Source organism: Lissotriton vulgaris, chromosome 5 (genome assembly GCF_964263255.1).
Source record: "Lissotriton vulgaris chromosome 5, aLisVul1.2, whole genome shotgun sequence".
In the NCBI taxonomy this organism is placed as follows: Eukaryota; Metazoa; Chordata; class Amphibia; order Caudata; family Salamandridae; genus Lissotriton; species Lissotriton vulgaris.
Genome location: NC_141693.1, coordinates 31,670,951 through 32,824,383, shown reverse-complemented (window position 1 = coordinate 32,824,383; position 1,153,433 = coordinate 31,670,951). Strand labels below are relative to the sequence as shown.

Genomic DNA, 1,153,433 nt, shown 5'->3' with positions numbered 1-1,153,433 from the left:
AGTAGCCCAGATACCACCCAACAGTGCTTATTGGAATCAAGGGGAAGATTCTTCCCACGAGGCTATAATCGAGCTGTTTTAGATCGGGCCTTAACCAAGGCACTAGCCCGTCCACGTGAGGCACTTTTGTCCCCTAAAATCAAAATGATTTCTGATCCAGCTACGTCGGTGACCGCTCGCTTTATCACCACTTACTGTTCCCAGACCTCCAAGCTCAGTAAGATCATCAAATCTGAGTGGCCTATAGTGTTAACGGATGTGATTCTTGGTCCATTCTTGCCTAAATCACCAGCCATTACTTTCAGGAGGGCTCCTTCTATGAAAGACTCCTTAGATAGAACCCAACCTGAGCTTCCACCCAAAACCATTTGGCTTAATAAACCTGGTTTTTACAGATGTACTTCGTGCCGTGCCTGCACTTTTGCGGTTAACGGCACACACATAGATCTGCCTTTGATGAGAGAGCTATTCCAATAAAAGAACATCTGACATGTCACAGTGATTATGTAGTCTATCAACTCACCTGCACATGTTCACTCTCTTATATTGGAAGCACTAAGTTGCAAGCTAACCAACGAATATTGCAACACATCCGGGCCATAGTCAATTCGGATATGAACTATCCGGTGGCTCGCCACTTCAAATCAGTTCACGACAAAAAACTGAAAGATTTGAAATATACTTTGTTGTGTTCTATAGCTTACTCTGGTAGGGGTGGTGACCGTGAGAGACTTTTGCGCCAAAAAGAAGCATTCTTTATTCTATTGCTCGATACCAGATCCCCTAACGGGTTAAATGCTTTTGATGAATTACATCATTTTCTGTAACAGATGTTTCTTGTCTTAACCATGAATAGTGAGTTTTGTTCCCTTTTGTTATGATATATGTATAGATTTATACTTTTTGTCCATGTCATAACATTTTCTGGATGATTATTTACTGTTATTTGGTGGTACACATATATATATATATAATTCTTTTGCAGGTTTCTACACGAGTTTCCTATCGCCTAATGATATTGTATGTACCTAACATCTGAACATATGGTCTTTTCAAGCATTTGCACTTTAGCTTTCAAGCACTTTTGAGACAGTGGCTTTTTTATAAATTTGATTAGGCCCATTGATTTGAATTTTTGTAGAAACCACATTTGCACTAGCAATAGACATCCATTCTTCCATGGCATTTTCTCTATTGAAACTATGGGAGATGATATAGGATCAATATTTATGCTGTGGTTTGTCTATCGTGATTGATGAAGTGGTTATGGCAAACTGTCTTTTATAATTGATTCGATTTATATTTGATTGTTTGCACTTCTGAACATCTGGCCTTTTCTATGACATTCGAGCACTATGTTCTGATTTTTGTCTCTGTGTTTATTTACCTCATGCATTTGAGCATTTATGGTTGCTATGTTGTTCAGTTAATGCTTGTCTGCTTCATTGTAAACCCTTGTGTCCTGTTTCTTTAGGCGCTTGGGCTTTTAACTACTATTTATTTCACCGCCTACTCCTGACGGGTCATGTGACCAAGCTCCGTCCGCGGAGCGAAACGCGTCAGGGAGGGCACTGGCTCTTTCACTTTTTGCTGATTAAATTTGCACTGCTGGCACCTTACTTGGCGTGATGGCTTGGTGATTTAACATCATATATCCAGCTTGTGGAGTGGAGGTCTGCGCCCATTTGAACTGCTACCAGAAGCGGTTGGGATCTTTCTTTCTCATATATATATATCTATCTATATAAATATATGCATATATATAGATATGCATACATTTATAGATAAGAATAACAAAATCTGAAATAAATAAAAAATGTATCATACAGAAAAAACTTTAAACAGATCTAAAATCAATATAGTACAATATAGTACTGCAGTTAGTGGAAGAGTAGTGAAAATGTGGAAAAGAATAGTAATTTAAATTACTATTGTCAATTGAGTGAGTGTACCAATAGTGAAATTGTTGTATAGCCAAGGAGTATAAATCCATGTTCATAATAAAATAAGTGTAACAATAGTTAAGTTGTAGGATAGCGTATGGGTAATGTAAAAGGTATTCACAAAACAAAGAGTTAAAACATTTTTTTAAATGGAAGGATATTGGATAACAAAAAGTTTGTATTCACACTGAAGTTAGTGCAATAGTGGTGGAAGTGTTGGATAGTGTTGGGGTAAAATGTAGAATTGAACACTACAATTAGTGCAACACTAGTGTAAATGTTGCCTGCCTCTGGGTAACATAGACTATGCAAACTCAAATATTTGTAGCAGTATTGAAAATGTTGTCTAACGGAGGTGTGAAAATGAATCTTAACACTGCAATGAGTGTAACAGTAAAGAAAGTGTTGTGTAGCCGAGGTCTAGACATTTATTTAACAAATCCAATGAGGGAAACAGATGGGAAAGTTTTGCATAGTGTACAGGTAAAAAAGAGAATAAAATTGGAAAAATGTTGGTTAGCTGTGGAGGAAAAAATAGTATTCCGAATACAGTGAGTGCAACAGTGGAGAAAAAGTGTTTGAAAGTAGCGTGGTGAAATGTACTATTCCAAAAAATAAATAACTATAATTAATATTGAGACTCCTTTGAGTACCAAAAAGAAAAACAATTAAAAATATAAAGAACATGAAAGTGAATTAAAAATGAATGTATAAATATAAAAAATTTGATCCAAATTCCATTGAAAGTATATGTAGCAGAACATATGGAACAAAAAATCTCCTTACGATAAATGCGTATAACCCATACATAGAAACAAAAATATGATATTATGTTTTGGTGATTATTACTTATAGTTTTCTTCAAAAAAAGAAATACATTAATTATGAAGTATTTTTACTTATTCATATTCCCTACCCTATAACAATATGGAATTGAAACCCTACATGTAAATTAAAGAAAAGATGTTAATAACTAATGCCATACCAAATTTACAATGAAAGAGAAAATAAAAATTCACAACATAATATAACTTGGAAAAAATACCACACTATACTACAACACTTATTAACATGAAACAATGTAAGCAAATTTTGAAAAGTTAGAAAGAAAAATTGACAATTTAAAACTATTGAGATTAATGAAGCAAATAGAATGCAAATAGTGATTGTAAAATTAACATAATTGTAAAAAGTAACATATATAAAAATAATATTAAAAGTACAAAATTAAACACAGTGAAACTAAATAAATATAATGTATTAATTAATAATAATAATAAAAAGATCAATATTAATTCACTACACTTAAATTACTTAATACACTTTAACCAATAGTACCCCCACAGTCGACGCCTAAAAAAAAAGGAAACAATTTACAAGTTTAGTGGTCGATTCTGATTCGGGAAAACAATCTGTAAGACGTTCTGTATTCATAGCCGTTACGATACAAATGGTACAAAAATGTACGAATCGCATTGTACAATCCAGAGGAAAAGAATACGTATGAATGTCTGCGAACCATACGACAAACGAGGTTAAATCCATACGACATAGAGCCACACAGTGAACCGTTCCATTGGTAAATATGCCGCACGACCCACCAACTACGATCCGGACCGGGGATCGTGAATGCGATTCATGCAAAAAGCGGCAAATGAGCAATTCGTACAGAGAACCACACATAAACATACGCACCGTAACCCTGCGATCATGGGGGTACCCAGCGTACCCCTATGATCTGCACCCTTAGGCAACATACACATAAACACCATACAACTAAGCTACGTACACCCATGCACATTACAACCAAAAAATGTACACCAAGGCTACGTACACACATGCACCGTACCCTGATGACCCATAACACAATGCACCATACCCCTACGCTCCGTACCCCGACGCACCGTACCAGTTTGCACTGTACCCCTGAGATCATGGGGTGCACTTGCGTACCCAGGGTGAGTCCGTTTCACACGCGTTTAGAGTTGAACAGTGCTTTTACGGATGTTTTAAAGTACCGTAGACAAAAGAGTGTTACGGAGTGTCGTACTGACGAATCGTACTTGCTGGTTCGTAAAAAGGTGCCTGGATGCGTACGAACATCGTGTACTGCGTGTTCGGAGTGCGATCCGTATGGTTTTTTGAATCGTACGGTCTTTTGTACAATTCGTACGGAGAACTGCATTGAGTACACATCGTACTACATCGTACGTATGGGTATGGTACTGCGTACGAATCGTACAGGAAAAACGCTCCGTACGGCGATTCGGACTGGATGTTACCGAATCAGAATCAGACCCTTCCTTAATTATTTAATATTAATTAAGAACAACTTAATTTTGAATGTAAAAATAATTGCTTCACTAAATTGACCACTATAAAGAAATGAATCATACATCCCAAAAATGTAAACAGTTTTAAAAAAAATTCATAATAGTAGTTTTAGTAACTGTGTAAATATCAACAATCATTCGGAGTATCTTCTTTTCAAAAATGTTTTAATATAAGATTACATAGACAACAAAAAGGGTTATGGCTGTAGTGCTATCACAATAGTCTGGGATTGTCTGAAAGGATGCATTAAAGGCTCCACGCTACAATGTGTTATTGGTTAAAATCGACAGGACTCTTCAAACTTGGAGCAAAATTTAAGAGGTCAATAGATCGTGACTGTTTACATGTGACAGCCATAACCTCTAAAAAACACGAAGAATAAGTGATGTGGCAGCAGGTTACATAGGCGAAAAAAAATATTTTGAGAAGACTACAGGACAAAGCAGCACAAATGTATCGCAAATTGCAAACAAATCAGTCCAAATATGGTGAGAAAGTGGGTAGAGTACTGGATAATCAAAAAACGGATCTAAGGGCTACATCATTTGCCCAAAAAAAGAAAGGGGTAGATGATCTGACTTAAAAAAGATGCACAGTTATTATAAAACAATGTAGGTTAATTAAGGCTAACGTCAAAGGTGATTGTGGTCACTTCAATACCCAAGCCGCTTCAACCTATAATCAGTAGTGTGCTATGCCGGTTCGGGACCCTCTTTATCTAGGGCTTCTCCAAAACTACATTCGGGTTTGGGAAGTCGAGGATGCAATCGCAGCTCTGCCTGCTGGCAAGGCAGTATTTGAGGATAAGATCGTACACGAATACTACAAAAAATGTTTAAAGTACATTAGCCCCCTTATACATAGAGCTCTAAAAAGATTATGGAAGGTGGCGAAATGGCCCGCCTCTTGAAATGGTAGTAGTATTGTGATGTTTCCGAAAAAGGGGAAGCCTATTGATGAAATGTGTTATTATCAGCAAATATCATTGATAAATGCAGATGAAAAACTTTATTGCAAAATTCTTGAAACACACAACTGGCTCACATTATCCATAAATTGAATTCTGACCAACAAAATTGTTTCATCCCCGAAAAACATACAGCGTAACATATTAATACTGCAATTAGGGAATTAGACATCTCGGGGAAGTTAAGTCAGAAGCTGGGGATACTGATGTTAGATGCCGAGAAGGTCTTTGACGAAGTTAGCTGGGGAGCTTTGAGTACAAAAATTACTTTCATGGTAAAAGATAAATGATTTTTCTCGGATATACAAAAAGTTTACATTAGCCAAAAATACTGGAATCAAACTTAACGGCAATTCAAAAGCATGGTTTGCAATACACCAGTACAAGCGGCAGGGCTGTCGGCTGTCCAAACTGCTGTTTGTAATTTTCATTGAGCCATTCAATACACATCAACTATACAGTGCGGGTATTAAATCAGTTACTTTAAACGGGAAAGATCTCATAGTAACAAGATAAGCAGATGACATTGCGGTCTTCTCAAGTCAGCGGATACCTGCTGTGGCTGCCATATTCAAGGAGGCACAGCCATTAGGCTCCTTCTCTGGGTATAAGCTTAATGTGAATAAAACACAGACATTACTCAATTCTGAACACAATACTCTACAAACAGCTTTAGGTATGAAAAACAAGTACTGTATACTTAAGAGTTACTTTAAGTAGTGAAGTTATGACCATCATATCTTTTAAGTATGAACATATTTTTACAAAAGTAGGGGCATATTACCAAGCAATAGCGATAATTATCGCTATTGCTTGGTTAGAGACAAAAAATTACAGCTGAGCTGCGGTGATTTTTTACCGCAAATAAACCTTGGTATTACCAAGGTTTATCGCAAATGCGATAAAAAACCGCCGCAATGCATGAATATCGCTGAAAAGTCAGTGATATTCATGCATTACCGAGCTAATGCTCTTAGCCATGTTATCCACCTCCCATTGGATAACATGGCTAAGAACTGCTCAGGGTAGGTGTTAGCTTTTGGAGATATTCGCGCTTAGCCCGAATATCTCCAAAAGTTGGTAGTAGGAGAGAGCGATGTTAGCGACTGTTTCCAGTCGCTAACATCTTGGTACGCCCACTTTGCATGTCATTAGTGATAAATATCACTGACATGCAAAGCGGGGCCCAAGATGGTCGCTATCTCCTACTAGCTGTCGCTAACTGGTGTTAGCGACAGCTAGGTAATAGGGAGATAATTTTATCTCCGCTTTCTTGGCTTTTAAAGCCAAAAAAGTGGAGATAAACCCCCTTGATAATATGCCCTGTAGTCCTTAACCTAGGCTATTGGCAGCAGCTCAAATGAGTATACATAGTAGATGTAATATTGTCAAAATGAATATTCTTAAAAGAATGTTAGTATTTTTTGCGTTCTGTTCCACTGAAGCTTCCTCAAACATTTTTTAAACGCCTGGATGGTGCTGTAGGCAGTTTTATTTGGGATTATCTGCATTTCAGGAGAGCTTTACGATATATAAAAATACAATTTAAGCAGGCGTATTTAAAAAAACAACATTTTAATTTATAAATTGTGGCCGCGTTTACTAGACGAATACAGAGATTAGTGAAAGGACTTTAAATCACTCCAACTTGGCTTTCATACCAGGTAGACTCTGCATTTTCTTCAGGGTATTTACTGTATAAGTAAAGGACTAGAAAGGTCCCATGGAACACAAATGTTTAAAAACCTTATAGTGTATATTCCCCTATAACTCAAAAAACCAACTGAATCCAAAGATGTACAGTATTAAGCAATGCAAAGCTATAATAAACAAATCAGGAATCCTGCACAATGTGTTTGTTGTATTTAAAAAAGGTACAATTTATTACAAATCAATAAAAACAATGTATAATAACATAATTATAGTGCCACATTTCAAGTACAATTTTAGTAAAAAATATCATCAATAAAAAGTCACCAATTTTAAAAAAAATATACAACAAAATCACAGTTGTTGAAGTTGTAGACGCAGCGTTTCGGTGAGTAGCGATACCACCTTCATCAGGACAAACAATTCTATACAAAAAACATTACAATTAGATACATACAATGGTTCATCAAAGTTGAGCATTTATTTCTTAAAAAACATCTGGGTCTGTCAGGGCACATGTATATACCATCTATCGCATTGTTTATAAGTATCAATCGAAAGGGGACATTCTAGTTGGTACATCATCCTAGCATATAAGTTATAGTGGGCTATACACATGGTTCTTAACTGTGGTGAATGAACGTCACCATTTAAGGTAGCTTCTAAAAGACAATCAAGACGCATACCTGTGGGTTAATTTTTACTATCCCTCCCGTGATCAATTTGGAGGAAGTGTCGGATCGGTATCAATCAATTGGTAGGAGATCTGGTTCCTTTCTTTCCAGAATGTTGTTCCTTTATAAAAAGAATATATGACCACTTAGCTATAAATTCTAAGCTTGGAATTCAATTTTGTCAGAGAAGGCCCCTAGTTTGTAGTTGGCCTTTGTTCATTACCTTTATAAATCAGGAACTCAATGGTGGAGAGAATATGGCTGGAGGGGGGCCACCGTATTATTGCACAAAATCGCTGAAAAAATGAAAATATCATTTTTAGGTATCACAAGGTTTTATTACCAAAGGTCTCGCAAACTAGTGGTTATGTATCAAAACCAAAGGTAATCGTGCGCAGAGTAAAATTTCTTGATAAAGGCAGCAGTTTAAAAATGCAGATATGTTTTTATGTGCAATAAGGAGTTTATACATATTAGCGATGTTTATTTATAGTTAACCTGCAGATTTTGGTCAATGGGCCAAAATGTAGTCCTGATGGTAAGGCTATTCCCAAAGGTCCATTTCCCCTAGGGTCTGCTGGAGTCTCTTGACTAAAAGAAATATATACTCACCCACAAGTCGGGGTTATATGGCCCTCAATGCAGCGTCACTGGATTCCTTTAACTCTGTTATCAGCGTTGGTATTTCTTTTACACAGTGTCTTTTATCAATTTGACCTGTAAGGGATGATATTACAAGCATTGTTTTGTTTGTATGCAGAGCCTGCATTTCTATATTTCTGGAGTCTCAATCGGAAATATACTATGTAAGCCTATTTATTATATGGCCCAGTTGGGGTATTATTGTATTTTTATAACCCTCTCAATGATGGACTCTCTTGCACTTCCATCTGGCGGTAGTCAGTCTTATTAAATCGGTCCGACTCCTAACTAGTAGAGTTATTGTCGTATTTCTATAACCCTCTAAATGATGGTCTAGGTAGCACATTGGTGTAGCAGCAATCATTATACTAAATTGGTCTGACTAGTAAATGTTAAAGTTTCCGCCAATAATGGCGATGTTAATTCAAGTTAGATAGTTGCGTTTATTTGGCAGCGGGATTCTTATCTTTATTTACCCATATGTTATACCAAAAACGCCAGTTGTCTTTATTTTTTGCGCAAATGAGCGTTTATTAAGCGGCAACCAGCGGGATTATTATCTTTATTTACCTATATGGTATACCAAAGCACCAGTCTGTCTTTATTTTTTGCGCAAATAAGCGTTTATTGAGCGGCAGGGTTCTTGTTTTTATTTACCCATAAGCTATGTCAACGGACCAGTTTGTCTGTGCTTTTTACGATAAACGACAAAACCCTCATTTACTGTGCTGGTGTAGCTGGCGTTATCTCCATTGTTAAAACACAACTACAAGTTTAAGCGGGAGTAGTGTAGCGTCTATACCGGCCTGGTTCTTACCTTTTGGGAAGTAATTGGCCTCCCTGCTCCCCTCACAGCTTCTCTCCTGGCTTCACTCGTCTATGATCCATCAGTGTTGTAGGATTAGCGTCTGGCTGGTTTGTTATTTAAGCCAAATATCGCGGGAAGATTATCAATTAAGCTGGCGCGGGAAGTTGACGAATCTCACACGTTAATTACATGCGCCGCTCGTGCTTATGAACTACAATTGTAGTTCTAGACTAATTTTGTTTACGATTTTTCGAGAGATGTCGGTGGGGAATTGGGACGTTTCATTGATAAACTTCTAGAGTGGTTTTATTATAAGCTGATTCCCAATATATATACCCTGTGTTTACACGTTATTTTTAGACTCAAGTTTATGGCATCTGCATATTTATTTCTGTTATTCCAGAGTCTATAAAATTATCATCATGATTGGTCGTTTGAGCGTTAGGATTGATTCTAGTGCCCCCGACAGTTGCACATGTATTCGGAGCTATACATATATTTCCTGTCATTATTCACTACTTACTTAGTTATTCTTTCTAGAGTCTCATAATGTTACTAATTATATGCCTCCTCTCGTCGGAATGAAAGTCCTGGGTTGTATACACTTAAGTTTTTTTATTAAGAAATAATGATGGCATAGAACTAATGTACATGTTTGATTAATATTCATCTAAGGCTACAGGGTATCTCTATACTTATACAGGTGATCGTACTACCATATATATTCAGAAATAGGTACTATTTGATATTTCACCTTATCTTACTCTGATTAAAGGTGCTATTTAATTTATGTCTATTTCAGTAACTGACTCTTTGATGACCAATGCTTTCATGTTAACCTGGTTAAAGAATTCTTTCCCAGTCCTCTCTTGAGTTGAGTCCATCTTTTACAGAGTTAAATCTGGACATAAAAAATTGTTCTCGTTTTTTACGTTTGGTATTGATATCGCCGCCTCTCGTGTTTTGAGTTATTATTTCTAAACCACACCATCTTATGTCTTCTATCGTGTGGCCGGCTGTTTTCCAGTGGTCTACTAGAGGGGCACCTATCTTGTTACAGCGGATTGCAGATTTATGCTCGTTTAGTCTTAGCCTGATTTCTCCGGATGTTTCACCAATGTATATGAAATCACATGGACATTTGATTAAATATACCATGTTTTTGGATCTGCAGTTTATAAACGATTTGATATTATGTTGTGTTTTTTTATGTTCAATGGATTGGCCCTTAATTATCTTGTAGCAATTTGAACAGTTGCTGCATGGGAAGGTACCGAAAGGGAGTGGATTATTGTCAATGGTACTTTGGGTTTGGTTGACTTCTCTGTAGGTGTGGACTAAGCTATTTCTGATCGTCCTATTTCTTCTAAAGGAGAACATTGGTTTAGGAAATAGTTTTTTGTTCTTTTTGGTTACAAGGTTCCAATTCCGATTGATCATGTTTTTAATCTTGTTGCTGATCCCACTATAGTTTGTCACAAAAACTAGTCTTTTTTCTGTTTGTGTATCCTTGGTTTTAGCTTGGAAGAGGTTCTCTCTATTGAAATATCTAGCCCTTTTGAAGGCTAGTTTAACCATCCTTTTTGGATATCCTCTGTCAGTTAGTTTTTTAGATAGTATATCTGCATGGTATAGAAAATCTTTGTTTTGGGAACAGTTACGTTTCAATATTAGAAATTGTCCGAATGGTATATTGTTTTTCTGACAGGGAGGGTGGTTACTTTGATAGTGCAACAAGGTGTTTCTATCTGTTTTCTTAGTAAATAATTCAACTTGTAGAGTACCTGAGGTGTGTTTTATTATTATATTTAAAAATTCACATTTTTGTTGGTCATAATGGCTAGTGAATCTGAGGTTTTTGTCTCCTAGGTTTAACCAGGAGATGAAGTCTTCTAGAGTTTCTTCTGAGCCTGTCCAAATAAAAAAAATGTCATCTATATATCTTGACCATATTGTGATATTTTCAAAGAAAGGGGCAATTGAATTAAAAATGTGTTTTTCTTCAAACTGAGCCACGTACAGGCATGCCAGACTGGGAGCACAGGTGGCTCCCATGCTGGTGCCCTTGGTTTGTTTGTACAATTCTTTTCCAAATAAAAAGATGTTGTTTTTCAGAACCGTGGTCACACAATCAATGAGAAAAGATTTGTGGGATGTAAGATCACGGTCTCCCTGACATAGAAGGTTATTTATCATCTCTATAGTACTGTCTTGAGGTATATTAGTGTATAATGCTTCTATGTCTAATGTAACTAAATATTGTGTATTGGGGTGAAGAGGTAGGTTCTCTACTTTTTGAATGATCGCCGCGGTATCTTTAATATATGCTTTCTGTTTAGTTACATATGGTTGGAGAAAGATATCGGCGTATTTACTCAGTGGTTCTGTGAGGGAGCCTATGCTAGACACTATGGGTCTCATGGGGGGATCAATTGGGTTTTTATGGACTTTTGGGAGTCCGTATAATGCAGGTATTGTGGGATTAGTGTTGACTAAAAATCTGTACTCCTCCTCACAAATGATATTGTCCTCTTTGGCAAAATCTAACAATCTTTTCACTCTTGTTTCAAGTTCAGACCATTCTTTTCTGTTTGACTTCTGATAGTGGTCTCTATTGTTAAGGAGTAGTGTCATTTTATTGTTATACTGTGGGGTAGACATTACCACAATACTACCGCCTTTGTCAGCCGGTTTGATTGTAAGCATGTGGTTTCCTTCTAGTTTTCTCAGTGCTTCCTTTTCTGATTTACTAAGATTGAATTCAATCCAGTTTTTTTATCTAAGACATCTGAAACACTTTTAGTGACTGCTATTTCAAAGGCTTCAATTTGCTTATCCACCTGACCTAATTGGGGGGTCCAAGTGGATTTGGGTTTAAGACCTGATTTGTTAGGACGGACAGATCTTTCTTTGTCATCGAAGAATGTCGTGAGTCTTACTTTTCTAAAGAGATTAGTGAAAGGACTTTAAATCACTCCAACTTGGCTTTCATACCAGGTAGACTCTGCATTTTCTTCAGGGTATTTACTGTATAAAACATCCAATCCGAATTATTTCAAGAGAGTGCGATTCAAGACAGTTAGGGACATAGGTAATATATTGCGGAAAATCTCAAAGGCAAACTAATTACATAAGATGCATTGTTAGACTGTATTATGGGTGAATGCTCTACTGCTGAGTATTTTTCATTAATGTTTTATTGAAGGATGGGAATGTAAGGGTGTTAACCAGTTGGCTCATCTATGCAATGTGCATGGTTTTCGATCCTTTCAGAATCATAGAGAGTAATTCACCGTACCCTACAGATTTATTTTTAAAGTAGCTGCAAATGAGGACTAGCCATGTCAGACATAGAGTAAAAGGTATATCTGCTTTCTTTGTGGCAGACAGACAAGGGCCCATTGGCTAAAGGTATCACAAAGTAATCAGGCAGGTAGCGATAATGGCATACAATTGACGGACAAGTTCACTTGGATAATTAAGTGTAATAGTACTAAGGAGAAGATTAACGAATCTCTGGAAAAAAATAGATGCGGGAGTAACCTCAGGTAATCTGCAACACAATAAAACAAGATTAGTTTTGTTGCTGAATTATACAGAGGAGCGATTATCTATATAGGAAAGCAACTCAAACAACCGGAAATCAAATTGACAGAAATGCTGTGAATTTGCTGCTAATTTAGGTGATATAATTATTTCTTGTACTCATTAAAAGGAATTCTGTGCTAGTATCCGTATCGCACTTGGAGTCTGGACTTGTTACAAGAAAATAATCAATGTGAAAGCACTTCCTCTAGAATGTTATCAAATTTAGGTTGTCTTAGTAAACCCTTTGTCTCTATTGGGTCTCCTTGTACTCGCCTATGTGTTGGACGTTCTTGGATTCAGGGCAAAGGCCAAAGTGTCAACGAATTTTGGGGTTTGTTAAGAGACAACAACGAAATGAAGATGGCAGTAGCTAAAGCTAGAGGTCCTCGGACTTGGCACAAATTTGAAAGGATATGGCCTTCCATTCTATGGGATTGAGAGCATACTTTATAAATTATTTTACATTAGAATGTGGCCATGCCCTTGTTCTCTAAAGTTTTTTAGCGTTGTTATCTTTTATTTCTTTACAGTTTTTCTTTCTCTCTTTTTTTTGTGCTAATTTTTCCTGCCTTTGCTTTGTATAACTTAACTGTTCATGATTGCTATTGTTAAGCTGGTATATTCTGTACAAAATGTTTCTGTATAAGTTACATGTTGATTTTTTTTAACTGTGAGTTTAAAAAAAAAAAAAAAAATATTTCATAAAAAAAAACATTCAATATATTTTTTTCTAATACTACACACAATTAACAATGGAAAATGAATATTAAAAAAATCTTTAAAAATTAAAAATACATACATTTATTAAAAGAGTTAAATGATTCCAAAAGAAACCATAAAAAATACACAATACACGCTATGGATATATAAAATGCAAAATTAAAAAAAAAAATTGATAACTCAGAAAACAATCACACACAAATGTTGGAAAACGTGAACAATTTATTATCTAAATCTCAAAAATCACATACATTATAAATATATAGTCAAAAACATAACAAAATATTTAAAAATAATGTAGTACAGAAGTACAATTTAGAATTTTTTAAAAAAAATAAAAAAAATATTTAAAATGATATTTCAGGTTTTAAAACAGGTAATCGTAAACAAAATATTAAAAGCATCTTATTCTGACTCACAATATTTAGAAATCAATATTTCGGCAGGGCAAAATTGAAAAAAAAACAACTGACTAAAATTCACTTAATTTAACAAACGTAGTTGCGACACGCTTCAATTTGCAAAGAACAAACCAATATCAAACTAAAATGCAAATATAAAGATCAGGGTGGAGGGTTTGCACAATAAACTGAAGGTCTACAATACATAATTATTACACATGAACAAAAAAAATGCGAATCATGATAGGACAAACTACCATCCACAGTTGGAGATGCAGAAGGATGAGGATGAGAAGGTGGTTGTCTCTCTTGCAAGAAAGAAGGGCTACAAACATATGAAGAGGACATAGATTTATGGATGTCAGGGGTCATGGAGGTAAGGAACGCTTGGTTTGCTAACAGTATACTGATTATAACATGCTACTATGGCATGAGTGACCTGTGGGCATTTTTTGCTGTCCTTTTGGAGCCCAATGCAGGGGCACCAATATTTACCCTGTGATTTTATTTTGTAATGTGCCCAAAAAAATGGTAAATACAACTGAGAAAAAATGAAAGCGAAATATCTATTCATCCATAGCATATAAAGATTAAAAAAGAAATAGAAATGTTTTCTAAAAAAAAAAACTTCATGAAAACAGAACATTTAAATATTATAATAATTTATAAAAAATAAAAAAATATATAAAAAAATTGAAACAACATCGACCATGGAAGTGAAGATGTGGAAAAAGTTATTAAACAGTTAAATATGAAAAACTGCCTCCAAATAAATATTGTAATAACATTACAAGACTTATAATGGTGTACAGCACCATAGCGGAAACATGTTCGAGCACCCTCCAAACAGCGGTCCGGACAAACTGATTACAAAAAGACCAAATATGGTGTGCTGCAGTCGCATTCTCAAATTCCACGATAGGAATATGTGCTAAAGAAGTAAACTGGCCGAAGATCAAGCAGACACAGGGAAAAAGGAGGTGGAGTTCATCCTTGCACCGTGTAACAGGGAATGCTAGGTGCTTGCCACATGGTTCAGGGATCAAAAAGGGGGCATCGTAGATATCAAAATAAACACAAACCGTAGGCTGAAGGGTGAAGTATGTTTTAAAAATGATTTCAGTGTGTGAAAGCAGGATATTAAAAAACTGTAATGGAAAAAATGAATCATAATCCAGACTGTTTAAATCGCACTACATATCAATTAGATACCAGTAGATATGAATCAACAAGTTCAGTAAGCACGTCGGAATCTAGAGTGACTAACCAGGAGGTTTAACTTCAGACAGGCAGTATTATAATCAGCCTGTCATAAGGGAAACAGACAGTTAAGTCAGAAAGCCTCCAAAATAAAGTGATAGACTTTCAAAATAAGATCATAATGAAGGCCGATATTTTACACATAAAACAAAATAAAAAAATCTACACATACTTATTAAGGGGCAGATTATGAGGAAAGGAGGCTTTTGACCACCAGCCACGATGTCCGGTTGGTGGCCCGTTGGCTAGTAGCCTCTGTGATGACAATCCTTTTGAACCACATCACTGGTCTGGTTGCTCCAGACTGGCCCTTGCTTCCCTGCAAAGGTGAGGCACCCCAGACCTTGCTGGTCTGCACCAGAAGCCTTTTTGTGTGTCCTGCGTGGGTTGCCTTTGCCAAGGCTTGTCGACTCCAATCCAGAAGTCGACCCCTCCATCTGCGAGATCCTTCGTGGGACAGCCCGTCTCCAGCACCTGGTGGTCGGCGACGCCTCCTGGTCCACGTGGATGCCAAGTCAAGCCTTAAGACAGCACCTGATTGCTCCTCAACATCATCTGGTTCCTTCCTGGTTCCACCCGGTCACTGGCTAGTGACCCAGACTCTGTCCCCTCTGCTTTCAGCTCCTTTTCATCCTCGATCCACCCTTGGATCCACCCGGACATCTTCCTCTTGGTCGCCTGCAGCATCTTTCTTCAGGTCTCCATAGGCTTCAACGACGAAACCTGACACATCTTCACACCTATGCACCCGCCGTCTGTGGGTGAGGTAAAGCGAGTACTTCGGTGCTCCCAAGAGTATTGACTATCCAAGTGCGTAAGTCTCTAGTTGTTTCCTCCTAGCCAAACCGGAAGTGTCCTAAGTCCTTCTAAATCTCACTTCTAAGTTCCCATTGACTTTGCATTGAATCCCGCGTGTGTGTAAAGACACTGCACACGCCGCCTGTGGGCCTCCTACTTCTAAACTAGTGTTAAGACAGTGTAGCCCCAGCGATTCCCTAGCCCCTAGGCCTTTCCTTTTCTCGTGACGTGGTACTTATACCACTTTCTTAGTTTATGGTTTGCTTCGCCCCGAGGGCCTAACCATAAATTGTGCAACTTAACGTATAATAACTGAGTGTCTTCATATGTGCTTTGGCCTCTGACCACATAAAGAGTTCAAAGGAGTGTGTTAGAAATAAATACATATATATTTTATATATATCCTGTGTGGTGTCCTTTCATTTGATATTCAAGGGGTTACATATGGTAAAACAGCTGGCTTTACACGCCCTCTAGAGTCTTTTAGCCTAAGACTGTTCTGTCCACGCTACCACTAGGATAGCTGGTCTATAAGGTTGACTTACAACCATCACCCTAAGGGTTGTTTGGACTGGTGCAAGGTGATCACTAGAATAGTGAACACCATATACCAGGCCAACTTCTCACATGGGGTAACAAATTATGGGGCATATTATCAAGGCAGGCGATATGAAATTATCGCCACTTTTGCGGACGTTTTTGGCCGCAAAGCGGCGATAATTTAATCGCCCTATTAGCAAGCTGTCGCTAACATCAATTAGCGACAGCTTTTAGGTGATAGCGAGCGGTTTGGGGCCCGCTTTGCATGTCAGCTATATTCATCGCTAATGACATGCAAAGTGGGTGTACCCAACTAGTTAGCGACTGAAAGCAGTCGCTAACGTCGCGATCGTCTATTAGCAAGGCAGGAGTAGCGATAAAAAAATAATTTGCGCTAAGCGCGAATATCGCTGAAAACTAACACCTGCTCAGGCCAGTTCTTAACCTGTATATCCAATGGGAGTTGGATATTCAGGTTAAGACGCTATTGGTGTTAATACCTGAATATCGCTGGTTTTCCTATTCTCGCATTTCGGCGCTATCGCCTGATATTTTATCGCATTGAGATAAACGTTGCTAATAGCACGTTATCTCCACGATAAAATCCGGCCATGCTTGGCGATAAAAAAAATTTCGCTAAGCTTCTTTAGCGATAAATATCGCTAGTTGTTGATAATATGCCCCTCTATGTCATTAAGTATCGGCTTTCCAGTACAACTATCAGTTAAAGAGAAAATGATGGGTGTTAAAAATGAATTGGAAGGGGGTTCACAGAAATTAGCTACAATCATGTTGGTAACTGTCCAACTTTGTATAGCTCGAGCATGGGTCTCAGAGGTCGCTCCTAAAGATACAGAACGGTGCTCCCTTCTCTATCTAATATGTGAATTGGAGATCACCTTGGCTAAAGCAAGAGGTTTTTTCTCGCTGCTTAAGTTTGATAGGTTCTGAAAGAATTTTAGATGGGATTTTATCAATGTTGTTCATGAATAATTGGATAATTAGATCGTTTTACCAACTATGAAAGCAAGCTCCTGAAATATATTACCTCAACCAGGTTATTAATAAATTTAATTGCCAAGAATGAATTAATGATGGAAATTAATTGATTTTACTGTTCCTACTTGGTTACCTCTCCATGATATTTTATCCTGTGTGAATTGCATTCATATATCAGTTTTGTACTATGACCTGATAAATTTAATTAAAAGAATAAAAAAAAGACCCTGTGTTTATTTAAGAATTAACTCAAGACTAAGAGCTACTCTTAAGGTGTCTGGGGGCCACTGGTAGCTCAAGATCGACTGGTTGGAGACACACGCGCTAGACTCTTCCCAGGGCTTACATTACTTTAGTACCTCTGAATGGACTCTGTTTGAACCCTTTTACGACATCATCTACCACCTCCAAGATAAAAACCAGGATCTAACATCTGACTTTTCTGGACAGAGGGCATTTGAGGCCCTAGTGTATTTTTTATAGGTGCTAGGAAATGCAATGTTTGTAGTCTGATTTATGCACCTTGATTTATGCTTATAGATGTGCTTTTATGCTTACTAGGTTTTACCTACTGTCTTATGTTTTCTACTGTGGTTTAGGTTTGATTTATTCCCTACTGCAGGTTATGTTACTAAGTTTATTTCCTAATGCAAGTAATGTTTAGAAGTTTTGGTCTACTAGATTTAGGCTTATGAGGTTGGCGCAGGATAGAGTTCTCACCTTATGGGCTACTGTGCCTGTTCTTTGATGTAATTATGTATGCGAGGAGCTGGTATGCTCGATGGGGCTGCTGAACGGGAGGGCTCCCTGATTATTGCAGAATGACTCTGGAGACGCCACGCCAGACCTGCCACTCACCCCCTCTGAAGACATGCGGACACTGGCCCTGTCCTCCTGCCGCTTCACAGCATAGATTACACCCCCTATACTTTGTGAATTTTGGGGACCGACTGAACTTAACACCAAGGTCTCAACCCCCCTGCCTGGCCTCAAGTTGGCAGCCTCAGTTGGTCTCTTCATGATGCTCCAATGCTCCCGGACAATAGAACTGGTCAGCGTCCTAACCACATCCCTCACCTGTCCTTGATCCTGCTCTCCCTCCTGGACATGTACTCTGAACCTTCTCTCGATCATAGAGACCCTGCTATTTGTCTGATGTCCGGTGGAGCTACCTGTTAGCTGAAGAGGAGATGGGTTGTGGATTCCCCCTCGGCCGTCACCTACCCAGCTTGATTTTGGACAGACTTTCCTTCGTCTCTCTGTCGTTTCCCCCTCCTACCCTTTCGCCCCACCCCCTTCCCCCTCTACGCTCCCTTCTTCTCGCCCTCTTCCCCGTTAACGTTTTTCTGTTGAGACCTAGCCATTTGACCGATTCCTGGTGCAGCTACTTGATAGCTGAAGAGGAGATGGGCCGAGGATTCCCCCTCGGCCATCACCTACCCAGCCGGACCATGGACAAACTTTCCCTTCGTCTCTCCGCTGTATCTATACACTACCCCTTTTGCCCTCATCCCATTTCCATTCCTCACTCCATTTTCCTTTTCTTCTATGCTCCTAAAAAGTTTTTTTCTGGTATGTTTTGTCATTATTTTGCCCTCGTCTCTACGTCCTGTGTTCCTCCTACCCCTTTATCCTATCCCCTTACCCTTCCTGCTCTATTCACCTTGTCCCCTATGTTCTTTAAATGCTTTTCTTGATTCTTATGTAACTTTTAACTGATGTAATTTGCAACATTATTGTCCCTCATGTAAAGCACTCTGATTCCAACGGGTCTAGCCAGCGCCATATAATAACTTATTAATGAAATGTGTTCCCATTTAGTACTCTTTCTCCCTTTGTCTACCTCCCTAGCTCCTAGCCCCTATCCACTCTCCCCTGAATCTCTCCCCTTGCCTGCTAGTCTGCCTAGCCCCCTGTCCTTTGTGCCCTTTGACTAAGCACTCCTTCTCCCCTTGTTGGGGAAAGATCCAATATTTATACTCTGGAGTCTCAGCGTACCCGCTGAGAGAGTCCACTGCGCCAAGGGAGCCACTCACAGCTGAGGTATGGTATGGCACCCCTTGCCAAAGCACTCCCTCTCCCCTTTTTGGGGAAGGATCCAGTGTGTTGGCCTTGGAGTCTCTGAGACCCCTCTGAGAGAGCCCACTGCATAAAGGGAGCCTGCAGCAACAGAGATGGCTTGCTGACCGTGCTAGTGACACTTGGTGGAGATCGTGACTGAGGCCCCCAGAGTCTGTAATATCTTCTGCAAAGTACCATACATAATTCCTGTGATAGGTGTGCAGGTGTTCATGTAACCTACTTGTGCACATTCAGTAATTACAGGATATGCACAAGATTTATGATCCATGCCATTTTATTCTATGTTTATGTACAATATACTATAAATCTATTTTCATACCATCCTGTGTGGAGTCTCTTTTGTGGTGTATTTCTTGTGTTGCTGGAGTGAGCGTGTTGCGTAAAAAATGCTTTACACATTGTATCTGATGATAAGCCTGCCTTCTCTGCGGACAGGGTATCTCTGGTGTGTAACTTACTTGCCCTGACTAGAGTGATGGGTTCAGTTCATACCCTAGCCAACCAGAAACCCCATTTATAAGCATTTTCTATGCGATATCCTTGAGATTGAGCCAAACCTCCAGAGGTATTATCATTTTAATTCTCAGGAACAGTAACTATTTTCACTTTGTTCTGACCATTTTGCAACTTTTCATCGTTGATCCCAGGGGTGCAGAGCTCCTGGGCTTCTGGTGAAGACACGTAACTTCCTTGCGGTAGGTTTTGGTTATGAGACTGGGGGTGTATTTCTGCATGTGCTATAAGATCATGTTTTTTCCCTGAACAAGGAACTGAGCCCCCTTTCCTCAAAGTACAATCAGGATCTCTACTATTGATCTCTAGGCCGCAGGTTTGTTTTATTAGTTTCAGTTTCTCTCAATCCACGTCCGCTGTGATTCTGTGACAGGGTTTTCTTATGAAACAGCTTTCATCCAAAATTGAAGTTGATTTCTTATTTATCTCTGGGCTTAAATCTTTTCTTATTTTTGTTATACTTTTTTTATAGGCTCATCAATCAATTTAATTAATGGATTTATATAACCTGTTATCAAGCATTTCCTCTTGGCTCTCTTGGTTTCTATTCCTATTGGGTGCCTTTAATGATGTTATCTTCGCAGCTGTCTCAATTTCTGCCAAGCTGCGGTGTTAAGAATGAAGTCCAGTGACAGCCTCTTTACGTCCACCTTCCTCACGTGTATGTTCTATTGGGCCTTCTTGGTGCTAAACGGGACTCAGTGTAATAGTTCGATTGAACCCCGCTCAATCATATTACATTGTTCTTCAAGTGTTTGTTTTTAAACAATATTTATTGTGTCAATTGTCAAATCCAATGCAGAGCTCTGTGACCCAGAGGCTGACGGCTACATGCACAATACAAAGATTGCATTGACATTTATTATATGCATTAAACATAATCAAATAATAATATTGTAAACAAAACTCCCCACCCAATGCACTGTCTTTGCGCCACACAATAAACAGCAAGTACTTACCCACCACATAGATAATAAATCCAGCTGGACCTTTAGATCCCCCCACCACTAATCAGCCCAATAAACCCAGGAGAGCAACATCTCCCGCAGAGCAGGGCTCCAAGTGGAGGCCTCTATAGTCCGCCCACCTCTTCCAGATCTTAAAATGCTTTTGTGAACACCCTCGAGCTTTAAAAACAGGAGCCTCCAGACCCATCTTAAAATCAAGGCCGTTTTTCCATGCGGACAACAAAGGCGGAGCCTCTGCCTTCCACTTATGTGCAATGTCTCGTTTGAACCCCAATAGCATCAGGTGGCGCTTATGAATGTTTCCCCCTACTCCCTCCATTATATGCAGCAGAACCAATTTAGGTGAAGAGGGGAGCTCCCACCCCAAAACTTCAGCAAGGCAGGCCAGTACTCCCCGCCAGAATCTCACCAGCCCCGTACACTGGCAGATCATGTGAAACAGGGTGCAATCCTCCGGACCACATCGCAAAGAGAGCAGGGACTCCACCATACCTGCCCTCCACAGCCTAACGCGAGTTTAGTAAATCCATTGTAGATAATTGAATTGGATCAGCCGGAGGCGCATTGCTATTGCAGCCCCTCGAGGGGAGGCCAGTGCCTCCTTCCAGTCATCTCCGTCCAGATGACCAAGGCCTTCCTCCATGTTTCCCTGAGTTTATCTAGTGCAGTGGGGCAGTTCGTCACCAGGGACTGGTAAATCTTGGAAATGTAGGTCACCCATAAACAGCTTTACCTCAATGGGACGCTGGGAAGGATAGCACGCCTACACTGCAGGTATTTGTAAAATTGTGTTTTTGGCATCTGAAATCAGTGCTGGAGGTCCTGGAAAGACTTTAGAACCGTGTCTCGTATTACTTCACCCAGAGTAGAGATCCCAATACTGTGCCAGCCTCTGAAACCCGCCAAGATGCACAGTTGCGGCAACTTACCATTGGACCAAGGAGTCTCCTTTATCAGCTTGCCCCACCACCCCATTCTTTGCAGAGCCTGCCGCCACACTTGAAACACCACCCTTGTAGCCGATGGTAGGGTCCTACTTCTGGGGACCGAATATAAAATAGTGTGTGGAGTATTGAACCCCATGTGTCTCCGCTCTACCGCATATGTGGGGACAGATCTATCTCCGTACCACCAGTCATTCAATATCAATAATTGCGATGCCATATAGTAGGAGTGGACATCCGAGGTGGCAGCCCACCACAATAGGCGGACTGAAAACATGTCTGTAGCGCCACTCTGGGTGCCTTCCCTGCCCGCAGAAACTGGCCTAGTACCGAGTTAACCTGGTAAAACCACGAAGAGGGGAAGGGGAAGGGATAATTCTGTAATTGGTAGAGCAGTCGCGGCAGCAAAACCATCTTGAAGATGCCAGATCAACCCGGGAGAGAAAGGGGCATATGGGACCAAGACCTCAACTCCTTGAGCACACGCGCCCAAACCGGTACGATATTGCGCTTCCAGGTCACCCCCGACGAGTCAGAAAAGAAAACCCTTAAATACTGTACGCAATACTTTAGTGACCTGTACCACAGAGGCCCAAGCCCCCAGCTCCACCTCTCTTCCCAGTGTCCACAGAACAGATTTACTCGGTTCATGAACAAACCAGACGTCTCCCCAAAGATTTCCATGATGCGCAACAACCTTGGTCCCGTTCTATTGATGTCTGTCAGGAAAAACATGACGTCATCCGCGTATAACGCAATGCGGTCCGATAGGCCCTAGGCCCACTCAAAGCCAGTTACCTGTTTATCCATTCACACCCAGACTGCCAAAGGCTCCATCGCTAAGGCGAAAAAAAAATGGTGACAGCGGGCACCCCTGCCGGGTACCCCGTCCAACAGGGAAAGTGGAGGAGCCAGACCTCACAGCGCGGACCGACGCTGTATTGTGCAAATATAATCATTTTGGATAGGACAAGAAGCACGGACCCATATTCAAGTGATCCAAAAGAGCAAATAAATACGTCCAACTGAGGGAATCAAACGCTCTGTCCATGTCCGCTAACATAAGTACCACTGGCACCTCCAGCCCCCGAATAGTATCCATAGCAATGTATGCCCGTCGGATGTCATGTTGCATCGACCTCTAGCTCTCCACACCACTGGAGTCAAGCTATCCAGGCTGATGAAGGCTGATAGCCAGAAACCGGTCCTTGGATGCTTGATTCTGGTCTTTGAAAGACATGGCTTGGTAGTTCGGACTGGACTGTTCCCATGAGGCACAGGGTCAGAGCTGATTTGCATATAGCCAGTGTCTAACCCAGGGTGGCGTGGAGTGCAAAAAAACGATGGATTTAGGCCCATATCCTTGTACTGGGGTGAATGTATGACATTGTTCTACATTCTGTCCATCAACTGTGTTTTTTACAGTTTTCTGCATCGCCCTCTGAGGCACAAAACCGGCCTGGTCCGAATGAGGCAATATGGGAATGGACACGGTTGGCCAAGGCCTTTGCCAAGATCTTAGCCTCAAAGTTCATTAACGAAATGGGGCGATATGATGCATGCTGATCTGGGGGTCGTCCCGGCATATGAAACACAACCACTTTGGCATGTCTCCAATCGTGTGGGAGGCATCCGTGTTCCCACGCCTTCTCCACCACCCGAAGGAGATGAGGTCACAATTTCGGAGAGTATCTCTTAAAGAACTCACATGGGTACGCATTAGGACCTGGGGCCTTACCAGAATTAAGATCATCTAGAGCTGAGCCCAGCTCCTCCACCTTGAGTAGTAGAACCAGCTCCGCCCGAGCCTCTTCAGAAAGCGTCCGGGGTGGGAGGACCCCTATAAAACGGTGGATCATATCCTCTGGTATTGATCCCGCTATGGCCGAAGGATCCCCCACCATCCGGCTGCAGAAGCCCAGGAAGAACCAGGGGGCGCATAGCTCCCTGACACAAATGATGAAGAAGTTTACTAGATTTATCTCCCCACTGGTAGATCCTGCTACGAGACATTAACCATGCTAGACGAGCCTCGTCCATCAACAAACCGGCATGTGTTTGTCTTGCTACCATCAACTGGTGACGTGCCAGGGCACCCCCCTACTCTCTGCCCGTACATTCCAGCGCCATTATATGTGCCTCTGATCGCAGCAACGACTCCCTCTTGTCCGGGTGTGCCAGCGGAGCAATAGGAGATATCCACACCTCGTATGATCGACTTCATGGCCTACCATAGGGGTTCAGCTGCTGCCACTGAACCGACGTTAAGTTCCAAATACTGATCAATGGCCTGACCTATATGGTCTCTATTCTGTTCATCCTGTAGATGCCAGGGGGAGAGACACCAATAGAAAGGTGGCCTCGCAGGACCAAACTCAGAAAGACCGCTCGGGAGAATTTCTGCATCTCTCACTCTGCCAGCGAGCGCAGACAAAACAAATATATAGTCCAACCTTGAAAACTATTCATGTACGGCTGAAAAATATGTATAACCCTGCTCACCACCATGCAGCCGATGCCAGGAGTCCACCCAGCCCAGTCCCGACACCAGGGAAGATAATTTGGTGATTACACTTTGAGAACAGCACCTATAGCCAAGTTAGGACCGCTTTAGCGTTTGTCTATGGTTTTCTAGGTTTAACCATTCAGTCCCTTATTTATGAAGGGCTTGCGCCACTGTAGCGTGACTTTTTTGTGATGCTGCTGCGGCGTAAACAATGCCCCAAACTGTCCCTTATTTACAAAGTCCTTTATTTACTAAGTGACGCATCTAGGCAGATGTGTCACTTTGTAAAGGCCTGCGCTACATTATACCTGTGTCAGGTATAATGTATGCAGGGGGGGCGTTCCCCTGTTAAAAGCCTTGTAGAAGTGGCCCAGTGAAATCTAAAAGATTTCACTGCGCCACTTCTACGACTTCACTGCGGCCCAATCCTTATGCCTGCTTCAAGCGGGCGTAAGGAGTGACACATTGCTTTTCACATGGGACTCGTCCATGTGCAATGACACATTGCTGGAATCGCATGAGTTATCCGACACACTCCAGCAATGCGTTATTGTTATAACCTGTTACATTTTGCTTCCCAGATACACATATGTATTCTCTGTTACTCGTATATATGTATTTATTTTATGCTCAAGGTACCATCAATTAATGTCAGTCACTGTCATGGGTTGTTATCTTGGTACATTCCACTCCCCTGCCCTGCCCTTCTAGTTGGCACCTCCCAGTTCTGAGGAGGTTGCTTTAGAATATTGTGATCTGGTGCTTCACTGGTGGAGAGAGGAGCAGTATGGAATAAAGGCTTATCAACTATCCTCCTGCCTGCAGTCTTTTTATCAGTGGTGACGATCTGTGTAAGGGGACAGATGGTTCCTGCTCCTCCCCTTCTGATTGAACTCCACCACCAACTCTACTTCTTCATGCCGCTTAGCCAAATTGTGGAATAATTTCCTTCCACATCTTCAAGCAATCCTGCAATGGACACCTGATTCCTGTCACCTTCTTCTTCAAACCAGCTGGTGAGGCCTTGTTTAAGTACATTTCTGGGAATTTCCTGGTGAACTTTGTCACGCCTCTCTTCTTCATCGTGGAAATTTTCCTGTACCATCCTGGGCGTATTCAGACATTATTTATACCGTCATCCTCTTAAAGAACACCCCTTTGATTTTCCTCAGGGAGCTCGGCCTCTTGACTTATTACCCACCCTTCTTCGCACTTGGGTAGGAACATTTATACAGTGTTTCGCAAGCATTAGCATAAGGGCTAAGACCTTACCCAGTTCCAATACAAGTAATACACCTCAAACCTTGCCACCTCCGCCCCTTCCCAGCCGCGTTCAATCAATCAATCAATCAATCAATCATTTGTATAGCACGCTACTCACCCGTTAGGCTCTCAAGGCGCTGAGGGGGGGTCGCTACTGCTCAAACAGCCAGGTCTTGAGTTGTTTCCTGAAGGAGAGATGGGCCAGGGTCAGCCGTAGGTGGGTGGGGAGGGAGTTCCATGTCTTGGCTGCCAGGTAGGAGAAGGATCTTCCTCCGACGGTGGATTTGCGGATTCGTGGGACGGAGGCGAGGGCGAGGCTGGCAGAACGGAGCTGGCGGGTGGGTGTGTAGAATGTGAGTCGGCTGTTGAGGTACTTCGGGCCCGTGTCGTGGAGAGCCTTGTGTGCGTGGGGGAGGAGTCTGAACGTGATCCTCTTGTTGACGGGGAGCCACTGCAGGTCCTTCAGGTGTGCAGAGATGTGGCTGTGGCGAGGGATGTCCATGATGAGTCGTGCTGAGGCATTATGGATGCGCTGGAGTCTTTTCTGGAGTTTGGCTGTGGTTCCGGCATAGAGGGTGTTCCCGTAGTCCAGACGGCTAGTGACAAGGGCTTGGGTGACCGTCTTTCTGGTCTCGGTGGGGATCCATCAGAATATCTTTAGGAGCATGCGCAGGGTGTTGAAGCAGGATGACGAGACAGCGTTGACTTGCTTGGTCATCGTGAGGGAGGAGTCCAGGATGAAGCCCAGGTTGCGTGCGTGGTTAGTTGGCTTGGGTGCGGTGCCCCGGGCAGGGGGCCACCAGAAGTCATCCCAGGTGGAGGGAGACGGTCCGAGGATGAGGACTTCCGTCTTGTCTGAGTTCAGTTTCAGACGGCTGACCTTCATCCATTCCGCGACGTCTTTCATTCCTTCCTGGAGGTTGGCTTTGGCGGAGGCGGGGTCGTTGGTGAGGGAGAGGATCAGCTGGGTGTCGTCGGCGTAGGAGATGATGTTGAGGTTGTTTTGGCATGCGATGGCTGCGAGAGGGCTCATGTAGACGATGAAGAGGGTGAGGCTGAGTGAGGATCCTTGCGGAACGCCGCAGATGACTTCGATGGCTGAGGAGCGGAACGGGGGAGGCGGACTCTCTGGGTTCTTCCGTCGAGGAACGAGATGATCCACTCCAGGGCCGCTCCTTGGATTCCGGTGTTGCTGAGGCGCTGTATCAGGGTGCGGTGGCATACAGTGTCGAAGGCTGCTGAGAGGTCCAGGAGGATGAGGGCAGCAGTTTCTCCGTTGTCGAGCAGGGACCTGATGTCGTCGGTAGCTGCGATGAGGGCGGTCTCGTTGCTGTGGTTTGCTCGGAACCCGGACTGTGAGGGGTCGAGGGATCCGTTGGTCTCGAGGAAGGCAGAGAGTTGTCTGTTGACGGTCTTCTCGATGACTTTGACTGGAAAGGGGAGGAGCGAGATGGGGCGGAAGTTCTTGAGGTCCGTGGGGTCCGCGGTGGGTTTCTTCAGGAGGGCGCTCAGGTCGGCATGTTTCCAACTCTCCGGGAAGGTGGCGGATGCGAAATAGCTGTTGATGATGTTCCGGAGTTGGGGAGCGATGATATAGTCGGCTTTGTTAAAGATGTGGTGTGGGCAAGGGTCGGTAGGGGAGTCGGAGTGGATGGTGTTCATCAGGCGGGTGGTGTCTTCAGTGCTGACCGGGGTCCAGGTGCAGAGGGTGGTGGTGGGGGGGGGCGTTGGTTCGGTCCGTGGTCTGTGCGCAGAAGCTGTTGTGTATGTCGGCGATCTTGCGGTGGAGGAACGAGGCGAGTGAGTCGCAGAGGTCTTGCGAGGGTGTGATGTCGTTGTTGCAGGCGCTGGAGAGCTCTTTAACGATGCTGAAGAGTTCCTTGCTGTTGTGGGTGTTGTTGTCCAGTCGTTCTTTGAAAGTTGTCTTCTTGGTGGTGCGGATAAGCTGGTGGTGTTTGCGGGTGGCGTTCTTGAGAGTGGTCATGCGTTCATCTGTCTGGTCGAGGCGCCAGGCTTTCTCGAGGGGGCGGCATGTTTTCTTCGAGTTTTTAAGTTCGCTGGTAAACCACAAGGCTTTCCTGCTGCCGGATCTGCTGGGAGTATTCTTCAGTGGTGCGAGTTCGTCGGCGCAGTTGATGAGCCACTGTGTGAGGCTGCGGGCTGCTTCGTTGGGGTCCATCGTGTTGATGGGCGGGTTTTGGCTGAGGGTGGTGGTGAGCTGGTCGGCGGTGATCTTGCTCCAGCTTCTGCGGGGAACCTGTTGCGGGTGGTGGTGGGTTGTGGTTCTCCTGAAGCTGAAGTGGACGCAGCTGTGGTCTGTCCAGTGTAGTCCGGTTGAGTGGCTGAAGGAGATGTGCTTGCTGGAGGAGAAGATGGGGTCGAGCGTATGGCCAGCATAGTGGGTGGGGTGTTCACCAGTTGCTTGAGTCCGAGGTTGGCGAGGTTGTTCAGCAGGGCAGTGGTGTTGCAGTCCTTGTTGTTCTCCAGGTGGAAGTTGAGGTCCCCTAGAAGGATGTAGTCTGTGGATGTGAGGGCGTGCGGACTGACGAAGTCAGCGATGGCCTCGCTGAATTGTGTGCGTGGTCCCGGGGGTCTGTAGATGAGGGTGCCTCTGAGGGTGGTCTTGGGGTCGGTGTGTATCTGGAAGTGAAGGTGCTCGGCGGTGGTGAGGGTGTCGTCGGAGTTGGTCGTGATGCGGATGGTGTTTCTGTGGACGATGGCGATGCGTCCTCCGGTTTGGTTGAAGCGGTCCCTCCGGGTGATCTTGTAGCCCTCCGGGATGGCTATTGCGATGTCGGGGGCTGAGGAGGCGTTCATCCATGTTTCTGTGAGGAAGGTGACGCCTGGTGATGTTGTGTCGAGGAGGTTCCAGAGTTCGACGGCGTGCTTGTGGACGGAGCGGGTGTTGAGCAGGATGCACTTGAGGTGGTTGTTGCTGGGGCTCGGCTTGGAGGGTGCGGTGCAGGTTCGGAGGCAGGTGAATTTGCAGGCTTGGCAGGTGAAGGGTCCGTGGGTGCGTTTCGTGGTGGCTCGGTAGCAGGCGGGGTTCCGGCCGGCATTGAGTGCGCGGAGGGTTGCGGCGTCGTATGTTCGTCGGGTGCGTTGGCATCGTCGAGATCCAGCGTTGCCTTCTCAGCGGCTTTCCCAATTCAGCCCTTACCTCAACAACCTTCAGCGGAGCTTCACCACGGGCTTGCCATACAGCTCACCTACACGTTTCCCCTGCTCCGGCTCCTAAGGTCAGCACGCGGTGTTCTCCTCAGTGGCAGGGCACATCACCAACACCTCAGCGCAGCCTCACTCCTTCACGGCAGCTCAAGGCGAGACACATCAGACTCCTCAGCAACTCCTCAGCGGCAGTGATTCCAAAAGAGGGACCAGTTCATTTTCAAGCTTGTGTTCCCAGTTGTGCAGTGCGGTCTCTTCCTCAACCGCCGCGTCTGACGCGATCTCTTCAGGGAACACCTCCGGTGCCCCAGCTCCCTTAGAACCGCTGCCTATATTCCATTTTTGTAGTGTTTCTCGGAGATACGCTCTCCATATGCGTGTCAATAACTGGGAGCTTGTATATCCCTTTCAGTGACACGCACACCTGTATTTTAAGTATTTTCGCATAAGTATTTTCACAGAGACACGCACTCCTCTCTAGGTATTTTGGCTGGCGATCTTCTCGGTGGCACACTCACCTTATTTCCTCAGCGTGTCTATGCCAGATGATTCATTGATGTGCACACCTGTTGGCGTCTACGTTATAATTACTGAAGCTTTACTACACAGTGTCACTGAGTGTATGCAATGCACTGGTATTTACAAGTCTTAACAGTCATTGAAAAGCACTAATAATTATTGTCAAGTCGTAATACTATTCAATTTGTGGGTCATTCTAGCTCTTTGTTGAATCTTTGGTTATACATATTCCTTGGTAGGAAATTTACATTGTTGTGTCCCCTAACATGCTCCTGCTTTAAGGTACAGGTGGGTCCCTCCTCCCCTTGTTTTCATACCCTCCCTGGCTTACCTTTACTCCTACTAGCCACTTACTGGCTATCCACCATGGCAGCTGCAAGCATGTCACAACCAGCGCCTTTTCTAAATGAATTTGGGGAACCCAGTGTCCCGTGGGAAGATTGGGAGAAAGTTTTTGAATCCTACCTGGTGGCCATTGGAGGGTAGAAATTCAGTGCGTTCAGGAAGCAACATATTTTATTGCACAACTTAGGCCCCACTGGTAGAAAAGTGTTTGAGTCACTTCCAGAACCAGTAATAGAGGATCAAGATGACGATGCATATAACATCTCCCTAATTAAGTTACACATTCATTTTGGAGACAAGGCGAATGTGGTTCTAGAAAGACATAAATTCTTCAGTCGCATTCAGGGAAAGCAGGAAAGCATTTCCACTTACGTTGCAATCCTCAGGGGTCTCAGTAAGCTGTGTGAATTCCAGGACAATTCTTTAATTAGAGACCAATTAGTATGTTGCACAAACAACAAAGAAATTCAAAAGAAGTTTTAACAAAAACAACCAGATCTCCAGGAAGCTAAATCCATTGAACACACAAACATTTGTATTAAAGAAATAAACACTGACCCTAGTGATAAAGTGGCAGAAGTAGTCAACATAGAAGAGAAATCTGAAATCTGCAAAATAAGAAATGATCACTACAAATCCAAGAAAGACCACAGGCAAAACCCTGATGGGGACCAGGAGATAAAACAATTAAAATGTTATCATTGTGGGAGCAACAACCACTTAGCTAATGATCCCAATTGTCAAGCGATATCTGCTTGGTGCAGGAAATGCAACAAGAGAGGTCACTTGTCCAGGGTGTGTGGATGCTTCCCAAGCAAAACCTGGAGCAACAAACCCAGTAATGATAGAACTCAAGTGAAGAAAATAAGTCTGCAAGTCAACGGAGTAGGGGCAGATGAAAAGAAATATCCTGAATGCGAAGTAAACATTGAAGGAAAAAACTTCAAAATGTTTGCAGATTCGTGTTCCCCTTTCACCCTGGTGAGTTACTCGGACTTTAAATCTTTAACAGGTCATGATCAAATTAAACTCTCCAAAGCTGACATAGCCCTTCAGTGGTTATAACAGGTACCCCATTCCCATGAAGGGAATGTTCAAGTCAATCATTTCTTTCAAGAAGCGTTGACAAAGTCTATGTGGTGGAAAATGGTTCTAACCTGTTGGGGTGGCAACACCAAAAAGAATTAGGAATCAAGCTCGACCCCAACGATTCGGAGCAAGTGTTATTCACCAACCCTGCAAATAATAGTGAACACATTATCAAAGAATTCCCTGAAGTTTTCTCGGAAAAGTTAGGGCTACTTAAAAACTTCCAACATAAAATTCAATTGAAGTACAACGCTTGTCCTGTGGTTCACAAAACAAGACTGGTTCCTCATCTGATGTGGGAACCATTAAGGAAAGAAATAACCAGACTGAAGGAGTTGAACATCATTCAACCAGTGGATTGCTCAGAATGGGTGGCCCCCATTGTGATCGCGAAGAAGAACCAAAGTCAAGACATCAGGATGTGCATTGACCTACGAGATTTAAACAACAGCATTTTAGTGGAAAGACATCCATTACCCTGCATCCACGAGATGTTGAGCACTATGGGGAAGGCTACGCATTTCAGCGTTCTGGATCTCTCCATGACCTATCATCAGGTGGAGTTACACCCTGATTCAAGGAAAATCAAGGCGTTTACCACCCCTTTAGGAACCTTCATGTTCTGTCGCATGCCGTTTGGGCTAGCCTCGGCGGCAGCCATCTTTCAGAAAATCATGCAGCACATTCTGGGGGGAATACAAAACTCGCTATGTTTTCAGGATGACGTTTTAATATATGGTGCCAGTGTTGAAGAACACGACAATATCTTGAGACAAGCACTGCAAATTTTCAAGGAGGCCGGTCTCACACTAAAAAAAGAGAAATGTCAACTAGGAGTGGAGTCAGTGGAATACCTGGGCCACTGCATTTCCAGAGATGGGTTCAAACCGAAGCTCTGTCTAGTTGAGGCGGTCAAAGAAGCTCCAGCACCCACCAATAAAGAAAACCTTAAATCCTTCCTGGGGTTGGCTGAATACATGGCGAAGTATGTCAGTCACTTTGCTGAACTCACTGCCAATCTAAGAGATCTCACAAATAAAAATGTTCAATTCAAATGGTTGCAGGAACACCAAACATCCTTTTCCAGAGTAAAAGAAAGCATACTAGCGGCAAAAAATATCTTTGTCATTTTGAACACAACCGCAAAACTATTCTCACCAGACATGCAAGCGGGAAAGGCTTGGGAGCTACCCTATCACAAAAGATTGATGAAAAATAAAGAATTGTAGCATTCGCCTCACGGTCTTTGACCAAAGCTGAGAGGAACTATTCAGTAGTGGAAAGGGAAGCATTAGCTTGTTTTTCGGGGGGTGAAACCCTTCAAGTTTTTTCTGTGGGGATTACAATTCTGTATACGCACCGATCACAAACCATTAGTTTTTATGTTCAATCTGAAAAACAATATGTGCCCGGAATACGAAATTCAGCAGCTGATTTCCTATCTTGAAGTCCACTACAGAAAGAAGAACATTTTGAAGTAAGTGAATGTCCCATCTTTCAAGCTAACCTTTCTACCATCTCTTCCAAAGAATGGACAAATTGCATGGACTCTGACAATACCATGACACAACTCTTATCTTACACTTTACATGGGTGGCCTGATTCAAAAGACCTAGTAAGCACTGACATAATGAAATTCTGGGAGGTGTGCCATGAACTTAACATAGACCAAGGTATGTTATTCAGGAAGGACAAGATCATTCCCCCTGAAGCCATCAAAGATAAAATAATTGATTTGGTTCACGAAGGCCACTTGGGTAGAAGCCTAAACAAAGCTAGATTACGTGAGCGATACTGGTTCCCCAACATGGACTCACTAGTTGAAGACAAAGTCAAACATTGCCATGCTTGCGCCAACAGTGATAAGTCAAAGATACCTAGGAAGGCTCCCATCTTTCCCATTCCAGTACCAAACAAACCTTGGGAGAAAATCGGGCTAGACATAATAGGTCCTCTGAATCTTCCTAGGACAACTAAGCAATTTGCATTGGTCCTAGTAGATTATCATTCTCACTGGACTGTGGTCAAGATGATCACTCAAGTAACTACTGCTACTGTCATTCAATGTCTCAGAGAGACCTTTGCTACGGAGGGCATTCCAGCCTCCATTGTGACGGACAACGGGGTACAGTTTGTATCTCATGCCATGACAGAATTCCTGAACTTGCTAAACATAACACATATAAGGTCACCACTATATTGCCCCAGGGCAAATGGACTAGTGGAAAGAATGAACCGTATGGTCAAAGGATGCATCCTATTAGCAGGTAGCAACAATATTCACACTTACCTGGCACTACAAGATATGCTGTGGGACTATCATACCACCCCAATCAAGTCACAAGAATTTCCCCATTTTCTGCTCTAAGTAGAAGGAAACCTTGCACTAAGTTCTTCCCCAACTGGCTAGGAGGGGGAACCCACGTCACAAAGGACATGCAAGGATTCAAGGACAAAATCCAAATTTACCAGAGCAAATACAAAGACGACTATGGCTCCAAACATGGTACCAAAATGCAGGAATGGAAAATAGGAGACTGGCTTTGCATCAAAAATCCCAGGAGAAGTGATCCTGAGAGTAAATTCTCAACACCCATGTGCATAACAGAAGTGAGAGGCAACACTGTCATTTTAGACAATGACCAAATGTGGAGTATGGACAGGTTGGTTAAGTCACAACAAGAACAAAACACTACTCAACAGGATTCCCCAGTAACATCTCAGCCAACCACCCCTACCCACACCCAAAGAACACGCAAAACACCAGAATGGCACAAATACTTTATTATGTACAAATAACCTCATTCCTGTTCTTTGAACATCTTGCTGTTATATTCTTAGAGATTGCATATTCCTTTTCCCTGTTTATATTAAGGGGGGAAGATGTGTTATAACCTGTTACATTTTGTTTCCCAGGTACACATATGTATTCTCTGTTACTCGTATATATGTATTTAATTTATGCTCAAGGTACCATCAATTAATGTCACTGTCATGGGTTGTTATATTGGTACATTCCACTTCCCTGCGCTTCTAGTTGGCACCTCCCAGTTCTGAGGAGGTTGCTTTAGAATGTTGTAATGTGGTGCTTCACTGGTGGAGAGATGAGCAGTATGGAATAAAGGCTTATCAACTATCCTCCTGCCTGCAGTCTTTTTATCAGTTATGTTTGTGCCTCCTGGTACGTCAGGATTCCTGACGTATCTGTAAATCATTGCGCCATGGAGCACCGTATTGTAAATATGGCACATCCATGATGTTGGAAGGATGGGGCTGTGAAATGTGACGCATCACTGTTTTTTCCCAGTGATGCGCTACATTTCATAAATGAGCCCCTCAATTTTAAACTGGGATTCAGCCACCTGTCTTTGATATTGTTGTTTTGGCCTGTGTTTACTGGCTTATTTTAGCTTAAGTTGACCAAAGTGTTGCAGTACTGTAATTAGTTCTGTCACGGGCACCTTGTTGGTGTATTCATGAAGCCCTCACCCACCAACCTAGTTGGTGGCATGCTTCATCATCGGGCCCACCCAGTGACACCTAGTATGTCCCGGGTGTGCTACGACGCCTGATTACAGCGGAACTGGTATATTGCTGAGAGTGCAGTGAGTGAGGTTGAATGAGTTGTGATTTAAAACGGCTTGGTGGTGGTCCCAGTACCCGAGGGTAAATTAAATTTTAATAACTGGGCCGTCACCAGCGGTTAAAAGTAAGGCTACAGGACGCGTGAGGGTGGCGACTTACTGCCCCCTGCGTCCTTCAGATGGTCGACATGTTTCAGCCAGTGCCTTAGAGTATTCTGGCTTTCCTCAGGACCGTTTTTTAAAAAGGTGTGGTGAAATAAAACAGACTTAGTGTTGTGGTACAGACTATGTGATACACTCACTAAGGCGTTTATCTATATGTGAGAGGGGGATTCCCTTCTCATGCATACCTGTACAAACAAACATTAAGGACAAGGACAAAACATTTACAGAGAGAGTCAGTAGACAATTTAGACATATGGTCAACAATGCTTTGGTGGCCGGATCTATAGTGCAAGGTGAGGGGACTATAGTCGGCTAGGTATGATGGTACTGGTGGTGCCATCAGAGTGAAAATACGCGACTAATTAGGAGCGTGGTGTGGCTAAAACACGAAAATCACACTGTAAGGAGTTGACTTAGTGTGGCAGGATGCAAGAAAATTGTTCTTACGCTTTGGGTTATTAGCCAAGGCTTCCTGGAGGGAAGCGGTAAGGGGATGACCCTATGGGAGAAAAAGAGATAGGCTGTAGGGGTTAGGGACCTGTGAGGAAAGAAGCGCTTACCCAGTTTGTTGTTTGGCGGCTTGTCAGGTTTGTCATACTCACAGTCTTTCTGGTCAGTGCCTGCCTTGTACCTGTTGTCCCGCCGTCGTCCTCCGGTAGAATGAGCCTGTCGACGTGTGGGCTTTTTATACTATGGTTAACAAGGTAATGATGAGCACCTGGGGGAATAGTCAGGGTGGAAAGACTACCCCTTTGTGTTGTTGCTGCTCATGCTCGTGGTTTGCACACTAGTCTCTCGTGCATGCTCAGTATGACAGCCATTCAGTAGCTATACATAACTGAGCTATAATCATAGCTACAAACCAAATGAAGTCCCAGATCCTGGGGTTGTCGGGCATCTGCTTCGGCTTCCTTAGGATGCTGCGGAGGTTTCTTCCCCTTTTGTCGGAGGAGCACAGGAAGCTGACTGTGCAGGCCCTGGTAGGCTCTAGGTTAGATTATTCAAACGTTCTGTACCTGGGCCTGCCAGAGTACCTGCTACAGCGGCTCCAAGTTGTGCAGAACGCGGCGGCGGGAGCGATCTTTGGCCTGAACAGACGTGCCAGTGCTGCGGGCTTATTGCAGACCCTGCATTGGCTTCCAATCCGTAAACGGATTGCCTTCAAGGCTTTGACCTTGACATACAAGGCCCTCCATGCGACGGGAGCGAAGTACCTCCAAAAGAGACTTGCCTTCTATCGGCCGGCTCGTTCTCTGAGGTCAGAATCCCTGTTTTTAGCGACTGTCCCACGAGTGAAGAGAGCGCGCCTGGGAGGTCGCTCCTTTGGACTACTGGCGCCACAGTTGTGGAACTCTTTGCCTCTTACTCTCCGGGGAGCTTCCAGCTTATTAGCTTTTAGAAAGGGCCTCAAAACCTGGTTGTTCACACAGTAGGCTTTTTTCTTGCTCTGTTTTACTCTGTGATTCTTTCTTTTTTAATGTGTTATGTTAGCAGTTTGCAGCCTTTCTTCTTAAAGCGCCGGGACACTCTTTTTGAGTAGCCGTGCGCTCTACAAAAGCCATTATAACATAACATAACATAACAAACAAAAAATACTTAAATTTACACAAGTCCATATTTTCATTATTCGAGTGAGTCCACCCCATTAACATAAGTGCAGGGGATATTTTTATAGGAAAGTGGATAACTTCGGAGATAAATCTTTCTATACTTGAAATAAAAGGAATCAATTTAGAACAATTATAAAAAATATGAAGTAGATCTGCCTCCTCCCCTCCACATCTAAAGCATTTTCCATCATATTGTGAGCCCCATGTAGACATTCGTTTGGGTGTATAATATAATCTAAATAGAGTTTTATATACTTGCACTTTCATGTTAGCTGACATACATATTTCTTTAGCCACCAGAATAGTGTCTACAATATTCAGATCATTTTCTTCCAACTGATTCTGCCAATACATGTTGTATTTGTTTAAATCATCCGGTTTATACTCCAGCAGTAGTCGATATATCAGGCCAATCTTTTTCTTTGTTTGTATTGCATCTATTAGTTTGTTGGGTGTAGAGTTACTTACTTTCTTTAAACAAAAATACCTAAGTTGTAGATACTTAAAAAAGTTGTACTGTGGTATATGATATGTACTAGTCATTTCTGAAAAACTCTAAAAGTTCCATCTGGCTGGTATAAATCTCCAATTTTTACCACCCCTTTTTTGCTCCATTCCTTAACAACATAATCCCAAAATATTGGAGGGAGAATCTTCTCTGCTGAAAAGGGAGTATGAAATATAATTTTCTCTAGTTTCATTATATTTTTAACTTTCCTCCACACTTTATATGCTGAATCAATCACATTAAATCGTGTATGTTTATAGTAGTTCCCTTCCAGCTCTTTCAATAAGCACCCCGTTGAATATTCTCCCAATAGTAGATAGAATATTGAGGGAGCCTCTGCCGGATCCTCTATTTGTTCACCAGTCAAGAGAATACGCATTCTCTGTAAAAAAACATACATAGTAATAAAACAAAAAATCTGGGATCCCCCGCCCTCCTCTCTCTTCCGGGCGTGTTAACCATTTCATAGCTCGCCTAATTTTCCCGGGTGCCCATAGAAATTTAGTACACTCTGATTGCAGTTTATGTATATAATTTTGAGGTATTTCTAGGGGGATGCTGCGAAATATATATAGTATTTTGGCTAAAACATTCATCTTGATGATATTGCCTCTCCCAATCAAAGAAAGTTGAAGTCTCCCCCACCTATCAAGAGATTGTTGAATTTGTTGCATTACCTTACTCCAGTTAGCTTCCACTATCTCTTGTGTATGAGATTTTATAATTATTCCTAAATATGTCACTTCTGAGATTACTCTATTGTCATTAAATTGAAGACTATCAGTACATAATACCTGTGTTTTCGAAGCATTAAGTTTGAAGCCGGAACTGTATCCAAATTCAATGGCTAGGTGCTCAATCTCTATAATTGCTTGCCTGGGATTTGTAGTAATAATAGCTATATCGTCCGCGTATGCGAATAGTGAAAAAGGTATATTGGATACAATAAATGGTTTGATGTGTAATGATTCTTGTAGTTTAATTAAAAAAGGATTAATAAATAACGCAAAAAGGAGTGGAGAGCAGGGGCATCCTTGGCGAGTACCTCTTGTGATAATTATCCTATCAGATTTTTGCCCAATAGCTACAACTCGCGCATTAGGCGATCGATAAAGCACCTTAATAGCTGTTAAGAATTTTTTACCAAATCCTGTCCTATCCATAACTTCCCATAAATAAGCCCATTCGACACGATCAAGCGCTTTCTCAGCGTCAAGTAATATCAGCGCAAGATCTCTTTTTTGAATTTCTGCCATATCGATTAAAGTGATCACCTTGTTAATATGAGATAATTTTCCTCTTTTTGGGATAAAGCCATGTTGGTTTAATGATACTAAAGGTGTTATTATTATCTTAGAGATGCGGTTGGCTAACATCTTTGAGTAAATTTTACTATCGCAATTTAGTAAGGATATAGGCCTATAATAAGCAGGCTGTTCTGGGGGTTTCCCTTTTTTGGGAAAGACAACTATTGAGACATCATCCCAAGATTGTGGGGCTTTCCCTGTTTGTGCCCTTCTAAAAGTTTCCAGCATGAGGTTCTTTAGAGGATCAAAAATGCATTTATACACCTCCCCTGGGATAAGATCAGGGCCAGCTGCTTTCCCATTGGACATATTTTTTACTGCGCTCTCTAATTCTACCATTGAGAAGGGTTGATCTAACACTTCTTTCCTAATTCTGTTAGTTTGTTAAATGTAGCTTCCTGCAGAAAAATATCGGGATTTATGTTAGCTTGTTTAGTGTATAATTCTGTGTAGAATTGATAAAGTATTTCCAAGATTTTTTGTGGATCTTCAGATATCACTCCATTTTTATCTTGTAATCTAGTAATTTGGCGAGTTGATTCTTTCATTTTCAAATTTAAGGCCAAAGCCCTACCTATAGCTTTCCCCATATTCATGCATATACCTCCTGTATATTAGATATTTCCGTGCTATCTCCTCGGACCATATTCCTGTGATGTTTGCACGACGTTTAGCAATTAAGCTCTCAAACTCTTGGATTTTGGATATATTGGATATATTGTCAACTCCCTTCTTAATTTCTATAATTAGTCATTCTTCCACTTTAGCCAACTGATCATATAGATCTCGCATTTTTTCACGTTGTACATTTTGGTGTTGAAAACCATAACTCGTTGTTTCCCCTCTAAAGCATGCTTTCCATGTGTCCCATATTATTTCAATATTGGCTGAGCCCATGTTGTTCTGTATAAAGTCTATAATCCATTTAACCATAGTTTATCTATATTGTGAGTCCAAGCATAATTTCCTGTCAAACGTGAAATTCCTAATCTGTTTCATTTCTCCTATATGAGCAAACTAAATGATCATTGGAGAATGATCTGATGTTACTCTCGGAAATATCTGGATTCTTGTGTTAGATTGTATGCTAGTTGATGTGAAAAAAAAATCTAAGCGGACAAATTTCTTATGCGGAGAGGAATAATATGTGTATCCTGGGGAAGTAGGATGATTCTTACACCAAATATCGACCAATGCATGGTCTTTCACTAGATTATATAATGCTTTAAAGACTCGAGGCTTTCTCCCCTTGTAATTTTCTATACCAGCGTCTAGCTCACCTACCTTCAAGTTAATATTAAAATCTCCACATAAGACTAGGGGGCTTCTCCAATTAGCCAATTCAAGATTTAAGTATTCAAATATTTCCCCCTCATCCAAGTTGGATCCATAGATTGAGCATATTGTTAAATACATACCTCCTATACTTAATGTTACTATCACCCACCTGTCCCATTTATCAGTTAAGCTATTTACTAATATGCCTAGCAGTGGTTTAGTCAGGATCATTACCCCTCTAATCGTACTTGTTTGTTGAGATGTTGCAACTGCAAGTATTTTATATTCTAAATCTGATGCTAGACCTCTTTTCTCCCAGGGTAAATGTGTTTCTTGTAAACATAATATGTCCGGTTTCAAGAATCGAACGTCTGATGCGATCCTCTTCCTTTTATGTATGTTATTAAGGCCAGAAACGTTGAAAGAGCATATCCCGATCGTACCTCTATTTACATAGTTAACGTTAAGGTATCCCATTTTACTCTTTATGACTCGATTAATACTGAACCTATTCTTTTTTATTAATTTTATACAGTCATTTGACCTCCACGTGGCATTTTCTTCCTTTACCCCCCTTTCCCCCCTCCACCAACAACCCTGTTGCCTTGTAACCCCCCCCTCCCCCCCCCCTCCATTACCGAGGCTTTCGGACTCCTGGTCCTGGTGATGGTGCTGAGCTCCACATCTCCACTGACTTGCCCCACAAGTTAATATTTCATTCATCATTATATGAATACTATATCCAACCTTATATATTTCCAAAACATATGCCAGTGGATACCACAAAACTATATTCCTATCTGGTATTTTTCATAAGTAGTTTTAAATCATATAGAAACAACAATTTAGGAGTCTTTTAAATCATGCAAGTATCCTTTTGCTGCTGCCACATTGGTGAAAAATCAAGTGTTCTCTTTGTAGATGACTTTTAACTTAGCAGGCTTCATAATATATGCTTGTGCGCCTTTTTTTTGGAATAGGTTCACCAATTGTCTTAACTGCCATTGAATGTCCATCGTGTATTTACTGTAGTCCGGTGTTGCAAAGAAGGTAAACCCTTCCCCCCTGGTTTTACTGTTTGGTCTGGTATTCATATAAACATCTTCTCTAGCCCGGAAACTGTTAAAGGCCACCAAAATCGGTCTAGGTTTGCTGACGTTTTCCCCAGGCCTAAGTTGAATATTAAATGGGTTTCTATGGGCCCGTTCAACCTCTCGATCCCAGTCCCATCTCTTCAAATCAGGGAATACCCTTTGAAATAGTTCAACAATAAATTTGCATGGGTCTTGTCCTTCTTTGTCCTCCGGAATTTGCATTATCCTTAGATTATTGCGTCGAGAGCGATTTTCTAAATCGGCCATTTTCCAAAGTAAATCCTCCTTATTAGCATTTAAGTTTTCAGTAACTGTTTTTTGTTTTACTAGTTCATCTTCAATATTAGACACTCTGGTCTCAACCTCAGTGAATCTTTCCCCAAAGTCCGAATGTGACTTCGCCAGCCTGCGTATAGAACTTTGTAGCTTCCGACCAGAGTTTTGAATTTTTTGACTGTCTCGCTCTGTTAAGTCCATATGACTTAAGATAGTCTGGTATATCGTTGCTAGTGTGATATTGTCAGTCAAATCCTCTTGGTGACCTCCTGTAGCTCCCTCTGTTAAGGAGGCATCTCCCTCACCTCTCACTGTGTTGGGGCTGTCTTCAACATAATCCTCTGCTTCTTCTTCATCGTCAATTTCGCTCTCACCTTCCTCCAAACGCATTTGTTTTGAGTACTGAGCGGCTAGATCTTCACATAAAGAAGCAGAGTTCTAGGAAACTGAGTAAAAATCCAATGACTCTGTCTCATTAATTAATTTTGTTCCTGATTTTCATTGTCTCAGATTCCAATGCACTTATTTGTGCACTAGATTGTAAAATACGAATAAACTGCTCTATATACAAAGCGAACAGCAGTGGAGAAAGAGGGCAGCCCTGCATGGTCCCACATAAACATTGGAATGGTGATGAATGTCCCCCTAAGTAGGATATTTTTGCTTGAGGTTTATAATATAAAAATTGGACCCAGTGCCTGAATTGCCCTCTTAGACCAAAAGTTGTCAGTGTGGCCCGTAAAAAGTCCCACCCCACTCTGTTGAAAGCTTTCACAGTGTCTAAAAGTATCATGCTGAGATCTACTGACATCTTCTCAGCCAGATCGAAAGCCCCCACTGCCGTGTTAACATGGGCAGTGGTATCTCAACCAGAAATAAAGTCATTTTAAGTGCTAGACACTAACCCAGGCATTATTGGAGCCAGACGGTTTGCCAAAATCTTTGCAAAGATCTTGGCATCCCCATTTATGAGTGTAATCGGTCGGTATGAGCCACACTCAGCCGGTGGTTTACCCTTTTTAAAAAAAAAACAATCGGTGTCATATTCCATGACTCTGATATCCTCCCACTAGCCCCTATGTGATGTATAACCATATTGAATGGTATAAGCAGGACCCTTTTTAAAGCTTTATAAAATTGTATAGGTATCGAGTCATTCCCCGCAGCTTTCCCAGAGGACACTGCAGATATTGCAAAATCGATTTCCTTGGTCAAGACATTGCTATCTAGTAAAGTCGCGTCTACTTCGTTCAGGACTGGAAGCTAACTATCTTTCAGATACTGTAACATATCTCCCTTATCCGGTACAAAAGTATGGGAGTATAATTTCTGATAATATAATTAAAATTGATCTAGTATAGCTGTAGAGTGAGTATACAAAGTTCCACTTGTTCCTTTTATGGCACTTACCTTAGTTTTGGCCTTGTCTTCTGCCACCTAAAAGGCCAGGATCTTACTAATTTGCTCACCATATTCATATTGCGTTGTGCGATATTTATTATAGCTAGCCACAATTTGTTCTCTGAAAATGTTCTTCACCGCTATTCTTGCATATATCAAAGAAAGAAGCAACTGGTCCTGAGCCCCCCGATCTCGGACAGCCTCAACATGTTGATTCATACCCGTACCTGAAGTTCCCTTTCCATTTTTTGTTCTGCTGCCATATATATTGTTGGGTAACACCCCTAACAAAGTCTTTCATTGTATCCCAGACAATAGATGGGGATGCCGACCCAATATTCTCCTGGAAGAATATCTCAAACTGTTGAGCAATATGAGATACTATCCGTAAACAAGTATCTAGGAAAAGAAAATGATCTAGCTACTTTACCCCAAGCTATAATCTGAGAAGATAATATAATAGGGTTATGATCTGAGGTAAGCTGAGGACATATTTCCATATCTGAAGTCAACAAAGCACTATCAGAAAGCCAAGCCATATCGATTCTTGAATACAATTTATGAGTAGCTGAATAATACTTATAGCTCGGACTTTCTAGATAGAGTTGCCTCCATAGGTCTCTTAAAGATTGGAGCCATGCCATTTCTAATATTGCTGCACGTGTCCCTCACATTCAAAGAGTAGCCCCCTGTCTTGTTGAATAAATATTATAGTCCATAACGCAATTAAAATCCCCCATGATCAACCGCTCCCCCTCCCAATTTAACATTTCCATATTAAGTACATAAAAAACAGTGGGATCATCTATATTAGATCCATATACTGAGCAGAACACATATGTCTTGCCTCTAATTTCGATCTGAGCAAGTGCCCTTCGCCCCCTCTGATCTGCCAGTGTCTTACTTATTTTGCATACAAACTTCTTATCTTTTAATATAGCATCCTCCCTTATAGAGATAGTTTGTGTTGTACACACTATTATTTCATAGCCTAAATGTTTAAGGACATTTTGATTCTTGTAGGCGAGATGTGTCACTGTTAATAAGACTTTCTGAGGATGGTACATTTTCAATTCCTCAGGCACTAGTTGCCGCTTATTCTCACTATTTAACCCAGCCACGTTCCATGCCAATACATTTAACCTGCTCCATAACAAAATGTACTCCCATCAGCCAAATTGCTTTTACTTTTATTCCAAATCCCCTCTTCGATTCTAACATAGCTGTCCAATATCCGCTGTCTAATAAGCATCCTCTTGCCCAGAACCTGAAGTGTCCAGATGATGAAATTTTCCTGCCCCCTTACTCTCCCCCACACCACCCTCTACCCCTAAAGCCTCTCTGATCCCCACCCCTCACCCAGTCCCATGAAAGATGAATCCTCCCCCTTGACCTGCTGCCATTGGATGGGCTGCCCCTCAAAGACAAAGCCACTACGGTGGCCCCCTTCACCGCTATCCTATACTGCAGAGAAATCAGAAAAGACGTGAAGAAAGAAGACAACCTAAAGATTTTGAGGCAACGAGAAAGGAAAAAAGTTAAGAGGTATATAAATAGAGAAGACCAAATTTAATTCCCCATTCCCTTTCAGATTTGAACTATCAAGACTATGTATAAACCCTTGTCTTTACAGTTTTTTGCTGCCTGTGCTTGCCACTGGCAAATAGCTTGCTTAGTCTCTTCTTCATCAGAGAAAAAATATGTATGTCTTCCTTTCAGATCTTTTAACTGTGCCGGTTCCTGCAAGAAGATGTGTGCACAAAGAGCCTTCAATGGATCTATTGACTGGCGCAGTTTCCAACGTCTGTCCATTGTTATTTTGCAGAGATCTGATCAGACAAATAAAGTAATAGGTTTGGTTACAACAGGGGAGCTAGGTCGAGCTTTCAGAGATACGGCTTGCCTCGGCAAAAGGTTTCCAAAGAAATTCAGTAATGGACGGGGGTATTGAGCTCCTTGACTACGCTGGATCAATGGAAGTCTATGTACTCTGTGCAGCTTGGAGTCCCAATCCCAATCTGACAAATTGGGAAAGCTTTTTGAAACAACTGGACCACGTATGCCCTTGGGCCTGAGCTTTCCTTCCCTTCCAGGACCCCAAATAGCCTTAGATTGTGTTGTTGTTGATGATGTACCAAATATTCTAACTTGGTTTGCTTTCGTGATATCTGAGTATCATGCTTCTGAACCAAATTATCTGTTAGAGTAGCCGATTGCTCAGTATCCGTGACTCTCTGCTGCAGCATCAGGATATCTCTTGTAAGTGACCCCATTTTCACTGTCATCTCCTGTAATGCCGTTTGCATATTCTGGTTATCTGCTCTAGCCTGTATATAGTACTCTTGAGCTTCGAGTCTTTGATCTTTGAAAGTCTGGAGAATCAGAGAAAGAGACGGCTCAGCACTTTCTTGAGACTTCGCTGCTAGTTTCTTTATTATTTTTACATCCCCACTAGATGGGTTCAATGTTGATATCAAACGTTGACCTTGAGTTAAGACAGGCCCCAACCCAAGGCTACCTCCGCACTCTATTCTCTTCTCTCTGGGGCTTTTATTCATTGAACCGCTCTCTATGGGGCTAGTGCCTGTTAGTCGTGTTATCAGGATCTTAAACCCCCCCTTCACCTGCACCCATTTACGAAGAGGGCTATTGTCTGAAGGAACTTTCCTACATGTAGATACCATACTTTGCCGTAGGTTATCACTCCCATTGGTTGCTTTCTTTATTTTAGTTTTTGCTTTCGATTTTTTTCCAGATGGTTCTTTTGACGATTTAGCTACAGAATCTTCTTTTTCTTCAGAGTCTATATGGAATACTGGTGCTTCTCCTTCTTTTTCACCCTCCACTCCCTCTGTGTTTATCAAACTGTCCTATCTCTGATCCACATTCTGTATAACTGATGCGTCCCTTCTATCCTTATTGTGGATCGATACTGGTGCATTTAGCTGTGCATTTCCCTCCTCTACTGCGCCATGTGAGTCTCTGCTAAACGAAATGTCAGCAGCCTCTTCCCTGTCATTACATTTATCAGCTTTTGACAACCGATACGTAGAATCTAGAGATGTCAAAATGTCTTGTTCCTCAGTTGTAGAGACCTCAATTTGTCCTCAGTTCCCACCGCTGCCCTCAGTGCTATTAACTATCCCTGACACGACAGTTTCCTTTTCAACATTGTAGCGCGTTGGGATAGCCTCTAACAGCACTTCAGACATTTTGTTGCCAGGCATTTGCTCGTTAATCCCGCTGGAAGAGAAGAGTTCTGGTGCCTTTCCAGATTGCAACAATCGCAGTAGCGGCTTACCAACTGTAGAGGAGTTCTTGGACTTGTTCGTCTTCTGCACCGTGGGGCTTTCCTCTTGTATATCTGTTTCGCCCAGGGCCCCCGCTGCAAGTGTCCACCCTGCCTGTGTGCTCTTTGGGGCCGTTTTCGGCGGCGCCATCAGGGCCGGCTCTAGGCTCATGGTGGCCCTGTGCAGGGAGCGTAGGTGGGGGCCCCAGAAGAGGGGGTCCGGACCCTCATGGACATCGATTCGCCAAAATGTTATGGGTGACAAAAGCGACATGTCACTCCCTTTCACACCCAGTGACATCACAGGCGTGTCTAACCTTGGACTTTCGACGGCCTCCTTTTTACTGCTTGAGGTGTTATGGAAAGAGCAAGAAATGGAGACAACAGAAAAGTAAACAAAGCTCCATGGGCCCTCTTTAGTTTCTGTTCTTATCTCTCTCTCTTCATAAGCTGAATGTGTGTGGTGTGTTTGTGTGTGTGTGTGTGGTTGGGGGAGGGGTATGGGGGAAGGGGATGGGCGAAGGACTTTGCTAAGGAGACCGGTCACCAAAGGGCAAGGTGGAGGTCAAAATGCAACACACTGTAGCAGGTGCTTCCTCTGGGCACCCCCAAAATGTCATCCATGTCTATCTCTCGCTTCCACTCTCTCCCAATCTCTTTGTCAGGAAACCGACACTGCTCTCGAGAGTAAAGCCTCTTTTCAGACTCGTTAATCATAAATTGCCCTGACGTATACAAGTGTACAGCCGACGCATGCGCAAGAGCGCGAAGGGCATGCGGTGCAACAGAACAGGTGTTCTAATGCAATTTAGTGGTCCCCCGATATCCTCACCTTTTACCCCCGCCCCTGCGCTCATGCTTACTGCTCTGCACTTCGACCTGTAGAGTTGTAAATGCAGCGCGTATTCAGTGCAGTCTGGATCAGGTAATGGCAGCGACGCTCCGGGCTCCTGCTATGTCTGGCTCGGGAGAAGCCTCAGACCAAGGTGTGCACTATGTGATTAGACGTTTACAGCACAACTGAAGCCGTGCGTGTGTTGCTCGGGGTGATGACATTCACTTACAGACAAACAATGAGACAAATGGCAGAGAAAACAAGAAGAGGTAGTAGTGAGCATACCACAGGCCCACTCTGTTAAACAACTTTAGTGGGGCATTAAAACATTAAAACATGAAAATGGCAACATACGAACAATAACATACAACACGTTCTGCAAGAAAAAGTTACAATGGGATATGCATCGATTTTGACATTCGAAATGCGCCAACAGCGTAGGTTGCGTTGTTGAACCTTGAAAGCATCTTATTATCTGTGTACAAACGGGATTCTGTATACAATGAAAAGAATGGGTTGGTGCTTATGGAGAAAAAATAAATCTGGCATTTCACATAAAACTGCGAAGTTCTGTAGGCAAGATAAAGCGTAACTTCTGACGAAAATACCTTGCTGCGTTTAGGCAGCCTCTGACAGAGCACCAGGCTGAAACATCTGCAAATAGCACAGAAAACCCCTGGCACTGAAAAACCATCTCTGGCTGCTCTAACGTTCTGTGGGACAGGCACCCCAACGACACCGAACAATCTCCTTCTGGCCGTGTAAGTCAATATTCTGTATTATGTCAACAATTTAGGACAATGCATACGGTAACTCTGGAACTACACCCTGCATAAATTCACACTGCCCCTCGTAGTAAACGGACACTGCTCCCTGTTGTGAAGGAACACTGAGCCCTGCACTGCTATGGCCAGTATTTCCTTAAGTGAAATAAAGCCGTCCCAGCAGTAAATCGACACAAGATCACGAGGTGCATTTGAGCTCACATCATCAGTGCACGTGCACTGCCACCAGTAGTGATTTGGCGTGGCTTCCTAAAGAGAGTAGACACCCGACTACGCAGTTAAGGGGCAGTGTTCTTGTAGTGACCGTTGCCTACCGTGCATGAGCACTGCTCCTTGCACTGCATTGGTGACAACGCTCCCTGAAATGAGTGGGCACTGCTCGCTGCAATAAACGGTTCTGCATAAGCACTTCACAGCTAGTAGTGTTCTCCTGCTGCACAATCCCATTGTGTATTAAAACTTATAAGAGGCCACAGAAGGCATGCACACAATAGAGGCAATTGGTAACAAGCATTTGCAATTCAATAGGTTTCGCATTAATAAAGTTTTAGCTATTGGCATTGCTAAAGAATGCAACACCAATAGCTCAAACTTTAATAATGCGATACCTGTTGGATTGCAAATGCTTGTTTTTTTATAGCGCGCAGTTTCCCATTGATATTGCATCACAGAGCTTTTCTGTACATGATTTGAAACATGTAATGCAAAAGAGAAAAAATCTAGGGCCATTAGCTCAGATTTCTATAGAAGTTTTAAAGGAGGTCTATCTTTGAATACGTTATCCAAGCCCTAAATGTTGCTTTTTATTATTATTTTGTTTTCTATTATTCAATTTAGAGTTTCTTGGCAAAATGTGTAACACTAAGAGTTTGGTGGCGTTGAGATATCAAACTGTGGATTTACCTACGCTGACAAATGAAGGAAAATGTTTTCATTTTTTTACTGAAAGAGAGGTTAAAAGGGTCGTGGGGTGGGTGGGGGAGCCGAGTATTTCATGCAGAAGGAGCGATAAGGGTCTTCCACCAGGTCCTGTACATGAACACATAGTAGTTGCGAGTTTCCAGAAATGCAGAAAATGGGTTGGAAAATAGCCAAAGCTTCTTTTGGGGAAAATTAGGGCGCAATGCCACACACTGCACGGCGAACTTAACTATAATGCGGCAGTGAATTGGAAAACAATATGAAAAATATTGAGAACATGAGTCAAATATCCAGAGATTTAGAATATTCCTTGCCGTAGCATTCTGGCTATTCCATCTTTGGTGGAAAGATTTTCAGAGCCACAGATAAAATTAAATTTTGCCAATTTGTCTCTCCCCTCTCGCCTAGCAGCGCCCCAATTTTGGAGTACTCTGGGTGCAACCTGGTGCCCTTTTATGGTGGAATCCTGTGAACTAAGATACCTGAACAGTCAATAAATAGTAAAAGGAAATGATTCATCCTCTATTTCAAATATTTGATTTTTTTGTAGGTTCCCTCGACTTAATGACAAACACTCCTTTACGTGCCATGACTTGATACTATGCCAGAGTGTGGAAAGGCTAGAGTTTTGTCCAAGTGTGTGCCAGCGTTATGCAAAGAAAGGGGTTTGTGTGTGTGTGGGTGGGGGGGGGGGGGGGGTGGGGGAGCTACGTATCCCTTGGCTAAACATTAAAAAAAGGAGCCACATCAGTGGAGAGCAGTGTTTCTTGTATGACGGGCAGTGCAAACTTAGCCAGGCCTCTCAGCTTTCACAGTATTTACCAGACTTTGAAATATTGCCCACGATCACACAATTCATTCAAGCAGCCGGTGCTCTGGCATTTAGCAGATTCTGGACACTAAAGCAGGATGCATTACCCGGATCACAGAATATCCCCTTGTAATAAGAGTGGTCATACCTGGTTTGGAGTATCCCCTTGTAATAAGAGTGGTCATACCTGGTTTGGAGTATCCCCTGTAATAAGAGTGGTCATACCTTGACTGGAGTATCCCCTTGTAATAATAGTGGTTGTACCTTGCTTGGAGTATCCCCTCATAATAAGAGTGGTTGAACCTTGCTTGGAGTATCCCTATGTAATAAGAGTGGTCTGACCGTGCTTGGAGCACCCTTCTCCCCTCTGCCGTGCACCCTTCTCCTCTCTGCCGTGCACCCTTCTCCTCTCTGCCTTGCACCCTTCTCCTCTTGCACCCTTCTCCTCTCTGCCTTGCAACCTTCTACCCTCTGCCTTGCAACCTTCTCCCTCTCTGCCTTGCAGCCTTCTCTACCATGCACCCTTCTCCTCTCTGCCTTGCACCCTTCTCCTCTCTGCCTTGCACCCTTCTCCCCTCCCCGTGGCACCCTTCTCCTCTCCACCTTGCACCCTTCTCCTCTCCACCTTGCACCCTTCTCCCCTCCCCCTTGCACCCTTCTCCCCCTCCCCGTTGCACCATTCTCCCCTCTTCCTTGCACCCTTCTCCTCTCCACCTTGCACCCTTCTCCTCTCTGCCTTGCATCCTACTCCCCTCTGCCTTGCACCCTTCTCCTCTCTGCCTTGCACCCTTCTCCTCTCTGCCTTGCACCCTTCTCCCCTCTGCCTTGCACCATTCTCCTCTCTGCCTTGCAACCTTCTACCCTCTGCCTTGCAACCTTCTCCCTCTCTGCCTTGCAGCCTTCTCTACCGTGCACCCTTCTCCTCTCTGCCTTGCACCCTTCTCCCCTCTGCCTTTCACCCTTCTCCCCTCTGCCTTTCACCCTTCTCCTCTCTGCCTTGCACCCTTCTCCTCTCTGCCTTGCACCCTTCTCCCCTCCCCGTGGCACCCTTCTCCTCTCTGCCTTGCACCCTTCTCCCCTCCGCCTTGCACCCTTCTCCCCCTCCCCGTTGCACCATTCTCCCCTCTTCCTTGCACCCTTCTCCTCTCCACCTTGCACCCTTCTCCTCTCTGCCTTGCACCCTTCCCCCCTTTGCCTTGCACTCTTCTCCTCTCTGCCTTGCACCCTTCTCCCCTCTGCCTTGCACCCTTCTCCCCTCCGCCTTGCACCCTTCTCCTCTCTGCCTTGCATCCTGCTCCCCTCTGCCTTGCACCCTTCTCCTCTCTGCCTTGCACCCTTCTCCTCTCTGCCTTGCAACCTTCTCCCTCTCTGCTTTGCACCCTTCTCTACCGTGCACCCTTCTCCCCTCTGCCTTGCACCCTTCTCTACCGTGCACCCTTCTCCTCTCTGCCTTGCACCCTTCTCCTCTCCGCCTTGCACCCTTCTCTACCTTGCACCTTTCTCCTCTCTGCCTTGCGCCCTTCTCCTCTCTGCCTTGCGCCCTTCTCCTCTCTGCCTTCCACCTTTCTCCCCTCTGCCTTGCACCCTTCTCCTCTCTGCCGTGCACCCTTCTCCTCTCTGCCTTGCGCCCTTCTCCTCTCTGCCTTCCACTCTTCTCCCCTCTGCCTTGCACCCTTCTCCCCTCTGCCTTGCACCCTTCTCCCCTCTGCCTGGCACCCTTCTCCCCCTCCGCCTGGCACCCTTCTCCCCCTCCGCCTGGACTCCAAAACGTAAGCTGATCACTTTCTTCAAACAAAATAATTTTGACCTAATAGACAAGCTTTTTATTTTTAGTAAATGCATGGCAGGTGCTCTACTATCAGTTTGCAGTTTCCATCCAGTATCCATATGTAATCTGGCCATACAAGGAAAGTGCCACCATCCCAAGCCAAGGATACACACTAAATACTAAGAACTACCAACAATATATCGGCCAAACAAGGGTGGGCAGAGAGCACATCACCCTTACATGCGTTCATGTTTTAATGAGGATGCTTTTCTCTCACAATAAAATTAATGTTTGTACAAATGCCATTTTGACACCTCTATGTGCTGTACATAAGGATTGTCACTGTAACTCAGCTTACCGAACTCAGAGGGAAGGTTGACTTGGTACACCGAGAGAATAACAAATGACTCGGAGGACTTAAACAGATGTCAGGGTGAGCGTGAAACGGACTACGATAAAGCAAGCAATTAAAATTGTATTTTGTTTAAAAGAACCATGACTTGTCGGAAAACACAATTTCTATTATGTATAAAAGTTCCTAAAAATGTCACAGTGATTACAAACTATATTACACAGGCACGTATGTTGGAGAAAGGACCTACAGGCTGTCTGAAAAGAGATAATCTTCCCTTACTTGCAGGCCCGTTATCCCATTCCACCGAGACCTCTGTTTCACCTTTCAACAATAAAAATACACTTACTTACTGTCTCGTTCCTTGTCCCAAACTTGGTAGCTGAGGAAGCACTTCTGCATCTGTAGCGTTCTTTCTTATAATTATAATTCACCATGGGCCAACCTGTTCACAATCACATATCAGAACACTGCGTCTTCGCCACATGCCAGCATGCCAGCTCTCCTCATGAGGCCCACTCAAGAGGGGTGAGCAAATCGCTTTCACTTTCGCAAGTTAGACATGCGTAGTAGTCGAGCCGGCTGAAATCATCCAGAAAAGGTGAGCATGCTTTTAAAATGCTGATGTGGAAACACAGAGCCAGCTTCAGCATTGTAATTGTGTCTTTAGATAACTTGTAGGGGGGAAGCAGTTTTTTTAAGGGTGCCACAATCACATTAAGAGGTCCCCAGCCCATGTAGGCCCCCAAACCCTGACAACCCCCCTCCCCCACCCCTCACAGCCCTGGCCTCCTCCCTTCTCAAAGGAATAGAGCCCTGAGGAGAATGCACCATCCTAGGGCCCCCACCCCCTCCTCTTTCCGGGCCTGGCTCGTGGCTTTGACTGAAGAGAAACAATGGAAGTTGATACTTTGTTTCTCTTCAGTCAAAGGTCAGCAGCGCGAGGAGCGAGGAGCTCCTAGGAGCAGGCTGCAGACAGCAGCAGCTGCTTTAGAGAGAGAGAGAGAGACAGCTCTCTACCGGAGGGCTCAGCTGAGGGCCCCCTTCATTGACTGTGGACGTGACGGCCCCTGGGGTTTGGCGGCCCTGTGCAGGTGCACAGTTTGCACATGCCTAGGGCCGGCCCTGGCGCCATGTCTCTCTTCCCTGCTAGCATTGGAGCCACGGCTGAAAGCAGTCTCGACCAACAGACTTCCAAGCCCAGTCCGTATTTCGCACACACAAGCTGTAACCTAAACTGCAAACGTCCGGCTTCGGCTACACATGTCGCCCACATTCGCTGTTTTGAGCTTTTTTCCTGCGAGTATCAGCCATCAAGTGTCAGGTTTCAGAGTGGCTTTAAACTTTAGGTTTAGGTAATATGCGGTAATATGCAGTCTTTCTCATTTTCTCCACATTCTCGCAAAGTCAAGTTCATCGGATAATCGGATGAAGGGGATCCTTCCCGTATGGCTATGCTCCGCTGTGGCGTCAGTCCGCCATCTTGCTCCTCCATGATAACATATTATTTATCATGCATTAGGTTGATAGAACTCATTGAAGCACTTCTTGAAGTCTCCCTGAAGTTGTGATTCTTCACATTACGTGAGTGTATCTCTTCTGGTCTCGCTCACTCCTCACATTATTGTGGCTGATATGGAAAAATGTGCCGGAGTTGCCTTGGGTCTCACCCTGATCCCATCACCAAGTGCAGTTCAGGATTGGTCGCAAAGTGTGCACACACCTAGTTACTTTCCCTGTATGTGCTTTGTATCACAGGTGTGCCCCAGGATGGGACAGACAGGCCCCTTCACATCATAGCAGTGCGGGTGATGTGCTGTCTGGGACGGTCCGGTGTGCCCCAGGATGGGACAGACAGGCCCCTTCACATCATACCAGTGCGGGTGATGTGCTGTCTGGGACGGTCCGGTGTGCCCTAGGATGGGACAGACAGGCCCCTTCACATCATAGCAGTGCGGGTGATGTGCTGTCTGGGACGGTCTGGTGTGCCCCAGGATGGGACAGACAGGCCCCTTCACATCATAGCAGTGTGGGTGATGTGCTGTCTAGGACGGTCTGGTGTGCCCCAGGATGGGACAGACAGGCCCCTTCACATCATAGCAGTGCGGGTGATGTGCTGTCTGGGACGGTCCGGTGTGCCCCAGGATGGGACAGACAGGCCACTTCACATCATAGCAGTGCGGGTTATGTGCTGTCTGGGACGGTCCGGTGTGCCCTAGGATGGGACAGACAGGCCCCTTCACATCATAGCAGTGCGGGTGATGTGCGGTCTGGGACGGTCTGGTGTGCCCCAGGATGGGACAGACAGGCCCCTTCACCTCATAGCAGTGCGGGTGATGTGCTGTCTAGGACGGTCTGGTGTGCGCTAGGATGGGACAGACAGGCCCCTTCACATCATAGCAGTGCGGGTGATGTGCTGTCTAGGACGGTCTGGTGTGCCCCAGGATGGGACAGACAGGCCCCTTCACATCATAGCAGTGCGGGTGATGTGCTGTCTGGGACGGTCCGGTGTGCCCTAGGATGGGCCAGACAGGCCCCTTCACATCATACCAGTGCGGGTGATGTGCTGTCTGGGACGGTCTAGTGTGCCCCAGGATGGGACAGACAGGCCCCTTCACATCATAGCAGTGCGGGTGATGTGCTGTCTAGGACGGTCTGGTGTGCCCCAGGATGGGACAGACAGGCCCCTTCACATCATAGCAGTGCGGGTGATGTGCTGTCTAGGACGGTCTGGTGTGCCCCAGGATGGGACAGACAGGCCCCTTCACATCATAGCAGTGCGGGTTATGTGCTGTCTGGGACGGTCCGGTGTGCCCTAGGATGGGACAGACAGGCCCCTTCACATCATAGCAGTGCGGGTGATGTGCTGTCTAGGACGGTCTGGTGTGCCCCAGGATGGGACAGACAGGCCCCTTCACATCATAGCAGTGCGGGTGATGTGCTGTCTGGGACGGTCTGGTGTGCCCCAGGATGGGACAAACAGGCCCCTTCACATCATAGCAGTGCGGGTGATGTGCGGTCTGGGACGGTCTGGTGTGCCCCAGGATGGGACAGACAGGCCACTTCACATCATAGCAGTGCGGGTTATGTGCTGTCTGGGACGGTCCGGTGTGCCCTAGGATGGGCCAGACAGGCCCCTTCACATCATACCAGTGCGGGTGATGTGCTGTCTGGGACGGTCTGGTGTGCCCCAGGATGGGACAGACAGGCCCCTTTCCATCATAGCAGTGCGGGTGATGTGCTGTCTGGGACGGTCTGGTGTGCCCCAGGATGGGACAGACAGGCCCCTTCACATCATAGCAGTGCGGGTGATGTGCTGTCTAGGACGGTCTGGTGTGCCCCAGGATGGGACAGACAGGCCCCTTCACATCATAGCAGTGCGGGTGATGTGCTGTCTGGGACGGTCTGGTGTACTGCAGGATTGGACAGACAGGCCCCTTCACATCATAGCAGTGCGGGTGATGCGCTGTCCGGGACGGTCTGGTGTGCCCCAGGATGGGACAGACAGGCCCCTTCACATCATAGCAGTGCGGGTGATGTGCTGTCTGGGACGGTCTGGTGTGCCCCAGGATGGGACAGACAGGCCCCTTCACATCATACCAGTGCGGGTGATGTGCTGTCTGGGACGGTCTGGTGTGCCCTAGGATGGGACAGACAGGCCCCTTCACATCATAGCAGTGCGGGTGATGTGCTGTCTAGGACGGTCTGGTGTGCGCTAGGATGGGACAGACAGGCCCCTTCACATCATACCAGTGCGGGTGATGTGCTGTCTGGGACGGTCCGGTGTGCCCTAGGATGGGACAGACAGGCCCCTTCACATCATAGCAGTGCGGGTGATGTGCTGTCTGGGACGGTCTGGTGTGCCCCAGGATGGGACAGACAGGCCCCTTCACATCATAGCAGTGTGGGTGATGTGCTGTCTAGGACGGTCTGGTGTGCCCCAGGATGGGACAGACAGGCCCCTTCACATCATAGCAGTGCGGGTGATGTGCTGTCTGGGACGGTCCGGTGTGCCCCAGGATGGGACAGACAGGCCACTTCACATCATAGCAGTGCGGGTTATGTGCTGTCTGGGACGGTCCGGTGTGCCCTAGGATGGGACAGACAGGCCCCTTCACATCATAGCAGTGCGGGTGATGTGCGGTCTGGGACGGTCTGGTGTGCCCCAGGATGGGACAGACAGGCCCCTTCACATCATAGCAGTGCGGGTGATGTGCTGTCTAGGACGGTCTGGTGTGCGCTAGGATGGGACAGACAGGCCCCTTCACATCATAGCAGTGCGGGTGATGTGCTGTCTAGGACGGTCTGGTGTGCCCCAGGATGGGACAGACAGGCCCCTTCACATCATAGCAGTGCGGGTGATGTGCTGTCTGGGACGGTCCGGTGTGCCCTAGGATGGGCCAGACAGGCCCCTTCACATCATACCAGTGCGGGTGATGTGCTGTCTGGGACGGTCTAGTGTGCCCCAGGATGGGACAGACAGGCCCCTTCACATCATAGCAGTGCGGGTGATGTGCTGTCTAGGACGGTCTGGTGTGCCCCAGGATGGGACAGACAGGCCCCTTCACATCATAGCAGTGCGGGTGATGTGCTGTCTAGGACGGTCTGGTGTGCCCCAGGATGGGACAGACAGGCCCCTTCACATCATAGCAGTGCGGGTTATGTGCTGTCTGGGACGGTCCGGTGTGCCCTAGGATGGGACAGACAGGCCCCTTCACATCATAGCAGTGCGGGTGATGTGCTGTCTAGGACGGTCTGGTGTGCCCCAAGATGGGACAGACAGGCCCCTTCACATCATAGCAGTGCGGGTGATGTGCTGTCTGGGACGGTCTGGTGTGCCCCAGGGTGGGACAGACAGGCCCCTTCACATCATAGCAGTGCGGGTGATGTGCGGTCTGGGACGGTCTGGTGTGCCCCAGGATGGGACAGACAGGCCACTTCACATCATAGCAGTGCGGGTTATGTGCTGTCTGGGACGGTCCGGTGTGCCCTAGGATGGGCCAGACAGGCCCCTTCACATCATACCAGTGCGGGTGATGTGCTGTCTGGGACGGTCTGGTGTGCCCCAGGATGGGACAGACAGGCCCCTTTCCATCATAGCAGTGCGGGTGATGTGCTGTCTGGGACGGTCTGGTGTGCCCCAGGATGGGACAGACAGGCCCCTTCACATCATAGCAGTGCGGGTGATGTGCTGTCTAGGACGGTCTGGTGTGCCCCAGGATGGGACAGACAGGCCCCTTCACATCATAGCAGTGCGGGTGATGTGCTGTCTGGGACGGTCTGGTGTACTGCAGGATTGGACAGACAGGCCCCTTCTCATCATAGCAGTGCGGGTGATGCGCTGTCCGGGACGGTCTGGTGTGCCCCAGGATGGGACAGACAGGCCCCTTCACATCATAGCAGTGCGGGTGATGTGCTGTCTGGGACGGTCTGGTGTGCCCCAGGATGGGACAGACAGGCCCCTTCACATCATACCAGTGCGGGTGATGTGCTGTCTGGGACGGTCTGGTGTGCCCTAGGATGGGACAGACAGGCCCCTTCACATCATAGCAGTGCGGGTGATGTGCTGTCTAGGACGGTCTGGTGTGCGCTAGGATGGGACAGACAGGCCCCTTCACATCATACCAGTGCGGGTGATGTGCTGTCTAGGACGGTCTGGTGTGCGCTAGGATGGGACAGACAGGCCCCTTCACATCATAGCAGTGCGGGTGATGTGCTGTCTGGGACGGTCCGGTGTGCCCCAGGATGGGACAGACAGGCCCCTTCACATCATAGTAGTGCGGGTGATGTGCTGTCTAGGACGGTCTGGTGTGCCCCAGGATGGGACAGACAGGCCCCTTCACATCATAGCAGTGCGGGTGATGTGCTGTCTGGGACGGTCTGGTGTGCCCCAGGATGGGACAGACAGGCCCCTTCACATCATAGCAGTGCGGGTGATGTGCTGTCTAGGACGGTCTGGTGTGCCCCAGGATGGGACAGACAGGCCCCTTTGTAGGAGAGTAGGGTCTGCAATCCTATGATCACCCAGATTTTTTGCTTTTGTTTCACTGGTTTACGACTTTCTCTGGCTGTGGGCCTACTAATCAGACCCACAGCCTGGCTGTTCTCTTTCTAAATTACGAGATGTACCCTAGGTGCATTTACCATTTGGTACTGGGCCACCTTATCAGACCCTGTAACTCAGGGCATAGGTGTACCCAGGGCCGCCAGGGGCTGCAGCATGTATTATGCCACCCCTGGCTGGCCTCCTAAATTTGACACAACTGGCTGCATGACAGCTGGGGCGAAGTCGTGTAATCACCCTTTGCTTTAGATATAGTAGCCCTATATCTAACCACACAATGGACACCCGAGTTCCTATCAGTCACTCCTATGGCAGGCCTTGACAATCCTGAAGGCAGAGTGCGTGGGCTCGTGTGAACTGTGCTCTGGCCCGAGCCGAGCCTGGTTGCAGCTTGCGGATAAAGGACCCAATGGCTGTTCCATGATAACGCGTACCACATCGGTAACTTCGGTGTCGCGTTATCAAGACATGTCGAGTAAGGTGTCATACGAATCGGGATGCTACCCTCTCACCAACCCTGGCGACGAGGTTAGCATTCCGCCCTTCTAGAGGGACACGACATGTACGTAACTGTGAACCCCGGTTAAAGTTAACGAAAGCCTCAGCTCCACAAAATGGATGCTGCCACCACAGACACGAGTCTGACCTCCTGCTGCTGGGAGTCCTTCCAGCGAGGAGCGCTTGGACAAAGGGTTTCCTGTCGAGGGCGGTGTTCGCACCGTCCCAGACAGGGTTTGTGTATTCTGGGTAGGTAGGGCTTTTGCGAGAAGGTGACTGCGGAGTGGCACCCCGGTGCTCACTACGCATCTGCCGGTCAGAACCAGTTCCAGGGGCGCCAGCCCTGGCCTGGGGAAAGTCCGGCAGGGGAGATGGGTGTAACTACCCCCCTTCCTGGTCCCACCCTTAGGGCAGGACCTAGTCATGTACCCACCCCTTCCTTTAGGATAAAGGCCGGAGCGGGGACCCTTCCAAATTAGATCATCTTTGAATCAAGAACTACTTTCTACGAAAGGACACTCAAGACTCTTCTCAAGATTTCTCCCTTGTGACTAAGGAGTAGTCACCCTGCACCAGCGGGCACCATCTAAGAACTCTGCGGTTTGCTGCAAGTCCTTCCTCAAGGATCCGACGGCCCAGCTCGACGAGAACCGGCTTCCCTGGCACCTCTGACCTCTACCCACGTCATCAGCTCAGCTGTGATCGGTGGGTGCGACGAGACCTCGAGGGACCGGCCATCATCAGAACCTGCACGCTCTTAAACCAGCACGACCACCGAAGCAATTCTCTGGTGAGTGCTCTGGGGTCCGAGAAGCCCCGACCCTGAGCCGCTCCAGCACCGAAGTGCAGTCTCCCAGCATCTCCACGATCTGCGTGGGGCCCTTCTGCTCGCTGCTCAGCACGTTGTCTGGTCACTAGCCGCTGGCTTGTGCCCTTCTGTGACGACATCCGACAATCATCACTGCTGGTCTGGTTGCTCCAGACTGGCCCTTGCTTCCATCTTTGCGAGAAGCACCCCGGACCCTCCTGGTCCACTCAAGACGCCATCTTAGGCCCACCACGTGGCCCTGAGATTTGCCAAGGCTTGTTGCCCCATCCTGGGCCCAGCGACGCCGACAGCACCATCCTTCGTGGGACAGCTCGCACCTCCACCGTGGTCGCCGACAACGCCTCCTGGTCCGTGAGACTGCAGAGCCTAGCGTCGCCCACTCACCTAGTCGAGGTGACGGCCAACCGGTGCCTTCCTGGTACCCTCTGACTACTGGCTAGTAGTACGAACTTGGTCCCCTCTGCTTTCAGGTATCATCAATCTCTGATCCAGGCTTGGATCTCTACGAACTATTCATCACTGGTCGCCGGCCAGCAACTCATTTTCTTCCGGCTCCTGGCTCGTCAGCGAAGACCCCGACGCCTGTAAGACTTGTGCAGCCGCAGCCCTCGTGGCTAGGTAACTCGGCATTTCGGTGCCTGCATAGCCTCTTTACTCTAGGGTCCCGAGTCCCTCGCTTCCGACTTGCCTATCGGGTCCGCCCGAGACCTTAAACTTTCCGTGTCCTCGGACACTTGTTTTAATTGTGCACTTGAAGTATTTTCCTAAGAGATTTGGGGCCAGATGTAGGTAAATTTTATTTTCCGACCTCTTAAATACCGAGTCATACCGACTCGGTATTTCAGAGGTCGGAAAATAAAAGTACCGAGATGTAGGTAAATGCAGATGTGCAATTACCGAATCGGAAACAGTCGGTATTTACCGATGCGGTAAATACCGACCAGTTAATGCCCATGCATTCCTATGGGCTTTGAAGCCCATAGGAATGAACGGGCATTTACCGGTCGGTATTTACCACATCGGTAAATACCGATAGCCACAAGGGTGCAGGGGGTGTCACTTTGACACCCTCTGGCACCCCCAAAAGAGGCTCGGGTGCCATGTGGCAGGCATACCTGCCCTAAGGGCAGGTCTGCCTGTCATATGGCATAGGTGTGCATGCACACATGTGCATGCACACCTGAAACGGTATTTTACCATCAAGTAGTATTTGATGGTAAAATACCGATTTTTTAATGCTTGTTGGACTCAGAAGAGTCCCACCTACATGTCAATATTCCCTATTCCGTTAAAATACCGACTCGGTATTTTACAGACTCGGTAAATATACCTATCGGTAAATTTACCGAGTCTGTAAAATACAGGGACCCACATGTCAAATTGCTTTTACCGGTCGGTAACGGCCGAATTCGGCCGTTACCACCCGGTAAACGCCTACCTACATCTGGCCCTTGGTTTGTGCTTAGTACCCTGTCCTCATAAAGAGTACAGGGCTGTTGTGATTCTTAATAAATATATTGTTTATTTTCATAACACTTGTGTGGTGTCCTTTCACTGGGTGTTCAAGGGGTACATGTGTGGTAAACAGCTGGCTTAACGCGCCCTCTCGAGTCTTTAGCCTTAGACTGCTCGTATCCACGCTACTAGGATAGCTGGTCTATAGGTTGACTTACAACCAAACACCATAAGGGTCGTTGGAACGATACATAGCGGTCGCTAGAATAGCGAACGTTGCATATCGGGCCAACTTCTCACATTGGTGAGCAGCGGTTGGGATTTGAGCTTGCTGTTGTTTTACCACATGTATCCTAAGAATATCTTGTTGAAAGATCGCATAAGTACTGCTAGTACATATAACTAAAGCTTAGAATACTCTGAGTTCTACTGAACCAGCTGTTGTAGCTCCTCAAGGCTTAGCACACCTTGGCTGCAACTCTTAGCAAGGGAAAAGTAGGTAAACACATAGTGTAGGTAGGTGCATCACTTACACCACACTAGAAACAGTATGTCGGACAAAGGAGGAAACTCTGAGTCTCCCCTTGTGTCAGTTGACCCTCCACAGGTCATCCCTTCGAGATATACTGTGCTGAGCTTCAAGGAGTTAAGACAAGTGTGTCACTCCAGGAAGATCAAGCAGGGGTCTAACCCCACAACGTCCTTTCTGATTGGTCTCTTGGAGACTTATGATGCCAGAAAAGCTGAGACCCGTCCCAGCTCTTCTAATCCAGAAGGAGACATGCCTCCCCTCGAGGGAACCAGAGACGATCCTGACCTCATCCACCTCGCAACTGAGAACGAAGATGCAGAGGATGATGAGGATGAGGATCCCTCTGGGGATGAGGCAGATAAGGGACAGGTAGAAGTCGTCAGACTAACACGGTCCAACTTAAGCAAACATGATAGTGGTACTGGGGGACCCCCGGCGCTACTGTCAGGTCCGCTTAACATTGGGAATGGACGAGCCAGATCCTTGTCAAGAGGCTCTGGCAGATCCCTTCAAACCAATGGCTCTCACAACTCTTCTCAAAGAGGGATGACGTCCCCTCAGAGGAGAGTGTACGAAGCTAAGGAAAGGGCAGCTAATCTGAGGATCGAAAGGGAAGAACTTGCCCTGGCCAAAGAAAGGCTCGTCTTTGCTAGAGAGCAACAGTTAAGTGGGGTAGTCCCCACTGGTGGCAGCAATGTACCTAGTAATAGGGAAAAGAGTTTCGATACGAAACACCTTGGGAAGATAGTGCCCCCCTTTAAACAAGGGGACGACATCCACAAATGGATTACTGCTTTGGAGAGGGCCTGCACTGTGCAGGGTGTTCCCCAGAGCCAGTGGGCAGCTATCTTGTGGCTCTCCTTTGAAGGAAAAGGAAGAGACAAGCTCCTCACCACAAGGGTGGAGGATGCTAACGATTACCAAGTCTTGAAAAATACACTCGTTGAAGGGTTCGGCCTAACCACTGAGCAGTACAGGGTGCTGTTCAGGGATACCCAGAAAACGCAGTCTCAAGATTGGTCTGATTTTGTCGATTGTGCCACTAAGGCTTTTGAGGGCTGGTTGCTGGGCAGTAAGGTTACTGATTACAAAGGATTGTATAATTTGATGATGAGAGAACAAATTTTAAACAATTGTCAGAACCAGTTGTTGCATCAGCATCTTGTCGACTCGGATCTGACCTCTCCCCAAGAATTGGGAAAGAAGGCAGAGAGATGGGTTCGTACGAGAGTTAAACAGAACCAGGGCCAGAATCAAGGTGGTCAGAAGAAAGCAGACCAGAAGGGTAAAGATTCTAAGGGGGAACAAAATGACCAGAAGTCTTCGACAGGTCCCCAACAACCCAAAGAGGGTGGGGGTCAGGCTCCCCAAAAGAAGAAAGAAGGCCAATCCAAAAGATGGTGCCAGTACTGCAAAAGTAAATCTCACTGGTTTAGTGAGTGCACCAAGAAAGGAGGAGGGCAGACTCCTGCCACTGCAGCCCCTAAGGCACCTGTGCCCCCTAGTACAGTCAGCAGTGGTAGTGCGCCTCCCAAGGGTTTAGTAGGGTTAACCCTGGGTTCTGAGGGGCGTGACAACTTAGTTGGCACACTCACTCAGGCTGTCCTTGTCAGTACAGGGGACGTGGACGTGTCCCCTGACGTAAGCCCCAATACTTTGGGCAAATACCGACAGACGCCTTTTATAAATGGAAAGATGGCTCAGGCCTATAGGGACACTTGTGCCAGCGTCACCATGGTGACGCCTAACTTCGTGGACCCTGGACAGATCATGCCAGGTACAGAATTCCTGGTGACCAATGCAAGCAATGTCACTACCAATCACAGTATGGCAATTGTAGCTTTCTCCTGGGGAGGGGTAACTGGCCAAAAGAAGGTTGTAGTTAGTCCAGACCTCCCAGTGGATTGTTTGTTGGGCAATGATTTGGAGTCATCACAATGGTCGGAAGTGGAGCACCGGACTCACATGGAAATGTTAGGTTTGCCAGCACATGTGTTCGCTGTGACCAGGTCACAGGTCAGGAAATGCCCCACTGAACAGGTGCTGGATCCTGGAACAACGGACCAGACACCTCCCAAGAAAAAGAGCAGTAGGGTTAAGGCTGCGCCTTCCCCCTTGCCCCAGGTCGAGGATCAAGTCTCAGAGGAGGCTGACCTACAGGAATTGAGGGAAACTGAGCCTAGAGAGTTCGAACTTGATCAAGTTGAATTCTTGGGTTCAGGGGGACCCTCAAGGGAAGACCTGGGGAAGGACCAGTTAGACTGCCCTTCTCTTGAACCCCTCAGACAGCAGGCTGCTGCTGAGGCTGCTGGGAACGCCACAGGTACCCACAAGGTATACTGGGAAGATGGACTCCTGTACACTGAGTCAAGAGACCCCAAGCCTGGCATGACCAGGAGGCTGGTTGTACCCTTGTCTCAGCGTGGTTTCCTACTTACCTTGGCCCATGAGATTCCCTTAGCAGGACACTTAGGCCAGACGAAGACGTGGGACAGGCTTGTCTCGCACTTTCACTGGCCTCACATGAACGAAGATACCAAGGAGTTTTGCCGCTCCTGTGTCACTTGCCAAGCCAGTGGTAAGTCAGGTGGCACGACAAAGGCCCCCCTTATACCAATGCCTGTGGTGGGGGTGCCCTTTGAACGGGTGGGGATCGACATCGTCGGTCCCATGGAACCACCAACAGCATCAGGGCACAAGTTTATACTGGTGGTAGTGGATCATGCCACCAGGTATCCTGAAGCTATTCCCCTTAGGACCACTACAGCACCTGTTGTGGCAAGAGCCCTAGTTGGAGTATTCTCCAGAGTGGGTTTCCCTAAGGAGGTCGTCTCCGACAGAGGTGCAAACTTTATGTCGAGCTACTTAACTGCTATGTGGAAGGAATGTGGTGTCAACTACAAGTTCACTACACCCTATCATCCACAATGCAATGGGCTTGTTGAGAGATTCAACAGGACCCTAAAAGGGATGATTCATGGACTACCGGAAAAGCTTCGGCGTAGATGGGACGTCCTGATCCCCTGCCTCTTGTTCGCCTACAGAGAAGTCCCACAGAAGGGGGTTGGCTACAGCCCTTTTGAACTTTTGTACGGACATCCTGTAAGGGGACCCCTGTGTTTGGTGAAGGAAGGATGGGAGAGACCTCTCAAAAAGCCTGCAGCCAATATAGTGGACTATGTGCTTGGCCTCCGCTCGCGGATGGCTGAATACATGGAGAAGGCATCCGAAAACCTTAAGGCCAGCCAATAACTCCAAAAAGCTTGGCATGACCAAAAGGCTGTCTTGACTGTTTACCAGCCCGGACAGAAGGTGTGGGTGTTGGAGCCAGTGGCCCCAGCAGCACTCAAGGACAAATGGTCCGGGCCCTACACCATCCTGGAGAAAAAGGGAGAGGTCACCTACCTGGTCGACCTGGGAACTCCCCGGAGCCCCCACAGGGTGCTTCATGTCAACAGGCTCAAAGCATATGTCGACAGGAAGGACATGAGTTTGCTCATGGCCCTAGATGAGGGACAGGAGGAGGAGAGTGACCCTCTCCCCGACCTGCTCACTCAGAATCCTGACGATGGATCGGTAGATGGTGTTGTCTTTTGTGGCAGCCTCTCCGAACATCAACAGAACGACTGTAAACAGGTTCTTCAGTCGTTCAGACATATGTTTTCCCTAACACCCAGTCAGACCGATTGGTGCACCCATGAGGTTGACACTGGTGACAGCTTGCCCGTAAAGAGTAAAATCTACCGGCAGCCTGATCACGTTAGAGACTGCATCAAGAGTGAAGTGCAGAAAATGTTGGAGTTGGGAGTCATTGAACCCTCGGATAGCCCTTGGGCTAGTCCCGTAGTTCTAGTGCCGAAGCCTCACACCCAGGGTGGTAAGAGAGAGATGAGGTTTTGCGTAGACTACAGGGGTCTCAATGCAGTCACTAAGACTGACGCCCACCCAATACCAAGGGCAGACGAGCTTATCGATAGATTGGCTTCGGCCAACTACTTAAGTACGTTTGACCTGACAGCTGGGTAATGGCAAATCAGGTTAGCTGAGGACGCCAAGCCTAAAACCGCATTTTCAACCCCTGGTGGGCATTATCAGTTCGTGGTGATGCCCTTTGGTCTGAAAAATGCACCTGCCACCTTCCAAAGGTTGGTGAATCAAGTCCTTACTGGGCTGGATGACTTCTGTGCGGCGTATCTGGACGATATTGCTGTCTTTAGCTCCACCTGGGAGGATCACCTGGTCCACCTGCGGAAAGCGTTGGAGGCTCTGCAAGCAGCAGGCCTCACTATCAAGGCCACCAAGTGCCAGATAGGGCAGACACAGGTTGTATACCTGGGCCACCTTGTAGGTGGAGGCCAGGTTCAGCCACTGGAGAGCAAAATACAGTCAATCAGGGACTGGGCTCCTCCAACCACCCAGACTCAGGTTCGAGCTTTCTTGGGCCTGACTGGATACTACCGAAAGTTTGTCAGGAACTATGGTTCCATCGTGACACCATTAAATGAACTGACAAGTAAGAAAATGCCAAAAAAGGTTCAGTGGACAGCGAGCTGTCAAAAAGCATTCGATGACCTAAAGCAGGCCATGTGCACGGCGCCTATCCTTAAGAGTCCAGACTACTCCAAACCATTCATTGTCCAAACAGATGCTTCTGAGTTGGGTGTGGGAGCTGTTCTATCTCAACTGAATTTTGATGGTCAAGACCAGCCCATTGCTTTTATAAGCAGAAGGCTGACCCCTAGAGAGAAGAATTGGTCAGCTATTGAGAGGGAGGCCTTTGCTGTGGTTTGGGCCCTGAAGAAGCTGAGGCCATACTTGTTTGGCACTCACTTCAGGATTCAGACCAACCATAAGCCCCTCTTGTGGCTAAATCAGATGAAGGGTGAAAACCCCAAACTGCTTAGGTGGTCCATTTCCTTACAGGGGATGGACTTTACAGTGGAACATAGACCTGGTACTGATCATGGCAATGCCGATGGGCTCTCCAGATATTTCCACTTAGAACAAGAAGACTCACCTGGTCAAGGTTAGCTTATTGTTCCGACGTTTGGGGGGGGGTCATGTAGGAGAGTAGGGTCTGCAATCCTATGATCACCCAGATTTTTTGCTTTTGTTTCACTGGTTTACGGCTTTCTCTGGCTGTGGGCCTGCTAATCAGACCCACAGCCTGGCTGTTCTCTTTCTAAATTACGAGATGTACCCTAGGTGCATTTACCATTTGGTACTGGGCCACCTTATCAGACCCTGTAACTCAGGGCATAGGTGTACCCAGGGCCGCCAGGGGCTGCAGCATGTATTATGCCACCCCTGGCTGGCCTCCTAAATTTGACACAACTGGCTGCATGACAGCTGGGGCGAAGTCGTGTAATCACCCTTTGCTTTAGATATAGTAGCCCTATATCTAACCACACAATGGACACCCGAGTTCCTATCAGTCACTCCTATGGCAGGCCTTGACAATCCTGAAGGCAGAGTGCGTGGGCTCGTGTGAACTGTGCTCTGGCCCGAGCCGAGCCCGGTTGCAGCTTGCGGATAAAGGACCCAATGGCTGTTCCATGATAACGCGTACCACATCGGTAACTTCGGTGTCGCGTTATCAAGACATGTCGAGTAAGGTGTCATACGAATCGGGATGCTACCCTCTCACCAACCCTGGCGACGAGGTTAGCATTCCGCCCTTCTAGAGGGACACGACATGTACGTAACTGTGAACCCCGGTTAAAGTTAACGAAAGCCTCAGCTCCACAAAATGGATGCTGCCACCACAGACACGAGTCTGACCTCCTGCTGCTGGGAGTCCTTCCAGCGAGGAGCGCTTGGACAAAGGGTTTCCTGTCGAGGGCGGTGTTCGCACCGTCCCAGACAGGGTTTGTGTATTCTGGGTAGGTAGGGCTTTTGCGAGAAGGTGACTGCGGAGTGGCACCCCGGTGCTCACTACGCATCTGCCGGTCAGAACCAGTTCCAGGGGCACCAGCCCTGGCCTGGGGAAAGTCCGGCAGGGGAGAGGGGTGTAACTACCCCCCTTCCTGGTCCCACCCTTAGGGCAGGACCTAGTCATGTACCCACCCCTTCCTTTAGGATAAAGGCCGGAGCGGGGACCCTTCCAAATTAGATCATCTTTGAATCAAGAACTACTTTCTACGAAAGGACACTCAAGACTCTTCTCAAGATTTCTCCCTTGTGACTAAGGAGTAGTCACCCTGCACCAGCGGGCACCATCTAAGAACTCTGCGGTTTGCTGCAAGTCCTTCCTCAAGGATCCGACGGCCCAGCTCGACGAGAACCGGCTTCCCTGGCACCTCTGACCTCTACCCACGTCATCAGCTCAGCTGTGATCGGTGGGTGCGACGAGACCTCGAGGGACCGGCCATCATCAGAACCTGCACGCTCTTAAACCAGCACGACCACCGAAGCAATTCTCTGGTGAGTGCTCTGGGGTCCGAGAAGCCCCGACCCTGAGCCGCTCCAGCACCGAAGTGCAGTCTCCCAGCATCTCCACGATCTGCGTGGGGCCCTTCTGCTCGCTGCTCAGCACGTTGTCTGGTCACTAGCCGCTGGCTTGTGCCCTTCTGTGACGACATCCGACAATCATCACTGCTGGTCTGGTTGCTCCAGACTGGTCCTTGCTTCCATCTTTACGAGAAGCACCCCGGACCCTCCTGGTCCACTCAAGATGCCATCTTAGGCCCACCACGTGGCCCTGAGATTTGCCAAGGCTTGTTGCCCCATCCTGGGCCCAGCGACGCCGACAGCACCATCCTTGGTGGGACAGCTCGCACCTCCACCGTGGTCGCCGACAACGCCTCCTGGTCCGTGAGACTGCAGAGCCTAGCGTCGCCCACTCACCTAGTCGAGGTGACGGCCAACCGGTGCCTTCCTGGTACCCTCTGACTACTGGCTAGTAGTACGAACTTGGTCCCCTCTGCTTTCAGGTATCATCAATCTCTGATCCAGGCTTGGATCTCTACGAACTATTCATCACTGGTCGCCGGCCAGCAACTCCTTTTCTTCCGGCTCCTGGCTCGTCAGCGAAGACCCCGACGCCTGTAAGACTTGTGCAGCCGCAGCCCTCGTGGCTAGGTAACTCGGCATTTCGGTGCCTGCATAGCCTCTTTACTCTAGGGTCCCGAGTCCCTCGCTTCCGACTTGCCTATCGGGTCCGCCCGAGACCTTAAACTTTCTGTGTCCTCGGACACTTGTTTTAATTGTGCACTTGAAGTATTTTCCTAAGAGATTTGGTTTGTGCTTAGTACCCTGTCCTCATAAAGAGTACAGGGCTGTTGTGATTCTTAATAAATATATTGTTTATTTTCATAACACTTGTGTGGTGTCCTTTCACTGGGTGTTCAAGGGGTACATGTGTGGTAAACAGCTGGCTTAACGCGCCCTCTCGAGTCTTTAGCCTTAGACTGCTCGTATCCACGCTACTAGGATAGCTGGTCTATAGGTTGACTTACAACCAAACACCATAAGGGTCGTTGGAACGATACATAGCGGTCGCTAGAATAGCGAACGTTGCATATCGGGCCAACTTCTCACACCCTTCACATCATAGCAGTGCGGGTGATGTGCTGTCTGGGACGGTCTGGTGTGCCCCAGGATGGGACAGACAGGCCCCTTCACATCATAGCAGTGCGGGTGATGTGCTGTCTAGGACGGTCTGGTGTGCCCCAGGATGGGACAGACAGGCCCCTTCACATCATAGCAGTGCGGGTGATGTGCTGTCTAGGACGGTCTGGTGTGCCCCAGGATGGGACAGACAGGCCCCTTCACATCATAGCAGTGCGGGTGATGTGCTGTCTGGGACGGTCTGGTGTGCGCTAGGATGGGACAGACAGGCCCCTTCACATCATAGCAGTGCGGGTGATGTGCTGTCTGGGACGGTCTGGTGTGCCCCAGGATGGGACAGACAGGCCCCTTCACATCATAGCAGTGTGGTTGATGTGCTGTCTGGGACGGTCTGGTGTGCCCCAGGATGGGACAGACAGGCCCCTTCCCATCATAGCAGTGCGGGTGATGTGCTGTCTAGGACGGTCTGGTGTGCCCCAGGATGGAACAGACAGGCCCCTTCACATCATAGCAGTGCGGGTGATGTGCTGTCTGGGACGGTCTGGTGTGCCCTAGGATGGGACAGACAGGCCCCTTCACATCATAGCAGTGCGGGTGATGTGCGGTCTGGGACGGTCTGGTGTGCCCCAGGATGGGACAGACAGGCCCCTTCACATCATAGCAGTTATGTTATGTTATGTTATATATTTCTTGTAGCGCGCACTGCTAGTCAAGACTGTCCTGGCGCGAAAAGGGATTCAGTGTCAGAAAGTAACAAAGGGATAACATAACAGGAGAGAAGATGTGCATTTACATAAATTGCTTGAATAAGTGAGTCTTAAGGTGTTTTTTAAAATAAGTGAGGTTAGTCGTGTGTCTCAAATGGTCAGGGAGGCTATTCCATAGCTGTGCGGCTATGACCGTCATGGATTTTCCTCCCAGACGAGCTCTCTTAAATCTCGGAGTGACCAAATGTCTGAGAGAGGCCGATCTCAATTATCGCGGGGGATGATAGAAGGCAAACCTGGCACTGAGGTATGGTGGGCAAGGACCATGTAAGGCCTTAAAGGCCAGTGTTAGGACCTTGAAGCGCACTCTGAGAGCAACTGGAAGCCAATGAAGATCCGCCAGTTGTCTTCGTACACTATGGCATTTGGGGATGTTGAATAGGAGCCTCACTGTCGCGTTCTGGACTACCTGCAATCTGCGGAGCAGGAAATCAGGAGCGCCCACGTAAAGTGCATTAGCGTAATCCAGGCGCGACAGGATGAGTGCTCTAGCCACTGTTTCCTTCGCTTCCTGGGGGAGAAGAGGAAAGAACTTCCGGAGGGTGATCAGGGTCCCATAACAGGTTCCCGCCAATCTCGAGATCTGGTCTCGGAAGCACAGGTCAGCACCAAACCAAATCCCAAGGTTCTTAGCAACTCCACAGTTTCCAGGTGGGCAGGGCAGTCCAATGGGCCAGATGGAATCCCTGAATCCCACCGGGAATTGGCCATACAGGAGGATCTCCGACTTGTCCTCGTTACACTTGAGCTCCGCCTTGGCTAGCCAAGCAAATACTGAGGACAAGCAGGATTGGACTCTCAACGTGTCAAGGTTGTTCTTGTCCCAAGTGAAGAGAAGCTGGGTGTCATCGGCATAGGCCATTATTTTGGCACCCAGACTCTCTGCAAGATATACCAGGGGGGTCAGATATACATTGAAGAGCAGGGGGCTTAGAGTCGACCCTTGGGGGACCCCAGTGTCCACCCCGCTAATCGATGACTGGTAGGGAGGGAGCCAGATTTGTTGAGAGCGGTCCGTGAGGAAGGATTTAACCCACGTGAGAGCGGCACCAGTAATGCCAATATCCTCTAGTCTAGAGATTAGCTGGGCATGTGGGACCGTGTCGAACGCGGCAGAGAGGTCCAATAAAATTAGGGCCGCTCTGCCGCCTCCGTCCAAACAATCCCTAATGGCCTCGGTGACCTCCACCAGCGCGGTCTCAGTGCTGAAGGTGGAGCGAAAACCTGACTGGGCTGAGTGTAATGCCCCCGTAGACTCCACAAACCTCTCGAGCTGACGGAATGCCACTTTCTCACATACTTTGGCTATTGCTGGAAGCAGGGAGATGGGTCTGTAGTTAGATGCATCCAGGGGGTCTGCGGAGGGTTTTTTTAAAAGTAGAAGAAGTTTGGCTTGCTTCCACTGAGATGGTACGTTACTTGTAGTAAGGGATTTGTTAACCAGATCAGTAACAATCGGTGCAATGACTTCCGCCACTCCGCTCAACACTCTGGCCGGACAGGGGTCCGCCGGAGAGCCTGATTTAAGCGCCTTTAGAATGGCCAGTACATCCTTCACCTCAACCTCTGCGAAAGCGCACATTACTTCTTTCGTTTTTGTGATGATGGTATGAGTGGGGGGGAGGTGGGAGGTAATCTGTTCATAAGTAGCTTGGGCAGGTGGGAGTTGGGCGGGGCTACTAGTCTTAAGGCTGGCCTGAATTTTCTTTATTTTGTCAGAAAAATGAGTGGACAATTTTTCACACCATTCCACCGAAGGGGGGGCTACTTGGATTTCTGCCACCGGTGAAGTGAAGCTCTTGACAATGGCAAATATTTCTTTGCTATTATTTTTCGCCTTAAGGATCTTATCTGCATAGTAGTTTCCCTTGGCTATTTTAATAGCAGCGTGATAGTCTTTTTGCCCAGCTCGTAGTTTTGATTTAGCCAAGGGGCAGTACTCCCTTCTCCACAATCTTTCCAACATTTTACAGTGTATTTTTTGATTTTTAAGCTGTTCAGTATACCATGGGGATGCCGGAATGGCTCGTGGGCGGATCTTTGCTTTGGTATGCGATATCTGACTTGCGGAGGAACGGATCCATGCCGATAAATTCTCGACCGCTTCTTCGAGGTTTCCCGAATTCTCTGGCAGACTATGGGATAGAACGGTTGCCAGGGCAGGAATACTGATCCTAGGGGGAAGGGGGTCTGTTGTTTATCTGCTGTGGCATGGGTCCTATCCATAGTCCAGGAAAAGTTTACCATGAAATGGTCCGACCATGTAACTGGGAGGGGAGTTTTGAAGATGACATCAAAATTGGAATATACCAAGTCGAGGCAGTGGCCTCCGCTGTGAGTGATATTCGGCTCTTGCATTTTTAACTGTGCTAAAGCACCTAGTTCCACAAGGTCACTGACCCCAGGGGCTGTGGGGACATCCATATGTATGTTCAGGTCCCCCAGGAGCAAGAACCTAGGGAATCTCAGTGCTCTCTGGACCACTAATTCCTCCAATGTTGGAATAAAGGAGCAGTGCGGGTGATGTGCTGTCTAGGACGGTCTGGTGTGCCCCAGGATGGGACAGACAGGCCCCTTCACATCATAGCAGTGCGGGTGATGTGCTGTCTAGGACGGTCCGGTGTGCCCTAGGATGGGACAGACAGGCCTCTTCACATCATAGCAGTGCGGGTGATGTGCTGTCTGGGACGGTCTGGTGTGCCCCAGGATGGGACAGACAGGCCTCTTCACATCATAGCAGTGCGGGTGATGTGCTTTCTGGGACGGTCTGGTGTGTGCTAGGATGGGACAGACAGGCCCCTTCACATCATAGCAGTGCGGGTGATGTGCTTTCTGGGACGGTCTGGTGTGCCCCAGGATGGGACAGACAGGCCCCTTCACATCATAGCAGTGCGGTTGATGTGCTGTCTGGGACGGTCCGGTGTGCCCTAGGATGGGACAGACAGGCCTCTTCACATCATAGCAGTGTGGGTGATGTGCTGTCTGGGACGGTCCGGTGTGCCCTAGGATGGGACAGACAGGCCCCTTCACATCATAGCAGTGCGGGTGATGTGCTGTCTGGGTCGGTCTGGGGTGCAGGTATTGCTGTTCCTAAGAATGCTGGCCTGCAGAGGCAGTGAATGTCTCTGACGTTTAAAGACTGAGGCTGTTCTTCTAAATTAACTACATTTGGGTGCTTGGAGAGCTCTGTCTTTTGATTGCTGTAATCCAAACCTGCTCTGTACATCTGTAAAACACTGGTACCGTTGACTTATCTGTGCAGGTATCCAGATGTAAGTGCAGGATGTTTCATTATATGTCTGCCTTTCCTGCACGTAGCCCCATTTTATTGATCCCCTAGTGAGTTTTACAAATGCTGTGCTGTTAAGATCTCTGAGTGAGGACAGCTGGTGACGTAAGTAGGCTGGGCCAGAGTGTGTCAATATACGTCACTATCATGCAGGTTTTGAGTTTTTCTATTATTTTGACCTTTTATGAGGGATTTCTACCCAGTTTAACGATTTAAGATGCATTGGTGGCGTCAATTGTCCCGGACCCCGGTGCTATTCCAGTGCAGTGTGTTCCCTTAAGACAATAGGGGAGCACCCCATGCGCTGGCGTATGGAGCCCATACTATTGATGTATAAGCCCTATTGCTTTGCCATAAAAATTCTTTACCAGCATTAGCTCTAAAATCAATTATATGCCTCCCTTTTTTCCTAAATGTTTTCTGGGAGAGATCCCCTACCCCTTCCTTTTACATCAGTTTGATGTAAAGTCAAGCCTGAAGGCTAATGATGATAAGCTAGACATCCTCACCAGCCGCCTAGATCATGTCAAACAATGTGAGGACAAGCTTGAAGCTAGGCTGGATCATCTGGAAAATCACGTCTCAGACGTTGACGATGCACAAGCAGATTTCAAGGAGCAACAATTAATCAAGGATGGACAGGGCTCTCAAACTGATAATGGCCAAAAGCGAAGACTATGAAGCATGCTCCCGGTGCAACAACCTGCAGATCACGAGTATCCCAGAGCCCACTGCAATCAACAAAATGGAGGACTTTGATTTGACTATGCAGAGTGAACCATTTGGGGAAAGCCTGTCCATGGTCTTCATTGTCGAGCATGCGCACCTCTCGGTGGGTCTGCATCCCCTGGGCGCATCGGCTAAACCCATAGTTGCGCGTCTACGGATTCCCAGAAGTGGTCTTGCGGCTCGCACTTGAGCATGGTTCCCTCCAGTATCAATAAAATAGCCTTTCCTTATACCCCATCCCAGGCACTATGTGACTCTCTTAACTCTTTTTTCATTGAAAAAGTTATAAAAATTAAAACAGTATCTCTTGCCTGGCTCCCCCTGACTTATCCACTCTTGTCTCCACTCCTGTTGCTCACAATGTGCATCAACTTACACTGATCCCCACCATTTCAGAGGACGAGGTTCTGACTCTATTAACTAAAGTGAGCTCTGGCTCCCCTATCGACTGCTGCCCCCCCATGTCCTGCATGAGGCCTTTTCTGCATGCCCCATTCATCCGCTGACTCTTCTTAACAACTCACTTAAAATAGTTTCAGTCCCTAGTTCCTTCAAAACCGCGGTTGTGGTGCCTATCCTTAAGAAACCCAACGTGGACCCTTCCCTTATGAATAACTTTCGCCCTATCTCCCTACTCCCTTACCTCAGCAAAGTCCTTGAGGCTCATGTCACTCACTGCCTGAGCTCATTTATTGAGCACCTGCAATTTCTTGACTCCCAACAGGCCGGGTTTCGGCCTGCCCACTCAACTGAGTTGGTCATTCTCTCAGTGATGGAAGAGTTGCGGAGGGGGGCGGATTGTAACATCAGCCAGGCCTTGGTGCTCCTTGATTTGTCGGCTGCCTTTGACACGGTCGACCATGACATTTTGGTCGGCCGTGTCGAGGAGGCCGGCATTCGGGGATCTGCCCTTGACTGGGTTCTCTCGTTTGTGAGTGACCGTTATCAGGCTGTTCGCCTTTCTCAGTTCTCTGCCGACAAGGTTGGGCTAACATGTGGTGTCCCGCAGGGCTCTTTTCTCTCTCCCCTCTTCTTTTTAATTTGTACATTGCTCCCCTTATTCGTTCCCTACGAGGCAGTAATGTCACAGCATTTAATTATGCAGACGACATTCAACTAATCCTCGACATTGACTCCTCGGACCAATCTATTTCCAACTTCCAGTCTACTCTATGCCACATGAGTGATTGGATGGGGGCAAACTATTTGAAACTTAACCTCGATAAGACCGAACTGGTTCTTATCGGGGGTACCTCTAATCCGTGGAGTTCTACTTTCTGACCTACTCGTTTAGGTCCCCTGCCTTGCCCCGCTGACTCTGCCAAAAGCCTCAGGGTGGTCATCTGTAAAGATTTGTCGATGAAACCCCAATTTAACGCGGTGGTTTCATCCAGTTTCTTTCACTTACGTAAAATCCGTAAGATAGCCCGATTTCTCACTACAGAGGCCCTCACCTTGGCTTTACTGGCCCTGGTCATTTCCAGGTTAGATTACGCCAACTCCCTTTATGTCGGCATTCCCGCCTACCAGCTGAATCGATTACAGCTGGTTCAGAACCAGGAGGCTCGACTGATTTTTAAACAGCCCAGACACCAACATGTCCGTCCGTTGTTAAAGGTCCTTCACTGGCTTCCCGTGACTGAACGGTGCAACCTCAAGCTGGGCTGCACCATCTTTATTGCGCTAGCCTGCCTTGGTCCAGTCTTCATTTCCTCCCTCCTTCATCCCTATGCCATCACCCCCTCCTCCCATCTTGCTCTACTCATAACTCTCACGTTCAAACGCAAGAAACACAGAGGGCTTACATTTTCGTTCTTTGCCCCCTCCTTTTGGAATGCACTTCCTCTTGAGGTGAGGCTTACCACTTCCTATCCCCATTTCAGGTCTCTTCTGAAAACACATTTGTTCTGCAAGGCACACAACTAGTTTCCTCTTCCTTCGCCCCGGCCTGGTCTCTCCGGTCTCCCTTCTGCTAATAGCGCCATGAAACCGTTGGGTGTAAGTGCGCTTTATAAGAATTTTTTTTACATTACCCTGATTTCACAGTGTCAGTGCAAGCTGCCCACCGTGAGTTCATGCCCGCCAAACAGATTCTCCAGAAATCGGCGATCTCCTATGCATTAATGTATCTGGCCAAATTGAATATCACTTTGGATGGCAAACCGCTTTTTTCACAGATGCAAAATCTGTCAAGTAGATTTGCTAAGCACACCACCAAGGGACTCGCCTCAGGACTCACCACGAGCGGCTTACACGAACCCACTGAGTGACAATGACCGATAACAAGATCATTAAAAATAAATAAATAAATAACACGCCACTTTCTGCCCTGTTTAATCCGAGCATCCATACTTTCTGCCTCTCCTTAACTACTGTTCCTGTTTCATGTGTGCTTATTACCTTATTATTATGAGTGCACACGGCAGGCAAGGGTTTTATTCAAAGGAACTTGAGGCAGTGACATAAGTTAGAGAGGTTGAGTCAAAGTCACACCCAGGCTGGGGAGTCAGACAGAGACAGGGAGGAAGGAGGGAGGGAGTACAGGAACGAAAGGCCCGTCCTTCGAAGTGGATGGGTAGCTGTAAGAGTTTACTCAGCGTGCTGCTCTTGGCTGACAAAGGGTGTGTGGCTACAAAGGCACAAACTTTTACCATCCTAATGGCGCGTGTCGCCACAACGAAATATAGCTCCCTGCGAATTGTACCCACTCAATCACCTCTGCGCACTCGCAGTTTTAGGAATAGAAGGGAATAGAGCGCTCGGGGATAAAGTTACATGTCCACGGTCACACCAGCTGGCCAAGTAGCCAAACAGGAATTGGAATCCCAGTCTCCTGGAGCAGGGCCGGCTCTAGGCTCATGGTGGCCCTGTGCAGGGAGCGTAGGTGGGGGCCCCGGAAGAGGGGGTCTGGACGGGGCGGAGCCAAGTCTAAATATGGTTATGATTTCTATGCCTATATACAGTGGCGTCACTAGGGTTGGTGTCACCCGGTGCGGATAACTCATGGTGTCACCCCCTCACGACTTACCGCATGGACCAAGGATACCAGTAAAAACCCTGGGGCTTATTTTATTTACAAGCCCCTTGTGCCGCCGGTACGCCACTTTTTCCCATGTTAAAAGTGACGCACTGGTCGCGCAGGGGGCTTGTAAATACAAAATGACAAGAACCTTAAAGAAAACCAAGACAACATCCGAATAAAAGGCATTGAAAAGACTAGGAGCGCCAAGCTTTCCACATGCATGTATCTATGTGTGTACTATAGATCATATACAATACAATCAGACATGATTACTGTTGTTTCGTTGTCATTTAACCCATGGCATGACCACTGTCCACCTACCATGGGTGCAATGCCTAGCTTACTGTCCTGTAATGCCGTTTACTTCTCTGTAATGACGAACATTGGTAACAGGGGAATTATCACTACATCCTACACATTTGGTATTAGTGAGAGTAATCATTACTCCCATAAAACCTCTCTGAACGTGGCTATGGAAATAAAAAGCAGAGCCTGAATCCATCACCATCTTTCATGTCACTACGTGAGCCTGTCAAAGAGAGATGCACGTGCAACCTGTAAATCATATTTTACTAAAATAGGTCAACGGGTAAACATGGATGGTTCAGAGACACCAGGCCAACCTGAAAGCTCATTGTCCTAGGCCTTTTTCTTAAAAAAATAATAAGAAGGAATTTATATCATTTTTCCTATCGATTATTTCAACTCTGTTCAGGAGAGATGATGTGGCGTAACAACCAGAGCTGCCGACTTTGGAACAGGCTTTAATTATTTTTGGAGTGCTCTACTGCCAAATTTATTTACTTCAGCAACTCATCACCAGTGCTGCATCACTCAGCACCGGCTCAGCACCAGAGCAGCCCCACCACTTCAAAATGACTCAGTAACACTCAAAATGTTGCATAAGACAAAGGGGACTACAATGTGTGGGGAACACGTCATCCACACTGTCAGGCATTTTTTAAGAGTGCTTGGTATGGGAAAGCACAATTTCAGGATAAAGAACGTTACCCAGTGGTTAGGGTTGACTTTGCTTACAAGAATGTATTTCTCCCCAAACAAACCATTTTTAGCTAAATCAGGATATGAAAGACTTGGAAAAATATGCCTTTTGTAACCTAGATTATGATTGTAATTTCTAAACTGCACAGTAACAAAAGTATCTCAGTGACAAAAGCAGTAACCCACTGTGCAATGCACATAAAATACTGTTCTGTGATCTACATAGTACGCACTCTTTGCATCAGGCATATTAACCCTCTGTGCTACCTTAGATGAGCCAAAACTGCCACTAGACAAAACTTCCATTAGCCTGTACATTAATCACTCGAGTTATCTTGGCACTTTAATTGTTGTCTGAAAAAGGTTGGCTATGCAAGGAATTCTACAGTGCTTTTAAACTGCTGCACAGCTACAAACCACCCCTTAGTAGCAAAAGCGCCCCCACTCCCACCTTTCCAGCTTCCCGGCGAAACCCCTGGGGCCTGGTACGGCTTGTCCAACCTTGAGGACCCTGGACAGGGGTGTCTCTTTTGTACTTTTCGTATGATGTTTCTCCGTGCACTCAATTGTTCATTTTTCTATGTATCTTCAAGCTTAACGTTGTGTTACTACATCCGATGCACTGTGTCTGGCAGTGCCTCTCATTAATACGAATAAACCAGGTCAGGCGTACCAGTCCCGGAGGATGTGCGCACTTTTTCTATGAAACCGGAGGTTTATTCTCCAAATTCAAAACAAGTTTATATTCAATTAACAAAGCTTTTTCCACTCTTATTCTTGATTAAATTATTGTTTTATTTAAGGAACTACTTTCTTCTTTTCTTCAAACAGCGAAAAACCATATATAATTCTCTGGAGTCTAAAAATACAATAAAACAAAACAAGAGCCATAGGCGCCAAATCCTGCCAGGGGGCCGCCAGTGCCACGAACGGATCCTCGTCCTGGCGGCCCCTGGGGTTTGGCGGCCCTGTGCAGGTGCACACTTTGCACATGCCTAGGGCCGGCCTTGCCTGGAGCCACAGTCCAGTATCTCGGTCCCTGAACTGCTCCTCTTTCTCACAACCAAAGTGGACTGAAAGTACGGTGGGCCCAACCGTTGGTCTAGGGAGCTCGGCACACAGAGGAGGGGGTGCGCCCGGTGCAGCTTTCCCTTACACGATAACTTGTTGTATTGTATAGCGGTTCATACCAAATGCCTGTCGTTTCTAAGCACTGACACTGACCATAATACATACTACTATTAGAAACTGCAGCCCGTGTCTCTATCGAACACAGAAGAAATTGGGGGCTGTTCCGACTGCCAGGAATTCAAACTCGCGATGTTCAGACCACCGCTGATGTCAGCAGTGAGCGTTCACTCACACACGAGATTGTATTTTGTAGTAGTTTTTTTCATTTATGGTGGCGGGAGACTAACTATGGTGTGTAAGCTCGCCTTGGCAGTTGCTCAGGCATCTATCTTGCCAGTCAGTACACGCACTCTTTCGAGTTACCCCTCAAAATGAGAAGTGCAGGTACTTGGAGCTCACCAGTGCCTGCCCCTCCAGTGTGTGTGTGGGGAGCGGGTGGGAGGAGTGGGCTGGGGGAAGCATGTGTTTTATATTACAATCGCAGGCAGACCCGGGACTCCTGGCTGCAGCTGAAGTATTTTAGCGTGCCTCCTTTACAATTCCTCCATTATAATCCAAGCCCCGGCCCCCAATGCAAGCTGCTGCTTAACGGAAGAGTCGGCCAGAGTGTACTCACTAACTCCGCACTGGTGCTGGGGTGACCAACCGCCCGTAAATTTCACGGACCGTCCGTACTTTCATTGCCATGTCCAATGTCCGTCATAATTCTTTCCACGGACTCCTTTTGTCCGTAATTCTGGCGTTTCCAGAAATCTGGGATGACCCCTGTGCGAAGCTTCAAGCGTTTTAGAGCACTCACAGCTGGGGCCACCTCGCATCTGTAGGAGGTGATGAAGAGGCTTCAACTGCCCCTCACGTCTGCCCCATGTCATTCTGTCTCTGGCGATTCTCGCATACAACGTTTATTAGAAGAGTTCTTGCTGACATACTTGACAGTAAAATTCTGTCCGGTGCTCAGAGGGATGAATAAATAACAAACTAGGTTCATCTTAAGTGCAGCTGATCACGAGCCTGCTTTGGGGTTCCCGGTGCGCTGCATTTTGAAATAGACGGCAGAGCAAATGGCAAACCCTTCTGTGTTCTTTGCCAGTCTGCAATTATTTTGCCACCATACAAAAAATGTCAGTTTAACTCTGGTGATTAATGTATCTCCTTGAGAGATATCTGAGCTTTGACTGGTCCCAGTATTAAAGCAGAGCAGAGGGATAATGTGCCTCTTGAAAGCACAAAGTGTAACATGCAGTTCAACATTTTTTTATGTAGATAGTTCAGTGGGTTCATTTGGATAATAATAAATATGTATCAGTAAGAACAACCCCAACCACTACGTTATGTTTTAAACCCTGACTTTGTATGTCTCCAGACCAAATATTCTTAACATGTCATCGGGGCAACTGGAATTATGCACTTCTGCAGCCGCTGTTCTTTTTCTTATAATTATCGATTTGCCGTATTTAACATATAGCCCATTATCTGTTGCATAATTTGCAAATTTTAACAAAAAATTGTTTCTAGCTCAAATGGATCAAAAGTTACTAAAAGAGTTGAAAATTGTATTCACGCGTAGTGGTAGGCCCTTCAATGGTCATCTTTCCGTTGCTTATTGCAGAGGCCGCCGCACCCGCCCGCAGGGTGGGGGAGGCTCGAGGGCCGGCGCCATAACCCACGCGGTGCCAACAGGGGGATGGGAACTGGTTCTGGGCGCCCCGAAGCGGCCAGAACCAGCGGAAACGGGGTGCACATCAGCCACCCCGACAGGAAGTGACCTCGTGACCTGGCCGCCCACGGGGGGCGACCAATGGTCAACCTTGCTACCTTTGAACCCCCCAATCAAAGGGGGTTCACCTGAGACCCTTAGGGGGCTCAAGAGGATTTAAGCACCGCCGCTCCCCAGCAGAAGCACAACGTCTTCGAAGGAGCTGGGGGAGCGGCGCGACAACGACATCGTTTGAAGAGAACCGACTGCGGCAGGGGACGGCGAAGGACGGCCAAGGCAGAAGGACGACTCAGCAGAACAGCGCGCCTTACAGGTTTCCCGCCCAGCTCCCCGAGAACCCGACGCCGGTGATTCGAAGCAACGGAGAAGGACGACTAGCTCGGCGGCCTAGCCAAGCTCCAGCGTGGTAAACGACTGTCCCGTTCGGAGCGCGCATTGGGCCGCTCTATCACACGAACGACATCCACGTGCAAGGAAGTTCGAAGGCGGGACCGGAATTCCTCCCAGCGGCGCAGATCAGCCCGCAGAAACCAGGCCTAGGGCCTAGTGACACGACCGAGCGGCGCAGAAGCTCACGCATCAGGCGGAGCGGACCTGGAAAAGGGCACAGCGTGCTCAGAGCCCGCCGACGGCACACGCATCACGCGGTGCCCGCATATACGTCCTGACGCAGAAGCAGGGGGTGGAGGACAACATGACTGAAGATCAGCCGGAAGAAATGGCGGAAGTGCTGAAGAGAATCCGCGAGATATCGGCAGTACACGGCGACGACTGGCTCCAACCCCACTTGGCCAAAGGGAAGGAGAATAGGCCGGACGGCCAGGCGGAGGAGGAAGCGGGCCCGTCAGCACCCAAGAAACCCAGGACCACGCCAAGAAGGAAAACTTCCAAGAGGAACCCCCCGAAAAAGGTGCGCCAGAAGCTCCCGCCGCCGAGGTTAGACGACAGCAAGCAGGGCGAGACGACCGGCAGAGCAGTTAATGGTGAGCATATTAGTACCATTGTGAAAGAATGCTTGAAATCGCTGGCGCCGGCATTGCTGAACGGCTCGGGGCAGGGGGCTGCGGGGCCTAGGGAACAACGCACGGAAGAGACAGGGAGTTTAACGTGGCATATGATTGATCCGGGGTGGGCCCGACAGACAAGGGTGCAGGAGCAGGTGGGCCTGTCCGCACAAGGTGATCAGGTTTCCCCGCTACCCGGGTGGGGGTACAATTCCGGGTCCGGGAGCCCAGGGTCGGGGGGCTAGCCACTGACCTGTACGCCAGACCATCCCCCGGGCCTGCCTCCTTGACGACGAAGGCCACGGGGCTTGCGTGCCTTATTCCTCTCGCAGTAAAAGAGAGGATATGGCGCAAGGAGTTCATAGATATATTCTCGCTCCTGGAAATACAACTGGAGGGCCTCGACCTGACCACATGCGACAGGAAAGAGGATGACAAAAGGGAAAGGCGCGGGGCTAGAAAGGAGCGGAACTTCGAGAATTGGCTAGACGCTTTCAGAATCATGGCGTGTATTATAGTGGAGAGGTTCCCCCATTGCGCAGCAGACCTATGGTTATACGAGGCTAACATACACTCAGCGCAGAGGCAATTCCCTGGGGATGCCTGGTTGGAATATGATAAAGGGTTCAGATTAAAGATGCAGAGGCACCCAGAGATGGAGTGGAATGAGGAAGACGTTTCAGGTTTTATCCATAAGATGCTCGCGGCCAAAGAAGTGAGAGCCTGGACGAGCAAATACGATCAGTCCTTTCGGAGTTCGTCCCATAAGGGGAAGAACAAAAATTACCAAAAGCATTCCTCGGGGAGATCCAACTCCCCCCCCCCGCGACCAAGGCAATATGCTGGAGATACGATGCGGGGGACTGTGCATGGGGCTCCTCGTGCAAATTCCAACACGCATGCCCAAGCTGCGGGGGGAGGCACGCCGCAGTGGCGTGCAAAGGCTCCAAGCGCGAATCGAAAAGTGAAAAGAAAGAGAAACACAAGAAGCACTAGCCCAAAGGCTAGTGGGGGCGGTGCACTAGTGGACATTCAACATTGCCAGCTGGCTAGGTCCCCCATTATTACGCAACAGCTGCGCAGATTAGCGAACAGGTACCCAAACAAAGCGGACGCCAGGACACTGGTGGAGGGTTTTGAGGAAGGTTTCACGATCCCGTTTCAAGGCCCGCTGCCATTGGTGGGAGCAAATAACTTGCAGTCAGCGATGCAACATCCCCGGGTGGTGAGCGCGAAGATAGAAAAGGAGAAGAGCTTGGGTAGAATCGAGGGCCCCCTTCCTAAGGAACTGCACGAGGGAATAGTCATCTCCCCACTGGGAGTGGTTCCCAAGAAGGAGAAGGGTCAATTTAAGCTAATACACCACTTGTCATACCCCGAAGGGGGATCCGTAAACGATGGCATTGACCCGGAAGCATGCTCGGTGGGTTACGCGTCAGTAGATGACGCGATCGCACTAGTCAAAGCGTCAGGAAAGGGAGCCCTCATGGCCAAGGCGGACATCGAATCTGCCTTTCGCTTATTGCCGGTTCATCCGACCAGCTTCCAACTGCTGGGTTTCCAATGGGAAGGGGACATGTACGTCGACAAGGCCATGCCCATGGGCTGTGCCATATCTTGCGCCTATTTTGAGCAATTCGATACCTTTCTAGAATGGGCCCCCCACGACATGCACCAAGGGGGCGGGAAGCTGCACTACCTGGATGATTTCCTGTTCACAGGACCGGCGGGATCCACGACGTGTGCCAGTACGCTGGCAGCGTTCGAGGCCCTAACCGAAACACTCGGGGTCCCCCTAGCGAAAGAGAAGACGACAGGCCCGACGACAAGGCTAACGTTCTTGGGCATTGAACTGGACTCCACGGCGGGGACCGCCAGGCTCCCCCCAGATAAAGTGCAGGAATTCAGGGAAGAAATTGCCAAACTACGGGGCCGGCGCAAGGCCACCCTCAGGGATATCCAAGGGGTGATAGGCAGACTGAACTTTGCGGCTAGGGCCATCCCGCCCGCGAGGGTCTTTTCCAGGCGCCTGACCGCGCTAACAGCTGGCGTTACCCACAAACACCACCACATCCGGCTGAGCACGGGTGTGAGGCAGGATCTACAGGTATGGGACGACTTCCTGCGGGATTTCAATGGTGTTCTGATCTGGAAAAGGGGTTGGGTGACAGCTGAGCGGCTATCCCTCTACACGGACGCAGCTGGGAGCCTGGGCTTTGGGGCGGTCCTGGGGAACAGATGGTGTGCCAGCCAGTGGCCAGACAAGTGGCATGCGCAAGGGCTCACAAAAAACATCACTTTCCTCGAACTGTTCTCAATCATAGGGGCTCTGACCGTTTGGAAAGAGGAGATAAGGAACCTGAAACTCACCTTATGGTCGGATAACAAGGGGGTAGTGCAGGCCATTAACAGAGGCGCAGCAAGATGCCCGGACATGTTGAGGCTAATGCGAGAGTTGGTTAAATTGCAGCTCGAGGGGAACCTGGAGCTGAAGGCCCGACACGTGCCAGGGACAGAGAACACGGTCGCAGACGCGCTATCCCGGTCCCAGATGAAGCGGTTCAAACAACTTCTACCCGGGGCGGACAAGGAGATGACCCCCTTTCCACCATACCTGTGGGACCTGGGGGGGTTGACCTGTCCAGATTAATAGGACACTCGCTCACCTCTGAGGCACACAGGAGATACAAGAAGTACGCGGCCACAGTAATGAGAATTGGGGGCATAGAGTCGCTGGAGGACAAAGCAAAGGCGCGCACAGCGGTGGAGAAATTCGTGCAATGGGCATTCGACGCCAAGAAAACAAGGTCTTGGGCCCAGGCGCACCTGGCTGCCATTGCTTACTTTGCCAGGCTCTACACAGGCGAGGACCCCACGGCATCTGTCTACCTAAAAGCAGCCTTGAAAGGCTGGCGAAGAGTTGAAGGGACCAAGAAGGACGGCAGGCGCCCCATTGACTTCGACAAGCTGGGACAGCTACTGAGCGCCCTAACCAGCATCATTGCAGACAAATACGAGCGGTTACTCTTCGGGTCCGCGTTCACCACGGCTTTCTTTGGGGCATTTCGGGTAAGTGAGATAGTGGCTCCCAACAAATCAGGCCCGGCTCAGCGTTGCTTGCAAGCGAGGGACATCAAGCCGATGGTAAGAGCTGTGGAGCTCACGCTTAGGCAATCCAAAACGGATAGGGCGCGAAAGGGTACGACGATACGCCTACATTGTATTCCAGAGGCGGGGCTCTGCGCAGTGTGCTGGCTGTTTGAATACATGGCGGCCCGCCCGGCGGGCGAGGGTCCCCTCTTCGTACATCAGGATGGAAGGAACTTGAGCAGGTTCCAATTCACAGCTGTAATGCGCCAGGGCCTCAGTAAGGCTAGGTTTCAGGCAACATCATTTGCCCCGTACTCCTTCAGGATCGGGGCGGCGACCTCGGCATCGCAGCATGGCATGCCAAAGGACAGGATCCAGGCCGTGGGCAGATGGCGTTCCAGGGCCTACAAGTCATACATATGCCCACATCTCATATAAAAAAAAAAAAAAAAGGGAGGGGTAGTGGGGGGGGGGGGGAGCAGCCGCCTTGGGATGCCGCATGGCAGGGTTCTTGCCCTCCCTCGTCCACACCCGGTGCGCAGAAAGCCACCTTAATAGAGCATTTTCTCTCGACAGGGGGACGCCCGCAGCTTTTCTGGGTGGTGGGACATTCATTCATATCCAGAATGGAGTCCTGGTGGCGGCGAGTGGGGCACAAAGAATGCAGACCCAAGGCGACATACATCCGCTGGATCGGACGGCCCGGCATGAGATGGGAGCAGTTACTACCGACCCTGGACGGCCTTATGGCAGAATCAGCGTGGCTGCCAGATGTGCTGATCATACATCTCGGGGGGAACGACCTAACACGGTTAAGCCGCAAGGCGGTGGGCCATGCCATCCAGAAGGACCTCACCAAAGCGGCGGCATGGCTGGGGACCACGACCGTGGTCTGGTCAGAGATGATCAGCAGGAGGCACTGGAGGGGTGCCGACTCCAACAAAGCGGTGGATAACGCAAGGCGCAAGTTAAACATCGCCATGCACAAGTTTTGCTCGACCAATGGCCTGGAATCGATCCGGCACGGCCTCATCCACCCAGGCCGCCCAGAGCTCTACGGACAAGATGGGGTGCATCTGTCCGACAAAGGAATGGAGGTGTTCTGGAGCAACTTGTGGGGCGCAATGACGCTCGCCGGTTGCCTTTAAAAAAAAAAAAAAAAAAGAGGGGATGTAGGTAGCCACGAACCAAGGGGCAAGGGGGGGAGCCGCAGAAAGACGTGAGCCTCCCTGCGGCGTGGCGGAAATCCTACAATCGTTGGCTAACCAAACACACCGGTGGGCGGTGTGTAGGAGGAGGGCCACTCACTTTTCAATGCCGCACGGCAGGGTGACGTGGCCGCACAAAGGAGGGGAGGAACAGATGGAGATGGCACTCGCGGCCCAGACCCGGCCGGACGGCAGGGCGCAAATGGTAGCGAGCTAGGGACCTAACTCCAGCCAGAGAAGCTCCCCTCCATGACACCCAAAAGGGGGTGTGGCCAACCAACTACCGGAACACCAATAAACTGATTAAGAACTGGTTGTACACAAGTGCCATTTACGAACTGATGGGTGCACTAGAGACAAACACCTGTACCAGAGGAAGGTGTCATAATCTGTAATGTGATGTGCATGATTGATGGCTAGAGTTCGCAAATGAAGATTGTACAACCAGTATGTTATTAATATTGTTATTAATAATCATTATTGATATTAATAAATCTGCGGCCAACAATGACCACCACTAAGAACTGCGATTGTTGGCTGACATTATTTCCTAGTAGTGACGGAGAATGTATGCAGAATGCAGACCGGCAAGTAAGTATGTATTGGTGACCCACTGAATAGGCACATGCGAGGGTTATTGCAGAGGCCGCCGCACCCTCCCGTAGGGGGGGGAGACTCGAGGGCCGGCGCCATAACCCACGCGGTGCCAACAGGGGGATGGGAACTGGTTCTGGGCGCCCCGAAGCGGCCAGAACCAGCGGAAACGGGGTGCGCATCAGCCACCCCGACAGGAAGTGACCTCGTGACCTGGGCGCCCACGGGGGGCGACCAATGGTCAACCTTGCTACCTTTGAACCCCCCAATCAAAGGGGGTTCACCTGACGCCCGTAGGGGGCTCAAGGGGATTTAAACACCGCCGCTCCCCAACCTGAAGCACAACGTCTTCGAAGGAGCTGGGAGAGCGGCGCGACAACGACATCGTTTGAAGCCCACCCACCCACACCTGAGGAACAGCAGAGTCGCAGTGCTGGACAGTGGGGAAGGCGTTTGGTGGAAATCCTACAATCGTTGGCTAACCAAACACACCGGTGGGCGGTGTGTAGGAGGAGGGCCACTCACTTTTCAATGCCGCACGGCAGGGTGACGTGGCCGCACAAAGGAGGGGAGGAAAAGACGGAGACGGCACTCGCGGCCCAGACCCGGCCGGACGGCAGGGCGCAAATGGTAGCGAGCTGGGGACCTAACTCCAGGCAGAGAAGCTCCCCTCCATGACACCCAAAAGGGGTGTGGCCAACCAACTACTGGAACACCAATAAACTGATTAAGAACTGGTTGTACATAAGTGCCATTTACGAACTGAGGGGTGCACGAGAGACAGACACCGGTACCAGGGGAAGGTGTCATAATCTGTAATGTGATGTGCATGATTGATGGCTAGAGTTCGCAAATGAAGATTGTACAACCAGTATGTTATTAATATTGTTATTAATAATCATTATTAATATTAATAAATCTGCGGCCAACAATGACCACCACTAAGAACTGCGATTGTTGGCTGACATTATTTCCTAGTAGTGACGGAGAATGTATGCAGAATGCCGACCGGTAAGTAAGTATGTATTGGTGACCCACTGAGTAGGCACATGCGAGGTTTATTTATTTATTAAGTTGTTAAGCTGGTACTGGTGGTGAGGGGAAATCTTTGCTCAGACAGTATTACCAATTTTCCATGTTTCAAAATTAAAAAATAATAAAGTAATACTACAAAATATGTGCCGTATTATGCTGCATAATTTGCCTTTACTTGCTGTATAATTTAGTCAACCCTGCTGCATAATTCTAGTGGCCCTGCGTATAATGCTACCAGTATGAATGACATGTAACTCCTACGTCTTGCAGCCCTCATTGTCTTAAGTAACATTTCCTCTACATTGACTTGCACACTTATGAGCCATTGTCTCTGAATAAAGTGTGTGAAGTGAAGCGCTCTTGACACTACATTGGGATGAGTACCACTATAAAAGAAATGATTAAATACACATGGGAGAGAGTACATGAAGGAAAGAGGGACACTGTTGAATAGTGGTACCAAGAGAATCCTTGAAGAATGAGGACTTTGGGGGGGGGGCGGGACCAACGAAGATTGTCACACTAGGTGGAGCCAGAAGTAAAGCCGGCGCTGCCAGGGGCTTAGTTATCATTCCTGTAGCCTAAGCAGTGCTCCAAGCCCTAAAACAAAAGCACTTCAGAAGCTGATTGTGGGATGGACTGGTAGTAAGGCATAGACTATAAACAATGAGATTTCATTTTATTTCAATATTTCTAGTTAATGGAGAACAAAGAGCGCAATTAGAAATGTCTAACATAACATGACTGGTGTGCACTAATCCCAAAATCTTCTAGTGCCAAACTAACCTGCCAGGCAAGTGCCTCGTGCTGCAGCCTTGGATGGATTTCTCCCTCATTACCTGCGGCGGCCACACCAGTGGTCCTGCCGCCCTATTTTGAGTTACGTGGTCGGACTGCCGCAGGCCCTCTGCAACCGCCTGGGAACCCCCGGTACCAAGTGGTGTTGCAGCGGTGTGAGGCAGTAATATGCTGGTGGTGCAGCATTGACTGAGCGCGTTGATGGCTGTCGGGAATTGGACCACAGTTAACTTCAAGAAACTATACGGGTTGGCTGACCCTCCTCTGTGGCTTTCCTTTGCGAAGTAATCTACCATATATTGGAGACTTGATCTCTACTATCCTCAATACAATTCCGGGTTGGCTGACCAAACACGGCGGGTTTTGTCGTGAAGTATTTTACCACGCACTGGAGATTTGATTTCTTCTATCCCCAGTAATCCTTTGCCGCCTCCGTTCCCTTTCTAAACTGCTGAGCCCACTGTGACCGCAGTTCCATGTAATTTACACTGTGGTAATCTACATCGCAGCCTTTGCCTCCTCACCCCACCCGCTTCCCCCCCGTCCTTAGGAAGACCCCCTGTAAGGCCTCCATTGATCCTTCTCCACATTGGAGGCGAAACGTCGACAACTATAATTCCGCCAGCACATGCCTCAGTTATAATGCGCTCACGAGGGCAGCCTGAAACATGACAATATGAATATTGTTTAACATTGATGTGTTTGTCTTCTGGCTCCACATGGAAGCAATTTATCTGTATTTGTATTCGGATCAATAATTGATTGACCATTGCTTTTGATCTTGCAAAAATCCTCCATCCTTGCATGCCATCCCACCAACTCGCACTCCCTACCTCTCCCTCACCCCTTGGGGCACGAACTTGTGTACCTTTAAATAAGCAGTATATTGTTCATGCCAGGTCCATTGTGATTAAATAACAGTGTACCTGGCTTACGTTTATGTTTTTTCAATCTTTACTTTATCTTTCTCTTATAAGTAAAAGTGTACTGGGACCCCTTCTCAATGTACCTTGGTGGTGCAGCTGCGGCGTCACCAAGCATATTACGAGTGTCTTCACTGCCAGCCTTTTCATGGCGGTAAGCTGGCCATCAATAGGCTGGCGATGAGGGAACTAAGGGGGCTAAGACCTGCAGAGTTGCGCATACCAAAAAAACCCAAGAAGTGCACGATTGCCTCAACCTAATATAAGACTTGTACTTATTTTGGTTGTCTAATTACTTACTTATATACTATTGCGCAACCTCCTCTGATGTTTCTGTAAAACGTAACTTTTGTCCTGAACTTTGACCATTTGTCCTGAATTTTTACACTCACCATCCTGAATTTGCACCCATGCCAGTTGGTCGCCCTAACTGGTGCACTCGTGCGTAGACGGCTCGTTACACCCGATTTGCAGTAGGAAGTGAATACAATAGGTGTGAGTGAGCTATGCTGCTCACGGCCCGCGGCCAATCTTTAATATAAAAGTGCATTTGGCTGCCATGCCTGTTTTTTTCCCCTCCTCAGTTGTGCCTAACTGCAGCCGAAGAGCACTGAGTGCCTCCTCGGTTGACCTGCCTCACTCACCGCTCCAGTCCGACCTGAGAACTGCAGAGCACTTCTACAGAGTGAACATGCCCACAGCTATGCCCTGCCTCCAAACGGCCCGCCCACCTCAGATTAAACAGACCGATGGCATGGCTTTAAAGTTCGTAGGCGGGTCAGTGCCCGGATGGAACAGCCTGACCTCTCCCTTCAGCGACAAATGTGCACCCTTTACTCACGTCCTTCTTTGGTATCTGACTTCCAGACCAGCCCCCTCTTACAGGCGCAAGAGCAGTGGCAGCAGGCGGTTATATTAGGAGGGGCGCATGAGCATGGAACATCTCAGCAGAGGTGTCTAAAATGTCACTATTAACTGGCATCAGTTGTCTGTAAAGCACGCAGTGTTCTCTCATTGTGATCTCTACTTATACCAAGTTAGTGCTCCTGTCTACTGGTATGTAGAAGTCGATTTTTATTTCATTTATTTAAAATAAACTAAAACTGCGTGAGTACAGCGAAGTTACCATATAATGTCACGGTACACAGACAAAATATCGAGATTTAAATTTCGAAATACAATTATATCGAAGTTTAAATATCGATGGGACATAATATAGAAGGTAAGTAATATCGACAGTCTTAATATCGATATTAGTATGATATCAGTAATTTCGAAGTTTGAAATATCGATGTCAATAATATCGAAATCAATAATTTCGATGTTACTAATATCGATTTTTAAATACATTTTGTGTATATTATAATGTATTTATTATGTTTTATTATGTAATTTTTAATGTAATTTAATTAAATATTGTCTTTTAGTACTGTAGCGGGTTGTGGGTTTATAGAGGAATAGGGTGGGAAGTAATTTAATAATAATCAATTAATTAATATATGTTTGTAAATATTTTTAATTAATAATTAATTGGTAATTAATTAATATTAATTAGTTAATTCATTAATATAATTGTGTACATATTTTTAATTAATAATTAATTGGTAATTAATTAATGTTAATTAGTTAATTACATTATTTAAAGTAATTTTTTATATATATAATTTTTTGTTATTGTTAATTAATTAATTGGGAAAAAATAATATTAATTAATAAATTTAATTAATTACCGCTAATGTGCTAATATATTTACTTTATTGTTATTGTTAATTAATAATTAATTGGTAATTAAATAATATTAATTAATTTTGGGTAAAGGAGTATTTTTAGGGTTCAGGGTCAGTTTTGGGTTTTTGGGTAAAGGGGTATTTTTAGGTTTCAGGGTCAGTTTTGGGTTTTTGGGTAAAGGGGTATTTTTAGGGTTCAGGGTCAGTTTTGGGTTTTTGGGTAAAGGGGTATTTTTAGGGTTCAGGGCCAGTTTTCAGTTCTTGGGTAAAGGGGTATTTTTAGGGTTCAGGGTCAGTTTTCAGTTTTTGGGTAAAGGGGTATTTTTAGGGTTCAGGGTCAGTTTTCAGTTTTTGGGTAAAGGGGTATTTTTAGGGTTCAGGGTCAGTTTTCAGTTTTTGGGTAAAGGGGTATTTTTTGGGTTCAGGGTCAGTTTTCAGTTTTTGGGTAAAGGGGTATTTTTAGGGTTCAGGGTCAGTTTTCAGTTTTTGGGTAAAGGGGTATTTTTAGGGTTCAGGGTCAGTTTTCAGTTTTTGGGTAAAGGGGTATTTTTAGGGTTCAGGGTCAGTTTTGGGTTTTTGGGTAAAGGGGTATTTTTAGGGTTCAGGGTCAGTTTTGGGTTTTTGGGGTACAGTCGTACAGGGTAAAAATAAAATAAATTTAAATTAAATCAATTAAATGAAATTAAAAAATATAAAATTACATAAAATTATTAAGTTTTTAATTTATTTTAAATGTATATGTATTAGTTTTAATTTTTTAATTATGTTTTAATATTTTTATTTAATATTTGTAACATATGTATTTTATAATTATTTTTACATTATTATTAATACATTTAAAAAAACGATATTTTTAATTTCGATATTTTTGTACTACGATATTAATTTTTCGATATTTTTGTACTTACCTTGTTAGGGATAGGATTCCTATATTTTTGACTTCGATATTTTTGTTCCGATATTTTTGTATTTCGATATTTTTGATTTCGATATTTTGTCAGACATTCAATGTCACAGGTCGTTATAAAAAGTAAATGGGATTCTAATTAGCACAGGCAACAATCAATGACATAATCTGTACTAGCGTAACTTCACAACAGTAGGGGGTGTTACATGAAAAAAACGTACCCGCAATATTTAGCAGCAGACATGAGAGACAGCAAAAACAAGTAAAACAAGCACGATTCCGCAAAAGCAGCCGCATGTTTATTTTCACAAAAAGCGAAATGTGAAAATAAGCACGCGGCTGACTTTGCCAAAGCCGAACGAGAAGAAAAAAGTACGTACCGAATAATGAAGGAGAGAGTGTCACGCCGCCAGTAAATGATCCAATCCCGGTGGGTGGGGCCAAAAGTGGACAGGGTGGTAACTAAGAGGGACTAAGAAGCCTCCTTACAATAGAATGCCAGCATTTAGCCTAAGCTATGACAAGAGCCAATAGGAAGAGGGGGTGGGTCTTCAAGCCTCCTTCCTCAACCGTATTGATTTCAAGAAGCTCTTGAATGCCGAGTGCAGCACATGCGCGCTGCTATCGCCAGCTGATACCTAAAAAAGACTAGATGGAAGGCAAAATGTTCAGGAATTTCCAACACTAAGGGAGACATCCCAATCTCAAGGGAATGAATCTTGCAATTTGGCTCCTGAAATCTTCTTTGGAAACTTAAATTTACCTCACGAACGTAGGGACAATCTTAAAGAGGCCCACAAACCTACCTCAAAACAATGTTATGCGGGTACATGTCAAAGATTTGTTATGTTATGTCAGAAACAAAATATCAACCCTCTTCCTGCAATAGTACAAATAATAATTACTTAATTATTACCTTTACAGACCACAGGGTTGGCATACGCTTCTGTACAACTGCACCTTCTGGATATTGCAGCCTATTTGCAAAATAGACAGCATTTATCATTAGGGGTATTAATTAACACAGGAAACGATGGCGCTCGCCAGGTACCGGTATGTAAAGTAAAACAAATATAGTTATCGAGGTGCTACAGGTGAGGGAAAACCCCCAAAACCCTCAAAGTTGGGATCCAAAGATCCGTACAGAACAATGTCAGGTCCCATACACACAAATACAAGTAATGTGAACAATCAAATGATTGTAGGTGAAAAGACGGAGGCAAAGGATGTATCTTGAAGCATTCTCTTTGTCTTTATTCAAATAACAACACAAGGTTCAGCCAACACGTGTTTCGTCGTTCGAGTAATAACTCTTGACTTCTCCAGGGCTGTAACGTAATGTATAATGTATCTCAGACCTAAACACCGGCTATAATTACGACCCGGCTGGTTATAAGTAATCCAATGTATCTCATCCAAATGATAACGTGCTATGATTCTTTAAGTCAAAGCAAAATAATGCCGTAGTAAGAAGAAAGACATTTACACTGAGGCCGAAGTGCGCCGTAAATTGATCTTCGATTCAGAAAAGGGGGTGGTGATGAACAGAGTGTCTGAATTAAGCAGACCACTCTTACCCAGTCCAAAGATCAGGGCTTAATCCATCACCGTTATTTATCTCACTGCACCATCCCAGCTCAGAACCTGGCTATATGCAAATCAGTCTGTCCCTGGCCCAGTGCATCATGGGAACAGGGCAGACTAAACTACCAAGCCAATTCTTCACCAGAAAGGAGACAAGCTACCGGGGACCGGTTTCTGGCATTTCAGCCTTCTTCGGCCCGGTTTGCTTGAATCCTGATGGTGCAGTGAGAAAGGGACTCATGTCTGAGTATACCCTGCCACACCTATAGTGGCCAAAAACGATTCAGAAAAGGGGGTGGTGATGAACAGAGTGTCTGAATTAAGCAGACCACTCTTACCCAGTCCAAAGATCAGGGCTTGATCCATCACCGTTATTTATCTCACTGCACCATCCCAGCTCAGAACCTGGCTATATGCAAATCAGTCTGTCCCTGGCCCAGTGCATCATGGGAACAGGGCAGACTAAACTACCAAGCCAATTCTTCACCAGAAAGGAGACAAGCTACCGGGGACCGGTTTCTGGCATTTCAGCCTTCTTCGGCCCGGTTTGCTTGAATCCTGATGGTGCAGTGAGAAAGGGACTCATGTCTGAGTATACCCTGCCACACCTATAGTGGCCAAAAACGATTCAGAAAAGGGGGTGGTGATGAACAGAGTGTCTGAATTAAGCAGACCACTCTTACCCAGTCCAAAGATCAGGGCTTGATCCATCACCGTTATTTATCTCACTGCACCATCCCAGCTCAGAACCTGGCTATATGCAAATCAGTCTGTCCCTGGCCCAGTGCATCATGGGAACAGGGCAGACTAAACTACCAAGCCAATTCTTCACCAGAAAGGAGACAAGCTACCGGGGACCGGTTTCTGGCATTTCAAGCGTGGAAGGGTATTCTCAGATGTGAGACCCTTGCTCATTGCTCCATCAGGATTCAAGCAAACCGGGCCGAAGACGGCTGTAATGCCAGAAACCGGTCCCCGGGAGCTTGTTTCCTTCCCAGTGTAAGAATTGGCTTTTGTAGTTTGGTTTGCACTGTTCCCATCATGCACTGGGACAGGAACAGACTAATTTGCATACAGCCAGGTTCTGAAACTGGGATGGTGCAGTGAGCTAAAAAACGGTGTTGGATCTAGCCCTGATCTCTTGACTGGGTGAGAGCTTTCTGCTTAATTCAGAGACTCTGTCCCTCACCACCCCTTGTTGTAAATTGATCTTCAGCGAGCACGCTGTAAAGTACACACACTCCCGGGAATGCGTTCTTTTAAAAATAAAAATAAATGGAAGTTATTTTTATTAACATAAGTTCATTTATCATTAACAAAAGACAAAAAATTAAGTAATAAACAGTGGTGATACAGGTTCTTCGAAACCAACATCAGTGGGTAAAATGCAACCATAGAATAATAATACATGATACAACATAACATGGGATACCAAACAGAAAAAAATAAAGCCAAGCTTTACATAAAAGTTCCCCAGATTTTTTTCATTTTACAGAGTGATTGAATCCCCCTAGCTTTAGCAAGTAAAAGCTCCATATTATTTATATCTTTAACCATACCCCCCCATTCCATCACAGCTGGTGGTGATTTTGAAATCCAAGCCCGGGCTATGGTTAATCTAGCGCAGGCCAGTAATATAGTTATTAAGTCCTTCTGTTTAGAGTCCCAGTTGTTTCCCCCGATTAAAACATCCGATACTGTGAACAAAATATGTCTATCTAATTTTAGTGATACGATTTTAGCCACCCCTTGCCAGAATTCTCCCAGCATAAAGCAAAAAAAACCATGTGTCGAAGATCAGCTGCCACCAGATCACATTTCGGGCACTTGGTCCGATCACTAGAAATCGAATTTGATGCCCACTTGGATATTCGCTCTGGAGTATAATATAGAAAACAAATAGTTCTATATAGCTGTAATCTTAAATTATATGAATGTACCACTTTACATATACCGCTAAGTGCAGATGAAATCGTATTGGCAGATATATTATCCCCCATTTTCTGGCTCCACCGTACAGCTATTCTTCCACAATCACTTTCTTTATGAGAGTTAAAGCTTTTATAGCCAATGCTAACCATCGATTTATTCTCCCTTTGATATATGCATTCCCATGGATTAGAATCCAGTATTACCATAAGCTTCAATTTTCGTACAAGATAATCACGTATCTGGTAATACTTCCATCGCATACTCTCTATTAAGTCATATATAAGCTTCAGTCTCTCAAATGTTAAGAATCCATTGGAGTAGTATAAATCTCCTAAATTTACAATACCCAGGTTAGCCCATTGTTTCCATCCCGCCTCATGAAATATTCCCGGGAGTGCTGGGTTATCCCATAAAGGGAATTTAGGATGGTAGATTGATATTTTGTATTTATTTAGGATAGCCAAATAAATATAGTATCACGTACAGTCTTGAATTTAACCAGTTTGTAATAGTTGGGGTCATTGACTCTGTTTAGAAACATCTTGGTTTCTTCTCCTGGCATAAATACATAATAAAAAAGATTATTACCTGGGTTTATTAGGCTACGTATCCGACCCAAAAATGTTGACCAGAAGTAAAGTTTAAAATCAGGGAAGTCAAGACCTCCTTGACTGAATGGAAGTGTTAATAAATCAATTCCACGCCGTTCTTTTTAGTACCCCCAAATAAAACTACTCAGTATGCCATCTAAACGTTTAAAAAATGAGTTGTTCATACGTAAAGGAATGGCCCGAAAAAGATACAGAAATTTAGGAAAAGTTTTCATTTTGACTAAGTTTATACGCCCACTTATACTGAGAGGGACCTTATGCCATTTTTTCAGTAAGATGACTGCCTCTTTTAGTAAAGTTTCATAATTTAATGTGACCACTTCTTCATAGTTGGAAGAGATTTTTAGCCCCAGATAAATCACCATTTCACAAACTCCTTGTATCCTCATTGATGGTTTATAATTCACTACTACCTGGGTTTTATTCGTGTTTAATCTATATCCCGAGACTGCCCCGTATCTTCTTGCTTCTAATATAATCCCTTTCATAGCTTCTTCTGTTTCTATTGAATAGACAGCGATGTCATCTCCATATACTGTTATTTTCAGTAAATTCAGACTTGAAGAAAAGGGGATTATGCATGATTGATTCTGCAAAGATACTAAGAACGGTTCCATAGATAGAGCGAATAATAATGGGGACAAAGGACATCCTTGACGAGTGCCCCGTAGTATAGGAAACATTGTAGATTGTAACCCTGCATAACTGATCTTTGCCTTAGGATGATCATAGATACCTTTGACCCACTGTAGAAATTGTCCTTTTATCCCAAATATTTCTAGTGTAGTCCAGAGATAGTCCCACCCCACTCGGTCAAATGCTTTTTCAGCATCTAGTAATATCATACGAAGTGGGGTTGAGCTAGCTCTGGCCACATCAAATGCAGCCACAGCAGTATTTATATGGGTCGTAGTGTCCCTCCCTAGAAAAAACCCAAGCTGTTGGGTAGACACCAAATCAGACATTATCGGTGCCAGACGATTTGCCAGGATTTTAGCAAAAATGTTTGCATCGATATTAATGAGCTATATGGGTCTGTACGACCCACAATCATCAGCTGGTTTATTCTTTTTTAAGAAAAATGCAATTTCTATGATGTTTCTCGAGCTAGGAACTTTTCCCTCAGTTCCAATATGTGATATTACCTTACTGAATAGAGGACCTAGCTCTTCAATACATTTTCTATACAGCTCTAAAGGGATTAAATCCTCTTCAGCCACCTTCCCGGCTGCTAGCGACAGCACAGCTGTTGTAATTTCTACCATTGAGATATCACTGGTTAATTCATCTAACTGTCCATTCTCCAACTGATTCAAAGGGGTAGTCTGCAGATACGCATGAATATCATTAAATAATGTCCGACTCTCTGGAGTATACAGATCCCTATCATATTTAGAAAATTGCTCTAGTATCTGCCCAGCGTTTTTTATAAATCACATTATCTGGTCCTTTAATAGCCTTATTTAAAGTTTTAGCCTTTTCGTCTGCTACTTTGTAAGCTAGTATTTTCCCTATTTTCGCACCTCCCTTATATTGAGTTAAATGATATTTATTCAATTTAGTAATGCTTTTCTCCCTCAGTATACTTTTTGGAGTAGATTTCAGATCAACAAGAATACACCCCAGAGTTTCTACCTCTGATGAGTGCTGTAACAATGTATCCGCTAATTGCTTTTCTGCTTGAAGTATATTGGCAATGGTATCATCTTTTTCTTTTTTCCTTTCCCGATTCTGTCTGAATATAAATTGTTGTGTAAACCCCCTGATGCTTGCTTTGCATGCGTCCCAAACCACAATATGTGAGGCTGATCCTATATTAATTTTCAAGAATTCCTTCAAATGTATCTTGAGTTTGGCCATAAAATTCAAATCTAAGATTAAGCTTCTAGGAAATGAGAAAAGTCGAGGTCTTTGCTTATCAATCTTAATTTTGAATGTTAAAAGGATTGGGTTGTGATCTGATGTAATCCTTGGGCAGATTTCCATACAACTTGACTCCAATATTCTGTCCGATACCCAGGCCATGTCTATCCCGAGCAAAGTTTATGTGCAGCTGAGTAAAATGTATATCCAGCAATATCTGGTGGTAGCACCCACCGAGAGTCTTTTATACCATGTATTCTCCCAAGCTCTCTAATCGCAGCTCGCATTTTGCGCATCCTCTGCAATGCGCCTCTTCTAGTGGTGTCAATGTCATAGCTCATTATACAGTTAAAGTCGCCCATTATTACCCGTTCTCCCTCCCAGTCAACCAGCTTTATATTAACCTTGCCGATCATCCCTATTGGACTCATACAAGACAAAAAATATGTATTTAGTACCTTCCACCTTTATCTGTGCTATAGCCCACCTGCCATTTTTATCTGAGGATGTCTTAATAACTGCCCTTTAAATTGCTTATGTTTCAAAATGACAACCCCTCGAATCAAAGTATTTAACTCTGAACTGACCACTACATCATACACTAGTTGACCAAGTAAATTCTTGTCTTGATACGAGATATGGGTTTCTGAAAGTAGGGCAAGATGCGGGTTATTTCCTAAAAAACTAACCTTCATTTATTTCTACTGTTCAGTCCCGCAACATTCATCTCAATCTATCCATACCAGTATTCTCATTCCCTTTTTCATCTTACCCATTGCAAACAAAAAAGTATTTTCCCCTTACTCTTCTCAAAGTGTAATTTCCTCATGTTATTTTTCACCCCTTTGTCCCCCCACCCAAACTCTCCCCTATAAATGCCCATCTCCCACCCCAACCCACCCTCCTTGTCCATAGAGGAGGCTTCCTCTGCCTTCCCAGCCTCCGTTAGTCTGGGCAGCCATAAAGAGCTGCAGCGATAGTGATCCCCCCCGTGTGTACTAACAGGACCCATACATTTGATTGTGTACTTTATTTATTTTAAGACCCCCATTAAAGCAGAGAATAACTTTCAGCTGAAGAAAAAATGAGAGAAGGAAGAGAGAAGAGAAGAGAAGAGAGGACACCTATCTGACCCTTTCACTACCCTCTCTCAATCAGTTATAGACCTTCGGGTATTTTGTACTACAGTAAACTTTTTCCATTAATATAGACCCATATTCCGTTGTTCCGCCAGTGCTTTCCCCTTGCCACTTAATCAACATCTTCTCAGCTTTCATCTCATCCGTAAAGAAGTGTGACCCTTCTTGAAAACTTTGAGCCTAGCTGGGTCCTCCAAGAACACCTGCCCTCCGAGAGCTTTAATCGGATCTATACATTGCCTCAATTTCCATCGCCTGTCCATGGTAGCCTTACTTAAATCCGACCTAACAAAGAAGGTTATAGATTCCATTGTGACTGGGGTATTAGGGCGAGCCTTAAGTGAAACCACTTGCCTCAATAAGAAGTTACCCAGATAGATCAAAAAAGGCAGCGGGTACTGACTTCCCTTGTTTCTCTGTGCCAAAGGTAGTCTATGTGCTCTTTGGTCCTTCGAGTCCCAGTCCCAGTCCCATAGATCCGGAAATGCTTTTTGCAATAACTGGACGATATAAGCTCTTGGGTCCCCGCCCTCTACCCCCTCTGGAATGCCAAACAATCTAAGATTTTTCCGCCGCTGTCTGTTTTCCATTTCCTCTAGCTTTATTTGCAAAGCTGTGATCTGGTTCTCATGTCTTTTCACAGACTCCTCCGTGCCAGCAAATGATTCCTCGACACCAACTACTCTTTGTTCCAATTCTGGCATCTCAAGCGTCAACCCTCCCAGTTTGCTTGCCATTTCAGAAAGTGAGTGTTGTACTCTCCCATTATCCTCTAGCATCTGGATGTAGTGTTGCTGCGCCTCCTGCCTTTGTTCACTAAGCATCTGCCAGATTAAACCAAGCGAGACATCTTCCTTGGTCGAGCCGGTCTCCTGCAATGTCTGAGTGATCAAGCCTGTCTGATCCGAACTATCTAATGTATTGGCAGAGTGGAGAACCGGGGAGGCAGCTAATAATACCAACTGTCCCGTCATACCCAGCTTGCCCTTATCTGTTTCTAATATACCCGATGATACATCTTTTACAATATCCCCTTCTGTAGGGCTAGCACCTGAGAGCCGCAGTGCCATCGATTTGACACCTCCTTTTGACTGAATCCATCTCCGTAGAGGACTGTCATCAATCATCGATTTTCCTTTAGTAGTTAGATTAGTAGTTAGATTATTTTATCCCCCGAGCGCCTTCTCTACTTTATTCTTAGCTTTTGTTCTCCCTTTATTGCGCCCGGGCCTTTATCAGTACTTTTGTTCGACTCTCTGAGGTGCTCATCTACTGTCTCCTCCAAATCCTCTAACCCATCATTGGAAACCGAGTCTTCTCCCAAAGCAGTATCTGTGTCTACATTCGCAGCCTGATTAATCATAACAGAACCTGCTTTTACACCTATTTCTGCAGCGTTGATTGGGTTAAGGTGCCCCTCCAGGCCAGAGGCTTCCAGAGTTTCTAAGGGGGTTGCACTGGAGTTCTGGACTTTTTGGTTCCGTCCAGAGGTGTCAGGGATAACACCCGAAGACCCCGGAGTTCTACCTGTCTCGGTGCACAAATAAACAGAAACACAGGCTTCTCGATGGTGGCGTCAAAGACCAAAGGTTTATTACTGCAGGGACACAGAAGTCACAGAAACTACACACGGGCAGTATCTAGGAGCCTGTTCCATTTGTACAAGAAGGGTTGCTCCTTATATACTAAATATTAGCCTTCAGGCAAATTCTTCACAATGTTAGTACATTCCCAAACCTTTGTGTCCTAAACAATAAATATTTGGCGTTGCACAGGAATCGTCGATAATATCTGATGTCAAACATTACGAAGAGGGGTTCCCACTATTCCATCACAATCCCATGTCAACATTTCATTCAAGAGCCGGACCGCCTCATCGTAAATTTCGTTACCTCCCCCTAATAAAGGCCCAGAAGGAAAGGAGCAGAGCCAGGTGCAGAAGATAGAAAAGCAGGATAAGAGATGTTTGTGGGTCGTAAATGGGCAAGGCTACCAGCTTCGGCCGCCTAATCATGATCAGGCCAACGAACACGAGAACCAGTATAGCAGGACTGGCCTCAGGCAGAGGAGGCAGCCTTTGTCGAGTCATGCAGCCACAGCGTGTCCTGTTCTAAGGTGCACGTGTCACTAGAGAGGTGAATCGCCGGCTAAGCCTACGTGTCCTTAATCGAAATGAAGTAATCAGAGGTCATTGCGTGTCCATTGTTTATGTGAGGGCAAGAAACACAAAATGGCTGCCATGATCTAAGATGGATGCCATGGGTAGATCAGAAATGTGTTTGTAACAGGAGTACTCTTGCTCGTAGCATAGCGAAAACACCAGGATATGCTAAATGGATCATTTGCGGTTCGCTGATACCAAAATTATGTATTTACGACAATGTTGAAAACACGGGTTCAAATCGTCACGGAACCTCAGACCCTCCTTTTGCCCTTACATAGGCAATTACTCAGTCTATGTCAGAGTCTAGTTCTATGCTCATCAGGTCAGTGACATGCTGTTGTATCATCATCCTCTCTCGCGCCTTTTCTCCAAACGCAGGTGGTTTTCTGAAACAGGTTGCAGCACAGAGACTACACAGAGCTGGACCACACTGGATAATCAGGCAGCATGAGAATAAGAATACTAAGATGACACCAATGACCATCAGAACCTTCCATCCCCACGCTGATATCAGAGTCCAAAACCACTCCATGAAGGACCAGTTTCCCTTGTCTACGTGTATAGAGTCGGAAATCTTGTGTAGCTTAGAGATCGCCTCATAGACTGTTGGAGCGTTATTGGGAATAAAAACACAGCAGCTCGATTGGATCATTCTGCATACCCCACCTCGATCTGCAAGTATCACGTCTAGAACCATACGGTTCTGCAACGTCATGAGTCGATCCGCCTGAAGCTCAGCTGTCAAGTTGCTAAGGGCACCAGCAGTTTCGGTAATAGTAAATTCAACTACCCGTGTTAGCTGACGTATGTTTCTACTACTGGCCATAGGCCCCCAGAACGGAAGGAAACCTTTGAAGAAGTCTCCAGCTTCCTGACCAGCGGTATCTTCCTTGCTGAAGACACCTCTTGCTACTCTGGTCTTGTGGTAGTCTGAAGAAGCAGTGTATGTTGGAGGCAACAGTCGAGCAATATAACATGAACATGAACCTGAAAAGTCAGCAGGCAACCATGTATACGCTCTGTCTTGACAAATGAAGTAGGTACCCCTAGCAGTAAGGAAGGCAGGGGAGGAGTTAGACGGAAACACGTAAGTCTCAACGCACTCACTCCTCCCTAGCTGAGCTCTCGGATTTCTCCCATTTCCTTGCAAACAGACCTGACCTCGGTGAGGCATGACCCAGATTGGAGTTGAGCTTTTACGCTTGCTTTCTCCCAAACTAAGGCGATACTCTGTAGCGTTCCAACTCAAATATACTCGTAATTCATCTCTAGGGTAAGATGGAGTATTATTGACGTCCTTGATCATGTCAATAATTCCCTGGACTAAAGCTTTGTTGGCAGAGTTATATTTAGTGGAACGTGGTGGACGCGGAGGATAGGTTTCAAGGGGATAGGCAAAAATGGTCTGAAAGGCCTGAAATGATCCATTATAGCTAAAAGGCAAAACCAGGTAGGGAATGCCTTTATCCATAGTGTGGGGTATCAAGCCACACACCCAGCAGTCTGTAGTGTTAACTACCAGTTGGTGTTGGTGCAAGAGCTGTACAAATGTGTTATTGATAAATTCTGAGCGTCGAGCTTGCTCATGTTCAGGAAACGAGTGAAAAGAGTGCATAGAAGAAACAGTAGAAGCAGTAGGATCAAGGGGAGGTACTGTAGTTACTGGCATAAAAATCAAATTCACACCAAAGACGATTCCACCCACCAACGTTATCAAAACAATTAAAAACGTAATGGCACATTGCATCAGAAAACATTTGCTATGAAGAATTCTGTAAAGTCTGTTTCTGCGAACATAAATTACATTTTCTCGTTGCAGCTCAGGAAGCTCCATCTTCTACAATCCGCTTGCGACCACTGATGATGTGTACGTAGATGAAAATGCCTCTATCAGCCCTGGGAGTTCCCAGAACTAACAGAAAGATCGACCTTGTGTCTGACCCCCGCAGATTCAACTAGGCACACAGCCACGACCCTACGGCTACCCAGACGGCAAGGCAATTTTTTAAAACAATAAAACAATAGCAAACTTCCTGGCTGGAGGCAAAGTGTCAAAATTTCAAATGTGTAAAAATAGGCAGTTTCCTGCTTTATTTGTCCATATTGCGAGATCGTAAATTGTATCTCAGTTTTGCAGGAGCTGTTTGATCTGGAAACAGTGTATTATCAGCAGAGGTTGTAATATTCAAGTTCGCAGATGGCATAGTTTCTTCTGATGCAGAGGGCAAGTGTTCAGGAGTCAAAGAAGTAGTTTCAGGAGGAGAGCCAGAGTTCGATGTGTCAGTTATCAGTTCGGCATCGCTGAAAGGGATAAACCTGGGTGTTCGTTCAAACTCAGAGGCACCAATTCCCTTTTTTACCCAGTTATCATAAGGAAGCGGCAGGGGCACACGTTTGACGTGCGTCGTGTGTATCCAGTTCTTGCGGCCGGCCACACGAATAGCAGTTCTCGTCGCCAGCAGCACTTGGTAGGGGCCAACAAATCTGGGCTGAAGATTCTTCGTCCTTGCAAAGTTGCGCACAACAACGTGGTCCCCAGGTTTCAGCTGATGACCTGGACTCTCCGGTGGCTTTGGCAATGCATCGAAAACCTGTTGGTGAATAAGACTCAATTTAGCAGTCAAGCCGTAAAGGTAATCAATCAACATTGGATATTCCAGAGAACAGAATTCTTTTGGTCTTGGCACTCCCCAAACGTTAGCGGGACGACCAAAAACTATCTCATAAGGACTAAGCCCTACTCTAGAATGTACAGTCGCTCTCGTGGATAACAAAGCCAAGGGTAGTGCATCTGGCCAGGACAAACCCGTGGATGCCTGTATTTTAGCAAGTTTTAGCTTGAGGGTGCCATTGTAACCCTCAACTAAACCAGCAGACTGGGGATGGTTTGCACTGTGAAATTTCTGCTTGATCCCTAAACCAGCACACACACTCTGCATAACTTTCCCTACAAGCTCACTTCCGTTATCTGACCATACAATCCGTGGCATTCCATACCTAGGGAAGTATTCCTTGAGAAGGATTTTGGCAGTTGATAGGGCAGTGTTGTCCTTCAGTGGATATGCTTCGATCCACCTGGAGAAAGCACAAACTACCACCAGGACGTATTTTAGGTTGTTGCAACGATCCATGTGAATAAAGTCTAACTGAATCACTTCAAAGGGCAGGAGGGAGGAGCGAAGTGACCAGCAGGCGTGGGGACTCCCTTGCCAGGATTATGCATCAGGCATACCATACAATTTTTCACCACTCTCTCTGCACATTTACTAATCCCATCATTCTTCTAGACTGGAGCCAACATCTTACAGATTCCTTTAGAACTAATATGCGCTGCTCCATGTGCCATTGTCACTACTGCAAGCACATACACATCAGGCAACATCCAACGCTGTTGTTCCGACAAATCAATCCAACATCCACTTGAGTCCAATTTACCCGTACTCTCTTTCCATGCAAGCTTTTCCTCCTCAGTCGCCTCCTTCTGAATTTCTTTCACACTTTCCACTGTGTCCTCACACATTCCAGACTCGGAAATCCATCTTGCAGACGTTGCAACATACATTCTACTCATCATATTTCTAGCTGTCTGTTTAGCGGTCTCATCAGCAAAAGCATTCCCAAGACCAACATCATCCGTGATTGCTTTATGAGCACTGCATTTCACAATCGCAACTTCAGTCGGCAAGGTTAGAGATTCCAACAAGTCGTTAACTAGCTGACCATGTTGAATCTTAGTCCCATGGGACGTAATGAAACCTCTTTCTTTCCACAAACGGCCAAAACTATGGGCCACGCCGAACGAGTACTGACTATCTGTGAACACATTCACTCTCTTTCCCTTTGCTAAAACACACGCTCTCGTTAGAGCGATTAATTCTGCAGCTTGGGCAGAATTCTGACTCACTCTTGCAGTCTCCACAATCGTACTTAAAGTCGTTACTGCATATGCAGCAGTCACATCACCATTCTCCAATTTAAAGCATGACCCATCTACATACAACGTGCCATCTGGATCTGACAACGGAGTGTCTTTTAAATCAATTCGTCCTTTTGTCTCCTCCTCGGTTCTGAAACAGCAATCATGGGGTTCAGAATCACTCGACTCTTGATTAGTCGGCAACAATGTTGCTGGATTCAATACATTGCATCTTTTGATCTGTATATGTAGAGGCTCTTATATAGCGCACGACTACCCGTAGGTATTCCCCTGTGAGATAACCCCAACAGGGCATCCGCAAGGTGAAAGCCAGGCATCCCGCCGCGAGGGGCCGTAATGGAGATTAAGCAAGCTATTGCCCAGAGCTGCAGAGTGTGAACCCGTGAGTCGAGTAGGCACCGGAGCGAGAATTATCGAGTCCATGGAATTTTTTTTGAGCTCAAGACCCACCGAGGCGGGGAATTGAACCCTGGTCCAGGACCGATCTCAGCTTCAGGTCTGCCTCCTCTAACCCCTGAGCCACACTTCTCCAATCACACTTCTCTATATGACTTGCTAGCAGTGTCAGCTCGTAGCCAGATAATCTAGCACTGGTAAGATGTTGCGTCTTGGTTCGGTTCATGAGTGTATCCACAGCATGAGGAACCATGACCACTAGCATGTTGTTCATCACCAAACCAGCAGATTGTCGAATGGAAGCCGCAGCTGCCGCTGTAGCTCTCAAACAACTAGGCAACGCTCTAGCTACCGGATCTAATGTTGATGAAAAATACGCACAAGGGCGTTGTTTATCACCAAATCTCTGTGTCAGAACACTCAACGCGCAACCTTCTCTCTCATGAACATAGAGCGTAAATGGCTTACTGTAATCGGGTGTACCCAATACAGGAGCTGAACATAGTGCATTTCGTAGCTCAGAAAAACTCTCCTGACATTCAGCAGACCATGGCACCGGACTCGGAACATTTTTCCCAGTCAAAGCTACCAATGGTTTTGCCAAAAGAGAAAAATTTGGGATCCACTGCCTACAGTACGAGGTAATACCTAAAAAGGCACGTACTTCTCTCTGTGTGCGGGGAACACTCATCTGCGTAATTGCTTTTATTCTCTCTGGGGTCAACTTCCTTCCCTCCTTTGACAAGAGATGACCTAGGTAGGTCACTTCTTGGCAGCAGTATTGCATTTTTGAAGGTGACACCTTGTGATTCAAATTAGACAAATGATGCAATAACGAAATTGTAGCTGCTTTGCAAGTTTCCTTGTCATCGGCAGCCACTAGAAGGTCGTCTACATACTGCACTAGAGCAGAACCTGGAGGAAGTACAAAGGAATCTAAATGACTTTTTAATGCCTGACTGTAAATGGATGGACTTTCACAATAGCCTTGTGGAGCACGTTTAAACCTGAAGCTTCGACCTCCTAGAGAGAAGCCGAAAATATCTCTGCTTTCCTCGGCTATCGGAATGCTGAAAAAGGCATTCTTCAAGTCGATAACTGAAAACCATGTGGCTGTTGCAGGAATCAACGTTAACAATGCAGTAATGTCTGGAACCACAGGAAACTGCGGAACCACAATTTTATTAACCTCTCTGAGATCGATAACAAACCTATATACTGGAGGTTTTGAAGGATCAGTACGTTTCAAAATTGGTAATACAGGACTGTTACAGACATTTCCTCTAGTTTCCTCAACCACATCTTTCTTAATCAAATCTTGCACAATCAATAAAAGTGCACGTTCACCTTCACTAGAGATTTTGTATTGGGGAATTCGTGGAAATTTGACATTTGCTTTCAAAGTGACTACATATGGTGGTATTTCCAAAAGGCCTACATCGTTAGGACCAGTCGCCCAAAGAGTATCAGGGAGTGAACGCAGCTCTGGCGGGAGTGCATCCATTGACAAGTACATCGGAGAGGTGATTCTTTTACCCAACATAAGCTGTACTCCTTCCGGAGAACAGTACAATGTCGCATATAGGCGTTTTAACAAGTCTAAACCAAGCAGATTTCCATTACAACCTGTCGTTAAAATCAGGGGTGCTTTCAATTGACATGGTCCAACAGAAATAGACAAAGGACGAGATACGGGGTTGTAAACAGGGGCGCCTGAAAAACCTACAGAAACATTTGTTAAGCCGGACAAAGGTGCGCCAGGGAGTTTCGCATGAATGATAGAACTTTTTGCGGCACCAGTATCCAACAGAAACGGTTCGACTACACCTGATGTTGCTACTGCGACATAAGGCCCACTCTGATCCACTGGAACTGATACTACTCCCTCTCTCTGTCCATGGCTGTCCTAGTATTCAGTTTGCTGAAATCCCTCATCATTTTCACAATAGTCTTCAACATGATACTGTTGCGACCTATTCTGTTGAGCAGACTGTCCATTTCGCTGATCAAAGTGATTGGAAGGGCGATCGTTCGTTTGCGGAGGCATAGCACCTCGTCCTCGACCTCTAGAATTTTGCACAAAACCACCACGACCTCTCTGAGCTGCTGCAGCGTTATTCTGTGCTAAGACTGGACACTCATTCTTATAATGACCTTCTTTCTTACAGTAGGCACACTGGTTCCACTGATATTGCGGTCTCTGAGAACCATAATCTGTCCTTTGATATGACCCTTGCTGTGTATTAGTCTGATTCATGCGAGGCGGATATGCTTGCTGCAAAAGAACTTTAGTTTTTAAATCTTTCGTCTTCTTATCTGATTTCTCTTTCTCCTCTTTATCCCTATTTTCATAATACTGTGCAGTTGCAAGTATTTGCGCAGTTGTAGAGACAGCCCACGCACTCTCGGAATCTTTCAATTTATTGCAGAGCTCTGGTAGCAGATTGTGTACAAATTTATCGACAAACAATCTCTGTCCTCCTTCTGTGCTCATATCCTGACCACTGTGATCTACAAAAGTCTCTTCGAACCTCGTGAAAAAGTCGGAGACACTTTCGTCTTTCTTCTGCCTGCATGCGGACAACTTGTCCCAATTAACTCGCAATGCTGGCATCAGAGTCTTCATTAATTCAATTATTCTACCTGGAAGGTTAGCAATTAGAGGTTCGGGTTTGGAACCACCTATTTGCTGACCATCTGCTGCAATGATAGCTGCCCAATCACCACCTAGGGCAACAGGATGATTCTCTTTACGAATTTTAGCCCAAATTGGTTGCGGAACTACATTCCCAAATAACATGTCAATGTCCGCTAGATTCATTACACAAGCCTCAACTGTCTGCGCTAATTCCTTATAGTATCCGGCAGGATTTTTACGCGGATCTGGCAAGGCCTGTTTCACTGCTAACACTTCGGCTCGCTTCCACGGAATGTGTATCCACACTCTCTGGAATTGCGCCGGAGCGGCTGCAATACCAAGGTTTGCATTAGCTTGCACAGCTTCACGCCAAATTGGAGGAACCTCCCTCATTGGATATTGGCGATTCTGCTTAGTACTACTCTTCTCTAACTCCCTAGGTGAACGGAGTGATGGATCATTCCTATAACTTAAAATTAGCTCCATCGCTTCTTTTATATTTTGACCTACTATCATACCAGCAGCAAATTCTTTCTGAACATTAATCAATTCTTCTAAATTTGAGTCAGAGTCATCTTCTTCTAATTCTTCACGTAAAAGGGAGCACATCTCGTCGAACACATATCGTTGTGTTGGTTCATTCCACTGCATAAATGTATCTAATACATCTCTAGTACTATATCTTCTACTCTTCGAAATCCATCTGAGAGCCGTGGAATCTAAGATTCCCCGTTCCTCAGTACTTGGGAGCTGACTACGTCTCTGTACAGAGTCAGAAGTAGGAGTCTTTATTAAAGTTTTATAGAAGGGAGACAGAATGTTAGAGACAGAATCAGTGATTCTTCGACGAACAGAAAGCGGAGTCATAATACTAGCAGATGTAGAAAACACAGTAGCAGTTGGAACAGATAGAATAGGAACAGTGGGAGTATCAGGTAAGGTAGCTTGTGAAACAGTAGGTGTAAGCGATACAGGTATAGGCAAAGAAGCCGGCAACCCAGGAAGAGGGGGTGCCCAAGGAACATTCACATTGACCACAGGAGGTACAGGAACTTGATTCTGAGGGGCAGGAGCAGGAATACCAGGTTGACCAGCAACCGGCAATTGAACATTCGGTACAGGCGGAGCCGTAGCACCCTGTGCATACGGTGGGGGTGATCGTAACAAGTAAGACAGCAGAGGATCATTTTCAGGGTCCTCTACTATCCTAGTTGTACTCGATGGCAAGGCAGGGTAGCATTTGTCTATCGCTAAATTACGCTCTCTAGTAGCTACCTCTATTGCCTTCTCAGACTCGTTGACTTGCAGCTGCTTAGCAGCCTGTTCTAAAGTCAACTCTTGCTCTTTCTGTTCTTTCTTCAACCTTTTAATTTCTCTCTGTTTAGATTCTTTTCGCCAGTAACGGAAAGAATCAAACATTGCCGGCCGGGCTTTCTTCTTAAACAATTTCACTTCTAAATTGTCAAGGACTTCAGGTTCAAAACTACCATGCAGTGGCCAACTAAGAACACCGTCTTTTTCCGTATATCGGACCCACACCTCATTATAAGATATAGGACCCACACCGTGTTTACAATAAAGATCATATAGAGGAGTTCCAATCGGAGGAACCAGACATGAGTCCTCCAACCGGGAATCACTGTTGCAACCAAAACACGACAACATACAATTTTTCCGACTTACCATTTTGTAATCCGGAACACAGAACGAACAAACACAAACAAAAATGTGCACTCGAACCAAGAACTTAGGCCTACCAAAAGCGAACAAATGTATCGATACCCAAACTAAACCAATAGATTATCGTAACCAGAACAACCAGTGATAATCTTACGAAACCAAACCAAACCAAGAACTAAAAGGATTTTAACAACCCTCACGAAGCAACCAACTAGCAACCACAAAATACTTAACTGAGGCACTGAAGACGTCACCAAGGAGAAACCCGTCACGTCTCGCCGTACTAAGGACTGCACCTCGGGTCCAAGACAGGGCGACGGTCAAGGCAACGGACCACTGCAGCCGTCCTGAACGGGAACCCTCGTGGAAGAGAACGTCAGGCCACTTTTGCGATATGCCGGGATCGATGAAGTGGCGCACCTCCCTCAGGAATCTTCACACGAAGCTTCTCGAACTCTTCAGGCTTTTGGACCGGTACCGAATGACGTCGCCCCACAATGGGCGCCAATTGGAGTTCTGGACTTTTTGGTTCCGTCCAGAGGTGTCAGGGATAACACCCGAAGACCCCGGAGTTCTACCTGTCTCGGTGCACAAATAAACAGAAACACGGGCTTCTCGATGGTGGCGTCAAAGACCAAAGGTTTATTACTGCAGGGACACAGAAGTCACAGAAACTACACACGGGCAGTATCTAGGAGCCTGTTCCATTTGTACAAGAAGGGTTGCTCCTTATATACTAAATATTAGCCTTCAGGCAAATTCTTCACAATGTTAGTACATTCCCAAACCTTTGTGTCCTAAACAATAAATATTTGGCGTTGCACAGGAATCGTCGATAATATCTGATGTCAAACATTACGAAGAGGGGTTCCCACTATTCCATCACAATCCCATGTCAACATTTCATTCAAGAGCCGGACCGCCTCATCGTAAATTTCGTTACCTCCCCCTAATAAAGGCCCAGAAGGAAAGGAGCAGAGCCAGGTGCAGAAGATAGAAAAGCAGGATAAGAGATGTTTGTGGGTCGTAAATGGGCAAGGCTACCAGCTTCGGCCGCCTAATCATGATCAGGCCAACGAACACGAGAACCAGTATAGCAGGACTGGCCTCAGGCAGAGGAGGCAGCCTTTGTCGAGTCATGCAGCCACAGCGTGTCCTGTTCTAAGGTGCACGTGTCACTAGAGAGGTGAATCGCCGGCTAAGCCTACGTGTCCTTAATCGAAATGAAGTAATCAGAGGTCATTGCGTGTCCATTGTCTATGTGAGGGCAAGAAACACAAAATGGCTGCCATGATCTAAGATGGATGCCATGGGTAGATCAGAAATGTGTTTGTAACAGGAGTACTCTTGCTCGTAGCATAGCGAAAACACCAGGATATGCTAAATGGATCATTTGCGGTTCGCTGATACCAAAATTATGTATTTACGACAATGTTGAAAACACGGGTTCAAATCGTCACGGAACCTCAGCACAGAGCGAAAAGTTACTCAGGTCATTCCTAGAAGTTATCTCTTTTCCTTGTGCGGTGTTTAAAGGTGATACCCCTTTCTCGTTTTCCCCCACTAGGGACTCCTCCATTGATCCTGGAGCCATTCTTATGCCTATGTTTGTCCCTGATTGCACCATATTGCTAGTTGCACCAGGGATCTCTGTGATAACATTGTTGCAGCACAAAGGTTCTTTAACAGTTATTGGTAGTCCCATTGTTATTTTGTTACATTCGTTTCCTCGTTGTTTTTTATCTTTCCCTCCCCCATCCTCAGTCTCAGTCTCAGTCTCAGGTGCTTCCACTGATTGCACTTGTAGTATGGGTGCTCGAATTATTGACTTACCAACATTCTGAGAGATTCTCTCTATTGTTGTATCGCTCCCCTGGCCAGAGCTGGTAGCCTCCCCACTGACCAGATTCTTGCGGTTAGACATTGAGGGATTTTTTGGGGCCATCTCTTGAGACGCAGATAGACTCCCTGCACAAAATTCCAGCATGTATCTTTCAATTTGTACCTGCGTTGGTAGTTGGGCCGCAGTAGACACTGTCTTTTGCCGACCGAAGCAATCGGCCCCTGGCCCCCCTTCGAGTTTGTACTATGCGTATATTTTGTTCTTGAGAGCCGCCAAATCCGCCAAATCCGCAACCCACGAGAGCGCCACATCCATTTCCAAGCTTACCTCCACAGCTCCTCTGCGGCCTCTGATCGTCTCTATGCGGCTTCTTCCGTGAGCTCAAAAGTCCACAATTCCCGTTTCCAGATTTATCCAGTCTTTCCCAGCTTTCTCACAGCGTTACTTTCCAGTACTGTCACTGTGGCTGCTATGTTTGAATGCCGCCGTGGCTCCTGCGGCTTACAGCGCCATTTTCAAGGCGAGCCGGGAACGCGTTCTGAACCGTTCCTGGAGTGTGTGAACTTTACAGCGTCCTCGCTGGATGAGATAAGTTGGATTACTTATAGTTATAATCAATAAAGCAGGTGAAAAAAATACCTTGTTGTTCTTGTTAGCTTTATTAGCCAGTAGAGCTATGTTATATTCTCCTGTTGAGCAGCCTCACAAACTCCTGTTTGGTTCCCATGCAGCAGCTTGGAGTCACTGGCCAATTCAGTTAGTTTACTCAGGAGAAGATTGCCCAAAAGCTCACCTTCCATGTTGATCAAAGCAATTGGTCAGTAGTGTTTGGGATTGCTTGTTAGACCCTTTCTATGAATCAGATCTTGCAATAAGTATTTAATCACAGGAAAGAGTACCAAAATGGAGATACCGCACTGCAGTTTCCGCAGCGCCGGGACGCCCCTTCGCTGGGGCAGCCGCGCGCTATACAAATCACCATAGCATAGCATAGCAGTAGAAGAGGAGGGGGGTGTGCCCTGTCGAATTATTACAATTCCATCAAGAATGGTTATCCCTGAGGGAGAGCTTGTGGAGATGTGCCGGAGTCCAGAAGGTTCTGTGGAGTAGCCAGAATTTCATCTGGGAGAGGGAGGGAGAGATTTTGTGATAGACAACTGACATCCATATTAGGTGCCAGGTCTCTGTAGTGACAGTCTCGGTGGGGTCCCATTTTGTATGAGGGCTTAAGGACAAGTTACTAGATTTCGGTTTTAAGAGGTTGTAAAACTTGGAGGCTTGGAGACCAAACTTATTAAGGTCAGAATGAATTTGGGAAGAGAGGGCTCACTGGGTGGGAGATTAAGGGGCTCATTAGGATGGCGGACGGAAGTGCCTCCGCAGCCCCGGAGCATGCGGAACATGCCTATTCTCCGTCCGCCCGTCGCGGACACTCCGTCCGCCAAATCAGGATAAGAAATATGGGCCAAAATCCGTCCGCGGCGGTAGATCACGGTCCGCCGCGGTAGATCACGGTCCGCCGCACTACCACACCCAACCACGCGGCGGACGTAACCTATCCAGAGACTCCGCCGTACGGACTGACGTCTAGGACCGTCCTCCAAATCAAAATGGCGGAAAATACACATAAAAGCGCTGCGGAAAAACAACCTGCCTGAACACTGCGGATGCCCCACAGCGACCATACCCACCACGAGCCGCTCGCCGACATGGACCCTGCACTACACGCTTACCCGATACTCTTCGCGATCCACCACGTCCTAGTCTTGGCCCACCATCGAGGACGACCCAGGTAGGCTACAAACCATTCGCTGTCTGGAGAGGAGTACCTGCAAGGGCCGTGACGTAGGGAGGGGGGAGTGACATGTACCGGAAACCACAGATTCGTGTGGAGGGCAGCGCCTTCAAGGGTCGTGACCCAGGTAGGGGGGAGTGACATGTATCTGAACCCACTGCCTTGAAGTAAATACAAATACACACCACCATCACACACGCAAGAATGACTCCGACAACCCACGACACATGATTGTCAATTTTATTTTCACATAATCGGTGTAACATCACAGTCTAGGCTCGAGCATGGGCAGTGTGGACACCAGAGCAGGTACATCAGAGGGCATACTTCAGTATGAGAACAGCAACAGGGCAGTGTGGACACCAGAGCAGGTACATCAGAGGGCACACATCAGAATGAGAACAGCAACAGGGCAGTGTGGACACCAGAGCAGGTACATCAGAGGGCACACATCAGAATGAGAACAGCAACAGGGCAGTGTGGACACCAGAGCAGGTACATCAGAGGCAGTACATCAGAGGGCATATATCAGTATGAGAACAGCAACAGGGCAGTGTGGACACCAGAGCAGGTACATCAGAGGGCACACATCAGTATGAGAACAGCAACAGGGCAGTGTGGACACCAGAGCAGGTACATCAGAGGCAGTATATCAGAGGGCATACATCAGTATCGGAACAGCAACAGGGCAGTGTGGACACCAGAGCAGGTACATCAGAGGCAGTACATCAGAGGGCACCCATCAGTATGAGAACAGCAACAGGGCAGTGTGGACACCAGAGCAGGTACAACAGAGGCAGTACATCAGAGGGCATATATCAGTATGAGAACAGCAACAGGGTAGTGTGGACACCAGAGCAGGTACATCAGAGGCAGTACATCAGAGGGCATACATCAGTATCTGAACAGCAACAGGGCAGTGTGGACACCAGAGCAGGTACATCAGAGGCAGTACACCAGAGGGCATACATCAGTATCTGAACAGCAACAGGGCAGTGTGGACACCAGAGCAGGTACATCAGAGGGCACACATCAGTATGAGAACAGCAACAGGGCAGTGTGGACACCAGAGCAGGTACATCAGAGGCAGTATATCAGAGGGCATATATCAGTAAAAGAACAGTAACAGGGCAGTGTGGACACCAGAGCAGGTACATCAGAGGCAGCACATCAGAGGGGGCAAGGTGCATCAACAGTCCATGGCATCGAACAGCTACATCAGAGGCAGCATATGAGAGGGCCTAGGTGCACAAACAGTGCATGGCAAGGCATAGGTCCATCAGAGGCAGCACATGAGAGGGGCTAGGTGCATCAACAGTCCATGGCATCGAACAGCTACATCAGAGGCAGCACATGAGAGGGGCCAGGTGCATCAACAGTCCATGGCATAGAACAGCTACATCAGAGGCAGCACATGAGAGGGCCTTGGTGCACAAACGGTGCATGGCAAGGCATAGGTCCATCAGAGGCAGCACATGAGAGGGGCTAGGTGCATCAACAGTCCATGGCATCGAACAGCTACATCAGAGGCAGCACATGAGAGGGGCCAGGTGCATCAACAGTCCATGGCATTGAACAGCTACATCAGAGGCAGCACATGAGAGGGGCAAGGTGCCTCAAAAGTCCATGGCATCGAACAGCTACAACAGAGGCAGCACATGAGAGGGGCAAGGTGCCTCAACAGTCTATGGCATCGAACAGCTACATCAGAGGCAGCACATGAGAGGGGCAAGGTGCATCAACAGTCCATGGCATCGAACAGCTACATGAGAGGCAGCACATGAGAGGGCCTAGGTGCACAAACAGTGCATGGCAACGCACAGGTCCAGCAGAGGCAGTACATCAGAGGGGCTAGGTGCACGAACAGTGCATGGCAAGGCACAGGCACATCAGAGGCAGTACATCAGAGGGCATATATCAGTATGAGAGCAGCAACAGGGCAGTGTGGAAACCCGAGCAGGTACATCAGAGGGCATACATTAGTATGAGAACAGCAACAGGCCAGTGTGGACACCAGAGCAGGTACATCAGAGGGCATACAACAGCAACTTACATGGCACTATCAGGTGGATTGCGTGAAGTACCCGCATCGGACAGACTGGCAGCACCAGAAACCGGAGTGTGACACACAGCCACAGATGTAGTGACTGACACGTGAGCCACAGACCCAGATTCACTGCCAGCACCTGATACATGAGTGTGAGACACAGCCACAGCCCGAGTGACTGACACATGGCCCATAGACCCAGATACACTGCCAGCACCTGCTACAGGAGTGTGAGACACAGCCACAGCCTGAGTGAATGACACATGGCCCATAGACCCAGATACACTGCCAGCACCTGATACAGGAGTGTGAGACACAGCCACAGCCCGAGTGACTGACACATGGCCCATAGACACAGATACACTGCCAGCACCTGATACAGGATAGGGCTCAGCTGATACAGTGCCACTACATGATGCATGACAGCAAACAACAGACACAGTGCCACTACCTGACACATGCGAGTCAACTGCAGCGGCGCCACTGGGACCACTGAAATGATGAGCCACAGGGCTGTATGGTCCAGGAGGCAGGGTGGCTCTGGGAGCGGGGGATAGTTGCAATTGGCCGACAACGGGTTGGGCATGTGTCAATGCTGTGTGTCTACGTTTCTTGGGGACATGTGACTGCACCCTGGACAGGACAGGACTGCCAAGTGGGCCGGACTGAGGAGAAATATCACCCACCATGGGAGGTGCATCTGCTGGCGGGGGAATGCTCTCTGGGGACGTGCTGGAGCCTGCTTGTCGTTTGCTGTGTGGCTGCCTTGTGGCCTCTGCAACATGTGTCATGGGGAATGCTACTACAGGGTCCACCTGCATCCGTTCCTGACGGGCCCTGATGGGAGTGGAGGTAAGGGGTGACTCCACTGCGGAGACATCTGTATTCCGTTTCCCAGAAAACAGCAGCCTCAGTGCATCAATGGGTGATGTATGCCTGTCCTTGACAGCGCCACTGTTCATGGGAGAGTCCTTGGGCCTTGGATGTTCCATTTCCGTAGGAGGAATGTTGTCTGTGGACTTTCCCTGTTCCCTGGATGGTGCCCTGTTCCAGGCAGCAGACTTGTCGTCTGTGGTGTACCTATCCCCAGGACACAGCTTCTCCCTGTGTGTGTCCCTGCCCCTGGGAGTGTCCGTGCTCTTCTTAGGTGCGTTTGTCTTGTGACTGTCCTTGTCCCTGCCCTTGGTAGAAGCTCCTTCCTTCCTAGTCTCCCTGCCCTTGGGAGTGGCTCCTTCCTTCCTAGTCTCCCTGCCCTTGGCAGTTTCTCCTTCCTTCCTAGTCTCCCTGCCCTTGGGAGTGGCTCCTTCCTTCCTAGCCTCCCTGCCCTTGGGAGTGGGTCCTTCCTTCCTAGTCTCCCTGCCCTTGGGAGTGGCTCCTTCCTTCCTAGTCTCCCTGCCCTTGGCAGTGTCTCCTTCCTTCCTAGTCTCCCTGCCCTTGGCAGTGTCTCCTTCCTTCCTAGTCTCCCTGCCCTTGGGAGTGGCTCCTTCCTTCCTAGTCTCCCTGCCCTTGGCAGTGTCTCCTTCCTTCCTAGTCTCCCTGCCCTTGGGAGTGGCTCCTTCCTTCCTAGTCTCCCTGCCCTTGGCAGTGTCTCCTTCCTTCCTAGTCTCCCTGCCCTTGGCAGTGTCTCCTTCCTTCCTAGTCTCCCTGCCCTTGGCAGTGTCTCCTTCCTTCCTAGTCTCCCTGCCCTTGGCAGTGTCTCCTTCCTTCCTAGTCTCCCTGCCCTTGGGAGTGGCTCCTTCCTTCCTAGTCTCCCTGCCCTTGGCAGTGTCTCCTTCCTTCCTAGTCTCCCTGCCCTTGGCAGTGTCTCCTTCCTTCCTAGTCTCCCTGCCCTTGGGAGTGGCTCCTTCCTTCCTAGTCTCCCTGCCCTTGGCAGTGTCTCCTTCCTTTCTAGTCTCCCTGCCCTTGGGAGTGGCTCCTTCCTTCCTAGCCTCCCTGCCCTTGGGAGTGGGTCCTTCCTTTCTAGTCTCCCTGCCCTTGGGAGTGGGTCCTTCCTTTCTAGTCTCCCTGCCCTTGGGAGTGGGTCCTTCCTTTCTAGTCTCCCTGCCCTTGGGAGTGGGTCCTTCCTTCCTAGTCTCCCTGGCCCTGGGAGTGTCCGAGCTCTCAAGAGATGCCTTCGTCTTCTGAATGTCCTTGTCCAAGGTAGTGTCAATGGAACTGGGAGTAAGGCTTGCCTTGGGAGTACCTTGTGTGTGGGATGCCTGTGCAGCATGTGTAGCCATTACACCCAACCCCTCTTTTGCTTCACGTGTGTGTACTCCACTGTATCTGACGTTGTCTTTGTGAACAGATTTAGCTGACCTAGGGGATGGGGTCTGAGGCCTCCGTGCCTTGACCTGCTGGCTGACGCTGCTTCTAGTGCAATAACCTGTATTCGAGTCCTGGTCAGAATATTCACTCCCCCCTGAGACATCCAGTGTTGTAGATGGTGGAACTGAAGTAGCACCCAGTCCATGCGACTGTACAATGGCAGACGACACACTGTTAGCCAATGACTGCACTGTCCTGTGTACACCAGCCAGATCGCCATGCATACCTTCCATGAAAGCCACCACCTGCCCCAACTTCCTATCGTGGTCTTGGAAAGCATTTATCATATTGGTCTGCCCCACACACAGCTGTCACAGCAGATCAACAGCCTCTGCACAAAGAGCATTTTGGCTCACCGTGGCTGGGGCAGCGGTGCCGACACCGAACGCCACTCTGCTCCCCCTACTCCTGCGTGCACGAACAGTACATGGTGCAGTTGGCAGCAGGGTGGGCCCTGTGTGCTGTGTTCCGACCGAAGGTGTTGATTGCCCACTCCCAGTCTGTGACAACAGTGCTGACTCACCAACACTGTCGGAAGATGATGACGATGTTGTCTCCACATGCGAGTCCTCCGGGACGGTCCTGTCCCCCTCTCCGGGGCTGGCCCCTTCTGTGTCAGTCTGCGTGTGTGCGACGTCTGATCCGGATGCATTGCCTCCTATCATCTCCTCCGTCTGTGGCTGAGTGCCCTCTGCCAAAGCTGAAATGCACAGGAAATGGGTGTAAGTCATGGGCACACTCACGTACAGTACTGCAACGGAATCCCTAAAGCCACTGATGACAATGTACATTGATCCCCCAACCTGCACACGGGCCACCCCAAAGTCATCCTCACAGTAATTAAGTGGCGTTGGCCGTACTACATGTACAGCATGCAGACAGGGCATGAGCAACTACATCTGCACACCAGTCTTGCCAAGGGGTGACGGAGCACTACAGCATGTGCATGAACAGTCAACTGCTTAGCTAGTGGCGTCTCAACATGCCACACCGGGAAGTGACATTTAACTGCGCCAATGTCACCAACATGCCATTGGAACGAGCCACACTATACACGGAGGTCAATAATGTGTCTGGGCAACAATACATGCATTGCACTCACAAGCAACATACACTGACAGTATGCTTACCGCCACGTTGGTGTTCATCCACACGCAACCGCTCGGACAGGTCAGGATGCGTCACAGCTATGATACGGTGCATGAGAGGGGTCATTGAGCGTCGGGCCAGACGTGCCGTTCTTGGAATCATCCCTAGTGTCACTTCCGCTACATTCTTGCTCAGCCTGGAAATGTCGTCCCAGCGTTTGTGGCAGTGTGTATGTCATCTATTGGACACCCCTACTGCTCGTACATCACGTGCAATGCTCCTCCACACGTCCTTGCGAAGGTGCAGCTTGACCTACCATGATGGGAGACAAAAGGGTGCAAGTCAGTGGACAGTTGGCCAGTCACACAGATAGGGGCAACACATTTATCTCTGCAGCCATGCACATTTCGACTCATTTGTTGGTCCCACATCACACCCCCAAGATTCCACAGCCCAGGTGTCATGGAACACCTCATGCACAACAACTTATCCCCCACTGCACTTACCACCTGTCCGGGTGCGCCGTACAGGCGTCCGTAGTTGCGGAGCACACGGTCCACGAGGACATCCAGCTCCGCGGCGATGAAGGGACGAGACCGGATCTCTTTGACTCTCGACATGCCTAGGTCACGGAGTATGGCACTAGAGCGGCAGTCGGTGGTCAGCAGGTGGAGGTGATGGTCACAGGCAGCAGTCGGTGGTCAGCTCCACAGCAGCAGGTGGAGGTGATGGTCACAGGCAGCAGTCGGTGGTCAGCTCCGCAGCAGCAGGTGGAGGTGATGGTCACAGGCAGCAGTCGGTGGTCAGCTCCGCAGCAGCAGGTAGAGGTGATGGTCACAGGCAGCAGTCGGTGGTCAGCTCCGCAGCAGCAGGTGGAGGTGATGGTCACAGGCAGCAGTCGGTGGTCATCGTAGAATGTGTGCTTTAGCACATTACACATATATTGGGCCCTGTGGCCATGTCAGTGGCATACGGCGCCAGCCATTGGTCAGCCCTGGAAGCGTTTTTGGAAAAGGGCCAATGATTGGCCCTGGTGTTGCGGTGCACAGCATACGGTACATTCTATTGGGCACACGTGGCCCTTGTTCACACCTCCCATTGGCTGCACGTGCACAGACCGTCACGCTCACACACCGGCAAGTGCATGTGCTAGACTCCGGGACGGATGCTTCACTTGCAACAATGTTCAATCACTGGCGCCACCATGGCGGGGCACGTATTCGCCGGGGGAGGTGCAGGCCAACACATCCATAAGCTGATGTCAATGCACATGGCAGGTCATGACCCCCTTTACAGTGACATTGCATCATCCAGCCTACACCGGCCGGCCCAGCCCTGCCCTGGACCGCCGTGCCGGCCATGTCAACTACCGCCGTTTCAGGCCCCGTCCACTACCACCGTGCCAGGCCCTGCCCTGGACCGCCATGCCGGCCATGTCAACTACCGCTGTTTCAGGCCCCGTCCACTACCGCCGTGCCAGGCCCTACCCTGGACCGCCGTGCCGGCCATGTCAACTACCGCCGTTTCAGGCCCGTCCACTACCGCCGTGCCCTGGCGGGGCCTGAAACGGCGGTAGTTGACATGGTCTGCACAGCGGTCCTGGGCAGGGCCTTGCACGGCGGTAGTGGACGGGGCCTGAAACGGCGGTAGTTGACATGGTCTGCACGGCGGTCCTGGGCAGGGCCTGGCACGGCGATAGTGGACGGGGCCTGAAACGGCGGTAGTTGACATGGCAGGCACGGCGGTCCTGGGCAGGGCCTGGCACGGCGGTAGTGGACGGGGCCTGAAACGGCGGTAGTTGACATGGCCGGCACGGCGGTCCAGGGCAGGGCCTGGCACGGCGGTAGTGGACGGGGCCTGAAACGGCGGTAGTTGACATGGCCGGCACGGCGGTCCAGGGCAGGGCCTGGCACGGCGGTAGTGGACGGGGCCTGAAACGGCGGTAGTTGACATGGCCGGCACGACGGTCCAGGGCAGGGCTGGGCTGGCTGGTGTAGGCTGGATGATGCAATGTCACTGTAAGGGGGGTCATGACCTGCCATGTGCATTGACATCAGCTTATGGATGTGTTGGCCTGCACCTCCCCCGGCGAATACGTGCCCCGCCATGGTGGCGTCTCCGATCGAACATTGTTGCAAGTGAAGCATCCGTCCCGGAGTCTAGCACATGCACTTGCCGGTGTGTGAGCGTGACGGACTGTGCACATGCAGACAATGGGAATGTTGAACGCGGGCCGCGTATGCCCAGACGTAAACAGCGGAAGCAGTGCACCGCCATGGCGGGGTCAATGATTGCATCTCAGCTGACGATGCACCTTGTTCCATTGTCTGCAGCTGCATGATGACGGTTGTGTGCGTGATTGTGTGACTCCACATGTCATGCTCTATCCCATGTGTGTCCATACCATGGCCATCGGTGTGCCACAAATGTCCATCACATGTGCATGTCGACATCGGTTATTTCCCTACACAAGTTTATCCTACCTCACATCTACACAGTAGATCCCGGATGTATTGGCACATTGTGATTCAGTTGTCAGTGAGTGGTATATGTGAGATATTGACTATGGTGGGTGTTCACTTGTGTTCAGTGCATGCGTGTTGCCTAGTGTGTCACCATGCATGTGATGTCCGTTTGGCCACCATTATTGGTGTTGCCATTGGTGCATCAATAAATGGTGTGTGTGTATATTTTCGTTTGTGTGCATGCACTTGCATGTGTGTATGTGATGTTGCGCATACACATGTGGGTCATGTCACATGTCTTGTTGGCAGTCATGTTGAGGTGAGACAAAGTGCATTGCACATGTTGCAACACATCATGTAGCTAGTGTATGCACATTGTTGCAACGTCAATCCATGTTGTAGTGACAATCAGAGATGTCACACATATGACAATTAACCACTGCCTATTACATGTTGTATAGAGTGTGATGAAATGTGATGGAGTTGCACAGACATGCGTTGTATGTGAATTGACTTCCATTCCATCTACTCCCACACAGGAAGGCTCAAAATGTCCATCGCCCATACACTGTGCTGGAGGATATGGTGGACGAGGAGGTGATCAGGAAATTCAGGCTGGATCGACGTTGATTGCTGGAGCTTTTGAACAAATTGTCTCCTCACCTGCAGCCGCAAAGAACCTATCCAGGTTCCATTTCACCCACGCAAAAGGTGATGGCGGCACTCCATTTTTTTGCAACAGGAACATTTCAGTACACAGTTGGACATGCCGGGGGAATGCCACAGGCCATGTTCAGCATGGTACTTCGGGATATACTGAGAGCCATGATGCTGTACAAGCATGACTACATTCATTTCCCACAGGCGGCAGAGTTGGCAGCGGTCAAAGCAGACTTCTATGCACTGGGTCGCATACCACACGTTGTGGGTTCCATTGATGGCACGCATATTGCGATCATTCCACCACGGGCACGTGAGCAGGTGTTTAGGAATCGGAAGCACTTCCATTCCCTCAACCTGCAGGTGGTGTGCCAGGCCGACAACATAATCTCACATGTGTGTGCAAGATTTCCTGGCTCTGCATATAACGCCCACATCATGCGCAGCAGCATTGTCCCCCAACTGATGGCAAATCTGCATCCGGCACAAGCGTGGCTTGTTGGTGAGTATGCTGTGGTGACAGGAGTGATATCTGTGTGGCATGGTGTGCCCACCTATTCAGGTTGTGATGTTTCTCTCTCTCTCTCTCTCTTATTTCCACCAACATAGGCGACTCTGCTTACCCAAACAGGCCTTGGCTGCTGAGTCCCATACGCAATCCAACTACAGCGGGAGATATGCGATACAATGAAGCCCATGGAAGGACACGTCGAGTGGTAGAAAGAACATTTGGCCTGCTTAAGTCTAGGTTTAGGTGCCTGGATAAGACTGGAGGGGCCCTGCCTTACTCACCAGGCAAAGTATGCAAGATCGTGATTGCCTGCTGCATGCTCCACCACCTGACTGTGCGCAATAACATTGAACTGCTCTTGGACCCAGATGAACAGCAAGTCCCTCGCCCTCCCGACCCACACATGTCGACTGATGAGGATAGTGGTGAGGAGGAAGGTGTGGACCAGAGGCGCCAGCTCATTGAACGCTACTTCCCTTGATTGTGAGTGTGCCCCTCTTGTGCTGCTTGTGTATGCCCTGTGTAGGTAACGTCTGTTTCTGATGCAATCATGTGAATAAACATGGAGGCAACACATCATTGAGTGAGTAAGTGGTGTTTATTTACAGATTGTGCATAGGTGTAGGTGCATATTTACAAATGAGTGAAGGGGTGGGGGAGTGAGAGTTAAAGGTTATGGCAGATGAAATGTCCGTGCGGACACCACATAGGGTGGTGTCTGCCTAGTGCAGCAGGCCTGTGCCAGGTGGGACCGGATAGTTGGCAGGCTGAATGGCAGGCTCAGGTACTGTAAAAGTCATTGTCGGCTCCTCTTGGAGCGTGTGGAAGGTGCTTCAACACTGCTCTCGCCCACTTCCAGCCTCGGACGGCCCCTCCGTCTTTGTGTCGGGACGGAGTCAGCTGGGGGCGCAGGCTGATCAGGTACCACATCCGCCGCCAGTGGCGCAGGTGGCGGTGGCGGTGGCGGTGGTGGTGGTGGTGGCGGTGGCGGTGGTGGTGGAGGCGGTGGTGGCGTTGTTTGAAGGGGTGTGGGGAGGGTGGTGTTGGCGGATATCCATGGCATCCACATGGTATTAGTCATGGTAAATATGTCCACTAGTTGGCCAAGCCGCCTCTCAATGGCCCCCAACATTGCAGTGTTCTCTACAAAGTCCTGGTGGGCCCGGTCTGCCTGTGCCTGGCCACATAGATAGTTTTCCTCCACCCTGGCTAGTGCTTCTAGAGACTGTTGCACGGCATTGGGTGTAGTTGTTTCATCATGCCGTCTTTGTGCAGTGCACCTGCCTGTCGGATCTGGCCTTGCATCTCTGGTTTGCCTCACACTCTCCCTGCGTGGCTGGGATGGCGCTGGCCCAGCGTTGGGCGGTGGGTTGGGCAGGGTGGCAGGGGCAGAAGTGGTGGTAGTAGTGGTGGTGGAGGGGGTGCTGGTGGTGGCTGTGCAGGTCACAGTGGCCGGTGTTGTGGAAATGGCAGAGGCCGTAGGAGTTGGTACAGGTGTGACCTGGGAGCCAGATGTCCCTGGCTGCCTGCTTGAGCCGGCACCATCCTCAGCCCCGGAGGTGGATGGCCAATCGTCCCCTGAGACTTCAGAATGTGGCGAGTCTGGAGGCCGGGTGTTTATTCCAGCTGTCAGATTAGGATCACCTGCAAAACAAAAATGTGAGGATGAGCCATGTTGCCATTACGTGTAATTTTCTTTTTGTTGGCAATTCAGTCGGCACTGGCACTCACCCCACCCACCACCAGCGCCATTCCGATGCACATGGGGGCCTGTTGGGAGTTGTAGTGCCGTCCCCTCACACACCCCACCCACCACCACCACCCTCCCTATGGACATGTGGGCCTGTTGGGAGTTGTAGTGCCGTCCCCTCACACACCCCACCCACCCCCACCACCCTCCCTAAGGACATGGGGGCCTGTTGGCAGTTGTAGTGCCGACCTCTCACACACCCCACCCACAACCACCACCCTCCCTAAGGACATGGGGGCCTGTTGGGAGTTGTAGTGCCGACCTCTCACACACCCCACCCACCACCACCACCCTCCCTATGGACATGGGGGCCTGTTGGGAGTTGTAGTGCTGACCTCTCGCACACCCCACCCACAACCACCACCCAACCTAAGGACATGGGGGCTTGTTGGGAGTTGTAGTGCCGACCTCTCACACACCCCACCCACCACCACCACCCTCCCTATGGACATGGGGGCCTGTTGGGAGTTGGTCTAGTGACCTCTCACACACCCCACCCACCACCACCATCCTCCCTATGGACATGTGGGCCTGTTGGGAGTAGTAGTGCTGTCCCCTCACACACCCCACCCACCACCACCACCCTCCCTATGGACATGGGGGCCTGTTGGGAGTTGGTCTAGTGACCTCTCACACACCCCACCCACCACCACCACCCTCCCTATGGACTTGGGGGCCTGTTGGGAGTTGGCCTAGTGACCTCTCACACACCCCACCCACAACCACCACCCTCCCTATGGACATGTGGGCCTGTTGGGAGTTGTAGTGCCGACCTCTCACACACCCCACCCACCACCACCACCCTCCCCATGGACATGGGGGCCTGTTGGGAGTTGGTCTAGTGACCTCTCACACACCCCACCCACCACCACCACCCTCCCTATGGACATGTGGGCCTGTTGGGAGTTGTAGTGCCGTCCCCTCACACACCCCACCCACCACCACCACCCTCCCTATGGACATGGGGGCCTGTTGGGAGTTGTAGTGCCGACCTCTCACACACCCCACCCACAACCACCACCCTCCCTAAGGACATGGGGGCCTGTTGGGAGTTGTAGTGCCGACCTCTCACACACACCACCCACCACCACCACCCTCCCTATGGACATGGGGGCCTGTTGGGAGTTGTAGTGCCGACCTCTCACACACCCCACCCACAACCACCACCCTCCGTAAGGACATGGGGGCCTGTTGGGAGTTGTAGTGCCGACCTCTCACACACCCCACCCACCACCACCACCCTCCCTATGGACATGGGGGCCTGTTGGGAGTTGGTCTAGTGACCTCTCACACACCCCACCCACCACCACCACCCTCCCTATGGACATGTGGGCCTGTTGGGAGTTGTAGTGCCGTCCCCTCACACAGCCCACCCACCACCACCACCCTCCCTATGGACATGGGGGCCTGTTGGGAGTTGTAGTGCCGACCTCTCACACACCCCACCCACAACCACCACCCTCCCTATGGACATGGGGGCCTGTTGGGAGTTGTAGTGCCGACCTCTCACACACCCCACCCACCACCACCACCCTCCCTATGGACATGGGGGCCTGTTGGGAGTTGGTCTAGTGACCTCTCACACACCCACCCACCACCACCACCCTCCCTATGGACATGTGGGCCTATTGGGAGTTGTAGTGCCGACCCCTCACACACCCCACCCACCACCACCACCCTCCCTATGGACATGGGGGCCTGTTGGAGTGGTTTAGACGGTGGTGAGTATGTTGACTGCATGCATGGGTTGGGGTCTGGGAGATGTGTCTTCAGAGTTGTGTGAGGCACACTGTGTTGTTGTGCTTGTGGTGCTTGGTTGGTACTTACCAGCCTCTTCTCCCTCCTCAAGTCCATCAAGGCTCTCAGGGTGCAGGATGGTCAGCACCTTGTCCTCCCACTCGGTGTACGGTAAGGGCTCCGGGGGGGTTCCACCGCCTGTGTGGTTAGCCCGGAGATAGTTCTTGGCTCTGATGGATTTCACTCGGGTCTTGAGGTCATGCCACCGCCTCTGAATTTCATGCTTCGTCCTCGGGACGGTCCCGGAGGCATTGACCCTGGTGACAATCCGGTCCCACATGCTGTTTTTCCTGGCTATGGTGGTCTGCTGCACTAGGGCCCCAAATAAGTGGGGTTCGACACGTATTATCTCATCTACCATGACCTTTAACTCGGTGTCAGTGAATTTAGGTTTTTTTTTGGGTGCCATGGTGCTCGGGGTGTGGGTTTGTGTGAATGGGGAGGTGCTGGTGTGTGGTGTTTAGGGATGGTGTGGTGGGTCTTTGTGTAGTGGGTGTGTCTGGGTGTGGGTTATGTGTATGATATCTGTGATTGCTGTTGGTTAAGTGGTGTCTCCTGCTAGCAGCTATGCTGTGATGCAGAGGATTTCTGGAGTGGGTGGGAATTAATTTATAGTCTGTGTCTTGGCCCTGTGTGAAAGGTTATTGGCAGTCAGGTGATCGGTGGGTGTGTTACCAGGTGTGCATTATGCGGATCTTGGGGGTGGGTCATTGTGTCTTGTGATAGGTTTAGATGTGTCAAGTGGGTGGTCGTTCTTTTTCCTGTGTTTGGTGATAAATCCCGTCGCAATGTATGGCATTGGTTTGACTGTAGGGATGTTGTTCGTGTAGGACTTCCGCTGTGGAGCACGGTTTCTCGTAGCATTGGTACCGCCGCGGACGTGGATCGCGGAGGCAACCAGGGTACTTGCGGAGTTATCCTAATTGCGGACACGGACACTGCGCAGGTATCGCGGGGGAAGTGGTTGTTTTCATGGTCATGTGCGTACGCGGCGGTCGGTGTTCTTTCGGTTCCGTCCGCCTGCCGCGGCCTCAGGTGTACTTCGACCGCCGCGGACGGAGATTGGTGTGCTCCGTCCGCCGCGATCGGCGTTTATATCATATTTTATCCTAATCGCTATTGCGGTTTTTCCGCGGACAGGTCCGGAGTATCTTGCCACCTTCCTCGGCGGACGGAACACGTTTCCGTCCGCGATCCTAATCGACCCCTAAGTTTGGACAGACCGACTTTAAGTTGGAGGAAGTCACATAGGTCCGTAGGCTGAAGTTAGTTTGTAGTTCTCTTAAAGATAGTGGGGACTATGTAGGTCCAAGATCCTTCAAGTAACTAAGGCCCTCAGAGGCCCAGTGTGGCCAAAAGACTGGTACACCCTGGATTCTAATTTTAGGGTTATTCCATAGGGAGATCATTTTAGATTTGGAGATTAGTGCCTCAAGGAGCTTGTCAATTTCCAGAAGGGCTCTTTCAGTGGTGTTTGAAATTTCTTTTACAGAGGCAGGGGGCTTTGGGGCACTGGTTAGGAGGGAAAAGGGTGGAGCTCACCCAGAAGTTCCCTCTCAATTGATAACCAAGTGGGGGTATAATCTGATGATGGGGAGAACTAGAAGGAACTCTGTCTTGCGAGGAAAGCGGTTTGATGGTTTCTGAAGTCAGCCAGGTTAACACCCCCGAGATGAACAGGTAGGCAGATGTTTTAGATTGAGATTCTAGGGCATCTTTTTTGCCAGATAATTTTTTTAGTAATCTATCAATTTCTTGGTGGAAATCACCCGATAGGGCTAATGGAAACATATTTGTGAGGTAATTGATTGTAGGAGTGATCATCATTTTGAGGGTCTCTATATGGTCCCACTGTGTAAGACATTTGGGATTCTAGCTCTCAAAGAGAGATTCTATCTTCCTCAGCGTTAGGGTCTTGTTATGGTGTAGGGAATCTAATACGTCTGAGTTGAACTTCAAACCCAAGTATTTAACAAACTTTGGGGCATATTACCAACAACTAGCGATAATTTTTGTCTCTAACTTGTTTAGAGACAAAAATTATCGCCGCACATCGGCGATTTTTATCGCACATAAACCTTGCTATTAACAAGGTTTATCGCAAATGCGATAAAAAACGGCCGAAATGCATGAATATTGCTGAAAAGTCAGCGATATTCATGCATTATCAAGCAAATGCTCTTAGCCATGTTATCCACCTCCCATTGGATAACATGGCTAAGAACTGCTCAGGGCAGGTGTTAGCTTTTGGAGATATTCCCGCTTAGCGCGAATATCTCCATAAGTTGGTAATAGGAGATAGCGATGTTAGCGACTGTTTTCAGTCTCTAACATCTTGGCACGCCCACTTTGCATCTCATTAGTGATAAATATCACTGACATGCAAAGTGGGGCCCAAGATGGTCGCTATCTCCTACTAGCTGTCGCTAACTGGTGTTAGCGACAGCTTGGTAATAGGGAGATAATTTTATCTCCGCTTTCTTGTCTTTTAAAGCCAAAAAAGCGGAGATAAACCCCCTTGATAATATGCCCCTTTGTTTGCCTGGGTAAACCTGTTTTCGCCAACAGGATGCTGGAATAGAGGTTATTCGGGGCAAGAATTTCAGATTTTTCTTTATTCAGTTTATAATTTGAAACCCAGGCATACTCTTTTATGGTCTGTAGTAAGGCGGGAATAGAAAGTGAAGCCTCTTTGGTCATTTTTAAATATTATTGGCATAGGCCGTAGCTTCACTGTGGATTCTTTAAAGGAGACACCATGAATGCGGGGGTTAGATCTAATGTTGTGGAGTTGGTGTTCAAGGCTCAAGATGAAAAGGGTTGGGGAAAGGGGGCAGTCCTGTCTCGTACCTCTCTCTTGATTGAATGCTGTGGAGAGTAGGCCCTCAGATCCTACTTTAGCCGACGGGCCGCTATAGAGATCCATGTCCAGTCTATTGAAAGATTCTCCACCGTTAGATTTCAATGAGGACTCAGGGAGAAAATCTGCTGTTTTGGCAGGGGTCCTCTTGGCTCTTTCAATGACGTGGCAGAAGAGTCAGGAATTATCATTTGATATATTTTTCATGAAGCCCACCTGTGAGCGATCAATCATTCGGGGTAGGAGAGGTTTGAGTCTCCCACAAAGGATCTTAGCGTAGATCTTTGCATCCAGAATAATTAGGGAAATTGATCTATAATTCTTTACCTGAGTCGGGTCTTTACCGACTCCCCAACCCTCCTCCTGACACCCACTCCACCTGACCCACCCACCCCAAACGATGTAAGTGAGGGAGTTTATAACGGTAATTATATAGCTGGCTCACGACAAACAGCAAACAGTATGTAAAGTTAGAATCTCACGAACAGTAAAAAAGAACATATATGAATGAACCTATATATGTACGGCGGAGCGCGATAAGCCCTGACTCTCAGACATGAAAGGGCACTTGGTCTAAAATATCAAAGGTAGTATAAGCTATGTGAATGAGGTACGGGTAGGTTGGATTGAGGAAGGGAGATACACTCCAACAGCTCTCTATGGACAAGGAGTACTATAAGGGATGGACCCAAATAGGGGATCTGAAGGAAATTGAAAGCACTCCAGTGGACCCCGATAAGGTTCATAGTTGTATTAAGTTCTTGCTGAGGAGGGGGAATTAGAAATGTGGCTGTAAGCCCGGTGGCTGGGTTGGTATCACATTAGTGGCCATACATGGGGACCGGAGAGAAATGACTAGAGAGGCCAGAGGCCACCACTAGTGGAAAGGCCAAGAATGAGACCAAGTGCTCTATGTACTGGGTATACAATAGGGCATACAGCGCTGAGGAAAACGTTTTATGCGCTGCCCTGCGAGACTTATTGTAAGGGCTTCAAAAAGACCACTACACACACACTCGTGCGTGTGTGGCCTATTGCTTGCAGTTACCCGCATGGTGCCATACGTTTTGAAGTATCGTGCCCAGACACGGGTTCAATAATTCAAAACACATGGCCTGGTGCTCGCTCTCATGCGCACCACTCGTGGGAACCTGCATTCCGTTTGTTGCTGGTTATAAATCACCCGTAGCTAGCCTTCTTGTTTTTTGTGTGTGACTGGATCCCAAGTATGATATTGATTTAAAGTATAATTAAGAACAAAGTAGTGTGACAATACTTCATAAGATCTCTCTTGTTTGTCGAGCCCTCTCAGAGGGTGGCTATTCCCACCTTGTACGGATGGGAGCTGCAGTGCTGGCTGATACCTCCTTTAATTAGTAAATACATGCATTTAAAGATATGCAATGGGACTTGACGACCCCTGGTGACTCCTCGCATTAATGGATGAGCGGCCTGATGCTGGAGGAGAGCATATGGACTTACAGGCAGAGTGTCCCACTGGGCTCTGCTCCGTCTAAAAATAGTATATTTTAATTTTTTTGCAATTTTAGTGGTTGCCTGAAGCCGAAAGTGTGCCGCCACCGACCTGGGACGCTATTTTTAGCCAGCAAAGTTCAATGTGAGCTGTTTTCCGCATGAATGAATGCCTTTCCTTTCAGCATCGCTGCTGCCTCATTAATTCCCCCATCACCAGAATTGCGACTGCCAGTGAACTTTAGGAGGGGCCAGGTTGTTAACCAGGAGCAAGTCTCCATATAGAAGACGCCAACTGCAGTGCCAGCTGCTCAGCATGCTTGTAGGCCTTACAAGGGAATGAGGCTTGATTGGTCATTGAACCTGAAACCAGGGCCCTTATTTATGAGGCCTTGCGTCAGTTTTGCGCCGCCGGTGCGTCACTTTTTGTGACGCACCAGCGGCGTAAAATATGCGCCTTGTTGCGCCATATTTAAAAAGTGACGCATCTAGGTAGATGCGTCACTTTTTAAACCCCTGCGCCACATTATACCTGCGTCAGGTATAATGTATGCAGAGGGGGCGTTCCCCCGCAAAAAGCCTCGTAATAGTGACGCAATGAAATCTATGAGATTTCACTGCGTCACTTTTAGGATGCTGTTGCGTCAAAATCTTGCGCCTGCCTCACAGCAGGCGTAAGACTGACGCAAGCCCTTTCACATGGGGCTTTCCCCATGTGAAAGGACGCATTGCTGGAGTTGCGTGACTTTTGTGGCACACTCCAGCAATGCGTCACTTTTGCGCTTACAGATACGTCAGAAATACTGACGTATCTGTAAGTCCTTGCGACATGATGCGTCATACATTAAATATGACGCATCATTGGTGTCGCAAGGAGTGCGCAGTGAAAAGTGACGCATCGCTGTTTTCACGCAGCGATGCGTCACTTTTCATAAATGAGGCCCATGGGCCCTTATTTATGAGGCCTTGCGTCAGTTTTGCGCCGCCGGTGCGTCACTTTTTGTGACGCACCAGGGGCCTTATTTATGAAGGCCTTGCGCCACCGGTGCGTCACTTTTAACATGGGAAAAAGTGACGCACCGGCGGCGCAAGTCCTTCATAAATAAGGCCCCAGCGGCGTAAAATATGCGCCTTGTTGCGCCATATTTAAAAAGTGACGCATCTAGGTAGATGCGTCACTTTTTAAACCCCTGCGCCACATTATACCTGCGTCAGGTATAATGTATGCAGAGGGGGCGTTCCCCCGCAAAAAGCCTCGTAATAGTGACGCAGTGAAATCTATGAGATTTCACTGCGTCACTTTTAGGATGCTGTTGCATCAAAATCTTGCGCCTGCCTCACAGCAGGCGTAAGACTGACGCAAGCCCTTTCACATGGGGCTTTCCTCATGTGAAAGGACGCATTGCTGGAGTTGCGTCACTTTTGTGACACACTCCAGCAATGCGTCACTTTTGCGCTTACAGATACGTCAGAAATACTGACGTATCTGTAAGTCCTTGCGACATGATGCGTCATACATTAAATATGACGCATCAGGAATGTCGCAAGGAGTGTGCAGTGAAAAGTGACGCATCGCTGTTTTCACGCAGCAATGCGTCACTTTTCATAAATGAGGCCCCAGGAGACTTGCTCCAGTCCTGATTTCGACACTTGCCGTTGAAAGCCTTATTAACCAATAGCAAGCCAGCAAAGGAGCTGTGGTTATTAGTGGCATGACCATGGGTCCTAACGGCCTTTCTGACCCCTTGATGCATAGTAAGCCAGCCATCATATAATTGTGTTGCGCCGGACCGCTGCGACTTAGTGCACATGCAGTGCGGCTATAGGTAAACTTCTTAACTTAACATGTAGGACCGCATTCCACTAGTGCCTAATTTGAGCAAGTGCTTTCTGATGATCGACACCGGCACTTAATTGTCAACACCGGCGCTTGTGACAGTCTAGCTGTCGGGCTAACTAATAGTGGAACACAATAGTTCATTATTAATTCAATATACATTTAAAATGACTATAACCTGCTGCACGAGCTACTCTTATAACTTTGGGAGCCTGAAATGTCCCAAATTGTCACACTTGTATGATTGTGAAAGTTAGTAGTTGAGCCTTGCACTTATTTTTAAACAGTGCATTCCTCCTCCTAGTGCCTAGCAGCAATTTGAGAGCACTAGGTGTACATGCACCAGTGAGGGCCTGGGCTGGACACTGTAAACAAGACCAGCCCATGCAAAAATGCTCTATTCCACTCCCTCCTCTGTCACTCTCTCTTTCCATCCATTCTCTTTCACTCCTCCTCTCCTCTACTCTCCCCCTCCCCCTCCCCTCTCCCCCTTTCCTCTCTTTCTCTCTCCTGAAGCCTTCCTGTGCCTGCTGCACTTAACTTCCGGGGGCTGAGGTAGGCGACGGGCACTGAGAGCAGGCCTGGGCTGTCAGAGCCGGCCTGCAGGGGCTCAGGCCCACTGGGGAAATGCCGGGTGCAATAAAGGTGCGGTCCAGCCCTGTAGACGGCAAACACACATTTTCAACACATACGGAAGGATAGTGAATTAGACATGTCTAGGTTCCCTACTACTGCATAAGTGAAAGTACCTCATTTGCAGACTTGAGCCCTTTGACTCCATGTGAATACATTCAGCTACTTCCTGTCTCTTGGTGCCTCTGTCAGAGGGCAATACATATCGATCCCATCGTGTTCTAACGGTGGTGCCTGCCTCCTGGACACAAACTCTTCCTTGCTTCCTGTGCTGCGGCTCTCTGCTTGAGGCCATTGGACTGCCTCAAAGTGGCTTTGACCCAAGACATTCTACTGGTACATGTTGGTGCACATTCAGCCGTCCCAGTGCAGCCGGCGCTGCAGTCTCATAGCCACATGTTTTTTGTCCAGAAATGGTAGCCACCGTGGACGGTGCTTGCACGAAGCCCTGTTTGCTGCAGCTGGTTGGGGTGGGAGCGTCCCGAGAGAACCACAGCCAGATCAGTAGAACTTGATGTCTATTTTTATGTAGAGGACTCGACGTAACGCAGGTGGAGGTGTGTTGTCCATATTACGAGTCACTAGTTTATGGCAGTCTGTGCACCTCACTAGGAGGGCTTAGCTTCTGATACTGAAAACTCTGCCACTCAAACAAATAGGCTGAAGCTCTGAGCAATCCGTTCTAAAAAGAACAAGTATTTACAATGCAATCGGTCTCGCATTTACTCGAGTTGAAGCTATTGGCATTGTAAATGACAATCCCTGTTATTTATGTTTTTAAACAAAAGGCATTGTTATTTGCAATGTCAATAGCTCAAACTCACGTAAATGCGAGACCTTTGCATTGCAAATGCAGCAGTCTTGAGAGACAAAGATTTTCTGGTCCTTCCAAAAAATTTGATTGTTTATGCTGATAAGCGTGGCTCAAATCCACCCGAGTGACTTACCGCACTCACCTGTAGTCACTATATAGGAAGTCAGCCGGACAGTGGAGAAGAATAAACAAAGTCTTTATTAGGGCAAACAACACTCATATGAGAGGGCCCTGTCCGACCTCACTCCTGGGAGTGCGAACGAGAGGACTGACTCTCTGCATCACAGCAATACATTATAATGCAACATAGTTCATTGGGGTACGCCCCTTGTGGAAAATTACTGAAACCCAGACCAGCGAACAATGCCATCATGCAGCAGGCATCTGCACCTGCAAGGGATACATCGCTATCTTTACTCAAGGCCATGGAGCTAGGCTTCGGCGTCTCTGGGGCATGAGAACATTACTGATAAAGAGACTTGTTAGTTTCGGCCACAGTAAGCCGAGAAACGAAAACTGCTGTCTTAGTGAAATTCTGTATTCCTGCGGGAGGGGCAGATGAGCGAGTAAGGCCCGCGGACACAGAGGGATACACAAAATGGTGGCACACAGGCTAAGCTAAGGAACTAATATGGTCACACGTACATTTGAATATGAAAAGTAGCAAGCGAGATAATTCAACATAGCTGCATATACGAACTTCATTAGTTAGCCATATGATGCTAACTCACATATACGAAGGGGTAGTTGGGGCATCGAAAAGTGAATTCTATCAGACCCTCCTTTTAGCATCATTGGCTAACTATGGCCACATTTATTTGCCAAAAGGTAGTGCCGGCATATCCATTCTAAGGGCAGAACACATTTCTTTTCTCTTCATTTAGTCTAAAACATCCTCTGAAATAAACATCAACCAACTTGCATCAGCAGGAATTTCAGTAATCATTGAAGTAGCATATTGACCCGACACCTTCTTTTGTGGACGTAAATTCGTAGCACACATTGAACAGCATGGAGGGAGGCAATATACACAAAGGCAACATGTCAGTATGACGCTCACCACACCAACCAAACCCATCAATATTTTCCAACCCCAAGAGGAGAAGGCACCCCAGAGCCACCCCTGTAAGGACCATGTCTCGTTATCTTGATGTAGTTCAGTCGCTAATCTATGTAATTTCTGTACTGCCAAGGTAACAGTCGGTGCTGAGTCAGGAATATACACGCAACAAGAGGTCCCGATGAGGCGACAGGCCCCGCTCCTATCTGCCAGGATGACGTCAAGCACCATCCTATTTTGAATCGTGAATAATCTCATAGCCTGAATTTCAACGGATATGTTAGTCGTAATGTCAGCTTCAGTAAGTACTACCTTTTCCATTACCCTAGATAGTCGTCGAATGGCCCTGCTGTTAAATATCGGACCCCAGAAAGGTAGCAAGCCCTTAGAAAAATCAGTCCATTGCTGGTACGAGGTGTCTGTCTGGTCAACGTCATCTACCTGAAGCTCCCTCCTTTTGCGCTGCTCCTGTGGACCGGGAAATCTACGATGAGTTCTGTGATAATCAGAAGGTGCCACATATACGGAAGGAATCATATAGGCTAAATAACACACCCCACCCCAACCCTCAGGCAACCATAAGTATCCATTATCTCCACACACGAAATAGATGCTAGGGGGTGTAACCAAAGAGGGGCTGAGAGGCAAACGTATCAATGCCGTTACATTACAGGAGATATTACCAACCTTGATGGGGCCCCTCCCCTCTATGCAAAAAAATGGCGAGGGACCCACCACAGCCAGGGGTATCAGAGACTTGACACTGTCATTTCCCTTTGGAGGGTGTCTGTAAGACAGGGAGGAATTCAGCTGCAGGAAGCTATCCCTAACTTTGTCAGTATCATTTGGTATCAAAAACCGGCCCAACTTTTTCTCACACGTCTCTATAAATGTCTGATCAAAACGTCCGTCGGTATATATTCGTCCAAGGGAAGAGGGAGGCAAAGGGCGAACTCGCATTGTCATAGTCGACCCCCTATTCTGCAGTCTAGGAGTCAGGAAATCTGGCTGCTGAAAATATTTAACAAGACCTATGAGAGTATACCACCCCACACAACTATTCACAGGAGTCAAAGGAAGTGCTAGAAATCTATCTTTCTTGTAGGCAGCAGAAGGGAGGAGCCCACAGACCCAGCAGTCAGTCAAATTGGTAGTGGCATGTGCATGGTGCAAAGTCTTAATAAAAACATTTTCTTTATAACCCTTCCTCAACATTCGTTCACCATAATCCACAGTAATCATGTTATGTTCAGGAACAGCAGTAGGTGTGGGTGCAAACACATGAACGGGGTAGACTTTATCCAGGAAAAACAATATACCAAGGGTCACTATAAAAGCAATTAAAACAACAATGATGACCACTATTTTTCCTTTCCGGGAAAGGGCCAACCACGGGGAATCAGGCACAGGTCTCGGGGGAGCCGCAAAGGGCTGCTCCTCATCAGGGATGGGGCGGCCAAAAGGATACATTCTCAAGAGCGTTCAAAAAATATATCAAGAATGTAAAAAGGGAGAAAAAAAAAACACTTCTACTAAAAAAATAGTCCCAGACAGTCCACAAAACCGGCCAGAGGGGTTCTTCAACCTTAAAAAGGGATCTTCTCCCTGTGTCCTTCAAAGCCTCACAGGCAGGCTTTTACCGTCCATACCTTATTCCAACGTCGCTTAACACACAGCAATTGAAAACAGGGGAGCACTTAATCCGGGCCCCGCACCACTCTATAGTCTCATAGAACACAATCTTCGGCTAAACACCAGGGCTCTTACAAGGTCATCCCTACCACTAAATCTTCGTATTCAAAGGTCACTAAGCCCTTCTTCCAGTGTTTAGTCCATCACATTTGTCACTCTTATTTATTTTCTTCGGGGCCGCAGATTATAGCGAGTGCTCCCTCGCACCTCGGGATCAGTGAACAAAACAGGCGTGTCGGTGGCAGGCGCTGAACTCTCTGATGTCTCTTCACTAGTAGCAACGGGAGTAGTAGAGCTCACTGAAACACTTTTTTCTGCACGTGACTGCTCATTCTCGCTTTGCTCTTCTCCCCTCAGTGAAGCATCTGAGAAGGGAACATATCTGGGTATTTGCTCATGTTCCTCGTCAGCAATGCCTTCCTTTACCCATTGATCATAGGGCAACGGCAGCGGGACCTTCTTCACGTGCGAGTCGTGTGTCCACGCCTTCCTGCCTTCCACACGAAGCGCCGTGCGCGTGGTTAGAAGTACCTGACGCGGCTCCGACCACCTGGGCTCCAGACAGGACTTCCGTTGATATCTTCGGACGACAACCCAATCGCCTGGGTTGATGGAGTGTCCAGGCCCCTCCGGCAGCGGCTTCAGGGTGTCTGCTACCTGCTGATGAATAGAACGAAGATCTTTAGTCAAAGCATACAAGTAGTCTGTCAACAAAGGATACTGAATTTCGGAGAAGCACTTAGGCCTGGGCACTCCCCAGACATTGGCCGGGCGGCCGAATATCACTTCATGGGGGGAGATGCCCGTTTTCGAATTCACTGTTACTCTCGTAGAAAGCAAGGCCAAAGGAAGGGCGTCTGGCCAACGGAGACCTGTACTCTCCTGTATCTTGGCCATTTTCAGTTTGAGCGTTCCATTAAACCGTTCCACAAGTCCCGCTGCCTGAGGGTGTAGGGCCGAGTGGAACTTTTGGGATATCTGTAAGCCTTTACATATTTGCTTGACTAATTCTGCATTAAAGGACATACCGTTATCACTCCAGATCACCCTGGGTAATCCGAAGTGAGAAAAATACTCCTTTATCAACATTTTTGCAGTAGAAATGGCCGTGCAATCTTTAGTTGGAAAAGCCTCCACCCACCTGCTAAAAGCACATACAACCACAAGAACATATTTTAAGTTGTTGACCCTCTCCATTTCAATATAGTCCATCTGAATCACCTCAAAAGGGAAAGAGGGGGGTGCAAAATTTCCAGCTGGGACAGGGGTACCCTTCCCAGGATTGTGCCTCAAACACACCATGCACTGTCGGACCAAGTGGGTCGCCACTTTGGAGATATTCTTATTGCTCCACACTGGGTCCAACAATTTGCATATGCCTTTCGCGCTAATGTGTGCAGGCCCGTGAGCCATCGTCACTACTGGGAGAACATATGCATTTGGGAGTAACCATCGTCTCTTATCGGTCACATCTGTCCAACATTCATCCGCATCCAATCGCCCCTGCTCATCCTTCCATGCCCTCAATTCATCTTCTGTCACTTTTTCTTGTATATTTTTTACACTCTGTACAGTATCTGAGAACATATTCACATCTGGGACCCATCTAGCTGGTCCTGCCACAAACATCCGTGGTAATTTTGTCCGAGCAGTCTCTTTTGCAGTTTCGTCTGCAAAGGCATTGCCTCGCCCTACGTCATCCACTATTGTCTTGTGTGCGCTACACTTTATCACAACCAATCTTTTGGGTAACGTCAGTGCCGCTAACAGTCGTAGTATCAGTGGGCCATGTTGTATGCGTTGGCCGTGTGAAGTCAGAAATCCCCGTTCCGCCCAGAGCCGCCCATAATTATGAGCCACGCCAAAGGCGTATTGGCTGTCAGTATAAATATTCACGTCCAGTCCCTCACTCAATTCACATGCTCTCAATAAGGCTATTATCTCAGCAGCTTGGGCCGAATTGTAAGGAATCCTAGATGTCTCTACTACTGTCTGTAACGTTGTTATTGCATATGCTGCTGTCGATGTACCATCTGGCAATTTAAAACAAGACCCATCCACATTCAACTCCCCGTCCGGTTCGTCTAAGGGCTTGTCTGTCAGATCCACCCTCCCCTTTGTCTCCTCTTCCGTCCTAAACAGGCAGTCGTGTATGTCATCGTCCTTTATATCTGTGGGGATAGGTAACAATGTGGCAGGATTCAATGTAGCACACCTTTTGATCGTCACATGGGGTGCAAAGAGAGTCATCTCATACCCGGTAAGACGAGCACTAGTTAAGTGCTGCGTCTGTGTTCTGTTTAGCAAAATGTCCACAGCATGCGGTACCATTACTGTGAGATCTGACCCCAATACGAGTCCTGCCGATTGTCTTATAGAGACCGCAGCAGCCGCCGTGGCTCTCAGACAACTCAGCAGTGCTCTTGCCACATTGTCAAGCATTGCGGAAAAATAAGCGCAGGGTCTCTGTTTCCCCCCGAAACACTGAGTTAGAACAGACAACGCGCAACCTTCCGCCTCATGCACGTAAAGAACAAAAGGCTTCTGGTAATCAGGTGTTCCAAGAACGGGCGCAGAACATAAAGCATCTTTTAGTAGATCAAACGCTTCTTGACATGCAGGGGTCCAGGGTAGGGGTTCGCGCACTTCTTTGGTAGTCAGATACAATGGCGGTTTCGTTAGTAACGCATAATTAGGTATCCACTGGCGACAATACGAGGTTATGCCTAGAAACGCGCGCACCTCTCGCTGCGTGTTAGGTACCTTCATGTTAGTAATAGCTTTTATGCGCTCTGGCGTCAATCTCCTCCCCACTTTCGAAAGGAGGTGACCGAGGTAGGTGACCTCCGTTCGACAGTATTGAAACTTTGGAAGGGACACTTTATGCCCCCGTTTTGCCAAGTGGTGCAGTAATTTAACAGTAGCATCCCGACAACCCGTCTCGTCGTCCGACGCTATCAGGATATCATCCACATACTGCAACATGACGTTGCCAGGTGGAAGTTCCAGTTCGTCCAATTGTGCCTTCAGAGCCTGACTATATATACTCGGACTTTCAGTGTACCCCTGGGGAATTCTCTTAAACCTGAAACTTCGGCCAGCCAATGAGAATCCGAATAGATAACGGCTGTCCTCGTGGACTGGAATACTGAAGAAAGCATTCTTCAGATCCAGAACAGAGAAATATTTGGCAGAAGGGGGAATCATCGTCAATATCGTAGTGATATCCGAGACCACCGGGTATTGTGGCTCCACTACTCTATTCACGTGACGCAAATCAATCACAAACCTGTATACATCAGGATCTGGCGATCGCCTTTTAAGGATAGGTAGAATAGGGCTGTTACATATGTTCGAATACGTCTCTTCCACTACACCAGACCTAATCAAATCCTGTATTATTTGTAACAGGGCCTTTTCTCCCTCCCGAGGAATCCTGTACTGTGGAACCCGGGGCAATTTCGCTCCCACCTTTACTCTGATTGTCACCGGGGCTATATCCATTTTTCCTACATCTGTGTCATTTACAGCCCAGAGACTGTCGGGTATTCCTTGAAATTCAGGTGGTAATGGGTCCTCTTTGGAAAAACACTGTAGTGGGCGAGCGACGTTTGGGCCTAACGTAAGATACACACCATCCGGGGAACAATAGATAGTGGCGTGCAACCTCTTCAAAAGATCTAAGCCCAACAAATTTTCTCCACAATTCGAAGTCAATAGGAACGGTGAATCAACAGTAAAAGGACCAATCGTTAACGTGAGGGGTTTAGAAATGGGGCTAATCACCGGGGTACCTGCAAAACCCACAGAGATGTTATTCTTGCCAGACAGAGCCGCCCCTGGGACCTGAGAATGAGCCACTGAACTTTTCATTGCACCCGTATCCACTAGAAATTTTTGTTGAGACCCCAATAAGTCTGCCTCGACATAGGATCCCCTTTGATCAACTTCCACAGGCACTGGTCCCTCGCTCTGTCCTACGCTGTCCTAGTTGTGGGAGAACCCTGTCAGATCGTCTACTGAGTAATCATCATTGTAGTACTGTCCGCCGCCCCTCTGCAACTGTTGTCTGTCCGCACTGTTGTCAAAGTAATTACCTCCCGGTCTCCCGCCTACTTCTGACCGTGCAGCCTGTCTCCCATAATCACCACTACCTCTCCCTCGTCCTCGCCCTGGACCGGCATTCGACTGAAGCAGTGGGCAATCCCTCCACCAATGCCCCTCCTGCTTGCACTTCGCGCACTGATTCGGTCCCAACCTTTCCCTACTCTCACCTCTCCCAAAATCGCCACCACGACTCGGCGCCGCACCTCTTCCTCTGCCTCTAGCCACTTGCTGCAACAAAACCTTAGTCTTCAAATCCTTAGCCTTCTTTTCCTTCTTGTCTTTACTCTCATTTTCTCTGTGCTCATAATACTGTGCCATACTGAGGATACCTGAAGGAGAGGACGTTGTCCACGTGCTCTCCGACGCTTGCAATCTCGCTGAAATTTCGGGCAATAAGTTCATGACAAACCTACTGACAAAAAGCCGCAACCCTCCATCCTGTGACACATCTTGCCCACTAAAATCCATAAACGTTTCTTCAAACCTCGTAAAGAAGTCCGAGACTGCCTCATCCTTTTTCTGCTTACAAGCCGTCAACTTGTCCCAATCTACCTTCTTCGGGGGAATGAGAGAATGCATGTATTTTATTATGCGCCCCGGCAGGGCCGGCTCTAGGCTCATGGTGGCCCTGTGCAGGGAGCGTAGGTGGGGGCCCCGGAAGAGGGGGTCTGGACGGGGCGGAGCCAAGTCTAAATATGGTTATGATTTCTATGCCTATATACAGTGGCGTCACTAGGGTTGGTGTCACCCGGTGCGGATAACTCATGGTGTCACCCCCTCACGACTTACCGCATGGACCAAGGATACCAGTAAAAACCCTGGGGCTTATTTTATTTACAAGCCCCTTGTGCCGCCGGTGCGCCACTTTTTCCCATGTTAAAAGTGACGCACTGGTCGCGCAAGGGGCTTGTAAATACAAAATGACAAGAACCTTAAAGAAAACCAAGACAACATCCGAATAAAAGGCATTGAAAAGACTAGGAGCGCCAAGCTTTCCACATGCATGTATCTATGTGTGTACTATAGATCATATACAATACAATCAGACATGATTACTGTTGTTTCGTTGTCATTTAACCCATGGCATGACCACTGTCCACCTACCATGGGTGCAATGCCTAGCTTACTGTCCTGTAATGCCGTTTACTTCTCTGTAATGACGAACATTGGTAACAGGGGAATTATCACTACATCCTACACATTTGGTATTAGTGAGAATAATCATTACTCCCATAAAACCTCTCTGAACGTGGCTATGGAAATAAAAAGCGGAGCCTGAATCCATCACCATCTTTCATGTCACTACGTGAGCCTGTCAAAGAGATGCACGTGCAACCTGTAAATCATATTTTACTAAAATAAGTCAACGGGTAAACATGGATGGTTCAGAGACACCAGGCCAACCTGAAAGCTCATTGTCCTAGGCCTTTTTCTTAAAAAAATAATAAGAAGGAATTTATATCATTTTTCCTATCGATTATTTCAACTCTGTTCAGGAGAGATGATGTGGCGTAACAAGCGTAACAACCAGAGCTGCCGACTTTGGAACACGTTTTAATTATTTTTGGAGTGCTCTACTGCCAAATTTATTTACTTCAGCAACTCATCACCAGTGCTGCATCACTCAGCACCGGCTCAGCACCAGAGCAGCCCCACCACTTCAAAATGACTCAGTAACACTCAAAATGTTGCATAAGACAAAGGGGACTACAATGTGTAGGGAACACGTCATCCACACTGTCAGGCATTTTTTAAGAGTGCTTGGTATGGGAAAGCACAATTTCAGGATATAGAACGTTACCCAGTGGTTAGGGTTGACTTTGCTTACAAGAATGTATTTCTCCCCAAACAAACCATTTTTAGCTAAATCAGGATATGAAAGACTTGGAAAAATATGCCTTTTGTAACCTAGATTATGATTGTAATTTCTAAACTGCACAGTAACAAAAGTATCTCAGTGACAAAAGCAGTAACCCACTGTGCAATGCACATAAAATACTGTTCTGTGATCTACATAGTACGCACTCTTTGCATCAGGCATATTAACCCTCTGTGCTACCTTAGATGAGCCAAAACTGCCACTAGACAAAACTTCCATTAGCCTGTACATTAATCACTCGAGTTATCTTGGCACTTTAATTGTTGTCTGAAAAAGGTTGGCTATGCAAGGAATTCTACAGTGCTTTTAAACTGCTGCACAGCTACAAACCACCCCTTAGTAGCAAAAGCGCCCCCACTCCCACCTTTCCAGCTTCCCGGCGAAACCCCTGGGGCCTGGTACGGCTTGTCCAACCTTGAGGACCCTGGACAGGGGTGTCTCTTTTGTACTTTTCGTATGATGTTTCTCCGTGCACTCAATTGTTCATTTTTCTATGTATCTTCAAGCTTAACGTTGTGTTACTACATCCGATGCACTGTGTCTGGCAGTGCCTCTCATTAATACGAATAAACCAGGTCAGGCGTACCAGTCCCGGAGGATGTGCGCACTTTTTCTATGAAACCGGAGGTTTATTCTCCAAATTCAAAACAAGTTTATATTCAATTAACAAAGCTTTTTCCACTCTTATTCTTGATTAAATTATTGTTTTATTTAAGGAACTACTTTCTTCTTTTCTTCAAACAGCGAAAAACCATATATAATTCTCTGGAGTCTAAAAATACAATAAAACAAAACAAGAGCCATAGGCGCCAAATCCTGCCAGGGGGCCGCCAGTGCCACGAACGGATCCTCGTCCTGGCGGCCCCTGGGGTTTGGCGGCCCTGTGCAGGTGCACACTTTGCACATGCCTAGGGCCGGCCTTGGCCCCGGCAAGGCCAAAATCTCAGCTTTCGGCTTTTCTCCTGGCTTACGTTCCTTATCCCAGTCCTGTAATTCCTGCCACGTACCTCCTAACTCTTCCGAATGATCTGTACCTTTTACCTGCCGCCACACATCAACTGGGACCAAAAGCCCAAAAAACAATTCAACATCTGCCAAAGTCATTACCGTGGAAGACGCAGCTTCCGTTAGCTCTTTGTAGTAGGCAGTCGGATTTTTCCTAGAATCTGGGAGCTGAGCCATCAATGACAACACCTCACTTCTCTTCCATGGCGTATACACCCATTGTTCCTGGAAGTGTGCATCTATCCTGTCCCTGGTAACAGCCTTCGTAACTGGATCTACCATTTCTGGGATCTCGGGATGAAAAATAGGGTGCACTTCGCGCATTGGGTGTATACCTGGAAAATGGGGCGTACCTGCAAAGGGCAATTCATTTCTATACTGTAGTAGAGCTTTTAAACTACGCATCACCTCCTTCACCCCAGTATTCATTCTGAAAGCTCCACTCTGTATGTCCCGCAAAGTCGCCGGAGCCACACCTCCATACCCCTGTTCCCATAGCGGTATCAATACATTCGACATATGCCACAAAGCATGTTGTTGCATCAAGGGCTCAAAATCTTTCATTGTGGACCAAATATCTTCAAACGAGTAAATATTTTTCCTCGTTCACTGGCATGCCTGATTAGCCACTATACTCTTCTCATCTAAACCAACTGTAGAACGCGTAAGCAACTTCCGTACCTGTGTGAGTAGTCCGCTCCCTGCGCCTCGGCTCGGCGTTAACATCTCCTGACTGGGGGTGGTACTAGCTGAAACAGTAGGGAGTGCTAAAGAGAATTGGGAGGGTGCAGGTGAAGTGGTCTGGAGTAAAGAAACAAGAGGTGTCGGGGCGAGGAAACTGCGCTAAGTTGAGGGGCACTCGCTGATGGACCTGGGACCCCACTAATGGGGGCCGGAGCCGACAAGGAGGGATACAAGGACTGTGGGGCGTAAGGGGGAGGGGGTCGGGTATCCAAAATGTCTTCCATCTCATCTGGGTCATCCTCTCGTACTACATAACTTTTATTCTCTTTCAACCTGCAAAGCCTATCTGCGCGCTCCAGACGCAGCGCGTTCTCATTCCCAACCTGTTCTCTCGCTTTCTGTGCCATAGTCTGCGCGGACTTTTTAAAAGCCTCTTTCTCGTCTCTCATCTTTCTCGTCCTGGCTTCTTTCTGCCACACCCTTAAAGAATCAAACATACTTTGACGGCTACGCCTAGCAAACAATTTGTCCTGTAAATAATCCAACTTAGCTTCATCAAAAGAACCCGTCAAGGGCCATTGTAAATCCACATTGTCAGCGGTGTACCGGTGCCACAAAGTACCAAACAAAAGCGGGACCAATCCATGCTTGACGTACATATCAAAGCTTGGAGTGCCCTCAGGGGGTGCAGGTTGGCTGTCGGCCAGTCTAGTATCTGAGGGTCGACAACAACATCCAAAACATCGTAACTTGCTAAAACACGGCATTTTTAAAACACTTCTCTGTCAACAAACTTCGTTACCTTGAATCACTTAGCTCGAGCTCGTTCACACACACATATAATTATGCATTGGGAAATCACGCACACACATATACAATACCTCCAAACACGTGTTACCAAATGGGACAAGGCCCGTCGACCAAGTCCTGGGGAACCTGGACCCTACCGCAGACCGAACAGTACACTAACTGTTCTGAGGATGGGGAAACAAATCCGCTCCCCGTGCGGCACTATGGATCACTGCGCACTTTACCACGGGAGACCCAGGTCTCACCTCCACTGAACCACCACTCTAGGAGTTCAGGGTAAGCACCGGAGTCCACCCGCAATGAGCCACGCCTTCACCACAGTACCACCCGGTCGGATCACTACAAACAATATATCTAGACGTCCCCCCCCAACCTCATCAAGTCTGTCAGAGCACCTGCTCGCACTCTGAGTTCCCCGGAGCACACTAGCCCCAGGAGCACACCGGCTCCTCAAACCTCTGGAGACACCCTAGTCTCCCGGAACACTCCAGTTCCTGAAACAATCACAGGTCGACCACTCACCTTCCGTAGGCGGCACCGACCTCAACCGTTCTCCACCTCCGGCTGCCAGGACCAACACGGTCAGCTTCGAGTTCCGCCTTCTGGACCCCGGCGTAAGATCCGAACCGGGACCTCTCCCGATCAGCAGGGTGGGGCAGAGCTGCGAGAACCAAGCTCGGCATCAGATGGGTACCCGGGCCCACCGTGCCGACCAGCGGGTCCCCGGTCTTCTGCTACCCCCTTACAGGTGAGAAAGATCCTTATCGCGGGGTCCCTGTTCGGGCGCCATCTGATAAGCGTGGCTCAAATCCACCCGAGTGACTTACCGCACTCACCTATAGTAATTATATAGGAAGTCAGCCGGACAGTGGAGAAGAATAAACAAAGTCTTTATTAGGCCAAACAACACTCATATGAGAGGGCCCTGTCCGACCTCACTCCTGGGAGTGCGAACGAGAGGACTGACTCTCTGCATCACAGCAATACATTATAATGCAACATAGTTCATTGGGGTACGCCCCTTGTGGAAAATTACTGAAACCCAGACCAGCGAACAATGCCATCATGCAGCAGGCATCTGCACCTGCAAGGGATACATCGCTATCTTTACTCAAGGCCATGGAGCTAGGCTTCAGCGTCTCTGGGGCATGAGAACATTACTGATAAAGATACTTGTTAGTTTCGGCCACAGTAAGCCGAGAAACGAAAACTGCTGTCTTAGTGAAATTCTGTATTCCTGCGGGAGGGGCAGATGAGCGAGTAAGGCCCGCGGACACAGAGGGATACACAAAATGGTGGCACACAGGCTAAGCTAAGGAACTAATATGGTCACACGTACATTTGAGTATGAAAAGTAGCAAGCGAGATAATTCAACATAGGTGCATATACAAACTTCATTAGTTAGCCATATGATGCTAACTCACATATACGAAGGGGTAGTTGGGGCATCGAAAAGTGAATTCTATCAATGCGCACATGGTTGAGAATAATTTCTGCATGTTGGAATCTTAGAGGCTCAACGATTATTGAGGGTAGAACCCACTATCCTCAAGGCTGAGCACTCTTTTTGCAAAGAAAACAAGTTTCTACTCCAAGTTTTTCTGTTTCAAGTTCATCAATTTTATTTGCATGATTCAGATCGTGGTCGTTGAAACGTTATATATTTATGAGCGATAATTCATAGCGAACATAATTCCATTCTTATGTCGTCATAAACTGATTCTCAAGGAAGTTTCCATTCACCCAATGCATTTCGGGTCCACAACAACATGACCCTTCGTCAGGGGTCTGAAAATTAAGCGCAAACAGGACCAAATTAGTCACTCTTACGGTATACTACAACATTAAGCATAACACTTTGTCACAACGAGATATCGAAAACTCATCAAGTGATAACTCCATGGAAATTAAACCATGAATCACAAACATTTAAAGTTGATTAACGGCTACATTTAACTCTAACGACTGAAACTCAAGAATTGCATTTTCAAAAACTCTAAATCAAACATTTTATCACTTACGAGTAACGGGACGCAGCAGCGTCTTTACGGTTGGGATTCAAATTCCACGTGTGTGAACAGAAGTTCTGATCACGAGATTTAATTCACATGATCGGGCCCGCTGCCAATAACGGCCCAGTGACTCCGATCATGTGAGAAACCTTTTCCGTTTTCCGAGCCATGAATTAAAAGAAAGTTCAGAATTTGAATCTCAAAACTTTAAATATATCACCTTATGTTATGCTGAACAATAACTGAAACGCTTGCTGTGATCAACAGACAATTCAACCATCGTGGTACAGGGAAAATGTACGGGGATCAGAAAATGTCAAAAGTCAATGCTAAAGTTCCAAATCATAAAAAACATGCGTGTTCAATCCGGTCATTTAGCCCGAAGGGCTGGGTTGAATTCAGTTTTTTTATCCAATAAAATTCTGCCCTTAGTCTCTGTTTCACAGGATCCATGTCTGGGCGTTGCTGGATGCTCTCGATAACCATGAATCTTAATTGTGTAATTTGGTGACCCATTTCTTTCCAATGGCTTGCCAACGCTGATTTCACGTTGCTCAGTCTAATATTGCTTTTGTGCTCCGTGATGCGGACCTTGATCTTCCGCTCTGTTTGTCCAATGTAAATTTTTCCGCATGGGCATTTGATTAGGTAAATGCAGTTGGCGGTATCACATGTACCAGAGTGATGCAAATTGATTGGAAAACCTTTTGTCGGATGACTGATTGTGCTTCCCGTCATGACATTATTGCAATGAATGCAGTTGAAGCATTTGGACATGCCTTTCCAAGCTGTTTTGGGTTTGGTCGGAGTGTTCAATAATTCTTTCAGGTTTTTAGACCTTTGGAAGGCGAACGTGATTTTCTAATCAAACAAGGTATTGAGATCCGGTTCAGTTTGGATCAAATGCCAATGTTTATTTAGAATGTTTTGAATTTTGCGAGAATCTGAAGCATATTTTAACACACAGATAGTTTTCCGTTGTTGTTGTTTGATCTTGGTAGCCAATAAATCACTTCTCTTCATTTTTTCAACTTTAGTTGATGCTTTTTCCAAAATATCAATACCTTGTTTGATAAGAAAATCACGTTCGCCTTCAAAAGGTTTAAAAACCTGAAAGAATTATTGAACACTCCGACCAAACCCAAAACAGCTTGGAAAGGCATGTCCAAATGCTTCAACTGCATTCATTGCAATAATGTCATGACGGGAAGCACAATCAGTCATCCGACAAAAGGTTTTCCAATCAATTTGCATCACTCTGGTACATGTGATACCGCCAACTGCATTTACCTAATCAAATGCCCATGCGGAAAAATCTACATTGGTCAAACAGAGCGGAAGATCAAGGTCCGCATCACGGAGCACAAAAGCAATATTAGACTGAGCAACGTGAAATCAGCGTTGGCAAGCCATTGGAAAGAAATGGGTCACCAAATTTCGCAATTAAGATTCATGGTTATCGAGAGCATCCAGCAACGCCCAGACATGGATCCTGTGAAACAGAGACTAGGGGCAGAATTTTATTGGATAAAAAAACTGAATTCAACCCAGCCCTTCGGGCTAAAGGACCGAATTGAACATGCATGTTTTTTATGATTTGGAAGTTTAGCATTGACTTTTGACATTTTCTGATCCCCGTACATTTTCCCTGTACCACGATGGTTGAATTGTCTGTTGATCACAGCAAGCGTTTCAGTTATTGTTCAGCATAACATAATGTGATATATTTAAAGTTTTGAGATTCAAATTCTGAACTTTCTTTTAATTCATGGCTCGGAAAACGGAAAAGGTTTCTCACATGATCGGAGTCACTGGGCCGTTATTGGCCGCGGGCCCGATCATGTGATTTAAATCTCGTGATCAGAACTTCCGTTCACACACGCAGAATTTGAATCCCAACCGTGAAGACGCTCCTGCGTCCCGTTACTCGTAAGTGATAAAATGTTTGATTTAGAGTTTTTGAAAATGCAATTCTTGAGTTTCAGTCGTTAGAGTTAAATGTAGCCGTTAATCAACTTTAAATGTTTGTGATTCATGGTTTAATTTTCATGGAGTTATCACTTGATGAGTTTTCGATATCTCGTTGTGACAAAGTGTTATGCTTAATGTTGTAGTATACCGTAAGAGTGACTAATTTGGTCCTGTTTGCGCTTAATTTTCAGACCCCTGATGAAGGGTCATGTTGTTGTGGACCCGAAATGCATTGGGTGACTGGAAACTTCCTTGAGAATCAGTTTATGACGACATAAGAATGGAATTATGTTCGCTATGAATTATCGCTCATAAATATATAACGTTTCAACGACCACGATTTGAATCATGCAAATAAAATTGATGACCTTGAAACAGAAAAACTTGGAGTAGAAACTTGTTTTCTTTGCAAAAAGAGTGCTCAGCCTTGAGGATAGTGGGTTCTACCCTCAATAATCGTTGACATTTGAAAGGCACGTTCAGACTACGTGCGACGACTTGAGCACCGCCCTAGGAGTTAGTGAACTGTGTCAAAACACATCAAAAAACGAGTGCACCGGGATAATATTCTTTTTTGGAATCTTAGAGGCTGTCAGAGAATCTGGTGAGTGCTATTCCTGCCCCCAGTTTTGAAGGAGGGAACGCGGTGCAATCTTTCAAGTTTAAAGTCCTTCTTAACCCTTTCGCTGCGGCGGCTATTCCGCCGCAGCGCTAATGGGGTGGGGCGGCCGCGCGGCGGCCGCATGCTGGTGACAGAACCGCTCCGTCACCAGCCGCGGTTGAGCTATGCTGGTGACGGAGCGGTTCCGTCATGACCCGCCCCGCTCATTAGAACGGCCGCGCAGGCGCGAAATCAGCGCCGCGCAGGCACGGCGGCCGGGCCATGACGGAACCGCTCCGTCATCAGCACAGCCCAACCGTAGCTGATGACGGAGCGGTTCCGTCATCAGCAGGGGAGGTGTTAAAGGGTAGGACTGTCATCTGCAAGAACCCTTTTTCTAAGAAGGTGATACAAGAGTCGCATGGGTCCTCCACCCCCTCTGGCATCACAAAGACGTGCAGGTTCCCCCTGCCATTATGATCTTCCAGATTGGTCACATCATTTTGCAGAGATTTTGTGGTAGTTTGCAGATTCTGGATATCTCTCATTGAGATATTGGACTGATCTTCCAGGGAACAGATGCGCTCCTCGGCCTCTGATACTCTGCTATTGATGGAGCTGAGTTCAGTCTTGATGGCGCATGGATCCTGTTGCATGACTTCTGTGTTGAGTTTGGTCGTTTTTGCTAAATCGTGTACCATATCTAGTATCTTAAGAATCATGTGCATGGTGTTGTTACCACCGTTTTTGCTTTTGACCAGAGAGTCGGGAAGTGGTGGCTCTGCTTTGGTGCGTTTGTTACCTAGTCTGGACTATTTGTCAGTCATGGTCCTACCCGTGGCAGGGCGAGGTAGTGTGCATGTCAGTTTGCATAGTTTTCTAGGATACAGTTAAGGTGCTTGGCTCAGGATGAGAGAGCAGCTCGCCACTCTGGAAGAGAGAATGGTAGGAGAGGTCCAAGCACCGAAGTAGAGAGAATCTCTGTTAAGAGAAGCCAGTAGTTTAGCTCCACATCTAGAGCCCTTGTCATGGGTAGCATAAGTAGGCACCCTCCGCACACTCCAGATGTGCAACCTATGTGCATTCAGTGCATGGCTGATGTTGGCGCAAAGTACTCAGAAGGGAAGGTCACGCATATTCCAAAATCAATGTCGTGTTTACCATCCACGGAAAAGGGAGTTGGATGGTAGATGGAGTCAGAGACGAGCACCCCGTTTGTAAATCATCAGCAGCAGAGGTGTAATGCTCTGAGTAAATATTTGAGGGAGGCTTATAAGGCTAACTTTATGTCCATGAATAAAAGATCCTTGAAGCTTAATCTTTGATTTTCATTTCAGAAAAATAAGCCCCAGACCTCTTGGACGGTTACCATCCTAAAGTCAGGCAGATTGAGATGAACAGTAACTTAGAGAAGCCTCTCCGGTCTCAGAAGATTCTTTTTAAGACAATGACAGACATTAGCTGAGGTTTTGAGTAGGACAGCCGCATGTAGGGATGATTCACAGGGAGGAGGCCTTACTTGAAGGTTGCCTGCCTCGTGACTTGCCTGGAGCATTTGGCAGGACATTCAGCCATTGTGCGGAGTCAGGAGTTGCATTGCTGGTAAACGCACTATTCAAGGAGAGCACAGGGCAACAAGCCCGCTGGATGGAATGACACCGCTGTCAGAAGATGCCCCTGATATTCCGGTATCGGGATCTGCAGTTCATCTCTATCGCTCTTGTCTCAGAGTAGGAAAGAATTGCCATTGTCGGCAGCATCTGTGGGAGCAGCATAGCTATGCTGCCCTGCACTGCATCATCCAAGCCATGCCCCCTTGATGAGTAGATTTAATAATCTTTATTGCCGCTTTGTAATGGTGTTCAAGATCCTTTTTTCCTAACAATTTTTATTGAGTTATATAGCAAGTTAATACACATCACCATAGCCAACACAACACTTAAAAATGATTTGATGAACATGCATAAACATCCTAATAGGTAGAGCCCTCCGCATGAACCCGATCAACCTTCACCCTCGGTATTTTTCTGCCAAGTTTTGAGAAGACTACAGTGTTCTTTGGAAAGGGCCTCCAGTGTCCACCCACTTGTAATGTTTGGTGCCGGGCCCTAGGCCCTCATGCACTCTAGAATGACAGACATGGACACAGTTGGTTATGGTGCTCAGACGTGAGTCCCTTGCTCACTTGGCCACTGGATTCAAGATAGCCTGATTGATGAGAATTATGAATCCGAAACCGGTCCCAGGATGCTTGTTTCCGGTCCAGGGAAGACATGGCTTGGCAGTTCGGGCTGGACTGTTCCCATGAGGCACAGGGTCAGACTGATTTGCATATGGCCATGTTTGAACTGGGGTGGCTGAGTGAGCTAAAGAATGGTGATGGATTAAACCCAGATCAGTTGACTGGGGGTGAGTGTTTGATATGCTCAAACGCTCCGTCCATCATCCCCTTTGGTATCGCTTTGTTCGCCCCAAGTTGGCATGGTATGCTCGGACGTGAGTCCCTTGCTCACTTGGCCACTGGATTCAAGATAGCCTGTCTGATGAGAATTATGAATCCCAAACCAGTCCCAGGATGCTTGTTTCCGGTCCAGGGAAGACATGGCTTGGCAGTTCGGGCTGGACTGTTCCCATGAGGCACAGGGTCAGACTGATTTGCATATGGCCATGTTTGAACTGGGGTGGCTGAGTGAGCTAAAAAATGGTGATTGTTGGACCCGGCCTTGTGGCGTGGTCCTCGCTGATCTCCGCAGCCCCGGATCTACGGGTGGAACTGGTTCTCGTCCACCCATACCTGTACATAATCCTCCTACACTGGACCTGAGACGATCCCCAGACCGCGTGCCTGCACCCGTGCACGTGACCATCAGGCTCCATGTTTGCCCACCCCGGCCGGCCGGCCGCCTTCTTTCCTTTCGGCAGCCCTGGCCGCTCCTGACGGCCGCTGAGCCTGCGCGTCCGGCGCGCCCAGGTCCACCCGGGGGGTGAACGACTCATCAAGTACCCGAAACCAAGACTTCCATCACACCTCCGGCCCCCTTCCGAGGAACTGGTTTCCCTCACACCTCTGAACTATCCCTGGGGGCTGGTTTCGATGGCACCTTGGGCCTCCTAGTGAGCTGGCTCCAGGTCCTGATGGGCGTCTGGGATTCCATGGACGCATGGTCCAAAGCATCAAAGAAACAACCGCCCAGACGATCAGGCGCCTAGCCCTCGGACCTCCGGCCTCCTGCCTATGAGGGTCCGGACATCAAAGAGCTTGACGACTATAAGACAGCCTGCCTTCCACCTAGTCGGCAGTTGTATCTTGGACAAGAAAGCCCTGCTGACCTGATCGCGGCTGACTTCGAGGAGACCAGACTCTGACCCACCAAGCCCTGCTGACGATGTCGTGGCTCATCCTAGAACCTACGGAACTGAACCATCGGGGCCCTGCTGACGCTGTCGCGGCTCCCTCTTGAAGCATAAGACTTGAACATCAGAGCCCAGCGACGATGACGACTACAGAAGCTGGTGTAAAAACAACCTTCGACAAGGACCTCCTGGAGGATTACACACATAAAGAGCTGAAGCAGTTCTGCAAAGAACTGGGTATCCCGAGTACCGGACTAAGTACTAAGGAAGATTTCCAGAAAGCGCTGACCGCCTGGGTAGAGTCCGGAGCATCTCTTCCCCCGATCGAAGACGAGGAAGGGAGGCCACAGACCGAACCCGGTACACCGACCGGTGAGAGGATCCAGCAATCAACCCGGAGCCCAGCAACCGGGAGAAAGTGGTCATCAGAGGAGATGACCGAGCGAGAACGTGACCGAAGCCATGAACTCGAACTAGCACGCCTCAAATTAGAGGGTGAACTCAAACTCGCTGAGAAAAAGTTGGCGGTGGAGCAATTGCGGCTCCAGGGAGAGCTAGAGGAGAAGAAGCTCCAGAGGGAGCATGAAGGACGGAAACTCCAGCACGAGCGCAGCCTCAAGGAAATTGAATTGAAGGCCAGGAAAGAAGCAGCTGGATCACCGGGCCTCGGGGAGCAGGTGGTCCCCAAAGAAACGAAGGTGCATATCCCCAAGGATGTGGTAAAGGAGTTCTACAAAGTAGACGATATCCAACAATGGTTCAAGGCATACGATGTGGCCATGTCCGCCCACCGGGTCCCCGAGAAGGACTGGGGGGCTGGCCTGTGGAGCCGCTTCCTCAGCGAGGGGAGAGACACCCTGCTGGACCTGCCGACGGCACACATGAACGCCTACCAACACATGAAAGACGCTCTTTTATTCCGCTACGGCCTGATGCCGGAAATGTATCGCCAGCGGTTTAGGGAGTGCAAGAAGCTTCCTGGCACCACCTGGGTGGACTATGTGAACTACTACACCCGGGCCCTAGATGGGTGGATCAAGGGCAGCAATGTGACCACCTTCGAGGGCTTAGTCGACCTAGTGGCTTAGGAACACCTGTCCGCAAATTGCTTTGTGGAACTGAGACAGCATCTCCTGGACAGCAAGCTCGCCAATCCACGAAAGCTGGCTGTTGAAGCCGATCGCTGGGTGGCCACCCGAGTCCAGAAGGGGCCCGGGGGAGACTCCCCACGGAACGACCAAGGATATTTCCGCCAGCGAGGTGGGGGAGGTCGAGGCAGGCAGCAAAATTCCCAGTCAGGACCTCAGCGTAGTCCCTCCAGAAACCAGACCCCGCGCTCTCCTCCCGCGACGAGAGCCGCCCCGAGTGCAGGACCCCCGGGGCTCCGCCCCAGCTCCACGTGCTTCAAGTGTCAGCAACCCGGGCACTATGCCGGTGACCCCCGATGCCCTCTGACCCCGAAACCCACTCCCACTGGGCCCTCCTCTAGACAGATATCCTCAGTGGCCTTAGAAGAGGAAGAGATAGAAGAACAAGGGGAGTGGGAACCCCCAGCCATGGTCTTAGCCTCCCTGGGGAATAGCGAGATGATCCCAGGAGATTACCTGCCCGACAACACAGAAAAGTACCGCCAGACAGTGAAGGTTAACGGGCGCAGCATAGGAGCCCTTCGGGACACAGGAGCCAGCATCACATCTGTCAGGTACACGCTAGTCCCTGAGTCCATGATCATCCCCCACACCTCCTGTCGGGTGATCGCAGCCGATAACTCTGTCCGCTCCTGCAGGATAGCACAGGTCCCGTTTGAGTGGGAGGGAGTCTCGGGCGATCTGCGGGTTGCAGTTCGCTCGGACATGCCTGTAGACTGCCTCCTTGGGAATGACCTAGAGAGTTCCCTGTGGAAAGAGGTGGAGAGAAGGACCCATTTAGCCATGTTAGGACTGCCCCATTGGGCCTGTGTGAGCACCCGGGCCATGACCGCCAGAATGCCCAACCCCGAGAACGAAGAGCCTGAGTTCCCCAGTCCAGCCCCTGATGTACCCGAGGATGGCGAGCACCCTACGGTCCTCGACCAGCCCTCCCTCGAAGAGAACGCACCCGACGAAGGTCCTCTCGGACCAGCTGTCGAACCAGTCCCGACCCTAGCAGATCTCCCCGAGTTGGCCCAGTGGCGCCAAGAGGGAGGACCGTCCCGAGAGGAGTTCTGCCGAGAGCAGACCTCCTGCCCTGCCCTAGAGGGGCTCCGCCGACAGGCCGCAGCCCAGGCCGCCGGAGACCAGTCCGGCTCCCATTACCTTTACTGGGAAAACGGCCTACTGTACAGTGAACAGAAGACCGCGGAACTAGGGTCAGCCCGCGTGCTGGTGGTACCCCTACGTTTCCGTGGACTCCTCCTTAACCTGGCTCATGATGTGCCCCTGGCAGGACATCTGGGCCTAGATAAGACTTTCCAGCGACTAGTGACCCACTTCTACTGGCCCCACATGCGGGCTGATGTGGAACGCCACTGCAAGTCCTGCCCCACGTGTCAGGCTAGCGGCAAAAGCGGAGGCAAGTGCAAGGCTCCCCTCCAGCCCTTTCCAGTTGTCAGTACTCCCTTTGAGAGGGTGGGAATCGACATTGTCGGACCTCTGGACCCCCGGACCTCCTTAGGCCACCGGTTAATCCTGGTTCTGGTCGATCACGCCACCCGATACCCCGAAGCCATCCCCCTCCGGACCGTGACGGCCCCAGTCGTGGGCCGGGCCCTCATGGGGATCTTCTCCCGGGTGGGATTCCCCCGAGAAGTGGTAAGCGATCGAGAGACGAACTTCATATCCCGGTACATGAAGTCCCTCTGGCAACAGTGTGGGGTGTCCTACAGGTTCACCACCCCCTACCATCCCCAGGGCAACGGCCTGGTTGAGCGGTTCAACCGCACCCTGAAAGGGATGATCATGGGTCTTGAGGAGCCCTTGCGACGCAAGTGGGACGTCCTCCTACCCTGCCTCCTGTTCGCCTACCGAGAGGTACCCCAGAAATCCTTGGGGTTTAGCCCTTTCGAGCTGCTCTATGGGCACCCCGTCCGGGGTCCCCTCAGCCTGGTCATGGAAGGCTGGGAGGCAGCCCCACCGAGCACACCCCCCGACGTATTCTCCTACGTCCTGGCCCTCCGGAACCAGACGCGGAAGTTTCGCGAGCTGGCCGAGGCCAACCTGGAGGCCAGCCAAGAGGAGATGAAACGCTGGTACGACCAGAATGCCACTCTGGTCGAGTTTCAACCAGGCCAACAGGTTTGGGTCATGTCCCCAGTGGAACCTTGTGCCTTGCAGGACAAGTGGACTGGACCCTTTAAGGTGATAGAGCGCAAGAGCCAGGTCACCTACCTCGTTGATACAAAATCAGCCAGGAACGCCCTGAAAGTGTTACACGTAAACCGACTCAAACCCCATTTCGTGCGGTCTGAGTTGGGGTTACTCCTTGCCACCGACGACGGAGAGGAAGAGGACACGGACCCTCTGCCCGATCTCCTGTGCGCAAAGGATCAAGATGGCTCCGTAGAGGGAGTGAGTCTCTCCTCCTCCCTCACCCCCTTGCAGCGTGAAGAATGTCGCCACTTGCTGGGACAATTCTCAGACCTCTTCTCCCTCACTCCCGGCGTCACCAGTTGGTGCGTCCACGACGTGGACACCGGGGACAGCCCTCCGGTACGGCACAGAGCCTACCGGGTCCCGGACCGAGTCCGAGCCTGCATCAAGGCTGAGGTCGACAAAATGTTGGACCTAGAAGTGGTGGAAGCCTCCGACAGCCCATGGGCTAGCCCCGTGGTCCTGGTTCCGAAGGCCGCCGCCCCCGGCACCGTTCCTGAGCTGAGGTTCTGCGTAGACTACCGCGGACTCAACGCAGTCACCCGAACTGACGCACACCCCATCCCCCGAGCCGACGAACTCATTGACCGCCTAGGGTCGGCTCAGTACCTCAGTACCTTCGATCTCACCAGTGGCTACTGGCAGATCGGCCTCACGGAGAGGGCCCAAGAAAGGTCTGCTTTCTCCACTCCGGATGGCCATTTCCACTTCCGAGTCATGCCCTTCGGCATGAAAAACGCCCCCGCCACCTTCCAGCGACTGGTCAATCAGGTCCTGGCTGGGCTGAAAGGTTTCAGTGCAGCCTACCTAGACGACATTGCGGTGTTCAGTGCTCACTGGCCCGAGCACCTACACCACCTCTGGGAGGTGTTGGACGCCCTGCGTCGAGCCGGGCTCACCATTAAAGCTAGTAAATGCCAAATAGGACAAAGCTCAGTGGTATATCTAGGGCACCAGGTCGGCAGCGGCCTCGTGGCCCCCCTCCAACCCAAGATAGACGCTGTTGGACAGGCCACATGAAGGGCCCGCTCCCCCTCTGCACGACCGAGCCCGAGCCCGGCTCCTCAAGTATTACCAGCCACCACTCCACGCTTTCCGTCCCCTCCGGGACCCCTGCCTCAGAACATCTCGACCTCTCGGGCCCGATCCCCTACCGGCCCTCGCGCCCGACCTGGGCGCCATCTTGGACACTGCCCCACGAGGCCTCGTGGCCTCCGATCGACCCTAACCCTGGGCCTGGCCAGGCCCCCGACATTCCGGCACCAGCATCCCCCCAGGAGGTGAGAGGACTACTTGGCAGGTCAATGGGAGAAAGAGGTGTCGATGGCTCTCCCCCCGCCAGGTGCCGATCGCCCCAGCTCCCCCGGGCGCTGGCTCCACCCCCCTGCTGGGTGTCTGGACTCCCTCATCCCGGACCTCCCGACCTCCAAGTGCGAGGGTCCGGACATCAAAGGGCGCCAGCCCTATAACTGGGGCAGCTCCAGAGCAGGAAGGCAGTTGTATCCTGGAGTCGAGAGACACCGAGAAGAACTCATCCGTGACGGACTACTGGCGCTGCCGTAGCCCTGCCTCGTGAACTATCGTCCTGCCTGCTGGCGCTGCCGCAACTTGCATCAACCTTCATCCTCATCGGGACCTGCTGGCGTGGCCGCGGACCGTTTGTACTACCATCTTCATCGGGACCTGCTGGCGTGGCCGCGGACCGTTTGCCCTACCATCTTCATCGGGACCTGCTGGCTCCGCCGCGGCCCGTCGCCATCTTCGATCATCTCGGGACCTGCTGGCTCCGCCGCGGCCCGATCATCTAGAACGCCGAGCTCGAGGATTGAGAGCTATTCATCCACCCGAGTGGTAACAAGACTGTCCCGCTACCCCCTTTCCCAACCAGAGACCAGAACCGAGGGGACCCCTGAGTCCAGACCTCCTTGTATCATTTTACCGTGCTTAAGGAATTGCTGATAAAGTATCGTTTAACCTTATCCCTGTGTGGTGTCCGTCTGTGGGGGGGAAGTTACTTGTCTGTACGATCGCTGGAGACGGCTCTCCCTGGAGACCTCTCCCCTTGTACTCGGCCGACCCTCCCGGTCCGTCTAACATTGGTGGCCAGCGGCGCGATCCGAATCGACGCATAATCATACAGAGAGTAGCTCACCCCACGACAAAACCACAATGTCAACTAAAGAAAGCGGATCCACTGAGAAATTCCAGATGGAGAAATTGGAAGAATACAGCCATCGTGAATTGAAACAATTCTGCATCGAACTAGGTATCGCTACCACCGGTCTAAGTACCAAGGACGACTTCAAGCATGCCCTGGAGTCCTGGGCAGAAACCGGAACCGTCAGACCCCCGGACCAAAATGTCGCAGTAGCAGAGAAAGACACCACGGCTCCCGAGGAGCGAAGAACGGGTCTCTCGCAAGACGAGATCCAGGAACGAGAAAGAACAAGACTACATGAACTAGAAATGGCCCGGCTCAAAATGGATGGGGAACTCAAGTTGGCCGAACAGAAACTGAACTTAGAACACCTGAGGCTCCGAGAAGAAAGAGAGGAGAAACAGAGACAAATAGAGCTCGAAGAAAAGAGACTGGCATATGAACACGAGCGCAAATTAGCTGAAATAGACTTACGCAAGCAGAACAAGGAAGCAGGGGTGACCGAGCAACCTCGCACCCCAGGGGCAACCGAGAAGAAAGTACACATCCCCAAGGATGTCGTTCGAGAATACTTCCGAGAGGACGACATCCAACAATGGTTCAAGGCCTACGAAATAGCTATGACCTCCCACCGGATCGATCGAAGCGACTGGGGGGCTGGTCTATGGGGGAGATTCGTCAATGAGGGCCGCGATGCCCTGCTACAGCTTCCGGACCATCTGATGACCTCCTACGACCACATGAAAGCGGCCCTCCTCACCCGCTATGGGCTCACACCTGAGATGTACCGCCAGAAGTTCAGGGACTGCACCCGCATCCCGGGTACAACTTGGGTAGAATACGTGAACTATTTCAGCCGAGCCTTCGAGGGCTGGATTAAAGGAAGCAATGTCACAACTTACGAACAGCTCTTCAATCTCATGGTGTGGGAGCATCTGTCAAACAATTGCTTCATCGAGCTCCGTCAGCACCTCCTCGACAGCAAATTGACTGATCCACGGCAGCTCGCAGCCGAGGCTGACCGGTGGGAGATCACCAGAGTGGGCCGACCGGGGTCCTATGAACAGAAACGGAACTACCCCGGTCAGCACCGTCCCCGAGGAGGAGGAGGATGGGGCCAAGGACGAGGAAAGGACAACGCTCCGGCCGCCCCCGCGGCCAACACCGCCACCCCGGCCAACCGGAACAGCACCCCGGCACGACCGGGATATAGAGCCAATGTCACGTGTCACCGATGCCAGCGAGTCGGCCACTACGCAAACGACCCAAATTGCCCACAGAACCAGAGCCCGAGACCCCGCCAGGTGGCTGCGGCTGCCCTGGGGGAAGAACAGATCTCCGAGGAACAGGAAGAATATGAGCAAGAACATCAAGAATGGGAGCCAGCCGCTATGGCTCTAGCATGTTTAGGGGGGAAAGACATGGTCCCGCGGGTCCCCCTACCCGCTAACACCCGGAAGTACAGTCAATGGGTGAGCATCAATGGACGCCGGGCCGAAGCCCTCCGTGACACCGGGGCCAGTGTAACAGCCGTCCGCTGTCACCTGGTGACCCCGGAACAGATCCTACCAAATATTCTCTGTCCTGTCCGTTCAGCCGATAATTCGGAAAGTCTATGTCGGATGGCCTGCGTCCCTTTCGAATGGGGAGGAGTCTCCGGCATGTTGAAGGTGACGGTCCGAGATGACGCTCCCGTAGACTGCCTCCTAGGAAACGACCTTGAAAGCTCCCCGTGGGCAGCCGTAGAACGAAGGGAACACCTGGGGATGTTAGGCGTCCCGGACTGGGCATGCGTCACCACCCGGTCCATGGCCGCCCGTGCCAATCTCCGACCCGAGGAACCTGAATGGCCGGCACCTCCTCCCCCGGTCGCTCCAGCAGAAGACACCGACCGTGCCGTCCCCCTAGAACAAGCCCCCGAGGGACTCGACCAACCTCCGGACCTCTCCGGCCTGGAACAGTGGCATCAAGAGGGAGGGCCCACCCAGGAGCAGTTTCGCCAAGAGCAGAAGACCTGTCCCTCCCTCGAGGGACTCCGCCAACAAGCCCTCGCTCAGAGCGCAGGGGATACGTCCGGAACACATTGGGTCTATTGGTACAATGATCTACTATACAGTGAACAAAGAATCGCAGAGTTGGGAGCCAGTCGAGTGCTAGTAGTGCCCCTCCGTTTTAGAGACTTCTTGCTAAACCTGGCCCATGATGTCCCCCTGGCTGGCCACCTGGGTCAAGATAAAACCTACAGCCGCCTGGTGACCCACTTCTTCTGGCCTAAGATGAGGAATGATGTACTCCAGCATTGCCGATCTTGCCCCACGTGCCAAGCCAGTGGGAAGAGCGGCCGCAAACTGAAAGCCCCCTTGCAACCATTTCCGGTGGTCACCACCCCGTTTGAGAGAGTGGGGATCGACATTGTGGGGCCCCTCGACCCCCGTACCGCACAAGGACATCGGTTCATCCTGGTACTGGTGGACCACGCCACCCGCTACCCTGAGGCTGTTCCCCTGCAAACTGTGACAGCCCCGGTAGTCGGCCGGGCCCTGATGAGGATCTTCTCCCGTGTGGGCTTCCCTCGAGAAGTCGTCAGCGACAGAGGCACGAACTTTATTTCAAAATACATGAAGTCCCTCTGGCAACAGTGTGGGGTCACCTACCGATTCACGACCCCCTATCACCCTCAAGGAAACGGACTGGTTGAGCGGTTCAACCGCACGCTCAAAGGGATGATTGGGGGGTTGGAAGAGCCCCTCCGTTGCCAGTGGGATGTGCTACTGCCGTGCCTCCTCTTCGCATATCGAGAAGTCCCCCAGAAGTCCCTCGGCTTCAGCCCATTTGAACTGTTGTATGGACACCCAGTCCGGGGACCGCTCAGCCTAGTCAAGGAAGGCTGGGAAATGCCCCCTCTAAAGAACCCTCCGGATGTCTTCAAATACCTCCTAACCCTCCGCAACCAGACCCGACGATTCCGGGAGATGGCGAAAGCAAACCTGGAGGCCAGTCAAGAGGACATGAAAAAGTGGTATGACCAAAATGCCTCCTCCATCGAATTTGAACCCGGCCAACAAGTATGGGTAATGTCCCCCACCGAACCATGCGCCCTGCAGGATAAATGGACGGGGCCCTTCAAAGTGATCGAGCGCAAGGGTCCTGTCACCTATCTCATCGATATGGAAACTGCACGGAACCCCCTCCGGGTTCTCCACGCTAATAGACTGAAACCCCATTTCGTGCGTTCAGAACTCAGCCTCCTGATGGCCACAGACAATGGAGCCGAGGAAGACTCCGAACCCCTCCCTGACCTCCTACGGACTCGGGAGAAAGACGGCTCCGTGGACGGGGTCCGGCTCTTGGAGGCCCTCACCCTGGAACAACGCCAGGAATGTCGAGACCTTCTGCTGCAGTTCGCCAGCCTGTTCTCCCTCACCCCAGGGGTCACCTCCTGGTGTGTGCACGACGTGGACACAGGGGACAGTCCCCCTATCCGCCACCGGGCCTATCACGTACCAGATCGGGTACGGGCCTGCATCCAAGAAGAAGTGACCAAGATGCTCACGCTCGGGGTCATTGAGCCCTCAGACAGCCCCTGGGCCAGCCCAGTCGTACTGGTCCCCAAAGCAGCCGCCCCCGGCACCACACCGGAACTTCGGTTCTGCGTCGACTACCGGGGCTTGAATGCGGTCACCAGAACGGACGCACACCTCATCCCCCGGGCGGATGAACTGATCGACCGCATGGGAGCGGCCCGCTACCTCAGCATTTTCGATCTGACGGCGGGCTACTGGCAGATCAGCCTCACATCCCGGGCCCAGGAACGATCTGCGTTCTCCACTCCTGACGGCCATTATCATTTCAAGGTCATGCCCTTCGGCATGAAGAATGCCCCAGCAACGTTTCAGCGACTAGTTAATCAAGTGTTGGCCGGACTCGAAGGATTCAGTGCCGCCTACCTAGACGACATCGCTGTATACAGCCACCACTGGTCCGACCACCTCCACCACCTCCGGGAGGTGCTACAGGCCCTTCAGCGAGCTGGCCTCACGATCAAGGCCAGCAAATGCCAAATTGGTCAGGGGTCCGTGACCTACCTCGGACACCAGGTGGGAAGCGGCCTGGTGGCCCCTCTGCAACTCAAGATCGCCGCCATCCAGTCCTGGCAGCCCCCCATCACCCAGACAGAGGTACGCGCCTTTTTGGGACTCACGGGCTATTACCGACGGTTCGTAAAGGACTACGGTAGCATAGTGGGGCCCCTCACGGAACTCACATCCAAAAATCACCCAAAGAAGGTCAACTGGACCCCAGAGTGTCAAGCAGCCTTCGAGCAACTGAAGACCGCCATGTGTTCCGCCCCTGTACTTCAGGCCCCCGACTACAGCCGGGAATTCATCGTCCAGACGGATGCCTCCGACCATGGTATTGGGGCGGTCCTGTCTCAGCTGAACCCCGAAGGCCGTGATCAGCCAGTGGTTTTCATCAGCCGGCGACTCCTGCCCCGAGAACAACGCTGGAGCACCATCGAGAGGGAGGCCTTCGCTGTAGTATGGGCCCTCAAAAAGCTCCGGCCCTACCTCTTCGGCACCCTCTTCCGGGTACAGACCGACCATCGACCCCTGCAGTGGCTGATGCAGATGCGGGGGGAAAACCCAAAACTACTACGTTGGTCTATCTCCCTCCAGGGGATGGACTTCACTGTGGAGCATCGACCTGGGCAAGACCACGCCAACGCAGATGGCCTGTCACGCTTTTTCCGCCTCGACGAGGAGAGTCCCCAAGAGGATGGGTGACTCTCCCCGCCTTCAGCTGGGGGGGACGCATGTTGGACAGGCCACATGAAGGGCCCGCTCCCCCTCTGCACGACCGAGCCCGAGCCCGGCTCCTCAAGTATTACCAGCCACCACTCCACGCTTTCCGTCCCCTCCGGGACCCCTGCCTCAGAACATCTCGACCTCTCGGGCCCGATCCTCTACCGGCCCTCGCGCCCGACCTGGGCGCCATCTTGGACACTGCCCCACGAGGCCTCGTGGCCTCCGATCGACCCTAACCCTGGGCCTGGCCAGGCCCCCGACATTCCGGCACCAGCATCCCCCCAGGAGGTGAGAGGACTACTTGGCAGGTCAATGGGAGAAAGAGGTGTCGATGGCTCTCCCCCCGCCAGGTGCCGATCGCCCCAGCTCCCCCGGGCGCTGGCTCCACCCCCCTGCTGGGTGTCTGGACTCCCTCATCCCGGACCTCCCGACCTCCAAGTGCGAGGGTCCGGACATCAAAGGGCGCCAGCCCTATAACTGGGGCAGCTCCAGAGCAGGAAGGCAGTTGTATCCTGGAGTCGAGAGACACCGAGAAGAACTCATCCGTGACGGACTACTGGTGCTGCCGTAGCCCTGCCTCGTGAACTATCGTCCTGCCTGCTGGCGCTGCCGCAACTTGCATCAACCTTCATCCTCATCGGGACCTGCTGGCGTGGCCGCGGACCGTTTGTACTACCATCTTCATCGGGACCTGCTGGCGTGGCCGCGGACCGTTTGTACTACCATCTTCATCGGGACCTGCTGGCGTGGCCGCGGACCGTTTGCCCTACCATCTTCATCGGGACCTGCTGGCTCCGCCGCGGCCCGTCGCCATCTTCGATCATCTCGGGACCTGCTGGCTCCGCCGCGGCCCGATCATCTAGAACGCCGAGCTCGAGGATTGAGAGCTATTCATCCACCCGAGTGGTAACAAGACTGTCCCGCTACCCCCTTTCCCAACCAGAGACCAGAACCGAGGGGACCCCTGAGTCCAGACCTCCTTGTATCATTTTACCGTGCTTAAGGAATTGCTGATAAAGTATCGTTTAACCTTATCCCTGTGTGGTGTCCGTCTGTGGGGGGGAAGTTACTTGTCTGTACGATGGCTGGAGACGGCTCTCCCTGGAGACCTCTCCCCTTGTACTCGGCCGACCCTCCCGGTCCGTCTAAAAGACGCCATCAATGCCTGGGAGACCCCCACGACCCAGACCGAGGTGCGGGCCTTCCTAGGACTCACAGGGTACTACCGTAGATTCATCAAGGGGTACTGGAGTATTGTAGGCCCCCTCACAGAGTTGACAGCCAAGGCCAACCCCAAGAAGGTTATTTGGACCCCCGCCTGTCAGAAGGCCTTCGAAGAATTGAAACAAGCCATGTGCACCGCTCCAGTCCTACAGGCCCCTGACTACTCCCGAGAGTTCGTGGTTCAGACCGACGCCTCCGAGCATGGCATCGGGGCGGTACTCTCCCAAGTGGACGACAAGGGGGTTGATCATCCGGTAGCCTTTATCAGCCGGAGGCTACTACCCCGGGAGCAGAGATGGAGCACCATCGAGCGAGAGGCCTTCGCAGTAGTCTGGGCCTTGAAGAAACTGAGGCCCTACCTGTTCGGGACCCACTTCCGGGTCCAGACCGACCACCGTCCTCTCCGGTGGCTCATGCAGAGGAGAGAACCCTAAACTGCTACGCTGGTCCATCTCCCTCCAAGGGATGGATTTTTCCGTGGAACACATGCCTGGTGCCGACCACGCCAACGCCGACGGCCTGTCCCGCTTCTTCCGCCTCAGCGAGGAGAACCCCCAAGAGGATGGGTAGTTCCCCTCGTCTTTCAGCTGGAGGGGACGCATGTTGGACCCGGCCTCGTGGCGTGGTCCTCGCTGATCTCCGCAGCCCCGGATCTACGGGTGGAACTGTACATAATCCTCCTACACTGGACCTGAGACGATCCCCAGACCGCGTGCCTGCACCCGTGCACGTGACCATCAGACTCCATGTTTGCCCACCCCGGCCGGCCGGCCACCTTCTTTCCTTTCGGCAGCCCTGGCCGCTCCTGACGGCCGCTGAGCCTGCGCGTCTGGCGCACCCAGGTCCACCCGGGGGGTGAACGACTCATCAAGTACCCGAAACCAAGACTTCCATCACACCTCCGGCCCCCTTCCGAGGAACTGGTTTCCCTCACACCTCTGAACTATCCCTGGGGGCTGGTTTCGATGGCACCTTGGGCCTCCTAGTGAGCTGGCTCCAGGTCCTGATGGGCGTCTGGGATTCCATGGGCGCATTGTCCAAAGCATCAAAGAACCAACAGCCCAGACGATCAGACGCCTAGCCCTCGGACTTCCGGCCTCCTGCCTATGAGGGTCCGGACATCAAAGAGCTTGACGACTATAAGACAGCCTGCCTTCCACCTAGTCGGCAGTTGTATCTTGGACAAGAAAGCCCTGCTGACCTGATCGCGGCTGACTTCGAGGAGACCAGACTCTGACCCACCGAGCCCTGCTGACGACTTCGCGGCTCATCCTAGAACCTACGGAACTGAACCATCGGGGCCCTGCTGACGCTGTCGCAGCTCCCTCTTGAAGCACAAGACTTGAACATCGGAGCCCTGCTGACGCTGTCGCGGCCCCATCTACTTCCGATTACGACGGAGTACTCCTGCCCAAGCCCTGCTGACGTCGTCGCAGCTTGACGAACTCTCTGGTCTGGCTGGACCCACGACGCTACCTTCCTGAATAGCTTGAACCCGAAGTGAGTAGGACAGCAAGTCCCATCGCCAGTCCCGTACCCCCCAGTTCGAGGATTGAGAACTGTGGGCCGGGTACGTGGCGTGCCAGCTGGCCCTCTAAGACTGTCCCGCTTCCCCGTTCCCCTGTTACGAGACTTTCGCGATCCCTCGATCGCTGTGTATTGCTCTTTAATGAATCTTGATAAAGTCTTTCTTGATAAAGAATCACGGTGTGGTGTCTGCTCATAAGTGTGGTGTGTCGACAGTGTGTACGATCAGTCCTCCCCGGTGGGGACTCCCCCCTCGATAAGACTCGGCAGTAATTGTGGGAGAGGAGGTCCCGGGTGGTTAGGAGAATCATCTTGACCCCTGGGGTCACCGCCTTCCAACAGTGATGGATTAAACCCAGATCAGTTGACTGGGGGTGAGTGTTTGATTTGCTCAAATGCTCCGTCCATCATCCCCTTTTGTATCGCTATGGTGCAGAACTGGCCATGAGTACGTGCGCTCAGCCCCTTTTATTGGCAGGATCACCTGACTGGTGACGCCTGTGAGGGGTGGGTGCAAAGTGTGGTTGGAGCACAATCTTGAACACTAGACCAGTGATCAGACGATCACTACATCCCTCCCAAACTTTATTAAAAGTTAAAACAATAAAGTCCAAACCTGTGGGAGAGAATAATAAAAAAAACAATACAACCCCATAACAACAACTTCCACTGAGTCTCTTTAGCTGCTTTCCAACCGCCAACGATGGTATCCTTGCAGCCGGGACCACTAGTTATCTTTGGCACGATGTCAGGATGCCCTGTGGATTTAGTCTTTCTTGGACTCACAATATGGAAGTGGACTCCACAGTCTCTCTCTTCCTGTTCCAACGTGCAGTGAGATTACATGTGGAGTGATGGTGGATCAGGTATGTGTTATTTTCCACCACACAGTCCTGGTTAATATGTTGTCTCCATATGGGTAGCAGTGATTCTCTCTGCAGGTAGGTTGGCAGTTGCAGGACGTCCCTCTCACCGATGCCCCTCTCTTGTGGGTGTTTCCTCTACCAGGCTTCCACTAGACCGGGTGGACTTCTACCGTGTCACTCCAACCACATTGGAGGAATCACTACGGGCCACCTCTACGTGTCCCAAGCTCCACCTGAAAGGGTGTTGTTGGCTCCTTCCCTTTTACATGCTAACTCCGTCATCCAGAGATTTTTCAGACTGAGCTCCAATAGTCATCTCTCGTGTCGGAACCCCCTGCCACCAGCGTCCCCGAGGCGTTTGCCCCTTGGATTTCCATGGTCTTGTGTCCATTCCATCCCAAAGGTAGTTGGTGCTAACGGACCAGCCAGCTCACCTCTGTGGTCACCAGGTGATCTGAGGATTTGTTGGTAGATGTTTACTCCCAGTACTACTGATGTTCTCCGGGCCCTGAGCTCCGATGTTTATGCACTTTCACCTTTCCCTTCCGGTGTTTCCCTTCTGGTGATAGAGTTGACCTGTAACACACACCTCTTTAGTCTTCTCTGCTTTTCTTCTTCACCATGGCGTCTTGCCACTCAACTTCTGTCTTCTCTTTCCTTCACTTCACTTCGCGGTCTGGACTTCTCTCATGCTTGTCTGCCCTAATTGTGTCTCTCCGTGTAGCATGCACTCCATACGTGTCTCCATGGTTTTGTCCTACCCCTAGGACAGCTCCTTCTTTTCTACCACTGACCAGACTTGGCGACGCTACCTTCTTCTTGTCATTACTTCTGGCTCCAGGTCAATATTCTCAGACCTCCCCTCGGTCCTGTTCTCAGACCGCTCCTTGTTCATCTTCTCTGACCTATCCTTGGCAGGTCACTTTTCCTTGACCTCTTCCTTGGTCACTGCTCTCTGATCTCTTCTTTGGTCACTGCTCTCTGACCTTTTCTTCGGTCACTGCTCTCCGACCTCTTGGTGTTTTGGCTTCTTCCTTGCCACCGTCTTGCAGGTCGGCTTCATCCTTGCGGCCATCTGTCAGGTCAGCTTCATCCTTGCGACCGTCTGGCAGGTTAGCTTCATCCTTTCAACCATCTGTCAGGTCGGCTTCTTCCTTGTGACCATCTTGCAGGTCGGCTTCTTCTTTGTGACCATCTTGCAGGTCGGCTTCTTCTTTGTGACTGTCTGGCAGGTCGGCTTCTTCCTTTTCCTTCTGGGTAATTGTGCTTCTGGTGGTCTGCACATTCTCTTCAGTCTTTGACTCATGGAAGTGTGGCAGCTGTTCCTGTGCAGCTACGCACGTGCTTGGTGCTGGGTTCCTGAACCACCCTTGTTCTTCTGGTGGTGCTCCTGCCCTTTTCCTGCTGCTGCAGCGACAACCTATGGCCACCAGGTATCACTGCACTCTCTGTCTCAGCTATATTCAGGGCTCCCTTCTAGTTGATTCCCTCCTGGCTGTCAGTGGGTTTTACAGCCCCTGTTCTTGCGTTGCCTTTCATCTTGAACTTCCTTCAGGGTTCTCTTGACTCCATCAGCTTGCTCATGGTGCTCTACCTCCTATGCAGATGTGTCTTGCTCTCCTTCTGGATAGGAATCGGTTGCTCCTCCTAACCAGCTCTGGCACTGGTCTCAGGCAGGCTGCAGTAATCGGTTCCCTTGTTGCAGACCTCTGCTTTAAAGTATCCTGTCTTTTCACCTAACTGCGGTAGTACAAAACGGACCGTAGATGGCACTGCAGGCGTTTTCCTTGTCCCGGACCCTCGCTAGGCTCCGTGGTGCCTGTCCCCGTGTTCCGTAGTCTCTGCAAGTCTCCCATACTGCGAGCCTCCTGCTCGCTCCCTCCCTGGGCGGGGCACCCTCTCCAATGGCCGCTGCTCCATTTTACTCCGAGGGGGCACCTCCCCGCCTAGGACTCTGCCTCCCATTCAAGTGAGTTCCCATTTTTCTTTGTGTGTGTTTTAATACTGTCACCCCGCTGGTATTCCGCCGGGCCCCACAGATCTTGTAAAGTGTGTTTGGACAGCTTCTCTGCGAGTACACTTCCTTCTCCATAACTGGGCAGTGGTTCATGCCTCTCCTCCAATCCGGGATCGTCGGGGTATCTCTGACCATGTCTCTCTGAGCATGAGCAACCAACCATACACCTAATCCCTAACAGCAACAATTCTCCTCTGCGGCCTCCCTACTCTTCTAACAGCCCCAGCAGTGCAAGCTTGTAAGTGAGCTGCACCTGTGCACTCATTACCTGCGTCTGTTCTGGTCCAACCCGCCCCCAGTTCTGCACCCTCAGTGCATCTAAGGCAAGCCGGACCCAATCTGCTGACCATTTCCAACATACATGCTGGGGTGTACGAGATCCTATGTAAATTGTTTAAATGCTTGAGCTGAGATGTGCCGAGATTACACAGGACCCCTGGAGCCTACAACGTATCTACCACTTATCGTCCTCCGGGGCTCCAACGCCCCCCTGCCCCTCTGCCTTAAGACTTGTCATCGAGTCAGGGCATTAACTACTAAGGAGTGGTACAGGTCCAAAAACTCACTGTGCTTCAGTGGGCTCCATTATCAATCAGCCTCAAGTGAGTTGAATTCCGGAAGGGACTGCAGAGTCCCCCTAATTGCAAGAGCATGAGGAATTTCAAATTGTCCAACTCACACTCCGCGTGAGGTAGTTTAGGGACCGCATGTGCAACCCTGACCATACGTAACCCAGCCTAGAAAGCCCTATAACATCCCACTTCCTAAAAGTCACAGGCACTGCTTGGATTTGTCAGCCAATACCCCACCGACAGTGATGTCTTCTGCATGGGGATTCCATACCATCAGCTATGACGCAAAGCATCACGATACGCTCTGCGTGTCACTCTTGCTACCTCTGACATGTATTTCAAGGCCTGGTGTCATACAAGTGACAATACACCATCTTCTCCCAAAACTCCTTTAGTTCCAGTTGACAGTCTGGGTTGAGGCACTCGCTAAAAAGCCAGTGATTGGCTGGCCAGAAGCAAAGCAACAGGTCCGTGGCATTCATGCCCACATCAAAAGAGTGGTGTATACACTTATGGAAAGAAATCCCAGGTTACCTGCCAGCCCATATGTGCGGTCTGTAGGAGGACTACAGCCTCTTGAAAACGTACAAGGACATTTTCATAGGGGTAGTTCTGAAGGATATGCAGCCCTCGCAGGAGCTTTCGTCTTGTACAAGGCGACTCTGCCTAGAATGGATAGCGGGAGTGAAGCACACCCATTAAGGTCTCAAACCATCTTGATTATGAATGGAAGTAAACTATAATCCCAGTTCAAAGACTAATCTTGGGATACCTGCATTTACCGATAACTAAACTGGTCAGTGCAACCTTTTGTTTTTTGTCCTCATCTCACCAAAGACGTTAGCAAATTTAACAAGCCAACTTTTTACTTATTACTGGGCACCCTTAGCCTAACTGTAGCTGTCTAGGCCTGCCAGGCCTTCCTCACGTTTTTGGGGTCTGGTGTAATCATTGGACTCAGGTGAAAAGACGTATATTTAGCCATTTATCAAACGCAGGCGCCGACCCCAGGTTAACAATGGGAGCCAGGTGTTTACTGTGTTTTCCTCTCTGTTGTCTTCTACTGTCATGTTGAAGGCGGCTTTAAACCAGTCTTCCCTCCCTGGTGGAGTTGCAGCCTTCCATCCTATGCAGATCTCCCTTCTCGCCAAGAGCACAAGGTATAACAGCAAGCCCATTTGGATCTGTGAGAGCGCCCCACTGGTGGAGTCATTCTTACCAAAGATAACCAAAGGGAGATCTATCGCTATGTTGGTTTTATAAATAGATGTTAAAGAATCTCCCATATTTTTCCAAAAAGAGCTTAGCTCCGGACATTCATAAAAAATATGAGTATCATCGGCATTGACGAGTTTGCATCTAGGACAGCTAGGCACCGGGACCGGGGTGAATTTGGCGATCTTGGCCTTTGTATAATAAAGCCGGTTAGTAAAACAAAAGAGATTTTTCTACAGACTGGCAGGCTTTCGAAGAATTCTTCTATGCCATGGGCAAGTGGTGTTTGATTCCACGCTGACATTTGGGTGGGGACCTCGCTTTCCTCTGCTTCTAGACATAGGAGAAGCGTGGCTCAGTGGTTAGAGGCGGCAGACCCGGAAGCTGAGATCGACCGTGGACCAGGGTTCGATTCCCCGCCTCAGCAGGTCTCGGGCTCAAAATTCCACGGACTCGACAATTCTCGCTCTGGTGCCTACTCAACTCACGGGGTCACACTCTGCGACTCTGGGCAATAGCTTGCTTAATCTCCACTACGGCCCCTCGCAGCGGGATGCCTGGCTTTCACCTTGTGGACACCCTGCCGTGGTTTCTCACAGGGGAATACCAGGACGGGTTCCCTAAGCAAGCGCCGGGACGCTTACGGGCAGCTGTGCGCTTTACAAGTCCAGCACATTTACATTTACATTTACATCTAGTGTACCATAGAGATATTTCTTTCTTTTTGGGCTGTGGATCTTGTAATAACAGCTGAAGCTCCCAACTCCCTGTGATTTTGCCCACTTCTACCTTGTACCATGATCTTAATTGGAGGAACTTGAACCTGGAAAATATGGGGCCAATCTTAGCTTGTAGAAACTCCCATGGAAGAATCCCATCTGAATCTGACCATCTCACAAGACCGGCACTTTTGATCGGGGTGGTCAGACTATCACACAGACAGGAAGGGGTCCCCAGGGAATCCCATAGAGGGGCAAAATCCGAAAAATAACCAATACCCCAAATACCCCTGATTTTATACCAAGTAGTCAGGGCTGTCTTGAGCACCTTAAGGCGGACCCGTTTAAAAAACCTTGGGGCCCCAAATTTATATAAAAACCCTCCCTGTCCACTGCCTACCTCAATCAAAGCCATTTCTCCCAGGACTCTACCCCACATAGTTTCCTCTGGGGTAGTCAACAGCATCCTAATGCCCTTGAATTGGAAAGCAATCAAAAACCAAATAACATCCGGGAGGGCCAACCCACCTTTTAAAAGCTTCCTTCTTAGATTTTCCCATGACATCCTGGCACTTTTTTGGCCCCATATAAAACTGCCTATTTTCCCTTGGATCTTACTTATATTCTTGGGGGGAAGGTTAAAGGGATTGCATTGAAAATGTACGTCAATTTTGGTCAAACAGACATTTTCACAAGATGTACCTTCCCGTAGATGGTCAAGGGGAGGTTTTTCCATTTGGCAAAAAGATAATCAATCTCCTTTTCAATTTCCTCCAAATTTATCAGTGGGATTTTTTGCAAGTCCTTAACGATTTTTATGCCTAGATATCTAAATTCTTTACTTGTAGAGCCACCTCTGTAGGAGGTATTCCAGCACATCACTTTGGTTTTAGCCGAATTGGCGAGGTACCCTGAGATCGAATCAAATTCCTACAGTCTAATATCAAGTTGTGGAATAGCAAGCTCTGGATCGCTAGTATATACTATCACATCGTCAGCATATAATGCTTATTTACACTAATATTTTAATGATTTAAATGGATTGATAGTGTCATCCAATCTGATAGTTTGAGCAAAGGGCTTGATATAAATAATAAATAAGAGGGGGGGCAGGGGACAGCCCTGCCTTGTGCCTCTCTGGATGTTAGAGCTTGGGGTCAGGGAACCATTCAGAAGGATTTTCGCAGATGCGCCCAGGTAACAGTTCTTTAAAGTCTGCACGAAGACAGGACCCATACCCATGACCTCCAATATCTCCCAAAGGTACCTCCAACACACCCGGTCGAAGGCTTTAGCAGCATCTAAGGCCACTACTGAAAGGGATCTACCCTTATCTCCGCCAGATTGATATTCCCAATCAATAATTGAGTTTGATCCTGGATTACTCTTCCCACCATAAAACTTTTCTGATCGGGATTAATTAGATTAGATGCCAATTTCGCCAATCTCCCCGCTAGAACGCCCATAAAGATCTTATAATCAGCGTTCAGCAGGGAGATCGGACGGTAGGAATCAGCCATCAACGGATCCTTTCCCTTGATGGCTGCCTAGCCTCCTCCAGATTCCTTCCTATCCGCCTTAATTTTTCTACTTCGTCCAGGTTTGTACTATTCCTTTCCGTTCTAAGGCAGATATCTTACTCTCAAGGGCTTGTAATTACAAAGTCTTTTTTCAATTCTTGGAACTTATTAGGGCGTGTAGCATACCTCTCAAACTGGCCTTATAGGCATCCCATACATAGTCTATTGAGGTAGATCCAAGATTAATGGAAAAAATTCCAGAGAAGACTTACTAATGGACTGAACAATTCCTGAGTCTGATAGCATTACCCTATTTAGTGTCCATCTTGATTGTGGACAATCACCACCCATAGAGTATAAAAATAAAAGGGGAGCGTGATCCGATAAATGATTCGGCAAAATCGATATGTTGATAAAATTATCAAAGATTTCCCGGTTAACCAACACATAATCAATTCTAGAGGAATGGTGATACTTTTGCAGTGGAAGGTAAAATCTTGGAAACCCCCCATCTTAGACCTCCAAAGATCCACTAGATTTATATTGGATATTAGGTTTTTCATAACCCTACGTGATCTCGGGGTCCCTATTGCAAGGCTCAGTAAGTAGTGCGCTATATAAATGTCAATACATTTACATTTACATTTAAGGAAGAGCGAACATTGTTCACATATAAGGGAATATGGCGGTCCGACCCTTTACTCCATCTGAACCCCCAGATATGGGTATCTCTTTGGACAAACTCGGCCAACAGCTTAATTTTCAGGGTTAATAGAAGGGGAGCAAGAGGACACCCCTGTTGGGGAACCCTCTCAATGGAAATGGCATCTCTCAGGCAGCAGCGGCCAGCACAGGTAAACACGGTTGGGCGGGGTGAGGGCAGAGCAGGGTGGAAGGTGTGGAGTCGACCGATGACAGAATAGGTATAATTAAATCAATAAATAATACCAATTCCGTCATCTGTCGGCTTCCCCCACTGCTGCGCCCTGCCCTCTGCCCCCACCGCGCTTGCCTGTGCCACCGGACGCTGCTTTCAGCACCCTGCTCATGCTCACCAGCGCCTAGGGTGAAGCAAAATAGTATTCGTTCTAAGTTGATAAACTGGGGCACAAAATCCTTCTTATGCAAGATTTGGAAAAAAATTCCCAGCGCACCTAATTAAAAGCCTCCTCAAAATCTAGAAAGATCAAGGCCAAGGGTCACTCAGTATGGTGTTGCGGAGCCAAAAACAAATAGAAAACACCTGAGGCAGTGCCTAGTACTGAGCCCAGGCATGAACCCGTTCGGATCCTTGCCCACCAAGGTCTTGGTTACCTTTATCAGTTTGTTGGCCAAGACTTTGTTGAAGATCTTGATCTCCATGTTAAAGAGCGAGATAGGTCTGTGCACTGAACATGAAGTCTACGGAGTCTGGGGATAACCATAAAAGTGGGCTCACTCAAGTCAAACGGGAGCCCCCCATGCTTGAGATGCCTCCTCAAACATATTTAATAGATGAGGGATCCCACAGAGGAGAGGTGTTTAAAGAACACAGCCAGAGTACGGCCCTCCAATGGCCAGTGCCACTTCCTTTCTGGCTAACTCCTGATAACTCTCCTCCCAATCTGCAGGTTGAAGCTGACTCATGAGCAGGTCATCACTGAAGGGCTTCTTCTGTTCGAACTGTGAGGGGCAGGGAGGGGCGGCTCATAAGCCCATAGCGGTGCTGGCACTCAGCACCAAAAGTGTGTGCAATCTTCTTTGCCTCCATTACCACCTGCCCTTCAGGCCCATGAACTGCACAAATGATCATCAGAGCTCACTTGCAAGTCACATGCAAATGCAGGAGTTTGCCTCCCTTATTGCCTGCTTCATACAGCCTACCTGCGAAGCCACCTACAGGCTTCTGGATGTTTCTGAGGAAATACTATGCAGGGGAGCCCTGGTCAATTTAACCTCATCTATACTTGCCCTATGTTGTGTATCTTGTGGTTTCAGAGATAATATTTTAATTTCTGTCAGCTACATCTGTCTCTCTGCGTGGCTTCCTTGCCTTACGATGTGCCAGAGCCCGTCTGAGGTTCCGTGACGATTTGAACCCGTGTTTTCAACATTGTCGTAAACTCATAATTTTGGTATCAGTGAACCGCAAATGATCCATTTAGCATATCCTGGTGTTTTCGCTATGTTACGAGCAAGAGCACTCTTGTTATAAACACATTTCTGATTTACCCATGGCATCCATCTTAGATTACGGCAGCCATTTTGTATTCTTGCCCTCACATAGTCAATGGACACACAGTGACCGCTGATCAACCCATCTTTTACTTAAGGACACGTAAGCTTTAGCCGGCGATTCACCTTGCTAGTGACACGTGCACCTTAGGACAGAAACGCTGTGGCCGCATGACTCGACAGAAGCTGCCTCCCCAGCCTGAGGCCAGTCCTGCTATACTGGTTCTCGTGTTCGTTGGCCTGATCATGATTAGGCGGCCGAAGCTGGTAGCCTTGCCCATTTACGACCCACAAACATCTCTTATCCTGCTTTTCTATCTTCTGCACCTGGCTCTGCTCCTTTCCTTCTGGGCCTTTATTAGGGGGAGGTAACGAAATTTACGATGAGGCGGTCCGGCTCTTGAATGAAAAGTTGACATGCGATTATGATGGAACAGTGGGAACCCCTCGTTCGTAATGTTTTGACATCAGATATTGTTGACGATTCTTGTGTAACACCAAATATTTATTGTTTAGGACATGAAGGTTTAGAAACGTACTAGCATGTGAAGAATGTTGCCCCAAGCTAAAAATATTGTATTTAAGGAGCAACCCACTTTGTACAAATCGAACAGGCTCCTAGATTCTGCCCGTGTGTAGTTTCTGTGACTTCTGTGTCCCTGCAGTAATAAACCTTTGGTCTTTGACGCCACCATCGAGAAGCCCGTGTTTCTGTTTATTTGTGCACAGAGACAGGTAGAACTCCGGGGTCTTCGGGTGTTATCCCTGACAACTCTGGACGGAACCAAAAAGTCCAGAACTCCACGTCCCCTGCTCATCACAAGGAACACACCCTAGAGGCACATTGCCGAGTTGACTGAGTGGGTGCTGGTTGTGAAAAACTCCACTGTGTCTTGCCTCAGGTAAACCATAAGTTTGGTGTCATCTACCACAGTAAGAATTCCACATCCCAACTCCCTGCATATCCAGCATGGGGAGAAAGAAGTAATCGATACAGGAGAAGGACCTATGCACCTCAGAGAAGAAAAAGAAGGCCCTCTCACCATCATGCTATCAGCGCCAAGCATCTTTCAGCCCCACTGAAGTCACCCAGTCTACAAGTCTATGTGTTGATTGTGTCCTGTTGAAAGGCAGGTGACGGTTTTATTACTGCATCAAAGTCCCCTCCCATTACAACCTTCCCCATCACTGAGTATGCCATTAGGGTAGGTAAATCCTGCAGAGTGCTCTCGAGCATTGTAGCGAGGACATATCCAGAGAGTATGGACCAATCCTGACCTCCACCCTTCCACAGAGCAGCACGTATCTTCCCAGGTCATCTGTCACCACCCATGCGTTGTCCAGTGGAAAGGATTTACTATGTTGAGGGATGGCTCGTACCCCTGACCCAGAGGTGTAGGCCACTTGGAACATCCTGTTACACCCATGCCTGTCGAGAAAGGTGTAGATCATCCCCAGCAAGTGAGTGAACTTGAGCATTAGGACCTGTGTCAAGTATTGTTTATCATGGCGAATAACAGCACCCCTTTTATATGGGTATTTAAACCGTTCACATTCCTAAAGAGGCATGTTTAGCCCATCTTGTCTTGCCCGCCCCATTCTTCAGCCATCCCGTGCAATGAAAAGGTACCAGCCATCTAATATATGCGAATCTGAAACTTGTCTCACTGTCTGAGGGGAATACACAAAGGCCAACTGCCAACTATTAACAGCCATGTGACCTAGCGCAAAGGCTGCATGCACCAAATGGTTAGGCAAGAAAATGCCAACTTACTAAAAGCCTTCAATGGGGAGTTTGACCCAGCTAGGGACATGGGTAGGGTAGGGACAGAAAATGTGTACACATACAGGAAAACCCAACCCATGTAGCAATTTCAATGCGTATCTTGAATTAATGCTAGGAACAAACAATAATTTACTAATGTATGAACTTTTTACTTAAATTTTCTTTTGAAAAAGATTCAAAACCATTTTTTAGTCACAACAAAAGAACACAGTGTGATCAAAGCACATCCATCACTACAACAACATGTAAACCATATCTAATTATTTACACTTGACAATACAAATACCATATTTGACAAAAATTATTCAAAGCAAAAACCAAATATTGACAAAAAACAAACAGCACTTTCTTTTGGGATGTATAACAGTTTTGCATTATACTGTGCTTGCACACAGCTTAAGGCGTAGTAGGAGCAATAAATGCCTAACAAATACTCGATGTATAGGGAAAACATTGGGAAATTCCTAGAGGATCCTGGCCAAGGGGTGTATCTAATTATGGTGGCACCCTCAGAGGAAAAGGAAATCAATTCAAGACTCCTCAATGTTTGACGAATTGCCAACGCGTTTCGAGTCCGGGGCAATAAGTACAGAAGCTCTCATCAGGGCTTCTAATTTTAAATGGATGGTGTTGTCTGTAACAAGCAAACAAATATGCAAAAATTGGTTATGAGTCGGTCATTTTCAGGACTCCCACCCCGCTGGAGGTTCTGACAATATGTTAAATGTAAATGTTACCCAATCTAGAGGGCTGTTAGACAGAGCTTCCACTCAATTCTCAGTTGGGAAATCGACGCAGCAGATTCTGTTGGAAGCAGAATCGTTAGCATTTTGGTTATTATAATCTGCATATTTGTAAGAGCACAAGTTGCCATATATCCTACCTTATTTATCACTTTAGAAGGGAAAGAAATCTCGTTCTTTGGGGGGTTCACTGCATCAATGGATCTACAAAATAGATTGTATTATACACATATTGTTTTAGTTAGGACTCTAATGCTCTTTATACATATTATGGGAAGCGACATACCTGGTGGTTCGGCATTAGTTCCCTCCGCCTGTGTTGTGTATTAACATTCGAGCACTTGCAGCGCGGCTGTGGCCTCTAGATCACGCTGTAGAGATAAATGACTAAAAGCACCTATTGGCTGGGCTTGTGTTTGAATCCCAAAAGGGACGATCACCATTCAAACTCATTCAAGAGAACAGCCCGCTAAAGGAAAAGGCAAACATTACCTCCTCGTCCTGTCTCCCCGTCCCATTCCTTATCAGTGAGCAGCTAGTCTGCTCCACAGAAACCTATAACCTAGCTGAGCTTTCTGCACTTCCCCCAACATGGCGTCACTATCACGTGACAATAAAGGGGGAAGTGCATCACCGTAACATCCTGTTCTTTTTTTTTCTGCCTACGCGGTATGCCTTGGATGCCTTGGCTGAGCTCGGGGTAAGTTCCCTGTTTTTTTATAATTGCTTTGTGATGTCGGCGGCCTGCATTAGCGGCCGCCTTTGTTATTTCTATGTTTTCCACTCTTCTTCCTCTGTTTTTCAGCATCATTCCTTCTCGGTTGGCGTGGGCCACCGATGCTTTCTCCATTCCATGGTCGACGGGGCTACTGTTTGCCTTCCCTCCGTTTGCCTTGATTCCACGGGTCCTCCGGAAAATTCGGTTGGATCGGGCGGAGGTTCTCCTGGTCGTGCCGGAGTGGTCTCGTCAGTCCTGGTTTCCCCTTCTGCTGACCTTTTCTGTTTGCCCCCATTGGTGGTTTCCCCTGTGTCCCTCCCCTCTGCAGGCTCCTCTTCTCAGGATTTCCTTCCTGCCCCGCTTCCGGCTGGGGGTTTGGCACTTGAAAGGTTGAGTTTGCTGGGTCTGTGTTGCTCTATGGAGGTTGCCCAATGTCTCCAGCTGTCTCGGCGCCCTTCCACCTTGAAATCCTATGCCCATCACTGGAAGAAATTCTCCTCCTTGTGTCGTGGGAAGGGTCTCTCTTCTGCCTCCTGTGAGGCTGTGAGGGTGTTGGACTTCTTGAGGGATGGTTTCGTCTTGGGGCTTGCGGTTTCTTCCCTGCGGGCACAGTGGGCTACCATTCTTGCTTTTCGGGGTTCCTCTGTGTCCTCTGTCCGTTGGTGGCTCGCCTTCTGAGGAGTTTTTTTCTTCAGCGTGCTGTTTCTCGTTCTTCTGTGCCTCCTTGGGATCTTCCCTTGGTTCTCCAGGCTTTGACGGGTCCTCCTTTCGAACCTTTGGACTCCGTGGCCCTGAAGTTCCTTTCTGCTAAGGTTCTTTTTCTGGTGGCCATTACTTCTGGGCGGAGGGTTGGGGAGATTGGGGCTTTGATGGCTTCTCCCCCCTTTTTGCGCTTTTGCCCTGACAAGGTCATTCTCCGTCCGAGTCAGTTCTTTCTGCCTAAAGTGTTGTCTTCTTTTCACTGTCAGGAGGATATTGTTCTCCCAGTGTTTTTTCCGGATCTTGCCTCTGCTGAGGAGGTGCTCCTCCATTCATTAGATGTGCTGAGGGCTCTCCGCATCTACTTGGAGCGTACGTCTGGTTTCCGTAAGGTTGACTCCTTGTTTGTCACCTATGGCCTCTCGGGGCTGGGTCTTCGCCCTTCTTTGTCCACCTTGTCTCGTTGGTTCAGGGGTGCTGTGGTTTCTGCTTACGATTCTGCCCACTGTCCTCTCCCTTCTTCTGTGCAGGGTAGGTCGACCAGGGGCGTTTTGTCCTTCTGGGCCATGTTCAAGGGGCCTACTTGAGGGACATTTGTAATGCTGCCACTTGGGCTACTCCCCATACGTTTGTTTCCCATTATCGGCTTCAGTTGGAGATGGCGGCGTCTGCTGCCTTTGGGACTCATGTGCTGTCTGCGGTACATGGTTTGTACAAAACAAGCGGCACTTCAATGGATCGCGAAAGTGATCCAATTGTAAAAAAAAAAAGCCTGCAGTGGTGCGCGCGCGAGCGCCACTGCGAGCATATGTTTTGAATAATTCAAAACATATGGCCTCTGGTGCGCGTAACAGACACCAATAGGCCATGGGCGGAGCTACGCGACCGCCTATGGCCTATTGTGTGTTCTGTTTAAAAACAGCACGCACCCGAAGGCCAATGAATTTGGACCTTGGATTCCACAACGGCACAAGCGTTGTGGAATACAAGGTCCAATTTCAAAACGCCGGGATTAGGACTCTGGGCTGCGCGACACTGCATGCGCAGTGTAGACTAGGCCCGAGCCCTAAAACCAGGAAACAAATGCTCAAACACAAACAGTATATTTAATAAGTCTTATTTTAAAAGATAGCCGTGACCTGATTTCCTGCACTTACACTGATGGCGACTCTGGAAAAGTTCAGTTGTGTCTCTGTAGTGGTACGAGGGCTGGGTGAAACATGAGCGTGTTATTGCAACAGCATGGGCGCATTGGCCTGCTCGCCGGACATGAAAGGGTGCCCAGAGTGAGGCGCTTTATTACCCATGACAAAGGAAAGGCAGATGGCCGCGCGTGCACTCGCATGTGCACTCAAGCTTGTAGCCAGCAAGCAAAGGCTGGGTTGCACTTTTAAGATCCCCTTTTACTAAAAGTCGAACAAGCTCGACCTAAAAACAATTGGTGCCTGTACAAACTGACAGCAATTAACGCGTCTGTTCGTTCGATTACAATTTCAAACCGAGCTCTCTGGCATAGTGCACACAGCTCATCAACAAACAACTGACAGCAGCGAGAGGGCGGGTACGGCACACAGAGTCACAGGAGGGGTACCCGTGAGAAATCAAAGAAGGAGAAGCCTTAATTTCTCTCCCATATCACACTTGTTGCTCAATGTCTCTGACTTGCTTTAATGAAGTTCTGCCTGCACATAAAACTTTACTGTTCACTGAAGTGTGCACTATATCGCTTTTACCATACTGAATGAGACATGTCTCCAGAACTACACTGCTTCTATTTGAGGAGCCGTAGTGGGGATGATGTGATCAGTGATGTCATCCATGATGTCAATTGAGACAGCTGGCACTTGATAATTCTATGCTTAAAGACATTACTAAAGTATCTCAAAAGGCGCTGTCACTTTTTCTCAGGTGTGTGTGCGTGTGCGTACAGCACAAGCTGCTCAGTGGGAAAAGATCTATTGGGAGCTTACCAAGATCTCAGAGTGGGCTTATAGCCCGCCCACTGCTTACCATTGGCTGACTTTACTGTCACTCTTATTTCTTGCTTCATACAGGATGGATTTCTGCTCCATCTTGTGCGTCCCTCCCCTGTTTCTGTCAATTTTTCTTTAAGGTAATTTTCAGTTTCCAATTGGTGGCACATGTGGATTCTTCTACAGGATCATCGCCAAAAGTTGTAATCAAATGATGGTCCGGATCTTTATTAAGTAGTTAAAAGGAGAAACCCCACCAGGAGCAGCCTCCCCGCTGCGCAGCCCATACCCAACTGACACTCACAGACATCCCATACTCTATCCGCAGCAGCATCCACTCCACACTCATCCTGGCCGAGCAGCAGGTACAACACACGGCCTCGTTGCCATCCTTTGCCTTGGCTGACTCGAATCTTTTTGACTTCTGTGGACCCTCAGCTAATCATTTCTAGAATCCAGGGACCCCCACTGAGTCATTATTGGAATAAGAGAACCCGGCCTAAGCAGTTTTGATGATCTGAACCACATCAATTATGGTCTTTTATTTAATTCATAAACAAATATAACTAAACAAAATTTTCACTTTAATGGGAAAGTTGGAGTGTTTCTAAAATCAATAGTCTACCCATACTATATTCTGTTTGGGGAGTCTGCACTGTTTCCATGATTCAATGAGGATACAACTTCATTTTTAGCCCCAAATTTACAAGTTAATTTTTTTAAAGCGCGCTCCAGTGAAGAGAAAAGAAACGTTATATTTGCAAGAAAGAGCTTTTGGCTTTGCCAATGCTTGTTTGTTTTGGTCTTTCTTGTCGAAGGAATGTTGTGCTTCCATGCTGGTGACGAACCCCAGCCGTCATGCACTACGGTGCTCGTGTGCTGATGACGGCTGGGGTTCGTCATGGCCCGCCCGTGTTCTGTCGGCGGCCGCACACGGGGAAAATCGCGGCCGCACGGAAGGGGTTAAGCGCCTCCAGCTTTTAGCTTTGCTAATGCTTGTTTGTTTTGGTGAGCCCCCCCCCCCCCCCCCCAAGGAAGGCTGTGACTCTTTAGAGCGCGCTTCAGTGAAGAGAAAAGAAACGTTATATTTGAGGTTCAATGATCTCAGCGGGAGTTCTGAGGTGTATTGTGACATCATTCACAGGCGGCCCCTTTAATAAACATGCAGACATCACTGGGGCATTAATCAGTGATTAGTTGCTCGTCCCCCCCTCCCTTCCTTCGGCTCTTAGCGGGAGTCAGTAGGGGGGGGGGGGGGGGGGGGAGTGAGGGGGGGTCTGAATCATTCTGCCTTTGGCTCTGCGCGGGATCCATCGCTCATTGAGGTTCAATGTCTCACAGGGCGGAGCTCATTTGTGTCATATTTGTAATATTCCTGTCGGTGACCCTTGACCCCCCACAGCAGAGGCGCTTCACTGGCATTTCTTCACCAGAAAATACAGGAAATACAGGCTACATCCCTAAAGCAGAACAGTGCCCCCACAACACAGGACTGTACCCCCCCCCCCAGTGATCTCCCCTCCTCTGTGGGGGTCCCCCCTCTCACTCCCGCCCTGTCACCGGCAGGACCCGCAGCGCCCCCGCATTGACCCCTTCCTGGTTTCGTCCTGGACTGAAGTAGGGTCTCAGGGTGGGGGGGAAGGGGGCCCCGGAGTAGGTGTAGAGCAGAGAGCGGTCAGTCACATTGTAGACCGAGAGCCTGCACGCCTCATAGTCCAGGTAGAGACCCACAGCCCTAGGGGGCACCCGGGGGGTCAGGCGGGTGGAGGGGGAGGTGAGAGCCAAGTATGCACCATCTCTGAGCCGCACCGTCCAGAATCCACGCTCAGGTGATAGATAGATCTTCCCCTTCCTCCTCGCAGCCTCGTCACAGACCCCCAGCTCCCACTCCGTCTTGCCCCCCACCTCCACCTCCCAGTAATGCCTCCCGGAGCTCAGCCGCTCCCGCCCCAGGACAGCGGCGACTGGGTCAAATCTCTGGCCCGTGTCCGGCCGGCCCTGGTCTCCGCCTCCCGTCCTCACGCTCCGTCCGTCCTCGGACAGGACCAGCCAGGGGTGAGCGGTGTCCGGATCCAGGGTCACCGCAGCTGCAAGAGAGAGAGAAGCAGAGGTCAGAGGTCACCACCAACCACAGCAGAGAGCAGCACTTGACATTTCAACCTTCCTACAACAAGCATCTGAAATAGTAAACAAGCACTGGCAAAGCCAACAATGCTTTTTTGCCCGTCTGTGCCCCCATGTGAGATACCAGGGCGCAGAGTGAACACTGTGCCAGACACGGAAGGAACATGAGCGCCCCCCTCTCTCCTCATGCCCCCAACCCCCCCCCCTCTCTGTCCTCACCAGACCCTCACCTCTCCCCTCGCCCCCCATCTCTGACCCTCACCTCTCCCTTCTCTCTCTGACCCTCCCCCACTCTCTCGTGCTTTTCTTCCCTCTCCTGTGGTTTCTCCCGTCTCCTCTCACTCGTCCCTTCTTTCCCGTCAGTCTTCTTCTCTGCTCGTGTTCTTCTCTCTCCACTTCCTTTCCTTCACTCTCTCCTTGTGTTTAATTTCTTTTTGTTTCCTTTCTCTTATTTGCTCCGTACTTTCTTTTCTTTCACTCTGTTTCTCCCCGTGTTTCCCTCCTTCTGATTCTCTGCTCTGCCCCCCCCCCCCTCCTCCACTCTCTCCCGCCTCCTGTCTACTCTCCCTCCCTCAGACCCCCCTCTCCCTAGAGGAGACGACCCCCCCCCCCCCCCCCCCCCCCTCCCGACTGCTGCGACAGCTCCTGTCGTGGCGGTAAAAATCACCCTCGGATTATAAAGAGACCCCGGGGGGAAACCGGAGAGAAGAAAAGGACAGGAAGATAAGTGAAGAGGGAAGAGTGAGCATGAGGCACGAGGGAGGGAAGAAGGGAGAGAGGGAGGGAGAGAGAGGCAGGGTGGGAAGGAGGGAGAGAGGGAGGTGTCGTGATCCTGAGGTGAGGGGCGCTAGGCCCTCATGACGCAGCAAGCACACAATGAGGCAGACACCGACACAGTGGTAACAGATGGGTGAATCGGCCCAGAGCACGAGCGCTCCGCCCCTTTATTCGCCAGTGTCACATGACCTGTGACGCCTGGTGGTGGGTGGGTGTTAGGTGTGCAGTTACAGAAAGAACTGAGACACTAGACCGTGTCTTACGTTACTACATCCCTCCCAACCTTAGTTAAGCAAATTACCCTAACTAGAGTTCAACCTGTGGGGAAAAAATAACAGTTCAAACAAAACCTATGATTTACACGACGATTCCCACGTGGTGGTCTTTACTGCTGGTTCAGTTGATTGCTGGCAATGTGTTTTCTTTTGCCTTGGCAGACTTGCAGTTTGTAAGTGGGCTTTACAGTCTCTCTCGCTCTGTTCCACATCCTGTGAACGTGCAGAAGTATAAATATACATTGAGTCCCAAGTGTGTTACTTTTCGCTGGACCGTCCTGTTCAAAATGCTTGGTTGAAACTGGTGTCTGTTCCTGACTGGACTTTCAGCTGCAGGTTATCCCTCTCACGGATACCCCTCTCTCGTGGGTGTCCCCTCTCACTGGACGACCCGGAGGCCTTTCTGCCAGGTTTCCACTGGACCGGTGTGCATGCCGCCTTGCCTCTTCAAACATGTTGAAGGTCGTCGCTACGGGTCATCTTCTCCGTGTCCGAGTTCCACCTGAAAGGGTGTTGTTGGCACTGGTTCAGTCGTGTGCGACCTTCGGTCTTCCAGGATCTTCAGCGTGAGCTTCAACAGTCCGTCTCTCGTGTGGGACCCGCTGCCACCGGTGTCCCTGAGGCCTCTGCCCCTGGATTTCCGCGGCCCTTTCGTCCGTTCCATCCCAGAGGTGGGTGTTGCCAACAGACTGGCGTGCTCTCTTCTGTCCTTCCATGGATGACTGTCGAGTTCGCATGTGGACGCTTCCTTCCAGTGGTGTTACTTGTAACTTGGTCGTGCGTGTGGACTGTTGTGCACCTCTCACGTTCTCCTCGGTGTTTCCCCTTTTGAGTGTCGTGGTGTCTTGGTTTACACTCCTCTTAATTATCGTCCATTCTCTTTGTCGTCCTGTCGTCGTGCTTCTGACCTCTTTTCCTTTTCTTCTCTTCGGTGGTGGCAAACGTGCCACTCAGACCTCTTCTCCTTTCTCCTTCTTTGGTGACGTCATGCCACTCAGACTTCTTCTCCTTTCTCCATTTTCTTCGCAACGCGGTCTGGTCACCTTGCTGTTACATCTTCCTAACCAGACTTCTCCAGGCAGCGTGCACTCCACCTGCTTCCATCCGGTCCTGTCCTGGTTCACGGACACTGTCTTCTCTCGTCAGTCTGTGACTGGACCGGGCGTTGCGATCTTCTCTCTCTCTTTAGATGTTACATGTTGAATCGTGGTTGTCGAAGTTCGTTAGTCGCTGATCGTGGACTGTGTCTTGGTGTTCGAACTTCTTGGACCTCTGCCGGTCCACTCTGCCGATGCTGGCAGGCTATCTTCGGTCCTCTTGTGGGATACTTGCTGTGTTACGGTTTGTTGACCCTTGCTTCGGTCACCTCCTTTTGCGACCGCCGGTGGGTCAGCTTTTGGTGCAGCCATCTGGCTGGCCGGCTTCTTGAGTGTGGTACGTGTGTGACTGTCTGTGTTCTTCGTGCGACCGTCTGAGGGGTCGGCTTTTGATGGGCGATCGTTCACGAAGATTGTTCTGCGCGATGGCGCTGCATGCATTCTTCTTGCTGCTTGCGGTGGCTGTGCGTCGCCACGTGGCGCGTTGTTTGCGCACTTACTGTTCAGGGTTCTGGGACGCCTGTTGCAGGACGTTGGGTACTTGCTGCTTTGGCTGTCGTCAGGTACTTGATGCTTTGGACCGTTGGCGGGAGTAGTTGATGCTGCGATGAGCGCCTGTGGCCACCAGGCGTCGCTGTTCTCTCGGTCCTTTGATCGCGGCAGTCGTTTCCCCGGACGTTCTTCTGGTGCTTGGCAGTCGTTTCCTCCAGACGTCAGGGCTTGCATGCTTTGTGAGGCATTGGTGCCTTTTTCCCACGTCGCGTTGGAAGCGGCAGCCGCCGACTCCTTGCTGGTGTGAGTGGGTGTCATTTGCGCTGTTGCGCAGTTACTTGTTGCGTGAGGTTGGATGCTTGCTTGCTGCGGGAGTTTAGATGCTTTCCTTGGGGGCGCTACTCAGTCTGATGCCCCTTGATGCTGTTGACTGAGCTTGCGTTGTGCAATGCTTGTTTTGGTTCTTGTGGATGTAGGTGCGCTTTGACTTTGGCCACTGGGTGGCAGTGTTCACTGTGTCAGCAGCCTGCCTTGCTTGATACCTTCTTCGCTGATTGAGCACTCTATTGTCTGTGCTCTCTCGGTGCACAGGGGGGCTAGAGCTGCTGGTAGCAGGGAGCTGGGTGAGTCTCTTTTTATTTTTATATCTGTGTTTGCTCACAGGGTGGGGCACATAGGAGTGCCCGTGCATGCAAGTAAGGCACTGTTATTCTGGATCATGTGGTCAATGCTCACATGCTTGCTGTGTGTGAGAGGTGAGGTGCTGCTCCGTGGCTGTGCACAGGGTAATAGTCTTTAAAGTTTTCCTTTCTGCGTGGCACAGTTTATGGTTGGCGGCGCTGGCCGCTCACAGGCACTTTATTTTTTTTTTTTTTTGTTTATGGGGCCCACGAGGTGGAGGCTCATCTGATCGGCGGCGGCGCTGGCCGCGTGTATGCGCTTCCTTCGTTCCCCTCTCCGCCCGCTGCAGCCTCGGCAGTCCTCGCGGGGGGGGGGTTTGATGCTTCCTCAGGCTGGGAGCGCGTCGCTCCGGTCACACTTCCTTGGGCGGGGAGTGCTCGAGGCAGGCCGCGGGTAGGCTCCGCCGGCTCTGCCCCTTCAATGCTGACTAGGCTCCGGTCTCCCGCCGCAGCAGCTCCACATTCCACACGCTGCGCGGCGGAGACCTGTCACGGACATCGCAGGCCGCGGGTAGGCTCCGTTGGCTCTGCAGTTCTTATCCACTCGGGGGTGCCGTCGGCAGGCCGCGGGTGGGCTCCGCTGGCGCTGCAGAGTCTTTCTTCGGTGGGGATGTCACCGGCAGGCCGCGGGTGGGCTCCGCTTGGTCTTGATCACGTCGCGAGGGGGGTCGGGAGGCGGTTAGCTACTCCGCTCCCTCCCCCTCGTTGTTGACGGGTGTTGCGGGTCCGGCCGCGCTTCCTCACGCAGCCATTAGTCTCTGTGCCCCGCCACTTCTAGGCACATACGCGGCGGGGGCGGGGGACGACTCGGGCAGGCCGCGGGTAGGCTCCGCTGGCGCTGCTTATTGATCACCACAGTTTATGGCGGGCACTTCGCCCGTGGGGCTCACCTTCGGCCGGCGGGCCAGATGCTCCATCGCGGTCGCGGCTGGTGGGCTCCGCCCGGCCCGTGTACCTCTCCGATGGGGGTTTTCAGCCTCGCGGCCGTCGCAGGTGGGCTCTGGGCGGTCCGCAGTTACTTGGTGGCGGTCGACGCGGGTAGGCTCCGGTCGGCTTGCTGTGGGGCGCCGACGTGCCTACCGGCTTCACGGCGCGTCGCGCCTCACCACAGGGGACGCCCTCTATTTATCCCACGCAGGGTGAGCAGCTCACGATGTGCTCATGAGGTGCGTGGTCGGCTCCCGGTCACCTCCTCGGTCTTGTCGGCCCGGGGCTTGGCTCACGCCCCGCGGGCCTCACGGAAGGCAGGCGCCGATCCTGTGGGAGGGGAAAGGGGGGGGCGCGACGTCGCCTCACAGCTCTCTCCTCTTCCCCCACGATGGTTTCAATTAGCTGTGGCACGCTGGGCACAGCTCCGCCTCGTCGCCATTGTCGTGATCCTGAGGTGAGGGGCGCTAGGCCCTCATGACGCAGCAAGCACACAATGAGGCAGACACCGACACAGTGGTAACAGATGGGTGAATCGGCCCAGAGCACGAGCGCTCCGCCCCTTTATTCGCCAGTGTCACATGACCTGTGACGCCTGGTGGTGGGTGGGTGTTAGGTGTGCAGTTACAGAAAGAACTGAGACACTAGACCGTGTCTTACGTTACTACAGGAGGGAAGGAGGGAGAGAGGGAGGGAGAGAGAGACAGGGAGGGAAGGAGGGAGAGAGGGAGGGAGAGAGAGACAGGGAGGGAAGGAGGGAGAGAGGGAGGGAAGGAGGGAGAGAGGGAGAGAGAGGCAGGGAGGGAAGGAGGGAGAGAGGGAGGGAAGGAGGGAGAGAGGGAGGGAGAGAGAGACAGGGAGGGAAGGAGGGAGAGAGGGAGGGAGAGAGAGACAGGGAGGGAAGGAGGGAGAGAGGGAGGGAAGGAGGGAGAGAGGGAGAGAGAGGCAGGGAGGGAAGGAGGGAGAGAGGGAGGGAAGGAGGGAGAGAGGGAGGGAGAGAGAGGCAGGGAGGGAAGGAGGGAGAGAGGGAGGCAAGGAGGGAGAGAGGGAGGGAGAGAGAGGCAGGGAGGGAAGGAGGGAGAGAGGGAGAGAGAGGCAGGGAGGGAAGGAGGGAGAGAGGGAGGGAAGGAGGGAGAGAGGGAGGGAGAGAGAGGCAGGGAGGGAAGGAGGGAGAGAGGGAGGGAAGGAGGGAGAGAGGGAGGGAGAGAGAGGCAGGGAGGGAAGGAGGGAGAGAGGGAGAGAGAGGCAGGGAGGGAAGGAGGGAGAGAGGGAGGGAAGGAGGGAGAGAGGGAGGGAGAGAGAGGCAGGGAGGGAAGGAGGGAGAGAGGGAGGGAAGGAGGGAGAGAGGGAGGGAGAGAGAGGCAGGGAGGGAAGGAGGGAGAGAGGGAGAGAGAGGCAGGGAGGGAAGGAGGGAGAGAGGGAGGGAAGGAGGGAGAGAGGGAGGGAGAGAGAGGCAGGGAGGGAAGGAGGGAGAGAGGGAGGGAAGGAGGGAGAGAGGGAGGGAGAGAGAGGCAGGGAGGGAAGGAGGGAGAGAGGGAGAGAGAGGCAGGGAGGGAAGGAGGGAGAGAGGGAGAGAGAGAGAGAGGGGAGAGAGAGAGGGAGGGAAGGAGGGAGGGAGAGAGAGAAAGAGGGAGGGGTGAGGACAGATGAGGAGTGAAGATAGAAGAGTGAACATGAGGCAGGAGGGAGAGACAAGAAAGGATGGAGAGAGAGAAGAGCGGGAGAGGGGAGAGTTAGACATAAGAAGAGGGTGCAGGATAGGGGGGGGGGGGGTGAGGATAAACAAGAGGAGAAGGAGGACGAGAGATGGGAAGAGAATGAAGAGTTGAGAACCGAGGAGGAGAAGAAAGAGGGAAAGAGACGAGGGGAGGAAACGAAGCGGCGGGGCGGATGTACCAACGTATTTAGCATTTCTTAAGGGACCACGAGTCGCTCTTTCCGGCCACTAAGAAACGCGAAGTGGCCTTTCCAAATGTACAAGGACCGTTGGGAATCACAACAAGCATTGGCATAGCCAATAGGTCTCGTTTTTGGGACCTTATACGTGTTTAGCCAGAGTCTGGAGATATTGACTTTGCCAGGGTGTTTATTCTGTGTTGTATAGAAGTGTGCATCATGCTGAAAAGTTATATTAAAGAAGTGTTAGAAGCATTTTTGTTCGATATATATATATGTAAATTGATAGCTGTATAGCGCACTACTCACGCGCAAGGGTCTCAAGGCGCTTGTACAAATACCGCTGTGGAACCCATCCTGGCTTTCCCTGTGAGGCGTCCACTCCTGGGCACCCCCAGGGTAGAGTCCAGGCATCCTTAGCGTTGTGGGTGCCGTTGTAGACATTAAGCAAGCTATTGCCCAGAGTTGCACTCTATGATTAGAATAGGCACCGAGGCGAGAATTATCAGGTCGGTGGATTTTTGAGCCCAAGACCCACCGAGGCGGGGAATTGAACCCTGGTCCCGGGCTAGACCTCTGCATCAGGGTTTGCCGCTCTAACCTGATCATGATCATGCTCATTACGCCACATCCTTGCTGATCACAGCTCATTACGCCACATCCTTCCTGATCACAAGCTGTGCTCATTACGCCACATCCTTCCTGATCACAAGCTCTGCTCATTACGCCACATCCTTCCTCATCACAAGCTGTGCTTATTACGCCTCATCCTTCCTGATCACAAGCTGTGCTCATTACGCCACATCCTTCCTGATCACAAGCTGTGCTCATTACGCCTCATCCTTCCTGATCACAAGCTGTGCTCATTACGCCACATCCTTCCTATCACAAGCTATGCTCATTACGCCACATCCTTCCTCATCACAAGCTGTGCTCATTACGCCACATCCTTCCTCATCACGAGCTATGCTCATTACGCCACATCCTTCCTGATCACAAGCTATGCTTATTAAGCCACATCCTTCCTGATCACAAGCTATGCTCATTACGCCACATCCTTGCTGATCACACGCTAAGCTCATTACGCCACATCCTTGCTGATCACAAGCTGCGTTCATTACGCCACATCCTTCCTGATCACAAGCTGTGCTCATTACGCCACATCCTTCCTGATCACAAGCTCTGCTCATTACGCCACATCCTTCCTGATCACAAGCTATGCTCATTACGCCAAATCCTTCCTGATCACAAGCTATGCTCATTACGCCACATCCTTCCTGATCACAAGCTATGCTCATTACGCCACATCCTTGCTGATCACAGCTCATTACGCCACATCCTTCCTGATCACAAGCTGTGCTCATTACGCCTCATCCTTCCTGATCACAAGCTGTGCTCATTACGCCACATACTTGCTGATAACAGCTCATTACGCCACATCCTTGCTGATCACAGCTCATTACGCCACATCCTTCCTGATCACAAGCTGTGCTCATTTCGCCTCATCCTTCCTATCACAAGCTGTGCTCATTACGCCACATCCTTGCTGATCACAAGCTGTGCTCATTACGCCACATCCTTCCTGATCACAAGCTCTGCTCATTACGCCACATCCTTGCTGATCACAAGCTATGCTCATTACGCCACATCCTTCCTGATCACAAGCTCTGCTCATTACGCCACATCCTTGCTGATCACAAGCTGTGCTCATTACGCCACATCCTTGCTGATCACAAGCTATGCTCATTACGCCACATCCTTCCTATCACAAGCTGTGCTCATTACGCCACATCCTTCCGGATCACAAGCTGTGCTCATTACGCCACATCCTTCCTATCACAAGCTATGCTCATTACGCTGCATCCTTCCTGATCACACGCTATGCTCATTACGCTGCATCCTTCCTATCACAAGCTGTGCTCATTACGCCACATCCTTCCTATCACAAGCTATGCTCATTACGCTGCATCCTTCCTGATCACACGCTATGCTCATTACGCTGCATCCTTCCTATCACAAGCTGTGCTCATTACGCCACATCCTTCCGGATCACAAGCTGTGCTCATTACGCCACATCCTTCCTGATCACAAGCTATGCTCATTACGCCACATCCTTGCTGATCACAGCTCATTACGCCACATCCTTTCTGATCACAAGCTGTGCTCATTACTCCACATCCTTGCTGATCACAAGCTATGCTCATTATGCCACATCCTTCCTGATCACAAGCTGTGCTCATTACGCCACATCCTTGCTGATCACAGCTCATTACGCCACATCCTTCCTGATCACAAGCTATGCTCATTACGCCACATCCTTGCTGATCACAGCTCATTACGCTACATCCTTGCTGATCACAAGCTATGCTCATTACGCCACATCCTTCCTGATCACAAGCTGCGTTCATTACGCCACATCCTTGCTGATCACAAGCTATGCTCATTACGCCACATCCTTCCTGATCACAAGCTATGCTCATTACGCCACATCCTTCCTGATCACAAGCTGTGCTCATTACGCCACATCCTTGCTAATCACAGCTCATTACGCCACATCCTTCCTAATCACAAGCTGCGTCGTGACGGACTACTGGCGCTGCCGTAGCCCTGCCTCGTGAACTATCGTCCTGCCTGCTGGCGCTGCCGCAACTTGCATCAACCTTCATCCTCATCGGGACCTGCTGGCGTGGCCGCGGACCGTTTGTACTACCATCTTCATCGGGACCTGCTGGCGTGGCCGCGGACCGTTTGCCCTACCATCTTCATCGGGACCTGCTGGCTCCGCCGCGGCCCGTCGCCATCTTCGATCATCTCGGGACCTGCTGGCTCCGCCGCGGCCCGATCATCTAGAACGCCGAGCTCGAGGATTGAGAGCTATTCATCCACCCGAGTGGTAACAAGACTGTCCCGCTACCCCCTTTCCCAACCAGAGACCAGAACCGAGGGGACCCCTGAGTCCAGACCTCCTTGTATCATTTTACCGTGCTTAAGGAATTGCTGATAAAGTATCGTTTAACCTTATCCCTGTGTGGTGTCCGTCTGTGGGGGGGAAGTTACTTGTCTGTACGATCGCTGGAGACGGCTCTCCCTGGAGACCTCTCCCCTTGTACTCGGCCGACCCTCCCGGTCCGTCTAACATTGGTGGCCAGCGGCGCGATCCGAATCGACGCATAATCATACAGAGAGTAGCTCACCCCACGACAAAACCACAATGTCAACTAAAGAAAGCGGATCCACTGAGAAATTCCAGATGGAGAAATTGGAAGAATACAGCCATCGTGAATTGAAACAATTCTGCATCGAACTAGGTATCGCTACCACCGGTCTAAGTACCAAGGACGACTTCAAGCATGCCCTGGAGTCCTGGGCAGAAACCGGAACCGTCAGACCCCCGGACCAAAATGTCGCAGTAGCAGAGAAAGACACCACGGCTCCCGAGGAGCGAAGAACGGGTCTCTCGCAAGACGAGATCCAGGAACGAGAAAGAACAAGACTACATGAACTAGAAATGGCCCGGCTCAAAATGGATGGGGAACTCAAGTTGGCCGAACAGAAACTGAACTTAGAACACCTGAGGCTCCGAGAAGAAAGAGAGGAGAAACAGAGACAAATAGAGCTCGAAGAAAAGAGACTGGCATATGAACACGAGCGCAAATTAGCTGAAATAGACTTACGCAAGCAGAACAAGGAAGCAGGGGTGACCGAGCAACCTCGCACCCCAGGGGCAACCGAGAAGAAAGTACACATCCCCAAGGATGTCGTTCGAGAATACTTCCGAGAGGACGACATCCAACAATGGTTCAAGGCCTACGAAATAGCTATGACCTCCCACCGGATCGATCGAAGCGACTGGGGGGCTGGTCTATGGGGGAGATTCGTCAATGAGGGCCGCGATGCCCTGCTACAGCTTCCGGACCATCTGATGACCTCCTACGACCACATGAAAGCGGCCCTCCTCACCCGCTATGGGCTCACACCTGAGATGTACCGCCAGAAGTTCAGGGACTGCACCCGCATCCCGGGTACAACTTGGGTAGAATACGTGAACTATTTCAGCCGAGCCTTCGAGGGCTGGATTAAAGGAAGCAATGTCACAACTTACGAACAGCTCTTCAATCTCATGGTGTGGGAGCATCTGTCAAACAATTGCTTCATCGAGCTCCGTCAGCACCTCCTCGACAGCAAATTGACTGATCCACGGCAGCTCGCAGCCGAGGCTGACCGGTGGGAGATCACCAGAGTGGGCCGACCGGGGTCCTATGAACAGAAACGGAACTACCCCGGTCAGCACCGTCCCCGAGGAGGAGGAGGATGGGGCCAAGGACGAGGAAAGGACAACGCTCCGGCCGCCCCCGCGGCCAACACCGCCACCCCGGCCAACCGGAACAGCACCCCGGCACGACCGGGATATAGAGCCAATGTCACGTGTCACCGATGCCAGCGAGTCGGCCACTACGCAAACGACCCAAATTGCCCACAGAACCAGAGCCCGAGACCCCGCCAGGTGGCTGCGGCTGCCCTGGGGGAAGAACAGATCTCCGAGGAACAGGAAGAATATGAGCAAGAACATCAAGAATGGGAGCCAGCCGCTATGGCTCTAGCATGTTTAGGGGGGAAAGACATGGTCCCGCGGGTCCCCCTACCCGCTAACACCCGGAAGTACAGTCAATGGGTGAGCATCAATGGACGCCGGGCCGAAGCCCTCCGTGACACCGGGGCCAGTGTAACAGCCGTCCGCTGTCACCTGGTGACCCCGGAACAGATCCTACCAAATATTCTCTGTCCTGTCCGTTCAGCCGATAATTCGGAAAGTCTATGTCGGATGGCCTGCGTCCCTTTCGAATGGGGAGGAGTCTCCGGCATGTTGAAGGTGACGGTCCGAGATGACGCTCCCGTAGACTGCCTCCTAGGAAACGACCTTGAAAGCTCCCCGTGGGCAGCCGTAGAACGAAGGGAACACCTGGGGATGTTAGGCGTCCCGGACTGGGCATGCGTCACCACCCGGTCCATGGCCGCCCGTGCCAATCTCCGACCCGAGGAACCTGAATGGCCGGCACCTCCTCCCCCGGTCGCTCCAGCAGAAGACACCGACCGTGCCGTCCCCCTAGAACAAGCCCCCGAGGGACTCGACCAACCTCCGGACCTCTCCGGCCTGGAACAGTGGCATCAAGAGGGAGGGCCCACCCAGGAGCAGTTTCGCCAAGAGCAGAAGACCTGTCCCTCCCTCGAGGGACTCCGCCAACAAGCCCTCGCTCAGAGCGCAGGGGATACGTCCGGAACACATTGGGTCTATTGGTACAATGATCTACTATACAGTGAACAAAGAATCGCAGAGTTGGGAGCCAGTCGAGTGCTAGTAGTGCCCCTCCGTTTTAGAGACTTCTTGCTAAACCTGGCCCATGATGTCCCCCTGGCTGGCCACCTGGGTCAAGATAAAACCTACAGCCGCCTGGTGACCCACTTCTTCTGGCCTAAGATGAGGAATGATGTACTCCAGCATTGCCGATCTTGCCCCACGTGCCAAGCCAGTGGGAAGAGCGGCCGCAAACTGAAAGCCCCCTTGCAACCATTTCCGGTGGTCACCACCCCGTTTGAGAGAGTGGGGATCGACATTGTGGGGCCCCTCGACCCCCGTACCGCACAAGGACATCGGTTCATCCTGGTACTGGTGGACCACGCCACCCGCTACCCTGAGGCTGTTCCCCTGCAAACTGTGACAGCCCCGGTAGTCGGCCGGGCCCTGATGAGGATCTTCTCCCGTGTGGGCTTCCCTCGAGAAGTCGTCAGCGACAGAGGCACGAACTTTATTTCAAAATACATGAAGTCCCTCTGGCAACAGTGTGGGGTCACCTACCGATTCACGACCCCCTATCACCCTCAAGGAAACGGACTGGTTGAGCGGTTCAACCGCACGCTCAAAGGGATGATTGGGGGGTTGGAAGAGCCCCTCCGTTGCCAGTGGGATGTGCTACTGCCGTGCCTCCTCTTCGCATATCGAGAAGTCCCCCAGAAGTCCCTCGGCTTCAGCCCATTTGAACTGTTGTATGGACACCCAGTCCGGGGACCGCTCAGCCTAGTCAAGGAAGGCTGGGAAATGCCCCCTCTAAAGAACCCTCCGGATGTCTTCAAATACCTCCTAACCCTCCGCAACCAGACCCGACGATTCCGGGAGATGGCGAAAGCAAACCTGGAGGCCAGTCAAGAGGACATGAAAAAGTGGTATGACCAAAATGCCTCCTCCATCGAATTTGAACCCGGCCAACAAGTATGGGTAATGTCCCCCACCGAACCATGCGCCCTGCAGGATAAATGGACGGGGCCCTTCAAAGTGATCGAGCGCAAGGGTCCTGTCACCTATCTCATCGATATGGAAACTGCACGGAACCCCCTCCGGGTTCTCCACGCTAATAGACTGAAACCCCATTTCGTGCGTTCAGAACTCAGCCTCCTGATGGCCACAGACAATGGAGCCGAGGAAGACTCCGAACCCCTCCCTGACCTCCTACGGACTCGGGAGAAAGACGGCTCCGTGGACGGGGTCCGGCTCTTGGAGGCCCTCACCCTGGAACAACGCCAGGAATGTCGAGACCTTCTGCTGCAGTTCGCCAGCCTGTTCTCCCTCACCCCAGGGGTCACCTCCTGGTGTGTGCACGACGTGGACACAGGGGACAGTCCCCCTATCCGCCACCGGGCCTATCACGTACCAGATCGGGTACGGGCCTGCATCCAAGAAGAAGTGACCAAGATGCTCACGCTCGGGGTCATTGAGCCCTCAGACAGCCCCTGGGCCAGCCCAGTCGTACTGGTCCCCAAAGCAGCCGCCCCCGGCACCACACCGGAACTTCGGTTCTGCGTCGACTACCGGGGCTTGAATGCGGTCACCAGAACGGACGCACACCTCATCCCCCGGGCGGATGAACTGATCGACCGCATGGGAGCGGCCCGCTACCTCAGCATTTTCGATCTGACGGCGGGCTACTGGCAGATCAGCCTCACATCCCGGGCCCAGGAACGATCTGCGTTCTCCACTCCTGACGGCCATTATCATTTCAAGGTCATGCCCTTCGGCATGAAGAATGCCCCAGCAACGTTTCAGCGACTAGTTAATCAAGTGTTGGCCGGACTCGAAGGATTCAGTGCCGCCTACCTAGACGACATCGCTGTATACAGCCACCACTGGTCCGACCACCTCCACCACCTCCGGGAGGTGCTACAGGCCCTTCAGCGAGCTGGCCTCACGATCAAGGCCAGCAAATGCCAAATTGGTCAGGGGTCCGTGACCTACCTCGGACACCAGGTGGGAAGCGGCCTGGTGGCCCCTCTGCAACTCAAGATCGCCGCCATCCAGTCCTGGCAGCCCCCCATCACCCAGACAGAGGTACGCGCCTTTTTGGGACTCACGGGCTATTACCGACGGTTCGTAAAGGACTACGGTAGCATAGTGGGGCCCCTCACGGAACTCACATCCAAAAATCACCCAAAGAAGGTCAACTGGACCCCAGAGTGTCAAGCAGCCTTCGAGCAACTGAAGACCGCCATGTGTTCCGCCCCTGTACTTCAGGCCCCCGACTACAGCCGGGAATTCATCGTCCAGACGGATGCCTCCGACCATGGTATTGGGGCGGTCCTGTCTCAGCTGAACCCCGAAGGCCGTGATCAGCCAGTGGTTTTCATCAGCCGGCGACTCCTGCCCCGAGAACAACGCTGGAGCACCATCGAGAGGGAGGCCTTCGCTGTAGTATGGGCCCTCAAAAAGCTCCGGCCCTACCTCTTCGGCACCCTCTTCCGGGTACAGACCGACCATCGACCCCTGCAGTGGCTGATGCAGATGCGGGGGGAAAACCCAAAACTACTACGTTGGTCTATCTCCCTCCAGGGGATGGACTTCACTGTGGAGCATCGACCTGGGCAAGACCACGCCAACGCAGATGGCCTGTCACGCTTTTTCCGCCTCGACGAGGAGAGTCCCCAAGAGGATGGGTGACTCTCCCCGCCTTCAGCTGGGGGGGACGCATGTTGGACAGGCCACATGAAGGGCCCGCTCCCCCTCTGCACGACCGAGCCCGAGCCCGGCTCCTCAAGTATTACCAGCCACCACTCCACGCTTTCCGTCCCCTCCGGGACCCCTGCCTCAGAACATCTCGACCTCTCGGGCCCGATCCTCTACCGGCCCTCGCGCCCGACCTGGGCGCCATCTTGGACACTGCCCCACGAGGCCTCGTGGCCTCCGATCGACCCTAACCCTGGGCCTGGCCAGGCCCCCGACATTCCGGCACCAGCATCCCCCCAGGAGGTGAGAGGACTACTTGGCAGGTCAATGGGAGAAAGAGGTGTCGATGGCTCTCCCCCCGCCAGGTGCCGATCGCCCCAGCTCCCCCGGGCGCTGGCTCCACCCCCCTGCTGGGTGTCTGGACTCCCTCATCCCGGACCTCCCGACCTCCAAGTGCGAGGGTCCGGACATCAAAGGGCGCCAGCCCTATAACTGGGGCAGCTCCAGAGCAGGAAGGCAGTTGTATCCTGGAGTCGAGAGACACCGAGAAGAACTCATCCGTGACGGACTACTGGCGCTGCCGTAGCCCTGCCTCGTGAACTATCGTCCTGCCTGCTGGCGCTGCCGCAACTTGCATCAACCTTCATCCTCATCGGGACCTGCTGGCGTGGCCGCGGACCGTTTGTACTACCATCTTCATCGGGACCTGCTGGCGTGGCCGCGGACCGTTTGTACTACCATCTTCATCGGGACCTGCTGGCGTGGCCGCGGACCGTTTGCCCTACCATCTTCATCGGGACCTGCTGGCTCCGCCGCGGCCCGTCGCCATCTTCGATCATCTCGGGACCTGCTGGCTCCGCCGCGGCCCGATCATCTAGAACGCCGAGCTCGAGGATTGAGAGCTATTCATCCACCCGAGTGGTAACAAGACTGTCCCGCTACCCCCTTTCCCAACCAGAGACCAGAACCGAGGGGACCCCTGAGTCCAGACCTCCTTGTATCATTTTACCGTGCTTAAGGAATTGCTGATAAAGTATCGTTTAACCTTATCCCTGTGTGGTGTCCGTCTGTGGGGGGGAAGTTACTTGTCTGTACGATGGCTGGAGACGGCTCTCCCTGGAGACCTCTCCCCTTGTACTCGGCCGACCCTCCCGGTCCGTCTAAAAGACGCCATCAATGCCTGGGAGACCCCCACGACCCAGACCGAGGTGCGGGCCTTCCTAGGACTCACAGGGTACTACCGTAGATTCATCAAGGGGTACTGGAGTATTGTAGGCCCCCTCACAGAGTTGACAGCCAAGGCCAACCCCAAGAAGGTTATTTGGACCCCCGCCTGTCAGAAGGCCTTCGAAGAATTGAAACAAGCCATGTGCACCGCTCCAGTCCTACAGGCCCCTGACTACTCCCGAGAGTTCGTGGTTCAGACCGACGCCTCCGAGCATGGCATCGGGGCGGTACTCTCCCAAGTGGACGACAAGGGGGTTGATCATCCGGTAGCCTTTATCAGCCGGAGGCTACTACCCCGGGAGCAGAGATGGAGCACCATCGAGCGAGAGGCCTTCGCAGTAGTCTGGGCCTTGAAGAAACTGAGGCCCTACCTGTTCGGGACCCACTTCCGGGTCCAGACCGACCACCGTCCTCTCCGGTGGCTCATGCAGAGGAGAGAACCCTAAACTGCTACGCTGGTCCATCTCCCTCCAAGGGATGGATTTTTCCGTGGAACACATGCCTGGTGCCGACCACGCCAACGCCGACGGCCTGTCCCGCTTCTTCCGCCTCAGCGAGGAGAACCCCCAAGAGGATGGGTAGTTCCCCTCGTCTTTCAGCTGGAGGGGACGCATGTTGGACCCGGCCTCGTGGCGTGGTCCTCGCTGATCTCCGCAGCCCCGGATCTACGGGTGGAACTGTACATAATCCTCCTACACTGGACCTGAGACGATCCCCAGACCGCGTGCCTGCACCCGTGCACGTGACCATCAGACTCCATGTTTGCCCACCCCGGCCGGCCGGCCACCTTCTTTCCTTTCGGCAGCCCTGGCCGCTCCTGACGGCCGCTGAGCCTGCGCGTCTGGCGCACCCAGGTCCACCCGGGGGGTGAACGACTCATCAAGTACCCGAAACCAAGACTTCCATCACACCTCCGGCCCCCTTCCGAGGAACTGGTTTCCCTCACACCTCTGAACTATCCCTGGGGGCTGGTTTCGATGGCACCTTGGGCCTCCTAGTGAGCTGGCTCCAGGTCCTGATGGGCGTCTGGGATTCCATGGGCGCATTGTCCAAAGCATCAAAGAACCAACAGCCCAGACGATCAGACGCCTAGCCCTCGGACTTCCGGCCTCCTGCCTATGAGGGTCCGGACATCAAAGAGCTTGACGACTATAAGACAGCCTGCCTTCCACCTAGTCGGCAGTTGTATCTTGGACAAGAAAGCCCTGCTGACCTGATCGCGGCTGACTTCGAGGAGACCAGACTCTGACCCACCGAGCCCTGCTGACGACTTCGCGGCTCATCCTAGAACCTACGGAACTGAACCATCGGGGCCCTGCTGACGCTGTCGCAGCTCCCTCTTGAAGCACAAGACTTGAACATCGGAGCCCTGCTGACGCTGTCGCGGCCCCATCTACTTCCGATTACGACGGAGTACTCCTGCCCAAGCCCTGCTGACGTCGTCGCAGCTTGACGAACTCTCTGGTCTGGCTGGACCCACGACGCTACCTTCCTGAATAGCTTGAACCCGAAGTGAGTAGGACAGCAAGTCCCATCGCCAGTCCCGTACCCCCCAGTTCGAGGATTGAGAACTGTGGGCCGGGTACGTGGCGTGCCAGCTGGCCCTCTAAGACTGTCCCGCTTCCCCGTTCCCCTGTTACGAGACTTTCGCGATCCCTCGATCGCTGTGTATTGCTCTTTAATGAATCTTGATAAAGTCTTTCTTGATAAAGAATCACGGTGTGGTGTCTGCTCATAAGTGTGGTGTGTCGACAGTGTGTACGATCAGTCCTCCCCGGTGGGGACTCCCCCCTCGATAAGACTCGGCAGTAATTGTGGGAGAGGAGGTCCCGGGTGGTTAGGAGAATCATCTTGACCCCTGGGGTCACCGCCTTCCAACAGTGATGGATTAAACCCAGATCAGTTGACTGGGGGTGAGTGTTTGATTTGCTCAAATGCTCCGTCCATCATCCCCTTTTGTATCGCTATGGTGCAGAACTGGCCATGAGTACGTGCGCTCAGCCCCTTTTATTGGCAGGATCACCTGACTGGTGACGCCTGTGAGGGGTGGGTGCAAAGTGTGGTTGGAGCACAATCTTGAACACTAGACCAGTGATCAGACGATCACTACATCCCTCCCAAACTTTATTAAAAGTTAAAACAATAAAGTCCAAACCTGTGGGAGAGAATAATAAAAAAAACAATACAACCCCATAACAACAACTTCCACTGAGTCTCTTTAGCTGCTTTCCAACCGCCAACGATGGTATCCTTGCAGCCGGGACCACTAGTTATCTTTGGCACGATGTCAGGATGCCCTGTGGATTTAGTCTTTCTTGGACTCACAATATGGAAGTGGACTCCACAGTCTCTCTCTTCCTGTTCCAACGTGCAGTGAGATTACATGTGGAGTGATGGTGGATCAGGTATGTGTTATTTTCCACCACACAGTCCTGGTTAATATGTTGTCTCCATATGGGTAGCAGTGATTCTCTCTGCAGGTAGGTTGGCAGTTGCAGGACGTCCCTCTCACCGATGCCCCTCTCTTGTGGGTGTTTCCTCTACCAGGCTTCCACTAGACCGGGTGGACTTCTACCGTGTCACTCCAACCACATTGGAGGAATCACTACGGGCCACCTCTACGTGTCCCAAGCTCCACCTGAAAGGGTGTTGTTGGCTCCTTCCCTTTTACATGCTAACTCCGTCATCCAGAGATTTTTCAGACTGAGCTCCAATAGTCATCTCTCGTGTCGGAACCCCCTGCCACCAGCGTCCCCGAGGCGTTTGCCCCTTGGATTTCCATGGTCTTGTGTCCATTCCATCCCAAAGGTAGTTGGTGCTAACGGACCAGCCAGCTCACCTCTGTGGTCACCAGGTGATCTGAGGATTTGTTGGTAGATGTTTACTCCCAGTACTACTGATGTTCTCCGGGCCCTGAGCTCCGATGTTTATGCACTTTCACCTTTCCCTTCCGGTGTTTCCCTTCTGGTGATAGAGTTGACCTGTAACACACACCTCTTTAGTCTTCTCTGCTTTTCTTCTTCACCATGGCGTCTTGCCACTCAACTTCTGTCTTCTCTTTCCTTCACTTCACTTCGCGGTCTGGACTTCTCTCATGCTTGTCTGCCCTAATTGTGTCTCTCCGTGTAGCATGCACTCCATACGTGTCTCCATGGTTTTGTCCTACCCCTAGGACAGCTCCTTCTTTTCTACCACTGACCAGACTTGGCGACGCTACCTTCTTCTTGTCATTACTTCTGGCTCCAGGTCAATATTCTCAGACCTCCCCTCGGTCCTGTTCTCAGACCGCTCCTTGTTCATCTTCTCTGACCTATCCTTGGCAGGTCACTTTTCCTTGACCTCTTCCTTGGTCACTGCTCTCTGATCTCTTCTTTGGTCACTGCTCTCTGACCTTTTCTTCGGTCACTGCTCTCCGACCTCTTGGTGTTTTGGCTTCTTCCTTGCCACCGTCTTGCAGGTCGGCTTCATCCTTGCGGCCATCTGTCAGGTCAGCTTCATCCTTGCGACCGTCTGGCAGGTTAGCTTCATCCTTTCAACCATCTGTCAGGTCGGCTTCTTCCTTGTGACCATCTTGCAGGTCGGCTTCTTCTTTGTGACCATCTTGCAGGTCGGCTTCTTCTTTGTGACTGTCTGGCAGGTCGGCTTCTTCCTTTTCCTTCTGGGTAATTGTGCTTCTGGTGGTCTGCACATTCTCTTCAGTCTTTGACTCATGGAAGTGTGGCAGCTGTTCCTGTGCAGCTACGCACGTGCTTGGTGCTGGGTTCCTGAACCACCCTTGTTCTTCTGGTGGTGCTCCTGCCCTTTTCCTGCTGCTGCAGCGACAACCTATGGCCACCAGGTATCACTGCACTCTCTGTCTCAGCTATATTCAGGGCTCCCTTCTAGTTGATTCCCTCCTGGCTGTCAGTGGGTTTTACAGCCCCTGTTCTTGCGTTGCCTTTCATCTTGAACTTCCTTCAGGGTTCTCTTGACTCCATCAGCTTGCTCATGGTGCTCTACCTCCTATGCAGATGTGTCTTGCTCTCCTTCTGGATAGGAATCGGTTGCTCCTCCTAACCAGCTCTGGCACTGGTCTCAGGCAGGCTGCAGTAATCGGTTCCCTTGTTGCAGACCTCTGCTTTAAAGTATCCTGTCTTTTCACCTAACTGCGGTAGTACAAAACGGACCGTAGATGGCACTGCAGGCGTTTTCCTTGTCCCGGACCCTCGCTAGGCTCCGTGGTGCCTGTCCCCGTGTTCCGTAGTCTCTGCAAGTCTCCCATACTGCGAGCCTCCTGCTCGCTCCCTCCCTGGGCGGGGCACCCTCTCCAATGGCCGCTGCTCCATTTTACTCCGAGGGGGCACCTCCCCGCCTAGGACTCTGCCTCCCATTCAAGTGAGTTCCCATTTTTCTTTGTGTGTGTTTTAATACTGTCACCCCGCTGGTATTCCGCCGGGCCCCACAGATCTTGTAAAGTGTGTTTGGACAGCTTCTCTGCGAGTACACTTCCTTCTCCATAACTGGGCAGTGGTTCATGCCTCTCCTCCAATCCGGGATCGTCGGGGTATCTCTGACCATGTCTCTCTGAGCATGAGCAACCAACCATACACCTAATCCCTAACAGCAACAATTCTCCTCTGCGGCCTCCCTACTCTTCTAACAGCCCCAGCAGTGCAAGCTTGTAAGTGAGCTGCACCTGTGCACTCATTACCTGCGTCTGTTCTGGTCCAACCCGCCCCCAGTTCTGCACCCTCAGTGCATCTAAGGCAAGCCGGACCCAATCTGCTGACCATTTCCAACATACATGCTGGGGTGTACGAGATCCTATGTAAATTGTTTAAATGCTTGAGCTGAGATGTGCCGAGATTACACAGGACCCCTGGAGCCTACAACGTATCTACCACTTATCGTCCTCCGGGGCTCCAACGCCCCCCTGCCCCTCTGCCTTAAGACTTGTCATCGAGTCAGGGCATTAACTACTAAGGAGTGGTACAGGTCCAAAAACTCACTGTGCTTCAGTGGGCTCCATTATCAATCAGCCTCAAGTGAGTTGAATTCCGGAAGGGACTGCAGAGTCCCCCTAATTGCAAGAGCATGAGGAATTTCAAATTGTCCAACTCACACTCCGCGTGAGGTAGTTTAGGGACCGCATGTGCAACCCTGACCATACGTAACCCAGCCTAGAAAGCCCTATAACATCCCACTTCCTAAAAGTCACAGGCACTGCTTGGATTTGTCAGCCAATACCCCACCGACAGTGATGTCTTCTGCATGGGGATTCCATACCATCAGCTATGACGCAAAGCATCACGATACGCTCTGCGTGTCACTCTTGCTACCTCTGACATGTATTTCAAGGCCTGGTGTCATACAAGTGACAATACACCATCTTCTCCCAAAACTCCTTTAGTTCCAGTTGACAGTCTGGGTTGAGGCACTCGCTAAAAAGCCAGTGATTGGCTGGCCAGAAGCAAAGCAACAGGTCCGTGGCATTCATGCCCACATCAAAAGAGTGGTGTATACACTTATGGAAAGAAATCCCAGGTTACCTGCCAGCCCATATGTGCGGTCTGTAGGAGGACTACAGCCTCTTGAAAACGTACAAGGACATTTTCATAGGGGTAGTTCTGAAGGATATGCAGCCCTCGCAGGAGCTTTCGTCTTGTACAAGGCGACTCTGCCTAGAATGGATAGCGGGAGTGAAGCACACCCATTAAGGTCTCAAACCATCTTGATTATGAATGGAAGTAAACTATAATCCCAGTTCAAAGACTAATCTTGGGATACCTGCATTTACCGATAACTAAACTGGTCAGTGCAACCTTTTGTTTTTTGTCCTCATCTCACCAAAGACGTTAGCAAATTTAACAAGCCAACTTTTTACTTATTACTGGGCACCCTTAGCCTAACTGTAGCTGTCTAGGCCTGCCAGGCCTTCCTCACGTTTTTGGGGTCTGGTGTAATCATTGGACTCAGGTGAAAAGACGTATATTTAGCCATTTATCAAACGCAGGCGCCGACCCCAGGTTAACAATGGGAGCCAGGTGTTTACTGTGTTTTCCTCTCTGTTGTCTTCTACTGTCATGTTGAAGGCGGCTTTAAACCAGTCTTCCCTCCCTGGTGGAGTTGCAGCCTTCCATCCTATGCAGATCTCCCTTCTCGCCAAGAGCACAAGGTATAACAGCAAGCCCATTTGGATCTGTGAGAGCGCCCCACTGGTGGAGTCATTCTTACCAAAGATAACCAAAGGGAGATCTATCGCTATGTTGGTTTTATAAATAGATGTTAAAGAATCTCCCATATTTTTCCAAAAAGAGCTTAGCTCCGGACATTCATAAAAAATATGAGTATCATCGGCATTGACGAGTTTGCATCTAGGACAGCTAGGCACCGGGACCGGGGTGAATTTGGCGATCTTGGCCTTTGTATAATAAAGCCGGTTAGTAAAACAAAAGAGATTTTTCTACAGACTGGCAGGCTTTCGAAGAATTCTTCTATGCCATGGGCAAGTGGTGTTTGATTCCACGCTGACATTTGGGTGGGGACCTCGCTTTCCTCTGCTTCTAGACATAGGAGAAGCGTGGCTCAGTGGTTAGAGGCGGCAGACCCGGAAGCTGAGATCGACCGTGGACCAGGGTTCGATTCCCCGCCTCAGCGGGTCTCGGGCTCAAAATTCCACGGACTCGACAATTCTCGCTCTGGTGCCTACTCAACTCACGGGGTCACACTCTGCGACTCTGGGCAATAGCTTGCTTAATCTCCACTACGGCCCCTCGCAGCGGGATGCCTGGCTTTCACCTTGTGGACACCCTGCCGTGGTTTCTCACAGGGGAATACCAGGACGGGTTCCCTAAGCAAGCGCCGGGACGCTTACGGGCAGCTGTGCGCTTTACAAGTCCAGCACATTTACATTTACATTTACATCTAGTGTACCATAGAGATATTTCTTTCTTTTTGGGCTGTGGATCTTGTAATAACAGCTGAAGCTCCCAACTCCCTGTGATTTTGCCCACTTCTACCTTGTACCATGATCTTAATTGGAGGAACTTGAACCTGGAAAATATGGGGCCAATCTTAGCTTGTAGAAACTCCCATGGAAGAATCCCATCTGAATCTGACCATCTCACAAGACCGGCACTTTTGATCGGGGTGGTCAGACTATCACACAGACAGGAAGGGGTCCCCAGGGAATCCCATAGAGGGGCAAAATCCGAAAAATAACCAATACCCCAAATACGCCTGATTTTATACCAAGTAGTCAGGGCTGTCTTGAGCACCTTAAGGCGGACCCGTTTAAAAAACCTTGGGGCCCCAAATTTATATAAAAACCCTCCCTGTCCACTGCCTACCTCAATCAAAGCCATTTCTCCCAGGACTCTACCCCACATAGTTTCCTCTGGGGTAGTCAACAGCATCCTAATGCCCTTGAATTGGAAAGCAATCAAAAACCAAATAACATCCGGGAGGGCCAACCCACCTTTTAAAAGCTTCCTTCTTAGATTTTCCCATGACATCCTGGCACTTTTTTGGCCCCATATAAAACTGCCTATTTTCCCTTGGATCTTACTTATATTCTTGGGGGGAAGGTTAAAGGGATTGCATTGAAAATGTACGTCAATTTTGGTCAAACAGACATTTTCACAAGATGTACCTTCCCGTAGATGGTCAAGGGGAGGTTTTTCCATTTGGCAAAAAGATAATCAATCTCCTTTTCAATTTCCTCCAAATTTATCAGTGGGATTTTTTGCAAGTCCTTAACGATTTTTATGCCTAGATATCTAAATTCTTTACTTGTAGAGCCACCTCTGTAGGAGGTATTCCAGCACATCACTTTGGTTTTAGCCGAATTGGCGAGGTACCCTGAGATCGAATCAAATTCCTACAGTCTAATATCAAGTTGTGGAATAGCAAGCTCTGGATCGCTAGTATATACTATCACATCGTCAGCATATAATGCTTATTTACACTAATATTTTAATGATTTAAATGGATTGATAGTGTCATCCAATCTGATAGTTTGAGCAAAGGGCTTGATATAAATAATAAATAAGAGGGGGGGCAGGGGACAGCCCTGCCTTGTGCCTCTCTGGATGTTAGAGCTTGGGGTCAGGGAACCATTCAGAAGGATTTTCGCAGATGCGCCCAGGTAACAGTTCTTTAAAGTCTGCACGAAGACAGGACCCATACCCATGACCTCCAATATCTCCCAAAGGTACCTCCAACACACCCGGTCGAAGGCTTTAGCAGCATCTAAGGCCACTACTGAAAGGGATCTACCCTTATCTCCGCCAGATTGATATTCCCAATCAATAATTGAGTTTGATCCTGGATTACTCTTCCCACCATAAAACTTTTCTGATCGGGATTAATTAGATTAGATGCCAATTTCGCCAATCTCCCCGCTAGAACGCCCATAAAGATCTTATAATCAGCGTTCAGCAGGGAGATCGGACGGTAGGAATCAGCCATCAACGGATCCTTTCCCTTGATGGCTGCCTAGCCTCCTCCAGATTCCTTCCTATCCGCCTTAATTTTTCTACTTCGTCCAGGTTTGTACTATTCCTTTCCGTTCTAAGGCAGATATCTTACTCTCAAGGGCTTGTAATTACAAAGTCTTTTTTCAATTCTTGGAACTTATTAGGGCGTGTAGCATACCTCTCAAACTGGCCTTATAGGCATCCCATACATAGTCTATTGAGGTAGATCCAAGATTAATGGAAAAAATTCCAGAGAAGACTTACTAATGGACTGAACAATTCCTGAGTCTGATAGCATTACCCTATTTAGTGTCCATCTTGATTGTGGACAATCACCACCCATAGAGTATAAAAATAAAAGGGGAGCGTGATCCGATAAATGATTCGGCAAAATCGATATGTTGATAAAATTATCAAAGATTTCCCGGTTAACCAACACATAATCAATTCTAGAGGAATGGTGATACTTTTGCAGTGGAAGGTAAAATCTTGGAAACCCCCCATCTTAGACCTCCAAAGATCCACTAGATTTATATTGGATATTAGGTTTTTCATAACCCTACGTGATCTCGGGGTCCCTATTGCAAGGCTCAGTAAGTAGTGCGCTATATAAATGTCAATACATTTACATTTACATTTAAGGAAGAGCGAACATTGTTCACATATAAGGGAATATGGCGGTCCGACCCTTTACTCCATCTGAACCCCCAGATATGGGTATCTCTTTGGACAAACTCGGCCAACAGCTTAATTTTCAGGGTTAATAGAAGGGGAGCAAGAGGACACCCCTGTTGGGGAACCCTCTCAATGGAAATGGCATCTCTCAGGCAGCAGCGGCCAGCACAGGTAAACACGGTTGGGCGGGGTGAGGGCAGAGCAGGGTGGAAGGTGTGGAGTCGACCGATGACAGAATAGGTATAATTAAATCAATAAATAATACCAATTCCGTCATCTGTCGGCTTCCCCCACTGCTGCGCCCTGCCCTCTGCCCCCACCGCGCTTGCCTGTGCCACCGGACGCTGCTTTCAGCACCCTGCTCATGCTCACCAGCGCCTAGGGTGAAGCAAAATAGTATTCGTTCTAAGTTGATAAACTGGGGCACAAAATCCTTCTTATGCAAGATTTGGAAAAAAATTCCCAGCGCACCTAATTAAAAGCCTCCTCAAAATCTAGAAAGATCAAGGCCAAGGGTCACTCAGTATGGTGTTGCGGAGCCAAAAACAAATAGAAAACACCTGAGGCAGTGCCTAGTACTGAGCCCAGGCATGAACCCGTTCGGATCCTTGCCCACCAAGGTCTTGGTTACCTTTATCAGTTTGTTGGCCAAGACTTTGTTGAAGATCTTGATCTCCATGTTAAAGAGCGAGATAGGTCTGTGCACTGAACATGAAGTCTACGGAGTCTGGGGATAACCATAAAAGTGGGCTCACTCAAGTCAAACGGGAGCCCCCCATGCTTGAGATGCCTCCTCAAACATATTTAATAGATGAGGGATCCCACAGAGGAGAGGTGTTTAAAGAACACAGCCAGAGTACGGCCCTCCAATGGCCAGTGCCACTTCCTTTCTGGCTAACTCCTGATAACTCTCCTCCCAATCTGCAGGTTGAAGCTGACTCATGAGCAGGTCATCACTGAAGGGCTTCTTCTGTTCGAACTGTGAGGGGCAGGGAGGGGCGGCTCATAAGCCCATAGCGGTGCTGGCACTCAGCACCAAAAGTGTGTGCAATCTTCTTTGCCTCCATTACCACCTGCCCTTCAGGCCCATGAACTGCACAAATGATCATCAGAGCTCACTTGCAAGTCACATGCAAATGCAGGAGTTTGCCTCCCTTATTGCCTGCTTCATACAGCCTACCTGCGAAGCCACCTACAGGCTTCTGGATGTTTCTGAGGAAATACTATGCAGGGGAGCCCTGGTCAATTTAACCTCATCTATACTTGCCCTATGTTGTGTATCTTGTGGTTTCAGAGATAATATTTTAATTTCTGTCAGCTACATCTGTCTCTCTGCGTGGCTTCCTTGCCTTACGATGTGCCAGAGCCCGTCTGAGGTTCCGTGACGATTTGAACCCGTGTTTTCAACATTGTCGTAAACTCATAATTTTGGTATCAGTGAACCGCAAATGATCCATTTAGCATATCCTGGTGTTTTCGCTATGTTACGAGCAAGAGCACTCTTGTTATAAACACATTTCTGATTTACCCATGGCATCCATCTTAGATTACGGCAGCCATTTTGTATTCTTGCCCTCACATAGTCAATGGACACACAGTGACCGCTGATCAACCCATCTTTTACTTAAGGACACGTAAGCTTTAGCCGGCGATTCACCTTGCTAGTGACACGTGCACCTTAGGACAGAAACGCTGTGGCCGCATGACTCGACAGAAGCTGCCTCCCCAGCCTGAGGCCAGTCCTGCTATACTGGTTCTCGTGTTCGTTGGCCTGATCATGATTAGGCGGCCGAAGCTGGTAGCCTTGCCCATTTACGACCCACAAACATCTCTTATCCTGCTTTTCTATCTTCTGCACCTGGCTCTGCTCCTTTCCTTCTGGGCCTTTATTAGGGGGAGGTAACGAAATTTACGATGAGGCGGTCCGGCTCTTGAATGAAAAGTTGACATGCGATTATGATGGAACAGTGGGAACCCCTCGTTCGTAATGTTTTGACATCAGATATTGTTGACGATTCTTGTGTAACACCAAATATTTATTGTTTAGGACATGAAGGTTTAGAAACGTACTAGCATGTGAAGAATGTTGCCCCAAGCTAAAAATATTGTATTTAAGGAGCAACCCACTTTGTACAAATCGAACAGGCTCCTAGATTCTGCCCGTGTGTAGTTTCTGTGACTTCTGTGTCCCTGCAGTAATAAACCTTTGGTCTTTGACGCCACCATCGAGAAGCCCGTGTTTCTGTTTATTTGTGCACAGAGACAGGTAGAACTCCGGGGTCTTCGGGTGTTATCCCTGACAACTCTGGACGGAACCAAAAAGTCCAGAACTCCACGTCCCCTGCTCATCACAAGGAACACACCCTAGAGGCACATTGCCGAGTTGACTGAGTGGGTGCTGGTTGTGAAAAACTCCACTGTGTCTTGCCTCAGGTAAACCATAAGTTTGGTGTCATCTACCACAGTAAGAATTCCACATCCCAACTCCCTGCATATCCAGCATGGGGAGAAAGAAGTAATCGATACAGGAGAAGGACCTATGCACCTCAGAGAAGAAAAAGAAGGCCCTCTCACCATCATGCTATCAGCGCCAAGCATCTTTCAGCCCCACTGAAGTCACCCAGTCTACAAGTCTATGTGTTGATTGTGTCCTGTTGAAAGGCAGGTGACGGTTTTATTACTGCATCAAAGTCCCCTCCCATTACAACCTTCCCCATCACTGAGTATGCCATTAGGGTAGGTAAATCCTGCAGAGTGCTCTCGAGCATTGTAGCGAGGACATATCCAGAGAGTATGGACCAATCCTGACCTCCACCCTTCCACAGAGCAGCACGTATCTTCCCAGGTCATCTGTCACCACCCATGCGTTGTCCAGTGGAAAGGATTTACTATGTTGAGGGATGGCTCGTACCCCTGACCCAGAGGTGTAGGCCACTTGGAACATCCTGTTACACCCATGCCTGTCGAGAAAGGTGTAGATCATCCCCAGCAAGTGAGTGAACTTGAGCATTAGGACCTGTGTCAAGTATTGTTTATCATGGCGAATAACAGCACCCCTTTTATATGGGTATTTAAACCGTTCACATTCCTAAAGAGGCATGTTTAGCCCATCTTGTCTTGCCCGCCCCATTCTTCAGCCATCCCGTGCAATGAAAAGGTACCAGCCATCTAATATATGCGAATCTGAAACTTGTCTCACTGTCTGAGGGGAATACACAAAGGCCAACTGCCAACTATTAACAGCCATGTGACCTAGCGCAAAGGCTGCATGCACCAAATGGTTAGGCAAGAAAATGCCAACTTACTAAAAGCCTTCAATGGGGAGTTTGACCCAGCTAGGGACATGGGTAGGGTAGGGACAGAAAATGTGTACACATACAGGAAAACCCAACCCATGTAGCAATTTCAATGCGTATCTTGAATTAATGCTAGGAACAAACAATAATTTACTAATGTATGAACTTTTTACTTAAATTTTCTTTTGAAAAAGATTCAAAACCATTTTTTAGTCACAACAAAAGAACACAGTGTGATCAAAGCACATCCATCACTACAACAACATGTAAACCATATCTAATTATTTACACTTGACAATACAAATACCATATTTGACAAAAATTATTCAAAGCAAAAACCAAATATTGACAAAAAACAAACAGCACTTTCTTTTGGGATGTATAACAGTTTTGCATTATACTGTGCTTGCACACAGCTTAAGGCGTAGTAGGAGCAATAAATGCCTAACAAATACTCGATGTATAGGGAAAACATTGGGAAATTCCTAGAGGATCCTGGCCAAGGGGTGTATCTAATTATGGTGGCACCCTCAGAGGAAAAGGAAATCAATTCAAGACTCCTCAATGTTTGACGAATTGCCAACGCGTTTCGAGTCCGGGGCAATAAGTACAGAAGCTCTCATCAGGGCTTCTAATTTTAAATGGATGGTGTTGTCTGTAACAAGCAAACAAATATGCAAAAATTGGTTATGAGTCGGTCATTTTCAGGACTCCCACCCCGCTGGAGGTTCTGACAATATGTTAAATGTAAATGTTACCCAATCTAGAGGGCTGTTAGACAGAGCTTCCACTCAATTCTCAGTTGGGAAATCGACGCAGCAGATTCTGTTGGAAGCAGAATCGTTAGCATTTTGGTTATTATAATCTGCATATTTGTAAGAGCACAAGTTGCCATATATCCTACCTTATTTATCACTTTAGAAGGGAAAGAAATCTCGTTCTTTGGGGGGTTCACTGCATCAATGGATCTACAAAATAGATTGTATTATACACATATTGTTTTAGTTAGGACTCTAATGCTCTTTATACATATTATGGGAAGCGACATACCTGGTGGTTCGGCATTAGTTCCCTCCGCCTGTGTTGTGTATTAACATTCGAGCACTTGCAGCGCGGCTGTGGCCTCTAGATCACGCTGTAGAGATAAATGACTAAAAGCACCTATTGGCTGGGCTTGTGTTTGAATCCCAAAAGGGACGATCACCATTCAAACTCATTCAAGAGAACAGCCCGCTAAAGGAAAAGGCAAACATTACCTCCTCGTCCTGTCTCCCCGTCCCATTCCTTATCAGTGAGCAGCTAGTCTGCTCCACAGAAACCTATAACCTAGCTGAGCTTTCTGCACTTCCCCCAACATGGCGTCACTATCACGTGACAATAAAGGGGGAAGTGCATCACCGTAACATCCTGTTCTTTTTTTTTCTGCCTACGCGGTATGCCTTGGATGCCTTGGCTGAGCTCGGGGTAAGTTCCCTGTTTTTTTATAATTGCTTTGTGATGTCGGCGGCCTGCATTAGCGGCCGCCTTTGTTATTTCTATGTTTTCCACTCTTCTTCCTCTGTTTTTCAGCATCATTCCTTCTCGGTTGGCGTGGGCCACCGATGCTTTCTCCATTCCATGGTCGACGGGGCTACTGTTTGCCTTCCCTCCGTTTGCCTTGATTCCACGGGTCCTCCGGAAAATTCGGTTGGATCGGGCGGAGGTTCTCCTGGTCGTGCCGGAGTGGTCTCGTCAGTCCTGGTTTCCCCTTCTGCTGACCTTTTCTGTTTGCCCCCATTGGTGGTTTCCCCTGTGTCCCTCCCCTCTGCAGGCTCCTCTTCTCAGGATTTCCTTCCTGCCCCGCTTCCGGCTGGGGGTTTGGCACTTGAAAGGTTGAGTTTGCTGGGTCTGTGTTGCTCTATGGAGGTTGCCCAATGTCTCCAGCTGTCTCGGCGCCCTTCCACCTTGAAATCCTATGCCCATCACTGGAAGAAATTCTCCTCCTTGTGTCGTGGGAAGGGTCTCTCTTCTGCCTCCTGTGAGGCTGTGAGGGTGTTGGACTTCTTGAGGGATGGTTTCGTCTTGGGGCTTGCGGTTTCTTCCCTGCGGGCACAGTGGGCTACCATTCTTGCTTTTCGGGGTTCCTCTGTGTCCTCTGTCCGTTGGTGGCTCGCCTTCTGAGGAGTTTTTTTCTTCAGCGTGCTGTTTCTCGTTCTTCTGTGCCTCCTTGGGATCTTCCCTTGGTTCTCCAGGCTTTGACGGGTCCTCCTTTCGAACCTTTGGACTCCGTGGCCCTGAAGTTCCTTTCTGCTAAGGTTCTTTTTCTGGTGGCCATTACTTCTGGGCGGAGGGTTGGGGAGATTGGGGCTTTGATGGCTTCTCCCCCCTTTTTGCGCTTTTGCCCTGACAAGGTCATTCTCCGTCCGAGTCAGTTCTTTCTGCCTAAAGTGTTGTCTTCTTTTCACTGTCAGGAGGATATTGTTCTCCCAGTGTTTTTTCCGGATCTTGCCTCTGCTGAGGAGGTGCTCCTCCATTCATTAGATGTGCTGAGGGCTCTCCGCATCTACTTGGAGCGTACGTCTGGTTTCCGTAAGGTTGACTCCTTGTTTGTCACCTATGGCCTCTCGGGGCTGGGTCTTCGCCCTTCTTTGTCCACCTTGTCTCGTTGGTTCAGGGGTGCTGTGGTTTCTGCTTACGATTCTGCCCACTGTCCTCTCCCTTCTTCTGTGCAGGGTAGGTCGACCAGGGGCGTTTTGTCCTTCTGGGCCATGTTCAAGGGGCCTACTTGAGGGACATTTGTAATGCTGCCACTTGGGCTACTCCCCATACGTTTGTTTCCCATTATCGGCTTCAGTTGGAGATGGCGGCGTCTGCTGCCTTTGGGACTCATGTGCTGTCTGCGGTACATGGTTTGTACAAAACAAGCGGCACTTCAATGGATCGCGAAAGTGATCCAATTGTAAAAAAAAAAAGCCTGCAGTGGTGCGCGCGCGAGCGCCACTGCGAGCATATGTTTTGAATAATTCAAAACATATGGCCTCTGGTGCGCGTAACAGACACCAATAGGCCATGGGCGGAGCTACGCGACCGCCTATGGCCTATTGTGTGTTCTGTTTAAAAACAGCACGCACCCGAAGGCCAATGAATTTGGACCTTGGATTCCACAACGGCACAAGCGTTGTGGAATACAAGGTCCAATTTCAAAACGCCGGGATTAGGACTCTGGGCTGCGCGACACTGCATGCGCAGTGTAGACTAGGCCCGAGCCCTAAAACCAGGAAACAAATGCTCAAACACAAACAGTATATTTAATAAGTCTTATTTTAAAAGATAGCCGTGACCTGATTTCCTGCACTTACACTGATGGCGACTCTGGAAAAGTTCAGTTGTGTCTCTGTAGTGGTACGAGGGCTGGGTGAAACATGAGCGTGTTATTGCAACAGCATGGGCGCATTGGCCTGCTCGCCGGACATGAAAGGGTGCCCAGAGTGAGGCGCTTTATTACCCATGACAAAGGAAAGGCAGATGGCCGCGCGTGCACTCGCATGTGCACTCAAGCTTGTAGCCAGCAAGCAAAGGCTGGGTTGCACTTTTAAGATCCCCTTTTACTAAAAGTCGAACAAGCTCGACCTAAAAACAATTGGTGCCTGTACAAACTGACAGCAATTAACGCGTCTGTTCGTTCGATTACAATTTCAAACCGAGCTCTCTGGCATAGTGCACACAGCTCATCAACAAACAACTGACAGCAGCGAGAGGGCGGGTACGGCACACAGAGTCACAGGAGGGGTACCCGTGAGAAATCAAAGAAGGAGAAGCCTTAATTTCTCTCCCATATCACACTTGTTGCTCAATGTCTCTGACTTGCTTTAATGAAGTTCTGCCTGCACATAAAACTTTACTGTTCACTGAAGTGTGCACTATATCGCTTTTACCATACTGAATGAGACATGTCTCCAGAACTACACTGCTTCTATTTGAGGAGCCGTAGTGGGGATGATGTGATCAGTGATGTCATCCATGATGTCAATTGAGACAGCTGGCACTTGATAATTCTATGCTTAAAGACATTACTAAAGTATCTCAAAAGGCGCTGTCACTTTTTCTCAGGTGTGTGTGCGTGTGCGTACAGCACAAGCTGCTCAGTGGGAAAAGATCTATTGGGAGCTTACCAAGATCTCAGAGTGGGCTTATAGCCCGCCCACTGCTTACCATTGGCTGACTTTACTGTCACTCTTATTTCTTGCTTCATACAGGATGGATTTCTGCTCCATCTTGTGCGTCCCTCCCCTGTTTCTGTCAATTTTTCTTTAAGGTAATTTTCAGTTTCCAATTGGTGGCACATGTGGATTCTTCTACAGGATCATCGCCAAAAGTTGTAATCAAATGATGGTCCGGATCTTTATTAAGTAGTTAAAAGGAGAAACCCCACCAGGAGCAGCCTCCCCGCTGCGCAGCCCATACCCAACTGACACTCACAGACATCCCATACTCTATCCGCAGCAGCATCCACTCCACACTCATCCTGGCCGAGCAGCAGGTACAACACACGGCCTCGTTGCCATCCTTTGCCTTGGCTGACTCGAATCTTTTTGACTTCTGTGGACCCTCAGCTAATCATTTCTAGAATCCAGGGACCCCCACTGAGTCATTATTGGAATAAGAGAACCCGGCCTAAGCAGTTTTGATGATCTGAACCACATCAATTATGGTCTTTTATTTAATTCATAAACAAATATAACTAAACAAAATTTTCACTTTAATGGGAAAGTTGGAGTGTTTCTAAAATCAATAGTCTACCCATACTATATTCTGTTTGGGGAGTCTGCACTGTTTCCATGATTCAATGAGGATACAACTTCATTTTTAGCCCCAAATTTACAAGTTAATTTTTTTAAAGCGCGCTCCAGTGAAGAGAAAAGAAACGTTATATTTGCAAGAAAGAGCTTTTGGCTTTGCCAATGCTTGTTTGTTTTGGTCTTTCTTGTCGAAGGAATGTTGTGCTTCCATGCTGGTGACGAACCCCAGCCGTCATGCACTACGGTGCTCGTGTGCTGATGACGGCTGGGGTTCGTCATGGCCCGCCCGTGTTCTGTCGGCGGCCGCACACGGGGAAAATCGCGGCCGCACGGAAGGGGTTAAGCGCCTCCAGCTTTTAGCTTTGCTAATGCTTGTTTGTTTTGGTGAGCCCCCCCCCCCCCCCCCCAAGGAAGGCTGTGACTCTTTAGAGCGCGCTTCAGTGAAGAGAAAAGAAACGTTATATTTGAGGTTCAATGATCTCAGCGGGAGTTCTGAGGTGTATTGTGACATCATTCACAGGCGGCCCCTTTAATAAACATGCAGACATCACTGGGGCATTAATCAGTGATTAGTTGCTCGTCCCCCCCTCCCTTCCTTCGGCTCTTAGCGGGAGTCAGTAGGGGGGGGGGGGGGGGGGGGAGTGAGGGGGGGTCTGAATCATTCTGCCTTTGGCTCTGCGCGGGATCCATCGCTCATTGAGGTTCAATGTCTCACAGGGCGGAGCTCATTTGTGTCATATTTGTAATATTCCTGTCGGTGACCCTTGACCCCCCACAGCAGAGGCGCTTCACTGGCATTTCTTCACCAGAAAATACAGGAAATACAGGCTACATCCCTAAAGCAGAACAGTGCCCCCACAACACAGGACTGTACCCCCCCCCCCAGTGATCTCCCCTCCTCTGTGGGGGTCCCCCCTCTCACTCCCGCCCTGTCACCGGCAGGACCCGCAGCGCCCCCGCATTGACCCCTTCCTGGTTTCGTCCTGGACTGAAGTAGGGTCTCAGGGTGGGGGGGAAGGGGGCCCCGGAGTAGGTGTAGAGCAGAGAGCGGTCAGTCACATTGTAGACCGAGAGCCTGCACGCCTCATAGTCCAGGTAGAGACCCACAGCCCTAGGGGGCACCCGGGGGGTCAGGCGGGTGGAGGGGGAGGTGAGAGCCAAGTATGCACCATCTCTGAGCCGCACCGTCCAGAATCCACGCTCAGGTGATAGATAGATCTTCCCCTTCCTCCTCGCAGCCTCGTCACAGACCCCCAGCTCCCACTCCGTCTTGCCCCCCACCTCCACCTCCCAGTAATGCCTCCCGGAGCTCAGCCGCTCCCGCCCCAGGACAGCGGCGACTGGGTCAAATCTCTGGCCCGTGTCCGGCCGGCCCTGGTCTCCGCCTCCCGTCCTCACGCTCCGTCCGTCCTCGGACAGGACCAGCCAGGGGTGAGCGGTGTCCGGATCCAGGGTCACCGCAGCTGCAAGAGAGAGAGAAGCAGAGGTCAGAGGTCACCACCAACCACAGCAGAGAGCAGCACTTGACATTTCAACCTTCCTACAACAAGCATCTGAAATAGTAAACAAGCACTGGCAAAGCCAACAATGCTTTTTTGCCCGTCTGTGCCCCCATGTGAGATACCAGGGCGCAGAGTGAACACTGTGCCAGACACGGAAGGAACATGAGCGCCCCCCTCTCTCCTCATGCCCCCAACCCCCCCCCCTCTCTGTCCTCACCAGACCCTCACCTCTCCCCTCGCCCCCCATCTCTGACCCTCACCTCTCCCTTCTCTCTCTGACCCTCCCCCACTCTCTCGTGCTTTTCTTCCCTCTCCTGTGGTTTCTCCCGTCTCCTCTCACTCGTCCCTTCTTTCCCGTCAGTCTTCTTCTCTGCTCGTGTTCTTCTCTCTCCACTTCCTTTCCTTCACTCTCTCCTTGTGTTTAATTTCTTTTTGTTTCCTTTCTCTTATTTGCTCCGTACTTTCTTTTCTTTCACTCTGTTTCTCCCCGTGTTTCCCTCCTTCTGATTCTCTGCTCTGCCCCCCCCCCCCTCCTCCACTCTCTCCCGCCTCCTGTCTACTCTCCCTCCCTCAGACCCCCCTCTCCCTAGAGGAGACGACCCCCCCCCCCCCCCCCCCCCCCTCCCGACTGCTGCGACAGCTCCTGTCGTGGCGGTAAAAATCACCCTCGGATTATAAAGAGACCCCGGGGGGAAACCGGAGAGAAGAAAAGGACAGGAAGATAAGTGAAGAGGGAAGAGTGAGCATGAGGCACGAGGGAGGGAAGAAGGGAGAGAGGGAGGGAGAGAGAGGCAGGGTGGGAAGGAGGGAGAGAGGGAGGTGTCGTGATCCTGAGGTGAGGGGCGCTAGGCCCTCATGACGCAGCAAGCACACAATGAGGCAGACACCGACACAGTGGTAACAGATGGGTGAATCGGCCCAGAGCACGAGCGCTCCGCCCCTTTATTCGCCAGTGTCACATGACCTGTGACGCCTGGTGGTGGGTGGGTGTTAGGTGTGCAGTTACAGAAAGAACTGAGACACTAGACCGTGTCTTACGTTACTACATCCCTCCCAACCTTAGTTAAGCAAATTACCCTAACTAGAGTTCAACCTGTGGGGAAAAAATAACAGTTCAAACAAAACCTATGATTTACACGACGATTCCCACGTGGTGGTCTTTACTGCTGGTTCAGTTGATTGCTGGCAATGTGTTTTCTTTTGCCTTGGCAGACTTGCAGTTTGTAAGTGGGCTTTACAGTCTCTCTCGCTCTGTTCCACATCCTGTGAACGTGCAGAAGTATAAATATACATTGAGTCCCAAGTGTGTTACTTTTCGCTGGACCGTCCTGTTCAAAATGCTTGGTTGAAACTGGTGTCTGTTCCTGACTGGACTTTCAGCTGCAGGTTATCCCTCTCACGGATACCCCTCTCTCGTGGGTGTCCCCTCTCACTGGACGACCCGGAGGCCTTTCTGCCAGGTTTCCACTGGACCGGTGTGCATGCCGCCTTGCCTCTTCAAACATGTTGAAGGTCGTCGCTACGGGTCATCTTCTCCGTGTCCGAGTTCCACCTGAAAGGGTGTTGTTGGCACTGGTTCAGTCGTGTGCGACCTTCGGTCTTCCAGGATCTTCAGCGTGAGCTTCAACAGTCCGTCTCTCGTGTGGGACCCGCTGCCACCGGTGTCCCTGAGGCCTCTGCCCCTGGATTTCCGCGGCCCTTTCGTCCGTTCCATCCCAGAGGTGGGTGTTGCCAACAGACTGGCGTGCTCTCTTCTGTCCTTCCATGGATGACTGTCGAGTTCGCATGTGGACGCTTCCTTCCAGTGGTGTTACTTGTAACTTGGTCGTGCGTGTGGACTGTTGTGCACCTCTCACGTTCTCCTCGGTGTTTCCCCTTTTGAGTGTCGTGGTGTCTTGGTTTACACTCCTCTTAATTATCGTCCATTCTCTTTGTCGTCCTGTCGTCGTGCTTCTGACCTCTTTTCCTTTTCTTCTCTTCGGTGGTGGCAAACGTGCCACTCAGACCTCTTCTCCTTTCTCCTTCTTTGGTGACGTCATGCCACTCAGACTTCTTCTCCTTTCTCCATTTTCTTCGCAACGCGGTCTGGTCACCTTGCTGTTACATCTTCCTAACCAGACTTCTCCAGGCAGCGTGCACTCCACCTGCTTCCATCCGGTCCTGTCCTGGTTCACGGACACTGTCTTCTCTCGTCAGTCTGTGACTGGACCGGGCGTTGCGATCTTCTCTCTCTCTTTAGATGTTACATGTTGAATCGTGGTTGTCGAAGTTCGTTAGTCGCTGATCGTGGACTGTGTCTTGGTGTTCGAACTTCTTGGACCTCTGCCGGTCCACTCTGCCGATGCTGGCAGGCTATCTTCGGTCCTCTTGTGGGATACTTGCTGTGTTACGGTTTGTTGACCCTTGCTTCGGTCACCTCCTTTTGCGACCGCCGGTGGGTCAGCTTTTGGTGCAGCCATCTGGCTGGCCGGCTTCTTGAGTGTGGTACGTGTGTGACTGTCTGTGTTCTTCGTGCGACCGTCTGAGGGGTCGGCTTTTGATGGGCGATCGTTCACGAAGATTGTTCTGCGCGATGGCGCTGCATGCATTCTTCTTGCTGCTTGCGGTGGCTGTGCGTCGCCACGTGGCGCGTTGTTTGCGCACTTACTGTTCAGGGTTCTGGGACGCCTGTTGCAGGACGTTGGGTACTTGCTGCTTTGGCTGTCGTCAGGTACTTGATGCTTTGGACCGTTGGCGGGAGTAGTTGATGCTGCGATGAGCGCCTGTGGCCACCAGGCGTCGCTGTTCTCTCGGTCCTTTGATCGCGGCAGTCGTTTCCCCGGACGTTCTTCTGGTGCTTGGCAGTCGTTTCCTCCAGACGTCAGGGCTTGCATGCTTTGTGAGGCATTGGTGCCTTTTTCCCACGTCGCGTTGGAAGCGGCAGCCGCCGACTCCTTGCTGGTGTGAGTGGGTGTCATTTGCGCTGTTGCGCAGTTACTTGTTGCGTGAGGTTGGATGCTTGCTTGCTGCGGGAGTTTAGATGCTTTCCTTGGGGGCGCTACTCAGTCTGATGCCCCTTGATGCTGTTGACTGAGCTTGCGTTGTGCAATGCTTGTTTTGGTTCTTGTGGATGTAGGTGCGCTTTGACTTTGGCCACTGGGTGGCAGTGTTCACTGTGTCAGCAGCCTGCCTTGCTTGATACCTTCTTCGCTGATTGAGCACTCTATTGTCTGTGCTCTCTCGGTGCACAGGGGGGCTAGAGCTGCTGGTAGCAGGGAGCTGGGTGAGTCTCTTTTTATTTTTATATCTGTGTTTGCTCACAGGGTGGGGCACATAGGAGTGCCCGTGCATGCAAGTAAGGCACTGTTATTCTGGATCATGTGGTCAATGCTCACATGCTTGCTGTGTGTGACAGGTGAGGTGCTGCTCCGTGGCTGTGCACAGGGTAATAGTCTTTAAAGTTTTCCTTTCTGCGTGGCACAGTTTATGGTTGGCGGCGCTGGCCGCTCACAGGCACTTTATTTTTTTTTTTTTTTTGTTTATGGGGCCCACGAGGTGGAGGCTCATCTGATCGGCGGCGGCGCTGGCCGCGTGTATGCGCTTCCTTCGTTCCCCTCTCCGCCCGCTGCAGCCTCGGCAGTCCTCGCGGGGGGGGGGTTTGATGCTTCCTCAGGCTGGGAGCGCGTCGCTCCGGTCACACTTCCTTGGGCGGGGAGTGCTCGAGGCAGGCCGCGGGTAGGCTCCGCCGGCTCTGCCCCTTCAATGCTGACTAGGCTCCGGTCTCCCGCCGCAGCAGCTCCACATTCCACACGCTGCGCGGCGGAGACCTGTCACGGACATCGCAGGCCGCGGGTAGGCTCCGTTGGCTCTGCAGTTCTTATCCACTCGGGGGTGCCGTCGGCAGGCCGCGGGTGGGCTCCGCTGGCGCTGCAGAGTCTTTCTTCGGTGGGGATGTCACCGGCAGGCCGCGGGTGGGCTCCGCTTGGTCTTGATCACGTCGCGAGGGGGGTCGGGAGGCGGTTAGCTACTCCGCTCCCTCCCCCTCGTTGTTGACGGGTGTTGCGGGTCCGGCCGCGCTTCCTCACGCAGCCATTAGTCTCTGTGCCCCGCCACTTCTAGGCACATACGCGGCGGGGGCGGGGGACGACTCGGGCAGGCCGCGGGTAGGCTCCGCTGGCGCTGCTTATTGATCACCACAGTTTATGGCGGGCACTTCGCCCGTGGGGCTCACCTTCGGCCGGCGGGCCAGATGCTCCATCGCGGTCGCGGCTGGTGGGCTCCGCCCGGCCCGTGTACCTCTCCGATGGGGGTTTTCAGCCTCGCGGCCGTCGCAGGTGGGCTCTGGGCGGTCCGCAGTTACTTGGTGGCGGTCGACGCGGGTAGGCTCCGGTCGGCTTGCTGTGGGGCGCCGACGTGCCTACCGGCTTCACGGCGCGTCGCGCCTCACCACAGGGGACGCCCTCTATTTATCCCACGCAGGGTGAGCAGCTCACGATGTGCTCATGAGGTGCGTGGTCGGCTCCCGGTCACCTCCTCGGTCTTGTCGGCCCGGGGCTTGGCTCACGCCCCGCGGGCCTCACGGAAGGCAGGCGCCGATCCTGTGGGAGGGGAAAGGGGGGGGCGCGACGTCGCCTCACAGCTCTCTCCTCTTCCCCCACGATGGTTTCAATTAGCTGTGGCACGCTGGGCACAGCTCCGCCTCGTCGCCATTGTCGTGATCCTGAGGTGAGGGGCGCTAGGCCCTCATGACGCAGCAAGCACACAATGAGGCAGACACCGACACAGTGGTAACAGATGGGTGAATCGGCCCAGAGCACGAGCGCTCCGCCCCTTTATTCGCCAGTGTCACATGACCTGTGACGCCTGGTGGTGGGTGGGTGTTAGGTGTGCAGTTACAGAAAGAACTGAGACACTAGACCGTGTCTTACGTTACTACAGGAGGGAAGGAGGGAGAGAGGGAGGGAGAGAGAGACAGGGAGGGAAGGAGGGAGAGAGGGAGGGAGAGAGAGACAGGGAGGGAAGGAGGGAGAGAGGGAGGGAAGGAGGGAGAGAGGGAGAGAGAGGCAGGGAGGGAAGGAGGGAGAGAGGGAGGGAAGGAGGGAGAGAGGGAGGGAGAGAGAGACAGGGAGGGAAGGAGGGAGAGAGGGAGGGAGAGAGAGACAGGGAGGGAAGGAGGGAGAGAGGGAGGGAAGGAGGGAGAGAGGGAGAGAGAGGCAGGGAGGGAAGGAGGAGAGAGGGAGGGAAGGAGGGGGAGAGGGAGGGAGAGAGAGGCAGGGAGGGAAGGAGGGAGAGAGGGAGGCAAGGAGGGAGAGAGGGAGGGAGAGAGAGGCAGGGAGGGAAGGAGGGAGAGAGGGAGAGAGAGGCAGGGAGGGAAGGAGGGAGAGAGGGAGGGAAGGAGGGAGAGAGGGAGGGAGAGAGAGGCAGGGAGGGAAGGAGGGAGAGAGGGAGGGAAGGAGGGAGAGAGGGAGGGAGAGAGAGGCAGGGAGGGAAGGAGGGAGAGAGGGAGAGAGAGGCAGGGAGGGAAGGAGGGAGAGAGGGAGGGAAGGAGGGAGAGAGGGAGGGAGAGAGAGGCAGGGAGGGAAGGAGGGAGAGAGGGAGGGAAGGAGGGAGAGAGGGAGGGAGAGAGAGGCAGGGAGGGAAGGAGGGAGAGAGGGAGAGAGAGGCAGGGAGGGAAGGAGGGAGAGAGGGAGGGAAGGAGGGAGAGAGGGAGGGAGAGAGAGGCAGGGAGGGAAGGAGGGAGAGAGGGAGGGAAGGAGGGAGAGAGGGAGGGAGAGAGAGGCAGGGAGGGAAGGAGGGAGAGAGGGAGAGAGAGGCAGGGAGGGAAGGAGGGAGAGAGGGAGAGAGAGAGAGAGGGGAGAGAGAGAGGGAGGGAAGGAGGGAGGGAGAGAGAGAAAGAGGGAGGGGTGAGGACAGATGAGGAGTGAAGATAGAAGAGTGAACATGAGGCAGGAGGGAGAGACAAGAAAGGATGGAGAGAGAGAAGAGCGGGAGAGGGGAGAGTTAGACATAAGAAGAGGGTGCAGGAATGGGGGGGGGGGGGGGTGAGGATAAACAAGAGGAGAAGGAGGACGAGAGATGGGAAGAGAATGAAGAGTTGAGAACCGAGGAGGAGAAGAAAGAGGGAAAGAGACGAGGGGAGGAAACGAAGCGGCGGGGCGGATGTACCAACGTATTTAGCATTTCTTAAGGGACCACGAGTCGCTCTTTCCGGCCACTAAGAAACGCGAAGTGGCCTTTCCAAATGTACAAGGACCGTTGGGAATCACAACAAGCATTGGCATAGCCAATAGGTCTCGTTTTTGGGACCTTATACGTGTTTAGCCAGAGTCTGGAGATATTGACTTTGCCAGGGTGTTTATTCTGTGTTGTATAGAAGTGTGCATCATGCTGAAAAGTTATATTAAAGAAGTGTTAGAAGCATTTTTGTTCGATATATATATGTAAATTGATAGCTGTATAGCGCACTACTCACGCGCAAGGGTCTCAAGGCGCTTGTACAAATACCGCTGTGGAACCCATCCTGGCTTTCCCTGTGAGGCGTCCACTCCTGGGCACCCCCAGGGTAGAGTCCAGGCATCCTTAGCGTTGTGGGTGCCGTTGTAGACATTAAGCAAGCTATTGCCCAGAGTTGCACTCTATGATTAGAATAGGCACCGAGGCGAGAATTATCAGGTCGGTGGATTTTTGAGCCCAAGACCCACCGAGGCGGGGAATTGAACCCTGGTCCCGGGCTAGACCTCTGCATCAGGGTTTGCCGCTCTAACCTGATCATGATCATGCTCATTACGCCACATCCTTGCTGATCACAGCTCATTACGCCACATCCTTCCTGATCACAAGCTGTGCTCATTACGCCACATCCTTCCTGATCACAAGCTCTGCTCATTACGCCACATCCTTCCTCATCACAAGCTGTGCTTATTACGCCTCATCCTTCCTGATCACAAGCTGTGCTCATTACGCCACATCCTTCCTGATCACAAGCTGTGCTCATTACGCCTCATCCTTCCTGATCACAAGCTGTGCTCATTACGCCACATCCTTCCTATCACAAGCTATGCTCATTACGCCACATCCTTCCTCATCACAAGCTGTGCTCATTACGCCACATCCTTCCTCATCACGAGCTATGCTCATTACGCCACATCCTTCCTGATCACAAGCTATGCTTATTAAGCCACATCCTTCCTGATCACAAGCTATGCTCATTACGCCACATCCTTGCTGATCACACGCTAAGCTCATTACGCCACATCCTTGCTGATCACAAGCTGCGTTCATTACGCCACATCCTTCCTGATCACAAGCTGTGCTCATTACGCCACATCCTTCCTGATCACAAGCTCTGCTCATTACGCCACATCCTTCCTGATCACAAGCTATGCTCATTACGCCAAATCCTTCCTGATCACAAGCTATGCTCATTACGCCACATCCTTCCTGATCACAAGCTATGCTCATTACGCCACATCCTTGCTGATCACAGCTCATTACGCCACATCCTTCCTGATCACAAGCTGTGCTCATTACGCCTCATCCTTCCTGATCACAAGCTGTGCTCATTACGCCACATACTTGCTGATAACAGCTCATTACGCCACATCCTTGCTGATCACAGCTCATTACGCCACATCCTTCCTGATCACAAGCTGTGCTCATTTCGCCTCATCCTTCCTATCACAAGCTGTGCTCATTACGCCACATCCTTGCTGATCACAAGCTGTGCTCATTACGCCACATCCTTCCTGATCACAAGCTCTGCTCATTACGCCACATCCTTGCTGATCACAAGCTATGCTCATTACGCCACATCCTTCCTGATCACAAGCTCTGCTCATTACGCCACATCCTTGCTGATCACAAGCTGTGCTCATTACGCCACATCCTTGCTGATCACAAGCTATGCTCATTACGCCACATCCTTCCTATCACAAGCTGTGCTCATTACGCCACATCCTTCCGGATCACAAGCTGTGCTCATTACGCCACATCCTTCCTATCACAAGCTATGCTCATTACGCTGCATCCTTCCTGATCACACGCTATGCTCATTACGCTGCATCCTTCCTATCACAAGCTGTGCTCATTACGCCACATCCTTCCTATCACAAGCTATGCTCATTACGCTGCATCCTTCCTGATCACACGCTATGCTCATTACGCTGCATCCTTCCTATCACAAGCTGTGCTCATTACGCCACATCCTTCCGGATCACAAGCTGTGCTCATTACGCCACATCCTTCCTGATCACAAGCTATGCTCATTACGCCACATCCTTGCTGATCACAGCTCATTACGCCACATCCTTTCTGATCACAAGCTGTGCTCATTACTCCACATCCTTGCTGATCACAAGCTATGCTCATTATGCCACATCCTTCCTGATCACAAGCTGTGCTCATTACGCCACATCCTTGCTGATCACAGCTCATTACGCCACATCCTTCCTGATCACAAGCTATGCTCATTACGCCACATCCTTGCTGATCACAGCTCATTACGCTACATCCTTGCTGATCACAAGCTATGCTCATTACGCCACATCCTTCCTGATCACAAGCTGCGTTCATTACGCCACATCCTTGCTGATCACAAGCTATGCTCATTACGCCACATCCTTCCTGATCACAAGCTATGCTCATTACGCCACATCCTTCCTGATCACAAGCTGTGCTCATTACGCCACATCCTTGCTAATCACAGCTCATTACGCCACATCCTTGCTGATCACAAGCTATGCTCATTACGCCACATCCTTCCTAATCACAAGCTGCGTTCATTACGCCACATCCTTCCTAATCACACGCTCATTACGCCACATCCTTCCTGATCACAAGCTGTGCTCATTACGCCACATCCTTGCTGATCACAGCTCATTACGCCACATCCTTGCTGATCACAAGCTATGCTCATTAAGCCACATCCTTCCTAATCACAAGCTATGCTCATTACGCCACATCCTTCCTGATCACACGCTATGCTCATTACGCCACATCCTTGCTGATCACAAGCTGTGCTCATTACGCCACATCCTTCCTGATCACAAGCTGTGCTCATTACGCCACATCCTTGCTGATCACAGCTCATTACGCCACATCCTTCCTGATCACAAGCTGTGCTCATTACGCCACATCCTTCCTGATCACAAGCTATGCTCATTACGCCACATCCTTCCTGATCACAGCTCATTACGCCACATCCTTCCTGATCACAAGCTGTGCTCATTACGCCACATCCTTCCTGATCACACGCTATGCTCATTACGCCACATCCTTGCTGATCACAAGCTGTGCTCATTACGCCACATCCTTCCTGATCACAAGCTGTGCTCATTACGCCACATCCTTGCTGATCACAGCTCATTACGCCACATCCTTCCTGATCACAAGCTGTGCTCATTACGCCACATCCTTGCTGATCACAGCTCATTACGCCACATCCTTCCTGATCACAAGCTGCGTTCATTACGCCACATCCTTCCTGATCACACGCTATGCTCATTACGCCACATCCTTGCTGATCACAAGCTGTGCTCATTACGCCACATCCTTGCTGATCACAGCTCATTACGCCACATCCTTCCTGATCACAAGCTGTGCTCATTACGCCACATCCTTGCTGATCACAGCTCATTATGCCACATCCTTCCTGATCACAAGCTGTGCTCATTACGCCACATCCTTCCTGATCACAAGCTGTGCTCATTACGCCACATCCTTGCTGATCACACGCTATGCTCATTACGCCACATCCTTCCTGATCACACGCTATGCTCATTACGCCACATCCTTGCTGATCACAAGCTGTGCTCATTACGCCACATCCTTCCTGATCACAAGCTGTGCTCATTACGCCACATCCTTGCTGATCACAGCTCATTACGCCACATCCTTCCTGATCACAAGCTGTGCTCATTACGCCACATCCTTCCTGATCACAAGCTATGCTTATTACGCCACATCCTTCATGATCACACGCTATGCTCATTACGCCACATCCTTGCTGATCACAAGCTATGCTCATTACGCCACATCCTTGCTGATCACAAGCTGTGCTCATTACGCCACATCCTTCCTGATCACACGCTATGCTCATTACGCCACATCCTTCCTGATCACAAGCTATGCTTATTATGCCACATCCTTCATGATCACACGCTATGCTCATTACGCCACATCCTTGCTGATCACAAGCTGTGCTCATTACGCCACATCCTTGCTGATCACAAGCTGTGCTCATTACGCCTCATCCTTCCTGATCACAAGCTCTGCTCATTACGCCACATCCTTGCTGATCACAAGCTGTGCTCATTACGCCACATCCTTCCTGATCTCACGCTATGCTCATTACGCCACATCCTTGCTGATCACAAGCTGTGCTCATTACGCCACATCCTTCCTGATCACAAGCTGTGCTCATTACGCCACATCCTTGCTGATCACACGCTATGCTCATTACGCCACATCCTTCCTGATCACAAGCTGTGCTCATTACGCCACATCCTTGCTGATCACACGCTATGCTCATTACGCCTCATCCTTCCTGATCACAAGCTATGCTCATTACGCCACATCCTTGCTGATCACACGCTATGCTCATTACGCCACATCCTTCATGATCACACGCTATGCTCATTACGCCACATCCTTCATGATCACACGCTATGCTCATTACGCCACATCCTTCCTGATCACACGCTATGCTCATTACGCCACATCCTTCCTGATCACAAGCTGTGCTCATTACGCCTCATCCTTGCTGATCACACGCTATGCTCATTACGCCACATCCTTGCTGATCACAAGCTGTGCTCATTACGCCACATCCTTCATGATCACACGCTATGCTCATTACGCCACATCCTTGCTGATCACAAGCTATGCTCATTACGCCACATCCTTCCTGATCACAAGCTGTGCTCATTACGCCTCATCCTTCCTGATCACAAGGTGTGCTCATTACGCCACATCCTTCCTGATCACAAGCTGTGCTCATTACGCCTCATCCTTCCTGATCACAAGCTGTGCTCATTACGCCACATCCTTCCTGATCACAAGCTATGCTTTTTACGCCACATCCTTCCTGATCACAAGCTGTGCTCATTACGCCACATCCTTGCTGATCACAAGCTGCGTTCATTACGCCACATCCTTCCTGATCACAAGCTGTGCTCATTACGCCACATCCTTCCTGATCACAAGCTCTGCTCATTACGCCACATCCTTCCTGATCACAAGCTATGCTCATTACGCCACATCCTTCCTGATCACAAGCTATGCTCATTACGCCACATCCTTGCTGATCACAGCTCATTACGCCACATCCTTGCTGATCACAGCTCATTACGCCACATCCTTGCTGATCACAAGCTGTGCTCATTACGCCACATCCTTGCTGATCACAAGCTATGCTCATTACGCCACATCCTTGCTGATCACAGCTCATTACGCCACATCCTTGCTGATCACAAGCTATGCTCATTACGCCACATCCTTGCTGATCACAGCTCATTACGCCACATCCTTGCTGATCACAAGCTATGCTCATTACGCCACATCCTTGCTGATCACAGCTCATTACGCCACATCCTTCCTGATCACAAGCTGTGCTCATTACGCCACATCCTTCCTGATCACAAGCTGTGCTCATTACGCCACATCCTTGCTGATCACAGCTCATTACGCCACATCCTTGCTGATCACAAGCTGTGCTCATTACGCCACACCCTTCCTATCACAAGCTGTGCTCATTACGCCACATCCTTGCTGATCACAAGCTGTGCTCATTACGCCACATCCTTCCTGATCACAAGCTCTGCTCATTACGCCACATCCTTGCTGATCACAAGCTATGCTCATTACGCCACATCCTTCCTGATCACAAGCTCTGCTCATTACGCCACATCCTTGCTGATCACAAGCTGTGCTCATTACGCCACATCCTTGCTGATCACAAGCTATGCTCATTACGCCTCATCCTTCCTGATCACAAGCTGTGCTCATTACGCCACATCCTTCCTGATCACAAGCTGTGCTCATTACGCCTCATCCTTCCTGATCACAAGCTGTGCTCATTACGCCTCATCCTTCCTGATCACAAGCTGTGCTCATTACGCCACATCCTTCCTATCACAAGCTATGCTCATTACGCCACATCCTTCCTATCACAAGCTGTGCTCATTACGCCACATCCTTCCGGATCACAAGCTGTGCTCATTACGCCACATCCTTCCTATCACAAGCTATGCTCATTACGCCACATCCTTCCTATCACAAGCTATGCTCATTACGCTGCATCCTTCCTGATCACACGCTATGCTCATTACGCTGCATCCTTCCTATCACAAGCTGTGCTCATTACGCCACATCCTTCCGGATCACAAGCTGTGCTCATTACGCCACATCCTTCCTGATCACAAGCTATGCTCATTACGCCACATCCTTGCTGATCACAGCTCATTATGCCACATCCTTCCTGATCACAAGCTATGCTCATTACGCCACATCCTTGCTGATCACAGCTCATTACGCCACATCCTTCCTGATCACAAGCTGCGTTCATTACGCCACATCCTTCCTGATCACAAGCTATGCTCATTACGCCACATCCTTGCTGATCACAGCTCATTACGCCACATCCTTTCTGATCACAAGCTGTGCTCATTACTCCACATCCTTGCTGATCACAAGCTATGCTCATTATGCCACATCCTTGCTGATCACAGCTCATTACGCCTCATCCTTCCTGATCACAAGCTATGCTCATTACGCCACATCCTTGCTGATCACAGCTCATTACGCCACATCCTTCCTGATCACAAGCTGCGTTCATTACGCCACATCCTTCCTGATCACAAGCTATGCTCATTACGCCACATCCTTCCTGATCACAAGCTGTGCTCATTACGCCACATCCTTGCTGATCACAGCTCATTACGCCACATCCTTGCTGATCACAAGCTATGCTCATTACACCACATCCTTCCTAATCACAAGCTGCGTTCATTACGCCACATCCTTCCTGATCACAAGCTCTGCTCATTACGCCACATCCTTGCTGATCACAAGCTATGCTCATTACGCCACATCCTTCCTGATCACAAGCTCTGCTCATTACGCCACATCCTTGCTGATCACAAGCTGTGCTCATTACGCCACATCCTTGCTGATCACAAGCTATGCTCATTACGCCACATCCTTCCTATCACAAGCTGTGCTCATTACGCCACATCTTTCCTATCACAAGCTGTGCTCATTACGCCACACCCTTCCGGATCACAAGCTGTGCTCATTACGCCACATCCTTCCTATCACAAGCTGTGCTCATTACGCCACATCCTTCCGGATCACAAGCTGTGCTCATTACGCCACATCCTTCCTATCACAAGCTGTGCTCATTACACCACATCCTTCCTATCACAAGCTATGCTCATTACGCTGCATCCTTCCTGATCACACGCTATGCTCATTACGCTGCATCCTTCCTATCACAAGCTGTGCTCATTACGCCACATCCTTCCGGATCACAAGCTGTGCTCATTACGCCACATCCTTCCTGATCACAAGCTATGCTCATTACGCCACATCCTTGCTGATCACAGCTCATTACGCCACATCCTTCCTGATCACAAGCTATGCTCATTACGCCACATCCTTGCTGATCACAGCTCATTACGCCACATCCTTTCTGATCACAAGCTGTGCTCATTACTCCACATCCTTGCTGATCACAAGCTATGCTCATTATGACACATCCTTCCTGATCACAAGCTATGCTCATTACGCCACATCCTTGCTGATCACAGCTCATTACTCCACATCCTTCCTGATCACAAGCTGCGTTCATTACGCCACATCCTTCCTGATCACAAGCTATGCTCATTACGCCACATCCTTGCTGATCACAGCTCATTACGCCACATCCTTTCTGATCACAAGCTGTGCTCATTACTCCACATCCTTGCTGATCACAAGCTATGCTCATTATGCCACATCCTTGCTGATCACAGCTCATTACGCCTCATCCTTCCTGATCACAAGCTATGCTCATTACGCCACATCCTTGCTGATCACAGCTCATTACGCCACATCCTTCCTGATCACAAGCTGCGTTCATTACGCCACATCCTTCCTGATCACAAGCTATGCTCATTACGCCACATCCTTGCTGATCACAGCTCATTACGCCACATCCTTGCTGATCACAAGCTGTGCTCATTACGCCACATCCTTGCTGATCACAAGCTGTGCTCATTACGCCACATCCTTCCTGATCACAAGCTGTGCTCATTACGCCACATCCTTGCTGATCACAGCTCATTACGCCACATCCTTGCTGATCACAAGCTATGCTCATTACGCCACATCCTTGCTGATCACAAGCTGTGCTCATTACGCCACATCCTTGCTGATCACAGCTCATTACGCCACATCCTTGCTGATCACAAGCTATGCTCATTACGCCACATCCTTGCTGATCACAGCTCATTACGCCACATCCTTGCTGATCACAAGCTATGCTCATTACGCCACATCCTTGCTGATCACAAGCTGTGCTCATTACGCCACATCCTTGCTGATCACAAGCTATGCTCATTACGCCACATCCTTGCTGATCACAAGCTATGCTCATTACGCCACATCCTTCCTGATCACAAGCTGTGCTCATTACGCCACATCCTTCCTGATCACACGCTATGCTCATTACGCCACATCCTTCCGGATCACAAGCTGTGCTCATTACGCCACATCCTTCCTGATCACAAGCTGTGCTCATTACGCCACATCCTTGCTGATCACAGCTCATTACGCCACATCCTTCCTGATCACAAGCTGTGCTCATTACGCCACATCCTTGCTGATCACAGCTCATTACGCCACATCCTTGCTGATCACAAGCTCTGCTCATTACGCCACATCCTTCCTAATCACACGCTCATTACGCCACATCCTTCCTGATCACAAGCTGTGCTCATTACGCCACATCCTTCCTGATCACACGCTATGCTCATTACGCCACATCCTTGCTGATCACAAGCTGTGCTCATTACGCCACATCCTTCCTGATCACAAGCTGTGCTCATTACGCCACATCCTTGCTGATCACAGCTCATTACGCCACATCCTTCCTGATCACAAGCTGTGCTCATTACGCCACATCCTTCCTGATCACAAGCTATGCTCATTACGCCACATCCTTCATGATCACAAGCTGCGTTCATTACGCCACATCCTTGCTGATCACAAGCTGTGCTCATTACGCCACATCCTTCCTGATCACAAGCTGTGCTCATTACGCCACATCCTTGCTGATCACAAGCTATGCTCATTACGCCTCATCCTTCCTGATCACAAGCTGTGCTCATTACGCCTCATCCTTCCTGATCACAAGCTGTGCTCATTACGCCTCATCCTACCTGATCACAAGCTGTGCTCATTACGCCACATCCTTGCTGATCACAGCTCATTACGCCACATCCTTCCTGATCACAAGCTGTGCTCATTACGCCACATCCTTCCTGATCACAAGCTGTGCTCATTACGCCACATCCTTCCTATCACAAGCTATGCTCATTACGCCACATCCTTCCTGATCACAAGCTATGCTCATTACGCCACATCCTTGCTGATCACAAGCTATGCTCATTACGCCACAACCTTCCTGATCACAAGCTGTGCTCATTACGCCTCATCCTACCTGATCACAAGCTGTGCTCATTACGCCACATCCTTGCTGATCACAGCTCATTACGCCACATCCTTCCTGATCACAAGCTGTGCTCATTACGCCTCATCCTTCCTGATCACAAGCTGTGCTCATTACGCCACATCCTTGCTGATCACAAGCTATGCTCATTACGCCACAACCTTCCTGATCACAAGCTGTGCTCATTACGCCTCATCCTACCTGATCACAAGCTGTGCTCATTACGCCACATCCTTGCTGATCACAGCTCATTACGCCACATCCTTGCTGATCACAAGCTATGCTCATTACGCCACATCCTTCCTAATCACAAGCTGCGTTCATTACGCCACATCCTTCCTAATCACACGCTCATTACGCCACATCCTTCCTGATCACAAGCTGTGCTCATTACGCCACATCCTTCCTGATCACACGCTATGCTCATTACGCCACATCCTTCCGGATCACAAGCTGTGCTCATTACGCCACATCCTTCCTGATCACAAGCTGTGCTCATTACGCCACATCCTTGCTGATCACAGCTCATTACGCCACATCCTTCCTGATCACAAGCTGTGCTCATTACGCCACATCCTTGCTGATCACAGCTCATTACGCCACATCCTTGCTGATCACAAGCTATGCTCATTACGCCACATCCTTGCTGATCACAAGCTATGCTCATTACGCCACATCCTTCCTGATCACAAGCTATGCTCATTACGCCACATCCTTCCTGATCACAAGCTGTGCTCATTACGCCACATCCTTCCTGATCACACGCTCATTACGCCACATCCTTCCTGATCACAAGCTGTGCTCATTACGCCACATCCTTCCTGATCACACGCTATGCTCATTACGCCACATCCTTGCTGATCACAAGCTGTGCTCATTACGCCACATCCTTGCTGATCACAAGCTGTGCTCATTACGCCACATCCTTGCTGATCACAGCTCATTACGCCACATCCTTCCTGATCACAAGCTGTGCTCATTACGCCACATCCTTCCTGATCACAAGCTGCGTTCATTACGCCACATCCTTGCTGATCACAAGCTGTGCTCATTACGCCACATCCTTCCTGATCACAAGCTGTGCTCATTACGCCACATCCTTCCTGATCACAAGCTGTGCTCATTACGCCACATCCTTGCTGATCACAAGCTGTGCTCATTACGCCACATCCTTCCTGATCACAAGCTATGCTCATTACGCCACATCCTTCCTGATCACACGCTCATTACGCCACATCCTTCCTGATCACAAGCTGTGCTCATTACGCCACATCCTTCCTGATCACACGCTATGCTCATTACGCCACATCCTTGCTGATCACAAGCTGTGCTCATTACGCCACATCCTTCCTGATCACAAGCTGTGCTCATTACGCCACATCCTTGCTGATCACAGCTCATTACGCCACATCCTTCCTGATCACAAGCTGTGCTCATTACGCCACATCCTTCCTGATCACAAGCTGCGTTCATTACGCCACATCCTTGCTGATCACAAGCTGTGCTCATTACGCCACATCCTTCCTGATCACAAGCTGTGCTCATTACGCCACATCCTTCCTGATCACAAGCTGTGCTCATTACGCCTCATCCTTCCTGATCCCAAGCTGTGCTCATTACGCCACATCCTTGCTGATCACAAGCTATGCTCATTACGCCTCATCCTTCCTGATCACAAGCTGTGCTCATTACGCCTCATTTTTCCTGATCACAAGCTGTGCTCATTACGCCTCATCCTTCCTGATCACAAGCTGTGCTCATTACGCCACATCCTTGCTGATCACAGCTCATTACGCCACATCCTTCCTGATCACAAGCTGTGCTCATTACGCAACATCCTTCCTGATCACAAGCTGTGCTCATTACGCCTCATCCTTCCTGATCACACGCTGTGCTCATTACGCCACATCCTTGCTGATCACAAGCTATGCTCATTACGCCACAACCTTCCTGATCACAAGCTGTGCTCATTACGCCTCATCCTTCCTGATCACAAGCTGTGCTCATTACGCCACATCCTTGCTGATCACAAGCTATGCTCATTACGCCTCATCCTTCCTGATCACAAGCTATGCTCATTACGCCTCATCCTTCCTGATCACAAGCTGTGCTCATTACGCCACATCCTTGCTGATCACAAGCTATGCTCATTACGCCACAACCTTCCTGATCACAAGCTGTGCTCATTACGCCTCATCCTACCTGATCACAAGCTGTGCTCATTACGCCACATCCTTGCTGATCACAGCTCATTACGCCTCATCCTTCCTGATCACAAGCTGTGCTCATTACGCCACATCCTTGCTGATCACAAGCTATGCTCATTACGCCACAACCTTCCTGATCACAAGCTGTGCTCATTACACCTCATCCTACCTGATCACAAGCTGTGCTCATTACGCCACATCCTTGCTGATCACAGCTCATTACGCCACATCCTTCCTGATCACAAGCTATGCTCATTACGCTGCATCCTTCCTGATCACACGCTATGCTCATTACGCTGCATCCTTCCTATCACAAGCTGTGCTCATTACGCCACATCCTTCCGGATCACAAGCTGTGCTCATTACGCCACATCCTTCCTGATCACAAGCTATGCTCATTACGCCACATCCTTGCTGATCACAGCTCATTATGCCACATCCTTCCTGATCACAAGCTATGCTCATTACGCCACATCCTTGCTGATCACAGCTCATTACGCCACATCCTTCCTGATCACAAGCTGCGTTCATTACGCCACATCCTTCCTGATCACAAGCTATGCTCATTACGCCACATCCTTGCTGATCACAGCTCATTACGCCACATCCTTTCTGATCACAAGCTGTGCTCATTACTCCACATCCTTGCTGATCACAAGCTATGCTCATTATGCCACATCCTTGCTGATCACAGCTCATTACGCCTCATCCTTCCTGATCACAAGCTATGCTCATTACGCCACATCCTTGCTGATCACAGCTCATTACGCCACATCCTTCCTGATCACAAGCTGCGTTCATTACGCCACATCCTTCCTGATCACAAGCTATGCTCATTACGCCACATCCTTCCTGATCACAAGCTGTGCTCATTACGCCACATCCTTGCTGATCACAGCTCATTACGCCACATCCTTGCTGATCACAAGCTATGCTCATTACACCACATCCTTCCTAATCACAAGCTGCGTTCATTACGCCACATCCTTCCTGATCACAAGCTCTGCTCATTACGCCACATCCTTGCTGATCACAAGCTATGCTCATTACGCCACATCCTTGCTGATCACAAGCTATGCTCATTACACCACATCCTTCCTAATCACAAGCTGCGTTCATTACGCCACATCCTTCCTGATCACAAGCTCTGCTCATTACGCCACATCCTTGCTGATCACAAGCTATGCTCATTACGCCACATCCTTCCTGATCACAAGCTCTGCTCATTACGCCACATCCTTGCTGATCACAAGCTGTGCTCATTACGCCACATCCTTGCTGATCACAAGCTATGCTCATTACGCCACATCCTTCCTATCACAAGCTGTGCTCATTACGCCACATCTTTCCTATCACAAGCTGTGCTCATTACGCCACATCCTTCCGGATCACAAGCTGTGCTCATTACGCCACATCCTTCCTATCACAAGCTGTGCTCATTACGCCACATCCTTCCGGATCACAAGCTGTGCTCATTACGCCACATCCTTCCTATCACAAGCTGTGCTCATTACACCACATCCTTCCTATCACAAGCTATGCTCATTACGCTGCATCCTTCCTGATCACACGCTATGCTCATTACGCTGCATCCTTCCTATCACAAGCTGTGCTCATTACGCCACATCCTTCCGGATCACAAGCTGTGCTCATTACGCCACATCCTTCCTGATCACAAGCTATGCTCATTACGCCACATCCTTGCTGATCACAGCTCATTACGCCACATCCTTCCTGATCACAAGCTATGCTCATTACGCCACATCCTTGCTGATCACAGCTCATTACGCCACATCCTTTCTGATCACAAGCTGTGCTCATTACTCCACATCCTTGCTGATCACAAGCTATGCTCATTATGACACATCCTTCCTGATCACAAGCTATGCTCATTACGCCACATCCTTGCTGATCACAGCTCATTACTCCACATCCTTCCTGATCACAAGCTGCGTTCATTACGCCACATCCTTCCTGATCACAAGCTATGCTCATTACGCCACATCCTTGCTGATCACAGCTCATTACGCCACATCCTTTCTGATCACAAGCTGTGCTCATTACTCCACATCCTTGCTGATCACAAGCTATGCTCATTATGCCACATCCTTGCTGATCACAGCTCATTACGCCTCATCCTTCCTGATCACAAGCTATGCTCATTACGCCACATCCTTGCTGATCACAGCTCATTACGCCACATCCTTCCTGATCACAAGCTGCGTTCATTACGCCACATCCTTCCTGATCACAAGCTATGCTCATTACGCCACATCCTTGCTGATCACAGCTCATTACGCCACATCCTTGCTGATCACAAGCTGTGCTCATTACGCCACATCCTTGCTGATCACAAGCTGTGCTCATTACGCCACATCCTTCCTGATCACAAGCTGTGCTCATTACGCCACATCCTTGCTGATCACAGCTCATTACGCCACATCCTTGCTGATCACAAGCTATGCTCATTACGCCACATCCTTGCTGATCACAAGCTGTGCTCATTACGCCACATCCTTGCTGATCACAGCTCATTACGCCACATCCTTGCTGATCACAAGCTATGCTCATTACGCCACATCCTTGCTGATCACAGCTCATTACGCCACATCCTTGCTGATCACAAGCTATGCTCATTACGCCACATCCTTGCTGATCACAAGCTGTGCTCATTACGCCACATCCTTGCTGATCACAAGCTATGCTCATTACGCCACATCCTTGCTGATCACAAGCTATGCTCATTACGCCACATCCTTCCTGATCACAAGCTGTGCTCATTACGCCACATCCTTCCTGATCACACGCTATGCTCATTACGCCACATCCTTCCGGATCACAAGCTGTGCTCATTACGCCACATCCTTCCTGATCACAAGCTGTGCTCATTACGCCACATCCTTGCTGATCACAGCTCATTACGCCACATCCTTCCTGATCACAAGCTGTGCTCATTACGCCACATCCTTGCTGATCACAGCTCATTACGCCACATCCTTGCTGATCACAAGCTCTGCTCATTACGCCACATCCTTCCTAATCACACGCTCATTACGCCACATCCTTCCTGATCACAAGCTGTGCTCATTACGCCACATCCTTCCTGATCACACGCTATGCTCATTACGCCACATCCTTGCTGATCACAAGCTGTGCTCATTACGCCACATCCTTCCTGATCACAAGCTGTGCTCATTACGCCACATCCTTGCTGATCACAGCTCATTACGCCACATCCTTCCTGATCACAAGCTGTGCTCATTACGCCACATCCTTCCTGATCACAAGCTATGCTCATTACGCCACATCCTTCATGATCACAAGCTGCGTTCATTACGCCACATCCTTGCTGATCACAAGCTGTGCTCATTACGCCACATCCTTCCTGATCACAAGCTGTGCTCATTACGCCACATCCTTGCTGATCACAAGCTATGCTCATTACGCCTCATCCTTCCTGATCACAAGCTGTGCTCATTACGCCTCATCCTTCCTGATCACAAGCTGTGCTCATTACGCCTCATCCTACCTGATCACAAGCTGTGCTCATTACGCCACATCCTTGCTGATCACAGCTCATTACGCCACATCCTTCCTGATCACAAGCTGTGCTCATTACGCCACATCCTTCCTGATCACAAGCTGTGCTCATTACGCCACATCCTTCCTATCACAAGCTATGCTCATTACGCCACATCCTTCCTGATCACAAGCTATGCTCATTACGCCACATCCTTGCTGATCACAAGCTATGCTCATTACGCCACAACCTTCCTGATCACAAGCTGTGCTCATTACGCCTCATCCTACCTGATCACAAGCTGTGCTCATTACGCCACATCCTTGCTGATCACAGCTCATTACGCCACATCCTTCCTGATCACAAGCTGTGCTCATTACGCCTCATCCTTCCTGATCACAAGCTGTGCTCATTACGCCACATCCTTGCTGATCACAAGCTATGCTCATTACGCCACAACCTTCCTGATCACAAGCTGTGCTCATTACGCCTCATCCTACCTGATCACAAGCTGTGCTCATTACGCCACATCCTTGCTGATCACAGCTCATTATGCCACATCCTTGCTGATCACAAGCTATGCTCATTACGCCACATCCTTCCTAATCACAAGCTGCGTTCATTACGCCACATCCTTCCTAATCACACGCTCATTACGCCACATCCTTCCTGATCACAAGCTGTGCTCATTACGCCACATCCTTCCTGATCACACGCTATGCTCATTACGCCACATCCTTCCGGATCACAAGCTGTGCTCATTACGCCACATCCTTCCTGATCACAAGCTGTGCTCATTACGCCACATCCTTGCTGATCACAGCTCATTACGCCACATCCTTCCTGATCACAAGCTGTGCTCATTACGCCACATCCTTGCTGATCACAGCTCATTACGCCACATCCTTGCTGATCACAAGCTATGCTCATTACGCCACATCCTTGCTGATCACAAGCTATGCTCATTACGCCACATCCTTCCTGATCACAAGCTATGCTCATTACGCCACATCCTTCCTGATCACAAGCTGTGCTCATTACGCCACATCCTTCCTGATCACACGCTCATTACGCCACATCCTTCCTGATCACAAGCTGTGCTCATTACGCCACATCCTTCCTGATCACACGCTATGCTCATTACGCCACATCCTTGCTGATCACAAGCTGTGCTCATTACGCCACATCCTTGCTGATCACAAGCTGTGCTCATTACGCCACATCCTTGCTGATCACAGCTCATTACGCCACATCCTTCCTGATCACAAGCTGTGCTCATTACGCCACATCCTTCCTGATCACAAGCTGCGTTCATTACGCCACATCCTTGCTGATCACAAGCTGTGCTCATTACGCCACATCCTTCCTGATCACAAGCTGTGCTCATTACGCCACATCCTTCCTGATCACAAGCTGTGCTCATTACGCCACATCCTTGCTGATCACAAGCTGTGCTCATTACGCCACATCCTTCCTGATCACAAGCTATGCTCATTACGCCACATCCTTCCTGATCACACGCTCATTACGCCACATCCTTCCTGATCACAAGCTGTGCTCATTACGCCACATCCTTCCTGATCACACGCTATGCTCATTACGCCACATCCTTGCTGATCACAAGCTGTGCTCATTACGCCACATCCTTCCTGATCACAAGCTGTGCTCATTACGCCACATCCTTGCTGATCACAGCTCATTACGCCACATCCTTCCTGATCACAAGCTGTGCTCATTACGCCACATCCTTCCTGATCACAAGCTGCGTTCATTACGCCACATCCTTGCTGATCACAAGCTGTGCTCATTACGCCACATCCTTCCTGATCACAAGCTGTGCTCATTACGCCACATCCTTCCTGATCACAAGCTGTGCTCATTACGCCTCATCCTTCCTGATCCCAAGCTGTGCTCATTACGCCACATCCTTGCTGATCACAAGCTATGCTCATTACGCCTCATCCTTCCTGATCACAAGCTGTGCTCATTACGCCTCATTTTTCCTGATCACAAGCTGTGCTCATTACGCCTCATCCTTCCTGATCACAAGCTGTGCTCATTACGCCACATCCTTGCTGATCACAGCTCATTACGCCACATCCTTCCTGATCACAAGCTGTGCTCATTACGCAACATCCTTCCTGATCACAAGCTGTGCTCATTACGCCTCATCCTTCCTGATCACAAGCTGTGCTCATTACGCCACATCCTTGCTGATCACAAGCTATGCTCATTACGCCACAACCTTCCTGATCACAAGCTGTGCTCATTACGCCTCATCCTTCCTGATCACAAGCTGTGCTCATTACGCCACATCCTTGCTGATCACAAGCTATGCTCATTACGCCTCATCCTTCCTGATCACAAGCTATGCTCATTACGCCTCATCCTTCCTGATCACAAGCTGTGCTCATTACGCCACATCCTTGCTGATCACAAGCTATGCTCATTACGCCACAACCTTCCTGATCACAAGCTGTGCTCATTACGCCTCATCCTACCTGATCACAAGCTGTGCTCATTACGCCACATCCTTGCTGATCACAGCTCATTACGCCACATCCTTCCTGATCACAAGCTGTGCTCATTACGCCACATCCTTCCTGATCACAAGCTATGCTCATTACGCCACATCCTTGCTGATCACAAGCTATGCTCATTACGCCACATCCTTGCTGATTACAAGCTATGCTCATTACGCCACATACTTGCTGATCACAGCTCATTACGCCACATCCTTGCTGATCACAAGCTGTGCTCATTACGCCACATCATTCCTAATCACACGCTCATTACGCCACATCCTTCCTGATCACAAGCTGTGCTCATTACGCCACATCCTTGCTGATCACAGCTCATTACGCCACATCCTTCCTGATCACAAGCTGTGCTCATTACGCCACATCCTTGCTGATCACAGCTCATTACGCCACATCCTTCCTAATCACAAGCTGCGTTCATTACCCCATATCCTTCCCGATCACAAGCTATGCTTATTACGCCACATCCTTCCTGATCACAAGCTATGCTTATTACGCCACATCCTTCCTGATCACAAGCTATGCTCATTACGCCACATCCTTACTGATCACAAGCTGTGCTCATTACGCCACATCCTTCCTGATCACAAGCTATGCTTATTACGCCACATCCTTCCTGATCACAAGCTATGCTTATTACGCCACATCCTTGCTGATCACAAGCTGTGCTCATTACGCCACATCCTTCCTGATCACAAGCTATGCTCATTACGCCTCATCCTTCCTGATCACAAGCTGTGCTCATTACGCCACATCCTTGCTGATCACAAGCTGTGCTCATTACGCCACATCCTTGCTGATCACAGCTCATTACGCCACATCCTTGCTGATCAAAAGCTATGCTCATTACGCCTCATCCTTCCTATCACAAGCTGTGCTCATTACGCCTCATCCTTCCTGATCACAAGCTGTGCTCATTACACCACATCCTTGCTGATCACAAGCTGTGCTCATTACGCCACATCCTTGCTGATCACAAGCTATGCTCATTACGCCTCATCCTTCCTATCACAAGCTGTGCTCATTACGCCTCATCCTTCCTGATCACAAGCTGTGCTCATTACACCACATCCTTGCTGATCACAAGCTGTGCTCATTACGCCACATCCTTCCTGATCAAAAGCTATGCTCATTACACCACATCCTTGCTGATCACAAGCTGTGCTCATTACGCCACATCCTTCCTGATCACAAGCTGTGCTCATTACACCACATCCTTGCTGATCACAAGCTGTGCTCATTACGCCACATCCTTGCTGATCACAAGCTATGCTCATTACGCCTCATCCTTCCTATCACAAGCTGTGCTCATTACGCCTCATCCTTCCTGATCACAAGCTGTGCTCATTACACCACATCCTTGCTGATCACAAGCTGTGCTCATGACGCCACATCCTTCCTGATCAAAAGCTATGCTCATTACACCACATCCTTGCTGATCACAAGCTGTGCTCATTACGCCACATCCTTCCTGATCACAAGCTATGCTCATTACGCCACATCCTTCCTGATCACAAGCTATGCTTATTACGCCACATCCTTGCTGATCACAAGCTGTGCTCATTACGCCACATCCTTCCTGATCACAAGCTATGCTCATTACGCCTCATCCTTCCTGATCACAAGCTGTGCTCATTACGCCACATCCTTCCTGATCACAAGCTATGCTCATTACGCCTCATCCTTCCTGATCACAAGCTGTGCTCATTACGCCACATCCTTCCTGATCACAAGCTATGCTCATTACGCCTCATCCTTCCTGATCACAAGCTGTGCTCATTACGCCACATCCTTCCTGATCACAAGCTATGCTCATTACGCCTCATCCTTCCTGATCACAAGCTGTGCTCATTACGCCACATCCTTCCTGATCACAAGCTATGCTCATTACGCCTCATCCTTCCTGATCACAAGCTGTGCTCATTACGCCACATCCTTCCTGATCACAAGCTGTGCTCATTACGCCACATCCTTGCTGATCACAAGCTATGCTTATTACGCCACATCCTTCCTGATCACAAGCTGTGCTCATTACGCCACATCCTTCCTGATCACAAGCTATGCTTATTACGCCACATCCTTCCTGATCACAAGCTATGCTTATTACGCCACATCCTTGCTGATCACAAGCTGTGCTCATTACGCCACATCCTTCCTGATCACAAGCTATGCTCATTACGCCTCATCCTTCCTGATCACAAGCTGTGCTCATTACGCCTCATCCTTCCTGATCACAAGCTGTGCTCATTACGCCACATCATTCCTGATCACAAGCTATGCTTTTTACGCCACATCCTTCCTGATCACAAGCTGTGCTCATTACGCCACATCCTTCCTGATCACAAGCTATGCTCATTACGCCACATCCTTCCTGATCACAAGCTATGCTCATTACGCCACATCCTTGCTGATCACAAGCTATGCTCATTACGCCACATCCTTCCTGATCACAAGCTATGCTCATTACGCCACATCCTTCCTGATCACAAGCTGTGCTCATTACGCCACATCATTCCTGATCACAAGCTATGCTCATTACGCCACATCCTTCCTCATCACAAGCTGTGCTCATTACGCCACATCCTTGCTGATCACAAGCTATGCTCATTACGCCACATCCTTCCTGATCACAAGCTGTGCTCATTACGCCACATCATTCCTGATCACAAGCTGTGCTCATTACGCCACATCCTTCCTGATCACAAGCTATGCTCATTACGCCACATCCTTCCTGATCACAAGCTGTGCTCATTACGCCACATCATTCCTGATCACAAGCTATGCTCATTAAGCCACATCCTTCCTCATCACAAGCTGTGCTCATTACGCCACATCCTTCCTCATCACAAGCTGTGCTCATTACGCCACATCCTTCCTGATCACAAGCTATGCTCATTACGCCTCATCCTTCCTGATCACAAGCTGTGCTCATTACGCCACATCCTTCCTGATCACAAGCTATGCTCATTACGCCTCATCCTTCCTGATCACAAGCTGTGCTCATTACGCCACATCCTTCCTGATCACAAGCTATGCTCATTACGCCTCATCCTTCCTGATCACAAGCTGTGCTCATTACGCCACATCCTTCCTGATCACAAGCTATGCTCATTACGCCACATCCTTGCTGATCACAGCTCATTACGCCACATCCTTGCTGATCACAAGCTATGCTCATTACGCCACATCCTTGCTGATCACAGCTCATTACGCCACATCCTTCCTGATCACAAGCTGTGCTCATTACGCCACATCCTTCCTGATCACAAGCTGTGCTCATTACGCCACATCCTTGCTGATCACAGCTCATTACGCCACATTCTTGCTGATCACAAGCTGTGCTCATTACGCCACACCCTTCCTATCACAAGCTGTGCTCATTACGCCACATCCTTGCTGATCACAAGCTGTGCTCATTACGCCACATCCTTCCTGATCACAAGCTCTGCTCATTACGCCACATCCTTGCTGATCACAAGCTATGCTCATTACGCCACATCCTTCCTGATCACAAGCTCTGCTCATTACGCCACATCCTTGCTGATCACAAGCTGTGCTCATTACGCCACATCCTTGCTGATCACAAGCTATGCTCATTACGCCTCATCCTTCCTGATCACAAGCTGTGCTCATTACGCCACATCCTTCCTGATCACAAGCTGTGCTCATTACGCCTCATCCTTCCTGATCACAAGCTGTGCTCATTACGCCTCATCCTTCCTGATCACAAGCTGTGCTCATTACGCCACATCCTTCCTATCACAAGCTATGCTCATTACGCCACATCCTTCCTATCACAAGCTGTGCTCATTACGCCACATCCTTCCTATCACAAGCTATGCTCATTACGCCACATCCTTCCTATCACAAGCTATGCTCATTACGCTGCATCCTTCCTGATCACACGCTATGCTCATTACGCTGCATCCTTCCTATCACAAGCTGTGCTCATTACGCCACATCCTTCTGGATCACAAGCTGTGCTCATTACGCCACATCCTTCCTGATCACAAGCTATGCTCATTACGCCACATCCTTGCTGATCACAGCTCATTACGCCACATCCTTCCTGATCACAAGCTATGCTCATTACGCCACATCCTTGCTGATCACAGCTCATTACGCCACATCCTTCCTGATCACAAGCTGCGTTCATTACGCCACATCCTTCCTGATCACAAGCTATGCTCATTACGCCACATCCTTGCTGATCACAGCTCATTACGCCACATCCTTTCTGATCACAAGCTGTGCTCATTACTCCACATCCTTGCTGATCACAAGCTATGCTCATTATGCCACATCCTTGCTGATCACAGCTCATTACGCCTCATCCTTCCTGATCACAAGCTATGCTCATTACGCCACATCCTTGCTGATCACAGCTCATTACGCCACATCCTTCCTGATCACAAGCTGCGTTCATTACGCCACATCCTTCCTGATCACAAGCTATGCTCATTACGCCACATCCTTCCTGATCACAAGCTGTGCTCATTACGCCACATCCTTGCTGATCACAGCTCATTACGCCACATCCTTGCTGATCACAAGCTATGCTCATTACGCCACATCCTTCCTAATCACAAGCTGCATTCATTACGCCACATCCTTCCTGATCACAAGCTCTGCTCATTACGCCACATCCTTGCTGATCACAAGCTATGCTCATTACGCCACATCCTTCCTGATCACAAGCTCTGCTCATTACGCCACATCCTTGCTGATCACAAGCTGTGCTCATTACGCCACATCCTTGCTGATCACAAGCTATGCTCATTACGCCACATCCTTCCTATCACAAGCTGTGCTCATTACGCCACATCTTTCCTATCACAAGCTGTGCTCATTACGCCACATCCTTCCGGATCACAAGCTGTGCTCATTACGCCACATCCTTCCTATCACAAGCTGTGCTCATTACGCCACATCCTTCCGGATCACAAGCTGTGCTCATTACGCCACATCCTTCCTATCACAAGCTGTGCTCATTACGCCACATCCTTCCTATCACAAGCTATGCTCATTACGCTGCATCCTTCCTGATCACACGCTATGCTCATTACGCTGCATCCTTCCTATCACAAGCTGTGCTCATTACGCCACATCCTTCCGGATCACAAGCTGTGCTCATTACGCCACATCCTTCCTGACCACAAGCTATGCTCATTACGCCACATCCTTGCTGATCACAGCTCATTACGCCACATCCTTCCTGATCACAAGCTATGCTCATTACGCCACATCCTTGCTGATCACAGCTCATTACGCCACATCCTTTCTGATCACAAGCTGTGCTCATTACTCCACATCCTTGCTGATCACAAGCTATGCTCATTATGCCACATCCTTCCTGATCACAAGCTATGCTCATTACGCCACATCCTTGCTGATCACAGCTCATTACTCCACATCCTTCCTGATCACAAGCTGCGTTCATTACGCCACATCCTTCCTGATCACAAGCTATGCTCATTACGCCACATCCTTGCTGATCACAGCTCATTACGCCACATCCTTTCTGATCACAAGCTGTGCTCATTACTCCACATCCTTGCTGATCACAAGCTATGCTCATTATGCCACATCCTTGCTGATCACAGCTCATTACGCCTCATCCTTCCTGATCACAAGCTATGCTCATTACGCCACATCCTTGCTGATCACAGCTCATTACGCCACATCCTTCCTGATCACAAGCTGCGTTCATTACGCCACATCCTTCCTGATCACAAGCTATGCTCATTACGCCACATCCTTGCTGATCACAGCTCATTACGCCACATCCTTGCTGATCACAAGCTGTGCTCATTACGCCACATCCTTGCTGATCACAAGCTGTGCTCATTACGCCACATCCTTCCTGATCACAAGCTGTGCTCATTACGCCACATCCTTGCTGATCACAGCTCATTACGCCACATCCTTGCTGATCACAAGCTATGCTCATTACGCCACATCCTTGCTGATCACAAGCTGTGCTCATTACGCCACATCCTTGCTGATCACAGCTCATTACGCCACATCCTTGCTGATCACAAGCTATGCTCATTACGCCACATCCTTGCTGATCACAGCTCATTACGCCACATCCTTGCTGATCACAAGCTATGCTCATTACGCCACATCCTTGCTGATCACAAGCTGTGCTCATTACGCCACATCCTTGCTGATCACAAGCTATGCTCATTACGCCACATCCTTGCTGATCACAAGCTATGCTCATTACGCCACATCCTTCCTGATCACAAGCTTTGCTCATTACGCCACATCCTTCCTGATCACACGCTATGCTCATTACGCCACATCCTTCCGGATCACAAGCTGTGCTCATTACGCCACATCCTTCCTGATCACAAGCTGTGCTCATTACGCCACATCCTTGCTGATCACAGCTCATTACGCCACATCCTTCCTGATCACAAGCTGTGCTCATTACGCCACATCCTTGCTGATCACAGCTCATTACGCCACATCCTTGCTGATCACAAGCTCTGCTCATTACGCCACATCCTTCCTAATCACACGCTCATTACGCCACATCCTTCCTGATCACAAGCTGTGCTCATTACGCCACATCCTTCCTGATCACACGCTATGCTCATTACGCCACATCCTTGCTGATCACAAGCTGTGCTCATTACGCCACATCCTTCCTGATCACAAGCTGTGCTCATTACGCCACATCCTTGCTGATCACAGCTCATTACGCCACATCCTTCCTGATCACAAGCTGTGCTCATTACGCCACATCCTTCCTGATCACAAGCTATGCTCATTACGCCACATCCTTCATGATCACAAGCTGCGTTCATTACGCCACATCCTTGCTGATCACAAGCTGTGCTCATTACGCCACATCCTTCCTGATCACAAGCTGTGCTCATTACGCCACATCCTTGCTGATCACAAGCTATGCTCATTACGCCTCATCCTTCCTGATCACAAGCTGTGCTCATTACGCCTCATCCTTCCTGATCACAAGCTGTGCTCATTACGCCTCATCCTACCTGATCACAAGCTGTGCTCATTACGCCACATCCTTGCTGATCACAGCTCATTACGCCACATCCTTCCTGATCACAAGCTGTGCTCATTACGCCACATCCTTCCTGATCACAAGCTGTGCTCATTACGCCACATCCTTCCTATCACAAGCTATGCTCATTACGCCACATCCTTCCTGATCACAAGCTATGCTCATTACGCCACATCCTTGCTGATCACAAGCTATGCTCATTACGCCACAACCTTCCTGATCACAAGCTGTGCTCATTACGCCTCATCCTACCTGATCACAAGCTGTGCTCATTACGCCACATCCTTGCTGATCACAGCTCATTACGCCACATCCTTCCTGATCACAAGCTGTGCTCATTACGCCTCATCCTTCCTGATCACAAGCTGTGCTCATTACGCCACATCCTTGCTGATCACAAGCTATGCTCATTACGCCACAACCTTCCTGATCACAAGCTGTGCTCATTACGCCTCATCCTACCTGATCACAAGCTGTGCTCATTACGCCACATCCTTGCTGATCACAGCTCATTACGCCACATCCTTGCTGATCACAAGCTATGCTCATTACGCCACATCCTTCCTAATCACAAGCTGCGTTCATTACGCCACATCCTTCCTAATCACACGCTCATTACGCCACATCCTTCCTGATCACAAGCTGTGCTCATTACGCCACATCCTTCCTGATCACACGCTATGCTCATTACGCCACATCCTTCCTGATCACAAGCTGTGCTCATTACGCCACATCCTTCCTGATCACAAGCTGTGCTCATTACGCCACATCCTTGCTGATCACAGCTCATTACGCCACATCCTTCCTGATCACAAGCTGTGCTCATTACGCCACATCCTTGCTGATCACAGCTCATTACGCCACATCCTTGCTGATCACAAGCTATGCTCATTACGCCACATCCTTGCTGATCACAAGCTATGCTCATTACGCCACATCCTTCCTGATCACAAGCTATGCTCATTACGCCACATCCTTCCTGATCACAAGCTGTGCTCATTACGCCACATCCTTCCTGATCACACGCTCATTACGCCACATCCTTCCTGATCACAAGCTGTGCTCATTACGCCACATCCTTCCTGATCACACGCTATGCTCATTACGCCACATCCTTGCTGATCACAAGCTGTGCTCATTACGCCACATCCTTGCTGATCACAAGCTGTGCTCATTACGCCACATCCTTGCTGATCACAGCTCATTACGCCACATCCTTCCTGATCACAAGCTGTGCTCATTATGCCACATCCTTCCTGATCACAAGCTGCGTTCATTACGCCACATCCTTGCTGATCACAAGCTGTGCTCATTACGCCACATCCTTCCTGATCACAAGCTGTGCTCATTACGCCACATCCTTCCTGATCACAAGCTGTGCTCATTACGCCACATCCTTGCTGATCACAAGCTGTGCTCATTACGCCACATCCTTCCTGATCACAAGCTATGCTCATTACGCCACATCCTTCCTGATCACACGCTCATTACGCCACATCCTTCCTGATCACAAGCTGTGCTCATTACGCCACATCCTTCCTGATCACACGCTATGCTCATTACGCCACATCCTTGCTGATCACAAGCTGTGCTCATTACGCCACATCCTTCCTGATCACAAGCTGTGCTCATTACGCCACATCCTTGCTGATCACAGCTCATTACGCCACATCCTTCCTGATCACAAGCTGTGCTCATTACGCCACATCCTTCCTGATCACAAGCTGCGTTCATTACGCCACATCCTTGCTGATCACAAGCTGTGCTCATTACGCCACATCCTTCCTGATCACAAGCTGTGCTCATTACGCCACATCCTTCCTGATCACAAGCTGTGCTCATTACGCCTCATCCTTCCTGATCCCAAGCTGTGCTCATTACGCCACATCCTTGCTGATCACAAGCTATGCTCATTACGCCTCATCCTTCCTGATCACAAGCTGTGCTCATTACGCCTCATCCTTCCTGATCACAAGCTGTGCTCATTACGCCTCATCCTTCCTGATCACAAGCTGTGCTCATTACGCCACATCCTTGCTGATCACAGCTCATTACGCCACATCCTTCCTGATCACAAGCTGTGCTCATTACGCAACATCCTTCCTGATCACAAGCTGTGCTCATTACGCCTCATCCTTCCTGATCACAAGCTGTGCTCATTACGCCACATCCTTGCTGATCACAAGCTATGCTCATTACGCCACAACCTTCCTGATCACAAGCTGTGCTCATTACGCCTCATCCTTCCTGATCACAAGCTGTGCTCATTACGCCACATCCTTGCTGATCACAAGCTATGCTCATTACGCCTCATCCTTCCTGATCACAAGCTATGCTCATTACGCCTCATCCTTCCTGATCACAAGCTGTGCTCATTACGCCACATCCTTGCTGATCACAAGCTATGCTCATTACGCCACAACCTTCCTGATCACAAGCTGTGCTCATTACGCCTCATCCTACCTGATCACAAGCTGTGCTCATTACGCCACATCCTTGCTGATCACAGCTCATTACGCCACATCCTTCCTGATCACAAGCTGTGCTCATTACGCCACATCCTTCCTGATCACAAGCTATGCTCATTACGCCACATCCTTGCTGATCACAAGCTATGCTCATTACGCCACATCCTTGCTGATTACAAGCTATGCTCATCACGCCACATACTTGCTGATCACAGCTCATTACGCCACATCCTTGCTGATCACAAGCTGTGCTCATTACGCCACATCATTCCTAATCACACGCTCATTACGCCACATCCTTCCTGATCACAAGCTGTGCTCATTACGCCACATCCTTGCTGATCACAGCTCATTACGCCACATCCTTCCTGATCACAAGCTGTGCTCATTACGCCACATCCTTGCTGATCACAGCTCATTACGCCACATCCTTCCTAATCACAAGCTGCGTTCATTACCCCACATCCTTCCTGATCACAAGCTATGCTTATTACGCCACATCCTTCCTGATCACAAGCTATGCTTATTACGCCACATCCTTCCTGATCACAAGCTATGCTCATTACGCCACATCCTTACTGATCACAAGCTGTGCTCATTACGCCACATCCTTCCTGATCACAAGCTATGCTTATTACGCCACATCCTTCCTGATCACAAGCTATGCTTATTACGCCACATCCTTGCTGATCACAAGCTGTGCTCATTACGCCACATCCTTCCTGATCACAAGCTATGCTCATTACGCCTCATCCTTCCTGATCACAAGCTGTGCTCATTACGCCACATCCTTGCTGATCACAAGCTGTGCTCATTACGCCACATCCTTGCTGATCACAGCTCATTACGCCACATCCTTGCTGATCACAAGCTATGCTCATTACGCCTCATCCTTCCTATCACAAGCTGTGCTCATTACGCCTCATCCTTCCTGATCACAAGCTGTGCTCATTACACCACATCCTTGCTGATCACAAGCTGTGCTCATTACGCCACATCCTTGCTGATCACAAGCTATGCTCATTACGCCTCATCCTTCCTATCACAAGCTGTGCTCATTACGCCTCATCCTTCCTGATCACAAGCTGTGCTCATTACACCACATCCTTGCTGATCACAAGCTGTGCTCATTACGCCACATCCTTCCTGATCAAAAGCTATGCTCATTACACCACATCCTTGCTGATCACAAGCTGTGCTCATTACGCCACATCCTTCCTGATCACAAGCTATGCTCATTACGCCACATCCTTCCTGATCACAAGCTATGCTTATTACGCCACATCCTTGCTGATCACAAGCTGTGCTCATTACGCCACATCCTTCCTGATCACAAGCTATGCTCATTACGCCTCATCCTTCCTGATCACAAGCTGTGCTCATTACGCCACATCCTTCCTGATCACAAGCTATGCTCATTACGCCTCATCCTTCCTGATCACAAGCTGTGCTCATTACGCCACATCCTTCCTGATCACAAGCTATGCTCATTACGCCTCATCCTTCCTGATCACAAGCTGTGCTCATTACGCCACATCCCTCCTGATCACAAGCTATGCTCATTACGCCTCATCCTTCCTGATCACAAGCTGTGCTCATTACGCCACATCCTTCCTGATCACAAGCTATGCTCATTACGCCTCATCCTTCCTGATCACAAGCTGTGCTCATTACGCCACATCCTTCCTGATCACAAGCTGTGCTCATTACGCCACATCCTTGCTGATCACAAGCTATGCTTATTACGCCACATCCTTCCTGATCACAAGCTGTGCTCATTACGCCACATCCTTCCTGATCACAAGCTATGCTTATTACGCCACATCCTTCCTGATCACAAGCTATGCTTATTACGCCACATCCTTGCTGATCACAAGCTGTGCTCATTACGCCACATCCTTCCTGATCACAAGCTATGCTCATTACGCCTCATCCTTCCTGATCACAAGCTGTGCTCATTACGCCTCATCCTTCCTGATCACAAGCTGTGCTCATTACGCCACATCATTCCTGATCACAAGCTATGCTTTTTACGCCACATCCTTCCTGATCACAAGCTGTGCTCATTACGCCACCTCCTTCCTGATCACAAGCTATGCTCATTACGCCACATCCTTCCTGATCACAAGCTATGCTCATTACGCCACATCCTTGCTGATCACAAGCTATGCTCATTACGCCACATCCTTCCTGATCACAAGCTATGCTCATTACGCCACATCCTTCCTGATCACAAGCTGTGCTCATTACGCCACATCATTCCTGATCACAAGCTATGCTCATTACGCCACATCCTTCCTCATCACAAGCTGTGCTCATTACGCCACATCCTTGCTGATCACAAGCTATGCTCATTACGCCACATCCTTCCTGATCACAAGCTGTGCTCATTACGCCACATCATTCCTGATCACAAGCTGTGCTCATTACGCCACATCCTTCCTGATCACAAGCTATGCTCATTACGCCACATCCTTCCTGATCACAAGCTGTGCTCATTACGCCACATCATTCCTGATCACAAGCTATGCTCATTAAGCCACATCCTTCCTCATCACAAGCTGTGCTCATTACGCCACATCCTTCCTCATCACAAGCTGTGCTCATTACGCCACATCCTTCCTGATCACAAGCTGTGCTCATTACGCCACATCCTTCCTGATCACAAGCTATGCTCATTACGCCTCATCCTTCCTGATCACAAGCTGTGCTCATTACGCCACATCCTTCCTGATCACAAGCTATGCTCATTACGCCTCATCCTTCCTGATCACAAGCTGTGCTCATTACGCCACATCCTTCCTGATCACAAGCTATGCTCATTACGCCTCATCCTTCCTGATCACAAGCTGTGCTCATTACGCCACATCCTTCCTATCACAAGCTATGCTCATTACGCCTCATCCTTCCTGATCACAAGGTGTTCTCATTACGCCACATCCTTCCTGATCACAAGCTATGCTCATTACGCCTCATCCTTCCTATCACAAGCTATGCTCATTACGCCTCATCCTTCCTGATCACAAGCTGTGCTCATTACGCCACATCCTTCCTGATCACAAGCTATGCTCATTACGCCTCATCCTTCCTGATCACAAGCTGTGCTCATTACGCCACATCCTTCCTGATCACAAGCTATGCTCATTACGCCTCATCCTTCCTGATCACAAGCTGTGCTCATTACGCCACATCCTTCCTGATCACAAGCTATGCTCATTACGCCTCATCCTTCCTGATCACAAGCTGTGCTCATTACGCCACATCCTTCCTGATCACAAGCTATGCTCATTACGCCTCATCCTTCCTGATCACAAGCTGTGCTCATTACGCCACATCCTTCCTGATCACAAGCTATGCTCATTACGCCTCATCCTTCCTGATCACAAGCTGTGCTCATTACGCCACATCCTTCCTGATCACAAGCTGTGCTCATTACGCCACATCCTTGCTGATCACAAGCTATGCTTATTACGCCACATCCTTCCTGATCACAAGCTGTGCTCATTACGCCACATCCTTCCTGATCACAAGCTATGCTTATTACGCCACATCCTTCCTGATCACAAGCTATGCTTATTACGCCACATCCTTGCTGATCACAAGCTGTGCTCATTACGCCACATCCTTCCTGATCACAAGCTATGCTCATTACGCCTCATCCTTCCTGATCACAAGCTGTGCTCATTACGCCACATCCTTCCTGATCACAAGCTATGCTCATTACGCCTCATCCTTCCTGATCACAAGCTGTGCTCATTACGCCACATCCTTCCTGATCACAAGCTATGCTCATTATGCCTCATCCTTCCTGATCACAAGCTGTGCTCATTACGCCACATCCTTCCTGATCACAAGCTATGCTCATTACGCCTCATCCTTCCTGATCACAAGCTGTGCTCATTACGCCACATCCTTCCTGATCACAAGCTATGCTCATTACGCCTCATCCTTCCTGATCACAAGCTGTGCTCATTACGCCACATCCTTCCTGATCACAAGCTGTGCTCATTACGCCACATCCTTGCTGATTACAAGCTATGCTTATTACGCCACATCCTTCCTGATCACAAGCTGTGCTCATTACGCCACATCCTTCCTGATCACAAGCTATGCTTATTACGCCACATCCTTCCTGATCACAAGCTATGCTTATTACGCCACATCCTTGCTGATCACAAGCTGTGCTCATTACGCCACATCCTTCCTGATCACAAGCTATGCTCATTACGCCTCATCCTTCCTGATCACAAGCTGTGCTCATTACGCCTCATCCTTCCTGATCACAAGCTGTGCTCATTACGCCACATCATTCCTGATCACAAGCTATGCTTTTTACGCCACATCCTTCCTGATCACAAGCTGTGCTCATTACGCCACATCCTTGCTGATCACAAGCTGTGCTCATTACGCCACATCCTTCCTGATCACAAGCTATGCTCATTACGCCACATCCTTCCTGATCACAAGCTGTGCTCATTACGCCACATCATTCCTGATCACAAGCTATGCTCATTACGCCTCATCCTTCCTGATCACAAGCTGTGCTCATTACGCCACATCCTTGCTGATCACAAGCTATGCTCATTACGCCACATCCTTCCTGATCACAAGCTGTGCTCATTACGCCACATCCTTCCTGATCACAAGCTGTGCTCATTACGCCACATCCTTCCTGATCACAAGCTGTGCTCATTACGCCTCATCCTTCCTGATCACAAGCTGTGCTCATTACGCCACATCCTTCCTGATCACAAGCTGTGCTCATTACGCCACATCCTTGCTGATCACAAGCTATGCTAATTACGCCACATCCTTCCTGATCACAAGCTGTGCTCATTACGCCACATCCTTCCTGATCACAAGCTATGCTCATTACGCCACATCATTCCTGATCACAAGCTATGCTCATTACGCCTCATCCTTCCTGATCACAAGCTGTGCTCATTACGCCACATCCTTGCTGATCACAAGCTATGCTCATTACGCCACATCCTTCCTGATCACAAGCTGTGCTCATTACGCCACATCCTTGCTGATCACAAGCTATGCTCATTACGCCACATCCTTCCTGATCACAAGCTGTGCTCATTACGCCACATCCTTCCGGATCACAAGCTGTGCTCATTACGCTGCATCCTTCCTGATCACACGCTATGCTCATTACGCCACATCCTTCCTGATCACAAGCTATGCTCATTACGCCACATCCTTCCTGATCACAAGCTGTGCTCATTACGCCACATCCTTGCTGATCACAAGCTATGCTCATTACGCCACATCCTTCCTGATCACAAGCTGTGCTCATTACGCCACATCCTTCCTATCACAAGCTCTGCTCATTACGCCACATCCTTGCTGATCACACGCTATGCTCATTACGCCACATCCTTCCTGATCACAAGCTGTGCTCATTACGCCACATCCTTCCTGATCACAAGCTGTGCTCATTACGCCACATCCTTGCTGATCACACGCTATGCTCATTACGCCACATCCTTCCTGATCACAAGCTGTGCTCATTACGCCACATCCTTCCTGATCACAAGCTGTGCTCATTACGCCACATCCTTCCTGATCACAAGCTGTGCTCATTACGCCACATCCTTGCTGATCACACGCTATGCTCATTACGCCACATCCTTCCTGATCACAAGCTGTGCTCATTACGCCACATCCTTGCTGATCACAAGCTATGCTCATTACGCCACATCCTTCCTGATCACAAGCTGTGCTCATTACGCCACATCCTTCCTGATCACAAGCTGTGCTCATTACGCCACATCCTTGCTGATCACACGCTATGCTCATTACGCCACATCCTTGCTGATCACAAGCTATGCTCATTACGCCACATCCTTCCTGATCACAAGCTGTGCTCATTACGCCACATCCTTCCTGATCACAAGCTATGCTCATTACACCACATCATTCCTGATCACAAGCTATGCTCATTACGCCTCATCCTTCCTGATCACAAGCTGTGCTCATTACGCCACATCCTTGCTGATCACAAGCTATGCTCATTACGCCACATCCTTCCTGATCACAAGCTGTGCTCATTACGCCACATCCTTGCTGATCACAAGCTATGCTAATTACGCCACATCCTTCCTGATCACAAGCTGTGCTCATTACGCCACATCATTCCTGATCACAAGCTGTGCTCATTACGCCACATCCTTGCTGATCACAAGCTATGCTCATTACGCCACATCCTTCCTCATCACAAGCTATGCTCATTACGCCACATCCTTCCTGATCACAAGCTATGCTTATTACGCCACATCCTTCCTGATCACAAGCTGTGCTCATTACGCCTCATCCTTCCTGATCACAAGCTGTGCTCATTACGCCACATCCTTGCTGATCACAAGCTATGCTCATTACGCCACATCCTTCCTCATCACAAGCTATGCTCATTACGCCACATCCTTCCTGATCACAAGCTATGCTTATTACGCCACATCCTTCCTGATCACAAGCTGTGCTCATTACGCCTCATCCTTCCTGATCACAAGCTATGCTCATTACGCCACATCCTTCCTGATCACAAGCTGTGCTCATTACGCCACATCCTTCCTGATCACAAGCTATGCTCATTACGCCACATCCTTCCTGATCACAAGCTGTGCTCATTACGCCACATCCTTCCTGATCCCAAGCTATGCTCATTACGCCACATCCTTCCTGATCACAAGCTCTGCTCATTACGCCACATCCTTCCGGATCACAAGCTGTGCTCATTACCCCACATCCTTCCTGATCACAAGCTCTGCTCATTACGCAACATCCTTCCGGATCACAAGCTGTGCTCATTACGCCACATCCTTCCTGATCACAAGCTATGCTTATTACGCCACATCCTTCCTGATCACAAGCTGTGCTCATTACGCCTCATCCTTCCTGATCACAAGCTGTGCTCATTACGCCACATCCTTGCTGATCACAAGCTATGCTCATTACGCCACATCCTTCCTGATCACAAGCTGTGCTCATTACGCCACATCCTTGCTGATCACAAGCTATGCTCATTACGCCACATCCTTCCTCATCACAAGCTATGCTCATTACGCCACATCCTTCCTGATCACAAGCTATGCTTATTACGCCACATCCTTCCTGATCACAAGCTGTGCTCATTACGCCTCATCCTTCCTGATCACAAGCTATGCTCATTACGCCACATCCTTCCTGATCACAAGCTGTGCTCATTACGCCACATCCTTCCTGATTACAAGCTGTGCTCATTACGCCTCATCCTTCCTGATCACAAGCTATGCTCATTACGCCACATCCTTCCTGATCACAAGCTGTGCTCATTACGCCTCATCCTTCCTGATCACAAGCTGTGCTCATTACGCCACATCCTTCCTGATCCCAAGCTATGCTCATTACGCCACATCCTTCCTGATCACAAGCTCTGCTCATTACGGCACATCCTTCCGGATCACAAGCTGTGCTCATTACGCCTCATCCTTCCTGATCACAAGCTCTGCTCATTACGCCACATCCTTCCTGATCACAAGCTGTGCTCATTACGCCACATCCTTCCTGATCACAAGCTATGCTCATTACGCCACATCCTTCCTGATCACAAGCTATGCTCATTACGCCACATCCTTCCTGATCACAAGCTCTGCTCATTACGCCACATCCGTCCTGATCACAAGCTGTGCTCATTACGCCACATCCTTCCTGATCCCAAGCTATGCTCATTACGCCACATCCTTCCTGATCACAAGCTCTGCTCATTACGCCTCATCCTACCTGATCACAAGCTATGCTCATTACGCCACATCCTTCCTGATCACAAGCTATGCTCATTACGCCACATCCTTCCTGATCACAAGCTATGCTCATTACGCCACATCCTTCCTGATCACAAGCTATGCTTATTACGCCACATCCTTCCTGATCACAAGCTGTGCTCATTACGCCACATCCTTCCTGATCACAAGCTCTGCTCATTACGCCTCATCCTTCCTGATCACAAGCTCTGCTCATTACGCCACATCCTTCCTGATCACAAGCTGTGCTCATTACGCCACATCCTTCCTGATCACAAGCTATGCTCATTACGCCACATCCTTCCTGATCACAAGCTATGCTCATTACGCCACATCCTTCCTGATCACAAGCTCTGCTCATTACGCCACATCCGTCCTGATCACAAGCTGTGCTCATTACGCCACATCCTTCCTGATCCCAAGCTATGCTCATTACGCCACATCCTTCCTGATCACAAGCTCTGCTCATTACGCCTCATCCTTCCTGATCACAAGCTATGCTTATTACGCCACATCCTTCCAGATCACAAGCTGTGCTCATTACGCCTCATCCTTCCTGATCACAAGCTCTGCTCATTACGCCACATCCTTCCTGATCACAAGCTGTGCTCATTACGCCTCATCCTTCCTGATCACAAGCTGTGCTCATTACGCCACATCCTTGCTGATCACAAGCTGTGCTCATTACGCCACATCCTTGCTGATCACAGCTCATTACGCCACATCCTTGCTGATCACAAGCTATGCTCATTACGCCACATCCTTCCTGATCACAAGCTATGCTCATTACGCCACACCTTTCCTCATCACAATCTATGCTCATTACGCCACATCCTTCCTGATGACAAGCTATGCTCATTACGCCTCATCCTTCCTGATCACAAGCTATGCTCATTACGCCACATCCTTCCTGATCACAAGCTATGCTCATTACGCCACATCCTTGCTGATCACAAGCTGTGCTCATTACGCCACATCCTTCCTGATCCCAAGCTATGCTCATTACGCCACATCCTTCCTATCACAAGCTGTGCTCATTACGCCACATCCTTCCTGATCACAAGCTGTGCTCATTACGCCACATCATTCCTATCACAAGCTGTGCTCATTACGCCACATCCTTCCTATCACAAGCTGTGCTCATTACGCCACATCATTCCTATCACAAGCTGTGCTCATTACGCCACATCCTTCCTGATCACAAGCTGTGCTCATTACGCCACATCATTCCTATCACAAGCTGTGCTCATTACGCCACATCCTTCCTATCACAAGCTGTGCTCATTACGCCACATCATTCCTATCACAAGCTGTGCTCATTACGCCACATCCTTCCTGATCCCAAGCTATGCTCATTACGCCACATCCTTCCTGATCACAAGCTATGCTCATTACGCCACATCCTTCCTGATCACAAGCTGTGCTCATTACGCCTCATCCTTCCTGATCACAAGCTATGCTCATTACGCCACATCCTTCCTGATCACAAGCTGTGCTCATTACGCCACATCCTTCCTGATCACAAGCTGTGCTCATTACGCCTCATCCTTCCTGATCACAAGCTGTGCTCATTACGCCACATCCTTGCTGATCACTGCTCATTACGCCACATCCTTGCTGATCACAGCTCATTACGCCACATCCTTGCTGATCACAAGCTATGCTCATTACGCCACATCCTTGCTGATCACAGCTCATTACGCCACATCCTTGCTGATCACAAGCTATGCTCATTACGCCACATCCTTGCTGATCACAGCTCATTACGCCACATCCTTCCTGATCACAAGCTGTGCTCATTACGCCTCATCCTTCCTGATCACAAGCTGCGTTCATTATGCCACATCCTTGCTGATCACAAGCTGCGTTCATTACGCCTCATCCTTCCTGATCACAAGCTGTGCTCATTACGCCTCATCCTTCCTGATCACAAGCTGTGCTCATTACGCCACATCCTTCCTCATCACAAGCTGTGCTCATTACGCCACATCCTTCCTGATCACAAGCTATGCTCATTACGCCACATCCTTCCTGATCACAAGCTATGCTCATTACGCCACATCCTTGCTGATCACAGCTCATTACGCCACATCCTTCCTGATCACAAGCTGTGCTCATTACGCCACATCCTTGCTGATCACAGCTCATTACGCCACATCCTTCCTGATCACAAGCTGCGTTCATTATGCCACATCCTTGCTGATCACAAGCTGCGTTCATTACGCCACATCCTTCCTGATCACAAGCTGTGCTCATTACGCCTCATCCTTCCTGATCACAAGCTGTGCTCATTACGCCTCATCCTTCCTGATCACAAGCTGTGCTCATTACGCCTCATCCTTCCTGATCACAAGCTGTGCTCATTACGCCTCATCCTTCCTGATCACAAGCTATGCTTATTACGCCTCATCCTTCCTGATCACAAGCTGTGCTCATTACGCCTCATCCTTCCTGATCACAAGCTGCATTTATTACGCCACATCCTTGCTGATCACAAGCTGCGTTCATTACGCCACATCCTTGCTGATCACAAGCTGTGCTCATTACGCCTCATCCTTCCTGATCACAAGCTGTGCTCATTACGCCTCATCCTTCCTGATCACAAGCTGCATTTATTACGCCACATCCTTGCTGATCACAAGCTGCGTTCATTACGCCACATCCTTGCTGATCACAAGCTGTGCTCATTACGCCACATCCTTCCTATCACAAGCTGTGCTCATTACGCCACATCCTTGCTGATCACAAGCTGTGCTCATTACGCCACATCCTTCCTATCACAAGCTGTGCTCATTACGCCACATCCTTCCTGATCACAAGCTGTGCTCATTACGCCACATCCTTGCTGATCACAAGCTATGCTCATTACGCCTCATCCTTCCTGATCACAAGCTGTGCTCATTACGCCTCATCCTTCCTGATCACAAGCTATGCTTATTACGCCACATCCTTCCTGATCACAAGCTGTGCTCATTACGCCACATCCTTCCTGATCACAAGCTATGCTTATTACGCCACATCCTTCCTGATCACAAGCTATGCTTATTACGCCACATCCTTGCTGATCACAAGCTGTGCTCATTACGCCACATCCTTCCTGATCACAAGCTATGCTCATTACGCCTCATCCTTCCTGATCACAAGCTGTGCTCATTACGCCTCATCCTTCCTGATCACAAGCTGTGCTCATTACGCCACATCCTTCCTGATCACAAGCTGTGCTCATTACGCCACATCCTTCCTGATCCCAAGCTATGCTCATTACGCCACATCCTTCCTGATCACAAGCTCTGCTCATTACGCCACATCCTTGCTGATCACAAGCTGTGCTCATTACGCCACATCATTCCTGATCACAAGCTATGCTTTTTACGCCACATCCTTCCTGATCACAAGCTGTGCTCATTACGCCACATCCTTCCTGATCACAAGCTATGCTCATTACGCCACATCCTTCCTGATCACAAGCTATGCTCATTACGCCACATCCTTCCTGATCACAAGCTGTGCTCATTACGCCACATCATTCCTGATCACAAGCTATGCTTTTTACGCCACATCCTTCCTGATCACAAGCTGTGCTCATTACGCCACATCCTTCCTGATCACAAGCTGTGCTCATTACGCCACATCCTTGCTGATCACACGCTATGCTCATTACGCCACATCCTTCCTGATCACAAGCTGTGCTCATTACGCCACATCCTTCATGATCACACGCTATGCTCATTACGCCACATCCTTCCTGATCACAAGCTGTGCTCATTACGCCACATCCTTCATGATCACACGCTATGCTCATTACGCCACATCCTTCCTGATCACAAGCTGTGCTCATTACGCCACATCCTTCATGATCACACGCTATGCTCATTACGCCACATCCTTCCTGATCACAAGCTGTGCTCATTACGCAACATCCTTCCTGATCACAAGCTGTGCTCATTACGCCACATCCTTCATGATCACACGCTATGCTCATTACGCCACATCCTTCCTGATCACAAGCTGTGCTCATTACGCCTCATCCTTCCTGATCACAAGCTGTGCTCATTACGCCACATCCTTGCTGATCACAAGCTGTGCTCATTACGCCACATCCTTCCTGATCACAAGCTATGCTCATTACGCCACATCCTTCCTGATCACAAGCTATGCTCATTACGCCACATCCTTGCTGATCACAAGCTGTGCTCATTACGCCACATCCTTCCTGATCCCAAGCTATGCTCATTACGCCACATCCTTCCTATCACAAGCTGTGCTAATTACGCCACATCCTTCCTGATCACAAGCTGTGCTCATTACGCCACATCATTCCTATCACAAGCTGTGCTCATTACGCCACATCCTTCCTATCACAAGCTGTGCTCATTACGCCACATCATTCCTATCACAAGCTGTGCTCATTACGCCACATCCTTCCTGATCACAAGCTGTGCTCATTACGCCACATCATTCCTATCACAAGCTGTGCTCATTACGCCACATCCTTCCTGATCCCAAGCTATGCTCATTACGCCACATCCTTCCTGATCACAAGCTGTGCTCATTACGCCTCATCCTTCCTGATCACAAGCTATGCTCATTACGCCACATCCTTCCTGATCACAAGCTGTGCTCATTACGCCACATCCTTCCTGATCACAAGCTATGCTCATTACGCCTCATCCTTCCTGATCACAAGCTGTGCTCATTACGCCACATCCTTCCTGATCACAAGCTGTGCTCATTACGCCTCATCCTTCCTGATCACAAGCTGTGCTCATTACGCCACATCCTTCCTGATCACAAGCTATGCTCATTACGCCACATCCTTCCTGATCACAAGCTGTGCTCATTACGCCACATCCTTCCTGATCCCAAGCTATGCTCATTACGCCACATCCTTCCTGATCACAAGCTATGCTCATTACGCCACATCCTTCCTGATCACAAGCTGTGCTCATTACGCCTCATCCTTCCTGATCACAAGCTATGCTCATTACGCCACATCCTTCCTGATCACAAGCTGTGCTCATTACGCCACATCCTTCCTGATCACAAGCTGTGCTCATTACGCCTCATCCTTCCTGATCACAAGCTGTGCTCATTACGCCACATCCTTGCTGATCACTGCTCATTACGCCACATCCTTGCTGATCACAGCTCATTACGCCACATCCTTGCTGATCACAAGCTATGCTCATTACGCCACATCCTTGCTGATCACAGCTCATTACGCCACATCCTTGCTGATCACAAGCTATGCTCATTACGCCACATCCTTGCTGATCACAGCTCATTACGCCACATCCTTCCTGATCACAAGCTGTGCTCATTACGCCTCATCCTTCCTGATCACAAGCTGCGTTCATTATGCCACATCCTTGCTGATCACAAGCTGCGTTCATTACGCCTCATCCTTCCTGATCACAAGCTGTGCTCATTACGCCTCATCCTTCCTGATCACAAGCTGTGCTCATTACGCCACATCCTTCCTCATCACAAGCTGTGCTCATTACGCCACATCCTTCCTGATCACAAGCTATGCTCATTACGCCACATCCTTCCTGATCACAAGCTATGCTCATTACGCCACATCCTTGCTGATCACAGCTCATTACGCCACATCCTTCCTGATCACAAGCTGTGCTCATTACGCCACATCCTTGCTGATCACAGCTCATTACTCCACATCCTTCCTGATCACAAGCTGCGTTCATTATGCCACATCCTTGCTGATCACAAGCTGCGTTCATTACGCCACATCCTTCCTGATCACAAGCTGTGCTCATTACGCCTCATCCTTCCTGATCACAAGCTGTGCTCATTACGCCTCATCCTTCCTGATCACAAGCTGTGCTCATTACGCCTCATCCTTCCTGATCACAAGCTGTGCTCATTACGCCTCATCCTTCCTGATCACAAGCTATGCTTATTACGCCTCATCCTTCCTGATCACAAGCTGTGCTCATTACGCCTCATCCTTCCTGATCACAAGCTGCATTTATTACGCCACATCCTTGCTGATCACAAGCTGCGTTCATTACGCCACATCCTTGCTGATCACAAGCTGTGCTCATTATGCCTCATCCTTCCTGATCACAAGCTGTGCTCATTACGCCTCATCCTTCCTGATCACAAGCTGCATTTATTACGCCACATCCTTGCTGATCACAAGCTGCGTTCATTACGCCACATCCTTGCTGATCACAAGCTGTGCTCATTACGCCACATCCTTCCTATCACAAGCTGTGCTCATTACGCCACATCCTTGCTGATCACAAGCTGTGCTCATTACGCCACATCCTTCCTATCACAAGCTGTGCTCATTACGCCACATCCTTGCTGATCACAAGCTGTGCTCATTACGCCACATCCTCCCTCATCACAAGCTGTGCTCATTACGCCACATCCTTCCTGATCACAAGCTATGCTCATTACGCCTCAACCTTCCTGATCACAAGCTGTGCTCATTATGCCACATCCTTCCTGATCACAAGCTATGCTCATTACGCCTCATCCTTCCTGATCACAAGCTGTGCTCATTACGCCACATCCTTCCTGATCACAAGCTGTGCTCATTACGCCACATCCTTGCTGATCACAAGCTATGCTCATTACGCCTCATCCTTCCTGATCACAAGCTGTGCTCATTACGCCTCATCCTTCCTGATCACAAGCTATGCTTATTACGCCACATCCTTCCTGATCACAAGCTGTGCTCATTACGCCACATCCTTCCTGATCACAAGCTATGCTTATTACGCCACATCCTTCCTGATCACAAGCTATGCTTATTACGCCACATCCTTGCTGATCACAAGCTGTGCTCATTACGCCACATCCTTCCTGATCACAAGCTATGCTCATTACGCCTCATCCTTCCTGATCACAAGCTGTGCTCATTACGCCTCATCCTTCCTGATCACAAGCTGTGCTCATTACGCCACATCATTCCTGATCACAAGCTATGCTTTTTACGCCACATCCTTCCTGATCACAAGCTGTGCTCATTACGCCACATCCTTCCTGATCACAAGCTATGCTCATTACGCCACATCCTTCCTGATCACAAGCTGTGCTCATTACGCCACATCATTCCTGATCACAAGCTATGCTTTTTACGCCACATCCTTCCTGATCACAAGCTGTGCTCATTACGCCACATCCTTCCTGATCACAAGCTATGCTTTTTACGCCACATCCTTCCTGATCACAAGCTGTGCTCATTACGCCACATCCTTCATGATCACACGCTATGCTCATTACGCCACATCCTTCCTGATCACAAGCTGTGCTCATTACGCCACATCCTTCATGATCACACGCTATGCTCATTACGCCACATCCTTCCTGATCACAAGCTGTGCTCATTACGCCACATCCTTCATGATCACACGCTATGCTCATTACGCCACATCCTTCCTGATCACAAGCTGTGCTCATTACGCCACATCCTTCATGATCACACGCTGTGCTCATTACGCCACATCCTTCCTGATCACAAGCTGTGCTCATTACGCCACATCCTTCCTGATCACAAGCTGTGCTCATTACGCCACATCCTTCATGATCACACGCTATGCTCATTACGCCACATCCTTCCTGATCACAAGCTGTGCTCATTACGCCACATCCTTCCTGATCACAAGCTGTGCTCATTACGCCACATCCTTCCTATCACAAGCTGTGCTCATTACGCCACATCCTTCCTGATCACAAGCTGTGCTCATTACGCCACATCCTTGCTGATCACAAGCTATGCTAATTACGCCACATCCTTCCTGATCACAAGCTGTGCTCATTACGCCACATCCTTCCTGATCACAAGCTGTGCTCATTACGCCACATCCTTCCTGATCACAAGCTATGCTTATTACGCCACATCCTTCCTGATCACAAGCTATGCTTATTACGCCACATCCTTCCTGATCACAAGCTATGCTCATTACGCCACATCCTTCCTGATCACAAGCTGTGCTCATTACGCCACATCCTTCCTGATCACAAGCTGTGCTCATTACGCCTCATCCTTCCTGATCACAAGCTGTGCTCATTACGCCACATCCTTCCTGATCCCAAGCTATGCTCATTACACCACATCCTTCCTGATCACAAGCTATGCTCATTACGCCACATCCTTGCTGATCACAAGCTGTGCTCATTACGCCACATCCTTGCTGATCACAAGCTGTGCTCATTACGCCACATCCTTGCTGATCACAAGCTGTGCTCATTACGCCACATCCTTGCTGATCACAAGCTGTGCTCATTACGCCACATCCTTCCTGATCACAAGCTATGCTCATTACGCCACATCCTTCCTGATCACAAGCTGTGCTCATTACGCCTCATCCTTCCTGATCACAAGCTATGCTCATTACGCCACATCCTTGCTGATCACAAGCTATGCTCATTACGCCACATCCTTCCTGATCACAAGCTGTGCTCATTACGCCACATCCTTCCTGATCCCAAGCTATGCTCATTACGCCTCATCCTTCCTGATCACAAGCTGTGCTCATTACGCCACATCCTTCCTATCACAAGCTGTGCTCATTACGCCACATCATTCCTATCACAAGCTGTGCTCATTACGCCACATCCTTCCTGATCCCAAGCTATGCTCATTACGCCACATCCTTCCTGATCACAAGCTATGCTCATTACGCCACATCCTTCCTGATCACAAGCTGTGCTCATTACGCCTCATCCTTCCTGATCACAAGCTATGCTCATTACGCCACATCCTTCCTGATCACAAGCTGTGCTCATTACGCCACATCCTTCCTGATCACAAGCTGTGCTCATTACGCCTCATCCTTCCTGATCACAAGCTGTGCTCATTACGCCTCATCCTACCTGATCACAAGCTGTGCTCATTACGCCACATCCTTGCTGATCACTGCTCATTACGCCACATCCTTGCTGATCACAGCTCATTACGCCACATCCTTGCTGATCACAAGCTATGCTCATTACGCCACATCCTTGCTGATCACAGCTCATTACGCCACATCCTTGCTGATCACAAGCTATGCTCATTACGCCACATCCTTGCTGATCACAGCTCATTACGCCACATCCTTCCTGATCACAAGCTGTGCTCATTACGCCTCATCCTTCCTGATCACAAGCTGCGTTCATTATGCCACATCCTTGCTGATCACAAGCTGCGTTCATTACGCCTCATCCTTCCTGATCACAACCTGTGCTCATTACGCCTCATCCTTCCTGATCACAAGCTGTGCTCATTACGCCACATCCTTCCTCATCACAAGCTGTGCTCATTACGCCACATCCTTCCTGATCACAAGCTATGCTCATTACGCCACATCCTTCCTGATCACAAGCTATGCTCATTACGCCACATCCTTGCTGATCACAGCTCATTACGCCACATCCTTCCTGATCACAAGCTGTGCTCATTACGCCACATCCTTGCTGATCACAGCTCATTACGCCACATCCTTCCTGATCACAAGCTGCGTTCATTATGCCACATCCTTGCTGATCACAAGCTGCGTTCATTACGCCACATCCTTCCTGATCACAAGCTGTGCTCATTACGCCTCATCCTTCCTGATCACAAGCTGTGCTCATTACGCCTCATCCTTCCTGATCACAAGCTGTGCTCATTACGCCACATCCTTCCTGATCACAAGCTGTGCTCATTACGCCACATCCTTCCTGATCACAAGCTGTGCTCATTACGCCACATCCTTGCTGATCACAAGCTGTGCTCATTACGCCACATCCTTCCTGATCACAAGCTGCATTTATTACGCCACATCCTTGCTGATCACAAGCTGCGTTCATTACGCCACATCCTTGCTGATCACAAGCTGTGCTCATTACGCCACATCCTTCCTATCACAAGCTGTGCTCATTACGCCACATCCTTGCTGATCACAAGCTGTGCTCATTACGCCACATCCTTCCTATCACAAGCTGTGCTCATTACGCCACATCCTTGCTGATCACAAGCTGTGCTCATTACGCCACATCCTTCCTCATCACAAGCTGTGCTCATTACGCCACATCCTTCCTGATCACAAGCTGTGCTCATTACGCCACATCCTTGCTGATCACAGCTCATTACGCCACATCCTTCCTGATCACAAGCTGTGCTCATTACGCAACATCCTTCCTGATCACAAGCTGTGCTCATTACGCCACATCCTTGCTGATTACAAGCTATGCTCATTACGCCACATACTTGCTGATAACAGCTCATTACGCCACATCCTTGCTGATCACAGCTCATTACGCCACATCCTTCCTGATCACAAGCTGTGCTCATTACGCCTCATCCTTCCTGATCACAAGCTCTGCTCATTACGCCACATCCTTCCTGATCACAAGCTATGCTCATTATGCCACATCCTTCCTGATCACAAGCTCTGCTCATTACGCCACATCCTTCCTGATCACAAGCTATGCTCATTATGCCACATCCTTCCTGATCACAAGCTCTGCTCATTACGCCACATCCTTCCGGATCACAAGCTGTGCTCATTACGCCACATCCTTCCTGATCACAAGCTATGTTCATTACGCCACATCCTTCCGGATCACAAGCTATGTTCATTACGCCACATCCTTCCGGATCACAAGCTATGTTCATTACGCCACATCCTTCCGGATCACAAGCTATGTTCATTACGCCACATCCTTGCTGATCACAAGCTGTGCTCATTACGCAACATCCTTCCTGATCACAAGCTATGCTCATTACGCCACATCCTTGCTGATCACAGCTCATTACGCCACATCCTTCCTGATCACAAGCTGTGCTCATTACGCCTCATCCTTCCTGATCACAAGCTGTGCTCATTACGCCTCATCCTTGCTGATCACAGCTCATTACGCCACATCCATCCTCATCACAAGCTAAGCTCATTACGCCACATCCTTCCTGATCACAAGCTGTGCTCATTACGCCTCATCCTTCCTGATCACAAGCTGTGCTCATTACGCCACATCCTTGCTGATCACAAGCTGTGCTCATTACGCCTCATCCTTCCTGATCACAAGGTGTGCTCATTACGCCACATCCTTCCTGATCACAAGCTGTGCTCATTACGCCACATCCTTGCTGATCACAAGCTGTGCTCATTACGCCTCATCCTTCCTGATCACAAGCTGTGCTCATTACGCCTCATCCTTCCTGATCACAAGCTATGCTCATTACGCCTCATCCTTCCTGATCACAAGCTGTGCTCATTACGCCACAACCTTCCTGATCACAAGCTGTGCTCATTACGCCTCATCCTACCTGATCACAAGCTGTGCTCATTACGCCACATCCTTGCTGATCACAGCTCATTACGCCACATCCTTCCTGATCACAAGCTGTGCTCATTACGCCACATCCTTGCTGATCACAAGCTGTGCTCATTACGCCACATCCTTCCTGATCACAAGCTGTGCTCATTACGCCACATCCTTCCTGATCACACGCTATGCTCATTACGCCACATCCTTCCTGATCACAAGCTGTGCTCATTACGCCACATCCTTCCTGATCACAAGCTATGCTTATTACGCCACATCCTTCCTGATCACAAGCTATGCTTATTACGCCACATCCTTCCTGATCACAAGCTATGCTTATTACGCCACATCCTTCCTGATCACAAGCTATGCTCATTACGCCACATCCTTGCTGATCACAAGCTGTGCTCATTACGCCTCATCCTTCCTGATCACAAGCTGTGCTCATTACGCCACATCCTTCCTGATCACAAGCTATGCTCATTACGCCTCATCCTTCCTGATCACAAGCTATGCTTATTACGCCACATCCTTGCTGATCACAAGCTGTGCTCATTACGCCTCATCCTTCCTGATCACAAGCTGTGCTCATTACGCCACATCCTTCCTGATCACAAGCTATGCTCATTACGCCTCATCCTTCCTGATCACAAGCTGTGCTCATTACGCCACATCCTTTCTGATCACAAGCTATGCTCATTACGCCACATCCTTCCTGATCACAAGCTATGCTTATTACGCCACATCCTTGCTGATCACAAGCTATGCTCATTACGCCACATCCTTCCTGATCACAAGCTGTGCTCATTACGCCACATCCTTGCTGATCACAAGCTATGCTCATTACGCCACAACCTTCCTGATCACAAGCTGTGCTCATTACGCCACATCCTTCCTGATCACAAGCTGTGCTCATTACGCCACATCCTTCCTGATCACAAGCTGTGCTCATTACGCCACATCCTTCCTATCACAAGCTGTGCTCATTACGCCTCATCCTTCCTGATCACAAGCTGTGCTCATTACGCCACATCCTTCCTATCACAAGCTGTGCTCATTACGCCACATCATTCCTATCACAAGCTGTGCTCATTACGCCACATCCTTCCTGATTCCAAGCTATGCTCATTACGCCACATCCTTCCTGATCACAAGCTATGCTTATTACGCCACATCCTTCCTGATCACAAGCTGTGCTCATTACGCCTCATCCTTCCTGATCACAAGCTGTGCTCATTACGCCACATCCTTCCTGATCACAAGCTATGCTTATTACGCCACATCCTTCCTGATCACAAGCTATGCTTATTACGCCACATCCTTCCTGATCACAAGCTATGCTCATTACGCCACATCCTTCCTGATCACAAGCTGTGCTCATTACGCCACATCCTTCCTGATCACAAGCTATGCTTATTACGCCACATCCTTCCTGATCACAAGCTATGCTTATTACGCCACATCCTTCCTGATCACAAGCTATGCTCATTACGCCACATCCTTCCTGATCACAAGCTGTGCTCATTACGCCACATCCTTCCTGATCACAAGCTAAGCTCATTACGCCACATCCTTGCTGATCACAAGCTATGCTCATTACGCCACATCCTTCCTGATCACAAGCTGTGCTCATTACGCCACATCCTTCCTATCACAAGCTATGCTCATTACTCCACAACCTTCCTGATCACAAGCTGTGCTCATTACGCCACATCCTTCCTGATCACAAGCTGTGCTCATTACGCCTCATCCTTCCTGATCACAAGCTATGCTCATTACGCCACATCCTTCCTGATCACAAGCTATGCTCATTATGCCACATCCTTCCTGATCACAAGCTCTGCTCATTACGCCACATCCTTCCTGATCACAAGCTATGCTCATTATGCCACATCCTTCCTGATCACAAGCTCTGCTCATTACGCCACATCCTTCCGGATCACAAGCTGTGCTCATTACGCCACATCCTTCCTGATCACAAGCTATGTTCATTACGCCACATCCTTCCGGATCACAAGCTATGTTCATTACGCCACATCCTTCCGGATCACAAGCTATGTTCATTACGCCACATCCTTCCGGATCACAAGCTATGTTCATTACGCCACATCCTTGCTGATCACAAGCTGTGCTCATTACGCAACATCCTTCCTGATCACAAGCTATGCTCATTACGCCACATCCTTGCTGATCACAGCTCATTACGCCACATCCTTCCTGATCACAAGCTGTGCTCATTACGCCTCATCCTTCCTGATCACAAGCTGTGCTCATTACGCCTCATCCTTGCTGATCACAGCTCATTACGCCACATCCATCCTCATCACAAGCTAAGCTCATTACGCCACATCCTTCCTGATCACAAGCTGTGCTCATTACGCCTCATCCTTCCTGATCACAAGCTGTGCTCATTACGCCACATCCTTGCTGATCACAAGCTGTGCTCATTACGCCTCATCCTTCCTGATCACAAGGTGTGCTCATTACGCCACATCCTTCCTGATCACAAGCTGTGCTCATTACGCCACATCCTTGCTGATCACAAGCTGTGCTCATTACGCCTCATCCTTCCTGATCACAAGCTGTGCTCATTACGCCTCATCCTTCCTGATCACAAGCTATGCTCATTACGCCTCATCCTTCCTGATCACAAGCTGTGCTCATTACGCCACAACCTTCCTGATCACAAGCTGTGCTCATTACGCCTCATCCTACCTGATCACAAGCTGTGCTCATTACGCCACATCCTTGCTGATCACAGCTCATTACGCCACATCCTTCCTGATCACAAGCTGTGCTCATTACGCCACATCCTTGCTGATCACAAGCTGTGCTCATTACGCCACATCCTTCCTGATCACAAGCTGTGCTCATTACGCCACATCCTTCCTGATCACACGCTATGCTCATTACGCCACATCCTTCCTGATCACAAGCTGTGCTCATTACGCCACATCCTTCCTGATCACAAGCTATGCTTATTACGCCACATCCTTCCTGATCACAAGCTATGCTTATTACGCCACATCCTTCCTGATCACAAGCTATGCTTATTACGCCACATCCTTCCTGATCACAAGCTATGCTCATTACGCCACATCCTTGCTGATCACAAGCTGTGCTCATTACGCCTCATCCTTCCTGATCACAAGCTGTGCTCATTACGCCACATCCTTCCTGATCACAAGCTATGCTCATTACGCCTCATCCTTCCTGATCACAAGCTATGCTTATTACGCCACATCCTTGCTGATCACAAGCTGTGCTCATTACGCCTCATCCTTCCTGATCACAAGCTGTGCTCATTACGCCACATCCTTCCTGATCACAAGCTATGCTCATTACGCCTCATCCTTCCTGATCACAAGCTGTGCTCATTACGCCACATCCTTTCTGATCACAAGCTATGCTCATTACGCCACATCCTTCCTGATCACAAGCTATGCTTATTACGCCACATCCTTGCTGATCACAAGCTATGCTCATTATGCCACATCCTTCCTGATCACAAGCTGTGCTCATTACGCCACATCCTTGCTGATCACAAGCTATGCTCATTACGCCACAACCTTCCTGATCACAAGCTGTGCTCATTACGCCACATCCTTCCTGATCACAAGCTGTGCTCATTACGCCACATCCTTCCTGATCACAAGCTGTGCTCATTACGCCACATCCTTCCTGATCACAAGCTGTGCTCATTACGCCACATCCTTCCTATCACAAGCTGTGCTCATTACGCCTCATCCTTCCTGATCACAAGCTGTGCTCATTACGCCACATCCTTCCTATCACAAGCTGTGCTCATTACGCCACATCATTCCTATCACAAGCTGTGCTCATTACGCCACATCCTTCCTGATTCCAAGCTATGCTCATTACGCCACATCCTTCCTGATCACAAGCTATGCTTATTACGCCACATCCTTCCTGATCACAAGCTGTGCTCATTACGCCTCATCCTTCCTGATCACAAGCTGTGCTCATTACGCCACATCCTTCCTGATCACAAGCTATGCTTATTACGCCACATCCTTCCTGATCACAAGCTATGCTTATTACGCCACATCCTTCCTGATCACAAGCTATGCTCATTACGCCACATCCTTCCTGATCACAAGCTGTGCTCATTACGCCACATCCTTCCTGATCACAAGCTATGCTTATTACGCCACATCCTTCCTGATCACAAGCTATGCTTATTACGCCACATCCTTCCTGATCACAAGCTATGCTCATTACGCCACATCCTTCCTGATCACAAGCTGTGCTCATTACGCCACATCCTTCCTGATCACAAGCTAAGCTCATTACGCCACATCCTTGCTGATCACAAGCTATGCTCATTACGCCACATCCTTCCTGATCACAAGCTGTGCTCATTACGCCACATCCTTCCTATCACAAGCTATGCTCATTACTCCACAACCTTCCTGATCACAAGCTGTGCTCATTACGCCACATCCTTCCTGATCACAAGCTGTGCTCATTACGCCTCATCCTTCCTGATCACAAGCTATGCTCATTACGCCACATCCTTCCTGATCACAAGCTGTGCTCATTACGCCACATCCTTCCTATCACAAGCTGTGCTCATTACGCCACATCCTTCCTATCACAAGCTGTGCTCATTACGCCACATCATTCCTATCACAAGCTATGCTCATTACGCCACATCCTTCCTGATCACAAGCTGTGCTCATTACGCCACATCCTTCCTGATCACAAGCTATGCTCATTACGCCACATCCTTCCTGATCACAAGCTGTGCTCATTACGCCTCATCCTTCCTGATCACAAGCTGTGCTCATTACGCCTCATCCTTCCTGATCACAAGCTGTGCTCATTACGCCACATCCTTGCTGATCACAGCTCATTACGCCACATCCTTGCTGATCACAGCTCATTACGCCACATCCTTGCTGATCACAAGCTATGCTCATTACGCCACATCCTTGCTGATCACAGCTCATTACGCCACATCCTTGCTGATCACAAGCTATGCTCATTACGCCACATCCTTCCTGATCACAAGCTGTGCTCATTACGCCACATCCTTCCTGATCACACGCTATGCTCATTACGCCACATCCTTCCTGATCACAAGCTGTGCTCATTACGCCACATCCTTCCTGATCACAAGCTATGCTTATTACGCCACATCCTTCCTGATCACAAGCTATGCTTATTACGCCACATCCTTCCTGATCACAAGCTATGCTTATTACGCCACATCCTTCCTGATCACAAGCTATGCTCATTACGCCACATCCTTGCTGATCACAAGCTGTGCTCATTACGCCTCATCCTTCCTGATCACAAGCTGTGCTCATTACGCCACATCCTTCCTGATCACAAGCTATGCTCATTACGCCTCATCCTTCCTGATCACAAGCTATGCTTATTACGCCACATCCTTGCTGATCACAAGCTGTGCTCATTACGCCTCATCCTTCCTGATCACAAGCTGTGCTCATTACGCCACATCCTTCCTGATCACAAGCTATGCTCATTACGCCTCATCCTTCCTGATCACAAGCTGTGCTCATTACGCCACATCCTTTCTGATCACAAGCTATGCTCATTACGCCACATCCTTCCTGATCACAAGCTATGCTTATTACGCCACATCCTTGCTGATCACAAGCTATGCTCATTATGCCACATCCTTCCTGATCACAAGCTGTGCTCATTACGCCACATCCTTGCTGATCACAAGCTATGCTCATTACGCCACAACCTTCCTGATCACAAGCTGTGCTCATTACGCCACATCCTTCCTGATCACAAGCTGTGCTCATTACGCCACATCCTTCCTGATCACAAGCTGTGCTCATTACGCCACATCCTTCCTGATCACAAGCTGTGCTCATTACGCCACATCCTTCCTATCACAAGCTGTGCTCATTACGCCTCATCCTTCCTGATCACAAGCTGTGCTCATTACGCCACATCCTTCCTATCACAAGCTGTGCTCATTACGCCACATCATTCCTATCACAAGCTGTGCTCATTACGCCACATCCTTCCTGATTCCAAGCTATGCTCATTACGCCACATCCTTCCTGATCACAAGCTATGCTTATTACGCCACATCCTTCCTGATCACAAGCTGTGCTCATTACGCCTCATCCTTCCTGATCACAAGCTGTGCTCATTACGCCACATCCTTCCTGATCACAAGCTATGCTTATTACGCCACATCCTTCCTGATCACAAGCTATGCTTATTACGCCACATCCTTCCTGATCACAAGCTATGCTCATTACGCCACATCCTTCCTGATCACAAGCTGTGCTCATTACGCCACATCCTTCCTGATCACAAGCTATGCTTATTACGCCACATCCTTCCTGATCACAAGCTATGCTTATTACGCCACATCCTTCCTGATCACAAGCTATGCTCATTACGCCACATCCTTCCTGATCACAAGCTGTGCTCATTACGCCACATCCTTCCTGATCACAAGCTAAGCTCATTACGCCACAACCTTGCTGATCACAAGCTATGCTCATTACGCCACATCCTTCCTGATCACAAGCTGTGCTCATTACGCCACATCCTTCCTATCACAAGCTATGCTCATTACTCCACAACCTTCCTGATCACAAGCTGTGCTCATTACGCCACATCCTTCCTGATCACAAGCTGTGCTCATTACGCCTCATCCTTCCTGATCACAAGCTATGCTCATTACGCCACATCCTTCCTGATCACAAGCTGTGCTCATTACGCCACATCCTTCCTATCACAAGCTGTGCTCATTACGCCACATCCTTCCTATCACAAGCTGTGCTCATTACGCCACATCATTCCTATCACAAGCTATGCTCATTACGCCACATCCTTCCTGATCACAAGCTGTGCTCATTACGCCACATCCTTCCTGATCACAAGCTATGCTCATTACGCCACATCCTTCCTGATCACAAGCTGTGCTCATTACGCCTCATCCTTCCTGATCACAAGCTGTGCTCATTACGCCTCATCCTTCCTGATCACAAGCTGTGCTCATTACGCCACATCCTTGCTGATCACAGCTCATTACGCCACATCCTTGCTGATCACAGCTCATTACGCCACATCCTTGCTGATCACAAGCTATGCTCATTACGCCACATCCTTGCTGATCACAGCTCATTACGCCACATCCTTGCTGATCACAAGCTATGCTCATTACGCCACATCCTTGCTGATCACAGCTCATCACGCCACATCCTTCCTGATCACAAGCTGTGCTCATTACGCCTCATCCTTCCTGATCACAAGCTGCGTTCATTATGCCACATCCTTGCTGATCACAAGCTGCGTTCATTACGCCACATCCTTCCTGATCACAAGCTGTGCTCATTACGCCTCATCCTTCCTGATCACAAGCTGTGCTCATTACGCCTCATCCTTCCTGATCACAAGCTGTGCTCATTACGCCACATCCTTCCTGATCACAAGCTATGCTCATTACGCCACATCCTTCCTGATCACAAGCTATGCTCATTACGCCACATCCTTGCTGATCACAGCTCATTACGCCACATCCTTCCTGATCACAAGCTGTGCTCATTACGCCTCATCCTTCCTGATCACAAGCTGCGTTCATTATGCCACATCCTTGCTGATCACAAGCTGCGTTCATTACGCCACATCCTTCCTGATCACAAGCTGTGCTCATTACGCCTCATCCTTCCTGATCACAAGCTGTGCTCATTACGCCTCATCCTTCCTGATCACAAGCTGTGCTCATTACGCCTCATCCTTCCTGATCACAAGCTGTGCTCATTACGCCTCATCCTTCCTGATCACAAGCTGTGCTCATTACGCCTCATCCTTCCTGATCACAAGCTGTGCTCATTACGCCTCATCCTTCCTGATCACAAGCTGTGCTCATTACGCCTCATCCTTCCTGATCACAAGCTGCGTTCATTATGCCACATCCTTGCTGATCACAAGCTGCGTTCATTACGCCACATCCTTCCTGATCACAAGCTGTGCTCATTACGCCTCATCCTTCCTGATCACAAGCTGTGCTCATTACGCCTCATCCTTCCTGATCACAAGCTGTGCTCATTACGCCTCATCCTTCCTGATCACAAGCTGTGCTCATTACGCCTCATCCTTCCTGATCACAAGCTGTGCTCATTACGCCACATCCTTCCTGATCACAAGCTATGCTCATTATGCCACATCCTTGCTGATCACAAGCTGCGTTCATTACGCCACATCCTTCCTGATCACAAGCTGTGCTCATTACGCCTCATCCTTCCTGATCACAAGCTGCGTTCATTATGCCACATCCTTGCTGATCACAAGCTGTGTTCATTACGCCACATCCTTCCTGATCACAAGCTGTGCTCATTACGCCTCATCCTTCCTGATCACAAGCTGTGCTCATTACGCCTCATCCTTCCTGATCACAAGCTGTGCTCATTACGCCTCATCCTTCCTGATCACAAGCTGTGCTCATTACGCCTCATCCTTCCTGATCACAAGCTGTGCTCATTACGCCTCATCCTTCCTGATCACAAGCTGTGCTCATTACGCCTCATCCTTCCTGATCACAAGCTGTGCTCATTACGCCTCATCCTTCCTGATCACAAGCTGTGCTCATTACGCCTCATCCTTCCTGATCACAAGCTGCGTTCATTATGCCACATCCTTGCTGATCACAAGCTGCGTTCATTACGCCACATCCTTCCTGATCACAAGCTGTGCTCATTACGCCTCATCCTTCCTGATCACAAGCTGTGCTCATTACGCCTCATCCTTCCTGATCACAAGCTGTGCTCATTACGCCTCATCCTTCCTGATCACAAGCTGTGCTCATTACGCCTCATCCTTCCTGATCACAAGCTGTGCTCATTACGCCACATCCTTCCTGATCACAAGCTATGCTCATTACGCCACATCCTTCCTGATCACAAGCTATGCTCATTACGCCACATCCTTGCTGATCACAGCTCATTACGCCACATCCTTCCTGATCACAAGCTGTGCTCATTACGCCTCATCCTTCCTGATCACAAGCTGTGCTCATTACGCCTCATCCTTCCTGATCACAAGCTGTGCTCATTACGCCTCATTCTTCCTGATCACAAGCTGTGCTCATTACGCCACATCCTTCCTGATCACAAGCTATGCTCATTACGCCACATCCTTGCTGATCACAGCTCATTACGCCACATCCTTCCTGATCACAAGCTGTGCTCATTACGCCTCATCCTTCCTGATCACAAGCTGCGTTCATTATGCCACATCCTTGCTGATCACAAGGTGCGTTCATTACGCCACATCCTTCCTGATCACAAGCTGTGCTCATTACGCCTCATCCTTCCTGATCACAAGCTGTGCTCATTACGCCTCATCCTTCCTGATCACAAGCTGTGCTCATTACGCCTCATCCTTCCTGATCACAAGCTGTGCTCATTACGCCTCATCCTTCCTGATCACAAGCTGCGTTCATTATGCCACATCCTTGCTGATCACAAGCTGCGTTCATTACGCCACATCCTTCCTGATCACAAGCTGTGCTCATTACGCTGCATCCTTCCTGATCACAAGCTATGCTCATTACGCCTCATCCTTCCTGATCACAAGCTATGCTCATTACGCTGCATCCTTCCTGATCACAAGCTATGCTCATTACGCCTCATCCTTCCTGATCACAAGCTATGCTCATTACGCTGCATCCTTCCTGATCACAAGCTATGCTCATTACGCCTCATCCTTCCTGATCACAAGCTGTGCTCATTACGCCACATCCTTCCTGATCACAAGCTGTGCTCATTACGCCACATCCTTGCTGATCACAGCTCATTACGCCTCATCCTTCCTGATCACAAGCTGTGCTCATTACGCCTCATCCTTCCTGATCACAAGCTGTGCTCATTACGCCTCATCCTTCCTGATCACAAGCTGTGCTCATTACGCCACATCCTTCCTGATCACAAGCTATGCTCATTACGCCACATCCTTCCTGATCACAAGCTATGCTCATTACGCCACATCCTTGCTGATCACAGCTCATTACGCCACATCCTTCCTGATCACAAGCTGTGCTCATTACGCCTCATCCTTCCTGATCACAAGCTGCGTTCATTATGCCACATCCTTGCTGATCACAAGCTGCGTTCATTACGCCACATCCTTCCTGATCACAAGCTGTGCTCATTACGCCTCATCCTTCCTGATCACAAGCTGTGCTCATTACGCCTCATCCTTCCTGATCACAAGCTGTGCTCATTACGCCTCATCCTTCCTGATCACAAGCTGTGCTCATTACGCCTCATCCTTCCTGAGCACAAGCTGTGCTCATTACGCCTCATCCTTCCTGATCACAAGCTGTGCTCATTACGCCTCATCCTTCCTGATCACAAGCTGTGCTCATTACGCCTCATCCTTCCTGATCACAAGCTGCGTTCATTATGCCACATCCTTGCTGATCACAAGCTGCGTTCATTACGCCACATCCTTCCTGATCACAAGCTGTGCTCATTACGCCTCATCCTTCCTGATCACAAGCTGTGCTCATTACGCCTCATCCTTCCTGATCACAAGCTGTGCTCATTACGCCTCATCCTTCCTGATCACAAGCTGTGCTCATTACGCCTCATCCTTCCTGATCACAAGCTGTGCTCATTACGCCTCATCCTTCCTGATCACAAGCTGTGTTCATTATGCCACATCCTTGCTGATCACAAGCTGCGTTCATTACGCCACATCCTTGCTGATTACAAGCTGTGCTCATTACGCCACATCCTTCCTATCACAAGCTGTGCTCATTACGCCACATCCTTGCTGATCACAAGCTGTGCTCATTACGCCACATCCTTCCTATCACAAGCTGTGCTCATTACGCCACATCCTTGCTGATCACAAGCTGTGCTCATTACGCCACATCCTTCCTCATCACAAGCTGTGCTCATTACGCCACATCCTTCCTGATCACAAGCTGTGCTCATTACGCCACATCCTTGCTGATCACAGCTCATTACACCACATCCTTCCTGATCACAAGCTGTGCTCATTACGCAACATCCTTCCTGATCACAAGCTGTGCTCATTACGCCACATCCTTGCTGATTACAAGCTATGCTCATTACGCCACATACTTGCTGATAACAGCTCATTACGCCACATCCTTGCTGATCACAGCTCATTACGCCACATCCTTCCTGATCACAAGCTGTGCTCATTACGCCTCATTCTTCCTGATCACAAGCTCTGCTCATTACGCCACATCCTTCCTGATCACAAGCTATGCTCATTATGCCACATCCTTCCTGATCACAAGCTCTGCTCATTACGCCACATCCTTCCTGATCACAAGCTGTGCTCATTACGCCACATCCTTCCGGATCACAAGCTGTGCTCATTACGCCACATCCTTCCTGATCACAAGCTATGTTCATTACGCCACATCCTTCCGGATCACAAGCTATGTTCATTACGCCACATCCTTCCTGATCACAAGCTATGTTCATTACGCCACATCCTTCCTGATCACAAGCTGTGCTCATTACGCCACATCCTTCCTGATCACAAGCTGTGCTCATTATGCCACATCCTTGCTGATCACAAGCTGCGTTCATTACGCCACATCCTTGCTGATCACAAGCTGTGCTCATTACGCCACATCCTTGCTGATCACAAGCTGTGCTCATTACGCCACATCCTTCCTATCACAAGCTGTGCTCATTACGCCACATCCTTGCTGATCACAAGCTATGCTCATTACGCCACATCCTTGCTGATCACAAGCTGTGCTCATTACGCCACATCCTTCCTGATCACAAGCTATGCTCATTACGCCATATCCTTGCTGATCACAGCTCATTACGCCACATCCTTCCTGATCACAAGCAGTGCTCATTTCGCCTCATCCTTCCTGATCACAAGCTGTGCTCATTACGCCACATCCTTCCTGATCACAAGCTATGCTCATTACGCCACATCCTTGCTGATCACAGCTCATTACGCCACATCCTTCCTGATCACAAGCTGTGCTCATTACGCCTCATCCTTCCTGATCACAAGCTGTGCTCATTACGCCACATCCTTGCTGATCACAAGCTGTGCTCATTACGCCTCATCCTTCCTGATCACAAGCTGTGCTCATTACGCCACATCCTTGCTGATCACAAGCTGTGCTCATTACGCCTCATCCTTCCTGATCACAAGCTGTGCTCATTACGCCACATCCTTCCTGATCACAAGCTATGCTCATTACGCCACATCCTTGCTGATCACAAGCTGTGCTCATTACGCCTCATCCTTCCTGATCACAAGCTGTGCTCATTACGCCACATCCTTCCTGATCACAAGCTATGCTCATTACGCCACATCCTTGCTGATCACAGCTCATTACGCCACATCCTTCCTGATCACAAGCTATGCTCATTACGCCACATCCTTGCTGATCACAAGCTGCGTTCATTACGCCACATCCTTGCTGATCACAAGCTGTGCTCATTACGCCACATCCTTGCTGATCACAAGCTGTGCTCATTACGCCACATCCTTCCTATCACAAGCTGTGCTCATTACGCCACATCCTTGCTGATCACAAGCTATGCTCATTACGCCACATCCTTGCTGATCACAAGCTGTGCTCATTACGCCACATCCTTCCTGATCACAAGCTATGCTCATTACGCCACATCCTTGCTGATCACAGCTCATTACGCCACATCCTTCCTGATCACAAGCTGTGCTCATTTCGCCTCATCCTTCCTGATCACAAGCTGTGCTCATTACGCCACATCCTTCCTGATCACAAGCTATGCTCATTACGCCACATCCTTGCTGATCACAGCTCATTACGCCACATCCTTCCTGATCACAAGCTGTGCTCATTACGCCTCATCCTTCCTGATCACAAGCTGTGCTCATTACGCCACATCCTTGCTGATCACAAGCTGTGCTCATTACGCCTCATCCTTCCTGATCACAAGCTGTGCTCATTACGCCACATCCTTGCTGATCACAAGCTGTGCTCATTACGCCTCATCCTTCCTGATCACAAGCTGTGCTCATTACGCCACATCCTTCCTGATCACAAGCTGTGCTCATTACGCCACATCCTTGCTGATCACAAGCTGTGCTCATTACGCCTCATCCTTCCTGATCACAAGCTGTGCTCATTACGCCACATCCTTCCTGATCATAAGCTATGCTCATTACGCCACATCCTTGCTGATCACAGCTCATTACGCCACATCCTTCCTGATCACAAGCTGTGCTCATTTCGCCTCATCCTTCCTGATCACAAGCTGTGCTCATTACGCCTCATCCTTCCTGATCACAAGCTGTGCTCATTACGCCACATCCTTGCTGATCACAAGCTGTGCTCATTACGCCTCATCCTTCCTGATCACAAGCTGTGCTCATTAGGCCACATCCTTCCTCATCACAAGCTAAGCTCATTACGCCACATCCTTCCTGATCACAAGCTATGCTTATTACGCCACATCCTTGCTGATCACAAGCTGTGCTCATTACGCCTCATCCTTCCTGATCACAAGCTGTGCTCATTACGCCACATCCTTCCTCATCACAAGCTAAGCTCATTACGCCACATCCTTCCTGATCACAAGCTGTGCTCATTACGCCACATCCTTGCTGATCACAGCTCATTACGCCACATCCTTCCTGATCACAAGCTGTGCTCATTACGCCTCATCCTTCCTGATCACACGCTATGCTCATTACGCCACATCCTTCCTGATCACAAGCTGTGCTCATTACGCCACATCCTTCCTGATCACAAGCTCTGCTCATTACGCCACATCCTTCCTCATCACAAGCTATGCTCATTACGCCACATCCTTCCTGATCACAAGCTGTGCTCATTACGCCACATCCTTCCTGATCACAAGCTATGCTTATTACGCCACATCCTTCCTGATCACAAGCTATGCTTATTACGCCACATCCTTGCTGATCACAGCTCATTATGCCACATCCTTCCTGATCACAAGCTGTGCTCATTACGCCACATCCTTGCTGATCACAAGCTGTGCTCATTACGCCACATCCTTCCTGATCACAAGCTGTGCTCATTACGCCACATCCTTCCTGATCACACGCTATGCTCATTACGCCACATCCTTCCTGATCACAAGCTGTGCTCATTACGCCACATCCTTCCTGATCACAAGCTATGCTTATTACGCCACATCCTTCCTGATCACAAGCTATGCTCATTACGCCACATCCTTCCTGATCACAAGCTGTGCTCATTACGCCACATCCTTCCTGATCACAAGCTCTGCTCATTACGCCACATCCTTCCTGATCACAAGCTGTGCTCATTACGCCACATCCTTCCTGATCACAAGCTATGCTTATTACGCCACATCCTTCCTGATCACAAGCTATGCTCATTACGCCACATCCTTCCTGATCACAAGCTGTGCTCATTACGCCTCATCCTTCCTGATCACAAGCTCTGCTCATTACGCCACATCCTTCCTGATCACAAGCTATGCTTATTACGCCACATCCTTCCTGATCACAATCTGTGCTCATTACGCCACATCCTTCCTGATCACAAGCTGTGCTCATTACGCCTCATCCTTCCTGATCACAAGCTCTGCTCATTACGCCACATCCTTCCTGATCACAAGCTATGCTTATTACGCCACATCCTTCCTGATCACAAGCTATGCTTATTACGCCACATCCTTGCTGATCACAAGCTGTGCTCATTACGCCTCATCCTTCCTGATCACAAGCTATGCTCATTACGCCTCATCCTTCCTGATCACAAGCTGTGCTCATTACGCCACATCCTTCCTGATCACAAGCTATGCTCATTACGCCTCATCCTTCCTGATCACAAGCTGTGCTCATTACGCCACATCCTTGCTGATCACAAGCTATGCTCATTACGCCACATCCTTCCTGATCACAAGCTGTGCTCATTACGCCACATCCTTGCTGATCACAAGCTCTGCTCATTACGCCACATCCTTCCTGATCACAAGCTATGCTTTTTACGCCACATCCTTCCTGATCACAAGCTATGCTTATTACGCCACATCCTTGCTGATCACAAGCTGTGCTCATTACGCCACATCCTTCCTGATCACAAGCTCTGCTCATTACGCCACATCCTTCCTGATCACAAGCTATGCTTATTACGCCACATCCTTGCTGATCACAGCTCATTACGCCACATCCTTCCTGATCACAAGCTGTGCTCATTACGCCACATCCTTCCTCATCACAAGCTAAGCTCATTACGCCACATCCTTGCTGATCACAAGCTATGCTTATTACGCCACATCCTTCCTGATCACAAGCTGTGCTCATTACGCCACATCCTTCCTCATCACAAGCTAAGCTCATTACGCCACATCCTTCCTGATCACAAGCTCTGCTTATTACGCCACATCCTTGCTGATCACAAGCTGTGCTCATTACGCCTCATCCTTCCTGATCACAAGCTGTGCTCATTACGCCACATCCTTCCTGATCACAAGCTATGCTCATTACGCCTCATCCTTCCTGATCACAAGCTGTGCTCATTACGCCACATCCTTCCTATCACAAGCTGTGCTCATTACGCCACATCCTTGCTGATCACAGCTCATTACGCCACATCCTTCCTGATCACAAGCTGTGCTCATTACGCCACATCCTTGCTGATCACAAGCTGTGCTCATTACTCCACATCCTTCCTGATCACAAGCTGTGCTCATTACGCCACATCCTTGCTGATCACAAGCTGTGCTTATTACGCCTCATCCTTCCTGATCACAAGCTGTGCTCATTACGCCACATCCTTCCTCATCACAAGCTAAGCTCATTACGCCACATCCTTCCTGATCACAAGCTGTGCTCATTACGCCACATCCTTGCTGATCACAGCTCATTACGCCACATCCTTCCTGATCACAAGCTGTGCTCATTACGCCACATCCTTGCTGATCACAAGCTATGCTCATTATGCCACATCCTTCCTGATCACAAGCTGTGCTCATTACGCCACATCATTCCTGTCACAAGCTGTGCTCATTACGCCACATCCTTGCTGATCACAAGCTGTGCTCATTACGCCACATCCTTCCTGATCACAAGCTGTGCTCATTACGCCACATCCTTCCTATCACAAGCTATGCTCATTACGCCACATCCTTGCTGATCACAAGCTGTGCTCATTACGCCACATCCTTCCTGATCACAAGCTGTGCTCATTACGCCACATCCTTCCTATCACAAGCTGTGCTCATTACGCCACATCATTCCTATCACAAGCTGTGCTCATTACGCCACATCCTTCCTGATCACAAGCTATGCTTATTACGCCACATCCTTGCTGATCACAAGCTGTGCTCATTACGCCTCATCCTTCCTGATCACAAGCTGTGCTCATTACGCCACATCCTTGCTGATCACAAGCTATGCTCATTACGCCACATCCTTCCTGATCACAAGCTATGCTTATTACGCCACATCCTTCCTGATCACAAGCTGTGCTCATTACGCCACATCCTTCCTGATCACAAGCTGTGCTCATTACGCCACATCCTTCCTATCACAAGCTGTGCTCATTACGCCACATCATTCCTATCACAAGCTGTGCTCATTACGCCACATCCTTCCTGATCACAAGCTATGCTTATTACGCCACATCCTTGCTGATCACAAGCTGTGCTCATTACGCCTCATCCTTCCTGATCACAAGCTGTGCTCATTACGCCACATCCTTGCTGATCACAAGCTGTGCTCATTACGCCACATCATTCCTATCACAAGCTGTGCTCATTACGCCACATCCTTGCTGATCACAAGCTGTGCTCATTACGCCACATCATTCCTATCACAAGCTGTGCTCATTACGCCACATCCTTCCTGATCACAAGCTGTGCTCATTACGCCACATCATTCCTATCACAAGCTGTGCTCATTACGCCTCATCCTTCCTGATCACAAGCTGTGCTCATTACGCCACATCCTTGCTGATCACAAGCTGTGCTCATTACGCCTCATCCTTCCTGATCACAAGCTGTGCTCATTACGCCACATCCTTGCTGATCACAAGCTATGCTCATTACGCCACATCCTTCCTGATCACAAGCTGTGCTCATTACGCCTCATCCTTCCTGATCACAAGCTGTGCTCATTACGCCACATCCTTGCTGATCACAAGCTATGCTCATTACGCCACATCCTTCCTGATCACAAGCTGTGCTCATTACGCCTCATCCTTCCTGATCACAAGCTGTGCTCATTACGCCACATCCTTGCTGATCACAAGCTATGCTCATTACGCCACATCCTTCCTGATCACAAGCTGTGCTCATTACGCCACATCCTTCCTGATCACAAGCTGTGCTCATTACGCCTCATCCTTCCTGATCACAAGCTGTGCTCATTACGCCACATCCTTCCTGATCACAAGCTATGCTCATTACGCCACATCCTTGCTGATCACAAGCTGTGCTCATTACGCCTCATCCTTCCTGATCACAAGCTGTGCTCATTACGCCACATCCTTCCTGATCACAAGCTATGCTCATTACGCCACATCCTTGCTGATCACAGCTCATTACGCCACATCCTTCCTGATCACAAGCTATGCTCATTACGCCACATCCTTGCTGATCACAAGCTGCGTTCATTACGCCACATCCTTGCTGATCACAAGCTGTGCTCATTACGCCACATCCTTGCTGATCACAAGCTGTGCTCATTACGCCACATCCTTCCTATCACAAGCTGTGCTCATTACGCCACATCCTTGCTGATCACAAGCTATGCTCATTACGCCACATCCTTGCTGATCACAAGCTGTGCTCATTACGCCACATCCTTCCTGATCACAAGCTATGCTCATTACGCCACATCCTTGCTGATCACAGCTCATTACGCCACATCCTTCCTGATCACAAGCTGTGCTCATTTCGCCTCATCCTTCCTGATCACAAGCTGTGCTCATTACGCCACATCCTTCCTGATCACAAGCTATGCTCATTACGCCACATCCTTGCTGATCACAGCTCATTACGCCACATCCTTCCTGATCACAAGCTGATTATTACGCCTCATCCTTCCTGATCACAAGCTGTGCTCATTACGCCACATCCTTGCTGATCACAAGCTGTGCTCATTACGCCTCATCCTTCCTGATCACAAGCTGTGCTCATTACGCCACATCCTTGCTGATCACAAGCTGTGCTCATTACGCCTCATCCTTCCTGATCACAAGCTGTGCTCATTACGCCACATCCTTCCTGATCACAAGCTGTGCTCATTACGCCACATCCTTGCTGATCACAAGCTGTGCTCATTACGCCTCATCCTTCCTGATCACAAGCTGTGCTCATTACGCCACATCCTTCCTGATCACAAGCTATGCTCATTACGCCACATCCTTGCTGATCACAGCTCATTACGCCACATCCTTCCTGATCACAAGCTGTGCTCATTTCGCCTCATCCTTCCTGATCACAAGCTGTGCTCATTACGCCTCATCCTTCCTGATCACAAGCTGTGCTCATTACGCCACATCCTTGCTGATCACAAGCTGTGCTCATTACGCCTCATCCTTCCTGATCACAAGCTGTGCTCATTACGCCACATCCTTCCTCATCACAAGCTAAGCTCATTACGCCACATCCTTCCTGATCACAAGCTATGCTTATTACGCCACATCCTTGCTGATCACAAGCTGTGCTCATTACGCCTCATCCTTCCTGATCACAAGCTGTGCTCATTACGCCACATCCTTCCTCATCACAAGCTAAGCTCATTACGCCACATCCTTCCTGATCACAAGCTGTGCTCATTACGCCACATCCTTGCTGATCACAGCTCATTACGCCACATCCTTCCTGATCACAAGCTGTGCTCATTACGCCTCATCCTTCCTGATCACACGCTATGCTCATTACGCCACATCCTTCCTGATCACAAGCTGTGCTCATTACGCCACATCCTTCCTGATCACAAGCTCTGCTCATTACGCCACATCCTTCCTCATCACAAGCTATGCTCATTACGCCACATCCTTCCTGATCACAAGCTGTGCTCATTACGCCACATCCTTCCTGATCACAAGCTATGCTTATTACGCCACATCCTTCCTGATCACAAGCTATGCTTATTACGCCACATCCTTGCTGATCACAGCTCATTAGCCACATCCTTCCTGATCACAAGCTGTGCTCATTACGCCACATCCTTGCTGATCACAAGCTGTGCTCATTACGCCACATCCTTCCTGATCACAAGCTGTGCTCATTACGCCACATCCTTCCTGATCACACGCTATGCTCATTACGCCACATCCTTCCTGATCACAAGCTGTGCTCATTACGCCACATCCTTCCTGATCACAAGCTATGCTTATTACGCCACATCCTTCCTGATCACAAGCTATGCTCATTACGCCACATCCTTCCTGATCACAAGCTGTGCTCATTACGCCACATCCTTCCTGATCACAAGCTCTGCTCATTACGCCACATCCTTCCTGATCACAAGCTGTGCTCATTACGCCACATCCTTCCTGATCACAAGCTATGCTTATTACGCCACATCCTTCCTGATCACAAGCTATGCTCATTACGCCACATCCTTCCTGATCACAAGCTGTGCTCATTACGCCTCATCCTTCCTGATCACAAGCTCTGCTCATTACGACACATCCTTCCTGATCACAAGCTATGCTTATTACGCCACATCCTTCCTGATCACAAGCTGTGCTCATTACGCCACATCCTTCCTGATCACAAGCTGTGCTCATTACGCCTCATCCTTCCTGATCACAAGCTCTGCTCATTACGCCACATCCTTCCTGATCACAAGCTATGCTTATTACGCCACATCCTTCCTGATCACAAGCTATGCTTATTACGCCACATCCTTGCTGATCACAAGCTGTGCTCATTACGCCTCATCCTTCCTGATCACAAGCTATGCTCATTACGCCTCATCCTTCCTGATCACAAGCTGTGCTCATTACGCCACATCCTTCCTGATCACAAGCTATGCTCATTACGCCTCATCCTTCCTGATCACAAGCTGTGCTCATTACGCCACATCCTTGCTGATCACAAGCTATGCTCATTACTCCACATCCTTCCTGATCACAAGCTGTGCTCATTACGCCACATCCTTGCTGATCACAAGCTCTGCTCATTACGCCACATCCTTCCTGATCACAAGCTATGCTTTTTACGCCACATCCTTCCTGATCACAAGCTATGCTTATTACGCCACATCCTTGCTGATCACAAGCTGTGCTCATTACGCCACATCCTTCCTGATCACAAGCTCTGCTCATTACGCCACATCCTTCCTGATCACAAGCTATGCTTATTACGCCACATCCTTGCTGATCACAGCTCATTACGCCACATCCTTCCTGATCACAAGCTGTGCTCATTACGCCACATCCTTCCTCATCACAAGCTAAGCTCATTACGCCACATCCTTGCTGATCACAAGCTATGCTTATTACGCCACATCCTTCCTGATCACAAGCTGTGCTCATTACGCCACATCCTTCCTCATCACAAGCTAAGCTCATTACGCCACATCCTTCCTGATCACAAGCTCTGCTTATTACGCCACATCCTTGCTGATCACAAGCTGTGCTCATTACGCCTCATCCTTCCTGATCACAAGCTGTGCTCATTACGCCACATCCTTCCTGATCACAAGCTATGCTCATTACGCCTCATCCTTCCTGATCACAAGCTGTGCTCATTACGCCACATCCTTCCTATCACAAGCTGTGCTCATTACGCCACATCCTTGCTGATCACAGCTCATTACGCCACATCCTTCCTGATCACAAGCTGTGCTCATTACGCCACATCCTTGCTGATCACAAGCTGTGCTCATTACTCCACATCCTTCCTGATCACAAGCTGTGCTCATTAAGCCACATCCTTGCTGATCACAAGCTGTGCTCATTACGCCTCATCCTTCCTGATCACAAGCTGTGCTCATTACGCCACATCCTTCCTCATCACAAGCTAAGCTCATTACGCCACATCCTTCCTGATCACAAGCTGTGCTCATTACGCCACATCCTTGCTGATCACAGCTCATTACGCCACATCCTTCCTGATCACAAGCTGTGCTCATTACGCCACATCCTTGCTGATCACAAGCTATGCTCATTATGCCACATCCTTCCTGATCACAAGCTGTGCTCATTACGCCACATCATTCCTGTCACAAGCTGTGCTCATTACGCCACATCCTTGCTGATCACAAGCTGTGCTCATTACGCCACATCCTTCCTGATCACAAGCTGTGCTCATTACGCCACATCCTTCCTATCACAAGCTATGCTCATTACGCCACATCCTTGCTGATCACAAGCTGTGCTCATTACGCCACATCCTTCCTGATCACAAGCTGTGCTCATTACGCCACATCCTTCCTATCACAAGCTGTGCTCATTACGCCACATCATTCCTATCACAAGCTGTGCTCATTACGCCACATCCTTCCTGATCACAAGCTATGCTTATTACGCCACATCCTTGCTGATCACAAGCTGTGCTCATTACGCCTCATCCTTCCTGATCACAAGCTGTGCTCATTACGCCACATCCTTGCTGATCACAAGCTATGCTCATTACGCCACATCCTTCCTGATCACAAGCTATGCTTATTACGCCACATCCTTCCTGATCACAAGCTGTGCTCATTACGCCACATCCTTCCTGATCACAAGCTGTGCTCATTACGCCACATCCTTCCTATCACAAGCTGTGCTCATTACGCCACATCATTCCTATCACAAGCTGTGCTCATTACGCCACATCCTTCCTGATCACAAGCTATGCTTATTACGCCACATCCTTGCTGATCACAAGCTGTGCTCATTACGCCTCATCCTTCCTGATCACAAGCTGTGCTCATTACGCCACATCCTTGCTGATCACAAGCTGTGCTCATTACGCCACATCATTCCTATCACAAGCTGTGCTCATTACGCCACATCCTTTCTGATCACAAGCTGTGCTCATTACGCCACATCATTCCTATCACAAGCTGTGCTCATTACGCCACATCCTTCCTGATCACAAGCTGTGCTCATTACGCCACATCATTCCTATCACAAGCTGTGCTCATTACGCCTCATCCTTCCTGATCACAAGCTGTGCTCATTACGCCACATCCTTGCTGATCACAAGCTGTGCTCATTACGCCTCATCCTTCCTGATCACAAGCTGTGCTCATTACGCCACATCCTTGCTGATCACAAGCTATGCTCATTACGCCACATCCTTCCTGATCACAAGCTGTGCTCATTACGCCTCATCCTTCCTGATCACAAGCTGTGCTCATTACGCCACATCCTTGCTGATCACAAGCTATGCTCATTACGCCACATCCTTCCTGATCACAAGCTGTGCTCATTACGCCTCATCCTTCCTGATCACAAGCTGTGCTCATTACGCCACATCCTTGCTGATCACAAGCTATGCTCATTACGCCACATCCTTCCTGATCACAAGCTGTGCTCATTACGCCACATCCTTCCTATCACAAGCTGTGCTCATTACGCCACATCCTTCCTGATCACAAGCTATGCTCATTACGCCTCATCCTTCCTGATCACAAGCTGTGCTCATTACGCCTCATCCTTCCTGATCACAAGCTGTGCTCATTACGCCACATCATTCCTGATCACAAGCTATGCTCATTACGCCACATCCTTGCTGATCACAAGCTATGCTCATTACGCCACATCCTTCCTGATCACAAGCTGTGCTCATTACGCCACATCCTTCCTGATCACAAGCTGTGCTCATTACGCCACATCATTCCTGATCACAAGCTATGCTCATTACGCCTCATCCTTCCTGATCACAAGCTGTGCTCATTACGCCACATCCTTGCTGATCACAAGCTATGCTCATTACGCCACATCCTTCCTGATCACAAGCTGTGCTCATTACGCCACATCCTTCCTGATCACAAGCTGTGCTCATTACGCCACATCCTTCCTGATCACAAGCTATGCTTATTACGCCACATCCTTCCTGATCACAAGCTATGCTCATTACGCCACATCCTTCCTGATCACAAGCTGTGCTCATTACGCCACATCCTTCCTGATCACAAGCTGTGCTCATTACGCCACATCCTTCCTGATCACAAGCTATGCTCATTACGCCTCATCCTTCCTGATCACAAGCTGTGCTCATTACGCCACATCCTTCCTGATCACAAGCTATGCTTATTACGCCACATCCTTCCTGATCACAAGCTATGCTCATTACGCCACATCCTTCCTGATCACAAGCTGTGCTCATTACGCCACATCCTTCCTGATCACAAGCTATGCTTATTACGCCACATCCTTCCTGATCACAAGCTATGCTTATTACGCCACATCCTTCCTGATCACAAGCTATGCTCATTACGCCACATCCTTCCTGATCACAAGCTATGCTTATTACGCCTCATCCTTCCTGATCACAAGCTGTGCTCATTACGCCTCATCCTTCCTGATCACAAGCTGTGCTCATTACGCCACATCCTTCCTGATCACAAGCTATGCTCATTACGCCACATCCTTCCTGATCACAAGCTGTGCTCATTACGCCACATCCTTCCTGATCACAAGCTATGCTTATTACGCCACATCCTTCCTGATCACAAGCTATGCTTATTACGCCACATCCTTCCTGATCACAAGCTATGCTCATTACGCCACATCCTTCCTGATCACAAGCTGTGCTCATTACGCCACATCCTTCCTGATCACAAGCTATGCTTATTACGCCACATCCTTCCTGATCACAAGCTATGCTCATTACGCCACATCCTTCCTGATCACAAGCTATGCTTATTACGCCACATCCTTCCTGATCACAAGCTGTGCTCATTACGCCACATCCTTCCTGATCACAAGCTATGCTCATTACGCCTCATCCTTCCTGATCACAAGCTGTGCTCATTACGCCACATCCTTCCTGATCACAAGCTATGCTTATTACGCCACATCCTTCCTGATCACAAGCTATGCTCATTACGCCACATCCTTCCTGATCACAAGCTGTGCTCATTACGCCACATCCTTCCTGATCACAAGCTGTGCTCATTACGCCACATCCTTCCTGATCACAAGCTATGCTTATTACGCCACATCCTTCCTGATCACAAGCTATGCTCATTACGCCACATCCTTCCTGATCACAAGCTGTGCTCATTACGCCACATCCTTCCTGATCACAAGCTGTGCACATTACGCCACATCCTTCCTGATCACAAGCTATGCTTATTACGCCACATCCTTCCTGATCACAAGCTATGCTCATTACGCCACATCCTTCCTGATCACAAGCTATGCTCATTACGCCACATCCTTCCTGATCACAAGCTGTGCTCATTACGCCACATCCTTCCTGATCACAAGCTATGCTCATTACGCCTCATCCTTCCTGATCACAAGCTATGCTCATTACGCCACATCCTTCCTGATCACAAGCTGTGCTCATTACGCCACATCCTTCCTGATCACAAGCTATGCTCATTACGCCTCATCCTTCCTGATCACAAGCTGTGCTCATTACGCCACATCCTTCCTGATCACAAGCTGTGCTCATTACGCCACATCCTTCCTGATCACAAGCTGTGCTCATTACGCCACATCCTTCCTGATCACAAGCTGTGCTCATTACGCCACATCCTTCCTGATCACAAGCTATGCTTATTACGCCACATCCTTCCTGATCACAAGCTATGCTCATTACGCCACATCCTTCCTGATCACAAGCTGTGCTCATTACGCCACATCCTTCCTGATCACAAGCTGTGCTCATTACGCCACATCCTTCCTGATCACAAGCTGTGCTCATTACGCCACATCCTTCCTGATCACAAGCTGTGCTCATTACGCCTCATCCTTCCTGATCACAAGCTGTGCTCATTACGCCACATCCTTCCTGATCACAAGCTGTGCTCATTACGCCTCATCCTTCCTGATCACAAGCTATGCTCATTACGCCACATCCTTCCTGATCACAAGCTATGCTTATTACGCCACATCCTTCCTGATCACAAGCTATGCTTATTACGCCACATCCTTCCTGATCACAAGCTGTGCTCATTACGCCACATCCTTGCTGATCACAAGCTGTGCTCATTACGCCACATCCTTGCTGATCACAAGCTGTGCTCATTACGCCACATCCTTCCTGATCACAAGCTGTGCTCATTAGGCCACATCCTTGCTGATCACAAGCTGTGCTCATTACGCCACATCCTTGCTGATCACAGCTCATTACGCCACATCCTTGCTGATCACAAGCTATGCTCATTACGCCACATCCTTGATGATCACAGCTCATTACGCCACATCCTTCCTGATCACAAGCTGTGCTCATTATGCCACATCCTTGCTGATCACAAGCTGCGTTCATTACGCCACATCCTTCCTGATCACAAGCTGTGCTAATTATGCCTCATCCTTCCTGATCACAAGCTGTGCTCATTACGCCACATCCTTCCTGATCACAAGCTGTGCTCATTAGGCCACATCCTTGCTGATCACAAGCTGTGCTCATTACGCCACATCCTTGCTGATCACAGCTCATTACGCCACATCCTTGCTGATCACAAGCTATGCTCATTACGCCACATCCTTGCTGATCACAAGCTGTGCTCATTACGCCACATCCTTCCTGATCACAAGCTGTGCTCATTACGCCACATCCTTGCTGATCACAAGCTGTGCTCATTAGGCCACATCCTTGCTGATCACAAGCTGTGCTCATTACGCCACATCCTTGCTGATCACAGCTCATTACGCCACATCCTTGCTGATCACAAGCTATGCTCATTACGCCACATCCTTGATGATCACAGCTCATTACGCCACATCCTTCCTGATCACAAGCTGTGCTCATTATGCCACATCCTTGCTGATCACAAGCTGCGTTCATTACGCCACATCCTTCCTGATCACAAGCTGTGCTCATTACGCCTCATCCTTCCTGATCACAAGCTGTGCTCATTACGCCACATCCTTGCTGATCACAAGCTATGCTCATTACGCCACATCCTTCCTGATCACAAGCTATGCTCATTACGCCACATCCTTCCTGATCACAAGCTATGCTCATTACGCCACAACCTTCCTGATCACAAGCTGTGCTCATTACGCCACATCCTTGCGGATCACCAGCTATGCTCATTACGCCACATCCTTCCTGATCACAAGCTATGTTCATTACGCCTCATCCTTCCTGATCACAAGCTGTGCTCATTACGCCTCATCCTTCCTGATCACAAGCTGTGCTCATTACGCCACATCATTCCTGATCACAAGCTATGCTTTTTACGCCACATCCTTCCTGATCACAAGCTGTGCTCATTACGCCACATCCTTCCTGATCACAAGCTATGCTCATTACGCCACATCCTTCCTGCTCACAAGCTATGCTCATTACGCCACATCCTTCCTGATCACAAGCTGTGCTCATTACGCCACATCATTCCTGATCACAAGCTATGCTCATTGCGCCACATCCTTGCGGATCACCAGCTATGCTCATTACGCCACATCCTTCCTGATCACAAGCTGTGCTCATTACGCCACATCCTTGCTGATCACAGCTCATTACGCCACATCCTTCCTGATCACAAGCTGTGCTCATTACGCCTCATCCTTCCTGATCACAAGCTGCGTTCATTATGCCACATCCTTGCTGATCACAAGCTGCGTTCATTACGCCACATCCTTCCTGATCACAAGCTGTGCTCATTACGCCTCATCCTTCCTGATCACAAGCTGTGCTCATTACGCCTCATCCTTCCTGATCACAAGCTGTGCTCATTACGCCTCATCCTTCCTGATCACAAGCTGTGCTCATTATGCCACATCCTTGCTGATCACAAGCTGCGTTCATTACGCCACATCCTTGCTGATCACAAGCTGTGCTCATTACGCCACATCCTTCCTATCACAAGCTGTGCTCATTACGCCACATCCTTGCTGATCACAAGCTGTGCTCATTACGCCACATCCTTCCTCATCACAAGCTGTGCTCATTACGCCACATCCTTCCTGATCACAAGCTGTGCTCATTACGCCACATCCTTGCTGATCACAGCTCATTACGCCACATCCTTCCTGATCACAAGCTGTGCTCATTACGCAACATCCTTCCTGATCACAAGCTGTGCTCATTACGCCACATCCTTGCTGATTACAAGCTATGCTCATTACGCCACATACTTGCTGATAACAGCTCATTACGCCACATCCTTGCTGATCACAGCTCATTACGCCACATCCTTCCTGATCACAAGCTGTGCTCATTACACCTCATCCTTCCTGATCACAAGCTGTGCTCATTACGCCACATCCTTCCTGATCACAAGCTGTGCTCATTACGCCTCATCCTTCCTGATCACAAGCTGTGCTCATTACGCCACATCCTTGCTGATCACAGCTCATTACGCCACATCCTTGCTGATCACAAGCTGTGCTCATTACGCCACATCCTTGCTGATCACAAGCTATGCTCATTACGCCACATCCTTCCTGATCACAAGCTATGCTCATTACGCCACATCCTTCCTGTCACAAGCTGTGCTCATTACGCCACATCCTTGCTGATCACAAGCTGTGCACATTACGCCACATCCTTGCTGATCACAAGCTATGCTCATTACGCCACATCCTTCCTGATCACAAGCTATGCTCATTACGCCACATCCTTGCTGATCACAGCTCATTACGCCACATCCTTCCTGATCACAAGCTGTGCTCATTACGCCACATCCTTGCTGATCACAGCTCATTACGCCACATCCTTCCTGATCACAAGCTGTGCTCATTACGCCACATCCTTGCTGATCACAAGCTGTGCTCATTACGCCACATCCTTCCTGATCACAAGCTATGCTCATTACGCCACATCCTTGCTGATCACAGCTCATTACGCCACATCCTTCCTGATCACAAGCTGTGCTCATTACGCCACATCCTTGCTGATCACAAGCTGTGCTCATTACGCCACATCCTTCCTGTCACAAGCTGTGCTCATTACGCCACATCCTTCCTGATCACAAGCTGTGCTCATTACGCCACATCCTTCCTGATCACAAGCTGTGCTCATTACGCCACATCCTTGCTGATCACAGCTCATTACGCCACATCCTTGCTGATCACAAGCTGTGCTCATTACGCCACATCCTTCCTGTCACAAGCTGTGCTCATTACGCCACATCCTTCCTGATCACAAGCTGTGCTCATTACGCCACATCCTTGCTGATCACAGCTCATTACTCCACATCCTTCCTGATCACAAGCTATGCTCATTACGCCACATCCTTGCTGATCACAGCTCATTACGCCACATCCTTCCTATCACAAGCTATGCTCATTACGCCACATCCTTGCTGATCACAGCTCATTACGCCACATCCTTCCTATCACAAGCTATGCTCATTACGCCTCATCCTTGCTGATCACAGCTCATTACGCCACATCCTTCCTGATCACAAGCTGTGCTCATTACGCCACATCCTTCCTGATCACAAGCTGTGCTCATTACTCCACATCCTTCCTGATCACAAGCTATGCTCATTACGCCACATCCTTCCTGATCACAAGCTGTGCTCATTACGCCTCATCCTTCCTGATCACAAGCTGTGCTCATTTTTCCACATCCTTCCTGATCACAAGCTGTGCTCATTACTCCACATCCTTCCTGATCACAAGCTGTGCTCATTACGCCACATCCTTGCTGATCACAGCTCATTACGCCACATCCTTCCTGATCACAAGCTGTGCTCATTACGCCACATCCTTGCTGATCACAGCTCATTACGCCACATCCTTCCTGATCACAAGCTGTGCTCATTACGCCACATCCTTGCTGATCACAAGCTATGCTCATTACGCCACATCCTTGCTGATCACAGCTCATTACGCCACATCCTTCCTGATCACAAGCTGTGCTCATTACGCCACATCCTTGCTGATCACAAGCTGTGCTCATTACTCCACATCCTTCCTGATCACAAGCTGTGCTCATTACTCCACATCCTTCCTGATCACAAGCTGTGCTCATTACGCCACATCCTTGCTGATCACAGCTCATTACGCCACATCCTTCCTGATCACAAGCTGTGCTCATTACGCCACATCCTTGCTGATCACAGCTCGTTACGCCACATCCTTCCTGATCACAAGCTGTGCTCATTACGCCACATCCTTGCTGATCACAAGCTGTGCTCATTACGCCACATCCTTCCTGATCACAAGCTATGCTCATTACGCCACATCCTTGCTGATCACAGCTCATTACTCCACATCCTTCCTGATCACAAGCTATGCTCATTACGCCACATCCTTGCTGATCACAGCTCATTACGCCACATCCTTCCTGATCACAAGCTGTGCTCATTACGCCACATCCTTGCTGATCACAAGCTGTGCTCATTACGCCACATCCTTCCTGATCACAAGCTATGCTCATTACGCCACATCCTTGCTGATCACAGCTCATTACGCCACATCATTCCTAATCACACGCTCATTACGCCACATCCTTGCTGATCACAAGCTCTGCTCATTACGCCACATCCTTGCTGATCACAAGCTGTGCTCATTACGCCACATCCTTCCTGATCACAAGCTGTGCTCATTACGCCACATCCTTGCTGATCACAAGCTCTGCTCATTACGCCACATCCTTGCTGATCACAAGCTGTGCTCATTACGCCACATCCTTCCTGATCACAAGCTGTGCTCATTACGCCACATCCTTGCTGATCACAAGCTGTGCTCATTACGCCACATCCTTCCTGATCACAAGCTATGCTCATTACGCCACATCCTTGCTGATCACAGCTCATTACGCCACATCCTTCCTGATCACAAGCTGTGCTCATTACGCCACATCCTTGCTGATCACAAGCTGTGCTCATTACGCCACATCCTTCCTGTCACAAGCTGTGCTCATTACTCCACATCCTTCCTGATCACAAGCTATGCTCATTACGCCACATCCTTGCTGATCACAGCTCATTACGCCACATCCTTCCTATCACAAGCTGTGCTCATTACTCCACATCCTTCCTGATCACAAGCTATGCTCATTACGCCACATCCTTGCTGATCACAGCTCATTACGCCACATCCTTCCTGATCACAAGCTGTGCTCATTACGCCACATCCTTGCTGATCACAAGCTGTGCTCATTACGCCACATCCTTCCTGATCACAAGCTATGCTCATTACGCCACATCCTTGCTGATCACAGCTCATTACGCCACATCCTTCCTGATCACAAGCTGTGCTCATTACGCCACATCCTTGCTGATCACAAGCTGTGCTCATTACGCCACATCCTTCCTGTCACAAGCTGTGCTCATTACGCCACATCCTTCCTGATCACAAGCTGTGCTCATTACGCCACATCCTTCCTGATCACAAGCTATGCTCATTACGCCACATCCTTGCTGATCACAGCTCATTACGCCACATCCTTCCTGATCACAAGCTATGCTCATTACGCCACATCCTTCCTGATCACAAGCTGTGCTCATTACTCCACATCCTTCCTGATCACAAGCTATGCTCATTACGCCACATCCTTGCTGATCACAGCTCATTACGCCACACCCTTCCTGATCACAAGCTGTGCTCATTACTCCACATCCTTCCTGATCACAAGCTATGCTCATTACGCCACATCCTTGCTGATCACAGCTCATTACGCCACATCCTTCCTATCACAAGCTATGCTCATTACGCCTCATCCTTGCTGATCACAGCTCATTACGCCACATCCTTCCTATCACAAGCTATGCTCATTACGCCTCATCCTTGCTGATCACAGCTCATTACGCCACATCCTTCCTGATCACAAGCTGTGCTCATTACGCCACATCCTTGCTGATCACAAGCTATGCTCATTACGCCACATCCTTCCTGATCACAAGCTATGCTCATTACGCCACATCCTTCCTGATCACAAGCTGTGCTCATTACGCCACATCCTTGCTGATCACAGCTCATTACGCCACATCCTTCCTGATCACAAGCTGTGCTCATTACGCCACATCCTTGCTGATCACAAGCTATGCTCATTACGCCACATCCTTCCTGATCACAAGCTGTGCTCATTACTCCACATCCTTCCTGATCACAAGCTGTGCTCATTACGCCACATCCTTGCTGATCACAGCTCATTACGCCACATCCTTCCTGATCACAAGCTGTGCTCATTACGCCACATCCTTGCTGATCACAGCTCATTACGCCACATCCTTCCTATCACAAGCTATGCTCATTACGCCACATCCTTGCTGATCACAGCTCATAACGCCACATCCTTCCTATCACAAGCTATGCTCATTACGCCACATCCTTGCTGATCACAGCTCATTACGCCACATCCTTGCTGATCACAAGCTATGCTCATTACGCCACATCCTTCCTGATCACAAGCTATACTCATTACGCCACATCCTTGCTGATCACAGCTCATTACGCCACATCCTTCCTGATCACAAGCTATGCTCATTACGCCACATCCTTGCTGATCACAGCTCATTACGCCACATCCTTCCTGATCACAAGCTGTGCTCATTACGCCTCATCCTACCTGATCACAAGCTATGCTCATTACGCCACATCCTTGCTGATCACAGCTCATTACGCCACATCCTTCCTGATCACAAGCTATGCTCATTACGCCACATCCTTCCTGATCACAAGCTGTGCTCATTACGCCACATCCTTGCTGATCACAGCTCATAACGCCACATCCTTCCTATCACAAGCTATGCTCATTACGCCACATCCTTGCTGATCACAGCTCATTACGCCACATCCTTGCTGATCACAAGCTGTGCTCATTACGCAACATCCTTCCTGATCACAAGCTGTGCTCATTACGCCACATCCTTGCCTTAACCGATGCGTCACTGTAAAATAAAGACCTCTTTTTGCATAATCACCTCAAAAACATTGACCGATGCGGCTGATTTTTCGACTCAAAGAGTGAACTGAAGCCAACCAGACTCAGCGCCAGGTCTCTGATCCTCCAAAGTAAAGTTTTGTTTGGCTGATATCCATTTGGCATATGCTGACTTATAAGTTAACTAGTATATGGTACCAGGGTTACCCAGGACTTGTAAGTTAAAGTGTCCCTCATTGGCTGCAGCACCTGTTGTGCCACCAAGAGTGTGACACAGTAAACCTTGTCTCTGGCCTGCAACTGCAGACTGGTAGAGCAGGTTTAAACTGCTAACTCAACCTTGACATTTAAGCTAATGGCAAAATCCAGAATTTCCTTTTTTATATATGTCACCCCTAAGTTAGGCCTGTTGAGCGCTATGGAAGGGTGCTGTATATTAAAAGTAGGAGATGTATTTTTATATGTTCTAATGGTAAAAATACCAAATTGTCATTTTCAGTGTAGAAAAGCCAGTAGCCCAACTGGCAAGTACTGGGTTACACACAGACAACTCCGCTACGCTAACTTCTGACCAACTAAAGTTGGTACTTCAAGTTATGAAAAGAATTGTTACATTAAGCCTGACTTGATGCCCAAGTCCAATTTAATGTAATTTTTTTGTATAAGGCAATTTTAGAAGTTGCCCCTCTGTTGCCCACATTTTCCAGTGGTCATTTAAAGTTGCTGGCCATGAGACTGCCTTCTGCCCTCTTGGGGAGAGGTGCCAACGACTCCCAGGAAAGTGCAATAATAGATGCCTGTTGCTGAGGTGCTCCCTCTCTCTGGTAGGAAGCCACCAGGTACGAGTCCAAAAGGTAAGCTTCAAAAGGGAAGCCGCCTTCGAAGGGCAAATGGTGGACACACACAAGAGAGGCTGCTTTGTTGTTCTTGTAGACAGGTTGGAGTGGGGGACAGAGAGGGGAAAACAGTTCCAAAACTGCTTTCCCATGGACATGTAACCCTCAGGTAGCTACTCCTCTGGAGGAGTTCTGCTATCTTGGCAGTGGGAGAATGTTGCACACTCTGGGTTCCCGAGATGCCACACATTATAGTAAATCGTCATCAGGTGGGGAGGGACCTAGTAGCTCACTGGCTAGTAAAGACCACATCCCCAAGGGCAAGTTGTGAGCAGTAAAGTTGCACCCCTGGCACCAAGACCTCCGCTCATGTCTGTTTTGAAGGGGGTAATGAGTGGGTTAGGTGTTGCGTCTTAATGTCCTTAGGCTCAATCCTTATTTATATAAACAGAATCAAGAAAGTCCTTATTTTGTAGAAAAATTGCTCTTTATTTGTGTAAGTAAAAGCGTGGACAGCCGACACGTGTTTCGCCCCTATGGCGATTTGCGCCAGGGCTTTTTCAAGGCTGTAAGGAATCACATTTAAATACGTAAGTGTACATGAATTGAGAAGTAAAGCCTATGACCCCAAAAGACGTGCAAGAATTCGGAAAAAGGTGGTGTAAAGTCCAGGCACGTTGGTGTAGTTTCTGATTTATGATCAACGGATAGGTAAGACCCCAATGGTGAATTTTTGACAGCATGGAGAAAAGGGTATGTGCATAAAGGCAAGGACCATTAACCCTTGTGATTTTTACTACCTAGATTTTGTGAGAGTTATATGTAAAGTTGACTATTCAGACTTGTTAGAAGTGAGAGAGGATCAGAGTGATCGTGGTTTAGTAGATTTCAGTCATAAGGATATAATTATAGAAGTGATCAAGATGGCATGGCAAAGTAGTGAAAAGAAAGAGTGAAAAAATAAAAATAAAAGCTTGACCGTTACTATTTCATACCTATTTACAATGTTTTTTGTTCTGTACAATTCCTCATCTTTTGCAAAATAATTACCAACATCGAATCCGGTTTTTCAATCTGTTAATACAACATTTACATTTTTTTAGAAAATAATTTTTTATAAAAACATTTTTGCTATATTCATGAGTTTTCATTTAAGCCTGTTTCTTTGCCTACTAGTGATTTGATTGTCAGGCGTGATCTAATGTTGCAACCATCTTTTTGCATTAGCTTCACAGTGCTAATCATGCAGTTCATAACATATAATCCCAGGTGTTCTAACATTTATTGCAAAATTATCACAGATTTAATTCACACTCGGTGTATCGCGATGTATCAGGTAAGGTCAGATTAATGAGCTAGAGTGAAATGGATCATGTATAAATGATATATTCTGGGGATTCAAGTTGTTTGTTAGGTTTTTAGTAAGTGCTGTTCCTTCATCCTTGCTCTTGTTTGTACACCCGCTGTATTTGGTTTTTGTGTCCCTAGATTTGGTGGTCGTTGTCGATTCTCCTGTACATTCCCCAATCGGTGCCGTTGCACCTCCTCCCAAAAATTTACCTGCGGACGGGGATTGTTTGTTGCGGTTAGATCTTCCACTGATCCGGCCTCAGCTCATGTCTGTACTGGAAAGAGGCCCAAAGAAGGACTTCCCTGCTGTTTTCCGGACCTGGCATACAGAGGTTTCACCAAAGACTGGATGACATCTGCTGCTCCTGGGATGGAAGAGGACTGTGCCTGTGGAACTCTGCTCAAGGAATCGTCGTCCCAGAGCCCCAGACGGAAGAGGTGAACTCCAAGTCAGTTGGCTGACTCCCTGTCACAACTCCAGGGCCACAAAAGATGAAGAAGCTGCCTTGGCAAAGTTAATAGCCCCAATCGTTTGTACACTAATGACCACTAAAGTGCAGCCCTAGACCGAACCCTGACACTCAAAAATTCCATCTGAGTCTGCTGGACCTGGAAAAGTTGTCAAATTGCAGTTTGGTTGCCCTAGACAGACACTACCTGCAGTTAGAGGGAGCCACTGGTTTCACTGTGACCGTATACCATTAGACCAGTGGCAACGGGTTTTTGGCTGGACTTCGTCTGGACTTCGACCTCTGTAGTCAAAGTCAACCCACCATGTTCGTGGACTGAAAGGGGGCACCAGGAAGTCCCCATCGGCAGGATCAGCATCCTCAGACTCTTCAGCATCCCTTGCATCAGGACCACTCCATTGATACATCCTCAGACTCTTCAGCATCCCTTGCATCAGGACCACTCCATTGATGCATCCTCAGACTCTTCAGCATCCCTTGCATCAGGACCACCCCATTGATGCATCCTCAGACTCTTCAGCATCCTGTATCCCTTGCATCAGGACCACTCCATTGATACATCCTCAGACTCTTCAGCATCCTGTATCCCTTGCATCAGGACCACTCCATTGATGCATCCTCGGACTCTTCAGCATCCTGTATCCCTTGCACCAGGACCACTCCATTGATGCATCCTCAGACTCTTCAGCATCCTGTATCCCTTGCATCAGGACCACTCCATTGATGCATCCTCAGACTCTTCAGCATCCCTTGCATCAGGACCACTCCATTGATGCATCCTCAGACTCTTCAGCATCCTGTATCCCTTGCGTCAGGACCACTCCATTGATGCATCCTCAGACTCTTCAGCATCCTGTATCCCTTGCATCAGGACCACTCCATTGATGCATCCTCAGACTCTTCAGCATCCTGTATCCCTTGCATCAGGACCACTCCATTGATGCATCCTCAGACTCTTCAGCATACTGTATCCATTGCATTAGGACCACTCCATTTATGCATCCTCAGACTCTTCAGCATCCTGTATCCCTTGCATCAGGACCACTCCATTGATGCATCCTCAGACTCTTCAGCACCCTCTATCCCTTGCATCAGGACCACTCCATTGATGCATCCTCAGACTCTTCAGCATCCTGTATCCCTTGCACCATGACCACTCCATTGATGCATCCTCAGACTCTTCAGCATCCTGTATCCCTTGCATCAGGACCACTCCATTGATGCACCCTCAGACTCTTCAGCATACTGTATCCCTTGCATCAGGACCACTCCATTGATGCATCCTCAGACTCTTCAGCATCCTGTATCCCTTGCATCAGGACCACTCCATTGATGCATCCTCAGACTCTTCAGCATCCTGTATCCCTTGCATCAGGACCACTCCATTGATGCATCTTCGGACTCTTCAGCATCCTGTATCCCTTGCATCAGGACCACTCCATTGAGGCATCCTCAGACTCTTCAGCATCCTGTATGTCTTGTATCAGGACCACTCCATTGATGCATCCTCGGACTCTTCAGCATCCCTTGCATCAGGACCACTCCATTGATGCATCCTCAGACTCTTCAGCATCCTGTATCCCTTGCATCAGGACCACTCCTTTGAGGCATCCTCAGACTCTTCAGCATCCTGTATCCCTTGCATCCGGACCACTCCATTGAGGCATCCTCTGACTTCAGCATCCTGTATCCCTTGCATCAGGACCACTCCATTGATGCATCCTCAGACTCTTCAGCATCCCTTGCATCAGGACCACTCCATTGATGCATCCTCAGACTCTTCAGCATCCTGTATCCCTTGCATCAGGACCACTCCATTGATGCATCCTCAGACTCTTCAGCATCCTGTATCCCTTGCATCAGGACCACTCCATTGATGCATCCTCAGACTCTTCAGCATCCTGTATCCCTTGCATCAGGACCACTCCATTGATGCATCCTCAGACTCTTCAGCATCCTGTATCCCTTGCACCAGGACCACTCCATTGATGCATCCTCAGACTCTTCAGCATCCCTTGCATCAGGACCACTCCATTGATGCATCCTCAGACTCTTCAGCATCCTGTATCCCTTGCATTAGGACCACTCCATTGATGCATCCTCAGACTCTTCAGCATCCCTTGCATCAGGACCACTCCATTGATGCATCCTCAGACTCCTCAGCATCCTGTATCCCTTGCATCAGGACCACTCCATTGAGGCATCCTCAGACTCTTCAGCATCCTGTATCCCTTGCATCAGGACCACTCCATTGATGCATCCTCAGACTCTTCAGCATCCTGTATCCCTTGCATCAGGACCACTCCATTGATGCATCCTCGGACTCTTCAACATCCTGTATCCCTTGCATCAGGACCACTCCATTGATGCATACGGTAATTCGCCATTAGAGCTTGGAACTGGACGGGAGACTACTTGGACTGCAAGTTATCCGTCCTGCTCAGCCATATTGGCCCTGGTCACTTGCTTCCTCTGGGAGTTGTTTACTCAAAGAAGTACAGAGTCCCCAAACACAACTCATAAAAGGTTTTATAAGTAACCGCTACCCGCAGTACTTACCAAAGTTTGTTTGCATTTTGAGTGAAAAGCAGTGAGTTATTTAAAAATTCACATCTCTGGATTCTATGGTTAGAATAAGAAACCAAATATGATCACTGGGTAAAACAGGCGTCACTTACCTGCGAAGCGCCGTGCTCGTCTCCAGTCTAGATATAAACATAGAACACATTCAACTCAGACTAATGCTGAAACAATTTATCATAAATTTACAAAAATGCAAGGAATACATTATTGAAATTTGGAAATTCTTTCTCAAGTAAAATTTCACTTTCCTATTAAATAGGAAGAAAACAGATGTATTTAAAAAACGCTAGATAATTTAAAAAAAAATAGAGAGCTGGATAGGTATTGATTGTTGTACTTAAAATGGAAAATATGTGTGCTTTTATAAGCAATATTCAGTTGACTGCTAGCGTGTGTAGTCAATCAGTCATGTGTTTGTAGAGCGTGACTACTCACCGTACGGGTCTCAAGGCGCTGGGGAGGAGGGGAGGTGCAAGTTCCAGTCCATCAAGGAGAGGGTCTGTCGAAGAGCCACGTTTTGAGGTTTCACATGAAGATGAGAAGTGATGTGGACTGTCTGAGGTTGAGCGGTAGGGTGTCCCAGGCTCTGGCCGCGAGGAAGTAGAAGAAGCAGCCTCCCGATCCGGTCTTTCTGGGGCTGGGAACCATGGCGTAGGAGAGCTGGGCTGATCGTAGGGTTCTTTGGGGTGCGTGGAAGTTGAGTCGGCTGTTGAGGTATGCTGGTCCAGTGTTGTAGAGGGCTTTGTGTGTGGGTGAGAATCTTGAAGGTGAATCTAGACTCAATGGGGAGCCAGTGGAGTGTGCGCAGATGTTGCAGTGTTTGGGTAGGTTGAGGACCAGTCTTGCGGAGGCATTGTAGATGTTTTGTAGCTTGCGGGTGAGGTTTTTGTTTATTCCGGCATTGAGTGCGTTGCTGGAGTCGAGTCTGCTGTTGACGAGGGCATGGGTGAAGGTTTTTCTGTGCTCAAGGGGGATCCATTTGAAGGTCTTAGGTAGGAGGCGGAGGGTGTGGAAGCAGGAGGATGCGACAGAGTTGATCTGGCGGCCCATTATACAGCTTAGAGTCTAGGATGATACCAAGGTTGCGTGCATGGTCCGTGGGAGCGGGTGGGCTTCCGAGGGTGAGGGGCTACCAGGTGTCATTCCAGGCATCGGGGTTTGGGCCCATGGTGAGTACTTCTGTTTTAACTTCTGTTTTGTCGGTGTTGAGTTGTAGGCAGCTGCTTTCATCCATTTGGCAACAGCTTCCATGCCTTCTTAGTAGTTGTGTTTGGCTGCGTTGGCTTCGTTGGATAGGGAGAGGATGAGCTGGGTGTTGTTTGCTTATGAAACAATGTTGAGTCCGTAGGTTCTGACAATGGGGCAAGCGGAGTCATGTAGACATTGAAGAGCGTTGGGCTGAGGGAGGACCCGCATGGTGTTGGTTTAGGGTCCGAGAGGAAAGGTGGGAGTCTGACCCGCTGCGTTCTGCCGGAGAGGAAAGAGTAGATTCAGTCGAGGGGCTTGTCCCGGATCCCTGCGTCTGTGATTCTGCCTATTAGGGTGAGGTGGGGTACCATGTCGAAGGCCGCTGAGAGGTCGAGGAGGAAGAGGGCTACTGTTTCTCCTTTGTCCAGTGGGGAGCGGATGTCGTCTGTTGCGGCGAGGAGGGCAGCCTCTGTGCTGTGGTTTTTTCTGAAGACAGATAGGAACGAGTCGAGGATGTTGTGCTCTTCGATGAAGGTGGTAAGTTGGCTGTTGATGGCTTTCTCTATGACTTTCACTGGGAACAGGAGCAGGGAGATGGATCTGTAGTTTTTGAGGACGGTGGGGTCCGCCAAGGGCTTCTTTAGGAGGGGGTTGATCTTGGAGTGTTTCCAGTCGTCGGGGAAGGAGGCGTTCACCAGGGAGCGGTTGATGGTGTGGTGAAGCATGGCTGCGATGGTGTTAAAGATGTGGTGGGGGCAGGGGTCTGTTGGGGCCCCATGGAGTGGATTGACTTCATCGGCTTTAGTGTGTCTTCGGCGGTGAGGGCTGTCCAGTGTCAATCATTGGCTTCAGGGTTTTGTGGGTGGCTGGTGGAGGTTTAGTGTGTTGGTTGTCCTTGTCGAAGTCATCAGTGTGTTGGTTGTCTTCGTCAAAGTTGTCGTATATGTTCTTGATTTTATGGTGGAAGAAGGTGCTGAGTTTGTTGCAGAGGTTTTGGGAGGAAGGAATGTCAGTCGACTCGCTGGTGGGTTGGGCGAACTCCTTAATGATGTTGAAGAGTTCTTTGCTGCTGTGTGCCTGTGTGGAGATTCTGCCTTCAATTGCAGTTTTACTTGTGTTTCTTGGAAGAAGTTGGCTTGGTATATCCCGTCCACTAGTTCTAGTGGGCACCTTGCACCAGTCCAAACAACCCTTATTGATGATAGGTTAAAGACAACCTTTATTGAAAGCTATCCAAGTGGTAGCTATGGAGAGTCTTGAAGGAATGTAAAGCAGCTTCTTTTACCAGCCTATAATCTCTTGAATGACCAAATGAAAGGAGAACCACACCAGGTATATATATAAAATATATGTATATATTCTAAACACTCCCTACTCCTCTCTTTATGAGCCTAGAGGTCAAAGTACACAAGTTACAAGCAATAGATCAACAGTAAATAGCACAATACACGATAGGCCCCGGGGGACCAAACCATATAGTAAGTAAGTGGTATAGGAACCACCACTTGACTAGACACAGTGCCTAGAGCACGTAGAATTGCCGGGTATACCAAGGAACTACCCCAGATAGGGACAAAGGAGACCCATGGGGACCTGTGCAGTGTGAGAACACAGGCGCGAGCCCCGTACAATTCGCCGTTGGAAAAGTAAAGAATAAGGACACTTAGGAGAGGATCCTGAGCAAACCCTTTGGAACTAGGACAGTTCCAAGGCCAGCATCCTTGACAGTACCGGAGTACATGTGTTACCTATCCTAGAGGAGCCGGGTGCATAGGGGTCAAGAGGTGTCGGAAACGCTCATCGATTTCAATGGCGTCTTGCAAAGAAGTGCTGCTGCTGTGAAGAGAAGAAGTGTCGGGTGCGATCCAAGCCTGGATCGAGGATGAGAAGAACCTGAAAGCAGAGGGGACAGAGTCAGGGTCACTAGCCAGTGACCAGGGTCACGATAGGCGAATGCCCACTGATGTGGGGGGCTTCAGGTGTGAAGAGGTGAAGTTTGACTCTGCAGCCACGAGGACCAGGAGGGGTGGTGAGGTTCCGTGACAATTGTAAGTGATGTTTTCGACTCACACGAATATGGTCGAGTCGGATATCTATGAACCGCAAATGACGAGTTCAGTAAGTGTGCGCAGTTTCGCTGTGCTAACTTAAACCGTTCGTTTGTTATGTGGGTTTTTCATCTGTACCCACGGGTTCCATCTTAGATGCGGCATCCATTTTGTCTCTTGCCCTCAAGTAGCCAGCGAACGGACGCTGTCCGCTTCGCGACCCTGGGACTCCCACGATATTTGCGGAAGACACATGTCCTTTGTAAGTGTCTTTATGATGAGGGGGATGCTATTGTAAAGCAGATGGCGCCGCTCGAGGCTCATCTTGTTGCACGGACTTATTGTCTCAGCCGTGCATCTCATTAGGCACGTCCCTTTGATGCCTGTATCTCGTGTTTCCCGATACCTCCCCTTTTACACCCTTTTCCAATCTCCCACTGTCTCCGTCTTCCTCTGCACCTGTCTTCGTTCCTATTTCGATCTGTTTTACTGCCGATCGGAATGCACTAATGTTGGGAAGATGGGTTTTTACAGTTGGGAACCGCCAAATGTTTCCGCACTTATGTTCCGGACCTCGTGCTTATCAAAGCGACCAAAGCAACCCCTCTGGGGAATAATTGTGGGAACCGGGTTGTAAACCTTTGTGTATCATGTTGTCCTATGGGTAAATTGTGTATAAAAGGAGCGACCTACAGAACGAATTTGAAGCAGTCTCCCCAAGTTGCACGTGTTGTACTTGTCGTGACTTCTGTGTTCCCTGCAGTAAATAAACCTTGAATCTTTGACGCCGAAGGAAGTGTCCCGTGTCTCTGTCATTCGTACGCCGGAGCAGGTAACCCACGAAGGTATCAGGTGTTATCCCTGGCACCGCTGGGTCTTAAAGAACCCAGTCCTTCAGTTGGCGCCCAACGTGGGGCTGCATCAGTGGTACCGGTCCAAGCCCGACGATCGTGAGGAACTTCGTGTGAAATCTCCGAGGGAAGGTGCACTCCGCTTCATCGATCCTGTTGTCGAAACAAGTGTCCCGTGTCTCTGTCATTCGTACGCCGGAGCAGGTAACCCACGAAGGTATCAGGTGTTATCCCTGGCACCGCTGGGTCTTAAAGAACCCAGTCCTTCAGTGGATGACAACCAGGAGTGGGATTCGAGCTGTCCCATGAAAGATGTCAAATGCTGGGGTGTCGGCGTTTGGATTGAACCCAACAAGCGTAGGCAACAGTAAACCAAGCAGGAAGAGTACAGATGCAAGCAGAGAGGCTGGGGTCCTGAATAGCAGGATCCCAGCCAGACTCCAGACTAAGTAAAAAAACAGTGAAACATCAGCAAAAAGTGGGAGTAACTATAAGAAACAGATCCTACTCTCCTACACAACCCCCCCAAACACAGGGACATTAAACTTGCGTATATATAATTTGTGTTTTTACACTGTTTGGTCTTTTCTCACAATTCACTTTGAAGAGATAGGGGTCTTTTTTTCTTGATTTTCTCCATACCTTGTATGCACTCTTTCTGTTCATACTTACTCTTTCAGGCGGGTGAAACTTTTTGATATAGTAAATGTTTCAAACTTTTCAGTCTTGGGTGCATTACGCTTTGGTTCTAACCTTTATCTGTGCTTAAGTGCACTTTTCCTAAAGTCTAAATTCTTTTCAGAACTTTTCTCTTACAGTATGTGATATATGGCTGTTTCTTTGGAGAATATGTATATGTTAAATAAGTCATCTGTTTCCAACTCTATAATATATCATAGACATTGTATATTGCTCTTATTCCAGCCTTGAAAATGTCTTATGATTAGGACGAAACACGTGTCAGTTGATGTTTTTTGCTGGACTCTACATAAAATAAATCGACAATGGAAACACTGAACATTCTGGGCTTCTAAGAATCATTCCTGCCGTGAAAAAAGGAAAATATCAGCTGTAGTTTTGTGTTCTGAATCGGTCAGACTGTGGACAATTGTATTCACATTGAGTTCATATTAAGGTTTAAATGTCCTTTGTGTTACTCTAAAGAGAGTGCTGCAAAGAAAGGTTCTAAAATGTGTGTATTTCTGCAGCATGTTAGGTTTCTAATGTGCATTTTTCAACTTCTGGTAGTTAGGGGCTGGACCTATATAGCACCTCGTTCAGTTTTAAATATATTTACACAGTATTGTTTCTAAAAACATGTGTAACACTGTTTGATGTGCAGTAATGTCCTGTATAGGGGACCACGACTACCACTTTTGTGATGCTATAGTAGGGCAGGCATGTTTGGTGGCAAGACTTGTTCTAGACAGCATCACTTCAAAGCCATCACAGCCACTGGCTCAATGGGAACTTAAAATACCTTAAGCTCTCGAAACGCAGCCCTCCCTCTTTCTTATAAAGTTGCAATGAGGAGCCATGTCTAGGACATGGCAGCCGTAAACAGGTACAGCTCCATCGCTTGGCCTTGTGGTCCTATGCGTAAGTCTACTCAGCAGAATCATTCATTTCCTATGATACTACTTACAGCAACGGTTACACATGAGTTTATGTCTCCTTGGAATTAAAGCTACAAGCAAATAACTCATATACATGCTATTTCCACCCGCTTCTTCTTACTAAGTACTCAGGGGCATTTTTATGACCTGGATTGCTTTGCATTTGCACCGCACAATGTGGTAAATGCGTGACGCAAACCTCAAGTGAGATTTATGAAGCCACGCAAGGCCGCTCTGCGTGGCCCTGAATGGCACCACACATCTGGAATAAAGCAACACATCGCACATCGCTTTGATGCCTCCTCTGCCCTGGGTGGGTGTTTCCATGCAACTCCCATGGACTTCAACGCATTCCTTTATTTCTCCTTCTATGCGTTGTGCATTCTGCAGCACACGTAGGAAGAGGAATATACCTCTCAGGATTGTTTTTGTGGAAAAAGGTGCCCTTCACTGCACAAAAACAATCCTGTACTCAACGGAGGTACCATGGTGCAAGGGTGCCTGTGATGGCGCTCGCCTGTTCAAAAGACACAAGCACAGGGTAGAGACCGGAATGCGCCACATCGACTTAAATATGGCACATTCCTGCCCTTTTCCTGACACGCATGGAGCGCAGATAGGTGGCAAGTTTGTAAATCTACCTCTAAGAGTCAGGCTTTCTACTGAACTCACTAAATAGAAGGACATTAATCAATCTTTTTACTACAAACTCACCTCGTTCTTCTGGAAGTCTCCCTGTGGGAAAAGACAAAAGAACATGAACATGAAAAGTTATCCACATGTGTTACAAAGCAATTCATGCTCAGCCATTTAAAATGTTAATTTTTTACCTAAAAAGAGGAACTGAAAGACATGAAAGCAAGGCCCATTGACATTCATTCCCCTTCCTCGTCCCATCCCTTACTTGAGAGGCGGCGCCGCCACCCAGATGGAACCCTTTAGTACCACAAACTTCTTTTCAATTAGGATTATTCTCAGCTGCATAAAAGGTAGAATTCCCTTAACCGCTATTTGTTTTTAATGTCTGCCCTTTCAGATCCTTGAAATGCTTTTGTGCTTCTGTATCTTCTGCCCTGGTCTTGTTCGGCCTGTGGCTGGGCACGCCGCTGTCCGTCTTGGTCTTTGGTTTTGTTGTTCCTCTCGTCTGTGGTCAGTTATGGTCAGCCGGGGTGAGGTAGGAACATGTACTTCCTTCACGTCCATATTTTCTGGGACTGACAGAATTGATATCTAGTTTGTTGATTCAAGAGGTGTGATGTGGTCAGGTGACAACTTGGGCGCTAATATTACGCGCCTCTGCAGCACGTCAGCCATGTTGGATTGGGAAGGCCGCTGCGTTACACAATAGGAAACAAAAGGGTCTTGTATTTTCACTTTTTCTTGTTGGTCTCTTTTTTGCCGGCCCTTGAAGCAGGTTGCACTTTCAGCAAATCCTTATTGTAAGTGGATCTTCTTTATTTAAAGCTTGCTATTTGATGTCTAATTTCTATGACAATGAGGGAGTGACGGTGATCCTCACCTGAGAATTCTTTACCAAGAGATAACTAGGGGGCTGTCGTACATCGAAAGGTGTATATTTGTGCTTTATCGGCTGAAACCTTTGATGCTCTCACTTCCAGGGAAAATTCAGGGAATCAGCACCTGGTGGGCTGCCTTGTTTTATTCCTTCCTCCTCATCTTTACTAGAGGATGAGGAGATATTGGTATTTCACCTCTGCCTGACCCTAGAGGTTGTTGCATGACACAAATGGAATGTCGAAATCAAGGAGGAGGCGGTCCAAAGTACCAGTTCAGAGTCACTGGCTATTTCCCTTAGATTTACTCCAAAATCAGTTCCTTTTTCCCAGTGATGAAGGATGTTATCCCTGCTGAGTAGAAATTGTTCCAACGTTCCTAACAAAGATGTGTCTTTTTGATCTTCAGGAGTTTCTGCAATCAGTGATGCTGGATTCTGTTTTAACTCGTTTGTCTGCTCATTCTTCAGTGGTCTTGGAAGACGCTTCATGCTAACAAACACCTGACTTGGAAAGAAAGGTGGAGGATGAATGGTGCTGTGATGGAGGCTTACTTTGGTCTAAACCTTGTTCTGAGAGCCACTGTGCAGTCACTGTATTTATCCCAGAGTCCGGTCAAAGATTGTCAACCACTTTCCTTTGCTATGTTGGCAGTTTCTGGCTTTGCTGGCCTGCTAGCCAGACTAGAGCTGCAGGAATAATATTGACAAATCTATGTTACATTTGGAACTTGGCCTCCAGATTCAGATACTCTTGTCACCTCAGGGCCAAAATACAAGACCAAATAAATGCCATTCAGAGCAAGCGTCTAATCTCGACAGGAGAAGCGAGTGATTTCTATGGTTCCTCGAGACGATTGGGGAACATTGGGTTTGTTCACCAATTTTTCTGTTTCCAACATGAACTGGAGGTGTCAATCCCAAAGAGCGAACGTTTATGTCACACACAATGATGAATTTCTTTGCTCTTCAAGGATATTAAATAGTCAAACTCCCAATTGTCTTTTGAGCATCAATGCAAGGGGAGCTTACACAAGCCACTCCTGACACCCCACTGACACTAGTCCTTGCTAAAGGCTGACATCCTGCCGCAACTGCAGACCCGATTCAGAAAAGGGGGTGGTGATGAACAGAGTGTCTGAACTAAGCAGACCACTCTTACCCAGTCCAAAGATCAGGGCTTGATCCATCACCGTTATTTATCTCACTGCCCCATCCCAGCTCAGAACCTGGGATGGTGCAGTGAGATAAATAACGGTGATGGATCAAGCCCTGATCAAGCCCTGATCTGACCCCCAGCATGACTGCTGGGGGTCAGCCTTCTGCTAATAAAAGCAATGGGCTGGTCCTGGCCATCTATATTAAGCTGTGAAAGCACTGCTCCCACTCCCAACTCAGAAGCATCTGTTTGGACAATGAACTCTCTTGAGTAGTCAGGACTCTTCAGGATAGGTGCAGAGCACATGGCCTTCTTCAGGTCATCAAATGCCTTTTGACAGTTTACTGTCCACTGAACCTTTTTGGGCATCTTCTTAGATGTCAGATCATTAAGAGGAGTCACAATGGACCCATAGTTCTTAACAAACTTCCTGTAGTACCCAGTCAGGCCCACGAAAACTCTGACCTGAGTCTGGGTAGTTGGAGGGGACCAGTCCTGGATGGTCTGGATCTTACTCTCCAGTGGTTGAACTTGGCCTCCACCTACAAGGTGGTCCAGGTATACAACCTTGATCAGCCCTATCTGGCACTTTGTTGCCTTGATAGTGAGACCTGCCTTCTGCAGAGCCTCAAGCACTTCCTTCAGGTGGACCAGGTGATCCTCCCAGGTGGAGCTAAAGACAGCAATATCATCCAGATATGCTGCGCAAAAGTCACCCAACACAGTAAGGACTTGATTCACCAACCTTTGGAAGGTGGCAGGTGCATTCTTCAAACCAAAGGGCATCACCACAAATTGATAATGCCCACTAGGGGTAGAAAATGCAGTTTTGGCTTTAGACTCCTCAGCTAACCTGATTTGCCAGTAGCCAGCTGTCAAGTCAAATGTGCTCAAATATTTGGCAGAAGCCAACTTGTCAATGAGCTCATCTGCCCTTGGAATAGGGTGTGCATCTGTCCTGGTGACAGCATTGAGTCCTCTGTAATCCACACAGAACCTCATCTCTCTCTTGCCATCTTTGGTGTGAGGTTTGGGGACCAGAACCACTGGGCTAGCCCAGGGGCTCTCTGAAGGCTCAATGACACCTAATTCCAGCATCTTTTGCACCTCAGCCTTTATACAGTCCCTGACATGATAAGGTTGCCTGTAAATCTTGTTCTTTACAGGAAGACTGTCACCAGTGTCCACCACATGTGTACACCAGTTAGTCTGACTGGGTGTCAATTAGAACATATGCCTGTATGCCTGCAGAACTTGTCTACAGTCATTTTGCTGATGTTCAGTGAGGCTGCCATCTAAGGCCACACCGTCAACTGAGCCATCCTCAGGGTTCTGAGTGAGCAGGTCTGGGAGAGGGTCACTCTCTTCCTCCTGTCCCTCATCTGTAGCCATGAGCAAGCCCATGTCTTCCCTGCTGACATATGCCTTTAGTCTGTTAACATGGAGCACCCTGTGGGGGCTCCTGGGAGTTCCTAGGTCCACCAAGTAGGTAACCTCTCCCTTCTTCTCCAGAATTGTATGGGGTCCAGACCACTTGTCTTGGAGTGCTGCTGGGGCCACTGGCTCCAACACCCATACCTTCTGTCCTGGCTGAAACTCAACCAAGACAGCCTTTTGGTCATCAAATAACGGAATGTGAAAAGGGGGCCTGAGGGGAGTAATGTTTATAGACCTGTTGGTACCTTGTCCCCCAACTTAACAATAAATAACACGGGAGATACCAGAAGTCTGATTACAGGAACCTAAATAGTGTTCAATCTGTAAGACAAAACCACAAGGTTAATGTACAAAGTATGATAATCCTAAGTGATATGGATGCGAAGAACAGGAGAAGGAATGATTGCAAAGACAGCCTACTGTTGCGTGTTTATCTAGGTTCCTGATCGATACTGTGACCTTATGCCCCTATTCGGCTATAAATCCATTTATTCCCTATATTGGCATAATCGTTCAAGTGCGATTTTCTGAAAAGTCATCTCTGGCCTCACACGAACAGAGCCACATTCCAGCATAGTTCTCTCTGCCACTTCCTTTGCGACCAATTAGTGCAATGACAGAGCAGTAGTCACTATCTGATATTCCTAGATAACACTCCGAGTTCTTCAACAAGATAAAAACTCAGCAAACCTGGAAATCCCCGCTTGCTATGTTTTGATTAGTAATGGAACTCTAATGAGCAACTGATAACTATCACTTCCTAGTGACATCTTTAATTGACGTCTTATGTCCAGCAAACTTGCGTCAAACCCAGCACCTGTCAGGTATAAATATTACCAACGTTGCCTTAAGCAAAGAGAGCTGTGAGCTGCAAGCTACTGTTGCTGATGCTGGCTGCCTGCATGACCCTGTGTTGGTAAATCTAGCACTCTGTCGCTGCAGCCTGCTATCCTGTGGTGGTGAAGCTGCTGATACCATTATCGCCGCTACAGCACAAACTATGGTGCAGTACGCTTAAGGAGCTGAACAGCCGTCCCTCTGCGAAGACATCCAGCAGATTCCAGCTGCCCGCGGACGCTGTCCCCCCTCCTTCCTCGACGCGCTGAAGAGAAGCCGCTGCCTTTCTCGTGCAGAGAAATCCAGCTACAGCGTTTCCGGTTTACCCTCGCGGGTGACTGGGATATCGAGAGAGACCCCTGAAGGAGATACCAATCCTCCATCATTCTATTCAGAGGTATGGTGTTGACTAAACCCTTAGACGAGAATTCTTGAAACAAACCTTGGCAAAACCAACTTAACTTAAAGCTACTTACTTGCTCCCCTTCCACGTGTTAGGCTTAGGTCAGGCACACTGGGGTAGGCTTAGTTAGAAGCACCAGTTGAGCATGTTAGCCTAATGTATATATGACTGTATATATGTTTTATTACTTTTAAACCATTGTATGGCTAAGAAACCATATCAATGCTTTTACAGTTCTATTTCGCAATACTTATCTTACTGTACGTACTTTTTATAATAACAATTATTGCAATTGTGGCAATACATTTCTCTTGTACGAGAAGAAAGACTGTTCAATAAATGTTAACCCTTTATTGACAAACGCCCGTCTCTCTATTCTCTACATCTCGTGAAAGTAAACTGCACTAGACTGACTGAGTGAAATACATGTCTATTGTTTCACACGACCCTAGAGATCGACTCTTGATCTGAGGAGCAAAGTTGTCATGTTGCACGGTTGTTGGAAAACTGAATCCCTTCTTGTCTGTGCCAAGGAAGCTGATCACTTCCTATGCAGAGAAGAAAGTTTCCAGTGACCTCTGAGCTAGTTGGTAACACAACCCAATTAAGTTTAGCATAGTCAGTGGAGGCCTGGAATATCTGCAGTTCCACGTCGATACTACTGTTTATGTTATTCCAATGCGCAGGGCCTAGTGGGAAACTAGGAACTACACTACATGGCGCCCAAACGTTTGGTAAGGCGATAAACTAACGCAAGACTTGTAGAGTAACTCAGTCGTGCATATTTCACACCCCTTTCTCCCGTAAATACTCCAATAGACGTCTGGAGTGGGTGAAAGGTTAAAATCCGCCCGACCTTAGTAGGAAGAGATTCCTATGTAAAGCTCTGGTTTATTCAACGTTGAAGGATACAGTGTTCCAAAATATTGTGCACCTAATCTTTGTCTCCTTGGAGACCTACTCTGCAAACCTTGCATTTTTACAATGCCAGAAAACGGAACCACTGGGGCCGCAGCAGATGCGACTCAGCAAGGTCCCGAATACCCGGATGCTATTATCATCCCGGTCCACTTAAGAAGATCTATAACTTTAAAACTTATAGATAACGGACTGACACCACAAGGTGGTACAGTAATTTTCGTGATAGAGGCTCACGAATATCGGCAGACAGAGGTATTCTATTCATGGATAAACTTTCCAGCGGTACACGCTATAACAAAAGAGTTTCACTATTACAAAATAGAGAAACCTCCGGAAGAGTACGCTCCTTTCGAGGAGATTGAAATTCCACTTAAATTTCAAGAGCACCTGCTCTGGTTTAATGGCGCCCTAAAACATAATGATCACATAACTAGGCTCGGTCCACTAGGTAGACCAGGAGCCACGTGGCCGGTTCTAGCCAGCTACACACCACATCCTGACATTGTAAAAATGTCTAGAGAAGAGCTGTTAGTACAGCTAAACACAATAATAAAAATACATAGGCAATTAGTCCAATATGTAATGCGGATTGCTACAGTCCAGCCAGCTGTTAATACACCACAGCTGACCCCTCATCAGGGGAACACAAATAAAATTACACCACAGAACATACAGTCATGTCTTGGTAAAACACCCGTAAAACGGGAACAAATTCCTTTCTGGTTAGCACAGAAAATCACTCAAATAGAGGCAGTATTTCCTGATACTACCCCTATTGAAAAACACAGAATCTTGACCATCTGCCTTCCTATGGGAATCGCACCACACGTGGAGGACTGCGACACTTGGGGTACAGTCTTTGCTTCCATTTACACAAAAACACACAGTGTTCCGTCTATGGCGGTAATACCAGAAGTGCTAAAACAGATTCAAAATGAATTCGGTCCAGAGCCCGCTTTAAATCTAGGTATGAAATTACTGAAAGACTTCAAGCAGGTCTCGGCTATATTACTAGCCAACATTAAAGGAGAAGCAGCATCTGTGGCGATCCGCCAGAAGTTGAAGGAAACAGATATAAAAGATCCTGTTGAGCTTGCCAAAATCATAGAAAAATGCTATGAAGAATTAGGTAGAGACAGCTTGGGTGGAAAACCAGTAAAGCCCCAACTGCTCGAAAATCCTGAAAAATGATTTATTAAAAATAATTTAAACACTCCTAAGAAGAGCTGGGATGGAAATAAACAATCCACTCCCAAGGAAAAAGTTTTCCAGTCCAGAGGAAGGTCTCCTCGACGGAGGGAGAGAACTCCGACTCGAGAACGCCAGTCTCCCCAACGGGAGCCCTCTGAGAAAAGATATAACCTTAGAAATAGGGATAATCTGAAAAAACCTGATAGATATCAAAGTATTGATACACGTCCCTCTCGATCTCTTCCACAGAATTCGGAAAGAAGAGGACGGTCAGACCCAGGAGAGCACACCAAGTCCAAAGACAAGGAACCTGCTCAAAATAAGAAATCTCAATTTCAGAAAAAGAAGGTAGCCAGTATTAGAGTACTCAACCATGCCGAGAATACTGAGGACACAGTTGAAAAACGGGGAGTGGGCATTGACAATGTTGGACAGTGCAGCAGAAATCAGTATAGCGCGCAAGATCTTGATGAGTCATCTGGAGACAGTGGACACGAATGAATACATTCAGGTTGAAACTGCCGATGCCAGACTTAGTGAGCCCCATAAAATATACGAAATAACATTGCGTATAGAGGGTGATAAGACTAGGAAAATTAAGGGTCTATTTTGGGATAAGCTCTCAAAAGGCTATGATATTCTGTTAGCTGAAAAAGATTGGGCCCCAGAGTTTGTCATGGAGTGCCCTCGTGGCGAAGAAGTGATTATGCCTGCCTTCTCGAATCACATACCGATTCACAAAAAATACACATATGCAAGGAAATGGGCAGTGGCCCAGGCACCTGCATTGTATAAAAATCATGTAGGATGGGATGAGGATTCACCTCCTCACAAAATCCAGCTAAAAAGTGAACCAACTGCCCAACGGCAGTATCCCATAAAGCAAGAAGCTAAAAAACAAGTCAGGGAGATCTTAGATCAACTTGAGTACCAGGGGGTGATTGAAACATGCACCTCTCAAATGAACAATCCTTTGTTTCCTGTCTCCAAGCCAGACAATTCATATCGTCTAGTTTTGGACTACAGACATCTTAATGCATGTTGCAAAACTTTTGCAGTACAAAACTCGCATAGTGCAGCCCTAATGAATAACATAGTTAGGAAAAAATATAAAACGACATTAGACATTTCTAATGGTTTCTTTTGTCAAAACATTGCACCGGAAAGCAGATATTTGACCGCTTTCTCTGCATTTGGGTCACAGAAAAATTCTGTCGACTCCCACAGGGGTTCAAGAACAGCCCAGGACTATTCTCAGCTAGGGTAACAGAGTTACTACAAATCTATGATGATGAAGCATTGTCTTACGTAGATGATATTTATCTCACAGACGATGACTTGGATACTCACTTGAAAAGAGTGAACACCATAATACTTGGGTTCGCAGCAGAGGGTTACAAATTCAACTTTAAAAAGTCTCGAATTGCCCATCTGGCAGTACTATTTTTAGGGTACGAATTATCAAGTGAAGGGAAAAGCCTAGCGGACAACTTCTTAGAGAAGTGCGCTGTACTCCAAGCTCCAAAAACGCTGAAGAATTTACAATCAATACTAGGTTTTCTGAATTTCGGAAGAACTTACATCCTAAATTACGCAGAGAGGGTTAAACCTCTCTACGAACTAATTAAACCTGATTTTAAACAAATCAATTGGACTCAAAAACACACAGAAATTTTGAGATCACTGCAAACAGACATGTTAGCAAAAACTAAATTAGATACACGTGACGACACGATCGATCTTGTAATCCGAGTCATCCCAGGAAGATGCGGATTCACGTACCTAACCTCTAATGAGGGAGAAAAGGTACCTATTTCAATTAAATCTCACTTGTACACACAAGCAGAAAAAACATTCAGTCCCACAGAAAGAACTGTGAAAGCAGTGCAAATCGCATTAGCAAATGAACGAGAACTAGCACACGGCAAAAGGATTAATATCCTCACAGCGGAATCCGCCTTCGAGGCGCTATTCAGCCCAGTAAACCTGCCTACAGTGTCACTAGATCCGAAATGGATACAGTGTATAGATTCTCTAGGAGCGGAAGACGTGAAATACTATTTCGCCCCGCAATTTGAAGAACTGAATGATTTAGAATATGAAGAAGAATATCCTCTGCCAATCGAAATTCTACCTCTCCCACAATACGCATGTATAATCTATACAGATAGCTTTGTACAGCATTTCAACGTAGAGAGAAAATCCTACGATGCAGCATGTGCGATCATTAAAGGTCGTTGGCTGTGCGGTAAATTCAGACCGAAAGTAACAAAAACTGAATCTGTAAGAAACTGTTCGGTTCAGAGAACTGAAATCAGATCTTTAAAGATGGCGCTCGAAAATGCAGAACGTGAATTCCCGACACTTATAGTGTGCGATTCTCAATTTTGCGTCAACTCTTACAACAATAAACTGCAGAGTTGGATCGAAAACGACTACAAAGATGACACAGGTGCCACAATAAAGCATAAAATGCTCTGGAAACAGGTAGCTCTTTTACACAAAGAACTACAAAAGACTCACGTGATTCACGCACAGAGTCTTCAACGTGATGGCGTTCATGTTGCAGGGAATTCATTGGCTAATACAGCCACCGCGGAAGCAACTAAACCGGCTTCCGTAGCCACAAAAAAGCGTACAGATAGATACATAGACGGGGAAACCATGCTAGCAGTAAAAACGACCGTAATAGGCGACTGTGCAGCACTACCCGTAAACTATCCACTCAATTATGCATACATAATCGATGCAAACTCCGTTCCTTTTGCTCGAATCCCTGGAGTGGGGGACAGAGTAATTCCAAACACGAACAGGAGAATATTTTTAATAGCAGACGCACATATGGGTTTGGGTCCTAGGCACAGAGAGATCAAGGAATCACTGACTGAATTACAATCAGTATTCTGGTGGCCGGGAATGAGTGTAGAACACCAAATATATGCAAACAACTGTGAAAACTGCAATAGGGATCGCAGTAAGGAACCATGCTACCGGCTACCAGTCAGAAAAAGCGTAACGCTGCCTACACCCCATCCTGCGTCCTATTAATAGTTAAGACGAAAAGCACTTAAAAAATGAGGCCTCCAGCGCTCGGCTGACGCTAGAACGGTTATAAAAGATTTGCGAGTCAATATCGGCATATACGCAATTACCACGTTCCATTCTGACCAGGGTCCTGCTTTTAGCTCTCGAGCTTATAAGGAGACCATGGCTAGCATGGGAATTGGGTTGCGGTATTCTTGTCCGTCTCACCCCGAAGGGAACAGTGTGGTAGAAAGAAAAAACCGTGACATAAAGCAATCTATAACAGCGAAGGTATTAGGTTCAGGCGCTGGGTGGGTCAAACATTTAATAAGTGTCCAGACTAGTCTTAACAACATGCCAAGAAATTCTCTAAAAGGTTTCAGCCCATACGAACTATTGTTCGGAATTAGAATGCGAGTTCAGGACCTCGATAGTCAGATGTCAGTGGTACAAGAAGAAACAACGCACTTTGATGTAAAGGATCGTTTGGCTGTTTTACAGGAACTGAATGAAACAAGAAAATCATTAAGCAACATAAAGTTAAAGCAACAGCCAAGTACCACTGACGAGGCACCACCCGCAACAGCCCCAGCAAGGCCTGTCTGGATTCCAAAGATTGGGGATCTAGTCAGAGAAAAGATCGCGGTGAAGAAGGAATTTGGGCCTTCTTACAGAAAAGCAGTACCTGTCTTAGCAGTCACCGGAACAAGATCAGTTGTGCTACCGCCCCTTGCTGGTAAAAAGGAGAACAGAGTCGTGTCTATCGATCTGGTAAAACCACAAGCATGTGGCCTATAATCAACAGTAGGCCCAGTGGACTCCCAAGAAATAACAGAATACCCAAACTTGCAACAATCCAAGAGGTTCAAACTGAAAGACTAATCACATTCGATCAGCCTGCAGTGCACAATGAAGGACTATGCAATAATGCCATGGAACTCGTGCCTCTTGAAACACAGATTGAAACAGTTCGTCAAGAAACAACACCAGTCTACAATGATGTGGCATCAGAAAGTGCTACCGAGAGACAGATTGAAAGAACAATCCCATCCATTGACAGAACTGCCTCTGGTTATTTCATCAACTTCGACAACTTCTCTGAAGATCAAAACGACCCCGAAGTGATGCCAGAAACAAAAAAGTATTCTAAAGAAAATACAGCAGGACTCCTTCAACAAATCAAAGAATTATATCTGGATTCACCGTTGATTGAGCATTGGATTATCTCAGGGGTATTCATACTCCTACTATGCCTAATTTTAGTTTTAATTTTAGGGAAGTTCATTACAATTGAATGGACACAGCAAGTCAGAACATCAACCTAGTCCTGAAACCACACAGATCATCCCACGTGAAGAAAAGAGAACTGTCAACAGTAAATGTCACAGCAATTCCAATACCTGGTGGGGTAGTATGGGAGAAAACAGACTATGAGATCTATGGTCCGGTCGAAATCCTGAAATATCCTCATCAACTAAAGGTTTCCTTAAGTGACTTTGTGACACCTAGTACATTCTCTGATGATTGGGACTTTAACAGTATTAATGACATGATGTCTGATTTAGTAATGTCAGCTAGATTCACAGATCATGATTATTTACAAGGTTCATCTAGTTATGAGCAGTTATTCTGTTACACCCACTATGGGGATCACTACTTGCATAAATCTGCACAGCCTAGAAATGTTTTTATGTATAATCAATGGGAACATTGTTCTACACCACCTAAAAGCAGTTCTAAAGCATTCTTTGAGAAATTCAAATACTTCTCAGGGTTTAACACCAGTAATGCAGAAACGTTTTATTACAAACTGTTAGATAAAACAGGAATGAAAACAATGCTGACAAATTCTAAATTGATATATTCAGAAGCATTTTATGACAAAATGATGACATTTGGTTTTGATTATTGGAAAAATAATATTGAAACGAAAACAATTTGGGGTACAAAAGATTGGCAGGTGCAAGGCATTGAAGCACTATTTAGAACCTGCATGATACCAGAACAAATGTTATTTTTAAATGACACAATACACCAAACATCTTGTCTTGGCCTAGCTAAGATCAAAGACCTTAAAACACCGTCTATACCGAAGCCAATACCTGAGAATACAACCACAGATATTGAGTTAGACGTGTCACAAATTTTACATTTCAACAGAACAAATCCTGATTGGAAAAAGTGGTTAATCTGGCCTACAGACACAAATAGCTGTCAAGATAGATTCCTGAATAAAACACAGGGTTTAAAAATGACCAGATTAGACTCAAGATATTCCCAGAGACAACATCCAGGAATATACAGTGTAGGGAAGCTCTGCCTTGAATGGCTAAAATCATCCACACAGGCTGAAATTAAGCAACACTTGTCTTTATTAAAAGATGGTGCTGATTTGCGCGATTTCATTCTTGGACCACGCAAACAGCGTCAAAAGCGTTTCATAGCGACCAGTATCTATGCTGCTTACAACGAGGCTTGGAAAGTAAAGCAAATTGAAACTGCTGAAAAAATACGAGAAATTGATCGTATTAATTTGGAGAAATCACTTTCTGTAGTAGACAATGGGTTAATGACTCTGTCTTCCAGAATATATTCGTTGGACAATATTGTATCCTCTGCCTTTGATGTGATAGACAGAGATTTGCTAATGTTACAACATGGCCAGTCTCAATTACGCTCTATTATAGAATTAGGCTGGACGCTGCAAAATCTTCGTTCAGGCTATGTGCCTTGGCGTTTAATCAACACAACGTCATTATTTTCCAGTTTTAACCTTACTGATAAACAGATCAGTTTGGCACAGAAAGGAGCAGACTATACAATCCTGAGCATCAAAAAACTCGAGAGATTACCATTGACAATGTCAGAGAGTCCTGTCATTGAATGGATAATACACGGAATTATCACAATTCCGATAACAACTTTCCGATTTAAAAAGTGCCTTGAGTACATACCTGCTGGCCAATATGAACAATTGGGTAAAGGATATGTAAAGTCCGAATGGAAATTACCATACACTCATTCTTGCTATAGTGACAGCGACAAAAATGTATTTCTTAGTGGTGAAAATTGTAAACATTCACTAAGCGGTATACTTTTGTGTCAGGGTATTAATTTACACGGAGCATGTGATGGAAATTCAAACAACCTTTCATGCCACCAGCTAGTCACACCTGCAACTCAGATAGAGCCCTTCTTTATGCAACTTTCGAACGGGAGTTACATTCTTAGAACGGATCACAGATGTTGTGGCCTTGTGCCAGGGAAAAGTTATCTAGTAGAAGTAACATCCATGGTCAAATGCTGTATGCAAGCATTGTTTCCGAGTGGGCCTCCAGACACAGTGACTCGCATCTGGCCTCGTCTGAATCTCTATTCTATACGAATTGATACATTAAGCAAAATGAAATCTGTACTTTTACAGACAACAGTGCCTATAACGTCATCTAAAGAGACGTATGATCTTCTAGTTGCAAGGACAGCTACTGAAGTTCATGACCTTTTATCAACAAATTGCCCCGTGCATTTCGTAGAAATGTTCAGCCAACTCCTTAACATGTCTAGTGCAACAAGCATCCCAGGCATATTTAAGACAGTCTTTACGGGACTGCTAACACCCTTCCAGGCAATTTTGGGAATCTTTCCTAATTTTGTGCACTCCATTTTTGGCGGAATACCATTATTTTTGGGACTCGTCGCAGGGATTCTATTTTTGACCCTCCTGCTTCGTTATGGCAAGCCTCGGCTCAGACATAGCTCCCATGGGAATGGAAGAGACAATCCTAGCAATGCGCTACCGGGACAGGATAACTAACGTCCTCGGATTGGCCAGGCTGAGAGATCTAAACATGACCTGGTTCCTTTCATTCAGACCGATATGGCAAAATTGCATTTTACCTGTGCTACGGTGTATGCTTTGCGGCGATGAATGCGTGTTGGACATCTGTCTTTCACTTCCATCAGCAGTACCAATGGACGTCGATACTTTGCTCAGTCCAATAACGGCTCACGCATTGTGTTGTCCCCAGCGGCTACCAATCCTGATGACGGCATTCGTGGAGACTCCTGTGCTACAACCAAGTGGTAACAGTGGAGCGAGTGACAAAAGCAACATCATCCAGGTACAACGTTCTGTGAGCATTGCTGGTCCTGCCTTCGATGACAGCAATCATTCTCACACCTGCCAAGTTACAGCGCTATCTAATTTGGTTGAACTATCACCTGAATTTGTAGACCAATTCTTTAAGAGCCTGTCTGATACGATGTTCTCACCCGTACAGAAACAATAACTTTTTAGAAGCTTTCCGACACACAGCGTTCCCATGAACTCTGAATTCGGCCTTCAGTTTTGATCAACAAAAAACTGCCAAGAGCTTTGGAAATCTATTTTTCCTCGTTCAAGCAATAACTTTTTGATTTGGACATTTTTAATATTGACCCTTTTTTGGCACGAACAATTCTTTGCTTAACGTAAAAACTATTCTTAGAGAACAGAAGCTTCACACTTCTATTTCTAAACACATCTAGAGACATAACAACATTACACCAGCCTCTAGCACACATGTTATTACAATGCATTTTTATGTGATGATTTATCTCGCTTTCCTTCTGTCAGAGATACTTCATGTGTAATTCCTTTTGCATAATCGTTCATTGATTTCATATGCAATAATTTTTTTAATGATTACTATGCTTTAAAAAACGTACAGTACCTAAATTTCATGTATTACAAGTACGCCTATTTCGAATGCATTTATGTATTTTGGGGTGGGCAATGTTACACATGCATCTAATTGCTTAGTTTTAGTAATTTTGATGGACATTAACCCGTGGAGTGGGTGTTGCGTGTTTATCTAGGTTCCTGATCGATACTGTGACCTTATGCCCCTATTCGGCTATAAATCCATTTATTCCCTATATTGGCATAACCGTTCAAGTGCGATTTTCTGAAAAGTCATCTCTGGCCTCACACGAACAGAGCCACATTCCAGCATAGTTCTCTCTGCCACTTCCTTTGCGACCAATTAGTGCAATGACAGAGCAGTAGTCACTATCTGATATTCCTAGATAACACTCCGAGTTCTTCAACAAGATAAAAACTCAGCAAACCTGGAAATCCCCGCTTGCTATGTTTTGATTAGTAATGGAACTCTAATGAGCAACTGATAACTATCACTTCCTAGTGACATCTTTAATTGACGTCTTATGTCCAGCAAACTTGCGTCAAACCCGGCACCTGTCAGGTATAAATATTACCAACGTTGCCTTAAGCAAAGAGAGCTGTGAGCTGCAAGCTACTGTTGCTGATGCTGGCTGCCTGCATGACCCTGTGTTGGTAAATCTAGCACTCTGTCGCTGCAGCCTGCTATCCTGTGGTGGTGAAGCTGCTGATACCATTATCGCCGCTACAGCGCGAACTATGGTGCAGTACGCTTAAGGAGCTGAACAGCCTTCCCTCTGCGAAGACATCCAGCAGATTCCAGCTGCCCGCGGACGCTGTCCCCCCTCCTTCCTCGACGCGCTGAAGAGAAGCCGCTGCCTTTCTCGTGCAGAGAAATCCAGCTACAGCGTTTCCGGTTTACCCTCGCGGGTGACTGGGATATCGAGAGAGACCCCTGAAGGAGATACCAATCCTCCATCATTCTATTCAAAGGTATGGTGTTGACTAAACCCTTAGACGAGAATTCTTGAAACAAACCTTGGCAAAACCAACTTAACTTAAAGCTACTTACTTGCTCCCCTTCCACGTGTTAGGCTTAGGTCAGGCACACTGGGGTAGGCTTAGTTAGAATCACCAGTTGAGTATGTTAGCCTAATGTGTATATATGACTGTATATATGTTTTATTATTTTTAAACCATTGTATGGCTAAGAAACCATATCAATGCTTTTACAGTTCTATTTCGCAATACTTATCTTACTGTACGTACTTTTTATAATAGCAATTATTGCAATTGTGGCAATACATTTCTCTTGTACGAGAAGAAAGACTGTTCAATAAATGTTAACCCTTTATTGACAAACGCCCGTCTCTCTATTCTCTACATCTCGTGAAAGTAAACTGCACTAGACTGACTGAGTGAAATACATGTCTATTGTTTCACACGACCCTAGAGATCGACTCTTGATCTGAGGAGCAAAGTTGTCATGTTGCACGGTTGTTGGAAAACTGAATCCCTTCTTGTCTGTGCCAAGGAAGCTGATCACTTCCTATGCAGAGAAGAAAGTTTCCAGTGACCTCTGAGCTAGTTGGTAACACAACCCAATTAAGTTTAGCATAGTCAGTGGAGGCCTGGAATATCTGCAGTTCCACGTCGATACTACTGTTTATGTTATTCCAATGCGCAGGGCCTAGTGGGAAACTAGGAACTACACTACACTACAAAGTGCTCAGAAAAGTACCCATCAGCCCGCTCATTAGCGGAGCATCGTCATCTGGGTGGTTGGTTGAAATTGTGGTATCCAGTGTGCCCTTCCTCAGGATAACCTGAGGCTAGCAGAACCTGGACCACTTTGTTGACCCTCAACCATTAGAGATGACCAAGTGCAGGTTGAAAAGGGCTTAAGTTGCAGTGCTCAGAAAATTGTGAGAAATGAGACGAAAGGATAAATTGTAATCCAAGTGTGCTAAAAATACCTAACTTGATGTCATATAGAGAACTTTATTGGGTCTGACCATCAAGGTGGTATGATTAAAAGCAGTGTGAGAAATAGCATGCAAGGAATTGCTATTCACCATGATTGTAAACTGGTCGACATGTTTCAGCCTATATAGGCTTTCTTCAGGACCTATGATGCTCTACTGCAACGTTGTACTCACTGTGAAAACTACAGAACCACTCCACTTCCTTTAGTGAGGAAGATGGTATTTCTTCTCCTGTATGTGAAAAAATGATAAAAATGAAAGATAACAAACCTTGTTATTGGTTCAAGGACTATCGCATATTTATGATGCATTGATTTGTCCTCTGTTCATCAACTCACCCAAATTGTAGGGAGGAACAACCTCACCTCACTTGGCACTGGCTCAGAGTGAAGGAGGCCACGCACTAAAAAAGAGAAAAGTAAGCAAGACATGCGTTTCAGATAACCAGTATTGGACTGGGAACAGTCAATAATAGTTAATACACTTACAGCCACCAAAAAGTGACAGTCGAGGAGGTCACAGGTTAGAAATGACAAGACTCTGTTGTTTAGATGTCATGCATCAATTGCAAGGACCTGACCTGTGTGCCAGGATCAGCGTCAAATTTTTTTTTATGTCTGTCCCAGAGCAAGTAAGAAAGGACCCCCATTGCCAGAGCCTCACAAAGAGATATCTACAAACTAACTGGGGGCGCCAGCGCTTTTTCTTCAGTCAATGCTGTAAAGTGCAGCAAGATTGCATTGATAGAAGAAAGACTGTCTTATTATCAGACAGTAGGCAAAAAACGGAGTTGCTGGTCTAAACTCCTCTTCAGCTTCCTTGCTTCTTAGAAAGAGTGCCCAAAAAGAAAGAACAAGAGAGGATGCGTGCTCTCACCTCTCCGTCGTTGCCTCGCTCCTTGTCGTGAGCCGAGGGGGAGGTGAAGCTGCTTTGTCGGCGGTCGCGAGATATATGGCGGCCGCGGACCTAGCAGAGAACAACCGCCTCGCTCGATGGTGATTCGTTCTCTTAACAACCATTCGTATCGCTGAATTTTGAAGAAAAGCCGGTGTAGATTATACAAACTACCATTTGCAAAAAGGGGGGCCCTGATTGGCCAACCAGTCTGTCTCGAAGACTGTAATTGGTCCAATGTTAACCAATGCGCATCGGACACAGCTTTGTTTACCTTACTGCGTGCGGAAGAAAACACTCACAGTGTTGCGTATTAATGACACAACTAAACCATCTCTGAAATTATTGTCTTAATGTTAAACGGTCCATTTTCACAAGACCGGAAGGTTGTGCCTGTATATGTATATCCGTTCCAAAAGTACCCGCGATCTCGAAAGGGATGTCGAGCCTGGGCTCTGTGTGCAAAAGCCCTAGTTCCGTGATCGGAGAATAAAATCAAACAGTACCGTCAAAAATAAACGTGTGTCACTCAGATATAAAAGTAAACATGTGTTTCCTCGTTATTCTGAGAACCCAACCGCTGCAGTGGTTCTTGTGATACAGACATGTATATCATAGCGTGAAGTATCTACAAGAGTAATTGTGTCATCAGCTGATGTCGCAAACGAGAAATCTAACTCAAAAAACGCAATTTTAAGTAATAGGGATTAGATAAATGCTGGAATGAATGCACAACATGCAGTCAGTAGCATATATGAAACCAATAGACAATAGGTGGTCTTATAAGCATGTGTATAGCCACTGAGGCTAGTTGAGATTGATGGCCAGACAGTATCAAAACAACACCAAATACCTTCCTGCTACTCGCAGGATATATATTACTTAAAAAGGTGTTATGTAGCTTCATGTGCATCTACTCTGTCACCTTCTCTTGTCAGGGGGAAAGCTACTGTTAGAGTGTGCTAATGATGTGGTCCACATTGGCTGAGATCCAAAAAGTCTATATGCAGGTCTGACTGAAGAGGTGTTTATTAAAGGTGAAGCCATGGGATTTCATCATTTAAACCCTCTGTGTCAAATTTCAGTTTATACACCCATTTTTGTTCCTTTCTCAATAAAAAATGGGATATGTCTGTGACATGATTGGGTATATATGGTTGTTCTAAGATGACCCACTTCATGTCGTCTGCCTGGTGTTTTTCTTCAAGGAAATGGGACGTGAGCCGTGTAGCTTGTTTACTGCGTCGAATAGTACTCTTATGTTCTTGAATGCGCAGTTTTATTTTCCTTGTTGTCATCCCTATGTATCTTAAACCACATGGGCATGTGATTAGGTACACAACTTTGTCACTGTTGCAATTTGTGTGGCGTTTGAGTAGCCAGGGTCGAGTTGTGCCTATGTCTACCGATAGGGTTTTTTTAGTTTGAGGGCACACTGAACAGTTCCCGCACGGGTAATGGCCCTGTACAGGCGGTAGGTTCCACAAAGTGGATGTGGAGTCTTCTGGAGTCTCTCGAAGTCTGGTGTGGACCAACTCATCTTTCAGATTCGTTCCTCTTTTAAATGAAAAAAGTGGTAGTGGGATCTTTTCACCAGAACTGTTCAAGATCTTCCATTTCTGTCTGATAATCTTTTGAAGTTTAGACGAGGAAGTATTGAACGTAGTGACACATACCAGTTTATTCAATGGCGGTTTTTCTACCGGTGCCTCTAAAAGAGCCTCCCGATGGTTGTTTGATGCACGTCTCAAAGACTTTTTTATGAGATGCCCAGGGTAGCAGCGCATCTTAAGTTTGTTTGAAAGGTCTTTAGCCTGAACACGGAAATCTGATATGTCTGAGCAGTTCCTTCTAACCCGTAAAAACTGTCCGAAGGGGAGATTTTCCCTTAACGAACGCGGGTGGTAGCTGTCGAATCTCAACAGTGAGTTGCGCGCCATCGGCTTCCTATACAGGGAACTAGCTAGATGACCATCGTATGGAAAGATCTCCAAATCCAAAAATGGCAGTTTTTCTTTGCTATGTTCTAAGGTGAACCTTAAGAACCAATTTTGGCCATTGAGCCAGTTGTGAAAGGCCAACAAAGATTGTTCATCCCCACGCCACACCACCAAGATGTCATCTATATACCTCTTCCACACTCTCAAATGTTGGAGGTGTGGATTGGTGGTGTTGAGTATATGTTGGGATTCAAAACTGTGAACATATAAATTCGCCAGACTAGGCGCGAATTTACTGCCCATTGAGGTCCCAGATATCTGCAGATATAGGGAATCCTCAAAAGCAAAAAAGTTTTCTGTCATTGCAATCCTCGCAAGTTCTGTGATAAAGTGAACAGGCGTTATACTGTCTAGGGGAGACTCTTCCAGAAGTTCTTGGATCGTTTGTAATGTCTCCCTTTGAGGTATGCAAGTATATAATGATTCGACATCAAAGCTAGCTAAGATGTCACAGTCTGTATTGAACTCAACTTCTGGCAGTAAGCGGAGGACATCTTTTGTATCCTGAAGAAATGATGGCATTTTTTTGACCAACGGATTCAGAAAGGCATCTACAAATGATGATAAAGGTTCTAAAAGAGAACCGATCCCAGAGATGATGGGCCGACCCGGCGGTGGTCTGGTCGGTTTATGAACCTTGGGTAGTGTGTAGAAGTAGGGGATGGTTGGAAATTTAGCCACCAAATATGTAGCCTCTTGTGGTGTGATCCATCCTTCCGTACCAGCTTCTTCTACCAGGTTCTTAATTTCATTAGTGAGTCTCACTGTAGGATCCTCCTCGAGCAGAATGTAGAATTGATTATTCCCTAGTTGTCTAAGGCATTCTGCGCGATAAGCCGTGGTGTCTTGTATTACAATGGCCCCACCCTTATCCGCTGATTCAGTACCTTTGAAGCCGCAGTTCTACACGACATGAAATCTTTGGATTTCTCTAGCCACGATGGTTACCAAAACTTGTCGAAAAAAGAGAGAACTGCGCTTGAGACCCTATCAAGAGACACTAAAATTACAATCAAATCAGCGGATAAGGGTGGGGCCATTGTAATACAAGACACCACGGCTTATCGCGCAGAATGCCTTAGACAACTAGGGAATAATCAATTCTACATTCTTCTCGAGGAGGATCCTACAGTGAGACTCACTAATGAAATTAAGAACCTGGTAGAAGAAGCTGGTACGGAAGGATGGATCACACCACAAGAGGCTACATATTTGGTGGCTAAATTTCCAACCATCCCCTACTTCTACACACTACCCAAGGTTCATAAACCGACCAGACCACCGCCGGGTCGGCCCATCATCTCTGGGATCGGTTCTCTTTTAGAACCTTTATCATCATTTGTAGATGCCTTTCTGAATCCGTTGGTCAAAAAAATGCCATCATTTCTTCAGGATACAAAAGATGTCCTCCGCTTACTGCCAGAAGTTGAGTTCAATACAGACTGTGACATCTCAGCTAGCTTTGATGTCGAATCATTATATACTTGCATACCTCAAAGGGAGACATTACAAACGATCCAAGAACTTCTGGAAGAGTCTCCCCCAGACAGTATAACGCCTGTTCACTTTATCACAGAACTTGCGAGGATTGCAATGACAGAAAACTTTTTTGCTTTTGAGGATTCCCTATATCTGCAGATATCTGGGACCTCAATGGGCAGTAAATTCGCGCCTAGTCTGGCGAATTTATATGTTCACAGTTTTGAATCCCAACATATACTCAACACCACCAATCCACACCTCCAACATTTGAGAGTGTGGAAGAGGTACATAGATGACATCTTGGTGGCGTGGCGTGGGGATGAACAATCTTTGTTGGCCTTTCACAACTGGCTCAATGTCCAAAATCGGTTCTTAAGGTTCACCTTAGAACATAGCAAAGAAAAACTGCCATTTTTGGATTTGGAGATCTTTCCATACGATGGTCATCTAGCTAGTTCCCTGTATAGGAAGCCGATGGCGCGCAACTCACTGTTGAGATTCGACAGCTACCACCCGCGTTCGTTAAGGGAAAATCTCCCCTTCGGACAGTTTTTACGGGTTAGAAGGAACTGCTCAGACATATCAGATTTCCGTGTTCAGGCTAAAGACCTTTCAAACAAACTTAAGATGCGCTGCTACCCTGGGCATCTCATAAAAAAGTCTTTGAGACGTGCATCAAACAACCATCGGGAGGCTCTTTTAGAGGCACCGGTAGAAAAACCGCCATTGAATAAACTGGTATGTGTCACTACGTTCAATACTTCCTCGTCTAAACTTCAAAAGATTATCAGACAGAAATGGAAGATCTTGAACAGTTCTGGTGAAAAGATCCCACTACCACTTTTTTCATTTAAAAGAGGAACGAATCTGAAAGATGAGTTGGTCCACACCAGACTTCGAGAGACTCCAGAAGACTCCACATCCACTTTGTGGAACCTACCGCCTGTACAGGGCCATTACCCGTGCGGGAACTGTTCAGTGTGCCCTCAAACTAAAAAAACCCTATCGGTAGACATAGGCACAACTCGACCCTGGCTACTCAAACGCCACACAAATTGCAACAGTGACAAAGTCGTGTACCTAATCACATGCCCATGTGGTTTAAGATACATAGGGATGACAACAAGGAAAATAAAACTGCGCATTCAAGAACATAAGAGTACTATTCGACGCAGTAAACAAGCTACCCGGCTCACGTCCCATTTCCTTGAAGAAAAACACCAGGCAGACGACATGAAGTGGGTCATCTTAGAACAACCATATATACCCAATCATGTCACAGACATATCCCATTTTTTATTGAGAAAGGAACAAAAATGGGTGTATAAACTGAAATGTGACACAGAGGGTTTAAATGATGAAATCCCATGGCTTCACCTTTAATAAACACCTCTTCAGTCAGACCTGCATATAGACTTTTTGGATCTCAGCCAATGTGGACCACATCATTAGCACACTCTAACAGTAGCTTTCCCCCTGACAAGAGAAGGTGACAGAGTAGATGCACACGAAGCTACATAACACCTTTTTAAGTAATATATATCCTGCGAGTAGCAGGAAGGTATTTGGTGTTGTTTTGATACTGTCTGGCCATCAATCTCAACTAGCCTCAGTGGCTATACACATGCTTATAAGACCACCTATTGTCTATTGGTTTCATATATGCTACTGACTGCATGTTGTGCATTCATTACAGCATTTATCTAATCCCTATTACTTAAAATTGCGTTTTTTGAGTTAGATTTCTCGTTTGGCACATCAGCTGATGACACAATTACTCTTGTAGATACTTCACGCTATGATATACATGTCTGTATCACAAGAACCACTGCAGCGGTTGGGTTCTCAGAATAACGAGGAAACACATGTTTACTTTTATATCTGAGTGACACACGTTTATTTTTGACGGTACTGTTTGATTTTATTCTCCGATCACAGAACTAGGGCTTTTGCACACAGAGCCCAGGCTCGACATCCCTTTCGAGATCGCAGGTACTTTTGGAACGGATATACATATACAGGCACAACCTTCCGGTCTTGTGAAAACGGACCGTTTAACATTAAGACAATAATTTCAGAGATGGTTTAGTTGTGTCATTAATACGCAACACTGTGAGTGTTTTCTTCCGCACGCAGTAAGGTAAACAAAGCTGTGTCCGATGCGCATTGGTTAACATTGGACCAATTACAGTCTTCGAGACAGACTGGTTGGCCAATCAGGGCCCCCCTTTTTGCAAATGGTAGTTTGTATAATCTACACCAGCTTTTCTTCAAAATTCAGCGATACGAATGGTTGTTAAGAGAACGAATCACCATCGAGCGAGGCGGTTGTTCTCTGCTAGGTCCGCGGCCGCCATATATCTCGCGACCGCCGACAAAGCAGCTTCACCTCCCCCTCGGCTCACGACAAGGAGCGAGGCAACGACGGAGAGGTGAGAGCATGCATCCTCTCTTGTTCTTTCTTTTTGGGCACTCTTTCTAAGAAGCAAGGAAGCTGAAGAGGAGTTTAGACCAGCAACTCCGTTTTTTGCCTACTGTCTGATAATAAGACAGTCTTTCTTCTATCAATGCAATCTTGCTGCACTTTACAGCATTGACTGAAGAAAAAGCGCTGGCGCCCCCAGTTAGTTTGTAGATATCTCTTTGTGAGGCTCTGGCGATGGGGGTCCTTTCTTACTTGCTCTGGGACAGACATAAAAAAAATTTTGACGCTGATCCTGGCACACAGGTCAGGTCCTTGCAATTGATGCATGACATCTAAACAACAGAGTCTTGTCATTTCTAACCTGTGACCTCCTCGACTGTCACTTTTTGGTGGCTGTAAGTGTATTAACTATTATTGACTGTTCCCAGTCCAATACTGGTTATCTGAAACGCATGTCTTGCTTACTTTTCTCTTTTTTAGTGCGTGGCCTCCTTCACTCTGAGCCAGTGCCAGGTGAGGTGAGGTTGTTCCTCCCTACAATTTGGGTGAGTTGATGAACAGAGGACAAATCAATGCATCATAAATATGCGATAGTCCTTGAACCAATAACAAGGTTTGTTATCTTTCATTTTTATCATTTTTTCACATACAGGAGAATAAATACCATCTTCCTCACTAAAGGAAGTGGAGTGGTTCTGTAGTTTTCACAGTGAGTACAACGTTGCAGTAGAGCATCATAAGTCCTGAAGAAAGCCTATATAGGCTGAAACATGTCGACCAGTTTACAATCATGGTGAATAGCAATTCCTTGCATGCTATTTCTCACACTGCTTTTAATCATACCACCTTGATGGTCAGACCCAATAAAGTTCTCTATATGACATCAAGTTAGGTATTTTTAGCACACTTGGATTACAATTTATCCTTTCGTCTCATTTCTCACAATTTTCTGAGCACTGCAACTTAAGCCCTTTTCAACCTGCACTTGGTCATCTCTAATGGTTGAGGGTCAACAAAGTGGTCCAAGTTCTGCTAGCCTCAGGTTATCCTGAGGAAGGGCACACTGGATACCACAATTTCAACCAACCACCCAGATGACGATGCTCCGCTAATGAGCGGGCTGATGGGTACTTTTCTGAGCACTTTGTAGGCTGTCTTTGCAATCATTCCTTCTCCTGTTCTTCGCATCCATATCACTTAGGATTATCATACTTTGTACATTAACCTTGTGGTTTTGTCTTACAGATTGAACACTATTTAGGTTCCTGTAATCAGCCTTTTGGTCATGTGAAGCTTTCTGTAATTCTTGGCTAGCCTCAAGGTTTTTGGATGCCTTTTCCATGTACTCAGCCATCCTGGAGCGGAGACCAAGTACATAGTCCACTATGTCCTGTTTAGGCTTTTTGAGAGGTAACTCCCATCCTTCCTTCACTAGACATAGGGGTCCTCTTACAGGGTGCCCAAACAACAATTCAAAGGGGCTGAAACCAACCCCCTTTTGAGGGACCTCTCTGTAAGCAAACAAAAGGCAGGGTAGAAGGATGTCCCATCTGCGCCTGAGCTTTTCAGGTAAACCTTTGATCATACCCTTTAGGGTCTTGTTAAACCTTTCAACAAGCCCATTACATTGTGGATGATAAGGAGTGGTGAACTTGTAGTTGACACCACATTCCTTCCACATAGCTGTCAAATATCCTGACATGACGTTGGTACCTCCGTCAGATATTACCTCCTTAGGAAACCCCACTCTGGAGAAAACTCCAAGTAAGGCCCTGGCCACAACAGGAGCTGTTGTGGTCCTAAGTGGAATTGCCTCTGGGTACCTGGTGGCATGGTCCATCACCACCAGTATGAATCTGTGCCCAGATGCTGTAGGGGGATCCATCGGACCTACAATATCAATCCCCACTCTTTCAAAGGGAACGCCCACCACATGTAGTGGTATCACGGGGGCCTTTGGTGTGCTACCTGCTTTACCACTGGCTTGGCAGGTTTCACAGGAGCGACAAAACTCCTTGGTGTCTTCAGACATGTGAGGCCAGTGAAAGTGAGGGACAAGCCTGTCCCAGGTCATATTCTGGCCTAAGTATCCTGCTAAAGGAATATCATGGGCCAAGGTGAGAAGGAAACCCCTAAATTGCAGAGGTATAACCAACCTCCTGGTTGTACCAGGCTTGGGGTCTCTACCCTCTGTGTAAAGGAGTCCTTCATCCCAATAAACCTTATGGGCACCTGGAGCATTCCCAGCAGCCTCAGCAGCAGCCTGCTGTCTGAGGGGTTCCAGAGAAGGACAGGTTAACTGAGCCTGCCCCAAGTCTGCCCTAGAAGGCCCCCCTGTCCCCAGGAACTCAACCTGATCAGGTTCAAGTTCTTCAGAGACAGTTCCTTCAGGGGGTCTCAAGACCAGCTTCCTGTGAGGCCTGATCCTCACTTGTAGGCAGTTGGGAAGGCACAGCCTTTACCCTCTTGTTCTTCTTCTTGGAAGGCTCTTGGCCCATTGTTCCAGGTTCCAAGACCTGAGATTCAGAGAGGCACTTTTTGGCCTGTGACCTGGTCACAGCAAGGACATGTGATGATATCCCTAACATCTCTGCATGAGTCCTGTACTCAACTTCTGACCATAGAGAGCTCTCCAGGTCATTGCCCAACAAACATTCAACTGGGAGATCAGCACTAACCACAACTCTTTTTAGGCCAGTTACCCCTCCCCAGGAAAAGTTAACAATTGCCACACTATGGGTAGTGGTGACATTGCTGGCGTTGGTCACCAGGTAATTATCACCTGGCATGTATTGCCCAGGGTCCACAAAGTTAGGTGTCACCATAGTGACACTGGCACATGTGTCCCTGTAAGCCTGAGCCACTTTGTTATTAATCAAAGGTGTCTGTCTGTCTTTGCCCAGGTTACTGGGACTTATGTCAGGGGTCAAATCTATGTCCCCTTCACAAATCAGAACAGCCTGTGTAAGGGTTCTGACTAGGTCAGAATCTCCTTCAGTTCCCAAGGTGATACCCACTACCCCCTTGGTTTGTGGACCAGCACTGCTAGCTGTACTAGTGGGTGCAGGTGCCTTAGGGGCTGCGGTGCTGGGGGCTCCACCCTTTCTACACTCACTTGTCCAGTGAGAGGTGTTTTTACAAGTACTACACCAGGGTTTTCTTTGACCTTCTTTCTTCTTCTTCTTAGAAGTTTGGGACCCACCCTCTGCATTAGTTTGGGGCCCTGTTGAAGACTTCTGGTCTTTAGTTTTCTGCTCCCCACCCTTTTGGTCTGTTTTCTTCTGGTCACCACCCTGGTTCTGGTTCTGGTTCTGGTTCTTTTGCTTAACTCTGGTTCTAACCCATTTATCTGCCCTCTTTCCCAATTCTTGGGGAGAGGTCTAATCTGAGTCAACCAAATGTTGATGCAACTGCTGGTTCTGACAATTATTTAAAATTTGTTCTCTCATCAGCAAATTATACAATCTGTCATAGTCTGTAACCTTGCTTCCCAGCAACCATCCCTCCAGAGCCTTAGTGGCACACTCAACAAATTCAGACCAGTCCTGAGTCTGTGTCTTCTGGGTATCTCTGAACATTAACCTGTACTGTTCAGTGGTTAAGCCTAACCCATCAATCAGAGCACTCTTCAGGACCAGGTAGTTTCTAGAATCCCCATCACTAACTGTGAGGAGTCTGTCTCGGCCTCTACCTTCAAAGGAGAGCCATAAGATTGCTGCCCACTGCTCCTGAGGGATCTGCTGTACCTTGCAGGCTCTCTCAAGTGCAGTCATCCATTTGTGGATATCATCCCCAGCTTTGTAGGGGGGCACAATCTTACTCAGGTTTCTGTTATCAAAAGACCTGTCTTTTATCCTTGTGGATATTGCTGCCACCAGTGGGTTCTATTACCCCACTCTCTCTAGGCTGTCTTGCTCTAGCAAGCTTCTCTTGGGCCAGGGTAACCTCTAATTCTTGTCTCTGGATCCTAAGCTCAGCCTCTCTCATTTTGGCCTCATGTTCCCTTCTCTGAGGGCTAGTCATCTCCCTTCTGGAGTGACCATGAGAACCTCTAGAAGCATGGGAGTTGTTAGAGTCACCTGAGTGAGTCCTCCTCCTCCTAGGCCTCTGGTTAAGTCCACCTGGGGGTCTGAATGGGTTGTTCCCAGATTCAGTCCCAAATAGGCTTAAGTTAGCCTGGTTCAGTCTGCTGACCAGCACCTGACTTTTTCGGCCATCATCAGAATCACTGCTCCCCCCTTCTGTCTCCTCCTCTTCTTCTTCCTCCTCCAAATCTATCTGAGGAGGTCCAGTGACTTGGTCATCCTCATCTACCTGGACTATGGGGACAGGGGCTTCTGCACTATCATCTTCAGTGGGAGAGCCTCCTTCTGCATTCCCTGTGGGGTCTGCTTTAGAGGTCTTTAGAGCCTCAGACTTGTCTAAGAGCTCTCTGAGGTGGTCTGAAGTAGGGGATGGCCCTGTCTTCAGACCCCTTAAGACACAAAGCTGTCTTAGTTCCTTAAAGGAAAATATAGCAAATCCGGATGGTGCCTTTGGAGGGTCACTCTCAGCGGGGACATTCCCAGTGGAACCTTCTGCCCCAGACATTGCTCTAGTGTGGGTGGATATGTTGCAATCTACCTACACTGGTGTTTACCTACTAAACCTATCTAGTAGTTGTAGTCAGGGTGTGCTACTCCCTATCCTCTACAACAACTAAGTTCAGTAGAACTTAAGTATACTAGTCTTGTTTTAATATGTACCTAACAGGTACCTGTGTGATCTTTCAAATGATAATCTCAAAGATTGCAATGGTAAAACAACAGCAAGCTCAGATCCCAATCCGCTGCTCACCAATGTGAGAAGTTGGCCTGGTATATAATGCTCACTAATTCTAGTGATCACTTTGTACCATGCCAAGCAACCCTTATGATGATTGGTTGTAAGTCAACCTTATAGACCAGTTATCCTAGTGGTAACGTGGACAAAGCAGTCTTAGGCTAAACTCTGAAAGGCATGTGAAGCCAGCTGTATTACCATACACAACCCCCTTGAATACCAAATGAAAGGACACCACACAGATATATATATATTGAAAATATATATAGATTTATTAACTACAAATATCCCCTGGACTCTTTATGAGCACAGAAGCACAAGCGTTAAACACAAGACAGTTTAAAATACACAAAAGTTGCACAATATGGATGAGCCCTAGGGGCCACCTAAACCATATACTAAGAAAGTGGTATAAGAGATACCAATCGGAAAGGAAACAGGCCTAGGGCCTTGGGAATCGCTGGAGCTGATCGGGACTAGCAGTGACTAAGTCGGGAAAGGCCCGCGGGACTCGGGTGCAGTGTTTAAAGTGCACGCACTCACCAATGCAAAGTCTATGGTGCGTAAAAAGTACAAAGTTAGTTAGTTCGGAACCTTCCGAGTGACCTAGAAAGCTGAAACTTGAGACACAGGCCCTAGAGATGTGTACCAGTGTGGGAACACCGGCGGAGCTGAGTTACCTCACCCACAGGAAGCGGGTGCATAGGGTCGAAGTAGTGTCGGGTTTCGTCACGCTGGTCGATGGTGCTTGGAGCTGAAGATGCTGCAGGCGGCTCGATGTGAAGAGTTCCGGTGGATCTAAGGGTGGATCTGAAGATGTGAAGACCTGAAAGCAGAGGGGACAATGTTCAAAGTCACTAGCCAGTGACTACCGTGGAACCAGATTGGAACCAGGCGATGTCGGGTGCAAACAGGCGTTGAGGTGTAGCTTCTCTCTGCAGCCACGTGGATACCGGGGGTCGAGGACGTCCAGGAGTCGGTCACAAGCTGTCCCACGTAGGCTTCTCGCTGTTGGCGGTGTCGGCAACTTGATCGGAGCAAACTGACCTTGGCTAATGCAAGCCACGCAGGAGTCAAAAAAGGCGTCTTACTCAGACCAGCAAGGTCAGAGCGGGTGCTCCTTTTTACAGGAGCTTGGGCAAGTCTGGAGCAACCAGACCCGTAGTGTAGTTCTTCGGTTTCGTCGTCAAGGTTGCCGCTGACCACGTGGCTAGTGGCCGGGATGGCGCGTCGAGTGGCACAATGCAAAAGGGCCCCACGCAGATCGTGGAGATGCTGGGGGGCTGATCTTCGATGCAAGGGCTGCTCAGTGGTGGGGGTTCTCAGTCCCAAAGCACAACGTCGAGGATGCCTCTGATGCTGCGCAGTCAGCTCTTCGGGTGTCTTCCAAGATGGCCGGTCCCACGTCTCTCGGTGCCTCCACGGGTCCCTTCTTTGCAGGGACTGTGGATCGGGCTGTGAGAAGTCTGGGAGTCTGGGTCTTGTCAGGCTCTGGGCTCGGGCGGGAGGCGGCGGCAAAGCAGACGTCAATTCGCTGGTTGGTGCCTGTATTCACAGGGTGGCCACTCCTAGGCCACAAGGGAGATTCTCTTCAGTCTTCTGAGCAGCAGAATGTCGAAGTCCAGTCGTCTTCTTAGTTTCAAAGTTGATTCAGGATGATCTGCTGTGCAATGGCACTGCTCCCACTCATATTCCCAATCTGAGGGGTGGATCACCTACTAGGTCCCTCCTCTGGGTGGGACCAGGAAGGGGGGCGGTTACACCCCCTTTCCTTTGTCCAGCTCCTCGCCAGGCCTGGGTCTGGAAAGTCCCAGGACCGGTTTGGACTGGCTTATGCACGGGGACACCTTGTGTGCCCCGGGCATGTCTCAATCTATTCAGCCCTGTCCTACCCAATACACAAAACCCTGTCTGGGGAGGTGCTCGCACCTCCCAAGGCAGGAAACCCTTTGTCTAAGCCTCCCTCGCTGGAAGGACTATCAGCAGCAGGAGGTCAGACTCGTGTCTGTGGTGGCAGCATCCATTTTGTGATGCTGAGGCTCTGGTTAACTTTAACCGGGGTTAAGGCTACACACATGTCGTGTCCCTCTAGAAGGGTGGAATGCTATCCCCGTCGACAGAACTGTCGAGGGGATAGTATTCCAAATCGTATGACACCTTACTCGACATGTTTTGATAAAGCCAAACCAAAGATAGCATATAACCGCGAGAATTATAATGCACTTAAGAGTACATGGTATGGCAATATCCCGGAACAGCTAAGGGAGTGGTTCCCGACAGCTGCAGACAGGCTCAGCTCATGCTAGAGCACCATCTCACATATTTCCAAGCACTCTGCCTCCAGGATTGATGAGGCCTTCCATAGGAGTGGCTGATAGGAACACATGTGTCCAGTTTAAGGGTAGATATAGGGATACTATATCTAAGCAAGAGGTGATTACACCAACTTTCCCCAGCTGAGTGATCAGCAAGTTGTGTCAAATATGGAGGCCAGGCCAGGGGTGGCACAATACATGCTGCAGCCCCTGGTAGGCCTTGGATGCACCTATGCCCTGGGTACCTATGGTACACTCTTACAGGGTCCAACAAGGTGAACCAGTTCCAATTCGTAATGCACCTAGAGTGCATTGGCAATAATTTAGAGAGAGAACAGCAGGCTGTGGGTCTGAGTAGCAAGCCCACAGCCACATTAAGTCATAAACCAGTGAGGCAAAAAGCAAAAATTTGGGGTGACCATAGGATAGCAGACCCTACTCTCCTACAGACCGTAGTAATCACTCTGGAAACAATGGAACCTCTACTGGTTAATTAATATTGAAGCATAAACCAAAGAACAGCCTTGAATAATTAATTATCCTTGCAGATAAAATGTAATTTCCACACAGGAAATATTTTTCAAACAACTCCACCTCCAGACTGAATGGAGGAATATTACTGCAAAATATTGTGTTTCACTGTATTTTTCAACCACAGAGGCAATACGCCTTAAGAGCCCCTACATTCTCAACTACGGAATGTATTTTTTGTCAGTGATCATGGAAACAAATATAAAAACAGATCCAAACAGCAGCCACATATTTCACGTGTGATATCCTAATCCAGTGCTTACTTTTTAGTCAACACGATTCAAAAAGGGGGTGGTGATGGACAGAGTATCTGAATTAAGCAGACCACTCTTACCCAGTCAAGAGATCAGGGCTTGATCCATCACTGTTTTTTAGCTCACTGCACCATCCCAGTTCAGAACCTGGCTACTTGCAAATTAGTCTGTCCCTGGCCCAGTGCATCATGGGAACAGGGCAGACCAAACTACCAAGCCAATTCTTTGCTGGAAAGGACGCAAGCTTCCGGGGACCGGTTTCTGGCATTACAGCCGTCTTCGGCCCGGCTTGCTTGAATCCTGATGGTGCAGTGAGTAAGGGACTCACATCTGAGCATACCCTTCCACACTCGTGGTGGCCAAAACGATTCAAAAAGGGGGTGGTGATGGACAGAGTATCTGAATTAAGCAGAACACTCCTACCCAGTCAAAAGATCAGGGCTTGATCCATCACTGTTTTTTAGCTCACTGCACCATCCCAGTTCAGAACCTGGCTACATGCAAATTAGTCTGTCCCTGGCCCAGTGCATCATGGGAACAGGGAAGACCAAACTACTAAGCCAATTCTTTACTGGAAAGGTCGCAAGCTTCCGGGGACCGGTTTCTGGCATTACAGCCATCTTCGGCCCGGCTTGCTTGAATCCTGATGGTGCAGTGAGCAAGGGACTCACATCTGAGCATACCCTTCCACACTCGTGGTGGCCAAAATGATTCAAAAAGGGGGTTGGTGATGGACAGAGTATCTGAATTAAGCAGAACACTCCTACCCAGTCAAGAGATCAGGGCTTGATCCATCACCGTTTTTTAGCTCACTGCACCATCCCAGTTCAGAACCTGGCTACACTCAAATTAGTCTGTCCCTGGCCCAGTGCATCATGGGAACAGGGCAGACCAAACTACCAAGCCAATTCTTTACTGGAAAGGATGCAAGCTTCCGGGGACCGGTTTCTGGCATTACAGCCGTCTTCGGCCCGGCTTGCTTGAATCCTGATGGTGCAGTGAGCAAGGGACTCACATCTGAGCATACCCTTCCACACTCGTGGTGGCCAAAACGATTCAAAAAGGGGGTGGTGATGGACAGAGTATCTGAATTAAGCAGAACACTCCTACCCAGTCAAGAGATCAGGGCTTGATCCATCACCGTTATTTAGCTCACGGTTCCGTCACAAGCATGCAAGGGGTTAACACTATCTCCTATTCATTCAATTTTGGGAATTTTGACTGATGTAAGTTGTGCGGTGTCATAACTGCGCCGAAAGTGGTAAGTCAGGATGTAGGACCAAGGTGCCATTGTTGCTGCTGCTGGTATTAGGTGTATTTACAACAAGGGGTGGTGAGGGACAGAGTCTCTGAATTAAGCAGAAAGCTCTCACCCAGTCAAGAGATTAGGGCTAGATCCAACACCGTTTTTTAGCTCACTGCACCATCCCAGTTTCAGAACCTGGCTGTATGCAAATTAGTGTGTTCCTGTCCCAGTGCATGATGGGAACAGGGCAAACCAAACTACAAAAGCCAATTCTTACACTGGGAAGGAAACAAGCTCCCGGGGACCGGTTTCTGGCATTACAGCCGTCTTCGGCCCGGTTTGCTTGAATCCTGATGGTGCAATGAGCAAGGGTCTCACATCTGAGAATACCCTTCCACGCTTAGGGTGGACAAAAATATTTACAACAAGGGGTGGTGAGGGACAGAGTCTCTGAATTAAGCAGAAAGCTCTCACCCAGTCAAGAGATCAGGGCTAGATCCAACACTGGTATTAGGTGTGCAATGAGAGAGGGTAGGTACTGACATTGGTCTGTTTGACCCCCCCCCCGCAGCTCTCACCATCAGGTAGCAAGTATATCTTGAATGTGGTGGACTATTCCATTAGATCCACAAAGGCCGTGCCTCTGAGGAGCACAGTCAGTAATTTAGTTGCAAGGGCACTGCTGGGGATCTTCCCACTAGTTGGATTTCTCAAGACAATGTTTTCCAATTGTAAGAATTAATTTAACCTTCTCTTACATGAAATGAGATTGGGGAGCATTTCTCTACAGCGCAGACTAATGAGTTGGTGTAAAGAATTTGTGGAACGGTTTAACAAGACGCTTAAGAGCATGATGGCAACTCTACTGGAGAAGCTCAAAAGGAGTTCCATCTTCTCCTGCCACATCTTTCATTCACCAATAAGGAAGTTCCACCAAAAAGAGTTGGGTTCAGTTCTTTTAATTTCTGTTTGGACACCCAGTGTGTGGCCTATTTGCCTTAGTCACAGAAGATTGGGAAGACCCTTCAGAAGGAGATGATGTACTACGCGACTGGCTTCAGGAATCTGTGCTGCAATAAATGTGTCTGGTTAAGAGAAACATTTAGGCAAGCCAAGAGCTGATGAAGGAATGGTATGACAAGAAGTACAGTGCCTTGGTGCCAAGAGGGTTAGGACATATTTGTAGTTAATCCCATTTGTCCAAGAGCTTTAGAGGATAAGTAGTGGGGGCCACACAAGGTGGTACAAATGATTTATGATGTGAAATACCTTGTGAACCCAGGTGCCACCTGAGAACCAAGAAGGTGGTTCAATATTATCATACAGGGAGATAAAGAGACAGGAAATGCCAGATGGTGTAATAAAGAGGTATATGCAGAGAACACAACTATGCCGCCGTGGTACTCACCAACTCCAGCACTCATCAATGCAGGTGGTAAGCCCCATGAAGAACTTTAGAGCTCTACACTATAAAGTATTAAAGTATTTATTACAATTTAAGCATTGTCTTTTTGCATCATAAACCTGTGCATTGGAACATCTTGAGCTACAGCTAGTACATCTTAGAAACACACAGAGACAACCACTGCTACCTGTTTCTAACCAGAGATGCCTGACACTAGCTGACAATTTTTGACTTAGGTGTATGTGCGCCTCTGACAGTGCACAGTCTTAAAAACAGGTGAGGGGCTCTGCTCAGTGCAAACTTATGTGTTTATGAAACCGCCTTTTAAAGGGCCACAACAAATGGGAAACAAAACACAAATTTGCACTTAATACAAGCCGTGGTCAGAGTTAACTTACAGGCAACACATTTTATGCTCATCTCCAACTTGGAAGTATTGTAAAAACATTTGTGGTTGTAAAAACATGTGTACTATTACACAGGTCTAGACGAGAGCCTTTGTTTGCATGCATATACTTAAATTTAAATGATACATGGGAATCACCCAACCATGCATGAGCTTTAAATAATGTGCTTTCAGAGATTCTTGTTGACAGGACATGTTCACCTTAATAGGCATCTTGGCTTATGCTTATTACCATCCGAAGCCTCCAGTTTGATTCTCTGAAGATAAAAATATGAGATTCATTCTAAACAAAACTTACCAAATTCTTTTGAAAGTTCTCCTAGTTGAAGACAAAATATATAAGAATGTCAGAAACAAACGTCTGAGTTGCATCAAATTAAAGTCACTGCTGAGACTTTTTTCCATTCACCCCCTCTTCTGAGCCTCAAAAGGGCTCCCCTCACTCTTGACGTTCATACCTGCCAAACTGGTTAGTAAGTTCTGGTTTTCATACACAACCAAAAATCTTTTAATAGCAGACAAATCCCTCTACACTACATGTTTAATGCTTATATATTTTAGTTTTCGGATACAACTGAAGAAGTCTGATTTTGACCCACTGTATGAAGATATCCAGGCCTGGAACACACTTTTTTTAACGAGTCCAGTCTAATACCTTGGTACATCATCAGGCCTCGAAAAATCATAAAATGTTACATGACATGCAGGTCTAGTGACTTACTCGACCTAACTGTGATGTACTTGATGTGAGGGAATGTTTCTTAGTTCATTTTTCAAAACTCACTTTCAATAAATGTATTACAAAAGCATGAATTCGCAACACATTGTCATTTACAAACAACACATTTTCCTTTGAAATGACCACAAACTTTCCCACTGACCTGCGGTTTTACTGATGAAACTATATATTGTCTAAACAATAATATTCTGCGGAAATTGAGGTTTCAGCAAAAATGTTTATCATTTGCACGTAACCAAATAAAGTGTTCTGATTTCTTTTCATCCTATCTTCTCTGACTATCGCAGCAACATGTGTTGTTTATAAACCCAAAGGTTTCCCCAGGGCTTCTACCTTGCTGTACCATTGTCAGGAATGAACCTTGTACATAGTTATCATGCAGGGGATGGTAGTCCTGCTGAGTTTCCAAGAATCTTCATGTATAATGTATGAGGCTATTGTTCAGGGAAAACACCACGTTCTGTAAGCAGTACCGTGACTAGGTAAAGGGTCAGTCACAGCAGCTCGTTATGTATGTAATGTAAGGATGAATATAGGTGAAAGGTTGGGATGTTACCCGGGCCTATATTGGGGTACCTAAATGGAATATAACAGAGAAAACCGCTACTGATACAAGAATAATCATGCTTTTTAAAAAACGGGGACGTTTACCCGAATTACAAGAATATGGGGGAACCGGAACGGAATTTGAACCGGCTCAAAGGTAGGGTGTTTAAAGCAATGTTATATTTGCACCTTATTGTTTGAAGAGAATTCTGTTATATTTTATGAACTAGATAACTCACGGAACCTTTCTCATTCTCAATGTACTTTCAGATAAATATAAACTCTTCTAGAGTAACTGGTCATATAACCAATTTATTTTCACAACACGCAAGGATAGCTTATAGTCCTAATCACTTTCTTAGGGTGCAACACATGCAAGTGGCTTACATGAAAGAATACATGGTAGGTGTGCTCCCTTTTGACGTATGATTAGGGTTTCGCGAAGAGTAACAAATGTTGAAAATGCTTATAATTTGAGATGATAGATGGATCTACAATTTTTGTGAGCCAAATAATAGGAAACAATATAAGTTAATGCTATAAATAATGAAGTAATTCCAGAGGTAACTTTGAAATTACTTAACAATAAATTGTGCATGATTTGCCACCAAGATGTCAAAGAAGTGTCAAATATGGTTAAAACAGGCACTGGAGGCACACTGTGTGGGTTCAAAGTGACACTGACATGTCAGTATTTCCATATATACTATAGCGATATGCATTTCTAAGTCTTTTAGCCCTGAGGAAGTCGCAGGTATTGTCCTATGGAGATGAAACACATGTTGAAACCAAAATTCTGAGAACAAATTAAAAATATTATAAGGAGAACAAGAAATTAGAAAGTGTGTCATTTTATTTTCGTTTCATAAATATGTTAATGTACGATAATAAAGGAAAACGGGCTGCCTTAAAAAAAATAGAAATGAAACGTTTTCCTTTCTTTTTTTTAAGGGCAGGTAGTGGTCCCTGGGACCCCTTCTCGTTTGGGGATGGGTTGAAGAGGGTGGTAAATTGCAGGTGTTTTGCGACCGTAATTGTGGTTGCAAAACATTCTTACATAGGGTAGCGAGTTGCAATTAGGAAGGGACGCCCTTCCTAATTGTGAGTCACAAATCCTATTTAGTGAGTCGCATATAAATTGCGACTCGCTAAATAGGGTTTGTACATGGCCTTGTAGGTATTTGCATCCACAAATGGGCTGCAAACCCGTACCTATAAACATCAAAAAATAAAATGACCTCACGTAATGTACTTGTGCTTATGCTAAACGCTCCAATTCTTTCGGGACGAGTTATCGCTATACTATACACGGGATTCCACAATCGGTGTATTAAAAAACTAATTTTATTTTTGTATAATCGACAACTTGTGACGCACCCAGTTGCCAATTGTAAAGAAATGACAGCATAACTCAAATGTAATAGCTTATTACAGTTGAGTTCCGAAGTCTCAATGCTGCAGCCAGCAGCCCAGGGGAAAGTCAGGTCATGAGCATAATTGAAACAGTTGTTTAAGGAAATGTAAAGGAAATCTTGATTTTCTTTCTCTGATTTGTTTTTCTAGTTGTATCATGATAAGCAGAAAGGGGACATTTATGACTACATGTTTTTTTTGCACTCCTAATGTAATTAACGAAAAAATAGATTCTCTTTGTATGTTTCTACTTAGCCTTTTTGTATTTTAAAAAATGACTTGTATTAAACGGATTCTAATATCTGTTTGCAACAAATATCTAACAACTTTTTGAGCTGTTCAATTTTGCACTAGAAATTCCATTTGTATGCTTTGTGTTTTCAGCATTCACTGTCTTTCATATGAAGGAGCAATGCACCAAGGTTTTAAGTGGTTTGTGGGAGTGGTGATGGTGTGACCATGTGTTACAAGGAATAGAGTATCCCGTACCACATTAGAAGGATATTGCAAGTCACCTTGGCGTTCCATAACCTCATAAGGAACCCTTATAAATTACAGCACATATCCCACATATAAAACTGCAAGTTCTTGAGCTAAGAGTTCAGGGTCCCTGTCTCGGTCTCTTAGGAAGTACCTTAATGGTGCCCATATATCTCATGATCTAGCTGCCTGTGGAATCATTGTCACATTCACATCCATGTTGTCTTTGCAATATATTAGATACTTCATCCAGTCTCGGGATGACAGGCCTCGCCACTAGCAATTTGCCATGCACCGTTCTATCAGGAATACAGGAAGTGTTGTATAGTTTTTCATCTCTCACATATCACAACAGGTCCATCAAGAGAGTAGGGCAGAGAGTCCGACCAATCATGTGAAAGATTTCTTTAAATCACTGTCTGCCTGTACAGTGCCACAAGGGGGCACAGCCAGGCAAGGTGCAAGAACCCCTCTTGTGGGACACTATAACATCTGCATCTGGTTTTATTACAGTCCCTTATGACAGTTGTCTAATTGGGTCCATTCAGAATTTTGACAGCCCTATATGTCAAATCAGTCAGTGAATACCAGGATATTACGGGACAACCAGGTGGGTACATCATGGCGGATTCTATGTCAAACGGTTTATCTAGGAAGATTGAGCATCAACTGCAGCTGTTTGAGGGGAAAAACTGGCTGCAAGTTGTGAGCGGAGGGTGGGGTTGCCACTGGGCCCTTTTCGTTAACCAGCATGAATGAGCATTTGAATGCCTCGCCCGGTTTAGAATTAGAAAAAACATCAAAAGCTGGTGTTTTTTGTCTCTTTATCATTACAGAATGGAAACATCAAATATTAGATGATGACGCTTCAAAATGTATTCTCCGGCTGTATTAATGACCTCTGACTGATAAATAAAGTAACAGTAAAATCAATTCTCCCCTTGAGGAAGCAAATATATCACCTATAGGTCTTCAGACAGTCAATCAAAAACCTTCCATCCTACAGCAATGGTTTGAAATCATAAATTAGTACCACGTCAATATCAACTTTGGACAGAGTTTTAATTGCGTATAAGAAATCCTTTATTAACAAATACTCATGTACATTACTATACCGTAGTGATTTCACACTTCGTCTTATATATATACATATATAAAAAGCAGAATTTACATACTGAAGAGGCTTCACATTACTAGATCTCAGCTACACATGAATTAACCCCATCCCCACAATACAGCGCAATGATTAGATAGCAAATAAAATGGCATAATCATAAATAAGTTTAAAAAGGGAGAAACACAAGACATTACACATGGTCTGTTCAAGTGGTGCTGGTCCGCTATGGACATTAAAAGTAATATGTAGTGCTTCACAAGGATAATCATGTACCATATCACAATGTCAGGAGGATCCTGCATCTAATAAGTACGTTGATGTGATTCAGAGGAATTTATGATATGTTGCCACCTTCTTCAGGACAAAAAAACTAAAAAATACACAATCTCCCACAAATTTTCACACCACATAGTATTAAAAACCATTCAGTGAGATAAAAATCCCATACCCGGCCTTCTCTTTCGGATCAAGGCACAGGAATTCTTTTTAGGTCTTGTGTTTGGCAGCGCATTGAGGTAATTGAAATTTTTATGGTCAAGTATGTCCCCTAACGTGTACCCCAACGTCTCCATGTACCTGCTTAAAGTGCATGTAATTTCCCTCCATGACCGAATATGAAGACGCAAATACATTTGCGTCCAACGTTAACATGTCCTCTTTCAGATCCACCATGAATGGATCGATAATTCAGTTCCTAACCATGCCATGCCAACGTCTTTACATGGTACACTTTTACGTTTTTCCTGGCTCTGCCGAGCTAGGCCCTGATTTCTGTCTCCGAGCCCTTTCTGCCTTCTGCCTCTGAAAGCTGCAGCATGGACACGTATCCCTGACCTCTGCCTTACTTCCTGCCAAGCGAAGCGGTGCCTGGCTCAACCTGGCCTGCCTGCCCAAACCGTATTTTGCCTTCAAGTTATCTGATCAGCCTCCTCGAAAATACATTCCTGTCTAGTGATTTAGGTAAACATCTCCCCGGCTGCAGAGCAAAGAGCAAGCCTTCCTGCCTCCATGCAAGTAAATTACAGTTCCCGTTGCCATAGTAGGCTCATGGCCCTGCACGTAGACACGTAGACACATATGCACGCACTAGCATTCAGTATAGAATAGCCTCTGCCCGAGAGACCTTTCACTCCAGATAATACATCCTCCAAACATAAGATACCAGATATGTTATAGGTCCAGGTCGTTCTGACATCCCAGACTTCTGTCTCCTCTACTAGTGTTAAAGTTCTCCCCAGTTACCACATCTATGTCACGTCATGATAGCTGCACGCGCATCCGCACTTACTGCTGATTCTGCAACTTTCTCTATGCACCCACCCACATGTGACGATTCCTGTGACGTTCCTCTGACATGTACAGTGCACGCCTTCGTGTACGCCTATTTTCACGCCTCCTATTACGCACATGTGCTCTTATCTCGCTCTTTTTCACCTGTTACGCCTACTGTATTGGATTCAATTATGTTACTTTACTATATATAATGTGTAATGTTAATAAAACGTTGACTATCCCTTCCCGAACCCTAGTGGTGACAGAACATGATCTCCAACCTCGAGGTTTTTCTAATAAACCCCGTAAAACTCAGATACCACGGACTCTGCCTCTCATTTTTATGAGCTGTCTTGTAATAATAATTATACGGAAAAATAGATCAGGTAATTTTATTTACCACATAATTTGGCGCCCGATAGGGACCCCTCCCCCACCCCACGCGCCGGCGATGCGTCGCAGGCCTTGTCCCCTGCCACAGCTGTGACGGACACCTATGCGCATCTGCAGGTTTTCCTGTATCTCCCTCAGGCCTACGGAGGTGACTGAGACTGCGGTCGACATCCAGACGAGGCGGTGAGGAGTGCGGAGGATCCCGACCAGAGCCCAGCCGAGAGCACCAGTGTCCGCGGTATCCAGAGGCCCACCTGTTCCGATGTGACGAGGCGCATGCGTAGTAGCAGTACCAGTAGACGTCCAGTCCAGTCCGATGCCTTCAAGTTCAAGTTCAAGTATTGCTCCCGGTGAGTACCGTTGCTAGGGACGCATCTAGACGGGTGCATTAGTTTGTGTCCGGTCAAGAAAGGTCTGGGTACACAGTCCTGGTCCGTACGTGTTCACTTAGGTGAGCACGGTATGACGTGTCTCTTTATGGGACCGGTCTGTACTGTTTAGCAGTGCATCTAGTAATTCAGTTATTCAGTGATTTAGTATTCAAGCCTTCTAGCATTATTCTCAAGTATTGTGTTTTATGTACTAGACAGTATCTATTTGAAATGTTTTAATGTGTTTCATGTCGTGGTATGAATGACTGTTTGCTTTTCATTGCCGTGTTTATTGTATTCGAGTCAAAGTAAAGATGCCGTTATTCTCGAAATTACGTCAGATAGGAACTAGGAAAAGTATACTCGAAGAAGCAGTGCCTGTCCCACCTAGGGACACTCCAGGATATTTTATGTACCACAAGCACGGCTTAGACGCTGTATTGTATTTAGATTTGTGGGTGGACTACACCAAGCATTTAGAAGAGCAGTTTAGATGGCCTGTCTCAGGGACATGGGATGCCGAGTGCATCATGAGAGTAGAAGAAGCATTATGGAAAAAGAAAGCCAGACAGTCTCAGAAAGATGCCATAGAATTGTGGCGTAAAGAATCGCATAGAAGAACAGAAAAAGCACTCAGAAAAGCAGATAGAAGTAGAGAAGAGTCCGAAAAAGCCAAAGAAAAAGAGTTACTAGAAGAAGGAGAACAGGTCAGATCAGAACAATTAGACCGTAAAAGAAATGCATTCATTACAGGCATGTATCCAGTTCTTGCCGAGGGCCTTCCCAGGGCGACCCCGGAAGTACCCAGTAACCTGCCACCACCATTGATCCCGACTAAAGTACGTCACCATAAGACCGCAGCAGATATTTTCCTTTCTTCCTATCTAGATGATGTAGCTCCCGCATATACCAACATACCCGTACATCCGGCTAATAATAATCTGCCACAGCATATTCCTGCTGATCAAGCCCAAGCCACGACCCCTCCACGTCAGCAAATTCCCGCACCTGTTATCACTTCCCCTACTGTTCCCCCCCTAATCCTTTTTCGACAGTTGCAGCCCAAGGTTTAACCCCGCTACAGCCAGGTTATGCTCATGCATCCGCCTCAGGAGGTGCCACAGAAGGTCCCTATCACACCCCGCCGCAAATACAGCGATTGACAATGAGAGAATTAGCTACGCTGCGTACCCCGAAAGCGACCCCAGCCGAAAAGCTTAAAGAATATCTTACAGATTGTAGATATGATTCAGTACCTGGCAAGACAGGACCCATGATGTTAGCCTCGTTACGTTTAAGACGTGTTGCAGATTTTTTGGTTACACTACCAGGAATGCCCGAACAATTAGATAGGATATATCATTTTATTCAAACAGGAGAAGGCCCTGAATGTGTTCGTGAAGCCATGGCATATCAGAAAGTTGATACACAAGCTTTAATATTACGGTTCTTGATTAATTGTTTGATAAGAGAACGAGATCGACCAGGTTTTGATCAAGAAGAGATGAATGTATTGACTAAATGGAGTCAGAACATTGCAGATTGTAAGCATGACAGAGAGAAATGTATAGAGGCTATGTCTAGAAAAATCCGTAAAGAAATAGTAGCCATACATACCCGACAAAATACCGAAAGGACAGCCGAGTCAGACGATAAAGATTCCTCAGAGGAAGAAGAACCAGAGAATACTACAGTAACTCAAGATATAGTAGCGTATGTAGGTAGAGCAAAACCTCCTAAACAATACCCTTTAGGTAATCCTTTTGACAGACCCATTCGTCCAGAAAGCAAGAAACGATACCTTTCCCCGATACCAGAGCGATGTTCTCTTGAACATATTTTCCAAGTTACTGATAAAATCCTGAAAGAAAGAATAGGTTATCATGAACTCACTACCTTACGTAATCAGGAACTAGCCCGGTCAGCAGTCCAATGGGCCGAGGATGACAGTATATATAAAGATGAACTAGTAGTGCAAACGTTTTTAAGTCTCACTCCAGAAGAACAGCGATTAGCTGGTATATACATGATTCAACATCTCATTATCCAGTATGAAAACCATCAGTCTGATCCAGGTCCGCTATATAATTTACTGCAAGACTTACTCCTGAGAAGATGGAGAGGCCTAGGTACCGATTTGATTGACATCATTTTAGAACAACGTCACAAATATAGTACGTTCCTGACTCAACGTCCTGTTTCGGTTCCACCCCCAGTTAGACAGCCATATCACCTAGACGGACAGAATCCCCTACAAGAAGTACATCCAATCCGGAAGCCAGATGATACGCTCGAACGTGTATTTGTATACACTCCTTTGACTAAAATGGAATTATTGGAAATGAAGAAAATAGTACCTTGTCACGATAAAGACCCTGCAGGATTCCACCGTGAATTAAAGGACATGTTACTTATGGGCGATTACACATATTCAGACATTCTTAAAATGTTAAAAGTATTGTTGCCAGCAGGGATTTACGAAAAACTGAAAGAGAAGGATTGGGAGGTGGGAGATAAAAAGATTAATTGGACCGAATTAGAAGATGAAGATAAAGGACGTACCCCAGGTTTAGGTCTTGGGGACAAAACTAAAGCATTACCAGGATTGTTAGTACAGGTTTTGCCTAGATTATTGACAGTTAAAAAGGAAGATTGGGATGCAATTTCAGCCTGCAAACAAAAACCAGACGAAGACACTAGTGATTTTTATTCTAGATTCGAGAAATGTTTTATTATTAACAGTGGCCTGAAAACAAGTAGCGAGTCATTCCCACATCTTTTCGTAACAAAATTAGTTGAGAATTCCTTATCCCAGGTTAAGAACAGAGTATTGAAAGTCGAAAGTACATGGCAAGCAAATACGCCTTCCCAAATGTTACAAATGTTACAGTACCACCAGAATAGAATCAGAGAGGAACACGATCATGAACAAAGACGCATGAAAGACACTAAAATGAAAGTATTAGTTGCCCAGTCTGTTCCAGCAGATGGTCAGAAGAGGGGTAACATGCACAACACACAGACTAGTCATCCTACAGGTCCCGTTAAAGGAAATTGCAATTATTGCAAACAGCCAGGTCATTTTATTAGTGATTGTGCCGTTCTGAAACATAATATTGCTACGGGCAAAACGAAAGAAAGACCACGTCAGCCTAGGCCAGAACATGTTCAACAGAATATTCAACAGAATCCGCAACCTGCTCCACAACATGTTCAGCAACAGACCGTAGCGGTACCACAGCCCCAGCCCATTGCCGCAACACAACACGTTACACAGCAGATGTACCAATATGCACAGTCAGAGTATCCAGATTACCAACAGTATTCATGAAACAGCCTAGAGAGGGAAGTGGGTTTGCCTCTCATCGAGATTCCTGTAGATCAAGACGGTCCTTATGTACATAGTCAGGTATTAGGAAAAGACAGAAAATTTTTGATTGACACAGGGGCAAGTAGAACTACCATTAGTCATGACGAGGTTCCAGGGGCACCCCTCTCAGGCTCACAGAATGTTTCCCTTGGATTTTCAGGAAAGCCTATTGTTAATGAAGTATCGAAACCAGTTCCCTTAGCAGTTGGTCCATTGTCCCGTACTACTGATTTATTGCGTACAAAGTCATGTCCAGAAAACTTGTTAGGTATTAAAACGCTGAAAACTCTAGGAGCTGTAATATGTTGTTCTCCGGAAGGAGTGAGATTGTTTTTACGTGACTTCAAGGGCCACTATGTGTTGAGAGATTTTGATCCCCGATTACAGAATGTGCCACAGCATTTATGGGCACAAGGTCCGACTGATGTAGGTTGTATGCATATCACACCATATCGTGTTACACTCAAGCCAGGAGTTGTTCTGCCCAGAATTCGACAATACAAATTGCCACCCGAGGCTGTAACAGCCTTATTGAAAATCATTGACGAGCTCATTGCCCACGGAGTAGTTGTAGAAACTGACTCCAATATCTGTAATTCTCCAATCATTCCGATTCTCAAACGCACTGATCCAAATGAACCTCCTGTATATCGTCTAGTGATTGACCTTAGAGAGCTTAACAAATGTATCATACCCCAGTTCCCAGTGGTCCCAGATATTTCATCCCTATTGACTGCTATTGATTCTGAAGCAGTGTTCTTCACTGTAATTGATCTGAAGAATGCCTTCTTTAGTGTTCCTATTGATCCGGAAAGCCAGTACCTTTTCGGATTCAGTTTAAATGGCCGAAGCTTTAAATTTGCACGTGCACCTCAAGGGTTCACGGAAAGTCCAAGTATCTATAGCCAAGCACTGAAAAGACAACTTGACAGTATCCACATGCCTGCTAACACTGCCCTACTTCAGTATGTCGATGATCTATTGATCACCGCTCGAAGTGAACAAGAATGTGAACAAGCATCTCTGACAGTCCTATTTTTTCTGGCCGACAAGGGACACAAAGTGTCTCCTTCGAAGCTGCAATTCTGTGTTCAGCAAGTTGTGTACCTTGGTCACTTGCTGTCCAAGAGGGGGAGACAGCTTACACCCGACCGCATCCAGTTAATTGTACATATGCCACAACCCAAGACACAAAAGGAGGTACGGGCCTTTATAGGCCTCACCTCTTACTGTAGACAATGGATCCCTCAGTACGCATATCTAGCCAAGCCCCTTATACAGTTGACAACCCAGGAGGCAGCGACATCGACTGTCCTCCCTTGGACTCAGGAACATACACAAGCTTTTGACGACTTGAAGAAAGCCCTATGTCAAGCACCTGTTCTAGCGACACCATGTTACAGCAAGCCTTTTACACTTTTTGTCACAGAGCGCGAAGGTACTGCGTTGTCAGTACTCACCCAAGACCAAGCAGGTTCACACAAACCATGTGCTTATTTTTCCAGTACATTAGATCCAGTAGCCCAGGCTCTGCCTGCATGCTTGAAATCAGTTGCAGCAACAGCTCTAGCAATCAGACAAATTGATTCCATAGTATTAGGACACCAATTGACAGTACAAGTTCCACATTCCGTGGAAGTTCTTTTAAACCGTACACAGACTCAGCACTTGACTATAGCACGACTGACAGGTTATGAATTGACGTTATTCCAGCCACACATAGAAATCAGACGTTGCAACACACTGAATCCTGCTACACTTTTACCGTTATTTACAACAGACCCTTTGTCCCATGATTGTGTGGAAGTCATTAACACTATGACGAAACCCAGACAAGACTTGACAGATATCGCATTACCAGACCCAGACCTGACACTTTATGTGGATGGTTCATGTATGAGAACAAGTACAGGAGAATTGGTGGCCGCATATGCAGTGACCACTGAAACCAAAGTCATAGAAACACATCGTATTGACACACTGTCTGCCCAAGCAGCAGAGCTCATCGCTCTGACCCAAGCCTGTATTCGAGCCAAGAACAAGAGAGTTAACATATACACAGATTCCCGTTATGCATTCGGAGTTGTACACGACTTCGGAGTCCTCTGGCAAGAGAGAGGTTTTTTAACTTCCCACGGTGCCAAGATACAGCACGGTCCCTTCATTCAAGCTCTGTTAGAAGCAATACATTTGCCTACAGCCATAGCCATCATGAAGTGTAAGGCACATACGAAAGTCACAGATTCCATTTCCCAGGGTAACGACCTGGCAGATCGAACAGCCAAGCATACAGCACAGACTCATACTCATACGATTGATATGACAAAGACAGTAGTTCCAACACATTGCATGACAGTTAGGGATCCCGCACTAGATGTAATTGACATACAGACACATGCTACCCCAGATGAAATCAAGAAATGGACGGAACTAGGAGGGATCCAGACAGAACAGGGATGGATGACGAAGGGAAAATCCACTTGGTTTCTCCCCGACTCTATGGTTCAAGTTATCATTAACACAGCACATAGTCCTGCACATTTAGGAGAAAAAGCTATGTTAGACAGTATTCAAAACCTTTGGTTCAATAAGCATTTAAGAGCAGCAGCAAAACAGAAAGTGCGTACTTGCATGATCTGTTGTCAGTTCAACCCAGGTAAAGGCATTCCCATAGAGCAAGGTGGATTTCATCCTCCTGATCACCCTTTTCAAGTCCTCCAGATGGATTATATCCAGATGGACCGTTGTCGAGGATTCAAGTACGTCCTCGTAGTTGTATGTGCACTTTCCCGATGGACAGAAGCATATCCAGTCCCAGATTACACTGCCCCGACCACTGCCAAGCAGTTGGTTCGTGAATTTTTCCCGAGGTATGGTTTGCCTCGTGTCGTGTATTCAGATAACGGACAGCCATTCTCGTCCGAGCTCAGGAAGCAAGTTTCCCTTTTGTTAGGTTATCAGTGGAAGTTCCACTGTGTTCGGCATCCCGAAGCAGCTGGATTAGTTGAGAGACACAATCAGACTCTGAAAACACGTCTTGCCAAGGTCTGTGCAGAAAAAGGAGTAGACTGGATAGTAGCCCTTCCAGTCGCCCTCTTCTATATGCGAATGGTAGCCCATTCTAGAACAGGGCTATCCCCGTATGAGGTGGTTTTTGGCCGGCCACCGAACATGTGGGGGACGCCTCTGCCCCGTAAATTAACTGATGTTGACAGTAATATGCTGACAGATTACCTTGCTTCCTTGATGTCTGCACTACAATCATGTCGTTCACAGGTCGCAGCAGCCTTTCCAGACAACACCGAGGTGAAGCCACACAAGATCGTCCCTGGTGACTACGTGTATATACGTAATTTTGACCGTTCGAGCCCTCTGGAGCCCCGTTGGAAGGAGCCGAAGATCGTTCTGATGACAACGAGGACTGCTGTGAAACTAGAAGGGAGGAAAAATTGGCTCCACTCGAGCCATGTAAAAAAGTGCTATGGACTTCCGCCAAAAACTGATTCCCAGGACTTTCACATTCCAGAGACTGATACTAAACTCCCCCTGGTAGAGAAAACTCCGTCCCAGGAGTACAAATTAAAATTGAGGTCTAGTAAGTCAGACAGTTTAATTGTTTAAGTCCCCCCTGGGTGAAGCGGTTAGACGGGTTCCTGACATGTACAAGCTAGACCCCCATAATGAGAGAGAGAGACAGGAGATCAAGAAACAGAAATATTGCAAGAATCTGCGAAGCAGATGTATCGTTACTTTACTTATCATGTTTTTTTTGAGTCTTACGATTATATGCCTAAGCTATGTGTTACATGTATATTTTCCTATACAAGCACATTCTTCTTTCAATGACACTGCAGACCACACCTTTAGTGATCTGCCTCCGCACGAACTTTCTTACCGACTTGCACTGCGTAACAATGCCTTCATCCGTATGTTACATCATTCTCACCAGACCAGCAATGCCACTAATTGCTGGGTATGTGGCCGACTCCCTCCCTACCAGAAATTAACGGGAGCCTTGCCTCTTTTTCCTTATCCGTTTACACATAATGGTTCATGTGGTGCATGGTTTACATTGATGTCCTCGTTAGATAGTAAGTCCAAAGTTTCTCAAGGTAATTGGATATGGGGAGACCTGAATACACTTATGAATAAGGCATGTTTCCCTGACAAGGAGGGTCTTCCCCAAATGACAGGTACTGACCTAGAAAACGAAGTATATGGATTAGGTAATTTTACACTTAACCTCATGATCTTGAATGTCCAGTCAGAAACTAGTTCGAACTCACCTTCAATTACAGTTTTGCCAGTGAAGGGTGACCTATGCATTAGAAAGAAAGGTTCAGTACATCTAGGACACAGCGATTGTAATACAGTTATTGAATTCAGTGATAGTGGCAAGTCTTCATTCAAAGCTTCCCGACATTCCTATTTCATCTGTGGCCATACCGCTTATATAAGTTTACCTCCAGACTGGGATGGTACTTGTTACATTGCATTCCTATTGCCACCTATTTTTCTAGCCCCACCTGATTACCACAGAAATTTTCATCTCATTCATGTTAGACCCAAGAGAGAACTCCCGATAGTCGACTACACTGAAACAACATGGGAACAATATACAGATTTCAATAAAGGATTCTTTCCCTATTTAGGAACTGTCTCCAATAGTAAACTGATACGTAAATTGACCAGAACCCTTGAAGCAGTAGTGAACGAAACTACTTTTGCCCTAGGTAACTTAACAGACGAACAGTCTGCTATGAGACTTGTCGTTCTTCAAAATCGTCTCGTCCTTGACGCCATCCTGGCAGATAGGGGCGGGGCTTGTAGAGTCATCGGATCCAGTTGTTGTGTTTTCATTCTAAATAATGCACCGTCAGTATACAGAGCCATAACTCGGCTCCACAAGATTGCTAGTCAGATACACCAGAATCCAGGCACCTGGACTTGGTCCGGTTGGCTCTGGAGCGTGTTGTCCGCCTGGGGTTGGAAAGTCCTATCCTTCCTTGGAATAGCCCTCCTCATAGTATTCAGTTGTTGTCTATGTCTACAATGTGGGCCAGCGATTTGCGGCTTGTGCGCCACATCATGTATTCCCCGTCCAAGTCCACGTTCCAAGTCTCGAATGAAAAAGGATGAGCAAATGATGTTATATGAACAGATTGGTGGACTCATGAGAATAGATATATCCTGAAGGGTCCGTAGGGGACAAGGAGGGAATGAGGTAATTGAAATTTTTATGGTCAAGTATGTCCCCTAACGTGTACCCCAACGTCTTCATGTACCTGCTTAAAGTGCATGTAATTTCCCTCCATGACCGAATATGAAGACGCAAATACATTTGCGTCCAACGTTAACATGTCCTCTTTCAGATCCACCATGAATGGATCGATAATTCAGTTCCTAACCATGCCATGCCAACGTCTTTACATGGTACACTTTTACGTTTTTCCTGGCTCTGCCGAGCTAGGCCCTGATTTCTGTCTCCGAGCCCTTTCTGCCTTCTGCCTCTGAAAGCTGCAGCATGGACACGTATCCCTGACCTCTGCCTTACTTCCTGCCAAGCGAAGCGGTGCCTGGCTCATCCTGGCCTGCCTGCCAAAACCGTATTTTGCCTTCAAGTTATCTGTTCAGCCTCCTCGAAAATACATTCCTGTCTAGTGATTTAGGTAAACATCTCCCCGGCTGCAGAGCAAAGAGCAAGCCTTCCTGCCTCCATGCAAGTAAATTACAGTTCCCGTTGCCATAGTAGGCTCATGGCCCTGCACGTAGACACGTAGACACATATGCACGCACTAGCATTCAGTATAGAATAGCCTCTGCCCGAGAGACCTTTCACTCCAGATAATACATCCTCCAAACATAAGATACCAGATATGTTATAGGTCCAGGTCGTTCTGACATCCCAGACTTCTGTCTCCTCTACTAGTGTTAAAGTTCTCCCCAGTTACCACATCTATGTCACGTCATGCTAGCTGCGCGCGCATCCGCACTTACTGCTGATTCTGCAACTTTCTCTATGCACCCACCCACATGTGACGATTCCTGTGACGTTCCTCTGACATGTACAGTGCACGCCTTCGTGTACGCCTATTTTCACGCCTCCTATTACGCACATGTGCTCTTATCTCGCTCTTTTTCACCTGTTACGCCTACTGTATTGGATTCAATTATGTTACTTTACTATATATAATGTGTAATGTTAATAAAACATTGACTATCCCTTCGCGAACCCTAGTGGTGACGGAACATGATCTCCAACCTCGAGGTTTTTCTAATAAACCTCGTAAAACTCAGATACCACGGACTCTGCCTCTCATTTTTATGAGCTGTCTTGTAATAATAATTATACGGAAAAATAGATCATGTAATTTTATTTACCACATCATGCGCTGCGTGCGTTGTCTCAGCGAGACATATAGTAATTAGTATGCTGGGTGAAATTTTATATTATTTGTTTCCTTGTTTGCCATTGGCTTAGTTGTGTTAGTGTTTTTGTAATGTCCTTTTCCGTTGGCTGTTGCTGTTTTTCTAGCTTCCATGTAGTTCCAATACAGCAGCGCCTAACTACAGTGTACTTTCACTTTGCCTGCACTTCTTTGCTATTTGGTTAGCACGCTGTAACCTGCCTTCTGCCTTTGTAATTGAAGACTTGACTGCATTTTGTTTATTTACGTTTGTTTTATTACCTCTATAAGTTGACGTCTGTTTGAGCACGCTGTCTCTGAACTGTAATGTTTGGCTTGGCATTTTGTATCATTACAAGACTGTAGCGGGATGTGTTTGTTTGCATTTTGTTAATAGCTACATTTTACCGGGACCTTTGAAGTGTTATGTGTGTTTATAGCTAGCGTGCCGAAAACAGGGCAATACTAAACATGAAACTTAGAATGCTGTAGCGGGCGTAACATTTTTTGCGTTATAAGTTTTATGCTTATTATTGCTGTCTTTTGAGCACGCTGGCTCTGATCTGTAATGTTTGGTTGGCTAGAACATTTTAGCGGAGAACTTTGTACTGCAAACACAGCAATAATAAGGATGTAATGTAATGTAATGTAATGTAAAAATTACTTTTAAAGCGCAGCTAACACCCAGCGGTTTCTTGGCGCTCGAGCAAACAGGGGGAAACCATTAACAGCACATGGATATTAGCAGAAAACATTACAGAACAAATGGGTTTTGAGGAGAGATCTAAAACGTGCATAGGGAGAAGCAACTCTGATATTTAGAGGAAGTGAGTTCCAAAAAGAAGGGGCAAGAAAAGAAAATCTTGAACCTCCATGTTTCTTGATTTTAAAGGTAGGGACCTTAAGTAGAGCAAGATGGGAGGAACGAAGGTTGCGGACGGGAACATAAGCGTGCAACATAGAAGAGATAAAGGAAGGACTCAAGCCGGCAAGGGATTTGAAAATAATACAGCCAAGCTTGAATTTGCACCGCTCAGACACGGGGAGCCAGTGAAGGGACTTTAACAAGGGACTGATGTGGCAGTGCCTAGGCAGATGATGAATGAGGCGTGCAGCTTGGTTCTGAATGAGGTGCAGCCTCTTCATCAAGTAGGATGGAATGCCTACATAGAGGGAGTTGGCATAGTCAATTCTTGAAATGACTAATGCCAGCAGAACTAAAGTACGTGCTTCAGTGGTCAAGAAGCGGGCTATCTTCCGGATCTTTCGGAGCTGAAAAAAACTGGAGGAGACTACAGCATTAATCTGGGGCTTCATCATGAGATCGTTGCTGATGATTACACCCAGGATGAAACTTAGAACGCGCAAAAAATGTTTCCCGCTACAGTTGTGTAAATTTTACCGCATTATAATTTTAAAGTTATTATTGCCCTGTTTTCAGTAGCTAGCTCAGGACTATTATGTGTGGCACAGCATTTTTCACGGTAAAACTTGGCATACATAACACTTAAAAGCTTTCGTACGGTATCTTTGAAGTTTTATGGGTGCGATTTTCTTCAGTGGAAAATGCTGTGTCACACATAATAGTTCAGAGCTAGCGTGCTGAAATCCGGGCAATAATAAAGATGAAACTTATAACACGCTAAAAATCCCTTCTACGACAGTCTTGTAATTTTAATACATGCCGGGGCAGAAATTACAGATCAGAGCCACTATACTGCTTTTTTTTGGTGTCTACAGCGCCTTTTGCTAGCAAGATATCTGGTTATGTATTTTTAAATTTGTACTACATCACAAGCTGGTGGTGCTGGGGGTGGTAGTAATTTTAAGCATTAAATGATATTGTGCAGCTTAACTTGTGCTAAAGCGATACTGTTTTTTTTTTAACTTAAAAGATTTACCCAGTAAGTTGGCGTGCGTTGGTGTGAACACAACGTTAGCAGCTTGCTTGGCGGAGAGGCAATGGAGGAAAAATTACAGTCCCTTATCAAAAACCCACTTTTTATCAGCACTGGCCAAATACAAAACAGCAATCCTTGCTGCAAAAACCACCTACTTTTCGTCAAAAATAACTTCTGCAGAAAACAAACCCAGGGAAATCTTTGGCATAGTGAATGACCTGGCATTCTCAGACCGAACCTCGCCCCAAATCCCTCCCTCCCAGCCTCTCTGCGACCAACTTAACACCTACTTCTTAGACAAAATTGCTACCATCAAGACTAACATCCCACCACCCTTGTCTGCCTTCGTCGATCCCTCCCCCCCTTCCGTTCAATGCCTTCTTACCTCCATTCCCCCCTCACTCAGGACTCTTTTCTGGAGATACTCCCCAAAGTGAAGTCGGGGTCTCCCGCGGACGTCTGCCCGGCACGAGTCCTGCAGCAAATTTACTCCGGCTGCCCTGACCCCCCCATTTCCTTCCTCAACAGCTCCCTGACACAGGGCGTAGTGCCCCCTGCGCTAAAGGCAGCCACCATAGTGCCCATCCTGAAAAAACCTGGCGCGGACCCTTCCATCTCGGCCAACTACCGCCCCATCTCCCTGTTACCCTTTCTGGGCAAGGTGATGGAACGCCACGTCACCGCGGCACTTAGCGCCCATGTTGAGGCAAATGGGGGACTGGCATCCCGCCAAGCCGGGTTCCGTCCCAGGCATTCGACCGAATCAGTCGTGGTCTCAGTCTTAGACAAACTCAGAAAGGGCATGGATGAGAACAAACACCAGGCACTGGTCCTCCTTGATCTCTCCGCCGCCTTTGACACGGTGGACCATACCATCTTACTTACCCGTGTCAAGGCGGCCGGCATCGGGGGATCAGCTCTGGTCTGGCTCTCCTCCTTTCTGAGGGACCGCACTCAGGCGGTCCGGCTAGGCGACTTCACGGCCACTCCTCTCCCTGTCACCTGCGGTGTTCCCCAGGGATCCTCTCTCTCCCCCTTACTTTTCAATCTGTATATCTTTCCTCTCATTTCGCACTCCAGCAGCTGGAGGTCACCGTTTATAATTACGCGGATGACCTCCAGCTCATCTTTGATCTGTCCCCCTCTCCTCTCTCTGTCTCTAACTTCCAGTCAACTATGACATTCATCAGGGACTGGATGAACCACAACCACCTTAAGCTGAACCCGGATAAAACCGAGCTGGTTCTCACTGGTGGTTCATCCAGCCCCTGGAACTCTCTCTTCTGGCCCCCCTCTCTTGGTCCCGCACCGACCCCCTCTACCACGGTCAAAACACTCGGTGTCAAAATAAACAACCAGCTCACTCTCCATTCTCAAATTAGTTCCGTAGTATCCTCCTGTTTCCTCACTCTCCGCACTATCCGCACTGTTTCCCGTTTCTTTTCCCCCCAGGCACTCAAGATCATCATGGCCGCACTAGTGATATCGCGACTGGACTACGCTAACGCTCTCTACCATGGCATCCCCGCGTACAGCTTGCGTAGACTCCAGACTATCCAGAACCAGGCAGCCCGGCTGGTGTGCGGCCTCCCTCGTTATCACCATTCCACCCCCCTTCTCAGGGAGCTTCACTGGCTCCCTGTAAAAGAACGTTCCCTTTTTAAGATCGGCTGCATGGTCTTCCAGGCCCGCCAGGGCGCTGCCCCGGCTTTCATCTCTTCATTAATCAATCCTTATGTACCTGCAAGAGAACTTCGGTCTTCCTCCAAGTCCCTTCTTCAGATCCCTCGCTTCACACGTAAAAAGTGGGGCGGGGCCAACTTCTCCACCCTGGCTCCAACATTCTGGAACTCACTCCCTGACCACCTCCGCTCTGCCACTCAGTATCTCCCCTTTCGTAGAGATCTGAAAACGTTCCTCTTCAGCCAGGCCTTCCCCTCTTAAACTCTCTTAATATCTCCTCTTATCTTTCTTCTGGTCTTTTCCCTCAGTTGCTGAACCCCCTAGCGCCAAGAAACCGCAAGGTGTACGCTGCGCTCTAGAAATATTTTAAATTAGAAATTAGAAATTAGCTTGCTGTGCCTGATTTGCATCCCACAGATGCGGCCTATGACTAGATTTCAATCTGTCTTCCTCTGCTTGTTATCGCCTCATTAGCCTGCCCTGGTTTCCTTTCCAAAGTGTAGATTTACCCTCCAAAACATCTCTCTATCGCAGACTTTAGGTCTGCTTTTGGCCACCCAAAACCAGGTTTGATTTTGAGCTTATGTGTAGCGCTGTCACTAAAATGAGCTTCTGCAAACTTCAAATCTGGAAACGTTTGCCTTATGCTACAAATTTGCTCGTAATGACTATACTGTTTATATTAGTAACACACGCTTTATTTTGCAGTTAAATATTTTTTGGAGAACAGCTTTATTAGGCATGTATGCTTTCTATATGCTTAATTGTTGCTAACATTACACTTTTTTACAACTTTAAGTGGACCGGGTCGAAGCTGGTGCTTCAACAGGGGCCAATGGGCCTACGCTTTTATTACTTTTGTGATAGGTGGGTATATTATGTGACTCAGCTGTCATATGAACTGCAGCGATGCAGAGCCACTGAAAGGCCTTCTGTATTCTTTAATTAATCTGGCTTTTGGTGTTTTGAGCACACACACACAACCATAACAAAAAACACAACCACAATCACACATACAACCACAGACACACAACCACACACAACCACACACAAACACACACAAGCACCCACAACAAAACACACAACCACATCAACACAACCACACACACACAACACCACACAACCACCCACAAACACAACCACACCTACAACCACACACACAAACACACACACAAACACACACAACACACGGTCAGTGCACACTTTCACCAAACACAGACACCATCTGTCATCAGTGCACACTTACACCTGGCACAAACACCACCACCCGTCAGGGCATGCTTTCACCAAACATAAACACCACCAACCGTCAGTGAACGCTTTCACCGGGCACAAACACCACCAGCTGTCAGTGCATGCTTACTACAAGCACACACCACCAGACATCACTGCAAGCTTTCACCAGGTACACACACACCACCAGTGTTTCCTGATGTCACTCAGGGCATATTATCAAGAACGTTGTTAAAATTATTGCCGCTTTAGCGGCAGGAAACTGACGCTAAAGTAGCAATAATGGGCTTGATAATATGCTGTAGAGAATTCCAATAGAAGCCAATATTCTGGTGTGAATCTAGACTTCTGGGGAAATTCTCAAGGGCATATTATCAAGGCTATTATCGCCGCTTTAGCGGCAGGAAACTGCTGCTAAAGCGACGATAATTTTAATGCAGTTTTTGAAAATATGACCCTCAGTTCTTTTGATAAACTACAGAGGGTTCCTGGCTTCTCGTCTTCAAAACTTCCATAAGACCAGGTATTAAGATCATTTAGCTAAACCATTCAACACCACCTTTACGTATGGAAATTCAGCTTTTATATATATAAGAACGAAGTGAGGAATCGCTACTGTATAATACTGTACGTGATAATTTTCTTAATAACGAATCCCCGTGTAACTAATAAGCAATTACACTTCTGTGCAAACCTGATATTGGCGTGGTATGAATTTATGATTGCAGACCTCTGAGGTGTGATAGAAGGTCGTTGACCTGTTGGTGATTTATTTGCTTCCCGAAGTGGAGAATTGATTTTAAGGTTGACACAGTGCTCTGTCCCTTCGTCTGTGGGACCCTCTCTCTTGTCTAATAGATTTGATAAATAAAGTAAACCGAGACAGATGAGCCATGTTATAAATGAGTGTGGATGAGGTTATTTAAAGCCCGTTTTCAGTATCACCCAAGCCTTTGCAGAATCTTAGAACATGGACAAATGGCTGGTATTTTACACTGGGAAAGGTAACAACCCTAGTGTTTTTTGACCTGTTTAATCCTGAATCACATCTCCCAACTGGGGAAGAAGCCTTTTGGAGAGACTTCTGCCTTGGATCTTTCACCTGTCTGTAGAAGGGAGTGACAGCTTAGGACTTTGTTTGGTTTCAACCCAGTCACTAGTAGCGCCGCCTCCACAAATGGTGGAAGGATGCCCACTGCTTCCGCTTCATACATCGCAAGAATATGAGGCGCTAGAATATTTATGAGATCTTTATAAAACTCAACAGGGGGACCATGGCTCCCAGGGGCACTGACACTCTGCCTGCCCTGCACATCTCAGGGTATTTCCTTTCTTGTTGCGGGTGCGAGCTGGGGTTATGGTTGGCATCATCCAGCCATGAAAGGGCAATTTTTGTCATCTGTAAATCTTTATTTGTGCCGCATAACTGTGAGTTGTATATTCTAATATAGAATGCACTGACTTGCTGTAGGATCCTATTGGTATCATAGATTGTGTTGCTCTTGGTTTTTCTTTTATGAACATTGTTTGTTGATCAGTGTTTATAGATTATTTGTGCCGGTGTCTTACTGGGCTATTTGCTTTGCCCATATATTCTGGCAATGAATGACTTTCCTAAATAGACCTTCTCTATCTGTCTCTTCCCTGTATTCCTCTGCCACGGAATGAAGGTCCACCAGTCTTGTCTGATCTCCTGTGTCTCTATGAAGGGTCTCCAATTGGCATCTTACGCTATCTACCGTTCCAGTATTCCACTTTATTTTAACTATACATTTTCTAGGCATGAGCGTGCACATGGAATCAGTCAACGTATTAACACTTCTTAGTATAAAAAAGCGAGTAGCAAGTTACATGATTATAGTGTTACCAGTAGTGTAATGCCTCTCCAGAGGTTTACATTTAGAAAGTATTATATAGTCTCTTTAGAAAACCTGGATGCTGTGATGGCTTAAACATGTTTAAAACATAGACAGCAAACACATACACCAACATCTTAAGACACTATCGATTGCCAACAGCTGTGTCTTCCCTCATATATAAGCTAAGAGTATTCGGCGAGGGCGGAAGGGGTGCTGACCGTTGCCTGGGAGGGAGGAGGGAGAACATAGCAGAATGGAGAAGGATATTTATTATGTAGGGGTGGGCGGAGCTCATGGAGTTTCACTCTGCGGAATTCCGCGGAGTAGGCAGACGTGAAATTTCGCAGGGTTCCTCGTGCAGCGGAATGGCGCCCGGTCCAAGACCTGATACACTGTAAGATCCCTGTGGTTCCTGAATACACTGTGCTTCCTTATGTAGATTGAAGCAATACTGTTTTCAGCAGAGTCAACAGCAAATAACCATTTGTATTTAAATATAACTGGTACCCAGGTGGAGCAGAAGGTTGGTGATTTCTGAAAACGGTAATTCCAGATATGGTAATACTAAAAGTGGGAGTCACCAAACGTGCCTACAACACAACAGGGCTTGAGAAGGTAGAGACAGAGCATCAGAGCAGCAGGCAGTGATATTAGAATGGGGAATATACAGTATGTTACTGTAATCTCCACAGCAGAGGGGTAGTAAGCGCTATATCAATGCAATTCCGATACAATACAGACAGTGCTACTGCATTGCGTCCACACTTCAACGGTATGGCCAGGGACTGCCGGAGGACCCCTTCCGTTTATCAAACATTATTAACCAGGACATGAGAGGGATTTCTTTGGAGGCGGGGGGTCGTACAACCACCCAGCTGTATTTATTAAAACATACAAATAAATTAAAAATTGAAATAAACAATATTTATGCAATTACGCAGAAAACGTTCCATGACATTCAATTACAATTGATATATACAGATATCAGATGGCTAACCTTAACCTACTTCTAGTACAAGGTATTTCCTAACCGACTCTAACATATTAATCACATTATGCAATATTTCTTTTCTGCGTATCCTATTTGGGCCTATGGCAAGGTCACTAACTGGTGTCAGATCCTTATCACGAAAACTGTCGGAGTGCGCATGTGCAGAGGGCCCGTTTCCTGTGAGGGTGCTTCTCCTCCCCGGTGACCCCCGTACGCCATATTAACCACGCCCTTCCATTGAAGTGTGCATGTGAAGAGGGCCCGCTTACCATGAGGGTACTTCCGCCCCCCGGTTACCCCCGTACGCCTTATTAACTCCATTAAAGGGGGAACATGCATCTCTGCGCCGTTTACTGGCGTCATTGTGCACGTGCGGTGTGGCCAACCAGCCTAGAGAAAGCGCGACTCTCCCCTCCCCCGCACCCATGTAGCCAACAGGTGTAACTGCCCGTGGAGTTCTAGGAGAGACCACTTGTCCCTCCCTTTGGGCGACTCCATTCAAGAATGGTGCCGCCCCCTAAGGACCTTAAATTAACTGCTCACCAATCATGACCTCACCGCCTGACCAAGGAATAGCAATAAATATGACGATTGATGACCTGTTAACGTGATAAAGTTCTAAGGAACAAAAACGTATTAGTCAGACACTCTGTCATCTAGAAACATCTGTAACAAAACTGTGAAAACCTTCATAACACACAATAACAATCATCTGCTTCAGGGGATGGTGGGTGGGGAAAAAGAATTACAGCCTCCCAGAGGCTGGAGGGGCAGGCCGTGGTGCGCGGAGTCAGAGATGCAGACTCTCCCGCTCCACGGGCTTTTAACCCCTCCTCGGCCAAGGCCGGATCTAACCGGCCTGGCCTTTGTTCCATAGTGACCTGGAAGTGATTCGAATCACTTCCGGGTCGCTCCGGGACCCGGGTTCCAATCTATGATGAGGCGCACCCACCGCATCATGGTGACGCGATGGGAGCGCGCCCCAACCACTAGAGCGGGTAGCGGGTGGTGACCGGTGCGCCCCGCCATACCTGCGGAGGGGCCGATGTCAGTCCAGCCTTTCCATATGGCCAGGGACTGCCGGAGGACCCCCCCCCCTTTCCGTTTATCAAACATTATTAACCAGGAAATGAGAGGGATTTCTTTGGAGGCGGTGGGTCGTACAAGCCCCTGGCCGTATTTATTAAAACATACAAATAAATCAAAAATTGAAATAAACAATATTTACACAATTACGCAGAAAACGTTCCATGACATTCAATTACAATTGATATATACAGATATCAGATGGCTAACCTTAACCTACTTGTAGTACAATGTATTTCCTATCCGACTCTAACATATCAATCACATTATACAATATTTATTTTCTGCATATCCTATTTGGGCAGGATCACTAACTGGTGTCACATCCTTATCACTAAAATCACACCCTCCTGTTGGAGTGCGCAAACGCAGAGGGCCCTTTTACTAGGAGGGTACTTCTCCCCCGGTTACCCCCATATGCCCTATTAACCATGCCCTTCCATCAAAGTGCGCATGCGCAGAGGGCCCGCTTACCGTGAGCGTACTTCCGCCCCCCGGTTACCCCCATACGCCCTATTAACTCCATTAAAGGGGGCCCTTGCATCTCTGCGCCGTTTACTGGCGTCATTGTGCACGTCCGGTGTGGCCAACCAGCCTAGAGAAAGCGCGACTCTCCCCTCCCCCGCACCCATGTAGCCAACAGGCTGTAACTGCCCCTGGAGTTCTAGGAGAGACCACTTGTCCCTCCCTTTGGGTGACCCCATTCAAGAATGGGGCCGTCCATAAGGACCTTAAATTAACTGCTCACCCATCATGACCTTACCGCCACAGACCAGCGTAGTTGACCGACTATCTGGCCCCCCCTACCCTCCTACACTGAAAGGTCATGCCCTATCCTTAAAATTCACAAACCTAGCCAACTCACTGCAAGGTCATGCCCTGTCCCTATACACCACTAACTAGGCAATAAGTTTCTCTGCAACGATTCACCCCTAGGTGTGGACGAATGGACGCCGTCTTTTAAGAAGCACGACTCTCCCAGATGCACTCCTGAGCTATAGCCTGAAAGTGTCAAGCCCTAGCTAGCCTTAGTAGTTTGTTACAAGGTAGATGTTTCCAGTGGCCCCATGGCCTCATAGACCCGCTTCCTCTCTATTGGAAGCTCTGGAATGTCTGGTTGTACCCTGGGCACATACATGTCGACCCACCCTTCTACCCAGGCGTACCCAGTCCTTTCCCAACCCCTCCTACGTGCGGAAGAGATATGCTAGGGCTGTTTGACTCAGGGAAAGTAACCCGTCGCCTGGGGCCAACAGATGGGCTCAACTGATGGCATCACGCTGTGCCCGATAAGCCACAGCACCCCAGAAGCTGACACTCAATGTTGGTGCTATTGGAAGGCTACCCAGGGAACCACAGGCCCAAGTTCTGCTACGAGCATATCATGTAGTCCGTAAACCACCTACCCAGACCACTATGCTCTGGGACATGCTCTGTGTAATCCTACCCCCTTCCTCTGAAATATCCCCACTACGCAGTGTTTGCTACGATGGAAGCTGGGAGCACAGGCGCCGTGAAGGCAGAGTACTTCCCTGACAAAGTGTGCTGAGGTGTTGCATACGCCCATTACGCCCGGGTTTGGCCAATCTGACAAGGCACACACCTGTGTAGCAGCATATTGCTACAGTACTGCAGGTGGCACAACCAATTAGTACCCTACCTATACACAACCAATATAGTGCTGGTACCTCCTGATCTCTCCCATAAGCGTATCATGTACACCGTGCACTATCTGCCCCTGATTATTATTTTTCTGGGATAAGCTCAGTGCTAGCCTATCCTCCTACTATGTAGCATCCCCAACACTGTAGTGTCCTCTACGACAGGCGCCCGCGAGCACAGGTGCTTGTAATGGCAGATTGCCGTTCCACGACACGGGGGTTGATGTGTCGCATCCGCCCGCAATACCTGAGTTCTGGTCGAGCTAGCCAGGTGTACACCTATAAGGCAGTGTATTGCCAACTTACCACAAATGGCGAACCCCAATGGCCAACACACTTATACACATCAACTACAATGCATGGGCCGCACCCTATCATGCTGGCACTGCTTGAGCCTTTGAATTGATCGCCCATCACACTTGATGCCGTCGCTTGCCACTCACGTTCCGAGTCTACCGGTCCCCCTGGCTATCCGCCTTTTTGCAACCATAGCGATGTGGAGCCATTGTGGATCTACTTGTCCCCCTGGTTGTCCACCTCTTGCGGTCCTGGCGGTGAGGAGCACTCCGCGGGGAACAGGCGTGGATCCAGACACACATAAATGAAAGTCAAAACATCAATTATTAGTGCCTTTCTACATTTAGATGACCAAACACAATTCGCAAAGTTAGTGCTACTAAATGAGACTGTACCCCCCCCGTTTTCACACCCACCCAGCTTAGGGTGCTTAGATACTGTCCGCACTAAATAATTCACAGGTACCATCTGACATAGGCATCCAAATGCCCCAGATCCAGCCCCAGGGGGAGTTGGTCCCGTGCGACAACACAGGAATAGCTTGACAGGCACCAGGGTTCTGAGATACCGCATGACCAACCCTAGGCCTCGCATGACACCTTGTACACGCACACGGGTGTCCGGGTACTGTGTGGCACCACACGGATGCATCAATACTGCGTGATACTACACCTGAATCCAGTCTGTCTGACCACATAGGCACCCAAATGTGCACCCGCCCCAGGAGGAGTTGATCCCATGCGACACAACACAGGGATAATCTGCTTAATCGTACAGGCCAGAGGATGTCAGCAATGTGTGCCCCCACATGTACATCACATTATTTAGGTGTCCAGGCACAAGAGTGCCGAGATACAGTGTGACAAACCCCCGGCAACTAAAGCCCCATTTTTCTCCCATGCTCCACAGCCTTTTAACCCCTCCTCGGCCAGGCCGGATCTAACCTTTATTCCATAGTGACCCGGAAGTGATTCGATTCACTTCCGGGTCACTCTGGGGACCCGGGGTCCAATCTACGATGAGGCGTGCCCACCGCGTCATGGTGATGCAATGGGGGCGCGCCCCAACCACTGGAGCGGGTAGCGAGTGGGGGCTGGTGTGCCCCGCCATACCTGCGGCGGGGCTGATGTCGGCCCGCCTTTCCCAAACTTGTGTTCATTAGGAGAGTCAGTCCTAGTCTGTAAACAGGGAGTATAACAAGAACGCAACGAGGAACATGTGTACATAAACAACTCGTACACCGCGACATATGCTGCAAGAAAAGATTTTAAGACAATTAAATCTCACTTTATAAAGCAGCATAAACTGCAACAAAACAATGCAATCCGAAAAAGAAACATGATGGAACCCACCCTTTTCCTACACTGGATGAGAGGTCACCATGGCTGACTTCGGGGGGTCGTCAGGATAAACTCCAGTTCCGAGAATACATTTCCAGAAAATGTTTCATGCGAAGCAGTGATGGAATGGTCCAGGGTCTCTCCTCGCCTTTGTTCCAGAGCCCAGCGATCTAGTGAAATAAGAAGCATTGTTTGGAAAGTGACCCTTTAGACACAGAAGGATACGGATGAGGGTCATCCAGATATGCGAGGGCACACAGTGCTCATAGCAGCCTCAGGCCCCCAGAGCAGTGTGCTGCTCTCAGAGAAGTCTACACCCACTGCCCAGCATCTACAGGATCTGTCTAGTTTTAGAGCTGTGTACATCCAAGGTTTGCGGCTGCCCGTCCTAAACGGGCGGCCCCTTTAGTGCCATTGGGCACTTCCCCACCCCCACTAATAATGCGGGACTCGAGGTGGAGTCCCCCTACCAGACGCGACCCTTCCGGCACACAGAGGAGGTATTCATGCCTCCCCTGGCCATCTTTGCGTCCTCTTTGCGCCGGACACACCGCCTGGGAAGGGACTCTGTGTTCGGATCTTGCGGTGAAGTAGTGCAAGGTTAGTCAGGACCCCTTCCCACATGCTCTGGGTCCTTTATGAAGCTCCCCTCCACTCCCCGTAAGAGGGGTGGACTGAAACTCGCATGTACCCTACTAACCGCCGACTCGCCTGTGCCATATGTGGCAAATTCGAGTGGCGGTGAACGGCAATGTGGGGCAGGGAGCGTGGGTTAGAAGGGGGGCTTAGTTGGTTCACAGTCCCTCTGTGGCGCTGCCCTTGGCACAATTTGGTCGGGTCCAGAGCTCCCGGTGATAGACAGCATGGGCCCAGAAGGTTTCACGGGCTCATGGGGGTTAAGGATCCTCAGAGGCGGATGGTCCCGTCCGACTGCTGACATTCAGTCACCATCTCCCTGCCCGGAGTGGGAGCTCACTTCGGCTGAACTGCCTGGTGGAGGGGTCTGGGCTGCCCGCTGCGCCACAATGAGTTCGTAAATTACTTTATTGTTTGATTATTTAAAATCTTACAATATACAGTTACAAAAATACTTTTAGTATAAAACCAATAAAACTTTCATCATAAAATTCATTCAAATACATCCTTAGTATACTTCATTTAGGACTTAGTCTACTAATTTTTGTTTTTACCATTAATAAAATTTTTACAAAGGTAGCATTCATGGCTATATCATTTGATTGAAGACAACATTTCAGGGCTTGCCTACATGATCGTATTCCGCGTACAATAAAAGGGACTTTGAGTAGTTTTGTCCTTTCATTTCGTAGTCCCGGACAAATACAGAGCAAGTGAACAATATTCTCCTTTCCGTTGTTACATAGTCTACATATTAAACTCCTTTCAGAGATTTTCCAAGGCGGGAGGTGGCAGTTTCCCGGAAGGATTCCAAATCTTGCTTTTAGAAGGATTTGTTTGCTGTTTCCTGACCATGGTATTTCTAAATAGTCTTGAACCTTCTTTGTTTTATTTCCATTTATTATTGTCCAGGCATGTTTTTTTTTTGTCAGACTCTTTATCATTTAAAATTGATAGTTGATTTGACGTTCTATTAAATATTTTCTTAAAGGAAGCGTTAGTTATGGTATTATTCCAAATTGCGGTGACTGCAAACTCTTCTATAGCATCTTTAAGAAAAATCCATGGTAGTGCCTTTGTATTATTACTTATCTCCTTCCATAATAACTGAGAGATTTGGTTACCTTGATCGTTTTTAATCCGATTCCAGGTTTTAATAAAATGTCCCTTCCTTGCATAATATTGGTTGGTTAAACCAAACTCAAGTCTAATTTGGGCTGGTGAGGCATTTGTTGGGAGATGAAATAGTAATTTGTATGTTTTAGATACAGCATTATTGATTGTTTCCATATCCCTTCCCATTAACGACTCACTGCTGTATGTGATTGTTGGTAGTAATCTTGCCGCTATAACCTTTAAAAATGGCCCATATGTGAGGTTGCCCAGCGATCTCTGCAAGATTCTAAATGCGGCTGTTAGGGAGTTGGACTTCCTCTGAATATCTTTTATTTGTGGCTTGTAACTACCCTTCTCATCAAAAAGTACGCCCAGGTACTTATATACTTCAACCTGTTCTAGTTTGGTGTTTTCCATAGACCAATTACATTTTTTTTCTTAATTTTTTGCTCTTTGCGACAATCATGATCTTTGTTTTGGTTTCGTTGATCATCATCCCATTTTCCCTTGCGTAGGTGCAAGTTCCATAAATTAGTCGCTACAGCCCAATTTTTGTTTGGCTTAACAGGATGGCATCATCGGCATACAGTAGGTTTGAAATATGCCTATCCGCTAATTTCGGGGGGTGAGCATTTAATTCATCTAAAGTCCCTGACAGATCTGCCAAGAATATATTAAAAAGAAGGGGGGCCAGTACACAGCCTTGTTTTATTCCTTCATTGGCAGGGATTTCCTTCGACAGCGTTTGCCCATCCCCCATCCTTACCCTAACCCAAGTTTTGCTATACAATAGCTGGATCATTTTCAGTAGGGCCGTCGGAATGTTCTTTTCTCTGAGCTTTTTCCACAGTAAGTTCCTTTGAACACAATCGAAGGCTGATTTAAAATCAACGAAACAAAGATACAAGGGCTGTTTAAGACTAATTGACTTGTCCATTATTAAAGATAAAGCCAAGATGTTTGTTAATGTCCCCAATCCTTTAATAAAGCCCGTTTGATTCAGTGGCAGGATCTTACTTTCTGTTGCCCAGTCACTCAACTCATTCAGTAAGATCCTAGCAAACAACTTGGCATCTGTATCTTGAAGTGTGATGAGCCTGTAATTATCTGCAAGCGCCCAGTTCCCTTTTTTGTAAATTGGCGTTATTAATGATCCTCGCCATGACTCTGGGATAACGCCTTTTTTAATAACTTCATTAAATACCTTTTCTAAATGTGCTGCCCATAGATCTGGATTCTCTTTGAATAGGGCAAACGGGATGCCGTTGGGTCCTGGTGCTCCATCTTTCTGTTTTATAATTAGTTTTCTTAGTTGATCCTTTGTTACTACAATTGGGGTTTCCATATCTCCATCGTGTGTATCTGTCGGTTGGGATTCAATTTTCTCTATTGTCATACTATTTTGGTTTAAATGTTTTTTAAGAAATGTCACCCATTCCTGCTCAGTTAGAACGGAGGAAACAACCCTTTTATTTGGTCTAGCCAGACCATTTATAATTTTCCAGAACTCTCTTGTGTTTATCTGTTTGCTTGCGTGGTATATTTTTGCCCAGAGTGCTTGTTTTGCCTGATTTTTCTCATCCCATATTAATTTCCTTAGATTTTGATTCGCAGCTTTCAGTTTGCCTGATGTTTCCTCGTTAGGAATAGATTTCTTGATTTGCCTTATCATCCTATCCCGTGCTCTTTTTAGTTTAGTAATGGTATATGGCAGGTTTATGTATGATTTGTTTTCCTTTCGATCATCATTTTGATTACTTTTCTCCCGTCGCAGCTGAGGTTGGGGTTTAACCAGCATCATGGTAAATTTTACCCATTGTTCTATCAAGGTTTCAGATGATCTTTCATTGAAGCATAATTCTATTATTTGGCTAACATGATCGTTCATCACATCTTTGTTCTTAATAGTCCAAATTAGTTTTTTATAGTTTACTGTTCCAATATGACCCGGAACAGTTTCATATGGTTGATTTGTCTTATTCATTAGATTAATCGTTATCTGCTGGCAGTGATCACTATCCCTAATTTCCCTTATCTGATATGCAATGATATTATGGAAGGCATTAAGAGATATCATTGTGTAGTCAATCCTTGACCTTGCCTTGTTCTTAAAATATGTATACGCTGGAGGTGAATCTTCTCTAAATCGACCATTTAGTATACGCAGGCCCATTGCTTCCATATCTTTGACAAAGGATGTTGCAATTTTATTGCTGTACGGCAAGCTTTCTCTTCCTAAGTCCTGTTGTGGGATAGACCATTGATAATCCTGTGTTTGAGAGGTGTCATCCCTTGTGAAGGATGGCATTAAGTTAAGGTTAAAGTTAAGGTTAAAATCCGCTAGAGGCTCTGAGAGCACTAAATCCACAAGAAGGTTATACAGTATGCCACAAGTTGATTCCCTACTTACGCCTGTTGGCCGAATATAGACATTAATCAAATATATCAACTTTAATTCCTGTTTCGATGTTTTATATTTCAACTTAATTATTAAAATATTATCACTTTTTGACTCGAGTCATTCATGTTCAACCTGTAAGTCCATGGAAATGAAAATCGCTAGCCCTCCGCTGGGACGGACAAATTTGTGTTTTTTATTTGCATGCTCAAAATAACCTTTGAATCCATGTAGTACAAATGGTTTGGTTTCCCACGTTTCTTGTAAAAATATAATCTGAGAGGGGAGCAATATTGAGTCTATATGAGCATTTTGAACCTTTGCACCAAGCCCATTTATATTCCATGAACACAATCGGACAGGACCTATATTATCTACTTTGTCTGTGGAGTACATATTGATATTAAATCATTGTTCCTTATTACTGTGTAGTGACTTGGTAATCCATTTTTCATTTATTACAGGGTTTTTGCCCATATCCTTTTGAGATAACCATTGTCCTCGTTTATTGGGTGATTTTCCTCGGGCATTTTTTAGTACTGGTACTATTTGTCTGTCTATTTTTGGCTGTTTGTTTTTTTCTTCATCAATGAGCGGTGTTGGATAAACCTTTGGGCCCTGTTTCATAATTAATATACACCAAGCTTTGAATAAATGTTGTTCTGTCAAAATCAATTCCGCTATTACCGGGGAGTTTAATGTAATAAAAGTGGGAGCATGTGAATTCTCGTTTCCTGACATAAATTCAATAGAATCGATATCCTTATTCACTATCTTAGAGAGGGATGGAATTGACTTGAATAGTCTGAGTATATTGCCTCGATTCAGGTTATCTTTCCTACCTCTAGATTCAAATTCTGGTTTAAAGATAATTTGTACTTTGTTATTTGGTGAATAGTTGTCCTGCGGGAGGTTTTCATTTGATGACTTTGATTTGAAGGTAATTCTTTTTACCCCTTCACTACTTTCTATAACCAACTTGTCCCATTCTATATTTTTGGAATTGTCTTTATGTTCCTCCGTTATACTGGATTTAATGGAAAATTCAGTTTTTTCACCAGCATGTTGATATTGCTGGTTTGTTGTATTTATTACTACTTTTATTGGGGTTTTATCCTTCCTTCTTTGGTGACTGTTGCTTAATGGACCAGTCTCTTCTTCTTCCTCCCATTCGAGTATCTTTTCCTCCAACTGAGGCGAACAATCCGTGGTCCTTTTATCCTCCTGCTGTTCTTTTATTTTCCATACCTCTGGCTGTATTTTTTGGTCTTTAATCACCCGTTCACCTTTTAGTTCTAAATTCCTTCTACCGATATTATTTTCGTTCTCTTTTTGCTTTGTTTTAGCGCTTTTTTCATGAAAAAATCCCTTGGTTAATTTTTGTTCAAATAATGGGAAGTATTTGTTAGTTCCAATCATATTCGATATTACAACCTTTTTTCCTTCATTAGTTAGTCCTAATTCCTGATTGTTTAAATCTAAAATTATCTTATGTTTTTGATCTACAGCAGTATCTTTCCCTGTCTCGTATCTCTTCCCATCTATGGTCGTTATCTGATCTTCATCTGTTTGTATTGTAACACACTGTTTAGTTTTTCTTTGTTTCCTCGCTTTCCGTAGTTTTTTCTTTTGACGTTTGGACAGCTTATTGGAGCCATTGATATTGTCTTCCTTAGCTTCCTGATCTTCCTTTATTTCAGTGTTAATAGTATTGTCCCTTATAGAGTCCATTGATTGATCATTGAATGTGTGTTTGTCCATTGTTTGATGTTCTTCACTAGATACTACTGTTTGTTTGTATACATTTTTAGATAATATTTCTTCCTGGCCCTTATCACTTTCTTTGAGACTGGTAAATTAATTTTCCATCTTATTATTTATTTTGTTGTTTTTACTGTTACTGATGTCTTCCTTATTGTCATAATTTTTACCTTTTTTCATTTCTATGCTTCGTTTAGTGTCTTCTATTATACTGGTCAGGACCTCTGGTATTGTGGCAAGTTTATCTATGATTGGTGAATGGATCTGTTCTGTAGATAATTTCTCATTCTCTTTCTGGGCCCTAATTATCAATCCATTTAGTTGAGCGATTTTATTGTCAATCCCTACAACTGTATTTGCCATTGTTTTTAGCGGTTCAATTTGTACATCCATTTTGCTGGATTGGTATTGTAACGCTTCCAAAGTAAGAGTCGATGTTTGGTAGAAAATATCCCAACTTACTTCGAAATTTTGTTGTTTTATTTCCAATTGGTTATTTTGTGTAGTATTCTGATTTTGGGGGTTATTCTTTACAGCTGTGGTTTGTGTTGCCATGTTGTTCTCACAGGTATTTTCTGTTGATATATATTCCACCAAGCTATCCTTTATCCCCTTATCTTCGTCTCCTGTGAGATTACCATGACTTATGCCTTTATGTTCAGTATCCTCATGTTTATCACATCCCTCTTTATGTTTGTAATTATTCTGAAGATTTAGCGAGTTTTCGTCGAGTGGTATGTGTAACCTTTTGTTTATTACTACATTTACTTCTATAGGTATCTTTAGGTGTTTTTGTTCTTTCATACACTCCTGAGTAATTTGGTTGTTTTCATTAATGTTGCACTCGGTATTTGTGGTACCTTTATTTATTTCCTTATTCATTACCTCCGGTGTACTGGTTTGAGAGTTACACTTCCCGGGTTGTAAGCATTTCTGTATACTCGGTTTGTTAATTATTTCACTGGCAATCGGTTTAATTGGGGTCTGTAAGTTTGCATTTTCTCCCTCAAACTGTTTTGCCATCAACACCCCCGTTGGATCCTTCAAAAATGCGAATTTCTCTGGTATTTTATCTGACTTTTCAAACATCCTCGCTATTGGGGAGATTAACGACTGGTTTGGTTCAAATATATTTGATTTAACCTTTTTTGGTACCCTTGATTGTTGCATTTTCGTGTGCGTTTACCCGCTATTCCTGTTGTTCTCTCCTTACCAGAACGCATAGTTCACCAGTATCACCAATATCCCCAGTCAAATCACTTTTGTTCTCCTACTTTTCCAATTTATCACTAATTCTCCAAGTTGGGGCAGAAGGAATGAGGGAATGAAGAATTACTGGTCTTTACAGTCCCCGTATAAGCTTACTCCACCTCCCCAGCTTGTGTACTCCTCTCCCCCACAGATTAGGTCACTTGAATCTAAAGATGTAAAGATATTAATGTACCTTTTGAATTAACAAGCAACCAAAGAACTGCAGGATCCTGGAGCACCAGCTGTCGGGGTCAAGCAGTGGAGGCTGGTAGAGACCGTGTGGCGTTAAACGTTTAGGCGATCAGCATTCTCTACTCTCCTCTCTTTCACTAGGCCACCGCTCCTGTAGCTCCTATAGCTTATGTTGCTGTCGCATTCGCGGTGAGACGATGGTCAAGCCCCTTACTTCTTACTCGCGCAGCTCAACTGACTACTGGCACTGGCACTGGCCGCCAGCAGCAAAACCTGGACTGGAGACAGGTAAGGACTGTAGATGCTGCTTCTAGAATGCTCCTTTTGCTATGTAGCCTCGCTGGAGTCACTGCCTCCCTGCAATCCCCCACTGCCTTCAGAGCTGCCACAACGTTTTTCCAAGAGCTCCTGTGCCCCTAGCCGTCTGGTTGCAATAAAGCCTGCAAAGAGCCTTGCAGAGCAGAACCTCGCAGAGGCTCCCGCCGCTACCGGGCCGCTCCCGTTTTTTGTTTGTTTTTAGTGCCCACAAAAGAGACTGCAAACTCAGTCAGCCTCCTGCATTCACGCCCCCTCCGCGCTCCGCACCTCGGGGCAGGAACAGGCTTCTGCCACGTTCAATTCCAGCGGCGGTAGCCGCGTTCGACAGCCAGCTTCAAATCCACGTTTCACAAGTGGATTCTACCGCGATTCAAAAATCCAGGCGAAGCATAGAATCCCAATGTTTAGGGCCGAAATCCTCGTCAATCCATCAACAGGACTCTCTGCTAGCACACCAGCCTACCACACGCCGAAAGCACCGTTGTTGGAGAGGGGGCACCTCGGCAGAGCCTTTAAGGGCTCGGCAGGCGGCAGGGCTCAGTAGGGTAGAGGATGGGCAGAGGTGGGTGAAAGCAGGCAAAGCAGCGAGGTACAGCGCGGCGTCCTCCTCGTGCTGCTCAACTCTCACGCTCACTCTCAGCGTCTGTCAACAGGTTGCAAATCCCGGACTGGAATTCCTGACTAGATTAGTGTTGCGCCACAATGAAATTGTAGAAATTGTTACAAAATTGTAGAAATGAGAAATTTAGAGGTTGGCACGTTTGTGTCAGCGTGAACCTGCTTTCCCAGCCGGGACCCATCCAGTGCAGTAGCAGATGGCTGAGAGCAGCAGGGGTCTATTCATGGGTGTTGAGAGGGGCTGCGCTGGGTCACCACATCGCTCATTTTGCTCCACCAGCTCCTAATGAGACCGGGGTATTAAGTGTCCTCTGGCTTAACTAATGTATGCTAGAATGCAAGTGAAGACAGCCCAACCATTACCTCCTCGTCAGCCCTCCCCGTCCCAGTCCTAACTACATGAGCATAGCTCCTCCCACCAGAAACTCCCAAGCAACTTGAAACCCATCCCTTCCCTCCAGGCCACACCCATACCCTGAGGCATATAACCCTGTGACCTGCCAATCAACAACCTGTTTGTTTTTTCTGCGGAATCACTTCCGAGCAGTATTCGTCGAGGGGGGCACTGGAATTGGCCTCCTTTCTGGTAAGTGTGGAACGGGATGCTAAGCGCCCGTTTTTAACCCCTATTGTGCCTGTTTTTCTTTTACCTTGTGGGCATTTGCTTTGAGTCCCTGCTGTAGCGGGACCGTGGGGTTGGGGGTCCGGACTGCCTGCTGTGGGGTGGTGACTCCCTGCTGCAGCCTCCCCTCTTCCGGGTTCATTCCCTGCTCTAGCCGGTACACCCGGGGAGGGAGGGGGGGTGTGTGGCTGGCTTTTTCAGCGCGCCGAGGGCGTGCCGGATTGGCTTCTCTGTCTTTACATTCTCTCGGTGCTCGTTTCTTCGAGCCCGTGTTTTCCCCCTTTTTATTAATGCTTCCTGCAATCCTTGGTGGAGTCTGGGGTTGCGGGGAGGGGGGGGGGGGACTGCCTTTGTTTGGTCCGTGGGGGCCCGATATTTAGGTTCAGTCCGACTTTGATGATTGTTTCCTGGGTTAGTGTTCTCTTCCCCGCGTTTCTGTTGTTGGAGCTCCCTCTACTGGCGGTCCAATTTGCTTTATTGCCGTTTTTTTGCTGGAGGGATTTGCATGGGGCTTGATTTCGTGTCTTGGCCTCTTGCTGCTCTGCTGTGGAGGGGCCCTAGGGTGTTTTTCCCTGTCCTTGGCCTGTATCTGTTGTCTGTGAGGGTCATGTGGGGTTTGGTGGCTCTGCTCTCCTGCAGTTCTGCTGGGGCGTTGGGGAGTTCTTACCTCTGGGTTCACTGGTTCCTGGGACGGGGTCTTCTGGGTTTCTTCGTGTCCTTACAGTTGGGCCCTGTTCAGTCTTTTCCTTTTGTAGTTTTGTGGTCTTCTCTGATAGGGCGGTTTGAAGGCCGGCCTTCGGTCCTGTGTAGGGATTGGCTCCCGGTCTAGGTGGCTTTCCCTGGTTGGCCCTTGGGGATTTTTTGCTTTGATTGGTCTGGGTATATCTTGGGGTCTGGCTTTCTGTTCTCCTGTTTACAACATGGAGGGTAGAGGTGCAGACGTGCGTGAGCTCGGCTGTGAGGATGGGGAGGTGGTCGCTGGTTCTTCCACTGCTCCTTCCATGGCGAATATTCAAAAAATGATTGAGGCTGCTGTGGCGGCGGCCTTTGTGGCTCATGATCCCAAGAGGCCTAAGAGACAGAAATTGGATGCCTCGGCTGAGGTAGATCCGGACGTTGACTCTGATGAGGAAGTGAAGGGTCGTTTTGTCCAAGGGGCTGACCTTCGCATGTTCGAGACAATCTGGGTTTCCCTGATCCTGTGGAGGGTGGAGAGTCTGAAGACTTCTTCGCCAATTACCTGAAGAAAGATCCGGAAAGCCTCCCCATTCATACGTCTATGAGGAAGGTGCTGGAGGGGGAGTGGAAGGATGTTGACAGGCATGCCTTTCCCCGGTTTCTGGCTAAGAGGTATCCCTTGCAGGGCTTCGCGGAGGAGTTTCCGGCTGTGGTGAAAGTGGATTCTCTGCTGGCTGGTATGGCGTCTCAGAGCCTGGTGGTGTCTGAAGATGCGGTGCCTTCTGATCCTGGGGACAAGCGTGTCGAGGGGGCCTTGAAGCGGTCCTTTGCAGCCTCCAATCTGGCTGTTCGGTCTGCTGCTTACACCAGCTATCTTGTTCAGTCGCTTCTTAAGGACTGTCAGGGTATTTCTGCGCAGCTCATGCAGGAAGAGGATCCCTCTGAGTCTTTGTCCATGTTGGAACAGCAGTTGCGTTTCATGGCTGACTTGTCCTTCGACTCCCTTAGTGCTGCGGCGGCGGCTGCTGGTGCCTCGGTTGCTGCTAGGAGGCAGTTGTGGCTTAAGTCTTGGAAGGCGGAAGCTTCTCAGAAGGCGGCCGTGATGAAGATTCCCTTCACGGGCTCTAAGCTGTTTGGGGAGCCGTTGGAAGCTTTGATTAAAAAGACAGCTGAGGACAAAAAATTGTTGGCTCCGGTCCGCTCTCCTCAGAAAGGGAAGTTTGCGGGTTATAAGCAGGCTTTTGGGCAGGCATTTCAATCTAAGATGGCTGCTCAGCCCTTTCGTGGTAGGGGACGTGGCCGGGGTGTCCCTTCCTTCCACAAGTCCCGGGGTCAACAGGGTGCTTCCTCTTCTGCAGGTCTTTCCAAGTCGTGACTATGTGATGGATTCCTTGGAAGTGCCGGTTGGGGGTCGCCTCACATCTTTTTTACCTGTCTGGGAGGAGTTCGTTCGGGATCTGTGGGTTCTACAGGTGGTACGGCTGGGCTACAGAATAGAATTTGGGACTCCTCCGGTGGATGTGTTCAAAGCTACCCCTGTTCCCAGGTCTCTGGCAAGATGTTGTGCTCTATTGGACGGAGTTCGGGACTTGGTGTCAAAGGGTGCTGTGGTGAGGGTGCCTGTGAGTCAACAGGGTCGGGGGTTTACTCAATCCTGTTTTTGATCCAAAAGCCAAATGGGGACTTCCGTCCGGTCCTGGATCTGAAGGCGGTGAACTTGTGTATCCCTGATCGGTCCTTCAAAATGGTGACTCTGCAGTTGATTCTTCCCTTCCTGTCAGTGGGAGATTTCCTGGCTTCTCTCGATCTACGGGACGCCTATTTTCATGTGCCAGTGCACGCAGATTCTCAGAGGTTCCTGCGTTTCTGTGTAGGGGTGGATCACTACCAGTTCCAGGTATTGCCCTTTGGCCTGTCTGCCTCTCCGAGGGTGTTTACTAAAGTGTTGGCGCCCTTGTTGGGTTTGTTGCATGCTAAGGGTATACAGGTTTTCCCTTACTTGGACGATTGGCTGATTTCTTCCTCTTCTTTCCTTCAGGCTCAGTCACATTCCCGGGAGGTTTGCAGTCTCCTTCAACGGTTCGGGTGGATTCTGAACTTGGAAAAATCCCATCTTCACCCCACTCAGGAACTGTTGTTCATTGGGAGGGTGTTCAACACCAGGTTGGGGAAGGTCTTCCTGTCGGAGCCCCGCAGACTGACTCTTGTGCACGAACTGAAGAAGGTGTTGGGGGCTCGGTATTCCACGGCTCACCAGTGGTTGCGTGTTCAGGGGCTGATGTCAGCAACTGTGATGATTGTTCCTTGGGCCCGCTTACACTTATGCCCCCTTGTGAATCATCTTCTGGGGCATTGGGATCCGGCCTCTCTGAATTACGAGCTGTTGGTTCCGGGGAGTGTGTCCATCGCCCGGGAGTTGTCCTGGTGGCTGGTGGATCGGAACCTCTTACAGGGCTCGCCCTTTGTGTCCCAAGTGAGGTTGGTCCTGACGACCGATGCCAGCGAACTGGGTTGGGGTGCGGTCTTGGGTCAGGAGTCTGTGCAGGGTCTTTGGTCTGTGCCGGAGGCGGAGATGTCCTCAAATTGGCGGGAATTGAAGGCGGTTCAGTTGGCGTTGTCTCATTTTCTGCGTTGGGTCCTCCAGAGGGATGTGATGGTGCGGTCGGACAACACGGTGGTGGTGTTTTATATCAACCGCCAGGGGAGCGCGAGGGTGGCTTCCCTCAATTTGTTGGCTCAAAGTATAGGCCTGTGGGCGGAGTCTCACTTGTTGTCTCTGAGGGCTTTACATCTGCCTGGGATTTTGAACTCGGAGGCGGATCGCCTGAGCAGGGTGTTTCCCTCCCTGTCGGACATGTGCCTGTCTCAGGAAGTCTTTCGTTGCCTGATGGCCCGGTTCGGGGTCCCGGTGGTGGACCTGTTTGCGGCCCCGGGGAACGCCTTGAGGGAGACGTTTTGTTCTCTGGTTCGCTCTGCCGAGGTTTGGAGGGTGGATGCCCTGTCCTTCCGGTGGGAGGGGGGCCTGATGTATGCCTTTCCCCCTATTGCCCTGATGCCGCGTGTTCTGCTGAAGGTCAAATTGGATCGGGCTTCGGTGATCCTGGTGGCTCCGGATTGGTCCAGGCGGCCTTGGTTCCCTCTGTTGTTGAAGTTGGCAGTGGGGCCTTGCTGGAGGTTGCCGGTGGTCCCTTGTCCCTTGTCATTTCCCCCTCTGTCTCTGGAGTGTCTGGTCCGCCTGAGACTGGCGGGTTGGCTGTTGAGAGGATGAACCTTGTGGCGTTGGGGTGTTCTCCTTCTGTGGCGGAATTTATTCAGAGGTCCAGGCGCCCTTCGACTCTCAAATCCTATGCCCGGCATTGGGTTTCTTTTCAGTCTTGGTGTACGGCGCGTGGGTGGTCTGCATTGGAGGTGGATCCGGTACTGGTCTTGGACTTTTTGAAGGACGGCTTTGACTTGGGTCTGGCTGTGTCCTCCCTGAGGGCTCAGTGGGCTGCTGTTCGGGCCTTTCGGGGTTCGGTCTGTGACCCGGTGGTTCCCCTGGTGTCCCGTTTGTTGCGGAGTTGCTTCCTTCAGAAGCCTGTCATTCGGTCCTTTGCTCCTAGTTGGGATCTGCCTCTGGTTTTGGGGGCTTTGCAGGGGGCTCCCTTTGAGCCTCTACTGGAGGTGTCTTTGAGGTTTCTGACGATCAAGGTGCTGTTCCTGGTGGCTATTACGTCGGCTAGGCGGATTGGGGAGTTGGGCTCCTTGCTTCGTTCGGCCCCTTTTTTACGTTTTTTTCCTGATCGGGTGGTACTGCGGCCTGATCCTTCCTTTGTTCCCAAGGTCCCTTCCTCTTTTCACTGCTCTGCGGATCTGGTTTTGCCTGTTTTATGTCCTGATCCTCTTTCAGAGGTTGAGGTGCGGCTGCACTGTTTGGACGTTCGAAGGGCTCTTGAGATCTATTTGTTGCGTACTGGGCCGTTTCGTAAGGTGGAATCCCTTTTTGTGACCTTTGGCCTGGCTGGTCAGGGTCTTAAGCCTTCTGGGGCTACCCTCAGTCGTTGGCTACGATGGGCTGTGGGTGCTGCGTATGAGGCCTGTGGTGTGTTGGCTCCGGGGTCTGTTCAGGGAAGGTCGACTCGGGGGGTGGCGGCTTCCTGGGCTTGTTTTCAGGGGGCTTCCGTGGCTGAAATCTGCAGGGCTGCTACCTGGAGTTCTCCGCACACCTTTATGTCCCATTATCGTTTGGTGGTTGGGGGGACTGATTCTGCTGAGTTTGGGGATGCTGTGTTGCGTTCTTCTCCGGTGGTGTGACTTTCTGTGCTTTAATAAAGTCTGTTTTTTGCTACTGAGTGAAGCCGAATATTGCTTTGGTATCTGCTCATGTAGTTAGGACTGGGACGGGGAGGGCTGACGAGGAGGTAATGACCGGTTACTCACCGGTAATATTCATTACTCCGAGTCGTAGCCCTCCAGTCCAGGTTCCCATCCCTCCCTCCCTGTTTCGGCTTCTTGTGCTTGTTGGGTACAGGTTGTTGATTGGCAGGTCACAGGGTTATATGCCTCAGGGTATGGGTGTGGCCTGGAGGGAAGGGATGGGTTTCAAGTTGCTTGGGAGTTTCTGGTGGGAGGAGCTATGCTCATGTAGTTAGGACTGGGACGGGGAGGGCTACGACTCGGAGTAATGAATATTACCGGTGAGTAACCGGTCATTAGTCCTTTGAATGTAAGCTGATGTTTCTTTGGTGGAAAACGACAGACTTTAGTGAAGAAGATAACGTTTGGTTGTAAAAGAGTTTGTGAAAGTCTTGGACCACGGAAAGGGAATGACTGTACTGCACGGAGTGTTGTGGAACCTTTCAATCCACCGAACCGGTGTGTTTCGTTTCATCGACAGGATGTGTTGCTGTAATCAGTCTCCTGGTGTCCTTCTACGATAAATGCCTGCAGCACTCGGAGACTGTTTATAGGTGTGAAATTAAACCGGATGTTAACCCTGCGGGGTATTTTGAGGCGAAGTTACAATAATAGGTAATTTTCTCTGAACTGTGCAGTTAATCCTAATACAAGAATGGGGGATTATTCTTATATGACCTCAATATCGGAGGTACGGAGGTGTCCGGGACGGTGTGCATGAGGTTATCTGCTATAGGCTAGAGGTTTCACATCACAGAAATTAGCATCTCTCTCTAGATCGGGTAAACTTTTGAGAACAAAGACAAGGTTGCTGGGATGTTTCCCAACATGCTTAACTCGATATTGTGTGTGTGGTTGTTCGTTTTGATTATTACAGCCTTGTACTAAAAATTTGGCCTGAGTAAGTTGCTTCCTGCCCGTGCCCATTGCTGTGCCCCTTGCTGGAGGGAGCCCTCATCCCAGCATGCAGCTTTTCATTGCAGATTTGCCTAAATAAGCAATTTTCTGGTTACACCAGCGTTGTGGAAACAATGTGTAGTGGCGAGGACCACGTGTGGGTGGCACAGGTGTGCGTGGTTTATCGTCGTGTGATGGGTGTATAATGGCTGGAGCTCCGGACTCTGGTGCTCGAGAGGGAGGTTCGAGCAGGAGTGTATCCAATAATATATGGCCTTTGCCAGCTTTGTTTGCAGGCAGAGCATCCTAGGCCCTGACTGTGCACACCCAGCTACTAGTGGAGATGCGGGGGTGGCATGCACGAGATCTGTTACGCGGATCTGAGGATTGAGGCAGCAAACCTCCCCCCCTCCCCCCCACCTAAGGCCCTGTGTACTGGACTGCTTTGTCCATTGGTAGAGGCCGGAGTTTAGAGGGCAACACATGCGTTCGGCCCAGGGCATGGCGAGCCCAGGCACCTATGGGAATTAAGGAGATTCATCTATGTAGCGAACAGTAGCAGCAAATTGTTGTGATCTGATGCTGGACAGTTATGGGTGCGACCACCGCACAGGAGCTGTGAGCCAGGCATGGCATATACTTTGTTGGCAGTTAGACTGTATCACTCGCTGGAGCCCACTCCTTAGACAACTATGAATGGGGGGGGGAGCAAGCGGATTGGTCATTGCTGGTTGTGCGTCTTAGTGCGGGCTGTCCACGGTGCTGCCAGAGAAAGGGGGTGGGTTGTCCTGTGGGGGTTGCTTAGGCCCCCGGCTCACGCTGGGAACACCGTCAACAGCTGGTGAGACCGGCCCACGGCCTCATACTGCCTTGTAAGCCGTACCCGTCCCTGGCAGTTACCAGGCATGGCCCCGAGTGTGCGATGTTCCGGGCGTGGATTCACAGCCCTCAGCCTGCTCGCAGGCTCTGCCCTAGTATGAGGGTGAAGCCTGGGCCATTATCTGTTACCGGTTGCAGGAAAAATGTTTGCCCATCCTTGTGTGTAGTTGCCCTTCTGTTAAGCCGCCTTCTGTCTGGGCAACGATTCAGAAAAGGGGGTGGTGATGAACAGAGTGTCTGAATTAAGCAGACCCGGAAGCTTGTTTCCTTCCCAGTATAAGAATTGGCTTGGTAGTTTGGTTTTCCCTGTTCCCATCATGCACTGGGACAGGAACAGACTCATTTGCATGTAGCCAGGTTCTGAGCTGGGATGGTGCAGTGAGCTAAAAAACGGTGATGGATCAAGCCCTGATCTTTGGACTGGGTAAGAGTGGTCTGCTTAATTCAGACACTCTGTTCATCACCACCCCCTTTTCTGAATCATTCTGTCTAGGCATGCGCAGTGGGCAGGCTCCGTCGCCAAGCGGCGGGGTGTTGCTCTCCAGGCCTGCTCCATCCTGCCTCGGTTCTTGGTGTGCTGGTTGGCCCTGCCATGAAGCAGCTGAGGTCCCCTTAGAATATTTATATAGATGGTGCGTCACCCTCGCAGTCACACCAGCCCTAATGTCTGCTTAGGTGGAGCTACGTGCCATGCCCTTGGTTCGGATACTCTCATACCTGGCGTCAACTGGGAAGTAATCTGGCGGCTGGCGACCTATTTAGGTTCCGGGAGTGGGGATCCCAGCCTCTCCTTCCTCTGCCGCACCGGACCGGCTGCACAAGCCCAAAAGCGTCTCCCTCTTCCTCCTCCTTCTTCAAGTTTAATTCCCACCCGCCCGTCCCTTTAGCTCAGTAGGTTGAGGGGGCGTGTTGCGGTAGAAAGACCTTGGAACAGTAAAATTGACCGACGGATTGGACGGGAGTCCGCCTTGCGTACTCCCTAGGCCAGCACTGAGGGGGGAGACGGTAAGCTCTCCGCCGTAAAATATGGCCCCGGATGGGGAGGCTAGGGCAACAGGTTGCAAGCCTCCTGGGTCCCTGGGCAGCCTGGTGGTCGGAGGCTGGGCCCTTGGAGAGGGCGGACATGGATCAGAGGTTTGGGGCCCACTCCTCATGGGCGCAGGTGGGTTGCTATATATATTAATAATAACTGTGGGTCTAAAGAAAGTCAGAACTCTGTGTTCAAAATGTGTCTAATCTACTACAAGATACGTTTGGACCCATCACTGTGCGATATGGATACCCATCAGTTACACACTCTGGACCGCCCTTATTGTCATCATCTGGGCCAGTCTCACCAAGTGGTATGTCCACAACGTACATATAGTACACTTAGATAGTGGTAACCGAAAAGCAGTGCACAAAAAAATGAGTGAAAGTGAGTATTTAAAAATGGATAGTGGGTGCACAAATGACTTTAATGAGAGGCAATCCACTTTCAAGATTAAAAAACGTGAAGTGCAAAATAACAGTAGTATTAAACAAATATCTACTGCATGTATGGAAAGGTCGACATGTTTCTGCAGTTAACAGATACTAAGTGTATCACCTGCTTCTTCAGGACCAAGAATATATTTTGCTACTGCTTAAAAAGTGTGTGCGTGCATTATAGGAATTATATAAATATTGGGATATCACCTGAGTAGGCCCTCTCAATGCTCCTGTTTAGGAGAAGCTGATTTTCACAAACGAGAGGAATCATGTGCAGACGACACATATAAAAGAAAACAGAGAGAATGGGACAACACATTAATGGAAGTTATCACTCCTGATTTTCAACAGTTGAAATTACTTGTATACTTGTATATCTCAAGTACATTACCCAACCATTTGTTATTTGGATATGCCTCTCACTCACCTAGAGTTTGAGGGACCGGCGCCGCTCCTCACCTGGCCACAGCTCAGGAAATAGGGGCACCGCTCTATTTTAAAACCACAAAAATAATAGTGAAAACCCTCATAGCAACTGCCAAATCACAATCACTGATCCGTCAACTTGTTGCAATTACCCTGTAATCAATGGTAATGAATATATCATATTGCGCATTACACTAGTTCTGTTTTGTCAGAATGGTCACTAAATGTGTTCTAACCAACAGGAAAACAATTCTATCCATTGCGGGTGGAATAATAGTGTTTTAGATGTTAAACCAGCCCATTCTAACGGCTAATGCCGAACAGGTATCTTAGGATGTCCATTTAACAGCCACGCTATAAAGGTCAGCTCAAGCGCACAATACCATCGAGGATTAGCGCGCAATCCAGTTTGTAGAGAGGCGATTTCAAGCATACCTTTCCGTCGGTACTCCAATCAAGCATCTGCGCTGTTCGGGGAGGCACCGGGGAATGTTTACGCGTCGTATTTCTAGCTAAGGGAGAACCATCAGTAATGTACCAGAGCTAATGCGCATGCGCCGATACACACCGGCGAGGGCTGTGTACGTCATCTCAATGCGTCAGATGGACTCATGGGAAATGTACTCGGGAAGCTACATGGCGGAATAAAAACAGATTCCAACCGAGCTGTATATAAATCATGTCGAGTATTTAACACCATGCGCGCTAGCGGAATTCCGCTAGCGCGCTGGGTTTTTCAAAAACGCACTTTACGTGACGAGCTGGGCTCGTCATCAGCGTGCGAGCGGGCTACGCCATGACGAGCCCAGCTCGTCATGAGCATCGAAGGGGTTAAAGAGAGTGTTAATAATGCAAAGCCAGCAAAAGTATTTGATATTATAATGTACTGGCATTACAATTTTCGAAATTAGAAAGACGGGGAAACCATACTTAGCATCAAAGACACCACCTCCCGAGTTGAGGAGTAGAGTTGTGTGCTAAAATTGTAGGTACAATCCCCAATATCGCCACTATATTGTTTGGAAGCGCTTTCGCCAGTTATAGTTTTTAGTTTTTACAGGCTAAAAGACCTGGTGTCTGTAGGAGAGTAGGGTCTGCAATCCTATGATCACCCAGATTTTTTGCTTTTGTCTCACTGGTTTACGACTTTCTCTGGCTGTGGGCCTGCCAATCAGACCCACAGCTGGCTGTTCTCTTTCTAAATTACGATATGTACCCTAGGTGCATTTACCAATTGGTACTGGGCCACCTTATCAGACCCCGTAACGCAGGGCATAGGTGTACCCAGGGCCGCCAGGGGCTGCAGCATGTATTATGCCACCCCTGGCTGGCCTCCTAAATTTGACACAACTGGCTGCATGACAGCTGGGGCAAAGTCGTGTAATCACCCTTTGCTTTAGGTATAGTAGCTCTATATCTAACCATACAATGGACACCCGAGTTCCTATCAGTCACTCCTATGGCAGGCCTTGACAATCCTGAAGGCAGAGTGCGTGGGCTCGTGTGAACTAGGTTCTGGCCCGAGCCGAGCCCGGTTGCAGCTTGCGGAATCAAGACCCAATGGCTGTTCCATGATAACGCGTACCACATCGGTAACTTCGGTGTCGCGTTATCAAGGCATGTCGAGTAAGGTGTCATACGAATCGGGATGCTGCCCCCTCACCAATTCTGGCGACGAGGTTAGCATTCCACCCTTCTAGAGGGACACGACATGTACGTAACTGTGAACCCCGGTTAAAGTTAACTAAAGCCTCAGCTCCACAAAATGGATGCTGCCACCACAGACACGAGTCTGACCTGCTGCTGGGAGTCCTTCCAGCGAGGAGAGCTTGGACAAAGGGTTTCCTGTCAAGGGCGGTGTTCGCACCGTCCCAGACAGGGATTGTGTATTCTGGGTAGGTAGGGCTTTTGCGAGAAGGTGACTGCGGAGTGGCACCCCGGTGCTCACTACGCATCTGCCGGTCAGAACCAGTTCCAGGGGCGCCAGCCCTGGCCTGGGGAAAGTCCGGCAGGGGAGAGGGGTGTAACTACCCCCCTTCCTGGTCCCACCCTTAGGGCAGGACCTAGTCATGTACCCACCCCTTTCTTTAGAATAAAGGCCGGAGCGGGGACCCTTCCAAATTAGATCATCTTTGAATCAAGAACTACTTTCTACGAAAGGACACTCAAGACTCTTCTCAAGATTTCTCCCTTGTGACTAAGGAGTAGTCACCCTGCATCAGCGGGCACCATCTAAGAACTCTGCGGTTTGCTGTAAGTCCTTCCTCAAGGAATCCGACGGCCCAGCTCGACGAGAACCGGCTTCCCTGGCACCTCCGACCTCTACCCGCATCATCAGCTCAGCTGTGATCTGTGGGTGCGACGAGACCTCGAGGGACCGGCCATCATCAGAACCTGCACGCTCTTAACCAGCACGGCCATCGAAGCAATTCACTGGTGAGTGCTCTGGGGTCCGAGAAGCCCCGACCCTGAGCCGCTCCAGCACCGAAGTGCAGTCTCCTAGCATCTCCACGATCTGCGTGGGGCCCTTCTGCTCGCTGCTCAGCACGTTGTCTGGTCACTAGCCGCTGGCTTGTGCCCTTCTGCGACGACATCCGACAATCAACACTGCTGGTCTGGTTGCTCCAGACTGGCCCTTGCTTCCATCTTTGCGAGAAGCACCCCGGGCCCTCCTGGTCCACTCAAGACGCCATCTTAGGCCCACCACGTGGCCCTGAGATCTGCCAAGGCTTGTTGCCCCATCCTGGGCCCAGCGACGCCGACAGCATCATCCTTCGTGGGACAGCTCCCACCTCCACCGTGGTCGCCGACAACGCCTCCTGGTCCGTGAGACTGCAGAGCCTAGCGTCGCCCACTCACCTGGTCGAGGTGACGGCCAACCGGTGCCTTCCTGGTACCCTTTGACTACTGGCTAGTAGTACGAACTTGGTCCCCTCTGCTTTCAGGTATCATCACTCTCTGATCCAGGCTTGGATCTCTACGAACTATTCATCACTGGTCGCCGGCCAGCAACTCCTTTTTCTTCCGGCTCCTGGCTCGTCAGCGAAGACCCCGACGCCTGTAAGACTTGTGCAGCCGCAGCCCTCGTGGCTAGGTAACTCGGCATTTCGGTGCCTGCATAGCCTCTTTACTCTAGGGTCCCGAGTCCCTCGCTTCCGACTTGCCTCATCGGGTCCGCCCGAGACCTTAAACTTTCCGTGTCCTCGGACACTTGTTTTAATTGTGCACTTGAAGTATTTTCCTAAAGAGATTTGGTTTGTGCTTAGTACCCTGTCCTCATAAAGAGTCCAGGGCTGTTGTGAATCTTAATAAATATCCTGTTTATTTTCATAACACTTGTGTGGTGTCCTTTCACTGGGTGTTCAAGGGGTACAGGTGTGGTAAACAGCTGGCTTAACGCGCCCTCTCGAGTCTTTAGCCTTAGACTGCTCGTATCCACGCTACTAGGATAGCTGGTCAATAGGTTGACTTACAACCAAACACCATAAGGGTCGTTGGAACGATACATAGCGGTCGCTAGAATAGCGAACGTTGCATATCGGGCCAACTTCTCACATTGGTGAGCAGCGGTTGGGATTTGAGCTTGCTGTTGTTTTGCCACACGTATCCTAAGAATATCTTGTTGAAAGATCACATAAGTACTGTTAGTACATATAACTAAAGCTTAGAATACTCTGAGTTCTACTGAACCAGCTGTTGCAGCTCCTCAAGGCTTAGCACACCTTGGCTGCAACTCTTAGCAAGGGAATAGTAGGTAAACACATAGTGTAGGTAGGTGCATCACTTACACCACACTAGAAACAGTATGTCGGACAAAGGAGGAAACTCTGAGTCTCCCCTTGTGTCAGTTGACCCTCCACAGGTCATCCCTTCGAGATATACTGCGCTGAGCTTCAAGGAGTTAAGACAGGTGTGTCACTCCAGGAAGATCAAGCAGGGGTCTAACCCCACCACGTCCTTTCTGATTGGTCTCTTGGAGACTTATGATGCCAGAAAAGCTGAGATCCTTCCCAGCTCTTCTAATCCAGAAGGAGACATGCCTCCCCTCGAGGGAACCAGAGACGATCCTGACCTCATCCACCTCGCAACTGAGAACGAAGATGTGGAGGATGATGAGGATGAGGATCCCTCTGGGGATGAGGCAGATAAGGGACAGGTAGAAGTCGTTAGACTAAGCAGGTCCAACTTAAGCAAGCATGACAGTGGTACTGGGGGACCCCTGGGACCACTCTCAGGTCAGCTTAACATTGGGAATGGACGAGCCCGATCTCTGTCACGAGACTCTGGCAGATCCCTTCGAACCAATGGCTCTCACAACTCGTCTCAAAGAGGGATGACGTCCCCTCAGAGGAGAGTGTACGAAGCTAAGGAAAGGGCAGCTAATCTGAGGATAGAAAGGGAAGAACTTGCCCTGGCCAAAGAACGGCTTGCCTTTGCTAGAGAGCAACAGTTAAGTGGGGCAGTCCCCACTGGTGGCAGCAATGTACCTAGCAATAGGGAAAGGAGTTTTGATACGAAACACCTTGGTAAGATAGTGCCCCCCTTTAAACAAGGGGACGACATCCACAAATGGATTACTGCTCTGGAGAGGGCCTGCACTGTGCAGGGTGTTCCCCAAAGTCAGTGGGCAGCTATCTTGTGGCTCTCCTTTGAAGGAAAAGGAAGAGACAAGCTCCTCACCACAAGGGTGGAGGACGCTAACGATTACCAAGTCTTGAAAAATACACTCGTTGAAGGGTTCGGCCTAACCACTGAGCAGTACAGGGTGCTGTTCAGGGATACCCAGAAAACACAGTCTCAAGATTGGTCTGATTTTGTCGATTGTGCCACTAAGGCTTTTGAGGGCTGGTTGCTGGGCAGTAAGGTTACTGATTACAAAGGATTGTATAATTTGATGATGAGAGAACAAATTTTAAACAATTGTCAGAACCAGTTGTTGCATCAGCATCTTGTCGACTCGGATCTGACCTCTCCCCAAGAATTGGGAAAGAAGGCAGACAGATGGGTTCGTACAAGAGTTAAACAGAACCAGGGCCAGAATCAAGGTGGTCAGAAGAAAGCAGACCAGAAGGGTAAAGATTCTAAGGGGGAACAAAATGACCAGAAGTCTTCGACAGGTCCCCAACAACCCAAAGAGGGTGGGGGTCAGGCTCCCCAAAAGAAGAAAGAAGGCCAATCCAAAAGATGGTGCCAGTACTGCAAAAGTAAATCTCACTGGTTTAGTGAGTGCACCAAGAAAGGAGGAGGGCAGGCTCCTGCCACTGCAGCCCCTAAGGCACCTGTGCCCCCTAGTACAGCCAGCAGTGGTAGTGCACCTCCCAAGGGTTTAGTAGGGTTAACCCTGGGTTCTGAGGGGCGTGACAACTTAGTTGGCACACTCACTCAGGCTGTCCTTGTCAGTACAGGGGACGTGGACGTATCCCCTGACGTAAGTCCCAATACCTTGGGCAAATACCGACAGACGCCTTTCATAAATGGAAAGATGGCTCAGGCCTATAGGGACACTTGTGCCAGCGTCACCATGGTGACGCCTAACTTTGTGGACCCTGGACAGATCATGCCAGGTACGGGATTCCTGGTGACCAATGCAAGCAATGTCACTACCAATCACAGTATGGCAATTGTAGCTTTCTCCTGGGGAGGGGTAACTGGCCAAAAGAAGGTTGTAGTTAGTTCAGACCTCCCAGTGGATTGTTTGTTGGGCAATGATTTGGAGTCATCACAATGGTCAGAAGTGGAGCACCGGACTCACATGGAAATGTTAGGCTTGCCAGCGCATGTGTTCGCTGTGACCAGGTCACAGGTCAGGAAATGCCCCACTGAACAGGTGCTGGATCCTGGAACAACGGACCAGACACCTCCCAAGAAAAAGAGCGGTAGGGTTAAGGCTGCGCCTTCCCCCTTGCCCCAGGTCGTGGATCAAGTCTCAGAGGAGGCTGACCTACAGGAATTGAGGGAAACTGAGCCTAGGGAGTTCGAACTTGATCAAGTTGAATTCTTGGGTTCAGGGGGACCCTCAAGGGAAGACCTGGGGAAGGACCAGTTAGACTGCCCTTCTCTTGAACCCCTCAGACAGCAGGCTGCTGCTGAGGCTGCTGGGAACGCCACAGGTACCCACAAGGTATACTGGGAAGATGGACTCCTGTACACTGAGTCAAGAGACCCCAAGCCTGGCATGACCAGGAGGCTGGTTGTACCCTTGTCTCAGCATGGTTTCCTACTTACCTTGGCCCACGAGATTCCCTTAGCAGGTCACTTAGGCCAGACGAAAACGTGGGACAGGCTTGTCTCACACTTTCACTGGCCTCACATGAACGAAGATACCAAGGAGTTTTGCCGCTCCTGTGTCACTTGCCAAGCCAGTGGTAAGTCAGGTGGCACGACAAAGGCCCCCTTATACCAATGCCTGTGGTGGGGGTGCCCTTTGAACGGGTGGGGATCGACATCGTCGGTCCCATGGAACCACCAACAGCATCAGGGCACAAGTTTATACTGGTGGTAGTGGATCATGCCACCAGGTATCCTGAAGCTATTCCCCTTAGGAGCACTACAGCACCTGTTGTGGCAAGAGCCCTAGTTGGAGTATTCTCCAGAGTGGGCTTCCCTAAGGAGGTCGTCTCCGACAGAGGTGCAAACTTTATGTCGAGCTATTTAACTGCTATGTGGAAGGAATGTGGTGTCAACTACAAGTTCACCACACCCTATCATCCACAATGCAATGGGCTTGTTGAGAGATTCAACAGGACCCTTAAAGGGATGATTCATGGACTACCTGAAAAGCTTCGGCGTAGATGGGACGTCCTGATCCCCTGCCTTTTATTCGCTTACAGAGAAGTCCCACAGAAGGGGGTTGGCTACAGCCCTTTTGAACTTCTGTACGGGCATCCTGTGAGAGGACCCCTGTGTTTGGTAAAGGAAGGATGGGAGAGACCTCTCAAAAAGCCTGCAGCCAACATAGTGGACTATGTGCTTGGCCTCCGCTCGCGGATGGCTGAATACATGGAGAAGGCATCTGAAAACCTTAAGGCCAGCCAAGAACTCCAAAAAGCTTGGCATGACCAAAAGGCTGTCTTGACTGTTTACCAGCCTGGACAGAAGGTGTGGGTGTTGGAGCCAGTGGCCCCAGCAGCACTCAAGGACAAATGGTCCGGGCCCTACACCATCCTGGAGAAAAAGGGAGAGGTCACTGATGTAAATGAAGATGGAGAGATCATGAAAGGTTATAAGGCATTTATTATGCACTACAGAGAAAAGCTGGTGATCCCATCAGAAAGCAGAGAGCTAACTGACTGGGAAGAACACAGTGAATAATGACATCAAGGAAATGGAATGTTAAACTTAAAGTGATACAGCAAACATAAGTGAAGAGAATACAACATATCCTCTTCCCTTCATATAAAAAAAAAACAAAATACAAGTACATGCTCATCATTACAGAGAGAGACCTTATTGGCAAACAAAATCATGCAAGTAACCTGGAGGTCTTCTAATTCTCTGAACTCTACCAATATTGCTCTCCTTAGAAGGAACAACACGGCTACACTCAGCTTTTTTGTACAGTGCCACACGCCTCAAGTTCCAACTTTCGCCGTTGAATAGAGTAACGAACCTTCTATGAACAGACCTGACCTTGAATGGGCCCCTGAACTTGGTCAACCCGACCCCAACTCGACCAGGCTTGACCTTCACCCAATCATTCACCGCAATCTTACAACTGCCATCTGGCTCACACACAGCGCCGGGATTGTCAGGACCAACATTTATCAACTCTTTCATCCAGGCGGCAACAAGCTTGGTGCCAGCAGAACGCCCCCTCATGATGTTAAAAGGAATCATTCCAGTGACACCATTCTCAGTGGTTCTGTAGGCCCAAACCAGGTCATTTACTAATTCCCTCACATCTGTTCTTGACGAGATTGCCATCTGAATCGCACCTTTAACCATCCGGTTCGCCCTCTCGACTATTCCATTCCCCTGGGGATTGTAAAGTGAGGTCCTAGAATGTGCAATTCCACATTTTTTTAAGAAATTGACCATCTCCAAGGAAGTCAACTGGGTCCCATTGTCGGTGACAATCCTAGTAGGAAAACCTTCTTCCCTAAAAATGTCGCTCAACACGGTAATAGTGTTATTGGTAGTGATCTCCTTCATGAACTTAACCACTAACCACTTTGAGGAAATGTCAACTACCACCAACCCAAACCTCATATCTTGACTCAACTGGTAGAACGGGCCAATGAAATCAAGGCATATAGTGTGCCATGGGCACCCCGGGTCACCTATTGATCCACAACCAGTATGACTACCAACTTTAAGCCTCTTTTCACTCTCCAAACAGTCCGTACATTTTTCCACCCACTGAGAGATTTCCAAGTCCATGCCGGGCCACCAAAAATTCTCCCTAACTCTCCTCTTGGTGAGGGACTGTCCCAGATGGCCTTCGTGGGCTAGTTTAAATATAGTAAACCTCACGTCTTGTGGGGGAATAAACTTATCTTCCATTAAAATCAAGTAGCCATCCTTGTCCAAGACAGACAGCTGATCAAGTACTTTCAAATATGGGCGAACTGCCGGGGATAGGCAACTCTCTCTCCTCGGACCCTTAACAATCAAGTCCTTGACTTCTCTCAACACCACATCCTTTGCCATGGAGGTATTCCACAAACTCTTGCCAATTGCTCCGGCACAGATATCTACTACCTCATCCACAGCAGCTACAGACCCTTCGGAATTGGATGATTCAACACCCAGCTTGTCTACCGACTCCCAAGGTAGTGGTAGTCTAGAGAGTCCATCGGCTTGGCAATTCCTCCAACCTGGGATGTACTCAACTGTATACAGGTATTCTTGAATCCTAGCAGCGAGCCTAGCTAACCTCGCAGAACCCTTGCCAGCCCCACCAGGTGACAGAATTTTAACCAAGGGTTTGTGGTCTGTCAAGAGCGTGAACTTGAACCCCCACAAATACATCCTGTAATACTCGCAACCCCACGCTGCGGCTAAGGCTTCACGCTCGATAATAGAGTAATTCCTCTCAGCTGTAGTGAGCGTCCTAGAAGCGAAAGCCACAGTCTTGATCCCACACTCATGTACTTGAGCCAAAACCGCACCAACACCCACAGCGCTGGCATCCACAGTCAAGACCGACCTACGGTTGGTATCAAATGGTGTCAGGATGCCTGCATCACAAATTTCATCTTTGATTTTTTTAAAACATTCTTTTTGCTCCACACCCCACACAAACTTGCATCCTTTCCTCAACAACACCTTAATTTTTTCTGTCTTCTCTGCAAAGTCTCTTACGAATTTTGCATAGTACTCAATGAGGCCAAGAAACGACCTCAACTGATCTTTGTCGCTCGGAGCTGGTGCATTCCTGATAGAGTCTAATAAATCTCGCTTGGGTTTCACACCATCGACCGATAGGGTATAACCCAGGTATTCAACTTCTTCCACCGCAAACTTGCATTTCTCTTTCTTAAGAGTTAATCCAGCTTGTTCCATCCTTTCTAGAACAGTTTTTAAGATCAGATTGTGTTCCTCTACGGTCTCACCAAAAATTAGAACATCGTCTTGGAAATACACCACGTTGTTCACACCCTTCAATACGGCCCCCATCATTCTTTGAAACACTCCGGCTGCAGAGGCAAGCCCGAAAGGCATACGTGTGAATTGATAAATCCCCTCGGTTGTTATAAAAGCTGTCAAAGCCTTGGAGTCCTGATGTAACTTTATCTGATGATAAGCGCTACGAAGATCCAGCTTGGAGAAGTACTTCCCCCCTTTTAGTGACAGAACCAACTCGTTGATGTTTGGTAACGGGAAGTTATCTACTACAATGTTCTGGTTCAGGGTGCGAAGGTCCACACAGAAACGAAATTTTCCATCAGATTTGGTTGTAATAACTACGGGAGAAATCCAGGGTGATGTTGCTATTTGTTCTATCACTCCCTGGTCCAACATTTCCTTCAACATTTTCTTCACTTCCTCACGTGCAATAAATGGAACCTTCCTCACCCTGTGTTGCATAGGCATGGCATCATCGCGCAATACAATCTTATGCACATAACCTCTCAACTCCCCAATGTGCTCATCAAACAAACACTGCATCCCTTCAACAATTGAATCCGTAGTTATGCTATCAACAACCATCACCTGTTGTGCTGCCCTGGGATTGATGATTATACCAAGGTCATACTGTTGCCCCCATCCCAAAATTGCTGGGCCTGATCTGGACACATACACCTTCCCTTTGACGGAACGATCCTTAAATGATATCACACATACCATGAACCCAATTACATCTATACTCTCACCTTGGTAACCACAGGGACTAATATCACTGGGTAATAGTTGCACATTTTCCCAATTTTCTAAATACATATCCTTTGGAATGATAGTCCACAAAGATCCTGGATCGACCATCAGCTGGGTCTCGATCTCATCGATCAGGAATTGAGCTTTGGGCCTGAACCTTCTACCGGGTTCACCTTCACTGACACCATCCTCACCCAAGCACAAAATTTTGTTGGCACCCTCAACACCAACAACATCTCTCACTATTTCCCTGTTTTCTACAACAGCTACTTTATCTGCATTACCTCCCCTGCACATCTTGGAGAAATGTCCCTTCCTCCCACACTTCCTACAGACCTTGTCAATAGCAAAGCATCTCCTAAAATCTGAGTTATGAAAAGTGCTCCCACACCTACTACACATCCTTCCTTGATATCTGTTCCTGTCACTTCCTGGAAACCCATTGTTGTATTTCTTCGGACCTCTTTCGCTCAGATCTACACTTTTCCTATTCACAGCAGCAACTTCATCTTGTTCAACACAAGAAACACCATCCCCTTGAACATTTTCCTTTCCATTACCTCTCTTTTCCATCTCTCTCATACATGCATTCGATTCTTCGACTACTTTCGCTATATCAATGGCCATTTGTAGGGTCGGATTTTTTGCTGCCCACAGTTTTTCTTGCATCTTTTTGTTACGACATTGCACTATCAGCTGGTCACGTATCATTTCATCCCTCATCTCTCCGAAACTACATTTGATGGACAGTTCTCGTAACCTAGCTACAAATTGGTCTACTGATTCTTCGTTCCTCTGGGGTTGAGTGTAAAATTTATGCCTGGCCATAACAATATTCACTTCCTTTGCATACTGCTTCTTCATGCGAGCTTTTGCTTCAGAATAAACATTGGTTATTGCTCTCCCATCTTGATTTAATCCTACTGGAAGATATTTGAAGGAACGTTGGCCTTCCTTGCCTAGAGCGCTTAACAACAAGGCTTTTTTCCTAGTTGCACTAAAATCCTTTCCATCAAGTGCTTCCAAGTAGTTCTCAAAAATGTCTATCCATTCATCCCACTCAATGGGTGGATCCCCAGTTGTTTGTAGGAACATGGGAGGTACTATGACATTTAAATTTTCCATCTTATTTTAATTAGCAATGCTTTCTCTTGTGTGCACTGTAATTTTAAATGTGGACACCGCCTCAAAATAACAGTTGTTCTACTGGAATGCTCCTCACAATGTCTTAATTTAAAGTAGCCAAAGTAATCCTTGACTAGGTACCTCTCTCTCTTTTTATACTGTTCCCCTCAATGTCTCAATGTCTTAATCGTACACTTCAACTAGTAAAAGTAATCTTTGTACCTCTTTTCTTTTTTTTTTAAAAATGTCAATTGCACTGGGCACTGCTCGTTGTACAAAAGGCTTACCGTTTTTTCCTTCAACTGACTTGTGCAGTAATCTATTCGATCTGTGACCACAGGGCAACACGGGGCGTTAAGAACGTGTAATACTGACCAAAAACGGGGTAATCCTTTGGAAAGCGTAGACAGCGTTAGCGCTAGCGTTGTCCTGAAGCGTGTTACCGGAGTTGCTAGGTAACAAGCGATGAACTCAAGATGGCGTCTGAATGCGTAGCGTCATTGCGTCATCTCCGCTTCCTCTTGTCTTATTGACGTTGCCTGGCGCTTGGCGCTTGCTCGCCTTCTTGTGACGTGGAGAAGGCTCCGATGAAGACTCCGTTCGGCACAGCTTGGGGCTTCTTTCTTGTGACGTGATCCGTTCGGCAAAGAAGGACGTTGTGAAGTAAGTCTTCACCTTTACAATGCAGCTCGTGTTGTCCTGCTCGTGCAGGTTTTCAAAAAATGCTCGGAAGTTGTTTGAAAAAATACAACAAGTTGATCAAGTTTCCTTCCAGGTTTTTACACGTTAATGAAGCGAAGTCCTAAAATCGATCTCAAGTAAACGATCGATCAGTAATTTAAAACAAAAATAGACATTCACCCTTTTGACGTGCTAAAGTAGCTAAAAAGTCTCACAGATACACTCACCGCGTGTTTAAACAGAGTGATGACTTCTTTAGTTTCTTTTGAAGGTTGATTTGACTTGCACCTGAGCTGTGATTTTAGGGGTTTGCACACGGAGATAAGGTTCTTTGTTTCTCGCTGTGAAGAGTAGAGTTCAAACAGTTGCAGGTTACTCGGGATACCAGTAGCTGTTGATTATTAATTTAATATCTTGGTAATACATTTATGCAATTGTCTTTCTTTGGATAACATCAGATAGTTTCTTCCAGAATGAGCTTTCTTCTTCAATCTGAATTTGTCTTTTTCAATTTGAATTACTCTTCAGTCCACAATGAACAGGATTTTCGCGTGGTTCTTTTCTCACCAGAAGAGTTTCACTCCCTCTGTAGTTGTTTAGCTTCTCCGCTCATCGTCGCCATGTGATGTAAATGAAGATGGAGAGATCATGAAAGGTTATAAGGCATTTATTATGCACTACAGAGAAAAGCTGGTGATCCCATCAGAAAGCAGAGAGCTAACTGACTGGGAAGAACACAGTGAATAATGACATCAAGGAAATGGAATGTTAAACTTAAAGTGATACAGCAAACATAAGTGAAGAGAATACAACAGTCACCTACTTGGTCGACCTGGGAACTCCCCGGAGCCCCCACAGGGTGCTTCATGTCAACAGGCTCAAGGCATATGTCGACAGGAAGGACATGAGTTTGCTCATGGCCCTAGATGAGGGACAGGAGGAGGAGAGTGACCCTCTCCCGGACCTGCTCACTCAGAATCCTGACGATGGATCGGTAGATGGTGTTGTCTTTTGTGGCAGCCTCTCCGAACATCAACAGAAAGACTGTAAACAGGTTCTTCAGTCTTTCAGACATATGTTTTCTCTAACACCCAGTCAGACCGATTGGTGCACCCATGAGGTTGACACTGGTGACAGCTTGCCCGTCAAGAGTAAAATCTACCGGCAGCCTGATCACGTTAGAGACTGCATCAAGAGTGAAGTGCAGAAAATGTTGGAGCTGGGAGTCATTGAACCCTCGGATAGCCCTTGGGCTAGTCCCGTAGTTCTAGTGCTGAAACCTCACACCCAGGGCTGTAAGAAAGAGATGAGGTTCTGCGTAGACTACAGGGGTCTCAATGCAGTCACTAAGACTGACGCCCACCCAATACCAAGGGCAGACGAGCTTATCGATAGATTGGCTTCGGCCAACTACCTAAGTACGTTTGACCTGACAGCTGGGTATTGGCAAATCAGGTTAGCTGAGGACGCCAAGCCTAAAACCGCATTTTCAACCCCTGGTGGGCATTATCAGTTCGTGGTGATGCCCTTTGGTCTGAAAAATGCACCTGCCACCTTCCAAAGGTTGGTGAATCAAGTCCTTACTGGGCTGGATGACTTCTGTGCGGCGTATCTTGACGATATTGCTGTCTTTAGCTCCACCTGGGAGGATCACCTGGTCCACCTGCGGAAAGCGTTAGAGGCTCTGCAAGCAGCAGGCCTCACTATCAAGGCCACCAAGTGCCAGATAGGGCAGACACAGGTTGTATACCTGGGCCACCTTGTAGGTGGAGGCCAGGTTCAGCCACTGGAGAGCAAAATACAGTCAATCAGGGACTGGGCTCCTCCAACCACCCAGACTCAGGTTCGAGCTTTCTTGGGCCTGACTGGTTACTACCGAAAGTTTGTCAGGAACTATGGTTCCATCGTGACACCATTAAATGAACTGACAAGTAAGAAAATGCCAAAAAAGGTTCAGTGGACAGCGAGCTGTCAAAAAGCATTCGATGACCTAAAGCAGGCCATGTGCACGGCGCCTATCCTCAAGAGTCCGGACTACTCCAAACCATTCATTGTCCAAACAGATGCTTCTGAGTTGGGTGTGGGAGCTGTTCTTTCTCAACTGAATTTTGATGGTCAAGACCAGCCCATTGCTTTTATAAGCAGAAGGCTGACCCCTAGAGAGAAGAATTGGTCAGCTATTGAGAGGGAGGCCTTTGCTGTGGTTTGGGCCCTGAAGAAGCTGAGGCCATACTTGTTTGGCACTCACTTCAAGATTCGGACCGACCATAAGCCCCTCTTATGGCTAAATCAGATGAAGGGTGAAAACCCCAAACTGCTTAGGTGGTCCCTTTCCCTACAGGGGATGGACTTTACAGTGGAACATAGACCTGGTACTGATCATGGCAATGCCGATGGGCTCTCCAGATATTTCCACTTAGAACAAGAAGACTCTCCTGGTCAAGGTTAGCTTAGTGTTCCGACGTTTGGGGGGGGGGGGGTCATGTAGGAGAGTAGGGTCTGCAATCCTATGATCACCCAGATTTTTTGCTTTTGTCTCACTGGTTTACGACTTTCTCTGGCTGTGGGCCTGCCAATCAGACCCACAGCCTGGCTGTTCTCTTTCTAAATTACGATATGTACCCTAGGTGCATTTACCAATTGGTACTGGGCCACCTTATCAGACCCCGTAACGCAGGGCATAGGTGTACCCAGGGCCGCCAGGGGCTGCAGCATGTATTATGCCACCCCTGGCTGGCCTCCTAAATTTGACACAACTGGCTGCATGACAGCTGGGGCAAAGTCGTGTAATCACCCTTTGCTTTAGGTATAGTAGCTCTATATCTAACCATACAATGGACACCCGAGTTCCTATCAGTCACTCCTATGGCAGGCCTTGACAATCCTGAAGGCAGAGTGCGTGGGCTCGTGTGAACTAGGTTCTGGCCCGAGCCGAGCCCGGTTGCAGCTTGCGGAATCAAGACCCAATGGCTGTTCCATGATAACGCGTACCACATCGGTAACTTCGGTGCCGCGTTATCAAGGCATGTCGAGTAAGGTGTCATACGAATCGGGATGCTGCCCCCTCACCAATTCTAGCGACGAGGTTAGCATTCCGCCCTTCTAGAGGGACACGACATGTACGTAACTGTGAACCCCGGTTAAAGTTAACTAAAGCCTCAGCTCCACAAAATGGATGCTGCCACCACAGACACGAGTCTGACCTCCTGCTGCTGGGAGTCCTTCCAGCGAGGAGAGCTTGGACAAAGGGTTTCCTGTCAAGGGCGGTGTTCGCACCGTCCCAGACAGGGAATGTGTATTCTGGGTAGGTAGGGCTTTTGCGAGAAGGTGACTGCGGAGTGGCACCCCGGTGCTCACTACGCATCTGCCGGTCAGAACCAGTTCCAGGGGCGCCAGCCCTGGCCTGGGGAAAGTCCGGCAGGGGAGAGGGGTGTAACTACCCCCCTTCCTGGTCCCACCCTTAGGGCAGGACCTAGTCATGTACCCACCCCTTTCTTTAGAATAAAGGCCGGAGCGGGGACCCTTCCAAATTAGATCATCTTTGAATCAAGAACTACTTTCTACGAAAGGACACTCAAGACTCTTCTCAAGATTTCTCCCTTGTGACTAAGGAGTAGTCACCCTGCATCAGCGGGCACCATCTAAGAACTCTGCGGTTTGCTGTAAGTCCTTCCTCAAGGAATCCGACGGACCAGCTCGACGAGAACCGGCTTCCCTGGCACCTCCGACCTCTACCCGCGTCATCAGCTCAGCTGTGATCTGTGGGTGCGACGAGACCTCGAGGGACCGGCCATCATCAGAACCTGCACGCTCTTAACCAGCACGGCCATCGAAGCAATTCACTGGTGAGTGCTCTGGGGTCCGAGAAGCCCCGACCCTGAGCCGCTCCAGCACCGAAGTGCAGTCTCCCAGCATCTCCATGATCTGCGTGGGGCCCTTCTGCTCGCTGCTCAGCACGTTGTCTGGTCACTAGCCGCTGGCTTGTGCCCTTCTGCGACGACATCCGACAATCAACACTGCTGGTCTGGTTGCTCCAGACTGGCCCTTGCTTCCATCTTTGCGAGAAGCACCCCGGGCCCTCCTGGTCCACTCAAGACGCCATCTTAGGCCCACCACGTGGCCCTGAGATCTGCCAAGGCTTGTTGCCCCATCCTGGGCCCAGCGACGCCGACAGCATCATCCTTCGTTGGGCAGCTCGCACCTCCACCGTGGTCGCCGACAACGCCTCCTGGTCCGTGAGACTGCAGAGCCTAGCGTCGCCCACTCACCTGGTCGAGGTGACGGCCAACCGGTGCCTTCCTGGTACCCTTTGACTACTGGCTAGTAGTACGAACTTGGTCCCCTCTGCTTTCAGGTATCATCACTCTCTGATCCAGGCTTGGATCTCTACGAACTATTCATCACTGGTCGCCGCCCAGCAACTCCTTTTTCTTCCGGCTCCTGGCTCGTCAGCGAAGACCCCGACGCCTGTAAGACTTGTGCAGCCGCAGCCCTCGTGGCTAGGTAACTCGGCATTTCGGTGCCTGCATAGCCTCTTTACTCTAGGGTCCCGAGTCCCTCGCTTCCGACTTGCCTCATCGGGTCCGCCCGAGACCTTAAACTTTCCGTGTCCTCGGACACTTGTTTTAATTGTGCACTTGAAGTATTTTCCTAAAGAGATTTGGTTTGTGCTTAGTACCCTGTCCTCATAAAGAGTCCAGGGCTGTTGTGAATCTTAATAAATATCCTGTTTATTTTCATAACACTTGTGTGGTGTCCTTTCACTGGGTGTTCAAGGGGTACAGGTGTGGTAAACAGCTGGCTTAACGCGCCCTCTCGAGTCTTTAGCCTTAGACTGCTTGTATCCACGCTACTAGGATAGCTGGTCTATAGGTTGACTTACAACCAAACACCATAAGGGTCGTTGGAACGATACATAGCGGTCGCTAGAATAGCGAACGTTGCATATCGGGCCAACTTCTCACAGTGTCTTCAATCAGTACTGCTTACAGATGTTGAGAACCGATAGATAATAATTATTTATTCTCTCATTGTATTGTCAGAGATATAAAACAGTTCCCTTGTGGGTCGGTCTGTCACTGAACACCGATAGTTCGATGTATAGACTGTATTGTAAACAATGTGATTATGTCAGTAGAGGGAACAGAGTTTCTATTAAGGATCTCACAATGCTCCTGAAGCTAGTATATGAAATCATGCGCCAAATGAGGTGAAAAATACTGACTTCTGTCAGCTCAAGGCAGAGGTGTGGTACTGGAGGTCAAAAATAGGGATCACTCTATAACCCTTTCGATGCTCATGACGAGCTCAGCTCGTCATGATGCACAGTTGAGCTGTGCTGATGACGAGCTGAGCTCGTCATGAATAAAGGTGAATAGTGATTTACAGCACAGGAGGGGGAAAACACCTAGCAACCAAGGTGATAAAGAAGTCCAGGGAAGGTCTTCATTAAGACCATCTTTATCTGTATTTAGACGATACACCCATTTCTGCTCCAATTTGAAGAGATGTTTAGTGATGTCGGTGACATGAGGGGGGATCCGTGGTTGTTCCAAGACGGCCCAATCCAGAAATCTGTGGATGTGTGTCCTACCTCCAGGAAATGATTTGTGAGGCGAGTTGCTTGCTTTTTGCATCGGATCATGCTTTTATGCTCCGATATCCTTATTTTAATTTTTCTCGTCGTCATCCCAACATATTGTAAGGAACAAGGGCATCTAATGAGATAGATGAGATTGGAACTATTGCAATTGGTAAATTGTTTTTGTTCCCAACGTCTCGATGTCCCTATGTCGATGCTTGTAGAATGGGTTGTTTGAGGTCATGCAGCACAATTCCCACATGGGTATTGCACCTTGCGTGGATGCTCTGCATGGAAGATGTGAGCTGGAAGGCCCCTTAGTGCTGGAGGAGTAGAATCTAGCTGAAGAAGATCTGGAAAGTCGATAATAAAATTGTGTTGATATCTGTAAATAATGAATTTGAAATGCCTTGTCATGTTTATGAAATCTCAAATATTAAACATGGACGTTTTACACCCACGCAAATCTCTGTTGATGATTCTAATGTGGGTTGTCAGGTATCAGGAGGGAGCGGGGAGCATGCTGGGGGATCTGGGTCCTATGACCGGCTCGGTTCTCTGGGTCATGCTGTGTGGCAGGCGACCGAGCTGTCCTATGGAGGGTTGCCTGGCCCGGGCAGCAGCTCATAGGCAGAGTGTGATTTATATTGTATTATATATAAGTGAAGGTTGCAAGGCTGACCGAGGCAACGACTGCTCACATGCTCTTTCTGGAGCTCCAAAGTTGTACCGCTCCTTCCTTGCCTTGGTTGAGAACAGCCTTTGGGACTTGGGAGTACGGCACAGATACGTTTAAAGCTAGGGTCCATGAATGCACACATTTCTGATTTTCTCATGAACGCTTCATGACACAGAGGTTAGCCTCACATGGAGCAACAGCATTTTGCAGGCAATACTGACCGGTTATAACTTGCCAGTGTAGATAATTATTCAGTAATAATGGAGCGCTGCATGCGTGAATATTCCAGCGCTAAAATAAAAAATGTTTTAAAAAAACAGACCCCTGTATAAAAGACAAACATGAACCTAGTGGCTAGCGGGTCAGGGCACCCCCTGCAGGGGCATGGGCTTTACCCATGGTCACAGGTCTTTCCGGGCAGGCTCACTTAGCTTCTCATCCTCCTAAGGTCGAGCACCATTAAGTTGAGTATCACTAAACACATGTTATGGGGAGATAGTTCCGTTCTCACCATCCCAGGAGCTTCATAAAACTTGTGTTGTCTTTCAACAGCCTGGGAAGATGTGGTTGGGGCACAAATGCCGACAATTACCAGTACCAGTTGGCATTTTTATTTCAGATGGGGCAACATAGTTGCTCATGTTGTACGCCATGCCCTCATATCCAAAGTGGCTAACCTTTTGTCTAGCTGGGGTACCTTAGCACTATTGTTATGGGATACATATGCTGGGTGAGGGATGCCAGCATGGTGGCACAGCATCCGTCAGTGCAGATGACGGATGGGTTTGCAGGCTATAAGGACATGGTGATCCACCCATGTCTTGGTTTAGGCGAGGTGGCACACCGAGCGGCCTTGTAGGGCATGAGATAGCGTAAAATCACTCCATGTCAACATGTTAATGGCTGGTGCAGCACTTGGTCATCAGTCTGTACCCTTCTACTGGGGATCATCCAGGTAACGGGGCCCTTTAGGGTTTAGTCACCCCAGAATGATATGCACAAACTGACACACGGTGCGTTAGGGTTTGTATCACACAGAACTGGGGGTGTCTCATTGGGCACACTCACAGCTTGTGCACCGGCTTTGGCCGCTTTGTTTAATTTATTCATAGGGAAGAGACATGTGGGGTACCTAATTGCTCACAGCCTGGCACATTAGGGTGGGTGCTAACCGGGTTGTACCCATTAAATGTTTTATAATAAATGCTTTGGGGCACTTGCAGCAGGGAGGGAGTTTCCTGAGGACTTAAGGGTTAGTAGCACTCCCCTCCACCAGGCCCACAGGGCTTACAGCAGAATGGCCGCAAGCTCGAGCAGGTCAGAGGGGGGTTTGTGCACAGTGCTTGTAGAAGGCAATGTACTATTAAGGGCATGTTCTACGAAACGCAGTTTACTATGAAGGTTGTTCCAAAGTTTTGGGGTCAAAGTGGGTTGGAGCAGTAAAGTTAAAGTCAAAGCACAAACAGGCTACAATGTATTAAGGAACATTTGGCATTCCCAGTATTCAAGAAAGGGCAGGGATTGATACATATTGTCTCCTCCTATTCCCATGGTCTTGTCTGCTCCTTGGTATACTAGCAGAAATTCAGGAGGGCTAGACTTCACCTAGTGTGGTGAGTGGCTTAATTCGATGGGCAAATCCAAAGGTTTCACATTTACTAACGTGTGAAATTGTCAGCTGCCGGTGCATAGATTAAATATGCACAGTATTATTAATTTAAATAAATGATGTATTAACTAGTACGAGCAGCGGACGTTCTCACAATAAGGCATTTGGCAGCGGTGAGTGTTGCTATGCTGTACGGATATAAAGGTTCATTATGACAGCCAGGTAACAGCAGCACTGAGCGGCTTACAGCCAGATGTGGTACCCAATGCAAGGGGCATCTGTTAGATTAGAGCGCTACTCAAAGGGACCGCCTTAAGTGTTTGGAGGTCTGTTGGCACTGCCTTTCAATGGAAGACATTGTCTAGCGGGCTGCTCTGAGCAGAGCATTTGCAGACGTAAGTAACAGCATCAGCTGCCAGTTCAAACGTGCATATTTCACTAATTTGCTCAGATAACTGGGACAGGAAGTAAGGCGGGCTGGATAACTCTTTCTTCTACCTGCATTGGCACATCTTGTCAGGAGTGACTGCCAAAGGGATTGCACTTAAGCCAGGTAATGTTGGCACCCATCCACATCAAGCTGATTGTTTAACCCCTTCGCTGCGGCGGCAATTGCGCCACAGCGCTAGGGGGGAGGGGGGGCCGAGCGGCGCTCGCATGCTCATGACGGAGCCGCTTCGCCACGAGCCGCGGTTGAGCTGTGCTCATGACGGAGCAGTTCCGCCATGGCCCCGCCCGCTCAATGGAACGTCCAGCGCAGGAGCGGAATATGCGCCGCGCAGGCGCGCCGAGCGGGCCATGACGGAACCGCTCCGTCATGAGCACAGCTCAACCGATGCTCATGACGGAGCGGCTCCGTCATGAGCATGCAAGGAGTTAAGGTCACCCTGGGCCGCACTTACAAAGCCCAGTAGTAGGACCTTGTAGTCTTCAGTGCCATGAATTACTAAATTGAACTAAACAGGAGGTGTTGCCGTGGGTTACACAAGCAAAATTTGGTTAGAGCTAGACTCCACCCATGGTCAAGAGGTAGGTTTAAGTAGCTGGAGTGGCACTCTTATTTGATCAGGGGTTCAATGCGACACAAGGGCATTGCCACATTGCGGCCAGAGTACGGGCATTGTGTGTTTCCCAGGGGGCAGCAAGTGAAGGCAAGGCTCTTTCCAACCTGGCACCAGAACACAAGGTGGTTAGGGCCAACTTGTCTGTTGGGTGACTTGTGTAGGCACATGTGTAGTTGTCACTCCACGAAGGGGTGAGTTTTCTCCAATAGAGGGCACAATACATATATTGTTTCAAACCAGAATTGACACCATTAATGTGTTCACCAGGGTCTAGCAATCAAAGAGGTCTGCGAAATTGTCTGGTCAACAGCGCGGATTAAGTGCACTCTAGAACTGAGGTTAGGTGACACAGGAGGGTGATTCAAGATACACAGGTGGTTTGACGGCAACGCAAGACTATCAGCTTATGCTGGGTAGGAGGTTCCGTATCACCAACTAGAAGGGTGCCAAGTGGCAAAACCAGTAAATATGTTTAAGAATGACATAGCTGCCAGGCAGGAGAGGTTTGTCAAAGGATTTACACTCATTTCCAGGCATTGTTAACATCCCATCCACACCAAGCCTATTGCTTAGGTTCCTGGGCCACCTACACACAGCCTGGTATTTGGCACCTGTGGTTGTCAGCGCCATGAGTTACTAAATTACAACTGTACAGTGGGCATACTTGCTGACCAGGCAGTATTGCTACGGCCTCCAAGGGCCGATCAGTCAGACACCAGCAGCAGTGAGTGTGGCTTGCCCTTTGTGCAGTTGTTAGGGGAATTTAAATTCCATGTACAGATTTTTACTAAACTTGCTACTAGCATTTTAAATAAATCTAAATCATTTACAAGCAATTAATAATTATTAAAAACAATTACAATTTGTTGTACTTATAATACGCTGAATCAAAGCTTTATCCTGAGTTTAACTTTAATTCCAGGAGAACCCAGAACAAACCCTACCAGGCGCAGCTGGCTAAACTGTCACTACCCCCACGAGATGATGACCTCACATAAGGAACCCCAAGTACCTCACAGATGACATCACCCAGCCTAGCATAGAACATTCTATTACATTATAACATATCTCCCCATCTTACATTACAATAAAACACCCAACAAAAGAAAACTAAAAAAAAACAAAAGAAACAAAGAAAGAGATAACTCAACAAAGTTAAAGCATTAGGTTGCCTAAAATCAAAACAGAAAGAATTCAAACAGAAGCAATATAACCCTTAAGATACACAGGTACCCATCCTTCTCCTACCTCTCTCAAAACACGAGCGGAACCCAACAACCCATCTCCTCCTCTTTCATCACCACCATCAACCACCAACCCATCAAGCACACACCTGCTTAAACCACCAACGCCATAATTTTCCTGAAATTCACTATCAGCCATCATCATCCAAGGCGACACGCCAGCTGTTTCATTCTCCACCTGCAAATCCACCTTCGACTTTCCATTATTCATCTGATACAAAGCAACACTCCTCAAATTCGACGTCTGCCCATTCACTAACTGAACCAAATTTCCACCAACCGCTTTAACCTTAAACGGACCTCTGAACTTATTAAAAAAATGAGTGTTAGGACCAGGCTTAATCTTTACCTAATCACCCACATTGATGAACAACTTTCCAGCTTTCCCATCAGACACTGCATTATGCATACTCTTAGAGTTAGAACTGTTCCGCATCCAAGCCGGAAGCAATTTTGTGCCAGCTACCCTACCACGCAGCATCTCAAAAGGACTCGCACCCAAACTACTATTAAAAGTTGTTCTGTAGGCCCACAACATTTCAGCTACAGAATCCACAACAGACAAACGAGAGTTGTGTGCCAACTGCATGGTACCATGAACCATTCTATTTAGACGCTCCACCAACCCATTCCCTTGTGAGTTGTACAATGAGCAACAGGAATGTTTGTCACCAACAGAATTCAAAAACTCCTCCATCTCAGAAGACGTCAACTGCGTGCCGTTATCAGACAGAATAACAGAAGGAAAACCCTCTCTTTTGAAAATCTCTGTCAAAACACCAATAGTAGCAATAGTGTTAACCAAACTCTTAAAAGCCACTTCAATCCACTTGGACTTAACATCCACCAACACCAATGCAAATTTCTGATACTGCTGCAAAAATGTAAATGGACCAATAAAGTCCAAACAGACCTTTTCCCACACTCTCTCTGCCGAAGCAATATGCTGCAGTTCTTTAGAAACACCCAAACCTACCCTCAACCTCTTCTCTGACTCCCTACAAGCCAAACAACGCTCCACCCAATCCTTCACTTCTGCATCCATGTTTGGCCACCAATAATTCTCCTTCAATCTTTTCATCATCAAGGTTTGCCCCAGATGCCCCTCATGAGCCAAACTAATTAACCTGGAACGCAAACCACACGGAGGAACACATTTATCATTCCTCATGAAGATACCATCAGCAGTCACAGACAGCTCATCCACAATTTTCACAAATGGCCTTACACCCACTGGTAACACACCCTCTCTCAGAGAACCATCCTTGATCATTCTCACAACATCACTCAACACATCATCCTCCTGCTTATGCCTATATCACATTTTTCTTTGAATAGCATTCGCATACGACTCCAAAGCAGAATCCACATTCGCCACCACCTCCTCCGTCGGTAAATCCACCACAAAACTCGTTTTGTCAGGTAAACGCGACAAACAGTCCGCCACCCTGTTGCGCCACCCAGGCACATACTCAAATTTACAATCAGACTCTTGTAACTTGACTGCTAACCGAGCTAGTCGCCCAGAACAATTTTTAATTCCACATGGACCCAGAACCTTCAACAAGGGTTTATGATCTGTACCCAGTGTAAATGGACTCCCCCACAAAAATACCCTAAAGTAGTTGGTTGCCCATGCTACCGCCAATGCCTCCCTTTCAATTACTGCATAATTTCTTTCAACCTCAGACAAAGACCTGGATGCAAAAGCAACCGTCTTCTCCTCTTTTCCATGTCTCTGTGCAAAAACAACCCCAATCCCAACAGCACTGGCATCCACAGTCATCACACACTCCAAGCCAGAGTCAAATGGAGTTAACACTCCAGCATGTGTGATATCATGTTTAACCAAGTCAAAAGCTTCCTGCTGTTGTACCTCCCAAACAAACTTCCTTCCAAGCCTCAACAACTCTCTCAATGGCTCGGTCTTCCGTGCAAAATCAAACACAAACTTTGCATAATATTCCACAAGACCCATGAAGGATCTTAAGGAATCTCTGTCATGTGGAGCTTGGGCATTTACAATGGCACTCACCAGATTCTCTTTTCGGTTTAATTCCCTCACTGGTGACCAAGTGACCTAAATACTCAACTTTTCTAGTAAAGAACTTACACTTCTCCCTACGCAATGTCAACCCCGCCTTAGCCATGCACCCAAGAACTTTGGCCAAGGACAGATATGCTCCGCTTCACTCGCCCCAAACACCAACACATCATCTTGAAACCCAACTGCTTTGTTCACACCTGCAAGAATTGTGTTCATCAAGCATTGAAATACACTCGCTGCCGAACATAAACCAAACGGAAGCCTACAAAATTGAAATGTACCCTCGCCAGTAATGAACGAGGTTAAATTCCTAGACTGCGAGGCTAAGGTGACTTGATGACATGCACTCAGCATATCCAGTTTTGTAATAAACTTGGCACCATTCAACATCAATACCAATTCATTAATGTTCGGAAGCGAAAATCTGTCCATGATTACATTCTCATTTAAACTTCTTAAGTCCACACAAAATCTCAGTGAACCATCGGCCTTCCTGGTTATAACTACAGGAGACAACCAATCCGTAGCTTCAACAGGTTCTATCATTCCGTCGTCTAACAACTGTTGAATAATTTCTTTTACCTTTCCTATTGCCGCCATGGGAACCCTTCTCGCCACATGTTTCACTGAGACAGAATTCTTCCTCAACTTTATTTCATGTTCATACCCGTAGAATTGACCCAATTTGGGTTCAAAGACTGCCTTATGTTGTTCCAAAATAGCATCCAAACTTAAATTGTCAACAGCCAACACCGGAATCTCTGATCTCGGATCAACCTTAATGCCCAGGTCAAATTGATGTGGCCAACCCAAGATAGGCGGACCTTCCTCAGCTACATACAGCTTCCCTTGTGTAGCTCTTCCTTGAAAACATATGTCAGCGTCCAAACATCCTAGGACACTTATATCATTGCCTTGGTAAGATTTCAACGCAACATCCGTCGAAGATAAGGTAGTTTCCGGCCAAGTCTCCTTGAACAGAACTTGTGGAACAATAGTGTAGAGTGATCCGGTATCCACCATCAGCAACACTTTCCTGCCGTTGATTTCAAAATCTGCTTTAGGACGCACCCTCCTCCGCTCATCTCCCACAACTCCTGCAACTTCTTCTCCACCATCGACAACTATAACTCTGTCCGAAGTTTGTGCCTCTTCCACAGCATTAACTTTACTTCCTTGCTGCTTACACATTCTCGCCAGATGTCCTCTCTTCCCACACTTTAAACAGTCTTTTCCCATTGCAAAGCACAATTTCGAGTCAGCTAGAAGGTAGCTACTCCCGCATCTTGTACACTGCTTTACAACACCTTTTGCAGACACTTTGCTCCATTGCCTGTGAAACCTATTCTTTCCACTAGTAACAGTACCACCCTGATACTTACTCTTTACAGCATTAATTGCGTCATTTCCATCATCCAGAGCTGCCACATCATCATCCTTCACTTCATCTTCATTTCCCTCATACCTTTTTCTGACTCCTCCACAACCTTGGCAATGGCTATGGCCTCCTTAAGTGTTGGATTGCTATCGGCCCAGAGCCTCTCTTGAGTCTTTTTGTGAACACATTGAACAATTAAATGATCCCTTATCATTTCTTCTTGCATCTGTCCAAACTCACACTTTGCTGAAAGCTCCCTTAACCTCACAATGAAATCATCAATAGATTAATTTACACGTTGTGGCTGTGTATAAAATTTGTGTTGCCTCATCACCACATTAACCTGCTTTGAAAATATATTTTGCAATCTCAACACCGCCTCCTTATACACATCCTCCATTGCTCCTCATTGTGCATTTACTTCTGGTGGCAAATATTTAAAAATATGTTGGCCTTCCTTTCCTAAAAACCCCAGTAGCAAAGCCTTCTTCCTCACAGGAGGAAACCTGGTGCCATCCAACGCTATCAAATAATTTTCAAAGCTCTCTATCCACTCCTCCCATTCAAAGGACGGCTCTCCGGGTGCCATCAAAAAGGGTGGTGGTACAGCAATTGCTTTACTGACATCCATTCTCGACTTTCCCCACCAGGTGGCAATGTACTCTATACAAAACTTGTATTTGACTGCTTCACAGTGTTTCTTCCACCAATTAGAACGTTTGTTGTTGCTGTGGTCTACACGACTAATGAAATGTCACTTTGCTTGTGCATTACACCAGGAGGTAATCCCAGGGACAAAAGGCATCCTCTACGCACATCGTAAGTTGTTTCTTATACTTTTTAAATCCTTGTTTACACAATGCGCAACTGTACGTTGTTTGTATCTTCTGCGCTTCGCTCCCAACAGGCAACAGCCCACCAGTATTCTCGTTGTCGACCCATTGCCTCATCCACACATCGTGAGCCACTTAATGTATTTTACGAGTGCACACGCCTGACAGACACAGAGCACTCTTCATAACCTTCGCGCAGCTCTCTTGTTGACTCGGCGTTGGGCCGTTGCCCCTGACAGCGTTAATCACTGCTTGAACTGCCGCTTGACACTGCACTGCAGCTTCATACTATCGGTTACCCTTTACAGCTGACACGGCAACCTCCCAACCTTATCTTGATTTGATTTAATACAAGCGTGCGATTAAACATAAAATTGACAGCTCACGTCTCCTTCCCTGCGCAGCATGGAATCTTCAGGAATTCAAACGCTGCACTTCGAGCAACTCCGCTTGATTTATTTACCTTCCCGCATTACGTTATATTAAGGCTTTTAATGCTAGCAGCTTATCACTAATACACTGGCAAGTCTCTCTCCTGCTGAGAGAAACTTTAGACAAAAAGGGGGGAATCTGGGGGTTTGAAAAAAGCAAAACCACCTGCTTCATTTCTTTAGCAATGTATCAAGATTTATTCTCTTGCAATTATTTTTTGCTTTGTATTCTACACAATTTTTTAGTGCAAGGAGAAGCCACCAGTTTCATATATACAATAAATACAACAGTGACAAAAGAAGAACATAAGTATTTCAAGCATTCAATCATACATGGCCGTCCAGTCATACACAGACATTCACACACATAACAACATGATCAATAAACCAAGAGAAACAAATGGATCCACGTATCGGTCAAAAATAAGTTGGAAAGAATCCCTTTGGGTGATGCAATTTAAAAGTCTTTTTAGTGTATTTACACCGGGAAAGTCTTTCTCTCAAAGTTAGCGAAGGTACTCTGTCCTTAACACAGCAAATAAAGACCAGATACAGGGGTAGAGTGGTCGACGCGTTTCGAACCCCACTTGTTAGGGGGGTTCTCCTCAGGACCAAATGGTTCTTAGCCAGTGGACCAAAAAGTCAATGCGATTCACAACTCGCATTTTGGAAACAAGGACAGACGCCTTTCTTCAAACGAGACTAGGAAATCCTTCCCCTAGAACAAAGGAGAAGTATGGACACGCCGGCAAGCAAGTAGCCGGACGAAGCGCAGCTACTGTGAGCATTCCACCTTCAAACTTCTTGACTCGCTGCTTTTGAATATTGATGACTTTTTGGTCCACTGGCTAAGAACCATTTGGTCCTGAGGAGAACCCCCCTAACAAGTGGGGTTCGAAACGCGTCGACCACTCTACCCCTGTATCTGGTCTTTATTTGCTGTGTTAAGGACAGAGTACCTTCGCTAACTTTGAGAGAAAGACTTTCCCGGTGTAAATACACTAAAAAGACTTTTAAATTGCATCACCCAAAGGGATTCTTTCCAACTTATTTTTGACCGATACGTGGATCCATTTGTTTCTCTTGGTTTATTGATCATGTTGTTATGTGTGTGAATGTCTGTGTATGACTGGACGGCCATGTATGATTGAATGCTTGAAATACTTATGTTCTTCTTTTGTCACTGTTGTATTTATTGTATATATGAAACTGGTGGCTTCTCCTTGCACTAAAAAATTGTGTAGAATACAAAGCAAAAAATAATTGCAAGAGAATAAATCTTGATACACTGCTAAAGAAATCAAGCAGGTGGTTTTGCTTTTTTCAAACCCCCAGATTCCCCCCTTTTTGTCTAAAGTTTCTCTCAGCATTGGCTTTCGTGTTGTTCTTCTAGTTAATTTTGGCTCAGCCTCGCTGAGTTAGGAGTCAAGACCCTGTGTTGTTTTTTCGTTCATAAGGCTGGCAGGGCAGCATATGTTGGTACAGCTGATGGAGCATATTTCCTCTGCAGTCAGGCATTGTTTTATTTTTTGTGCTTCAGACAGACTGCATTTAAATTGCCACGCACATTTTGGTGCAAGTTAAAAACATGGCACGTAAAAAAACATGAAAGTGAGGCCTATTTAGTCTGAAATGCTTTTGCTGAATTAACATGTGTTTTTGCAATGTGGAGAAAAGTGGCCTTTTTAGCTTTGAAGATTAATAGAATATGTTTCTCTCTTCCCAGCTCATCCCATGCAATATACATTCACTATTTCTGTCTTAAAAGACTTTGACTTGTTGCATATTTTGATAAATATTTTCAGTTAATAACACCTCTTTTTCTTTGTTGCACATTGCACATTTATTTTGCATTTTGTCATAAATAATAGAAAAGCTGCTTTACACTAGTAGCTTGGCTAGGAAAACATTTATAATGAGTATTAGTATGGAGTTTGGAAACATAATGTGCTGATTTACATGAAATTAATATTATCTTTTTGTTTGTTTTATTTTCGGGCCTACCATTAAATGGCTGCCTGTGAAACCATCAAAAGCTATGGCTTGCTTTGAATGAGAAGGGAGCATGCGCAGACTGTGGCAGCTTTCCTCATGCCAAGAAGTCAAGAACACCTTGAACTGTACATCCTTGTGATTCTGCCAAATGTACCAGTGTTAGTTAAAAGTGTCCATCTGACTGCGCTTTGGCAAGAAGGAAGGAAGACTATTGAAAATTTTCCCTAGCAATTGTTGCAAACTTATAAAATGTATTTATTATGTATGCTTCATTTGTTAAAAACTGGCATGGTCAGGTTTTTAGAATGCGTCAGGGTGATGAGAACTCATGCCACCATGACTAACCAATCAACATACAGGTTTTCCTGAAATGCAACATTTTGTGTAGTCTGCCAAAATTTTGTGTATAAAAACTGACAGGGGCTGGCTTTCTCAGCTCAGCTGGCTTCTAAGCTCATTAGGGGGTGTGTGAGCTCTTGAAGAGAAGGAACAGATTAGGCCGGACAGCCTATGGGTTAGGTACGAGATCGTCACGGGTGCTGCAGGGGCGTCCGAGGAGAATCAGGGGGAGGTTTCTTGCTTCCACGTCATATCTTGGCACTTGAGGCCGCATTCTTTTGAGGTCTCGTGAAGGGCGGGCTGTCTCCATCCCTGCTTGCTCTTTAGACACAGACAGATGCAGAAGAACAGCTGATTAAATAGAATTAGATGCTAAACTTTCAGTTATGCTTTACTAATGAATTAGGTCTGAAATGATTTTTTTTTACTTATGCATTTATTTCTCTTGATGGGAGATTTTTGCAAACTATTTGATTTTTGATTAGCCTTGCAAGACTATTTTTTCTTAGAAACTCCTTAAGAATTTTGAATGACATTTTGCGCCACATTTTCTATCCTATATGTAATGGTTATATGCAGACTGTAAAATGTTCTGTATTAATGATATTTTTTCTGTTTTCCAAATTCTGTAACCTGATTGATATTTTACTAATGAATAAAGGGTCAGAGAAAAATTAACTTTTGACTAGAAAATAAAACCCTTTAAATACTCAACAACTCTCTTTATTGGCTTAAAATAATAATTGCATTTTTGACTGTTCATGATTATTAAAGTCTCCTGAAGGTAATACATGGTGTGAAGGGCCCAACACCTTTTGAGCGGTAAATTAGAGGTAGCATGAGGGTTTTGCATTGAGAAATTACCAGAAGAAATTACCGCTCCATCACAGCTGCCTGCCATTGGATCGCCCGTAAAATAGCCCACCATATTGCATACTTTGTATGGAATAAACCTGCAGCAATATATTTCCCAAACAAAAGTTGTATTGTGTATTTATTTATGCATGCATACTCTGTTTGGTGTGGGTGGGGTATGTTGCCATAATGGGACTATGTGATACCTGAGCCCTGCTAACACTTGTGCACCTCGAAGCTCTGTGTTCCTCCAAGATACGTGCAGCATGAGCTGTGCATCATAAGACGTGTGTCCCTCTAAAATCTGAGCACTGCCAAATGGTGCACATCCTAGATCTCTACATCTCCAAGTTAGGCGCCTTGAAGATATGTGTATGGCATATCCTAATATCTGGAATTACAGGTTGAAGATTAGAGTAGCTTGACACATAACCTTTCACAGCTGTCTAGAGGTGCCAATAATAGGCCAGCATGATCGCTGCTGGTAAATGGGAAGAAGAGCAGAGAAATGTCCACTTTCCAAAATAGTAATGTGAAATACAACTTTACCAAAAAATAGCAATTCTCAGTACCATTCCAGAGATATAAAACATGACACCTCTGTTGCTTTCTAATCAGGATTTACTGCTTAAAAGTGTAATAAGGAATTCCCAATGTTAACATATGAGAGGAGTAGACTTCATAGTAGTGCAAAACAAACATAGGTGTTTTTCACTATGAGGACATGACAAAGTACATTTCCTACCTTTTACTTACACAATACCCTGCCCTATGGGCTACCTAGGGCCTACCTTAGGGGTGCCTTATGTTATAGAAGAAAATAAATGTAAACAAATGGCACAACAGCAAACAACAGTAGAGAGAGTCACACAGCTATATACGGTGAAAAGAGCAGTTCAGGCCTAAAGTCTTACGGTGATCAGAGAGAGGTGAAGAGTTCACTTGAAAATAGAATGCATGACCTGCAAGGTAGTAGTAAAAGGAAACCCCATGTTTGGCAATCTTTAAGGAATTAATGACCTTAGCACACAGGCACACATTCTCTTGTCTCAACAAATTAAAGACATGATTGAAAATAGGAGCAAGAGTTGAATTAGCCATGAACGCACAGAAGAGGTTTTGGAAGCAGAATGATAAAGTATACACGCAAATACAAATGCACTCAAGTGTAGAGAATAGTTAAGAATAATTCCACATTTGTAAAGCGTGAACTCATCACCCGTAAGAGCATCCAGGCACTTGGGGGCCTTTGGGGAGATTAAGCGAGCTATGGCCCTAAGTCACATGATGCTGAGCTGAGCTGCAGCCTGCGATCGAGTGTTGAGCCCCGCGCTCTGGAGTCAGGCGCTCTGGCTGCTGCGCCAAACCTCTAGTTTGTGAAGCATTGTAGGAACTGCAATAAAGGATGTGTAGAAAATTAGGTTAAAGTTTAGGGTCACAAGTGACTTGATGTTTTTCATGATTAATATATAACCACCAATTCATTCATTTTTTAATGTTTTGTCTCAAGTATTGTCTGACTGTGTATAAAAATAGCTGCCTGTGAAGCAGCAAATTGAGACCTGCAAATTAGCTGTGTGAGGACAGTCACTATCCCTGCCACAAAAGTAAAGAGCTGTGTTTACCTTGCCAAGAGGAGCTTGTTTTTTTCTATATTTGTAAGTTACCCTGCAACAGTTGACGAGCCAGCCTAGGGGTCCCTTTTGACCTCAATTGACTACTGTCACCGTAACACCGCCTAACCCCGCTGCATAGATCTTTGTGCATCTTTGATGAGGTAAGCAGACACTGTGTTTTCTCAAGTTCTACCTATTCATCGGGGTGGGAAAGGAGCCAGAGATTGGCGCCTTTAAGGTGAGGACAATGCCGACTCTGTTCCATTTGTTTTTCTATTATATTGTATGACTTGTCTCTTTGGCAATGGTAAACACAAATGTAGATATAAGGATTTAAGAGAAATAAGGTTATTGCATGGAAGATTGTGTACGTTACGGTGCTGCATAGTCAATAGCCAATGTTGGTGATTCGAAGTAATGTTGCCAATATGGGTTTCAATATTTAACATAGAGGGACGGCTGAAAGGCTGATGTCGTTAAACTTTACCTCAAAGCGTAATATTACCACTAAAATTACTATCCTGGACCTAATGTCCAGAAGCCATTCTATTGTCTATGAGTCGCATGCTTTGAAGGTTATCCTCTCTAAGCGCAGAGGAAAGTGGCCAATGGTTGCCGACTGCATTTACCGTTTAGAGTTTGAATAATGGTGATTCCCATTTAGAAGTAGCGGTAGTGCTCATATTTTAAATATGTTGAGGGTGAATGTGTGTGTTTGTGCATGTGAATGGAAATCTGGCCACAGAGTGATGTTGTTGTATAATGTTGCATAATGTTATTGTGAGGACTAGTGTACATTTTATAATTGACCAGACAGATAAAAGTTAAGTATTAAGAGTTGTTATAAATAAGAGAGATTATGGAAATGCCCTTAGAGCACATGCAATTAACCTTTCCAAATCATCAAGAGAAAATAACAAAAATACTGTCAAGAGCGGTTTAAAACCACTTAGATACATACCCCTAGCGAAAAGGTAGGGACACTTGACAATAAAATATTAGAGCATATTGTTACACATCTGAAAATTAAATATGAAGGAGCAAAATTGCAGAAGCGGGAAGCCACCTTAGCTGTATGGGGAGTCTTCTGAGAAGTCTAAGGACTCCAAAAAAGGTAATAATCATTTTGCCCCATTCTCTCCCTTACCTCCATATGACCCTACAAGTACTTCTCCCAGAGATACCTGGCATTTATCCACTGGCGCAGCTACAGGAAGCCACAGTGGGATTTCAGAACCCAGAAGCAGAGACCCCTTCACAATCCTCAAAAGGACTCCCTAATGTCAGACCACAAATGCTAAAACCAAGACACACAAGCACTTCCAGACAGCAGGTATGGGTGGGTGACTCTCAGTTTTCAAGACAATTAGAAGCACCGTTCACACTGCATTTAGATTCAGCCTCTCCCCAGGAGGATAGAAATGAAGAACTAAGTTCAAGAGACAGTGACGACCAGTTACGTTTCATCAGCAACATCACATTTATTACAGAAAAGTGACACAACAGGAAGGGTAGTTAGGGAAGAAATGCATACCCCACAGCAAAGAGAACGTGATTATTTTTGTCAAAAATCTATCACAGGTGAGCTAATCAAAGGCAACCACCAATGTGGCTCATGCCAAGCTTGCCCCAATGCTATCGTCAGTGATAACATCCGAATAAATGACCGGACAGGCTTTTTATTGGAAATGTCCAACTGCCGCACGTCAAACATTGTGTATATCATCCTGTATCCCTGCAATCTGGCCTATGTTGTTGAAAGCGGCAGGGAATGCAGAAAAAGAGTTGGGAAACACAAGTCTAACATCAGGCTTATGAAACGCTCTGCATCTCTGGTTAGCCATTGGATTGAGGCAGCTCATGTTGAAAGTGACCTCAGATGGTCCATTTTGGAGAAAGTAGGACCATAAGCAGGCAGAGATGTTACTGCTACAAGCAGAAAGGGAGAGATCTTATGGATATTTACCCTCAAATCAAAAGAAAAGGGACTCAACGAAACTCTACCATGGGAGAAAGCTATATTATAACTTCTCTGACGACTATCCGTTGAATTGAGCCCTGCCTTCTCTCCCTCTCCTACCCGACCGGTAGCCATGTATCTCAGGATTGTTCTTTTTTTTTTTGACCTCCACTGGTTGACTGGTTTAATGTTGCCTTCCAGTCTTCTCTGTCCCTCTAGCGGTTCCCTCTTGCTCTATCTCCTAGTATTTTCTCTATATGACTGTGTATCAGTGCAGGCTTTGCGGCACGCCCTGATCCCGGCAATCCCTTGGGCTATATATCTTGTTGCCTATTGTATCTTGCTATAGCCTCCTAATGATTTTCGGACTCATGTCCCTCATGAGTCTGTAATTTCTCTAGATTTTTAGGTCTTGCCTGAGCCAGCGCATGCGCTGTACTGGCGAGACATTTAGTAAGCGGCTTTTCGAAGTGCTACCAAAGCGGCCACCAGCTTGCAGTCACGATCACAAGCGCACACGCCACGCTCCACCTCTCTAATAACTGCTGTGTGTGCATCCCTTGCATGCTTTAGCACGTCGTCACGATCACTTTCGATTTCACCTCGATTGCAATTACTTTTTTAAACTTTTAGCGCACAAGCATGTTTTCTGTAGCTATGCAAACTTGGCTGGTATTGAACATATTTCTGACCAATGCCCACAAAAACAGTTGCCTCCAAAGGCCATCGCGTTGTTTCCATTAATTTAAGTCTTCGGTGTCATTAACAGAAAAAACACAGGATAACTGGCTGTATGTAATCTAGTGCTGGGATGTGTTTTTCCATTTCTTCAGCGCTTTCGCTACATTTTATCAAGCAAGAGGAGAAGAAAATAACTAGAAATTAATACAAAGTGATAGCGTTTAAATACCTTAAGTCTACATCTCCCTCAATATTAATTCCTAGAGGTTAGGTTGCTGGCATTGGAGCAGAGTACGCCGCGACGAAGATACCCCCAACTTCCCTTAACCGGAATCGAAAACACTCTCCCCCTACGTCTCAAGTCCCATATCCAATAAACAACAAAAGCTCATTGAAGCAGCCATAGCACTTGTAGTATTACAAACACGCCGACATTACCGCTCAGCCATGAAGCGCTCTGAGGCGACATGGTAAGCATTATTTGGAGGTTTCCTCGCTCCCTCAGCAGACCCTCGGAGCTTGTCCCTGACTCCCCACCCAGGATGTTTTAAAAAACACTTGTTCTCACTTCCTGTCCCGATAGGCACATGCGGTTTTTCCAATACCTGATACTGGTGATTTATATGTAAGTAAACAATAAGCCGTCCGTCTGACACCATAGAGCTCCCCCCTGCTCTCTTGCTCCGACAAGCATTAGCCGGGCATGCAGTGTTTACTCAGATATGACACAGCCAAGCAGGTTTCATCTACGCAGATTGATAAAAGGCGGGCATTCTCAGAACATCAAATATTTGAGTTACGTCGTCCGCCCCGGGTCTCCCGAGCGTGGTGCCCAAAAGCTTCGGAGGTCAGCTGGTCCCGGCACAGAAACGATAAGGGCAAACACAAAGGAAAGCTGCGATAAACAGATATAAGGGACTTCCTCAGACCCATTCATTCACTGGAGAGGATACAGAGGATGTACCAGCAATTCATGGGAGGGCAGCGGGAAGGCCACAGCAGTGTAAATATATCAACGTCACTGTGAAAATGAGTGCATGCAGAGATATCCCGTTCCATCCTCCTCTCTCTTTCAATGACAATCTCTTCAGAACTGCAATCAACCTAACCTAGTTCTCGTACTCAAAACAAATAAAACCTATATTCAAATGGATTTTATTGCAAAGAACTTTATTCAAACAAACAATGTGTGTAGCAAAGGCTGTGCTCGCACAAATTCAGAAGAATCAAGACAAAGGTTCCTCAGCCCCTTTTTGGGGACTTTGTTATAGCCTGACCCATACCATTCAATATAGGGAGAGAGTGTTTACATCACTCTATCCACACAGCCACAGGCTGAAGGCAAGAAGTAGTGTTGTCTACCAAAATGGATACTAGAAAATATGTATAGTATGACATAGTAAATAACAATGTTTGGTAGTTTTGTTTTCTTGAAACCCTTCCCTGTCTCAATAAGCATTGGCATAGCCAATAGGTCTCCCCTTAAGGACCATATAAGTGTTTTGCCATGCAACAGTTGATGTTGTTGCACCAAGAATATAGTGCTGCATAGCTAAATACTTATAAGGTCCCAAAAGCGAGACCTATTGGCTATGCCAATGCTTGTTTATATACCCTAACTGGGGACATATTCGCGTCCATATAGATTCCCATCTATCTCAGCGGTTTCATATTTTGGTTGGACATCTTCCTTTTGTATTCGTTCAAGTTATATCATAGGAATGGCCCAGATGGCACCTGTTCGGAGTTTGTTCCTCACCCAATTTGTCGTCTTTATTGTTATTGCTTAGTGCCTTCCCCACTACATCATGGCACATATTTTCCCTGCTTCTTAACCTGTCAGGAAGTCCTATCTCAATGCTCCCCACTAGTTGAGTAGGACATCATTTTTGGCCCCGCACCTCTGGCCCGTCCTTGATTGCGCATCTTTCACGTTTATAACTCCACCGTGTTCCCATCAGCACTTACTGTTGTCGGTCACTATCGGCGGGAGTCCCGACTTGCCTACCGGGCGATGGTTCCCTAATCTACATCAGATATTCGTCGCCTACACTATGCCGGAGATTTCTCCAAGAAATTATGTGAGATAAATTATCCACCTCATAGTCTGAACAACACTAACTTGACATGTTCAGACTGGGTGTTTCTTTATTACTCCTTGCTACCCCAGTCTCTTTTTAAGTAGGTTTCTGAATGTCTCTATCTGTTTGGTTTACATATCTTTTTTAGTTTTTTCCCATATATCTGTTTGATGTTTTCTTATGTGTTTGTGTAGCCCTCATCCATGTACATTGTTTGTTCCCATTTGTAGTTTCTCTGTCGTCCATCTAGGTTTCGCTGCATTTGACGTGACCTCGCTCTATCCGAATGACATCATTCGTCTTCATGGCGACTTCTTTGTAATTCTGCCTTTCCTTCACCGTTCTCCATGTTGCTGACTTTTTAGCCTACATATGGATGTAAACAGGGCTCGAGTCGGGGTACCACGCGGGTGGACGGCATCCCCCCACTTATTTTACTGGGAGCTCAATAACAAACTACTGCCAGAGTCTAATGTGCGTGCTTGTTCATGGCCATAGTGACACCTCCTTTGATCTGTAAAATACAGTACACATGAAGTGTCTCAGATGTATGGCACGCGCTCGCTTCTCTGCTGCAATTGCATCTAAGGGGTGAGCGAGGGGAGGCAGTGAGTCTGATGGTGCAAGCCACCTTTCATGATGTCACTTCCTGTCGTGACGTCAGCGTCCCCCCACTTCTATTTTTAGGATTTGTGCCCTGGTTGTAAATATATTCTATATCTACCTGCCCCAATTTTGAATGTATTGGGTAAGCCGGCTTGCTTTTCTCTATCTGTTGGCACCTTTATTGCTATATATTTGCATCATTAGAATTTCAATGTACATACCTTTCGGTTGTAGGTCATTTTGGGGAGTTCATTTCTGCCATTCTATCTAAGGGGGTCATTACGATTGCGGTGAATCTGCATACTCCGGGCCAGCGGAAGCCACCGCCGGGCCGGAGTATGCGGATTCACCGCAGTGGACCACAAAAGACCCCCAGCCAGATAAGAATGGCTGGGGGGTCATTTTTACGTCCGCCGCTTTTCCGCCGCGAGACCGCGGCGGAAAAGCTCTCATATGGTGGCGGTGTCTAGCAGACACCGCCAGCCATATTAGGATTTGAATTTTGATATGCCTCTCCGCGACGGCAATGTCGCCACGAAAAGGCACACGGTCTTTTCTTTGGGGGCCCGTTGTGGGCCCCCCGGATGAAGGGGGGGTAAAGGTGCACATGGGGGATACCTATGGTACCCCCCCTGCATTTGCATGCACAAAGCGGCAGGCACCGCGCGGTGCCTGCCGCTTTGTGCATGCAAATGCACTGCTTGCATTTTTAACATTGCGGCGGGTGCTGCTTCAAGCAGCACCCGCCGCAATGTTAAACATACAGGATGTGACCGCCAGGGTGGTGGTCACATCCTAATTTGTACGGACGGACCGCCACTGCCCCTATGGATGGTCCCTCCTCCTCTGGGGTGGCGGACGGACGCAGGTCCGTCCACCATCCTAATAGGGCCCTACATTTTTAACTCAGCAATAAGGACACCAGGTATTGATTAGCATATTTGATACTAATCTTAGTCAAATTTTTCTCTTTTTTGGTTATCTTTGGCACTACTTTGTGGCTTTTCCCACTACGGAGTCCACATCTTTTTTCTCTCGCACACGTGGTTGTTTGGCTATTGCTGGTATTGCTATCTTATACATTGTACAGCACTTTGGTCTATTTTTCTTCTCTTCTATATCCCTTCTTTGTGCACTCTCCCAGATTTATAACTTTGTAAAAATGATTCCTTCGGTGCAGACATTCCTTTGCTTCTCTCCTACTGAGGTACCGCTTAGGAAATGTTTGATAGATCAACACCCCTTTCTAGTTTTATCGTAATAGACTGTATGTATATATATATATATATATATATATATATATATATATATATATATATTAATGTAAACAACCTTAATCTAGGTTTCACTTCACAGATTAGTACTCAGGTCATCCAGTTTCTCGATGTAGAGATTTATATTGAGAATGGGAGAGTAAACACTCGCTTGCATAGAAAAGCTACAGCGGGCAACGCCATACTGCACGCGAGCAGCTCCCATCCTAACCATTTGATCAGAAGCATCCCGTATGGGGAGTTTCTTAGGATGAGGAGAATCTGCAGCACCCCATCAGACTTGGAAAGATGCCAAGGTGAGGCACTGGAAAGATTCTGTGCCCGAGGTTATGATGTGGCTCTCTTATTAGATGCAAAAGATAGAGCCAACCACCTGGACAGGGATAACTATCTATCATCCATTACCGGGGATGTTACCGCTATTCCAGTTGAGAGGGAGGTGGAGACCCAGACTAACAACATCAGCCTTATAACCACCTTTAATGAAGACCACAAAAAAGTGAGGGGTATACTGAAAAAGCATTGGCCCCTTTTGAAGACTGATATCACTCTGGCCCCCCTCATACCAGCTGAACCAGGGGTGGTGTTTAGAAGAGCTCCCTCCATGAGGGATATGCTGGTTAAATCCAGTCCGGAGGTAACAATTAAACCCTATCATATCTCTAATAAATGCGGTTTTTTTAAATGCATATCTTGCAGGGCCTGCAAATTTGGTGTAAACACCAGTGAGTATTGCTCTGCTCTTGACCCCACTCCCATTAAGATCAGGGATCATTTCACCTGCCGCACGGACTTTGCAGTATATGTGCTCCAGTGTACCTGTGGACTCAGGTACGTTGGGAGCACAAAACTGCAGGCTTTTAACCGCATCCTACAACACCTACGGGCTGTGGTCAATTCAGATAGTAACTATCCGGTAGCCCGGCATTTTGAATTGGTCCACAATAAGAACTTAAATGAATTGAGATATTTCATCATTGATGCGGTGCCGAAAAACATCAGAGGGGGAAACAGGGAGAAGGCGTTAAGGCAACTAGAGAGTAAATACATCATATTACTCGACACCAGAATCCCAAACGGTTTGAACACGGGGGAGGATCTTTATTGTTTCCTCTAGAGGTAACAGTACAGTATGGTTCATCAGCCACCCAGTTACTCCAACTATAAATAAACATCCGTTGGGATTAAGCTGCCGGTTGAACAATTGAAAAGGGCACTATGCCACAATGTTAACTGAGGATACCTGTTGAGACCCAGAATGTACCCCATGTTGTAGCTTTTCTGGCCAAGTAGTAAGGCACTATGCCATGATGTTTCCGTTGTGCCTTACTTTATACGTTGTCTGTAAAAGGTTTTCTGACGTCACTGTAATTATTACACACATTTACTTCTGTTAGTGGGTGGCATGTAACTCTTCATAAATAGAGATTAAATTAGCGTGCCACCACCAATGCACTCCCTTAAAATATCAGAGTACAGCACTCGGTTTTAACTAGCACAATTTTGCACATTATCACTAAAAATGCACTTTATAAACATATATTGCACGTTCCCTAGATGTGAGACTTTTTTGCAACTCTGTAATACTCAAAGACATGAACTGGAGCAAATCATGATCATGATAGGCAATGCACTTTATTACCATAGGCATTAGTATGAAAAGACATATTTATTTGTAAATAGTTTGTAAATATATTAAATTGCCTTATAAGATGTTTACATAGACAGATATTTTATCACGTAAATGAATGTGCCTTTTTTGCACTTAGACCATTGTACATTGTCGATGGGATTGTAAATAATTGCTCCGTTCACATAGTATTTTTTCCATGTTTATGTTGCATTTAAGTCCGATTGGGAGCATTCACAGTATATAAGTACACCTATTGGTTCTTTCTAGTCATGTGATCAAGGCTGCCGTGTTGCAGCCGAAACGCGTCATGCTGGGGACAGAAGAGCAATAAACCACCCTTGAATTAAAACTTATCGCAGTATTTGTGGTCTGTACCTACGTCGAGGACTCTGCACGTTTGCCGAGAGTAGGAGTTGGAACAGGATATATATATATATATATATATATATATATATATATATATATATATATATATATATATATATATATTCACTGAAAAAACCATAGGTTTCACACCGGTTATAGTTAGGAATTAGCATTTAAAAAACCTATTAAATTCACTGAAAAAAACATAGGTTTCACACCAGTTATAGTTAGCTGGAAATTTTACTGATATAAAACCATTGAAATTCCCACGTTATAGTTAGTCGGACTCACTATAACTTGCGCGTGCAATGCACTGCTGATGACATCACATATTACATCACTCATGACATGGTCAGTGACATCACTCATGACATCACTGATGACATCTCAAATGACATCACTGATGACATCGTCCAGTGAATGTGTGTCTTTCTGAAAAATAAATATATTTTATATATGTATATGTTAAGATCGATGGAAGAATAAATGTTTAAATAACTGTCTAAATGGATTTTTTTTTAAAGAAATTGATTGGTTAACTGGCTTATTAAGTGTATCTTAGTGAATACATATATTAGCGAGTAATGTTTAAATATTTAAATATATGTATCAGTGTTTTACTTTGTGTATAAGTGGCTGCATGGGTTGGTGAGTAGCTACATGTGTGTGTATATGGGTTATTAGATGTTTTTTTAGTATCAGTATGAGTGTCTGTATGGTTTGGTGGGGCTGTTACTTAGCACATAGATGCATCAATGACTGACTCACTGTTTGTATGTGTTTTGAAGACAGCATTTGTGTAGGATTGTATGGGTGGATGAGTGTGTATATGTGTGTGTTAGAGAGTGAATGCCTCTCTCACTAGTGTCTTTATGAGTAACTACATATGTTTTAATCTTGTATATATGAGAATTGATGTATATAAGTAAGTATATGTGAGAGTGAGAGATTGAAAGAGTTCCTGTTTAAATAAGTATGTGTTTCTATAAGTGATTGTTTAAGAGAGTAAGTATGTGTAAGTTTCCTTAGAAGTAATGTGCTAATGTGTGTATAGTTGTATATGCAAATAAATGGATGTTTATTAGTTTATTTGCATGTGTGAGTATATGTATGAGTAAGTTTTTGATGACTGTCAGTGTGTAACAGAATGAATAGGGGTATCACTACATATGATGAGTGAGTATATGTATGAGTGAATACATAAAACTGTTGGTGAATGTGTGAATTTGTATATAGATGGTGAAATTACTGAATTGGTTATTGTAACTGGTATGGGTATATCCACTTTTTTGTTAATGTTAGTTTCTTTTTTTGAATATGTGTTTCAAAGGTTACTTTACAGTGAAAGGAGGTCTGTCACTGTGTTACAAGGATGGTGTCATCAGTGATGTCATGAGTGATGTCACTGACCATGTCATGAGTGATGTAATATGTGATGTCATCAGCAGTGCATTGCACGCGCAAGTTATAGTGAGTCCGACTAACTATAACGTGGGAATTTCAATGGTTTTATATCAGTAAAATTTCCAGCTAACTATAACTGGTGTGAAACCTATGTTTTTTTCAGTGAATTTAATAGGTTTTTTAAATGCTAATTCCTAACTATAACCGGTGTGAAACCTATGGTTTTTTCAGTGAATTTCATAGGTTTTTTAAATGCTAATTCCTAACTATAACTGGTGTGAAACCTATGGTTTTTTTCAGTGAATTTCATAGGTTTTTTTAATGCTGATTCCTAACTATAAGTCTCACTTTATAAATAAGACTGTTAGCACTCTACTTATTCTTTAGAACACTCTGGTACATTCTGTCATTGGGCTACAGTTGGGCTACATCTAGTTGAAATTTGGGCTACATTTACATTTTTTGGTCTCTGGTGGCCATCTTTGGGCTACATTGGGCTAGATTGGACTACATTTGGGTTACATTTTGGCATTTTTGCATATATATATAGCCCAATGTAGCACAATATATATTTTATCAAAGTTAATTTTCGTAAAAACCACTTAAGAATAGGGCTACCAGTCCCTACAATTTTTCCCATTTTTTTTTTTATTTTTTGCTTTGGAGCGCTCCCGGTGCGCTTCCCGGGGAGCGCCCCGAAAAGCGTACTTTTATAAAGCGCCCCCGGGCGCGCTCCGAGGAGCGTCCCGTAAGCGCCAATATCGCGAACGAAAACATGATCATGACGTATCGCGTAGCCGCGTCCGCGTGATACGCACGGCGTAAGCGCACCCGGAAGTACTCGAACGAATACGATCGCGCAACGTAAACATCCGTCGCGCTTACGCTACGCGACCCAAAGCGCCCCCAGGCGCGCCCCGGGGCGCGTAGCGTAAGCGCGTCGGGTCATGTGACCTGAAAATAACACTTTTCATTGGTTCATAACAGTTTTAGTTTCATAATGATGAAGCCCCTGGTCTTGTGACCTGAAAATAACACTTCTCATTGGTTCAGGACAGTTTTTTTTCTAAATGATGAAAGACCCCACCTTTTTTCCTTATTCTGACTTTGTCCTTTGACTGAGGAAGACCTGTTTGTACATCTCTGTACCTTTTTGATATTAATAATGGCTTCAGTAGCAGCAGCAGCTGGTGCATCTGCCCCACCACCACCACCACAACCACCAAGAGGACCACCTCAAGATTATATTGGTGGTCAAGAACAGGAGGAGGAGGAAGAGGAAGAGGAGGAGGGGAGGAGAAGATGGCTGCCTGAAGAAAATACCCCATACAAACCCAAGCCACACATTGTATGGGAGTTTTTTTCAATCCCAGAGGGCCAGAAAAAAGTGAATGCGCCCAAGGTAACCTGCCTAATCTGCAATGATGAACTTTCACGGGGCAACCCAAACAAAAAATATTCATTTGGTAACTATACCATGATTCGTCATATGGCCAGAAAGCACCCAAACAACTACTCTCGTGCTGAGTTCAGGGAACTGGCCAGTAACCTCCCCCAGTCGTCAAGAATCCCCTCCCAAACAAACCAACCCACTTCATCGGGACCAGAAACATCCGAGATGATGCCTTGCATTCAGCCAAGATTTGCTGATTTTAAAATCACTTGTTCTGCATGTGGCAAGCTTATCGCCTATGGTGAAAAAAGCGTTAAGCTCATCGTCCTTGCAGGTGATAATCACAAGTGCCCCAAAAAGAAGTAATTTTTTGGGTTTTTTATTGTTTTGCTCCAGTTGAGCCAGTTTCAATTCCCTTTTTTTGTTTCTCCCCCTTAAAAAATACAAAAAAAATATAAAACTGTTTTGAAAAGCCAAAAAAAGTTCAAAAAGTTCAAAAAACACAAAAAAAATATAAAACAACAAAAAGAAGAAAAAAAAAGTTCTTTTTAGAACTACCTCCAATTTCTAAATAAAAACTTCATTTTTTAAAAACTCTGTCATCTTTTTCCTTCATTTTACGCTCCCCGGTGCGCTACCTGGTGCGCGTACCGGGCGCTTCCCCCGCGCAAAACGAAAAAAAAAAAAATATTTTAAATGCCCCGCGGGGCCCTTTTATACACCCCACATCAAACCTAGGGGGTCAAGGGGGGGTCTACCCTGCCCCCTTATGGTCATTTCCCTCTTTGTTTTGCCCACCTCTCGTGTCTCGATCCTACCGAGACACAAGATGGCGGCCGCTCCAGACTGTTTCGAATGTTTACAGACACCCGAGAGCCAATCAGCTTTCCGTGCGCACCTCGCGTGGCGTGCCCGGTGCGCGCACCGGTGCACGTAACAGTGCGCGGCTATAGATATATATATTTTTTTGAACCTTAATTACTCAAAATCGACTGGAGCACATATTTTGAGACATAACAAAGGCACATCGGGCTACCAGTCCCTACAATTTTGCCAAGTTTGGTGGAAATCCATTCAGCCGTTCCGGCTAAAAGTGAAATCGACCGCCCTATGGAAATTAACATGGGGAAAACGCGTTTTGGGACCCCCCTTTTATCTCGGCCCCCGCTTGACGAATCCCCCCCAAACTTTCAGGGAAGGACCGGAACGCCGCGAGGCCATTTTGAGGAAATTTTGAGGCAGATTCGTCAACCGGCGCCAAAGTTATTCCAAATAGAATTTTGAGATTTAACATTGAAAAAAATCCTAACTATAACTACCTACTGGCGACCGCCAGTAGGTAATATATATATATATATATATATATATATATATATATATATATATATATATATATATATTACCTACTGGCGGTCGCCAGTAGGTATATATAGTTAGGATTTTTTCTCTATGGGATTTTTGAAAATTCTATGTCTAATAACTTTGGCGTTTGTGGACGGAATTGGCTGAAATTTTCAGGAAAATGGAACATTTTGTTTCTGAGCAGCCCCTGACAATTTGGGGGGGTTTCATCAAGGGGGGGCCGAGAAAAAAGGGGGGTCCCAAAACGCATTTTTCCCATGTTAATTTCCATAGGGCGGTTGGCCTCACTTTTAGCTCGAACGGCTGAATGGATTTGCACGAAACTTGGCAAAATTGTAGGGACTGTTAGCCTGATGTGCCTTTGCTAGGTCTCAATATATGTGCTCCAGTGGATTTTGAGTAATTTAGGTTCAAAAAAATATATATATCTGGGCGGAGCCTAACCACACATCTGATCTGATTGGCTGTCAGCACTTCATCCAAGAAGTGTTGGCAGCCATCTTGGGACCAATATACATGATAGCACCTCATTAAAAAGCATTGTAGTTAATAGAGGGTTTTAGGACTTTAGTTACATTATAAATCATTTGTTGATGGTACCATACTCGTTTTAGGAATTGTGGTGGGTTCTAAGGTGATTTTACCATGTGAAAAAACCTTCTGCTGTGATATCATGAATATTGTTTGAAAGAAAACTAATATCTCATGATTTTCCCACAGTGGTTTGGAAGGGGATCTATAAGCTAAACTGAAAGCATATTTTCTGTAAATTCACATTATCTTTCTCAGTCATGTGAAAATGAAGTCTGACATTCTCAGTAAAACATGTACATCCAACAAGGACAGAGACTGTCAGTTGATTCCTTTGTGTTCTACTGCAGCCTCCTAGAGTGTTCTAAAGAACAACTAGAGCGCTAACAGTCCTACTTATTACAAAGGTATGGCACACCTGAAGCCATCTTGATTGGAATAAAGTGGTAACTCTTAAAACATTTAATTTAAAAAGAAACAACATGAGGGGGTATATTTTGCCATAGAAAGTATGATTAGTGCTGCAGAATGAAAAATTAGGGCACATTTTGAGTGACTTCTCAAATCCTTTTCTATTTCATTAAAACATTCTGACATGCAGTCTCCCAAAATGGCCACCAGAGACAAAAGAGCCCAAATGTAGCCCAAATATCACCCAGATGTAGCCCAAGTATAGCCCAATGACAGAATGTCCCAGAGTGTTCTAAAGAACAACTAGAACGCTAACAGTCCTACTTATTACAAAGGTATGGCACACCTGAAGCCATCTTGATTGGAATAAAGTGGTAACTCTTAAAACATTTAATTTAAAAAGAAACAACATGAGGGGGTATATTTTGCCATAGAAAGTATGATTAGTGCTGCAGAATGAAAAATTAGGGCACATTTTGAGTGACTTCTCAAATCCTTTTCTATTTCATTAAAACATTCTGACATGCAGTCTCCCAAAATGGCCACCAGAGACAAAAGAGCCCAAATGTAGCCCAAATATCACCCAGATGGAGCCCAAGTATAGCCCAATGACAGAATGTCCCAGAGTGTTCTAAAGAACAACTAGAGCGCTAACAGTCCTACTTATTACAAAGGTATAGCACACCTGGAGCCATCGTGATGGGAATAAAGTGGTAACTCTTAAGACATTTAATTTAAAAAGGAACAAAATGAGGGGGTTTATTATGCAATAGAAGGTATTATTAGTGCTGCAGAAAGAAAAATTAGGGCACATTTTGAGTGACTTTTCAAATCCTCTTCTATTTCATTAAAAAATTCTGACATGCAGTCTCCCAAAATGGCCACCAGAGACAAAAGAGCCCAAATGTAGCCCAAATATCACCCAGATGTAGCCCAAGTATAGCCCAATGACAGAATGTCCCAGAGTGTTCTAAAGAACAACTAGAGCGCTAACAGTCCTACTTATTACAAAGGTATGGCACACCTGAAGCCATCTTGATTGGAATAAAGTGGTAACTCTTAAAACATTTAATTTAAAAAGGAACAAAATGAGGGGGTATATTTTGCCATATGAATTATGATTAGTGCTGCAGAAAGAAAAATTAGGGCACATTTTGAGTGACTTCTCAAACCCTCTTCAATTTCATTAAAAAATTCTGACATAGTCTCGCAAGATGGCCACCAGAGACAAAAGAGCCTAAATGTAGCCCAAATATCACCCAGATGTACCCCAAGTATAGCCCAATGACAGAATGTCCCAGAGTGTTCTAAAGAACAACTAGAGCGCTAACAGTCTTACTTATGACAAAAGTATGGCACACCAGAAGCCATCTTGATTGGAATGAAGTGGTAAGTCTGAAGACACTCAATTTAAAAAGGAACAACATGAGGGGGTTAATTTTGCCATAGAAAGTATGATTAGTGCTTCAGAAAGAAAAATTAGGGATCATTTTGAGTGACTTCTCAAATCCTCTTCTATTTCATTAAAAAAATTCTGACATGCAGACTGAAACATGCACTTTGAATACCAGCAGCAGACGTCCCTGGTGAGCAGTAGCTTTACTACAGTGATCTAATGTGCAACTAGAGTGCTAACATTCAGAATTTATGGCAAATGTGTGACACATCTGAATGCCTTCTTGATGGAACCAAAGTAAACAAGCATTGAAAATGCAATAGATCTCGCCCTCGTTTAAGTTAAAGCCATTCTGTTTGTAATGAGGTGGCTTTTTAGCTTTGCTTTTATTAGTGTTTTTTCAACTTTCATGTAAATAACGCACCGTTTTCACCAAATCGACTTTGCCCAATCACACCCTTCCCTTCGGCCAACAAATCCCAAAAATTCGGCACACCTGCCGATCCACTCTCCCTACAGCTCACCCAAGCCCCGTCCCTCTAGCGCAACTGGAACACCCCAAATTCACCTTCTCCATGCGCACCAAAAACTCCCATTGAATAACATGACAATTCGCTACTCCGCACAAAAATTGCTCTTTAAAGCACTTCCACTGCTCCGATCCGCTTCAAACTTGGCTGGAAACTAGTTCCAGCGATTCCCTAACATCTCACCAAAAATCAGCCCAATCCATCCACTGGAACGGGGACGAATTTTAACCCGAATACGCGCCCCCCGCAAACACAAAAAAAGCCATAAAACGGCCAAATCTCGACCAAAAACCGCCAAAATCCCTCAAAACCTTGCCAACACCAATACGCACGAAACTGAACCGGCCCCTCAGCCCTAGGCTCCGGGAACCCTACTTAATTGACCCAAAAGCCCTAAAAAAGCAACATCATACACACGAAAATGCCCTAACAACCCTAAAATGCATATAAGTATATGTATGCATGCATTTATGTTTGTATTTATATAGATATACAGATGATATATGTTTATATATGTATGTATATATATATATTCACTGAAAAAACCATAGGCTATAGACCATATATAGTTAGGAATTAGCATTTACAAAACCTTGAAAATTCACTGAAAAAACCATAGGTTATAGACCATATATAGTTAGGAATTAGCATTTACAAAACCTTGAAAATTCACTGAAAAAACCATAGGTTATAGACCATATATAGTTAGGAATTCGCATTTACAAAACCTTATTTTACTCACACAAAACCATTGAAATTCCATATATAGTTAGTTGCACTAACTATATATCGCGCACCCGCAATCCACTGCTGATGATGTCACATATTACATCATTCATGACATGGTCAGTGACATCACTGATGACATCACTGATGACATCTCAAATGACATCACTGATGACATCACTGATGACAACATCCAGTGACTGTATGTTTCTGTAAAGTTAAAATATGTCTTACATATTGAAGAATGAGTGGATGTATAAGTGTCTGGATGAAGGATTTAGTAGGTGCATGACTGACTGTATGAGTGAGTGATTAAATGTGTCTCACTGAGTGCATGGGTTAGTGACTAAACTGTCTTAATTTGTGCATCATTATGTCTGTTGTTCTGTAAACTGTTGCATGTGTTGATAAGTAGCTATATGAGTAACTATATGGGTTATTGATTGGTTGCCCAAGTATTTGTATGGGAGACTGAGTGTGTGTGTGGGTGGCTGGGAGGTGTATGACTCTGTGCATAGATGTGTGAGCAGTTGATTCACTAGATGTATGGTTTCAAAAGTGCATGTGGAAACAGCTGTATGGGCGGTTGACTGTGTGCATGAGTGTATTGGTGAGTGAATGGATATCTCAGTGCTACATGTCAAAGTAAGTACATATGTAAAACACAGTACATGTGAGAGTTGACATATATAAATAACTGTGCATAAGAGCCAGTGAATGTGTGAGTGGCTGTATGGATCATTGTGAACTTGTATCAGGGATTGTATAAGAGAGTTAATATGTGTTAGTATATGTTTGAATAAGTAAAGTTTGTATAACTGTATAGTTGAGGAAATGGAGGTGTGATTGATTCTTTGATTGACTGACTAGGTGTGTGAGTAACTCCATGGATGAGTGACAGTCTGTGAGTGTCTGTTTACACTGATTGTATCTAAGGTTATATTAGAGTCTGAAGAGGTTCATCGTATTATCACATGAATGATATCATCAGTGATGTGATCAGTAATGTCAAATGAGATGTCATCAGTGATGTCATCAGTGATGTCATTTGAGATGTCATCAGTGATGTCATTTGAGATGTCATCAGTGATGTCATCAGTGATGTCACTGACCATGTCATGAATGATGTAATATGTGACATCATCAGCAGTGGATTGCGGGTGCGCGATATATAGTTAGTGCAACTAACTATATATGGAATTTCAATGGTTTTGTGTGAGTAAAATAAGGTTTTGTAAATGCGAATTCCTAACTATATATGGTCTATAACCTATGGTTTTTTCAGTGAATTTTCAAGGTTTTGTAAATGCTAATTCCTAACTATATATGGTCTATAACCTATGGTTTTTTCAGTGAATATATATATATATATATATATATATATTTGTAAATGTACAGGAATTTATATAGCGCAAATCACCAAGCGGTTTCTAAGCGCTTGCTTAGGGAACCCGTCCTGGTATTCCCCTGTGAGATAACCCCAGCAGGGTATCTGCAAGGTGAAAGCCAGGCATCCCGCTGCGAGGGGCCGTTGTGGAGATTAAGCAAGCTATTGCCCAGAGTCACAGAGTGTGAACCCGTGAATCGAGTAGGCACCGGAGCGAGAATTGTCGAGTCCATGGACATTTTAGGACTCAAGACCCCGCCGAGCCAGGAATTGCACCCTGGTCCCGGGCTGACCACTGCTTCCAGGTCTGCCTCCTCTAACCAGTGAACCACACTTCTCCACTAAATAAACTATATATATATATATATATATATATATATATATATATATATATATATATATATATATATATATATATATATATATATATATATATATATATATATATATATATATATATATATATATATATATATAGTTCCACAAGTGCCCAAGACTTCAGGACGCACTCGCCATCAGTAAATCTCCGTTTATCAGGCAGCTGCGCTGTTTAGCCAACTCACAGTTCCATATTCTAATGCCTTACGCGTTTCAGATTACCATCCTTGTTCACAGGCACGGGCGGCAGCACAATAACTGGAAGAAGACTCACGATGATATCACCAGTACTTTTATTGCCCACAGGTGAGGGCCTTGCATAATGTTCAAAATAGCATTCTGGGATCGGTAGTCTTTTAGATATCTTCCTCAATTCACAATGCAACTGCTGCTGCTCGCTCGTAATTAATGTTCCCAATTCAGCCATAAGTGGGCTCACTGAAAGTTGCATGCTGCGTTACATAATATAAAAATGCCACAACTGGTGGTCCGATGACGGCTCCCCACGTTGGAAGCCCACTGGCCCGCTGTCAACTGCTGCGGTGGTGCAACCTCACGGCAGGACTGCCGCGTATATATAAAGTTCCACAAGTGCCCAAGACTTCTGGACGCACTCGCCATCAGTAAATCTCCGTTTATCAGGCAGCAGCTCAGTTTAGCCAAATCACAGTTCCATATTCTAATGCCTTACGCGTTTCAGATTACCATCCTTGTTCACAGGCACAGGCGGCAGCACAATAACTGGAAGAAGACTCACGATGATATCACCAGTACTTTTATTGCCCATAGGTGAGGGCCTTGCATAATGTTCAAAATAGCATTCTGGGATCGGTAGTCTTTTAGATATCTTCCTCAATTCACAATGCAACTGCTGCTGCTCGCTCGTAATTAATGTTCCCAATTCAGCCATAAGTGGGCTCACTGAAAGTTGCATGCTGCGTTGCATAATATAAAAATGCCACAACTGGTGGTCCGATGATGATATATATATAAGACCAGGTCTCTGCTGAATCGGTTCTGACCACAGGAATCACGGACCACCATGCAGCATTACCAGTGTCACAGATAAGTTTATTATCCTTTTTACAGGTTTTCTTTGGCACGACGCGTTTCGGGCAGGAACTGCCCTTGATCACATAGCGGACATGCAGTAATGGTCACCTTTAAATAACAAAACACTCTTTTCTCATTCGTGGAATCACCACGTGACCCAATCATGAATAGTGAAGAATGGAAAGGGGCGACCATTCGGTCCCCCCGAACGTATGGTGGAGTACCCCGATCCCCCCGGGAAGCCATCTTGGGCGGGAGGCGCGTCTCGGCTGGTATGCCCGAAGTGGCGTAGCCGGGGCGCGCCTTGACCCGCCCTGGAGGAGGCGGGCCTAGACACCGAGACGGCCGGCCACGCCCTGGGGGCAGGCGGGGGTGGGTTCACGCCCGCCCTGAAGACGGATAAAAGGAGCAACAAGCCAAGAAAGCATCCTCTTGTTCCTGTGCTCTGAAGCTGCACCCCCTCGCTGCACGTGAGCTCGAGACGGAACGAAGAGCCATTTTTAGAGTGTTGTAATCTTTCTTGTTTGTGTTACAGATACGCAGTTGGAGAATGCCTAAGAAGGTGGGAAAGCGAATGACCACCGAACAGATGCTGCGTGTCCTTATGAAGGAGGTGTCCGACTTAAAGAAGCGGATAGCAGATAAGGAAGAGGAAGGTGGACCCAAACGTCCCTTGTCGGGGGACGCTCCGGGAGGGAGAGGCAAGAGGCCCAGGAAGGGGGCAGCTGGGGGAGTCGCCCCGGTACCCTGTAGCCCGGTCGAAGAAGCATCTCCGGTGCCGGAAGGAGGGAGTCCAATTCCTGTGGTGGTCACTCCCGAGTCGGGAGAAGATATGCCGCCCGAGCTGGCAGCGCAAGTAGCAGCGTGGTTGGGTAAAGGCAGTCAGGGCGCCACGGCTGACGATGCGCAGGTGCTAATGAAGCAACTGCGGGAATCAAGGGAGACGGCGAAAGCACCATCGCCGGCTACGGCAGTAGAAAAGCCACTTGGGACAGGCCCGGTTACAGATACAGCCTCTGGTTCAGGTAAGCGGCCAGTACCGATTGCGAGGGATGAGTCAGCACCCTCACGAAGGGAAAAGTTGGGTCAACATGTCCCCCTTGCTATTAAAGAAAAGATATGGGCAGAGGAATATATAAATATCTTCTCGTTGCTTACTGATCATTATGAGATGGAGCATGTTAAAACCCAGAAGGAACTCATGCATCCGAGTGTGTGGCGCGCTAAGATGGCCGCCTTTAAAGTAAATGAAAACATTGGCAATTGGGGCAGAGCATGGGGGATCTTTACATCCATCATGGGTGAGCGTAGGCCCGAATTGCTGGCTGAATTACCGATTTATCAATCTCGGATCATGGGGTATGCTGTAACATACGAGGGCAATCAATGGTTCTGTTATGATAATATTTTCAGAAAAGCGAAAGAGCATGATAAAAGTTTAACTTGGGATTGTTATGATTCCGTGTCTTGGTCGAGAATGGAAGATACGGGTATGTTGAAGTTACCATTGGTAGGGAGTGGTGTGGGGGAGTCCTCCCGCCAGAATGTTGGGACGCCCTTTCGATCGGGCTCGAGTAACGACAGCCACGCCAGGCCGACCAGTAGCGTTGGAAAAAGGGGCGTTTGTTGGCACTTCAATAAAGGAAAATGCACGAGGCCTCAGGGGTCGTGCAAATTTAGGCACGAATGTGGGGGGTGCGGGCAATCGTCCCATCCTGAGTCCATGTGCAGAAACAAAGCAGGTGAAAATGGGGGTAGGGGAGGCGCCAAACAGGTCTGATACAGTCCGAGGGGCGCCTTTACCTACTCCAGTTGATACCATGGCAATGATTCCTTGGCTCAGTGAATACCCGGATCACGCTTCCGCTGGGGTGTTGCGGAACGGATTCTCATATGGCTTCCGCATCCCAGTGGGGGATTTTCAGGGAAGGACAGAATGTAAAAATCAAATATCGGTCTCACAACATACGACCGTGGTACAGGAAAAGATCATGAAAGAGGTTGCACGAGGGCGAGTCGCCGGCCCATATAATGAGCCACCAGTTGCGAATTTTGTTTGTTCCCCTTTAGGGGTGGTTCCCAAAAAGGATCCGGGTGAGTTTCGCCTGATACATAACTTATCAGCTCCACGTGGTTTTTCTGTAAATGATGCAATTGACCCGGAAGTGTGTTCGGTGCGGTACGCATCCTTCGATGAGGCCGTGGCCATCTTGAATCGCTTGGGGCCCGGGGCGCTGATGGCAAAATCTGATATCGAGTCAGCGTTCCGGTTGCTCCCGGTACATATAGACGATCAGCGTCTCCTGGGTTTCATGTTTCAGGGTCGCTATTATATGGATAAATGTATGCCAATGGGATGTTCAATATCTTGTGCCTATTTTGAAAAGTTCAGTCGTTTTCTCCAATGGGTCTTCACAAGGAAGACGGGTTTCCAACATGTGATGCATTACCTAGATGATTTCCTGTTCTTGGGAGCAGCCGGGGACCCAGAATGTGGTCGGGCTTTAAATGAGTTTTGTGTCTTAATGTACCAGTTTGGTGTGCCATTGGCGCCAGGTAAGACTGTGGGTCCCTCGACTTCCCTTGAGTTTCTAGGGATCGAGCTCGACTCGATAGAAGGTTGTTTTCGACTTCCAAAAGAAAAGATTGTAAAATTCAGGGAGTCCCTCGAAAGTTGTCTCAGTGAGACCAAAGTAAAATTACATCAGCTACAACAAGTGTTGGGCCAGTTGAATTTTGCCCTTAGAGTAATACCGATGGCCCGCCCCTTTTCCCGTTCGATCGCTCAAGCCATGGTAGGCCTGAAGGAGGGTCATCATCGCACGAGGCTCTCGGCTGAGGTTCGCCAGGACATGCGCATTTGGCAGGCATTTCTGGCAGATTTCAATGGCCGCGTAGTCTGGAATAAACCGGCTGTGTCCTCTGATGAGCTGGGGCTGTGGACAGATTCCGCAGGAAGTGTAGGTTTTGGCGCCATATTCGGCACTCAATGGTCAGCGCAAAAATGGCCGTCATGGTGGCATGCTAGTGGGCTGACGAATAACATTGCCTTTTTAGAACTTTTTCCCATACTAGTGGCCCTGAGTACTTGGCCTGGAGGGTTCAGAGATCATTCTGTGATATTTTGGTCTGATAACATGACCGTAGTTGAGTGTATCAATAGCCAGGCAGCAAGATGCAAGTGGATTCTGAGATTACTCAAAGAAATTGTATTATTGTGTATGCAATTGAATGTGGTATTTAGGGCAAAGCATGTGCCGGGGGTGAATAACCAGGCTGCTGACGCGCTTTCTCGTTTTCGTATGCAGGCCTTCTGGGGTTTTCTGCCCACAGCGGACCCGGTGGCGGCACCTTTTCCCGAAACTCTCTGGTCTCTCGGTGCCCCGAACTACAGAACCTCGTGGGAGCGAGTTTAGCGCCCAGGACAAGGAAGGCATATGAAGGGGCGTTCCGTTCCTATTGGGCCTTTGTGAGGGCAGTCAACGGGGGGTTTTGGGGCCAAGAAGAGTTGGTAGTGAAATTCCTGCTGTCTTTACATCAGGCAGGCAAATCAGTGGCTACGGCCCAAAGGCATCGGGCCGCCATTTCCTTTATGGCGAGGGCCCATGGGATCCAGGACCCGACAGCGTCTTTCATTGTGCAGAAAGCGTTACGTGGGTGGCAACGCCTAGAGGGTCGCAGAGTAGATGAAAGGCGCCCGATAGGTCTGGATAGGCTGGCCTTGTTATTATCGGTACTCCCTACAACGTGTTCAACAAAGTATGAAGCCGTGTTATTCAGGGCCGCTTTTACGTTGGCATTCCATGGAGCTATGCGCATAAGCGAACTAGTGGCAAGGAACAAGCACGATGGGACGGGGGGACTGTGCCGAGAGCACGTTCATATAAAAGGGGAGACAATGACTGTCTCGTTTATAAAGTCCAAATCAGACCAGAGTGCGGTTGGGGACTACATAATCATAAAAAGGATTCCCGGGTCCCCCATGTGCCCAGTAAGTTGTGTAGAGGGATATTTGACACAAAGGGGGGCATCATGGGGGGGGACCTTGTTGAGACACGCTGACACCACCCCACTGACGAGGTTTCAGTTTCAGCGGGTGCTTGCGATGTCAATTACTGCCGCAGGCTTGAACCCGGGCAAGTTTGGGACCCATTCCTTTCGGATAGGGGCTGCTACAGAGGCTTCGGCCAAGGGTCTGAGTGCGGACCAAGTCAAACGAGTGGGGCGTTGGTCCTCCAACTGTTATAAAAGGTATGTGCGATTGCACATGTTGTAATGCTGTAATTCCTTTTCGGATAGGGGCCGCTACAGAGTCTATGGCCAGGGGTCTGAGTGCGGACCGAGTGTAACATATGGGGCTTTGATCCTCCAATTGTAATAAAAAGTATGTGCAAGTTGCACATGTTGTGAAGCTGTAATGATGTACTCACGCTTCCTGTTTTTGTTTGGTTTTCAGTTTCGCAAGCCTACGAGGCGGGGCGGACTATGCAGTCGACCCAACACCGGGCCAGCGGTCAGACATCACCGGCTGTGAAAAAGGAGGTGTGGGTCGTGGGCCACTCATACGTGAGACGTGCCGCGGACAGAACTCCACGGCCATTTTCTCCTGAAGCACCTCAGGGGTGGTACCATCCCATGGGGGCTTCAGGTTAAAAATGTCCCGGTGATTTTTACGGAGGATAGTGAGTATAAAAAAGGCTTTAGCTGCATAAATACTAAGTGTAGCCGGTACCTAATGGTCCATACCATTGAAACAGCCCAACGACTATGCTTAAAAGAACTGGAAGAAATTGAGGTTCTAACGAAGAGTCTTCAGGAAAGCCCAGCGATCACAGACGCTAAGACATTACTTGATAAAATTGAAAAAGACATTCAAACCTTTAGAGACATTACGATTAATTCCAAATCTGCCCAATACGAAAGAGACTCCAAATCTTTTACATTAGAGAGGGCCTACCCATTCCTCAAGGAGGACTACTATACTCAGACAGAGTCGCGTGGAGCCCTATACAACTTTCAGGGACGTTCCAGGAATCGTTTTAAAACTTTTTCTGACACATCGTCCTCCTCTAATTCATCTGGACCCGAGGACAGAGGCAGCAATCCAAACAAGAAAGGGCCTTTTTTAGAAAAAGGCCAACAGGCCAAAACCCGGTTCAAACCCCAATGGGAAATGCGCACGCGCAGAAACTTTTACAAGTCCTAGAGCCCACCACCTCCGCAATAGTCAATCTTTCAACTAAAATACTAACCAAGGAAGAGGAATCCGTCCTCAACCTAGGTCTTAAATTTGTCCCAAGCCAGCGAACTGACTTCACCCGATTGAAAATGGAGACAATTGCTTTCTGTAGGAAAATTCGCCTACGAGCATTTTTTGCCAATAAACCACCAGCCCCTGATATTGAAGTAACAGGATTAAGAAATAAATCCACTTTCATTCCGTATCAAAACATCCCTAAACAGGTCGTGGCGTTTGAGCAAATTATGCTATCATCAATCAACAAGCTTGAGAAGAGCAAAAAATATGTAAAACCAAACATTACCAAAGGCCAAAGGCTAGCAATTAAAAGTCTCACCAATGACCCGTCGGTCGTGATTAAACCCGCGGATAAAGGCGGAGCAGTCGTGGTTTGGTCAAAAGAAAACTATTTGAAAGAAGGACTTACACAGGTAAACAACACAGAATGGTACAGACAACTCCCAGAGGACCCGGTCCGGGCGATTCAGGGCCAAATCTGCGAATTAATAAAAAGCGGTGTGGATGAAGGTTTTGTGGGCCAGAAAGAAGGTGAGTTCTTGGTAAAGAAATTCCCAAGAACTCCCATCCTATACTTTTTGCCCAAAATACACAAAAACCCGAAAGAACCCCCAGGACGACCAATCGTCTCCGGGTGTGAATCTTGTTTGGAATCACTCTCGAAGTATATCGACTTCTTTTTGAAGCCGTTTATCAGTGGAGTCAAGTCATACTTGAAAGACACCACTGATTTTTTGGTGAAAATTGAAGACACACCATTCGACCCACTGACAGAACTAATGGTGACGATGGATGTTACATCATTGTACACCCAGATACCTCAAGATGAGGCTCTTGAAGTGTTGGAAATGTATCTTGATAAGAGGGACAGGCCACACCAGGTCCCTACCTCGTTTATCTTGAAACTGGCAGAAATCACTCTCAAAAAGAACTACTTCAGGTTCAATGATCGATTCTATATGCAGGTTAAAGGTACGGCCATGGGCTGTCCCTATGCGCCGGAGATGGCCATACTCTACATGGCGGAGTATGAGAATAAATTTATCTACTCCAATAACCCATATGACAAACACATCAAACAATGGTGGAGATACATCGACGACGTGTGGCTCCTGTGGCAGGGGAGTCACGCAGAGTTGATGTCTTTCCACACGTGGATTAATGAAAAACACCGTGACATTAAGTTCTCACTGGAGTCCAGCAATCAAAGAATGACGTTTCTAGATTTAGAAATAACATGTGTCGATGGACACCTGAGATCTAGCCTTTTTAGAAAAAAGACAGACACTAATACCATTCTTCACCACCGAAGTGCACACCCAAGAAGCCTGAGGGACAACTTGCCCTACGGGCAACTTCTTCGTATTCGAAGAAATTGCTCGGAAGTGACTGAGTATGAGAGACATGCAACTAGGTTTTGTGAAGAAATGAAGAACAGAGGGTATCCCAAGAAATTACTGAGTAATTCAAAGAAAAGGGCCCGCCACACTCCTAGGGAGTGCTTACTCGAGCGAACAGTAAAGCCAGAGATGGACAAACTGGTATGTGTGTCAACCTTCGGGCCAGACACACATAGAGTAAGGCAGATGATATTGAAAAATTGGCATCTACTGGAGGGACTTGAATGTCCGTTTCCGCGACCGATATTCGCCTATAAGAAGAACAAGAGCATTGGCCAAAGTGTCATTAGAGCCGATGTATTGACCCCCAAACCCAAAAGCGATCTCATGTCAATATGGGGCCTCCAGCCAATAGTAGGTCACCATAGATGTGGAAATTGTATATCATGCGAGTCCACAATCGAAGGGTCTGAATTTGAACATAGGGGTGTGAAATATCAAAACAATGCATTCTCTAATTGCAGGACACGCAACGTGATATATGCTATCACCTGCGCATGCCAGAAACTCTACATAGGTAAAACGACACAACAGGTCAACAGTCGCATTACCCAACACAGGTCACGTATTAAAAAGAAGGTACTAAGTGCCCCCATGGTCCAACATTTCCTTGACCTAGACCACAGTGAAACGGATTTCAAATGGACCGTACTTTGTACAGTAGCGCCAACAGGTAACAAAGGCCCGATTGACATAGAGGAGACCCTGTTAAGAAAAGAGGCGTACCTGATCTTAAAATTTAATAGCGCTCAAAATGGATTGAACACTCTGTCCGAGGTGTCCAGATTATGAAACGCAAGTTGAATGGGACTCCATGAGGCCTCATGGTCCCACTTTGATGAAAGGGTACTAGAGGATGATACACGTGAGTAACTAGAACTACAACTCCCAGAACACCCACGGTCATGTGACCGCATTTAGTCTCGGGGCAGTTTCACCGCCGCCCTCGACATTGAGTCATTTGGAAAGAGAACCGCTGAGCGAGAGGTGAGCGAAGACACTATATGCTAAACTGAGACGGGCTGCTTTGCAGAGCGAGCAATATGTAAAACCAATTTCTCCGCTTTCCCAACAGAGTATGTGACCGGAGAATAGTTACGTGGCACGGTTGATGAGAAACCGACCAATCCACTGAGGCGCAAAGTGAAACACTCCCGAAGCCCGCGGGGCACCTAGCTAGGTAAGGGACGCCCCACAACTAATCTGTCTTGGCTTCTGTATAGATTCACCCTGTCTGTACTGATTCCCTCCTCGCCCCTTCCCCAGGTGATTAAAGCTTCCCCGAGCCATAGGGAGATGCCCCTCCGTACCAAAAACTACTTTAAAGGTAGGTCTCGTAATGTCTGGCGATGTGATTGCAGGGTTAATACTGGTATTTGACTCTTAATTGATTTTTTTAACGTCTTGTAGACTGAAATTTCAATGACCCAGAACAAGACATAGGATAAACCCGGCCACTGCCCAGGTAATTTTCTTTTTTTAAAAAAAACTGCAGTAGACCCTAAATGATCTTAGGAGATGAGACCCAAGACTGGATTTTAAATAGCCTTTCCTTTTACACACAGGCACATAGTAATAACAAGGCCCTGAAGAGAACTCGTAACTGATGTACGAAGTTCGAAACGCGTCGGCAAGAAAGGGGATAGAAATAACAGGCATCTATAACAAATAACTAACACGACCCCTAAAAAATGAGTGTTGTGCAACAATTGATGTGTCGTGATATCTCCTTTCATTTGTGACTTTGTTTTTTACTGTGAAAAGAAGTTTTCATTCTTGGATTTTTGTAACTTTTTCTAAAATTGATGTCATGCTTTGTTGTGTACAGTAGATATAGTTGTGATTTTTTCCCTTTGTATGTTCAAAATTTATGTTAATCTTTTGGTGTTCTTTGTCTGACATGAGAAGTACAGAATTTTCTAATTAACTGTTGAATTCAAGGTATAAATAAACATACCGAACATATCTAATTTGAGTTGATGTGTTGCTCATAATCAAGAGCAGTTCTGAAAAATAAGTGGGGGGCATTTTCTCTTTTCAAATGCGGACGTATTCGAGGCAGGTGACATATTTCACGTGGCTGGGGAATACGGGTACAGAGTCTCCTTCTACGGAAGGGGTGGACTCTGTATTGACCAGTTTCAATCATTTTTCGAGGATTTACTAGGGCGGATGAGGTCACCGCCGTCTATAGTAATAGTACACCTTGGGGGCAATGATTTGGTCACCTCTGGTAGACGACTTCTCCTTGAGGCGATGCTTTCCACTGTAAGTTGGTTAGCGAGGAGAGTTCCAGGGTGCATAATTGCATGGTCGCATATGATCCCACGTAAAGTATGGCGGGGGGCTATGTCAGTTGCCGCTCTGAATCATTCGGTAAGAAAAATAAATAACAAGATGAGTAGATTGTTTCGTTCCAATATGTTGCATTCTATTGTGCATGGTTGTATTACTGGTGACAGTATGTACTTGAGGGATGGTGTTCACTTGTCCCGGGTGGGGAACGAGTTACTCATAGGAGACTGGATAGCTTGGTTAAAAACATTAAACCCATGACCTTTAGGTAGGAGTTTTGTGGGGAGTCCGGATAGCCGGTCAACTATCCGGACTTGTGGCGGTAAGGTCATGATCGGTGAGCACTAATTGGAAGATCTCTATGAGTGGGCGTCACCCATTACGGATGGGAGCGTTCGAGGGAGGTGGCCAGTGGCCCCTCAAAGGGGAGGCGGTCCCGTCTAAGGATGGGCCGCCGAAAAGAATAAGGAAAGGCGGTCAAGGCCCCTTCCTTGGAAGGAGGGGTTACAGCCCCCTCCTTGTGGAATTTCCCGGGGCCAGGACATCTGCGACGGCAGATGTGGTAAGTGTGTGGGGGTTTGGGAGGGGGTCTACGCTACCTTCTAGATACCTCACACGAGTCCTCGAACGACCGTTTAAGTGGCGTCGAGTTTATTAAGGGGCCCCCGTCAAGTAAAGGGAAATTGGTAGTTGAGTACAACTATGTGGGTCGTCCCTCACAAGTGAGGGGGATATATTATGGTTAGAGATCTTGACACCGGTTACGACCTTGCCGTTGGCCCTTAACGTTAGGATGTACAATTTCAAATGTCAAGTTCAAGTTTGTAGGATGTTAGTTCGGCTAGGAGAACCTTTGTATTAGAGAATATGTTAAGGTTAGCCAAACATCGTAATATGGTCATGAAATTGTACATAATATGAAACTGTTATTTTAATGTTTTGATTTTGTTTCATATTTTAATAAAAATACGGCCGGGAGGGTTTACTCCCTCCCGTCTTCCAAAGACTTCAGAACTGATTCCAGTTTCCCATCCTTGGGGAGTGTGTTGAGAGGGGGTGGCGGGTATCTCAGCCATATGGAAAGGGGCGACCATTCGGTCCCCCCGAACGTATGGTGGAGTACCCCGATCCCCCCGGGAAGCCATCTTGGGCGGGAGGCGCGTCTCGGCTGGTATGCCCGAAGTGGCGTAGCCGGGGCGCGCCTTGACCCGCCCTGGAGGAGGCGGGCCTAGACACCGAGACGGCCGGCCACGCCCTGGGGGCAGGCGGGGGTGGGTTCACGCCCGCCCTGAAGACGGATAAAAGGAGCAACAAGCCAAGAAAGCATCCTCTTGTTCCTGTGCTCTGAAGCTGCACCCCCTCGCTGCACGTGAGCTCGAGACGGAACGAAGAGCCATTTTTACCCACCCACCAGCCCCTGAGGACAGCAAGTGGTTTTAATAAAGTTTAACGTGTTAACTCTAATTCTGTTTACAGGTTGGAATTTATGAGCATGATGAAGTTCAAATATGCAATAAAGAGTGGTCAAGTTGTGATATATATTCCCAATAAATGTATTCCTGCCATGTTCTAATCATAAACATGAGTCAATACAATGTGATACTGATTGTTTTGCAGGTAATTTAGTCTCTAGTTTAGAATTGTCGTATTTGTTTTTTGGTAGGCGGTAAGGTCATGATCGGTGAGCACTAATTGGAAGATCTCTATGAGTGGGCGTCACCCATTACGGATGGGAGCGTTCGAGGGAGGTGGCCAGTGGCCCCTCAAAGGGGAGGCGGTCCCGTCTAAGGATGGGCCGCCGAAAAGAATAAGGAAAGGCGGTCAAGGCCCCTTCCTTGGAAGGAGGGGTTACAGCCCCCTCCTTGTGGAATTTCCCGGGGCCAGGACATCTGCGACGGCAGATGTGGTAAGTGTGTGGGGGTTTGGGAGGGGGTCTACGCTACCTTCTAGATACCTCACACGAGTCCTCGAACGACCGTTTAAGTGGCGTCGAGTTTATTAAGGGCCCCCCGTCAAGTAAAGGGAAATTGGTAGTTGAGTACAACTATGTGGGTCGTCCCTCACAAGTGAGGGGGATATATTATGGTTAGAGATCTTGACACCGGTTACGACCTTGCCGTTGGCCCTTAACGTTAGGATGTACAATTTCAAATGTCAAGTTCAAGTTTGTAGGATGTTAGTTCGGCTAGGAGAACCTTTGTATTAGAGAATATGTTAAGGTTAGCCAAACATCGTAATATGGTCATGAAATTGTACATAATATGAAACTGTTATTTTAATGTTTTGATTTTGTTTCATATTTTAATAAAAATACGGCCGGGAGGGTTTACTCCCTCCCGTCTTCCAAAGACTTCAGAACTGATTCCAGTTTCCCATCCTTGGGGAGTGTGTTGAGAGGGGGTGGCGGGTATCTCAGCCATAATACTATGGACAAATGTGCTCTATGTCGACTGGGTTAAAGCACTATTTATCTGCGACTGAATCGCAAATTAAGGCACATCAAAGCATATCAATAATCATATATGTCAGTAACTATTTACATTATATCCGCATAAATGCGTGGAATTGTGCAAATAAGCAAGCAGCAATAAATTACATCATAATAAAGCACATTCTGCACACATTATTTGACATAAATAACATATTAACTTGCATAAATATGTTAAAATCACTGTAATAAAACCCAGTATAAAAATCTCCATAAAAAAAAAATATCTATATGATAATAAATAAACATTTCTATGTTACATGTGTAAAAATATACTCGGGTTGTGTGCAAATATTGTTGTTTAATTGTGCAAAGTGGTTTCCCTGCATGAATGCAGAACCAATAGTGCAAATGATGCTGCCTCCCTGAGGTCTATTCTAGATGTTACTGTGGTATTGTATGTGCAACTGCTGTCATCACGAAGTAAAGTACTACTGCTAGGATAATTTGTGGATTTCAGATCAGCCCCGCTCCCGGGATTAACCAACTTCTCTTCAATTATCTATATATCTCAACAACCCGAGTCTGAAAAGTGCTGAGTGTTAATGGTGCAAAAAATAGTGCTAGACAGGTGATGTTAAAAACATGTGAGTGAATGTAGTAAAATAGCAGCTAATATTATAAACCTTCATTTGAAACTTCTGTTTATAATTTATAGGTTCATCACTGTGATTTACTGTAATACCCATGCACAGATAGAGTTGCGTAGTTATGTATCAAATGGAATATACTACAGAAAGGTGTGTATATCCTCTCTGTCGTTAAGGCCATTCGGAGACTTGCTGTTCAGATTTAGAATATATCTTGTTTCTAATTGTCTCAATGCTTTATCTCTATCCCCGCCTCTTTTCTGTACCGGTGCCATGTCAATTACAAAGTAGGATAAACAGTTGACATCTCTGTTATGACTGGTCTTAAAATGTCTGGCTACCGGGTAGGCGGGGTCGCAGTTGATGATGGCACGGATGTGTTGTAGTATTCGCATGTATACTGGGTTCTTGGTGCTACCTACGTATCTGAGCCCACAGGTACAGGTAAGAACGTAAACGGCATATTCTGTGCGACAGTCAAATTTACCCCTGATTATTTGATCCTGAGCTTTAAAATGGGTTCTGTACTTGGTGGTATTAGCACCAAAGTTACATGCGCGACATGTCGCACATTTAAGGAAACCATTTTTAACTGGTAGCCACGTTTGAATGCTTGGAGCCTCCGTGATAGTGTTCTGAGACAACAGTGTGGCCATGTTTTTAGCCCTTCTGAATGTCACACTGAGCTTCTCAGGTAGATTAGGTTTTAAAATGGGGTCCGTTAATACTATGGGCCAGTTTTTGTTAAGAATGCTGCGTATTTTACGTTCTTGTCTGCTGTAAGTGGTAATTAGTCTGGGTGCGGCATTACCTTCAATTGTGTCCCCATTATGTTCTGTGATGTTGGGTAGTAAAGCAGATCTAGGTCTCTCATTTGCTTTTAGTATGGCCTTGTTAAGGATGTCCTCAGTGTACCCTCTGCGTCTCATGCAATCAAGACTTTGCTTGCTACATATGTCAAACTGTTCTGTTGTGCTACAAATGCTTTTAAGCCGTAACATTTCCCCATAGGGGATGCTAGCTATCAAATGTCGCGGGTGTGCACTCGACGCATGAAGCATAGCATTGCCGGCTGTAGGTTTTCTGAACGCTGTAGTGGTAAGTTTGTTCTCAATTACCTGCACTTGCACTTCTAAGAACTCTATCATGGTGGTACTACAATGGGATGTGAAGTGCAAGTTAAAGTCATTAATATTCAACATGTCGACAAATTCCAGGGCACTGTTCATGCTGCCTTTCCATACAATGAAAACATTGTCTATATAACGAAGCCAAGAGACGACCTTTTGGTCAAAGATTTCCTTATGTTCCCTCATGAGGACCTGCCTTTCCCAGAAGCCCACGTGCAAGCCCACGTAGCTCGGGGAAAAACAGGCCCCCATGGCAACTCCTTGTTTCTGCCTGAAAACATTCTTTCCAAATGAAAAGTAATTATTGTTTAAACACCAAGTAATGAGGGACATGAGCATTCTGTTGTGCATAACATACTCAGCAGGTCGACTGTTCAAGAAATGCTCCACCCCACGTAAACCACATTCATGCCGGATACTAGTGTATAGTGACTCTATGTCTAAAGTCAATAATGCCAAATCATTAGTCCAAGTCATATCATCAATGAGTTTCAGAAAATCACCTGTATCCTTTAGATATGAAGGCATAGTTTTAACTAGGTCCTGTAGAAAGAAGTCTATGTATTGACCTATGTTAGACCTGTCTGCTTCTGGGAAGACTCTAACCATCATGATTTATTCTTGTCCCCCTTAGCCTCCCAGAGTTTCTATTTTTATTTTTACATGAGTCCATCAGGAATTTTTAATGCTGTCAGGGGGCTAGGTGTTCCTTGGCGATGACGCCATTTTTCCCTCATAACTTGTGAGGCCTAGTCACCCCCCTTGAAAATCTAGGGATCTCCAGAGATCTAAAATGGTGTCCACCAACTGCCATAACGGACACTACTGGAGGACAGGTCCATAGGATAACATTAGGGAACTTTCTGGAATTAACTAGAGACTTCTGCAGGTCTCAGGCCACCCTATATAAGGCCAGTGACCAGCAGCCATTTTGTGCTGACCCCAGAGTAGAGGAGTGAGGCAGTGGTGAGAGGAGGTGGACACACTGAGAGCAGCTAGTTTGTCTCTGAGGCTGACAGTTACTTCAGAGGATTGTTCCCCCTTCAGCCTTTGACCGATCCCTCTCTCCAGACAACAACTACTGATCAAGAAATCGAGCTATTTGAGAAGAAAGACCCTTCTAAGACTTGCCCCCATTGATCCCTAGTGGAACGCTCTGCTAGGAGACCTAACTTCCCTGGATAAGACTTCCACCTACCAGCGCTGAGTAGGGAGTGGATTCCAGCCAGGTGTGGACTCTGTGGTGCTCCTGAGGCTTGGTGGAGGAGGTAGGCGCCAGCGGAGCCTGTTGGGACCCTGAAGATAGAGCGTCCCGCTCTGTGCAGCGTTTTTCCTTGGAGCCAAGTGAGGGGAGGATCAGTGGCCAAAAGAGTAGTGACAGCGCGGCGCCAAGCGGGAACACTGGTCCCTCGCACCCGCTCTGCCTTAATCGGCCTCTGTGAGGCGAAGTGAGTCGGCCCCTGAAGAGACGCTTCCAGCGTCGGGCTCGCGCATGCCCCGTGAGCTGTGGATGTCCCCGGAAGGAGGGGCAATAAGGTGAGCAGACCCAGAGCAGTGCGCGTCGCTGAGGAGGCGGGAGCGGAGGCGGAGTCGTCGAGGAGCGCTTCCGCGCATGACCGGAGGTTCAGCGCGACGGTCGGAGTGACTGAAGAGGCGCCGGAAGGATTCCCGGAGCGCCGTGTCAGTTACCTCGATCCCCCACGCTCGAGCGCTAGCTGAAGGAGCCAGCGCGAGCGAGGGAAAAGAAGGCCCAGGCGTGTTGCTCCGTTTCGCCTTCCCCGCTCGAGTGTCAAAGTGTGAAGCAGACACGAGCAGGGGGGGGAGAGTTGGGGACCCCAATCGATTCACCGCCAGACCCCCCAGCAAAGCGCCGGTTCGGCAGAGCCGAGGCAGAAAGAGGCAAAGACGCCGGCAGGCGCCCTGAGGCAACAGTGACGCGTGGGGACTGGGACATCATCGTCCCCACGCTAAAGTAAGGAGCAGGGAAGAGGGGCCACTAAAGAGTCTGATAACTGGGAACTGCTAGTGAAAATCCTAAGTTGTGAATAGAAGAAATAATAGTTCATTGTAGAAACCAGGGTTGATCAAAGCTGGGAGTTAGCTTGATACACCAGAGTAATTATAGAATTGGTTACAGGCTAGTGATACTAGGGTCTTGAAAATTACTACTGAAGCAGGCCAATAACCCTGAAGAGCACTCTGAAACTGTTAGGAAATGTACATGCCAGTTAGGTGATGTAAGTGTGTAACCCTGCATAGTGTAAATCTAACAGGTTTCTTGTAATTTCAAAAGAGTGTCACTTCCTCATTACTGAACTCTTGCCAAGTGAATGTGTTTTACTGCCCTTTTTCCACAGCAGGAAGAGTGAAAAGTTTTCTCAAAGCAAAAGTGTAATGTTTACTCCTAAAAGAAATTGATGTTGTATCCTGTATGATTTAAATCCAAAGAGCCATATTATTTTTATAAAAGGTAACGGTATTTTTCCAAACAGAGGTGTTGTGTCTTTATTTTAGTGGTTCATCACTGTGTTACTGTGAGTGAGACTTGTAAGTACTTAGCCAACGCCTTGAGTTAGCTGTAGACCACTACTGTGCCAAGCTACCATATGTAGGCTTGGGTAATCTAGGTCCAACATAATTGGTGTTTCAGCGGTGGGATAGCGGATTTGTACTTACACTCACTTATTAGTAACGCAGTGCCAACCACGAGACCTCACCTGGAGTTTTCTCCCTGCGGCACTCCTAATTTACATTTTTGATTTTTCTAAATTTACTTCTGGCGGTGGGTGGAGGTTGACCTCAGGTCACTTTGTGGATTTCTCCTGTGTAGCATTGTATACTTCAAATAGAAATGGAGATAAATGTGGAAGAGCTAGACAATTATACTGTGACCCAATTGAAGGAATGTTGTCAGCAGCAGGGGGTGTTTTTCAAGAAAGGCGCCAGAAAAGTTGAGCTGCTGACCAGTATCCGGGCATGGGTAGAGGCTCATTCCGGGGAGGAGGTAGATCCTGAAGAGAGTGACAAGGACACTGTCCTAGAGACCGCAACACTGTACCAGGCGGGAGGGGAGAACCTTGTAACAGGTCCTAGAACACCTTCCAGAGTGGGCAGTAGCGTGTCAGAGAGGGGCCTGACCGACGCCGAGTTAGAAGATAGGAGGGAGGAGAGGAGGATGAGAATAGAACTAGCCAGGATGGACATGGTGAGGGAGGAAAAGAGGTTGGAGCATGAGCGGACCATCAAGGAGATGGATTTGCAAGCCCTAAACTTACGTACCCCCAAACCAGAGAATGGTGGCAGCGATATCCAGACCAACACCAGGGAACCTAGACCGTACCTACCAAAAGATATTATGGCTTGTTATGTACCCAGTGACGACATTGCTAAATGGCTAGCCGCCTACGAGGTCTCGCTGAGGGCCCATGGGATTCTGGAAGTCCACTGGGGAGGTGGGTTATACAAATACATGCCCCCCACTGGCAGGGATACTTTGTTGGCCCTTGACCAGAGTGAACAGACCTACTATCCGGCTATGAAATCAGCGCTGCTCAAGAAGTTTGGGTTGACCCCTGAGAAATATAGGCAAAAGTTCCGGGGCAGCTACAAGCTGGGCACGCAAAACTGGGTAGATTTCTTGGACTACTCCAGGAAGGCCCTGGAGGGTTGGGTAAGAGGCAGCGAAGTAGGAGACTATGAGGGACTATATGACCTCATACTCAAGGAACACCTACTCGAGAAGTGTCTTCCCGAACTAAGACAGCATCTGGTGGACAGCAAGCTGACCAGCCCCAGGAAGCTTGCTGAGGAGGCGGACATCTGGGTTAGTACCCGGGTGTCGACTAAGGGGACTGGAGGGAATTCCCAGAAGCAAGGACAGGGCGCCCCCCAGAAGAAAGAGGGAGGGGAAACTAAGAGGGAGTTCTCAAAAGGGCCACAAAATACTTCGCAAGGAAGGGGCAGAGGATTCATCCCCAAGAGTAACCCCCCTCGCAACCCTACCCCTGGCCAAAGCCAGCAGCCAAGGGTTGTTCATTGTTTTGAGTGTGGTGGTGTGGGACACTATAAAGGAGATGTGAGATGCCCAAAAAGACCACCCCCTCCCACTGGAGGAAAAGCCCCGGGAATCACTAGTGTAGTGCTCGGGGAGGAGATGCCTTTGGTTAATGGGGGGGAGCGGGCGGGTGTCACCTTAGTGTCCCTGGGAGATAAGGAGATGGTTCCCAAGACCCAGCTGCCCTCTAATACTACTAAGTATGAGCAGTGGGTCACCATCAAAGGCCGTAGAGGGGAGGCTCTGAGAGACACAGGAGCCAGCATGACTATGGTAAGGAGTCAGCTGGTGTCTCCAGAGCAGGTCATCCCAGATGTACTCCATCCCGCCGTAATGGCTGACGGCAGATTGGGCCACTACCCTGTGGCTGAGGTTCCCTTTGAGTGGGGAGGGGTTGCAGGTCCACTTCGAGTTGCCGTAAGCCCTGCCGTGCCTGTTGACTGCCTGTTAGGGAATGATATGGAGCACAATGCTTGGAGGAGGGTGGAGTACCAGACTCACTCTGCGATGCTGGGACCCCCTGACTGGACTTGTGTCAGCACAAGGTCAGCGACTGCCCGAAGGGGAAGTTTGCTTACGCTGGAGCCTGGAACAATGGCCCAGCCGGCTGCCAGAGAGGAGAAGGACAAGAGGCCGGAGGACCCTGCCTCGACATCTCCACCTCGTGAGACAGCTGGACCACCTGCGGAGGTGGATCTGGAGTCCACAGGGGAGAATGTTGCTTCCCTGGAAAACCTACCCATCCCAACTGAATGGCATGTGGAGGGAGGTCCTTCCCGGGAAGAATTCTGTGAAGCTCAGAAAGAGTGTCCTACTCTCGAGGGGCTGCGGCAACAGGCCAACGCCCAGGCAGCGGGAAACATTGAAGGGAGCTACCGGATTTACTGGGAGGATGGACTCCTCTACAGTGAGCCCAAGGCACCTGGCCACGGTTCAGCCAGAGCCTTGGTGGTCCCTCAATGCTTTAGAGCCTTTCTACTGGAACTGGCTCATGAGATACCATTGGCAGGACATCTAGGACAGGACAAGACCTTTGCCCGGCTTGTCCCCCACTTCTATTGGCCTCGAATGAAAGTGGCGTCTGACACATACTGTCGGACGTGTGTGTCCTGCCAAGCTAGTGGGAAAACAGGAGTGAAGCTTAAAGCTCCCCTGGAACCACTACCTGTCGTTAGCACCCCCTTTGAGAGGGTGGGCATCGACATTGTGGGGCCATTGGATCCACCAACTTCAGCTGGTCACCGGTTCATACTGGTTTTGGTGGATCATGCCACACGGTACCCAGAGGCCATGCCTCTGAGGACCATCACTGCACCTGTGGTGGCAAGGGCCCTGATGGGGATCTTCACCCGAGTGGGTTTCCCCAAGGAGGTTGTGTCCGACAGGGGGACTAACTTCCTTTCAGCATACATGCGGGCTATGTGGAAGGAGTACGGAGTTACCTATCGGTTTACCACTCCTTATCACCCACAAACCAATGGTCTTGTGGAAAGGTTTAACAAAACCTTGAAAGGTATGATACGGAGTCTACCTGAGAGCCTGCGGAGGAAATGGGACATCCTCCTACCCTGTCTCTTGTTTTCTTACAGGGAAGTGCCACAAAAGGGAGTGGGCTTCAGCCCCTTTGAACTTTTGTACGGGCACCCTGTACGAGGACCTCTCAGCCTGGTGAAAGACGGATGGGAACGGACTCCCAGGAAGCTTCCCCAGGACGTGGTGAGCTACATGCTGGCCTTCCGAAGCCAAATGGCTAAGTTGTGGAAGCAAGCTTCAGACAACTTGGAGGCCAGCCAAGCAGTCATGAAAGAGTGGTATGACCACAACGCTCACCCAGTGGAACTGGAGCCTGGACAGAAGGTGTGGGTGATGGAACCTGGAGAGCTAAATGCCCTCCAGGACCGTTGGACAGGCCCCTTTGAGGTGTTGGAGAAGAAGGGGAAGTCCACCTACCTGGTGGATCTTAAGGCCCCGAGGCAGCCCCACAGGGTGCTGCATGCCAATCGCCTCAAGCCACATCATGAGAGGCCCGCGGTTGTCTTAATGATGGTAACCGATGGAGCAGAGGAAGAAGAAAGCGAACCTCTCCCTGATCTTCTCTCGTCCCAAGAAAAGGATGGGTCGGTGGAGGGAGTAATTCTCTCGCCATCCCTAACTCCCGAACAGCAGAGTGATTGCCGCCAGATCCTGGAGCAATTCTCTTCTCTGTTCTCCCTTGTCGCGGGTAGGACCCACCTGTGTACCCATGACGTGGACACAGGAGACAGCCCACCTGTGAAGTCTAAAATCTACCGGCTGTCGGACAAGGTGAAGGCTAGCATCAAGAGTGAAGTCGCCAAGATGCTGGAGCTGGGAGTGATTGAACCTTCTGGAAGCCCTTGGTCTAGCCCGGTGGTTTTGGTACCAAAGGCTGCCCCACCAGGCACCACACCTGAATTGAGATTCTGTGTGGACTACCGAGGCTTGAACTCAGTGACCAAAACTGATGCACATCCTATCCCACGGGCGGATGAGCTTATTGACCGGCTGGGAGCTGCTCAATACTTAAGTACCTTTGACCTAACTTCAGGGTACTGGCAGATTTCCCTTACCGAGGAGGCGAAGGAAAGGTCAGCCTTCTCTACACCTGAGGGACACTACCAATTTCGTGTGATGCCCTTTGGGCTCAAGAATGCCCCTGCCACTTTTCAGCGGCTGGTGAACAGGGTCCTTTCTGGAATGGAAGCTTTTTCTGCTGCATACCTGGACGACATTGCTGTCTTCAGTAGCAGCTGGGAGGACCATTTGCAGCATCTGCAAGCTGTTCTTCATGCCCTGCAACAGGCTGGATTGACAATCAAGGCCAGCAAGTGTCAGATCGGACAGGGGTCGGTGGTGTACCTAGGTCACTTGGTGGGCAGAGGGACGGTGCAGCCCCTCCAGGCAAAGATTGAGGCTATCATCGCCTGGGAGCCCCCCAAGACTCAAACAGAGGTCCAAGCCTTCCTGGGCCTCACTGGATACTACCGTCGCTTCGTGAAGGGGTATGGCACTATCGTGGCCCCCCTCACTGAACTTACTTCCAAGAAGCAACCCCGACGGGTAGTCTGGACGGAGGCTTGCCAGCGAGCCTTCATGACCTTGAAACAAGCATTGTGTTCCGCTCCCATTCTCAAGGCCCCTGATTTTGCTAGAGAATTCATTGTCCAAACAGATGCGTCAGAACATGGCATTGGGGCAGTGTTATCGCAGCTAAATGATGAGGGCTTGGATCAACCCGTGGTCTTCCTGTCCAGAAGGCTACTCCCCAGGGAAAGGAGGTGGAGTACAATTGAGAAAGAAGCCTTTGCGGTGGTTTGGGCTCTGAAGAAGCTGCGACCATACCTATTTGGTTCGCACTTCCTAGTTCAGACTGACCATCGCCCCCTTCGTTGGCTGATGCAAATGAAGGGGGAGAATCCCAAGTTGCTGAGGTGGTCCATCTCCCTACAGGGAATGGACTTTAGGGTGGAACACCGACCTGGGGCGGACCATGCCAACGCAGACGGTCTATCCAGGTATTTCCGCCTTAGTGATGAGGACTCCCAAGGGGTTGGGTAGTTCTCCCCACTTTCAGCTGGGGGGGACGCGTGTTAGACCTGTCTGCTTCTGGGAAGACTCTAACCATCATGATTTATTCTTGTCCCCCTTAGCCTCCCAGAGTTTCTATTTTTATTTTTACATGAGTCCATCAGGAATTTTTAATGCTGTCAGGGGGCTAGGTGTTCCTTGGCGATGACGCCATTTTTCCCTCATAACTTGTGAGGCCTAGTCACCCCCCTTGAAAATCTAGGGATCTCCAGAGATCTAAAATGGTGTCCACCAACTGCCATAACGGACACTACTGGAGGACAGGTCCATAGGATAACATTAGGGAACTTTCTGGAATTAACTAGAGACTTCTGCAGGTCTCAGGCCACCCTATATAAGGCCAGTGACCAGCAGCCATTTTGTGCTGACCCCAGAGTAGAGGAGTGAGGCAGTGGTGAGAGGAGGTGGACACACTGAGAGCAGCTAGTTTGTCTCTGAGGCTGACAGTTACTTCAGAGGATTGTTCCCCCTTCAGCCTTTGACCGATCCCTCTCTCCAGACAACAACTACTGATCAAGAAATCGAGCTATTTGAGAAGAAAGACCCTTCTAAGACTTGCCCCCATTGATCCCTAGTGGAACGCTCTGCTAGGAGACCTAACTTCCCTGGATAAGACTTCCACCTACCAGCGCTGAGTAGGGAGTGGATTCCAGCCAGGTGTGGACTCTGTGGTGCTCCTGAGGCTTGGTGGAGGAGGTAGGCGCCAGCGGAGCCTGTTGGGACCCTGAAGATAGAGCGTCCCGCTCTGTGCAGTGTTTTTCCTTGGAGCCAAGTGAGGGGAGGATCAGTGGCCAAAAGAGTAGTGACAGCGCGGCGCCAAGCGGGAACACTGGTCCCTCGCACCCGCGCTGCCTTAATCGGCCTCTGTGAGGCGAAGTGAGTCGGCCCCTGAAGAGACGCTTCCAGCGTCGGGCTCGCGCATGCCCCGTAAGATGTGGATGTCCCCGGAAGGAGGGGCAATAAGGTGAGCAGGCCCAGAGCAGTGCGCGTCGCTGAGGAGGCGGGAGCGGAGGCGGAGTCGTCGAGGAGCGCTTCCGCGCATGACCGGAGGTTCAGCGCGACGGTCGGAGTGACTGAAGAGGCGCCGGAAGGATTCCCGGAGCGCCGTGTCAGTTACCTCGATCCCCCACGCTCGAGCGCTAGCTGAAGGAGCCAGCGCGAGCGAGGGAAAAGAAGGCCCAGGCGTGTTGCTCCGTTTCGCCTTCCCCGCTCGAGTGTCAAAGTGTGAAGCAGACACGAGCAGGGGGGGGAGAGTTGGGGACCCCAATCGATTCACCGCCAGACCCCCCAGCAAAGCGCCGGTTCGGCGGAGCCGAGGCAGAAAGAGGCAAAGACGCCGGCAGGCGCCCTGAGGCAACAGTGACGCGTGGGGACTGGGACATCATCGTCCCCACGCTAAAGTAAGGAGCAGGGAAGAGGGGCCACTAAAGAGTCTGATAACTGGGAACTGCTAGTGAAAATCCTAAGTTGTGAATAGAAGAAATAATAGTTCATTGTAGAAACCAGGGTTGATCAAAGCTGGGAGTTAGCTTGATACACCAGAGTAATTATAGAATTGGTTACAGGCTAGTGATACTAGGGTCTTGAAAATTACTACTGAAGCAGGCCAATAACCCTGAAGAGCACTCTGAAACTGTTAGGAAATGTACATGCCAGTTAGGTGATGTAAGTGTGTAACCCTGCATAGTGTAAATCTAACAGGTTTCTTGTAATTTCAAAAGAGTGTCACTTCCTCATTACTGAACTCTTGCCAAGTGAATGTGTTTTACTGCCCTTTTTCCACAGCAGGAAGAGTGAAAAGTTTTCTCAAAGCAAAAGTGTAATGTTTACTCCTAAAAGAAATTGATGTTGTATCCTGTATGATTTAAATCCAAAGAGCCATATTATTTTTATAAAAGGTAACGGTATTTTTCCAAACAGAGGTGTTGTGTCTTTATTTTAGTGGTTCATCACTGTGTTACTGTGAGTGAGACTTGTAAGTACTTAGCCAACGCCTTGAGTTAGCTGTAGACCACTACTGTGCCAAGCTACCATATGTAGGCTTGGGTAATCTAGGTCCAACAACCTACATGTTCCATCATGCTTCCAATTGCTGATATGATTGGGCGTCCTGGAACAGGGGTAATGTTTTTATGCAGCTTGGGTAACAAATAAAGAAAAGGTAATTTAGGATGACAATTGAATAAGAAATTAAATTCTTCATTTGTTATTAGTCCCTCATTCTTCCATTTTTGAAGTTCTTTTTTGATGTTGTCCTTTGCTTTATTATAATTTTTCAACGTGCTTTTTTCATAGCAGTCATTGTTATCCAGCTGTCTTTTTGCTTCCGCATCATATTGTTCTTTAGGCCACAGGACGATGTTGCCCCCTTTATCGGATTTTTTCACGATGATGGATGAATTATTGGGCATTTTGTCAATGAATTTTTTTAAATTAATTTGGTTTTGATCCATTCAATATTTTCTGTTTCGATTAATGGAGCAGTTCAGGTTCTTGATTTCTTCAATGATGCGATCATGAAAAACGTCAATGGCGTCTCTCGGCATCAGAGGAATTAAAGAGGATTTGGGTTTAAAGGGACTTTCTCCTGCACCCTTTTGCAACAAGTTTAGTTCTCTTAATTTAGTTTGGGTAGGTACTTGCGAATTCTGCTCTTCTTCATTGCTCAGTCCATGTAGTGCCCATAAGGTCGGTAATTCTGCAACCTGCACGCCTGAGCCGGTTGTGGTATTTGTTTTTGCTTGTTTATCTTCCCACACTTCCTTCATTGCGTAAAATTTCTTTAACTTCAGTTTTCTGATGAACAGGAATAAATCAATCCGAGTCGTGGCGTAATCGAAATTCGTGTTAGGACAGTAGTTCAGGCCTAACGAAAGCAGTTGCTCTTCTGCCTTCGTAAGAGTTAATGTACTTAAGTTAACCACTGTGTTTTTGTTGATTATTTCTTTTTGCGCCAGTAATTTTGCCTCTTTCTTTATATATTACCTACGGGCGATAGCCAATAGGTATATATAGTTAGGATTGTTTTCCACAGGAAATCCGCAACATTCTATTGGGAATAACTTTGGCGCCGGTTGAGGAATCTGCCTGTAATTTTCCTTAAATTTGCCTCGCTGCGCTCCGCTCCTTCCCTGAAAGTTTGGGGGGGGGGTTCGTCAAGCGGGGGCGAGATAAAAGGGGGGTCCCAAAACGTGTTTTCCCCATGTTAATTTCCATAGGGCGGTTGGACTCACTTTTAGCCCGAAAAGCTGAACGGAACTACACCAAACTTGGCAAAATTGTAGGGACTGGTACGCAGATGTGCCCTTGCTACGTTTGGTGAAAATTGCTCCAGTGGTTTTTATGAAAATGAACTTCAAAAAAATATATATATCTGGGCGGAGCCTAACCACACATCTCATCGTGAGATCTGATTGGCTGTCAGCACTTCATCCAAGAAGTGTTGGCAGCCATCTTGGGACCAATATACATGATAGCACCTCATTAAAAAGCATTGTAGTTAATAGAGGGTTTTCGGACTTTAGTTACATTATAAATCATTTGTTGATGGTACTGTACTCATTGTAGGAATTGTGGTGTGTTCTAAGGTGATTTTACCATGTGAAAAAGCCTTCTGCTGGGAAATCATGAATCATGTTTGAAAGAAAACTATTATCTCATGCTTTTCCCACAGTGGTTTGGAAGGGGATCTAGAAGCTAAACTGAAAGCATATTTTCTGTAAATTCACATTATCTTTCTCAGTCATGTGAGAATGAAGTCTGACATTCTCAGTAAAACATGTACATCCAACAAGGACAGAGACTGTCAGTTGATTCCTTTGTGTTCTACTGCAGTCTCCTAGAGTGTTCTAAAGAACAACTAGAGCGCTAAGAGTCCTACTTATTTCAAAGGTATGGCACACCTGAAGCTATCTTGATTGGAATAAAGTGGTTACTCTTAAAACATTTAATTTAAAAAGGAACAAAATGAGGGGGTATATTTTGCCAAAGAAAGTATGATTAGTGCTGCAGAAAGAAACATTAGGGCACATTTTGAGTGACTTCTTAAATCCTCTTCTATTTCATTAACAAATTCTGACATGCAGGCTCCCAAGATGGCCACCAGAGACAAAAGAGCCCAAATGTAGCCCAAATATCACCCAGATGTTGCCCAAGTATAGCCCAATGACAGAATGTCCCAGAGTGTTCTAAAGAACAACTAGAGCGCTAACAGTCCTACTTATTACAAAGGTATGGCACACCTGAAGCCATCTTGATTGGAATAAAGTGGTAACTCTTAAAACATTTAATTTAAAAAGGAACAAAATGAGGGGGTATATTTTGCCACAGAAAGTATGATTAGTGCTGCAGAAAGAAAAATTAGGGCAGATTTTGAGTGACGTCTCAATTCTATGTCAGGAAGCAGAGGCGAGGATTTGCTAGTCCTTTCTCCATTTTATTGGACAGCACGTTTAAAGATATAAGAAAAAAAACATTACATGAACTACCCAAACCAACATGGCAGCGGTAGTCATGGGAACGTATAGCCAATCACAGTCCACACAACAGCATATAGGGATCCCACGTCGGTAGTCCTTCCTCTTTCTTCATTGCTGCCACGTCAAGATAAGTCCTGTTTATTCCTTTTCTGTGGCGTGGCAGTACTAGAGTTATTGTGACAGCGCTTGATTATATTCGCTTTTATTGAGACCTGACTTGCTTCTTAAGCTTCAATTCCTTGTTTGGTCTGACGCGGTAGGCTTTCTGCCCGAGCGTCTTAATTGCGCGCGTCCGCAGGTCTGAGGTGTCGGCTCGACGCCGACCGGCTTTTCTCCACAGCGCGAACACGCGCTGAGGCACAGCGCTTCAATTTATGTTCAATCGCCTCTCTTCCCCACACTGACGCCGTTAATTACGGCAAGATTAATTTTGTGACAGAAATTCTGTTGTCACAGAAAAATATTGTTTTTCTTTGCTGTTGACCTTCTGTGGGTGCCTGTGGTGGGGAACAAACCCCTTTTACATAGTTTGGGGTGTACTTTTAGTGTATGGGTGCCCATTCCTCTGCACAAATGCAAACTCGTCAAGACCATGATTATTTGGCAGAAAATTCTGACCAAATTGCTCAGCCCCTATTGCGCCTTCCTGCAGAGGTGGACAGACTCCTGTCTTCGACAATTGCCCAGGCGCTGGCCCCTCTGCAGGACAGCGTCAATAAGCTGTCTGCTCATGTATTTAAAGGTTCTAATATTTTCAGTGACAGCGGGGCTGGGCCCAGTGGTGTGCCTACACAGCTATCACACACGTCCAGAAAGCGTAGCGCGGGGCACCTGGAAGGCTTCAATAAACTTGCAGACGTTTTCCATAAGAGTGCGCGCACGCTCAGAAGCGCACCCTACCGGGGGGGGCGACTCACCCGGGAATATTGGTGATGAGAACACCCAAGACCTAGACCCGTAGGAAGGGTTTCCCCTAGAGGGAGAGGATGACGAGGAGGGTTTCCAAGATGATGACGAGGATGAGTCCTCTGAAGACATGTCAGATGTTGGTAGGTCTTGGCGCCCTAAAACCAGTATCTCTGAGTATGGTGATAGTGAGCTGGTTTCACCTGACATGTTTGATCCCACCACTATTTATAGACCCCGTTCTTCGGAATGGATCCCAGAAAAGTCTACTTCTGATTATGTTGCCGCTAAACTACGTCAACCTCTTTCCCAAGATGTGCGCTTACGGCTACGTTCGGAGTGTCCGCGGCCTAATCTTCCAAATAGAGTGGTGGCTACACCCGAGATTGATCCTAAGCTTTGCACTTTTTTCGCCAAGTACATTAAAGAACCCAAAAAAGGCATAGACCGGTCCTGGAAAGCTTGCCAGGACAAGCTACTAGACGTGGTTGGACCTTTAACTAAAATAATAGAACTGGCACAACGTTCTAAGGAGACAGGTATGCCCATTCCTGTTGAAGAGGTAGCGGGTTGGGCTCAAAGAGCTATTTGCCTTCTTGGCAATGCTAATTGTGCTCTTTCCGCGGAACGTCGCCGTTCCCTTTTGTTAAAAATTGACCCCAAGTTGGGAGAGTTATCTTCCTCTGAAGCGGGTGCAGTGGCGCAAGGTGCCTTATTTGGAGACCCCTTTGTCAAAGAACTGTGGAAATTTGTAGCAACCTTCTCGGCTTTAGACAAGGCTCAAGCCTCAATGAAAAAAATGTTCCCCAAGAAGGTTTTTGGTGGGGCCGGCAGAGGCAGGGGTCGCTCTTCCGGCCGCCAATTCAAGCAAGGCTCCAACAGAGGACAAGCCAGAAGGAACAACGGCTGGAATGATGGACGACAGGGTTCCTTCTACCCCTCCCGAGGTGGCAGAGGCCAAGGCAGAGGACGTGGTGGCAATCAGTCCAATTCCAAGGGATTTAACGGTAAGCTTCACCATCATTTCTCCAGTTCGTCTAGGGGGGAGAATTGCCTTGTTTCTTCAGGCCTGGTCAGATCTAACATCGGACTCTTGGGTTCTAGAAACAGTTCAAGGATTTCACATCGAGTTTTATGGTTCCCCCGTCCAAGAGTCTCGTCCTCGTCCACTGTCTTTTTCTCACGCAGAACAGGAGCTCATAGATCTAGAGGTTCAGGCTATGCTGATGAAAGGCGCAATAATTCCTGCGTCTCTCCATCCGCACGGTTTTCTCAGCAACATCTTTTTAGTCGAGAAAAAAGGCAAAGATTTCAGGCCAGTCATCAACCTACGTTCCTTCAACGAATGGTTGATTTACAGACACTTCAAGATGGAGGGTATCCATCTTCTAAGAGACCTCTTACTTCAGAACGACTGGTTGGTTCGTCTGGACCTAAAAGATGCTTACCTTTCGGTCCCAGTCTTCCCTCCGCATTGTCGTTTCCTCCAGTTTCTTTGGAAGAATCAGATCTACGAATTTCGTACCCTTCCCTTTGGTCTGTCATCAGCACCATGGTGCTTTACCAAACTCCTTCGACCGGTTGTCGAACACCTCCGAACCATGGGCTTCCGTCTAATAATTTACTTGGACGACATTCTTTTAATGAATCAGTCCAAGGAGCTCTTCTACGACAACTTCAAGTGACCATATCTCTTCTTCAGTCTCTGGGGTTTATCATCAATTCCCAGAAGTCGGACTTGGTCCCCCATCAGGAAATGACTTTCCTAGGATTTCTGATAAAAACAACGGACGCGACGCTGCATCTTCCTTCTCAGAAGATTTCCACTATCAAGAAGGAGATTCGCAAGGTCCTCCGTCGGGATCGCATTTCCCTCCGTCAATTGGCCAGGATTGTGGGCTTACTGTCTTCATCGATCCAGGCCATTTTTCCAGGCCTGCTTCATTACAGGGCTCTCCAGAGACTAAAAGCGTTTCATCTTCGCAAGGGCCTCACATACTCGGAACTCATTTCCTTGTCCACGGAGGCCAGGTCGGAACTCGTCTGGTGGTTAGACCACATGGATGCTTGGAACGGGAAGGCGGTTTTCGGCTCCCGTCCGGATCTGGTGATCGAATCGGATGCCAGTCGCCAAGGTTGGGGAGCCCGGTGCGGTTCCCTCTCGGTGGGGGGCAGATGGACGGAGGAGGAGCTTCATCTCCACATAAATTGTTTGGAACTCCTTGCGGGTTCGTTCGCCATCCGCTCATTCACCACGAACAAAGTCTCTTGTTGTGTTCTTCTACGGATGGACAATACGACTGCTGTTCGATACATCAATCGACTGGGGGGCACTCACTCCAAAGTCCTAGCGGATCTTGCGAAGGATTTTTGGAACTATTGCCTTCTCCGTCAGATTTCTGTCATGGCGGAGTATCTCCCCGGAAATCTGAACAGTGTGGCGGATTGGCATTCCAGGAATTTCCGGGATGTCAGCGATTAGAAACTGGATCCTTCAGTGTTTCAGATGATTTCGGATCTTTGGGGTCTTCCAGAAATGGACTTGCTTGCGTCCAGGTGGAACGCCCAACTTCCCCGATTTTACAGCTGGAAACCGGACCCGGGTGCGGAAGCAGTAGATGCCTTCCTGCAGGATTGGGCCCGGTTTCCAGTGTATGCTTTTCCCCAGTTTCTGTTCATTCAGAGAGTTGCAGCCCAAGTTCGCAGACAGCGGGCCTCTCTGATCTTGATCACTCCGATCTGGAAGGCTCAATGTTGGTTCCCGTCCCTTCTGGAGTTATCCTGGGACAAACCTCTACGCTTGCTGTTTTTCCACAACAATCTGACGGATCCGTTTGGTCTTCCCCATCCCCTGGTTCTCCAAGGCCATCTACGTCTCATGGCCTGGAGGATTTCAGGGGACGTTGGTCGAACGACACACTTTCGAGAGACGCTGAGCTCCTCATTCAGCGAGCCTGGGCTCCTAGTACCACTAAACGATACAGATCAGCCTGGAACAGATGGGTTCGTTGGTGTGTGGCAAAACACCTGGATCCCGTGGGCTCCTCTGTTACAGAGGTGATTAATTTTCTGGCCGAACTTTACAACAAGAAACTTGCATATTGTACCATCAATTCTTTCCGTTCAGCTATTTCTGCTGGTCATGCCCTTGTGGATGGTTCTCCGGGGGGAGAGCATCCTTGAATTTGCAAACTCCTCATGGGTATTCGTCTTTCACGTCCTCCAGAACCTCGTTATTCTGGTTTATGGGATGTTAATGTGGTGTTACGCTCCCTTCGTTCCTGGCAGGATAAAGAGTATCTTTCACGGAAGAAGCTTTCAGCTAAGTTAGCTATCCTCCTCTGTCTAATATCTTGCAAAAGGGCTTCTGATGTTCGTGCCCTTGATATTTCAGCAAGAGTCTTTACTCCTGATGGAGTTACTTTTACCGTATCCAGAAGAACTAAATGCAATACCAGGTCAGTATCTTATCCGGCCTTTCCAGATCCAGCACCACTGAAAAAACGCCAACACAAAATCAAGAAGCCCTCATGGTTCAACGAGGACCTCAAGAAATCCAAGAAACTATGCCGCTCCCTTGAAAAGGCCTGGAAAAAAGACTCATCCACCAGCAACAAGGACGCCTTCAAAAACGCCATCCGTACTCACCACCAACTGATCCGAAAAGCCAAAAAAACAGCATTCAAGGATCGACTCGACAACAACGCCCACAACAGCAAGGAACTTTTCAACATCATCAAGGAATTTTCCAACCCCTCGGCCAACTCCAACGACATCACCCCCTCTCAAACTCTCTGCGACTCCCTAGCCTCTTTTTTCCACAACAAGATTGCTGACATCCACAACAGCTTTGACAACCAACCCGGAAGCCAACCCACCCTACCATCAGCTGACTATCCTCCCCCCGTTAACACCCTCAACGCCTGGAACCCAATCACCACTGAGGACACCATCCGCCTGATGAATTCCATCCACTCGGGATCCCCCACAGACCCGTGCCCTCACCACATCTTCAACAAAGCAGACTCCGTCATAGCACCGCACCTCCGAGACGTCATCAACTGCTCCTTCAACTCCGCTACCTTCCCAGAAGACTGGAAACACGCTGAACAAACCGCCCTTCTGAAAAAACCAACAGCAGACCCCACCGAACTCAAAAACTACCGCCCCATCTCACTTCTTCCATTCCCGGCCAAAGTCATCGAGAAAGCTGTCAACAACCAGCTCGCCGCCTTCCTCGAGGCCAACAAATCCCTCGACTCCTCACAATCTGGCTTCCGTGCAAAGCACAGCACTGAGACTGCCCTCATCGCAGCAACAGACGACATTCGAACTCTACTGGACAATGGAGACACAGTCGCCCTCATCCTCCTCGACCTCTCTGCAGCCTTCGACACAGTCTGCCACAGCACCCTTTTACAGCGCCTCAGAAACATCGGAATCCAAGGAAAGGCACTGGAATGGATCACCTCGTTCCTCTCCGGAAGAACCCAGAGAGTCCGCCTCCCACCATTCAAGTCCGAGGCCTCTGAAATCATCTGCGGCGTACCACAAGGATCCTCACTCAGCCCCACCCTCTTCAACGTATACATGAGCCCCCTCGCGACCATCGCCCGCCAACACAACCTCAACATCATCTCTTACGCGGATGACACTCAACTGATCCTTTCTCTCACCAAGGACCCCAGCACCGCCAAAACTAACCTACACGAAGGAATGAAAGAAGTCGCCGAATGGATGAAACAAAGCCGTCTGAAACTGAACTCAGACAAAACAGAAGTCCTCATCTTAGGTAAATCCCCCTCTGCATGGGACGACTCCTGGTGGCCGGAAGCCCTCGGAAAAGCACCCATCCCGACAGACCACGCACGGAACCTTGGCGTCATCCTGGACTCTTCACTTTCAATGAACAGACAAGTCAGCGCCGTATCCTCATCCTGCTTCAACATCCTTCGCATGCTCAGAAAAACATTTCGCTGGATCCCCACCGAAACAAGGAAAACAGTCACCCATGCTCTGGTCACGAGCCGACTGGACTACGGAAACACCCTCTACGCAGGTACCACCGCCAAACTACAGAAGAAACTACAACGAATCCAAAACGCCTCAGCCAGGCTCATATTAGACATCCCACGCAACGAACACATCTCCGGTCACCTTAAAGACCTCCACTGGCTACCCGTCAATAAGAGGATTACTTTCCGACTGCTTACCCACGCACACAAATCACTCTACGACATCGGACCAGATTGCCTCAACTCTCGACTGTCCTTCTACACCCCCTCCCGCCAACTTCGATCTTCCAGCCAAGCTTTCGCCACTGTCCCTCGCATCAACAAAACCACCATGGGAGGCAGATCCTTCTCATACCTGGCTGCCAAAACATGGAACTCACTCCCCGCTTACCTTCGCCTCACCCAGAATCACCTAGCGTTCAGAAAACAACTTAAAACGTGGATATTTGACAAATAATCCCCCTCCCCTCCCCAAGCGCCTTGAAACCCTCTGGGTATGTAGTGCGCTATATAAATTTTATGACTTGACTTGACTTGACACTCCACTAGAGGCGCAATGGCATCCAAGGCTGTACAGGTTGGTGGCAGATTGGAGGACATTATGAACGCAGCGGATTGGTCTTCAGATTCAACTTTCAAAAAGTTTTATTTTAAGACAATCTGTAGTGTAGTTCCTATTTTCCCAATAGGCCCTGCGCATTGGAATAACATAAACAGTAGTATGGACGTAGAAGTGCGGATCTTCCAGGTCTCTACTGACTATGCTAAACTTAATTGCGTTTGTTACCAACTAGCTCAGAGGTCACTGGAAACTTTCTTGACTGAATAGGAAGTGATCAGCTTCCCTGGTACAGACAAGAAGGGATTCAGTTTTCCAACAACCGCATAAACATGACAACTTTGCTCCTTAGAATAAGAGTCAATCTCTAAAGTCGTGTGAAACAATAGACAGTTATTTTACTCAGTCAGTTTTGTGCAGATTACTTTCACCAATATGCAGAGAATAGAGAGACGGGCGTTTTCAATAAAAAGGTATTATTTATTGAACAGTCTTTCTTCTCATACAAGAGAAATGAATTGCCACAATTGCAAGACTAGTTATTATAAAAAGTGCGTACCGTAAAATGAGTATTGCAAAATAATACTGTAAAAGCAATGATATGGTTTCTTAGTCATACAATGGTTTAAAATGAATAAAACATATATACATTCATATATACATTATGCTAACGTACTCAACTGGTGCTTCTAACTACGCCTACCCCAGTGTACCTGACCTAAGCCTAGTACTTGGGAGGGAGTAAGTAAGTAGCATTTTTAGCTAAGTTGGTTTTGCCAAGGTTTGCTTCAAGAATTCTCTCTAAGGGTTTAGTCAACACCATACCTCTGGAATAGAATGTTGGAGGTCTTGTATCTCCTTCCAGGACTCGATATCCCAGTCACTCGCAAGAGTAGGCTAAAAACGCCGGAGCTGGATTTTCTCGGCAAGAGAAAAGACAGCGTCTCTCTCAGTGCGCCGAGGAGGAGGAGGAGGGGCAGCGTCAGTGGGCAGCTTGTATCTGCTGGGCTATGCAGGGGACAGCTGTTCTGCTCCTATGTTCACCACACCATCGCTATCATCGATGTCGTTGACGCAGTGATAGCATCAGCATCAGCATTTGCTTAAGGCAACGTAGGTAATATTTATACCTGAAAGGTGCCTGGTTTGACGTAAGTTTTTGGACATAAGACGTTAATAAAGATGTCACTAGGAAGTTATCGTCTCTCAGTGCTCATTAGAGTTCTATTACTAATCAAAACATAGCAAGAGGGGCTTTCCCAGGTTGCTGAGTTTTATCTTGTTGAAGAACTCGGAGTGTAATCTAGGAATCTTAGATAGTGGCTTCTGCTGTGTCAATTGCTCTAATGAGCTGCAGAGGAAGCTGCAGGGGAAGAGATTCTGAAATGTGGCTCTGATCGTGTGAGGCCAGAGACGAGTTTCTGAATATTGCATTTGATCGTTTATGCCAATATAGGGGTACAAAGGGATTATAGCCGTATAGGGGCATAAGGTCACAGTATTGATCGGGGTCCTAGATTAGAACGCGACACCCACTCCACAAATTTATGTCCATCAATTTACTAAAAACTATAGCAAAAGATGCATGTGTAACATTACCCACCCCAAAATACATATATGCATTTGAAATGGCGTATCTGAAATACGTGGTAATTTTGGTACTGTACGTTTTTAAGCATAGAAATCATTCAAAATAATAGCATATGTAATCAATGAAAGATTTTGCGAAATAATTACACATGAAATATCTCTTAATACAGAAAAGAAGGGCGAGATAATTTCATCACATATAAATGCATTTGTTGTAAAATGTGCTAGAGGCTGATGTAAAGTTATTATGTCTCTAGATTTACCTAAAAATAGAAGCTTCTGTTCTTTATGAATAGGTCTACTTTAAGCAAAGAATTTTTTGTGCCAGAAAAAGGTAAATATTTTCAAAAAGTGTTCAATTCAAAATAATTCTTGTTGAACGGGGGAATAGAGTTCCAACGCTTTTCAGCAGTTTTTGTTGATCAAAACCGAAGGCCGAATTCAGAGTTCATGGGAACGCTGTGTGTCGGAATGCTTTTCAAAAGTTATTTTTTCTGTTCAGGGGAGAACATCATATCAGACAGGCTCTCAAAAAATTGGTCTACAAAATCAGGTGATAGTTCGACCAAGTTCGATAACGCTGTAACTTGGCAGGTGTGAGAATGATTGCTATCATCAAAGTCTGGGTCAGCAATGCTCACAGATGGTCGTACCTGGGTGATGTTGCTTTTGTCTCTCGCTCCACTGTTACCACCTAGTCGTAGTACAGGAGTCTCAACGAATTCCGTCATCAGGATTGGTAGCCGCTGGGGACAACACAATGCGTGAGCCATTATCGGACTTAGCAAAGTATCAACATCCATTGGTACTGCTGATGGAAGTGCAAGACAGATGTTCAACACGCACTCATCTCTGCATAGCATACATCGAAGCACAGGTAAGATGCAGGTCTGCCATATAGGTCTGAATGAAAGAAACCAGGTCATGTTCAGATCTCTCAGCCTGGCCAATCCAAGGACTCTAGTTATTCGGTCCCGGTAGCGTATTGCTAGGATCGTTTCTTCCATTCCTGCCGGAGTCATGTCTGAGTTTTGGCTTGCCATATCGGAGCAGGAGGGTCAAAAATAAAATGCCTGCTACAAGTCCCAAAATAAGGGGTATGCCGCCAAAGACTGAATGGACAAAATTGGGAATGATTCCCAGAATTGCTCTGAATGGTGATAATAGTCCCATAAAAATGGTCTTAAATACGCCTGGGATGCCTATGGCACTAGACATGTTAAGAATTTGGCTAAGCATTTCTGTGAAATGCACTGGGCAATTTGTTGATAAAAGGTCATGTATCTCTGAAGCCGTCCTTGCAACTTGGAGATCATAATTCTCTTTTGATGACGTGATGGGCACTGTTGTCTGTAAAAGCACAGACTTCATTCTGCTTAAAGTATCAATTCGTATAGAAGAGAAATTCAGACGAGGCCATAAGGGAGTCTCGGAGTCTCCAGGGCCGTTTGGAAACAATGCTTGCATACAACAAGTGACCATGGAAGTTACGTGTACGAGATATGCTTTCCCTGGCAAAAGGCCACAACAGCTGCGATCCGTTATTAGAATGTAACTCCCGTTCGAGAGCTGCTTAAAGAAAGGCTCTATCTTTGTTGCAGGTGTGACATGCTGGTGGCATGAAAGGTTGTTTGAATTACCTTCACAGGCTCCGTGTAAATTAATACCTTGGCACAAAAGTATACCGCTTAGTGAATGTTTACAGTTTTCTCCACTAAGAAATACATTTTTGTTGCTGTCACTATAACATGTGTGTGTATATGGTAATTTCCATGTTGACTTAATGTACCCTTTACCCAATCGTTCATACTGGCCAGTAGGTATGTATTCAAGGCAATTTTTAAATCGGAAAGTTGTTATCGGAATTGTGATAATCCTGTGTATTATCCATTCAATGACAGGACTTTCTGACATTGTCAATGGTAATCTCTCAAGTTTTTCGATGCTCAGGATTGTATAGTCTGCTCCTTTCTGTGCCAAGCTGATTTGTTTATTAGTAAGGTTAAAGATGGAAAACAATGACGTTGTGTTGATTAAACGCCAAGGCACATAGCCTGAAGGAAGATTTTGCAGCGTCCAGCCTAACTGTACAATAGAACACAATTGTGACTGGCCATGCTGTAACATTAGCAAGTCTTTGTCTATTATATCTATGGCAGATGATACAATACTGTCCAGTGAATATAATCTGGAGGACAGAGTCATTAACCCATTGTCCACTACAGAAAGTGTTTTTTCCAAATTAATACGATCAATTTCTCGTATTTTTTCAGCTGTTTCAATTTGTGTTATTTTCCAAGCCTCGTTGTAAGCCGCATATATACTGGTCGCTATGAAACGCTTTTGACGCTGTTTGCGTGGTCCCAGAATGAAATCGCGCAAATCAGCACCATCTTTAAGTAAAGATAAGTGTTGCTTAATTTCAGCCAGTGTGGATGATTCTAGCCATTCAAGGCACAGCTTCCCTACACTGTATGTTGTTACTATCCCTGGATGTTGTCTCTGGGAGTATCTAGGGTCTTGTCTGGTATTGTTAACCCCTGTGTTTTATTCAGGAATCTATCTTGACAGTTGTTTGTGTCAGTAGGCCAGATTAACCACTTTTTCCAATCAGGATGTGTTCTGTTTAAATGTAAAATTTTGGATACGTCTATTTCAATATCTGTAGTTGCATTATCAGGTATTGGCTTTGGAATAGACGGTTTGTTAAGGTCTTTGATCTTAGCTAGGCCAAGACAAGTTGTTTGTTGAATTGTTTCATTTGAAAACATAATTTGTTCTGGGATCATGCAGGCTCGAAATAATGCTTCTTGGCCTTGTACCTGCCAATCTTTTGTACCCCAGATTGTTTTTGTTTCAATGTTATTTTTCCAATAATCAAAACCAAATGTCATCATTTTTCCATAAAATGTTTCTGAATATATCAATTTAGTATTTGTCAGCATTGCTTTCAACCCTGTTTTATCTAACAATTTATAATAAAACGTTTCTGCATCACTGGTGTTAAACCCTGAGAAGTACTGAAATTTCTCATAGAATGTTTTAGAACTGCTTTTAGGTGGTGTAGCACAATGTTCCCATTGGTTATACTTAAAAAAATTCTAGGTTGTGCAGATTTATGCAAGTAATGATCACCATAGTGTGTGTAGCAGAACATCTGTTCATAACTAGACGAACCTTGTAAATAATCATGTTCTGTGAATCTTGCTGACATTACTAAATCAGACATCATATTATTAATACTTTCAAAAACCCAATCATCAGAGAATGTACTAGGTTTTACAAAGTCACTTAAGGAAACCTTGAATTGATGAGGATACTTCAGGATTTCGACCGGACCATATATTTCATAGTCAGTTTTGTCCCATACTACCCCGCCGGGTATTGGAATGGCTGTCACATTTACTGTTGAAAATTCTCTTTTCTTCACGTGGGATGATCTGTGTGGTTTTAGGACTAAGTTGATGTTCTGACTTGCTGTGTCCATTGTATTGTAATAAACTTTCCTAAAATTAAAACTAAAATTAGGCATAGTAGGAGTATAAATACCCCTGAAATAATCCAATGCTCAATCAATGGTGCATCCAGATATACTTCTTTGATTTGTTGAAAGAGTTCTGCTGCTTTTTCTTTAAAAGTTTTTTTTGTTTCTGGCATCACTTCGGGGTTGCTTTGAACCTCAGAAAAGTTATCGAAGTTGATGAAGTAGCCAGAGGCAGTTCTGTCAATTGTTGGAATTGTTCTTTCAATTTGTCTTTCGGATGCCACATCATTGTAGACTGGTGTTTCTTGACAAACTGTTTCAATCTGTGTCTCAAGAGGCACGAGTTCCATGGCATTATTGCATAGTCCCTCTCTGTGTACTGCAGGCTGATCGAATGTGATTAGTCTTTCAGTTTGAACCTCTTGGATTGTTGCAAGTTTGGGTATTCTGTTGTTTCTCGGGAGTCCACTGGGCCTACTGTTGATTATAGGCCACATGCTTGTGGTTTTACCAGGTCGATTGATACAACTCTGTTCTCCTTTTTACCAGCAAGGGGCGGTAGTACTACTGATCTTGTTCCGTTGATTGCTAAGACAGGTACTGCTTTTCTGTAAGAAGGCCCAAATTCCTTCTTCACCGCTATTTGTTCTCTGACTAGATACCCAATCTTTGGAATCCAGACAGGCCTTGCTGGGGCTGGTGGTGCCTCGTCAGTGGTAGCTGGCTGTTGCTTTAATTTTATGTTGCTTAAGGATTTTCTTGTTTCATTCAAGTCCTGTAAAACAGCCAAACGATCTTTGATGTCAAAGTCTGTTTTCTTATCTTTTACCACTGATACCTGACTATCTAAGTCCTGAATTCGCATTCTAGTTCCGAACAATAGTTCGTATGGGCTGAAACCTTTTAGAGAATTTCTTGGCAAGTTGTTAAGACTTAACTGGACACTTATTAAATGTTTGACCCACCCAGCACCTGAACCTAATACCTTCGCTGTTATAGATTGCTTTATGTCTCGGTTTTTTCTTTCTACCACACTGTTCCCTTCGGGGTGTGACGGACAAGAATACCGCAACCGAACTCCCATGCTGGCCATGGCCTCCTTATAAGCTCGAGAGATGAAAGCAGGACCCTGGCCAGAATAGAACATGGCAATTGCGTATGTGCCGATAAAGACTCGCAGATCTTTTATAACCGTTCTGGCGTCAGCCGAGCGCTGGGGCCACATTTTTTTTGTGGATTTTGTCTTAATGATATACAATGGGACGCGTTTCTCTTGTTTGATTGCGTGGATAGATCGCCTTATGCTTTCTATTAGGGTTCCTGACACTACACTGGCCGGTTCTCCACTGCGATCGCTGTTGCAGGCTTCACAATTCTTTGCAAAATCATGAATTCCTTCACTCATTTCTGGCCACCAGTACTCTGATTGCAATTCTCTCAGAGAGTCCCTGATTGTTTGGTGTCTCAGACCCAACCCCATATGTGCCTCCTGTAGTAGGAATCTTCTCCTGTTCATGTTTGGAATTACCCTATCCCCCACTCCAGGGATTCGAGCAAAAGGAACGGAGTTTGCATCAATTACGTATGCATAATTGAGTGGATAGTTCACAGGTAGTGCTGCACAGTCGCCTTTTACGGACGTTTTCACTGCCAGCATGGTTTCCCCGTCTATGTGTTTTTCTGAACGCTTTTTTGTGGCTACGGAAGCCGGTTTAGTTGCTTCCGCTGTGGCTGTATTAGCCAATGAATTCCCTGCAACGTGAACGCCATCACGTTGATGACTCAGAGTGTGTATCACGTAAGTCTTTTGTAGTTCTTTCTGTAAAAGAGCTACCTGTTTCCCAAAGCATTTTATGCTTTATTGTGGCTCCTGTGTCATATTTGTAATCATTTTCAATCCAGCTGTGTAACTTGTTATTGTAAGAGTTGACGCAAAAATGCGAATCGCACACAATTAGTGTCGGGAATTCACGTTCTGCATTTTCAAGCGCCATCTTTAAAGATCTGATTTCAGCTCTCTGAGCCGAACAGTTTCTTACTGATTCAGTTTTTGTTATTTTCGGTCTGAATTTACCGCACAGCCAACAACCTTTAACAATCGCACAGGCTGCATCGTAGGATTTGTTCTCTACGTTGAAATCCTGTACAAATCTATCTGTATAGATTATACAGGCGTACTGTGGGAGAGGCAGAAGTTCGATTGGCAGAGGATATTCTTCTTCATAAGTCAAATCATTCAGTTTTTCGAATTGCGGAGCGAAATAGTATTTCACATCATCCGCTCCAAGAGAATTTACACACTGTATCCATTTCGGATCCAGTAACACTGTAGGCAGGTTTACTGGGCTGAATAGCACCTCAAAGGCGGATTCCGCTGTGAGGACGTTGATCCTTTTGCCATGTGCTAATTCTCGTTCATTTGATAATGCAGTTTCTACTGCTTTCACAGTATTTTCTGTTGGACTGAATGTTTTTTCTGCTTGTGTGAAAATTTTTAAAAAGCACACACCCAGGCAGACTTAAGCTACAAGGAACTGGCTATATCGCAACACATTTGTGTGAACACATTATGATAAATACACAAAAAGAACAATTAGTACAACAGACTGTTATGATATCAAAAAATATATATTTTTAATTTCAATTTCTTTTAAAACATTATAAAATGAAGGGTTAGTGAATATCACTTGATTATATATGGTGTATATAGTTATTAATTTCTACATTGATTATGAATAACAATTTCATGGTATATTGATAAAATCAGAACAGAAAAGAAAACAATTAAAAATCAGTTTCAGAGTTATTTCTCCAAATTTTTGTTAGACTTGGGCTGTGTCAACGCGTTTCGACAAATCTTTTGTCTTCATCAGGACTTTTTAGAATATGCAGCCACTTTTTCTCATTGTTTTGTTGCAGCTATTCGAAAAACTGGAGTTAGGAGTAAGGCACCTTCTTTATACTAGATGTGGGCGGTATGTGATATCTGATTAAGCAGTATTCACTGCAAACTTCTCACTCCCTCCTCTGTTACCTTCTCATGAGTCTTCAGCATTTACTAAGGACAGGAATCAATTTCCGTAGCCGTAGGTCAAATAACAGTCCACTTAATCGTTATAAGCGGGAAGGTTCCTTATTTGTTAGATATAGTTGTTCTAAATCAGAGAGTGCGTGTTGAAGACTTGGTGTCTTTCAAGAGCTGCGTTTTTAACGAGCGTGGTTCAGCCTCGCCGTTCCCGGCGTCTTACGAGTAATTTTGGTCAAAGTCAGAGCTACTGATTGTTATATTCTTCCGTCACGGTGTGGTATTGGCCCAAGATTCGTATTTCAGGATAGCAAGATTCCTGAAATACCACACCGTGACGGGTACCCGGCATTACGCAATTGACATCTTCGCGGGGACACCGTACAGTGATAGGACCCTGGAAAGCAAATGAACATAAGAACGCTTCCGTCTCCGTTCCTCAAATCGGATTGAATCCGATAGAATGGTCCTGGAAGAATATAACAATCAGTAGCTCTGACTTTGACCAAAATTACTCGTAAGACGCCGGGAACGGCGAGGCTGAACCACGCTCGTTAAAAACGCAGCTCTTGAAAGACACCAAGTCTTCAACACGCACTCTCTGATTTAGAACAACTATATCTAACAAATAAGGAACCTTCCCGCTTATAACGATTAAGTGGACTGTTATTTGACCTACGGCTACGGAAATTGATTCCTGTCCTTAGTAAATGCTGAAGACTCATGAGAAGGTAACAGAGGAGGGAGTGAGAAGTTTGCAGTGAATACTGCTTAATCAGATATCACATACCGCCCACATCTAGTATAAAGAAGGTGCCTTACTCCTAACTCCAGTTTTTCGAATAGCTGCAACAAAACAATGAGAAAAAGTGGCTGCATATTCTAAAAAGTCCTGATGAAGACAAAAGATTTGTCGAAACGCGTTGACACAGCCCAAGTCTAACAAAAATTTGGAGAAATAACTCTGAAACTGATTTTTAATTGTTTTCTTTTCTGTTCTGATTTTATCAATATACCATGGAATTGTTATTCATAATCAATGTAGAAATTATTAACTATATACACCATATATAATCAAGTGATATTCACTAACCCTTCATTTTATAATGTTTTAAAAGAAATTGAAATTAAAAATATATATTTTTTGATATCATAACAGTCTGTTGTACTAATTGTTCTTTTTGTGTATTTATCATAATGTGTTCACACAAATGTGTTGCGATATAGCCAGTTCCTTGTAGCTTAAGTCTGCCTGGGTGTGTGCTTTTTTAAAATTGTTATTTCCCTGACCCAGGAGTCGATCCTTAACAGGGGGTCCCTGATACTTACCTAAGATTTTCTGCTTGTGTGTACAAGTGAGATTTAATTGAAATTGGTACCTTTTCTCCCTCATTAGAGGTCAGGTACGTGAATCCGCATCTTCCTGGGATGACTCGGATTACAAGATCGCGTGTGCTGTCACGTGTATCTAATTTTGTTTTTGCTAACATGTCTGTTTGCAGTGATCTCAAAATTTCTGTGTGTTTTTGAGTCCAATTGATTGGTTTAAAATCAGGTTTAATTAATTCGTAGAGAGGTTTAACCCTCTCTGCGTAATTTAGAATGTATGTTCTACCGAAATTCAGGAAGCCTAGAATCGATTGTAAGTTCTTCAGCGTTTTTGGAGCTTGGAGTACAGCGCACTTCTCTAAGAAGTTGTCCGCTAGGCTTTTTCCTTCACTTGATAATTCGTATCCTATATAATACTGTCAGATGGGCAATTCGAGACTTTTTAAAGTTGAATTTGTAACCCTCTGCTGCGAACCCAAGTATAATGGTGTTCACTCTTTTCAAGTGAGTCTCCAAGTCGTCGTCTGTGAGATAGATATCATCTACGTAAGATAATGCCTCATCATCATATATTTGTAGTAACTCTGTTACTCTAGCTGAGAATAGTCCTGGGCTGTTCTTGAATCCCTGTGGGAGCCTACAGACATTTTTCTGAGACCCCATTACTGAGAAAGCTGTCAAGTATCTGCTTTCTGGTGCAATGTTTTGACAAAAGAAACCATTTGATATGTCTAATGTCGTTTTATATGTTTTCCTAACTATGTTATTCATTAGTACAGCACTATGCGAATTTTGTACTGTAAATGTTTTGCAACATGCGTTAAGGTGTCTGTATTCCAAAACTAGACGATATGAATTGTCTGGTTTGGAGACAGGAAAACAAAGGATTGTTCATTTGAGAGGTGCATGTTTCAATCACCCCCTGGTATTCAAGTTGATCTAAAATCTCCCTGACTTGTTTTTTAGCTTCTTGCATAATGGGATACTGCCTTTGTGCAGTCAGTTGACTTTTTAACTGGATTTTGTGAGGAGGAGAGTCCTCATCCCATCCTACATGATTTTTATATAATGCTGGTGCCTGGGCCACTGCCCATTTCCTTGCATAAGTGTATTTTTTGTGAATCGGAATGTGATTCGAGAAGGCAGGCATAATCATTTCTTCGCCACGAGGGCACTCCCTGACAAACTCCGGGGGCCAATCTTTTTCAGCTAACAGAATATCATAGCCTTTTGAGAGTTTATCCCAAAATAGACCCCTTATTTTCCTAGTCTTATCACCCTCTATACGCAATGTTATTTCGTATATCTTATGGGGCTCGCTAACTCTGGTGTCGGCAGTTTCAACCTGAATGTATTCATTCGTGTCCACTGTCTCCAGATGACTCATCAGGATCTTGCGAGCTATACTGATTTCTGCTGCACTGTCTAGCATTGTCTGTGCCCACTCCCCGTTTTTCAACTGTGTCCTCAGTATTCTCGGCATGTTCGATTACTCTAATACTGGCTACCTTCTTTTTCGGAAATTGTAACTTTTTATTTTGAGCAGGTTCCTTGTCTTTGGACTTGGTGTGCTCTCCTGGGTCTGACCGTCCTCTTCTTTCCGATTTCTGCAAAAAAGATCAAGAGGGACGTGTATCAATACTTTGATATCTATCAGACTTCTTCAAATTATCCCTATTTCTAAGGTTATATCTTTTCTCAGAGGGCTCCCTCTGGGGAGACTGGTGTTCTCGAGTCGGAGTTCCTTCCCTCCGTCGAGGAGACCTTCCTCTGGACTGGAAAACTTTTTCCTTGGGAGTGGATTGTTTATTTCCATCCCAGCTCTTTTTAGGAGTGTTTGAATTATTTTTAATAAATAATTTTTCAGGATTTTCGAGCAGTTGGGGCTTTACTGCTTTTCCACCCAAGCTGTCTCTACCTAGTTCTTCATAGCATTTTTCTATGATTCTGACAAGCTCAATTGGTTGATCTGTTATATCTGTTTCCTTCAACTTCTGGCGGATCGTTTTATCCTCCATTGTCAATTGAACTAATTCTCTATATGCCTTTGTTAATTCTCTTATTTTAACTAAGAGTTCTTCACTTGACATTTTATCAATGTCTGGATGTGGTGTGTAGCTGGCTAGAACCGGCCACGTTGCTCCTGGTCTACCTAGTGGACCGAGCCTGGTAATATGATCATTATGTTTTAGGGCGCCTTTAAACCAGAGCAGGCGCTCTTGGTATTTTAATGGGATTTCAATCTCCTCGAAAGGAGCGTACTCTTCTGGTGGATCCCCTATTTTGTAATAGTGGAACTCGTGTGTTGCGGCGTTTGCCGCTGGAAATTTTATCCAAGAATAGAATACCTCTGTCTGCCGATATTCGTGTGCCTCTATCACGAAGACGACTGTGCCACCTTGTGTGGTCAGTCCATTTTCTATAAGTTTTGACGTTATAGATTTTCTTAAATGTGCCGGGATGATTATTGCATCCGGTTCAGTAGTACCTTCGGGACCCTGCTGAGTCGCATTTACTGCGGGTGCAGCGGTTCCGTTTTCTCCTGGCATTGTATAAATGCAAGGTTTGCAGAGCAGGTCTCCAAGGAGACAAAGATTAGGTGCACAATATTTTGGAACACTGTATCCTTCAACGTTGAATAAACCAGAGCTTTACATAGGAATCTCTTCCTACTAAGGTCGGGCGGATTTTAACCTTTCACCCACTCCAGACGTCTATTGGAGTATTTACGGTAGAAAGGGGTCTGTGTGAAAAATGCACGACTGAGTCACTCTAACGTCTTGCGTTAGTTTTATCGCCTTACCAAACGTTGGGCGCCATGTAGTGTAGTTCCTATTTTCCCAATAGGCCCTGCGCATTGGAATAACATAAACAGTAGTATGGACGTAGAAGTGCGGATCTTCCAGGTCTCTACTGACTGTGCTAAACTTAATTGGGTTTGTTACAAACTAGCTCAGAGGTCACTGGAAACTTTCTTGACTGAATAGGAAGTGATCAGCTTCCCTGGTACAGACAAGAAGCCGCCGCCAACCTCACCCTATGGTTATCCAACACCGCCGACACCTTAGCACCACTCAAAAAACGTCAAAGAAAACCTGGCAGCAAGAAGGCCTCATGGTTCAACGATGATCTCAAGAAGTCCAAGAAACTCTGCCGTTCCCTTGAAAAGGCTTGGAAAAAAGACCCAACCACCAGCACCAAGGACGCCTTCAAAAGCGCCACCCGCATTCACCACCAACTGATCCGAAAAGCCAAGAAAACAGCATTCAAAGATCGACTTGACAACAACGCCCACAACAGCAAGGAACTTTTCAACATCGTCAAGGAATTTTCCAATCCCTCGGCCAACTCCAACGACATCACCCCATCTCAAGCCCTCTGCGACTCCCTAGCCTCATTTTTCCACAACAAGATTGCAGACATCCACAACAGCTTTGACAACCAACCCGGAAACCAACCCACCCTACCATTTGCTGATCATCCTCCCCCCGTGAACACCCTTAACAACTGGAACCCAATCTCCACTGAGGACACCATCCGGCTGATGAATTCCATCCACTCAGGATCCCCCACAGACCCATGTCCTCACCACATATTCAACAAAGCAGACTCCGTTATAGCACCACACCTCCGAGACGTCATCAACTGCTCCCTCAACTCCGCCACCTTCCCGGAAGACTGGAAACACGCTGAACTCACCGCCCTCCTGAAAAAACCAACAGCAGACCCCACCGAACTCAAAAATTACCGCCCCATCTCGCTTCTTCCATTCCCGGCCAAAGTCATCGAAAAGGCTGTCAACAACCAGCTCGCCGCCTTCCTCGAAGCCAACAAATCCCTCGACTCCTCACAATCTGGCTTCCGAGCTAAACACAGCACTGAGACCGCCCTCATCGCAGCAACAGACGACATTCGAACTCTACTGGACAATGGAGACACAGTCGCCCTCATCCTCCTTGACCTCTCTGCAGCTTTCGACACAGTCTGCCACAGCACCCTTTTACAACGCCTCAATAACATCGGAATCCAAGGAAAAGCACTTGAATGGATCACCTCGTTCCTCACAGGAAGACCCCAGAGAGTCCGCCTTCCTCCATTCAAGTCCGAGGCCTCTGAAGTCATCTGCGGCGTACCACAAGGATCCTCACTCAGTCCCACCCTCTTCAACGTATACATGAGCCCCCTCGCGGCCATCGCACGCCAACACAACCTCAACATCATCTCTTACGCGGACGACACTCAACTGATCCTCTCCCTCACCAATGACCCCAGCACCGCCAAAGCTAACTTACACGAAGGAATGAAAGAAGTTGCCGAATGGATGAAACAAAGCCGTCTGAAACTGAACTCGGACAAAACAGAAGTCCTCATCTTAGGTACATCCCCCTCTGCTTGGGACGACTCCTGGTGGCCAGAAGCCCTCGGAAAAGCACCCATCCCGACAGACCACGCACGAAACCTAGGCGTCATCCTGGATTCTTCACTCTCAATGAACAGACAAGTCAGCGCCGTATCCTCTTCATGCTTCAACATTCTTCGCATGCTCAGGAAAACATTTCGCTGGATCCCCTCCGAAACAAGGAAAACAGTCACCCACGCTCTGGTCACGAGCCGACTGGACTACGGTAACACCCTCTACGCAGGTACTACCGCAAAACTCCAGAAGAAACTCCAACGAATCCAAAACGCCTCAGCCAGGCTCATACTAGACATCCCACGCAACAAACACATCTCCGGTCACCTTAAAGACCTCCACTGGCTACCCGTCAACAAGAGGATCACTTTCCGTCTGCTTACCCACGCACACAAATCACTCTACGACATCGGACCAGATTGCCTCAACTCACGACTGTCCTTCTACACCCCCTCCCGCCAACTACGCTCTTCCAGCCTAGCCCTCGCCACTGTACCTCGCATCAACAAGACCACCATGGGAGGCAGATCCTTTTCATACCTGGCTGCCAAAACATGGAACTCACTCCCCGCGTACCTTCGCCTTACCCAGAACCACCTAGCATTCAGAAAGCAACTTAAAACATGGATATTTGACAATTAACCCTCCTCCCCTTCCTAAGCGCCTTGAAACCCTCTGGGTATGTAGTGCGCTATACAAATTCCATGACTTGACTTGACTTAACAACCGCATAAACATGACAACTTTGCTCCTTAGAATAAGAGTCAATCTCTAGAGTCGTGTGAAACAATAGACAGTTATTTTACTCAGTCAGTTTTGTGCAGATTACTTTCACCAATATGCAGAGAATAGAGAGACGGGCGTTTTCAATAAAAATGTATTATTTATTGAACAGTCTTTCTTCTCATACAAGAGAAATGAATTGCCACAATTGCAAGACTAGTTATTATAAAAAGTGCGTACAGTAAAATGAGGATTGTGAAATAATACTGTAAAAGCATTGATATGGTTTCATAGCCATACAATGGTTTAAAATGACTAAAACATATATACATTCATATATACATTAGGCTAACGTACTCAACTGGTGCTTCTAAGTACGCCTACCCCAGTGTACCTGACCTAAACCTAGTACTTGAGAGGGAGTAAGTAAGTAGCAGTTTTAGTTAAGTTGGTTTTGCCAAGGTTTGCTTCAGGAATTCTCTCTAAGGTTTTAGTCAACACCATACCTCTGGAATAGAATGTTGGAGGTCTTGTATCTCCTTCCAGGACTCGATATCCCAGTCACTCGCAAGAGTAGGCTGGAAACGCCGGAGCTGGATTTTCTCGGCAGGAGAAAAGATAGCGTCTCTCGCAGCGCGTCGAGGAGGAGGAGGAGGGGCAGCGTCCGTGGGCAGCTTGTATCTGCTGGGCTCTACAGGGGACAGCTGTTCTGCTCCTATGTTCATTACACCATCGCTATCATCGATGTCGTTGAGGCAGCGATAGCATCAGCATCAGCATTTGCTTAAGGCAACGTTGGTAGTATTTATACCTGAAAGGTGCCTGGTTTGGCGTAAGTTTTTGGACATAAGACGTCAATAAAGATGTCACTAGGAAGTGATCGTCTCTCAGTGCTCATTAGAGTTCTATTACTAATCAAAACATAGCAAGAGGGGCTTTCCCAGGTTGCTGAGTTTTACCTTGTTGAAGAACTCGGAGTGTAATCTAGGAATCTTAGATAGTGGCTTCTGCTGTGTCATTTGCTCTAATGAGCTGCAGAGGAAGCTGCAGGGGAAGAGATTCTGAAATATGGCTCTGATCGTGTGAGGCCAGAGACGAGTTTCTGAATATTGCATTTGATCATTTATGCCAATATAGGGGTACAAAGGGATTATAGCCGTATAGGGGCATAAGGTCACAGTATTGATCGGGGTCCTAGATTAGAACGCGACAAATCCATGAAGCTGCTTCTTTGGTGGTGAGTAAGCTTTAAACAAGCAAAATCCTCGCCTCCGCTTCCTGACATAGAATGAGAAATTTCCTAGTTTAGCCTTCCCTCCCTGAATTGTGGATTCATTTGAGGGAAGTAATATTTTTCTTATATCTTGATATTTACATTGAATGATATGTGTTTACATGATATTCTTTGCCTTTTACTGCAATTATATATATTTTCTCCCACTGCAATGTGTATTGATTGATTTCAGCATTGTACTGGATGGGCTATTATTACTGTTTCTCTTCCCTAGGCTCCGATCAGAAGACGGACTAGTGGATAAGAGGACTTCTTTCCAGCAGCAGCAACGAAAAGAGGAAGGACTACCGACGTGGGGTCCCTATATGCTGCTGTGTGGACTGTGATTGGCTATACGTTCCCATGACTACCGCTGCCATGTTGGTTTGGGTAGTTCATGTAATGTTTTTTTTTCTTATATCTTTTAACGTGCTGTCCAATAAAATGGAGAAAGGACTAGCAAAATCCTCGCCTCCGCGTCCTTAATAGAATTGAAACTTTCCTTTGTGTGAACTAGGAAATTTCTCAATCCTCTTCAATTTCATTAAAAAATTCTGACATGCAGTCTCCCAAGATGGCCACCAGAGACAAAAGAGCCCAAATGTAGCCCAAAAATTTACCCAGATGTAGCCCAAGTATAGCCCAATGACAGAATGTCCCAGAGTGTTCTAAAGAAAACCTAGAGCGCTAACAGTCTTACTTATGACAAAAGTATGGCACACCAGAAGCCATCTTGATTGGAATGAAGTGGTAAGTCTGAAAACATTTAATTTAAAAGGGAACACAATTAGGGGATTCATTTTGCCATAGAAAGTATGATTAGTGCTTCAGAAAGAAAAATTAGGGCACATTTTGAGTGACTTCTCAAATCCTCTTCTATTTCATTAAAAAAATTCTGACATGCAGACTGAAACATGCACTTTGAATACCAGCAGCAGACTTCCCTGGTGAGCAGTAGCTTTACTACAGTGATCTTTTGAGCAACTAGAGTGCTAACATTCAGAATTTATGGCAAATGTGTGACACATCTGAATGCCTTCTTGATGGAACCAAAGTAAACAAGCGTTGAAAATGCAATAGATCTCGCCCTCGTTTAAGTTAAAGCCATTCTGTTTGTAATGAGGTGGGTTTTTAGCTTTGTTTTTATTAGTGTTTTTAAAACTTTCATGTAAATAACATGCATATGTATGCATATATGTATACGTATGCATGCATTTATATTTGTATTTATATAGATATGCAGAATATATATGTTTATAGATATGTATATATATATATACACATACATATATATTAATGCATATGCATATATATATATATATATATGTGTAGATGTGTGCGTGTAGAGAGAGGTAGAGTGGTAGAGGTAGAGAGGTAGAGGTAGAGGTAGAGAGGTAGAGACTAGTAGAGAGAGAAGTAGAGAGAGGTAGAGAGGTAGAGAGTAGAAAGTGAGTAATAGAGAGTTGAGAGTGAGTAGTAGAGAGTAGTAGAGAGCATTAGAGAGAGTAGCAGAGAGTGAGTCGTAGAGAGTAGTAGAGTGAATATTAGAGTGAGTAGTAGAGAGTAGTAGAGAGTGAGTAGTAGAGAGTGAGTAGAGAGTAAGTAGTAGAGTGAGTAGTAGTGAGTAGTAGAGAGTAGTAAAGAGTGAGTAGTAGAGAGTAGTAGAGAGTGAGTAGTAGAGAGTGAGTAGTAGAGAGTAGTAGCGAGTGAGTATCAGAGAGAGAATAGCAGAGAGTAGTAGAGAGTGAGTAGTAGAGAGTAGTAGAGAGTGAGTAGTAGAGAGTAGTAGAGAGTGAGTAGTAGAGTGAGTAGTAGAGAGTAGTAGAGAGTGAGTAGTAGAGAGAGAAAAGTAGAGAGTGAGTAGTAGAGAGTAGTAGAGAGTGAGTAGTAAAGAGTGAGTAGTAGAGAGAGAGTAGTAGAGAGTGAGTAGTACAGAGTAGAAAGTAGTAGAGAGTGAGTAGTAGGGAGTAGTAGATAGTGAGTGGTAGGGATTGAGTAGTAGAGAGAGAGAGTAGAAGAGAGTAGTAGAGAATGAGTAGTAGAGAGTGACTATTAGAGAGTATTGGAGTAGTAGAGAGTAAGTGGTAGAGAGTAGTGAAGATTATTCCAAAGTTTGGCACAGCACCACTTGCACAATAAGTCCAATCAAATCATATCACTTAGAGTCCTTATTGAAGCGCTGAATCTTGGTGTATATTCAAATGCTTTTATTTTCCTAAAAAGATATGATAAGATATGACCCAGGGACCCCCAGTATGCAAGGGGAATTAGTCCCCCCTCTGCAAATGCGCCAGTGGCCTGCGTTGCAGAGAGGTGTAAAAAGGGGCATAGCCTCATTACACCTCTGTGCAATGCAGCCCCCTGGCGCATACTGGAGGTTCCAGGTGGGCGAGTTGGCCCCAGGGACCCCTAGTATGCAAGGAGAATTAGATCCCCCTCTTCAAACATGCATGGGGGCTGCATTGCAGAGAGGTGTAAAAAAGGGTGTGACCTCATTACACCTCTTTGCAATGCAGCCCCCTGGCGCATACTGGAGGCTCCTGGTGGGCTAGTTGGCCCCCAGGTACCCCTAGTATGCAAGGGGAATTAGTTCCCCCTCTGCAAACGCGCCAGGGGGCTGCGTTGCGGAGAGGTATAACAATGGGCATAGCCTCATTACACCTCTGCAATGCAGCCCCCTGGCGCATACTGGAGGTTCCAGGTGGGCTAGTTGGCCCCCAGGGGCCCCCAGTATGCAAGGGGAATTAGTTCCCCCTCTTCAAAAATGCACGGGGGCTGTGTTGCAGAGAGGTGTATAAAGGGGCGTGGCTTCATTACACCTCTCTGCAATGCAGTCCCCTGGCGCATACTGGAGATTCCGGGTGGGCTTTCAGGTCTTAGATAGTTAGGAATTAGCATTAAAAAAACCTTTGAAATTCACTGAAAAAAACATAGGTTTCAGGCCTTATATAGTTAGGAATTAGCATTTAAAAAACCTTGCAAATTCACTGAAAAAACCATAGGTTTCATGCCTTATATAGTTAGGAATTAGCATTTAAAAAACATTTGAAATTCACTGAAAAAACCATAGGTTTCAGGCCTTATATAGTTAGGAATTAGCATTTAAAAAACCTTTAAAATTCACTCAAAAAACTATAAGTTTTAGGGGTGTTAGAGTTAGCTGGACATTTCACTCATACAAAACCATTGAAATTGCTCCTATATAGTTAGTTGTACTAACTATATTTTGCGCACCCGCAATCCACTGCTGATGATGTCACATATTACATCATTCATGACATGGTCAGTGACATCACTGATGACATCTCAAATGACATCACTGATGACATCACTGATATATATATAAGCTCCAGCCTGTCCCTCGATGCACTTTCCGTGCGGACAATATATATATATAAAAACTACCCGACAAGATCTACTCAAAGGGAAACCTAAGACAGTCAACGAGCCAAATAAAACAAAACATTTCATCATACCGAGACTGATGACAAGTTTCACGAAATACCATAAAGACATGCGCAAAATCATATACCGGCACTGTCCACTCATTAGAACAGACACCACCATTGGACCCATGTGTGCCAAACTACCCCAGTTAACATTCCGTAGAGCAACCTCGATGCGGCAGGAACTGGGAAACTATGCCCCAATTGTAAACAAAAATAAGAACACGTCCTGGTTACAGGCACAAAAAGGTTTCTTCAAGTGCTCTAAGTGCAAGGCATGTTTACACGGAGCTAACACCAAAACAGTAGAACTCCCGTTCAGAAAAACACTACACATAATCAGGGAACACTATACTTGCAAGACTGACTTCGCAGTATATGTGCTTAGTTGCACCTGTAACAAACTATATGTGACAATAAAATTTTACCAGTAGACAGGCCTTTTACTTACTGAGCATAGCACGAAGGGCTTTAAAGACATAGCTCATAAGCCTCCTCCAAATGCGCCCTGTACAGACCGGTGCTCATGAGAGATAAAGCGTAATACTTTGCTAAAGCGCACGGCGAGGGTAACTCTGGAATCATCAGCTTTTAACTGCATGCCCGTTTGAGAGCAATCTCGTATATTAAAGCCCACTTGGGCATAATACCGCCATGCTTCCCAAACAAATTTACCTCACACCAATATAGCCCGTCACACTGCGCACCAGGCGATATAACAACACAAGGGCGAAACTCTAAACACTTATAAGAATGTGAGGTACATGGAAACTGACACGGTAATTTACATTGCCCGGGCGCGCATTAAACACAATTTTATGTTATGTTATGTTATGTTAATATGGTCTCTTATAGCGCACGGCTACTCCAAGAAGTGTCCCGGCGGTTTTATTGACGAACCAGTAACAGAGAGAAACACAACACAGTAAAATAAAACAGACCAGGCAGAAAGAAAAAAGAGCAACCTAAAGGGCGAAAAGCAAAGTTTTAAGGCCCTTCCTGAAGTTCAGCAAATTAGAGGTACTGCGTAATGCTAGGGGCAAAGTGTTCCAAAGCTGTGGCGCCAACAGCTTAAAAGAGCGACCTCCAATACGAGCCCTTTTTACTTGTGGGACCACAGCCAGGAACAGTGATTCGGACCTCAGAGATCTGGCCGGATGGTAAAAGGCAATCCTCTTCTGGAGATATTTGGCTCCCGAGGCGTGGAGAGCATTCTGGGCCAAGGTCAAAGCCTTGAAAACTATCCGCTTCCGGATAGGCAGCCAATGGAGCGACTGCAAGAGACCGGAAACTCTGGCTCGCCTATACAGACCAAAAATGGCCCTTGCGGCCGAGTTCTGGACCACCTGTAGCCGTTGCAGGAGATATTCCGGCAGGCCGAGATATAGGACGTTGGAATAGTCCAATCTTGAGCCTATTAAGGCCTGCACCGTTGTCTTACGGAGCATCCTGAGGAGGCCAAAACATGCTCCCGTAAGACCAAGGATCTGAGATCTTAACGCCAGACCATTGTCAATCTTGATCCCCAGATTATTTGCTAGCCGGGACGAGCCCGCTGGAGGGAACATGTTAACCGGCCACCATTCCTGCCAATCCGGATCGGATGGACAGCCGAAGAAGAGTACCTCAGATTTATCTGAGTTGCACTTGAGGCTGTTGAGCTGGAACCATTTGAAAACAGCCCCAAGGCACTCACGGATACTCTCTCCATCAAAATCTTCTCCTTTCCTGCACGTAAAGAAGAGCTAGGTATCGTCGGCATAGGAAACGATCTGGGCCCCAGAGGGGTGCCAGAGGGGTCATAAAGATGCTAAAAAGAGTCGGGCTCAGCACAGAGCCCTGTGGAACTCCGACTCCCAAAGGCGGCATCACGGCAGAGCTAGGTGGGACCCAAACCGTTTGTCGACGGCCAGCCAAAAATGATTTAAACCAGCTGAACACCGTCCCTCTCAGACCGATCTCATAAAGTCTGGCGAGGAGACCCTCATGGGGGATGGTGTCAAAAGCCGCCGACAAGTCTAGCATTACGAGCATAGCCTTGCCCCCCGAGTCCAGTGCCTCTTTAATGGCTTCAGACACCTCCAAAAGTGCCGTCTCGGTGCTTAAATTGGGGCGGAAGCAAGATTGAGTAGGGTGCAGCAGATTGTACGATTCCAGAAAATTGGAGAGCACGGTGTGCACATGCTTCTCCAAGATCTTAACCAACGCAGGGAGAAGAGAGATAGGCCTTTAGTTGGCCAGAACCTCAGGGTCTAGACCAGGTTTCTTGAGAAGGGGAATAACATTCGCCTGTTTCCAGGCCTGTGGTACCACCCCCCGACTCAAGGAGAGATTCAAGAGTGGGTTTGCCAGTGGATTCACCACTTCAGCCATTTTAGCCAAAAATTTGGCCCGACAAGGGTCAAGAGGCGACCCAGATTTAAGATTGGGCATAAGTGCCAATGAGGATACAGCTGAGATTGACGGAAAGTCTGCCAGGACTGGACCCACCGGGCCGCCAAAACTGACCCGTCCTCAAAACTGGGGGGTACTTCAACCACCTTCAAGGGAAAAGAATCCTGAATCAGTTTAATCTTGGTGGTAAAGAAATCAGCAAGGGCAGAAACCCACGGCTCAGAGTTAGCGGCCTGGGTCGAATTGGAACGTGGGGCTGTAAACTCCCTGACGATCGTAAAAATCTCTTTGCAGGAATTTGAAGCGGCCTCTATCCTCCTTGCCAAGTAATCTTTCTTTCCAAGGAGAATATCCCGATGGTATGCTTTAACCGCTGTTCTGTAGGCAAGCCTGGCCACGAGATCATATTGAGACTGCCATGCCCTTTCCGCCACCTTGCACTGCCGTCGAGAGGCCGATAATGCTTCAGTGAACCAAGGGGCCGAGACCCGCTTAGATGTTAATCGGGGGGGCCATCTCAGGGGCTAGATCATTCAGCCTATCCATTAACCACGCTTGCAAGGACTCTAAATCCCTCTCCAGGTCTCCAGTCGAAGGGCAGGGATGATCAAGAGCCGCCTGGGCCAACATTTCAGGAGTCACCCGATGAAGTGCCCTAGGGGCTCGTCCCTGCTGCCTAGGAGCAATGCTAGATGGTTTCTTTGTGCCGAGTATATAGAATTTTGCCAGCCTATGATCTGACCAAAGCACTGGCAAGAGTGCCAGCACCTCTATGGGAGACGTAGAAAAAACCTGATCCAGGGTATGACCCTTTTCATGTGTTGGTCCAGAAAGGTAGGGGGCAAGACCTAAGGGGGCCGTGATATCAACCAGTTTGATCGCTTCAGGGTCCTGTCCCTCATCCAACGGCGAGTCCTGTTAGTTTGAACCAAGGCTATTCAGACTAAGACTAAGTCTGAAAAAGCAATCCGTCAAACCTGAACACCACAGGCACTGCCATTCGAGCATTCACACTGAAATATTTATTCAGGCTTTGGGGCTCGTGACAGTTATTTCTTTTCCGTTCGCGTAAAACCTTCCCACACGCTGCAATATCTCCCTAATCTTCATCAGAAACACTAAAAGACACGTGCGCCACGTTCAAAATGAGGAACTCAATCACATCAGGCACATAAATACCAGGCTTACACATATGTCCTTGGCAGGGACAAGCCATTACTCACGTTTTTTTCCTGACGCCCCACTAGGAGGTTAAACACATGCCGGTACGGGTATCTTACAGAGTGGACATGCGCTGATGACATATATACGGGGCGCATTTGTCTTCTATGTCCATAGTCACATACACGCAGACAGTCATGCATGAACAACAAACAGACTCAGTTACCGAGCACTTAAAATCTGTATAATACACTCAGTAAGCAAACATAATATAAAAGAGGATACGAAACCTTGTGGGGAACATCAACTCATTTTGTAAAGTAGCATTTACAAACATTGTGTCACAAAGTATTATACATGACTTGCAAAATGTATGCTATTTAACCCTCTATGTCTTTGGATTATCACATGGAAATTCTGTTGTTCTTTCACAACCAATGGGTTACATTGTAGCACTATAAAAATTTAATTTGCACTTCTTGGTAAATAAATACCCTTGACAAAGAATCCCACGGAGACGGTGCCTGCTTTCTGAAAGGAATGAACACAGGATTGTGTCCACATTTAGAGGTGATCTGGAAACCTCTCACACCGACCCTCCTCGATCTGGAGCTCCAGTTTAGCCAGAAAAACTCACTTTGAAAATTTCTTCAACAAGAGGAATATCTAGAGCCCCCCAAGGCAAGACACCTACAGAGCAGACAGTTCTTCGCCAACGCAAAAGTGAGTATCCTCAGTCTGTGGGGCCGGAGGGCGATGTGGGAATGGGTGAGACTAACTGAAGCGATAACGGAGAGTCTGTAGTGCCACACGTAGCGAACGCCAAAGGGAGAGGTAGCTCTGAGCGCATTGCGCAATCACAGACAGTGGGAACCAAGGGAGTATAAATCTCAAGAAAGCGATGGCAGCAGAATGGGACAAAGAGCGCGAGGAGGCAGCTCTGGATATTTTCAAAGACACTTCTTTCATACAGCTACACTTAACGTACGGAGAGCCGATATATTGCAGGTCAGAATTATAGTTCACGGCAGCTCACATTGCATTTTGCACATTTCCAGTTAAGCGATAATTCACTGTCATAGAACACGATCGACACGTATGTAATTACTTATCACTTTACCCAACGCGTGAATTCACTATACAAATCACGAACACCCGATTCCTTTAAATGTTTCTCGATTGCGTCACTACCGACGTACTGACCTATTTACTCACTAACTTGTCACGAACCGTTAAACTCACTAGCAATTTTCTTTAACATTTGCAACCGCATTTCCGATACCGTCTTCCCGAATCTGCCCTACCGTCGTTCCAGTATTTCACATGCATGATTAAACAACATGTTAATTTAACTTTTATGCAAATACTTGACATATGGAACCACATGCTCTTGTATTATTTTGCAGAACTTTTAAGTCCCCTGATGAAGGGCTAACGCCTGAAATGCATTGGGCACAATCGTAATAAATATTTTTTGGAAACGTATTATGAAGGAATAAAACGAACCAAAAAAACTCAAGAAAATAAAAGCAATTGAAACATCCAAAATTACTTGCAAAGACCTTTTTTTGAACTACAAACATGAACCAACTCATTTAGGAGTGCGTCGAAGGGACGACACTCCTGAGGGAAGTGCCGCATTCCGGAACCCAGCCAGCTCAGAGCACAGTGAGCTATACTTCGACAGCACCACCTACAAGCACAAATCATCACTACCAACAACATACTTGAGTGCGATCCCGACTACCACAGAAAGCAACATAGTTCCCAACTGTGCCAATAGTCACATCAGCACCAACCATTGAACATCAAGCTAAAAACATGCAATACGAAGACATCGCATACACGACCGACCAAAGAGCGGAAACCTTAGCATTCACAGCAGAGGACAAGAGGATGAAGACACCCCTACCTCCAGCACAGGTTCCACCCAAGCTAACATAAAACAATTGATATACATGTCGAAAAGAATTATCAACCAAAAACTACACGCCAGTACTCTCATAAAGTATCATAAAGCCCAACGTATCCCTCGTGGCCTCAGGATATCACTCAAATCTACCCTGTGCAAAAACAACGCGAGATTTACAGAAAAGTGGTTCGCCATACTAAACAAGTGCTCTTTAGACCTCATATTACTAATAATAGAAGAGCTGTCAAAACATATAGAGGACCTGAACCAAGAAGCATTACTACTCAAAGACGAACTAAATAAAATGATGACAAAAGAAGAATGGGATGAGGCTTTCGAGGATATCAACACCCAACTTGATACATACACGAAGTAAATCAACGATCGTAAACTTCGAAAGTTCAAAAGGGACACCACAGACTACCGCACAGGTGAAGTCTACAATTGGGCAGACATCTATGCTCGAAGACGTCAACAAAGACCCACATCATACAAATCAACAGATGAAACATCATCAGACGACTCACAATAACAGAGGAGAGGTGCAACTTACCAAAGAAGTGAGAGACCAACACAAGGTGATAAAAGAAATGAAAGATCACTACAAGAGGATAGAAGAGATGAAAGAATAATACAAGATGACAGAAGCAAAGAAAGACACCCCAAACAACCATCCGCGGTTCCTTTTTTAGAAAGAGGCCGGGGACTACAAGAATAACCAGGAGGAGCAAGAGCAGAAGGAAGAGCAGGACCCTCCACAGAATCGGTAGCCAAGAACACGAGGAGTCAGAGAATCTCATAATTAACATCTCTAAACACCAAATCTCACCGTTTCAGACCAAAACCCTACAAAAAGGGACTTCGTTCGTCCCTACATACCATTCCAACCTCTTGGAAACACAAGTGAATGTATACAAATTAATGAGAAGTTTACGACTAAACACTTTTTCACAAATGTCATTGAGAAATCATCCATGGAAGAAGAAAACAAGCCTGACAATCTCACGAGACTGAGAAATCCTAGCAAATATGTACCCCCAGTCAGTCATAAAGTTCTAGCTGCCTTTGAAAAGGTCGTAAATAAAGACATATTAAGGATTTTCAAATCAGAAGAAAGCAAATCCACTAACATGACACAGAAGGAAAGACAAGCCTTACAAAATTTGGCAACCAACAAGGATATAACCATAAGACAGGCAGATAAGGGCTTGGCTCATAATCACGGACACAGAGTTCTACACAAACAACGTAAATGAACACGTGAATGACAGAAACACCTACATGAAAATGGGAGTGGATCCCACCAAGGAATTCACCAGAATCCTTACCAACATTGTTGATGAAGCAATTGAGAATGATGTTCTCACCAATAAAGACAAGGAATTTCTAATCAAGTCACACCCGTCCATACCATACCTGTACATGATCCCAAAAATCCACAAAGACCCAACCAATCCACCATTTCGTCCCATAGTTTCAACCGTCAACTCCATTCATGAACCAGTTGGAAAGTTCATAGATAAACAACTACAACGGTTAGTGAAAAAAATACCAACCTATGTGAAGGACACAACACACTTCTTGAACATTTTGGAAAACAGAAAGCAGCATTCACTCCCAACATGATCCTGTGCACCATTGATGTAAAGGCCCATTACACTTCCATCCCGCACAACCTTGGACTATCAGCTTTGGAAACAGTGTTAATCAACAGTGACAAAGAAGAAAATTTGAAATTGCTACTCCTAAAACTAATGCACTTCACACTATATCATAGTTATTTCCAATGGGACAATGAATTCTACAGTCAAAACTCAGGAACTTCCATGGGCAATTGTGCGGCACCGGCCTACCCCAACATCTTCATGCACCAGATTGAAACCGATCAGATTCTAAGTCAACCAAAGTGGAAAGAGAACCTCATCACATACAAAAGATATATCGATGACATTTTCATCCTATGGAGGGGATCAAACACTGAATTGGAGGCAGCAATCCAAGAACTCAACTCCGTGAACGAACGGATTCAATTCACCCACAATCAAAGTGGAACTCAACTATCATTTCTGGACGTGTTAGTTATCAACGATCATGGCAACATCCAAACAACCGTATATCAAAAACCTACTGACAGAAACAACCTCCTCCACTTTCACAGTTTCCACCAACCTTCTTTAAAAAGACACTTACCATTTTCACAGTTGCTCCGCATCAAAAGAATTGCATCATTGGAAAGTACATCATGAAAAAAAAACTGTAACCTTGACTAAATTAAAAAAACGTGGATATCTTGAGAACACACTGATACAGGCGGCTGATAGAGTACAGGTCTTGAAAAGAGAACAATTGTTAAAATCAAGTCAGGGAGGACAAAAGAAAGACGGTCTTCATTTCAAAATATTCCACCAGAAGTTACCATATCAAAAAGTGATCTTAAAACACTGGCCACTACTAGAAATAAAAGAAGATTTCAAGGAACTTTTTTCACACCAACCAATCTTTGCGTATGAAAGAACTAAAAACATCAAAGAACTATTGAAACAGAAGACAGCATCACCCACCAAAGAATTCAAGGGCACATTGCCCTGTCACAATTGCGGAAATTGTAATGCGATAATTAAAGGCAATGAAATAAGCCATCCAACCAGAGGAACCAAAATCAGACTCAGAGTAAACGGGACATGTGACAGTTCCAATCTCATTTACATGTTGAAATGCCCATGTGGCTTGTCCTACGTGGGCCAAACATCAAGAAAAATCAAAACAAGACTCACAGAGCACAAAAGCAACATACGCACAAAAAAAATCAAATCAACAGGGGCTACACATTTTAATGAATTGAATCACAATCCCAGCCAACTGAGATTTTGCATTCTGGAGATAGTTACCGCATTACCGGGCAGAGACAATACCCAACACCTACTGAGATGTGAACTACACTGGATAGACCGTTTATGTACGGTACAACCCAAGGGACTTAATGAACGCTTAGAATATAATTGTTACCTTTAACATTTCTAAGTTTCAAGATTTCTTGTTTATAACAATTTGCAATTGCACAGTATCGCACTGCTATAGTTTAAACCTAACATGCACCTGTCATTTTAAGCTGGTATTTCATATTGTTTATACTTTCTACAAATTGCTTTTTCGTGAACAAGTAATTACACACACAAACACCGGGTTTATATACATGCTCACCCTCGACACTTACGCTGAAGCAATCAAACACAACCGTCGCTTAGTTACCACCTATCACTGTTGACGCTTTAAGACGTCCGCAACACAAATCACGCTCCTTGTTACTACTGCTGGTAAACACGTGACCACAAAGGCACCAATCCAGTACACACACACATAAGCACCTTCGCAATCACTTTCCACTGACCCCGACAGAGTTCGAGACACCCGCCAATCTCCACACGCTTATCGGTAAGTTCCGAGATATCGCTCGTCATTGCACAGCAAGTTTTACAAACTATTGCGCAGGACGCGTTCTTTAACATTGCTCTCTTCTTTCATACAGCTATACTTAACGTACGGAGAGCCGATATATTGCAGGTCAGAATTAAAGTTCACGGCAGCTCACATTGCATGTTGCACATTTCCAGTTAAGCGATAATTCACTATCATAGAACACGATCGACACATATGTAATTACTTATCACTTTACCCAACGCGTGAATTCACTATACAAATCACAAACACCCGATTCTTTTAAATGTTTCACGATCGCGTCACTACCGATGTACTGACCTATTCACTCACCGACTTGTCACGAACAGTTAAACTCAGAAACAATTTTCTTTAACATTTGCAACCGCCTTTCCGATACCGTCTTCCCGAATCCGCGCTACCGTCATTCCAGTATTTCACATGCATGATTAAACAACATGTTAATTTAACTTTTATGCAAATACTTGACATATGGAACCACATGCTCTTGTATTATTTTGCAGGACTTTCAAACCCCTGATGAAGGGCTAACGCCCGAAATGCATTGGGAGCAATCGTAATACATTTTTTTGGGAAACGTATTATGAAGGAATAAAACGAACAAAAAAACTCAAGAAAATAAAAGCAATTGAAACATCCAAAGTTACTTGCATAGACCTTTTTTTGAACTACAAACATGAACCAACTCATTTAAGAGTGCGTCGAAGGGATGACACTCCTGAGGGAAGTGCTGCATTCCGGATCCCAGCCAGCTCAGAGCACAGTGAGCTATACTTCGACAGCACCACCTACAAGCACGAACCATCACTACCAAAAACACACTTGAGTGCGATCCCGACTACCACAGAAAGCAGTAACAGAACAGACACCGCATAGTGCACAACCGACCATGGAGGGCACAGATATAAAGAAACTGCTAAATGAACTGGAAAAACTGAGAAAAAGTGAAGTGGCTAAATGGTAGGAATGTACGTCGCTCAAAAGGTACTTAGAAGTGGGCAGAATACCAAGAGGGCTAAGGTGTTGTGTTTTATCTAGGACCCCGATCAATATCATGACCTTATGCCCCTATACGGCTATAATCGATACATATCCCTATAATGGCATAATATCCAAAACCATATTTCAGCAAGTCGCCTCTGCAGTCCATGTCAGTCCATGACACAGCAGGAGTCACTTCCTTAGATTCCTAGATAGCACACCGAGTTCTTTCGACACTTCAAACCTCCAGCAACCTGGGAAAGCCCCGCTCGCCTTGTTTTGATTTGTAATAGAACTCCTAACGAGCACTGTAAGAACGACCAGTTCTTAGTGACATCTTTATTGACGTCTTATGTCCAACACTTACATCAAACTCGGCACCTTTCAGGTATAAATAATACCAACGTTGCCTTAAGCAAAGGCGGCGGTGGTGGTGAAGAATACAGGAGCAGACCAGCTGTCCCACTGCAGAAAGCCCAGCAGATGCAGAAAGCCCACGGTAGCAGCCCCTCCTCCTTGACGCGCTGAGAAAGACGCTGTCTTTTCTCCTGCCGAGAAAATCCAGCTCTGGCGTTTCCAGCCTACCCTTGCAGGTGACTGGAATATCGAGTCCTGAGAAGAGATACTATACCTCCAACATTCTATTCCCAAGGTACGGTGCTGACTAAACCCTTAGAGAGAATTCTTGAAGCAAACCTTGGCAAAACCAACTTAACTTAACTTGCTACTTACTTACTCCCTTCCACGTGTTAGGTTTAGGTCAGGTACACTGGGGTAGGCGTAGTTAGAAGCACCAGTTGAGGTCGTTAGCCAAATGTATATATGAATGTATATATTTTATTCATTTTAACCACCTTATGGTTAAGAAACCATATCAATGCTTTTACAGTATTATTTCGTAATACTACTTTTACTGTACGCACTTTTTATAATAACAAGTCTTGCAATTGTGGCAATTCATTTCTCTTGCATGAGAAGAAAGACTGTTCAATAAATAATACCTTTTATTGAAAACGCCCGTCTCTCTATTCTCTGCATACTGGTGAAAGTAATCTTGCACAACTGACTGAGTGAAATAGCTGTCTATTGTTTCACACGACTCTAGAGATTGACTCTTATCTGAGGAGCAAAGTTGTCATGTTAATGCGGTTGTTGGAAAACTGAATCCCTTCTTGTCTGTGCCAGGGAAGCTGTTCACTTCCTATTCAGTCAAGAAATTTTCCAGTGACCTCTGAGCTAGCTGGTACAAACCCAATTAAGTTTAATATAGTCAGTAGAGACCTAGAAGAACGCACTCCTACGTCTACACTGCTGTTTATGTTATTCCAATGCGCAGGGCCTATAGGGAAAATAGGAACTACACTACATGGCGCCCAACGTTTGGTAAGGCGATAAAACTAACGCAAGACGTTAGAGTAACTCAGTCGTGCTTTTTCACACAGACCCTTTCTCCCATAAATACTCCAATAGACGTCTGGAGTGGGTGAAAGGTTAAAATCCGCCTGAACTCAGTAGGAAGAGATTCTTATGTAAAGCTTCTGGTTTATTCAACGTTGAAGGATACAGTGTTCCAAAATATTGTGCACCTAATCTTTGTCTCCTTGGAGACCTGCTCTGAAAATTTTTCATTTATACAATGTCAGTACTAGACAACGGGACCGCTGAAGCTGCAGTAGAATCAACGGGACACCGGTGTCAATGAACCGGGTGCAATTATCATCCCGGTAAATTTAAGAAAAACTATAACGTTAAAACTTATAGAAAACGGACTGACCACACAAGGTGGCACAGTCGTCTTCGTGATAGAGGCACACGAATATCGGCAGACAGAGGTATTCTATTCATGGATAAAATTCCCACCGGCAAATGCTGCGACACAAGAGTTTCACTATTACAAAATAGAGAAACCACCGGATGAATACGCTCCTTTCGAGGAGATTGAAATCCCATTAAAATACCAAGAGCACCTGCTCTGGTTTAAAGGCGCCCTAAAACATACTAATCATATTACCAGGCTCGGTCCACTAGGTAGACCAGGAGCAACTTGGCCGGTTCTAGCCAGCTACACACCACATCCGGACATTAAAAAAATGTCAAACGAAGAGCTGTTAGTACAGCTAAAAACATTAATTAGAATACATAGCCAGTTAGTCCAATACGTAATGCGGACTACAACAGTCCAAACAGCTGTTAATGTTCCACAGCTGACCCCTCATCAGGGGAACTCTAATAAAATTACACCACAGAACATACAATCATGTCTTGGTAAAACACCCATAAAACGGGAACAAATTCCTTTCTGGTTAGCACAGAAAATTACTCAGATAGAGGCAGTATTTCCGAATACTACCCCTATTGAGAAACACAGGATTCTGACCATCTGCCTTCCAATGGGGGTCGCACCACATGTGGAGGACTGTGACACTTTGGGTACAGTTTTTGCTTCCATTTACACAAAAACACATGGTGTTCCGTCCATGGCGGTAATACCAGATGTGCTAAAACAGATTCAAAATGAATACGGTCCAGAACCTGCTTTAACTCTTGGTATGAAATTACTGAAAGACTTCAAGCAGGTCTCAGGTATATTGCTAGCCAATATAAAGGGAGAAGCAGCATCTGTGGCGATCCGCCAGAAATTGAAGGAAACAGATATAACAGATCAACCAATTGAACTTGCCAGAATCATAGAAAAATGCTATGAGGAACTAGGTAGAGATAGCTTGGGTGGGAAACCAGTAAAACCCCAACTACTCGAAAATCCTGAAAAATTATTTATTAAAAATAATCAAAATACTCCTAAGAAGAGCTGGGATGGGAATAAACAATCCACTCCCAAGGAAAAAGCTTTTCAGTCCAGAGGAAGGTCTCCTCGGCGGAGGGAAAGAACTCCGACTCGAGAACACCAGTCTCCCCAGAGGGAGCCCTCTGAAAAAAGATACAACCTTAGAAATAGGGATAACTTGAAGAAGCCTGATAGATATCAAAGTATTGATACTCGTTCATCTCGATCTTTTTCGCAGAAATCTGAAAGAAGAGGACAGTCAGACCCAGAAGAGCACACCAAGTCCAAAGACAAGGAACCTGCTCAAAGTAAAAAATCACAATTTCCGAAAAAGAAGGTAGCCAGTATTAGAATAATCGAACATGCCGAGAATACTGAGGACGCAGCTGAAAAACGGAGAGTGGGCACAGACAATGCTAGACAGTGCAGCAGAAATCAGCATAGCTCGCAAGATCCTGATGAGTCATCTGGAGACAGTGGACACGAATGAATACATTCAGGTTGAAACTGCAGACACCAGAGTTAGCAAACCCCATAAAATATACAAAATAACACTGCGTATAGAGGGAGATAAGACTAGGAAAATAAGGGGTCTATTTTGGGATAACCTCTCAAAAGGCTATGACATCCTGTTAGCTGAAAAAAATTGGCCCCCAGAGTTTGACAGGGAGTGCCCTCATGGCGAAGAAATGATTATGCCTGCCTTCTCGAATCACATTCCGATTCACACTAAATATATATATATATGCAAGGAAATGGGCAGTAGCCCAGGCACCGGCATTATATAAAAATCATATAGGATGGGATGAGGACTCTCCTCCTCACAAAATCCAGTTAAAATGTCAACCTACTGCACAAAGGCAGTACCCAGTTAAGCAAGAAGCTAAAAAACAGGTCAGGGAGATTTTAGATCAACTTGAATACCAGGGGGTGATTGAAACATGCACCTCTCAAATGAAGAATCCTTTGTTTCCTGTCTCCAAACCAGACAATTCATATCGTCTAGTCTTGGACTACAGACACCTAAACTCATGTTGCAAAACATTTGCGGTACAAAACTCGCATAGTGCGGCACTGATGAATAACATTGTTCGCAAAAAATACAAAACAACCCTAGACATTTCTAATGGATTCTTTTGTCAAAATACTGCACCAGAAAGCAGGTACTTGACCGCTTTCTCAATAATGGGGTCACAGAAAAAAGTTTGTAGGCTCCCACAGGGATTCAAGAACAGCCCAGGATTATTTTCAGCCAGAATAACAGAGTTACTACAAATATATGATGATGAGGCATTATCTTATGTCGATGACATCTATCTTACAGATGACGACTTGGATATTCACTTGAAAAGAGTAAACACCATAATACTTGGGTTCGCGGCTGAGGGTTACAAATTCAACTTTAAAAAGTCTCGAATTGCCCATCTAACAGTACTATTTTTAGGTTACGAATTATCAAGTGAAGGCAAAAGCCTAGCGGACAATTTCTTAGAAAAGTGCGCTATTCTCCAAGCACCAAAAACGCTGAAGAACTTACAATCGATTCTAGGTTTCCTGAATTTCGGAAGAACATACATATTAAATTATGCTGAGAGGGTTAAACCTCTCTACAAATTAATAAAACCTGATTTTAAACCAATCAACTGGACTCAAAAACACACAGAAATTTTGAGATCACTGCAAACAGACATGTTAGCTAAAACAAAATTAGAAACACGTGACAACACACGCCACCTTGTAATCCGAGTCATCCCAGGAAGATGCGGATTCACGTACCTGACCTCTAATGAGGGAGACACGGTACCAATAGCTTACAAATCACATTTGTACACAAAAGAAGAAAAAACATTCAGTCTCACAGAAAATATAGTAAAAGCAGTGCAAACTGCTATAGCAAATGAACGAGCACTGGCACAAGGCAAAAGAATCACTGTTCTCACAGCAGAATCAGCCTTCAAGGTACTATTCAGCCCAGTAAACCTGCCTACAGTATCACTAGATCCGAAATGGATACAGTGGGAAAGCTAACTTGCGGCAGAAGACGTGAAATACTATTTTGCTCCGCAATTTAAAAAACTGAATGAATTAAAATTTGAATAAGAATATCCTCTGCCATTCGAAATTCTGCCTCTCCAACAGTATACCTGTATAATATATACAGATAGATTGATACAGCATTACAACGTAGAAGATACAATGTACGATGCAGCATGTGCGATTGTAAAAGGTCGCTGGCTCTGCGGTAAATTCAGACCGAAAATAACAAAAACTGATTCAATGAGGAAAAGTTCAGCTCAGCGAGCTGAAATCAGATCTTTGAAGTTGGCGCTAGAAAATGCCGAACGTGAATTCCCGACACTAATCGTGTGCGATTCGCATTTTTGCGTCAACTCTTACAATAATGAGTTGCGGAACAGGGTTCAAAATGGTTACAAAGACAACACAGGTGTCACAATCAAGCATAACAGGCTTTGGGAACAAGTAGTTCTTTTGAAGAAGGAACTACAAAAGACTCACGTGATACACACTCTGAGTCATCAACGTGATGGCGTTCACGTTGCAGGGAATTCATTGGCTAATATAGCCACAGCGGAAGCAACTAAACCGGCTTCCGTAGCCACAAAAAAGCGTTCAGAAAAATACATAGACGGGGAAACCATGCTGGCAGTAAAAACGTCCTCAAAAGGCAGCTGTGCAGCACTACCCGTGAACTATCCACTCAATTATGCATACGTAATTGATGCAAACTCCGTTTCCTTTTGCTCGAATCCCTGGAGTGGGGGATAGGGTGATTCCAAACATGAACCGGAGAAAGTTACTAATAGCAGACGCACACATGGGTGAAGGACCAAGGCATAAACAAATGAAGGAATCTCTGACTGAATTACAATCAGAGTACTGGTGGCCGGGGATGAGCCTGCACCACTATAAATATGTAAAGTACTGCCCGGACTGTGACAGAGATCGCAGCAATGAGTCAAGCGGAATAATGCCAGGGTAGGCATTAAGCTAACTTCACATTAAAATCAAGCGTCCTATTAAACATTTAAGATTACACCCACTTAAAAAATGTGGCCCCAGCGCTCGGCTGACGCCAAAACTGTTATAAAAGATCTGCGAGTCTTTATCGGCACATACGCAATTGCCACGTTCCATTCTGACCAGGGTCCTGCTTTTAGCTCTCGAGCTTTTAGGGAGGCCATGACCAGCATGGGAATTGGGTTGCGGTTCTCATGGAAAGGGGCGACCACTCGGTCCCCCCGAACGTATGGTGGAGTGCCCCGATCCCCCCGGGAAGCCATCTTGGGCGGGAGGCGTGTCTCGGCTGGTATGCCCAAAGCGGCGTAGCCGGGGCGCGCTTTTTCCCGCCCAAGAGTGGGTTGTCCTAGACACTGAAGCCGCCAGCCACGCCCCCAGAGGCGGGTGGAGGCGGGTTTACGCCCGCCCGAAGAAGGATAAAAGGAGCGACAAGCCAAGGAAGCATCCTCTTGTTCCTGTGCTCGGAAGCTGCACCTCCCCGCTGCACGTGAGCTCGAGACGGAACGAAGAGCCAATTTTGAGCGTTGTAATTTTGTCTTTGTTCTTTCAGAGAATCAGCGTTGGACAATGCCGGGCAAGAAGGTCGGAAAGCGAGTTGGTACCGATCAGATGCTCCGCATGCTCGTGAAAGACATGGCCGAGATGAAGAAACAGATGGCGGCAATGAACGGTGTAGAGGGCCCTAAGCGAGTCGTCGGACCAGCATTGCCGGGAGTAGTCCCTAACGGGAGAGGTAGAAGGGCCAAGAGGGGTGCAACTGGGGGAGAGGCCCCGGTTCCCGAGGCACCGCCGGCGCATCCTGATACACCGACTGAGGCGCCGATCCCGGTCCCGAACGAAGGGCGACCAATTCCTGTTGTAGTCACCCCAGTGAATGGGGAGGATATGCCTCCCGAGTTGGCTGCGCAGTTGGCAGCATGGTTGGGGAAAGAGAGTGAGGGGGCAACGGCAGATGACGCCAGGGCAGTAATGAGGCAGTTGCGGCAATCAAGAGAGGCTGCAAAGGCACCATGTCCTTTTGTTCCCCCGCAGGCTCCAGTAGGACAACCCGCAGCGGGCATGAGTTCGGCAGCGACTACAGTCACAGCTTCCGGTTCAGGTAAGCAGCTATTGCCGATTGCGGGGGAGGGGTCAGTACCCTCGAGAAGGGAGAAAGTTGCTCAGCATATTCCGATGGAAATCAAAGAGAGGATATGGGCTGGGAAATATATAAACATGTTTTCTTTATTAACTGATCATTACGAGATTGAACATGTGAAAATTCAAAAGGAGTTTCTGCACCCGAGTGTTTGGCGCGCCAAAATGGCCGCTTTCAGAGTTGATGAAACGATAGGTAATTGGGGCAGAGCGTTTGGGATATTCACTGCAATTATGGGGGAACGGAGGCCTGAAACGTTGGCCGAGTTACCCGTGTACCAGACACGTATTATGGAGTTTTCTCAGACATATGAGGGTAATCAGTGGTTTTGTTATGATAATATTTTTCGTAAGGCCAAGGAGTTCGACACATCTCTGACGTGGGATTGTTATGACTCCATTTCCTGGCAGAAAATGGAGAAATCAGGTATGGCAAAGGCGCCATTGTTGGGGGGGAATGGGGGCGAGTTTTCCCGCCACTCATCTGGGGCGCCCTTTCGGGCGGGATCAGGTAACGAGCACCATTCAAGGTCGAATGGCAATACAGGTAAGAAAGGGGTCTGCTGGAGTTTTAACGGGAAAGTGTACAAGGCCCCAGGGGTCATGCAAGTTTAGGCACGAATGTGGGGGGTGTGGACAGTCCTCGCATCCCGAGTCCATGTGCAGAGCCAAAACGGGTGAGAACGGAAGTAGGGTAAGCGCCAAACAGGTCTGATATAGTCCGAGGGGCGCCTCTACCTACCCCGGTTGATACCATGGCAATGATTCCTTGGCTCAATGAATACCCGGATCATGTCTCCGCTGGGGTGTTGCGAGACGGTTTTTCGTATGGTTTCCGCATCCCAGTGGGGGATTTTCAGGGCAAAGCACAGTGTAAGAACCAACTGTCGGTCCTGCAGAATACGGCGGTGGTACAAGCAAAGATTGGGAAGGAGGTGACCCGGGGTCGGGTTGCTGGACCATTTGACATGCCACCAGTCGCTAATTTTGTTTGTTCACCCTTGGGAGTGGTCCCCAAGAAGGACCCGGGTGAGTTCGATTGATACACAATTTGTCAGCCCCGAGAGGTCTTTCGGTGAACGATGCGATTGACCCGGAAGTTTGTTCGGTGCGGTACGCATCTTTTGATGAGGCCGTCGCCATGTTGAATCGCCTGGGGCCCGGAGCGCTGATGGCCAAGTCAGACATCGAGTCAGCGTTCCGGTTGCTCCCGGTACACCCAGACGATCAGCGTCTCCTTGGTTTCATCTTTCAGGGACGCTATTACATGGATAAACGTATGCCAATGGGATGCTCCATATCTTGTGCGTATTTTGAAAGATTCAGTAGTTTTCTGCAATGGACATTCACAAGAATGACGGGGTTTCGGCATGTTATGCATTATCTTGACGATTTTCTGTTCCTGGGGGCAGCCGGGACCCGGAATGTGCACAAGCTTTAAATGAATTTTGTGGTCTGATGAGTCAGTTTGGTGTGCCATTGGCGCCAGGTAAGACCGTGGGGCCATCTACTTCGCTCGAGTTTCTTGGAATAGAGCTCGATTCCGAAGAGGGTTGCTTCCGGTTGCCCAAAGAAAAGGTAATGAAATTCAGGGCCTCGCTTGAAACATGTATTAGCGAGAATAAGGTAAATTTGCATCAATTACAGCAAGCTGTGGGTCAGTTGAATTTTGCCCTTAGAGTGATACCAATGGCGCGCCCCTTTTCCCGCTCGATTGCACAAGCCATGGTCGGTCTTAAAGAGGGACACCACCGCACGAGGCTCTCGGCAGAGATTCGCCAGGACATGCGCATTTGGTTGGCATTCCTGGCGGATTTTAATGGTCGGGTTGTCTGGAATAAGCCGGCGGTGTCCTCAGAGGAGTTGGGGTTGTGGACAGACTCGGCAGGGAGTATAGGCTTTGGCGCCATATTTGGTAATCACTGGTCAGCGCAAACATGGCCGTCATGGTGGCACGAGTGTGGGCTTACAGGTAACATTGCTTTTCTCGAACTGTTCCCTATTCTGGTGGCTTTGAAAACATGGCCTGAGGGGTTTCGGGATCGCTCTGTGGTGTTCTGGTCTGATAACATGACCGTGGTTGAGTGTATCAATAGTCAGGCAGCACGATGCAAATGGATTCTGAGATTGCTCAAAGAAATTGTCTTGCTATGTATGCAATTGAACGTGCTCTTTAGGGCAAGACATGTTCCAGGGGTGCTGAATCAGGCTGCTGATGCGCTTTCTCGTTTCCGTATGCAGGCCTTCTGGGGTTTTCTGCCCACAGCGGACCCGGTGGCGGCACCATTTCCCGAAGCTCTCTGGTCTCTCGGTGCCCCGAACTACAAAACCTCGTGGGAGAGAGTTTAGCACCCAGGACAAGGAAGGCATATGAAGGGGCGTTCCGTTCCTATTGGTCCTTTTTGGGTTCGGCTAGGGGGGAGCTTTGGGGCCAAGAAGAGTATGTCTTAAAATTTTTGCTGTCTTTACATCAGGCAGGCAAATCGGTAGCTACGGCCCAGAGGCATCGGGCCGCCATTTCCTTTATGGCACGGGCTCATGGTATCCAGGACCCCACAGCGTCTTTTGTAGTACAGAAAGCGCTGCGTGGGTGGCAACGCCTTGAGGGTCGCAGAGTAGATGAAAGGCACCCGATAGGTCTGGAAAGGTTGGCCCTCTTACTGTCCGTACTCCCTGCGACATGTTCATCTCATTCAGAGACAGTGTTATTCCGGGCCGCTTTTGCATTAGCATTCCATGGGGCTATGCGGGTAAGCGAACTGGTAGCGAAGAACAAGCAGGATACGGGGGGTGGACTGTGCCGAGAGCACATCCAGGTTAAGGGGGAGACGATGATTGTCTCGTTTGCCAGGTCCAAGACTGATCAGGGAGCGATCGGGGACAGTGTAATAGTCCAGCGGATTCCCGGATCTCCCATGTGCCCTGTTGCCTGTGTTGAGGAGTATTTGGCGCAGAGGGCGGCAGCATGGGGGGGGACCTTGCTGAGACATGCTGATGCCACCCCACTGACGAGGTTTCAGTTCCAGCGGGTGCTTGCAATGGCAGTTTCAGCCGCGGGCTTGAACCCGGGTGAGTTTGGGACCCATTCCTTCCGGATAGGGGCTGCTACAGAAGCTACAGCCAGGGGTCTGAGTGTGGAAAAAGTGAAACAGTTGGGGCGTTGGTCCTCGAATTGTTACAAAAGGTATGTGCGGTTGCACATGTTGTGAAGCTGATATCATGTACTCACGCTTCTTGTTTTTGTTTGGTTTACAGTGTCGCAAGCTTACGAGGCGGGGCGGACTGTGCAGTCGACCCGACACCTGGGTACCAGCGGTCAAAGATCACCGGCTGAGGAAAGAGTGGTGTGGGTCGTGGGCCACTCATACGTGAGGCGTGCCGCGGACGTATTCAAAGCAGGTGACATGATTCACATGGCTGGGGAATACGGGTACAGGGTGACCTTCTACGGAAGGGGCGGGCTCTGTATTGACCAGTTTCAAAATTTTATGGAGGGTTTGTTAGGGCGGACAAGGTCACCGCCAGCTATAATAATAGTGCATCTTGGGGGCAATGATTTGGTGACCACTGGTCGACGGGTACTTCTCGAGTTGATATTGTCCACTGTAAGTTGGTTGGCGAGAAGGGTTCCGGGGTGCACGATTGCATGGTCCCATATGATTCCACGGAAGGTGTGGCGGGGGGCTAATTCTGTGTCTGCTATAAATCATTCGGTGAAGAAAGTGAATAACAAGCTTGGTAGACTGTTCCGTACAAATACATTGCATTCGATTCCTCATGGATGTATCAGGGGGGACCATATGTATCTAGAAGATGGGGTCCACTTGTCCCGGGTGGGGAATGCTTTACTCATAGGAGACCTCGTAGCCTGGTTAAAGAGTTTACAGCATGACCTTTAGGTAGGAGTTTTGTGGGGGGTCCGGATAGCTGGTCAACTATCCGGCCTGTGGCGGTAAGGTCATGATCGGTGAGCAGTAATTGGAAGATCCCTAGGGGGGGGCGTCACCCATTACGGATGGGAGCGCCCGGGGGGAGGTGGCCATTGGCCCCTCAACGGGGAGGCGGTCCCTTCTAAGGATGGGATGCCGAAAGGTAAGGGAAGGCGGTCAAGGCCCCTCCCTGGATAGGGGGGGCTACGGGCCCCTCCTGGGAATTTCCCGGGGCCAGGACATCTGCGACGGCAGATGTGGTAAGTTGTGTGGGGTGGGGAGGGGGGTCTACGCTACCTTCTAGACACCTCACACGAGTCCTCGGACGACCATTAAGATGGCGTTGAGTTAACAGGGGCCCCCGTCAAGACAAGGGAAATTGGTATGTGCACATGAGGTGCAGTCCTCTGTGCGGCCGCCCCTCACAAGTGAGGGGGGAGTTCTGGTTTAGGGATCTGACACCGGTTACGACCTTGCCGTTGGCCCTTAACGTTAGGATGTACAATTTCAATTTGAAAATGCATTTATAAGGATGTTAGTATCGGCTAGGAGAACCTTTGTATTAGAAATGTGTTAAGGTTAGCCAAAACATCATAATGTGGAAATGAAATTGTACATGATATGAAACTGTTATTTTAATGTTTTAATTTTGTTTCATATTTTTAATAAATACGGCCGGGAGGGTAACTCCCTCCCGCCTTCCAAAAGTTCAGAACTGTTTCCGGATTCCCATTCTTGGGGATTGTGTTGAGAGGGGGTGGCGGGTATCTCAGCCATATGTCCATTCCACCCCGAAGGGAACAGTGTAGTGGAAAGAAAAAATCGAGACATAAAGCAATCTATAACAGCAAAGGTATTAGATTCAGGTGATGGGTGGGTCAAACATTTAACAAGTGTCCAACGTAGTCTTAATAATTTGCCAAGATATTCTCTAAAAGGTTTCAGCCCGTACAAACTATTGTTCGGAACTAGAATGCATGTTCAGGACCTTGATAGTCAGGCTTCAGTGGTACAAAATGATAAGCAAGGCTTTGACATCAAAGATCTTTTGGCTGTTTTACAGGACTTAAATGAAACAAGAAAAGCCCTGAGCAACATAAAGTTAAAACAACAGCAAACAACCACTGAAGACACACCACCCGTCCCAGCAAGACCTGTCTGGATTTCAAAGATTGGGGATCTGGTCAGAGAAAAAATAGCGGTGAAGAAGGAATTTGGGCCTTCTTACAGAAAAGCAGTACCTGTCTTAAGTATCAACGGAACAAGATCAGTGGTACTTGCTGGTAAAAAGGAGAACAGAGTTGTATCAATCAACCTGGTAAAACCACAAGCATGTGGCCTATAATCAACAGTAGGCCAAGTGGACTCCCTAGAAGTAACAGAATACCGAAATTTGCAACAATCCAAGAGGTTCAAACTGAAAGACTAATCACATTTGATAAACCTGCGGTGCACACAGAAGGACTATGCAATAATGCAATGGAACTCGTGCCCCTTGAAACTCAAATTGAAACAGTTCGTCAAGAAACACCAGTCTACGACGATGTGGCATCAGAGTGTGTTAATGAAAATCAAAGGGGAAATGCTATTCCTACAATCGACAGAACTGCCTCTGGCTACTTCATCAATTTCGATAACTTTTCTGAAGATCCAAGCAACTCTGAAGTAACACCAGACACAAAGACTTTTAAACAAAAAGCAACAGAACTCTTTCATCAACTTGAGGAAATTTATCTTGTTTCTCCATGGTTAGAATTTTGGTTTGGGCTAGGTGTATTTTTCCTGCTGCTTTGGCTCATCATGGTACTTTGTTTGGGAAAATTAATTGAGGAAAAATACAGTACAATCGACACAGCAAGTCAGAACATCAACTTAGTTCTAAAGCCACACAAGTCATCTCACATCGAGAAAAGAGAACTATCATCAGTAAATGTCACAGCCATTCTAATACCCGGCGGGGTAGTTTGGGACAAGACTGACTATGAAATATATGGCCCGGTCGAGAACCTAAAGTATCCTCACCAGTTCAAGGTTTCATTTAGTGACTTTGTAAAACCAAGTACATTTTCTGATGATTTGAAAGTATAAATAATATGATGTCTGATTTAGTGTTGTCAGCAAAATTTACAGAACATGATTATTTACAAGGTTCATCTAATTATGAACAAATGTACTGTTTTTCACATTTCGCGGACCATTACTTGCATAAATCTGCTCAACCTAGAAATGTTTATAAATATAACCAATGGGAGCATTGTGCAACACCACCTAAAAGCAGTTCAAAAACATTTTTTGAAAAATTTCAATACTTCTCAGGGTTTAACACAAATAATGCTGAAACATTTTTACTATAAACTGTTGGATAAGACAGGGACAAAAACCATGCTGACAAATACTAAATTGATATATTCAGAAGCATTTTATGAAAAAATGATTACATTTGGTTTTGATTTCTGGAAAAATAACATTGAAACAAAAACAATCTGGGGTACAAAAGATTGGCAGGTACAAGGCATAGAAGCATTATTTCGAGCCTGCATGATCCCAGAACAAATAATATTTTTGAATGACACAATTCAACAGACAACCTGTCTTGGCCTAGCTAAGATTAAGGACCTTAACAAACCGTCTATTCCAAAGCCAATAGCTGATGATACAACCACAGATATTGAAATAGACGTATCACAAATTTTACATCTAAACAGAACACATCCTGATTGGAAAAAATGGTTAATCTGGCCAACAGACACTAATAACTGTCAAGATAGATTCCTGAACATAACACAGGGGTTACAAATGACCAGACCAGACCCTAGATACTCCCAGAGACAACATCCAGGGATAGTAACAACATACAGTGTAGGGAAACTCTGTCTCGAATGGCTAGAAACATCCACACTGGCAGAAATTAAGCAACACTTATCTTTACTTAAAGATGGTGCTGACTTGCGTGATTTCATTATGGGACCACGCAAACAGCGTCAAAAACGTTTCATAGCGGCAAGTGTATATGCGGCTTACAACGAGGCTTGGAAAGTAATGCAAATTGAAACAGCAGAGAAGATACGAGAAATTGATTGTATTAATTTAGAAAAATCACTTTCTGTTGTGGACAATGGGTTAATGACTCTGTCCTCCAGAATATATTCACTGGACAGTATTGTATCATCTGCCATCGATATAATAGATCAGGACCTGCTAATGTTACAACATGGCCAGTCCCAACTTCGTTCTATTGTACAGTTAGGCTGGACGCTGCGAAATCTTTGTTCAGGCTATGTGCCATGGCGTTTAATCAACACAACGTCATTGTTATCCATCTTTAACCTTACTGATAAACAAATCAGCTTGGCACAGAAAGGAGCAGACTATACAATCCTGAGCATCGAAAAACTTGAGAGATTACCATTGACAATGTCAGAAAGTCCTGTCATTGAATGGATAATACACGGGGATATCACAATTCCGATAACTACTTTCCAATTTAAAAAGTGCCTTGAGTATATACCGACTGGCCAGTATGAACGATTGGGTAAAGGGTACATTAAGTCATGATGGAAATTGCCATATACACACACATGCTATAGTGACAACAACAAAAATGTATTTCTTAGTGGTAATAATTGCAAACATTCACTAAGCGGTATACTTTTGTGCCAGGGTATTAATTTACATGGGGCCTGTGAAGGGACTTCAAACAACCTTTCATGCCATCAGCACGTCACACCTGCAAAACAGATAGAGCCTTTCTTTAGACAACTTGCTAATGGGAGTTACATTCTAATAACGGACCACAGCTGTTGTGGCTTATTGCCAGGGAAAGCATATCTTGTTCACGTGTCTTCCATGGTCACTTGCTGTATGCAAGCATTGTTTCCAAACGGCCCTGGAGACTCCGAGACTCCTGTCTGGCCTCCGTTGAAAATCTCTTCTATACGTATTGATACTTTAAGCAGAATGAAGTCTGTGCTTTTGCAGACAACAGTGCCCATCACGTCATCAAAGGAAACGTATGATCTCCAAGTTGCAAGGACAACATCGGAGATACATGAACTTTTATCAACAAATTGCCCCGTACATTTCATGGAAATGTTGAGCCAAATCCTAAATATGTCGGATGCCGTAGGTATCTCGAATGTATTTAAGACGATTTTTTCGGAGCTGCTAACACCATTCAAAGCAATCCTGAGCATAATTTCAAATTTTGTCCATTCGGTCTTTGGCGGCCTACCATTAGTTTTGGGACTTGTAGCAGGCATTTTATTTTTGACCCTCCTGCTCCGATATGGCAAGACAAAACTCAGACATGACTCCGGCAAGGATGGAAGAAATGATCCTAGCAATGCGCTACCGGGACCGCATAACTAAGGTCCTTGGATTGGCTCGGCTGAGAGATCTGAACATGACCTGGTTTCTTTCATTCAGACCTATATGGCAGACCTGCATCTTACCTGTGCTTCGATGTATGCTATGCGGAGAAGAATGCGTGTTAGACACCTGTCTTGCACTACCATCGGCTGTACCAATGGATATCAATACTTTGCTAAGTCCTGTAATGGCTCATGCACCGTGTTGTCCCCAGCGGCTACCAATCCTGATGACGGCATTCGTTGAAACTCCTGCGCTACGACGAGGTGGCGGCAGTGAAAGCAGCATCACCCAGGTACGACCCTCTGTGAGCATTGCTGGTCCAGACATCGATGATAGCAATCATTCTGACAGCTGCCAGGTTACAGCACTATCAAACCTGGTCGAACTGTCACCTGAATATGTAGAGCTATTCTTTGAGAGCCTGTCTGATATGATGTTCTCCCCTGAACAGAAACAATGAATTTTGGAAAAAACATTCCGGCGCACAGCGTTTCCATGAACTCTGAATTCGGCCTTCGGCTTTGATAAACAAAAGCTACTGAAAAGCGTTTGAAACTCTATTTTTCCCATGAAAAATCCTTTTTTTTTTTTTTTTTAATCAGACACTTTTTCAAAATATTTACCTTTTTTCTGGCACAAATACTTTTGCTTAAAGTAGAACTATTCTTAAAGAACAGAGCTTCAATTTTTAGTACATCTAGAGACAATATATTACCTCGACCTCTAGCACATTTTACAGCAACTGTATTTACATGTGATGAAATAGTCTCGACCTTCTCTTCTGTATTTAGAGACATTCCATGTGTTATTTCGCATAATCGTTCAAAGTGAATATATATGCATAGATTTTGAATGATTAATCTGCTTATAAACGTACAGTACCTATATTCTCATGTATTTCATGTACACCATTTCAGATACAAAATGTATTTTGGGGTGGGTAGGAATACACGCGCATCCTATTGCTTTAGTTTTTAGTAATTTGATGGACACGAATTTGTGGAGTGGGTGTTGTGTTTTATCTAGGACCCCGATCAATATTATGACCTTATGCCCCTATACGGCTATAATCGATACATATCCCTATAATGGCATAATATCCCAAACCATATTTTAGCAAGTCGCCTCTGCAGTCCATGTCAGTCCATGACACAGCAGGAGTCACTTCCTTAGATTCCTAGATAGCACACCGAGTTCTTTCGACACTTCAAACCTCCAGCAACCTGGGAAAGCCCCGCTCGCCTTGTTTTGATTTGTAATAGAACTCCTAACGAGCACTGTAAGAACGACCAGTTCTTAGTGACATCTTTATTGACGTCTTATGTCCAACACTTACGTCAAACTCGGCACCTATCAGGTATAAATAATACCAACGTTGCCTTAAGCAAAGGCGGCGGTGGTGGTGAAGAATACAGGAGCAGACCAGCTGTCCCCCTGCAGAAAGCCCAGCAGATGCAGAAAGCCCACCGGAGCAGCCCCTCCTCCTTGACGCGCTGAGAAAGACGCTGTCTTTTCTCCTGCCGAGAAAATCCAGCTCCGGCGTTTCCAGCCTACCCTTGCAGGTGACTGGAATATCGAGTCCTGAGAAGAGATACCATACCTCCAACATTCTATTCCCAAGGTACGGTGCTGACTAAACCCTTAGAGAGAATTCTTGAAGCAAACCTTGGCAAAACCAACTTAACTTAACTTGCTACTTACTTACTCCCTTCCACGTGTTAGGCTTAGGTCAGGTACACTGGGGTAGGCGTAGTTAGAAGCACCAGTTGAGGTCGTTAGCCAAATGTATATATGAATGTATATATGTTATTCATTTTAACCATCTTATGGCTAAGAAACCATATCAATGCTTTTACAGTATTATTTCGTAATACTACTTTTACTGTACGCACTTTTTATAATAACAAGTCTTGCAATTGTGGCAATTCATTTATCTTGCATGAGAAGAAAGACTGTTCAATAAATAATACCTTTTATTGAAAACGCCCGTCTCTCTATTCTCTGCATACTGGTGAAAGTAATCTTGCACAACTGACTGAGTGAAATAGCTGTCTATTGTTTCACACGACTCTAGAGATTGACTCTTATCTGAGGAGCAAAGTTGTCATGTTAATGCGGTTGTTGGAAAACTGAATCCCTTCTTGTCTGTGCCAGGGAAGCTGATCACTTCCTATTCAGTCAAGAAAGTTTCCAGTGACCTCTGAGCTAGCTGGTACAAACCCAATTAGTGGAGAAGTGTGGCTCAGGGGTTAGAGGCGGCAGACCCGGAAGCAGAGATCAGTCTTGGACCAGGGTTCAATTCCCCGCCTCGGCGGGTCTTGGGCTCAAAAATTCCACGGACTCGATAATTCTCGTTCCGGTGCCTACTCGACTCACGGGTTCACACTCTGCGACTCTGGGCAATAGCTTGCTTAATCTCCACTACGGCCCCTCGCGGCGGGATGCCTGGCTTTCACCTTGTGGATACCCTGCTGGGGTTATCTCACAGGGGAATACCAGGACGGGTTCCCAAGGCAAGCGCCTTGATGCCTACGGGTGATACGTGCGCTATATAAATCGCAATACATTTACATTTACATTAAGTTTAATATAGTCAGTAGAGACAAGAAGACCGCACTCCTACGTCTACACTGCTGTTTATGTTATTCCAATGTGCAGGGCCTATAGGGAAAATAGGAACTACACTACAAAGGATACTTGTAGCCCAAACATATGAGAACCCAGACCCCGCCATGCTCCGGGATTGGGCGGACAACAGCGCGGAATCATCAAAAAACATGCTGCGCAGACTTATAAAATATGCAAGCTCAGACAGAGAGAAATTGTTGGCACAAATTGAACACGTCATGAACGAACTAAGCAAAATAGCAAACGCAGATAAGGTAAAGAAAGGACTGACGGAAATAGCAACAAGAGTGCAAAAACTGGAAAACACAATAAAATTGAGAAAGGCAGAAAAATTTCAAAGAGGCCGCAATGATTATCTCCATGGCAGGATTTATACATTTGCCAGGAAATTTGAGAATATCCATCGCCAGCAACTCGCTGCAACAGACACAACACAAGTATACCCACATGTACCAAGTGAGTCGGAAATCAGCTCAGGAGCAGAGTCAGACCCCGGCACAAGCATGAGAACGACAAACCAGCACAAACAAGTACCAACCCCAGTGGTAGAATTCGCTTTTTTACGACTGGAACGGCTACAAAGCCTGCAACCAAGAACACAGAGACAGGAACAGCCAGCAAACAGACCAAACTCTTCACGAGCAGAAGGAGGAAGAACAGACGGTGGGGGAGACACGGCTCAAAAAAGCAAACCTCAATACAGGCGCAACAGGAGGAGAAAAACCTCACAACAACAGAGAAAAACACAGTAATAAATCTATCAAACATGGATTTGACACCTGACGAAATAAAGACTTTGGAACTGGGACTCTCATTTTGCAAAAAGACAAACTTTAACTATACTGAGACTAGGATAGACTTGTACCACTTCACCCGGAAATTGAAGTTAAACAAGTACTTTACTAACCAAAGAGAAAAAACTCTAGACCTACAAGGGAAATTGACAAACCCAATGCCAACTACCTCATTAATACTTGGACTTCCTGAGAAATATGACAGAGGTAGAGTTGGACCTAACGGAAGGAATGTTGAGCAACACACAAGCGGGAGCACATGCAAATCTATTGTTATATGCTTCAGAACCCTCCCCGTTTAGACCAAAATCAGTCTTCTTTCCATTCATGCCCAAATACAATATTGATGCTTTCGCTGATAGAGTGATAAAAGATCTCAAGAGCCTAGCCTTGGAGAGCAGCACAACATTCAACAAAAAGACAAATGATCATAGGGCCAAATACAGTCGGGTCATGGACAAGATAAAACATCGACAAGACATTGTAATCCGCTGTGCCGACAAAGGGGGAAACATAGTCTTATGGCCACTGGACATGTACAATCGTGAAGCCATGCAGCAATTACAGGACCGACAATGTTACATAAGAATTAACAGCTCAAACATTTCCAACATCAAGGAGAGATATCACACGAGTCTATATGACTGGAGGAGCAACGCCCTCATAACAAAGCCTGAATCCATGTTCCTTAAAAATGACCATCCTGTGACCCCACAACTGTATTTGCTACCTAAGGTCCATAAAGACACTACCTGTCCCCCTGGCAGACCAATCATCTCGGCCATAGACAGTCTATTCGAAAATACAAGCAAATTTATCGATTACTATTTACAGCCACTGGTGCAAGTGGTACCTGTGATAGTGGAGAAGTGTGGCTCAATGATTAGAGTGGCAGACCCTGATGCAGAGGTCTAGCCTGGGACCAGGGTTAAATTCCCCGCCTCGGCGGGTCTTGGGCTCAAAATTCCCAAACCTGATAATTCTCGCCTCGGTGTCTTTTCCAATCATGGAGTCCCACTCTGCAACTCTGGGCAATAGCTTGCTTAATCTCCACAACGGGCCCCACAACGCTAAGGATGCCTGGCCTCCACCTTGGGGGTGCCCAGGAGTGGACGCCTCACAGGGAAAGCCAGGATGGGTTCCACAGCGGTATTCGTACAAGCACCTTGAGACCCTTGCGGGTGAGTAGTGCGCTATACAAGTATCAATTTAATTTACAAGCATTACCAGCTTATCTGAAAGACTCTTGGGACTTTCTTTGTAAAATCCTTGACTTTGCATGGCAACCTGACTTTATCTTTGTAACTCTGGATATTCAAAGCCTCTACACAAGTATCAGACATAATGATGGTCTAAATGCTATGAAACATTTTTTGGGTAGTAGAAATATCACACTACATCACCACACCATGATGTTAGTACAAATGGCGGAATGGAGCCTTGCAAAGAACACTTTCACATTCAACAAACTCCTGTACCAACAGACCCAGGGCACCGCCATGGGCACTTGCTTTGCCCCCAGCTATGCTAATTTGCATATGGGCTGGTGGGAGGAGCAAGTACTCATGGCCCAGCACAACCACATATACCTCAACCACATTGTTTTCTATAAAAGGTATATAGATGACATCTTTATGGTGTGGAAAGGGACAGAGGAAAATGCACAGGAATTCGTGAAACTGGTAAACGAAAACAGCTTGAACCTTAAGTTCACCTGCAAAACAGATACCACAAAAATAGCCTTTTTTAGACCTAGAGGTTTTTCAACAAGACGGGAGAATAGAGTCCAGAACATACAGAAAAGAATTGACGGGTAATACTATCCTACACGCCTCAAGCTTTCATCCAGTCAGTCTAAAGGAGAGCATACCTTATGCAGAGTGCCTCCGAATGAAATGGAATTGCAGTCTAGAAGCTGATCTAAAACACAACACAGAGAACCTCTTTTCAAGGCTGAGGGAGAGAGGGTACAAAGAAAAAACACTAGGCACAGCCAGAAAAAAGGGCGAAAAAACTACCCGACAAGATCTACTCAACGGGAAACCTAGAACAGACAACGAGCCAAATGAAACAAAACCTTTCATACCGAGACTGATCACAGGTTTCACGAAATACGATAAAGACCTGTGCAAAATCATGTACAGGCACTGGCCACTCATTAGAACAGATCCCACCATTGGACCCATGTGTGCCAAACTACCCCAGTTAACATTCCGCAGAGCAACCTCGATGCGGCAGGAACTGGTAAACTATGCCCCAATTGTAAACAAAAATAAGAACACATCCTGGTTACAGGCGCAAAAAGGTTCCTTCAAGTGCTCTTAATGCAAGGCATGTTTACACGGAGCTAACACCAAAACAGTAGAACTCCCGTTCAGAAAAACACTACACATAATCAGGGAACACTATACTTGCAAGACTGACTTCGCAGTATATGTGCTTAGTTGCACCTGTAACAAACTATATGTGGGGAGCACTATCCACCCTGTACATATTAGGATCTTGCAACACCTGAGAGCAATTAGCAACGATGACCCTGGCTACCCATTTACCAGACACATAAACTCACAGCACAATGGTAACATGGAGCACCTTACATACTTTGTAATTGACCAGGTGGCACCAAAACCAAGAGGGGGCAACAGACTACAAGCATTGAGACGGTTGGAATCCAAATATATCATTTAGCTAAATTACAAAATACCGAATGGCCACAACTCTGACGAAGCACTTAGCGTCCATCTGTGAAACTGTTAACCTACATTAACTCTGACAAGTAGATATCTCATAGCTTAACTCCTCGTGTAGACATACAGAACCCATTAAAGCTGCATCCCATCTAGCTTCACCATCTTAATTTTTAACTTTTAATTTTTATACCCACACTAACGCACCTAAAAAACCTGTAATTATTAGTCACACTCTCACTTAGCGACAATAGAATTTTACCAGTAGACAGGCCTTTTACTTACTGAGCATAGCACGAAGGGCTTTAATTAATTAATTAATTAATTAATTGTGTGCTTATATAGCGCTGGAATCACTCCCGAAGGGGTACCTCCGCGCTTCGACCGCTGCGAAACCCTTCCTGGCTTCCCTGAGAGATGGTCCCTTAATGGGTATCTCCAGGGTGAGACCAGGCATCCCCGGCGGTCTGGTGGGGCCGTTAGTGAAGATGAGGCAAGCTAGTGCCCAGAGTTGCCGAGTGTGATCGCTGATCAGAGTGGGCACCGAGGCGAGAGAATTATCGAGTCCGCTGACCCTGGTCCAGAAACCTGCCGCGTCGGGAATCGAACCCTGGTCCCGGGCCGTCCTCTGCTCTCGGGTCTGCCGCCTCTAACCAGTGAGCCACACTACTTCACTGACATAGCTCATAAGCCTCCTCCGAATGCGCCCTGTACAGACCGGTGCTCATGAGAGATAAAGCGTAATACTTTGCTAAAGCGCACGGCGAGGGTAACTCTGGAATCATCAGCTTTTAACTGCATGCCCGTTTGAGAGCAATCTCATATATTAAAGCCCAGATGGGCATAATACCGCCATGCTTCCCAAACAAATTTACCTCACACCAATATAGCCCGTCACACTGCGCACCAGGCGATATAACAACACAAGGGCGAAACTCTAAACACTTATAAGAATGTGAGGTACATGGAAACTGACACGGTAATTTACATTGCCCGGGCGCGCATTAAACACAATCCCTAACGGCGAGTCCTGCTAGTTTGAACCAAGGCTATTCAGACTAAGACTAAGTCTGAAAAAGCAATCCGTCAAACCTGAACACCACAGGCACTGCCATACGAGCATTCACACTGAAATAATTATTCAGGCTTTGGGGCTCGTGACAGTTATTTCTTTTCCGGTTCGCGTAAAACCTTCCCACACGCTGCAATATCTCCTTAATCCACATCAGAAACACTATAAGACACGCGCGCCACGAGCAACATGAGGAACTCCTTAACATCAGGCACATAAATACCAGGCTTACACATATGTCCTTGGCAGGGATAAGCCATTACTCATGTTTTTTCCTGCCGCCTCACTAGGAGGTTAAACACATGCCGGTACGGGTATCTTACAGAGTGGACATGCGCTGATGACGTATATACGGGGCGCATTTGTCTTCTATGTCCATAGTCACATGCACGCAGACAGACATGCATGAACAACAAACAGACTCAGTTACTGAGCACTTAAAATCTGTATAATACACTCAGTAAGCAAACATAATATAAAAGAGGACATGAAACTTTAAGGGGAATATTAACTCATTTTGTAAAGTAGCATTTACAAACATTGTGTCACAAAGTAGTATACATGACTTGCAAAATGTATGCTATTTAACCCTCTATGTCTATGGTTTGTCACATGGCAATTCTGTCGTTCTTTCACAACAAATGGCTTACATTGTAGCACTATAAAAATGTAATTTGCACTTGGTGAACCCAGATGTAGTGAGCAAGGCAGACTTGTCCGCCGAAATGCGTCTGGTCGTCTTTCTTGTTAAATAAATGCCCTTGACAAAGAATCCCACGGAGTCGGTGCCTGCTTTCTGAAAGGAATGAACACAGGATTGTGTCCATATATATATATTTGTTGTTCTTTTAGGCATTACCCTTCATGAGTCCACCCTGCCTTGCTTCGTCCTGATGAAGCTGTGACCCAGATCCGGGTCTGACACTGAAACACGCGTCGGCGCTGGAACCCCTGTGTCTCTGCTGCATCTATCTTACTCCTCGAGAAGAAAGTGTAATTTTGAACTTCATGATCAGTTGCGATTTGTTTATCCCTCCTGCTTAATTGTTCCTGTCCCGTTTAATTTTCTTATCTGTTAGTATGTCTGGCGAAGACTCCTGACATTATTCCAATACTGCCAGTATGATTTAATGAACTGTTACCTGATGGGATGTTTGAGAATGTCTGAGTATGTGTATGTCCGGTTGGTTTGTGAGAATGAATGTTCGTGACTCATGATTCTTATTCATCTTTGTGATATTTATTCTTATGCCTTTTGTATTGTATTAATGAAACAATGTAAATAAACATATATATATATATATATATATATATATATATATATATATATATATATATATATATATATATATATATATATATATATATATATTCAAAAATGTTTGCTCATGCAGTGAGGAAACCCACACGTCGTTTGATTTCACCTTTTTATTCGGGAGGCAGCAGCAAGTACATAGCAGTTTCTGTCAACGTCAATTTGCACCTCTGTTGCCATACGCGTTTCAGAACACTCTCCTTTGTCAGTGGCATGGCGCGTGTGGGAGAGAAGGCATCGCGCATTCGATAAGTCAGATGGTATTTCAACCCAAGATCCCGCCCCACTGGGCGTGTGCATGCTAAGCACTCTGGTTCACGTAGTTTTTAGCAAGTAGTATCCGTAGTGGTTTGCGCTTTCTCTCTCTCTCCTTAGTACCTCCCGTTGGGTCGTTGGCAGGACCACCACTCCTTGTTGCTTTGCTTGTGCCCAATCCAAACAGGTGCATCATTCCGCTAATGTGTCCCGTCACACAAGACACACGGAGCCGCTTGGGAGCGGCGGGGTTACCCTCGTGACCGGTGCAGGCCACTTATTATTCAAAACAGTTTGCTCATGCAGTGAGGAAACCCACACGTCGTTTGATTTCACCTTTTTATTCGGGAGGCAGCAGCAAGTACATAGCAGTTTCTGTCAACGTCAATTTGCACCTCTGTTGCCATACGCGTTTCAGAACACTCTCCTTTGTCAGTGGCATGGCGCGTGTGGGAGAGAAGGCATCGCGCATTCGATAAGTCAGATGGTATTTCAACCCAAGATCCCGCCCCACTGGGCGTGTGCATGCTAAGCACTCTGGTTCACGTAGTTTTTAGCAAGTAGTATCCGTAGTGGTTTGCGCTTTCTCTCTCTCTCCTTAGTACCTCCCGTTGGGTCGTTGGCAGGACCACCACTCCTTGTTGCTTTGCTTGTGCCCAATCCAAACAGGTGCATCATTCCGCTAATGTGTCCCGTCACACAAGACACACGGAGCCGCTTGGGAGCGGCGGGGTTACCCTCGTGACCGGTGCAGGCCACTTATTATTCAAAACAGTTTGCTCATGCAGTGAGGAAACCCACACGTCGTTTGATTTCACCTTTTTATTCGGGAGGCAGCAGCAAGTACATGGCAGTTTCTGTCAACGTCAATTTGCACCTCTGTTGCCATACGCGTTTCGGAATACTCTCCTTTGTCAGTGGCATGACGCGTGTGGGAGAGAAGGCATCGCGCATTCGATAAGTCAGATGGTATTTCAACCCAAGATCCCGCCCCACTGGGCGTGTGCGTGCTAAGCACTCTGGTTCACGTAGTTTTTAGCAAGTAGTATCCGTAGTGGTTTGCGCTTTCTCTCTCTCTCCTTAGTACCTCCCGTTGGGTCGTTGGCAGGACCACCACTCCTTGTTGCTTTGCTTGTGCCCAATCCAAACACGTACGTCGTTCCGCTAATGTGTCCCGTCACACAAGACACACAGAGCCGCTGGGGAGCGGCGGGGTTACCCTCGTGACCGGAGCAGGCCACTTAATATTCAAAAAAGTTTGCTCATGCAGTGAGGAAACCCACACGTCGTTTGATTTCACCTTTTTTTTCGGGAGGCAGCAGCAAGTACATGGCAGTTTCTGTCAGCGTCAATTTGCACCTCTGTTGCCATACCCGTTTCGCAACACTCTCCTTTGTCAGTGGCATGGTGCGTGTGGGAGAGAAGGCATCGCGCATTCGATAAGTCAGACGGTATTTCAACCCAAGATCCCGCCCCACTGGGCGTGTGCGTGCTAAGCACTCTGGTTCACGTAGTTTTTAGCAAGTAGTATCCGTAGTGGTTTGCGCTTTCTCTCTCTCTCCTTAGTACCTCCCGTTGGGTCGTTGGCAGGACCGCCACTCCTTGTTGCTTTGCTTGTGCCCAATCCAAACAGGTACGTCGTTCCGCTAACGTGTCCCGTCATACAAGATACACGGAGCGGCTGGGGAGCGGCGGGGTTACCCTCGTGACCGGAGCAGGCCACTTATTATTCAAAAAAGAGAGAGAGAGAGAGAGAAAGCGCAAACCACTACGGATACTACTTGCTAAAAACTACGTGAACCAGAGTGCTTAGCACGCACACGCCCAGTGGGGCGGGATCTTGGGTTGAAATACCATCTGACTTATCGACTGCGCGATGCCTTCTCTCCCACACGCGCCTTGCCACTGACAAAGGAGAGTGTTCCGAAACGCGTATGGCAACAGAGGTGCAAATTGACGCTGACAGAAACTGCCATGTACTTGCTGCTGCCTCCCGAATAAAAAGGTGAAATCAAACGACGTGTGGGTTTCCTCACTGCATGAGGAAACTTTTTTGAATATTAAGTGGCCTGCTCCGGTCACGAGGGTAACCCCGCCGCTCCCCAGCGGCTCCGTGTGTCTTGTGTGACGGGACACATTAGCGGAGCGACGTACCTGTTTGGATTGGGCACAAGCAAAGCAACAAGGAGTGGTGGTCCTGCCAACGACCCAACAGGAGGTAATAAGGAGAGAGAGAGAAAGCGCAAACCACTACGGATACTACTTGCTAAAAACTACGTGAACCAGAGTGCTTAGCACGCACACGCCCAGTGGGGCGGGATCTTGGGTTGAAATACCATCTGACTTATCGAATGCGCGATGCCTTCTCTCCCACACGCGTCATGCCACTGACAAAGGAGAGTGTTCCGAAACGCGTATGGCAACAGAGGTGCAAATTGACGCTGACAGAAACTGCCATGTACTTGCTGCTGCCTCCCGAATAAAAAGGTGAAATCAAACGACGTGTGGGTTTCCTCACTGCATAAGCAAACTTTTTTAAATATTAAGTGGCCTGCTCCGGTCACGAGGGTAACCCCGCCGCTCCCCAGCTGCTCCGTGTGTCTTGCGTGACGGGACACATTAGCGGAACGACGTACCTGTTTGGATTGGGCACAAGCAAAGCAACAAGGAGTGGTGGTCCTGCCAACGACCCAACGGGAGGTACTAAGGAGAGAGAGAGAAAGCGCAAACCACTACGGATACTACTTGCTAAAAACTATGTGAACCAGAGTGCTTAGCACGCACACGCCCAGTGGGGCGGGATCTTGGGTTGAAATACCATCTGACTTATCTAATGCACGATGCCTTCTCTCCCACACGCGCCATGCCACTGACAAAGGAGAGTGTTCCAAAATGCGTATGGCAACAGAGGTGCAAATTGACGCTGACAGAAACTGCCATGTACTTGCTGCTGCCTCCCGAATAAAAAGGTGAAATCAAACGACGTGTGGGTTTCCTCACTGCATGAGCAAACTTTTTTGAATATATATATATATCTATATATATTTTCCTACTTACCTGTATACATTCTATTTGGGAGGGGAAACAACCTTTACAACGCAAACATTGCATCGCACCACACTTACAATGCAGTAATTACAGTGCAACATCCTTTACAACGCATGTCACTATAATGCAGGTATTACAATGCATACCATTACAACACATGACACTACATCGCATGTCACTACAACACAGATCATTAAAACGCATACCATTACAGAGCTCGAGAAATCGACTCGACCGCTCACAACTGCCCGACCGGCGCCTTAACGGAAGTGATCCTGCCTGCTCTTGGTAGGCTTGGGGGCTCAGCTTCTGAACCCTAGCCAGGCCAGGGAGAGCCTCCCTAGGCCCCGATGGACTCCAGCGCCCGGAACCTCGGCTGGCTTGCTATATGGAGGGCTCCAGCAACCCGGGGCCCGCTGGATGGAGCTCAAGCCCCGGGCCCTGCTTCTGAATCCTAGCCAGCATGGGGAGAGCCTCCATTGGCCCCGATGAATGCCCAGACCCTCGTCTGGCTTGAAGGACGGGGAGGCTCCAGCACCCCCATTGCCTGCCAGACGGAGCTCAAGCCCCGGGCCCGGTCCATGCTTCCGAACCCTAGCCAGGCTATGGAGAGCCCACCATGGCCCGATGAATGCCTGGATCCTCGGCTGACTTGCAGGACGGGGAGGCTCCTGCACCCCCATGGCCTGCCGGACGGAGCTCTTGCCCCGGGCCCGGTCCATGCATCTGGACCCTAGCCAGGCTGGGGAGAGCCCCCCTTGGCCCTGATGAATGCCCGGACACTCGGCTTGCTTGCAGGACGGGGAGACTCCAGCACCCTCACTCAAGCCCCGGGCCTGGTCCCTGCTTCCAACACCCTGCCAGGCTGGCAGGGAGCCTCCCCGGGCCCCGATGGACCCAGGTCCCCGGCACCCAAACCCTCCGCTTGTTTTCCAGCACGGGGAGGCTCCAGCACCCCCATGGCCTGCCAGACAGGGGTCAAGCCCCGGACCTGGTCCCTGCTTCCAACACCCAGCCAGGCTGGCGGGGAGCCTCCCTGGATCCCGATGGACCCAAGTCCCCGGCACCCGGACCATCAGCTTGTTTTCAAGCACGGGGAGGCTCCAGGACCCCATGGCCTGCCGGACAGGGTTCAAGCCCCGGGCCTGGTCTCTGCTTCCAACACCCAGCCAGGCCGGCGGGGAGCCTCCCCGAGCCCCGATGGACCCAGGCCCCGGGCACCCGGACCCTCAGCTTGTTATCCAGCACAGGGAAGCTCCAGCACTCCATGGACTTTCAGACAGAGCTCAAGGCTAGGGCCCGGTCCCTGCTTCTGAACCCTAGCCAGGCCGGGGAGAGCCTCCCTTAGTCCCGATGAATGCCCGGAACATCCGCTGGCTTGCAGGATGGAGCTCAAGCCTCAAACCCGGGCCCAGCTTTCCCACCCTAGTCAGGCCGGAGAGAGCCTCCCAGTGGCCCTGGTGGACCTCCTGTCCCCAGCACCTGGACCCTCGGCCAGAACCAAGGAGGGTTAAGCCCCGGCCACGTCCTCTCCCCAACGGCCCACCCTTGGTGGAGCAGCAGGCCGGGGGATGGGGCCCAGGGCCGGAGCACCCGGCCCAGGGCCTGACGGGACCCCTGGACCCAGCCAGGGCTCCCCGGGCCCAGAAGCCAGGGGACACCTCCCCGGGCATCCTGCCATGCGGCAGGACTGAGGACGGAGCCCGGGGTGGGGAGGCCACCCACCCCGAGGCCCTCAGGGGCCTCGGCTGGAGCTCCTGAACCCAGCCAAGCAAGGGGAGGCTCTTCGGGCACAACGGAACCCCGTCCTGGGCCTTTGGCAGTGCCGCACGCTGGGGGATGGGGCCCAGGGCCAGAGCACCCAGCCGGGGCCCAGCGGGCACCCGGACCCAGCTGGGGCTCCCAGGCCCAGAGGCAAAGGTGCGTTGTAAATGTATGCGTTGTAACGTCATACATTCATTTGTGAGGGGATTTGGGTTTTAGGACTGAGTTTACGGTACCTGGTTTATTAGCACCGGATTAACAAAATATTGGGCAGAGTGGTGTTTTTCTGTATTGTTAGTTGTATATAAGGGGTGCCAAGCCATGCTTAGCTCAAAACATGTAACATAAAGCCTTAAACTCAATGCGCTTGTTCACCTTGAGCCAGTAAAGTCGATGAAGCAAAGGTGAGACAGAGGAGTGTCGAGGCATCTGAAAGAGAAGGCGGGCGGCCGCCTTTTGAATGATCTGCAGATGGCGGACAGAGGCTTTATCTGCACCCAAGTACAATACATTGCTATAGTCAAGTCTGAAAGTCACCAATGCCTGCATTATGGTTCTTTGGGCTACGGGTGGAATTAACCAAAGTTTTTTTTTTAGCCACTTGAAAACCGCAAATCAAGTTGCGGTGACTCCAGACACTTGTGCTCTGAGGGAGAGGTTGTTGTCAATAGTAAAACCAAAGTTCTTAACCTTAGGGCTGGGAGCAGGTAAAGGCCCCAAAGTGTCAGGCTAATGGTTCACACCCCAGAGCTCAGGATTGTTTCCCAGAATGAGGATCTCCGTTTTAGAGCCGTTTAGCTTCAAAGTGTTACTAGACATCCACAGGGAGATTCTAAGCAGTCCGAGCTGGAGTAAAGAAGGGTCCTGATGCTGAGCAGATGAAAGAGAAAAAATTATCTGGGTTTCATCTGCGTAGGAAAAAATGGTCAGTCCCAACGATTCTGTGATGTCCGCCAGAGAACATAAAGATTAAAATGCAAAGCTGTACTCCTGACATTAGAGCAGTGCACAGTCAAAATATTGATTCCTAAATATCGACCTACAGTAATATCGAGTTGAAAATATCGAAGGAAAAGAATATCGAGGTCAAGAATATCGTTGGACAGAATATCGACCCTAAGGTAAGTAATATCGATTTTTTTATATATCGATATAAGTAATATTGAAGTTAGTAATATCGATATCAAATATATCGATGTTACTAATTTTAATGTTACTAATATCGATATTTGTTTGTTATGTATTTTATAATGTATTTTATATGTATGTGTTATATGTTTTTTGTTAAGTATTTTATTTGTTTTAAATTATATGTGTACTATTTTTTATATATTAAAAATGTTATTTTTAATTTAATTTTATGTTTTAGTACTGGAGCGGGTTGTGGGTTTATAGGGGAATAGGGTGGGAAGTAATTTAATTATAGTAAATTAATTATTAATTTTTATTAATTGTAATTTAAATTTAATACATTTTTATGTTTAAGTTCTGTAGCGGGTTGTGGGTTTATAAGGGAATTGGGTGGGAAGTAATGTAATTGTAATTAAGAAATTATTAATTTTTTATTAGTATTGATAATTATGTTATTTCTAATTAATTATTAATTGGTAATTGTTCATTTTAATTGGTAATTAATTTTTTAATTGGTAATTAAGGTTTGTAATTGGTAATTACACTTTTTAATTGGCAATTAATTTTTTTAATTGGTAATTAAGGTTTGCAATTGGTAATTACATTTTTTAATTGGCAATTAATTTTTTTAATTGGTAATTAAGGTTTGTAATTGGTAATTACATTTTTTAATTGGTAAATATTTTTTTAAATGGGTAATTGATATTTAATTATTAAAAAATGTTTATTAATTGGAAATTTATTTTATTATTTTGGTAAATAATTTTTCATAAATATTTTTTATTTAAGAATACAATTATTGTTTACCAATTTTTAATTGTTAATCAATTTTTAATTATCAATAAAAAATATTTTAGTGTTCAATATTTATTATTTGGTAATTTATATTTATTAATTAATATTTATTGGTATTTACTGTTAATTTATTGTTAATTATTTATTCAACTGTAATTATGTTTTTAGTCATTATTAATGGGTATTAGCAAATGATGTAGAGTTATTTAAAAATTTAAATTTTTAATTATTGTATTTACAACAATTATTTATGAGTATGTTATATTTCACTTCTACGCTATCCAACGATTTCCCTACTGTTGCACTCTCTGGAGTGGGAATAGTAATTTGTACCCCTACGCTATCCAACGCTTTCCCTACTGTTGCACTCTCTGGAGTTGGAATAGTAATTTTTTACCCCTATGCTATCCAACGCTTTCCTTACTGTTGCACTCTCTGGAGTTGGAATAGTAATTTTTACCCCTACGCTATCCAATGTTTTCCCTACTGTTGCACTCTCTGGAGTTGGAAAAGTAATTTTTACCCCTACGCTATCCAGCGCTTTCCCTACTGTTGCACTTTTTGGATTTGGAATAGTAATTTTAACCCCTACGCTATCCAACCTTTTCCCTACTGTTGCACTCTCTGGAGTTGGAATAGTAATGTTTACCCCTACGCTATCCAATGCATTCCCTACTGTTGCACTCTCTGGATTGGGAATAATCATTTTTACCCCTACGCTTTCCAACGATTTACCTACTGTTGCACTCTCTGGAGTTGGAATAGTAATTTTTACCCCTACGCTATCCAATGCTTTCCCTACTGTTGCACTCTCTGGAGTTGGAATAATCATTTTTACCCCTACGCTATCCAACGCTTTCCCTACTGTTGCACTTTTTGGAGTTGGAATAGTCATTTTTACCCCTACGCTATCCAACGTTTTCCCTACTGTTGCACTCTCTGGAGTTGGAATAGTAATTTTTACCCCTACGCTACCCAACGCTTTCCCTACTGTTGCACTCTCTGGAGTGGAAATAGTAATTTTTACCCCTACGTTATCCAATGCTTTCCCTACTGTTACACTCTCTGGAGTTGGAATAGTAATTTTTACTCCTACGCTATCCAACGCTTTCCCTACTGTTGCACTCTCTGGAGTTGGAATAGTAAATGTTTCCCCTACGCTATCCAACCCTATCCCTACTGTTGCACTTTTTGGAGTTGGAATACTAATTTTTACCCCTACGCTATCCAAAGCTTTCCCTACTGTTGCACTCCCTGGAGTGGGAATAGTAATTTTTACCCCTACGCTATCCAACGGTTTCTCTACTGTTGCGCTCTCTGGAGTGGGAATGGTGATTTTAAGTTCTATGCTATCCAACATTTTTATTACTGTATTTTTTCATTTAAGGATTTTGAATAGTATTTTTATTTATTTTGCTATTTTTTTTAAAAATAAATTTAGATAATGTAGTATATAATTAATTTTAAACATATTAAAAGAATATTTAATTTTTTTAATTTAATAAACATAATACTTAACTTTTTATTTATGTTTGTTTTATGCTTATAAATGTATTTGTAATTTATAACATTTTTTATTTATTTATAAATTATTAAAATAATTATTACAACTTATTCGTAAGTACGTATATATTATATATTTTCTGTATATGTTTAATTAATGTATTATTATTATATATGTATTATTTATTAATTTTAAACATTATTAGATATTTTTAACTATGCCTATTTTATTTATTAGTGTTATTTACTTTATTTTACATTTAAATTGTTACAGAAAAAACCCCGATATTTTTAACATCGATATTTTTTACATCTATATATTTTTTTCCATATTTTTGTAATTACCTTGTTGTAGATAGGATGACGATATTCTTGCCTTCGCTATTTCTGCATCGATATTCCTGTAGGTCGATATTTTCTAGGTCGATATTTTGTCAGTGATCTATTAGAGTAACTGAACTTGATTTAGTGGTACGTAAGAAGACTTGGAACAAGTAAACTTTTAAAAAAGAAATCAACAACCTCAAGGCCACACCTACAATGCCTGAGGCTTCAAGACGATCCACCAAGATAGAGTGTGAGACTGTGTCAAAACCTGCACTCATGTCCAGTAAAATGGGAGCTGTTGTACTACCGTAGTTAAGCTGCTGCCTAAGATATTCTGTAACAGCAAGCAGAGCCGATTCGTTACTATACCCAGAACAAAAACCCGACTGTGACGGATTAAATAAATTGTGCAACGCCACATGTGGGGAGAGTTGGGGGTTGATGTGTCTTTCCATGACTTTGGAGAAGGCAGAGAGGAGGGATATAGGGCGGTAGTTTGACCAGCAAAGAGGATCGAGGCTGGTCTTTTTCAGCAAAGGGAGCACAAGAGCATGCTTCCAATTCAGGGGCATGTGACCTGAGCTTAAAGAGGAATTAAGGAGATTAAGAATCACGCTAAGGGCTGACTCATCCAAAAGTCTAAGCTTGGATGGGGAGAGAGTATCAAGTGGCGAGCCGGACTTGATAGTTCCCAACAAACATTGAAGAGAGACCAAGTTCAATGAGAGCCGGGCCCTAATTTGACGGGACTCGTCAGATGAGGTGGCCTGGGAGAAGTAGGGAAGGTAGCGCTGTCTTGAAGGGAAGGGTCAGAGTCAACCTGACAGTCAACAGACCTGGCTAGGACAGTAGTTTGGGCTGAGCAAAGAAAATGTATCCTGACCGGTCAGACATTCGGTCCTTCATGGCTCAATCAATGCAGCCGAATGAGGACTCTGCTTAGTCTCTTAGCAGGATGAAAGAAAAATGGACCCAAGAAGTAGGTTAGGGTTGAGAAGTATCAGGAGGTAACACCATGTTGTTTTATAACGAGTGAAGAAAGCGTTACCCTCTGATGTACAAGATAGTCTTTATAATACAGTGACATTGGAAGCCAATCCCTGGACAGAGATACAAGCACATATAATCTATTTCTGTAAGAGAAACCAGGAGAAAGAGAGAAACAAGCAGGAGGTGACAGAGAAAGCAGCGACTAAGCTAGTGCAGAAAATATTACAAATAAAAGAGCAGTGAGTGTAAGGAGCTGTAAAAGAAGCCACCACTCAGATGACTGCAGTGTTTGTGGGATCAGTTCCAGGGACCACCCAACAACAGTACCTACTACAACATGATAATAAGTGGGTACAAGGAAGTAGCAGAGGAGGACAAGTAGGAAGAGACAGGAAAGGTCCCCAAAGAAAGGGCCAAGTAGTCATTACTGTCTTATACGTGAACATTTGTATTAGAGATTGCAGAACTAAGAGATGGGATGAATAAAATGCTAGGAAACAAGTCTACAATCAGCCTGGAAACACAACAGTGCAGCCACAGTCAAAACCACAAATAGTATAAGTGCCTTACAGCCTGATTCATGTACATGCCGTTTTGCGTGTCCCTAATAGCGAATAATAGCGACTCGCTATTGAGGAAACGCAAAACGGCATTCATGTACTTTTCAGGGAAAAAATAGCGACTCGCACGTGGGCGCTAAAGCCGTTAGCGACCTACAAAAAACGCAGAATAATCGCTATTTCCGGCCACCAGCGATCGGGATTGCGACTCGCAATCCCGATCGCACGGGATTGCGACTCGCAATCCCGTGCGATCGGGATTGCGAGTCGCATTCTCGCGGGATCTGGAAAACGGGAAGACGCATTCCGAGCACCGTGATGACATCACAACCAGGAAGCAGCCAAATCCCATCCCCAAACACCACAGTGACGCTATCATTCGAGTGTACACGACGGAAAGCTGCCGCTAAACCTCCGTTAGCGACTCCCGACCCGGGCGAAATAGCGACCGCCATGTCCGACGAACCTCTGCCTGGCCCCAGCAACAGCGCTGGCCGCAAGCGCAAACTAAAGTTCTCCGAGCAGGAGCTGGAGAACCTTATAGAGGGGGTGGTGGCCAAACACGACCAGCTCTTTGGTGCCAACTCCAAGAGGGTCCCAGAACAGGAGAAGCGGAGGATCTGGGTGGGGATTGCCTCCAGCGTCAACTCTGTGGGCGTTGCGGACAGGTCGTTGGGGGAGCTGAAAAAGCGCTGGTACGACCTCCGAGGGCGTGCCAAGGAGAGGGTGGCGGAGCGCCTTGGTGAGGCATCAGGCACTGGAGGTGGTGGACCGACTGTCCCACCCAACACCCCCCTGGAGGACCAGGTAGAGGACACCTTGGAGAGGGAGGCGTGTGTTGGCGTGACCACTCTGGACTCCTCCCGCCCCACCCAAGAGACCCAAGGTAAGTGGCATGCGACTGCGACCCTGTCCCCTATGACCGTCCCTGACCAAATAGGCTCACTCATTGGCCCTTAATCATGCCTATGTTGTGCATCAGGAAATGCCCTGAGGCATTGTGGGAGACGTAGTATGTCCACAAAGTGGTAGTACCACAATGCGGCCAGAAAGGTTCCTAAGTGCGCAAATCCACAGCCATCCAGGGAATGTCACCCAGCATGCATGTAACATCTGCACGTCTGACAGTCACATGTACCTAATGAGTATCCACTTACCCTCACAGGTGCGGATGATAGCAGTGTCAGCGAGAGGCTGCTGATCGACGAGGAGGGCCAGGAGGAGGAATCCCTACCCGCTACCCAGCCACCAGCCCCTGCCGCTGCGCCAACACCAGCAGCCAGGCCCCCCACCTTACCTGCTGCAACATCTGCAGGCCCACCGGCTGCCAAGGCCAGGCCCCCCACCTTACCTGCTGCAACATCTGCAGGCCCACCGGCTGCCAAGGCCAGGCCCCCCCACCTTACCTGCTGCAACATCTGCAGGCCCACCGGCTGCCAAGGCCAGGCCCCCCACCTTACCTGCTGCAACATCTGCAGGCCCACCGGCTGCCAAGGCCAGGCCCCCCACCAATGTGCCTCCAGTGCCTGCCGCACCTGCAACACCAGCTGCTACACCACCTGCAGCTCGTCCAACACGATCTGGGCCAGCCACATCCGCTACACAGCGGCCGAACAGCAGGAGGGGCAATGGGCATCTCCATGCCTGCATGAGCGTGGAGCGGCGAATGCTCCGTTTACACCAGCGCCAGTCGCAGCAGCAAGGAGCCATCCAGCTCCAGCTGCATAAGATCGGCCGCAATGTGGCGGGAGTCGGCGAGCGGGTGGACCGCATGACGGCGGCCATGGAGCGCATGACGGCGGCAATGGAGGCCAATACTGCAGCGCTGGTGAAGCAGCGCAGTGCTGCACGCAGGCGCCACCACCAGCTGTTGAGCCAGCTGTCGACCTATAGTCGCTCAAATTATGTGGCAGCAAATGCCACCACCCAGCTGTCGCGGCGCTCTATGACCCAGCAGCACCAACTGGTCCAGTGCTGCGAGGAGATTACCCGGGTGCTGGAGCACTTGACCACCGCCGTGATCCCACTGCTTACACCTGTGCTACCTGCCATCGTAGGGGGAGATGATGCGAGTGAGGCTGCCTCCAGCGTGAGCAGCAACTCTGCCACGCAGGCCCCCCCACCTAGGCGCAGCACCAGGGCTACGCCTGGTCCAGCTGCCCAGGATGAGGAAGAGCCTCATAGGCGCCTGGGAAATGTGCGCCGGAGGCACCAATGACATTGTGTCAGGGACACAGGCGCAGGCTGAAGCTAAGCCTGCCATGAACCTTTACATGCAGTATGCTGGAATACTGGATTTTGAAAATAGTTGTTACCATGACCCTTTTATCTTGTGATTCAAACAAATACATTTATTTTGCTGCACACATTCGCCTTGTGTAATCATTACATTTTGCATGCAATTGTGATATGTGGGGTGGGGGAAGGGGGTGGGCTAGAAATTGTTAGCTGTGATGTGGTTGCGACGTCTGTGGCCTTCAGCTGGGTTCTCCCCGCGTGCATGGTGCGCATGTGCTGGTGGCCGGTCGTCCCCCTCAGATTCACTGCCTGAGATGTCAACTGGTATCCGGCGCTTGGTTGCAATGTTATGAAGCATTGCACAGACAGCCACAATGCGGCAGCACGCTGCAGGACTGTAATACATGGCCCCACCTGTCTTGTGCAGTATACGGAACCTGCTCTTGAGCAGGCCAAATGTCCTTTCAATACAGTTCCTTGTCCGGATGTGCGCAACATTGTAGCGCCGTTGCTGAGGTGTGGCAGAGTTGAGGTAAGGGGTCAGGAGGTATTCCCGTAGGGCGTAGCCACTGTCACCTGAATGAGAGGAGCAGATGTTGATTGCCTGTCAGCGCAGTTACTTCATAGCAATGTGACATTGTCGACAAAGTGTACTTACCAAGTAGGTGTCCTTCCCCATACTCTCCCCTGATCAGTCGTGTGTGGAGTCCGCTGTGCCTGAAGATAAAGGAGTCATGGGTACTCCCTGGGTACTGGGCCACAATGTCAGTGATGATGGTCTCGGCATTGCAGACCATCTGTATGTTGAGGGAGTGGTAGGACTTCCTGTTGCGGTACATATACTCCGTGCCAGCTGGTGGGCAGATGGCGACGTGGGTACAGTCTATGCAGCCGAGGACATGGGGAAAATGGGCAACATTATAAAATTGTAGTTTAGTGAGGTCCAATTCCTGTTGGCTCGTGGGAAATGTGATGTGCCGGTGGAGCTGGCTGAGCATGGCGTCAACAAAAGTGTGGAGGCAGCGTGACATGGTGGGCTGGGATATCCCCCCAGCAGCGGCTACTATGCCCTGGAAACTGCCGGAGGCCAGGAGGTGCAGGCTGCACAATACCTGCACATGTGTGGGCACAGAATTGTTTCGCCTTGTTGGGTGCTGCATGATGGGGTCGAGTTCTTGTATCAGCCAGGTGATCATTTCCCCATTCAGCCTGTATTTTGCATAAATCTGTTCTCTGGTTTGGCCCAGCAAGGTGACCCGCTGCCGGTAAATCCTTGCCTGCCTCATGCGTCTCCTCCGTGCTGCTCGCTGTAGCCTTCGCCGCCTCACCACCATGTACATCCCAGGCATTGTGGAACGCCTAATGCTGCTGCTGAATGTCCTTATGTGTGATTGGTCAGGCCTGGACCTGTTGGTGATTGGCTAACAGTTTTTCAAATTTAGCTTCATCATGGCTTTTATGGTTACCACCTGCTTTGAGTTGTCCTTAAATTGCGCCGCGCAAACGTGCGATTTAGCGCTTTTTCGCTAATGTATTTCTTTCATGAATGCCGATTGAGGCAATATTGCGTTTCGCTAATCATTTCGCAGATTCCGTGGTTGGTCGCTATTTCCGTGTCGCTAATGCTCGACTTCCCGGAGTCTGCGACTATTACAGCGTAATCGCTATTCCAATCGCTATTATTTTTTAGCGATTTCGCTATTTCGTACTTGAATGCCGATTCCGTGTTTTGCACCCGCAATTGCGTTTTCGCAGCCATTGCGGGCGCTATTTCGCTTCATGAATCAGGCGGTTAGACGCCACCACAAAATGTGCAGCCACCAGTAATGCCTCAAGTACAACAAGCGCAGCTACAGCAACATTACCAAGCATCCCAATGATGACACCACCTTGAAGTGGACATAGAGGTGTAATTGTGAGAGGAGGAAATTCCTTCCAGAAAACCTATGTGGGAGGATATACAAAATGAAGGTGCTCATTTGCTTGTTTCCAGTATTGTCAGTGACGCACAGGCCAGATGAGGAACCCATTGTGTTGGTAGCTATCACTAACAAGAGATATGCATCCTCATAGATACAGAAGCAACCTGATCTTGTATTAAAGAGGGAGGCCTTCCACTTTCTAATAGATAAGTGGACACACAAGGATTCTCTAGGGAAGTAATGAGGGTTCCATTTACTAAACCAGTGGAGCTGAAAATAGGAGGGTGTGTGGTTCAAGACCTGTGCGCCCTGAAAGACATAGTGGTACCAGAATTTCCAATTGTTCCTGACCCCTCGATTATTTTGAAAAATATTGCTCAGGATGCTAAATATTTCTCTGTTATAGATCTGAAGAATGCCCTTTTTAGCATCCATCTATATCCAGACAGCCATTATTTGACAGCGTTCTCATATTGAGGGACTCAGCATTTGAATTCTCGATTACCTCAACGGTATTGTGAGTCCCATGGGATTTTCAAGAGAGTGGTGAAAAATGACCTGCCAAACTTTCAGTGTGATAGTACATTGTTAATACAAGCACTTTTCATTGGGGAACCTTTGACACTCTAAGTGGAGCATGTTGTTTTGCTATCATTCAGAAGGATGACTACTCTAACTACAAAGAGTGTCAGGATATGAGGTGATACTGTCATTACCATCGCTGAAGTTTGTGTAGTGTCATACAGTAAACACTGCGAAATTCTTTGTTCATCCTACAATAGATTCTGAGGATGATGCGCATGACTGTGCAACTTACATTCCTAATGAATCTAGTCAAGCAAGGGATGATCCTATACCAGGTAGAATTGCCTATTTTATTGATGGTTCTTCTACTATTAACAATGATACAGGAGTAAGACACACATGTGCAGCAGTAGTTGAAGCATAACACCATGATTCTTAAGATACACTTCACATAGTAGAGCTGTTAACACTATCAGTAAATTATTCCACATAAGCAGCAGAATAGATAGCCTTAATAGCAGATCTTAAGCAAGGAGCAGGAAAAGTCATCACGATCTATTCAGATTCAGCTTATGTGACTACCACTGTACATTCAAGCATTATGCGATGGAGCAGGAGAGGTTTCTTTAAGTCATGCAGAAGTCCTGATATGCACAGGATTCTCCTAGAGGCTTCTATAGCAGTTGTGAAATGTGCAGCAACTACAGAGGGACAGGATTTTGTGTCACTGGGTATGCACTAGCAGATTGGGCAGCTAAAGATTCAGCTAGGCACACCCTCCCACCTATTCCATTAGGTTTACAACATGACCCGGTTTTGGTGGCGCAGACTACCTCGCCTTCTGAATCTGAGCCTAACTCTATGACAGACAATGTCACGCCTCAATATGCTGAGACAGCACGTTTACATCTCCAAGAATTGCAGGAAGCTGCTCTACCGCATGAGAAATAGTTATGTGACTGTAAAAGATGTACCCAGTCAGGGTATGACCTCATATATAGACACATATCTACAGGTAAACCAGTGATTCCTCAGGCCTTACTTATGACAGCTCTTGATCAGGTGCATTTACCAGCTTACATTTCAAGAGATCACTTGCCTATGTAAACACTAGACTGGTTCATTCCCAATGTGCGATATATCTTTACTATTTATCTTCATAACTGTACTGTCTTTCAACAATTCTCTCCCAATTCCACATCATTGATGATACATTCTACCATTCCACGACCAAAAGGTCCTTTCAAAGCTCTCCATATTGACTTTGTGGACATGCTAGATAGGTGTAACAAGTATCAGTGTCTTATAGTTGTAATGTGTCCTTTTTCCAGAGGGTTTGAAGCAGTTTAATGTGCGCCCTGTGAGATACTAATTCTGCTGCTGCCTTTCTGATTTATGAGGTGATTCCACGCTTAGGAATTCCGGAAGGAATAAGATCTGACAAAGGCACACACTTAGTTAATGCAATCTTCACAAGCCTTACGACAATGTTAGGGATAAAACATAAACAATCAAAGCAATGGCATCGTTGAGCGCCTAAACAGCCTGCTGAAGAATACGATCAGCAAGCTATGCACCACACTGTATAAGTGTTATGAACCTCAATGTACCCCAATATAGGCCTAGGTAGTTGCACAACCTTTTACCTACATTTGTCCTAACATTGTTCTACATAATGGGTTTGGTGCTGACCTTTTGCCTAGTTAGATACTGCATAAATGTTGTGTGATTTTCTCCGAAAACTAGCCTCATTTATTCAGCATGAGGATTCTCTGTATCACAGCAGGATTACCCTTTTCTGCATAATAAATCTGTATTAGGGTCATCGCTATCGTCATCCTTGGCCGACATGCCCACAGTACCATGATACATCTAGGTAAAACTCCTGAGGGTACCTTTCGGGTATATCAGTACCACACTTTCGCTGGGTAAGCTACAGAAGAAAGATTCCCATGCTAATGCATTGAAGTGAGATGCTTAGGTCCCAGCATGCAGACACTCCAGCACGCAATTGTCTGACATCCCTTGAGTGGTGTCCATCTCGAGACCAATACAGTATCCTTTGCTCTCCCACATCAGGTAAAGGGTTGGGTCTATCCTAAGAAGATTTTTGCCTATTCGCTTACATACATCTAGGTACATTTAGGTACATCTAGTAGGGCTTGCATTGTAGAGGTGCACATTTTATTGTTATGTATCTATATGCCTGCATATATTCATTATTTTAGCACTATGTTAGAATTCTACCTTTTCTTTACTTTGTTGGTGCTTATAACCATATACATATATGTCTCTGTCTAATGGTTGTTGCAGCACACATATGTTATACTAGGATGACGCTGGTTCAATAAATACTTATTGAAAAAGTCCCCACCGTTGATTCTGTATATCTCTCTGAGATTGAGTGAGCACGAGTGACTGAGCGAAAAGTACTGTACTGTTTCCAAGATCCCTGAGGGGTCTGGGTTGTCATGTTCGATAGTTGCCAGAAACTATTGGCTCTTTGGTAAGCGGGGCTCATAGTGGCACTGTGAGCTAGCTGGTCTATAGACTAACATATCCTCTGGAGGTGTCTGGAATCAGTCTGAACACCGATCCATTAGTTTATGTTGTCTAAATGAGAATCTGATAAGGAGTCTTGGGAGCAGAATGATAAAGCACACACACAAATACAAATAAATACAAGAGTAGAGAATCGTTAGTTTGTTAACCATTGCAAGAACTGCAATAAAGGATGTGTAGAGAATTAGGTTAAAGTTTAGGGTCACAGGTGACTTGATGCTTTTCCATGATCAATATATAACCAACAAGTATTTCATTGTTTAATGTTTTGTAACAAGTATTGTCTGACCGTGTATAAATATAGCTGCCTGTGAAGCCTAATTGATCCTGTTTGAGGATGGCCTTCTACCTGCAGCAACAATAAAGATATGTTTTTACTGTGCCAAGTCTGTCAATTTTCTGTAATTTTTAGTTATACATATAAACTAGGTGTGGGCGGAAAATCCGTTCCGCTCGCGGATTTTGCGGATTTTCGGGAAATTCGCAATCCGCGAGATTCGCGAATCTCCCGCAAAATCCGCAAATCCGCGAGCAGCGGATTTGGCTCGCACTGCTCGCACTGTTCGCGTGAGTTCGCGCCCCGCGAATAAGTGCAAAATTGCAGAAATACGCTTTTAAGCAAAACTGAAAGTAACTACTTACCAGGTTCAAAAGTTCAGGCTCATCATTAGTAGCCATTTCCTGTAGTGCTTGCTGAGGGGCCCCTCCAGAGTTCAGTTGCCAGTTGCAACTATTATGTGACCCTGCTCTGAACCTCAGAATAGTTACACATATGCCACAAAGGTCCTGAATTACAGCTAAGGGAGACAAGCAGGAGCCAGGCTGGAGGTTCAAATCCATTATTCAGCCCCTAATTCATTATTGTCAGTTGGGGCAGGGCAGGTGTTGTAACTAATTTTGCAACAATGAAAGCACTTAGCAAGTTCAAAAGATCACTAATCAGGAAGCACTAAGGAAGCAGGTGCCAGCTAAAAAAATATTCTGTGACACATTAATCAGCCCCAAATTAATTCAGGTCACTTGAGGCAGGGAAGGTGTGCTTGTTGCCACAATAACGTACACTGACTGGACAACCAGAGGGTGCTGTGATGAAACAGAGGGTGGCATGGGTGGGCCAGAGGGTGGCATGAGTAGTCAGAGAGTGGCAGTGGTGACAGAGAGTGGCAGTGATGAAAGAAGAGTGTCCCAAACAGGCTGGACAAGTAGAAACAACAAGTTCGCGAAACTTGCGACCCGACAGGTAAGTTCGCAATTTGCGACATTGTACAAAACCCTCGCGAACTCGCAGAAACCCGCGCAAACACAAAAAAAAAAAAATCCGCAAATTCGCGAGAATTCGCGGATTTTGCGGATTTGCGAGTTCGCAAATCCGCAAAATTCGCGAACGCGAGATTCGCAAAATTCGCCCATGCTTAATATAAACAAATGAGAGAGTAAGGGAATCTATTCACAAGAGTGAACGGAGAGTACTCCTAGTCCCCTGGACTAAATATCGACAAAAAACATGAGAGGAGTACTACCAAGAGGAGCTCAAAGAGCGATCTGAGTGGGATGACTACAATAGGAACAGAAGAAAGTCCTTCTTTTGTTTATAAACCCCTCACTCACCAACCTGGTTGGTGACATGCTTCATCATTGGGGTCCACCCTGACAGCCGAGTGCCATCAGGGTGTGCTTCGACACCTAAACTACAGTGGAGCTGGTATTTGTGTAAATGGTGCAGAAAAAAATGTTAAAAATTGTCCTGGTATAACTTATGTGAAAATAATTTTATTTTAAAGCTACTTGACAATATTAAAATGGTGTGCAGATACAAGTAAGGTTATTATGACCGTGTGTATCTATATGTGATAGGTCTACATGTTTCAACCCGTGGATGGAAAATGCCGGGTTTTCTTCAGGACCAAAGGAAAATGGTTGGTCAGTGCACACTAACGCGCTGCCAGTCCTAGATTCCTACAACCTACTGACAAAAATCTGTAGTAGGAAGTACCTCGTCCCAGAGTGGGCGAAAAAGAAGAGCAAAAAAGACCTGAGGGAGGAAGAAAGGAAACAGTCACAAATAAACTCGTTACGTGCCTGTAACATAGTGTAGGGCTGACTCTCACGTGTCTGCTTGCTCCGTGTGCCTCCCATTAAGAACCTACGCGAACCGATGGTGTACTGTCAGACTCCCAATGGATACTACCAACTTATGATGGTGCTTACATATAGTGGGCTAACATATCTTAAGACAAAGCCCTTTGTGGCTTGCAGTGGCACACCTATCAATCATAGCGTGCTCGGTGAAAAATAATCTTTATTTAATCGGTCTCACACACTCATCGTGTATTGGTGCGTGACTCGATTCATCTCACTGACATTAGCGTGAGTTTAAACGAAGTGCGGTGTATTTTTAACCCTTCAAACATTCATAACATACAAGACGAACACACATAAAAAGACCGTTAAAGACAGGGCTTACTCCTGTTCTGGGTCTTAAGGCTTCAAGGGGTGGAGGGAAGGTTGGCCTCTGTCAGGGACATACTCTGTTGGGAGAGGGAAGGGGACGGGGTTAGGACTCATCGAGTGCCGAATCGGGAAACCAATAAAATACGGGGTTTCCGCAAAAGACCAAATCGCTGCAATAGTTACTCCCAGTTTCACAGAGTTAGTATGGCCAGGTACCTAATCGCCTCTCCATGCCGCCCGCAATGAGGCAGCGCCGGCCGCGGAATTTAGTAAGCTGCTCTCGGCTTCCGGGGTGGGCGGAGCTACGTGCACGTGTGATGGCGCAGTGCCTGGTTTCGCCCCAGTCTTGGCTACGGGGAGTGCCTGTGGGCAAAACAACTGTGGTTGTGTATGTGCTCATTTGCACATTTAACAATTGTGCTTATCCTGCCCTGACCTCAGCAGAACTACCTTCTGAACTTACCTCGGTGTGCTCACACGTTGCCCAGCAACTAGCACCTGGAATGGCTTCTATAGGGAGTCTGTGACTTATAAAATAACACATTTACCAACAAATGCTATATGCAAATTAATCAGTCCCTTTTGAACCGCTTTTGGCCGCAAAAAGTGTGGCAGGGTATGCTCAGACGTAAGTCCCTTGCTCACTTTGCCACTGGATTCAAGCAAGCCGGGCTGAAGACGGCTGGAATGCCAGAAACCGGTCCTCGGAAGCTTGTTTCCGGTCCAGGGAAGACATGGCTTGGCAGTTCGGGCTGGACTGTTCCCATGAGGCACAGGGTCAGACTGATTTGAATATAGCCATGTCTGAACTGGGGTGGCAGAGTGGGCTAAAGAACGGTGATGGATTAAACCCAGATCTTTTGACTGGGTGTGAGTGTTTGATTGATTCAGATGCTCCGTCCATCACCACCCCCTTTTGTACCGCTTTTGGCCGCCATAAGTGTGGCACGGTATGCTCAGACATGAGTCCCTTGCTCACTTTGCCACTGGATTCAAGCAAGCCGGGCTAAAGACGTCTGGAATGCCAGAAACTGGTCTTCGGAAGCTTGTTTCCGGTCCAGGGAAAACATGGCTTGGCAGTTCGGGCTGGACTGTTCCCATGAGGCACAGGGTCAGACTGATTTGCATATAGCCATGTCTGAACTGGGGTGGCAGAGTGGGCTAAAGAACGTTGATGGATTAAACCCAGATCTTTTGACTGGGTGTGAGTGTTTGATTGATTCAGATGCTCCGTCCATCACCACCCCCTTTTGTACCGCTTTTGGCCACCATAAGTGTGGCAGGGTATGCTCAGATGTGAGTCCCTTGCTCACTTTGCCACTGGATTCAAGCAAGCCGGGCTGAAGACGGCTGGAATGCCAGAAACCGTTCCTCGGAAGCTAGTTTCCGGTCCAGGGAAGACATGGCTTGGCAGTTCGGGCTGGACTGTTCCCATGAGGCACAGGGTCAGACTGATTTGCATATAGCCATGTCTGAACTGGGGTTGCAGAGTGGGCTAAAGAACGGTGATTGATTAAACCCAGATCTTTTGACTGGGTGTGAGTGTTTGATTGATTCAGATGCTCCGTCCATCACCACCCCCTTTTGTACCGCTTTTAGCCGCCATAAGTGTGGTAGGGTATGCTCAGACGTGAGTCCCTTGCAAAAAATTCCAGCCAATGGGAAGAGGAGAGAAAGAAAAGAGAAAGAACGTAAAAAACACATCCCTCAATCCCAAAAAGATGGGGCTTGACGGAGTGACGCCCCTCTCCTCCAATGGCTGGCCTCCGTTTAGGAAGCCAGCCAATGGAGAAGAGGGGCGGGTTCTAGCCCCACTCTCTGAAACATCAGTTTTCTCCCAGCGAGAGCTGTGCAAGCGCAGCCTTCGCTAGGCGAAACCTAAAAAGGAAAAAATTAGAAAGCAGGCCTCTTCCATCTACACACCCAGGATCTGTGACAATATCTCGGTATCCATCAGAACGGCCCAGACTCTACTTCAGTTTTGGAAAAAATGTTGAAGGATCTCCACTTTAAAGAATATTACATCCTGATGAATTAACCATTTACACCTCAGCTGCTTCTCCTCTTACTCATTGACTTTATACTTTTCTTAGACAGTGTAGCGTGCCATGCTGCCTTTTGGGTAGATTTGTGCTATAGAAATACATGCTTACATAATAGTCACACATTTCCTAGTAATACATGATTTTATTCAAAACTCACCAAGTTTTCCTGAAAGTCTTCCTAGAAGAAAAAGGACAAATGTTAGCAATTAAACTTAAGAAAGTAATGAATGCTATGATGCAATCTCTGCAGAACTTCATTTGAAGATTTCATGTTCTTTATTACATGTAATCAATTGAGAATATATTTGAATAATTACATAGGGAATAATGTGTTCAAACTTAAATTAGTGACAGAGATGGTTCATGAGGCTTCTCAAAAAACATCATCACTTGAAAAAAAGGCTTCTTGATGCTGCGAAAAACACTAACAAAGGGAATTCATGTTTTTAACAAGTCTGCAAACATCTTGTGAACTTTGGTCTTGAATCTACCACAAACATAGACAGATCCCTAAGAGCAACTGGCTCTTCCGTGCCTAGTGTCTAGTTATTTATCTGTTTTGTTCTTGCAATGTGTCTCAGTCAGATAAGCTAATCTGCCTCAGTCCACAACATATCCCTCAACATGATTTAACCCGTAAGGAAATGTTCATATGCTTCTAGTATTACTGTAGTTTGCTTTTCATTTGAACAGGTTATCTTCATATTATGTGTTTTTCTTACTCTTGTATCCACAAATATGACTCTGATTGAGTTAATTACATAGTTGGGTCACTTCATTTCCCCTGCTGCAAGCTCTCCAAATTACTCTTATACGGGAGCATGGATCTGCCAGCTTAGTGAATTCTTCACTAATAAAATCAAGCTCATCCAAGATTCCTTTCTTTGTTTAGGCCCTAGTGCTGGAGCCTGTCTTCCGAGCTGTCCACCTTCACTTTTAAAGGAATCAGGACCAATGCTTTTGGACTTCCCGGCTATGTCTTTGGCCTCCTCCCTTGAACTGCTAACCCGTCTCAAATCAGGCTCGCCGCTGGACCCTTGTCCTGCTACCTGTCTTGGAAGGGTTGCCCCGGCAATTAACACTCTCCTAAACCCATTGCTCAATGCCTCCCTTTCATCTGGTGAGGTTCCCGCGGCCTGGAAGCACGCCCTAATCCTTCCGCTGCTAAAAAAACCAACATCAGATCCCCTTGTTTACGCGAACTATAGACCAATCTCCCTTCTTCAAGCCATGGCTGAGGTGATTGAGAAACACGTGCACTTCTCTATTACCAGCTTTATAGAGAATAACAACTTGCTTCACGATTCTCAATCAGGTTTCCGTGCGAATTACAGCACGGAGACAGCCTTGCTAGAGATAACTGATGCCATTCGAGAGACTCTGGATGGTGGAGGAAAGGCGATTTTGGTCATGTTGGACTTGTCGGCTGCTTTCGACACCGTCCCCCATGTCGGTCTCCTGTCAAGATTATGGGAGATCGGCTTGCGGGGGACGGTGCTGGAATGGTTTAAGTCATTTCTTACCAACCGCCGTCAAGTGGTCTGGGCACCCCCGTTTTCCGCTGAAATGCCTCCGCTGGAGGTAGGGGTCCCGCAAGGGACCATTCTTAGCCCCTGCCTGTTTAATATCTACATGGCTCCTCTGGCGGAGGTAGCGGAGTCTTTTGGTGCCCAGATCATATCCTATGCTGACGACACCCAGCTTCTTTTCACATATAACAAGGGTGAAGATTTTGAGGGCAATCAGATTGGGGAGTGTCTGGAAGCCGTGTTTGAGTGGTTTCAGAGACATAGCCTGAAATGCAACTCTGATAAGTTGGAGTTGCTTTTCTTTGGAAGTCCACCAAATCCTGAGTGGAGGTCCTGGTGGCCACAAGATATGGCACCGCCTAGGGAAACCTCGTTAAAAGCCAAAAATCCGGGCATCCTATGCAATATAGATCTTTCTTTTAGACCTCAAGTCATAGGATTGACTGGAAAATGCTTTGGTATGTTGAAGATGATGCGGAAATTCCTCCCCCTAATATCTCTTCAACATAAAAAAATCATAGTTCAAGCCCTGATAGGTTCGCGGCTTGACTATGCTAATGCCCTCTAACTAGGCCTCCCCAAATATCTCTTAGCTCGTTTGCAGGTTGTGCAAAACTCGGCCGCTAGAGCTATCCTTGGACTACCGCGAAGGGCAAGTGCATCAGAGCTGCTTGAGAAACTGCATTGGCTCCCCATTGCCAAGAGAGTCACTTTTAAAATCTTGACTCTGGCCTTTAAAGCCCTTCATCACATCGGCCCTAAGTATCTCCGGAAACGGATGGCTTTTTATGTTCCAAAGAGAACCTTGAGGTCTGCACAACAAGCAAAAGCTATTGTCCCTATAATCAAGCAAGCTCGTACTGGAGGCCACTCTTTCCGTTATCTGGCCCCTTGCTGTTGGAACGAGCTCCCAATTGCTGTGCGATCATTGTCCAATTTGCTTGCCTTTCGAAAAGAGCTGAAGACGTGGCTTTTCACCCAGTAATATCTTTGCCACCTGCGTAGAGCACTGTGTTATGTACTGATTTTCTCTCTTTGCCAAAGCGCCGGGACACTCTTGTGAGTAGCCGCGCGCTATAGAAGAGCTTTTATAACATAACATAACATAACATAACTTCTTGCACATGTTAAGAAGACTTCTTCTACATGCTTTGCTTTGATGTGAATGCTTTGTTATATATTACCAGAACTACCAAGTTCAGCAAGGCCACTGGGACTTTAGCGTACCATTCTGAGAAGACTTGATTACTGTAAGGCACTACTTTTGGGATCTCCTCCCTGTTCAATTAAACCCTGTGATGTATTCAGTGGCGGCCAGTAATTTTAGTGATAGGGCGAGGCGCACACACAACCACACATGCACACTTACTCACACCCATGCATTAACAAATGTGTGCACACACACATCCATACACAATACTCACTCTCAATTATTGATACATCCACAGATGCACGCATCAAACATTTAAGAAATCACACTTACCTGCACATCTCTGCCTAGGAGGTCCCAGGAGGGTTGGGACTGCTGCCTTTTCTCATTGGTTGATCTTCGGTCAGCCAATGAGTGGAGGCAGCAGTCCCTACCTCGTCACGGAGTGGGATAGGGTCAGTGAGTGTTGCTGACCCCACCCCACAATGTGACGCAGTGTCAGTGAATGACACCCGGCCCTGGGCACTTTAGGGTGTAAACTGAAGCGTCCAGGTCTGAGGCACTCAGTGACGCTCCCCCTCATCACAAGAGGGAGGACCACAAGGTGATTGGCCAGGCTGAAAGGTCATGCCCACAGGAACTGTGACATCTTCAGCCCGGCAAAGTTCAGCTCAGGCACCAGGAGCCTGCGCATTTAGCGTATGCCAAACTCCTGGCTGCCTGACCTGGAAATAAAGAATGTCTGCCAGGCTGACCTCTGCTCAGCCTCACAGAAGCTCTTCTTTTTTGGCAAATGGTGGGTGGACATGGCCCCTCTGCGCATTTGGACGTGTGTATTCAGATGGCGGCTGCCAAATTGGTCTTCAGCTTGCCCAGATTCTCATGCTCATCACTGGCCCTGTCTGATTGGGAAACATCATTAACAACGCGGACAATACACCGCAATGCTGTTACATCGCGGTCGTTACAACGACCACGATGTTGCCACAATACGCCATTACAACGCAAGTCTTTACATCGACTTGCGCTAGATGGCGTGCTAACATTAAAAATAGTGTAGTTTACTATCCCAACACCTTCACTACTGATAAGTGGACTGGAGTTGGAATAGTAAATTACACTTTTCTAATGTTAGCACGCCACCTAGCGCAAGTCGATGTAAAGACTTGCGTTGTAAAGGCATAGCGTGGTAACATGCAGTCGTTGTAACGACTGCGATGTAACAGCACGCGTTGTAATAACACGCTTTGTAACATCATACAACCGTCTGATTTAAACTGGCCTTTCGTAACAGAGAGAATCCTGTTAAAGTTTCTGTGGATTACTTTCAGGCTGTTCTCAAGACTGTCCCTCGTCTCCTGCAAAGGAAATTCAAACTCTGTGCACCTTCAAGAGCTTTAAGCTCCTCAAAAACTTACCTCCTTTGTGTTCTCAAGTTCAATAAAGCTAGAATGGGGGGGGGTCTGTGAGGCCTCTCACTAGGTAAGTTTAGTAGGTTTATTGAAACACTCTGCAGGAAGAGGGTGCCACCCGCCAGCTTAACCAGCAACAGCTTTTCTCCACACAGTCTGGAAACATTGCTAGACATGTTATGACATGTATGGATGCAACACATCTCCCTACTTAAACAACATCAAAAAACAGTATCAATGTTTGAACATCTTCTACATACTAAATGGTGACAACATTTGAAAATCTTCTATGTACTAAATTTTAAACTTAACATTCATAGATTGTTCATGTGGGAACTATTAAATGCTGCTTAAGCATGGGCGAATTTTGCGAACCTGGGGTTCGCGAATTTGCGTATTCACGAATTCGCAATCTGCAAAATCCGCAAACTGTAGCGAATTTGCGGATTTTTTTTGTGTTCGCAAGGGTTTCTGCCACTTCGCGAGGGTTTTGTACCAGTTCGCAATTGCAAACTTACTTGTCGGCTCGGAACGGTCGCGACTATGTTGTTTCTACGTCTGGTTCATCATCACAGGTTCACAGCATCCTCTGTTTCACCACTGCCACCCTCTGGTTCACCCATGCCACCCTCTGGTACATCACTGCCACCCTCTGGTTCATCACTGTAGATTATGGGGGGGAAAAGCAAGCACACCTGCCCTGCTTCAACTGACATGAATTAATTTGGGGTTGATTAATGTGTCACTGAATTTAAACTTCCAGTCTGGCACCTGCTTCCTTATCTGTAATTTGCTTTCTGTTGCAGTGCAATTTTTTTTCCAAGGACCTTTGTGGCCTACTTGTAGCTATTCTATGAGCCTGCTGTGAGGGTCAGAGCAGGGTCATAGAATAGTTGCAAGTAGGCAACTGAACTCTGGAGGGGCCCCTCAGGACGCACTACAGAGAATGGTTACTAATGATGAGTTTGAACTTTTGCACCTGCTGAGTGCTTTCAGTTTTGCAAAACTCGTTTTTCTGTGGGGCACTTCCTTCCTCCCACCCCTCCTCCCCCCAAAATGGACTCCTTGCAAAAAAAAGTGCAGGCAATTGTCAACCTGAGGAGTTATTCTGATAAAAATCATCATTTTCAGAAGGTTTATGCTGCTTGCTGGTGGATTTCTTGTACAGAATTGCAAATTTTGTAATTTCCCGAGTGCGAGATTGTTGCTGCCCGCCGCATCTACGTGTTCGCAATTGCGAGCTCTCGCGATGTGTCGCCAAACTCCTGCGGGATCCCGCAGCAAGATCCAAAATGGCGCAGCACTCGCAAAATATTGAGAAAACAACTCGGCAAACGCTGAATGACGGTAAGTGAACGCTGCGCGCCGCAATATTGTATCCCCAAGCAAAAAAATCCACTGCGTGCGAATTTGCGGATTTTCGGCAAATTCGCAAGAGTTTGCCGATTGCGAATTTACCGAAAATCCGCTAAATCCGCGAGCGGAACGGATTTTCCGCCCATGCTTAATGCTGCTCCACTCCACACATTTTATATATCTCATAATCACTGAACCAATTAGTAGGATTTCATGATTATTCTTGAAACCTTTGTGGAATAGGTTGTGAACCATCCTTAAGTTTTTCCTTGACTTAGTTTGACATTTTCTGTGAGACAAGTTGATAATTTTGTCACCTTTTTGTGATTCCACACGTTATATTTTTATAAATTCACATATTGCCATCACTCAACAGTACAGTGTAAGGGCTTATTTTTATCATCTGCAATAGACCAGAACATGTTGACTACCCCTTCTTCCCCTTGCGTCCACGCGCACCCAATCACCAACTGACAAACCTATCACTCAAGGCTCCTTTCTTCACATCATTTGCGTTTTTCCACACCTTATGATAAGAGCATCCTTGATTTTATTACCCTCATCACTTTAAAAGGTGTCTTTCCTGTTTACTATTAGGAGTTGTGCAATATGCCCATTTTAACTTGTTTAGAGCACTTTTTCCATGGCTCTCATTGGCACAATGCCAGCTGCAATCTTTCTTTGCGCGCTCTGTTCCATCTTTCAACTGAACCATTCCCTTGAGGGTAATAAACAGATGTACAAGTATGTTCTACCCCAACGTCCTCAAAATGTCTTTCATATATGGTAAAACAAATTGTACCACATTGTGTGTGACAATAAGTTCAGGTATTTCTTCCCTATCCCATATTTCTTCAAGAAAACTCATTACTTCATGCGTTACTAGGTTGGTAAACTTTACATCTGGCCACCTTGAGTGATAATCCAGTGCCACTATGGCATATTTGGGACTTGTTCCCAGAACAACGTAAGGCCCCGAAATACAAACCCATTTTTTTTTTCAAAGTACATTCATCTTATTAGTTGCAACAGGCGGGTAATCCACACTCCTCTGTGATTTGTCACTCCATGCACACAGTGAACACCTCATTATACTTCTCTGTACGTCTACACCTAGCAAACAATACTCTGCTCTTATTCTACGCTTGGTTGTACTCACCCTGAGATGAACCTCATGTGTTAAACTCAGTAGGCTCTCCCTTAATGCTTCGGGCAACACCAACACTTAACCTCTCAACAACTTGCCATCGACAAACCAACAGTTATGTGACAATAGCTCTCAGCATGATCAGACTCTTCACATATCCATGGTCAACCCTTCGCCAAGTATCTCATGATCTCCTGTAACACCATACTGTAATTCGTACTCATATTTATTCATCTTGTGAAATTTAACGATCAGCAAAAGTACTAACAGGAGCCATCATCCGTTGATCTTCTTTCTCACACGCTTCCTGACTACTTACAGGTAATCTTTAAAGGCAATCTGCAAAGTTATTTTTCTTCCCTGGGACATATTCCATTTTGTAAGAGTACGCTAACATTCTCATATTCCAATGTGATAGTCTAGCCGATGCCTTGATCTTGTCCCTTTTTTGTTGAAAACACCAAATAATTGATGGTGGTCTGTGCACCGGATAAACTCAGGTCCCCATACAAATTTCCTGAAATGATCTTCACATCACTAACAAGCCAGGACTTCATGCCCAGTAGTGGAATATGGAAATTTGGCATCCCTCCAGGGTCTTGATGCCTAAGCGAAAGTGACTTCTATTTTTTCCTCTGTATTGGGTCAATGTAGCACCCAGACCCGTACTAACGGCGTCCGTGCAAATCACACATTTGCAATGTGTATCAAACAGTTTCAGAGCAGGAGCAGAGCTATATCTTTTTTCAGCGGGGCAAACTCACTCTTGCACCCCTCACATCATTCCTATTTTTTAGCCTCAACTTCCTCATGTGTACAGTCTTTCAAGCAAACACTGCTATAAACTGGAAATAATATTCCGCGACCTCAAGAAATGATCGTAATTGGCCCTTGTTCAATAGAGATGGGGCTCCTTGAATGGCTTTTAACAATCTGACTTTAGACGATATACCCTTTTAATCAAACCAGTGCTCCTATCTTTTAATACACTTTTGTGTGTGAAGCCTTTGAGTGAGCTCAATGCTTCCTTGAAAATGTCAGGGAGTTTCTTCTCCTACTTAATTTCAGACAGTGCATTCACATTTGTCCCTGTACCTAAAACTAGGTTTGAGTGATTGGGTTTCAAGCTCAACCGTTCACTCTCTAGTGGCAAACCAAAAAAGCAGGAACCATCTTTAACAATATATATTTTCCAGTGAGTTGTAACGCCATGGAATCTTAAAGTACCTTTAAAATATCCCGCTAAATCAATAGGTTTGTTGCCATATGCCACAAACCTATTTAAAATATGGTTGGGAAATTTACTGAGCTGTTCTTCCCCAATTAAAGTTTAGAGGGCGCTTGAATCGGCCATCAATAGTGTGCCAAGGGATTGTCTTTGTTTGTAAAAGTTACCACTTCACTTACTTGTAATAAAAACTCTTCAGGATGTCGTCTGTATCGTCAAGCCCAACATTTGCAACTGAACTTTGCAGGGAAATATCTAATTTTCCCTTTGCACATTCTTGCAAAATGGCCCTCTAACTTGCATTTCTTGTATATTTGTCAAACTGCAGGATGTGCAAAATAACCATTCAGTCCACACTTGTAACACAATATGTCTTTGTCTTGACCATTTGTATCCTGCTTGATTTAGCTTTTTCTCTAAGTGATGGTAGTTTGTACGCTTGCTATCTTCTTAGCATTGCCAGCTGCTATTTTCTTCAACCCTTCATCCGCATTCTCTGCCTTTTTGCACTATCTATTGCTTTCTGCAAAGTTAGATTTTCTGTATAAAGTAATTTTCCTTGGGTCCCTTTGTCACACACTTTCTGCACCAATTGGTTTGTAACATGTCATCGAGAAAATTATTATAATTACAAGTTGATGCCAATAACCCATAATCCACCAGCACCAATCGGTTTTGTAACATGCCATCGAGAAAATTATTATAATTGCAAGTTGATGACCATTACCTTAAATTTGCCAGTAAGTTGTCTAACAATTCTCCTGGTTTCTGAGTCCTTCTCAGAAACCTAAATCTTTCCACTACCTCATTTCTTTTCCTGACATAGTTTATGTCCAGTTGTGGCATGGCTATCTCTAAGTCATGCATTTCCTCTTCTTTATCTTCTATTACTTAGAGCAGTGCAAGATGTTCTAGAATTTGTCAGCCTTCTGATCCTAGCAATGCTTAAGCATTGACAATTTGCATGAGGTAGTGAATATATCACCTCCTGTGGCTCCCACATACGCCTCAAGGCATTCCTTCCAATCCTCTTGATTTGTTATTGGTTCATTGCGATCATGCGGGGTATGCACCGTACCGGGGGGGGGGGGGGGGGGGCGTTCCGTACCTGTTTTGGGGCGAACTCTGCTTTTACGGCTGTTTTCAACTCCCGTAGAAAAAGGGTCGTATGGTGCGTACCCAACACGAATCGTACTTGCCGTTTGGGAAAAGCATCCGCGAACCGTACAGATGTCACGTACAGCGGGTTCCGAGGGAGATTCGTACGGGCATTTGATTCGTACGGTCCCTGTACGATTCGTACGGAGTCCAGCTCCTGGTACGGATCGTACTTCGTCGTTCGTACGGGGGACGTTGCAGGGTACGATTTGTATGGGAAAAACGCTCTGAACGGCAATTCGGAGCGCTTTTTACCGGATCGGAATCGACCCCTTTGTGTTGTACAATTTACAGTTAAATAGTTGTTCTTTATTATATTTACATATATTTTTTCGCTATTGTTGCTCTTTCTCCTGTTATGCGCTGTAATGTCTTGTTTGTTCATTGCACCAAACATTGCTCGTTTTTCAAGCTTCCTGTAGCTAGACAACAAAACATTAACCACAAGATGCATCCGCTGCTCACTCTGCTAGCTAACAGACACCGGTCATGTAACACAGCTCAAGCAGTAGATGCAGCTCGTCTGCTTGCTCTCACATGTTTCCTCAAAATGTACCAATGCTCCTCTTTTGTGTTTGTATTGTCCTTTCCCCTTCTCTACCATGCAACACCACATATGTTGAAGAGTTTACAGCATTAAGAGTATTTTAGGAGTTGATGTCCTTCAGAAAAGAGCTTGAAGACCTGGCTCTTTTCACCTTCGTGGTCTACTGCTCAGGTTCCATTCCTCAGGGATATTGGTGGCTAGGCCAGTATGCCTTTGAGGTCACAAGAGCGCTTTGTATTATCACAGTTCCAAAAAGAATATAATACAAAGCAATTGAGTACCACTCAATAACTGAGAGTAATATAGGATAGGCAGCCAACTGATCAGTTGATTACGGCTAAATGATTGCAAATAGTATTGGCAGTATAATATAGATACACATCTATATATTGTTTATTGTATATGGTATATTATAGATTTGTATACTCCTCTGCCCCACTCAGTCTGGTTTCAGACCCAACCACAGCACTGAAACTGCCCTCATCGCTGCCAAAGATGTAATCTGCATGACTCTGGACAGAGGAAACACAGCTGCCCTCAGCCTCCTGGACCCCTCTGCAGCATTTTACACAGTCTCCCACCACATCCTCATCCAACACCTATACTACATTGCAATCCAAGGACACACACTCCGATGGACCTGCTCCTCCCTAGCTGGAAGGGCCCAGGCAGTCAGTCTGGCACTGAAATGAAATGAAATGATTCGTACTTGTAAAGCGCACTCATACTCATGAGTGTCTTGGCGCTATACGCATACCGCTGTGGAAGCCTTCCTGTACTAAGAACTTTCTTGGAGAGAGCCAAGATGACGAACTGACGCCGCCAAGCGAAAGTAGCAATGTTGAGAGGCTCCCGACCCCTTTGATTTGAAAAGCGGGGAAAAGAGCTTTTTTCATGAACGGGGAGCGCTAAAACGTTGAGTTAACTATTATTTTCACCGGAATACGGAACTGTGTGCAAAATAAGCTAACAAACTTATTCTGAAAAGGTACTGCAGATACAAGCTTCTCCCTCTTCAGAGATATCGGGCAGCAAAACGGAGTCTATGTGGGGCGTCTGGTCTCACCGCGGGCACAGCGCGTTGCTCACCTGACATCAGCGGATTGAAGGCGCTGCTACGGACATCAAGGGCTGACGCTGATGCGGTTCCTGCATCGCTGCTGGGGGTGGCAGACGCTACCGACTTGGAGACTTGCTCTGAACCGACAGGTTACGGGACGCTGGACCAGGTGGACTGGGTGGGCGGTCCTGGTGTTACTCCCAGGGAGCGAGGAGTGTTACGAAGGCTTGGAAGCTGAGCAGGCTAACAGGAGGATATCCCCTAAGCTAAACACTCGATCAACCCTGGCTGGAAAGGCTGCAAAGATAGACTCCCCTGCAGAAAATACATCTACGGTTTCAAAGGTAATGGGAGATTTGTCTGGAGCAGGTGCTGGGCAAAAAATAACGGGGACTTTAACACCGACTTTATTAACTGCACAACCAGCTCTTAAGCAGTTAATTAGACCTCCTGTCTTTGTAACGGACCAAAAAATTAATCATTCACAAGACAGTAACAATACAGCAGGGGGGTTTAATGGCAAAGATATGATTGATGCTGGAGCTACCCAATTAACTCAGAGCGGGCGAGACAAGGCTGCTTTGGTACCAGTAGAATACCTCCCTAGCAAGGAAAGAGTTTTAAATGCACCAACCGCTCTGGCCCTGGCTAGTGGAGGGGCTGAGTCAGGGGCTGAATCAGCTACTATTAGTTTAAATACGCCCTCTAAAGATACTACGGATGAAATAACAATAATGTGTAGTCCACAGACGGATGATACTATGGTTAATTCAAGGCAAAAAAATGTGGAAGTTGACACAGATGGAGGGGAGTCCGCTACAAATAACTATGACAAAGATAGTAATAGCATTGACTTGCTAGCAAACTCAACAGATTTTGCCTCTCTAAGTGTAGAGGGTGAGAAAGAGGGTTCTCCATGCACGCTAGAAGATACATCAATGGACTGTCCAATAGTAGACTCAAGTAATATGGATGTCGATATACCTGGATCTGAAATGGTTGTGACGTCTGGTAATGAGGCTTGCCCCGTTGAGGAAGTTGAGATAGCTGAAGAGGGAGTAAATATGGAATACGAAGAAATTCCAGATGAAGAGGGGAAAGGAACTACAGGAAACAAGATAAACTGTTCTAGATTACCAGGCTTAAAAAAGGGGAAAATGAAAGCCAAGACTAAACTTAAGAACATTATTAGCAGTCCTTGGGTTAGGGACTTGTCTTCAAACAATATAGGGAAACAATTGAATAGAGACGAGAGTCCCTTAAGAAAATGGATGCAGGCGAAGGGAGGGGTCAAGAGTATGGCCCAAAGACTTTCAGGAGCGAGCCCTGAGGATGACTCTAATTCCAGGACCGATGTAAATATTTCCATGAGATCTAGTAATTCAAGTTCACCTGTGCTGGAGTCAACTACAAGCGTCTCTAATATCCCTGCTGTTGCAATAAGTGAATCAATTGCTAATACAATAGCCTCAGACACAAGCCCTACCCTTATAACTAATGGTTTTGAACCTATCTGTCTCAATGATGCAGTTACTGTACATACTATCAAAACATCTAATAAATTGGCTTTAGTCCAAAGTTCTGCGGACACAGGTACAATTAACAAGACATCTGAAATTCCCTCAGAATCAACCATTAGTAGTAAGTACACTGCTAAAAACGCTTCTGGGGTCTCTCCTTGCCCACTTCTGATTTAGACACCGATCTTAACATATCGACCGAACAGGCCGGGGCGATGAGTGCGCAAATACACAGTGATGATAATATGGAGGCTGTAAATTTGAATGTTTCCTCTATGGATTTGATTATGCAAACTCTTATGGCTCAACGACAAGAGGAACAACTACACTTTCTGCAACTGCGTGAGGGCAACTCAAAACTTCAGATCTTTATGTTGGAGGTATCCAGTAAGTTAGGTGGGGTCACGCAGGAAATAGAGGAATTAAAACAAAGAGTTGTGGAGGTGGAAGAGGGGGCCTCAAGATCCGAATCTTTATCACAATTACATACTGGACGAATAGCCAAGCTAGAGGCAAAGGTTGAGGATTTGGAGAATAGGGCGAGAAGATACAACATTAGACTATTTGGGGTCCCTGAAGGGTCAGAAGGTGCAGACCCCGGTCCTATGTCGTGAAATGATTTCAGAAAGCTTTTGTTGACTTATCAGACTGGGATTGGGACTCCCAACTGCAACGAGTGCATCGGCTGCCACTCTTTCAAAGAAATAAAGATAGTAAATATCCACGACCTCTCTTGATAAATTTTGGGAACTTACTGTTAAGACAAGCGGTATCTTTAAAAGCAAGGCCAAACAATCCTGTAACCGTGGACAATATAACTTTTTTTGTTCGATCCGACCTGAGCAAGGAAACAATGGATAAAAGATGGCAGCTACGCAAGATGATTGACTCATTTAAAGCGATCGGATGTACAGTATACCTACAAGAGCAAGCTAAGCTAAAGGTGATCAAAAATGGTCAGGTATACTTCTTTACGGAAGAAAAAGAGGCTGAACAAGCACTGACAAAACTAAGTACTTAAAATGAAAAAACAAATTGGAATGGGACATGTAAAAATTGACTATTGACTATATAAGACACAATATTGCTTTTTTGAATCCTTTGTTTCTACTTTTCTCTTTTTTCTCCCTTTTTATTTTTTTTCCTTCCCCCTTTTTTTTCTCTTTTTCTCCTCTTCTTTTCTAGATGTGGGGGGACTATCAGAATAAATGCTAAAATACATACTAAGTAGTCAAATGTGCATTGTAAACGGGAGGGGAAGAGAAGGGGGGGAGGAATTGAAAGAAAGGATTTTACATGATGTAGGCATGCTTACACGTGCTCTTTTTCCTCATAAAGATAGTACTGTCTGAATCTTCTACTCAGAGGTGGTCGACTTAAGCCTCTCCACACGCTACTTCGCGATGCTGCTACGCCAACTGCAGCAGGGTATAGAGGGGCGCTCTCCCTCAGGGAACTCTAGGGTGGGATGGGTCTGGGTTAGGGGTGGGTGTATAGGGGGAAAAATCATATTGCAAGAAAGAATAACCGACAATTGGAGAGCTAAATGTTCTTTATTTCTCTTTTCTTTTAATCAGTTTGAAATGCAGAGGAAATTTAAATACATAGTTATAAGATATGTTTTTCTTTAGATGTCTGGCGTGGAATGTTGCTGCTCTTAATAGTAAATATAAGAGGAGATTTGTACAGGAGGAACTAAATTTGTATAAACCGCACATAGCACTTGTTTCGGAAATTCATATTGGCTTTCAAGATCGCAAGCTTTTGTCACAAATGGGGTATGAGCTTGTTGTCTGCTCAACTTTAGGGGCATCAATTCGAGGGGTAGCAATTTTGAAACAGAAGCACTTAAGAATGGAAATTATTAAAACAGCAGCTGACACAAGGGGGAGGTGGGCAATCACCCTGGTGCAACTAGAACATAAGTGGTATGTATTTTGTTTGGTTTATGGGCCTAATATTGATGAAACAAAGCTTTATGAACAGTTAAACATAGAGCTATTGGAATGGGAGGGTGAACTGCTGATAATGGGGGATTTTAATTGTGTTATGAATTATAAGATTGACTCATCAAGAAAAGGTACTATAATAAGGATGCGTAAAGTTAGGGCTGCAATCGTGGAACTGGGTAGATTGCACAGCTTGAAAGATGTTTGGTGTACTAAACATCCTACTATAGCAGGGTTCACATACTATTCTGCACCCCACAAAGCATGCTCCCGGATAGACATGGTATGGGCAACAGATAATATCATGGAGAATTGCAATATAGAACTTTGCCCAAGAGTGTCATCAGATCATAATCCTATATTGTTTGAATTTAACATTCTTGATAGGGAGCAAATACCCCGACAATTCACATTTCCTACATACTTATTTATGGACGCTGTATTTATTTCGAATTTAAAAGAACATATAATAGAATTTATAGCATTCAATATTAATTCTTCTACGATCAATTTTGTATGGGACGCCTGTAAGTCTAGTATAAGAGGCTTCGCTCAACAATATATTTTAAGAAAGAACGCGGAAAATCGGAGGGAAACTAAATCCACTACCTATAATATTCTACTAGCTGAACAACATTTGGCAGAGACCCTCACATAGGCGAAACTAAATGTGGAAAAATTAAGAATTGAATTAGTGACGTTACAGTCAGCATTGAAAAAGACGCTCAGGGAGAGATATAGCGCTAAAATCCATAAATATAACTTGACACAATACGAAGGGGGTGACAGAATCGGCAAAGTCCTCGCCTACAAAGTAGCAGATGAGAAAGCCAAAACAACCATTAAATCAATTAAAGGCTTAGACTCTACTAAGTATGATAAACCGGATCAGATTTTAGATCAGTTTGCTAAATACTATTGCAATCTATATACCCCAGAAAACACCCCCCAAGATAATATCATACAATACTTAGAGAAATATATGCTAATTCAACAAGACAATGAAGCTATTAAACATCTTAGCTCCAAAATTACAGCTATGGAAATAAAAACTGCTATACAAGCACTACCCTCAGATAAGGCTGCGGGTGAAGATTGCCTACCCATAGAGCTCTACAAAATATTTTATAAAGAACTCCATCTGCTCCTACAACTAGTAATCGACTCTATTGTGGAAACAGGAAGTGCCCCCCTTCTTGGAAAACCGCAAAAATTGTGTTTTTTCTAAAAAAAGGCATACCTCAAGAAGAACTTGGGTCATACAGACCCATTTCATTGATCAATACAGACGCTAAAGTCTTTGCCAAAATTTTGGCAAATCGTCTAGCACCTATTATGCCTGAATTAGTCAATTCTCAGCAACATGGGTTTGTGGTGGGGAGAGACACTACCATCCATATTAATACGGCTATCACCACATTTGATGTTGCTTCAACTACTCTCACCCCACTCGGAATGGTTATGCTGGATGCAGAAAAAGCATTTGACCGAGTGGGGTGGGAGTACTTGTGGGCGGTATTGAGGGCTTTTGGTATACAGGGACAATATCTTGGATGGGTCCGCTCCCTATATGAACATCCAACGGCGATAGTAAGCTACGCAGGAATCAATTCGGCCAACTTTCCAATTAAGAGGGGAACTAGACAGGGTTGTCCGTTGTCTCCCCTGCTTTTTCCCTATCCTTAGAGCCGTTTTTAAATGCTTTAGTGGCTCAGGATAATATGACTCCGGTACAATATGGTAGGAAGAGTTTAAAAATAACTGCTTTTGCGGATGATATATCTTTATTTACCACAGATTTAGTTAAGGCTGTACCAGAGATATTTGAGGAAGCGTCAAAATTTGGAGAGGTGTCAGGCTACAAACTAAACGTGAGTAAAACTCAAGTTATTGCTAATTACAAACCCGCTCAACCAGTAACAAGTCAAGTCAAAAGATCTTTATTCGGAATAAAAACATCCATAAAAGTACAAACAAAAACATTTTAAAAAACATTCAATTCAATTCAATAGTTACAATTGGAGAATAGTCCGAGGAAAAAACGAGCACGATCAAATCAGAATCCAATTACAATTTCACAATTATACCAGATTTGTCCCTCCCTAATGATAGATTTAAAAAATTTTAAAAGAAAGAGAATATCTTATAGTATTATTTAAAAAGACACTGTTTAAAAACACACAATTTTAAAACCTTTGTTAAAAAGGATAAACATCACGTTGTTATAATATTATCTAGTGCAAAATAGAAAGTGCAGTGTGCGTTAATTATGCATCAATATTAAGGGTGACTCTCGATCTGACAGCAGCTTTGAGAAAACAGCTCATCCTAAGGATGACTTCATCTGATCCCAATACCTGGAAAGACCGGAGTGCCAAGTTAAAATTAGTCAATCCATTTTTCTTACAATAGGGCATAAGATAATGTACAGTGAGTTTTTTATAAAAACCACAAAAGAACAGGAAATGCATAAGACTTTGCTTCATGTCAGGGTTGCAAGGGCAGTTTAAGGTTTCGAGGTATTTATTGTATCCCAGCGGGAAGTTCAGTAGATTAACTATACTCCCATCTCGGAAACGAAACAGTAAACCCCTTACCCATCTACCAAGATGCAAACGCAAATATCTGTATGGTGGGCCAGGTTTTTTAATATGTGGTTCAGAGTAGGCCAAATATTTTACAACCGTGCATTTAGTCTGATTCTTTCTGTCCCGCTCTTCACTATATAAATCATATAATGCCCTTAAAATGATAGTCTTATGGGATCGATTTATTAGGTGTGGTGATGTGAACAGGGAAGCCAAACCCACACTTGCAAAGCACTCTTTTACCGATTTCAGCCATGGTATGTGGTGTCCCCTATCACACTTTAGGCAATCCAAAATAATCTCACGGGTCAGTGTAGCAGCCGTGTTGTTCCATATCTTTATCCAGAACAATGCTGGTCTTGATCTCACAAAATCCTCTATGTAAGGGATATTTAGTTCGTTATGACATACATAGTTTGGAGAACAAATAACCCCCCCCCCCAATACCTTACGACAAAATCTATTTTCTTCTATTTGAATAGGGGTGCAGTTGGTATAACCCCAAACCTCAGCGCCGTAAGTGCCGGTTGGCATACATTGGGTTTGATATATCTTAACCAGGGGAGTTATCACATCAGCTTGGTTGGGTTGTCTCAAGGAGGTTACACAATTGATAGCCTTGCCCAACTTATTCCTGGCATAAGAAACATGTGCATGCCACGTACCACTATTTGAAAATAGGAGCCCTAGATAGGGAAAAGTGCTGGTGCTTTTTAAAACACTTGACCCTGAAGTAATCTGGGGGATTTTGTGATTTTTTGGACCACAGCTCATAATCAATGATTTTTTAAAATTAGTTGTTAGGCCTAAATCGGCCATAAAAAGGACAAACCCTGAAATTAAAATACGCAGTGCCTTCGGAGTGCGGCCCATCAGGACCGCATCGTCTGCGTAAAGAAGGGTGGGTATAGGGGCTCCATTAATGTAAGGCACATCACTAGTTAAGGTGCTCAAAGTGCCGCTTAGCTTGTTAATATACAAAATAAATAGGAGAGGGGCCAGCACACACCCTTGTCTGACCCCCCTACCAATACTAATATCATCAGAAACTTCACCCATTTGATTCACACGTACACAAGCTTTAAGATCACGATGTAAAAAGGCTAAAAAATGTACCAGATGGTCATCTAAACCATATTCAAGAAGGGTAGACCAAAGCCGGGAGCGGTTAACAAAATCAAAAGCCGAGCTCAAGTCCATAAAACCAAAGTATAAAGGGGATTTCTTTGCAATATTATATTTTCCCATGATCAGGTTCAAATTCAAGCATTGTTCCACCGTTCCGACACTACTGCGGAACCCAAACTGGCTAGGATGTAGGATGTTATTCTCATCAGTCCAAGTTCTTATCCTTTTAAATAAGATCCGTCCCAAAACTTTTAAGGTGTTATCTATTAAGGAGATTGGGCGGTAACACCCAGGATCCAGCCTGTCACCCTTTTTAAAGATGGGAACAATAATGCTACGTGACCATGTTTCCGGAATATCTCCTTCAGTTAAATTGTTAAAAACATTGCATAGCAATGGGGCCCAAAAATCTGGCTCACATTTTAATTGGTCTATGGAGAGCCCATTAGATCCGGGCGCTTTGTTCCCGGCGCTTTCTAAAATAGCATCAAATACCTCAGATGTGGAAATAGACATTGGGTGTGGAGGGGGTAACAGCAAAGGAGGATTATCTGGTGTTGCGTAGATTTTACCAAAATGTGCAACCCAGGTAGGACCAGTAATGTTACAGTTAATTTCGGTCAGATTAGAACCGATAGATCTTATTTCCTTTACCTCCTTCCCAAAACCAGTGGTATCTTTCAGGTCAGCAGATCGTGCCAGGGAATCCCAGTGGGTTTTCAGTAAATCATTTGATCTGGTGCGTAAAGCACACTTGTACTCTGCTCTGAGCAGCCTTACCCGCAGTATGTCCCTCGGTTCAGCTTTTAAGGCTGCTCTAAGCATCCTGTTTGCTTTTGAGCATGGGGCATCAAACCATCTGGGCGTTTCCTCAGCCTTGCTAGAGGCTGGTCTGGAAATTTCGCCTTTAATTACAGTGCAGAGTTCAGAGAACGCTTTAACCACGTTGATCCCATGGTCCTCTGTGGTGAGACAATCTCTGATCAAAGTTGGATATGTTTTACATACTCCTGCCAGGATTCCCTTATTGTCTGCTCCCTTCCAGATTACCCTCAAATTATCTGTTGAGACTTCCAAACCCCTTGCACCTATTTCGCGTCTTGGACACTTACCCTTCGGTATTGATAAGTGGATGACAATTGGGTAATGATCACTGTGAATTTCACACACTACTTCTGCCCTTATTAATACCTTTGCAACGGCGTGTGAAACAAAAACATAATCAATCGTTGTACCACCCCCGTGACCAATAAAGGTGGGGAATGGAGATGCATGGTTTTCCATACCTGCATGTTCCATGCAATTAACGAGTTCACTAGTAGCAAGAAAATCTAACAGTTCTATACCTCTCTTACATGGGGGATTTCTGAAATGTACATGTGCATTAAAATCTCCCCCCAAACATATGCCATCAAATTTCCCGTATACCTGTCCATCCATGATTACATTAATAAAATCAAATAAGAGAATAAAATTTGGGTTAGGTTGGGACAGAAAATCATTGTTATAAAAATTGATTAAACACAGTTTTATCCTCTGGGTATACGAGAGTGCCATGAAACTAGGACAATTTGTTTGTAGTTCGTCAATTTTAACTTCAGCAGAAATTTTTATCCAAATGGACAATCCACCACTAGGACGACCAGCCAAAGGGACCGGGACAGTCCTATTATGGCAACTATACCCCTCAAACAATAGGTCCTCAGCACACCAAGTTTCTTGGAACATCAATATGTCGTAGCAATTGACACAGTCCCTCCATGAAGGAATTCCCATCTTGGACTTCAAGCCCGCAATGTTCCAACTAAGAATTGTTAGGTTATTGTTTTTATTATTCCTCGAACAGGGACCCTGGATAGTACTTGGGGCGGATTTAGGTGTAACATTGCCCTGTTGAACGCTTAGTGGGCTGGGTGGAGAAATCTCCAGTGTTAACAGGGCCGCCTCTGAGGATAATTCCTCTGACTGTGCTGCCTCAAAGCACACGGAAAGTGGTTCGGTGATTTCAGTGGGCAGTCAATCCAAAGAGTCCAGGTCCTGGAATATTCCAAATCTATTCTGTAGGGGGAAAACTGGGGGGGGTTGCATCATCTTGTGGGGAGGACGATAAAAATATTTTAAGGGTAGTGGGGTCACCACAGTAGACGGGCCATGACGACCAGGATTGTAGTTCAACAGGTATTTTGCAGTGCCCGGGTTTCTAAAGTTAATTACGATGCAGTCCCCATTGATGTTTTTGTAAAGGGGGCCGACCCAGGTTACTCGCCGTGTGGTTATGATTTCTTTTGCAATATCATAACCCACTCCCTTGTGCTTTGTTAACCAGTCTATACACTTATTGTGAAGTTGAACCCATGATTCTCCTTGACCTTCCTTGAGCGGTGGGATTCCAGCCAGAACTAAAACATACAGACAAGCCTCAGGTGGAAGATGTAGGGCAGGGCCTTGATGTTTGATAGGCCTATTGTCCTCCTGCGTGATCTTTTTATCGTGCTTGCTGGGGTTGACAGTGCCCTTCTGTGCTAAGGTGGTCTGCTTCGCTGCATTACTCTTTCTAATAGGATTAATTAATAGTCCGCTTGCATCATTAGCGGAGACGGAGGGTTTGGACGAAGTGACATGTGCATGTGTAGGGTTACATGGGGGTAAGGGAGTATTGGTTTGACAAGCAGACGAAATACTGCCTGTTATACCCTTACTTTTAGACACCTTAGGTGTAGCAGACTGTACTGGATTGGTAATGGCTTGTTGTTCCACTGTCCTGGTATTGTCATGGTCACCTGTAGTGAGGACACGGGTAGTGGATTCAAGGTCTTTTAGCAGACGTTCTGCTCTCATTTTGTCCAAGTTCGCTATACCTTTTCTCTTTGCAACCTCGTTTTTAATTGTATTCTCCAATTTATCAAGTCTTTTAAAAATATTATTAAATTGTTTGATCATTTGACCTTCCAAATTTTTAAAAATTGTATCAGCAATAGTCTCAATAAGGTTCCCTTCTGACTTGGAATAGTGACTAGATTTGTCAATTCCGTGGGGGGACTCAGTCTGGGTGGAAATAGATATATGATTTGACCCCTCGTTATTTATAACGACCACATCACCCAGATGCGGTTGATCCTGTGTGGGTACTATATGTTGGACCAACTTTTGTCTCTTCCCTTTATTCCACATACTTTGTGGGGTTGGTTGGTTAACAGTCCTTAGTGGCTGCTTCCGTTTGTTGTGGGTTATATTAGCAGGGCCCCTCTTTCTCTTGGCTGCAGCTTTATCGGATACCTTGTTAACAGCTTCTGTAGATGTTATTACTGGGGCATGGCCAAGAGTCACTTCTGGTGCTATATATGTGACAGTGTCATCATCGTCTAAGACAATTGGTACTTCAACAGCGGGATGTGAGGGTTTTACAACAATTATTTCAGGATTTATATGGGTATTGCCATTACCATTGGGACTGCTGGTGGCATGTAATTGATTAATACTCATTGGACCCATTGAAAATCTCCTTTCAGTCTCAACAATCTCGTTGAATGCAGTATCTATCAATGCCTCAAACGACGTTAGCAGTGTTAAAGGGGACTCTGCGTCCTGGATAAGGATGTCAACATTATTACTTGTAGTGGTACAATCAGCCATTGCAGACAGCCTATAGTGTGACTAACCTTATTGAAAGTGTTAGTGGGGTGGCCCGCCCGACCACTGTTGACCTCTGAGGGCCTCAGAGGGCCCGCCCTTTGCCCGGGCTTCGCCCCGGGCGTCCCGCTCGCGTCCCGCGGTGCGGGGCTCTCCTTCCTTTGAAGGGCTCTGGCGCCCCCACGCAGCGCGACCCGCGTCACTGCAGACGCGCCGCCGCGAGGCCTGCCGGGATTTGTGGTCTCCCGGAGCGGCGGCGCGGAGTCCGGTGTTCTGGGACTCTTGGCGGTGGCTGGCTGCTGCTGCTGCAAGGTGCTGGCTCCCCTCTGACTCTCGTGGCGGTGGCGGCAAAATGCGGTGAGTTTTTTGGTCCCCACAGTAATCTCATCCAGAGCACTGGTCACCTGTCTCCCTGTGTACCGAGTCCTTGAGCCCCCATCCAGACTTCAGTAGGAGACATCCGGCTGGCTCCTCGATTCGCCCGGCGTTCCCCCAGTAACAGGACTTTGTCTAAATGCTATCTATTTAGGAATAAGGTTAACGGCCGATGTAGGTAAAATACTATCATTGAATTATGATCCATTGCTTAAGGAAATAACTACATCCCTTAAAAATTAGCATAAGATACCACTTAGTTTGGTAGGACGTATAAATTTAATAAAAATGAAGATCGTACCTAAATTCTTGTATTCATTTAGATCCATTCCAATGCAACTTAACCTTTTTTTAAAAAAATTATAGGGAATCTGTAGTAGCTTCATATGGGGATATAAAAAAGCTTGTAGGTCTATTACGCTCTTGAAACTTCCAATTGAAAAAGGCGGTTTAAACTTCCCGGATTTTAAACTATATTTTTTTGCAACTTTCTTTCGTCGTGTACGCAGTCTCGTGAAAAATTAAAACTCACTTTTTTTTCATCAATTTATGTTGGGACCAGATAGCAATCAATTTTTGTGCCGTGTGCATGATCCAAATTACTTTAAAAGAGTCCAATTTAAGACTGCTAGACACAATAAAAAAAATTGGGACCAAATCATGATTTTGGACAAAATTTCCTTCTTCAATGCTGAGCTTCACCTCTGGGGGAACCCAGGAATGCCAGGTATCTTTTCTGACGGAGCTGGGTTATTGTGGATAAGACATGGCATAATTACCTTAGGGGACTTATATGGCTCAGACGGGTTCCTAAACTTCACTACATTGAAACTTATATATAAACTAAATGATGGTATGTACTTTAAATACATACAGATCAGGGACTTTTTAGTTAATAAAATGAAAATTGAGAGAGCTGATCATTCAGATACTTTAAAATGTCTTTATTCGGGACGAACTAAATCACTCATAAGTGAGCGTTATGGGTGTTTAAGCTCAGATAGGATAAGCGACTGTGGGAAAATGGCGGATAAATGGTCTAACTGATTAGGAATCAATATCAGTCCGAATCAGATTTCAGCATCACTTCGACAAATCAATCAGGTAGTCCAATCCTCTAATTTAAGGCTGCAATTCTATAGAACTGTGAGTCAAATATATTATACACCTGAGAGAATTGCTCGATGGATACTAGGAAATGTCTCCAGCGAATGAACGAAATGCCCGAAATGTAACCTCGAAGCAGCCGGTATTGAGCATATGCACTATCAATGTCCGGAACTTGCCCTATTTTGGAAGGGAATAACAGATGCTTTAAATAGTAAATTAATAATATCTCCACCACTTTCGGCTCATTTAATATTGCTTGATATCCAGGACATTACTAGCAGTCAAAAAGATCTGATAACTATAATATTTGCTTGTGCTAGGTTAGTTATTGCTAGGTCTTGGATATCTAAGGAATCACCCCATATTATGGAGTGGTGAAGTCTTATTAATGAAATTCACACAATGGAGCTAGCACTAGCAAAATTAAGAGGTCCCAAGGCACTGAAAGGGAGGGAAAGAATTTGGGGTGCATTTATTTAATATGTTTGAAATTATTTGAGATGACCAGCTTAATTTGTACTGGTATTTGTGTTACGATTTAAACAATTAGAAATGATGTACTTTATTCCTCTGCTTCAACTTCCAGGTGAAAATTTATATTTTGATGTTTCTTTTCTTGCAAATATAAGGAAAAAAAAGGAACCCTTCCTGGCTTTTCCCTGTGAAATGCCCACTCCTGGGTACCCCCAAGGTGAAGCCAGGCATCCCAGTGCTGTTGGGGCCATTGTGGAGATTAAGCAAGCTATTGCCCAGAGTCGCAGAGTGGGACCCATGTTTAGAATAGGCACCGAGGCGGGAATTATCAGGTCCGAGGAAATTGAGCCCGAAACCCGCCGAGGCGGGAATTAAACCCTGGTCCCGGGCCAGACCTCTGCATCAGGGTCTGCCGCTCTAACCATTGAGCCACACTTCTCCACTGCATACCTCATTTGCTTGTGACCTCATCTGCAGAGTTCCGCAGAGATCCTACCTGAGCCCGACCATCTTCAACGATTACATTATCCCTCTTGCCAATATTATCCACTCTCACAACATTCCTCTCCTACGCCGACAACACACAACTCATTCTCTCCCACACTGACAAGATGCCCAGTGTCCAGATCGAGTTCAATACCTGCATGCTGAAATCTCCCACTTCACCTAATAGCCTAAAGAGCTAGTTGTGACACCAACCCCCACCACCCACGCCAAGAACCTCGGGATCATAATCAACATAATACTCGACTTGACCGCTAAAGTCAATACTGTCACTGCCTCATGTGTCCATAACTACTGAGGAAGATTTTCACATGGATCCCAATCAGCACATGGAAAGCTATCACGCATGCTCTGGTCACAAGCATGCTGGACTTCAGAAACACCCTCTATGCTTGGATGAACAAAAACTCACCAAAAGGCTGCAGACCATTCAGAAACTGGCGGCCAGAATCAGTGTAAACCTCCCTTGTAGCACTCACAACCCACCAAACCTGAAGGAGCTTGACTGGCTCGCCATTCACAAGCGACCATAATTCAAACTCCTCACCCACACTTTCAAGGCACTACATAACAATGGTCCAGTCTACCTCAACAATTGCATCAGCTTTCACTAACTTCTAGATACCTACCTCAGCTCGTCCGGACTCCTACTTGCACAAATCCAACGCATACGGAAAACCAGACCCGGAGGTTGAGCAAATCGCTCCTAAAGTGAGGAATGATTTGCTGCTTCACATAAGAGACTCCTCCTCGCTTCTTGAGTTCCACAAGAAGCGGAAGATGTGGCTTTTCAAATAGTCCTACTAGGCCCCAGGTGTGGCTAGATGGTGCAATCTACAAATCTGCATAACACAATATAACATAACAGATGAGATACAACTAACCAATTCTTAACCAAAACACAATAAAGTGAGTTATGATTGTGTTGAAGTTATAAAACAGCGATGGCATGAGGATGGTATGAGAATGAGAATGCTAGATGCTACATAAGTGAACTAAATCTACTGGTAATGAAAACTGGTATTCTAAAGGAAAACACTCCATGTTTACTGCTACTACATGCCAAAAAAATGCCTAATGTTTCAAATTGTAGAAATCAAAGACACAACATAATCTGATCCAGTAGTTTGAAGTTAAATTCTTCATAATTATTTTCCACATTAATATGAAAGATCTGGGTAGTGTTGACAGCCACACAAGATGGCAGAGGGAGGGGAGGTAAGATTCATGCGGATCCTACTGTGCTCATTTGTGTAGCTAGCCTAGTTTGGCCTAGCATATCCTTCCCACTTAAAGCCAAGATCAGACAACAACTTCCGGGTTGCACACACCATTGGTGACTTAAAGTCCATAAGGCCTGATTCCCTCTTGAGCAGCCCCGACTCCATTCTGAGCACTTTGAGCCTCCATTTTCTCTATTTCTGCAGAATCATTGTCATGTCTGCCTTCGACGCAGATGTCGCCTGTCCTTATCTTTGAGTGAAGTAGTGTGGCTCACTGGTTAGAGGCGGCAGACCCGAGAGTAGAGGACGGCCCGGGACTAGGGTTCGATTCCCGGCGCAGCAGGTTTCTGGACCAGGGTCAGCGGACTCGATAATTCTCTCGCCTCGGTGCCCACTCTGATCAGCGATCACATTTGGCAACTCTGGGCATTAGCTTGCCTCATCTTCACTAACGGCCCCACCAGACCGCCGGGGATGCCTGGTCTCACCCTGGAGATACCCATTAAGGGACCATCTCTCAGGGAAGCCAGGAAGGGTTTCGCAGCGGTCGAAGCGCCTTGGGACCCTACGGGTAAGTAGTGCGCTATATAAATGCCAATACATTTACATTTACATTTACATCTTTCGAAGAACTGTGAAAATGTCAAGTCACTCAGACAATGACATTGTTAAAAACACCTGATGCGACATCAGCTCAGCACAAGCGCCTTGTTATCTCTAATAACAGGTCAAATAGGAACAAAAAAGAACAATTACCAAAACAGTGTTGTGTGAATTGACGTTGCACTTACCTTATATGTTTTTAAGAGTACGCCTAGGACTTCCACCTTAATGCACATGGATTATGTCAGACATTCATAAACTTACGTCAGAAATTCCCATCTCTGATCAGTTACAATAGATAAGGGCTGCTACATAACCACTTGTGAGGAGAAGTCCTTCACCCAGATTATCACGTAAGATACGGCCAGAGACGATCTTTGCTATTGGAGCACCGAGAAGATGCTACATTGCCTTTGATGCTAATACAGAGCCACAACGTTTATTTTCCTTTATCAGGGAACACTGTCTCCTCATTGTTGTGATAACCACACCTTTAGCTGTAAACAGGTATGCGGTGCATTGATTCTCTGTAGGGTAATCTAGCTGCAGGATAGGACAGCATGGAGTGATCTATCCTGCAGCTAGATTATATCATAATTGAACCCTGGTAGAAATGTTCATTTAACATTAATTTGTGCTGTTATAATGATAATGTTTTTTTTAGATGTGCTAAGGAGCAGGTTCAGCCTGTTGTAATAATGGATTTTTAGTTAGAGTATCTATTTCTCCTAGTGTAGTTTGAATGTGTGATTTTTGTAAAGAGAGAAATAGGCGTGTTTCTGATTACCAGGGCACCCCATGATCCCTGTTTAGGGACTGTTGGTAAAGCAAAAGCATTGACTTCACTTCAACTATGTATTGGGTGGGGTTCTGTGGGGATACAGGAGGAATTCACATTTGTAACTTGGAATGTGAAAGACTCAGAAAGCAAGTGTTATAATATCTGAGTGCAACATGGAATGCAAATCGTCCTTCAAATATGAATAAACAGGAGGCACAAATAGAAAGGCTAGTTGTTTAGTATTTCCTTTTCCTCATATACTAGGGGTGCTACACTTTGGGTAATGCAAGGGCTCCCAACTGCAATTGTAAAAGCTACTGCGGGTCCTCAGACTCGATGTGTGCGTGCCTTTGGTCAATTAGATGGGATTCACCTCGTGCTGGGTAGTTTGTACGCCTCAATTTCCCAATAATTAATATATGTTTGGTGATAAATTAATAGGCTTAAATGCAAAGTCCATGTTAACCTTTTATTAATACAAACCTAATTATGAAAGCGGGCACCGTGCTACATACAACATGAAGTGAGGCGCGTGCCCATGAATATTAAACTTATTGGCATAAAGAAGTGTGGAGCCCATAAATACTAAACTTATTGGCATGATGAAGTGCGGCGCCATGAAGTGCGGTGCCAGTAAATACTAAACTTATTGGCATGATGAAGTGCGGCGCCAGTAAATACTAAACTTTCTGGCATGATGAAGTGCGGTGCCAGTAAATACTAAACTTTCTGGCATGATGAAGTGGGGCGCATGAAGTGCGGCGCCAGTAAATACTAAACTTTCTGGCATGATGAAGTGCGGCGCCAGTAAATACTAAACTTATTGGCATGATGAAGTGCGGCGCCAGTAAATACTAACCTTTCTGGCATGATGAAGTGCGGCGCCATGAAGAGCGGCACCACTAAATACTAAACTTTCTGGCATGATGAAGTGCGGCGCCATGAAGTGCGGCGCCAGTAAATACTAAACTTTCTGGCATGATGAAGTGCGGTGCCAGTAAATACTAAACTTTCTGGCATGATGAAGTGCGGCGCCAGTAAATATTAAACTTTCTGGCACGATGAATTGGGGCACCAGTAAATACTAAACTTTCTGGCATGATAAAGTGCGGCGCCATGAAGTGCGGCGCCAGTATATACTAAACTTATTGGCATTATGAAGTGTGGCGCCAGTAAATATTAAACTTTCTGGCATGATGAAGTGCGGCGCCAGTAAATACTAAACTTTCTGGCATGATAAAGTGCAGCGCCATGAAGTGCGGCGCCAGTAAATACTAAACTTATTGGCATGATGAAGTGTGGCGCCAGTAAATACTAAACTTTCTGGCATGATGAAGTGCGGCGCCATGAAGTGCGGCGCCAGTAAATACTAAACTTTTCGGCATGGCATGATGAAGTGCGGCACCAGTAAATACTAAACTTTCTGGCATGATGAAGTGCGGCGCCAGTAAATACTAAACTTTCTGGCATGATGAAGTGCAGCGCCAGTAAATACTAAACTTATTGGCATGATGAAGTGCGGCACCAGTAAATACTAAATTTTCTGGCATGATGAAGTGCGGCGCCAGTAAATATTAAACTTATTGGCATGATGAAGTGCGGCGCCAGTAAATATTTAACTTTCTGGCATGATGAAGTGCGGCGCCAGTATATACTAAACTTTCTGGCATGATGAAGTGCGTCGCCATGAAGTGCGGCGCCAGTAAATACTAAACTTTTCGGCATGATGAAGTGCGGCACCAGTAAATACTAAACTTTCTGGCATGATGAAGTGCGGCACCAGTAAATACTAAACTTTCTGGCATGATGAAGTGCAGCGCCAGTAAATACTAAACTTATTGCCATGATGAAGTGCGGCACCAGTAAATACTAAATTTTCTGGCATGATGAAGTGCGGCGCCAGTAAATATTAAACTTATTGGCATGATGAAGTGCGGGGCCAGAAAATATTAAACTTTCTGGCATGATGAAGTGCGGCACCAGTAAATACTAAACTTTCTGGCATGATAAAGTGCGGCACCATGAAGTGCGGCGCCAGTAAATACTAAACTTATTGGCATGATGAAGTGCGGCGCCAGTAAATACTAAACGTTCTGGCATGATGAAGTACGGCGCCATGAAGTGCGGCACCAGTAAATACTAAACTTTCTGGCATGATGAAGTGCGGCGCCAGTAAATACTAAACTTATTGGCATGATGAAGTGCGGCGCCAGTAAATACTAAACCTATTGGCATGATGAAGTGCAGCGCCAGTAAATACAAAACTTTCTGGCATGATGAAGTGCGGCGCCATGAAGTGCGGCGCCAGTAAATACTAAACTTATTGGCATGATGAAGTGCGGCACCAGTAAATATTAAACTTTCTGGCATGATGAAGTGCGGCGCCAGTAAATACTAAACTTTCTGGCATGATAAAGTGCGGCACCATGAAGTGCGGCGCCAGTAAATACTAAACTTATTGGCATGTGTCAAGTGCCTAGAAGCGCCCTTCAAGACAATTATTGCTCGCAAGACTACAGGTCCCAGAATCCTTGGCGCTGTGGGAGGAGAATAAAAGGGGGAATCGGACGATGCTGCACGTCGGATATTCTGGTTCCGGACCCGGTGTGGAGCGTTGTGAGTCGTTGGAGTTCTGTTTTGCTTTTCCTGTGACTTTTCCCCTGCTCTCTTCAGTCCGCTTCGTTGTTCTCCTTTGGAGGAGCCATTCTTGCACCGGCTCGTTTGGGGGATTGTCGAGTTGCTGTTCTGGCTTTGAGATACGGTTATCTACACGCACATAGAGGCGGTGTGTGGTTAAACTGGGTGTGTTTCAGTGTACCACACCGTACCTTCACGACTTGAGCGGTGTATACAAGGTGTTTGTTCTTTGCTACTTACCATTTGGCGTCCCCGTTGGCTGAGCCTTCTTGCACCGGCTCGTGCGGGGAACGCCAGTCGTTTGTTTCCTCATTTCGGCGTCCCTGTTGGCTGAGCCTTCTTGCACCGGCTCGTGCAGGGTACGCCAAGTTCGTAGTTCCTGTTGGGCCAGACCTGAGGTTCTTATATCAGGTACTGTAATTACTAATATATGGGTGACGTAACCCAATCTATTTTCCTTCATTCTTATTATTACACATTAGAAACTTTGGTCCTTGCATTGGGATTTGGAAACGTTCTCAGCCACCATCAGTGTATGCCTGGTATGTAATTAGTGATAGATCTTATTTTAGTGACCTGAAGGGTCTTATCTGCGCTAAAGGAATCTTCTGCTTGTGTATTACAGGTGGAGTTGCTATACGTTTATATCTATACCTCGGACCAGATAGTAGGGGAAGAGAAGTATCTTCAGGGCCTACTCTTAGTTTATTTACAGGTATAGGGGACAGTGGGTCCTATAGTAATTGTTTGTGTTTCACATACTTCCAGAAACGATACGATCATTATTTTCTCTTTTGTCGTTTCAGTTCTCCCTCCCTGCTGTTCCCTTCCTTTCCTTCCTGTTGCTTTTCCCTTCTGCCCTCGCTTGATCCTTCCTGGACCCAGGCTGTAATAGCCTTCTGGGTTCGGTTAGATCAGGAGGTGGCCTTTCTCACATCAACCTGCTGATTCCGAGGACTTGGAGGATAACAGCATGAATGAAGTGCGGCGCCATGAAGTGCGGCGCCAGTAAATACTAAACTTTCTGGCATGATGAAGTGCGGCGCCATGAAGTGCGGCACCAGTAAATACTAAACTTTCTGGCATGATGAAGTGCGGCGCCATGAAGTGCGGCGCCAGTAAATACTAAACTTTCTGGCATGATGAAGTGCGGCGCCAGTAAATACTAAACTTATTGGCATGATGAAGTGCGGCGCCATGAAGTGCGGCGCCAGTAAATACTAAACTTATTGGCATGATGAAGTGCGGCGCCAGTAAATACTAAACTTTCTGGCATGATGAAGTGCGGCGCCATGAAGTGCGGCACCAGTAAATACTAAACCTATTGGCATGATGAAGTGCGGCGCCAGTAAATACTAAACTTTTTGGCATGATGAAGTGTGGCGCCATGAAGTGCGGCGCCAGTAAATACTAAACTTTCTGGCATGATGAAGTGCGGTGCCAGTAAATACTAAACTTTCTGGCATGATGAAGTGCGGCGCCATGAAGTGCGGTGCCAGTAAATACTAAACTTTCTGGCATGATGAAGTGCGGTGCCAGTAAATACTAAACTTTCTGGCATGATGAAGTGCGGCGCCATGAAGTGCGGCGCCAGTAAATACTAAACTTTCTGGCATGATGAAGTGCGGTGCCAGTAAATACTAAACTTTCTGGCATGATGAAGTGCGGCGCTAGTAAATACTAAACTTTCTGGCATGATGAAGTGCGGCGTCAGTAAATACTAAACTTTCTGGCATGATGAAATGCGGCGCCATGAAGTGCGGCGCCAGTAAATACTAAACTTATTGGCATGATGAAGTGCGGGGCCAGTAAATATTAAACTTTCTGGCATGATGAAGTGTGGCACCAGTAAATACTAAACTTTCTGGCATGATAAAGTGCGGCGCCATGAAGTGCGGCGCCAGTAAATACTAAACCTATTGGCATGATGAAGTGCGGCGCCAGTAAATACTAAACTTTTTGGCATGATGAAGTGTGGCGCCATGAAGTGCGGCGCCAGTAAATACTAAACTTATTGGCATGATGAAGTGCGGCGCCAGTAAATACTAAACTTTCTGGCATGGTGAAGTGCGGCGCCATGAAGTGTGGCGCCAGTAAATACTAAACTTTCTGGCATGATGAAGTGTGGCGCCAGTAAATACTAAACTTTCTGGCATGATGAAGTGCGGCTCCATGAAGTTCGGCGCCAGTAAATACTAAACTTATTGGCATGATGAAGTGCGGCGCCAGTAAATACTAAACTTTCTGGCATGATGAAGTGCGGCGCCATGAAGTGTGGCGCCAGTAAATACTAAACTTTCTGGCATGATGAAGTGCGGCGCCATGAAGTGCGGCGCCAGTAAATACTAAACTTTCTGGCATGATGAAGTGCGGCGTCATGAAGTGCGGCGCCAGTAAATACTAAACTTTCTGGCATGATGAAGTGCGGCGCCAGTAAATACTAAACTTTCTGGCATGATGAAGTGCGGCGCCATGAAGTGCGGCGCCAGTAAATACTAAACTTTCTGGCATGATGAAGTGCGGCGCCATGAAGTGCGGCGCCAGTAAATACTAAACTTTCTGGCATGATGAAGTGCGGCGCCAGTAAATACTAAACTTTCTGGCATGATGAAGTGCGGCGCCATGAAGTGCGGCGCCAGTAAATACTAAACTTATTGGCATGATGAAGTGCGGCGCCAGTAAATACTAAACTTTCTGGCATGATGAAGTGCGGCGCCATGAAGTGCGGCGCCAGTAAATACTAAACTTTCTGGCATGATGAAGTGCGGCGCCAGTAAATACTAAACTTTCTGACATGATGAAGTGCGGCGCCATGAAGTGCGGCGCCAGTAAATACTAAACTTTCTGGCATGATGAAGTGCGGCGCCATGAAGTGCGGCGCCAGTAAATACTAAACTTTCTGGCATGATGAAGTGCGGCGCCATGAAGTGCGGCACCAGTAAATACTAAACTTTTTGGCATGATGAAGTGTGGCGCCATGAAGTGCGGCGCCAGTAAATACTAAACTTTCTGGCATGATGAAGTGCGGCGCCATGAAGTGCGGCGCCAGTAAATACTAAACTTTTTGGCATGATGAAGTGCGGCGCCATGAAGTGTGGCGCCAGTAAATACTAAACTTTCTGGCATGATGAAGTGCGGCGCCATGAAGTGCGGCGCCAGTAAATACTAAACTTTTTGGCATGATGAAGTGTGGCGCCATGATGTGCGGCGCCAGTAAATACTAAACTTTCTGGCATGATGAAGTGCGGTGCCAGTAAATACTAAACTTTCTGGCATGATGAAGTGCGGCGCCATGAAGTGCGGCGCCAGTAAATACTAAACTTTCTGGCATGATGAAGTGCGGTGCCAGTAAATACTAAACTTTCTGGCATGATGAAGTGCGGCGCCATGAAGTGCGGCGCCAGTAAATACTAAACTTTCTGGCATGATGAAGTGCGGTGCCAGTAAATAATAAACTTTCTGGCATGATGAAGTGCGGCGCTAGTAAATACTAAACTTTCTGGCATGATGAAGTGCGGCGTCAGTAAATACTAAACTTTCTGGCATGATGAAATGCGGCGCCATGAAGTGCGGCGCCAGTAAATACTAAACTTATTGGCATGATGAAGTGCGGGGCCAGTAAATATTAAACTTTCTGGCATGATGAAGTGTGGCACCAGTAAATACTAAACTTTCTGGCATGATAAAGTGCGGCGCCATGAAGTGCGGCGCCAGTAAATACTAAACCTATTGGCATGATGAAGTGCGGCGCCAGTAAATACTAAACTTTTTGGCATGATGAAGTGTGGCGCCATGAAGTGCGGCGCCAGTAAATACTAAACTTATTGGCATGATGAAGTGCGGCGCCAGTAAATACTAAACTTTTTGGCATGATGAAGTGTGGCGCCATGAAGTGCGGCGCCAGTAAATACTAAACTTATTGGCATGATGAAGTGCGGCGCCAGTAAATACTAAACTTTTTGGCATGATGAAGTGTGGCGCCATGAAGTGTGGCGCCAGTAAATACTAAACTTTCTGGCATGATGAAGTGCGGCTCCATGAAGTTCGGCGCCAGTAAATACTAAACTTTCTGGCATGATGAAGTGCGGCGCCAGTAAATACTAAACCTATGCACGTGAATTAGTTTGGTGCATAAACAAAGCCATAGGCCGCCTCGTCTTTGAAACTTTTGGCTTTGCCACTTGCCATTTGCGGAGAAGCACCTTTAGAATGCTAAATTCTTTCAGTTTAGAAATGTTTACCCTTTTTAAAATGAGTCCGTTTACGGAACGCAGGAAGGTTATTGTGAGTAAATCCTTAAGTTTCATAAACGCCTTAAAACCACATAATTCTTCCCGCCTTATCGCTGCGTAGCCATGCCACACAATGCATGTGTATCTTTCTTATATTTAGATGATGGCAATGCTTGAAGAACAGCTGTCTCACATCCCATTTTTGTTTCTAAAGTCATGTGGCTTAGCTGGTTCAGGAGGTGGAATTTCGAGATTTTATTTGGACAGTACGGCGGGTTTTCTTCAACCTATGTAAAGAAGTAGATCGGAAAGATGTTGGCCAAGCCTTTTCTCCAGGAGACATCACTTTGAAGAGCAGCACCACATCATGGTCACATTCTTCTGTGAGTTGGGAGTCGTACCCCTAACGGGTTCAGTTTCTCATATGCTGCTTCTTCTAGTATCGCTGTCCTACGGAGAGGTTGTGAATCTCTGATTGCAGTGCTCCTTCCTCTTGCAGTTGGTATGTAACGTGATCATTCAGGTCTCCTGGTTGGGTACAGACATCAGCACTCCCTCTCTCTAGACAAGGGACATTCTTTAAGGGAGGCGCCTGACTCTGCTTTGTTTCTAAATGTCATTCAAAGCTGTGGTACTGGCCCTCCAAACTGCCTGCATGGGCATGCTGTGAGACTTAAGTTACAACTGCTTGCTGCCTTTGCTTTAGGCGGAGCTGTATGTTGGCAGTCGAAAGCTGATACGACTGCTTTGTAGTTTGACTTCGATGCAGACATTAGCGTACATATTTAGCTGTTAGCTTCAAACACTACTACGAGTCTGAATGTAACAAGATATCTTTATAAAGTGTATGTATATCTTTGTTTAAGAGATGGGGAATAGAGGTATGTGATGGGTGTTATCATGAGGGCATGTAAGCCTGTTACTGACCCGAACGTCTAACCTGCCAGCCACTCATGTGCCAGGTTCATTTTTGGACTGTATTGAGCAAGAATTCGCAGCAGTGGAACCCGGGTCCTAAACACTCACATATTTTCCGATTTATTCTGCTGCGTTCAGTTCTGAGTTGCCTTGCCCTTGACTTGCAGTGCAATAGGTCTCTATTTTCCGCAACTTTAAGCTATTGATATTGCAAATAACAATGCCTTTGATTTTTGTTTTTGTTTTCAAAACATAAATCAATCAATGAATCAAGCAATCATAACACTTGTAAAGCGCACAACTTACCCGCAAGATTCTCAAGACGCTAGGGGTGCGGGAAGTTGCTACTGCTCAAAGACCCAGGTCTTGAGGAGTCATCTGAAGGTCAGCAGGTCTTTTGTCTGCTGTAGGTGGGTGGGGAGGGTGTTCCAGGCATTGGCGTCGAGGTGGGAGAATGATCTGCCACTGGAAGTCGTTCTTTCGATGCGAGGGACTGTGACGAGGGTGAGGCTGCAGAGTGGAGCTGGCGGGTGGAGTTGTGGAAGCTGATTCTGTTCAGGTAGGCTGGTCTGGTGTTGTGGAGTGCCTTGTGTGCGTGGGTGAGGAGCTTGAAGGTGATCCTCTTGTTGACGGGGAGCCAATGTAGGTCTCTCAGGTGGGGGGTGATGTGACTGGGGCGAGGGATGTCGAGGATCAGACGTGCAGAGGTGTTCTAGATGCGTTGCAGCCGTTTCAGGAGTTTGGCTGAGGTTCCTGCGTAGAGGGCGTTTCCCTAGTCCAACCTGCTGCTGACAAGGGCCTAGATGACCATTCTTCTCGTTTTGGTGGGGATTCACTTGTAGATCCTGTGGAGCATGCGGAGGGTGTTGAAGTAGGAGGAGCAGGAGGAGGAGACGACGTTGACCTGCTTAGTCACGGAGAGGGTGGAGTCGAGAATGACCCCTAGGTTGTCTGCATGGTCGGTAGGTGTAGGGGCTGTTCCCAGAGTGGTCAGCCACCAGGAATCATCCCAGGCCAAAGGGGTGGATCTGAGGATGAGGCCCTCCATCTTGTCTGAGTTCAGCTTTAGTCGGCTATTCCTCATCCATTCGGTAGCAGCCGTCATTCCTTCGTGGAGGTTGGTTTTGGTGGTGTGAGGTCTTTGGTGAGAGTGAGGATCAGCTGGGTGTCATCGGTGTAGGAGATGATGTTGAGGTTGTGTTGTCGGGCGACGTGGGCGAGAGGTGCCATGTAGATGTTGAACAGCATTGTGCTGAGGGATGATCCCAGGGGGGCTCCACAGATGATCTTGGTGGCGTTGGAGCGGAAGGGGGTAGGCGGACGCTCTGTGTTCTGCCGGAGAGGAAGGATGTGGTCCAGTCCAGGGCCTTCTCTTGGATTCCAGCGCCGTGTTGGGTGTGGTGACAGACCGTATCGAAGGCGGCTGACAGGTCCAGGAGGATGAGGGCCGCTGTTTCTCCATTGTCCAGCAGGGCCCTGATGTCATCAGTGGTGGCAATGAGAGCAGGTTCAGTGCTGTGGTTGCTGCGGAATCCTGATTGGGACAGGTCCAGGGTGTTGTTCTCCTCGAGGAAACGGGTCAGTTGCCTGTTGACAGTCTTCTTGATGACTTTCACCAGAAAAGGGAGTAGGGAGATGGGCCGGAGGTTCTTGAGGTCCTTGAGTAAGGCGTTGATCTCGGCGTGCTTCCAGCTCTCCAGGAAGGTGGCAGTCCTGAAGGAGTTGATGACAATCTTCCGGAGATAGGGCGCGATGGTGGAGCTTGCTTTTTTGAAGAAGTGGTGCGAGCAGGGGTCGGATTGTGAGCCAGAGTAGATGGTGTTCATGATTTTGGTGGTGTCGACATCATTGACATAGGTCCTGGAGAGCAGGAGGTCGGTGTGGCTGTGGGGAGGTGAGTCTAAGGTGTCGGTGACTGTCGGGAGGCCTGGTTGTTGAAGCTGTCGTGGATGTCTGCGATCTTGCAGTGAAAGAAGGTGGCTAGGGAGTCGGAGAGGTATTGCGACGGCAGGAGGTCGTTGGAGTTGGAGAGTTCCTTCACGATGTTGAAGAGCTCTTTGCTGTTGTGTGCGTTGTTGTTGATGTGTTCCTTGAAGGAGTTCCTTTTGACGGTTCGGATGAGTTGGTGGTATCTGCGAATGGTGTTCTTGTGGGCTTCATTGCTGTCTGGTGTCTGTTCATGATGCTACTTCTTCTCGAGTCTTCGGCAGGTCTCCTTGGATGCCTGGAGGTCGGAGGTGAACCAGATGGCTTTTCTGTCGGTGCGTCTGTTTGAGGGTTTTTTGATCGGGGCAAGAGTGTTGGCACAGTTGTCGATGCATTGCCTGAGTTTGCAGGCGGCAGTATCGGAGGTTTCGGTTGGTGGGTTTCAGGTGATAGTGGTGATTAGCTGGTCTTCGGTGACCTTGTTCCAGCTGGGTAGGGGGTCCGTTGTGGGTGGTGGTGCGTGGTGGGTTTCTCAAAGAGGAAGTGGATGCAGCAGTGGTCGGTCCAGTGGAGTTCGGTGGTGTAAAAAATACTATTCCCACTCCACTGAGTGCAACAGTAGGGAAAGTGTTGGATAGCGGAGGGGTAAAAAATACTATTCCCACTCCGGTGAGTGCAACAGTAGGGAATGTGCTGGATAGCAAAGGGCGGCAATTGCAAAAACAACAAGTGATGGACCGAATGTGGATCAATGTCACACATTCCCCCAGTCAAAAGATCTGGGCCCAAATCCATCGTTTTTTTGCACTCCACACCACCCTGGGTTAGACAATGGTGATATGCAAATCAGCTCTGACCCTGTTGCCCCATGGGAACAGTCCAATCCGAACTACAAAAGCCATGTCCTTCCCAGAACGGAATCAAGCATCCGAGGACCGGACCGGTTTCGAGGTAACACCTCTCATCAGCCCAGCTAGCTTGACTCCAGTGGTGTGGAGTGCCTGGGACCCACGTCTAGGCATCCCCAGTACACTTATAGCGGATTTGCAAAAACAACAGGTGATGGACCGAATGAGGATTAATGTCACACATTCAACCCAGTCAAAAGATCTGGTTACCTCGAAACCGGTCCGGTCCTCGGATGCTTGATTCCGTTCTGGGAAGGACATGGCTTTTGTAGTTCGGACTGGACTGTTCCCATGGGGCACAGGGTCAGAGCTGATTTGCATATCGCCATTGTCTAACCCAGGGTGGTGTGGAGTGCAAAAAAACGATGGATTTCGGCCCAGATCTTTGGACTGGGATGAATGTGTGACATTGATCCACATTCGGTCCATCACCTGTTTTGTTTGCAATTGCCGCCATAAGTGCGCTGGGGATGCCCAGACGTGGGTCCCAGGCTCTCCACACCACTGGAGTCAAGCTAGCCGGGCTGATGAGAGGTGTTACCTCGAAACCGGTCCGGTCCTCGGATGCTTGATTCCGTTCTGGGAAGGACATGGCTTTTGTAGTTCGGACTGGACTGTTCCCATGGGGCACAGGGTCAGAGCTGATTTGCATATCGCCATTGTCTAACCCAGGGTGGTGTGGAGTGCAAAAAAACGATGGATTTCGGCCCAGATCTTTGGACTGAGATGAATGTGTGACATTGATCCACATTCGGTCCATCACCTGTTTTGTTTGCGGATAGCAAAGGGGTCAAAATTACTAGTCCCACTCCAGTGAGTGCAACAGAAGGGAAAGTATTGGATAGCGGATGGGTAAAAAATACTATTCCCACTCCAGTGAGTGCAACAGTAGGGAAAGTGTTGGTTAGCAGAGGGGTAAAAAATACTATTCCAACTCCAGTGAGTGCAACAGTAGGGAAAGTGTTTGATAGCCGAAAAACAAAAATTACTAATAACATTTAAACCATATTTTTTTTAAATAATCTTAAAAATAAATAACAATATTTTAAAAATATCTGATTACATATATTAAACAATAACATTAAATATATTAATTAGATATAACAAGAATGTACAGATATGATCTAAAATAAATTAATACATACATTTGTGTTGTAATCTCCTTTCTCTTTTCCCCTTACTTTTTCCTTCTTCTCTATCCTCTTGGTACCTCCCCCCTCCCCGCCTTACCTTGCCATTTGGAATGTTCCATGGGAGTTCACATTGAAATGTTGATTTTGTTATCATCTGCGGAGAGTGGGTGACAGAATAAAGACGCTGAACTTACCTTGCTTCTGAACATCTTCATTTTACAACACTGGCGACGATTTGGCGAAGGGGGCCATCACTGTCATCTCCCCTTTCAATACTCTCTCCTTCCTGAACTTCTGCGGGTAAATCTGATCTCTGCTTGGTGATCCTCAGTTCTAAGTCCAGAAAGGCGTTCTACCTGTGCTGTGGGCTTTCCATCCTGTTTGAAGAGTTTCCTCGGAGCTGGGAGTTTCCTGGATTCTTGACTCTCGTAGGGGATCTGCTCTGATTCGTGCTCCGGTAGCACACTGGCTGTGCTAGTGAATTTGACTGCTTTTTCAGAGACCGTCGATACTTGTCTCTGCTCTGAGGAAGGCCGCTGGAGTTCCCTGTTGTGAGTCTTTGCTAAGGTGAAAAGTTCTGCCTGCACTCGGCTCCAGCAAGTATTCTGGTGCCTCTTCCGGTGTCCGTCTACGCCACAGTTTTTATTGAGTAGCTGCAGCGTCTGACAGAACCTGCTGTTCCTTTCAGCCCCCCAGCCGGTGTCTGTCACAGTGCTTCAGCTGTTCTTCTGAGGCGGCCTGCGGCCCACCAATGCACAGAAAGACGTTCCACGGTGTTTCAGCCTGAGTCTGACAGAAACTACAATTCGGTCCAGCCCTCCAGCAGGTGTCTGTCACGGGCTACAGCTGTTCTTCTGAGGCAGCCTGCATCCCACCAACGTTCCGAGAGACGTGCCACTGTGTTTCACCCCCCCCAGCTTACTCGCCACAGATCGTCAGTTCCTCTCAGGAAGACGCTCCTGGCGCACCAGCCAATTCGCAACCTGGCCTGTCAGTTTCCTGACAGGAAAACACTCCCGGTGCACTAGCCACCTCATGGCTGGGTTTAAGTGAAGTTTTTTTTGTCATCGCCAGCCTCCTGTATTTTTACTCACCATGCTCATTCAAGCTCATCAGTATCCAGAAATACTATGTAAGATCTTTCAATTTATAATAGGGTGCTGAACTCTGCGCTTTTATTAAGGGGGCAAAATGTTGAGTGTAAGTACACCTGCTGTTGAGGTTCCTTGGGTGATACGTACACCCACTTTCAACTTGGACTCATTTTATCATTTAAGGCTAAAGCTTCCCTAAATTAACTTGTGACATCTCAGCTGATCCTCTGCGTTGTTTTGCCAGTTAGTTCATCCACCAACTCCAGAGCCGGTTTTCCAATTTGCTGCAGTATTTCAAAGTGCCTTTCTCCATAGTTCCTGTGTGCTCCTTCCTCAGCCTGCTGTACTTTGAGCACACCCGGATTTGTTGCGTTTTCTCCCATCACAATTCAAGTAAGACAATTCCTTTTGTGCCTGGGTGGTTTACTCATCGAGACTCTGCATGCAACATATATTGTGGCATAACTCTCTCCCCTCTTTTAGTGTGTTACTACAAGTACTACGGTGATACACACACCTTCCTATACCATTTTATTAGTGTTTTTTCACAGTGACACCTCATCGTTGGACTCTTGGACCTTTTTGGGTTAGCTTCCTCTACCCCTCCCTGCCCCATGTAGTCACCTTTTTGCCCTACCATATTACTTCTCCTTACATATCTGAAGTTGGATTATTTTACTGCTCTGCTGTATAGGATTCTGCCTGCATGCCTTAGGATTTAGAGGGTATTTTGAGAATTTTGCTTACTGAGTACCATTTTCCATGATATGTTTTTGCATGCTTCAATCAATTGGAGTTAATTAAAGTCTTGGTGACGGCTTCTTTCATATTTGGAGGTTCTGAGATTGTATTCAACTTTATTGTAGTTGTTACATATAGTAGTAAATATTTCAGTATTCTTCTCCTGATCCGTGTAGCAAGCCCCATCCTTATCCCCACGTAGCGTCTCTGCTTTTCCCTCGGCATCGCTAACCCCTCTTGCAGCTTCTAGCACAGTTTTCCCTCCCACTGTGGCTGGACAAGCTATGAATCAACCTCCTCCATTCCTCAAAGAGATCGGTGAACCAGAAATTCACTGGGAGGAATGGATAAATATATTCACATCTTACCTCATCGCCATAGGAGGTGAGAGGTATTCGGCAGTTCGCAAACAACATATATTGTTGCATAACCTAGGTATACAAGGTAGGAAGATTTATGACACCTTACCTGAACCTGAGTTAGAAGAGGATGAGGATGATACAGATGAGTTTAAAATTGCCCTTCTAAAATTAGAGGCACATTTTGGTGACAGGGTGAACGTAGTTTTGGAGCGACATAAGTTCTTTACCCGCATCCAAGGCAAACAGGAATCTGTAATTAATTACATAGCGGCACTTAGAGGCCTGACTCAACTGTGCGATGTTGGTGATCTTACTGATTCACTTATCAGGGACCAACTTGTCAGATGTACAAACAATAGTCGTTTTCAAGAAAAGTTCCTGGCAAAAAACCCCACCTTAAAAGAAGCAGTCAATATAGCAGTTTCTGTTGAACACACTGCTAAGTGTATTAAGGAAATGAAGACCCCCAATGAACTAGTAGCCAATGTTCGTAATAGCAGTGAGGCACAGATTAATTCAATTGACAAGGATGTATTCAAGGTTAAATCCAGAGAAGACAAAGATAACCAATCTACTAGTGTAAAGGGAAGGTTGAAATGCTACAGATGTGGCAGCACCAATCACCTTGCAAATGACGTATGGTGTACTGCCCGCAATGTCACGTGTGAAATGTAACAAGAAGGGGCACCTGGGTAGAGTGTGCAACAACAGCGAAAATTACCAAATTAAAGTAGTGCACAGTGAAGAGGACTTGGCCCCAAAGTATGTTTTCCAAGTAAAAGCAGGGGGTCATGTGCAATCCAATAACCTTAGGCCTATTGAATATCCTAAATGTACCATCTTGGTTAATTGTAAGATCGTAGATGTTTTTGCCGATTCGTGTGCCCCGATTACCTTACTTAATATCAATACCATGAATGACATGTGTGATGCCTCCAGTTTCAAAATGTTGGAACCTGACATCTCAGCTATAGGGTATGCCGATGAGAACATTCCATTAGTAGGAATGATGAGAGTATGTATTAAATTCAAAAGTAGATCTACATGGGGCAAAGTGTACATGGTAAGCAAAGGGTCTAATCTGTTAGGTTGGCAGCATCAAAAAGAACTGGGGATTGTTCTTGATCCCAACAACAAAAATCAAGTTCTCGGAGCTGAGGAAAAGGAGGAAATCAGCAAGGTGTTAAACAATTGTGCGGTGTTGTGCACTGTAGAAGGCCAAAGTGTAAGTAGCACTGCTAGTGATGTAACCCCTTCCGGTGTCAACATCATTCCCATACAAAACACCAGAACCCCAGTAGAAAAGGGGGTGCCTGGAATGGTTTTTGCTACATCAGAAACAGATTTTGTTAAGAGTTGTGCAGTGAATTTGGATAACCTGTCTGATAATCCCACAGTAGTACCTAATACTCCATGGTCTATGGTGGCGTTGGAGATAATATGTCTCACAAATCACTCAGAAGTCCTGAATGCATTTTTGATTGTTCTCATGGACTACACATCTCATTGGATCAAATACAAGCGTGTTTCGTGTTTATCTACAAAAGCCCTCATTGACTTCTTAAGAGACGCATTCGCATGTGAAGGAATACCAGCTTGCATGGTCACTAACAAGGATATCAAATTCTTGTCTAGGAAAATGAAGTCATTCCTGGTTGAGCAGGGCATCAAGCATGTGGAATCTACTGTATCTTGTCAAGGTGACAATAAACCCATTCGGATGGCAATGCTCTGGATCAAAAATATCACTCATCTAGCTTGTACCAACAACTGGAAGTAGATAAAATGTTAAGAGAAAATATTTGGGCATATCACACCTCTTCTGACTTGGTAATGGGAGTTTCCCCTTTCGCTTCCATCAGGGGAAGTGATCCGATTGCCAAATGTTTACCCCCTGATTTGCCATGCATTCAGCCGTCATGCTAAGTGTATTCTTCATAATGGGTCATGTCATGTATTTTCTACCATTACAGTTGATGCACGTGCTCCGCCTCCGCTCAAAGGGGGTTTCCCTTTCTGACTAGTTAATATTTTTCCCTCTTAGTATCCTTCTGCCTCTCATTCCTTTCTCCTCTCCTACTTGCTTTCCTCGGTTTGCCCTGTTTTTCTCTACCCAGCTCTCTCACCTTTCTTTGTTCTTAGCCTTGCCTTTCTTTTCCTTTCCCTCCATAGGGAGAGGTGTTGTAATCTCCTTTCTCTTTTCCCCTTACTTTTTCCTTCTTCCCTCTCTTCTTGGTACCCCCCCCCCTCCCCGCCTTACCCTGCCGTTTGGAATGTTCCATGGGAGTTCACATTGGAATGTTGGTTTTGTTATCATCTGCGGAGAGTGGGTGACAGAATAAAGACGCTGAACTTACCTTGCTTCTGAACATCTTCATTTTACAAAAATGTATAAACAATATTTATTTAAAATAAGCAAATACTAACAAACCCCAAAAAATATTTAAAACATAACTGTATTTATTTTATTTCCTACGTATAACATAACACCATAAAAAGTCATAATTTGTATTGAAATGTATTTCCATAATTAACATAATTAATAATGAATTTTACAAATATTATTAGTTTAAAAAAAAACATTGATTGAATACATATTCTTTAACATTTAGGCGGCGATTTGGATCTCGGTCGGAAGGGCACCGGATCGGGTTCGGCATTAGCGGATCAGATTCGGAGGCTGAATTTCCGTCCGGATTGTACACGGGTCAAGACGGCAAAATACGATACGAACAAGCGCAAAATGTCCGTCCAAATCGTTTCCGGGTCCGAACCGCTCCATACGTCTCTGCCGTAAGCTAACTGTGGCGCGCAATGGAGGTGTATTCCGACCGAGCCAGTACGATGCTCGATTCGGACAGCCGGATTGAGTCAGAGCTTCCAGCTCGCAATAGCTCCCTGTGTTGGACTTTGGGGGTCCGCATCGGACCCCCTGTTACCCACAGCCTTACGACTCGGACACAGGGTGAGACCCTGGGTCTCCCCAACACAGGCATGTACGGCGTGGATGGCACCGATGCATACCCACTGTAGGGGGCGCACTTGTCCGCAACATACCCATTCAGTCAATGGGAGCCCATATATGCGTTGTACGACCGGCTCCCATTGACTTCTATGGGAGTCCAACCGAACCGAGTCCGACAGCATGCGGCCGCTTGGTACTAGCTCGGTCGGACTGCAGGAGTCCGGATCGGTTGGAAAACACCCCTGGTCTTGCGCGGTCGGAGTGCTTTCCGACCCAGATCGGAATCGGACCCATATTAATCACAACACACACCTTAAATGAATTACGCAATTACCATAATTAATTCATTAATTAATCTAAATGAATTAACAACTAATTATTAATTTATCAATTTAAAAAAAATTACTTCCCACCATTTTCACCAATAAACACCACAACACACACCTAAAATGAATTACACAATTAACATAATAAATTGCCAATTAATTATTAAAAAGTATTTAACAACTAATTAATTATTCATCAATAAAAATACTTCCCACCATTTTTACCTAACACCGCAACACACACCTGAAATTAATTACACAAAAAACATTAATAATTGCTGTGAGAAGTTGGCCCGATATGCAACGTTCGCTATTCTAGCGACCGCTATGTATCGTTCCAACGACCCTTATGGTGTTTGGTTGTAAGTCAACCTATAGACCAGCTATCCTAGTAGCGTGGATACGAGCAGTCTAAGGCTAAAGACTCGAGAGGGCGCGTTAAGCCAGCTGTTTACCACACATGTACCCCTTGAACACCCAGTGAAAGGACACCACACAAGTGTTATGAAAATAAACAATATATTTATTAAGAATCACAACAGCCCTGTACTCTTTATGAGGACAGGGTACTAAGCACAAACCAAATCTCTTAGGAAAATACTTCAAGTGCACAGTTTAAAACAAGTGTCCGAGGACACGGAAAGGTTAAGGTCTCGGGCGGACCCGATAAGGCAAGTCGGAAGCGAGGGACTCGGGACCCTAGAGTAAGGAGGCTATGCAGGCACCGAAATGCCGAGTTACCTAGCCACGAGGGCTGCGGCTGCACAAGTCTTACAGGCGTCGGGGTCTTCGCTGACGAGCCAGGAGCCGGAAGAAAGGAGTTGCTGGCCGGCGACCAGTGCTGAATAGTTCGGAGAGATCCAAGCCTGGATCAGAAAGTGATGACACCTGAAAGCAGAGGGGACCAAGTTCGTACTACTAGCCAGTAGTTGGAGGGTACCAGGAAGGCACCGGTTGGCCGTCACCTCGACTAGGTGAGTGGGCGACGCTAGGCTCTGCAGTCTCACGGACCAGGAGGCGTTGTCGGCGACCACGGTGGAGGTGCGAGCTGTCCCACGAAGGATGATGCTGTCGGCGTCGCTGGGCCCAGGACGGGGCAACAAGCCTTGGCAGTTCTCGGGGCCACGTGGTGGGCCTAAGATGGCGTCTTGGTTGGACCAGGAGGGTCCGGGGTGCTTCTCGCAAAGATGGAAGCAAGGGCCAGTCTGGAGCAACCAGACCAGCAGCGTTGGTTGTTGATTGTCGTCAAAGAAGGGCACAAGCCAGCGGCTAGTGACCAGACAACGTGCTGAGCAGCGAGCAGAAGGGCCCCACGCAGATCGTGGAGATGCTGGGAGGCTGGACTTCGGTGCTAGAGCGGCTCAGGGTCGGGGCTTCTCGGACCCCAGAGCACTCACCAGGGAATCGCTTCGTAGGTCGTGCTGGTTAAGAGCGTGCAGGTTCTGATGATGGCCGGTCCCTCGAGGTCTCGTCGCACCCACAGATCACAGCTGAGCTGATGACGTGGGTAGAGGTCAGAGGTGCCAGGGAAGCCGGTTCTCGTCGAGCTGGGCCGTCGGATTCCTTGAGGAAGGACTTACAGCAAACCGCAGAGTTCTTAGATGGTGCCCGCTGATGCAGGGTGACTACTCCTTAGTCACAAGGGAGAAATCTTGAGAAGAGTCTCGAATGTCCTTTCATAGAAAGTAGTTCTTGATTCAAAGATGATCTAATTTGGAAGGGTCCCCGCTCCGGCCTTTATCCTAAAGAAAGGGGCGGGTGCATGACTAGGTCCTGCCCTAAGGGTGGGACCAGGAAGGGGGGTAGTTACACCCCTCTCCCCGGTCGGACTTTCCCCAGGCCAGGGCTGGCACCCCTGGAACTGGTTCTGACCGGCAGATGCGTAGTGAGCACCGGGGTGCCACTCCGCAGTCACCTTCTCGCAAAAGCCCTACCTACCCAGAATACACAAACCCTGTCTGGGACGGTGCGAACACCGCCCTTGACAGGAAACCCTTTGTCCAAGCGCTCCTCGCTGGAAGGACTCCCAGCAGCAGGAGGTCAGACTCGTGTCTGTGGTGGCAGCATCCATTTTGTGGAGCTGAGGCTTTAGTTAACTTTAACCGAGGTTCACAGTTACGTACATGTCGTGTCCCTCTAGAAGGGCGGAATGCTAACCTCGTCGCCAGGGTTGGTGAGAGGGCAGCATCCCGATTCGTATGACACCTTACTCGACATGTCTTGATAACGCGACACCGAAGTTACCGATGTGGTACGCGTTATCATGGAACAGCCATTGGGTCTTGATTCCGCAAGCTGCAACCGGGCTCGGCTCGGGCCAGAGCCTAGTTCACACGAGCCCATGCACTCTGCCTTCAGGATTGTCAAGGCCTGCCATAGGAGTGACTGATAGGAACTCGAGTGTCCATTGTATGGTTAGATATAGGGCTACTATATCTAAAGCAAAGCGTGATTACACGACTTCGCCCCAGCTGTCGTGCAGCCAGTTGTGTCAGATTTAGGCGGCCAGCCAGGGGTGGCATAATACATGCTGCAGCCCCTGGCGGCCCTGGGTACACCTATGCCCTGAGTTACAGGGTCTGATAAGGTGGCCCAGTACCAATTGGTAAATGCACCTAGGGTACATCTCGTAATTTAGAAAGAGAACAGCCAGGCTGTGGGTCTGATTAGCAGGCCCACAGCCAGAGAAAGTCGTAAACCAGTGAAACAAAAGCAAAAAATCTGGGTGATCATAGGATTGCAGACCCTACTCTCCTACATGACCCCCCCCCAAACGTCGGAACACTAAGCTAACCTTGACCAGGTGAGTCTTCTTGTTCTAAGTGGAAATATCTGGAGAGCCCATCGGCATTGCCATGATCAGTACCAGGTCTATGTTCCACTGTAAAGTCCATCCCCTGTAGGGAAATGGACCACCTTAGCAGTTTGGGGTTTTCACCCTTCATCTGATTTAGCCACAAGAGGGGCTTATGGTCGGTCTGAATCTTGAAGTGAGTGCCAAACAAGTATGGCCTCAGCTTCTTCAGGGCCCACACCACAGCAAAGGCCTCCCTCTCAATAGCTGACCAATTCTTCTCTCTAGGGGTCAGCCTTCTACTTATAAAAGCAATGGGCTGGTCTTGACCATCAAAATTCAGTTGAGAAAGAACAGCTCCCACACCCAACTCAGAAGCATCTGTTTGGACAATGAATGGTTTGGAGTAGTCCGGACTCTTGAGGATAGGCGCCGTGCACATGGCCTGCTTTAGGTCATCGAATGCTTTTTGACAGCTCGCTGTCCACTGAACCTTTTTTGGCATTTTCTTACTTGTCAGTTCATTTAATGGTGTCACAATTGAACCATAGTTCCTGACAAACTTCCTATAGTAACCAGTCAGGCCCAAGAAAGCTCGAACCTGAGTCTGGGTGGTTGGAGGAGCCCAGTCCCTGATTGACTGTATCTTGCTCTCCAGTGGCTGAACCTGGCCTCCACCTACAAGGTGGCCCAGGTATACAACCTGTGTCTGCCCTATCTGGCACTTGGTGGCCTTGATAGTGAGGCCTGCCGCTTGCAGCGCCTCTAACACTTTCCGCAGGTGGACCAGGTGATCCTCCCAGGTGGAGCTAAAGACAGCAATATCGTCAAGATACGCCGCACAGAAGTCATCCAGCCCAGTAAGGACTTGATTCACCAACCGTTGGAAGGTGGCAGGTGCATTTTTCAGACCGAAGGGCATCACCACGAACTGATAATGCCCACCAGGGGTTGAAAATGCTGTCTTAGGCTTGGCGTCCTCAGCTAACCTGATTTGCCAATACCCAGCTGTCAGGTCAAACGTACTTAGGTAGTTGGCCGAAGCCAATCTATCGATAAGCTCGTCTGCCCTTGGTATTGGGTGGGCGTCAGTCTTAGTGACTGCATTGAGACCCCTGTAGTCTACGCAAAACCTCATCTCTCTCTTACCACCCTGGGTGTGAGGTTTCGGCACTAGAACTACGGGACTAGCCCAGGGGCTATCCGAGGGTTCAATGACTCCCAACTCCAACATTTTCTGCACCTCACTCTTGATGCAGTCTCTAACGTGATCAGGCTGCCGGTAGATTTTACTCTTCACGGGCAAGCTGTCACCAGTGTCAACCTCATGGGTGCACCAATCGGTCTGACTGGGTGTTAGAGAAAACATATGTCGGAACGACTGAAGAACCTGTTTACAGTCGCTCTGCTGATGTTCGGAGAGGCTGCCACAAAAGACAACACCGTCTACCGATCCATCGTCAGGATTCTGAGTGAGCAGGTCGGGGAGAGGGTCACTCTCCTCTTCCTGTCCCTCATCTAGGGCCATGAGCAAACTCATGTCCTTCCTGTCGACATACGCTTTGAGCCTGTTGACATGAAGCACCCTGTGGGGGCTCCGGGGAGTTCCCAGGTCGACCAGGTAGGTGACCTCTCCCTTCTTCTCCAGGATGGTGTGGGGCCCGGACCATTTGTCCTTGAGTGCTGCTGGGGCCACTGGCTCCAACACCCACACCTTCTGTCCGGGCTGGTAAACAGTCAAGACAGCCTTTTGGTCATGCCAACTTTCTGGAGTTCTTGGCTGGCCTTAAGGTTTTCAGATGCCTTCTCCATGTATTCAGCCATCCGCGAGCGGAGGCCAAGCACATAGTCCACTATGTTGGCTGCAGGCTTTTTGAGAGGTCTCTCCCATCCTTCCTTCACCAAACACAGGGGTCCTCTTACAGGATGCCCGTACAGAAGTTCAAAAGGGCTGTAGCCAACCCCCTTCTGTGGGACTTCTCTGTAGGCGAACAAGAGGCAGGGGATCAGGACGTCCCATCTACGCCGAAGCTTTTCCGGTAGTCCATGAATCATCCCTTTAAGGGTCCTGTTGAATCTCTCAACAAGCCCATTGCATTGTGGGTGATAGGGTGTAGTGAACTTGTAGTTGACACGACATTCCTTCCACATAGCAGTTAAGTAGCTCGACATAAAGTTTGCACCTCTGTCGGAGACGACCTCCTTAGGGAAGCCCACTCTGGAGAACACTCCAACTAGGGCTCGTGCCACAACAGGTGCTGTAGTGGTCCTAAGGGGAATAGCTTCAGGATACCTGGTGGCATGATCCACTACCACCAGTATAAACTTGTGCCCTGAGGCTGTAGGTGGTTCCATGGGACCGACGATGTCGATCCCCACCCGTTCAAAGGGCACCCCCACCACAGGCATTGGTATAAGGGGGGCCTTTGTCGTGCCACCTGACTTACCACTGGCTTGGCAAGTGACACAGGAGCGGCAAAACTCCTTGGTATCCTCGTTCATGTGAGGCCAGTGAAAGTGCGAGACAAGCCTGTCCCACGTTTTCGTCTGGCCTAAGTGTCCTGCTAAGGGAATCTCGTGGGCCAAGGTAAGTAGGAAACCACGCTGAGACAAGGGTACAACCAGCCTCCTGGTCATGCCAGGCTTGGGGTCTCTTGACTCAGTGTACAGGAGTCCATCTTCCCAGTATACCTTGTGGGTACCTGTGGCGTTCCCAGCAGCCTCAGCAGCAGCCTGCTGTCTGAGGGGTTCAAGAGAAGGGCAGTCTAATTGGTCCTTCCCCAGGTCTTCCCTTGAGGGTCCCCCTGAACCCAAGAATTCCACTTGATCAAGCTCGAACTCTCTGGGCTCAGTTTCCCTCAATTCCTGTAGGTCAGCCTCCTCTGAGACTTGATCCACGACCTGGGGCAAGGGGGAAGGCGCAGCCTTAACCCTACCGCTCTTTTTCTTGGAAGGTGTCTGGTCCATTGTTCCAGGATCCAGCACCTGTTCAGTGGGGCATTTCCTGACCTGTGACCTGGTCACAGCGAACACATGCGCTGGCAAACCTAACATCTCCATGTGAGTCCGGTGCTCCACTTCTGACCATTGTGACGACTCCAAATCATTGCCCAACAAACAATCCACTGGGAGGTCTGGACTAACTACAACCTTCTTTTGGCCAGTTACCCCTCCCCAGGAGAAAGCTACAATTGCCATACTGTGATTGGTAGTGACATTGCTTGCATTGGTCACCAGGAATTCTGTACCTGGCATGATCTGTCCAGGGTCCACAAAGTTAGGCGTCACCATGGTGACGCTGGCACAAGTGTCCCTATAGGCCTGAGCCATCTTTCCATTTATGAAAGGCGTCTGTCGGTATTTGCCCAAAGTATTGGGACTTATGTCAGGGGACACGTCCGCATCCCCTGTACTGACAAGGACAGCCTGAGTGAGTGTGCCAACTAAGTTGTCACGCCCCTCAGAACCCAGGGTTAACCCTACTAAACCCTTGGGAGGCGCACTACCACTGCTGGCTGTACTAGGGGGCACAGGTGCCTTAGGGGCTGCAGTGGCAGGAGTCTGCCCTCCTCCTTTCTTGGTGCACTCACTAAACCAGTGAGATTTACTTTTACAGTACTGGCACCATCGTTTGGATTGGCCTTCTTTCTTCTTTTGGGGAGCCTGACCCCCACCCTCTTTGGGTTGTTGGGGACCTGTCGAAGACTTCTGGTCATTTTGTTCCCCCTTAGAATCTTTACCCATCTGGTCTGCTTTCTTCTGACCACCTTGATTCTGGCCCTGGTTCTGTTTAACTCTCGTACGAACCCATCTGTCTGCCTTCTTTCCCAATTCTTGGGGAGAGGTCAGATCCGAGTCGACAAGATGCTGATGCAACAACTGGTTCTGACAATTGTTTAAAATTTGTTCTCTCATCATCAAGTTATACAATCCATCGTAATCAGTAACCTTACTGCCCAGCAACCAGCCCTCAAAAGCCTTAGTGGCACAATCGACAAAGTCAGACCAATCTTGAGACTGCGTTTTCTGGGTATCCCTGAACAGCACCCTGTACTGCTCAGTGGTTAGGCCGAACCCTTCAACGAGTGTATTTTTCAAGACTTGGTAATTGTTCGCGTCCTCCACCCTTGTGGTGAGGAGCTTGTCTCTTCCTTTACCTTCAAAGGAGAGCCACAAGATAGCTGCCCACTGACTCTGGGGAACGCCTTGCACAGTGCAGGCCCTCTCCAATGCAGTAATCCATTTGTGGATGTCGTCCCCTTGTTTAAAGGAGGGCACTATCTTCCCAAGGTGTTTCGTATCGAAACTCTTTTCCCTATTACTAGGTACATTGCTGCCACCAGTGGGGACTACCCCACTTAACTTTTGCTCTCTCGCAAAGGCAAGCCTCTCTTTGGCTAGGGCAAGTTCTTCCCTTTCGATCCTCAGATTAGCTGCCTTTTCCTTAGCTTCGTACACTCTTCGTTGAGGGGACGTCATCCCTCTCTGCGAAGAGTTGTGAGAGCCATTGGTGCGAAGGGATCTGCGCGAATCTCTTGACAGAGACCGGGCTCGTCCATTCCCAATGTTAAGCTGACCTGACAGTGGTCCCAGGGGTCCCCCAGTACTGCTGTCATGTTTGCTTAAGTTGGACCTGCTTAGTCTGACGACTTCTACCTGTCCCTTATCTGCCTCATCCCCAGAGGGATCCTCATCCTCATCCTCCTCCACATCTTCGTTCTCAGTTGCGAGGTGGATGAGGTCAGGATCGTCTCTGGTTCCCTCGAGGGGAGGCATGTCTCCTTCTGGATTAGAAGAGCTAAGACGGGTCTCAGCTTTTCTGGCATCATAAGTCTCCAAGAGACCAATCAGAAAGGACGTTGTGGGGTTAGACCCCTGCTTGATCTTCCTGGAGTGACACACCTGTCTTAACTCCTTGAAGCTCAGCGCAGTATATCTTGAAGGGATGACCTGTGGAGGGTCAACTGACACAAGGGGAGACTCAGAGTTTCCTCCTTTGTCCGACATACTGTTTCTAGTGTGGTGTAAGTGATGCACCTACCTACACTATGTGTTTACCTACTGTTCCCTTGCTAAGAGTTGTAGCCAAGGTGTGCTAAGCCTTGCGGAGCTACAACAGCTGGTTCAGTAGAACTCAGAGTATTCTAAGCTTTAGTTATATGTACTAACAGTACTCGTGTGATCTTTCAACAAGATATTCTTAGGATACGTGTGGTAAAACAACAGCAAGCTCAAATCCCAACCGCTGCTCACCAATGTGAGAAGTTGGCCCGATATGCAACGTTCGCTATTCTAGCGACCGCTATGTATCGTTCCAACGACCCTTATGGTGTTTGGTTGTAAGTCAACCTATAGACCAGCTATCCTAGTAGCGTGGATACGAGCAGTCTAAGGCTAAAGACTCGAGAGGGCGCGTTAAGCCAGCTGTTTACCACACATGTACCCCTTGAACACCCAGTGAAAGGACACCACACAAGTGTTATGAAAATAAACAATATATTTATTAAGAATCACAACAGCCCTGTACTCTTTATGAGGACAGGGTACTAAGCACAAACCAAATCTCTTAGGAAAATACTTCAAGTGCACAGTTTAAAACAAGTGTCCGAGGACACGGAAAGGTTAAGGTCTCGGGCGGACCCGATAAGGCAAGTCGGAAGCGAGGGACTCGGGACCCTAGAGTAAGGAGGCTATGCAGGCACCGAAATGCCGAGTTACCTAGCCACGAGGGCTGCGGCTGCACAAGTCTTACAGGCGTCGGGGTCTTCGCTGACGAGCCAGGAGCCGGAAGAAAGGAGTTGCTGGCCGGCGACCAGTGCTGAATAGTTCGGAGAGATCCAAGCCTGGATCAGAAAGTGATGACACCTGAAAGCAGAGGGGACCAAGTTCGTACTACTAGCCAGTAGTTGGAGGGTACCAGGAAGGCACCGGTTGGCCGTCACCTCGACTAGGTGAGTGGGCGACGCTAGGCTCTGCAGTCTCACGGACCAGGAGGCGTTGTCGGCGACCACGGTGGAGGTGCGAGCTGTCCCACGAAGGATGATGCTGTCGGCGTCGCTGGGCCCAGGACGGGGCAACAAGCCTTGGCAGTTCTCGGGGCCACGTGGTGGGCCTAAGATGGCGTCTTGGTTGGACCAGGAGGGTCCGGGGTGCTTCTCGCAAAGATGGAAGCAAGGGCCAGTCTGGAGCAACCAGACCAGCAGCGTTGGTTGTTGATTGTCGTCAAAGAAGGGCACAAGCCAGCGGCTAGTGACCAGACAACGTGCTGAGCAGCGAGCAGAAGGGCCCCACGCAGATCGTGGAGATGCTGGGAGGCTGGACTTCGGTGCTAGAGCGGCTCAGGGTCGGGGCTTCTCGGACCCCAGAGCACTCACCAGGGAATCGCTTCGTAGGTCGTGCTGGTTAAGAGCGTGCAGGTTCTGATGATGGCCGGTCCCTCGAGGTCTCGTCGCACCCACAGATCACAGCTGAGCTGATGACGTGGGTAGAGGTCAGAGGTGCCAGGGAAGCCGGTTCTCGTCAAGCTGGGCCGTCGGATTCCTTGAGGAAGGACTTACAGCAAACCGCAGAGTTCTTAGATGGTGCCCGCTGATGCAGGGTGACTACTCCTTAGTCACACGGGAGAAATCTTGAGAAGAGTCTCGAATGTCCTTTCATAGAAAGTAGTTCTTGATTCAAAGATGATCTAATTTGGAAGGGTCCCCGCTCCGGCCTTTATCCTAAAGAAAGGGGCGGGTGCATGACTAGGTCCTGCCCTAAGGGTGGGACCAGGAAGGGGGGTAGTTACACCCCTCTCCCCTGTCGGACTTTCCCCAGGCCAGGGCTGGCGCCCCTGGAACTGGTTCTGACCGGCAGATGCGTAGTGAGCACCGGGGTGCCACTCCGCAGTCACCTTCTCGCAAAAGCCCTACCTACCCAGAATACACAAACCCTGTCTGGGACGGTGCGAACACCGCCCTTGACAGGAAACCCTTTGTCCAAGCGCTCCTCGCTGGAAGGACTCCCAGCAGCAGGAGGTCAGACTCGTGTCTGTGGTGGCAGCATCCATTTTGTGGAGCTGAGGCTTTAGTTAACTTTAACCGAGGTTCACAGTTACGTACATGTCGTGTCCCTCTAGAAGGGCGGAATGCTAACCTCGTCGCCAGGGTTGGTGAGAGGGCAGCATCCCGATTCGTATGACACCTTACTCGACATGTCTTGATAACGCGACACCGAAGTTACCGATGTGGTACGCGTTATCATGGAACAGCCATTGGGTCTTGATTCCGCAAGCTGCAACCGGGCTCGGCTCGGGCCAGAGCCTAGTTCACACGAGCCCATGCACTCTGCCTTCAGGATTGTCAAGGCCTGCCATAGGAGTGACTGATAGGAACTCGAGTGTCCATTGTATGGTTAGATATAGGGCTACTATATCTAAAGCAAAGCGTGATTACACGACTTCGCCCCAGCTGTCGTGCAGCCAGTTGTGTCAGATTTAGGCGGCCAGCCAGGGGTGGCATAATACATGCTGCAGCCCCTGGCGGCCCTGGGTACACCTATGCCCTGAGTTACAGGGTCTGATAAGGTGGCCCAGTACCAATTGGTAAATGCACCTAGGGTACATCTCGTAATTTAGAAAGAGAACAGCCAGGCTGTGGGTCTGATTAGCAGGCCCACAGCCAGAGAAAGTCGTAAACCAGTGAAACAAAAGCAAAAAAATCTGGGTGATCATAGGATTGCAGACCCTACTCTCCTACAATTGCCAATTAATTAATTAACATTAATTAACAACGAATTATTAAATAATTAATACATTAATTTACACATTTAACACTATAACATCTCAATTCAACACATATTAATAAATAAAATGTATTTAATAAATGTACTATAATTAAATTTGCTTCCCACCCAATTCCCCTATAAACCCACAACTCGCTATGGAAATAACGCAAACGTCAAACCATTTTTTTTATAACTACTAAAATTTTAATACATATAATAAAGATACAATTTTTTAACATCTATATTTTTCCTAATGATATTAAACACTTACTTACTTAAAATCGATATTCTTTACCACGATATTTTTGACGCAATAGTTGTGCAATTCGATATTTTTGACTCAATATTTTGTCTCTGCACCTTAAAGATTAGGGACACGGATAAGAAAGCAATCTATAAGGACTATAATGAAGTGAAAATTGCCCAGGGTTGCAGTTTTTATAGCAAAATGCATAATTCTGATATGAGCAGTAACATGAGTTACCACACATACTAGAATTTAGCAGCCAATTTATGGCAAGGGCCTAAAATGTGAAAATACCTTTTAATCGACTAAATGAAAGGACCTAAAATGTTCTTAGAAATAGTAGATGGAGTGCATCTATCCTATTTACTCAGTCCACCACGGACTATATCAGGAGCTCTCTGGCTGAAGTGGTGTGTTGAGGGGCCCTCAGGAGCTTGGGGCCCCCTGCACTGCTGGTGCTGCAGGGGCCTGTGTTACACCCCTGGTCCACCACTATCTGTAGCACTATACATTGGCTGAGGTATTGTGCTGTAGCTTTAGGAAACTCAGGAGTGCATTGTCCAGTGGGAGGGAGTAAACCTCAGTCTGTATGAAGCATCTAAAGCCTGAGGCAGTCCAGATAGACAGAATCTTGGGGCACATAGAGAGATTGTGTTTCCAGCAAATAAGACCCTGTGAGATCATCCAGTAAGAACAGTAAGACTGCAGAGCTGGATTGCAATACAGTAGGAGGAAAGGCCCCTAAATTATGAATCTAAGAACATCCACCAAGTAAAACCTTACTTCACAGTTGTGCCTTTAGAAGGTACCATGATGCTGACAGGAGAGACAGTGCAGGGTCTGCTGAACCTCTTTGAATTACCTGCAGATGATCTTGAAGAGGTTCCCTAGAGTTATGTGGGCAATGGCTGCCTGTTCCTGGCATCTATGACATTCTGCAGAGTTATTTTGGTCTCTTCTGACTCTTGTTGATGAAAACAACAGCCTCACCATCTTGGGTGAGAAGGATCCCAGTGTCCCGGGATGACATCTCCTCAGAAGGCCAACCAGGGAAGCGAGCCTGTTAGTTTTCTGTGTGGGGAAGCAGGGCCTGCAGGAAGTTTGATTGCTAAAGTGAGGATTGGTCAGTCAGGTGGGGCTACTGGGCCCAGTGACTGCTGACAGATAGTGTCGATACACAGAGACACTTGATGTGTTGTGACAATAAGGTCTACTCACCCAGGGGCACATTAGGATGCCAGACGGACTTTGTCCGCCCGCCATCATGACACAAAACGGGACAGCTCACCATAAGGGCGGGGGTCCCTTGGGAGACATTAGGTTGCACCTGCCTCACTGGGGGACGCATCCCGCATGTTTATCAATGCTAGAAATGCACATCAAGCAGTTCAATGCACAATGTGACAGGCACCGTGCGGTGCCTGCCACGTTGTATATTGAAATGCAGGGGGGTACCATAGGTAGCCCCCCATGTGCCCCCCCAGAATTCCTAGGGGCCCACAACGGGCCTCGCAAGTGATTTCCACCTGCCTTTTTGTGGTGGAGTTGCCGCCACGGAAAGGCATGACCCCGCATTGTGCTTATATGGATGGCGGTGTCTCCCAGACATCGCCACCATGTTAGCAGCTTTTCCACCCGGTCGACTGGGTGGGTTATTTCAGTGCTAACCGGTTGGCATTCGCCAACTCCTCCATCTGTGTGTTTTATCCTGTATGCTGTAAATGCCTTTACTGAAGCTCTGCAGCCCTGCAAAATATCACGCATCAGGCGTGGGACAAACGCATTTCAGTGTGGTGGTCCATATCATCGCACTGAAATGCGAAGTCAAGCATATTAGAGCTTGTGGTCCTCAGCTGTAAAGCGCTGTAGTCGAGCCCTGGCCTGTTTAATTACTAATGTAGTGGCATAGCAGCCGGCTGTGCAGCGCGCGCATCTTGACACACTTAGAGGCTGACCTGGGTAAGCTCACTACAAATCATGCAACACTGCTTGATTGTTGAAATAATCACTTTGCAGCTGCGCGCATTCCGCACTTTCATGATGTCACAGCTTCTGCTGCCAGACTCACTGACAGAATATATAGAGTCAGAATATTGACGCAAAAATATCGAAGTCAATAATATCAACATCCTATCTACATTATGATAAGTACAAAAATATCGAGAAAAAAATATCAATGTCAAAAATATTGTTGAAAATATATATTTTTTAAGTTATAAAAATAATGTAAAATAAAGTAAATAATACATATAATTAAAATAAACCTAGTTAAAAATATTTTAAAATGTTTAAAAATTATAACTAATATATAATGTAAAAATAAATTCAACATATACATATAATATATAATAGATACATACTTAATATTTTTAATCATTATTTTAATAACTTACACATTGTTTAAAAATATCTTAGAAATGACAAATACATCTATTCACATAAAACAGTAATATAAATACAAATTAAATATATATAACAAATTTAGAAAATGACAATTATTTTTAATCTTTTTCAAATTAATTATATACTACATTAACTAAAATAATTAAAAAAATATTAGACAGTGGAGGGAATAAAATTACTATTCCAACTCAAAACAGTGCAACAGTAGGGAAAATGTTGTGTAGCGTAGCGGTAAAAATTACTATTCCCACTCCAGTGAGTGCAACAGTAGGGAAAGTGTTGGGTAGCGTAGGGGTAAAAATTACTATTCTAACTCCAGTGAGTGTAACAGTGTGAAAAATGTAGGATAGGGTAGGGAATAAATCGACATACGTATTAATTAAATAATTTTTGTAAAATAAATAAAATATTAAAAACGAATTAACAAAAACAATAATAAATACCAATAAAATAAAATTAATATTTACTTAAATAATATTAAATTACTTCCCATCCTATTGCCCTATAAATGCACAACCCAATACATATAACAGATAAAACAATTTATTTAATTATCAATTAATCAATTAATAAAACTTAATTACCAATGAAAAATTAACTAACAATAGATTAATAATCAATACCAATTAGGACAAATTAATGATTAAATATTTATAATAAATTACTCCCCACCCTATTCCCATATAAACCCACAACCAACTGCACATAAACAATATAACACATTTAAGTCAATTATCAATTAAAAAACATTATTTACAAATTAATAATTAACAATAAATTAATGACAATACTAAATATAAAAAACTCAAATGTATGTAATTATAATAAATTACTTCCCACCCTGTTCCACTATAAACCCACAACCTGCTACACATAAAAAATAACATATTTAATTTAATGATCAATTAATAAAAATTAATTGCCAATTAATAATTAAATAACAATAAAGAAATTCAGTTCAGTTCAAAAACTTTATTGCGGCTGGATATAGCCATAAAAGTACATTCACATTAAAATGAATATTGATACAGATCTAAGGTCAAAATAAGCAATTCATAATGTACATAGGCATTTGGGCAGAATGAAAAATACCACTGAATACAATTGTCATTATGGGATTTCATGGTTGTAAAATACATTATAAAAATATAAATTACAATTTAAATTTAATAAAAATTTAAAAACTCTAAAAGCTCTAAAAGTCTAAAAAAAAGCTGTCTATCTCACTCAAATCCCAGATGCTTCCCACCAAGTCTCCCTCCTCAGCCCACCCATGTACGGACTTCGACTATGTATCCAAGTATTCAGTTTGTAGAAGCTTGAGACACTAGTCATTGGCTATAAGCTATTCCGATTTCAGCAGGTTTCTGCGAATTAGCCACATGGGGAACAAAAACTTTGATACAGCGACCACATAGACCGGGTCGGTGTCCGTCTTTAGAATCCTAAAGAAGTCTAGGTAGTTCCTGACACCCAAGTTCCTACAGAGTTGAAGGATCCATTTACGCCTAGGATGTTTGTATGCTGCACAATAAAGCGTAACATGGATTAAAGATTCTTCCTCGGTCTGACACCCCGGGCAGAGGTGGGAGGAGTCTCCCGTCCACTTATTGGTAATTGCAAATAGCGGCAGGGTTCTAAATCTAAACTGCAAGAACAGCTTCTTTGCTAGGGTGGGATGGATGGTGTCCAAAGCCTTCTCAAATTCATAGTGGCTCTTAAAATCAAGAAATCTATAGGTTAGACTAGAAGGGTTCACTGACTGGAATATTTGTGTAAGTTTGTACTCTTTCAATGCATTTGCCAACGATTTCTTAGAAATGGCTGGACAGAATGCTTCAGGATCTGTCCACAGATTTTCCATTCCAATTGTCCTAAAGGAGTGCCTTACATAAGAAAACCAGGGTAGGCTATCCGCCCCGAGTGTGGACATCACCACTTTTAGCTCTTCCTTGTAGCTAGCCAGCTCAGGGGTGCTCCACAGCCGCCGCCAATATAAGAGTGGTCGGATGGAAACAATGTCCGCAACAGGAACAACATTTAAGTCCATCCTTAGCGGGACGAGCAGGGTATTTTTTGGAAGGGTCAGAATTTGTCTAAGGAAGTTGTTTTCAGTGACTGTGATGGAATTATAGGGCTTATGCCCCCACAGTTCGGCCCCATAGAGAGACGCTGACCTAGTTTGGACCCTGTATATTTCCAGTGGTGGACTTATGTTTTTTAAAACGCAACTCTTATGGACTTTTAAAATTCCCCCAACTGCCTGGGTAAGTTTTAGGTTAGCCTTGACCAGCTGTGGACCCCACCCCATTTTTTCGGTCAGTGTAAGACCAAGGTAGTCAAAAGTGGGAACCCATTTCGGGTGCTCTGTGCTCCAACAGTGGTTGAGGGCAATTAGTGAATCTAGCATTGAAGACCATACATTTCGTTTTTTTAATATTGATCTCAAGATTCCTTTTTTGGCAGAACTGTGCAAACTGGTTTAAAATGCGCTGCATACCCCGAGCTGATTTAGACAGCAACAGGGTATCATCCGCAAACATCAGAGCGGGAAACCTAGGGGCTCATTATGATCGCGGACGGACTTGAGTCCGTCCGCGACCATAGAGGAGGAGGGAACCTCCGCATGGCCTGCGGAGTTCCCTTCTGTCCAATTAAGATGTGACCGCCACCCTGGCGGTCACATCCTCTATTTTTACCATTGCAGCGTGTTCAGCTTCAAGCTGCACCCGCCGCAATGGTAAAAATGCATACATTGCATTTGTATGCAGAAAGCGGCAGGCACCGTGCGGTGCCTGCCGATTTCTGGATACAAATGCAGGGGGGTACCATAGGTACCCCCCATATGCACCCCCCACCCCCCTTCACCCTGGGGGCCCGCAACGGGCCCCCGCAGTGAAGTTACACATGCTTTTCCACGGTGGAAAACCCACCGCGGAAAAGCATTTTTTAAAGCCCATCCTAATATGGCTGGCGGTGTCTGATAGACACCGCCAGCCATGTTAGAGCATTTCTGCCGCGGTTGTAAGCCAACCGCGGCGGAAAAGCTGCGGACGAAAACCAGGACCCACCAGCCATCCTAATGTGGCGGTGGGTCTTTGGTGGGTCCGCTGCGGTTTTCCCGCATCCTCTGGGCCGGCGGTGGCTTCCGCGGGCCCGGAGGATGCGGGAAAACCGCAATCGTAATGACCCCCTTAGTGTGGGTCAATTTAGGGGAGTCTATATCTTTAGTGTAATTAACAATCATCATAAATGGAAAAATAATAATACATAAATTATAATTCATAGAAGTATAAATTAATCAATAAAAAAAAATTACCAATTCATAATTAATTAACAATAAATGAAGAATCAATAACAATAAATTGAAATATTAATTCTTTATATTTAAATCACTTCCTACCCTATTCCCCTATAAACACACAACCCGCTCTGATATTAAAACGCAACATTTTCTTTAAAAGAATTACTAATTTCTAAACATTTAATACATATATTTAAAAATAATTAAAAAACATTACAAAAAATGTTAAACATATATATATAAAATACATACTAAAATACATAACACTAATTACCTAGTGGTGGTCGCCAGTAGGTAGTTATAGTTAGGACCTATTTTCCAAAGGAAATCCGCAACATTCTATTTGGAATAACTTTGGCGCCAATTGACGAATCTTCGCGAAATTTTCAAAACTAGTGGGCCACTCCGGTCCGCTCCTATCCTGAAAGTCTTGGGGTGATTCGTGAAGCGGGAGCTGAGAAAAAAGGAGGGTCCCAAAACGTGTTTTACCCATGCAATTTTCCTTAGGAACCGTTCATCGCGGCTACAGCCGGAACTGCAGAACGGAATTAAACCAAATTTGGCAAGGAGGTAGTCCTTGGTTCAGACTCATGCTTTTTGCTTGAATGATGTAAATCCGTTCAGTAGTTCCTGAGAAAATCACAATTAAAAGTACATATATATATCTATGGCTGCGGTGGATCCGCGCATCCTGAGCGCAACGTAAGTGCTGAATGCTAATACGCTGTCAAATGGTTGTCAACATTCGAAACTAGGAAGTGTTGGCAGTCATTTTGTGCCTTGGTAGAAGCGAGGCTGAAGAAGCTAGTGGAACAAGTGTGCAAAACGTATAAAGGGGGCAGGGTAGAAATACTCTGACCCTCTAGACCTGCTTTAAGATCCCACAAGGACTCCCAAGGCCCTCAAAAAAAATGCTTTTTTCTTCTAATACAGGAATAAAAAAATGTAGATAAAACAAAACGCGGCCTTTAATAATTAGCCCCCAGAGGGGGGACAAATCCCGGGGACAAAAGTATTAAATTTTATAGGGTCCCAGAGGGGCTCCCCAGCCCCGGGGATCGCCACCGTCGGGGCTACAACATTAATGTGTGGGGGAGGTGGCTCAACCACCACCGCCCCAGCAAAATAGATGGGTTGGGGGGCTCAAAGGCCCGCTACCCCCTGGGGCTTTTTTAAAAAATGGTTGAGGGGGGATCGAAGGACCCCCCTTTCCGGGGACCACCACCCCATGGGGCTTTTTATATTGTGCGAGGGGACAGCGTGGCCCCCCTCCTAGAGCCCTGGAGGGGCCTGGGGACCACCAACCCCCAAAGCCAACTCCTGCAGAGTCCCAGGGTGCCCACCCCCAAGACATTGCTACTATGGCAGGGGGGGACCCGAGGCTCTCGCCCTGTCATAGCAAACTTGGTTTGGATTTTGAAAGAGAGAGCAAGAAAACCTGCTCTCTCTTTCAAAATGCATGGGAAGTTGCATGTTAACAGCTCCCCGTGTGGAAAAGCAATGCCAGCTCCCGAAGGACGCGGTGAGCCGGCTGGGACTGCGGGAGTATTGGGGCTCCCCCCACGGTTCCCAACGTTTAATATGAGCCTCAGGGGATGGGGCCCCAGGGAGAATAGAAATTATCCATAGGTGCTATTTTTTTTTACAGTAAAATTAGGAGTCGCGCTCACAGAGCAGCTCTCAGTATGGCACCCTGGTGTGCACGCGTTGGGTGCATGACTCCTAACCTGTAGGATGCTCGACTCCAGCGAGTCCGGTGCGCAACTCCAAGCAAAAAAAGTAATATTTTTCACATATACATGAAGCTTATGTATTTAGATCTTGGGTGGCTCTAAAAAGAGCCGTTGTGTTTATTGAGAGATTTTGGTACCTATAAGTAAGTACCTATGCAGAGTGTAAAGTTGATGAGGAAGAATCTGTTACCCGCATTTGTAAATTGTACACCATCTCTCCTATGGATGCCATCCATATTAAAACGCAGATTGTTGTGGTAAATGGACCTCATCCTATAATCTCTGAAAAAAGCAGAAACAGATTTATTGACATGTTTCTTAGCTTTCTCCATCTGTGGAAAATATTGAATGGATCAGTTCCATTTCTGCCTTTGGCATATGTTAGAATAGACAAAGGCAGTTTGGGGGAAAAGTGACATAAATTCTACAAAGGTGTCCTTCATAAGCTTTTCCAGACCTACCCAAGTCAAACTGTCTAGGTGATTGCCACCACCGTGCACAATTATGAGGTCAGGGTGTTGGAGATGTAAAAAGGGTTTAACAAATGGCATCAATTGGTGCCACTTTAACCCTCTCTGTCCAATCCATTTAATGTCTACATTTGGCAAACCTAGGTCTTTGTCAATGGCTCTATTTTCTGCATACCTTTGGCTCCAGAAAATATAGCGGTGTCCCACAATCCACACTCTAAGGGGGTCATTAGGATGGCGGGCGTACTTAGTCAGCTCGCCATCCTATCGGTCATTGGGACCGCCCGCCATAAGGGCGGGGGTCGCGTGGGGGGAATTAGGATGCGCCCGCCACTGTGGCGGGTGCATCCTGCATTTTTAGCATTGTGGCGGGCGGTGCTCTCAGCACCGCTCGCCACAATGCTAAAAATCGACGCATGCATTTGCATTAACAAAGCGGCAGGTACTTCGGTACTCATGACGAGCTCAGCTTGTCATGGCATATGCCTTTCAGGTGTTCATGACGAGCTGATCTCGTCATGACCACACCCATTTTTATTATGGCCCAGCACAACAGAGGAATAGTTTCAGCAACCAAGGTGTTAAGGTCTACAATGCCTCTGTCAGTAGCTATATAGAATGTGTTTGTATAGTATTAGAAAAGTATAGTTTATAAAGTTATTAATATACATGTATTCATGTTTATTTTTTACAGAAATTGTTTATCATCAATAAAATAAAGTTATCATGCCTGAAAAATCAAGAAAGAGAAAAAGAGAGCTAAAGGACAGTTACTTGAAGAAAACTCAACAAAAAAGTATTGGATGACCAACATAATGTGGCTAAAAAGATCAAATCTTCTGGTATGACTACTAAGGAATTTATTAAAAATCTTTCTAGGCCTAGAAAGAATGTTCAGAATGTTGAAGCCACAAACTGCTTCAACCAGAAAAAATAATCAAAATAATAGGAAAGGAAAAAAAGCAAATGTGCAGTCAAAAGATTCGACATATGGTAAAAGAAGACAAAATCAGTATAAAGAGATACGCAAAAAATTAATTTATAATAGAGTAGTACATAATTTGCTGAAAGATACGAAGAAATATAAAAAGAGAGCACTATTTTATAAAAAGAAGAAGCATATTGAATCCAGTTTTGAAAAGGCTTTTGAAGTAAAAAGGAAACTATTCATTTTAGTTTTAAACAGAATTTGATCACTAGATAAACAAATGCATTTAATGAAGGCCAAAAGTAAGAGAAAAAGATTAATTAACAGAACTAATTTTTGTGCTGTTTTTTTGGGTGGGAATGGAAACCCAGTTCAAGTTCAGAGCCTTTCTTTAATGAAGAGAGTTTTTTTCAGACCAATGATCTGTTGCATGCAGTTGACACCAGTGGTCGAACTTATGAGGTTAGAAATGGTTGTCCGGGGGCGTGGCTTGGCACCCGACAGGAATGGCGGTGCTCGGGTGAAGCTCCGCGGAGACATCAGGCGGCTGCTCACTTCCCGCGTTGCTACATCACCCATTTCAGGATGTGAAAGCGTCGGAACACTCTCTCCTTCCTCCAAGACATTTGCGGGCTCTTTTGACGGTGGATATACATCTCCCTGAATGCCATGAGTTTATCTCCATTGTCTCCGCATCGCGACCGCCATTTTGTTTTTCTACAACCCGCACTGACTGGCAAAATGCGCGATTTCACCCTGGATAACTGTGGCATCCTTTGATTTTCTTTTTTATTCTTAAAGTGTTTGGGGGTATATTTTTGTAATTTCTTCTCCTGGAACATGCTATATGACCTCTGCATGTCTCCAGATATGGAACTGTACCTTGCATGAATGGCTTGGTAGAGGCGGCCATTTTAGGGGCTGTCTCTCCTCATTTTTTTTTTCCTTCATTGTGTACATTGTCCACAATATACCATGCCTCCCTACACAAGTTTTTTCTTCACACCCAGCTGTCTTCGCTGTATAACACGAGAGCGCTGTATTACTATTGACATACATTACTGCGGAGGGGTTTATTCTAAGGAGTTTTCCACACTGACTACTTCGAGCGCTCACCCCTCATCATTCGCAGTGCTTTTTGACTCTATACCACTTAGCTATTGTTACTATTCTTCTTTTTCCTGCTGTTTTTATGGGCAGAATCAAAGGTTCTCATCCTGCAAAGGCGCCAGTATGACCTACTTTTATCAAAAATTAAAACAATTTTATTACATTTTCTAACTTACAGGATTCCTTGTCGCTTACTCCATTAAACACCATGGCGAATATGGATCCTACTACAACATCTTCAGGGAAATCTTTTTCCAAGCGTCTTAAACAAAATCCTCCATCTCCACCAAAAACAGACTCATCTGTCTCAAATGAAGTACTATTGGAGGAGATTAGGGCACTATGCCCCTTCATGGAAGAAACTAACGCTAAGCTACAAGTCCTCACTGACACTTGGACACAACTTGAAAACAGGGCCACTGCTGTGGAACACTCTGTAACCTCCATCGCTGATACTTGCGCTACATTCTCACCTCTCCCATCTCAAGTCTCTGCTCTCAAGCGCCAAGTCGAGGAACTTGAAAATCGTAATAGGCGCAACAACCTCTGTATTTACGGCCTGGCGGAAGGACTGAAGGGGAATGACCCCCTCTCATTCTTCAAATCTTTTATCCCCAAGGTACTTCACATGCCAGATGGCACCATGCTCAATATTCAAAGAGTGCACAGATTGGGTCGTCCTTCTTCACCTACTTCTCCGTCACAGAAACCCAGAGGTGTAATCCTTTATTTCTGGGAAAACAGGGACTTATTGAAAGTTTTGTCAGCGGCTAAAGCTTCCCAACACATCACATTGTCCACTGCCGCTAAAAGGAAGGCTTTCCTCAACATGAGACCTGCTCTTCGTGTAATGGGCGCTCGATACAGTCTCTTTCACCCTGGTCTTTTTAAGGTCACGTACAACAACAGAACAACGACCTACGAAGATCCGCTACGTCTCCAAAGTTTCATAAACTCTCACTCCACAAACGTCATGGACTCTTCCTCTTCCTCATTTAATGCTGGATGATTATCCAATTTTTTCTCCTTTTAATGTTCTCTCTCTTTTCACTGTTTTATTAAATAAGTTTTGTTTTACTCTTACGTACTGATGTACTCATTGTTGTTTTTCTTCCCACAGTTTTTCCTTCTTCCTACAATGATGCCTCCTGGTTCTCCGTCTGCCTGATCTCGACTGTACCGTCCACCCTGTATGGTTCCCCCCCCCCCTTGTCTCTTTGAATTCCTCACTCCGTAGGAATGTTTCTGTTTTATGTATTCCTTAATTGTTTCTTTTACATCTTTCTTCTAATATTTTTCTCTACATCTTCTTCTTTCTCCCCTTCTTGTTCCTTCTTCAACTCTTCTACTGGTTTTTCTCTTAACTTCTCTTTCCTCTTTTTTCCATGATGTTTTCTCCTTCCCTCTTTCTTCCTTTTCTTTTTTACCTGCCATTATCTTCAGTACCTCCTTCATTGTATTTCTATTTCCAGTTTTCATTTTTCTTACCTGTTATTTAACTTACTTTTTAAAATTGATATTACATTGTATACTCTTTATTCAATAATGTTCCTTTCTCTTAGTTGCATTCAGAGTCACTACTTGGAATGTTAAAGGTTTCAATAACCCCATTAAAAGATAACAAGTATTATCCCACCTAGCTAGATTACACTCTGACATTGCCATGCTGCACGAAACCCACTTGTCAGATGTTGAGGCCTCTAAATTAAAGCGACTATGGGTTGGTAACGTTATCTCCTCCCCAGCTTTAGGGGAAAAAAATGGTGTTGTGGTCTAGATTCATAAAAAGTTTAATGTTTCTATTGATCATCAGGAAATTGATTCTGAGGGTCGCTGGGTGATTATCAAACTGTTAATTGATAATGTACCTTCTAGTTATTTTTAATGTTTATGCTCCTGTCTCTGTTGATAACAAATTTTGGGTACATGTTTCTGACAAATTACTTTCCTACGATGTCGATTACATTATTTTTGGTGGTGACTGTAATCAAATTCATGATCCCATTCTAGATAGACATTCCCCAGTTAAATTTATCAATTCCAAAATGCATACCCAATTTACCTCAACCATTAGGCGTAAATCCCTAATTGATATCTGGAGACTTAGGCATCCAGACCTTCGAGAATATTGTTATTTTTCTCCTACTCATAAGACTCAATCTCGCATTGATTACCGCTTTTTTAGTAAGTCCCTGGCTCTATGTGCTCTTAATTCAGAGATAGGCTCCATCTTAATTTCAGATCATGCCCCGGTTTATGCTGATTTTTATTTCATTCCTTTTTATCCCTTCTCCGGCAGATGGCGTTTTAACAATTCCCTTCTTGCGGATCCTAATTTCTCTGGCCAATTCAATTCCTTTGCTAAAGACTTTTTTGTTACTAATAACAACTCTGATTCCTCTCCAGCTATGATTTGGGATTCATTTAAGGCGACTGCTAGAGGTTTCATAATTAATTACGTCTCTCAGAAAAAAATGACTTTTGAGAAACAATCTGCTCAACTTGTTGCTAAAATTAAAAGACTAGAATATTCCTATTATCAATCACTCACTGACTCCTCTTTAAAGGATTTAATTTCTGCTAAAGTCTCCTTTAATAATTTATCTACTGATGCCGCTGCCTCTTATCTTTTAAAATGTAACACACGATACTATGGAGGTCAAAACAGAATGGGGAAGCTTTTAGCTAATTACTTGAAAACTCGCCAGGACAGAACCAGGATTGCTTCTATTACAGACTCCATGGGTAAATCTCTCTTTAAAGATGAAGACATCTTGCAAGAATTTGTCACCTTTTACAAAAATCTTTATACCCCAGAGACCCGCCCCCTCCCATCCGATTTATACGATTACTTTCAGTTCCTTACTTCTCCTTCCTCTTTCCACATTAACTTTGATTTGCTTGCGTCAGACATAACGTTATGCGAAATTTCTCATGCAGTTTCGGTCTTACGACGAGGTAAGGCTCCAGGCCCTGACGGTTTTACCATTGAATTTTATGATCATTTTTCGAAACTTCTTCTCCCACATCTTCTCCTCCTATTTAATTCCTTTATTGCGAACGGCTCTTCCCAAGGTACTTTTCAAGAAGCTATGATTTGTTTAATCCCTAAGGAAAGTAAGGATCCCTCACTCTGTAAAAATTACCACCCCATCTCCCTTGTAAATACAGATTATAAGATTTTTGCAAAATTACTAGCGCTACGTATCGATCCCATCCTACCTGAACTCATTGAACTGCAACAGTCTGGTTTCGTCAAAGGTCGTTTATCCTCCGATAATTCCAGAGTTTTCTTTAATGTACTTAGCAAAGCTTCTTCTGCACACTATCCACTTGCTGCTATAACTTTGGATGCAGAAAAAGCGTTCGATAGAATTAGTTGGGATTTTATGTTTCATGCTCTTAAATGGATTGGCTTTCCTTCTAAATTGATTTCCCTTATTTCCCTATTGTATTCGGACCCTAGAGCTTCTATCTTTGCAAATGGCAAAATCTCTGATTATTTTTCTCTTTCTAGAGGCGTTCGTCAAGGTTGTCTCCTATCCCCTTTATTGTTTATTGTGGCATTAGAACCCTTCTTGACTAAAGTTAGGCAAGATATTCAAATTACTGGTTACAATCCTGGCCCCAGCCAAGCTAAATTGTCTGTTTATGCTGACGATATTCTTCTACATTGTTCAAATCCCGATACTTCTCTTCCCTCTTTTCTTCATCAAGTCGACAGCTTCTCAAAGGTCTCAGGTTATCGCCTCAATCAAGATAAATGTGAAGTCTTGCCTCTTAATGTCTTATGTCTTCGTCATTATTTTGACCACTCAGGTTTCTCTTGGCAACCAACGAAACTTAAGTACTTAGGTTTATGATTCTCCTCCTCTATTTCTGATACTTTAAAATGTAACTTCGATTATATCACCAAAAAATTTACGGATTCAATTACCAGATGGCATCCTCCCTTTCTTTCGTGGTGGCATAGACTGAATTCCATAAAAATTATGCTAGCGCCTATAATCTTATATTCCCTTTCCATGATACCCATTCACATACCGAATTATTATTTTAAGAAATTAGATTCAATCTTACTGAAATTTCTCTGGAAGAACAAACCCCCCCGGATTGCCTTATCATATCTTAAACGAAATAAATCTAATGGAGGACTTAATTTCCCTGACTTTAAGTCTTATCACTATGCTTTTTCTCTAAAACAAGTTTCTCGATGGTTATCTACTGACTCCCCCACTCACCCTCCTGTTTGGTTATCGATTGAAAAATCCCTTACTTCACCATTTGAATTTCTTGAAACACTTATGTTTACTGCCAATGCTTCTTTCTCCACTCTCCTATTGTCGCACATGCACGACATCTTTTATCTCCCCTTTTATCTTCCTCTTACCCTTCCCTTACTTCCTTATCACAACAACCTATTTGGCATAATAAACTTCTCCGTATCAACAATCGCTCCTTCTTCTGGAAATCTTGGAGATCCAAAGGCTTACTGTGGATTTCTCAACTCGTGTCTAAAAATGTGCCCTTAACCTTTTCTGATTTCAATTTCAATTCCTCCTTCCTATTTCCTTTAAGAAACAACATGATCGTCTACTTCCCGCTCTTCAACAATATCTTCACACACTCCCTACATCTCCTGATCTTCCTGCTTCATGCTCCACACTTTTTCCACTTTTAGGAACTTCTCCTTCCACTTCTCATATTTACACTAGTCTTTTAACTCCTTTGGAACGGCTTAAAACCAAAACTGAATTAGCCTGGGAACAGGATTTGTCAACATCTTGGTCCGTCTCTTTGTGGGGCAAAATCTGGTTAAAGATTCTTAAGACATCAAGAGCTGCTACACCACCCAAACCCTTTACTTTATTTATCAGCGTTTATTATTTTCTCCTGCAAAATTGGTTTCTTTTTCCCCTGACCTCTCTCCTAAATGTTGGTCTTGATCTTGTCCGACTGCTGATTTGCATCACATGTTGTTTTGCTGCCGTCATATACATGCCTTCTGGCAGGCTGTTTGGTCCCGTATCAATGTTATTTTTAACTCTAGGATCCCCTTTTCCTACTCTACTATCTTCTTAGGCTTCCTCTCCCCGTCTCTGCCCCATCATCCTTCTCATTTTAAATTACTCGACCTACTAATAGCTGTAGCTTTCTATTTGATAACATCCAACTGGAAAGTTTCCACAAAAGTTACGTACTCTGCTTGGTGGAATGATATCTGTTTTCACCATAGACTTGATACTAACTACGTTACTCCTATTTCCCTTGCAATCAAATGGGACTTATTATGGCTCCCACTTACTACATATTTATCCACTTTATCCTCCCCAAGCCCATCTATTGGTTCCATAACAAATAAATCAGATGAGGTTCGTAAACCGCCTTGATTTTTTTCTAGTTGTCTTTTCTCTTTCGTTATTGTTCTTAATATTTTTCTATATTCATTTAGCAGTTTACTAATGTTTAACGCTATAACGTCATTTATTAAGCATACAGGGTTTTATTCAGTTTGCCATTATTTAACAATGTTTCACTTGGACTGTTGCTAGAATTTATTGTTGTGTTTTGTTTTGTTTTATTTTTCCCTTTGATCCCCCTTTCTCTCCTTTCCCTGGTTCAGTTATGATTATATATCACTGTTTATTGAATCCGTTTCATGTGCATCTTTGTAATGTACCTCATTTTCAGATACTTTTATATTGCTTTGATGCACTGTTATTGTTTTTCCTATATGCTTGGTTTCAATAAACTTGAACTTAGGAAAAAAAAAGAAATGGTTGTCCAATTGACAAAGAAAAAATGGTTCCCAGAAATGCACAAGAAGTGATAGCTGAAGAAGGTCTAAGCAAACGTTGTTCCTAAGACCCCAGTGTACACTTGGGATTGTAGTATTTATAGTGTACGACAAGATAGTTTTACATAATTTCTAATGAGAATATTTAAAAAAAAAGTGTTAAACACAAAGTTAAGATATTGCAAGGACTAGAACCTTGACGAGTGAGGAAAAATACTGGTTTGCAAGGTCATTCTCTGGCTTGTCTTTCTAGAAAAGTATGTCAAAGTATTTTTCACCATTTCAGGATGTTAGCAGTACATCATACTCAAATGCGGAAGTTAGTTAGAAGATTGTATTATGCAAAAAGTCCAGCACTAATGTTAAATGAGTTGAACAATGCTCTTTTGCGTGGATCAGTATCAGATGTGAAGAAGGTTTGTGATGAAATTGAGTTTTGTTACTTTGGTTCTCAACAAGAGGCTGCAGAAACTGATACATTAATAGAAGAAAATGTTGAAGAGAATGTGGAACATACTACTGCAAAAAATTTTGATGATCAAATTACAAAGTTTAAGGTGATTTCAGGTGAAAGGCCAAATTTGTCTTGTATTTGTTGTCAGCGAACTCACTATAAAAATCAGACTAGGACAGTTGATCTGTATTTAAAAAGTGAAAGACAAAATATTAATATGTGGAAGGAATTTGCAACTTATTTGTTGCTGGAATTTTTTTTCGATTTAGGTTCTGATCAGCGTATTTGTAAATATTGCTATAACAAACTAGATGAGAATAAAATGCCTGCTAGAGCTGTCCATAATAATCTAGAGTTGGTTGCTATTCCTCCAGAACTGATAGATTTAAATACCTATGAGTCTATTCTCATTCAATGTGTGCACCCGTATCAGTCTATTGTTCATATGGAGCCTAAAGCAGGTAGAAATTGCCTCCTTTAGATTTACAAAGATGATTAAAAAGAAGAGTTGTATATTTACCATTAGATTTAAAGAAAAAAATTGAAACTATTAATGTAGAGAGTGTAGAAAAATTAACCACTAGATATTCTAGTTAATGGTGTTCCTACTGAGAGTAAGAAAATCTGGCAGGAGTTAGTGGATGTTAGGAAAGTGCAGAAGGCAGCTTTTTATTTTATAAGAAACAATAACTACCATAAAAATATTTATATGGGAGAAGAAGAAATACTTTTAGCAGAAGATAGTGAAACGTCAAGTGGAAAAATTGAAAAAGTGTCAAGAAGTGAAGAAATCTATGAACATTACAGTGTACATCCACTTCATTCAAAAGAAGTGATGGGAATACTATTGAGTTATTCCAAATGAAAAAAATCAGAGGGAAGTCCCATGATTGTATGGGAAGAGAGCTTGGAAGCTCGTTGTTTTTGTAGTTGTTTCCAACAGGAAAAGGAGGACGATATGATGAACGACCTTTGCAGATTCCTGCATCTGAATATCGGACAACAAGATTATTTGCAGAAGATCCAAGATTTCAACAATGTATCCCTTATATATTTCATCTTTTGTTTGAAAGTGACTTGTCTGGACTTTCATATGCAGTCAATCACATATTGAAAACAGGATTACATCTGCAAAATATTTCTGCAAAGGATTTTATAGATAAAGTGCACCAGAGGGATGATCATTTAGAATCTCAGCTGATTAATCTGATGGCATGTCTGCATGGCACTAATGAATATTGGTACCGTCGTCATAGAGAACTGAAATGTATGCTATGAACTAAGGAACTCCTACATGGTTCCTTACCCTGAGCTGTGCTGAGTACGCTTGGGATGATTCACTTTAATTTCTTAGAGAGGCTAATTACAATATAAAATATTGAATACAAGACACCTGGAGAATTGTGCTCTTTGGATCCTGTTAATGTATGCAGGTATTTTAATCATAGATTTGAATCTATGATGTCTTTTATCTGCAATAAAAAAATCCTTCTCTTGGAGAAGTTGTGGATTTCTTTTGAAGAAAGGAGTATCAAGCAAGAGGTGCTCCTCATATACATATGCTATTATGGATCAAGGAAGCCCCCAAATTTGGAACAGATTTAGATGATACTGTTTTGTCTTTTATTGAAGAATATGCCACATGTGCTGTACCCAAAAGCACAGAAGAAAAAGACTTAAGACAACAAGTCTTACGATTTCAAAGCCATTGTTGTGGATAATACTGTTGACGAAAGTACAAGTCTAAGGAAAAGTTTTATACCAAATGTAGTTTTGGTTTTCCACATCATGTAATATCCAAAGGAAGAGTGAACAGTTTTATGTCAGCTATGCAACATACCATCACAAGGAAGTCTAAAAAAATGTACAATTTAAGAAGAAGCGAAGAGTCAAAATACATAAATAACTACAATCCAGTTATTCTGTCCATGTGGAATGCTAACATGGATATTCAGTACGTTGCGGACAATTCCATTGCTGTTGCTCTATATGTAAAGTCCTACATTACAATATCAGAAAAGACATAATTGAAAGAAATGTGGGAAGAGATTTCTCATAAGAAGAGTTTAAGTAAGAAATTAGTTTCAGTTTGAAGATGTTATCACATTGAGAAATCGGAGCATATGAATGCTCAGATTGGTTATCATCTGCAAGTCTATACTCCAAATCTAGAAGAATCATTTGGGTGAGTAGGTCTTGCTGCAATGCAAAATTGAGTACTTAAATCTGTACAAGAAATGTAATATTTAGCAGAAAAAGATCCAGAAAGTACAGATATTTTGAAAACAAGTATGTTGGTCACATACTACCCTTAACAGAAGTCATCATCTTGAGAACATGTGTATCTATGAAGTGCTGCAAAACTACACTTTTAATCGGAACACTGCAGAGAACATCAATGAAGGAAAATATGGAGTTATTGGTTCTGAAGGATGTTTGGTGAAATAAATGAAAGGAAACTTGATTAATCACAGGAAGCTGAGTTGTGACACTGCTGATAAAAGGGAATTTTACTATTTATCCCTTTTGCAACTGTTCAAACCATGGCATTCAGAATTGGAATTACTTTGAGAATTTCAGAGCTGTGAAGATTCTTTCATTGCTTGTAAAGATACCATACAATGCACTGTTTTTGCAAATTATGTGAAAATGTTCAACAATGAAATTGATCAGGAAGCTACTATTGCAGCTGAGATTGCTAGAGGCAGTTCTCAAGACAGTCAAAGTTCTGCTCCACTGAGTCAAGATCCACTAGGGCAACCAATTGTTGAAAATGAAGCAGCGATCGCCGTGAATGAGGTGGAAACAGCAATGCATCAAGCTCAAGAAGATGTAATGGACTTAGCAATTTTGGAAGAACAACTAAATGTTGAACAGAAAGAAATATATCAGCAAGTGAAACAACAGTTTGATCATGTATTTCTTCATGAAAATAATGAATGCACATGCACAGCATTTCAACCTATCCGATTGTAAGTGAGTGGACAAGCAGGAACAGGAAAACGTTTCTTAATTAAAGTCATCACTAGTTATCTACAGAAAAGAACTGAGTCACATTTTCTTGTGTTGTAACTGCTCCAACTGGGTTGGCAGCACACAACATTAAAGGAATTACATTACATCGTTTACTGATGCTACCTGTGGAGCATGAAAACAAATTGAATATCACAAGCTATCTGGAGAAGCTTGTTGTGAAGGTTCAAGAGTGCTGAAGAAAATGAAACTTCTGATTATTGATGAGGTAAGCATGGTCTCAAACTTAGGGGCCCATTAGGATGTCGGGCGGATCGCCACCACCATGCGGGCAATGGCTATCCACCCGACACCCTTTCCCGGCTGCCACCAATTTCCCCCCGCCATATTAGTATGGCGGGGGGGACCGCGTCAGACGGAAAGACCGTCCGCCGCTTTTCAGCCTTGGTCGCTTTGAGACTGGGGCGGAAAAGGTCTAATATGGTAACGGTGTCTATCAGACACCACCAGCCATATTAGGATGGGCTTTAAGGAATACGGAGAGTCCCTGTGGGGGCCTGTTGCAGGCCCCCCGGGACTCCGGGGGGCTGGGGGGTGCACATGGGGGGGTACCTATGGTACACCCGCATTTCAAAGTGCAACATGGAAGGCACCGCGCGGTGCCTGTCATGTTATGCTTTGAAATGCACAACATGCTTTTTTAGCATTGCGGCGGGCGGTGCTTTCAGCACCGCCCACCACAATGTAAAAAATGCGGTATGCACCCACCACTGTGGCGGGTACATCCTAATTCTGAGGACGGGACCCCCCCCTTTTGGCGGGCGGTCCCTTCCTACGACAGGATGGCGGGCAGACAAAGTCCACCCATCATCCTAATAGGCCTCATAATGATTGCTTTTGTGCATTTAAGAATGCAGAAAATTCTTAAAATAGAGTACAATGTCTTGTTTAGAGGTAAACATGTCATAGTTTTTGGAGATCTACTGCAATTTATTCCCGTCAAAGAATAACCAGTAGTTAAAACACTTGCGCATGAAGACACCAGAAAGACTCTGGGTAATGTTGGAAATATTAACATTTGGTCATATTTTGAATACAAAGAACTCATTACAAATATGCGACAGGCAAATTATGTTGATTATGGAACTATTCTTCAAGATATACGAATTGGAGTACTGGCAAAACATGGCAAACAAGCTTTGCAGAGTCGGTTACTTTCCAATTTGTTTCTAAATGATAATATAGTTCCTGAGAAAATATATATGAAATTTGCAGAAGACACATCTGTAATCTACTTAATGCCAACACTGTGTGAGTGTTCTATATTCAACAAACAACTTTTGAAGCTGAAAAATGAAGAAATAATAAAAATGGAAGCCATTGATAAAATAGAGCATGAAGGAATCACTGTTATTTTGACAGAAAAGTTGAAAACAAAATTGGACTCTTTAGAAAAATCGATGTCTGAAACTGCTGTGTTAGAAAAGAATCTATATGCATGTAGAAACTGTCGGGTAATATTAAGGCGTAATTTGGATGTAGAAAAAGGTTTAGTTAATGGAGCAATGGGCAAAGTTGTGGATTTTGTTAATTATCCGAATAAAGATGGTATTTTTAAAAATGTTATTTGATCAGATTGAAGAAGTGAAACAAATTGGTCGTTGTTCAGTTCGTTTTTTGCTTGTTAAAGATTTATATGTCTGTAGAAAACAGTTTCCAGTTTCTCTGGCATATGCAGTGACTATTTATAAATATCAAAGTTTAACTGTAGACAGTGCTTTGGTGAACATTGGAAGTACCGTGTTTAAAGAGGGTATGGCATATGTTGCTTTGTTGCGAGTCAGAACTTTATCTGTTTGGTTTTTGATTGATTTTGATGACACAAAGGTTACTGCAGATGCAAACTGTGTAAAAGAGTATAATAGGTTAAGAAGAGTGTATGCTCCCAATATAGGTCAATATCCTGTATTTGAAAAGCGTGTAGTAGGTTGGAAAAGAAGGTATGAGAATACCTGTAGTGAAGGTATACAAAAGGAAAAAAAACAAGATAATGTTGTTATTGCAAGCAAAAAGAAAAAGGACACTGTTGAAGACATTGTTGGTTATCAGTTTGAAAATAGTTCAGGTGCAAATGCTATGCTAATGTAGTGGTAAACTTTTTTTTTTAGAAGGTTTGAAACAGCAAATTATGGAGAATCAGGAAAAAAGATTTAGTTCTTTGTTACATTGTGTATATGAAAAATTGAGAACTGATAAAAGTAAAATACAAAGCGTTTGTGATATCCGTAATCTTTTGGATGCATTTTCTGGTTCTACACAATTTAGGCAGAATATCCAACAAGATGCTCAGGAATTTCCAATGTATATGCTTACCATATTGGAAAATGCAGGCATAGAAATTGAAAATCTTTTTGGCCTTTGTTATAAATGGGAACATCATTGTGAAAATTGCATGTTTGCATGTAGCACTAACATAGACACTGGAAGATTTATATATTTGACATTACCAGAATGTAAATCAGTGTCTTTCAATAAACTAGTTAAAGCAGCAAATCAAAACATGGACTGTAGCCAATGCAAATCAGAAATGTTATCAACATTATTTACACAAAGATATGGACAATATATAATTTTAATTATGCAACGTTGTACAGCTAATGGAAGACAATTGTAAACTTTAATTAAAAAAAAATTGTAGCAAGTTAACTATCAATATCAGGAAGGACTTTTGTAACAGTAGCAATAATTTTCCATGATGGTCCTTCCACACATCTGGACATTACAATGCCTACTTAAAATCTAATAAAGGCTGGACATATTTTAATGATGCTCAGTTGTTTTTTAAACGTTTGCCAAGCAAATTACCAAATTCCTACCTAATATTTTTAAAGCGAAAGTTTTAGGAACATAATTCGGCCTCTGAGGAATTTATTAATATGATTTAATACAATTACTTTTGTACAATTGTAAATAAAAAGGATTTCAATATTACCGTTTGGAATCAAGGAAAGGTGTATGTTTGAATTACGGACTTTTTCTTGAACATTCACTCAGCGTATATTTTTAAACAACAACATTTACAGTGTATATAAACAGTGTATATAAATTTAAGATAGAAACTTTTCTTAGGAGTAAGCGTTTCATATATGTGTTATTTGCATTATGTGGTACGTTATTGACGATGTAGTCTTGTTTTTTTTAAACAATCTTATTGATTGGGTTTTTTTTGCCCGCTGTTATGTGACGAGTATGATTGAAATAACTGTTTCTAGTGAAATTCAATATATTCTGAGAACAGCAAAAAAGGCAAACAAATAATTTGTAAAATTTTAAAATTAAGCTGTATTGTAAAAAATATAATTTATATAAAATTACAAATTACAAATTTAGATTATAAAAAACAACTGAAAAAAATGTGTAGCATTTTCTATTTCTATTACTGTGAAGGTAAGTTTATCTAAGTATTAAAATGCACAATAGACTGTGTTTGCACACAGGTGAAGGAAGTGGAGATGGACGGAGTAGATATGTGTGGAAAGATGCTCTGTGGGCGTTTTAAGTAACAGGATAAAGTTAAAATGAATACTGAGTGTCACTGGGGGCCACCTAACCCACCAGATATGTGTAAAAAGCATCCTGTGCCAACAATATGCCACTTTTTGTAACATAGTGATAGTGTAAAAAACTCGTTCATATTTACAAGGAAAGGAAAAGGCACTCTGTGTACCTTTTCTTCTCCATGTAAATACGACTTCATCATACACACCACTTTATGTTGAAAGGGCGTTCTATAGGTGTTGCTGTGCGTATTTGCACAGAACACTCATAGAACAAGACACATCCCCAGATTTATCAGAAATGATAAATCTGGACATGTGTGTGAATGCTGCACCATCCTCCAATTGGTGTAGCAAGGCACAACAAGGAGAATTATTTTCATTTCTCCTAATTTTTTCTCTTTAAATATATGCTACAATGCACAGCATACATTGAAAGAGAATAATGCGTTCACTGATTGTTTTTGTGCAGGAAGGTATGTCTTTTTGTACAAAACTAAACTCCACATGACACAGATATTCTTGCACCATGGTGCAAGGATGCTTGTGTCACCACATGGCTGCAGTTTAAGCAGCAGTGCAGAGGGAAGCACAGAATTGCAACATAATTATGTAAATATGTTGCATCCCTGTACTTCGGAGGTACCTCAGCACGCTGTAGCTAAAGAGCTTACAGTGTCATGCTGCAGCACTTCCTGATAGTTCTGCACTTATAGTTTCACCATACTCCACAAATCTATTCTTTTAGTCAATTATGCAGTACACATTTGGGGACGTATGTCTGTATGAGAAGTTGAAGGTGATGTCCCAGAGATAATAGGAATTGCCGGTGGTGGAGGTGCATTTTGGCAGAGTCTTCTGCATTCTTCATGAGCATAATTCACTGGATGCAGGGCTTGTAGGTGCTTCCACATACTTGCAGTGCCACAGGAGTATTTTTTATTAGGCTCTCCTCTGGATAGCACAGCACTGCAAATCTTACATGTCACCTTGGTGGCATTAACTTTTTTTAGTCCCTCCGGAAAAGTGAAACATTTCCATACGATGGATGTGTATTTTTCAGGACGAGATGGTTTTGTCGGCAATCCCTCTGCATTTGAATGGTCAGAATCCGATGACTCTTGCAGTGGTGTAGCCATTTTTGTCTGCAGAAAGGAAATTCAGGTCTCCAATACAGAAAAAAAATGAGGTTCTTCTTAGCAGAGGTCTTTTCACAAGGAAGGTCTAAGAAGAGTTATTGAAATGGGTGGGGTCCTTCAACAGTTAGAATAGGAAGTGTTATGAACCAATCAAATCTATTTTTTCTGATTACATGGGGTCCTCATAGGGTGCGCATAGGCAGCACTCACCCAGCGCGACTTTGCGAAATTGCATTTAAATATGAGTTTATGAAAACTAAAAGAATATTATTTTTCTGATTAGCTCAGATAATGTCCTGCCTTAATATTTATATTAAATACATTTATATAGCTTTTTAAACATTAAAAAAAATTGCATAAGTTGCACACCCACCGCGAACACATAGATGACGTCACGCTGAAATGCGCAAACGTCCCGTAACATAATATGTACATTTCGCGTATCTACTTGAAGTCGCGTACGGACGCATAGCGATCGCGCACGAAAATACGCACCCATCGCACACCCTACGCGGATCCTACACAGCAATCCTAAAATGGCGGCTATGTTCCGCGCAGTAATCCAAGAAGGTGCGCTTTGGGTGCGCGACTCCTCAAAGAATTTTGAAAAAAAACAATTAAGAAAATATTATAAATATATATTTTTTTAAAATAAATAAAATATACAGAATTTCAATATTTTTTTAAAACTTTTTTTCAATTTATTTAAACAGTCTGTAATGTTATTTGTTTTTAAACATCTAGAAATAAATAGTTTTAAAAATTGTAGTAAATCAGTATTAAAAAAAAGATATATAACAATAAATACATTTAAAAATTGTCATTGAAAAAACCTTTGAAATGCACTGAAAAAAACATAGGTTTCAGACATGTTATAGTTAGGAATTAGCATTTAAAAAACCTTAGAAATTCATTGAAAAAAACAAAGGTTTTAGGGGTGGTATAGTTAGCTGGACATTTCAATCGTCAAAACCATTGAAATTCCTCCGTTATAGTTAGTTGTACTAACTATAAGTCGTGTGCCCGCAATCCACTGCTGATGATGTCACATCTTACATCATTCATGACATGGTCAATGGCATCACTGATGACATCACTGATGACATCTCAAATGACATCACTGATGACATCATCCACGTGACAATCTGATACACCTCATCATACACTAGCATAACCTTTCATCACTCACTATAAAATATAGAGTACCATATTTAAAACAATCACATACCAATACAACTTTCTAAAAACCCACTCGCTGATTTATAGATCTACACACATCTAAACACTTACCTATAGATTCACATATACATGCTAAGAAAGATCAATAGAACATTATTAAAAATACTTATACACCTATAGTGACATTACACACCAGCACACATCCTATTCAGTTATGCAGCCATCCTTCTGACCTATGCAAACAATTGATTATAGTTACATTTACTCAGCTACACACTTATACAAACAGTGCTTTATTTATTCATATACATAGAAAGTCATACTTAGTGTGTTATAAAATCACTATTATAAGTATACTGTTTTCCATGCAGTCACTTATACAATCACTGATTCTTATATATACTCCTTTTAATGCAAGAACTGTGACATACACTGTCTTTTATATTTCTACTTTATTAGACACTAGCAGCCCGTCCCGACGTTGTCCGGGTATGAATTGCTGCCGGCCAGTAGTATATTGTTTTGTAGGATTTCGTTTTGATAGCATTTCTTATCTGTGACAGGCCTGTGAAACGCTTCGATTCACAGTGCACTGCTGATGCACTTAAGAGTGCGCGTTCAGTAGTGTGTGAACTCGAGTTTCCCTACTTTATTTTTCCTTGCAATATTATAAAGAGCGAACTCGACAACATAGCATGAGCACAATTTACATTACAGAAGAACACATTCATTTGTGGTAGGCACGGGGAGACAAAGAGATTTGCCTGGAATCACAGGATGTTGAGCAGATGCCGAGATTCAAATGTAGCTCCCCAGCTCTAAAGTTCGCAATTCTAGAACTTGTGGTGGGAGGTGTGTCTAAAAGTGTATGTTGGTGCTGGCCATCGATGAGAGAGACCTGTAAATTTTTCAAATCGGTGGGGAAAAAATGTGAGTATGTTGCTGGAGATGTGGGCCGCCGTGCCACCAATGTACTTACCGGGGGAGGATAAACACCCATTATTCCGCAGCTTTCTTTCTGCATACCATCACTCCGCATACTTTCATTATGAAAGTACCATGACTCCGCAATGCCATTATAACGCATGGCATTACATTTTATATGCTTTTACCACGCATACATTTACAACGAAATTCGTTGTAAATGCATGAATGGTAAAAGCATGTTTTTTTAAATGTTTGGATAAGGTAAGTATGGGTATAGGGGTATATGTTTTGGTGTACTGAGGTATATGTTTTGGGGTGTTTGGGTATTTTAAGGGTTCAGATATAGCTGTGGGTTATGGGGTACAGGGGTAGTTTTAGGGTTTAGGGATAGGTATGGGTTTTGGGGTACAGGGGTATTTTTAGGGTTTAGGGCTAGGTTTGGGTTTTGGGGTATAGGGGTATTTTTAGGGTTCAGGGGTAGGTTTGGGTTTTGGGGTACAGGGGTATTTTAAGGGTTCAGGGCTAGGTTTGGGTTTTGGGGTACAGGGGTATTTTTAGGGTTCAGAGCTAGGTTTGGGTTTTGGGGTACAGGGGTATTTTAGGGTTCAGGGGTAGGTTTAGGTTTTGGGGTACAGGGTTATTTTTATCGTTCAGGGCTAGGTTTGGGTTTTGGGGTACAAGGGCCTTTTTAGGGTTCAGGGCTAGGTTTGGGTGTTGGGGTACAGAGGTATTTTTATAGTTCAGGGGAAGGTTTGGGTTTTGAGGTACAGGGGTATTTATAGGATTCAGGGCTAGGTTTGTGTTTTGGGGTACAGGGGTATTTTTAGGGTTTAGGGATAGGTTTGGGTTTTGGGGCACATAATATATTTATGGTGTTAAGATGGGTTAGTGTTTAAGGGTGTTGGGGTATTTTATGGAGTACGGGTGGGTTATGATTATGGTGTGCAGGGGTATTTAAAGGGAGCAGGGTGGACACCCGGAGCTGGAATGCACAGAACCTGGGAAGAAAAAACAATGAAATATTGGGCACAACGCTCGCTTTTTTTCCGTAATCCCGCGGCCCGCACACGCCCACGCCCACGCCCCCATTACACGCCCACAGCACACTATATGAGACATGGCATGAAGGGCGGAACGTACCACACGCCCCCAGCATTTCTCATGCCCCCAGCACATGCCCACAGCACAACGCAGACACGCCCACAAGGGACTACTTTCCTGGCACAGTTCTTTTACCTTTTAAATGTATATGGTGGGCATCTGCATAGCCTATGTCCTTCCGCTGTAACTGCCCTTTCCAATGCTGTATTGGGTGTTGTGATTGGTGCTGTGGTTCCTGAGATTACCCGCCTCAAAGGTTTAGGCTCTCTCTTTATTATATTAGTATAGATAGATGTATCATTCAGAAATATATTTAATCATCATCTCACCCATAAAGATATTCACTCACCCAAACAACTGTTTCCACATGCAGTCTTAACGTCATATATCTCCTAAATCAACTATTTACACATTTTTGGACAGTCACACACCTCCAACCCAACCACAGGTACATTCAATCTCCTATACAAATAGACACTTAACTAATTAAAAACGAATATAGAGTTTCACATAGGTAGTAACCAATTTAAGCCATAGTTTACAATATAAGACACAGATTGATACAGAGATTCACAAACTTAAATCACTATCCCATTTATTTAGTGACACACTTTAAAGTAGTCATTTAGACAGTTAATCACACTACTAGTAAATTCTTCATACAGGCACTAAAACTTCCACTCACTCTTCAATGCAAATTTCCATACAGATATAATACTTATTTAAATATCAAACCAAACCACATTCACTGGATGATGTCATCAGTGATGTCATTTGAGATGTCATCAGTGATGTCACCAGTGATGTCACTGACCATGTCATGAATGATGTAATATGTGACATCATCAGCAGTGGATTGCAGGCGCGCGAGTTATAGTTAGTAAAACTAACTATAACGGAGGAATTTCCATGGTTTTGTACGATTGAAATGTCCAGCTAACTATAACACCCCTAAAACCTATGTTTTTTTCAATGAATATAAATATTGATATTATTAACAACTATATGTTTGCAAACAATATTACTTAGTTCGATAATACTGACTTCGATATTACATACTTCGATATAAAAAAAACGATATTACTCACCTTAAGGTCGATATTCTGGTCACCGATATTCTTGACATCGATATTCTGTCCCTACAATATTTCAAACTCAATATTAGTGTAGGTCGATATTAAATAATTGATAATATGTCTGCAAACCCTGCTGCCAATGGGTAGACACCGGGCGGCAGATGAATTCTGCACTGAGCCCGCTCGCCGTAAAATGAGTCCTGTGGTTTTGCAACTAAGCGTGAGTAGATGCCCCACGGGGGCCACAATGGTCTTGACTCCACCTGTGCAAGCCACCCCAGGACCCCAGACTGCAGCTCTCAGCTGACACTGAGCCGGCCCAAGCAAGCTTGGCTGCCAGGCATCAGGCAAGCAGAGGCCATGGACGGCCGACATGTAAATGCAGCTGCTCTCTCGGCTGTCACTGCATAAAGTACATGTGTGCGGAAGCAAGTCCTAGACGCATAACGCAATTCATTGAAGCAACATATTAATTTGAAGCACATGAAGCATCTCAGGCGTGAATGCTGGTGCAGCCATGTTTGGGTGTGTACTTGTGCACGTGTGAAGGTGTAGGCCTGAGTTTCATGTTGTGTGGTATCTCCTGAATTAAACTCTGATACACAATACTGAAAATCTTGCACTACGGCTGTCATTTACTGAGGCCTTTTTGGCTACACTGAAGCTAGTAAAACTGGAGTTCATGATCCAATGTAAAACATTCAGACACCTTTGATGGACATCAATGCAGAACTGCCATGAATCAGCCAATTATACACAGCCCATTTGTCTTACATAGACATTTCCCACTATTTGACACTTACTTTGCTCATTGACGAGATAAACAGTCCATGAAAACAAAAGAATCCCAAGTACAGTAAAGGAGGCTGCGATGAGAAGACGGCTTAACATGCACAAAGAAATCCTTTGGAAGAAAGCATCTGAAAATAACAAGAGAGACACCCCTTTAACTTCATCAGAAGATGCTCAGAGGATAGAAAGTACTGACGTTAAATCTTTCTCCAACATCAGAGGGGAAAATAGGAATATTAACTATCACTTTACCCGTGGCTTCCACTCAGAAATCCAAGCTGGCTATACACTGCTTTAAATATGCAACATCCTGGAAACATCTTACCTAACATGAAAGTGGAGAAATAGAACCTCTTCCATCATAGTTTGAGAAAGAACTTGGCAATGAGGAAGATCAATCCATTAGAAACATAGTGGACTAACATTTACATCCTTCTGGTGCCTAACTAAGGTTTTAATGATGGCAATTGGTGGATATTTGACTAGTGGAAGCTCCTGTGTCTCAGATGTCAGAGCTGGCAGAGTGTGAAGGTCATGCTGCAGGAACTGGTTCTGGTTCAGTCTAGAGTGGGTGACCTGGAAGTATGGCAGGGTCTGAAAGTGTAACATTGCCATGGAAAGAGTTCCCCCACCCAGCCCATCTTGCTAAGCAGACTGGATATGTGGGCTCGGCATTGATAATAGGCCCACATGGCAGGTACATTTTCAGTGTCGATATTTGATTTCGAAACTCCTGCCAGCAGGAATGACAGATTCCCATCTGGAGTTTTCTTCTCCTACTGTCTCATCTGAAGTGATTCAAACACTTTGGTAACAGCATCTTGTTACTCTGCACAGCTCTAAATTGATAAAAGGCTGAATTTCTGCTCCTACTACCTGTTCTTGAAGTCTTAGGGGCCCATTAGTATGGCGGGCGGATCGCCACCGCCCGCATGGTGGTGGCTATCCGCCCGACATTTTCTCCCGCCCACATGCCAATTCCCCTGCCATATTACTATGGCGGGGGGATCCCAGCGGACGGAAAGACCGTCCGCCGTTTTTCCGCCCGGTCGATGAGTCGACCAGATGGAAAAGGTCTTAATATGGTGGCGGTGTCTGGCAGACACCGCCATCCATATCAGGATGCTTGCGGGGATTTGCCTGTTGCCGCCACGGAAAGGCATGCGGTCTTTCACATTAGGGGCCCGTAGCAGGCCCCCAAGTGTTTTAGGGGTGGTTGGTGCACATGGGGAGTACCTATGGTACACCCCTGCATTTGCATGTACAACTTGGCAGGCACCGCACGGTGTCTGTCACGTTGTTCATTCAAATCCACAACTTGCATTTTTGTCATTACGGTGGGCGGTGTACCGCAATGTTAAAAATGCGAGATGCGCCCGCCAGTGTGGCGGGTGCATCCTAATTGTATGTGCGGGACCGCCGCATGCATTGCTGGCGCTCCCATTTTCCGGGGCCATGGCGGGCGGACATGCTAATGATGTCCTTAGAGAGGATTAGACACTGCATAATAACTGGCCCGCTCTGCTTTATCCACATAAAGTGATTTTAAGCAGCATAAAGGTTGCTTTTCCCTGGTCCTGCACCAATTTGAAGTATCCACGAGATCTAATCACATTCTAAGCCCCGCCCCTGACTCTTTGGATCTGAGTATTCCAAAGTCGGACATAAGTGCAATATTTTCACCCGCTACAGGGCCCTGTAATGCCCTGACTCATTTCACTCTCTTGGGCCAGTTCTAGCAACCTTTTACCGTCCGGAATAGGCATAAGCCAATGGATTATTTGTACTCTGAAACCCAAGTTCTGCCAGTGGGATTGTGGAGTTCTCATAAATACTTGATTTCAATGCTTCCTTCTCCTGGGTATGAAAATCATGTCACATTCTTATTCTAGCATATGTACATCTTCAACCCTGTGGAATGATGCCACAGGGTTGGAGAGGTAAATTACATATTAAGGGGCGCAAGCAGACTGGAGAACTCCCAAGTCTGTCCAACCACCGGAATCTGCAAGGAGGTTCCCATTCAGGGGCCATCAAGTACATGTCCTTCAGGTACAAATGTGCGAAGGAGTCATGTTTGTGCATCAAGCATCTAATCAGATTATCTATTTTGTTACACGCTACAAAATCCAACTCTTTAATTGCCTCAAGTTGATGACTCTCTTCATAAATGAGGACCTTGCTGCTCCTGTCATAGAGCACTGATGAGCACTTCGCCAGTAGAGAGCAGCAGAGAGCAGCGAACGAGGGAGATCGAGACTGCGAGCTTGGGAGCCGCGAACCACGAGCAGGAGAGAGGCGGCAGCGGCTCCGACAGTATCCGATAATCTTGTGGTTTTGTGGAGCCTGCGGGGGCTTAGTGCGAGCTGTGCACACAAGTGGCGGTAGAGCAAGCGGCAGCAGTACTGGAGAGGAGCGGACTTCAGAAGGAACGCAACCGTGGGCAGTAGATCTGGACTGTGAGCCCTGTGAGCCCCACGCCCTACGCCCCACGCAAACCCAGCGCTGTGTAACGCCGCGGGATTATACAGCGAAAATACAGTGAGAAAGAGAGCCGACCGCGAGCGGCCTGAAGGAAGGAGGAAGCGGCAGCTCTGGCTACTGGACTGCGCAGCCCCGAAAGGCTTTGAGAGTGTAGCGAGCGCGGCACTGTGCAGCACTGCAGTACGGCCGGGAGGCGGCTATGCTACCTTTGTAAGCGTGAGAGGGGAAACAGGAGCCCTGCAGGAGGTGAGTGTGCACCAGTGGCAGACTCAACAGAGGCTGCTTTACCAGGTCAGGAGTGGCCTTTTCTCTGTTGCGTGTGCCCCACTCGTCTACACTACAGACCACCACTTCAGCCTAGGGGAACCAGTAAGACGGCGGCCGATACAGAGGCCCCCGAGATAGAGGCAGAGGCTATCCAAGGCAGCCTAAGGATATTAAAGGGTCTACACTCAGTGAGGCATCATCCCAACAGCCTGTCGATCCAGCCCCATCCATAAGCCACTGCCCAAGGCGCCAGGGGAAGTCCGAGGAGCCAGTGGACCAAGAACCTGGAAAGGTACACCATACACGTACACCGTATATTGGGACCTTCAGCAACAGGACGGTGAGAGTGGCACTGGGGGTTACGGGGAAGGGGAAAGGAGAGAACTAGAGTGACTGTGATCCCCTCATGAGCAATCTCCCAGTACCCCCCCCTAGTGCATTACCCCCTCTACTGACCACCGCTACTGAGGCAACCAGAGTCTAGTGAGTAGAGACCAGAGGAAGGAAGACAAATAAATCCTCTGCGCGGTGTAAAACCCAAGTATCACCCGACCATCAGAAAATATACTACCAATAGTCCCGGTGCAGGGAAATGGCCTTCAAGAAACTGAGATCACGAACCATCTTTATGAAAAGAATGGGAACAGAAGAGGCAACTAGAAAGACCTCTAATAAAGCGGTGAAAAGTGGACGGGTAACAGGAACCTCTGAAATAAGAAAGTACTTTACAACATTAATCATTGACGGACAAGTAGCAAAAAATCAGTCAAACTGAGCTATAGTAGCTGTTATAAAGGAGGATAGGGAAGATAAAGTGGGAACTATACAAGACCACCCCAAAGAACACACACTAAAAACTCCCGAGGCTGATCAAAAAACCATTCTATCGGAGCGGGTGGACTCACCTCTTGAAATAGAATCAACTGGCCAAATAGTATTGGGCCTATCAAATATTCAATACAGCCCAGACTATAATCCCATACGGCCAGAAACCATCACCGAAGACGGAGATATGGATCTAGGGCCACAAATAGAGCCTGATGACATACACAATAGCACGCTACTAAAATCCTCGGATCGAGAAGGCCTCCTGGAATATTCACCAAATCTCTTTATGTTTAAGACTGCCAGCTCAACGAACAATTATACTCCAGTGTCTAAATCTCTCTTCACATTGCAATAAATCCTGGACTCAGTCCTCGCCCATTTAGGCAATATTTTGGAGAATTCGGATCAAACACTCGATGTGCAAATAGGAATTTTAAAGTTCCTAGTAGAAGAAAAAAGGAAAAAAGAACACACCGAGTCAATAAAAACAAAAGGAACATCTGTTAACAATCAAGAAGCAACAAGTGATATCAAAACCACCGGTACCCATCTAGCTCCGGGTAAAAGAGAATTTGGAACACAAACAGGGAATAAATCATGCAAGGGGACTATGAGTAACCAGTGTGAAACTATTGTATATTCCCTAAGGAAACTCTTTAAAGAAGAAAACAACAGAGAGCCTAACCTATATCCTATATTTAGGAATATCAAAAACAAACATATCACGACCAGTCCCGCCGGGGATCAAGAAATAAAGCATAGCATTGACTTAAATAGCGAGGACGCGCGGGATTTATAAAAATAGAAAAATCTTTAAAAAGAAGCAAGTGAAGGTAAAGAAAAAAAGGGGAAAGAAGATTCAAAAAGAAGAAAGCGCATAAACTTAAATTCCAGAAGACAACTGCTTCCCCTGACATCCAGCTCGACAATGATGAAAGTACAAAACCGCCCACGCCATCAAAGATAAAAAATCGAAACTTGACGGCAAAATCAGAAAATAAAAACACACAACAAAGCTCCGTGTTAAACCCAAGGGCAAAAGACTTCCTTTACGACCCGGCAAGCCCAGCATTAAAAATCTGCTTCAAAAGGCCTGAAGATCATCAAAATAAATACTCACCGCAGGAGGAGATAATATCAACACACCTACAAATAACAGAGCTCTTTCCCATAGATGGTGCCCCCCTTAATCGAGGCCGAATCATTAATCTCCTGCAACCTATTTTGCCGCTACAAACCTTAACACGAAAAGAAATTAATTTAGTAACCTTCCCGGATAAAGAAAACATGAAAACCGCCATGGTAGAATTTTGGTCACCTGTGCTGCCTGGAATTATCTTGAAAGAACAAGAGACTCTCCACAAATGTGGCTACGATTTGACCTCAGTACAGAAAACTACAGACTGTAACTCGAGAAATCGGCATAAGGGACCATTACGAAAAATCCCCAATCAGCCAAATAAAATGACCAATTACATAGAAGATTCAGCAGAAAATCTATTTATTTCCGTAAAGGAAAGAGAAAGGGAAATTTGGAGCCAAAGTACCCTAAAAAAGGATGCAGCAAGAGTAGATCAGTCATGGTTATGGATCGCAGAGACTCTGAACAACAAAAAACAAGCACTGAACAAGAATCACTCTGTTTAACAATGGCCTATCGGTATCATCCTGGAATATAGCAGGGAAAACAAAAGAAAAAATGATTGAGCTCGCAAAAAATCAACCCGCTATAATTGCGCTACAAGAAACCTGTTCAACAAAAAGTTTTCATCAGGATGGGTATTTCACCTATGATATTCCTGCGCAGGAAGTTGACCGAGGTCATGCGAAGGGAGGGATAGCTATCCTATTAAGCGAAGAGTATAATTGGGCCCAAGAAATCATCACTACAAAATCTAAACACTTTCAATGTATGAAGATCAGGCTGGGAACAGACCCCTCAGATCTGCCAAAAAATCTTTTACTTTTTAACGCATATATCCCACCTGGACAAAAAAATTATGGGCTATTTGTTGACATCCTGGATGGTATCCAGCAAATAATAGAAGCCCTAGCCTATTTGCCATATATGATCATGGGCGACCTTAATGGAAAACTATCAAATAGTGAAATATCAAAATGGGCAAACTGGTACAAAGAACAAGCTCTGGAAATTTCAGTGCCGTTGTTCCCGATTGGAAACAAGGTCGATAAAAGGGGGAAAATATTATTAGCAACACTCCCACTATTAAATGGAACTGTTCTAAATGGGAACGTGGAAGGTGACATTCCTGCATCTTACACGAGACGGGGAACTAATACCTTATCAATCCTGGACTATATGATCTGCAGCTTGGATATATTTGAGTCTGCCTCACATCTTCGAATTCACTCAGTCCAGGAAAGCGACCATGCTATTCTGTCAAATCAAATCAAATCAAATCAAATTATCTTTATTCGGTTTCCCATTGTTTTTGAAATACCATAAAAGTTAATAAAATACATCAATTTCATATTCATATATAAAAGCCCATTAAAAGCATAAAAAAAATTAAAAAATCGCATTTTGAGTTTCAAATATTAAAAGCTATTTTTTGCCAGTGTTCATATTAACGTAAAACAATTTGAACCACTTATCACAGATTGGTATGATGTCTAATGCAAAATTTAAGAAAGTTCACTATGGATTTTGTCATAAGTTCAGTTTCCAAGAACTGTAAGGCCAGATAGGCCGCGCGACACTGACGCAACCTCAGGACCTTCAAAAGTGGTACTATCCACCGCCTGCGTGGAGGAACATAACATTTACAGAAAAAAAGTACATGAATAGTAGATTGTAAAGAAATAGAATCACAGGGGCAGGGGAGAGATTTGTAGACCAATCATTTTGGGAAGGGAAGGAAATCATATGGTGAAACACATTAAACCTGAAACGGGTCAACAAAAATTTACCATACTGGTTTAAATTGAACTGCAGGTATGGTTGGATAGTAGGAACAAGTTGTATTAGCAAACATTGCTGTACAGAAGGTTTCCCTATCTTGTTTAACAAACGCATTCGGGACAGATGCGACAAACAGGCTGTTTTTAGATCTTTTTTTGAGAGGTCCAGTACTGATGGAGGGTCGTCAAAAAATCTTGCAAGTCCAATGTCAGTAAGGAATGATTTGACATAAACCAGCCACCTGATCTTCCCCATATTGTCAAGTTTCATGCAGTCATGGACAATTGTTCTCGTGAGGTGACATTATTCCGTTGCCCAAATCCTTCGCCACAACATGACTGGTTGGATTTTAATAATATCCGAAATATAGTCCAAACCAAGTTCAAGATGACAACCATATGTTGTGGTACTTTTTGGGACTGCCAACAAAAACCTTAGAAATGAGTTTTCAATTTTTTGGAGCTGATCTACGTTCGCCCCACCCCAGTCCCCTGCTCCATAGATCGCAATGCTAAGACATTTTGCATTATATATTTTAAGCATTTCAGTCGGGGGTCTCTTGCCCAACCGAAGAGCAAAAGCCTTCAGAGCAGCAACGGCCCTTAAAAAAGCCAATTTGCGGAAATTGACGGCTTCCCTCCGTTTAAAAGCCTCGTCAATTAAAATCCCTAGATAGGGATATGTTTCCGTTCTTTCAAGGGGGGATTTGTCCACATACATTTTCTTGGGTTTTTTACGCTTTATGCCAGCATGCATCACGTAAGTCTTTTTTATGTTTACTCTAAGATTCAAGCTGGCCATAAATGAGCAGTACTTGTTCAGAACCCGTTGGAGCTGGACTGGGGTTCTGGCAAGGATCACCGCATTGTCGGCGTATAATAAGGCTGGTATCTGCCGACGACCGGCTGCTGGGAGATCTTCTGCACCCTCTAACATAGCAACCTCTAACCCATTGGTGTACAAGGTGAATAGGAAAGGGGCCAGCACACACCCTTGTCTGACCCCCTTTTATATCAAGAAGCTATCAGTTAGTTGGCCTCCAGTCCCAAATCTGACTCTTCCCGTTGCCCCTGAGTATAGTTCACGGAGGAAATTGACTATTGGGGGGTCAATTCCCATTTGCAGCATGATTGTCCAAAACCTTGAGTGGACAACGCAGTCGAACGCTGCTGTTAAATCCACATATACCATGTGTAGAGAAGTGCCTTTTGCCTCTACATACTTTCCGGCCAGTAATGTCAAATTTAGGGCCTGATCCACCATACTCAACCCTGCCCTGAACCCGTATTGCAGATCAGGGATTGCCTCGTGGTCATTCGTCCACTCCTGGAGACGGTCGAGAAGAATGCGCCCAGCCATCTTCCCGAGCGAATCCAGGAGTGAGATAGGACGGTAACAGGCAGGACTGTCTCTGTATCCCTTTTTAAAGATGGGAACCAATATCGAGGATGACCAAGAATCGATCAAGCCAACCTCTTTAGCCGCATTCAGTACGTTGGTGAGTAACGGGGACGACAAGTCTGGATTATGTTTAAAAAGGTCCACAGGGACCGAATCCGGTCCTGGTGCCTTTCCGGATTTAGCAGTTTTTATTGCCTTCTCTATCTCATTTAGTGTAAAGTGGAGGGCTAGTGGATATTTTATTGGAATCAAAGATTCTAGATGTTCTAATTCAGGGGCTTCTTTCCCGCTAAAAACCTCAGAGAAGTATTGCACCCATTCTCCTGCATCGATAGCGACGTCTAAAGATGGTGCATCCACTTTGTCTATTAGAAAAGGAGATTTCACTATCTGCCAAAAGGCTGTGCTATCCTTTAGGATGCTACTTCTCTGAAGTTGGGCCCATAAGTTAGCTTGTAATTCCTTTTTCCTGGTTCGTAATGCGAGCGCATAGGCCTTCCTTAGTTTTATGATCTCCTCTCTGTCTCTCTCTACTTTGGCTAAAGCCTTCTTTAAGTTGGTATGAGCTTTCGTACATTCTGTACTAAACCATCCCTTTCTAGTGCTCCTATTCTGCTTGCAGTCCCTGGTTAGTTCTTTTCTAATGATTTCGACAATGTCACTATAGCTGGCCAAAATCTCAATTGAGGTTGTAGAGGGATCTAGACATCTTTCCATCGCGTTTCTACTTGATTTTACTATTTTAGTGGTTATGACTTCCTGATCTAATTTGCCCCATTTTAATGTAAAACCGTTTACCCTGTCCAATGTTAATGTCTGTTGGTGTAACAAGCTTAACTGGACCATATCTCCTCTATTCTGTGATTTGGGTTCTTGGAGTGTCATGCTAATGGGGGTATGGTCACTAAGTGCGTTGTTAAGTACTTCAAAGTTCTTAATACTTGAAGCTTTATTGGTGGACACTAAAACATAATCTATCAGGCTTTTGAGGCCCCTGCCATGGAAGGTTGGCATGAATTCAGTTACAGGTGTTTTTAATTTGTTGGCGAACCCCATATCTAGTTCGACCATCATCATCTGCATGTTATTACCCTCAGGTGTATGTGTGAAGTGGGATAAACAGTTTCCATCTTCATCGATGATCCCACAGTTAGGGGTATTGCTCTTGTTGCATAAGTGCAGATTAAAATCTCCTCCCCAAACTACTGTGTGGGATTCCTTTGCATATTTTATTGCAAGATCATGTACCAGATGGGAAATCTCGCTTAGGACCCTAGTTAACTCAGATAGAGTCAAGTTATTGCAAAAATTGATGATCGTATAGACCTCTTGTCTATTTCTACGAAAAATAATAAGCTGGTAGTTCTGCTCTAGCTTTAAGGGGATTATTTCGCAGCAGGGCCAGAGGTTTGAGACATATGTTACTAGCCCTCCCTTCCTCCTACCTGCATTAGATCTTATGGCTGCGGAAAAATATGTTTTATAGCCCAGGAGGTAAATAGGGTCATTAAGCCAAGTTTCCTGGATGCAAATTAGGTTACTTAAATTTGCCAAGTAAAGGAAACTATTTTCAGACTGTTTAGAGGCTAAACCCGCCACATTCCAAAATAGTAACCTTACTTGAGAGTTGGGGCTTGTGGCAATTAGTACCCTACTCTGGGTGCTGTTTTCTCCACGGTAACTTAACTGTGCTTCGCATTTCGATTCTAGAGTACTTTCCAGCGCCTCTAGGTTATTTTCTGTTTGAAAAACAATATCAGTGGAATCCTCGGGAAGGGCGAAGAGCTCGTATGTTGGATCTGCCATGGTTGAATGAGCAGTTGAATTATTTAATCCAATTGGTCTTTTAGCCGGTGTACAGCATCTCTCATGCGGACAATTATTTGTAGGGCTTTCAGATGTGTTTATAATTATATCTCCAGTATTTGTTAGACTGATCATATCATGCTGCCTTTGTGGTGGTGGTCAATCAACCATCTCTAGACAGCTGTAGCTATTAAAGGTTGGTATTCCACCCCAAGGTTCCCTTTGTGGTTGTACTCTCCTGTCATTACTTTTCCAATCAGCCCAATCCCTACTTTCATGCTCCAATCCTCCTTGGTTCCAACCCCTTTGCCAGTTATCTGGCTGATTCCAGGAATAATTTGAGGACCAATTTGAGCCTTCAAGGTAGTGGCATATCGGGGGATAAAAAAAAAATAGACGTTTGGTGTTTATACCTCCGTTCTTGTCCACTGTATCCAAAGAGCAAATATGGTCCACTGCCCGAGGGTTTCCATAATTAACTATGACACAGTCACCTGGGATTGTTTTTTGTTGATGTCCTATCCATGGAACCCTTCGTGCTGTGATGATTCTGGTAACATAGTTTTGCGGGTTTGGTCTGTTGACATTCAACCAATGCCAAACTTTATTTAGTAGGGACCAAGTTGGTTCCTCTGTGTCGTAGCTCAGTTCAGGCACCCCTGTCAGAATAACTACAAATGGGGTTGCTTCAGGGGGGAGGTTTATGGGCTTAGTCCATCCTTTCTTTGTCTGGTCTCCCTGAGTGTTGTGTCTCTGTAGATGTTCATGGTGTGGAGTATTTATTGGGAGTGGCTACGGAGGAATGTGTGTTGAGGGTGGGTTTTTCTGTAAGTCTGAAACTTTCTTGGGGAGCTTTTGGGGGGACTTGATTTTTGTAGTTGCGGGGCCTTTAGTTGAGTTTTTGGCCATTTCTCCTGTCTTAGTAGTAGGAGTGTTACTTGTAATAGTGACATTTTTGGAAGGTTGTCCTTGCATGATGTTAACAGTTGTATTTTTTGGTCCTCCCATGTTTGTCAGCCCTGGGTTCTTTACATTTGTTGGATTTTTTAGAGTGGCGGCTAATACTGCTATTTGCTTCTCTATGACTGCCAGGCTCCTTTGGATGGGCTGTAACTGGTGTTTTATTAGTTCAGCTATCTGAGCCATCAGATGCTGATCTGTCTCGCATGTTTTACAGCCTTCATCCAAGTCGGGGCCTAGGTCTTCATTGTGAGCGCTGTCATCGTTGCTATCATTCACGCTGAGATCCACAACAGTGAGATGGGAATTAATTGCACCGTTGTCTACTTTGGATTCATTAGAGATATTGTTTTTTTGCCTTTGCTCTTTTTTTTTTTTATTTCCCGCCCTCTGATTCTTGGGACGTGGCGTGTGTTGTAACTTACTTATTTTTGGAACTTTAATGACTTTCTGATTTTTTTTACTTGTACTTTTCTGTTTCGAAATAGCTCCCTCCCTTAGCCCCCTTTGTTCATTCTGGTCGAGGTCGAGGTCCTGTGGAGGGGGACTCGAGAAAATATTGGGCGTTTTTTCAAGCGCCTGAGTCAATTGCGAGTCCAGCAATGACAAAGACGCGGACAGATCAACCAGATTTGGGATGCCATGGATATCTGCGCGTATTTCCGGAGCAGCTACCTTCTCCGATTGAGTTAGAGGTGTTTGCGCTAGTATCAGGGGTCCCAACGACGATCGTCTTGCTTGTGCCAGTTCGTATGATACTCGGCGATCTAGTAGTATTATGCCCTCATCAATAGTTTGATTGGCTTTGGAGATGAATTGGTCAATTGGACCAACGGTTTTAGCCATATTTTGGAGTGTTTTGCTTCTACTACCTCTCGGCGACATTTATTGTGGGGCAAAGTGATCTAGCAGTAATTGTAAGACAGGGGATGGCCAACTTTAGTCTCGTAAATTTTGTGTTATAATAGTAGCCTGTCTAAACAAGATGGATATAATATCAATGTACCAGCCAGCATAAGGGGGTTACCTTGTATGGACTGTTAGAGGGAGAGCCCAGTCCAGTCTTGTCCGGTCTGTGACGGGATAGGACGGGCCCGCCCTTGGCCCGGGCTTCGCCCGGCGTCCCGCGAGACGGTGCTGGTGTCGTTTTTAAGCGCCTCCTGGAGCTTACAGCTGACGCGGATGACCGCTAGGGCTTCTGGGTATTGTAGTCCGCCCCTCGCTGGTCTCCACTCGGCGCCCCCCGCTCCAGATGGTCAGAGAGCGGCAGAGCAGCGGGAGACTGGCGGGCGGGTCCGCGGAAAGCACTGTAGGTCATTGGGAGAATTGTGGCTTCAGCAGTCTACAGGCAACAACAAGGGCAAAGAAGAGTTCCCTCCCTCAATGGTGCTGGTGTAGTTTTTAAGTGGCTCCTGGCGCTTACAGCTTACGCGGATCACCGCTAGGGCTTCTGGGTACTGTAGTCCACCCCTCGCCGGTCTCCACTCGGCGGCCCCCGCTCCAGATGGTCAGAGAGCGGCAGAGCAGCGGGAGACTGGCGGGCGGGTCCGCGGAAAGCACTGTAGGTCAGTGGGAGAATTGTGGCTTCAGCAGTCTACAGGCAACAACAAGGGCAAAGAAGAGTTCCCTCCCTCACGGGTGCTGGTGTCATTTTTAAGCGCCTTCTGGCGCTTACAGCTGACGCGGATCACCGCTAGGGCTTCTGGGTATTGTAGCCCACCCCTCGCCAGTCTCCACTCGGTGGCCCCCGCTCCAGATGGTCAGAGAGCGGCAGAGCAGCGGGAGACTGGCGGGCGGGTCCGCGGAAAGCACTGTAGGTCAGTGGGAGAATTGTGGCTTCAGCAGTCTACAGGCAACAACAAGGGCAAAGAAGAGTTCCCTCCCTCAATGGTGCTGGTGTCATTTTTAAGCGCCTTCTGGCGCTTACAGCTGACGCGGATCACCGCTAGGGCTTCTGGGTATTGTAGTCCGCCCCTCGCCGGTCTCCACTCGGCGGCCCCCGCTCCAGATGGTCAGAGAGCGGCAGAGCAGCGGGAGACTGGCGGGCGGGTCCGCAGAAAGTACTGTAGGTCAGTGGGAGAATTGTGGCTTCAGCAGTCTACAGGCAACAACAAGGGCAAAGAAGAGTTCCCCTATTCTGTCATTACTTAGGCAATGGAAAACAATCACATGTCCAACTAGCCATATCATGTTTAAGCACAGTACAGTTATGGTAAAGACAAATCAAAGGCGGATCTATTGGAATTCATCTACGCTCAATAAAATAACCACCTTAATAAACACTAATCAACTTCTTTTGATAAAACACTCCTCCAACCCAATAACAAACTTTGAGTCAATTCTCGAGATACTAAAACAAATGCTTCAATATAAATTGCAACAAGCAGTACCAGCAAAGCACGGAAACAAAATCATTAAGTCATCCACAACCGCAAAAATGCTAAACAAGCTGATAAGAGCACAGTTCCTGGAAATCTCAATGCCAAGACAGGCAGAAATCAACAAATTGAAGAATCAACTCAAGAGAGAGAAACAACGAATAAAAAGTACAGCAGAAGATAAAAACTGGGTCGATCTGCGGATAGCAGCAAAGCAGTACAACCAACGCACTTACTGGTCCTTAATTGCAAAAGAGACAGGTACAAAAAAGGCCCTGCAAGCTATCCCAGTCCCCCCTAAAGAATGGGATTTATATATAACCAACCTGTATAAATTAAATACAACCTATGAAATGTCTAGTAACCCCACAAGTAATTGCGAAGGAAACCCCTCGCCTATTGGAACTGCTTCCCCCTTCTCTACGGAAATGCACATAAGGAAGGCAAGATCAACAGGAGCCACCGGCCCAGATCCAATTCCAATCATGGTTCTTCAGGCTGACCCTAAGGGATGGAGTACGGTGCTTTCTCCCCTTTTTAATTTCATTCTCAAGACATGGGAAATGCCAAAATCATGGAAGGGGAGCATCGTAGTACCAATACATAAAAAGGGACCGAGACACCAACCTGGCAATTATAGACAAATAGCGCTATTGGACGCCACTGGAAAGATCTTTGCTGCAGAGGTCCTGGACCAACTTAAAAAGTGGGCATTCTCACTGGGACTGATTCCGCTCTACCAAGCAGGCTTCAGGCCAAAGCACTCAGTCACAGACAATATCGCGATGCTGCAAACTATCCTTGACAAATATGTGGTAGTTAAATCCCAGCCTGCCTATGCAGCATTTATTGACTTTACAACAGCGTTCGACCGAGTGGACAGAGCGTTGCTATGGAACAAACTGAGGAAATTAGGAATCCCAGAACAGCTACTACGAATTATAATTACACCCGCTTCAGTGAAGACAGTACTTTCGACACAATTGTGTATTTACTGAAACGTTGCCAAACTTTGCCATCTCTTCGATAAAAGGGTTACTGACCAAACACATTGTGAAGATGCTGCAGCTTCTGAGCAGGTTCATCAGCTGACCTTGCCAAAAAGGTAAGATTCACTGCAACAGAGGAGGGAAACCAATCACTATAGTTATTAGTAATGTCCTTTGCATGGCTATGTTGTTGTTTAAGAAACCTACCAAATCTACAAGCCTGAACTGCAATCGCACCAGGCCTTGAAATATTTGGCCTGGGAAATGATCCGCTTTGGGTCCTCCTGCTTAGTTGCTGCTACCTTTCCTTCTATATTTGGGTTCATTGAATTTTGCACCTCTCCTTCAAGAAGTTTACTGAGTTCTAGTCAAGGACGGGGCTACATTATTTCAGAGAACTCATACAACAATCATGGCTGTATAAGGTCCGTCCCCTTCAAGGTAATGCCATTCTCATCTGTTGGGTGTGTCCCATCTTGGATCCACCGTTAGATCTAAAGCTGATGTGTGTCCCTCCTGGCTCTGAATACAATGTCTCATCAACACCCAGCTGCTTACTGATGCCTTCTAAAACTGTCCTACAAATCTGGAAGCTTCTTGTGTTGTGTTTCGATTTAGATACCCGTACCAAGGTTTCCCAAATCATGCCCTTATATAGGCACAACTCACATTGCCCTTATTTAGGCATAGAATCCCAGTCCTTATTTAGGCATCAGCCATGCTATCCAAATACAAGCATGGTCATCTACATCCATCCATCCCACGGTACAATAAGTTATTTGAAACCAGACCCTTAAGCCATTGGGACTTTCCGTGCTTGGATTATTGATTTCTCCAAGAACTCATTTATTATGCATGAACTACTATTCCTTAGGGGTTCATTCATGACGTCTTCCTCTGCCCGACTTTACGTCAATGCTAACATTCCTAGCCACCAACCAGGTATAAATAATCTTTCCCTTACAAAGGCAAACCATGGCTCGGCTACACAGTTCGATATGGCTCACCACAGCAACTTCTGAAGGAATTCGATTCCCCGCCTGACGTACTGACCAGCCTCTGTCATCCTCCTCTCAGAGAATCCAGCTCCAGTGTTTCTGACTGCATTCGTGGGGTGTTAGAGATTGAGACCTGGAAAGAGATTCCAACCTCTCTCATTCTAAGGTATGGAGCAGACTAGAACCTAGAGGGACTCTTGGCAATACAAACTATAGCTAAACTATACTACAGAAAACAGCACCTACTTCTTACCTCATACTACACTTAGGCTAGGAATACTGGGGTAGGACTATTTAGAAGCACCAGACGAGTATTCACATTTTTAGCCTGTGTTATTTATGTATGTAAATTTATGAATATATGTCATAGCAAAGAAACATGTAATTGCAGTATTATTTCTTCTTACTGCTCACCCTGTACGTATTATATTTCGCATGCTATCTTATGATTGTGACAGCTCATATCTCTGGCACCAGAAATAAGACTGTTCAATAAAACCCCTTTTATTGAAATGCCCATCTATCTATTTCTGTGTAACTCTGAAGAAACTAAGCATGCACGATTGGGGCAAAGTTCTCGACTCCTCGCAAAGTTATTAAAGTATTCCTTAATGCTGTGAAACTTGATGATGGGTGCCAAAGGGACCGAATATGTAGTGCCCAGATCGATGGAGCCAATTAGCTGATGAGTGAGCTCCTGAATCTGGCCTTCAAGGACAGAGCCCTTCTGATCAGGGCGAAATAATCAGGGGCTAGTTTGGCAAATCTACTGGCCAAAATGCTAGAAAAGACGAATAATTTGAATTTAGTCACAAAATTAGCCAATGTGAGTCCATGTTTTTGGGATCCTTGGCAGGTTTTAAAATGAACACTAAAGTGGCTTCCCTCCAGAGTCTGCGATCCAGGCATTCTCCAAATAAATAGATTTAAACACTTTCACACAGATAGATATGACCGCTTCCTTCAATAGCTGATAAAGCTCCGAGGGTTTAGCATCCGGGCCCGACGCCTTCCTATTTTGAGAATGCTTCAAGTGCTCTCAGATTTCCGCCTCAGTAATCTGAGCCTCAAGGGAATATTTTCCCAACTCCGTAAGTAGTATATGTACTATTATTGGGTTATTTTCTATGATTTGTTTTCTAGGTTTACTGTTTCTTCAATTTATCTAGCTTAGAATTATTTCTATTCAAAGTGCTTTTTGTTTCCTGTTGCCATGGTGTGAAAATTCCAAGTTAGACCTCTGGGGAATTTGTCCAGACCGGTTTCAGGTACTGTGCTGGAATAAAATAAACATATTTTTTATATACAAAGTTTGATAGGAGCGATTTGTCTTCAAGGGTAAAGAACCTTTTGGAACTCATACCTATTTTAACCTGTCTGGTTTGTGCCTATGGAATGCCACTGTACTGTCTCTGTACAGTATGTCAAGAACTTGGAACTTGAATTTACCAAAATTGGTAATTACAATTTTCTTACATTCCCTGCACTGTCCCGTTCTTGGAGAGCGGTTTGTAATTCTTTTCAAATTCTTACTGTGTGAAGCTTTCACGAGCCACTGTGCGTGCTCTCCTCTTGTTGAGACAATGCTTTCACGAGCCTCTGTGCGTGCTCTCCTCTTGTTGAGATGAAGCTTTCACGAGCCTCTGTGCGTGCTCTCCTCTTGTTGAGACAAAGCTTTCACGAGCCACTGTGCGTGCTCTCCTCTTGTTGAGACAAAGCTTTCACGAGCCACTGTGCGTGCTCTCCTCTTGTTGAGACAAAGCTTTCACGAGCCACTGTGCGTGCTCTCCTCTTGTTGAGGCGAAGCTTTTACGAGCCACTGTGCGTGCTCTCCTCTTGTTGAGACAAAGCTTTCAAGAGCCACTGTGCGTGCTCTCCTCTTGTTGAGGCGAAGCTTTTACGAGCCACTGTGCGTGCTCTCCTCTTGTTGAGACAAAGCTTTCACGAGCCTCTGTGCGTGCTCTCCTCTTGTTGAAATGAAGCTTTCACGAGCCTCTGTGCGTGCTCTCCTCTTGTTGAGACAAAGCTTTCACGAGCCACTGTGCATGCTCTCCTCTTGATGAGACAAAGCTTTCACGAGCCACTGTGCGTGCTCTCCTCTTGTTGAGACAAAGCTTTCACGAGCCACTGTGCGTGCTCTCCTCTTGTTGAGACAAAGCTTTCACGAGCCACTGTGCGTGCTCTCCTCTTGTTGAGGCGAAGCTTTTACGAGCCACTGTGCGTGCTCTCCTCTTGTTGAGACGGAGCTTTCACGAGCCTCTGTGCGTGTTCTCCTCTTGTTGAGACAAAGCTTTCACGGGCCACTGTGCGTGCTCTCCTCTTGTTGAGACAAAGCTTTCACGAGCCACTGTGCGTGCTCTCCTCTTGTTGAGACAAAGCTTTCACGAGCCACTGTGCGTGCTCTCCTCTTGTTGAGACAAAGCTTTCACGAGCCACTGTGCGTGCTCTCCTCTTGTTGAGACAAAGCTTTCACGAGCCACTGTGCGTGCTCTCCTCTTGTTGAGGCGAAGCTTTTACGAGCCACTGTGCGTGCTCTCCTCTTGTTGAGACGGAGCTTTCACGAGCCTCTGTGCGTGTTCTCCTCTTGTTGAGACAAAGCTTTCACGGGCCACTGTGCGTGCTCTCCTCTTGTTGAGGCGAAGCTTTTACGAGCCACTGTGCGTGCTCTCCTCTTGTTGAGACAAAGCTTTCACGGGCCACTGTGCGTGCTCTCCTCTTGTTGAGACAAAGCTTTCACGGGCCACTGTGCGTGCTCTCCTCTTGTTGAGACAAAGCTTTCACGAGCCACTGTGCGTGCTCTCCTCTTGTTGAGACAAAGCTTTCACGAGCCACTGTGCGTGCTCTCCTCTTGTTGAGACAAAGCTTTCACGAGCCACTGTGCGTGCTCTCCTCTTGTTGAGACAAAGCTTTCACGAGCCACTGTGCATGCTCTCCTCTTGTTGAGGCGAAGCTTTTACGAGCCACTGTGCGTGCTCTCCTCTTGTTGAGACGGAGCTTTCACGAGCCTCTGTGCGTGTTCTCCTCTTGTTGAGACAAAGCTTTCACGGGCCACTGTGCGTGCTCTCCTCTTGTTGAGGCGAAGCTTTTACGAGCCACTGTGCGTGCTCTCCTCTTGTTGAGACAAAGCTTTCACGGGCCACTGTGCGTGCTCTCCTCTTGTTGAGACAAAGCTTTCACGGGCCACTGTGCGTGCTCTCCTCTTGTTGAGACAAAGCTTTCACGAGCCACTGTGCGTGCTCTCCTCTTGTTGAGACAAAGCTTTCACGAGCCACTGTGCGTGCTCTCCTCTTGTTGAGACAAAGCTTTCACGAGCCACTGTGCGTGCTCTCCTCTTGTTGAGACAAAGCTTTCACGAGCCACTGTGCATGCTCTCCTCTTGTTGAGGCGAAGCTTTTACGAGCCACTGTGCGTGCTCTCCTCTTGTTGAGACGGAGCTTTCACGAGCCTCTGTGCGTGTTCTCCTCTTGTTGAGACAAAGCTTTCACGGGCCACTGTGCGTGCTCTCCTCTTGTTGAGGCGAAGCTTTTACGAGCCTCTGTGCGTGTTCTCCTCTTGTTGAGATGAAGCTTTCACGAGCCTCTGTGCGTGCTCTCCTCTTGTTGAGACAAAGCTTTCACGAGCCACTGTGCGTGCTCTCCTCTTGTTGAGACAAAGCTTTCACGAGCCACTGTGCGTGCTCTCCTCTTGTTGAGGCGAAGCTTTTACGAGCCACTGTGCGTGCTCTCCTCTTGTTGAGACGGAGCTTTCACGAGCCTCTGTGCGTGTTCTCCTCTTGTTGAGACAAAGCTTTCACGGGCCACTGTGCGTGCTCTCCTCTTGTTGAGGCGAAGCTTTTACGAGCCACTGTGCGTGCTCTCCTCTTGTTGAGACAAAGCTTTCACGGGCCACTGTGCGTGCTCTCCTCTTGTTGAGACAAAGCTTTCACGGGCCACTGTGCGTGCTCTCCTCTTGTTGAGACAAAGCTTTCACGAGCCACTGTGCGTGCTCTCCTCTTGTTGAGACAAAGCTTTCACGAGCCACTGTGCGTGCTCTCCTCTTGTTGAGACAAAGCTTTCACGAGCCACTGTGCGTGCTCTCCTCTTGTTGAGACAAAGCTTTCACGAGCCACTGTGCGTGCTCTCCTCTTGTTGAGGCGAAGCTTTTACGAGCCACTGTGCGTGCTCTCCTCTTGTTGAGACGGAGCTTTCACGAGCCTCTGTGCGTGTTCTCCTCTTGTTGAGACAAAGCTTTCACGGGCCACTGTGCGTGCTCTCCTCTTGTTGAGGTGAAGCTTTTACGAGCCTCTGTGCGTGTTCTCCTCTTGTTGAGATGAAGCTTTCACGAGCCTCTGTGCGTGCTCTCCTCTTGTTGAGACAAAGCTTTCACGAGTCACTGTGCGTGCTCTCCTCTTGTTGAGACGTCATTGCGTTATACGTTCTATGCATGTGCATCGCACTGTGAGTGACTCACACAAAGGACTTGCTCTACGCAGGTGCGTTTCTTTCTCTTCCTGCTGTTGACGCTGCCGGCTTCTCGTGATTTACGGCAGTCAACCGCAAAACTGTGGAAATCATTACGGAAGGTGAATATTTTTACTAGAAAAAATATCAAGTAAACACTATTATTGTGGGAAGTGCTCTCATTTTTGGGCAATAGAAAATTCATATATTTGTACAAAAGGAATTGTATTATTCACTGTGGCAGAGATTAGTTTTGGCACCGTTTACTTTCACATTTCTCCTCAAGCTAGAATCCTGGAGAATATAATTAGATACTATATTGTGGCACCGATGTGTTTTGGCATTACATTTTCACCGTTTTTTGTAAGGAATAGAATGGAATATATATTTTAGAAAACTGTAAAGAAAATTATTTTCTCTTTAGCATTGTGAATATTTTTTCTTCAGCTTTGTGATATATATTTTTTTGTCACCATTGAATTTGACCCTCCTCCTAAATTTTTTCAAACGAAGGGAGAAATTCCAATACCGTGGACTAGGTGGAAGGAAGAATTTTTTACTTACCTCGAAGCCATTGATGGTGAAAGACTGTCTGCTGAAAAGAAACAAAATCTTTCTTACACTGTTTAGGTCTGGAAGGTCAAGGTGTCTTTAGAACCCTTCCGCAAACTGATGGTAGTGAGACAGGAATATATTTGAGGATGCTATGGCTCACATAGAAATTAGATTCAAACCTTCTTCTAGTGTTGCTTTGAACAGATTCAAATTGTACACAAGAGTTGAAGAGGATGGTGATACATTTGATGACTTTCTTACAGCATTACGCGCCCTATCTGTGAATTGCAGCTTTGGTCCCATCAGTGATGTGATGATCAGAGATCAGCTTATTGTCCATGTCAAAAGTAAAAGAATTCAAGAACAACTATGGATTATGGGTGATATTAACTTGGGAGATGTCATCAGTACTGCCAAGGCTATGGCACAATCAGAGAAGTGGATGAAATCTCTACATGAGGACAGCAAAGGAGTAGAGGATGATGTATGTGCTGTAAAATCTGAAGCTTTACGTAATGGACAAAATGTGTTCAAGATATTTGACAAGGAGTTTCATAGTTTTAGGTGTGGGAGTGTAAGTCATGGAGCTTCTTTTCCTAAGTGTCTCACATTGGGTAAAGAATGTAAGAAATGTGGATTATGTGTGTTATGCAGGGACCTAAAAAATTCTGGTGTTGTGAGTTTTGGCAGAGGTAAAGTTTCCTTATCAAACAGGATAATGTGGATGACAGAATGAATGGATGTAATGGTGGGATGGTATAGTCTATTACGGATGTTGGAGAGGAGGGAGACTTCCCCAATGTCCCAAACCACCAAAGTGCAGGGTACGTATTTTAGGTTTGAAGATAGAGCTTATGGCAGATGCCGGTTCTCTCTGGATTATAATTACCAAAGATGTTTTCCTTGATCGCTTTAAAGGCATTCTGGGTCTCAAGGATTTTAAGGAATCGGCCATTGTTGCAAAGGCTTTTGATGTTTCAAGGTTTGACATGGAGGGGTATGAGGAAGTTGATGTAGAATTCAAGGGACGCATTGCTCATATTAAATGACATGTTGCAGTCAAGGGTTAACATGATACATGTGGAAATCTTGCAATACATGAAGAAACACTGGGCACCCCAGAGAGAGGAGCCCCAGGAGCAAAAATTAGTCAAATCACTGTATTACATGGGGCAGGTACGTCACCTCATCAAATGGTTAAAAGTGGGAGTACGGACATATGCTGTGGTGCCTCTCGATGACCTATGAGTTAAATGGGTGGAGCATGCAGGGCGGGAGATAACAGACAGAGAATGGGCAGACATATTGGAAAGCCCTGAAAAAGTGACCAGGAACGCAAACTTTACATTTATACAATGCATGATACTACATAGGGCCTACCTTATACCACGCCGCCTTCAGCGGATGGAACCAAATACACAACATCACTGCCCTAGATGCCTGGCAGAAGCAAATTTAGCTCACATGTTATGGGCATGTCCACACCAGATAAGGTTCTGGGCAGAGGTCATCTACCATGTAGAAACACCCACACACCAGTGTATTGAGGACTCATTGTTAGAGTGCCTGTTAGGTCTCTGGAAACGTCCAGCCTCCTTTAAAGTCCAGCTCCGTTTCCTCAACCTTGCAGTCATCCTGGCAAAAAGGTCCATAACTATGAGATGGAAGTCGGTGAAACCTGCTGCAACCTACACCTGGCACAGCGAAATGTAGCGCTGGGTTGGGGCTGAAAGTGAAGCCATACGGCGGGAAGAGGCCCAAGGAAGAGTCAGATATCCATGGAGTGAGATCTAATGCTGGAAGCCTTCAAAAGCATAGCCCCTGATCACACATCTAGCACCCCAAACACACAGTAGATCATCCTAGTGAAATGACACACAAGACCACAGTGCACAGATGACTGGGCTAGGGGACACGATCACAATAGCCTGTAGTTTCATGAAAATAATTTGATATGGAAAAGATTGTTAGAACGTTAGTGGATGGCGGACGGGGGGCAGTTAGTTTACATTAGTTAGATGTTTGCATGTATTTTAAATATCCATACCACTTGGGTAACTCTATATAAATGTATACCAATCGCTATTTGTTCAGATTAAATGAGTGTTTCCTATAGACTGTAGACAGGAAATTGTACATCATCAAACATGATAAGAAATAATGTAAATACTGTTCAATTATAACCCTTTGTATTGGATGTAACAAGAAAACCAATAAAGGGTGTTTAAAAAAATATATTGCAGTCAAGGGTGTGAATGTGCTGGGTTGGAGGGATCAATGATGTTTGGGGATTGCTCTTAACCCTAGGAGTTGTGATCCTGTGTTACTGGAGTCAAAAGGAGAAGATTGGAAAGGGGCAACCACTCGGTCCCCCCGAACGTATGGTAGGGGGCCCGGATCTCCCCGGGAAACCATTTTGGGTGGGGGCGTGTCACGGCTGGTATGCCCGAAGCGGCATAGCCGGGGCGTGCCTTTTCCCGCCCAAGAGGGGTTGTCCTAGACACCTACACCGTTGGCCACACCCAGTAGGCATACCGGAGGAGGGTACACGCCCTCCCGAAGAGGAATAAAGAGAGCAGGAATCCGAAGAAGCATCCTCTTGTTCCTGTGCTTGGAAGCTGCACCCACTCGTTGCACGTGAGCCCTCGACGGAACAAGGAGCAATTTTGAGAACTTGTAATTCTTGTGTTTCTCTTTCTGCGACTTCGAGCCTACGGATCCAGGACCGTGTTGAGCAACGGGGATCGAATATCCGATAACAATGCCTGGCAAGAAGGCGGGAAAGAAGTCAGGGACTGACCAGATGCTTCGCATGCTGATAAAAGATATGGCGAGCATGAAGAAACAGATGGCAGCGATGAACAATACGGGTAAACCGAAGAAGGTTATAGGCCCGGCATTGCCGGGAGTTGTCCCCGCGGGGAGGAGTAAAAGGGTCAGGAATAGGACGGCAGGGGGGGAGGTCCCGGTTCCCGAGTTACCCCCCGGCAAGCCCGGTCATTCCAGTCGAGGCCCCGGTACCGATCCCGGACGCGGGCCAACCGATTCCGGTTGTTGTTACGCCCGCCAGCGAGGAGGACATGCCTCCGGAATTAGCCGCCCAGTTGGCCGCATGGCTCGGCAGAAAAACAGGGGGTGCTACGGCACCGGGAGACACGGCCGAAGAGGCCAAGTTACTAATGCAGCAGTTGCGGCAGTCGCGAGATGCCGCGAAGGCGAATCTCCCTCTTGTCCCCCCACAGGTGACCTCGGAAGGACCGGCAGCTGGCGTCGAAAAATCAGCGGGATCAGCAATGGAGCCGGGTAAGCAGGCATTGCCAATGGCAAGGGAGGGGTCTTTGCCCTCAAGACGGGAAAAGGTGGTCCAACATATACCGTTGGCCACGAAAGAATTGATTTGGGCTGATAAGTATGTGAATATGTTTTCTCTGCTGACTGACCATCGCGAGATGGAGTATGTTAAGACTCAGAAGGATTTGTGGCACCCGAGTGTATGGCGAGCCAAAATGGCGGGATTCAGGGTTGATGAGACAATTTCAAATTGGGCCAAGGCCTTTGCGATGTTTACTGCAATTATTGGGGAACGTAAGCCCGAGGTTTTGACCGAATTGTCCTGCTATCAGGCACGAATAATGGATTTTTATGAAACGTATGAGGGCAATGAGTGGATGGGTTACGATATGAAGTTTTGTAAGGCCAAGGAGTATGATTCATCTCTGATGTGGGATTGTCTCGACTCGATCTCTTGGCAGAAACAGCTCCTGCCGGGCGCGACGAAGTCATCCTCGCTAGGCGGGAGTGGGTCGGGGACTTCCCGCCAACAGCCCGCGGCGCCCTTTCGAGCGGGCCCCGCTGGCAACCACCAACCAAGGAATGGTGGGAATGGGGGTAAGAAAGGGGTCTGTTGGAATTTTAACAGGGGCAATTGCACAAGGCCACAAGGGACATGTAAGTTCAGACATGTGTGTGCAGGTTGCGGAAATTCTTCACACCCCTAGAGTTCGTGCAGATCCAGGAATAGTGATGCGGGGGGTAGAGGAGGGGCCAAACAGGTCTGAGGGGGACCATTGTGTACCGATACCTACCCCCGTTGATATCATGGCAATGATTCCCTGGCTAAACGAATACCCTGATCATGTCTCCGCTGGGGTGTTGAGGAACGGCTTCTTATATGGTTTCCACATCCCGGCGGGGGATTTTCGTGGGGAACCACTTTGTAGGAACCAACTGTCGGCTCAGCATAATCCAGCGGTGGTTGAGAGGAAGATTGCAAAAGAGGTTGCCCTTGGCCGGGTTGCTGGCCCATATAGGCACCCGCCAGTACCTAATTTCATCTGTTCCCCGTTGGGAGTGGTTCCCAAGAAGGACCCTGGGGAATTTAGGCTGATCCATAACTTGTCAGCTCCGAGGGGTCTTTCGGTGAACGATGCAATTGACCCAGGAGTTTGTTCGGTGCGGTACGCATCCTTTGATGATGCCGTCACCATGTTGAATCGCCTGGGGCCCGGAGCGCTGATGGCGAAGTCAGATATCGAGTCAGCGTTCCGGTTGCTCCCGGTACACCCAAGGGATCAGCGTCTGTTAGGCTTTGTGTTCCAGGGCCATTACTACATGGATAGATGTATGCCAATGGGTTGCTCCATCTCTTGTGCTTATTTTGAGAAATTCAGCTATTTCCTGGAATGGGCATTCACCAAAGCCACTGGCCACAGCCATGTTATGCATTACCTGGATGATTTTTTGTTCTTGGGGGCAGCCAGCGACACAAAATGTGCGCAGGCCTTACATGAATCTTGCACTCTCATGAAGGAGTTTGGGGTGCCATTGGCACCAGGTAAGACGGTTGGACCATCTACTTCACTTGAGTTTCTGGGAATTGAGCTCGATTCCGTGGAGGGATGTTTCCGTTTGCCAGTGGGGAAAGTAGCGAAATTCAGGGCTTCCCTGGAACTGTGCATTAGCAAAGAGAAAGTGACTCTCCATCAGTTACAACAAGTAGTAGGTCAGCTTAACTTTGCCCTAAGAGTGATACCAATGGCCCGCCCCTTTTCCCGCTCCATTGCACAAGCCATGGTTGGTCTAAAGGAAGGGCACCACCGCACGAGACTGTCCGCAGAGGTTCGCCAGGACATGCGCATATGGTTGGCGTTTCTGGAGGACTTCAACGGTCGAGTGGTGTGGAACAAGCCGCCAGCGTCTTCGGACGAGCTGGGTTTGTGGACCGACTCGGCGGGGAGCGTGGGATTTGGCGCCATCTTTGGTAATCGATGGTCGGCGCAGACATGGCCGACGTGGTGGCACACCAGCGGTCTCACAGGTAACATTTATTTATTTATTTATGGTCTTGTATCGCGCATGAATCAGCCCCGAAGGGGTATCTCCGCGCGTGGCTACTGAATGAGTTAGGCAAAACCATAAATCAGAAAAGGTGGAAGGGAGGCTGAGTTAGTCCTGTGTAAATAAGTAAGTTTTCAGTTGCTTTCTGAAATTAAAAAGGTGCTGAGTATGTCTTAGCTGGGGGGGGGGGAATTCCACAGCATTGGACCTTTATGGGAGGGGGCACGGCCACCCTGTCTTGCTCTGTTTACTTTAGGCACATATAGCAGCATAGTGTTGCTAGAGCGTAGAATGCGTCCAGGGGAATAAGGAAGAAAAATGTTCTTCAGGTATCTGGGACCAGAGCCATAGATACATTTGTGCATGATACAGCAAAGCTTAAAATGAATCCGCTGTTGCACTGGGAGCCAATGAAGGTGGGAGAGGAGGGGGCGGGAAGGGGTACGGGGGGGGGGCATTCAGGATAAGTCTTGCAGCGGTGTTCTGTACCACCTGCAGTCTGCGAAGTTGTTCCTGATTGGCGGATATGAGTAAGCTGTTGCAATAGTCCACCCGTCCAAGGACTAGTGCCTGAACCAGCGTCTTCCTATAGGTGTTTGGTAGGAGAGGGAAGATACGCCGTAGAAGACCAATTGTGCGGAAGCACATTCCTGTAACCTGACTGACGTGATCTTTCATGATCAGGGTTTGGTCCAGGCGTACCCCCAGGTTCTTGATGGTTTGCTTGGGCGCTGGGACATGTCCGAGCTCAGGTGGCCACCATTCCGGGGACCAAAGCAGGGTGGCCCCTCCAAACAGCATGGCCTCAGTTTTGGTCACGTTGCATTGGAGGAAGTTCTGGGCCATCCAACCTGCCACCGCTCTCATGCCGTCTTGGAAAGATTGCATGACTGCAGGTGTAATGGTTTGAAAAGGGAAAAGCAGCTGAGTATCATCAGCATAAGAGATAGGTGAAAACCCGTGAGATCTAATGATTTCTGCCAGGGGGGCCACATATACGTTGAATAACGTGGGGCTTAGACATGAGCCCTGTGGCACCCCCTTGGTGAGCTTCCTGCAGACAGATTTGTAGGAGCCTAATTTGACCCCTTGTTGTCTGTCCTCAAGGAAGCTTTCCAGCCACGCAAGGGCGGTCCCTTCTACTCCAACTCCCTTCAGACGGCCGAGAAGAACTTCGTGCGACACCGTGTCGAAGGCAGCGGACAAATCCAATAGCACCAGAATCACTGAGCTCCCTCTGTCAAGTGACATTCTGATGTTATCTGTCACTGACAGAAGGGCTGATTCGGTGCTATGGTTGGGCCTGAAACCAGATTGTGAATGGTCTAGGCCGCCCGCTGCCTCGATGTAATTGGACAGGTGTGCGTTGACATGCTTCTCGGCCATTTTGCTGTAATAAGGTAGGAGGGAGATAGGGCGGAGGTTGGAAAGCTCCGTCCAAGGAAGGGCCGCATTCTTGCGGATAGGGTTCACCACTGCTCTTTTCCATTCAGTTGGTACTTTTCCCTTTTTAAGGGACTGGTTGATAATATCCTGAATGTATGGGGCTAGCAGGGTACGAAGGGGGGTTAGGATTTTAACAGGAATCATATCATCCGGAGATCCAGATTTGACTTGAGTCATTATTGTGTCAAGCTCTTCAGTATTTATAGGAGGGAATGTAGTTAGGGAGAGGTTAGTATTCTCATTGAGAGAGGAGGCATTTTGGGAATCATTATTAGGTTGGGATCCTAGGATTTTTCCATAAATCGTTTCTATTTTATTTTCAAAGTAAGATGACACTTCTTCACATAGGCTTTGTGAGAAGTCGTCTGGGCATATACATGCCGTGGGTTTTACAAAAGTATCCAGAATCCTATACAGTTCTCTGGGAGAGTTATCGGCTTCCATGAGTTGTTGAGCGATGTTATTTTTACGGGCAGCCTTGATGTGTTTGTAATAATTGGCTTGGGCTGCGCGATGTGCCTTTTTATTGTCCTCAGAGTGTGATTTCCTCCATCTCTTCTCTATCCTTCTGCATTCTTGCTTCTCTTTCCTTAAGACCTCAGTATACCATTTTTCCTGTTTAGCGACAGGAAACTGTCTGAATGTTTTCAGAGGGGCGATTTTATCGATGGCTACCGTCAGGGTTTGCTGAAGCATGGTTAACTTTTGTTCTACTTCGTCAATATCTCTGATCTCGGGTTTTTTCCACACCTTTTCTAGCGCATCCAGTGTAAGTTTATGCCACTGTCTGCGTGTGGTAGATGGGAGGGATTTCTTTAGGGGACCCTTATTAACTTTAAAAATGCTAAACTGCAATAGAAAGTGATCTGACCAGTGAACTTGGATAGGTTTGTGACACAGAATGTTATCGAAGTTGGTATATATCAAATCGATACAGTGACCCCCTTCGTGGGTGGGATCCTGATTCTTTTGTATAAGACCGATAGTTGTCATATCAGTCAACAGAGTTTTTGTCCCTGTAGATTCACACTGGTCAGTGTGAATGTTAAAATCTCCGAGGAGAAGAAAATCCTCATTGGCCCGCATATACGGGCCAAGTATCTCTAAAAGAGATGTGGAGAAACTAGGGCATGGAAGAGGTGGACGGTAGATAAGTGCACCTTTAATGGTTTTTCTGTTGGGGAGCATAATTCTAAAAACCATTATTTCCATATCTCTGCAACAATGTCTATATAGGACGTCCAATTTAATGGACTCTTTGTAAATTATGGCAATGCCACCGCCGGTTTTATCAGGGCGGTCAGAGTGGTGCAGTTTGTACCCCATAGGTACTCCCAGGGCAATGGCAGACACTGTATGGGGTTTTAGCCAAGTTTCAGTAATGAAACATAGGTCTGGGGACATAGAGTGTAATAAGTCCCAGATCTCAGTGTGGTGTTTAGGCATTGAGCGGACATTCATAAGGATGCATTGTAGGTCATTGAAAAATTTGCAGGAATTGTTTAAACGCAATGAGGTAAAATGACATTTGTTGCAGGAGAACGGGCCGTAAAAACATGGTCTGTTACCCTCTGCATAACATGGGGCAGAGAGTTGTCTCAAAGAGGTCAGGAATGAGGAGTCATACCTGATGTGCGTGTCAGCGCGAAGAGGCGGCATGACATAGGAATCCCGACCCGTCGCCACGTCCTGTCGCGGACGGGCGCAGACGGGCAGCTCTTTGGCTGGTCTTCGGCTGCAATGAGGCTGCGCGCAATCGCTGCGCGCTTCCTGTGAGGCGATGGCTAAATAGCCCCCAGTTGAGCACTAGAGCGCTGACCGCTCGCCGGAAGTGCCTGGCCCTCACCTGTCCGCCCTCCGCACAACGGTAATGAATTACCGAGTCGGACCGAGGCGGGCAGGCACAGGAATCGAGACCAGCACTCCGTATGATTTTTAAAAAGTTATTAAACAAATTAGGTGTAGCATACACGCTAAAATCGTGCACACGAGAATTTATAAAACATGGAGTTTTAAAAGCGCAGTTTTTCAGCAACGCTCTACCGTTTGCAGAGTAGTTTCATCAGCTCATCCAATAGCCAGCAAGCGGAGTGGGACACTGCCACTGTCTTTCCCCGAAACATTGGGTTTCTCGAGTTGTTCCCCATTTTTGTGGCTCGGAAGGCATGGCCGGATGAGTTCAAAGATCGCTCTGTGGTGTTTTGGTCCGATAATATGACTGTGGTTGAATGTATAAATAATCAGGCAGCACGCTGCAAGTGGATATTAAGATTACTGAAGGAAATTGTACTACTTTGCATGAGACTGAACGTGCAATTCAGGGCAAAGCATGTGCCAGGTGTACTGAACCAGGCGGCTGATGCACTCTCTCATTCACACATGCAGGCTTTCAGGGGTTATCTACCTTCCGCGGACCTAGCGGCGGCACCATTTCCCGAAGCACTCTGGCTACTCGGTGCCCCGGATTACAGGACCTCGTGGCAGCAAGCTTAGCCCCCAGGACAAGAAAGGCATACGAAGGAGCGTTTCGTTCCTATTGTGCATTTTTGGGTCCGGCAGGGGGGGACAATTGGGGTCAGGAGGATTATGTGCTGAAGTTTCTAGTAGCACTGCACAGGGAAGGCCGATCAGCGGCAACGGCCAATAGGCACCGGGCCGCCATTTCATTCATGGCGCAGGCGCATGGCATCAAGGACCCGACATCGTCCTTTTTGGTAAAGAAAGCCCTTCGTGGTTGGCAACGCCTTGAGGGTCGTAGAGTAGACGAGAGGCGCCCGATTGGGTTAGACAGGTTGTCCCTGCTGATGTCGATACTCCCCACGACATGTTCCTCCCAGTTCGAGGCAGTGCTGTTCCGGGCCGCTTTCGCATTAGCGTTCCATGGGGCTATGCGGGTGAGTGAGCTGGTGGCAAGAAATAAGAAAGATGTGGAGGGAGGTCTGTGTCGGGATCGCATTCTGATTAAGGGTGATTCTATGGTGGTCACAATAGCCAGGTCCAAGACTGATCAGAGTGCTAGGGGAGACAGTATTGTCGTCCAGCGCATGCGCGGGTCCCCCATGTGCCCGGTGAAGTGCGTTGAGGAATATTTGGCGCGAAGGGCGGATACATGGGGGGGAAGCCTGCTGAGACACATCGACGCCACCCCAATGACGAGGTTTCAGTTTCAGAGGGTGCTAACAATGGCAATCGCAGCGGCGGGCTTGGACTCCGGCGATTTCGGGACCCATTCCTTTAGGATAGGGGCTGCTACAGAGGCTACAGCCAGGGGTCAGAGTGTTGAGAAGGTGAAACAACTGGGACGATGGTCCTCGAACTGTTATAAAAGGTATGTGCGGTTGCACATGTTGTGAAGTCAATGTCATGCACTCACGCTTCTTGTCTTCTGTTTGGTTTACAGTTTCGCGAGCATACTATGCAGGGCGGACTGTGCAGTCGACCCGGCACCTGGGGACCAGCGGTCAGAGATCACCGGCTGAGGAGAGAGTGGTGTGGGTCGTGGGCCACTCATACGTGAGACGGGCCGGGGACGTATTCAAAGCAGGTGACGTGACTCACGCACCTGGGGAATACGGGTACAGAGTGACCTTCCACGGAAGGGGCGGGCTCTGTATTGACCAGTTTCAATGTTTTGTCGAGGAACTGTTAGGGCGGCAGAGGTCACTGCCATCTGTAATCATAGTACACCTGGGGGGCAATGACTTGGTGACACTCGGTCGGCGAGTACTACTCGAGCGAATTTTATCTACTGTTAGCTGGCTGGCGAGAAGGATCCCGGGGTGCACGATAGCATGGTCCCACATGATTCCCAGAAAGGTGTGGCGGGGGGGCCTCTCGGTGTCAGCACTGAACCATTCAGTAAAAAAGGTCAATAACAAACTTGGTAGGTTGCTTCGCTCGGCGCAGTTGCACTGTATTCCGCATGGATGTATTCGGGGGGATCACATGTATCTCGATGATGGGGTCCATTTGTCCCGGGAGGGGAATGTCTTACTCATAGGAGACTTCATAGCATTGTTAAGGGGTTTGTAAAAGCATGACCTTTAGTAGGAGTTTGTGGGGGGGCCGGATAGCCGGTCAACTATCCGGCCTGTGGCGGTAAGGTCATGATCGGTGAGCAGTAATTTCAAGGTCCCTAGAGGGGGGGCGCCACCCACTATGGATGGGAGCGCCCGGGGGGAGGCGGCCATTGGCCCCTCCCACGGGGAGGCGGCACCCACTAAGTATGGGTTGCCTAAGGGAAGACGGCCATAGGCCCCTTCCAGGGGAGGAGGCGGCTAGATGCCCCTCCTACGAATTTCCCGGGGCCCGGATATCCGCGACGGCAGATGTGATAGACAGTGTGGGGTGGGAGGGGGGTCCACGCTGCCTTCTTACAGACACCCCACACGGGTCCTCGGATGACCTTTAAGATGGCGTTGAGTTAAAATGGGGGCCCCCGCAAGACGAGGGAAATTGGAGTTGGCACAGAGGGCACAGTCCTCTGCGCGGCCGCCCTCACACCGTGAGGGGGAGAGTTCTGGTAGTAGGGATCTGACACCGGTTGCGACCTTGCCGTTGGCCCGTAATGCTAGGATGTACAATTTTAATTTAGAAAGTATGCATTTGCAGGATGTTAGACTCGGCTAGGAAAAACTTTGTACTAGAGATTTGTTAAGGTTAGCCAAAGAACATGTCTTCATCAAAATGTAATAAATGAAAATTGTACATGATATGAAACTGTAATTTTAATGTTTTAATTTTGTTTCATATTTTAATAAATACGGCCGGGAGGGTAACTCCCTCCGGCCTTCCAAAAGTTCAGAACTGCGTCCGTCTTCCCATCCTTGGGGATTGTGTTGGGAGGGGGTGACAGGCATCCCGGCCATATGGAAAGGGGCGACCACTCGGTCCCCCCGAACGTATGGTAGGGGGCCCGGATCCCCCCGGGAAACCATTTTGGGCGGGGGGCGTGACACGGCTGGTATGCCCGAAGCGGCGTAGCCGGGGCGCGCCTTTTCCCGCCCAAGAGGGGTTGTCCTAGACACCTACACCGTTGGCCACGCCCAGTAGGCGTACCGGAGGAGGGTACACGCCCTCCCGAAGAGGAATAAAGAGAGCAGGAATCCGAAGAAGCATCCTCTTGTTCCTGTGCTTGGAAGCTGCACCCACTCGTTGCACGTGAGCCCTCGACGGAACAAGGAGCAATTTTGACCCACCCACCAGCCCCTTATGGCAACGTTAGTACTGCAATAAAGTGATTTGCTTTGATAGCAGCCTTTTTTCCCTTTTTGTTTAGCGGTTAATAACATGGCAATGTTAGTACTGCAATAAAGTGATTTGCTTGATAACGTCTTCTTCCCTTGGTTTAGCGGATGATAACGGTCTAGTTTAGTGATGTGATGAATGTCTAGTAGTATTGACAGATATTGCAATGTACAGTATAATTTTCTTCCTTAGTAGGTAAACAAATGTCGTATTTATTTTTTGGTCGGGCGGTAAGGTCATGATCGGTGAGCAGTAATTTCAAGGTCCCTAGAGGGGGGGCGCCACCCACTATGGATCGGAGCGCCTGGGGTGAGGCGGCCATTGGCCCCTCCCACGGAGAGGCGGCACCCATTAAGTATGGGTCGCCTAAGGGAAGACGGCCATAGGCCCCTTCCAGGGGAGGAGGCGGCTAGATGCCCCTCCTACGAATTTCCCGGGGCCCGGATATCCGCGACGGCGGATGTGATAGACAGTGTGGGGTGGGAGGGGGGTCCACGCTGCCTTCTTACAGACACCCCACACGGGTCCTCGGACGATCTTTAAGATGGCGTCGAGTTAAAATGGGGGCCCCCGCAAGACAAGGGAAATTGGAGTTGGCACAGAGGGCACAGTCCTCTGGTAGTAGGGATCTGACACCGGTTGCGACCTTGCCGTTGGCCCGTAATGCTAGGATGTACAATTTTAATTTAGAAAGTATGCATTTGCAGGATGTTAGGCTCGGCTAGGAAAACCTTTGTACTAGAGATTTGTTAAGGTTAGCCAAAGAACATGTCTTCATCAAAATGAAAATTGTACATGATATGAAACTGTTATTTTAATGTTTTAATTTTGTTTCATATTTTAATAAATACGGCCGGGAGGGTAGCTCCCTCCCGCCTTCCAAAAGTTCAGAACTGCGTCCGTCTTCCCATCCTTGGGGATTGTGTTGGGAGGGGGTGACAGGCATCCCGGCCATAGAAGGCTGTGCTAATAATGAAGACAAAAGAAGTGCTGCCTGTGCCATCCTAAATTTGTTTCCGAAAGAATTTTCTGGGAAACTAGGGAGACTCAATAATTTCAGCCACATGATAAAAGAGAAAAAGGGAGCTTTACCTGTCAAGCTGAAGGTTAGATGTGTGCCTGTGTGTGTGAGTGAATGTCTTAAAACATTATTAAAAAGTCTTATTGATGATGACATAATAGAAGAAGTGGAGTCCATGTTTCGGCGTGGAAGGCTGATAAAGTTTGAGGCTCTGTGTGAACTTGAGGGCATTGAATGCCAATTTGGTGGTGGACTGCGACCCCTTACCAAACATAAATGAAGTTGTTTGCATGCTTTCCACATTAGATTTGCGATCCGCTTATCAACAAATTGCCTTGACTGATGACTCTAAACATTTCACTGCTTTTATTACACCACAGGGGTTGTTTCAATGTAAGAGAATGCCTTTCGGTGTGGCCTCTGCGGCATCCGTTTTTCAGAGGGCAATGTATCATAAATTGTTAAATGCTTTCAAGAAGATATTCTGGTGTTTTCTCCAAACCATGAAGAGCATTTGGGACACGTGATGAAAGTTTGTAAATGCTTATAGTTAAATAATCTAACTCTTAAAGAGAATAAGTGCAATATGTTTTGCAAATCTGTTGAATATCTAAGTCATACCCTCTCTGGAGATGGTGTAGTTCCTAAAACATCCTTATTAGAAGTCATTGTGAAAGCCCCAGCTCCAGATAACAAGGAAAAACTTTAATCCTTTGCTGGGCTATGCGAATATTATAGCAAGTTCATCAAGGATTTTGCCACAAAAATGGAACCTCTCAGAGAACCTACCACACACAAATTTGAGTTCTGTTGGACGCAGAAACAACAAGATGTGTCCCAAAAAATCAAAGATGAGATTGTAAAAGCCCCCACATTGAAACTGTTTTGTATGAACAAGGTATTCCTAGTAACGGTTGATGCTAGTCTATGTGGGTTGGGTGGCGTGTTATCTCAGAAGTGTGGTAAAGAAGAGTGGTGTGTTGCCTTTGCCTCCCTCACTCTCAGTGATACAGAAAGAAGATACTCTGTCATTGAGAGAGAACACTTGGGTTGCGTGTGGGGTATTGAGCATATTTGCCATGTCCTATGGGGAAGCAGGTTTGATCTTAGGACAGAGCACAAACCTCTGGTGTCAATTCTGTCACCTGGTGGTGGATGGAACGCTACAGCCAGAATAAGTAAACTCATGCCTAGATTACAGGAATATAATTTCTGTGTGGAGTATGTTCCGGGAAAGTATAATGTTACAGATGACTGTCTCTCCCGCCTTCCGTGTCCATGTGAAAGAAGATAGAAATGAGTTAGGATGTTGAGATGATCACGTCTGTTAGTGATAATGTGTCAAAATAATTTGCTGTCATTTCTGAAGAAAAGTGGAGAAAGAGTGTGGCCGCAGATAGCAAATGGAATTTACTTAAAGATTGTATCCTTAAAGGATAACCCATAAGTAAAGAGGTTCCTGATGAAGTGAAGCCTTTTCTGCAAGTATACTGTGAGTTGGAAGTGGAGGGGGAATTCATTTCCAAAGATGGAAAATGTGTACCTCCTGAGTCCATGCAAGATGAAATTCTTAGACTTGCACATGAGAGACATCCAAGTATGTCTTCTATAAAAAGATTGGTGAGATCTAGTTTCTGGTGGCCCAGTATGAACAAGATGATCGACAGGACTGTGAGAGAATGTACTGAGTGTGTCAACAGCGATAAGATGTTGAAGCCTTTTCCCGCTCCATTGAAACCTGTGCCATGGCCGAAATGTCAGTGGCAAAAAGTAGCGTTCGATATCTCTGGGCCATTTTATTGTTTACCGCAGGAAGCTCATTTTGCTATGGTGATTATTGATTACCACTCTAAGGGGCCAGAGGTTAAGTTTGTTGCTCGTGCCTCTTCACAAACTATTATTGAATTTTCAGGAATATCTTTGCTTGAGAAGGGAGTCCTGAAGTCCTAAGGACAGATAACAGTGTGCAATCAAAGTCATGTGAAAGGAAGAATGATTGCAAATGTTTGGCATTAAACATTGCACCACTGTTCTTTATAAACTGCTAGGCAATGGCCAGGTTGAAAGGTTCAACTGAGTCCTTAAGGATGATGTAGAATTGGCCAGGAAAGCAGGTAGAGAGTGGAAAGTTGCTCTGAGGGAGAGGCTCTGGATGTATCACATCACCCCTCATTCTGTCACTCGACTCAGCCCTTTCCGCCTGTTAAAGGGAGAGAGAGCTCGCATCCAAACTCTGTCCATGGTCGATAAAGAAAAATGTTTGATGTTATGAGTGTTAATATACAAAATATTTCCCTTAAAGTCCAAAAGAATCAGGAGAAAATGAAAGACATGTATGATGCCAAATGGAAAGTGAGAGTAGCCACTTTTGTGGTGGAAGTTTGGGTGAGAATACACAAACCTGGTATCAGCACAAAAGGAACTTCTAAGTATGGTCCTGCCATTGGAGTTGTGAAGGGTAATATGAATAGTGTTGTGACGGAATGTAAGACGGGTTGTTTAGTTTCGCACTGCACTTAATGAAGGAAACTGTAAACACTTTGTTGAAGAAAAGGATCGGAGCATTTTTTAAACAAATTTTCGAAATGAAAGGATGGAAAGGTTTATCATGGAAATATTCTGAATTTGGCTGACAGACCTGTTGGGTTGGAGTCCGTTGCTTCCAGGGTTAAAGCAAGTGGGAGAAGTGCAGACCCCCCAGTAAGAAGGAAAGACTATATTTAATGCATTTTGTGTTAAGGGTAAGGATGTGTTATATTCTATGACTTATTTTCTAGGTGTACTGTTTCTTTAATTTATCTAGCTTAGAATTATTTCTATTCAAAGTGCTTGTTGTTTCCTGCCGCCATGGTGTGGAAATTCCACATTCCAAGGTCAGACCTCTGGGGAGTTTGTCCAGAGTGATTGCATGTGCTGTGCTGGAATAAAAGAAACATCTTTTTTATATACAATGTTTTCCTGGAGTGGACTCTGGAGAGAATACTACACATTGCTACTCAAATACATGTTTCTAGTTGAAATGTTATGGTTGCATAGATAAAATAAACACATATAAATGTTCTGTGCCTTCATGATACTTAGTCGGTCAGATTCTCACCTCTTATTCGAAGCGTTAACTCCTTCCACTGGCTCAGTACGGGGTTTCCAATGCAGCAGGACAGGGCGCGGGGATGACCATTAAATACATAGGTTGCCTTAACATGAAACTGGAGGCTGCCATCCACAGCCTTCACTTCGGTGGATGAGGACATGTTGTTCCCGTCTTCATCTCTCCACTTTGCTTCTGGCTCAGGGAACCACCCTGAAGATTCACACACAATTATGATTCCTCCATCTTGTAATTCTTCCAGATAGATGTACGGCTTGGACCCCAGAGCTGGAAATGAATCAACAGGCGCGTGGAAGGTTAGCTGTGAACTTTTGGAATATTGTAGTGAGCGGCAAAAGATTCTGTGTGAGTGCTTGAAGGGGGACTCACGGTAATGATGCTGTTCATTGGCAAAAATGCATTCTGGGTAATAACACTGTATGTGGTCGCACTGACATTCCCCGCTGTGCATCAGCAGCCTGTGTACAGCCCCCCTCTTCAGAGTCTATTCTCATGTTTCACAAGTTTAACTAACCCCTCTTTTAACTAGTCCTTTTCTAAAACTTGTCACACGTTTTAGTCCCAAGCCCAAGAAATGCAATTGGCCCTTTTATTTCATTCGAGGTGCAATGTGACCAAGGCTCATTCCTGTTTTTTTCCCCACAATATTTTCCATTTTTCATGCACGAAACCACTGTCGAGCCAAAAGTATTACAACAACACAGTAAAAACCAGCAGTTTACATATGTTTAGTTAAATGAAAACAAAATCCAAGATTTTGAGAAATTTATCTTCTAGTAATATGAGGTCAAAAGTTGATATGTGAAAAAAGATAAGATCTACAAACGTAGCAGAGCTGCAGGTGATCATTTTTACAGCGGTTTGAGATCAATAAATCCGCTTCCGTTAGGGAGTGTTGATAATTATGACTAGAAATCAAAAGCATGCCAAATGCATTTTGGAAATAGAGGCTGTTTTTCTTAAGAAGTATCTGAAAAAACAAGTGGACCCCGACATTTGACCCTGGGGTAGTCTAAGTATCGAGAAAAACAAGGGTTCATGCTCGGCCAGAGAGGTCCCAGAGACAGCAAGAGCTGCTCAGTTATGATAGTATCTAAACCTATAGCAAGAGGCACATAGAGTCAATTGATGCCCAGAGGAGCAAACACAAGATTACATTTTTTTATTTTTATTAAACATACGTAGTGGCACACACTGGCGTTCGCAATATAAGAGAATTTATTATTATAAATGATCTAGCAAACCAGTTTTTTAAATATAAGAAATATAGTGTAATATCTTAATAAATATGTTCACATGTCTTCCTCTACTCCACCAGTGGAACTCTGTAAATGTGATGTCATTTAGAATGTTATGACCTGATTCATCACAGTTGGTCTTGGGCTGAGCACCTTGCCAGGCGCTCCTGGTGGGGCTTTGTAAGGGCTTTGTAAGGGCTTTGTACTAGCTAATGGGGCCTATGGACATTGTACCTCCTTCATGTAACTTGTGCTAATGAATCTACTTAAAAGCTACCGTCAGTCTGGACCCAAGTTACTACATTTATTTTGGCGACGAGTTGGTCTTAAGAACCTGCATCTACGTACTTCAATTGGATACATCTGGAATCTACCTATCTGCACTGCTGTGAACCAACTGTCAAGAAATCAGCCCCACCAGTGACCTCTGCACCGGTCGCCCTCATCGTACTGCAACTTGGTTACTGTCAACAAGACACTCTACAACCATAACCTGTCTACAGTAGTGAATTTGGCAAAGGTAAAAAAGTCTCTTTTCATTAATATCCTGAATCTACGTTTTGGGAGAGCCTATCAACATTTCTGTGCCTTCAAGTTTCTGAAAGAAATTAGTAGAAGCTTTCAAACGAGAAACCCAGACTCCACCTGTTAAGGGTTAAAAGCATTTTGCAGCGGAAGGATTCCTGTATTGAATTGTGACTGTACATATTTTAAATTGACTGTCTTCCCTGGCTCTCAGTATATTTGGAAGTGTGTGTAGTTAGGAGGAATAAATACAACTTAATGACTCTGAGCCTAACTAAAGGCCAGCGATTTATCTTGGCTGAGATAGCGGAAAAGGAACTCGATCTACAAAAGAAAATCCAATTACATGCAATTGTTCACAGCTTTGACAGATACTGTGCGAGGCCGTGCGATCACATCGTTTGACTGCTTTATGTGACTGAAAGAATAGATCGTTACTGCCATCTACTGGTCTTGAAAATAATAACATTTTAGGCGTGTCATGTGTGTTTAATACACTCGAGTTTCCTCCAGTTTTAAGGGAGCGCCGTGGTCAATGATAAATAAATGCTCCAGAGGAAAAAGTATATAGATTACTAAGTGGTCTCTAAGCTGTACAAAAATTAATGGAGTACTGTAATGTCTATCTAATTAATGTCACTGTGCCTTGCTAAGTTCGTAAACTCACCCTTCTGTTCGTTATTAACCGTTGGCTTGCAGAGATCTACTCAGCCTCCATGCCACCATACTAATGATGACGTACATAGAACGTCCTCGGGAGTCAGCGAACCTCTGTTCTCAGTCCCATTCCAGAGATGTTTTGCGTAGCTCAAAGAATACTTCTGATGCACTTCCGATCTCACCCTATTGACTGCATATTTCTCACGTCATCACGCCTGACGCAGCAGCCATCTTAAGTTTGTCTCATATTGTCACAACAACAGCTGCTTCTCTTTATGTAGGACTCAGTGTGCGGGCGTTTCTCCTCATGTTGCAGTCAAATGAACTATTTGGTAGAAACACGGAGCAGCAGTATGGTTTGAACGTTCTCAATGATTTATTGTCATTTTAATATTCAGGCAAATTTCGTCAATCACTACGAGAAACTCTGGAGCATCTGCTGGAAGCTGTTTACAGTGACCCGGGTGAGAGGTCGCTCACCGGTGACCGGAGTTATTAATTCATTATTTACAGTGATTATTTGTTTCGTATATATGATGTCTACTGCAGGGTATATTGGTTCTGGGAAAGTCATGCATTCTTGATCTTTGCTTCACTACCTCTAGCATACCATTTATGGAATTCACATTTTGAGTTGGTGATAAGTTTTTATTCTCTGTTAGCTGGGTAATTTTCACACCTTACCTGTCAACCATCGCGGTGACAGGCGCACCATTTATCATAGTTAAATCACTAGCATGTATTTTGTTCGATATTTTGCGTGTCAGATTTATTTATTATTATCCTTGCAACAGTGATATATTTTAGTTTTACAGCCTTTTGACACTATACAGTTTTTATGCACTGTTATTTTAGTCTTGTATAGTGCATATTACTTTTGTCTCACAGTGCACGATATTTAAGCTTCAGTCGGTTCGAGGTTTGTAGCTGTATGGTTGTTTCTCTTTCTTAAGAGTTGGCAAGAGATGATTCTCATTTTATTTTGGGTTCTTACCCAAATAATACTTACCTCATGTTATTTCAGTATACAAAGTCTACAGGAATTATTATTATTTTTTTTGCAGTGCACATTTTTCTGTACTTCTTTTTCACAGTGCACAATCTGTACCACGAGCCGTGGTGTCTCACAGGATTATAGTCTTGTCTGTTAGTGCACATTGTTTTGTTTACTCCGCAAAGGGTATCACGAAAGGATGTTGAGTCCTGTCATTACAGTGCACAACGTAGACCTCTTCACGGGGTGTTCTGTTTACTATGCATAATTATTGACCTTTCCTAAGGTTTGTTTGTTGGGTCTTTCCATTATTATATGCATTTCAGTTTGCCTCTTTAATGCCCTCACTATTGTGCACATCTTATCTTTCTTCTGATGTTTAGTGTGGGTTTAGTTGAATTTTTTATCTGTGCACATTGTTTTCCTCCATTCGAGGATACCCATGCATAAGTAAAATGTTACCCTTAATGGGTGTATGGTCTCAGTCGCCGTAATGCATGGGTTAAGTTACTCTGGGCGTTTTGTTCATAATACTTGTTTTGTGTTTTCCACTTTAGCCCAGTTTGAATTTTTCTTGTGTATTTTATTCTTCTTGTATGTGATAGTGAAGGTTGAGTGAGTTTACTCTTTTCCTTCTCTGTCTATTCGTTTTCTCCTGATCTGTGCTGGCCTTTTCTAGCTTACCTGGCCAGTAGGTGTGAATTGAACTGCCATTGATGGTTTTCCTGCCTATTCTTTAACTTTCCTTTCTTTTTCATGTTTAGAGAGGAGGATGAGTAATATGTCTATAAACTGATCTGATATGGAATTTCTATTTGTTTTTGGAATCTCTATTTGTTTTTAGTATGCTTCCTCATCTCTCTTCTATTCTCTTTACTTTTGCTGCTGGTTCTTCAGCTCTCTTTGATTCTCTTTTGTACGTTTTTACTTCTGGTTCTGCACACTCTTTGCTTTTCTGTGGTGTGTTATTTTCTTACCTAAGTTTCTTTCTTTGTGTTTTTTCAAGAAAGGAGGATATGTAATATCTTAATAAATATGTTCACATGTCTTCCTCTACTCCACCAGTGGAACTCTGTAAATGTGATGTCATTTAGAATGTTATGACCTGATTCATCACAGTTGGTCTTCGGCTGAGCACCGAGCCAGGCGCACCTGGTGGGGCTTTGTAACTGCTTTGTAAGGACTTTGTACTAGCTAATGGGGCCTATGGACATTGTACCTCCTACATGTAACTTGTGCTAATAAATCTACTTAAAAGCTACCTTCAGGCCGGACCCAAGTTACTACATATAGTTCAAGTGCTCACATAAAAAGTGAAGACAGACATGATGTGGCGAGTGAGGGTGACAATTAAAATATATACATATACATTGCATTAATATATAGCATAAATCAAAAGAAAAGTCCAAGATTAGGGTAGAATAGATGGCTGTCATTAAGTCTGCCTCATCAGAAAGTAAGAAAAGTCTTGCCCACATCCCCAAAGCAGCACATTTTATAGGGTAAGGATAGTAGAAGACCTCGCATTTCGCATAGTGTGAGGTGGCAACATGTGCAAGAAGGTATCCATTACCTACTTGGTCCCGTGGCTGAACACAACCTCCGGGCATTACCAGTTCCCTACGGAGAGCTGTACCCATGTCCTTGGTCTGTCGATATCTCTGGTCTGCGGGTCTTTTGGGCCATTTTTAACTAATGCTGCCTGCATGAGGATCATCTTATCTATGGCAATTCTTGACGTCATATTAATATATGCGGTACGTTTTGATGCGTAATAGTGTATGAATACAACCTGTACGGTAGTATAAATACTTTTTATTTTTATTTACCTTTAATGTTTAACTTTTTCAATAGCTGAATCCTTTTGTAGGTTATATCACATCATGTTTAGGACTATATAAGGGGAGTCCCGTTGCGTCGCAGTTCACTTTGCTTGATTGCTCGCTGGCTGGACTCGGTGTATTCTCGCCTTCTCCAGTACCTGCTTTGTATCTTCTTGCCTTCTCCGGTACCTGCTTTGTATCTTCTTGCCTTCTCCGGTACATGCTTTGTATGTTCTTGCCTTCTCCGGTACCTGCTTTGTATCTTCTTGCCTTCTCCGGTACCTGCTTTGTATCTTCTTGCCTTCTCCGGTACATGCTTTGTATCTTCTTGCCTTCTCCGGTACCTGCTTTGTATCTTCTTGCCTTCTCTGGTACCTGCTTTGTATCTTCTTGCCTTCTCCATTACCTGCTTTGTATCCTCTTGCCTTCTCCAGTACCTGCTTTGTATCTTCTTGCCTTCTCCGGTACCTGCTTTGTATCTTCTTGCCTTCTCCGGTACATGCTTTGTATCTTCTTGCCTTCTCCGGTACCTGCTTTGTATCTTCTTGCCTTCTCCATTACCTGCTTTGTATCCTCTTGCCTTCTCCAGTACCTGCTTTGTATCCTCTTGCCTTCTCCAGTACCTGCTTTGTATCTTCTTGCCTTCTCCGGTACCTGCTTTATATCTTCTTGCCTTCTCCAGTACCTGCTTTGTATCTTCTTGCCTTCTCCGGTACCTGCTTTGTATCTTCTTGCCTTCTCCGGTACCTGCTTTGTATCTTCTTGCCTTCTCCAGTACCTGCTTTGTATCTTCTTGCTACTTGGCCTGGGCGGCTGCAGCTGGAAGTTTTTTTTTGCCTCCAATGTTTTTCTCCTCATGCTGGATATTATTTTCTGGAGCAATTCTACACTCCCAGTTCAATCTGGCTTCTGTCTGTGTGTCCAGGAACAGTAGGCATTTCCTGGACACGAAGAAGATCCTAGGCTGGGCGCCATGAAACCCTAATCTTGACAGCTTGAGATGCCATCAAGTTTTAGGGTTACATATATTTCATTGGTGCAAGCTCAGGAGAATTCCAACAGACATTAGGACAGGCCCACTAGAGCGAATGTTGCATTTACATCTCGGGCTGGACTGTTCCCATGAGGCACAGGGTCAGACTGATTTGCATATGGCCATGTCTGAACTGTGGTGGCAGAGTGGGCTAAAGAACGGTGATGGATCAAACCCTGATCTGTTGACTGGGTGTGAGTGTTTGATTGGTTCAGATGCTCCGTCCATCACCACCCCCTTTTGTATCGCTTTGTTCGCCATAGGTTTGCAGGGTATGCTCAGACGTGAGTCCCTTGTTCACTTTGCCACTGGATTCAAGCAAGCCGGGCTGAAGACGGCTGGAATACCAGAAACCGGTCCTCGGAAGCTTGTTTCCGGTCCAGGGAAGGCATGGCTTGGCAGTTCGGGCTGGACTGTTCCCGTGAGGCACAGGGTCAGACTGATTTGCATATAGCCATGTCTGAACTGGGGTGGCAGAGTGGGCTAAAGAACGGTGATGGATTAAACCCAGGTCTTTTAACTGGGTGTGAGTGTTTGATTGATTCAGATGCTCCATCCATCACCACCCCTTTTTGTACCGCTTTTGGCTGCCATAAGTGTGGCAGGGTATGCTCAGACGTGAGTCCCTTGCTCACTTTGCCACTGGATTAAGGCAAGCCGGGCTGAAGATGGCTGAAATGCCGGAAACTGGTCCTAGGAAGCTTGATTCCGGTCCAGGGATGACATGGCTTGGCAGTTCAGGCTGGACTGTTCTCATGAGGCACAGGGTCAGACTGATTTGCATATGGCCATGTCTGAACTGGGGTGGCAGAGTGGGCTAAAGAACGGTGATGGATCAAACCCTGATCTGTTGACTGGGTGTGAGTGTTTGATTGGTTCAGATGCCCCGTCCATCACCACCCCCTTTTGTACCGCTTTATTCGCCATAGGTTGGCAGGGTATGCTCAGACGTGAGTCCCTCGCTCACTTTGCCACTGGATTCAAGCAAGCCTGGCTGAAGACGGCAGAAATGCCAGAAACTGGTCCTAGGAAGCTTGATTCAGGTCCAGGGAAGACACGGCTTGGCAGTTCGGGCTGTACTGTTCCCATGAGGCACAGGGTCAGACTGATTTGCATATGGCCATGTCCGAACTGGGGTGGCCGAGTGGGCTAAAGAATGGTGATGGATCAAACCCTGATCTGTTGACTGGGTGTGAGTGTTTGATTGGTTCAGATGCTCTGTCCATCACCACCCCCTTTTGTACTGCTTTGTTCGCCATAGGTTGGCAAGGTATGTTCAGACTTGAGTCTCTTGCTCACTTTGCCAGTGGATTCAAGCAAGCCTGGCTGAAGATGGCTGAAATGCCAGAAACCGGTCCTAGGAAGCTTGATTCCGGTCCAGGGAAGACATGGCTTGGCAGTTCGGACTGGACTGTTCCCATGAGGCACAAGGTCAGACTGATTTGCATATGGCCATGTATGAACTGGGGTGGCACAGTGGGCTAAAGAACGGTGATGGATCAAACCCTGATCTGTTGACTGGGTGTGAGTGTTTGATTTGTTCAGATGCTCCGTCCATCACCACCCCCTTTTGTACCGCTTTGTTCGCCATAGGTTGGCAGGGTATGCTCCGAAGTCAGTCCCTTGCTTACTTTCCACTGGATTCAAGCAAGCCTGGCTGAAGACGGCTGAAATGCCAGAAACCAGTCCTAGGAAGCTTGATTCCGGTCCAGGGAGGACATGACTTGGCAGTTCGGGCTGGACTGTTCCCATGAGGCACAGGGTCAGAGTGCTTTGCATATGGCCATGTCTGAACTGGGGTGGCAGAGTGGGCTAAAGAACGGTGATGGATCAAACCCTGATCTTTTGACTGGGTGTGAGTGTTTGATTGGTTCAGATGCTCCGTCCATCACCACCCCCTTTTGTATCGCATTTACATCAGTCAACTTGTAAGGCAGGAAGATGCTAGTATCAAGTTGCCCCAGCACCGGCGCAATTTACATAACCTGGAAATGTCTGTGCAGAGTCACCATGACTGTTTATGTAATCTGGAAAGGCTGGTGCAGGATTGCACTGGTGCGGTCGATGAGACACAGGGCTATTTCATTTAATATTTAGCTAAAGCAAGTCCAGCCTGCCTCTTGTGCAGCCAGTTCAGAAAATAATACATTAATAAATGCAGGGATTGGTCTGAGTGGAATTGTTTTGCACATACACAGGGACTGGGATCCTGCGCCTGTTCTCCACCCGGCTGTGCGACACATCTCGAGTTGGAGAGATGTAAGTGAGCATGTCAGGTTGGCTGTCTTAAGACAATTGACCAAATCGACATGCGCATTTGAAGTGCCACCACTCCTGTCTCAGCTGTAGCTGCTGTCTGTCAAGAAGGTCCCGCACCGCCCTAAGACTTGTTCAGACACTCAGTCGGCTCGACTGGCAGCCTGCAGAATGAAAAATAAAAAGATAATACAATTGTTTTATGATTTTATTATTCATGCCTGAATTTGCAGTAGGGGGACACTCCTCTGCCCTAACAGAGGAGCTGCCGCTGATCCACTTACCCAGGCTGCTGACCATTTTTGGTCCTACTTCTTTCCACACCACTGCCTTAAATGTGAAACTAATGAGTGTACGCTGTTGTTTCCACTCGTGCTGTGACACTGTTCACTTCGCAGTTTGGATGCTGTTTCCATCATGACAATTTTTCTGTATTCGCTCCAAATTTGGGACCACTTTGAGGGGGGGTGGGTCACGCTATACACCAGGCTGTGGAGCATCGTCTCTCACGGCCTGGGGGCACCTCCATTTGGCTTCCTTAAATATTCATAAGGAGCATCCCCATATTCCAAGAATCCTAGGTAGCAACAATGGTTCCTTCAGGCGAAGAAAAATGCCTTCACTTCCTAGGCACATATTACGTACCACGAGTGATTCTATATCACAAGATTAAATCAATCATATACTGACACATAATACATCAATCACTATATGCTGTGTCAATATGTGAAGGGTGCTCCAGTGAACGGCGCAGTGAATAGTGGAACAGGGGCGCAATTAGTTATATAACAGATATAATGAAACCATAAGTCTTCATTTATTTAGGACCAATAGTTGATTCAAGTTTGGAGCCCAATGTAAAGCGGATATCGATGAATATGTATCTACACGCTAAAGCTTTGATGTTTCATCCCCGATATTGATCTTCTGAGTGTTCATCAGGTCAACAAAGCAGCACCAGCAAGAGCTCAACAACCTTTTATGGAGTGCAAACATGACAAATCAGTTGACTACTTTTCAACATCTGTGAAAACATCACACTTATCAAGAACAATAAACGTTCTAGATGAAAGGATAGAATTATAAACCTCTTATCCTCTCCATTTTAGGAGCATTATCTGTGTAGTAACCAAGACAGAATCTGTAAGATCTCCTTAATTTGAATGAGAGATCAAGAGAAGGCCATTAAGTTGAAATCAAATTCAGGTTTGTTCCATAAAGTGAGGAACCCATCTAAGCATCAACTGGGACAGGTCAAAGTACAGAAGTATTCAACCAAACAACCAGAAGACTTGGCCTAGAAAATGGTTTCTTTCAACACCCTATTGAACCTTTCTGTCATACCATTAGTCTCTGGGTGATAGAGCAAACACTTCTTGTGACAAATTCCTCTAGACTTCAAGAAATATTCCATTTCTTTTGAGACCAACTGCACTCCATTGTCTGTGAAAATAGAATCTGGATATCCCTCTCTAGCTATGAGTGATTCTAGAAATGTTATGACTTGAGAGGTCTCAATTCTGGATGTGAAATGAATCTCAGGCCACCTGGAGTATAAATCCAAAATAAACATTTTTTGACCCTCAGAATCAACTGGACCAACAATATTAAAAGCAACCTCACTCCAAGTTCTCCTAGGAAACTCTCTAATGACCATAGGCTGAAACCTCACAACTTTCGACTTATCAATATGCGCACACACCAGACATTCCTTCACAACTCTCTCAATTTGTATATCCATACCTGGCCACTAATAGCAAGTGCGCAGTCTCTCTTTGGTTTTAGAAATGCCTGAATGTGACTTATTCGCAAAAGCAATTAATTTTCCACGAACCGCAGAGGGAGGCACAAGCCTAGTACTACGTAAAAGCATATTATCACAAATTGTTAACTCATCCTTAACACTCCAAAACTTGGACACCTCAATAGAACAATTCTTTTTAGCCTGCCAAACTTTGGGAATAAGAGAAATAACCTCAGATACAACAGAATTAGAAGCCAATAAGACCCTCCATTGCTCTTGACTAATAATCTCTTCATCAACCTGGCAAACATGAACATCAGGATCATCCCCCTCATCCAAAGAAACTTCATCTTGACCAACACTTACCAACCTTGAGAGAGTGTCTGCAACATTGTTGTTAACCCCAGGAATATATCTAATCTCAAAATTATATTCTTGTAAAGCAATGACCCATTTAGTAATCCTGCTTGAAATGAGGGAAGAAACACAATAAGCACACCAAATTGGCATTACTAGATTAACACTGCCCATGTGAGCCAGGCCAACCAACTTCATACTCTGTACCTGTACCTGAAGGTGTGCAATTAGAGATGAAAAGTCTACCACCAGAGCAAAATGATGCACTTGATTTTACCTAATTAATTGTAGTTTTGCATAATTTGCCATAATTACTAACCCAGCTCCTTAGATGAGTCCACTCTAATGGGCTCTCCTGCTTCCTAAAACAAAGTATGAGCTATAAAATGCGTGAAACAACTGGATTTAAAAAAAAAATCAATGCTTCGATGCAGGGCAAACAGCTTTCAGGGGCTTGGGACTGATTACTGGTGATGCCCATTGGGAGGCGCCTTGATGCCCATTGGGCTGAGTACGCGCGTTATAAACTTGCTTTCATTTCATTTCATTTCATTCATGCAGAGCCAGAGCAACACAGAATGGAAGCAAAAGGGTAGGTCTCTGTTGCTGGTTATATTGAGATGTGGGTTGAGGTAAATGCCGACCAAGATGTGACGAAAGAACCTATGTGGACTCCATGACTAACCTGGTGGGGGTTACAAAAGAAGGGTCATTGTTTCAGTTTTAGAGCTGCAGGAAAGACAGAGGGCAAACCAAGAAAGGAAAAGAGAAATTAGACATTCTAGCTAACACCCTCAGAACTTGGTCTTGTAATATCTAGAGGCTGATTTAGAGTTTGGCGAGTAGGGTCCTCCATCGTAAGAGCAATGGAGTCCCTCTCAGCCAAACTGACAGACCGCACTCCTGATTTACAGATGGCAGACCTCAAGTATGTCAGCATCGAAGACTTCCCTGTATCCGTCATTAACACTGCACCAGAATCAAGGCTTAGCAGAGAGGGTACGCAATGATGACGGATTACACTCTCCACCAACAGGAAGGTCTGTTCACCTGATTTACAGATGGGCGGACCACAAGTCTGTCTGCGATAGAGACTACTTTGTCACTGTTACACTCCTAGCCCAAAGGAGCAATGGCCGCCGAGGATTGGCCATTGGATTTCTTGCTTGATTTGGAGTTGGCAGGCGAATGGTCGGTTTTTACTCTCCCTTACTGCAATCAAAAACATGCCAGTAAGGGACAATAAAACACTTAAATGACCCCCATACCATGGGATAAATCTCCCTTTTTCATCCCAGATTCATTGATCAAGGTTGTTCTGTCAGGGGCACACGACTGCTAGGTTTACTGACGCCGTACCTGATACACCAACAGAACAGTAATCAAACCCTGCGCCTGATCATGCCTTCACACTAGCACAGTGAACTGAATCCTCCGGGTCTTCTCAATGGACTGTCCATGAATTTAGCATATGTTTACTGCTGTATATTCTAAGACAGGCCATTTCTCTTCCTTTTATCTACACCTCTCTGAGAAGTTTCTGAGATGCAGAATATGATTGAACAGGGGGATCATAACCATATTTACAGAATGAAATGTACATGTGACTGACCTGCCACCATTAGTTCTACTGCTGCTTCTTCATAGAAGGATCCTGTATCATAGAAACATGTGTACCAGCCGCTGTCAGACTGTCGAACATTGTGTACCATCAAGGATACGCGACCGGCTTTGATGCCATCTTTAATAAGGGTCGTCCTGCTTCTGTACTCTACCATCTGATTTTGATACTGGTCCTCTGTGTCCCGATACAAGTGGACAAGGTTATGGTATTTGCCTTTAAACCACCTGATAGTCATGTTCTCTGCATTGATCTGGGGTGACAGGTGGCATGGCAACACTGCATCTTCACCAGGAGGGATGACCAGGGGCAGGTCCAGTCCAATGACAGAAAATCTCACTGAAAAAGAAAATAAATTTAAATATATAGAATGAAAAGAGAAGAAACATGCAGCATGAAATACACAACGTGTAAATTGGAGCATAATACACAAGTTTGTTGCAGATTATCCCTGCTGGTGTCCCATATGAAGTATGGAGGCTGATGGGCCTTTGTTAGTATCATGGGGCAAGGTGGGGTAACTTATTTTTGCTAGAACCCCTCTAAGTCAAACATAGACTACAACCCTCTCTAACAACATAGGTCAAATTCTTCAATACTATAGGCACGAGTTAAGAGTTTGAAAGGCAAGCTCTCCATCTACCAGAGTAATGGAATTATCACTTCAGCAGCCTGGGGAAATCCACAGAGTTTGTTCTGAGAAATAAGGGGGCATATTAGCAAGGGCCAGATCGCCGCTTTAGCTGCACTTTTTGCTGATAAAGCGGCAATTTGTTTATCTCCCAATTACCAAGCTGTCGCTAAAAGCAGTTAGCAACGGATTTTAGGCGATAGCGACCGGTTTGGGGCCCACTTTGCATGTCAGCGATATTTATCGCTAATGACATGCAAAGTGGGCGTACCCAAACTGGTAGCGACTGAAAACAGTCGCTAACACAGCTATCGCCTATCACCAATACCCGCGATGCGATAGAAAAAACGCGTGCTAACCGCAATTAGCGCCAGGATTTTACACCTGGTAAAAACCTGACTTAGCCATAATTGTCAATGGGAGGAGGATTCTACGGCTAAGTCCCCACCTGCTTATTAGCGAGATTTTCCTTAGCGATAGGATTTTTATTGCTGGATATCTCACGTTGAGGATGGGATTTGTCGCTATCACTGGATTTTTTATCGCAGTGGAGATAAACGTTGCTAATACTGCTTTATCTCCACAATAAAATCCATCGATAGGAGGCGATTAAAAAAATCGTGCTAAGCGTGGTTTGCGATAATTAACGCAAGTTGTTGCTAATATGCCCCAAAGTTTCCCCATCAAAACTGCCCTCTCTTCCTACACCTAAGTCCACCCTCAAATCAGGCATGCAGAAATGCACACTCTAAATAAATTTTCAGCACAACATATCTGGTTTGTCTAACAAATGGGGTTCAAGAGGTTTATCCTGCATTTAAAGAAAGGCCCCCACTAATTCCATGGAAGCCTTTTATAAGGACCATTGGCAGACCAGTTAACCTATTTTAGGGGGTGGCATATCTGCCAACTTGAGATTATGGTGAAGCAAATAATAGAGCTATTTAGCATACACTGAATAAAGGTGTTGCTATTTGCAATTAGCAAATATATGTAAAGAGCAAAGGTAGAAAAACGGAGCATAGTGGTGGTACCAGGGGCTCAGGGTTATATTGACGAATGGAAAGATTCTCTGAAGGGTTAAAGAACAGGAGGTAATTTAATGGTGTGTTAGAGATAAAGAAGGCGGCATACCACAAGTAAGATTTGCAAAAGTGTTCGGTGAATTAGGCACGAGTAAGGCGGCTGCTTGTTTAAAATGCATGAGTTATGCAGTTTTAAAAGACATAATGGTTAGATAGTTTTGGGAGAGAACAAGGGTGATTATTGCTTTAAATTTTATTATTTTATTTCACTGGTGTTTTGGAGAACTTGTTAACATTAGAAATGCACAAGGATATGCATAACCTAATATTAATGGTGAAATGTTTCACTTGTAGCTACCCCTGAGGAAGGACTCTTGTAGTCCAAAATGCATTGGGTGAAATAGAGAACATGCCATGGATGAATTGTGCGTTTGTCGTGTTTTTGATAGAGGTCCGGATGGTAATATCATCAACACTTGAAACTTGGGAAAATTGCATGATACTGCATATGTGGATTTGAGCTTAAAAAGAGGAACTTTAACACAAGCATCGACGAATTGACTGAAATATTGATTAACTTAAAATATTGTGTATTTGCTCATTTAGCTGTCAGACTGGTTTAGGGGCGGAAATGTCGCTCCCTTCATTTTGATGTATTACCCATGTGCTACGAGGGCAAGCACAATTCCAGTAAGCACGCACTCTTGGAGAATGTCAGGATTAATGTTAATTATCATTGAAGAGAAGGTGTGCATTCCATTACCCTTTTGAACATTTGTCATGATTGTTTGCCCCAATCATGGTTTGCACCCGAACATTGAAAGTGGATTAAAATTGATTTACAGGGTTCATCGTCGCGATCCACACTGATTGCAAGGACCATTGGCAGACCAGTTAGCCTATTTTGGGGGGTGGCCTATCTGCCAACTTGAAATTATGGTGGAGCAAATAATAGAGCTATTTAGCATACACTGAACAAAGGTGTTTTTCCTATGGCGGTGCAGATAAGAGAGCTATGTTTCACCAGACTCTGTAATGTCCCTCCAAACACTATTCGTGTAGCAGTTTACCGTATATACCACTCCGAACTCGTTGATGATGTCAGCAGCTCATTTGATTGGCAGTCATGTGTGTAGTAAACAGGCAGGTAGAATTCATTTCAAAGGAAAGAAGTTTATTCCAGATACAGCTTAGACATCCACCTTCATACAAGTCCATCTTCCCTCTGCCTATCCACCACATACAGAATCTTGGCTAGCAAAGGTACAATAACAATTCTACCAGAACACTCTAACTAAGAATACTACACACCTCCCCCCTTTTTAAAAAAACAAAATAACAAAAAACAAATAAAAAAACATAAAACAAATTAATGATGAAAATCACCCAATTTGACAGGAGCATGTTTGATACGAGAACTTTTCCTTAAATTAGTATTACTTGAATCTGCAGAAACATTGTTGTCATTGTCACAAGAATCACTAGATAAAGAATTTTGAACAACACTAGCATTTGAAGAAATAGAAACAGAATTGTCTTGAATCTGCGGATCAGAACCAAAAGTGTCTAACATGGCAGGATAGGTGTCATAACTATCACAAGATTTTTTTTTTTAGGAATATTCTTCATATTTGTAGCTTTGCATAACGAAATGCGCCTAAAATTCCAAATTTTACCACCAAATTTTACCACCTTACTAAAAACTTCCAACACTTCACAAGGATCAGACCACTTTTCCCATTTACTACCAAAAACACCACCAAACTTAATACGAACAAAATCACCTACCTTAATCTTAGACCCCTGACTAGTTACTTGCAACGAATTGCCTCTCATTTTCTCTTGATACTTCATAACTTTATCCCTAACTTGAGAGACATCAAATAAAGATTCACAAGGCACTTTAGTTTTCATCCACCATGGTAAAAGTTTAGATCCAGGTTTCCTGCTTTGCAAAATCTCAAAAGGAGACAACCCAGTCACAGAATTGGGAGAGATCCGGTACGACAACAAGGTAGCACGCAACGCTTTTCTCCACTCTAAACCGCTTTTTACTGCAAGTTGGATAGATTCCTTGATGACTCTATTAAAGCGCTCAATTTGACCATTGGCCTGAGGGTTGTAATTGGACACTCTTTTATGAACAACACCACAACGTTCCATAAATGAACTAAATTCTCTACTGATGAACTGAGGACCATTGTCCGAAACATTTTCTGCAGGAATGCCTTCCCTACAAAAAACTTAATCCAAAAACTCAATAACCTGGGTAGAACCAACCTTATCCACTACCTTCAACTCAGGCCATTTAGAAAAGTAGTCAATCAGTACCAGCGCAAATACATCCTTGTTAATAGAAAAATTTAACGGACCAATAATGTCAATACCCAGTTTCTTCCAAGGACTGGCTACAAACTCAATGGGAGAAACATCAACCAGTAAAGATTTAACAGTTTTATCACTTTTGACACAAGGAAAGCACGAACTGAACCATTTATCAACCATCCTGTCGATCCCAGGTCACCAATAAAATTCCTGGATACGCCTTTTTGTACTAGACATACCCATGTGACCCTCATGAGCTAAGGAAATAATTTTCTCTCTCAACTTAGATGGAGGAACTATCTTATCTCCCCTAGTTACAAAACCCTGGTCAAACATGAGTTCATCGTTTATTTTACAAAAAGATATCAAATCTCCAGATAAATTCCGTTCTTCAGGCCAACCCAGTTGTAACAATTTCACAACATCAGACAAATAACTATCCTCACACATAGCTACCTTCCACTCTGTTTCAGAAATACTATTGGAACTCTCACCATTAACATTATCAATAGAAAATGCAACATCACAATCGACTCCAATGTTGGCAATGTCCAATGAGTTGGGTAACGGTAACTGAGACATACAGTCTGCATGTACATTGAGATGACCAGGAACATATTCAACTACACATTGAAATTCCTGCAATTTTGTATTTTATTTTGTATTTTTGTATTATTTATTTATAGAGCGCAACTATCGCTCCGAAAGGAGCATCCTGGCGCTAATAAGACAATGTGCATACAGTTACAAGTACAATACTAGATAGTGGCCATTACGTAGTCATCTGGAAGATTAAAGATCCAGGTTTTAAGGTGCTTCCTAAACTGACTTTCCTGAGTCAGCAATCTAAGGTTCTTAGGCATTGAATTCCAGGCTTTAGATGACAGGAAGGTTAAGGTCTTACCCACCTTGGTTTTATAGTTAAATTTGGCCAATTTTATCAGATTGTCTCCTGAGGATCGTAGCGTCCTGGAGGGGTTGTAATGGGGATAACGCCTGATGAGATACTTCGGGCCTGTACCATTAAATGCTCGAAAGGCGACAATCAGAATTTTAAATAGTATCCTCTTGTGCAGAGGCAGCCAGTGAAGGGTCGTCAAGGTAGCCGGCGCATGAGGATTTCCTCAGCAGTTTGAGAACAAGTCTGGCAGCTGCGTGTTGCACGCTTTGGAGTTTTTTCAGCGTGATTTTTTAACACCTGCCATCAGGCTATTACAATAATCCAGGCGTGCGAGGATTAAGGCCACTACCACAGCCTTTCTTGAATCAGTGGGCAGGAAGTCAAAGAACTTCTTTAAAGATTTTATAATACTGAAGCAACTTCCTGCCACATTCCTCGCATGCTGGTCAAATGATAGCTTGGTGTCAAATAGAACACCTAGATTTCTTGCTGACACCACAGTTTGTGGGGGAGCAGGAGAATCCTCCGGCCACAATTTGCTGGGACAGAAATGAGGGGTCTTTCCCATAGGAAGAATTTCTGTTTTATTTACATTGCATTTAGGATGGCTCTCTTCCATCCAAAGAAAAACATCCTCAATTTGGCAGCTAAACGTGCTAATCTAGCAGTTAAAGTCCTGCGACCACCAGCTGCCAACATATTTATTAACGGCTTATGGTCAGTTCTTAAACAAAATCTAGTGCCCCACAATACTTGTCGGAAATGTTACATGGCCCAAGTGCACGCTAACAATTCTTTTTCAATGGTGGAATAGTTGTACTCTGCACCCCGAAGCGTCCTAGAAGCATAAGAATCTACATTTCCTCACCAAGATTCCTTTGCATTAGAACGGAACCTAGACCAACATTACTAGCATCTACAGATCTTTGCCAATTTCAAAAGGTCTTAAGAATGGGACATTAACAATCTCTTTCTTCAGCAATTCAAAAGCGAACTGTTGTTCTTTGTTCCATACAAATTTCACATCTTTTTTTAATAAGGTTCTCAAGCTGTGAACTTTTGAGGAGTAATATTGTACAAATTTACTATAGAATTCTGTAAGCCCTAAAAATGATACAAGTTATTCCTTTGTAGAAGGAGAGGGAGCATTGGATATACTCATAATATGATTAAACTTAGGTTTAATACCTTGGGAGGAAATTTTGTGGCCAAGGTATTGAACTAAATTTAAATTTGGAAAATTTCAAAGTTAGCATTTTTTCTTGCATACAATGCAATACTCTTTCCAAGTTTCTATCATGGTCTTCAAAACTCTTACCATAAAATAAAATGTCATCCATGAATGCAATGGCACCAGAACAACCCTCAAGAACTTCCTTCATCAGCCTCTGGAAGGCAGATGCCTCACTGGCCAATCCAAATGGCATACGGCAAAACTGAAACATGCCCTCAGGTGTGATAAAAGTAGTCAGAAACTTGGATTCATCCTGAAGAACAACTTGATGATACGCACTAGCAATATCAATAGTGGAAAAGACACTAGCCCCAGACAAAGTAGAAATTAACTCATGGATATGAGGCAAAGGATGCCTGTCAATCCAGATCTCTTTATTTAAGCTCCGAAGGTCAACACATAGACGAAGTTCGCCTTTACATTTGAGTGATAAAACTACTGGCAAAACCCAAGGAGAAGATTCTGTAGGTTCAATGATATTCCTAGATACTAGATCAGATAGAATTAATTTCAATTTATCACGGTACCCCACTGGTACATTCCTGACTCTATGCCGAACAGGAACGGCTCCCTCCTTGAGAATGATCTTGTGTTGAAACTTAACAAATTTACCAAAACCATCAATGAAGATTGAAGGAAATGTATTTTTAATTTTAATTGTGAACTCATCATTCTCGGGAGGTACAACATACACAGGTTGCGTGGCATTGGGGTTGAGCTTAATACCCATTTCATGCTGATGAGGCCACCCAAGAATGGACACTCCTTTGGTAGCAACATAAACTTTTCCTCTAGTTTTTCTGTATTTGAATTCCAAATCGGCCCACATAAATCCATCAAGGTCAATTTTGTGGCCCGAATAGCCCCCAGGTTGAATGTCTGGAGGCAATAGTTTAGTGGCACTCCAGAATTTATCAAACATTTTTCTGCCTATGATACTGTACCAAGCACAAGAAACAATTAACATAGAGATTTCCTTCCCATTGACGAGAATATTATCACTGGGGAAACTCTTGCATTCTATATCTCCTACGCACAATAGACTGTTAATTTCAGAAAATTCAGGATCATCATTTTCTTCACATGTTACTAAATTTACTTTCTGTGAAGATCTGCACATTTTGTTAAAGTGACCCGGTTTTTTACATTTTACACAGATTTTATTCATTACAGGGCAGCCTCTGTAGCTACCAACATGGTCAGTGCTATCACATCTGTAACAAACTACATGAGTTTTCCTTCCAAAAGAATGATGGTCTTTTACATAGGTCTCTTTTTTAACTGGAACATAAGATTTTTTTAAATTAGACTGGTCTTTCACTACTGCTACTTCTGGAATTATGTCTTTGTTCTTAATTACCTGTCCCCTAATCTCATTCACAAATATTTCAGACTGTTCAATCCCTTTTGCGATATTAAGTAAAGCACTTAAAGAAGATTCTGTACCCATCCATAAACGTTCTTGAATCTTCTTACTTTTAGTCTTCATCATGATCTGATCCCTAAGTACTTGTTCAAAATGTATTGTTTCAAATGCACATGAACCTTCTAAGGTACGTTGTGCTGCGACATAATCCTCAATGGATTCATCCTCTTTTTGTGCACGGGAATAACATTTTAATCTTTCCATCACAGTATTAATTTTCCTGCTAAATCTAATACTCATTTGTTTAATAGTGACTTCAAAAACATTAATATCACCAGCACTTTCTATAGGAGGTAAGTTTGCTAATTCTTTCAAACCTGCACCACCCAGACAATTTCTTAACAATGCGAGCTTTCTTTTAGGAGAACACCCATCTTCTTCTAAAACATCTACATAAGCTAAAAACATAGGGTACATAAATCCCATTCCATTTTAGGTTCACCAGCTTTAGGTAAAAAATGCGGGGGGGGCAACAATATTTGACATTTTGAGACAATAAGATAAAGATCACTTCAAAGCATATATCATTGACCAATGACAAAAAAAATAACAGTGAAACCACGTGTTAAAACAATAATCTAAAACAATAAAAGTTGTCACCGCAGTCTAAGATGAAAATTGTGTTTACTGTCGATAGTTGTCACGGTGTGATGTGTTGCAATCCAGTTTTGCTGCTTGGCGATATTCACCACGAAGATCTCTGGTCACAAATGCTGTCCCTCAACTCGCTAGAAATTACAAAAAGGCTCAACACTTTAAAACAAAAGAAATAAAGCTTTGTAGAAGGTTTCTGATGAAAGTTGTATCGGTTGTTATGGAAACGATCGTCTGACACAAAACAAAATGGCCACTAGGCGTAATTCATCACAAACGTGAGGACGTAATGCGCAAGGTTGCTACAGGAAATGCTGTCGCATAGTAACGCTATTTGGTTGCGCGCTGCAGTAAACTCTTCACTCTCGAGAGCGCCAGACAACAATGCGTGTTCCAAACACACTTCGGTGAGTTTTTAAAAGATGCGCTATCGAATATCGTTCAAAGTACGTATGATTAAAGAGTCAATTAAAAAAATATATCCAATGGTGAAATTTAGGCGTAGCTTCAACCTCTAAAGCGACAGAATATCCGTTAAATCCTTTATGAGCTGTCTGAGAATAAGATAACAACAAGAATTTTCCTTGCATGCAGCATTCTTTCAAAATAAAACATAAGGGCTGCGATTTCTCCCGCTGGTGCGATCAAAGCACAACACTAAAAAAAACTGCCGCAGGTGCAATCAAGGCACTAAGTAATGTACAAAAAGATACCGTGAAATAAGTGAACGCTGTCTGGATAGTCTTGTACAATTCTTCTATTAATGAAGTTCTTCTTAATCCCAATCATCGCCAAATTATGTAGTAAACAGGCAGGTAGAATTCATTTCGAAGGAAAGAAGTTTATTCCAGATACAGCTTAGACATCCACCTTCATACAAGACCAGCTTCCCTCTGCCAAACCACCACATACATAATCTTGGCTAGCAAAGGTACAATAACAATTCTACCAGAACACTCTAACTAAGAATACTACAATGTGGGTGTGTGTTGATGCTTTTACTTAAAACCCTCAGGCCGTCTAGAGAGATAGTTCTTCATCTCCACATCTTCCTGGCTGTCCTCAAATTAGAATAGGCCAATGTGTGGCCTGACATACCACAAATGATGAGTGATGCAACCTTGAAGAATCCCTGGTTGGGTTCTGCCATGAAGTTAGACTGCTCTCTTGGAAAAATGCTTAATAACTTTCCAATATGCAAATGAGGAGAATGAAACATGTACACTCCAAACTGAGTTTGTTTGATTTATCATAAAAGACAAAGGACTATGCAGCAAGTTGTCAGATATGAGTATAAGTCATTGTGAATGGTAGGATGCTTTATGCTTTTAACTTCAGGAGGTTTGGACAACAAAGAATCCGTTTATAACAGAAGGTTGTGGGGCTCGCCTATGGGTGCTTCTGTATGTCTTCTAGACACGCTCTCTTGACCCAGGATGACCCTCAGGGAAACAAAAGATGCAGGGCCTTGAGTATTAAGGCAATCTTTTTATACTGATTATCCAGTCACCGACACCCGTGAGGTAAAGAGCACCTGAACACAGGCGTGCAACGCCCATTGGACAGAAAGGGCTTTAGCCCCGTCGTCGTGTGTCTCAGCCCGGGCTGCTGCAGCTCGAGATTATTGCCATAATAGCAATTGTTTAACTTATATCTGAAACCCACGCTGCTATCAATAACATTCTAAGTTACTTCAAATGTCTGGGAATGTACCCTGCATTCTGATAACTCACTCCTCATTCTCTCCCTTTACTTTCATGCTGACCGTGCACTCACAGCGATCACGCTGCACTCACACTGAACACCATGCACTCACACCATTTACCCGCTCACCCTGCACTCACTGATCACTCTGCACTTGCGCTGTTCACCCTGTACCTCACACTGCAGTCATGCAAACACACTACTCACCCTGCACTGATTTGACACTTCACTCACCTGTCCCCTTCACAGCTCAATCTGCAATCTCACTACCCTCCTCTCACACTGTTGCATTTGTCACCGTGCACTCACATAAGCACTCCGTCCACCCACACAGCGCAGAGGGTTAATGTGCCTGCTACAAAGAACGTGTGCCATGAAGATCACAGAACTGAGTGTGAGTAAACAATGAGTAGCACTATAAAAAATATAAATGTTTGTCAGAAAGATGCTTGTAGGGGGCTGGCTTAGTATATGCTGCTCACTTATGTAAGTGTAGCACCCTGCACTAATCCAGACAACTCTTTTGGTGATGTTAGTGGTCGGTCTTAAACAACCATAGAAAGCTCTCTAAGTGGTAGCTGTGGAGAGCAGCCTTCAGGCTTATTCCAAAAGGAGTGCAAAGCAGCTTGTTTTACCAGTACGTAATCTTATGGTGGGAGTTAAGTGAAAAAGAAACACACAGTGTACTTAGAAAAATAGGTATTTATTATAATCACTTACTAACAAATTGCAATATCTCCTACCCAGAGATATAACCACAACACGTCAGTAATAGAACTGTTAAGTAGCACAAATACACATTGTTCTCCATGAGAAGACCAAACCATATACTAAAATAGTGGAATGCGAACTACAATCTAAGTCGAGACTGGACCCAGAAGATGTAGAAGAGTCAGGGACCCAAGGAACCACACATGGTAAGTATCTAGGAACCCCAGGGAGGTCATGTACAGAGTGGGAACACAACCACATGCTCAATACAAGTCAATGAGTAAGGACCCTTCACAGCGAACCCTGAAGAAACCCAGTGGAAGATGGAAGGTTGGAGTGTCACCCCACCTGTGGCTACGCAAGGACCTGGATACCTACACCATGCCCTGGGTGCAATAGTGTGAGGTGATGTTGGAAAGTGCTGTAGACCACAATGGAGGACTTCAGTAAAGATGTTGCTGGCAAAGAAGGTGAAAAAGTTCAGTGGAACCCAAAGGTAGATTCAAGATGAGAAGAACCTGCAAGCAGAGGATACAGAGTCTATGCCACTGTTGTATTTCTATCTAGGACCCTAATTCGATATTCCCGATTCATGCCCTTATGTGGTTATAATTAATAATATCCTTATAAAGGCATAAGAATCATATCCATATTCAGTAATAGCCCATGCAGTCCAAAGCACAGCACGGCTACTCCCATCGACTCCTAGGAAGCACAACGTGTTCTTTAAACAAACCAAGCCTCCAGCAGCCCAGGAAATCCCCTCCTGCTTTTGTTTTGATTTGAACAAGAACTCCTGGAGTCCAGAAAGAACTGTTAGTTCTTAGTGACGTCTTATGTCCAAACTTACGTCAAACCCGGCACCTTTCAGGTATAAATATACCAACAGTTGCCTTAAGCAAATACACAGTGGTTTGGAGCAGAGCGGCTATCTACTTGCCCGAGAGCCCAGCTGATGCAAGAGCCCACGGAAGCCGCCCCTTCCCTTTGACGCGCTGGAGAAGCTGCTTTTACTCACGCCGAGAAAATCCAGCTCCGGTGTTCCCCATAGTCACCCTTGAGGGTTGCTGGGAGATCGAGTCCTGAAGAAAGAGATACCAGACCTCCCACATTCTATTACCAAGGTACGGAGCTGACTAAACCCTTAAGAGAATTCTTGATTCAGATTCTTGGCAAAACCTACTTAACCAACTTAACTTAAATTCTACTTACTTACTCCTTCCCAAGTATTAGGCTTAGGTCAGGTACACCGGGGTAGGCGTAGTTAGAAGCACCAGTTGAGTACGTTAGTCAATGTTTTTATGTATGTATATATTTTATCTATTTTAAAGTATCATATGGCTAAGGAACCATATCAATGCTTTTACAGTATTATTTCATAATACTACTTTTACTGTACGCACTTTACTTTATGACAAGCAATTGTGGCAATTCATTTCTCTTGCATGAGAAAGAAGACTGCTCAATAAAATAACACCTTTTATTGAAAACGCCTGTCTCTCTATTTCTCTGCACTCTGGTGAAACTAAGTATGCACGGTTTACTGAGTGAAATAGCTGCCTATTGTTTTCACACAACTCTAGAGATACACTCTTTTCTGAGGGAGCAAAGTTGTCATGTTTGTATGGTTGGCAGAAGCTAATCCCTTCTTGTCTAAATCTGGAGAGTTAACTCTTTCCTGAACATTCGAGAAAGTTTCTAGTGACCTCTGAGCTAGCTGGCAAAACTAATTAAGTCTAATATAGTCAGTAGAGACCTAGTCGACCTCAGTCCTACGTCTACACTGCTGTTTATATTATTCCAATGCGCAGAGCCTATTGGGAATACAGGAACTACACTACATGGCGCCCAACGTTTGGTAAGGCAATAATCAAACGCAAGACACTAGAGTAACTCAGTCGTGCTTTTTCACACTGAACCCTTTTCCCATAAAAACTCCAAAAGACGCCTGGAGTGGGTGAAAGGTTAATATCCGCTGGAAGTTAGTAGGAAGAGATTCCTATGTATTAGTTTTTGGTTTAGTCAACGTTGAAGGATACAGTGTTCCAAAATATTGTGCACTTAATCTTTGTTTCCTTGAAACTTGATCTGCAACAAAGAGCTTTCAGTCAGTAAAAATGTCAGAAAGTGACGACGAAAGGGAGAGAGCTAGAATAGCGGCTCAGCTCGTAGAGGATGACACAACCATCCAAGACAATGACCCGAATGCTATAATCATTCCAGTAAAGGTAAGGAGAACTATAACTCTTAAACTTATAGAGAATGGACTATCACCAAGAGGTGGTACAGTCATATTCCTGGTAGAGGCCCATGAATATCGGCAAACAGAGGTATTCTATTCATGGAAACATTTTCCAGCAGCACACGCTGTAATAAAAGAATTCCACTATTACAAAATAGAGGAACCTCCGGATATATACACTCCTTTTGAGGACGTTGAAATCCCACTAAATTACCAAGAGCACCTGCTCTGGTTTAATGGCGCCCTTAAACATAATAATCACATCACCAGGCACGGTCCACTAGGTAGATAAGGAGCCACGTGGCCGGTTCTAGCCAGCTACACACCACATCCAGACATTGATAAAATGTCAGACCGGGAACTTTTAGTTCATCTAAAACTATTAATTAAAATACATAGACAATTGGTCCAATATGTCATGCGAACTTCAACAGTCCAACCCACAATTAATGTTCCACAGCCGACCCCTCATCAGGGGAACACAAACAAAATTACACCACAGAACATACAATCATGTCTTGGTAAAGTACCCACAAAACGGGAAAAAATTCCATTCTGGTTAGCACAGAAAATTACTCAAATAGAAGCAGTATTTCCAGATACTACTCCTACTGAGAAACACAGAATTCTGACTCTGTCTTCCAATGGGCATTGCACCACATGTGGAAGACTGTGACACTTGGGGCACAGTCTTTGCTTCAATATACACAAAAACACATGGTGTTCCGTCTATGGCAGTTATACCAGATGTACTAAGACAGATTCAAAATGAATACGGTCCAGAACCTGCTTTAACTCTGGGTATGAAATTATTGAAAGACTTCAAGCAGGTCTCGGCTATCTTATTAACCAACATAAAAGGAGAAGCAGCATCTGTGGCGATTAGCCAGAAATTGAAGGAGACAGATATAACAGACCAACCATTTGAACTTGCCAGAATCATAGAAAAATCCTATGAAGAACTAGGAAGAGAAAGTTTGGGTGGGAAAACGGTAAAACCCCAACTAACTGAAAATCCTGAAAAAACCTTTATTAAAAATAATCTGAATACTCCAAAAAGAAGTTGGGATGGTAATAAACAGTCCACTACCAGGGAAAAACGATTTCAGTCCAGAGGAAGGTCTCCTCAACGAAGAGAAAAATCTCCAGACCGAAGAAACAAGTCTCCCCAAAGGGAGCCCTCTGGGAAAAGATACAACCTTAGAAATAGGGATAATTTGAAAAAACCTGATAGATATCAAGATGTTGATACACGTCCCTCTCGATCTTTTCAGACATCCTCACAGAAATCGGAAAGAAGAGGATGGTCAGAACACAGAGAAGAGCACGTCAAGTCCAAAGACAAAGAACCTGCTCATCAAAGTAATAAATCACAATTTCCCAGAAAGAAGGTAGCAAGTATTAAGATTAAACATGCCGAGGATTCTGAGGACACAACTGAAAAACGGAGAGTGGGCCCAGACAATGCTAGACAGCGCAGCAGAAGTGACCATAGCTCGCAAGATCGTGATGAATCTTCTGGAGACAGTGGACACGAATTAATACATTCAGGTGGAAACTGCAGATACCAGGGTTAGCAAACCTCATAAAATATACGAAATAACATTGCGTATAGGGGGGACAAGACGAGGAAAGTAAGGGGTCTCTTTTGGGATAACCTTTCGAAAGGCTATGACATCCTGTTAGCTGAAAAAGACTGGCCACCAGAGTTTGTCAGGGAGTGCCCTCATGGCAAAGAAATGATTATGCCTGCCCTCTCGAGTCATATACCAATTCATAAAAAATATACACTTGCAAGCAAATGGGCAGTAGCCCAAGCTCCTGCATTATATAAATATCATGTAGGATGGGATGAGGATTCGCCTCTCCACAAAATCCAGTTAAAAAATCAGCCCACTGCACAAAGGCAGTACCCAGTTAAACAAGAAGCTAAAAAGCAGGTCAAGGAGATTTTAGATCAACTTGAATATCAAGGGGTGATTGAAACATGCACCTCACAAATGAACAATCCTTTGTTTCCCATCTCCAAGCCAGACAATTCACATCGTCTAGTTTTGGACTACAGACACCTTAACTCCTGTTGTAAAACATTTGCAGTATAAAACTCACACAGTGCAGCATTAATGAATAACATTGTGCGCAAAAAATATAAAACGACATTAGACATCTCTAATAGATTCTTTTGTCAAAACATTGCACCTGAAAGCAGGTATTTGACCGCTTTCTCAATAATGGGGTCACAAAAACACTTCTGTCGACTCCCACAGGGATTCAAGAATAGCCCACGATTATTCTCAGCAAGGGTAACAGAGTTACTTCAAATATATGATGATGAGGCATTATCCTATGTCGATGATATCTATCTCACAGATGATGACCTGGAGACTCACTTAAAAAGACTGAACACCATAATACTTGGGTTCGCATCAGAGGGTTACAAATTCAACTTTAAAAAGTCACAAATTGCCCATCTAACTGTCCTGTTTTTAGGATATGAATTATCAAGTGAAGGCAAGAGCCTAGCTGACAATTTCTTAGAGAAATGTGCTGTACTCCAAGCACCAAAGACTCTGAAGAATTTATAATCAATACTAGGTTTCCTGAATTTCGGAAGAACATACTTTCTAAATTATGCAGAGAGGGTTAAACCTCTCTATGAATTAATAAGACCTGATTTCAAACCAATAAATTGGACTCAGAAACATACAGAGATTTTGAGATTATTACAAACAGACATGTTAACTAAAACAAAATTGCAAACACGCGAAAACATACGCAACCTTGTAATTCGAGTCATCCCAGGAAGATGCGGATTCACATACCTGACCTCTAATGAGGGAGAAACGGTACCTATAGCTTACAAATCACATTTGTACACTCAAGCAGAAATGAAATTCAGCTCTACAGAAAAAATTCTGACAGCGGTTCAAACAGCTGTAGCAAAAGAAAGAGCCCTGGCCCAAGGCAAGAGAATAACTGTTTATACAGCAGAATCAGCCCTTGAGGCATTAACAAGTCCACGCAATCTGAATACAGTGGCATTAGATCCAAAATGGGTACAATGGGAAAATTCTCTTGCTACAGAAGACGTGAAATACTATTTTGACCCGAAACTGAAAAAACTAGATGATCTAGAATACGAACAAGAATATCCTCTGCCAATCGAAATTCTGCCTCTCGAACAGTACACATGTGTAATCTACATGGACAGATTTGCACAACACTAGGATGTAGAGGAAAAATCCTACAATGCAGCGTGCGCGATTGTTAAAGGTCGCTGGCGCTCTGGTAAATTCAAACCGATGATTACCAAAACTGAATCACTCAGAAACTGTTCAGCTCAGCGAGCTGAAATAAGATCTTTAAAGATGGCGCTTGAAAATGCCGATCATGAATTCCCGACACTAATAGTGTGCGATTCGCATTTCTGCGTCAAGTCTTACAATAGTGACATGCAGACATGGACATCTCCTTCGACCGCACCACAGCTCTCCGGTGGACGGACCACAGTTGTGTTCACTTCAGCTACAAAACCACCTCGACCCACAACCCCCCACAACCTATCCCCCGAAGAAAATGGAACAAAATCACCACCGACCAACCCCTCACATCGCTCAACCAAAATCCCCCCGCCCTCTCATCGGACCCAAACCAAGCTGCTATCAAATTCAAACAATGGATCACCCACAGCGCTGACGAATTAGCACCCTTAAAAAATCATCACACCAAACAAGACAGCAAAAAGGCCCCCTGGTTTAACGATGACCTTAAGAAATCCAAAAAGCTATGCCGCACCCTCGAGAAAACATGGAGAAAAAACCCAACCACCGACAACATGACCACCCTCAAGGCAGCCACCCACAAACACCACCAGCTGATCTGATCCACCAAGAAATCAGCACTCAAGAATCGACTCGACAACAACGCCCATAACAGCAATGAACTATTCAACATCGTCAAAGAATTCACCAACCCCACCGCAGCCTCAAACGACATCACTCCCTCCCAAGACCTCTGCTATTCGTTATCCTCATTCTTCTACAACAAAATTGCCGACATACATAACAGCTTCGAAAACAGTTCCAACAAACAACCCTTTCCACCCCCCTCAGAACCTAAACCGCCCTCTAACAACCTCAGCGCCTGGAACCCAATCACCACTGAAGACACCATCCGCCTCATGAATTCCATCCACTCTGGCTCGCCAACCGACCCATGTCCCCACCACATCTTCAACAAAGCAGACTCCATCATCGCACCCCATCTCCATGATGTCATCAACTGCTCCTTCATCTCTGCCACCTTCCCAGAAAGCTGGAAACATGCCGAAGTCAGCGCCCTCCTGAAGAAACCCACAGCAGACCCCTCTGAACTTAAAAAACTACCGCCCCATATCCCTCCTCCCATTCCCGGCCAAAGTCATTGAGAAAGCCATCAATAGCCAACTTGCCGCCTTCCTCGAATCCAACAACTCCCTCGATCCCTCACAGTCCGGCTTTCGAGCCAAACACAGCACCGAAACCGCCCTCATCGCAGCAACAGACGACATCTGAACACTACTGGACAACGGAGAAACAGTGGCCCTCATTCTACTTGACCTCTCCTCCGCCTTCGACACTGTTTGTCATAGCACACTCATACAACGCCTCAGCAACATCGGCATAAAAGGAAAAGCCTTGGACTGGATCATCTTGTTCCTAGCTGGGAGAACTCAGAGAGTCCGACTTCCCCCATTCAAATCAGAGGCCACCGAAGTCATCTGCGGGGTACCACAAGGATCATCACTCAGTCCCACCCTCTTCAACGTTTACATGAGTCCACTCGCTTCCATCGCACGTCAACACAACCATAACATCATCTCCTACACTGACGACACCCAACTGATCCTTTCTCTCACCAAAGAACCCAACACCGCCAAAACCAATCTTCACGAAGGCATGAAAGAAGTAGCCGTATGGATGAAAGACAGCCGCATCAAACTTAACTCAGACAAAACAGAAGTGCTCATCCTAGGATCATCCCCCTCTGCCTGGGATGACTCATGGTGGCCTTCGGATCTGGGCTCAGCACCCATACCCACGGACCACGCACGTAAGCTTGGCTTCATCCTAGACTCTTCACTCTCGATGACCAATCAAGTCAACACCGTCTCATCCTCCTGCTTCAACGTACTTCGTATGTTCAAAAAATCTTCCACTGGATCCCCGCCGAGACAAGAAAGACTGTCACCCACGCACTGGTTATGAGTTGACTAGACTACGGAAACACCCTCTATGCCGGAATTACAGCCAAATTACAGAAAAAACTCCAACGAATCCAAAACACTTCAGCGAGACTCATTCTGGACATCCCTCGCCAAGATCACATTACCGGCCACCTGAAAGACCTCCACTGGCTTCCCGTCTACAAGAGAATAACATTCCGTCTCCTCACCCACGCACACAAGGCCCTCTACAAAATAGGGCCCGAATGCCTCAACAATCGACTATCCTTCTACACACCCACCCGCCAACTTAGATCATTCAATCTAGGCCTCGCCGCAGTTCCGCGTATCCAAAGATCCACCATGGGAGGTAGATCCTTCTCCTACTTGGCGGCCAAGAACTGGAACTCACTCCCCACTCACCTCCGCCTTACACAGAACCACATCTCCTTCAGAAAAGAACTTAAAACCTGGCTATTCGATAAATAATGAACCCTCTGGGTGAGTAGTGCGCTATATAAATTCTTGAACTTGAACTTGAACTTGATCAAGGTCCTGCGTTTAGCTCTAGAGCTTACAAAGAGTCCATGAACAGCATGGGCATTGCATTGCGGTACTCTTCTCCCTTTCATCCTGAGGGAAATGCGGTAGTGGAAAGAAAAAATCGGGGCATAAAGCAATCTATAACGGTGAGGGTATTAGGTTCGGGTGATGGGTCTGTCAAACATTTAACAAGTGTCCAACGTAGTCTTAATAATCTGCCAAGAAATTCTCTAAAAGGTCTCACTCCATACGAACTATTGTTCGGTACTAGAATGCACATTCAGGATCTTGATTGTCACACTTCAGTGGTAGAAGAAAAATCCTTTGATATCAAAGACCGTTTGGCTGTTTTACAGGATTTGAATGAAACAAGAAAAAGCCTGACTAACATAAAGTTGAAACAACAGCCGACAGCCACTGAAGAAAAACCATCTGTCCCAGCAAGACCTGTCTGGATTCCAAAGATTGGGGATCTGGTCAGAGAGAAGATCGCCGTAAAGAAGGAATTTAAGCCTTCTTACAGAAAAGCTGTACCTGTCTTAGCTGTCAGCGGAACGAGATCAGTTGTACTACCGCCCCGTGCTGGTAAAAAGGAGAACCGAGTTGTATCCATCGACCTGGTAAAACCACAATCATGTGGCCAATAATAAGTAGTAGGCCCAGTGGACTCTCAAAAAATAGCAGAATACCGAAATTTGCTACAATCCAAGAGGCTCATACTGAGAGACTAATCACATTTGATGAACCTGCAGTGAATAAAAAAGGACTATGCAATAATGCCATGGAACTTGTGCCTCTTGAAACCCAAATTGCAACAGCTCGTCAAGAAACACCAGTCTACAATGATGTAGCCTCTGACTATGCTAATGAAACAAAGAAAAATGCAAAAGCAAAGGAAAATCCGGAAATAATTCCAACAATTGCCAGAACTGCATCTGGCTACTTCATCAACTTCGACGACTTTTCTGAAGATCCAAGTGAGCATGAAGAAATGCCTGCAACAAAAACTTTCAAAGACAAAGTAATTGGACTTTCTCTTTAACTAAAAGAAACATATCTGATTTCACCATGGATTGAATTTTGGATTGTGTTAGGTGTACTTACTCTCCTGCTTTGGCTCATCATGGTTCTATGTTTGGGAAAATTCATTGATGGAAAATATAGTACAATGGACACAGCAAGTCAGAACATCAACTTGGTCCTAAAGCCTCACACATCCTCCCACATCGAGAAAATAGAACTGTCATCAGTAAACATCTTAGCCAATCCAATACCCTGTGGGGTAGCATGGGACAGAACTGATTATGACATTTTTGGCCCGGTTGAGCTCTTGAAATATCCACACCAGTTCAAGGTTTCATTAAGTGACTTTGTGACACCAAGTACTTTCTCTGATGATTGGGACTTTGAAAACATTAATAATATGATGTCAGATTTAGTAATGTCAGCCACATTTACAGAACAGGATTACTTACAGGGTTCATCGAATTATGAAGAGTTATACTGTTATAATCATTTTGGTGATCACTATTTGCATAAAACTGCTCAGCCTAGAAATGTTTTATCTTATAACCAATGGGTACACTGTCCAACTCCGCCAAAAGGATGCTCGAAAACATTTTATGAGACATTCCAGTACTTCTCAGGGTTTAACAACGGTGATCCAGAAACGTTTTATTTTAAAATGTTAACTAGGACAGGAATGAAAACAATGTTGACAAATACTAAATTGATTTATTCAGAAAAATTTTATGACAAAATGTCTACATTTGATTTCGAATTCTGGAAAAACAACATTGAAACAAAAACGATCTGAGGGTACCAAAGATTGGCAAGTACAAGGCCTAGAAGCATTATTTAGGGCCTGCATGATCCCAGAACAAATGATATTCTTGAATGACACAATTCAACAAACTACTTGTCTTGGCCTAGCTAAGATAAAAGACTTAAATACACCGTCTATTCCGAAACCCATAACTGATAGTGATAGCACTACAGATGTGGAGATAGACGTATCCCATATTTTACACCAAAACAGAAGACATCCTGATTGGAAAAAGTGGTTTATCTGGCCAACAGACACAAATAACTGTCAATATAGATTCCTGAACAAAACACAGGGGTTCAAAATGACCAGGCCAGACCCAAGATACTCTCAGGAGACAACATCCAGGGATAGTTACAACATACAGTGTAGGGAAACTATGCCATGAGTGGCTACAGAAATCCACACTGGCTGAAATTAAGCAACACTTGACTTTACTTAAAGACGGTGCTGACTTGCGTGATATCATATTGGGACCAAGCAAACAGCGTCAAAAACGATTCATAGCGGCCGGTCTATACGCTGCGTACAACAAAGCTTGGAAAGTAATGCAAATTGAAACAGCAGAAAAAATACGAGAAATTGATCGTATAAATTTGGAAAAATCACTTTCTGTGGTCGACAATGGGTTAACGACTCTGTCCTCCAGAATATATTCATTGGACAGCATTGTATCATCTGCTATTGATATAATAGAGCAGGACTTACTAATGTTACAACATGGTCAGTCTCAATTACGTTCTATTGTACAGCTTGGTTGGACGTTGCAAAATCTGCGTTCAGGCTACGTACCATGGCGTTTAATCAACACAACGTCATTATTCGGTATCTTTAACCTTACTGATAAACAAATCAGTTTGGCACAAAATGGAGCAGACTATACGATTCTGAGCATTGAAAAACTTGAAAGATTACCATTGACAATGTCAGAGAGACCTGTCATTGAATGGATAATACACGGAACAATTTCAATTCCGATAACAACTTTCCAGTTTAAATACTGCCAAGAGTATATACCTGCGGGCCAGTATGAAAGGTTGGGTAAAGAATATATCAAATCAACCTGGGGTTTACCTTCTACACACAGATGTTAGAGTGAAGGGAAAAAGGAGGTATTCCTTAGTGGTAACAATTGTAAAAAATTACTAAGCGGTACACTTCTGTGTCAAGGTATTACCTTGCATGGAGCCTGCGAAGGGTCTTCAAATAACCTTTCATGTCACCTGCATGGCACGCCTGCAAAACAGATAGAGCCATTTTCTACACAACTCTCTAACGGCTGTTACATTTTAATAAGTGACCACAGCTGTTGTGGAATGGTGCCAGGGAAAGCCTATCTCGTGACCGTAACTTCCAGGGTCGTTTGCTGTATGCAAGTATTGTATCCACACAGCAATCCAGATATGGGGGCTGCATTATGGCCTTCTTTGAATATCTCTTCTATTCGAATTGATACTTTAAGCAGAATGAAGTCTACTCTTTTACAGACAACTGTGCCTCTAGCGTCATCCAAAGAAACGTATGATCTGCAAGTGGCAAGGACATCGGCAGAGATACATTCTCTTTTATCGACAAATTGCCCCGTGCATTTCGTAGAAATGTTAAGCCAAATCTTAAACATGTCTGATACCAGTGGCATCGCACATGTATTTAAACAGTTTTTTCGGGACTGTTAACACTAGCCCTGGGCGGAGTTGGCGGAGTGGGGCTTCGCGGAGCTACGCGAAGTGGGCGAGAAACTACGCCCACCTCCGCACTCCGCGTAGCCCCACTCCGCAAAACCACTGGCCGCCAGCCCCGCCACCCGCCTCCCTCCCGCCCTCCCTAAATACTTTCAAATAAAGGAATGAAATAATTTAAAAAGCACTTACCTTGCCGCCGCTGCCCGCCGCGTCCCCGGGGCTCGCTATCTTCCGTATTCTTTAGTAATGCGCATGCGCGGGCGGCCGCGCATGCGCATTTTCTCGTGAAAATGCGCATGCGCGGCCGCCCGTGCATGCGCATTACTGAAGAAGACGGAAGACGGAAGATAACGAGCCCCGGGGACGCGGCGGGCAGCGGCGGCAAGGTAAGTGCTTTTTAAATTATTGCATTCCTCTATTTGAAAGTATTTAGGGAGGGGGGAGGGAGGCGGGTGGCGGCCAGCTACGCTCCGTCTGCGGAGCGTGCGTAGTGCTGCCTGGCTCCGCCAGCTCTGCAAAATGCGGAGTAGGCGGCACTACGCACACTCCGTGCACGGAGCGTAGCTGGCCGCCCACCCCTAGTTAACACCCTTTGAAACAGTTCTGGGCATCTTCCCGCATTTTGTCCATTCTGTCCTTGGCGGTCTGCCCTTAATCTTGGGACTCGTGGCAGGAATTTTATTTTTGTTCCTTCTGCTCCGATATGACAAGCCAATCCACAGACAAGACTCCAGCAACGATGGAAAGACGATCCTAGCAATACGATACCGAGACCGTATCACTAAGGTCCTCGGATTGGCCCGGCTAAGAGATCTGAGTACAACCTGGTTTCTTTCATTCAGACAAATCTGGCAGGATTGCATCCTACCTGTGCTTCGATGTCTGCTATGCGGAGAAGAATGCGTGTTGGACGTCTGTCTTACACTACCATCAGCAGTACCAATGGATATCGATACTTTGCTAAGTCCTGTAACGACTCATGCATCGTGTTGTCCCCAGCGGCTACCTATTCTGATGACGGCATTCGTTGAGACTTCACCACTACGAGTAGGTGGCGGTGAGGTATGAGAGGAAAGCAGCACCAAACAGGTACAACCTTCTGTGAGCATTGCTGATCCAAACATCTATGATAGTAATCACGCTCCAAACTGCACAGTTACAGCATTTTCAAACTTGGTCGAACTTTCACCTGATGTCGTAGACCATTTTTTTGAGAGTCTGTCTGATATGATGTTGTCTCCTAACAATGAGAATAACATTTAAACACAATGATCACACAGCGTTCCTTGAACTCTGAATTCGGCCTTCAGTTTTGATAAAAAAAGCTACTGAAAACATTTGGAACTATTTTTTCCCCTGAAAGCGAAATTATTTTTTCAATTTTTCCAAAATATTTACTTTTTTTTTGGCACATGGTACTCTGATTAAAGTAGAACTATTCTTAGAGAACAGAGCTTCTATTTTGAGGATACTAGAGACAATATTTTACCTCAGTCTCTAGCACATATACAGCATTTTGTATAAATATGTGATGGAATGGTCTCGACCTTCTTTTCTGTATTCAGAGCCATTTCATGTGTAATTTTAGCAATTCATTCAGCTGATATATATATGCATTTAACTGAATGATGACACTGCTTGAAAAACGTACAGTACCAACACTCATTTTCGTGTATTTACCATATACCATTTCAAATGCGAAATATGTATTTTGGGGTGGGTTGGAAAACACACATGCATTGTTATATGTTTACTATTGCTTAGTTTTTTAGTAATGGTGGACATTAATCCGTGGAGTGGGTGTTGTATTTCTATCTAGGACCCTAATTCGATATTCACGATTCATGCCATTATGTGGTTATAATTAATAATATCCTTATAAAGGCATAAGAATCATATCCATATTCAGTAATAGCCTATGCAGTCCAAAGCACAGCACGGCTACTCCCATCGACTCCTAGGAAGCACAACGCGTTCTTTAAACAAACCAAGCCTCCAGCATCCCGGGAAATCCCCTCCTGCTTTTGTTTTGATTTGAACAAGAACTCCTGGAGTCCAGAAAGAACTGTTAGTTCTTAGTGACGCCTTATGTCCAACCTTACGTCAAACCCGGCACCTTTCAGGTATAAATATTCCAACAGTTGCCTTAAGCAAACACACGGTGGTTTGGAGCAGAGCGGCTATCTACTTGCCCGAGATCCCAGCTGATGCGAGAGCCCACGGAAGCCGCCCCTCCCCTTTGACGTGCTGGAGAAGCTGCTTTTTCTCACGCCGAGAAAATCCAGCTCCGGTGTTCCCCATAGTCACCCTTGCGGGTTGCTGGGAGATCGAGTCCTGAAGAAAGAGATACCAGACCTCCCAAATTCTATTACCAAGGTACGGAGCTGACTAAACCCTTAAGAGAATTCTTGATTCAGATTCTTGGCAAAACCTACTTAACCAACTTAACTTAAACTGCTACTTACTTACTCCTTGCCAAGTATTAGGCTTAGGTCAGGTACACCGGGGTAGGCGTAGTTAGAAGCACCAGTTGAGTACGTTAGTCAATGTTTTTATGTATGTATATATTTTATCTATTTTAAAGTATCATATGGCTAAGAAACCATATCAATGCTTTTACAGTATTATTTCATAATACTACTTTTACTGTACGCACTTTACTTTATGACAAGTATTGCAATTGTAGCAATTCATTTCTCTTGCATGAGAAAGAAGACTGCTCAATAAAATAACACCTTTTATTGAAAATGCCTGTCTCTCTATTTCTCTGCACTCTGGTGAAACTAAGTATGCACGGTTGACTGAGTGAAATAGCTGCCTATTGTTTTCACACGACTCTAGAGATACACTCTTTTCTGAGGGAGCAAAGTTGTCATGTTTGTATGGTTGTCAGAAGCTAATCCCTTCTTGTCTAAATCCAGAGAGTTAACTCTTTCCTGAACATTCGAGAAAGTTTCTAGTGACCTCTGAGCTAGCTGGCAAAACTAATTAAGTCTAATATAGTCGGTGCAGACCTAGTCGACCTCAGTCCTACGTCTACACTGCTGTTTATATTATTCCAATGTGCAGAGCCTTTTGGGAATATAGGAACTACACTACATGGTGCCCAACGTTTGGTAAGGCGATAATCTAATGCAAGACACTAGAGTAACTCAGTCGTGCTTTTTCACACAGAACCCTTTTCCCGTAAAAACTCCAAAAGACGTCTAGAGTGGGTGAAAAGTTAATATCCGCCGGAACTTAGGAGGAAGAGATTCCTATGTATTAGTTTTTGGTTTAGTCAACGTTGAAGGATACAGTGTTCCAAAATATTGTGCACCTAATCTTTGTTTCCTTGAAACTTGATCTGCAACAAAGAGCTTTCTGTCAGTAAAAATGTCAGAAAGTGACGACGAAAGGGAGAGAGCAAGAATAGCGGCTCAGCTCGTAGAGGATGACACAACCATCCAAGACAATGACCCGAATGCTATAATCATTCCGGTAAACGTAAGGAGAACTATAACTCTTAAACTTATAGAGAATGGACTATCACCAAGAGGTGGTACAGTCATATTCGTGGTAGAGGCCCATGAATATCGGTAGACAGAGGTATTCTATTCATGGATACATTTTCCAGCAGCACACGCTGTAACAAAAGAATTCCACTATTACAGAATAGAGGAACCTCCGGATATATACACTCCTTTTCAGGACGTTGAAATCCCACTAAATTACCAAGAGCACCTGCTCTGGTTTATTGGCGCCCTTAAACATAATAATCACATCACCAGGCACGGTCCACTAGGTAGATAAGGAGCCACGTGGCCGGTTCTAGCCAGCTACACACCACATCCAGACATTGATAAAATGTCAGACCGCGAACTTTTAGTTCATCTAAAACTATTAATTAAAATACATGCGGACTTCAACAGTCCAACCCACAATTAATATTCCACAGCCGACCCCTCATCAGGGGAACACAAACAAAATTACACCACAGAACATACAATCATGTCTTGGTAAAGTACCCACAAAACGGGAACAAATTCCATTCTGGTTAGCACAGAAAATACTCAAACAGAAGCAGTATTTCCAGATACTACTTCTACTGAGAAACACAGAATTCTGACTCTGTCTTCCAATGGGGATTGAACCACATGTGGAAGACTGTGACACTTGGGGCACAGTCTTTGCTTCAATATACACAAAAACACATGGTGTTCCGTCTATGGCGGTTATACCAGATGTACTAAGACAGATTCAAAATGAATACGGTCCAAAACCTGCTTTAACTCTGGGTATGAAATTATTGAAAGACTTCAAGCAGGTCTCGGCTATCTTATTAGCCAACATAAAAGGAGAAGCAGCATCTGTGGCGATCCGCCAGAAATTGAAGGAGACAGATATAACAGACCAACCATTTGAACTTGCCAGAATCATAGAAAAATCCTATGAAGAACTCGGAAGAGATAGTTTGGGTGGGAAAACGGTAAAACCCCAACTAACTGAAAATCCTGAAAAAACCTTTATTAAAAATAATCTGAATACTCCAAAAAGGAGTTGGGATGGTAATAAACAGTCCACTCCCAGGGAAAAATGATTCCAGTGCAGAGGAAGGTCTCCTCAACGAAGAGAAAAATCTCCAGACTGAGGAAACAAGTCTCCCCAAAGGGAGCCCTCTGAGAAAAGATACAACCTTGGAAATATGGATAATTTGAAAAAACCTTGTAGATATCAAGATGTTGATACACGTCCCTCTCGATCTTTTCAGACATCCTCACAGAAATCGGAAAGAAGAGGACGGTCAGAACACAGAGAAGAGCACGTCAAGTCCAAAGACAAAGAACCTGCTCATCAAAGTAATAAATCACAATTTCCCAGAAAGAAGGTAGCAAGTATTAAGATTAAACATGCCGAGGATTCTGAGGACACAACTGAAAAACGGAAAGTGAGCCCAGACACTGCTAGACAGCGCAGCAGAAGTGACCATAGCTCGCAAGATCGTGATGAATCTTCTGGAGACAGTGGACACAAATTAATACATTCAGTTGGAAACTGCGGATACCAGCGTTATCAAACCTCATAAAATATATGAAATAACATTGCGTATAGAGAGGGATAAGACGAGGAAAGTAAGGGATCTCTTTTGGGATAACCTTTCGAAAGGCTATGACATCCTGTTAGCTGAAAAAGACTGGCCACCAGAGTTTGTCAGGGAGTGCCCTCATGGCAAAGAAATGATTATGCCTGCCCTCTCGAATCATATACCAATTCATAAAAAATATACACTTGCAAGAAAATGGGCAGTAGCCCAAGCTCCTGCATTATATAAATATCATGTAGGATGGGATGAGGATTTGCCTCCAAAAAACAACGTTAAATTAGGGTCAAAAAGGGGAATGTTTAAAGACCTCTGTGTCCTAGACCCCCATTACTACTAAATAACATGAAAAAGGACACTAGGGTCTAGTAAGTGGTGTCATGGAGTGGGAGATGGAAGGGTACATTGGGGGATACTGAGCATTGCCCAAACAAGGATTCCTTTACCACTCTTTTCATTCGAAAGAGCGTCCAACATCCGAGATAGTTTGGTGCACACTCGTCCCAGACTTAGAACACCTACTGACAATAGTAGACTGTGGGATTTGCCTCCTGTTCAGGGACATTTCCCTTGTGGGTCTTGCAGTGTCTGCCCCCAGACATATAAAACGGATAAGCTTGACATTGGTACTGGCAAACCATGGATGCTACGAACTCATACGAACTGTAACTCAGAGCGACTAATCTATCTAATCACATGTCCTTGTGCATTACAGTACGTAGGCCATACAACCAGAAAAATCAAACTCAGAATAAGTGAACATAAGAGCACCATCCGGTGCCGAAAACAATCCACCAAGATGACCGCTCACTTCATCACAAAAAACCATAAGGCTGATGAATTAAGATGGGTGGTAATTGAACAGCCATTTATTCCACCCCAAATCAGCGATATATCAAAGTTCCTTTTTGTTAAAGAACAAAAATGGATCTATAGATTGAGGAGTGACAGTCATGGGCTCAATGAGGATATCCCTTGGATCATGATCTGAAAAGTGGACATTATGTAGTACACCACATCTGCAGTCTTAGTCAAGCTGTATGTGCTCACCACCCGTTTTGTGTCAAGCTGAGTGTGTCAGCCACATGGACTGTGTAATTGAGCTCTATTTGCCTTATGCTAAAGTTCGGGTTTATATGCGTTTGCTGTTGACTCTTGTCATCAAATTTCCCGCTTTTTAATGCACTGAGAAGAAGTTACATCTCTGAAAATAAGTTTTCATAAGTTGTTTAATTATTGGGGTAACCTTGCCATTTTAAACAATCCTAGCCACAAGACACGCGCTCGCATCATAACAGGGAAACTTCTATCACAGCATCTATTCCCCAGTACACACACGCGATCATGCAATGCCAGCGCCTGTTAGCCGAGCGAGACACTGTTCTCCGCTGGTCTCGCGGCACGGCGCATGCGCAGATCTCGCACTATACCGGCTGAGTCAGGTGCACGCGCGTTGAAAGAGGAGATCGCGCGGCACCTCGGCAGAGCGGGTAGCGTCTCCTGTGCATGCAAATGGGGCGGATTAACGTCCCACTTGCCTCTCTCAATTAACCAATCGGGGCCAGTATATAAGTCACGCAGGGCTCACCTACCGTCACCTCCACTTCCTATCGGATGCCGGAGAGAGGTACCGACGGATAGGTGAGTCTCTGCGTTTTCTTGTTTTCCTACTTGCCATTATTGTTCAGACTCGATCTGTCTAGACTTTTTGATGCTCAGACTCTCGTTTGCTTTGCCTCACAACCTACCTGCAGTCGTAGTTGAACTGTGGGATGCACTTCACACTGTTATTTGAATATTTTACTCTAGTTTTGAGTGAAATGCATTCTCTGATGTAAAGTCAACATCATGAGAGAGCAATTTTCCTAAGAAAGTTGTCATCTCTTTTGCTAACAAAGGGTGACATTTATGGAGTCAAATTGAAGAGTCACTATTTAGAGAGAAAACCAAGTTGTATACATTGTGCATAGATTTTAACAGCTTCTGGCAGTAGCACTGTATACATTTTTATATAGTGCAACTACATTTGTTCCTTTTCTGTTTATGCACATATAGAGCGGGGCCTCACATACCCGAGCGGTTGCCGGTAGAGGTGAGGTATTCACCCACATAAAGCTGGGTGAGTATATGATTTTTCACTACATACTTTTTGCTTGATTCTCATGCCTCTATGCTATTGAAAGAGTACTAAGAGAAGTATATTATTTCGAATACATCAGGGCTGATGCCTTAAACAAGAGCTATAGTATTAGACTGCTTGTGTGTCTAAGTGACTGGCGTGCTGGATTAGGATGGGTCTATAGTTTAAAAATAGGAGTAGTTTAGTAATTTCTCCTCCTTTCTTTTCTAGGTGAAAATCTGTGGTCTACTCCACTAGGACACATTGGGGCTCCAAGGTCCGGGTATAAGACTTTATGATTTTATGTTATTCAAATCACACTACTAAGAAGTTTAATTTATCACAAATCATTCTTGATTCTTGCAGTAGCATTTACATCTATTAGGTCCTGACGAATGCCGGATAGTGTTTCCTCACGGCAGAAACATGTTGACCTTTCTGCACTACGCAACGGGATAGCTATATATTACCATTATCCCTGGTGCTTGTTTTTATTATTGACACTGGAACATCCTCATTAAACATATTTTTGTTCCAATGCTCGATTTTTATTATCACTTTTTCTGTTTTTCTGTTGCACTGCACCTCATCAGAATCACCTTTGGGATAACCTTAGGCTTGAGTACATCATTGGAATCCACCTCCATACCAGTAACAACTGGTCAGGGCGATGGTTGGATCCTCTAACTAATCTCATGTGACGACACTCCACCACTAAGGGTGGCCTGATGAGAATTTTTTAAGCCAATGTTATAAACCACTGAAGGTGATACTGTATGACCTGTTCCTTCCATCTCCCACTCCATGACACCACTTACTAGACCCTAGTGTCCTTTTTCATGTTATTTATGAGGATTCGCCTCACCACAAAATCCAGTTAAAAAATCAGCCCACTGTACAAAGGCAGTACCCAGTTAAACAAGAAGCTAAGAAGCAGGTCAAGGAGATTTTAGATCAACTTGAATATCAAGGGGTGATTGAAACATGCACCTCACAAATGAACAATCCTTTGTTTCCTATCTCCAAGCCAGACGATTCATATCATCTAGTTTTGGACTAAAGACACCTTAACTGCTGTTGTAAAACATTTGCAGTACAAAACTCACACAGTGCAGCACTAATGAATGACATTGTGCGCAAAAAATATAAAACGACATTAGACATCTCTAATGGATTCTTTTGTCAAAACATTGCACCTGAAAGCAGGTATTTGACCGCTTTCTCAATAATGGGGTCACAAAAACACTTCTGTCGACTCCCACAGGGATTCAAGAATAGCCCAGGATTATTCTCAGCAAGGGTAACAGTTACTCCAAATATATGATGATGAGTCATTATCCTATGTCGATGATATCTATCTCACAGATGATGACCTGGAGACTCACTTAAAAAGAGTGAACACCATAATACTTGGGTTCGCATCAGAGGGTTACAAATTCAACTTTAAAAAGTCACAAATTGCCCATTTAACTGTCCTGTTTTTAGGATATGAATTATCAAGTGAAGGCAAGAGCCTAGCTGACAATTTCTTAGAGAAATGTGCTGTACTCCAAGCACCAAAGACGCTGAAGAATTTACAATCAATACTAGGTTTCCTGAATTTCGGAAGAACATACATTCTAAATTATGCAGAGAGGGTTAAACCTCTCTATGAATTAATGAGACCTGATTTCAAACCAATAAATTGGACTCAGAAACATACAGAGATTTTGAGATCATTACAAACAGACATGTTAACTAAAACAAAATTGCAAACACGCGAAAACATACGCAACCTTGTAATCCGAGTCATCCCAGGAAGATGCGGATTCACATACCTGACCTCTAATGAGGGAGAAACGGTACCTATAGCTTACAAATCACATTTGTACACTCAAGCAGAAATGAAATTCAGCTCTACAGAAAAAATTCTGACAGCGGTTCAAACTGCTGTAGCAAAAGAAAGAGCCGTGACCCAAGGCAAGAGAATAACTGTTTATACAGCAGAATCAGCCCTTGAGGCATTAACAAGTCCACGCAATCTGAATACAGTGGCATTAGATCCAAAATGGGTACAATGGGAAAATTCTCTTGCTACAGAAGACGTGAAATACTATTTTGAGCCGAAACTGAAAAAACTAGATGATCTAGAATACGAACAAAAATATCCTCTGCCAATCGAAATTCTGCCTCTCGAACAGTACACATGTGTAATCTACATGGACAGATTTGCACAACACTACGATGTAGAGGAAAAATCCTACAATGCAGAGTGCGCGATTGTTAAAGGTAGCTGGCGCTCTGGTAAATTCAAACCGATGATTACCAAAACTGAATCACTCAGAAACTGTTCAGCTCAGCGAGCTGAAATAAGATCTTTAAAGATGGCGCTTGAAAATGCCGATCGTAAATTCCCGACACTAATAGTGTGCGATTCACATTTCTGCGTCAAGTCTTACAATAATGACATGCAGACATGGAGTAAAAATGGTTACAAAGATGACACAGGTGCCACAATAAAGCATAAAACGCTTTGGGAACAAGTAGTTCTTTTAAAGAAAGAACTAAAGAAGACTCACGTGATACACGCACTGAGTCATCGACGTGATGGCGTTCACGTCGCAGGGAATTCATTGGCTAACACAGCCACAGCGGAAGCGGTTCAACTGGCTTCCGTTGCCACTGAAAAGCATTCAGAAAAACACATCTATTGGGAAACCATGCTGGCGGTAAAAGCCTCATTAAAAGGCAATTATGTAGCATTACCTCTCAACTATCCACTCAGTAATACATACATAATTGATGCAAACTCCGTTCGTTTTGCTCAAATCCCTTGAGTGGGGGATAGAGTAATTCCAAACATGAACCGGAGAGTCTTCTTGATTGAAAGCGCACACATGGGACTGGGTCCGAAGCATCAACAGATCTTGAAATCTCTAATAGAATTACAATCAGAGTACTGGTGGCCAGGAATGAGTGTGCAAATTTACAAATTTGCAATGGATTGTCCAGACTGCAACAGAGATCGCAGCTGTGAACCGGACCAGACTATTGCCAGGACATCTTTGTTAGAAAGCATCAGGCTATCTATAATGCAGAAATCCAACCGGAGGAATGCGTCCCCATAGTTATTAAGACAAAATTACCTTACAAATGTAGACCAGCAGCACTCGGCTGACGCCAGAACTGTTATAAAAGATTTGCGAGTCTTTATCGGCATATACGCAATTGGCATGCTACATTCTGATCAAGGTCCTGCGTTTAGCTCTAGAGCTTACAAAGAGCCATGAACAGCATGGGCATTGCATTGCGGTACTCTTCTCCCTTCCATCCTGAGGGAAATGCGGTAGTGGAAAGAAAAAACCGGGACATAAAGCAATCTATAACGGCGAGGGTATTAGGTTCGGGTGATGGGTGGGTCAAACATTAAACAAGTTTTTTTTTTTTTTTTAGTGTATCTTATATAGCGCACGGCTACCCCAACGGGGTGTCCCGGCGCTTCCATTTGGAACCCGTCCTGGCTTTTCCCTGTGAGATAACCCGTACTGGGCATCCCCAAAGTGAAAGCCAGGCATCCCGCCGCAGGGGGCCGTAGTGGAGATTAAGCAAGCTATTGCCCAGAGTTGCAGAGTGTTAACCCGTGATTCGAGTAGGCACCGAAGTGAGAATTATCGAGTCCGTGGACACTTGGGCTCAGACCCTGCCGCGTCGGGAATTGAACCATGGTCCCGGGTCTGACCTCAGCTTCCGGGTATGCCTCCTCTAACCATTGAGCCACACTTCTCCAGTGTGCAACGTAGTCTTAATAATCTGCCAAGAAATTCTCTAAAAGGTCTCACTCCATACGAACTATTGTTCGGTACTAGAATGCACATTCAGGATCTTGATTGTCACACATCAGTGGTAGAAGAAAAATCCTTTGATATCAAAGACCGTTTGGCTGTTTTACAGGATTTAAATGAAACAAGAAAAAGCCTGAGTAACATAAAGTTGAAACAACAGCCGACAACCACTGAAGAAAAACCATCTGTCCCATCAAGACTGGATTCCAAAGATTGGGGATCTGGTCAGAGAGAAGATCGCGGTGAAGAAGGAATTTGGGCCTTCTTACAGAAAAGCTGTACCTGTCTTAGCTGTCAGCGGAACAAGATCAGTTGTACTACCGCCCCTTGCTGGTAAAAAGGAGAACCGAGTAGTATCCATCGACCTGCTAAAACCACAATCATGTGGCCAATAATAAGTAGTAGGCCCAGTGGACTCTCAAGAAATAGCAGAATACCGAAATTTGCTACAATCCAAGAGGCTCATACTGAGAGACTAATCACATTTGATAAACCTGCAGTGAATAAAAAAGGACTATGCAATAATGCCATGGAACTTGTGCCTCTTGAAACCCAAATTGCAACAGTTCGTCAAGAAACACCAGTCTACAATGATGTAGCCACTGCCTATGCTAATAAAACAAAGAAAAATGCAAAAGCAAATGAAAATCCGGAAATAATTCCAATAATTGCCATAACTGCATCTGGCTACTTCATCAACTTCGACGACTTTTCTGAAGATCCAAGTGAGCATGAAGAAAGGCCTGCAACAAAAACTTTCAAAGACAAAGTAATTGAACTTTCTCTTCAACTAAAAGAAACATATCTGATTTCACCATGGATTGAATTTTGGATTGTGTTAGGTGTACTTACTCTCCTGCTTTGGCTCATCATGGTTCTATGTTTGGGAAAATTCATTGATGGAAAATATAGTACAATGGACACAGCAAGTCAGAACATCAACTTGGTCCTAAAGCCTCACACATCCTCCCACATCGAGAAAAGAGAATTGTCATCAGTAAACATCTCAGCCAATCCAATACCCGGTGGGGTAGCATGGGAAAGAACTGATTATGACATTTTTGGCTCGGTTGAGCTCTTGAAATATCCACACCATTTCAAGGTTTCATTAAGTGACTTTGTGACACCAAGTACTTTCTCTGATGATTGGGACTTTGAAAACATTCATAATATGATGTCAGATTTAGTAATGTCAGCCAAATTTACAGAACATGATTACTTACAGGGTTCATCGAATTATGAAGAGTAATACTGTTATAATCATTTTGGTGATCACTATTTGCATAAAACTGCTCAGCCTAGAAATGTTTTATCTTATAACCAATGGGTACACTGTCCAACTCCGCCAAAAGGCAGCTCAAAAACATTTTATGAGAAATTCCAGTACTTCTCAGGGTTTAACAACGGTGATCCAGAAACTTTTTATTTTAAAATGTTAACTAGGACAGGAATGAAAACAATGTTGACAAATACTAAATTGATGTATTCAGAAAAATTTTATGACAAAATGTCTACATTTGGTTTCGAATTCTGGAAAAACAACATTGAAACAAAAACGATCTGGGGTACCAAAGATTGGCAAGTACAAGGCCTAGAAGCATTATTTAGGGCCTGCATGATCCCAGAACAAATGATATTCTTGAATGGCACAATTCAACAAACTACTTGTCTTGGCCTAGCTAAGATAAAAGACTTAAATACACCGTCTATTCCGAAACCCATAACTGACAGTGATAGCACTGCAGATGTGGAGATAGACGTATCCTATATTTTACACCAAAACAGAACACATCCTGATTGGAAAAAGTGGTTGATCTGGCCAACAGACACAAATAACTGTCAAGAATGATTCCTGAACAAAACACAGGGGTTCAACATGACCAGGCCAGACCCAAGATACTCCCAGAGACATCATCCAGGGATAGTTACAACATACAGTGTAGGGAAACTATGCCTTGAGTGGCTACAGAAATCCAGACTGGCTGAAGTTAAGCAACACTTGACTTTACTTAAAGACGGTGCTGACTTGCGTGATTTCATATTGGGACCACGCAAACAGCGTCAAAAACGTTTCATAGCGGCCGGTATATACGCTGCGTACAATGAAGCTTGGAAAGTAATGCAAATTGAAACAGTAGAAAAAATACGAGAAATTGATCGTATAAGTTTGGAAAAATCACTTTCTGTGGTGGACAATGGGTTAACGACTCTGTCCTCCAGAATATATTCATTTGACAGCATTGTATCATCTGCTATTGATATAATAGAGCAGGACTTACTAATGTTACAACATGGTCAGTCTCAATTACGTTCTATTGTACAGCTTGGTTGGACGTTGCAAAATCTGCGTTCAGGCTACGTACCATGGCGTTTAATCAACACAACGTCATTATTCGATATCTTTAACCAAACTGATAAACAAATCAGTTTGGCACAAAAAGGAGCAGACTATACCATTCTGAGCATTGAAAAACTTGAGAGATTACCATTGACAATGTCAGAGAGACCTGTCATTGAATGGATAATACATGGAACAATTTCAATTCCGATAACAACTTTCCAGTTTAAATACTGCTAAGAGTATATACCTGCGGGCCAGTATGAAAGATTGGGTAAAGAATACATCAAATCAACCTGGGGTTTACCTTATATACACAGATGATATAGTGAAGGGAAAAAGGAGGTATTCCTTAGTGGTAACAATTGTAAAAAATCACTAAGCGGTACACTTCTGTGTCAAGGTATTAACTTGCATGGAGCCTGCGAAGGGTCTTCAAATAACCTTTCATGTCACCTGCATGGCACGCCTGCAAAACAGATAGAGCCATTTTTTTTACAACTCTCTAACGGCAGTTACGTTTTAATAAGTGACCACAGCTGTTGTGGAATGGTGCCAGGGAAAGCCTATCTCGTGACCGTAACTTCCAGGGTCGTTTGCTGTATGCAAGTATTGTATCCACACAGCAATCCAGCTATGGGGGCTGCGTTATGGCCTTCTTTGAATATCTCTTCTATTCGAATTGATACTTTAAGCAGAATGAAGTCTTTTCTTTTACAGACAACTGTGCCTCTAACGTCATCCAAAGAAACGTATGATCAGCAAGTGGCAAGGACATCGGCAGAGATACATTCTCTTTTATCGACAAATTGTCCCGTGCATTTCGTAGAAATGTTAAGCCAAATCTTAAACATGTCTGATACCAGTGGCATCGCACATGTATTTAAGACAGTTTTTTCGGGACTGTTAACACCCTTTGAAACAGTTCTGGGCATCTTCCCGAATTTTGTCCATTCTGTCCTTGGCGGCCTACCCTTAATCTTGGGACTCATGGCAGGAATTTTTTTTTTGTTCCTTCTGCTCCGATATGACAAGCCAATCCACAGACAAGACTCCAGCAAAGATGGAAGAAACGATCCTAGCAATACGATACCGAGACCGTATCACTAAGGTCCTCGGATTGGCCCGGCTAAGAGATCTGAGTACAACCTGGTTTCTGCAGACTAATCTGGCAGGATTGCATCTTACCTGTGCTTCGATGTCTGCTATGCGGAGGAGAATGCGTGTTGGACGTCTGTCTTACACTACCATCAGCAGTACCAATGGATATCGATACTTTGCTAGGTCCTGTAACGACTCATGCATCGTGTTGTCCCCAGCGGCTACCTATTCTGATGACGGCATTCGTTGAGACTTCACCACTACGAGTAGGTGGCCGTGAGGTATGAGAGGAAAGCAGCACCAAACAGGTACAACCTTCTGTGAGCATTGCTGATCCAAACATCGATGATAGCAATCACGCTCCAAACTGCACAGTTACAGAATTTTCGAACTTGGTCGAACTCACCTGATGTCGTAGACCATTTTTTTGAGAGTCTGTCTCATATGATGTTGTCTCCTAACAACGAGAATAACATTTACAAACAATGATCACACAGCGTTCCTTAAACTCTGAATTCGGCTACTGAAAACATTTGGAACTATTTTTTCCCCTGAAAGCGAAATTATTTTTTCAATTTTTCCAAAATATTTACTTTTTTTTTGGCACATGGTACTCTGATTAAAGTAGAACTATTCTTAGAGAACAGAGCTTCTATTTTTAGGATACTAGAGACAATATTTTACCTCAGCCTCTAGCACATATACAGCATTTTGTATAAGTATGTGATGGAATGGTCTCGACCTTCTTTTCTGTATTCAGAGCCATTTCATGTGTAATTTTAGCAATTCATTCAGCTGATATATATATGCATTTAATTGAATGATGACACTGCTTGAAAAACGTACAGTATCAACACTCATTTTCTTGTATTTACCATATACCATTTCAAATGCGAAATATGTATTTTGGGGTGGGTTAGAAAACACACATGCATTGTTATATGTTTACTATTGCTTAGTTGTTTAGGAATGATGGACATTAATCCGTGGAGTGGGTGTTGTATTTCTATCTAGGACCCTAATTCGATATTCCCGATTCATGCCCTTATGTGGTTATAATTAATAATATCCTTATAAAGGCATAAGAATCCTATCCATATTCAGTAATAGCCCATGCAGTCCAAAGCACAGCACGGCTACTCCCATCGACTCCTAGAAAGCACAACGCGTTCTTTAAACAAACCAAGCCTCCAGCAGCCCTGGAAATCCCCCCTGCTTTTGTTTTGATTTGAACAAGAACTCCTGGAGTCCAGAAAGAACTGTTAGTTCTTAGTGACGTCTTATGTCCAACCTTACGTCAAACCCGGCACCTTTCAGGTATAAATATACCAATGTTGCCCTAAGCAAACACAAGGTGGTTTGGAGCAGAGCGGCTATCTACTTGCCCGAGAGCCCACGGAAGCCGCCCATCCCCTTTGACGCACTGAGAGAGAAGCTGTCTTTTCTCCTGCCGAGTAAATCCAGCTCTGGTGTTTCCAGATACCCTGCAGGTTGCTGGGATATCGAGTCCTGAGAGAGAGATACCAGACCTCCTTCATTCTATTACCCAGGTACGGAGCTGACTAAACCCTTGAGAGAATTCTTGATTCAGATTCCTTGGCAAAAACTAACTTAACTTAAAACTGCTACTTACTTACTCCTTCCCACGTATTAGGCTTAGGTCAGGTACACCGGGGTAGGCGTAGATTAGAAGCACCAGTTGAGTACGTTAGTTAATGTTTTTATGTATGTATATATTTTATCCATTTTAAAGTATCATATGGCTAAGAAACCATATCAATGCTTTTACAGTATTATTTCATCATACTACTTTTACTGTACGCACTTTACTTTATGATAAGTATTGCAATTGTGGCAATTAATTTCTCTTGCATGAGAAAGAAGACTGCTCAATAAAATAACAACTTTTATTGAAAACGCCCGTCTCTCTATTTCTCTGCACTCTGGTGAAACTAAGTATGCACGGTTGACTGAGTGAAATAGCTGCCTATTGTTTTCACACGACTCTAGAGATACACACTTTTCCGAGGGAGCAAAGTTGTCATGTTTGTATGGTTGTCAGAGGCTAATCCCTTCTTGTCTAAATCTGGAGAGTTAACTCTTTCCTGAACATTCGAGAAAGTTTCTAGTGACCTCTGAGCTTGCTGGCAAAACTAATTAAGTCTAATATAGTCAGTAGAGACCTAGTTGACCTCTGTCCTAAGTCTACACTGCTGTCTATATTATTCCAATGCGCAGAGCCTATTGGGAATATAGGAACTACACTACACCACTCAGGAGTTATGCCACTCAGAAGTATCCAGGGGGCATGGAAGAGGAATGCCCTCCGATGTCGATAGAGGCATGAGAGTTGACCATGCCCTCAAAGGGGCAGCTGTGCAGACCAGGCAATGCTCAGGATGACCAGGAGCCGGTTAGGAGCTGTCCCACTTCAGTTGTCGAGAGCCAGGAGGTCAGTGTCCGCAAGGGGCACCAACAAGCCCTGGCAACAGCAACAGACACAGTTTTTGAAAAAGGTGCAATGTCAGGACCAGCAAGGTCCATGTGACTCACCATGATCAGGTAAGTCAAAGCAGGCCCAGAGAAAGCAGGGGAGGCAACTGGAGCCAAAGAAGACCCTCGAGAGGACCCACAGGGTGGAGGCACATTAGTCGCAAGTGGACCTCGAACTGCTTGCCAGGGATGAAGGGCCACGGTTCAGCGGATGCGGTGAGGACGAAGATCTTGGGTGCAGGAGATGCTTGAGGCTGGAGCTTCTTGGAGCCAAAGATCTCTGGAGGAGAGGGTCAACAAGCCTTGCCAACGGCAAGTCGACGCGGTGCACAGGGGTACTGCTCCAGCGGTTCCAACAAGGGATACTGGCATCAAACGTGCTGTGAAGGCAGGACAGGCCTCTAGGGAGTTGCAGAACTAACAATCAATCAATCAATCAATAGCATTTGTAGAGCGCGCTACTCACCCGCTAGGGTCTCAAGGCACTGGGGGGGGGCTGCTACTGCTCGAAGAGCCAGGTCTTGAGTTGCTTCCTGAAGGAGAGATGGTCCTGGGTGAGTCGTAGGTGGGTGGGGAGGGTGTTCCAGGTCTTGGCCGCCAGGTAGGTGAAGGAGCGCCCTCCAGTGGTGGTTCTGCGGATCCGTGGGACAGTGGCGAAGGCGAGGCTGGCGGAGCAGAGCTGGAGGGTTGGCGTGTAGAATGTGAGGCGGTTGTTGAGGTATTCGGGGCCCAAGTCGTGGAGAGCCTTGTGTGCGTGGGTGAGGAGTCTGAACGTGATCCTCTTGCTGACAGGGAGCCAGTGCAGGTCTCTCAAGTGGGCCGAGATGTGGCTTTGTCAGGGGATGTCCAAGACGAGTCGTGCTGAGGTGTTCTGGATGCGCTGGAGTCTTTTTTGTAGCTTGGCGGTGGTCCCAGCTTAATGGCCGTTCCTGTAGTCCAGACAGCTGGTGACGAGGGCCTGGGTGACCGTTTTCCTGCTTCCAGTGGGGATCCAGCGGAAGATCTTACAGAGCATGCGGAGTGTGTTGAAGCAGGAGGAGGTAACGGCGTTAACTTGCCTGGCCATCGTGAGGGAGGAGTCAAGGATGAAGCCCAGGTTGCGTGCGTGGGCTTGGGTGGGGGGCCCAGAGCAGGGGGCCACCAGGACTCGTCCCAGGCGGAGGTGGATGGGGCGAGGATGAGGACTTCCGTCTTGTCTGAGTTCAGTTTCAGGCGGCTGAGCTTCATCCAGTCTGCGATGTCTTTCATTCCGTCCTGGAAGCTGGCTCTGGCGGAGGTGGGGTTGTTGATGAGGGAGAGGATCAGTTGGGTATCGTCGGTGTAGGAGATGATGTTGAGGTTGTGCTTGCATGCGATGGCTGCCAGGGGGCTCATGTAGACGTTGAAGAGGGTGGGGCTGAGCGAGGAGCCTTGAGGTACGCCGCAGATGATCTTGGTGGCTTCTGCGAGGAAGGGCGGGAGACGGACTCTTTGGGTTTTGTCGGAGAGGAAGGAGGTGATCCATTCCAGGGCCTTTCCTTGGATCCCGGCGTGGCGGAGGCGGGTTGTTAGGGTGTGGTGGCAGACCGTGTTGAACGCAGCCGAGAGGTCGAGCAGGTTGAGGGTGGCGGTTTCTCTGTTGTCTTGCAGGGTCCGGATGTCGTCGGTGGCCGCGATGAGGGCGGTCTCGGTGCTGTGGTTCGCTCGGAATCCGGACTGTGATGGGTCGAGGGAGCCGTTTGTCTCCAGGAAGGCTGTCAGCTGTTTGTTGACGTTTTTCTCGATGACTTTTGCAGGGAAGGGGAGGAGCGAGATGGGACGGAAGTTCTTGAGGTCCGAGGGGTCTGCCGTGGGTTTCTTCAGGAGGGCACTGATCTCTGAGTGCTTCCAGCTCTCCGGTAAGGTGGCGGATATGAAGGAGTTGTTGATGAAATCCCGAAGTTTGGGTGCGATGATGGAGTTGACTTTGTTGAAGATGTGATGTGGGCAGGGATCGGCTGGGGATGCCGAGTGGATGGTGTTCATCGTGTGGGTGGTATCTTCCGTGCTGACCTGAGTCCAGGCGCACAGGGTGGTGGTGTGGGGTGTAGGTTCCGTGGTGGGGTACGAGTTCTGCGCACCGAAGCTGTCATGTATGTCAACGATCTTATGGTGAAAGAAGGTGGCCAGAGCGTTGCAGAGGTCTTGAGAAGGCGTGATGTCATTGCTGCTGGCGTTGGGGTTGGAGAGCTCTTTCACGGCGTTGAAGAGTTCCTTGCTGTTGTGGGTGTTGTTGTCCAGTCGTTCTCTGAAGGATGACCTTTTGGTGGTGTGGATCAGCTGGTGGTGTTTGCGGGTGGCATTCTTGAGGGCTGTCATGTTTTCGGTTGACTGGTTGTTGCGCCAGGCTTTCTCGAGGTCACGGCAGGATTTCTTGGAGTCTTTGAGATCGTTGGTGAACCATGAGGCTTTCTTGCTGTTAAGGTTGCTGGGAGGGTTTTTCAGTGGAGCAAGGGTGTCTGCGCAGTCGGTGATCCAATGTGTGAGGTTGCGGGCTCCTTCGTTGGGGTCCGTGGTGTTGGTGGGGGGGTTGAGGCTCAAGGAGGTGGTGAGTCGGTCGGTGGTGATCTTGCCCCAGCATCTTCGGGGGGTTTGTTGAGGGTGGTGGTGGGCCGTAGTTTTCCTGAAGTTGAAGTGTACGCAGCTGTGGTCGGTCCAGTGGTGCTCTGTGGTGTGGCTGAAGGAGATGTGGTTGCTCGAGGAGAAGATGGTGTCGAGCGTGTGGCCGGTGTGATGGGTGGGGTTGTTGACCAGTTGCTTGAATCCGAGGTTGGCGAGGTTGTCTATTAGAGCAGTGGTGTTGTTGTCCTGGTCGTTTTCCAGGTGGAAGTTGAGGTCTCCTAGGAGGATGTAGTCAGGGGAGGCGAGGGCGAGCAGGCTGCTGAAGTCTGCGATGGCCTCGCTGAAGTGTGAGCGTGGTCCCGGGGGTCTGTAGATGAGGGTTCCTCTGAGGGTGGTCTTGGGGTCGGTGTAAATCTGGAAGTGCAGGTGCTCTGCGGTGGCGAGGGTGTCGTCGGTGTTGGTCGTGATGCGGATGGTGTTTCTGTGGGCGATGGCGATGCCTCCTCCGGTCTGGTTGACGCGGTCCCTCCGGATGATCTTGTAGCCGTCCGGGATGGCAATGGCGATGTCGGGGGCTGAGGAGGCGTTCATCCAGGTTTCCGTGAAGAAGGCGACGTCTGGTGCCGTGTTGTCCAGGAGGTCCCATAGTTCGACGGTGTGCCTGTGGGTGTTGAGCAGGATGCACTTGAGGTGATTGTTGTTGGCGGCTAATTTGGCTGGCGTGGGACCGATTGCAGGTGAAGTAGCAGGCGTGGCAGGTGAAGGTTCCGTGGGTGCGCCTCGGGGTGGCTTGGTAGCAGGCTGGACGTCGGTCGGTGTTGAGTGCGTGGAGGGTGGCGGCGTCGTAGCTCAGTGGGGTTGGCTGGTTCTGGCGGGGACCAGGAGTTCTGGCGCTGGGCGCGGTCCAGGCGTGGAAGGGTGTAGACGGGCTTGCCTTTGGCGCGCCCGCTGAGCGTGGCCGCTGCGCGTACGCGCAGTCCCCGCCATTTATGGCAAAGTGGGAGGGAGGAGCAGCTGGGAGGAGGGAGCAGGGCGGCGAATGGGGAGTGGGAGACAGGAGAAGGGGGCGGGGCCGCAGGAGAGCAGCGGCGGGGAGTAGAGGGGGGGGTTGGAAAAAGAGGGAAAGCAGAGCGGGGGAGAGCGAGGGCAAGCCTGGGCAAGCCTGGAGAGCGAGGGCAAGCCTTGGCAAGCATGAAGAGGGAGGGCAAGCCTGGAGCGCAGGGGCCCTAAGGAGAGGCGGCAGCAAGAGGGCCAGGCAGGTAGTGGCAGCAGAGTCCAGGCACACGGGGCCGTGCGGTAGTGGAGTGACCGGGACAAGGGTCACTCTACCACCTGTGTTGCTGAGACTTTCGGAGTCAGTAAAAGCACAGGATCAGCAGACTGGTCAGCTGCTTTGGGGTGCCTGCAGATGCAGAGGAGTGACTCGTTCACTCCAAGGAAAGATTCCTTTGGGTCTCTTGGATGTCCACAGGCCCTGTGAAGAACCTGTATGGAGCACGAACACGGATGTTGCAGAAGACTTGCAGAACAACGAGACCAAAAGCAGCAGGAGTCTTCCCAGTTGCAGTCTTGGTTCCCATCGCAAAGTCCAGGGTTGCCAGAAAGTCAGAGATGAAATGGAATTGGATCTAAATCTTGTCCAATGATGAATCTAGGGACCCACCCACAGGTAAGCACTCAAGTACCTAAGGAGAGTGTTGAGACGATTCAGGGGTCCCTCCCAGAAGTGGGGCTGGACAGTGGGGAGGATACTCCCATGTCCTCTGTCCTGTTTCACGCCAGAGCAGGAGCCAACGGCTCCCTGACCTGGTTTACACTGGAATATGCAAGAAGGGCACCAAATGTGCACTTCAAGCAGTCTCAGTGATGCTGGTAAGTGCCCCCACCCTGTCCCAATACATGAAATCCTGTCTGGGAGGTGGTTACACCTCCTTGTGACAGGAAACCTATTGCCCAAGCCTGGGGTTTAGAATCGTGTTTCCGGTCATCAGCCGTCATAGCTTGCTGTCTGGGTCTAGAAGATTGGTACCGGGCACCGAGGGCCTCCGCGGGGAGCTTTACAGTACATGGAATCATACATCCAACACCGTATACGGTGTTGGGGTATGATTCCAAATGTTTGATATGTTTGATACGTTTGAGATGGCAATCATGTAATGACGCATGACCACTCTATGTATCGTAATGGCGAATGGACTCACAACCCAGGAAAATGGACTCTGAAGGTTATAGGGCAGCCCTGCTAATGCAGGGGCACCCTCACACTTAGAACCAAGAATCCTGTCTTCAGGATTGAAAGGCCTGCCTTAGGGGTGACTTATAGGTTTGAAGTGCATTGACCTCAGATATAGGTAAACCTATATCTGTTGTATGTGGTGCTAGCACCAGCTTACACAGGCTGCAATTGCAGGCCCGTAGTCACAATTTGAGTGGTCCCTCATGGGTGGCATGATGCATGCTTCAGCCAATAGGGGACCCCTGGTGTATGTATGCCCTGGGAACCTTAGTACCATATACTAGGGACTTACAAGGGTACATCAGTAGCCAATCTGGGGGTACCAAAGTACTCACTCACCATGTCCAATTTAGGGAGAAAGCACAGAGACGGGGGTCCTGATTAGCAGGATCCCAGTCAGACTAGTCTGAAAAACATAAAGACACCAGAAAAAAGTGGGGTTGACCACGAAAGCAGATCCTACTTTCCTACAGTGCTATAGAGAGATGAGGCCCATTGTTGGTGAGTGGTAGTGAGGGAATTAATGGAGAAGGAGAAAATGGTGGAAAGGGTGCAAAAAAAGATAGTTGCACCGTGTGCGACCAGTGCTTAGGCCAGCCCTGGCTGGGAGTGTTCGGGTCTAGTTGCGCCTCTGCTTGAACACAATGATAATAAAGAAAATAATGAAAACCTGGGAGCTCTGCCGGGGTGATGGTTCTTAGGGGCTCATGCAACCTTCACGCGTCTTTGTCCAGAGGCCCTGATACCGCCCGTGCGACCTGCACAGGCCCATGAGGTTACTCGGCTTAAGTGCCCACATAAGGAAAGTGTATGAACTCCCTCCCGTTACTAGCTTGGGGCCATGGCTTTGATTTAGAGCAGCAGCGGTCTGGTACTCAGCGCCTTTTCCTTGAGTTTAGCCAGGTCGATTCTCCAGCCTCTCTGGATCCAACCACCCTTTGGGCTGCTTTGTCTGGTCATCGTGTTTTGTCCCTTTGTCCTCACAGCTCTCATGGCTTGATCTGCTCCTCCTCCGCAGCAATTTCGTCTTGTGGATTTCCTGGCAGTCGCGTGGCATCTCCCTCAATGTGATTTCCACCCTCCATTCCACGCACACACATGCTACAGCAGCATCATACACCTGGGCTTCTGTAGAAAAGGGAAATGGCCAGCCCCACAACAAGAACGTTGCTTGTGACTTCCTTTGAGCCGACTGTATCAGCCATGACTGGGGCTCCGGCCGCCTGAACTGCCCGTTGGTCACAGACTGCTTACTAAGTAGCTTGCTCCTAGAGACAAGAGTATCATGCTAAGGTGGTAGGTATTTCTTGTTTCCTGTGTATCCACAAGATCCAGATCCGGTCTGTGAGCTTCAAAACTCTGAAGCGATAAAAAAAGTACCTATAACTGTGAATATTTGGTATTTATCATCGATTTATGGGCTTTACATTATTTCTATTTAACAGGATGGTGATGCTTCGTATATTAGGATAACATGATAATTGGAATTGTATTGACTTATTGGGTTTAACATAAAGAGGAAACCTCATTGAACATATACAGTAAAGTCTTTGCTCAATCTCTGTCATATCATATAATCAATGTTACATATGTCATGTAGTTGAGGGTGCGATGTGGTGGCCAGCTCTGTCTCACATTTACAAACATCCCCACAATTAATACCAGCAATGAACGCCAGTGGGCCCTTGTACTGATGAATTTGATGATTGCGCCTGTGCTTAGTCGATAAGTGCAAAGAGGCCATTAGTTTTCCTTGTGGCTTGATGCCTCGGGGTTATTTTGTCAAATATTTATAGCTGCTCACTGCAGTACATTAACACTTTCAAGCAGGTACCACGTGCCAGTATTGGCCAATTCTCTTTTTTTCATCAAAAGGACAAGTGCTGTACATGTTTTAACATTTGCCAGCATCTCTTCAACATACCCCAGTTAGCAAACTTTGGGGTATAGCTGTACTGCTGTCTCAATCATTGAAATGTCCTCTGTAATCTGACTCCAGGGGTTTCCTGGGGGAGGGAGGCATGCTCAGGCGAGATGCAGAAAACCTGCATCCGCTGTACATCTTCAGCATGTAGAATCCTCTCTGATCCCACACTTCAACGGATAGGAAGGTTTATGACACATTCTCTGTAAATATTTCAAATGTGTCATCCTATATCTGCTCTGACACTGCCACTGCTTGAGTGCAGCAAAGCTTTCCTTCCTCCTCAGTGATTTGACCCACTAAATCTAGAGTTGATTTATCTTTAGAAGATGGTGTTACTATTGGCACTTTGTTGTACCCTGCGCATTGAGACACTGGTAGCCGTGTAGTATTATTCAAATTCTTCTTTAGGTTGGTTCCAGTTCAAGGTAGTATCAATCTCAGTTCAGCTATTTTCCAGCTCCTACATCTCCTACACCAGCCCCACCAGGAGCAGCCTGCCCTGCAGCTCAGCCCTTCTCCACTGTCACCACTCATCCACACAGGCACCCAGGCATTCCATGCATCACAGTCACAACTACATGCCGTTACCATCTCTCATTCTGGCTGAGCAGCTAGGAGGACCTAGGCTGATTACAATTAAATGTACTAATATAACACACTTCTTCCTGGATAGTGTGATGTATGTGAGGTACTATTGGTTCTGTGTTGGAGGAGGATATAAGGAGGGACAGGGGTTTGAAGGGTGGTGGTTCTACGGGAAATGTACAATATTCACGTCTGCACGCTGCACCCATTCTAGATGACATGAAAATATGAAGTGAGTAAAATCTGGTGTAATGGTGATAGATTGGGCTTGGATAAAGTGTCCATCAGGAGACAGGCCACCTCATTTAGTAAGGCCTACTGAGTGTAATCAAAGCTTTCTTGCATCACAACTAACATTGGTTGCTACAGAAGAGGCAGGGAAGGAGAATATAACATCATTACTTTGGCTCCAGTGTAGCACATGTGACTGTCTCTATATTGTTTAGTCGAAACTGGCGGTTGACATTTTACAATTTTAAGTGACAAATAAGCATGGGCGGATTTTGCGGATCCACGATCCGCGGATTTTGCGGATTTGCAGATCGTGGATCCGCAAAATCCGCGGATTTTGCGGATTTGCGGATCCGCGGATTTGGGGCGGGGCTTCCATGCGAGTGCACATGCCTCTTGTGTGTTTAAAAGGTCTGAGAAAGATCAGTTCAGCAGATGAAGAGAAAGAAGCCCCTGGTCACAAGAACAGCACGGGTATTGTGCTCGTGAAAGTCAAGGATGCAAAGGCCTCTATCCAGCATCACAGCTGATGTTCCACGGTAGATTTGGGATGAAGGCACACCTGCCCAGCCTCGACGACGCTCACGATTGTTTTTGGGCTAATGAATGAGTCACTGAATTTGAGCTTCAACTAGTTTGAGCGACCATGTGTGTGTTACTATGCAATCGCCCCGAAGGGCGCAGGGGTCCCTGAGTGAGCTGTCCATCATAGTGGGTAAATGGCGGGAAGACGGTGCACACCGCGAGTGTGTGAGCGGGACCAAACGTGTGGGGCTTCAATGCGAGTTCACATGCCTCTTGTGTGTATAAAAGGTCAGAGAAAGATCAGTTCAGCAGAAAAAGAGAAAGAAGCCCCTGGTCACAAGAACAGCACAGGTATTGCGCTAGTGAAAGTCAAGGATGCAAAGGCCTCTATCCAGCATGACAGCTGATGTTCCACGGTAGATTTGGGAAAGGAAATTACACCAGCCTGGCCTGTTGTAACTATTTTACGATGGCGCCGGCAAGCTGCCAGCGCCATCCTAAAATAGTTACTAAATTAGCTTCAACAGGAAGCTCTAATAGATAAAATCGAGCACCTGCTTTATTTTATCTATTAGACCTTCCTGTTGAAGCTAACTTAGTAACTATTTTAGGATGGCGCTGGCAGCTTGCCGGCGCCATCGTAAAATAGTTACAACAGGCCAGGCTTCAACTTTTGCCCCCGGATCCGCCGCTCGCGGATTTGCGAATTCTCGGTAAATTCGCGGGAGTTCGCGGATCGCGAATTTTCCGAAAATTCGCAAAATCCGTGAGCGGAACGGATTTTGAGCTCATACTTAGTGACAAACCTCTGCTCAAGACACTTACGAGTGAATAGTGTTAATAATGGAAAATAGGCCAGTGTACTCAAGCAATATACTTCAAAATCAGGTGCCTAAGTTCAATGGTGGGCTCAGTACCTCCCATTTGAGTCTGGGCTTTTGGAATATTTTGGAGCAGATACAGCAGTTTGGGCAGACAGATAAGTCTCCTCAGAGCAGGGTGGTCTGACATACTGAGGAGGAAAAGGGTCATCATGGTGCACTTTGAGATAGTAACCCCCTAGTTCTCTCTTATAATAGTGTGTATGTCATGGAAAATGCAGATACTAAAGTATGAGAATGATTCAGTGCATCATTTCAAAGGGATTTTAAGTGAGTATGCAGATGTGTTTAGAGCCTTACCACAATGCATGTTTAGCTCAGAGTTGCATCCAAATGTAATGAATTCTAATATATTTCTGTACACAAAGAGTAACATGTCTTCTATATAAAGTGATACAAGGGTTTGACTCATTCTAAACAGCGCCCTCTTTCACAATAATGTTGCCAGAACACACAGGTCAGGGGTTCAATTGCAGTGGCAAATAATACAGGAGATAATGGGTAACCTTGCCTGGTGCCTCTAGTAATTACTATAGGATATGACAGAAGACAGTTCACCTCCATCTGTGAAGTAGGGCGGAGTATACCAATGTGACCCATTCCAAAAGGGATCCCAATATGCCCATACTTTCAAGTATGGTTTCAAAGAAATCCCCACTTAAGAGATCTGAATGCCTTTGTTGCATCCGGAACAAATTCTGCTGCATACAGTTGCAGGTCTGATTGGTTTAGTAAAGCAAACACTACACTGGTGGTGCGAGGAATTGTAGTGTGGCCTAGGCCTGGTTTGCACACATTGTTATGATAGCATGGCTTTTTAGAAGTGTAAACGCCATTTTACCTTTTGCCGCTTTTACACACAACACTGCATATAGTTGTTTTTGTAAGTTAGGCTGCGTGAATGTCTTCACATGAGAAAGGCTTGTTTAAGACATGCCTAGACTTACATCGTGACCCTAGTCTGCACAGTGAGTACTGAAGGCTCCAAGGTTATCATGACAAGGTAGCTGTTGTTCGAACTGATCTGCTCACGTTTTTAGACACAACACAGGGCAGCTGCGAGCCAACTGAAATTCTGGTGCCTTTATTATTTCACGAAAGCCATGATTTCACACACTTGGAAGACTCCTGTTTTCCAGACAGACAGAGAGCTTTCGCAGATCCTGATGAGATTCACTACTGCTGATCATAGAGGTATGGGGTCCCCAATACAAGCCTAAGAGACCTTCTATAGTTTATAAACATTAAGTATGGGCGGAGAATTCGTTCCGCTCACGGAATTTGCGGATTTTCCACGATTTCGCGAATCGCGCTAAATCGCGGCAAAATCCGCGAATCCGCGAGCGGGACAAATTTTGCTCAGGAAGCACTTACAGGGTTACAGTAGGTGCCCAAGTTGAAGCTAATTTCTTTGTAACCATTTACAAAATGGTTACAAAGAAATTAACTTCAACTTGGGCACCTGCTGTAACCCTGTAAGTGCTTCCCGAGCTGTGCCTCCTTGCCTACTTGCAACTATTCTCTGACCCTCGAAGCAGGGTCAGAGAATAGTTACAAGTAGACAACGAGGCTCCTGCAGGAAGCACTTACAGATATAGATAAAGCATATATTGAAGGTCAAATCCAGTAACTCCTTAATCAGCCCAAAAAAAATGTGCGTTTTGTCGATGCTGGGCAGGTGTGCTTTCTCCCCATATCTACAGTCGAAAATTAGCTATGGTGCTTGATGGAGGCCTTTGCATCCTTGACTTTTACAAGCTGAATCCCCGTGCAGTTCCTGTGACCACAAGCTTCTTTCTCCTCATCTGCTGCTCTGATCGGTGCCTGTCCTTTTATACACACAAGAGGCTTGTGAACTTGCATAGAAGCCCCCCCCGTTTTCCCACCCACACACACTAGCGGTGTGTACCGTCTTCCCGCCCTTTAGCCACTATGATGGACAGCTCACTCGAGGGACCCCGGCACCCTTCGGCGCGATGGCAAAGTTAATCAGCCCCCAAAAAATGTGTGTTTTGTCCAGGCTGGGCAGTTCCTGTGACCACGAGCTTCTTTCTCCTCATCTGCTGCTCTGATCGGTGCCTGTCCTTTTATACACACAAGAGGCATGTGAACTCGCATAGAAGCCCCCCCCCCGTTTGCCCCCCGACCACACACTAGCGGTGTGTACTGTCTTCCCGCCCTTTAGCCACTATGATGGACAGCTCACTCAAGGGACCCCGGCGCCCTTCGGCACGATGGCAAAGTTAATCAGCCCCCCAAAAATGTTTTTTTTTGTCTAGGCTGGGCAGTTCCTCTGACCACAAGCAGCTTTCTCCTCATCTGCTGCTCTGATCGGTGCCTGTCCTTTTATACACACAAGAGGCATGTGAACTCGCATAGAAGCCCCCCTCGTTTACCCTCCCCCTCATACTAGCGGTGTGTACCGTCTTCCCGCCCTTCAGCCACTATGATGGACAGCTCACTCGAGGGACCCCGGCGCCCTTCTGTGAGATGGCAAAGTTACACACACATGGTCACTGGAGACAACTCTTCTGGCCCTACGCAGCTGTAGTGCAGGAAAAGCACTATACATTTACCCAATGAGGTAGCACTTACTGATTAGCCAGTAGAAAGTACTCCAGTTAAGTGTGGTGCAAAATCGCAAAAAAATCCGCAATTTCGCGGGGAAATCCGCGAATTCGCAGATTTTTTTCCGATTTCGTGTGAATTCGCGAACCGCTGATTCGCAAAATTCTCCCATGCTTAATAAACATAGTTCCTAGCTAGGGAAGGTGATTTACTAGGCGCTATAATACCTGTATTCACCATCATTGTAATATGACTTCTCCTTTCGTGTTTTATGGAGTTGTAACAATTTCACCATATTAATTCTAATCATATGTCTGCTTATGTTGGCAAAGATACTGCATCTAAGAGCCCGTCGTTAAAAGAAATATTTTAACCTTTCCTGTGTCTCTTTTTTACTCCTGTTGTGGACTGGTATGAGAGAATAACAAAAGAATGTTTTTGCTTCCCATCATTCCTGAGAGTAACCTAAGTCGCATGTTCTGGGTTGTCTAATCATTGGTTACTTTGCTATAGGACAACAAGCTAATGTGACACTGATGCTAGATGGTTGGGGTTCTAGCTACTGAGGTGAGTTTTTGGTACACCCCAATTCACTGAGGTCCTGGGTCTCTGTGCACAGCTCTGTGTAGGAGCAGAATCCTTGCAATATGGCGCACCCAACTTAGTGGTCTTAAGTGCGAGACTCTGGAGTAGTGCTTATATCAGTCCATGGCCCCCTCATTATTGTTTGCGGATGACAATGGTGACGGATAAACCTACCTATAGTTAAATAGGTCTTTTCAAGCTTGATAATTTAAAACGGTTTCTATTGAATTACTACCCAGTTGTGCTATACTCTTTGCATTGTACTTATCACTTTCTGTGTCATTATGGCTGCTGTGGACATCCCGGTACATAGCAGGTTGGCAGTACACAACCATTTGCAGGGTTTTAATGTCTCCTTGGAAGACATGGCGGTTGTTTTTGTTGTATGTGCAGATGAGTCTTACCCGTTTGAGCTATGTTGCTCATGGGTTACGTTTCCTGCGGTTGATGCTAATACTGATGTATTTCATTCTTACACTCCCACTGCCGTGCCCAGGGAGAACACTCCTTATAGGACACAGGAAGTTCTGATTTCTGCATGGCAGCATAGCCCCCACACTCTAACGGCGGTTAGATTAAGACCATTGTCCATTGCAGGCGCTTCTTGGCCTTTTTCGGATGTTTTTACACCGCACCCTAATGTGAGCCGCTGTACAGCTCTTGAATTACTGCCCCTATATGCTTCTGCTGTGGCGGTTGTATGGGCTTTGGTTTATTACATTTCCCAAAACTTCCCGAGTGGGGCACCCGGAGGTGCCGCGCATCCAGTTGGGCCGCATGAAGCTTAGACCAGTTATGGGTAATGCGGCTATGGGAAAGCGTCGCCAGGATAAGGATGAAATGCCTTTCTGGCTTGCCAAGAAATTTGACCAACTGGAGGCAATCTTTCCTAATACCACTCCTGTGGAAAAACACAGGATCCTTAACATAAGTTTGCAGAAAGACTTAGTGCCAGACTTAACTGACTGTACGTCATGGGGTGTGATTTTTGCGGCGGTCTATACTAGGTGCTTCGGCACCCCCTCTATGGCTGTCCTACCCTCCGTCATAAAATGCGTTCAGGATGAACACGTGCCAGAGACAGCTGTTGAATTGGGAATGTGACTCGTGGGAGCGTTTCACATGGTTTGCGTTCTGGTCATTGCTAATGTTAAGGGAGATGCTGTTAGTTTCCAAGTGTCTAATGCTTTTGTCGATGTCCCGGATGCAGAGAAACCCGTCAGTTACCGAAAACTATTAAGGCGGCTTATAAGACCATTAGCAGTAATAGTTTAGGCGTTAAGCCCTTTTCTAAAAAACAAGCACAGCGGCAAACTCAGTCGGCGATTTCTGAAAAAGATGATCGCCAAAAAGTTCCAAAACAAAATTGGAGTAAGAATAAGAAACAGGGGAAGCAGCAGCAGAAACAGGAGTCCCATCCGGCTTTGCCAATTACCTGCACCTACTGAGCGTACATATGAGTTGCGCGACCGCACTACGATTAAGTCACCTGATAGATTCCAGGTGCCTGATTAACATTCTCCTCACTCTTTGCAGGAAACATCGGTCTCACCAACCGGTGGTGGAGGTGACGGCAGAGGGCAGGGTGCCCAACAGACCTGTGAGCAGCCCCGCAAGGCCGACGGTAAAGGCAAGCAAGACGACTCTCCACGTCAAAGACCCCAGTTTCAGAAGCAGAAAGTTGCAGCTTTAACAGCAAGATATGCCACAGATAGTGAAAACGCAGCTTCAGAATCTGACATGGGCGCTGACGCTGCTGGACGGCGCAGTGGAGATTACCATTGGTCGCGAGGTGCTGCGTCCACTACTGAAGGTGACAGCTACTGACACTTTCATAATCGTTGAGGCGGCTGACACTAGAGTAGCTCCCCCTGACAGGCTTTTTGAAATTGACCTTTTAATTGAAGGTGACATACAGCGTACTATTAAAAGGGTTTATTTGGAAAATCTGACTATTACATATGGCATTTTTTTACCGGAGGTCGACTTACCCCCACCTTTTGTCTTAGCTGCTCCGCAAGGGGAGGAGGTAATCCTCCCTAGTTTCGCACACACAGTGCCGAAGGAGCAGGCCCTGCATTTTGCAGAAGATTGAGCTAAGGCGCTTGCGTTGTACCGTACTCACTGTGGATGGGACAAACTTTCCCCCCGAAATGAGATACCCTTATGGTCCAGCCACAGCCTCAACCCCAATACCCCACACGGCGTGAAGCGAAAGCTCCTGTCGCGGAAATCCTTGAACAATTGGAGTATCAAGGTGTGATTGAAACATGAGTGTCTCTGATGAATAACCCTCTTTTTACTGTGACTAAGCCTGATGGATCGTACCTTTTGTTATTGGATTACTGTCACTTAAACTCACATTGTCTTTCGTGCGCGGTACAAAACACTCACAGTTCTGCCCTTGTGGATAGTCTCATGCACAAAAGGTTTAAAACCACACTTGACATGTCCAATGGCTTTTTCGCCCACAATCTGTCCTCTATTAGTAGTCAATGGACAGCTTTTATTAGTGGTGGCAATAATCGCCAATTTTGTCGTTTGTCGATGGGCTAGAAAAACAGTCCAGGCGTCTTTGCCGCTCGCATTGTCTCTCTTCTGGAGTGACTCGACCCAGATGCATCTTCGTATATGGATGACATTTATCTCACAGACGACGAATTGTGGCCACATCTGTGTCGAGTTGACCTCATAATTTGTCAGTTTGCGGATTTTGGTTACAAATTCAACTTTGCTAAATCTCACATTGCTGAGTTTACAGTGCTGTTCCTGGGCAATGAGCTCAACAATGAAGGTAAATGTAAATGTAAATGTATGTGTCTTCTAAAGCGCACTGCTGCCCTGAGGTGTCGTGGTGCTGTAGACCACTGGGGAACCCGTCCTGGCTATCCCTGTGAGATGGTCCTTACTGGGTATCTCCAAGGAGAAACCAGGCATCCTCGGCGAATGTGGGGGGCCGTTGTAGAGATGAGGCAAGCTAATGCCCAGAGTTGCCGAGTGTGATCCCTGGTTAGAGTAGGCACCGAAGCGAGAATTATCGAGTCTGCTGACCTTGGTCCACGAACCTGCCGCGTCTGGAATTGAACCCTGGTCCCGGGCCGTTCTCTGCTTTCGGGTCTGCCGCCTCTAACCAGTGAGCCACACCACTCCACTGGCACCTCACTTCCTGGAGAAATGTGCACAGTTGCACTCTCCTACAACGCTGAAGAAACTACAGTCTTTACTGGGCTTTTTGAATTTCGGGCATTCTTACATTCCCCAATATGCCCAGCGTATCAAGCCTCTTTACGCTTCGGTACAACCTACGCTTTCCAAATCATTCTGGCTGCCTACTCATTCAGCCATCTTGCAATTTTTGCAGGCTGATGTACTAGAATCTAAATTCTTGTTGACTCATGATAACCACACCAACCTGGTGATAAGAATTGAGCCAGGGGCAGTGGGTTTAACGTACCTGACTTTTAATGAGGGTGACACAGTCCCTATTGCTTACAAGTCACACTTGTAGACTTCGGCTGAGCTGCGGTTTTCCACTGTGGAAAAAGTTTTGACTGCAGGGCAAACAGCAATGCTGAAGGAACGTGCACTGTCGCAGGGAAAATGCATTTTGGTTGTTACTCCGTATCCTGCCTTGGAGGCAGTGACGAAAGCCAGTGTATCAAATTTGAAAGCTTTGCACCCACGGTGGATACAATGGGCTAAGTCCTGACATCTCCGAATGTCACATTTATTTTTGACGCCTCTTTGCAGACCCAGGAGTCTTTACAGTTTGAATTTGTTCATCCAGCTCATCTGACTACGCACCCGCTGGAGAATCTACATTGTATCATTTACACTGACAGGTCAGCGCAGCCCGCGACCGGGTCAAAACACGCTTTTTCCCGCGGCCTGCCCAGTTGGCAGAGCTTCGCGCTCTGATGCTTGCATTGGAGTACGCAGATCCGCGTGTGACTACTCTTGTCGTAAGTGACTCTTACTACTGTGTTCAATCATACAATGACAATTTACACTTTTGGACACAAAATGACTATCGTGATTCCAAGGGTCGCACACTAAAACATAAAATGATCTGGGTTTGAGTGGCTGAGCTTAAAGAACGACTGCCATTTGTGTTTGTAATTCAAACTCTTGGTCACCAGCGTGTGGGAGTTCACGCTGTTGGCAACAGTGTCGCTGATGAGGCGGCGAAGACAGCAGTTGCGACATACTTAGTAGCAGCAGTTACACGCTCCAAAAGTAAGATTGATGATAACATCTTGGCACCTATTGCCGCAACAGAGAAGGGAGGTAATTACCCGAAAGGTTTCCCTTCTAAATACTCTTATCATTTAAGTCCTGATAAAGTTCCTTATGTGAGAATTAACAACATTGTTGACAGGTTGATTCCCAACGCGGACCGCAGGCATCTCTGATTACAGCGGCACACGAGGGTATGGCATCTGCGCATGCTGGCGTGTCAGCTACTGTGTCTCTTCTACAGCAGCGGTACTGGTGGCTCGGATTGTACAAACATATGTTTGAATATGTTCTTCATTGTGACATATGCCAGCAGATTAAACCTTCTTCTGCTGCACGCCCGCTCCAGACGCAGTTGTACATTTCTAATAAACCGCTTGGTTGTGTTTATTTAGGTCACAGCGGTCCTTTCTCCTCTGATACTGCGTATAAGTACATCTTAGTTGCAGGTGATTCTTGCACGCGCTTTGTGTGGGTGTGGCCCCAAAGGATTGCTGATTCTCGCACTATCATCAGGGATTTGTGTGTCTTTGAGGGAATTTTTGCATGTGGTACCTTCCATTCGGACCAGGGTCCAGCATTTGCCTCCAAGGCATACAAGGATACCATGGTTTCATTGGTGTCCAGGTCAACTTTTCATCCCCATATGGACCTGAGGGCAATAGTGTTGTGGAGCGAATGAACCGTGACTTAAAGCAATCCGTGACAGCTAGGGTATTAGGTACAGGCCCAAACTGGCTAGCCCTCATCAATAGCGTTCAGCGTGCACTTAATAATCTCCCTAGAAGGTCTCTGGGTGGGTGGACCCCATACAAAATGCTCTTTGGTATCAAAATGTTTGTTCCGGACCTTGAGGGTTTAGACCTTTTGATGTATATGAACATTGTGATGTTTTACAGACACTGCAAAAGAGCAGAAACAGTCTTGCAAAGGAACACTTGCCCTCCACATCTGATGCTGCGTTGCAGATCCCGGTAGTTGGCTGGCTACCCCGAGTTGGTGACCTGGTCCGAGAGAAGATCGAGAACAAGAAAGAATTCGGCCCCTCCTTTCGAGCTCCAGTGCCTGTGCTTGGCATGCAGAGTACAAGAACAGTCATCTTACCTCCGCTTCCTGGTCGTAAGGAAAAAAAGTACATCTCCATTGACAATGTCAAACTACACAGAGTGGCCGATTCTTCTTAGTATGACACCTGCGGTTTCACACAAAAATAACAGGTGATGGACAGAATGCAGAACAATGTCATACATTCACCCCAGTACAGAGATCTGGGCCTAAATCCATAGTTTTTTTGCTCACCATGCCTTTCCAGTTTGAACCCAGCCATATGCAAATCAGTCTTGACCCTGTGCCCCATGGGAACAGTCCAGCCCGTACTGCCAAGCCAGGTCCTCCCTGCGGTTTCACGTCCAGCAATGCTGCGAAACTCTGTTTTGGCTCTGGCAACAACCACAAGGTTTGATGTTGCCATTGAAATGAGTACAGTTGTGAGTCCTTTATTGAATCCACTGGCTTGTGATCCACAAGATGATACTTAGTACACTTACCCCACAGACTTATCAATGCCCAATCTTGAGACCTGTGTGGATAATTAATAACGTTTTTCATTTGATACCGACTCTACCACATCAATGTCCCCCTCAAAAGTTTCGATTTTTGCAGCTTGGTTTAAAACATTTTGTAATTCCCCCATGAACTTACATTTGGCCGGTGCTTTTTCAATTTTTTTATTCATGTCGATTGGATTTGTGGTGTATTTTCTCCGTCTTGTCAATGGACACTATGTTAAGGAAAGATCTACAATTAGACTAATTGATAGAACTTTGGCACTCCACTCCTCATCACACATTATGAAGAGGGACCAGACATTTGTGAATATCACTGCTTGGCCTGTCTTGATGGTATTGTATGGGATGCTGTTAAATTTTAGATACACTTCCCCACAGAGGGTATTAATGTCCCTAATGTACTTCGTGTTTCAATGGGGGATGTGGTTAAACAAAATATACGCTCTGATGATTGGGATGTCCAAGCCGTAGAGGCTCTGTTTTCTGATTTGAAATATGATGCTGCTTTTGATGCTGAAGACTTGTATATGGATTCTGCTAATTATGCTGATTTGTTTTGTTACCAACACTATGACAATTATTTTTTACACAAGGCTAACACATTTAGAAAGGTAGTTAATTTCACGCAATGGGAACATTGTCCCGCACCAGTTGAAGGTAGCTCCAAAACTCTTTAAAAAAAAGTTTTCATACTTTTCTGATTTTAATCAATCAAATCCTAGTGCATTTTATTTTAAGATGACTGAGAAGTCCTTTCCAAAGTTAGAATGACCCACACCAAATTATTGTATTCGAAGTCCTTTATTGACCAATTGGCTGTAGGGGGCTATGAGCTGTGGAAAAATACTATTGATCTTAAATCTGTTTGGGGTTCTAAATATTGGCAAGTGCGAGGCACAGAGGCTTTGCATCATGCATGTCTCATCCCAGGCCACCAGGCCACCAGTTATTACTGAATTCTACTATTTTGCAAACCACCTGCTTTGGATTGGCTACTTCTAAAAAATTAAATGCTCCTTCTTTTCCTGATTTGGGAGAATACCCCCAATGGAATAATCACACCAGTAGGTCCCTTAATGATCTGCAGACCCTGTCACTAAATTTGTTCCTTTAATATTTCCAGTTTGGATCCACACGGCTGGTTAATATAGCAAAAAAGTACAGATTTATGCCAGCAACGCTTTCTGGGTCTGTCCCCTAGCTATACAAAGGTTAGGGTAGATCCCCGTTTCGAGAGTGACCACTCCGTCACTACATACTCTTTAGGCAAGCTATCTCAAAGCTGGCTCAAACACTCCAATTTAGCATCAGTTAACCCCTTCCATGCTGATGACGAACCCCAGCCGTCATGCACTACAGTGCTCGTGTGCTGATGACGGCTGGGGTTCGTCATGACCCGCCCCTGTTCATTTGTTTACAGCACAGGGGCGGAAACGGGCCAGCAGTGAAGGGGTTAAACTCCATTTGTTTAAAAATTAACTGACGATGTAGACTTGAATGACTTTGTAAAAGGTCCTGCAGCTGGCGGATCAAAAAGATGGATATATGCTCTTTACAACGAAGTTTGGAAACTGTCCCAAATTGAAGTTGCTTCCAGGTTAAGGGCTATCGATCACGCTAATTTAGAAAAAGTGCTTGCAGTTGTAGATAATGGCATTAACACACTTTCTTCCCGAATATTCACATTAGATAATATTGTTTCTTCTGTCGTTGATATTGTGCAAGATGAAGTTTCAGTTTTGTACTATGGCTAAAATCAATTGCGTTCTATTATGCAGTTTGCATGCACTTTACAAACGCTGGGAAAGTGCCTTGGGACTACATGAACACTTCTTCGCTATTTTTGCCTTTTAATTTGAGTGTTAAACAACAATTTATGTCAATGAAAGATGCAACATTTTCTCTGTTACAGATTGAAAAGCTGGAACCTTTACCATTTTCTATGCCGAAACAAATTCTGCAATTTGGCTTATTCATGGATTGATAACTCTACCTTTCCCACTGTGTAAATTTGAAGCATGCATGAAACATTATGCCATAGGGAGATTTGAGCCTTTAGGTAGCGCCTATCTCCATGAGGTTTGGTCACTCCCCTTTACCTATAGGTGCTTGAGGGAAGGCAAGGAAGTTTATTTAAAAGGTGAAGACTGCACTTCCGCCCCAGATCACTCACTAGTCTGTAGGAATATACAATTGCACGGTTCCTGTAATCAAGATGCACCAAATTTGGCTTGTGTTTTAAAAGGCACACCCGCCCCGGCTATTACACCGACTTTCACGTTGTTAGCAAACAGTAGTTATTTGTTATTAACTAATGAAGATTGCTGTGGTATGCTTGCGGGAATTCCGTACATACTAACTGTTTCCCAACGTGTTCTCTGCTGTAAGAATGTATTGTTTCCCCCTCCGCATGGGAGACTCTATGTATGCATCTTGCTTGCTATTCCAACTTGAAAGCAGAGTTCAACAAGATGAGTCGAATAAGGGCTCTTTTGTCCCAAAAAGAAGTCGCCCTTACATCTGCGTGTGAAACATTCGTCCTACACTTTGCAAGCAATCGTACTGAGGTACATGTCTTATTAAATACAGATCTGCCCCTGCAGTTCTGGCCTTGTGACCTCGTTCCAAACTATACTTGGAGTGATACCAGCATTTTCTCATTCTATTTTTTCCAGCGTGTTTGGCGGGTTCCCGTTAATTCTCGCTTTGAGTGCTGAGGTTTTGGTGTTGATTTTATTGGAAAAAAATGGTTGTACATTCTGTGCCCCTCAACAATCAGCTCCGGCTGCTCCAACTTCATAACCGGATGCTTGAATACTATGGATCACTGCCTCTGGCTACATTGAGTGTGGCGTATGGTTTATCTTTCGGGTTTGTATACTTTACATGCGTGCAGTCTGTTTTCCATTGCCTGGAATGTGGCTTCGAATGGGCTCTGGATTTGTGCCTCTGCAATACGGTGTCTCCTAACCCGGATTATAATTTACTAATTAGCCCATTAGTTGCTCATGAACTACATTATTCTGGAGTCCGGATTATGGCCTGCGCAGTGGCTCATGGGGTCCTGGGAAATTGAAATATATGGATGGCAGCCCATGACTTCTTAGCACCTAGTTATCTCGAAGAACACCCGAGTTGTCCTGTGATGGTGCTAGAGGCTCTGGCTGTGTATGACCATGTGTGTTCTTTTCAATTACTAAATTGGATGGCTGAACTGTTCACTGATGAGAACAACGACTTCCTATTGAGGCGGTTGCAACGTATGGTGCCTATACGCTGTTGGATTGAAGTGACATTTTTTTTCCTGCTTCATAGACTTGTATTGGATTAGTGATTTTTTTCACTCATTTTTTCCCTGTCTGCTTATAGCATTGAGAGTGTCTTATCACCAGGCCCACTGTGACTGGTTAATAAATGTATTGATTGCTAATTTGGAATTTACTCCCAATTATCATGTTTGACAACATTTTTAACTTGGTTCTGTCTCATTTGAACTTGAACTCTGCGTTCTGTAATGTTGTCCACCTTATTTTGCGTTCACCGATCAAGTGAGGGCGTAGTGTGGCCTAGGCCTGGTTTGCACACATTGCTATGTTAGGATGGCTTTTTAGAAGTTTAAACGCCATTTTACCTTTTGCCGCTTTTGCACACGGCACTGCATATAGTTGTTTTTGTAAGTTAGGCTGCGTGAATGTCTTCACATGAGAAAGGCTTGTTTTCGACATCCCTAGACTTACATCGTGACCCTAGTGTGCACAGTGAGTGCTGAAGGCTCCAAGGTTTTCATAGCTGTTGTTCGAACTGATCGGCTCACGTTTTTAGACACAACACAGGGCAGCTGAGAGCCAACTGAAATTCTGGCGCCTTTATTATTGCACGACAGCCATGATTTCACACACTTGGCAGATTCCTGTTTTCCAGACAGACAGAGAGCTTTCGCAGATCCGGATGTGATTTACTACTGCTGATCATAGAGGTATGGGTTCCCCTATACAAGCCTAAGAGACCTTCTATAGTTTATAAACATAGTTCCTAGCTAGGGAGTGTGATTTACTAGGCGCTATAATACCTGTATTCACCGTCATTGTAATATGACTTCTCCTTTCGTGTTTTATGGAGTTGTAACAATTTCACCATATTATTTCTAATCATATGTCTGCTTATGTTGGCAAAGATACTGCATCTAAGAGCACGTCTTAACCTTTCCCATGTCTCTTTTTTACTCATGTTGCGTCCCACCATTCCAAAGAGTAACCTAGGTCGCATGTTCTGGGTTGTCTAATCATTGGTTACTTTGCTATAGGACGAAGAGCTAATGCTAGCTGGTTGTGGTTCTAGGTACTGAGGTGAGTTTTTGGTACACCACAATTCACTGAGGTCCTGGGTCTCTGTGCACAGTTCTGTGTAGGAGAAGAATCCTTGCAACAGAAGATCTACCTGGGAAAAATCCTGACTCGTGAGGGAACACAATTTTAGAAAGGCGTTGGGTAGTTGATTGGGAATCATTTTAGTAAGCATTTTGGTATTAGTATTAATTAAAGATAGTGATATGATTTTCATTGATCTGGTGGCTTGCTTGCTTGACTATGGTGTGGCTTGACAACACAGCTGTTGCCAGACAATTATCCGAGCATCACCAGAGAGGGGTTTGGCTCTGTCCACTTGTAAGGAGGCAGGAGGACAGGTATAATTGGCAGACATTGTGCGCTTCCCCGCAAAAAGTGATTGCTCTCCACTCAGATGTGATAATTGAGTTAATCCAGCTGCCTGAATTTAACTTTCAGGGCCACACAGATGACGTGTAGCTGTTGAGGTGTCTTAGATAATTAGATAATTTATGGTGTTTTCCCTGTTAACAGCACAGTTTTAGGTCTGGCTTGACGATGGAACTACAACCTGACCATTTAACCTACACAAATATTAATCAACATAAATTCATATCCATTCCCAAGCTTCCTACTTGTAATGCTTCATATTACCATAGCAGATTTCTTTAAAGCCAGACCTCCTGGCATTGCCAAAACCTGTTTTAATAATGTGATTAACAGTCTTTCTCGTTCATAGGATATAATTAGTATCTTACCCACCTCTTCAAAGAGCTCAAGCAAGTGTAGAAATAACATGTAAGTATAGTCTTTCTACAATTCGTCATGTAGCCCATCACTACAATGCACCCAGTCACTAGGCATGCTGTGAAAACATTTGTAATTTTCTCAATTACGATGCGTTGATTTAACTCCTGACTGTGTCCATTTACTAGCCTGCGTAGTACAGTGTTCTCAAGATATCCACAGATTGGTTGCAGTTATTGTTTGAGTTAGATGTATACAATTCAAAGGGGAACTTGTGAATGATTCTAATATTTAGTTAGCATCATATACTACAATGTTTCATCCGTTGTTGTTGCATAATGTCATTAGTGGCACAAAGGTGCCACATTCGATTGGCTAAATATCTTGCAAACCATTCTCCCTCTCCAAACAAACATGTTAAGGTATTTCTACCCAGATACTCTATCACTCTATCCATGACAACTCTATATTCTGCAAGTTTATCTTGAATTTCTGGAAGTGTTGAACTATCTTTAGGTCCAATGATTTGTATCCCCAGTTACCCAATTTCTTTTACTAGCTTGCCCATGTGAGCCCTTAGTATTTTTAAAATCCTATTTTATTTGGCTCTTCGGGCACAAGCTATCTAGGCATCCCTGGTCACAACTTTAAATGCTTTCCATAGTCTGCACACACTGTCTACTGAGCCAGCGTTGTCTACTGAGCCAGCGTTCAAGGAGAAATACTCTGTAAGTTCCTTTTTAATGTCATCCATATACACTGGGTCTATAAGTGCACCACGTGGTAGCGGCCAACCATGTGATTTGTGCTGTGAGGCGGGTGTTTGAAGGCTAAGTAGCACTGGGGAGTGATCAAATTGTTCTTGGTAGGTGGGTGACAGCACAAGTGGCAATGTATTTAGTCATTATCCAGTAATTTTGCAGAACCATGGATTATAGACAGTGGTATAAATGGTCCCTGCTTGGTCGAGTGATTTAAGTAACATTTTTGTGACACATTATCGTACAAGGTTTATCCACAAAATGAAGAAGTATTTGTTAGAATTGGGGGTCTCTGGTTGGCACAGGTAAATACTTGTGACAAACAGGGACCCTCTCCTCTAGTCAGGGCAAGGGACTTAGTCCTAAAAATAACCCCTGCTCACCCTCTAGGTAGTGTGGTGCGAGCAGACAAGGCTAACCTTCAGGGCGTTAGTAGTTAAGCATTTATGACCACATACAGTAATATAGAAATACACCACAAATGGACACCAGGCGTTTTGTATTTCAAAAATAGGTATTTTATATGAATATTTCACGTAGACTTATGACAAGACCAAATAACGTTTTATAAATAAGGCCACAATACTTTTGTAGGAAAGAGTTCTTTAAAATGCTTAATCTTGGGTCCTGTGCGCTTCGCACCCCTCGAGGCGACTCTAGGCGAAGAGAGATGACCAAAAAGAGTCTAGCAATCGATGCGGACCCTCGGGTCCGATGTGTACACCTTGTGGTACGATTCGGGCAGTACCTTGGGTGGTGGAGTTTGTCACGCACAGGCGATGGCGGGCCCGGGACGGGGTCGGCGGCTTTCCACTGGGAGTCCAGCTCATGGACGCCTTGAGGCGCGAGGTGTAGGAGCGGGACTGCGGGGAGAGGTGCGGACAATCCGGGGCTGTAGGCATTCGCAGTGTGAGGCGTTTGTTCGTGGCGTACAAGGCGTACTTCTTTAGTACACTGCGATGTTCGAGCCGTACCTTCGGGCCTGCGGGGGAGCGGTGTTCCAATGCAGGCAGGCGCGGCGTGGAGCTTCCAGTACAGAACGTACGGGCGACTCTCAATATGCGGCGCGGCCCTCAAGATTCTTGAGTGCGGCGCGAGGCGGCCTGGTACGTCTTGAACATATGGGCCGTCCCGGGCTACAGACAGCACTCAGGTCTGATTTCAGCGGGAGGGGCCGTGCGCACAGTGTGGTGCAAAGAGGGCGAGGTGACAGAGTGCGGGCGGCCCAGCGGGACGTGGGGTGAGCTGTTCGAACTCGAGCGGTGCTCACACGAGGCGGGGGCAGCCAGGCACAAGTACACAGCCCAAAGGGGAAGCAAGGCACACTGGAGATCACGGCTCCGGTGAGGGGGAACACAAACGGTCCGCAGCAAACAGCGAAGGCAGGATATGAGCCCAATGGTCCTGGGACTCAGTTCAGGGGACAAGCTCGCTTCCAAGCCCTTGGAGATCGCTTCTTTAGAAAAGCACAAGTAGATGCAAAAGTCTTTCTCAGTCTTTCTCCTCTCCTTCTTCCAGCAAGGCACCCACCACAGGCCAGTCTCTCAGGTCTGAAACAGTACTCCTCCATGCAGCTTTTCCAGGTCCTTCTCTACGGGCAGAGTTTCTTCTTGGCGCAAACAGGATCTGATTTGTTAGGAGCAGGGCTCCTACTTTTATACATCAAATCGTTTGTTCTTTCAGGCCAGGGGGGCTTTGCCTAATCCAGTCCAGCTCCTGAGTACTTTGTTTTGGTGACTATGGCTTCTTCATTCAGTGAGCAGGGCAGAGACATGAGATGCTCCCCAGGGGGTGGAGCCAGCAGTGAGGTGGCAGAGCACAGCCCTATTCAGAGTCAAGGGGCACTCCTCCAACCCATCCTGGTGCAATCTCTCTGTCACTCACACAAACCAGACAGCAGATACACATAAGCAGAGGCGGGCTGAAATGGTTCGGCAAGCAAATACTAACTTTCTAAAAGTAGTATTTGCAAACACAGGATATTAAAATAAACTTTACTAAAAGAAGTATTTTATTATTCTGAGTTCAGGCATACTAAACTTGACTTTCTACCATGCTCTCTGTGTCTGTTAGGATTATAGAGTGTAATAATTCCAGCAGCCCATTCTGGCCTATGGAGAGCAGGTAGCCTCACAATAGCGAAAAACGAAAATGGCTGTAATTCACTATTAGGACATGCCACACACATGCTCACTGCTGGCTAGGGTATCTGCCATCGAGGACGCACTAAGTAGAGCTCAAAGTGCAGGCTCTGTTAATCACTTGCACAACTTCCCAATACCCACACCCACACCAGATAATGGTAGGTCATCTCACGCCCCTCAGGTAGATTTCCCTCAAACTTCAGCCAGTGCACTTGAAGGCCATGAGAGTACTACCAACATAAAACATACTGAAGCCGTAACACTCAATAATTCTAGTCGTTCCCAACAGTTGCCTAGGCCTTGTGTAGCCCCTATTAATAGGGAGAATATGGAAGAGATGAGATAGAATCTGCCGCCATAAGCCACGCCGTACATAATAATATTGGAAAATGTTGCATCTCTTACCCACGGCTAATGAAACTTGGGAGTCATTAAGGAACAAGGCACTCTGCTTGCTCGGAACTAAGACTGGGCTAGCAGAAGCCTTGTTCGCTGAGTTTAAAATGGTAAGAAGAGTCAGATGGGTAGGGACAAGGGAAAAAATACTTCCTGGCGACTGTATTATTCTTACACTCAGAATGCCTAGCTTGACACGGGAGATCTTACGAAGACCTGGTAGCGTTTATGAGACAGTTGGAGGTATAAATGTACTTCCCTTGGGATACTTCTACCCTCTAACAGATTACACCCATCATCAGGCACGACAGCAGAGATTCACACGTCCAACTAATTCATATTTTTTTGTACCACTATACAATAGATTTGATATACTTTCATCTTTGGAAGACATAGATTGACTTAATTATGTACCTAGTCATGTTGCGCAGAGCCAGTCTATTGTAAGCCATCCATATGGAATAATTCCAGCCCCAACCCTAACACTTTTCGATCTGAGGGATGATCAAAACACTCTGGACGTCACACATGATGACTGTGGCCTCTGTAGAGTGGGGCTACTGGCTGAGGTCCATCTAGAAGTAGAGAGGGTAGGTGATAGCACTGTACCCTGTAATAATGACCGTAGCCCACATCAGTTAACCATAACGACCCCACTTGCACCTTTAATAAACAACAACGGTCTCCTTTCTAATGCTTTTAATGACGTTCATCCCTGTAATAACTGTGATCCGCCTTGCAGCATTTGTGGTAACCAGGGTGCTCATGGGTCTACCTAGATAATATTACCTCAGGGAATGGGGCTCATAACCCTACTAGTAATTGTAATCTTTCTGGAAATTATATTGATGATATTGACGACAACAACAAGATCCCTATGACATCATCAGGGAGTAATATTACAGTTTTAAGTTGGAAAGTTGAGGGGCTTCGCAGTAAACATAGCATTCCAGAATGGCTGGAGTTCACGACAGGCTTTGCGATTATGATGGTGCAAGAAACCTGGGCCAATGACCCTATACATCTTAATGGTTTCAAGACCTTCCACTCCCGAGCCACTCCATCCAGCCATGGTAGATCAAAGGGCGGCCTCTGTGTTTATGTATCTAATAAATTGGCCTCCAAAAGAGTTACAGCAAATCCATCTAACCCGTTTTACCAAATTGTCCAGGTTGATTGCACGGCCTCTATTTCGTTGATGTTAGTTCATTTTTATAAAAATGCTTGTAACCTGGACATAATGGACACACTGTGCCAACTTGATGAGGAATTGGGAACTATTCTGGATAAGGGTTTAAATGACAAAATCTTGCTTTGGTGGGGGCAACTTTAACATCCAACCTTGTCCATTGTTGTCTGATAAAGTCTGTGGCATGATCTCTCCACTGGTTGATGACATCTCCTATTTTTTTCATTCAGGGTATGGGGAGAAACTTAACGAGCTGCTATTTAAATCTGATCTAGGTTTTCGTAACGATCTCGGAGGCAGCCCGGTTGTATTACCCCGTACATTTGATGGTAGCAGGGGTAACTCGTCACAATATTGAAAAAAAAATATCGACAGGACAGAATATCGAGTTTTTAATATAGAATGGACAGAATATCGAATTGCAAAAATATAGTGGTGCAGAATATCGAAATGCAGGTAAGAAATATCGATTTTCATAATATCGAAGTTAGTAATATCGACAGTCATAATATAGTTGTTAAAAATATCGAATTTTTCTTATAGTGTTTTAGGTGTTAGTATATGTGTTAAAAGTATGTATTATTTTTTTAATGTATGTTTGAATTTTTTTAAAACAATGAATTTTATGTTATTTCTTTTTTGCTTAATTTAATTCCGTAGCGGGTTGTGGGTTTATAGGGGAATAGGGTGGGAAGTAATTTAATGATAGTAAATCAAATATTCATTTTTTTGAATTATTAATTATTTATAACTTAGTTTTGCGTTTTAGTTCGGTAGCAGGTTGTGGGTTTATAGGAGAAAAGGGTGGGAAGTAATTTAATTGTTATTAAGAATTTATTTAATTTTATTTATTGGTATTGATAATTATTTATTGTTAATTAATTATTAATTGGCAATTAATTTTTATTAATTGGTATTTATATTAATTGTATTAATTTATTATTCGGAGAGGGTTGTGGGTTTAAAGGGGAATAGGGTGGGAAGTAATTTGATTGTAATTAAGTAATTATTGAAGTGTTTTTTGTGTATTGATAATTTATTCACTGTGAAATATTTATTAATTGGTATTTTTTGTATTACTTAATAATTTTTGGGATTGAAAATTACTTTATTGTTAATTCATTATGAATAGGTAATTATTGTTTTATAAATAATATGTATTGGTATTTATAATTAATAATTATAAAATATTTTGTAATTGTCAATTACTTTTAACAAACGTTTATTGGTATTGATAATTAATTAATTTTTATTTAATTATTAAATCATTACTTTCTCTACTGTCGCACTCACTGGAGTGGGAATAGTAATTTATACCCCTACGCTATCCAACACTTTCCCTACTGTTGCACTCACTGGAGTGGGAATAGTCATTTTTACCCCTACGCTATCCAACACTTTACCTACTGTTTCACTCTCTGGAGTGGGAATAGTAATTTTTACCGCTACGCTATTCAACACTTTCCCTACTGTTGCACTCTCTGGAGTGGGAATTGTAATTTTTATCCCTACGCTATCCAACACTTTCCCTACTGTTGCACTCACTGGAGTGGGAATAGTAATTTTTACCCCTACGTTATCCAACCCTTTACCTACTGTTGCACTCACTGGAGTGGGAATAGTAATGTTTACCCTCCCGCTATCCAACGCTTTCCCTACTGTTGCAGTCACTGGATTGGGAATAGTAAATTTTACCCTCCCGCTATCCAACAATAAAAATATTGAATATGTTTTAATATTATTAAGTTGACATATATGTATTAAAAAATAAAAATGCATGTTTCTTTTTTTATTTACATTAATTATTACTTTTAAGGTTATTTAAGTATTTTTTAGTATGTTTTACTTAATTATATTCTTTATTTCATATTTTTATATTACTTTTAAGACATTTAAAAAAATCGATATTTTAACAAACTATGGGGCATATTATCAAGCCTGTGCGCTAAAATTATCGCCGCTTTATCGGCCGAAAACGGCCGATAAAGTGGCGATAATGGGCTTGATAATATGCTCTGTGGAATTCCAATCGAAGCCCATGTTAGATGTCTTCACATCTAACATGTGCTTCGATTGGAATTCCACAGAGCATATTATCAAGCCCATTATCGCCACTTTATCGGCCGTTTTCGGCCGATAAAGCGGCGATAATTTTAGCGCACAGGCTTGATAATATGCCCCTATATTATTTACAACGATATTTCGGATTCAATATTTTTGTACTTACCTGTTTGTAGATATGAATTCGATATGCTGGTGTTCTATATTTTGTAAGTGATATTCTGGCAGCTCGATATTTTGATTGTCGATATTCTGTCATTAATCCGGTAGCAGGGGTAGGAGTATCATTGATTCCCTCCTATTTTGCAAACATTACTCTGCACTAGTTCTTAACTTTATACTACATAACATCGCAATGAGCGATCACTTCCCACAGAGTTTTGTATTGGATATTAGTTTTCGGAGCAAGCCTGGTCAAAGGCTCCCTACCTTTGCCGCGGAGAACGTAGTACTATCCCGTTCGAACTAATATACCCTGCGCTACTCCATGGTTGGCCCATCCCGATTTTTAAAGAAATTTTTTACAAAACAGAGTAGGGCTTTCGAGGTCTGTCTGGATGAGACTGCCCCAGCTAGTACGGTCGTGGAGGCTTTTGGACACATCAGTGAGGAGATTAGTGCTGGGTTGACTATTAACTAGGGGTGGGCGGAATTTGCGTAATCGCGTTACGCAAATCTCTGCGAAATGGTAAAAAATCTCTGCGAACACGCAGAAATTCTGCAAACATGCAGAATTGCTTGTTTGCAATGCTTTTTTACTGTTCGCAATTGCTGTTTGCCTGCTCGGGGGGAAATATTTTGCAAACACGCATTTGAGAACGCGAACAAGCAAAATATTTTGCGAAGTCGTGGAACGTAGAATTTTGGACAATTTCGCGTTCTCTGCGGAACGCGAAATTACCCAAATTCCGCCAGCGGGACGGAATTTACCGCTCATGCCTAATATTAACCAGATTAGAGGGACAATGAAAAAGCAAGGGTGGTTTGACCACACGTGCACTGTTGCACACAGCAAGTTAAAGAGGGCCTTGGAGGAGTTACCTAGGAATAATATAGAAGTACAAAACTGTAGCACTAAATCATCACAAACCTTTTCTTAAAGAGGAGGCTTGAGACCATCTGCAGGAGGCGAGCCAGAATAAAGATTGTAAGTTATTTTGGCATGTTGTAAATTATCCCTTTAGTTGTGATGATGATAAACCCAGAATAGAGGCAGCAATTACAGAGCAAGAATGGGTGGCACATTTTGCGCAATTATATATGGGCTCGGCCAAAAAAGATCAAGATAACTCTGTGGCTGGGATGAGAGATGTCTCCCCTGGGCCCACTCCTTTGTGGAAATATTTTGATTTTAACTTCACACTGGAGAAGGTGATTCGGGCACTTGGTGCTAGCACCTGGCCCTGATGGGATCTCGATTGACATCTTTAAGGTCAATACTGATCCCTGGGGTCCTCTCCTGACCCTGGTCCTTAAGTCTTTCCGGGATGCTGCTTTTCCAGTGTCCTGGTCGGAATCACATATTGTGCCAATATTTAAAAAGGGAAACCACAACTGCCCAGCAAATTATAGACCCATCTCCTTACTGGATTCGCTGGTCAAGGTGGTGGGTTGTATTGTGTGGGGCAGATTGCAGGAGTTGGCAGACTGTAACAATATTCTGTCCGGCTTTCAATATGGCTTCCGCCAGGCTGTAGGGACCATACAGCAGGCCATCAACTTGAATGAGCAAGTACACACAAATAAAAGAGGGCAACCTGTTCCTGGAGTTAGTGGACTTGTCCTCTGCATTCTACTGTGTCGCCCATGATAAACTCTGGGCCATTATGACCGCAATGGGTGTTGACGGTGCCATTGTCAACTTCCTCAGATATTTGTATTTAATGAGCTCTCTCAAGATTCGATATGGTATCAATGGCAAACGCACAACCTCAATTGACATTAAGAAGAGGATCCACCAGGGGTGCGTACTCGCCCCATTTTAATTTAATTTGTACATTATTGGCTCGGGCAGCACCCTTCTGGACTCCTGTATTGATCTGCTTTAAATCGGTAATAGGCTAGTATCAGTATTATTTTATGCGGATGACGCAGTGCTTATGGCCCGCACCCTTAACGCCCTTCAGCATCTTTTAGATACATTTGTAAATTTTAAGGAGATCTTGGGTCTTTTAATTAACATTCGTAAAACGTATGTTATGAAACCTGGTAGAAAGTTAGCCAAGGGACGCAATATTTCAATAGGAAATTAGATTTTAACTCAAACGTCGACTTTCTCGTATTTAGGAATTTTATTCGATGGCAATGTTAACTGGAAAAGTGCAGTAAAATCGAGAGGAATTTAGGGGCATATTATCAAGAGCAGTATCGCCGCTTTAGTGGCACTTTTTGCTGCTAAAGCGGCAATATTTTTATCGCCCTATTTACAAAGTGGTGCTAACATGCATTATCGCGTGTTAGCACCCGTTTTCCCGACACCTCGATTTGCATCTATAATGAAATGCAAAGTGGGCGTCACTGGGCAGTACAACCTTGTAAATATCGCTGATGCGCACATCGCAATATTTACAAGGCTGCCCAGGCATTTTTGCAGATGTTAGTTTTTAGGGAAAACCGCGGTTTTCGCCAAAAACTAACGTCTGCAAAAATGCTGCCTTACCTATACTTTCTACTGGAGATGGATTATGCTGATACGATCTCAGGGTCGTATCAGCAGGTTTTCGCCATTTTCCATGGAACATCGCTGAAAAACCAGCGATGTTCCATGGAAAACAGCACTATCGCTGGAATAAACGATCGCCGGCGATAAAACTTCTCACGCTGAGAGCGGCCAGCGATAATTATCGCTGGCCGTTGATAATATGCCCTTAGATCAATTGCTGTTCTGAGTACCTTTTCTAGGAAACTGGGACGCAAACTTCCCAGGTATATGCTGAGCATTTATAACGCCAAATGCCGGTCAATAGTGATCTACGATTCTGAGTTGTGGGGACAAGTAGATGTTGATTCCCTACAGCTTGTAGAGAATGGGTTTCATAAAAAACCTTTTAGGGCTTCCAAATAGATGTTTTAACTTTGTGTTTCATGCGGAATTGGGCGTAACCTACTTGGAAGACTTGATAAGGGTGCAGCCAGTCCTCTTTTGGCACAAGCTATGAACATGAATCTATGACATAATATCGACAGACAGAATATAGACATACAAAAATATCTACACAAAAATATCGACATCAAAAATATCAGAGTTCTATCTACATTAAGGTAAGTACAAAAATTGCGAAAAAAAAATATAGTAGTACAAAAATATCGAAGTTAAAAATATCGTTTTTTTAAATGTATTAATTATAATGTAAAAATATTTTAAAAATACATATAATTTAACAAATTATAAATATAAACATTAAAACATATTTAAAAAATAATAACTAACACATATACATTTAAAATAAATTAAAAACTGTACATATAAATGAATATATATACTAACTCCACATATTGCAACAGTAGGAAAAGCGTTGGATAGCGTAGGGGTAAAATTACTATTCCCACTCCAGAGGGTGCAACAGTAGGGAAAGCGTTGGATAGCGTAGGGGTAGAAATTACTATTCCCACTCCAGAGAGTGCAACAGTAGGGAAAGCGTTGGATAGCGTACGGGTAAAAAATACTATTCCCACTCCAGAGAGTGCAACAGTAGGGAAAGCATTGGATAGCGTGGGGGTAAAAATTACTATTCCCACTCCAAAGGGTGCAACAGTAGGGAAAGCGTTGGATAGCGTAGGGGTAACAATTACTATTCCCACTCCATAGGGTGCAACAGTAGGGAAAGCGTTGGATAGCGTAGGGGTAAAAATTACTATTCCTACTGCAGAGAGTGCAACAGTAGGGAAAGCGTTGGATAGCATAGGAGTAAAAATTACTATTCCCACACCAAAGGGTGCAACAGTAGGGAAAGCGTTGGATAGCGCAGTGGTAGTGGTAAAAATGACTATTCCCACTCCAAAGGGTGCAACAGTAGGGAAAGCGTTGGATAGCTTAGGGGTAAAAATGACTGTTCCCACTCCAGAGGGTGCAACAGTAGGGAAAGCGTTGGATAGCGTAGGGGTAAAAATTACTATTCCCACTCCAGAGGGTGCAACAGTAGAGAAAGCGTTGGATAGCGTAGGGGTAAAAATTACTATTCCCACTCCAGAGGGTGCAACAGTAGGGAAAGCGTTGGATAACATGGGGTAAAAATTACTTCCCACACTACTGCCCCTTTAACACACCACACACTACACATACAAAAAAACACAATTAATATAAATATCAATTAATCAATTAATAACAATTATTATTATTACATTGATGTAATTATAAATGAACTAACTAGCACATATTAATTACCAATTAATAATTAATTACCAATTAATAATTAATTAAGATATTTACAATATTTATTAATACATTATTTATAATTAATAATATGAAATAATTAAAAAAAACTAATTACCAATTAATTAATTAGCAATTAATTAACAATAAATACCAATAAATAGATACAATCTCTTTAATTAATTTAATTTAATTATGTCACACCCTATTCCGCTATAAACACACAACCCACTACACATAAATGAATCACATAAAAAATGTAATTATCATTTAATCACTTAATAATAATTAATTACCAAATAATTATTAATTACCAATAGCAAAAAATAATAAATATTACTACATTAACTCTAATTAATTTACTTAACTAATTAATAATAATTAATTACCAACTAATTATTAATTAATAATTATTTATTAATCAAAAATTTAAAAGAAAATAATTAATTATAATTAAATTATTTCCCACCCTATACCCCTATAAACCCACAACCCGCTCTGATACTAAAACGCTAAATGTAAACAAAATTACTAATTTCTAAACATACATTAAAAAACATGTTTAACAAACATATAAACATCATATTAAAATAGATAACACTAAACAAAATTTCAATATTAGTAACATACATACCTTAATATCGATATTCTGTCTATCGATATTATTGTACATCGATATTCTATGCCATCGAAATTAAAACATCGATATTATTGTATATCGATGTTTTAATTTCGATATTTTGTCTCTCTACCATGAACATCAGATCACACAGGCTTTAACAGAGCCATTGTACAGGACTGCTGCGGTGCTGATCATGCACTGAAAATACCATGGCTGAAATCCATTAAAAAAATTATGCATGTTTGTCATTCTGAATATTACGAAAACCCTGAATCCTTGTTGTATATATCAAGAGTATCATTAAAGAGAGCATATTTGAATAACCTAGAGGAAAAGCGATTAACACAGGAACTTGTGAAGCCCACCGTACAACATAATCAAATGGTACTGACCTCTTACACAATGCAACCATATTTAATTGGTGTTTTAAATGCTCACCATAGATTCATCTTGACACATTTTAGTTTAGACATTTTTCATCGTTTGACAAGTTTCCCCAATATTGATTACTGGTCTCGTCAACTAATATGCTGTCCTTTTGATCAGATCTCTAAACAATCAACTATCCACGTACTGTTTTTCTGGGAATTTTATACAGACTTAAGGATTATTTTTATTAAGGCTTTAATGAAATCATTACATTTTAAACAATGCAGACCAGCCTACTTATTTTTACAATTGCTTCCGGATTTGTTTACATGTGTGGTAGAGGCAAGATTTTTGAGGTCTCTCATCACTAGAAGGAAGTTTACAACTGCTGCACCTTTAATCTGTAAATGTTTTTATTGCATTTGTTTGTAAAGAACTAACTCTTTCCTCTTTTAAATTTTTATTGAATTGTAAGCTTTTATGATTCTTTGTCTGAATCGAATAAAGTTGAATTGATAGTTTGATATATATTGATATGGACCTGGATGATATGGTCTGTATGTGACACATATTTAGGATTCTAGTTATAATGCCCACCCATATAGACTTCTTTATTTTGTGGATAATACCTGCATGATAATGTGCTATTGGGATATATATGTATTTATTATTTATTATTCCCACTCCCCCCAATGTGAATTTGCGCACCAGAATATTTCTGGCTCTAATTTGTGTTGAACCCCTTCCTCCTGTTTCCTTTTATTTCGCTTCCATGTGGCTCCCTAAATACAATGTATGGTACAGCCCTCTTTCTATGACCTTTGCAACACAATGGGCCTAAATACAATGTAAGTCGACTAAGTGTCCGACCGAGAGCATTGCAGAATGGAACAGCCCAACAATAGGTTGGCGGTTCCACGCGCTTTATTTTATTTTATTTTACAGAGCTTTATATAGCGCGAACTTGACCCAAATCAGGTATCAGAGCACTTTACATAGCACCAGTTGCATTACATGAGGACGCATTCATTTTTGTTAGACACTTTTGTTAGACACTGGGAGAGTAAGTGATTTGCCCAGAATCACAGGATGATCAGCGTCATTGCCAAGACTCGAACCCAGTTCCCCAGATTCGAGGCTGACCGCCCTAGCCATTAGGCCAACTCCTCTCTACTTTATTTGGAAACATGCATATTTTATTTGCAGATTGTGCGGTGGGTGGAATAGGGTCGCAGCACAAGCTACAATTGATAAATGGATGTTTACAAACATACCTGCTCCGTGTGGCAGGAACCATTCGAGGTGGTTCACCAAGCGAGATCCGAGAAAAAAGGACATGTTTTCTCCATGTTAATTCCCATAGGACCTTTAGACACGGTGAGATGGGCGGTTGTGCAGTTAATAATGAATGGCATTAAATATGTGCTGTGTGCAATACATGGGCCCAATGTGGAAGAGCCCATGATGTTTGATATGCTAACTTTAGAATTTTTGGAATGACAGGGGGGAGCTTTTAGTCATGGGCAATTTTAACTGCACTATGGATTAATCCATTAATTCAACTAACCAGTGTGCTTCTTCAAGAATGAGGACGGTTAGGGCCTCCATTCTTGAACTAGCATGCTTACATTGCCTCAGGGCCGCACGGAGGTCACTTCATCAAACGGTGCCTGGATACACATATTATTCTGCACCTAATAAACAATTTTCTAGGATTGGTTTGGCTTTGGATAACAACACAACATTCCAGTCTGCGGCTATGGAAGGGTGTCCTAGAGTGACATTGGACCATAATCCTATTTTGCTATCTCTTTATATGCAGGATTTAAGTAGTCCGAGAAACACTTTTTCTTTCCCTCACCACTTACTCATGGAAAAGGAGTACATATTGAAGGTTCAAAAGTAATTAGCAGAGCTCATAGAGAACAATGTTGGGTTCACATCCCCACAGACTGTGTGGGATACTATGAAAGCTTTTATAAGAGGTGTTACTCAGCAGTATATTTAATTAACAAAGAACTATGCATGAGGGCAACCCGGCATGCAGTTACACAGTTAGAAGTATTGCACGCTGATGCAATTAGACAGGGCTAACAAGACCAACAGAAATTATATTTTTCTCTGATCGAGAAATGCTCACGCCTGGGAAGTATATTAAGGGAGAGGGTAGCGGCTAGTTACAATAAATTGTGTTCCTGTAGGAGAGTAGGATCTGCTTACCATGGTTACCCGCACTTTTTGCTGGTGTGTCACTGTTTTTCAACGTTAGTCTGCCTGGGCCCTACTAATCAGGACCCCAGCCTAGCTGCTTCCTCTCTAAAATGATTGCATGTACTTTAGGTACACTCCAGTTTGGTTACTGTGGTACCCTTGTGAGTCCCTAGTATATGGTACCTTAGGTACCAAGGGCATAGGTACCCCAGAGGCCTACCAGGGGCTGAAGCATGTATTGTGCGATCCCTGGGAAGCCTTCTAGAGGGAGAGACATGTACACACTGGTCACACTGGTATGACCGGTAATAGTTTAAACGAGCCCCAACATCACAACATGGATGCAGCATCCACAGACACGAGTCTGGCCTCCTGCTGCTGACCAAAACTGTGGCAGGGGAGGCCTGGAAAATAGGTTTCCTGTCACAGGGAGGTGTTACCTCCTCCCAGACAGGCTTTAGTGTATTGGGGCTGGATGGGGGCACTCTGAGAAAGCTTTTCAGGCAGTGCTGGGGGCACATTGTGTTGTGTCCCTGTGCATAGTCCAGTTCAAACCGGTTGCAGGGGCACTCAGCCCTGCTCTGGGGCGAAACTGGACAAAGGAAATGGATGTAACCACCCCTCTTTCCAAACCCTCCCATAGGACGGTCCCCTGAGTATGTCCAACCCCTTGTTGTGTGCCATTTTAGGCTCTGACAAAATTTTCCCGATTCATGCCCTTATATAGGTACGATTCACATTGCCCTAATATAGGCATAGAAATCATTCCCTTATTTAGACATAGCCCATGCAGACTAAATACAGGCATGGCTACCTGTACCAAAGGTCACAACGATTTCTTGGAAAATCGGCTTAAGCAGTCAGGGAACTTCCCCTTGCTCGAATATTGATTTGCCCAAGAACTCATGTTCTTTGCAAAGAACTACTATCCCCTAGGGGTTCTTTCCTGAGGTTATCATGCCCGAATTTACGTCAAACTAGACACCTTCAAGATATAAATATACCTTCACTTGCTCTAGCAAGACACGGTGGTTCGGAGCAGTTCGACTATCTACTTGCCCGACGCAGCTTGCTACAGCAAGTGCCAAAGGAAGTCGACCCTCCAGCTGACGTACTGATCGAGAGGCTGCCTTTTTCTCACTGAGAATCCAGCTCCAGTGTTTCCAAGTTCCCCTTGCGGGGTGTTGGGAAATCGAGTCCCGAGACAGCGATACCAGACCTCCTTCATTCTAAACTAAGGTATGTAGCTGATTAGAACCTAAGAGAAATCTTGGATAGATTATTGGCAAAGAAAACTCAACCTAGGCTACACAATAGTTACTTCTTCCAGCGTACAAGACTTAGGTTAGGTACATTGAGGTAGGCGTATTTTGGAAGCACCAGTTGAGTATTTTAGTCATTGTTATTTATGTATGTATTTTTATATGGCTTAGAAACCGTACAATGCTCTTACAGTATTATTTTATAATATTGTTCTTTCTGTACGCATTATACTTTGGAGCCCGAATTATGATTGTAGCAGTTCATTTCTTTTTCATGAGAAAGAAGACTGTTCAATAAATCCTTTTATTGAAAACGCCCGTCTCTCTATTTCTCTTCAACTCTGTAGAAACGAAGCATGCACGATTGACTGAGTGAAATACTTATCTATTGTTTCCACGACTCTAGAGATATATTTCTTATTCTTGGGAAACAAAGTTGTCATGTTTATGCGGTTGTCAGAAACTAATCCCTTCTTGTGAATTCAAGAAAGTTTCTAGTGACCTCTGAGCTAGCTGGCACTCACTATTAAGTTTAGTATATTCAATAGAGACCTAGTCAACCACAGTCCTATGTCTAATCCATAGGATATATTATTCCAATGTGCAGAGCCTATTGGGAATATAGGAACTACACTACACCCTTTTCTTGGTACAATTAAGGGACCCCTGGCAACAGGACTTTAGATTACACCTGGATAAAACTCTGCAACATATATCCTTGAACTTCGACATTCTACACGACTAGAAGAATGTCCCTTGGGGTCAAGGAGTGACTCCCCTGTTCAAACAGGCACCAATTAAGCATTTGCCGGTCTGCATCTTCAAATCTCCCACCAGACTCCGAAGTACCTGCAGCCCAGAAAGAGGATTTCCAGACTTCTCTAAGGCCAACACTAGTCCTCAGCCAAGCTGAGACCCGCAGCCCTACCGAGTGACGTGGAATCGGAACTCCTGACACCGTGCACATTTGCTAAGTGCACTGACTTCGCGAGATTTCCTGAAGTTGTGCTTTGGGTTACTTGTAGCCTAAGCCCCAAGCATTATTTGCACTGAAGATTGTGGGCCTGCACCCCACGAGTGTTTTGTGGGCTTGCTTCTTGCATTTCTGCTCGAGACCATTGACTCGTGGGTCCCCTCAAAGGTAACTCTACTTTTCCTTGGGCTTCTCTGATTGCTTCATATGTGCCCTGACTCCCTACCAATTGGTGAGTCTCCCAGTCCTTTCTGGTCTGCACCGAAGCCTATCTCAGCTTTCTGCATGGGTTGCTGTGGCCAAGGCTTGTTGGGTCCAACCCGGGCACCGACACTGCAGCACTCGACATCCTTTGCATGACAGCTCGATTCCAGCTCCTGGTCATTGTCAACATCTCCAGGACCTCGTGGGTGCAGAGTCAAGCTTCACCTTCTTCCCCTGAAATCACCTGACATCGGTGGGCATTCCACTATCGTGCCCCTGGTCACTGGCAAGTGGCCCAGACTCTGTCCCCTCTGCTTTCAGGATCTTCACATCTCCGATCCTGGCTTGGATCCATCTGGACACTTTCCTCTTTGCCAGCAGCAGCACTTTGCAACCGATTGCTATTGAAAATGACGACGAAACCCGACACGAAAAGACACCTGTGCACCCGGCTTCCCTGGGTGAGGTAACTCGAGTACTCCTGTGCTCCCATGGGTGTTGACTCTAGAACCTCCTAGTTCTAAAAGGTTTTGCTCCAAGTCCTCCTCGAAGTGTCTTTTATCTTTAATTTTCTAACCGCGACTTTCCCCATGGAAGTTATTAATTATTCGCGGCTGTGTTTAGACACTGCACACTTACCCTGTGGATCCCCTGTGTCCCTACCTTGGGTGGTTCCTGGTGGCCCCAGCGGTTCTATAGGCTATAGGCCTTGTATCTATGCAAGTCGTGGTTCTTATATCACTTTATTGATATATGGTTTGGTACGCCCCTAGGACTCAACATAGATTGTGCTAATTTACTGTTTGTTATTAAATTTACTGAATGTACTTTTGTCTCTAGCCTTATAAAGAGACTAGAGGGATGTGTTTAGAATAAATACATATATTTTATGTATATACCTGGTGTGGTTCTCCTTTCATTTGGTCATTCACGAGATTATAGACTGGTAAAACAAGCTGCTTTACATTCCTTCAAGACTTAGCCTGAAGGCTGCTCACCACAGCTACCACTAGGATAGCTTTTTATAAGGTTGTCTTTAACCTACCATCAATAAGGGGTCATTTTGGACTGGTGCAAGGTGCCCACTAGAATAGTGGACAGCATATGCCAGGACAACATCTCACATTGGTGTGCAGCATGTGGGATTACAGCATGCCATGGTTTTACCAGATAATCTCAAGTGATTGATCATTTGAAAACCACTAACGGTACCAGCGGTACATATAATACAAGATTAAATACAGAAAGTTCTACTGAACTTTGAGTTGTGTGTCAAGGGCTTAGCACACCCTTTCTACAACTCAAGAGAGTTAAGTAGGTAACAACTAGAGTAGTTAGGTGCATACACCACACCTCACTAGTAATGTCTTCAGTGCCAGGACCTAGTGTGTCCTTGCCAGATGTCAGTACTTTACAGACATCCAAGTATGACACATTCCCTTCCTCTGAGTTAAGGGCACTGTGTACTATGAGGAAACTGATGACAGGCAAATGTGCCAACACCCAACGCCTCCGAGAGTTATTACTGTTAGATGACCTGAGCAAAGCTTCAGAGCCTGAAAGGGTAGGCAGTGGGGTGGTAGCAGCAGATGAGGAAGATCCCAGTGGTCCGATACCACAGGAATCAGACTCTGATGCTGACCAGGAAGGTGACAATGACCTTGACCTGGATAATGCAGCTCCTAGTGGAGATGGAGATGGAGGCCTAGTGCGTCCCTTCTTTGTCCCCCCAGGAAGAGTTGGAGGTATACCAAGAAGGCCAAGATCTCCCTCTGTGGAGTCTAACCATTCTAGTGCATCTATAGGGACTTCTGTCTCTTCTCATCGGAGTGACACCGCCAAGGAAAAGAGAGAGAATCAGTTGAGACTACAAGTTGCTCAACCGAGGATAAGGAGACAGCAAGTAGCCTTAGAAAAGGAGACCCTAGAGCTTGAAAAAGCTAAAAAAAAAGATGGGACTAGAGTCCCATGGTGGCAGCAACTTCCCAAGTGGTAGAGAAAGGTCTCATGACAACAGGAATCTAAACAACATTTCCCTCTCTACCAGAGTGGGGATGACATCCACAAATGGATAACTGCACTGGAAAGGGCCTGCAAAGTTCAGAAGGTCCCCCAGGAGCAGTGGGCAGCTATCGTGCGGCTCTCCTTTGCAGACAAAGGTAGCGACAAGCTCCTCACTGTAAGAGAAGATGACGCTGATGATTAAACATTCCTGAAGAGTGCTCTGATTGAAGAGTTTGGCCTAAACACTGAGCAATATAGAATAAAGTTCAGAGACACCCAACAGGCTCAGACTCAGAAATGGGTTGACTTTGTTGATTGTGCTACTAAGGCTCCGGAGGGCTGGTTACTGGGCAGTAAAGTGTGTGATTATACATAATTATACAATTTTATTATGAGGGAGCAGATCCTTAATAACTGTTAGAAATAGCTGTTGCGTCAGCACCTGGTAGACTCCGACCTGACCTCTCCCCAAGAATTGGGAAAGAAGGCAGACAAATGGGTCAGAACCAGGGTGAAGCAGAAGGTACAGAACCAAGGAGGTGACCAGAAGAAGCAAGATCCTAATAAGGGTGGGGAGAAGGGTAAAGACCAGAAGTCTTCACAAGGCCCCCAAAAACCTCTAATGGTGGGGATTCCCAATCTTCCCCCCCAAAAAAGCCAAAAGAAACCATGGTGTAAAATCTGTAAACAGAACAGCCATTGGACAACTGATTGCACTAGAAATAAAGACTCGACTCCAGCCACCATTTAACCTAATGCAACTGTTCCACCTAGTTCAGCTCCAAGTGGTGGTACTCAGCAGAAAGATGTAGTAGGGTTAACCCTGGGTACTGAGATGGACGCTGGCCTAGTCAGAGTTCCAACTCAAAGGTTCCCTTTGAGAGAGTGGGGATTGACATTGTTGGACCAATGGATCCGCAGACAGCATCTGGACAGTGGTGGTGGACCATGGTACTAGGTACCCAGAGGCAATTCCACTTAGGACCACTAAAGCACCTGTGGTGGCAAGAGCCCTCTTGGGAGTGTTCTCAAGAGTGGGTTTCCCTAAGGAAACTAGTTTCTGACAGAAGTACAAACTTTATGTCTAGCTACTTGACTGCAATGTGGAAGGAGTGAGGAGTGAATTACAAATTCACTACACTCTATCACCTACAATTCATTGATTAAGTTGAAAGGTTCAACAAAACCTTAAAGGGTATGATCAAGGGTCTCCCAGAAAAGCTTAGGTGGATATGGGACATTCTACTGCCCTGTATTTTATTTGCATACAGGGAGGTTCCTCAGAAGGGGGTTGGCTACAGCCCTGTTGAACTTCTGCTTGGGCATCCTCTAAGAGGACCATTGTGTTTGGTGAAGGAGGGATGGGAGTTACCTCTCAAATCCCCTAAACTGGATATAGTGGACTATGTACTTGGTCTCCGCTCCAGGATGGCTGAATACAAGAAAAAAGCAACAAAAAACCTTGAGGCTAGCCAGGAATTATAGACATCCTGGCATGATGAAAAGGCTTTGCTGACTGTTTACCAGCCAGGACAGAAAGTGTGGGTGTTGTAGCCTGTGGCCCCAGCAGCTCTCCAAAACAAGTCGAGTGGGCCCCACACTATTGTTGAACAGAAGGGAGAGGTTACCTCTTTGGTAGACCTTGGAACTCCCAGGAGCCCCCATAGGGTGATTCATCTCAACAGACTGAAACCTTATGTTGAGTGGGTAGACAGGGGCTTGCTCATGGCTACTGATGAGGGACAGGAGAAAGACAGTGATACACTCCCTGACCTGCTCTCACAGAACCCTGATGATGGGTCAGTTGATGGTGTAGCCTTGGCAGGCAGCCTCACTGCTCAGCAACAAGCTGATTGTAGACAGGTGTTCAATAAGTATAGGAACATGTTTTCTCTGACTCAAAGTCAGACTACCTGGGGCAGACATGAAGTGGACACTGGGGACAGTCTGCCTGTTAAAAATAGGATTTAAAGGCAACCTGACCTTGTCAGGGGCTGTATCAGGACAGAAGTCCAGAAAATGTTGGATGTTGGATTTGGGAGTTATTGAACCCTCAGATAGTCCTTGGGCTAGTACAGTGGTCTTGGAACCAAAACCTCACACCCAGGGTGGATAGAGAGAGATGAGGTTGTGTGTGGAGTTCAGAGATTTCAATGCAGTCACTAGGACTGATGCCCATCCATTCCCAAGAACAGATGAGCTTATAGATATGTTGGCCTCAGCCACATTTCTGAGCACATTTGATCTTACAGCTGGCTACTGGCAGATCAGACTAGCTGAAGATGCAAAAGCCAATACAGCATTTTCTACCCCTAGTGGGCACAATCACTTTGTGGTAATGCCCTTTGGTTTGAAAAATGCACCTGCCACTTTTTAAAGGTTGGTGAACAAAGTCCCTACAGGCCGGGAAGACTATAGTGCAGCATATATAGATTATATTGCTGTCTTTAGCTCTACCTGGGAGGATCACCTGGTCCACCTGAGAAATGTTTTGGAGGCCCTGCGGAAGGCAGGCCTAACTATCAAGGCTACTAAGTGCCAGATAGGGCAGAGTCAGGTTGGGTACCTGGGCCACCTTGTAGGTGAAGGCCAGGTTCAACCATAACAGAGCAAAATCCAGACCATCATGGACCGGGTTGCTCCAACTATCCAGACTCAGGTCAGAGCTTTTTTGGGCCTACTTGGGTACTACAGAAGATTTGTCAAGGGGTGTGGATCCATTGTGACACCCCTGAATGACTTAACTTCTAAAAGAATGTCTAGGAAAGTTCAGTGGACACTGCACCAATTCTACAAAGTCCTAACTACTCCAGAGAATTCATTGTCCAAACAGATGCATATGAGTTGGGAGTAGGGGCTGTGCTGTCACAATTGAAAGATTAAGGTCACTCAGGACCAGCCAGTAGCTTTTATTAGCAGAAGGCTGATCCCTAGAGAGGAATGTTGGTCAGCTATTGAGAGGGAGGCCTTTGCTGTGGTTTGGGCTCTGAAGAAGCTGAGGCCATACTTGTTTGGCACTCACTTCACTGTTTATACTGACCATAAGCCCCTCTTATGGCTAAAACAGATCAAGGGTGAAAACCCCAAACCTTTGAGGTGGTCCATTTCCCTTCAGGGGATGGACTTTACAGTGGAACATGGACCTGGGACTAACCATACTGCACTGCTACCAAATCACTGTACTCTTCTATCCAGGCTGAGTACAAGAAAGCCATTCTTGATGCTAAAACTTGTTATTTCTCGAATAAAATCCTCCGGGCAGAGAACAAACCCAGAAAAATCTTTGCCACAGTTTTTGAACTGGCCTTTTCAGACCGAACCACACCCAAGCCAGTACCCTCCAAACCTCTGTGCGACTCTCTGAACAACTTTTTCATTAACAAAATCATAGACATCAAGGCCAACATTCCTCCTCCCTCCCCAGCCTTCCTAAACCCTGATCCTACTTCAAACACCTCCCACCTTTACCTTTTTACTCCGCTGTCTAAAGACATCTTCCTTTCCCTACTCCCCTGCGTCAAATCTGGATCCCCTTCCGATATCTGTCCGGCCTACATCTTACGAGACATCTTCCACACCTGCGCCCTACCCCCCCTCACTTTTCTCAATGAGACCCTCAAGTAAGGTACCGTTCCTCTCAGCCACAAATCAGCCACCATCATTCCAATCCTGAAAAAACCAGGCGCAGATCCAACAGCACTGGTAAATTATCGGCCTATTTCTCTCCTCCCCTACCTGGCCAAACTCCTCGAACGACATGTTACCAAAATCCTAAGTTCTTTCATCGAGGACAGCGGCTATCTCTCTCCACGCCAAGCAGGGTTTCGCCCCCTCCACTCCACCGAGAAAGTGGTGGTCTCTGTCTTAGACACACTCAGAGAGGGACAAGATGTCAACTGCCCACAGGCACTGGTTCTTCTTGACCTATCGGCCGCCTTCGACACGGTGGACCACACCATCCTTCTTTCCCGTGTCAAGGCGGCTGGCATTGGCGGTCCTGCCCTTGCCTGGATCAGCTAATTTTTGAGCGATCGGTCACAGGCAGTCCATCTGGTGAACTTCTCCTCCGAGGCCCACAAAGTGCAATGCGGTGTCCCTCATGGATCTTCTCTTTCCCCCCTTCTTTTTAATTTATATATTTTTCCGCTTATCTTTGCCTTACAAAGGATGGAGGTCACGGTATTTAACTACACCGATGGCCTTCAGCTCATTTTCAACCTCTCCGACTCCCCTGACTCTATTAACAACTTCCAGTCGGTGATGGTCTTTGTCAGGGATTGGATGAGCTTTAACCATCTTAAACTCAACCCTGACAAGACCGAGCTCCTCCTCACTGGCAGTAAACTTAACCCTTGGTCCCCCAGTTTCTGCCCCCCCTCATTTGGCTCCCCTCCCTCTCCCTCTTCCTCTGTTAAGACATTGGGGATCACCCTCAATCAACAACTCACCCTACACTCCCAAATCAGCACGGTGGTTTCCTCTTGTTTTTTCACCTTACGCTTCATTCGAAAAATTTCACGTTTTTTTTCTTTCTCAGCCCTCAAACTGATCCTGATGGCCATGGTCCTCTCCAGGCTAGATTACGGGAATGTCCTGTACACTGGGGCCTGAGCATACGTCATTCGGCGGCTCCAATTGGTGCAGAACCAAGCTGCCCGCCTGGTCTATGGTCTTCCCAAATCTCACCACTGCTCTCCCCTTCTTAGATCCCTCCATTGGCTCCCCATCAGAGAAAGGGCCCTCTTTAAGATGGGTTGCATTACGTTCCAGGCCCTTGCGGGAACAGCCCCATCTTTCATCACCTCCAAAACCAGACCCTATACTCCAAGCAGACAACTGAGGTCTTCCTCTCAATCCCTCCTGGTGGTGCCCAGGTTCAAGAAGAGCAGAACGGGAGGCACGACGTTCTCCGTCCTTGCTCCACAATTTTGGAATTCTCTATCTTTCCAATTGAGATCAACATCATCCTACCTGGAGTTCCGCAGCACACTGAAAACCTATTTGTTCGCACAGGCTCTCAAAATCTAAAACTACACCCTTCCTTTTAGGACTCACTCTCCTCAATAGCGCCATGAAACCGTCTGGTGTACGAGCGCTTAATAAATACTTTTAAATTCAAATTCAAATTCAAATTCAACCATGCCCATGCAGATGGACTCTCCAGATAGTTCTACTTAGAACATGAAGACTCAACTGGTCAAGGTTAGTTTAATGTCCCTGCGTTTGTGGGGGGGGGGGGGGGTGTAGGAGAGTAGGATCTGCTTACCATGGTTTCCCCCACTTTTTCCTGGTGTTTCACTGTTTTTCGACTTTAGTCTGGCTGCGGCCCTGCTAATCAGGACCCCAGCCAAGCTTCTTCCTCTCTAAAATCATTGCATGTACTTTAAGTACACTCCAGTTTGGTTACTGGGGTACCCTTGTGAGTCCCTGGCGTATGGTACCTTAGGTACCAAGGGCATAAGTAACCCAGAGGCCTACCAGGGGCTGAAGCATGGATTCTGTTACCCCTGGGAAGCCTTCCGAAATGATACCAGAGGTTTGCTACTGTAGCCTGGGTATATCTACCTTTAAATCACTGACACATATAAACCTATCAGTTACTCCTATGGCAGGCATTATCAATCCTGAAGGCAAAGTGCTTGGTTTTGTGTGAGAGGGTGGCCATGCATGAGCAGGACCCCTCTGCAGCTTTCGGAATCTATTCTCTGAGGCTGTTCTGTGATGCAGCCAGACCATATACGCTTAAAAGCATCATAACCTTGCGGTAAATGCTAACTTTGGAATGGCTGCATCAAAACATGTTGTGTTTGGTGTCAAACACTTTGGAATCCTACCCCCCCCCCCCCATGCCAGTCCTGGTGGCGGGGGTAGAATTCCACCCTTCTAGAGGGAGAGACATGTACACACTGGTCTGACCGGTAATAGTTTAAACGAGCCCCAGCATCACAAAATGGATGCTGCAGCCACAGAAACAAGCCTGGCCTCTTGCTTCTGACCGAAACTCCGGCAGGGGAGGCCTGGATAATAGGTTTCCTGTCACAGGGAGGTGTAACCACCTCCCAGACAGACTTTAGTGTATTGGAACTGGGTGGGGGCACTCTGAGATTGCTTTTCAGACAGTGCTGGGGGCACATTTGGTGTCCCTGTGCATAGTCCAGTTCAAACCGGTTGCAGGGTCACTCAGTCCCTGTTCTGGCGTGAAACTGGACAAAGGAAATGGGTGTAACCACCCCTCTTTCCAAACCCTCCCATAGGTAGGTCCCCAGAATATGTCCTACCCCTTTTTTGGTATAAGTAAGGGACCCCTGGCAACAGGACTTACACCTGGATGAAATTCTGCAACATATATCCTGGAACTTCGACATTCTACACGACTAGAAGATGGAAGAATCTCCCTTGGGGTCAAGGAGTGACTCCCCTGTTCAAACATGCACCAACAAAGCATTTGCCGGTCTGCATCTCCAAAGCTCCCGCTGGACTCCGAAGTACCTGCAGCCCAGGAAGAGGATTTCCAGACTTCTCTAAGCCCGACACGAGTCCCCAGCAAAGCTGAGACCTGCAGCCCTACCGAGTGACGTGGAACTAGAACTCCTGACACTGTGCAAATTTGGTAAGTGCATTAAATTCCCGAGCTTTCCTGAAGATGTGCTTTGGGTTACTTGTAGCCCAAGACGGAGCTTTATCTGCTTCAAAGATTGTGGGCCTACACTCCACGAGTGTTCGGTGGGTCTGCTTTTTGCATTTCCGCTCAAGGCTACTTCGGATCCCTATTCCATTGACTTGTGGGTCCCCTCAAAGGTAACTCTACTTTTCCTTGGGCTTCCCTGGTTGCTCCAGACGTGGCCTGACTCCCTACCAAGTGGTGAGTATCCCAGACCTTGCTGGTCTGCACCGAAGCCTATATCTGCTTTCTGCGTGGGTTGCTGTTGCACAGGCTTGTTGGGTCAAATCCGGGCACCAACACCGCAGCATTCGACATCCTTTGTGGGACAGCTCAAATCCAGCTCCTGGTCATGGTCAACATCTCTGGGACCTCTGGGCTGAAGAGTCAAGCTTCACCTTGTTCACCTGAAATCACATGACATCGATGGGCATCCAACTATCGTGCCCCTGGTCACTGTCAAGTGACCCAGACTCTGTGCTCTCTGCTTTCTGTGCTCTCTAGGCTTCGATCCATCCAGACACTTTCCTCTTTGATGGCAGCAGCAGTTTGCAGCAGTTCGCCATTGAAAACGACAACGAAACTCGACACGAAAAGACTCCTGTGCACCCGGCTCCCTGGGTGAGGTAACTTGAGTATTCCAATGGGTGTTGACTCTAAAGCGTCCTAGTTCTAAAAGGTTTTCCTCCAAGTCCTCCTCGAAGTGTCCTTTATCTTTAATTTTCGAACCACCACTTTCCCCATAGAAGTTAATGGTGATTCGCGGCTCCGTTTAGACAATGCACGCGTCCCCCATGGGTCGCCTGTGTAACTACCTTGGGTGGTTCCTGGTGGCCCCAGCGTTTCTAAAGGCTCTAGGCCTTGTATCTATGCAAGTTGTGGTTCTTATACCACTTTATTGATACATGGTTTGGTATGCCCCTAGGGCTCAACGTATATTGTGCTAATTTACTGTGTGCCTTTAAGTTTACTGAATGTACTTTTGCGTCTAGCCTCATAAAGATACTAGAGGGATGTGTTTAGAATAAATCCATATATTTTATATATATATACCTGGTGCGGTTCTCCTTTGGTCATTCACGAGATTATAGACTAGTAAAACAAGCTGCTTTACATTCCTTCAAGACTTAGCCTGAAGGCTGCTCTCCGCAGCTACCACTAAGAGAGCTTTCTATAAGGTTGTCTTTAACCTACCATCGAGCTGCAAAAGAATCCACGTATAAATTAGCTTTAAACAATTATCACTCTATGTGCAACATGCTCGGGCTGAACATGCCAATCACACTATTTTACATTCACAAAATTGCCCCAAAGTTTTGTTTGAAGTAGTGAAGGTGTAGTGTAGTTCCTATATTCCCAATAGGCTCTGCGCATTGGAATAATATATCCTATAGTTAAAACGTAGGAATGAGGTCAACTAGGTCTGTATCGAATATATTAAACTTAATTGTGAGTGCCAGCTAGCTCAGAGGTCACTAGAAACTTTCTCGAATTCAAAGGAAGGGATTAGTTTCTGACAACTGCATAAACATGACAACTTTGTTTACCAAGAATAAGAAATGCATTTCTAGAGTCGCGGAAACAATAGATAACTATTTTACTCAGTCAACCGTGCATGCTTCGTTTCACCAGAGGTCCAGAGAAATAGAGAGACGGGCATTTTCAATAAAAAGTATTGAATTTTATTCATTTAGTGTATTTTGTTATAGTGCACAGATACCCCAACGGGGTGTCCCGGCGCTCCTGTGCGATCTTATGCTGAATTAGGTGTTGTTTGAAAAGGGGATGATTAACAGAACAGGTAGGTTTTTAAAGCTTTCCGGAAGGGTAGTTCTTCTTGGATCAACCGGATGGAATTTGGTAACTTGTTCCAGAGGGCAGTGGTACATACTTGGAAGGTTTTTCCACAGTCTTCTTTCTCATGCATAGGAAATGAACTGCTACAATCGAAATACTGGTTGCAAAGTATAATGCGTACAGTACGAAGAGTATTATAAAATAATACTGTAAAAGCATGGTATGGTTTCTAAGCCATATAAAATAACATAAAATACATACATTAATAAATAATGACTAAAAGTACTCAACTGGTGCTTCTAAAATACGCCTACCCCGTTGTACCTAACCTAGGTCTAGTACAAGGGAAGAAGTAAGTGAGGTGTAGCTTAAGTTTTATAGTTCTTTTGCCAAGAATCTATCCAAGAATTCTCCAACAGTCTAATCAGCTCTGTACCTTGGTTTAGAATGGACGAGGTCTTGTATCTCTCTCTCAGGACTCGATTTCCCAGCAACCCGCAAGGGTAGCCTGGAAACACTGGAGCTGGATTTCTCAGCAGGAGAAAAGACAGCGTCTCTCTCAGTGCGTCTGCTGGAGGGTCGGCTTCCTTCGGCACTTGCTGCATCTGGCAAGTCGATAGTCGAACTGCTCCAAACCACTGTGTGTTTGCCTGGGCAAGTGTGGGCATATTTATACCTTGAAGGTGCCCAGTTTGACAAAAGGTTGGACATAAGAACGTCATCAAAGACTCCGTTCTTTGAAAACTCCATGATTTCTTCGATAAATTAATATTCAAGCAAGGGGAAGTCCCTGACTGCTGAAGGCGGGTTTATCCAAAAAATCGTTGTGGATTTTCGGAACTAGTGGAAGTACCCCTGCCGTATTTGGACTGCATAGGCTAAGCCTAAATATGGTTATGATTTCTATGCCTATATAAGGAAAGGGTGATTTATACCTATATATGGGCATGAATCGGGAAAATTACAGTAGGGTCCTAAATTCATATACAACACCCACTCCACGGTATTAAGTTCAACATACCTAAATTTATAAGTACTGAACATATCTAAGGCATGTGTTTACAATCCCACCCAAAATACAAAATGCTTTTGAAAAGGTTGTTCACACGAAATGAGTATAAATTGTACGTATTTGAAAAAGGTCTTAACATATATGATACATAGCATGAGAGCATAAATGCTAACCTTATGAATCACAAAATTGCATTTAAGAAATGGCTCTTAATTACAGAAAAAAGGTCGAGACCATCCCATAGCAGAATATTTAAACTGTTTTGGTTTGAGGACAAGGCCAAATATTGTCTCTAGGAAGTACTCAAAAGAAATCTTGTTCTCTAAGAATAGTTCTACTTTAAGCAGATTACTCTGTGCCAAAAAAGTTCTATTTTGGAAAAAGTTCAAATTATATCAGAGAAAAAGTTCTCAAATTAGACGGTTTGTTTTGAAAAAACGAAGGTCGAATTTCAGAGTTCATGGAACGCTGTGTGCAAGATTCAAAAGTTATTCTCTGTGTCAAGAGAAAGCATCAGGGGCCAGATGTAGGTAAATGGCATTTACCGATTTATAAATACCGAATTTTACAGATTCGGTATTTACAAATCGGTAAATGTTATGTAGATATTTTTACTGAATCTTACCTTAAGGCCCATAGGAACCAATGGCAATTACCGAATCGGTATTTACCGATTCGGTAAAATGACTGAATTGACAAGGGGGACAAGGTGTCACTTTGACACCCTGTTGCACCCCTGATTCAGGCTTGTATGACATGTGACTCACATACATGCCCTTAGGGCATGTATGTGTGCCACATGGCACAGGTGTACATGCACAGATGTGCATGTACACAGGAATTCGTTATCTACCATCAAATCGTATTTGATGGTAAATAAGGAATTCCAAAGGGCCTGTGGCACTGTTTTCAGTGCCACCTACATCCAGATTTACTGATTCGGTATTTTACCAAATCGGTAAATTTACCGAATCAGTAAATTTACAGAATCGTTAAAATTAGAGCCCCCTACATCTCAAAAACTAAATACCGGTCGGTAACGGCTGAAATCGGCCGTTACCGACCGGCATTTGGCCACCTACATCTGACCCCAGATCATCTAGGCTGGCAAAGAAACCGTCTACCATAGTAGGTGAAAGTGGAACTACTTCAGTTAGTAGATCAAATGTGCACGGATGAGAAGCATCGCTGTCAGCATTAGTCGCGTTAACAATGTTCGCAGTAGGTGGTACCTGTGTGCCTGTTGTTCCACGTATCTCACCCTCAGTTAGACTTGCTGGTGAGACCTCACCGAATGCCATCATCAGGATTGGTAGCCGTTGGGGGCCACACGATGCATGAGTCGTTACCGGACCTAGCAAGGCGTCAACATCCAATGGCAGTACTGATGGAAGTGTAAGACAAATGTCCAACACGCATTCTTCTCCGCAAAGCAGGCATCGTAGAATAGGTAAGATGCAATCTTGCCAGATTGGTCAGAACGAAAGGAACCAAGTGGTATTCAGATCTCTTAAACGAGGTAAGTCAAGAATCTGTGTAATCCTGTCACGATACCACATGGCTAGGAGAGCTTGTTCCATGGTAGTCTGGGTATCGTTGGTGACTGAACTTGCCATATCGGAGCAGAATAAAGAAAAACACAATTCCTGCTACAAGTCCCAAAATGAGAGGCAGGCCGCCGAACACAGAGTGCACGAAATTTGGAAAAATGCAGAGGACTGCTTCAAATGGTGCGAACAGTCCCGAAAAAACTGACTTAAATACATGTGCAATACCACTCGTATCAGACATGTTTAAGATACGACCCAACATTTCTGCGAAATGTATTGGGCAGTTTGTTGATAATAAGGTATGTATCTCTGCAGAAGTCCTGGCAACTTGCAGATCATACGTCTATCTGGACGAGGTCAGTGGCACAGTTTTTTGTAAAAGAATGGCTTTCATTCTGCTTAAAGTATCAATTCATATAGAAGAGATATTCAGTGAAGGCCATAATGCCGACTCCCTGTCTGTCTTGCTTTTTGGAAACAATACTTGCATGCAACAAGTGACCCTGGCGGTCACACTAACTAGATCGGCTTTTCCTGGCAACATGCCACAACAGCTGTGATCATTCAACATTAAGTAGCTACCATTGGATAGCTGCCTAAAAACTGGATCTATCACCGCTGCTGATGAACCGTGCAGGTGGCAAGAAAGGTTATTTGAAGAACCCTCGCAGCCTCCATGTAAATTAATACATTGACACAAAAGTGTACCGCTTAGTGAGTTCTTACAATTTTTACCACTAAGAAATACCTCCTTTCCCCCACTCTAACATTTGTGTGTGTACGGTAATTTCCAGGTCAACTTAATGTATTCTTTACCCAACCTTTCATATATGCCCGCTGGTATGTGTCTTAAGCAATACTGAAACTGGAAAAATTTCACTGGTATCGTGATGGTGCCATGTATTATCCATTCCACGACCGGCTTCTCAGAAACAGTTAATGGTAATCTTTCCAGTTTTTTAATGCTCAACACCGTATAGTCTGCTCCTCTTTGTGCCAATGAGATTTGTTTATCTGTAAGGTTAAATACAGTAAACAATGACGTGGTGTTGATTAGACGCCATGGCACGTAGCCTGAACGGAGATTTTGTAAGGTCCAGCCTAACTGCATTATAGAAAGTAATTGGGACTGGCCGTGTTGTAACATTAGCAAAGTTGTTACTATCCCTGGATGTTGTCGCTGAGAGTATCTTGGAACTGGCCTATTCACTGTGAACCCTTGTGTTTTGTTCAGGAATTTATTTTGACAGTTATTCGTGTCTGTGGCCAGATTAACAATTTTTTCCAAACCGGATTACTACTGTTGTGTTGTAAAATCTGTTTTACGTCTACCTCCTCATCTGCAGTGCTATTGCTATCAGGCGTAGGCTTAGGTATGGACGGTTTGTTTAAATCTTTTATCTTAGCCAGGCCAAGACAAGATGTTTGCTGAATTGTATCATTTAAAAACATTATTTGTTCCAGGATAATGCAGGCTCTGAATAAGGCTTCTAAACCTTGTACCTGCCAATCTTTTGTGCCCCAGACAGTTTTTGTCTCAATGTTGTCTTTCCAAAAGTCCAAACCTAATGTAGACAGCTGAGCATAAAAGTTCGCAGAATAAATTTGTTTAGCATTGGTCAACATGTTCTTCATTCCTGTCTTATTTACATTTTTGAAAAAAAACGTTTCTGGATTTGTGACATTAAACCTGAGAAGTATGAAGACTTTTCATAAAATGTTTTTGAGCTACCCTTTGGTGGCGTTGGACAATGTTACCATTGATTATAAGTAAAAACATTTCTTGGGTTTGCAGATTTGTGCAAATAATGGTGACCATAATGATTAAAACAATACATTTGTTCATAATCTGATGAACCTTCTAAGTATTCATGTTCTGTGAGTTTAGCTGATATTTCTAAATCTGTCATCATGTTATTAACAGTCTCAAAGTCCCAATCATCAGAAAATGTACTGGGTGAAACAAAGTCACTTAAAGAAACCTTAAACTGCTGTTGAATCTTCAACAGTTCCACTGGGCCATAAATGTCATAATCAGTTGTATCCCATGCTATACCACCAGGTATAGGAATGGCTGTGATGTTCACTGATGACAGGTCTCTTCGCTCACGATGAGATGATTTGTGTGGTTTCAGGAGCAAGTTGATGTTCTTAATTGCTGTGTCCATTGTACTGTATTTTCCATCTATCAGATTTCTCAAACTTAAAACAAGAATGAGCCAAAGTAGGAGAAAAAGTACACCTAACACAATCCAAAATTCAACTAATGGTGAAACCAGATATGTATTTTCCAGTTGATGAAAGAGTTCTGTTATTTTTTCTTTGAAATTTTTATTTGCTGGCATTGTTTCAGGTTCACTGGGATCCTCAGAAAATGTATCAAAGTTGATGAAATAGCCAGAGGCAGTTCTGTCAATTGATGGAATTGCATCAGGATTGTTTGGAATCATTGGAGCTGCTTTTTCCTTCGTCATATTTGAATAGTCAGAGGCTATATCATTATAGACAGGAGTTTCTTGACAAACTGTTATTTGGGTCTCAAGAGGCACACGTTCCATGGATTTGTTGTATAGTCCTTCTTTTTTTACTGCAGGTTTATCAAAGGTGATAAGTCTTTCAGTTTGAACCTCTTGGATTGTAGCAAGATTAGGCCGTCTCCTACATCTTGGGAGTCCACTGGGCCTACTACTTATAATTGGCCACATGTTGTGGTTTGACCAGGTTGATGGACACAACTCTGTTCTCCCTTTTTCCAGCAAGGGGCGGTAGTAACACTGATCTTGTTCCGTTGATTGCTAAGACAGATACTGCTTTTCTGTAAGAAGGCCCAAATTCCTTCTTCACCGCTATCTTTTCCCCAACTAGATCACCGATCTTTGATATCCAGACAGGTCTTGCTGGGACAGGTGGTTTTTCTTCAGTGGTCGTTGGCTTCTGTATTGTGTTGCTCAGACTTCTTCTTGTTTCATTTAAGTCCTGCAAAACAGCCAAACGATCTTTGGTATCAAAGGGTTTTTGTTCCATCACTGAAGTTTGACGATCGAGGTCTTCGATAATCATTCTAGTACCAAACAGTAATTCATATGGAGTGATTCGACCCAAAGAATTTCTTGGAAGATTGTTAAGCCTACGTTGGACACTTATTAGATGTTTGACCCACCCGTCACCTGAACCTAATACCCAACGTTTGGTAAGGTGATAATTTAACGCTAGATACTAGAGTAACTCAGTCGTGCTTTTCACACAGACCCCTTTTTCCTGTAAATTTCCAATAGACGTCTGAAGTGGGTAAAAGGATAAAACATCCACAAAAACTAATTAGGACGAAATTCCTATATATTACTTTTTGGTTTATTCAACGTTGAAGGATACAGTGTTCCAAAAATATTGTGCACCTTATCTTTGTTTCCTTGAAGCTTGCTCTGCAAACTTTCGGTCAACAAAATGATGGATAGTGAAGACGAGAGGGAAAGAGCTGCAGCAGCAGCTCAAGCAGTTTTAGATGACACAAATATCCTACAAAATAAGCCGGATGCTATATTCATCCCGGTAAATGTAAGAAAAAGTATAACTTACAAACGTATAAATAGTGTCATTGAGAGGTGGTAATATTTGTTATAGAGGCACATGAATATCGGCAGACAGAGGTGTTCTATTAATGGATTCAGTTTCCTGCTGCAAATCCGGAAACACGTGAGTTCCACTACTACAAAGTAGAGGAACCTCCAGCGGAATACGTCCCTTACGAGAACATTGAAATTCTGTTAACTTACCAAGAGCATCAGCTCTGGTTTAAAGGCGCCCTACAACATCAAAATCACATTACCAGGCTCCGTCCACTAGGTAGACCAGGAGCTACATGGCCGGTACTAGCCAGCTATACACCACATCCTGACATTGAAGAAATGACAGGTCCAGAACTGTTAGCCCAGCTAAAACCGTTAATTAAAATACATAGACAATTGGTTCAATATGTCATGCGGACCTTAACAGTCCAACCTGCTGTAAGGATTCCACAACACACCCCTCACCAGGGGAACCCAAACACAATTACACCACAGACTATGCAATCAGTCATTGGTAAATTACCCGGAAAAAGGGAACAAATTCCATTCTAGTTAGCTCAGAAAATTACTCAAATTGAGGCAGTATTCCCTGACAGTACACCTCATGAGAAACACAGAATTTTGACAATCTGTTTGCCAATGGGGATTGCACCACACGTGGAGAACTGTGACACTTGGGGTACAGTCTTTGCTTCAATCTACACAAAAACACATGGTGTTTCGTCTATGGCGGTAATACCTGACGTCCTAAGACAGATTCAAAATGAATATGGACCAGAACCTGCTTTAAATCTTGGTATGAAACTGCTAAAAGATTTCAAACAGGTCTCGGCTATACTATTAGCTAACATTAAAGATGAAGCAGCGTCCGTGGCAATCCGCCAAAAATTAAAAGAAACAGATGTAGCAGAACAACCTTATGAACTTGCAAGAATTATTGAAAAATCCTATGAAGAACTTGGTAGAGATAGTTTGGGTGGGAAACCATTAAAATCCCAACTAACAGAAAATCCTGAAAAAGTTTTTATTAAAAATAATCTCCCTACTCTGAAGAAGAAGTGGGGAAACAGTAAACAAACACTTCCTAAAGAGAAGCGTTCTCAGTCCACAGGAAGATCTCCCCAATGGGGAGGTAGGTCTCCCCAACGGGAGCCCTCTGAAAAGAGGTATAACCTCAGGAATAGGGATAATTTGAGAAAACCTGATAAATATCAAGATACTGATACACGTTCCTCTCGTACTTTTCAGACTTCCTCGCAGAAATCCGAAAGAAGAGGACGATCAGAACAGAAACAAGAACGTGTGAAGTCCAAAGACGAACAGCAAATTCCTAAAAATAAGAAAACTCAATTCACCAAGAAGAAGGTAGCAAGTGTAAAGATCAGACATGCCGAGGATCTTGCGGACACAACTCAAGAACAGGGAGTGGGCCCAGACAATGCTAGACAGCGCAGCAGAAGTCACCATAGCTTGCAAGATCCTGAAGGCTCATCTGGAAACAGTGGAATTGAATGAATACAATCAATTTGAAACTGCCGACACCAGGGTTAGTGTACCCCATAAGTTATATGAAGTAACACTCCGGATGGAGGGGGACATAACTAGAAACATAAAAGCACTCTTTTGGGAGAAGCTATCTAAGTGTTTTGGCATTCTTCTAGCTGAACAAGACTGGCCACCTGAATTTGTTAGGGAGTGCCCACATGGCGAAGAGATAATTATGCCAGCCTTCTCAAATCACATTCCAATTCATAAAAAATACAAATATGCCAGAAAATGGGCAGTAGCCCAGGCTCCAGCATTATATAAAAATCATGTAGGATGAGATGAGGACTCTCCTCACCATAAAATCCAGTTAAAAAATCAACCAACTGCACAGAGGCAGTATCCAGTTAAGCAAGAAGCTAAAAAACAGGTCAGGGAGATTTTAAATCAACTTGAATACCAAGGGGTGATTGAAACATGCACCTCATCTATGAACTATCCTTTGTTTCCTGTCTCCAAACCAGCCAATTCATATCGTCCAGTTTTGGACTACAGACATGTAAACTCTTGTTGCAAACATTTTGCAGTACAAAATGCCCACAGTGCAGCACTGATGAATAACATTGTGCGTAAAAAATATAAAACCACGTTAGATATTTCAAATGGTTTCTTCTGTCAAAACATTGCACCAGAAAGCAGGCACTTGACCGCTTTCTCAATTTTGGGGACACAGCGACAATTTTGTGTTCTCCCTCAGGGATTCAAGAATAGTCCTGGATTATTTTCAGCCAGAGTAACAGAGTTACTACAAACGTTTGATGAGGCATTATCATATGTCGATGACATCTATCTTACTGACGATGATTTGGACAGGCACTTGAAAAGAGTGAACACATAATACTTGGGTTTGCTTCTGAAGGGTACAAATTCAATTTTAAGAAATCACGAATTGCCCACATCAACGTCCTATTCTAGGGGGCACGACCTTTCAAGTGAAGGCAAAAGCCTGGCAGCAAACTTTCTAGAACAATGTGCACTGCTCCAGCCTCCAAACATGCTGAAAAACTTACAGTCACTTCTAGGTTTCCAGAATTTTGGAAGAACTTATGTTCTAAATTACGCAGAAAGAGTTAAACCTCTCTACGAACTAATAAAACCAGATTTCAAACCAACTAATTGGACTCAAAAACACACAGACATTTTTCCATCAGTGCAAACAGATATGTTAGCAAAAACACAGTTACAGACACGCAAGAACGTGTGCAACCTTGTGATCCGAATCATCTCAGGGAGATGCAGATTCACATACCTAACCTTTAATGAAGGTGAAAAGGTACCAATAGCTTACAAATCACACTTGTACACACAAGCTGAAATGAAATTCACTTCAACAGAAAAAATTCTGACAGCGGTTCAAACTGCAGTAACAGGGTAAACGCATAAGGATCAATACACCTGTACATGCCCTAGAGGCAGTTACGAAAGCAAGCATTCCAAATGCTAAAGCTTTACATCCGAGATGGATACAATGGGTTAATTTTCTTGCTACAACAGACGTTGAAAACGTTTTTGACCCTTACTTGAAAATACAAGGATTTCTACAATCCGAACACGAATGTCCTCTGCCGACCGAGATTCTGCCTCTAGAACATTACGGATGTATAATCTATACAGACGGATCAGCACAAACCGCAATTGGGGTAAACAAGCCTATAGTGCTGCATGCGCGATTATCAAACGTCGCTGGCGGGAAGGTAAATTCAGACCTATGGTCACTAAAACTCAATCACTCAGAGACTGTACAGCTCAGCGAGCTGAACTACAGGCTTTCACGATGGCGCTTGAAAATACTGATCGCGAATTCCCAACACTCAGTGTGCAACGTACACTTGCAGAGCTGGATTCAAAATGGTTTCAAAAAGGCAAAAGGTGAAGCATAAAATGCTTTGGGAACAAGTAGTTCTATTACAGAAAGAACTACAAAAAGCATGGGCGTAAAATCTGTTCCGCTCGCGGAATTTGTGGATTTTCGGCAAATTCGCAATCCGCGAACTCTCGCGAATTTGCCGAAAATTCGCAAATTCGCACGCAGCTGATTTTTTTGCTTGGTGATACAATATTGCGGCACGCGGCACTCACCGTCATTCAGCATTTGCAGAGTTGTTTTTCTCCATGTTTTGCGTGTGCTGCGCCATTTTGGATCTTGCTGCGGGATCCCGCAGGAGTTTGGCGACCGCGATTACGTCATTGCGGCTTGCCACCTTGCACAGCGAGAGTTTGTCAACGCGAGTACGCCGTGATCACGCATCGCAAGAGTTCGCAATTGCGAACACATAGATATGGCGGGCAGCAACAATCACGCACTCGTGAAAAGCACAAGAAATCCACCAGCAAGCTGCATAAACCTTCTGAAAATGATGATTTTTATCAGAATAACTCCTCAGGTTGACATTTGCCTTTTTTTTGCAAGGAGTCCATTTTGGGGGGGGGGGGGGGGGGGGGTGGGAGGAAGGAAGTGCCCCACAGTCTCCAACTTCCTCTTCCTGTCCAGCAGGCTCCTCCCAGTGCTTTGTTCATGTCCTGGTCGATTTTTGGGGTGTCGATGGGGCCTTTTGCCCAGGGGTACTCTGTGGTGCATGGGCCTAGTCTTTCTGTGGGGTGTCTTGAATTTGAACATGATTGAGTGCATGGATGGCATTGGATTGTGGTGATTTTTGTGTGTTTTTCGATTTTTGGGCTGTTGTTGGGGCCTTTTGCCCAGGGGTACTCTGTGGTGCATGGGCCTAGTCTTTCTGTGGGGTGTCTTTAATTTGAACATGATTGAGGGCATGGATGGCATTGGATTGTGGTGATTTATGTGTGTTTTTTCGATTTTTTGGGGTGTTGATGGGGCCTGTCCATGTGGGTGGGGGCCATTTTGAGGACTGGTACAGGCAGGGCCTGGCCATGTGGTGGGGGTCTAGGGGCCATCTTGAAGCCAGGCAGTGTGCTTTGTTGTGCCATAGGCCTACACCCAGTCTGCCATGCTTTCATCCATTATGCCCAGGGGTACTCTGTGGTGCATGGGCCTAGTTTTTCTGTGGGGTGTCTTGAATTTGAACATGATTGAGGGCATGGATGGCATTGGATTGTGGTGATTTTTGTGTGTTTTTCGATTTTTTGAGGTGTTGATGGGGCCTTTTGCCCAGGGGTACTCTATGGTGCATGGGCCTAGTCTTTATGTGGGGTGTCTTGAATTTGAACATGATTGAGGGCATGGATGGCATTGGATTGTGGTGATTTTTGTGTGTTTTTTCGATTTTTTGGGGTGTTGATGGGGCCTGTCCATGTGGGTGGGGGCCATTTTGAGGACTGGTACAGGCAGGGCCTGGCCATGTGGTGGGGGTCTAGGGGCCATCTTGAAGCCAGGCAGTGTGCTTTGTTGTCCCATAGGCCTGCACCCAGTCTGCCATGCTTTCATCCATTATGCCCAGGGGTACTATGTGGTGCATGGGCCTAGTCTTTCTGTGGGGTGTTTTGAATTTGAACATGATTGAGGGCATGGATGGCATTGGATTGTGGTGATTGTTGTGTGTTGTTCGATTTTTGGGCTGTTGTTGGGGCCTTTTGCCCAGGGGTACTCTGTGGTGCATGGGCCTAGTCTTACTGTGGGGTGTCTTGAATTTGAACATGATTGAGGGCATGGATGGCATTGGATTGTGGTGATTTATGTGTGTTTTTTCGATTTTTTGGGGTGTTGATGGGGCCTGTCCATGTGGGTGGGGGCCATTTTGAGGACTGGTACAGGCAGGGCCTGGCCATGTGGTGGGGGTCTAGGGGCCATCTTGAAGCCAGGCAGTGTGCTTTGTTGTGCCATAGGCCTGCACCCAGTCTGCCATGCTTTCATCCATTATGCCCAGGGGTACTCTGTGGTGCATGGGCCTAGTTTTTCTGTGGGGTGTCTTGAATTTGAACATGATTGAGGGCATGGATGGCATTGGATTGTGGTGATTTTTGTGTGTTTTTCGATTTTTTGTGGTGTTGATGGGGCCTTTTGCCCAGGGGTACTCTATGGTGCATGGGCCTAGTCTTTATGTGGGGTGTCTTGAATTTGAACATGATTGAGGGCATGGATGGCATTGGATTGTGGTGATTTCTGTGTGTTTTTTCGATTTTTTGGGGTGTTGATGGGGCCTGTCCATGTGGGTGGGGGCCATTTTGAGGATTGGTACAGGCAGGGCCTGGCCATGTGGTGGGGGTCTAGGGGCCATCTTGAAGCCAGGCAGTGTGCTTTGTTGTCCCATAGACCTGCACCCAGTCTGCCATGCTTTCATCCATTATGCCCAGGGGTACTATGTGGTGCATGGGCCTAGTCTTTCTGTGGGGTGTTTTGAATTTGAACATGATTGAGGGCATGGATGGCATTGGATTGTGGTGATTGTTGTGTGTTTTTCGATTTTTGGGCTGTTGTTGGGGCCTTTTGCCCAGGGGTACTCTGTGGTGCATGGGCCTAGTCTTACTGTGGGGTGTCTTGAATTTGAACATGATTGAGGGCATGGATGGCATTGGATTGTGGTGATTTTTGTGTGTTTTTTCGATTTTTTGGGGTGTTGATGGGGCCTGTCCATGTGGGTGGGGGCCATTTTGAGGACTGGTACAGGCAGGACCTGGCCATGTGGTGGGGGTCTAGGGGCCATTTTGAAGCCAGGCAGTGTACTTTGTAGTGCCATAGGCCTGTACCCAGTCTGCCATGCTTTCATCCATTATGCCCAGGGGTATTCTGTCAGTGGTGCATTTTATTGGTCTTTCCATTTTGGGGGGTGGGTATAATAAAAATGCTTACTTGCAAACTATTAATTGAAGCGCTACATATGCAACATTTATTGAACTGATGTTCCTCTGGCTTTGTTTGCTTTTAGGTGCAGAAAGACGAATCCTCAGCCTCATCGTTCCTCATCAGTCCCAGGAACAAGTCTTGCTGCGGTGTGTGCAGCACAACGTCACGTGTGGCCACAGACAACTCTGCAACTTGTGCAACTGCGGCCTGCTGTTCTGACATCTGAAGAAGATGGCCACAGAAAAAGTTGCCCGTAGCTCCTCTAGCAAGAAAGTTGCCAGTATGGAGCAGAAGAAGCAAGTGGCGCCACTTACCAAGGAGACTGGTGTGCCGACCGCCGCATTTTTTGGGGAAAAAAAAAAGTACGCCTTCAGCAGCAGCGGGGTCTGCTGGGGACCAAGCTGGGAGCAGCACCCCCGCTCCATTGGGCTCTGTGCCACCACCACCATGCCAACTTAAGTCCAAGCCCTTGAGTGCTGAAGAGGCAGCCAGTCTAGTTGTTCAATCACCATCGACCAGTGATGTTGGCTCATCGCAAGAAAGTAGCAGCATCCCTCAATCAACACAGGTTGTTGTAACTCATCTGACGAGTGTTCAACCACCACAGCCGCAACAACAACCACATGTGCAAGTACAAGCCCAAGTACATGTGGAAGGAGAGGCAGCGCAAGGAGATGTGCAGGCAGAGGTGCTTGGAGCGGCACAAGTGCCCACAATAGTTGTTCCTCCCGAAGTAGGGGCACATCAGGAAATCGACATTCAAGCTGAGGTATCATTTGAGGAAGCCACTCCTCCTGATCATTCATTGTCTTCCAGATCCCTAGCAAGGAAAAGATCAAGGATGGTGTCTACATCTTCTTCAAGCCCCCTTCCTTCTGATGATATGGATGAAAATTGGGAACCACCACAGCCGTATGAGAGTGAGGCACACCATGATCTGACAAAGGTAGCTAAGCGTAAAAGGAAGGTCCCCGAAAGTCTTGTACATATGGAGTGTGATGATGACGCTGAACAAGAAGTGGCGTATACTCCTGCTGATGAAGACTCTCATGACGACGACGCAGTCATCATAAACGTCACTCCAGGCTCAGCGGGCATGCAGCAAACAGACATTTTTACCCTAGCCCGAAATGCTGCTGAGCGTGATGTTGTCGGCGTGGTAATGGGACCACCACCAATGCAGTTAACTAGTACACCACCACCTGCCGCTTCCATATTTTCTCGCCAGAAGGGACCTCCATCCACCTCGACCTCCATTTCCTCAATTAGTGGTGCTGCAAGTGCACAACGTAGTAAAGTTCGGCAACACACATCCTCCACTTCATCTGGCATTAGCATTCCCAGTATCGCCTCCTCCTCCCCCCACAGACATTTGAAGTCCGAAGTTTGGGACTTCTTTAGTGTTAGCACAACAAGGGAAAACATAGCCATTTGTACCATTTGTAAGCTTGGAGTTATCGTGGTAAGCTTGGTACCAACTATGGTACCGGAGGCCAGAGAGGTCATCTTGAGAGACAGCACACTGTCAAATGGCATGCACACCTAAAAGAGATCAAGGAAGCCCGAATTGCAAGTCAACAAACTGTATCCGTTGATGTTTCATCTGATGATGACGAGGAGGAAGAAGCGTCAAACATTCCTTCAGTTACACCCAGTACCCCTGTCAGCAGCACACCCCCTGCAAGATATATGAGCCACACTAAGAGTGTGGGAGAGAGTGAGACACCAATGCGAAAAAGTTCATCATCACCGAGCGTAACTGGGTCGAAGAAGTCATCATCATCCCGTAAAATCATGGTCCAACCCACCATTAGAAGCATGTTGTTTTCAGATGCGCCATTTGAACGCAACCACCCAATGACGGGTCTGTATAACACTAAGCTGGATAAAATGCTAGCTCTGGACCTTCTCCCTTTTTCTTTTGTGGAAGGGGTTGGTTTTCTTGAATTAGTGGCTGCCCTAAATGGAAGGTTCCTAGCTGGTTCTATTTTGCCAGAGTTGCGGCCCCAGCACTACATGAAGATGTGCTGGAGGTGATTGGGGCAGCTTTGCAGAAGAGTGCTGTTCACACTATACATCTGACAACAGACATGTGGACCAGTTGCCAAGCCGTTGATTACATGTGCATCACTGCACACTGGGTCTCTTTTTCAGGGGTTAAAGCAAAGCTAAACGCAGGTGTTGACCCGAACAACGTTTTTAAAGCTGCTCGGAAACATGCAACACTAGCCATGTTTGGCATGGAGAAAAGTCATACAGGAGAAAACATTTTGCAGGAGTTTAACACAAAGGTCTTTCAATGGCTGTCCCCAAGAAAACTCATGATTGGTTATGTTTCCACGGATAATGGCGCCAATGTAGTTAAGGCCATGGATACCGGTAAGTATTTCAGAGTGCCGTGTTTGGCGCACTGTATAAACCTGGTTGTTAAAAAATTCTTAAGTGAAGAAAGTCCAGTGTGCGAGTTACTGACCACCTGCCGAAGAATGTGCACACATTTCAACCATTCTTTTAAGGCCCGGAAGCAGCTGAGGTGCCTGCAACATGAACGTAAACTGCCAGTGAAAGCACTCATCCAGGAGGTGGCAACACATTGGAACTCAACCTTCTACATGTTTGAGCGTCTGTTTGAGCAGTGTGCAGTAGTCGATCAGGATTTCTTTACACAGGGTGCAGCTATGAAGGACCTGAGGATACATGTGGAGCAATGGAAGCTAGTTCAAAGCCTGACAGACATGCTTCGTCCTTTTGAGGTCTTCATGCATGCAGTCAGCAGGGAGGACTGTAATTTGGGAAAAGCTATCCCATTGTTGCGCATGCTAGAGCACCAACTGAAGGCGGTGTGTTCTACGTTTCAAAAAGATGAAAAAAAGCAAGAAGCATTTGAGTTGGCGGAGAAGTTATTAGAGCGCCTACTTTGCGATGAACGTCTTCAAAAGATCCTCACAGAACAGCATTACATTTGTGCCACTATTATGGATCCACAGTACAAAACGGCACTGGCAGGCAGAGTATTCTTTCCTTTTGATGACGCAGAAGTTACAAAGTACAAACATTGGCTATCTGTGGCAGCCAGGAGGTTTGAAAAAGAACGGCAGGAAATTGAAGGAAAAGGCAGTACATCAGCATCAGCAGGCCATCCAGAGTCAAAAGAATCCACTTCTGCATCTGTGGCTGTGGCAGAAGTGAGTGATTTTCCCTCTCAGCCGTTAAAGGCACCAGCAACCGGATCATCTGCACCAGACACAACAGTAACATTGTGTGAAGAAGAGGATTGGCTAACTCGGCTTGGGTTTGCTTCTCAAAAGGTCCCAGCAAAAAGTAAGCAAAGTGGAGAAACAGTGAAGAACCTTGAGTCGATGGTGTAGGACTATCTGAATGACTCAACAGAGGTCTATGTTCATGATGACCCATTGGCGTATTGGCATGGGAAAAGAGAATTGTGGTCAGAGATCACCAACCTGGCTATAAATTACTTGTCTTGCCCACTCGCAAGCGTCTTCTGAACGTGTTTTCAGTGCTGCTGGTGGCATTGTAACTTGCAAAAGGACCCGCCTCTCGCCCAAAAATGTTGAGAGGTTAACAATGATCAAGATGAATCAGCACCTCATACCACCAGATTACAAAATACGAGAATTCAAGCAGGAAGAAGACGAGGAGGACACCAACTTAGATGAGGGGAGTTCTTCTCTGTTAGGTGACCTACTCCCGCCTGAATTCGCAGAGTATGAGGACGAGCTCTTCTTCCCTGACACCGAGCCCTGAAAATGAGTCAATGAATCAATAACTTTCTTTTTCGTCCTTATTCACTTTTATTCCTGTGTGTCTGTCTTTCTTTGTTTTGCAAAATCTATATAAAAAAAGCTTTAATCACCTAATCACAAAAAGAAGCCCATCAGCAGAACTGTCTTCACTTATTTGCTTATTGATTTGAAGGTGCCGCAGTCTGCATCCCTCAGGTTCACAAGTTCACAAGAACATGCTCCTCTATCCTCCTCCTCCAGACTCCTATTTCCCTCAAAGCAGATGGCTGGATTACGCCCAATGAAGAAAGACTCTGCACTTGTGGGGGTGTTCTACTTCTTTGCGGGTGAGTTGACGGGTCAGGGGCCATTGATGGGAAGGTCTAATACCTGATAAAAGTGGTTTGGAGAAAATCGGAGCAGATAAAGATTTTGCCCTTTTGATCACTTGCCTGTCTTTGGGGTGCTGTTTGGCTGGCTTTTAGGTTTTTGTGTGTGGGATTTGGGGTCTGGGAGCACTCCTGGCACAGTCTAATGTTGATTGCATTTGTTTTTCAGGAAATCAGTGGTGGAAAAGGGGAGTTAGGGCCTAGCTGCACAAGAGGAGCATTGAAAAACTGGAAAGATTACCATTAACTGTTTATGAGAAGCCAGTCGTGGAATGGATAATACATGGCACCATCACAATACCAGTGATGATTTTCCAGTTTCAATATTGCTTAAGACACATCCCAGCAGGCCTGTATGAAAGGTTGGGTAAAGAATACATTAAGTCAACCTGGAATTTACCGTACACACACAAATGTTGGTGTGTGGGAAAGGAGGTATTTCTTAGTGGTAAAAATGTTAAGAACTCACTAAGCGGTACACTTTTGTGTCAAGGTATTAATTTACACAGAGCCTGCGAGGGTTCTTCAAATTACCTTTATTGCCACCTGCACGGTTCACCAGCGGCGGTGAACGATCCAATTTTTAGGCAGCTATCCAATGGTAGCTACTCAATGTTGAATGATCACAGCTGTTGTGTCATGTTGCCAGGAAAAGCCTATCTAGTTATGGTGTCCGCCAGGGTCACTTGTTGCATGCAAGTATTGTTTCCAAAAAGCAAGACAGACAGGGAGTCAACGTTATGGCCCTCACTGAATATATCCTCTATACGAATTGATACTTTAAGCAGAATGAAAGCCATTCTCTGGACTTCTGCAGAGATACATACCTTATTATCAACAAACTGCCCAATACATTTCGCAGAAATGTTGGGTCGTATCTTAAACATGTCTGGTACAAGTGGTATTGCACATCTATTTAAGTCCGTTTTTTTCGGGACTGCTAGCACCATTTGAAGCAGTCCTCTGCATTTTTCCAAATTTTGTGCACTCTGGGTTCAGAGGCCTGCCTCTTATTTTGGGACTCATAGCAGGAATTGTATTTTTGTTTATTCTGCTCCGATATGGCAAGTCCAGTCATCAACCATACCCAGACTACCATGGAACAAGCTCTCCTAGCCATGCGGTATCGTGACAGGATTACAAAGATTCTTGGCTAGGCTCGTTTAAAAGATCTGAATACCACTTGGTTCCTTTGCTTTCGTTCAGACCAATCTGGCAAGATTGCATTTTACCTGTTCTACAATGCCTACTTTGCGGAGAAGAATGCGTGTTGGACATTTGTCTTACACTTCCATCTGTACTGCCATTGGATGTTGATGCCTTGCTAGGTCCGGTAACGACTCATGCATCGTGTTGCCCCCAACGGCTACCAATCCTGATGACGGTATTCATTGAGGTCTCACTGGCAAGTCTAACTGAGGGTGTGATACGTGGAACAACAGGCACACAGGTACCACCTACTGTGAACATTGCTAATGCGACTAACGCTGACAGCGATGCTTCTCATCTGTGCACATTTGATCTACTAACTGAAGTAGTTCCACTTTCGCCTACTATGGTAGACGTTTTTTTTGCCAGCCTAGACGATCTGATGTTTTCTTCTAACACCGAGAATAACTTTTGAATCTTGCACACAGCGTTCCATGAACTCTTAAGAACTTTTTCTCCGCTACAATTTGAACTTTTTCCAAAATATAACTTTTTTGACACAGAGTAATCTGCTTAAAGTAGAACTATTCTTAAAGAACAAGATTTCTTTTGAGTACTTCCTAGAGACAATATTTAGCCTTGTCCTCAAACCAAAACAGTTTAAATATTCTGCTATGGGATGGTCTTGACCTCTTTTCTGTAATTAAGAGCCATTTCATAAATGTAATTTCGTGATTCATAAGGTTAGCATTCATGCTCTCATGATATGTATCATACATGTTAAGACCTTTTTCAAATACGTACAGTTTATACTCATTTCGTGTGAACAACCTTTTCAAATGCATTTTGTATTTTGGGTGGGATTGTAAACACTTGCCTCAGATATATTCAGTACTTATAAATTTAGTTATGTTGAACTTACTACCATTGAGTGGGTGTTGTATATGAACTTAGGACCCTACTATAATTTTCCCGATTCATGCCCATATATAGGTATAAATCACACTATCCTTATATAGGCATAGAAATCATAACCATATTTAGACTTAGCCTATGCAGTCCAAATACGGCAGGGCTACTTCCACTAGTTCCGAAAATCCACAACGATTTCTTGGAAAAACCCGCCTTCAGCAGTCAGGGACTTCCCCTTGCTTTATATTAATGTATCCAAGAAATCATGGAGTTTTCAAAGAACTGAGTCTTTGATGACGTTATTGTGTCCAACCTTACATCAAACTCGGCACCTTCAAGGTATAAATGTGCCCACACTTACCCAGCCAAACACACAGTGGTTTCGAGCAGTTCGACTATCTACTTGCCCAATGCAGCTCGCCGCAGCAAGTGCCGAAGGAAGCCGACCCTCCAGCTGATGCACTGAGAGTGACGCTGTCTTTTCTCCTGCCGAGAAATCCAGCTCCAGTGTTTCCAGGCTACCCTTGCGGGTTGCTGGGATATCGAGTCCTGAGAGAGAGATACAAGACCTCCTCCATTCTAAACCAAGGTACGGAGATGATTAGACCCTTAGAGAATTCTTGGATAGATTCTTGGTAAAATAACTACAAAACCTAAGCTACACCTCACTTACTTCTTCCCTTGTACTAGACCTAGGTTAGGTACACCGAGGTAGGCGTATTTTAGAAGCACCAGTTGAGTACTTTTAGTCATTATTTATTAATGTATGTATTTTATGTTATTTTATATGGCTTAGAAACCATACCATGCTTTTACAGTATTATTTTATAATATTCTTCGTACTGTATGCATTATACTTTGCAACCAGTATTACGATTGTAGTAGTTCATTGACTATGCATGAGAAAGAAGACTGTTCAATAAATACTTTTTGTTGAAAATGCCTGTCTTTCTATTTCTCTGCACCTCTGGTGAAACGAAGCATGCACGGTTGACTGAGTGAAATAGTTATCTATTGTTTCCGCAACTCTAGAGATACATTTCTTATTCTTGGGAAACAAAGTTGTCATGTTTATGTGGTTGTCAGAAACTAATCCCTTCTTGTGAATTCGAGAACGTTTCTAGTGACCTCTAAGCTAGCTGGCACTCACAATTAAGTTTAATATATTCGAGACCTAGTTGACCTCAGTCCTACGTCTAACCTATAGGATATATTATTCCCATGCCCAGAACCTATTGGGAATATAGGAACTACACTCCAGTCCAAAACTCCACGGCAAGACTGCTCTGCCAACTACCCAGAATGGCCTCCACCTAAGGTTCACTTTGCGAACTACATCGGCTGAGAATTGACAATTGTGCCAAATTTAAAGCCCTTTGCTATATGCACAGAATAAACATGGGCTCAGCTCCCCACTATCTAAGTGCTTTGGTGCACCACTATTGTCCATCACGCCTACTACGATCCTCTAATCAATTAAAATTCCAGGTGCCCAGGATCAAACGAGCCAGAATGGGAGGATGTTCTTTTGCCTATCTGGCTCCTTCCATTTGGAACTCTCTTCCAATGCATTTACGCCTTGAAAAGCACTACCTCAAATTTCGCAAAGATTTGAAAACTTGGCTTTTTAATCAGTAGACCCTTTAATCAATAGCTTCTGGCCCCTACCTCTTGTCTTGCGTGTCCGTAGGCACCCTGGAAACCTCCGGGTAGCTGTGTGCCATATACATTTAATAGATTAATAAATAAATAAGGGGTCATTTGGAGTGGTGCAAGGTGCCCACTAGAATAGTAGACAGCAAATGCCAGGTCAACTTCTCACAGTTCCCTCCAGTATGAGTATGGCGAGCAGGTATGGTTGGCGCATCAATTAGCAGACAAAAAAGCTGGAAGTCACATTAAGGCTATGAAGGGTGAGGATGGTGCACTATATACACAGACTCAATCAATAGTGGAACAATTTGCTGGGTTCTAGCAGAAATTATATGGCCAAATCAATGTGTTTGATTGAATGGGGTTTAGTCAATATTTACTGGGATGTGAATTCCCAAGCCTTAGCCCTGAACAAGCCAAGATCCTTTAAAGAGGAAATTACTAATGAGGAAATATTGGAGACCTTGGGTGCATTGCCCTCTGGTAAGGCAGCGGTGAAGTTCAATACCTATGGAATTCTATAAAGTGTTTAAGGACTACACTGTGCCTTTTCTGAGAGATGTTGTACGATCTATAGGGGACAGTGGGGATTTGCCTCGTTCATGGAATATGATGAGCATCTACTTTTTTTAGGGGAAGCCTTCAGAGGAGTGTGGTTAATACCGACCTATTTCTCTCATTGATACGAAGATTTTTGCTAAGATCCTAGCCACCTGATTGGCTCCTCTTATGCCAGGACTGGTATCAAGCCAGCAGCATGTTTTTTTTATACTAGGTAGGAATACTGCGGCCCATGTTAACACGGAAATTGTGACTTTTGAAGTGGCAAAGAAACTAGGCATTTATATGGGGATGATATTGTTGGACGCTGAAAAGGCATTTGACAGAGTTATTTGGGATTGTGTTTGGTCCACACTCTCGGCTAATGGATGGAATGCTCGCTACTGTAAATGGAAAGGGGCGACCACTCGGTCCCCCCGAACGTATGGTTGGGTGCCTCGTTCCCCCCGGGAAACCATTTTGGGCGGGGGCGTGGCTCGGCTGGTATGCCCGAAGTGGCGTAGCCGGGGTGCGCCTTCTCCTGCCCAGGAGGGGTTGTCCTAGACACCTACACAGAAGACCACACCCAGTAGGCGTACGGGAGGAGGGTACACGCCCTCCCGCAGAAGAATAAATAGAGCTGGAATCCGAAGAAGCGTCCTCTTGTTCCTGTGCTCGGAAGGCTGCACCCACTCGTTGCTCGTGAGCCCTCGACGGAACAAGCAGCAATTTTGAGAACTTGTAAACTTGTTGTTTCTCTTTCAGTTATCTGGAGTACGAAGGATCTAGGACCTCGTTTATTGACTAGGAGCGGAATACACGAAACCATGGCTGGCAAGAAGGCGGGAAAGGGTTCAGAGACGGATAAAGTATTACGCCTATTGTCGAACCGGATGGCCTGCATGGACCGGAAACTCGTAAAGGTCCAATCGATCGAGCGAGGTTTGGCGGAGGTCAGAAAACAGCTGGTGGCACTGAGCGACTCAGGCCACCCTAAAAAGGTAATAGGCCCGGCCTTGCCGGGAGTCGTCCCCGAGGGTAGACGGAAACGGGTCAAGAAGAGGGCGGTTTCGGGGAAGGTCCAGGTTCCAGTGGTACCCCCCGTCGCCCCCGTCACGCCGGCAGATAACCCGGTACCAAACCCGGATATAGGTCTGCCGATCCCAGTTGTGATTACTCCCGCCAATGATGAGGAGATGCCTCCTGAATTGGCCATCCAGTTGGCAGCGGTGTTGCCATGGCTCAAGAAAAAAGCAGGGGGGGAAGTGGCCCCGGGAGACCCGGCCGAGGAGGCCAGACTAATAATTGAGCAATTGCGGCAGTCGAGAGAGGCCACAACGGCGATTGTTCCTCTTGTTTCCCCACAGGTAGCACCGGTAGGACCTGCAGTTGGTAGCGAGAAGACAGCGGGAACAACGGCCGAAACTGGTAAGCTCGCATTGCCAATGGCGGGGGAGGGTTCATTACCCTCGAGGCGGGAGAAGGTTGCACAGCACATCCCTATGGCCACGAAAGAATTAATATGGGGAGACAAATATGTTAACATGTTTTCATTATTGACTGACCATCGCGAGATGGAATATGCTAAAACGCAGAAGGATTTATGGCACCCGAGTGTTTGGCGCGCAAAAATGGCAGAGTTCAGGGTGGATGAGACAGTAACGAACTGGGTTAAGGCCTTTTCTATATTTACTGCAATCATGGGGGAAAGAAAACCCGAGCTCATGACGGAGTTAACTTGCTATCAAAATCGTATTATGGATTTTTATTCAATGTATGAGGGGGATGAATGGAAAGGTTATGATATGAAATTCCGGAAAGCGAAAGACTTCGATGCTACTTTGACTTGGGATTGCCTGGACTCGGTGTCATGGCACAAACAGCTCTTGCCAGGGGCGGCAGGTACGTCCTCGCCAGGCGGGAGCGGGTCAGGGTTTGTCTGCCAAAAGCCCGCTGTGCCCTTTCGAGGGGGTGCCGGTGGGGATTCCCAGCCCAAGACCGGCGGGAATGGCGGCAAACGTGGGGTTTGTTGGGGCTTCAATCGAGGCACCTGTAACAGACCGCAGGGAACATGTAGGTTCAAACATGCGTGTGCGGGCTGTGGGAATTCCTCACACCCGGAGAGTACCTGTAGATCTAAAAACAGCGGGACGGGAGGTAAAGGAGGGTCTAAGCAGGAGTGAGGTAGGACGTTGTGACCGATTGCCTACACCCGTCGATATCATGGCTCTGACTCCTTGGTTGAACAAATACCCGGATCATGTATCCGCTGGGGTGTTGAGGAAGGGATTCTTACATGGCTTCCACATCCCGGCGGGGAATTTTCGGGGGGACTCCTTTTGTAAAAACCAGCTATCGGTACAGCACAACCCAAGTGTGGCAGAGAAGAAAATTGCGAAAGAAGTCAGCTTAGGGCGGGTGGCGGGGCCTTTTCATCGCCCGCCGGTGGCGGAGTTCATATGTTCCCCGTTAGGGGTTGTCCCGAAGAAAGACCCTGGGGAGTTTAGACTTATTCATAACCTGTCTGCTCCAAGGGGTTCCTCGGTGAACGAAGCCATTGACCCAGAAGTTTGTTCCGTGCGGTACGCATCGTTCGATGATGCCGTGGCCATGTTAAATCGCCTGGGCCCCGGGGCGCTGATGGCGAAATCAGATATCGAATCAGCGTTCCGGTTGCTCCCGGTACACCCACAGGATCAGCGCTTGCTAGGTTTCGCATTTCAAGGGAGTTATTACATGGATAAATGCATGCCTATGGGTTGCTCCATTTCTTGTGCTTATTTTGAAATGTTCAGCTGTTTTAGAGTGGGCATTCACCGAGGCCACAGGGCATGAGCATGTTATGCACTATCTGGACGACTTCCTGTTCTTGGGAGCACCCGGCGATACGAAATGTGCGCAGGCGCTGCGGGACTTCTGCATCCTCATGGGGGAGTTCGGAGTCCCATTGGCACCAGGTAAGACGGTTGGACCATCTACTTCTCTGGAGTTTCTGGGAATTGAGCTCGATTCTGTGGAGGGATGTTTCCGTTTACCGATGGAAAAGGTGGCCAAGTTTAGGGCTTCCTTGACGCAATGCCTGGGCAAGGAGAAGGTGACCCTGCACCAGTTACAGCAAACAGTGGGTCAGCTTAACTTTGCCTTGAGGGTGATACCAATGGCCCGCCCCTTCTCACGCTCTATGGCACAAGCTATGGTTGGTCTCAAGGAGGGACACCACCGTACGAGACTGTCGGCAGAGGTTCGCCAGGATATGCGCATTTGGTTGGCATTTCTGGCGGACTTCAACGGTCGAGTTGTGTGGAACAAGCCACCAGCGTCTTCAGACGAACTAGGTCTATGGACTGACTCTGCTGGGAGCGTGGGTTTTGGCGCCATCTTTGGTAACCGATGGTCTGCGCAAACATGCCCGGCGTGGTGGCACTCCAGCGGTCTCACAGGTAACATTGGGTTCTTGGAGTTATTCCCCATTTGGGTTGCTCTGATGGCATGGCCAGACGATTTCAGGGACCGCTCAGTGGTGTTTTGGTCTGATAATATGACTGTGGTCGAGTGCATTAACCAACAGGCAGCCCGCTGCAAGTGGATCTTGAGATTGTTGAAAGAAATTGTACTACATTGCATGAGATTAAATGTACAGTTCAGGGCGAAACATGTGCCAGGCGTACTGAATCATGCAGCTGATGCACTCTCTCGTTCACATATGCAGGCATTCAGGGGCTATCTACCGACAGCGGACCTAGTGGTGGCACCGTTCCCCGAAGAGCTATGGCTAATCGGTGCCCCGGATTACAAGACCTCGTGGCAGCAAGCTTAGCCCCCAGGACGAGGAAGGCCTACGAAGGAGCGTTTCGTTCCTACTGCACATTTTTGGGTCCAACAGGGAGACAGAGCTGGGGTCAGGAGGAATCCCTTCTGGGGTTCCTGGTAGCGCTGCACAGAGAAGGCCGATCAGCGGCAACGGCCAGTAGGCATAGGGGGGCCATTTCATTCATGGCACAGGTGCATGGCATAAAAGACCCGACGGGTTCCTTTTTGGTTAAGAAAGCCCTTCGCGGCTGGCAGCGCCTCGAGGGTCGCAAGCAAGATACGAGGCGCCCGATTGGCTTGGACAGATTGTCTCTGCTTTTAGCAAAGCTGGATGAGACGTGCTCCTCCCATTTCGAAGCAGTTCTGTTCCGGGCAGCTTTCGCATTGGCATTCCATGGGGCTATGCGGGTGAGCGAACTTGTTGCAAGGAACAAGAAAGATGTTGAGGGAGGCTTGAGCAGGGATCACGTCCAAATTAGGGGTGATTCAATGGTGGTTTCGATAGCCAGGTCCAAGACTGACCAGGGGGCTATGGGGAATTGTGTTATCGTGCAGCGCGCGCGAGGGTCCCCCACGTGCCCAATAAAGTGTATAGAGGAATACTTAGCACTGAGGGCGGCTACGTGGGGGGGGGAGTTTGCTGATGCACAAGGATGGCACCCCACTGACGAGATTTCAGTTCCAGAGGGTGCTAGCACTGACAATCGCTGCTGCGGGCATGGACCCGTGCGATTTTGGGACCCATTCCTTTAGAATAGGGGCTGCCACTGAGGCTGCAGCCAGGGGTCAGAGTGCGGAGGAAGTAAAACAGTTGGGACGTTGGTCCTCGAATTGCTTCAAGAGGTATGTGCGATTGCACATGTTGTAAAGATCAATTGACATGCACTCACGCTTCTTGTCTTTTGTTTGAATTACAGTTTCGCGAGCCTGTCACGCGGGGCGGAATCTGCAGTCGACCCAGCACCAGGAGACCAGCGGTCAAGGATCACCGACTGGGGAGAGAGTGGTATGGGTCGTGGGCCACTCATATGTTCAAGGCAGGTGACGCGATTCACGCATCTGGGGAATACGGGTACAGAGTAGCCTTCCATGGGAAGGGCGGGCTCTGTTTTGACCAATTCGGATCATTTTTAGAGGGTCTTTTAGGGCGGCAAAGGTCACCGCCATCTGTAGTCATAGTACACCTGGGGGGCAACAACTTTGTGACACTGGGTAGACGAGTGTTATTGGAACACATTTTGTCGGCTGTTAGCTGGTTGGCTAAAAGAGTCCCGGGGTGCACGATTGCCTGGTCCCACATGATTCCAAGGAAGGTATGGCGGGGGGGCCTTTCGGTGTCAGCACTGAACCATTCAGTGAAAAGGGTTAATAATAAAATTGGTAAATTGTTCCGCTCTTCGCAGTTACATAGCATTCCTCATGGGTGTATTCGGGGCGATCACATGTACCTGAACGATGGGGTTCACCTGTCCAGGGAGGGGAATGACTTACTCGTAGGAGACTTCATAGCGTGGCTAAGGAGTTTGAGGAGGCATGACCTTTAGGAGGAGTAGGGGGGACCGGATAGTCGGTCAACTATCCGGTCTGTGGCGGTAAGGTCATGATCGGTGAGCAGTAATTTCAAGGTCCCTAGAGAGGGGCGCCACCCAGAATGGATGGGAGCGCCCGGGGGGAGGCGGCCATTGGCCCCTTCCACGGGGAGGCGGCACCCACTAAGGATGGGTCGCCTAGGGGGAGACGGCCATAGGCCCCTCCCAGGGGGGGAGGCGGCTAGATGCCCCTCCTACTAATTTCCCGTGGGCCGGATATCCGCGACGGCGGATAGAGAGTGTGGGGATGGGGGGGGGAGTCCACGCTGTCCTTCCTACAGATACCTCACACGGGAACTCGGACGACCTTTAAGATGGCGTCGAGTGGAAAGGGGGCCCCCACCACGACAAGGGAAGTTACAGTTGGCAATGAGGGTAGAGTCCTCTGCGCATGCGCCACTCACACCGTGAGGGCGAGATTCTGGTAGTAGGGATCTGACACCGGTTAAGACCTTGCCGTTGGCCCATAATGCTAGGATGTACAATTTTAATTTAGAATGTATGCATTTTCAGGATGTTAGACTCGGCTAGGAAACCTTTGTATTAGAGATCTGTTAAGGTTAGCCAAAGTACATGTCTTCATCGAAATGTAATAAATGTAAAATTGTACATAATGATGAAACTTTTATTTAATGTTTTAAATTTTGTTTCATATTTTAATAAATACGGCCGGGAGGGTGACTCCCTCCCGCCTTCCTAAAGTTCAAACCAGTGTCCGACTTCTCCCATCCTTGGGGATAGGTGTTGGGAGGGGGTGGCGGGCATCCCGGCCATATGGAAAGGGGCGACCACTCGGTCCCCCCGAACGTATGGTTGGGTGCCTCAATCCCCCCGGGAAACCATTTTGGGCGGGGGCGTGGCTCGGCTGGTATGCCCGAAGTGGCGTAGCCAGGGCGCGCCTTCTCCCGCCGAGGAGGGGTTGTCCTAGACACCTACACAGAAGACCACGCCCAGTAGGCGTACGGGAGGAGGGTACACGCCCTCCCGCAGAAGAATAAATAGAGCCGGAATCCGAAGAAGCGTCCTCTTGTTCCTGTGCTCGGAAGGCTGCACCCACTCATTGCTCGTGAGCCCTCGACTGAACAAGCAGCAATTTTGACCCACCCATCAGCCCCTTATGGCAAATGTTTGTGTAAATAAAGTGTTGCTGAGAAATAGGAGTATAGGCCTTTTTTCCTTTTTAGAAAAAGTAAAGGAATGTTTAGGATAAGGATGTGACTTCTGCATTTGGAGAATCTTTTCTTAGTAGGAGAGAGCAGTTGATGACACATCGAGGCTATGTCAGAATTTTTTCTTTCCTTAGGAGGTAAACAACTGCCGTATTTATTTTGGTCGGGCGGTAAGGTCATGATCGGTGAGCAGTAATTTCAAGGTCCCTAGAGGGGGGCGCCACCCAGAATGGATGGGAGCGCCCGGGGGGAGGCGGCCATTGGCCCCTTCCACGGGAAGGCGGCACTCACTAAGGATGGGTCGCCTAGGGGGAGACGGCCATAGGCCCCTCCCAGGGGGGGAGGCGGCTAGATGCCCCTCCTACTAATTTCCCGGGGGCCGGATATCCGCGACGGCGGATAGAGAGTGTGGGGATGGGGGGGGGAGTCCACGCTGTCCTTCCTACAGATACCTCACACGGGAACTCGGACGACCTTTAAGATGGCGTCGAGTGGAAAGGGGGTCCCCACCACGACAAGGGAAGTTACAGTTGGCAATGAGGGTAGAGTCCTCTGCGCATGCGCCACTCACACCGTGAGGGCAAGATTCTGGTAGTAGGGATCTGACACCGGTTAAGACCTTGCCGTTGGCCCATAATGCTAGGATGTACAATTTTAATTTAGAATGTATGCATTTTCAGGATGTTAGACTCGGCTAGGAAACCTTTGTATTAGAGATCTGTTAAGGTTAGCCATAGTACATGTCTTCATCGAAATGTAATAAATGTAAAATTGTACATAATGATGAAACTTTTATTTAATGTTTTAAATTTTGTTTCATATTTTAATAAATACGGCCGGGAGGGTGACTCTCTCCCGCCTTCCAAAAGTTCAAACCAGTGTCCGACTTCTCCCATCCTTGGGGATAGGTGTTGGGAGGGGGTGGCGGGCATCCCGGCCATATGGAAAGGGGCGACCACTCGGTCCCCCCGAACGTATGGTTGGGTGCCTCGATCCCCCCGGGAAAACATTTTGGGCGGGGGGCGTGGCTCGGCTGGTATGCCCGAAGTGGCGTAGCCAGGGCGTGCCTTCTCCCGCCCAGGAGGGGTTGTCCTAGACACCTACACAGAAGACCACACCCAGTAGGCGTACGGGAGGAGGGTACACGCCCTCCCGCAGAAGAATAAATAGAGCCGGAATCCGAAGAAGCGTCCTCTTGTTCCTGTGCTCGGAAGGCTGCACCCACTCGTTGCTCGTGAGCCCTCGACAGAACAAGCAGCAATTTTGACCCACCCACCAGCCCCTTATGGCAAATGTTTGTGTAAATAAAGTGTTGCTGAGAAATAGGAGTATAGGCCTTTTTTCCTTTTTAGAAAAAGTAAAGGAATGTTTAGGATAAGGATGTGACTTCTGCATTTGGAGAATGTTTTCTTAGTAGGAGAGAGCAGTTGATGACACATCGAGGCTATGTCAGAATTTTTTCTTTCCTTAGGAGGTAAACAACTGTCGTATTTATTTTGGTCGGGCGGTAAGGTCATGATCGGTGAGCAGTAATTTCAAGGTCCCTAGAGGGGGGCGCCACCCAGAATGGATGGGAGCGCCCGGGGGGAGGTGGCCATTGGCCCCTTCAACGGGGAGGCGGCACCCACTAAGGATGGGTCGCCTAGGGGGAGACGGCCATAGGCCCCTCCCAGGGGGGGAGGCGGCTAGATGCCCCTCCTACTAATTTCCCGGGGGCCAGATATCCACGACGGCGGAAAGAGAGTGTGGGGATGGGGGGGGAGTCCACGCTGTCCTTCCTACAGATACCTCACACGGGAACTCGGACGACCTTTAAGATGGCGTCGAGTGGAAAGGGGGCCCCCACCACGACAAGGGAAGTTACAGTTGGCAATGAGGGTAGAGTCCTCTGCGCATGCGCCACTCACACCGTGAGGGCGAGATTCTGGTAGTAGGGATCTGACATTGGTTAAGACCTTGCCGTTGGCCCGTAATGCTAGGATGTACAATTTTAATTTAGAATGTATGCATTTTCAGGATTTTAGACTCGGCTAGGAAACCTTTGTATTAGAGATCTGTTAAGGTTAGCCAAAGTACATGTCTTCATCGAAATGTAATAAATGTAAAATTGTACATAATGATGAAACTTTTATTTAATGTTTTAAATTTTGTTTCATATTTTAATAAATACGGCCGGGAGGGTGACTCCCTCCCGCCTTCCAAAAGTTCAAACCAGTGTCCGACTTCTCCCCTCCTTGGGGATAGGTGTTGGGAGGGGGTGGCGGGCATCCCGGCCATATGGGTACATGCCCTATATACTAATCCTTGGGCTCAGCTGGCATACTTTGGGCTGGTATCTGCCCCCTTCTGGAACAGCAGGGGACCCGGCAGTGGTGCCTGCAGTCCCCTCTTTTATTTTATTTATATTTTTAGCTGTTTATACGTTCTTTGTATTTTAACACTAATATCCAGCCAGTCAGGGCAGGAGTGTGCAAGGTGAAAGTTACAAAACAGCAATATTCAGCTACATGTGCAGTGGTAATGGGCTATATGCATGATGGAACAATCCATCCTGAAAAGACCTACATGCAGTTACTAGGTGATTAGACGACACAGCTGGTAGAACTCAAGGCTCTAATAATGGCACTACAGAATACGGATGCTGGATTGCCCAAGTTCAATGTTTGTGATTCGTATTATTGTGTAAGTCAGATAATGAATAGCTTCATTATTGGATCAAAATGGATTAATGGATTTGAAAGGCTGCACAGTGAAGCACAAGTTGCTTCAGGAACAGGTGGAAAAGCTGATACAGTGCTTGCCATAAGCTCATGTCATTCATACATTGAGGCATGAACGTGTTGGAGTGCATGTTGCCGGGAATTCACTGGCTGATGAAGCCACAAAGGTTTTGGTTCACACTGCTGCTGTTGCTGCAATAACTTGTTCAAGTACGAGGATAGACAAAGACATCATGGTGGCCATCAATGGTGTGTGCAATGACACACACCTGCAGAAAGGTTTTCCACTCAAGTGCTCCTACAAACTAGATGCACAAAACACACTGCATACTCATATTCCAAGAGTGGGGGTCAGAGTAATACTGAACAGTGATCACATGCTAGGATTGATTCTTGCTGCACATGAGGGTCTGGCTTCTGCCACTCAGGGGCAGCTGCTACAATTTCACTATTACAGTGACACTATTGGTGGCCGAGTCTTTACAAACAGACCAAGGACTTTGTCCTGAGACTCGAAATCTGCAAGCTCATGAAGGGTTCCACCGTAGCGTGTCCACCACAGACCCTTCTCTTGATTTCAAACAAGTCCTTGTCTTGTGTTTATCTGGACCACTGTGGCCCCTTATCATCTGATGGGTCTTACAAGTACATCTTGGTGGCATTAGATTTCTGCTCTCAATTCCTGTGGTTAAGGCCACAGCGGTCGACTGACACCTGAACTGTTATAAAGGATCTGCGATTCTTTATCAGGACATATGGAAATGGCACATTGCTTTCCAACCAGGATCTGGCATTCAGCTCTTGGGCTTACAAAGGGGCCATGGAAAGTTTGGGTGTGACCACGTGTTTCACATACCATCCCGAGCAAAACGCAGTTGTGGAGAGAAAAAAACGGGACTTAAAGCAGTCTTTAACAGCAAGGGTACTAGGCTCTGGTCACAGTTGGGTCCATCACCTACATGGGGTCCGAAGGGAATTGAATAACATGCCAAGAAAATCCCTGGGTGGTTGGACTCCTTATGAGATCCTGTGTGGCAATAAGATTTGGGTCCCAGACCTTGATAATGCCAGCACAGTGGTGGCAGAAACACTGTTTTACAGGACTTCAATGATTAAAATGGACCGCTACTGGAGAAGTGAAGGTTGTTCTGGCAAGAACTGGCTGGATCCCAAAGATTGAGGATCTGGTAAGAGAAAAGATTGAGTTTCAGAGTCTAGACTGATGATGGACAATGCGTTTTCTGAAGCATTGTGTGTTTTTCCCTATACAGGGTAGACCGCAGGGACTTTTGGTTGGTTGTATTACAATTAGAGAAATGTTTGACAGCGGAATTCAGCCCATTGACGTTAAAGTTTTTATTTGTATCAGTGGTACTACTAGCAATCCAAATATTGCACCTACAGTGGCCAATGATTGGTGGTAGATTAAAGGTCTATTGAATAGACTTGGAGGATGGTTAAATGAATGCTTTAACAAGAAGGTCTTGAAGATTACAACTTCTCTTAAATGCAAACATCAGTTTTTCACCATGTAGGAAAGTGCCCCCTTTTGCATGGTTACCCACCACTTTTTGCCTGACATCGTTTGGAGGGGTTGTGTAGGAGAGTGTCCCTTTTTGTATGGTTACACCCCACTTTTTGCCCATCATCTGATGCAACTTGACTTGATGTTCCCTGGGTTCCTGACAATCAGGTTCCCAGGGCCGGTGTTCATTTCCAAAACTGTACCTTTGAACCCACAATTGCCATGGCCCTTGCCACAGGGAAGCCCTTTTTTAAAGGTACTATGGGTACCAAGGGCGCTGTGACCAAGGAAGGCCTCTGCGGTCTGCAGCACCTATTGTGCCACCCTTAGAGGCCTGGAACCTTAACCAACACATTCTGCCACTGCAGGCTGCATATTGTGGTGCAGAGAAAAGTGAAGAGTCGACATGACACACATCCCCGTGTGCCATGCCTGCAATCCACTGCCAGAGGCCCAGGTAAGTCACCCCTCTAGCAGGGTGCACTAGCCCTAAGGTGAGGGCACAGAGACATGAGCCCTTTACTGTGGAAATCAACAGAATTTGCCGTTAGCATGAGCTGAATCCATCTTAGTTGTGGCATCCATTTTTGCTAGCCATGCGATTCTTTCCATCTTCACTGTTGCTTGCCTTTCTATTCTGCTTGAGTCATCAACTGTAGTTAACTCCTTCAGTACTGAGCCAGAGCTATGTATATGCTAGAATGCGCCTGTCTTAGAGTGTAACTGTCAGGATATTTCGACTGATGTAAGCAGTTCTGTCTCCTCTCCTACTTTGTTGACTAAGTAATATTTGCCTGCCAATGTTAGTCAACAGCTATTCATGTGTATGCCTGTACCTCCCATTTGAGTCTCCATGCTTACTCTACAACAAAGTCTGTATAAAAGGCCCATGGCCTCTATATTCTGGGGACTATCTCATATAGTGGCTGAGGGTGTTGTATTGATGTAGTCCCACTAATGAGTGATTAATAAACTTGTTATTTTTAAGAACCAGTGGACAGATAAGGGTGAACCCCTGCACCGGTGGGCCCCTAAAAAGGATAATTTCCACAAAAATGGCGCCCAACTCGTGGGGCTCATAAGAGATGCGGCCATCCGAAGGAGTGGTCTTGATGGAGGACATCAATCTATTGAGGAGGTACTATGCATGAGGAGACCCTTTGTCTTTGCATACCAAAGTGTTTTTCCTGTTTTCCCAATCTGACCCTCCAGGTGTTGGCCGGTCCCGACTGAGATCTCCTTTAGTGTAAGTTTCTAGAGACCATTAGGTCAACCCAGTGCTTGGCAGATGGAGGTTGGAGACTTTGGTTTGGTAAGGTTGCTGAAGCAACACTCTTGTTTTGGATTTACTTGGCCAAGATTCTGGTTTTGTTTGATTTGTCTATTGCAATAAACAAAGACAGGTAATGAGGAGATGTTTTGTCTATACTTTTTATATACTTAGGATAAATACTATTTAATTATAATATTATACTTGATTATAATATTTTTGGCATGCCTGCTCCTAGCACACTTCATAGAATGTGTTGCTGCCGTGGAGGTACCAATATGGATCTAGAAAGTAGTCAGCCGGCTCCCCTAGAGGGGACACCTAATAGGTTTATGTATATTAAATATGGTATTTCTTCCATAATGTATAGTACACTGTGAAACAAATATACGAAAAAGGATCCTGATCAAACGCACTTAGTAAAATTCATAAGTGGTGAAACAGGGCGCTTTTGAGTATTCCGCCAGGCCAATTGGTAATTCGGTCTCTTCTTGCAAAGGTCTGGTGGTTTTACCTTGTCTTGATTTGGGTGGGTCTGCGGACCCCTGTAATAGGCATGCCTCCTGGAATAAGTATGATATGGTAAAGTCACAGAGTGTTTGCGAACATTCTGCCAGACCAACTGGTAAATTGGCGTGTTTTGGAAAAGGTCTGGGGCTAGAACCTGTCTTCTTGAATATGGAACAGTCGTTGGGCTGTTTACTTGTCTTGGTGCAGTCTCTGGACTACTTTGAGAGCTCTTTTGTTTGTAAATATGATTTACAATTGGTGGTTTGAGTACAGTCTGTGGGTTGCCTCTTGTTTTTGTCCTGGTGTTGATTTGTGGTTTTATTGTGTGTTTGAGTGTCTATGACGATTGTTGACTGACACCGGTGGTGATGCTTGGGAAGTACTTGTTTGAGTGAGTAGCAACTGTGCTCTTTGTGTAAGAATGGCTTGCCTCAGCAAGCTGTGTTGTGTGTTATGAGTGTGTGGCCCCCTTCTTGAAAATGTCTGGAATGAGCTCAATTTGGTTTGTTGTCATCATTATGGACCTTAACAGGTAAGTAAACATATAAATAAATAAACCAAATTTAGTTGCGCGCACTGCATCTCATTTGTTTTATTTATTTATAAGTTTACTTACCTGTTAAGGTCCGTAATCCATACATTACTACCCCCCACCATGCCCCTCCCCCTCCCCAGATCACCGCCCGGCAGGTACTTCCACTACCGGCCGCGACTGCTGCCAACAATAGATTGTGACTGGCTTGGAATGCCTGTTTTTTAATAGAATGAACTGAGCCTCATTCCCAGCACCAGAAAGAGAGCTTTTAACAGCAGCTCAAGCTGTCTGTCCGAAGGAAGATGTCTGTCAGAGCAGAGGGAGGAAATGAGTGGTTAATTAACTTTTTTGGGTTTGTGTGAGGACATTAGAATGCAGCACATTGCTGTCATATTGGAAATGGATAGCATCATAAGGGGCCCAGTGTCATTTATTGTCAGTCTTAGAAAAGGATACCTTCTCTCCTGAAAAAAATGTAGAAGCTAACACCTGCCGGTCATAAAACATAGCTAAATAAATAAGACAGGCCTTACTCAGGCACAAGCTACAAATAAACACGGTGGCAACTAGGTTTCAAGTTAGTGCAAAATGGCATAAAAGCATGTGCATTAAAGACTACTAATTTTGAAAGTTAGAAATACAGCTTCATTATTTTGGATAATAGAGAAATGATAAAAGTAAGGACTTTCTTTCCTGTTGCTTTCATAAGAAGCACATCTGTGAATCTGATGGTAAATAATTACTACTTTCTGAAGAGTGAAACCAACTTTCTATGTTTCAGTAAAGCTTTTGTGCTTAGTTTCAAAAGAAATTTTGTAAGTGTTATAAATAAATGCATTTAAAGACTAAAGGAAAGGAATGAGGCTTGCTTTTCATATGTAGAAACAACCAGTAGGGTTAGTGATCATTATTAAAAAATGACTACATTAAAAAAAATATTAAAAGTCATTGTACTAAATCATTTTTGCATTATTATAATCTTTATAATGTCTAATACCACTACTGTGAAAATTCAATAATATTAAGCAATGTAGAAAATTATTCTGTGCAAAGTGTGCATTATAATTTCAATGTCTAAATGGTTAAATATATTTTGCATCAAAATTAAAAAGGTGAATATTAGTTTCTCTAACAATGACAATATTACTGTATCTTATTGACAAAATTAAAATCTGATTTCTAGTATGGCCTAATGGCTGCAGTCTCAAATACAATTAAAAGTTATACAAAAAGACTAGCTCTAGAGACATGTGCATTACATTGCACTTCTTAATACACAATAGTTCTGAGTGCATTATGGCATTCTGAAAACAAAAATGTTGAGACAGTTTTTTAGGTGCTAGACAGCACAGTGCACATGAAGAAAAAAAAAGAGCAAATGTCACATCCTACCTTTAAAATAGCAGAACACAGGCACGGAGCTTGGATGCCCATCAGTCATGCTTCTAGAAGAGCTACTTTGAATTGTGATGGCCACATGGGGATAACTTTGATCAGACAAGGGACAACAGGTTTAAGGGCCAGAGGTCAAGTTCTGTATTTAGCAAACTAGCACGACTGAAAGCAAGGCTTGCTCTGGCACTTCGACCTCAGTAGACATTCTGAAGCAGGGGCAGCAGGGTCTGTGGGCCGTGTGCAGCTCCTGACATAGAGAGTAGCTCTGCCATGTGTACAGAATAATGGTTTTCAAATTAAAGTTGCTGTTCCAGGGCTACATGAGGAAGCAATCAAATAAAGTTTGCACTAATGCGTCATCATGTTAAACAGCACAATAGCTAAAGGAATTGGTAGTTGGTCATTGGATTAATGTTTTCTAGTTAGCTCAATGTGCTTGTAAAGCAACATTTACAAAGTGGTACAGTCCAATAGTATTGGACATGGCCTCCTAGATGTGGTTCCCCTAGTTATTTACCTCCTACAAGTCTGTCCGTGCCCAGTTGCCAAAAGGGGTACATGTTGTTGGCAGGAGGTCACCTGCTTAGGTTACCTAACGTGGGGTCGGAGACAAGCTCCTGGGCAAGTTAAGGGTAGCAAAATTAAGTAACACACTGTGCTTTTTCTCTCTCTATCTCTCTCTCTCTCTCACCTATCTAAGCTGTCTAGGAACGGCCAAGAGGCAATCGGTTGGGCTAGCTTTAGTCATTCATTTCACACCATTATTGTTTATGTTATTACAGGACTACATAAGTCAAAGGGGCATCACAAGTACCTTATTAGTTAGTCTATGTAATCTAGCTGACAGCCCTTGCTAGCGCCGGTGAATTGGTTGCTCCCCTGAATATGATGTTTCATGGCCCGAATCGTGAAAAGTATGATGCACATGGTACACAATGCAACGAAAGATGCCCATATGCCCTGAGCACACATTTTTGAGAACAAAATGTTCTTTGCTTGTTTTCTTGTCTGCCACAAACAAGTTCTACTGGAAAATTCATGTACTTTTTAGGTTATGTTTAATTTATTAGTTATTCATGTTACATTCACAGTTTCAGAGTTTTCCGTGACACCTAAAATATGAGAGCGTGGTCATAAGAACCAAACATGGTTGTTCTTATGCAAGGAAAATAATTTTAGAGGTTTCTGCAGTGAAGAAATAAACCTTCTAAGGGGTTCACTGATACACCTGGTCCTTAAACCAACAAAGAAGAAATTGGCACGGAAGCTGTAATATAAAAACAATGCATTTGTTATCCTCAGAAGAGGGAGACTGCATCATACGGTACCCTCAGGCCACTGTAGGAGCCAGTCTAAGGAGTACAGACTGGAGGACACTATCGCTGCGGCAACTGCAGCGTTTGTCACTTAACAAGGAACACCAAGACACATCAAGTCAAGTCAAGTCAAGTAAAAATTTATATAGTGCACTACATACCCAGAGGGTCTCAAGGCGCTTGAGGAAGGGGGGAGGTTTACTTATCGAATATCCAGGTTTTAAGCAGTTTTCTGAAGGTTAGGTGGTTTTGAGTGCGGCGGAGGTGGATGGGAAGGGAATTCCAGGATGCGCGGGACGGCGGCGAGGGCTTGGTTGGACGACCGTAGCTGGCGGGTGGGGGTGTAAAAGGAAAGGCGCTTGTTGAGGCAATCCGGTCCAAGTTCGTAGAGGGCTTTGTGTGCGTGGGTGAGGAGACGGAACGATATCCTTTTGTTGACGGGGAGCCAGTGCAGGTCTTTCAGGTGACCGGAGATGTGGTCTTTGCGAGGGATGTCTAGTATGAGTCTGGCTGAAGCATTTTGGATGCGTTGGAGTTTTTTCTGCAGTTTTGCGGTGGTACCGGCGTAAAGGGTGTTTCCGTAGTCTAGACGGCTAGTAATCAGTGCGTGGGTGACGGTTTTTCTTGTTTCGGTGGGGATCCAGCAAAATGTTTTTTTGAGCATGCGTAGGATGTTGAAGCATGATGATGAGACGGCATTTACTTGTCTGGTCATCCAGAGTGAGGAGTCCAGGATGATGCCCAGGTTCCGTGCGTGGTCAGTCGGTATGGGGGCTTTTCCTAGTGCCGTTGGCCACCGCGAGTCGTCCCTGGCTGAAGAGGATGCACCTAAGATGAGGACTTCCGTTTTGTCCGAGTTCAGTTTCAGACGGTTGTGCTTCATCCATTCGGCTACTTCTTTCATCCCTTCATGTAGGTTGGTTTTGGCGGTGTTTGGGTCTTTGGTGAGTGAGAGGATCAGCTGGGTGTCATCAGCGTAGGACATGATGTCGAGGTTGTGTTGACGTGCTATGGTTGCGAGCGGGCTCATGTAAACGTTGAAAAGGGTGGGGCTGAGTGATGATCCTTGCGGGTCGCCGCAGATGACTTCGGAGGCCTCTGACTTAAAAGGGGGGAGGCGGACTCTCTGAGTTCTTCCCGCGAGGAACGAGATGATCCAGTCCAATGCTTTTCCTTGAATTCCGATGTTTCCGAGGCGTTGTATCAGGGTGCTATGGCAGACTGTGTCGAAGGCTGCAGAGAGGTCAAGGAGGATGAGGGCGACTGTGTCTCCGTTGTCCAGTAGAGTTCGGATGTCATCTGTTGCTGCGATGAGGGCGGTCTCGGTGCTGTGTTTGGCTCGGAAGCCAGACTGTGAGGCGTCGAGTGATTTGTTGGTTTCGAGGAAGGCGGGGAGCTGATTGTTGATGGCTTTCTCAATGACTTTGGCAGGGAATGGGAGGAGCGAGATGGGGCGGTAATTTTTTAGTTCGGTGGGGCAGCTGTGGGTTTCTTCAGAAGGGTGCTGAGTTCAGCGTGTTTCCAGCTTTCTGGGAATGTGGCGGAGTTGAGGGAGCAGTTGATGACGTCTCGGAGATGGGGTGCGATAATGGAGTTTGCTTTGTTGAAGATGTGATGGGGGCATGGGTCTGTAGGGGATCCTGAGTGGATGGAGTTCATCAGGCGAATGGTGTCTTCTGTGGTGATTGGGTTCCAGTCGAAAAGGTTATTCGGAGGAGGTACAGGTTCGGAGGTGAGAGGGGTGGGCTGGTTTATGGGTTGGTTGTCGAAGCTATTATGAATGTCGGCGATTTTGTCATGGAAGAATGATGCGAGGGAGTCACAGAGGACTTGAGAGGGGGTGATGTCATTGGAGCTGGCGGTAGGGTTGGTGAATTCTTTGATGATGTTGAAAAGTTCCTTGCTGTTGCGAGCATTGTTGTCTAGTCAGTCTTTGAGTGATGATTTCTTGGCTGTCCGGATTAGTTGGTGGTGTTTGCGAGTGGCGTTTTTGAAGGCGGTTAGAGTGGTAGTGTTAGGGTCTTTTTTCAAAAAATTTTCAAGAGAGCGACAGAGTTTCTTGGATTTCTTAAGGTCATCATTAAACCAGGGGGCGTTCTTGCTTCCTTGCTTGATTTGATGTTTTTTCCGGGGTGCTAGTTTGTCGGCTGTTTGGGTTAGCCATTGTGTAAGGTTGTCTGGTCGATGGTGATTTTGTTCCAATTTCTTCGCAAAGTTGGTTGGGGGTGGTTGTGGGTCGTGGTCTTGATGTAAATGAAGTGGACACAACTGTGGTCCGTCCAGTGGAGGGTTTTGGTGTGAGTGAAGGAGATATGCTTGCTGGAAGTGAAGATAGGGTCGAGGGTGTGTCCTGCGTAATGTGTGGGGGTGTTGACAAGTTGTTTGAGTCCGAGATTGGCGAGATTGTCCAGAAGGGTGGTAGTGTTACTGTCGTTGCTCTTTTCCAGATGGAAATTGAGGTCTCCCAGTAGAATGTATTCTTCCGAGGGGAGGGCGTGTGGGGTGAAGAAGTCAGTGATGTCTTCACTGAATTTAGTACGGGATCCTGGTGGCCTGTAGAGGAGGGTGCCTCTGAGTGTGGTTTTGGGGTCGGTGTGGATCTGAAAGTGAAGGTGTTCGGCAAAGGCGAGGTTGTCTTCAGAGCTGGTTGTGATGTGGATGGTGTTCTTGTGGACGATGGCGATGCCTCCTCCTGTTTGGATGGTGCGGTCCTTACGGATGATCTTGTAGCCGTCCGGGATGGCTATGTTGATGTCTGGAGCTGAGGAGGCGTTCATCCAGGTTTCTGTTAGGAAGGCGATGTCCGGAGAAGTGGTGTCGAGAAGATTCCAAAGGTCGATGGCGTGTTTGTGAACCAAGCGGGTGTTGAGAAGGATGCAGTTAAGGTGGTTGGTGTTGGATCTCTGTTTGGTATTAGAGGGTTTGGTGTGAGTCTTGATGCAGGAAAATTTGCAGGAGTGGCAGGTGAAGGGTCCATGGGTGTGTCCTGGTGCAGCTTGGGCGCAGTTAGGGAGTCGGCCGGGGTTCAGTGATAGGAGGGTGGAGACGTCATAAGTAATGCAGGAGGGGTGGGTGATGCGGGGGCCAGGGGGTCTGGCGCTGGGCGCGGTCCAGGCGTGGACGGGCGTAGACGGGCTTACCTTTGGCGCACCTTCGGCGCGGCCGCAGCGCGTGGACGCTGCGCGTTGGGCCATCAGTCTTAAATGGATGGTGGAGGGGGCGGAGCGTGGGAGGGGCAGCTGGGAGGCGGGAGCGAGGTGGAGGAAGGGCCAGGGACGACAAACAAAATGGCAGCAACAACAACAAACGCTGCTTGGGGCACAGGCAGTGGGAGTAATGGGGCGCTAAGAGGGCTATGTCTAGTCAGGGTAGTGCAGCAATTGAGGCGGATTAAAAGCGCAGGGTCAGAGCGCTGTGAAAATATGCAGGTATCACATAACACGCACACAGTCAAGTAAATGCCCAGTAGTGCGCGCTAGCGCTACAAGATAACAATTAGAGGTCAAGCGTTGTGAAAATAATTAGGAATGTGCAGTAAAGCGCTACTATGTATATATCCAATGCCGAGTTAAGTGCTAAAAGATCGCGGGTATTAGGAGAGGAGCTAAACAAATGTCCACAAGTGCGCGCTAGTGAAAGAAAATGCCAATCAGAGTTGGGCGCTGCAATATTAAAAGGGAGTATGCAGACAAGCTCTACGTTCTAATATTCAAAGCAGAGTAAAGTCAAGCGCTACGATTCCACCAATTGCAGGGGAGGAGGAGGCGAGGGGAGCGACCGTTCGTGTCCCACACGAACTGTAACAGCTGTAACGTGGTGTACCTGATCGAGTGCGTCTGTAAAAAACAGTACATAGGAATGACCACCAGGAAAGTAAAGCAGGGAAAATGCGAGCACCTTAGCACCATCCGGTGCAAGAAAAGTGCGACCAAGCTAACTGACCATTTGATTGAAAGTAACCATACACCAAATTATATGGTATGGACTGTAATCGAACAAGGCACAACAGGGCCCAATGTACAAAAACGCCTGTACGAAAAGGAGCAAAGATGTATTTATAGATTGTCCACCCATATAACAGGGCTCAACGACAACATTCCATGGGCCACAGTCCTGTGACCAGAAAACTCATGAACAAACATCCTATAATTTAGCCGTGATGTACTGTACCGTTATGCAACCAGTACTAAGACAGTTACTAGGCTTTACAGTAATTTTCAAGCCCCGAATGCTGATAGCCCATGCCACAGTCCTTTGACTAGATAATTCACACCCCTTATGCCCGTTAATATCCTTGGCATCTGTCATTATGCATCAGGAATCATTCACCCTGCTTATGTTTCTTTTATTGCCAACTTAGCCCATGCAATGACTTCCATCGCAGATATTAACTCCTGGCACGCATGGTACACGTACCTGTTTGCTTTTTAACTCATTCCCTCTGTTTCCTGAGTTTATCTAGTAATTACCTAGCAATTTTGCTCCTCTTCCCGCAGTTCCACCCCCTTTTTCCAACCCCGGGCCTCGAACCCTTTGACGTTACTAACTGTGCGTCTATTTTTCCCTTCAGTTGCCTAGCAACTAGTGTACCTTTGGCCCCAGGCACGTTCCGTAGCGAGAGGCGAGCAGGCCTACGTCATGCTCTATTATTGTGACTCCGCCCCCCGGAAATGCCTAACTTACTTTGAAAAAGCTCTGGCGCCCGCAGTACCAGTGTGGGGTGGCTTCAGGAGAGGCGTGTGAGTAATCGGCTACGCTTATCTCTGGCAAACTGTGAGTACTATTTCTTTAAAAACGCCTGGCTGTACCGTAGAGTCAGTTTTTTACCGCGGATGCACTGGCTCAGCATCTGACGATTTTTTTACCCTTTTCGCCCCACACAGAATATGTCCCTACCAGAGGCCAACCTTCCCTCCACCCCGTGAAGCCTTGAGACCTTAATACAGGAGTAAGTCCTGTTATCCACAGGTCTCTTCATATGTGTTTATATGTCTGTGAGTCTTGTATGTGACCCACGCCTGAAAGGATCATTGAAATAATTCACACATCGTTATCTTCTCACTACATTGCAAGTGAGCACAGCCGAGTCATGCACCAATATTCGTGGAGTGTAAGAGACTTCTGTTTGTAACGATATATTGATCACTCTGTACACCACTATTTGATAGGTGTGCCAGCACTCAATGATAATACTCGCGCCATGTGTAGTAAGTTCTACTATTGGGCATCACCATAGTTCACTTCCAGCTCGTCCTTGGTCTGAATGTGTTCATCACAGATTACAAAGACACGTGAGAGACAGCACTGCACAACGTTACAGGCTTGTAACATCTGTTCTATTCTTCTTCCACAGGTCTTTTTCACTTTTTTCTCTTTCTCGCCCAATCGGGTTTGAGAGACTTTCCTACTGCAGATTTTTGCCAGTAGTTTTTAAGGAATCTAGTCCTGGCAGAGCGTTAGTGTGCTCTGACCACCCATTTTCCTTTGGTCCTGAAGAAAACCCGGCATTTTCCAACAACGGGTTGAAACATGTAGACCTCCAACACATCGATAGACATGGTCATAACAAACCATAATTGTATCCCCTACACATTTTAATATTGTCCAGTAGTCTAAGAATAAAACTTTATTAACAATAGTCATACCAGGACAATTTTATACTTTTTTTTGCACCATTCACAAAATACCTGCTCCACTGTATTTCAGGTGTCGAAGCACACCCTGATGGCATTCGGCTATCAGGGTGGACCCCGATGATGAAGCATGTCACCAACCAGGTTGGTGAGTGAGGGGTTTATTATAATCCAAGAAGGACTCTCTTCTTATCTAGTTTTCCCACTCAGATCGCTCCTTGAGCTTTTCTAGGTGGTACTCCTCTTATGTTTATTGATAACTAAAATGGCTGCCAAGAATAAAATGGCTTTCAGCTCATGCTAACAGCGACTCCTGCAATCTTTAACAGATGGTCCTTTTATCATGAGCTAAAGACATTCCTATGATCTAGTAGGAACATAGAAAATATTTTGCACATTTATTCTCATAAATTCATCAATATCCTAATCCATTGCTAAGTGGGCATTTTTCATTCTAAACGTTTCATTAAGCGGGTATATCTAAGGTATACGCAGGAATACAAAGGGAACAGAGCTTTGTGTCATAATTAACATACAGATAGCAGGAGAGAGTAATGACTATTATTACAAACAAAACTATCAACATTTTTCCAACCCTAAGCAAAAAGCGAATCCTAGAACCATCTAGTCCAATTCTATGTAAAAAATATTTTCAATAGACTTTTCCAGTGTTCCTTTTATGAGGGCTAGAGTATCATTCATTATAGTTAAGGAATGGACGAATTCACATTTGTCAACTGCTCAGAAGAATGTCTTTCTTGCAGAAAACCATTATTCCTAATACAAAACTAAAGCTGTCAGACTTATTATTACAAAAACAATCCTGGCTACAGGGGACCAGGAGGACCACACAGGGCCGTAGGAATAAGGATGAGGAGCCGCAAAGGGCTGCTCCTCCTCAAAATTGGGGCGACTGAAAGGGTACTGTTATGGGGATGACCCGTACATTCACACAGTGTTAAGTTAGCATGGGTTTATTAAGAAGTTTAAACGCCATTTTACTTTCCTGCTCTGCTTTGCACACTGCACGCATTTGCGCTATTGTTTAGCGAAGGCCAAGTATTTTGCTTCACATGAAAAAGAAAGCTGTTTTTCTGCATTTCTAAACTGCCTCGTTAGTTGTGTCTGTACAGTGAGCGCCTAGACAGTCAAGGTTATCTTGGACACTGTGTCTGTTGTTCGAAATGATCGGCGCACGTTCTATCCATAACACACATGCAGCTGTGGCCACCTCGGATATTGGTGCGTTTAATAATGCGCTGCGTAGGCATGATCACACACACTTGGAGAACATTCTTTTTTTTTTTTGTCCTCATACCAACGTAAGCATCTGCCATCGTAACATAATAGACCCCATCGATCCTGAACACCCTGGGTCCATGTTCCTGCATTCGCTTTCGGGCCCACCAGGCCGGCTTCTTTGTACGAGGCTTGGTGTAATCATCGGACTATCTTAAACCAGCCTTAATTTCGTGCCTCAATATACCAAGAGCGACCAGATGTTGCCTTTGCTACTATCCAGTCTTGCCATATTCAATGCCGCCCGGACCCACTTCTCTTATGAAGGGGGAACAAGATCTTTCCATAATTTACATATTTCCCTTCAGGCTAACAAGATCAAGCATAGAAAGAGGCCCATTTCTAGGCTAGGTATACGATTTACAAGATCAGGGCTCAACCCAAATATAACCAAAGCTGGGTCAAGATTGACCTTAAAACCAAAAAATTCCCGTCAATGCCAGTTCTATATTCTGCCAGTAGCCCTTTAGCTGAGTGCACTCCAAAAACATATGCAGATCATCTGCTTCTATCAAACCACATTTAGGGCATCGAGGAGGTGGATCTAAGGCAAACTTTGCAATTGTTTTGGGAGTATAATATAATCTATTGATAGTGAAGAAATGATTTTTCTTCAGGGAGGCAGACTTTACATACTTATATAGATTTTTAATAAATAGGAAGTAAAGCTCTACAGAGCTATTCTCTAATATAGATGAACTCCAAACAAGATGTGGTGGAGGAACTAAGGGGCATATTATCAAGGGGGTTTATCTCCGCTTTTTTGGCTTTAAAAGCCAAGAAAGCGTAGATAAAATTATCTCCCTATTACCAAGCTGTCGCTAACACCAGTTAGTGACAGCTAATAGGAGATAGCGACCATCTTGGGCCCCGCTTTGCATGTCAGTGATATTTATCACTAATGACATGCAAAGTGGGCGTGCCAAGATGTTAGCGACTGGAAACAGTCCCTAACATCGCTATCTCCTATTACCAACTTTTGGAGATATTCGCGCTGAGCGCGAATATCTCCAAAAGCTAACACCTGCCCTGAGCAGTTCTTAGCCATGTTATCCAATGGGAGGTGGATAACATGGCTAAGAGCATTTGCTCGATAATGCATGAATATCGCTGACTTTTCAGCGATATTCATGCATTGCGGCCGTTTTTTATCGCATTTGCGATAAACCTTGCTAATAGCAAGGTTTATCTGCGATAAAAATCGCCGATGTGCGGCGATAATTTTTGTCTCTAAACAAGTTAGAGACAAAAATTATCGCTAGTTGTTGGTAATATGCCCCTCAGTATCCTCCCTATCTAGTAGGCTTCTATACCATATCCCAACTTCCTTTTTCATGGGAGTTGGGTTCTGGAGCTTATACTCCACCTCCCAGTTCCCTCCTATGTTCGCCTTTTCTGCCGCATACCATGAGCAAAGTTGTAAAAATTTAAATCGGGAGAAAGAATCCCCAATCTTTGCTCTCAGGACCTCCCAGGGGTGTACCCCATCTGAAGATATTAAATCAGACCATATCTGGGTACCTGCATGCTCAATTGGAACGGCCAGACTATCTTTTAAACAGTCAGGAAGCCCCGGGGAGTCCCAGATTGGGGCAAAGTCTGAGTAGTATTTTATCCCCCACCTTGCTTTAAGATTATGCCAAGTGTTGAGTGCGGATCTGATCACCTTTAGATGGACTTTCTTAAAAAACCTGGGGGTCCGACTTATACAAAAATCCAGTCCCCCCCCCCTCCAGGGGCGGTGGGTGACATTTCAAAGTGGTGGGGCGCAAAGTGATTTTCATACAGCACCGTAGCGAGCTCGTGCAGCGAGCAAGCCCGAACCCCAAAAAAGGGCTTTTGGGGGGGTTACCCCCCCCCCCCAAGAAAATTTTGAAAAAAAAGAAGAAAAATCGTGCATTTTCAAGCAAATTTGAGAAAGCAGGAAGGTTAATAAAGCAATTGTGAAAGTGCAGTTATTACATTAATAGATGGCATAACATAGGTAGCTGCTTATTCAGTATAACCACAGAGCTTCATACATTCCGTCCTATTACGCTCAGGTGCTGAATTCAGACAATAAGACTTTCATGAAAATCTCAGCTCTAAGAGTAGAAGAAGTTGCACAGCAGTTGGGAAACAGCCTTCACAAAGCATTAGGAAAATGAGAGGCAATTACTTGAAAGCAAACTGAAAGCAATGCATTAAGTAGTAACTTAAAGCAATGCATCCATCAAAACATTGCATGCAGTCAACCATACAAAAGTAAACTAAAGCAAGTGTGACCCTGTGAACCTTCACTTTGAAAGCAGGGTGCTAGTCAACAGGCCAGTCACATACATTGTATGTATGTATGTATAGGCATTTATATAGCGCACTACTTACCCGGAGGGTCCCAAGGCGCTTCGACCGCTGCGAAACCCTTCCTGGCTTCCCTGAGAGATGGTCCCTTAATGGGTATCTCCAGGGTGAGACCAGGCATCCCCGGCGGTCTGGTGGGGCCGTTAGTGAAGATGAGGCAAGCTAATGCCCAGAGTTGCCGAGTGTGATCGCTGATCAAAGTGGGCACCGAGGCGAGAGAATTATCGAGTCCGCTGACCCTGGTCCAGAAACCTGCCGCGCCGGGAATCGAACCCTGGTCCCGGGCCGTCCTCTGCTCGCGGGTCTGCCGCCTCTAACCAGTGAGCCACACTACTCCACATTTAAACTGAAGAAGAGTACACCTCAGCATGCAGGCACCAACATAAAAGCACCAAGCAAGTCAAACAGTTTAATGAAAGAAAAATGACAGCAATACATCCACCAAACTAGACAGTGACTTAAAAAGTAAACTGAAGGAAGTGCACACTGAAAGGAATGCGCAGTCATAAGTCGGACATTCACATAAAAGCAACTTACCAAGACACCCAATCAATTACATGGGAAACAACTTGAGCCAATGCACCCAGAAAACCAAACCAGCACACCAAAGCATCCCACCCCTGTTTGGATGGCAGCTGTGCTCTTAGGGTCACCCCTCAGTTTTTTGGCAGGGTTGAGCACCCCCCAGTTTTATGCCCTGTGCGTCGGAAGGGGAGACAGGCAAAAGGGGTCATAATGGGACATCTGGCACAGCCACTTTGTAATCGAGGTCACCCACCCAGCTCAAGACTGAGTTACAGGCTGATCTTAAATCTTTAAACAACCACAAGGGTCTCCAGCTAGTTGGTTCTTGAGCCAAAAGAGTCCTCAGCTCACTGGGAGTCTTTACATCGCGCCTGAGATGACATGACATTGTCCCTTAATCCAGAGCAACTGTGGGGACTGGTCTGGGTCTGGATCTGACTTGGTACGAGCAGGATACAAAAAGTAATGAGTAGGTGGTAACCCACTTCAAGTGAAGGAGCTGTAAGGAACCTAAGCGCACTGGTGTTGATACCACTAACAGGGCAGCTCTGGCTTTCTCAGGGTGGGTGTCAGCTGTGTGATGAAACCAGCATGTGAAGCAGTTACCTCAAACAAACTAAAACCAATGCACTCATCAAGACAAGGAGCTACATGAAATCAAATAGAAAACCACCATCAAGCCAGGTAGTCACCTAAAGGCAAATTGAAGTGACTGCACACTATGGGAAGTGCACTTCACCAGCCAGCCTATTACACTAAAGGAAAATAAAAGCAATGCTCCCAGTAAACGAGACAACATAAATTGAAAATGTTTCCCCGCAGGACCAACAGTCACAAAAAGTAAAGAAACAGAATGAAGTCAGAGGCACTCCAGGAATCCAAATAGTCACACAAAATCATAACTGATTGAGCAAACTGTGTACTGAAAACTATTGCAAATAAGACAATTATATCAGAACAAACTAGTCACAGGAAAACAAACGCATGCACCCAATGAGCTACCTTACCAGATGTACGTAAATTAGGCATGGGCGGAAAATCCGTTCCGCTCGCGGATTTTGCGGATTTTCGGGAAATCCGCAATCCGCGAGATTTGTGAATCTCCCGCAAAATCCGCAAATCCGCGAGCAGCGGATTTTGCTCGCACTGCTCGCACTGTTCGCGTGAGTTCGCGTGAGTTCGCGCCCCGCGAATAAGTGCAAAATTGCAGAAATACGATCTTAGCAAAACTGAAAGTAACTACTTACCAGGTTCAAAAGTTCAGGCTCATCATTTGTAGCCATTTCCTGTAGTGCTTCCTGAGGGGCCCCTCCAGAGTTCAGTTGCCAGTTGAAACTATTATGTGACCCTGCTCTGAACCTCAGAATAGTTACACATATGCCACAAAGGTCCTGAATTACAGCTAAGGGAGACAAGCAGGAGCCAGGCTGGAAGTTAAAATCCATTAATCAGCCCCTAATTCATTATTGTCAGTTGGGGCAGGGCAGGTGTTGTAACTAATTTTGCAACAATGAAAGCACTTAGCAAGTGCAAAAGATCACTAATCAGGGCGCACTAAGGAAGCAGGTGCCAGCTAAAAAAATATTCTGTGACACATTAATCAGCCCCAAATTAATTCAGGTCACTTGAGGCAGGGAAGGTGTGCTTTGCTTTGCCGAAAATAATGTACACTGGACAACCAGAGGGTGTGGTGATGAAACAGAGGGTGGCATGGGTGGGCCAGAGGGTGGCATGAGTAGTCAGAGAGTGGCAGTGGTGACAGAGAGTGGCAGTGATGAAGAAGAGTGTCCCAAACAGGCTGGACACGTAGAAACAACTAGTTCGCGAAACTTGCGACCCGACAGGTAAGTTCGCAATTTGCGAAAGTGTACAAAACACTCGCGAACCAGCAGAAACACGGGCGAACACAAAAAAAAAAAATCTGCAAATTCGCGGGAATTCGCGGATTTTGCGGATTGCGAATCCGCAAATCCGCAAAATTCGCGAACGCGAGATCCGCAAAATTCGCTCATGCTTAACGTAAATAAATGGAACAAGCACTTATAACTCAAGGAACCCACGAGGGAACAAGCTCAGCAGCAACATTTACAAACAGACTTCGAAGTCAGCCCCAATCAAAAGCAAATGCAACTAAAACCTTCTCGAAAGTAATCAACAAGAACTCAAATTAAATTTGGAATTCCTTTTTTGAAATGAAAGTAATCAGCCAACTGCAATAAATAAGGTGAATGCTGGTTTAGTAAACAATCATGATAAACAAAAGAGACATAACATAAAAATAGCAGTTAATCCAGGAATATCAGAGACACATGAATGTAACCACGTAAATAGAGCAACAGTCACCCAGAATGCCCAGAACCAGGAAGTAACCCACGCTGAAGGAGAAGACCTTACTCCAAGTTAATGAGATCATGACTTCTAACACTGTTTATTGGCTAAGATGCACAACTCTGCTGACATCAGTATTCATTGATACAAGGCAGGCACGTTAACCTCATTGTGAAGTGTAAGGCCTCATTTTTCTGTGAACGCAAGTGAACACTGTGCCTTACCACAAAAGTTGAAAAACCTCACTTTCTCATACACATCTTGCATTTGTAGTGTATGGATGTAGAGAATGGTGCTTTACCTTTATATGATTGGACACTGCTATTATATATCTCATCGCTACCAATAGGATGGCCACGAGGCTCTGTTCGCTAGCTGGCATGCACGTGTTGGTTGCTGTGATCTATATGTAAAGAAGGAGGAGTCATTTGGATGACGACTGCAGAGTACTCCATGTGTGTTGAACTGAGTATGTTGCAGCAGAGGGTGGAAGATGCATGTGGGAGAAATGGCGAGCAATGGGGGAGCGAAGTGTGGCTGAAAGCTCACGGGTGTTGGTTAGGGGATGAGCAGTGTGTTTGTGTCCTCTGCAGGGCCTGGGATGTGCTCGTATTGTGGTGCAGAGAGCAGTCGAAGGAGAAAAGTTGAGGATGGCTGGTAAAGGGTTGAATAGATGTGCTGAGGCTGTTTTCCCCAAACCTTTTCTGCCAGTGAGGTGTCTGGTCGAGAGCTCCATTCGGACAGTCGGGCATTTGTAAAGTTATTGCCAGAAATGTCAGGCGCTTCTTACAATATTTGGCAGGTGTTTCAGTGCCTCTGGACCATCATATCCGCCCTCCCCCCCCCCCCCCCCCCCCCCCCCAATAGACTCTGAGTACAGGTTTGGGGTCTTGTAAACAACTGTGCTGTGCCAAAGAAGAAAATAAGTTCCCATGCCAATTAATACGCCTCTTTAAATCAAATCCACTTGTGTGAATAAGAGTGGCTAAGAGCATGGCATTACCTCACACTGGAAGTTGTACACCTCTCGGGGATTCCAGCGCAGATGCGTTTCCACGTGGGGAGTGCTGGGGGGGAGTTCTGGATGAGCCGCTTAGTGCTAGGAAACTCTCTGGTGTTACTGCAGGCTCTAGAAAATGCCACTATTATATTTTGCCTAAAGCTTAAAAAATGCGATAATGGTCTACATCAAAGAGCGGCCGTGATGCCAATACTCATGACTGGCACAACACAGATGCCAACGAATCTCCCTGCAAGGCACATGGCATGCGCAGCTACCCCACAGCACCCACGCCAGTGCCCCATAGCTTGATGCTGCGGCCCCCACCCACCCCCAACGGGACAATTCATAACACCGACCACCCCGGGTTGACCCCGCCGCTAGCACACAAGAGGCCACAAAAGTGAATTCAAACGGACAGCCAATCACAACTATAATATAGTGCCTATGTCTCGCGCCTTCTCCTGCATCACACTTCTAAGCGCTGCGGCCCAAAACGACTCCCACTTGTGATAACTACTAATGCAGCCGCCAACCCCGCACTCCGCCACGGTGTAGCGCCTACCCACCCAGAAAGACGCTTCGGCGCTCCACGTAGGGGTGTGAAGCGTATGAAGCAGGCTACAATACAATAAAGATGGAAATGGTGTCTCTTCGGCACTCAGAGTGGACACTGCTGACAGACAGAGCAACAGGCACCTGGACCGACTCAGCTAACCAGCAGCAGCGGGACAGCTGTGTAAAGTTACTGCAGAGCCGGATTTAAAAAGTCTATCCCCCAATCCGAGTGTAAATCTTACTTTGAAACTTCCGGTGTTGAAACACACACGCTTTAGCTCCTCACAGCTCGGCAGGGGCGTCCAGGTGCTGGGCTGTCTGAAGAAGGCATGTCAAGGGGTCTTTAAGCGGAGTGTGTTATCAGCGTGTCTTGCTTGCCGTGACAGATGGCCCCAGAGAGGTTTCGTGGTTTTGGCATTCCTGGGGATGAACCGCCTCTGCCCATGCACCAACACAAGCTCATGCACAGCGATCATTTGTTTGCCTTCACAAAAGCATTACCCACATAGGCAGCAGCAGTGAGAGTGGGCTAACAGAAGAGGTTGAGGTGAAGAGTAAAGGGGCAGGGGGAGCGAAAGAAGGGTGAGGTGAAGAGAGGGGACAGTGACACAGAGAGACGGAAGGGTAATGGGGAGGCTGAGGCACAATGGAGGATAGTGAGGAGGAGAGAAGGTGAGTCAGGAAGACAAAGAAGGGCAAGCAAGATTGAGATGAGTGTAAAAAAGAGAGAGAAGGGTGAGGAAGCAAGAGAAAGGTGAGGGAAACAAGATCTTGAGGAAAAGAGAGAACGGTGCGGTGGAGAGAGAAGGGTGAAGTGGAGTGAGAGTAAGTCGATGCACAGTGAGAGAAGAGAGTGAAAGTCGGAAAACGCACAAAAGGCAGAGTGTGAGGTGAGCGAAATATGAGTGTGAAGTTGAGAAAAAGAAGGGAACAGGGTCGATATGGTGGAAAGTAGGAGCAGAAAAGGGTGAGGTAGGAGGAAGTAGAGGGTGCGGTGAGTGGGAAAGCAGGATGAAGTCAGGAAAGGCGAGGGACAGACAGAGAGAAGGGTGAGGTGGAGAGAGCAGAAGAGATGCTGCCCCTTGTTTTAAACCTCAAGAAATGCGCAGTTTAAACTAGTAGACATGATCTGGCAGTAGGTGTGGTGTACATCTCTCCGTCAAGGGCATCTGGTAGGCCCTGACCCAGCTTTTAGACACCTGGGAAAAAGTAAAACCTACTTATCTTTATGGCCTACCAACTCTTCCCCTTCCAACATCCCACTTCCTTGAACCAGTCCTGGTTTAGAGGGTCCCTTACATCCATGAGTCCGGGTGTCTCCGCACCTGCTGCCCGGCATAGCTTCATCTCTCCAGTCTTTTGTGTGAAATAAACAATTTGATGTATTTTGTCAGACCGGTGGAGCTGGCATGCAACGCTCTTCTAAAAGCTATACCATTAAAATGAGTGCATTTAACACGCGCATAGAGGCCCAGTAGACCGCACAATGACTGGATTGTAATCTACGTCTCTATTCCAAACTTTAAATATTAAATAATTCACAAATACAAATCTGTGTGATGATAGACCCTTAAAGCAGGCTCAAGCTTGTATGCACAAAGCGTTAACAAGCATGAGTGTTTGATTTTGTGGAACCGAGCCGTCCCCTTTGGCCCAGTTCCCATGCATGTCCATTTAAATGCAAATGCATTCTTCCCCAGGAAGAGCTAATAAGATAGGGGAGCGGCTGGTGGGAGACTTACATGTACTTCTTCAGAGTCATTGCAAGCCCCTCGGAACTCGGTGTGCTCATTAGCGCGTCGGGCTGGCAAGCCTTACGAGCAGCAATGTCTGTGAGACGCTCCGGCCTGGGCTGGAAAGCTTAGAAGAATCCAATACCGCTTCAGTGTAGGAATTCTAAAACTCGCGTGAAGTGTCAGGGCAGGTATTTGTCACCGTGCCCACCACGTGCCACCAGGAAGACGCCCGCCTTCAGTTCCACTTCCACGAGATATACAGGGCAGGTCTACCCCCACCTGAAATTCCTCTAGCGAGTAAGGCACCGATTGTAATAACAATTATGTTTTTAAAACCACAAACTGAGGCCTGTACCCCTCTTTCTTTTGCTGATTATCGGACTCCATTTTAGGTTAAACGCCTTTAGCTCAGTCTCTCATACACAGAAACACCTTTTAATTTTCCAGCCACCCCCCCCCCCCGCGCACGGCATCCAATGATGGATGCTGCGTGGTGGACCAGCCAATCCTGGCGCTGCATGCAGCACCAGGATTGGCTAGAGGGGCACATTTGTTGCTCGCCCTGTCGCCTTTTGTAAACCCGGGCTGTGGCAGGCGAACAAGTACCCCTGGGTCCCGCTGGGGAACTTAACTTACAGTGCGCATGCTTGAGATAGTTGCCAACTATCCCACTGTTGCCGACTGCACACTACGGTCTGCTGCAGCCTGAGTGTGTGGACTGTCACTCAAGCTGCAGCAGGCCACCCCCCCAATTCCCAGCGGCTGATTGGTTGCTGGTTGCAATGTTGTTTATTTAGATAGATAGGACAGCTTGCAGCCGGCGGCCGCGATGCGGGTCCATGTGGCTGGTGGGGCTACGCCCCTACGCCCCAATAGACGCACTGCGGCTGCTCCCCTCTTGATTTACCATGGCATTCAGGATCCTCCCCCAGTTGTTATCAGTGGGGCTAGCCAGTAAGCAACGGATATTTTTAAACTGGAAGGTGAGGCAGTAACAGAGTATATCAGGTAAGGCAAAGCCCCCCTAAAGTAGCCTTCTCTTTAGCTTCTTCCAGGATAGACTTGAGCTCTTATTGGCCCAAATAAAGCTCCCGATCTTGCTCTGGATTTTCCCGAGAAGTTTACCAGGGAAGTCTAAAGGGATGGCACTAAACAGGTATGTCAATTTAGGTAAAATTACCATTTTGACTAAGTTTACTCGACCATAAGTGGTAAATTCCTCCACCTAAGGAAGAGATGGTCAATTTCCTTCGAAACTCTCCTCAGATTAGTAAAGGGAATATTCGCCAGGTCCTGCTCTATAACTATTCCCAGGTATTTAAATCTAGTACTAACACTCCTCTCCCAGCCTTCAATCCCCCAACACATTATCTAGGTCTTAGAAGGATTAACTGCATACCCAGAGTACAGTCCAAACTCATATAAAGTATTCTCCACTTTAGGGAAAACCTCTGTTGGATTACTAGTATAAACTAGCAGATCGTCTGCATACAGAGCGAGTTTAATGCTGAAATCTTGCACTCGAAAGGGGGTAATTTGAGGGTCTAGTCTAAGCACTTCAGCCAGGGGTTCAATGTATGTGTTAAACAACAGGGGTGAAATAGGACACCCCTGACGTGTACCCCTCTGGATTTCAAACCTCGGTGTTAGTATCCCATTAAGGAGAATAGTGGCCGAAGTACCCTCATAGCATTTAGCTAGAGTTATTATAAATATTGGGCCAAAGCCCATTGCTCTGAGGGTTTCCCAAAGGAAAATCCAGCTGACGCGGTCGAACGCCTTAGCTTCGTCATATGCGGCCACCGCCAGAGGCTCTGCCCGTGCTACTGCTAGGTCTATACATCCTATTAATTATAGGGCCTGTTCTTGTATATATCGTCCCGGAGTGAACCCCTTTTGATCTATTCCTATTACCTGTAATACCACCTTGACCAATCTCCCTGCCAAAATGCTAGTGAAGATCTTATAATCTGCATTTAACAGGGAGATTGGCCTGTAGGAATCCGCCTTTAGTGGGTTTTTTCCAGGTTTTAGTATGAGCACAATTGTTGCTTCTTTCCAGGACAGAGGGATTCCCCCATCTAATATATAGATATAATTAAATAGCTCACGTAGTCTAGGTATAATTTTCTCATCCAGAACTTTATAGACTTCTCCTGGAAGGGCATCTGTCCCTGCAGCCTTATTATTTTTGATCTTTTTAATATGGAGCCTGATTTCTTCTTCGGTGATCGGCCTTTCTAGCATATCTTGGCTACCCCTAGTCAATAGTGGTAAAGCTTTATTATTTAACCACGCTTGAATACAATCAGTGTCTGGTACAACATCTTCTTTATATAATTGAGAAAATAAAGAAAGAAGACATTGCTGCATATCTTCATCATTACTTGACGTTGCACCAGCCTCATCGATTATTAACTTATTGATATTATTCTTTGCTCTATCAGCTTTTATTTTCCAAGCTAGGGTAGCACTAGCTCTTTCCCCGTATTCGTAATTCTCTATTCTATTTACCTCCCATTGGGCTCTCACTTTTTCTTCCAACTTAGTTCTGTACTCAGAGCGAACTCGGTCTAGGTCCTTAAGAATTAGAAGAACTGCCTCGGGTTGACAGTGTATCCTTGCTTTTTCCGGTCTAGATATTTCCATTTCCATTTTTTGAAATTTCAGCCTATCTTCCTTGTTTTTGGAGGATATCAGACTGTGGAACACCCTGCGAATGTAGGCCTTAAAGGCTCCTGATACTCCTAAAAATCTCCCTGGTGTACCTCTGCCGTCTCATACTTCCATCCCTGGGACGCTGGCTGATATTCTGTTGAGTTTACGGGATGATAGTGGCAGGAGATTTGATGATATTGGCAGGAGATTCACAACCTCAGAGGCTAATCAAGAGGCCATTCGAGCCTCATGCGATCTTCTATCATTAAGGGTCGAGGAAGTTTCACAGGGAACTGATGCACTTGAAGTTGAGATACCAAAAATTAAGGAATCTATAAGCGCTTCCTCCCTCACGATGAATAAGCTGATCCAGCAGAATCAGGAATTAAATGATGATATTGAGCGGCTTGAGAACCACTATAGAAATAACAACTTGAAATTATTAAATCTCCCGGAAGATATTGAGGGAAGCAATATTAAGAACTTTGCAGTATCCCTTTTGTAAACACATGTATTAAAACCTTCGGATGAAGATTTGGATCTGTTTGTCGACAATCAAAGGGTCCATCGCGACCCATATAGAAGATCTTCTGGAAAAGACCGTCCTAGGAAAATACTTGCAAATTTCCTAACTTATTCTATCAAAGAGAGGATCCTATCCCTCGCCCTAAAAGCCGGTCAACTGAAATGTAACTTGACCTCCACTCCATTCTCTTTCTCCATCCGGTCAGATGTGTCCCATCGAAAAGCCACAAGGCAGTGGGAACTGGGCAAAAGGATGGCTATATTGAACCAACTAGGCGCCAAGACCCAGCTAAGATTTCCCGCATCCCTACGTATTATGTGGGATAACCATATGTACAATATGCGCCACTTGGAGGAGGTGGATTCTTTAATAGATAAGATCAGAAAGAGAGGAGGTGGGGAAGATACAGATCGCGGCAGTGGGGAAGGAAGAGCTGTTAGCAAAGTATAAATATGATGAGGCATATAGATTCTTAATACAGTAATCTAATTTCCTACTTTAATGAGTGAAGAGCTGAGGCTGGCACCACTTAGCATGGTTCTGTATATCATATTTTTTTTTTCTTTCCTTCTTTTTTACTTTGTCTATAGCCACACACCGAGAGGGAGCTCTGTCCGAGGGTGTATGCCCAAGAGAAAAGGGAGGGTTCCCCAGGGGTATAGTGGGTTAGAGGGGTCACAATGGGTTAGAGGGGTGGGAAGGGTGGGGGGGTGCATGGGTGGGGTTGCAGTGGGAAAAAATGAAAAAATAATGTCCTCATACCCTATTTTTGTAAAACTAAATATGTCAGCCCGGGCCATCAGATCTAGGAGGGACAAAGGGGTTGGCAGGAAAAAATGACTGGTACAAAGATAAAGTTTATTTCATGGAATGTCAACGGTTTGCGGTGCAGCAGAAGACAGCGGCTGGTTATGAAATATCTTGAACAGGCGGCTGCACAGGTCTTTCTTATACAGGAAACACATTTAAGCTACTTAGAAACTAAGGATGTCTTTAGTAAATATAAATGGATAGAGCATTTTTTTTGCTCTCAACATACAACACACAATAAGGGGGTAGCTGTCCTGATAAGAAAGGGAGTCAGTAGTACCATCAAATCCGTCTTAACTGACTGTTCTGGTAGGTGGATCCTGGTGCGGGCGGTCTTGGGGGGACGAAGTCACCCTGTTATCCTACTATGGTCCTAATATAGACGATCCCGCTTGCCTTCTCAAAGTACAGGCCAAATTGATAGAGGTTACAACCCCAGTAATAATCGGGGGTGATTTTAATGTATCTTAATCCCCCTCGAGACAGGTCTAAACCCAGTAAATAGGTGGCGGCACCGCGTACACGGCGAGTAATGATCAATATGATCCATGACCTTGGCTTGGCAGATGTTTGGGAAGTCAAGGAGGGAACGGGATCTGGGTTCACCTATTTTAGCAAAAAACACGGCCATTCCTCGAGACTCGGTTATATCCTCACCGACAGAGTGGGCTTTGAAAACGTGATGAATATTTCTATTCTTCCATGTATCGTTTCGGATCATGCCCCTATAACTTTTGTATATGGGTAGTAAAGTTAAACCCCCTCCTCGATGGACGTTAAATAGAGATGTGTTGCTTAATCAGGAGCTAACTAGCAACATTAAGGAATCAACTGCCAGTTTTTTTTAGATAACGTAGGGTCAACGTCTCCTGACTACGTATGGGACGCCTTTAATGCCTACACTTGGAGAACATTCTTATGCTGAAAACTCGTGCAGAAATCAATGTGACCCACTTCTGCTAAGTACCAGAGGTTTGGGGCCAGCTATTTAAGCCTATGAGACCTTCTATTTGTTATAAAATAATTTACTAGCAAGGGAGGGTGAAATATAGGAGTATATTCAACCTGTTTCCATTTAGCATTATAACATTCTTTCTCCCTTTGTATTTTATGGAATAGTAACTATGCTGACAGTATTGATTCTAATAATATGTCTGCTTGTATTTGCTAAGATGCTGCGTTTGAGATCACGGCGTTAGAAATAAACATTTCAAACTTGCTCGTGTCTCATTTACTCCCTTGTTTTGGACTGATATGAGAGTGTAACAAAAGAGTGTTCTTGTTTTCCACATCACCTGAGGTATCCTAAGTTTCATGTTCTGGGTTGACTAATCTTTGGGGTTTTGCTATAGGACGAAGAACCAATGAGTCACTGATGCTAGTCTAGTAGGGGATTTTGGGTACTAAGGTGAGTTTTGGAACACCCTAATTCACTGAGGTCCTAAGTCTCTATGCACAGTTCTGTGTAGGAACAGAATCCCTGCTACATGGCGCCCAACGTGGTTTGGTCGTATTTACAAGACCCTTGAGTAGTGCTAGTATCAGTCCTTAACCCCCTCACTATTGTTTCCGGTTAACGGTGGTGAGGAATAAACCTATCTATAGTTACATAGGTCTTTTCAAGCTTGAATCTTTTCAAACGGTTGTCTTTTGAATTACTACCTGGTTGTGCTACATAGTTTTGCATTGTACCACTTTCTTCTGTGTCAATATGGTTGATGTAGATATACCGCAGCATAGTCGCATTCCGGTCCGCAATCATTTGCAAAATTATAACGTCACCTTGGATGGCATGGCAGTTATCATGGTTGTGAGTGCTGAAGTTGCTTACCCTTTTGAGATCTTTTACTCGTGGGTGAATTTTCCTGCTGTGAACGCAAATTCTGGTGTGTTTCACACCTATACTCACACAGCTGTGCCAGCGGAATATGTTCCGTATAGGACACAGGAAGTTCCGATTAATGCTTGGCAGCATTGAGTTTGGTTTAATGGCGCCCTTCCCCACTCTTTGACGATGAATAGATTAGGTGCTTTGTCCATTCCAGGCGCTACTTGGCCTGTTTTGGCTGGATTTACACCACATCCTCTAGCAGGGGCGGTTCTCCTAGCTGATCTAAGGCGCCTACATACAACCGCAATTGCAGTTATTAGGGCCTTAGTACAGTATATCACCCGCAATGTCCAGGGCGGGGCCCTTGGTGTTGCGGCGCTTCCAGCTGGACCAAGAGGAATGAAGCTTAGTCCCGTAATGGTTAATGCAGTGATGGGCAAGCGTCCCCAAGATAAGTATGATATGTCTTTCAGGCTTGCCGAGAAATTTGACCAACTGGAAGCAGTTTTTTCGAATACGACTCCTGTAGAAAAACACAGGATTCTGACAATTAGTTTGCCCAAGGACTTGATACCGGATGCCGGTGACTGTGAGTCATGGGGTAGGATTTTTGCGGCAGTGTATACGAGGTGCTTCGGCACTCCGCCAATGACTGTCCTTCCCTTGGTCATTAGCGTGTTCAAGATGAGCATGGACCTGAGACAGCGGTTGAATTGGGAATGAGGCTTTGCAGCACGTTTGACATAGTTTCCGATCTCGTCCTTGCTAATGTGAAGGGAGATGCAGTGAGCTTTCAGGTGTCTAATGCTTTGCAGGCTGTTCCTGATGCCGATAAACCCCGACAGTTGCAGAGAATTATTACGGCGGCTTATAAGACCGTAGGCCGTAATAGTTTGGGTGTCAAGCCATTCTCCACTAAGAAGAAGAAACAAACTCAGGCTCCCAAATCTGATAATGCAGATCAGCCTAAATCTCAAAAGCAGAATTGAGGTAAGAACAAAAAACAGGGGAAACAACAACAGAAACAGAAGTCGCGTCCTTCATCTCCAGTGCCTGCGTCTACTGAACGCGTATAAGATTTATGCGAACGCTCTACGATTAAGTCACCTGATCGATTTCAGGTTTCTGATCAACGTTCTCCTCGTTCTTTACAGGACACATTGGCCACATCGACCGGTGGTGGAGGAGGAGGCGGCAGAGGTCGGGGTGGCCAGCAGAGTCACGACCAGCACCACCCGAAAGACGGAAAAGACAAGCAGGACGATTCTACACCGAAAAGACCCCAGTTTCAGAAAAATAAAGTCACCTCTTTAACAGCGCGATATGCCACAGATAGTGAGAACGCAGCTTCGGAATCAGACATGGGAGCTGATGCTCCTGGACAGCGCGGCGGAGATTACCATAATTCTAGAGACGCTCCGTCCACTACTGAAGGTGACAGCAACTGACCAATATGCTTTGGTTGAGACAGCTGACACTAGAGTTGCTCCCCCTGACAGGCTTTATGAGATTAGACTTTTAATTGAAGGTGACATACAACGTACCATAAAAGGGGTATTTTGGGGAAATTTAACTACTACGTATGACATTTTGCTCGTTGAGGATGACTGGCCCCCACCTTTTGTTCTCGCTGCTCCGCGAGGGGAAGAGGTAATCCTCCCCAGTTTCACCCACACAGTGTCAAAGGAGCATGCGCTGAATTTTGAAGAAGAGTGGGCTAAGGCCCTTGCGCCGGCATTGTACCGTACTCAGTGTGGTTGGGATAAATTCTCTCCCCGACATGAGATTCCCTTACGGTCTGTGACACAGCCTCAACCTCAATATCCCATGCAACGTGAAGCTAAGGCTTCCGTAGCAGAAATCCTTGAACAATTTTTTTAAATTAATTTGTTTATTTCAATTTCCAAAAATAAGAGGAACAAGAAAAAGAGAAAAGAAAAAGGCAAATCTCAAGCATCTAATAGCACAATCATGAAAGTGGTTACATTTGGCAGCGTATCAAAATGACAGTATTACAATGGCATCAGCAATAAGGCATAAATCATTGCAATAAAGACAGACATCAGAAACAAGACAAATCTATCTGCCGGTCCCATCTCCCTCTAGCATAGCCTCTCAGAGCGAACCGCCTAAGCGTAGGTTGTGTCTCAGCGTCCCAACCAGGCCGCCATGGCAGTCGTGTCGGTGCGGTCTCAATGGGTGTCCCCCGTTATCGTTTCCACCCTTTCTTGAGTGTCCCCATCCTCTTCATAATCCCTGTTCTGAGCATCTGACATTAACGTACCGTCAAGTATTAGAGACCAAAAATTCTTAGGCCTGTTCTTCGGGGGCATTAGATCGCTGTATAATTCAGTTTGTGTGCAGCAGTATATCAATTCCCTCTTCCATAAATTAAGAGTGGGGGGCGGGCCTCTCATCCAAGCTCTTGCAATGCACCACTTAGCAATTAGAAACGCCATGCCAACGAGTATCCTCTGGGCAGGTCGTAAGGGCTTCGAATATCCCAGAAGGGCCAGCAGTGGGTCCGGAACTAGGGTTAAAAGCATTACTCTGTTAATTTCCCCATAGATTGCCTGCCAAAAGGGGAAAACTGCGGGGCACGTCCTAGCTACATGCAGGAAATACGCCAGAGGGGCCCTGCATCGCTCGCATTCAGATGATTCGCGCAGTCGGTACCTGTGGAGCCTCTCTGGTGTATAGTAAGTCCTGTTCAGGAACTTAAAATGTATGAGTCTGTGGCGCCCATTTAGGAAGATCTCACTAGTGCTAGTACAGCAGTACTGCCACAGTTCCTCACTCATTTCGGTGCACAAGTCTTGTTGCCAGGCTAATTTCGACTTCGTGTACTCAGTGTATTTTTCAGATTGGGCTATCCTATGGAGGTTAGTCATTAATTTCAAAGGCGACTTGGCAGCTACCACATAGTCCAATGGAGCAATCGTCACCGGCTCCTCCATGTCGTCACCCAGGAGCCCCCGTAAAGCATGTCGCACCCTGTGGAACTGAAAATGTGCTATCAATGGGGGGTTCATCTCATCGTTGACAATGTCGTCCCACTTACGCGCCGTGCCGCCCCCGAATAAGTCGCCCATAGTGCGTATTCCGAGTTGATGAAGAGACAGTATTACCCCTTCCTCCCTGCATGGAGCTAACCAATGACACCATTCAATCTCCGCCCTCGGAGAAGTACAGTAACGTTCAAGCCTGAATCTTCATCATGTAGTGCCAAGCATTGACAACCGAATTCAAAGAGTCGAGTAAGCCCGTACGGCGATCTCGAAACTGCGTTAATAGTGCTGGCAAAGGAGTCGGATCCGCAATTATCCTTTCAATATGGACGTAAGGAGCGTCCTGCGCCCCGTGTATCCAGGAATAAGCATGGGCACTCTGCGCTGCTCGATAATAGATTTCCATGTCTGGAGCGTTCAGGCCTCCCGCTGCATATGGTCGTATTAAGATATTCCAGGTGACCCTAGGCTGCTTACCCGCCAAAGCAAGATGAACCAATAGGGATTGTAACCTACGAAAAAAGTGGGAAGATAAGACCATAGGGATATTACTAAATAAGAAGAGAAACCGCGGGAGTATCACCATTTTCATTAGTGAAATACGCCCCAATAGTGACAGTGGAAGAGAAATCCATTTCTCTATGTCGTCTTCTAGTTTAGATATAGCACAGCCATAGTTTTCCCTAGGAGCGATCTCTGAATCCGTATGGAGGCATATTCCAAGGTATCTAACCGCCTCAGTAGTCCACTGTAGTGGATATTCCGGATCAAATTTCTCTGTGGAGGGCATCAAAGGAAACATAATAGATTTAGCCCAATTAACCTGTATGCCTGAGAGGGATCCGAAGAGAACCACCTCCTGCAGAACCGGAGAGAAATGTGTAGTGGAGTCCCTAACATAGAGTAGCGTATCGTCCGCATAGGTAGATAAAATTAAATTATATGCAGGGAAGCGGATGCCTCGTGACTATGATACTCCCGCAGAGCACACGCAAGAGACTCAGCTGCTAAAGCATAGAGTATCGGGAAGAGGGGACATCCTGCCTCTACCTATCACGGTGGGCTCCGAGACCAACGGACCTATGCGTATGCACGCCATTGGCGAAGAATACAGTACCATCAGAAGTTGTAAGAACAGCTGTCCCACTCCCATCCTGCTCAGAACCTGATGCAGGAACGCCCACTCCACCGAATCGAATGCCTTCTCCATGTCCAAGAAGATTGCAACAGCTGACACCTCTGGACGCGTGTGCTTGACTACAGCGAAGACCGTTCTAATGTTGTATGTAAGGTTGTGAGTTGGGACGAAGCCAGACTGCTCTGGGGCTACCAAGGACGTGACCAAGGGTTGAAGGCAGTTAGAAAGGAGCTTAGCGAAAATATTTGTGTCGACATTCATGAGAGAAAGTGGGCGGTATGAGGCACAATCGCTTGGGTTCTTGCCCGGTTTAAAAATTGCCACAATGATAGCCTCTCTCATGGAGGACGGGATGGCACCCGAATTGGCCATGTCATCAAACAAAGTAAGTAAGTGAGGTATCAAGAGGTCGGAAAAAGTTTTGTAAAAGGCAACCGTAAGGCCATCGCTGCCCGGTGCACTCCCACTTTTCATGGACGAAAAAGCCAGAACCACCTCTTCTCTATCAAATGGTAGAGCGAGGAATTCTCGATGGAGGTCGGAGAGCCACGGGAGCTCGATATGTGACAGATAATCCACGATGCGCTCCTCTGGAGCGGGGCCTCTCGACGCGTACAAAGTCGCGTAATATTCACGAAATCGTTCTTCCATTGATTCATTTGAAAGCGGAACATCCGAGTCCTCCGATCGCAGCATCGGTATAGAGGCGCTATCCCTACCGCGTTTAGCTAGTTGGGCCAGAACAGAACCCGGGCGTTCACCTTCGCAATAGTTCCGGGCTGTGGCATACTTCCCCAGGTGCTTAATTTCCGAATCCGCCTCGTCATTATATTCTCTAAGGACCCTCGCTATCTCCTGATCGACAGAATCATCACCAGCCTGCGACCTCAAAGCCTCCAGATCCTTAAGTTTACTTTCCAATAGCTCGAGTCGGCCCCTGATCTACTTCAGAACCCCTGCATGCTTGGAGATAGTGACCCCCCTAGTGTATAGTTTGAACACCTCCCAAACCGATTGAAACAAATCGACCAAACCTACATTTGTTTCGAAGAAGGTCTCCATTGCCGTCAGCAGTTCCTCTTTAAAGAGAGGATCCAGCAAGGAGTATGGAGGGAAGCACCAGGCAAAAGGCGGGATCCGCCGGGCGGGCATGGAACAAGTAATCAAGGTTGGCGAATGATCCGAGTAGCTTCGTAGCAAGACTTCGCATGCTCGCACACTCTGGAGAAAGCAAGAGGACACAAACCAGTAGTCTATTCTCGTATATATATTATGGGGGGCTGAGTAGTGCGTAAACCCGCCCTGCGTCGGGTGTCTATGGCCCTACACATCTACCAGGTCCATATTGGTAAGTTGCATAGACAGCGTCCGTGCAGAGGCCGAAAGGAGCCGCGTTGGACCATCCGATATGTCCAGCCCAGGGTGTCGTGTCAAATTGAAGTCCCCTCCCCAGCAGGTAATTTTGTCAGCATACGTAAGAATCTTTGTCGCCAGGTCTGTATAAAAGCTAGGGAAGTCAAAGTTGGGGCCGTAAGTGTTCACTATGCACATGTCCGCGCCTGTGCCATAGCAGCCTCTGATCGCGTAGTGACCATCGCTGTCTGTCACTAGCAGCGTCCATGTTAGGGAAGACTTTGGGTTGAACCAAGTAAGGACCCCTCTGGCATGTGTGGTAAATCCGGCTGCGTGGACATTACCCCTGAGTCCTCTATATCGGAGGATGGGACTATCTAATGGGAGATGCGTTTCTTGCAAGACAGCAATGTCTACCCTATGTCTAATTAGATATTGAAGGACCTTGCGCACTTTACGGTGGTCGTTCAGTCCTCTTACATTCCAGGTCAGGAATCGTAATGTATCAGTAGAGTCATCCCCTACTGTCGTGTCATCTGCCATAGTGAGCGTGGAGGGGTCATCCCTACTATGTCAAGTGTAAGTAGAAGAAGTATTGTGGATACATTTCTGCCTAGTTGTACATCTTGCTTATTTGCCTTAAACAGTATAACCAATACAAAACATTGCATAAGAACAATTCCCATAGATTTCCCTTCCCAGCCCCCCACCCATGCCTGCCCATCTCCAACTAGGCCGCGTTCATCCTTCCGTCCCACCAAACATTCTCCAACCCCCCACTCATACCCAACATCAAAACACTCACAAACACACGCCCATCCCATTCAGTCTTTCCCCCCCCTCCCCCCTGAATATACATTTGAAATCAGTGGTAATCACATGGGGGCACATGTAGTCGACAAAAACAGTGCGAAAATCACTCAAATACAGAACCAAATTCAATGCCCTCCTTCGCCCCTCCATCCCAGAAATCAAGGAAATAGCAGGGTGCCAATACCACACCGTGTTAAGTTGCCAAAAGTTCCAATCCACAAATGAAAAATCGCAATCTGCAAAAGCGCACAGAGTCAGAGAGCTCCCAAGCCAACGAGCAATATTGCAAAGAACGGGTGAGTTCTCTCAAGCAAAGTAAGACCTAAAGAGGCAAGGATCAAACCCTATAAGACACGGGAACATAATGTCAACTTACATTGTCTGAAGTCAAAAGGAAATTAGTCCGTAAAAGTGTAGTAAAGGCTACCTGTAGAGTAGGTGACGTTCCCTCCAGCATTGGTTGCTGGGCCAAAGGCAGGGCCCCCCAACAAAAAACATACCTGCAAAAAATAATAAGGGCAATTCACCCCAGCCTCCCCCCGTACACCAAGCACGACCTGCAGTGCAATGCCAGGGCATCAGAAAATACAGGTAAGGTTGCATTCAGTCCTGCTCCTCCAAGGACTCCCCCTCCAGAGCGTCGTCTTCCTTCCTCGGCGAGCGTTTCTCCTTCTGCCAGTCTTTCAGGGCCTTTTGTAGCGCTTTGGGGTCCGTGAAGATCATGTATCTCCTTTGTCTGTTGATGCGTAGTTTTGCTGGATATAACATCGCATAATCGGCGCCTAGTTCTCGTAACTGGCGCTTCATAGGAGCAAACTGTTTCCAGGCCTCCTGCACCCTGGCCATAAAATCGGGATATATGGACAGAACCGAGCCCTCGTATTGTAACGGTTGCTTTTCTCTGGCCAGTTTCAGAGTCACATCGTGGTCCCGATAATTTAACAGTTTGGCAATGATGGGCACAGTGCGGGGAGCCCCCGGCTTGGGTCGCGGGCCCAATGAGCAATGCGCCCTTTCTACAATAAACAAGGATGAAAACGCCGTGTCCCCAAGTAGTTTCTTCAGGAGTCCCTCCATGAATAACTCCATGTTGCCTGTCTGGGTGTTTTCTGGAAGGCCCGTGACACGCAGATTACATCGACGCGAGTGGGCCTCCAAATCCTCAGTTTTGTCCAGGAGGGACTGCATGGCTCTGCCGATTTGCTTGTTCTCAGAATCAAGTGTGGTCTGGGCCTCCTCCACCTCGGTGAGTTGGTGCTCTGACATGTCGATCCGCTCCGCGTGTTTGTCGAGCCGCTCGGCCATACGATCCATTAGAAACAGAATGCTTAGTTACTATGGAGTGCTGCCTCTTGCTACATTGAGTGCGGTTTATGGATTATCGTTTCGATTTTCCTTTTTTACATGCGTCCAGACTGTCTTTCATTGCCTGACTTGCGATTTCGACTGGCCCCTGGATTTGTGTCTCTGCAGTACGGTGTCTCCTAATGCGGATTATGATCAGCTAATGAGCCCCTTAGTTGCTCATGATTTGCTCTATTCTGGCGGGGGGATTATGGCCTTTGCAGCGATGCATGGAGTCTTGGGACGTTGGAATGTGTTTGCAACGGCGCATGACTTTTTGGCAGGCAGATACATTGAAAAACATGTTTGTTCATTCACATTATTGAACTGGATGGCTGACATGTTCTCGGATGAGAATAGTGACTTCCTATTGGAGGCTGTTGCATCATACTGTGCATACACGCTGTTGGAGTGAGATTTTTTTGTCCATTGGACACTCTTTCAGGACATTTATATCTTTACCTTTGGGTTTTGGAGTCTGAAAATCATTTAGTTTTTGTTCACTCCCGTTCCCATACTAATTTTTTTATTTCGATTTTTTGGCACATTTGACCTTGATTCTACTTTGAACTTGAACTCTGTGTTCTTGGTTTGCCCTTTTTCTTCCACGTGCTCCGATCAAGGGAGGGTGTTATAGGGATGACCCGTACATTCACACAGTGTTAAGTTAGCATGGGTTTATTAAGAAGTTTAAACGTAATTTTACTTTCCTGCTCTGCTTTGCACACAGCACACATTTGCGCTATTGTTTAGAGAAGGCCAAGTATTTTGCTTCACATGAGAAAGAAAGCTGTTTTTCGGCATTTCTAAACTGCCTTATTAGTTTTGTCTGTACTGTGAGCGACTAGACAGTCAAGGTTATCTAGGACACTGTGTTCGTTGTTCAAAATGATCAGTGCACGTTTAGCCATAACACACATGCCGATGTGGTCACCTCGGATATAGGCGTGTTTAATAATGCACTGCGTAGGCATGATCACGCACACTTGGAGAACATTCTTATGCTGAGAGCTCGTGCAGAAATCGATGTGATCCACTTCTGCTAAGTACTACAGGTATTGGGCTGCCTATCTAAGCCTATGAGACCTTCTATTAGTTATAAAATAATTTATTAGCAAGGGAGGGTGAAATATAGGAGTATATTCAACCTGTTTCCATTAAGCATTATAACATGCTTTCTCCCTTTGTATTTTATGGAATAGTAACTATGCTGACTATTGATTCTAATAATATGTCTGCTTGTATTTGCTAAGATGCTGCGCTTGAGATCACAGTGTTAGAAATAAACATTTCAAACTTGCTCGTGTCTCATTTACTCCCTTGTTTTGGACTGATATGAGAGTGTAACAAAAGAGTGTTCTTGTTTTCCACATCACCTAAGTTATCCTAAGTTTCATGTTCTGGGTTGACTAATCATTGGGGTTTTGCTATAGGATGAAGAACCAATGAGTCACTGATGCTAGTCTGGTAGGGGATTTTGGGTACTAAGGTGAGTTTTGGTACACCCTAATTCACTGAGGTCCTAAGTCTCTATGCACAGTTCTGTGTAGGAACAGAATCCCTGTTACAGAACATTACTAACAAAAAGAAGTCCTTGGGAAATTGAAGCCGCTGTACAACCAGCCAGAGGGTAGTCTTCTTCCTGTGTCCGTTTGAGCCTCACAGGCAGGTCTTGTTGTTCCCACGGTGGAGCTGCACAACTTCCAACTCAGGAATCACAGCCCAGTTTGAGAAGAAAAAGTCTTTCTTTCAGGATAAGGCAATCACCCCCCCAGGGTAAATGCCCTCAACTATCCTGCCCAGTGTTTCAGGCAATGCACCAGTTTTCTTCACTTTGATCTAGCAGCCACCAAGAGCACAGCACCTGTACTCTAAACTCAAGTCCTTCCCTAACTCCTGTATTGCTCTGCTGGCGCACTGCTCTTTTGTTGGGGCCAAAGATTGTATCTAGTATGCCCAGGAACTCTTGATCAACAAACAAAGGTGCAAACTTTCATTCACTTTGGGACCAGGATTCATGGGCCTGATGCTAGGATCTCTGAAGCAATCCTTGTTTTAAAAGGGGTCACCTCAAGCAAAAGCCTCCTTGCCGTTCTGGTCGGTCTGTGACTCTCTCAGCTGGGCATCAAAAACTTGATCCACAACTTCTCCTTTCTGATTTGTGACCCCGTCTTTCACCCCAGACAGTGGCAGAGGTACACACTTCACATTCTAGTGCTTCCGCCTTCACTGAGGTCCTAGTTGCCAACAACGCCTGTGCTGGTTACCTTCACCTTGGCTTCAAGCTGGATTGGTGCCAACTCCCCAGGCTGGATCTGATATCCGGGCCCCTCTGGTAAAGGTTGTAAGGCAGCAAATATCTATTGGTGTACAGAACAAAAGGTCTTTAGACAAGGCATACAAATAGTCTATCAACGGAGAGGATAGTCTCAGAATACTTTCTAGTCTTGGGACGCCCAAATATATTAGCAAGGCAAAAAAGACCCACTTCATCTATCTGAGAGTAAAAAATCCTGGACCTATTACACTGTTTGAAGCAGTTAAGGAAGTCTGTGTTCATTTACTAAATTCTGAGGAAAAGAGAAAAACAATACAGACATACTCTAAATCCTTACATTTGTGTATTCCTATATTATTCATCTGAAGAACCCTCAAGAAAAAAGGAAATGTTCTACACTTTTACCCATAGACTTTAGATTACATGTACAGGACTGCAGACACTTCTAACATCATTTCTCTTAATAAAAGTACCTACATTGTACGCTTAGGACCATGCTCTCATGTTATAGACGCAGCAGAAAAAATCAAAAAACGCTAATTCAACAGGGAATCTTATTGCATAATGAACTAAACAAACTTCAACAAAGTGGGTACATAAATGTCTCCAGCAGAACATCTTGTGACAAACAAACTCCTATAGAACAATATTTTCTTCAAAAATGTTTGCTGAGGATCCCATGGGCGTCTTCCCTGCATTCTACTTTTCACGATCCAAACTATGCAACATCAGCTCTAATAAGGACTGTCAGCTCATTTACACAGACTAGCTAATAAAAGACTAGCAATGCCCTTGCAAAACTGTATGTAGCATGAGAATGACATAAACAATAATGGTGTTATCACCTGAGAATGTGGAACAAAAACTGCCCACATCTAGTTCCCCTTAAAGGTCAAATAAGGGAGCAGCAACCTAGACTATTCATCCTTTCAAAATTTCATCAGACAGGATGGGCAGTAACATAGCATATTTCTTTGTTCATTTTATTAATGCTAACAATTTTAAAACAGTATTACTGAATAGCCAATTAAATGTCTCATGGCTGTTTCTCAGACTGCTTAGACAGACTCAAAAGAGAGTGAGAAAAAGAGATGGAAAACAAAATGTGCCTACCCTTAATATGCAGAGGAGCTAACAACGTTCCCCCATTTCGACAGTAGGAAACCTGAAACAGGTTTCACTTCTGTCGACACTATCAACCCCTATTTGTGGCAACTGGGCACAAATAAACTTGTAGGAGGTAAATAGCACATTGAGCTAGCTTAGAAAACATGAATAACCAACCACCAATTCCTTTAGAAATTGTACTAGTTGTAACATGAGGGCGCATAAATGCAAACTAAATCCCATTGCCTCCTAATCTCAGCCCTTGCACAGTAATCTTGAAGCTAAAACCATTATTTTTATATACATGGCTGAGCTATGCTCTAATCAGGGCCCACATATAACACTATATTTCCTTCCTTTCATATGAGTGCACAAAAACTTGCTTTGGCTAAAAATAGTAATCAAAACTTCTCCTACTCTCACTTCGCTGTCATCTCGTCTTTCAAAAAAACTTCAGAGGTCAAATTGTCAAAGCAAACCTTGCCTTTAGCTCTGCTAGGCTGCTAAATGCAGAAGTCGACCTTTAATCCTTACCAGCTGTCCTATTTTTGTGGAAGGCTTTCCATGCGACTTTTCAAATTCAAAGCAAATTATGGAGACTCACAGCTGAAAAGCAGTCCTATTCCATTCCTGTTTGCCAGTAATTTAGAGGTAGTATAATAACTTCTGATGGTTTTTTTATAGTTATTTACATTTGTAAGCAGTGTGCGGTGTGCTTTTCTAGCAGTATAGAGGCCAGCTATTCATTCTATACTTACATGTGTGCATTTACTGAAGCCTAAGATCAGTTTGAACACTGCCCTGAGTGGCAGAACTGCTTTTAAACAGTAAATTTTGCCCAAATTCGACTTTGGTGCTAGGGGCACTAAATGAATAACCTACAATGTTTTGGCATATTAGCCATACCCAGAGAGTCCCCTAGATATCCCAGGAATGGCGGGATCAGAAATGTATAAGGTACACCCTTATAAAAATGAGTTTTGTAAGCCTGAGTAAAGTGACATTTCACATTTTAGTCCCCCCCCCCATTGTGATAAAGCGTCACTTAAACTCAACTTTGATGCTAACTGTCATATATTATTAACACTAGGAGTAATGGATATTATAAAGGATCAACAATGATTTTAATGCAATTTATTTTTAACAAAAAATTATTTCCATATAGTCAAAATTCCCCCCTTTTTTTTAATAATGATCACCAACCCTTTTGATGGTGCCACATATGAAAAGCAAGCCTCATTCCGATCACCATTAAATGTATTCGGTATTTATACATATTTAATTGCTGAAATGATATACTGCTTTTAAATACAATAACCCACATATTTTTAAGTAAACAGGTCACTAAATGTAAGGAGCAATATTGGTAATAAACAAATATCATGAACACTTAAATATTTGACTGAACTGTACATTAGCTGATTGTTGCTTCTTCACCTCTTCCTATTTCATTGCTAATAGGGACCATCATTCTATTTCTCCACTATATCATAACAACCATGTTGGACAGTAGATTGCTGAAGAGAATCATCCAAGAATATCTGTCACTTAAGAGGCCTTTCATATCATCCAGTTGAAGTCACCCCCCAAATAGATGATTACTGATGTGCCTTGGTGGATACATTAATTGTATTTTCTTTTCTTCATTGTCTAAAGCCCATAAATGTAATTTTACATTGAGAACACTAAATACTATGGGTCACCCTATTATTGTTTGTGTTCTTTTTTTTTTTTTTTTTTTTTTTTTTATTAGAGATAAGGCAGTTAAAATTACAGAATCAGTACATATCCAGATAAATAGATACAATATATATTATAAAATGTAAAAAAAAAAGAAATTTCATAATATGCAGTACATTAATCAGAGCTTTACAAAAGTTAATAACATTCAGTCAAAATTCATAAAAAATAGAACAAAGGAGCCAAATCCCAACCAATCTCATGAATCAGGGTTTCTCCAGATCTTAACCGGTGCCCAAATATTCCTACCAAACTCCTGCTTCTTTCTACCCTTTAATTCATACAGGCAGGCTTCCAGATTGTGGATGCCCAGCAGCCTAGACATCCACATCTGAAATGTAGGGGCGTTGGAATCTTTCCACCCAGCAGAGATTAGCATACGGAGTACCGCTGCGGCAATAAATAACAATGCTTGTGCGTGTTTCACAACCTTAAGTTTAGAGTCCACTCCTAAAAGAACTAGAGTGGGGGATAGGTTGATATTGTTACCTAGCAGCCCCCTCAAAAAGGTTGTTATCTCACCACAAATTGGGGCCAGACTAGAGCAGCCGTAAAACATATGTATCAAATCTGCTGGGCCTGTGTTACATCTTGGGCACTTATCGTCTTCCCTTAACCCCCACCCAAACAGCTTTGCAGGGGTGTAATAAAGGTTAAACACCATCTTGTAATGTTGGGCCCTTAAGTTTGAAGCTCGAAATACTTTACTACTTAAAAGTAAGGCCAGATCTATATCTACGTCTGGGTCCCCTAACTTACGTGACCAAGCCACCTCAGTTTTATCCAGATCATCTGGGAGCCCGGACACCAGAAAATTATAGACCGTACCAATCTTCCTTCCCCCTCTTTTTATATACTCAATCAGTTGGCAGTTTGGTGTCATCACTAGTTTTGGTCTTATTGCTGAGATAGTTTGAATGACTTGCCAGTATAGCAGCCAGTGATTCCCAGGGATCCCAAACTTCCGCTGTATTTCGATAAAACTATATATATTCTCTCCCAACATAACATCACCCAAGCATCTTATCCCTTGTGCCCTCCAAATTAAACTATTCTCGTTCTGTCCAAGATGGGTAAATAGACATGATTTCCACAGATCAGTATTAGCATTTATTTTCGGGATTCCTAGGATTTTACTTATGGATTTCCACGTCCACCAAACCCCTTTGATGATCCTATATCTCGTCCTGTTGTAGAATCTCAGTTCCACTTCAAACTGTAATAACCCATACGCTTTTCTACCTAGCAATAGCTCATAGATGGAGGGAGGATCTTGATTTCCATTATAGCCTACTGCTGGCAAGGGTTCAGATTGAATCAATATATTCATTTGTGTGAACAGGCATGCCAAATGGTAAAGTTTAAGGTTTGGAAATGACAGACCGCCCCTATCCACCGGTAAAGATAGATAGTTTATAGATTGTCTGATTTTACCGTACTGCCACACAAATCTGACAAACGTGGATTCAATTTTTCTGATCATTGTCTCCCCTATAAATAGGGGAATAGCCCTAAAAAGATATAATATTTTGGGAAACATGGTCATCTTTAGGGCATTCACCCTACCTATAAGAGATAGATGCAGGACATCAATTCTTCTAAGCTCTGTTTCAATTGAGCCCAGCAGCGGAAGATAGTTCTCCTCAACCATCTTCTCAACTGATGAATTAATCTTAACCCCAAGATACGTCGCACACTCTACATACCTATGATCACTTTTCCTAATATTCTTGGTACAGATGATCTGGGTTTTCCCCTCATTCAACTTATACCCAGAGCAATTGCCAAATTCTTTGGCCAATTGTACAATTTCCGGCATAGCTTGGTGGGGGTCCACAGTGGTTATGGCCAGATCATCTGCATAAGCCAATAATTTGGTTGTGAATCCATTGACCACTACTGGGCTTATTTGTCCTGAGGCCAGGATTCTTTGTATAAGGGGGTCTATATACATAGAGAATAGAATTGGAGAGCAGGGGCACCCCTGACGCGTCCCTCTCTTGATTATTATTTTATCAGATTGAAGCCCCATGACTGAGACCCTAGCCACTGGGTTACAATACATGGCTTTAATTGCCCTCAAAAAATTGTTACCGAACCCTCTGCCTCCCAATATACCCCAGAGATAATCCCAGACCACGCGGTCGAAGGCTTTCTCCGCGTCGAGGAGAATCATGGCCATCTCCCCCCCCGCGGCACCCTGAGCGTCGAACAATGCTATTGCCCTTCTAATATGGTCTGTGGTGCCTCTCCCTGGCACAAACCCGTGCTGCCACGGAGACACGAGATTGCCAATCATCCCCCCTAATCTACTCGCCCAGATCTTTGAATATAGCTTTGTGTCAGCATTTATGAGCGATATGGGGCGGTATGATCCTGGTAATTCCTTGGGTTTCCCCTTCTTATAAAAGATAATGATGTTTGTCTCTTTCCATGATTCTGGTACTCTCCCTGTATATAGAATCCCATTAAATAGGTCAATCAATATAGGGGTAATCTGTTTTTCTAGGCACACATACACTTCTAGGGGTAACCCGTCAGGACCTGCGGCCTTACCCGCGGCTAGCTCATGTAGGGCTTTCGTTACCTCGTTTATCTGTATATCTTTTTCCAATTCTTCCCGATCCTGTACAGTTACTCTGGGGCCCCTGTCTGTAAAGCCCGGCCTTGGCTCTCTGATCTGCTCCTCCTCATCATATAATTTTTGGTAGAACCCATGAAATACTCTCAGTATCTCTTTAGGCTCTGTAAACTCTATGCCTTCGTCCTGTATACAGGGAATTATGTTTTTAGTTCTCTCCTGTCTTAACTGCAGGGCTAAAGCTTTTCCTGCCTGCACCCCTGTTTCGTACCGTTTTGCCCTTGCTGCTTGATAGCTTCTAGCCTCCTTCTCCGTAGCTATTTTCTGGAGGTTAGCTTTGGTATTGGTAATTCTTGTAAGGCTTCCGTGACCATCCTGCCCCATACTAATTTCCCTAATATGCTGTTTTTCTATCATTGCAAGTTCATCCATCAGCTTCTCTACCTCACTCTTATCTTCCCTCCTGAGCCTGGCTGAGCAACTAATTGTTTTCCCCCTCAAAGAGGCTTTGAAGGCTTCCCAAACCATATTTCTGGATGTGCTGTATCTATTGATATCAAAAAATTCCTCTGCCCATTTTCTAATGTGTTCTACAAATCTGGTATCTAACAGAAGCTTACGCTCGAACGACCAGCTGTTTTGTTTCCTCTCCATACTTGAAATTGTACAGGTCATAATTAATGGGTTGTGGTCAGATATTGATTTCGGGAGTTTCCTGATGCCAACCTTATTCATTTCCGAGAGGGAGATCAAGAAGTAATCTAGCTTGGTATATTTAGCATTAGGGAAAGAGAAGTAGGTGTAGCCTGGGTCTAAAGGCTCCTTTTCCCCCCAGACGTCCTTAAGCCCATAGGAATTCTTGAGGGAATCCAAGGCTCGGAATACCCTTGATTTCCTCCCAGAGTAGCCCGCTGGATCATTCCAATCCACCGATATATTAAAATCCCCACAGATTATCATGGGTGTTGGCCAGTTTGCTAACTCTCCCTCCAGAAAATCAAATACTTCAGGGTCATCTTGATTTGACCCATAGACTACACATAGGGTGTACCCAAGGTTGAGTTCTACAATCGCCCATCTACCACCGCTATCAGATTTGTGACGTTTGGCCCCCCCAAATAAGATTTAGCCAATATAGCGACCCCCCTGATGTTTGATGTTTGTGTGGAGCAAGATAAAATTTCATACCCCCTCAATTTCATCAGATTTTGTTTTGCCCAAGGGAGATGGGTCTCCTGTATACAAAGGATATCAATATTGTTAAATTTTACAAAGTGTTCTACATTAAGTCTTTTCCTCTGGTCGTTCAGGCCGCCTACATTAGCCGTACAAATATTAATGATAGTCGTATTTGCCATTTTTCCCAAATTGTTGATCTAACATTCCCTGTCGAATCTTGATCATCATTATTTTCTGAGAATAACTACTAGCTCTGACATATTCCATTTCCAAACTCCTTATCTCCATTTTTTCTGTTTTTGCCCTTCCCACCCCTCCCCCTCCCTTACTGCACTCCCCCACCCCCCTCTTTCCCCAACACTCCCCCTCCCTTGCTCGTGAGACGCTCAGACCTGGTCTGAGCGTGTGATGGACGCAGTATGAACAGTGAAGCCCTTTCAGAACCAATCATTTGCCATTTCTAACTCCCCTTACCCCCTTCTACATTGCATCCTGCCAGCCATACTTTTCCATTTATATATCAGTGTTCAGTCGTTTTTTTTTTTTGTTTTGTTTTTTTGTTTTTTCCCCCTAGAGTATGTTTTTAAATGTCTACTGCTTCTACTTTACTTCTGCCCGACTATTACTTTATTTCCCGTGAGATTCCAAATACTCTTTGGCCTTTATTTCTGAGGAAAAATAGATTGTTCTCCCGTCGTTGATAACTTTTAGTTGGGCTGGGTTTACAAGGTAGGCCTGCATCTTCTTTTCATTGAACGGTTTTATCAGTTGTCTGAGTCGCCAGCGTCTCTCTACGGTTGTGTGGCAGAAATCAGGACGCACAAAGAAGGATACCCCATCTACATTCCTCTTAGCATCTGGTCTTGCTTTCTCTGAAATCGCCTGCCTAAGCAAAAAGTTGCTTACAAAGATGAGAATTGCTCTTGGTTTTTCATCCTCTTTCGCCCCCCTTTTGATTTTAAACGGAAAACGGTGAGCTCGTTGAATTTCTGTGGCCCAGTCCCAGCTCGATAACTCAGGGAATGCTTGCTCAAACAGTTTAGTAACATAGGCCCTTATATCGGACCCTTCCCTTCCCTCTGGGACCCCCAGAATCCGGAGGTTATTCCGCCTGAGCCGATTTTCCATATCCTCCAGCTTCCACTGGATGTCTGTTATTTGTGAGCTCTGGGCTTCGACTTTGTTGGTTGCTGCTGCAGCCTCCGTCTCTGTTGAGACCACTCTATCTTCGAGATTGGTCATTCGATCCCCCAGGTTGATACAGACTTTGGATAACTTCCTTACTGCGCCCTGCATCTTTCTTACTGCTGCTCTAGATTTTCGGCTTTCCTGTCGGGCTTCCTCCCTGTGTGCCAAAATCTCTTTATGAATAGTCTCCAGAAGCGACATCTGAGCCGCCGCTCCTCCCGGGCTGCCCTGCAGTGGCATTGCTGATGAGTGGTCCCAACTCAGCTCGCCTTGAGAATTCTCTCTGGTTTTATGTGATTTTACTGCTGTTGCCGGTGATTCCAGCTCAGGATCGCTCTCTGTGTCCAAATCTGATCCAAGATTGGAGCTATCATCCTCCTCTGACCACTCGCCCCCCTCTGACACAGAGAAGAAGCATTCGCTCGGAACTTTTTCGTTCTCCTTGCATTTTTCCATCTCAGGACGACCCCCCAAAAGCTCCTGAGGTACTTTAGGCGTCTCTGCTGATTCCAGCTCAAGCAAAACATCTGCTGTGTGCTCATCTTTGCCCATATCAGCCTTATTCAATTGAGGATTTCCTGTTTCAGAACTAACCTGTCCACCACATAAGGGTCCCACCATTGTCTCGCCTTCGGTTGGTTGGTCGGTAGGTTTGCTATCATCATTTTCTGATCTCTCAATAACATTGGGCTTCCATGTTTGGTTATTAATTTCTTCCCCGTGTTTCACATGTTCGAGCCCATCTTTGATCGCGTGTGCCACATCCCGAGTGTCTAGTGTTGGTGTTGGCGTGGCTGTTTTTTCAGCTGTTGGCTGATCATTCTCCCCCCCCTCCATTGCTGAGATATTTTTTAAACCTTTTTCCTTGATCACTTTAGGGAAAAAATCAGCAATAGGAGCAGTGGGGGCCGCAGCCAAGGCTTGTCTTGTTCTGGAAGCGATTTGTTTCTTTACCTGGGGGGACTGCACTTTCTGCTCTGCTTCTGCTGGTGCCGTCTCACCCCCAGTCTTTTTCTTCTTTTCTGTGGCAGTTTTTGTACCAGTATTCAGTTTGGGGGGCCATTGCTCTGATTATGCTGTTACTGATGTTGCTTTCAATTTTTGCTGCCTCGCTGCTTGAACTCTGCTCGTCCTCTGACTCAATCAATTTTGCTCCCTGTATCCGCCTCTGGCTTTGCTCAGGTCCCGTTGGCCCACTGTGCGGAGTCTTGCCCTTGCCCCGCCTTCCTTTTCTCAGCCGATGCCGGGAGGCTGCAGGCACTGCAGGCGCCGGCCACACTGCCACCACCACCGAGGAAATCCCTCCAGCCCGCCTCAGGTCAACCTTGAACCGCAATCTCCGCCGGCTCTTGTCATCAGCCAGCCCGCCGAGGCAGGCACAGACCGAGGCAGGGATAGGAACCAGTCCGCGGGCGCTCGGCCGCACCGAGACGCAGGTGAGCACAAGGAACATCCGCGTTTGCTCTGCGAGACAAGCCGCTTGCACCGCAGCCACGATTATATACGAGATGCCATTACCGTTTGTCTCCCGTGTTCCGACCGGCAAACGGGTAGCGCCATACAACGAGGAGTTAGGTAGTCATGGGCTCCACTGTTCTGTTACTGCTTTCGGCCTCAGCTACTCGGCCGCCATCTTCCTTGTCAAAGCAAACCTTGCCTTTAGCTCTGCTAGGCTGCTAAATGCAGAAGTCGACCTTTAATCCTTACCAGCTGTCCTATTTTTGTGGAAGGCTTTCCATGCGACTTTTCAAATTCAAAGCAAATTATGGAGACTCACAGCTGAAAAGCAGTCCTATTCCATTTATGTTTGCCAGTAATTTAGAGGTAGGATAATAACTTCTGATGGTTTTTTTATAGTTATTTACATTTGTAAGCAGTGTGCGGTGTGCTTTTCTAGCAGTATAGAGGCCAGCTATTCATTCTATACTTACATGTGTGCATTTACTGAAGCCTAAGATCAGTTTGAACACTGCCCTGAGTGGCAGAACTGCTTTTAAACAGTAAATTTTGCCCAAATTCGACTTTGGTGCTAGGGGCACTAAATGAATAACCTACAATGTTTTGGCATATTAGCCATACCCAGAGAGTCCCCTAGATATCCCAGGAATGGCGGGATCAGAAATGTATAAGGTACACCCTTATAAAAATGAGTTTTGTAAGCCTGAGTAAAGTGACATTTCACATTTTAGTCCCCCCCCCCATTGTGATAAAGCGTCACTTAAACTCAACTTTGATGCTAACTGTCATATATTATTAACACTAGGAGTAATGGATATTATAAAGGATCAACAATGATTTTAATGCAATTTATTTTTAACAAAAAATTATTTCCATATAGTCAAAATTCCCCCCTTTTTTTTAATAATGATCACCAACCCTTTTGATGGTGCCACATATGAAAAGCAAGCCTCATTCCGATCACCATTAAATGTATTCATTTATAACCCTAAGCACAGAAGCCTTACTTGAAATATGAAAAGTCTGCACCACTTTTTAAAGGACAGTTATTTTTTAACATCAGAACCACGGAAGTGCTTATGTAAAAAGGCATTAAGAAAGGAAATCCCTTTTAATCTTTTCTCTGTTATCCAAAATAATAAAACTGTATTTTGTAACTTTTAAAATCAACAGTCTGTAATGCAGGCCTTTATACCGTGTTTGCACTAACTTAAAATCTAGTTCACTCAGCAGTTTCCTTGTGGCTTGGGACCAAGAATAGCCATGTATTATTGACGCAGCTGTTGGTCTGACCAGCAGGCATCAAATTCTGCTCCTTTCTCAGGAGCAAAAAAAACATTTTTCTGTATTTGTAATATCCTGACGAAGTTTAATCTCTCTTGGTTGTGTCAGACAGCTTCTTCCCAGTGAGACAGCTTAAACACAGCTGTTTGAAAGCTTTGTTTCTAGGGTTGAAATGTAAGGACAGTGACAGTCTATTTAAAAGTCAGGCATTTCTAGCAGTCAAAATCGATTGTTTTGAAAATGTCGTGTTTATTTCAGCAACAACCAATTCACTGTTATGATTAAGTATGGGCTGAAAATTCGTTCCGCTTGCGGAATTTGCGGATTTTCTGCAATTTCACGTTCCTCAAATCTCACGAAATCGCGGAAAAATCAGCGAATTCGCGAGCGGGACACATTTTTTCCAGGAAGCACTTACAGGGTTACAGCAGGTGCTCAAGGTGAAGCTAATTTCTTTGTAACCATTTACAAAATGTTTACAAAGAAATTAACTTCAACTTGGGCACCTGCTTTAACCCTGTAAGTGCTTACTGAGGTGCCTCCAGAGTTGTTGCAACTATTCTCTGACCCTGCTATGACCCTCAAAGCAGGGTCAGAGAATAGTTACAAATATGGCTCCTGTCACAAAAATTAAACTGTCACAGAAAGCACTTACAGATAAGGAAGCAGGTGCCAGACTTGAAGCTCAAATTCAGTAACACATTAACCAGACCCAAATTAATTTGTCTTGGTTGAGGCTGGCTCGGCAGGTGTGCTTTCTCTGCATAATCTACAGTGGTGAACCAGAGGGTGCTGTGATGAACCAGAAGGTGCAGTGGTGAACCAGAGGGTGGCAGTGGTGAACCAGAGGGTGGCAGTGATGAACCAGAGGGTGGCAGTGGTGAAACAGAGGGTGGCAGTGGAGAACCAGAGGGTGGCAGTTATGAACCAGAGGGTGGCAGTGGTGAACCAGAGGGTGGCAGTGGTGAACCAGAGGGTGGCAGTAATGAACCAGAGGGTGGCAGTGGTGAACTAGAGGGTGGCAGTGATGAACCAGAGGGTGGCAGTGATGAGCCAGAGGGTGGCAGTGGTGAACCAGGGGGTGACAGTGGTGAACCAGAGGGTGGCAATGGTGAACCGGAGGGTGGCAGTGATGAACCAGAGGGTAGCAGTGATGAACCAGAGGGTGGCAGTGGTGAACCAGGGGGTGACAGTGGTGAACCAGAGGGTGGCAGTGATGAACCAGAGGGAGGCAGTGATGAACTAGAGGGTGGCAGTGGTGAACCAGAAGGTGCAGTGGTGAACCAGAGGGTGGCAGTGGTGAACCAGAGGGTGGCGGTGATGAACCAGAAGGTGGCAGTGGTGAAACAGAGGGTGGCAGTGGTGAGCTAGAGGGTGACAGTTATGATCCAGAGGGTGGCAGTGGTGAACCAGAGGGTGGCAGTGGTGAACCAGAGGGTGCAGTAATGAACCAGAGCGTGGCAGTGGTGAACCAGAGGGTGGCAGTGATGAACCAGAGGGTGGCAGTGATGAACCATAGGGTGGCAGTGATGAACCAGGGGGTGGCAGTGATGAACCAGAGGGTGGCAGTGGTGAACCAGAGGGTGGCTGTGGTGAACCAGAAGGTGCAGTGGTGAACCAGAGGGTGGCAGTGGTAAACCAGAGGGTGCCAGTGATGAACCAGAGGGTGGCAGTGGTGAAACAGAGGGTGGCAGTGGTAAACCTGAGGGTGGCAGTGATGAACCAGAGGGTGGCAGTGATGAACTAGAGGGTGGCAGTGATGAACCAGAGGGCGGCAGTGATGAACCAGAGGGTGGCAGTGGTGAACCAGAGGGTGTCAGTGATGAACCAGAAGGTGGCAGTGATGAACCAGAAGGTGGCAGTGATGTACCAGAGGGTGTCAGTGGTGAACGAGAGGGTGGCAGTGGTGAACCAGAGGGTGGCAGTGGTGAACCAGAGGTTGCTGTGATGAACCAGAGGGTGACAGTGATGAACCAGAGGGTGACAGTGATGAACCAGAGGGTGGCAGTGGTGAACCAGAGGGTGGCAGTGATGAACCAGAGGGTGGCAGTGATGAACCAGAGGGTGGCAGTGGTGAACCAGAGGGTGGCAGTGGTGAAACAGAGGGTGGCAGTGGTGAACCAGAGGGTGGCAGTGGTGAACCAGAGGGTGCTGTGATGAACCAGGGGGTGACTGTGATGCACGACAGGGTGACAGGGATGAACCAGAGGGTGGCAGTGGTGAACCAGAGGATGCAGTGATGAACAAGAGGGTGACAGTGATGAACCAGAGGGTGGCAGTGGTGAACCAGAGGGGGCTGTGATGAACCAGAGGGGGCTGTGATGAACCCAAGGGTGGCAGTGATGAACCAGGGGGGTGGCACTGATGAACCAGAGGGTGGCAGTGGTGAACCAGAGGGTGGCAGTGGTGAACCAGATGGTGGCAGTGATGAACCAGAGGGTGGCAGTGTTGAACCAGAGGCTGGCAGTGGTGAAACAGAGGGTGGCAGTGGTGAACCAGAGGGAGGCAGTGATGAACTAGAGGGTGGCAGTGGTGATCCAGAAGGTGCAGTGGTGAACCAGAGGGTGGCAGTGGTGAACCAGAGGGTGGCAGTGATGAACCAGAGGGTGGCAGTGGTGAACCAGAGGGTGGCAGTTATGATCCAGAGGGTGGCAGTAGTGAACCAGAGGGTGGCAGTGGTGAACCAGAAAGTGGCAGTAATGAACCAGAGCGTGGCAGTGGTGACCCAGCGGGTGGCAGTAATGAACCAGAGGGTGGCAGTGATGAACCAGAGGTTGGCAGTGATGAACCAGGGGGTGGCAGTAATGAACCAGAGGGTGGCAGTGGTGAACCAGAGGGTGGCTGTGATGAACCAGAAGGTGCAGTGGTGAACCAGAGGGTGGTAGTGGTGAACCAGAGGGTGCCAGTGATGAACCGGAGGGTGGCAGTGGTGAAACAGAGGGTGGCAGTGGTGAACCAGAGGGTGGCAGTTATGTACCAGAGGGTGGCAGTGGTGAACCAGAGGGTGGCAGTGGTGAACCAGAGGATGGCAGTAATGAACCAGAGGGTGGCAGTGGTAAACCAAAGGGTGGCAGTGATGAACCAGAGGGTGGCAGTGATGAGCCAGAGAGTGGCAGTGGTGAACCAGGGGGTGACAGTGGTGAACCAGAGGGTGGCAGTGGTGAACCGGAGGGTGGCAGTGATGAACCAGAGGGTGGCAGTGATGAACCAGAGGGTGGCAGTGGTGAACCAGGGGGTGACAGTGGTGAACCAGAGGGTGGCAGTGATGAACCAGAGGGTGGCAGTGATGAACTAGAGGGTGGCAGTGGTGAACCAGGGGGTGGCAGTGGTGAACCAGAGGGTGTCAGTGATGAACCAGAGGGTGGCAGGGGTGAACCGGAGGGTGGCAGTGATGAACAAGAAGGTGGCAGTGATGTACCAGAGGGTGTCAGTGGTGAACCAGAGGGTGGCAGTGATGAACCAGAGGGTGACAGTGATGAACCAGAGGGTGGCAGGGGTGAACCAGAGGGTGCTGTGATGAACCAGAGTGTGCTGTGATGAACCAGAGGGTGGCAGTGATGAACCAGGGGGTGGCAGTGATAAACCAGAGGGTGGCAGTGGTGAACCAGAGGGTGGCAGTGGTGAACCAGATATTGCTGTGATGAACCAGAGGGTGACAGTAATGAACCAGAGGGTGACAGTGATGAACCAGAGGGTGGCAGTGGTGAACCAGAGGGTGCAGTGATAAACCAGAGGGTGGCAGTGATGAGCCAGAGGGTGACAGTGATGAACCAGAGGGGGGCAGTGGTAAACCAGAGGGTGCTGTGATGAACCAGAGGGTGGCAGTGATGGACCAGAGGTTGACAATAATGGACCAGAGGGTGGCAGTGGTGAACCAGAGGGTGGCAGGGGTGAACCAGAGGGTGGCAGTTATGATCCAGAGGGTTGCAGTGGTGAACCAGAGGGTGACAGTGGTGAACCAGAGGGTGGCAGTAATGAACCAGAGCATGGCAGTGGTGTACCAGATGGTGGCAGTGATGAACCAGAGGGTGGCAGTGGTGAACCAGGGGGTGGCAGTGGTGAACCAGAGGGTGTATGTGATGAACCAGAGGGTGGCTGGGGTGAACCGGAGGGTGCTGTGATGAACCAGAGTGTGCTGTGATGAACCAGGGGGTGACAGTGATGAACCAGGGGGTGGCAGTGATGAACCAGAGGGTGGCAGTGGTGAACCAGAGGGTGGCAGTGGTGAACCAGATGTTGCTGTGATGAATCAGAGGGTGACAGTAATGAACCAGAGGGTGACAGTGATGAACCAGAAGGTGGCAGTGGTGAACCAGAGGGTGCAGTGATAAACCAGAGGGTGGCAGTGATGAACCAGAGGGTGACAGTGATGAACCAGAGGGAGCAGTGGTGAACCAGAGGGTGCTGTGATGAACCAGAGGGTGACAGTAATGGACCAGAGGGTGGCAGTGGTGAACCAGAGGGTGGCAGTGGTGAACCAGAGGGTGGCAGTTATGATCCAGAGGGTGGCAGTGGTGAACCAGAGGGTGACAGTGGTGAACCAGAGGGTGGCAGTAATGAACCAGAGCATGACAGTGGTGAACCAGATGGTGGCAGTGATGAACCAGAGGGTGGCAGTGATGAACCAGAGGGTGGCAGTGATGAACCAGGGGTGGCAGTAATGAACCAGAGGGTGACAGTGATGAACCAGAGGGTGGCTGTGATGAACCAGAAGGTGCAGTGGTGAACCAGAGCGTGGCAGTGGTGAACCAGAGGGTGCCAGTGATGAACCAGAGGGTGGCAAGGGTGAAACAGAGGGTGGCAGTTGTGAACCAGAGGGTGGCAGTAATGAACCGGAGCATGGCAGTGGTGAACCAGAGGGTGGCAGTGATGAACCAGAGGGTGGCAGTGATTAACCAGAGGGTGGTAATGATGAACCAGGGGGTGGCAGTAATGAACAAGAGGGTGGCAGTGGTGAACCAGAGGGTGGCTGTGATAAACCAGTAGGTGCAGTGGTGAACCAGAGGGTGGCAGTGGTGAACCAGAGGGTGCCAGTGATGGACCAGAGGGTGGCAGTAGTGAACCAGAGGGTGGCAGTGGTGAACCAGAGGGTGACAGTAATGGACCAGAGGGTGGCAGTAGTGAACCAGAGGGTCGCAGTGGTGAACCAGAGGGTGGCAGTGGTGAAACAGAGGGTGGCAGTGGTGAACCAGAGGGTGGCAGTGGTGAACCAGAGGGTGCTGTGATGAACCAGGGGGTGACAGTGATGAACTAGAGGGTGAGAGTGATGAACCAGACGGTGGCAGTGGTGAACCAGAGGGTGAAGTGATAAACCAAAGGGTGACAGTGATAAACCAGAGGGTGTCAGTGGTGAACCAGAGGGTGCTGTGATGAACCAGAGGGTGCTGTGATGAACCAGAGGGTGGCAGTGATGAACCAGGGGTTGGCAGTGATGAACCAGAGGGTGGCAGTGGTGAACAAGAGGGTGGCAGTGGTGAACCAGAGGGTGGCAGTGGTGAACCAGATGGTGGCAGTGATGAACCAGAGGGTGGCAGTGATGAACCAGAGGGTGGCAGTGGTGAACCAGAGGGTGACAGTGGTGAACCAGAGGGTGGCAGTAATGAACCAGAGCATGGCAGTGGTGAACCAGATGGTGGCAGTGATGAACCAGAGGGTGGCAGTGATGAACCAGGGGTGGCAGTAATGAACCAGAGGGTGACAGTGATGAACCAGAGGGTGGCTGTGATGAACCAGAAGGTGCAGTGGTGAACCAGAGCGTGGCAGTGGTGAACCAGAGGGTGCCAGTGATGAACCAGAGGGTGGCAAGGGTGAAACAGAGGGTGGCAGTTGTGAACCAGAGGGTGGCAGTAATGAACCGGAGCATGGCAGTGGTGAACCAGAGGGTGGCAGTGATGAACCAGAGGGTGGCAGTGATTAACCAGAGGGTGGTAATGATGAACCAGGGGGTGGCAGTAATGAACAAGAGGGTGGCAGTGGTGAACCAGAGGGTGGCTGTGATAAACCAGTAGGTGCAGTGGTGAACCAGAGGGTGGCAGTGGTGAACCAGAGGGTGCCAGTGATGGACCAGAGGGTGGCAGTAGTGAACCAGAGGGTGGCAGTGGTGAACCAGAGGGTGACAGTAATGGACCAGAGGGTGGCAGTAGTGAACCAGAGGGTCGCAGTGGTGAACCAGAGGGTGGCAGTGGTGAAACAGAGGGTGGCAGTGGTGAACCAGAGGGTGGCAGTGGTGAACCAGAGGGTGCTGTGATGAACCAGGGGGTGACAGTGATGAACTAGAGGGTGAGAGTGATGAACCAGACGGTGGCAGTGGTGAACCAGAGGGTGAAGTGATAAACCAAAGGGTGACAGTGATAAACCAGAGGGTGTCAGTGGTGAACCAGAGGGTGCTGTGATGAACCAGAGGGTGCTGTGATGAACCAGAGGGTGGCAGTGATGAACCAGGGGTTGGCAGTGATGAACCAGAGGGTGGCAGTGGTGAACAAGAGGGTGGCAGTGGTGAACCAGAGGGTGGCAGTGGTGAACCAGATGGTGGCAGTGATGAACCAGAGGGTGGCAGTGATGAACCAGAGGGTGGCAGTGGTGAACCAGAGGGTGACAGTGGTGAACCAGAGGGTGGCAGTAATGAACCAGAGCATGGCAGTGGTGAACCAGATGGTGGCAGTGATGAACCAGAGGGTGGCAATGATGAACCAGAGGGTGGCAGTGATGAACCAGGGGTGGCAGTAATGAACCAGAGGGTGGCAGTGGTGAACCAGAGGGTGGCTGTGATGAACCAGAAGGTGCAGTGGTGAACCAGAGGGTGGCAGTGGTGAACCAGAGGGTGCCAGTGATGAACCAGAGGGTGGCAGGGGTGAAACAGAGGGTGGCAGTGGTGAACCAGAGGGTGGCAGTTATGAACCAGAGGGTGGCAGTGGTGAACCGGAGGGTGGCAGTGGTGAACCAGAGGTTGGCAATGGTGAACCATAGGATGGCAGTAATGAACCAGAGGGTGGCAGTGGTGAACCAGCAGGTGGCAGTGATGAACCAGAGGGTGGCAGTGGTGAACCAGGGGGTGACAGTGGTGAACCAGAGGGTGGCAGTGGGGAACCGGAGGATGGCAGTGATGAACCGGAGGGTGGCAGTGATGAACCAGAGGGTGGCAGTGGTGAACCAGGGGGTGACAGTGGTGAACCAGAGGGTGGCAGTAATGAACCGGAGCGTGGCAGTGGTGAACCAGAGGGTGGCAGTGATGAACCAGAGGGTGGCAGTGATGAACCAGAGGGTGGTAGTGATGAACCAGGGGATGGCAGTAATGAACCAGAGGGTGGCAGTGGTGAACCAGAGGGTGGCTGTGATGAACCAGAAGGTGCAGTGGTGAACCAGAGGGTGGCAGTGGTGAACCAGAGGGTGCCAGTGATGAACCAGAGGGTTGCAGTGGTGAACCAGAGGGTGGCAGTGGTGAACCAGAGGGTGGCAGTTATGAAGCAGAGGGTGGCAGGGGTGAACCAGAGGGTGGCAGTGGTGAACCAGAGGTTGGCAGTGGTGAACCAGAGGATGGCAGTAATGAACCAGAGGGTGGCAGTGGTGAACCATAGGGTGGCAATGATGAACCAGAGGGTGGCAGTGATGAACCAGAGGGTGGCAGTGGTGAACCAGGGGGTGACAGTGGTGAACCAGAGGGTGGCAGTGGGGAACCAGAGGGTGGCAGTGATGAACCAGAGGGTGGCAGCGGTGAACCAGGGGGTGACAGTGGTGAACCAGAGGGTGGCAGTGATGAACCAGAGGGTGGCAGTGATGAACTAGAGGGTAGCAATGGTGAACCAGGGGGTGACAGTGGTGAACCAGAGGGTGGCAATGGTGAACCGGAGATGTCAGTGATGAACCAGAAGGTGGCAGTGATGAACAAGAAGGTGGCAGTGATGTACAAGAGGGTGTCAGTGGTGAACCAGAGGATGGCAGTGATGAACCAGAGGGTGACAGTGATGAACCAGAGGGTGGCAGGGGTGAACCAGAGGGTGCTGTGATGAACCAGAGTGTGCTGTGATGAACCAGAGGGTGGCAGTGATGAACCAGGGGTGGCAGTGATGAACCAGAGGGTGGCAGTGGTGAACCAGGGGTTGCTGTGATGAATCAGAGGGTGACAGTGATGAACCAGAGGGTGACAGTGATGAACCAGAGGGTGGCAGTGGTGAACCAGAGGGTGCCAGTGATGAACCAGAGGGTGGCAGTGGTGAAACAGAGGGTGGCAGTGGTGAACCTGAGGGTGGCAGTGATGAACCAGAGGGTGGCAGTGATGAACTAGAGGGTGGCAGTGATGAACCAGAGGGTGGCAGTGGTGAACCAGAGGATGTCAGTGATGAACCAGAAGGTGGCAGTGATGAACCAGAAGGTGGCAATGATGTACCAGAGGGTGGCAGTGGTGAACGAGAGGGTGGCAGTGGTGAACCAGAGGGTGGCAGTGGTGAACCAGAGGTTGCTGTGATGAACCAGAGGGTGACAGTGATGAACCAGAGGGTGACAGTGATGAACCAGAGGGTGGCAGTGGTGAACCAGAGGGTGCAGTGATGAACCAGAGGGTGGCAGTGATGAACCAGAGGGTGGCAGTGGTGAACCAGAGGGTGGCAGTGGTGAACCAGAGGGTGGCAGTGGTGAACCAGAGGGTGGCAGTGGTGAACCAGAGGGTGCTGTGATGCACCACAGGGTGACAGGGATGAACCAGAGGGTGGCAGTGGTGAACCAGAGGATGCATTGATGAACAAGAGGGTGACAGTGATGAACCAGAGGGTGGCAGTGGTGAACCAGAGGGTGCTGTGATGAACCAGAGGGTGCTGTGATGAACCCAAGGGTGGCAGTGATGAACCAGGGGGGTGGCACTGATGAACCAGAGGGTGGCAGTGGTGAACCAGAGGGTGGCAGTGGTGAACCAGATGGTGGCAGTGATGAACCAGAGGGTGGCAGTGTTGAACCAGAGGGTGGCAGTGGTGAAACAGAGGGTGGCAGTGGTGAACCAGAGGGAGGCAGTGATGAACTAGAGGGTGGCAGTGGTGATCCAGAAGGTGCAGTGGTGAACCAGAGGGTGGCAGTGGTGAACCAGAGGGTGGCAGTGATGAACCAGAGGGTGGCAGTGGTGAACCAGAGGGTGGCATTTATGATCCAGAGGGTGGCAGTGGTGAACCAGAGGGTGGCAGTGGTGAACCAGAGGGTGGCAGTGGTGAACCAGAAAGTGGCAGTAATGAACCAAAGCGTGGCAGTGGTGACCCAGAGGGTGGCAGTGATGAACCAGAGGGTGGCAGTGGTGAACCAGAGGGTGGCAGTGATGAACCAGGAGGTGGCAGTAATGAACCAGAGGGTGGCAGTGGTGAACCAGAGGGTGGCTGTGATGAACCAGAAGGTGCAGTGGTGAACCAGGGGTGGCAGTGATGAACCAGAGGGTGGCAGTGGTGAACCAAAGGGTGGCAGTGGTGAACCAGAGGGTGGCAGTGGTGAACCAGGGGTTGCTGTGATGAATCAGAGGGTGACAGTGATGAACCAGAGGGTGACAGTGATGAACCAGAGGGTGGCAGTGGTGAACCAGAGGGTGCCAGTGATGAACCAGAGGGTGGCAGTGGTGAAACAGAGGGTGGCAGTGGTGAACCTGAGGGTGGCAGTGATGAACCAGAGGGTGGCAGTGATGAACTAGAGGGTGGCGGTGATGAACCAGAGGGCGGCAGTGATGAACCAGAGGGTGGCAGTGGTGAACCAGAGGATGTCAGTGATGAACCAGAAGGTGGCAGTGATGAACCAGAAGGTGGCAGTGATGTACCAGAGGGTGGCAGTGGTGAACGAGAGGGTGGCAGTGGTGAACCAGAGGGTGGCAGTGGTGAACCAGAGGTTGCTGTGATGAACCAGAGGGTGACAGTGATGAACCAGAGGGTGACAGTGATGAACCAGAGGGTGGCAGTGGTGAACCAGAGGGTGCAGTGATGAACCAGAGGGTGGCAGTGATGAACCAGAGGGTGGCAGTGGTGAACCAGAGGGTGGCAGTGGTGAAACAGAGGGTGGCAGTGGTGAACCAGAGGGTGGCAGTGGTGAACCAGAGGGTGCTGTGATGCACCACAGGGTGACAGGGATGAACCAGAGGGTGGCAGTGGTGAACCAGGGGGTGACTGTGATGCACCACAGGGTGACAGGGATGAACCAGAGGGTGGCAGTGGTGAACCAGAGGATGCATTGATGAACAAGAGGGTGACAGTGATGAACCAGAGGGTGGCAGTGGTGAACCAGAGGGTGCTGTGATGAACCAGAGGGTGCTGTGATGAACCCAAGGGTGGCAGTGATGAACCAGGGGGGTGGCACTGATGAACCAGAGGGTGGCAGTGGTGAACCAGAGGGTGGCAGTGGTGAACCAGATGGTGGCAGTGATGAACCAGAGGGTGGCAGTGTTGAACCAGAGGGTGGCAGTGGTGAAACAGAGGGTGGCAGTGGTGAACCAGAGGGAGGCAGTGATGAACTAGAGGGTGGCAGTGGTGATCCAGAAGGTGCAGTGGTGAACCAGAGGGTGGCAGTGGTGAACCAGAGGGTGGCAGTGATGAACCAGAGGGTGGCAGTGGTGAACCAGAGGGTGGCATTTATGATCCAGAGGGTGGCAGTGGTGAACCAGAGGGTGGCAGTGGTGAACCAGAGGGTGGCAGTGGTGAACCAGAAAGAGGCAGTAATGAACCAAAGCGTGGCAGTGGTGACCCAGAGGGTGGCAGTGATGAACCAGAGGGTGGCAGTGGTGAACCAGAGGGTGGCAGTGATGAACCAGGAGGTGGCAGTAATGAACCAGAGGGTGGCAGTGGTGAACCAGAGGGTGGCTGTGATGAACCAGAAGGTGCAGTGGTGAACCAGAGGGTGGTAGTGGTGAACCAGAGGGTGCCAGTGATGAACCAGAGGGTGGCAGTGGTGACACAGAGGGTGGCAGTGGTGAACCAGAGGGTGGCAGTTATGAACCAGAGGGTGGCAGTGGTGAACCAGGGGGTGGCAGTGGTGAACCAGAGGATGGCAGTAATGAACCAGAGGGTGGCAGTGGTGAACCATAGGGTGGCAGTGATGAACCAGAGGGTGGCAGTGATGAGCCAGAGAGTGGCAGTGGTGAACCAGGGGGTGACAGTGGTGAACCAGAGGGTGGCAGTGGTGAACCGGAGGGTGGCAGTGATGAACCAGAGGGTGCAGTGATAAACCAGAGGGTGGCAGTGATGAACCAGAGGGTGACAGTGATGAACCAGAGGGGGGCAGTGGTGAACCAGAGGGTGCTGTGATGAACCAGAGGGTGGCAGTGATGGACCAGAGGTTGACAATAATGGACCAGAGGGTGGCAGTGGTGAACCAGATGGTGGCAGTGGTGAACCATAGGGTGGCAGTTATGATCCAGAGGGTGGCAGTGGTGAACCAGAGGGTGACAGTGGTGAACCAGAGGGTGGCAGTAATGAACCAGAGCATGGCAGTGGTGAACCAGATGGTGGCAGTGATGAACCAGAGGGTGGCAGTGGTGAACCAGGGGGTGGCAGTGGTGAACCAGAGGGTGTCAGTGATGAACCAGAGGGTGGCAGGGGTGAACCGGAGGGTGGCAGTGATGAACAAGAAGGTGGCAGTGATGTACCAGAGGGTATCAGTGGTGAACCAGAGGGTGGCAGTGATGAACCAGAGGGTGACAGTGATGAACCAGAGGGTGGCAGGGGTGAACCAGAGGGTGCTGTGATGAAGCAGAGTGTGCTGTGATGAACCAGGGGGTGGCAGTGATGAACCAGGGGGTGGCAGTGATGAACCAGAGGGTGGCAGTGGTGAACCAGAGGGTGGCAGTGGTGAACCAGATGTTGCTGTGATGAATCAGAGGGTGACAGTAATGAACCAGAGGGTGACAGTGATGAACCAGAAGGTGGCAGTGGTGAACCAGAGGGTGCAGTGATAAACCAGAGTGTGGCAGTGATGAACCAGAGGGTGACAGTGATGAACCAGAGGGGGCAGTGGTGAACCAGAGGGTGCTGTGATGAACCAGAGGGTGGCAGTGATGAACCAGAGGGTGACAGTAATGGACCAGAGGGTGACAGTAATGGACCAGAGGGTGGCAGTGGTGAACCAGAGGGTGGCAGTGGTGATCCAGAGGGTGGCAGTGGTGAACCAGAGCGTGACAGTGGTGAACCAGAGGGTGGCAGTAATGAACCAGAGCATGACAGTGGTGAACCAGATGGTGGCAGTGATGAACCAGAGGGTGGCAGTGATGAACCAGAGGGTGGCAGTGATGAACCAGGGGTGGCAGTAATGAACCAGAAGGTTGACAGTGATGAACCAGAGGGTGGCTGTGATGAACCAGAAGGTGCAGTGGTGAACCAGAGAGTGGCAGTGGTGAACCAGAGGGTGCCAGTGATGAACCAGAGGGTGGCAAGGGTGAAACAGAGGGTGGCAGTTGTGAACCAGAGGGTGGCAGTAATGAACCGGAGCGTGTCAGTGGTGAACCAGAGGGTGGCAGTGATGAACCAGAGGGTGGCAGTGATGAACCAGAGGGTGGTAATGATGAACCAGGGGGTGGCAGTAATGAACCAGAGGGTGGCAGTGGTGAACCAGAGGGTGGCTGTGATAAACCAGAAGGTGCAGTGGTGAACCAGAGGGTGGCAGTGGTGAACCAGAGGGTGCCAGTGATGGACCAGAGGGTGGCAGTAGTGAACCAGAGGGTGGCAGTGGTGAACCAGAGGGTGACAGTAATGGACCAGAGGGTGGCAGTAGTGAACCAGAGGGTCGCAGTGGTGAACAAGAGGGTGGCAGTGGTGAAACAGAGGGTGGCAGTGGTGAACCAGAGGGTGGCAGTGGTGAACCAGAGGGTGCTGTGCTGAACCAGGGGGTGACAGTGATGAACCAGAGGGTGACAGTGATGAACCAGATGGTGGCAGTGGTGAACCAGAGGGTGCAGTGATGAACTAAAGGGTGACAGTGATAAACCAGAGGGTGTCAGTGGTGAACCAGAGGGTGCTGTGATGAACCAGAGGGTGCTGTGATGAACCAGAGGGTAGCAGTGATGAACCAGGGGTTGGCAGTGATGAACCAGAGGGTGGCAGTGGTGAACCAGAGGGTGGCAGTGATGAACCAGAGGGTGGTAATGATGAACCAGGGGGTGGCAGTAATGAACCAGAGGGTGGCAGTGGTGAACCAGAGGGTGGCTGTGATAAACCAGAAGGTGCAGTGGTGAACCAGAGGGTGGCAGTGGTGAACCAGAGGGGGCCAGTAATGGACCAGAGGGTGGCAGTAGTGAACCAGAGGGTCGCAGTGGTGAACAAGAGGGTGGCAGTGGTGAAACAGAGGGTGGCAGTGGTGAACCAGAGGGTGGCAGTGGTGAACCAGAGGGTGCTGTGATGAACCAGGGGGTGACAGTGATGAACCAGAGGGTGACAGTGATGAACCAGACGGTGGCAGTGGTGAACCAGAGGGTGCAGTGATGAACTAAAGGGTGACAGTGATAAACCAGAGGGTGTCAGTGGTGAACCAGAGGGTGCTGTGATGAACCAGAGGGTGCTGTGATGAACCAGAGGGTAGCAGTGATGAACCAGGGGTTGGCAGTGATGAACCAGAGGGTGGCAGTGGTGAACCAGAGGGTGGCAGTGGTGAACCAGAGGGTGGCAGTGGTGAACCAGATGGTGGCAGTGATGAACCATAGGGTGGCAGTGATGAACCAGAGGGTGGCAGTGGTGAACCAGAGGGTGGCAGTGATGAACCAGAGGGTGGCAGTGATGAACCAGGGGTGGCAGTAATGAACCAGAGGGTGGCAGTGGTGAACCCGAGGGTGGCTGTGATGAACCAGAAGGTGCAGTGATGAACCAGAGGGTGGCAGGGGTGAAACAGAGGGTGGCAGTGGTGAACCAGAGGTTGGCAATGGTGAACCATAGGATGGCAGTAATGAACCAGAGGGTGGCAGTGGTGAACCATAGTGTGGCAGTGATGAACCAGCAGGTGGCAGTGATGAACCAGAGGGTGGCAGTGGTGAACCAGGGGGTGACAGTGGTGAACCAGAGGGTGGCAGTGGGGAACCGGAGGGTGGCAGTGATGAACCGGAGGGTGGCAGTGATGAACCAGAGGGTGGCAGTGGTGAACCAGGGGGTGACAGTGGTGAACCAGAGGGTGGCAGTAATGAACCGGAGTGTGGCAGTGGTGAACCAGAGGGTGGCAGTGATGAACCAGAGGGTGGCAGTGATGAACCAGAGGGTGGTAGTGATGAACCAGGGGGTGGCAGTAATGAACCAGAGGGTGGCAGTGGTGAACCAGAGGGTGGCTGTGATGAACCAGAAGGTGCAGTGGTGAACCAGAGGGTGGCAGTGGTGAACCAGAGGGTGCCAGTGATGAACCAGAGGGTGGCAGTGGTGAACCAGAGGGTGGCAGTGATGAACCAGAGGGTGGCAGTGGTGAACCAGGGGGTGACAGTGGTGAACCAAAGGGTGGCAGTGGGGAACCGGAGGGTGGCAGTGATGAACCAGAGGGTGGCAGTGATGAACCAGAGGGTGGCAGTGGTGAACCAGGGGGTGACAGTGGTGAACCAGAGGGTGGCAGTAATGAACCGGAGCGTGGCAGTGGTGAACCAGAGGGTGGCAGTGATGAACCAGAGGGTGGCAGTGATGAACCAGAGGGTGGTAGTGATGAACCAGGGGGTGGCAGTAATGAACCAGAGGGTGGCAGTGGTGAACCAGAGGGTGGCTGTGATGAACCAGAAGGTGCAGTGGTGAACCAGAGGGTGGCAGTGGTGAACCAGAGGGTGCCAGTGGTGAGCCAGAGGGTGGCAGTGGTGAACCAGAGGGTGGCAGTGGTTAACCAGAGGGTGGCAGTTATGAAGCAGAGGGTGGCAGGGGTGAACCAGAGGGTGGCAGTGGTGAACCATAGGTTGGCAGTGGTGAACCAGAGGATGGCAGTAATGAACCAGAGGGTGGCAGTGGTGAACCATAGGGTGGCAATGATGAACCAGAGGGTGGCAGTGATGAACCAGAGGGTGGCAGTGGTGAACCAGGGGGTGACAGTGGTGAACCAGAGGGTGGCAGTGGGGAACCGGAGGGTGGCAGTGATGAACCGGAGGGTGGCAGTGCTGAACCAGAGGGTGGCAGCAGTGAACCAGGGGGTGACAGTGGTGAACCAGAGGGTGGCAGTGATGAACCAGAGGGTGGCAGTGATGAAGTAGAGGGTAGCAGTGGTGAACCAGAGGGTGGCAGTGGTGAACCAGAGGGTGGCAGTGGTGAACCAGAGGGTGACAGTGGTGAACCAGATGGTGGCAGTGATGAACCAGAGGGTGGCAGTGATGAACCAGAGGGTGGCAGTGGTGAAACAGAGGGTGGCAGTGGTAAACCAGAGGGTGGCAGTTATGAACCAGAGAGTGACAGTGGTGAACCAGAGAGTGCTGTGATGAACCAAAGGGTGTTGTGATGAACCAGAGGGTGACAGTGATGAACCAGGGGGTGGCTGTGATGAACCAGAAGGTGAAGTGGTGAACCAGAGGGTGGCAGTGGTGAACCTTAGGGTGCCAGTGATGAACCAGAGGGTGGCAGGGGTGAAACAGAGGTTGGCAGTGGTGAACCAGAGGGTGGCAGTGGTGAACCAGAGGTTGGCAATGGTGAACCATAGGATGGCAGTAATGAACCAGAGGGTGGCAGTGGTGAACCATAGGGTGCAGTGATGAACCAACAGGTGGCAGTGATGAACCAGAGGGTGGCAGTGGTGAACCAGGGGGTGACAGTGGTGAACCAGAGGGTGGCAGTGGGGAACCGGAGGGTGGCAGTGATGAACCGGAGGGTGGCAGTGATGAACAAGAGGGTGGCAGTGGTGAACCAGGGGGTGACAGTGGTGAACCAGAGGGTGGCAGTAATGAACCGGAGCGTGGCAGTGGTGAACCAGAGGGTGGCAGTGATGAACCAGAGGGTGGCAGTGATGAACCAGAGGGTGGTAGTGATGAACCAGGGGGTGGCAGTAATGAACCAGAGGGTGGCAGTGGTGAACCAGAGGGTGGCTGTGATGAACCAGAAGGTGCAGTGGTGAACCAGAGGGTGACAGTGGTGAACCAGAGGGTGCCAGTGATGAACCAGAGGGTGGCAGTGGTGAACCAGAGGTTGGCAGTGGTGAACCAGAGGGTGGCAGTTATGAAGCAGAGGGTGGCAGGGGTGAACCAGAGGGTGGCAGTGGTGAACCAGAGGTTGGCAGTGGTGAACCAGAGGATGGCAGTAATGAACCAGAGGGTTGCAGTGGTGAACCATAGGGTGGCAATGATGAACCAGAGGGTGGCAGTGATGAACCAGAGGGTGGCAGTGGTGAACCAGGGGGTGACAGTGGTGAACCAGAGGGTGGCAGTGGGGAACCGGAGGGTGGCAGTTATGAACCGGAGGGTGGCATGATGAACCAGAGGGTGGCAGCGGTGAACCAGGGGGTGACAGTGGTGAACCAGAGGGTGGCAGTGATGAACCAGAGGGTGGCAGTGATGAACTAGAGGGTAGCAGTGGTGAACCAGGGGGTGACAATGGTGAACCAGAGGGTGGCAGTGGCGAACCAGAGGGTGTCAGTGATGAACCAGAAGGTGGCAGTGATGAACAAGAAGGTGGCAGTGATGTACCAGAGGGTGTCAGTGGTGAACCAGAGGGTGGCAGTGATGAACCAGAGGGTGACAGTGATGAACGAGAGGGTGGCAGGGGTGAACCAGAGGGTGCTGTGATGAACCAGAGTGTGCTGTGATGAACCAGAGGGTGGCAGTGATGAACCAGGGGTGGCAGTGATGAACCAGAGGGTGGCAGTGGTGAACCAAAGGGTGGCAGTGGTGAACCAGAGGGTGGTAGTGGTGAACCAGAGGGTGGCAGTGGTGAACCAGGGGATGCTGTGATGAATCAGAGGGTGACAGTGATGAACCAGAGGGTGACAGTGATGAACCAGAGGTTGGCAGTGGTGAACCAGAGGGTGCAGTGATGACCCAGAGGGTGGCGGTGATGAACCAGAGTGTGACAGTGATGAACCAGAGGGTGGCAGTGGTGAACCAGAGGGTGCTGTGATGAACCCGAGGGTGGCAGTGATGAACCAGAGGGTGACAGTAATGGACCAGAGGGTGGCAGTAGTGAACCAGAGGGTGGCAGTGGTAAAACAGAGGGTGGCAGTGGTGAACCTGAGGGTGTTAGTGGTGAACCAGAGGGTGCTGTGATGAACCAGGGGGTGACAGTGATGAACCAGAGGGTGACAGTGATGAACCAGATGGTGGCAGTGGTGAACCAGAGGGTGCAGTGATGAACTAGAGGGTGACAGTGATGAACCAGAGGGTGTCATTGGTGAACCAGAGGGTGCTGTGATGAACCAGAGGGTGCTGTGATGAACCAGAGGGTGGCAGTGATGAACCAGGGGTTGGCAGTGATGAACCAGAGGGTGGCAGTGGTGAACCAGAGGGTGGCAGTGGTGAACCAGAGGGTGGCAGTGGTGAACCAGATGGTGGCAGTGATGAACCAGAGGGTGGCAGTGATGAACCAGAGGGTGACAGTGGTGAAACAGAGGGTGGCAGTGGTGAACCAGAGGGTGGCAGTTATGAACCAGAGGGTGACAGTGGTTAACCAGAGAGTGCTGTGATGAACCAAAGGGTGCTGTGATGAACCAGAGGGTGACAGTGATGAACCAGGGGGTGGACGTGATGAACCAGAGGGTGGCAGTGATGAACCAGAGGGTGGCAATGATGGACCAGAGGGTGGCAGTGGTGAACCAGAGGGTGGCAGTGGTGAACCAGAGGGTGGCAGTGATGAACCAGAGGGTGGCACTGATGGACCAGGGTGTGACAGTGGTGAACCAGAGGGTGGCAGTGGTGAACCAGAGTGTGCTGTGATGAACCAGAGGGTGGCAGTGATGAACCAGGGGGTGGCAGTGATGAACCAGAGGGTGGCAGTGGTGAACCAAAGGGTGGCAGTGGTGAACCAGAGGGTGGCAGTGGTAAACCAAAGGGTAGCAGTGGTGAACCAGAGGCTGCTGTGATGAACCAGAGGGTGAACGTGGTGAACCAGAGGGTGGCAGTGATGAACCAGAGGGTGGCACTGATGGACCAGGGTGTGACAGTGGTGAACCAGAGGGTGGCAGTGGTGAACCAGAGTGTTCTGTGATGAACCAGAGGGTGGCAGTGATGAACCAGGGGGTGGCAGTGATGAACCAGAGGGTGGCAGTGGTGAACCAAAGGGTGGCAGTGGTGAACCAGAGGGTGGCAGTGGTGAACCAAAGGGTAGCAGTGGTGAACCAGAGGCTGCTGTGATGAACCAGAGGGTGACGGTGATGAGCCAGAGGGTGACAGTGATGAACCAGAGGGTGGCAGTGGTGAACCAGAGGGTGCAGTTATGAACCAGAGGGTGGCAGTGATAAACCAGAGGGTCACAGTGATGAACCAGATTGTGGCTGTGGTGAACCAGAGGGTGCTGTGATGAACCAGAGGGTGGCAGTGATGAACTAGAGAGGGTGACAGTAATGGACCAGAGGGTGGCAGTGGTGAACCAGGGGGTGGCAGTGGTGAACCAGAGGGTGGCAGTGGTGAAACAGAGGGTGGCAGTGGTGAATCAGAGGGTGGCAGTGGTGAACCAGATGGTGCTGTGATGAACCAGAGGGTGACAGTGATGAACCAGAGGGTGACAGTGATGAACCAGAGGGTGGCAGTGGTGAACCAGAGGATGCAATGATGAACTAGAGGGTGACAGTGATGAACCAGAGGGTGGCAGTGGTGAACCAAAAGGGTGCTGTGATGAACCAGAGGGTGCTGTGATGAACCAGAGGGTGGCAGTGATGAACCAGGGGGTGGCAGTGATGAACCAGAGGCTGGCAGTGGTGAACCAGAGGGTGGCAGTGGTGAACCAGAGGGTGCAGTGGTGAACCAGGTGGTGGCAGTGATGAACCAGAGGGTGGCAGTGATGAAACAGAGGGTGCTGTGATGAACCAGAGGGTGGCAGTGATGAACCAGAGGGTGGCAGTGGTAAAACAGAGGGTGGCAGTGGTGAAACAGAGGGTGGCAGTGGTGAACCAGAGGGTGGCAGTTATGAACCAGAGGGTGACAGTGGTGAACCAGAGGGTGCTGTGATGAACCAGAGGGTGCTGTGATGAACCAGCTGGTGGCAGCGATGAACCAGGGGGTGGCAGTGATGAACCAGAGGGTGGCAGTGATGAATCAGAGGGTGGCACTGAAGGACCAGAGGGTGGCAGTGGTGAACCAGAGGGTGGCTGTGATGAACCAGAAGGTGCAGTGGTGAACCAGAGGGTGGCAGTGGTGAACCAGAGGGTGCTGTGATGAACCAGAGGGTGCTGTGATGAACCAGAGGGTGGCAGTGATGAACCAGGGGTTGGCAGTGATGAACCAGAGGGTGACAGTGATGAATCAGACGGTGGCAGTGGTGAACCAGAGGGTGCAGTGATGAACTAGAGGGTGACAGTGATGAACCAGAGGGTGTCAGTGGTGAACCAGAGGGTGCTGTGATGAACCAGAGGGTGGCAGTGATGAACCAGGGGGTGACCGTGATGAACCAGAGGGTGACAGTGATGAATCAGACGGTGGCAGTGGTGAACCAGAGGGTGCAGTGATGAACTAGAGGGTGACAGTGATGAACCAGAGGGTGTCAGTGGTGAACCAGAGGGTGCTGTGATGAACCAGAGGGTGCTGTGATGAACAAGAGGGTGGCAGTGATGAACCAGGGGTTGGCAGTGATGAACCAGAGGGTGGCAGTGGTGAACCAGAGGGTGGCAGTGGTGAACCAGAGGGTGGCAGTGGTGAACCAGATGGTGGCAGTGATGAACCAGAGGGTGGCAGTGATGAACCAGAGGGTGGCAGTGGTGAAACAGAGGGTGGCAGTGGTGAACCAGAGGGTGGCAGTTATGAACCAGAGGGTGACAGTGGTGAACCAGAGAGTGCTGTGATGAACCAAAGGGTGCTGTGATGAACCAGAGGGTGACAGTGATGAACCAGGGGGTGGCTGTGATGAACCAGAAGGTGCAATGGTGAACCAGAGGGTGGCAGTGGTGAACCAGAGGGTGCCAGTGATGAACCAGAGGGTGGCAGGGGTGAAACAGAGGTTGGCAGTGGTGAAAAAGAGGGTGGCAGTGGTGAACCAGAGGTTGGCAATGGTGAACCATAGGATGGCAGTAATGAACCAGAGGGTGGCAGTGGTGAACCATAGGGTGGCAGTGATGAACCAGCAGGTGGCAGTGATGAACCAGAGGGTGGCAGTGGTGAACCAGGGGGTGACAGTGGCGAACCAGAGGGTGGCAGTGGGGAACCGGAGGGTGGCAGTGATGAACCGGAGGGTGGCAGTGATGAACAAGAGGGTGGCAGTGGTGAACCAGGGGGTGACAGTGGTGAACCAGAGGGTGGCAGTAATGAACCGGGGCGTGGCAGTGGTGAACCAGAGGGTGGCAGTGATGAACCAGAGGGTGGCAGTGATGAACCAGAGGGTGGTAGTGATGAACCAGGGGGTGGCAGTAATGAACCAGAGGGTGGCAGTGGTGAACCAGAGGGTGGCGGTGATGAACGAGAAGGTGCAGTGGTGAACCAGAGGGTGGCAGTGGTGAACCAGAGGGTGCTGTGATGAACCAGAGGGTGCTGTGATGAACCAGAGGGTGGCAGTGATGAACCAGGGGTTGGCAGTGATGAACCAGAGGGTGACAGTGATGAATCAGACGGTGGCAGTGGTGAACCAGAGGATGCAGTGATGAACTAGAGGGTGACAGTGATGAACCAGAGGGTGTCAGTGGTGAACCAGAGGGTGCTGTGATGAACCAGAGGGTGGCAGTGATGAACCAGGGGGTGACCGTGATGAACCAGAGGGTGACAGTGATGAATCAGACGGTGGCAGTGGTGAACCAGAGGGTGCAGTGATGAACTAGAGGGTGACAGTGATGAACCAGAGGGTGTCAGTGGTGAACCAGAGGGTGCTGTGATGAACCAGAGGGTGCTGTGATGAACCAGAGGGTGGCAGTGATGAACCAGGGGTTGGCAGTGATGAACCAGAGGGTGGCAGTGGTGAACCAGAGGGTGGCAGTGGTGAACCAGCGGGTGGCAGTGGTGAACCAGATGGTGGCAGTGATGAACCAGAGGGTGGCAGTGATGAACCAGAGGGTGGCAGTGGTGAAACAGAGGGTGGCAGTGGTGAACCAGAGGGTGGCAGTTATGAACCAGAAGGTGCAGTGGTGAACCAGAGGGTGGCAGTGGTGAACCAGAGGGTGCCAGTGATGAACCAGAGGGTGGCAGGGGTGAAACAGAGGTTGGCAGTGGTGAACCAGAGGGTGGCAGTGGTGAACCAGAGGTTGGCAATGGTGAACCATAGGATGGCAGTAATGAACCAGAGGGTGGCAGTGGTGAACCATAGGGTGGCAGTGATGAACCAGCAGGTGGCAGTGATGAACCAGAGGGTGGCAGTGGTGAACCAGGGGGTGACAGTGGTGAACCAGAGGGTGGCAGTGGGGAACCGGAGGGTGGCAGTGATGAACCGGAGGGTGGCAGTGATGAACAAGAGGGTGGCAGTGGTGAACCAGGGGGTGACAGTGGTGAACCAGAGGGTGGCAGTAATGAACCGGAGCGTGGCAGTGGTGAACCAGAGGGTGGCAGTGATGAACCAGAGGGTGGCAGTGATGAACCAGAGGGTGGTAGTGATGAACCAGGGGGTGGCAGTAATGAACCAGAGGGTGGCAGTGGTGAACCAGAGGGTGGCTGTGATGAACCAGAAGGTGCAGTGGTGAATCAGAGGGTGGCAGTGGTGAACCAGAGGGTGCCAGTGATGAACCAGAGGGTGGCAGTGGTGAACCAGAGGGTGGCAGTGGTGAACCAGAGGGTGGCAGTTATGAAGCAGAGGGTGGCAGGGGTGAACCAGAGGGTGGCAGTGGTGAACCAGAGGTTGGCAGTGGTGAACCAGAGGATGGCAGTAATGAACCAGAGAGTTGCAGTGGTGAACCATAGGGTGGCAATGATGAACCAGAGGGTGGCAGTGATGAACCAGAGGGTGGCAGTGGTGAACCAGGGGGTGACAGTGGTGAACCAGAGGGTGGCAGTGGGGAACCGGAGGGTGGCAGTTATGAACCGGAGGGTGGCATGATGAACCAGAGGGTGGCAGCGGTGAACCAGGGGGTGACAGTGGTGAACCAGAGGGTGGCAGTGATTAACCAGAGGGTGGCAGTGATGAACTAGAGGGTAGCAGTGGTGAACCAGGGGGTGACAATGGTGAACCAGAGGGTGGCAGTGGCGAACCAGAGGGTGTCAGTGATGAACCAGAAGGTGGCAGTGATGAACAAGAAGGTGGCAGTGATGTACCAGAGGGTGTCAGTGGTGAACCAGAGGGTGGCAGTGATGAACCAGAGGGTGACAGTGATGAACGAGAAGGTGGCAGGGGTGAACCAGAGGGTGCTGTGATGAACCAGAGTGTGCTGTGATGAACCAGAGGGTGGCAGTGATGAACCAGGGGTGGCAGTGATGAACCAGAGGGTGGCAGTGGTGAACCAAAGGGTGGCAGTGGTGAACCAGTGGGGGGTAGTGGTGAACCAGAGGGTGGCAGTGGTGAACCAGGGGATGCTGTGATGAATCAGAGGGTGACAGTGATGAACCAGAGGGTGACAGTGATGAACCAGAGGTTGGCAGTGGTGAACCAGAGGGCGCAGTGATGAACCAGAGGGTGGCGGTGATGAACCAGAGGGTGACAGTGATGAACCAGAGGGTGGCAGTGGTGAACCAGAGGGTGCTGTGATGAACCCGAGGGTGGCAGTGATGAACCAGAGGGTTACAGTAATGGACCAGAGGGTGGCAGTAGTGAACCAGAGGGTGGCAGTGGTGAAACAGAGGGTGGCAGTGGTGAACCAGAGGGTGGCAGTGGTGAACCAGAGGGTGCTGTGATGAACCAGGGGGTGACAGTGATGAACCAGAGGGTGACAGTGATGAACCAGACGGTGGCAGTGGTGAACCAGAGGGTGTAGTGATGAACTAGAGGGTGACAGTGATGAACCAGAGGGTGTCAGTGGTGAACCAGAGGGTGCTGTGATGAACCAGAGGGTGCTGTGATGAACCAGAGGGTGGCAGTGATGAACCAGGGGTTGGCAGTGATGAACCAGAGGGTGGCAGTGGTGAACCAGAGGGTGGCAGTGGTGAACCAGAGGGTGGCAGTGGTGAACCAGATGGTGGCAGTGATGAACCAGAGGGTGGCAGTGATGAACCAGAGGGTGACAGTGGTGAAACAGAGGGTGGCTGTGGTGAACCAGAGGGTGGCAGTTATGAACCAGAGGGTGACAGTGGTGAACCAGAGAGTGCTGTGATGAACCAAAGGGTGCTGTGATGAACCAGAGGGTGACAATGATGAACCAGGGGGTGGAAGTGATGAACAAGAGGGTGGCAGTGATGAACCAGAGGGTGGCAATGATGGACCAGAGGGTGGCAGTGGTGAACCAGAGGGTGGCAGTGGTGAACCAGAGGGTGGCAGTGATGAACCAGAGGGTGGCACTGATGGACCAGGGTGTGACAGTGGTGAACCAGAGGGTGGCAGTGGTGAACCAGAGTGTGCTGTGATGAACCAGAGGGTGGCAGTGATGAACCAGGGGGTGGCAGTGATGAACCAGAGGGTGGCAGTGGTGAACCAAAGGGTGGCAGTGGTGAACCAGAGGGTGGCAGTGGTGAACCAAAGGGTAGCAGTGGTGAACCAGAGGCTGCTGTGATGAACCAGAGGGTGACAGTGACTAGCCAGAGGGTGACAGTGATGAACCAGAGGGTGGCAGTAGTGAACCAGAGGGTGCAGCTATGAACCAGAGGGTGGCAGTGATAAACCAGAGGGTCACAGTGATGAACCAGAGGGTGGCTGTGGTGAACCAGAGGGTGCTGTGATGAACCAGAGGGTGGCAGTGATGAACTAGAGAGGGTGACAGTAATGGACCAGAGGGTGGCAGTGGTAAACCAGGGGGTGGCAGTGGTGAACCAGAGGGTGGCAGTGGTGAAACAGAGGGTGGCAGTGGTGAATCAGAGGGTGGCAGTGGTGAACCAGATGGTGCTGTGATTAACCAGAGGGTGACAGTGATGAACCAGAGGGTGACAGTGATGAACCAGAGGGTGGCAGTGGTGAACCAGAGGATGCAATGATGAACTAGAGGGTGACAGTGATGAACCAGAGGGTGGCAGTGGTGAACCAAAAGGGTGCTGTGATGAACCAGAGGGTGCTGTGATGAATCAGAGGGTGGCAGTGATGAACCAGGGGGTGGCAGTGATGAACCAGAGGCTGGCAGTGGTGAACCAGAGGGTGGCAGTGGTGAACCAGAGGGTGCAGTGGTGAACCAGATGGTGGCAGTGATGAACCAGAGGGTGGCAGTGATTAAACAGAGGGTGCTGTGATGAACCAGAGGGTGGCAGTTATGAACCAGAGGGTGACAGTGGTGAACCAGGGGGTGCTGTGATGAACCAGAGGGTGCTGTGATGAACCAGCGGGTGGCAGCGATGAACCAGGGGGTGGCAGTGATGAACCAGAGGGTGGCAGTGATGAATCAGAGGGTGGCACTGAAGGACCAGAGGGTGGCAGTGGTGAACCAGAGGGTGCAGTGGTGAACCAGATGGTGGCAGTGATGAACCAGAGGGTGGCAGTGATTAAACAGAGGGTGCTGTGATGAACCAGAGGGTGGCAGTGATGAACCAGAGGGTGGCAGTGGTAAAACAGAGGGTGGCAGTGGTGAAACAGAGGGTGGCAGTGGTGAACCAGAGGGTGGCAGTTATGAACCAGAGGGTGACAGTGGTGAACCAGAGGGTGCTGTGATGAACCAGAGGGTGCTGTGATGAACCAGCGGGTGGCAGCGATGAACCAGGGGGTGGCAGTGATGAACCAGAGGGTGGCAGTGATGAATCAGAGGGTGGCACTGAAGGACCAGAGGGTGGCAGTGGTGAACCAGAGGGTGGCTGTGATGAACCAGAAGGTGCAGTGGTGAACCAGAGGGTGGCAGTGGTGAACCAGAGGGTGCCAGTGATGAACCAGAGGGTGGCAGTGGTGAACCAGAGGGTGGCAGTGGTGAACCAGAGGGTGGCAGTTATGAAGCAGAGGGTGGCAGGGGTGAACCAGAGGGTGGCAGTGGTGAACCAGAGGTTGGCAGTGGTGAACCAGAGGATGGCAGTAATGAACCAGAGGGTTGCAGTGGTGAACCATAGGGTGGCAATGATGAACCAGAGGGTGGCAGTGATGAACCAGAGGGTGGCAGTGGTGAACCAGGGGGTGACAGTGATGAACCAGACGGTGGCAGTGGTGAACCAGAGGGTGCAGTGATGAACTAGAGGGTGACAGTGATGAACCAGAGGGTGTCAGTGGTGAACCAGAGGGTGCTGTGATGAACCAGAGGGTGCTGTGATGAACCAGAGGGTGGCAGTGATGAACCAGGGGTTGGCAGTGATGAACCAGAGGGTGGCAGTGGTGAACCAGAGGGTGGCAGTGGTGAACCAGAGGGTGGCAGTGGTGAACCAGATGGTGGCAGTGATGAACCAGAGGGTGGCAGTGATGAACCAGAGGGTGACAGTGGTGAAACAGAGGGTGGCTGTGGTGAACCAGAGGGTGGCAGTTATGAACCAGAGGGTGACAGTGGTGAACCAGAGAGTGCTGTGATGAACCAAAGGGTGCTGTGATGAACCAGAGGGTGACAATGATGAACCAGGGGGTGGAAGTGATGAACCAGAGGGTGGCAGTGATGAACCAGAGGGTGGCAATGATGGACCAGAGGGTGGCAGTGGTGAACCAGAGGGTGGCAGTGGTGAACCAGAGGGTGGCAGTGATGAACCAGAGGGTGGCACTGATGGACCAGGGTGTGACAGTGGTGAACCAGAGGGTGGCAGTGGTGAACCAGAGTGTGCTGTGATGAACCAGAGGGTGGCAGTGATGAACCAGGGGGTGGCAGTGATGAACCAGAGGGTGGCAGTGATGAATCAGAGGGTGGCACTGAAGGACCAGAGGGTGGCAGTGGTGAACCAGAGGGTGCAGTGGTGAACCAGATGGTGGCAGTGATGAACCAGAGGGTGGCAGTGATTAAACAGAGGGTGCTGTGATGAACCAGAGGGTGGCAGTGATGAACCAGAGGGTGGCAGTGGTAAAACAGAGGGTGGCAGTGGTGAAACAGAGGGTGGCAGTGGTGAACCAGAGGGTGGCAGTTATGAACCAGAGGGTGACAGTGGTGAACCAGAGGGTGCTGTGATGAACCAGAGGGTGCTGTGATGAACCAGCGGGTGGCAGCGATGAACCAGGGGGTGGCAGTGATGAACCAGAGGGTGGCAGTGATGAATCAGAGGGTGGCACTGAAGGACCAGAGGGTGGCAGTGGTGAACCAGAGGGTGGCTGTGATGAACCAGAAGGTGCAGTGGTGAACCAGAGGGTGGCAGTGGTGAACCAGAGGGTGCCAGTGATGAACCAGAGGGTGGCAGTGGTGAACCAGAGGGTGGCAGTGGTGAACCAGAGGGTGGCAGTTATGAAGCAGAGGGTGGCAGGGGTGAACCAGAGGGTGGCAGTGGTGAACCAGAGGTTGGCAGTGGTGAACCAGAGGATGGCAGTAATGAACCAGAGGGTTGCAGTGGTGAACCATAGGGTGGCAATGATGAACCAGAGGGTGGCAGTGATGAACCAGAGGGTGGCAGTGGTGAACCAGGGGGTGACAGTGATGAACCAGACGGTGGCAGTGGTGAACCAGAGGGTGCAGTGATGAACTAGAGGGTGACAGTGATGAACCAGAGGGTGTCAGTGGTGAACCAGAGGGTGCTGTGATGAACCAGAGGGTGCTGTGATGAACCAGAGGGTGGCAGTGATGAACCAGGGGTTGGCAGTGATGAACCAGAGGGTGGCAGTGGTGAACCAGAGGGTGGCAGTGGTGAACCAGAGGGTGGCAGTGGTGAACCAGATGGTGGCAGTGATGAACCAGAGGGTGGCAGTGATGAACCAGAGGGTGACAGTGGTGAAACAGAGGGTGGCTGTGGTGAACCAGAGGGTGGCAGTTATGAACCAGAGGGTGACAGTGGTGAACCAGAGAGTGCTGTGATGAACCAAAGGGTGCTGTGATGAACCAGAGGGTGACAATGATGAACCAGGGGGTGGAAGTGATGAACCAGAGGGTGGCAGTGATGAACCAGAGGGTGGCAATGATGGACCAGAGGGTGGCAGTGGTGAACCAGAGGGTGGCAGTGGTGAACCAGAGGGTGGCAGTGATGAACCAGAGGGTGGCACTGATGGACCAGGGTGTGACAGTGGTGAACCAGAGGGTGGCAGTGGTGAACCAGAGTGTGCTGTGATGAACCAGAGGGTGGCAGTGATGAACCAGGGGGTGGCAGTGATGAACCAGAGGGTGGCAGTGGTGAACCAAAGGGTGGCAGTGGTGAACCAGAGGGTGGCAGTGGTGAACCAAAGGGTAGCAGTGGTGAACCAGAGGCTGCTGTGATGAACCAGAGGGTGACAGTGACTAGCCAGAGGGTGACAGTGATGAACCAGAGGGTGGCAGTGGTGAACCAGAGGGTGCAGCTATGAACCAGAGGGTGGCAGTGATAAACCAGAGGGTCACAGTGATGAACCAGAGGGTGGCTGTGGTGAACCAGAGGGTGCTGTGATGAACCAGAGGGTGGCAGTGATGAACTAGAGAGGGTGACAGTAATGGACCAGAGGGTGGCAGTGGTAAACCAGGGGGTGGCAGTGGTAAACCAGAGGGTGGCAGTGGTGAAACAGAGGGTGGCAGTGGTGAATCAGAGGGTGGCAGTGGTGAACCAGATGGTGCTGTGATTAACCAGAGGGTGACAGTGATGAACCAGAGGGTGACAGTGATGAACCAGAGGGTGGCAGTGGTGAACCAGAGGATGCAATGATGAACTAGAGGGTGACAGTGATGAACCAGAGGGTGGCAGTGGTGAACCAAAAGGGTGCTGTGATGAACCAGAGGGTGCTGTGATGAATCAGAGGGTGGCAGTGATGAACCAGGGGGTGGCAGTGATGAACCAGAGGCTGGCAGTGGTGAACCAGAGGGTGGCAGTGGTGAACCAGAGGGTGCAGTGGTGAACCAGATGGTGGCAGTGATGAACCAGAGGGTGGCAGTGATTAAACAGAGGGTGCTGTGATGAACCAGAGGGTGGCAGTTATGAACCAGAGGGTGACAGTGGTGAACCAGAGGGTGCTGTGATGAACCAGAGGGTGCTGTGATGAACCAGCGGGTGGCAGCGATGAACCAGGGGGTGGCAGTGATGAACCAGAGGGTGGCAGTGATGAATCAGAGGGTGGCACTGAAGGACCAGAGGGTGGCAGTGGTGAACCAGAGGGTGCAGTGGTGAACCAGATGGTGGCAGTGATGAACCAGAGGGTGGCAGTGATTAAACAGAGGGTGCTGTGATGAACCAGAGGGTGGCAGTGATGAACCAGAGGGTGGCAGTGGTAAAACAGAGGGTGGCAGTGGTGAAACAGAGGGTGGCAGTTATGAACCAGAGGGTGACAGTGGTGAACCAGAGGGTGCTGTGATGAACCAGAGGGTGCTGTGATGAACCAGCGGGTGGCAGCGATGAACCAGGGGGTGGCAGTGATGAACAAGAGGGTGGCAGTGATGAATCAGAGGGTGGCACTGAAGGACCAGAGGGTGGCAGTGGTGAACCAGAGGGTGGCAGTGGTGAACCAGAAGGTGCAGTGGTGAACCAGAGGGTGGCAGTGGTGAACCAGAGGGTGCCAGTGATGAACCAGAGGGTGGCAGTGGTGAACCAGAGGGTGGCAGTGGTGAACCAGAGGGTGGCAGTTATGAAGCAGAGGGTGGCAGGGGTGAACCAGAGGGTGGCAGTGGTGAACCAGAGGTTGGCAGTGGTGAACCAGAGGATGGCAGTAATGAACCAGAGGGTTGCAGTGGTGAACCATAGGGTGGCAATGATGAACCAGAGGGTGGCAGTGATGAACCAGAGGGTGGCAGTGGTGAACCAGGGGGTGACAGTGGTGAACCAGAGGGTGGCAGTGGGGAACCGGAGGGTGGCAGTGATGAACCGGAGGGTGGCAGTGATGAACCAGAGGGTGGCAGCGGTGAACCAGGGGGTGACAGTGGTGAACCAGAGGGTGGCAGTGATGAACCAGAGGGTGGCAGTGATGAACTAGAGGGTAGAAGTGGTGAACCAGGGGGTGACAATGGTGAACCAGAGGGTGGCAGTGGTGAACCAGAGGGTGTCAGTGATGAACCAGAAGGTGGCAGTGATGAACAAGAAGGTGGCAGTGATGTACCAGAGGGTGTCAGTGGTGAACCAGAGGGTGGCAGTGATGAACCAGAGGGTGACAGTGATGAACGAGAGGGTGGCAGGGGTGAACCAGAGGGTGCTGTGATGAATCAGAGGGTGGCAGTGATGAACCAGGGGTGGCAGTGATGAACCAGAGGGTGGCAGTGGTGAACCAAAGGGTGGGAGTGGTGAACCAGAGGGTGGCAGTGGTGAAACAGAGGGTGGCAGTGGTGAAACAGAGGGTGGCAGTGGTGAACCAGGGGATGCTGTGATGAATCAGAGGGTGACAGTGATGAACCAGAGCGTGACAGTGATGAACCAGGGGGTGGCAGTGGTGAACCAGAGGGTACTGTGATGAACCAGAGGGTGGCAGTGATGAACCAGAGGGTGACAGTAATAGACCAGAGGGTGGCAGTAGTGAACCAGGGGGTGGCAGTGGTGAACCAGAGGGTGGCAGTGGTGAAACAGAGGGTGGCAGTGGTGAATCAGAGGGTGGCAGTGGTGAACCAGATGGTGCTGTGATTAACCAGAGGGTGACAGTGATGAACCAGAGGGTGACAGTGATGAACCAGAGGGTGGCAGTGGTGAACCAGAGGATGCAATGATGAACTAGAGGGTGACAGTGATGAACCCGAGGGTGGCAGTGGTGAACCAAAAGGGTGCTGTGATGAACCAGAGGGTGCTGTGATGAATCAGAGGGTGGCAGTGATGAACCAGGGGGTGGCAGTGATGAACCAGAGGCTGGCAGTGGTGAACCAGAGGGTGGCAGTGGTGAACCAGAGGGTGCAGTGGTGAACCAGATGGTGGCAGTGATGAACCAGAGGGTGGCAGTGATTAAACAGAGGGTGCTGTGATGAACCAGAGGGTGGCAGTTATGAACCAGAGGGTGACAGTGGTGAACCAGAGGGTGCTGTGATGAACCAGAGGGTGCTGTGATGAACCAGCGGGTGGCAGCGATGAACCAGGGGGTGGCAGTGATGAACCAGAGGGTGGCAGTGATGAATCAGAGGGTGGCACTGAAGGACCAGAGGGTGGCAGTGGTGAACCAGAGGGTGCAGTGGTGAACCAGATGGTGGCAGTGATGAACCAGAGGGTGGCAGTGATTAAACAGAGGGTGCTGTGATGAACCAGAGGGTGGCAGTGATGAACCAGAGGGTGGCAGTGGTAAAACAGAGGGTGGCAGTGGTGAAACAGAGGGTGGCAGTGGTGAACCAGAGGGTGGCAGTTATGAACCAGAGGGTGACAGTGGTGAACCAGAGGGTGCTGTGATGAACCAGAGGGTGCTGTGATGAACCAGCGGGTGGCAGCGATGAACCAGGGGGTGGCAGTGATGAACCAGAGGGTGGCAGTGATGAATCAGAGGGTGGCACTGAAGGACCAGAGGGTGGCAGTGGTGAACCAGAGGGTGGCTGTGATGAACCAGAAGGTGCAGTGGTGAACCAGAGGGTGGCAGTGGTGAACCAGAGGGTGCCAGTGATGAACCAGAGGGTGGCAGTGGTGAACCAGAGGGTGGCAGTGGTGAACCAGAGGGTGGCAGTTATGAAGCAGAGGGTGGCAGGGGTGAACCAGAGGGTGGCAGTGGTGAACCAGAGGTTGGCAGTGGTGAACCAGAGGATGGCAGTAATGAACCAGAGGGTTGCAGTGGTGAACCATAGGGTGGCAATGATGAACCAGAGGGTGGCAGTGATGAACCAGAGGGTGGCAGTGGTGAACCAGGGGGTGACAGTGGTGAACCAGAGGGTGGCAGTGGGGAACCGGAGGGTGGCAGTGATGAACCGGAGGGTGGCAGTGATGAACCAGAGGGTGGCAGCGGTGAACCAGGGGGTGACAGTGGTGAACCAGAGGGTGGCAGTGATGAACCAGAGGGTGGCAGTGATGAACTAGAGGGTAGAAGTGGTGAACCAGGGGGTGACAATGGTGAACCAGAGGGTGGCAGTGGTGAACCAGAGGGTGTCAGTGATGAACCAGAAGGTGGCAGTGATGAACAAGAAGGTGGCAGTGATGTACCAGAGGGTGTCAGTGGTGAACCAGAGGGTGGCAGTGATGAACCAGAGGGTGACAGTGATGAACGAGAGGGTGGCAGGGGTGAACCAGAGGGTGCTGTGATGAATCAGAGGGTGGCAGTGATGAACCAGGGGTGGCAGTGATGAACCAGAGGGTGGCAGTGGTGAACCAAAGGGTGGGAGTGGTGAACCAGAGGGTGGCAGTGGTGAAACAGAGGGTGGCAGTGGTGAAACAGAGGGTGGCAGTGGTGAACCAGGGGATGCTGTGATGAATCAGAGGGTGACAGTGATGAACCAGAGGGTGACAGTGATGAACCAGGGGGTGGCAGTGGTGAACCAGAGGGTACTGTGATGAACCAGAGGGTGGCAGTGATGAACCAGAGGGTGACAGTAATAGACCAGAGGGTGGCAGTAGTGAACCAGAGGGTGGCAGTGGTGAACCAGAGGGTGGCAGTGGTGAAACAGAGGGTGGCAGTGGTGAAACAGAGGGTGGCAGTGGTGAACCAGAGGGTGCTGTGATGAACCAGGGGGTGACAGTGATGAACCAGAGGGTGACAGTGATGAACCAGATGGTGGCAGTGGTGAACCAGAGGGTGCAGTGATGAACTAGAGGGTGACAGTGATGAACCAGAGGGTGTCAGTGGTGAACCAGAGGGTGCTGTGATGAACCAGAGGGTGCTGTGATGAACCAGAGGGTGGCAGTGATGAACCAGGGGTTGGCAGTGATGAACCATAGGGTGGCAGTGGTGAACCAGAGGGTGGCAGTGGTGAACCAGAGGGTGGCAGTGGTGAACCAGATGGTGGCAGTGATGAACCAGAGGGTGGCAGTGATGAACCAGAGGGTGACAGTGGTGAAACAGAGGGTGGCAGTGGTGAACCAGAGGGTGGCAGTTATGAACCAGAGGGTGACAGTGGTTAACCAGAGAGTGCTGTGATGAACCAAAGGGTGCTGTGATGAACCAGAGGGTGACAGTGATGAACCAGGGGGTGGACGTGATGAACCAGAGGGTGGCAGTGATGAACCAGAGGGTGGCAATGATGGACCAGAGGGTGGCAGTGGTGAACCAGAGGGTGGCAGTGGTGAACCAGAGGGTGGCAGTGATGAACCAGAGGGTGGCACTGATGGACCAGGGTGTGACAGTGGTGAACCAGAGGGTGGCAGTGGTGAACCAGAGTGTGCTGTGATGAACCAGAGGGTGGCAGTGATGAACCAGGGGGTGGCAGTGATGAACCAGAGGGTGGCAGTGGTGAACCAAAGGGTGGCAGTGGTGAACCAGAGGGTGGCAGTGGTGAACCAAAGGGTAGCAGTGGTGAACCAGAGGCTGCTGTGATGAACCAGAGGGTGACAGTGGTGAACCAGAGGGTGGCAGTGATGAACCAGAGGGTGGCACTGATGGACCAGGGTGTGACAGTGGTGAACCAGAGGGTGGCAGTGGTGAACCAGAGTGTTCTGTGATGAACCAGAGGGTGGCAGTGATGAACCAGGGGGTGGCAGTGATGAACCAGAGGGTGGCAGTGGTGAACCAAAGGGTGGCAGTGGTGAACCAGAGGGTGGCAGTGGTGAACCAAAGGGTAGCAGTGGTGAACCAGAGGCTGCTGTGATGAACCAGAGGGTGACAGTGGTGAACCAGAGGGTGCAGTTATGAACCAGAGGGTGGCAGTGATAAACCAGAGGGTCACAGTGATGAACCAGATTGTGGCTGTGGTGAACCAGAGGGTGCTGTGATGAACCAGAGGGTGGCAGTGATGAACTAGAGAGGGTGACAGTAATGGACCAGAGGGTGGCAGTGGTGAACCAGGGGGTGGCAGTGGTGAACCAGAGGGTGGCAGTGGTGAAACAGAGGGTGGCAGTGGTGAATCAGAGGGTGGCAGTGGTGAACCAGATGGTGCTGTGATGAACCAGAGGGTGACAGTGATGAACCAGAGGGTGACAGTGATGAACCAGAGGGTGGCAGTGGTGAACCAGAGGGTGCAGTTATGAACCAGAGGGTGGCAGTGATAAACCAGAGGGTCACAGTGATGAACCAGATTGTGGCTGTGGTGAACCAGAGGGTGCTGTGATGAACCAGAGGGTGGCAGTGATGAACTAGAGAGGGTGACAGTAATGGACCAGAGGGTGGCAGTGGTGAACCAGGGGGTGGCAGTGGTGAACCAGAGGGTGGCAGTGGTGAAACAGAGGGTGGCAGTGGTGAATCAGAGGGTGGCAGTGGTGAACCAGATGGTGCTGTGATGAACCAGAGGGTGACAGTGATGAACCAGAGGGTGACAGTGATGAACCAGAGGGTGGCAGTGGTGAACCAGAGGATGCAATGATGAACTAGAGGGTGACAGTGATGAACCAGAGGGTGGCAGTGGTGAACCAAAAGGGTGCTGTGATGAACCAGAGGGTGCTGTGATGAACCAGAGGGTGGCAGTGATGAACCAGGGGGTGGCAGTGATGAACCAGAGGCTGGCAGTGGTGAACCAGAGGGTGGCAGTGGTGAACCAGAGGGTGCAGTGGTGAACCAGGTGGTGGCAGTGATGAACCAGAGGGTGGCAGTGATGAAACAGAGGGTGCTGTGATGAACCAGAGGGTGGCAGTGATGAACCAGAGGGTGGCAGTGGTAAAACAGAGGGTGGCAGTGGTGAAACAGAGGGTGGCAGTGGTGAACCAGAGGGTGGCAGTTATGAACCAGAGGGTGACAGTGGTGAACCAGAGGGTGCTGTGATGAACCAGAGGGTGCTGTGATGAACCAGCGGGTGGCAGCGATGAACCAGGGGGTGGCAGTGATGAACCAGAGGGTGGCAGTGATGAATCAGAGGGTGGCACTGAAGGACCAGAGGGTGGCAGTGGTGAACCAGAGGGTGGCTGTGATGAACCAGAAGGTGCAGTGGTGAACCAGAGGGTGGCAGTGGTGAACCAGAGGGTGCTGTGATGAACCAGAGGGTGCTGTGATGAACCAGAGGGTGGCAGTGATGAACCAGGGGTTGGCAGTGATGAACCAGAGGGTGACAGTGATGAATCAGACGGTGGCAGTGGTGAACCAGAGGGTGCAGTGATGAACTAGAGGGTGACAGTGATGAACCAGAGGGTGTCAGTGGTGAACCAGAGGGTGCTGTGATGAACCAGAGGGTGGCAGTGATGAACCAGGGGGTGACCGTGATGAACCAGAGGGTGACAGTGATGAATCAGACGGTGGCAGTGGTGAACCAGAGGGTGCAGTGATGAACTAGAGGGTGACAGTGATGAACCAGAGGGTGTCAGTGGTGAACCAGAGGGTGCTGTGATGAACCAGAGGGTGCTGTGATGAACAAGAGGGTGGCAGTGATGAACCAGGGGTTGGCAGTGATGAACCAGAGGGTGGCAGTGGTGAACCAGAGGGTGGCAGTGGTGAACCAGAGGGTGGCAGTGGTGAACCAGATGGTGGCAGTGATGAACCAGAGGGTGGCAGTGATAAACCAGAGGGTGGCAGTGGTGAAACAGAGGGTGGCAGTGGTGAACCAGAGGGTGGCAGTTATGAACCAGAGGGTGACAGTGGTGAACCAGAGAGTGCTGTGATGAACCAAAGGGTGCTGTGATGAACCAGAGGGTGACAGTGATGAACCAGGGGGTGGCTGTGATGAACCAGAAGGTGCAATGGTGAACCAGAGGGTGGCAGTGGTGAACCAGAGGGTGCCAGTGATGAACCAGAGGGTGGCAGGGGTGAAACAGAGGTTGGCAGTGGTGAAAAAGAGGGTGGCAGTGGTGAACCAGAGGTTGGCAATGGTGAACCATAGGATGGCAGTAATGAACCAGAGGGTGGCAGTGGTGAACCATAGGGTGGCAGTGATGAACCAGCAGGTGGCAGTGATGAACCAGAGGGTGGCAGTGGTGAACCAGGGGGCGACAGTGGCGAACCAGAGGGTGGCAGTGGGGAAAAGGAGGGTGGCAGTGATGAACCGGAGGGTGGCAGTGATGAACAAGAGGGTGGCAGTGGTGAACCAGGGGGTGACAGTGGTGAACCAGAGGGTGGCAGTAATGAACCGGGCGTGGCAGTGGTGAACCAGAGGGTGGCAGTGATGAACCAGAGGGTGGCAGTGATGAACCAGAGGGTGGTAGTGATGAACCAGGGGGTGGCAGTAATGAACCAGAGGGTGGCAGTGGTGAACCAGAGGGTGGCGGTGATGAACGAGAAGGTGCAGTGGTGAACCAGAGGGTGGCAGTGGTGAACCAGAGGGTGCTGTGATGAACCAGAGGGTGCTGTGATGAACCAGAGGGTGGCAGTGATGAACCAGGGGTTGGCAGTGATGAACCAGAGGGTGACAGTGATGAATCAGACGGTGGCAGTGGTGAACCAGAGGATGCAGTGATGAACTAGAGGGTGACAGTGATGAACCAGAGGGTGTCAGTGGTGAACCAGAGGGTGCTGTGATGAACCAGAGGGTGGCAGTGATGAACCAGGGGGTGACCGTGATGAACCAGAGGGTGACAGTGATGAATCAGACGGTGGCAGTGGTGAACCAGAGGGTGCAGTGATGAACTAGAGGGTGACAGTGATGAACCAGAGGGTGTCAGTGGTGAACCAGAGGGTGCTGTGATGAACCAGAGGGTGCTGTGATGAACCAGAGGGTGGCAGTGATGAACCAGGGGTTGGCAGTGATGAACCAGAGGGTGGCAGTGGTGAACCAGAGGGTGGCAGTGGTGAACCAGCGGGTGGCAGTGGTGAACCAGATGGTGGCAGTGATGAACCAGAGGGTGGCAGTGATGAACCAGAGGGTGGCAGTGGTGAAACAGAGGGTGGCAGTGGTGAACCAGAGGGTGGCAGTTATGAACCAGAAGGTGCAGTGGTGAACCAGAGGGTGGCAGTGGTGAACCAGAGGGTGCCAGTCATGAACCAGAGGGTGGCAGGGGTGAAACAGAGGTTGGCAGTGGTGAACCAGAGGGTGGCAGTGGTGAACCAGAGGTTGGCAATGGTGAACCATAGGATGGCAGTAATGAACCAGAGGGTGGCAGTGGTGAACCATAGGGTGGCAGTGATGAACCAGCAGGTGGCAGTGATGAACCAGAGGGTGGCAGTGGTGAACCAGGGGGTGACAGTGGTGAACCAGAGGGTGGCAGTGGGGAACCGGAGGGTGGCAGTGATGAACCGGAGGGTGGCAGTGATGAACAAGAGGGTGGCAGTGGTGAACCAGGGGGTGACAGTGGTGAACCAGAGGGTGGCAGTAATGAACCGGAGCATGGCAGTGGTGAACCAGAGGGTGGCAGTGATGAACCAGAGGGTGGCAGTGATGAACCAGAGGGTGGTAGTGATGAACCAGGGGGTGGCAGTAATGAACCAGAGGGTGGCAGTGGTGAACCAGAGGGTGGCTGTGATGAACCAGAAGGTGCAGTGGTGAATCAGAGGGTGGCAGTGGTGAACCAGAGGGTGCCAGTGATGAACCAGAGGGTGGCAGTGGTGAACCAGAGGGTGGCAGTGGTGAACCAGAGGGTGGCAGTTATGAAGCAGAGGGTGGCAGGGGTGAACCAGAGGGTGGCAGTGGTGAACCAGAGGTTGGCAGTGGTGAACCAGAGGATGGCAGTAATGAACCAGAGAGTTGCAGTGGTGAACCATAGGGTGGCAATGATGAACCAGAGGGTGGCAGTGATGAACCAGAGGGTGGCAGTGGTGAACCAGGGGGTGACAGTGGTGAACCAGAGGGTGGCAGTGGGGAACCGGAGGGTGGCAGTTATGAACCGGAGGGTGGCATGATGAACCAGAGGGTGGCAGCGGTGAACCAGGGGGTGACAGTGGTGAACCAGAGGGTGGCAGTGATGAACCAGAGGGTGGCAGTGATGAACTAGAGGGTAGCAGTGGTGAACCAGGGGGTGACAATGGTGAACCAGAGGGTGGCAGTGGCGAACCAGAGGGTGTCAGTGATGAACCAGAAGGTGGCAGTGATGAACAAGAAGGTGGCAGTGATGTACCAGAGGGTGTCAGTGGTGAACCAGAGTGTGGCAGTGATGAACCAGAGGGTGACAGTGATGAACGAGAAGGTGGCAGGGGTGAACCAGAGGGTGCTGTGATGAACCAGAGTGTGCTGTGATGAACCAGAGGGTGGCAGTGATGAACCAGGGGTGGCAGTGATGAACCAGAGGGTGGCAGTGGTGAACCAAAGGGTGGCAGTGGTGAACCAGAGGGTGGTAGTGGTGAACCAGAGGGTGGCAGTGGTGAACCAGGGGATGATGTGATGAATCAGAGGGTGACAGTGATGAACCAGAGGGTGACAGTGATGAACCAGAGGTTGGCAGTGGTGAACCAGAGGGTGCAGTGATGAACCAGAGGGTGGCGGTGATGAACCAGAGGGTGACAGTGATGAACCAGAGGGTGGCAGTGGTGAACCAGAGGGTGCTGTGATGAACCCGAGGGTGGCAGTGATGAACCAGAGGGTTACAGTAATGGACCAGAGGGTGGCAGTAGTGAACCAGAGGGTGGCAGTGGTGAAACAGAGGGTGGCAGTGGTGAACCAGAGGGTGGCAGTGGTGAACCAGAGGGTGCTGTGATGAACCAGGGGGTGACAGTGATGAACCAGAGGGTGACAGTGATGAACCAGACGGTGGCAGTGGTGAACCAGAGGGTGCAGTGATGAACTAGAGGGTGACAGTGATGAACCAGAGGGTGTCAGTGGTGAACCAGAGGGTGCTGTGATGAACCAGAGGGTGCTGTGATGAACCAGAGGGTGGCAGTGATGAACCAGGGGTTGGCAGTGATGAGCCAGAGGGTGGCAGTGGTGAACCAGAGGGTGGCAGTGGTGAACCAGAGGGTGGCAGTGGTGAACCAGATGGTGGCAGTGATGAACCAGAGGGTGGCAGTGATGAACCAGAGGGTGACAGTGGTGAAACAGAGGGTGGCTGTGGTGAACCAGAGGGTGGCAGTTATGAACCAGAGGGTGACAGTGGTGAACCAGAGAGTGCTGTGATGAACCAAATGGTGCTGTGATGAACCAGAGGGTGACAGTGATGAACCAGGGGGTGGAAGTGATGAACCAGAGGGTGGCAGTGATGAACCAGAGGGTGGCAATGATGGACCAGAGGGTGGCAGTGGTGAACCAGAGGGTGGCAGTGGTGAACCAGAGGGTGGCAGTGATGAACCAGAGGGTGGCACTGATGGACCAGGGTGTGACAGTGGTGAACCAGAGGGTGGCAGTGGTGAACCAGAGTGTGCTGTGATGAACCAGAGGGTGGCAGTGATGAACCAGGGGGTGGCAGTGATGAACCAGAGGGTGGCAGTGGTGAACCAAAGGGTGGCAGTGGTGAACCAGAGGGTGGCAGTGGTGAACCAAAGGGTAGCAGTGGTGAACCAGAGGGTGACAGTGGTGAAACAGAGGGTGGCAGTGGTGAACCAGAGGGTGGCAGTTATGAACCAGAGGGTGACAGTGGTTAACCAGAGAGTGCTGTGATGAACCAAAGGGTGCTGTGATGAACCAGAGGGTGACAGTGATGAACCAGGGGGTGGACGTGATGAACCAGAGGGTGGCAGTGATGAACCAGAGGGTGGCAATGATGGACCAGAGGGTGGCAGTGGTGAACCAGAGGGTGGCAGTGGTGAACCAGAGGGTGGCAGTGATGAACCAGAGGGTGGCACTGATGGACCAGGGTGTGACAGTGGTGAACCAGAGGGTGGCAGTGGTGAACCAGAGTGTGCTGTGATGAACCAGAGGGTGGCAGTGATGAACCAGGGGGTGGCAGTGATGAACCAGAGGGTGGCAGTGGTGAACCAAAGGGTGGCAGTGGTGAACCAGAGGGTGGCAGTGGTAAACCAAAGGGTAGCAGTGGTGAACCAGAGGCTGCTGTGATGAACCAGAGGGTGACAGTGGTGAACCAGAGGGTGGCAGTGATGAACCAGAGGGTGGCACTGATGGACCAGGGTGTGACAGTGGTGAACCAGAGGGTGGCAGTGGTGAACCAGAGTGTTCTGTGATGAACCAGAGGGTGGCAGTGATGAACCAGGGGGTGGCAGTGATGAACCAGAGGGTGGCAGTGGTGAACCAAAGGGTGGCAGTGGTGAACCAGAGGGTGGCAGTGGTGAACCAAAGGGTAGCAGTGGTGAACCAGAGGCTGCTGTGATGAACCAGAGGGTGACGGTGATGAGCCAGAGGGTGACAGTGATGAACCAGAGGGTGGCAGTGGTGAACCAGAGGGTGCAGTTATGAACCAGAGGGTGGCAGTGATAAACCAGAGGGTCACAGTGATGAACCAGATTGTGGCTGTGGTGAACCAGAGGGTGCTGTGATGAACCAGAGGGTGGCAGTGATGAACTAGAGAGGGTGACAGTAATGGACCAGAGGGTGGCAGTGGTGAACCAGGGGGTGGCAGTGGTGAACCAGAGGGTGGCAGTGGTGAAACAGAGGGTGGCAGTGGTGAATCAGAGGGTGGCAGTGGTGAACCAGATGGTGCTGTGATGAACCAGAGGGTGACAGTGATGAACCAGAGGGTGACAGTGATGAACCAGAGGGTGGCAGTGGTGAACCAGAGGATGCAATGATGAACTAGAGGGTGACAGTGATGAACCAGAGGGTGGCAGTGGTGAACCAAAAGGGTGCTGTGATGAACCAGAGGGTGCTGTGATGAACCAGAGGGTGGCAGTGATGAACCAGGGGGTGGCAGTGATGAACCAGAGGCTGGCAGTGGTGAACCAGAGGGTGGCAGTGGTGAACCAGAGGGTGCAGTGGTGAACCAGGTGGTGGCAGTGATGAACCAGAGGGTGGCAGTGATGAAACAGAGGGTGCTGTGATGAACCAGAGGGTGGCAGTGATGAACCAGAGGGTGGCAGTGGTAAAACAGAGGGTGGCAGTGGTGAAACAGAGGGTGGCAGTGGTGAACCAGAGGGTGGCAGTTATGAACCAGAGGGTGACAGTGGTGAACCAGAGGGTGCTGTGATGAACCAGAGGGTGCTGTGATGAACCAGCTGGTGGCAGCGATGAACCAGGGGGTGGCAGTGATGAACCAGAGGGTGGCAGTGATGAATCAGAGGGTGGCACTGAAGGACCAGAGGGTGGCAGTGGTGAACCAGAGGGTGGCTGTGATGAACCAGAAGGTGCAGTGGTGAACCAGAGGGTGGCAGTGGTGAACCAGAGGGTGCTGTGATGAACCAGAGGGTGCTGTGATGAACCAGAGGGTGGCAGTGATGAACCAGGGGTTGGCAGTGATGAACCAGAGGGTGACAGTGATGAATCAGACGGTGGCAGTGGTGAACCAGAGGGTGCAGTGATGAACTAGAGGGTGACAGTGATGAACCAGAGGGTGTCAGTGGTGAACCAGAGGGTGCTGTGATGAACCAGAGGGTGGCAGTGATGAACCAGGGGGTGACCGTGATGAACCAGAGGGTGACAGTGATGAATCAGACGGTGGCAGTGGTGAACCAGAGGGTGCAGTGATGAACTAGAGGGTGACAGTGATGAACCAGAGGGTGTCAGTGGTGAACCAGAGGGTGCTGTGATGAACCAGAGGGTGCTGTGATGAACAAGAGGGTGGCAGTGATGAACCAGGGGTTGGCAGTGATGAACCGGAGGGTGGCAGTGGTGAACCAGAGGGTGGCAGTGGTGAACCAGAGGGTGGCAGTGGTGAACCAGATGGTGGCAGTGATGAACCAGAGGGTGGCAGTGATGAACCAGAGGGTGGCAGTGGTGAAACAGAGGGTGGCAGTGGTGAACCAGAGGGTGGCAGTTATGAACCAGAGGGTGACAGTGGTGAACCAGAGAGTGCTGTGATGAACCAAAGGGTGCTGTGATGAACCAGAGGGTGACAGTGATGAACCAGGGGGTGGCTGTGATGAACCAGAAGGTGCAATGGTGAACCAGAGGGTGGCAGTGGTGAACCAGAGGGTGCCAGTGATGAACCAGAGGGTGGCAGGGGTGAAACAGAGGTTGGCAGTGGTGAAAAAGAGGGTGGCAGTGGTGAACCAGAGGTTGGCAATGGTGAACCATAGGATGGCAGTAATGAACCAGAGGGTGGCAGTGGTGAACCATAGGGTGGCAGTGATGAACCAGCAGGTGGCAGTGATGAACCAGAGGGTGGCAGTGGTGAACCAGGGGGTGACAGTGGCGAACCAGAGGGTGGCAGTGGGGAACCGGAGGGTGGCAGTGATGAACCGGAGGGTGGCAGTGATGAACAAGAGGGTGGCAGTGGTGAACCAGGGGGTGACAGTGGTGAACCAGAGGGTGGCAGTAATGAACCGGGGCGTGGCAGTGGTGAACCAGAGGGTGGCAGTGATGAACCAGAGGGTGGCAGTGATGAACCAGAGGGTGGTAGTGATGAACCAGGGGGTGGCAGTAATGAACCAGAGGGTGGCAGTGGTGAACCAGAGGGTGGCGGTGATGAACGAGAAGGTGCAGTGGTGAACCAGAGGGTGGCAGTGGTGAACCAGAGGGTGCTGTGATGAACCAGAGGGTGCTGTGATGAACCAGAGGGTGGCAGTGATGAACCAGGGGTTGGCAGTGATGAACCAGAGGGTGACAGTGATGAATCAGACGGTGGCAGTGGTGAACCAGAGGATGCAGTGATGAACTAGAGGGTGACAGTGATGAACCAGAGGGTGTCAGTGGTGAACCAGAGGGTGCTGTGATGAACCAGAGGGTGGCAGTGATGAACCAGGGGGTGACCGTGATGAACCAGAGGGTGACAGTGATGAATCAGACGGTGGCAGTGGTGAACCAGAGGGTGCAGTGATGAACTAGAGGGTGACAGTGATGAACCAGAGGGTGTCAGTGGTGAACCAGAGGGTGCTGTGATGAACCAGAGGGTGCTGTGATGAACCAGAGGGTGGCAGTGATGAACCAGGGGTTGGCAGTGATGAACCAGAGGGTGGCAGTGGTGAACCAGAGGGTGGCAGTGGTGAACCAGCGGGTGGCAGTGGTGAACCAGATGGTGGCAGTGATGAACCAGAGGGTGGCAGTGATGAACCAGAGGGTGGCAGTGGTGAAACAGAGGGTGGCAGTGGTGAACCAGAGGGTGGCAGTTATGAACCAGAAGGTGCAGTGGTGAACCAGAGGGTGGCAGTGGTGAACCAGAGGGTGCCAGTGATGAACCAGAGGGTGGCAGGGGTGAAACAGAGGTTGGCAGTGGTGAACCAGAGGGTGGCAGTGGTGAACCAGAGGTTGGCAATGGTGAACCATAGGATGGCAGTAATGAACCAGAGGGTGGCAGTGGTGAACCATAGGGTGGCAGTGATGAACCAGCAGGTGGCAGTGATGAACCAGAGGGTGGCAGTGGTGAACCAGGGGGTGACAGTGGTGAACCAGAGGGTGGCAGTGGGGAACCGGAGGGTGGCAGTGATGAACCGGAGGGTGGCAGTGATGAACAAGAGGGTGGCAGTGGTGAACCAGGGGGTGACAGTGGTGAACCAGAGGGTGGCAGTAATGAACCGGAGCGTGGCAGTGGTGAACCAGAGGGTGGCAGTGATGAACCAGAGGGTGGCAGTGATGAACCAGAGGGTGGTAGTGATGAACCAGGGGGTGGCAGTAATGAACCAGAGGGTGGCAGTGGTGAACCAGAGGGTGGCTGTGATGAACCAGAAGGTGCAGTGGTGAATCAGAGGGTGGCAGTGGTGAACCAGAGGGTGCCAGTGATGAACCAGAGGGTGGCAGTGGTGAACCAGAGGGTGGCAGTGGTGAACCAGAGGGTGGCAGTTATGAAGCAGAGGGTGGCAGGGGTGAACCAGAGGGTGGCAGTGGTGAACCAGAGGTTGGCAGTGGTGAACCAGAGGATGGCAGTAATGAACCAGAGAGTTGCAGTGGTGAACCATAGGGTGGCAATGATGAACCAGAGGGTGGCAGTGATGAACCAGAGGGTGGCAGTGGTGAACCAGGGGGTGACAGTGGTGAACCAGAGGGTGGCAGTGGGGAACCGGAGGGTGGCAGTTATGAACCGGAGGGTGGCATGATGAACCAGAGGGTGGCAGCGGTGAACCAGGGGGTGACAGTGGTGAACCAGAGGGTGGCAGTGATTAACCAGAGGGTGGCAGTGATGAACTAGAGGGTAGCAGTGGTGAACCAGGGGGTGACAATGGTGAACCAGAGGGTGGCAGTGGCGAACCAGAGGGTGTCAGTGATGAACCAGAAGGTGGCAGTGATGAACAAGAAGGTGGCAGTGATGTACCAGAGGGTGTCAGTGGTGAACCAGAGGGTGGCAGTGATGAACCAGAGGGTGACAGTGATGAACGAGAAGGTGGCAGGGGTGAACCAGAGGGTGCTGTGATGAACCAGAGTGTGCTGTGATGAACCAGAGGGTGGCAGTGATGAACCAGGGGTGGCAGTGATGAACCAGAGGGTGGCAGTGGTGAACCAAAGGGTGGCAGTGGTGAACCAGTGGGGGGTAGTGGTGAACCAGAGGGTGGCAGTGGTGAACCAGGGGATGCTGTGATGAATCAGAGGGTGACAGTGATGAACCAGAGGGTGACAGTGATGAACCAGAGGTTGGCAGTGGTGAACCAGAGGGCGCAGTGATGAACCAGAGGGTGGCGGTGATGAACCAGAGGGTGACAGTGATGAACCAGAGGGTGGCAGTGGTGAACCAGAGGGTGCTGTGATGAACCCGAGGGTGGCAGTGATGAACCAGAGGGTTACAGTAATGGACCAGAGGGTGGCAGTAGTGAACCAGAGGGTGGCAGTGGTGAAACAGAGGGTGGCAGTGGTGAACCAGAGGGTGGCAGTGGTGAACCAGAGGGTGCTGTGATGAACCAGGGGGTGACAGTGATGAACCAGAGGGTGACAGTGATGAACCAGACGGTGGCAGTGGTGAACCAGAGGGTGTAGTGATGAACTAGAGGGTGACAGTGATGAACCAGAGGGTGTCAGTGGTGAACCAGAGGGTGCTGTGATGAACCAGAGGGTGCTGTGATGAACCAGAGGGTGGCAGTGATGAACCAGGGGTTGGCAGTGATGAACCAGAGGGTGGCAGTGGTGAACCAGAGGGTGGCAGTGGTGAACCAGAGGGTGGCAGTGGTGAACCAGATGGTGGCAGTGATGAACCAGAGGGTGGCAGTGATGAACCAGAGGGTGACAGTGGTGAAACAGAGGGTGGCTGTGGTGAACCAGAGGGTGGCAGTTATGAACCAGAGGGTGACAGTGGTGAACCAGAGAGTGCTGTGATGAACCAAAGGGTGCTGTGATGAACCAGAGGGTGACAATGATGAACCAGGGGGTGGAAGTGATGAACAAGAGGGTGGCAGTGATGAACCAGAGGGTGGCAATGATGGACCAGAGGGTGGCAGTGGTGAACCAGAGGGTGGCAGTGGTGAACCAGAGGGTGGCAGTGATGAACCAGAGGGTGGCACTGATGGACCAGGGTGTGACAGTGGTGAACCAGAGGGTGGCAGTGGTGAACCAGAGTGTGCTGTGATGAACCAGAGGGTGGCAGTGATGAACCAGGGGGTGGCAGTGATGAACCAGAGGGTGGCAGTGGTGAACCAAAGGGTGGCAGTGGTGAACCAGAGGGTGGCAGTGGTGAACCAAAGGGTAGCAGTGGTGAACCAGAGGCTGCTGTGATGAACCAGAGGGTGACAGTGACTAGCCAGAGGGTGACAGTGATGAACCAGAGGGTGGCAGTAGTGAACCAGAGGGTGCAGCTATGAACCAGAGGGTGGCAGTGATAAACCAGAGGGTCACAGTGATGAACCAGAGGGTGGCTGTGGTGAACCAGAGGGTGCTGTGATGAACCAGAGGGTGGCAGTGATGAACTAGAGAGGGTGACAGTAATGGACCAGAGGGTGGCAGTGGTAAACCAGGGGGTGGCAGTGGTGAACCAGAGGGTGGCAGTGGTGAAACAGAGGGTGGCAGTGGTGAATCAGAGGGTGGCAGTGGTGAACCAGATGGTGCTGTGATTAACCAGAGGGTGACAGTGATGAACCAGAGGGTGACAGTGATGAACCAGAGGGTGGCAGTGGTGAACCAGAGGATGCAATGATGAACTAGAGGGTGACAGTGATGAACCAGAGGGTGGCAGTGGTGAACCAAAAGGGTGCTGTGATGAACCAGAGGGTGCTGTGATGAATCAGAGGGTGGCAGTGATGAACCAGGGGGTGGCAGTGATGAACCAGAGGCTGGCAGTGGTGAACCAGAGGGTGGCAGTGGTGAACCAGAGGGTGCAGTGGTGAACCAGATGGTGGCAGTGATGAACCAGAGGGTGGCAGTGATTAAACAGAGGGTGCTGTGATGAACCAGAGGGTGGCAGTTATGAACCAGAGGGTGACAGTGGTGAACCAGGGGGTGCTGTGATGAACCAGAGGGTGCTGTGATGAACCAGCGGGTGGCAGCGATGAACCAGGGGGTGGCAGTGATGAACCAGAGGGTGGCAGTGATGAATCAGAGGGTGGCACTGAAGGACCAGAGGGTGGCAGTGGTGAACCAGAGGGTGCAGTGGTGAACCAGATGGTGGCAGTGATGAACCAGAGGGTGGCAGTGATTAAACAGAGGGTGCTGTGATGAACCAGAGGGTGGCAGTGATGAACCAGAGGGTGGCAGTGGTAAAACAGAGGGTGGCAGTGGTGAAACAGAGGGTGGCAGTGGTGAACCAGAGGGTGGCAGTTATGAACCAGAGGGTGACAGTGGTGAACCAGAGGGTGCTGTGATGAACCAGAGGGTGCTGTGATGAACCAGCGGGTGGCAGCGATGAACCAGGGGGTGGCAGTGATGAACCAGAGGGTGGCAGTGATGAATCAGAGGGTGGCACTGAAGGACCAGAGGGTGGCAGTGGTGAACCAGAGGGTGGCTGTGATGAACCAGAAGGTGCAGTGGTGAACCAGAGGGTGGCAGTGGTGAACCAGAGGGTGCCAGTGATGAACCAGAGGGTGGCAGTGGTGAACCAGAGGGTGGCAGTGGTGAACCAGAGGGTGGCAGTTATGAAGCAGAGGGTGGCAGGGGTGAACCAGAGGGTGGCAGTGGTGAACCAGAGGTTGGCAGTGGTGAACCAGAGGATGGCAGTAATGAACCAGAGGGTTGCAGTGGTGAACCATAGGGTGGCAATGATGAACCAGAGGGTGGCAGTGATGAACCAGAGGGTGGCAGTGGTGAACCAGGGGGTGACAGTGATGAACCAGACGGTGGCAGTGGTGAACCAGAGGGTGCAGTGATGAACTAGAGGGTGACAGTGATGAACCAGAGGGTGTCAGTGGTGAACCAGAGGGTGCTGTGATGAACCAGAGGGTGCTGTGATGAACCAGAGGGTGGCAGTGATGAACCAGGGGTTGGCAGTGATGAACCAGAGGGTGGCAGTGGTGAACCAGAGGGTGGCAGTGGTGAACCAGAGGGTGGCAGTGGTGAACCAGATGGTGGCAGTGATGAACCAGAGGGTGGCAGTGATGAACCAGAGGGTGACAGTGGTGAAACAGAGGGTGGCTGTGGTGAACCAGAGGGTGGCAGTTATGAACCAGAGGGTGACAGTGGTGAACCAGAGAGTGCTGTGATGAACCAAAGGGTGCTGTGATGAACCAGAGGGTGACAATGATGAACCAGGGGGTGGAAGTGATGAACCAGAGGGTGGCAGTGATGAACCAGAGGGTGGCAATGATGGACCAGAGGGTGGCAGTGGTGAACCAGAGGGTGGCAGTGGTGAACCAGAGGGTGGCAGTGATGAACCAGAGGGTGGCACTGATGGACCAGGGTGTGACAGTGGTGAACCAGAGGGTGGCAGTGGTGAACCAGAGTGTGCTGTGATGAACCAGAGGGTGGCAGTGATGAACCAGGGGGTGGCAGTGATGAACCAGAGGGTGGCAGTGATGAATCAGAGGGTGGCACTGAAGGACCAGAGGGTGGCAGTGGTGAACCAGAGGGTGCAGTGGTGAACCAGATGGTGGCAGTGATGAACCAGAGGGTGGCAGTGATTAAACAGAGGGTGCTGTGATGAACCAGAGGGTGGCAGTGATGAACCAGAGGGTGGCAGTGGTAAAACAGAGGGTGGCAGTGGTGAAACAGAGGGTGGCAGTGGTGAACCAGAGGGTGGCAGTTATGAACCAGAGGGTGACAGTGGTGAACCAGAGGGTGCTGTGATGAACCAGAGGGTGCTGTGATGAACCAGCGGGTGGCAGCGATGAACCAGGGGGTGGCAGTGATGAACCAGAGGGTGGCAGTGATGAATCAGAGGGTGGCACTGAAGGACCAGAGGGTGGCAGTGGTGAACCAGAGGGTGGCTGTGATGAACCAGAAGGTGCAGTGGTGAACCAGAGGGTGGCAGTGGTGAACCAGAGGGTGCCAGTGATGAACCAGAGGGTGGCAGTGGTGAACCAGAGGGTGGCAGTGGTGAACCAGAGGGTGGCAGTTATGAAGCAGAGGGTGGCAGGGGTGAACCAGAGGGTGGCAGTGGTGAACCAGAGGTTGGCAGTGGTGAACCAGAGGATGGCAGTAATGAACCAGAGGGTTGCAGTGGTGAACCATAGGGTGGCAATGATGAACCAGAGGGTGGCAGTGATGAACCAGAGGGTGGCAGTGGTGAACCAGGGGGTGACAGTGATGAACCAGACGGTGGCAGTGGTGAACCAGAGGGTGCAGTGATGAACTAGAGGGTGACAGTGATGAACCAGAGGGTGTCAGTGGTGAACCAGAGGGTGCTGTGATGAACCAGAGGGTGCTGTGATGAACCAGAGGGTGGCAGTGATGAACCAGGGGTTGGCAGTGATGAACCAGAGGGTGGCAGTGGTGAACCAGAGGGTGGCAGTGGTGAACCAGAGGGTGGCAGTGGTGAACCAGATGGTGGCAGTGATGAACCAGAGGGTGGCAGTGATGAACCAGAGGGTGACAGTGGTGAAACAGAGGGTGGCTGTGGTGAACCAGAGGGTGGCAGTTATGAACCAGAGGGTGACAGTGGTGAACCAGAGAGTGCTGTGATGAACCAAAGGGTGCTGTGATGAACCAGAGGGTGACAATGATGAACCAGGGGGTGGAAGTGATGAACCAGAGGGTGGCAGTGATGAACCAGAGGGTGGCAATGATGGACCAGAGGGTGGCAGTGGTGAACCAGAGGGTGGCAGTGGTGAACCAGAGGGTGGCAGTGATGAACCAGAGGGTGGCACTGATGGACCAGGGTGTGACAGTGGTGAACCAGAGGGTGGCAGTGGTGAACCAGAGTGTGCTGTGATGAACCAGAGGGTGGCAGTGATGAACCAGGGGGTGGCAGTGATGAACCAGAGGGTGGCAGTGGTGAACCAAAGGGTGGCAGTGGTGAACCAGAGGGTGGCAGTGGTGAACCAAAGGGTAGCAGTGGTGAACCAGAGGCTGCTGTGATGAACCAGAGGGTGACAGTGACTAGCCAGAGGGTGACAGTGATGAACCAGAGGGTGGCAGTGGTGAACCAGAGGGTGCAGCTATGAACCAGAGGGTGGCAGTGATAAACCAGAGGGTCACAGTGATGAACCAGAGGGTGGCTGTGGTGAACCAGAGGGTGCTGTGATGAACCAGAGGGTGGCAGTGATGAACTAGAGAGGGTGACAGTAATGGACCAGAGGGTGGCAGTGGTAAACCAGGGGGTGGCAGTGGTAAACCAGAGGGTGGCAGTGGTGAAACAGAGGGTGGCAGTGGTGAATCAGAGGGTGGCAGTGGTGAACCAGATGGTGCTGTGATTAACCAGAGGGTGACAGTGATGAACCAGAGGGTGACAGTGATGAACCAGAGGGTGGCAGTGGTGAACCAGAGGATGCAATGATGAACTAGAGGGTGACAGTGATGAACCAGAGGGTGGCAGTGGTGAACCAAAAGGGTGCTGTGATGAACCAGAGGGTGCTGTGATGAATCAGAGGGTGGCAGTGATGAACCAGGGGGTGGCAGTGATGAACCAGAGGCTGGCAGTGGTGAACCAGAGGGTGGCAGTGGTGAACCAGAGGGTGCAGTGGTGAACCAGATGGTGGCAGTGATGAACCAGAGGGTGGCAGTGATTAAACAGAGGGTGCTGTGATGAACCAGAGGGTGGCAGTTATGAACCAGAGGGTGACAGTGGTGAACCAGAGGGTGCTGTGATGAACCAGAGGGTGCTGTGATGAACCAGCGGGTGGCAGCGATGAACCAGGGGGTGGCAGTGATGAACCAGAGGGTGGCAGTGATGAATCAGAGGGTGGCACTGAAGGACCAGAGGGTGGCAGTGGTGAACCAGAGGGTGCAGTGGTGAACCAGATGGTGGCAGTGATGAACCAGAGGGTGGCAGTGATTAAACAGAGGGTGCTGTGATGAACCAGAGGGTGGCAGTGATGAACCAGAGGGTGGCAGTGGTAAAACAGAGGGTGGCAGTGGTGAAACAGAGGGTGGCAGTTATGAACCAGAGGGTGACAGTGGTGAACCAGAGGGTGCTGTGATGAACCAGAGGGTGCTGTGATGAACCAGCGGGTGGCAGCGATGAACCAGGGGGTGGCAGTGATGAACCAGAGGGTGGCAGTGATGAATCAGAGGGTGGCACTGAAGGACCAGAGGGTGGCAGTGGTGAACCAGAGGGTGGCAGTGGTGAACCAGAAGGTGCAGTGGTGAACCAGAGGGTGGCAGTGGTGAACCAGAGGGTGCCAGTGATGAACCAGAGGGTGGCAGTGGTGAACCAGAGGGTGGCAGTGGTGAACCAGAGGGTGGCAGTTATGAAGCAGAGGGTGGCAGGGGTGAACCAGAGGGTGGCAGTGGTGAACCAGAGGTTGGCAGTGGTGAACCAGAGGATGGCAGTAATGAACCAGAGGGTTGCAGTGGTGAACCATAGGGTGGCAATGATGAACCAGAGGGTGGCAGTGATGAACCAGAGGGTGGCAGTGGTGAACCAGGGGGTGACAGTGGTGAACCAGAGGGTGGCAGTGGGGAACCGGAGGGTGGCAGTGATGAACCGGAGGGTGGCAGTGATGAACCAGAGGGTGGCAGCGGTGAACCAGGGGGTGACAGTGGTGAACCAGAGGGTGGCAGTGATGAACCAGAGGGTGGCAGTGATGAACTAGAGGGTAGAAGTGGTGAACCAGGGGGTGACAATGGTGAACCAGAGGGTGGCAGTGGTGAACCAGAGGGTGTCAGTGATGAACCAGAAGGTGGCAGTGATGAACAAGAAGGTGGCAGTGATGTACCAGAGGGTGTCAGTGGTGAACCAGAGGGTGGCAGTGATGAACCAGAGGGTGACAGTGATGAACGAGAGGGTGGCAGGGGTGAACCAGAGGGTGCTGTGATGAATCAGAGGGTGGCAGTGATGAACCAGGGGTGGCAGTGATGAACCAGAGGGTGGCAGTGGTGAACCAAAGGGTGGGAGTGGTGAACCAGAGGGTGGCAGTGGTGAAACAGAGGGTGGCAGTGGTGAAACAGAGGGTGGCAGTGGTGAACCAGGGGATGCTGTGATGAATCAGAGGGTGACAGTGATGAACCAGAGCGTGACAGTGATGAACCAGGGGGTGGCAGTGGTGAACCAGAGGGTACTGTGATGAACCAGAGGGTGGCAGTGATGAACCAGAGGGTGACAGTAATAGACCAGAGGGTGGCAGTAGTGAACCAGGGGGTGGCAGTGGTGAACCAGAGGGTGGCAGTGGTGAAACAGAGGGTGGCAGTGGTGAATCAGAGGGTGGCAGTGGTGAACCAGATGGTGCTGTGATTAACCAGAGGGTGACAGTGATGAACCAGAGGGTGACAGTGATGAACCAGAGGGTGGCAGTGGTGAACCAGAGGATGCAATGATGAACTAGAGGGTGACAGTGATGAACCCGAGGGTGGCAGTGGTGAACCAAAAGGGTGCTGTGATGAACCAGAGGGTGCTGTGATGAATCAGAGGGTGGCAGTGATGAACCAGGGGGTGGCAGTGATGAACCAGAGGCTGGCAGTGGTGAACCAGAGGGTGGCAGTGGTGAACCAGAGGGTGCAGTGGTGAACCAGATGGTGGCAGTGATGAACCAGAGGGTGGCAGTGATTAAACAGAGGGTGCTGTGATGAACCAGAGGGTGGCAGTTATGAACCAGAGGGTGACAGTGGTGAACCAGAGGGTGCTGTGATGAACCAGAGGGTGCTGTGATGAACCAGAGGGTGGCAGCGATGAACCAGGGGGTGGCAGTGATGAACCAGAGGGTGGCAGTGATGAATCAGAGGGTGGCACTGAAGGACCAGAGGGTGGCAGTGGTGAACCAGAGGGTGCAGTGGTGAACCAGATGGTGGCAGTGATGAACCAGAGGGTGGCAGTGATTAAACAGAGGGTGCTGTGATGAACCAGAGGGTGGCAGTGATGAACCAGAGGGTGGCAGTGGTAAAACAGAGGGTGGCAGTGGTGAAACAGAGGGTGGCAGTGGTGAACCAGAGGGTGGCAGTTATGAACCAGAGGGTGACAGTGGTGAACCAGAGGGTGCTGTGATGAACCAGAGGGTGCTGTGATGAACCAGCGGGTGGCAGCGATGAACCAGGGGGTGGCAGTGATGAACCAGAGGGTGGCAGTGATGAATCAGAGGGTGGCACTGAAGGACCAGAGGGTGGCAGTGGTGAACCAGAGGGTGGCTGTGATGAACCAGAAGGTGCAGTGGTGAACCAGAGGGTGGCAGTGGTGAACCAGAGGGTGCCAGTGATGAACCAGAGGGTGGCAGTGGTGAACCAGAGGGTGGCAGTGGTGAACCAGAGGGTGGCAGTTATGAAGCAGAGGGTGGCAGGGGTGAACCAGAGGGTGGCAGTGGTGAACCAGAGGTTGGCAGTGGTGAACCAGAGGATGGCAGTAATGAACCAGAGGGTTGCAGTGGTGAACCATAGGGTGGCAATGATGAACCAGAGGGTGGCAGTGATGAACCAGAGGGTGGCAGTGGTGAACCAGGGGGTGACAGTGGTGAACCAGAGGGTGGCAGTGGGGAACCGGAGGGTGGCAGTGATGAACCGGAGGGTGGCAGTGATGAACCAGAGGGTGGCAGCGGTGAACCAGGGGGTGACAGTGGTGAACCAGAGGGTGGCAGTGATGAACCAGAGGGTGGCAGTGATGAACTAGAGGGTAGAAGTGGTGAACCAGGGGGTGACAATGGTGAACCAGAGGGTGGCAGTGGTGAACCAGAGGGTGTCAGTGATGAACCAGAAGGTGGCAGTGATGAACAAGAAGGTGGCAGTGATGTACCAGAGGGTGTCAGTGGTGAACCAGAGGGTGGCAGTGATGAACCAGAGGGTGACAGTGATGAACGAGAGGGTGGCAGGGGTGAACCAGAGGGTGCTGTGATGAATCAGAGGGTGGCAGTGATGAACCAGGGGTGGCAGTGATGAACCAGAGGGTGGCAGTGGTGAACCAAAGGGTGGGAGTGGTGAACCAGAGGGTGGCAGTGGTGAAACAGAGGGTGGCAGTGGTGAAACAGAGGGTGGCAGTGGTGAACCAGGGGATGCTGTGATGAATCAGAGGGTGACAGTGATGAACCAGAGGGTGACAGTGATGAACCAGGGGGTGGCAGTGGTGAACCAGAGGGTACTGTGATGAACCAGAGGGTGGCAGTGATGAACCAGAGGGTGACAGTAATAGACCAGAGGGTGGCAGTAGTGAACCAGAGGGTGGCAGTGGTGAACCAGAGGGTGGCAGTGGTGAAACAGAGGGTGGCAGTGGTGAAACAGAGGGTGGCAGTGGTGAACCAGAGGGTGCTGTGATGAACCAGGGGGTGACAGTGATGAACCAGAGGGTGACAGTGATGAACCAGATGGTGGCAGTGGTGAACCAGAGGGTGCAGTGATGAACTAGAGGGTGACAGTGATGAACCAGAGGGTGTCAGTGGTGAACCAGAGGGTGCTGTGATGAACCAGAGGGTGCTGTGATGAACCAGAGGGTGGCAGTGATGAACCAGGGGTTGGCAGTGATGAACCATAGGGTGGCAGTGGTGAACCAGAGGGTGGCAGTGGTGAACCAGAGGGTGGCAGTGGTGAACCAGATGGTGGCAGTGATGAACCAGAGGGTGGCAGTGATGAACCAGAGGGTGACAGTGGTGAAACAGAGGGTGGCAGTGGTGAACCAGAGGGTGGCAGTTATGAACCAGAGGGTGACAGTGGTTAACCAGAGAGTGCTGTGATGAACCAAAGGGTGCTGTGATGAACCAGAGGGTGACAGTGATGAACCAGGGGGTGGACGTGATGAACCAGAGGGTGGCAGTGATGAACCAGAGGGTGGCAATGATGGACCAGAGGGTGGCAGTGGTGAACCAGAGGGTGGCAGTGGTGAACCAGAGGGTGGCAGTGATGAACCAGAGGGTGGCACTGATGGACCAGGGTGTGACAGTGGTGAACCAGAGGGTGGCAGTGGTGAACCAGAGTGTGCTGTGATGAACCAGAGGGTGGCAGTGATGAACCAGGGGGTGGCAGTGATGAACCAGAGGGTGGCAGTGGTGAACCAAAGGGTGGCAGTGGTGAACCAGAGGGTGGCAGTGGTGAACCAAAGGGTAGCAGTGGTGAACCAGAGGCTGCTGTGATGAACCAGAGGGTGACAGTGGTGAACCAGAGGGTGGCAGTGATGAACCAGAGGGTGGCACTGATGGACCAGGGTGTGACAGTGGTGAACCAGAGGGTGGCAGTGGTGAACCAGAGTGTTCTGTGATGAACCAGAGGGTGGCAGTGATGAACCAGGGGGTGGCAGTGATGAACCAGAGGGTGGCAGTGGTGAACCAAAGGGTGGCAGTGGTGAACCAGAGGGTGGCAGTGGTGAACCAAAGGGTAGCAGTGGTGAACCAGAGGCTGCTGTGATGAACCAGAGGGTGACAGTGGTGAACCAGAGGGTGCAGTTATGAACCAGAGGGTGGCAGTGATAAACCAGAGGGTCACAGTGATGAACCAGATTGTGGCTGTGGTGAACCAGAGGGTGCTGTGATGAACCAGAGGGTGGCAGTGATGAACTAGAGAGGGTGACAGTAATGGACCAGAGGGTGGCAGTGGTGAACCAGGGGGTGGCAGTGGTGAACCAGAGGGTGGCAGTGGTGAAACAGAGGGTGGCAGTGGTGAATCAGAGGGTGGCAGTGGTGAACCAGATGGTGCTGTGATGAACCAGAGGGTGACAGTGATGAACCAGAGGGTGACAGTGATGAACCAGAGGGTGGCAGTGGTGAACCAGAGGGTGCAGTTATGAACCAGAGGGTGGCAGTGATAAACCAGAGGGTCACAGTGATGAACCAGATTGTGGCTGTGGTGAACCAGAGGGTGCTGTGATGAACCAGAGGGTGGCAGTGATGAACTAGAGAGGGTGACAGTAATGGACCAGAGGGTGGCAGTGGTGAACCAGGGGGTGGCAGTGGTGAACCAGAGGGTGGCAGTGGTGAAACAGAGGGTGGCAGTGGTGAATCAGAGGGTGGCAGTGGTGAACCAGATGGTGCTGTGATGAACCAGAGGGTGACAGTGATGAACCAGAGGGTGACAGTGATGAACCAGAGGGTGGCAGTGGTGAACCAGAGGATGCAATGATGAACTAGAGGGTGACAGTGATGAACCAGAGGGTGGCAGTGGTGAACCAAAAGGGTGCTGTGATGAACCAGAGGGTGCTGTGATGAACCAGAGGGTGGCAGTGATGAACCAGGGGGTGGCAGTGATGAACCAGAGGCTGGCAGTGGTGAACCAGAGGGTGGCAGTGGTGAACCAGAGGGTGCAGTGGTGAACCAGGTGGTGGCAGTGATGAACCAGAGGGTGGCAGTGATGAAACAGAGGGTGCTGTGATGAACCAGAGGGTGGCAGTGATGAACCAGAGGGTGGCAGTGGTAAAACAGAGGGTGGCAGTGGTGAAACAGAGGGTGGCAGTGGTGAACCAGAGGGTGGCAGTTATGAACCAGAGGGTGACAGTGGTGAACCAGAGGGTGCTGTGATGAACCAGAGGGTGCTGTGATGAACCAGCGGGTGGCAGCGATGAACCAGGGGGTGGCAGTGATGAACCAGAGGGTGGCAGTGATGAATCAGAGGGTGGCACTGAAGGACCAGAGGGTGGCAGTGGTGAACCAGAGGGTGGCTGTGATGAACCAGAAGGTGCAGTGGTGAACCAGAGGGTGGCAGTGGTGAACCAGAGGGTGCTGTGATGAACCAGAGGGTGCTGTGATGAACCAGAGGGTGGCAGTGATGAACCAGGGGTTGGCAGTGATGAACCAGAGGGTGACAGTGATGAATCAGACGGTGGCAGTGGTGAACCAGAGGGTGCAGTGATGAACTAGAGGGTGACAGTGATGAACCAGAGGGTGTCAGTGGTGAACCAGAGGGTGCTGTGATGAACCAGAGGGTGGCAGTGATGAACCAGGGGGTGACCGTGATGAACCAGAGGGTGACAGTGATGAATCAGACGGTGGCAGTGGTGAACCAGAGGGTGCAGTGATGAACTAGAGGGTGACAGTGATGAACCAGAGGGTGTCAGTGGTGAACCAGAGGGTGCTGTGATGAACCAGAGGGTGCTGTGATGAACAAGAGGGTGGCAGTGATGAACCCGGGGTTGGCAGTGATGAACCAGAGGGTGGCAGTGGTGAACCAGAGGGTGGCAGTGGTGAACCAGAGGGTGGCAGTGGTGAACCAGATGGTGGCAGTGATGAACCAGAGGGTGGCAGTGATAAACCAGAGGGTGGCAGTGGTGAAACAGAGGGTGGCAGTGGTGAACCAGAGGGTGGCAGTTATGAACCAGAGGGTGACAGTGGTGAACCAGAGAGTGCTGTGATGAACCAAAGGGTGCTGTGATGAACCAGAGGGTGACAGTGATGAACCAGGGGGTGGCTGTGATGAACCAGAAGGTGCAATGGTGAACCAGAGGGTGGCAGTGGTGAACCAGAGGGTGCCAGTGATGAACCAGAGGGTGGCAGGGGTGAAACAGAGGTTGGCAGTGGTGAAAAAGAGGGTGGCAGTGGTGAACCAGAGGTTGGCAATGGTGAACCATAGGATGGCAGTAATGAACCAGAGGGTGGCAGTGGTGAACCATAGGGTGGCAGTGATGAACCAGCAGGTGGCAGTGATGAACCAGAGGGTGGCAGTGGTGAACCAGGGGGCGACAGTGGCGAACCAGAGGGTGGCAGTGGGGAAAAGGAGGGTGGCAGTGATGAACCGGAGGGTGGCAGTGATGAACAAGAGGGTGGCAGTGGTGAACCAGGGGGTGACAGTGGTGAACCAGAGGGTGGCAGTAATGAACCGGGCGTGGCAGTGGTGAACCAGAGGGTGGCAGTGATGAACCAGAGGGTGGCAGTGATGAACCAGAGGGTGGTAGTGATGAACCAGGGGGTGGCAGTAATGAACCAGAGGGTGGCAGTGGTGAACCAGAGGGTGGCGGTGATGAACGAGAAGGTGCAGTGGTGAACCAGAGGGTGGCAGTGGTGAACCAGAGGGTGCTGTGATGAACCAGAGGGTGCTGTGATGAACCAGAGGGTGGCAGTGATGAACCAGGGGTTGGCAGTGATGAACCAGAGGGTGACAGTGATGAATCAGACGGTGGCAGTGGTGAACCAGAGGATGCAGTGATGAACTAGAGGGTGACAGTGATGAACCAGAGGGTGTCAGTGGTGAACCAGAGGGTGCTGTGATGAACCAGAGGGTGGCAGTGATGAACCAGGGGGTGACCGTGATGAACCAGAGGGTGACAGTGATGAATCAGACGGTGGCAGTGGTGAACCAGAGGGTGCAGTGATGAACTAGAGGGTGACAGTGATGAACCAGAGGGTGTCAGTGGTGAACCAGAGGGTGCTGTGATGAACCAGAGGGTGCTGTGATGAACCAGAGGGTGGCAGTGATGAACCAGGGGTTGGCAGTGATGAACCAGAGGGTGGCAGTGGTGAACCAGAGGGTGGCAGTGGTGAACCAGCGGGTGGCAGTGGTGAACCAGATGGTGGCAGTGATGAACCAGAGGGTGGCAGTGATGAACCAGAGGGTGGCAGTGGTGAAACAGAGGGTGGCAGTGGTGAACCAGAGGGTGGCAGTTATGAACCAGAAGGTGCAGTGGTGAACCAGAGGGTGGCAGTGGTGAACCAGAGGGTGCCAGTCATGAACCAGAGGGTGGCAGGGGTGAAACAGAGGTTGGCAGTGGTGAACCAGAGGGTGGCAGTGGTGAACCAGAGGTTGGCAATGGTGAACCATAGGATGGCAGTAATGAACCAGAGGGTGGCAGTGGTGAACCATAGGGTGGCAGTGATGAACCAGCAGGTGGCAGTGATGAACCAGAGGGTGGCAGTGGTGAACCAGGGGGTGACAGTGGTGAACCAGAGGGTGGCAGTGGGGAACCGGAGGGTGGCAGTGATGAACCGGAGGGTGGCAGTGATGAACAAGAGGGTGGCAGTGGTGAACCAGGGGGTGACAGTGGTGAACCAGAGGGTGGCAGTAATGAACCGGAGCATGGCAGTGGTGAACCAGAGGGTGGCAGTGATGAACCAGAGGGTGGCAGTGATGAACCAGAGGGTGGTAGTGATGAACCAGGGGGTGGCAGTAATGAACCAGAGGGTGGCAGTGGTGAACCAGAGGGTGGCTGTGATGAACCAGAAGGTGCAGTGGTGAATCAGAGGGTGGCAGTGGTGAACCAGAGGGTGCCAGTGATGAACCAGAGGGTGGCAGTGGTGAACCAGAGGGTGGCAGTGGTGAACCAGAGGGTGGCAGTTATGAAGCAGAGGGTGGCAGGGGTGAACCAGAGGGTGGCAGTGGTGAACCAGAGGTTGGCAGTGGTGAACCAGAGGATGGCAGTAATGAACCAGAGAGTTGCAGTGGTGAACCATAGGGTGGCAATGATGAACCAGAGGGTGGCAGTGATGAACCAGAGGGTGGCAGTGGTGAACCAGGGGGTGACAGTGGTGAACCAGAGGGTGGCAGTGGGGAACCGGAGGGTGGCAGTTATGAACCGGAGGGTGGCATGATGAACCAGAGGGTGGCAGCGGTGAACCAGGGGGTGACAGTGGTGAACCAGAGGGTGGCAGTGATGAACCAGAGGGTGGCAGTGATGAACTAGAGGGTAGCAGTGGTGAACCAGGGGGTGACAATGGTGAACCAGAGGGTGGCAGTGGCGAACCAGAGGGTGTCAGTGATGAACCAGAAGGTGGCAGTGATGAACAAGAAGGTGGCAGTGATGTACCAGAGGGTGTCAGTGGTGAACCAGAGTGTGGCAGTGATGAACCAGAGGGTGACAGTGATGAACGAGAAGGTGGCAGGGGTGAACCAGAGGGTGCTGTGATGAACCAGAGTGTGCTGTGATGAACCAGAGGGTGGCAGTGATGAACCAGGGGTGGCAGTGATGAACCAGAGGGTGGCAGTGGTGAACCAAAGGGTGGCAGTGGTGAACCAGAGGGTGGTAGTGGTGAACCAGAGGGTGGCAGTGGTGAACCAGGGGATGATGTGATGAATCAGAGGGTGACAGTGATGAACCAGAGGGTGACAGTGATGAACCAGAGGTTGGCAGTGGTGAACCAGAGGGTGCAGTGATGAACCAGAGGGTGGCGGTGATGAACCAGAGGGTGACAGTGATGAACCAGAGGGTGGCAGTGGTGAACCAGAGGGTGCTGTGATGAACCCGAGGGTGGCAGTGATGAACCAGAGGGTTACAGTAATGGACCAGAGGGTGGCAGTAGTGAACCAGAGGGTGGCAGTGGTGAAACAGAGGGTGGCAGTGGTGAACCAGAGGGTGGCAGTGGTGAACCAGAGGGTGCTGTGATGAACCAGGGGGTGACAGTGATGAACCAGAGGGTGACAGTGATGAACCAGACGGTGGCAGTGGTGAACCAGAGGGTGCAGTGATGAACTAGAGGGTGACAGTGATGAACCAGAGGGTGTCAGTGGTGAACCAGAGGGTGCTGTGATGAACCAGAGGGTGCTGTGATGAACCAGAGGGTGGCAGTGATGAACCAGGGGTTGGCAGTGATGAGCCAGAGGGTGGCAGTGGTGAACCAGAGGGTGGCAGTGGTGAACCAGAGGGTGGCAGTGGTGAACCAGATGGTGGCAGTGATGAACCAGAGGGTGGCAGTGATGAACCAGAGGGTGACAGTGGTGAAACAGAGGGTGGCTGTGGTGAACCAGAGGGTGGCAGTTATGAACCAGAGGGTGACAGTGGTGAACCAGAGAGTGCTGTGATGAACCAAATGGTGCTGTGATGAACCAGAGGGTGACAGTGATGAACCAGGGGGTGGAAGTGATGAACCAGAGGGTGGCAGTGATGAACCAGAGGGTGGCAATGATGGACCAGAGGGTGGCAGTGGTGAACCAGAGGGTGGCAGTGGTGAACCAGAGGGTGGCAGTGATGAACCAGAGGGTGGCACTGATGGACCAGGGTGTGACAGTGGTGAACCAGAGGGTGGCAGTGGTGAACCAGAGTGTGCTGTGATGAACCAGAGGGTGGCAGTGATGAACCAGGGGGTGGCAGTGATGAACCAGAGGGTGGCAGTGGTGAACCAAAGGGTGGCAGTGGTGAACCAGAGGGTGGCAGTGGTGAACCAAAGGGTAGCAGTGGTGAACCAGAGGCTGCTGTGATGAACCAGAGGGTGACAGTGACTAGCCAGAGGGTGACAGTGATGAACCAGAGGGTGGCAGTGGTGAACCAGAGGGTGCAGTTATGAACCAGAGGGTGGCAGTGATAAACCAGAGGGTCACAGTGATGAACCAGAGGGTGGCTGTGGTGAACCAGAGGGTGCTGTGATGAACCAGAGGGTGGCAGTGATGAACTAGAGAGGGTGACAGTAATGGACCAGAGGGTGGCAGTGGTGAACCAGGGGGTGGCAGTGGTGAACCAGAGGGTGGCAGTGGTGAAACAGAGGGTGGCAGTGGTGAATCAGAGGGTGGCAGTGGTGAACCAGATGGTGCTGTGATTAACCAGAGGGTGACAGTGATGAACCAGAGGGTGACAGTGATGAACCAGAGGGTGGCAGTGGTGAACCAGAGGATGCAATGATGAACTAGAGGGTGACAGTGATGAACCAGAGGGTGGCAGTGGTGAACCAAAAGGGTGCTGCGATGAACCAGAGGGTGCTGTGATGAATCAGAGGGTGGCAGTGATGAACCAGGGGGTGGCAGTGATGAACCAGAGGCTGGCAGTGGTGAACCAGAGGGTGGCAGTGGTGAACCAGAGGGTGCAGTGGTGAACCAGATGGTGGCAGTGATGAACCAGAGGGTGGCAGTGATTAAACAGAGGGTGCTGTGATGAACCAGAGGGTGGCAGTTATGAACCAGAGGGTGACAGTGGTGAACCAGAGGGTGCTGTGATGAACCAGAGGGTGCTGTGATGAACCAGCGGGTGGCAGCGATGAACCAGGGGGTGGCAATGATGAACCAGAGGGTGGCAGTGATGAATCAGAGGGTGGCACTGAAGGACCAGAGGGTGGCAGTGGTGAACCAGAGGGTGCAGTGGTGAACCAGATGGTGGCAGTGATGAACCAGAGGGTGGCAGTGATTAAACAGAGGGTGCTGTGATGAACCAGAGGGTGGCAGTGATGAACCAGAGGGTGGCAGTGGTAAAACAGAGGGTGGCAGTGGTGAAACAGAGGGTGGCAGTGGTGAACCAGAGGGTGGCAGTTATGAACCAGAGGGTGACAGTGGTGAACCAGAGGGTGCTGTGATGAACCAGAGGGTGCTGTGATGAACCAGCGGGTGGCAGCGATGAACCAGGGGGTGGCAGTGATGAACCAGAGGGTGGCAGTGATGAATCAGAGGGTGGCACTGAAGGACCAGAGGGTGGCAGTGGTGAACCAGAGGGTGGCTGTGATGAACCAGAAGGTGCAGTGGTGAACCAGAGGGTGGCAGTGGTGAACCAGAGGGTGCCAGTGATGAACCAGAGGGTGGCAGTGGTGAACCAGAGGGTGGCAGTGGTGAACCAGAGGGTGGCAGTTATGAAGCAGAGGGTGGCAGGGGTGAACCAGAGGGTGGCAGTGGTGAACCAGAGGTTGGCAGTGGTGAACCAGAGGATGGCAGTAATGAACCAGAGGGTTGCAGTGGTGAACCATAGGGTGGCAATGATGAACCAGAGGGTGGCAGTGATGAACCAGAGGGTGGCAGTGGTGAACCAGGGGGTGACAGTGGTGAACCAGAGGGTGGCAGTGGGGAACCGGAGGGTGGCAGTGATGAACCGGAGGGTGGCAGTGATGAACCAGAGGGTGGCAGTGATGAACTAGAGGGTAGCAGTGGTGAACCAGGGGGTGACAATGGTGAACCAGAGGGTGGCAGTGGTGAACCAGAGGGTGTCAGTGATGAACCAGAAGGTGGCAGTGATGAACAAGAAGGTGGCAGTGATGTACCAGAGGGTGTCAGTGGTGAACCAGAGGGTGGCAGTGATGAACCAGAGGGTGACAGTGATGAACGAGAGGGTGGCAGGGGTGAACCAGAGGGTGCTGTGATGAATCAGAGGGTGGCAGTGATGAACCAGGGGTGGCAGTGATGAACCAGAGGGTGGCAGTGGTGAACCAAAGGGTGGGAGTGGTGAACCAGAGGGTGGCAGTGGTGAAACAGACGGTGGCAGTGGTGAACCAGGGGATGCTGTGATGAATCAGAGGGTGACAGTGATGAACCAGAGGGTGACAGTGATGAACCAGGGGGTGGCAGTGGTGAACCAGAGGGTACAGTGATGAACCAGAGGGTGGCAGTGATGAACCAGAGGGTGACAGTAATAGATCAGAGGGTGGCAGTAGTGAACCAGAGGGTGGCAGTGGTGAACCAGAGGGTGGCAGTGGTGAAACAGAGGGTGGCAGTGGTGAAACAGAGGGTGGCAGTGGTGAACCAGAGGGTGCTGTGATGAACCAGGGGGTGACAGTGATGAACCAGAGGGTGACAGTGATGAACCAGATGGTGGCAGTGGTGAACCAGAGGGTGCAGTGATGAACTAGAGGGTGATAGTGATGAACCAGAGGGTGTCAGTGGTGAACCGGAGGGTGCTGTGATGAACCAGAGGGTGCTGTGATGAACCAGAGGGTGGCAGTGATGAACCAGGGGTTGGCAGTGATGAACCATAGGGTGGCAGTGGTGAACCAGAGGGTGGCAGTGGTGAACCAGAGGGTGGCAGTGGTGAACCAGATGGTGGCAGTGATGAACCAGAGGGTGGCAGTGATGAACCAGAGGGTGGCAGTGGTGAAACAGAGGGTGGCAGTGGTGAACCAGAGGGTGGCAGTTATGAACCAGAGGGTGACAGTGGTGAACCAGAGAGTGCTGTGATGAACCAAAGGGTGCTGTGATGAACCAAAGGGTGCTGTGATGAACCAGAGGGTGACAGTGATGAACCAGGGGGTGGAAGTGATGAACCAGAGGGTGGTAGTGATGAACCAGAGGGTGGCAATGATGGACCAGAGGGTGGCAGTGGTGAACCAGAGGGTGGCAGTGGTGAACCAGAGGGTGGCAGTGATGAACCAGAGGGTGGCACTGATGGACCAGGGTGTGACAGTGGTGAACCAGAGGTTGGCAGTGGTGAACCAGAGTGTGCTGTGATGAACCAGAGGGTGGCAGTGATGAACCAGGGGGTGGCAGTGATGAACCAGAGGGTGGCAGTGGTGAACCAAAGGGTGGCAGTGGTGAACCAGAGGGTGGCAGTGGTGAACCAAAGGGTAGCAGTGGTGAAACAGAGGCTGCTGTGATGAACCAGAGGGTGACAGTGACTAGCCAGAGGGTGACAGTGATGAACCAGAGGGTGGCAGTGGTGAACCAGAGGGTGCAGTTATGAACCAGAGGGTGACAGTGATAAACCAGAGGGTCACAGTGATGAACCAGAGGGTGGCTGTGGTGAACCAGAGGGTGCTGTGATGAACCAGAGGGTGGCAGTGATGAACTAGAGAGGGTGACAGTAATGGACCAGAGGGTGGCAGTGGTGAACCAGGGGGTGGCAGTGGTGAACCAGAGGGTGGCAGTGGTGAAACAGAGGGTGGCAGTGGTGAATCAGAGGGTGGCAGTGGTGAACCAGATGGTGCTGTGATTAACCAGAGGGTGACAGTGATGAACCAGAGGGTGACAGTGATGAACCAGAGGGTGGCAGTGGTGAACCAGAGGATGCAATGATGAACTAGAGGGTGACAGTGATGAACCAGAGGGTGGCAGTGGTGAACCAAAAGGGTGCTGTGATGAACCAGAGGGTGCTGTGATGAATCAGAGTGTGGCAGTGATGAACCAGGGGGTGGAAGTGATGAACCAGAGGCTGGCAGTGGTGAACCAGAGGGTGGCAGTGGTGAACCAGAGGGTGCAGTGGTGAACCAGATGGTGGCAGTGATGAACCAGAGGGTGGCAGTGATTAAACAGAGGGTGCTGTGATGAACCAGAGGGTGGCAGTTATGAACCAGAGGGTGACAGTGGTGAACCAGAGGGTGCTGTGATGAACCAGAGGGTGCTGTGATGAACCAGCGGGTGGCAGCGATGAACCAGGGGGTGGCAGTGATGAACCAGAGGGTGGCAGTGATGAATCAGAGGGTGGCACTGAAGGACCAGAGGGTGGCAGTGGTGAACCAGAGGGTGCAGTGGTGAACCAGATGGTGGCAGTGATGAACCAGAGGGTGGCAGTGATTAAACAGAGGGTGCTGTGATGAACCAGAGGGTGGCAGTGATGAACCAGAGGGTGGCAGTGGTAAAACAGAGGGTGGCAGTGGTGAAACAGAGGGTGGCAGTGGTGAACCAGAGGGTGGCAGTTATGAACCAGAGGGTGACAGTGGTGAACCAGAGGGTGCTGTGATGAACCAGAGGGTGCTGTGATGAACCAGCGGGTGGCAGCGATGACCCAGGGGGTGGCAGTGATGAACCAGAGGGTGGCAGTGATGAATCAGAGGGTGGCACTGAAGGACCAGAGGGTGGCTGTGATGAACCAGAAGGTGCAGTGGTGAACCAGAGGGTGGCAGTGGTGAACCAGAGGGTGCCAGTGATGAACCAGAGGGTGGCAGTGGTGAACCAGAGGGTGGCAGTGGTGAATCAGAGGGTGGCAGTTATGAAGCAGAGGGTGGCAGGGGTGAACCAGAGGGTGGCAGTGGTGAACCAGAGGTTGGCAGTGGTGAACCAGAGGATGGCAGTAATGAACCAGAGGGTTGCAGTGGTGAACCATAGGGTGGCAATGATGAACCAGAGGGTGGCAGTGATGAACCAGAGGGTGGCAGTGGTGAACCAGGGGGTGACAGTGGTGAACCAGAGGGTGGCAGTGGGGAACCGGAGGGTGGCAGTGATGAACCGGAGGGTGGCAGTGATGAACCAGAGGGTGGCAGCGGTGAACCAGGGGGTGACAGTGGTGAACCAGAGGGTGGCAGTGATGAACCAGAGGGTGGCAGTGATGAACTAGAGGGTAGCAGTGGTGAACCAGGGGGTGACAATGGTGAACCAGAGGGTGGCAGTGGTGAACCAGAGGGTGTCAGTGATGAACCAGAAGGTGGCAGTGATGAACAAGAAGGTGGCAGTGATGTACCAGAGGGTGTCAGTGGTGAACCAGAGGGCGGCAGTGATGAACCAGAGGGTGACAGTGATGAACGAGAGGGTGGCAGGGGTGAACCAGAGGGTGCTGTGATGAATCAGAGGGTGGCAGTGATGAACCAGGGGTGGCAGTAATGAACCAGAGGGTGGCAGTGGTGAACCAAAGGGTGGGAGTGGTGAACCAGAGGGTGGCAGTGGTGAAACAGAGGGTGGCAGTGGTGAACCAGGGGATGCTGTGATGAATCAGAGGGTGACAGTGATGAACCAGAGGGTGACAGTGATGAACCAGGGGGTGGCAGTGGTGAACCAGAGGGTACTGTGATGAACCAGAGGGTGGCAGTGATGAACCAGAGGGTGACAGTAATAGACCAGAGGGTGGCAGTAGTGAACCAGAGGGTGGCAGTGGTGAACCAGAGGGTGGCAGTGGTGAAACAGAGGGTGGCAGTGGTGAAACAGAGGGTGGCAGTGGTGAACCAGAGGGTGCTGTGATGAACCAGGGGGTGACAGTGATGAACCAGAGGGTGACAGTGATGAACCAGATGGTGGCAGTGGTGAACCAGAGGGTGCAGTGATGAACTAGAGGGTGACAGTGATGAACCAGAGGGTGTCAGTGGTGAACCAGAGGGTGCTGTGATGAACCAGAGGGTGCTGTGATGAACCAGAGGGTGGCAGTGATGAACCAGGGGTTGGCAGTGATGAACCATAGGGTGGCAGTGGTGAACCAGAGGGTGGCAGTGGTGAACCAGAGGGTGGCAGTGGTGAACCAGATGGTGGCAGTGATGAACCAGAGGGTGGCAGTGATGAACCAGAGGGTGGCAGTGGTGAAACAGAGGGTGGCAGTGGTGAACCAGAGGGTGGCAGTTATGAACCAGAGGGTGACAGTGGTGAACCAGAGGGTGACAGTGATGAACCAGGGGGTGGAAGTGATGAACCAGAGGGTGACAGTGATGAACCAGGGGGTGGAAGTGATGAACCAGAGGGTGGCAGTGATGAACCAGAGGGTGGCAATGATGGACCAGAGGGTGGCAGTGGTGAACCAGAGGGTGGCAGTGGTGAACCAGAGGGTGGCAGTGATGAACCAGAGGGTGGCACTAATGGACCAGGGTGTGACAGTGGTGAACCAGAGGGTGGCAGTGGTGAACCAGAGTGTGCTGTGATGAACCAGAGGGTGGCAGTGATGAACCAGGGGTTGGCAGTGATGAACCAGAGGGTGGCAGTGGTGAACCAAAGGGTGGCAGTGGTGAACCAGAGGGTGGCAGTGGTGAACCAAAGGGTAGCAGTGGTGAACCAGAGGCTGCTGTGATGAACCAGAGGGTGACAGTGATGAGCCAGAGGGTGACAGTGATGAACCAGAGGGTGGCAGTGGTGAACCAGAGGGTGCAGTTATGAACCAGAGGGTGGCAGTGATAAACCAGAGGGTCACAGTGATGAACCAGAGGGTGGCTGTGGTGAACCAGAGGGTGCTGTGATGAACCAGAGGGTGGCAGTGATGAACTAGAGGGTGACAGTAATGGACCAGAGGGTGGCAGTGGTGAACCAGGGGGTGGCAGTGGTGAACCAGAGGGTGGCAGTGGTGAAACAGAGGGTGGCAGTGGTGAATCAGAGGGTGGCAGTGGTGAACCAGATGGTGCTGTGATGAACCAGAGGGTGACAGTGATGAACCAGAGGGTGACAGTGATAAACCAGAGGGTGGCAGTGGTGAACCAGAGGATGCAATGATGAACTAGAGGGTGACAGTGATGAACCAGAGGGTGGCAGTGGTGAACCAAAAGGGTGCTGTGATGAACCAGAGGGTGCTGTGATGAACCAGAGGGTGGCAGTGATGAACCAGGGGGTGGCAGTGATGAACCAGAGGCTGGCAGTGGTGAACCAGAGGGTGGCAGTGGTGAACCAGAGGGTGCAGTGGTGAACCAGATGGTGGCAGTGATGAACCAGAGGGTGTCAGTGATGAACCAGAAGGTGGCAGTGATGAACAAGAAGGTGGCAGTGATGTACCAGAGGGTGTCAGTGGTGAACCAGAGGGTGGCAGTGATGAACCAGAGGGTGACAGTGATGAACAAGAGGGTGGCAGGGGTGAACCAGAGGGTGCTGTGATGAACCAGAGGGTGGCAGTGATGAACCAGGGGTGGCAGTGATGAACCAGAGGGTGGCAGTGGTGAACCAAAGGGTGGCAGTGGTGAACCAGAGGGTGGCAGTGGTGAACCAGAGGGTGGCAGTGGTGAACCAGGGGATGCTGTGATCAATCAGAGGGTGACAGTGATGAACCAGAGGGTGACAGTGATGAACCAGAGGGTGGCAGTGGTGAACCAGAGGGTGCAGTGATGAACCAGAGGGTGGCGGTGATGAACCAGAGGGTGACAGTGATGAACCAGAGGGTGGCAGTGGTGAACCAGAGGGTAATGAGATGAACCAGAGGGTGGCAGTGATGAACCAGAGGGTGACAGTAATAGACCAGAGGGTGGCAGTAGTGAACCAGAGGGTGGCAGTGGTGAACCAGAGGGTGGCAGTGGTGAAACAGAGGGTGGCAGGGGTGAAACAGAGGGTGGCAGTGGTGAACCAGAGGGTGCTGTGATGAACCAGGGGGTGACAGTGATGAACCAGAGGGTGACAGTGATGAAACAGACGGTGGCAGTGGTGAACCAGAGGGTGCAGTGATGAACTAGAGGGTGACAGTGATGAACCAGAGGGTGTCAGTGGTGAACCAGAGGGTGCTGTGATGAACCAGAGGGTGCTGTGATGAACCAGAGGGTGGCAGTGATGAACCAGGGGTTGGCAGTGATGAACCAGAGGGTGGCAGTGGTGAACCAGAGGGTGGCAGTGGTGAACCAGATGGTGGCAGTGATGAACCAGAGGGTGGCAGTGATGAACCAGAGGGTGGCAGTGGTGAAACAGAGGGTGGCAGTGGTGAACCAGAGGGTGGCAGTTATGAACCAGAGGGTGACAGTGGTGAACCAGAGAGTGCTGTGATGAACCAAAGGGTGCTGTGATGAACCAGAGGGTGACAGTGATGAACCAGGGGGTGGAAGTGATGAACCAGAGGGTGGCAGTGATGAACCAGAGGGTGCCAATGATGGACCAGAGGGTGGCAGTGGTGAACCAGAGGGTGGCAGTGGTGAACCAGAGGGTGACAGTGATGAACCAGAGGGTGGCACTGATGGACCAGGGTGTGACAGTGGTGAACCAGAGGGTGGCAGTGGTGAACCAGAGTGTGCTGTGATGAACCGGAGGGTGGCAGTGATGAACCAGGGGGTGGCAGTGATGAACCAGAGGGTGGCAGTGGTGAACCAAAGGGTGGCAGTGGTGAACCAGAGGGTGGCAGTGGTGAACCAAAGGGTAGCAGTGGTGAACCAGAGGCTGCTGTGATGAACCAGAGGGTGACAGTGATGAGCCAGAGGGTGACAGTGATGAACCAGAGGGTGGCAGTGGTGAACCAGAGGGTGCAGTTATGAACCAGAGGGTGGCAGTGATAAACCAGAGGGTCACAGTGATGAACCAGAGGGTGGCTGTGGTGAACCAGAGGGTGCTGTGATGAACCAGAGGGTGGCAGTGATGAACTAGAGGGTGACAGTAATGGACCAGAGGGTGGCAGTGGTGACCCAGGGGGTGGCAGTGGTGAACCAGAGGGTGGCAGTGGTGAAACAGAGGGTGGCAGTGGTGAATCAGAGGGTGGCAGTGGTGAACCAGATGGTGCTGTGATGAACCAGAGGGTGACAGTGATGAACCAGAGGGTGACAGTGATGAACCAGAGGGTGGCAGTGGTGAACCAGAGGATGCAATGATGAACTAGAGGGTGACAGTGATGAACCAGAGGGTGGCAGTGGTGAACCAAAAGGGTGCTGTGATGAACCAGAGGGTTCTGTGATGAACCAGAGAGTGGCAGTGATGAACCAGGTGGTGGCAGTGATGAACCAGAGGCTGAGAGTGGTGAATCAGAGGGTGGCAGTGGTGAACCAGAGGGTGCAGTGGTGAACCAGATGGTGGCAGTGATGAACCAGAGGGTGGCAGTGATGAAACAGAGGGTGCTGTGATGAACCAGAGGGTGGCAGTGATGAACCAGAGGGTGGCAGTGGTAAAACAGAGGGTGGCAGTGGTGAAACAGAGGGTGGCAGTGGTGAACCAGAGGGTGGCAGTTATGAACCAGAGGGTGACAGTGGTGAACCAGAGGGTGCTGTGATGAACCAGAGGGTGCTGTGATGAACCAGCGGGTGGCAGCGATGAACCAGGGGGTGGCAGTGATGAACCAGAGGGTGGCAGTGATGAATCAGAGGGTGGCACTGAAGGACCGGAGGGTGGCAGTGGTGAACCAGAGGGTGGCAGTGATGAACCAGAGGGTGGCAGTGGTGAAGCAGAGGCTGGCAGTGGTGAACCAGAGGGTGATAGTGATGAACCAGAGGGTGGTGGTGGTGAACCAGAGGGTGGCAGTGATGAATCAGAGGGTGGCACTGAAGGACCAGAGGGTGACAGTGGTGAACCACAGGGTGACAGAGATGAACCAGATGGTGGCAGTGGTGAACCAGAGGGTGCAGTGATGAACTAGAGGGTGACAGTGATGAACCAGAGGGTGTCAGTGGTGAACCAGAGGGTGCTGTGATGAACCAGAGGGTGCTGTGATGAACCAGAGGGTGGCAGTGATGAACCAGGGGTTGGCAGTGATCAACCAGAGGGTGGCAGTGGTGAACCAGAGGGTGGCAGTGGTGAACCAGAGGGTGGCAGTGGTGAACCAGATGGTGGCAGTGATGAACCAGAGGGTGGCCGTGATGAACCAGAGGGTGGCAGTGGTGAAACAGAGGGTGGCAGTGGTGAACCAGAGGGTGGCAGTTATGAACCAGAGGGTGACAATGGTGAACCAGAGAGTGCTGTGATGAACCAAAGGGTGCTGTGATGAACCAGAGGGTGACAGTGATGAACCAGGGGGTGGAAGTGATGAACCAGAGGGTGGCAGTGATGAACCAGAGGGTGGCAATGATGGACCAGAGGGTGGCAGTGGTAAACCAGAGGGTGGCAGTGGTGAACCAGAGGGTGGCAGTGATGAACCAGAGGGTGGCACTGATGGACCAGGGTGTGACAGTGGTGAACCAGAGGGTGGCAGTGGTGAACCAGAGTGTGCTGTGATGAACCAGAGGGTGACAGTGATGAACCAGGGGGTGGCAGTGATGAACCAGAGGGTGGCAGTGGTGAACCAAAGGGTGGCAGTGGTGAACCAGAGGGTGGCAGTGGTGAACCAAAGGGTAGCAGTGGTGAACCAGAGGCTGCTGTGATGAACCAGAGGGTGACAGTGATGAGCCAGAGGGTGACAGTGATGAACCAGAGGGTGGCAGTGGTGAACCAGAGGGTGCAGTTATGAACCAGAGGGTGGCAGTGATAAACCAGAGGGTCACAGTGATGAACCAGAGGGTGGCTGTGGTGAACCAGAGGGTGCTGTGATGAACCAGAGGGTGGCAGTGATGAACTAGAGGGTGACAGTAATGGACCAGAGGGTGGCAGTGGTGAACCAGGGGGTGGCAGTGGTGAACCAGAGGGTGGCAGTGGTGAAACAGAGGGTGGCAGTGGTGAATCAGAGGGTGGCAGTGGTGAACCAGATGGTGCTGTGATGAACCAGAGGGTGACAGTGATGAACCAGAGGGTGACAGTGATGAACCAGAGGGTGGCAGTGGTGAACCAGAGGATGCAATGATGAACTAGAGCGTGACAGTGATGAACCAGAGGGTGGCAGTGGTGAACCAAAAGGGTGCTGTGATGAACCAGAGGGTGCTGTGATGAACCAGAGGGTGGCAGTGATGAACCAGGGGGTGGCAGTGATGAACCAGAGGCTGGCAGTGGTGAACCAGAGGGTGGCAGTGGTGAACCAGAGGGTGCAGTGGTGAACCAGATGGTGGCAGTGATGAACCAGAGGGTGTCAGTGATGAACCAGAAGGTGGCAGTGATGAACAAGAAGGTGGCAGTGATGTACCAGAGGGTGTCAGTGGTGAACTAGAGGGTGGCAGTGATGAACCAGAGGGTGACAGTGATGAACGAGAGGGTGGCAGGGGTGAACCAGAGGGTGCTGTGATGAACCAGAGGGTGGCAGTGATGAACCAGGGGTGGCAGTGATGAACCAGAGGGTGGCAGTGGTGAACCAAAGGGTGGCAGTGGTGAATCAGAGGGTGGCAGTGGTGAACCAGAGGGTGGCAGTGGTGAACCAGGGGATGCTGTGATGAATCAGAGGGTGACAGTGATGAACCAGAGGGTGACAGTGATGAACCAGAGGGTGGCAGTGGTGAACCAGAGGGTGCAGTGATGAACCAGAGGGTGGCGGTGATGAACCAGAGGGTGACAGTGATGAACCAGAGGGTGGCAGTGGTGAACCAGAGGGTACTGTGATGAACCAGAGGGTGGCAGTGATGAACCAGAGGGTGACAGTAATAGACCAGAGGGTGGCAGTAGTGAACCAGAGGGTGGCAGTGGTGAACCAGAGGGTGGCAGTGGTGAAACAGAGGGTGGCATTGGTGAAACAGAGGGTGGCAGTGGTGAACCAGAGGGTGCTGTAATGAACCAGGGGGTGACAGTGATGAACCAGAGGGTGACAGTGATGAACCAGACGGTGGCAGTGGTGAACCAGAGGGTGCAGTGATGAACTAGAGGGTGACAGTGATGAACCAGAGGGTGTCAGTGGTGAACCAGAGGGTGCTGTGATGAACCAGAGGGTGCTGTGATGAACCAGAGGGTGGCAGTGATGAACCAGGGGTTGGCAGTGATGAACCAGAGGGTGGCAGTGGTGAACCAGAGGGTGGCAGTGGTGAACCAGATGGTGGCAGTGATGAACCAGAGGGTGGCAGTGATGAACCAGAGGGTGGCAGTGGTGAAACAGAGGGTGGCAGTGGTGAACCAGAGGGTGGCAGTTATGAACCAGAGGGTGACAGTGGTGAACCAGAGAGTGCTGTGATGAACCAAAGGGTGCTGTGATGAACCAGAGGGTGACAGTGATGAACCAGGGGGTGGAAGTGATGAACCAGAGGGTGGCAGTGATGAACCAGAGGGTGGCAATGATGGACCAGAGGGTGGCAGTGGTGACCCAGAGGGTGGCAGTGGTGAACCAGAGGGTGACAGTGATGAACCAGAGGGTGGCACTGATGGACCAGGGTGTGACAGTAGTGAACCAGAGGGTGGCAGTGGTGAACCAGAGTGTGCTGTGATGAACCAGAGGGTGGCAGTGATGAACCAGGGGGTGGCAGTGATGAACCAGAGGGTGGCAGTGGTGAACCAAAGGGTGGCAGTGGTGAACCAGAGGGTGGCAGTGGTGAACCAAAGGGTAGCAGTGGTGAACCAGAGGCTGCTGTGATGAACCAGAGGGTGACAGTGATGAGCCAGAGGGTGACAGTGATGAACCAGAGGGTGGCAGTGGTGAACCAGAGGGTGCAGTTATGAACCAGAGGGTGGCAGTGATAAACCAGAGGGTCACAGTGATGAACCAGAGGGTGGCTGTGGTGAACCAGAGGGTGCTGTGATGAACCAGAGGGTGGCAGTGATGAACTAGAGGGTGACAGTAATGGACCAGAGGGTGGCAGTGGTGAACCAGGGGGTGGCAGTGGTGAACCAGAGGGTGGCAGTGGTGAAACAGAGGGTGGCAGTGGTGAATCAGAGGGTGGCAGTGGTGAACCAGATGGTGCTGTGATGAACCAGAGGGTGACAGTGATGAACCAGAGGGTGACAGTGATGAACCAGAGGGTGGCAGTGGTGAACCAGAGGATGCAATGATGAACTAGAGGGTGACAGTGATGAACCAGAGGGTGGCAGTGGTGAACCAAAAGGGTGCTGTGATGAACCAGAGGGTGCTGTGATGAACCAGAGGGTGGCAGTGATGAACCAGGTGGTGGCAGTGATGAACCAGAGGCTGGCAGTGGTGAACCAGAGGGTGGCAGTGGTGAACTAGAGGGTGCAGTGGTGAACCAGATGGTGGCAGTGATGAACCAGAGGGTGGCAGTGATGAAACAGAGGGTGCTGTGATGAACCAGAGGGTGGCAGTGATGAACCAGAGGGTGGCAGTGGTAAAACAGAGGGTGGCAGTGGTGAAACAGAGGGTGGCAGTGGTGAACCAGAGGGTGGCAGTTATGAACCAGAGGGTGACAGTGGTGAACCAGAGGGTGCTGTGATGAACCAGAGGGTGCTGTGATGAACCAGCGGGTGGCAGCGATGAACCAGGGGGTGGCAGTGATGAACCAGAGGGTGGCAGTGATGAATCAGAGTGTGGCACTGAAGGACCAGAGGGTGGCAGTGGTGAACCAGAGGGTGGCAGTGATGAACCAGAGGGTGGCAGTGGTGAAGCAGAGGCTGGCAGTGGTGAACCAGAGGGTGATAGTGATGAACCAGAGGATGGTGGTGGTGAACCAGAGGGTGGCAGTGATGAACCAGAGGGTGGCACTGATGAACCGGAGGGTGGCTGCGATGAACCACAGGGTCGAGAACAGGCTGGACACGTGGAAACAACATGGTTGGGACCGTTGCGGCCACACAAGTAAGATCGCGTACCCAAACTTGTAAAAAACGCTTGCAAACTGGCAAAAGAAAAAGGCTGCGAGTTCGCTGATATTTGCGAAATTTGCGAATCGCTGTAACAATTTCGCCCGATTTCGCGTACAGCGAATTAGCAAATTTCGCCCATGCTTAGTTATGATGTTTCATGGCCCGGATCGTGAAAAGTATGATGCATTGCCTATCTTTGAACTCCAATAAAAAATTATGACAAAAAAGTATGATGCATATGGTTCACAATGCTACTAAAGATGCCCATATGCCCTGAGCACACATTTTTAAGAACAAAATGTTCTTTGCTTGTTTTCTCGTCTGCCACAAACAAGTTCTACTGGAAAATTAATGTACCTATTAGGTTATGTTTAATTTATTAGTTATTCATGTAATATGGATCTCTGTTACATTCACAGTTTCAGAGTTTTCTGCTACACCTAAAATATGAGAGCGTGGTCATAGGAGCAAAACATGGTTGTTCTTATGCAAGGAAAATAATTTTAGAGGTGTCTGCAGTAAAGAAATAGAAACCATCTAAGAGGTTCACTGATACACCTGGTCCTTAAACCAACGAAGAAGAAATTGGTACAGAAGATGTAATATAAAAATAATGCATTTATTAACCTCAGAGGAGGGAGACTGCATCATACGGTACCCTTGGGCCACTGTAGGAGCCAGTCTAAGTAGTACAGAGAACAAGGGCCTTACATATGCATAGATTACATAGCATAAAAGCAAGGGGAGGTCCTGGCACATACAAGCATGCTTATTGACTAATATGGGTATACAACATTTGCTTGCTCAACAAAGTGGGAGGAGAGACATTTCTCCTTACATCAGCAAGAATAACCTGACAGTTACATACTAGGAGCAGGTGCATTCTTCCAGCTAGGCCTTTCTGAGCATGTGTGAGGCTCTGGAAGTGGGAGAAAGCACATGGCAAGCACATGGCTAACTAAAATGTCTGCCAAGAATAAAATGGCTTTCATCTCATGCTAGCAGCGACTCCTGCTCTTTAACATGCAGTTTTGAACAATAGTGAAGGTTCACAAAGTAGAAACTGTATCGTGTGTTCTATGACTAATAAGTACAAGTTTGTTAAAAGAATAGTTGTTTTGAAATTCCTTTTTTTTAGGTTCTTCAGAAGAAAAAAATAGGGGTGTTTCTGAAATAGAATATCCTCTTTTGATTCATTATTTGTATGTTTTGTGTAAATATTTCTGTTCTGTTCACTAACAGATATCTGCTGCCTTACGACCATTGCCAGAGGGGCCCGGGCATCAGATTCAGCCTGGGATTCAGCACAAGTCTAATTTGGAGCCAAGGTGAAGGGACCCAGCCTAGGGGTTGCTGGCCACTATAACAGCGGTGAAGGTAGACGGCTGGAAGAAAAGTGTACCCCTACCACTATCTTGGGTGAAATATACAGTGTATAATGGGTACATTTGGAGTATAGCGGGTATAGCGGTATTACTATATATAATAATCCGGTACATATTTCTCCTAGCAGTTTTGCCAAAACACTTATACAATAAAATACAAAATATAATATGCACTGGGGTATATTTGGACCATAACAGGCATAGCAGCATTTTTTTCTTTCTATGAACTTCTTAAGGAACAAGGTGTAACAGTATTTCTATACATATTGTTCTGATGTGCTTTCCACAGAGAAACAGAATACGAGCCAGAAGGAAAAAACATCCCTGAAAATTTGTAGCTGGAAGATGAGGTCAGGAAAAATTCGACAGCCTCGAACACAGAAAGCAAAAAGAAGGTTGGCCTCAAAGGGGAAAAAAGAACAAGGGAACAAAAGCAATTCAGAAGAGACAACCGGGAGCGACCAACCTGATCAGGCACATATCCCCACGACAGAGCCTTTCAAGTTCGGGAGGGACAAAGTGAAGTATAATTTTCAGTTCACAAAAGAGCAAGGGGCGGTAATATCAAGCAATGGTGAGGGTGCAAAACCTCAAAATAACCTGAAAAATGTAAACCACTCGACGCCATCAAGTAAAAAACGCAAGATGAGAATAGACTCGGAAAAAAGTATGAGTCCCAATCTCAAAGAAAAATCAACAATAAAGAATTGGCTGGTCAAAACCACGGCACAAGTCCATGCAACCTGCAATCAAACAATGCTAACATCAAATTTAACCCCTAACGAGATTAACAAAAATAGTCCAGCAAACTTTAATCAGAGCACGTCGGGATCCCGAATAAATCTACAGAAAAGCGCACAAAAGATAGAGTGGTCCAAATCATTCTCCATCTTTGAAGAATCAGAACTGCGGAGAATGCTTGAGGAAAACACACACAAGGAGGCCCACCCAATGCAACTGAGTCTCGAAAATTTGAGTAAATCGGAAAAACTCGAAAACACTGATAAAAGGAAAGATAATGGAGAAAAAAGGAAGCCAAGGAAGCAAACTTCCTCACCAATAATCCTAACATCAAGCCCAATTAGACAACCGGCCGATAAGAGCCATGTCTCCGATATAGTAAAGAACATAACAAAAGAAGATCAGCATATAACGATTTCTTCCTCAGAAAGTCCAACCAGATCAACTGGGGCACAGCCACTACAAACAAAAGAAAAACATATACTCTGGGGGGACGTGCTCCTAAAAAGCTTACAACAATCAATCACTGCGCTGAATTTCCAATCGAACAAACTTGATGTGCAGGTAGATCTGATGAATCTAATGGCATCACATATATCGGGAATAAATCTAAAATTGGAAAAAATTTCATTATACCTTATAAAAGAAAAGGAAGAAGAAAAACAAAGAAAAGGGAAACTAATAGAACAAAACTGTGTCTGCAAGGAAATAATAGATAAATTGGTTTCATTACCAGACATTTTGAAAGAAATATTAGCGGCAACCTGTGAGAAAACAAACAAAAGTGATAACCCCAATACAGAGGCCAGCAAAACTGAAAAAACCGAAACAAATAGAACTATTCACAACATAGAAGTAGTAAAAACTTCAAATGACTTAGACGACAATAAACCACTAAAGCGACGTACGGAAGAAAACAAAACATTGGGTTCATCGGGCATGTCAGAACCCCTGACCAAAAGACAGCGGAAACGGGCAAGGAAGGCAAGAAAAAATGCTATAAAAAATAAACAGGCAAAACAATTCTTTGCCATTTTTGAACAAAAGACAAAAGAGGCCTCAATTAATCAAATCACAGATACCAGTATCAACGAAGAAGGAAACAAAGGAAGCATTAAAGGAATTACATTAGACAAAGTAGGAGACCAAACACAATCCCCAGACCAGATCAAAATAATGCCAAGTGAACAGAGAAAACCGGAATATGAGGAAAAATCAAGCATAAACAAAGTTAACGACAAAAGCGACATACTAAAGTCAAATCAAAGAGAGGCCATAGAACAACAAAAAACACATGAAAATAAGTCACAATGGGAACGTGAAACTTTGACCCGTAAAGGTTTAAATTGGCTGGCGGGAGGAAACCTTCCTTCAATTAAGGAAAGAATGGTAAAAGATCAAAGCCATAAAACGGAGGCAGACCTAGCGAAGGAACCAAATATGGGTCTGATAATTACAGCAGGAAATAAAGGAAGAATTTGCAGAGACCTTCATGAACCTGAGCCAAATAAAAAGACAACACAAAATGTAAGCAATACACAAATAAATCAAGGTGAAAAGCCCTCCATAAAAGAAGCATCTATGGCAGACCACATTCGAGTAGACCAGATAACTACGGTCCACCAATTTGACAACATACCTCACATTCATCTTGACCCAGCAGAGGGAAAAAGGAGAGTTTTCCAAACACGATACCCCGAAACAGCAAGCATGGTAACAGAATGTAAACTACTATTTAAACCGGAATTTCAAACAAAAGGGAATTCAGATACGCTGAACAGGGGAAACATCCTGCGACTAATCGAAGAGATACCAAAATTAAGGGGAATCACAACAAGTGACCTGAAGGCTGTAGAATTCATTCAAGGACACAAAAATATGAACTCAGAAATAAGCAGTACCACCTGGGCATCTAAAGAAAAAGCAGAACTTATTTACTCAACCAGGTCACACTTCTCAGAAAGGGGAATAACTGTAGAACGTCACACCGCAACAAAATATCCGTTCCCCCTATTAAAAAGCAAGATTTCTCAACTGAACAATATAAAAGAAACATCACAAACAATCTTGAGGGGAGCAAGAAGTAATTCAATCTCCGAACAAGACCTGAGTAGCACTAAAATAAATCAGCAATATCAGGGCTCGAAGGAAAACAAAGACTGGTCTTGGTTGGCACAGGCATTAAACACCCATCGATCCTGATGCAGCCAAAGTGGCGGAAAGAACACAAAAACAAAATACCAATCAATTTGCAAAATCAGAAACAAAAATAAAGATTTGCTCATGGAATGTACATGGTTTTAAAGAAATGTCACAAGACCAAGAGACAATAGAATACCTAAGCAAATTTGAAATAATACTACTCCAAGAAACTTGGAACATAACCCCGAGGCAAATATTGGGATACGAGGAACATCACACAATGGCAGAAAAACTAGCAAAATACGGACATCCAAGGGGCGGCCTGTCCATTTTCATCACAAACAACTTAGACTGGGAAACTGAACTGATAGAATCAGGGGAGAACTGGATACAAGTGATCAAAGTAGAGTCTAAAGTAAGCAAAAAAAACCCCGGATGGAAGTTATTAATAATAAATCTATATATCCACCCAGACAAGGCCACAAAAGGGAAAAAAGCCCAAACAGTAGTAAATTTGATAAAAACTCTAAACAGAACTTATCAAGGCCATGAGATATTTGTCTCGGGCGATTTCAATTGTAACCTAATAAAAACCAACCGAACCAAGGACAACGTCCAGAAAATTTGGAGTGATCTGGAACCTCTAGGCTTATCAATCCTAAATGGTAATACGGAAGGAGACATACCCGCCAAGACCACTTTCACCAGTGGCAAAAGGAACTCTACAATTGACTTCACCTTAATAAGTAAGGAATTAAGAAAAAACATAGACCGCTTCGGGATTCACAGCCGACCAGAGAGTGATCACTCCCCACAAGAGACAATAATGAGGAAAAAGATTGAGGAGAAAACACAATTAGAATATCTGACTGTAACACCGGAAATATATAAACTGAATAAAATTAAAAGTAGGGGCCCAGTAAAAAAGGAGATAATGAACGCAGTTTTGGAACACGAAAAATTGACAAAGGCCATCGAAAATCAATCACCCATAACTAAATGGGAAAATTTACATAAATTCGTGCTGGGAAAATTTGCGATAAACACATCAGCAACTCTTGGTCCTAATGCAAACACAGAGCCTTGGTATAACACTAAACTAAGATATATGAAAAGGGAAATTGCGAAAAAACAAAGAAAAAAGGCAGCAGAAAACAAGGCAGGAAAAAAAGCAGACAACAACGATTTACAAAAAATGAGGAAAGAATATAAAGAGGAGTGCAGAAAAGCTAAAAAATCCCACACAGAGGAAATCTGGGAAGAGCTGTTAAGGACCAGTAAATTGCCACATAGCGGAGAATTCTGGAATACAATAAACAAACTTTCAAAAGGAGCTGGTGGTCAATTGAACATAGGAATAAGTGAAACAACATGGGCCGCTTATATTGATAACCTGTATAACATCCAGAGTTTCCCAACAAAAAGAGAAATAATCAAAAATTCAAAAAACGGCATAGAACAAAAAGAATTAGGCCTTGGACAAAGAAATATTGATGGACAGGACAATATCGACAAAGATGAACAAATGCCGCTGACAACAATCAAACAGCTAACTGGCCTAATAAAGAAAATAAAAACGGAAGGAGCAGCTGGGCCGAATGGAATTCCAAACGCCTTATTCAAATATGACACCGACTTCTGGGCAACATACCTAACACCTTTATTTAATTACATTCACAAAGAAAAAAAGATCCCACCGTCCTGGCAAGGAAACATCTTCCATCCAATATACAAAGGTGGATGTAGAATGGAACCAGGGAACTACAGATTAATAGCTCTAATCGACGTGGAGGCAAAGCTCTTTTCATCTTGTATTCTGTCCCTTCTACGACAATGGACAAAGGACAACAAAATAATACCCATATTCCAAACCGGTTTCAGAGAAGGCATGGGCTGTTTAACCAATCTGTCCGCTCTGTCACTATTAATCGAAGGCGCAGTGAAAAGGAAGACCGGATTAATAGCCTGCTATATAGACTTGAAATCCGCTTTCGACCGAGTGCCCAGAAGTCGCCTATGGAGAAAACTGGAACAGTTGGGTCTTCCGAAAGGATTATTGGAAACAATAATGGCACAATACAGCGGAACATGGGCAAAAGTAAAATTGGGAGATGGAAGAAGAATATCGGCAGAACAAAAAATAACCAACGGCCTTAAACAGGGCTGCGTGCTCTCCCCAACCCTCTTTAACATATACTTGGCCGATTTGAAAGATCAACTTAAGAACGTGAATGGACACCCGCCCAAATTGGCCAACGAAAGCATTCAATTCCTCCAATATGCGGACGACATTGTAATCCTAAATCAAACACCAATAGGCCTACAAAGATCAATATTGGAATTAACAGATTATTTTGAGAGAGAAGGCCTTGAACTAAACATCAAAAAAACAAAAGTGGTGAGATTGGCGGGCGCCAGTAAAAGTTCTTTTAAGTGGTTCACTAATGGCAGACACATAGAGGAAGTAAAATCGTATAAATATCTAGGGGTCACAATAAGCAAAAACATGTCACTGTCAACTCAAAAAAGAATAATCACGGCAAAAGCACAATCACTGAGCTTTGCGTACAAAGTTCTCCAAAAGAAATTGCAATGCCCTTCATATGACCACCTACTAAAAGTAATGGCAGCTCAAGTTCTACCCACTCTCTCATACGGTCTGGAAATATGGCACGGAAAAGAATCAGACATTTTAAATACACTACAGACAAAAATATATAAATCTGTGTTTCTCCTACACAAAGGAACGGCCCCGGCACAAATGAGGCTGGAATTTGGTTTGCAAAATCAAATATACCAAAGGAAAGAGGCACTAGTTAAGTGGTGCTGGAAACTGAGAATGGCAGAGACAGGATCCTTAAATAATTTATGTTGGCGAGAAATCAAAAAACAATACGACCAACAGGAACCTAATTCATGGGGCTACGACCTGCGAGCATCATTGGAAACCCTCAAAATGGCAGAGATCTGGAAGAACCCTCCAGAAGAAGCCGCCTTTAAAAAGATCTGCAAGCTAAACACAAAAGCCCTCTCTTTGGTCGAAGATAAAAAGACCCTGGCCAAACGACGACACGCATGGACTATCCTAAATTCGTACAAATGTTTAAAACCACAACAGTACCTCACGGCGCACTTTAGGCTATCTTTAAAAAGAAAATACATGGCCTTCAGAATGGGTGACCACTCCTCCAAAGACTTGATCCCATCTTGGAAGGCCGCATATCAGGGACAAAGATGCAGACTATGTGATTATCACAGTGAGACACTGTGCCATCTCCTGTGTACATGTGTTCCCTTAAAAGAAAAGAGAAAACATTTATTGAAACCAATTTTTAACATGCTACAGATTCGCACTTGCAGGCAAGCTGTGATTAGCTGGTTGGGAGGAGGTTCAAACATTTTAGCATGCCGCGGGGTAAAATTTATGAATCTTGTAGAGTCTGAGATTCAAAAAGCAGAAACAGACCATAGATAAGGCCTGAGACAAAGTGGTTAAATCAACGAACAATAAGACACATTTTATTTAAATGAACTTTTAACTTGTTACTATTTTTATGGAAGTCTTTTTTGTATATGTATGCTTTATGGTTATGATTAACCAAATAAAGTAAATGTTTGACTGACTGAACATGTGCTTTCCATTGGTTCAACATCATACCCAGCTCACCATCTACGTTTAGGTATTAAACACAATACTTAATCACGTTGCTGATGAAGAACAGTCTAGCTTAAGGAAGGAATTCGCTCATTAGGAAGAGCTTTGCTTCCTTCTTGAATGTTGCTGTGTTTGGATTTTTTCTAATGTTTGGAGGTAGTGAGTTCCAAATTCTGGGGCTGCTCCGGAGAAAGCTCTGTCATAAGTTTTCTTATTCCGGAATATGGGAGGTTTCAGCAACAGCTCTCTGGCACTCCTAGCTGGTTTGCTTCCTCCTGATAGTTCTATTTTCTTAGCTAAGTACCCTGGTGTTTTGTAGTGGAGCCCTTTGTGGGTAGTACATGCCAGTTTTAGTTGAATTCTGGCTTCATAAGGTAACCAGTTTAATGCTTTCAGATGATGGGAGATATGATCATATTTTCTTGATCCCGTAATGAGTCTTGTGGCTGCATTAAGACCTGCTTTTAGTGGTGCTGTGGAAATGTTTGATAGACCTGCTAGAGTAGTACATCCATATTTAATCCTTGAGATAACTAAGGATTGGACTGCCATTTTGAGGTCCGCCATAGAAATGAGTGGTTTCAATTTTCTACTATAGTTCAGGTGAAACCGAGCACTTTTTGCCAATGAATTGATGTGGGCTTTCATGTCTAGGTTCTTGTCAAGCGTGATTCCAAGTGATTTAGTAGATTCAACTAGAGTAGTGATTATTAGGTTTTATATCCGATAGAGTTTTGTCAATGGTGTTCTGATCATATAGCTTGAATGTTGCCCATTGTACATTGTTTTTCAATCTATCATGATCGTTTGTCATGGTTTCTATGTTCAGTGGAGGTGGTTGACTGGCAAGGTTGTTAGCTTCCATTCTGAGCTCTTTTTCTAACGAGTTAGCCTTGTCAGTAAAGAATGTAGAGAATTCTTCGCAGCTCAGTTGGGTTTTAGTCATTTCTTGGGCAGCTTTGGCCAACTTATTTGATTGTTGCTTTAACATCTCAAATAGTTTCCGAGGTCTGTTTTTAGTGTTGTCCAGTTCCAATAAAAAAAAATCTTTTTTGGAGATGAGTACCCTTTTGTTGTACTGGTTTCTCATTTTTCTGAGGGTTTTAAGCTTGGGGGATGATGGGTGCTGTCTCCATTTTCTCTCTGCAAATCTCAGTTTCCTCCTATCTTCATTCAGTGTTTCATTAAACCAAGAAACCAAGGATTTTTATCTTTCTCTGATATTCTTTTCAGTTTTAGTGGCATGGTGGCATTGACTATATTCGTCATTGACTTAGTGTAGTGCTCAGTGAGTTCATTAACGTTGAGCAAGTTGGCAGGTGGATGTAGTTCCTTCTCACATTTTTCTATTAGTGCTGAATATTAGGGTCTTTGATGTCCCGACTCCACTTTTTAGGTTTGACTGGCTGCGTGGTCTTACTCTTCTTTATGGTGGGAATCAGGAAGGTTATGGCATGTTGATCAGACCAGTCGCATGGAACAATTGAGAGGATAGTAGTATCTACACTTCTCAAAATTACCCAATATAAGGTTGCCCCTTTCAAGTGTGTAGGCTGTGTGCAGGCTTGAGTAAGGTTTAGCTCTGTTAAAAAGTCTTTAAGTGCGTTAACCTGTTTGTCATTGTTGTCGTCCCAGTGTAAATTGAAGTCACCTAGGAATATGTTGTTGGTGTGACTGTTAGAGTTAGTTGTGATGATCTCCATAATTGATCTATGAAAGCAACATTATTGCCTGGTGGATGGTTAAGTGCATGCAGGTTGCACTTTTGATTGTCTGCTTTTCTGATATTGAGACCTAGGTATTCATACGATTCGAGAGGGTCTGCTTGTATTTGGTTGACTTCTATATCGATATCTAGATCGATGTTTGCAGGCTATCCCGCCACCTGTCCTTTTTTGTCTGTCTAATCTCACAAAGTTATAGCGGGGGGCACCAGTAGATCCATGAAAGGGGAAGAGGATTCTGTGAGCCAAGATTCTGTTAGGATTGTTATATCAATTTCCTGGTTTACAATGAGGGCAGAGATGTCAGAGGCATGTTTTGCTGCAGATCGACAGTTGAGCAGCAGACATAGTAGCGGTTTTCCTGAGCTACTAGAATTCATCTCTTGAGTATTGGCGGTTAGCTGGACTTGTTGTAGATTTTTAAGGTTGAGTTTCCTATTCTTAGGCCAGCATGTTCGATTTGCATCTATCGGGACTGATTTAATTTCCTCCCCTCTGCTTCTAACTTTAGATTCATACAACCGAAGTATGGCTAGGGTTTCCTCGTCTGATAAGTATTTAAGATTTCTGTCTGGTCGATTTTGCCTGTTTAATAATGTCATAGTTGTTTTACTACTCTTTTCTTGAATATTATGCATACATTTTTGGACGTGTTCGATTTTGGAGTGGGTGCTTATCGTGATTTCTAGTATTTTTTTCTCCATAGTTTGTAGTGCGTTTAAAATGTCCTGGGACATATTTCTCACTTGTGTTTGGAGTGCTTCGATTTCTCTCTGCGTTTGAAGTGAAGTCTTAGGAGTACCCATCAGCTTATTTCAGGTTTTGTTTGAGTCCTGTTGCTTTAGAACTTCGATGTCTTCATTGATCCTATTCTTGTCAAAAGTTCAGGTGTTTGTGCCTTCTCTATTTGTGGAGTGGGCTGCGCTCCCTATGTTTTGGGATCTTGATCCTACGCTAGTAGGATATGATTTTCGTAAGGTCATAGCTGTCCTTTGTAATGTAGTTGAGTTTGGGTATGAGAGGGGTGTTATCTTCCCACTCCTTTCTGTCTGGCTGGATGTTCCCTGTGACTGGCCTGTGTGTTGGAGAGGTCATCTCCTGTGGTAAAGGCGCTGAGTCTTCACTCTGTAGAGGTGACGTGGCGGAAGTGGTATATGGTCTAGAATTATCTCCAGTCTCTGTATCCCTTCCGTCCAATTTGTCTCCTGTTAACAATGTGTCTCCTGGTATCAATGTAGGTTGAGGTTCTGGATGGTCTCTCCGTGTTGTGATGATAGTGTCAGTGGTGAATTGGGTGGTTATTTGTGTGGTTTGGTGTTGATTGGATAGCGTTGATTTGGATAACGTTGAGTTATCTACCCACTCTTTTAACATTGGAAACAGGTTGTCAAACTTTTCTAGCTCATCGTTATTTGCTTGTATAAGTACAATTCCGTTCTAGTAGATCGTTATGCATAGCTCCGCTTTTAATCTTAATCTTGGTGATGGGGCGATCATAAGTTTTGTACCATGTGGGATTTTACTTAATTTTTTATGTTGATCATCTTCGTAATGGCCAAGTGCCATTTAGCCATTTTTCTGGTGGAAAATATCAATTCATTAACAACTAATAATAATAATAATAATAATAAAAACATTTATTAAGCGCCTGGTTACACAGGAAAACAGTGCGTCCCGCGCTGTGGATGCATACCGACAGAACTCCAAAATAGGCCCAGCAACACAAAGGAGAAAAAAGAGCGAAAGGCAGCAGATACAACTAGACCTTAGGGAACAAGTGAGTTTTAAGTTTCAGCCAAAAGCGCAATTCCGAAGGCTCCATCCGAAGTTCGAGTGGTAGTTCATTCCAGTATTTGCTGGCCAGGAACCTAAAGGATCGCCCTCCCACCCGTGCTCTTTGGATACGAGGGACCACCATCTGCATACTTCCCATGGATCTCAACGACCGTCTGGGACGATAAACGGTCATCATCTTCTGAAGGTATGTAGGGCCACGGCCATGAGCAATGCGGTGTGTTATGCATAAGGTCTTAAACCTAATGCGTTCTTGCATGGGAAGCCAATGCAAGATTTGAAGGGCACGCTTTCCTGATGACCTCCTAGGTAGTTTAAAGACTAACCTGGCCGCAGCATTCTGGACACATTGGAGTTGATTCAAGCCCTTTTTGCTAAGCCCACAGAGCAATGAGTTCCCATAATCGAGGTGTGGGGTGACTAGGGCATGCACTAGGGTTTTCCTAGCTTTAAGAGGAAGCAGATATAAGATCTTACGGAGGACCTTAAGTGTGCCGTAGCCTTTCCCGGCTACAATCCTCACATGTTGGGAATAGGAGAGATTAGAATCTAAAACAAACCCCAGATTTTTCACCGTAGCTGATGGAATGGGCATAGTACCCAAATCAGCTGGCCACCAGGCTGAGGTCCAGATGGAGGGAGACGGACCGATGACCAGGAGTTCCGTTTTATTACCATTAAGGCGCAGACAGTTATTCTTCATCCAGCCAGCAAGTGCCACAAGACAGGAGGAGAAGTTCTCTGCTGCCCCAACTGGGTTATGAGATAGAGTAATCACCAGTTGGGTATCATCCGCATACGAGACAATATCCACCCCATATGATTCCACCAACCTTAAAAGGGGTTCCATATAAAGATTAAACAACGTGGGGCTCAATATAGAGCCCTGCGGAACCCCTTGTCTGAGAGATCTTAGTTTGGATTTGAATGGGGGGCAGTGAACTTGAAATTTCCTGTCCGCCAAAAAGAGCTTATCCATTCATAGGCTTGGCCGGCTATTCCCATCTCACTCATACGCATAAGAAGACCCGAGTGCGACACAGTTTCAAAAGCCGCACTCAGGTCCAGTAATATCAGTGCAGCGGAGTGACCATCATCAGCTTTGCGGAGAAGCAGTTCGGTGGAGAAAAGGAGGGCAGTCTCAGTAGAATACTTTGCCCTAAAACCCGATTGGGAGGAGTGAAGAAGATGGTTGTCCTCCACATAGCTCACCAGTTGACTGTTAACCAGTTTCTCCACTACCTTAGCACAAAAAGGCAGAAGGGAAATAGGACGAAGATTATCTAACTGAGTCATACTCAGATTGGCCTTCTTTTTAATAGGAACAACCTGGGCCAACTTCCATTCCTCCGGCACCCGACTTTCTAGAAATGACAGAGTGGCCAAATTGGCTATGTGGTAACTCAGGAGCTGTAGATGGTTTCTGAGGATCTTAGCAGGGGCAACATCCATTGGAGATCCAGATTGGATATCGGAGATAATTATTATCAACTCCTCCCGTGGAGGAACCCTAAATTCCTCAAGAGCACAGTTATTCATGGGCCCATAACAGGTCCCCCTAGGCGGGGTAACACCTGTTGTACTCTGCTGAAAAGATTCATAGATCTTCTCCACTTTATTCCCAAAGTAATCTGCCATTTTATCACAAATCTCAACAGAGGGAGGGTCTTCGGTCATAATCGCTGTGGGAGTTGTAAACTCCTTAAAGATTAAGAAGAGCTCTTTGGAAGAATTATCCGAATTTTCAATCCTCTCTTTAATGTGCTCCCTTTTCGCCTTTCTAATCAGGCTATGGTACACCCTAAGGCTATTCCTATAAGATTCTTTGTGAATAATATCATAATCTTTCCGCCATCGGCGTTCGAGAATCTTACATTTGGCCTTAGCTGCACGCAGCTCCTCATTGTACCAAAGCCTGATCTAGATCCGCATGCAGGTGTTTTTTGGGTCCAGGGGGCGACCTTATCCAGGGCCTTAGTTATCCAATTCTCAAACTCCTTTCAGGCTCCCCTGAGGGTCTGACTCAGCGGAGGAATTTCCTTGTTTAGGGCAGAATCAAATGTCTTGTGGCAAAATTTCCTCCAGTTCCTGCGTCTAGATGGAGGTAGACGCTTAGATTTTTCCCCTCTACTCAGGCCCTGCACACTAAACGGAATGAGGTAATGGTCAGACCATAACATCCTAATTGGTGGGGATACTTTAATATCGTCCCAGTTGGCAAAGATGGGATCAAGAAGATGCCCCGCTTGATGGCTTGGCCATCTATCAGATAACCTAAGCATCAAGGCTTTTAAGGAGGTTATTACATATTGTGCCTCAGTACAGTTAATATCTTCAAAATGTAGGTTTAGATCACCTACTTTGAGAAATCTATTATACCGGAGAGCAGGCTGAGTCACCGTTTCGAGGAGGCTATCCACAAACTGTGAGGACCCCCCCTATCTATGCCTTTGTTTAGATTGAAGTAGGGGTCGGAGATCAGCATGTCTGGGTATTTTCTAATTAGATTGTGTTTGAATTTTTGGGCTGCAGTCTTAGATAGGTTAGTAGGGTACTTTATGACATAGGAGTTTGTGCCTGCTAAATTTAAATTTGAATTGGTTCAGGCCATATTTACTGATTGATGTTAAATATTTCTTCGGTGTTATTCCTGTAGCGGCGGCCTCACTTTCATTTCATTACCTGTTTCTCGTTGTTTGCAGGTCTAGTGTTGTTCCTGTACGTGGATTTCTTTCCTCTCCTTTGTTTCCTTGTGTCCCAATTTGATGTATCTTCTCGCCCCCTGGGTCATTTCTTAAATTGTTCTCCTTTGGAAATTATCCTTCTCTTGAGTAGATAACATATTATTCTATGGTATTTCATCACCCCCTTTGTAATTATAGGAGTTGTATTTAGTCATTCCAAGATGACTGCCGTCTTGGTATTTTGGTCTAAACCAGTATGTGAGGGTCTATTTCTGTTTTTATGCCCAGTCCTCAGTCCTCTTTCTGTTCCCTATCCAGGTTGCTGCCATTTTAGGGATCGAGCATTAAGGGGAGAGTAGACCTATGCCTAGTCCTCTTTCCGTTTCCCTATCCAGGTTGCTGCCATTTCGGAGATCGAGCATTAAGGGGGGGAGTAGATCTTCATATAGTTTGGCCTGGGCAGTATGTAGCATAAAGAAGGCTATCGGCTTTTTAAAAGACGAAGTTGGTGGTGGTAAAGGAGCAAGCACCATTTGTGTAACAAAGTAGACGATGGTTGCTGTGTATTGTCTCACACCGTTTTTGGTCTACAGTGGCCGCCATTTTAAGGTCAGGCAGTCAGTAACGTGGTGCGCTGCCACCTTATGGGGAGATCACATGCATTCACCCAGAATAACATATTCCAGTAATCGACAAATTGGAGCTGCACTCACGTACTAGTGCAGAGCAGAAAGCTTCCTCTCTCTGATTCAGCAGTCACGTTCCATGGTTCCTGGGGCATCCAACCAGTGGAGAAAAAAGCCTCATGTATCAGAGGGTGTTTGGTGCTGCCAGCGGAGCCTCAGCTGGGAAAAGATCCGGTTATGACTTGAGTTCAGGGTACAGGTGCTGTGCCTCAAGTGCCTGTTAGATCAAAGTGAAGAATACTGGTGCACTGCCTGAGACACTGGACAGGATCATTTAGGGTATTTGCCCTGGAGGGTGATTGCCCTATCCTGAAATAAACTTTTTCCTTAGCCTGGGCCGTGACTGTTTTTCTGGGTTGCAAGTTGTGCAGCTCCACTGTGGAAGAAGTGAACACTTGATGATCAATAAGAGCCTGCCTGTGAGGCTCAGACGGACACAGGGAGAAGACTCCCCTTTGGCTGGTTGTACAGTGGCCTCAATTCTTGAAGTAATGTTTGATAACAATGTACCCCTTTGGTTGTCCCATTTTTGAGGAGGATTAGCCCTTTGCGGCTCCTTTTCCTAATTTCCATGGCCCCGTTTGGTCCTCCAGGTCCTCCAAAACAAGATTGTTTTTGTGACAATTATTCTGCAAGAAAAACATCTTGTGTACATTTTGATAAGTACTACTCCCCCTCCCCCTGAATATATCAATGGTAATCTAGTCATCATAAAGAAGATCACTGGAAGGTCTATTAAGATAATTTTTTGTTAACTTGGAATTGAACTGGATGGCTTTGGACACTGTTTTCTGGCTGGGGTTGGTAGTTATTATCAGCCCTATATATAATTGTTGGGATTCTTTTTTCCTGCTGCCTCTGTATACATTGTGGCCCAATGCTCTGATCCCTTTGTATTTCTACTTGTACCTCATGTGTACCAGCTAAACAAAATGATAAGAATATAAATGCCCGGCTAGTAACAGACCAAGAAATAAGAGAACTAATGTCAATCGAGATCGGTGATAACTTTCATGTTTCTTCTATTGCATAGCAGATGTCTTCAGCTAACACTAAAAGGGAAGTCTGTGGAAATCAACAGAAATTGCCGTTAGCATGAGCTGAATCCATCTTACTTGTGGCATCCATTTTTGATAGCCATGTGATTCAGTGTTGCTTGCCTTTCTATTCTGCTTGAGTCATCAACTGTAGTTAACTCCTTCAGTACTGAGCCAGAGCTATGTATATGCTCAGAAAGGCCTGTAGCAGCTAGAATGCGCCTGTCTTAGAGTGTAACTGTCAGGCTATTTCGACTGACGTAAGCAGTTCTGTCTCCTCTCCCACTTTGTTGACTAAGTAATATTTGCCTACCCATGTTAGTTAATAGCCATTCCTGTGTATGCCTGTACCTCCCATTTGATTCTCCATGCTTACTCTGCAACAAAGTCTGTATAAAAGGCCCATGGCCTCTGTATTCTGGGGACTATCTCATACAGTGCCTGAGGGTGTTGTATTAATGTAGTCCCGCTCATGATTGATAAATAAACTTGTTATTTGATATTCCAGTTTCAGTGTCAATCTCTACTTTGTTGGTTTAAGAACCAGTGGACAGATAAAGGTAAACCCCTGCACAGATGGGCCCATAAAAAGGCTAATTTCCACAGAACCCATACAGTGTCTAAGTCTATTCTTAGACATTGTAAGTGTAGCAAAGACATAAATAATATATGGTCTGGGTGTTGGTCACTACAAACTCCATAGCTCCATAATGGCTTTACTGAAAGCTGGAAGGTTTGGTAGCAAACATCTCAGCATATTTAACCAACACTGATGCCAGTGTGGGATTCAATGTAAAAAGCACTCAGAGGACATCTTAGAGATGCCCCCTGAATATCGAAAAGCCCTGGTGTGGTTCTTGATCGTCTGCCTGCCATTTGTCACCACCAGACAGGTTTCTAGGCCTCTGGCTAGAGGGCCCCTTTTCTCTGGGTCCCGAAACAAAGCCCATCCTGGGCAGAGGTGTCATGCCTCCTGCCCCAGGATGGGCCAGGTCCATGAAAGGGGAAGCTTCAAAGCCTGCCACCTTTGGATGCTGTCCCTGCCTTTTGCTGCCCCAGCAACTGGCTCCCATCGGTTCCTGACCTCCACTATGGGATGAGAGGTGAAACACGCATCTCAGTCCCCTCCATATTGAAGGATATTGGGACTCTGGAAATTACAAAGATGCTTATGCCCCCTCCCACTGGAGGGTAGCATAATAGAGGGTGTACCCTCCAAAGGAAGGGACTCATTTGTCCCGACCTACACATCCCTTTAGCACTAAGATCAGCGACCAAAACAAGCATTCCCAATGTTCCCACACCACACCTGCAATGAGTGCTTTGGACCACTTAGTTAAGTGCAGGTGATGTAACATTTTAATATTATCCAGCTGTGAGTGTGCAGGAATTCTTCCAATTTTCACAAAACATACCACAGACTTTTAACATTCCACCCATTGGAAACTATAAGTGCATCTTTTATTTAAAAAAATGGCTCTGCACGACCTACGATTCCAAAGATGGCGAAGTCAAGGTAATTCACACACACAGTTGTAGATGATTGCACTTCACAACTTATAGAAATTCAAGCGTTATTACTTGCCCTACAGAATGCTGTTCTAGCAGTTCATATACTAATCTTATTGGATTCATGCTTCTGTGCGCAATGTTGCAATGTCGATTGAGTACATTGGTGGCTAATTCAGATTCAGACATTCAAAAAGGAAACCAACAAAAAATTGACTGTTTTGGGGAAAGATGGCTGTATTACAAGACAAACTTCCATTGGTGCATGTTCAACATCAGTGGTGGTGCGTCCATTGGGGGCGTTGCAACACTAATGCCAAGGAAATCGTTCTACATCTGACTCTAATAGCAGCAATCAGGACTCCTGATTGGAATTAGCATCAGACGTAGAACAGGGATGCTGCGCACTCTCAGGGTTGAGTGACAGCGCGCTAGTACGCATGTTCTTTTTGGGCTGATCATTTTTACGATGAGCCCGAACATGCGCACTAGCCTTCCCCTCAGAAGAGCGAGGGTTGCTTCATGCGCAGCCCCCAGTCTCCTAAGCCCTCAACCAATCCTGGCGCTGCTGCCTGCTGGAGCAGCGTCTGGATTGCCTGAGAGGCAGAAGACGTTGAAGGTGCCAATGCACCGGATCCCAGCCCAGGAGCAGACAGCAGAGGCGGCGCAGACCAGCCCGATAAGGCAAGTTTAAGTATTTTTTTTTAACTTTAATTAATCCCCCCCTGATAGCTTTCCAGCAACAGATAGTTGTGTTTTATAGATCAGGTGAGGGCACGCTGCATAGCTTTTTATATTAGCTGCCCTGCTCTCTTTTCTGCATTGGTAAACTCTTATCCAGAGACAACACAAATGCACAGTTCTTAATCTTAGCGCCTACAGTTACGGAGCGGGATTTGGGAGCTTGGAAAACATGTGCCTGTCTTAATGATGCCACCATGGGAGCCTGCCCGGCAATCATCAGATGGCAGGGAAACATGCTCACAGCCATTTCCTGCTCTGGAAAGTTTCCAATTTTCCAGCGAGTTCTGAATGCTAAAAATGAAGAAATATTATCCTCGCTGGAGCACTTTCTGTCCCATAAACAGAGCATTAGAGCGAAGGCTTGTCGACTCCCCTCTCTACTGCAGGCTAGCAAAAAGATTTGATTTTTATTTCCAACCTGATTGGAGGGCGTCACACGTTTTTAGGCCAGCAGTGATGAATGGATTCTCAACGTGGGGCAGCGGGCAAGGGGGAGGCAATAACATAATTTTGAAATACATAAAAATTAAGGGTCTTTTTCACTGGCGCTTCTAGGCAATAGGTTGATCTTGGCGCGTTCTGGAGATGGCGCCCGCGCATGGGACACTATGCGATTCATGCTGACGTGTTTTATTCCTTGCACTGTCCTTCCACTGTTTATAGCAAGCTGCATTGATGTAATTTAGCGATCGTTCATTTTAACCGAGATATATCTGCATGTCTGTCATCACCACATAATGCATTTCATTGTTACGCAGATGGATCTGCTGACTATAATCACCTTATTGTTTGATTATGTTATAATTGATGTAATGGTCTCATAGAAATGAAATCGTAACTTTGAGTTGCAGCGAACACATATCACTGGCCGATAGTTTTGTTTGCATTTCCCTGGGTGTCCTACTCTTTATATTGAGCATGGGAGCGAACGTGTGAACTAGCCGAGTACCGCAGGTTCCATGCTGCAAAACTGTTGTTTGCGTGTTTCGGTAATGCTGTGGTGACAATCGCACGTTTCTGGTGCGCCTTGAATATTTACATTGTCACCCTGTCGATTGTATGGTACTCTGGCTGTACGTAAGGGTGGGCGTAGTTCGCGAAGTAGCGCTACGCGAAGCTACGCGAAGTGCACTTCGCACTACGCGAACTTCACGTAGCACTACGCGAGCTGCGTAGTAGCATGTTCGCACTGTGCAAGATGTGTTTTCAATGATTGCACAGTGCGGACAAGCATCCAGCACTGTGCAATCATTGAAAACTGCATCTTGCACAGTGCGAGCTGTAGATTTCTGCTGCTTGAGTAGATTATTACTCGAGCTGCAGCTTTCTCGACGCGAACTGGTAGTTTCTCATTGAGAGCGGTCGCGAGCATGCGCAACCACTCACAATGAGAAACCTTACCTTCCCGCGTTGAGAATCTCGCCGGGATGTCATTTTGCCTGCTCGCGGTCGCGAACATGACGTTCAGGACCGCGAACAAGCAAAAAATGAGCGCTGCACTACGCTACGCTGCACTACGCTTGTTTGCACTGTGCTACGTGCAGCTCGCGTAGTGCGAAGTTGCTCAAACTTCGCAAATTCCGCGAGCGTAGCGTAGTGCTTCACCCAGGGTTAGCTGTACTTGTTATTGTCTTTATGTTTCGGAATGTATATGTCAGTGCCTGATTTAATTTGAATTGTAAATGTCTGTGCATTAAGAACTATCTTCATTTTCTTAACACGCGCCTGTTTATTAATGATTTTTTTTTCACAGGGGAAACCCAATAAACCCTTGTAGGCTTGGGCAGTTTATGGTTCAAAACATAAGGTGCTACAAGGGACTTATTTCAAAGACGTTGACTATTAATCGGCGAGTGGTATCTCTATTTCACACTCTTAAGTATCCTTAGGATATCTAATTTATTTCAAACACAGCATAAATGCATGGAAGGTACAAATAAAAATAGAGCTAGAGAAGGAAGGTTTGTTCTGAAATAAATCTTTACTTTATAAAAATGACAAGGGATGTAAACATAAATCAATTCGAGCAAAAAGGTCATGAACAAAGAAAGATAAAGAATTTTTTCTGTGGTTCATAACCAAATATATCAACTCCAAATAGTTAAGGCAAACAACCCAAATTAAACAATAAAACGTGGTTGTAAGTTGGCGTCTAATGACAGCGATGAAGGAGATGATAGCAAGATGTCGACGTTTCGGTCTTTATTGTGTTCATCGATAAGACCATCATCAGGACGATGTTATGTTTCAATGCTGAAAACAACTCCCTATGTAAAAATAAATCAATTATTAAAGACTGGTAAAAACAAATTAAATTAACAATTTTCTTGAACCCTACAAAAGCTCTATACACATGTAACATAAAAGTTAGGGACAGTATCAACCCCTTCCCGGTGATACCTCCATTCAGTCTAAAAATCAACGAGCAGTCAATATGACTGAATACAAATTCGTGCGGATATTAGGTATAATATCCTGACTAAATCGCTCCATCAAACATTTATAAATGATCTTAGTTTAAAAAAAGGGGGTATATAACCTCAATTAGGTAAAATAAATGCAAGACATACTGTGTCATTCAAGGACTTGGAAAAAAGACTAAACCTTAGTCAGTGTCATAATGGACTCACTTGTACATGAACATTCTTCCTTATGTGTCAGGACATCTTTATCACGACATTTTCACAAATGATCTAATGACACATTTCTTGAAATGTACATCTTGTAGGCACAAAAACAGTGTCTTGAGTTAGCAATAATTAGGAGATCATATTTCAACAGCTCTTAAACAAATCTTCTGTATTTAGGAACAAGACTGCATTTTTATATCCAGAACAAGAAATACTGGCACACAAATGTATATAATCTAAATTCTCGAGTTTGTCATCATAAATCGCATTGTCCTCTCACAATATAGAGCATCAAAAATAAAGCTCTGGGCATGTGTATTATCAAAGACAAGTAACATACCTATGAGTATTTAGGGGGGCCGCGTTAGGGAATTCCAGCGGTCTGTGAAGCTATCTATGGGAAGAACAAATCTACAGGGAGAAACAAAAGACCCTATCAGTTTATCAAGCAGAGCCCAGAGGTGCATTGAATTATGCTAGATAGGACTAAAAACAATCTACCTCACACCAAGGTGGATGCTGGCCCACGTTTTTTCAAATGTGTTTGGTAGTCCAGGCCGAATAGTGCGCTGTTCTATCTGCAACCGAGGAAATTCAATTATATTAGGTCAGTAAAAAGCGCGTGAACATGCTAATTATACAAGTATTGGCAAAATGAGGCTCTGCACAGTTGTTAGCAGGTCGGATGCTGAGTAAATAAGAGTTGCGGAGCTCAAAAGTTAGTTTTTCAGAAGTAAGTACCTTTCTAAGCTAGATTTTAGCGGTTGCGCTTTAAATTTAAATCCATAGATGTTTGGTTTAGATAAATGGTGGCAGAAAATAACTTTCAGTCCCATTTAGATAAAATAAATATTTCCCTTTCAAATAACTTTGCCGATCTTCATCCAAACCTCATTTTGCATCCGAACTGTTAAGAACTGCGCAGAACTTTTCAAATAACTTTGCCGACTTTTAATTTTCTCGGTCTCTATTTAAATCTTTTGAGCTCCGCTACTCTTATTTACTCAGCATCCGACCTGCTAACAACTGTGCAGAGCCTCATTTTGCCAATACTTGTATAATTAGCATGTTCACGCGCTTTTTACTGACCTAATATAATTGAATTTCCTCGGTTGCAGATAGAACAGCGCACTATTCGGCCTGGACTACCAAACACATTTGAAAAAACGTGGGCCAGCATCCACCTTGGTGTGAGGTAGATTGTTTTTAGTCCTTTCTAGCATAATTCAATGCACCTCTGGGCTCTGCTTGATAAACTGATAGGGTCTTTTGTTTCTCCCTGTAGATTTGTTCTTCCCATAGATAGCTTCACAGACCGCTGGAATACCCTAACGCGGCCCCCCTAAATACTCATAGGTATGTTACTTGTCTTTGATAATACACATGCCCAGAGCTTTATTTTTGATGCTCTATATTGTGAGAGGACAATGCGATTTATGATGACAAACTCGAGAATATAGATTATATACATTTGTGTGCCAGTATTTCTTGTTCTGGATATAAAAATGCAGTCTTGTTCCTAAATACAGAAGATTTGTTTAAGAGCTGTTGAAATATGATCTCCAAATTATTGCTAACTCAAGACACTGTTTTTGTGCCTACAAGATGTACATTTCAAGAAATGTGTCATTAGATCATTTGTGAAAATGTCGTGATAAAGATGTCCTGACACATAAGGAAGAATGTTCATGTACAAGTGAGTCCATTATGACACTTACTAAGGTTTAGTCTTTTTTCCAAGTCCTTGAATGACACAGTATGTCTTGCATTTATTTCACCTAATTGAGGTTATATACCCCCTTTTTTTAAACTAAGATCATTTATAAATGTTTGATGGAGCGATTTAGTCAGGATATTATACCTAATATCCGCACGAATTTGTATTCAGTCATATTGACTGCTCGTTGATTTTTAGACTGAATGGAGGTATCACCGGGAAGGGGTTGATACTGTCCCTAACTTTTATGTTACATGTGTATAGAGCTTTTGTAGGGTTCAAGAAAATTGTTAATTCAATTTGTTTTTACCAGTCTTTAATAATTGATTTATTTTTACATAGGGAGTTGTTTTCAGCATTGAAACATAACATCGTCCTGATGATGGTCTTATCGATGAACACAATAAAGACCGAAACGTCGACATCTTGCTATCATCTCCTTCATCGCTGTCATTAGACGCCAACTTACAACCACGTTTTATTGTTTAATTTGGGTTGTTTGCCTTAACTATTTGGAGTTGATATATTTGGTTATGAACCACAGAAAAAATTCTTTATCTTTCTTTGTTCATGACCTTTTTGCTCGAATTGATTTATGTTTACATCCCTTGTCATTTTTATAAAGTAAAGATTTATTTCAGAACAAACCTTCCTTCTCTAGCTCTATTTTTATTTGTACCTTCCATGCATTTATGCTGTGTTTGAAATAAATTAGATATCCTAAGGATACTTAAGAGTGTGAAATAGAGATACCACTCGCCGATTAACAGTCAACGTCTTTGAAATAAGTCCCTTGTAGCACCTTATGTTTATTAATGATATCTTTGGAAATGTATTTGATGCTGGGGAAAATCTTTGCCCCTGGGGTCAAGAGAAAGGCAATTTCACTAACATAACGTGCTTTGACTGACAGGTTGCAAATATGTAGTATATTTGTTTATTTGTTTTTGTTACTGCACGCGACCTGACACTGCTGTTTGTAAATCATTCTTTTGTGCCTCACTGCAGCACACGTGGAATTGTAGCCCACCTGCATTAATGTGATAAATATTTCTACACACATTGACCTGGAGATAACATTAACGCCACTTTTTTCTGTGAGCGTGTTCGGCATTCCTTACATTTCAAGAAAAGTTATACGTAAGGTAGTTTTTAGACTATTGGCACGCATTAGTACACTTATCAAATGACTGAAAAATAAGCATCTTTAACACGTGCAGTTCCAAGTAAGCACCATCACAGGTTTGCATCATGGCTCTTCTCTGGTGGGTGGAAAAACCTGTGCTGTCACGAAAAGCGGAGTATGTCTCTCATATACAACATTTTGCTTGCACAGCCTGGCAGAGGCAGTACAAGTCCAGCAGCAATACAAGAGAGCCTCAAAAACAATTAAATACACATTGCAGAAGCACATGTGTCTATGTTACTTGTGCTTTTCTCTTTTCTGACCTCATTCACTAGTTTTGTGAAAATGATACCTGGCTGTACTCAGACACCTGCGCAGGCTATCTGGAACCATCCTCAACCAACAGAAGCCGTCAGGTTTATTATACTGTGACCCAGCCTTAGTATGGCAACAATGGGTGAAGTCTATAATGCATTCCACATTTCAGATGTAGCACTCAACACACTAAAAATGACGTATTAATGGATATACACATTTAGCAGCACATCTATGGAGCAACTCAAGAATACAATGCAGCAACTCTATAACTAGCATAACTGTTGTACAGCAGGATTCATCTATCTAGAAGACATGTTTGCTTGAAATAGGATTAAGATGTTTCATGAAATCTGAGAGAAATAGTCGCAAACATGGGAGTCCAGACAGCTGGATAATCGTTTCAAACTTAATAAACCTGTTTCTTCAAAAACCTTCAAGTTACCAATCTGGTCTCTCTCGAAATCATTAGGTCACTATAAAGGACTATATCTGGATTGTAAGGCACAATTATCGAAATCCTTTTTTTAGAACGCACCAGTAAAAACTGACAGATGAATGCAACAATTATTGGAAACAGGAATAGCAGTAACTGTTGAACAAATTAATGCATAAAGAGACAGGGCAGTTTTTAATGTGTTTAATATTTCAACACTATACATTCCCACTGCTTAATAAGCCTTGCTTTATCGCTGCATTCATTTGCTTTCAAATGCACCATTTACCAATCGTTTTTAAATTTCTTTCTCAGGAGAGGGATTCTCTCTAGACCCCAGGTTTGTCCACTGAACTTCTTCAAATCGCTAACTAGTGTTTTCTATTGGAAAGAGTAGAGCAGTCTTGCTTAGCAACCTAGCACCCTTCAGAAGTCAGACTTGCTTGGCAACCCAGAAATTTTATGAAATAATGTATGAGTTTTCTTTCATGAATTCCTAGAAGAACAGAATTTTTAGTCCATTTATCACAGAAATAGTGCTGAAAATCGCACCAAAAAGATGCACATTTCTTTACGAGGGAGAACCCCCCGAACCCACTTCATTGCCGTCGGGATCGCTCGCTGCGCTCACTCGCATACGTTGATTCGCTCTGCATACACCTCACCACTTTCAAATTCCAACAGCCGCCACTGATCAACATACTATTGGCTATTAAATGTGAGGGAAGTCTTGCTAAAGAGATTTAGCCACAAGGGCAGTGGCTCATACTTTTAAAATAGCAGAGGTAAGCAGATTTCAAACAAAGCACAACACAGACATTTACAAGCAACTGCTAAGGATGAAAAGCCTCCAGACTACTGTCCTTGTAGGTACTACTCCACTCTCTGTTCAGATAACACTCCAAAGGCATCACTGCCTGGACTTGTAGAAATAATAATACCAAAGGAGCATGTTAGATTAGGTGTAATTAAAACAGCTCACAATGGGTTACTGGCTGCCCATGTTGGCATGAGTGCTACCATAGCAATACACCATCAGAGATACTGGTGGACCTATCTACCTACAAAAGCTAAATACTATGGACCTCAGTACGATACCAGTCAGACGAGTGCCTGATCGGCATCATAGCAGAAATGAGACCCCCCGACAAGGAGTCAGCAGACCAGCTACTATGATTTGGGTAGGCGGCCCACAGCACAAGCTGCAATAGGGAAAATACACTTTTGAAACATCCATGCACCGTGTGGCAGGCACCATACAGTGGCTGCAACATGATGCATGGATGTTTAAGGGGCCGCCACAGGTGTACCCCTGGACCCATAGCGGATGGCCACGGGGGACAGGGACCCGGCTAGGGACCCCAAAACCACTTTCCACAAATGTATGACATTACAACACATACATTTACAATGCATGCCTTTACAACACAGTTTTTACATAGCAACATCCTTTACAATGCATACATTTAGATCGCATGCCATTACAATGAATGTTTTAAAACTACATTTACAATGCATTGCATTACATCGCATTATACCTTTACAACGCATAACGTTACAGCGCACACCATTACATTGCATTTAAGGTAAGTGTTGGATAGTGTAGGGGTAAAAATGACTATTCTAACTCCATTGGGTGCAACAGTAGGGTAATTGTTGGATAGTGTAGGGGTACTAGGTGTTATAATGGTGTGCGTTGTAATGACATGCGGTGTAATGCCTGCGTTGTAGTGACATGCATTGTAGTGTCATGCGTTGTAGTGACATGCAATGTAATGGTTGTGTTGTAGTGACATTCGTTGTAAAGAATGTTGCGATGTTATGACTGCATTGTAAATGTAGTGTGATGTAATGACTGTGTTGTAAAGGTTGTTTCCCACTTTCCACCGTCCCTTTCATGGCGGAAAAACACACGCAGATCATACCTTTCATTCAGATAATGATCCTGAGTTTGCCATAAAGGCATTCAGGGATGCTGTTGTCTCTGGGAGTATGTCTGTATTATTTGAATTCCTTACACATAAAGAGCAACGAGTTACTAAAGTGTTCCAACATTACCATTAAACAAGCCTTGACCAGTAGGGTGTCAGTGTAAGACTAAGTTGGCTAAGTAATCTGAGTGAGGTCCAATGAGCATTACATATTTTGCCTACAGTATTATTAGGTGGATCCATTCCATACGAGATGCTGTTCAGAGTATCAGTACATATACCTAACCTAGGTAATCCTGGAACAGTGGCGGAAGAACAAAAGTTCGACCTAGACCAACATTTGACTGTCTAATTTGAGGTCTTCTGAACAGAAAGGTGCTGATGAGTGGATTCCCAAAGTAGGTGATCTAATTCAAGAACACATCTCAGATAAACAAGTATCTTGGGCATCCTAAATACTACCTATCCCAGTTTCTGGGTATAAGGCACACAAACTGTAAGAGAAGTCCCCATTGTCCATGTTAAAAAGCTTTATGAGGCTGATTCTGCTCAGCAGCCCACCTCTGACACCAAGACTCCTTCAGAATAGAGCCTCACAACCTTTCCCTACTCTGAAGGATCTACCCTGTGAAGAGTACAGCAATGCTGATAAATTATCTCCCAATCTGGGGACCCTTCATCCTGCTGTGTCTGTCTCCAGCTACACACAAAGTGCCAGATTTCACAGAGGAACCTGTTGGAGCAATTTTGACAATGCCAACAGATTCCACTACTACTATGGTTTACTATGAACCTCTGACTGAGTCAACATCAACTGAAATTATGGCATCGGAAGAAATATCACTTTCTGAAAATGGCTCTGATTTTGAAATAACTGATTTGCCACATACTCCACAGTCACTCAACCTCACCTACTGCTTATTAATATTAGTTTAGTGACAGGTATCTAATACCACAATGGTCATACTTCTGGATTGCTACTTTTACCTTCTAATGTGACTCAGCAGCTGACTGCACTCTTGCTTTTGTTAAACAAACATTGCATTTCTGCTAAATGTGTGCATTACCTGCGGTTCGAGCACAGCAGCCACATTCTTCTTCTCACAGAGCTCAAGACGATCATCATGCTATGAATATCACTGCTTATACCTTTGTGGACGGCATAGTTTGGGAAATGGTTCCTTACCAAATAATGGACCCACTGAACTGTGGCGGATCCCTTATGTTTTAAAGCTTTCAATGGACGATATGTAAATACCTTGTTCCTTTACAGATGGCTGAGACATTATAAAAGTATGACGTTAGATCTATAGGCACAAACACAACCCTACAATGAGGATTCATCTCTAAATGCTGATAAATATTCCACTGTTTTGGCATCCTTATTTACATGGAGCGGTACAAAAGGGGGTGGTGATGGATGGAGCATCTGAATCAATCAAACACTCACACCCAGTCAAAAGATCTGGGTTTAATCCATCACCGTTCTTTAGCCCACTCTGCCACCGCAGTTCAGACATGGCTATTTGCAAATCAGTCTGACCCTGTGCCTCATGGGAACAGTCCAGCCCGAACTGCCAAGCCATGCCTTCCCTGGACCGTAAACAAGCTTCCGAGGACCGGTTTCTGGCATTCCAGCCGTCTTCAGCCCGGCATGCTTGAATCCAGTGGCAAAGTGAGCAAGGGACTCACGTCTGAGCATACCCTGCCACACTTATGGCGGCCAAAAGCGGTACAAAAGGGGGTGGTGATGGACGGAGCATCTGAATCAATCAAACACTCACACCCAGTCAAAAGATCTGGGTTTAATCCATCACCGTTCTTTAGCCCACTCTGCCACCCCAGTTCAGACATGGATATATGCAAATCAGTCTGACCCTGTGCCTCATGGTAACAGTCCAGCCCAAACTGCCAAGCCATGCCTTCCCTGGACCGGAAACAAGCTGTGGCAGGGTATGCTCAGACGTGAGTCCCTTGCTCACTTTGCCACTGGATTCAAGCAAGCCTGGCCGAAGACGGCTGGAATGCCAGAAACCGGTCCTCAGAAGCTTGTTTCCGGTACAGGGAAGACATGGCTTGGCAGTTCGGGCTGGACTGTTCCCATGAGGCACAGGGTCAGACTGATTTGCATATAGCCATGTCTGAACTGGGGTGGCGGAGTGGGCTAAAGAACGGTGATGGATCAAAACCAGATCTTTTGACTGGGTGTGAGTGTTTGATTGATTCAGATGCTCCGTCCATCACCACCCCCCTTTTGTACCGCTTATTTACATTGAGCCAGTTAATAGAGATATATACCTCCACACAGTGGGAACACTGCAGTGCTTCACCTTTATGTAGGCACAATAATTGCTTAAAGAAAATTATATGTTTTAATAGTGCTGCCTAAATGGATTCTTCAGATTTTTATTTTTCACAAACTCAGTATGATTACTAAAGAACCTTATTACCAATAACAAACTAATCTACTCGAGATCATTTATTAAAAATAATGCTATACTAAGTTATTGGCATTGGAAAGAAAACATTGATGAAAAAATATCTTTGGGGAACAACATTTTAGCAGATTCATCATAAAGGCACCCCTTTTAGAGAATGCATAATACCTAAAGAAATAATTGTTCTGACTAAATCAATCCAGCAGACCACTTGTCTAGGATTTAGGCCCACGAGCGAATTCAAAACATCTTTCATTCCACAATTCAATTCAAAACAATTTCCAAATTGGTAGAGAAAAAATAACAAAGATGCTACATTGAATGATACAATTCAAAATAGTACATACTATTTGCCAAGTTACATCCTTAAAGTATAGCCATTTGTAATGTAATGTAATGTAATGTAAGTGTACTTGTAAAGCGCACTGTTACCTCGTTAAATGGTGTCCTGGTGCTGTATACTGCTGGGGAACCCGTCCTGGCTTTCCCTGTGAGAGGGCACCCCCAAGGTGAAGCCAGGCATCCCCGGCGCTGCTAGGGCCATTGTAGAGATTAAGCAAGCTATTGCCCAGAGTTGCAGAGTGGGACCCATGGTTAGCGTAGGCACCTAGGCGAGAATAATCGAGTCCGCGGACATTGACCCAAGATGGCCTGTTGATACTGATATATGCATGCAACAATTTCTTCCCAAAACTCCTAGTCCTTCAGCTAATTGCCCAGACCCCAGCTATGACATATATACATGTGAATGTTAGTACATATAGTGTGGGTAAGCTTTGCTGATGGCTATCACACTCCAACCTTATCAGTTGTGAAGGAGCACTTGTACAAACTTTGTAAAAATATGGATTTTAATGATTTCCTTCCAGCTTCACATCCAGCAAAAGGTAAATGTTACATATTTGAAGCAGGTTATGCAATTTACAATGAATGGTAAATATATTCAGAGAAAGAGGTTGCAGAAAGAATCAGACAAGCTTATAGGAAAGTTTTACAAATTACATTTAAATAAGCAATACAAACAAACATTATGTAATAATGTTATACAAGCACTCTCAAAAAAGAGTGCATTCCCTGAGTTACATATTGACTCCACTGTTGATCTTCTAGAAGAGGATTTAAGTCTTCTACGCCATGGTCAGGCTCAGTCGCGAGCAATCACACAGATAAAATGGGCACTGCAGAAGCTACAGCCTGGGGAAGTACATTGGCAGCTTATCAACAAAAGTGCTGTGTTTCAACCCCACATCTAACCTTAATTTACATACCAAAGGTGAAATAAAGAAGGTGCTGATACCCCGTTAAGCACAGAAGAAATGGAAGAAGCCCTCTTTTTCTGTTGCCAAATGTCTACATACCCCATGACTCCTGTATGGAGCAACCTCCCTTCCTACTAAAGCTTTTCACGTTCATGAGTGCAAGAAATACAAGTGCTGGGTGTGTATGGAACAATGCTCATTCTTTCCTTCCCCATCTGCCAGCAATACCGTTTGCCTTCTCCTGCCTCACACAGGACAGGTTGGAGTCATCGGCACATCTGGATGAACAAACCCTCTGGGTCAATCACTCCATCACTTACACAGAGTCTGCAGCCTTTTGAAGCTAGGTCTGAGTTGCATATTTTCAGCTCAGCATTACCTATTTTATCAATTCCAACCCATCACATGCTCATGAACAATGGTGACTATTTAATATTAACTAATGAATGTTAAGGTAAGCAATATTTATTCACAGGATCAGAGATTGTACAATGTTGTTGAATAACCTTGCAACCCTCTCCTCTACCGGTACTTGAAAATATCTCCACAAATAGATACTGATACTATGCATTTTGAAAACTTGAAGAAGCTTTTTGCGGTTCTAATTCAAAAAGTGGTTCCTCTGACCTCAGCGGCAGAAACGTTTGGCAAACAGTATGTTCTGCATCAGAGGTTCAAAAACTCTTCGAGACTCAGTTTTATACCCATTTTGCTGACTTTGTGCACACTATCTTCAACTCATCAAATGACACTAGCATAGTGGAACTTCTACAAAACCTTTGCATCTGGCACATTGACCAGTTGTAGGACTATTTTCATTCTGATTCCTTAATTTTCCTATTCTTTGTTCTCCTGTTTATTTGGTGGATTCCCTGCAATCCTTCCCATTATTGGCCATGCTATTATAAAGCAATCCAACCAAGAGCATGGAGTTGGGTTATCTAATGGAACAGAAATGAAAGCCATGAAACCCTGGCTTTCTATCAGTCTTTGAATGGCCATCGGTATTGACGGAGTACAGTTCTCTATCCTTTCTCAAAATGAACGTTCCTCAAGTGAGACCCCTCTTCTGGCCCATACATTGCCTGCAAGACCCAATGCTTGACTGACCATTGGCGGTGGCCCCATGCCATCAAACAATGAGAAATCCTGCAAGACCCAATGCTTGACTGACCATTGGCGGTGGCCCCATGCCATCAAACAATGAGAAACAACTTCTGAGATCATTGACGTTGCACTAGGCCTAGTGCCAATCCCTGCATCTTCCAATTTGCAATATGCTCCTTGTGATGGATGAGTCTTAATGTTCAAGTTAGCATCCACACCATTGTTGCTATAAAAACCTGATCTGACAGGAATTGAAGCACAATCAATTTCACCATCCATGGGCACTCAGTATGTTCAGGATCTGTTCTTGTGCCTATCTCCAAATACTTCACCAGCACTTGCTGCAAAAACAAAGGATAAAGGCGGCCTTTCATTTATTAATTTCTAATGAAACACTTACCGCAGCAAAAACTCCCAGACAAAATGGTGATTACATGACACCATCGTTGATTGGGAAAAAGTAACCATAATGCAATTTAAGGTTTTATTCGAGTACCTTTAGAAGCCATGTTTTATATGATTATTTGTTCTAGAGAACTAATATATAGTATTCAATGCTATTTATTAGGATACATATCTCAAAATTAGTTTACCTCAAAACACAATCCGGGGATTGCCATGAAAACTGTGACAGTGCTAATTCCTTTAGTCTGTTTTCATTTCATGCTCGCGGTAGGCTTTTCTTTATCCTTAATAGAATGTGTGCAGGTTTTAGAGTACATGCAAAATTCAAGAGCGTAGCTACCATTGCTGTAGAAGGTTCAGTGCACCGGGGCCAAGTGAACCCAGATAATTGCATTTTAAACCCCAAACAGCAGTCATAGTGACTATTTTCCTTACTTGCACCAGGGGCCATGACATCCTTGCTAAGCTTCTGCAAAAATACTGATATTATTATGGCCAACAACTCTGTAAGCTGACATGTTTTTGTTTATGTTATAAGGAACAGCCATTACAATATGTCCCCTTGCAGTGTAATCTTATTGTTTACAAAGATGAACACTTAGGACCTGTTAGACCTGGCACCATTGGCGTGGGTCTCCCTTCAATTTTTGCTGTTGCCTCATGTGTTTTTGCTGGTATTAGATGCTTTGTGCACTGTGCCACTGCTGTCCAGTGCCACAGTGCCAGTACTCCTTACTGTAAATTAATGTATTGATCAGTGGTTCCATGATTGGCTGGTTTTGTTTACCTGTCAGGCCCTAGTACAGTGCGCCAGGAGTGCCCAGGGCTGGTAAACCAAATGCTGCTGATGGGCTGTCAGCACTGGTTGTGCCACCCACAGAAGCAGCCTGAAAAAGTGTGTCTAAGGTCTGCCATTGCAGAGCCTGCATGTAGTCTGGTACTGTCATGCTGACTGGGCAAGTGCACCCACTTGCCAGTCCCTACATCTTCCCTTTTCTTCATATCAGACATCCCTATAATAGGCCCCAGGGCAGGGAGCATTGTAAGTATAAGGTAGGACATGCCCTGGTGTGTGTGGCATGTCCTAATAGTGAATTACAGCCATTTTCGCTTTTTCACTATTGCAAGGCTACCTGTTCTCCATAGGCCAGAATGGGCCGTTAGGTAATTACATTTTTATAATCCTAACTGACTCAGAGAACATGGTAGGAATTCGAGTTTAGTAGACCTGAACTCAGAATGATAAAATACATATTTTAGTGAAGTTAGTTTTAACATTCTGTGTTTGAAAATAATACTTTTTTCTTGCATAACCTTTCAAGCCTGCCTCTGCTAGGTTGTGTATTCCTTGTCTGGTGTTCTTGAGTGACAGGGCTGGGGGATTCCAAGAGACAGAATGAGTCAGCCCAGTGGTGAATAGAGAGATCTGCATCTAGATGGGTCAGAGGAGTTGCACCTGAACCTTGAATGGGGCTGTGCCTGCCTTTCACAATGCTGGCTCCAACTCCTAGGTTGCGACTGGTGTCTCTGCCCTGCACTGTGAAAGGAAAGAGGGAGTCATGTAAACGGAGTGCTCCAGAACTGGTTTGGACTGGGCAAAGGCTTCTCTGCCCTTAGGGGACAAAGGATTTTGGTGTATAAGTATTGGGACCATGATACCAAGAATTTAGATCACTTTTGGACTACAAGAAGAAACCTTTGCTGAGGAGAGGAACCTGAAGAAACTGAGGAGAGACTTTTCCTAAACTAAAGTGCTGCTTGGGGGATTGGCCTGCAGTGGTTGCCTGACTGCCAAAGAAAGGAGAAAGAACTTTGTGTGCTTTATTTTCAACTTGTGAAGGATCTCCAAGGGATGGAAAAGAGTTTGCCTCCTGCTGAAGTCTCAGGGACAACAAACTTCAACCCCCTGCTCCCGAGTTATTTTGGAAGTGCCTGCTGCTGTTTTGGGGCCTTCTGAGGCACTGCGTGTTGCAAGGAGCTGGAAGCGCGACTCAACGAGGAAGAAGCGTGTCGCCGTCACTGCTGCTGCTATCGCATCTTGAATGTCGGCACTGTAGCTGTCGTATTGCACCGCATCGAGAGAAGCATCTCGCATAGAAGAGGAAGTGTGTCGCTGTCACTGCTGCTGCCGTCGCATCGTGGATGTCGGCGCTGTAGCTGTCATATTGCACCGCATCGAGAAAAGCGCATTGCATCCCCGGAGAAGCGCGCCGTGTCGGAGCTGTTGCCGTCGCATCTTGAATGTCGCCGCCACGTAAAACCTCTGGTAAGCGGACTTCGGGGGGGCCGTAGAGGGGCCCCGTTCACCCTTAGCCTTACTAGTCGGACACAGGGTGGGACCCAAGGGTCCCCCGTTAAACATGCATGTATGGTGCGGTGGCACCAACTCGTCCCCACGACAGGGAGCACCCTTTTCTGCAACATACCTTTTTCGTCAATGGCAGCCTATATATGCAAGGTACAACAGGCTCCCATTGACTTCAATAGGGGTCCAAGCGACCCGAGTCCGTCAGCGCATACTCACATCGTACTCAGGCGCTCGAAGCCCCGGCGCATGAGTCGGTCAGAGAGCCCTCCGGATACGAGCGGTACCGAGGGTTTTACGAGTGGGATTGGAATTGGGCCCATAATGTCAACATATGGCTTGTGCTGACACATGTTGTGACATGTTAGTTTAGTCTACATACTAAAAAGTGATAGCCGCAAACTACGTGTAAAGTTTATACCTCCGCATTACTTATACTTATCTGTGCCCGTGCTCCACGGAGAGTGGAGTGTAGAAAAGTCTGCAAACTCCGCGAATGGACCAGAGTTCACCTCCCAGGCCTAGCACTTAATGCTATCTTTTAGTGTGTTATTCATAAACAACTCATTGTTTGGATTGCAACTCATCAAGAGGGACTGATGGTAACACTAGCTGCACAGGATTGCTCAGCGGGTTTATACTAGAGCTGCATTCCAACTAGTTGTCCATCTCAATGTTGATGCATTGAACTAAGTCCTTGCACCAAAGGGTTAGAAATATGACTCCTGGGGCTCTGGGGACCGCCCAGATTTTATATTAGATCACGGGCCAAGCCTGGGTTCCCAGACAGTGGACGTTTATCACCTACATTCCTGTAGCTGGAGGAAGGATACCCAGACAATGAAGTGAAAAGGATGAATACAGGAATATCTTTATACATTTTGGGGCATTTTCATTAGCAAAGAGCTAGTAAATAGGCCCTTGGCACTTTTGTTTGGTGGTTAGTAGCAGTGGGGGACAGAATTGCAGATTCTGTTTTGAAAGGCGAGAAAGTTTCTTGCTAAAGCCTGCCCTGTCTGCTCCTGATTTCTTGTTCAGTCGGGGTGATGGCAGTAGATGAACCAACTCACACACCACTCTGTGCCTTCCGTGTGAGAGGGCCGGGGTGGAGACAACTCCAGTGCTAGCTACTGTTAGAAGCATCCTTCTAAACAAGGGCTGTGTCTGGAGCCTGAGCAGGACACTTGAAATGACAGCCACCCAAAACTGATTAAACAGTTTTAGACAGTGGACCACATCCCCTGCTCAGATTTTGTGTATGCAAGCGGTACCCAACTCACCCTCTACACTTTGTTCCAGTTCCAAGTTCTTTATGACAAAAGAAGGAAGGGCTTACAGAGTATTCAAAAGAATGCTGTGCAACTAAGGCTGGTGTCTTCCTCAGAGCCAATATCCCAGAGATGAAGGAACATCACTTGAAGTCTAATCTTTCTACTGCTGAAGCAGTGGATCTGCCCTGACTTTCCTAGGAACCTGGCCGCCGGCTGATAGAAAAAAGGGACCTGCTGTAGTAAGGACAGTCCAGGAGGAATGAGTCCCAGCTTGTTCTAGAAGCCTGTTAGGCATTCAGGGGGAGCAGACTACTTGGGAATGAACTTTGGGTGAAACTGATGCCCTGTCATCATCTCTCATCTTGGTTCCTTGTAGAAACCACTGCACTGGGCTCTTTGTTGTCCCATTTGTGGCTATACCTGCATGACTGTGTTCACCCAGACAAAGGCTGCAACTGTTGCAACTGTGTGATTGTGTCTGTCTGTTTGAGGAATTCACAAAGGACAAAGGTTGCAATTGCCTGAAAGCATAGGCCTGTTCAAAGGCTGCAACTAACTGTTTGCTGCTAACCTACCTGCGACAGCGCCTACCTCCAATGCATTCAGCACAGTAAACTCCATTCTGCACAATAAACTCCATTATTACTGCCACCCTACCTCAGGCTGTATCTGTTTAAGCATAGACAAAGCTGCATTAACACACAAGATGAAGATTTATTTGACCAGTACAGCGCCTGCACGTGCACAAAATCTGACACCACAACTTGTTGTAGACAAACTTGGTGTGCTGCTTGAAGCTACCCGTGCCTCCGGCACTCAAGACTCAAGACACTCAAGACTTGCCAGCTTGGTAAAACCCTTGCTGAGATTGCAGGTTGGCAGCTTACTAAATAAGGACCTGAAGAAGCACTCATGAAGTGTGAATCCACCCGAGGAGGGATAAGACCAAACACAGAGCCTATTACTATGGGATTTAACAAGATGTAGGTGTGATCAGAATATAAGATTTGATTTCACAGCGAGTGTTTTTGAGCCGTTTTACTTACTTCAACATTTTAAGAGAATGTACTTGTCAGAAGGCTGCATCCAAGCATACAGGGCTCAAAAACAGTTATTTTACATACAAGTCATGCCATTGAAAATCCAGGAGGAACTGATGTGATACATTTAAAGGAAATCATGCACAAGTAGACTATATACCACCTGTGGTCTTACCTGGAAGTGATGGGGAGATGTTAAGGATAATTAATATAAAAGTGTAGATTATCATTGTCAATCTTTTCCTAATTCCTGTGGACATCTCTCAATTCAAGAGGTGGCAATGAATGTGTTTCTGAATGATCCTAAATAGAGAAGATATCAAAATGGATTTACAGTTGTATTAGAGATAGAACAAAATATTGGTGATGTATTAAAATAATTACTGAGGAAGCATGCAGATACAGTGATACAACAAAGAAGATTGTACGGTCTTTATACAGTAATTCAGCGTCTGTCTAGTGCTCACCAAGTCCTAACATTATGTAGATGTTACATCATGTGACAAATAACAGACATTTTATTTTGCTATCACTTATCAACTAATACTAAGAAACACTCTGTCTAAAAGTAGGTGTACTCATTGGCTCTCATTATCAGGTAATTTGAATTACCTGAATTAGATGCGGTTAAGTATGTATATTACTTTATCATGAAGAGGTACTGCCACATGAATATACAATTAGAAAAATTGTGTCCATTTGTTATAGAGCATTCACATCGTACATAGGTCAAAAGATATCTGTGACAAACTCAGAGAAAGAGTTATAAACACATTTCCAAACAATGGGAAACAGCATTTAAATGCTGCCTCTACTGTGCATATGCCTTTACTACACAAGCTAAGTGGTAATACTTTATTCGATATATTACATATCATAAAAGTACAAACATTTATATATATAAAACCAATGGGCAAAAGTATTACATCCGTCATCATTTAAAAAAGGCTAAAATCTATATATAATAAAAATGGTGGTTACAGACAAGGTGCAATCAATCTAAAATTCATCTATGTAGGTACGGGGATCTGATTATTAATGTTACTTATCAGCCTGGTCCGAGTGAACCAGGCACTAGCCAAAAACGTTGCAATCCCGCAAACAATAAACAGCGATGTAGTGTCTGATAGGAAAATACGCAAAGCGATCCTGAAATCTCTGACTCCCATCTCCGTACACACAGGTTTTAACCATCTTGCTCTAGGGAGTTTATAAAGAATGTCTGACATAATATCGACAGACAGAATATCGAAATACAAAAATATCGGAGCAAAAATATCGACATCAAATATATCGGAATCCTATCTTCATAAAGGTAAGTACAAAAATATCGAAAAAATAATATCGTAGTACAAAAATATCGGAATCAAAAATATCGTTTTTTTAAATCTATTAATAATAATGTAAAAATAATTTTAAAATACATATAATTTTACACATATTAAATAAAAATATTAAAACAAAATTAAAACTAATACATATACATTTAAAATAAATAAAACACTTAATAATTTAATGTAATTTTTTTTTAATTATTATTTATATACTGCTTATGATATTCGGCTGCTGTCTCTGTCTGCAGTGTGGCCCGGCGATTTGCGGCCTGTGTGCCACTGCCTGTGTTCCACATCCACGTAAACAAAGGATCAAGGATGAACAAATGATGCTGTATGATCATATACATGGTCTCATGCAAATAGATGTGACTTGAAGGGAACGTAGGGGACAAGGAGGGAATGAGGAAAATGAAATTTTACATGGCCAATATGTCCCCCACGTGTACCCCAACGTTTAGTGTATGTGCATGTCACTCATGCATTTTCCCTCTATGGCCGAAATAATAATGCCTCTGCATTTACGTCCTGCATTAGGACGCCAGTCATCAAGATTTCCATGAAAGAAACGTTAATTCCGCACTGAGGCCTATGTTGCCCATGTGTTTGCACTGTGCACGTTTAAAGTCGAGATGAACCAGTTTTTGTGGCTCAGCCAGAGCCAGGACCCGAATTAAGGTTTTCATGGCTCCTGACACACTGAGAGTTACAGCTACGCATCCCTGACCTCTCGCATACTTCTGGCCCAGCCGAGAGAGGCCCAGCACGGGGTGCCAAGACAGTATTTTGCAAAACAGTTATCTGCTTGCTCTACAGATCACATTCTTGCCCGTGAAGAAAGTAAACAGAACCCTTCTGCAAAGATAGGGCCTAGCCTTTCTGTCTCTGTTTAAGTGATTTACAGAGCTCGCATCCATAGAAAGCCCAAAGCCCCCACGCAATGCACGAAGAAATATATGCCCACACCGGCTCTTGGTGATGAGCGACCTTTTGCTCCAGATAATACATCCCCGGACCTAAGATTTCAGATATTACTCGATGTGCAGGTCGCCCTGACACTGAAGGCCTCCCTACTAGAACAAAAGTCAGCTTCCCCCAGTTACACGTCAATTACACGTCATGATCAAGTTGCGCGCACAAGTAGGGCAAAGTTCCAGCTGGCCATGCCACCCCCCTCCATGTATCCACCCACTTATGACACACCTATGACATCTCAAGTGTACGCCCTCATGCATGCCCACATGTTCTTATCTCTTTCTCTTGCTCCGCCTGGAGTCCTCCTCCTCCTTCTCTATGTACGAGATTAATGTATAAATATTGTACTCTGTGAATAAACTTCAGATGAAGACCCTTCCTGAACCTTAGTGGTGATGGAACCCGATTCTCCCTTAACTCGAGTTATTGAAATAAAGCCCTTTTGAATCGGACACCACGGACTCTGCCTCTCATTTAATGCATGACCCTTTGTTTAAGTATAGAAATTATGACAGGGTAATATTTTATTTACCACACAGCCCATCTGGCCCTGCAGCCTTACCCGGTGTTATGCTTGGGATTGCGTCCTGCGCTTCCCGAGCTGTAAAGATATCCGGCTGATTGGGAGTCTCCATATTCAGTTCATTGTCTATCCTTATTGTCGGTCCCAGATCTACTTCTCCACAGTATAATTTTAAGAAGTGTGAGTGCCACTGTGATTCCGTAATATGGTTGGATATTGGCTCTGTCCCTTTTCTATCTAATTTCTTAACCAGGTTCCAAAATAAGGTTGAGTCTTTTGCATTGGCTGCAAGCTTGAGTTGCTGCCAATGGTCCTCCTCCCAATCCCCCTTTGCTACTTTAATAATTCGGGAGTAATCTTTTCTGGCTAGTCTTACTGCTGCGATATCATTATTTTTTATGGCTGCTGTTATTGCTTTTCTTTTAACCCTGCATTCAGCAGTATACAAGCTCAGTATAAATGTGTGTGTGAGAGTGTATATATACTTCCAAAAAAGCTGCTCGGGCAGTCCCCTGCCTACAACGTTGATGCCGTCGGTGGTAGCAGGTGCAACCTGTAATCCAATACAGTAAGCATTCGTATATTTGAATTACCGCCCCATTGCATTATGGGCGATGTAGGTATTGATGGTATATAACTCGCAGTCTTTTCCTTGGCAGTCTCTTTGTGAGCAGTGTTAGCTGATTTACATGATGCATTTATTAAGCGCCATTACGCAAATAACTTTAACTTCACACGCGAACAATGCATAATTATTCTAATATAAATCAGCACACATACATGTTTAATGGTAAATGATCCTCATCAAATAATGCTATACAACAATGTGACCATGATGCAATTTTAAGAATCCAATACGTATATGCGTCTCATATTTCCTTTTATGGGAGCTCCCATATGTAGGTCTTGTCCTCATGTTTATGTGTGCTATTGTGGATTTGTGATAAACCAAGGCCAACAATCGGTCAAGTCTCAGGAAACACAGATAGAATCCTTTATCTAAGTGCTTGGTGTAGGGGATGTGAAGGGACAATGTGAGTGTGTGTGTTAATTTTTGCAGTGTTTCGAAAACGTGTATATCTTGTGTGAGTCTGGGACATACTGGCGAGATAAACAGTGCAAATGGAATACAGAATCTGCTTCCCCATAAAACTCCACCATTGTGGAACATTTATGACTGTTGACCAAATAAGCCTAAGCACAAATATTCTCGCTCTGTATAACACATTTTTGTCCCATTCCTTTAAAAAGTGCATATACGAAAATTTCAAAATAACATCTCTTTAAAATCCTTACATTCTTCTGTCCAGGAAAGATCCACTCTCACTCGAGAGATCACTTATGGCTAGTCTTGTCCCTTATGAGCCTATGTGTGTAGCCAAACTATTTCCTACTGTTTAGTCCCTTAGGTATCTTGCAGTCCAAATCTACAATGTACCTCAATTCAAGAACCCTTAGTTGCCTTTCTCAGTTGCTGCCCCTTATATGTTTGGGTATTCTTTCTTTCTACACCAAAAAAACGTAAGCTGTTAATATTGTGGAACTCTGTATAATGGCGGGCAACCAGATAATTATGGTCACAATTGGTCACAATTGGTTATTGCACGTAGATGTTGTAGTATTCTAAGCTTGAGTGGGAGTTTAGTACTGCCTACATACCGGAGGCCACAAGGGCACTCCAGTATGTAGACAGTAAAATCAATTGTTACAATTGATGATGTGTTTAATCGGTCTTTTCTGATTGGTACCTGTAGTGTATTCCCTACAGTTCTTGCCATTGCGATCTGCTGTACACATACCACAGGTTGAAAAGCCATTAGGCATTCATAACCAATGTGTTTGCACATCATCATTCGGGTAGCTGTGGACCAGCCTATCTCGTAATGATCTTGCTCGTCGGTATGTTATCTGTGGCCTGGCTCCTATCCGGTCACCTATTATTGGATCGGCCACTAGAAGATTCCAATGAGCTTTCATTATCTTCTCAAGTGCCCAAGCTCCCCTCCTGAATTTGGTTATCATTCTGGGCGCTTTAGACTCCCCTGATTCTGTTTCTTGTCTCTTCATGGCACTTGCTGATGGTTTAAAGAGGAGTTTGTGATATGACAAATCCTTTACTTTATTTTTCGCTGTCTCTGGAGGCGTCATCCTTGTTGATTAGTGCACAATAAAGATTTTAGTGCCGGTTTCCTTGTGTGCTGTCCTTCGATTCCGGAATTGTTGTGGATTGGAAGGGAGTTATTTTATATATATATATATATATATATATATATATATATATATATATATATATATATATATATATATATATATATATATATATATATATATATGTGAAGCAACAAAAGGACGCTAATAGATGCCCAGCCTGTGGACCGGTGCTCCAATGGCAAACATCAAGCAATTTTCATATCTTCTGTATTTCCAACCTTAATTTTTCAGTTTTGAAAAGATGAACCATAGCGATGAGTTGTTTCGCAAAATATTTTTACTTGGCAGTAACGCAGAGAAACACAATGGATTTCAATCGCACTCAGTATCCTTACATTATAATTGAAATAGAAGACATACTTATCATCAGAATTGCATTAAAGAGCTTCAAGAGTATTATAATTACCAAAAACCCAGAACAATAAATTCAAATGAATTCAAAATCCCTTACTGAGAACTGTTAGAATTTGATTTAGAAGGATAACTCAAATGGAATGCAAATTCATTTTGATTCTCATTATGTGCATATTTTATTGCTAACGGAAAAACTTCTCTGAAACAAAGTGTTAAATCTTATTCACCAGTTAACTTGGGAGGAGATGCAATTTATGAAAAACTATTTCCCAGTCTTATCAACATTATATAAGCTTCCAAAAATTCAGAAACATAAATCTTGTCCACCAGGTCCACCCATAATTTTCTCCAAAAACAGTCTTTCTGAAAATACTTTGGTATATGTAGATCATTTTCTTGCTCCCTTTGTGAAAGGTTTAGCATCTTATGTGGGAGACACAAAATCCTTTTAAACAAAAATCAAGAATTTATAATGGGAAGAATCATACACAATGGTGTGCCGTGATGTTGAAAGTCTATAAAGGAGCATCCGCTATGTAGATGGCTTAACTGCTTGTAAATATTTTTTAGGGGCAGGAGACATTAATCTTTTGGCACATTCTCATGTGCTCCTGGACATGATCAACATCTGTCTTAATGAAAAAATTATTCCATTTAAAAAGGTCATCTACAAACAAATACATGGAACAGCTATGGTCACCTGTTTCACCACCAGTTATGCCAATTGTTTGATTAGCTGGTGGGAGGATAAGGCGGTCTGGGAAACAGAGATGTCTCAGTGGTCTGGCCAGACAGTTATCTGGCTCAGGTACCTTGATGACGTCTTCTGTGTTTGGAATGCTCAGAAAAATGAATTGCAAGACTTTTTGTTGCAGAGTTTTATATAGCGCCAACTAGAACCGAACCGAACCGAATCAGGTATCAGAGCGCTTTACATAGCACCAGTTACGTTACATGAGGACACCCATACATTTTAGGCACAGGGAGATTAAGTCATTTGCCCAGAATCACAGGAGGTTTGGCGTTGTTACCGAGACTCAAACCCAGATCCCCAGGTCCGAGGTCGAGCGTGACCTAAACCCCAACAGTTTAAATCTATGTTTTACAATGACCTACAGTAAAATCACTGTGGATTTTATTGATCTGAGACTAACAGTAGTCAGCAATTATTTACAGTCCAACTTCTTCTGAAAACATACTACAGGGAATTCCATTCTACATGCTCGTACCAGTCATGCACTAAACTTTAGGTGGAGTATCCGCTATGGGGAGTTTCTCCGAGCAAAACCTAATTGTAGCTCAGAGATGAAATGCATAACAGCTTGTGATGAAATGATTTTTAGGTTCAAAGTGAGAGGGTAGTCCAAGAAACATCTTGATATTTCAAGAAAGAAAACTGACTTAGTAAGCTGGAAAAAAAATCCTATTTGGACAAACGGAATCTAAAATCAGGGACAAAAGTTGAATACCTTTCATCACTAAATGCTCCGAAGGGGCACATGATTTACGGAAAATTTTAATCACTTGCGGACATGCTAGTGCACAGTTTCTTAAAACCTAAAAAAGGAACATGGCTCCAATGACCCAAAGGTTTTAAAATCTGTGGTTGTTGCAAGGCCTGCAGGTTCAGTAATAACATTGAATCTGTAACACTGCAGTACACACAAGAATATGGAAAATCAAAAAATGTAGAACCCACAGCACTGATTATGTAGAAAATGCTGTTGTTTGTTCTTGTGGAAAGTGGGATATAGGGTCTACCATTCGCCCAAATAAAGAAATGTATCCTGGATGATTGGCGAGCCATTACTAATAATGATGGAATGCACAGCACAGCAAGGCACTATAATCAATACCATGCAGGGAAATGGAGAGTTGGAAAATTCGCTGGTTTAGACACAATACCCAAACATCCCAAAGGGGGAAATAGACAAGTCAACCTGAGGAGACTGGACTCACATATGATTTTGGAGGCAAGCAGCATGATTCCAGGGGGGGCTGAATGCAGATGCAGAACTATCAGTACATTTATGGGATGAGTTGGGGAGTTCATAATCTATTTGACCTCAACAGAGTTGCTTGCAACAGTAGCTACATTTGAAATTAGCATAATTGTAGGTGAATTCTAAGGGCTTTTTTTCTTTCGATTATATGTTTTTTTGTAGGGCATTCAATCACGATTTAACCCTTTATATATTAACCCTCAGTGGGCGACGCTTATTGCAGAACTTTTAAGATGCATGTCAGGACCTGTAGTCCAAATTGGATACATTAATCACCCACAGTGGGTTCTGTCCGATACTTTAGCGCAGCTAATATGAATTTAATTAAACCTGCTGCTACAGTCTGGGACCCACTGAAGGGGAAATGAAAATTGAAGTTAAACTGAAAATAATTAAAGTATCGGACAGAACCCACTGTGGGTGATTAATGTATCCAATGCATCTTAAAAGTTCTGCAATAAGCGTGGCCCACTGAGGGTTAGTATATAAAGCAGCAAGCAAATTGAATTGGAATGTCTGTGCCGTGCCACACCACTGTGGAGAGAAGGTGGCGCATGAGGCAGCTAATAACACCCTTCCAAAATGTAGGATGTGAGGTATGTCTGATGTTTCCCTGCCGCCTGAAAGTTGGTCTTAATGGTCAGTTTAGGGTATTTTACTCTGAAATCGGGGCACAGGAGTACCTGACTTACCTAACAGAAGGGAAGGCACAAAGAGAAGGAAAGGCTCAAAGCGACAGGGCTGCAGCTATAAGAAAAACAGCCCATTTCACATAGCAAAAATGAAGGAAGGATGATACTGAAAAATGGGCAAAAAAATTGAAAAATAGTTTGGATATCAGTGAGGAAAGTTTCTATACGTCTTTAGAAAAGGGATATACACTGCTGTGCTCAGCGCCTCTCCAGGCACAACACTATAAAACTATATACCATCTTTATCACACACACCTGCAAAGATAGCACAGTGGGGAGGCACAACAGGAACTAGCTGTTTTAGTTGCGGAAGCTTAGATGCAGATCTGGTACATGTGTTTGCAGCATGCCCTCACCTGCAAATGCTCAAAAAAGGCATCGAGTGTTTTATAAATACAATATTAGGAACTGATATTCTTTTAACCCCCTCAATAATTCTTCTGGGAGTGAAGGAGGATGAGGCGCAACAGCAGGGTGGGGGGGAATTCTTGTTTGTAGCTATGTCAGTTATGAGACTCTGCATTGCATTTGCATGGCTGGACACTTTGCCACCTTCATTTCATCACTGGTTGGCTAAATTATTAACAATATATAACTTGGAGATTGAGATTTATGCAAGGAAGGGGAAAAAGGGAAGGAAGCTTGGTAAACAGATTTGGGATCCCATTACTCGATGGAAAGAAGGGAGCATGGACTGAAAGGTTAGAACTATATATGCTTATCGTGCACTGGACCATATAATGCGTGTCTTGCTGTTTTGCTGTCTTTCCTTTCACCCCATTTTGACCTCTAATTTTTCATTTTCTGTCTTGATGTAAATAATTAATTTACTCTCTTAATTTCTATGCAGGTAAGTACTTAATCAATAATAACTCAATCGGAAAGAAGGAAAACAGAGTCCGTGGTGTAAGAGTTTCTAAGGGTTTTATTCCTCATAAAGGAATCAGGATATCATGTTCTGACCACCACACAGGATGTCAGAAGGGATAGATGAGCGCGCCGTCGTTTATTGACAATACATAGCTTATATACTTGATTTACATCATAATGTTCAATGTAAGAGGCGTAACAGCTGAGAGAAGACAAGATAACAGTATACACGTGGTGCTAGTACATCATCAAGAGGCGTAAACTAGGCGTGTGTGCTAGAAACGTCACTGATAGGTGACGCAAGTGGGTGGCACCAAGGGGTGGTGCTAACAGAATGTTGCAATGTCAGCGGAAATCGGAAGCTTGGATGCGCGCGCAGCTGCATGACGTGTGATAGACGGGGTGCAGGGGACTTGACATTTACACTGGCGGAAAGAGACAGAAGTCTGGCATGTCAGATCAACTTGTGCTTCTATCATATGCGATATCTGATGTTTAGGAACTAAGCTATCTGGGCAGAAAGGTCTCTAGAGCAGAAGCTATTCTATACTTGCTGTGAGTGCGTGTATAAGCGCCTGAGTGTCTGTATGAGAAGCGTGGGGGCATGGGGCCTTCCATGGAAGCATGGCAACAGAGGCTATGAATTACTTGCATAAAGACAGGTCGGCCCTTTAGCCCTGTAGCTGAGGAAGGATGTTTACTGAAGCTAGCAGGCCGGAATGTATCTTCGGGGAGGAAAACAGATAACTCGAAGGTTATAGTCAATCTTGGCAGGCAGCAGGCTGAGCTGAGCACGGAGGGCCGCGCTAGAAGTAAGTCAGAGTTCACGGGTACGGGGGCTGCTTGGGCAGAGGCCCTCGCAGTCAGAAGCCAGAAAAGAGGCTCGGTGGCAGAGATTCAGGGCCTACTTTCAGCCAGGCTGAAAAACGTAGGAGTACACTTCAAAAAGACGTTGGCATAGCATACTTAGGAACGGACCATCAAACCCATTCATGGTGGGTCTGAAAGAGGACAAGTTAACGTTGGACGCAAATGTATTTGCGTCTTCATAGCTGGTACAGGAGGGAAGTTACATGCACTTTTAACTCGTACATGGAGTCGGTGGGGTACTCGCTAGGGAACACAACATGACCATAGAATTTATATTACCTCATTCCCTCCTTGTTCCCTACGGACCCTTCATGAAATGTCGATCCTCATAAAGCGATCGGTTTGTTCTTGTAACATTATATGTTCGTCTTTCTTTCTTTGACTGTTTGAGAGGCAACTGGAATGCTCAATGCAGGATGTGGCACACAGTCCACATATCGCTGGCCCACACTGCAGGCACAGGCAACAACTGAATACTATAACAAGGCCAATGCCTAGGAACGATAAGATCTTCCATCCCCAAGCTGTCAACGTAGTCCAGAACCAACCGGACCAAGTCCAGGTGCCTGGATTCTGATGTATCTGATTTGCAATTTTATGTAAACGGGTGATAGCTTGATAGACAGATGGTGCGTTTTGTGGAATGAAAACACAGCAACTTGACCCGATGACCTTACAAGCTCCACCTCTATCTGCCAAGATGACGTCAATCACAAGACGATTTTGAAGGACAACAGTCCGTATAGCAGACTGCTCCTCTGTTAAGTTACCTAGAGCGGAGGCAGTTTCGTTCACTACTGCTTCGAGTGTTCTCGTTAATCTGCGTATTAATTTACTGTTTTGGACAGGTCCTAGGAAGAAAAAGAATCCTTTATTGAAATCAGTGTACTGTTCCCATGCCGTTTCTGTGTAGTCGACAAGGGGAATATCTCTTTTGGGTCTATTCGGTGCTAGATTCGTATTTCTATGGTAATCAGGAGGAGCTAGGAAAACAGGTGGCAGAAGGAAGGCAATGTAACAGGTACCATCCCAATCTGGAGGCAAACGTATGTATGCGGTATGACCACAAACAAAGTAGGAATGACTGATAGCTTTAAAGGACGATTTACCATGGTCACTGAACTCGACCACAGTAGTGCATTTACTATGACCTACGTGTACTGAACCTTTCTTGCTAACACATAATTCACCTGTGACTGGTAGTACTAACATATGGGGCAGAACTGGAGCAGTTTCAGATTCAACAGTGAGGATCATAAGGCTAATTGTGTAATTACCTAATCCATATACTTCATTTTCTAGATCAGTTCCTATTCGAGTGGGAAGTCCTTCTTGATCAGGATAACAGACGTTGAGCAGGACTAAGTTCAAGTTTCCCCAAACCCAGCCCCCATCGAAAACAGCAATATCAGGATCTAAAGAATTAATTATTTTAAACCATGCTCCACAGGAGCCATTGTGAGTGAATGGGTACGGAAAGAGAGGCAGAGCTCCCTTGTAATTCTGGTAGGGAGGGAGTCGGCCACATATCCAACAGTCTGTAGCATTATTTGTCTGATGGGAATGGTGTAACATACTAATGAATGTATTGTTGCGCAGCGCAAGTCTGTAAGATAGTTCATGTGCGGGAAGTTCACTAAAAGTGTGTTCAGCAGAGACATTGTAAGCAGATTGTTCACGCCTGAAAATAGGCCAGTACATAGGAAGCAGAATGCTGGCAATAATAATTAGAATACTCAGAATAAACATGATTATTAGTGTCACTATGCAGTGACTACGAAGTGATTTGCAATATGTTCTTTTCTTTTCCTCTCTCTCTCTAACTCGATCTAGGGGATACATGTCAGAAACTATTTAACCGATTCACCTAAGGGAGGACTTAAACAATTAAACTGTCTGACTTGCTAGATCGAAGCTTCATTCGGTAAAGTTCTTGAGGAGTCTTTTCTCTTTTAGGCACAGTAACGTCTTGTGCTTCGACACAGTCTTTGGTGGGGGTGGACGAGTCAGAGTCCTGTTTCAGTCCGTTTTTTAGTTCATTGCATAGTTTGATGTGACTCGTGTGGACCCACCCCTTTCTCCCCTCGATTTTCACGGCGGTCCTAGTGGTAAGCAGAACGGTCTTTGGAGACTTCCAGCGGGGCTCCAGCGGACTTTTCCGGTCGAAATTCCGGACGACTACCAGGTCACCTGGGCGGACCTCATGCGCCTTTACATCGGTGTTGTCAGGGAAGGCTGCGGCAACCTGTGAACGACATGATTGGAGTGCAGACATCAAGGAGGCAAGGTAATCTGTCAACATGTTACAATCAATATCAGTGATCTTTTTCGGAACGGGCGTCCCCCACATATTCGGCGGTCTGCCAAAGACCACTTCGTACGGGGATAGCCCTGATCTCGAGTGGGCGACCATCCTCATGTAGAATAGTGCCACGGGCAGGGCGACTATCCAGTCGACCCCTTTTTCCTGACAGATCTTGGCAAGACGGATTTTTAGTGTCTGATTATGCCTTTCTACAAGGCCAGCTGCTTCGGGATGTCGGACACAGTGGAACCTCCACTGATATCCTAGCAAGAGGGAAACTTGTCTCATCAACTCGGACGAGAACGGCTGTCCGTTATCTGAGTACACGACACGGGGCAAACCGTACCGTGGGAAGAATTCACGAACCAACTGTCTGGCAGTGGTCGGAGCAGTGTAGTCTGGGACTGGGTATGCTTCGGTCCAGCGGGACAGAGCACAAACAATTACAAGGACATACTTAAATCCTCTACAGCTATTCATCTGGATATAATCCATCTGGAGGACTTCAAAAGGGTGATCGGGAGGATGAAATCCACCTTGCTCAACAGGGACGCTTTTACCTGGATTGAACTGACAACAGATCATGCAAGTACGCACTTTCTGTTTTGCTGCTGCTCGTAAGTGTTTGTTGTACCAGAGATTCTGTAAACTGTCTAACATGGCTTTCTCTCCAAGATGGGCAGGACTATGTGCTGTATTTATCATGACTTGAACCATTGAGTCGGGGAGAAACCATATAGATTTTCCCTTCGTCACCCAACCTTGATCTGTCTGAATCCCTCCTAGTTCAGTCCATTTCTTTATCTCCTCTGGAGTAGCATGTGTCTGGATATCACTTACATCTAGGGCGGGATCTCTAACTGCCATACACTGGGTCTGGACTATTGTCTTTGTCACATCAGTAGTCTGGGTGTGAGTCAGTGCTGTATGTTTTGCTGTCTGGTCTGCCAGGTCGTTACCCTGGGAAACAGAATCTGTGACTTTAGTATGTGCCTTACACTTCATGACTGATATGCCCGAAGGCAAATGTATTGCTTCTAACAGTGCTTGAATGAGGGGGCCATGTTGTATCTTGGCCCCATGGGAAGTCAGAAAACCTCGTTCTTGCCAGAGGACTCCGAAGTCGTGTACAACTCCGAAGGCATAGCGGGAATCTGTGTATATGTTAACATTTCTGTTCTTGGCTAGAATACAGGCTCGAGTCAGAGCGATGAGCTCTGCTGCTTGAGCAGACAGGGTGTCAATACGATGTGTTTCTTTAATTTCAGTTTCAGTGGTCACGGCGTACGCGGCCACTAATTCTCCTGTACTTGTTCTCATGCATGAACCGTCCACATAAAGTGTCAGGTCTGGATTTGTCAATGGGACATCTGTTAAGTCTCGTCTAGGCTTAGTTACTGCATTAATTATTTCTATACAATCATGCGGAGCTGGATCTGTCATAACTGTAGGTAACAGTGTTGCGGGGTTCAGGATGCTGCAACGTCTGATTTCTATGTGTGGCTGGAATAGTGTTAATTCATAACCTGTCAGTCGTGCTATAGTTAAGTGTTGAGTCTGGGTTCTGTTTAACAAAACCTCTACAGAATGTGGTACTTGAACTGTTAACTGATGACCTAAAACAATTGAATCACTTTGTCTTATTGCTAACGCTGTTGCTGCTACTGACTTTAAGCACGCAGGGAGTGCTTGAGCTACTGAATCCAATGTACTAGAAAAATAAGCACAAGGCTTATGTGAACCTGCTTGGTCTTGAGTGAGGACAGACAACGCTGTGCCATCACGTTCTGTAACAAAAAGTGTAAACGGTTTGCTGTAACATGGTGTCGCTAAAACTGGTGCTTGGCATAAAACTTTCTTTAATTCTTCAAAAGCTTGTGTGTGTTCCTGAGTCCAAGGGAGGACAGTCGAAGTCGCTGCCTCCTGTGTCGTTAACTGGATGAGTGGTTTAGCTAGAAATGCATACTGGGGAATCCATTGTCTGCAGTACGAGGTGAGGCCTATGAAGGCCCGCACTTCCTTTTGTGTCTTGGGTTGCGGCATGTTCACAATTAACTGAATGCGATCGGGAGTGAGCTGTCTCCCCACTTTGGACAGCAAGTGACCCAAGTACACAACTTGCTGAACACAGAATTGTAGCTTCGAAGGAGACACCTTGTGTCCCTTGTCGGCCAGGAAATGTAAAACTGTCAGTGATGCTTTTTCACATTCGGGCTCACTTCGTGCGGTGATCAGCAGATCATCGACGTATTGTAGTAAAGCGGTGTTAACTGGCATTTGAATACAATCTAGTTGTCTTTTCAGTGCTTGACTATAGATGCTGGGGCTTTCTGTGAATCCTTGAGGTGCGCGCGAAAATTTGAAACTGCGTCCATTTAAACAGAATCCGAAGAGATATTGGCTCTCTGGATCAATAGGCACGCTGAAGAAGGCGTTCTTGAGATCAATTACAGTAAAGAACGTTGCTTCTGAATCAATAGCAGTCAAGAGAGATGATATATCGGGGACCACAGGATACTGTGGGATAATGCATTTATTCAATTCTCGAAGATCAATCACCAGCCGATATACTGGCGGTGCATTGGGATCAGTACGTTTAAGAATCGGAATGATGGGTGAGTTACAGATATTGGAGTCGGTCTCGACGACCACTCCTTGGGCAATGAGCTCTTCAATGATTTTCAGTAAAGCCGCTACAGCATCGGGTGGTAACTTGTATTGTCTGATTCTGGGTAATACAACACCTGCCTTGAGGGTAACGCGGTATGGTGTAATGTGCATACATCCTACATCAGTTGGGCCTTTTGCCCACAAGTAATCAGGTACATTTTTCAATCTGACGTCAAACTCACGAAGGACGTAATGACCCTTGAAATCCCGCAGAAAGAGTCTAACTCCCTCCGGGGAGCAGCATATTATAGCCCCTAGAGCCTTCAGTGTTTTAATTCCTAACAGATTTTCCGGACATGATTTTGTTAGTAACAGGTCTGTAACGCGTGATAATGGACCCACAGCCAGGGGAACTGGTTCTGAGACTTCATTTACAATAGGTTGTCCTGAAAAACCAAGGGAAACATTTTGTGAGCCTGAGAGGGGTGCCCCTGGAACTTCGTCATGACTTATTGTAGTGCGACTTGCCCCTGTGTCAATTAAAAACTTTCTATCTTTCCCCAATACTTGACTGTGTACATAAGGACCTTCTTGATCTACAGGAATCTCGATAAGAGGCAAGCCACCTTCCCTCTCTAGGCTGCTTCATGTATATCGGGAATATTCGGGGTAAGCAGACTGGGCATACTGGTACATCTGTTGTGAGACTTGCTGAGTTGCAGCAATGGGCTGTGGCTGTGGTACTGCTACGGTCTGTGCTGTCTGTGCGGATGCATGCATGGGCTGTGTATTCTGTGTAGACTGATGCTGGTTATGGTCTTGTCTAGGCGGATGCGGTCTCTCTTTAGTTTTACCTGTCGCTATGTTATGTTTCAGAACTGTACATTCGTGTACGTAGTGACCTGGCTGCTTGCAATAATTGCATGTCCCTTTAACAGGAGCTGCAGTGTGACTTGTCTGGGTCGTACCTTTTCTGTGACTGTCGGATGGAACCGTCTGGGCTACTAACATTTTCATTTTCGTGTCTTTCATGCGCTTCTGTTCCTGATCTTGTTCTTCCCTAATTCTATTCTGGTGATATTGTAACATTTGTAACATCTGGGATGGCGTATTTGCTTGCCATGTACTCTCGACTTTATACACTCTATTTTTAACTAACGGTAGGGAATTCTCGACTAACTTTGATACAAAAAGATGTGGGTACGACTCGCTACTTGGCTGGAGGCCACTATTGATAATAAAACATTTCTCGAATCTTGAATAAAAGTCGCTAGTATCTTCATCATGTTTCTGTTTACAGGACGAGATTGCATCCCAATCCTCCTTTCTAGTTGTCAATAATCTGGGCAGGACCTGTACTATTAAACCTGGTAATGCTTTAGTTTTGTCCCCAAGGCCTAACCCTGGAACCCGTTTCTTTTCTTCATCCTCTATTTCTGCCCAGGCAATCTTTGCGTCTCCCACCTCCCAGTCCTTTTCCTTTAATTTCTCGAATATACCCGTAGGCAATAATACTTTCAACATTTTCATGATATCATCATATGTGTAGTCCCCCATCAGTAACATGTCTTTGAGCTCTCTATGAAAACCTGCAGGGTCTTTATCATGGCACGGTACTAATTTCTTCATTTCTAACAGTTCTAATTTAGTTAGAGGCGTGTGTACATACACGCGTTTCAAAATTTTATCCTCACCCATAACAGGGTGCACTTCTCGCAAGGGGTTCTGACTTTCAATACCACCCCCGCACTGCATATGGTACATTTTCCTTTCTGGAGGTGGGGCGGGAACATATTCAGGACTTACAAAGGTGTCATATCTGCGTCGTTGTTCTAGAATTATTTGAACTAATTTAGTGCTTAGGCCTCTCCATCTATCCATCAGTAGTGCTTCTAGTGTCTCATGTAAGGGACCTGGATCGGAATAATGTTTTCTGTACTTAATGAGAAGGTGCTGAATCATATATATACCTGCTAATTTCTGTTCGTCGGGGGAGAGGTTCAGAAATGTCTGTGCTACGGTGTCATCATTATATATGTCTGCATTTTCGGCCCATGATACCGCTGATCGGGCTAATTCTTGTTCATCCATAGAATTGAGTACATGGTACCCAACTCGATCTCGAAGCCGTTTATCAGTTTCCTGGAACTGATGTTCAGCAGAATTCGGATTCGTTAAGGCAGAGAAGAAAACTCTCTTGCTTTCTGGACGGATACCCTTCCTAAGATAAGTTCCCTTACCTACATATGCTATAGTGCTTGTAGTTGGTTCTGGTTCTTCAGATTCTTCTTCCTCCTCGGAGGGAGCCTTTTCTTTCTCTTTCTCGTGTACTGCTATCACTGCTTTCTTAATCTTTTTATACATGGCCTCTATGCAATTTTGTCTGTCATGTTTTCCATCGGCTATATTTTGACCCCACTTGTTCAATGCATCCAATTCACTCTGCTCTGTTCCGGGCCTGTCTCGTTCTCTTATTAGACAATTTATGAAAAATCGTAGTATCAGTGCTTGCATGGTAACTTTCTGTTTCTCCAGGGCATCCTTAATACTGTCGGGGTCCTTTCCCGTTTGAACGAACTCATATATTCTATCTAGGTGCTCCTTCATTCCTGCATAACATAACAAACTATCAGTAGCAGATCTTAACCGTAAAGACGCTAATACCATTAAGTCGTCCTGTCCAGGTTCTGGATCGTATCTACAAACTGACATATTTTCTTTTAGTGCATCAAGACGGGATGAATTAGAAGAACGGGGGGATCTGTGCGTAAAAGGACTCTGCATACCTCTGAGATTTAATCTGTGAGTCGGTGGCGGGGTCTGGAGACCCGCGGTCGCACCTCCTGAAGCGGAAACTTGGGCATTATCTCTGTGTGTAGTCAGTATCTGAATTTGTCTTTTAGTAGGATCTGATTGAAGTGGTTTCGGCAGATCAGTTTTAGGTGAGGGAAGTGGCGGAGCTGGCGGAACGGGACTAGTCTTTTTCGGTGTCGGCTGAGAGTGATCTTGGGGGGCAGTACCACCCCCGGCCCTGTCAGTAGGCAGGGCACGAACAGGCAGATTGGTGTAAGCTGGCGCTACATCTTCGAGATATGAATTTAGGAATATGTCTTTAGTAGTCTTATGCATTACTTTAGTTGGAACTAATGGTGACGGCAAATTTTTCGGTATTTCTGAAATGGCGTCAGGGGTACCATCGGCCAAAAGATACATGTTGTTCACTTTGCCATTTAGGATACGATCTATTTGTTCTACTTTTACTCGAATTCCCTCAGTAACTAATTCGTTTTCTTGGGCCTTTTCTGATTCTTTAAGCCTGTCTTCTCTACGGAGTGCTCTATCAGCACGCTTACGTGATTCCTTACGCCAAAATTCTATGGCGTCTTTCTGAGATTGTCTAGCTTTCTTTTTCCGTAATATTTCTTCTACCTTTATGATGCACTCGGCATCCCATGTTCCGTTAACTGGCCATCGGTATCTTTCCTCTAGGTGCTTGGTATAATCTGTCCATAACTCTAGATACAAGATGGCGTCTATGCCATGCTTATTATACATGAAATTACCTGGAGTGTCCCTAGGGGGGATTGGAATCTCTTCCTCTAACATCCCTTTCCTAGTTCCTATCTGCTTTAATTTGTTAAAAAACGGCATTGTGCCTACTTGATACTGAAATGCTTGATCCTTAATACTTAATTTCGCCTGTAACTATTTAAACAAAAAAAACACAATAATACACAAGAACAATCACATTCATACCACGACATTAATCACATGAAACATTTAAAGACATAGCTAACTTCCCCCTACTCTGAATGTACCGCTCAACGATACAGATACACTGCTGTAACAGTGCAGAAATTCGGAATACTTTATATACTGCTAAACAGTACAGATACACTGCCTAAAAACAGTGCAGACCGGACTTGCGTACCCAAACCCGTCTAGATACGACCCAGCAATGGTACTCACCGGGAAGCACGGAAAACAGAAGGCCTCGGAAAACTCGACTGGACTCGACTCGGAACTTCGGAAAACTTCGGAAAACTTCGGAAAACTTCGGAAAACTTCGGAAAACTGGTGGGCCTCTTCACACCTCGGACCTTGCTTCCTTCGGCTGGGCTCTGGTCGGGATCCTCCGCACTCCTCACCGCCTCGTCTGGGCACTGATCGCAGTCTTCGTCACCTCCGTGTGTCAGAGGGGGATGCAGGAAATCCTGCCAGTACACGTGTTGTCCGTCTAACTGATGGCAGGGGACACGGATTGCAACGCACCTTCCGGCGCGTGAGGTGGGGGAGGGGTCCCTATTCGGGCGCCAAAATGATGTAAATAATTAATTTACTCTCTTAATTTCTATGCAGGTAAGTACTTAATCAATAATAACTCAATCGGAAAGAAGGAAAACAGAGTCCGTGGTGTAAGAGTTTCTAAGGGTTTTATTCCTCATAAAGGAATCAGGATATCATGTTCTGACCACCACACAGGATGTCAGAAGGGATAGATGAGCGCGCCGTCGTTTATTGACAATACATAGCTTATATACTTGATTTACATCATAATGTTCAATGTAAGAGGCGTAACAGCTGAGAGAAGACAAGATAACAGTATACACGTGGTGCTAGTACATCATCAAGAGGCGTAAACTAGGCGTGTGTGCTAGAAACGTCACTGATAGGTGACGCAAGTGGGTGGCACCAAGGGGTGGTGCTAACAGAATGTTGCAATGTCAGCGGAAATCGGAAGCTTGGATGCGCGCGCAGCTGCATGACGTGTGATAGACGGGGTGCAGGGGACTTGACATTTACACTGGCGGAAAGAGACAGAAGTCTGGCATGTCAGATCAACTTGTGCTTCTATCATATGCGATATCTGATGTTTAGGAACTAAGCTATCTGGGCAGAAAGGTCTCTAGAGCAGAAGCTATTCTATACTTGCTGTGAGTGCGTGTATAAGCGCCTGAGTGTCTGTATGAGAAGCGTGGGGGCATGGGGCCTTCCATGGAAGCATGGCAACAGAGGCTATGAATTACTTGCATAAAGACAGGTCGGCCCTTTAGCCCTGTAGCTGAGGAAGGATGTTTACTGAAGCTAGCAGGCCGGAATGTATCTTCGGGGAGGAAAACAGATAACTCGAAGGTTATAGTCAATCTTGGCAGGCAGCAGGCTGAGCTGAGCACGGAGGGCCGCGCTAGAAGTAAGTCAGAGTTCACGGGTACGGGGGCTGCTTGGGCAGAGGCCCTCGCAGTCAGAAGCCAGAAAAGAGGCTCGGTGGCAGAGATTCAGGGCCTACTTTCAGCCAGGCTGAAAAACGTAGGAGTACACTTCAAAAAGACGTTGGCATAGCATACTTAGGAACGGACCATCAAACCCATTCATGGTGGGTCTGAAAGAGGACAAGTTAACGTTGGACGCAAATGTATTTGCGTCTTCATAGCTGGTACAGGAGGGAAGTTACATGCACTTTTAACTCGTACATGGAGTCGGTGGGGTACTCGCTAGGGAACACAACATGACCATAGAATTTATATTACCTCAGTCTGTTGGCCAATCATCATCATAATTGGTGCAGTACACTAAAGTGAAGAGACTGTACGGACTAGAAAGAGACTAGAAAGAGTCGAAGTATGTTGATAGATTTACATTTTCTATGTATTGTGGCTGATCTGGTAACTGAGAAGAAAAACCGAAACAAATATTATGTTTAGCTTCAATGTAATATATTGCCGTGCCCTGCATGCAAAAGTGGGGAAAAATGTTTTTTCAATAAAAAGGTTTTAAAAAAAAAAAAAGGAATGTCTGTGCCGTACTTTTCAGCTGCCCGAGAAGAAGAGGCTAAAAGCCTGGAAACGCGTTGGCAATAAAGAAAATTACCTGGAAAGTGAATGTTGGTTCTTCATGTAAAAGGAGCCGGGAGGCTTACAGTGGCTGGGAGTGCATCTTCAAATCTTTCGGGCGTTTGTTTTTATATATATATATATATATATCTGCAAATACCTCGCAGCAGCGCTCCTCACAAAGAGACACGAGGCAAGGACCAGCTTTTTCTTAGCATTCTTTTATTCAGCCATCAGATAGTGTGTCATAATATATATCCAAATCTTGCAGTTTCCCAAAAGCGGAAAGAACCCAAAGGAGACCAATTGATAGGCAGCAGATTTATTTCAAACAGCAGACTGCACACAGGAACTCCTTTGCCAAGTGAAAAACAATTGCACCATGTGTCCCAGCTAAACGCGTTTCGAGTGTCAAACCTCTTCGTCAGTGACTTAATGAACTGGCAAGTTGAAAAGCGTCTCACAGGCACCTCGTACTTTTGAACTTCTTCCCGCCCCTGTGGGCGTGGCCCTCGGGCCTCCTGGGAGTCGTAGTCCATGCCTAAATATTACCCCAGTGGGTGTGCTTCAAACTTGTCAAATAATGTCAATCAATGTGGATGCCTTGACTCCAGGTTCCCGCTCCGCTTTATTTCTGCCGTTTCCGCTGTGAACAAGCACCTTACTGCTCAGGTGCGTGTTCTTTCTCCTGCCGCTCGTGAGCAGCATCAATGACGCTGCTGCGGCCCCGCTACAGACGGCAGTCGGCTTTTCCCACGACCAAGGCAGGCCGTTAACAATCCAAATCTTGCAGTTTCCCAAAAGCGGAAAGAACCCGAAGGAGACCAATTGATAGGCAGCATATTTATTTCAAACAGCAGACTGCACACAGGAACTCCTTTGCCAAGTGAAAAACAATTGCACCATGTGTCCCAGCCAAACGCGTTTTGAGTGTCAAACCTCTTCGTCAGTGGCTTAATGAACTGGCAAGTTGAAAAGCGTCTCACAGGCACCTTGTACTTTTGAACTTCTTCCCGCCCCTGTGGGCGTGGCCCTCGGGCCTCCTGGGAGTCGTAGTCCGTGCCTAAATATTACCCCAGTGGGTGCGCTTCAAACTTGTCAAATAATGTCAATCAATGTGGGTGCCTTGACTCCAGGTTCCCGCTCCGCTTTATTTCTGCCATTTCCGCTGTGAACAAGCACCTTACTGCTCAGGTGCACTCTCCTGCCGCTCGTGAGCAGCATCAATGACGCTGCTGTGGCCCTGCTACAGACGGCAGTCGGCTCTTCCCACGACCAAGGCAGGCCGTTAACAATCCAAATCTTGCAGTTTCCCAAAAGCGGAAAGAACCCGAAGGAGACCAATTGATAGGCAGCAGATTTATTTCAAACAGCAGACTGCACACAGGAACTCCTTTGCCAAGTGAAAAACAATTGCATCATGTGTCCCAGCCAAACGCGTTTCGAGTGTCAAACCTCTTCGTCAGTGGCTTAATGAACTGGCAAGTTGAAAAGCGTCTCACAGGCACCTCGTACTTTTGAACTTCTTCCCGCCCCTGTGGGCGTGGCCCTCGGGCCTTCTGGGAGTCGTAGTCCGTGCCTAAATATTACCCCAGTGGGTGCGCTTCAAACTTGTCAAATAATGTCAATCAATGTGGTGCCTTGACTCCAGGTTCCCGCTCCGCTTTATTTCTGCCATTTCCGCTGTGAACAAGCACCTTACTGCTCAGGTGCGTGTTCTTTCTCCTGCCGCTCGTGAGCAGCATCAATGACGCTGCTGCGGCCCCGCTACAGACGGCAGTCGGCTCTTCATACGACCAAGGCAGGCCGTTAACAATCCAAATCTTGCAGTTTCCCAAAAGCGGAAAGAACCCGAAGGAGACCAATTGATAGGCAGCAGATTTATTTCAAACAGCAGACAGCACACAGGAACTCCTTTGCCAAGTGAAAAACAATTGCTCCATGTGTCCCAGCCAAACGCGTTTCGAGTGTCAAACCTCTTCGTCAGTGGCTTAATGAACTGGCAAGTTGAAAAGCGTCTCACAGGCACCTCGTACTTTTGAACTTCTTCCCGCCCCTGTGGGTGTGGCCCTCAGGCCTCCTGGGAGTCGTAGTCCGTGCCTAAATATTACCCCAGTGGGTGCGCTTCAAATTTGTCAAATAATGTCAATCAATGTGGGTGCCTTGACTCCAGGTTCCCGCTCCGCTTTATTTCTGCCATTTCCGCTGTGAACAAGCACCTTACTGCTCAGGTGCGTGTTCTTTCTCCTGCCGCTCGTGAGCAGCACCAATGACGCTGCTGCGGCCCCCACTACAGACGGCAGTCGGCTCTTCCCACGACCAAGGCAGGCCGTTAACAATCCAAATCTTGCAGTTTCCCAAAAGCGGAAAGAACCCAAAGGAGACCAATTGATAGGCAGCAGATTTATTTCAAACAGCAGACTGCACACAGGAACTCCTTTGCCAAGTGAAAAACAATTGCACCATGTGTCCCAGCCAAACGCGTTTCGAGTGTCAAACCTCTTCGTCAGTGGCTTAATGAACTGTCAAGTTGAAAAGCGTCTCACAGGCACCTCGTACTTTTGAACTTCTTCCCGCCCCTGTGGGCCTGGCCCTCGGGCCTCCTGGGAGTCGTAGTCCGTGCCTAAATATTACCCCAGTGGGTGCGCTTCAAACTTGTCAAATAATGTCAATCAATGTGGGTGCCTTGACTCCAGGTTCCCGCTCCGCTTTATTTCTGCCATTTCCGCTGTGAACAAGCACCTTACTGCTCAGGTGCGTGTTCTTTCTCCTGCCGCTCGTGAGCAGCATCAATGACGCTGCTGCGGCCCCGCTACAGACGGCAGTCGGCTCTTCCCACGACCAAGGCAGGCTGTTAACAATCCAAATCTTGCAGTTTCCCCAAAGCGGAAAGAACCTGAAGGAGACCAATTGATAGGCAGCAGATTTATTTCAAACAGCAGACTGCACACAGGAACTCCTTTGCCAAGTGAAAAACAATTGCTCCATGTGTCCCAGCCAAACGCGTTTCGAGTGTCAAACCTCTTCGTCAGTGGCTTAATGAACTGGCAAGTTGAAAAGCGTCTGACAGGCACCTCGTACTTTTGAACTTCTTCTCGCCCCTCTGGGCGTGGCCCTCGGGCCTCCTGGGAGTCGTAGTCCGTGCCTAAATATTACCTCAGTTGGTGCGCTTCAAACTTGTCAAATAATGTCAATCAATGTGGGTGCCTTGACTCCAGGTTCCCGCTCCGCTTAATTTCTGCCATTTCCACTGTGAACAAGCACCTTACTGCTCAGGTGCGTGTTCTTTCTCCTGCCGCTCGTGAGCAGCATCAATGACGCTGCTGCGGCCCCGCTAAAGACGGCAGTCGGCTCTTCCCACGACCAAGGCAGGCCGTTAACAATCCAAATCTTGCAGTTTCCCAAAAGCGGAAAGAACCCAAAGGAGACCAATTGATAGGCAGCAGATTTATTTCAAACAGCAGATTGCACACAGGAACTCCTTTGCCAAGTGAAAAACAATTGCACCATGTGTCCCAGCCAAACGCGTTTCGAGTGTCAAACCTCTTCGTCACTGGCTTAATGAACTGGCAAGTTGAAAAGCGTCTCACAGGCACCTCGTACTTTTGAACTTCTTCCCGCCCCTGTGGGCGTGGCCCTCGGGCCTCCTGGGAGTCGTAGTCCGTGACTAAATATTACCCCAGTGGGTGCGCTTCAAACTTGTCAAATAATGTCAATCAATGTGGGTGCCTTGACTCCAGGTGCACCCGCTCCGCTTTATTTCTGCCATTTCCGCTATGAACAAGCACCTTACTGCTCAGGTGCGTGTTCTTTCTCCTGCCGCTCGTGAGCAGCACCAATGAAGCTGCTGCGGCCCCCACTACAGACGGCAGTCGGCTCTTCCCACGACCAAGGCAGGCCGTTAACAATCCAAATCTTGCAGTTTCCCAAAAGCGGAAAGAACCCAAAGGAGACCAATTGATAGGCAGCAGATTTATTTCAAACAGCAGACTGCACACAGGAACTCCTTTGCCAAGTGAAAAACAATTGCACCATGTGTCCCAGCCAAACGCGTTTCGAGTGTCAAACCTCTTCGTCAGTGGCTTAATGAACTGGCAAGTTGAAAAGCGTCTCACAGGCACCTCGTACTTTTGAACTTCTTCCCGCCCCTGTGGGCGTGGCCCTCGGGCCTCCTGGGAGTCGTAGTCCGTGCCTAAATATTACCCCAGTGGGTGCGCTTCAAACTTGTCAAATAATGTCAATCAATGTGGGTGCCTTGACTCCAGGTTCCCGCTCCGCTTTATTTCTGCCATTTCCGCTGTGAACAAGCACCTTACTGCTCAGGTGCGTGTTCTTTCTCCTGCCGCTCGTGAGCAGCATCAATGACGCTGCTGCGGCCCCGCTACAGACGGCAGTCGGCTCTTCCCACGACCAAGGCAGGCTGTTAACAATCCAAATCTTGCAGTTTCCCAAAAGCGGAAAGAACCCGAAGGAGACCAATTGATAGGCAGCAGATTTATTTCAAACAGCAGACTGCACACAGGAACTCCTTTGCCAAGTGAAAAACAATTGCTCCATGTGTCCCAGCCAAACACGTTTCGAGTGTCAAACCTCTTCGTCAGTGGCTTAATGAACTGGTAAGTTGAAAAGCGTCTCACAGGCACCTCGTACTTTTGAACTTCTTCCCGCCCCTGTGGGCGTGGCCCTCGGGCCTCCTGGGAGTCGTAGTCCGTGCCTAAATATTACCCCAGTGGGTGCGCTTCAAACTTGTCAAATAATGTCAATGAATGTGGGTGCCTTGACTCCAGGTTCCCGCTCCGCTTTATTTCTGCCATTTCCGCTGTGAACAAGCACCTTACTGCTCAGGTGCGTGTTCTTTCTTCTGCCGCTCGTGAGCAGCATCAATGACGCTGCTGTGGCCCTGCTACAGATGGCAGTCGGCTCTTCCCACGACCAAGGCAGGCCGTTAACAATCCAAATCTTGCAGTTTCCCAAAAGCGGAAAGAACCCGAAGGAGACCAATTGATAGGCAGCAGATTTATTTCAAACAGCAGACTGCACACAGGAACTCCTTTGCCAAGTGAAAAACAATTGCTCCATGTGTCCCAGCCAAACGCGTTTCGAGTGTCAAACCTCTTCGTCAGTGGCTTAATGAACTGGCAAGTTGAAAAGCGTCTCACAGGCACCTCGTACTTTTGAACTTCTTCCCGCCCCTGTGGGTGTGGCCCTCAGGCCTCCTGGGAGTCGTAGTCCGTGCCTAAATATTACCCCAGTGGGTGCGCTTCAAATTTGTCAAATAATGTCAATCAATGTGGGTGCCTTGACTCCAGGTTCCCGCTCCGCTTTATTTCTGCCATTTCCGCTGTGAACAAGCACCTTACTGCTCAGGTGCGTGTTCTTTCTCCTGCCGCTCGTGAGCAGCACCAATGACGCTGCTGCGGCCCCCACTACAGACGGCAGTCGGCTCTTCCCACGACCAAGGCAGGCCGTTAACAATCCAAATCTTGCAGTTTCCCAAAAGCGGAAAGAACCCAAAGGAGACCAATTGATAGGCAGCAGATTTATTTCAAACAGCAGACTGCACACAGGAACTCCTTTGCCAAGTGAAAAACAATTGCACCATGTGTCCCAGCCAAACGCGTTTCGAGTGTCAAACCTCTTCGTCAGTGGCTTAATGAACTGTCAAGTTGAAAAGCGTCTCACAGGCACCTCGTACTTTTGAACTTCTTCCCGCCCCTGTGGGCGTGGCCCTCGGGCCTCCTGGGAGTCGTAGTCCGTGCCTAAATATTACCCCAGTGGGTGCGCTTCAAACTTGTCAAATAATGTCAATCAATGTGGGTGCCTTGACTCCAGGTTCCCGCTCCGCTTTATTTCTGCCATTTCCGCTGTGAACAAGCACCTTACTGCTCAGGTGCGTGTTCTTTCTCCTGCCGCTCGTGAGCAGCATCAATGACGCTGCTGCGGCCCCGCTACAGACGGCAGTCGGCTCTTCCCACGACCAAGGCAGGCTGTTAACAATCCAAATCTTGCAGTTTCCCCAAAGCGGAAAGAACCTGAAGGAGACCAATTGATAGGCAGCAGATTTATTTCAAACAGCAGACTGCACACAGGAACTCCTTTGCCAAGTGAAAAACAATTGCTCCATGTGTCCCAGCCAAACGCGTTTCGAGTGTCAAACCTCTTCGTCAGTGGCTTAATGAACTGGCAAGTTGAAAAGCGTCTGACAGGCACCTCGTACTTTTGAACTTCTTCTCGCCCCTCTGGGCGTGGCCCTCGGGCCTCCTGGGAGTCGTAGTCCGTGCCTAAATATTACCTCAGTTGGTGCGCTTCAAACTTGTCAAATAATGTCAATCAATGTGGGTGCCTTGACTCCAGGTTCCCGCTCCGCTTAATTTCTGCCATTTCCACTGTGAACAAGCACCTTACTGCTCAGGTGCGTGTTCTTTCTCCTGCCGCTCGTGAGCAGCATCGATGACGCTGCTGCGGCCCCGCTAAAGACGGCAGTCGGCTCTTCCCACGACCAAGGCAGGCCGTTAACAATCCAAATCTTGCAGTTTCCCAAAAGCGGAAAGAACCCAAAGGAGACCAATTGATAGGCAGCAGATTTATTTCAAACAGCAGACTGCACACAGGAACTCCTTTGCCAAGTGAAAAACAATTGCACCATGTGTCCCAGCCAAACGCGTTTCGAGTGTCAAACCTCTTCGTCACTGGCTTAATGAACTGGCAAGTTGAAAAGCGTCTCACAGGCACCTCGTACTTTTGAACTTCTTCCCGCCCCTGTGGGCGTGGCCCTCGGGCCTCCTGGGAGTCGTAGTCCGTGCCTAAATATTACCCCAGTGGGTGCGCTTCAAACTTGTCAAATAATGTCAATCAATGTGGGTGCCTTGACTCCAGGTGCACCCGCTCCGCTTTATTTCTGCCATTTCCGCTATGAACAAGCACCTTACTGCTCAGGTGCGGGTTCTTTCTCCTGCCGCTCGTGAGCAGCACCAATGAAGCTGCTGCGGCCCCCACTACAGACGGCAGTCGGCTCTTCCCACGACCAAGGCAGGCCGTTAACAATCCAAATCTTGCAGTTTCCCAAAAGCGGAAAGAACCCAAAGGAGACCAATTGATAGGCAGCAGATTTATTTCAAACAGCAGACTGCACACAGGAACTCCTTTGCCAAGTGAAAAACAATTGCACCATGTGTCCCAGCCAAACGCGTTTCGAGTGTCAAACCTCTTCGTCAGTGGCTTAATGAACTGGCAAGTTGAAAAGCGTCTCACAGGCACCTCGTACTTTTGAACTTCTTCCCGCCCCTGTGGGCGTGGCCCTCGGGCCTCCTGGGAGTCGTAGTCCGTGCCTAAATATTACCCCAGTGGGTGCGCTTCAAACTTGTCAAATAATGTCAATCAATGTGGGTGCCTTGACTCCAGGTTCCCGCTCCGCTTTATTTCTGCCATTTCCGCTGTGAACAAGCACCTTACTGCTCAGGTGCGTGTTCTTTCTCCTGCCGCTCGTGAGCAGCATCAATGACGCTGCTGCGGCCCCGCTACAGACGGCAGTCGGCTCTTCCCACGACCAAGGCAGGCTGTTAACAATCCAAATCTTGCAGTTTCCCAAAAGCGGAAAGAACCCGAAGGAGACCAATTGATAGGCAGCAGATTTATTTCAAACAGCAGACTGCACACAGGAACTCCTTTGGCAAGTGAAAAACAATTGCTCCATGTGTCCCAGCCAAACACGTTTCGAGTGTCAAACCTCTTCGTCAGTGGCTTAATGAACTGGTAAGTTGAAAAGCGTCTCACAGGCACCTCGTACTTTTGAACTTCTTCCCGCCCCTGTGGGCGTGGCCCTCGGGCCTCCTGGGAGTCGTAGTCCGTGCCTAAATATTACCCCAGTGGGTGCGCTTCAAACTTGTCAAATAATGTCAATGAATGTGGGTGCCTTGACTCCAGGTTCCCGCTCCGCTTTATTTCTGCCATTTCCGCTGTGAACAAGCACCTTACTGCTCAGGTGCGTGTTCTTTCTTCTGCCGCTCGTGAGCAGCATCAATGACGCTGCTGTGGCCCTGCTACAGATGGCAGTCGGCTCTTCCCACGACCAAGGCAGGCCGTTAACAATCCAAATCTTGCAGTTTCCCAAAAGCGGAAAGAACCCGAAGGAGACCAATTGATAGGCAGCAGATTTATTTCAAACAGCAGACTGCACACAGGAACTCCTTTGCCAAGTGAAAAACAATTGCATCATGTGTCCCAGCCAAACGCGTTTCGAGTGTCAAACCTCTTCGTCAGTGGCTTAATGAACTGGCAAGTTGAAAAGCGTCTCACAGGCACCTCGTACTTTTGAACTTCTTCCCGCCCCTGTGGGCGTGACCCTCGGGCCTCCTGGGAGTCGTAGTCCGTGCCTAAATATTACCCCAGTGGGTGCGCTTCAAACTTGTCAAATAATGTCAATCAATGTGGGTGCCTTGACTCCAGGTTCCCGCTCCGCTTTATTTCTGCCATTTCCGCTGTGAACAAGCACCTTACTGCTCAGGTGCGTGTTCTTTCTCCTGCCGCTCGTGAGCAGCATCAATGACGCTGCTGCGGCCCCGCTACAGATGGCAGTCGGCTCTTCCCACGACCAAGGCAGGCTGTTAACAATCCAAATCTTGCAGTTTCCCAAAAGCGGAAAGAACCCGAAGGAAACCAATTGATAGGCAGCAGATTTATTTCAAATAGCAGACTGCACACAGGAACTCCTTTGCCAAGTGAAAAACAATTGCTCCATGTGTCCCAGCCAAACGCGTTTCGAGTGTCAAACCTCTTCGTCAGTGGCTTAATGAACTGGCAAGTTGAAAAGCGTCTCACAGGCACCTCGTACTTTTGAACTTCTTCCCGCCCCTGTGGGCGTGGCCCTCGGGCCTCCTGGGAGTCGTAGTCAGTGCCTAAATATTAGCCCAGTGGGTGTGCTTCAAACTTGTCAAATAATGTCAATCAATGTGGGTGCCTTGACTCCAGGTTCCCGCTCCGCTTAATTTCTGCCATTTCCACTGTGAACAAGCACCTTACTGCTCAGGTGCGTGTTCTTTCTCCTGCCGCTCGTGAGCAGCATCAATGACGCTGCTGCGGCCCCGCTACAGACGGCAGTCGGCTCTTCCCACGACCAAGGCAGGCCGTTAACATTCCAAATCTTGCAGTTTCCCAAAAGCGGAAAGAACCCAAAGGAGACCAATTGATAGGCAGCAGATTTATTTCAAACAGCAGACTGCACACAGGAACTCCTTTGCCAAGTGAAAAACAATTGCACCATGTGTCCCAGCCAAACGCGTTTCGAGTGTCAAACCTCTTCGTCAGTGGCTTAATGAACTGGCAAGTTGAAAAGCGTCTCACAGGCACCTCGTACTTTTGAACTTCTTCCCGCCCCTGTGGGCGTGGCCCTCGGGCCTCCTGGGAGTCGTAGTCCGTGCCTAAATATTACCCCAGTGGGTGCGCTTCAAACTTGTCAAATAATGTCAATCAATGTGGGTGCCTTGACTCCAGGTTCCCGCTCCGCTTTATTTCTGCCATTTCCGCTGTGAACAAGCACCTTACTGCTCAGGTGCGTGTTCTTTCTCCTGCCGCTCGTGAGCAGCATCAATGACGCTGCTGCGGCCCCGCTACAGACGGCAGTCGGCTCTTCCCACGACCAAGGCAGGCTGTTAACAATCCAAATCTTGCAGTTTCCCAAAAGCGGAAAGAACCCGAAGGAGACCAATTGATAGGCAGCAGATTTATTTCAAACAGCAGACTGCACACAGGAACTCCTTTGGCAAGTGAAAAACAATTGCTCCATGTGTCCCAGCCAAACACGTTTCGAGTGTCAAACCTCTTCGTCAGTGGCTTAATGAACTGGTAAGTTGAAAAGCGTCTCACAGGCACCTCGTACTTTTGAACTTCTTCCCGCCCCTGTGGGCGTGGCCCTCGGGCCTCCTGGGAGTCGTAGTCCGTGCCTAAATATTACCCCAGTGGGTGCGCTTCAAACTTGTCAAATAATGTCAATGAATGTGGGTGCCTTGACTCCAGGTTCCCGCTCCGCTTTATTTCTGCCATTTCCGCTGTGAACAAGCACCTTACTGCTCAGGTGCGTGTTCTTTCTTCTGCCGCTCGTGAGCAGCATCAATGACGCTGCTGTGGCCCTGCTACAGATGGCAGTCGGCTCTTCCCACGACCAAGGCAGGCCGTTAACAATCCAAATCTTGCAGTTTCCCAAAAGCGGAAAGAACCCGAAGGAGACCAATTGATAGGCAGCAGATTTATTTCAAACAGCAGACTGCACACAGGAACTCCTTTGCCAAGTGAAAAACAATTGCATCATGTGTCCCAGCCAAACGCGTTTCGAGTGTCAAACCTCTTCGTCAGTGGCTTAATGAACTGGCAAGTTGAAAAGCGTCTCACAGGCACCTCGTACTTTTGAACTTCTTCCCGCCCCTGTGGGCGTGACCCTCGGGCCTCCTGGGAGTCGTAGTCCGTGCCTAAATATTACCCCAGTGGGTGCGCTTCAAACTTGTCAAATAATGTCAATCAATGTGGGTGCCTTGACTCCAGGTTCCCGCTCCGCTTTATTTCTGCCATTTCCGCTGTGAACAAGCACCTTACTGCTCAGGTGCGTGTTCTTTCTCCTGCCGCTCGTGAGCAGCATCAATGACGCTGCTGCGGCCCCGCTACAGATGGCAGTCGGCTCTTCCCACGACCAAGGCAGGCTGTTAACAATCCAAATCTTGCAGTTTCCCAAAAGCGGAAAGAACCCGAAGGAGACCAATTGATAGGCAGCAGATTTATTTCAAACAGCAGACTGCACACAGGAACTCCTTTGGCAAGTGAAAAACAATTGCTCCATGTGTCCCAGCCAAACACGTTTCGAGTGTCAAACCTCTTCGTCAGTGGCTTAATGAACTGGTAAGTTGAAAAGCGTCTCACAGGCACCTCGTACTTTTGAACTTCTTCCCGCCCCTGTGGGCGTGGCCCTCGGGCCTCCTGGGAGTCGTAGTCCGTGCCTAAATATTACCCCAGTGGGTGCGCTTCAAACTTGTCAAATAATGTCAATGAATGTGGGTGCCTTGACTCCAGGTTCCCGCTCCGCTTTATTTCTGCCATTTCCGCTGTGAACAAGCACCTTACTGCTCAGGTGTGTGTTCTTTCTTCTGCCGCTCGTGAGCAGCATCAATGACGCTGCTGTGGCCCTGCTACAGATGGCAGTCGGCTCTTCCCACGACCAAGGCAGGCCGTTAACAATCCAAATCTTGCAGTTTCCCAAAAGCGGAAAGAACCCGAAGGAGACCAATTGATAGGCAGCAGATTTATTTCAAACAGCAGACTGCACACAGGAACTCCTTTGCCAAGTGAAAAACAATTGCATCATGTGTCCCAGCCAAACGCGTTTCGAGTGTCAAACCTCTTCGTCAGTGGCTTAATGAACTGGCAAGTTGAAAAGCGTCTCACAGGCACCTCGTACTTTTGAACTTCTTCCCGCCCCTGTGGGCGTGACCCTCGGGCCTCCTGGGAGTCGTAGTCCGTGCCTAAATATTACCCCAGTGGGTGCGCTTCAAACTTGTCAAATAATGTCAATCAATGTGGGTGCCTTGACTCCAGGTTCCCGCTCCGCTTTATTTCTGCCATTTCCGCTGTGAACAAGCACCTTACTGCTCAGGTGCGTGTTCTTTCTCCTGCCGCTCGTGAGCAGCATCAATGACGCTGCTGCGGCCCCGCTACAGATGGCAGTCGGCTCTTCCCACGACCAAGGCAGGCTGTTAACAATCCAAATCTTGCAGTTTCCCAAAAGCGGAAAGAACCCGAAGGAAACCAATTGATAGGCAGCAGATTTATTTCAAATAGCAGACTGCACACAGGAACTCCTTTGCCAAGTGAAAAACAATTGCTCCATGTGTCCCAGCCAAACGCGTTTCGAGTGTCAAACCTCTTCGTCAGTGGCTTAATGAACTGGCAAGTTGAAAAGCGTCTCACAGGCACCTCGTACTTTTGAACTTCTTCCCGCCCCTGTGGGCGTGGCCCTCGGGCCTCCTGGGAGTCGTAGTCAGTGCCTAAATATTAGCCCAGTGGGTGTGCTTCAAACTTGTCAAATAATGTCAATCAATGTGGGTGCCTTGACTCCAGGTTCCCGCTCCGCTTAATTTCTGCCATTTCCACTGTGAACAAGCACCTTACTGCTCAGGTGCGTGTTCTTTCTCCTGCCGCTCGTGAGCAGCATCAATGACGCTGCTGCGGCCCCGCTACAGACGGCAGTCGGCTCTTCCCACGACCAAGGCAGGCCGTTAACATTCCAAATCTTGCAGTTTCCCAAAAGCGGAAAGAACCCAAAGGAGACCAATTGATAGGCAGCAGATTTATTTCAAACAGCAGACTGCACACAGGAACTCCTTTGCCAAGTGAAAAACAATTGCACCATGTGTCCCAGCCAAACGCGTTTCGAGTGTCAAACCTCTTCGTCAGTGGCCTAATGAACTGGCAAGTTGAAAAGCGTCTCACAGGCACCTTGTACTTTTGAACTTCTTCCCGCCCCTGTGGGCGTGGCCCTCGGGCCTCCTGGGAGTCGTAGTCCGTGCCTAAATATTACCCCAGTGGGTGCGCTTCAAACTTGTCAAATAATGTCAATCAATGTGGTGCCTTGACTCCAGGTTCCTGCTCCGCTTTATTTCTGCCATTTCTGCTGTGAAGAAGCACCTTACTGCTCAGGTGTGTGTTCTTTCTCCTGCCTCTCGTGAGCAGCATCAATGACGCTGCTGCGGCCCCGCTACAGACGGCAGTCGGCTCTTCCCACGACCATGGCAGGCCGTTAACAATCCAAATCTTGCAGTTTCCCAAAAGCGGAAAGAACCCGAAGGAGACCAATTGATAGGCAGCAGATTTATTTCAAACAGCAGACTGCACACAGGAACTCCTTTGCCAAGTGAAAAACAATTGCACCATGTGTCCCAGCCAAACGCGTTTCGAGTGTCAAACCTCTTCGTCAGTGGCTTAATGAACTGGCAAGTTGAAAAGCGTCTCACAGGCACCTCGTACTTTTGAACTTCTTCCCGCCCCTGTGGGCGTGGCCCTCGGGCCTCCTGGGAGTCGTAGTCCGTGCCTAAATATTACCCCAGTGGGTGCGCTTCAAACTTGTCAAATAATGTCAATCAATGTGGGTGCCTTGACTCCAGGTTCCCGCTCCGCTTTATTTCTGCCATTTCCGCTGTGAACAAGCACCTTACTGCTCAGGTGCGTGTTCTTTCTCCTGCCGCTCGTGAGCAGCATCAATGACGCTGCTGCGGCCCCGCTACAGACGGCAGTCGGCTCTTCCCACGACCAAGGCAGGCTGTTAACAATCCAAATCTTGCAGTTTCCCAAAAGCGGAAAGAACCCGAAGGAGACCAATTGATAGGCAGCAGATTTATTTCAAACAGCAGACTGCACACAGGAACTCCTTTGGCAAGTGAAAAACAATTGCTCCATGTGTCCCAGCCAAACACGTTTCGAGTGTCAAACCTCTTCGTCAGTGGCTTAATGAACTGGTAAGTTGAAAAGCGTCTCACAGGCACCTCGTACTTTTGAACTTCTTCCCGCCCCTGTGGGCGTGGCCCTCGGGCCTCCTGGGAGTCGTAGTCCGTGCCTAAATATTACCCCAGTGGGTGCGCTTCAAACTTGTCAAATAATGTCAATGAATGTGGGTGCCTTGACTCCAGGTTCCCGCTCCGCTTTATTTCTGCCATTTCCGCTGTGAACAAGCACCTTACTGCTCAGGTGTGTGTTCTTTCTTCTGCCGCTCGTGAGCAGCATCAATGACGCTGCTGTGGCCCTGCTACAGATGGCAGTCGGCTCTTCCCACGACCAAGGCAGGCCGTTAACAATCCAAATCTTGCAGTTTCCCAAAAGCGGAAAGAACCCGAAGGAGACCAATTGATAGGCAGCAGATTTATTTCAAACAGCAGACTGCACACAGGAACTCCTTTGCCAAGTGAAAAACAATTGCATCATGTGTCCCAGCCAAACGCGTTTCGAGTGTCAAACCTCTTCGTCAGTGGCTTAATGAACTGGCAAGTTGAAAAGCGTCTCACAGGCACCTCGTACTTTTGAACTTCTTCCCGCCCCTGTGGGCGTGACCCTCGGGCCTCCTGGGAGTCGTAGTCCGTGCCTAAATATTACCCCAGTGGGTGCGCTTCAAACTTGTCAAATAATGTCAATCAATGTGGGTGCCTTGACTCCAGGTTCCCGCTCCGCTTTATTTCTGCCATTTCCGCTGTGAACAAGCACCTTACTGCTCAGGTGCGTGTTCTTTCTCCTGCCGCTCGTGAGCAGCATCAATGACGCTGCTGCGGCCCCGCTACAGATGGCAGTCGGCTCTTCCCACGACCAAGGCAGGCTGTTAACAATCCAAATCTTGCAGTTTCCCAAAAGCGGAAAGAACCCGAAGGAAACCAATTGATAGGCAGCAGATTTATTTCAAATAGCAGACTGCACACAGGAACTCCTTTGCCAAGTGAAAAACAATTGCTCCATGTGTCCCAGCCAAACGCGTTTCGAGTGTCAAACCTCTTCGTCAGTGGCTTAATGAACTGGCAAGTTGAAAAGCGTCTCACAGGCACCTCGTACTTTTGAACTTCTTCCCGCCCCTGTGGGCGTGGCCCTCGGGCCTCCTGGGAGTCGTAGTCAGTGCCTAAATATTAGCCCAGTGGGTGTGCTTCAAACTTGTCAAATAATGTCAATCAATGTGGGTGCCTTGACTCCAGGTTCCCGCTCCGCTTAATTTCTGCCATTTCCACTGTGAACAAGCACCTTACTGCTCAGGTGCGTGTTCTTTCTCCTGCCGCTCGTGAGCAGCATCAATGACGCTGCTGCGGCCCCGCTACAGACGGCAGTCGGCTCTTCCCACGACCAAGGCAGGCCGTTAACATTCCAAATCTTGCAGTTTCCCAAAAGCGGAAAGAACCCAAAGGAGACCAATTGATAGGCAGCAGATTTATTTCAAACAGCAGACTGCACACAGGAACTCCTTTGCCAAGTGAAAAACAATTGCACCATGTGTCCCAGCCAAACGCGTTTCGAGTGTCAAACCTCTTCGTCAGTGGCCTAATGAACTGGCAAGTTGAAAAGCGTCTCACAGGCACCTTGTACTTTTGAACTTCTTCCCGCCCCTGTGGGCGTGGCCCTCGGGCCTCCTGGGAGTCGTAGTCCGTGCCTAAATATTACCCCAGTGGGTGCGCTTCAAACTTGTCAAATAATGTCAATCAATGTGGTGCCTTGACTCCAGGTTCCTGCTCCGCTTTATTTCTGCCATTTCTGCTGTGAAGAAGCACCTTACTGCTCAGGTGCGTGTTCTTTCTCCTGCCTCTCGTGAGCAGCATCAATGACGCTGCTGCGGCCCCGCTACAGACGGCAGTCGGCTCTTCCCACGACCATGGCAGGCCGTTAACAATCCAAATCTTGCAGTTTCCCAAAAGCGGAAAGAACCCGAAGGAGACCAATTGATAGGCAGCAGATTTATTTCAAACAGCAGACTGCACACAGGAACTCCTTTGCCAAGTGAAAAACAATTGCACCATGTGTCCCAGCCAAACGCGTTTCGAGTGTCAAACCTCTTCGTCAGTGGCTTAATGAACTGGCAAGTTGAAAAGCGTCTCACAGGCACCTCGTACTTTTGAACTTCTTCCCCCCCCTGTGGGCGTGGCCCTCGGGCCTCCTGGGAGTCGTAGTCCGTGCCTAAATATTACCCCAGTGGGTGCGCTTCAAACTTGTCAAATAATGTCAATCAATGTGGTGCCTTGACTCCAGGTTCCTGCTCCGCTTTATTTCTGCCATTTCTGCTGTGAACAAGCACCTTACTGCTCAGGTGCGTGTTCTTTCTCCTGCCGCTCGTGAGCAGCATCAATGACGCTGCTGCGGCCCCGCTGCAGACGGCAGTCGGCTCTTCCCACGACCAAGGCAGGCCGTTAACAATCCAAATATTGCAGTTTCCCAAAAGCGGAAAGAACCCGAAGGAGACCAATTGATAGGCAGCAGATTTATTTCAAACAGCAGACTGCACACAGGAACTCCTTTACCAAGTGAAAAACAATTGCACCATGTGTCCCAGCCAAACGCGTTTCGAGTGTCAAACCTCTTTGTCAGTGGCTTAATGAACTGGCAAGTTGAAAAGCGTCTCACAGGCACCTCGTACTTTTGAACTTCTTCCCGCCGCTGTGGACGTGGCCCTCGGGCCTCCTGGGAGTCGTAGTCCGTGCCTAAATATTACCCCAGTGGGTGCGCTTCAAACTTGTCAAATAATGTCAATCAATGTGGGTGCCTTGACTCCAGGTTCCCGCTCCGCTTTATTTCTGCCATTTCCGCTGTGAACAAGCACCTTACTGCTCAGGTGCGTGTTCTTTCTCCTGCCGCTCGTGAGCAGCATCAATGACGCTGCTGCGGCCCCGCTACAGACGGCAGTCGGCTCTTCCCACGACCAAGGCAGGCAGTTAACAATCCAAATCTTGCAGTTTCCCAAAAGCGGAAAGAACCCGAAGGAGACCAATTGATAGGCAGCAGATTTATTTCAAACAGCAGACTGCACACAGGAACTCTTTTGCCAAGTGAAAAACAATTGCACCATGTGTCCCAGCCAAACGCGTTTCAAGTGTCAAAACTCTTCGTCAGTGGCTTAATGAACTGGCAAGTTGAAAAGCGTCTCACAGGCACCTCGTACTTTTGAACTTCTTCCCGCCCCTGTGGGCGTGGCCCTCGGGCCTCCTGGGAGTCGTAGTCCGTGCCTAAATATTACCCCAGTGGGTGCGCTTCAAACTTGTCAAATAATGTCAATCAATGTGGTGCCTTGACTCCAGGTTCCTGCTCCGCTTTATTTCTGCCATTTCTGCTGTGAAGAAGCACCTTACTGCTCAGGTGCGTGTTCTTTCTCCTGCCTCTCGTGAGCAGCATCAATGACGCTGCTGCGGCCCCGCTACAGACGGCAGTCGGCTCTTCCCACGACCATGGCAGGCCGTTAACAATCCAAATCTTGCAGTTTCCCAAAAGCGGAAAGAACCCGAAGGAGACCAATTGATAGGCAGCAGATTTATTTCAAACAGCAGACTGCACACAGGAACTCCTTTGCCAAGTGAAAAACAATTGCACCATGTGTCCCAGCCAAACGCGTTTCGAGTGTCAAACCTCTTCGTCAGTGGCTTAATGAACTGGCAAGTTGAAAAGCGTCTCACAGGCACCTCGTACTTTTGAACTTCTTCCCGCCCCTGTGGGCGTGGCCCTCGGGCCTCCTGGGAGTCGTAGTCAGTGCCTAAATATTAGCCCAGTGGGTGTGCTTCAAACTTGTCAAATAATGTCAATCAATGTGGTGCCTTGACTCCAGGTTCCCGCTCCGCTTAATTTCTGCCATTTCCACTGTGAACAAGCACCTTACTGCTCAGGTGCGTGTTCTTTCTCCTGCCGCTCGTGAGCAGCATCGATGACGCTGCTGCGGCCCCGCTAAAGACGGCAGTCGGCTCTTCCCACGACCAAGGCAGGCCGTTAACAATCCAAATCTTGCAGTTTCCCAAAAGCGGAAAGAACCCAAAGGAGACCAATTGATAGGCAGCAGATTTATTTCAAACAGCAGACTGCACACAGGAACTCCTTTGCCAAGTGAAAAACAATTGCACCATGTGTCCCAGCCAAACACGTTTCGAGTGTCAAACCTCTTCGTCAGTGGCTTAATGAACTGGCAAGTTGAAAAGCGTCTCACAGGCACCTCGTACTTTTGAACTTCTTCCCGCCCCTGTGGGCGTGGCCCTCGGGCCTCCTGGGAGTCGTAGTCCGTGCCTAAATATTACCCCAGTGGGTGCGCTTCAAACTTGTCAAATAATGTCAATCAATGTGGGTGCCTTGACTCCAGGTTCCCGCTCCGCTTTATTTCTGCCATTTCCGCTGTGAACAAGCACCTTACTGCTCAGGTGCGTGTTCTTTCTCCTGCCGCTCGTGAGCAGCATCAATGACGCTGCTGCGGCCCCGCTACAGACGGCAGTCGGCTCTTCCCACGACCAAGGCAGGCCGTTAACAATCCAAATCTTGCAGTTTCCCAAAAGCGGAAAGAACCCAAAGGAGACCAATTGATAGGCAGCAGATTTATTTCAAACAGCAGACTGCACACAGGAACTCCTTTGCCAAGTGAAAAACAATTATCACTTGTGGAATATTTGATAGCGGGGCTCTGCTAAGGAGTCTGAGCACCGGTGAGGAGAGCGCCATTGGACTGCACAACTGAGCCAAACCTGTGGATATATATATATATATTGAGGGCAGCTGCCCGTTATTGCATTGAAATAAAGAATAAAGAATAATGACTGCTTGCACTCTATAGTGTTTTGATGGCCTGTTATTGAGCATCCTGCATCTTCTTGGGGAAGAGGTCGTTACCTGTTTTTTGCCGTCTGGAACTCAGCGGCTCAGGACTTCTTTTGGAATATATATATATATATATATATATATATATATATATATATATATATATATATATATATATATATATATATTACCTACTGGCTATCGCCAGTAGGTATATATAGTTAGGATTATTTGTCTATGGGACTTTTGAAAATTCTATGTCTAATAACTTTGGCGTTTGTGGACGGAATCGGCTGAAATTTTCAGGAAAATGGCACATTTTGTTTCTGAGCAGCCCCTGAAAATTCGGTGGGGTTTCGTCAAGGGGGGGCTGAGAAAAAAGGGGGGTCCCAAAACGCGTTTTTTACATTGAGTTTTCCATAGGGCGGTTGGACTCACTTTTAGCTCGAACGGCTGAATGGATTTGCACGAAACTTGGCAAAATTGTAGGGACTGTTAGCCCGATGTGCCTTTGCTAGGTCTCAATATATGTGCTTCAATGGATTTTGAGAAATTAACGTTTAAATCAAGATATATATCTGTAACAGCGCTCCGGGCAGCGATCCGGTCCGCTTACTTTTCGCGTTTCGGAACTTTGCGCGCAGAAAGCTGATTGGCTCTCTGGTGTCTGTCAACATTCTAAACAGTCCGGAGCGGCCGCCATCTTGTCTCTCGGTAGGATCGAGAGAGAAGAAGAGGTGAAAAAACGAAGGGGGAATTTAATGAAAGGGGGCAAGGTATCCCCCTCTTGACCCCCTAGGAATGTTGTTGGGGTTATTAAAGGGTCCCGTGGGGAAAAGAAAAGAAAAAAATGATTTTTCACGGTAGAAGCGCTTCACGGGCCGCGAACTGGGCCGCAAACTGGTAGCGAAACGGGAATTCGCCATTTTGCGCTTCGTTAATTAAATTACTAGGTATAAGGGGGTGCGGGAGACGTATCCTAATCCCCTATGTTTCCTGAGGGTGGCTGAGGAGGCTGATATATGTTGATACATCTCTTCCAGCGGCTGTGCGTGAGCTTTTTTTTTTTTTGCTGCGTGACAGTCCGGAGCGGCCGCCATCTTGTCTCTCGGTAGGATCGAGAGAGAAGAAGAGGTGAAAAACGAAGGGGGAATTTAATGAAAGGGGGCAAGGTATCCCCCTCTTGACCCCCTAGGAATGTTGTTGGGGTTATTAAAGGGTCCCGTGGGGAAAAGAAAAAAAAAATGATTTTTCACAGTAGAAGCGCTTCACGGGCCGCGAACTGGGCCGCAAACTGGTAGCGAAACGGGAATTCGCCATTTTGTGCTTCGTTAATTAAATTACTAGGTATAAGGGGATGCGGGAGACGTATCCTAATCCCCTGTTTCCTGAGGGTGGCTGAGGAGGCTGATATATGTTGATACATCTCTTCCAGCGGCTGCGCCATCTTGTCTTTTTTCCAATGCCACAATTTTGTCGTGCACGGCAGCCATTTTAGATGCCAGGCTGGTCCCAGGCTATCACCTACCCCTGCGGATGTAGTTTATGGCCCCAGCTGTAGAGAATTCAGACATGCCAACCCTCCCGATTCAGGCGTGAGACTGCTGATTTCAGTGCTAGTCTCCCGCCTCCCGATTTCTGCAAGCAAAAACCCGGGGGCATATTACGAACAACTAGCGATAATTTTTGTCTCTAACTTGTTTAGAGACAAAAATTATCGCCACACATCGGCGATTTTTATCGCAGATAAACCTTGCTATTATCGCAGAAAAGTCAGCGATATTCATGTATTATCGAGCAAATGCTCTTAGCCATGTTATCCACCTCCCATTGGATAACATGGCTAAGAACTGCTCAGGGCAGGTGTTAGATTGGGGTTCTAGAAGAGGTGATAAACCATTTAAGCCTCATGAACAAGCGCATGGTCTTTTAAAGATTTGTGAAGTACTCGGGGCGGCGGTGTGTGTGTGCCCTCTTTCAGGAGCGGGCAGGGGAGCACTGCCAGCAACTTGCCAGGTCAGGTAGTGTTCAACACGTGCATCACCCTTTCTCTGCCTGCTATTGCGCTCCATGCTTCGGAAAGGTAAGAAAAAGAACGTGCATTTGAGTTTGAAATGTCCGATCCTGCAGCAGCACACTTCCAAAGCCCACACATGACAATAACCCGATTCAAGGCCCCATTCACCCGTTTTTTAAAAAATAGATAACACTCCAACAAAGTAAGATTATAAAACTTTATTAACTTTTAAATATAACGAACGGAACAAAAACTGTAAAAACATTTAAACATTTTTCAGCCCAAAAAGAAGCAACAATGGTTAGAAGCTGTCTTTTGTGCGAATAGTCCCAAGGCAGCACAACGTGCAGAGTTCTGGACGGCACCCAGGTGATGTCGCCTGGGTGCCGCACTGGTTTTGGGATCCTAAAATGCAGCACAGAAAAACAGCGTGGGGCGTCCCGGGTGGTGCGGGGGGAGGCCTCGTCAGTAGCGGTCTGTTGTGCGAATAGTCCCAAGGCAGCAGAACGCGTTGAGATGTTGATGGCACTGTGTCCAGTGTCCCATGGCTGACACAACATGTACGACTGGCACCCAGGTGATGTCCAGTAAACTGCCGCACTGGTTTTGGTATCCTACAATGCTGCTCCGAAAATTGGCGTGCGGCGCCCCGGGGGGGGGGGGGGGGCGTGGGGGAGGCGGCGTGAACGTGCCTCCCCAGGTGGCGGCCATCCAGCTGAGTTGCGCCCGCTCTTGCGGCTACAGCGTCTCGCTCACCATGTTGTTGAGTTGCTCCCACTCTTGCAGTGCAGCGATAGGCGGCTGCCACAGGACTCTCAAAATGGAGGACGGCTCTTCGGTTTTGGGCCTGGTCCACTGAAATGGCCCTGGGACACCTTGGAACTCGGACGCTTGCCTGCTAGGGCTTGGGCTCCATTCTCGAAAAGCGTCCCCTCAGCCGTGAAGATTCTACAAAAGTCTTGGGGGCCCCCGACTCCCGCAGGCTTCCGGTGGGGAGCGGCTGCCATGATTGCTCGCGGAATGACCACGATGGAGCCACGAGATGGTGGTGCTCTCATGCTGACGCCAGCTTCAGTCTGAATGATCCAGAAACAAGGTGGGGCTTTCATCGTTTGGGAAAAAAAAAATTTCTAAACCAATGAAAAGTGTTATTTTTAGGTCATATGACCAAGCCTTCCATCTTTAGGAAACCAAAAGTAAAATGAACCAATGAAAAGTTTTATAAACAAGTCACATGACCTGTTATGCGGCATAGGGCTACAAAAAGCGTAGAAAATCCGTTGGCACGTGAGGCGGCGTCAGTAGCGGACCGATGTGCGAATAGGCCGAAGGCAGCACAACGCGCCGAGATCCGGATGGCACCGAGGTGGTGTCCAGCAAATTGCCGCACTGGTGTGGCCATCCTACAATGCTGCGCCGAAAGACGGCGTGTCCAGCTGAGTTGCGGTCACTGTTGCGGTACAGTGACTCGAACGCGCCGAGATCCGGATGGCACCGAGGTGGTGTCCAGCAAATTGCCGCACTGGTGTGGCCATCCTACAATGCTGCGCCGAAAGACGGCGTGTCCAGCTGAGTTGCGGTCACTGTTGCGGTACAGTGACTCGAACGCGCCGAGATCCGGATGGCACCGAGGTGGTGTCCAGCAAATTGCCACACTGGTGTGGCCATCCTACAATGCTGCGCCGAAAGACGGCGTGTCCAGCTGAGTTGCGGTCACTCTTGCGGTACAGTGAGTCGAACGCGCCGAGATCTGGATGGCCCCGATGTTGTGTCCAGCAAGTTGCCGCACTGGTGTGGCCATCCTACAATGCTGCGCCGAAAGTCGGCGTGGGGTGCCCCGTTGGCTTATGAGGTGATGTCAGTAGTGGACCGATGTGTGAATAGGTCGGAACCAGCACAAGGCGCCAAGATCCGAATGGCAAGTCCTGGATGTTGAGTGCCTCAGTTGAGAGTTCTGAGCAGTGCTTGTAAGACTGTCTGAAGCTTATTTGCACCTGCTGCAGCTTCACTATTGCCCTGATGTGGCCAAAGGTCGCACATGACATAGGCGGCCGGCTCCCGAGGTCCGGCGGAACTTTTTTCCTTTTCCTTTCTGCTTCTTTTCCTACAATCCGTTTCATCTGAAGACACGACCAGGTCCCTGAATGTGTGCAGGGGGACGCTATTGATTGAATGAAAATGGCGGCTTAACACAAAGCTGACTCAAGCGTTACTGTTGATGCTATACAGACAAAAATTGGTTTTCAGTTTGTACATTCTTCAGGTTTTTTTTTCTCCATCCAAGTCTGATTGAGAGTTTGTAGAAAAATGGCTTCAGATTTTCCACATACTACTCTTCAACATTCTTCCTAAATGTAACAATGTGAAACTCACTAGGAGAACGGCTGTTTCTGTTTCCTTTCAAAATGCTGCCAACAATATTTTCTGAATGGAAGACACCATCTTGTAGCATAAAGGGCCGAAAGGGGTTCTGGTCTGGCCGATGGTTGGTGGAGACATTTTGACTATATCTTGGACCTGCCCGGCCTCGCCCAAAATGGCGCCGGTATAAATGGGACTCGTAACTCCTTGCCCGCAAATGTATATCTAGAAAATGTTATTGTAAGTGGCCCTGTCTTATTTTAATTACAAAATGTACGTCCACCGATTCCGCAACTGTTAGACACCTTTGTTCTTGCAACCTAATGGCCCGCTCGTTACGTTCTTCTACAGTGTAAATGTCTCCTCATCATATACGATTTCAGTTTGCTCCGTGGCCGGCCCACGTGGTTATAGGCCCGTATTTGTATACTGACATTTTCACAATAAAGGTTTTTAAAACAAAACACGGTAGTAGTATTTACATTGGTAAAGTTTTTACTTTTAGTCACTGTTTTCGAATCAGTAAAAGGCAAGTGAAATAAAGCAGTCCAATTACATGACGGATAAAAGGTATAATATGTAGGAACACAGTAAAGATAAATGGTCAAGGGCAGTTGTGTTTTTCATGTCTGCAACATGAAGTGATCGATAAGAATCTGATAATCAGGCGTATCGGCGACTAAGACAGCAGGCCGAATCTCTTTTACTCAACGGCTCCGTCATGGAAGGAAGAAACGCCCTTTTTCTCGAAAAAGGAATATATTTTACTTGCAAGACAGTTGTAAATTTTCCGGGAAAGTACATTAGCCTGGAATATTATAACATATGTTTGAAAAAAAAATATTGTTCGAAAACAATAAAAAGCGTAATTTTTAGGTCATATGACCAAGCTTTTCATCATTAAATTAACATAAGTAAAATGAACCAATGAAAAGTTTTATTAACAAGTCACATGACCTGTTATGCTTACGTTACGCGCTGCGCGCCGCGCCTCGGATCACTTCCGGGTGCGCTAACGCGGCGTGTCATATAACGCATTACGCGACAACGTAGGTCAACAATATAGTCAAAATGTCTCCACCAACCAGCGTTCGGAACACAACCCCTTTCAGCAGTCCAAAAAGTTCTGTTAAATGACAACAGAGGGGACAGGCAACAAGAACCATCAGTCAAAGAGGGGAGGGCAAGTTCTTCTCTTCCGGGTCATGTTGGGGCGCTACCGGAACTGATCGAATTGGTAGTCTACAGTGTTTCTGGATATTTCAGACTAAAGCTGGCGTCAGCATGAGACCACTACCATTTCGTAGCTCCGTCGTGGCCATTCCACGAGCAATCATGGCAGCCGCTCCCCACCAGAAGCCTGCGGGAGTCGGAGGCCCCCAAGACTTTTGTAGAATCTTCACGGCTGAGGGGACGCTTTTCGAGAATGGGACCCAGCCGCCTATCGCTGCACCGCAAGAGCGGGAGCAACTCAACTACATGATGAGCGAGACGCTGTAGTCGCAAGAGCGGGCGGTAAACAGCTGAATGGCGGAAGAGGCACAGTGTAGCAAAAGCGGGCGGAATGGCAACTGAAACGGTAAAGGGGCGCCCCACTACAGCGTGTCTTCAGGTCAAACGGATTGTGGGACAAGGTTCAGAATTGAAGAGTCATCAAAAGGCAAAAAGTTCCGCCGGACCCCGGGAGCCGGCCGCCTATGTCGGGGGCGATCTCAGGCTACACCAGTGCTATAAGACTTGGGGAGGGTGTCGGAGCCAAGCGTCTTCTCCGAGTCCATGGCCATCACACCGCCCCTCAGGGGCCTCCGTCAAGCTGTTTAGGAAGGTAACATATCACATTGTTTTCTAATGCAGTCAGGTCCACAAACGACACTCACTTACTTTGAGAATAGTGAAGCTGCAGTAGGTGGAAATAAGCTTCAGACAGTGTTACAAGCACTGCTCAGAACTGTTAACTATGGCACCCAACATCCAGAACTTATGCCATTTGAGAATGGCAGTGACATCGAAGCAACTCAGGGACCAATACCATTAACGTACTTTCACGTATGAAAATCTTACTTGGGGAGGGGGCAGGAGCGAAGCGCCCCCTCCCAGTCAGCGCCACCACACCGTATGTTGAAAATTTGAAGCCATCGTTCTACAAAGTCAACCAAACTTGGATTGAAAAATCTAGAAAAATGTACAAACTGAAAACCAGTTTTGGTCTGCATAGCATCAGTAGCAACGCTTGAGTCAGCTTTGTGTCAAGCCGCCATTTTGATTCAACAAAGCACAGGCATTGAAAAAGGCTCAAACTCAGAACTCTGAACTATGGCACCCAACATCCAGGAGCTTGCCATCCGGATCTTGGAGCCTTGTGCTGCTTTCGACCTATTCACACATCGGTCCACTACTGACATCATCTTATAAACCAACGTTATGTAAATAGTTTTTTAATAAAATGTTTTACCCTGTTTCTTTGCTGGTGTGTTGTCTATATTTATAATATTTGCATAGGGTTTGTCGTTATTTTGGGCGGGGTGGGTGACGGAGTCGAGCTGTCTTGCAGCCCTCATGGTGTGGAGCTCAGTTCATCTCACTATTTTCGTATTTCTCATGAAGGGTTGTTCCTAATATTTCTATTTTAGCGAGGTCAAAAAGAGATCCAATTAGTGGTCTACTGATTTTGCTCGATTACTTTTATTTTTTTACACGATTTTTCACTATCTGCAAAGACTAAACAGAGTATTGCGACTTTGTGCTTGTTTGTAAATAGAGAATGATCCAAAGAGAACCAATTCTAAAACAGTAAATGCTTGGACAACAATCAATCAAATGGAGAGACAAGCAGGCACGACGGATTACAACGGGGGCAAAGGCTTGCGTTAACTACCGTTCACTATCTGCAAAGAGAGAGTACTACTAAGACAAAAGAGGGGAGGGGGGGGGTGCAGCGTTCAAAGCACATCAGCGTGCATAAATACGAAAATGTTTTTATCTATCACGTACTTGACATTTTAAAGCTTTTCATATTTGCTATTAAAAAACCAATGAAATTCATAGAAAAAACCATAGGTTATAGTGGATATATAGTTAGGAATTTGCATTTACAAAACCTTGAAAATTCAATGAAAAAACCATTGGTTTTAGGCCATATATAGTTAGGGATTTGCATTTACAAAACCTTATTTTACTCGCATAAAACCATTGAAATTCCATATATAGTTATAAGCGCTAACTATATATCGCGCACCCGCAATCCACTGCTGATGATGTCACATATTACATCATTCATGACATGGTTAGTGACATCACTGATTGTACTGATTGTATCTAAGGTTATATTAGAGTCTGAAGAGGTTCATCGTATTATCACATGAATGATATCATCAGTGATGTCATCAGTCATGTCAAATGAGATGTTTTCAGTGATGTCATCAGTGATGTCATTTGAGATGTCATCAGTGATGTCATCAGTGATGTCACTAACCATGTCATGAATGATGTAATATGTGACATCATCAGCAGTGGATTGCGGGTGCGCGATATATAGTTAGCGCTTATAACTATATATGGAATTTCAATGGTTTTATGCGAGTAAAATAAGGTTTTGTAAATGCAAATCCCTAACTATATATGGCCTAAAACCAATGGTTTTTTCATTGAATATATATATATATATATACTAGCAGCCCCCCCGACGTTGTCCGGGGGCAATGAGGCTTCTGTGCCAACCGCCCGACCAGGCCCCCGCCCGCCCCAACATTGTCCGTGTCCCGGAGCCACCTCCAGCCCCCTCCCCCTCCCGCCCCGGCCCCCTCCCGCCCCAACATTTTACGTGTCCGGAGCCTTACCTGAGCCGCCGCTCCTCCCCGCGCTCCTGACTTCACTGCCGCTCCTCGCCGCTCGTCACCGCTCATCCCCGCCTGTCCGCAGCTCCTCTCCGCTCCTCCCCGCCTGTCGCCCGCTCCTCCCTGCGCTCATGTCCACCGCTCCTCCTCGTCATCACGCACGTCACGGCCAGCGCTACGTCACGGCCAGCGCTACATCGCGGCCGGCTCTACTTTCAGGGAACTACTTTTTTACATTTACGTTTAATTTTTATTTTATATAGCCTATGTCCATCTGCACACCCTGACAATTTCAACGATGTATCGGGTGTGTGGATTGGCGCTGTGGTTCCCGAGTTTACCTGGCTCAAATGTTTGTGTTCTCTCTTTATAATAGTACTACAGATATATATACATATATATTCACTGAAAAAACCATAGGTTTCAGGCCTTATATAGTTAGGAATTAGCTTTTAAAAAACCTTTGAAATTCACTGAAAAAACCATAGGTTTCAGGCCTTATATAGTTAGGAATTAGCATTTAAAAAAACGTTGAAATTCATTAAAAAAACTATACGTTTTAGGGGTGTTATAGTTAGCTGGACATTTCACTCATACAAAACCATTGAAATTGCTCCTATATAGTTAGTTGTACTAACTATATTTCGCGCACCCGCAATCCACTGCTGATGATGTCACATATTAGATCCTTCATGACATGGTCAGTGACATCACTGATGACATCTCAAATGACATCACTGATGACATCACTGATGACATCATCCAGTCAATGTGGTTTGCTTCGTTATTTAAATATGCATTATATATATAGCAATTTGCATTGAAGAATGAGTGGATATATATAAATAAATATTTGGATGGAGGATTTAGTAGCAGTGTAATTGACTGTTTAGTGACTAAACTGTGTGAATATCTGTATCACTTTGTCAGTTGTTGTGTAAACTGGTTCTTCATTTGGTTACTAGCTATGTGAAAGTCTGTATTAGTTATTGATTAGTTAACTGAGTATTTGTATGGGAGAGTGAATGTGTGTGTGGTTCGGTGGGGGGTTCTGACTGTCCAAAGATGTGTGAATAGTTGATTCAGTAGATATATGAAGTTAAAACTACATGTTCTAACAGTTGTTTGGGTGAGTGAATCTCTTTATGGGTGTGGTGATGAGTAAATATATTTCTCAATGGTACATGTCCAACAAACTAGAAAAATAAATGGCAGTGTATGTGTCAGTTGTTGTAAATAAATACGTATACATAAGACTCAATGATTGTATGAGTGACTGGATGGATAACTGTATACTTGTAATAGTGATTTTATAATTCACTAAGTATGACTTACTATCTAAATGAATAGATGAAGTGGTGTTTGTATAAGTGTGTAGCTAAGTAAATATGTAAGTATGATCCATTAATTGCATAAGTGAGTAGGATGACTTCATATGTGAATAGGATGCGTGCTGGTGTGCAATGCCGATATAGGTGTATAAGTATTTTTGATAGTGTTCTATGTTCATTAACAGCATGTATGAGTGAATCTACAGGTAAGTGATCAGATGTGTGTATACATCAATGAATCACTGAGTGGGTTTTTAGATACTTATATTGCTGTGACAATGGATTCAAATATGAAACTCTGTATTTTACAAAGAGTGATGAAAGATTTTACTAGTGTATGAAAAGGTGTATGTGATTGTCACGTGTATGTGATTGTCACGTGGATGATGTCATCAATGATGTCATCAGTGATGTCATTTGAGATGTCATCAGTAATGTCACTGATCATGTCATGAATGATCTAATATGTGACATCATCAGCCGTGGATTGCGGGTGCGCGAAATATAGTTAGTACAACTAACTATATAGGAGCAATTTCAGTGGTTTTGTATGAGTGAAATGTCCAGCTAACTATAACACCCCTAAAACGTATAGTTTTTTGAGTGAATTTCAAAGGTTTTTTAAATGCTAATTCCTAACTATATAAGGCCTGAAACCTATGGTTTTTTCAGTGAATTTCAAAGGTTTTTTAAATGCTAATTCCTAATTATATAAGGCCTGAAACCTATGTTTTTTTCAGTGAATTTGCAAGGTTTTTTAAATGCTAATTCCTAACTATATAAGGCCTGAAACCTATGGTTTTTTCTGTGAATTTGCAAGGTTTTTTAAATGCTAATTCCTAGCTATATAAGGCCTGAAACCTATGTTTTTTTCACTGAATTTCAAAGGTTTTTTTAATGCTAATTCCTAACTATATCAGGCCTGAAACCTATGGTTTTTTCATTTAATTTCGAAGGTTTTTTAAATGACAATTTTGAAATGTATTAATTGTTATTTGTTTCATACTGATTTACTAAATTTTTGCAGGCAGGTGTTCAGAGGGCACGCCCCCTTTTTACAACACTCTGCAGCGCAACCCCTGGCACGTTTGCAGAGGGGGAATTAATTCCCCTTGCATACTGAGGGTCCCTGGGGGCCAACTAACCCACCAGGAGCCTCCAGTATGCGCCAGGGGGCTGCTTTGCTTTGCCCCAGAGGGAGGCGGTCCCCGGGTCAGTGTGGGGGGGATTGGGCACCCCCCACACTTCTTTATCACTATGCCCCCGCGATTTGGTCCCCCTTGGGGTAATTTTTAAATAAACATACCAGCTTTTTTAAAAAAAACATTTTTGGCCTTGGGGGTCCTTGTGGGACCCCCTGAGCAGGCCTACGGGGTCAGGGTGCTTCTTCCCTGCCCACTTTTTGCTTTCTACCCGTTTGTTTTTCGGCTTTCTTGTGCCTCGGTCTACCTAGCACAAGATGAATGCCAACACTTCCTGGTTAGAAGTGTTGACAGCCAATGAGCATGCTGATTTCCTGTGAAAGGCATGCTGATTGGCTGCCACTGTCTGTCAACACTCCAAACCAGGATGTGTTGGCAGCCATCTTGTGCCTCGTTAGAACCAAGGCACAAGAAAGCAGTGAAACAAAGGAGCAAAACACGCAAAGGGGGCAGGGTAGAAAATCCCTGACCCACTATGCCCCCAGGCCCCCCCAATAGTTTTTTTTGAAAAATATTTTTTTTCTGAGCAGGCCTAGGGGGTCAGGGTACTTCTACCCTGCCCCCTTTTTGAGTTCTACAAATTTGTTTTGCTGCTTTCCTGTGCCTCAGTCTACGAGGCACAAGATGGCTGCCAACAATTTCTGTTTTGGAGTGTTGACAGACAGTGGCAGCCAATCAGCATGCAGCTCGTACTTGGGAAGGTACAGAGTACAGTAAGCTTACAGTGCAAGCACGGTGCATAGCCTACAGATATATATATTTTTAAAATCCGATTTTCTCAACAACTACTGGAGGGATTTACATCATTTTACCAAAAGGGCGTACTGCGTACCAGGCCCTACCATTTTGCCAAGTTTGGTGTAATTCCGTTCATCGGTTCGGGCTGTAGCCTTGTCTAGATGTCCTATGGAAAATTGCATGGGGAAAACACGTTTTGGGACCCCCCTTTTTTCTCGGCCCCCGCTTGATGAATCCCCCCGAGACTTTCAGGGAAGCAGCGGAGCGTAACGGCCAAAATTTTGGAAAATTACACACAAATTCCCCAATCTGAGCCAAAGTTATTCCCAATAGAATGTTGTGGATTTCCTATGGAAACTAGGTCCTAACGATATATACCTACTGGCTATCGCCAGTAGGTTATATATATATATATATATATGTGCGCGCACTCAAGCGGCTGCGCGCGCGAGTGGAATTTTGCTGCGTGACGTCTGTTAACGTTCGATTCGAAGGAAATCAGGAAGTGTTGACCGCCATTTTGTCATTGCGAGTAAATATATTGTTGATTTCAAAGCGTTGGAACATGGAAAGGGGAGAAGGTAGAGATTGTTTTGCTGCGTAGGTTTTCTCAGGGTGTGCAGTAAGGCCCTTAAAGGCGAAAATATATATATATTTTTTTTTTTTAAAGTTGCGTGGTGCGCGCACTCGGTCGCGCACACCTTTTTACAAGAGTGTGAAAATGGAGATAAATCAGAAGTTTGAGTGCTTAGATATAAGGTGGCTCTGAAAAGAGCCATTGTGTTAATTGAGTGTTTTCTGCATTTATAAGTAAGTACCGATGCAGAGCCTGATGTTGCAGAGGAAGATTCCGTTTCCCTCATTCGTGAAATGAACACCGTCTCTCCTATAGACGTCTTGCATGTGGTATCGCAAGTTGTTGTGGTAAATAGAACCCATGCTATAATCTCTGAGGAACGCAGAAACAGATTTATTTACATGTCTCCTTGCTTTCTCAAATTGTGCACAATGTTGATTGGACCAATTCCATTTCTGTCTTTGGCATATATTGGAATATACTAAGGCAGATCGAGGAAAAAGTGTCATCAATTGTTGAAAGGTGTCTTTTAGAAGCATTTCCAGACCTACCCCAGTGATTGTGCCTAGATCGTTCCCACCACAGTGCACAATTATAAGGTCTGGTTCTGGGAGATGCATAAAAGTTTTCACCAATGGAATCAATTGGTGACATTTCAATCCTCTTTTGGCAATCCATGTTATGTGTACATTTGGTAAGCCGAGGATGCAAATTCGTCTGCTTACTGCATATTTTTCACTCCAGTGAATATAACTGTGTCCTATTAGCCAGACCTTCATTTTCAAGGGATTTGTAGTCGTCCTCCGATCGGTTCTGGAAGTGGAATGGTAGTTAGAAGTTGAAATTCTAAATAAAGAAAAAGGAAGAGGCTGGGTGTGGTTTAAAAAATAAAAATGATTGGTTGATTGTAAGAAGTGGAGATTGAACAGTACATTGCATGTTAATGTTTATGTTAAACGAAAAGTACTATTGGGTGTGAAAAAAAAGACATGTAACAGAGCTGTGGATTGGCAGGTGTTTCTGGAGGGAAAACAGTGTTGTTACTTTGCTGTAGAACGTTGAGATATGAACTTTTGACCTGTGCCTTCAGCCAGGTGCAGAATGAGGTGTTACCATGGAAACAGCCAGAGATGGCAGTGGGTGATGGGTGACTTTTATGTGACATTGAAAATATTGTGAGGGAGAACCAACTGAAATGTAAATGCTTACGTTACGCGCTCCGCGCCGCGCCCCGGATTGCTTTCGGGAAGCTGCGCTTCGCGCCCCGCGCACCGGAGCACTTCCGGGTGCGCTAACGCAGCGCGTCATATGACGGATTACGCAACAACGCGATACGTCGTTGGGGCTCCACCGGAACTGATCGAATTGGTAGTCTACAGTGTTTCTGGATGTTTCAGACTGAAGCTGGCGTCAGCATGAGAGCACCCCGTGGCTACGTCGTGGCCATTCCGCGAGCAATCATGGCAGTCGCTCCCCACCGGAAGTCTGCAGGAGTCGGGGGCCTTGGTGACTCTTGTAGAATCTTCAAGGCTGAGGGGACGCTTTTGGGAATGGGGCTCATGCCCTAGCAGTCAAGCGTCCGAGTTCCAGGGTTGCCCAGAGCCATCCTTGCAGGCCAGGCCCAAGTCTGTGGAGCCGACCGCCATTTCCTGAGCTCCGTGGCAGCCGCCTGTCGCTGTATCGGAAGAGTGGGTGCAATTCAGCCGGATGGCGGGTGAGACGGTGTAATAGCAAGAGCAGGCGTAATTCAGCTGGCCGAGCGAGGCACTGTGCCGCAGGAGCAGGCGCAACTCAGCTGGCCGAGTGAAGCGCTGGGGTGTAGCTAAGAAACCTCCACCTGGTGAGGTGGGAGAGGCTCGTTTGTGCCGCCTCTCCCTTCCAGTGCCCCCACGCCGTCTCCTGGCGCAGGTATATGTGATGGTCGGACCAGGGCACCGCAGGACGTGTATTCAGGTCAAACGGATTGTGGGACAAGGTCCAGAATGGAAGAGGCATCAAAAGGCAAGAAGTTCCGCCTGACCCCGGGAGCCGGCCGCCTATGTCGGGGGCGATCTCAGGCCATACCAGGGGAACAAGACTTGGGGAGGGGGCAGGAGCCAAGCGCCCCCTCCGAGTCCGCGTTTCTTGGACCCTGAAGTATGGCACTCAACATCCAGAACTTATGACATTTGTGCAAGGCAGGGACATCGAAGCCTCTCAGGGACCAAGCATATCCAGAGTCCTTCCTACAGAAGGTGGTGGGGGTGGCGGCATTAGCAAGGCATCCCCCCACACAACTTGTCGGACCCTGAAGTATGGCACTCAACATCCAGAACTTATGACATTTGTGCAAGGCAGGGACATCGAAGCCTCTCAGGGACCAAGCATATCCAGAGTCCTTCCTACAGAAGGTGGTGGGGGTGGCGGCATTAGCAAGGCATCCCCCCACACAACTTGTCGGACATCACCTCTGGATGTACTGGGTGTTCAATTTCAGAATTGAAACTACTAAGAAGCAATTAGAAGTGTTGTTTTCATGTTGCAGCAGGCTGCCATGTAAATAGTTATTTAATAAAAACGTTTTATCCTGTTACTTTGCTGGTGTGTTGTATATATTTATAATATTTGCATAGTGTTTGTCGTTATTTTGGGCGGGGTGGGCGGCGGAGCCGAGCTGTCTTGCAGCCATCATGGCGTCGAGCTCGGTTCCTCTCTCTAGTTTCATGTTTTTTCTAACGATTTATATGTTATAGTTTGCTAGCACTATACAGCGGATAGTCCGCATTTTATATATATGTCCTTTTTATTAGGGGGGTCCTCCGGTGGAGTCGGACGATCTACCTGTAATAAACGGTCCGGGTTGAACCAACTACCAACAAACGGGGCAGAGATAGGCATGACGGGTTACAAAGGGGACAAAAGTGTGCACTACCTATCCTTCACTATCTGCAAAAACTAAACAGAGTATTGCGACTCTGTGCTTATTTGTGAACAGAGAATGACCCAAAGAGAACCAATTTCGAACAATCATAGGCTATTGGCAGTGGGCAGAGAGGCCATGACACAGAAAATGGCTGTTACTTACGTGCATGATGGGGCCTAAAAGGGACTAGATGGCGTGGCCACTGTTTCGCGACTTTCACTTTACTTTTAACAATGGCTGTGGTGAACATAAATGAACGCCGCTTATGTATACCTAATTTTAGTCATTTTCCACAAAAAAGCTTTTGATATTTGCTATTAAAAAACCAAAGAAAATCACTGAAAAAACCATAGGTTATAGACCATATATAGTTAAATATCTGAAGTCCATCTCTGCACTCGATGGAGATACAGGTCGTCGATCAGAAGATGTGCTGGCCACCTCTAATGGTAATAGCATGGCTAGGGCTCTTGTCGTTGCCTCTGCAAATTGCAGAGGGTGCACTTGTTTGACATGCTGCACCATGGTATGTATGGAAAAGGAATATTTTTTTGCTGGATTTCTTCTTGAGAGAACCAAGTCACATATCGTGCAGGTTACTTTTGGTGCATTCACTTTCTTTTGATCTTCAGGATAAGTGAAAAATTGCCAGATGAAAGATTTATTTTTTCTTATTAAAGGTAGTCGATCATTTTGGTCAGATTCGGAAGATGAATGAGATACGGTAGCCATTTCACCAAAGTCTTCCGAAAGATGTAGGACGTTGTTCTCTCTTGAGAGTAGAAAAGATAGTGAGGGAAGTGGGTGGAGTGCTGCGTGTAAATTCCAGAATTGAAACTATTAAGAACCAATTGAAAGTGTTGTTTTCATGTTGCAGCAGGCTGCCATGTAAATAGTTATTTAACAAAACGTTTTACCCTGTTACTTTGCTGGTGTGTTGTATATCTTTATAATATTTGTCGTTATTTTGGGTGGGGTGGGCGGCGGAGCCGAGCTGTCTTGCAGCCATCATGGCGTCGAGCTCGGTTCCTCTCACTAGTTTCATATTTCTCATGAGGGGTTGTTCCTAATTTTTCTATTTTAGCGAGGTCAAAAAAAGATCCCATCAGTGGCCTACTGATTTTGCTCGATTCCTTTTGTTTTTTCTAACGATTTATATGTTATAGTTTGCTAGCACGATACAGCGGCTAGTCCGCATTTTATATATATGTCCTTTTTATTAGGGGTGTCCTCCGGTGGAGTCGGACGATCTACCTCTAATAAACGGTCCGGGTTGAACCAACTACCATCCTGATTTTGTATATCTTCTGAGCTGGATTTAAGCACACAATTGTTAAAGTATGAAACGTTTTATATTTCTAAAAAAAATACCAAGGTGTGTACATCTGGTAACGCACGAAAGTTTAAAAAGACATTCGGCTCCATTTACTGAAAAGTTTCATAAGAATAAAAAAGAAGTCTAGGTACAGTCTCTTTGACGTACTATAAGTTCTTTGAGGGGTGTATGAAGAAATTCAATAAGTTCAAATTGCAAAGTTTTCACGAAATATATAGGCAGGTGCGCGCACTCGGTCGCGCACGAAAGCCTGGAAATGCGATATCCATTTTATTGACAACTGTTGCCGAGAGTGCGCACACCGGGTCGCGCACGAAAGTTTAGTAAGGCTATTTTTATTTACAGACAAATTTTAATGTGTTTAAAAAAAGGCAAGGTACAGACTTTCGAATTCTGTATCGCTTTACAAGGAGTCTCTATGCAACTTGAACAGTGAAGAAAATGGCTTGTTTTCGAAAAAAATATTGCCAGAACTTTATTGACAAAAGTATAGGTTGCATACACGACATTTTTCTGAATTAGCATCTTAAAAACCAATGAAATTCACAGAAAAAACCATAGGTTTTACACACGTTATAGTTAGGAAGTAGCATTTAAAAAACCTATGAAATTCACTGAAAAAACCATAGGTTTGACACATGTTATAGTTAGCTGGAAATTTTACTGATATAAAACCAATGAAATTCCACGTTATAGTTAGTTGGACTCACTTTAACTTGCGCGTGCAATGCACTGCTGATGACGTCACATATTACATCACTCATGACATGGTCAGTGACATCACTCATGACATCACTGATGACACCATCCAGTGAATATGTGTCTTTCTGAAAAATAAATATTAGTGAGTAATGTTTAAATATTTAAATATATATATTAGTGTTTCACTTTGTGTATAAGTGGCTACATGTGTTGGTAAGTAGCTACATGCGTATGTATATGGGTTATTAGATGTTTCTCTTAGTATCAGTATGAGTGTCTATATGGTTTAGTGGGGGTATTACTTAGCACATAGATGCATGAGTGACTGACTCTCTGTTTGTATGTGTTTTGAAGACAGCATATGTGCAGGACTGTATGGGTGGATGAGTGTGTATATGTGTTTGTTAGTGAGTGAATGACTGTCTCACTAGTGTCTTTATCAGTAACGACATATGTTTTAATCTAGTATATGTGAATATTGATGTATATAAGTGAGTATATGTGAGAGTAAGAGATTGTAAGAGTTCCTGTTTAAATAAGTATGTGTTTCTATAAGTGATTGTTTAAGAGAATAAATATGTGTAATTTTCAATAGAAGTAAGGTGGAAGTGTGTGTATAACTCTATATTCAAATAAATGGATGTTCAATAGTTTATTTGCACGTGTGAGTATGTGTGTGAGTAACTTTTGGATGACTGTCGGTGTGTAACAGGATGTATAGGTGTATCACTTCATATGATGAGTGAGTATATGTATGAGTGACTATATAGAACTGTTGGTGAATGAGTGGATGTGTATATAGATGGTGGAATTACTGAATTACTTGTTGTAACTGATATGGGTATCTCCATTTTTTTTTTAGTTTCAGTTTCTATTTTTGAATATGTGTTTCAAGGGTTACATTACAGTGAAAGGAGGTCTGTCACTATGTCACAAGGATGGTGTCATCAGTGATGTCATGAGTGATGTCACTGACCATGTCATGAGTGATGTAATATGTGACGTCATCAGCAGTGCATTGCACGCGCAAGTTATAGTGAGTCCAACTAACTATAACGTGGAATTTCATTGGTTTTATATCAGTAAAATTTCCAGCTAACTATAACATGTGTCAAACCTATGGTTTTTTTCAGTGAATTCCATAGGTTTTTTAAATGCTACTTCCTAACTATAACGTGTGTAAAACCTATGGTTTTTTCTGTGAATATATATATATATATATATATATCATTAGGAAATGGGATCCCTGGCTGGCCAGGGCTTGCGCCAAAGTCAGTCAGAGACCACCACTCCTAAGTCAGGGCAAGGGAGTTACACGCCAAGATAACCCCTGCTCACCCTCTAGGTAACGTGGCGCGAGCAGCAAGGCTAAACTTGGAGGCTATGTAGTTTAAGTGTTTGCGCGCGCACCCAGCAACAACACCCAAGGCCCACCACAAAGGAAACTCTACACAAGGTTATATATAAAAATAGCCTTTGTATTACACCAAAACACATTAGATAAAACACACACTTTACAATGTGCCAACAGGCACGGGCAGAATTTACCGAGGATATGTACAAGACAGGGCCACATGGACCACTGTCAGGAATCAGCACTTTTAGCATTTAGCACTGGGTAGATTTAGCACTTAGAACATAGAATATAAATCACTGTAGCATAGAATGGAACATAAAGCACACAACCAGTGACGGTAAACAGACAAAATATTGACTACAAAATATCGAATGGACATAATATCGAGTACAAAATATAGGCTGGACAGAATATCGAAAGGACAGACTATAGACATCAAAAATATTGTTTTGAAGGTAAGTAATGTAATATCGAATTTTAAAATATAGATAGTCAAAATATCGAAGTACATAACATAGGTTAAGAAAAATATCGAACTTTTAATAATATCGAATTATTTATAGTGTATTTTATGTGTTAAAAGTGTTTATTTATGTTATAATGTAATTTAATTAATGAATTTAATGTTATTTAAATTTTGCGTAATTTAATTCTGTAGCGGGTTGTGGGTTTATAGGGGAATAGGGTGGGAAGTAATTTAATTATAATTAATTAAATATGTTAATTTATGTAGTGTAATTTAATTTTAATTAAATATGTAAATTTATTTATTGGTATTTGTTTCTGATTCATTGTTAATTAATTTTTATTTTGTAATTAATTACATTTTAATTGCCAATTAATTTTATTTTATTGATTAATTGATAATTATGTTAATTTAACTAATTTAATTTCTGTAGCGGGTTGTGGGTTTATAGGGGAGTAGGGTGGGAAGTAATTTAATTATAATTAAATAAATATGTTAATTTATGTAGTGTAATTTAATTTTAATTAATTAAATATGTAAATTTGTTTATAATTAATTGTTAAATTATTTTTATTCGGTAATTAATTACATTGTAATTGCCAATTAATTTTATTTAATTGATTAATTGATAATTAGGTTAATTTAAGTAATTTAATTTCTGTAGTGGGTTGTGGGTTCATAGGGGAATAGGGTGGGAAGTAATTTAATTATGACTAATTACATATGTTAATTTTTTTGTGTATTCATTAGATTTTAATTGTTAAGTAACTGTTTAATTAATAATTAATTAATTGTTAATTAGTAATTAATTAGTATTAATAGATAACTAATTGTAATGATTAAATTAAATTAGTATTTGTAAATAATTAATTATTATATTATATTAAAGTGGTAATTACTTTTAATTAATTAATTAATGTTTTTATAGATATTAATATATTTATATTTTTAAATAATATATGAAGTATCTACTTTCCCTACTGTTGCACTCACTGGAGTGGGAATAGTAATTTTAACCCTACCCTATCCAACGCTTTCCCTACTGTTCCACTTTCTGGAGTGGGAATAGTAATTTTAACCCCTACGCTATCCAACGCTTTCCCTACTGTTGCACTCTTTGGAGTGGGAATAGTAATTTTTACCCCTACGCTATCCAACGCTTTCCCTACTGTTGCACTCTCTGGAGTGGGAATAGTAATTTTTACCCCTACGCTATACAACGCTTTCCCTACTGTTGCACTCTCTGGAGTGGGAATAGTAATTTTTACCCCTACGCTATCCAACGCTTTCCTTACTGTTGCACTCTCTGGAGTGGGAATAGTAATTTTTACCCCTACGCTATCCAACGCTTTCCCTACTGTTGCACTCTCTGGACTGGGAATAGTAAGTTTCACCCCTACGCTATCCAACCCTTTCCCTACTGTTGCACTCTCTGGAGTGGGAATAGTAATTTTTACCCCTACGCTATCCAACGCTTTCCCTACTGTTGCACTCTCTTTAGTGGGAATAGTAATTTTTACCTCTACACTATCCAACGCCTTATCTACTGTTGCACTCTCTGGAGTGGGAATAGTAATTTTATACTTCCGCTATTCTACGGTAATAGTATTGGATATTTTTTAATTATATTATGTTACTATATATATATGTTTTAACAAATATGATTGTCATTTTTTTTATAACTTTAATTAATTATTTAATTATTATAAGGTAATTTAAGTATTTTTAAGTATATTTTTGTAAATAATTTTTAATATTAATTTATTTTAACATTGTTTTTAATAAAGTCGATATTTTTACAAACTATATTTTTGTAAACTATATTTTTTACTCGATATTTTTGTACTTACCTGTTTGTAGATACAAAGTCGATATTCTGTCTGTCGATATTTTGTCGCCGATATTTTTGGTAGTCGATATTATGTGCCTCGATATTATGCCAGTGATCCACCAGTAACTACTGGTAACCGGTAGGTACCACCTACGCAACCCTAACCACCTTAGGAGCAGGTCACGCAGGGAAGCAGGACCTCACTAGCACCACCTGTACTAGCAAGAACAACCACCTAAGTATCACAATACAAGTAGGGGCATAGGCACATTACACATAATGCATCACAACACATTCAGAGGTGTAGGGAAGGAAAACCCATGATGCATAACATACACTCAGCTGTGTAAGAACATGGCACATGACGCATTAAAAGACATTCAGAGGTGCAGGGAAGGAAAACACATGATGCCTAAAAACATTCAGAGGTGTAAGGAACACAATTGCGCAGAAATTACACTAGTCAACACCTGTGACTGTCCCTATGCCAACTGGCCTCTCTAGGGCTAGGACACCCTGTGTCCCAATGTCAGGGGCCTAAACGTGGCAGCTGGCAGTAGGATGTGGCCAACACGGTGGAGCCTCGCAGGCTCTGGCCACAAGGAAAAGCCCCCTAGAGCCTCTCTAGGCTCCCAAAACAAATGTGGCGCTGCTGAGCCTCTCTCAGGGCTCAAGAACAAAAAGGGGGGCTGGGAGCCACTTGGGCTCGTAGACAACTATGGCGCCTTGAGCCGCTCGGGGCTCTGAGAACAATGTGGCGCTGTAAGCTGGAGTCCCCCTCCTGGAGGCTCCCAAAGACAATGGTGCAGTTTGAGCCTCTCCGTGGCTCAAAGAACAGAGATGCCGCCTCCGTACGCCTCGAGCGTACCTTTCCATGCGCCTCAGTACGTCTCGTCAAAACATGCCCCGATGGGACCCCTCTCCTCCTCGTGTCTAGGGAGCTTCGGCCAACAACTCGGGACCGCACTCACCGGGACTCTGCTGCACTCACCCGGCTCCGGCGGCGGCTCTGGTTCTTCCCTGGAGCGGCTTCTCTCCGGAGCTGCGGACGGTCTCTGCTTCCTGGGAGGGCGTCTCTCTGGGGCTCACCTCTCTGCCCAAGGAGCCTCGCCAGTCACTCCAGTGCGCCTCCTCCTTAGCGGCGGTCCTCGGGAGCTTCTCCCCTCCTGGGGAAGCTCCGGCCGCCCTGCTCTTCCGGTTTCCTGCTCCGTCCCCGGGCCGGCACCCAATCTCAGCGCAGCCTGGGGGAATGACGTCACAGGGATGTCCTGGGCTGCCAGGTGGTGATTTCGGCATGGAGTCGGCTCCCGTTGTCGTTAAATAATAAAAACGGGGTGGCACCCGTGATACAGCGCCCCAAAGTCGGCAAAATCACGGCAATGAGCCGGGTGGGCTCCTGCGCCGTAGTTTAGCAAATAAAGCTCTCCCAACCGCTATAGGACCATGAACAGCGCTCCTAGGTGCTTGAAGGACGAGCAAGTTCAGGGCAAAGATAAAGCGCTCCTAAGCGCTAGCAGCAGAAATAAGCGCTCCCAAGCGCTAGGGCACAAAATACAGCGCTTCCAAGCGCATGAAGGGTGAACAAAAAGTCCAGCAACTAGGTCCTTCTTGCAGAGCAAGGCAGGGGGGGGGCAAGGCTGGGCCAGGCGGCCAGCTCACTGGGCCCTCCAGGCAGGAAGGCAGTCCCAAGTGGCAGTTCCTCCTGGAGCCAGAAGCAGCCCCCCTCAGTAAGATCAACAAAGAACAGCTTGTGTGGGGACACAGCCCCATTTTTATACAGGTAATCCTTTGTTATGGCACAGGGTGAGGGGGCAAACCAGTCGCAGCTGGTTGGTGAGCACTCTTGATGTGCTCAGCCCCTCACTCTATTCACTGGCAGGGTTAGGTGCGTTAGACGCACCACAGGGGGCGGAGCCAGCATTGTGTGGGGAAACCCCCAGCCCCATTCAGGACCCAGGTGCACTCCTCCCCTCACATCAGCATGCTAATCTAAACACTCACCACCGGGCAGACCCATCATGACTCATGGAGCCTGGCATCCCAGCCAGCCCCAGCCAATCACACGCCAGCACCTTTACAGCACACGCACAGCCATGTCTAGAAGTGGCACTTCCACACTAGACACATACACGCCGCATACATCATTTCGCAGCATTCAATCACAGGTGTCCGCACATACCAGACTCGAGCCTGTACACCCCACACATCAGGAACTACCAGGGACACATACATTCCTCATGCATTGCTATGGGAGGGCAGGCCAACCTTACTCTACGCACTCAGAGTGCGCACGCACTTTCCATTGGGACACAGTAAAAGTGCGCAGAACCCAAAAATCACCATCACCAGGTCACCATTAAAAGCAAAAAGTTTAGGGGTGAACCTATTAGAAGGGCCAAGTCCAACACATATATATATACAACCAATCCTTTTCAAACACTCCAAATGACAGACGCTGACACCTTTGAAATCTGGCACTGTAGTTTATTTTCACAAACGAAGGCCTTGTTGCGTTTCGGCGGTAAACCGCTTTGCTCACAATGTTGGGCGCCATTGAAAATCATCATTAAATGCACAGTCACCACAAGTAGTTGTCACAGCAACCGCAAGTTAGAATGACATAAAGGTTTAACCATGTGACAGTGAGAGAAAAAAAGGTTTGATATCATAAACATGATATTTTTCTCAGTATGTGCAATCATGTGTTAATTAAAACAAAATAACAATAAAATGTAAAGAAAAACTGAGAAAGAAAGAAAGACTTAACATCAGTCTCCTCCTAGCGTGTGGGTTGCATGTGAGCAAAATATTGGTTAAGTTACCAGATTGTTACACATACTTGTATTTTATGTATGAAGACCTCATACATTCTCCTGTGAAAGTAGTGCTAGTTTAATACATAAGGTGGGTTTGCAGTTATTAAACAATGAAATATTGCTTTGACAGTTTCCTAGCTGCGCTTTACATTACGTCAGTATCAGATCATAGTGGGCTGCATGTTTAGCACATAAAAGGATAGAGAGCAACTGGGTACTCACCAAGTGGGCTGTTTGAGGTTAACACCAATAAGTATGTGTAAAAGGGCTGTTAGGGATCACCCCACAAAAAAGGTAAGTGATTAAAATTGAACCTGAGTGATGAATTATAAAAGTGTGACTGTTATGTTCTAAGTGCACTTTTTACAAACCCCCCCCCGAGGGGTGACAGGAGAGAGAGAGAAAGAGAGAGGACATACGCAGGTTATGAATGGACAGGAAGCACCTCGTCTACATTCAACCCAAGCGGGATTTTGGAGTTCATTAGGAGAATATATCTGGATTCTAGTCTCCTTAATGCCAATTGTCTATTGCCACCAATGGGGTTCTTAGGGATAGAGTCAATTACAAAATACGTAGGGTCTTGTGCTTTTCCACCATGGCATAAATTGATATGCCTAGTGAAAGGGTAATTGGGGTCGTCATTGGTTATTGGACGGAGATGCTGCAAGATCCTTACATCTATAGTACTCCCCACATACTTTTTAGTGCAGGTACACTGTAAGACGTACACCGCAAAATCGCTCTTGCAGGTGACGCTACCACAAATTTCTAAAGGTGATTGCCTAAGGGATGTATCTACCTGTTTGGTGTTTACGCCATGTCTACAGGCCTTGCATTTTGTGCACCTTTGAAAACCCCTATGTGTTTTCAACCAATCTGTCCCTTTCTTGACTCTTGGTGCATTCCGTATGTAGGACTTGAACTTTTTGGCTAAAGTTCCCTAAACTTTTTTGCTTTCCCCCTAGACCGTTTTCCTGTCATAGAGTTGCCAATTTATATGCTTTGGGTATTTTGCCACTGCTGATCAGTGTCAAAGTACAAGGGTTCCCTATGTGAAGGAGGATGGTAATTGGTTGGCCATGATTGGTATGTTTGCCTTACTAGTAAAAGTCCCTAGTGATGTGAACTGTGTGTGCAAGGGTTATTAATGCAAAGGTGCGCAGAGAAGGGAACTCAGGCCTGCAGTGTAGGGTGCGCACGCAGTCTGCTAAGTTAGCATGTAGTCCTTACAAGTGCAACTCCTTGTCAAGCCTTACTTTCCCTTTTGAGTACGCTGTGGGCACCCCTGTGGTAGGTCCTGGGTAACCCCTGGGTAGGGTGCAGTGTAGGTAAAAGGCAAGACATATACTGAGGTGTGTGCTATGTCCTGCCAGTGAAAAAAACACTCCATTTCAGGTTCACTGCTGAAAGGCCATTCTGCCCATAGGACAGAATGGGGGAGGCTGGGAGTTGTGTTTGATAGCCTAGTTTCTTATAAGTTTATATTGGAGAGGTGAAGTTTCATATGTATGAACTCACAGTGTCATAAGACATCTTTCCATAAAAGTGGTTTTGTCACTGTGTGTTCCGAAACAACTCTTATAGAAATTTGCTGAGTTTTGGGCTTTAAACATTTCTGTGTGTCTTTGCTGAATGTGGATTGACTGACTGGATCTGAGATGGGAGGGGTGAGATGGCACCTGGCTGATCTGCACCTGGAGAGTATGCAAGGAGAAACTCCAGGAGGTGGGGTGGGACAGGGACTCCTGCCTCCAGCCTTTGATGGCAGCGGTGGGATTCAATCATAATGTAAGATTCGATCCTAATGTAAATTAAACGTGTATGTGCAAAATCACTCTCAGTAATTGGTGTTTATCATAAATTGATCGCAGACCATGACGCAACCACATATTGTGTTTTTGGAATTGTTGGTTCTATTGTTGGATAACCTTTAAACTACACATCATGTCTCAGGGAGGGCCAGATAGCTGGTGAGGCTGAGGCTGGAGAATTAGAGTTTAACATTGAGGCACTGTTTTCCTATAAGGTTGATCAGAGAAGCACATTCTGCAGAGCTTTGGGATGTCCCATGAAGGGCAGCACTAAGAAGAAGGACCTGCAAATGGCCTTGAGGGTCTGGTGGGAAGCCAAAGAGGCTCAGGGGACAGGGAATGTTGAGGTGGATGCGGATGACCCAGGGAATGGATTTGGTCCACAGGATTTGCCAGTGGAGAGACAAGCCACAGGGGCTGGTAGTAGCCATTCAGGGAGGAGTTTTTCACCAGAGGAGTTGGAGGAAAACCAAAGGGTCAGACTGCATGAGTAGGAGGTGTTAAAACTTAAAACTCAAGCAGAGGGGAGCAGGAATGCTCTTGCGTTGGAAGAGAAACAGATTCTATTTGCTCATGAATTAAGCATGATGGAACTGGACATTAAGGGTAAACAAACAGCTTCAAGTGTGATTGGTGACAGCGCACAGCCAATGTCAAGTGTGGATGAGTATAAGAGTGCACTGGAAGATTGGGTAGTGGTTAGCATGGTAAATGATTTGTTGTCCAGGTTGGCCCCAGGGGAGCCTAGGCTCAGAAATATTTTCCAAGATTGCGCCACCCCGTGTTAAGGTGTGGGGTCCTTTATTCAATCAGGGAATTGTAAGCATGCTACTCAGCCGTGCGGGTCTCAAGGCGCTGAGGGGGGTCCACAGATCTGTTTAGCTGAAGTACCAGGTCTTGAGGGTCTTCCTGAAGGTGTTCAGGGAGGGGGCGCGTCTGATGTCTGCTGGTAGCTTGTTCCAGGTCTTGGCTGCAATGTGAGAGAAGGATCTTCCACCTGCTCTGGCTCTGTGGATGCACTGGGTTTTGGCCAGTGTGAGGTTGGAAGATCGGAGGTTTCTTTTGGGTACGTGGAAGTTGATTCTGTCATTTAGGTATTTGGGTCCGTTGTTGTGTAGGCATTCGTAGGAGGGAGTGAGGATTTTGAAAGTGACTCTTTTCTCCACAGGGAGCCAGTGGAGGCTTCATAGGGGGTGACTGAAGTGTTCCTGTCGGGGGATGCCGAGGACGAATCTGGTGGCAGCGGTGTTCTGTATTGTCTGGAGTTTGCGGAGTAGGGACTTGTTGATGCCGGCGTAGAGTGCGTTTCTATAGTCCAGTCTGCTAGTGATGAGTACTTGGGTGACTGTCTGCCTTGACTCAGGGGGGATCCACTTGAAGCTCTTGCTGAGGATGCGGAGGGTGTTGAAGCAGCTGTAGGTGACGGTGTTGACCTGTCGGTTCATAGTGAGTGATGAGTCGAGTACAATGCCGAGGTTCTTGGCGTGGTCTGAGGGGGAACCGCCACGAGAACTGGACCCCTGGTCATAGGTCCAGGGGCCTGAAGAGGCCCCACAGAGGGAAGAAGGGCCAAGTGGTGCAGGGAATTCCCAGAGTAGTGAGGAGGGGTTGCTGGCTAGCCCCTTGTCTCAAAAGAGGGGAGGAAGAGTAAGCACCACCCCCAGGGATTGTTTTGTGTCGATTTAGATACCGTATATAGATTTCCTGATTTGTGCACTAAGAAATTGCATGCTCCTGAGGCGGAAGCCGGGAGAAACTCTGTCTTGACTTTTTGATGTTTTAAACTTTACCTGTGACTAATACTGTGTATTTTTAAAACGATCTGCCTTCTCCTGCTCAGCGGATTTCAGCGCTGTCGAGGGGAACACACCCTCATTGACACCAGCTGAGGGAATCCATAGCGCTCACGCCCACCCCATCTGGCCACGCCCCCTTGCAAGAGTACTTAACCCCGCGCTGAGATACGAGCGCGTCTTTAAGAAATTGCATGCTCCTGAGGCGGAAGCCGGGAGAAACTCTGTCTTGACTTTTTAATGTTTTAAACTTTACCTGTGACTAATACTGTGTATTTTTAAAACGATCTGCCTTCTCCTGCTCAGCGGATCTCAGCGCTGTCGAGGGGAACACACCCTCATTGACATCAGCTGAGGGAATCCATAGCGCTCACCCCCACCCCATCTGGCCACACCCCCTTCCCTTCCTTCTATAAACATGTGCCTACCCCGGAAGCGCAGCAGACGAGCACAGCGGGAGCGCTGATTGCGCACCGAAGGCGCGCCTAAGGCAAGCCCGTCTGCGCCCGTCCGCGACCGGACCGCGCCCGGCGCCAGCCACGCTGCCAGTGACTTGTCCCATACTAGAAGGATAGTCTGGTCTGGCAGCGAACTTCTATCACTTAACCCTGCCAATCTTTGTCAGGCTCCCAGGCTCGACCTTTCCACCATGGTCCTCCCCCCCTCCTGCTTACGGTGTAACAAGCCTCTGTGCGACGTTTCCGCCTCAATAAACTCTTACCCAAAAACGTCGCATAATCGCTCGGCCACAATTCCCTCCTCCCCCTTCATAGCGGGACTATTGAACTGCAGATCCCTTCCTAAACATGCAGATGATATCTATCTGCTGCTAGCTGACTCCGAGTGGGACGCCCTATTCCTCACCGAAACGTGGCTCAACGAAGAAAACCTTGCCTCCATTGCTCTAGCTGTCCCGCTCGGCTTCACTTTAAGCTTCTCTAATAGAGAGAAGAATAGAAGAGGCGGCGGAGTGGCTATTATCTTCAAAGATAAATACACTTTGTCCTCCTCCACTCCTACCACTCTCAACGGCATAGAGGGACTACACTTCTGTCTCCAAATTAACCTTCAAACGTCCCTAGCTGGCCTGATAATATATAGACCCCCGGACTGTCCTCCATCCCAGACCCATGAACTTATGGACTATATAGTCCAAAACACTCTTTCTCACCAACACTATATAATAGTTGGTGACTTCAACGTTCATGCCGACAGATCTGACTGTCTTTTGACTTCCCAACTTATTAGCACACTTCAATCTGCAAATCTAGCCCTAATCACCTCCGGTACCACGCACCAGGCAGGTCATATGTTGGACCTCATTTTCTCTAACATTCCGGATACCACAACTAAACCCCCGCTACCACTTCTTTGGACAGATCATTTCCTTGTCCCTTTCCTAGTCTCTTTCGCTGCTTGCTCTCGAACAACAGGAAAACGCACGTATGTGCGTAGGAACTGGGATAACTTATCCTCCGAGACCTTATGTCCGGCGCTCACAGCTGCCCCCCCTTTACTATCAGCAGATGTGAACTCTGATGCAATACTACTGAATCACTGGATTAGCAGTACAGTAGACTCTATTGCTCCACCCAAAATAGCCACTTCTCGAAGAGAATCCCCGTCTGCTCCCTGGTTCTCTGCAGAACTGATAGCTGAAAAAGCAAATGCAAAAGACTAGAACGTCAGTGGCGGGCAAGCTACTCCGAACCTGCAAAAATCTGCTATAAAAAAGCCCTGCACAGCCTTCATCACTCCATAAAAAAAGCAAAAAAACTATTCTTTATATCCTCTATTCAACAAGCGGAACAACCCAGCAAAGAGATTTTCAAAATAGTTCAGTCCTTCCTCAAACCCAAGGCCATTGAAACTGAAATTATTCCCTCTAGCAAACTTTGTGAGGATATCTCGGATTTCTTTGACCAAAAAATCCTTAAGGTCTATGACTCCTTCACCCCCTCCGAGCCTACAACTATGGCAGACCATGATATCATTGAGATGTCTACCCCTCCCTTAACTCGGTTCCTCCCAATCACCCATGAGGATGCATTGAAAGAACTACTCAAATGCAAATCAGGTGCTCCTGATGATCCCTGCCCCCCCAAACTGTGGAAAATGATGTTGGATGCCACGGTGGGGCCACTCCTACACATCTGGAACATGTCTATCGAGACTGGCACGTTCCCCGACTGCTGGAAACATGCCACTCTTCTTCCATTGAAAAAAAAACCTAATGGCGTCCCCGATGATCTGAGCAATCTCCGCCCCATCTCCCTACTAGAAGCCCAGGGAAAAAGGCTTGAAAAACTTATCCAACGCCAACTCAATAGTTTCATCGAAAAAAGAGGCATACTACACGAAACACAGTCTGGTTTTAGGGCCGGTTTCAGCACTGAAACGGCCCTCATTGAGGTGGCTGAGTCAATCAGGTGGTCGCTGGATTCAGGAGCATCGGCCATGCTGGTGCTCCTGGATCTATCTGCTGCCTTTGATACTGTGGATCATGGTAGAATGCTGCTTAGATTGAAGGATATTGGTTTAGAGGACATGACACTAAGCTGGTTGCACTCCTATCTGACGAACCGCTCTCAGAAAGTAGCTTCGGGCGCTTTTTCCTCTGAACCTAAACAACTGTGGTGTGGCGTCCCGCAAGGGTCCGCCCTCAGCCCGCTACTTTTCAATGTTTACCTGGCCCCACTTTTTACCTTAATCGCCAAATGGGGGGTCAAGGCGATTTCGTATGCGGATGATACGCAACTAGTCTTCCCATACGTTGAGGTGTCAGAAGCAGCGTTCAGCAAAATAAAAGGATGTCTTAGTGACGTTGCCAGATGGATGAACACTAATAAGCTAAAACTGAATGCTAGCAAAACCGAGGTTCTATTCTTTGGGAAAAGTACCCCCCCCCCCCCTGACCTCTGGTGGCCCACCGAAATGGGTCCTGCTCCTGCCCCTGGCACCAAGGCAAAAAATGTGGGTGTATGGTGGGACGAGACGCTTTCTTTCTCATCCCACATACAACATATCACCTCTAGCTGCCACTATAAACTCCGCAACCTCCGAAAATTTCTCTCTCTTCTACCAACTGACTGTCGTAAATCGGTGGTCCATGCGACAGTCACATCCAGACTGGATTATTCCAACGGCCTCTATCTTGGCCTCCCGAAATATCTGACACAACGCCTGCAGAGCGTGCAGAATGCAGCTGCGAGATTGATAAAACACGTGCCTTTTAAACATCACATCTCTCCGCATCTTCACGAGCTGCACTGGCTCCCAGTGGCGAGCAGAGTTAAATTCAAAGCGCTCACCCTAGCGTACAGAGCACAAAAAGGGAACTGTCCCAATTATCTTAAACTCCGACTCCCCCGCTACCACCAAGAGAGACACCTGCACTCGAACTCGCAGATCCTACTGGCTGTACCATGAGAGAGAAGGGCGAGACTCGGAGGCAGATCTTTCTCGGTAGGCACTGCGAAGCTCTGGAACTCCCTCCCCTCTGCCATCCAATCTGCCTCGTCAGAAGCCATCTTTAGGAAACTCCTAAAGACCTGGCTCTTTGCGCAGAAAGCCTAGTACCTCTCCCTGCATTTCCTCTCTGTTGCTGCGGTTTCTTTTCAGCGCCGGGACACCTCCTTGCGAGGTAACTGTTCGCGCTATATAAATATCAGTATTATTATTATTAGTATTACAATTCACATTGCCCTTATTTAGGCATAGAATTCCGCCCTTATTTAGGCATTATCCATGCTAACCAAATACAGGCATGGCCACCTACATCCGTTCATCTACGTCACAACAAGTTCTTGGAAAAGCAGACCCTTAAGCCTTTAGGATTTCTCCTTGCTTGGATATTGATTTCTTCAAGAACTCATTTATTATGCATGAACATCTATTCCTTAGGGGTTCAGTCATGATGTACTTATGCCCAACTTGTACGTCAATACTGGCCTTCCCAAACACCTTCAAGGTATAAATATACCTTTACTTACCACCACAAACCACGGTTCGGTTGCCTACTTGCACGACGCTGCTCGCCACAGCAAGTTCGGACGGAAGTCAAGTCCCCAACTGATGCACTGACCAGACGCTGTCATCCTCCTTGCAGAGAATCTAGCTCCAGTGTTTCTGACTCCCCTTGTGGAGTGTTAGAGATCGAGACTTGCAAAGAGATTCCAACCTCTCTCATTCTAAGGTATGGAGCTGACTAGAACCTAGAGAAACATTTTGCAACTCTTGGCTAAACTAGACTATAGCTAAAACAGCACCTACTTCTTCCCTCATACTACACTTAGGTTAGGTACACTGGGGTAGGATTATTTTAGAAGCACCAGATGAGTACTTTAACCTGTGTTATTTATGTATGTATTTTTATGAATATGTGACATAGCTACAGACCATGCTAAGTATTATTTTATCTTACTGCTAAAACTGTACGTATTATACTTTGCATTCGGTCCTACGACTGTAAATGTAAATTGATACTTGTATAGCACACTACTCACCCGCAAGGGTCTCAAGGCGCTTGTACGAATACCTCTGTGGAACCCATCCTGGCTTTCCCTGTGAGGCGTCCACTCCTGGGCACCCCCAAGGTGGAGGCCAGACATCCTTAGCGTTGTGGGGGCCGTTGTGGAGATTAAGCAAGCTATTGCCCAGAGTTGCAGAGTGGGACTCAATGATTGGAATAGGCACCGAGGCGAGAATTATCAGGTCCGTGGAATTTTGAGCCCAAGACCCGCCGAGGCGGGGAATTGAACCCTGGTCCCGGGCTAGACCTCTGCATCAGGGTCTGCCGCTCTAACCATTTAGCCACACTTCTCCACACTGTAGCAGTTCATATCTCTTACATGAGAAATAAGACTGTTCAATAAACCCTTTTTATTGCCGTCTCTCTATTTCTGTGCAACTCTGTAGAAACAAAGCATGCACGATTGACTGAGTGAAACTGTTATATATTTTTTCCATGATTCTGAGATTGTTCGGATTCTAAGGGAAACAAGGTTGTAATGTTTATGCCGTTGTCATAGAATATTCCCTTCTTGTTTATTCGAGAAGTTTCTAGTGACCTCTAAGTTAGCTGGCACACACAAGTAAATAAGTTTAATGTACTCGATAGAGACATAGTGACCTCAGTCCCATGTCAAATCTCAAGTGTATATTATTCCAATGTACAGAGCCTATCAGGGATATAGGAACTACACTACAGGATCAGCAGCACTACCCAGGAAACTGGGGGGCTGTAGGAGAGCCCCCGGGTGGAGATCTAGTGCCTACTTGCCAGAGGTGTGAGGAAGAACACCTAGCGTTAAGAGGGCTTGGGGAGTCTGTAGCCAGAGCTCCTGCCATCCTGAAGTTTGTGGGTACCATTCCTAAGTGGCAGGCACAGAAAAATAAATGGAAGGTTAAAAAAAGGTTGTGTTCCCCAGTGGGAACACCGGTGGGACAGTGTCTAGCCAGTGGGGCTGGGTCCCCTAGAAGTGACCAGAGTGAAACCACTTTTAACCTGGAGGACAGGATGACTGGAGGTAGTATCCTGACCGATGAGCCTTCCCATGGTACCACTCCAGGGTGGGGTTAGTATAGGTGCTGTCCCCTGGAGGGGTTCCCCTGGCCGGGAGGGATCCATGGAACAGCATTGTTGGCTCAGGGGTAGTGATCAGGAAGAACTCCTGGGGTCAGGAAGGCGAGGAACAGGAGGGTGTCCCTGTGGTAGAGGGCCTGCATCCTGGTTTTATCGCCCAAAGCAGGGAAGTCCACCAAGGTAATGATTGGTCTACCCTGCCTTTTGGCTGGGATGGGTTGTGTAGGACTTGGCCTTTTTTGCCCAAGTTCCCGAAACTTTTTGCTTTCTCCCTAGACCGTTTTCCTGATATTGCCAATTTATATGCTTTGGGTATTTTGCCACTGCTGATCAGTGTCAAAGTACAAGGGTTCCCTATGTAAAGTATGATGGGAATTGGTTGGTAATGATTCGTATGTTTGCCTTACTAGTAAAAGTCCATAGTGATGGGCCCTGTGTGTTCAAGGGCTAGTAATGCAAAGGAGCGCAGAGAAGGGACCTCAGGCCTTTAGTGTAGGGCCTGCGCGCAGTCTGCTAAGTTAGCATGTTTTCCTAACAAGTGCAACCACTTGTCAGCCCTTACTTTCCCTTTTGAGTACCCTGTGGGCACCCCTGTGGTAGGTCCTGGGAAACACCTGGGAAGGGTGCAGAGAAGTTAAAAGGCAGGACATATACTGAGGTGTGTGCTATGTCCTAACAGTGATAAAACACTCCATTTCATTTTCACTGTTGAAAAGACATTCTGCCCATAGGACAGAATGAGGGAAGCTGGGTATGGGGTTTTGTTAGCATAGTTTCCTATAGGTTTATAATGGAGAGGTGAAGTGTAGTTTGTATGAACTCACCATGTCATAACAAATCTTTCTATTGTCAGAACTCCTAAACTGACAGTTAATGCTGTGTTTACCTCCAAATGCAAACCACGCTGGCTTAACAAGAGAAGAGGCTCCTGGAACAATACTTGGAGAGTTCTGAATCATCGGCGGAATTCCAAGATGGCCGCCGATGAGGTGACGGTCTAGTTGCTATGTCCCCACACAGGTGTTGGGGATATCGTGAAGTGCGTGACCACAAACTACTGCGCACTTCACTAAAGAAACGTTCCGAGTAGGACGAACGTTTTAAATCTCCGTGGTTAATTCGTTCGTTGCTGTGAGAAAGTGTATTTTGACACTCTCTTCTACAGCGCAATTTCCGAGAGAGCGCTTGTGTGGAGAATTCCTTGAAAGAAACCAGCGTACCTGCCAAAGGTAGTTCGTTCTTCTGAGCAGCTTCATCTATCTGAGACCCCCATTTGCAACAGATCCTAAGGAGAAGACAAACAAAACGAGATAAGTGATTTGACCTTGTTCCTAAAACAAAGACTATCACTACTGAATATCAGTATTAATAAAGACAAGAAGTAAGAAACCATTAGAAAAGGAATACTTACCTGAAGAAAACGAAATTCCTGGATCACCTAAGAAAAGATAGAAAGAGACATAAGAGTTAGACAGGTTCAGTGAGGATACAATACTAAATAAGAAAGCCTAGATAATTAGATTAGATAGTTTGCACGCATAATGTAGTTCGATTTAAATAGGCATCAAGGATTAGTCAGACATACATAATTCTAGTGATAGTTGTAGGTTAAGAATAACATTCTTCAGATTATTATAAAGAAGAATATCTGTTGAAGAAAGATCTACTAGCAAGTTAAGAGGTAAGGGATCAAGTAATAAGATAATACATAGGAAAATTAATAGTAACACTGCAGTAATACTTGTGTTAACCAGCAGTCATCTTTCCAAGAAGTAAACAAGATTAGAAAGAGAGAGAGCAAATAACAAGAAAGAGAAGAGAAGCAAGTTATCTGGAACATAAGGTACAATAGATAAAATGAAGATACAGAGAGAGAGTAGTGTAGGTTAGGAGATATGTTAATGTTTTTTCTTTAAATATTATTTAAAGGTTTCTCCGAAGTTTAAGTTTGCGGAAAGGATTAAACAAGAGAAGCAGTAGAACAGTTCCAGAGTGGTCTCTTCTGTTGTTTCTTATTTTATCCACTCCCCCTTCCCCGTGGGGGGTTCCTTAGGATCAAGTTTAATAACAGGCTCTGGGACATCCCTCGGAGAGAGTTGGGAAATTAGCGACTCTGTTCCTGTGCAAGTCTTGACGGTAAGAGTTAATTCACTTAGCTTGTGACATCTATACAAATGGTTTTGTCACTGTGTGATCAGAAACCACTCTTTTAGAAAGTGGCTGAGTTTTGTGCTTTAAGAATATCTGTGTGTCTCTGCTGTGGATTGACTCTCTGGATCTTCGATGAGATGGCACCTGGCTGACCTCCATCTGGAGAGTATGCGAGGAGAAACCCCAGGAGGTGAAGAGGCCTAGGTTGCAGCTATAAAACAATTGACCCATCTCCTGCTGAGTGATTCAGTATCCAGACCCCCATTATCAAAGGGAGAAAGGTGACACTGGGAGGGAGACGCCCAGAACTGATTTAGGAAGGGGTCAGGGATCCCCTGAGCCCAAACGAACTTCAAAGACATGAAGGGGTATAACTAAGAGAACTGAATCCACTAGAATTTGGTGTAATTTTGAATGCAGAAATGGACAGATCAAATCTGCAAAGGCTTTGTCCTCTATCATGGTCAAGGAAAAAGTTGCTGAAGAGACTGCAGGATAGGACTGACGCTTGCTTCGTGATCCGGGGCTGGCCTGCAGTTTGTAGCTCTTACTAAGGAAGAGACTGACGGGACATTGCAGTGGGTGGATTCCCTCCTTCTTGAACAGGAATGTGCTTTGTGCTGTGTCTTGAACCCCAAGGGCCCGAGGGGAGCTGGCTCCCTGTTTGGAAACACAGGAACATGAAAGTTTCCGGAGAAGTTTCAAGCAACGTGGTGTGTGCTTGCTTTTGCACCTTGAGACCCTCAAATGTTGTGCCTTGTGATCGTGGACACGCAGTAGTAAACTGAGTCACTGACGTGCAGGGTGGGTGTTGGGGTGCAAGCCAAGGCGTTGGTGAGTAGCGCCTGGTCGTTGTGTGCACCCGGGAGAAGAGGTGAGACTCGGACACGCAGGGTGTGTGTCGTGGTGCAAGCGGAGGAGTGATGACGATTGTCTGGTCATAGTGTGCACCAGAGAAGAGGCGAGTCTTGGATGAGCAGAGTGCGTGTCACGGTGCAACCAGAGGTGCTGGTGAGGAGTGCCTGGGTTGCGTGTGCACCGAAATCAAAGTAAGTTTCCACAAGTGTTGAGGGTGGGTCGCTGAGACCGCCGGAAGGAGGGCCAGGTCATTGGGCTCTTGGAGTGCAACTGTAGCAGCCCAGACCGGCAGTTCCAGATGAGCAGAGCTACTGGCCCCAGCTTTCCGTGCCCATAGACGGAGTTCTGAATCAAGGCCCAAGTCGCTGAAGGAGGGGAGGAGAGTGGGGTCGCGCCTCCCCAGGTAATGTGGATCACCACCTGGGGTTGGGTGCGGGCTCGAAGGGACACTCTCTCGGCCTCTCACTCCTGGCAGCAGCGTGAGCCTGTTGCATCAGCTTGGATCGAGGCCCGTGCTGGCCCCAGGAGGGGCAGTACTGGGGCCGGAGTGAGAAGCGGTGCTTTTGTGTCACCATTACACTTTGCATTACTGCTGCTAATGAACTATCGAACTGCCGTATGACGCCTGACTCTATTTGTGTCAGACAAACTACATGCTGGGTGCGCTACGCACTGAGTTATTTTCCCTTGCAGAGTACATGATTGTAAGCGTGGCTCATTGCATGATTTCGTCATCACACAGTACCTCATTATAACGTGGTACATTGCATTATTTCTTCAGTGCACAGTACATGGTTGTAGCGTTACGCATTGCTTTGTTTCTTCCTTGCACAGGGCATGCTAGTGGTGATACGCATTGCATTATTCCTTCTATTGCAAAGTACATGACTGTGGCGCTATGTATAGCATTGTTTCTCTATTGCACAGTTCAGGAGTATATCGTTACGAATTGTAGTATTTTGTTTCTTTTGCAACGTGTGTGATTCTAGCAATACGACTTCCCTAACCTTTTGGGAACGGTTAGAAGTCCGCTTAACTGTTGGTTAGAAGGGGTGGTTAGGATTAGCGCCTACCAATCCACCAGAGGAAATAATGCCCAATATTGTATGTTGGTTTTGTACCGTGTGGTCATATCGTATAACTTCTTGTATAAAGATTATACTCTTCGTTATAAAAACTTGTGTCTATTTGTAGTGACATCATTAGGTTGCTGTGAGTGTGGTTCAACATACTGTACATTCCCTTGGAGATAAGCCTGGCTGCTCGTGCCAAGCTACTAAGGGGGTGAGCAGGGCTATCTCAGATTGTGCCTTACTTAGCCTAACGTTAAAACGAGGGGTCTAGATCTCACACCCGGTGACAGTGGGGTGGGACAAGGACTCCCACCTCCTGCATTTTGTGGCGGCCGTGAGGGATAAGGACCCCCACTTCAAACACCGTACTGGTTCATTGCACATTGACTTTGCTCTCCTGAAGGAAATAAGGGGAACTCTAGCAATGGTAGAACCACTGAGGGGGTCGCTTTTGACGATTGGCCAGTTTCTGTAGAGCATTTTACGCAAATTTGTGTGGTATGTTGTATAGCCCGTTATGAGCCTAGGTGTACCTGTTTGTGGGGTCTTCTTTAACTTGCTAGTCTGGCTAAAGAGCAGATCCTCTCTCTTGATTTGCGAAGTCTTAATCTGGCCTGTCTTGAGCATTTCTTGACTGTACCCCCTTGACCGGAGTCTCCTAAAAAAGGGTCATTCATAGCACCACTCAAACTGTCTGCTGTACTACAGTTACGTTTCATGCGGAGGCATTCTGCATAAGGGAAGGTCTCCTTGAGTTTTGTCGGGTGGAAGCATCTAGAATGTAAAATCGAGTTTTCTGATGTGGGCTTTCTATATGTTCTAGAATGCAACTGTTTGTTTTGTATGAATACTTCTAAATCAAGAAAATGTACACATTGTGTGCTCACAGTGCAGGTAAACGAAAGGTTCAGACTGTTCTCATATAACTCTGATACAAAATTGTAGTGTGACTCTTTGGACCCTTGCCACAGAATAAATACGTCATCAATATATCTGACATAAAGAATAACATTTTCAGACAGTTCCCTACTGAATGTGGCTTGGAGTACCTGCTCCTTTCACCAGCCCGTAGCAGATTCGCATAGCTGGGGGCAAAGCAGGTACCCATGGCTGATTGCACACATTCAAGGCGTATTCCCTCACACAGTCCTCCTTTCCCTTTAGTAAGGATAGACGCGTTTCAACAAATTGCCTTCCATTGGGTCCCTTTGGGTTTTTCATTATATATATCTATACTAATATTATAAAGAGAGAGCCCAAACCTTTGAGGCGGGTAATCTCAGGAACCACAGCATCAATCACAACACCCAATACAGCGTTGGAAAGGGCAGTTGCAGCAGAAGGACATAGGCTATGCAGACGCCCACCATACACATTTAAAAGGTAAAAGAACCATGCCAGCATAGTAGTCCCTTGTGGGCGTGTCTGCGTTGTGCTGTGGGCGTGTGCTGGGGGCGTGACAAATGCTGGGGGCATGTGGTACGTTCCGCCCTTGCTATGTCTCATATCGTGTGCTAATCCCACCCTGCTCCCTTTAAATACCCCTACACCCCATAATCATAACCCACCCTTACTCCTTAAAATACCCCAACACCCTTAAACACTAACCCATGTTAACCCTATAAATATACCCTGTCTCGCAAAACCCAATCTATCCCTAAACCCTAAAAATACCCCTGTACCCCAAAACCCAAACCTAGCCCTGAACCGTATTAATACCCCTGTACCTCAAAACCCAAACCTACCCCTGAACCCTAAAAATACCCCTGTACCCCAAAACCCAAACATAGCCCTGAACCCTAAAAATACCAATGTACCCCAAAACCCAAACCTAGCCCTGAACCCTATAAATACCCCTGTACCCCAAAACCCAAACCTAGCCCTGAACCCTTAAAAAACCAATGTACCCAAAAACCCAAACCTACCCCTGAACCCTAAAAATACCCTGTACCCCAAAACTCCAAACATAGCCCTGAACCCTAAAAATAACCCTGTACCTCAAAACTCAAATGTACCCCTGAACCCTAAAATTCCCCTGTACCCCAAAACCCAAACCTACCCCTGAACCCTAAAAATACCCCTGTACCCCAAAACCCAAACCTAGCCCTGAACCCTAAAAATACCAATGTACCCCAAAACCCAAACCTAGCCCTGAACCCTATAAATACCCCTGTACCCCAAAACCCAAACCTAGCCCTGAACCCTTAAAAAACCAATGTACCCAAAAACCCAAACCTACCCCTGAACCCTAAAAATACCCTGTACCCCAAAACTCCAAACATAGCCCTGAACCCTAAAAATAACCCTGTACCTCAAAACTCAAATGTACCCCTGAACCCTAAAATTCCCCTGTACCCCAAAACCCAAACCTAGCCCTGAACCCTAAACATACCCCTGTACCCCAAAACCCAAACCTAGCCCTGATACCTTAAAATACCCCTGTACCCCAAAACCCAAACCTACCCCCGAACCCTAAAAATACCCCTATACCCCAAAACCCAAACCTAGCCCTGAACCCTAAAAATACCCCTGTACCCCAAAACCCATACCTATCCCTAAACCCTAAAACTACCCCTGTACCCCATAACCCAAAACTATATCTGAACCCTTAAAATACCCAAACACCCCAAAACATATACCTCAGTACCCCAAAACATATACCCCTATACCCATACTTACCTTATCCAAACATAAAAAAACATGTTTTTACCATTCATGCATTTACAACAAATTTCGTTGTAAATGTATGCGTGGTAAAAGCATATAAAATGTAATGCCATGCGTTATTATGGCATTGCGGAGTCATGGTACTTTTGTAATGAAAGTATGCGGAGTGATGTAATGCGTCAAGAAAGTTGCGGAATAATGGGTGTTTACCCTCCCCCGGTAAGTACATTGGTGGCACGGCGGCCCACATCTCCAGCAACATACTCATATTTTTTCACCACCCATTTGAAAAATGCACAGGTCTCTCTCATTGATGGCCAGCACCGACATACACTTTTAGACACACCTCCTGCCACAAGTTCTAGAATTGCAAACTTTAGAGCTGGGGAGCTACGTTCGATTCTCAGCATCAGCTCAACATCCTGTGATTCCAGACAAATCGCTTTGTCTACCCGTGCCTACCACAAATGAATGTGTTCTTCTGTAATGTAAATTGTGCTCATGCTATGTTGTCGAGTTTGCGCTATATAATATTGCAAGGAAAAATAAAGTAGGGAAACTCGAGTTCACACACTACTGAACGTGCACTCTTAAGTGCATCAGCAGTACACTGTGAATCGGAGCGTTTCACAGGCCTGTCACAGATAAGAAATGCTATCAAAACGAAATCCTACAAAACAATATACTACTGACCGTCAGCAATTAATACCCGGACAACGTCGGGACGGGCTGCTAGTATATATATATATATATATATATATACTAGTGTAACATCCACAGTCTTGCAGATACAGAGCAGAGGTACTCCAAGGAAATAATGTAAACGTTGATTTAATGGGCTAAATCACGGGGTACTGACAGAAGCGTTTCGGCAACAATGCCTTTTTCAATGTCAGTTACATTTTCAAAACGAAAAGTATTTAAATATTCAGGAAGTGATTCACACAATGGGGGACAATGAAAAGAGAGGCAGGTCAAAAGTATTTAATTCTTGTAAATATAAAGGCGGCGTACTTGTAACATGTTCAGGTGTCATCACAGTTTATGCAGAGGCCAGACAAGCCTGTGTAATAATATAGAAATCTAGGAAAAGAACATCCTCCAAATGAAAAAATTATACATATATATATAAATGCAGTATCTCACGCAAACCCAATGTGTGTGTTCATAACTATAAACAATAACAGTTCATGATACTCGATAATTTATATCTATACTAATATAATAAAGAGAGAGCCCAAACCTTTGAGGCGGGTAATCTCAGGAACCACAGCACCAATCACAACACCCAATACAGCGTTGGAAAGGGCAGTTGCAGCAGAAGGACATAGACTATGCAGACGCCCACCACATACATTTAAAAGGTAAAAGAACTGTGCCAGCAAAGTAGTCCCTTGTGGGCATGTTTGCGTTGTGCTGTGGGCGTGTGCTGTGGGCGTGACAAACGCTGGGGACGTGTGGTACGTTCTGCCCTTCATGCCATGTCTCATATTGTGTGCTGTGGGCGTGTGCTGGGGGTGTGGGCGTGTGCGGGATGCGGGATTACGGAAAAAAAAAGCGAGCGTGGTGCCCAATATTTCATGGTTTTTTCTTCCCAGGTTCTGTACATTCCAGCTCCGGGTGTGCTATCCCCGCGCTCCCAATGACGTGCACCTGCTTTACTGTATGGAGGTCAGGCATGGCACTATTCCCAAGGGTCGGAAGCAGCGCAAACAGGGGCCATTGTGCAGGAAATGTAATCTTGCCTTAACTTCCAGTGACGCCTGAAGCGCACATTGGCGATTTTCCACTTCTGTTGCGCACAGGCCTCGCGCCACGCACATCCGGACACAAGGCCCGCCTCCACGGAAATAGCAAGGAAGGGACTATCCCTCCCCCGGGAATATGTGATGATATTCCGCAAACAACATCCCGCATACCATCACTTCGCAAATTTTATAACGCAGGACTATTACTCCGCAAAGACATCATTTCTAAAACTTTTACAACGCATATTACTTTATCAGGCATGCCATTATAACGCAAATGCATGTGTGGTAAAGTCATATACATTGTAAAAGTACATTATTAAAACATCAAATATATGTTTGTATATATGTGTATATATATATATATATTTCACCTCCCAGGCAGAAAAACTACCAGTGACGAGACTTGTGCAGACCAAAAAGTGTTTTATTTCTCTGTCGCCCTCGGACGCGTTTCGCCTGACCAGCAGGCTTGTTCACCGATACTTCAATAAATAACAGGCGCCATTTAAAGAAACTCGTGCAACCAAAAGTCACGTGATTAAAACTACAGATCAACTGCTAGTGAAAACAGACTAGTAGTTTTACATTTCAAACATGGTGGCTTAATACACATTCAAGTGTTTTCAGAACCTTTTGCTTACTCATTGCAAAGTAACTTCACTGACATAATCATTTAAGCATTGCACTTAATTAAAATTACAAAAGAAGTCACACACATTCTGTGAATTACTGGGCATCGCATAAAGGTTTAACATTAAGCCCTTAGTGGGCTACACTCATTGCCTCATGATAGTGGTTTTTCGTCATTGTTTTCAAGGGTCTTGCCCCAGTGGGCATTTATATCGCTGTTGTCGGTAGTACGGGCAAAGAAAGTGAAAGAAAAGGGAAGGGAGGGTGAAAGGAAAGGGAAAGTAAAGAAAGTGAAGGTGCCCTTTTTAAAACCAATTCATTTTTTACATTTTTTACATTTTACTTTACAGTATGGAACGTATAGCTGAGGTCACCACTTCTCTCCATTCAATGGCTCAACCTGCATTGTTACAGCTTAGATTTCTTACTGCAGGACAGCTGACATTTCTAACCTTTATGATGGGGGAATATATATATATATATATATATATATATATTCACTCAAACTTCCTGCACAGCGAAGGAATGACAAGCCACACCAGCCGGGTAAGCTTCACAAGTATTCCTCATTGGGCACAAAGAAGACGCGCTTCGAGCACACTGGCTCTTGGTCACATGACCACCACGGACATAGTTACTCATTTTATAAAAAAACATGAGGTAATGACAATGAAAGAAAGACTCTGTGTTCACGTCACACAGAGCTTCCGATTGTGCTTTTGGAAATCATAATAATGTAAAGGCATACAGGAAAAGTGAGAAAAGCACAATTCAAATATATGTGTGATTTGAAGCAAAACATTGTTTCTAGTTATATGCATATAACACAAAATTGAGGGTCTAGTACCCACATTGATTGTTAACTCAAGATCGTTAAGAGAACAGAGGAGAAAAAGTTATCAATTGGTCATAAAGACTAATGACAGACTGTGATTTGAAAGAAATAGAATTGGGCAAAGTTTGTAGGGCTATAGCGGAGTTAGGTTTCAGTGTGATAGAGCGTTAACTGGCTAAGGTTCAACATAACGGGTATAGTACCCATAAAGGTCATGTTCCATTCAGAGCTAGAAGTGCTGTTCAATTAAATTATAAGGTATATATATATATATATATATATATATATATATATATATATATATATATATATATATATATATATATATATATATATATTACCTACTGGCGGTCGCCAGTAGGTATATATAGTTAGGACCTAGTTACCATAGGAAATTCCGAACATTCTATTGGGAATAACTTTGGCACCGATTGAGGGATCTGCCTGTAATTTTCCTTAAATTTGCCTCGCTGCGCTCCGCTCCTTCCCTGAAAGTTTTGGGGGATTCGTCAAGCGAGGGCCAAGAAAAAAGGGGGGTCCCAAAACGTGTTTTCCCCATGTTAATTTCCATAGGGACATTCTGACAAGGCTACAGCTCGAACGGCTGAACGGAATTACACCAGATTTGGCAAAATGGTAAGCACTGGTATACAGCAGTGCCTTTTGTATGTTTGGTGTAAATCCCTCCAGTAGTTTTCGAAAAAATTGAATGTGAAATGTAGCCCAATGCAATTTTCTATTGGACCTTTAGACACGGCTACAGCCCGAACGGCTGAATGGAATTACACCAAACTTGGCAAAATGGTAGGGACTGGTATGCAGTAGTGCCTTTTTTATATTTGGTGAAAATCGCTCCAGTAGTTGTTGAGAAAATTGAATTTTCCCAAGTTATATATCTATGGGTGGGACACCGTGAGTGCACGTAAGCTTACTGTACTCTGTACCTTCCCGAGTATGAGCTGCATGCTGATTGGCTGCCACTGTCTGTCAACACTCCAAAACAGAAATTGTTGGCAGCCATCTTGTGACTCTGTAGACTGAGGCACAGGAAAGCAGAAAAACAAACGTGTAGAACTCAAAAAGGGGGCAGGGTAGAAGCACCCTGACCCCCTAGGCCTGCTCAGGGGGTCCCACAAGGCCTCCCAGGCCCCCCAATTTGTTTTTCTTTGGAAAATCGTGGAGGTACGCGCATCATACAGAGTACAGTAAGCTTACTGTAAGCTTACTGTACTCTGTACGGTACGCGTACCCCGCGATTTAAAAAAAAAAAATTGTGGGGGCCTGGGGGTTCCTTGTGGAACCCCCTGAGCAGGCCTAGGGGGTCAGGGTGCTTCTACCCTGCCCCCTTTGCGTATTGTGCACCTTTGTTTCACTGCTTTCTTGTGCCTTGGTTCTACCGAGGCACAAGATGGCTGCCAACACTTCCTGGTTTGGAGTGTTGCAAGACAGTGGCAGCCAATCAGCATGCCTTTCACAGGAAAGAAGCATGCTCATTGGCTGTCAACACTTCTAACCAGGAAGTGTTGGCATTCATCTTGTGCTAGGTAGACTGAGGCAAAAAAAGAAGCAGAAAAACAAACATGTAAAATGCAAAAAGGGGGCAGGGTAGAAACACCCTGACCCCCTAGGGCTGCTCAGGTGGTCCCACAAGGATATTAACATATTTAAACATTATCCGCTAATAGAATTAGCATTTAAAAAACCTTGCAAATTCACTTAAAAAACCATAGGTTTCAGGTCATATATAGTTAGGAATTAGCATTTAAAAACCTTGCAAATTCACTGAAAAAACCATAGGTTTCAGGTCATATATAGTTAGGTATTAGCATTTAAAAAAACGTGCAAATTCACTGAAAAAACCATAGGTTTCAGGTCATATATAGTTATGAATTAGCATTTAAAAAACCATTGAAATTGCTCCTATATAGTTAGTTGTACTAACTATATTTCGCGCACCCGCAATCCACTGCTGATGATGTCACATATTACATCATTCATGACATGGTCAGTGATATCACTGATGACATCTCAAATGACATCACTGATGACATCATCCAGTGACTGTGTGTTTCTGTAAAGTTTAAATATGTTTTACATATTGAAGAATGAGTGGATGTATAAGTGTCTGGATGAAAGATTTAGTAGGTACATGACTGAATGTATGAGTGAGTGATTAAATGTGTCTTACTGAATGCATGGGTTAGTGACTAAACTGCGTGCGAGAATCAAGAGGGAGAGAGAGGACCAGAAAGCTAGTCCAGATCCCCGGTTTATATGTCAGTAAATCAAAAAGAGACTAGCTAGAGATGGGGTTAGTATGACATTAATATTGTTATTGTCATAGCGACTCAGTATTGTTTCGCCAATTAGTGGTGGCACCTGTTGGGTGTCTTTAGAAAGCCCCCACCCACCAACCTAGTTGGTGGCATGCTTCATCATCGGGCCCACCCAGTGACACCTAGCGTGTCCTGGGTGTGCTTCGACGCCTGATTACAGCGGAGCAGGTATGTCACTGTGTGTGCGGTGAAAGGTGTTTAGGTATGTGAGGTTAAAACGGCTTGGCGGATGGTCCCTGGGGTGAGGATACTTTATTAAAAGGGCCTCCGTCAGCGGTTAAAAAATAAGGCTGTGGGACGTTAGAGGCGGGTTACGACCTCCTACGTCCTAAGAGTGTCAACATGTTTCAGCCAGTGCCTTATTACTAATCTGGCTTTCTTCAGGACAGTAAAATATGTGTAGGTTAAAATAGGGGTTGTGTAGTGTAGTCTATGTGTCTACACGCCCTAAAGTGTATATAACTGTGAGAGGGGGGATTCCCTTCTCAAGATCACCTGTACATTTAACATTGAAAAACAGGGACAAGACAAACATGGGAGAAAAAGAGTCACTAGGAAGTATTGATCATCTGTTATGACAGCCGGCTAAATAGCGATTTAGTGCAGGCTATGAGCGGCTCAAGTGTAATGATACTGGTGGTACCATTATTGTGGAATCGCACTAGAACTTCGAGAGTGAAGTGATTAAAACAGCGGTATAATATACTGCAGTAGTGAATTGTGAAGAATTTTAGGCGCAAGGACCATGTCTTACGCTTTTTAGGCTTGCTTTAGCTCCAAGGTTATTGAAGTGGCAAGGGGTGGCCCTAATAGGGAGACAAAGGTAGGACCACTGGGGTTAGGAGACCTGTGGGAGAAAGTTAGGTAGCGCTTACCTATTGTAGAGGTGTTCAGCATACTCACAGGATTTCTGGCCAGCACCAGCGTGGGACCTGTTGTGCCTCCTTCGCAGAACCGGTAGTGAATGGCTGCTGTGGCCGGTTTTTATACTGCCAGTAATTGTGTAAGTGAGGGCACCTGGAGGAGAGAGTAATGGTGGAAAGACTCGCATTTGCGGGTCGTTATCGCGCTCAGGTGTGTGCCCTTCGTATCGCGCTGGTGCGCGGTATAGTGTTAAGTCTTAGCGCATGCGCGGTCGTGGAGAGCGGTCAGGCGCATGCGCGGCTGAGCAGTAGTTCGCGCATGCGCCGTAGCATTAGACCTGGCACATGCGCGCATGGGCAGTTGTTCCTGCTCGCGCTTGGGGAAAACTATCTAATGCCCAGATCTTTTGACTGGGGGAATGTGTGACTGGACTGTTCCCATGGGGCACAGGGTCAGAGCTGATTTGCATATCGCCATTGTCTAACCCAGGGTGGTGTGGAGTGCAAAACAACGATGGATTAGGACCCAGATCTTTTGACTGGGTTGAATGTGTGACATTGATCCTCATTCGGTCCATCACCTGTTGTTTTTGCAAACTCGCTATAAGTGTACTGGGGATGCCCAGACGTGGGTCCCAGGCACTCCACACCACTGGAGTCAAGCTAGCCGGGCTGATGAGAGGTGTTACCTCGAAACCGGTCCGGTCCTCGGATGCTTGATTCCGTTCTGGGAAGGACATGGCTTTTGTAGTTCGTACTGGACTGTTCCCATGGGGCACAGGGTCAGAGCTGATTTGCATATCGCCTATGTCTAACCCAGGGTGGTGTGGAGTGCAAAAAAACGATGGATTAGGACCCAGATCTTTTGACTGGGTTGAATGTGTGACATTGATCCTCATTCGGTCCATCACCTGTTGTTTTTGTAAACTCGCTATAAGTGTACTGGGGATGCCCAGACGTGGGTCCCAGGCACTCCACACCACTGGAGTCAAGCTAGCCGGGCTGATGAGAGGTGTTACCTCGAAACCGGTCCGGTCCTCGGATGCTTGATTCCGTTCTGGGAAGGACATGGCTTTTGTAGTTCGGACTGGACTGCTCCCATGGGGCACAGGGTCAGAGCTGATTTGCATATCGCCATTGTCTAACCCAGGGTGGTGTGGAGTGCAAAAAAACGATGGATTAGGACCCAGATCTTTTGACTGGGTTGAATGTGTGACATTGATCCTCATTCGGTCCATCACCTGTTGTTTTTGCAAACTCGCTATAAGTGTACTGGGGATGCCCAGACGTGGGTCCCAGGCACTCCACACCACTGGAGTCAAGCTAGCCGGGCTGATGAGAGGTGTTACCTCGAAACCGGTCCGGTCCTCGGATGCTTGATTCCGTTCTGGGAAGGACATGGCTTTTGTAGTTCGGACTGGACTGTTCCCATGGGGCACAGGGTCAGAGCTGATTTGCATATCGCCATTGTCTGACCCAGGGTGGTGTGGAGTGCAAAAAAACGATGGATTAGGACCCAGATCTTTTGACTGGGTTGAATGTGTGACATTGATCCTCATTCGGTCCATCACCTGTCCGGTCCGTCACCTCACTTCCGTAAAGCCCTTAAAACCTTCCTCTTTCTTCAGGCATTCCCCTCTTAAATCCCCCCTGGGTCCCCTCTGCTGAGTTCTTGATCAGGTCCCTAGCGCCAGGAAGCCGCTTGGCCATCGTGCGCTCTATTAAATATTTTATTCATTCATTCATTCATTCATTCATTCACCTGTTGTTTTTGCAACGGTCTAATGCTACGGCGCATGCGCGAACTACTGCTCAGCCGCGCATGCGCCTGACCGCTCTCCACGACCGCGCATGCGCTAAGACTTAACACTATACCGCGCACCAGCGCGATACGAAGGGCACACACCTGAGCGCGATAACGACCCGCAAATGCGAGTCTTTCCACCATTACTCTCTCCTCCAGGTGCCCTCACTTACACAATTACTGGCAGTACAAAAACCGGCCACAGCAGCCATTCACTACCGGTTCTGCGAAGGAGGCACAACAGGTCCCACGCTGGTGCTGGCCAGAAATCCTGTGAGTATGCTGAACACCTCTACAATAGGTAAGCGCTACCTAACTTTCTCCCACAGGTCTCCTAACCCCAGTGGTCCTACCTTTGTCTCCCTATTAGGGCCACCCCTTGCCACTTCAATAACCTTGGAGCTAAAGCAAGCCTAAAAAGCGTAAGACATGGTCCTTGCGCCTAAAATTCTTCACAATTCACTACTGCAGTATATTATACCGCTGTTTTAATCACTTCACTCTCGAAGTTCTAGTGCGATTCCACAATAATGGTACCACCAGTATCATTACACTTGAGCCGCTCATAGCCTGCACTAAATCGCTATTTAGCCGGCTGTCATAACAGATGATCAATACTTCCTAGTGACTCTTTTTCTCCCATGTTTGTCTTGTCCCTGTTTTTCAATGTTAAATGTACAGGTGATCTTGAGAAGGGAATCCCCCCTCTCACAGTTATATACACTTTAGGGCGTGTAGACACATAGACTACACTACACAACCCCTATTTTAACCTACACATATTTTACTGTCCTGAAGAAAGCCAGATTAGTAATAAGGCACTGGCTGAAACATGTTGACACTCTTAGGACGTAGGAGGTCGTAACCCGCTTCTAACGTCCCACAGCCTTATTTTTTAACCGCTGACGGAGGCCCTTTTAATAAAGTATCCTCACCCCAGGGACCATCCGCCAAGCCGTTTTAACCTCACATACCTAAACACCTTTCACCGCACACACAGTGACATACCTGCTCCGCTGTAATCAGGCGTCGAAGCACACCCGGGACACGCTAGGTGTCACTGGGTGGGCCCGATGATGAAGCATGCCACCAACTAGGTTGGTGGGTGAGGGCTTTCTAAAGACACCCAACAGGTGCCACCACTAATTGGCGAAACAATACTGAGTCGCTATGACAATAACAATCTTAGTGACTAAACTGTCTGAATGTGTGCATCAGTATGTCTGTTGTTGTGTGAGCTACTGCATGTGTTGATCAGTAGCTATATGAGTGGCTATATGTGCTATTGATTGGTTGCCTGAGTATTTGTATGGGAGACTGAGTGTGTATGTGGGTAGCTGGCATATATAAATGACTATACATAAGAGGCACTGATTGTGCGAGTGGCTGTATGGATCATTGTGTACTTGTATCAGTAATTGTATAACAAATTAAGTATGTGTTAGTATATGTTTGAATAAGTAAGGTGTTGTGTGTATAACTGTATAGTTGAGGAAATTAAAGTGTGATTGATTCTTTGCATGACTGACTACGGGTGTGAGTAACTCCATGGATGAGTGGCAGTGTGTGAGTGTCTGTGTAGGTGTATGAGTGCAGATGATAGTGTTGTATTGATGAGTGACTGTATGTATGAATGATTCTATGGGTGAATGAGTGAATGTGTGTGTAGACCTAGCAATCAGTGTGTGCGTATGTAGTAACTGGTATTGGTGTGTCAATGGTTTCAAGAATAGTAGTCTGTGTTTAACGCTGGGTGTATCAAAGGTTATATTAGAGTGTGAAGAGGTGCATCGTGTTATCACATGAATGATATCATCAGTGATGTGCTCAGTGATGTCAATTGAGATGTCATCAGTGATGTAATCAGTGATGTCATCTGAGATGTCATCAGTGATGTCACTGACCATGTCATGAATGATGTAATATGTGACATCATCAGCAGTGTATTGTGGGTGCGCGAAATATAGTTAGTACAACTAACTATATAGGAGCAATTTCAATGGTTTTTTAAATGCTAATTCATAACTATATATGACCTGAAACCTATGTTTTTTTCAGTGAATATATATATATATATATATATATATATACATACATATATATATATATATATATATATATATATATATATATATATATATATTTATTTTTTTTAATTTTAATTAAAACAGTTATTCTTTTAAATTGCATTCTTTATATTATTTGTATTTATTATTTTATTTTATTATCCTTTACACCCTAAAAACTAATCACACCCTGCTCCCTTTAAATACCGCTGTACCCCATAATCATAACCCACCCTTACTCCTTAAAATACCCCAACACCCTTAAACACTAACCCATCTTAACCCTATAAATATACCCTGTACCCCTAAACCCAAACCTATCCCTAAACCCTATAAATACCCCTGTACCCCAAAACCCAAACCTAGCCCTGAACCCTTAAAATACCCCTGTACCCCAAAACCCAAACCTACCCCTGAACCCTAAAAATACCCCTGTACCCCAAAACCCAAACCTAGCGCGGAACCCTAAAAATAACCCTGTACCCCAAAACCCAAACCTATCCCTGAACCCTAAAATACCCCTGTACCCCAAACCCCAAACCTAGCCCTGAACCCTAAAAATACCCCTGTACCCCAAAACCCAAACCTATCCCTGAACCCTTAAAATACCCCTGTACCACAAAACCCAAACCTACCCCTGAACCCTAAAAATACCCCTATACCCCAAAACCCAATCCTAGCCCTAAAAATACCCCTGTACCCCAAAAGCCATACCTATCCCTAAACCCTAAAACTACCCCTGTACCACATAACCCAAAACTATATCTGAAACTTTAAAATACCCAAACACCCCAACACATATACCTCAGTACCCCAAAACATATACCCCTGTACCCATACTTACCTTATCCAAACATTTTAAGAAAAACATGTTTTTACCATTTATGCTTTTACAACGAATTTCGTTGTAAATGTATGCGTGGTAAAAGCATGTAAAATGTAATGCCATCCGTTATAATGGCATTGCAGAGTCATGGTACTTTCGTAATTAAAGTATGCGGAAAGAAAGTTGCGGAATAATGGGTGTTTACCCCCCCCCCCCAGGTAAGTACATTGGTGGCACGGCGGCCCACATCTCCAGCAACATACTCATATTTTTTCACCACCCATTTGAAAAATGCACAGGTCTCTCTCATTGATGGTAAGCACCGACATACACTTTTAGACACACCTCCCGCCACAAGTTCTAGAATTGCAAACTTTAGAGCTGGGGAGCTACGTTCGAATCTCGGCATCAGCTCAACATCCTGTGATTCCAGACAAATCGCTTTGTCTCCCCGTGCCTACCACAAATGAATGTGTTCTTCTGTAATGTAAATTGTGCTCCTGCCATGTTGTCGAGTTCGCGCTATATAATATTGCAAGGAAAAATAAAGTAGGGAAACTCGAGTTCACACAGTACTGAACGCGCACTCTTAAGTGCATCAGCAGCGCACTGTGAATCGGAGCGTTTCACAGGCCTGTCACAGATAAGAAATGCTATCAAAACGAAATCCTACAAAACAATATACTACTGTCCGACAGCAATTCATACCCGGACAACGTCGAGACGGGCTGCTAGTGTATGTATATAAATCATCGAGTATCATGAACTGTGATGACACCTGAATATGTGTCATCTAGGGTGGTAAAAGAAATGTTAAAAAATGGGGTGGTTGGCAGGGTTTCCCCCAACAAAGAACAATAAAGAACAATATGGTAAATGTGTATTTCATTAAAAAAAAGTAGGGGGCTCTGTGGTTCCCACGCTCCAAAAAAAGCAAAAGAAAAAATAACGTAAAATTACACAAACACACACGATCAGGACTCTCGGTTAACGGACCTCTGGCTGATGGCTTTGAGCAAAATTAAGTTCTTTGATCCCAGGTCTTCACCATCTCGTTCTGCCAGAGATAAAGGCAACCCCTTCTGGTAGCCACGATACTGCTGACACTTATAGCGCCGATCAGATAGGGCCCCCAGAAGGAGCGCTTATAGGAAAACCTAAAAGGGAAATAGACTCCGATGATGATGGTGGGCTCCTGATGGGAAAGGCAAGGACCAAAGGATCCAGAAGACTGGAACTGGACACAGGTACCCACAGAGGTGCAACAGGAAAAGGAAGCTCCAGCAGGAGCAAAAGCGCCAACAGAGAATGGGGGAAATCAGCAGGAATAACCGGAGCAGCAAAACTGGACTGCCAACAGGAAGAAGATATCAGAAGCATTGAACCACACCTACAGGAACAAAGAAGGGTTGCAACACAATGAAGAGAGAACCCCTATCCCCTACATACACCCAGGACAGACAACGACATCAGAAAACGAGGCTGCCACATCAAAATGCTGGTAGCCAATCAGATTACAGCACAAGGTCAGTCGGATCCTCTGAGCATCCGTGTCCCTATATATTAGGGTGACCACACGTCCGGGTGTTCCCCAGATGGCGATGTTGTTGGAATACACTCAGTGTGTTAAAATACCCCTCACTCACCAAAAGGGCCCTTGGTGTCATGCTTCATCATCGGGGTCTTCCCGCCCCCGCTGCGGGACGGGGCAGTGCTGCGACAAGCGGCTACGCCGGAGCACCTTTTAATTGTGAGTACTATGTGAGTGATGATGGAGTGAGTGTCAGTGAGGTCAGGAGTGATAGACAGTGAAATTAAAAGATACCTGGCCTGGTGTTTAGAAAAAATTATTTAATAGGCACTGGCTGGTATCGTTAAAAGGGTGAGGCGGAGGGCAAGATCGGGTTACTAGTCTTGCTCTCCTGTGTGGGTCAACATGTTTCGGGGCGGCATGCCCCTTCGTCAGGACCGGGTTGTATAGATCCCCCTGTCACTCACTAATGCGCTCCCACAGATAGAGAGTGTTGTGTTTGATCAATGTGTATAAATAATTTAAATACACGTGAAAAAAGCTCGATCAGTAATACTGATGATGTAAGCTTATTGAATGAGGAGACAATGCCCCATGAGCCAAGCTGGGCGAAGGGTATAGAGGGTCCAATCAACCCCCACACCTCAGTGCTTCCTCCTTCACGGAAGCCACTGACGAAGGAGGAAGCACTGAGGTGTGGGGGTTGATTGGACCCTCTATACCCTTCGCCCAGCTTGGCTCATGGGGCATTGTCTCCTCATTCAATAAGCTTACATCATCAGTATTACTGATCGAGCTTTTTTCACGTGTATTTAAATTATTTATACACATTGATCAAACACAACACTCTCTATCTGTGGGAGCGCATTAGTGAGTGACAGGGGGATCTATACAACCCGGTCCTGACGAAGGGGCATGCCGCCCCGAAACATGTTGACCCACACAGGAGAGCAAGACTAGTAACCCGATCTTGTCCTCCGCCTCACCCTTTTAACGATACCAGCCAGTGCCTATTAAATAATTTTTTCTAAACACCAGGCCAGGTATCTTTTAATTTCACTGTCTATCACTCCTGACCTCACTGACACTCACTCCATCATCACTCACATAGTACTCACAATTAAAAGGTGCTCCGGCGTAGCCGCTTGTCGCAGCACTGCCCCGTCCCGCAGCGGGGGCGGGAAGACCCCGATGATGAAGCATGACACCAAGGGCCCTTTTGGTGTGTGAGGGGTATTTTAACACACTGAGTGTATTCCAACAACATCGGAATATGTATTGTATATTTGTTTCAGGTGGTCTCTGTTGATTATTTAAGCGTTCATAAGAGGAGGATTAGCCCACCGCGGTGCCTTGTTGCACCACCTCTTCACTCCCTTTTTTGATATTTTTGAGTTCCCCAGATGGTCCCGGTCTTTGGTGAAGTGTCCCGGTGTCCCGGTGTCCCAACACTTTCCTCCAAAATGCATAAATGTCCCGGTTTTCGATAATGGCTGGGTTGAGCATAGAAACGTCCCGGTTTTGAGTAGTCGGTTAGTGGAGCATACGCATTGGTGTTAAAAAGATGTAAGCATGCTCCCTTTTCGCTACTGGCGAAGTTACGGCGTGACGGTTCTCCTGGTGAGGTTGTTGTGGGAAGGGAAATCCTTAAAAGAGAGACATTTTCTCTCGGGATTTCCCTTATCTTTCTACAACGCAGCAAGAATGCCTTTTAAGTTCTTACGTTTCCTGAGTCTTGTGATGGTTTGTAGGTTGGGAGGGCCCATCTGTGGCTCCTGATGGATCGTGGCTGGACCAGCTCTGATATGGAGCAGCGACTTGACTCGCTGGTGCTGTCAGGGCTTGGGAGGGCCCATGCAGGTTGGTTCCCATCAAAGCCCCTTTCACTTCTGGGTGCTGCTTAATTCTGCTGCAGTCCACACGCTCGCTTTAAATGGCAGAGCAGGGTCACACTGGTGGCTGGCTGGATCTTGGAACAGGCAGTGACCCTTGACTCCAGTGAGCAGAGCAGGGTCACACTGGTGGCTGGCTGGATCTTGGTGCAGGCAGTGAGCTCTGGCCCCAGTGAGCAGAGCAGGGTCACACTGGTGGCTGGCTGGATCTTGGAACAGGCAGAGACCTCTGACTCCAGTGAGCAGAGCAGGGTCACACTGGTGGCTGGCTGGATCTTGGAACAGGCAGTGACCTCTGACTCCAGTGAGCAGAGCAGGGTCACACTGGTGGCTGGCTGGATGTTGGTGCAGGCAGTGACCTCTGACCCCAGTGAGCAGAGCAGGGTCACACTGGTGGCTGGCTGGATCTTGGAACAGGCAGAGACCTCTGACTCCAGTGAGCAGAGCAGGGTCACACTGGTGGCTGGCTGGATCTTGGAACAGGCAGTGACCTCTGACTCCAGTGAGCAGAGCAGGGTCACACTGGTGGCTGGCTGGATGTTGGTGCAGGCAGTGACCTCTGACCCCAGTGAGCAGAGCAGGGTCACACTGGTGGCTGGCTGGATCTTGGAACAGGCAGAGACCTCTGACTCCAGTGAGCAGAGCAGGGTCACACTGGTGGCTGGCTGGATCTTGGAACAGGCAGTGTCCTCTGACTCCAGTGGGCAGAGCAGGGTCACACTGGTGGCTGGCAGGATCTTGGAACAGGCAGTGTCCTCTGACTCCAGTGGGCAGAGCAGGGTCACACTGGTGGCTGGCTGGATCTTGGAACAGGCAGTGTCCTCTGACTCCAGTGGGCAGAGCAGGGTCACACTGGTGGCTGGCAGGATCTTGGAACAGGCAGTGTCCTCTGACTCCAGTGGGCAGAGCAGGGTCACACTGGTGGCTGGCAGGATCTTGGAACAGGCAGTGTCCTCTGACTCCAGTGAGCAGAGCAGGGTTGTGCTTGTGTTTCGGACATGCTGTTGCCCCAATGGCTGTCACAATGACATTCTTGCTGTGTTGGTTCCACCCCTCCCTAAAAAAATCCGGCCATTTGTTCAAACTTTCTTGAGCACCACTCTGACAAATATCGGCAATTTCATCTCATTTGACATTTTATTAAACAAAAAACATTTACTATAATTTTTAACATTGCCTTGCTGTTTTTATTTACTTTACTTAGCCATCAGGTGTCAAAAAAATATGGTGATACAAAGAAACAAAATGCAACCATAAATAGGAACGTGCGCACACCAGCAGGAGTGGATCCCTCTGGGCTAACTGAATAGGTCAAAGCAACTCTGTTTATTGAAGATTATCTTTTGGTTTTTTAACAAAGACGCTGCAGGGGGGCTTACATGAAGGCTGGATGGGTCACAGAGGCTTCTTCAGCTGCTAGTGGTGGTTCTGCGTTGTACACAGAGACCACATATAAAGCTGGCGTCAACCGTCATCAGATGATGTGGCATCCACTTGCCACAAAAGGTAGTGCTTCGCTGCCACATAATTCCAGTGGCCCTTCATCTTATATAGAGACCAGTAATTAAACAAGCATTTTAATCAGTGGGTAGGAAATATTACAAAAGATATGGGCTACAAGGTATAAGAGTCACTTCATCCATACTGCTCACCATTATATGTTAAGAGTGTCTGACCTGGAGAAACAGAGGGGCCGATTTGCTGCGTTTTCACAGAGAGCAGTAACTAAAGTTACTGTGTTGCATGAAATTGGTCCAGTACAATGGCGCCATACCTCTGAGAACTGTTTCTGCTGCTCTACGCGTAGCGGTGGAACACATTGGGCTGCCTTGCACCAGTGGATAAACCTTTGCCCAACAGTGCAATTGTGTGCTTGTCAAGCATAGGTTTTGTATTTGAAGGGTTATGCTTTGACAAAGTAAAATATTTGCAAAAAAGAAGCAGAGAACTCTGGGTTGTTCTCAAGTTTAGGTGGAAAGCAGCTCCTGTATGAAGCACTCTCAACACCAGCCACACTCTAGATCTGCTCACCTCAAATGTCTGCTTTTCTATCAATGTTTTTAAGCATAGGATTAGCACAGTGCTATCCATGCCAAGAAAGAAAGGAACAAAGTATTTTGCTATTTCTACAGCAAAGTCTTTAAGCATAGGACTAGCACAGTGCTGTCAACGCCGAGCTGTAACATGACAACAGCCATTTACCACTCCAGGCTCAATATTACAGCTTTGAATTGGTAAAATACCAACCAAGCCAACCTGAAATGAGTAAACGAATCCCCTGACACAGTGTTTTGCTCTACTTAGAGCTCTTCTGAGAAGTATGGCTTTGTCAAGACACAAGGGGGCACCCAGTATAAGTCAAAACAAAACCGTTTCAGACATAGAGTGACGCATAGACTATGCAAAAAATATGCAGAGAACTCTGGGTAGTTCTCAAGTTTAGGTGGGAAGCAGCTCCTGTATAGAGCACTCTCAACACCAGCGACACGCTGGATCTGCTCACCTCAAATGTCTGCTTTTGTATCAAAGTCTTAAAGCATTGGAATAACACAGTGCAATCAACGCGAAGACAGAAAGGGACAAAATCTTTTACCATTTCTACAGCAAAGTCTTAAAGCATAGGACTACCACGGTGCTGTCCACACTGAGATGTAAAATGACATAAGCCATTTTCCACTCCAGGCACAATATTTCAGCTTTGAATTGGTAAAAAAGCAACCAAGCCAACCTGAAATGAGTAAACGAATCCCCTGACACAGTGTTTAGCTCTACTTAGGGCTCTTCAGAGAGGTATAGATTTGTCCAGACACAAGGGGGTACCCAGTATAAGTCAAAACAATACCCTTTCAGGCATAGAGTGACACATAACTTATGCACAAAAAAGCAAAGAACTCTGGGTAGTTCTCAAGTTTAGGTGGAAAGCTGCTCCTGTATAGAGCACTCTCAACACCAGCGACACTCTACATCTGCTCACCTCAATCTGCTCACAATATATATATATAAATGTATATATATATATATTACCTACTGGCGGTCACCTGTAGGTAGTTATAGTTAGGACCAAGTTTCCATAGGAAGAGCATTTTTTGTTTTGCTTATAACTTTGGTGTCGTTTGATGAATCCAAACTAATTCTTTGTTCATATCAGCTCCTATGTTGAAAGTTGGGGGGTGATTAGTCAAGGGGGAGCCAAAAAAAAGGGGGGTTCCAAAACGTGTTTTCTCCATGCAATTTCCATGGGAAACTTTAGACAAGGCTACAAGTCGAACGGGTGAACGGAATTACCCCAAATTTCGCAGGGAGAAGAGTATTGGTCTAGAAAGCACGCTTTTGTTTATTTGGTGTAAATCCGTTCAGTAGTTTTGGAGAAATATTGAGATTTACAGATATCGATATTTGCAAATTCTGTCATCTGATTGGCAAAGGCGTTACCAGCACAAGCTTGCTGCTTATTGGCTGCGAACGGTTGCAACTAGGAAGTGTTGGCAGCCATTTTGAGTTAACGTTGAAGCCAGTAAGGAGAAATAACTGTGAAAAAAGTAGAAAAGGAGGGTAGGAGTGCTGTGAGTTCTGTGGGGTGGTTAGGGTGTGCTTTTTCTAGGAGTGTGAAGCAAAGTATTTACCCCTATCGGTGTGAAAGTGCTGTTTTGCCTAGAGTGAGATGGTGCTGAGGTGAGGTGTTGGTACACTCGGGGATGAAAGCATGCGCCTAAACTGTGAGCTGAGTGCTGTAAACTGATGGGCTCTGGGCGGCACTGTAGCATACTGGACGAAGCAAAGTATTTACCCCTACCAGTGTGAAAGTGCTCTTTTGCCCACAGTGAGATGGTGCTAAGGTAAGGTGCTCTTGACACTAGCATACTTCCCGAAGCGAAGTATTTACCGCTAATGGTGTGAAAGTACTGTTTTGCTCACAGTGAGAGGCTGCTGAGGTGAGGTGCCTGTACACTCGGGGATGTAAGCGTGCGCCAAAAGCATGAGCTGAGTGCTCTAAACTGATGTGCTCTGGGCGCTGTAGCATACTGGCCGCTGTAGCATAGCTGTGCAGGTGGTGTTAGCATGTGTTTAGGGTATAGCGGGAATGGGAAGCAAACTAATCACTCGTGTGGGTCTGACGACTCGGTGATTAAACCATGAGCCTAAGCTGTGAACTGATTGCTGTAAAGTGATGTGCTGTGGGCTCTGTAGGATATTGGCCACTGTAGCATACCTGTGTAAGTAGTGTTAGTATGCGTTTATACTATACAGGGACTGGAAAGCGAACTACCCACCCCTACCAGTCTGAAGACTCGAATGCAGTGTTTTAGCAAGCAGGAATAAAGTAATAATTGTAAAGAATATAATGCAGAATGTTGCAATGCCACAGAAGACAAATGGAGAAATCAGGTGTGTCTAAGAAAGTGGCAGTGTGTAATAAAGCAATGGAGTTTGAAAGTTATATAAAAAGTGTCTTTATTTAAGTACCATAAATGGACCCACTGGTGCAAGAGCTAAGGCATCCAGCTGAGGCAAACTCAACTGCTACTGCTGTATTTAAACGTGAGCTCCTGCATCAGTAAATTCCACTTCATATGTTACAGTTCCATGTGACATAAACAATACCTATTAGACTTGAATGACTAAATTATATCATGAAAATAAAGGTAGGATACAATTACCACACTGTGCCAACCAGTTCCTAAACAATGTAATGTTTTTTGCTCTTGATCGCCAGCTTGTGAGCAGAGGCTCAGGATGACTGACTCTAAATTCTATAATAAAAATAAAGGTAGGATACCATTACCACATGTATCCTTTAAGAAAAAAACCAAAAGAAATTGCAAAATGTATTCATCAAACGTCCTAGGTACCCTGTCACTCCTTTTTTGTAACACAAAATTATCAAAAGTAGAACAGTCAGCAATCTCTTGTACAGTAGTTTCAATCTGGTGCATGTCAGAAATGGTAATAGTTCTACCCACATGGGAACTTTGAGGAGGAACACAAACATTGCGCTTCTGAGAAGCACATTTGGTACCCTTCTGGTCAAACCATACATTATTGTCTTTAGCTTTTTCCAAAAAATATTCTTGTGCAGAGAGCTAAGGCATCGAGCTGAGGCAAACTCCAACCACTTCTGCTGGATTCAAACCGAAGCTCCTGCATCAGTGAATTCCATATTACATGTTACAGTTCCACGTGACATAAACAATAGCTATTAGACATGAATGACTAAATTCTATCATGAAAATAAAGGTAGGATACGATTACCACACTGTGCCAACCAGTTCCTAAACAATGTTGTGTTTTTTGCTCTTGATCGCCAGCTTGTGAGCAGAGGCCGAGGATGAGTAAATTTGTGTGAACGGGCTTCATGGATAACAGGCAGGCAGAGAGATGTGTGCACAAAGAATAGACAGGGTTTCAAAATGAATGTCGGGTGTAAGCTAATTTAGCAAGTATATAGCGTATTTGCATAGGCCATACATCACCGATCTCTGGTTAGAGTAGAGACGTAAGGTTCGCATAGAGTAGTATTCTGTCAGACATGCTTCTTACCATAGGGAGCGCAGCCATTTTTTACAAGCAAAAATAGTAGTAGGATGGCCGCAAAGAGAGCGAGAATTATGGGCACTGTTCCTGTTATTCCAGAGATGGTCGAATGAATGAAGTCTGGTATTATACCAAAAAGAGTTTAAAAGCCTGTGAGAAGGCCGGAGGAGACCGTGTTACAAAAGTGTGCCAGACCTTAAGAGTAAGATGTGTTGAAAAGTGTGTAACAATTCACAAAGTGTAATGGGTGGTTCGTATTTAAAATGGACTGTATTTTACTTGAAGTGCGTGCTATCTGCAGTCGATACATTTCTTTTGCAGAAGTGAGGGACACTTCTGTTCTGAACAAAAGCGCTTTAGTTTGTTTAGTTCAATTAAATTTGTTTTCAAAGTAGGGATTGAAGGCCAAGTTGAAGTTTGGGAGTTAGCTTGTGTGGGTGGGAATAGACATTGCCACAGGAAGTTACTCGGTTTGAAATTGTAAGGACATACGGTAGGCCAGCTCATATTCCGTAGGAGTGCATGTTATTGAGAAGCAGATAACTGCCGTTAGAAAGCTGTACGAATGTTGGTCTGATTGTGGGAGTTGGCATGCTTTTAAGAAAGCACGCAAAATTGGGGGCAGTAAGCTTAGAAGCGTCGTTCAGTTGGACATTCTTGGATAGTAATGAATGACTGCCATTGTGGTCGCAGTTTTTACCTGTGAGAAAAACTTCTGTATGCTCTTTAAGACAGTGATATGTAAATGGGAGAAACCACTGCTCATGAATAAACGTGCTACCTTGTATACTCACATACAACATGACAAACAACATCTACACCTAGCAGACACAACAACACTATGTACTGTGGGAATCGTGGCTAGCCATGTACACAAACCAAACATGACATGGCACCTCTGTTACACAATGCAGAATGCGGGGAGAGATGGGAGCAAAATATGTGCGAAGGTGGCAGTGATTCTCGATTATAAAAGTATACAATGCAAAGTGTTGAGGGGATGTGCCAGACAGACTTGAGTTTTAAGATCACAGACATGTACATGTCAACGTACACTGTTGGTCTATTGAGTGAAGTAGACAGTGGATGCAACCATGATAATACAGTCAGTAGGGAAGATTACGGAAACATAGCGCGTACGTGCCTCTTCGCCCCCCTAAATCTTTAGTGTAGTGGGCTGGCACGGCGTGCGCAAGGCTGGCTTAGGGGTATGAATAAAAGGCACGTTTCTCTGGGTGTGGTTTTGTTCCGGAATGGCAAATGTGTCTGCCAGGTCTGTGCAGCTTACACCGCCACGAGGTTTACCCCGTGAGTGAAGATGGCTGCGTGAATGATGCTCTCATTGTGCTGGTACTGAGAATCTGTCATGGCCACTGCAACGCATATATGCCACGCAGTTCATCTTTCGACACCACCGTATGTGAAAGAGGGCTCACCATGTGCCGCGGAAGCTGCTGGGCCGAGGTCCGTGAGCTCAGAAGGGTCCTGAGATCAACGCTGGCTTCTGCGACACAGGCACACAGCGCCCGATCAATGAGCTCATCAGCTCTGGGGATGGGGTGCGCGGCAGTCTTTGTGACTGAATTGAGTCCTCTGTAGTCCACACAGAACCGGAGTTTGGGTGTGGCACCCGGCGCTGCAGCCTTCAGGACCAAGACCACTGGGCTGGCCCAAGGACTGCTTAATGACTCAATCACCCCTAGATCAAGCATCTTTTGGACCTCCTCCTTGATGCAACCCCTCACCCTGTCAGTTACCCTGTAAGACTTGTGCTTCACAGGCAAGCTGTCTCCTGTGTCCACATCATGGACGTACCAATCTGTGACGTCAGGAACCAGGGAGTACAGATCAGAAAACTGTCCCAGCAACTGGCGGCAGTCATTCTGTTGCTTAGGGGTCAGGGTGGAGGAAAGGTTAACACCATCCACTGACCCATCTTTCTCTGAGACAGACAGGAGATCAGGAAGAGGCTCAGTCGCCTCCTCCATTCCAGCATCTGTTGCCAAGAGCATGCCCACTTCAGACCTCTCTAAGTGGGGCTTAAGGCGGTTGACATGCAGGTTCCTCAAGGGGTTCCTGGGAGACCGCAAGTCCACCAAGTAGGTAACTGGACTCTTGCACTCCACAACCTCAAAAGGTCTGGTCCACTTATCCTGGAGCGCGCAGGGCTCCACTGGGGCCATGACCCACACCTTCTGTCCAGGTTGAAGCTCTACCTGAGTGGCATTCTGGTCATACCAGCGCTGGGACGCTCTAGGGCAGCCATGCGCTTTACAAATTTAATTTAATTTAATTTCATTTCATTTCATCTCCTCCTGGCTGGCTTCCAGATTTGCATGAGCGAGTTCAATGAAGCGCCTGGTCTGGTTCCTAAAGGCCAGCATGTAGCTAAATACATCCTGGGGAGGTTTCCTGGGAGATTGCTCCCAGCCTTCTTTATCCAGACTCAGAGATCCTCTGACCGGGTGTCCATAGAGCAACTCAAAGGGAGTGAACCCTAGAGATTCCTGTGGCACCTCCCGGTATGCAAAGAGTAGGCATGGTAAGAGGACATCCCACTTACACCTCATGGGTTCCTCAAGACACATTATCATGCCCTTTAGGGTCCGGTTGAATCTCTCAACCAACCTATTTCCTTGGGGGTGGTAAGGAGTGGTGAACTTGTAAGTAACACCACACTCCTGCCACAGGGACTTCATATACTTGGAAATTAAGTTGGTGCCCGGTCAGACACTACCTCCAGAGGGAATCCCATTTGGGGGAAATTCCCATCAGTGCTCGTCCCACCACGGGGGCCATCACTGTCCCCAGAAGTATGGCTTCCGGGTGGCATGGTCCACCAAGACCAGGATGAACCTGTTGCCCATGGTTGTTTTGGGGTCCAGTTGCCCCACAATGTCAATCCCCACCCGCTCAAAGAGGGTACTGACCACAGGGAATGGCTGGAGAGGTGCCTTGTGCTTCCTCCCACTCTTTCCACTTGCCTGGCAAGTACTGCAAAGATTATCTGAACTCTTGCGCATGTGGGGCCAATGAAAGTGGGTGACAAGCCTTTCAAAGGTCTTGTCCTACCCCAAATGTCCTGCTAACGGCATATCATGAGCCAGCCCCAGTAGGAAGGCTCTGAACTTCTGGGGTACCACCAGCACACAGACTGGCCCAGGTTCAGCAACCTTAGGCTCATTATAAAGGGGACCATTCTCCCAGTAGATCCAATGTGATCCTGACTGATCACCTGCTGCCTGGATTACAGCCTGTTGCTGCAAGCCCACAAGAGAAGGGCATTCTTTCTGCTCCTTGCAAAAGTCTTTCCTGGTGAAGTTCTGAAAATTCTGGACTCGTGCAACAAACTTTGTCGTAGCATGACGATTTTGGTGTCAAAAGACCGATAATGACTAGTACACTATGCACAAGCATTTTCGTCATAATCGAGTAACGATTTCACCTCAAAATCGCCATTTTCGTTTTCGAACCCTTGGGTTCCATTTTACGCTTGGCAGCCATTTTGTGAGTTGCCCTTCACATAGGCTTGTAACCACAGCTGAATTCGATATCAAAGGACACATACACCTTAATTGACTTTTCTGTGACCTGGGCAAGCTGGAACCATTGCCTCAAGCCAAACCTGTTTGGTCAGTTTCTCTCCCAGTGGCCGAACAAGATAGCATCACAGCACAACAGGCCATAAACTGTTTCCATCGCACACACCCCGCCTGAATCTTGCTCACACCTGTCCCTGCTCTTTTCTCTTCTTTTTGCTTTATGATGAGGAGGAGCCCGGTTTTATTGAGGGTACACCGATATCTGATGGAAATGTTGGGCCTTGCCGGGTAATTGATCACGAACTGGACACACTAAATGTATACTTGTCATCATGACTTTGCTTTTTCTTTTGTAATGAAAATATGTGAATAGCTCACTGTAAATCCTAGAATGTTTTCACTGTAAATCTAAGAATGCTTGCCTGAAGCTAAAAAAACTGTATAAAAGAAGAAGCCAGGCTTTGTACATTTGAGCAGTCTCCTGAGAACATACATGCTGTTGTACTTCTAGGACGCTTGTTACTTGGTTGCAGCCAATAAATTCGATCTTTGATTTCACCTAGAAGACTCGTGTTTCTGTGGTCTGAATCAGGAAAGTACTCGAGGTCTTTGGGTGTTTCCCTGACACCGCTGGGTTACCGGATCAGTACCGGTTCTGAAAAACCCAGTACCTCAGTTGGCGCCCAACGTGGGGCGGTATCAGCGGTACCGGTCCAAGCCAGAGGTTCGTGAGGAGCTTCGTGTGAAAATTTCGGAGGACGGCCAGCCACCTCAGCGACCCCTGTATGTCGACGTGGTTCCGAAGGTCTTTGCTGCGAGGTTCCCCGCGTCCCGACGGCTACGAAGGACTGCTACCCTGACTATCGCCCTGATTTGGACCCTTGATGTTTGGTAGAGCGAAACGATAGACGAGTCTTCTGGTGACGTCATCGATACCTCAGTTAAGTATAAGTGGAGCGCCTCCCAGTTAGTCCTTAGTTTTGTTTTGTTTGGAACTTGCAAGCGCCAAATCCGAAGGACTCGTGTATTCACGAGAAATATCGTAATCGTTAATCCTTTGAAGTTTGAAGCTAGACTAGAGAGCGAAGATGCCTGGTCTTAGCAGACTTGGAAATTTGTTTTGTCTTGGTTGTAATAATAGGGACTCCCGACTGGAGGACTCGTATCCGGTTCCTCCGATTGGAACTCCAACCTATGAATTATATGTGAAACATGGAGTAGGCCCCATCACATACAATGAAGTGTGGATCAAATACAACCGCAAGGATGGTGTTTTAAAATGGCCCCAATATGGTATCTTTGATACGGAAATCCTAGATAATCTCGAAGTTAAACTTTTTAAGAAGAAAGCCCGGCCGGCAATGTTTGATTCTTTCCGCTTATGGCGTAAGGAGGCCAAACAAAAAGAAATTAAATTAGAGAAGAAAAATAAGAGAGAAAGGGGTATCTCGATAATGCAAGCTGCTAGGCGGTATAAAGACAACGAAGAAGAACAGATGAGTGAGCAGTTGCACAGGCAACGTAAAATGGTAATAGATAAATGCTATCCAGTTTTGCCGCCTCTTCAGCAAGAAGCAGCAAAAGAGCTTGAAAAAGATCCCCTAATGTCGCATTTGTTAAGTTCACCACCCCCATATGCGCAAAATGCTACAGCACCTCCACAACCTTTAGTTGTGCAACCCATGGTTGTTATACCTCCTGTTCCTCCACAGCACCCACCAGCTGCTCTTCAGCTGGCTCCTGTTCCTCCGGTGCAGCCTTCCCAAGGGTCACCGGCTTTTACACCTGCTCTTCCTATACTTCATCCAACTCTAACTATTGTATCAACTACCACTCCTGGTACTCCTCCTGACAATGCCTCGGCATCTGCCTCGTCTCACCCTGCCTTCCCACTTGTCTTTTCCTCGACCTCTCCGTCTGTCCGCCAGAGAGTGGCAAGCACTGTTTCTAGTCTTCTATATCCTTTGTTTGGAGCGACAAGCCTGACTCAGGCCCCTGAGAACAAGCAGTTGCGTAGCCAACTGCCTGATTCGAGGGAGAAAGAACTATTGGATCGTTTGGCACATAGATGGGTGGCTAACCCGACAATATATGATCTAGAATCTGTTATGGATGTTTTCCATCAGTGGGAAGCATCAAAGCAGAGGTATGTTTTCGAGAAAATGTGTGTTTTTCTATGCGAGGATTTAGAGGAGAATGATTTGGACTCTAGCCCGCCCGAGTTGAACCATGTGCGGTTTGAATTTTCAAAAGGTACAGTTGTGGGTTCAGATGTTAGGAAAGCCGTTGCAACGTTGTTATCACTTAGGACTGAAGGTGTTCCCAAGTCATTGTTTGATTACGATTCCTCTGTCAAGAAAAAGGGAAGACAATATCCCATGAGAGAGGTTCCCCCAGTTTGGAGGGAAGGGGACGCAAATGCTAATCCACCCGTTTTGCCACATTTTCAACGTGTATGGGTACACGTCCCATGGAAGCGAGCTGAAGTCTTGGCCCTTAAACAGACATTGCCTGATCCCCGTAAAAATCCTGCAGGATATTATAAGGAGTTATCCCAGACTGCAAGCTCCTGTATCATGAATTTAGCCGATGTAGACATGTTGTTTGGAAATGTTGTTCCACAGCCTTTATGGGGAAAGATTCGTCATACGGATCATGATCAAGAGCTAGGCGACACATGGGTAAATATTACCGCTGCTGATGCTAGACAAGTTGGTGGTGCTAAACCAGAGCCTTTAATAGCAGAGCTTCCTGGTAGAATTATTACGTATATGAAGACTTTGATGCCCGAATTGCGGGTAAATTGGGATAAGTTGTCTGCATGTAAGCAGAAGAAAGATGAAACGGTGTCTGATTCCTTCACCAGGTTTGAAGAAACGTTTGTCGACCACAGCGGTCAAGATATGAGCACAGAAGGTTCAACTGTTCGTCGATAAATTCGTGCACAATCTGCTTCCAGAGTTGTGTAAGAAGTTGAAGGATTCAGAGAGTTCATGGGCAGTTTCCTCTTCAGCACAGATATTGGCCACTGCGCAATATTATGAAAATAGAGACAAAGATGAGAAAGATAGAGCAGAAAAGAAAACTAAAGAGTTGAAAACGAAGGTCCTGTTACAGCAAGCATACCCGCCACGTGGTGGTAGTGGCCAGAATAATGGCTGTCAGAATAACTATCAGAATAATTATCAGCAACCTCCATAGTTTCAAAAGCCAAGAGTAGAGTATACTCAGCCACGCGTTCCCGTGGGTCCCAATCAGTGTTCGTATTGCAAGGAAGAGGGTCATTTTAAGTATAGTTGCCCTATCCTGTTACAGCGCACAAATGGTGTGTCAAACACAAGAGGTAGAGGTGTCCAGCAAACACATAGAGGTAGAGGACGTGGAAACGTCCATCAGAATGCACGCTCCTTTCCGCCTCAGGATTCTATGAATAAGTTTGATCAGCAGAATAACGCATCTGGTAGGACAGCTCAGTACTACGCTGATGATTACTATGCAGAAGATGAGTTGACCGAAGGTAATGATTGCTAGGACAGCCATAGACAAAGAGAGGGAGTTGTTTCAGTTCCAGTAGATCAGAGTGGACCATATGTTGAGGTGATTACATCAGGTGTGTCAGAACCTTTTCTGTTGGATACTGGTGCTACAAAGAGTTCTACGATGCACTCAAAACTCCCTGGCGCACCTTTGTCTGGCGAAATGAATGTTTCTGTAGGTTTTTCTGGCGCCCCGGTTAGGAACCCGATTTCATGCCCTATGTCCCTGTCTGTTGGTCCTTGTGAATTAGAAACACCCCTTATTCTGACAACAGGTTGTGGTGAAAACCTGTTGGGATTGGACCTGTTAAAAAGATTGCATGCGACTTTGTACTGTTCTCCTTCAGGAGTACAACTTACACTAGGTAAGAAAGTGGTTTCTCCAATGTATTTGTCAAGGGATAAAATTCCGACAGAATTGTTGTCTCTACCTAATATTCTTTGGGCTACTGGTCCTAACGATGTGGGTATCTTAGAAATACCACCATATGTTGTGACATTGAAAGCCAATGTTAGAATGCCGCGCATTCCCCAATACAAAATATCCAGTGAAGGTGAAAAAGCGTTGTTAGCGATCATTTATGATTTGATTGAAAAAGATGTGATTGAAGAGACAAGAGGCAACGTTTGCAATAGTCCTGTTCTGTCTGTTTTGAAACAAACCGATCCCTCTCAGCCACCTGTATACAGATTTGTGATTGACCTTAGAGAGGTGAATAAAATAGTAGTGCCACAATTTCCAGTTGTTCCTGACATTACTGCCCTGTTGGCTATGATTCCAGCCTCTGCTACCTGGTTTTCAGTGATTGACTTGAAGAACGCCTTTTTCAGCATCCCAATTGCTGAGGAAAGCAGGGACATTTTTGGCTTCAGTTTAGGAGGACGAAGTTTCCGCTTTAAACGCGCTCCCCAGGGCTACTGTGAAAGTCCATCAATATATAGCCAAGCTCTAAAAACGCAGCTTGACACGATTGTTTTACCTGAAGGCGCTACACTCATTCAGTATGTTGATGATCTGCTTATTGCTGTAGATTCTGAGGAAATATGTAAAAAAGCCACGTTGTCATTGTTGCGTCATTTGTGTCATCTGCATCACAAGGTGTCCCTGTCTAAATTACAATATTGTCGACAAGAAGTGACCTACTTAGGTCATCTCTTATCGAAGGAGGGAAGGAAACTGACCCCAGAAAGAATCCTGGCAATAGCAAAATTAAGTGTGCCAAAAACACAGAGAGAAGTGCGTGCTTTCTTGGGTATTACATCGTACTGTAGACAGTGGATTCCACATTTTTCTTTACTGGCCAAACCATTGGTGGCATTAACATGTAAAGATACATCCAATCCCGTGCCTTGGTCCGAAGAGTGTCAGAAAAGTTTTTCAGAATTGCGCACAGCATTATGTTCGGCCCCTGTGTTGGGTACCCCCAACTACAGTAAGCCCTTTACATTGTATGTCTATGAGCAAGAAGGTTGTGCATTATCAGTGTTGACACAATTGTTTGGAGACAAGCAGCGTCCATGTGCTTATTTTTCGTCGACTTTGGATCCGGTAGCTAGGGCGTTACCGAGTTGTCTAAGAGCCACAGCCGCAGCAGCTGTTTCTATTCGACAATCCGCTGGTGTAGTGATGAATAACACGCTAGTGGTCATGGTTCCACATGCAGTGGACACATTATTGAACAGAACCAAGACACAGCACTTAACTAGTGCTCGATTGTCTGGTTACGAACTATCTTTGTTAGCAAGCCACGTGCACATCAAAAGATGTAGCACATTAAACCCACGTTGTTACCAATTTCAGTTGAGACAGAGAGTGCTGAAGAACAGCACGATTGTTTTCTTAGAACAGAAGAAGAGAAGAAAGGGAGAATAGACCTCCAAGATACTCCTCTCGTTGAATGTGATGGTACCTTATGGGTGGACGGTTCATGCTTCAAGCTTCCGAATGGTGACACGACTGCAGCATATGCTGTCACCGCTTTACATACAGTCGTTGAAACTGCACGTATTCCACATAACTCCGCCCAAGCAGCAAAGTTGATTGCACTTACAAGAGCGTGTGTGTTGTCGAAAGGAATGAAAGTAAATGTGTACACTGACAGTCAGTATGCGTTTGGTGTGGCTCATAGTTTTGGACGATTGTGGCGTGAACGTGGGTTCCTGACTTCGCATGGCACGAAGATCCAGCATGGTCAGTTAGTGAATGAGCTTCTTGAATCACTGACTTTGCCCCTACAAGTTGCGATTGTAAAATATAGTGCCCACAAGAAGGTGACTGATGATGTTGGTCGTGGGAATGCATTTGCTGATGAAGTTGCGAAAGAAACCGCCAGGAATGTAATGAGCCGAATGTATGTTGCAGGTCCTGCAAGATGGGTTGGTGACATTGGAATGTGTGAGGACACGATAGAGAGTGTGAAATCGATACAGTCTGAGGCTACAGAGAAAGAGTTGAACACGTGGAGAAAAAGTTCGGGCAGAATGGATGCAAATCGTTGTAGGGTTGAATTGTCAGAGCATCAGAGATGGTTGCTACCCGATGCATAGGTGCTTGCAGTGGTTACAATGGCTCATGGAATGGCTCATATCAGCGTGAAAGGGATTTGCAAGTTGTTGGCCCCAGTGTGGCAAAATGCTGGAATCCCTAAGTGTGCAGAGAACGTGGTTAAAAATTGCATGGTATGTCTGAAACACAATCCTGGTAAGGGAACCCCAACTCCAGCTGGTCATTTTGCACCTCCTACGTACCCGTTTGAGGTTTTGCAGCTAGATTTCATACACATGGAGAGGTGCAACAATCTAAAATACGTACTCGTTGTTGTCTGTGCCTTCTCCAGGTGGGTAGAAGCATATCCCCTAAAGGACAATACTGCCTTGTCCACAGCAAAAGCCCTTGTGAAAGAGTTCTTTCCTTGGTTTGGAATGCCTAGAATGGTCTGGAGTGATAATGGGAGTGAATTTGTGGGACGAGTAAGGAAAGAAGTGTGTCAAGGGCTAGGCATCAGACAAAAATTTCACGCTGCAAATCACCCCCAATCAGCTGGATTAGTAGAATGCTACAACGGTACCCTAAAACTAAAACTAACCAAGATTCAAGCGAGCACTGGTCTTAAATGGCCTGACGCTCTGCCCTTAGCACTCCTATCCACCAGAATGACAGTGCATTCTAGAGTAAAACTTAGTCCCTACAAAATTGTTTTCGGCCGTCCGGCCAACATATGGGGGGTGCCCAGACCCTCAAAGTTTAGTGAAATAGAGCACCCTGTTTTGCTTGACTATTTGTATGAATTGACGGCTAAATTGCGTGTTTTACACCAACAGGTCCATGACTCTCTGCCTCCGGTCTCTGAAGCTCCAGGCCATCAAATCGATCCTGGATCCTGGGTACTTGTGAAAAACTTCCAGCAAACAAAGAACGAACAGCCCAGGTGGACCGGCCCACACCTCGTCCTTCTTTCCACAAGATCAGCCGTTCGTGTGGAGGGAAAGAAAAACTGGATCCACGGGATCCATTGTAAACGGATCCCCCTGCCTCTGCCCTATGACCGGTGGGTCCAGGAGGGTGTCGCCGACTCAGAGACCAAATCTGTGCCAAGGTTCGTCCCTTTCAGTGATGCTCGTGTGAAAGGAACAATTACAGAACAAGAGAGCAACAATATTTTGCAACCAGCCGTGCCATCATCAGCCCAATTGGACACAACAGAACCCGAAGCCTTGTTTCACACAATACCGGGGAAACAACGGTATAATCTGAGGCCGAGAAATACGAACTAATAAAATTGGACTAATAAAATTTTTCCCCCCTAAGTACTATTTTTGAAGCGCAGCTCTCCCATCTGAGAAACTTGCTTATTTTTGTTTTTTTGAACCGCCATCCGGGTTCGGCTGCTAGGGTCGCGGTTGCCACAGTCTTTGGAGTGCAGCTGGAGACGATTAGGTTGACAGTTCTGGTTGGTCTAAGGGAGTTACCCTGGACTGAACAGAAGCACTCCTTAGCAGAATCAACCTCCCACCGCGGGCAGCAACTTAGAGGATGGAGTTTCCAAAGATGGAGAGACCTGCCAGATCTACGAGCTTTAAAACAAAAATATGTGAATTGATGACAAAGAAATATTTTTTATTATTATGCATTTTTCTGCTATTAAGTGCAATGATGTTTTTAATAGGATACGTACTGTTTTCTTTACAAGTGACCTTTGCACCGACTACATCGCCCATACCTCCTCCTACTGTTTCTTCACATTCTTTTCAACCCCTTCCTGAACATGAGTCAGCTAGGAGATTAGAGTTTATTAATAACTCCTTCATCCAGCTCTTGCACCAACACCAACTAGTAATGAACACGACTAACTGCTGGGTGTGTGGCCTTATGCCTCACACAACGGATAAAGTCATCCCTTACCTTGTCCTGCCATTTAGTCACAATGGTTCTGTGTGGGCATACAGGACAATGTTCATTTATGCACACGAAGTCTACCCTCTACGTTCTGTAACAGACAATCCTAAGAATAGTGCTCTAGTTAAGGGTATAGTAGATATGATTAAGGAAGATATTTCCTATGAGACTATCCCTAGAGATGAGACACTAGTTTACATAGGATGGAACGTGACCGGATATGGAGCTACTCTGAGTGAGAAACAGCAAGCTAAGAGATCTTCCCCGATTTAGATTGTACCCCATCAGGGCCATCTGTGTCTGCAAGGTACTGGCAAGAATCCCAGAGCTCAGTTAGGGAAGAGTGTCTGTACTGAAACGTATGTTTTTGCATCTCAGACTTCCCCTTCGTTTTTAGCAGCTAAGGGTACTTATTTCATCTGCCATGATAGAGCCTATACATGGTTGCCCCCTGACTTTTCGGGCACATGTTTTGTTTCGTTCCTGTTGCCTCCCACCTACACGGCCGCGGCAGATTACCATCGGACAAGGACAGTTAGGGGTGTTGTTAGTAAAGACGACACAGCGGAACAGGAGTTTGGGGATTTCGCAAAAGGTTTTCTGCCGTTTTGGGGCCCATGGTTAACAGCAGAAACATAAGGCAATTAGCAAGGGTGGTTGAATCCACCGTAATTGAAACTGCTGGTGCCCTTAGTAACTTGACTGCTGAGCTCCAATCGGACCGTTTTATGACCCTTCAGAACAGGGTCGCATTAGATGTCATACTTGCAGACCGAGGTGGGGTATGTAAACTGATCCAATCGAGTTGCTGTGTATTCATTCCAGATAACGCTCCAACAGTGTACCAGGCCATCTCCAAACTGCATAACATTTCTGAATCTATTCATATGGATAAAGGGGATGGTTCTGGGAACTGATATCCGGGTGGGGATGGAAAATTCTAATGGTCGTTGGGATGGGCTTAGCCATTCTCTTCCTGTTCTGTCTGTGCGTACAGTGCGCTCCTGCAATATGTGGCCTCTGTGCTACATCATGTGTAAGGAAGCCTGTGTCAAAAGACAAACTAAGTACCAGAATGATGCTGCAGCAACATCTCAATGACTTTAGGAATATAGAGACCTGGACTCAGACTAGCATGAGATTAGGTTAAATTGCCTATGTTAGGGCAAAAGGAGGGTTTGAAGTTCTGAAAATTCTGGACTCGTGCAACAAACTTTGTCGTAGCATGACGATTTTGGTGTCAAAAGACCGATAATGACTAGTACACTATGCACAAGCATTTTCATCATAATCAAGTAACGATTTCACCTCGAAATCGCCATTTTCGTTTTCGAACCCTTGGGTTCCATTTTATGCTTGGCAGCCATTTTGTGAGTTGCCCTTCACATAGGCTTGTAACCACAGCTGAATTCGATATCAAAGGACACATACACCTTAATTGACTTTTCTGTGACCTGGGCAAGCTGGAACCATTGCCTCAAGCCAAACCTGTTTGGTCAGTTTCTCTCCCAGTGGCCGAACAAGATAGCATCACAGCACAACAGGCCATAAACTGTTTCCATCGCACACACCCCGCCTGAATCTTGCTCACACCTGTCCCTGCTCTTTTCTCTTCTTTTTGCTTTATGATGAGGAGGAGCCCGGTTTTATTGAGGGTACACTAATATCTGATGGAAATGTTGGGCCTTGCCGGGTAATTGATCACGAACTGGACACACTAAATGTATACTTGTCATCATGACTTTGCTTTTTCTTTTGTAATGAAAATATGTGAATAGCTCACTGTAAATCCTAGAATGTTTTCACTGTAAATCTAAGAATGCTTGCCTGAAGCTAAAAAAACTGTATAAAAGAAGAAGCCAGGCTTTGTACATTTGAGCAGTCTCCTGAGAACATACATGCTGTTGTACTTCTAGGACGCTTGTTACTTGGTTGCAGCCAATAAATTCGATCTTTGACTTCACCTAAAAGACTCGTGTTTCTGTGGTCTGAATCAGGAAAGTACTCGAGGTTTTTGGGTGTTGCCCTGACACCGCTGGGTTACCGGATCAGTACCGGTTCTGAAAAACCCAGTACCTCACTGGAAGGGCCTCCTTCTTGCTGCCAATGGTTCAGCTCAGGCAGGTCTCCCAGTTCATCTATCTGTTCCCCGGTAGGCTCCAAGGCATCCCCCTCAGAGTCTACCTTCTCCTGGGCTGTGGGAACTTCGGGGGCCTGTTTCCCGCGACCCTGCCACTTCTCTCTTTGGCAGGTTCCTGGGCCTCCCTCTCAGGCTCCAGGTCCACTTGAGAACCCCTACTGGCTGACATTGACCGGGTGGTGACGCACGCCCAGTCAGGCAGTCCAACCATCTTCAAGTGAGTACTTTTCTCCACCTTTTCCCAAGGGGAGCTCTCTAAATCATTTCCCAACAAACAGTCAACAGGCATGGCGGGCCTCACAGCTACCTGAAGAGTACCAGAGACCCCCCCACACTCAAAGGGAACCTGAGCCATTGGACAATGACTCTCTGTGTTGTCGGCATTAACAACTCAGCGAAATGCATGCGGGACAATCTGCTCTTGAGACACCAGGTGACATCTGACAGCTGTCAGACTGGCTCCTGTATCTCTAAGAGCCTCCAACTTTTGGCCATTGACGGTCACTTGCTGCCCATATTTCTTAGTGTTCCTGGGCAGCAGAGCCTCTGAGACCATCTCACTGTCTCCTAAAGAGACTAGGGTCAACTGTGCGGGACCCCACCCACCTTGGACTTCCATCTCCTCCCCCAAGGCTACACTAGATCTCTGCCGGGGCGGAGCATCAGTGGGTGCTTGTTTACCAAATAGGCGGCACCTGGAATCACTCGCCTTGTGACCCAGATCACCACACTTATAACATTTCAGGGGCCCCTGGGGAACAGGACTACCTGTCTGGCCCCTTGCTTTCTCTCAGAGGGAGGCTGGAAACCTTTCACAGGGTCTCCTTGGGGACTACTTTGGGGCCCTTTGTGGAACTCCTTCTGTTTACCCTGGTGTTGTGACCGTGTTTTTGGCTCTATTTCTGAGTGATGGTGACTTTAAGCTTGCTACCATCCTGGATCCCTATTCTTAGCTTGTGTTGGTCCTTTTCGGGCCTTTTCCAGACCTAGAAGCATAAACTAGAGGATAGCTGCTTTTTATGATGATAGATCCCTTATTCCTGACTCTAATCCATCTATTGCCTATTGGCTTTGACATAATTATGTGTCCTTTCATCATCCTACCTATAGTAGAGGGTGGATCCTGTAGTCCTGACTTTATATTACATATTGGTATGGTTTGTGTATGTATTCTGAGAGAGTTAAGTCCTTTTTGGGCCTACAAGGCCCAGAACTAGAGAGACTCCATTTTGCTTTCTGTCCCTGCAGACTGAGATGCTTGCAGGGTAAAGGTGATGTTTATAGTTAATCCTCTTATGTGCTAGGGGAAAACCAGCAGAGACTGGATCTTATCGAAAAGAATGTGTTTGTCTCTTGGGCCCAGACGTAACATGCAGATGGCCACTGCATTTGCGCGGAGAGCCTTGGAGCTGGCACAGGAATTCAAGGGAGGTAGTTTCTGCTGGAACTTTCCACTAGAGGAGAGCATTCTATATTAGTGAAGTGCAGAAGAGGAGGAGTGTCAGTCGGTTCTTGGAGAGAGAGAAGTCAGTTGGTGTTTGAAACAGAGAGAAGTCAGTTGGTGTTTGGAACAGAGAGAAGTCAGTCGGTTCTTGGAGAGAGAGAAGTCAGTTGGTGTTTGGAACAGAGAGAAGTCAGTTGGTTCTTGGAGAGAGAGAAGTTAGTTGGTGTTTGGAACAGAGAGAGAGAGCAGTCAGTTGGTTGCTGGAGTTGTCAGAAGCAGTTGTGAGCAGATGGTGTTTGGAGCTGGAGAGAGAAGGCAGATGATGTTTGGAGATGAAGAAAGCAGTCAGAAGCAGTTACTTATCAGAAGGAGTTGTGATCAGCTGGAGTCTGGAGTGATGCCTTTTGGAAGAGACTGAAGTTATATCGTGGATTAGTCTGTGGGAGCAGCTGGAGTGAGTTGGACATTGGAGCTGGGATAATCAGACAGAGTGAAGAAGCTAGTGGAGCGAACAGTTATCAGAGCGGCAGAAACTACATCATTAGACTGAAGTTTGAAGGTGAAGACAGTTCGTGGGGGAGAGGAATCCAGTGCAGAGTGATCAGCGCAGATGCGTGTCCAGGAGTGCAGGGGAGAATCTGAGACGAGCCAAGGCACAGACGAGAGAGGAACCCAGATGACAGCTAGAGCAAGACTTCATACTAATCAGGTGATATCTGTCCTGTTATATTAGTGTTTTTATTTCCTAGGCTAGATTCCCCTACTGTATTGCTAATCCTTTTTCTTTCAGCGGTGTGCAGTATAATCCATTCCCTTTTTAGCTTTCTACAGTCCCTGTTAGTTACATGTGGATGTGTTATAGTAATAAAGCTTTCCATTATAATAAAGAGACCCCGCAGATCTGTGTATGTGTCTATTCCCCTCTTACTTTTCATGCTATGTGTTATAGTGCAGTGTTATATTATTGATGTTATTAGTGAATAAAGGAACCCCAGTTCTTAGTGAACTAGTGTGTAACTGTTGCTTTCTTATGATAAGGTTAACCTTTCTTCTAGTCAGATGCTGTTATGTGAACGGATGCGACTCCCGTCCAGGTAAATGGTAACTGAACAATGAGGAGGAGAGGAGAACTTGTATTAGATAATAACAATTGCACAGTGTAATTTGGCCATTCTTGTGTACCACATAAAATATAACAATTACATTCCCAGTAGATATTAGATGTATGAGAGAAACTTCCCAACAGAGAGAGAGAGAGCTGAAGGTATTCATAGGACAGAGATTGCCACTAGAGAGAGAGTGGCATTAGTGAGAGCACTGAGTGTGTCAGTGTGTAATGAGATCGCCGCTAGGGAAAGTGGCGTTAGTGAGAGCATTGACTGTAGTCGATGTGTATACCCACAGGATTGTGGCTTGTGTAATAGTGAGAGCACTGGGAGGATAGAGTGCCTATACCCACAAGATTGTGGCTTGTGTATTAGTGAGAGCACTGAGTGTGTCAGTGTGTAATGAGATCGCCGCTAGGGAAAGTGGCGTTAATGAGAGCATTGATTATAGCCAATGTGTATACCCACAGGATTGTGGCTTGTGTATGTATGAAATAGTGAGAGCACTGGGAGGACACAGTGTGTATGTGGCTAGTGAGAGCACTGATTGTGGTCAGTGTGTAATGGTAAGTTATTGGAACTGCCCCCTTCACTATGAGTAGGAGGGTAGCATAGTCTGGGTCTGAGTTGTCGCAAGACTATAAGGTATGAGTGTGGTGTAGAGCATGGACGTCCTTAGTAATCAGTGAGTATTCCTAGTAATCCCTATAGATTTAGTGGTGTTTCTGATGATATGAGCTTGTATATTGCTAATTCCCCATCCTTAGGTAGGAACACAGATACCTGTTGTAAATAGGTCCTAAGGAGGGAGGTGGTTGCGTTTTGGCTGGGTTGGTGGTGTCTTGGTGAGCTGATTCTATCTGGTCTGAAAATCCGGTTGTTACACCTTGTCCCCCCCACTCTTCTGCTGGGGACCCTGCCCACCTTTGGCTGAGTCTCCCATGTGACCCTTGTGGACCCGGTACTGACCCAGCGGTCCGCCTCCTCAGAAATCTTCCTAGGGTTAGTCAGCTTGCTATCTATCAGATGCTGGCGCAGCTTTGGAAAAAAATTATCAGACAGTGGTCCCTTGCAATCAAATCAAAGATACCTTGAAAATCATTAACCTTGCTGCCTTTTACCCAACCATCCAATGCTCTGCAAAAGAAAGTGACATATTTAACCCAAGTACTGTATTCTAACTTTCTGCATTTCCTAACCTCTGCCTATAGAGCTGAGGTGTCAAACCATATCTAGACATCAATGCATCTTTCATGTGGCTGTATGAATTGTGTACATCAGAAGGCAAGTCTAACAATGTATCCCGCCCCTCAATAAGGAACCTTCCCCACAACCCCGCTCCCCAATCTCTCCCAGGGACCCGGTGGGAAGACATGGCTACCTCATAGGCACTGAACCACTGACCAATATCATCATTTTTGTAAAACTCTTTCACCACATCCTTGGGAATATACACTCTACTTTCTGTATGTACTGCTAGTATGCTGCCACCAGAGGGAGTAACTTCTAAACTTTTGGTTTTAAACTCTAACTCCCTCAAAACTTTTTCATGCTCAAATTGCATTTTCTTTTCCTCAAGATCTAATCTCCTATTATCTATTTCCAGTTGCCTATTCACCTTGAACTTGGTCAATTCAATTTCATGCCTTCTTGACCTCTCTCTGTCTTCCAACTCTTCTTGGGACAGACTTTTGTTAAAGCCAATGCTACATGCACAGGAAGGTATCTTCCTTCCTCCTGAGCCCAATGGCTGTTCCTGTTGCACAATTACATCATCATCCTCCTTATTCACAGGAGTTTTCCTTGCTTCTACCCAGGCCCTCAGCGCCTTGTAGAACTCTTCCTTCACTTTAAATCCAGAAGTGGAAACATTGAACTTTTTGCAAAAGTACTTCATCTGCTTTACTGTGTAGCATTCCAGCCTCTCTTCATCCCATTCACAATTAAGAGAGGCTACAGACTCTGCTCTTTCTACTGAGTTAGGCATCCTTCAAAAATAGGCAATCCAAAATTTCAAAAAGGAATCTACCAAAAAGTATGTGGTATTTTGATGGTCTGCACTCACTAAGTAGTGTTCACCAGTCACTTTACATGAGTCACAAATGCAAATCCAGATTTCTTCTCATGCTGCTTTGTCTCCTGTCCTTCTGTCAACTTCTCCTTCTGTTCGACAGAGGATGACAGATACCGGTTCTAGTCTCTTGTCTCCTTTCTTTGGGTCATCGAGTATGACCCCTGTTTCAGAGCATAAACAGATGCGTAGCCAAATACCTGGTCCCGAAGAACGGATAGTGTTGAATCATTTGGCACGTAAATGGATTACTAATCCTTTAAGATACGATCTAAAGTCTGTTATGGATGTTTTCCGCCAATGGGAAGAACCGAAGCAGAGGTATGTTTTTGATGAAATGTGTACTTTTCTTCTTGAAGAATGGGAAGATGGTGATTTAGGACAGACTCCGACTGAGTTGTTCCGTGTACAGTCCGAGTTTGCGAAGGGAACTATAGTGGGTCCCGACGTTGAGAGAGCAGTTGCGACATTGTTATTGTTTAGGAGTGAGTCTCCTTCTCAGTCATTGTTTGAGCCTGATCTTTCTGGTAGGAGAAAAGCGCGGCAATATCCAATGAGAGAGGTTCCTCTGGTATGGAAGGAAGCAGTTCAGGCCAATGTTAACTTGGGTATTCAAGCTGCACCGGCTCATTTTCAGCGTGTTTGGGTACATGTTCCATGGAAGCGAGCTGAAGTTTTGGCCCTTAAACAGACTTTGCCTGATCCTCGTAAAAATCCTGCAGGGTACTACAAGAAATTATCACAGACTGCAGGTTCATGTGTCATGAATTTAGCCGATATAGACATGTTGTTTGGGAAATGGTTCCACAACCATTATGGGCGAAGATTCGTCATGAGAACCATGCAAATGAGTTAGGTGATATGTGGGCTAATCTTGCTGCTGCAGATGGTCGACAAGTTGGTGGAGCTAAATCTGAACCCTTAGTTGCGGAATTACCTGGTAGAAATATTAATTACATGAAGACTTTAATGCCTGCTATGCGAGTAAACTGGGATAAATTGTATGCGTGTAAGCAGAAGAAAGATGAAGTTGTGTCTGATTTCTTCACTAGGTTTGAAGAAACATTTATTGACCACAGTGGTCAAGACATGAGTACGGAAGGTGGTCAACGGTTGTTTGTTGATAAGTTTGTACATCATTTGCTTCCCGAGTTGTGTACTAAGTTGAAGGATTCAAAGAGTTCTTGGGCTGTGTCTTCGTCGGCGCAGATATTGGCTACTGCACAGTACTACGAATATAGGGATAAGGATGAGAAGGATAGAGCAGACAAAAAGACTAAAGATCTGAAGACGAAGGTTCTTTTGCAGCAAGCGTATCCGCCTCGTAGTAATCAGCGTGATTATCAGCAACCTCAGCAGTTTCAGAAAAACTCGCAAAGGTTCGAGTTTTCTCAACCGCATTTTCCTGTAGGCCCTAATCAGTGTGCATATTGTAAAGAAGAGGGTCATTTTAAAAATAGTTGCCCGGTTTTGTTGCAGCGCACGAATGGTGTTTATGGTGTGAGAGGTCGAGGAGTTCAGCAAGCTCCTAGAGGTAGGGGACGTGGTGTGTTTCCCCAGAATGCGCGTTCCTTTCCTCCACAGACTTCTATGAATTGTTTTGATCAGCAGAATTGTGCGTCTGGTAGGACAACTCAGTACTATGCTGACGACTACTATGTCGAAGTTGAGAATATGGACGGTAATGATTGCTAGGACAGCCATAGACAAAGAGAGGGAGTGATTTCAGTTCCAGTAGATCAGAGTGGACCTTACGTTGAAGTGATTACATCAGGTGTGTCAGAGCCTTTTCTTTTGGATACTGGTGCTGCAAAGAGTTCTATCATGCACTCTAAACTCCCTGGCGCACCTTTGTCTGGCTTAACAAATGTTTCAGTAGGTTTCTCTGGCGCCCCGGTTACTAATCCGATTTCTAGTCCTTTGTCTCTTTCTGTTGGACCTTGTGAATTCAAAGCACCCCTTATTCTGATGACAGGTTGTGGTGAGAACTTGTTGGTATTGGACTTGTTGAAAAGATTGTATGCGACGCTACATTGTTCTCCTTCAGGAGTACAGCTGACATTGGGTATGAGAGTGATCTCTCCGATGTATTTGTCTAAAGATCAACTTCCAGCTGAATTATCTTCTCTCCCTAATCTTTGGGCTACTGGTCCTAATGATGTGGGTCTTTTGGAGATCCCGCCATATGTTGTGACGCTGAAAGCGAATGCAAGATTGCCGCGTATTCCCCAATATCGGATTTCCAGTGATGGGTGAAAGAGCACTTTTAGCGATCATTTATGATCGGATTGAGAAAGGTGTGATCAAAGAAATGAGAGGTAATGTGTGCAATAGTCCGGTTTTGCCTATTCTGAAACAAACTGATTCTTCACAGCCGCCTGTGTATAGGTTTGTGATCGATCTTCGTGAGGTGAATAAGATTGTGGTCCCGCAATTCCCAGTTGTGCCAGATATCACTGCTTTACTGACTTTGATTCCGGCGTCTGCTACTTGGTTTTCGGTGATTGACTTGAAGAAAGCTTTCTTCAGTATCCCGATTGCCGAGGAGAGTAGGGATATTTTTGGCTTCTCTTTAGGAGGCCGAAGTTTCCGGTTTAAGCGCCCTCCTCAAGGCTATTGTGAGAGTCCATCGATCTACAGCCAGGCCTTGAAGACACAACTTGATTCGATTGTTTTACCTGCTGGTGCTGCCCTTATTCAGTATGTCGACGATCTATTAGTTGCTGCCGATAATGAGGAGATTTGCAGAGAGGCTACTTTGTCGTTGTTGCGTCATTTGTCTGACTTCCATCATAAGGTGTCTATTTCGAAGTTGCAGTATTGTCGACAAGAAGTAACCTACTTAGGTCACCTCTTATCGAAGGAGGGAAGAAGATTGACTCCAGAACGAATTCAAGCTATTGTGCAAATGAGTGTGCCTACGATACAGAGAGAAATATGTGCTTTCCTAGGTATTACGTCGTATTGTAGACAGTGGATTTCAAATTTTTCGCTCCTTGTGAAACCTTTGAGAGCTCTTACTGTCAAGGATACTCCAAATCCTATTCCTTGGACTGACAAATGCCAGAAGAGTTTTTCTGAATTGCGCGATGCGTTGTGTTAGGCTCCTGTGTTGGGTACTCCCGACTACAGTAAGCCTTTCACACTCTATGTCCATGAGAGAGAGGGATGTGCATTGTCAGTTTTGACTCAACAGTTTGGCGATAAGCAACGTCCATGTGCGTATTTCTCGTCGACTTTGGATCCGGTAGCTAGAGCATTGCCGAGTTGTTTGAGAGCTACTGCGGCAGCTGCTGTCTCTATTCGCCAGTCTGCTGGTTTGGTGATGGATGCAGTGGATACCTTGTTGAATCGTACCAAGACACAGCACTTAACTAGTGCTCGATTGTCAGGGTACGAATTGACACTCTTAGCCAGTCATGTGCGTATAAAAAGATGCAACACGTTGAATCCAGCTACGTTGTTGCCGATTTCAGTTGAGACAGATGTTGTTGAACAGCACAATTGCTTCCTTAGGACAGAGGAAGAAACGAAAGGGAGGATAGACCTTAGGGATACTCCTCTTGTAGAATGCGATGGTGCTTTATGGGTTGATGGGTCGTGCTTCAAGCTTCCGAATGGTGATACGACTGCGGCATATGCTGTTACGACTTTGCATGCGATTGTTGAAGCTGCACGTATCCCACATAATTCAGCGCAAGCTGCGGAGTTGATTGCATTGACAAGAGTGTGTGTGTTGTCAAAAGGGAAACGAGTGACTGTGTATACCGATAGCCAGTATGCGTTTGGTGTGGCTCATAGTTTTGGACGATTGTGGAAAGAGCGTAGGTTCCTGACTTCGCATGGGACTAAGATTCAACATGGTCAGTTGGTGAATGAGCTCCTTGAGTCACTCACTTTGCCATTGCAGGTTGCGATTGTGAAATGCAGTGCGCATAAGAAAATTACTGATGACGTTGGTCATGGTAATGCGTTTGCAGACGAAGTCGCGAAAGAAACTGCGAGAGATGTGATGAGTCGAATGTATGTTGCGGTCCGGCGAGATGGGTTCCGGATATAGGTATGTGTGAAGATACAATAGAGAGTGTGAAGTCCATTCAAGCTGAAGCTACAGAGAAAGAGTTGAATGAATGGAGGAAAAGTAAGGGTAAATTGGATTCGAACGGTTGTTGGATTGAATTGTCAGAGCATCAGCGATGGTTGTTACCCGATACGTATGTAATTCCAGTGGTTACGATGGCTCATGGAATGGCTCATATCAGTGTGAAAGGGATTTGCAAGTTGTTGGCTCCAGTATGGCAAAATACTGGTATTCCTAAGTGTGCAGAGAATTTGGTTAAGAATTGTATGGTTTGTTTGATATACAATCCTGGTAAGGGAACTCCAACTCCAGCTGGTCATTTTGCGCCTCCGACGTATCCGTTTGTGGGTTTGCAGTGAGATTTCATCCATATGGAGAGGTGCAACAACTTAAAGTATGTACTTGTTGTTGTTTGTGCTTTCTCTCGATGGGTAGAAGCATACCCCCTGAAAGATAACACTGCCTTATCTACAGCTAAAGCCCTTGTCAAGGAATTCTTCCCTAGGTTTGGTTTGCCGAGAATGGTCTGGAGTGACAATGGAAGTGAATTTGTGGGTCAAGTGATGAAGAGAGTATGCGAGGGTTTAGGAATACGCCAGAAATTCCATGCTGCAATTCACCCCCAATCAGCTGGTTTAGTAGAATGCTATAATGGCACCCTTAAGCTAAAATTAGCCAAGATCCAAGCGAGCTCTGGTCTGCAGTGGCCATATGCCTTGCCGTTGGCACTTTTGCCCACAAGAATGACTGTGCATTCTCGAATGGGACTTAGTCCGTATGAGATTGTGTTTGGTCGCCCGGCAAATATTTGGGGAGTGCCGCGGCCGACAAAATTTAGCGAGATAGAGCACCCTGTACTGCTTGATTACCTTTACGAATTGACGGCTAAATTACGTGTTTTGCACCAACAGGTTCATGATACACTGCCACAAGCATCTGAAGATCCAGGACATGCTATCGAACCTGGATCTTGGGTTTTAGCCAAGAATTTCCAGCGGACCAAGAACGAGCAGCCCCGCTGGATTGGCCCCTATTTGGTGCTTTTGTCCACACGTTCAGCAGTGCGAGTGCGCGGTAAAAAGAACTGGATCCACAGCATACATTGTAAGAGGGCCCCTTTGCCTCTGCCGTATGACCGGTGGGTCCAGAACGGACTTCCTGACTCTGAGACTGAAACCGTGCCTCGTTTTATGCCTTTTAGCGATGCACGTTTGATTGGAACGAACTCTGAACGAGAAAGCGATGATCTTCTGCAAGAAACTGTGCCTCTGTCGAATCGTTTGGATACTTCTGAACCTGAGCTTTTGTTTCGGGAACAGACATTGCCTGGCAAAGAGCGTTATAATTTGCGACCAAGAGTCGCTGGACTAATAAAAAATTAAATTCTTTCTTTTCTGACTTTAAGGTTATGCTCTCCTCCGAGGAACTATTTTGATTTTTGTTTTTCGAACCGCCATCTGGGTTCAGCTGTAAGGTCGCGGTGCAAAGTCTTTGGAGTGTAAGCCGAAGACGTTAGGTCGACGGTTCTGGTTGGTCTAAGGGCGTTCCCTGGACTGACAGACGCATTCCCTAGCACGGAACACCCTACCGCCGCGAACAGCACGATTAGAGGATGGAGTTTTTCGAGATGGAGAGACCTGTTGAAAGAATGAGTTTCAAGAGCAAAATATGCACTATGATGAGTGGAAAACGTTTCTTAATATTGTGTTTGTTTATGTTGTTTAGTGTAATGATGTTTCTAATTGGATATGTGACATTCTCTTTTCAAGTGATGTTTGTACCCACTGTACAACCCATATCTGCTCTTACTGTTTCTTCACATTCTTTTCACCTTCTGCCCGAACATGAAACTGTTAGAAGGATGGAATTTTCTAATAATTCCTTTGTTCAGCTTCTGCACCAGCACCAGCTAGTGGTGAACACGACTAATTGTTGGGTGTGTGGCCTTATGCCCCATACTACCGATAAGGGTATTCCTTACTTGGTCCTACCATTTAGCTACAATGGTTCTCTGTGGGCTTTTCAGACGATGTTCATATATGCCATTGAATCCTATCCCATACGTTCAGCGAGAGGTAACTCGAGTAATAAAGCCTTGGTAATGGGAATTACAAATATGAGTATAGATATTAACTCATATAGAACTTTTCCCAGGGATGAGTTACAAGCATACGTTGGATGGAACTTGACTGGATATGGAGTTAGCCTGAGCATTAGTCAGCGAGCGAAGAGATCCCCTCCGATTTGGATAGTGCCCCAACAGGGCCATTATAGTCTGCAAGGTAATGGCAGGAATCCGGGAGCTCAGTCAGGGAAGAGCGTTTGTACCAAGACGTATGTCTTTGCGTCCCGGAATTCTCCATTGTTTCTGGCAGCTAAGGGTACCTACTTTGTCTGTTACGATAGAGCGTACACATGGTTGCCCCCTGATTTCTCGGGCACATGTTTTGTTTCGTTCCTGTTACCTCCCACGTATACAGCTGCGGCAGATTACCACAAGACGAGAGTTGTTAGAGGTGTCTTCAGTAAGGAAGATACCACTGGACAAAAATTAGGAGATTTTCTGAAGGGTTTTCTGCCATTTTGGGGGCCTATGGTTAACAGCAGGAACATATGGCAATTGACGAGAGTGGTTGAGTCCACCATAGTTGAAACTGCCGGTGCCCTTAGTAACTTGACTGCTGAGCTCCAGTCAGATCGCCTTATGACTCTTCAGAACAGAGTTGCGTTAGATGTCATACTTGCAGATAGAGGAGGGGTGTGTAAATTGATTCAATCGAGTCGTTGCATTTTCATTCCAGACAACGCTCCAACAGTGTACCAAGCCATTTCCAAGCTACATGAGATCTCCAAGTCTGTGCATATGGACGAAGGAGATTGGTCAATGATGGGATGGTTATGGGGATTGCTATCCACATGGGGATGGAAGATCCTGATGATCATTGGGATGATCTTAGCTATCCTTTTCCTGTTCTGTCTCTGCGTGCAGTGTGCTCCCGTTATTTGTGGCCTTTGTGGTACATCGTGTGCAAAGAAACCTGTACAGAGAGAATTGCTAAGTACTAGGTTGATGCTACAGCATCATCTTGATGATCTGATGAATATAGACCTAGATTCAGATTGACGTGAGTGTGGGTTTATTGCCTATGTAAGGGCAAAAGGAGGGTCTGAGGTTCCGTGATTCTGAACCCGTTCAATAAAGGTCGTCGTATCTAGACGATTTTGGTATCAGCGGACCGCAAATGACGAGTGTGGCATGTACGAGTGTTTTCGTCATAAGCGATCAAGCGAAACACTATGTATTCAGGGATTTCGTTCGAACCTTCGGGTTCCATTTTGTGTACGGCAGCCATTTTGTAGTTGCCCTCACATAGGCCGATGACGGCGGCCAAATGAGTCGGTGGGACACGTACACCTTTAGCTGACTTCCGTGTGACCTGAGCAAGCTGACTCCCTTGTCCGAAGCTGACCTTGTTGAGCCAGTTCCTTGTAGGCAGCTGGTCAGATAGAGATAAAAGAACAGGACATTGCTGAGTTTATGATACTCGCACACACCCTTCTATCTTGCTTCTCATCTGTTTCTGTTCCTTCCTTTTTATGGCTTAATTATGGTTTGGGTCGAGATCCTTTTTTGGGTTTGTCCGGCCTGTCCGAGCAAGTATGTTGGATTTTGCCTAGTCATTTCTGGTGGGCTGGACAACGGAAAAGTGGGTTTGTCGTCATACGATATGTTTTGAAATGTCACTATTTGATTGGCCAGTTTTGAAACATAATTGATGCTAGCCAGGAATGTGAATTTTGGCATAAAAGACGATGTCTCGCTCTATGAATTTGTGCAGTCTCCAGCGAACCACCCGTTTTGTGCTTCATAGATCACTATTCCTGGTTGCAACCAATAAATTTGGTCTTTGACGTCACCTAGAAGTGTCCTGTGTCTCTGTTTGCCAGGACAGGGGAATTCGAAGACATGGGGCATTTTCCCTGGCGCCGCTGGGTTCTAAAACCCGGTTCTTCAGGGCTTCAGGAGCCAGCGGAGGAGACGTAAACGATCACGCCAGGGCGGAGGTTCGCGGTCCGGCTCGGCCGCCCGTCGGGGAGACCCGGCACCGGAGCAGCAGGATGCTGGGTCTTGACATTTGACATTTGGGGGGTTTGAGATGATGACATTATATACGTCTAATTGAGGTGCCCAAGTGCTGTGTTATTCAGGCTGGGGGTCTACTCCAGCCCAGTTGGGGGAGGGAGCGAAGGCCTAGTTCCATGGGCTGCGGCATGGGGATCCATTGGGAGGGGTGGTTCTGGGTCTCCCGTTGGGGACTTGGCCTACATCCGACCGCAACAGGTGCTTCCATGTTGGGAGGTGCAGGGTGGGGGGCGCGGAGGGGAGGGTCTGAGAGTTGGGATTTTTGGGGGGAAGGTTTGTTGGCGTTCTTGCTGCTGCTTGCTGATTGCTATGTACGACACAGTCTGTTTGAAGGAGGTGAGGGGTCCTTTCTTGCTGTTTTGTTCATATGGCTAATGCTGGAGTGGGTAGGCGGCTAAGTCCGGGCACCATGAAAATCTTGAGCTGGAATGTGCGTGGGCTGCTGGATAAGGTGAATAGGGGTGTTTGTTCTCAATATGCTAAGCTGGCGGGGGCAGACGTCCTATTCCTACAGGACACTCATCTGCTGGGGACACATGCTCTGTGCCTCTTGCGCGCTGGCTGTATACATGCATTCCACTCTGGGTTCACTAGGGGCTCCAGGGGAGTAGCGGTCCTTGGTTACCGTAGACTACCTTTTATTCTCAGGTGCACATGGGTGGACACACAGGGCAGGTATGTGTTGGTTCAGGGAGAGGTAAGGGGGGACACTGTGCTCCTAGGCAGCGTATATGCCCCACCTCCGTTGCAGTGGCCCCTGGTAGAAAAGCTCATGTCCCTCTGGGATGAATTACCGACAGCCATGTCTATCATATGGGGGGACTGGAACGATGTGATGGACAGGTGCACAGATAGATGGCGGGCTGCCGCTGCGATCCATGGCGCGGGGGGGAAGACAGGGGTGCTGCCACCAAGCTGCGGGCGCTAGCGACTGGATTGGATTAGGTAGACACCTGGCGACACAAGCATGGGTCCCACAGAGACTTCACGTACTTTTCCACAGCACGCGACTCCTTTTCCCGGCTCGATTACATATTTGTGCTATCAGTAGAAATCTTGCCCAGGGTGTTGTCCGACCACTCTCCTCTACTCCTTACATTTGATACTGGGGGTGCCAGACAGCCGTTCCGGTGGCGCATGTCGGCCTGGCACTTAACGCAAACAGCTTATCATACGCATTTAACCGCCAAGCTTGACCATTTCCTCACGACTAACGTAGGTACTGTGGAATCGCCGGCGACGTTATGGGAGGCCATGAAACCCACGATTCGGGGAATAGACATATCATGTTGTGCGGCGGCTTGTCGTGAGAAGCGCAGGGACCTAGTGCATCTGGAGGCAGAATTAGTGGAGTTGGAGCGTAGGGGCCGGAGTCAGTGCGGCGGACCCGTTAGGCGGCAACTGGCGCTGGCCCAGCAGCAATACACGTCGGTGCTACTGGATGAGGCACGACAGGCCTGGCTGGCTACGCGCAGTCGAGTGTACCAATGGGGGGACAAGTCTAGAAAGATGCTGCACCGGTTATGCCAGGCTATGATGCATGCCCAGCCGCTGCCCCAAATTGTAGGCCCCGGGAACACGTCTCTTCATGACCCGGTGGTGATAGCCGAAAGCTTCGCAATGTATTTCGAGGGCCAATATGCGCCTGCGGAGTGCCTGGAGGCGGAAGTAGTACAGCGCTTCATTGATGACCTGCCCCCAAGGGCTGTCACGGACGAGGTGCGAGACCTCCTGGACTACCCTCTGACCGGGGATGAGCTCGCTGCAGCCCTGGGAAAATTAAACCCGGGCAAGGCGCCCGGCCCCAATGGGTTTCCGAGGGAATACTATCGGCGCTTCGCGACGCAGTTGAGTCCTCACTTCCGACCGGTGGTTGAGGAGGCATACGAACATGGGATTCTTCCCCCTGACTGGCGCCATGCCGAATTAGTGGTATTTCTGAAACCAGGGAGGCCTCCGGAGAGTCACGCGTTGTACCGCCCCGTCTCCCTCCTGAACATAGAGGCCAAGATTCTGGCCAAGGCTCTGGCGAATAGACTAAAGCCATACATCTTGGACCTGGTACACCCCGATCAGGCGGGCTTTATGCCGCAGAGAGCCACCCGCCACAATATCCGGAGAGCCCTGGTGGCGGTTGCGGCCTGGAGGCATTTGGGGGAGCAAGCGGCCTTGTTCCTGGCAGATATGGACAGGGCATTTGACTCCCTGAGCTGGACGTACCTGTTCGCACTGTTGGGCCGCCTGAACCTAGGCCTGTGGTTTCTGGCCTACATTTGGCTGCTGTACACAGATCTCACTGCGGCGGTGCGAGTGGGTGGATGCGTATCTTGCCCTTTTCCGATCCGGCGGGGGACGCGGCAGGGTTGCCCCCTCTCCCCATACTTATTTGCTCTCCCAATGGAGCCCCTGGCTGAATGGGTGCGTATAGATGCCCAACTTAAAGGCTTTCGGTGGTCGGCGGACCATACCGATAGGATTGCGCTGTACGCCGATGACGTCTTGTTCTTCCTTACGGATCTTGATAGGTCCGGGCCGCGCCTCCTGCGCATTTTGCAAATCTTTGGTGAGACGTCCGGTCTATATATGAACCCGAGTAAATCCATGCTGTGGCTGCTGGGAGGCCGCCAGGCAGTCAGAGACTGGGCGACGGGACTCCAGCTGGCCTTTGACTGGGTGAAGTACTTGGGAGTGTTCTTGTCGGAAGACGCAACACTCTCGTATGAACGTAACCTTGCTCCGGTTTAGGACCGTACGCGAGAAGACATGAAAATCTGGTCTAAAATGCCTTTGACGATCATGGGTAGATCCGCTATCTTCAAGATGGTGGCATTTCCACGCCTGCTTTATCAACTCCAGAACTATCCCCTTGTGATTCCACCCAGTTGGTTCCGACGCCTGAACTCGGAGTTGAATGGGCTCCTGTGGGCGGGCGGCGCAGTGCGTGTGGCCCTGCGAACCTTTCTTGTCAACGTACACCAGGGGACTGGCCACGTCGGATGTGCTCTCCTATTACCAGGCATCCCACCTGCTGGTGCTGAACGACTGGTGGTACGCGGACAAGAGGGATCTGGCCTATGTGGTAGAGCGGGTGTTGATGGGGACTGCGTCCCTTCACACGCTCCTATACTCAGTGCAGCTCCGGAAATCCCTTCCGTCGGTCACGCAGGTAGTATTTCTGGTCTGGAGGCAGGCCCTACGCCGCATGGGCTGTTGGGGCGTGCTGACTCGGGAAACCCCGCTGTGGCGTAATGGTAGGTCGCCCCAGATGGATGCTCTGATGGGATTTGGAGGCTGGGATGCGATTGGCATCTTGACTCTGGGGGATGTTATGTCCGACAGCGTCCTCAAGTCGTTTGACACCCTGCAGCAAGAATTTGCGATGCCCCGTACCCAGTTTTATAAATACCTCCAGTTTCGTCACGCGTTACTGCCCTATATAGCTGGGGTGGACCACATCCCTGACTTCAGTCCGTTGGAAGCCAAACTATTCATGGGGGAATTGCCAGATAAGAAGGTGTCCCGCATCTATCAAACTCTTGTACGGCACTGCTCCTCTGACCTGCAGCGGCTTAAAACCGCGTGGGAGCGGGATGTTGGGGACTTAGACGAGGAAGATTGGGTGGAGGCCCTAGAGATTCCCAGGGGGGCGGCTATCTCCGTGCGCCTGCGCCTTATTCAGTTTCGGTACCTCCACCGCACGTACTACACTAGGCAACGCTTATGGAGGGCGGGCATGGTAGCGTCTCCAGACTGTCTACGATGTGGGAGTGCAGAGGGCACATTACTTCACAAGGTTTGGGACTGTGGGGCACTGCAGCGATTCTGGAATGGGGTCTTCCACTGTTTGGGGGAGGTCCTAGCTTGGGAACTTCAGAGGGACCCTCGATTGGCATTGCTCCATGTTCTGGCTGGAATAGGGGGCAACAGGTACAAACACCACTTATTATTGCTGGGGCTGACGCTGGCGAAACGAGACATTGCACAAGCATGGAAGGCATCGAAGGCTCCGCCGTTGGCGGCCTGGAAAAATGGACTAGACTTCTGCATGGGGCTTGAGTTGCCCATTTTTATGGCCAGGGGTTGCCCTCGGAAGCATTTTAAGATTTGGAAACGGTGGGCGGACTATCGGGGCCTGGAGCTGGACCCACCACCGGAAGACGCTGCCTCACTGCCCTCCATTTGAACTGTCGGGTAGTATGGTTGGACTGTGTTTAATGTACATGGCTGATACTGTCTGTGTTTTATACTCTGTGTGGGTTGAGCAAGCTGCAGCACTCAGGGGGGTGGGTAGGGCGGTTGGGGGGTAAAGTTGTTCCTTTACAGTTTAAGTATTCACATATGTAAACTACTGAAGTAGACAATGCTACCATGATTCTGGCATTGGCTTCTGGCTTACAGAGCAGTGCATATGTTTTCCTGTGCCTTCAGTCAATAAAATCTGTTTAAAAAAAATCGAAAATGGGTGTAATTCACTATTAGGACATGCCACACACATCAGGGCTTGTCCTACCTTATCCTTACAATGCACCCTGCCCTTGGGCCTACCATAGGGGTGACTGATATGAAGAAAAGGGAAGGTTAAGGGACTGGCAAGTGGGTGCACTTGCCCAGTCAGCATGACAGTGCCAGACTGCCCACATGCTCTGCAATGGCCGACCTTAGACACACTTTACAAGGCCGATTCTGTGGGTGGCACAACCAGTGCTGCAGGCCCACCTGCAGCATTTGCATTTACACGTCCTGGCACACCCAGTGCACTAGACTAGGGTCTGACAAGTAAACCAAATAGCCAAACATGGAATCACCAATCAATACATTCATTTACAGTAGGGATCCCTTGCACTGTGGCACTGGATAGCAGTGGCACAGTGCCCAGAGCATCTAACGCCAGCAAAAATACATGAGGCAACAGCAAAAATGGAAGGGAGACCCACTCCAATGGTGCCAGGTCTAACAGGAAGCAATGTGATTTGATATTTACATGTATATGTGTGCTGAATGAGAGGGAAAGTTTGCCATTCTTTGGTTTTCCTGAAAGCAGTATAATACAGAAATTCTGTATAAGAACATCTGGTGTGTGAGTGACATATTTCTTAATCTACAAAACAATTTGAAAGGTGAGTTATTAATTTGTGAGGGGATGTATGCCGTTCATTTTGTTTTTAATAAGAGTAATGTGTTTCTCCTGTTAAAGTGCAGGGAATAGTTTTTCTTGTCTAGAATGACATTGTGAGTCTGTGTGCATTTGGAAATCATTGTGACAGAAGAATGTGGGTAGTTCATGTGTTTGCAGGCACATTAGTGCTTTCAAATCTATCCTGTTCCCAAGTTTTGGTAGAATTAGAAACCAGTCATTGTTTATGTTTTTGCAAAATAAGTCAGGCTTCCATACTAAAATGCAGTGCTAAAATATGTGGATTGTGTGCAGTCACCTTACCTTTTCCAGAGTACATTGGGGCAGATTTATGTTAACTGGCGCATCCCCAGGGATGCGCCAGTTAACATGCGCCACAGTGCGCCACAGCTCCGCCAGCCATGGTGCGCCGCATTTATAATGCGGCGCACCATGGTGCAAAAACGGCACAGATGCGTGACGCATCTGTGCCGGAAATGTGTCGCATTGCTGGAGTTGCGTCGCAAGCGCGATGCAGCTCCAGCAAGGCTCGGGGGTGCCCCATTTTAACAATGCTGCGTCAAGACCTACGTCTGCTTCAAGCAGGCGCAGGCTTTTGACGCAGCATTGGCTTAAAAGTGACTGAGTGAAATCTCATAGATTTCACTCAGCCACTTTTGCGAGGCGCACCTGCCCCGGAACGCCCACCCTGCGCCGGAACGCCCACCACCGGCGCAGGGCTTTACAACGTGACGCATCTGCCTAGATGCGTCACGTTGTAAATCGTACGTAGGGATGCGCCACGTTTACGCCGCCTTGCGTGACGCAACAGCGGCGTAAACGTGGCGCAAGGGCCTCATAAATCTGCCCCTAAATGTGTTTTGGTAAAATGCAAGGGATAGTGTTGCTTGTCTAGAATCACACTGTGAGTCTGTGTGCATTTAGGAACCATTCTGAGAGAAGCATTTGGGTATTTCATGTGTTTGCAGATACCTAACTGCTTAAAAACCGATCCTGTTCTCACATTTTTGTCGAATTAGAAACCATTCTTTGCTTATGTATTTGTAAAATGAGTTAGGCTTCTACACTAAAATGCAGAACTAAAATATGTGGAATGTGTACAGTTACCTTACCCCTTCCAGAGTAGTAAATGTGTTTTGGTAAAATGCAAGGGATAGTGTTGCTTGTCTAGAATTACACTGGGAGTCTGTGTGTGTTTGGGAACTATTTTGAGAAATTATTTTGGTATTTCATGTGTTTGCACACACATCTGCTTAAAAACCTACCCTGTTCTCACATTTTGGTAGAATTAGAAACCACTCTTTGCTTATGTATTTGTAAAATGAGTTAGGCTTCTACACTAAAATGCAGAACTGAAATATGTTGAATGTGCACAGTCACCTTACCCCTTCCAGAGTACTAAATGTGTTTTTCTAAAATGCAAGGGATAGTGTTGCTTGTCTGGAATCTCACTGTGAGTCTGTGTGCATTTAGGAACAATTGTGAGAGAAGCATTTGGGTATTTAATGTGTTTGCACACACATAACTGCTTAAAAACCTATCCTGTTCTCACGTTTTGGTAGAATTACAAACCAGTTAACTCTAAGCACCTTCACACTTGTGTTTCAGGCCTACAATTCACCAGTCAGTATTCATACACTCCAGCAAACCTCCTGTTACTGCTCTTCCAATCCCATAGTGACTCTTTCAGTACCATGCACTTTTCCATCCACAAAAGTAAAACTCAACCAAATATGAATTTACCCTGTGGCTCTCCTTATACTACTGTAATCATTCAGTCAGTATGCATGTACTCATGCAGTGAGCCAGGCTTTAGGGCACAGAGTGCCTCAAACTCCTATGCACTATGCATGTAGTGGTCTAATCACCTTTAAACGTGTGTTTCAGGCTTAAAATTCCCCAGTCAGTATCTGTACACTCCGGCAAACAGCCTGTTATTGCTCTTGCAATCCCATAGTGACTCTTTCAGTACCATGTACTTATCCATTCACAAAAGTAAAACTCAACCAAATATAAATCCACCCAGTGTCTCTCCTTATAGTACTGTAATCATTCAGTCAGTATGCATGTAGTCATGCACTGACCAAGGCTTTAGGGCATGGAGTGTATTATCCATGCAGTGGTCTAACCATCATCACACTTGTGTTTCAGGCCTACAATTCCCCAGTCAGTATCCATACACTCCAGCAAACAGCCTGTGACTGCTTTTCCAATGCCATAGTGACTCTTTCAGTACCATGTACTAATCCATTCACTAAAGTAAAACTGAACCAAATATGAATCCACCCAGTGTCTCTCCTTATAGTACTGTAATCATTCAGTCAGTATGCATGTACTCATGCAGTGAGGCAGGCTTTACGACATGGAGTGCTTCAAACTCCTATGCACTATGCATGTAGTGGTCTAACCACCTTCATACTTGTATTTAAGGTTACAATTCCTCAGTCAGTATCTATGTAGAATGTGTTTGTATAGTAATAGAAAAGCATAATTTATAAAGTTATTAATATACATTTATTTATGTTTCGTTTGTTACAGATATTGTTTATCATCATTAACATAAAGTTATTCTGCCTGAAAAGTCAAGAAAGAGGAAAAGAGAGCTAAAGGACAGTTACTTGAAGAAATCTAAACAATAAGTATTGGATGACCAACATAAAGTGGCTAAAAAAACAAAATCTTCTGGTAAGACCACTAAGGAATTCATTAAAAATCTTTCTAGGCCAAAAAATAATTTTCAGAATGTTGAAACCACGGACAATGATTCAACCAAAAAAAATTATCAAAATAATAGGAAAGGAAAAAAGGCAAATGTACAGTCAAAAATTACAACGTTTGGTAAAAGAAGACAAAATCAGAATAAAGATATACACAAAAAAATATTTTATAACAGAGTAGTGGATAATTTGCTGAAAGATATGAAGAAATATAAAAAGAGAGCACTATTTTATAAAAAGGAGAAGCATATTGAATCCATTGTTGAGAAGGCTTTTGAAGTAAAAAGGAAACCATTTATTTTAGTTTTAAACAGAATTCGATCACTAGATAAACCAATGCATTTAATGAATGCCAAAAGCAAGAGAAAAATATTAATTAACAGAACTAATTTTTGTGATTTCTTTGGGGGGAATGGAAACACAGTTCAAGTTCAGAGCCTTTCTTTATTGAAGAGATTTATTTTCAGACCAATGATTTGTTGCATGCAGTTGACACCAGTGGTCGAGCTTATGAGGTTAGAAATGGTTGTCCAGTTGACAAAGAAAAAATGGTTCCCAGAAATGCAGAAGAAGTGATAGCTGATGAAGTTCTAGGCAGACGTGCTAAAGCCCCAGTGTACACTTGGGATTACAGTAGTATTTGTAGTGTACGACAAGAATCTATTGATCTTTTATGCAATTTCTAACGAGCATATACTAAGAAAAGTGTTAAACAAAAAATTAAGATACTGCAGGGACTAGACCCTTGCAGAGTGAGAAAAAATACTAGTTTGCAAGGTCATTCTCTGGCTTGTCTTTCTAGAAAAGTATGTCAAAGTGTTTTTCAACATTTCAGGATGTTAGCAGTACATCATACTCAAATGCGGAAGTTATTCAGAAGATTGTATTATGCAAAATGTCCAGCACTAAAGTTAAATGAGTTGAACAGTGCTCTTTTGCGTGGATTAGTATAAGATGTGAAGAAGGTTTGTGATGATATTGATTTTGTTACTTTGGTCCTCAACATGAGAGTGCAGAAACTGATACATTAATAGAAGAAAATGTTGACGAGAATGTGGAACCTACTGTTACAAAACATTTTGATGATCAAATTACAAAGTTTAAGGTGATTTCAGGTGAAAGGCCACATTTTTCTTCTATTTGTTGTCGGCGAACTCACTATAAAAATCAGTCTAGGAATGTTGATCTGTATTTAAAAAGTGAAAGAAAAAATGATCAGTGGAAGGAATTTACAACTTATTTGTTGGTAGAAAATTGTTTTGATTTGGGTTCTGATCAGCGTATTTGTAAATATTGTTATAACAAATTACATGAGAATAAAATGCGCACTAGAGCTGTGCATAATAATCTAGAGTTAGTTGCTATTCCCCCAGAACTGATAGATTTAAATTCCTAAGAGTCTATTCTCATTCAATGTGTGCATCCGTTTCAGGCTATTGTTCTTATGGAGCCTAAAACAGGTAAATTGCCTCCTTCAGATTTACAAAGAGGATTAAAAGGAAGAGTTGTATATTTACCATTAGATTTAAAGAAAAATATTGAAACTATTGCTATGGAGGGTGTAGAAAATGAACCTCCAGTTATTCTAATTAATGGCGCTCTACTAAGAGTTAAAAAATCTGGCAGGAGTTAGTCGATGTTAGGAAAGTGCAGAAGGCAATTTTGTATTTGATAAAAAACAATATGTACTATAAAAATGTTTATATGGGAGAAGAAGAAATACTTTTAGCAGAAGATACTGAAACATCAAGTGGACAAATTGAAAAAGTGGATATGTCAAGAAGTCAAGAAATCTATGAACATTACAGTGTACATCCACTTCATTCAAAAGAAGTGATGGGGAATACTATTGAGTTATTCCAAGTGAAAAAAGCAAAGGAAGTTCATGTGATTATGGGAAGAGAGCTTGGAAGCTTGTTGTTTTCCCCAGTTGTTTCCAACAGGAAAAGGAGGACGATACGATGAACGACCTGTGCAGATTCCTGCATCTGAATATCGGACAACAAGACTATATGCAGAAGATCCAAGATTTCGACAATGTATCCCTTATATATTTAATCTTTTGTTTGAAAGTGACTTGTCTGGATTTTCATATGCAGTCAATCACATATTGAAAACAGTAGTACATCTGCAAAATATTTCTGCAAAGGATTTTATGGATAAAGTGCACCAGAGGGATGATCATTTAGAATCTCAACTGATTAATCTGATGGCATGTCTGCGTGGCACTAATGAATATTGGTACCATCGTCATGGAGAACTGAAATATATGCTACGGAACTTAGGAACTCTTACATGGTTCCTTACCCTAAGCTGTGCTGAGTACGCTTGGGATGATTTACTTTAATTTCTTCGAGAGGCGAATCCCAATATAAAAACTATTGAATACAAGACACCTGGAGAATTGTGCTCTTGGGATCCTGTTAATGTATGCAGCTATATTAATCATAGATTTGATGCTATGATGTTTTTTATCTGCAATAAAAAAAATCCTCCTCTTGGAGAGGTTTTGGTTTTCTTTTGGAGAAAGGAGTATCAAGCAAGAGGTGATCCTAATATACATATGCTATAATGGATAAAGGATGCCCCTAAATTCAGAACAGATTCAGATGATACTGTTTTGTCTTTTATTGAAGAATATGCCACATGTGCTGTACCCAAAAGCACAGAAGAAAAAAATGTAAGACAATAAGTCTTACGATTCCAAAGCTATCGTTGTGGAAAATACTGTCGACTAAAGTACAAGTCTAAGGAAAAGTTTTATACCAAATGTCAGTTTGGTTTTCCATGATCTGTAATATCCAAAGGAAGAGTGAACAGTGAATAGTTTTATGTCAGCTATGCAACATACCATCACAAGATAATCTCCCAAAAATACCTGCAATTTAAGAAGAAGCGAAGAGTCAAAATACATAAATGACTACAATCTGGTTATTCTGTCCATGTGAAATGCAAACATGGATATTCAGTACGTTGCGGACAATTCCATTGCTGATGCTCGATATGTAACGTCCTACATTACAAAATCAGAAAAGACGGAATTGAAAGAAATGTGGGAAGAGATTTCTCAGGAGAAGAGTCTAAGTAAGAAATTGTACAGTTTCAGTTTGAAGATATTATCCCATCGAGAAATTGGAGCATATGAATGCTGAGATCGGTTGTCATCTGCAAGTCTATACTCCAAATCTAGAAGAATAATTTGGGTAAGTCTAGGTCTTGATGCAATGCAAAATCGGGTACTGAAATCCGTTCAAGAAATTGAATATTTGGAAGGAAAAGATCCAGAAAGTACAGATATTTTGAAGACGAATATGTTGGAAACATATTACCCAAACAGAAGTCATCATCTTGAGAACATGTGTCTATATGAAGTGCTGCAAAACTACACTTTTAAACGTAATACTACAGAGAACGCCAATGATAGGAAATATTGAGTGATTGGTTCTGAAGGATGTTTGGTGAAGCAAATGAAAGGAAATGTGATTAATCACAGGAAGCTGAGTTGCGACACTGCTGATAAAAGGGAATTTTACTGTTTAGCTATCTTGCAACTGTTTAAACCGTGGCGTTCAGAATTGGAATTACTACACAGATTCATTCAATGCATGTAAAGATACCATAGAATGGTCTGTTTTTGCAAATTATGTGAAAATGTTGAACAATGAAATTGATCAAGAACCTACTAATGCAGCTGAGATTGCTAGAGACAGTTCTCAAGACAGTCAAAGTTCTGCTGCACTGAGTCAAGATCCACTAGGACAACCAATTGTTGAAAATGAAGCAGCAATTACCATGAATGAGGTGGAAACAGCAATGCATCAAGCTCAAGAAGATGTAACGGACTTAGCAAACTTGGAAGAACAACTACATTTTGAACAGAAAGAAATATATCAGCAAGTGAGACAACAGATTGACCATGGATTTCTTCATGAAAAGAAAGAATGCTCATACACGTCATTTCAACCTATTCGAATGTACGTGAGTGGACAAGCTGGAACAGGAAAAAGATTCTTAATTAAAGTAATCACCAGTTATCTACAGAAACCAACAGAGTCACATTTGGCTTGTGTTGTAACTGCTTCAACTGGGTTGGCAACACACAACATTAAAGGAATTACATTACATTGTTTACTGATGCTACCTGTGGAGCATGAAAACAAATTGGAATATCACAAGCTATCTGGAGAGGCTTGTTGTGAAGTTTCAAGAGTGCTGAAGAAAATGAAACTTCTGATTATTGATGAGGTAAGCATGATCTCCAACTTAATGCTTGCTTTTGTGCATTTAAGAATGCAGCAAATTCTTAAAACAGAGTACGACGTGTTATTTGGAGGAAAACATGTCATAGTTTTTGGAGATCTACTGCAACTTACTCCAGTAAAAGGACAACCAGTATTTAAAACACTTGCGCATGAAGACACTAGAAAGTCTCTGGGGAGTGTTGGAAACTTTAACATGTGGTCATATTTTGAATACAAAGAACTCATTACAAATATGCGACAGGCAAATGATGTTGATTATGGAACTATTCTTCAAGATATAAGAATTTGAGTATTGACAGAATATGGCAAAGAAGATTTGCACAGTCGGTTACGTTCCTATTTGTTTCCAAATGAAAATATAGTTCCTGAGAAAATATATATCAAAATCGCAAAAAACAAATCTGTAATCTGCTTAATGCCAACACTGTGTGAGTGTTCTATATTCAATGAACAACTTTTGAAACTGGAAAATGAAGAAATAATAAAATTTGAAGTTATTGATAAAATAGAGCATGAAGGAATCACTAATATTTGACAGAAAAATTGAAGACAAAATTGGATTCTTTAAAAAACTCGATATCTAAACCTGCTGGTTTAGAAAAGAATCTATATGCATGCAGAAACTGTCGGGTAAATTTAAGGTGTAATTTGGATGTAGAAAAAGGTTTCTTTCATGGAGCAATGGGCAAAGTTGTGGATTTTGTTAATTATCCGAATAAAGATGGTATTGAATTTAAAAAAATGACATTTGATCAGATTGAAGAAGTGAAACAAATTGGTCGTTGTTCAGTTCATTTTTTGCTTGTTAAATATTTATATGTCCGTAGAAAACAGTTTCAACTTTCTCTGGCATATGCAGTGACTATTCATAAATCTCAAGGTTTAAGTGTAGACAGTGCTTTGGTGTACATTGGAAGTTCCATGTTTAAAGAGGGTATGGCATATGTTGCTTTGTCCAGAGTAAAAACTTTATCTGTTTTGTTTTTGATTGATTTTGATGACACAAAGGTTACTGCAGATGCAAACTGTGTAAAAGAGTATAATAGGTTAAGAAGAGTGTATGCTCCAAATTTAGATCAATATCCTGTATTTGAAATGCATGTGATAGGTCAAAATAAAAGGTACGAGAACATCTGTAGTGAAGGTTTAGAGAAGGGAAAAACAAGATAATGTTGTTATTGCAAGCAAAAAGAAATAGGACACTGTTGAAGAGATTGTTGGTTATCAGTTGGAAAATAGTTCCGGTGTCAACTGCTATGCTAATGTAGTGGTCAATGTTGTTTTTTTCTTGAAGTTTTGCAACAGCAAATTATGGAAGAATGGGAAAAAAATTTTTGTTCATTGTTGCATTGCATTTATAAAAAATTGAGAACTGATAAAAGCAAAATACAAAGTGTTTGTGATATTCGTAATCTTTTGGATGTATGTTCTGGGTCTACACAATTTACACAGAATATCCAGGAATTTCTAATGTATACGCTTATCATTTTGGAAAATGAAGGCATTGAAACTGAAAATGTTTTTGGCCTTTGTTACAAATGGGAAAATCATTGTGAAAATTGTATTTCTACATGTAGCACTAACAGAGACACTGAAAGGTGTATATGTTTGACATTACCAGACTGTAAATCAGTGTCTTTCAATAAACTAGTTAAAGCAGCAAATCAGAACATGGAGGGTAGCCAATGCAAATCAGAAATGTTATCAACATTGTTTATACAAAGATATGGACAATGTATAATTTTAATGATGCAACGTTGTACAGCTGATGGAAGAAAATTGGACACTTTAATAAAACATTTTGTAGCAAGTCAACTCTCAATATCAGGAAAGACTTTTAGCAGTAGCAATAATTTTCAATGATGGTCCTTCCACAACATCTGGATATTCCATGATGGTCCTTCCACAACATCTGGACATTACACTGCCTATCTAAAATGTGAAAAAGGCTGGACACTTTGTAATGATGCTCAGTTGGTTTTTAAACAATGTTAGCCTTACAAATTACCAAATTCCTACCTAATATTTTTAAAGTAAAGGTTTTAGGAACATAATTCGGCCTCTGAAGAATTTATTAATATGTATTAATACAATTACTATTGCTAAATTTCAACAAAAAGGATTTCAATAATACCATTTTGCCTTGCGGAAAGGTGTTTCTTTGAATTATGGACTTTTTCTTGCACATTGTGTCAGCGTATAGTTTTAAGCAACAACATTTACAGTGTTTATAAATTTAAGTTATACATTTTTCTTAGGAGTAAGCATTTTATATATGTGTGATTTGCATTATATGGTATTTTATTGAGGTTGGATTCTTGGTTTTATTTAAACAATCTTATTGATTGGTTTTTTTTGCTTGCTGTTATGTGAGGAGTACGATTGAAATCACTGTTTCTAGTGAAATTCAATATATTCTGAGAACAGCAAAAAAGGCAATGAAAATTGTTTGTAAAATGTTAAAGTTTTGCTGTATTATAAAAAATATATTATTATATATTATAACAAATTTTTCTTTTCTTTCACAAATCGTAATTCTAAAATATGAAATTTTCCGCAATTTAGATTATAAAAAACAACTGAATAAAATGTGTAGCGTTTTTTAATTCTATTACTGTGAAGGTAAGTTTAACTAAGTATTAAAATGCACAATGGTCTGTGTTTTGACACAGTTGATGAAAGGGGGGATGGACGGAGTAGATATGTGTGACCCACTTGTGGGACACCCCCGCGCCGCACGGCCACCAGCTGCTGCGTGTGCCCCCAGTGCCTGCCTCTGACTCAGCGCCGGCCTCGCTGCCGCCTTGAGCGCTCCCCTTGGTTTTTGCCCGTTTTTGACTGTATTTTGTGCTTGTTTTCCTTCTGTGCCTTAGATCGTTTTCTCACTGCTTTTCCCCCGTTTTTGACCTAAATTGTTGCCTGTTTTGTTGCTGTGCCGTGTTCTCCTCGTGTTTTGTCCTCCATTGTGCCTGTCTCCTTCCTGCTTGCCCGCCTACCTCGCCGATCTCCCTCCCCGCTTCTCGCCACCGCCATAAGCCCCGCCCCTTTCTCTTCTGTTCCCTCCCCGCTCCCGCCTCCCAGCTGCTCCGCCCACCCGCGCACTTGGCCTTAAATGGCGACCGTGCGACGCAGGTGAGTGTGACCCACTTGTGGGACACCCCCGCGCCTCACGGCCACCAGCTGCTGCGTGTGCCCCCAGTGCCTGCCTCTGACTCAGCGCCGGCCTTGCTGCCGCCTTGAGCGCTCCCCTTGGTTTTTGCCCGTTTTTGACTGTATTTTGTGCTTGTTTTCCTTCTGTGCCTTAGATCGTTTTCTCACTGCTTTTCCCCCGTTTTTGACCTAAATTGTTGCCTGTTTTGTTGCTGTGCCGTGTTCTCCTCGTGTTTTGTCCTCCATTGTGCCTGTCTCCTTCCTGCTTGCCCGCCTACCTCGCCGATCTCCCTCCCCGCTTCCCGCCACCGCCATAAGCCCCGCCCCTTTCTCTTCTGTTCCCTCCCCGCTCCCGCCTCCCAGCTGCTCCGCCCACCCGCGCACTTGGCCTTAAATGGCGACCGTGCGAACGCGCAGCGGTCACGCGCAGCGGGCGCGCCGAAGGCGCGCCAAAGGTAAGCCCGTCTACGCCCGTCCGCGCCTGGACCGCGCCCAGTGCCAGGACCCCTGGCCCACGAGGAGCCCGACCGACCCGCCTGACGTACTCCGCCGCCACCCCCACCGCACTCAACACCGACCGACTCCCAGAATGCCATCAAGCCACCCCGCGACGTACCCACGGACCTTTCAGCTGCCACGCCTGCAAGTTCTCCTGCACCCGGACCAGCCTCGCACCAGCACCCGCCAAGCCGAACACCAGCAGCACCCACCTCAAGTGCATCCTGCTCAACACCCGCTCCGTCCACAGACACGCCATCGAACTCTGGAACCTCCTCGACACCACAGCCCCTGACGTTGCCTTCCTCACGGAGACCTGGATGAACGCCTCTTCAGCTCCCGACATCGCCATCGCTATCCCAGAGGGCTACAAGATCGTCCGGAGGGACCGAAACGCCAACCAGATGGGAGGAGGCATCGCCATCATCCACAGGAACACCATCCGTCTCACGACCAGCACCGACAACACCCTGACCAGCGCCGAACACCTGCATTTCCAGATCCACACCAACCCGAACACCACCCTCAGAGGCACCCTGATCTACCGACCCCCTGGACCACGCACACAATTCAGCGAGGACATCGCCGACTTCGTCAGCCTGCATGCCCTCCCCTCCGCTGACTACATCCTCCTGGGAGACCTCAACTTCCATCTGGAGAACAACAACGACCGCAACACCAGCACCCTGCTCGACAACCTCGCCAACCTGGGACTCAAGCAACTGGTGTCCACCCCCACCCACCTCGCCGGACACACACTCGACGCAGTCTTCTCTTCCAGCACAGACATCGACTTCAGCCACGCCACAGAGCTTCAATGGACGGACCACAGCTGCGTCCACTTCACCTTCAAGAGAACGACGACCCACCACCACCAACAACAGGCCGCCCGCAGAAGCTGGAACAAGATCACAGCAGACCAGCTCACCACCTCCCTGAGCCAGCACCCTCCTGCTAGCTCAGCGGACCCCAGCCAGGCCGCCAACAACCTCACGAAGTGGATCAGCAACTGCGCGGACGAACTCGCCCCACTGAGGACCCCGCCTAGCAGACCCGGCAGCAAGAAGGCCCCTTGGTTCACCGACGTACTCAAGAGCTCCAAGAAGAACTGCCGAGCCCTCGAGAAAGTCTGGAGAAGGGATCGGACACCGGACAACAGGACCTCCTTCAAGCTTGCTACCCGGAAACACCACCAGCTGATCCGCGCCGCCAAGAAAACAGCATTCAAGGACAGGTTGGACAACAACGCACACAACTGCAAGGAACTCTTCAACATCGTGAAAGAGCTTTCCAACCCCAGCGCAGGAAACAACGACATCACCCCATCGCAAGACCTCTGCAACTCCCTCGCTTCACACTTCCACAACAAGATCGCGGACATACACAACAGCTTCAACAACCAACCAACGCACACCATGACCGAACAACCACCCCCCACCACCACCCTCCACGCCTGGACCCCGATCAGCACCGAAGACACCATCCGCACAATGAACTCCATCCACTCCGGATCACCGACCGACCCATGCCCTCACCACGTCTTCAACAAGGCCGACGCTGTCATCGCACCCCACCTGCGAGACATCATCAACACATCCTTCGACACCACCATCTTCCCTGACAGCTGGAAACACGCCGAACTCAGCGCCCTACTCAAGAAACCAACAGCGGACCCCACCGACCTCAAGAACTACCGCCCCATCTCGCTCCTCCCGTTTCCAGCCAAAGTCATCGAGAAGACCGTCAACAAGCAGATGGCCGCCTTCCTCGAGACGAACGGATCCCTCGACCCCTCACAGTCCGGCTTCCGAGCCAATCACAGCACCGAGACCGCCCTCATCGCCGCCACCGACGACATCCGAGCCCTGATGGACAATGGAGAAACAGCGGCCCTCATCCTCCTAGACCTCTCCGCGGCTTTCGACACGGTCTGCCACCGCACCCTAGTACGGCGCCTCAGCAACATCGGAATCCAGGACAAGGCGCTGGAATGGATCATCTCCTTCCTCGACGGAAGAACACAGAGAGTCCGCCTACCACCGTACAAGTCAGAGGCCTCCGAAGTCATCTGCGGCGTCCCTCAAGGATCATCTCTGAGCCCCACCCTCTTCAACGTCTACATGAGCCCCCTCGCGGCCATCGTACGCAAACACAACCTCAGCATAATCTCCTACGCCGACGACACCCAGCTGATCCTCTCCCTGACCAACGACCCCACCGCCGCCAGAGCCAACCTGCACGAAGGGATGAAAGAGGTAGCCGAGTGGATGACGACCAGCCGCCTAAAACTGAACTCAGACAAGACGGAGGTCCTCATCCTGGGCCCCTCACCCTCCGCCTGGGACGACTCCTGGTGGCCTCCCGCCCTGGGCACCGCACCCAAACCGACAGACCATGCACGCAACCTGGGCTTCATCCTGGACTCCTCCCTTTCCATGACCAGGCAAGTCAACAACGTCTCCTCGACGTGCTTCAACATCCTACGCATGCTACGGAAGATCTTCTGGTGGATCCCCACCGAGACCAGGAAGACCGTCACCCAGGCCCTCGTCACCAGCCGACTGGACTACGGCAACGCCCTCTACGCCGGTACCACCGCCAAGCTCCAGAAGAGACTCCAGCGGATCCAGAACGCCTCAGCCAGACTCATCCTCGACATCCCACGAACCAGTCACATCTCCGGACACCTGAGAGACCTTCACTGGCTCCCCGTCAGCAAAAGAATCACCTTCCGCCTCCTCACCCACGCACACAAAGCCCTACACGACCAAGGCCCGAGCTACCTCAACAGCAGAGTCAACTTCTACGCTCCCAAACGCCACCTCCGATCAGCCAACCACGCCCTCGCCGCCGTCCCCCGCATCCAAAGAGCGACTACAGGAGGAAGGTCCTTCTCCTACCTGGCTGCCAAGACCTGGAACTCCCTCCCGACCGACCTGCGCCTGACCCAAGACCACCTCTCCTTCAGGAAGAAGCTGAAGACCTGGCTGTTCGAGCAGTAGCGGCACCCCCCCCCCCCCCCAGCGCCTTGAGACCCTACGGGTATGTAGCGCGCTTTACAAGTGTCATTGATTGATTGATTGATTGATTGTGGAAAGATGCTTTGTGGGCATTTTAAGTTACAGGATAAAGTTAATATGAATACTGACTGTCACTGGGGGCCAACTAACCCACCACATTTGTGCAGAAAGTGCCAGAGAATTGAATTGCAAACAGGTATAAAACAGGACACACCTTCAGAGCACCTCTCTGCAAGACACCTGTATGGTATTCAATAGAGAGATATTGTGGGCTAGTAGGGCCCAGGGAATTTCAGGATTAAAAGTGACAAAATTCTTTAACTTAAAACACATCACGGAGTGGGTATGAACATGTTACATCAGGCCCCATACCTTCCCTTCACTAATCTATAAATGTGTCCAATCAGTTTGCCAAAACATAAGTACTTATAAATGTATCTTGTTCTCTGTTTACAGTACGGAAATTACTCTACTTATTACTCATATAGTTATGGATTGGCCTAGCCATTAACCCTACTACAAATGAATGGCTTTATATACTATGCAAACAGATCTGCAAGAACACCCAGTTTATACCTATGTAGTTTTGGAATTTCACTGTCATAGGATATCATGTGACCTGAAAAAAAGATTTGATTGGTTCATAATATTTCCCATTGTACCTATTGAAGGAGCGCAATCATTTCAATCATTCTTCTTTGAGAATATTTAGAGAGATAACTCTATGCTTACATCCTGTCACTCTCATGCAATTTTTAACACAATGAACTAGCAATATGTTCTTATTGTGACAGTCTGCTGATACCTAAGTACTTATGGGGCAAATTTTAAAGCATCTTGTGCCAACAATATGTCACTTTTTGAAACATAGTTATAGCGCAAAACACTCATTAATATTTACAAAGAGAAGAAAAGGTGCTCTGTGTACTTTTTCTTCTCCATGTAAATACGACATCATCATACACACCACTTTCGTTGAAAAGGCATTCTATAGGTGTTGCTGTGCGTGTTTGCACAGAACACTCATAGAACAAGACACATCTCCAGATTTATCATGAATCATAAATCTGGACATGTGTGTGAATGCTGCAGCATCCTCCAATTAGTGTAGAATGGCACAACAAGGAGAATTATTTTCATTTCTCCTCATCTTTTCTCTTTATACGTATGCTAAAATGCACAGCATACATTGAAGGAGAAAAGTGCCTTCATAGATTGTTTTGTGCAGGAAGGTGTGTCTTACTCCATACGACACAGATATCCCTGCACCATGGTGCAAGGGTGCCTGCGGCACCACATGGCTGCAGTTTAAGCAGCAGTGCAGAGGGAAGCACAGAATTGCAACATATTTATGTACATATGTTGCATCCCTGTGCTTCATAAGTACCACAGCACGCAGTAGCTTAAGAGTGTACAGTGTAATGCTGCAGCACTTCCTTATAGTACTGCAGTTATACATTCACCATACACCACAAATGCATTTTTTCAGTCAAGTATGCACTACGCATACATTCATCTAAACTTTCACACATTAGCATACAAATTTAGCTCTTTTTTAACCAGAGTAGTTAGTTCTGAAAATAACTTTTTTTGTTGTTTTTGTAGTATTTATATATTTTTGTTTTGATTTTTGTTTTCTTTTTTGAGTTTTTTTTAATAAAAAAAGTCAACGGGACAAACAAAACAATGAACTTTAGGGCAAAGAAAACCTGTAACAGTGATGGTTTTCCAGTGCCCTGCAAATCAAATCAACAGATTGCTCCCCATAGCAAAGCAACCTATTGCATTTTACGCAATGGATTTTGGCATTAGCAAGTTGGGACCGTATGTCCAAACTGGATGTTGAAGTGGACGCCCCAGAAGTGCTTCCAACTTGCAGTGCTGGTGGTACAGTCTGTTGCAGTCTTCTGCATTCTTCTTTTCAAGGATTTACATGATGCAAACTCTGCAGGTGTTTAAACATACTGGCAGTTCCACAGGAATATTTCACTTTTTTCAGTCCCTCTGGATATGTAAAAAATTTCCAGACAATAGACTTGTATTTTTTGGGACGTGGTGGTTCTGCAACAAACCCCTCTTCATTTGAGTGATCAGAATCTGAAGATGGTTGTTGTAAAACCATTTTTCCAAGATACAGCACAACCAGGTCTGCAATCCCCAAAAAATAGAAGTTCTTCTCAGCAGAGGTCTTCTCCCAAGGAAGGTCTGAGAAGAGTGATTGTCACTGACCATGTCATGAATGATGTAATATGTGACATCATCAGCAGTGGATTGTGGGCGTGCAAGTTATAGTTAGTACAACTAACTATAACGGAGGAATTTCAATGGTTTTGTAGGAGTGATATGTCCAGCTAACTATAAGACCCCTACAACTTATATTTTTTTCAGTGAATATATATATAAATATATATTCACTGTAAAAACCACAGGTTCCAGGGCCATTATAGTTAGTTGGACATTTCACTCATACAAAACTAGAGAAATGTGTGCGTTGTAGTTAGTTCAGCCATATATAACTCGCTCCCCCGTAATGCACTGCTGATAACGTCACATATTACATCATTCATGACATGGTCAGTGACATCACTGATTACATCACTGATGACATCTCAAATTACATCACTGATGACATCATCCAGTGACTGTGTGTTTCTATAAAGTTTAAATATGTTTTATATATATGCCAAGGTGTATTGAAGAATGGGTGGGTGTATTAGTGTCTGGTTGGATGATTTAGTAGGTGCGTGACTGACTGTACAAGTGAGTGATTAAATGTGTCTTACTGAATGCATGGGTTAGAGACTAAAACAAACATTTACACAGTTTAGTTTGTCTGTTGGAGTGTAAGAAGTTGCGTGGGTTAGTAAGTAGCTAAATGAGGATCTATATGGGGTATTGATTGGTTGTCTGAGTATCTGTATGGGTGACTGAGTGTCTGTGTGAGTGGGTGGGGTGTGTGACTCCGTGCATAGATGTGTGAGTGGATGATACACTGGGTGTATGGGTTCAAGAGTGTATCTGTGAAGGGCTGTATGTATGGGTGAGTGTGTGTATGGGTGTGTTGATGAATGAATGGATGCCTCAGTGGTAAATGTGTGAGTAACTGCATATGTGAAATGCAGTATATGTGAGTGTTGGAGTGTATAAATGACTATATGTGAGAGTGAGTGATTGTGAGAGTGGCTGTATGGATGAGTGTGTGCTTGTATTAATTATTGTATTGGACTGTAAGTATGTGTTGGTATATGTTTGAATAAGTGCGGTAGTGTGTGTATAATAGTATAGGTGAGTAAATGGGAGTGTGATTGATTGTTTGCATGAATGACTAGGTATGTGTCTACCTCTATGGATGAGTGGTGGTGTGTGAGTGTCTGTATAGATATGTGAGTACATATGATAATGCCATATTGATGGTTGACTGCATGTATAAGTGACTGTATGGGTGAATGAGTGGATCACATGATAAACAAACATAAACAGCAGACTATGCTACTTTGTCTCACATAGTCTGTTTTCCAGTCTATTTGCTCTATAAATCAGACCATTATTTTTTATTTTTTCCTCGATTCGCTGTAAATGTTATTTCAGTAGGTGACAATACATGGAGTCTAGCAAAATTCAAAAGTGCACATGCTTATTGATAACTGCATTAATGCAGATGTTATTACATTGACTTAGCAATGGTTCAGTCATACTATTCAAATGTAACTAATTTCAATAAATAAATAAATACATTTATAATTAAACTAGCAGCCCGCCCCAGCGTTGCCCGGGGCAGAAGTTGGGTGGGGGCAGCATTTCATGCTTGCATGCAGTCATGGCCCGTCCCACCGCACGCAATGCCGCAAGAACCTTCTGCGCCGATCTACACCCCTTCATTAGCCTGCTGTTAGTTGGTGGCTCCAGTATTGAAAGGTGTTCTCTGAAAAATTAAGTATTTAGTGATAATTAATTTGCTATTTCAGTCTCTGATCTGTCGCCTAAAAGTTAAGGTTAAAACTCACATTTTTCCCTGTTAAGTGTATCTGCTGGCTTCGTGTCACCAAGGGCGCAGTGCTCCCACCCTGGGTTTTCTTTGACAAATTATTGATTTCAGATGAGTGGTATTTTAGCCGTATTTTAGCCGGCCTCCTGCCCCCTCGCTGCCCCACAGACTCTGCGGACCTCGGCTGTCTCCCCGGTGTATAAATGACCTTAGCTTGCTCCATTTCACGCTCAAGTGGAAGCCTACTTGAAGCACACTGCAGCCGCCCGGCTCCCGTCCGTCCCTCCGCCCGTCCCTCCGCCCGTCCCTCGGTGCGCACCTGTGGCGCTTGACTTACCTCACCAGCCGCACCTCATCAGCCGCTCCTCCCCGCGCTGCTCCTCTCCGCCGCTCGCCGCTCACAGCTCGCCGCTCCTCCCCACCTGTCTGCAGCTCCTCCTGGCATCATGTTCTCCGCTCTTCCTGTTGCCTCAATGCCGCACCTCCCCGCGCTCCCGATGTCATGACGCAGACGTCGCGGCCGGCGCTACTTGCAGGGGACTACTTTATTTTTATTTCAAATTTTTTTAAACAACGTATATTTTTTCTTTTTATGTAGCCTATGTCCTTCTGCTCCCCCTGAGGTTTTCTAGGATGTCTTGGGTGTTTAGATTGGTGGTGTAGTTTTCGAGTTTACCTGGCTCAAAGGTGCAAGTTTTCTCTTTATAATAGTAGTATAGATATTATACAATTCATTTCATGATAAATAACTAATATATAATATATTCACTGAATAAACCATAGGATTCAGACATGTTATAGTTAGGAATTAGCATTTAAAAAACCTTAGAAATTCACTGAAAAAAAACATAATTTTAAGGGCTGTTATAGTTAGCTGGACATTTCACTCATAAAAAACCATTGAAATTCCTCCGTTAGAGTCAGTTCTGCTAACTATAACTCGCGCGCCTGCAATCCACTGCTGATGATGTCACATATTGCATCATTCATGACATGGTCAGTGACATCACTGATGACATCACTGATAACATCTCCCTGCCATGCCCCGGGGGATGGGGTCTCATTGGGGACCGTGTGGGGGTCCCCAATCCCCCCACGGTCCCAGCCGGCTCCCCACCTCCTGCAGGAGCCGGCATTGCTTTTCCACATGGGGAGCTGCTAAGATGCAGCTCCCCGTGTGGAAAAGCAATTTGGTTTGCATTTTGAAAGAGAGAGCAGGTATCACCAAGTTTGCTTCCCGCCCAGCCATAGCGAACTACAGTGTCCCGGGGGTGGGCACCCTCGGACACTGCAGGAGCCAGCCCTGGGGGGTGGAGGTCCCCAGGGCCATCAATGGCTCCAGGAGGGGAGCCACGTGGCCCCCCTCCCCATATTTTCAAATCCCCGGGGTGGTGGTCCCCAGGGCTGGGGGGTCCATCAAGGACCCCCAGTCTAAATATTTAGAGCCCCAGGGAGGTGGCAGTCCCCGGGGAGTGTGGGGGTTTGAGCCCCCCCACACAGAGTATTTTTTTAAAAAGCCCAAGGGGTGGCGGTCCCCGGGGCTTCAGGGAGCAGTGTGCCCCCCGCAATCAAAATGAAATCAAGCCCGGGGGGGTGGCGGTCCCCGGGGCTAGGGGGTCCTGAGAGCCCCCGCAACCAATTTAAAGAAGATCCGGGGTGGCGATCCCCGGGGTTAGGGGGGCCAGAGAGCCCCCTACCTAATGTAAATAAGCCCTGGGGGTGGCAGTCCCCGGGCCTGGGGGGGCCTGAGAGCCTCCCAACTAATTCAAACAAGCCCCAGGGGTTGCGGTCCCCGGGGCCCCTCTTGGCCCCTCTTAACATAATAAGGATTGCCCCCGGGATTTGGCCCCCCAGGAGCTAATTGACAACGCGCTAAATTTTTTTAAACATTTTGGCCGAAATTTGCGCTGGGTATGTGAATCTAGCCGATTTTCTTTATTTTTAATGCTTTTTTTGGCCCTGGGGGTCCTTATGAGACCTCCTGAGCAGGCTTAGGGGGTCAGGATGTTTCTACTCTGCCCTCTTTTTGCGTTTTGCAAGGTTTTTTTCTGCTTTCTTGTGCCTTGGTTCTACCGAGGCACAAGATGGCTGCCAACACTTCCTGGTTTGGATTGTTGACAGCCAATTAGCATACCGCTCATGCTTGGCAGGGTGCGCGATCCTAAGCGGCCATAGATATCACTATGATTTTACTTTTGATTTTCTCAGGAACTACTGAATGGATTTACACCATTTAACCAAAAGGCATGACTCTGAACCAAGGGCTACCTCTTTTCCAAAATTGGTGTAATTCCGTTCAGCAGTTTGGGCTGTAGCTGCGATTAAAGATTCCTATGGGAAATTGCATGGGGAAAACACGTTTTGGGACCTCCCTTTTTTCTCGGCCCCAGCTTGATGTATCACACCGAGACTTTCAGGACAGGAGCAGACCGGAGCGCCCCATCAGTTTTGGAAATTTTGCGAAGATTCGTCAACCGGCGCCAAAGTTATTCCAAATAGAATGTTGCGGATTTTCTATGGATAATAGTTCCTAACTTTAACTACTTACTGGCAACTGTCAGTAGGTAATAAAAATTCATTTTGGTATTGTTACATGAATGCAATTTAAAACATTTATTATTGGTTTAACGACTGACTGTGCAAAGACCCACCTAATCTTACAGTAGTTAAGACCAATAGAACATATGCGGAGTGCTCCTCCTATTACTGCATTAATGCTGTAACCTATTGTAGCCCCATATGTTCTTGATGGTCTATCGTCTACAATAGCATCTTTTATGTGTAAAGTGCATACGTAAGTGCAAATCAGGTGTTGTTATCTTTGGAGGGCAGTCGCCCTAACCAAGCTATAAAGTGCTAGTGCAAATAAATTTTAAGGATAATAAGACAGTGGGATACAAAACAATTAATTAACAGCTGAAGATCAGTTAGTGCATATATTAATGCCACAACATGCCTATCTTTTTTTGAACTTTTGTGGCCACTTCTTTCGTACTATTACATCAATTGTGGACATAGGCAATTTTGTCCGCAGGATCGCTGTTGGATTGTATGTCTAATCTTTCTAAGTTACAGAAAATGTTGCAGATGTGTAGGGGATCTGCTATCTAGCTCTAAGATCATGCGAGATTCTAGTTGGCCCAGTGACTGTTCCCTGTTCCCTCCTCTACGAGGGATGGGAACCACCTCAATGACAACATATTTCAAGCGGTACAGAGCAGGAATATCGCCGCAAAAATATCGCCTAACATAAATATCGCCGCAAAAATATCTACAGGAAGAAATATCGATGAAAAAAATATCGTCTGACCAAAATATCGACAGACAGGTAAGTAATATCGTTAACATAAATATAGTTGTAATAAATATCGTTTACAAAAACATAGTTTACAATAATATCGTTTTTTAAATAATTATAAGTAATGTAGTGTTTTTAATGATTATTTGTAGTCAAAGTAGTATTTTTAGTAGTATATTATTATTTAATAATGTATTTTCAGTTGAATTTAGTATTAATAGTTCCGTAGCGGGTTGTGGGTTTATAGGGGAGTAGGGTGGGAAGTAATTTAAATATAATGAAATAATACATTAATTAATGTTTTAAATGAATATAAATAGTGTAATAAATAATAGTTAATTAATTTTAATTAGTTAATTGAATAATAATTATGTAATTAATTATGTTAATTTTTTTATTATTTTTAGGTGTGTGTACAGGATTTTTTTAGTGAAAATGTTTTTGGGTAAAGGGGTATTTTTAGGGTTCAGGGTCAGTTTTCAGTTTTTGGGTAAAGGGGTATTTTTAGGGTTCAGGGTCAGTTTTCAGTTTTTGGGTAAAGGGGTATTTTTAGGGTTCAGGGTCAGTTTTCAGTTTTTGGGTAAAGGGGTATTTTTAGGGTTCAGGGTCAGTTTTCAGTTTTTGGGTAAAGGGGTATTTTTAGGGTTCAGGGTCAGTTTTCAGTTTTTGGGTAAAGGGGTATTTTTAGGGCTCAGGGTCAGTTTTCAGTTTTTGGGTAAAGGGGTATTTTTAGGGTTCAGGGTCAGTTTTCAGTTTTTGGGTAAAGGGGTATTTTTAGGGTTCAGGGTCAGTTTTCAGTTTTTGGGTAAAGGGGTATTTTTAGGGTTCAGGGTCAGTTTTTAGTTTTTGGGTAAAGGGGTATTTTTAGGGTTCAGGGTCAGTTTTTAGTTTTTGGGTAAAGGGGTATTTTTTGGGTTCAGGGTCAGTTTTCAGTTTTTGGGTAAAGGGGTTTTTAAATATAATGAAATAATAGATTAATTAATGTTTTAAATAAATATAAATAGTGTAATAAATAATAGTTAATTAATTTTAATTAGTTAATTGAATAATAATTATGTCATTAATTATGTTAATTTTTTAATTATTTTTAGGTGTGTGTACAGAATTTTTTTAGTGAAAATGTTTTTGGGTAAAGGGGTATTTTTAGGGTTCAGGGTCAGTTTTGGGTTTTTGGGTAAAGGGGTATTTTAATTATATATATGTATTATTGTTGTTATATAAAGTAATGTGTAAAATTAATTTATATGTCCACATTTATTAAGTTTATAATTAAAAAGTGTAGTAAATTTGTTTGAAATAGTTAAAAAATAAAAGTAATGTAATGTATTTTGTTAATAGTACTTATATTTATTTATTATTTAATGTAATTTTAATTATTTTAAAAAGTCGATATTTTTTACATCTATATTAATTACAACGATATTTTGGAGTCGATATTTATGTACTTACCTGTTTAAGTATAGGGTGTCGATATTTTTGTAAACGATATTTTTGCAACGATATTTATGTCAGCTATATTTTTGTTATCGATATTTTAACACCCTACCATTTCAAGCATTGTAAGTCATTACTATGTTCAAGCCTAAAATGCTTGGCAACTGGGTACACTGTATTGTTTTTGACGATTGCTTGTAGGTGTTGCAGTATTCTGACATGCACCTGTAGCTTTGTGCTGCCCACATATCTTAGACCAAAGGTGCATGTCAGAACATACACAGCGTACTCAGTCCTGAAGTTGCTGCCTTTGGTCATAATTTCAGTGGGACTGAAAGGGGTCATATATTTTGTGGAATTGTTTCCAAATTTACGTGCTCTGCATGTTGAGCGTTTGTAGAACCCTTGTCTTGGCTGTAGCCATATTTATTTAGAGTGATTTTCAGGGCTACTTTTGACAATTTGGGACCTCATAGAAACTCCCTTCCTGAAAGTGATTGTGGGATTATCTGTTAGGTTAGTTGCTAGAACCGCATCTGTGAGAATAATTGGCCAATTCTGTTTAATGATTGACCTTACTTGTCTTTCCTGTTGGTTGTAAGTTAGGATGAGCATCTGTGCATTTGCTTCTTGTGAATCATCTATACTTTTGTTTTTCAGTTCCAACAGTGATTCTCTAGATTTTAGGGCCACTTTGGCCACTGCCTCATTAAGGACTGACTCACTGTACCCTCTGTGTCTCAACCTCACTAATGCCTCTTGTGTGCACACATCCTGATCTTGCTTGGTACTACATATTCTTTTTATCCACAGGAGTTCCCCATGGGGTATGCTCCGTACCAGGTGTTTGGGGTGTGCACTGTCAGCAAGGAGCGTGGAATTTCCAGCTGTTGTTTTTCTATGTAGAGTAGTCGCAATGTGTCCCTAATGAATACTTTAACATCCAAAAACTCAACACTCTCTTTGCTGACATGTGAGGTGAATCTTAGATTTGCAGAATTAACATTGATGCTGTTTATAAACAGAATGGCACTTTCTTCATTTCCTTGCCAAACAATGAAAACATCATCTACATACTCGCGCCAGTACTTCAAATGCCTGGTATATATGCCTGAGTATGTGGACCTGAGAGCTCGCTCCTCTCACCAGCCTACCATCAAACAGGCATAGCTGGGAGAGAAGCAGGCCCCCATGGCAACCCCCCTCAGATATTTGTACATTTCATTTCCAAACATAAAGTAGTTGTTATTAAGGCACCGTGATATACATTCCATCAGCATTTTGTTGTGTTCAAAACATTCTGCTGGTCTAGTGTCCAGAAGGTACTTGACCGCCATGAGTCCTATTTGATGGTCTATGCAGGTGTATAATGACTCTATCTCCAGAGTTATAAACATCATGTCATCTTCCCATTGTATGTCTTTAACTTTATTCAAAAAGTCTCCTGTGTCCTTTACGTATGTCGGAGACCGCTGACCAAACTTTGTAAAAAGTAGTCCACATATTGTGATATGTTTACCCCATACTGTTAATGGCAGATATTGTCGGTCGTCATGGGTTTGGGCTGATATTTTTGTGGATTTTAGGGATAAAGTCAATTATTGGGACCACCGGATATTCCACCCCCAAAAATTAAATTCTGCTAGTGATATCATGCCATCCTGTTCAAACTAGTGAAGCTTTTTGGTCAGGGATTCCTTTGGACTTGCCACAGCATTCTAGATCTGAAAGTTGCCTTTGTGCTTCTTTTGCATAATCTGCTTTTGGCCATATCACAATATTGCCTCCTTTATCTGATTTCCTGAAAACTACCTCATGATTTTTACTTAGTTTGTTAGTTAATTTGATGTATTCCATCTCTCTGGATTGCTTTTTCCGCTCTTTATAGTTCACTCGATGGTACAGTTTCATAATGTCCTCTACCACTCTCCCATGAAATATGTCTATTGAGTCTTTGGGCATAGATGGAATGAATGTCGATGTTCTTTTAGGCAGGCTTCTGCCCGCCCCTCGCTGCATCATTCCCAGCTGCTGGAGCTGCTCCTGAGTGGAGTTGGCTGGTCTTTGGATCTCATGGTCACTGTTGGTTTCAGAGTTTATTGTTTGTGCAATGAGTAATGCAGGGATCTCTGAAACTTGTAGATTGCTTGTATTGCCTTGCTATGATTGTTTTTCTGTTCGATTAGATTTCAGGCCATTTTTGATGGTAAAAAATGTATTAGTTTCAATTTCGAATGTAACTGAACATATCAACTCTCGTTTGTGCATAGTTGAAATCATTGGGTGGACAGTACGGGAGTCCCAATCTGAGCACTTGCTTTTCTGTGTCTCTTAGTTTTATTGTGGAAAGATTAATGATCGTTTTGTCTTCCTTCATATTCATTTGCACCAGTATCTTCTTTTTGGTTTTTGATTATTGTTTTTTCCATCTGTCTCTCCTTGTTGCGTTTCTGCGCTGTCTAGTCTAGTTGCTGCGTTTGCTTGCGCGGTCTCAGTGTGTTCCAGTGATCTGTAGCTAACAAATCAATCTTTTCCCGTAGGCCAAGTCGTCTGCCTTCTGTTATTTCATAGCAGTGCTCATACTGCCACTTTCAGAGCCTGTATCCGTCTGACATTGACATTAAATCCTTGAACGTGCCTGCATTTTGTTGTATTCCAATTGCTGCACCTTCTTTGGATTCGGCATTCAGCTTTCATTTCTCAGCGTTCGCATATTTGCGAGCAACGGTATACATCTGGCCCCGCTGGTAATCAGCTCGGTCTCGCGCAAATGTAAACACTTGACGCAGTTTGATCTTTTCTTCCTGTTTTGTGAGGCGTTCCTCTATTTCTTTCCTGGTCTTAGCAATGTACACAATCGGCTCCAGTTGCTTAAATCCTCATTTATTCTATTGATTTCTTTTATTAGATCTAAGCGGTCACTCAGACTCAGCATAGACTCATTGAGGCCTCAGGGTTACTTTCACCCCATTCCTTTAACATAGCCGGGTTAGGGTTCTCGAAGCTTGGCGCCAAACGGATCCTGAGCCCACGAGGAACACGTCCCGCTTCTTCGTATTTTGTTATTGATTTGTTTTCCCGCCATTTAGTTATTTCCGATCCCCTGCATTTCTCCTTCTTTTTAAGTAGACACTGTGCATTGCCATCTTTATTGCTGTTGCTTGTGCTTGCTTGCGTACTGTCTCCAGTTGCTGTGACATTAGGCAGATTGTTGAACAGTTCATCAGCTGCTGCTTCCCTTCCACTGACATATTTAGCTGTTAGTGAGGGCCACGACGTTGTGTGTAGGCTACTGGCATTGCCTTTCCATTCCTCCCCACCTATGCAGATACCGTGGACACTCACCGCCTCCAACACGCTGTTGGCGGGTCCTCCGGCCCTGCAGCTTCTGTCTCCTTAGTCGGGATCCGTCCAAACAGCTGCAATAGGGGAGAGCCGCCCATATTCCTTTCTGGATCCTCGCAAAAAACCAGGGGCCTCATTTATGAAAAGTGACGCATCGCTGCGTGAGAACAGCGATGCGTCACTTTTCACTGCGCCCTCCTTGTGACACCAATGATGCGTCATATTTACGTTATGACGCATCATGGCGCAAGGAGTTACAGATACATCAGTATTTCTGACGTATCTGTAAGCGCAAAAGTGACGCATCGCTGGAGTGTGTCACAAAAGTGACGCAACTCCAGCAATGCGTCCTTTCACATGGTGAAAGCCCCATGTGAAAGGGCTTGCGTCAGTCTTACGCCTGCTGTGAGGCAGGCGCAAGATTTTGACGCAACAGCGTCCTAAAAGTGACGCAGTGAAATCTCATAGATTTCACTGTGTCACTATTACGAGGCTTTTTGCGGGGGAACGCCCCCCTCTGCATACATTATACCTGACGCAGGTAATTTATGGGCAGGGGTTTAAAAAGTGACGCATCTACCTAGATGCGTCACTTTTTAAATATGGCGCAACAAGGCGCATGTTTTACGCCGCCGATGCATCACAAAAAGTGACGCATCAGCGGCGCAAAACTGACGCAAGGCCTCATTTATGAAAAGTGACGCATCGCTGCGTGAAAACAGCGATGCGTCACTTTTCATTGCGCCCTCCTTGTGACACCAATGATGCGTCATAATTACATTATGACGCATCATGGCGCAAGGAGTTACAGATACGTCAGTATTTCTGACTTATCTGTAAGCGCAAAAGTGACGCATTGCTGGAGAGTGTCACAAAAGTGACGCAACTCCAGCAATGCGTCCTTTCACATGGGGCAAGCCCCATGTGAAAGGGCCTACGTCAGTCTTACGCCTGCTGTGAGGCAGGCGCAAGATTTAGACGCAACGGCATCCTGAAAGTGACGCAGTGAAATCTCATAGATTTCACTGCGTCACTATTACGAGGCTTTTTGCGGGGGAACGCCCCCTCTGCATACATTATACCTGACGCAGGTGTTATATGGCGCAGGGGTTTAAAAAGTGACGCCTCTACCTAGATGCGTCACTTTTTAAATATGGCGCAACAAGGCGCATGTTTTACGCCGCCGATGCATCACAAAAAGTGACGCATCAGCGGCGCAAAACTGACGCAAGGCCTCATTTATGAAAAGTGACGCATCGCTGCGTGAAAACAGCGATGCGTCACTTTTCATTGCGCCCTCCTTGTGACACCAATGATGCGTCATAATTACATTATGACGCATCATGGCGCAAGGAGTTACAGATACGTCAGTATTTCTGACGTATCTGTAAGCGCAAAAGTGACGCATTGCTGGAGAGTGTCACAAAAGTGACGCAACTCCAGCAATGCGTCCTTTCACATGGGGCAAGCCCCATGTGAAAGGGCCTACGTCAGTCTTACGCCTGCTGTGAGGCAGGCGCAAGATTTAGACGCAACGGCATCCTGAAAGTGACGCAGTGAAATCTCATAGATTTCACTGCGTCACTATTACGAGGCTTTTTGCGGGGGAACGCCCCCTCTGCATACATTATACCTGACGCAGGTGTTATATGGCGCAGGGGTTTAAAAAGTGACGCCTCTACCTAGATGCGTCACTTTTTAAATATGGCGCAACAAGGCGCATGTTTTACGCCGCCGATGCATCACAAAAAGTGACGCATCAGCGGCGCAAAACTGACGCAAGGCCTCATAAATGAGGCCCCATGGGCCTCATTTATGAAAAGTGACGCATCGCTGCGTGAAAACAGCGATGCGTCACTTTTCATTGCGCCCTCCTTGTGACACCAATGATGCTTCATAATTACATTATGACGCATCATGGCGCAAGGAGTTACATATACGTCAGTATTTCGGACGTATCTGTAAGCGCAAAAGTGACGCATTGCTGCAGAGTGTCACAAAAGTGACGCAACTCCAGCAATGCGTCCTTTCACATGGGGCAAGCCCCATGTGAAAGGGCCTGCGTCAGTCTTACGCCTGCTGTGAGGCAGGCGCAAGATTTAGACGCAACGGCGTCCTAGAAGTGACGCAGTGAAATCTCATAGATTTCACTGCGTCACTTCTACGACCCTTTCTTGCATCAATACGCCCCCCTTGCATACATTATACCTGGCGCAGGTATAATGTGGCGCAGGGGTTTACAAAGTGACACATCTACCTAGATGTGTCACTTTGTAAATATGGCGCAACAAGGCGCATTTTTTATGCCACTGGTGCATCACAAAAAGTGACGTACCAGCGGCGTAAAAGTGACGCAAGGGGTTATAAATGAGGCCCCAGCTTGTGGGCGGCTGCCGCTTCCAGGGAGAGGGTCCGTTAGTGGAATCAATCTTCTTCCGTTTTCAAAATCGAACAAGATACTGGCTCTCCCCACTTCCAACTGGTGAAGAGTCACGGACTCCAGTAATGCATGGCAAAATCAGGTCTTTCTTTTTTTCTCACATAGCCATATGACGCGTTTCGGACATCAGAGTGTCCTTGACCACATGCGGAAACGCAGTCCGCCTACTTGTTTCTATTGTTGTGTTTTCCTTCCCCCATGTTACATGATAAACAAACATAAACAGCAGTCTATGTTACATTGTATCACATAGTCTTTTTTTGGGTCTATGTGCTCTATAAATTAGACAATAATTTTTTCTTTTTTCCTTGATGCGCTGTAAATGTTATTTCAGTAGGTGACAATACATGGAGTCTAGCAAAATTCAAAAGTGCACTTGCTTATTGATAATATTGATATATGTATATATATATATTCACTGAAAAAACCATAGGTTTGTGGGACGTTATAGTTAGTTGGACATTTCACTCATAGAAAACCATAGAAATTCCCCTGTTATAGTTTTAGTTGAGCTAACTATCACTCGCGCCCCCGCAATGCACTGCTGATGACGTCACATATTATTATAATATTATTATTCTGACATTTATTAAGCGCGCAGCTACCCCCAATGAGGGTGTCCCGGCGCTGCGGACCACGAGTAAGCAAAACTTGGAGATTAGCAGCTGGAGAATAGGAATGTCTTCAGTTTGCTCCTGAAATACGATTCTGAATCAACCAGGCGGAGATTGACCGGCAGGGCATTTCAGAGTCTGGAGGCCACCACCGCGAAAGCTCTGCCGCCCTTCTTGGGTAGATGGAATCTGTGGGGGGGAGCAGAAGACGGAGGTGGTTAGATCTGAGTGCACATGACGAACGGACTATCTTCAACCTTCGTCTAAGATATCCAGGCCCCTTTTCATTCAGAGCCCTGAAGATAAGTACTAGGGCTTTAAACTGGATACGTGCGGCAATAGGCAACCAATGCAGGTTCTTCAGGATAGGGGAGATCGAGTGATGGTAAGGGACCTTACAGATCAGCCTAGCGGCGGCATTCTGTCCCAACTGCAACCGGTGTAGAAGGTAGGCCGGCACTCCCACATAAAGGCTGTTGGTATAGTCAAGGTGGGAAGTGATGAGGGCATGGACAGACTCCAAGGGCAGGTAGGGGGAGATTTTTTTTATCATGTGTAATTTGCCAAAACAGGCTGAGGTAACTTTGTGAATTTGAGTTTTAAAGGACAGTTCGTTGTCAATTTGAACACCCAGGTTGCGTGCAACTTTGACAGGGGAAGGGGGGGGGTTCAATTCTGAAGGCCACCACTTGCCAGGTAGTGGGGGGATTGATTGATTAAAAAAAAGCACCTCCTTTTTGTCGGTATTAAGTTTTAAAGTGTTGTTAGTCATCCAAGTGACAATGTTGGAGAGACATGTTTTAAAATTCCCCAGTCCATGATCCGAGTGGTTTCTAAAGGAGAAGACAAGATGAGTGTCGTCAGCGTAAGAGACCACTCTGACCCCAAATGCCTCTATCACCTTAGCCAAGGGTGCAAGATAGATGTGGAAAAAGAGGGGACTGAGAGCGGACCCCTGCGGGACACCGCAGCTCAGAGTTTTTTTTTCTTTAGACCAGAAAGGTCGACACCAAACCTGTTGAGTACGGCCCGTCAGGAACGATGTGATCCAGGCCAGAGGAGTGTCACAAATCCCAATATCCTGGAGTCTTTCCAGTAGTATGGAGTGGGAGACCGTATCGAAAGCTGCGGACAGGTCGAGGAGCACTAACATGGCAACCTCTCATCTGTCCACACTTTTTCTTACGGTCTCTGTGAACTCCAATAGCGCCGTCTCCATGCTATATCCGGACCTATATCCGGACTGAGAGTCGTGGAGGAGATCATTTGACTCTAAGTAGTCGGAGAGTTGTTCTTGGACAAGTTTTTCTACATTTTTTCAGGCTTGGGGAGAAGAGATATTGGGCGATAATAACTATATAATGCCGGGTCCGCCTCTGCCTTTTTCAGAAGAGGAATCAGGATGGCCTGTTTCCATGCCTCCGGGAAAAGACCAGACTGAAGGGAGGCATTCCATAGTGTTGCCAGGGGTTGCACTACCGTGTGGGCCACAACTGTAAATGTCTCAGCGGGCAAGAGGTCTAGCCGCGAACCCGACTTACATTGCTGTATTTTTTGTATGGCCATGTCCACTGAGATGGGTTTGAACGCGCGCAATCTCTTGTCACTGGTGGAGGCAAGACTCAGGGGGGAGATCCTTTCGCTGGGCCCACCAGTGGTGTAAAACGAGGAAAAAATGTCAATGACTTTCTCATAAAAGAAGTCAGAGAGACCGTCACAGAGCTCTTGGCTAGGCTCCACCGTGTGCGTGAGGGCAGTTGGTTTGGTAACATTTTTCACGATTTGAAATAGCATTTTTGCTGAATTATCCGCGGAGTTAATTTTAATGGAAAAGTATTCTTTCATAGTAATTAGTTTGATTTTATGGAACTTTTTCAGCACTTCTTTGTAGGATATTTTAGCAGCCTGTTCATAGGTGCGACGCCATAGGCGTTCAAGCCTTTAACATTTGCTTTTTTCTTCCCGCAAAGTCTGGGAGAACCACGGCGCAGAAGGTTTAGTTCGGGCCAAGGAAAGGGTGGCGAGGGGGGCAATGGTCTCTAAGGTTGTGCTAAGGTGCCGGTTGAAAAGCTCGACATCGGCGTTTAGGTCATTGGAGGGTTGCCAGTTTAGAGTAGTCAGTGCGGGTTCGACCGTCTCACTCGTGACCTTAAACCACTTTCTTCCTACATTCTTTGTCCTGCAGTGCGAGTTAGGGGGTGAGACAATCTTAAGGGTAAAAGGGATCATGAAATGATCTGACCATGTCAGAGGAAGGGGTGCAATTGTAGTGAGGCCTGATCGGTTGGAAAAAATTGGATCTAGAGTGTGACCCGCTAAATGGGTAGGTCCATGTACTTTCTGGTCGAGATTTATACCCGCCATAGTTTCCACTAGGGACTTGGCCTTTGCACAGGTGTTATCGTCAATGCGCAAGTTAAAATCACCCAGAATAGTGAAATGGGGGTGTTTGAGGGAAAGGTCCGCTAAGGTCGCTAGTAAGTTAGCAACGTGAGCGGACTGAGTGTTGGGCAGGTTGTAAATCAGCACCCCCGCACAAATAAGGTGCGAAGCCTCGGAAATGCTGAAATACAAAGCTTCAATCGGCCCAGCTGAAACTAATTTCCTGGATGTAATCTTCCAGTGTGCCCTGAGAATTATGGCAATACCCCCTCCCATTTTGTTGCCAAGTCTATTGATTGGTAGCCAGAGGGGACTGCTAGGGCGATGTCCGGGTTGGAAGTGTCCTTTATCCATCATGTCCCTGGAGTTGGCGGCAAGGGATAACCAAATATCACTTTCATGCTTAGGCAATGACCTGCAGTTGAGGAGACACGCTTTGAGTTCGTGTGATGGGCATGGGCCAGAACCTTCTGCAATGTCCCGTCGCCGGCGAGGCTGGGGTGGAGTAAGCGAATAGGAACAATCCTTACAAGTGAACTGCTTACTGAGCAGTACGGGGTTGCACTTGATGTGACTATATTCAGTATGGGGCCTCAAATCAAGGAGTTTCGTTCTTGACCAGTAGCAGCGCATTATTGAATGAGTTTGGGTAGCATGGCTAGCGCTAGCCGCAGCACAGGTGCGGACGGGCGTAGACGGGCTTCCCTTTGGCGCGCTTTTGGGAGTGCATCCCATTAAGTGCACACACGCCCTGGCCCCTGGCTCCACCCTCCCAGTGTTCCGAGTCTTAATTGGCCGCCCTACCCTCCACAACAATCGGGCAAGTCCGTGGTGGACCGGGGTAGGGGCAGGGAAGTTGTTACTTGCTGGCATCACATTTACATCACTCATGACATGGTCGGTGACATCATTGGTGACATCACTGATGGCATCTCAAATGACATCACTGATGACATCATCCAGTGACTATGCATTTCTATAAAATGTAAACATGTTTTTTATATATATATATATATATATGTATATATATATATATTACCTACTGGCGGTCGCCAGTAGGTAGTTATAGTTAGGATAATTTTCAATGTTAAATCTCAACATTCTATTTTGAATAACTTTGGCGCCGGTTGACGAATCTGCCTGAAATTTTCAGGAAAATGGTCTCATGGCGGTCCGGTCCTTCCCTGAAAGTTTGGGGGGGATTCGTCAAGCGGGGGCCGAGATAAAAGGGGGGTCCCAAAACGCGTTTTCCCCATGTTAATTTCCATAGGGCGGTCGATTTCACTTTTAGCTCGAACGGCTGAATGGATTTCCACCAAACTTGGCAAAATTGTAGGGACTGGTAGCCCGATGTGCCTTTGCTATGTCTCAAGATATGTGCTCCAGTGGATTTTGAGTAATTTAGGTTCAAAAAAATATATATATCTATAGCCGCGCTCCGGTGCGCGCACCGGAGAGCGCTCGAGGCGCGACACGCGACTTGCGCGCAGGAAGCTGATTGGATCTCAGTTGTCTGTAAACATTCTAAACAGTCTGGAGCGGCCGCCATCTTGTGTCTCGGTAAAATCGAGACACAAGAGGTGGCTAAAAGAAAGGGGGAAATGACAATAAGGGGGAAGAGTACACCCCCTCTGACCCCCTAGTTTTGATGTGGGGGCCATTAAAGGGCCCCGCGGGGCCTCCAAAAAAAATTATTTTTTTTCGATTTCCGCGGGGGGCGCACCCGGTACGCGCACCGGGGAGCTTACTGAGGAGCGTACTAAGGAGAAAAAAAATGACAGATTTTTTTCACAAAAAAATGCATTTTTTTATAAATTAGAGGTAGTTCTGAAAAGAACTTTTTTTTTTCTTCTTTTTGTTGTTTTATATTTTTTTGTGTTTTTTGAACTTTTTGAACTTTTTTTGGCTTTTTAAAACAATTTTATAATTTTTTTGGATTTTTGTCAAGGGAAAAACAAAAAACAGGAATTCAAAAACGGCTCAACAGGAGCAAAAAAATGTGAAAATTTAGGGACTGTCAGGGCAGCGGTGTTGCTGTTTCTTTAGGGCAATAAGTTCAACACTCTGCTCCCCATAGCAGAGCAGTTCGTTACACTCCGTGCACAGAAATTTGATGCCTGCAAACTCTGGCTGTATGTTAGGGACCATTCTTCTACGGGATGGTCCCGAAGGTGTTGCTCCACCAGTGGAGGTGCTGCCGCCATCTGTGGGTAATTTCCGTGCCAGGTCTCTGACACTCTCCCTCGCAAAGTTGTTTGGGTGTCTTCTTTTGACATGCCTGATTAAATTGGCATTACCAAAACTATATTTTTTCAGAGGATTGCCTCTGGATAAAGTACTACCACATATTTTGCAGGTTACTTTTGGAGCGTTGACTTTTTTTTCACCTTCAGGGATGTTATAAAATTTCCAGATGAAATGGATTTTTTTCTTCTCCGTAGGAGGGTCCTCATCTACAAATGCATCTGAATCACTGCTGGATGACTCTCTTGCAGCCATTGCTGTAGATCAGGAAAGTAGGAGATGAAGATAGTACACAGAACAGCTCTTGCTCTCTCCAAGTACAAAGCAATAGTGAAGGAAATGGGTGGGGATTTCATTCTTTGTAAAAAAAACTGTTAGCAACCAATGAAAAGTGTTATTTTAGGGTCACATGACCCGACGCGCTTACGCTGCGCGCTTCGGAGCACTTCCGGTGCGTTTACGCGGCGCGAGCGGAGGCGCTTCCGGGGCGCAAACGTGGCGCGATCGTAGGCGCTTCCGGGTGCGTTTACGCGGCGCGATTTGAGGCGCTTCCGGGGCGCACATATGACGCGACCGTAGGCGCTTCTGCGTGCGTTTACGAGGCGCGAGCGTAGGCGCTTCCGAGGGCACTTACGTTGCGCGCCGAAGTGATGTCATCAAACTTTTACAGAAATGCATAATCATTTTCCTTATTAAAAAAAACTGATTTTATTTGTATAGTACGAAAAGTTTTGCATTATTATTAACTTTTCATTCATATTTTTTTTCACGAACGACAATAGCGCTCCGGGTGCGCTTTCTGCTAAGCTCACCGGAAAGCTTACGGGAGCGCTTAGCTGAAAGCTTCTCGGAGCGCGCACCAAGAGCGCAAAAAAAAAAAATATATAAAAAAAAGAATACTTACAAAAAAACAGCAAATTGTAAAAAAAAAAAGGATACAAACTCGATATAGAAAGGAATTAGCATTTAAAAAACCTATGAAATTCACTGAAAAAACCATAGGTTTCACACCAGTTATAGTTAGGAATTAGCATTTAAAAAACCTATTAAATTCACTGAAAAAACCATAGGTTTGACCCCAGTTATAGTTAGCTGGAAATTTTACTGATATAAAACCATTGAAATTCACACGTTATAGTTAGTCGGACTCACTATAACTTGCGCGTGCAATGCACTGCTGATGACATCACATATTACATCACTCATGACATGGTCAGTGACATCACTCATGACATCACTGATGACACCATCCAGTGAATATGTGCCTTTCTGAAAAAGTAAATATTAGTGAGTAATGTTTAAATATTTAAATATATATATTAGTGTTTTACTTTGTGTATAAGTGGCTACATGTGTTGGTAAGTAGCTACATGCGTATGTATATGGGTTATTAGATGTTTCTCTTAGTATCAGTATGAGTGTCTATATGGTTTGGTGGGGGTATTACTTAGCACATAGATGCATGAGTGACTGACTCTCTGTTTCTATGTGTTTTGAAGACAGCATATGTACAGGACTGTATGGGTGGATGAGTGTCTATATGTGTTTGTTAGTGAGTGAATGACTGTCTCACTAGTGTCTTTATCAGTAACTACATATGTTTTAATCTAGTATATATGAATATTGATGTATATAAGTGAGTATATGTGAGAGTAAGAGATTGTAAGAGTTCCTGTTTAAATAAGTATGTGTTTCTATAAGTGATTGTTTAAGAGAATAAATATGTGTAATTTTAAATAGAAGTAAGGTGGAAGTGTGTGTATAACTCTATATTCAAATAAATGGATGTCCAATAGTTTATTTGCACGTGTGAATATGTGTGTGAGTAACTTTTGGATGAATGTCGGTGTGTAACAGGATGTATAGGTGTATCACTTCATATGATGAGTGAGTATATGTATGAGTGACTATATAAAACTATTGGTGAATGAGTGGATGTGTATATAGATAGTGGAATTACTGAATTGCTTGTTGTAACTGATATAGGTATCTCCATTTTTTTAAAAATGTCAGTTTCTATTTTTGAATATGTGTCTCAAGGGTTACATTATAGTGAAAGGAGGTCTGTCACTATGTCACAAGGATGGTGTCATGAGTGATGTCACTGACCATGTCATGAGTGATGTAATATGTGATGTCATCAGCAGTGCATTGCACGCGCAAGTTATAGTGAGTCCGACTAACTATAACGTGTGAATTTCAATGGTTTTATATCAGTAAAATTTCCAGCTAACTATAACTGGGGTCAAACCTATGGTTTTTTCAGTGAATATATATATATATACATATATATATATATTACCTACTGGCGGTCGCCAGTAGGTAGTTATAGTTAGGATTTTTTTCAATGTTAAATCTCAAAATTCTATTTGGAATTACTTTGGCACCGGTTGAGGAATCTGCCTGAAAATTTCCTGAAAATGGCCTCGTCGAGCTCCGGTCCTTCCTTGAAAGTTTGGGGGGGATACGTCAAGCGGGGGCCGAGATAAAAGGGGGGTCCCAAAACGCGTTTTCCCCATGTTAATTTCCATAGGGCGGTCGATTTCACTTTTAGCCCGAACGGCTGAATGGATTTCCAGCAAACTTGGCAAAATTGAAGGGACTGGTAGCCCGATGTGCCTTTGCTATGTCTCAAGATGTGTGCTGCAGTGGATTTTGAGTAATTTACGTTCAAAAAAATATATATATCTATAGTCGCTTTCCGGTGCGCGCACCTGAGTGCGCTCCTGGCGCGACACGCGACTTGTGCGCAGAAAGCTGATTGGCTCTTGGGTGTCTGTAAACATTCTAAACAGTCTGGAGCGGCCGCCATCTTGTGTCTCGGTAAAATCGAGACACAAGGGGTTTGAAAAAAAAAGGGGCAAATGACCATAAGGGGGAAGAGTAGACCCCCTCTGACCCCCTAGGTTTGATGTGGGGGCTAAAATAGGGTCCTGCGGGGCATTACATTTTTTATTTTTTTTTTCGTTTTGCGCGGGGGAAGCGCATTGTACGCGCACCGGGAAGCGAAGCACGGGGAAAATCCAGGACCATATTTATGAAGGCCTTGCGCTGCCAGTTTTGCGCCGCCTGTGCGTCAATTTTTGTGACGCACCAGCGGTGTAAAAAAATGTGCATTGTTACGCAATATTTAAAAAGTGACGCATCTATCTAGATGCGTCACTTTTTAAATATAGTGCAACGAGGCACATTTTTTTACACTGCTGGTGCGATGCGTCACTTTTCTGTGCGCACTCCTTATGACATTCCAGATGTGTCATATTTAATGTATGACGAATCATGTTGCAAGGAGTTACAGATACATCAGTATTTCTGACATATCTGTAAACATAAAAGTGACGCGAGGCAGGCGCAAGATTTTGACGCAACAGCATCCTAAAAGTGACGCAGAGAAATCTCATAGATTTCAGTACGTCGTTATTACCAAGCTTTTTGCGGGGGAATGCCCCCTCTGCATACATTATACCTGACGCAGATATAATGTGGCGCAGAGTTTTAAAAAGTGACCCATGTACCTAGATGCGTCACTTTTTAAAAATAGCGTCAGGTATAATGCATGCAGAGGGGGTGTTCTCCCGCAAAAAGCTTTGTAATAGCGACGCAGTGAAATCTTTGAGATTTCACTGCGTCACTTTTAGGATGCTGTTGCGTCAAAATCTTGCGCCTGCTTTACAGCAGGTGTTAGACTGACGCAAGACCTTTCACATGGTGCTTTTTCCATGTGAAAGGACACATTACTAGAGTTGCGTCACTTTTGTGACGCACTCCAGCAATGCGTTACTTGGAATGTCATAAGGAGTGCGCACAGAAAAGTGACGCATCGCACCAGTGGTGTAAAAAAATGCGCCTCGTTGCGTTATATTTAAAAAGTGACGTATCTAGGTAGATGGGTCACTTTTTAAAATCAAGCGCCACATTATATCTGCGTGAGGTATAATGCATGCAGAGGGGGTGTTCCCCCGCAAAAAGCTTTGTAATAGCGACGCAGTGAAATCTTTGAGATTTCACTGCGTCACTTTTAGGATGCTGTTGCGTCCTTTAAATATAGTGCAACGAGGCACATTTTTTTACACTGCTGGTGCGATGCGTCACTTTTCTGTGCGCACTCCTTATGACATTCCAGATGTGTCATATTTAATGTATGACGAATCATGTTGCAAGGAGTTACAGATACGTCAGTATTTCTGACATATCTGTAAACATGAAAGTGACGCGAGGCAGGCGCAAGATTTTGACGCAACAGCATCCTAAAAGTGACGCAGAGAAATCTCATAGATTTCAGTACGTTGTTATTACCAAGCTTTTTGCGGGGGATTGCCCCCTCTGCATACATTATACCTGACGCAGATATAATGTGGCGCAGAGTTTTAAAAAGTGACCCATGTACCTAGATGCGTCACTTTTTAAAAATAGCGTCAGGTATAATGCATGCAGAGGGGGTGTTCCCCGGCAAAAAGCTTGGTAATAACGACGCAGTGCGTCACTTTTAGGATGCTGTTGCGTCAAAATCTTGCGCCTGCTTCACAGCAGACCTTTCACATGGTGCTTTTTCCATGTGAAAGGACACATTACTGGAGTTGCGTCACTTTTGTGACGCACTCCAGCAATGCGTTACTTTTGTGTTTACAGATACGTCAGAAATACTGACATATCTGTAACTCCTTGCGAATTGATTAGTCATATATTAAATATGACATATCTGGAATGTCATAAGGAGTGCGTCCAGAAAAGTGACGCATCGCTTTTTTCACGTAGCGATGCGTCACTTTTCAGAAATGAGGCCTCCAGTTTATTCACTGTGTCATAACTTTCTTTTCTAACACTCACCTTCTTTCATTCCTCCTACTTCACTTCCTTTCACCTCTCATACCTTTCTGTTCTTTCTTACTCATTCTCCTTTCAATTATCAATGCACTATATTTCACTTACTCTTCATTTTTTTAAGAATATAGCTCTTTGATGAGAATTGGAGGTAGTTCTGAAAAGAACTTTTGGTTTTCTTCTTTTAACTGAACAGGAACAAAAACAGGGAATGGAAACTGCTCAACAGGAGCAAAAAGAAAACAAAAAAATTAGGGGTGGGAAGGGCAGCGATGGTTCTCCAATGCTCGAACCATGAGCTGGACACTTTGCTCCCCATAGGTGAGGAGTTGATTGCAGTATCTGCATCTGACGACCCCATGGTTAAATGCAGGTTGTATGTTTGGCACCTGCTCCTGCGATTGCTCTCTCCCAGAAGAAGTTGCTCCTCCGGTTGATGTAGAGGCCCCATCTCTGGGAACCTCTTGTGCCAGAGCCCTGACAGTTTCCCGGGCAAAATTCTGGGGGTGCCTCCTCTCCACATGTCGGATCATCATAAAGTTCCCAAAAGAGTACTTTTTTTGGGGATTACCCCGTGACAGGACCTGTTTGCAGATCCTGCACTCCACTTTTGGTGCATTCACCTTCTTCTGGTCTGCTGGAAACTTAAAAAATGTCCATATGAAATGTTCCTTCACCTTTGGGGTAGGAGGCTCTTCATTGATGAACTCAGGTTCATCCTCACTGCTGGATTCTCTGGCAGCCATGGTAATTCACAAAAGATCCAGGTGCAAAAAACAGGTCTTTCAGTCACAAAAGTGAAAGAAGAAGTGAAGGAAATGGGTGGGGATTTCATTCATTGTAAAAAAAACTGTTAGCAACCAATAAAAAGTGTTATTTTAGGGTCACATGACCCGACGCGTTTACGCTGCGCGCTCCGGAGCACTTCCGGGTGCGTTTACGCAGCGCGATCGTAGGCGCTTCCGGGGCGCAAACGTGGCGCGATCGTAGGCGTTTTTGCGTGCGTTTACGCGGCGCGAACGTAGGCGCGAACGTAGGCGCTTCCGAGGGCACTTACGTTGCGCGCAGAAGTGACGTCATCAAACTTTCACAGAAATGCATAATCATTTTCCTTATTACAAAAAACTAATTTTATTTGTATGGTACGAAATGTTTTGCATTATTATTAACTTTTCATTCATATTTTTTTCACGAACGACAGTAGCGCTCTGGGTGCGCTTTCAGGTGAGCTCACGGAAAAGCTTACCGGAGAGCTTAGCTGAAAGCTTCCCGGAGCGCGCACCCAGAGCGCAAAAGAAAAAAATTATATAAAAAAAAAGAATACTTAAAAAAAAACAGCAAATTGTAAAAAAAAAAAAGTTAGAAACTCGATATACAAAGGAATTAGCATTTAAAAAACCTATGAAATTCACTGAAAAAACCATAGGTTTCACACCAGTTATAGTTAGGAATTAGCATTTAAAAAACCTATCAAATTCACTGAAAAAACCATAGGTTTAACACCAGTTATAGTTAGCTGGAAATTTTACTGATATAAAACCATTGAAATTCCCACGTTATAGTTAGTTGGACTCACTATAACTTGCACGTGTAATGCACTGCTGATGACATCACATATTACATCACTCATGACATGGTCAGTGACATCACTCATGACATCACTGATGACAGAGAGAATGACCTACTTTCACTCGCTAATATATGTATTCACTAAGATACACTTAATAAGGCAGATATCCAAGTATTTTTTTTTTAAAAACATCCATTAAGACAATAATTTAAACACATATTCTTCCATCGACCTTAACATACATATATAAAACATATTTATTTATCTGAAAGACATACATTCACTGGATGGTGTCATCAGTGCATTACACGTGCAAGTTATAGTGAGTCCAACTAACTATAACGTGGGAATTTCAATGGTTTTATATCAGTAAAATTTCCAGCTAACTATAACTGGTGTTAAACCTATGGTTTTTTCAGTGAATATATATATATTCACTGAAAAAACCATAGGTTATAGACCATATATAGTTAGGGATTAGCATTTACAAAACCTTATTTTACTCGCACAAAACCATTGAAATTCGCATATATAGTTAGTTGCACTAACTATATATCGCACACCCGCAATCCACTGCTGATGATGTCACATATTACATCATTCATGACATGGTCAGTGACATCACTGATGACATCATTGATGACATCATCCAGTGACTGTGTGTTTCTGTAAAGTTAAAATATGTCCTACATATTGAAGAATGAGTGGATGTATAAGTGTCTGGATGAAGAATTTAGTAGGTGCATGACTGACTGTATGAGAGAGTGATTAAATGTGTCTTACTGAGTGCATGGGTTAGTGACTAAACTGTCTTAATTTGTGCATCATTATATCTGTTGTTCAGTAAACTGCTGCATGTGTTGATCAGTAGCTATATGAGTAACTATATGGGTTATTGATTGGTTGCCCAAGTATTTCTATGGGAGACTGAGTATGTGTGTGAGTGGCTGGGAGGTGTATGACTCTGTGCATAGATGTGTGAACAGTTGATTCACTAGATGTATGGGTTCAAAAGTGCATGTGGAAACAGCTGCATGGGCGGTTGACTGTGTGCATAAGTGTATTGGTGAGTGAATGGATATCTCAGTGCTACATGTCAAAGTAAGTACATATGTAAAACACAGTACATGTGAGAGTTGACATATATAAATAACTGTGGATAAGAGCCAGAGAATGTGTGAGTGGCTGTATGGAACATTGTGAGCTTGTATCAGGGATTGTATAAGAGAGTAAATATGCGTTAGTATATGTTTGAATAAGTAAGGTGTGTATAACTGTATAGTTGAGGAAATGGAGGTGTGATTGAATCTTTGCATGTCTGACTAGGTGTGTGAGTAACTCCATGGATGAGTGACAGTCTGTGAGTGTCTGCTAACACTGAGTGTATCTAAGGTTATATTAGAGTCTGAAGAGGTTCATCGTATTATCACATGAGTGATGTCATCAGTGATGTCATCAGTGATGTCATTTGAGATGTCATCAGAAATGGAGGTGGTCCAATCAATTTTGTCCACAAATTGAGAAAGCGAGGAAACATGTAAATAAGTCTGTTTCAGCTTATATGAGAGACCATGGAATGGGCACCATCTACAACAATAACTTGCGTTACTACATGCAAGATATCTACAGAGGAGATGGTGTGCACTTCTCAGATGAGGGCAACAGAGTTTTCATACAAAATTTACATTGGTACCTACTTATAAGTACCTAGAACTTACACAGAACCCAAACACACTTTTCAGAGCTACCTTAACTATAATTACTTTTTTTAAATTTCTAATGTACCTTTTTTCACTAATTTTCACTTATGTTCGCTACCCGGTTCGCGTACCGGCAGCTAACCGCGCGAAAAATTAAAAAAAATTTTATTCCAACATATATGAGCCTCCTCAGCCACCCTCAGAAAACCTAGGGGGTCAGGATACGTTACCCGTGCCCCCTTATACCCATTTCCCACATTGTTTTTCCTCCATCTTGTGATTAAATTCCACCGAAACACAAAATGGCGAACTCCCGTTACGCTACCGGTGAGCGACCCGGTTCGCGTACCGGGAAGCGCTTCTACCGCGAAAAATCGAATTTTTTTTATTTGCCCCACGGGACCCTTTAATAACCCCAACATCATTCCTAGGGGGTCAAGAGGAGTCTACCTTGCCCCCTTTCATTAAATTCCCCCTTCGTTTTTCTCCGGCCAGTCCGGACTGTTTAGAATGTGGACAGACACTGGAGAGCCAATCAGCTTCACTTCGCGAAGTTCCGTTACGCGTCAGGTACGCGAACCGGGGCGCTAACCGGAGCACTGTCACAGATATATCTGTTTTTTAAAACGTTAATTTCTCAAAATCCACTGGAGCACATATATTGAGACATAGCAAAGGCACGTCGGGCAAACCATATCTACAATTTTGCCAAGTTTTGTGTAAATCCATTCAGCCGTTCGAGCTAAAAGTGAGTCCAACCGCCCTATGGAAAACTCAATGTTAAAAACACGTTTTGGGACCCCCCTTTTTTCTCAGCCCCCCCTTGATGAAACCCCCCCATATTTTCCGGGGCTGCTCAGAAACAAAATGTGCCATTTCCCTGAAAATTTCAGCCAATTCCGTCCACAAACGCCAAAGTTATTCGACATAGAAATTTTCAAAAATCCCATAGGAAAAAAATCCTAACTATATATACCTACTGGCGACCGCCAGTAGGTAATATATATATATACCACACAGAGAGTTGTCCCCTCAAGGAAGCCACACCGCAATTTTTTGGGTCTACTGGGCACTCAGCCAACCCACTGTGGAATAATTGTCGTTTAATTGGGCTTCGCACCACAACTCACTTGAGGAAAATATTGGAACACTACAAGATCCAGCAAGAAACGCGCCTGTTAACGCCCACTGAGGCGGGACTTACGAACTTTATCAGGAGCTCCAAAAAATTGAGGTGCGATTGCCAGAGACTGCTTTTGCCCTTTGAAGAAGTGCGAGTCTGCACGAAACGCGTCGGGCGTTAAAGACTTGGTGAGCGTCCTGTGTCCCATGAAGCAGCTTCCCTAATAAATGCAGTTACATGTACCTCCTCTGTGTGGCTTCCTTGAGGGGATAACTCTCTGTGTGTTTGATATATATATATATATATATATATATATATATATATATATATATATATATATATATATATATATATATATATATATATATATATATATATATATATATATTACCTACAGGTATATATAGTAAGGATTTTTTTGAATAGGGATTTCTGAAAATTCTATGTTGAATAACTTTGGCGTTGATGGACGGAATTGGCTAAAATTTTCAGGAAAATGGCACATTTTGTTTCTGAGCGTCCCCTGAAAGTTTGGGGGGGTTTCGTCAAATGGGGTCAAGAAAAAAGGGGGGTCCCAAAACGTGTTTTTAACATTGAGTTTTCCATAGGGCGGTTGGACTCACTTTTAGCTGGAACGTCTGAATGGATTTCCACAAAACTTGGTAAAATCGTAGGGACTGATAGCCCGATGTGCCTTTGCTATGTCTCAAGATATATGCTCCAGTGGTTTTTACGAAAATTAACTTTGAAAAATATATATTGGGCTTAACATCCATCGTCTATCCATTGTCTCTTTACAAAGATCAGAGCGAACGAACATTGAAATCTCGCCAATAGTTACAGGGGTGTTAGGGCGAGCTCTCTGCCATATGGCCTGTCGCAGTAAAAAATTTCCAAAAAAGATTAGAAAGGGACGTGGAAATTGGTTCTCCCTGTTTCTTTTTATCAATGGAAGACGGTGGGCCCGTTGAATTTGTGAGTCCCAATCCCAGTCAGCTAGTTCAGGGAAAGCTTTCTGAAACAGACACACTAAGTAGGCCCTCGAATCGGATCCTTCTGTTCCCTTCGGAATGCCAAAAAGTCTTAGGTTTGATCGTCTTTGACGATTCTCCAAGTCTTCAATCTTTTGTTGGAGTGACACAAGTTGGGTCTCATGTTTATCGGCTACAAATACTGTTTTTGAGTTTGTTTCCTCCAACGTAACTACCCGTTGCTGTAGTTCCTCAATGTCTTGTGAGACCCCCCAAATTTAGTTGTCAGTTCTTGTAAGGATGATTGTACTTTGCTATTGTCCTCCCTTAATTGCAGGTAATGTTCCTGTGCTTCAGCCCGTTGGTTGCCCAATAGTTGCAAGATTGCATCTAATGAAGAGGAAGAATCATCTGACTCTTGTCTTTGATTTAATCTCTCTTTGGGAACATTTGGTTGTTTTTTTGTCTCCATGCTGGTATAGGAAAGTGAGGATTCAGAAGGAGGGCCTCCGAGGTGGGGAGTGATGGTAATTGCTGCAATTGTTGTGGCAGTAGAGAGTAGGTGTGATTGTAGCTTATCAGCTTCTGTTAAAGGTAGCTCTACTGTCGTCGGTGGTACGTGATCTGATAGTCTATCAATGAATGTGTTAGGTGATAGATTAGGTGAGATAGTTAGGGGGCATCTTTCTAGACTGTCAGAGCTAGTAGTATTGCCTAGGACTTCTTTATTGGAAATTGCTTCAGTGGGGCTAGCCCCTGATAGTCTTTGTGTCATATTTTTAACTAAGCCTTTTGCTTCAATCCATCGTCTTAGCGGACTTTTGTCCTGTAAGGCCTTTGTCAGTATTTGGTTATTGTTTGCAGCAGATCTATTTAATAAAGTACCAGATTTGCCACATTTCTTTATCCTGGATTTGTTCTTCTGTTTGCGCCCTCTTTTAGCTCGTGTTTTTGTTGAGTGGCCTTTGCATTCAGTCTCTCCCCCCTTCTCCCCCTTCTCCCCCAGTTCATCCGGTTCATCTTCTGTTTCGGCTTCAAAATCTTCAAAGGAGCCTTGTTCTATCAGATCTGTATGTTCCATCACTAATCCATCAACTTCAGCTTCAGTCTCAGCTGTGAAATTAGTGCTTTCTATTTCGGTAGGGGGGGAAAAGCCCATATTGTCAGCACACAAATACTGTATATCTGCGATCAAGCCAGGACAAGGTCTGTCTGATGCTACAACCTCTTCACAGGCGGCTAATTCCCTAGTTGTTAGTTGCTCAGGGCTGCTAATAGACCCTTCCGGGGTCGTAAGCACCGTGCAGGTTGTTGAAATATTGCCTTCCTTTCCCCCAACTTTAGTTGCAGCACTTAATTTTCCCATCGTTATGTTTAAATCTGCGCTTACTGAGTCACCCCTGGCTGCCTCCCCTCTTGCTGCCATTAATTTATTCTTGGCTGTTGTCTTAACACCACACTGGCCAGTTTTTTTAGAATTCGGAGGTCTCTGTACCTGTTTTTCGGCGTCTCCATTCACATCTCCATTCTCTTGTTGCTGGCTTCGCTGACCTTCCATCGTGTCAAAGGCAGTTGCAATCTCTACAGACTCCATAGTCACTGTAGAATCACCAGAGAAAGCAGGGTTTGTTTTTTCCTTTTCCTTTTTTCCCCCTCCCTCCTTATCGATAGCAGGGGCAGGGGCACTCTCCTGCAAGATGCGTGCCGGGATAGCCAATGTCGAGATCGGTAAAGCCAGAGGCGCAACTGTAGCCGCCGTGAATGTCAATGCCGGCGTCTGTGCAGTGTTTCGCGATGCTTGTGCTTGTGCAATCGCAGGAGGGATAGGAGGAGGGAGGGGGGCCGCAGCTGCAGCCGCCGAGGTTCTCGCTGGTTGCTTGCTATTTCGGGTGGTTCTCGGGGGGTTTTTCGGAGACATCCTTCTCGATTTCCCCGACCACCAGGCGTGTGTAATTCGAAGGGTTAGGCCAGACCAGCCAAGCCCTGAATCTCTGAGCAGACCGTGAATCGTCCGCCGGAGAAGGTCAGCTGTGGCAGAAAACAGGGGCATCTGCAGCTTCGGTATCACGTCGGTATCACGTCTCATAGGTAATAAACTGTTCGATTGACGTTTTACAAATTCTTCTTCCTCTTCCTTCACATGTCAGCACATTAGTTCAATAAGGTTGTCAAGCCATTAGGACAACACCGTGTAGCGCCGCAAGGGTAGGGAGAGGAGCCTCCGGGCGAGCTGTTAGGTGCAGATCCTCACTCCGCCATCTTGGATCTGCCACCCAGAGTACACTCTGATCTTTGTAAAGAGACAATGGATAGACGAGGGATGTTACGCAATTTAATAGACCCAATCAAAACTAATGGAGGTCAAGCGTTTCTCCAAGAACCAGCACGACTCAAGGTTATAAAAGATGGACGTACTCACTTTTTTACAGATGTAAAAGAAGCAGAATCATACTTATCTGATATTGGTGTAGGCAAGAACAAGAGCAAGACTAAAACTTAACATAACTCACATATTGGTCTTACTGGAGGATTAATCCTCATCAGAACTTTTCATACTCCAGCAACATTACTTATGCTGGGGGTACATTTAACTTTTCTCCAGCTCCATGTTACATGTAGCACGATGTACCAGCAAATGTTTTGTTTACCTTTATGGGCACACTTATAAATTGCTTAAAAAAAAAAAAAGCGAGGGGAGGGTGGGGGGTCTCCTAAGGCGTCCTGTTTTGTAAGCTGCCCCTTCAGCGGCAGCAGTTGCAGAGGGACGGCTCTTCCCCGGCTGGGGTAAGAGCTAGAGGGGAGGGGGGTGGAAGGGGGGGGTTTCTCCGCACCAAGGGGGGGTGAAGGGGGGGAGGGAAAAATCAAGAAAAAACGTTCACAGGCTGAGGGGGTAAATTCACAAAATGATCTTAGAATTTTTTTGATCAATAATGACAACAGTAGTAGGCAATGTATAAGGATAAGCGGCTACTGACAATATCTAGGACAATATGAGACAAGTTTAAAATTTAAGGCTTATACTTTTTTGTTGTCTTTTTCTATTCTTCTCTCTCTTTACTTTTTAGATGTATGAAATAAAATGCTTAGCTTGGAATGTAGCAGGGCTAAATAACAAGAACAAAAGATGTTTGATAAAAGAAGAATTGAAAATGCATAACCCCCATGTTGCTCTCTTATCTGAAACACATATTGCGGGGAAGCATAAGAAGCTACTTAACCAATTGGGATACAACACTATTGTCTGTTCTACTTTTGGGCAATCTATAAGAGGAGTTGCTATTCTTAAAGACAGACGATTTAGGGCTGAAACAATACAAACTTCTTGTGGCAATGATGGTAGATGGGCAATAGCACAGATTAGTTTTGAGAACATAAAGTATGTTCTATGTGTGGTTTATGGCTGCAACACTGATGACCCCACTCTTTTCGACCAACTAAGTATTAAACTCCTGGATTGGGAGGGAGAACTTATTATTATGGGGGATTTTAACTGTATTATGGATTACAGAATAGACATCACTAGAGCTAGTACCCACCAAAGGATGCATAAAACTAGGACATCTATTCTTGATTTATGCCGTATACATAATATTAAAGACGCCTGGCGATATCTACACGCAAATAAACCAGGGTATACTTACTTTTCTGCACCCCACAAACTATGCTCAAGATTAGACATGGCACTAATTAGTGATAATCTACTGAAAAATTGCTCTATGGTTTTATGTCCTAGAATTTCCTCTGATCATAATGCTATAATACTGATTTTTAAAACTAAAAATATTAGGGCTGCTCCTCGATCTTTTTCTTTTCCCAGACATTTAATTTCAGATATGCGTTATCTGACCCAACATAAGCTACATCTTATCGAATTTATAGATATAAATATAAATTCAGCTTCACCCGCTATAGTATGGGACGCCTGCAAGGCAAGTATCAGGGGATTTACTCAGATCTATGTGATCAGACTAAATCTAGAACTTAAAAAAATAACGATTTATTGCTGTCAAAAATAACTATTCAAGAAGAACTACTATCGACAGCACTCCGGTCTAACCTACCAACGAGCACAGAAATTGGTCTCAAACTTTGTTCACTTAAAAATGAAACTAAGACTAAATTCATACTTAAAAGCACAAGCAACTTACACAAATACAAAATAACACAATATGAGGGGGGGGACAAAATTGGGAATATACTAGCTTATAAAGCGGCTGAGGACAGGGCAAATTCCACAATTACAAAAATACGGGGCGCAGGTAATAAAATCTATACCCAACCACAAGATATTTTAGAACAATTCGCCGACTTTTACAGAACTTTATATACCCCAGAAACCGTGCCTAATCTAGATGACATACAAAAATATATTGAAGACCGCATTGTAGATACACATAGTTCAGAGATGGATTCACTCTCTGATGATATAACTATGGCTGAATTACATCAAGCTATTGCCTCTTTACCTGTAGGAAAAGCGGCAGGGGAAGACACTATACCCTTAGAAATATACAAACTATGTCTAAACGAACTTGAACAACTATTATTGAAAGTTATTCAGTCTGTCGGCTTAGAAGGAAAGACACCTAAATCTAGGAATAGGGCAAAAATAATATTCTTCCTGAAAAAAGGCAAACCAAAGGAAGAGAGAGGGTCATACCGCCCTATCTCGTTAATAAACACAGACGCAAAAATATTTGCCAACATTTTAGCACTAAGACTTGCTCCTATCATGCCTCAGATCATCAACCCACAACAACATGGTTTCATAACTGGGAGAGATACCACCATACACATTAATATGGCCATTACAGCATTTGACGTTGCGGAGACTGAATCCAGCCCACTCGGCATGATTCAACTAGACGCTGAAAAAGCTTTTGACCGAGTGGGGTGGGACTTTCTCTGGTGTGCACTGACCAAAATTGGGTTCGGGGGACAATTTTTGAGATGCATACAAGCATTGTATGATAATCCAACAGCATACACCAGTTATGGGGGGTTGGCATCCTCAGACTTTTTGATTCAACGAAAAACTCCCCAGGGTTGCCCTTTATCACCCCTTTTATTTGCCCTCTCATTGGAACCTTTTTTGTTTGCCCTTCAATCACAAACCCAGATCACACCATTTAGATCAGGACTACAAGAATTAAAAATAACTGCATATGCCGACGACATTGCGGTTTATACAGAAGACATTGGAGTTCTGGACTTTTTGGTTCCGTCCAGAGGTGTCAGGGAACAACACCCGAAGACCCCGGAGTTCCACCTGCCTTGGTGCACAAATGAACAGAAACACGGGCTTCTCGATGGTGGCGTCAAAGACCAAAGGTTTATTACTGCAGGGACACAGAAGTCACAGAAACTACGCATGGGCAGTAACTAGGAGCCTGTTCAAATTGTATATGGCTGAGATACCCGCCACCCCCTCTCAACACAAATCCCCAAGGATGGGAAACCGGAAACAATTCTGAAGTTTTTGGAAGACGGGAGGGAGTGACCCTCCCGGCCGTATTTATTAAAATATGAAACAAAATTAAAAACAAAATTAACAGTTTCATATTATGTACAATTTCATAACCACATTGCGATGTTTGGCTAACCTTAACATATTCTCTAATACAAAGGTCCTCCTAGCCGAACTAACATCCTACAAAACATTTACTTGAAATTTTGAAATTGTACATCCTAACGTTTAAGGGCCAACGGCAAGGTCGTAACCGGTGTCAAGATCCCTAACCCAGAAATATCCCCCTCACTTGTGAGGGGCGGCACAGAGGCGTACCTCAAGTGCAACTTACCAATTTCCCTTGACTTGACGGGGGCCCCAATAAAACTCGACGCCACTTAAAGGTCGTACGAGGACTCGTGTGAGGTATCTAGAAGGTAGCGTAGACCCCCCCCCAAACCCCACACAACTTACCACATCTGCCGTCGCAGACGTCCTGGCCCCGGGAAATTCCCCAGGAGGGGGCTGTAACCCCACCTACCCAGGAAGGGGTCTTGACCGCCTTTCCTTTCCTTTCGGCGACCCATCCTTAGAAGGGACCGCCTCCCCGTTGAGGGGCCAATGGCCACCTCCCCCGCGCGCTCCCATCCGTAATGGGTGACGCCCACTCATAGGGATCTTCCAATTAGTGCTCACCGATCATGACCTTACCGCCACAGGACCGGATAGTTGACCGGCTATCCGGACCCCCCACAACACTTCTACCTAAAGGTCATGTTTTAACGTCTTTAGCCAAGCTATGAAGTCTCCTATGAGTAACTCATTCCCCACCCGAGACAAATGCACACCATCCCTCAAATACACACTGTCCCCATTAATACAACCATGCGAAATAGAATGCAGTGTACTGGAACGGAACAACCTACTCACTTTGTTATTAATTTTCCTTACAGAATGATTCAAAGCTGAAACAGAAAAAGCCCCCCGCCACACTTTTCGTGGGATCATATGGGACCACAATATGCGAAAAAATAACCACATTCAATAATAAAACTAGGGAGCAAACCAGTATGTAAAGCACACAAATCAATTGAGAATTGAACAAATTCAATTTATTAAAAAAGTTATACATTCAAATGTTATCTAAAAAAGACATGGTCAATACAGTAATGTTAAAAAATGCACAAAAAGTACTGCAAAACTATTGGATCAACAATTATACATACAATTAAACATACAGAGTACATAAACACTTCAGTGGCAAAAAATGAACTTTATCGACGCGCGTTTCGGCGTTATCAAAACGCCTTCATCAGGAGCCACATTCAATCTGCAAAACATATTTTAAAAGAGAGTTAAACACAACTCTGGTTAAGAAAATTCATAGCTAAATACAAATTATTAAAAACATCTCATTGTGCTTACATACATAGGAAAAACCCTAATCAAGCAGTTACAGTGTGTAGCTGCAACAGATACAGACTAATCGATGTATATTTGAGCAGTAAAGGGGCCCCACAATTTGTAATAAAATAGGGGGAGGGGGAGGAAGGGGGAAAAAAGGACTTGGGTAGTCACAGTCTGGATGGTGTTAGACATATCTGATTTTGTCATCCCCTAAAGAGTATTCAATGCAAGCAATCTACCATGATGAAGATAGCTACATACATGGGAAGTTACTAGATTAGATCTACTTTCTATTTTGTATTCCTACCTGGAGGACACAGGATGAGTGTTCTCTGTTAGTACTGGATGTATTTCAACGTCTGATTTCTTAGTGGAAATACAAATCACTTAGTTTGAGGGTGAAATTAGATTCAATACTTCGTTCTGCTTTAGCTAAGTTAAACAAGCTGTTTAACTTAGCTAAAGCAGAACGAAGTATTGAATCTAATTTCACCTGATAAAATCAGCGCCTTGAGACCAAGCTTTGAGATTATACCAGTAAAACCTCTACTTAGGAGTATAACAAATTGATTCATATCCCGCCCTCCTAAAATAATGTCCTTATCAGAAGAGTTGATTTGTTCAATCCACATGTTTTTCAGACTTTAAACACCCTCAAACTAAGTGATTTGTATTTCCACTAAGAAATCAGACGTTGAAATACATCCAGTACTAACAGAGAACACTCATCCTGTGTCCTCCAGGTAGGAATACAAAATAGAAAGTAGATCTAATCTAGTAACTTCCCATGTATGTAGCTATCTTCATCATGGTAGATTGCTTGCATTGAATACTCTTTAGGGGATGACAAAATCAGATATGTCTAACACCATCCAGACTGTGACTACCCAAGTCCTTTTTTCCCCCTTCCTCCCCCTCCCCCTATTTTATTACAAATTGTGGGGCCCCTTTACTGCTCAAATATACATCGATTAGTCTGTATCTGTTGCAGCTACACACTGTAACTGCTTGATTAGGGTTTTTCCTATGTATGTAAGCACAATGAGATGTTTTTAATAATTTGTATTTAGCTATGAATTTTCTTAACCAGAGTTGTGTTTAACTCTCTTTTAAAATATGTTTTGCAGATTGAATGTGGCTCCTGATGAAGGCGTTTTGATAACGCCGAAACGCGCGTCGATAAAGTTCATTTTTTGCCACTGAAGTGTTTATGTACTCTGTATGTTTAATTGTATGTATAATTGTTGATCCAATAGTTTTGCAGTACTTTTTGTGCATTTTTTAACATTACTGTATTGACCATGTCTTTTTTAGATAACATTTGAATGTATAACTTTTTTAATAAATTGAATTTGTTCAATTCTCAATTGATTTGTGTGCTTTACATACTGGTTTGCTCCCTAGTTTTATTATTGAATGTGGTTATTTTTTCGCATATTGTTTATTTCCCTGTATTAGAAATTTAGTTTTTGAACAGGGGGTCCTTGTTGTTCACATTGATCATATGGGACCACGCAATCGTGCACCCTGGAACTTTCCTTGCTAACCAACTTACAGTGGAAAGCATTGCCTCAAGGAGAAGTCGTCTACCAGTGGTGACCAAATCATTGCCCTCAAGATGTACTATGACTACAGACGGCGGTGACCTCGTCCGCCCTAGCAAACCCTCGAAAAAACGATTGAAACTGGTCAATACAGAGACCGCCCCTTCCGTAGAAGGACACACTGTACCCGTATTCCCCAGCCACGTGAATCATGTCACCTGTCTTGAATACGTCCGCGGCACGCCTCACGTATGAGTGGCCCACGACCCACACCTCCCTTTTCACAGCCGGTGATGTCTGACCGCTGGCCCGGTGTTGGGTCGACTGCATAGTCCGCCCCTCCTCGTAGGCTTGCGTAACTGAAAACCAAACAAACAAGAAGCGTGAGTACATCATTACAGCTTCACAACATGTGCAAACGCACATACCTCTTATAACAATTGGAGGACCAACGCCCCACCCGTTTAACTTGTTCCACATTCAGACCCCTGGCTGTAGCCTCTGTAGCAGCCCCTATCCGAAAGGAATGGGTCCCAAACTCGCCTGGGTTCAAGCCCGCAGCTGTAATCGACATCGCAAGCACCCGCTGAAACTGAAACCTTGTCAGTGGGGTGGCGTCAGCGTGTCTCAACAAGGTCCCCCCCCATGATGCCACCCTTCGTGTTAAATAATCCTCTAAACACTTCACCGGGCACATGGAGGACCCGGGAATCCTGCGTATGATTATGCAGTCACCCATCCCACTCTGATCGGTCTTGGACCTCACAAACGAGACAGTCATTGTCTCCCCTCTGATCTGTACGTGCTCTGCGCACAGCCCTCCCGTCACATCCTGCTTGTTCCTTACCACTAATTCGCTTACCCGCATAGCCCCATGAAATGCCAGCGTAAAAGCGGCTCGGAATAACACTGTCTCAAACTGAGATGAACAAGTTGCAGGGAGTCTGGATAATAACTGGGCCAACCTATCCAAACCTATCGGGCGCCTCTCATCTACTCTGTGACCCTCAAGGCGTTGCCACCCACGTAGCGCTTTTGTACAACGAAAGACGCTGTCGGGTCCGGGATCCCATGAGCCCTAGCAACAAAGGAAATGGCAGCCCGATGCCTCTGGGCCGTGGCCACCGATTTCCCTGCCAGATGTAAAGACATCAGAAAGTTCACTACCCATTCCTCCTGACCCCAAAGCTCCTCTCTAGCAGTCCCCAAGAAGGCAAAATAGGACCGGAACGCCCCTTCATATGCCTTCCTTGTCCTGGGTGCTAAACTCTCTCCCACGAGGTTACGAAGTTCGGGGCACCGAGAGACCAGAGAGCTTCGGGAAAGGGTGCCGGCTCCGGGTCCGCTGTGGGAAGAAAACCCCAGAAGGCCTGCATACGAAAACGAGAAAGGGCATCAGCCGCCTGGTTCATTACCCCAGGGACATGTCTTGCCTTGAATAGCACATTCAATTGCATACACAGTAATACGATTTCCTTGAGCAGCCTCAAAATCCATTTGCATCGTGCTGCCTGGCTATTGATACACTCAACCACGGTCATATTGTCAGACCAGAATACCACAGAGTGATCTCTGAACCCTTCGGGCCATGTTCTCAGGGCCACCAAAATGGGGAAAAGTTCCAGGAAAGCAATGTTACTTGTCAGTCCACTGTCATGCCACCATGCTGGCCACTTTTGTGCAGACCATCGAGTGCCAAAAATGGCACCAAAACCTATGCTCCCTGCCGAATCTGTCCACAGCCCCAGCTCCTCAGAGGACACGGCCGGTTTGCTCCAGACGACTCGACCATTGAAATCCGCCAGAAATGCCAACCAAATGCGCATGTCCTGGCGGACCTCTGCCGAGAGCCTTGTGCGATGATGGCCCTCCTTCAGGCCGACCATGGCTTGAGCGATCGAGCGGGAAAAGGGGCGGGCCATTGGTATAACTCTCAGGGCAAAATTCAACTGTCCCACTAACTGCTGTAATTGATGCAGCTTAACCTTAGATTCACTTATACACATTTGCAGGGATGACCTGAACCTTAACACTTTGTCACCTGGTAAACGGAAACAACCTTCTCCGGAGTCCAACTCGATCCCCAGAAACTCGAGGCAAGTCGAAGGACCAACAGTCTTACCTGGTGCCAATGGCAGGCCAAACTGATTCATTAAGACACAAAATGCAGCCAAAGCCTGCCCACATCCCGGATCCCCGGCTGCCCCCAGGAACAAAAAATCATCGAGATAATGCATCACACGTTGGAAACCCGTCTTCTTTGTGAAGACCCATTGTAGGAAACTACTGAATTTCTCGAAATAGGCACAAGATATAGAGCACCCCATCGGCATACACCTATCCATGTAATAATGACCCTGAAACATGAAACCTAGGAGACGCTGATCGTCTGGGTGTACCGGGAGCAACCGGAACGCTGACTCGATATCAGATTTTGCCATCAGCGCACCGGGCCCCAGGCGATTCAAAATGGCTACGGCCTCATCGAAGGATGCGTACCGCACCGAACACACTTCCGGGTCTATCGCTTCGTTTACGGAAGCACCACGTGGGGCTGATAAATTATGTATCAGCCGAAACTCCCCCGGGTCCTTCTTGGGGACCACCCCTAAAGGAGAACAAACAAAGTTAGCCACCGGGGGTACACTAAACGGACCGGCGACTCGACCTCGAGTAACCTCCTTCCGGATCTTTTCCTGTACCACGGTCGTATGCTGCAAGACCGATATCTGATTTTTACATTTCTCTACACCTTGAAAGTCCCCCACTGGGATGCGGAAACCATATGAAAACCCGTTCCGTAACACCCCAGCGGAAGCACGATCCGGGTATTCGCTGAGCCAGGGAATCATTGCCAAGGTATCAATCGGGGTAGGTAAAGGCGCCTCTCGGACTATGTTAGACCTGTTTAGCGCTTCCTCTACCCCCGTTATCACCCGTTTTGGCTCTGCACGTGGACTCAGGATGGGATGATTGCCCACACCCACTACATTCGTGTCTAAATTTGCACGACCCCTGGGGCCTAGTACATTTACCCCTGTTAAAGTTCCAACAGACCCCCCTTTTACCTGTATTGCCGGTAGGCCTCGAGTGACTGTCGGTACCCGTACCTGATCGAAAGGGCGTCCCCGCATATTGGCGGGAGGGTTCGCCAACGCTACTCCCTACCAATGGCAATTTCAACATACCAGTATCCTCCATTTTGGACCAGGACACAGAATCATAACAATCCCAAGTTAAATTTTTATCATGTTCTTTTGCCTTTCTGAACAGATTATCATAGCAGAACCAATGATTACCCTCGTGTGATACAGAGTACCCCATGATCCGTGACTGATAAATCGGCAATTCGGGTAGCAATTCGGGCCTTCGTTCCCCCAAGATCGATGTAAAAATCCCCCACGCTTTGCCCCAATTGCCAATGTTTTCATTTACCTTAAAGGCGGCCATCTTTGCGCGCCAAACACTCGGATGCATGAGGTCTTTCTGGCCCTTAACATGCTCCATCTCATAATGATCAGTAAGCAACGAGAAGATGTTTACATACTCCCCTGCCCATATCTTTTCTTTAATAGCTACAGGGACATGCTGACCCAACTTTTCCCTTCGAGAGGGTGCTGACTCATCCCTCGCAATCGGCAATAGCCGCTTACCTGAACCGGACGCTGTCTCTGCGACTGAACCAGTCCCCTGTGACTTCTCTACTGCCGCAGCCGGCGTGGATACCTTCGCTGCTTCCCGAGTTTCACGCAGTTGCTTCATCAAGACCTGCGCGTCGACAGCCGTGGCGCCCTCGCTACCTTTACCCAACCACGCTGCTAATTGTGCTGCCAGTTCGGGCGGCATATCTTCCCCGGACACGGGAGTGACCACTACGGGAATCGGGTTCCCTTCTTCCGGCACGGGAGTGGGTGCTTCGAGCGGGGTACTGGGACCCGGGATGTCTCCCCCAGCTGCTCCCCTCCTGGGCCTCTTGCCTTTTCCTCCCGGGGCTGCTCCCGCCAAAGGACGTTTCGGCCCCCCTTCCTCGTCTTTATCCATTCGCCTCCTTAGGTCGGTCACCTCTTTCATGAGAACACGTAGCATCTGGTCGGTAGTCATTCGCTTTCCCGCCTTCTTCGGCATTCTCCGACAGAGTATCTGAAAAACAAACAAGAACGATTACAACGCTCAAAATTGGCTCTTCGTTCCGTCTCGAGCTCACGTGCAGCGAGGAGGTGCAGCTTCAGAGCACAGGAACAAGAGGATGCCTTCTGGTCTTACTTCTCCTTTTATCCGTCTTCAGGGCGGGCGTAAACCCGCCCCTGCCTGCCCAAGGGCGTGGCCAGCCGCGTCCGTGTCTAGGCCAACCCACTCTAGGGCGGGAAAAGGCGCGCCCCGGCTACGCCGCTTCGGGCATACCAGCCGAGACTCGCCTCCCGCCCAAGATGGCTTCCCGGGGGGATCGTGGTACTCTGCCATCCGTTCGGGGGGACCGAATGGTCACCCCTTTCCACAAAGAGGGTTGCTCCTTATATACTAAATTTTGGCCTTCAGGCGAATTCTTCACATGTTGGTACATTCCCAAAACCTTTGTGTCATAAACAATAAATATTTGGCGTACACAGGAACCGTTGATAAAATCTGATACCAAACATCTACGAAGAGGGGTTCCCACTAGTTCATCACAATCCCTTGTCAATATTGCATTCAAGAGCCGGACCGCCTCATCGTAAATTTCGTTACCTCCCCCTAATAAAGATTCAGAAAGAAAGGAACGGAGCCAGGTGTGGAAGATAGGAAAGCGGGATAAGAGATGTTTGTGGGTTGTAAATGGGCAAGGCTACCGGCTTCGGCCGCCTAATCGTGATCAGGACAATGGGCATGAAGACCAGTTTAGCAGGACTGGCCTCGGGCAGAGGAGGCAGCCTTTGTCGAGTCATGCAGCTACAGCGTGATCTGGTTTAAGGTGCACGTGTCATGAAAGAGGTGAATCTCCGGCTAAGGCTACGTGTCCTTAATCGAAATGAAGTGATCAGAGGTTATTGCGTATGTGAGGGCAAGAAACACAAAATGGCTGCCATGATCTAAGATGGATGCCATGGGTAGATCAGAAATGTGTTCATAAAAGGAGTGCTCTTGCTCGTAGCGTAGCGAAAACACCAGGATATGCTAAATGGATCATTTGCGGTTCGCCGATACCAATATTATGTATTTCCGACAATATTGAAAACACGGGTTCAAATCGTCACGGAACCTCAGACCCTCCTTTTGCCCTTACATAGGCAATTACTCAGTCTATGTCAGAATCTAATTCTATGCTCATCAGGTCAGTGACATGTTGTTGTATCATCATCCTTTCTCGTGCCTTTTCTCCAAACGCAGGTGGTTTCCTAAAACAAGTTGCAGCACAAAGACTACACAGAGCAGGACCACACTGGATAATCAGGCAACATGAGAATAGGAATACTAAGATGACACCAATGACCATCAGAACCTTCCATCCCCACGCTGAGATCAGAGTCCAAAACCACTCCATGAAGGACCAGTTTCCCTTGTCTACGTGTATAGAGTCGGAAATCTTGTGTAGCTTAGAGATCGCCTCATAGACTGTTGGAGCATTATTAGGAATAAAGACACAGCAGCTCGATTGGATCATTCTGCATACCCCACCTCGATCTGCAAGTATAACGTCTAGAACCATACGGTTCTGCAACGTCATGAGTCTGTCCGCCTGAAGCTCAGCCGTCAGATTGCTAAGGGCACCAGCAGTTTCGGTAATAGTAGATTCAACTACCCGTGTTAGCTGACGTATGTTTCTACTATAGGCCATAGGCCCCCAAAACGGAAGGATGCCTTTGAAGAAGTCTCCAGCTTCCTGACCAGCAGTATCTTCCTTGCTGAAGACACCTCTCGCTACTCTGGTCTTGTGGTAATCAGATGAAGCAGTGTATGTCGGGGGAAACAATCGAGCAATATAACATGAACCTGAAAAATCGGCAGGCAACCATGTATAAGCTCTGTCTCGACAGATGAAGTAGGTACCCCTAGCAGTAAGAAAGGCAGGGGAAGAGTTAGCCGGAAACACATAAGTCTCTACGCACTCACTCCTCCCTAGCTGAGCTCTCGGATTTCTCCCATTACCTTGCAAACAGACCTGACCTCGGTGAGGTACGACCCAGATTGGAGTTGAGCTTTTACGCTTGCTTTCTCCCAAACTAAGGCGATACTCTGAAGAATTCCAACTTAAATATACTCGCAATTCGTCTCTAGGGTATGATGGAGTATTATTGACGTCCTTGATCATGTCAATAATTCCCTGGACTAAAGCTTTGTTGGCAGAGTTATATTTAATAGAACGTGGTGGACGTGGAGGATAGGTTTCAAGGGCATAAGCAAAGATGGTTTGAAGGGCCTGAAATGATCCATTGTAGCTGAAAGGCTAAACCAGATAAGGAATACCTTTATCCATAGTGTGGGGTATCAAGCCACACACCCAGCAGTCTGTAGTGTTAACTACCAGTTGGTGTTGATGCAAGAGCTGTACAAAAGTGTTATTAATGAATTCTGAGCGTCGAGCTTGCTCATGTTCAGGAAACGAGTGAAAAGAGTGTATAGAGGAAACAGTAGAAGTAACAGGATCAAGGGGAGGTACTGTGGTTACTGGCACAAAAATCAAACTTATACCGAAAACGATTCCACCCACCAATGTTATCAAAACAATCAAAAATGTAATGGCACATTGTATCAAAAAGCATTTGCTGTGAAGGATTCTGTAAAGTCTGTTTCTGCGAACATAAATCACATTTTCTCGTTGCAGCGCAGGAAGCTCCATCTTCTACAATCCGCTCGCGACCACTGATGATGTGTACGTAGATGAAAATGCCTCTATCAGCCCTGGGAGTTCCCAGAACCAACAGAAAGATCGACCTTGTGTCAGACCCCTGCAGATTCAACTAGGCACACAGCCACGACCCTACGGCTACCCAGACGGCAAGGCAATTTTAAAAACAATAAAACAATAGCAAACTTCCTTGCTGAAGGCAAAAGTTCAAAATTTCAAAATATCACAATGGGCAGTTGCCTGCTTTATTTGTCCATATTACGTAAATTGTATCTTCGCTTTGCAGGTACTGTTTGATCGGCAAATAGCGTATCACTGGTAGCTGTTGCAGTGTTCAAGTTCGCAGATGACAGAGTTTTTTCTGATGCAGGGGACAAATGTTCAGAGTTCAAAGGAGTTTTTTCAGAAGGAGAGTCAGAGCTTGGAGTGTCAGTGATCAATTCGGCATCGCTGAAAGGGATGAACTTTGGCGTGCGTTCAAATTCGGAGGAACCAATTCCCTTCTTCACCCAGTCGTCGTAAGGAAGTGGCAAAGGTACACGCTTGACGTGAGATGCGTGCACCCAATGCTTGCGACCAGCTACACGAACTGCGGTTCTTGTCACAAGCAGGACCTGGAAGGGGCCGATGTATCTGGGCTGAAGGTTCTTCGTCCTCGCGAAATTCCTGATATCCACTTGATCTCCGGGTTTCAGCTGATGCCCTGGACTCTCCGGAGGCTTTGGTAAAGCATCGAAAACCTGTTGGTGAATAAGACTCAATTTAGCAGTCAAGTCATAAAGGTAGTCTATCAACATAGGATATTCTAGAGAACAAAACTCCTTAGGCCTCGGCACACCCCAAATATTTGCCGGGCGGCCAAAGACTATCTCATAAGGGCTAAGCCCCACTCTAGAATGTACAGTTGCTCTCGTTGATAACAAAGCCAAAGGGAGTGCGTCTGGCCAGGCTAAACCTGTGGATGCTTGTATTTTAGCTAGTTTCAGCTTGAGGGTGCCATTGTAACCCTCAACTAAACCAGCAGACTGGGGATGGTTCGCACTGTGGAACTTCTGTTTCAGGCCTAGGCCGGCACACACACTCTGCATAACTTTCCCTATAAACTCACTTCCGTTATCTGACCATACAATCCGTGGCATACCGAATCTAGGGAAATATTCTTTGAGAAGAATTTTGGCAGTTGATAGGGCAGTGTTGTCCTTTAGTGGGTATGCTTCGATCCACCTGGAAAAAGCACAGACTACCACCAGGACATATTTCAAATTATTACAGCGATCCATGTGAATGAAATCTAACTGAATCACTTCAAAGGGGCAAGAAGGAGGAGCGAAGTGACCAGCAGGAGTTGGAGTTCCCTTGCCAGGATTATGCATCAGGCATACCATACAATTTTTCACCACTCTGTCTGCACACTTACTGATACCATCATTCTTCCAGACCGGAGCCAACATCTTACAGATTCCTTTAGAACTTATATGTGCTACTCCATGCGCCATCGTCACCACTGCAAGCACATACGCATCAGGCAACATCCAACGCTGCTGTTCTGTCAAATCAATCCAACACCCATTCGAATCCAACTTGCCCGTACTTTCTTTCCATACACGTTTTTCCTCCTCAGTTGCCTCTTTCTGAATCTCTTTCACACTTTCCATTGTATCCTCACACATTCCAGACTCAGCAATCCATCTTGTAGACGTAGCAACATACATTCTGCTCATCATGTCTCTAGCTGTCTGTTTAGCGGTCTCATCAGCAAAAGCATTCCCGCGACCAACATCATCCGTGATTGCTTTATGAGCACTGCACTTTACAATCGCAACTTCAGTCGGCAAGGTTAGAGATTCCAACAAGTCGTTAACTAGCTGACCATGTTGAATCTTAGTCCCATGGGACGTAATGAAACCTCTTTCTCTCCACAAACGGCCAAAACTATGGGCCACGCCAAATGCGTACTGACTATCTGTAAAGACATTCACTCTCTTTCCCTTAGCTAAAACACACGCTCTTGTTAGAGCTATTAATTCTGCAGCTTGGGCAGAATTCTGACTCACTCTTGCAGTCTCCACAATCGTCTTCAAAGTCGTTACTGCGTAAGCAGCAGTCACATCACCATTCTCCAATTTAAAACATGACCCGTCCACATACAGCGTGCCATCTGGATCTGATAATGGAGTGTCCTTCAAGTCAATTCGTCCTTTTGTCTCTTCCTCCGTTTTAAAACAGCAATCATGTGGCTCGGAATCACTCGACTCTTGATCAGTCGGCAACAGCGTTGCTGGATTCAATACATTACATCTTTTGATCTGAATATGACTCGCTAGTAATGTCAACTCGTAACCAGATAGTCTCGCACTGGTAAGGTGTTGTGTCTTCGTTCGATTCATGAGTGTATCCACCGCATGAGGAACCATGACCACTAGCATGTTGTTCATCACCAGACCAGCAGATTGTCGAATGGAAGCCGCAGCTGCCGCTGTAGCTCTCAAACAACTAGGCAACGCTCTGGCTACCGGATCTAATGTTGATGAAAAATACGCACAAGGGCGTTGTTTATCACCAAACTTCTGTGTCAGAACACTCAACGCGCAACCTTCTCTCTCGTGAACGTAGAGCGTGAATGGCTTACTGTAATCAGGTGTACCCAATACAGGAGCTGAACATAATGCTTTTCGTAATTCAGTAAAACTCTCCTGACATTCATCAGACCATGGCACCGGACTCGGAACATTTTTCCCAGTCAAAGCTACCAATGGTTTTGCTAAAAGAGAAAAATTTGGGATCCACTGCCTACAGTAAGAGGTAATACCTAGAAAGGCACGTACTTCTCTCTGTGTGCGTGGAACACTCATCTGCGTAATTGCTTTTATTCTCTCTGGGGTCAACTTCCTTCCCTCCTTTGACAAGAGATGACCTAGGTAGGTCACTTCTTGGCAGCAGTATTGCATTTTTGAAGGTGATACCTTGTGATTCAAATTAGACAAATGATGTAATAACGAGATCGTAGCTGCTTTGCAAGTTTCCTTGTCATCGGCAGCCACTAGAAGATCATCTACATACTGTACTAGAGCAGAACCTGGAGGAAGGACAAAGGAATCTAACTGGCTTTTTAATGCTTGACTGTAAATAGATGGGCTCTCACAATAGCCTTGTGGAGCGCGTTTAAATCTGAAACTTCGACCTCCTAGACAGAAACCAAAAATATCTCTGCTTTCCTCGGCTATCGGAATGCTGAAAAAAGCATTCTTCAAGTCGATGACTGAGAACCATGTGGCTGTAGCAGGAATCAATGTTAACAAGGCGGTGATGTCTGGAACCACAGGAAACTGCGGGACCACAATCTTATTAACTTCTCTGAGGTCGATAACAAACCTATACACTGGAGGCTTTGTGGGATCAGTTCGTTTCAAAATCGGTAATACAGGAGTGTTACAAACATTTCCTCTAGTTTCTTCAACCACACCTTTCTTAATCAAATCTTGCACAATCAATAAAAGTGCACGCTCACCTTCACTAGATATTTTATATTGAGGAATTCTTGGAAATTTTACATTTGCTTTCAAAGTTACTACATAGGGTGGTATTTCTAAGAGGCCTACATCATTAGGACCAGTCGCCCAAAGAGAATCTGGGAGTGAACGCAGTTCTGGCGGGAGTGCATCCATTGACAAGTACATCGGAGAGGTGATTCTTTTACCCAATGTAAGCTGTACTCCTTCCGGAGAACAGTACAATGTTGCATATAGTCGTTTTAACAAGTCTAAACCAAGCAGATTTTCATTACAACCTGTCGTCAAAATCAGGGGTGCTTTTAATTGACACGGTCCAACAGAAATAGACAAAGGACCAGATATGGGGTTGTAAACAGGGGCGCCTGAAAAACCTACAGAAACATTTGTTAAGCCGGACAAAGGTGCGCCAGGGAGTTTCGCATGAATGATAGAACTTTTTGCGGCACCAGTATCCAACAGAAACGGTTCAACTACACCTGATGTGGCTACTGCGACATAAGGCCCACTCTGATCCACTGGAACTGATACTACTCCCTCTCTCTGTCCATGGCTGTCCTAGTACCCATTTTGCTGAAATCCCTCATCCACTTCACAATAGTCTTCAACAAGATATTGTTGAGATCTATTTTGCTGAGTAGACTGGCCATTTCGTTGATCAAAGTGATTGGAAGGACGATCATTCGTTTGTGGAGGCATAGCACCTCGCCCTCGACCTCTAGAATTCTGCACAAAACCACCACGACCTCTCTGAGCTGCTGCTGCATTATTTTGCGCTAAGATCGGACATTCATTCTTATAGTGACCCTCTTTCTTACAGTACGCACACTGGTTCCACTGATATTGAGGTCTCGATGAGCTATAATCTGTCCTTTGATATGAACCTTGTTGCGTATTAGTCTGATTCATGCGAGGCGGATACGCCTGTTGCAAAAGAACTTTAGTTTTTAAATCTTTCGTTTTCTTGTCTGATTTCTCTTTTTCCTCTTTATCCCTATTTTCGTAATACTGTGCAGTTGCAAGTATTTGCGCAGTTGTGGAAACAGCCCACGCACTCTCTGAATCCTTTAATTTATTGCATAACTCAGGTAACAAATTATGCACAAATTTATCGACAAACAGTCTCTGTCCTCCTTCTGTGCTCATATCCTGACCACTATGATCTACAAAAGTCTCTTCGAACCTCGTGAAAAAGTCGGAGACACTTTCGTCTTTCTTCTGCCTGCATGCGGATAACTTGTCCCAATTAACACGCAATGCGGGCATCAGAGTCTTCATTAGGTCGATTATCCTACCTGGAAGATTAGCAATTAGGGGTTCGGGTTTTGCACCACCTGTTTGCTGAGCATCCGCTGCAGTGATAGCTGCCCAATCACCACCTAAGGCTACTTGATGATCCTCTCTACGAATTTTAGCCCAAACTGGTTGCGGAACTACATTGCCAAATAACATATCGATGTCTGCTAAGTTCATTATACAAGCCTCAACTGTCTGTGTTAATTCCTTATAGTATCCAGCAGGATTCTTACGCGGATCTGGCAAGGCCTGCTTCACTGCTAGCACTTCAGCTCGCTTCCACGGAATGTGTATCCACACCCTTTGGAATTACGCCGGAGCAGCTACAATACCACGAACATTATCAGCTTGCACAGCTTCGCGCCAAATTGGAGGAACCTCCCTCATTGGATATTGGCGACTTAACTTCGTCTTGCTTTTCTCTAAATCTCTCGGTGAACGAAGTGATGGATCATTCCTATAACTTAAAATCAGTTCCATCGCTTCTTTTATATTTTCACCCACTATCATTCCTGCAGCAAACTCTTTCTGAACCTTAATTAAGTCTTCTAAATTTGATTCAACATCGTCTTCTTCTATCTCCTCACGTAACAACGAGCACATCTCATCAAAGACATACCGTTGCGTTGGTTCTTTCCACTGCATAAATGTATCTAGCACATCTCTCGTACTATATCTCCTACTCTTCGAAATCCATCTGAGTGCCATGGAATCTAAAATTCCCCGTTCCTCTGTACTCGGAAGCTGACTACGTCTCTGAACAGAGTCAGAAGTAGGAGTCTTGATTAAGGTTTTATAGAAAGGAGACAGCATATTAGACACAGAATCAGTGATTCTTCGACGAACAGAAAGTGGAGTCAATACACTCGCAGATGTAGAGAACACAGTAGAGGTAGGAACAGATAACGGAACAGTAGGAGTATCGAGAAAAATAGTTTGTGGGACAGTAGGTGTAAGCGAGACAGATACAGGTATAGAAGTCGGCAACCCAGGAAGAGGAGGAGCCGTAGGAACATTCACATTGACCACAGGAGGTATGGGAACTTGATTCTGAGGAGCAGGAGCAGGAATACCAGGTTGTCCAGCAATCGGCAATTGAACATTCGGCACAAGTGGAGCCGTAGCACCTTGTGCATACGGTGGAGGTGACCGTAACAAATAAGACAGCAGAGGATCGTTTTCGGAATCCTCCAGTATCTTAGCTGTTTTCGATGGCAAGGCAGGATAGCATTTGTCAATCGCCAAATTATGCTCTCTAATGGCCACATCTATGGCTTTCTCACACATGTTATCTTGCAGCTGCTTAGTTGCTTGCTCTAGAGTCAACTCTTCTTGCTCTTTCTGTTCTTTCTTTAACCTTTTCATTTCTCTCTGTTTGGATTCTTTTCGCCAGTAACGGAAAGAATCAAACATTGCCGGCTGGGCTTTCTTCCTAAACAATTTCGCTTCTAAATTGTCAAGAATTTCGGGTTCAAAACTACCATGCAGTGGCCAACTAAGGACACCATCTTTCTCAGTGTATCGGACCCACACCTCATTATAAGATATAGGACCCACACCATGTTTGCAGTACAAGTCATATAGGGGAGTCCCAATCGGAGGAACCAGACAGGAGTCCTCCAATCGTGAGTCACTGTTGCAACCGAAACAAGACAACATACAGTTTCTCCGACTTACCATTTTTCAGTCCGGAACACAAAACAAACAAAACAAGAAACAGATATGTGCACCTGAACCAAGAACTTAGGCCTACCAAAATGAACTGATGTATCGATACCCAAACTAAACCAAATAGATTATCGTAACCAGAACAACCAGTGATAATCTTACGAAACCAAACCAAACCAAGAACCACAAAGGATTTTAACAACCCTCA

The 1,153,433-nt window shown here is 46.6% G+C and overlaps 1 protein-coding gene and 2 pseudogenes across 2 annotated transcripts; 2 read left to right on the top strand and 1 right to left on the bottom strand.

Moving 5' to 3' along the window:
• Positions 1 to 215,307: 215,307 nt before the first annotated feature.
• Positions 215,308 to 958,316, bottom strand: LOC147710048 (butyrophilin subfamily 1 member A1-like). Of its 2 annotated transcripts, XM_086920707.1 has the most exons (7): positions 958,199 to 958,316; positions 681,677 to 682,024; positions 669,423 to 669,701; positions 633,258 to 633,374; positions 332,001 to 332,042; positions 305,647 to 305,673; positions 215,308 to 215,852 (listed from the first exon to the last, which is right to left on the bottom strand). In XM_086920707.1, the coding sequence occupies exons 1-7, from the start codon at positions 958,281 to 958,283 to the stop codon at positions 215,308 to 215,310; spliced, it is 1,443 nt and encodes a 480-aa protein (XP_086776833.1). In that variant the 5' UTR covers positions 958,284 to 958,316. The 2 variants fall into 2 exon arrangements, 1 of the variants encoding a protein (XP_086776833.1); XR_015295838.1 differs by lacking the exons at positions 215,308 to 215,852; positions 305,647 to 305,673; positions 332,001 to 332,042; ... (1 more) ...; positions 681,677 to 682,024; positions 958,199 to 958,316 and adding an exon at positions 549,924 to 549,962 and having other exon boundaries at positions 633,258 to 633,376.
• On the top strand, positions 468,793 to 500,730 carry LOC147710049 (uncharacterized; annotated as a pseudogene).
• A 102,675-nt stretch (positions 958,317 to 1,060,991) lies between the features above and the next one.
• LOC147710047 (uncharacterized) lies at positions 1,060,992 to 1,063,434 on the top strand (annotated as a pseudogene).
• Positions 1,063,435 to 1,153,433: the final 89,999 nt, after the last annotated feature.

What these genes read in the sequence shown, in the direction of transcription:
- LOC147710048 (XM_086920707.1), bottom strand. Translation starts at nt 958,283, where the DNA reads ATGTCCACAGGAATTAGGAAAAGATTGACAATGATAATCTACACTTTT. An exon ending in CATCTCCCCATCACTTCCAG is followed by an intron (nt 682,025 to 958,198) that starts GTAAGACCACAG and finishes TTTCTTTTTCAG; the next exon opens with TGAGATTTTCTGTCATTGGA. An exon ending in ACGAGCACGGCGCTTCGCAG is followed by an intron (nt 215,853 to 305,646) that starts GTAAGTGACGCC and finishes TCTCTCTTGCAG; the next exon opens with CTGCGGTGACCCTGGATCCG.